Consider the following 1,153,433-nt stretch of genomic DNA (forward strand, 5'->3'; position numbering starts at 1 on the left):
ATTCCATTTTAAAGTGAAACACCAGAATAAATAACTTTTTAACATTATAAAACAGAGGTAATTTAATAAGGTTGAATGAATTGTGTTTGTACATTAATGCCGAAATCTTCAATCTTGCAGTCAATGGTACACCCTCTCCACAGGTTTCCCAGTGACAAGAGGTATGGTCAACAGGAAACCCCCCTCGACAACAACAGCGGGACAATAAGGTCCCCCCACCAGCAGAGCAGCACACCACCTCCTACCACCGGGAAACGCACTGCAGAGAGGGAGAAAAGCCCTGCCTTTGATATTTCACATTGTGTGTTTCTTTGGTGGGAGAATCTTGGGGGCACGTTCTGATTCTGAACAATATCGAACCTGTGAAGACTTCTGCTGTCATTGTGTGAAGTTTCACTGTTCCAATCAGCCTGAAATTCAGAGATAAAAACGACGGTGTTCATTAATGGAGTGCTTTAAAATTTTCTAAGATGTTTCAAAAATGAAGCTTACAGCAGCTGTTTTTTGGTCTTTGGGATCAAATGAGGCTTATGATGTGATCTGTTCACTTTATTATCTCAAGGAACCATTCAGTATTCCAAGCTAGTTATTCTGGGAAAGTGAAACAGTTTTCATTTTCCTTTATAGGATATGAGGAGATTCCTATCCCTGCCATTCAGCTGGCTGGATCTAGAGTATTGTCTTGGGCTCACTGCAAACATCCTTATCCCACTGGTGAAAACTGCTGGTAGTGAGAAAGGTGGTAGGAATCCAGGTATGGGTGCCAATTCTAAATGGTTCCTGAGTCACTCCCAACTTTGGGGTAAATCCAGCCCTAAATCTGCATCCTCTATGCGTTCAGCTGCAGTCGTGACATTTGGACAATGGACAGAGAAACGTTTCCTTCTTCATGGTCTCAGCTGTATCCTCAGCATTTCTTGGAGGACAAGGTCACCAATTTACGGTCTTGGTGTGTCATTCCATTAGCCTATACTCATTGACATCTGCAATGGCTCAGCTGCCTTTCTCTGGGTGATGACTGCTACCCAGGTACCATCTGTATAGTCAACTTGCCACTGGGTCACAAACTCCTGGGTGCACATACTTCTGTAACAAAAGACACCTGTTGGACATTGACACTGACAACTTGGAAACAGTTGCCAATGGCTATCGGTTCAGGACGCTACACTTTGGACAGACATTGGAAAGGCGTGAGCAGAAACAAAATGCTCAACCAGTCGAGGAGTGGACCCAGAGAGAAAGCAGGCCAGTGAATTGTACATCTTCTCTCCCTGCCTGCAGCAAATGTGTCAGAGACTGCCATGCCAGAGTCCGGTTCCTGAATCACACCAGACGATGCTAACACTGAATGAATCACCATGGTGCAAACCATTGACCTACAAGATAGAAGGCTGCCACCACAACCTGTCTTTACTGATATTGGTTGAACATAATTTGATGAATCGTTAATATTTGACCTCCCAAAATCAGCAACAGTCACCAAGTTATCTAAATTTATCATTACCTTTCAAATTTCTAGTAATGTGCTATTTTAATAGTCCTTAACTTAATTATTTTATTATTCTACCTCATTACCCAATCAGAACTAGCCATTACACTTACACTTTCCAGGAATGGGAATCAGAGAAAATGTTCCCTGTGTTTATATTTTCTTTTTTTCCAAAATTCAGCACCACTTTCTTTGATATAAAGAGACCAAGCCATCTTGAGCTCTTGGCGTGCTGACTGACCGAGAATTAAACCAGTCACTGGCACAATGGCCTTGTTCACTTTTAGTTGAAGAGAGAAAGATTGGGTCTAACTTATGCTCATTTTATAAATGATATTCTGCAGAGTAAATGGGCATCATTAAAAGGCTATCTGATAATTCTAATTACATTTTATGTTATTTCCTTCAAGCAGGTGAATATTACAATACTTAGTCTATTATGATTCCATTTGCTTGTCATTGACTTTGCAGCAACAGACTATTCAATACAAAAGTGCTGAATGATTTTTTTTCATCCGCTGCAAATAGTTTTACATTTGGATGATGACAAGACATTGGTTTTGTTTGAACTCAATATTTGTTCATTAGTTTCCCATTACCATCGTTAGTTTTGTTTTTCCATTAACAGCGTTACTCTCCTCAGAGTTCCAACCTAGTAGTCACACACTTGTTTTGCTTCAATACTTTCCAGTGTTTTCGGGTGACGAGCAATGGGAGGTCACCATGATGTTTCATAGAATCCCTGTAGTGCAGGAGAAGGCCATTTGGCCCATCAAGTCTGCACAAACAACAATCCTACCCAGGCCCTATCTCTGTAACCCCACTTATCCACCCTGCTAATCCATCTGATACTAAGGGTCAATTTAGCATAGCCGATCCACCTAACTGAACTGTGGAAGGAAACTGGAGCACATGGAGGAAACCCACGCAGAAATGGGGAGAACATGCAAACTCAATTATTCAATACTCCCATCTCCACGTATGCCTGCCAAAATGAAGATATTTCTCAGAATGAGAGCAGGTTCAATGTTAATGTTGCATTAACTCTGCAGCTGTTTTGAGAACTGGATTTCAGCTAAATAGGGCCATGGACGTTAATTCAGAGTTCAACGTCAGGAAACCCATCGATCAATAACAATATAAGCCCAAGAGTGCCTAGATCTCGATGGTCGAAGTGGATGTGTGTTTGGGCTGAATTTTATGGTCGTGTCACAGAGGAAAAGTGAGGCGAACCATTCAAAATCCATTGACCTCAGCGGGAGTGGAAAGTCCACCTGTCTTTCGAGGTATTCAGCAGGATAGTAATTTGAAACCAGCAATGGTAACCATGAAATCTCCAAATTGTTGTAAAATCCCACCCCACCCATGTCCTGTGATGAAGAAAATCAGCAGACGGTATCCAGTCTGAACTTTACTTGTTTCCAGATTTACATTTCTCTTAGATGGGCTTCATGTCACTCAATTGTATTCAAGAAGATGCCTCAACTTCTCAAGGACAATAAACACCATTCCTGTACCCATCTTGTGAGCGAGTTCATTTTAAAAAAAGCCAATGTGTTGATATTTTTCCTATTTGGCATCTAGAGAATTTTACCATGCATATCTGTTCAGCATGTAAAGAATTTTGGATAGTAAACTTCAGGAGGTTGCACTTAACCCAGGTTGACATTTTAGTGCTTTGCAGAGGGAATCCTGGAATGTCTTTTGGAAGTTAAATTGGGTCCCCACCTTTCTTTTCAACTGGACACTTCCATGGAATGAGTGGCAGGTGAGCAAGTGAATGCTTCTGTGTCCTGGCTTCCTGTCACCTGACAGTTAGTTACTAACAGTATCCCTCATTTGTATCATTTATTTTTGTGGGACCAAGGTCATGATGATTGTCTGCTGGATTTCCTGGTATTACCGCAATGACTATATTTCAATAGCACTTTAATAGATGTAACTTTGAGACATCATAGTGACAATTCTCCCAAAAAGATTCTTCATGCTGAATTTGCACAAAAATTGGAGTAAACCCTGTGGGGCTTTCAAAATGAATTTCCCACACTCTGTGCACTGCAGAGTGCACTAGTGTGAATATCATTAAAAATCAGGGGGTGGGGCCTACTTCCACTGGAGAGGAGGGCAGCATAGCAGTAAGCGAGCCACTGCGTGTGTGCAATCTGTCAGTGTGGAGATTGGTGCATACGGAGTCGCCTGCACTGCTGGCCTCCACTTGAGTCTCTCGGTCCATTGTGCTTCTTTAGCAGCGCAGTGGGCTGGGAAATTAACTCTCTTCTCCACCCACCCACCCCCCCCCCACCCCCCCCCGCCGCCCCACCAAGATCTTGGGAAAGGCACTAGATTAATTTAAGTTACTTTCTCTTTAAAACATTATACAGTCAAAATGTGGCACAACAATATTGATTCAATCACTAGCATCAGAAAATTAAGCAATGGACGCAGATGAAGTGAAGGGAAAGAACATCAAGCCAAGGGGCTCGGAGTAGGAGAGAGTAAATCTCAGAGAGTGTACATTTGTGTTCAAGAAACTGTGAATATGGTGACTGCCAGAAAGCCCATGGGACATACTATGGGAGAGAGATAATGCAGTAAAGAGTGCTATAACAAGAAAATAGCAATGCATTTCTATCAGTTCTCATCTCCGTATTGTTCTGCATTATATTCCTTGCGCGTTTTAGACTCTGTGGTGAGCTGCGAAATTTTGCTTTAATAAAATCCTGTGTATACAATTTGATTATGGCGTCTCGTCCAATTTGAGAATCTCATAAAATCTGATAAGACAGCAAAGTACTTGAATAGGATATTTAATTTTCATTCATTCTTGGTAATATTGCAGTTAGGACAGTATTCTATCCTTTATTGAGTGTAAAGTAAATTATGTTGGTTAATACCTGCAAAATTTATCGATCTGCTCCAAATAATTGACCCCATTCCAAGTCAACCTTTTTAAAATGTTGGTTAACTGTGTTACAAACAGAACAGGAAACCTGCCAGAATGCTGAGCAATTTCCGAAACAGGTTACTGACTAGCTCAGATAAGTAGTTTATGTATTTTCATGATATGAATGCGTGTTTTTCCCACAATGGTACACACTCCATTTCTCCAAGTCTAGAACAACCAATTTTAAAATGGAATTAAGTGTGCTCAGGGATATATCTGAGTTATTGTTCAATACCATACTTTTCCAACATCACTGAAGGTATATGTAGATTTTTCTTTAAAAAAAGCAAAGCTATTTAAACACTGCTACAGCATTATTATTCATCCTTCCATCATTTCAACCATATCTCTGGTTTCTGTCACCTCATTCCACTGAAGATTCCCCTTGTTTGCTTCCATCCCCAGAAAGGTACAACTCTCCCTCAACCGTAAGTTGCAATCCTAAGACAGATTTTCACTGATTACTTTCTTCTCCACATTAAACATTTTAATGATCGCTTGTGCATTCAATTTTGTGACATGATAAAATCTGTTACTGCATTAAATATTTCCAACTGATTAAATATGTAACGCTCGGAGTTAATGCTTGCATTTGTGTGATCAATGGTTCACTGCATTGGCAAGCATTAAGTAGTCTGTGAAACAGTAGAACAGTTTCACTTACTGTCTGCATCTTTTCCATGACGTGGAGATGCTGGCATTGGACTGGGGTGGGCACAGTAAGAAGTGTCACAATACCAGGATAAAGTCCAACAGGTTTATTTGGCAGCGCAAGGTTTCGGAGCACTGCCCCTTCACGATGAAGGAACCTGAGACTCCAAAAGCTGGTGCTGCCAAATAAACATGTTGGATTTTAACCTGATGTTGTGAGATTTCTTACCATGCATCTGTTCCACCAGGGCTACTTGTTCTACCAGCTTCTCATTTTTTTTTCTGGACATCGCAAATTGAAAGCAGGAAAAGACTGTTGTGATATCAGGGAACGTTGTGTACATTAGGCGTACTGCTCCATTGCACAGTGGGACACTCATTAAATGAGAACAGGGCTGTGCCTGAGGAGGTTTGGGTTTAGCAGTAAGACTGTGACAGGTCCGTGCTTCGCTAAGGATCTCCAGGGACACTGCTGACTGCTGTCAAGTGCCAGAATTCTCCAGCCTCTCCTGTGGCTGGGATTATCCAGATCCGCTGCTGTGAACAGAGATAAGGTTATGGCCCAAGTGCTGGTAGATGGGATTAGATGGGCATTCAGGTGTTTCTCACATGTCCATGCAGAGTCGATGGGCCGAATGGCCTCTTTTGCACTATATGATTCAATGATTTGTCTGAGCACTAAATTCTCTGTTCTCACTGGTGGCAGCAGTAGGACATGCAAAATTGGAGAATTCTGGGCAATTTCTGTCAGACAATTTTTAGAGATTAGGGAGCTTGTAGGTTGGCAAAAAGGACACATGGAGTGTTGGGCTGTATGTTGTCTAAAATTTGTAAGTTTGTCTGTCTCATTCAGAAAGGTTATTTGGCAAAACCAATAAACTCAACACCTTCACTACAGCAGCAAAATGAAATCTCAGCTCAACTTAACAAAACTGTTCATTTTCTCAGGTTAGGGACATCACTCTTGCCTTTGATCATTTTCAGAATTTTGGACAGGATACTGGCCTCATATCACAGGGTCATATGCACAGTAAAGGCCTTTTAGCCTGTCGTCACTATGCTAGCTCTCTCCGAAAGAGCTTTCTAGTTACACGCAGCCCAACCCTCTTCACTCTTCACTTGTCAGCTCTGATGAAGGGTCATCCAGATTCAAAATGTTGGCTCTATTCTCTCCCTACAGACGCTGTCAGATCTGCTGATACTTCTCAGCATTTCCTGTTTTTGTTTCCGATTCCATTATCTGCAGTATTTTATCATGGTGGCACAGTTGTTAGCACTGCTTCCTCACAACACCAGGGACCCAGGTTCAATTCCTGGCTTGGGTCACTGTCTGTGTGGAGTCTGCACGTTCTCCCCATATCTGTGTAGGTTTCCTCCGGGTGCTCCAGTTTCCTCCCACAGTCTGAAAGACATGCTAGTTAGGTACATTGGCCCAAACAGGTGCCGGACTGTGGTAACCACAGGAATTTCATAGTAACGTCATTGCAGTGTTAATGTAAGCCTTACCTATGACTAATAAATAAACTTTACTTACTTTGCTTTAATCCTCTTCACTCTTTCCCCAGAACCTTTCAGATATTTTCCTTTCCAAATTTGGATACAATTCTATTTTCTACTTTAATATTAAACCTGCTTTGACCCCACTTTCAGACAAAGGATTCCATGTCATAATTCACTGCAAAAGAAGGAGTGTGACCCTAAAATCAGAAGCTGGTCACTTAGGAGGGAACTCAGGAAATATTTTGCCACGTGAACCAAATGGTGGAAATCTAGAACCCTGTCGTGAAAGAAAATCACAGAATTTGGGTCAGCTGATATTTTCTGCACTAACATTGATGGATTTTTGTTGTTTTAGGATATAAATAGACAGAGCACAATGGTGGTGAAATGGAGCTTGGTATTGATCAGCTCAAATCTAGTAAAACATGCTGAAGGGATTGAATGGCCTACCCCTGCCCACATGATGCTCTGTATTTAAAAAATAAATCATCTAATCCCTCTGTTAATTTTTTTGGTAATGATCACAAATTTATTCCCTTCAGTGACCAACTCACATACAACGACAATGGATTTTTCCAATTTATTTTCTGAAAATCTCTGACCGTTTAGATCATATCGCCTGCTCTCTGTCTTTGTTTTGATGAAGAGACCTAGTTACTCTCTGAGTATCGGAAGATTTTTATCATTGAAGTCACCTTAGTAAATCTCTGCTGAAACATCACTGTTACATTTATCTTCCCATGGCCTTGAGCATCTTCCTAAATAAGGCACCAAAACTAGAAGCAACCACCTGATGGTGCTGAATGGTCAATGGTCTTAAGAGATTTAGCATTGCTCCTGAAGTAAAGGCAAAATATTGCACTGCTGGAAATCTGAAGTAAAAAACAGAAAATCCTGGAAAAACATAACCGGTTTGGCAGCATCTGTGGGGATAGAAATAGAGTTAACATTTCGAGTCCAATATGACACTTTTACAGAGGTGATGAGAGGGACAATTGTGATGGATCTGTGAAGAGAATGGGGTGGAGCAAAATCGGTCAGGTACAGGTGGAAGCTAAGAAGGCACTTGACAAAGTGAACATGAACATAAGGCAAAGATAATGTTAAAAATGAAGGAAGGTGTTCATAGGGATATGAAGGTCAGATCGCTAAATGTATGAATGGCAGAATAAGGGTCAAAGGCCCCTGAAAACAAAACATAAGAACAGGTTACAGGCTGGCCCTGTGGAGGGAGGGGATTGGAAAAAAAATCCTAAAGGCCCCCCCCCTGGCCTTGAGCTCAGATTAAATATTACATAGAGGCAAAAGGTCTTTAGTTTAGAAAGGTGTCATGCGTCAGCATAGATTTGGTGGGCCAAAGGACCTGTTCGTGTGCTGTATCTTTCTTTGTTCTTTGTTAAATCAGCTGTATTTTGGTAATGGGCGAACTATTTTCTTGTTACAGCTTCAGATGTAAAACTGCAAAACAATACCTGTGATCAATGCCACAGCGGGTCTACAAATAGCACTGAAATTCCACCAACGCGCAGCACACATACATCTTATTGTAATGAACATTGTAGGACAGTTATGGGATCCATCAAACAATGCAGAGATTAATTTGCTGGAAATGCTATCTACACAGCTGCGTTTATCCAGGTCATATTAAAAATTAAATCATTCAGTGCAGGGAACCTGACAAGTTTTCTTATGTAACAAACCTGGTGGGTGTTTTATTTCAGGAAGAAATCTTTGAACATTACCCTGAGAATGTTTGCATGCCGCACAGACTAAGTCCTTAATTAATTATGTAATTGGGGAATTGTATTGAATTCAAGCCAATCGAAATGGATTGTAAATTTGCAGTGTGGTCTCAATGCAAATACCCCCCACAGCAATACCTTAAAGCTCATTCTATGATTTTTTTTTAAAAAATTCTCGCAATAATTAGTTAACACATAATTTTTAGCAGTAGAGTTACAACAGCTGAACAGCTCCTGCCAATTGAATGGGTAAATGTAGCGCACTTCTTTAAAAATAGAATTGATCTTTGAAATTGCTGACGAAAGTTGAATAACAACTGAAATTCCCCTTAAGCCCCTTCCCCGCTGTCAGCAAGAATGAAGAGTTTGGTGCTCAGCTAAATATTCATTCACTGGAGAATCCCAGAATTTGCTTTCCATCCGTGCCCAATGCAGCATGGGTGGAGGTGTGAAAAATGTGGCTGGTGCTCAGTATCTTGTGTTGTGATGATGACTGTAATGGAGTGTGATTGGGGAAGAGTTTTTTAAGAAGGCGAATGGAATGTTGGCTTTTATAGCGAGGGGGATTGAATATAAAAGCAGGGAGGTCTTGCTGCAACTGTACAGGGCACTGGTGAGGCCGCAGCTGGAGTACTGTGTGCAGTTTTGGTCGCCGCACTTGCGCAAGGATATATTGGCCTTGGAGGGAGTACAGAGGAGGTTCACTAAGCTGATACTGGAGGTGAGGATGTAGGACTATGAAGAGAGACTGAATAGACTGGGTCTGTACTCGTTGGAGTTTAGAAGGATGAGGGTGGATCTTATAGAGATGTGTAAGATAATGAAAGGGATGGATAGGGTAGAGGTAGAGAGATTCTTCCCACTCAGAAAGGATAGCAGGACTAGAGGGCACAGCCTCAAGATAAGGGGGGGCAGTTTAGATCGGAGTTGAGGAGGAACTTCTTCACTCAAAGGGTGGTGAATCTCTGGAATTCTCTGCCCGTTGAAGTGGTGGAGGCTACCTCGCTAAATATATTTAAGTCACGGGTAGATAGGTTTTTGATAGACAGGGGAATTAAGAGTTATGGGGAGAAAGCGGGAAAGTGGAACTGATCCACTTCAGATCAGCCATGATCTTATTGAATGGCGGGGCAGGCTTGAAGGACTAGATAGCCTACTCCTGCTCCTATTTCTTACGTTCTTAAGTTCAACGTCCGACCCAATTCTTACCCACACTCACAGAAATTAAAATTGACCCTACTTGCAGAAGCATGTATTGTGTCAAGAGCAGCAGAGCTGTTGCCAATTGACAAATTGAGTAGCAGTTGGTGACAAAAGTTGATGAACACATGAGGATGAACTATCCAATTGTAATCAGCCCAATTCACTGAGAATTCATTTTAACTTGTGGGTTTTAATGGAGACTTTGAATCCACTCAGTAAGGCAAGGACCTGTGAATCCAAATGAGTTTTATTTAAAGAGAAATGTAATCTGGTACAGAGCTTAATGTAGAATTGTGGAATTATAATACAGAATTAGTTAAATCAAACTATATAAAAATCACACATCCATACAATTATACCTGCTCAGAAGTATCACTCTCTGTCTTCTGTCTATATTTAAACCACTTTCAAGAACATCACTGAAAAGATATACTCAACTAACCCAAAAGATCTCTTTGATTTTAGATGAAAACATAAAGCTTTTTCCTTCTTTTGTTGAAGTATCTTCATTCAGAATAAAACTAACTGAGGGTGTCTCTGGAGATGGGATTTTTAGCCTTTGGGAAGGTTCAAGACTCTTACTCTCCACCTGTTAACGGCACCTTGTCACCCAATGATTGGCTTACATATTATTTAATTTAGCTTAATTGGTCTTGGCTCTCATGCATAATTAATCTTAATAAAAGAATGATGAACTTGTTCAATGTGTTATTTTAACTTTATTTCAGATACGCTGCTTTATATTTTGTACAACTTTTGATTTCTAAACTCTTCTAATTTGATTTAAATTCATTCTGTTGCAGTCCACATTTTAACTTAAGATGTATAAGAAGACTTTACATCAAACGTAAAGAGTGGGGTTCTCCGATCTTGCCTGTGCCATCCCGTTGCAAACGACAACAGAGAATTTGGCGTTCCGACTCAAACTCCATTCACTTTCAGCAGGACCAAGAGAATCCCAATTGTGAATGAGGACGGAGATTTTCAGCAAATATTTCTTTTGGAACACGCTTAATATTAACTTGCACGAGTTCAAAGAACAACCTTGTGATAAAACTACTAATTAATTAATAATTATTCAATTATTATTTCCATAATTTCATACATTCTAATATCTTTTTAATGTCTTTTTTTTAAATACAGAAGTGATTCTAGTGAGTTCATCTTTCTTTAAATGTAATGACTTAAATAAGTAATGGCACACAGCTAGAGTTATATACCTATAAAGGGTGAACTAATAATATCAGTTCCTTAACTATAGAACCATAGAATCCCTACAGTGCAGAAAGAGGCCATTTGGCCTATTTAGTCTGCACTGATTCCCCGTAAGATCACCTCTTCCCCATTCTCCATAGCTCGTGTATTTATCATGGTCAATCCATCTAATCTGCACATCTTTAGAATGTGGGAAGTACCCAGAGCACCCGGAGGAAACAATGCAGACATGGGGAGAACATATAAACTCCACATAGGCACTGGAATTGAACCCGGGTCTTTTTGATTGCTGTCTGCAATTTTGGTACAACACCAAAAATACACGAGTGAGCCTTGGAAAGGCGATTGAAAAAATTATCAGCCAATGATGGGAGACTCGTGAATACATTTGCAGCTTTGCAAGTGATTGGGAAAATGAACATTTAAATTTAGAGTAAAAGGAAGAGGAAAAGTGAGAGGTTGCACCAGGTAACAAAATCACAAAATCACTTACAAAGGATAGATGCATGATTTGGTTGCATATAGCACACAGGGAAAATATCGCTCACTTAACTTTATTTTGTTTGTGTTGGCTGAGGGAAGATGTTTTCACTAGTGGAAGAATCCGAAACTAGAATCCATAAATATCAGATGGCCATGAATAAATCCCATGGGAAATTCAGGAGAAACTTTTCTACTCAGAGAGTAGAATGTGGAACTTGCTGCCCAGGGTTGAGGCAAATGGCACAGATGTACTTAAGGGAAAGCTGGTTAAATAGATGAGGGAGAAAGAACTAGATGGGTAAGATGATCACATTAGAAGGTGGCTCACATGAGACACAAGAAACAGACGTAAACCAATTCCCTTGTCCTGTCTGCGTACAATTACTCTCTGTCCAAGATGCCTGTGCTCCTCTAACTCTGGCCTCTTGAGAACCTCTGATTTGAATCATTCCTCCTTTGGCAGCTGTATCTTTAGCTGCTTGGGTGCTAAATTCTGGAATTTTCACCCCACATTCTCTGCCTCAGTTTCTTTCTTTCAAACACTCTTTAAAAATGAACCCTTTGACCAAGTTTTTGTTCATACTCCTTACTGTCCCCCTGTGTTGCCTGGTACGTGTTAAATTTTGTTTGAAAATGCATTTGTAAAGGCTGTTGGCATGTTGCACTACATTCAAGGAACTCTATGAGTACAAGTGATTGTTACAGGTTCTCTGTAACTTTGTCATTCCTGTGTATGTGTTTTACAGCTGGGGAGTGGCAAGGGGCTGGGATGAACAGACTGTTATCATTTGCATTATTGCCAGCACAGCTTTACTGATAAAGCTCACCATAAGGAAAAGTTGCCATTGTGCCAGCTGATATATAGATGATCTGGAGGAGGGAACCGAGTGCACGGTGTCGAAATTTGCTGATGACACCAAGATTGGGGGAAAGGCAAATTGTGCGGAGGGTGTGGAGAGTCTGCAGAAGGATCTAGATAGGCTGGGCGAATGGGCCAGGAAATGGCAAATGGAATTTAATGTTGGCAAGTGCGAGGTGGTCCACTTTGGTAGGAAGAATGGTAGGAAGGACTATTACTTACGTGGCGAAAAACTGCAGCAGGCGACGGTGCAGAGGGACCTCGGGGTCCTTGTGCATGAGTCGCAAAAACCCAGCTTGCAGGTGCAGCAGGTGGTCAGGAAGGCGAATGGGATGCTGGCCTTCATAGCGAGGGGGATTGAATATAAAAGTAGGGAGGTCTTGCTGCAGCTGTATAGGGCATTGGTGAGGCCGCAGCTGGAGTACTGTGTGCAGTTTTGGGCGCCGCATCTGCGCAAGGATATTTTGGCCCTGGAGGGAGTGCAGAGGAGGTTTACTAGGCTGATACCGGAGTTGAGGGGATTGAGCTATGAGGAGAGGCTGAATAAACTAGGCTTGTACTCGTTAGAGTTTAGAAGAATGAGGGGAGATCTCATTGAGACGTATAAGATAATGAATGGGATGGATAGGATAGAGGTGGAGAGACTCTTCCCGCTCAAAAAAGACAGTAGGACTAGGGGGCACAGCCTCAAGATAAAGGGGAGGCGGTTTAGAACGGAGTTGAGGAGGAACTTCTTCACTCAAAGGGTGGTGAATCTCTGGAATTCTCTGCCCGTTGAAGTGGTGGAGGCTGCCTCGCTAAATATTTTTAAGAAGCAGGTTGATGGGTTCTTGATAAGAGAGGGGATTAAGGGTTATGGGGAGAGGGCGGGAAAGTGGAACTGAGCCACAACAGATCAGCCATGATCTTATTGAATGGCGGGGCAGGCTCGAAGGGCTAGATGGCCTACTCCTGCTCCTATTTCTTATGATCATAGGCTGCCCTTTCCTTTGAGGGGGGAAGCACTGACTGAAGGTGATTTAACCTGAAGGTCACCACATCTCAGGTAAGGGGCAAGGTTGGGGAGTTGTGGTCTTTATGAATAACCTCGGTCGGTACTGGAATTGAAACTGCACTATTGGCGGCGCTCTGTATCACTAACTAACCGGTCCAGCTAACCAACCCTCATCAAGGGTAGGAGAAACTATGAAGCTGGGCTAGCGCTTAATATAAAAAAGGATGGCAAGAGTTTTTATAAATATATAAAAAGGAAGAGGCTGGCTAGGGTGAATGTTGGTCCTTTAGAGGATGAGAAAGGGGACCTAGTGGTAGGGGATGGGGATATGGCTAAGGTATTGAATAACTTTTTTGTTTCTGTCTTCACGGAGGAGGACGTGAATAATTTGCCGTGTGTTAGCGATGGAAAGGTGGTAGGACTGGAGGGTCTTAATGACATTACTGTGACTAGAGAGGCGGTGCTCGACAGACTGGAGGGGCTGATTGTGGACAAGTCCCCAGGACCGGATGGAATGCATCCGAGGGTTCTGAAAGAAATGGCGGAGGTGATAATGGATGCCTTGGTGGTTATTTTCCAGACGTCGCTGGATTCCGGGGAAGTGCCGGAGGATTGGAAAACGGCTAATGTTACACTGTTGTTTAAGAAGGGTGTCAGGCAAAAGGCGGGGAATTATAGGCCAGTTAGTTTAATGTCTGTGGTAGGTAAAATGTTAGAATCCGTCATTAAGGAGGAAATTGCGAGGCATCTTGAAGGGAATTGCTTGATAGAGCAGACGCAGCACGGTTTCATTAAAGGGAAGTCGTGTCTGACAAATTTACTGGAGTTCTATGAGGATGTGTCTAGGGCGGTGGATAGAGGAGAGCCGGTGGATGTGGTCTTTCTGGATTTTCAGAAGGCGTTTGACAAAGTACCTCACAAGAGGTTATTGCAGAAGGTCGAGGGACATGGAGTTGGGGGTAGGGTGTTAGCGTGGATAGAGGATTGGTTGTCAAATAGGAGGCAGAGAGTGGGGGTCAACGGGTGCTATTTGGATTGGCAGGTGGTGACTAGTGGAGTGCCCCAGGGGTCGGTGCTGGGGCCTCAGCTATTTACCATTTATATAGATGATCTGGAGGAGGGAACCGAGTGTAGGGTGTCGAAATTTGCTGATGACACCAAGATTGGGAGAACGGCAAATTGTGCGGAGGGTGTGGAGAGCCTGCAGAAGGATTTAGATAGGCTGGGCGAATGGGCCAGGAAATGGCAAATGGAATTTAATGTTGGCAAGTGCGAGGTGGTCCACTTTGGTAGGAAGAATGGTAGGAAGGACTATTACTTACGTGGTGAAAAACTGCAGCAGGCGACGGTGCAGAGGGACCTCGGGGTCCTTGTGCATGAGTCGCAAAAACCCAGCTTGCAGGTGCAACATGTGGTCAGGAAGGCGAATGGGATGCTGGCCTTCATAGCGAGGGGGATTGAATATAAAAGTAGGGAGGTCTTGCTGCAGCTGTATAGGGCATTGGTGAGGCCGCAGCTGGAGTACTGTGTGCAGTTTTGGGTGCCGCACCTGCGCAAAGATATTTTGGTCTTGGAGGGAGTGCAGAGGAGGTTTACTAGGCTGATACCAGAGTTGAGGGGCTTGAGCTATGAGGAGAGGCTGAATAAACTAGGCTTGTACTCGTTAGAGTTTAGAAGAATGAGGGGAGATCTCATTGAGACGTATAAGATGATGAATGGGATGGATAGGATAGAGGTGGAGAGACTCTTCCCGCTCAAAAAAGACAGTAGGACTAGGGGGCACAGCCTCAAGATAAAGGGGGGTGGTTTAGAATGGAGTTGAGGAGGAACTTCTTCACTCAAAGGGTGGTGAACCTCTGGAATTCTCTGCCCGTTGAAGTAGTGGAGGCTGCCTCGCTAAATATATTTAAGACGCGGGTTGATGGGTTTTTGATAAGAGAGGGGATTAAGGGTTATGGGGAGAGGGCGGGAAAGTGGAACTGAGCCACGACAGATCAGCCATGATCTTATTGAATGGCAGGGCAGGCTCAAAGGGCTAGGTGGCCTACTCCTGCTCCTATTTCTTACGTTCTTATGTTCTAAGTTCACACACCTGACTGGGAAATAAAAACAAAATACTGCAGATGCTGGAATTTGAAACAAAAACAGAAAATGCTGGAAAATCTCAGCAGATCTGATAGCATCCGTGGACAGAGAATACAGCCAACGTTTCAAGGGTAGATGACCCTTCGTCAGAGCTAGGGGAATTATAAATATCAAGGAATCTTAGGATTTCATTGAAATTAACATTCAGATTCCATAAATTGATGTGTGCTCTTCAAACTGAGCAAAATGGTCCAACTGAAATCAGAAAGGTGTTGATTAAATTCAAGCCATTAGGATTTAAAGTTGTAAACAAGGGAAGAGAAATGAATCGTTGCTCTGCTTCAGCGATCTGGAAGCATCTTACATTCAAAAAGAAAAACGTAGGGGGCAATTCTTGGCAGTGGATTGAGGAATTAAATAGCTTGTGATGTGGCCATGATGGAGTCTGAAGCTGAAACTTCAGTTTAGCCTATGTCTTTTGTAAGAAACTATCTTGTAGTTGAAACCTGTGCTCGGACAATATGCCTCAAGGCTTGTTAAGAGACTGATTGCCTCTTAAAAGGTAGAGCTCGTTTAGTAGGCCGCGTGGAATTTTGATGGCTAGCTTTTGTTTCAATATCTTCTTTCAACCGCTTCCGAGTTGAAGGGAGATTGGAGTTGATTTTTTTTCCATGCCAAACCTGCTCTGCTTTTGTGATTATTTCAAACTTGCCAGCTTTGTGAACATTATTGACCCCAGTGACATTTCTTTTAAAACTAGGTCACAAGATTGTGGAAACTTAATTAGCCGAGTGAATAGTTTACATGTGAAATTCCTTGATCTTTTACACTGTTTTGCCTGATTTGGGCTGAATTGTTCCTGGAAACAAACCCAAATAAGTGGAAACACGATTCCAAAATCTTTAATGAATTTTTAAAAAATTGTTGAGGAAAAACTGTTTCAAAAAATAATATTCTTTCCAATGTTTATAGACTTCAGGCAATTGGAACAAACACAAATTGAAATTTTGAAATGACAATTTCTAAATGACTATCTTGGCCAGTGTCACTCTCAATGCTGCTTTTGTTGTAACAGTTGAACTGAAAGAATTACTCTTTTTACACTGTTTAATTCTCCAAAGAACAGATTAGCTCAAAATCCACATCTGTTGTTCCCTCAAGTCTCTCACTATTGAATAACATCTAATCTGCTGCTACCAGCTCAACGAGATAATTCCAATTTCTTGCTTATCAACCAGCCATTAGTGTGAAACAATAGACATTTTCCTAAGATAAATGACTGCATTGGAAAACAGAATGGAAGTCAGGAATCTGACCCAGTATTTAAAATCAGAATGATTATTCGAGTGTTTAATAGTCATTTTGGCAGTAGTCGCTGCGCGTATTTGATTGAAAATTGTTTATTTAATTCTCTTGTTATAAGCTTGTTAACACTTTATTTTCTTTGGAATATCAATGCAGTCAGGTAAGTAGTTGTCTTCATTGACCAGGTGAAGCAAATCTATATAGATCTATATAAATATAAAATATATTTAAGTCACAGGTAGATAGGTTTCTGATAGACAGGGGAATTAAGGGTTATGGGGATAAAGCGGGAAAGTGGAACTGATCCACTTCAGATCAGCCATGATCCTATTGAATGGTGGGGCAGGCTCGAAGGGCTAGATGGCCTACTCCTGCTCTTATTTCTTATGTTCTTATGTTCTTATTTGTCACCAATTTTAATTTCATTTTCTTGATCTCATATTAGTGCTGAGGCTTTTATTGAGCATCTTCTTGTATTCCTGTGTACACATACCTTTATCTCTTTCAACACCACATTCTTCTGCTCCAAGAAAAAGGTATTTTTCCTCTCAAGTTACTTACAATTGCATTTTCAAATTGTCAACTGTCTATTCTTTGTTGTTTCATTCATTAAGATACACCTGATACATTTCAATCTACTCAATTGTTTCTCCACCTCTAGTTCTGAAACCTTTGACTATAGCAAAACCATTCCCAGTCTGGTCATTTATCCATGCTTCCTCACATCTTTATTGCCTCCACATCAAGGAGTAGCAAACTCGAATATATCTGACACTAAACTGGTAAATCCAACCAGATAACATAAGAACATAAGAACATAAGAAATAGGAGCAGGAGTAGGCCATCCAGCCCTTCGAGCCTGCCCCGCCATTCAATAAGATCATGGCTGATCTGTTGTAGCTCAGTTCCACTTTCCCGCCCTCTCCCCATAACCCTTAATCCCCTCTCTTATCAAGAACCCATCAACCCGCTTCTTAAAAATATTTAGCGAGGCAGCCTCCACCACTTCAACGGGCAGAGAATTCCAGAGATTCACCACCCTTTGAGTGAAGAAGTTCCTCCTCAACTCCGTTCTAAACCGCCTCCCCTTTATCTTGAGGCTGTGCCCCCTAGTCCTACTGTCTTTTTTGAGCGGGAAGAGTCTCTCCACCTCTATCCTATCCATCCCATTCATCATCTTATACGTCTCAATGAGATCTCCCCTCATTCTTCTAAACTCTAACGAGTACAAGCCTAGTTTATTCAGCCTCTCCTCATAGCTCAATCCCCTCAACTCCGGTATCAGCCTAGTAAACCTCCTCTGCACTCCCTCCAGGGCCAAAATATCCTTGCGCAGGTGCGGCGCCCAAAACTGCACACAGTACTCCAGCTGCGGCCTCACCAATGCCCTATACAGCTGCAGCAAGAGAATAACAGAAGCAACTGGAAATCTTTTTCTAATTGGGGCAATCAGGGATGACATTTGACTGCGTCAACTCTCTTGAATTAGAATGCTTCCTTTCAAAGGACCCAAGCAATAAAAGCCCAGATTTTAAAAATAAAGAAAATATATGAGCTTGAATAACGGTATTATTTACCATATCGACCAAACCTCCAGTCTGTTCAGGGCCTATCAAATGTCAATGGCCTCAACTGTACAGGTAGACACTATTCCTTTTCCAGGGCCACTCAGATATTCAGAGGAGACCACGGAAGAGAGGGAGGCAGCCAGCGCAAACAGCTGAGGGCAGGACAAGGAAAAGATTCATGAGGAAAATCGACAAGATGCCCACTCCCCACCAAACTGGGTGGTCAAAGATCAGGAGCAAAGAACAAAGAGGAGGCAGAAATGAGGAAGCAGCCCCTCAAATTGTGAAGCAGTAGTTCTAAACTTTCACACTTTGTGTTTACTCACAGAAGAATGATGCATACAGCTCGTAAAGAGAATAAACAGCAAGGCAGTTCACCCTAATTGCATTAAGTTGCTGACCATCATGGACATCCTGGCACCTATGGTAATTGTTATTGTAAATTATCCTGCTCCTCACAGATTTAATTCCCGGAATGTTACAGTTAATCCAAAATTAATTCTCAGGCAACCATAAGTAGGTCACCAGCAGGTGTTGTTCCAGTGCTGTAAAGTGCTGAGACTAAGCAGCTGAAGGTAATTGTGTGTGAATATTATATAAAGGGAGATAGTTCCAAGAATCCAGTTCAGATCAAAAGGTCTTCATATAATAAGCTGGAAAAGCTGGCTAGGTCCAACAGAGTGAGAATAAGAATGGGATTTTGTTGAGAGTGGGAATTAAGTGCAAAGGTGAGGGAGATATTCGGTAAACTGCCTTATTTAAAATCTATCCACTCACAGAGTGTGGGCATGGGTGATAAGGTTAGAATTTATTACACAAGAACACAAGAAATAGAAGCAGGAATCGGCCACCAGGTTCTTTAAGCCTGCCCCACCATTCGATATGATCATGGCTGATCTATGCTGGCTTCAACTCCTTTTCTGTGCCATTTCCCCATAGCCCCCTATTCCTCAATCCATCAAGTATTTATCCACCACCACTTTAAATACTTCTAATGAACCCACCTCCAACACCCTTTGGGGCAGAGAATTCCAGAGACCTACCATCCTCTGTGAGGAGAAATTTCTGCACATCTCAGTTTTAAATGACCAGCCCTTTATCTTGTTGCTGTGTCCACATTTCCAACTGCGGCCTCACCAACACCCAGTACAATTCAACAAAACCTTTCTATTTTTAAACTCCAACTTCTTTGCAATAAAGACCAAAATGCCATTTGCCTTCTTAACTATTTGTTCAACCTGCTTGCTATCTTTTATGATTCATGCACCAGTACACCCAGATTCCTCTGCACTTCACTCACCTGCAGTCTCTCTCCATCTAGATAATAATCTGGAAGCGAATGACCTCACACTTCCCTGCACTTAGCTTCATTTGCCAGGTTTTCGTCCAATCTCACAATCAATCTCTATCCATCACGGAATAGGTTAACTGGTCGGCACGGTGACACAATGGTTATCACTGCTGCCTCACAGCACCAGGAACCCAGGTTCAATTCCCGGCTTGGGTCACTGTCTGTGTGGAGTTTGCACATTCTCCCCATGTCTGTGTGGGTTTCCCCTGGGTGCTCCAGTATCGTCTCAGTGCAAAGATGTGCGGGTTAGGTGAATTGGCCATGTAAATTGTCCCTTAGTGTCAGGGGGACTAGCTAGGGTAAATGCATGGGGATAGGACCTAGGTAGGTTGGCGCAGACTAGATGGGCTGAATGGCCTCCTTCTGCACTGTAGAATTCTATGATTTTATGATTCTATATCTCATTGAATATCCACAATATCCTCATCATAAACTGCCGCTCCAAGTATTTTGATATCTGCTGCAAATTTGGAAACCTCACATTCTCTTTCTTCCTCCAACTCATTCAGGTAAATAGTCAGCAACTGTGAGCCAAGAACTGATCCCCTGCAGTATTCCACTAGTTACATCTTTCCACTCTGTAAAAGACCCATTTATTCCAACTCTGTTTTCTATTTGACAGTCCATCTGATATCTTCAGAAATTTGCAATGTCTTTCACGGTGAAGACTGATACAAAAAAATATTTAGCGTACCAACCATTTCTTTGTTTGCTGTTATCAATTTGCCCACCTCATTCAGTGGAGATCCCACATTTCCTTAGCCACTCAGTTCCTATTTATCTATCCATAGAAACTCTTGCTGTTTGCACACAAATTTTCTCTCAAAATTAATTTTCTCCCTTCTTTTGAGCTCTTTAGTCTTTTACACTGAATCTTAAACACTTCCCAGTCATCTGGTCTACCACCACTTTGTCGCTTTGTATATCCTGCTTTTCAATTTAATATTATCCTTATCTTCCTGTATCAACCATGGAATTTGCCTCTTTCTCATGGAATCCCTCTTTGTGATTGGGATAAACTCCTGCTGAGCATTTTGGACCAGCTGTTTGAACATCTGCCACTGCTCAACTACTCAAAAGTATTTTACTTATTTACCCAGTTCACCTTAGCCAACTCCTGCCTCACACCATTATAAATGCCCTTAATAACCTGAAGACAATGGTTATGGACCTATGGTGTTCACCCTCAAACTGTATCTGGAATGCTATCATATATTGGCCATTACTTCCTAGAGGATCCTTAACCACAAGATCTGTCATTAATCCTTCTTCATTACATAAAACTAAATCTAAAATTGCCCATTCCTGGATAGGATCCACAATGTACAGCTCTAAAAAGCAATCCATGATACACTCCAGATTCTACCCTTGCTGATTTAGTTGGTCCAATCAATATGCAGATTGAAGTTTCTCAAGAAAGTTGCAATTCCTTTCAAACAAGCCCTTGAAACTTGTCCATTCATGCTCTGACTTCTTGAGAGATCACATTTTGGAGGGCTACTACCACCCTTGTCCTCCTTCCCCTGCTATTCATAATTTCAACCCAAATTGATTCTACATCACTATCCAGTGCCTTTATATCACCACTCACCGCTGCTCTGAAATCTTCCTTGATTAACAATGCTCCCTCACCTCCTTTCCCTTTTGGTCTGTTGTTATGGAACATTGTATACTCTGGAATGTAGAGCACCCAGTCCTGGTCACCCTGCAACCACATTTCTGAAATAGCTGATACATTTTGATTTGATTTGATTTATTACTGTTACATGTATTATCATACAGTGAAAAGAATTGTTTTTTGCGCACTATACACACAAAAACATACTGTTCATAGAGAAGGAAACAAGAGAGTGCAGAATGTTGTGTTACAGTATAGAGAAAAATCAACTTAATGCAAGGTAAGTCCATTCAAAAGTTTAACAGCAGCAGGGAAGAAGCTGTTCTTGAGTCGGTTAGTACGTGACCTCAGATTTTTGTATCTTTTTCCCAATGGAAGAAGGTGGAAGAGAGAATATCTGGTGTGCATGGGGGGCTTAATTATTCTGGCTGCTTTGCCGAGGCAGCAGAAAGTGTAGACAGAGTCAATGGATGGGAAGCTGGTTTATAAGAACATAAGAACATAAGAAATAGGAGCAGGAGTAGGCCATCTGGCCCTTCGAGCCTGCCCCGCCATTCAATAAGATCATGGCTGATCTGTCGTGGCTCAGTTCCACTTTCCCGCCCTCTCCCCATAACCCTTAATCCCCTCTCTTATCAAAAACCCATCAACCCGCTTCTTAAAAATATTTAGCGAGGCAGCCTCCACCACTTCAACGGGCAGAGAATTCCAGAGATTCACCACCCTTTGAGTGAAGAAGTTCCTCCTCAACTCCGTTCTGAACCGCCCCCCCTTTATCTTGAGGCTGTGCCCCCTAGTCCTACTGTCTTTTTTGAGCGGGAAGAGTCTTTCCACCTCTATCCTATCCATCCCATTCATCATCTTATACGTCTCAATGAGATCTCCCCTCATTCTTCTAAACTCTAACGAGTACAAGCCTAGTTTATTCAGCCTCTCCTCATAGCTCAACCCCCTCAACTCCGGTATCAGCCTAGTAAACCTCCTCTGCACTCCCTCCAAGGCCAAAATATCCTTGCGCAGGTGCGGCGCCCAAAACTGCACACAGTACTCCAGCTGCGGCCTCACCAATGCCCTATACAGCTGCAGCAAGACCTCCCTACTTTTATATTCAATCCCCCTCGCTATGAAGGCCAGCATCCCATTCGCCTTCCTGACCACCTGCTGCACCTGCAGGCTGGGTTTTTGCGACTCATGCACAAGGACCCCGAGGTCCCTCTGCACCGTCGCCTGCTGCAGTTTTTCGCCACGTAAGTAATAGTCCTTCCTACCATTCTTCCTACCAAAGTGGACCACCTCACACTTGCCAACATTAAATTCCATTTGCCATTTCCTGGCCCATTCGCCCAGCCTATCTAGATCCTTCTGCAGACTCTCCACACCCTCCACACAATTTGCCTTTCCCCCAATCTTGGTGTCATCAGCAAATTTCGACACCCTACACTCGGTTCCCTCCTCCAGATCATCTATATAAATGGTAAATAGCTGTAATGGATTGGGCCACATCCAATACCCTTTGTAACTCTTGCAGTCTTGGGCAGAGCAGGATCCATACCAAGCTGTGATACAACCAGGTAGAATGCTTTTTATGGTGCATCTGTAAAAGTTGGTGAGAGTAGTTGAAATGCCAAATTTCCTTAATAAAGGCATTGATGGGCTTTCTTAACTATAGTGCCGGCATGGGGGAATCAGGACAGGTTGTTGGTGATTGGGACACCTAAAAACTTGAAGCTCTTGACTCTTTCTATTTTGTCCCCATTGATGTAGATAGGGACAAGTTGTCTCTTACGCTTCCTGAAGTCGATGACAATCTCCTACTCATACGTTACAATCTGTGGTTTCAACTCTTCTCTCTTGCTGCAAATGCCTCAAGCATTCAGATAAAGGACATTTAGCTTTGATTTTTTTACAGTTGTTTACAACTCTAAATTTGTCTCGATTATTTATCCATCTTAATTGTCCTTGTGAAGCTGGTACATTTTTCTTAAATCATTGCAGTCCATGTTGTGTCGGCACACCCACAGGTACTATCAGGGAGGGAGTTGCAGGATTTTGACCCAGTGACATTGAAGGAATGACAATAAAGTTTCAAATTGGGATGATGAAAATCTTGGAAAGAAACTTGAAATGTTGGTGTTTTCAAGTGTCCCTGTTCCTGTCCTTGTAGGTGGCAGAGATTACAGGTTTGAGAGTTGCTATTGAAGGAACCTTAGTGAATTGTTTTCACCTATCTCACAAATGGTATACACTATAGGCATTGACCAAAATTATTACAAACTATAATTAAACCAAGGTACTAAAACCTAAAAGGTCAGTACAGGAAGGGAAAATGACGTGTTCTTCTTGCCAGATGTAGGATTTCAGGCACCTGGCAAAGTTATGTGTGAAATATTTCCAATTTACATTGTTCAAGGTCCAAATCTTAAAATTTGAGAAAAAGATGAAGTAAGTCAGCAGAGGGAGGAGTTTTACAGTGAATGTTTGAGAGAGTAATCCCATCAAAAGAGAGCAGGTAGTGGAGGAGGAAAGAGGAAGGATGAAAGGTCCTGTGAGGAAAAGCAGGAAGGAATTGTTTGTGAGTGGAGTGCCCAGAGTCATTTATACCCTCAAACAGATTTGAAATTCTGGCTTCTTGGAGGGAAAGTGAGCACTCTGGGAAGAGCTATCAATGATACCAACAAATAAGACATGAATGAGAGGAATGAGATAAGTATTAGGTCTGGAAATGCAGCTGTAAGTAAAGATTCAATGGACAGTGGTGGTAGGCAACATGATTTTTGCAAACCAGGTCAATAGCTCCAGGTGAGTTGCTGCTTTTGTGAGAGGAACTTCTCCTGTTCCGTTCCAATCAAACTGTCAGATCATAGCTGGAACATAATAATGTCTTGTTAAAAATTTCATTACCTCCTGTGTTCAAAATCCATCTCTCCCACCTACACATTATTGTTCAGTGACATCAATAATTTGCATTTATGTAATGCTTTTACCATCAGTCATTATCACTAAGAGTGTATTTAAGGTGTGAGGGGCAAGGTTTAAAGGAGATGTATGAGGTAGATTTCACCTGACGAAGAGGTTAACCTCGAAAGCTTGTGAGTTTACTATCAAATAAATCGGTTGGGCCTTAAACTGGTGTTGTCAGACTTCTTACTGTGTTACCCCAGTCCAACGCTGGCATCTCTACATCATATTTTTTCATACAGAGAGTAGTGGGTGTCTGGAACTCATTGCCGGCGGAGGTAGTGGAAGCGGATACAGTAGTGACTTTTAAGGGGCTTCTTGAAAAATACATGAATAGGATGAGAATAGAGGGATATGGTCCCCGGAAGGGTAGGGGGTTTTAGTTCAGTCGGGCAGCATGGTCAGTGCAGACTTGGAGGGCTGAAGGGCCTGTTTCTACGCTGTAATTTTCTTTGTTCTTTATTCTTTGCTTCACAGATGTACAAGCAGATTAACATTGATACTGAGGCACAGAAGCACATATTAAGAAGAGTAACCAAAAGCTTGGGCACAGCAGTAAGTTTGAAGGAAGATCTTATATGAGAAGAAGGTGGGAGAAATTTATGGAGTAATTCTAGAGCTGGAAGGCCGAAGGCACAGCTTTCAATAATGGATGGAAGAAATGATCAAGGGTCAGATAAATAGTATTGGACCAACTCTACCTCGCTGTCTCAATCCATTCATACTGTATACACATTGATCAGAAGATTTCCTTCCCCTTAACTGATTCATGGATTTTCAAATAATCCAGGTTTAAGTGTTAGTCAAAGTGGATCTATTCGCAAACTCATACAACAGATTAATAACATTCTTACTGAGCTATATCAAATAGACTAATATTACCAGCTGATTGGCAGAATGCTGACTGAAACAAGAATAGAGAATCTGAAAGGAAAAATAAACTTAATGTAATGACTCCAAGGTTTTTCAGTTTGATCGTTAAAACTCCAAAGCTTTTGAGTTAAATTGGGCTCAATGATCAGTGTGGGTCCAGCAAAGTTTTATTTTAAATTTATTTATAAGTGCCACAAGTAGGCTTACATTAACACTGCAATGAATTTACTGTGAAAATCCCCTAATCGCCACACTCCAGCACCTGTTCAGGTACACAGAGAGAATTTAGCATGACTAATGCACCTAACCAGCACGTCTTTTGGAATGTGGGAGGAAACCAGAGCACCTGGAGGAAACCCACACTGACATGGGAAGAATGTGCAAACTTCACACAGACAGTGACCCAAGCCAAGAATTGAACCTGGGCCCCTGACGCTGTGAGGCAGCAGTGCTAACTGCTGTGCCACCCCAGCTGGAACCAAAGGTATGTTTCTGGTCATTTTTATGAAATGGGGATCACAGTCTTTGGAATCTGCAGCCAGTTCAGATGTTCTGCCATCTTCTCTGATTGCTACTTCCTGGAGAATGTACACCTCTGAGTGATTTGTTTTGCTTTGCTGAGAACAACAGCACTAACAGCGGCATTTCGTACCGCTTTCAAATGGACCTGATGATGCTATGGGTTGTTTTCCATTACAAAGGTCACTGCAGTGTGGACAGGTTGATTCACAACTGCTGACCAGGAAAGCTGACTGGAGAGAGTGAGGGTTGGAGGGCATTTATCATGAAATTTATCAAGCAATTAAGTGATGCATGTAAAAATGGCACAGCAATTATCATAGGGGATTTTAAGCTGCATGTCAATTGGTCAAACCAGGTCGGTCAAGACAGCATCGAGGAGGAGTTTGTATCCGCGATAGTTTCCTTGAACTGTATATAATGGAATCGACAAGGGAACAAGCTATCCTAGATCTGGTCGTGTGCAATAAGTTGGGAATAATTAATGATCTTACAGTTAGGGATCCTCTCAGAAGAAGCAATCATAATATGGTTGAATTTATAATACAGATGGAGCGTGAGAAGGTAAAATCCAATACCAGTGTCTTGTGCTTAAACAAAGGAGACTACAAGGGGATGAGGGAGGAGTTGGCTAAGGTAGACTAGGAGCAAAAACTTTATGGTGGGACAGTTGAGGAACAGTGGAGGATTTTCAAAGCGATCTTTCACAGCGCTCAGCAAAAGTATATACCAGTGATAAGGAAGGACGGTATAAAAAGAGATCATTAGCCACTGATATCCTCGGAAATAAAGGAGGATATCAAATTGAAAGAAAACACATACAAAGTGGAAAAGATTAATAGGAATCTAGAGGATTGGGAAATCTTTAAAGGTCAGCAGAAAGCCACAACAACAGCTATGAAGAAAAATAAGATGGATTATGAGAGTAAACTAGCTCAGAATATAACATCACATAGCAAAAGTTTCTATAAATATATAAAATGAAAAAAGAGTGGCTAAAGTAAGCTTTGGTCCTTTAGAGGACGAGAAGGGGGGTGGAATATCTGGAAATGAGAAAATGGCTGAGGCATTGAACAGGTATTTTGTGTTGGTCTTCACTGTGGATGACACAAATAACATGCCAAAAATTGATGACAGGAAGGCTATGGCAGGTGAGGATCTAGAAACTGTCATTATCACAAAAGAGGTAGTGTTGGGCAAGTTAATGGGGGGGGGGGGGGCTAAAGGTAGACAAGTCTCCTGGTCCTGATGGAATGCATCGCGGGCTACTAAAAGAGGGGGAGAAATGGCAAATGCACTAGTGGTAGTTTATCAACATTCACTGGACTCTGGGGTGGTTCCTCCAGATTGGAAAACAGCAAATGTGATGCCACTTTTTTAAAAAAAGAGGTAGACAAAAGGCAGGTAACTATAGACCGGTTAGCTTAACTTCTAATGTAGGGAAAATGCTTGAATCTATCATCAAGGAAGAAATAGCGAGACATCTGGATATAAATTGTCCCATTGGTAAGATACAGCATAGGTTCATGAAGGGAAAGTCATGTTTGACTAATTTGGTGGAATTTTTTGAGAACGTTACATGTGCAGTGGACAATGGGGAACCTGTGGATGTGGTGTATCTGGATTTTCAAAAGGCATGGTCCACTTTGGTAGGAATAATGGTAGGAAGGACTATTTCTTACATGGCGAAAAACTGCAGCAGACGACGGTGCAGAGGGACCTCGGGGTCCTTGTGCATGAGTCGCAAAAACCCAGCCTGCAGGTGCAGCAGGTGGTCAGGAAGGCGAATGGGATGCTGGCCTTCATAGCGAGGGGGATTGAATATAAAAGTAGGGAGGTCTTGCTGCGGCTGTATAGGGCATTGGTGAGACCGCAGCTGGAGTACTGTGTGCAGTTTTGGTCGCCGCACTTACGCCAGGATATTTTGGCCTTGGAGGGAGTGCCGAGGAGGTTTACTAGGCTGATACCGGAGTTGAGGGGGTTGAGCTGTGAGGAGAGGCTGAATAAACTAGGCTTGTACTCGTTAGAGTTTAGAAGAATGAGGGGAGATCTCATTGAGACGTATAAGATGATGAATGGGATGGATAGGATAGAGGTGGAGAGACTCTTCCCACTCAGAAAGGACAGTAGGACTAGGGGGCACAGCCTCAAGATAAGGGGGGGGGGGATGCAGTTTAGAACGGAGTTGAGGAGGAACTTCTTCACTCAAAGGGTGGTGAATCTCTGGAATTCTCTGCCCGTTGAGGTGGTGGAGGCTGCCTCGCTAAATATTTTTAAGACGTGGGTTGATGGGTTTTTGATAAGCGAGGGGATTAAGGGTTATGGGGAGAGGGCGGGAATGTGGAACTGAGCCACGACAGATCAGCCATGATCTTATTGAATGGCGGGGCAGGCTCGAAGGGCTAGATGGCCTACTCCTGCTCCTATTTCTTATGTTCTTATGTTCTTATTAGACAAGGTGCCACGCCAAAGACTGCTACATAAGATAAAGGTGCACAGTGTTACGGGTAATATATTAGCATGGATAGAGGATTAACTAACAGAAAGCAAAAAGTGGGGGTAAATGGATATTTTTCTGGTTGACAAACAGTGACTAGTGATGTGCCTCAGGGATCAGTGTTAGGACCGCAATTGTTTATGATTTACATAGTTGATTTGGAGTTAGGGATCAAGTGTGTTGTGTCAAAATTCACAGATGACACTAAGATGAGTGGCAGAGAAAAGTGTGCAGAAGACGCTGGAAGTCCGCAGAGGGATATAGATAGTCTATGCGAGTGAGCAAGGGTCTGGTAGATGGAGTACAATGTTGGTAAATGTGAGGTCATCCATTTTGGAAGGAATAACAGCAAAATGGACTATACTTAAATGATAAAAAATTGCAGTTTCTGTGCAAAGAACCTGGGTTCCTTGGGCAGGAACCTCAAGGATTTGGTTTGCAGGTGCAGCAGGTAATGAAGAAGGTAAATGGAATTTTGTCATTTGTTACTAGAGGGATGTGGTTTAAAAACAGCAAGATTATGTTGCAGCTGTATAAGGTGCTGGTGAAGCCACACCTGGAGTACTGTGTAAGTTTTGGTCTCCTTACTTGAGAAAGGATATACTGGCACTGGAGGGGGTGCAGAGGAGATTCACTAGGTAGGTTCTGGAGATGAGAGGGTTGGCTTATGAGGAGAGACTGAGTAGATTGAGGTAATACTCATTGGAATTCAAAAGAATGAAGGAAGCTCTTACAGAAACATGTAAGATTATGGAGGGAATAGATAAGATAGAAGCAGGGAAGTTGTTTTCACTGGTGGGTGAAACTAGAACTAGGGAGCATAGCCTCAAAGTAAGGGGGAGCAGATTTAGGACTGAGTTGAGGAGAAATTTCTTCACACAAAGGGTTGGGAATCTGTGGAATTCCCTGCCCAGTGAAGCAGTTGAGGCTCCCTCATTTAATGTTTTTAAGGCAAGGATAGATCAATTTTTGAACAGTAAAGGAATTAAGGGATATGGTGAGCGGGTGGGTAAGTGGAACTGAGTCCACAAAAAGATCAGCTATGATCTTATTGAATGGCGGGGCAGGCTCAAGGGACCAGATGACCAACTCCTGCTCCTAGTTCTTATGTTCTGATGTCATCACTGCATTCCAATCGATTACAGTACGTCCCCTGCTGAACATCGACACTGCAATAGAGACTGAAACTCAAATCTACTCACTGGGGATAACAAAGAACAAAGAAAAGAACAGCACAGGAACAGGCCCTTTGGCCCTCCAAGTTTGTGCTGATCATAATGCCTGCCTAAACTAAAACCGTATGCACTTACAGAGTTTGTATCCTTCCATTCCTATCCTATTTGTCCAGTTGCCCCTAAGTGCTGCTATTGTACCTACTCCCACCACCTTCACAGGCACAGACTTTCTCACTCTCTGTGTAAAAAAATTGCCTCATACATCTCCTCTAAACTTTTCCCCATGCACCTTAAACCTATGTCCCCGGTACTTGACTTTTCTACCTTGGAAAGTGCATTTGACCATCCCCTCTGTCTATGCCATTTATAATCTTGTAAACTTCTATCAGCTCACCCCTCAACCTCTGTCATTCCAGTGAGAATAAACCAAGTTTCTCCAACCTCTCCTCATAGCCAATACCCTCCATACCAGGCAAACGTCCTGATAAACCTCGTCTGTGCCCTCTCCAGAACATCCACATTCTCCTGGTAGTGTGGCAACCAGAATTGTACACAGTATTCTAAATGAGGCCGAACTATGGTTCTGTACAGCTGCAGCATGACCTGACAATTTTTACATTCAATGCCCTGGCCAATGAAGGCAAGCGTACCATATGCTTTCTTGACTACCTTATCCATCTGCATTGCCACTTTCAGTGACTGCTGGACATGTATGCCCAGATTACTCTGCCTGCCAATACTCCTAGGGGTTCAACCATTTACTGTATAATTCCTACACGCATTGAACCTTCCAAAATGCATTATATCACACTTGTGCAGATCAAACTCCATTTGTCATTTCTCCGTCCAAGTCTCTAACCAGTCTATATCTTGCTGTATCCTCTTATAATGCCCTATATTGCAGGAACTCGAACAATAAGTGAGAATCAAACAACAGTAATATTCATTACCCAATAACAAACACACACAGGTATAAAACGATGGATCGTCTCATAGGAAATTTATATGTTTGTCCTGTGTAAGATATTAATTCAAACACAAACTGGAAAACCTGGGAGTTTGCTGTTTGAATTAGGGTCATTCCGTCTTTGTATACATTGTAACAAACAAGGACTTTTCCTGTCAATACAACTTCTATGTTCAATAGCCAAATTTCAGATTTCCAGCACCTGCATTATTTTGCCTTCATTCAAAAGTCACAGATCCATTCTATCCAGCACATATAAATTTATATAAATCTACCAGTGAAACGCCACCATGGTCTCCTCATATTCCTCAATGTCACCTAAACATCACCCTTCATTCAACATCTACCTGCCCGGAGGAATTGGTGAAACAGCTTGAATTTTTAACATCACCAAATCTATGCAAAAGAAGACACTTGCTTTTGCAAAATGAGAGTAAAAATTTGAAAAATGTACTTTGATCACATTTGAGTTTGGAATGCAAAGTAAGCATTTCACTTCTACACATTATACAAGATATGGATTTATCAGAGTTCGATTGGCGGCTCCAGCACAAGAGAAAGTATATTCACATCCACAAGCTCAGAATGTAATTTTTCTAATTTAGTGAAGTTAAGACACAATCCATAGAATGATACCCAGCTAACATCTTAGGGAGGAACTGAAAGAAATCAATATTAGTAGGGAAATGGTGTTGGGGAAACTGATGGGATTGACAGCTGATAAATCCAGGGGGACTGATAATCCACAGAGTACTTCAGGAAGTAGCTCTAGAAATAATTGTATTGGTGATCATCTTCCGAGATTCTATAGACTCTGGACTAATTCCTACAAATTGGAGGGTAGCTAATGTAACACCGCTGTTTAAAAAGGGAAGTCGAGAGAAAACAGAGAATTATAGACCAGTCAGCTTGAAGCTGGTCATGGGGGAAAATGGTGGAGTCCATCAGGAAAGATTTAATAGCAGAGCACTTGGAAAAGAGTGACAGGATCGGACAGAGATTGCATGGGTTTGTGAAAGGGAAATCATGCTTGACTAATTTACTGGAATTTGTTGAGCATGTAACTGGTAGATTTGACAAGAGGGAGCCATTGGATGTGGTTTATTTGGAATTTGACAAGGCTTTTGGCAAAGACCTACATAAGAGATTAACATGCAAATTTAAAGCATTTAGGATTCGGGTTAGTGTATTTCGATTGTTATGCTTCAGGTCAGAAACTCCAAAGTGTTCAATGGAATCCACTTGGATCATAAATCTTCAATTTGGCTAGGATAAACATGATATGTTGCACTTCAGGTATGATTCAAATGACCCACTAGGGAGCTTTTATCAAATAAAGTTCATTTAAGAATATAGTTAACATGTACAGTAAGAAAAGTAGAAAGAACTTTTATCAATCACGAACAGGAAACAGAACAATCACTATAATGTATAATCCTTAACAAATAGATCTAACGTGTCCCAATAAAACCAATCCCATCTACAAAAGACACTTTTCACAGATTTAGCAGATCAAAAACTAATGCTCATGTAATACTGAAATTGGGTCCTTTGGATGAAGTCTGCAGTTCTCTGGATAGACTCACAATAGTTTGAAGTCAGAACAGTTTCCCAAAACACCAGAGACTCTCAGCAAGACACCAATAGAAGATTCTCCCCTCCAGCAAGGCAAGACCTTGCTTTCAGATGATCAGCAGAATTTACAAAGCCAGGGAAAGGCTTATTTTCAGCTTGATGCAACTTTTACAACAAAATATCTAAATTGCAGCTTTAAACTAAAAATGAAAAAAGCTTCTACCTCCTCACTGGCTGACCAGTATCTTTTCCCTACCAATACAGAGTCATAAATGTCCCAGTAAAAATAAACAGGCCCACATTTAAGCAGCAATGAAAGGAAACCTCCAGACTAACCGGTGCAGTAATGACATCAGCTAAAGCTGTGAGCTGAGAAAGACCGACTATGAGAGCTGCAGAGATCATGATAGAGAAAAAAAACTCTTAAAGATGCACTAACATCACAAGGTGGATAGAAAACTGGTTGGCAGACAGGAAATAAAGAACAGTAATAAACAGGACATTTTTCAAATCACAGCCAGTGACTAGTGGGGCACTACAGGGATCAATGCTGGGACCACAGCTATTCACTATATATTTTAATGATTTAGATGAGGGAACTGAATGTAATATCTCCAAAATTGCAGATGACAGAAAACATCCCTGGCCAATTCCCCCTCACTGCCCCCAGACAGGTTGATCAAACCCCTCCAGACCTGGTCGATCACTGCCGCAGCCAATTGCCAGTTACAGAGTGCGCAGGTCCACCCCTGTCCCTAGTTCAGACTGACTATAAGCACATGATTCACTAAATGTCAAGCAAAGCAACAAGTTCCGATCAACGTTATCAACATCAGCACCAAACAGAACATTTCCAAGGTCAAAGAATAAGCCAGCCAGGCTTACTTTCCTTTGTGAAAAAAGATACAAAAGTCTGAGGTCACGTGCGAACTGACTCAAGAACAGCTTCTTCCCTGCTGCCATTAGACTTTTGAATGGACCTACTTTGCATTAAGTTGATCTTTCTCTACACGCTAGCTATGACCAGCTATATAGTGCTATGTAACACTATATTCTGCATTGTCTCCTTTCCTTCTCTATGAATGGTATGTTTTGTCTGTATAGCACACAAGAAACAAAACATTTCACTGTATGTTAATACATTCAACAATGATAAATAAAATAAAATCAAAAATCAAATTATGAAATTATCATTACTACTTTTTCATCTTGAATGATAATCTATTAATCTTCTTGTTTCCGACTGGTACAAAAACAGCCATTCAAATCATTGTTTTTTTTGGCCTTTGACGAATCCAGTAAGCGAGAAGAATATGAAAAGCTCAGCAGCAAGTGGAATGATGTTGCTCCTTTTGAGTACATATGGCTCAAACATTACAACCTACCAGTCTACCTGCAGCAGTATATGGTCTCAATGCAGTTACAGCAGACAATGCTTTTTGTGACAAATTCTCTCAAATGTGTGATGGTGCGGAGAGGCTGAAGGTCTAACAGGGCAAACTGCAATATTAAGAAATGTGTTATTCCCACTTTCAACGTCATCTCAAGATGACAATTCCTTTACGGAGGCAAATTGAGGTATCACTTAAAGCATTGATATAGTTAAAGGCTCACATGCTCCTACATTGTGGGGTTCACCTCTAGTAATCATTTCCAAGCTCGAGAATCACAATGGTATTTATCTTTCTGCTCATATTCAAACAGCAAGCAAAGCGACCAGATCTGAATGGTATGACCCATTAACACTTGGCTAGGGTACAATAGATATAAATGATGCATGTGTTCTCTCTGAGCTAGAACTGAAATCCATGAATTGAATAGAGCAACTATATTATAGCAACTATCATGTGCTTACTTCCAATCTGGCTTTAGCAGCAAAAATATTTAAGCATTTAACTCAAAACATCAATAAAGGAATTCCTGGTGTCTTGATTATAAGCAAAGAAACTTTGCTTCAAGCCCGCACCAAAATGTTTCACAGGCTCTAAGTAAATGATCACAGACTCACATGTGGGACATGCGAGTTTGATAAAAAACACCAAAGATTACGTTAGGGCGTACCACCAATCACTAAGATAGACAATGCAGTCACAATGACACTGTCCTTCCTGTACCATTGCCCAGATGTGGTTAATTACTGATTCCATTTTGTTTCAAATCTGAGTGCTGTTAGAAAACTCATGGAAAAAATTGGATGCAAAAATAAAGGCTGGAATTCTCCAACCCCGCCTGTAGCTGAGATTCTCCAGTCCCACTGCTGTGAATGGAGATTTGGGATTGCCTCTGATTTAGAATAAAGACAACTGGCTTCTCCAGGCACAGCTTGTTGTGAGTGGACACAGCTTGTCACTGCTCTGGGCTACAGTCTCAAAAAGTAGCTCCCTTGAACAGGGTGAACTTGCCTCTGATTCTATTTTCCCTTTTGATCTTTCCTTCCCTGAACTAACCTTTGCAGAGATGACTCTTAAATGCTTGTATAACATCAATTCATCTTTTATCGTGTAGCTTTGTAGAATAATACGTTGCAGAGGAAGCCCCTTGACCATCGGGTCTGTACCGACACATGAAAATCACATGAACCCCCTCTTTTTTTCCCTGGAGCGTAGGAGGTTCAGGAATGATCTTATGGAGGTTTATAAAATAATGAGGGGCATAGATAAGGGAGATAATCAACATACTGAGGGGCATAGGTTTAAGGTGAGAGGGGAGAGATACAAAAAGGTCCAGAGAGGCACATAGACGATGGTGATTGTCTGGAACAAACTGCCAGAGGTAGTAATAGTAGAGACTGGTACAATTTTGTCTTTTAAAAAGCATTTAGACATTTTCATGGGTAAGATGGGTATCGAGAGATATGGGCCAAATGTGGGCAATTGGGATTAGCCTAGCAATAAAAACTGGGCAGTACGGATAAGTTGGTCCAAAGGGCCTGTTTCCATCGTGTAAACTTCCATGACCCTCTAATCCCATTTACTAGCACTTGGCCCATGTAAGTGTAAATTCACTCTACCTTCTCCATTGCTGCCAACTTGCCTTAAATATTTAAACTTGCCAAGTAACACATTTGTTGCGAGGTTGATTAGCATATCAAAGCACAAGCCAACTTGCCTTTACCACAAATTCCATTTTAAAATGGCTCATTTTTCTTTAACTGTGCAACCTTACTTTTCCATTTGATCACACCTTCCAAACATTTGAATTCATTCTTTGCTACCTGTGTTTCCCAATTGAAAGGCAGAGCGTATCATTTGTCAACAATCAAATGGAAAATGTACTGAATGTGATGAGATCTCCACAGCTTCATAGGAACTGCTAACATTTTGAGGTTCTTGATGTTAAATGATGGGCAGGATTCTCCAGTCTCGTCCATTCTGGGACCCAATGCGAGAGGGTTTGGAAAATTTGGAGTTCTAGCCAAAAGTCCATTCAATTTCAGTGGCACTGGAACATCCCAGTCACAAATGAGAATGGGGAATTTGGCCAAGGAGTATGTACAGGGTCAATGTATAAACATGAAGCAAATGGGTTTGAAAATTTACAGTAAGCAAATGAATAGTTAGTGCGGATATAATTAGACCAAGACATTTTTGGGAACTGTCTAATCAGTGGGAAAATGAACCAGAGCAGTGAATGGAGAAGTGGGAAAATCAGGAGAATAAAAATTGATGAAATGTCAGGAAAAAACAGCAACTGATTACTTGTCATCTCTGAGGAGTTCTTCCACACCCAAAATGGATTTAGAAACATGAGCTAAAAATGAAGTAAAAAGTTATTACTGTGATATACAATCTGGACACATCAACTCATAAAAGCACTTGACAGCTGCAGTCAAACCTCACATGATGTTCTGTAGGTCAGACCTGGTATAAACATGTTTGTTGAAGTTTTTATGGTGTTATAACATCAATAATCAGAGTAAATTCAGAGCCTTCGCAGTATGTTGAGGTTTCTGCAACCATTCAGATACCTTTTGATAAAGGTTACCACTGCTGCTTTGCAAACTGCTTTGATATACAAACAACTGCTACCAGGAAACCCAGACCTGGAGAAAATGATCATAGGATCTGGGGATTGAAGGAACTGGAGATAAATCCAGTGAGAAGGAACCCTCAGTGCAAGTATAAATGTTCGGCACAGATTCATTATTTGTGCTTTAGTGATATTACTAAACTTGTGAATGGGGATGAGATCATTGTCTTAATATTAAGACAGACAATTCTCAGAACTGGTGGCTTTAATGCAAAGAGAAAATTGTCGCTTCGAGTTTTCACATTGACTTTCATCAGGTTACATCGAGTATCCTTTTGCACATCGATTTGAAGGAAAGTGACACTCAACTTGCTTTTCATGTAATGAATTAGATATCTGCAATAACATTAGTACTTGGCAGCAATCACTAACCCTACTGTGGGCCATCTGATAATGGATTAATTCATTTGAAATGATCCTTTAGTATTCCAGGCACTTCATTCACATTGTCAGGAATGCTCTGATTGGTTGAGTTACCCCTTCTTCACTATCTTTCTGACCCATGCTACCCACACATGATGGTGTCAGATATAACGTTAAAGGTTGATTTCTGTGTTGTTCACTCAATGCACAAAGCAAATGCAGGACAGGAGGAATAATACTAGCCAGAAGGACAATAGTGAGGAAATGGGTTATGGAGGTGCCACTCAGAAAGAATAAGCAGGAAGATAAATGCATTGAATTGTGATATGGTCACATGATGAAAAGGCCTTGCTCTTGGAGAATAATCACGCTTTGTAGAAAAGGAATACATTAATTAAAAGGATTCAATATTAATTCAGCAAGAACTATTCTAAAGGACAGCTGAGAAGGAAATAATTTTGAAGGTTAAATTGTCATAGAGAGTTACTATTTAGATCTCAGCTTACTGGAAAGAGGGATTAGGATGTTTTATATGGAACAGTTAATTGAGTAATGTTAAATTTATTATTGTTGTAACGAGAGTGTCTAGTTCAACTTCATTCACTTGTGGAAGATATGGGTCCAGAAATTTTGAACGGTATTAGAATCGCTGGGGATAATTTTTTGGGGCTGTTAGCCTCAGTTAGATGATCTAACTGATCACCTGATCTGTCGAATCGGGTGTGAGGGTCAAATTGGGATTGTCGCTGGGCGTCAAAAGTGTTGCGAGTCTCCCGATCCGCCACACCTTGCCAAATTTCAGGTAGGAACCTGATTACAACTGCTTTAAATAAATTTTAATGCAATTAGTGGTCTGAAAGTCTGATTCAACAGATTTCTGGGTTGCTCTCGCACTCCCCAGCCTGACGTCCCTCGAGGGCCAATTATTCCTGGTCCTGACAATTGTGGACCAGTGGCTCTGGAATCCGAGGAGGGGTAAGTACTGCCTCCAGCTGTGCCCCTGGGCTCCTCTGCTGCTGTCAGGGTGCACAGGGTGGGGTGGATAGTGGTGTGGGGAGGGGAGGGGGTGAGGGGGTGGTGGTTAGAGGGACTCAGGCCCAGGGAAGAGTTTGACCTCAGGGTTTTCCCTCGGGATGGGGGTCTTGTGGCTTTACAATAATATTTATTATTTCTGACCTGGATGACACAGAAGGTTACCTACTTACTTTCCCCGGATTGTTCGACTCCATCTCCTGATAGTGTGTCCTTATAATCTGCAATTTTCACAAGGAACATCACTGAGAATCTTTGCAGAATCTTTGGCCCATCTTTATTGGTACTTGCTGCCACATTCCGACAAGTAGAGAGATTAAATCTCCCAATGTCACTTTGCAGAGCTATGGAGAGCATGTTAGTGTGGAAGGTAAGTGGGTGGAGGGATTGGAGTGTAGGGTGAGGGGTTGGAGGACTGGTTAATGGATGAGGGGTAGGGTAAGTTGTCAGCTGAGTGGGCGAGGGGTAAGGTGGAAGGGGGATGAAGAGCTGACCGGATGGGAAGGTGGTCAATCAATGGTGTGATTAGGGGTGAGTAGTCAGAGGATAGGGATATAGTCAGGTGGTGGGGGATCTTTGATGAGTTGGTGGCTCAAGGGTTGTACAGTGTGATGGTTGGGGTGGAGTGGGCAATTTGGGGGTCCATGTGGAGCCAGGGATGGGGGGGTGCTTGGTAGTATAGTTGCCAAAGAGTAAGAACAATCTTTAATCCTTCCAGTTTTCCCTGAGTAACTATTCTCATCGAAAGTCTCCAACCCTAACTCATAATTTGGGGGAGTCCCAGACACAGGTTCATTGTCCATTGGAAGTCCAAACTTCACAGGCAATTTCCACATAATTAGTGTGTGATTAATTCTGAGAGGCCCCTGAGCAAGACACTCCAATGCAAAGTCAACTTTTGTTGTCTGTGGATGATAACTTAGCAAAATTTGGAGTTTACTCTTTGTGGTTTATGGCAACTATCCCTCAATGAGGAGTTTAAGTTTTTCACAACATTCATTCCACCATTTGGAAGGTTTTGCTTCAACAGATTGCTCTTCAGCATCTCATCAGCACCAGAACCCCATCCAGAGGACAATGTCAAATATCCAAGTAGGACCAGGTGGAATGATGACCTGATCCATGGATCCATATATCTGAGAACTCATTAATATATACCCAGCAGCTGGTAGTTTATTCTTTGTCAATCACTTGTTCCAACCTTCTAACTAATGAAGATGTCAGAGTGGTCACCTGGCCTGTTGTCCATCACATTAGCTTGTGGTCACCTTTGAGTTGGCCTCATGCTGAGGGTCATTTGTTAACTCTTACCAGACACTGGATTAAATAAGGTGACACAAGGCACTTCCTATCGATTCAGGAAGATCAGCATAAAGGCCAACAAGGGGAGGCGATGGTCTTGTGGTGTTGTCACTGGACTATTAATCCTAAAACTCAACGAATGTTGTGGGACCCGGCTTGGTTTGAATCCTGCCATGGCAGATGGTGGAATTTGAATCCAATAAAAAAAAACCTGGAATTAAGAATCTACCGATGACCATGAAACCATTGTCAACTGTTGGAAAAACCCATCTGGTTCAATAATGTCCTTCAGGGAAGGAAATCTGTTGTCCTTACCTGGTCTGGCCTACATGTGATTCCAGAGTCACAGCAATGTGGTTGATTCTCCACTGCCCTCTGTAAAGAGAAACTAGGGATGGGCAATAAATGCTAGCCAGCCAGCAACGCACATGTCTCATGAATGAATAAAAGCCTAGAAACCTTGACATTTCTTGGGACTGTTCATGTGTTTTTCCAGAGAGGAAAATAAAACATTTTCTCTGCCAAGGTGGCCTTATGTAATACCTACCAATTCCACTGGAATTCTGAACATCTTCTGGAAGGTATTAAAGACCCCAATTCTTACACACCCAAGCCAGGCAGACTGGAGAACAGGCCACATGACCCCTTCACTTCTCCTGGATTTAAAATCCTGTCCCAAAGCAGAATAATCTTTTAACCTCACAATTGTAAGACTTGCGATTTAACAATGCAGTGATATGAGGGTCCTCCGCAGAATTTCAGCGGAAGAGTAATGAACCTCTCTAGTCTATTGTTTATCACCTTCATTCCCACCTTAATGTTGTGAATTTATGCTCAGCATTTTGTCTACGCTGTCAGTTAATTTTCCAACTCAGCTTGGCAACTGCAATGTAGTTCATTAGCTTTACAATTGCATGCACATTTTAACATTCTGTCTAACTTTTCTCCCATTGTGATCGGGCATTAGAAATATTCCATCCACTGAACGTCCAGAAAAGCACTTCTGGTTTTATTCTCAGTGTTCGGGGCATGGTTAAATGTTTGTGCTGTAATTGTTGCTTGAAGTTTATTCTGCAACTCTTTCAGCTCCACAATGATTATGTTCCACTTACCTGACATTTATCAGAATGCAACTTCAAGCAATCTCAGGATGTTTGGAGTAAAGGTCCTTCCTCGAAGCTCGCAATTATTGCCCACTTTCTGCTGTGAATAACAAATAATGGGAAAACCGAGTGGTCTGCAAACCTTGTAACAAATATCACATCTTCAAATTTTCACACGCATAATAAACATGTCCTCAATTTTGTAAACCCACAATCGACCTGGCACAGTGTGAATGAAATATTGGCATCGCAATCGCAACATGATGCCGTGAGAGCAATGAATCCAACTTTCAGAGTTCTTTGTCTTTAGAAAGTTGCATTAAGATGGGAAAATGTTGCAGAGTTCCAATTACTTAAGACAAGTAAAGACAAGATAATCTGTTTAAAGGTTCTCAGGATTTATCCATTGGAACATGTCAATGAGGGTTGTCAAGTTACTCATGCTGGTTATCAATAGTAAGGGGAAACTATTCCCATTGAACAGATACTGATTAAATTACTTTGAGTAGTTACAAGGGCATTTGTTGTGGTGATCTGACTTTGTAATTCTCAGAGGTGGATGAAACAAGTAGGAACTTCTGTTCCTTGATGTGATACCTCTTTAGGAGTCATTGGAGATCATTTTCATCTCATTTGTATTTCACTCCGGGGTGCTTACATTAATATGCATGGTTGAAGTATAATCTCACTCCTGTCCCATCACACCTGGCTCGAGCAGAGTGGGAACAATTCCAACTTTCAGAAGGCAATTGGATAAATACTTGAAAGGAAATTTTTTAAATGGGCAATAGGGAAAGAGCAGGGAAGGGAACAAAGTGGGCAGACACAGGTATGATGGGCCAAATGGTCTCATTCTGTCCTACATTATTCTATAATTATAGATGCCAGAACTAGGAGAAATCCTTATTGATAAATGCAAACAAGGGTTGATGATGTAGTTATGACCCCAGAACTAGTTTTGTCTCTACCTTATATTGCTGCTATTGCACATCCCATCATCAATGGATGCTACAAATAGTGGGGGAGGGGCTGAGTGTGTTTAGCACCACTGAGAACCCCCCCCCCCCTTTGGGATTCTGCACACCCTGCCACTGATATAATCTGGTTCCAGCCCAGCAAGGGATCAAATTAGCATGTTTAAATATTCATTTAAATACGCTTACCCAGTTTCCAACCAGATTCTTGTTGCTCCCAGGATTGTCTGACTCTTGGGGGCAATGGGAAACACTATAAGTGTCCACAAACGCAAACCAGTCATGGCACCCATGCCAGTGGAGTGGGGGGTGAGGGTGGGGGGGCTAAGATACCACTGAAGTCCCTGGGTAGTTGGGGACATGGCTGGACTCTATCCTGGCATTGCCAGGGAGCAAGGGAGAGAGCAAAGGGGGTGGGGACTGAAGGGGATGGGGCCTGGAGGGGGAGAGGCATGAAGGGGGACCCATTGGGAGGGACCTGATATTTGCCAGTGATCTATGAATGGAGGCGGGAGAGATCAGACTGATGAACTATGTTTGGTGAGGGAGGGAGAACAGACCAGCAGTCTATGTTCAGGGAGCAAGGGGAGTGGGGGTGGGGGGCAAACATGCCCTCAATGAGTGGGGGGGCCTGATGCCCCTGTGGATGGGAGGAGTGCGTCTCCAACTTCACATTGAAATCAAGGTTCTCTTTGTAAAGGCCACCTTGGTCTCTGTGAAGCCGGGTTTGATGGTTTGTTTAGGTCCTGCCCCATGCCAAACCAGTGAAAAGCCCATTCATTCCCTACCAAAACAAGCCACAATGATCAGATCAGTGCTGGAGATTCGGCTGCCAATCACACCCATTCTGTCACCCCAAATGGGACTTTTTTTTGTCACTTTTGGGAAAATTCTGCCCTTTGTTTCTATTTTACACTCCATGAATTCAAAATGATTATTCCAGATTGTTTACCCTGCTGCCTTATTGAGCACTTAATGCATATTTTTAGAAGTGCCCTTTGAAAAGTTCTCCTTTTAAGCTGTTAAGTCTTTGCTTAGTTTTCAGCTCAAATGGATTCTCTCTCCATTACCAGGGATTGTCCTTTCCTGAACTTTGCTTTGCTCCTTCTCAGATCCAGGAAACTCCCATACTTTAGCTGGAATCCCGTCTTCAGGGCTGATATACAGCTTCAGCGTGATTTCTGAGGATTTGCGTTCAACCAACTTGGGAAAGAAAACCCAGAAATCGATTTATCATTCTGGGATAGGGTGTGGACTGTCTCAGTGTTCCATGCAATTCACAATTACATCCCTAAAAATATATTGTAGCTGCATTATGTTTAACTAGATTGATGAGTTTTCATCCATTCCAAGGCAATACATTGACGTAGCACTTGATGACAAACACAATAGACTGGACAAATGTAGTTTATTATCGTAGCTCCAAGCTTCAATGCATGGGTTTATCCAATTCCCTTTCAAATGTAATTAAACTTTGAAACGGTGAATTCTACTTGGGTTCAGCTTGTTTCATCTTTCTGTTCTTTCTTAATTTGTAAAACTAAATACCTTAATTATGAAATGTAATTGGGGTTTGTGACAAAAATAATTGTATCACTGTTCCAAAGATATTCATGACAAGCTCCAGAATCTTCTAATTAACTGTTAACAAATGCTAGACATGTAAAGTATGAGCAGATGAAGGCAAGGTTGACCTGATACTGACCATAGATTTCCATTTTTATATTCCCATCCATAACTTAACGCTTTGAATGTCTTTAGTTGCACCCTGCGTGTTATCACGATTGAGTTTACTTAACCATGAAAAATCAACATTGTTTTGATGCATTCTGATCCTTTAAATGTTTTGGTGCAATTTTAAAATCTTGCTTTAAATGAATGGAATTATTTTTTAGCGTAGTAAATATATTTTTAAATGAATAAAAAAATCCTTGCATCTTTCAGTTGCATAGTTGAAGCGATGGGTTAAAGGAAGGAAAGAAAAGGTATAGCCCTAAAAACATGTTTTGTCTTTAAACCAGAAGTCAGATATGGAAAGCATCAAAGTAGATATTGAATAAGAAGTATAATTAAAGAAAAATGTAAAACAAATATTGGAGAGGATGGGAACAAAAGAGGATGCTGAAGAGAAAGGAACGAAATGGAACCAAATTGGATGTGCCCCTTCTCCCTTTTCTTCCTCATTATAATCAACATTTCTGAAGAGTTTGCTACATTCAGCAGTAACGAACATACTGGGTCATTATTCAATACCAGCTTGATTTCTTCATGGTGTCACAACCCCAGTCGATGTTATAACTGGACAGGAGGATTCTAGAATGGAACCCTGGCTCAAAAGACTGTGGGTGGGATTCTCCCAAAGAAACTCAAAGTGCCAAATTCACAGGGGAACTGGAGTAAATCCTGTTGTTTCTTTTTCAGCAGGATTTTCAAAATAAGTCTCCCACACTCTGTACATCACAGAGATCCCGAGTGCGAATCACGATGAATTCAGGGAGTGGGACCTATTCCAGCTGGAGAGGCCAGCAGCATAGCACTGGGCCACTGCACTGATCTGTCAGCACCGAGATCAGCTGGCAACCTCCTGATCGCTGGCACACTCGGCTGCTGGTCAGCCCTGTGGCCACACAGCGCTATCCCTCTGACTGCCCCACCTCCCAATCGCTGGCCTCCCAGATGTGCCTGGGCCAACCTCGCCACCCCACCCCAGCCTGCTTCGATCACCCCCCCCACCACCGCATCCCCAATCCCCCCAGCAGGCCAACCCCATCACCCCGATGGCCTTCCTCCCTCTGCCTACAATCCAAAATGTAGAGTGGCAGCGGGACTCCCCCAACCCCACTCATCTCCCTTCCAGAGGCCCTGCCCTTGTAGGCCCTGTCCCTTCTGTCTCCACCTCCTTGGCACTGCCAATGTGCCCATGGACATTGGCACTTCTCCCCTTGGGCAGTGCCAAGGGGCCAGGCAGGTGCTGCCAAGCTAGAAATGGACAGTGAAAAGTCTGACAACACCAGGTTTCAGTCCAACCGATTTATTTGATCGTAACCTCACAAGCTTTCGAGGTTTCCCTCTTCGTCAGGTGAATGGAGAGTTCTGGCCTCAGACAGAGCATGCTATCAAATAAATCGGTTGAACTTAAACCTGGTGTTGTCAGACTTTTCACTGTGTTTACCCCAGTCCAACGCCGGCACATCCACATCAGGGTAGGAATGCCCAGGGGGCACCCTTTTACCTCTGACCTTAAATCCCCTGAAATTATTTTTGTTTTCCTGACAATAGGATGTGGACATCGCTGACTCAGTCAGCATTTATTACCCGTCCCTAACTTCACTTGAGAAAGTGCTGATGAGCTGCCATTTTGAGCCACTGCAGTCCATGTGTTGTCGGTCCTGTTATGGAGGGAGTTCAGGATTTTAGCCCAGCGACAGTGAAGGAACGGCCAATACATTTTCAAATCAGGATGGTGAGTGACTTGGAGGGGAGCTTGCAGGAGATTGTGTCACATTTTCTATGGAAGCTTCATCGTGAGCTGTTTTCTTTGTAGTTTTTGAGAGTAATGACTTGCCATTGGCTTTCAATATTAGGGATAGGACAATTGTGATTGCAGCCTTTGTCCTTCTAGGTGGTAGAAGTCATGTGTTTGGGAGATGCTATCGAAGGAGCCTTGGTTAGTTGTTGTGGTGCATCTTGTAGATGGGACACACAGCTGTCACTCTGTGGAAGGAGTGAGTGTTAAAGTTGGGTAGGATACCAATCATATGGGCTGCTGTATCTTGGATGGTGTCAAGCGCTTGAGTGTTATTGGAGCTGCACCCATCCAGGCAAGTAGGGAGTATTCCATCACACTTCTGACTTGTGCCTTACAGATGGTTGGACAGGCTTTGGGGAGAGTCAGGAAGTGAGTTACTCTCTGCAAGATTCCCAGCCTCTCGTCTGATATCTTCATGGCTGGTCCAAGTTCAGTTTCTGATCAATGGTAATCCCAGGATGTTGATCCATAGATTCATAGAATCCTTACAATGCGGAAGGAGGCTATTCAGCCCATCGAGTCTGCACTGACCACAATTTCACCCAGGCTCTATCCCCAAACTCTACCATTTAACATGCTAAGCCCCTTAACACTAGGGTTAAATTTAGCATGGCCAATCAACCTAATCAGCACATCCTTAGACTGTGGGAGGAAGCCAGAGCACCCAGAGGAAACCCGTGCAGGATATACAGGGAGAACATGCAAACTGCGCACAGATAGTCACTCAAGGCTGGAATTGAACCTGGGTCCCTGGCACTGTGAGGCAGCAGTGCTAACCACTGTGCCACTGCGCCACCCTTGGTATTTTCTGTAACAGAGGGTTTAGCTCAGATAGCTACTGTCCGTTTCTCAATTACACCAATAATGTTGTTTTAATTCCTTTTCCAGCTGAACTGGACACGGAAACTGCCTCCTTGCCCTTTCCCTAAGAGTGGAAAGCAACGGCAAACCACTGCTCACAAGTAAAACTGCCAAGAAAACAGCTAAAGATGAAGCATCCAGACAACCTGCCTTTAGACAGAGCATACATGATATTACTATCACAATAGCTTGTCATTTCATGGTCACAATATGTGAACTTCAAGCTTTAAAAAAAATGAACAACCAAAGAGATAAATCTTTCGTACAGACCTGCCAGAAATCCAAGGATTAAAGTAAAGCACTTGACAGCTTTAAACACAAAGTTAGAAGAGAATCCATCAATAAATATGGAGTTAATAAATTAAAATATTGATTCTTTGAAAAATTAGGGATTAAAAATTAAAAGTGATGTGCATTTGCAGGACAAAAGTTAAAAAAAATTGTAAACATGCCTGGGTACACAATATCCAGTGACATATAAGAACATAAGAACATAAGAACATAAGAAATAGGAGCAGGAGTAGGCCATCTGGCCCTTCGAGCCTGCCCCGCCATTCAATAAGATCATGGCTGATCTGTCGTGGCTCAGTTCCACATTCCCGCCCTCTCCCCATAACCCTTAATCCCCTCTCCTATCAAAAACCCATCAACCCGCTTCTTAAAAATATTTAGCGAGGCAGCCTCCACCACTTCAACGGGCAGAGAATTCCAGAGATTCACCACCCTTTGAGTGAAGAAGTTCCTCCTCAACTCCGTTCTAAACCGCCCCCCCTTTATCTTGAGGCTGTGCCCCCTAGTCCTACTGTCTTTTTTGAGCGGGAAGAGTCTTTCCACCTCTATCCTATCCATCCCATTCATCATCTTATACGTCTCAATGAGATCTCCCCTCATTCTTCTAAACTCTAACGAGTACAAGCCTAGTTTATTCAGCCTCTCCTCATAGCTCAACCCCCTCAACTCCGGTATCAGCCTAGTAAACCTCCTCTGCACTCCCTCCAAGGCCAAAATATCCTTGCGCAGGTGCGGCGCCCAAAACTGCACACAGTACTCCAGCTGCGGCCTCACCAGTGCCCTATACAGCTGCAGCAAAACCTCCCTACTTTTATATTCAATCCCCCTCGCTATGAAGGCCAGCATCCCATTCGCCTTCCTGACCACCTGCTGCACCTGCAGGCTGGGTTTTTGCGACTCATGCACAAGGACCCCGAGGTCCCTCTGCACCGTCGCCTGCTGCAGTTTTTCGCCACGTAAGTAATAGTCCTTCCTACCATTCTTCCTACCAAAGTGGACCACCTCACACTTGCCAACATTAAATTCCATTTGCCATTTCCTGGCCCATTCGCCCAGCCTATCTAGATCCTTCTGCAGACTCTCCACACCCTCCGCACAATTTGCCTTTCCCCCAATCTTGGTGTCATCAGCAAATTTCGACACCCTACACTCGGTTCCCTCCTCCAGATCATCTATATAAATGGTAAATAGCTGAGGCCCCAGCACCGACCCCTGGGGCACCCCACTAGTCACCAACCGCCAACACAGCAGTTCTAAGAAAACAGGAACCTGCCTCTACATTGACTCAGAAAGGCATTGATAAATTGTAAGCTCCTACGCAATAAATAACCGAAATAACTTGTCAGCTGAATCCTGGAAGCTGAGTGCGGTGAACACGATCCTTGCTTGTCAGAACCCTGCTTAAATGAAGCTTGTTGTCCAGTGTGAGTAATCAACATGTTTCCTGTGGTTTCGTTCTTTCTGGGTGTCAATGTTGGAACTGCAAACAGTTACAACTGTAAATATGTGTCAAAAGGGCAATTTGAACTGTGTCAGAGGGCAGTGACAATCTGCTGGGAGATTTACATCTCCCCCTCCCTTCAGAAAGGCTTCAACGTGATCCTGTCCCTCTGGAAAGCCAGTAACGACACCCAGCAGGAAATGGTATGAAATATTCTGTCCCCCATTCCCATCCTCTGATTACATCCTTGATGGCCTGAGGAAGGAGCTTTTGTGATTTTCCCAACGGGAGATGCTCATTAGGAAGAACGTTGCTCATACATTGATCTCCTCAGAGAGCTTTTAAATATGTGTGTGCAAACATGTGTGTGTGTGTGTGTGTGTGTGTGTGTTGGGGGGGTGGCGGTGGGGGGTACGTGTATTTGGGTATGTATATGCATGTATTTTGGTGTATCTGCACATTTATGTATGTGGGTGTGGGTATGTGTGTTTGGGAGTGTTTGTGTATGTGTGTCTGTGTCAGTGTGTTTGCATGTGCATGCGCCTGTATTTGGAATCTGTGTGTGTGACTGTGTGTGTATGTGATTGGGAATGTGTGTCTGGGTATGGGGGTGTGTGAGTGTGTGTAGGGGGGATGTGGGTATGGGTGTGTGTGGGGAGAGTGTGTAGGTGTGTGTGTGGGGGGGTACGTGTGGGGGGAGTGGGTAGAAGGGTTAAACCCAGTGGGCTTCATTCTTTTTAAATAGGGGCTGATTGTCCCTTGTTTCACCTCTCAGCGAGTGGGATTCTGTGGCCACACCTGCCCCAAGACTGGAAATGCCCACCCAAGGGGACAGACCTGTAAATGGCCCAAGAAATTCCCTGTCTCACCCGCCACAATTCCCACAGTGGGTGGAATGGGAAAATTCCACACACAGAATGGGATTCTCCCCAAAACATTCTAAGTGTTGATTTTGTGTACAACTGGAGTAAATCCTGCTGGTTTTCCCTCTGGGATTTTCAAAATGAATCTCCCACACTCTGTGCACTGCAGAGTGCACCAGCGAGAACCACGCTGAAAATCTGTGAGTGCGGCCTATTCCAGCTGGAGAGGCCGGCAGCTTAGCACTGAGCAGGACACGGCGCACACACTGACCTGTCAGTGCCGAGATCAGTTCAAGCGCAAAGGCCCTTGTCCACTAGCATCACAATTGCTGGCTATCTCGATCGCTGCATCGCTGCCCCTCCAAACCCCCCGCTAGCTGATCACTGGCCTCCAGGATGCCTCTGGGCCAGATCCAACCCCCCCCTCTCTGCCGATCCACCTCAATCTACCCACCACCAACTAATGGCAGCTCCCCCCAGCAACCCTCACCACCACCCCCCTCTCCCTCCCCACCCTAATAACCAGCCCCGATCGCTGACGTCCCTCCTTCTGCTCATGATCGAAGTGGGGCCCCTCACTCCCACTCCCAAGGCCCCCCAAAGACCCTGTCCCCTCTGGCCCCATCCCCTTGGCAGAGTCCCGTGCCCAGTGGGAAGTACCAAGGTGCCCCCTGGGCATGGGGTATTTTGCCCCTTGGGCAGTGCCAGCAGACCAACGTCCAGGGACGCCCCCTTCAGCCCTGATGCACTGTGGGCTTTGATTGCCCTCCCCTTCACCCTGGTGGGGTCAGGCCGCCAGTCCCCTGCAATTGGGGAGCTATTGTGGACCCTACTGAAGTGAAGCACTCCTGGTGTAAGGGAAGGGTCTTGCAACTCGGCCAATGTTGTCTACCTGATACGCTGCAGGAAAGGATGCTACACTGGGGAGACCATGCAGACTCTACAACAATGGATGAATGAACATCGCTCGACAATCACCAGGCAGGAGTGTTCTCATCCTGTTGGGGAACACTTCCGTGATCACGGGCATTCAGCCTCTGATCTTTGGGTAAGAGTTCTCCAAGGCAGCCTTTGCGACACATGACAACGCAGAATTGCCAAGCAGAAACTAATAGCCAAGTTCCACAGACATGAGAACGGCCTCAACCAGGGACGTGGGTTCATGTCACCCTATCTGTAACCCCACCCCCAACAACTTGCCTGGACTTACAAAATCTCACTAGCTATCCTGGTTGGAGACAACACACATCTCTTTAACCTGTGCTTGACCCTCTCTCCGCTCACATTGTCTGTACCTGTAAGACTTGATTACCTGTAAAGACTCACATTCCAACCATTATCTTGTGAATTGAGTTTGTGTCTCTATATGCCCTGCTCGTGAACACAATTCTTCACTCACCTGAGGAAGGAGCAGCGCTCCGAAAGCTTGTGCTACCAAATAGAAGGGGAGAGACCAGCGGCCTAAAGGCTTTGTTCCCAGGCCCACAGATGGGATGTGAAACAGAGTCAAATGTGTATTTAAATAATTTATTCAGCTCCGTGTCGATCTCTGGTGCAGAGCTGACAGCGTTCGGAGATGTGACAGCAGGACTGGACTGCTGCTTTTCTCCTTCTTCATGAATAGTTCCACTCACAGGGGAAAGTTCAAAGTACAAACTTCCACTCACAAGGCACATCTTCTGGTGGTCAAACTGTGCGAGGGGCAGTTACAAGTTAGTCGAAATATTTGTGGAGATAAGTGCAAAATCAATGGGTTTAACAAGTGTTTTAAGTGGCAGAAATCACTGTTTGGCAGAGTTCACAGCCTCTTCACTCCTGCCTCAGCCCTGTAATCCTGGCCATTGCTGAGTGGATCGCTCAGGGTGCATTAGCTGCGTAAATGCAGGAAACTCACTGCACACTATAGATCCTTGCTCTGTCTTGTTAAATGAGGCCAGCAGAGATAGGGCAGGCAGGCTGAGGGGGGATTGAGGAAACGTGTGCCGAAACTTCCCTGAAATGTTTTAATGACACACAGTGAATGGAGAGCAAGTCCCAACTGAATTTCCTGCCTCAGAGAATTTTCTGCCCCATTTATGCACCGTTAATAGACCAAAGTCTGATTTAATACCAAAGGATACTTTACAATTCTTTTAGAATGCTATCATTTTCAAGTAAATGGTTTCATTTCAATGCAACAAGCACATACAACCGTCTACCTTCTTCTACTCTCAACCTGTACTTAAACCACTTGTCCTGTTGCCTTGGTGAGACTTTAGAAATTGTCATAATTGCCCCAGGTGGTTCATGGTCACACTTCAGTGAAAAATATCACCGAGAACCATAGAAAATTACAGCTCAGAAACAGGCCCTTTGGCCCTTCTTGTCTGTGCTGAACCATATTTTGCCTCGTCCCACTGGCCTGCACTTACACCATATCCCTCCACACCCCTCTCGTCCATGAACCCGTCCAAGTTTTTCTTAAGTGTTAAAAGTGACCCCACATTTACCACTTTATCCGGCAGCTCATTCCACACTCCCAGCACTCTCTGCTTGAAGAATCCCCCCCTAATATTCCCTTTAAACTTTTCACCTTTCACCATGCCATCTGGGTTTTCTTCTCCTCTAGCCTCAGTGGAAAAAGCCTGCTTGCATTCACTCTACCTATACCCATCAAAATCTTACACACCCCTATCAAATCTCCCCTCATTCTTCTACGCTCCAGGGAATAAAGTCCTAACCTATTCAATCTCTTTCTGTAACTCAGTTTCTCAAGTCCCGGTAACATCCTAGTGAACCTTCTCCGCACTCTTTCAACCTTATTTACATCCTTCCTGTAACTAGGTGATCAAAACTGTACACAATACTCTAAATTCAGCCTCACCAATGCCTTATACAACATGACCATAACACTCCAACTTTTATATCAATATTCCGATTTATAAAGGCCAATGTACCAAAAGCACTCTTTACGGCCCTATCCACCTGTGACACCACTTTTAGGGAATTCTGTACCTGTATTCCCAGATCCCTCTGTTCAACTGCACTCTTCAGAGTCCTACCATTTACCCTGTACGTTCTACTTTGGTTTGTCCTTCCAAAGTGCAATACCTCACACTTGTCTGCATTAAATTCCATTTGTCATTTTTCTGCCCATTTTTCTAATTGGTGCAAATCCCCCTGCAAGCTTTGAAAACCTTCCTCACTGTCCACCACACCTCCAATCTTTGTATCATCAGCTAATTTGCTGATCCAATTTACCACATTATCATCCAGATCATTGATATTGATGACAAACAACAATGTCCCTGCGGCACACCACTCGTCACAGGCCTCTGCTCAGAGAACATCTGCCATCACAAGTGGAACATCTTACTCACAACTCTTACAACTGCAATTTCTTTCTCTTTCTGGGGAGTGACTGTGTTGTGTTGATGTAAACATTAATGAGATAAATGTGATGGTTGTTCTTTCAGTCATAACACTGTGCACATAGTGAAATAGGTAGCATCCATATAGTGTTGCACTGCTGTAGTAGCGCAGTGATATCCGGACCCGCAGCCAATCCTGAAAATCCTCATCATTTCTGAAATCCAAATTCCATCAAGGATCCCTAGCAAAACTGGAGTCAACGTAAACCAGGGGAAAAACTCTCCGAGAGTCACACCCAGCACAAAGGAACACGATTGTGTGGTTGGAGGTCAGTCATCTCAACTCCAGGAGTCCCTCAGGGTAGCATCCGAAGCCCAACCATCTTCAGCTGCTTCATCAATGACCTTCCTTCCATCATCAGGTCAGAACTGGGGATGTTCGCTGATGACTGTACAATGTTCAGCATCATTTGTGACTCCTCAGATACTGAAGCAGTCCATCTCCAAATGCAACCAGGCCTAGACAATTATCTCAGCTTCGGCTGATAAATGGCAAGTAACATTCACACCAACCAAGCGCCAGGCAGTGACCACCTCAAACAAAAAACAAACTAACAATCACCCCATGATATTCCATCACTGAATCCCTCACTAACAACACTCTGGGTGTCACAATTGAGCAGAAATTGAATTGGACTGGCCATGTAAATACTGCTGCTACAGGGCAAGTCAGAGGCTGGGAATCTAATGTTGAGCAACACCTCTCTGACTCCCCAAAGTCTGTCCACAATCTGCAAGGCACAATAGAGAGGTGTGATGCAATACCCTCTGCTTGCCTGGATGAGTGCGGCTCAAGAAGGTCAACATCATTCCGGGCAAAATAACTCACCTAATTGGTAAGACAGCAACAAACATTCACTCCCTCCACCACTGATATACAGTGACAGCCGTGGTACCATCTACAAGAGGCACTGCATCAACTCACCAATGTTCTTTTGAGAGCACCCGCTAAACCCATGACCACTATCAGCTGGAAGGACAAGGACAGCAGATACCTGAGGACACCACCACTTGCAAGCTCCCCTCCAAGTCACTTACAATTCTGGCTTGAAAATATATCACAGTTCATTCACTGTCACTGGGTTAAAATCCTGGGTCTCCCTCCATAACAGCACTGGGTGTACTTACACTTCATGGATTACAACGGTTCTGGAAGGCAGCTCACCACCACCTTCCCAAGGGCAATTAGGGATGGGCAATAATTGCTGCCTAATCATCAAAGCCCACATCCTTTGTATGAATAAAAGAAGCTGGCTCACAACAGCTTGAAGATGCGATTAGCCTGTGAAAGATGTTTTTCGAATTGGGCCCTTGCAGATTTGGGAGGTGGTGGTCAGTTCTTATTTAGTATTTAAGTTTTATCAGTTTATGGCCTCCATCTCTAGCAAACCAAAATCATGGTCCTATGACTGAAATATTGCAAACATAAACTGCATATTGATTGATTGAGGCAAGTTCTCCGATTATTGGCAAGAACAAAGTAAATGCTATTGTCAGTTACAAAGTCTCTTCTTATTTAGACAATGTGTTGATTCTAAAGGGAGTTTTGGCAGATAGTCGGGAGGCAAGGAATAGTCAAATAACAATGATCTTACTGAATGGCAGAACAAACTCAATGGGCCAAATGGCCTGATTTGCTCTTATTCCACATCTCAATCACACCACAGAACCTGTCTCAACTTCTGGCCAGATCATCCTGTTTTACATAAAATGATTAATTAATCACCTGAGCTGTCTATAGTATTATTTTAATGGGCAGTAAACTGGCACAGCGGTTAGCACTGCCATCTCACAGCATCAGGGACCTGGGTTCGATTCCTGGTTTGGGTCACTGTCTGTGTGGAGTTTGCACGTTCTCCCTGTGTCTGTGTGGGTTTCCTCCGGGTGCTTGGTTTCCTCCCACATTGCAAAGACATGCAGATGAAGTTGATTGGCCGTACTAAATTGCCCCTTGGTGTCAGGGGGATGAGCAAAAGTTAAAGTTTATTTACTAGTCACAAGTTAGCTGACATTAACACAGCAATGACGTTACTGTGAAAATCCGCAAGTCGCCACACTCCAGCGCCAGTGTTTGGGTACACTGAGGGAGAATTTAGCATGGCCCATGCACCTAACCAGCATGTCTTTCAGATTGTGGGAGGAAACTGGAGCACCTGGAGGAAACCCATGCAGATACGGGGGGAGCTCCACACAGACAGTCGTCCAAACCAGGAAGTAAACCCGGGTCCCGGGAGGCAGCAGTGTTAATCACTGTGCCACCATGTAGGGTTACAGGGATAGGGCCTGGGTGGGATTATGATCAGTGCATGCTCAATGGGCTGAATGGTTTCCTTCTGCACTGTAGGGATTCTATGGGCAGAGTTTTACAAGCATGTCTGCCCGAGATTCTTACACTCCTCCTGAGGCCGGGGAGAATGCCGTTCTCTGAGCCTCTCCAGAATCTGGGCTGGTGTGCTGGTGAAATTCCAGCCTATGAGTCATTCTATCAATAGATGAAGGAAAATTGAAGGGAAAGGTTGTCAACCTGGAGCAGGATCTATCTTACTTACTTAAATAATGCCCAGTTAAAAATGACAACCTGTCCATTAATATGTGCTTTAGTCCAGAATTGTTTCATTCCTAACATTCCAGATTTTTGCTGCTGGAATTATCAGTCCATAATATTAATTTTTTCCACCGATTCTTCAAGTACCAAGTTTAATAAATAAGTTCCATTCTCTAAGAAACATTAAATATCAGATCCTGAAATATGACATCAGTCAGAAATAAATAAGCAATCTGGTAACATTTTAGCAACAGGCGTTTCACTGGATAGCAGTTGGGTATACGACCAGTAACCAGTAAAAACCTAACAGGAAATGCTCACTACTTCTGTTTTCCATCTCTGGCTCCATGTGGCACATATAACTTGAAGCTGTGATCGTAATAAAACAGCTGGATGAAGCTTGCAGCAAACCAATTGAGATGATATCTAAACCTGCTGCACAAAGTGATCTGTTTTGTAATGCAATGCTGTCAAAATTCAGCCAAGTACTCAGTGTACAGGGAAAAAAAACAATAACGATGAGAAAAAGAGAAACAGTGCTCTCGCTAAGCACTCTGAGTTAAACACTGCTTCATGGATTAAACCACACAGCACTGTTAAACGATCTAAAATAACACGTTTGTCAACAATGGCTGTCAACCAATTCAGATCAATTCTTCTCAAGCTGCCGATAATAGATCCTCACTGCCAACAGACTAATGGATTTGCAGCTTCCACACACATCAGAAAGGAAATATAGCAATTTGGATCTAACAGCAATGCCTTAAACCTCAAACAGAAATTTGTAAAACTGATTGACCAGATTAATAAAGTCTGGCATACCCAATAACATACAAGTGAAAGCTGACCAAGGTCCCCAGCATATTAGCTGTCTTTCTGGGCCTCAGCTTTTTACCATTTATATAGATGATCTGGAGGAGGGAACCGAGTGTATGGTGTTGAAATTTGCTGATGACACCAAGATTGGGGGAACGGCAAATTGTGCGGAGGGTGTGGAGAGTCTACAGAAGGATCTAGATAGGCTGGGCGAATGGGCCAGGAAATGGCAAATGGAATTTAATGTTGGCAAGTGTGAGGTGGTACACTTTGGTAAGAAGAATGGTAGGAAGGACTATTACTTACGGGGCGAAAAGCTGCAGCAGGCGACGGTGCAGAGGGACCTCGGGGTCCTTGTGCATGAGTCGCAAAAACCCAGCTTGCAGGTGCAGCAGGTGGTCAGGAAGGCGAATGGGATGCTGGCCTTCATAGCGAGGGGGATTGAATATAAAAGTAGGGAGGTCTTGCTGCAGCTGTATAGGGCATTGGTGAGGCCGCAGCTGGAGTACTGTGTGCAGCTTTGGGCGCCGCACCTGCGCAAAGATATTTTGGCCTTGGAGGGAGTGCAGAGGAGGTTTACTAGGCTGATACCGGAGTTGAGGGGGTTGAGCTATGAGGAGAGGCTGAATAAACTGGGCTTGTACTTGTTAGAGTTTAGAAGAATGAGGGGAGATCTCATTGAGATGTATAAGATGATGAATGGGATGGATAGGATAGAGGTGGAGAGACTCTTCCCACTCAAAAAAGACTAGGGGGCTAGGACTAGGGGGCACAGCCTCAAGATAAAAGGGGGGCGGTTTAGAACGGAGTTGAGGAGGAACTTCTTCAGTCAAAGGGTGGTGAATCTCTGGAATTCTCTGCCCGTTGAAGTGGTGGAGGCTGCCTCGCTAAATATTTTTAAGATGCGGGTTGATGGGTTTTTGATAAGAGAGGGGATTAAGGGTTATGGGGAGAGGGCGGGAAAGTGGAACTGAGCAGCGACAGATCGGCCATGATCTTATTGAATGGCGGGGCAGGCTCGAAGGGCTGGATGGCCTACTCCTGCTCCTATTTCTTATGTTCTTATGTTCTTAATAGTCAAGCGATAATATCCCTAGGCCATCGCCTCCCATTCCTACCTCTGTAATCTCCTTCAGCCTCACATCCTTCCAATATCTCGGCACATCTCCAATTCTGGTCTCTTGTACACTCTCATTTTAAATGCTCCACCATTGGCAACCATGTCATCAGCTGTGTAGGAACCTCATCCTCAAACCTCCTCACATTGTTAATTCCTTCTCCTATTAGAAGACATTCCTTAAAATCACTGTGTCATTGTTTAATGCCCCTTTTTGTGACTCAGTCTCTAATTTTGACTGAGGGCCATTGAAGTGCCTTGTGATATTTGTGGCATGTTGAAGCCTCTCTATTAATATGAATGTTTAATTATTGGAACTGATACTTAGAATCAACAAAATATAAATACATTTAATCGCAGGATGGGGCTGTTCAGAAACAGGAGTCACAATATGAGGATACAGGATAGACTGTTTAGGACAGAGATGAGGAGAGATTTCTTCGTCCAGAGAGTGGTCAGCCTGTGGAATTCATCACTACAGAAAGTATTTGAAACCAAGACATTGAATGTTTTCTGGAAGCAGTTAGTTATAGCTCTTGAGGCGAAGGAGATCAAACGGTATTGGGGGGGTGGGGGTGGAGGCAGGATCGAGCTATTCAGTTGGATGATCAGCCATGGTCAAAATGAATGGTGGACCAGTTTTGACGGGCTGAATGTCCTCCTTCTGTTCCTATTTTATGTTTCTACATTTTCTGTGGATTACAGAACATTTCGACATAGGAAGAAGAGTAAAACATTCTATCCATTGATCCTGTTTTGCCACTCAATCAGATCATACTGATAAATTCCATTTGACCACCTTTATCTCCATATTGATTGGTAATTCCATCTCACAAAAACCAACCTTAAAATCTCTAGTCATCCCAGCATCCTTTTGATGAAGAGAATTCCTGATTTCTACCAGCTTTCCTGCAGAAAAAATGGCATTTATCTCTTGTATGTTGAAGGGCAGCTAAGCCTTCAATTGTAAACGGTTGCCAATATTTGAAGAGGTGCAAAATAATTCTGCTTTGACACTGATGAGAGATTAACTGTGCTTTTTGCCTTTTCCCCATTGATGGAGAATAAATGACATGAGGATCGAGGATGATGGATAAGTAGAGCAGACTGGGCTGGAATTCACAACAGCTGCTCCTGGATGTGGATAGACATTCCAACAGCCAACACTTCATTCACATTCATTGTCATTTTCATCTGAACTTAATTGCTATCACCACAACACTCATCTCGTACAACAGATGAGAAACCTTCTGGTGCGGTATGAACATATTCCCAAATTATGGTTTGCTTTTACTGTGCCATATCTCTCTGTTAGTCGGTGCATTCTCTCACTCAATATAGTGTCTCAAATTGGGAATGATAACATTAATTTTTTTGACATGTTAACTTTATATGAAAACACAAATCTTTATGTCCAGCTGACTGACAATATGATGTCTTTCTTCATCATTTTTCAGAGTTGTGATATATTACCATGAATCTTTTTGATATTCTGTATTTATTTTTCAATTGTTAGTCATTTTTGTATGCATGGAAACAAAGGAGGCAATAGCATAGTGGTATCATAGTGGCGAAAAACTGCAGCAGGCGACGGTGCAGAGGGACCTCGGGGTCCTTGTGCATGAGTCGCAAAAACCCAGCCTGCAAGTGCAGCAGGTGGTCAGGAAGGCGAATGGGATGCTGGCCTTCATAGCGAGGGGGATTGAATATAAAAGTAGGGAGGTCTTGCTGCAGCTGTATAGGGCATTGGTGAGGCCGCAGCTGGAGTACTGTGTGCAGTTTTGGGCGCCGCACCTGCGCAAGGATATTTTGGCCCTGGAGGGAGTGCAGAGGAGGTTTACTAGGCTGATACCGGAGTTGAGGGGGTTGAGCTATGAGGAGAGGCTGAATAAACTAGGCTTGTACTCGTTAGAGTTTAGAAGAATGAGGGGAGATCTCATTGAGACGTATAAGATGATGAATGGGATGGATAGGATAGAGGTGGAAAGACTCTTCCCGCTCAAAAAAGACAGTAGGACTAGGGGGCACAGCCTCAAGATAAAGGGGGGGCGGTTCAGAACGGAGTTGAGGAGGAACTTCTTCACTCAAAGGGTGGTGAATCTCTGGAATTCTCTGCCCGTTGAAGTGGTGGAGGCTGCCTCGCTAAATATTTTTAAGAAGCGGGTTGATGGGTTTTTGATAAGAGAGGGGATTAAGGGTTATGGGGAGAGGGCGGGAAAGTGGAACTGAGCCACGACAGATCAGCCATGATCTTATTGAATGGCGGGGCAGGCTCGAAGGGCCAGATGGCCTACTCCTGCTCCTATTTCTTATGTTCTTATGTTCTTATTATCACTAGACTATTAATCCAGAAACTCAAATAATGTTCTGGAGACTGGAGTTCGAACCCCACCAAGACAGATGATGGAATTTGAATTCAATAAAAAATATCTGGAGTTAAGAATCTGCTGAAGACCATGAAACTATTGTCGATTGTCGGAAAAACTCATCTGGTTCACTGATCCCTTTAGGGAAGGAAATCTGCCATCCTTACCCAGTTTGGCCTACATGTCAGTCCAGAGCCACCGCAATATGGTTGACTCTTAACTGCCCCTGGGCTTCTAGGGATGGGCAATAAATGCTGACCCAGCCAGTGACACCAGCGCCCATGAACGAATTAAAAAAATACAAAGTTTATGCGATTGTTATGATTTGGGACAATCTCTTAAATTTAAGGTAAAATGGAAAAATGGAGGAGGTTTTGTGAGCTGTTCTGAATTCTGCCTGACAAAAAGACAGAAAGTTTGATTGTTAAAGTTTAGGGGGATGCCGGGGACAGTTTGTTGCCGAATCCAGTCTGAGACAATTGTGCTGGGATTTGTTTAGAGTTTAAACATAGTTTTGCAGTGATGTTTGCTGTATTCATAAATTCACTGAAAGGTTAACATGGCCTCGTCTATTGAAAAGTATTCCTCAAGAGAGAGGGCCTATCTTTGAATGCCTTGCAACAGTAAACAAAGCTTAATTTGAAAGCAAGAGCAGAAAGGTTGGAAATACGTTTTAAAATTAGCACTAAAAAGGAAGAAATTGTTGGCTCAACATCCAAAACTTTGAGGAAAAAAATGACTAATCCAGCTAAATTGCAGGTTGGGTGAGCCAGGAACCAAAAGAGAAAATGCTAGAAAATCTCAGCAGGTCTGGCAGCATCTGTAAAGAAAGAAAAGTGCTGTTGTTTTGAGTCCAGATGATCAAAGCTGTGTGAGCCAGGATTCAGTTACAAAGTAAGCAAATGGAATTGCAGAATGAAAAATAAATTAAGTGACTTGAATTCAAGAGAGCAGCTAACAAAGCATTCATTAGTCTAGGCTTTACAAACAGGAGCATTGAATGCAAGACCGCAAGAAGCTACAAATGGTTGTGAATGTATCCCAATCCATCACGCAAACCAGTCTCTCATTCACTGAATCAGTCTACACTTCCCTCTGCCTTGGCAAAGCAGCCAGCATAATCAAGGACCCCACACACCCCTGACATTCTCTCTTCCACCTTCTTCCATCAGGAAAAACGTACAAAATCTGAGGTCACATACCAACTAACTCAAGTGCAGCTTCTTCCCTGCTGCCATCAGATTTTGAATGGACCTACCTTGTATTAAGTTGATCTCATGCTAAACTTTAGCTATGACTGTAACACTACCTCCTCCATTCTCTAGTTTCCTTCTCTATGAACGGTATGCTTTGTCTGTATAGCACACAAGAAAGAATATTTTTCACTGTATATTAATGCATGAGAATAATAAATCAAATCAAAACAAATCAAGAAGAGTAAGGAGGTCATGTTGAATTTGTATTCAACAATCCAACAATTTGTATTCAACAATTCAACAGGGGGGGCAGTTTAGATCAGAGTTGAGGAGGAACTTCTTCACTCAAAGGGTGGTGAATCTCTGGAATTCTCTGCCTGTTGAAGTGGTGGAGGCTGCCTCGCTAAATATATTTAAGACACGGGTAGATAGGTTTTTGGTAGGTAAAGGAATGAAGGGTTATGGGGAGAAAGCAGGAAAGTGGAACTGAGCCATTTCAGATCAGCCATGATCTTATTGAATGGCGGGGCAGACTCGAAGGGCTAGATGGCCTACTCCTGCTCCTATTTCTTATGTTCTTATGTATTAGATACCAATTATCTGTAGCACTATGTCCAGCTCTGTGTATCATACTAGCAGGAGGATGCGAAGGCATTTGAGGGAAGTCAGAGGACATTCATGAGAACGATTCTAGGGATAAAGAATTATAACAATAGATTGGAAGGGGTGGATCTTGAGAGAAGGCTGAGAGGACAGATTTAGAGATATTCCACATCCTCTAAGGTGTTGAACGAGGAAATAGTGAGAAACTGTTCCCATTCAGGGAGCACCACAGACTAGAGGGCAGAGATTCCAGGTAAAGGGCAAAAAGAATAAACGTGACCTGGGGAAAAATCTTTTCACTCAGGGAGTGGTTGGAGTCTGGAACAAACTTTCTGAGAGGGTGGTGCAGACAGATTCGATCGAGGTATTCAAAAGGGAACTGGACTGATATCTGAAAGAGAAGAACGGGCAGAGGTTACAGGGTTAAAGCAGGTGAATGGCAACAGATAGAATGGTCTTTCTGAGAGGCAGTGCAGATTCAATGGACGAAATGGCCTTCTAAATTGTATAGGTTCTGTGAAGACTCTGTAATTCTGTGAAGGGAAAAGAAAGAGTAATGTGAAAACCTAAAATTGAGTTCCAAAGAGAAACGGAAAAACTAGAAAGGGAAATCCTTGAATTACAAAGAACGAGGGGAGTCAGGGACTTGAAACTGAGCTAAAGGTTTTGATTAAACAAACAAAGATTAGCTAACAGATACTTTGAGTTTTATCATCAGGGAACGTTCTTTGTGATCGAGATGAAGACCTCCTCACATAGGATCACTCCTTTCTTTCTACCCACCTGCAGCCTTACACCCACCACTCCCTCCCCCTCAACCTCCTCTCTAACCTGCTCAAACCCTTCCCAAACAAACAGGACTTGTCTCTTTAAATCTATCTCCTCCTCCTTGTCCCCCAGCGCAGTCCCAGCAACATGGAGAAAGGGTTCCCCCAGCCTTAATATTAAGTCCATGGTTTATTTTCTCATATTCTAAGTGTAGGAATCATATCAAAGTTGCCTATTAATGGTGTTGATTTCATACTAGGGAATAGCCTCACTGGGAATAAACTCCGACTGTATCCAGTAATAGCAGAAAGGGCCATGTAAAGGGTAAAAATTAAAAATGGATCAACTACAAAACATACAGATCAGGGACAGGAGTAGGCCAATCTGCCCTTCGAGTCTGCCCCATCCTTCAATGAGATCATGGTTGATCTGACTGTGGCCTCCACTCCACACTCTGTCTACTCCCAATAAGCTTTGACTCACTTGTTAGTCAAGACTCTTTCTCCCTCTGCCTTAAAACTATTCAATGACCCTGCCTGCACGGCTCTTTGGGGAAGACAGTTCCAAGAAAAATGTCACCTTTAGTTCATTCATTACACTTAACGTGTTAAAATTGAAATCTTGTCATGTGATCCTTCCAGTCACTCACCAGCTTCACATATCATTTTACAAGATACTGGTCTCCATGGGGATGATAGTAATATTGAAAGAAATAACAAGCTGAGATAACAGAGGGCAATGTTCAGTAAGAAATGTAACTGTAACGTAGGAAGCACTAAGCCGGTAACATTTTCTACTAATCCACTCTACTATTCCTCATGAACCTCCTTTGGTCTACCAAAACTAAATCAGCTTTCCCTGGAGCTAAAACAGGTTCAGGATGAATCAATTTTCTCTCTTTGGCATGTGGCAAACTCCTGCAGCTTATCAATGCTTGTCAAATTCAGTCTCAAATCTCACAAATCAATTGTCCAGTGTAAGGGTTCATTCCCACCAGCACTGTTAATAACCAAATCTGCACTGATTATTTGCACCCTGCTGAGGTGTGCTATTAAACAGAATAGCTGGCAGATAGCTGGCCTGATTGAGATGAGCACAGTGTCGTTTGAAATTATCTTACAAAGAAGCTTGTCATAACTAATGAAAGCAGGTTAGCTCCCTTTAACTTCAGTCTGATATCTGACACAAAGGAAGGGATTTTCTTACCATGTTCGCCCCAAACTCGGCAAATCCTGCCCGAGGCACCCCCCTCACCCAAAATGATGCCTGTGGCAGGCGGGACTGGAAAACTCCCTCCAAAATGAACCACCCTAATTCTTCAACTCTCAGGTCATTTTAATTGAATCTTAAGGGTGGTTAACAAGAGCCCTGGGATGAAAGGAGTGCCTCACAAGGAAAGATTGAACATGAACAGAAAATGTTGGAAAATCTCAGCAGATCTGACAGCACCTGTGGAGAGAGAATAGAGTCAATATATCTAGTCTGAAAGCTTTGTCAGAACTGTTGAGCATGTTGGCCCTGTACTCATTGGAAGTTAGAAGAATGAGAGGTGATTTTATTGAAATAGACAAGATTTTGAAAAGGTTTTAGCAGGATAGACACTGAGAGAAGGGTCTGGCCGGGAGACGCATGCCTCCGGCCTTGAACAGGGTTTTGTGCATGTGCCGGGAATGCCTGCCTTTCTCCCAGTGCCAGCGAACAATCACCGGTCAGACCACACTGGAAACCGGCAGGTTTAAATCTGTTTTTAATCTGTTTTGCATATGCATAATTGTTAATTATCAGGACCTATTCCAGTCCCAATCAAATCTCCTACCTCACCAAGAGGACTTCATTCCAGCGGAGTTCAGACTAGCTCCCCACATTTGGGGAACTAGTGGGAGACCCTGCCCTATAGAAGGGGGGAGCAATCAAGGCCCCCTAAGGGGTTGGGCAGTGCAGGTGGTGCCCCTTAGGCATGGGCACCCTGGCAGTGCCCAAGGAGCAAAGTGCCCATGCCCAGGGGGCACCTTGGCACTGTCAACCTGGCATCTGGCAGTGCCTTGGGGGCAGGGCCTATTGTGGGCAGGGTTTAAGTGCAATTGGTGGGAGTGGGGTGGGTCCCACTGCCATTCTGCGTTGGGATCAATTTGGGATGGAGGGAAGACAACAATTTGAATGGGGGTGGTGATTGGTCTTCTTGGGGGGGGGATCACCACTGCTGGAAGGTGGGGCCTGGGCATCAGGATGCTCCGGGACAGGGGAGAGTCGGGGCTGGCTCAGGAATTGTTGTGATCAGGCCGTGGAGAGGTGGGGGTGGTGGAAGTGCTGGTGGGGCAGCACTACGGGGGACCCCGGGCTGGCCAGCGACCAAGCTAGCCAGCAAACTGGAGTTTGACAGTTTACGGTCACTGCGCATGTGCTGAGTTCGAGGATTATCAAAACTCTGGCGTGAATAGGCCCTGTCCCCCTCTTCACGATTGGGACCTCTTCATTACACAGACTCTGGAGATTCAGGTGAGAAGCTGAACTGTCAGAACAGTCGCGATCTAGAACAATTTTCCCACCAATTCAGCATTTTTGTTTCTCCTCATAGGAGATTCTCGAATTGGGGTGTATGGTTTAAGAATAAGAGGTCTACCATTTAAGTTGGTGAATTTAAGTTGGTGAATTGAAGTTGGTGAAGGATTCCTTCTCTCAGATATTAGCCAGTATTGGAACCTTCTCATCCATGAGCAGTGGAGACTGGATCATTGAATGTTTTCAAGGTTGAATTAGACAGAATTTTGAGAGAAAAGAGGGTCAGAAATTATGGGGTAAGCAGGAAAGTGAAGTTAAAACCACATCAGATCTGCCATAATCTTATTGAAAGGCAGAGTAAACTCGAGAGACCAGATAGCCTTTTGTTTCTATTCCTTATGCTTCTCTGATTTTTCCTGTCCAATTATCTTTTCTCATCTTGCCCAGGTTCCATCTTCTCCTTCGTGTATGGATCAAATCTCCCTTAAAGAGGAGAGTAGCTCATGTAGAGTGCTGGGAAGAGAAGCAAGGCCAAGCAGACTGCTGCTGTGTGGGACGAGGTGGCCAACAAGGTGAACAGTGCTGACTTAGTGAGGACCTGGTCCCTGTGCCACAAAAGGCTGAACATGGCCTCATGAGGTCAGCAAGGTGAGTGTGACATTAGAATAAGCAACAAAAAGAGAAAAGACTGGAAAATCTCAGCAGGCCTGGCAGCATCTGTGGAGAGAGAATAGAGCCAATGTTTTGAGTCAGGATAACCCTGTGTCAGAACATCAGCAATATTTTACCTTCATCAGTGTCAGTAATCTTGGTCCAGTGTGATACAGTCTCACTGGCAAATGCAAGAGATAGTTGAGGTTAGCATGATTCCATAAGGGCACAGCTCTTCAGGGCCATGCCAAGGTGCATGTCACGCAATGGTCTGGTTTGGTGGCTGGTTAGCAGGTTCACTTTACAATGCATGAGCAAAGGCTTCAGTAGGATAGACACATTGACCCATTAATGGGTTTGAGCCATCAGATATGCTCACAGTAAAGCTTTGATAAAATCTCTGTGTTAAATGTTTACATGGTGTGGAGATGCTGGTGTTGGACTGGGGTAAGCACAGTTAAGAAGTCGCACAACACCAGGTTAAAGTCCAACAGGTTTATTTGGTAGCACAAGCTTTCAGAGTGTCACTCCTTCTTCAGGTGACTCATTGAGACAAACCAGCTTAGCACAACTCAAACCTGGAGCTTTCCATTGTGCTAAGCTCGTTTTTCCAGTAAGCTGGCCATCTATATTGCTTAAATGCATCCTGGACAATATTGTGCTTCCTTTACCATTGGGGATTATTAGAGTGAAAAATACCAGAGATATTAGTAGATTAGTAGCTTCCGTTTTAGGTTCTGAATTAGAGTTAAACTGTTTGGAATGCATGGAATTCCACCGGTATTAATACTGATCAGACAACCTAGCTACTTGAGTCTAATCTTAATTCTAAGCACAGTGACATGCAAGTATTTGACAGATTCAACCTCGTTCATGTTTCAGATTGAAGCATTTGATGTAATATTTCCCCAGCATTACTCTGAGCTCTGAATGTGCAAGTCGAGTCATATCTTTACATTTCACAACTGGTGTCTCTGTTCAGACAAGATGCAAATTGACAATTATTTATTTTCTGAAGAATTTTGACAGTTGAAGTTCGTATTTTCAATCTCAGTGAATTTGTAACAAGTCAACAATTGTGGAATCCCTGGATCCTGTCAATATAAATGGAAAATCTGAAACGAGTGGATGATTGAACACTAGCTGTATCTCACCTGTGTTTAGTTTAACTATTTCATTCCCATTTGCAAAAGGTTTGTGAAATAACTCCCTGGGCCAGGTGTCCCTTCACCAAATGTAGATTTATTTACATAGTAAACAACATAGTAAACACAAGTCCTCACTGACCTGATGAAGGAGCAAGAATCCGAAAGCTTGTGCTGCCAAATAAACCTGTTGGACTTTAATAGAATCTGTTGATTTCTTATAGAGTATAAACCATAGTGCCAGTAACCCTGACACTCCACATTAACTACACACGTAGGGCTCCCTGACTGGACAAGCCATTATTGTCTTAATCAGGGATACCTTTTGTGATAGCTCGTCTTTTGGACTGTGGGAGGAAACCTACGAACATACAGGGAGAATGTGCAGACTCCGCACAGACAGTGAACTGAGCCGGGAATCGAACCCGAGTCACTGGCACTGTGAGACAGCAGTGCTAACTACTGTGCCACCATACCAGCCATTTATGTTCTAAGAGGTCCACATCCTAGGCCTCGTTAAAGTCATTAAAGTATGTCTTCAGTGTCCTTCAGTACTTGCTAAGGAAAGCTTGTGTAAATTATCATCGCAAGTTCTTGTACTCAATCTGTTCCACACTGTGACAAATCTGGACTTTAGGCTTCAGTGTAAAAAGGATTGTGAGTGAGTCAGTCAGCAGGCTTCTTCACATCTGTTCTGACTTTCAATTCCATTGAGCTTTGTTTTTTTTTACTTTGTGCATGATGTTGATTTACTTATCCCCTGTGAGAAGTAAGCATTTCAAAAGAGAAACACTTCTCTTTGACATGTCAGCTTTGTGAAACGCCTGTGGTTATCTATTGTCAATGTAAATTTTGCCAAAGGAAATTTGTTCCACTTAATTCAAACTGTTCCATCAATGCAACTGTGCATTAGTTCCAAAACACAGTCTTTTCCACTCTCTTGACCACGTGTACTGCTTGCTGGCAATTTAAGTTTAGACCATTGGAGGGACCATTCCTTCAATGTAAAGTACGTTTCCCACATTGTTAGCTGGGCAATCCCTGGGTTTCCTCAGAGAATCACAGGGGGGAAGCTAGTTCCAGAGTCAGACCACAATCTTTCTAGTGAGATGGGTCATGCCTATCTGAGGCCAGCAACCATTTCAGGAGTATATGAAACATTCCAGTTAACAATTCTTCGACCCTCCGATAAGGTTTCAGACTCTGAGTTGGACTTTGGATTTAAATGAATAATTACCCAGGAAATGTTAGACTGAATAACAATTTCAATAAAAGAGACGTGTCTGAGAATTTTAATCAAGGTGATGAATCTTTATGCTATGAAGATGTTCAAAGCACTCCTAGTGACTTGTTAGCTGGGCAACCCCTGGGCTTCCTCAGTGAATCCTAATGGCTTGTGCTACCAAATAAACCTGTTGGACTTTAACCTGGTGCTGTGAGGCTTCTTACTGTGTTTACTCCAGTCCAATGCCATCATTTCCACATCACACTTCCAAAACACATTGCATGTGAAGGTGATTCATCACCCGTTTGTCACGATCTCTTAATTCATCAACTTTCTCACAAAAAGCAGGAACAATGTACGAAACCCTGAATTTTTATCACCATGCTGCATTTGCAATGTGAATGTGAACAGCATGGGGTCAGAATTCAGAAACTCCCTCCCTAACAGCATCGTGGATGTACCTACATTGTATGGGCTGCAGTGGTTCAAGAAGACAGCTTCATCACCACTCTCTCGAGGACAATTAGGGACAGGCAATAAATGCTGTTCTCCCCAGCGATGCCTACATCCCATGAATGAATAAACAAAACTTTCCATGGACAGACAGGCTCTACCTCCACTGCTAATCTATTTATGAAGAGAACAAAGTTGTACCTTTCTCTCTATACCTGCTCTGAAAGCGCAGGAACTGTTAATGTCCACTGACCGAGTAATTAATTCTTCCAATGTTGGTTGGAAGTGTAGAAAGAGTTGTTGCTGGGACATTAAGGTCAGCAACTGAAGCCAGTTTTTGTTCACTCCTTGAGAGACAAAGAGGCAAGTGATGAAGAGTTAACAATACCAATAGATTCTTAGTTGAGCATGCCATCATTATGGCTGAAAGATATCTGTACTGATTGGGTGAATGCTACAAAACACACTAACAAAGACATCAGGATGATTCTGACCATCACTGTTTTACTCTGCTTTGTTCTGTAAAAGGATTGGAGGAGACTGCTGATGATATTCAGCATCAAACAACTGAAGAGAGCCCTGCCCATGAGGTCAAAGGTAATCATTCCTAAAGAAGCAACCAATCATCCAGAATGATAGGAAAACCCTTCAGTGTTAATGTGATAACACCTCCAAAGCTCCAAACTCATTTCCACGCACATCCAATCCTCCAGGCAAAGATTTTTCAATTCCAGCATGGTTTGAGGGAAGGATGTCTCACACCACATCCAATTTCCACAGTTTAAGGGCTATTTTTTCTGCCCTGTTCACAGAGCAGTTTTCCAAGAGAATAGCATCTCATTACGCTGTTCTTCCTAAAATTCTACCTTTCACCTTTCAGTACAGTCAGCCTATCATGAGCTGACTACTGGGATGCCTTGCTAAAATATCAATGAGCTCATTTGAAACTCTCATGCAAAGGCATTTTATTGCACTGACTCAATCAGTATCCAAGCAACAGTTGATTTAATGTTTTGCTGCCCATCGTATTGAGACAGAGGATTGGTTGGAAATTAATTGCTGTGGGGGAGACCCAATGATGAGTCCTTAAGCCAGAAGTAACCCCACACCTCAGGTGTTTTCCAGGATTCCTGGCTGCAATTATTGCCATCGGGCCTGTCCCAAGGAGCTGCCAGCCATTTGGAGCGTTGGCAGCTGGGCAGTGGTGGCCACTACTGACATTGTTCCTGGAAGAGGATGATCGTTGGGGCAGGATGTTAATCTCCCAGACAGATAGATGGTGTCTGGGGGCATCAGGACAAGTCAAACTGTCCCTGGCCAATCCCTGGGGAAGGGCTCTTGCCAAGGGCAAGTGGTGCCATGCTATGGAGCAGCCAATATTGCCACAGCACCCTCTGTGGTCCAAAGGTTGCCCAGAGAGGAGAATTGACCCTGGGTTCACTGAGAGCTGCCTCGGTTTACCTGATGGTCTTCCCACACAGTGTCGAGACCACCCACTTCTGATAAAAGTACCAACTATGACAGAAAGAAGCATTTAATTGGCTGTCTAAGTGGCTCAATTGGCTTCTGAATAAAAGGATTACCCTCTGTCTTCCCCACCACATCCACCATAGCATGGTGGTTGGGAAAGGGAAAAGACAGCAGCACCCATCCCCCCCCCCACCCACCCTCTAGGTCCCCCCACCCATTCCTTGCCACATTATGAACCTCCCGGCTGGCCAGTCTGCGAGCCAGCTGGCCTTCAAGTGTGAAGAGCCTCAGTTGCATACAAAATGTGTCAGTATCATAATTCATCGCAAAAGAAAACTGGATGACCTGGCTAGCTAGTCATTCGCAAACCTCATTCCTGCTGACATCTGAAATTTCTATTTAAATAGAAGAACGTATGAACCCAGACTTTGGATTATCAAAGTTCTTTCATGAGTGTCTAAAATCACTCATGTTCACCAGATGTGAAATTAGGTCCCAAATTTGAGAATGTCAGCAACACCATCATCATGTGATATTCTTTGTACCCTGTGCATGAATGCCACTGGCTTTATTTTCCATAATATCGTATCACCTGCCACACACAATTAATTATCAGTCTTAATTTTGCTACAACAATCTAGCTTGATATTAAGATTCACACACTGGAATACAAAGAAATCTTTTCTTTCAGTAGCTTGTGTACAGCCATACAGAAACAAAAACACAACTGCATTTTTATATCACCCTTTTTTATTGTCAAATGTTGCACGGCGCTTCAGCAGAGCATTATGTGATAGTCCATGCTCGTATGCAGCAAGACCTGACAGCCAAAAGAGAAAATGCTGGAAAATCTCAGCAGGTCTGGCAGCATCGGTACGGAGAGAAAGGAGTGGATATTTTGAGTCCAGATAAATGAAGTGTCAAATGAAACAATGGCTGAAATTTTCCCATCCCACCTGCCATGGGAATTGTAGCAGGCGGGGGGAGTGGGGAGGCCAGGGCGGACCACACAAAGGTCTGGTGATTTCGGGTGGGAATTTCCAGCCTTGTGGCGAGGGTGACTGGAAAACCCTGCTCCATAAGGGGCAGCTATGCTGCGGGGACTGCACTGTAAACTCTAAAATAGTGGACAGGAGTTAAGGAAATTTCCTGGGTGCAAATAAACAGGGCAGCAATGGTTGGAGCCTTCAACCACCCTGATATCAGCTGAGATGCAAACAGTGTGGAGGACACAGAGAACACAGCATTCTTCAACTGCTTGCAAGAGAACATTTTTTAGCAACGAGAGAGGGCGCAAGTCTTTGGAAATGAAGCTGGGTCAGTGGATGAAGTAGCAATAGGGGGGTGTTCTGGAGATTGTGATTATAATATAGTTAGATTCAGCATCATTACAGAAAAGGACAAGGATAAAACAGGAGGAAAAGTTCTAAATTGAAGGAAGATAAATTTTATAAAACTGGAAGATGAACTGGCAAGAATCAAGTTGATATGATGATTAGATGGAAAAAATGTGTCAAATCAGTGGTTTATTGACTTATTAGTGTCACACTAATTCATTAGTGCTTACATTAACACTGCAATGCAGTTACTGTGAAAGTATCCAAGTCACCACACTCCGGTGCCTGTTTGGGTGCACTGAGGAAGAGTTTAGCACGGTCAATGCACCTAACCAGCATCTCTTCCGAACTGTCAATGATCTTTTTTGTTTATTACAGTAATAGTCTTAAAACTTGATGTCTTATTGGGAGACTATTTCAATCAGCCACTGGTATTTCAAAATATATTTTAAAATGTATTTGCTTCCACAGGGAATCATAAAGTATTTCCTTCATCTTATAAACCTTTTTTTAAAATTTATTTATTAATCACAGTAGGCTTACATTGACACTGCAATGAAGTTACTGTGAAAATCCCCTAGTCGCTACACTCCGGTGCCTATTTGGGTACACTGAGGGAGAACTTAGCATGGCCAATGCACCTAACTAGCACATTTTTGGACTGTGGAAGGGAACAAGACCAGCCAAAGGAAACCCACGCAGACACTGGGAAAATGTGCAAACTCCACATAGGCAGCAGCCCACGCTCGGAATCAAACTCGGGTCTCTGGGACTGTGAGAAAGCAGAGCCACCATACCCTCCACAAAAAAGGGACTTTGCATTGGCTGGGAATGGAACCTGGGCTTCCCATGTGACGGGCAATGCTGCTCTTGGAATTGGGAGGCATTTAAAGGCAAAATTCTACAAGTACAGTATAGACATGCCCCCACAAAGAAAAATGGTGGTTCTGTCACTTTCCAAGACCTCTGGTTATCCAGAAACACACACGCCAAAATAAAGCAAAACCAAAAGCTTATTACAGTCATAAAAAAAATTCTGTCAAAAGTCGAGGACTATAGAAAGTACAGGGGTGAAGTAAAAATGGAAATTAGAAAAGCAAAGAGAGGATATGAAAAAAATATTAGCAGCTAAATCAAAGGAAATCCAAAGTTGTTTTACCAATAAACTAAGAGAATAACTAAGGAAAATGTCAGGCTTATCAACGATGTACATTATGACTTGTGTGTTGATTAAGAAGATGTGGCAGGGTTCTCGATGAGAGCTTGTCTCTGTCTTCACTAAGGAGAGGAATGATTCAGGCATTCTTGTTAAAGAGAAGGAGTTGGAAATACTGGATGCAATAAGCACAGCGAGAGGAATTGCTGAAGGAGTTGGCATCCTCGAAGGTGGATAAACTACCAGGGCCAGATGGATTGTATCACAGGCTATTGAAGGAAGCCAGGGAAGAAATAACTCTGAGGATCTTTTCCAATTCTCATTAGGTACAGGTGAGGTCCCAGAGGATTGGAGATCTGCAAATGTTGTACCATTATTTAAAAAAGATGTGAAAAATAGACAAGAAAATGATCGGCCAGTCATTCTGACATTGATGGTAGGAAAATTATTGGAAACAATTCTGAGAGACAGGATAAACAGTCACGTGGCAACTATGAAGTAAAGTAAAAACGTAAAGTTTATTTATTAGTCACAAGTAAGGCTTACATTAACACTGCAGTGAAGTGACTGTGAAATCCCCCTAGTAGCCACATTCCAGTGCCTATTTGGCTCAATGCACCTAACCAGCACATCTTTCAGATCAGTTAGTAATTAATAAATACACTCTTTCTTTGACTCCAGAAAACCTGGTTTGATTCTCTTCTAATTAACAAATAAATACATTATATTAAATGTATTATATTACATTATATTATTATTATTAAGATCACCAACAACCGAGTCCCCCCATGCCGACACTATAGTTAAGAAAGCCCACCAACTCCTCTAATTTTCCAAAAGACAGGAAATTTGGCATGTCAGCTACGACTCTCACCAACTTTTACAGATGCATCATAGGAAGCATGCTTTCTGGTTGTATCACAGCTTGGTATGGGCTCCTGCTCTGCCAACAACCACAAGGAACTACAAAAAGTTGTGAATGTAGCCCAATCCATCATGCAAACCAGTCTCCTATCCATTGACTCTGTCTATACTTCCCACTGCCTCAGCAAAGCAGCCAGCATAATTAAGGATTCCACACACCCCGGACATTCTTCCACTTTCTTCCTTCAGGAAAAAGATACAAAAGTCTGAGGTCATGTACCAATGACTCAAGAACAGCTTCTTCCCTGCTGCTGTCAGACTTTTGAATGGATTTACCTCGCATTAAGTTGATCTTTCTCTACAACCTTGTTATGATCATAACACCTAATTCTGCACTCTCTTGTTTCTTTCTCTATGAACGGTATGTTTTGTCCGCATAGCACGCAAGAAACAATACTTTCCATTGTAAGTTAATACATATGACAATAATAAATCAAATCAAACATTAGGATTGGTGAAAGCATTCACGAAGAAAATAGATAAACGTTGCAACCAACTGAGGGCTGAAACAAGAGGGAGCTAATTCCCTGGTTCTAACACTCCCTTAACCATGTCTCCTTTCTCTTTTAAAATGTTTCTTAAAACCTACCTCTTTGACCAAGCTCTGAATTATCCACCCTGATGTCGCCTAGTTTGGCTTATGTTAAATTTTGTTGTGTAACACACCCATGAAGTACCTTGGGAGAGTTTATGAAGTTCAAGTTGCTGTAAAAACATAGTTATTCATGATAATGAGATTGAAGTTTACCTCAGTGCTCGAAAGAAAACTTTGTAAGGTGAAAATATATTTTGAAAATGTTGTTTTTTGTACTTTGAAGAATGGACCTTTTAATGTAGAGATTGGGATTGTTGATACACAACAATGGAAATGATTTTTAAATATTTAAGAATATTAGGGATGTTGTGAAATTTTGAGCAAAATATCAATTTAAAAAATGATATGCTAAACTCCAGCAATAAGAAATAGTTTTCCATCAATGAAGTTTGTACATTTTGTAATTATTGAATTGGATAAAAAAAAACAGACATGTTTGACTTGAACTCAATGAAGAAAATATCTAAATGAGTCCAATTATTTGCATATTTATTGTATTAACACCGCGTAATAAATGAGGAAAATCAATCTTCATTCCCATGTATAACTTGGGCATCAATGCATAATTCATCAGCATACACAATGGCATCCATAGCAACCACTTCAGTACCTTGAGTGAAGCAGACAGCCTATTATACAGCAGATACTAAAATTTGTCTGGGGAAATGATGAGCTCATTTTCTGAATGAGTTACTCGGCACATTTTTCAAAACTAAATCACGTCACTGGGTCGCATGTCATTCCGCAAATTCTGCAGGATCTGTCCCAATAATAGCAATTTGCAATTTTATAGTGCCTTTACCATAATCGTGTATCACTGGGTATTTCTAACAAGTGTCATAAACCAAATTATGAAGCTGAGACAACTTTGATTTATTCTTTCATGGAACGTGCATGTCTCTGTCAAAACCAGCATTCTGTTGTTGATCCCTAACTGCCGCTGGGAAGGTGGGAAGGAAATGTGAGGTCAGAAGGTCAAAGATCTGGAGCCGGATTCCCAAACCTCACCCACAGTTCTCTGGCCCTGCTGCTGTGAACCGGGATTTGGCTGAGCAGCAGAACCTCCCCTCCTTCAGGCAGTGGTGGCAGTACGTGAGCTGTTTGAGACTTCCGGCCTTGATCAAAGAGATGGGTTTTATGGAGCATGTTAAAACAGGAGGATGTAGAGGAGCATGAATATCTTGCTGGTGGGCTGGGGAGGGCTGGGGGTTGGGGGGGTGGTTTTGTAGGTGAAGGAAAGTACAGACACAGGGAGGGCTGAGGCCATTTGAAAACAAGGATGAGAGTATTAAAATTGAAGCATTAACTGGAAGCAAGTGCACGTCAGTGAGCATTAAGGTGATGGGCAAACAGAACTTGGTGCACGTTAGGACAGGACAGCAGCGTTGTGAATTACTTATATATAATGGGTAGTACAATGTGTGGGAGGCCAGCGAGGTGAGCTTTGAAATAGTTAAGTCAAGAGGTTATGGTTGAGTATGTTATTAATGTTGCAGGTTTGGAGAACTAGGTGAAAGCGAAGTGAAAGTTAATTTACTAATAGTTTCCATACTCATAGCTAAAAATAACCCTGAACAAAAGCAGCTCCCTGTTTAGTTCCAATGAAACCATTGTCACAAGGGGCCACTGAAACCATAATTTTTCCCATTGGAGTTGACTTAATTAATGTTATATTCAAGTAAGTCTTCCGATTCTCACCACAGGGTGTTTAAGAACATAAGAACATAAGAAATAGGAGCAGGAGTAGGCCATCTAGCCCCACGAGCCTGCCCCGCCATTCAATAAGATCATGGCTGATCTGAAGTGGATCAGTTCCACTTTCCCGCTTTCTCCCCATAACCCTTAATTCCCTTGCCTACCAAAAACCTATCTACCCGCGTCTTTAATCAGCCCTAAAGGTTTCTATGTTGATGTGGGCAATTTGGCAGTTCATCCCATGAATATTGCGGTTAAGTACATAGTTAAGTTACATCACTGTTAACTCCCAGTCAGGTTAACTCTTCTGTGTTCTGTTTTTTAATATACTTTGACTGCATTCGGAAGTTTGTTGAAGGTGGAAATGGTATCCCCCAAAAGTTTGTTGTTCTTCAGTGAAATTCCTCTGAAAGGAGGAGATGCGTTACAGATAGATCTGCCTTGGCTTCTTCTCCATTGCACCCACCAGGGGCTGCAACCCAGGCTCTGAAAGACTTCAGATTGGCACTTTTGATTATTTTGTGAACCATTTCAAAAGCTACGTCAAAAAACAAAATTCTGAATACAAAGGACATTTCCACTTAAGATCGCCCACAATCAATCAACATACACTTGTTTATACGAAGAATTTTCTTTATTTTCAGGTGGTGGTGGATTATACAGCTTCTGTCAACCTTCTTTTTCAAAAATGAAATGTAATCAATGCCTGCAGTCCAAAGAACTAGGATGTGATTACACAATGTCCTAAGTTCCTGATAACCATAGCAATCCATGGTCAGCAGTGTAAAATATCGTTATAATGTCTCTCTGCCTGCAACCCAATCAGGTGCAAATCAACAAATCTGACAGAAAATAGGAAGAAAAGTTGATTTATTTTATTTAATTGTGATGAGGCAAGTTGGAACACGTACTCTGGTACAATACATTAGTTTGTACTGTCACAAAGGGGACAGAGACAAGTCTTTGTTATGAGTGACTCCTTAACCTGCTTGAAAAACTGATCTTCTCTGGCATGTTTCTCAATTACTGAACTGAATACATGATCTTGCCTGAATGTGCTGATAACCAGTGATCAAATTGGATGTACATCTTCTATAAGCAACAACCAGGAGGAATTTCTCAGATAATCACGATTAGCGCCTCTCTCTGCATTACCTTTAAATGTCCTCGTGGGATGTCATAAAAAGTGACTCCTTCCAGCTTACGGGTGACGTCACACGCAAATGGAAAGGTTGTCACATCTGAAAGCCTGGAGTTCCTTCACTGCAGAGATCAATTGCATCATTCTCTGGACAAAGTGAGCATGATTTACCCACTTGGTAAACGGACTGAGGTCCGATGAATTGGGTATAATTATTTATTGTCTTGCCTCCATGATCACAGCTGATTACATTGAAACAAGTAAAAAGAACAACTGAAAGCATAATATAGTGAATGTCAGAAACCTGAAATAAAAAGCAAAAATTCTGTAAAAACCCAGCAGTGGAGACAGGTAATAGCGCCATCATTTCAAGTCCGTATGACTCATCTTAAAGGCAGGGAGAAATGTGATGGATTTGGAGAGGATGCAGCAGAATGGAAGGTTAGTGATAGGTATGAACTTGGAGAGATTGCAAATGATGTTTAGGGGACATCATAAAATAAGTGTTAGTGGCAGTGTTAAGGATTATAGAAGGTATTGATAGTGACAGAAAGGTAAGATAATAGAATGTGTTAACAGAACAAAGGTCAATGATCAGTGAAAGCAAAACTAAAGGAGAAGTGACAGGTGGCCCTGTGGGCTTGGAGTTGCATTGGGATGAAAAACATGGATTAAAAAAAAGGTCAAGATAGAGTAAAAGTTTACAGTGTAAAGTTGTCGAACTCCATGTTGAATCCAAAAGGTATTATAGGACCTAATCGGGAGATGAGATGTTCCTCCAGTGTGCATTGCTCGTCACTGGAGGTATTCATTTCACATTGCAGCAGGCCAAGGACAGGCACGTGGACAGGAGCATGAGATGGTGTGTTGAAATGGCAAGTAATAAGAAGGTTGGAGTCATGCTTGTGGACTGAGTGAAGGTGTTCTGCAAAGCGGTCACCCTGTCCGCGCTTAGTCTTCCAAATATAGTGAAGACTGCATTGGGATTGGCAAATATATGAGAACAAATTAAAGGAGGTGTCAGTGAAATGTCACTTAACCTGAAAGGAATGTTTGGGCCTTGAACATTGAGAGAGAGGAGGTAAGGGGCAGGTATTGCACCTTGTGCGATTGCATGGGAAGGTAGTGTAGGAAGGGGATGCAGACTTGGGGGGAATGGAGGAATGGGCAGGGTGTCATGGAGGGAGTGGACCCTGTGGAATGCTGACAGGGGGCTGGGTGAGTGGAACATGTACGAGTATGTGAAAGGTATGATTTCTTGGAGCACTGAGAGAAGTGTGATAGTCCTACAGATTACACAAAACTACATGCCACTCAGCATCAGTGTTTGAAAACTGTAAATAATGAAGAATTCTTGACAAAGTTAAAATTGGAAAGGGCATCACTGAAGCTCAAAGTGTTGACTGATGATGTCCATATTAATCACAGCATTCAGGAGTTGCTGCATTATACCTCCACATTCTCATCAAAAATTGACAGAATGATGGGTAAAAGCATAGGACATCCCAGAACCATCTCACAAGCAGGTTCACCATTTCAATCTCTGCTTTTATGAACAAAAGTTTAAATGAAAAAAAACCATCACTTGTTGAAACCCGACTGAAGAAAAGTGCAGTGACAGATAAGATGTTTTTATCCATTGCTATCTCTGAGAAAATCCACTCGGGCTGGGAAATGATGTGGGGGAATATTAATGCATAATTGCTTAAAATGTATAAAATTCTTCTGCCAGCCATTTGCACAGAGGCATTCATCTTTATGTTACCAGCTTCACTAATGTAACAGTGAGAGGGATCCCAGGACATCATGTTCAGTATTTCTCAGTGAGTGTAATTTCAAACCCTATCAACTATCAGAAGATGCCTCTGTGTAACTCTTCACCAAAGTTCTGAAGGGATTTGGGAGTCCTCTGGACAATGTTACCCCCACCATTCAATAAAGAACTCCTTCTGTGAAGGCAACTCAAGAACATGTGGCAGCTCAAATAAATAACAAAGAATTCAGAATAGGACAGCACAGGAACAGACCCTTCGGCCCACCAAGTCTGAAACATCTAAATCCTAGAATGCTAAGCTGCTGGTTCTGCCCTTCTTTCATCCAAGTCTCTGTAACTGCCACAACACCATAGTTCCATGTAATAATTCAAGCTTTAAATTCATCTGCCTTACCTGTCATGCTCCTTACGTTAAAGCAAGCACACCTCAGCCCATCTGTCCTGCCATGTTTTGTACACTCTTCCTGTGTTTTATTTCTCTTAGCCTTACTGGACCCAGTCACTGAGCTCTCCACAGTCTCTGCACTCTGTACTGTGGCCCTTTTTGATTTTTCCCATTGGTTTCTCTGCCTTCCACTTTTCCCCTTACTGTCTTTGGTTTCTATTCCACTTTACTTCCCTCTGACTTCCTGCATCAGTACCCATCCCTCTGCCATATTAGTTTAAACCCTCCCCAACAGCACGAGCAAACACTCCCCCTAGTTCATTGGTTCCAGTCCTGCCCTGGTGCAGAGCATCCGATTTGTATTGGTCTCACCTCCCCCAGAACCAGTTCCAATGTCCCAGGAGTTTGAATCCCACCCCGCCATTCCCCATGCCACATATTCATCTTAGCTATGCTGACATTCTTACTCTAACTAGCAGGTGGTACTGGGAGCAATCCTGAGATTACTAACTTTGAGTTCCTACTTTTTTCGTTTGGCTCCTAACTCTCTAAATTTGACTTGTAGGACCTCATCCCATTTTTTACCTGTATCATTGGTGCCTATATGCACCACAACAGCTGGCTGTTTACCTTCCCCGCTCCAGAATGTCCTGCAACCGCTCTGAGACATTCTTGACCCTTACGCCAGGGAGGCAACATATCATTCTGGAGTCATGTTTGTGTATGCAGAAACTCCTATCTATTCCCCTTATAATTGAGTCCCCGCTCACAATAGCTTCATTCTTTTTTCCTGCCCTCCTGTGCAGTAGAGCCGGTCACGATGCCATGAACCGGGCTGCTGCCACCTTCCTCTGGTGAGCCATCTTCCCCAACAATATCCAAAGCAGTTGCTGGAATTTTACCGCCTCGCCCATCCGAGGCTTGTAAGATCCCACCCGGGGCCAATGAGGAATTGCTGTTCCGAGACCCACTGGAACGGGCGTGCCAGTAAAATTCCGGGTAGCATATCTGTTTTGGAGGGAGATGACCACAGGGAACCCTGCATTGCCTTCCTACTCTTCCTCTATCTGCTGGTCACCCATTCCCCATCTCATTCAGTAATTTTTATCTGTGGTGTGACCAACTCACTGAACGCGTTATCCGCAACTTCCTCAGCATTGTGGATGCTCCAAAGTGAATCCATCCACAGCTCCAGAACCATAACGGGTCTAACAGGAGTTGTAGTTGGACACACTTCTTGCATGTGAAGGAGCCAGGGACATCGGAAGAGTCCCTGAATTCCCACATCACAGGCACAGTTAACTTTGGAGTGAATTTAAACACATTCATGTGTTAAAAAATGGATTTGATGCAGATGGAATATTAAAAATGCAAAAAATCTGAAACCAAAACCCAACTGGTCTCAAGCCCATGAACTTCTGGTTTGAATGGAGGTGAGAGGCTGGGAGGCGGTACTGGGAGGAGGGAACAGGGAGGAGGGAGGCAGCAAGAGAGCAACCTGCTGCTCAGAAGTGGTCACTTTTTTAAGTATTTTGATGAGCCAGCGCGCTGCCTGTTTTTGTCTGTGTTTTGGGATTAACCTGGCCTGCTCTATTTTGAAAGCCTCAAACACAGCAACTAAAGAGAGATAGAGACTGTTGCATGGAAGGGTTAAATGATATTTCAGCACTGCCTCTGGACCAGAAGGGACAGGACTGCTTCCCCCAAGCTGACCTCTGAATCTTCCCAGCAATTAGATTCACCAACAATCACCAACATGCCCAGCAGTTGGACAACCTCACAATCACCGCACCCCTGCAATCACCCCTGACTCTCCAAAATAAACTTTCCTGACTACTTGTACACAACCATACCCTCTACCCGAGCAGGGAACTTACCTATTCCTTAATGTAACCTGTTTGGCTTCATTCCTCCCTCTTCAGGAAGCAGAGATTGAATTCAGAACCTGTTAAAAACACATGAATTCACCAATTGGGTGGACTTAAACTCCATTGTTTTCTGAACTTTTTTTAAATCCATTTGTGGGACATGGGCATCACTGACTGGGCCAGCATTTATTGCCCATCCCTGGTTGCCCTTGAACTGAGTGGCTTGCTAGGCCATTTCAGAGGGCAGTTGAGAGTCAACCACATCGCTGTGGCTCTGGAGTCACTTTGTAGGCCAGACCGGGTAAGGATGGCAGATTTCCCTCCCTAAAGGATATTAGTGAACAAGATGGGTTTTCTGACAATTGAAAATGTTTTCATGGTCATCAGTAGATTCTTAATAAATAATTCATTTCTTTTAAATTGAATTCAAATTCCATCATCTGCTGCGGTGAGGTTTGAACCTGGGTCCCCAGAACATTAGCAGAGTTTCTGGATTAATAGCCTGGTGATAGTACCTCGAGGCCGTCACCTCACCCATAACATATAACTACTCCTCAGCTTATCAAACTATCTTAGTTAATATCAAGGCCAATTACTCAATATAAACCATTGATCACCATCTCTTCAATGGTGACAATTTATAAAAATAATCTGCTCTAATTAATAAGGGAATTAAATTCCATTTCTAAATTTTAATGCTTGTGAATTGCAGTCAAACTGTGACGAGCTATGCTAATTCTTTCAATGTCAATCTTGCTTGAAACCTTTTATCCACAACTTGCGTTTAAAATAACTACATAACATAGACCATGATGGAGAAATTCTGGTTTGAGTAACAGAAACCTCTGAGCAGTCAAATTCAATAAAGTTTCTAAATCATTTATCGCCTATTATGGGGGATAAACAATACACTTTCACTGTTATTGACTGAAAAGTATACGCTACAAAAATGCTTGTACAATATTGAATTTCAAATGCAGCCTAGATGTTAAAATACCAGGAATCTTCAGATTAATATGGATATTGACTGAACAGGAAAACATTTGTTGAGGGTAATTTCATTAAGAAATTTTAAAGTTTATTTATTAGTGTCACAAGTAGGCTTAAATTAACACTGAAATGAAATTACTATGAAAATCCCCTAATCACCACACCCCGGCGCTTATACAGGTACACTGAGGGAGAATTTAGCATGGCCAATTCACCTAACCTGCACATCTTATAGGTCGTGGGAGGAAACCAGAGCACCCAGAGAAAACCCACGCAGAGACAGGGAGAATGCGCAAACTCCGCACAAACAGTGACTCAAGCCGGGAATCAAATCCGTATACTTGATGCTGTGAGGTAGCAATGCTAACCACTGTGCCACCATTCCAGCTGTGGGGTATTTGCTAATGATTGTACAATGTTCAATACCTTTTGCGACTTCTCACATACTGAAACATTCATACTTGGACTGATCAGAGGAAAGTTACATTCACACCTCACAAGTGCCAGGCAATGACCATCTCCATCAACCCTTAATATTCAATGGCATTATCATCGCTGAATCCCCCACTGGGAGTTACCATTGATCAGAAATTGAACTGGACTAGCCATATAAATATTGTGGCTACAACAGTAGTTCAGAAGTGGGAATTCTGCAGAGAGTCAAGCTCACTCTTGACTCCCCAAAGCGTAAGTCAGGAATGTGATGGAATCCTCTTCACTTGCCTGGATGAGTGCGGCTCCAACAACACTCGCAAAGCTGAGCATCATCCAATGCAAAGCAGTTCACTTCATTGGCACTCATTCATCTGCTGAAACACTCACTCCCTAGAAGCATAGAAAAGTTACGGTGCAAGGAGAGGCCATTCAGCCCATCCTGTCAGCACTGGCCAAAAAGAAACTAACCGCTCATTGTAATCCCATTTTCCATGCTCCACCCCTGACTCATTGTGGGAGTACTGTGTACCAGCAAATCACCAAATCCTTTGACAACCCCTTCCAAAACTGTAATTTCTTCCATATGGAAAGACAAGGGCAATAGATACATGGAAACATCATCAGCTGCAAGTTCCCCTCCAAACCATTCACCATTCAGGTTTGCAATTATCTCGTTGTCTCTTCACTGTCACTGGTTCAAAATCCTCGAGCTTATTTCCTAACAGTGCTGTGGATATACCTACAACACGTGGAGTACAGTAGTTCAAGAATGTGGCTCACTACCACTCTCTTGAGGACAATTAGGGATGGACAACAAATGCCTTGCCATCAACGCCCACTTACAACAAAAGCACAATACAAACAAATTTCTATAGTACAGATTCTCACATTACAGACTCATGTTACAAACTGTCACAATGCAGGCTCATACATTACAGACTCACATCTTACAGATTCACACATTACATACTCATACACTACAGGCATACTACTCAATGTTTATTACTGAGCTTAATCTGCTATTGTTAGCAAATTGGTTAACACTTGTACAGTACATTCTGCAATGGACAGACAAAATAGGAGCAGGGGAAGCCCACATGGCCCTTCTCACTATTCAACAAGATCATGGCTGATTTGGTTGTATTTCAAACTTCACATCCCCATTCATTCCCGATAACTCATTCCTGCCTTCGGAGAGCCAAGTCAAGAGTAACAAGGCATTGTTGAGAGGTTCATCATCTGTAATGTGAGACAGGGATGGAGTCAGCTGATGTTACTGAGATGGAAATAGGTGGTCTTAGAACATAGAACATACAACATTACAGCACAGTACAGGCCCTTCGACCCTCAAATGTTGTGCCGAGCTATGTGCAATCCCAAGATCAAGCTATCCCACTCTCTATAATTCTGGTGTGCTCCATATGCCTATCCAATAACCGCTTGAAAGTTCCTAAAGTGTCTGACTCTACTGTCACGGCAGGCAGTCCATTCCACACCCCAACCACACTCTGACTGAAGAATTTCCTTCGGACATCCCTCTGATATCTCCCACCATGAACCTTATAATTATGCCCCCTAGTAACAGCTACATCCACCCGAGGAAATAGTCTCTGCACGTCCACTCTATCTATCCCTCTCATCATCTTACAAACCTCTATTAAGTTGCCTCTCATTCTCCTCCGCTCCAAAGAGAAAAGCCCCAGCTCTCTCAACCTTTCCTCATAAGTCTTAGTGATGGAGCGGATATGTGGCCAAAGCCACTTTTGAGGTCAGTTAAAACAACGGGATTGTGAACAATCTGGCATAACCTCAACCAGCTGCCAGGAAATGGAAAGCAGTCAGTTGCTTTGAAACTGAGTTGATGGGAGGTACGAAATATAATGGCTGGAATTTTACCACCCTGCCTGCCATGGGAATCGGGCGAGGGGCAGACAATGGAAAGATCCATTGACCTTGGGCGGGATTTTACAGTTTTGGGATGAGCAAAGCATAAAATCCCACCTAAAGTATTTGGCCTTTCCAATATTCAGTGGAGGGAATGACAGCTTATCCAACACGTATGTTAGATGAATAGTGTGATAAAGGCAGTGAGGAGTTCAGAGAGGTGGCTGCGTGTCATCAGAGAACATGTGGACACCGATATCGAATTTTTGGACGATGTCACCAAAGGGCAGCATTTAAGTGAGAAAGAGAAAGGAACTAAATATAAATCCTTAGGAGATGCCAGAGGTAATGGTATGGGAGGAGGGAGAGAAGTCATTGCAAGTGATTCTCAGGCTACTAATAGATAGATAAGAATAGAACCAAATGAGAGCAGTCCCACCCAGCTGAAAAACAGGGGAGAGATGGAGGAGGAAGATGGTGAGGTCAATCTTGTCAAAGGTTGCAGACAGGTCAAGGAGAATGAGAAGTGATAGTTTGCCTCTTCCACAACTGTGGAATCTGTACTGATGTATATATTGCCATAATCTGTGACAGGAAGTGACATGTCATTGGTGGAGGAGTTGTCACCAGTGTGGCTACAGGCATGGCGTGTAACAGCTGCTAAGGATCTTACTGTAAACCATTTAAGCTGTTAGTCCTTTGTCGGCAATGCTACACAACCCAGCAACTTCCCAACAACAGCAGAGGACGTCATTTATGACTTTGATAAGAATTGTTTTGATACCATGACAGCAGCAGATCACCATTCAAACAGGATGATCCAGGCAACATGGACACAGATTTAAGAGAGGACAACACATTCAAGGCCTTGGAGAGGAAACAGAGTTACACTAGAGCCTGAAATTAGGAGGAGCAGGAATTTCCTGTGAAATCTAAGCTCTGTGCTAAAATGCACATGCAAAAGGATTAAAATCCAAGATTTTAAACTCAAATATCAATGCAGAATTATTTGACGTAACATCCTCTCCTCTGACATCACACTGTTGTAGGATTTGTTAACGTGTTCAGCAGCCTTTAACCACACTTTCAGTGGAATGGGATTGGGCATTAGTGCATTATCCCACGCCCCACAGAGTCAAACTGAATGAAACGTAAATCACACTCATTTCGCTGAGAGAAGCCTTAAAACAAAGTTATCAGCAGTGCCCCCTGGTGAACTATTCTCAATTCCCAAATGTTCAGCTGCTGTGTGAGATTGCCTTGGCAGTTGTGTTGTAAAGTGTATTTTTGTTTTGCAATATATGTTATCCAATAATGCTGGAATATTTACAACACGGCATTTACCCTGATTTTCTTTCTTGTGTTAGTCTTTTCTCCTGTTTTCTCTCTTCTGTGTGTCTTGCTTGCTATCAGCAAGTCTGCTTTTCCTCTCTGAGTTTATCGGTATTCCGCATTCTGATTCATTTACTTTGCTGTAATGTTAGGAAGGAAATCTCACTTGCTGCACCAGAACCTTGTGCTGAATTATCTCTGTTGATCTGACTCTGCTCAGAGTTCCATTAATACCTAAAGGAACACAGAAAGTTGATGTGTGGCTGATGAGGACCTGTCAAATTGACATAAATTGCTTTTCACATTCTTTGTGGTGATGATGGCCTCCTGGATTTCAGCACCAGTTTTTTTTTGCAGCAACACAAAGGTTTTCCATCAATTTTGATTTGTGTTTGATTATTACATTTAAAAAGCGGTCTTTGTGTTGCTGTGATTTCATTCTTTTGCTGTATTGCCCGAGTGTCACTTGGAAAGTAGATGGAGCAACCTGATAAAAAATAAGATAATCAACAAGTTTTATGATGCTGTCAGGTTTTAGTGTTGGATTAAATACAGCTGGAAAGAGGGAGCAACCCCCCCTTAGAGTATAAACACAGATTGAATTGTCTATTTCTATCATGTAAACATTGTAATTATACTTTTGTTTCTGTGGCTCTGGCCATAATCTGCAACCATGTGACATCCAACTGCTGGAGGGATCAGCCTTACCTCAATAGGAGTATGTTGTAGCTACAGTATTTTCATTTCATTCAAGTAAAGGCAGCCTTTTGAATAAGTTATCAGTTTTAAGTCCATCCAGTATCTCCACTGTGCAATCTAAGGACACACTCAATCGACTCTTAACACAAACAGCGCTGGATACCACGCATCCAATGCAAGGTCTTTAATTACTTGTGCACAAGGAGAACTCTCTAAGGCCAACACGGAATGGCTGGATCAGTTCCGTGGTTACAGAGAAACAGCTCAGCAGTTAATAGCCAATTACAGCAAATCAGGAACAAGAGATTTTTCACATCTTTCACTGACATATATATCCACCAATCATAGCATAGCCTTTTGCCCTTATTTATCCAATAGAAAATCAATCCTTCATTTGCATAATGTGTTCCCATATCTTATTATTTGGTAATCACCATAGTAACTTGTTCTGTGTTTTCATCCTGCTGTCCAAACCTGGGATGCAGTGTTTATGGAATAAGGTTTTAGATATACTCGTTTATCCTGCGTACACCAGTGTTTGCCTTACTGAAGACCTGACTGAAGGCCGTGTTTGGCTAATAATCATTTCCCATTACTTGACAGAGTTTTTTTTGACAATTATGGAACTTTAATATTCACAATTGTTGGAACCTAACTTCCACACCACCATCTCTACTTCCACAATGGCTTTGGCTGCAGCTTCTTAGTATAACAAGGTATAAATGTAATCAAATGTATATTGGGTCATTCAAAAATGAGGTACACGCACTCGGGTACTCAAGTATACTTTCTTAACAACTCCAGTTTTAACAAAAGTATCCAGTGACAAAAGCAAATTACTGTGGCTGCTGGAATCTGAAACACTGGAAAATCTCAGCAGGTCTGACAGCATCTGTGGAGAGACAGCACAGAGCTAGCATGCTCATGTTTATATTCCATAATATTTCTTCCTGTAATAAGTAATAAGTCTCCACAGGCAGAAATCCATTCAACAAAATCCCTTTATTTACAATTCCAACAGCAGTACCCAGAGTGCTGTCTACTTTCGGGAGTGTCAGAGGGACTGACACTCCTGGTTAAATTCAAGGAAAAGACCCACTGATTGGCCCATCAGTCCTGAATCAGGGAGTTCATGCTCCAGTAGGCCAGACTCAATGGCCTGATTGAAGTCACTACACTTCCTGCCCCTCTTTTTATCATTGGATAGTGGTTTATTTTAATCTGGGGTGGCACAGTGGCCAGCACCGCTACCTCACAGTACCAGGGACTCGAGTTTGATTCCTGGATTGGGTCACTGTTTGTATGGAGTTTGCACATTCTCCCCATATCTACATGGGTTTCCTCCAGGTGCTGCCGTTTCCTCCCACGTTCCAAAGATGTGCGGGTAAGGTGGATTGGTCATGATCAAAGCCTGTAGTCACAGGGAAAGGGCAGGGGATTGGGCCTAGATAGGGTGTTCCTTCAGAGAGTCAGTGCAGACTCAATGGGCTGAATGGTCTCTGCACTGTAAGGATTCTATGATTCCTTTCTCCTTCATATGTTTTTCTAGTTTTGCCTTCAATACATCAATGTGATTCACCTCTCATCACTTTCTAAGTTTAAAAAAACCCTCTCCTGAATTCCCCTTTGGATTTATTCATGATTATTTTGTATTTATGGCTCCTGATTCTGGCCTTGCCTGCAAGTGCAAATGTCTTCCCCATGTCTAGTCTTTCAGATCCTCTCACAATTTTGAGGACTGTCTCAGGTCATCTCTTAGTCTTCTCTTGTCGAGAGAAAACGTCCCATGCCTGTTCAATCTTTCCTGCTCTTGCTAAAATATTATTTTGCACCCTCTCCATTGTCTCTATATCCTTTTTTTCATAATTTGGAGACCTGAACCATTCACTGTGCTGTAAACGTGACTTAAACATGGTTTTTGTTCAAATTTAACATTGCATTGCTATGGAAGCGAATTTCAAAAGATTGTGCTGAGTGCACTAAATTCTGCCAGCCTTGATTTTGGAGTGGGCTTTGTGTTCGTACCTGAGTTTTAAAGCAGACATGGTAATTTAAATTCTTGTTGCTGCTGTTGCTCTGTTCCTGCTATTTACTCACACTGATCCAAAGTCCTTGGTTCCTTTTAACCATTCTTCATTTTAAAACTCATGTCAGCACCAAGCTCAGACTGCCTGTTCCTTCATACAGAGCACGTGTGATACAGTGATCTATTTCTTCACAGAATTTAATTTTCAGCTGGACTTCCTCATGAGATGAAAGGCATTTACTTTGCCAGTAGATGTGATGTTTCTGATTATTATGCATCGGAGCCTTACAGGGCCAGACAGGGTAGAAAAACTGCTGGATAGTGATGTATTGCGCGTTTGATACAGTGGAACCAGTTCCCTGAAAGATTTGTAGCTTTACAGCAGTTTGTCTACGGATTAAATTTACATTTCAAGGCTGCCACTTTAGATCAAACAGCATATTTATGCCTCTTGGTGTCCTTTTCAACAAAAGTGGCTTGAAATATGCAATTTATATGGAATTATGACTGTAAATCTTGGTCCCCTTTTAGTAGGTTACAAGGAGGGTGTGCAGTTTCCATGGATTAATGATTTAACCATTAACACATAAGATATGAATAATTTCAGCTCACAACTATTAATAATACTTTCTCTATATCCAGTTGAAATAAAACTCAACACATACATTCATTACTCAAAGACTAGTTCACATTTCACATACAAATTTTAGTAACAGTATTGGATAATTTTAAATACCCTATAATAGACTGGAATAAAGATAATGCCTGAAGTCAAAGTGGGGCATACTGTTCAAAATGCATTTTGGACTGTTCCTGGGATTACTGTATTTATAATCCACACAGGGGAAAAAAAAACCTTTCTCAATTTAGCTCAGGGAACTGGAGTCAAATGATTAAAATGAACTGGGATAAGAGTTGAAAAATAGCAATGTTAGGCTCTCTGTAAAAATAGAAAAGGAGAACTGGATTGAAGAAATCAGAAAACGCAATCAACTAAGAGACCCAGAGCAAGGTTAATGAGCAGAAAGGTTAGTAAACAGATCAATAGACCAACAGCACAATGTTGTTAAATTGCGTGATGATCGTTGAAAAGGGAGAACATTAAGGGATTGAATTGTGTCTAAATCAAGAGATTAAAGCTAAACTGAAGCTTAAAAGGCAGTATATGATAGGAGTAACAATGCTTAGGAATATAAAAAAACATAGTAAGGACGGGGGGAAAAGTTAGAATGCCTTAAGGAAATATGAAGGGATTAACAATCGATGTGAAATCACTGAGTAACTGTAATGGATGCTAATTAAAGTCTTCTTCCAATCAGTGATGTTGATAACAAATGGTTTCTGATGCTCCCTGTTCTTGTGCTGTGCTGTTTCTGAGCATGAAGATCGATTCACAGCGTAATCTGCGCCCCCCCCCCCCGAAACCTGCCTGTTCTTCTACCTACTTCTGTCTACTTCTGCCCTCAATCTGTTGATAGCTCCATGCTGAAGACATTGCCAGGTACTGAGAACACTATGACTCTCTAATTGTTGTAGTTGCTGATGTTCCCGTTATTTAGGCAACTTGACAATGACTCCTGATCTCCAGTCATCCTCCGCAGTCCAAATCCTGAGGAACGGGTCTGTGGGTTCTCTTGTGATGATGTTATTGTTGTGTTTGGAAAGCTCGTGGTACCTCATTGATCCCAGATGCTCTTCACTATTCAGGCTCATGACGGCTCTCTGGAGCTCTGCTCTAGGAAGTCATCATGGGATAATGTTCCGCTGTGAGGGGCGATGCTGTCATAGACGTCGAACATGGAGCTGGGGTTTGACTGGTTGATGATTTCCTGAAATTGTTTCACCTACCTCACCTCCTGCCCCACATCCATCAACACTATCTTACCATCCTTGCCCTTGTTTTGTACATGAGCAGTCACTCTGATGGATGACAAGACTGCAGAATCTAAGTGTGGGCTGCATCAAGACCAGCGCAGGCACCCTGGCTTCTTCAACATCATCAAAGGATGGCAGCAAGGTTTTGTGCTCTTTGAGTTTTCTATTTATTAGTCACAAGTAGGCTTACATTAACACTGCAATGAAGTTCCTGTGAAAATCTCCTCATTGCCACACTCTGGCTCCTGTTTGGGTTCACTGAGGGAGAATTTAGCATGTCTTTCTGGACTGTGTGAGGAAACCAGAGCATTCAGAGGAAACCCATGCAGACATGGGGAGAATGTGCAGACTTCACACAGACAGCGATCCAGGCTGGGAATTGAACCCTGGTCCCTGACACAGTGAGCAGTGCTAATCACTGTGCCACCGTGCCATCCTTCCCATGCTGTTCTCTCTTGGTTATGGATTTCCTCATGGGGAAAGTGACAGTGGGCACAGGCTTTGGAATCCCATGGCAACACTATCGGCTGAAGGGCCTGGGTTTCATAGGTGGCATCGGCTCGCTGCCTGAGGAATCCATGCACTTTGCAAGGCATAATCACCTGCCTGGACAGTAGCGATGTAAAGGTTGGTCCACACATCAGTTGTAGGAAGGCCAAGATAATGATGAATGGACAGCAACAAACTCCTCCCATCACCATCAGCAAAAGAACATCAAGGAAAGTTGACCATGTCTCCTATCTAGGAGACAGCATTTCCAAGGAGGTGATTTGAAGATCCACATCCAGATAAGTATCTGCAAGCAGGTATTTCGACAGGCCCATGTGGTGAAAACAGTCATGGAGTTGTGAGTCTACACAACTGTATCAGTATTAACCGCAATATGCCAGTGGAACTTGGAAGAGAACAGGAAAGGCGTCATGTAAGTTGGACGTTTTTCACTAATGTTGCCTACATTAGATCCTGGGCATCACGTGGAAAAACATCACCAGTGAAGAAGAAATACAGATGTAACCAAATGTAGAAACTTGCTTTGGTGAACACCTCCGATCTGAACACTGGGTCTCACCAAGCCTTCCAAATCTCAGTCTCACTTTTCTGACTTTAGCACACACATACTAATCCTCTCAAGACTAACAAGATAATCTCTTTCTCCTCGGAATATTGGAGTTAGTAAATTTACGTTCAGCTATATCATCATTTTCAAATTTACTTCAGTTCACACTAAATTCCCAAACATTTCTGTGTTTGTTCTCATATCCCATTTTCTCACAATTCCACACTTGCACCTGTCCATTTTGCCTTTAATATCTGAGATGTCGTGTCTATTACTCGACTGAGATGATAGTCATAGTTCTCTTGCATTATTCTACTTAAAATTCCTCATGGTGTTTCACTGATTGTATGTGTACAACTGTGCTGTGTAAGTGACACATTAACTGTGGGAATATGTGCAGATACAACTCCAGTCTGACGTTGTGTAAAAGAGAGGATGTACCACATTGTTGGCGTGGAATAAACATCTAATATCAGCAACATTAATTATTTCCGAGCTGCCGATTGGTGTTAGCTTAGCTACGATGGCAGCATTTAATCTTCCAAGTCACAAACCTGAATACAAAGGCTGATACTTCAGTCCAGCATGAAGAAAGTGCTACATTGTCAAAAGCACTGTATTAAGATATTACACTGAGGCCTGCTAGTGCTTTCAACTGATCAGGGCACCAGTTGCAGAGCAACTGAGCGTTTTCCTGCTGTCACACACACACACACACACACACACACACACACACACACACACACACACACACACACACATATACACTCATATATACATATCACACACACTCACATACAGTCACTAATACACACACACACACATACACATACACACACACACACAAGTTACACATGCTCAATACACACACAAACACACAGACACACATGCACACACCAACAGTAGCCAGTAGCTATGTCTTCAGTTGGAGACAATGGGTGGGTGTGTGCGAGATGTAGCGTTCGTTTGTGCTGTGGTGTTGAGAAGCACTCACACACTTCTGGCTGCACAGCAATAATTTTTACCTTTTTATGAAGAATTACCTTTAGTTGGCAGCAGTTTCTCAGGCAGAGAGACAGGGAGAGAATCCCCGATCTCAGCAATTCCAGAAACTGTTTCACTCATCACAGCCAATCTTCAACAAAGGCATTTGATTCCTCAGAAGAGATTGCCTTTTGATTGCACTGTCTTTCTCATTATTTATATTGAATATTTGTTTCTATATTTTAAACATGCACCTTTCAAAAGTACATCGGACATTTAAAATCGCTTTCTTGGCCATCATGTTGTCTGCTGACCTTCATTGTCCTCTGTTTCCCATAGAAATTCTCAAAGCATCACATCTAAATTGCAGGTCAGTTTTCTTCAAATATTACTTCAAATACAAAAAATATATAGGTTTTTTCCTGAGTACTTTGCAGGCTATTTCATTTTAAAGAGTTTGTGGTTGTTGCTGCAGTTACTGAACTCACATTGTCTACTGCCCTGGATTTCTTTGTTTTGGCTTCAGATATGGCCGGCACAGTGGTGCAGTGGTTAGCACTGCTACCTCACACTGCCAGGGACCCAGGTTCAATTCCTAGCTTGGCTTATTGTGTTGAGTCTGCACATTCACACCGAGTCTGTGTGGGTTTACTCCAGGTGCTCTGGTTTCTCCCACATTCCAAAGATGTGCGGTTAGGTGGATTGGCCATGCTAAATTGCCCCTTAGTGTCTGGGGGACCAGCAAAGGTAAATATGTGGGGTTATGGGGATAGGGCTTGGGTTGGATTGTGGTTAGTGCAAACTTGATGGGCCAAATGGCCTCCTTCTGCACTGTGGGAATTCTATAATAAAGAGCTCTGGCCTAGTTTCATGCTGTGACTGTGGCATATTCAGAAATGACCGTGTTATGTGATTCACCTCCTGATCGATGGATTACCTTTTTTGAGGGAGGGTCTCACTCTGATCATATACATATCAATGGGGTATTTTAATGAGACATAAACTCAGCAGGTCAGCCAGCACCTATCAGGAGAGAAACAGAGTTAATGTTCCAAGTCCATAAACCCTTCGTCAGAAGTGAAAGGAGGGAGAATGCAGGAACTGCGACAAAATGTAGCAACTTTAAGAAGTAAAGACAGAAGGCCTGGTGTGAGAGGGGGAGTGGTGTTGTGCATTGAGGAATAGTTCAAAAAAGAACAAAATTTAGGATGGAAGAAAATGGTCAAAAATTAAAGTTACCAAACTGAAAGTTGAGTCCTGAGCCCAATCCTCAGATTTTGACCTTTCTCCTTCATCTTTACGTAACAGCACCACCATCGCCACACCCCCCACCCCAACCCCTGCCACCAGCACCTTGTCTCAATACATGAGTAATTTGAACTCATAGGTACCAGAAGACGTAACGATTGATGATAGAATCTTTATCTCTGAATTACAAAATTATGCTGTAACAGTGACTTGAGGAGATAGAACCATTGAACATTACAGCTCAGAAACGGACCTTTTGGCCCCTCTTGTCTGTGCCAAACCAGTTTTCTGTCTAGTCCTACTGACCTGCACCTGGACCATATCCCTCCACACCCCTCTCATCTATGTACCTGTCCAAGTTTTTCTTAAATGTTAGAAGTGAGCCCACATTCACCACTTCATCTGGCAGCTCATTCCACTCTCACCACACTCTGTGTGAAGAAGCCCCCCCCCCCCAATATTCCCTTTAAACTTTTCCCCCTTCACCCTTAACCCATGATATCTAGTTTTTTTTCTCCCCCAGCCTCAGTGGAAAAAGCCTGCTTGCATTTACTCTATCTATACCCATCATAATTTTATACACCTCTATCAAATCTCCCCTCATTTTTGTACACTCCAGGGAATAAAGTCTTAACCTATTCAACCTTTCTCTGTAACTCAGTTTCTCAAGCCCCGGCAACTTCCTTGTAAGCCTCCTTTGGACTCTTTCAACCTTATTAATATCCTTCCTGTAATTAGGTGACCAAAACTGCACACAATACTCTAAATTCAGCCTCACCAATGTCTTATACAACCTCACCATAACATTCCCACTCTTATACTCAATACTTTGATTTATAAAGGCCAATGTTCCAAAAGCACTCTTTATGACCCTATCTACCTGTGACACCACTTTTAGAGAATTATGTATCTGTATTCCCAGATCCCTCTGTTCTACTGCACTCTTCAGTGTCCTACCATTTACCTTGTATGTTCTACCTTGGTTTGTCCTTCCAAAGTGCAATACCACACACTTGTCTGTACTTGCCTGTTTCTGTTTTTTTGAGATAATCAGTGCTGTATACTGAGGTTAACATTGGAGGTATCCTCTCAAACCAAGGCCCTGAATATAAAAGATCCCTGATACCAACTGAAGTACAGTAAGGTTTATTGAAAGACAGTAAGGTTCTCCCCGGTGTACTGGGCCAATATTTATTCCTCAGGCAACACCAGCAGACAATTGCTGTTTGAGATAACTTGTTCACAAATCAGAAGGCTCATTTCTCTACATTGCAACAACAATTACGCTTGCAAAGTACTTTGGACTTCCTAAGGTCACAGGAGATGTTATATGAATGTTTATTTTAGAAGGGGAAGGGATCCTCTACCATCTCCTCTGGCAAATTGAAACATTCTCCCCATCCACTTGTCCATGGCTCAATTTAAAAGTGTCCTCTGCAAACCTGAGCAATGAGTCTGGATTTGTTGCAGGTAACATTGTTCTCCTTGTAAGCTTTTGTAGTCTTATAATGCAGCTTTCCAAAGTACTCGACATTTAGGATCATTTAGAAATCACCTTCATTTTCATTGCGTCCAATGCAAGTGAACAAAGTGCTGGCTGAATTCTTCCATTTATTAATCCTATTAACGCCAAGGATTTCTCTGTCATCACCAGCACAATGATGATTTCCTTCTCATGTTTGATGAAGTTTATGATGGTCAGAAGATTCTTCTGCCAGTGTCAGACAACAATTCAACTACTCCTGTAGTGTCAGGTGTGGTCATCATCCATTAATAAGAACATAAGAACATAAGAAATAGGAGCAGGAGTAGGCCATCCAGCCCTTCGAGCCTGCCCCGCCATTCAATAAGATCATGGCTGATCTGTCGCTGCTCAGTTCCACTTTCCATCACATCTTGCCAGTTTCCCAACATTTCCAGCAAAATAACACCAGCAGAGAACAAAGACTTGATTCACCAAACAACACACCCACTTTTGTGTCTGTGCTCACGGGTTTAAGACGCACTCAATGAGCACAAAATCCTATTTGAGATTCAATCACCCTTCTGCCAGATTTTTGCTGAAAAGCTTCATTTGGCTATCTCATGGCAGCTTATAAACGAGATACCAAAAACCAACTGCAGTAAAGGTCAGACAATGGAGACAAAAACTAAAATGTAAAAGGAGTCATATTTTTCTGAAGCTGAAATATTGATACTGGCCAATCAGTTCATCTTTTTGGCACGCGGTCATCATTCGATATACATCCCAGATGCAGAGGGACCTAAAAAATTTGGATCTATTTCTATGAGAAGGTGTTTGGGACTCACTTTGAAAACATAGTGGTGTGATTTACTCCAGTTGTAAAAGTGAAGAAAAATCATTCTGCTCGAGCATGGGGATTTATAATGGCAGTGCACTCCTCAAAACCTTTCACTTCGCACAAAGATCAATATATATCGTCTCGTTACATGTCTTCTTGGATTACAAAAAAATGATTTCAATAGGCTTGTGGGCGCAATTATTATGAGATCAAAAAAAGTCCATTAAAATAAAAAGTTGACTAATCAATGGGGCCACATTAGGAGCAGCACAGTGGCACAACGGTTAGCACTGCTGCCTCACAGCTCCAGGGACACGGGTTCGATTCCCAGCTTGGGTCACTGTCTGTGTGGAATTTACACATTCTCCCTGTGCCTGTGTGGGTTTCTTCCAGGTGCTCCGGTTTCCTCCCACAGTCTGAAAGATGTGTGGCTTAGGTTGATCAGCCATGCTGAATTACCCCTTAATGTCCCGGGATTAGTGGGATAAATATGTGGGGTTACAGGGATAGGGCCTGGGGGGAATTGCTTGTTAGTGCAGACTTGATGGGCCAAATGGCCTCTTTTTGCAATGTAAGGATTCAGTGTGGAAACAGGGGCAACCGACTTGAGACTCAAAGTCATTGACCATCCATAGATCAAACCTTAGCAATTTTAGCACCACACTCTAACCATCTGAGCTATTTGACCACCAGTCAATTGGGTGGCTTCCTCAGCCATTTCAGAGGACAGTTAAGAGTCAATTTCATTGCTGTGAGTCTGGAGTCACACGCAAGCCAGACCAAGTAAAGACAGAAGATTTCATTTCCTAAAGAACCTCCTTTTCTTCTTTATTTTGTTCATGGAGTATGGCTGTTTCTGGCATTGTTTCCCATCCCTAATTGCCCTTGAACTTTGTGGCAATTAAGAGCCAGCCACATTGTTGCAGGTCTGGAGTCACATGTAGGCCAGACCGGGTAAGGATGGCAGATTCTTTTCCTACACGTCATTAGTGAACCAGATGAGTTTTTACAAAGATCAATAATGGTTTCGTAGTCACCATAACTGAGACCAGCTCTTTTTAAATGTTACAGATTTATTAATTGATTGAACTGAAATTTCCCTAGTTGCCATGATGTGATTATGGACAAATTAGAAGCAGGAGTCGGCTACTTGGCCCCTCAAGCCTGGTTGGCCATTCAATAAGATCATAGTTGATGTGAACTTGTGTTTATTAGTCAGGGTCTCTGGATGACTAGTCCAGTAACATTATCACTCTATCACACACCCAAGGAAAGGAAAATATTTGTTTCATTGGTTAATTTTCCTGATTCACAATCAGAATTCGATCACACGTTTATCTCTTGGTCAGGACTATCAGAGAAACTTCCGTTTGTAGGGAGACAAATTGGAGGAGCAAGTATGGAAACCTGATCATTCATCAAACTGATTGTCAAGGGGATCATTGTAAAATAAAAGGAAATGATTGATTTGGAATTTTGATCTACCTGTAGATCAGGTGTGGTTCTCTTCTTTAAGTGGAACTTTAAAAACATTACAATGCGTATGTGTGCTAGTAACTGGACTACCTGTACAAACCATAAAGTTAATTGGTTGTAGATCAGGAAAACTTGTTCTATTTCCTCTGGAAAGAAATTAGGAAACTGTTGACTAAACAGAAAAAATCTTAGCAAGTTCTGTTTTATCGGCCTTAAAGAATATAAGTGCTTGATTGCTGAATTATCTCTTTTAAAAATAGAACAAAATATTCCCTTGCCTCATCTGTGGCATTGGCTTAGGACAAAAACAGATCAACCATTATCCATGACAATTACAGAGAGAAAAATATGCACCGGGAAAAAAAATCCTCTAATTCTCTGATTAATGTATTCATTCACACAATCCTTTTGAAAATATGAGATTAAATATATAGAAACCCGAACAATTTTCTTGTCTGTCTGCAAGGAAACACATAAAGATTTTTTTTGCTCATTTAGCAGACAGAAGGTGAGGTCGATTCAGTAAGCAGTAAACTAATTTTCCTGTATTTGCCATCTGACCTGACATTACCCCGATGCAAGAAATGTGAAATCTGTCCTGCTAAACGTACACCCACAGACCTGCCTTTCTGCGTAAAGAATGGAAGATGTGTGGGTGTACGTTAGGTACACTGTAAAGATACTGGCTGAAATTCTGTAGGCTTGCACACCCCTCTGCCACTGCCAGTGAGAACAGAGAATTTGATGATCAGCCATATCTCCGTTCTCAGCAGCAGAACTGGATAAAGTTTATTGATTAGTGACACAATTAGGCTTACATGAACACTGCAATGAAGTTACTGGGAAAATCCCCTAGCCACCACACACACACACACACACACACACACACACGGAAATTGCACAGTAACTTCATTGCAGTGTTAATGTAAACCTTACTTGTGACTAATAAATAAATAAACTTTTAATAAACCTCCCGGCGCCTATTCGGGTACACTGAGAGAGAATTTAGCACGGCCAATGCATCCTAACCAGAATGCCTTTCGGACTGTGGGAGGAAACCGGAGCACCCGGTAGAAACCCACACAGACACAGGGAGAACGTGCAGACTCTGCACAGAGAATGACCCAAGCCCAGAATCAAATCCATGTCCCTGGCACTGTGAGGCAGCATTGCTAACACTGTGTCACTGTACTGCCATGGTGGATAATCCCAGACACAGGCAAGGTTGGAAAATTCCAAGAAAGAAGAAGAATTCAGTTGCACGTTAGTATCCTACTGGCCACAAGGGACGCAAACACAACTCCCATTGACCAAACAAATCAGCTACAATGTCCCCAAATGGCAATCTGAAACCATTCAGCTTGGTCAAATTTCCTTCATTATGGTCCATTACCTTTCCCTAGAGTGTCTCATATCTGCCAGTTATTGGTGAATGGAGCAAATATAACCAACTGGTGTCAATGTGTGACTCCTTTGACCCTGGGGAAATCCTGCTGTGTGGTAAGATTGGGGTCACCTATCCTGCTGGCGATCCAATGATAATTCTCAAGAATAATGCCCCTTTGGCAGAGCTCAGGCAGCTGTGCTCTGGGATGTTAGGTGCGGATCGATAGGTCTTATTCAAAGATATTAGGGTAGCATATCTCAGAGTGCACCAGCCGCACGCCTACAAATATTTTATTCCTGATTTACTCAGATTTCAGGTCACATCCTTCAGCCACTCTGTACGGTTCACTAATGAAGGAGTTGGCAGGTTCTCCGGGCTGCCGGGCATTATTACATTTAGCCATTTCAAGGATTTTGTTGCTTCTAAGATTAAAATAAGCATCACATAAATTTAAACTTTGTCAGATTTTGTGGATGGTTTGGTGATTCCAGGGGCAATTCTCCCATCCTGACTGATTTGCGGAATTCGGGATGCACGGACTTCTCCCAGCTCCAGCAATCAGACACGGTCGGGATCATGCAGGAATCCGGTGGGAACAGCAGGTAAGTGGTTTAAATCTACTTCCAATATTATTCGAATGTGATTATCGGGCCCAGGATGGAATTCTCCGAGTCGGCTAGCATCTCCCAGCCAGTCAGTGCAATTTCACTCCGGGGGGGTTGAGAGCAGCTCCCCACTTTCCAGAAACTAGCGGGACCACCCCACTGGGATGAAGGAGGGGGCAATCAGGGGCTTCCCCCAAGGAATCGGGTGGTGGGGATGTGGTGCCCCCTGGGCATGGGCACCCTGGAAGTGCGAGCATGTGCCCCTTGACACTGCCCAAGGAGCATCTGAGAACTGCCCACCAGGTATGGGCAGTGCCAAGGGGCGGGACCCAGATGGTGAGGCCTGTTGGAGCAAGGTCCGGGGGTTGGGGGTGCGGGGGCGGGGGGGGAGGGTTGCTTGTGCTGCCACTCTGCCATTTGGATCCAGTCAGGACTGGAGGGAGGCCAGGGATTGGGTCTGAATGGGGGGGAGATTTCTGGGGGGAGGCCTCCCATGTGGGCCTTCTGCTGAGGGGAGGTCTGTCTCCTATGAGAGGGTCTGTTGGGGTGGGGAGTGCAAGTGATTGTCACTTCTTGGGGGGGGTGGGGGGAGGGGGGGAGCTGGTGGTGGGGGGGTGCAGTTTGGAGCAGTCCAGGATGGCGGGGTCAGGGCTGGCCCAAAAATGGATGGGGGGAGGGGGCGCGATTGGGATGCGGAGGTCCCGGGTTGGCCAGCAGACTGCAGGCTGACAGGTCGGGACCACTGCGGATGTACAGAGTTCTGGAACTGTCAGACACCGGTGTGAATAGGAGCACCCCCCACCCCTCCTCCCAAACGTTTAATGATATTCATGATTGCGACCTCTGCATTGCACAGAGTGTGGAGAGATTTGAGTCTGAACTCTCACTGAAAAACACAATTGTGAGTTAGACCAGTTTTCCCGCGAATTCAGCGCTTAGAATGCTTTTGAGAGAATTGCCCTCTCCTTGTCTAGCTCAATAAAGCAATGTTTTAACTGGTTTAAATTTTCTCTTTATACGGAGTGGAAACAATTATGGCCAGAATTGCACACCCCACCTGCGTAAAAATCCTGTGAACTTTATCCTTTATAGAATCATAGAACACTGACAGTGCAGAAAGAGGCCATTCAGCCCATTGAGTCTGCACCAACAACAATCTCATCCAGGCCCTATCCCATAATACAATGTATTTAACCTGCTGATCCCCCGGCACTAAGGGGCAATTTATCATGGCCAATCAACCTAACCCACACAGCTTTGGAATGTGGGAGGAGACTGGAGCACCCGGAGAAAACCCATGCAGGCACATGCAGACTCTCCACAGATAGTGGCCCAAAGCTGGGATTGAATCACAACCCCTGGCACAAACCCCAGTGCTAATCACTGCGCCACCGTGCTGCCCTTTATGTTATAGAGCTTATCCCCTGAATTCTATTTCAGACACCCTGGCTGGAAGCTTACTGGCATGCCCGGCCCAGGATCAGGCTGGGTGAGGCTTGCTGAACAGTATTCTCTGTTGGTCCCAGGTGGGATCTTACGTACCTCAGCAGGGCGAGGTGGTAAAATACCAGCGCCTGTCTGTCTGCTGTTGTTTGTGTGTGTGTGTGTGTGTGTGTGTGTGTGTGTGTGTGTGTGTGTGTGTGTGTGTGTGTGTGTGTGTGTGTGTGTGTGTGTGTGTGTGTGTGTGTGTGTATGCTGGGGTATATTCCATAAGAAATGCTGTCAGTTTGGAACGCCCTCATGTGAAGATGTACTATTGGACCTGGTAGATGTCTGTAGCCTCTCACCAATGGAGCTTTGGTGTGAAGGAGAAGATAGAGCTGGATCAATTATTATTTTTGATTCAGCTTTCTGGGTTTTTAAACAAATGCAAGTTATACATCCCAAATAAAATTGTGTATGAATCAGTTTCTGTAAGCTGTTTTAAAAGGTTTTGTTTTATAATAAATCGGTCAGAGTTTATTGAAAGAAGTTTGGTTAAAGTCTCTTCCATCCTGGGTCTAAGAGCAGCAAATTGGCCATTTTGGCAAGCGAATTTAACATTTAAACCCTGGGGGGTAGTGGGGCGACAGAATCTGTGTTCTCTTCCCATCCTGGTCGTAAGTGTGTACCATTTATCGAGAACACATGGAGCATTGTGCAAAGATCTGGGCACCATATTATAGAAAGCATATGAAAGGACAGTGGAGACAGTGAATAAATTGATTAAAAAGACGGTCGATAAATTTTCTGATGACACAAAGCACAGTTAAAAAGTACAAGGGGAGCAAATTGGTGAAGGCGTTAGTGAGGTATAGAAAGTGCAGTGTGGAGCTTAAGAAAGCACTTAGGAAGGCAAAGAGGGATATGAGAAAGTTCTGACTGGTAAAAGGAGAGAAAATCCCAAGATATACTCTAAGTATATCAGCGGGAAGAGGATAACCAAGGAAAGAGTAGGGTCCATTACGAGATCAACCAGGCGTGTGGATGAGGGTAGTGCCGTTGATATAGTTTATATGGATTTCAGCAAAGCCTTTGATAAGGTCCCACAAGAAAGACTTATCAAGAAGGTAAATTCACATGGGATCAAGTGTAATTTGATAAACTGGATTCAAAATTGGCTCCATTGTAGAAGACAGAATGTAATGACAGAATGTTGTTTTAATGGCTGGAACTCAGTGTCCTATGGTGTATTACAGGGATCTGTGTTGGACCCCCTATTATTCATCATTTATATAAATTACATAGATGACCAGGTGGGGGGTACAATTAGTAAGTTTGTGGATGACAGAAAGATTGGACTGGTGGTTAACAGTGAGGCGGAGCCTTGGGCTACAAGGAGATATAGACGGATAGTCAAATGGAGAGATAAGTGGCAGATGGAATTTAACCCTGAAAAGTGTGAGGCAATACACTTTGGAAGAAGTAATTTGACAAGAAAGTATTCAATGAATGGTAGGATTCTAGGAGTTCTGTGGAACAAAGGGACCTTGGCATGTTTGTCCACAGATCTCTGAAGGCAGAAGGGTTAGTAGGATGATGAAAAAGGCATACAGGACACTTGCCCTTATCAATTGAGGCATTTTTCAATTTTTCAAATTTGCTGATGGCACCACCATAGTCGGATCTCAAACAATGACCAAACAGGGTACAGGAATGAGATAGAGAATCTAGTGAACTGGTGCAGCAACAATAATCTCTCCCTCAATGCCAACAAAATGAAAGAGATTGTCATCGACTTCAGGAAGTGTAAAGAAGAACATGCCCCTGTCTACATCAACAAGGATGAAGCAGGAAATGTCGAGAGCTTCAGGATTTTCAGTGTCCAGAGCAGCAACAACCTATCCTGATCCCCCCCCCACCTCCATGTTGACACTATAATTAAGAAAGCCCCACCAATGTCTCTACTTTCTCAGAAGACTGAGAAAATTTGGCATTTCAGCTATGATTCTCACCAACTTTTACAGATGCACCATAAAAAGCATTCTTTCTGGTTGTATCACAGCTTGGTATGGGCTCCTGCTCTGCCAAGACCACAAGGAACTATAAAAGGCCATGAACGTAGCCCAATCCATCACACAAACCAGCCGCCCATCCATTGACTGTGTCTATACTTCCCGCTGCCTCGGCAAAGCAGCCAGCATAATTAAGGACCCCTCGCAACCTGGGACATTCTCCCTTCCACCTTCTTCCATTGGAAAAAGATACAAAAGTCTGAGGTCACGTACCAACCAACTCAAGAACAGCTTCTTCCCTGCTGCTGTTTTGAATGGTCTTTTATTGCATTAAGTTGACCTTTCTCTACACCTTAGCTATGACTGTAACACTATATTCTGCACTCTCTCGTTTCTTTCTCTATGAACGGTATGTTTTCTCTGTATATGGCACAAAAAACAATACTTTTCACTGTATGTTAATACATGTGACAATAATAAATCAAATCAAATCAATAAAAGCACAGAAGTCATGTTGGATTGTATAGAACTTTGGTAAGGCCACAGGTAGAGACAGTACTGTGTGCAGTTCTGGTCGCCATATTATCAGATGGATGTGATTGCACTGGACAGGGTGCAGAGGAGATTCACTAGGATGCTGCCTGGGATGGAGGATTTAAGTTATAAAGAGAGGTTGGATAAGCTTGGGTTGTTTTTGTTGGAGCAGAGAAGACTGAGGGGCAACCTGATGAAGGTGTATAAGATTATGAGGGACATGGACAGAGTGGATAGAGAGCAGTTGTTCCCCTTAGTTGAAGGGTCAGTTATGAGGAAACACAGGTCAAAGTGAGGGACAGGGGGTTTAGGGGGGATTTGAGGAAGAGCCTTTTTTACCCAGAGGGTGGTGAGGGTCTGGAATGCGCTGCCTGGGAGGGTGGTGGAGACAGGTTACTTTGCATCCTTTAAAAAAGAATTTGCAGTCTTGGGGGGGACACGTATCGTTTTTGTTTTATAGACATGGAAACAACATCAGAGCATCAGTCAGTTAGTAAAGTGGACATAGAACTCTTCTCCTGAGCTTCATCCCACTTCCTATTGTCACAAGATTCATAAAATCAGGTGAAAATCACTAGCCCGGATTCGGGTCAGAGTTGAGGATTTTTTTAAACCTCTCATTCAAACCAAACTGATGCGTTCTTGTCAACATTTATCCACAAACATTAAATTATCACAAGTGGTGATTTAGGTTAACAACATTAAACTAGCCCACATAAATGTGGAAATAATATTTATCTATTGAAGTTGTTTAACTTTTGAACCTTTGCCAACTCTATTCTGTTCTTACGAAGGACATTTAAGCTGAGTGGTTATCTCTGTTTCTCTCTTCACAGACACTGCCACACCAGCTGAACATTTCCAGCATATTCTGTTTTTATTTCAGATTTCCAGCATCTGCAGCATATTACTTTTGTATTCATTATTCTGTCTTTGATTAGCTGAATATTGTTGGATTAGTTATAGGAGAAGAAAGCTGGTATCAATGCAACAGCCCAATAATAATACAGGATCACACAAGAATATTCAAAGCTTTATAACCTTAAAGGAATTCAGGTGACACAGGGTTAGCACTGCTGCCTCACAGTGTCAGGGATCTGGGTTCAATCTAGCATTGGGTGACTGTGTGGAGTTCACATGTTCTCCCTGTGGCTGCAGGATTTCCTTTGGGTGCTCTGGTTTCCTCCCATGGTGCAAAGATACGCAGATTAGATAGATTGGCCATGCTGAGTTGTCCCTTCATGTCCCAAAATGTGTAAATTAGATGGATTAGCCCTGATAAGGATAATGAGGGTGGGTCTCACCACCCAACCAACATGTCCTTCCACTTTCAGAGATCTCTTTTAGAGAGTAGCTGCAGACTTGATGGGCCGAATGACCTCCTTCTGTACAGTAGGGATTCTATCTCTAGGAAGGTAACACAGGTAATTCTCTGCTAAATAAATTCCTTTGTCTTTACCATTTAACTACATCACAGAAACTTGAATGCCAAGTATGAAGGCAATTTAATCTGATGTTCTTTTCTCTCGCCCGTATAAAAATAAATCTCTGTCAATTTCCCTATCTGAACTTTTTCCATTCACTAAAGTCTTCTCTTGTAGCTGCTTTTTTTTGAGAGGTTCGTTAATATTCATTAACACCAAGGCAACTCTAACAAAGAAATCCCCATGGTGACAGTTAGCTCCAAGTTGTTTCAACCAATTGCCTACGACATGATTAAGAACATAAAAACAGGAGACAGTGCACAACAAGCAAAGGTTATTTGCTCTATTAAGCCCAATCCTTCCACAAAAAAAATGTAGAATGGTTTCAATCATGGATTTCTGTTAACTTATCTTCATTCCGCAAGAGTTGGTGCAAATAACACCAACAAAAACAGCAATTCTTAAATTCCCTTTTATCGCTTGAGGAAATTGAACAGAAAACTCGGAGGTTTTATTCCACCATCATTCAGTGATGTACTTACCTTTCCCACATCAATTTTAATGCGAGAGGCTCAAAGCTTGAATTCACAGATTATTTGATTATTTATATTAATCTTATATATACAACGATTAAGTTACTCCATGCATCAAGCTTGATTTCGAGGCACTGGTACGTTACGGTATAAATCTATCCTACGTGTCAACTCACTGGGAAACATTCTTGCCTCTGATTTGCTTTGATTGATTATTGTCACATGTATTGAGATACAGTGAAGAGTATCGCTTCTTGTGCGCTACACAGACAAGGGATACTGTTCATGGTGTACATAGGATGGAAGGAAAGGACAGAGTGCAGAATATAGTGTTACAGTCGTAGCTAGGGTGTAGAGAAAGAGCAACTTAATGCAAGATAGGTCCATTCAAAAGTCTGATGGCATCAGGGAAGAAACTGTTCTTGAGTCAGGTGGTACATATCCTCAGACTTTTGTATCTTTTCCTGATGGAAGAGGGTGGAAAAGAGAATGTCCAGTGTGTGTGGAGTCCTTGATTATGCTGGCTGCTTTTCCAAGAAAGGTTCAAGTCCCATGCCAAAGATTTGAGGCTCTATTCTAGGTGACAGAATGCTGCACTGCAATAGTAACATCTTTTGGAATGGTTGCTTAAGGTTAAAGGGGTGGGGGGAGGGGGCTGGGTGGTAGGTGAGGTTATTTTGCTGGGAAGGTGGTACATGATATCCATACCTGTAGATAATGGCAAGGGCATCTATATTCGTTGAGGGCAAACTGTTAGATTTCTGGTCTCACAAGGAGGGGCTAGGAATGTTAGGTTTTAAATATGGCTATACTTTAAATCGTCTTTTTAATTCCAAGATTGAATAATATTTAGCTAATTAGTAGTTTTATCTAGATACAAGGCCTATGTGATTCATGTTGCCATTGGGATAGGCTTTAGGAATAAAACACCAATAGAAAATCATTATGATATTAGGTTCCAGCTTTTCAATGAGGTTCAATGAGAGAGAGAACAAAGAAATAGTGGTTGCAAGTCCTGCACCTGAAACACAGAAAATGTATCTTTATTATTCACTATGCAGAAGGCAGATGAGAATTCACACTCAGTTTGAAGGCACCAAATTTGTGAGGATTTAACTGAGGCTGAAAGATTCATTTAGTTTTGATGAGAGGGAGGAGCCTCCAGGGTAACTCTCACCATGAAAGTCAGTCCTGGGATTAGAAGTTACCCCCTCCCACAATTCTTCTGGCATTGCATCAAGAACTGTTTCAGTGCTGCTTCATGTTCACGTCTGGACCCAGAAAAACTTATCAATTTTGCTTCCAATTTCTATCCCTCTATCACCTTCACATGGTCCATCTCTGACACTTCCCTTTCCTTCCTTGACCTATCTGTGTCTATTTCTAGTGATAAACTGTCCAAAAGTATCCATTACAAATCAACCAACTCCCACAGCTAACTTGACTACAGTTCTTTAAACCCCACATCCTGTAAGGACTCCATCCCATTTTCCTAGTTCCTTCGCCTCCATCGCATACATTCTGATTATGCCACCTTCCAAAATTACTCAGCTGATATGTCTTCCTTCTTCCCTACTCTTGATTTCCCACCCACTGTGGTTGACAGGGCTCTCAACCATGACTGGCCCATCTCCTATGCCACTGCTCTCACACCCTCCCCTCCCTCCCAGAACCAGGGCAAGGCCCCCCCCTTGTCCTCACTTTTCACCCAGCAGCCTGCAAAAGATCATCCTCCACCATTTCTGCCAACTCTGGCATGATGCCACCACCAGATGCATCTTCCCCTCACTCCCCCTGTCAGTGTTCCTCAGGAGCCGTTCCATCCAGGACAGCTTGACCCACTCTTCCATCACACCCAACACCTCAGCCCCTGAACCAAAACACCTCCCCTTGCTATCGCAGAAAGTGCAACACCTGCCTCTTCATCTCCTGTCAGACCTGCTGCGATTTTCCCTGCAGTTTATGTCTTTTTTTTCAGATTCCAGCATCTGCATTAATGTGTTTTTAGTTTAGCAGTTACTGGGAAAAGAACATGGAAGAAAGCCACCAGGAACAGAAAATAGCTTAAAAACTTGTCTCGGGAAAAGAAAATATCCATTTAATGGGACAGCACAAAGTATAGCCACGGTGAGGCAGTGGGGGAGGGTGGTGGGGGGTGGGGGGGAGGAGGGGATGGCATTCAGTCATTTTAAAAGTTAAACGGTGGAAACTTTTCTGTCGTCTAGACTTTAAGTTATCAGCAGAAGTAATGTTTGGTCATTTTTTTTTGTTTATTACAGTAACAGTCTTAAAACTTGAAATTTTATTGGGAGATCATTTCAATCAGTCGCTGATAATTCAAAAGTTTTTTTATATATTTGTTTCCACAGGGAATCGTAAAAGTACTTCCTTCATCATCTGATAAACTTTTTTTTTTGTTTTTTTATTAATCACAAGTAGTAGGCTTAAATTAACACTGCAATGGAGTTACTGTGAAAATCCCCGAGTTGCTACACTCCGGCACCCATTCAAGTACATTGAGGGAGAATTTAGCACGGCCAATGCACCCTAACCAGCACGTCTTTCGGACTGTGCGAGGAAACCAGAGCACCCAGAGGAAACCTACACAGACACAGGGAGAACGTGCAGACTCCACACAGACAGTGCGCCAAGCTGGGAAATGAACCGGGTCCCTGGCACTGTGAGGCAGCAATGCTAACTACTGTGCCACCATAAAACCTCAAACAAATCGTTCATAACTCTGCCTTTCTCTAAACGATGGAGGTGCGGCTGCTTGCCTCTTCCTGGATGACAAAAATACTTAATTGTTGCAAATAACCTGCGGCCTCCTGGAAATATTTTTTCCAAAAACTCAATATCACTCGTTTTTTAAGGAGACCAAAACTAGAGGCAATATTACACTGCTTTGTAGGACAACACAGATGGGATGCAGTGGCAATGGCGTAGAACTAATAATCCTGGAACCCAGACTAATGTGGATCAGTTAGTAAATCCACAATCAAAAGCGAGTCTCATAAATGGTGATCACGAAACCAGCACTGATTGTCGTAAAAACCCGTCTGGTTCACTAATGTTCTTTAGGGAAGGAAATCTGCCAATCTTCCTGGCCTGGCCTTCATGAAATTCCAGAGCTGCAGCAATGTAATTGACTCTTAACTGCCCTCTGAAATGAACTAACAAGGGCAGTTCAAAGGCAATTAGAGCTGGATAACAAGTGCAGGCTTTACAGGTGATGCCCACCTCCCATGAAAGAGTAAGGAACAGAAATTGATCTTTCAGCTGGTGTTTATGTTCCACACAGTTATAGAATCATAGAATCCCTACAGTGCAGAAGAAGGCCATTCAGCCCATCGAGTCTGCGACAACCAAAATCCCACCCAGGCTCTATTCCCGCCACCGCACATATTTTCCTGGCTAATCCCCCGACACAATTCATCATGTCCATTCAACCTAAACCGCACATCTTTGGACTGTGGGAGGAAACCGGAGCACCTAGAGGAAACCCACGCAGACACAGGGAGAATGTGCAAACTCCACACAGACAGTGACCCGAGGCTGGAATTGAACCTGGGTCCCTGGTGCTGAGAGGCAACGGTGCTAACCATTGTGCCACCATACTGCCCTCCTCTGACCCTGCTTCACCCAATCCTATCAACATCACATTTCACTCCCTTTCTCCCTCTTGTGTGGATCTAGATTTCCTTTAAAAGTATCAATGCTATTTGTCTCAACTGTAACTCATGGCAAAGTGATCCATATTCTAATGGAGAATATTCTAAATGAGGTCCAACAGAGTCCAAATTATTGCTCCAGAAATCAAATATTTTAGAGGTTGATTTTTACGGACTTAAGCAGCCAAACATTCCTGGGCTGATTTGATGATGGAATCCAGCCGTGGAATGTAAAGTTCAGCATGTGATTTCATGAATAAAATTGACATATTACAAGCACCAACCTTATTTTACTGTTATTTACAACCATCTCACTTCATCTCAATATGCAGTTGGCTGTGCATTTAACATGTCAGCCTGTGAGTCTCAGTTTTGACCCACACTTGCCCTTGCTCATGATTTGCTAGTGGCACAGAGCTTCACAGTTGCAGGATTACACAGCACTGTACTTAGGGGATGCTGTTGCATGTTTCTTGGAGTGTTTGCAAAGTAGCTCCTCTGCTAGATGCATGCTAACAAATGCACTGACATTTGAAATATCTGTAAGTGTTATTGCTTTGAGAATTGCCACTATGCCCCCTACTTCTGTTGGCAACAGCTGAGTTGGAGATTCGACAGACTACATTGAGAATTTAACAGAAAAGAAAGGAATGATTAAGTAGAAAGTATCATACAATTGTGAACGGACACGCAAGAGTACGTAACAACAAAAAAATTATATCACTGACATGAGCTATTAAGGGATCTTGGTAGACAAGAAATCTATAGTGTGAATAAAGTATATATGCGTTAAATTGGATGGAAGTTGAAATTACTATACTCAATCACCTACTTTGAATCTTAATCCATTCACATTTTCCAATTAATGAACTTCATTTAGGTTTACTGAAGTGAAAACCATATTTAAATGAATTATTACCTCACTCTTCTTAAAAATGGCAATATGATCCACTAGATGATCCAATATTATTCTTTAAATACCATCCCTCAGCTCACTGACGCTACGCATTCATAAAGTCTAACCTCTTAGTGGAAGTAATACACTTCATTTTGCACATTAAATTTATAACTTAGAAACTGCTAATTAAAATCTTTTTTGCCATTCATCCAGGCGAACAATCAAATAAAAAAAATCTGCTAATTTATTCATTAGCCGGTGCTGATATCTGCAGTGGGTGTGTTTGATATGAAACATGTAAGGGTTCATTCTGGCTCGAGGCCAAGTGTGAAAGCCTGCGGACAAAAATAAGAGATAATTGATTCAGGGAGCAGCAAGTTAATACCACTATTTTCACCGTTCTACCCAAAGTCAAAATTACCCTCATAATCCGCAAACAAAACCATCTCTGCTCACCGTGAGTCCTGAACAATTCTACTTTTGAAGACAATATCCTGTTCCAGTAATGACTCACTCTGTGGTTCCCTGCTGTAGATCAGATATTACAACTCCCACTTTTGTCTCAAGAAATGCATCTGATTAATTCAGGAGTCAAAAATAAATCCACGCTAATGGGATTCTCCGGTTCTGCTGGCAGTGCGCTCCCCCCCCCCCCCCCCCCGTCCTGTGGGTTTCCCTATCCCAGTGTGGGGTGGCGTCAGTGAGAATTCCCAATGACAGCAGCGGGACCAGGGAATCCTAGCGCTTGCAAACATCGTGCCTCCTCCCTCTGGCGGGAAACAGGCAGCTGGGAGACTGGAAAATCTCACCCAACAACTTGCACTCACACTCACAGATACAGTCTCACACACACACACACACACACACACACACACACACACACACACACACACACACACACACACTTGCAAATACCCCTATGCCACACACATAAGCACACATATAGGGGGGATGATCCTTCCAGCCTACTGTGCTGCTGTAGCAGTGCAATGGGCTGGAAGATATCAGTGGAGGCTGGTTTGTGGCTTCCTGCTGGGCATCTCTAGGCAAAGATTTTTCGGTGCAGAACTGATTTCAATATTTAAATGCAAATTAGCATCTGATTGGCGGGTCTGGGGCTGAAATCTCTGTGCCCGCTGGCATTCCCCTACCATCCCACACCCATAACCCCCTTGTCCCCCCTCGACAGTGTTTCACTAAAGTAGATTTTACAACTGCTCCCCACTAAAGTGGAATAGATAGCCCAACTGTGCTGGAGGGAACAGAGGCCATTGAGGCCCTCTCCCAGGAGGTAGTGGCTGTAGGGGTGCCACCTAGGCAGTGCCAGCCTGGTAGTGCCAACCTGGCACCCTGGCACTGCCCAAGGACACATTGGTGCTGCCCACTGGTCATCAGAAAGTGCCAAAAGGGCAAGGCAGACGGGTGGGCCTTTTGGAGGGCGAGACCTATGGGATGATTGGTGGAATCGGGAGAGGGGGTTCCCACTGCCACTCTACACTTGTAGCTTTGAGATAGGGAGGCAGGAGGCGAACAGGGCTGGCCATCCAGGTGGGGGTGTGGGGGAGGGGTCGGGATTGCCGAGACGGAGGGGCATCAGGGCTGCCAGGAGGGTTGTCAGAGAGATTGGGGCTGGACCAAAGAGGCCAGCTATCAGGGGCTGGGGAGGTTCAGAGGGACAGCAATGGGGGATTGTGGGTGAAGCGGGTATGTTCTGCCAGATGCTAAATATTGAGCTGAACCCAGCTGGACACAGACTTGTAAAAGATAGTATGCTGGTTAAAGATGCTTTTTATTGACCAACACATGCTGGGGGAAAGGCAGCTGGACACGCCAACTCCTTTCTGAAGTTTACAATGCAACGGCAAAACAGTTATACATTTTCAAAAATTAACTTCCCCTGTCTAACCTGACACCCTAACTGGATTCTCCAATCGCATTAGTACACACTATTTACTTTGGCCAATTGCATCTTATCTTCTAGCAGGATTAGGAATTCATTGGTCTGTAGGACCATAAAGTTCCGACCCACCGTTGCTAAGCAACTTCATATACACAAATCCATAAGATTCAAAGGTTGTTTTCTCACTGTGAGCCACAGAGTTGTACAGGTAACATTACCACTGTCTCATTCTGCCTTATCATCAGTAAGAATGGAATATTTTATGTACTTTGTGAATTCTTCTATTCATTTTCTAAAGTATGAGAATTTGCACTCTCTATGACCTGCTTCTGATAATGTAACTATGGCTTATTGTTCCCAAAGAGTGTGGCTTGTCTGGTTTAACTCTCTTCCCATTATGCTCCAGGGAAGTTTGCATTTTGGCCAAGGTGCACAATACATTCAAAAATACTTACTAAATTCTAAAATACATGTTTAATTTCTACAACACTTGTTATGCATTTGTCTATGCAAATAGTACCTTTGTATAAAATAAGTACAAGGCACATTGCGATCCTGATTTTAAGTTAATTTTCCCTGTCTAGTAATCTTATTAGTTCTTAAATCACAGGCTTTTCTGAATCCCTCTAACATGGGGCTGGCCAGCGATTGAGAGGCTGGTAATATGGTGCCATTGCGCATGTGCCGATCTCAACATTGACAGATCGGTGCATGTGCAATGGCCCACTCAGCATTATGCTGCCAGCTTCTCGGGCAGGAATAGGCCCTCCCCCCTGATTTTCAGAGTGAATCTCAGTGGTGCACTCTGCTCAGAATGTCAGAGAAATATTCTGAAAAATCATGCTTAAAAAAAACTAATAGGCGTTACTCCAGTTTTTACTCAAACTGGGGACTTAGCATTTGTTTGGGAGAATCGTGACCAGTATATTTTTTAAAATCTATTTTATAATGTACATGACCCATAAGAAATACAAAGTTTATGAAACAGTAGTTGTTAATAAAATCTGAATAATTTGAACATTTTTTTCAGGGCTTCTAAAATGTTATTCATAATTACAAACTTGTGAAAATTCTTACAAATAAAACAGCATAAACTCCAAAAAGTCAGAAGCAAAAAGTTGTGTTTGTGGACAGCAGAGTTTGCTGCATATTTCTGATCATATTCTCCAATAAGAAGATCCAATATGTAAAGATCCAAGACTTGACAGAGCTGAGGTTGATAGCTCTCATTGTGAATATATTAAAGGTATCTGAAAAGAAGAAGCATCTTTGAGAGCTATTTTTGTCAAATAGTTTAGGTGCTAAAGCGGGTAAAAGCTGGTCAAGATGGAATCTCTTGCTGAAGTTCCAGTTTAGACTGCATTTAGCACGTGATGCCAGGGATGGTTACCTAAGGCCAGTTGCCAAACTGTTCACCATCAAAATGTCTGTTAGCACATGCTGAGGGAACATTGGCACCAGGGTGCAGTTCATGGGAAGTGGGCAGGATGGAGGTAAGTAAGGATTGGAAAATTTGAAGGGGTAGGTTGCGTTGGTGGAAGATTGAAGAGAGATTGGAGAAGAGAGATTAGAAGACAGCGATGAGTGGCCAGGGAGGGGAAGATTGGGAAATTTCCTGGGGAAATTTGAGGCCTCCACAAGGGAGCACAAAGGAATGAAGGAGGATGTAAGGTGACAACTTGAGTGAACACAGTGACTGGGGTGGTAGGGGTCGGAGGGGATGGCAGGTGGGGCAGGTTTCTTTGATCATGGGGCAGGTGAGTGCAAAGACCTGCTGGATCCAGAATTGCTTCCCTCCCCTTAAACACTGAGTCTACTTAAGAGTGGGACATTTGACAGGCCAGAGCTCCCTTTAAAATGCAGAACTGAAAATAAGTCACACAGTCTAGTTATAATATTGAAATGATCAAGCTATAATTGAGGTGATATCCACTTCCACGTTCTACCTCCAGCAAATCTGAAAGGCCATTTAGTCTTGAGGAACTTAATTTTGACTTTGACATTTTTTAATAACTTAATATTTCACCTGATTCAAACCCATTAATTAATATCCTTTCTCTAATTTAACATTCCCCACTTACATCAGACTGGATCGTGGAATGACCCCCCACCCACCCCTCCACAGCTGGAGCACAGATTAGAAAAATCAACCCTATTTGGGCTTTAGAAGAAAACACAATAGGTTGTTGGTATCATATAAGATAATAAATGAAAACTAAACCATGAGTGAGTGATAGAGTTATGACATTGTAATGCAATCTAATATTTTCCTGAAGTCAACAGTGGAAGAATCAATCAAAACATCTCTTAAATTCAGCAGAATCACGAGTCTAAGTTGTCAATAAAACACAACCGACATGTCTTTCTCCACTGCTAATTATAATTTAATTTTGTAGAAGTTGGCGCGCAAGTATTTGTTTTTCTGTGTGCTATCTGTTGATCCTGTATCTATCTGAGACACATATTACTGGACACTTGTTAGAAAACACAAAGCGATCCAACTCCATTTCACTGAAGGAATACTTTTTGAATTTTTGAAAGTTTTGTTTATTCCCAGCAGGCTGCGATATGTTTTATCCTTGTTTATGATTTCCTTCTCATGTATAAAAGAAGCGGGATATCAAATAAATCTTAAACCTTCCGCTAGCGCGTTGTACTTATGTATCATCACAAATAAACCCTCTCCTGACTTGACTGTATGATGATACAAAATGGGTAACAGCAAATCAGCAGACCATTTTATATCTCCCCTCATTTTTATCTCCATTGAAATCAAATGGAAGTAAAATACAGGAGAGATGTCCGATAGGTTGGTGGTTTGCTGTTACCTGCTTTATTCTTTTGTCTGATTGGCAAAATTACCCAGCTTGATCTTTCCCCTGCATGTTTCTTGTGTACATGAGGCATGATCACTGAGGTGGAAACGTAATATTCAGAAATGGAGGAAGGAAACAGGTTCAATCTCTCGAACACAATACACATTTGACTTCACACAAATATCTTGTGTTTGCTTGAATATCTGGGATGCTGTCAGCTTCCCTTCCAGCACTCTGAGTCCACATGCTTGAGAAATCTGTGCGTATGTCGTGCAAAGGAAAAGAGGAAATTATTTCACAACACTTAATATTAGGGTCACACAACAGTGAGCACATGCTGGGAAAGATTAAACTGTGAATTGTTTGATACCGCTGACCTACGATGACTTAAAGATAATTACACAACTAGACATATTGGGCCCTTTTTCACCATTTTGATTTTAAGTACTGGGACAGTTTCAGATCCAACTTTTAGACCCACTCTCAAGCACCCATATCCACTTTACCTGAAAAGTATCAGCACATGTGCAGGAAAAAACATGATAGAACGTGGTTCCCCTGCAAGATGAAACTAGTAGCATGTCACAGGAACCAGTTCTGCGATCTCAACTGTTTATGATTTGTCTAAATGACTTGAATAATGGGATGGATGGAGTGGTTGAATATTTGCTGTTGACACAAAGGTAGGTAGGAAAGTAAGTTGTGAAGAACCTATAAGGAGGCTACAAAATATTATGGAGAGGTCAACTGAGTGGATCAAGATTTGGCAAATGGAACGTAATGTGGGACAAATGTGAAATTGTCCATTTTAGCAGGAGAAATGAAAAGTGATCATATTATCTAAATGGTGAGAGAGTGTAGAGCTCTGAGGTGTCGAGGGATCTAGGTGTCCTAGTGCATGAATCGCAAAAGGCTAATATGCAGGTAGAGCAAGTAATTAGGAAAGATAATAGAATGTTAAGATTTATTGTGAGGGGAATTGAACACAGAAGTAGGGAGGTTATGTTTCAGTTATTCAGAGCACTAGTGAGGCGATATTTGGCGTAGAATGTATAGTACTGGTCACCTTTTATAAGGAAGAGTGTAAATGTGTTGGAAACAGTTCAGAGAAGGGTTACCAGAAACATACCTGGAATGGGCGGGTTTTCATCTGAAGAAAAATTGGACAGAATAGGCTTGTATCTACTGGAGTTTATAATAGTAAAAGGCAACTTGATTAAAACATGGAAAGTCCTGAAGGGTTCTTGGCTGTGAGGATCTGGGAAAGATGTTTCCTCTTGTGACAGAATCTAAAACAGAAAGTCACCATTTAAAAATAAAGGGTCACCCATTTAAAACAGAAATGAGGCTATTTTCTTTCTCGTAGATGGTGAGGCTTCGAATCTCTTCCTGAAGAGATGGCGGAAGCAGTCAAATACATTTAAAGCAGACACGGATAGATTCTTGGTTAACAAGGGGGTGAAAGGTTATTGGGGTAAGGCAGGTGCAAAGTTGAGGCTGCTATCTAATCAACCAAGATCTTATTAAATAGTGGAACAGGCTTGAAAGGCTCAGTGGCCTACTCCAGCTGTTTGTTGATATGTTTGTTCAATTTATAGAATAGTTAAGGCATTGGCTCTGATTTTCATTGTACTATTTTAGTATGTCACTATGACTTTATAGATGTTTATATATATGTAATTATTACTATCTATTGTATTCCAGAATGATATAGAGCAAAATCGGATTACTCCGAACATTACATGAGACAGACTTGCTTGATTTTTTTTCCATGTCTCCTTTATATCGATTAGAATGGACAAAAAATGCAAACACATCTTACCACCGGAGGCCGGGGAAATAATGTAGTCTCAGATACTCTTTCTTATTCATGAGAAAGCTCCCAAATGCTTTCCCTCTCTTGAAAAATTTGATTAAAGAAGACAGTAGGGTAAGCCACCTTTAATTTTTATTCTTTCTTCACACTGGTGTTTCAGAGAAAATAACACAATGCTGCTTGTTCCCTGACAGCACTGCTGCCTGACAAAACCATTTATTGTCATTGACTATTACTATTTTCATTGCCAGTGCGTGGCACCATCTTTAGTTCAATAGCGAATGTATATTACATTATATTAGATTGGCAGTATTTTGACAGTTCCTGAAACAGTCACACACATATCAGCCTTCATTTCCCTTTCTCTGTATAATAAGATTCCAGATATAGTTGGATTATTTTGATACTAATGGGTGAGCCTGCACAAAGAGAGGTCAGTGTTGAAATTTGAGGAATAATTACCAAACAACATGTGCAATTCTGAATTAACCTGACGCACAAATTAACAAGAAAAGAAATCCACTCAACTGTTCTCAAAATAATCTACCATAATGAATAGCGGAGAGGTCAGCTCTTATATTACTAATCGTTTCCAAAAGATTTTTTCTTATCCTTATGATTTGTAATTTATTTCAGGACAGTTTCTTTCTTTAGTTTTTTTCAATTTTCTTTCATATTTCTTTCTATTTCCCCCCCTAAAGGAAAATATCTTGTTGGATTACAATTCCATTGACTGATAACAAAATGCCAGTGAGATGCAGCAGTCATGGGCAAATGCTTCAACTCCTTTTGGTGAACATTCTGGGATTAAGAGGAAGAGATGGGGGATATGGTAAGAAAACCATCTGTTGACTGTTTCCAGGGGTGGAGGTTTGAATGCAAAGCCACACCGTGAAAAAAAAATGCATAATGACCTTCCTTCTGCTGTTGCGAACAACGGTTATTTTACAGGAAGATCTCAGCCCCCTGATTATGGCTAGATTAGTTACATCAGATAATCACCCTGAGCTTTTAGCCCTATTTAATTATGCAACGTACCAGCCATTCATTTTCTGCAGATTGATTGTCTCAAAACGCTTATTGGCAAACCGTTTCAATGAAAGCAGAGGACATCAGCAAAAACATATGCTGTTCCCTGGTGTCTTCTATCTACTAATAAAACAAGTCATTTCTGGCTATTTATCTGTGGATTATGTGCCACGGGTGCATGGGAATGCTAACACAATTTCTTTGTCTCACTGGAGAGGGAATGAAACAGCCAGGCATTAAGGAATTACGGGGTAGAAGCCTGCCTTTGGCACTGGTTCAAAATGGGCATTATTGAACTAGAAACCTATTTTACACACCACACAGACCGGCAACTTGATATTGTGTGTTCTGCGATTCTGCTAAGCCCAACTTGTATTCCACTGAGCTTTTGATAATTGCAAGTGTGAGAGCATGTGTACGTGAGTGTGTGTGTGGGCGGGTGAGGGTGTGTGAGTGATAGTGAGATAAATGAATTAGTTCTCCCATATCACTGCACATGGAGAATTAAGAGCAAATCTGGTGTTTGGAAAATGCAGATCTGCACCAGAAACAAAAAATGATATTACAAGAGAGACACAAGGCTCCATTATCTGCTTATTTACACAAAATTAATCTTCACAATGAAGCTTTCCACAGTTTACAAGTTTATATAAACACTCAAGAGGGAATAATGTGAAGGACTATAGGGGAAAACCAGACAGTGAGCATCAAGGGGTAACTCTACCAAAGTGCAGGCATGAGCATGATGGGCTAAATGGCCTCCTTTGCTGATGTATTATTTGACAAATATATGATTCAAATACACAATCAAGACAACAGTCTAGTGTGAAAGACAAGGTCCAGAGGAGGCAAGAGGCCAGGCACTTTCACAGAAATTACAATGTTGGAATATTCTCAATTATGCATTCCTTTCTGGCTCAGAAACAAAACAGGGAAAGAGGCCCAACCATGGCTGACAAAATAAATGAGAAAAAAACCATGAAACCCAGTGAGGAGTCACATAAATTTTTTGGAAAAAAATAGCAAGCCTAGGGATTGGGATCAGTTTAGAAATCAGCAAAAAAGGACCAAGAGATTCATTAAAAGGGGAAAAATGGAATAAAAGAGTGAACTTGCAAGTATCATAAAAGTGGACTGTAAAAGCTTTATGAATATGTAAAAAGAAAAAGTTTATCGAAGACAAATGTAGGTCCCTTACACTCTAAAATGGGAGAATCCATCATAGAGGTCAAGGAAATGATGGACAAATAAACAACTACATTTTTTTTCTGGCCCCACAGAGGAAGGCACAAATAACTTCCCAGAAATGTTAAGGAATCAATGGTCAAATGAGAAGGAGGAATTAAAGGCAATCAGAATTACTAGAAAAACAGTGCTGGAGAAATTAATGAGGCTGAATGTTGAAAAATCCCAGAACCTAATAATGTGTATCCCAGAGGAAAAGCTAAATAAACACAAGTGCATTAACTCTGTTTAGACAAACACACCATGAGCTAAAATGGGTTATTATTCTGCAGTCTCAGCATGGAGCTGTATGTTTCTTTCAGACAAATCAACACCCTACAACGAAACACCGCCTCTTAAAGAAACACAATATAAATTCATTTCTTCACATAACTCCATTTCTTTCCACAGACGCTACCTCACCTGCTGAGTATTTTCAGCACTTTCTGTTTTTAATTTCAGATTTTCAGCATCTGTGCTATTTTGCCGAGATTGCTATTTGTTAATTAATCAATGACAAGCAAAGAAATCAGTAAAGTAGATTGACTGAAGGAGGATTGATGAGGGCAATAGCTGTATAATCTGCTTATTGGTCTGGAACTGTAAAAAATAGTAACTCACACATTAACAAATTCCAAAATAATGTGTGTAAATGATAGAAAATAAGCAAATATAATGTAACAAATGTCATTCAATCCAAACATCTCATATATTAAGTTTCTTATAACGTTGATAAAATAAAAACTACAAAACATACAAAATGAAACAGAGAGCATGTCAAAATATAGCAAAGAATAGATCAGTGTTGCAATTGCATTCTTCACTGAATATTTACCAAATGTAATTTAAACCATTTTAATTGAGTTTTTTTTAAATAGTAAACCTCTTTACGAGAAAAGCTGCACACAAAATATATAGCAAGTAGGGTTTTATAGAAGGGATTGTTTAGTGGTGCCTCTATTAGTGAAGACATCATAAAAATATGTATTTTGCCTGAAGTAAATTAAGGGTATGTACCGAGACATTGCTGTAATTGTTAAAAGGCATACATCAAGACATTGCTGTAATTGTTTTATATAGTTAAATACGTGCACAAAACTTTAATTGTGCACAGAATATATATACACACATATAATGATGTAAATGATTATATATGCTATTATATATTTTAGTGGTATTGTACACATAATACAGGGACCATTTGTGACCCCCATCACAGGCATTTTAGAAAATAGGAAAATAATCTGTAATGATTTTTCAAACAAACAATCAGTTTATCACTTAGAAAATCAAGTGCAGTACCCATTGCAAATTTCTGATGTCAGTAATTTGAAAATGAGTTGCCTAGCAGTTTTGGGAGAAATCTTATTCACATATTCCATCATTTCTTTGGTCTCAGTACGTAATCAAAGTTAAGCAAGAAAACATGTCAGTGCTATTCCTCCTCCTCCTCCCCCAACCCCCCCAAGCCCCCTACCACCTGGATACTCGACATTTTCATGCTAGCTTTAATCTAACAGTGTAAGAATTAAACTTGTCCAATGATAAGAAACTCGTGTAAATATCAGGGATCTTTGTAAGGAACGTTGAAATGTTTAATAGAGAATCAGAAACGTACTTCCTTGACCTATTAATCTAGTTGTATTCAGTCCTGTTCAAGGTCAGACAAAACAGTTCAAAGGTTAGAATCTATAAAGGGTAACAGAAATCCCCACAGTTGCTGCTGTGCTATTAATCTTAATGCAACATCCCTGGGCATTTATTTCAGCTCCAGGCATCAAGCAGCTTTCTTATCTTTTTCATAATTTAGCTAATCAAATTAATGAGCATTGTACTTCTCCAATCTGCTTCTCCTAGTTATACTCTTGGCTGCAAACGCAAGTGTATCCCTGGCTGGGGAAAATGTACGCAGCATCCACAGGGAATCAGTCAGGAGGATGGGTGGTGTATCTTCCAAGGATGGTTGATCACCAAGTAGATTAATAAATGAATGGTTTATTAAGATGAGTAACTATGTACAGAGAGTGATATAAACACTGCCGACATCCATGACTCCAGGCTCGTAACTGGCAAGACAAACCGCGTACAGCTCCAGGGTTCACTTACTCTGGCCGAATAGGTCACAAGACCCTCCACAAGCTTGCCCTTGTAATGGCTCAGTAGCCACAATAGGCAAATGAGCACACAAAGTGCAAAGCACTCAGGACAGCTGATAAGGACCTCTTAAACCAGGTGTGTTTCACTGTGCTAAGGGCATGACACACATACGCAGAATCTAGATCAACCAGTAGGAGCTCCAGGGAATACTCAGGGCAGACAAAGCAAGGCAGATGTGGTGAAAATGAACAGAGGAAAAAAAGTATGGATTGAACAAAACGAACACATGCTGGTCTGGATGACGGGTGTGTGAGACAACAGCAGCTGGCCTCATGGAATAGAATAGATCCCGTCCCTACAGTGCAGAATGAGGCCATTCGGCCCACTGAGCCTGCACAGACTCTCTGACAGAGCACATTACCCAGGCCCTATCCCCGCAACCCCACATATTTATCCCACTAATTCCCCTAACCTTCACATCTTTAGATGTGGGAGGAAACCAGAGCACCCGGAGGAAACCTGCACAGACACGGGGAGAATGTGCAAACTCCACACAGACAGTGACCCAAGGCCGGAATTAAATCCAGTTCTCTAGTGCTTTGAGGCAGCAGTGCTAACCACTGTGCCACTGTGCCCCCCCCTCTCAGGGTGAAAGGCAAAAGGTGAGCTGGAGATACTGGAAAATGTTCATTGATTTGAAATGTTGGCTGGGATTTTATGACCAAGCTCAGGCAAGGCTTGTAAAATCCTGCCCGAGGCCAATGAAGAATTCTATTCTGTGTGCCAGTAAAATTACGGCCAATTCTGTTTTTCTATCCACAGGTGCTGCCAGATCTGCTGAGTATTTCCAGCTTTTTCTGAGTTTGTTTCAGATTTTCAGCATCTGCGAGAATATTGTTTCTGTTTCAGGTTTAGAATATCCTTTGACTCCCAATCATTGCATTTAAATAATCAAATTTGCTGCATTTATATCATGCATTGCACCCAGCGACATTAGTGGAAATGCTCTTACTAGGTTTTGAGAAACCCAAAAACAGTTCTAAATAGAACGCCTGTACGTGCCTATTTTAATAACTTTCTCAATTTATCTGCTGATTTTTAAGCGTTGGGGCACTTATGCATAAGTTTGACTCATTTATCTTCCAGCAACTTGCATGTATTGACACAGTGACTCAATATATTGTTCTAAATTCCAAACATGTCCGATAGACATTTTACTTCACCGTTCAGGACTCTTAGGATAGATCACCTCACCGGTAGAGAATCTGTCTAATTCACATTCTAGTGATGGCAAATTGGGTGCGTTGTAAGTTAGAATGTGTTTTGTACTCATCAATATTAATAACATCTGGGTGTGATCATCAGATGAAGATTTGTGTTAATTTGTGGAGTCAGCCAATCAGTTGCTTGGCAACTCTTAACCGTTTCCATTGCTAGAGAAGAGAGATCAGGTTAAACCAATTAATCAACTAACTATCAAGATGGACATTATCTCCCTATGCCATTTTATCCCAAGAGAAACTTTATGTCCTTGTCTGGTAACTTGGTAGGAAGGAATCATGCTTCAATATACATTCTGGGCAATATGTGGGAGGACTCATAATACAGGGGAGACATAAGAACAAGTAACAGGCATTTTGAATGAAGTAGGGATGAACTTGTCATTCTTTTGTTGGCCTACCTCAGTCAATGCCCAGGTCCCAGCTATTCACAATCCAAATCAATGCTTTGGACGTGGGGACCAAATGTAATATTTCCCAGCTTGCTGCTGACACGAAGCGAGGTAAGAAGGTGAGTTGTGACAAGAATGCAAAGAGGCTTCAAGGGCATTTAGATAACTTGAGTGAGTGGGCAAGAACATGGTGGGCAGAACGTAATGTAGGAAAAGGTGAAGTTATCCACTTTGGCAGGAAAATCAGGAAGGCACAGAATTCCTTAAATGGGGAGCAATAGGGAAGGGAAGCGTTGGTGTCCAAAGGAAGCTGAGTGTTCTTGTTCAGGAGTCATTGAAAGCTAACACACAGGTGCAGTAAGGTAATAGGAAGTCAATTGGTATGTTGGCCTTTAGTGCAAAAGGATTTGAGTTCAGGGGTAAAGATGTCTTGCTGCAATTGTATAGGGCCTTGGTGATGCCCTTAAGTATTGTGTACAATTTTGGTCTCCTTTTCTAAAGAAGGATATACTTTCAATAGAGAGAGTTTAACAAGGATTCACCAGATTGATTCCTGGAATGATAGGATTGTCCAGTGAGGAGCTATTGAAGAGACTAGGCTTGTGTTCTCGAGAGTTTGGAAGAATGAGAGGCAATCTCTTTGAAGCATGCAGAATTCTTACAGAGATCAGCAGGGTAGATGCAGGAATGGCTGTTGCCCTTGGCTAGGTGGTCAAGAACTGGGGACACTTTCTCAGAAGCAGACCATTTGGAACTTACATGTCGAGGAATTTCTGCACCCAGAATTTTTGGAATTTTCTATCCCAGAGGGTTGTGGAGGTTCCATCATTGATTATGTTCAAGACAGTGATTGATAGATCTCTATATATAAAATGTATCAAGAGACATGAGAAAACGCTTTAGATGTAGAAGATCAGTTAAGATCTAATTGAATTGCAGAGCAGACTTTGGGGGCTGAATGGCTTACTCCTGCTCTTATTTCCTCTGTTAAACTGCCAGGACAGTTGGAAGTCCAACCTCTAGAAATGAAGCCTAATCATTTTGGGTCTAACAAAAAAGTGTTGTCTGAGTTTGCTGCATAACCTTTATATGGCTGGTGTCTGAACAATAAGTTTGTGTCTGGACAACGTGTTCAAACTTGTAACAAGAGGAATCACAAAACTGACTTCAAATGAAGTTCAGAATGACCCCAGTGATGTTCGGAATGTCAGATATGAATAACATGACACAGAAGGAGATCAGTGAGCCCATCGTGCTGACTTCTGGAAAGAATTTTCCAGCTGATTCTTGTCATCTGCTCTTTAGTTATCAACAAAGTTCTTCTTTGCCAGTATTTATTCGATTCACTTCTGATAGATACTAATGGCTGTGCCTCCAATGCCCTTTAAGGTAGCGCATTCCAGCTCACAACAAGGGGCTCTTCAGTGTCAGAATAGTTTTGACCTTTTGTTATTATATTACTCCAGCAGGTTGTGTGACATTGATCTCAATATGAAGGTGTATATCACACTCAGTGTACATTACCTCCTGTTTCGTATTCAGGAGCCAACAATCATTTCTTTCCATCTGTGGAAATGTTGTAAAATTTTAGAAGGCAAGTATTTTTTTTCTGGGCACATTTCAGTAATAAGCTAAAATGCCTTTCAGTTACGTGTGAACCTTGCTTGAATACACACAGATGGCAAACCATTTTGACAGATAAGAAGGAGGGTTAATGCAGTGGCATTGCCTAGGGAACACTGATAGCCCAAAGCAGTGAAGTGAGATTCATCTGAGACTTGTTGAAAATTGAAAATCCATTTAAATAAAGCGTGAGTGCGTGAGAGAGAGGGAGAGAGTATGTGTGAGTGAGTGTTTGTGATGCTCAATTGTGAGTCCTGAATGGAAAAGGAGATCAATGGAGAAATGGTCAGGATGTTTTAAGCCTCCAGAACCCATACACACATAACACCCTCAGCACATTGTGTCAGGAATCCGGGTAGATTTTAGGGGACAAGTGTTACCCTGTGAAACTGTGGCTGATGATAACGTGCCACAGGAAAGAAAATGAGGCACAATAAAGATACAACCACGCAAACTTCTGAATAGTGCCCAGCAGGTCTGGCAGCAACTATAAGGAGAGAAAAGGGCTGATGTCTCCAGTCCAGATGATCTTTTGTCAAAGCTTTGTCAAAGTTTTTCTCTCCTTACAGGTGTTGCAAGACCTGCTGAGATTTTCCAGCATTTTCTCATTTGGTTTCAGATTCCATCATTCGCAGTAATTTGCTTTTATTCTGAATAATGCCAGTTGATGGAGAGGTGTGGAAATCATGGCTAGGACTTCATCCCCATTGCACTCAATGCTTCAATATGAGAAACAATGTTCCATGCACCAGTCACAATGACAAGTTTTCTCAAGGTATTGTCTGCATCCCACCACATTAACTCTTCCTTAAAAGGTGGGAGAGGCAGAATGTTTGAATATTTGAAAGGAAGAGGTAGACAGATTCTTAGTGAAGAAGTGGGTGATCTGTTTATCGGGGGTAGGTGGGTTACAGATAAGTTTATTAAATGGTGGAGCAGGCTGAATAGCCTAATCCGGATCCTTGTTGTAGAATGTTGTCTTCCCATTTTCAGAAAATACAATGGACGTGGGCTCTTAAAACTGCTCACAGATAAAATAATTGCAAGAGAATGATACCTTGCTAACTTATTTACAAATTTATTAAAGAATTGTTTAACATTCAATACACTTTAAATTGGATATGTACATCGCAATGTTAATGAATTCAAAATGATAAAAAAAACACATGTGCATTCATACTGCGCTCCGCTGCAGCCAAGACAGAAAATTTGCTGACGAGCTAAATCTCCATTCGCTGCAGCTGGATGGGAAAATCCCATTGGTATGAATGGTCAGAAAATTCCAGCCATCGTCATGGTTTCAATAGAAAATCCAGTGAAAAAACTTCATAAAAACAATGCTGCAGTTAAAATTAGATTTAGATCTTCATCAAATATTCAAAGTAATGTTTTACCTTAAATTCTTGAGTGGTTCAGTTGTCCAAGTAACACAACATAAAAGACTATCCAGCCCTCTGAAAACCAGAGAAATATCAGGAGGTTCACAATTCTTTTGAAACCTTTCTACAATATTGCTGATTTCTCAGAGAACCCAGAGTGCTTATACCCTTCTGAACCAGGTTATGTCATCTTTACCGTTGTCTCCTTGGGTGCAGTCTCCTTGATTAGACCCCTCCTGGCTGATTAATCCTTTTAGAGCACTTACTATTTAATTGTTAAAGATGTTCTTATTTTATCCACAAAGTGAGCCAATAATATTGTTGCTGGTCTAGTAGTTAGAGATTTGCCGCTGATGATTTGATTTGATTTGATATATTATTCTCACAACTATTAGCATAAGTGAAAAATATTGTTTCTTGCATGCTATACAGACAAACCATAACATTCATAGAGAAGGAAAGGAGAGAGTGTATAATGTAATGTTACAGTCATAGCTAGGATGTAGAGAAAGATCAACTTAATGCGAGGTAAACCCATTCAAAAGTCTGATGGCAGCAGGAAAGAAGCTGATCTTGAGTCAGATTGTACGCAACCTCAGACTTTTGTATCTTTTTCCCGTTGGAAGAAGGTGGAAGAGAGAATGTCTGGGGTGCGTGGGGTCCTTAATTATGTTTGCTGCTTTGCTGAGGCAACGGGAAGTGTAGAAACAAGTGTAGGGGAGCTGGTTTGCGTGATGGATTGAGCCATAATCTCCTGAAAATGATGTTGTGCTTCCTGCTCAGTTGGCTAGACAGCCAGATTCTGGTTCAGAATAACACCAGCAGTGTGAGGTTCAATCCTTGTTTTAGCTGAGATAGATCTAGTGTCTGTTGCCTCACCCTGTCCTGTAGCAAACTCACGGCATAAGCAATGGTTCAGTAACCCTCAAATAATTGAGGACACTCCCTGGACAAGAAAATAAGTTCAGACTAAAACTCCCAACAGTAACAAAATCAATTATAATGCAAATGACTGTGCATAAATCTTACATTTCTATTACACCTTCACTATAATAAATTGTCCTAAGGAGTTATACTGAAAAATTATACATTGAGCCGCATGACGGAATATTAGTTGGTGACAAAAACCTTGGTCCAAGAGGCAGATTTTAAGAAACATCCTGAAGGAAGAAAGAAATTTCAATGAAGCCCAATAAGTAACATAATGTCAACATTTCAGGAAGAACAAACATCTAAAAAGAATAGACATGCTTCACTATCCCATGTCTGAGAGTTGCTGCAACAAGGTATAGAACAAAGAAAATTACAGCACAGTAACTTAGGCCCTCCAAGGCTCCACCGACCATGCTGTCCAACTGAACTAAAAAACTCCCACCTTCCGGGGACCATTTCCCTCTATTCCCATCTTATTCATGTATTTGTCAAGACGCCCCTGGAAAGTCACGATCGTATCTGCTTCCACTACCTCTCCCAGCAGTGAGTTCCAGGTACCCATCACCCTCTGTGTAAAAAACCTGCCTCGTACATCTCCCTTAAACCTTGCCCCCCCCACCACCACCTTAAACCTATGCCCCCTAATAATTGACTCTTCCACCTCGGGAAAAAGCTTCTGTCTATCCACTCTGCCCATGCCAATCATAATCTTGTAGACTTCTATCAAGTCGTTCCTCAACCATCGTTGTTCCAGTGAGAACAAACCAAGTTTCTCCAATCTCTCCTCATGGCTAATGCCCTCCATACCAGGCAACATCCTGGTAAATCTTTTCTGTGCCCTCTCCAAAGCCTCCACATCCTTCTGGTAAAGTGACGACCAGAATTGAACACTATATTCCAGGTGCGGCCTAACTCGGGTTCTATAAAGCTGCAACATGACATGCCTTTTTTTAATGAATGACAGAACATGGACTCTGCGAGAGTTGGAACTGACTGCCCCTCTCACTTTGTGTGGGATTAACCTCTGTGTGTTACCCATTAGCTAGGAGCTCAGATGTTGGATCTTGCTGAATTCAGGTTAGGCTCTGGACTTGACGACACAACCACACACTTCAGATCAAAAATAACCCATTGGTTATGAAACATTCCTGTTTTTGTTTGCCACGTGCAGTGATCTCCAAACCAGAAAATAGCTTCCACAAAGGCTAAATGTTCACTGAATTTTGTTAAAGGGCAGTCTTTTCTGATGTGAGTCAATGATGGGTGGGGGTATCACAGCTGCAGTTCCAGTTCCCACTGGTGCCAACTGGCTGCATAAAGGCATTGACCAATATGGAAAGAGTTGAAGAGTGTCCAACATTGGTGTGGTGGTTTGAAGCCGGGTGGGTGGGCTGTGAGTTCTGCGATGAGGAAGGGGTTTTTTCGTGGTAGTGTATTGTTTCCATTCCTGTTGCCATGGGACCTCAGCTGTGGCATGATGGTCTTAGCCATACAGCTGTGGTGATGAGAGGCAAACAGTAGGTAGACTGGTAAACTGCAGGCTTGGGTTGATGGAAACCTCTCCAGAAGCTTTCTTGTTGAAATCTCCCTCCTTATGTGAGGGGGTACCATGGTGTTAGGGACTAAGATCTGGGGAGTTGAGTTAATTGGAGGGTATCTGAGGTGATACGCGGTGTTGTGTTGAGCTGGTTGTCTATTAGACTGGTATGGGATGAGTTGTACCATTCTGGGGCACGACATTCTGCAGTCATGTGGACGATGGCCAGAGCTGGTGTCCCAATAGTTTGAGTATCTGCACCCCATGTAGAGGCAACAAGTTTGCTCAGGAGGTTCTTCCATGTTTTGATCTTTGCTGCTGTCTCACTCAGGTATTTGTCAGTATTGGCCAAGGGAAAGACCAGGATAAATGGAATGTTGTCTGTGATTCAGTCTCTTTGCCATTCAAGAAGATGTTCTCTTGTGATAGAAACATAGAAACTAGAAGCAGGAGGAGGCCAATCAGCCCATCAAGACTGCTCTGCCATTCATTTTGGTCACGGCTGATCATCAAATTCAATACCCTGATCCCCCCTTCTTCCCATGTCCCTTGCTCCCATTAGTCCCTAGAGCTGTATTTAATTTCTCCTTGAATCAGACAACATTCTGGCTGCAATTTCATTCGGTGGGAGTGAATTCCACACATTCACCACCCTCTGGGTGAAGAAATTTCTCCTTACCTCAGTTCTAAAAGGTTCGTTCCTTACCCTCAAACTATGACCCCTAGTTCTGGATTGCCCCACTACTGGGAACTTTTTTTTGAATCTACCCTGTTAGCATTTTATAAGTTTCTATGAAGTCCTGACATTTTATGTGACGCTGTCTTTGTGAGGGTGGAATATACTGGCGGCTGTTGTCTTGCTGCTGGGCTGAAGGTGATATATCTTACAGTATTTGGCCAGCTTTGTAACATTGTTGTTTACTGTTGCCTCCAGTTTAGAAAACTGAGAAGCATAGCAGAAATCATCAGCATAGATAAACCTCGGAGACAGGATTGGAGGTAGATTGTTGATATTGAGACTGAAAGTGCTCGAGTGATGTTCTGAGGACGTGAACTGCATTATATAAATGAATGTCCTCTCTTATTTTCAAAGTTGAAATTTAAAGCAAATATTATTCCTTTTTTTAACCATTATGCAAGATGGTTTAAATAATTGAGCTATTGCAATAAAACCATAAAGAGAAACCAAAATCAAACTCCATTATTTCTACATGCTCCCTCTATTGTAATCTGCATCACAGGTTCCAGTAGAGTCTTAAACATGTGCTTACAGTTATAATAAGTTACTGAATCACTGTGATTGAAGCTCAGTCCTGCTCACAGATATTGCACTATGTCAATCTCAGAAGATTTTCTACGGTTGAGCTGATATTCTGCCCACTGAGGCACCAGCTGAAGTGGGACGCCAGTGGGAGCTGTGGGAAGAGCAAAACAGCTGTTTAAGATGAACCTTCAGCCTTGCTGAGTGGAAAACGGTAACTCAATGGCCAAAGACACTGAGCGCCCCCATTTTCAGGTTCTGTTCAAGGAGGTTGGCCCACGAAATGCAGCAAAAGACAATCCCTTTCCCTTACAGGAGAATTATAACTCTGCTTGTCGCTGCAAATTGGGTTTGGGATTGGATAAGTCAGATAGAACTTGGGTTCTGATGGGAAAGAAAACATTTCTGTTCGTGTCAGAGAGTCTCCATAGTGAGGTTAATTCATACTGACCTGTACCACTGTAGCTGCGTGAATTATGCAAAGATTTTCATCTCGACATGTTTATCTATGACTAAGATTTCCTGCTGTGCTCTTGGAATAAACTCTTTACCAGCAACACAGCTGCCTGAGTTGAACATAATACTGAGAGTTGCTCCAACAGCAGAGCTGTGTTCCAAACTCATCCTGAAAAATGATTCAGAATCCACTTTGCAACATAACCCACTCATTTGACTCATATTTATATATTCACACACACAGAGACATACCAACTCTCATACACTCATTCTCACACCTCATATCACACTCACACACATACACACGCTCACACATTCACACACTCTCACACTCTTGCACTCATGCACACAGACACATACAAACACTCATACACACTCATACTCGCAATCTCATACTCATTGACACACACACACACACACACACACACACACACACACACACACACACACACACACACACACACACACACACACACACACACAGACTGGGTTGGATATTCCACACCTCGCTCTGTGTTCCATGGTGGCAGACAGAGTCTGCCATTGGCTGGTAGTGGGATTTCCTGGTCCTGCAATTGCTAATGGGGTTCCACACTGAACTGACCCCTCACCACCGGGACACCCACAGCAGGAATATGCCGCTAGTGGGACTGGAAGATTCCATGGTCATGAATGGCCAGAAAATTGGGCAAGAGTTTATAAATCATTTTTATGCCGGCATCAATTTTCCCCGTGGGATCTTCTGCTGGTGTTCACAATAGCAGATTGGGAAACCCGCTGGAGGCTGGTTCAAAACTCATTTACATTCTGCTCAAGGAATGCAGATGAAGGTCCAACTGGAATGTTCCCCGACTCGCAATTCTCCATAACACCAGCGGAAAAAGATGCCTGGATATTATAGAGAATATAAGGCATATATAACACAGGCCATATATATAATTAGACATATATAATATATATGTCATTCAGCCCGACTAGTCCATCACAGCATTGATTCACACAAGCCTCCTTCTATCCTCCCTCATTCAATCTACCACTATAATGATATGTTCCTTTCCCTCTCATGAGCTTGTCTATTTTCCCATTTAAGGTATCTGTACCATTTGCTTCAGCCACTCCCTGTGGCAGTGAGTCCCACATTGACACCATTCTCTGGATGAGGAAGTTTCTGAAATCCCTGTTGGATTCTTGGAGACTATTTTATAACGATAGCCTCTAGTTCTGCTCTTTTCCACATGAGGAAACATTCTCTGCACCCACTCTATCCAAACATTTCATTATTTTAGAGACCGCTATGAGGAGACCCCTTGGCCTTCTTGTTTTAATGGAGGTGGGAGTCAGCCCTTAAATCCTATCCTGAAATCTCTACCCACACATTTCTGATATCAGCCACGTTAATTTTCCCTGTGCCATCTCCAGTGCTTCATAGCCTTTTTTATAATGTGGGAACCAGAAATGTATTCAGTGCTCTAAGTATGATCTAGCCTGTTGTGTATGCAGGGTGCAGCCCCTTTAAAAGGGTGGGGGGGGTGGGGGGGTGGTGTTGGGGTGGGGGGGGGGTGGTGGTGGAACCTGCCTTGGAAACCACCCCTACAGCCACTCGAGGGCTGGACTGCGAGGAATATAGTTCATTAATAAACACAATTGTTCCTGTGGCTTGTCCTTGCTATAATTTCTTTGGGGCTACATCCCCAGTGGCCTCAGACTTAACAGAGTCCAGGTTCAATACAGATTTACATAAAGTCTCTACAGTACAGTAAAGGGTGGGTGTATTTCTACTCTGAGACCCTTTTCTTCTACCCCATCTGCATTGTCCCTTCCAAGTAATGTGGTGTTCCTATTCCTCTGAATAGAAATGGGTGGCACAGTGGTGAGCACTTGCTGCCTCAAAGCGCCAGGGACTCAGATTTGATTGGTGGCTTGGGTCATTGTCTGTGTGGAGTTTGCCTGATTGTGCAAACTCCCTGTGTCTGCATGGGTTTCCTGCGGGTGCTCTGGTTTCCTCCAACAGTCCAAAAGACGTGCTGGTTAGGTGATTTGGCCTTGCTAAATTCTCCCTCAGTATACCTAAACAGATGCCGGACTCAAGGATTTTTCACAGTAACTTCACTGCAGTGTTAATGTAAGCCTACTTGTGATAATAATAAAACTGCACTATCTCACGCTTGTTGGTGCTAAATTTCATTTACTTTTTTTTCATTTTAAGAGTTTAAAAAATGAAACCTTTTAATCTGTTGTTGTTTTCCTCTGCACTGACACAGCTCCAAACATGACATTTTAAAAATATCATCATTTGTGATCTCCTCGATTATTTGAATATTTGATATTTGTGGTTAATCATGGTTTCAATGTCAGTGACGGTAGTTCAATGAAGTGATATTTTATCATCACCTTTTGAAGATTGGTGGAAGATTTTGTGAATGCAAACATCACTTTGAGGATACAATTTGAAGATAGAACACTTGATGCTTTATCTATGAAGCATGAGGCACACCAATGATAAGGTACTGAAACAGAACCACAAACATCGTCTACTCTGTCAAAAAATAAAAGAGACAAATAATTGCAAGTATTAGTTAAATGTTGAGGAGGATTTTAATGTTTCATAGTTGTCATGGTGATGTGTCATGTGTGATGGGTGGCATGGTAGCATAGTGGTTAGCACTGTTGCTTCACAGCTCCAGGGTCCTGGGTTTGACTCCTGGCTTGGGTCACTGTCTGTGTGGAGTTTGCACATTCTCCTTGTGTCTGCGTGGGTTTCCTCTGGGTACGCTGGTTTCCTCCCACAGTCCAAAGATATGCGGGTTAGGTTGATTGGCTATGCTAAGAAATTGTCCCTTAGTGTCCAGGGATGCGTAGGTTAGAGGGATTAGTGGGTATAACATATGGGGGTTTGGCATGGGTGGGATTGTGTTCAGTGCAGACTCGATGGGCCGAAGGGCCTCTTTCTGCACTGTAGGGTTCTGTGGATGTGGAATGATAATTGTAATTGTTCGACTAGTCAAATTTCTATCGAATGTTTGTTAAGTTAAACTGAGTTTGTACTTTTGAATGGCACATTTCCTGTGATGGAGTCAATCCTCAGATAGACAATAACATTGTCACAGGGGGCGTAAAAGCCTTGCGTCTATATTACCAAGGGAGAAATGGACCATTCGAGGGGTCAGTAGCTGAGACATTATTACAATGGTAAACAGGATGCAGGCAATGAATCGCCTGACCTATTGGAGGTCACTCTAGCTTTATTGAGCTTCATACAACAGGTTGAGAGAGAATCCTTTTGCCAGAGGGTTCAGTGATTGCACAGATTGAAAGCCAGTTATGTGGCAGGAGCCATTGTTACTGCCAAGTGCAGGGAAAGAGAGCACAAACTGTTAAAATCAGGTTCTAAGCAAGTCTGGAAATTGGCCAGTGACACCACCTCCCTCTCTCTCTGCTGTCTCAAGGTCAGAGCCCTATCTCTGTTACAGTTTGGAATAGATCACATCACAATGGAGAATTAAAGGAATTCTCTCTGTCTTTGGGACCTCCAGACACAGAAGTCCCAGAGCAAATTTCAGAAACCTGAAGCAGTGTTTTCAAGGAAATACCTCAGAACGCCATTCAGGACCCACCCCCACCCCCATCCCCTTTTCCTTTTATCATTGAATCTTAATTTGGCCTGAAGTTAAGCTTCATCACTGTGCAACTTGTAATTTTTCATGCTGATCTGTGTGTGTGTGTATGTGTGTGCACATGTGTGTACATGTGCTATGAGTGCCCATATGTGTGCATGTCTGTGTGTAAGTGTCTGTGTGTGTGTATACGTATGTGCATGCACGTGCATGTGCATGTTTGTGTGTATGTGTGTGGTGTGCATGTGTCGTGTGTGGAGTGTCTGTGTGTATGTGGTGTGTGTCATAGGTGGTGTAGTGGTAAGTCATATGTGATGTGTGTGCATGTGTGTGTGTGTGTTTGTGTATGTGCGTGAGTGTGTGAGTGTGAGTGTGTTGTGAAGCATGGGGTGTTTTTACTTTTTAAAATATTTGTTATTTCTTTACCTTGATGGTTTTTTTAATTCAACAAAATTTAATCCCTTTGTGTTTAAACTTTAGAATGACTGTCAGACAGAACTCTTTATGATTAGCACATAAATGTTTAAGGACATACACCGAATAGATACCTTCATCCTTATAAATTTTAAAAACCTGTTCGAATCAATGGAGGACTGGGAAAGAAAGGATAATCCGTGCACCTGCCACATCTGATCTTATCTTAAGAGGGCAGATTTAGCCTGTGTTTTGCATTATATCCTAAAAATGAAAGCTTTGACACTGCAGCATTCTCTCAGCTTTACGCTGGAGAGTCAGCCTGGATTATTTACACACAGGTCTGAAGAGCTGGATGCAAACCCATGACCTTCTGATCGAGAGGCAAGAACACTTTCACTGAGCCACAGCTAAACTGGTGAAGCCTCACAAAGGAGAATTGCTGATGAGAAACAATGCTCAGACAGACATACTGAGGTACAGTCAATCCCGACTATAATTGAAAGCCTTCACACACACAAACTGTGAGAGAAGTGCCAATAATTCTGGGGAATAATGTTCAGTAAACATCAAGTATTGAGACAAGGGATGGAACAGCAACACATGTTCCTTACTCGCTGCCAACTTCCAGACACCTCTTGCATCCATTCAAGATAAGAGAAGGAAAATTGGAGCAAAGTTACCGTGAACAGTTGCAGGAATAGTTAAATTGTCACTTTGAATTCTCATTAAAAAATTGATGAACGAACTTTTCCTTTTACCTCGGTTGTCACAATTCAATTCAGTGTACAGAAGCTTGGGTCTTCTGGGACTTGGTACCATTTATCTCAAAGACTTAATTTGAAGTCTTGCCTGATCTGCAGCACACCAACTCATTTCCCTCCTGCTTAGTGCTCATGTCTAATGATACACAAATTAGTTATGCCTCCGGTAAAAAGACAAAAGTGCTAAAAAATTTTTAGCCCTTTCTTCTTCCCACAGGCAATCTGTTGGAAACTATAAAGATTGAAAGCAAAGCATTTTACAAGTTGACCCTCATTCTTAACAGCGAGAACTCGCTTCCTTTTTTGCTGTATCTTAATTATTGTCCATTTATTTTCATTTACAGGAATTTAACGGCTCCAGTGATTAACATTCCCACATTCGGTTAAAAATCACCATTGCAACGTTTCTTGTCATTGATCTGGAATAATTGAGAGCTCATTGAATCAGAGATTATTGAACTATATTAAACAGTTAAGCTATAATTTAATTAAAATAGGTTAAATGGCCGTAGGAAGAATTGATTCTGCTGTGATTTTCTATCTACTGGTCAAGGTTAAAATAGGTGATTTCCAGGTCTCCAGCTGACTCTGGTTAACGGTGACAACTTGGCTTAAGGCTTAAGGCATGGGGAGAGCTAATTGACAGTGTGGCTGTAGACAGAAAGAGTGAGCATTCATTTTTATTTTTCTAAAGAAATGAAATGTCAGGTAAGGAACCGCAATTTCCCAGGTTAATTAGTTATAGTTTATCCTTTTCACACTATCTGATTAGAATTAAGATTTCTTGTGACAACTGCAAGACCCCAGGGCTGCTCCCTCCATCCCCCAGAGCTCTGTCGTCCTGACCTGTCCCCAGTTAATATTTTCAAAGGGATACCTTGTTCCTTATAAACAGCAGTTTCTAATTTCTAATAAAAAAAAGGGGTAAAGGGATATGGGAAACAGGTGGGGAGGTGGATTTGAGACCAGGGAGAGATCAGCCATGATCTAATTGAATAGTAGAATAGACTCAAAGGACTGAATTTACTGACTTCTGCTCCTAATTCCCATGTTCTTATGTTGCAATGTACCCATGTTGCTATGTTGTTATGTTCCTATGTTCCCTATGTTTCTATGTTTTTATGTTGTTATGTTGCTATGTGTGACATTAAATCAATGAACAGGTTACTTTGTTCAACAATAGCTTGTATTTATGTAGCACCTATAATTTGGCACCAGGCCACATAAAGAGACATGAGGACACTTTGGAACAGGAGCAGCTCATTTAGCTCCTGGAGTCTGTTCCATGACTCAAAGAGATTGTGGTTAATCTACAAACCAACTCCAGTTCGCAGTCTTTGCCCCAAATCCCTTCATGTTTTTGATTCAAAAACATACTATCAGTTCCAGATTTAATATTAACAATTGATTTGGCATCAATTGGGCAGAAGGAGGTTCCCAATCCTAACACCCTTTGTGGGGAGAAGTGTTTCCTCATTTAGCATCCGAACAAGCTGGCTCCAATTTTTCAGCTGTGTCCCTGAGTCATAGATTTCATCAGCAGAGGAAAGGGTTTCCCTTGACCTCAACATCTTGAAAGTTGAATGAAATCACAATTCCAGGAACTGAAACGCTGCTGCTGCGATCGGAACGTTCAACTGTTCAGTAAAAAAATAGAAAAACCCTCTCCTGCTACATTGCTGCCGGGCTGGTTAATGCCTCTCCTCGGCACCCACAGACATTGCCTGTCCCCACAACATTACTGACCCCCTTACCACTAACCCCGCACCCCCCCACCAACCTCCTGGCTACCCAGGCCGATTGCAGCCCCCTGCCCCTCTTCCTCTCCCCCTCTGCCGCCACCACCGATCTGAGTCACAGAGCCACCAGAAGTTCCGATCTTACCCTCTCAGAAGCTGGAGTGCCCAAACCATTGCCGAGCATTGTCTGTTTCGCAGCCAATCTGGATGGGCGAACGCGGGGGTAAAGGAGGAAATGCCGGTAAGGTTGGGTCCAGCCCATTCAGTCAATTTAAGTGCATGCAAATATACTTACATAGCTGCTGCACCAGTTTCGGGTGCGCCCCAATGGTGGCCATTTTAGGCCTTTGGTAATGGGGGAATGGGTGTGGATCATGTTACTCTCCTCATGCCCAAGTTCACCAAGTTTCCGCACAGATTGGGCACAACTTGATGGTAAAATCAGGCCCTAAGTGTTGCAGATAATTCTTGGTGGAGTGGAATTGCTGTTACAATCAATATCCTAAAATCATATTGTCCAATTCTCTCAATCTGGAAGATTACAAGATGTTTGCGGTATCTATTTGTTATGTTCTGATAACAAGGCTGAAAATCTACCAATGCTGGGGCGGCCGAGGTCCCCAGAACGGAAATCTCCATTGGCCTTGGGCGGGATTTTACAATCTCACCTGATTAAGATCATAAAATCCTGTCTGATAGAGAAAAGGCATAAACATTTCCAAAACAAAATGTTAATGTCATGACTTGAAATAACTAAAGGTCATTTTAGTAGAAGCGTGCAGAACACACTCCCAGGTAATTTTCCTCTAGTGATTCCTTCCTTTCAGCAGAGGCATTAACCTGTTTAAAATAATGTCATGATGTGGAGATGCCGGCGTTGGACTGGATATCCCAAAGCATGGTACATTGGGGAGAGCATGCCGACACTACAACAACGGATAAATGAATATCGCTCGACAATCGCCAGGCGAGACTGTTCCCTTCCTGTCGGGGAACACTTCAGCGGTCACTGGCCTCTGATCTTCGGGTAAGCGTTCTCCAAGGTGGCCTTCACGACACACGACAGCCCAGAGTCACTGAGCAGAGACTGATAGCCAAGTTCCACGCACATGAGGACGGTCTCAACTGGGATCTTGGGTTCGTGTCATATTATCTGTAACCCCCATGACTTGCCTGAAATTGCAACATCTCACTTACTGTCCTGTCTGGAGACAATACACATCTCTTTAACCTGTGCCTAATGCTATTCCCACTCACATTGTCTGCACCTTTAAGACTTGAATTGCAGGTTAGCTGTAAAGACTTGCATTCTAATCAGTATTCTGTAAACTGTGTGTGATTTTATATGGTCTTCTCTGATCAGAACCTTCTACATACCTGACGAAGAAACAGTGTTTGTGGGTTTACAATGAAATAAACTGGTTGGACTTTAACCTGGTGTTGTGAGACTTTTTACTAAAATAATGTCCCCAGTGTTCCATTAGTAATGATAATGATGGAACTGTTAACATGTGCCACCATTACCCTTCCAAAACTGAGAGTAATTTTTGAAATCCACACAGTTAAATGTGCAGGTCCAACTCTTGCTGTTACTGCTTCTGCACTCCCCCAGAAGTTCCACTGTTAAACTCCCTGGACAGCAATCGAGTCGAAATCATTTAACTGACTACATTATCAAAACATAGAAGATAGGAGTAGGAGTTTGGCCCTTCGAGCCCGTTCTGCCATTCATCACGATCATGGTTGATTATTCAACTCAATAACCTAATCCTGCTTTTTCCCCATAGCCTTTGATCCCATTTACCCCAAGTGCTATTTCCAGCTGCCTCTTGAATACATTCAACATCAATTCTTACATCCCCAATCTCACTGTAAAAATCCTTGAAAACATTACACCTCATGGAATGATGTGCGACTGAGTTTTAACTGATTTATTTCTGAACAGTCTAATTGGCCCAGAAAGGCTGATTTTATATTTGCAGAATGTCAAATATTGCCCTTGCTTCATCACTTAGTACAAAATCCAGCCCAATATTTTATCTCTGACTTTGGCTGAAAGTAATTTTTAGCCTTACAGTAATGGATATTCAAGATCAATAGTGCTAATTTATAAACAATCCCAAATCATAACACCAGACACAACATTCAACATTCATACTGTCTGTATGGAGTTTGCATGTCTTCCCCGTGTCTGCGTGGGTTTCCTCCGGGTGCTTCAGTTCCCTCTCACAGTCCAAAGATGTGCAGGTTAGGGGGATTGGCCAAGCTAAACTGGCCCTCAGCGTCGGGGGGATTAACAGGATAAATATAGAATCATACAGCGCAGAGGGAGGCCAACTGGCCCAACGAGTCTCCACCAAAAACAATCCCACCCAGGCCCTATTTCTGCAACCCCACATATTTACCACACTAACCGGCAATTTAACATTGCCCACTAACCTAACCCACCCATCTTTGGGCTGTGGGAGGAAACCAGAGCACCTGGAAGAAACCCACATGAGAGGAGAAAGTGCAAACTCCACGCAGACAGTGATGCAAGCCGGGAATCGAACCCGAGACCCTGGCGCTGTAAGGCAGCACTGCTAACCACTGTGTCACCGCGCCGCCCTAATATGTGGGATTATGGGGATAGGGCCTGGGTGGGATTCTTGTTGGTGCAGGCTCGACGGGCCAAATGGCCTCCTTCTGCACGGTAGGGATTCTGTGAACATTTTACATTTGAGATTTAAATAGATTTTACCTATCTATTCCATGAGGTTAATGTGATTGCAGTAAAGTGCAAATGATTGGAGATCATGAAGAAAACACATGGTCCACAAAGGGAGTAAACTGTGATATTAGCAGGCGTGTCCTTCTTGTGTGAATGCTTTATCCTTCTGTATCAACACTGTCGGTGCTTAACTGCAGTGTGTACATCATAATATTTCAACAGACCTAAAGGAAACATTCAAGGGTGTCACATGTAACAATTAGAAAAGTCAGTGATGCAGTAATTAATTTCCAATGCTAATATTATGTGTTTTTGTCCCTGGATGAGCTTAACTTGCAATGATGTTCGTTCGTCACACATTTTCATTACACATTTTCCATTTCAGAAGTTTTGCTGAAGCAAATTTTGATAAAGTAAATACTCATAAATAATGATCAGGGATGAATTACTCCAGTCTCTATGTCTCGTGCTGTTGTAAGCCTATTCAGAAGGAATGTGTTTACAATTTCTCTATGCATGACCATCAGAGCAACCCCTCCTGTACATAAAAATAATGTTGATTTTGTCAGTCTTGTCATTAAATATAAATGTTATAACAATGATGTTGTGTTGAATTTATTTTTTGTTAGACTGTTTTACAACCATGTTTTTCAGTGGTTGTCTTTAACTGGGAATTTGCCATTGCTTATCAAAATATATTCCCTTTACTAATTATGCAAGAACATTTCCAGGCTGTGTTTTTCATTTAGGATTAAAATTATAGCAATATGTTAAAAATAAATCTTGCTTCTCTTCCTCCTCATCGAATGTCATATGTACCTATTGTCATTAAACATTAGTGAGAAAAGTGAAAAATGTTGATCATTTCTTTCTTGATATTTAGCCTGAGGTTTATTTGGCAAATTGGAACAGTTGTGTATGAGTGGGTCCCCCTGTATATTTGTACGACGTGTACACAAACAGAAATTGCTCATTGGAAACAATTATTCAGTCACAGAGGATAAAAGATTGACTTGGGAAAATTAATTTGGTTCGTCTTCAAATGACTGTTTTTAAAATAGGTAGTAGTTTTTACTCTCATTTATTCAGCTTGCTGTTCATCCAAATTTGCTGCAGATTTTTTGTCACACAAACATTGGGGGTAATCCTCCCAAAAAAATTCTAAGTGTCAAATTCACGTAAAAACTGGAGTAAATCTGCCCGTTTTGTTTTTCAGTGGGATTTACAAAATGAATTTCCCACACTGTGTGCACCGCAGAGTGCCCTAGCCTGAATCAGTCAAAAATATCAGTGAGTGGGGCCCATTCCAGCTGGGGAGGCCAGCAGCATAATGCTGAGTGAGCCATTGCGCATGTGCCAATCTGTCAGCATCAAGATTAGTGCATGTACAGTCGTCCCGCACTTGAGACCTTCCTGTAGCTGTCAGCCCCACAACACCCCAGCACAGGCCCTCCCACCACCCCACTGCCTGATCACTGGCCCCTCAAACATGCCGGGCCAGCCTCATTCTATTCCCATTGCCCCCAGCCCTGATCTCCTGATTTCCCTCTCCCTCCCCTCCTCCCCGCAGCCCCGACGCCCCCTTCTCCACCCCGATGACCAGCCTCAATTGCCGACCTCCCCCTCTCAGCCCAAATGCAAGGCGGTGGCAGGAACCCCCCCCCACCCTCACTGCCCCCTCAGTGCCCATGGCCCCATCAAGCACTTCCCTCATTAGGTCCTGCCAGCTTTGCACTGCTGGTACCTGGTGGGCAGTGCCAAAATGCTCCCTGGGCATTAGCACCTTGCCCCTTGGGCAGTGCCAGGAGGCAAGGCTGGCTCTTACAAGCTAACCATGCCCAGGGGGTATACCCCCATAGCCCCGACCCGCTGTGGCGGGGGGGGGGTTCTCAATTGCCCCCCCCCTTCACTCCAGGGTAGGGCCACCAGCTCCCTGCAAGTGAGGAGCTACTGTCAACCCTGCTGGATTGAACCACTCCTGGTAGGGGGGGTGAGAGGCTGGCGGGCCCCGAGGTTTCAGCCCCAGGCCCGCTAATCATATTAAAAACAAATTCAAATCCTCATTAACATAAATTATTCAGCTCTGCTTCTACTTCTTTCACAGAGCTGACAGTGAAGACCATTTATCCCTTCAACCTTGTCTACCTTTCAAGGAGATGGTGGGTACTCTGTGATTCCAATCCAAAATCAGTCTCCATTTGCATTAGATTCGAAACATCAGCTCTTTTCTCTCCTTACAGATGCTGCCAGACCTGCTGAGATTTTTCAGCGTTTTCTCTTTTGGTTACAAAAGTTATGTCATCTCTACTTGTAATTTAGCCCTTGAAGTTCAGATATCATCATGGTAAATCCATGCCATATTCCCATGACAAATATCTTTCCGCAGGTGTGGTGCTAACTAAGAATTTGTAAAACTAAAGCATGTCTTCTATCCCCTTATATTACAGTCTAGGTATACAGACCAGTTTAGCTGTTGCTTTGCTGTTTTACTAGTTCAGCCTCGAATGTACAACAGTTGGAATTATTGCTTGAATCAGCAATGCCCTTGAAATTGTGGAGAGAATGTTAAACTGAAGCTAGCCCCATGGCCCTTTGCTTATCTAGAGGTATGCCAGGGTTGGACTGGGGTAAGCACAGGTTTATTTGGTGGCACAAGCTTTTGGAATGTTGCTCCTTCTTCACCTAAGGAAGGAACAGCACTCCGAAAGCTACCAAATAAACCTGTTGGACTTTAACCTGATGTTGTAAGACTTCTTACTGTATCCAGAGGTACAGAATTCTCTTATAAAAATAGGGAAACTGATGATGCTGGAAGTGTTTTGTGCTTTATTTTGTAATATACCATGAATTAAAGAGAAAGGATTCTTTGTTGCTGTCTGGAATTATATATTAAATCAGTAATGTATACATTTGAAAAATGTTGGGTTGGTTTTAACCATGTTATTAAACGTAATTCCTCAGGTGGTGCTGAACAGTATCGCACTGGAAAATCTCATCAGCATATTACAGCTGAAAGGCATTTCAGTCTAGAAATTGAATTGGGCCAGGATCGAGGTCAGATCCAGGCAGGAGGAAGGGGAGGATATCTGGCGGTTGGTGGCACATAGCAAGAGGCAGCAGGTTTTTTACACAGAGGGTGGTGGGTACCTGGAACTCACTGCCGTGGGAGTTGTGGAAATGGACACAGTAGTGACTTTTAAGGGTCATCTTGACATGAATAGGATGGAAATAGAGGTATATGGTCCACGGAAGGGTTGGGGGTATTAGTTAAGTCAGGTAGCACGGTCGGTGCAGGCTTGGAGAACTGAAGGGCCTGGTTCCTGTGCCGATTTTTTCTTTGTTCCTTTTTGTTCTTATGATTTTTATGAGCAATAAACCTGTCTTTATTTACAGATACGGTTAGATTGTTATGTATTTCCAGCATCTTCTGTTGTTGCAGAACTCAGTACTTACGAATCTAAGCCACATTCCCTCCGAGGATAAACATCCTCAGTGCTTGTAGTTTCTTTGTTCTCATTTCTTTTATCTACTGGCAAAACACTGGCCAGAATTCTCCGATCTCGCATGCTCTGCTACTGTTGCCAGCGAGAATGGAGAATTTGGCACTCAGCCAAATCTCCATCCACAGCAACAGGACTGGAGAATCCCAGCTGCGGGCAAGATTGGAAAATTCACCCCTACATTCTCTTGATATTGTCAGTGGCGAGGGACAATCCCGAGGTTGCAAAAATGAGAGAAAGAAATGGATCCTTAAAGGTAAAAATACGAGAGAGATCAGAATATTATTGCATGTAATATCACAGAAAAGTTCAACAATTTTGGATAACATTCCTTTGTTAGTGATTTAATGGACACATTAGTTCGGAAACAACACTAGTGGAGCATTAAATGCCATTTGCAGAGAGGCCAACTACAATGCGGTAAAATTATTTTTTGTTACTCTCCAGATTGCTCTGTTCAATCTTCCCTTTGGTCATGTTATGAAACTTACTCATTCCTTCCAAAAGCAGCTCCTTGGCTCATTGTCTGCTGATGCTTCGTCCTGAGCTATTTTCTGAGCAGTTTTTGTTAGCGGTTGTTTCTCATTGCCTCCCATTCTCAGGGACAAGGTGAGGTGGCAAGGACCAGGTCTACCTGAGTTAGAATGGGAACGGAATACACATTTTAGGTGATATTCTGAACCGCTCACTATCCATCTGAGCTTATGAGGTCTTTAAGGTGGCAAAGATGCTTCTGGAACACCCAATCTCAACTCTTAATTGCTTTACTACCCACTTTACTACCCAATGTAAACACATTAACTTTAACACAGTGGAGTAAATTTTCCCATCCCATCTGCTGCAGGAATCATAGTGGGCCAAATAGAAAATTTGGAGGATCACTTAAAGGTCTGTTTACCCCGAACAGGAGTCTTTGTTCTTGGGACAGATGCAACTGGGAAATCCCATCCAGTATTTCAAACTCCAGCAATGTCACATCAGAACATGCATGATACTCGAGAGCTGTGTTCCTCTCCGAACATCGCTGCTCTATTGTATTTCCGTCCACATAACGCTTCATTGACACCGACAACCTATCAACTTATACAGCTGAAACCAGTTAACAAACATGTAAACAGGTTCTCGTTAATGAAAAGTCATCTATTCAGTAAAAATCCCTCACAATTCAAATACCATATTTGAAAATGTCACATGTTACAATTATATAAAGGATCATTAACACTTAAAGCAAAATCCATTCACCTTGTTTTAACCAGTAAAACTACATCATAATATTTGACGTTTTTTGTTCTTGTTGTTACGGTTGTGGTATGTTGTTGCTGTTCTGTTATGTTGTTGTGCTGTGCTGTGTTGTTGTTATTGTTGTTGTGCTGTGTTGTTGGTTGTTGTGTGGTTGTTGTGCTGTGTTGTTGTTGTGTGGTTGTTGTGCTGGGTTGTTGTGCTGTGCTGTGTTGCTGTGTTGTTGTTGTGCTTGTTGTTGTGTTGTTGTGCTGTGTTGCTGTTGTGCTGTGTTGCTGTTGTGCTGTGATGTTGTGTTGTTGTGCTGTGTTGCTGTTGTGCTGTGTTGTTGTTATTGTTGTTGTGCTGTGTTGCTGTTGTGCTGTGTTGTTGTTATTGTTGTTGTGCTGTGTTGCTGTTGTGCTGTGTTGTTGTTATTGTTGTTGTGCTGTGTTGCTGTTGTGCTGTGTTGTTGTTATTGTTGTTGTGCTGTGTTGCTGTTGTGCTGTGTTGTTGTGGGATTGAAGGATATTGGTCTTACTAATTAACAAAAATATCAGACAACAAATTCACAAATTAAGTATTATTTACCAACCTGGGAAGCATTAAACTTAAGCACTGAGTTTGCAAATAATCAGCGAGGATAAATAACAGAGGTTTGAAAGGAAGTTTAATTATACCACAATAATTAAGCATTAACAGCTTGCTGATTACAGCTCGGATTAGTGTTTGAGATTGATATGCATTGTTCAGATTAATTTAAAATTCCACTCCCCAGATACTTGACTTGCGAGCAGCATCTCATCGTGAGGTTATTAGATATATTTAAAACCTGCACATTTGGAGTAAGCAATTGGAGGGCTTTTAATTGTTTGACTTGCTGGGAAGGATGAAGCTCAGATAAGTGTGGGAAACCCAGACGTTGAGTTTCCTCATTGACTGTGGAGTTTTAACATCACGGGGCGTGTGTGTGTGTGTCTGAAGGTTACCAAATTATCCAGAGGACTGAAGATTGAGCCATAGGTCCAGGCAATCTGGGCCTTGGCCTAGGGATGGTTTGATACCAGGGTTGGGAAATCAGACTCACCAGATTTCAATTTAAAATAGTGGATAAAAATGGAATGCATATACAATTATATTTAAATTTCCACCATAGATGGAGATTGGTTGCCTGTGTCTCATTCTTTCCTTCCTTACAATTGGAAATGGGTCAGCTGGAGTCAGGGTTCAGATGTTTAATATTTTAACTTTCCAGCCAACCCAAACCTGTTTGTTGTGGGTTTAATATTCCCTCTCAATAGGCCCTAGCTAAAACAACCCCTTCACCAGCAGCTGACAATCATCTCTTCGCCTCAGCTTCCAGTGGTTAGAAGGTGAACATCTGTCTGTGGAGCTGCTGCAATGCCTCCTGGAGCCTTTGACTGAGCCTAAATTCACCCTCCATGTTAATAGCTGCATCTGAATAGGCTTATTTAAATCTCACTTCCCTTGGACTTAGGGAACACAGATATTCATAGGACACATCTTTATATGGCAGGGATAGCCATACAGTTCTTGAAAAAAAACTCTACAAGCTTTTTAATTTGTTGGAAATCCACTTTCTGACCACACATTCTAGACAAAGACATCTACCACGGGGACAACTACTAAGAGAAGAAGAGCCCTGGAACGTAAAAACTAACAAAGAAAGACCTGCGACCCTGCAAACCTGCTTTGTTATTCAACAAGATCATGACTGACCTTTGACGTCAATCACACCTTCCCAAGCTATCTCAGTATCCTTAATCCCTTTGTATCCAAAAATCTATTCACTGCTGCCTTGAATACGCTCTCACTAAACACAAAGGATCGCGGTTTCAGAGCGGAATTTGGACATTGAGCTTTAATGACTAAAACACAATTATACAGATTGTTAATTTTCAGGAAGCCTCTTCAATTCTGTTAGTGACACAAGTTTGATGGTTAATAAATTTGCTTTTTCTTTGCCTCAAGAAGGCCTTGTTTGATTGATACCCAATTGCTCCCAGCTTAAATAGATAATCATTTTTGAAAAAGGCAGGTCATTGTGAAAAAGGAAATCAAATCTTTGTTTGACCAACTGAGGAGAATGAATAGAGGGGAGGCCAGTTCACCCTTTCTCACCTGGTCATAACAGGCAGAGAAACAGGACGTTCGGCCCAACCATTCCGTGTTGGTCCTATGCTCCAGTCAAGTTTTTTATCATCTAAATCCACCATTGTAACCCTACTACCCAGAACTCACAGAAACTCTGATCAGTTTGAATTTCTTTCTCTCTCTCTTAACATGCAATATTCAGACCTGTGTCCTCAGTGGTTCATCTTCTGTCCCTGGTAAAGAATTCTTAGTTTCTTGTTAACCTTCATGGTTTAATTGGCTTTGACACTTTCTTTTCCTGACTTCATTTTGAGGTCGTATTTGTCAGATCCTTTCTCCTCTGATAAGTACAAGTGAAACCATGACAAGAGAAGAGTTAATGAGCTGGATATTAGAAGATGATGTCCTCTATATGCAGTAGATTGGATCTGATTTGATTTATTATTGTCACGTATTAACATACAGTGAAAAGTATTGTTTCTTGCGCACTACATAGACAAAGCATATCGTTCATAGAGAAGGAAACGAGAGAGTGCAGAATGTAGTGTTAGAGTCATAACTACGGTGTAGAGAAAGATCAACTTAATGCAAGGTAGGTTCATTCAAAATTCTGACAGTAACAGGGAAGAAGCTGTTCTTCAGTCGATTGGTACATGACCTCAGACTTTCGTATCTTTATCCCGACGGAAGAAGGTGGAAGAGACAATGTTCGGAATGTATGGGGTCCTTAATTATGCTGACTGCTTTACTGGGGCAGCAGGAGATGTAGACAGAGTCAATGGATGGGAGGCTGGTTTGATTGATGGATTGGGCTACATTCATGATCTTTTGTAGTTCCTTGCAGACTTGGACAGAGCAGGAGCCCATACCAAGCTGTGATACAACCAGAAAGAATGCTTTCTACGGTGCATCTGTAAAAGTTGGTGAGAATCATAGCTGACATGCCAAATTTCCTTAGTCTTCTGAGAAGTAGAGGGGTTGGTGGGCTTTCTTAACTATAATGTCAGCATGGGGGTGACCAGGGCAGGTTGTTGGTGATCTGGACACCTAAAAAGTTGAAGCTCTCGATGTTTCCTGGGCTGGAGTGTATCAGCTATGAAGAGAGACTGGATAGGCTGGGGTTGATTTCCTTGCAGCAGAGAAGGCTGAGGTGGAAGCTGTTAAGGTGCACAAAATTACGAAGAACATAGATTAGATAGGAAGAAACTTTTCCCACTGGTAGAGGGTCACTAGCCAGGGGCATCAATTTAAAGTAAGGTGCAGGAGATTTAGAGGAAATTTGAAGAAAAACCTTTTCACCCAGAGGTTAGTGGGAATCTGGAACTCACTGCCTGAAACGTTGTTAGAGGTGGGAACCCTCAGAGCACTGAAACGCCGTAACATACAAGGCTAAGGACCAAGCGCTGGAAAGTTAGATTAGAACAGATAGGTGCTTGATGGCTGATGCGGACACGATTGAGTAGTGGACTTTCTTTGTGCTTAAAACTCTTTGACTTGATGACAAATGCCTTTTAGGGAGGAAATCTGCTATCCCTACCCAATCTGGCCTACCTGTGACCCACAGCAATGTGGCTAACTCTCTGCCCTCTGAAATAGCTGAGAAAGCCACTCTGTTCAAGGGTCATTAAGGATGGACTGCAAAATGAGCAGCTGTACTTGTGAGACTGCAGTGGTCTCTTGCAGGGGGCTTCCAGGCCCCTGAGTGATAAACAATGTTCACAGGATTTAAATTGGAGTGTGACAGCAGCCTCTAGTTCAGTAACTTTGGGCATGGCAACAATAGAGATTTTGCTAACTCCAACAGCTTTGCATCTTTCTCAAATTCTTGACCAGAGAGGCAACCTTTGGTCATTTGTTTTGATATCCTTTCTAGATGTTTAACAGCACCGAGATCAAACTTGATTTGCTAATTCCCTCAATCACATACATTATAGACCAATTTTCTCATTTGCATCTTGTTTTTGCTCCAGAAGACAATTGTTCCATATATTTTATTTGTTTTGGGAAAGACTTTGGTTGCTCATGCATTTTTTTGCTGAATAATGGTTATGTTTCTCAGGTGTAAGTGCATTACGAATATCTTCCATTTCTTCCCCTCAATCCCTTTTCGTTATTCATTTTGTGGGACATAAGTGTTGTTGACTGGCCAACATTTATTTCCCTTGTTCCCCTTGGAGGGCAGTTGAAAGTCAACTACATTGCTGTGGTTTTGGAGTCACATGTAGGCCAGACTGGATTAAGACAGCAGATTTCCTTCCCTAAAGGACATTAGTGAACCACATGTTTTTTTTCTGACAATTAACATGGTTTCATTGTCATCAGTAGATTCTTAATTCCAGATTCTTTTTTATTGAATTCAAATTCCACCATCTGCCGTGATGGGATTCGAACCCTGGTCTCCAGAACTGAGTTTCTAGATTACAAACTTAGTGATAATACCACAAGGCCATCATCTTCCTTTTCGTCACCTGTACTTGCAAAGTCTGCATTTGCAACTTTGAACATCAAAGCTACTTTTGCCAATGGGGGAATGACAAGTAATGTTTCTGAATGCACACCAGAATGTGACAGACAATGTCATCTAGATCAGCGAACCTGCAACAGCTCGTGATCAAAGATCCATGATCTTGTTCCTTGCAAAAGAGAAACTTCTCTGTAACGATACAAGATTATTTTTTTCTTGATTGGATGGCTGTTGTTGTGAGTTTGTACACCATACCCATGCTTCTCTTTCTCACCCTGAGCTGGAGTGCCTCAATGTGTTCTTTAAATCTCCAACTTAAAATGAAGGAAGTAAATAAGTACCTTCTAAAATTCAACCATGAAAGCAAAAATTCCTATTTTATTCCCTTCATCCAAATTGTGAAATTCTTAGGTAAAAACAATGAGATTTAGTAAGAAACAATTAAAATCATACCTGCTGTTAAAACAGAAATGCCTTTATTCTGCTTTTAGACTTCCTCTGCTGGTATAAGTGTGTACACTAACCTTAGGTGGATAATACGCACAATGCAATTTTCAGTACGCCACCATTGCTTTTTAATGATTGTGCATCTACACTTTCAAGATCCCTTTGTGCTGCTGCCCTATTCAAACCCTTATTTGCCTTATGTGTCCCTGTGGCTCTAACCCACAGCTGATAAGACAGATAAAACCATGAATTGCTGTTGCTATGAAGTGACCCAACTTCCCAACTCATCGCAAATAACATGAAAACTGATATCACATCAGTTTATAGCAGCTGGAAGATGGTTTTTGACACTTGAGTGAAAATTCACCGCAATATGAACAGTCACCAGTACATTTGACCAGAGCCTGTAACATTGAACAATACTTAAGGAATTTTTCATCAAGTAGAGTAAATGATTTTTAATGCTGGGCTTTCTATCAGGAGAGACTAAGCAATTGTACTGTGAAGGGCTTTTTCAAAACATTTTATGGGTTAATGAATTTTTCAGAGATCCTTGCACCTGAGAACTCCATGAAGCAGGAATGACAAGGATAGGCTTTCATGATGTTCAGTGGCAATGGCCTTTGCAGTAATCAATTTTCAATCATTCAGCATTCTAACTTGCTGCCAGAATGCTGAAAGATGGTTTTAGCTTAGTGGCATTGATCAAACACATAGAAATCAGCAAACAAATTAAACAGGAAATGACCAAGCAAATGGACATCTCTCAAGAAGCATTTGTATTAGCTAAGAATCTTCCCAGTTGGGTGTTCTCATTGTCAATCCTTCAGCAAGTTGCACATCCTTCAAAAATGCGGACCACTGCCATCATCAATAATGCTTCTTCATTTTTGCCTTCAGTAAATGCTTCTCAGAGATGCATTTCAGAAATCAGGTTGTACGTACATGATGTTGGGCTGTCCCCCCTGCAGTAGACCTTTGAGGGCTTACTGAGATCTCTACAGGTTCTGCGATTGCCCATGAGCACAGCACAGTCAACACAGATCAGTCATCAGTACATCAGCTATCTACAGTCAGAGCAAGTAACACTGCCTCTGTCTCCCACACTGCAACTATGTTCAGTTCGCTGAGAATTGTCCAGAAGGTATAGATGTGACACACCATGGAGAATGTTCTTGTTTTTATATATTTTTTTAAAGAATGATGTTAAAATGATGGAGGAGCTGAAAAGCTACTGTTACTGATCAGATTGTGTTAGTGACCTCTCCTGCCTCCTTATCCCTCTCTAAGTTGGAAGAATTTGCTTTCATGAGGCATTCCACTTAGTGTTCTTGCCATGAGCTGACAAAATGCATTCAACTCTGCCAGAGAAAAATGTGAGTGATCGACAGCTTAGGGATTTGAATGTCTGATTACCTGGAAGGAAGCCAATGCTGCAGCAACTTGGCTAACAGGGTTACCTGCAAATTGTCCCTCACAGAATACAGAAATACAGGAGCTCTGCAAACTGTTGAATGGCTTTTATTAAATAGCCTAACAGTGGAGCTAATTTGGGCACAGTGCCACATCTTGAGTAGCTGTGTACGCATAATTAGATTTCATCAGCTTTAGCTTTGCCTTTAGAGGCTCAGATATCCGCTCATGAGTGGGCTACTTTGTTACAAATGCCATGGGGTAGAAACTGTTAGGCCTGTTTCTGGAGAGCAAAGTCATTAAATTTAGCAATGAGTCATAGAGTCATAATGTCATAGAGGTTTACAGCATAGAAACAGGCCGTTTGGCCCAACTTGTCCATGCCACCCTTTCTTTTTTAAAACCCCTAAGTAATCCCAATTGCCTGCATTTGGCCCATATCTCTCTGTACCCATATTATCCATGTAACTATCTAAATGCTTTTTAAAAGACAAAATTGTACCTGCCTCTACTACTACTAATGGCAGCTTGTTCCAGATGCTCACCATCCTCTTTTTAAAAAAATTGCCCTTCTGGACACTTTTATATCTTTCATCTCTCACCTTAAACCTATGCCCTCTAGTTTTAGACTCCCCTACCTTTGGGAAAATATATTGACTATCTAGCAGATCTGTGCCCCTCATTATTTTATAGACCTCTCTAAGGTCACCCCTAAGAGAAAAAAGTCCCAGTCTATCCAGCTTCTCCTTATAACTCAATCCATCAAGTCCCGGTAGCATCCTAGTAAATCTTTTCTGCACTCTTTCTAGTTTAATAATATTCTTTCTAAAATAGGGTGACCAGAACTGTACACAGTATTCCAAGTGTGGTCATACCAATATCTTGTATAACTTCAACAAGACATTCCAACTCTTGTATTCAATGTTCTGACCAATGAAACCAAGCATGCCAAATGCCTTCTTCATCACTCTGTCCATCTATGACTCCACTTTCAAGGAGCTATGAACATGTATCCCTAGATCTCTTTGTTCTGTAAATCTCCCTAATACCCTAATGTTAACTGAGTAAGCCCTGCCCTGGTTCAATCTACCAAAATGCATCACCCTTGCATTTGTCTAAATTAAACTCCATCTGCCATTCGTCAGCCCACTGGTCCAATTGATCAAGACCTCATTGCAATTGGAGATAACTTTCTTCACTGTCCACTTTGTCACCAATATTAGTGTTATCTGCAAACCTACTAACCATACCTCCTATATTCTCATCCAAATCGTTAATGTAACTGATAAATAACAGTGGACCCAGCACTGATCCCTGAGGCACACCGCTGGTCACAGGCCTCCAATTTGAAAAACAACTCCCTACAACCACCTTCTGGCTTCTGTCAAGAAGTCAATTTTGTATCCATTTAGATATCTCACTCTGAATCCTGGGAGATTTAACCTTATGCAACAACCTACCATGCAATACCTTGTCAGTGGGACATCTTGTGCCCAGCCCAGGCACTTGATGCACTATTCCATTGAAAAGGGTTTTATTTACGTGTCCCATACTAACTGTGGACTTGTAACCCAGAAGCTGCAGCTCAGGCCACGTGTTGTTAAGGCACAAAGACAAATTTCCATTGGTTCTCAGGCGTTTGTTTCAGGCATGAGGTCACACTGGGAATGGTTGCAGTATAAAAGTCCCGCTGTGAACCCTGTGCTCTAAACACCCAGGAACCCTCATCAGCACCGGTGGGAATTTGATTATAGAGAGCATTTAGACCTAAAGGGTTTTCAGTCAAGTCTGCGTCAAGGCAAATTCATCCCAGCCAAGGCAGTGGCAGGATTTAGTGCTGGTTTTCAGATTTTCAGTATTTCCTGCTGCAGGTTGTTGCCGTTGAGCTTATAGAATATCAGAATCGAGTACAAACTGCTCCAATCACACAGTGACATAATCTCTTGGTTGAGATGCTGGAGGGGTGAAGTTATTTTAATGGAGGTAAGCATCAGCAAAAATTCGCTGCTCTGGAGGGAAAAAAGAATGTTAGAAACAACTCAGAAACATTAACATTTCAGTATAAAATATAATATTTTGAACAGGATTCTCTTAGAATGAGACTGGTGGGGGGGAGGGAGGGGGGTCTGTTGATGCCTACCTCACTGGCCGGAATGGTGGAAATTCCCACACCATTCAACGTCTGGAACTCATTATTCATGAACAGAGTGTTGGGCCAAAGCAGCTGGCATTTTGGGAGCTGAAGGTCCAGGCACCATATTTAAATGTCAGTCCAACACATACATCTCACTCTCTGCAACCCACCTCTCTTCAGGAGATTGTCACAGATGTCTGACATCCAGAAGAACAAGGCTCGCTGCCTCAAGATGAAGGTAGCGCCTGCATCATCCCAACAAGCCCCCGAGGCCTTGATCTGAGGAGTGTTGGCACAGGCATGTCAGGTATGCCAAGGATGGCCCCCAAGGAGCCTCTTGCCTCTGGCCTGGGAGTCGGTTGTAGAGCAGGTCAATGAGGCTGGCAACTGAGCCCAAAGCACCATCCAGAGCAGGAAGAGGATGAACGATCTTCCCTGCTCCATCAGGGTAAATGTTCCTTCAGCTCGCTTCGCTATCAAACTTTCAGCATAACATCATGCACACAGATAATTAATCGTTTCCAGGATCTCACACATCCATTAATGAGGGACACGCATCAGTCCTCATTCACCCACAGAGTTTCACAACACCAACATCCTCACTGTCACATTGCTCACACTCCATCCTCTGGCTCTCCTGGGGACCTTTCACCACAAATAGAGGACATACATTTCACCCATCCCCTTTCATTACATGCCTTTTTTTCAATCTTCATACAGACCAAGCCGGTTCACAACAAAATGAAAGATCACAGACTGAAGAGCTCGAGGGGTTGAATGGTTTACTCCCATTCCCATGTTCCTAACTGTCACTGTACTCACTCCCGCCCTCCACCAGCACTGAGGCACACACCTCAATGGGGCCACATTGACCAGCCTCCATAAGACCATAAGGCCATAGGAGCAGAATCAGGCCACTCGGCCCATCGACCCTGCTCTGCCATTCAACTATGGCTGATATTTTTCTCATCCTCGTTCTCCTGCATTTTCCCCATAACACCTGAACCCCTTATTAATCAAAAACCTATTTATCTCTGTCTTACAGACACTCAATGACCTGGCCTCCACAGCCTTCTGCAACAAAGAATCACACAGATTCACTCCTCTCTGGCTAAGAAATTCTTCCTTATCTCTGTTTTAAAGGATTGCCCCTTTAGCTTGAGGTTGTGCCCTCTGGTTCTAGTTTTTCCTACTAGCTGGAACATCCTCTCCACGCCTGCTCTATCCAGGCCTCGCAGTATCCTGTAAGTTTAAATAAGATGCCCTCCTCTTCCTTCTAAACTCCAATGAGTACAGACCCAGAGTCCAACTGTTCCTTGTATGATAAGCTCTTTATTCCAGAGATCATTCTGTGAACCTCCTCTGGACCCTTTCCAAGGCCAGAACAGCTTTAGGCCCTTGATCCAGGGCCTAAAACTGCTCACAATACTCCAAATGGGGTCACACCAGAGTCTTATACAGCCTCAGAAGCACATTCCTGCTCTTGTATTCTAGCCCTCTTGACATGAATGCTAACATTGCATTTGCCTTCCTAACTGCCGACTGAACCTGCACATTAACCTTAAGAGAATCTTGAACAAGCCATGCGCTCAGTCCCAGTCAGGTGATGAGCCTCTGGAAGCAGCTGTCAGTTCAATGCTGGAGATGCAGCGACAGGCAACAGAACGTCAGGCACAGGTTCCCAATCAGCAGGCTGGAGTGAACAATAGAGGAATCCGTCTGCATTCTGTCTGCATTATCACTGTGAAGAAATTACACTTTTGCAAATACATGCAAAAATACATGGCGGTAATGTGAATGTTTTGGTCAACTGAAGGCCCTGTGAATTTTTACATTGAGGTTCAGGCATCCTTCCCCCTCAGTGATTGTGTCTGAATGTGAGGCTAACATTGGGAGGAGGAGATACCTCGACACGTCCTCTCCTCAGTATTTCCATTACTGGATGATGACAAAAGCATCAATTCTTCTCTCACATTATTTTGTTTCTACAGTGGACTCCCAGCTCCCAGACTGAGCGCATTCACAGGGTATCCCAGACCGAAGTAGACATCTTGGTCTGAACAGGCATCTGTGAATTCAAGACCCATTCTTGCTGTGAGTGTTGGTATTAATATGGCCTCTTTCATGACCACAGCACCATACAATCAGTCAAGTACTTCTGATGTGTAATCACTGTTATAATGTAGGAAACATAGAAGCTAATTTGCACAGAACAACCCCCCAGAAAAAAAACATTTGATATAATAACCAGATAATTTGTATTTAGTGAGACATAAATATCGGGATGAACTCCCTTGCTCTTGTTTTTAAAATAATGTCATGTAACCTTTGACATCCACTTAAGAGAGTACCTGGAGGTTTAGTTTAACATCTTACCTGGTATTGGCAGCTCCAACACTTCAGCGCTAATGAGTCATGTTGTGATACATACTACAAATTTCTCAAGTCGTTCTGTAACCTTCACATTCAAAGCGTTCAGGCTACTCATTGAGCTACAGATGGAATGCATTAGTTTATGATTTTGTTTTCGACCAGTGTTTATGATGCTCGAGCAGTATTCTCCATATCCCTTGGGTGATTACCCAGTGTATAACATTTATTCCTCACTCAATAATCATTAACACTAAGTTACAAGGTTGAAGCCTATTGAAAGCATCATAATTTAATTATAAGAATTGTTAATATAACAATGTTGTCCAACTTTTTTTTAAGAGATAAATCCTAAACATCGCTTTCTTGATAGTGGGAGATTGAACCTATTTTTAAAAGAACTGCTTTATTCGAAAATTTGTGATGCCAACTTGCTTATGAAAATGTACATTGTGTCTTGTGTGTTATAATTGTAAGCTTTGCATTTAAATGCCTTTCAAAACTCTCGGAATGTACTCAGATAATCAGTCATACAAACCCACTGACATCAGACCAAAATTTGATGATTAGCAAATTGTTCTTGACTTCCCCAGATTTATTAAATTGCTGTTGAAACAGGAGGAGAAAAATGATTTAAATTGATAATTACAGCAATTACAGAATTCTGTTTCAAATCAAACAATTCAAAAGGTTCAATTAAATATTGCCATTCCATCAATGCTCTGAAACTTGTAAGAGGTTTTTTTTATCAGTGTGAAAGCCATGGCCGTTTGTACAGATGTAACAGGAAGGGGACAAACTTGCTAAATCATGGACTTATGGTCATAATTAACTCATTAGAGACATATTGAGAGAGAACACTTTGTTTCTTGCATGGTAAGTGAATAGTTCCATTCATTATCACCTTAACCATATTTTTGTGATGTTTTCTTTACAATTATAAATGACAGTATAAGACCTGATTTTGACTGGGGCAAAAGGTGGACTTTAAACCGTTCCCAGGCCTCATTCAAACATTGATCTTGTGATGAGGTTGGCAGTGATTCATCCACCGACTAAAGATCCTGGCACCATATTTCTCAATACCCCCCCACACACAAATTCACTCACTGCAGGCCAGCGGCTGCTGTGCAGAGGAAGGATATGTCCCCAAAAATGAAGCAAATCCTCCGTCCCATGGTTAAGCGAGGCTGCTTTGGAGATTCTCTTCCAGGCCATCCTGAGGAAAGGTGGGAGGTCCTCTTTCCTCAGGATGGGAGCAGAAGCCCCTCCTACCAGGCCATGACACCCTGGGAGGAGCTCACCAGAGACCTTACTGTCTGTGGCACTCAGGAAAAGGCTGCCCTGCTGTTCTGCAAACACAGTAATGATCTGCTCCTCTCCTTCAGGGCAAGTGAAGCTTTGACCCACTCTGCACTCACTCGTATCAGGGAATCAGATGGTTTCAGGGTTGGAGTTCATGGTCATGTCACACACCACCACGAGGTGGGACATCAACACTGAAGGTGTTGCAGCCACTTTAATGCCACCATGTCCAGAAGGTTCCTGGACAACATCTCAACAGCCAGGCTAGAATCTTCCCTGAAGCATGTGGACAATCCTCATCTGACTGGACATGGCCCATGTGGTCACCTAATCCACACGTGGCACCTCGAAACCTCGCTGGACTGCGACTGCAGAAATCCCAACCAAACTTCATAATGACATTGTGGCTGCGACTGGAGTTTGCAGGTGACATGCTGGAGTTACAAGTGCTCTCTGCAGAATATTGTACATTTAAGGAACTTGATATTAAAACTGTGATGACAGAGTCTGCTCCTGAAAACACAGGAAAAAAAAGAGTTTGCTTATTTTACATGATTTATTTTAAATCCCAAACCTAACAGTTAAAGCTCACCCCCCCACTGCACGCCCCCATCCCCCCTCCCCCACAACCCCCATGCACATTAATGCTTTACCTGTGTCATTTTGAATCTGCGATGAGTATATTTATTAGCCAGTGGTCCGATTTTCTTCTAATCTTTAGAATGACATCAGGAGATTGGCAACTCTTCCCACATCATGATTTAAACTTTTAATTTGAGAATACCCTCTAAAAAGGGACAATGTTACTTCTTTAAGGTTCACCTTCCGTTCCCTATCTTTCCAAAACAGCTGGAGGGAAACTGAAGGAAGGATATCAAAAGCAAATGATTTATTGAAATACTGTTTGACCCATTGAATGAATGAAATATGTCTAAAAGATAGATTTAGAAAATAGGTAAACTTAGCTTAAACAAATAAGAACAGGACAATTGAAAGGAATGACAGGACAATGTAATTATTAACACCATGCATTCTTTTCTATGAACAGGAATATTGGTTTTCATTGTTTAATATTAATGAGTGGATGTGTGAAGGCAAACACTTGAGGAAACCTTGGAATGCAAAGGTGCGGAAAGGTGGGCTTGTCCAGAGAAAGTGACTGATTCAAACAAAACAATGTTATGAATACAAAGAGAAAATCTTCAAAAAAAAAGGCCAACTGAACAAAGATTACCACCGGAATTTTACCTGCACACATGGCCCAGTTCACAGAATGAAATTCTCCTTTGGCCTCAGGCAGGATTTTACAAGCCTCACCTGATCGAGGTGATTAAATCTTGGTTTATAAGGGTAAAGAAGCTAATGCACAAAGAATGAGGTAAACAATCAGAATACTACACATGGATTTGTGTGACACAGTATAAATAAAAAACACAGCCTCAGGAAGCAGGTGGCAAAGCTTGAACAGGACGGCATTGTGAATGGGAAACTCCAGCTCCCAGGAGATCTTGGAGACATCAAGGCAATTTCCACAGAGAGTTAAGAGGTGGTGCATTTTTTTCTTAAGTATTGCTGGAAAAAGAGAGATGCCACTTAAGCCCTTCAGCTTGCACTGATCAGGACAGGTGAAAGAATGTGACATTCTAAAGGGAGCAACAATTCATACTGTGGAAGAAAAGGTTATGGATTGGGTTAGCAACTTGGCTTCGATTGGTGGAGGAGTTGACAGAGAGAATGCACCAGGGAGCTATTGTCACCCATGTGTTTGTTTAATTCAAAAAAGGTGCAACACTTGGACATTCCCAGTCATTGAGTACCTTTTTCTCAAGTTGTACAGACTGTTGCTCCATTTGAAATTTGCTATTCTTGTGTTTGTCCTGATGAGTACAAGATGAAAGGCTTCAACAGCATGTTTCTTTTTTCAGCAATGCTCAGCTTGGGTTCTACAGAGTGAATGTTTGTTTTTGTGAGTCCTCAAAGAAAGCGTAATGTCTCCAATGAGGTGTCAATGGCCAGGACACTGTTAATTTAAAATGACCAGGAAAGTGGGTTGATAGTTTAGGAGAAAAATCTTCACACTGATGATCATTGTCACGTGGAATAATTTGCCATAGAGAATGAATCGGACAGAAACCATTGCATCTTTTGAAGGGAATTTAGATAAAGAATTGACACAGAGGTCAGTGCATGAAACATAATGGGTAGTGATTTAGTTTTGCATTGCATTAGTAAAGAGAAGGTCCAGACATGGCAAGTGATATGGGCACCTTTTCCATTGTAAAGTGAGGTTGGACTGTGTCAGCACTTTGCTGATGCTCGATTGTTCTGCTGTGAGGTGGCAGACTTGGAGTGGAGTTTTATTTTCATCAACCGGCAGAACATCTTTCAAAAATTATCCTCGCAAATTGCATCATAACAACACTAAGCTTTTGAATCTGGGGATTTAATTAACTGCTGGATTAAAAATCAAATCAAGATCAAGTTAAATATTTACATAAAAATGACATTTCAAATGACCTCACAAAGAAGGCAATGTTACTCAATTATGAATATAGCATTTGCGTGATTTTTGTGATTTTCCAGCCCCCACACACAACCCCCACCCGGTGGGTCAATTATCAATGGGAAGGGTTCAATGTTTGTCTAATATTAATGAACGTCCTGTATCTAAACAATGGAAAGGTGTGTCACTTTTAAACTGATTGGGATTGCAGGTTTACATGTTATTACTTGTTCCACACATTACTTCTTTCACATCAGAATATCTTTTATATATTACTTGGGAAAACTTTATTCAGACCTCATGAGAAATACAATGGCATTGAACACAGCAAGCCATTGGGGAATAACAACAGAACATTCTGGAAATACCTAGTAGGCCAGGAACCATCTAGGGAGAAGGAAACACAGTGAACGGGCTGAATTATTATACTCAAGGTCAGCCTTAGAGAAAGTACACACAAGGACATGGCTTTCACTTTCCTGGGGGGGGATGGGTAATGGGAAGATTGACAGTGTTGGGCATGAGCTGGTGTTGTGCCAACCAATCTGGGAAAGGTTTAGAGACAGCTGGATGGACTGCCAGATGTGGAGGTGAGCTGTTTAAGAGGCCTGCCTAGTGCTGTGTAGTTAAAATAAAAATAGAAAAGCCCTCCGGCCCTCACCATCTTATCTGTTCAGACTCACACACTCCCCTTGCCCACCTCAAGCTCCCCACTGATCTAACACGGCCTATCATGTTTCCCATGTCAAGATAAGCTCTCACCTCAACCTGCAAACAATGTCCATGGACCATCATACCTCCATGCTAAACTATGCCATGTCCATACCTGTTTACACAGTATACAGCATTGGATGCATAAAAGAAACTTCAAAATTTGATCATTCATTAATAACTTTACACTTTTTAAACAAATAAATACAGCTTTTACTACAACCCTATAAAATTGTCAATCAGCAAGACACTTTAAGCATCAATAGCAGAAATTACAAGCACTTGAGACTTCTCGATCTTGTTTAAATGAACAGCCTGGAATTGACAGCATAATGCAAAACAAACAAAGTTGACAATCAAGCAATGGATTCCCTGCAGGGCTCAGCTATTTCAACAGTCCAATGGAGTTTCTGTGCCATTGAAACATAATACATAACAGTCCTGTTGTTGTGCAGTATGTTTGTAGGAACTTCTTGAAATCGCACAATTTTTTGGCCTCAGCTAATAGATTCCACACATTCACCACCGTCTGGGCAAAGAAATTTCTCCTTACCCCAGTCCTAAAAGGTTTACAGCTTATCCTCAAACTGTGATCCCTAGTTCTAGATTCTTGATGATTGCGAAGGCTCTTTCTGAATCTACTCTGTCTCATCCTGTTAGAATTTTGTAAGTTTCTATGAGATCCCCAGTGAACTCCAGTGAATATAATCCAAACTGGTTTAATCTCTCCTTGAATGACAGAACTGTCATCCCAGAAATCAGCCCAGTAAACTTTTGCTGTGCTCCTTCTTTTGTAAGGACATTCTTCCTCAGATAAGGATACCAAAACTGCACACAGTACTTCACGTATGGCCTCACCAATTCCCCATACAATTGTAGTAAAATATTCCTATTCCTATACTCAAATCTCTCTCTATGATCAACATACCATTTGCCTTCTTTACTGCTCGCTGTATCTACGCGCTTACCTTTACCGACTGATACATGAGGACACCAAGATCTTGCTGAGTATCCACTGCTCTCAATTTATACCCATTCAAATAATAATCTGCCTTCCTATTTTTGCTATTAAAGTGGATCACCTCACATTTAGCAACATTACATTGCATCTGACGTGCGTGTGCCCACACACTCAGCCTGTCTAAATCATGCTGAATCCTGGGAGGTCCCAGGAAGACTGAAGACAAAGAACTGGAATCTGATCAAGGTACAGTTCACTGAAGTTAAATAACAGGGCAGACGAAGGTTCACAGTTAAAGACAGCTGAAAGGTGCAGACCTGATGAGGTTAGTTAACGAGAGACCTGATATCTAACATAATGCTAAGGCAGGTGAGAGGGGTGGCACGGTGGCACAGTGGTTAGCACTGCTGCACCACAGTGCCAGAGACCTGGTTTTGATTCTGGTGATTTGATTGGGTGACTATCTGTACATAGTTTACACGTCCTCACTGTTTCTGTGTGGGTTTCCTCCGGGTACTCCAGTTTCCACTCGCAGTACAAAAATGTGCAGGTTAGGCTAAATTGTCCCTTAGTATTTAAAGATGTGTTGTCTAAAGATGTATTGGCTAAGTGGATTAGCCATGGTAAATGTGTAGGCTTACAGGGATGGAGTGGGCAAGGTAAGATGTTCTTTTAGAGATCCAGTGCAGACTCCTTCTGTCCTGTAGGGATTCTACCTTAATTCAGCCTGTGAAGCAGTGGTGTTCCATTGGTATTGCTGAGGACCTGAGAGATTGTGTGGAAGCTTGAATGCATATGGCAATCCAAGATAGAGAATATTGAAAGGATAGGTTGAAATTCTGGAAGTGGATCCTTAGTGAAGGCAGCCAAGTGAAAGTTGTTCAAAATAAGATTCTAAGATGTGTTTCTGAGAGTGGAGTTGTGTGGAAGTCACATCCAGCTCACAAGATGACAGACATCTGGGGATTTGATGAGAAATCCCAAGAAGGATTGAGTGGCATCGGCCACTTGGTTCCAGAATGTGGTGTGTCTGACAACAGCTAGCCTGTTAGTGTACATAGATTGTATATTTACTGAGAGCATTGTAGCATAAGATAGCCTGTACTATCCTTACATTTCTGTATACATCTGTGGAGCGATAAGTGTGGTGAAGGAGCGTTATATTATAGTTTTTTTTCACGTTTAGTAAATGTTAAAAGCTAATCAGAAGTCCAGTGGCTCTGTTCATCCACATCTCCAAACAAAAGAATAAAATTCTGATCTATCGATCCAAGGTTCGATTCTAGGACCTGACCGTCCACTCGTAACATCAGCTGGGATTGTAATAATGGTAAAGGTTCACTCAGATATTAGTAACTTCATGAGTTGAGATAAAAAAAAATCTGAAACACCTGATAAGCATGGAAAGAAAAGGCCAGTGAGATAATCGTACTTTATAATAAGAATGAATAGGTGTATGAGTCAGGTCACCCCCGCCACCGCCACCCATCCCCGCACCCCCCCACCCACCTCTGCCACCGCTCCCTGCAGGCTATGCGTGGTTGCCAGCAAAATGCTGTTTTTAAAATTTTTATCTCTTTATTGTTTGGCGCCTCGAGGATCAATATTCAACAGATGGGAAGCCAAAAGGAATATGAGGAAAACACAGTGAGACTGAGCAATTGACTGCAGCGTGCAATGGTTTAGAATTAATTTATCATGCCTAGGTTGTCAACTTTCGAACTAAATGCTGTTATGAGCAGCTGCTTAGCAGATATCTGCTTTTCCCAGCTGTTCCCATTGGTGAGACCATCAAGGAGAGTGATCTCTGAGCTGTGATTGGCGCAAATTGCCTTGTTTATTTAAATTCTTTTACAAAATTAAAAACTCTAAGCCTGGTAATGGGATTTTATAATGAGGGGAAGGACCATCTTGCTGGTTGGTTGGGTTAACTGGCATATTTAATGGGGAAAGTGATAAATAATGGCTGTGATTGTAAGGCAACAATCTTTCAAAGAGGTTCAGATAACGTTATCGACCATATAAATAAAACACAAGTAGTTTATAGCTGTCATTTGAATCAGAGATAAGAAATGAAATTTTATTTTCTTAAATCACTTCAGGGTCTATAATGTTGTTTTTGACATTGCAAGACAGCAGAAGAGACAATGTGTTTGAGTCATGTATTCAGGGACATTCTCTGCAAGTCTGTTGTAAAGGCCTATTGTGCATATTTTCAAATTGATGAATATATTTATGACTTTGTTGTGATAGATACACAGAGATAGAAATGTTCTACCCTTCATGAGGTTGTTTCATTCAGCTTGGGATCTATTTTTACCAATTGCCTGATAGCACTGCATCAGTGTCAGGGTGTTGGTGTGAGATAGCATCCAGACTGAATGTTAACAATAGTGACGGAGCCATTGCAAGGTTTTTTTCACTACACAGGACTTTCAACTGATGCTATACACTAGATACATCAATGACATTTTCTTCCTTTGGACTCATGGTGAACAATCACTGAAACAACAATATGGTGACATCAACAAGTTCCATCCCACCATCAGACTCACCATGGACTACTCGCCAGAATTGGTTGCTTCTTGGACACACGCATTTCCATCAAGCACGGTCACCTCAGCAGTTCACTGTACCACAAGCCCACAGATAACCTCACGATGCTCCACTTCTCCAGCTTCCATCCTACACATGTTAAAGACACCATCCCCTACGGACAAGCCCTCCGCATACACAGATCTGCTCAGATGAGGAGGATCATAACAGACACCTACAGACACTGAAAGACGCCCTCGTAAGAACAGGATATGGTGCTCAACTCACCAATTGACAGTTCCGACATGCCACAGTGAAAAACCGCACATACCTCTTCAGAAGACAAACAAGGGACACAGCGGACAGAGTACCCTTCGCTGTCCAATACTTCCCCAGAGTGGAGAAGCTATGACACCTTCATTGATGAAGATGAACATTTCACCAAGGCCACCTCCACACCCCCACTACTTGCCTTCAAACAACCAAGCAACCTCAAACAGTCCATTGCCCGCAGGAAACTACCCAGCCTTTAGGAGAACAGTGACCAGACACTACACAACCCTGCCACAACGACCTCTGCAAGACGTGCAAGATCATCAATATAGATGCCATCATGTCACGTGAGAACACCATCCACCAGGTACACGATACACATTCTTGCAACGCGGCCAACATTGTCTATCTGATACACTGCAGGAAAGGATGTCCTGAGGCATGGTACATTGGCAAGACCGTGCAAACGCTATGATAACGAATAAATGGATACTGCTCAACAATCACCAGGCAGGAGTGTTCCCTTCCTGTCGGAGAACACTTCAGCAGTCACGGGCATTCAGCGTCTGATCTTCGGGTAAGCGTTCTCCAAGGCGGCCTTCACGACACACAACAGCCCAGAGTCGCCAGGCAGAATCTGATAGCCAAGTTCCACACACATGAGGATGGCCTCAACCGGGATCTTGGGTTCATGTCACACTGTCTGTAACCCCCACAACTTGCCTGCGCTTGCAAAATCTCACTTACTGTCCTGTCTTGAGACAATTCACACCTCTTTAACCTGTGCTTAACCCTCTCTCCACCCACATTGTCTGCACCTCTAAAGACTTGATTACCGATTAAGACTCGCATTCCAACCATTATCTTGGAATTGAGTTTGTGTCTATCTATGCCCTGTTTGTGAAACAAATCCTGCACTCGCTTGATGAAGGAGGAGTGCTCCGAAAGCTCGCGCTACCAAATAGACTTATTGAACTTTAACCTGGTGTTGTGAGACTACTTACTGTGCCTACCCCAATCCAATGCTGGCAACAACACATCAAGTTTGATGGGTGCTAATCAGCATACGTTTGCCGGGGAGATCACAGGAACAACTTAATTTATATCATCGAGTTTTAAAAACTTACAGTTTTGTGCATGTTTGGAAAACTCTCCCACAAGGCTCTAACTAACTTAAGCTGGGGAGTTGAAGACATATCTTGAAGAAAAATGTTAGCCCAGATTTTGAAATGGTAATAGTGTCTGAATAGCACTTGTGGCAGGGAAAGGATACTTATTAAATTGTAAATCACCAAAAGTTGTTGGCTAATTTGTACCATTTCAATATTAACTTCACTGAAAACACTTAAACTTAACTGTGAGTTTAATAATATTACAGCGTTCTGTCTACTAATTAACAATGTAAGCACTCTATTTACAAAATGATCATTGTTAATAACCATCAGGTAAACTGTCCAATCCAGAACATAATGCTTATAGATGTCTCTCATTTCTTCAGATTATGAACTGTTGTTGATATTTTTCACATCTTTTTAAAAAATATTTTTACTTTTTCCTTGTATTTCCCTCCTGAATCATCTTCACGATTTTATTCTAAACCTTTACTCTATTTCTCTTTAGGTGCTTTGTTTGGTCTCTAATTGGTTCTCCTTCTCCATCATTGCTTTGTTTAGTTTTCAAACACTTAATCTTACAGGTCAAGGAGATGCTCTCTCAGTCCCATTATTTCACTTGGGTCCCAGGTACCCCATTTCATGGCCACACCAATACTACTCAAAGTTTTACTACCTAAATACATATGTAGATGGTATTTTCCCATCACGCCCACCACGGGAATCATGGCAAAGGTCTGTTTTCCAACCTTGGGATGAGCATGGCTGGAAAATCCCACCTTGGAAGTCCAACCGACACATCATGCCATGAGATGCCAGATTCCAATGAGAGTCAAGCTTTGCAGTTCGGTAGCAGATAATAAATTCTAAACATGATTGGGTGAGTTACAGCTTTTAGAGATTGGCTTCTTCAAACAAAATTGACTTTTAAAATCATTTCTCAAATAGTAAATATCTTTTCTCATTTTCTCCTCCTGCCTCAGCTGAAAGTACCAATTATTTCCAGAAATATGATTCCATAGCCAGCAATTCTGTGGGTGATTTTTCTGGTTCCATTAGATGCTGAAGAACCTCCAAGGAGGCTAAAGTGGGATCATAGATAAAAAGTTGGTTGCGCCTGCATTTAGCACAAGACGCCATCTTGGTAAAGGAGATCAAGCTAGCATTAGGAATGGTTGTCCACGGGCTTTTTAAGCAGTTGACTGGCTCTCGGTTACTTTCTGATACTCGGTAAGGAAACTGTAGTGCATTCTGTTGGCTAGTGTTTAATCTAATGTCTCCTCCTAATGGTGATTAGCTGATTGGGAGTAAACTAGTTGATACAGGTGCTGGTGGTTGAATATGTTATTTGAAGGTTTTTTCCATTCAATTGCTGCTGGAGATTTGATAAAAAAAACATTTGAAATACATCAGGAGATTGTCTTGGACATTCTGTCATCGTCAACACTCTATCAATGGCCAATCTAAAAATTCTCTGCGGATGTCACCTAAACAGTGAGCGAGCGCTGTGCCTTTATCTTTACTGGAATTTATAGGGGTCAGTGGAGGAAAGGCATTCTTTCCTATCTCTACCACTAGGCCTTGCTCAGTCCTGACATCCACAATAGGGTGAAGGTAGCCTGCTGACTGCTACATCTTGATGTCTGTGATGATCTTGATGGGAGTCCTTGATGGGCCCAAGCCCTGGAGGGCCCCAGCTTGTTCATGGGCAGAAGCCCCCTCGCTGGTCTAAACTGTGTGGGTGGATTGGGCCTCATGAACAAGGAAAGTAAAGAGCCACACACCCATTGAGTGTCCAGTAAGGAGGCCCCAGAATGTCTGAATGACACCCACCCTATCCTCACTGTGGGTGCCCAAATGCCCCGCCCTGACTGCTGCAGGCAATGGAGCTTGGAGGGAGGTCAAGGTGCCTTACCCCCCACATGGCCTACATCCTGATTTGTTGCCATGGAAACCAGGGCTTAGTGGGAATCTAAGGGAATCTGCTGGACCAAGGTCCCAATTGTAGTTGACAACCTTTTCCTGGTGGCCTTGAGGCACGGCATGTTGGAGCCACAGCATTCGGCTAAACATGGACAGAAACATGGACAGATTCCTTCATTGTTTGCTCTAGTCTGCCCAGTGATATTGAATCTCAGCCTGAAGGTCTCTTTACATCTCCAACATTGAGCTGGTAGCCACTTTCAGAGTTCCATTATTTGTCTGAGACTGAGTGGGTGGCTGATCTCCAGCAGTCCTTAGAGTGCCAGAGATCTCTGCCTCCGACAGCCTTGGGGATGTATCTGTGAGCTGTTCCCCAGAAGGTGACCCTGAGTTTAATCTATAGATGTGCCCCATTGAGGTGTGTATCTGGGAGGGTGTGGGTGAGCACTGTGATGGTGCTTCCAGATCTTCCTCTTTGGAGCTGGTCGAGAGGTTCAGAGCGATGCTCACCTGCCTGTGGGTCTCGATCTGCTGCTGGCTCAAAAATAGAAAGCCAAGTTTCAGTTTTTGAGCATGAACTTTCTGAGTCTGCAGGCGATGTACTGTGATTGTCAGGATTTGAGGAGGTGATGGAGTTGTGACCTGTATGAGGTTGTCAGCTTAGGCCAATCTCCTCTTCTCCAAAGGAGCAATCCCTTTCCTCCCAGCAGGCTCAGGTGCAGCCTCCTCAACTCCAGTCAGGCCAATGATATCGGTTACCTCAGTCTGTAGTCTTCCCCTTTGTTGTGAACTAGCTTGGTCTGTATGAAGATAAAAAGAAAGGCATGTGATCGGACAGGGAGATCCCTGAAGAGAGTATGAGTCTATGATGCCACGCTGAGAGTTTGATAGTAGAACGAGCTGAGAGAGGACTTACCCTAGTGGAGCAGGTGAGATCACTCACCCTCTCCCTACATGGGATAATGCTTTGGGCATGCTGATGTCCTCTACGACGGACTCTGCGGTCAGTGACATGAGGTTGGCATTCTTCTCGGAGCCATCCCTGGGATCCAGGATATGCCTGTACACCTGCAATCCTCTGATCAAGGCTTGGAGAGCCTGGTAGGTAGCCTGGGTGCTGCAAGCCTTGTTCTTCTGGATGCCAGGCAGGTAGGGTGGAGAGAGTGGGATGTATGTGTCAGACTAGTGTTTAAATATGGCACCTGGATCTTCAACCCCACCAGCTGACAATAGAGGGGTAAACCAGCTCCTGATCCGCCAGGCAACTCTTCTGAAACTCACCAGTGCAAACATAATGAGCTTCCTAGCACAGAATTTGACGTGAGTTCTTGAGATAGGGAGCTGCTGGAATAGCCGCTTAGTCTCATAAATGGAAAATTCTGCCCTTAGTATCTAATTTCCACCCTTTCAACAAAATAACCCCCCTCAGCATCTAACCAAAGTCACCATTTTTCCTGAGTGAACCTAAACAATAGGGAATATTTCCCTTTACTCCTAGCGGGAAGAATCCCCTCTCAAGCCAACATCTGAAAAATACTGAGTCTATGAGTGTGTGTGGGTTTTGCAGCCAGCATTCTCACTGAGACCCATTCTGCCCTCTACAGATACTCATACAGATGCACTTTTCATAAGGAGTCACTCGATAGAGATCGGAAGCAAAATGTTCGGACTAATTATTGTTTTGCTCTTGAGCTCAGGCCTTGAGAATCTGAAGCAAATTATTCCCCTGGTCGAGATCAGCCAATTCGACAGAAATTGTGTTCCTGAGCTTAATGCTTGTCTCATCTCTCTCATGTAACATTAATTTGGATCTATTTCACTCTGTGGCTTGTGAAGCAACCAATACTAATCTCACAATCTGAAGCCAAAGGCCAAAGACCAAACAGAATTATCATCCAATTGTGAATTTCAGCAATCCACACATCCTTCCCACTCCTGTGAAACATCATTATCTTTCACTTGTACCTCTATTGCTCTTGAGTTATAGGTCTTCCATGTTTTCGAAGAAAAAGTTTTAGTTCCATCATTGGCGAGGTAACAACTACCTAATTACACTTGTGTCAATAATATTTTTACTGCCGATGCTTTGAATTGTGACAGTTCATTGCATTAAAATCCACCAGGAATGGTTGGAATCTGGAACCTTCCACCCATGCAGCCTCAGATAAACATATTTTCAGAACTGTGTTCAACTCCCAATATTCTTCTCTTAATGGCCGCTGAAAAGGTTGAGTGCCTTCCAGAGGATAACAATTTTATTCAATTAACGAATAACATTCAGAAAATAACTGGCTTGATGTGACAGTTGGGTCTATTAATTATTAGCACTGAGTAATGTTTTCTGAGGTTTTAATGCTGTGCTCCATCACTTAGTTCCCAGGACCAAAACCACCAATTCAATCAAATTGATGAATTCAATCAAATCATCAATCATTGACTTTGAAGTCAGGTCAAGCTGATTAAATTGTTTCATCGTGATGTGTTTGCAATGACACTAGAGAAAGGCAGCCTCACAGCATAGACTTTGGTAAATCTCTCTTGCTGTCCCTGTTATCAGTAACTTCTCTTCATTGTCTTATGAATGGGACTGATCCCAAACTGTAAAAAATTGCAGCTACTAAATAGATACCCTCACCATATGTTTGTATAATCTGAGTTCAATAGATGATTCCAAGATATATCCTGTCACTTACTCATGAAATGTACTCAGATTTTTATAAGCGATCATACGTTAATAAATGCAACAGGAGTAATTTTGATTCTCGGTGACGGTTTAAATCAGGTCCTATCAATCACTTGTTATTTGTTCTGATTTGAATTTCCATTGCACAGAAGGTTGGAGCTTCATATCACATCTCTCCTAGAGATGCAATGCAACCAGACTCATAAGAACATAAGAAATAGGAGCAGGAGTAGGCCATCTAGCCTTTCGAGCCTGCCCCACCATTCAATAAGATCATGGCTGATCAGAAGTGGATCAGTTCTACTTTCCCGCTTTCTCCCCATAACCCTTAATTCCCTTGTCTATCAAAAACCTAACTACCCGTGACTTAAATACATTTAGCGAGGTAGCCTCCACCACTTCAACGGGCAGAGAATTCCAGAGATTCACCACCCTTTGAGTGAAGAAGTTCCTCCTCAACTCTGATCTAAACCGCTCCCTCCTTATCTTGAAGCTGTGTCCTCTAGTCCTGCTGTCCTTTCTAAGCGGGAAGAATCTCTCTACCTCTACCCTATCCATCCCCTTCATTATCTTATATGTCTCTATAAGATCCCCCCTCATCCTTCTAAACTCCAACGAGTACAGACCCAGTTTATTTAGTCTCTCCAATCAGGGAATTGTCTGGTCAGCTTTCTGCCTCTCACTTCAGTAAGACCCCAACAGACAGAAATCCTACTCCCAATTGGTTGCTGGTTAAACAGACACCAGCACATCCCCATTTCCAGGTACATCATTAGAAGTTATGGCTGCTATAGACAGAGTTCTGAGGTTTTCACTTGGGAATAACCCTAGATTCTTGGAAGAAAAACAGAACAGCAGCACGTTGGCACAGTGGTTAGCACTGTTGCTCTCAGTGCGAGGGACCCGGGTTCACTTCTGGGCTTGGATCACTGTCTGTGCAGAGTCTGCATGTTCCCCCGGCATCCGCGTGGGTTTCCTCTGGGTGCTTCCTTCCACAATCGGAATGACATGCTGTATTGACCGTGCTAAATTCTCCCTCAGTGTACCCAAACAGGCACCAGAGTGTGGGACTAGGGATTTTCACAGTAACTTTATTGCACTGTTAATGTAAGCCTATTTGCGAGACTAATAAATAAACTTAAACATGTTGGAAAAACTCTGCAGCTTTGGTAACTGCAAAGGAACGGCGATATATTTCCAAGTCCATATGGTGAGTGACCTAGAAGGGATCTTGTAGGTGGTGGTGTTCCCATTTTCCTGCCGCTCTTCTCCTTTGAGATAGTAATGGCCATGGATTTGGAAGGTGCTGTCTAAGAATCTTTGGTGAATTGCTGCAGTGAATCTTGTAGATAGTACACACTGCTGCTACTGAGCGTCGGTGGTGGAGGGAGTGGATGTTTGTGGATATGATGCCAATCAAGTGGGCTGCTTTGTCCTGGGTGCCATCGAGCTCCTTGAGAGTTGTTGGAGCTGAACCCATCCAGGCAAATGGAGAGTATAGTTTCTTTTCCCAACATCCTCTGCTTAAAGAGAAATCAATGTCCTAACATTTGTCTTCGCTCTTTGGGTGACAATCCTAAATTTATTCTTTCTAGTTCCTGACCACTGAAATATACATTTTTTTCTATATTTGCCTCATCAAAGCCCTTCTGAATTCTGAATACCTTCTTCACCCGAATGATGAAAGGTCCAGTTTGCCCAATCCCTTCTCAGGTACTGGCTTTGTGAATCTCTTCGTCATCTTCACCAGGAACTCTGCATTTCCTGATGGTGTTAACGTCCCATCACTTGAAAGTGTCTTCCGTATACTTTCTTCATTTGCTAACTCATCAGCGCTTTAAAAAAACTGCAACTGCATTCTTTATTTCTGGCATTGTAGCAACACCATTTCCCTATCTGAATATGGACTGCAAATGCGCAAGTACCTGGAGTTCCTGTTAGCACTGATAACTGGGATGATCTACGCCAAGAATTTGGAGATATAAAAAAAAATCAATGGACATGGGGTTAATTGGGGAACTTTTATATATTTCTCTACTTGGCTACAACTCTCTCTGCTCCCTGAAGTACACACACATCCTCACATAGTCTTTCAATGTTTCAACATAGTGAGGTTACTGACATAATGTGCACTTTGAGATGTAGCATCTTTAAATCTAACCAGAAAATTCCACTGACCAGACAGTAACATTAATTATAACATTGATGGCATCTGAACTTTGATAGACGCTAATCATAGAACCCTACAGTGCAGAAAGAGGCCCTTCGGCCCATTGAGTCTGCACCCAACGCAATCCCACCCAGGTCCCATCCCCTATATCCCTACACATTTTACCCACTAATCCCTCTGACCTACATATCTTAGGACACTAAGAGACTTTTTTCTTTTGCATGGCCAATCAAACTAACCCACACATCTTTGGACTGTGGGAGGAAGTTGGAGCACCCAGAGGAAACCCACGCAGACACAAGGAGAATGTGTAAACTCCATACAGACAGTGACCCGAGCCGGGAATCAAACCCAGATCCCTGGAGTTGTGAAACAGCAGTGCTAACCACTGTGCTACTGTGGGTTTATATAATATGTAAATATTATAATATGAAATCTGACAATGCTAAAGGACGCACCAGGTTTGATGAGGCCATCTGAGGAAGAAACATTTTCAGGTCAGTGACCTTTCATTAGGACTGGCAATATTTAGAAAAATAAATGGTTTTGAGCAAATGGAAGAGGGGGAGGGGGTCGCGGGAGGGAGTGGGTGGAGGGAGGAAAGAAGGACATAAGGGAGGACCAGCAATAAGGTGGAGGATAAGAGAGATTAAATAACAGTTTCATTGGGCAAGACCAAAGGGAGTGGGTTAAATTTCATAACTGTTTTCTTGGATTTCTCACTTGTCAAAGAAACTGTTTGATTTTCATGCTGTTACCCAAATAATACAGAAGAAAATTACCCCAAATGTGCAATAGATTGTGGAATGGGAATGGCAGAGAAAGGAGACAGTCTGGCCCGTCACGTCCATACTGGGTCTCTGCAACAACAACCCAGTTGTCCCACTCCCCTGCAGAGGATTTTGAAGAGGAGAAAGTTTTACGTTTCCGTCGCAGCTTTGACAAACTCAGGTTGTTACAACATGCTCCAGAGCTGCTGAAATCCTGGAGTGGGGGGCACTGTTAAAGGGCAGGGAATGCAGCAGAATGTTTTCAGAACATTCTTCTGTACCAGGGCTCACAATGACCAAAGCAGCTACAGTAATGGAGCCAATGCACCTGACATGAGTCAAATAGTCACAGGTTCGAGCACCAAGAATGCACAGCAAGATCCCACATACTGCGATGTAATTAACAGAAGACTAGCCCTTCTGTTTTACCTGTTGGGTGAGGGATAAGTGTTGGCCTTGACAACTCACTGCTCTTCCTTTAAGCAGTTCTGTTAGATTACCCAGTCAGGTGACTAGGTCATCCATTTTACGTTTCATGGAAAAGACGCCACCACCTGACCGTACAGCACTCCCTCACTGCAGCACTGAAACGTCAGCCTCGATTTTAATTGGTTCAAATCCCTGGACTGCAACTTGAACCAAGAAAAATCTGTCTCAGAGACAAGCTCAGCAGCTGCTGAGCGTGACTGAGTCACACCTGACAAATAGTTATCGAATCATAGAAACCTTACAGTGCAGAAGGAGGCCATTCTGCCCATCGAGTCTGCACCGATCGCAATCCCGCCCGGTCTCTATCACCATAACTCCACTTATCTACCCTTCAAGCTGCTCAGAATAATTAATAATGAGACTCATGATGAGGGAAATGAATTAAAATATTGGAATGTAAGGAATTAACATCCAAACTGGACTATATATTAAGGCTGTGGAAGGCAGGCCACATTGGCGGTGATGGTATCTTCTGTCCCACTGTTGTCAATGGGATTTCCCATTGGGCACAACCCTTGCTGCTGTGAAACTTGCGGCCAGGGTGGGACATCTGCGTGACTGGAAAATCCCACCTGGTGTGAATGGCTGGAATGTCCCAGTCGTAATTTCTGAAATACTCGGGTCATCACACAGTGATACACCGTCATTCACTCATTAATATATCATTTATAAATTTTGGAATAGTTAATTTTGCATTTATTGTAGAAAATATGTTTACAATGGAAAACTTTGCCAATCAAAACAATGTGTAATTTACAATTTGTTGAAATCTTAAAGGCAGATGTTTTTTGTCGGTGTTTCCTGTGTGTGTTATAATGAACTACCTACTCAAAGATTCTGCATATTGATGTTGTCTGAGAGCCCAATCATCCATTAATCTGTTGCTACAGCTGCAGTCAAGGGAATATATTGATTGTTTGGCAGCTCTTTCCCTGTGGATGATTCTGTCAATTGCACAATCTTTCTCAGCACAATGGTGAGGGCTATTTATGTTTAACCTTTTATTATCACTAGGACTAAGCCCCAAACACTGAGCTTGGCCTTTAAGGAGCTGTTGTGGTGCCTGGCACCCGACTCAATATAACATCCTGAAAACCTGTCTAAAACTATTGATGTAAAGCAGTTCAACAATACCAAAACCGAGCCTTAATATAGCATCTTTAATGTATTGCAATGTTCCGGTGTGCTTCACTTGAGCAATTGTCAAACAAAATTCATGTGACACATAAGGACACCTCAGGTAATCAAAGGTTTGGTCAGTCACTTTTAAGGAATGTCTCAAAAAGAAAATGAAGTGGAGAATTGGAAAAATTGAAGGCAGGAATTCCAGAGCTTAGGCCAACGCGACTGAAGGCTCAGGTATCAATGGGACACAGAAAATCAGGAGCTAAGCAAGTTGTTAGGAAACAGACTTGGCTTAAACAATTTATATTTGATTTGTGGGTGTTATAAATGAGACATCAGTTTAACTTGTTTTCTGCATTTGATTGTTAAGAAAGTGTTAAAACTTTAGTGAGCTTCATGTTGAACAAAAGTGCCTACATCTCCGGAGGTTTTAGTGTTATTTTCAACTCTGCATTGTAATTCATGGTTCATGACATAAAAGCAATTTTAGATGTAAAAAGAAACTAAGCTTTTGCTTAGCAACCAGAAGATCAAACTGAAAAGTAGAAACACAGCTGGAACCAAGCAACCCAAAAAGCAAGACTTTCTTTTCACAGAGGCTGTAAGTACAGGCAAGGCAATAAAATAATGAAAGGAAAATAAGTTGCAGAAGCTAAAGAACAGTCAGAAACCTGCTTGGCGTTGATCCAGAACTCAATTAAATGGGATCAATCTCTAGGTATGTTTTCTTGCTTTGCAGGATTTACGACAACCCAAATTGCTTCATAAAACCAACGGCTAACTCAAAATAATTGTCGGCTTATTCCTTTCTATTTGTTGAAATGTAAACACAAATAATTTGAATTCCCCTCTGACTGAAGGGTTGAGATGATATCAATGGTAAATTATCACGCGCTGGAGCTGAAAACAAGAAACAAGTAGCTCACAGTGGCTGCCCCATGTCTCTGCAGGAGCTGAACATTAAAAATAATAGAGCCCATGGACACTTGAACAAACATTTCAATTTCAGCTGATATTATTTCCGAGAATTAAATTCTCTGCTCGAATTGAAGACGGGGTGAACTGCCTGGCGGGAGTGCTGGGAGCGGGCAAAGATCAGCTATCAGGTCTTTCCTCATTAAAGTTGTGATTTAGCCAAGGACGCAACATTGACCCAACTATGGAGATAGTCATTGGCTGGAATATCTTCCTCTCTAAATAAAGGATTTATCCTGAGGGGGAGGGAGTCATAAAAGAAAACAAAGCACTAACCTCTAAAAGGCACCTGTATTTATTAGTCACAAGTAGGCTTACATTAACCCTGAAATAAAGTTACTGTGAAAATCCCCTAGTCGCCACACTCTGATGCTTGTTCTGGTACACTAAGTGAGAATTTAGCCATGGCCAATGCACTTAACCAGCATGTCGTTTGCACTGTGGAAGGAAGCCGGAGCACCGGGAGGAAACCCATGCAGACCAAGGGAAAAGGTGAAAACTCCACACAGACAGTGACCCAAGCCAGGAATCGAATCCAAGTCCCTGGCGCTATGAGGCAGCAGTGCTAACCACTGTGTCACCGTGCCATCCCCATTACTTAAAACCCTTTCACTCCTTACAAACAAACAAAGACATTTCCAAATGTTCACAATTAACATTTTGTTACATAGATGCTTTGCAACTGTTCTATATTCAGATTGAACCAGATAATCACATCAAGATCAGTAAAGAGTGTCACTGTCACACTACCTTCCTGTTGGGGAATTGAACATTCTATGTTCCAGGTCTGTTCAGGGTGACGTTCACACATGGGAGACTTGGTAATTTTCCATTTGTGCATCAAGTGTCTGTTCCTGCCACGGTCGGTGCAGACATCAGCCACGATTGTCTATAAACTACACTTTGGTTGCAATCTCACAAGTTTATACTTTGCATTCTGCGGATATTTTAAAAGCTGCCACAGAAACAGGCTAATGTCACCTTCCGGATCAAAGTTTTAATGAGCTGTTTATATGCATTCTCCTGTTGTGATGTGCATCTTTAAAAAGTATCCGCATCATATCAAATTAGCCGAAAGAGAAAGAAAGCATATTGAATAAACGCAGCGCAGAGTTATGCATTCCAATGAAGCAAACAAAATAAGCAGAGTATAAAATGATTCCCAGTAGATAGAGCTCAAGTTATAACTTCTCAGACAGGCTGCATCATGACACGATTCTCTTTACTTTAGCAAATCCAATATGCTGGGGATGGTGTTGTGACTACAAAGCTATTTCTCAAAGTGCTACAGGAAATCATGATGTTTCTGCATTGCCCTCGAAGGTCACATGTCAAACAGAGCATTGACAGCCTGTGGAGTGAAGTTGCCTTCTCAGCAGAATGCAGGATGGTATCGTATAGCATTATTTATGAATAATACGATTATTTTCATGGCTTATGGGGAACAAAAAAAATCAATACCTGTATTGTGCATAAGTGAATGTTTTATGTGCCAAGTGAAAGTTATTTTGCTCCAGGGCATTTAGTTCAGATGACCTAATTTGATACATTTCCCAAGTGGATTCCATCCAGAAAGCAATAAGCTTATCTACCTGCCAATCAAATTATTTTGGACAGCCTTATTCACGTCACGGGCTAACACACATGCAACATCTGTTCCTGCTCTACAGAGAATGGTTCTCAAGCCAATTAAGACATCCACAGCTTCACATTATTCATCCCAGAACAAAAGCCAATGGTTCTCTGCCAACTCATCTGCCCCCTTCATCTCCACCTGCACCTCCCAACCATGAACATGTAACAAAGAAAATGTTGTTTCTCCGGCAGAATATTGAAAACAATATTCAACTTCTGTGAGTATCGTGTATGTATGCATGTGTGTATGTGTGTAAGAGAGTTCACCAGGGAGTGGCTGAAGTTGTCATGTACATTTAAACTGGTTTTAAATACCTTGTTGTGAGTGGGTGGCCATCACTCCCTACATTGGAAGTTCAGTGGCACAGGCATTGGGGCAGCATGGTGGCACAGTGGTTAGCTCTGCTGTCTCACGGCGCCAGGGACCTCAGCTCAATTCTGGCCTCGGGTAACTATCAGTGTGGAGTTTGCACATTCTCCCCATGTCTGCGTGGGTTTTCCCTGGATGCCCTGGATTCCTCCCACAGTCCCAAAGATGTGCAGATCCGGTTCATTGGCCATGCTAAATTTCCCCTTAGTCTCATGGAGATTACCAGGGTAAATAAGAGGAGTTACGGGGATAGGACCTGGGTGAGATTGTTGTTGGTGCAGGTTGTTAGGCCAAATGGCCTCTTTCTGCACTGTAGACATTCTATCATTATATAATGTAGGCTAGAAGGGGAGAGGGGACAGTGGGGAGGGGGGTAGCGGTAAATTCCTCATAGGATCAGGAAAGCCAAAGGGACCCTTGGGAGTCCAAATGGCAATCATAGGTTGGATGCTGAAGAATGGACTCAGAATATAAAATTAGTGTTGTTCCATTTGTAAGAGGACACTTGTGCCAAAATTGGGAGAGTTGTCTTGCAATGAGTCAAGCAACAGCCTGACATGACCATACTCATGAAATCATTGCTTACAGGTATTGTCTCAAACATCACTATCAACACTGCTGCATATGGACTGTCCCACCAGCAAGAGATGGCAGCGATGGTAGCTGCGCAGTGGTATATAGTCAGGAGGGAGTTGCCCTATGAGAGTCAGTATTGACTCTGGACCCTATGTAGCCTCATGATATCAGGTCCACCCTGATTCAGTGAAGAGTGCAGGACGGCATGTCAGGAGCAGCAACAGGCATTCCTAAAAATGAGGTATCAACCTGGCCAAGCTACAAGGACTACTTACGTACCAAACAGCATAAGCATCAAATAATAAACAGGGCTAAGCGATCCCACGACAATGGATCAGGCCTAAGCTCCGCAGTCCTGTCACTCCAACAGTGAATGGTGGTGGAGAATTAAATAACTCACTGGAGGAGGAGGGTCAATTAATATCCCTGTCTTCAATGATGGGGAAGTCCAGTTCATGAGTACAGAAGATAAGGCTGAAACAGTTACAACCATCTCCAGCCTGAAGTGACAAATGCATGATCCATTACAGATGTCAGTCTTCAGCCAATATGATTCACTCCATATGATATTAAGAAATGTCTGAAGGCATTTGATACTGCAAAGGCAATGGGCCCTGAGAATATTCTGGCAATAGTCCTGAAGACTTGCACTGCAGAACTTGCCAAACCCCTAGCCAAGCTGTTCCAGTACAATTACAACACTGGCATCTACATGGCAATATGGGAAATTGCCCAGGTGTGTCCTATACACAAGAAACAGAACAAGTCCAACCTGGCCAAATACCGCCCCATCTCGAGCATCAGTATAATAATGGGGGGGGTCATCAACAGTGCGATCAAGTGGCACTTGCTTAACAATACTTTGCTCACTGATGGCCAGTTTGGGCTCCAGCAGTCCTTCAGTTTCTGACCTCATTAAATTCTTGTTTAAAACATGGACAAAAGAGCTGAACTCAGGAGGTGAGATTGTCTTTGATGGGATTCAATGTGGAAAATGAGGTCATGTGTTTGGGGAAGGCAAACAAAGCAAGACCCTACTCACAAGAAGATACTGAGAGAGGTTGAGGAAATGATAGATCTTGGACGGCATGTCCACAGGTCAGAAAGTGGGCGGGACTATCAACATCCTGGGGGACACCATTGACCAGAAACTGAACTGAACTGAACCAGCCATATAAATATTATAGCTACAAGAGCAGGTCGGAGGCTGGGAATCCTGCAGCGAGTAACTCAGCCATTTTTTGCGGGGAATGTCTGACTGATGTTTTAGCCTGTGGGTGAGGAACATGGTATCCCACAAAATACTGTCCATGTACTCTCCTCCAAGCTATGGCTCTTAGTGACTGACTCCATCCTTCCTCTGGCAGCTGTCTGACAATAAACCAGTCTGTTCTCAACTTTTGCAGCATATTTGATCCTCAGATGAGCTTGTGATGACATATTGATACCATCTATAAGAGCCACTTATTGCCCCATTGCTCAACTTAGCCCCTGTTTTGGCTCATCAGCTGTTGAAACTCTCACTTATGACATTGTTATCTCTATACATGATTATTTCAGCAGACTCCTGGACGCTCTGCCACACTCTACCTTCCACAAACTTAAGGTCAGCCAAGCTCTGCTGCAGCGCCTTAACTGCTCACTTGTCAGCCCCGTGGTCCCAGACGTAGATTAGTTTCTGATCAAATTTGGTTTTAAAATTATAAACGGATCCACCCTAAAGACCTGTCACCCTACCCAGCTTCTAGCCTGCCTCCCTGCCCATCTGCGACCTCAGTAAAAAGTCTGACAACACCAGGTTTAAGTCCAACCGATTTATTTGATAGTACACTCACTAGCTTTCGGGGTTAGTCCCTTTGTCAGGTGAATGGAGTTAAACCTGGTGTTGTCAGACTTTTTACTGTGTTTACCCCAGTCCAATGCCAGCATCTCCATGTCATCTGTGACCTCACCACCTTACCTCACCCATTCTACCCTCTCATGCACTCGAACGCTTCATCCACTTTTCTCAGTAGCTTTTTAAAAGGGCTTTGGATATTTAAACTCTTTACTGAACAAAATAAAACCTCTATCAGCTAACCCATCAATCAAGAGTTCCAGTCCACTCAACCTTTCCTGTTAAATACATCTTTATTCTTTAATATTGTAAATCACATCTCCAGCAGTACCTTTGTTACGGAATCTAATTATATCAGAGATATCCTTCAAAACATTGCACAAATTAAGCACCTCACTTTGCTTAAAGAGCAAATCTTATTGTGACATGGTTCCCTCATCTTCACATGTTCCACCCTGCAGCTCTTTGACCTCTTGCCAATTAATGAAAACAGCAGAAGATTATCCATTTCGGTGTAAAGGAACTGACAGAAACAATGTTGAAGGGAGTTTTAAAGATTATGACAAATCATAGAGGTTTGCAGCATGGAAACAGGCCATTTGGCCCAACTTGTCCATGCTGCCCTTTTTTTGAAACCCCAAAGCTAGTTCCAATTGCCCGCATTTGGTCCATATCCTTCTATACCCATCTTACCCATGTAAATTTCTAAACGTTTTTTAAAAGACTAAGTTGTACCTGCCTCTAATACTACACCTGGCAGCTTGTTCCAGCCACTCACCACCCTCTGTGTGAAAAAATTGCCCCTCAAGTCCCTTTTATATCTCTCCCCTCCCATCTTAAACATATGCCCTCTAGTTTTAGACTCCCATAACATTGGGAAAAGGTATTGACAATCTAGCTGATCTATGCCCATCATTATTTTATAGACCTCTATAATGGCACCCCTCCAGCCTTCTACACTCCAGGGAAAAAAGTCCCAGTCCATCCAGCCTCTCTTTAAAACTCAAACCGTTAAGACTTGGTAGCATCCTAGTAAATCTCTTCTGCACTCTTTCTAGTTTAATAATATTCTTTCTATGATAGGGTGACCAGAACTGTGTACGGGATTCCAATGTGGCCATGCCAATTTCTTATACAAATTCAGCAAGACATTCCAACTCTTGTATTCAATGCTCTGACTAATGAAACCAAGAATGCTGAATGCCTCCTTCACCACTCTGTCCACCTGTGACTCCACTTTCAAAGAACTTTGAATCCGTATCCCTCGATCTCTTTGTTCTGTAACTCTCCCCAATACCCTATCATTAACTGAGTAAGTCTTGCCTTGGTTCAATCTACCAAAATGCATCACCTCGCATTTATTTAAATTAAACTCCATCTGCCATTCGTCAGCCCACTGGTCTAATTGATCAAGATCTCGTTGCAAGTGGAGATAACTTCTACACTGTCCAAGAGACAATCGACCAGAATTTTGGGTGCCCAGGTTGGCTGGGCTTAGGACTTGAGGACTGCAAAATGGGAATCTCCTAAACTTACAGAACTTATCTAAATGTAGGCCGCTTTATTTCATCATAATTGTCCATTGAACAATTTGTGAATCTGTAGTCCCTTAACTAGTATTTACAAAAATCAAATAGTGCATTGAGTTAAACAGTTATTTGAAAATGAATTGTTTCAAGTTGCAACCTGTCTTCCCTCGACAGCATACTATCAGTATTATTCAGAAATGGTGAGCAGGAAGGTTAATGTAATTTGAATCCTCTTATTTTACCCTGCTTGAGGTCATATTGAAAATGAGATTGTAGCATATTGATTTCTGCTGTGTTTCCTCATTAACTTTCTGTCAGTTTTCTAGAATTCTTTCTCTCTCCAAAATATTCACTGGAATGCTAAGCAGTGTTGGAACTGGAAAGGTTTGTCCCTGGAAGCAGTGAGATATGAGGAATGGAAATCAATGTCAGAAGGTTGTGGGTTCAACTGTCACTCCTGGGACTGAAGCAATAAAATCCAGCCTGATATGTCAGTGCAGTGCTGAAGGAATGCTGCATGGTTGGAGTTGCCGTCTTGTGAATGAGATGATAAACCAAGACCCAAGTCTGTTCTCCCAGCTAGAGGTGAAAAATCCCATGGCATGGTTTGGAAGGGAAAGGGATTTAGCTATGAAGCGTGGTTGGATAAACTTGATTTGTTGGAACGACAGATGTTGAGGGGTGACCTGGTAGAGGTCTACAAGATTATGAGAGGCATGGACAGAGCGGATAGTTAGAGACTCTTTCCTAGGTAGAAAAGCCTTGGGTACATTAGTTGAAGATGAGTGGGGGATGAAATAGAGGAGATGTGCAAAGCAAGGGTGGTGGATGTGTGGAATGCACTGCCTGGAGAAGTGGTGGGGGAAGATACGATAGCGGCATTTAGGAGCCAACGAGACAAATACATGAATAGGATGGGGATGGAAGGATACAGACATTGTAAGTGCACACATTTAATTAAGTCAGGCATCATAATTGGCACAGACTTGGAGGGCCAAGTGGCCTGTTCCTGTGCTACACTTTTCTTTATTCTTTGTTAGCAAGGGAGTTATCCCCAATATCCTGACCAGCATCACAGACTCTGATTATCACATTGCTGTGTGGGATTGTACAGGTTTTGTGCAAATTAGCTGCTGCATTTCCTGCATTATAACAGTGATTACCCTTTAAAAGAACTTAATTGATATCTTGAAGGATGCTATATATGGAAGTGTTCCTGTTTACCTGGCACAGGATTACATTAGCACAATGAGGCAAAGGAATGATAAAGACTTGGGGTGGGATTTTCCTGGAGGATTTGCCCCAAGACCGAAAATTCCACCCAAGGTCAATGGCCCTTTTGGACCGTGTCCCGCCGTCTACCATTCCCACTGCGGGCAGGACAGGAAGATTCTGCCCTTGGAGTTTTCTTAACTAAACAACCATGTCAATTTTGCTGTGATTAAGTTACAACCCAATGTCCTGAGAATCTCATTAGCATCTGCTAGAATATAAAAAAACACAGTAAAAACAGCAGAACTCAATGTAAACAATCTGAGACTGATGAAAACATGAAGCATGCACCAATTTTCTGCTTTTATTTAAAGTCACTGAAGTTGGAAGTGATTGACCCACCGTTACAGACACTCACCAAATACTCTTTACAGAGTCAGAGAGACTTTCACAACTTGATTCAATATGATTCAGTCTGATACCATAAAAATGTATTCAAAAATGTAAAGAGAAAATAGTGTAGATCACTACAGTGGCACAGTGGTTAGAACTGCTGTCTCAGTGCGCCGGAGACCTGGGTTCGATTCCCGCCTTGGGTCACTGCTTGTGCGGACTTTGCACATTGTCCTCCTGTCTGCATGGATTTCCTCCAGGTGCTCTGGTTTCCTCCCACAGCCCGAAAGCCGTGCTGGTTAGGTGCACTGGTCACGCTAAATTCTCCCTCAGTGTACCTGAACAGAAACCAGAGTGTGGTAACTAGGGGACTTTCACAGTAACTTCAGTGCAGTGTTGTGACACCAACTGTGTAGTACATTGTTTAGACAAAAATCACTGAATAGGTCTCACAAATCAGCAGATATATAACTTTGTACACAGCTGCATCTAAACTGTCAGCACCAATTTACTCTTGCTAAGTAATCAGAAGGGTTGCATTTTCGGAATTCTCACATGAGATTGACTGGTTGTTAATGAATAACAGAGGGTGGAGCTTTCACTGACTTGGAGGAAAGTAAAAGTGATTTGAATGTCGAGCAAAATGGGTTTAAATCATGTCGGGCATATTCTCTCCTTGTCCTGTGCTTCCTGTGTTCTTGTGATGCAAGTTTTCAGGAAATTCTAGATCAAAACAACAAACTTCCACCCAAATTGGCACTCTGGCACAGTGGTTAGCACTACTGCCTCATAGCGCCTGGGACCCGGATTCGATTCCTGCCTTGGGGACTATGTGGAGTTTGCACATTCTCCTGTGTTTGCATGGGTTTCATCTGGGTACTCTGATTTCCTCCCGCTGTCCAAAGATATGCAGGTTAGGTTAATTGGCCATGTTTAATAGCCCCTTATTGTCGGGGGATTAGCAGGGTAAATACGTGGAGTTATGGGGCAGGGCCTAGGTGGGATTGCTGTTGGTGGAGGCTTGATGGACCAGTTGGCCTCCTTGTGCACTGTAGACATTCCAGATCTTAAAAAAAAGCATGATAATAGGTTCCAGGTCATCAGATTTAAGACTTGGATATTTTTTCACTATGAAAGTATTAGAATGATATCAAATTAAGTAAAGGTTCAGAACTGAAATAACTCAATGCGAACAAGCCAGTTGGTTCACAGGGTTAAGTTCTGCACCTAATTTGATGCAGTGTATTTATTGATTTAACGTAAAATCCTGCATTTCCCAAGTGTAGTAAATAAATGACTCCACATCTTTCCGTAGCTTCCACAGCAGTTCAGTTGGTTTTGTATTTGAGTGAGGGTCTTCATGCAGTACTAATTGGAGAGGAAGGCATGTCTGAATTTAAAATGTTCATAAAGGTTTAAAAGAGATCCGAAAACTGACAGAGAAACCAGCCAGGCATTGCAGTGAATCCAGTTACAGGATTTGCTTTGAGCAGGATCTCCCGGGATTCTGCCAAGCTTTGGAAAATAATTTTTCTTTTCTGTTCTCTTACGCAAAATGTCAAGTTCAAATTTTGCAACAAAAACATTTCTTCTGCCTTACTACCCACCAAATTTTAATAGAAGCAATTATAGTAACATTCCATTAAAATCGCAAACCATTTGTCACATAGTTTATTACACTGCTTGTTTTACAATGGCATGATATTCCCACAAATTAGCTGGCTAAGAAAATAAATATGTGATCTGCATGAGTAATTGCGTTAAGAAAGATGCTGCGTTTTTCTGTCCTTGTATCACATAGAATCCCTAAGTGCAGAAGGAGGCCATTTGGTCCATCGAGCCTGTACCAACAACAATCCCACCAGGGCCCTATTTCTGCCACCTCACGTATTTATCCTTCTAATCCCTGACACTAGGGTCAATTTAGCATGGCCAATCCACCTAATCTGCACATCTTTGGACTGTGGGAGGAAACCAGAGCACCTAGAGGAAACCCATGCAGACATGAGGAGAGCACACAGTGACCCAAGCTGGGATTCAAACCAAGTCCCTGCACTGTGAGGCAGCCGTGCTAACCACTGTGCCACCGTGCCGTATCTGTGTAACCTGTATTACTGCTATGCCATTGCTTCATTCAGTAAAGAAGGAACAAGTTTGGCACTCAAATTTTAAACTGCCCTGCATTTTGAAAAATGTATTTAATCAGGAAACATTGGTGATACTTAAAAAAAATCCAAATCATCTCTCGATAACCTAGAGAAAGACAAAATAAGTGGATCATCTTTAGATGAACCCCTATTTTCATGTCATTGGAGTAACGCTGATGCTTTAAGGAAATGGATCACACAAAAAACAATCACAATCCAGTATGTGGCATGGTGGCACAGTGGTTAGCACTGCTGCCTCATAGCACCAGGGACCTGAGTTTGATTCTGGCTTTGGGTGACATTGTGTAGAGTTTGCACGTTCTCCTTGTCTGTGTGGGCTTCTTCTGGGTGCTCCCCTTTCCTCTCACGCTACAAAGGTGTGCAGGTTAGGCCATGCTTAATTGCCCCTTGTTGTCCCAGGATATGTGAGTTAGGGAGATTAGTGGGTTAAATGTATGGAGTTACAGAGGTAGGACCTGAGTAAGATGCTCTGTTGGAGAGCCAGTGCAGATTCAATGGGCCGAGTGGCCTCTGCACTGTAGCGATTCTAATTGTTCCTATTATTATGTGAATTTGCCAGGAGTCTGGAATCAGGTTCTGTGCCAATCCTCTCTGCCAAGAAATGGTATGGGACACAGGGAAATAAGCCAACCGTGCTTCATATGAAGCAAAATGGAACAGCAGACAACAACATGAAGTTTAACATTTTTTATTAGTGTTAATTAATGATGAGTGACTGTGTTGGCACAGAGTGGTCTGTATCTGCACTGGATCCTTGTCCAACGGTAAAGGTTGTGTGAAGGATTTATAGCCTCAGTATTATACCACAATCCACATAGTCCTAAGTGTGAATCAATACAAATGACAGGCAAAATGTTCTGTGCAAAACAAAATGTTATAAATAACGCCTGTGAAAATGGAGTGAATATCATGAGCCAGGAGGGGAGATGATTGCTGAATGCGCTGCCCAGTAATTGCAAGATGCCGACTACATCTTGTTCAAAGTCTCCGCAGTCTCTTATCATATATTCAAAGAATGAGATAGCACAGAAAGAGGCCATTTGGCCCCTCATGCATGTGCCAGCTATCCAATTAGCCCTCTCTTATGTCCTTCCTCATGATCTCGTAACTGTTTCCCTCCGTGTATTTATCCAATTTGTTTTTTGGAATCAAAAAGTCACCTCATTTTCAGGCAGTGTATTTCAAATAACAAATCTACATGTAAAAGAAAATTGTATTGCCTCTCATTCTTTTGTCAATCATTTTAAATTTGTCCCCTTTGTTAATTGTTTAAATGAAGGGTAAGTGTGTATTGGGAGTGGGGAGGAGGGGGAAGTGGGGAGGGCTGGTGGAGGCAGTGGGGCATTCATTGAGCAATTACTTGAGCTGATTGAAAGAGACACCAGTCTGGCAGCCTTTATCATTGGTGACTGTCAAACTAATGTCCTTGCCTTGGGGTCGCAGTCTCAGGATACGGGCTGGACCATTTTCGGACTGAGGTAAGAAGGAACCTTTTTACTCAGAGGCAGGTGAACATTTGGAATTCTCAACCACAGGGGTCAATGGAGGCCAAGTCACTGAATATGTCTAAGAAGGAAGTTTGATAGGATTCTTGGCTGTAGAGGCGTCAACAGGGTGTGCTGAGTGTGCAGGAGGGTGGCCGCCTTTTGCCCTGGGGTGTGGGGGGCGGGCGTCAGGAGAAGCCGGGAGCGGAGGCCCCGGCAGTTCCGCATGCGAGGACCTTTCGAGTAACTGTGCGTGCTGCTGACGGTTCCAGTTCCAAAAGGAGACACTGCAACACCTGTGCCAGTCGTTGCAGGACCTGGCACCTCAGGGCGTGGGGGGGGGGCATTCATTCCCAGTCTGCTATTGGAGACCTTTGTGGCATTTCCCGAGCACCTGTCTACAAGGAGGTCATGGGTGCCCCGTATGCCTGGGTTGGGCAGGATCTTAAACTTGCCATGGCCAGGCCCAGCAGGGAGCCTGGGCTGCAGGATTCACAGCCATTGCGGGGTTGCCAAATGTGCAGGGGGCTACAGACTGCATCCGTGTCACCCTCAAGACCGCAGAGGAAAAGTCCTGGTAGATTCATGAAAGGGCTTCCATTCAATAAATGTGTAGTTTTTTTTGTGACCATAAGTTGAACATGATGCTCACTTGTGCCAGACACCCTGACAGCGTACATGGCAGCTTTACATTGAGGAATTCAGATGTCCTGCTGTTCTTTCATGAGGAGCCCAGGGTGCAGAGATGGCTCATGGGGAACCCGCTTTGGACATGGCTGATGATGCCCGCGCAGTGGACGGAGACTGATATGGAGGCCCACTATAACGAGTCCCACATTGCCACCCGTTCAGTCGTGGAGCGGTGCATAGGGCTCCTGACAATGTGATTCAGCTGCCTGGATCACTCCGCCAGGGCCCTACAACCCTGTCCCCTGATCTCTGCCCACATTGTGGTGGTGTGCTGTGCCCTTCACAATCTGGCACAGCAGCGAGGAGACTTTCTGGGTGAGGAGGAGGTAGAGGCAGACAAGCCAGGAGTCATTGGGGAGGAGGCCTCCCAGCAGGAGGAAGAGGAGGAGGAGGAAGAGGCGGAGGAAAAGGAAGAGGAAAAGGGGGACAATGGCGAGCACCACCACCCAGGTATTGAGAGCTATTGGAAGCAAATCAGAGAGAAGTCAGACACAGGCATGGGGTAAAATAACATTTATTGGTGCCAATAAAAGTGCCATCAAAATGAATACTAACATAAAAACACAAACATGAGACATTAAAGTGCTGAAACATTCTAACTCATGTTCTCCTTCACCCATGCCATCTTCGTGCTGCTACAACTTTTTAACTTTACGTGACCAACCACGACATCTCAGTGATTCCCCAGGGTGTACATTGGAGGAGGAGGTGGCCAGCTGCCTACAACCCCCCATGGCCTGTGATGCCCCTGACGATTGTCCTCTGGAGGGCCTGGGCCTTGAGTACTCTGGTCAGGTTCCAGGTGTCTGGGATGTTTCCATGATACTATCTTCATTCCGTTACCCCTGGGATGCCCCAGTGTCAGAAAGCGGGGAGTAAAAAGTGCAGTCACTGTCACAGTCTCCTGGGTGGAAGGCCCCAGGATAGACCCGAGCCCTTCCAAATCCCTCAGGGTTTCTGTGGGCCCCTGGGTCACTCCATGGGATGCAGTGAGCTCCAGATGCTCCAGCATCACCTGGCCCTGCCAGTCCTGAAGGACCACCTGCATTTTGGCCATGGTATCTGAGCCCTTGGCAATGGCCCTCTGAGTCGGGGGGCCACCTGTTAATGGCCACAGCAAGTACCCTCTGAGACTGGGCCACACTCTGCAGCCCCTCACCCATGACCCTCTGGGCCACACTTTCACAGGCTGCTGCCATCGCCCACTGTGTCTCAGAGCTGTCCTGCTGGGACTCCTCTAAGTTCTTAAGCCTCACAGCCATGAGTCACAGAATCTTGAGAAGCCTGTTGAGGCCCTCAGCCATGGCCCTCTGGAACTCTGCCATAGCCCTCTGGGGCCCCGCCATGGCCCTCTGGAACTCTGCCATAGCCCTCTGGGGCCCCGCCATGGCCCTCTGGAACTCTGCCATGGCCCTCTGGAACTCTGCCATGCTCTGCTGTGCCATCGCTTGGACCCTGTCACTCATGGTGACGATTTTCTGTCGAAGGCTTTCCACAGTGAATGCCACCCTTGCAGTGTTGGCCTGGGAACCACGCAAGGCGACAGTAGCTGGTCTGCCTGAAGCTTTGGAACTCCTCCCAAAAGCCTTGCAGTCAGTCCACTGTTATATAGAATATTTATATAAAATCCTTAGTGAAAAAGGAAGTCATTTGGCCCATCGAGTCTGCACCATCAGCAATCCCACCCATGCTCTATTCCCCTTAACCTCACATATTTACCCCAATAATTCCTCTAACCCACTCATCCTGGGACACTAAGGGGTAATTGAGCATGGCCAATGTACCTAACCTGCACATCTTCGGACTGTGGGAAGAAACCAGAGCATCCGAAGAAACCCACCCAGACACGGGGAGAATGTGCACACTCCACACAGATAGTGACCCAAACTGGGATTCAAACCCAGGTCTCTGCACTGTGAGGCAGCAGTGCTAACCACTATGCCACTGTGCTGCCATTCCTGTCAGACCGTCCTCCAAACCCTGGCTCTGTTGCTGCATCTCCAGCAGCTCAGGGAGAAGTGATCTCAGAGGCCCAGCATGTAGCCTGGAGATACTGGAAGCATATATGGTAGTGGCTTTTAAGGGACATCTTGACAAATACATGAATAGGATAGGAGTAGAGGGGTATGGTCTGCAGAAGGATAGGGGGTTTAGTCAATTCAGGCAGCATATTTGGTGCAGGCTTGGAGGGCCTAAGGGCCTGTTCCTGTGCTGTAGTTTTCTTTGTTCTTTGTCCTAAAACCTGATGACATGAGTCCTCAGAGGGCGAGCACTGTGATACCCTCGTGGGAGGGGGACAGAGGGGCTTGGGGGTCAGGGGCTGGAAGCATGCAGGGTGCTAGGGGTGGGGGGGCGAAATCGGGGATCATTTAGAGGGAAGTTACTCGATGAGGTTAAACACTCACTCTTGCTGCCTGGATGGGGTTATTCAGTTTTTTGTGGCACTGCATCCTGGTTCTCCTGGTCAGTGCCCTGGCACTAACACATGCTGCCACCTCCTCCCAGGCTGCATTTCCATGGGGTGGCATCCTGCTGGAGGGGGGATCAGGGTGTCCCACTTTACCTCCACTGCCTCCAGCAGCCTGGCCAGGTCTGCAACTGACAAACAGGGAGCTGCCCTACTGGAGGCCACTTCTCCCTACACTGCCTGTCTGTCCGTCCGTCCATCCTTGGGGTTTTTATGGAGTTTTTCCTTGTTAGGGCAGATCAGTTATAGGAAGTTTGGGCAAGTCCCAAAAAGCTTGGCCATGATGTTATTGAATGGCAGGGCAGGCTGGAGGGGCCAGATGGCCTACTCCTGCTCCTAGTACTTATGTCCTTATGCTATAATGCCATGTGTCCATTAGAAAATTCCACAAGTTTAATGCAGTTTGTCTTGTTACCATGGAGGGGAAGCTAAGTCAGCACTTGTGGGTGTGCTGATCGGGGGGGCAGGGAAGAGAGAGGGGGTCATGTCACTCAGCCACTGGGGCCAAGGGGGTGACGAAGGGCCCTGTGTGCAAGAGGATCCCAGGGCTGGGGTAAGGGGGTCAGTAATTTTGAGGGGGTCCCTAATGTCGGTAGGGAGGTGGGGAAGCCGTACCTGGCTGAGGGTGGTGTTCTGTGAGGAGAGCTGCTGTTTTATGTTTTTTTCTGCCCGTGTGTAGCTGCGATCTGAGCTGTTGGCTGTCTGGCCAGTTAAACCCCACCCACCGCCTCCAGTGGCTAAAATGGCCTGGCCCATTTCTTCAATGCCTAAGCGCATAAGATTGGGTGAGTTTTCACTCCCCAAAAAAACAGATCGGGAACTGTCCCGTTTTCACACGAGCTGGGCACTTAGAAAAAACCTCGTAAAGTTCCGCCTAATATATCTGTTCATGGCCTGTTGTCAAATGTAGTTTGATAGCTTTCCACTGAAGCTTGTTAAACTGTTAGTACTGGGTTATAGGTGCAATATAAATGCAAATTGTTGTTATAAGAACATAAGAAATAGGAGCAGAAGTAGGCCATCTAGCCCTTCGAGCCTGCCCCGCCATTCAATAAGATCATGGCTGATCTGAAGTGGATCAGTTCCACTTTCCCGCTTTCTCCCCATAACCCTTAATTCCCCTGTCTGCCAAAAACCTATCTACCCGTGACTTAAATATATTCAGCGAGGTAACCTCCACCACTTCAACGGGCAGAGAATTCCAGAGATTCACCACCCTTTGAGTGAAGAAGTTCCTCCTCAACTCCGATCTAAACTGCCGCCCGCTTATCTTGAGGTCGTGCCCTCTAGTCCTGCTATCCTTTCTGAGCAGGAAGAATCTCTCTACCTCTACCCTATCCATCCCCTTCATTATCTTATACGTCTCTATAAGATCCCCCTCACCCTTCTAAACTCCAACGAGTACAGACCCAGTCTATTTAGTCTCTCTTCATAGTCCTACCTCCTCATCTCCGGTATCAGCCTAGTGAACCTTAAAGGTTCTTAAAGGTTTATTTACAATGTTTGGATAAAAATTATTTCTCACTCGTTAGTGATCCCAATCTATCGCTGGGTGAGGAATGGTCAAACCAGTAGTTATCCAATTCCTCTGCTGAATTTTACTCCATTATCACAGGCGTTTCACAGCAGTGACGCAATTGGTCAGAATGTTTGTAAGGAGCTCCTGGGGATAATTTTGGCGGAGGGTGTTAATGAGCAATATCAGATTAGTGAATCACCGTCCACACATCACCCACTTTTACTCTCAGTGAAAGCCAAGGGCAGAGAGGTTCATGCAGAGGATATAATGAGAAGTCAATTTTTCACATCCATTCCACACTCACAACAAAGGTGAAAAGTAATCTCATTCTGCCCAGGGATTTACTTGAACGTGTGATGTCCAGATGATACAATTTGTGGGATTTTGTGCCCTCGCTCATTCCGAAACTGTAAAATCCCACCCAAGGTCAGTGGACCTTCCCATTGTCCGCCCCTCACCCGCTCCGATGGTGGGCAGGATGGTAAAACTCCGCCGAATATTTTCCTGCAAGTGTTCATGTTTTGCATTTCACTCAATAATCAGATACATATCTCCACGTGTACTGCATACATACATACTTTTATCCCTTAGATTTAAGAGTTTGACTATACTAACTTAAAAATCTTCTGACTGTGTATTTTTCTAACAAGGAAATTAGATCAGAATGCTTGTCAGGCAATGCCTTCTGAAGATAATCGCATCTCTTGCTACAGTTTTATTTGCAAAACTGGCATTGTAGAATCTAACAGCCTGAGGCAACTGTTTGTTGATTTTCTCCCTCCTTCCCCAATGAAGAAAGATTTTGTGTGTGTGGTTGGAAATCGATTGAAAACACAAGTCCTGCCTCCCAAAAATTGCCTCATGCCCTGTCACCATTTATTTCCTAATCAACCCTATCACATTAATGATGGGCTGAGTTGTTGTTTCTGTGTGCAGGTGAGCCTCAATGTTTCCTGATGTTTAAACGGCCACTGCAATCTTAACAATACTGAAGAGACGGCAGTGTTTCAGAATATTGCAAAGGAAACAAGGTTAATTTGAGGTTATTTCCTTCGTTACTTACCCCTTTGATGAATAAGCTGATGGGTAAAGGAACTGGTGCTCAGGAAATTTCCACCTTGAAATGGCCCAGAAATTTCTGCATCGCAATTATGCAAAAATTGCATTAACCCTTCCTCAATCTCTGTGCTGGTGGAGCTATGGAGATGATTGTTGGAGGGATTTGGTGCGCATTTATAAATGTATGTGATCAAGGAAAGTTAGTTTTAGTGTAAAACCAGGAGAAACTCAGTTTCACATGGATTTCCTCAAGTATAACTACAATTATATTGCAACTTTTCAAGGAATTCCAGGCTGAATGTTTCCGTCAGAGCAGTGAGTTTGTAGAAATTTACTTCCGAGACAATGGCTACATCAGTGTGAAACCAAGACAAGTCTTTGCTAATGATGTAATGGCCAAGGATAAAGTATAACAACTTGATCCCAGTGACACAAACAAAATAACCATGTATTCACCTTCATCATCTTGCTAATTGAGACAATGTTTCTAAAAGCTGGATGCGAGCAGTGTATGATATTATAAATATTTAAATCAATGAGCTGGATCTTCCCTGAGTTGGGATGACTCGGGAATGCTTCACAAGTGATGGGTGGATCCTGATACTGAGATTCCCGACTCCACCCCTGGAATGTCTAATTTTTGGGAGTTTCTTTAAAGATGTAGTCTGGTTTGGATTGAGAGCCATACCCAGCACTCCTGACTTGACTGTGCATGTCCTCATCATCTACAACTTTCATGGAGTCAGACCAGGTTCTAAAAAGTTGTGGCTCACAGCCTGTCAGAGGAGTTGTAAAGCATAGTCTGTATGAGGAGACCTCATCGGAGGAGAATTCAAGTGGTCCTTGTTAGGCCCCTTTGCCAAGGTAAGGACCCCACCCATCCTTAAGGGCCCTCATGTCCCTACGCCAAACCATGTGCCTCCACCCATCCATCATGGATCCTCAAGCTCCTAATGGCCCATCATGCCCCCATTTTGCCAAATGTGCCTCTTTGTGCCCATTAACCTCAGTATACAATGCAATGAACCCTATGGTGACAGCAGGATGTGATTCATTCATTACTTTCCACTATATTAAAAAGAAGTACCAGTTCACTGCAGGATAAAAGAAGTGTCAATTACCCAGATCCTTTAAAGAATCAAAAAAAAACTAAAAACAAATGAAACCACATAACCCTGTGTACATGATTATTGTGAAATTGACAGCAAAGATCAGAGACCCAGAATGGTTCATCATGCAATGTTTTCTCTGGGGCTCAGGTGTTTCAACAAGAGTAATGAATGTATAGCTCAGTATTTTTGAATGAGAGCCCAGAAATCCATTGGTGTAATTAAGCACCTGCTTGTTTAATGGCTCAGGGTGCCTGATTTATGCTGTCAATTGCACAGTGTTTAATTACACAAGATTAAGTTGTTTCAAGGACTTACCATTTTTGTTATTGATACTTCAAAGTTTCAAGGTAATTGATACTTCTTTTGCCCCACAGTAAGATTTTTTTTAAAATTTTCAGTACAATGTAATGTTTGAATGACTTTTAAAGGCTTTCTTCTTTACACATTCTGCTGTCTTTACTGGGTTCACTGTTTGAAACACTGTGTAATGGGCCACTGACACAAAAGTGCCATAGCTTGGCACTGGAGACATGAGCAGCTCTGGGTTGTAGTGGGGTGTGATGGGCTGTGGGGGGGGGGTGTGGGGTGGGGGGGGAGTGAATGGTGGGTTGAGGAGGTCTGGATGGGACATGGGAAGTGTGCAGAGGTTGGCGGTGTGTGAAGGGTGAGGTATGGATGCACCCTCAGTCTTTATTTTATCAGAGACAAATTTCCACGGCACCAGGAAGAGTCTGTGAAATATATTGTCTGGCTCTGCCCTCTATTCCTCATTGGCCGGCCCAACTGAAGATCTCACATTTCTCCCAGCAAAGAATACACTGTCAGAAATTTTCCCAACTCCCACTACACACATCAAGGATGAAAATCCAGGCCAATGATTTAATTAATCATGCGTAGCATGTAATTATGTTTCTGACGTACACTACCAGGAGTCAATGAGCATGAGATTGGAAAATTACCTCTTTAACTGGTTGTAATGATGCACTCTCAAAGACTTCATTAGGAGAACATAAAGGGATTTATTTGCAAGTCAGCTACAGGACCTGCAAGCTCGCGATTAATTCCAAAAGACATCTGCGCTCAGAGAACCTCTCCCCCTGGGATGATTCCCTGTGCTGGGTTCCAACTGGTTACTCAGACCAGTTGCCCCTTACTCTGCTACCTCGCTTCTAAAGGAGTAATTGCCACACTGATCTTAGGTTGGACATGTTGTATTTAAATTGCCATTGTGCTGATTAGGTTGAATAAGGAGGAGGCACAAAACTGATATTCATAACATGCCCGAAAATTTCCTTCAAAATGAAGTCCCACTCCTACCCAATTCTGATCAGTTATTCAGCTAATTTCTCAGTTCCACCTCATCAGTCCACTTACAATCACTTGTGCCCTGATCAGGGACAGAGAAGGAGCCAGAAAATCACATGTTTATTATTATTGGTTAATTATTACCGGTAATTGTCCTCTCTGATATCAATTTGCGGAATCGTTTAGACTGGTGAATAAAATTGCCAAACACTGACGGAGATTAAAATAAAAACAGAAAGTGCTGGAAAAGCACAGCAGGTCTGGCAGCAAATGTGGAGAGAGAAACAACTAATGTTTCCGTCCATATGACTGGCTCTTTTTTGGAACTGGGATTTTCCTGGTCAAAGTTTACCTCTCAAACATTGCTCGAAATGGTCAAGCAATAATTTGGTCATTTACCTCATAGCTGTTTGTGGGATCCTGCTGTGCACAAATTGGATACTTCCCACATTATAACAGTAACTGCAATTCAGAAATATTTAATTTGTTGTAAAACATTTTGGGATGTCCTAAGGTTAGGAATGTTTGATTTTTTTTCTTGAAACAATGCAAAGGTTTGCCTGATGATCTGCCATCAAATTAATTGTCTACGTTATGTCATCTGCTTTTCTTAAATCATTGCTGCATATAGCAGAGATAATGGGAGCCCAACACGGAAATACTGGTTTTATTCATGGAGTTTAAGTGCAGCCAGAAGGGAGCGGGAAATTGATATTTTATCTTTGTGATGGGTGAGAACTTGAGTCTAAAGTCACAGCAAGAGTGCACTGTTTGTATGTTGTACAGCACTGTGCTGTCGAACGCTGCACTGTGCTGTAGAACGCTGCACTGTGCTGTAGAACGCTGCACTGTGCTGTAGAACGCTGCACTGTGCTGTAGAACGCTGCACTGTGCTGTAGAATGCTGCACTGTGCTGTCGAACCCTGCACTGTGCTGTAGAATGCTGCACTGTGCTGTCGAACGCTGCACTGTGCTGTAGAAACCTGCACTGTGCTGTAGAAACCTGCACTGTGCTGTAGAAACCTGCACTGTGCTGTAGAACGCTGCACTGTGCTGTAGAACGCTGCACTGTGCTGTAGAACGCTGCACTGTGCTGTAGAACGCTGCACTGTGCTGTAGAATGCTGCACTGTGCTGTCGAACCCTGCACTGTGCTGTAGAATGCTGCACTGTGCTGTCGAACGCTGCACTGTGCTGTAGAAACCTGCACTGTGCTGTAGAAACCTGCACTGTGCTGTAGAACGCTGCACTGTGCTGTAGAATGCTGCACTGTGCTGTCGAACGCTGCACTGTGCTGTAGAAACCTGCACTGTGCTGTAGAAACCTGCACTGTGCTGTAGAAACCTGCACTGTGCTGTTGAACCCTGCACTGTGCTGTCGAACCCTGCACTGTGCTGTAGAACGCTGCACTGTTCTGTAGAAACCTGCACTGTGCTGTCGAACGCTGCACTGTGCTGTCGAACGCTGCACTGCGCTGTCGAACGCTGCACTGCGCTGTAGAACGCTGCACTGCGCTGTCGAACGCTGCACTGCGCTGTAGAACGCTGCACTGCGCTGTAGAACCCTGCACTGTGCTGTCGAACCCTGCACTGTGCTGTAGAACCCTGCACTGTGCTGTAGAACCCTGCGCTGTGCTGTAGAACCCTGCGCTGTGCTGTAGAACTCTGCACTGTGCTGTAGAACCCTGCACTGTGCTGTAGAAACCTGCACTGTGCTGTCAAACGCTGCACTGTGCTGTAGAACCCTGCACTGTGCTGTAGAACGCTGCACTGTGCTGTAGAACGCTGCACTGTGCTGTAGAACCCTGCACTGTGCTGTAGAACCCTGCACTGTGCTGTAGAATGCTGCACTGTGCTGTAGAACCCTGCACTGTGCTGTAGAAACCTGCACTGTGCTGTCAAACGCTGCACTGTGCTGTAGAACCCTGCACTGTGCTGTAGAACGCTGCACTGTGCTGTAGAACGCTGCACTGTGCTGTAGAACCCTGCACTGTGCTGTAGAACCCTGCACTGTGCTGTAGAATGCTGCACTGTGCTGTAGAACCCTGCACTGTGCTGTAAAATGCTGCACTATGCGTAGAACCCTGCACTGTGCTGTAGAACGCTGCACTGTGCTGTAGAACCCTGCACTGTGCTGTAAAACGCTGCACTGTGCGTAGAACCCTGCACTGTGCTCTAAAATGCTGCACTGTGCCGTAGAGCCCTGCACTGTGCTGTAGAACGCTGCACTGAAGCATGGGATGACAGACTGGGGGGTTACACAATGTTTGATGTGGGTTTGTGGTGGGTTAGAAAAGCTGGAATGTTAATGAAGCAGGAAGAGGAGTGGATATGTGCTATGACAAGTGAAGAAGACATTTATTGGCACTGTTTGAAGGAATCAGCTTTGTGGCAGATAAAGGGGAATCCGTGGATGTTCTGTACTTAGATTTCCAGAAGACATTTGTTAAAGTGCCACATTAAAGATGTGGGAAGTGAAACTCACTGTATTAGGGGCAGCATATTAGCACAGACTGAAGATTGGCTAACTCACTGGAGACAGAGTTGGCATGAATGTGTCCTTTTCTGATTGACAGCATGTGATGAGTGGTGTGCCGCAAAGTTGAGAGTGCTGGACCCTCAACATTTTAGAATTTATATAAATTATTTGAATAAAGGGGCTGAAGGTGTGTATGTTAAATTTATCGACAACAGAAAGATAGCTAAGAAAGTATGTTGTGAAAAGGACATAAAAAGGCTACAAAGGGGTATGGACAGGCGAAGTGAATGGGCAAAATTCTAGCAAATGTTGTGATAAAACATGAAATTGCTTATTTTGGTAAGGAAGAAAATGACGCAAATTATCTGAATGGTGAGAGATTGTTGAGCTCGGAGGTGCAGAGGGATCTGGGAGTCCTCCGGCATGAATCATAAAAAGTTAGTATGCAGGTACAAGAAGTAATTAAGGAAGCTAATAGAACATTATTGTTTATCACAAGGAGAGTAAGTACAAAATCAGGGAGGTTGCCCTTAGTTGTACAAGGCATTGGTGAAACCACATCTGGAGTATTGTGTCCAGTATTGATCTCCTTATGCAAGGAAGGATGGAAATGAACTAGTTGTAACTCAGAGAAGGTTTATTCAACTAATTCCCGAAATGTGAAGGTTATCTTATGAGGAAAGGCTGTATAGGCTAAGCTTGTACCCGTTGAATATTGATGGCGGGATGTTATGGCCTTGCCCGTTCTGAAACCATAAAATCTGTCCCGAGGTCAATGGACTTTCCCACTGTCCACCCCTCACCCGCACCGAGTCCCGTGGAAAATGGGACAGTAAAATTCTGGCCTGGAAGTGTAAGAAGCGACTTGATTGAAACATGTAAGGTCCTGTGGTATTGACAAGATGGACGTGGAGAGAATGTTTCCTCTTGTGGGAGAATCTAGAACTCAGGGTCGCTGTTTAAAAATAAGAGGTCACTTCTTGAAGACTAAGGTGACAATGTTTTTTTTCTCTCAGAAGGTAGGGAGTGTTTAGGACTCCCTTTTTCAAAAGGCAGTGGAAGCAGTTTTTGAATATTTTCAAGGTGGAGCTTGAAGGATTCTCGATAAAGAAGAAGATGAAAGGTTATTAGGGTAGGTGGGAAATTAAAGTCAGATTCGCTATGATCTAACTAAATGGTGACTCAGGTGTGAGGAGCCAAGTGGCCTTCTCCTGCTCCTAGTTCCTATATTTGTATGTTTGTAACAATGTGGTTGGAGGAACTGACAGTTTTATGAAGGGTGTAAATCATGGAGACATTTAATTCCAAACGTGAGATTGGGAATGTCACAAAATGAGTGATCTGGGGATGTGGCCTCTGATGAAAGGAAAACAGTCTGAAATTGGTCAGGTTAACACTGGGAGCTTTATCCTGTGTCGGAATGACAGTATTGTGTCAGGATGAAAAGCTAGATTGCCCGTACGTTACTGCGATCTGCAGAACACACGTCTGAGAGCCTGTGGCAGTGGGGAATGTCGGGAGCAATTCATTGTGGAAGTTTTATTGACAGAAATATATAGACTTGGTAATTCAGTGCTGGAAAGAGTCTAAAGTTAACTTCTGACAGAAAAACAGTTTCAGCAAAATTCATTTGAAGATGCAATAGCTGAAAGCTGCTATGATTCATATCCAAGGACACCCATACCTCTCCATATTTACCGAGAACCCAGCTTCTAAAAATCTACTCTGCCTATCAAAGTGGATAAATTCACATTTCCTCAAATATTGCACTCAATTTGTCAGCTTCTTGGTCAATCACTGTCCAAGGATTGAATGAGTTGGCAGATTCACCCTGTGTGAGAAACAGCTGGATGTATGTTCAGATCTCCCACCACTGGCACCTTCTTTGACTGGAGGGTGTTTATTTGAGAGTGAGCTGCATATGCTTTCTGTCAGTGGGCCTGATGGAAGACACATCAACTATTCCCATTTCTTAAGAGTGCAGATGTTTCCAGAAAATAATCAATCCACTCACTGTCAAATACGCAAGGTCAACGTGACGCCTTCATGCTTCACCAGCCCCGTGTCTTTGTCTTATAGGAATGAGATAACAGCTCTCAGGGAATCGTTTCCAACACTCAAACCCAGTGGCATGATGCCCAAATGCAAACAGGCACGAAACAGCACACTGCTCACCATTCAGCCAAAGATTTGTTTACTCAAATGGCAATTTTCAGGCATTGATCACACAGTGGGGAGCGAAGGCATCTGTTGTCTGAATAGATATCACAAATTAGAAAGCTATAGAACAAGAAATGGATTCATAAACTGGTGAGCAAGAGGGGGACTCCAAAGTCTACGTCAAGAGAGACAAAGACAGTCTTGGCTACACAAAGTGTACATAATGAGTCAATCCCCTTATTCTCCCTTTAATGAAATTACTCTGGTGTATCATGTGACACAACCCCGCCTGTTTCAAACTGGAATCATCTTTCTCCTTCCCTATTATAGAATCATAGAATCCTTACAGTGTAGAAGAAGGCTATTCGGCCCATTGATCCTGCACTGACAACAATCCCACCCGTGCCCTTTCCCCATAACCACACGTATTACTCCTGCTAGTTCCCATGACATCAATTTAGCATCGCCTAACCAGCACATTTTTGGACTGTGGGAGGAAACCAGAGCACCTGGAGGAAACTCACGCAGACAGGGGGGAAACATGCAAACTCCACACTGATAGTGATCCGGGCCAGAATTGAACCTGGGTCCCTGGCGCTGTGAGACAGCAGGCTAACCATTGCTGACCCAAAGATAGGTTTTATTAATTGGCATTTCATTGGGTGTGGAGGTATCACTGCCTGAAATACTTATTAGGATTTCAGTCACAGATCTCAGTACAATCCACAGGATGCTAATAAACTGAAAATCCGCTGACCTTTGTATCCAAGCATCCAAGGGTCTAATGCTCCATCTGAGAAATATGAATTCATAATACCTGCACCGTGTAGCTACACACACCTATATGTACATCTGGTTGCATTTGACAACTTGTCAACTGATGCCTAAAACCAACAACCGTTCATATCATGGACCATACTATCATTTCAATAAATATTCAGGAATGAAACAACAACAGAATATTAGATGTAATAATAATTTCCCACCATGGGAAATGGATCCCTCTCAGTCTTTATGAGTACAGCCTTCCATCAGCTTCTCATAGCTGCTGCAGATATTCTGAGGAAATAAATTTGAGGTGATTGACAAAAAAGCCAAAGGCAACATGAGGAAATATATTTTTATGTAATAAATTATTGTGATCTGGAACGCAGTGTCTGATGAATGGTAGAAACAGTGGTAATTATAACTTTTTAAAATGCATTGGTTAAACACTTGAATGGAAAATAATGAACAATGCTATTGGGATAAAGTGGGGGATAACTGGATAATGCTATCAAATATGTTGATGGGCAAAATGACCTCCTTCAATACTGACTCATCCTCTAATGATAAACTATAATAATAGACCCCATTCCTTCAAGATACAGAGCTTCATCCTCTTCCGCTTCCTCCGATCGTTCCGGGGCTGAGTACTTGACTAAATCTGTTGTTTGATTCTAAAATGTTATTGGTAAACTTTTCCCGTCTCTTCCAAATGTAGATCAGATGACGGGGGGGTGGGGGAGAGTGAGAAAGATCCAAATAGTCATCAAATCAAAATGAATGAAAGTATGTTCGTGTGTGAGAAAGATTGAAAGCATGTGATGTAATAGCCTGAATCTTTCAGACAGCAGAGTTTAAATGCATTTGTACCCCCTCCAAGAGGATCGCTGCCAAGTCCTGCTCAGTTGAGCGCTGTTTAGTAGCAGGAGGGATCTCGGCTGCACTTGGCAGGAATTTCCTCCTTTGAGAGTCGTCCACCCATCAGACAGTGATCTCCCTTCATGTCTGTGATTTGAGGATTAATATCGGTGCAAAGTGGGCACAGGCTAACAGAAAATCAATGGATTGCAAAATGTGACAGTCATGGCATGGAAAAGTACATAAGTAGACGTGGGGTAAAAAATACCCATCTGTAGAACTCCTCGGCTGCCTTCTCTCTCACAGTCTGCATTGAACAGCAACAATAACAACAACTTGCATTTATATAGCAACTTTTATGTAATAAAACATCCCAAGGTGCATCATGTGACACTGACCACACAAGGAGATAATAGATCAGGGAACCAAAATCTTGCTGGTAGGTTTTAATGAGCATCTTAAAAGGAGTGGCTGAGAGATTGAGAGAGGCACAATCACTAATCTTGGAGAAATTACAATCAGGGATGCACACAAATGTGCTCTTATACATTTTAAAAATTCACTCTTGGGGCATGGGCGTCACTGGTTGGCCTTTATGCATATTTATTGGTCTCAATGTTGTGGCTAATATCAAGGTGTACACAGTTACTGTAAAGTCACATTTAAGACACGTACTGAGATAAAAATACCAGTTTAACATGTCACACCAGACAAAATATCCATTGTTTTGTTGCCTTCAGTTCTTAGCCAGTTTCACTTTGCTTTTCTCTCTGCCACCAACAGTGTGGCTGTTGTAATTATGAATTAAAACATTCATCTAACTAAAGTCATCAAGATAATTACTGTGATTGGATCTGGGAGCCTGAGACTAAATCATGACCTAGGGCCCCAAGCATCCTGCACATTCTCTCTTCCACCATCTTCCATTGGGAAAAAGATACAAAAGTCTGAGGTCTTGTATCAACTGACTCAAGAACAGCTTCTTCCCTGCTGCCATCAGACTTTTGAATGGGCCTCTTTTGGACTGGGTTGATCTTTCTCTGCACCCTAGCTTTGTCTGTAACACTACATTCTGCACTCTCTCCTTTCTTTCTCTATGAACTGTATGCTTTGTCTGTATAGCATGCAAGAAACAATAATTTTCACTGTCTATTAATGAAGTGACAATAATAAATCAAATTTTAAAAAAATCAAATATAATGACTCAGAGATAAAAATTATATGAAATAATATTAACATCAAAAACCAAACAATTTTTAAAAACATCTTACATGGAATGTGAACCAGCATTTATTACCCAATGCTATTTGTCCTTGAACTGAATGGCTTGCCAGACTGTTTCAGACGGCATATAATAGTCAACCACATTGTTAGGCCAGACTAGTAAGGATGGCAGATTTCTTTTCCTAAAGGACATTTTCTTCCCTAAAAAACAGGGGCAGCACAGTAGTTAGCACTGCTGCCTCACAGTGCCAGGGACCTGGGTTTGATTCTTGGCTTGGGTCACTGTCTGTGCGGAGTGGGCACCTTCTCCCTGTGTTTGTGTGGGTTTCCTCCCACAGTCCAATGATGTGTGGATCAGGTGGATTGGCCATGCTAAATTGTCCCTTAGTGTTGGGGGACTAGCTAGAGTAAATGCATAGGATTATGGGGATAAGGCCTGGGTGGGCTTGTGGTCATTGCAGACTTGATGGGCCAAATGGTCTTCTTCTGCACTGTAGGATTCAATGATTATAGTGAATCTGATGGTTTTTGCAACAATTGACAATGGTCTTTTAATTCCAGATTTTTATCAACTTCAAATTTCACCATCTGTCATGGTGGGATTCGAACCTGGATCCCCAGAGCGTTAACCTGGGTCGCTGGGTTGCTAGTCCAGTAACAACACCACTACATGCAGGCATTTATCAAGTAGTAGATGACAAAATAATAAAATGTCAAACAGAAGGCAACAGGGCTTCTAATAGCTTATCACAGAGTATTTGCAGAGAGTGACAGAAGGTGCAATACAGCCAGAAGCTGCTTGTACTGAAAACTTTAATGATTTTATTCAGTACACAGATCGACAATCCATGGCTTTTCTACGCTTATAATAAGGTACTTGCTGGAGTTTATTTCACCTTTTGCCTCCAATTTAAAAATGATTTTTTGGAGATCCAGGATCAGTGATTATTAAGAGAAACTTTATACTGGGCGATTATAAAAATAAACTGCTCCTGAAAGCTATTCCTAAGTAATGTGACCACAGGAAGTCATTGTCAATTCTCAGATTGGGCAAATTAACGGACAACATGGATTTCTAAAGTTTCTGTTATGGAGAGAAATCCGTGTAATGAAAAGTATTTGGGACAAAAATTCCACAGGCGAGAGAAATAGTGTGTGAAGCTTTACTATAAATAATTGAAAAGTTACATGTTGCATAGGAGATTCTTTGAGCACTGAACATGCATCTGGTGATGAAGAAAGAGAACCAATCCAGACTGTGTATGGACAGATATATAATTCTATCAAAAGGATCTTTCAGGGTGTTAATAATTTGTCAATTAGAATGTGTGAAATTAAAGCATCTGCAAATATTTATTTCTGTACATTATTCTGTGAAAAATCAAATGCTACTTCTTCAGGAACTAACGATCAGGGCACATTATGAACACTCAGAGATGCCAGAAGGTTGATTTAGAGTGACAGTTTCTATTTATATACCAGCATTTGGAATCTAACACCCCAGGACAATGACAAACCATTTCTGCTAGAAATGAGCATTGCTGTTTAGGGATTCTGCTTTCGAGTTGAAGGTGAAATCGGATTCTAATTACTGCAGGTCAATATCTGAGGTTATCCAGATCACCAAAAAAACACTGAAGCACTTTCCTGCATTAAGCTGCCACGTCACAGTTATAGGGATGAAGGGTTAATTCTGGAAATGAATGATAAAGGAGTCTGAAGGAAGTGGAAGAAATGATGATAATTCATCTCAGAGAAGCGTGGGGTGGTTACAGCACAGAGAGAAGCCATCGACCCATTGGGGTAAATTTTCCCCATTCCGCCTGCCTCAGGAATCGGAGTGGGCGAGGTGCAGACCATGTCTATTGACCTCAGGTGAGGTTTTCTGGTTTCAGGGTGAGCGAGGCTGGAAAGACCCACTCGTCGTTTTTGTGCTTGCCCTTTGAAGGTGCAATACAGCTCGTGTAGATTCCCAGCCTGTTTCCTGCAGCCTTGCACATTCTTCTTTGTCATCTAATAATCCAATTCCCCCTTGAAAGCTTCTTTTAACCAGGTCTCCATCATACTCTCAGGCAGTGAATTGCAGATTCTAACCAATCACTCTGTATCAATGTTTCTCCTCATTTCATCAATTCTTTTTTTAACCAAATTATATGAAACCTGTGACCCCTGGTCCATAATCCTCTCATAAGTGAGAAGAGTTTCTCCCTTTCTACTCTGTCCAGCCCCATCGTGATTTTGTCTACTATCAAATCTCCTCTCAACCTTCTTTTCCCTAAGGAAAACAATCCCAACTTCTCCAACCTAATTATGTAACTGAAGTTCCTGCTCCTTGGAAACGTTCTCATGAACTTTTTTTCCACACTCTTTCTAAAGCCTTCACAAACATCCTAAAACAAGGTGACCAGAACTGGGCACAATGCTCCAGTTAAGGTCAAATGAGTATTTTATACAAGTTTAACATGACTCCCTTACTTTTGTACTCGATGTTCCAATTGATAAACTCTAGGGTACCATATACTTTATTATCCACTCTCTCAACCCATCCTGACCACTTCAATGATCTATGCACACATACATCTAGGTCTACTGCTGCACCTCCTTTGGAATTGTACTCTTTTCTGTTGTATTGTCTCATTAATATATGTCAGGAGCAGCAGGGATGTTAACAGTGACCCCTGGGGAGCTACAGAATGAACCTTCCTCCAGCCTGAAAAGCAATCATTATTCTCTTTCCTGCTGCTCATCTAATTTTGTATCTATGTTACACCTGTCCCTTTCATTCCATGAGCTCTAACTTTGCTCACAAGTCTGTTTTGTGGTACTGATATCAAATGCCTTAAGGAAGCCCATATAGACCACGAGAGCAGCATTATCTGCCCCCCCCACCCCCCTCTCAACACTTTGCTACCTCATCAAGATACTTAAGCTTGTTAATGACACATGATTTTCACTTAACAATCATGTGCTGGATTTCCAATACTAATTCATTTCCCTCAGTGACTTTTAATTACATCTGAAATTACTGCTTCTAGAAGCTTCTGTACCACCAAGGCTAAACTAACTGGCTTGTAATTTCTTGGCTTATCTTTACACCCTTTGATAAGGAGTGTGTAACACTTACAATTCTCCAATCCTGCTGTGTCACCCTCCTGAGTCTAAGAAAGACTGAAATATCATAGCTAGAATTCCCCTCAGTATCCTTGGATACACCTTATCCGATGCTGGTAGCTTCTCAACTTTAAGTACAGACAGCCAACCCAGTGCATGAATCGTGTTATTGATCCCTAATCTACCCCATTCCTCTCACCACCCTGTTATTATTTATATGTCTATTGAAGATTTTGTGATTCTCTTTTATGTTAGTTTTTCTCATCGTCTCTCTTTGCTTCACTGATGTCCTCTTTCACTTCCCCTCTGGTTTTGTGTTGAACTATGCATCTGATTACTTGGTGGCCTACAGACTGCACTGAGCAATGTAATTACACATGTTTTTTTCTTTGCTCTAACCAAATACATTCTGCCCTTGACCTCTTTGGGACATCTCTTTCCAGTACTATAATGTCCCCTTAATCTATACTCTTACTTCTCCCCCTTTTCTTTCTTTTCCTATTTTTCATTGTCTCAAGGAATATTTAAGACTCCTTTGGAGCCAGGTCTCTGTTACAGCCACAAATTCACATGATTATTTACACCTGATACTCATCAATCTTACTTACCACACTTTGTATACCCACATAAAAGCCCAATAAATCTCATTTAGATTTTTCCCCCTTATATTTAACCCTACAATTCACTGTTCTGGTTCTATCTGGTTCACTCAATGTGACTTTCCAGTATTATCTCCTTGTTCCCACACCCTTGCCAAGTTAGTTTAAACTCTAGAGGTGTGCTTGGTGGTCAGCACAGATGCAATGGGCTGAAGGGTTTTTTGTGTGCTGTAAAATTCTCTGACTCTCTAACAGCACCAGCACATTACCCTTAAGGAAATTAGCCCCAACTACGTTTAGGTGAAACCCATTGGCTTGTATAGGGCCCATCCCCTCAGTGTTATAGAAATCTGAAGCTATCCCTCCTGTGCCATCTTTCTGGCCACTAATATATCTGCTTTATTCTCTAATTTCTATCTTTATTGCATCTGCTATTGAATGTCATTCAAAGAATTGAGAGAAGTGACGTGTATCTATTCACTGAGACCTCTGCAAATAGAAGAAAAATATTCAAGCCTTGCGCCATTTCTCAATTACCCAGGAGCTTGGGAAATCTATAGTTCCCCATTGCTTTCTCTGTGGTGAGGTCTTAGCCGATTAGTGACAACTTGCTAATCAATCAGCATTCGTTTCAGTCCTGTAGCATCAGTCATTGTGATTCTTTGAAATTTGGCATTCTGGTATTTGTCCAGATGAAAAGCTTCAGCAACATGTGTCTCTTTTCAACAATAGTTCAGAGATTATGGGTGAGATTCTCCGGCCTCCCAGCTGTGTGTTTCCTGTTGGTGGGAGGTGGTGTGTTGTTTGCTGGCGGCGGGATTCTCTGGTCCCGTCGCTGTTGATGGGAATTCCGTGGATTTCCTGTCAGCATAGGATGATGTCAATGGGAATTCCTGCCGGTGGGAAATCCACGGGCAGTGGTGGACTGCAGGCGGGGCCAGAGAATCCGATTGGCGTGAACAGCTAGAGAATTCCGGTCTCTGAGATCCCACTTGGCAGTTTTTGAAATCCCACTTGGTATTTTCCCTAAATAGTGACTGGAAGACTACATCCCTCTTTCAGCCTATGTCATTGGTAGTGAACTGGGCCACACCCATTAGCTATTCACCCTTATCCTTCAGGGTGCTCTGCAGCCATTCATTGACATCCTGGAATCCTGCACTAAGGGGGCAACACAACATCTTGGATTTACATCCATAGCCACAGAAATCCCTGTCTATTTTTCAACAACCAAAGCTGCCTAAATGTTTATTTTACTAGTCTTGTTGGTAGCCACCGCTCAAATCCCCACCCATAGCTGAGTTAACTGTGGTGCCACTCCCCACATGAACCATCACTTTCAGAACTGAGTGTTGGTTGGAGAGTGAGATTCACTTGGGTCATTCCTGCACTAACTGCCTTATCCTTCTTGATTGTCTGATGGTTATCCATTCCCCCTTTCCCTGCGTACTCTTAAGCCACATCGATCAATGTCCACAAAGCTACAGATGTATTGTGACAAAAGAAGGTTCTTTTAGGATTCTGAAACTCAGAGCTCAAGATGCTTCACCTGATCCATGTTATCTGTGTGTTAATTGTATTGTTAAGATACACAGCTGAATAGCATTGTTTTATTAAATGATTTGAGTACTTAAAAAGAGACACCATTAGGACACAGCATTGGTGAGTAGGAAGTAGAGATGGGTGTAAATAAACAAGCAAGAAAATGACTTGAATGTAGTTTCTAGGTCTGGGAATGAGAGAGGTAAATGAGTGGGTTCATGAGATAGAGTGGGGGAGGGGAGAAGTTTGGGTGAGATGCTCCATTGGAGAGTTGGTGCAGATGGGCCGAGTGACCTCCTTCCTCACTGTAGGGATTCTGTGATGATATCAGGAAAATTTCCTTCACACAAAGGGGTGATCAACAATATCCTGGATGGAATGTGAGATGCCTCAGTCTTGGAATAATTTAAGAAGCAAAATGTGTTCCTTCATTGGAGAGGGGCATTAAGATGTGTCGTGATAAATGAATTAAGATCAGTTGAAGAGTCTTCTCCATCTGTAATTATCTTATTAATTCTCTTGTGAGTTTATGGTCGGATTACCAAAACCATGACACACTACTCCAAAATACAGACAAGATCCTGAATAATACAATTATTACAGTAAGTCAAACAATGATTATTTCAGTGATGTTACTGAAAGGCTGACTTAATGTTGTTTAATGTTTTGGACAGTTAATAAATACACTGAGACGGCATACAGTCATAGAATCCCGACAATGTAGAAGGAGGCCATTCAGTCCATCAAATCTTCACCAACCACAATTCACCAGCCCCTATCCCAAAGCCACGCATGTACCCGAGCTAGGCCTCCTGATACTAAGGGGCAATTTACCATGGCCAACCCACCAAACCTACACATCTTTGGAATGTGGGAGGAAACCAGAGCACCTGGAGGAAACCCATACAGACTCAGGGAGAAGACAGTCACCCTAGGCTGGAACTGAACTCGAATCCCTGGTGTTGTGAGGCAGCAGTGCTAACTATTGTGTCACCGTTCTTCCAAACCAGCAGAGCAGGCTAACCAACGAAGTGATAGAATTAGTAATCCCACCAGCTGGGACAAGGAAAACAATTTCAATAATACACAAATGAGAGGATAATATTTCTAAAGAGCACAACATTAACACTAAAGGAAAGTCAGATTTACCGACTCGGGGCTCCAAGCTTTACTGGAGGAAATAAGAGAATGGGGAGGTAGCTGGATATTCTCCTGAACTTCCATGTAGACGAGGTGCGATGGGCTTGCATTCTCCCGTACGCAAACTGAGGCAGATTTCTGTCACATTCTGTCATGTTCCAAGATATCTCAGACATTCATTGTCAAATCACCAGGCACCCTTCTGTCATCCTCAAGCTCCTCATGAGGCACCTCGTAAATCACAAGGAATATGGAACATCTGCACAGTCCACGCTCTTAAACAGCTCGAAAATGTGAGTAAAAACCTGACAACATCTTGTAAAGTAGGCCAACGGTAATTATTACCTGAAGCAAAGTTCCTGTCACAAGTCGACACACAAAAAAGTCATTGTTATTCAGATTTGAATTATTTTAATGCTGAAAGATGCTAAGCAGTAGGTGCAAGTTCCTAGGAATAATGTTGGCATGATATGAAGAAGGAATGGTTTGTTTGAATGGTGAGACTGGGAGGTGGGATGTGGATGAGAAACATGCAGACTGCCACAGCTCTACAAGAAGAAAGTGACTAGCAACATGTTGCAGTCCCTGAAGATATACAACTCTCAGTCTGCTCCAGCATTTTCAGTATCTGTGTTGTATTATTTTTATTGGAGGACAAGGTAGTCTATCATCACCAGGAATGGGCCCATACGGGTTGTGGTCTAAAGCAATTTCAGCACCTGATCTCTTTCACAAAGTCATTGGAGAATAAGATGGTGGTGGAAGGTGACAGATGGTGACACCGGGGTCAGAATTCTCCAGTCCCGCCCGCCACTGGAATTGTAGTGGATGGTTGCGGACAATGTGCAACCCCATTGACAGTCGGGCGGGAATTTCCGGATATTAGACCAGTGCGGCCAGAGAATTCCGGCCTAGACCTTTCCCCAAAACTCATGCTTCATATCGTTGAGCGTCATCCACAAATTCGGACTTACGTGGGGAATCACCCTACTCAACAACCTCTCTTCTGCTCTCTTTGATTCTCTTTGAAATGTTTCCTCCTTGGAAAGCTGCAACAATGGCCCAAGTTTCCTGTGAACAGTTAGCAACAGCACTCGTTGTTCGTTAGACATGCCCTTGTCCATTTATATCTGATCCTCGATTGCAGAGCGGATCCTGCAGAATGAATTCAGAGAGTAGAATCTCCAGGGTAGATGAGACAAAGTGGATCTTGACCAATGGTTACTGCAGAGTGGATCTTGTAGAGTGAATTCCGCAGGATGGACCCTGAACAGTTGATCCTGCCCGATTTACATCCCAGTGAAATTTCTTTCAAGGTGAGCTGATTAATAATCCACTTCTGCAGGGTCACATTAGGACATTTTTTCTCTACACAATCACGTTCAACAGAAAGAGAATTAAAATTAACCTTGGAGTGAGATGACCGGAAGGCAAAACGAGAGAAATGACAAACAGGCACATGCAGAGCAGTTCACTCCGGTATATTCATACACAATGGAATAGATGGTTGATTTCCTGCTGAAATAATACAAAGAACAAAGAAAATTACAGCACAGGAACAGGCCCTTCAGCCCTCCAAGTCTGTACTGACCAGGCTGCCTGACTGAAGTAAAACGCCTTACCTTTCCAGGGACCATATCCCTCTATTCCCAACACATTCGTGTATTTGTCAAGATGCCCCTTAAAAGTCACTATCATATTCGCTTCCACTACCAACCCCAGCAGTGGGTTTTTACACCCTTTGTGTAAAAAAAACTTGCCCCACACATCTCCTATAAACCTTGCCCCTCCCACCTTAAACCTGTGCCCCCCTAGTAATTGACTCTTCCACCCTGAGAAAAAGCTTCTGACTATCCACTCTGTCCATGCCCCTCATAATCTTGTAGACTTCTATCAAGTCATCCCTCAACCTCCATCGTTCCAGTGAGAACAAATCAAGTTTCTCCCACCTCTCTTCATAGCTAATGCCTTCCATACCAGGCAACATCCTGGTATACCTTTTCTGTATCATCTCCAAAGCTTCCACACACTTCTGGCAGTGTGGCGACCAGAATGAACACTATATTCCAAGTACGGCCTGAATAAGGTTCTATAAAGTTGCAACATGACTTGCCAATTTTTAAACTTAATGTCCAATTGTATAATAACACCTGCCAAGGCATTGCCCCTGGCGTATATCAAGGAAGATCCACGTAGACGAAGAATGTGACGTCTTGCAGATCGTACTTTGTAAAGCTGTAATAACTGGGTGATCCCAGCTCTTACGAAACATGCAAGTGGATGATTAGGATTACATGTTGCTAATAAATAAAGACATATTTTAGGTGACATTTCATCACTTTGGTCTTTATTCAGTGGCCGTAGTAGACATTTTGCCAAAAGGGAACTGTGTAATTTTCTGATCATGAATAATGCAAAGCACTGATGGGTTCATTGGGTCTTTTATTTTTATCAAATATAATAGGACTTGTTGCGTTTCATGATGACAAAGCGTATATTTAGCTGTTTCCAGATCTCCCCATTGATTCTGTAACAAGCCTCGCACTGATTTCTTTGAACCAATGTAATTTAAGTCATCCATGATAATACACTGTAGCAGTTATTTGTGAATTAATTAGCAACCTGGTGGAGCCAAATGCTATTTCCCAACAAACATGGCTCGCTTATTACTTCTGCAGATTTAACCACATGGTATTATTTAACTAGTTTGACTGGAAGTGTTTTAACAAAGTGCAGTGTCAGCATGAGGAAAAATGTTTCTATATTTTTGTTTCTCATCAATTCTTACCTCAAATACATGGAATTTACAACACAGAAAAAGGCCATTCAGCCCCACCACCCAGGCTATTGTTTACACTAAATGCTAGCCTCCTCCCTATCCTTTTACTTTATCTCCCTCTATCAACCTTTCCTTCCTCCTTCTGTATTTATCATGGAATGCGGTTGTAACATACTGGTTTGAACATCACCACATTTAGCACCATGGAATCCATGGTAGCAGGGAAGAGAGTCCACTGGTCCATTGTCTTTGCACCGACTCTCCCAATGGCATCTTAAATGGGCCCACACCCTCACCCTATCCCCATAACTCTGCACATTTATCATAACCACTCACCTAGTTTACACATCTTTGGACTGTGGGAGGAAACCGGAGCACCCAGAGGAAATCCAAGCAGACATGGGGAAAACATGCAAGCCCCAGATAGACAGTCATCCAAGGCTGGAATCGAACTTGAGTTCCTGGTGCTGTGAAGCAGCAGTGCTAACCACTGTGCCACCGTGCAGGTCTATTATAGTTATGTTACTGGCTTAATAAAATGGTTAAGGTGAGGTCAAATCCCATCATTAGCAGTGCGTAGTTTAGTTAATTAAATAAATCTGGAATAAAAAGCTAGCATTATTCATGGCTACCATAAAACTACTAGATTGTTGCAAAACTCAATTGGCTCACGAAAGTGCTTTGGCGAAGGAAATTTTTGGTACTTACCTGGTCTGTATGTGACTCCGGACCTACAATAATGTTGTTTCAATTCAGCTGCCCTTTGAAATGCCCAAGCAAGCCTGAATTCCTTGTGGGTCTACTCATGACTATATTATACTTATTCAGTGATTATCTTACATTTTTCTCCTCACCTGCTGGTTTAACGGAAACCACTCTCACTGGAGTGTGTCTTCACCGGGGCTGGATGCCCTTTGGTATTTTGTCAAGTTGTTACTAATTTTCTGTAAGACTTGACAATAAATATTCCCAAACAGACAAGTCTAATTATGCCTTTACCACCTCTCAAAGGGCACTCTTCCAGCAGAGCTCATTGGATACCAATCAGGAATAAGGCTCCATTTTCCCCTTCCTCAAGAGACTGTTCGCAGGACGGAGAGCAGGGTTGGACAGTGGGGAAGATTACAGAGAAATAGAAGGGCAAAGGCATTGAAGGGATTTAAACACAGGGATGAGATTTTCAAATGCAGATGAAAGATTTTTGTATTCCATCAAAACAGCATGCTGTAGAAACTCAGTGAATGTGTTTGCATTTCTGAGCTTGAAGGTTATGGATATACGTTACAATCCAGACCTCTGAAATCATAAGCACGATCTGTCATGTCCACATAGTAACGAAGGAAAACTGCATTATAAAAGGTGTCATCTTACAGATGAAGTATTGAGCCAAACTGCCTGGCTGCCATCTCAAATAGAGATAAAACATCCCCTGGTGCAACTTGAAGAAGGACAGAGGAGCATTCACCGGTGTCCTTGCCAAAATCTATCCCTCAACCCTTCACTTAAGAAATGATGTCTGCCCATTCATTTTGTTACTGTTCCTGGGGTTGGGCTGTGTACAAAGTATTTGCTCTGATCTCAACCAGACAACATTTCAAAAATACCTGATGGTCTGTAAAATACTTTGGGATGCTCTAATGTCATGAAAAACACAATAGACTTGTTAATCTGAAAGTAAATGAGCAGTGTAGGATTAATTCATTTCGTTACTGGTTCTGGGACTTTGATATACAAGAAATATTCACCATCTTTGCTTCCAAAGCAACAGTGGCAAGACATAAAAAAAAGTAATTCATTGAGTGACAGGTGATTTGGAACATCTTGAGGACATGAAATGAACAGAGTTATTCAAGTTATTTTTGCTGCCGTGCCGATTTGGTCTCTTTGGCCTCTGTGAGTGAAGTTGCCAACTTTGTATCAATCTGTCTTGAATTAAGGTCAGTTTTCTGCTCCAGTTTCACATCCACTTGAAATTGAGTTGATTAACTCGACTCGTTTTATGTAGGGCCGTTAGACCACTAGAGACAAGCACATCATCCCATTAACTGGAGCTGATCTCAAGTTCGTGTGCCAGAGGTAAAGGGACAGGCTTGTCATTTACAGAATCATGCAGGCTCTTCAACATTTTAAACACATGCTAGTGTATTTGTATCAAATATCACTTTAATAACACCCAAATGACTATGCATGATATTAGAGCTGTCTTACAACAGTAATTTTTGCATGTTTTAGGTACATAAGGATATCAATTCCAAGACACAAGTCTCCTGCTATTTCCCCACATATCTATCAGATCACTGTGCACTTTTCATGGGATTGAGAGTCAGTGGATGTTTGCAAAGTCCTGTTCTTCCTGTGCAATGTCATTAGAGCTTTGTCTCACGGCTAAAGGAATGTAGCCACTTGAAAGTAAATGGGCAGTGTGAAAAACAAAGAAAATACTTGCGTTTAAGCTGCACTTTTCATGATTACTCAATGCCCCAAAGCGCATGACAGAAAATGGATTACTCTTCAAATTATACAATCATAGAATCCCTACAGTGCAGAAAGAGGCCATTTGACTCATCGAGCCTGCATTGACAAGAATCCCACCCAGACCCTATCCCCATAATTCCATCTACATAACCTGCTAATCCCTCTGACACTTAGAAGCAATTTAGCTTGGCCAATCAACCTGCACACCTTTGAATTTCCTTGTTGTAATCCCTTATTGTAATTTAGGGACTGAAGCAGCCAATTGACACACAGCAAACTCCCACAAGCAGTGATATGATAATGAGAAGATTATTCATATTTACTATTGACCAATACACCAGGGCAATCCCCACTGCTCTTCATCAGAAATATTGGTTGAAGGTTTTTTATACGTAGCTGAGAGCACAGGCTGGGCCAAACTCCTTGAAATGTGGCCCATCTCCCAGTCCAGGTCTCACTCATCGCTGCAGGAAGATTTCAGCCTCGGTTTTGTGACAATGAATGGTGGGGGCAAATTCTTATTTCACTCTTATCAGCATTGAACCATCTGCATATCATGCAAGAGGAGCTGACCTTCTGTCAGTCTGTCAGGCCATCTCATCAACCCTCTTGAGAGTGCTCTGTCGCTCATTTAAGTCACACTGGCCTGTGTGTGAAAGAAGCTAGAGGAACTTCAACTGGAACGAAGAGGAACAAGTCTACATTTCAGCCACTTCATTTCACCTTCCTGTTACCATGGCAAGATTATACAACAATGATATTTATAAGGTAAAGGTCCAGGTGTGTAAAATGCTACTACTATTTCATTCATTGCTAATCACAGCCATTCTCCAAAACGGCAGTGATTCAAGACACATCTCACATTGAAAGTTTAGACACAGTTAGACATCTTAAAGCAGTTTCATTTAGAAAATTAACACAACAAAATCTAATACAGCCAAACTGCACAATTCCTTTTGACACATAAGCGGGGACAGATGGCAAATGTGGGAGGGAGGAGGCTGGGTGTGTAAGTTGGGGGATGACAGAAACTACTCACTTGATGACTCAATTGTGTTGTGATCTCAGCTGGTTTCATAACTGGACAGGAAGATCCCAGAATGGAACCCTTGATCAAAAGACACGTTTTTTATATAAAATGTGGAAGAATATTTTTAGTTTTAACAACAAGAAAAATACATTTATTAGTCATGTAAACATTGGATTATGATATAATACTGCTTTACTCCCCTCTTAGTTTAACAATTATACACAGATTTTAAGATTAACATGGATTGCAAAATACATCTTAAGCTAGAATGGTCTCATTAACACACAAAGTCCCTATTAAGCACACAAGACAACCGTGGTTAAATACTCGGTTCGCAACCAAAATTAATGTTTATGGCTTTCTCCTCAGAATCTCCCCAAATGACTGTCATACAAGAGTTTCCAAACTCCGCTCCCAAAAGTATGATTTAAAATCTTCCTTCATATCAACACTTTTTCTAAGTGGTCTGCATTCTAAAATTCAGTCGAGGTTTGACAAATGGCACTTCTTAAACAAAGTTTCCATTCCACTTTTAACAGTAGAACCAGTCCAAGATTTGAACCAAACACTTTGGGATTTTTTCATCTTTTATCTATAAACTATTCACATTTACTTCAGCTCTCAATTCCCAGACTTTAATAAAATGACAACAAACATTTGCTTTATCTTTGAAGACTGCTGCCCACTTTAAATCTAGTTACTGCAACGGTCCCTAAAACTAAGAAACCTTTGTTCACTCTTCCTTGTATCCTGTGAATAATACCTTGGTCTCTGTTCTCTTAATTTCAATTGTCTATAGGACATTCTTTCTTTCACAATTCCCTGGTTACCTGGATTGTAATTTATTTCTTTTGAAACTTGCATCTTGACAATTCCCTTGACCTTTCCAGCGTTTTTCGGCGAGTTGAGAGATTCACATTTTCCTGTCCCCAGCTGTCATATATCCAGCTAAAACTCAGGACAGAAAGCCTTCCTGTGCCTACAGTTGCTAAATAATACTCACTTATTTATGCTTTTTATTTAATCTTCAAGCTGTAACTATGTCTGAGCACAATGGAATCACGATTAGAATTGAACTGAATCTCCACAAACACAAACATCTTTGTCTAGCATGAATCCAACTACATGTTTTACCCTTCCAGGCATAGAAACATTAAATTAATACCGCTTAAAACTATACCTTATTTCTAATGTTTACTAATACAAAAATAAATCCCTTAAAACTGTCATTTTTTTTCTAACAATTATTTCCACAATTCTCAAAAATTATTCAGTGTAAATACCGCCTGGTTGTACATTTGCTTATGTTGTCATAATGCAGTGAGGACCAATAGATACTATTGAGAGTGGGATTATAGCTGGCCCTTTCACTGTCTTTATTCCAAGTTCTTATGATTAATAAAACTGACCTAAAGACTAACCTGGGTGGCACGGTGGCACAGAGGTTAGCACTACTACCTCACAGCGCCAGGGACCCGAGTTCAATTCCAGCCTCGGGTAACTGTCTGTATGGGGTTTGCACGTTCTCCCCATGCCTGCGTTAGTTTCCGCCGGGTGCTCTGATTTCTTCCCACACTCCAAGGATGTGTGGGTTAGGTTGATTGGGCAGGGTAAATTGCCCCAGAGTATCAGTGAGTTTAGCAGGGTAAATATGGAGGGTTATGGGGATAAGGGCTGGTGGGAGTGCAGGCTCAATGGGCCTCTTCCCACACTGTAGGGATTGTACGATTCTAAACGCTGTGCCAATTGTTTGCAGCACAGACTGGTGACAGAACTTGGAACATTCTGGTGTGTTTCCCTTAATACTATGTAACACATCTTCTCACTCAGCAGTTGTGAAACAGTTTTTGTTTTCACCATGTTGCAATGTTACTTCAGTTTCAAAAAAAAATACAGACTAAATCTGTATTTGCAAAAGCATCAACTGCATAGTGGAAGCACTATTCTCTAAGAGTCACAACATTGATCCGTGAATAAATACCAGTGTAGCATCGCATTAAATTTTTATATTTCCAATCCAATTTGTTCTTGTGGGCTCTCTGCCATTTGCTCTTGCAAGATGACCTTGGTTACAATTCTCCAAATTTGATCCAAATCTCAAGGAAGAATCACAAACAACTGCATAGAACTACATCTTCCATCAAGGCAAAAATTACCTTTTGGATCGGGATAACTTTTTAAAAATATATATAGTGATTTGGGTATCTTGTAATTCTTCTATTATTATCAATCATGATTGCAGATCTATTAAATTGAGGCTGTCTTTTATGCTTTCCAGCTTATACACATCCTGAATTATTGGTAACTTGCATTGATTTCCACATCAGCCAGAACTCTCAAAGACACATTTGCTATCATAGGTCAGAATAAAAGATGATGGAAATTTTTGAGATTGCTACTCTATCAAGTTCGCTGTAAATCTGGTTAGGGAACACTCTGATTTTAATACCCAAATTGTGAATTCATTGCTTAATTTTCTAGTGGACATTATGACACGTGTTCGCGAGCCTGTTAGTTCAGTTATATTACTTCCCAAATGATGAGCTACCAGAGGTGATCACCTCAGCAAATTCTGAGCTTGACATGACACTAATTGGAATTTAGGTCTGTTCCGAGGTCTCCTTGTTGCTTCAGTGGGTTAGTGAACAACACACTGTAATACTGGGCCGCAGAGCACCAGAAAGCTCCTTAGTGTTGATCCCTGGTCTCTGCTGAGGATGTTGGTGGAATATTACTGGACAACAATGTTTTTTTGCCTGGGTTACGGATGAGGGAAAGCAAATCAGCAAAGCCATCTTGCTCACCGTCCAGTGAAGTCATGGGCAGAAGCTATGTGTGAAGGTACTGTTTAAGTTATAGTTCTCTAAATAAATATTTGTTGTGATTTTATTGTCCAGGAACAAAAGCAGGAACTGTTATAATTAAAATAAAATAATTTTTGTGGTGTGTGCAATGACTATTATTGCGTATCCCTAAATATCCTGAAAAAGGTGATGGTAAGCTAATGTTTTGAAATCTCATTCTTTCAAGACCTTGCGCTCTCTCAGTCTATCTGTTTCCAGTAATAAACATAACATATTTGGAGGATTTATATTTACCTTCATTGATGTTCTCTGATATAACACATCTCTTAATACTTTAGGCTATGTTGTTTAACCATAGCAGCTATGAGCAGGCCAATATCCTTCAGCATCTGAAAGGTTTGATCAAGTTGCCTCTTACTCCTTGTGATGACAATGTACTATTGATATATTTTATGTTTAATGAAAATGTTTCAAAAACAAAAGTTTTATTCTACAGGCAGTTGGTATGTTTGGAGGAAATGCAGATCAGATGCTGGGAGAGCAGGATAATTACTTATTTTAGCTATGTAAACAGCAATCCTCCCAGTCCACTGCATTTCTCCTGCAGAGGCCACAGAGCGGGCTTCCCATTGGGCACCAAGGCCTCCATGCACCTCCGGTTCCCAGAATTTTGGCACCGTTAGCTCTGCACCAGAAATCAGCATGGAGTTGTTTAAGATATTTAAATTGGAATTTAAACCTGATTAGCAGGCCTGGGACTAAAGTCTTTCAGCCCGCTAGCCTCTCCCCCTCCACAGACTGTTTCACTCCAGCAGGGTTTACAACAGCTCCCCACTAACGGAAAGCTGATGGCCCAGCTCTGCTGGAGTGAAGGGAGGCAATGGAGGTCCCAGAGGAGTTTGGGAGTGAGGGGGGTTTCCCCCTGGGCATTGCCAGCCTGGCAGTGCCAGCCTGGCTCCCCTGGCACTGCCCAGTATCAATGTCCAGGGGACACAGTGGCACTATCCACTGTGCATTGGGCAGTGCTAAAGGGGTGGAGTCAGAAAGGGAGGGCCTATTGAGGCAGGGCGTATGCGGGGGAGATCGATGGGGGTAGAGGGTCCTGCTGCCATTCTGTAGCTGGGATGATGAGATGGAGGGAAAGTCTGATCGGGCTGGCCATTGGGGTTGGGGCAGTTGGACTGCCTTGGAGTTTGGGTCTGAGTTGGGGGGGGCGTTGGGGCTGCTGTGGAGGGTGGCATCAGGAGATCAGGAATGCCAGGGAGGTAGATTGAAGTGAGGCGGGGGAGTTGTCAGGCTGACCCAGAACCCTCTGGGAGCCCACCGATTGGGAGGGGCAGTGCCTTGAGGCCACAGGGCTGGCCAGTGACTGTGAGTCATTCAGCGCGGGTTACCGTGAATGCACTGATCTTGGTGCTGACAGATCTGGGCATGCGCAGTTACCCATTCAGCGCTATAGAACCCACCCCCAGCTTTTTCATCATGATTCACGCTAGGGCGCTCTGTGAAGCACAGAGTGTGACAGATTCATTTTGAAAATCCCGCTGAAAAATAAAACTGTGGGATTTACTCCAGGTTGAACTCAAATTCAGCATGTAGAATTGTTTGGGGAAAATTCCACCCATAGTGTTACGACAGATCTAATGGATTTTTGGTTATAGATGTAATTTCCTCTGGATGTTTTGATTAGGTTGATTAACAGTGTCATGTGATAATGTGGTTAAGGGATGGAGCTGCGTTGATAGCAGAGAAAATCAATTTTCTGTTCTTGTTAAGTTTGTTTTAAAGACAGAGATCTGCAAGCTGCTTTAAAACTCAAAATCTTTCAGTAAGTTTTAAGACTGCGTGCTCATTATAACAATTATATTGAAGATTGCTAACTGTATTTAAAGTGGAATTTTAAGCCTGTAAGTGAATGTTGCTTATTTGGAACTGTAAGAGTGATAAGTTATAAATTGAAGTTGTTTCCTTTCATGCTTTAAATATTGTTTATTATTAATGGGTAAGCTGTTTCCTTTGTGAGTGCTATATTTAAAATATGTTATGAATAACGATTGTTCTGATAAAAGATCCCTAATTTGTTACTGGAATTACTTCTCGAACAAAACATCCTGACCCAAAATTAATGCCAAAATAGAAACTTTACTGGGGTCTAGTTTGGCTTCATAAATAACTTGGGGTTTGTATCCAGGTCCTTAACACTCTTGTCAACTAAGTGGATACAAACCTAACTTCTCCATCCTTTCCTCATAAGACAACCCGCCCATTCCAGGTATTGGTTGAGTAAACCATCTCTAAACTGCTTCAAACGTGTTACATTTGTTCTTCAATCAAGAGACTAGTGCTGTACATAATCCTCCAGATGTGGTTTCACCAATGTCTTGTACAACTGGAACATAACCTCCTTATTTTTATAATTAATATCCCTCACAATAAATGACTACAGCTTTCCTAAGTACTTGTTGTACATTTATGCATGAAGGAGATGCATGAATCAATTGGTAGAATTCACATATATTTAGAATATCATACTTCAGAATTGAGAAAATGGAAATATTTCGCGTACAGTCATTTTTACCCAGAAGTCTTGAAGCATATACACAGACAGCTTTGGTTTCACCAGGTATTAATTAGATTTTGTCTGTGCCACACATAGAAAGTAACACCCGGACCTTACAAGTTATTTTCTCGTAAGGAAAGACAAGAAAAACTTCTAAAGTTATTTTCAAAGGAACGTAAAAACTTTTATAAAAATATTGTCTCTCCCTACATATTCAAGATAGATTTTCAGACCTTACCATTGCAAGTTAAAAAAACAGATTATAAAAACAATATTTTCCTCCATTCAAAGTTTGAAATCATTTTTATAAAAAAAAAGAAATTCAAATTAAACAGGAAATATTAGGGACAAATTTAAGAACATGGTTATCATCTATCAGTCTGTCAGCATGGATAATTGTAATATATTATAGATGACTTACTGCGGCTCCAAGTATAAAAGGGTTTATTACCAGTGGTAATAGCTCTTTACAAACATGTGTCAGAGAACTTGATGTGTACTGTTCTCCACTCCCCCTGCTCCAACTGAGGATTCTTCCCAACCCAAGACAAACCCCCTTGCTCCCAATTGGCTCATCTTCCCACCTTGAGACACCATAGGTTCCGGCCGAATCACGTAGCCCTTGGGGATCACCTCCTTAAAGGAGTCACACTATCACAATAATCAAACCATTTTAACAGTTAAGGCACAGTGACCAATAAGGCCACATCAAAGAAGAGGGGTTAATCAAAGAGAAAGCACTCATTGCAGTGAAAGAATGATCTAAAATAGGTTCAGGGTGCTGTAATCAAGTTTAGGAATTTCAGGAATATTTAGAAGTTGCTCTCTCAACGTTTATCTTGCCAAAGAGTTGGACAACGTAAAACAGACAGCTTTTCAATCCAACTGCTCAACAACTCAGGGATTCATGTAAAACACTACTTTGAACACTAATGGGTATTTTAATATTAATATTAGCCGTGACATCGTATTTTTTTACAGTTTTATTGGATTCTGAATTAAAACCAAGAAAATGGACAGGATTTTCCAGCCTCATGTCCCCCAAGACCGGAAATTCTCACCCAAGGCCAATGGATCTTTACATTATCCATTGAATTTCCTGTCCTGCCCACTAAGATTCCTGCACCAGGCGGGACTGGAAAATCCCACTGAATTTTTTAAAAATCTTTTATAGTCATTAACATTGCAACATAATTATTCACTTTAAAGTATATTGTGCATCAAGTACTTCTGCAATAAACACATAAATAAGTTAGTGAAGCATAATACAGTGCAGAAGGAGGCCATTCAGCCCATCGAGTCTACACCAACTTCAATCCCACCCAGACTCCATCCCCAATTCCCATGCATTTACCCTAAAGAGTCCCACTGACACAATGGGACAATTTAACATGTCCAGTCCACCTAACCCACATATCTTTGGACTGTGGGAGGAAGCTGGATCACCCGGAGGAAACCCACGCAGACACAGAGAGAATGTGCAAACTCCACACAGTGACCCAAGCCTGGAATTGAACCCAGGTGCTGTGAGGCAGCAGCAGTAACCACTGTGCCACCTAGTAGATAACATCTCTTGTAGTCTTCTACATACAGTATAAGAACCTACATCAGAGACTCATTGAACCATAGAATCCTTACAGTGCAAAAGGGGGCCATTCAGCCCCATTCCTGCAACCCCACATATTTATTCTGCTAATCCCCTGACACTAGGGTCAATTTAGCATGACCAATCAACCTAACATCAATCTACATCTCTTGAATTTTCTGAAAGTGGGAAGATCCATCTCTGACCCACACATTCATTTCTCTATTATTTGCCATATGCTAATTTGTACATGGCTCCGGTGATAATCCATAAATTATTATCTTTGAAGTTCTGCTTCTTAATTTGGTGCCTGTTTCCCAATACAAACGCTGTGGAAACTCCTTTCTCATCCTGCATATTACATTGGCATCAACATGGAACACGACAACCAGATCTTCTCACTGCTGATTCTTCCCCAGCCCCGAGCAGGTGTCCTGAACCCTGGCAGTAGGCAAGCAAACACAGTAAGAATTCTCACAACACCAGGTTAAAGTCCAACAGGTTTATTTGGTAGTAAACACCACTAGCTTTCGGGGTTTTCCCCTTGGTCAGGCGAGGCAATACAGCCGTCTGAGCTCTCATTCTTTGTGACAGAGAATCTCTCTCACTATACTGTCCCCTTTTACCACTACATTCTTATGTGCTCCACCCACTTGAATGGATTCCTGTACCACGCTGTCATGGTCAGCCAGCTCGTCCAGCCTGCAGCCCCCACTCTCTTCCAAATAAACTGAGGGAACCTCAAACCTGTTGGACAATTACAGAGGCTGACACTCCTATATTCCTGTCCTCTGGGTTCCTTTACCTGCCTCAGATGCAGCCACACCCTCCTGTCCCTGACGACTTTCCACACCTGAAGACTCTATCTCAAGAGATGTCACCGCCTCCTGAAACAAATCTTCCAGGTAACGCTCCCTCGCTGATGTGTCACAGTGTCTGCAGCTCAGCCTCCTTCTCAAGGACAACTAGGACTGAGCAGTAAATTACTATTTAAAGGAGGGATTACTATTTAAAGGGCGAAAAGCTGCAGCATGCTACAGAGCAGAGGGACCTGGGGGTCCTTGTGCATGAGTCGCAAAAACCCAGTCTGCAGGTGCAGCAGGTGATCAAGAAGGCGAATGGGATGCTGGCCTTTATGGCGAGGGGGATAGAATATAAAAGCAGGGAGGTCTTGCTGCAACTGTACAGGGCATTGGTGAGGCCGCAGTTGGAGTACTATGTGCAGTTTTGGTCGCCGCACTTGCGCAAAGATATTTTGGCTTGCAGGGAGTGCAGAGGAGGTTTCCTAGGCTGATACCGGAGTTGAGGGGGTTAGACTATGAAGAGAGACTAAACAGACTGGGTCTGTACTCGTTGGAGTTTAGAAGGATGAGGGGGGATCTCATAGAGACAAATAAGATAATGAAAGGGATGGATAGGGCAGAGGTAGAGAGATTCTTCCCGCTCAGAAAGGACAGTAGGACTAGAGGGCACAGCCTCAAGATAAAGCGGGGGGGGTGCAGTTTAGATTGGAGTTGAGGAGGAACTTCTTCACTCAAAGGGTGATGAATCTCTGGAATTCTCTGCCCGTTGAAGTGGTGGAGGCTGCCTCGCTAAATATGTTTAAGACACGGGTAGATAGGTTTCTGATAGACAAGGGAATTAAGGGTTATGGGGAGAAAGCGGGAAAGTGGAACTGAGCCACTTCAGATCAGCCATGATCTTATTGAATGGCGGGGCAGGCTCGAAGGGCTAGATGGCCTACTCCTGCTCCTATTTCTTATGTTCTTATGTTTAAATGCTGGTCAGCCAGCGACGCCCATGTCCCATGAATGGATTAAAAAAAATGAGTTTGAACTGCTCAGTCTGCAGCCACTTGCTGAAGATGTGATTTCCCGAGATGAGGCTCATATCCATACGCACACAGAAGCCATGACGCCTGTCCTGCCTACTTGTGAGCAGTTTCTGTTTATATTCCAGATTTCCAGCATCTGCAGTGTTTCCTTTTAAAATACTGTATCCATCTCTTCCTAATTTCCAGTGTTACTGTGGCAGTAATAGTGAGTGCGATGTGTGACATTACATAATAACTAGTGCTTCATTTAAAGGTATCCTTTCGTAATATAACTTCCCGGATCCAAGAGATGTTAGAACCTATAATGGGTGCGGGCCTGGTGGGACTTTATCATTTGCCTTCTGGTCATCCCAATATCACAGAAAATAACGAGCAGGGAAACCTTCTGCAGCTATTTCCGTTGCACACCATAGAGGGTTTCTAAAACAATATTATATTGGGGAAAGTTGACAAAATAAAACCTGGATGTGCCACTCTGAGATAAAGTTGCTATGGCAATGAGAGAGAAGAAGGGGAACCTCATGAAGTATTTCTGTGTGGAAGATACATATGACAGTAATATTAGCAACAACTGGTGACAGTGACGAGTTGGCAGTTGGATTGGATGAAATGTTCTCAAACCAAGGAGGCAGTAACAACCTCAGAACCAGGGAACCAGAGGAGTGCTGACTAAGGAGCAAACATGAGTCCCATCTTTTAGTAGGATGTATTAGAGACTGAATAACAAGTCTTTACAAGATGGCATTTAAATACCTTGGCTCTTCCTGCACTGAAATTCCTTCCAAACACATCAATGTCAACCTTATAACCCGGGTGTGGAACTTGTCATGGAATTAGCACATCCACAACTCCCTCTATTTTGGTGACTAATAATGATCCGCTTCACATTTTCATTGGTCAGTTAAGGTATATTTAAAGATCTTTAACTGATATTCTTTTTGCATTTTGAGCTCAATGGGCTGAATTTTAACCCACAAGTGGAGAGGTTTGCTGCTCATTGAAAATCCGGAAGCTTTAGTCATATCTGTTTTAAACACAGCCGCTACATCGGCGTCTGGCTTCCTGCATTCCCGACCAATTAGAGTGTACCAGCATGATGATAACGTGTCTGTTTCATCTCCAGTACTTAATGGGACCCTGAGGGGGCGGGCAGTGGGGGGGAAACGACATGGAAGAATTGTCAAAGTGTCATAACAGGGCCAGCTGCTTTGGTGATGGAATATCAACATAGAAAGGAAAGCACGTTTCAGCTGTGTCCCTGGACATCCTGCTGTGAGCTTTAGGGGCCACGCCTGCTTGTTCTCTGGGTTTCCTCTTCCTGTCACCAGGGAACAGCAACTGCAATTAAAACTACTTGAATCGCAATCAAAAGGTAAATAAATTAATTGTTACCACATTGTAAAACAAAAAATATTAAATATTAAACTGCTCTGTTTATTACATAGCACCAAAGCAGCTGGAAGATAGTGACAAGTCTGTTCATCATTGTATGTGTCACATCCAGAAAAAATTATCCTAAATTCCTGATACCTTAAAGCATTATGAAAGAATGTTTGCCAAAACTGTTGAAACCTCAAGGCTTTTATTCAACTGAACTCATATCTTCCTCACATCACTGCCTGTAGTAATTTGATAATTGCTTATAAATTAAGCCGCAGCATTAAGAGAACTCACTTTTCGCACACATCCCAGCAATTACCAGTCACTGTGCTTGTCTCCTGAATGTTAAATTCGAACCAGCATGTCGAATTAATTACACCAGCTGGAAAGTTTCCCCTCTCAATATTGTCCCCAAAATGGATTATTAATTTGATAAAGTAAAAGCGGAATTTCCCTCCTCCAAATCAACCTCTGGGTTTGGCCGCCAGGGCTTCTCATTACCCATTTATAAAGTATGCTTGAACATTCTGCGCAAGTAGTGCCATAAAAATAATAATGCCCCCCAAAGATCAGTAACTTGTATTATTTATTATCTCCAAACCTTTGCGGTAGCGCAGTTCACTTTTGTTAAAGCTAGTTCATTAGAATTATTGCACATACTTATTGTATAAAGGCTCTAAATAACAATAACGTATTGTAACCTCGGAATATAAGGTTGATTATTTACAAAATCCTTGAAATAACTCTTTCTGCCATAATGCCCTTTTAACAGAATATTGCTAGTACCGTTTCTGTGTCTAAATACACAACTGAAAGCTTTCATTTTTACCGTAAGGCCAGAAGCATTGAAACAACACCGCATCACGGTTAAAGCAATAAAACGCTGGCTGTAATGATTCTGCTCAGCACTAACCAGCCTGTTGAGGCACAGACTCTGACCATACAGCTTCCCCCACCAACAACAGGGATTAACTGGCAATGGCACTAATTCGCTGGAATTTTACCGCCTTGCCAGACCAAGACTCATATGATCGTGCCGGAGACCAATGAAGAATACTACTCTGCTACCCTCACCCATCCCGATTCTAAGGACCAGATCATAAACTTCAAGGTATTTTGTGAAATCAGCCCATGTCCAAACTTTTGCGTTTGATTTTGGCATCGGTGACCATAAGGTTTCACTCCTGGAATGGTGCAATTTTAAAGTTTACTGCACTCATTTGCTGGAATTTTACGACCTCACCCGCTCAAGGCTTGTAAGATCCCATCCGAGGCCAATGGAGAATGCTGTTCTGCGAAGGGGGTGTGACGGTAAAATTCCAGCCTGTGGACGGCGTTCTGTGAACACGATTGCAGGAATGAGGCACCCGTCTTGCTCCCAAAGTCTGCGCATGTCCACAGGGATTCACAGGACAACTTTGTGAAACAGTCATTGATGAATCGGCTGAGGGCTTTTGTTCAGTGTGGCAGCTGTGCTAATCACATCAACCATCCTGGATGGTGACATGGCTACCATGACAATGGCTCCCTGGCAACAAATGGGGAGACATGTGAAGATATTGATGAATGTGGGACCAAGAGACACGGTTGCACCGATGACACAGTTTGCAGGTTGGATTAGATTATGGGTGGAATTTTATCAGAATGATTCTAAGTATCCTAGTGTGAAAACGGAAGAGGCCCTGATCTGTTTTTTCCACATCCAATCTTACATACTTAAGCTACTAACAACTATAGAGGGAATTATTGCGCATGTGCAGACCTCTGATTCTGCACATGCGCAATTTCAACAACATAGGTCTAAAAAACAGACAGGGAGCTGTTCGGCACCAGCTTTTGCAGGTAGCTTCATAAACCGCCCCCCCCCCCTTCACTGCAATCACAGAGGCCAACGGCTGATTGTGAGCCCCACATTGCACAAGCATGTAGCCCCCCCACTGCTCCCCTGCCTCCACCAACCAGACTGATCGTGCCCCCCTCAACCTCCCCCATCCAATCGCAAAGCCAAATGCACAGTGGCCCCTCTCCACCCTCATTGGGCCACCCCTTCAGGCCCTGTCCCTATAAGACCTGCCCTTTTAGGCTCAACCCCCATATTTCCTGCCCCGATCCCACCCATCGAGGACCCGTCTCTGGCCCCACCTCCATAGATCCCACACCCGGCACTGCCCAACTGAAAGTGCCAGGGAGGCACTGCCAGGCTGGAACTGCCCAAGCTGCACCTCCCATGCCCTCAGCCTCCCCAGGGAACCTCAGTGGCTTCCGGTTCCATTGACAAGATCAACATGACTGTTCCCAATCCAGGAATCAAACCCAGAAACCCCGGCTGCCTGGCGTTGTGAAGCAACAATACTAACCACTGTGCCACCATGCCATCCATTTTGATTTTTTGATTTCAGAGATATTTCCATCAATCAGCTCATTACGAAACTCTCTAATAACTTAGAGTTCTATGTTTGCTCATTCCTTCATCAGCCTGGGACATGACACTGGATTGAGTAAATCCCTCTCTAACTTCCAAACTCTTTCAGTTACCAGCAGCTCCAGTAACCCTAAATCTCACCCGAGGCTGGAGTAGTAAAGAGCCCAATTCGATTGGCCAGGATAAAACCCATCAGTGAAATAATTTTGATCAATTCTGAAAAACAAACGTTCTGTTCCAGGAAACTCTGCAAACTCTGCAAACTCCACAAATTCTAACTTATGGTGAGGTGGAGCAAGGTGTGTGAGCGTAAATATCCATTTGGACTAACTGAAAACTCAAGAGACTTGGATGGGCCAATTTCACAGGAATTCTCCAGATGGGAAAACCCAGGCGATGGGGTGAAATGCGAATTTCAAAAACCAGCTAATTTCATTCACTGATTTTCATGGAGCAAGTCAAGTGTGTGTTCCATCAACATCACCCCCAAACCTCACCAACCTGCAAAGTGGTAGGATAGGTGAAAGTTAAAAATAAAGTTTATTTATTAGTAACAAGTAAGGCTTACCTTAACACTGCAATAAAGTTACTGTGAAATTCCCCTAGCTGCCACAGTCCAGCACCTGTTCGGATCAATGCACCTAATCAGCACATCTTTCAGAATGTGGGAGGAAACCAGAGCACCCAGAGGAAACCCACACAGACACAGGGAGAACGTGCAAACTCCACACAGACAGTGACCCAAGCTGGAAATTGACCCCAGGTCCCTGGCACTGTGAGGCAGCAGGGCTAACCACTCTGCCACTGTGCCACCCTCTTTGTTCCAGTATTTCCAATTGAAAGATCCATTTCTGGAAAAGAAATGTTGAATATATTTAACAGAATCAGCTCAAACTCCACACCTTCAGAAGAAAGGTAAAAGTGATAATTTTGCACTTTTGCAGAAACTCATCTGGAGTCCTCAAAGGAATATCTTGATGCAACAAATCAGACAAGGTGTTTAATCTTCAACTAGATGAGTTCAGTCAGATTAAAGAAATGACTCCAGTATCATCATTTGAAAATTGCATATTTTTATTTGTTCTCTACTGTTTTATTCACGTTTGTAAATCTACATTTAATTTGGAGAATAAAATTGGAAAATTACATTTGCATTGTCAAGTAGCATAATTAAATGGAGGTTATAAACCCAAGTGGGATAATAAATGAATATATACTAAACATATATATATATATATATATACACAAAATATACACACACGCACACACAGATAAAGATATCAACATATCACCATAACATTCTCTCTAATTTGTTCAGTATTATTTCATGTTTTGTGAGGAAAGTGGTTCAATATTTTCTGGTTAAATGTGATGCTCCTCTGATGAGGGTGAAACTTAACACTGTTCCCTATTTTAATATTCTATTCTCCCCACTGACTGCTGGATTATGTTTATTAACGATACCCTTGACTGAATTGTGAAACACAAAGTAGCTGATGGGAAAACTTGATTGCTATACTTCTGTTCAAATAAACACACTCATTGCTATTCAATAAAACTAAACAAACCAATCTGTCATTATAATAAAGCTTCAGCTGGTCTTCTTTGATTTGATTTATTATTGTCACGCATGTTAGTATATAGTGATAAGTATTGTTTTTTGAATGCTATACAGACAAAGCATGCTGTTCATGGAGTACGTAGGGGACAAGGGAAGAAGGTGCAGAATATAGGGTGGGATTCTCTCAAAAAGATTCTAAGTATTGAATTTGCATAAAATCTGGAGTAAATCATACTATTCTTTTCAGTGGGATTTTCAAAATGTATTTACCATATCCTACATACTGCAGAGTGTACTAGCGGGAATGACACCAAAACTCCAGGCGTGGGGGTCTATTCCCGCTGGAGAGGGAATATATTAGCAGCATTGTGCTGAGCAGGTCAATGCGCCTGCACCGATCCATCAGAGTAGAGATTGGCGCACGGGCGGGAAAATGAGAGTGAAAAGTATTGTTTCTTGCGCACTATACAGACAAAGCAGACCGTTCATGGAGTCCATAGGGGAAAGGAAAAAGTGCAGAATATACTGTTTCAGTCATAGTTGGGTGCCGAGAAAGAACAACTCAATGTAAGGTAAATCCATTCAAAGTTCTGATGGCAGCAGAGAAGAAACTGTTCTTGAATTGGTTGGTACGTGACCTCAGAATTTTGTATCTTTTTCCTGATGGAAGAAGGTGGATGAGAGAATGTCCGGGGTGTGTGGGGTCCTTGATTATGCTGGCTGCTTTATCAAGGCAGTGGGAAGCGTAGGTGGAATCAATGGATGGGAGACTGACTTGCATGTTGGACTGGACTTCACAGCCCTATGTAGTTTCTTGTGGTCTTGGTCAGTGCAGAGACATACCAAACTGCCATACATCCAGAAAGGATACCTTCTATGGTGTATCTGTAAAAGTTGGTGAGAGTTGTAGCAAACGTGCTGAATTTTTTTCGTCTTCTGAGAAAGTAGAGGCATTGCTAGGATTTCTTAACTATAGTGTCAATGTGGAGGGACCAGGACAGGTTGTTGGTGGTTTGGACACCTAGAAACTTGAAGCTCTTGACCATTTCTACTTTATCCCCGTTGATGTAGACGGGGGCATGTTCTCCACTACGCTTTCTGAAGTAGATAACAATCTCCTTCATTTTACTGACATTGAGAGAGAGATTATATATATATATATACATATATATGCGCCACCCCAGTTCACCAGATTCTCTATCTCATTCTTCTACTCTGTCTCATCATTGTTTGAGATCTGACACCCTGGTGGTGTCATCAACAAACTTGAAAATGGAGTTGGAGGGGAATTTGGCCACACAGGCTTAGGTGTATAAGGGGTATAGTAGGGGGCTGAGAACACAGCCTCATGGGGCACCGCTATTGAGGGTGATCGTGGAGAAAGTGTTGTAATTTATCCTCACTGATTGCGGTCTGTGGATTAATTAGTTCTGAAGTAGGATTTCAGCCTCTGGGGATATTACTTAAATTGGAATTATAGAGATAGGTAGTTGTTAAGAATTACACTTCGTATGTTTAAATAATTTAATTGGGCAGCATGATGGCACAGTAGTTAGCGCTGTTGCTTCACAGCACCAGGGACCCGGGTTCAATTCCAGCCTTGGATCACTGTCTGGGTGGAATTTGCACTGTTCCCGTGTCTACATGGGTTTCCTCTGGGTGCTCCAGTTTCATCCAAAGATTAGGTTGATTGGCCGTGCTAAAATTGACCCGAGTGCCAGGAGGAATAGCAGCAGAAATGTAGGGTGATGGGGATAGGGCCTGGGTGGAATTGTGGTTAGTACAGACTCAATGGGCTGAGTGGCCTCCTTCTGCACAATAGGGATTCTATGATTTTAGATATAAAAATGATGCTCATTCTTTTTGTTGTATTCTAACTGTGTTCTTAAATATCGCTTGTTTTAATAAAGTTTTGAAGCAGGCTAGTAGAATTATACCTGGAGTGAAACACCTTATGTTTATCCTACTGCCAAAATTAAATAAGCCTGGGGTCTGAGTTAACATACCTTGAAGTTCCTGATTTTGCCCCTAATTGAGGGTTATGAGTCTTTGGAACTTCCCCATAAAATGGTGGAGATGGGGGTCATTGAATACTTTTAAGGAAGAGGTCGACAGATTATTGACTAACAATGAGATCAAAGGTTATTTGGGGTGGATGGAATGTGGAGTTGAGGGTCACAAACAGATCAGCCATGACGTTATTGAGTGGCGGAGGGCAGGTCAGGCTCAGTGAGTTGGATAGGTATCTCCTTCTCCGAATTCACAGTTTGTTTGTTCACAGGTCTGGAACACGTCTACGATGTTGATGAATTGGAAAAGGTGGAGGAAATGAGGCAGAAGATTTCCCAGGAACAGCAGGTAAATGAATCGGGTAAACATGACCAAAACAAACAACACACACCAGCAGATGCAGTGTCATGCTTTCCTGCTGAGATTGCTGAATGGAATGGCATTAATCTTGCCGCCAAAGTACAGCCATATATTTCAGTGTACCAGTGATAACACAGAAGCTGAATGAAATCCGACAGGCACAAAGAGGCTGATATAGAATGTGCTAGAATTAGAGAATATTGCAAAAAAACAACAGCTGGAATACGTTTCAAACAATCTCATCATGAGGTTGTGGATCTCATGATGAGGGTTGTGGATGACTTGCTCTCTTGTGAGAGGTTGGTCAGACTGAGTCCTCCGACTGCAGACTCTTCGGAGAGTACATCAGGAATACCTGGTCATTTAAAAGATTGTACTGGAGCACAAAATTCGGTTTGATGGTTTAAGACCTGAAAATCTGAGAAATGATTCTCATAGAATCCCCACAGTGTAGAAGAGGCCACTCAGCCCATCAGGTCTGCAGGTATCTTACCCACGCTCTCTCCCTCGTACTTTCCCTGTAACCCTACACATTTACCATGGCGAATCCATTTAATCTACACATCTTGAAACATGAAGGGGCAGTTTAGCATGGCCAATCCACCTAACCTGCACATCTTTGGAATGTGGGAGAAAACCACACTCAGAGGAGACTCATGCAGACAAGAGAAGAACGTGCAAACTCCATACAGTCACCCAAGGCTGGGATCAAACCTGTGTCCAGAATGCTGTGAGGCAGCAGTGCTAACCAGTGGGCCACCATGCTGCTCCATGTAAGCGTTATTTAAATGGTGCTGGCTGTCTGCTTACCCATTCTAGACAGGAGATCAGCAGAAGGAACAGGGAACATCCTCTGAAGATTCCCAAGTCAGGCCATAGACTCAAACCCGAACCTGATTTCACCACTGAAACCTGGCCTGGCCTTTCACCTTTGGGCACATTTCTTGGATTGTCAAAGATAACGGCAATTGTTTAGGACTCCATAACTCCCGGGCTGAATAGAAACCTGACAATTATAACCGTCCACTGTTCTCCACTGGGCAGATAGGATTAATGTACTTCAAGACGCGCAGCCTTAACGACTGAATAAAACATTTACCACTCAGATCCGAATGGTAAACCATTACACTAATCTAACATTATTAATAACAAGCGACTGCAGAAATACCATTTCTCAACTGTTCTGCTTCACATGTCTGTTCAGGTATTTGTTATTTATGTATGAGATACTCATGTTTGATGAATAATTGCGATGAGTCTGTGTAGTTTCTCATTAACTCCTTTAGATTCCCCTCTGTGCTGACAATCCATCAATATCTACATGGAAACAGGATTTCAATACAGATTAAAGAGTTTGAAATGAGAAATAGTGGAAGATTATTTTGAAATAGATCCACATTTGGGCTAAGATTTATTTTATATTTCTTTTATTATTTGATAGGACATTTTGAGGGCAAGCTTCCACACATCAATAATTTAGAACTCCGTCATACTGATTTGGAGAATTTACAGACATAGTGATGCATCTCTCTCCATAGGTGACAGCAAGGTTAGATTTAGAAGCGTCAAGGATGTAGGAGGAAGAGGGTGTTGGGGGTGGGGGGGCTGGGGTTGTGGTTTGAAGAGCCTCGCACACTTTAGAGCAAGTGGAAAGCAGCAAGTTAGTGTAAATGAAGAGAAACTGTTTCCAGTGGTTGGACAGTCAATAACTAGAGAGGTCAGAGTTAAGTAAATTGGAAAAAGACCCAGAGGTGACATGAGGAAAAACTTTTAATATAACTTTTTGCATCAATTTTATTCATAAATCTTAAGAAGTCTATATAACAATTGAAAAAAAGAATGGGCAGCAGAAAGAATAAAAATGCATTGTTACAGTCAGTTGTCCTTCAAATTACTGGGTGAGTATAATAATTTAATGCCTGGAATGCAATTCCTGATAGGGTGGCAGAAACAAGTTCAGTTGTTGCTTTTGAAAAGGAATTGGATAAATATTTGAAGGAGAAACAATTCTGAGTAAATGGGAAAAAGAGGGGGAGTGGGAATAACTGGAATACTCTTCAAAAACTAGCACAGGCTTGATGGTTTGAATGGCATCCTTTTGTGCTGTGCTACTCACTGAATGTCTGATCTGAAATTGGAGGGGAAACAGAACATGAAAGCTTGATTTCAGATCATTGATGAGGAAGAGAAGATGTGTGATGCTAGTCAATCAGTGTTTGAATCCACTCCATAATTATGAGCTGAAGATGAGATTGAGATGAAGGGGTAAGGATTTGGTACTGTTCTTCTCATAGAAATATCAAAGATAGGAGCAGGAGGGGGTCATTTGGCCCTTCGAGCCTGCTCCATCATTCATTAAGATCATGGCTGATCATCCAACTCAATAGCCTAATCCTGTTTTTCCCCATAATCTTTGATCCCATTTGCCCCAAGTGCTATATCCAGCTGCCTCTTAAATGCATTCAATGTTTTGGCATCAACTACTTCCTTTGCTAATGAATTCCACAGGCTCACCATTCTTTGGGTGAAGAAATGTCTCCTCACCTCCGTCCTCAATGGTCTATCTTGAACCCTCAGACTGTGACTGTTCTGGACTCCCCTCACCATCGGGAACATCCTTCATGCATCTACCCTGCCTAGACCTGTTAGAATTTTATAAGTTTCTATGAGATTCCCCCCGTCATTCATCTGAACTCCAGCAAAAACAATCCTAACCTAGTCAATCTCTCTTCATACATCAGTCCCGCCATCCCAGAATCAGCCTGGTAAACTTTCACTGCACTCCCTCGAGAACAAGGACATCCTTCCTCAAAAAAGGAGACCAAAACTGCACACAATACTTGAGATGTGGTCTCACCAAGGCCCTGTATAATTGCAACAAGACATCCCTGCTCCTGTACTCGAAACCTCTCGCAATGAAGGCCAACATGCCATTTGCCTTCTTTACAGCCTGCATATAGTCCAGGGAAGGTATAGTTTTCCATAAAACACAATAATCTAGCAGAGGGGGGATTGTCTGCGCGCTTACCTTCAGTGACTGATGCACAAGGACGACATAATCGAAATGTAATTTATCCATCATTGGCTTCTAATTGCAATTTTGTTATTGCTGCCAAAAATTTTGAGGCATTTCTTTTTTCGTTCCTTCACTCTGCTCTGAGAAGGCAGGTTCTGAGAATCCTTGTGACTGAGATGTTCAAAATATCAAACTCTGCGGTAGATTACATTGATTGTGTTGTCTCTGGTTCATGTCTGGTGGAGAGATGGCTCATATTTTTAATTACTGGTGCCAGCAATTTTACTTTGCGGTATCACTTCAGTTATTTGATCGTTTCAGAATGAGTCATCCATTGTGAACCCTCATGATTTTTGTGCGTAAAGGGATATAAGAGAAAAAAAAATCTTTTCCAATTTACTCTTTGGCCCTGAAGTACCCTTGACAGACTTGGACTCAAACCATGCAATCTTATTGTCAGTGCTAATGTTAGCTCATTCTGAATGCTTTTGTATTTACAAGGCCTAGACAGGTAGCTTTGAGTACAGTAATGTAAAGTTGGTTTCTCAGAACTGATAATGCAAGATGTCTGAATTCATAATCTGAGACCCAGACTAGTAATCCAAGTGACATGGAATATGACTGTAATGCGCAGGAAGAGTTGCAAATCTCCCGTCTGTTTGAGAATGTGAAGTCAGCTTTTAGAAAAATCTGTAAAAAAAAACACATTGGTGTCAATTTGTTGAATTATTATAAAAATCCAAACAGTTCATTAATTTTCTTTAGGGGAGAAAATCTTTATTTTCACCCAATTTGGCTTAAAGTTTATTTATTAATGTCACAAGTAGGCTTACATTAACATTGCAATGAAGTTTCTGTGAAAATCCCTTGTATGTGATTCCTTTCCCGTACGTAACTCCTGTCAGGAATATATATATTTTATAAAACATGGAAGGGTGATTAACTTTGAGTCTTCTCCTCTTGAGTTAAGCTTTTAATGGCTACAAGTTCACTCTGGTCTATGAAGGAATTATCTTTTTTTGAGTGAGTTGACCGGCTGGACTCCTGTTGAGAGAGGGCTTTTTTGTTCATTTGAGTAAAAGAAGCCATTCTCAGATTGTAGTCTCGTGCTGTTGTGCTGAATAGTTAGAATCTGGGAAATATTATTTCTGAACATTTTGGGGATGATTTTCCCAGCCCATTGTGCTGCTCAAGCAACAGGCTGGGAGACAAGACTCAGAGATAAGGATGATACGCATCAAACTCTGCTTGATCAAGGCTGAATAAAGACTAGAATACAAGAACAGGGATGTACTTTAGAGGCTGTATAAGGCACTGGTCAGATCCCATTTGGAGTATGGTGAGCAGTTTTGGGCCCTGTATCGAAGGAAGGATGTGCTGGCCTGGTTCAGAGGAGGTTCACAAGAATGATCCTTGGAATAAAGAGTTTGTCGTATGAGGAATGGTTGAGGGCTCTGGGTCTGTATTCGATGCAGTTTAGAAGGATGAGGAGGGACCTTATTGAAACTTACAGAATACTGCGAGGCCTGGATAGAGCAGACATGGAGAGGATATTTCCACTAGAATGAAAAACTGGAACCAGAGGCTAATCTCAGGCTAAAGGGTTGATCCTTTAAGACAGAGATGAGGAGGAAATTCTTCAGCCAGAGAGTGGTGAATCTGTGGAACTCTGCCACAGAAGGCAGTGGAGGCCGGGTCATTGAGTGTCTTTAAGACAGAGATAGATAGGTTCTTGATTAATAAGGGGATCAGGGGTTATGGGGAAAAGGTAGGAGAATAGGGATGAGAAAAATATCAGCCATGATTGAATGGCAGAGCTGACTCGATGGGCTGAGTGGCCTAATTCTGCTCCTATGTCTTATGGTCTTATGATCTTATGAATCTCTCATCTCAGATGGGCAGAGAAGACTCAATAGCAGTGTTCAAAGTATAATGTGGGGTCAAGATAGCGGTGAGGCAGTGGGGTGGGGATAGTGGTGAGGGAGTGGGGTGGGGATAGTGATGTGGGAGTGGGGTGGGGATAGTGGTGAGGGAGTGGGGTGGGGATAGTGGTGGGGCAGTGGGGTGGGTTTAGTGGTGGGGGAGTGGGGTGGGGATAGTGGTGAGGGAGTGGGGTGGGGATAGTGATGTGGGAGTGGGGTGGGGATAGTGGTGGGGCAGTGGGGTGGGGATAGTGGTGAGGGAGTGGGGTGGGTACAGTGTTGGGGGAGTGGGGTGGGGATAGTGGTGGGGCAGTGGGGTGGGTACAGTGTTGGGGGAGTGGGGTGGGGATAGTGGTGAGGGAGTGGGGTGGGTACAGTGTTGGGGGAGTGGGGTGGGGATAGTGGTGAGGGAGTGGGGTGGGGATAGTGGTGAGGGAGTGGGGTGGGGATCGTGATGTGGGAGTGGGGTGGGGATAGTGGTGAGGGAGTGGGGTGGGGATAGTGATGTGGGAGTGGGGTGGGTACAGTGTTGGGGGAGTGGGGTGGGGATAGTGGTGAGGGAGTGGGGTGGGTACAGTGTTGGGGGAGTGGGGTGGGGATAGTGGTGAGGGAGTGGAGTGGGTACAGTGTTGGGGCAGTGGGGTGGGTACAGTGTTGGGGCAGTGGGGTAGGGATAGTGGTGGGGCAGTGGGGTGGGTACAGTGTTGGGGGAGTGGGGTGGGGATAGTGGTGGGGCAGTGGGGTGGGTACAGTGTTGGGGCAGTGGGGTGGGGATAGTAGTGGGGCAGTGGGGTGGGGATAGTGGTGGGGCAGTGGGGTGGGTACAGTGTTGGGGGAGTGGGGTGGGGATAGTGGTGGGGCAGTGGGGTGGGTACAGTGTTGGGGGAGTGGGGTGGGGATAGTGGTGGGGCAGTGGGGTAGGGATAGTGGTGGGGGAGTGGGGTGGGGATAGTGGTGGGGGAGTGGGGTAGTGGGTGATTCTCTTGGTGAACTGGCCAATATTTATTCATGGAGGATTATCAGTATTTTGTTTCAAAATGTACTTGATTAGCCATTAATCTCATTGCAGTTTGTGCAACCTTTCTGGGATAAATTAAATGTTTCCTGTGTTTTAAAATTGCTTTTCTTGCCTTGAAGACATTGGAATGTCCTGAGCCCCCTGAAGGTTCTATATAAATGTAGATTGCTTCCACCTTTAATTAGACACTCCAGCCCACAAAATAAATTAACATCTCTTCTCTTGTAGGGTATTAAATATTTGAAGTTAAAATCCTGTGTACCATACTGAATAAAATTCCAGGCAATGCACCATATCGTTCCTTCAAGGGAACAAGGCCCGAGTAATAATCACAAGTCTTAAATGTCGACCAAGTGTAGTTCCTCCCTGTAACTGAACATTACATAATTCCCAGATAGTCACTGGGGATCTGCCGCATCTTGGACTGAACAACAGTTTTTTTTTGCACAAACCAAATCTTCAACTAGTCAGAGTCTGTAAGCACAGGCAGAACATTCACTCTGTGAACTGGATTTGTAGTTGTTTTAATTTCTGTATCAGCAGGTGGATTCTGGTGAGAATCTCTCTGAAAGGCTGAGCTGGTCAAGTTGTGTGCAAACCGCAATGTTGCATGTTCTCCAGGGTCTGGTGTTTAATCCCTCCCCCCACACACCTGCACTTTGGTAATACAGTTCACACATCCTATTGGCTCTATCATGGTACATGTGTATTATTGTGAAGATTTCTATTTGTAGTTGTATGCCTGGACTAAATTGGTTTTAAAATGGTGAAATATTCAATGCAGTGGCTCAAGTGTAACATTAACCAGGCTGTGAGTGATTTTCCCTTGTTTTTTATACAGCGGGATGTTACTTCTGCTCTGGCCGACATTATTCCCTAATCTGTTCAGGCACTGCTGACCTACACGATAGCGTTCTGATACTCTGGGACAGCAAACAGATTTGGGTGACCTGTACTAAAGGGCGTGTCAGGGATAACCAGGCTTTGAATTTCCCCCCAGTGAGTTTCGATGCTTCACAGTTCTTCACAGGGAAAAAAATCTGACTTTGGAAGAATAGCATTCGGAAATTCCTTTGTCATATTCCAGCTCAGTTCTAGGTGGCCCTCATTTATATTGGAAATGTAATTAATGTGAGCTCTCTGTCTTGGCTGGTTCAGATGTTCATAACCCTAATGCTTTATTCTAATAATTTTAGATGATATAAAATTTGATTATCATGCTTGCCTATAAATATTATATTTATAACATATAGTACCTTTTACCAAATTTTTCAGATTGCAAGGAACTACTAAGGGTCGTGAATAAAGTTGAATCCATCATGCAAATCAGCTTCCCATCCATTGACTCTGTCTACACTTCCCACTGCCTCAGTAAAGCAGCCAGCGTAATTAAGGACCCCACGCATCTTCTTCCTTTGGGAAAAAGATACAAAAGTCTGAGATCATGTACCAGCTGACTCAAGATCAGCTTCTTCCCTGCTGCTGTCAGACTTTTGAATGGACTTACTTTGTATCACACCATGGAGGCCCCCCGAGGAGGTTGGGAATAATGCGGAGTGGCCTCTCACCACTACTACCTTGGCAGAGCCAGCCAGGTCCCCTGGCACTGCCCAAGGGGCAAAGTGGCAATGCCGTGGGGAAATGGGGCAGTGTCAAGGGGAAGGGCCACTGGAGGGGAGATCAGTGAGTGGGGTATCCCATTGCTGCCCTGCATTTGGGATCATAGGCAAAGGCAGGGAGGCCAATGATTGGGGCTGGCCATCAGGGGTGTGGTGGGGGGAAGGGGATGCGGGGGAGAGGTTGGTCTGCTGGGGATGTTGGGACTGTGGTGGGGGTGCTTTTGGGATTGCAGGGTTGTGAGGTGGGGGTGGGGGGGAGGTTGGGGCTGCCATTGGCGGGGAGGGGGGGGCGCAGGGAGCAGAAAATAGAAGCAGAAGTAGGCCTTTTGGCCCTTCAAGCCTACTCTACCATTCATTATGATCATGGCTGATCATCAAATTCCCATCTTTCCTCCATATCCCTTGATCCTTTTAGCCCCTGTTTCTCTCCATGCTCCCACTGTCATGAGATCTGCCATTACTGATGATGCAAACTATGGCCAGAATTCTGTAGCTGTTCGCGGCCAGCTGTAGCTGCCAGCAAGGGTGGAGAATTAGGCGCTCAGCCAAATCTCTATTCACTGCAGTGGGACTGGAGAACCCCAGCCGCGGGTGAGGTCGGAGAATCCGGCCCTATACATTTCTACTCCAGTGACAATGAGCTCGAATGATTGCACAAACTGTGGGGAAAAAAAGAACTGACATAAAAATAGCAAAGGTACATCATGCCACTCTTTTCATCAAAGAAAACAGCACAATAGGACTTGTCAATCCTCTTCTTGTAAATAAGCTTCACAAGGTAATCTTACGCACGCACTCCCTTTGCAGAAAGTCACAATTGACTTGCTAATATCGCCAGAGAACAGCAAGATCTTTTTTCGAGTGAGGAACAGATTTCAGATTTCCCACTGAGGGAGAAGCACTTTCAGAATCATTACTTACTTTGGGGCTGGGTTTACCCTGAGCAACACAACAAGCTGATTCTTGTTTTGCCAGGTTAGTGCTGCATTTATTAACGTTTATAGATTCTGAAAAGGCTCACAATTCCTGTCCATGCAAATCACTGAAATAATGCCCTGGTTCTGTGCAACATGTTTCTCCAAAGAGCATTAGAATAACTAATTTCTCACACATTCAGAAATTTTAATCATGCCTGGCACTTTAATTATTTCTATAATTTAATTATACTACAGCAAGCTGCAAATGCAATTTATGTCGAGATTTTCAGCCCAACTACATTGAATTGTTCAAATTTAATTCATACTGAGTCCATTATTTTTCTTTTCTGTAATCATTTTATTCTCCCTGTTGCAAAATGCACCCAGAATACTGCCTTCCTTTTTGCCAACCAAATCACAACATGTGAGATATTTAATTTGCTCGATCAAACCTCGAGCAATTCAATGCTCCTTCTCATTGTCAGATGTTTAAAGCTTTTACAATCTCTCCAGTTTTCCCCAGATGAAAGGGTTGGACTGCCCTCAGGATAAAGTCTCCAGGTGACTGTTCAAAAGCAAATGAAGGCATAAGAATTCACTTCATCGGATTCTGAAGACACTCCGCATTATCTCAATGCTCCCAGATGATGCTTCAAGAGTTCCCAAATTTGGTACAAAAGACATTCAGGATTGACACCCAGGCTTTCTATTAGTGAATTTTATACACTTCCTCGACAGCTCACTGCCTTATCTATCAAATAGTGAAGCCCCCACAGATAAAACTTTAGCTCTTTCTCCGATAGTTACTCCCAAACTTTCTGGTAAAGAATGTTATTTACACAATTATTATAACCAGGAAGTTATTGCTGCAATGCTTGTGACTTACAGTCAACACAGTTATTAATAAAAAAAATTGCATCATAGAAAATGGAAACTAATCTGTTTCAAATGGGGTGGCACAGTCGCACAGTTGTTAGCGCTGCTGTCTCACAGCGCCAGGGACCCGGGTTCAATTCCTGCCTCGGGTCACTGTCTGGGTGGAGTTGACACAGTAAGAAGTCTGACAACACCAGGTTTAAGACCAGCCGACTTATTTGATAGTAAATCGATTGGACTTTAACGTGGTGTTGTCAGACTTCTTACTGTGTTTACCCCAGTCCAACACCGGCATCTCCACATCATGTGTGGAGTTGAACATTCTCCCTGTGTCTGCGTAGGTTTCCTTCAGGTGCTCGGGTTTCCTCCCACAATCCAAAGATGTGCGCGTTAGGTTAATTGGCCATGCTAAATTGACCCGAGTGCCAGGGGATTAGCAGGTTAAGTACGTGAGGTTACGTGAATAGGGTCTCGGTGTGATTGTGGTCAGTGCAGACTCGATGGGCCAAATGGCCTCTTTTGGCACTGTTGGGATTCTATGAAATATTTTAATTGGAATGTGAGTTATAAATGTGATTAGACAGTGAATAAAGTCAATTCAAGCACAATATTGTAAAGGTGGCTATGTCCTATATCTGAGGTTGTTTCTCACCTGTTACAGAGTACTGGGATGGCTATAATTGTAATGATTAAGCATGATTCTTCTCATCTCTTGTGTTTTATAGAATTCTACTACTTAAACTTGGGAGAAAAATCCAATAATTGAACTGTCACTGACTTGAAATACTGGGGAGAATTTTTCTAGCATCTTGACAGTGAATATGAAGTGAGTGTTTGGGAAAATGGCAAAAAAAATGCATTGGGCCAACTCCCTGCCATGTTTCCATCTCATATAAACATAGACATGTTATAATTCAGGTCAGACACTCCAAAGTGTTTTTTGGAACCCGCCTGGGTCACAAGTTTTACATCTTGAATTTGGCTCGGTTGAGCATGATAGATTTCACTTCAGGTATAATCCAAATGACCCATGATAGAGCTTTTATCAAACAAAGTTTATTTAAGAATATAGTTAACACGCATAGAAAGAAAATTAGCAATAACTTCTTTCAATTACAAATAAAAACAAAACAACCACGATAATGTATAACCCTCAACAAATATATCAAAGAGGTTTCAACCAAACAAAACTTCCCATAGACAAAACCCTTTCCACAGGTTTAACACACTAAAGACTAATGATCACATGATACTGGAACTGAGTCCTTTGGCTGGAGAATTGAAACCTTAACTGCACAGACTTGTAGATTCTAGCAGCCCTCTGGATACTTCCAGAACAGTTTGAAGTCAGAACAACTTCCCAGAACACCAGGAAGATTCTCAGGTCAAGCCACCAACAGCAGATTTTCCTCTCCAGGAAGCTAAGAATCCTTGCTTTCAGCTAAGAAGCAGAATTTTCAAAACCATGGAGAAAGAGAAACATTTCTTTTCAGCTTGATGTCCCTTCTAAAAACTAAAACTGCAGCCAGTCAAACAGAAAATGAAACATTAAATTCTCTAGGAGAGAAAATAAACAGTCCAAAAGCACATGACCTGCAAACCAGTCTTCCTCCTAACAATGCAGGACCATAAAAAGTCCCAGAGTAAAAACAAACGACCACAATTAAGCCATTGAAGTAGCAATAAAAAGGACTTCTACAGACAGCCCAGCAACAATGAGAGCTGAGGCTGTGACAACTGCAGAGAACATGATTTTTAAAAAATCTTGTAAAGCTACACTAATGCCCCAGACATAAAACTAGAAGATAGGAGCAGGAGGAGGCCATTTGGCCCTTCAAGCCTGCTCTGCCATTCATTATGATCATGGTTGATCATCCAACTCAATAGGCTGACCCTGCCTTCTCCCCATATGCCCTGATCCCCCTTGCTGTATCTAACTGCTTCCTTTTCAAAACGTACAATGTTTTTGCTTTGACAGCTTTCTGTGGTGGTGAATTCCACAGGCTGACCACTCTCTGGGTGAAAAAAGCTCCCTTATCTCCGCCCTGAATGATCTACCCTGTATCCTCAGACTGTGACCACCCCGCCCCCCCGGTCCTGGACACTCCCACCATCGGGAACTTCCTTCTTGCATCTACTTTTGCATTTTCACTGGAGGTGACTTCCTGTTTGTTGGGCATCCTATGATAAGAAGCCAATTGAGATCACTATGAAGGATATTAGCAGAAATTCAGTGAAGGCGATGGAAATTTGCCAGCAGCATATGGGTTTGAATCTCCCATATCCTCACGTGACCCACTGTTCCTGATGTAACAATGATGCCAGAGGCAGCTTCTTAATTGCCCTACTCTGGGAACATAATATCTTATGTTGTGTACATCCGGTTTGGGGCGCACATATAGCCCAACATTGGGTTGACTGTGGTATGGGGATCTAACACATAAAGGGTTAACATGGGACTGAGTACGGGACTTCCTGCTCGGTTATGTAAGAGAATACCCAGGGCAGAGCCGTGTGTACAAGCAAGCATGGAGACAACTCCCAGCTTGAACCCTTTAGTACACATACTATACATAGTACTTGTTGTTAAAAAATATATGCAGTTAACCTACCTAAGACTTTATTATGACCTCCTGAAAGGAATCCAACGCCCTACAACCTTGGCAACTCAACCAGAAAAATTCATCCCGTTATCGGGCAATTTTCCAGCCTCCACTGCGTGTTTTGCGATAGCAGAGGTGGCCCACTGTTAGCCAGTGGTGGAATCTTTGGTCCCAATGCTGTCAACGGGTTTTCCCATTGCTCACATTCTGTGCCATCGGGGAACCCGCAGCAGGGGAGCGGAGTCAGTGGGGCTGGAAGATCCTCTTGGCAGGAACACCTGGAAAATGTTGCCTCATGTTTCTCTCACTGCTGAAACTGCCTGAGCTCTTGAATATTTCCAACATCTTCATCTATAAAATAAGGGCCCTTTGGAGAATCTGTAAATGCTAAATTTCCGCCAATTTCATCCTGGTGTTACTGTGTCAATATTATGTGTGATTATATGAATCCAGAGGTCTGTATTAATATGCCACGGTTACAATAAAAAGGAGAGATGGGCTATCTGGTAAACTAACATGAATACATCCTCCTGTACTCAAATTCGTGGATCTATAAAAAGTCAGGAAGTCTTTATAAATAGAAATCAGATTTTGAAATGTTCAATACCTTAGATTATTATAAAGAGTTTTCCTCCACTGGTATCTTACTAATCAATAGAGCTCCAAAAATACAATCCAATACTTAGTTCTTAAAATCATCAAACTATTGCTTTGAACTTAGACATCTCTGCTATCAATGAAATTCATTTAGTTCCCATTATCAGACCTTAATGTGCGAATGCACCTCAATTAATCAGTCGCCACCTGCTGTTAAATTGTAATCAAACAACTTCAGACTGAACGCAGTGAGATTAACATCCTGAAGATCTAAATTTAAATGTTGTTAGTGCAAGATGGAAATGGGAATATGGGAAATGGGTATTCAGGCTCCTTCAGGAATGAGCAGCTCCTGACAGCAGACTCAGCCCAGGAAGATACTAATCCCATTCATTAATATCCAGTTGGAACACAGGTTCGAGACTAGGCCATTATTCCACCACTTGAGCTTGTCCTGCTATTACGGCTGATCTTATCTTAATTCTACTGGTTTTATTCCATATCTTGTAAGCAAAGTTCTGTAATTCTCTAGCATAATTTTTCATAGAATCATTACAATGAAGAAAGAGCCTGCACCGGCAACTAACCATGCCACCGGTGCCCTAACTCGGTAACCTCATGTGTTTACCCTGCTAATTTCCCTGACACCAAGGGGCAATTTACTGTGGTCAATTAACATAACCTACACAATTTCACAGCGTGGGAGGAAAACGGAGCATCCAGGGGAAGCCCATGCAGACAAGTTGAGAACTTATAGATTCCACACAGAGAGTGACCCGAGATTGGAATGGAACCCGGGTCCCTGTGACTGTGAGGCAGCAGTGTTAACCACTGTGCCACCGTGTTGTAATTATGATGTTTATGATGGCTTTGATTTTTTTTTATTCACTTGCTTACTATTGGCCTGGCCCATAACCTGGTCACTATCCTTTCCTGATTGAACTAATTCGGTGCTGATCCTCTGGATAATCTGTCCCACTCAATGAACTGATAGTCGAGTTGCTGTAAGGTCACCATGAGAGATTCATCAGCTTACCAGCTCTTTACCTAGCACTGTCCTGGCTCTGTGTCTTCAAGGCTTTTCTGTGCATTAACCGTGCTGTTATTTCGACACTCAATAAACTCATGCTCTCACCAGAATGTCTAGAGCTGCCTCATGCAGTACAATATATGGCTGGTCATCATGTCATCATTTAGAGAATGAGGGATGATCTCATTGAAACATGCAGGATTCTGAAGGGGCTTGATAGGGTAAATGCTGAGAGAATGTTTCCCTTCATGGTAGAGTCTAGGAACGGGGGACATGGTCTCAGAAGAAAATGGAGCCAATTTAAGACTGATCTGAGGAGGAATTTCCTCTCTCAGGGGGTTCTGAGTCTTTGGAACTCCTTGCCACAGAGATCTGTGGAGGCAAAGTCTTTATTGAGATGGATAGATTTTTGATCAATATAGAAATCAAGCCTTATGGGGAAAGGACAGGAAAGTGAGCATGAGGGTGATGAATGTGCCATGATCCTATTGAACGGCAGAGCAAGCTTGAGAGGCTGAATGGCTGATACTTGTTCCTGTTTCAAAATAGAAATAGTGTTTAATCTTGCTGCCACACTTGTTGACCACTGCTGAACATTACGCATTTATAATGACATAAAGGCACCAATCACTCATGAAGGTTTTGGTAAATTAACTGTGCATTCATTTATTTTAAGTAGGCATGTAGAAACATTCATGCAAAAGTAGAAAGCCTACACAATCAGCAGCAGAGCTCTGTGTGTTGTGTTCTGCTCACAGGCCAAGATGAAACTATGACTGGATCACATGATGCACTTCCCTTCTTGTGAAGGCACGCTGTCATACCTTAAAGGTACATTATAACCGGAATGTGTAGAGGAGAAGTTGCTGAGGGGGTCAGTGGGATTGCATAAACCTACATGCAACCTATCTACCTAACCCTTCAAGCATCATCTATTCTGCATGTGGCTGAGTTTGCAGGTCATGCATTAAATTGATTAGTCATCACAGAATCCATTGAACTGGAATGGAAATGAGTCACACTCAATCCCAAGGGACTGCCTGAGGAAAAGCAGAGGAGACCTGCTTTAAAAAAAATCACACAGAAACGGCATTTTCCTCCAGCTTTTTCTGTGCTGAAAATGTAATCATATTTTGATTTTGCAGGATGGGGTTTTTGTGATATTTGTTTTTATCATAAAAGATGGTTTTCCACACTTCAGAGTCCAGTCTATTAGAGTTCCTTTTGCATTTGAGACATTCGCGATAGCAGCAATCTTTTTTTGCTGTCATCCACAATTCATTTTATCTCCTCTTCACTGTGATCATATGATGATAGATTGCCTTTGCTGGTCTTCATTAGTTTCTTCATCATTCCTCTATAATTTGGTCTAGTTGAATTTTCCAGACTGCTGTGGGATGGATCTCCTCAGTCTGTAGTTGTGTCAGGTATGTTTATGGTTTTGTAGATGCATCGTTACAATGGCAGACATCTTCACAAATTCCTGAACCAGTAACTCATTGTGTGAGATGATCCTTTATCAGAATGCTGATGATAACTTAATGTAAGGCTCACCTGTTATCGGTGCCTGGCCCACGTTTTGACTCTGGGGCAGTGTTGTCACTTCGTGTTGCACGTTGTTCGTGTTGCTCTTCGTGTTGCTCGGATGGAATGCATCCGAGGGTTCTGAAAGAAATGGCGGAGGTGATAGTGGATGCCTTGGTGGTTATTTTCCAGACGTCGCTGGATTCCGGGGAAGTGCCGGAGGATTGGAAAACGGCTAATGTTACGCCGTTGTTTAAGAAGGGTGCCAGGCAAAAGGCGGGGAATTACAGGCCGGTTAGTTTAACGTCTGTGGTAGGTAAAATGTTAGAATCCGTCATTAAGGAGGAAATTGCGAGGCATCTTGAAGGGAATTGGTTGATAGGGCAGACGCAACACGGTTTCATTAAAGGGAAGTCGTGTCTGACAAATTTACTGGAGTTCTATGAGGATGTGTCTAGGGCGGTGGATAGAGGAGAGCCGGTGGATGTGGTCTTTCTGGATTTTCAGAAGGCGTTTGATAAGGTACCTCACAAGAGGTTACTGCAGAAGGTCAGAGGACATGGAGTTGGGGGTAGGGTGTTAGCGTGGATAGAGGATTGGTTGTCAAATAGGAGGCAGAGAGTGGGGGTCAATGGGTGCTATTCGGATTGGCGGTTGGTGACTAGTGGGGTGCCCCAGGGGTCGGTGCTGGGGCCTCAGCTATTTACCATTTATATAGATGATCTGGAGGAGGGAACCGAGTGTAGGGTGTCGAAATTTGCTGATGACACCAAGATTGGGGGAAAGGCAAATTGTGTGGAGGGTGTGGAGAGTCTGCAGAAGGATCTAGATAGGCTGGGCGAATGGGCCAGGAAATGGCAAATGGAATTTAATGTTGGCAAGTGTGAGGTGGTCCACTTTGGTAGGAAGAATGGTAGGAAGGACTATTACTTACGTGGCGAAAAACTGCAGCAGGCGACGGTGCAGAGGGACCTCGGGGTCCTTGTGCATGAGTCGCAAAAACCCAGCCTGCAGGTGCAGCAGGTGGTCAGGAAGGCGAATGGGATGCTGGCCTTCATAGCGAGGGGGATTGAATATAAAAGTAGGGAGGTCTTGCTGCAGCTGTATAGGGCATTGGTGAGGCCGCAGCTGGAGTACTGTGTGCAGTTTTGGGCGCCGCACCTGCGCAAGGATATTTTGGCCTTGGAGGGAGTGCAGAGGAGGTTTACTAGGCTGATACCGGAGTTGAGGGGGTTGAGCTATGAGGAGAGGCTGAATAAACTAGGCTTGTACTCGTTAGAGTTTAGAAGAATGAGGGGAGATCTCATTGAGACGTATAAGATGATGAATGGGATGGATAGGATAGAGGTGGAAAGACTCTTCCCGCTCAAAAAAGACAGTAGGACTAGGGGGCACAGCCTCAAGATAAAGGGGGGGCGGTTCAGAACGGAGTTGAGGAGGAACTTCTTCACTCAAAGGGTGGTGAATCTCTGGAATTCTCTGCCCGTTGAAGTGGTGGAGGCTGCCTCGCTAAATATTTTTAAGAAGCGGGTTGATGGGTTTTTGATAAGAGAGGGGATTAAGGGTTATGGGGAGAGGGTGGGAAAGTGGAACTGAGCCACGACAGATCAGCCATGATCTTATTGAATGGCGGGGCAGGCTCGAAGGGCCAGATGGCCTACTCCTGCTCCTATTTCTTATGTTCTTATGTTCTTATGTTGTACTTTCTGTCATTCCTTTGCGGGCTGCCACAGAATATAAAGTCCATCACAGTTTCCTCTGCTTCAACATGAATTCCTTTAAAACATCCACACGCATTCCAACAACTGCCTTCTAACCTTTAACTGGAGGTGATAAACATAATCTCGTGCAATGAGGTGAGATTTTTACCATCCAACGGTTGATAGTCTTCCCAAGTATGTACCTCTTGATTGAAGATGTCATGGCGAAACTTCTCACAGCCAACATTCCTCCCACTTTACACAGAGGTGAGGAGGAATTTCCTTTCTTAAAGGGGAGTGAATCTGTGGAATTCTTGACCGCTGTAAGAGTTTGGGTCATTAAGTATGTTCAAGGCTGAGATGGACAGATTTTTAATCAGTAAGGGACTCAAGGGTTATGGGGATAAGGCAGGAAAGTGGAGTTGAGGATTATAACATGAGATCAGTCATGACCTCATTGAATGGCACAGCAGACTTGATGGGCTGAATGGGCTCCTTCTGCTCTTATGTCTTATGGTCTTAGACATGTTTGAATGCAGATATGACTGTCATAGGAGGATTCAACTTACCAAGACTTAATCAGCCCAGTTAGTCTATAATTCTCCATGAACTTCCTCCCACTGCAATGACCTCTTTGCTATCTGTTCCCATCTCACCGGGAAATTTTATTATAATTAATTAAATTAATTAAATAAAAACCCACCTGGTTCTTTAATGTCCTTTAGGGAAGATAATCAACTATCCTGACTTGATTTGGATTTTAGATGCACCTGAGCTCCATCAGAATTAGCCTGACAAGCTGCTCAGTTCAACAGAGAAAGACAACAGGACAAATTTCCCTGATCCATTCGCCATGGGAATCGGAGCAGGCGAGGGGCAGACCATGGAAACGTCCATTGACCTTGGGTGGGATTTTCCGGTTTTGGGGCGAACTTGGCCGGCTGCTTTCTCAAGGGTACATACACCATGTCTCCTGTTAGATGTGTCAATGATAGCCACTTCCTGTGACATCCAGGTTCCATATTCAGTACATTGAAGGACCCACATTCAACGGTGGTTTTGAGAATCTGAGCGATTGGAAAGCTATACTCAGTGAAGTTACGGATCAGAGTGATAGGAGTGAGTTGGAGTTTAGGTAAGTTGGGAGTATGAGGGGCTGGTGTGGAAGTGGAGGTGATAAAAAATTCAATTGAAGGTTTTAGTGGCAGAGGGAATGAGATGGGGCAGAAGTGGACATTTTCTTACATTCATTCATGATAACGTGATGTCGCTGGCAAGGCTAGATCTATTGGGTGGGATTTTCCAACCATGCTCGCCCCGAAATCGGAAAATCCCACCCAAGATCAACGTACATTTCCACGGTCTGCCCCTTGCCCGCTCCGATTCCCATGGTGGGTGGATCAGGGAAATTTGTCCTGTTGTCTTTCTCTGTTGAACTGAACAGCTTGTCAGGCTAATTCTGATGGAGCTCAGGCGCGTCTGAAATCCAAACCAAGTCAGAATAGCTGATTATCTTCCCTAAAGGACACTAGAGAACCAGCTGGGTTTTTATGACAATCAAATTCCTGATTGGTTTAATTAATTATAATTAAATTTCCTGGTGAGATTTAAACAGATTTCTCTAGATTAATAGAACCCCGGCAATGCAGAAAGAGTCAGCTGACCCATCAAATCTGCACCGGCTCTCCAGCATCTTACCCAGGCCCAATCTCCATAACCCTACGTATTTACCCATTAATCTCCCCTAACTTACCCATCTTGAGACACTATGAACAATTTAGCATGGTCAATCCACCTAACCTGCATACCTTTGGACTGTGGGAGGAAACTGGACCTCCTGGAGGAAACCCACGCAGACACAGGGAGATTGTGCAGATAGTCCCCAAAGCTGGAATTAAACCCAGGTCCGTGGTACTGTGAGGCAGCAGTGCCAATCACTTTGCTACATTGTTGGTATCGAGCCAGCCCTCTGCATTACTAGTCCAATAATGATGCCAGAATGTTAAAGGATGACTTAGTTTGTGATTAATAAAATAACTTTACAATTTAACATTTAGAGAACAATCAAACTTAACATGACAGAGCCAGCTGTAGAAGGAGAAATGCTGCAGATTTGCTTAAAGGGACCAGTACAGGGTGGCTGACTCTGAGTTTCATTCCCCCAGAAAGAGAAACCAGTTAAACATGGAATGGTCCAAACTTACAATACAGTGCACTGCAACACACTAGAGGTAGAGAGATTCTTTCCACTTAGAAAGGAAACCAGAACTAGAGGGCACAGCCTCAAAATAAGGGGGAGTCAGTTTAGAACGGAGTTGAGGCGGAACTTCTTCTCTCAGAGGGTAGTGAATCTCTAGAATTCTCTGGCCATTGCAGTGGTGGAGGCTACCTCATTGAATATATTTAAGTCACGGGTAGATAGATTTCTGATCGATAAGGGAATTAAGGGTTATGGGGAGAAAGCGGAAAAGTGGAACTGATCCACTTCAGATCAGCCATGATCTTATTGAATGGCGGGGCAGGCTCGAAGGGCTAGATGGCTACTCCTGCTCCTATTTCTTATGTCCTTATGTTCTTATCCTAACTCCAATACACCAGTATTGGATTTTGAGTAGGTGGACATGCCCCACAGGGCACTTGAGAATGCACCACTGGGTGATCAAAAGAAGCTACATCCTAGCACTGCGAGTGTATAAGTATACAACCCTAAGGTGAATGGAAGATCTATAACCAAATTAGCAAGTACTTTGTGATAAGGATACTTGACAGCCAATCCCAACCATAATTATTGTTTCTGCAGAGTTTGTCATTAACCAAATAAATGGCAGCAAAGCTGAAGATGTTATTTGACACTAATTACATTCATAATTACTTCACTAATTCGGTAGCACAAAGCTGATTAAGCCTATCATCTTGACCGGTTTGTGCTTGAAGGATCTATTTAAAACAAATCATAAGTAATAGATTGACTGAGTCAGGATGTTGTCTGCAGTTGTTAACCAGTTTAATATCAGTACATTCTGTGTGCAATCTAAAATGATTAATGCGTAGACCATAAATTGAACATAATGAATCATGTCAAACATTATTTCCCTGATTTTTAAGTTTATTGGAGGCCCACACCTCTCTTTTGTTTATGAGGTGGGATCCACAGATTCAACTTTGTTATTTTGTCATCTGTAACTAAGGGAACAATTCTCTCCGGTGTTTCCAAGGCACAGAATCAAATTTATTCAGCTCCTTCCTCCATCTCTGAGTATGAGTTTGGCATAAAAAGCATGAACCCAATTATTTAGAAAAGCAAATCTAAAGAATTCCTGGCATCAAATACAAGCCAAAAAGATGAATCCGTGACTTTCTGCATTAAAAACATGAATGTAATTAATATTGTCACAATTTTACACCAACAGTCACTGCAACCTGAAAAGAGACAATAACACTGACAAATCCATTTGTTTCTCATTGTTCATTCATGGGGTCATTGGCAAGGCCAACGGTTACGGCTCATTTGTAATGACACTTGTCGAGAAGGTGGTGGGCCACCTTCTCGAACCACCTTGACAGTTGATTAGCTGATGATACACAGCACTTGTTGGGAAGGAAGTTCCAGGGTTTAGACCCAGTGAAGGAACTGTGAGATATTTCCAAATCTGCTCGATGTGTAACTTAGTGGAAAACCTGCAGGTGGTGGCGTTCCAAACATCTGCTGTCCTGACCTTCCCAGGTAGTAGAGGTGGGTGCCTCCTCTATGTCACCATTGCCAAAATCCCCAGAGTCTTTCATTAAAATCCACTTATCCCACCATCGCTGGCATTCAACCAGTTGCACATCAGCCAATTTCCACATGGACAATCTGACCGAGGGACCCTTCATCAGCAGAGGGAACATTGAGAGCTAACCCCCTGATTTTCCCACTGAATTCCCTCCCCTGAGAACTCCACTCTGCGCTCACCATCGAGTTCTCACTCACCTGTGGCCTGCATTGTTCCTTTGCTGATCCTGGGCTTCTGACGGGTATATTGCTGGCAGCTACCATTATCCCCTTGTTCCACTGTCTGCAAGGAAAAGCTCCCAGCCTCTTGGAAGCTGCAACCTTGGGCTCCTTGACCTTGGGAACAGTGCACCTTTGGTCACTTCAGTCCCTGACTGGCATTTAAAATGAGGGGCCTTCCTGAAAGGAGGCACTGCAAGACACTAGCTGGCTTTTTTTAGCATGCGGGTTAGACCTTGTCATTGGATTTAACTTAGCATGTGAGCATGTGTGTTTGTGATCATAATTGTGATTGTGAGTGTGTGTGTGATTGTGAGTGCCTGAGTGTGTGTGTGATTGTGAGTGTGTGTGTGTGTGATTGTGAGTGTGTGATTGTGAGTAGAGGGATTAGCTCTCAATGTTCCCTTTGCTGATGAAGGGTCCCTCGGTCAGGTTGTCCATGTGGAAATTGTGAGTAGAGAAATTGTGATTGAGGTAGAGAGATTCTTCCCGCTTAGAAAGGACAGCAGGACTAGAGGGCACAGCCTCAAGATAAGTGGGGGGGGGGGGCAGCTTAGAACGGAGTTGAGGAGGAACTTCTACACTCAAAGGGTGGTGAATCTCTGGAATTTTCTGCCCATTGAAGTGGTGGAGGCTGCCTCGCTAAATATATTTAAGTCACGGGTAGATAGGTTTTTGACAGACAAGGGAATTAAGGGTTATGGGGAGAAAGCGGGAAAGTGGAACTGATCCACTTCAGATCAGCCATGATCTTATTGAATGGCGGGGCAGGCTCGAAGGGCTAGATGGCCTACTCCTGCTCCTATTTCTTATGTTCTTATGTGAGTGTGTGTGTGATTGTGAGTGTGTGCGTGAATGTGTGTGTGTGTGTGATTGTGAGTGTGTGTGTGTGTGTGTGAATGTGAGGGTGTGTGATTGTGAGCGTGTGACTGTGAGTGTGTGTATGAATACAAGTGAGTGTGTGATTGTGTGTGTGAGTGATTGTGAGTTAGTGTGTGTGTGACTGTGAGTGAATGTGTGTGAGTGTAATTGAGTGTTTGTGTGTGTGTGAGAGATGTTTGGCGGATTTAGCTACATGTGATCAAATTGTGATATATTCTGAGAACAAATTTTGGAAAGCTGTCAACATTCTTACACCGAGCGCAAAAAGATATTCTGTGGGAGTCACTGTGTTGGGGCAGGGGGAGGGGGGGAGGTGCTGGGGGTGGAGAGGTGGGGGTGGGGTGGGGGGGCTGTGGCAGTCTATGACTGGGATGGCAGCAAGAGTCGCTTTACCCAATGGAGCTGGGAACTGGAAGGTTAATTTGAATATTGGAGAAATCACAGCATAGGACATCATCTCCCTTCAACCTAAAGGCTAAGTGAGCATTATAAGGCTAATTACTTCAAGCATTAGCCAAAGTGGATTCTTTCTGTAGCCCTAATTTAGTGCAGCTTCAATTAGAGTAGTTTCAGGATGTGGTTAAAACAATTTAAAAGGAAAGTTGGTGTGGGATTGATCACAAATGATGCGACTCTAATCGATGTGTTACTATATAATATGGGGACATATCAGCCACTTAACCCTGGCCAAGAATCATTTCTCCTGGGACAGAATGATCCAAATCTGGCTGAGGTCATTCTTTTAAACAAAAGGATCATTAAATGCCTTGCTGAGTGTCTGTCTTCTACAGTCGCTGCTGAATGCTGTTGACAGCTTCAAGTCTCTGCTGAACGAAAACTCTGCTGTTCCTGTAAAGTTCCTGCTCCCTTCACCTGAATCCCATGCCCCAAATCACAGTATAAATATTCTCTACAACAGGCACACTGGTTAGCACTGCTGCCTCAAAGTGCCAGGGACATGGGTTTGATTCCAGGCTCGGATCAATGTCTGGTGCGGAGTCTCCATGTTCCCCCTACGTCTGCGTGGGTTTCCTCCCGGTGCTCCGGTTTCCTCCCAGAGTCCGAAAGATGTGCTGGTTAGGTGCATTGGCCGTGTTAAATTGTCCCTCAGTGTACCCAAATTTGCTGGAGTGTGGCAACTAGGGGATTTCCACAGTAACTTCATTGGAGTGCTAATATAAACCTACTTGTGATACTAATAAATGAGCTATATTCCATCAAACTTGATAGGATAAAACTTTAAAAATATAAATAAAATATGGGCTCAAAATGAGATATCATTAATTTAAGCATGAACAAGGGTGAATGTAGTCCTGACTGAGAGCCCACACCCATTCTATTCGAGTCCTTGACTGACTTGCTTTCAGGACCAATTGCTGGAAGATTAGATGGAAGAATGTCTCGCTACATAATCTGTAGGGGAGGAAAGGGTTCACATTCAAATTGAATGAGTTCTGGACCAAACAAAGGCTGCACGTTGTGAAAACCTTTGCATACATTGAAGAACTATTTAGTTGTTCAGTTGCGATGACAAGGCATGCAAAGCTATGGACCAAGTGTTGGGAAATGGGATTAGAATAGTTGGTTTGTCTTTGACCAGTGCAGACAAGATGGGCTGAAGGGCTCTTTTCTGTGCTGTAGGCCTCTATGACTCTGGATGCACTGTGGTTCCCTAGCAGCCCTCATATTACACCACTCACTTTCAGTAATTCTCTCTCTGCTTAACACCGTCAGCTGCAATATTAACAAGCAACAAGTTTAATTTCAGCAATCAATCTCCCCCTATTTACTTCACGAATATGAATCTTAGGTAAGGCAAATTCCTGTCTAATTGTGTCTTTTAATGTTATTTCTATTATTGTCGATCCTCTCAAACGCTGTGTGGCTCCTCACTGTTTGAGATGAAACTTTCGGTATTCGATCCTCATTAAGATTGTGCTAATGTACTCACTCGTCCAGCAATTCCAGGGGGAAAGAAAATATACCAATCAGAGAATAGATGACCATGCTTATTTAATTATCTAATTAAATAATCATGAGCTATTCTCATGTCAAACCACCAGACCAACTCTCGGTTAAGACTGCAAAATAACAATTTGTTGTTGAACTAATCACTCCCTCTGAGTTTACATTCTGCACCATTCTCACTCATTCTTCACTGATGTGTTGACAACCAGGCAATGTGCATGTGGAGAGGGTGAATAGAGCAGTGGTGGGGGATTTGCGCTGATTTGAGCCAATTTGGAAGAGGAGGCAGTGATTGACTAGATTTAAGATTGGAGAGAGAGTGAATAGGGTTAATGAAGTCATTGCAAAAGAACAGGTTTGGCTGCAAAAAAATCAATAAAATATTTTCAGGAGTGAAAGGGACAATATGATGTTGTGAAAATGAAAAGCTTTATAGAAGGAATGAGTGATACCAAAACCCACATGCATAGGACTAAGAAATAACAAAGTACATTATACAATTCTCTGACTACATTATTAACTAGCAAACAGTGGTAGTGAGGTAGATGAAGCAATTTATGAGTTTTCAAAGATCTTCATAAGGGTGGCACAATGATTAACACTGCTGCCTCATAGCATCAGGGACTTGGGTTCAATTCTGGCCTTGGGTGACAGTGTGGAGTCTGCACATTCTCCCCGTAGTTGCATGGGTTTCCCGGTTGCTCTAGTTTCCTCCCAAAAGTGTGCAGGTTAGGTGGATCGGCCATGCTAAATTCTCCCTTTGTGTCCTAAGATATTTATGTTAGATGGATTAGCCTTAGGAAATGTGTGGGGTTGTGGAGATATGGCAGCGGTAGGGCCTGAGTAAGACACCCTGAGAGTCGGTGCAGACTCAATGGGCCGAATGGACTTCTTCTGCATTGAAGAGATTCTATGCACAGGTGTGTCCAAGTTCTAACATTGGGCAAATTGAGTTTATATAGATTGACTTGAATAGAAGTCATTTGGGGCTTTGAAATTAGGAATATTTCCTAAGATCTTTGTGCATCTAATCAAATAAAGAAATAAATGTTTCCTAATTTACTACGAGAAAATGAAATGGAGCAAAGAATCAATATGTGAGCATGGAAACAGCAGGGGAATGTTAATCACAACATGCTGAGGTCCAATCAAGAATGGAAAAAGACAATTCATTGCCCCTGGTAAGAATTTGGAGCTGGAAAGAAAGCAGTGTGCAGAGAGGGGAATCAGAAAGCAGCCTCCAATTAGCTGCCACTTAATTAAACCGGGATCAGCAGTGAGAACCCTTTACAGATATGTACATAATGCAAAATAAATCCATTCCTAAAACACAAAGAGAGGGTACATCAATGTATAAACATGCCAGGGTAAAAGAGAAATGAAGAACAGCAACAATAACATTTTTTTTGGCACTTCAGTGTCAGAAATACTCACAGAATTGTCACAAGCCAAAATTATTCACCAGATTTCAGCAGAATCTTATTATAAGAGATAGAGGAGGTCAATCATCTTAGCTCCAGGACATCTCTACTGGAATCCCTCAGGGTAGTGTCCTAGGCCCAACCATCTTCAGTTGTTTCACCAATGACCTTCCTTCCACCATAAAATCAGAAGTGGGGATGTTCACTGATGAATACACAATGTTCGCTTTGTGACTTGTCCAATACTGATGCAGTCCATGTCCAAATGCAGCAAAACCTGGAAAATATCCAGCTTAGACTAATTAGTGGCAAGTAACATTCAAATCACACACGTGCCAGTCGATGACCATTTCCTACAAAAGAGGATCCAACAGTTGTCTCTTGACATTCAATGGCATTACTATCACTGAATCCCCCACTGTCAACGCCTTGGGAGTTACCATTGATAAGAAGCAGAACTGAACCAGCCATATAAATACTGTGGCTACCAGAGCAGGCTAAAGGCTAGGAATCCTGTGGTGAGTGACTCACTTTCTGACTTCCAACAACCTGATCCACCATCTTCAAGGCACAAGTCAAGGGTGTGATGAAATACTCTCCACTTGTCTGGGTAGGGTCAGCTCCAATTATACTCAAGAAACTTGACATCATTTTTTCACTAAAGGTCTGCAGCTTCTGAATGATCATTTGAGGGATTGTGAAATTGCAATTGTAAAATCAGATTAGTGCTGGAGAGGTTGTTTAAGAGTAATTATGACCTACTGCCTGATTGAAGTCTCAGTTACTCCTGATTGAGTAAAACGTTACCTTTTCATTAATATAAAAGCAAATTACTGCGGATGTTGGAATCTGAAACCAAAAGAGAAAAAGATGACCCTTTGTCAAAGTTGGTTGTTTGGACTCGAAACATCAGCTTTTTTCTCTCCTTACAGAGGCTGCCTGGTCTGCTGAGATCTTCCAGCATTGTCTCTTTTGGTTTACCTTTTCATTGTTTTATTGAGTGAAATGTGTGTAAATTATTGAAATAAAACCGTGATTGTGTTTTGATTATATCTGTGCAGAATGCCACAACACATCACGATGCAGAGCTAATTATCGTTGCCAGTAACTTCTGAGTCTCTGCGTTTGTGTGTGCGGACTCAGAAGGTGCTGTTAATGTTACACACCAATAATGGTCAGTGTGGAACAGCCTCAACACTATTACTGCTGCAAATCCCTGGCTGCGCTCTTTGTACATTGTACACAGATGCAAAACCTGTGTACAATAAACAAGATTGTATTACTTATTGAAACATGTAATTTTCTTCAGCTTAATTTCCTAAATGGCTCTCAGCACGCAATCTGCATAATTCATAAGTACACGAAAACATTTGAAAATAATCTTCAATGTTACAAATTATTAATACAGATAGAAATGTAATTTTGACTGGTATCAGTGTAAACACTGGCGTTCATTTGCAACTTGTCCACAAATGATTGTGCAAAAGAGCATGCTGAATAAAACTGAGCATAATATTGCTGTTAATTACTGTCATGCCCCTCAAGATGTAGAAATGGTAAAAAACCTAATTAATTAGTGTCCCTGGAGGAATGTATTCTGACTGATTTGTGTCCTTATAGGACATGAATAAGCAATCAGAAATTTCTCCTGAAAGGTTAACTGTTAAGCTGTGTAATACTTCCATACATTTGCAGAAATTATATTTCTTTACCAAAATTGTGCAATTTATATGCTACAGAGTGTCATCGTCCTCCTAACAGTTTAGAAGAAAACATAGGAACAGGAGGAGGCCATTTAGCCCCTTGGTCCTGTTCTGCTGTTCAGTGGGATCCTGGCTGTTTGACAACCTAACTTCACGTGCTACCTTTTGCTGCTTGTCTTTTAACACATAAGAACATAAGAACATAAGAAATAGGAGCAGGAGTAGGCCATCTCGCCCTTCGAGCCTGCCCCGCCATTCAATAAGATCATGGCTGATCTGTTGTGGCTCAGTTCCACTTTCCCGCCCTCTCCCCATAACCCTTAATCCCCTCTCTTATCAAGAACCCATCAACCCGCTTCTTAAAAATATTTAGCGAGGCAGCCTCCACCACTTCAACGGGCAGAGAATTCCAGAGATTCACCACCCTTTGAGTGAAGAAGTTCCTCCTCAACTCCGTTCTAAACCGCCTCCCCTTTATCTTGAGGCTGTGCCCCCTAGTCCTACTGTCTTTTTTGAGCGGGAAGAGTCTCTCCACCTCTATCCTATCCATCCCATTCATCATCTTATACGTCTCAATGAGATCTCCCCTCATTCTTCTAAACTCTAACGAGTACAAGCCTAGTTTATTCAGCCTCTCCTCATAGCTCAATCCCCTCAACTCCGGTATCAGCCTAGTAAACCTCCTCTGCACTCCCTCCAGGGCCAAAATATCCTTGCGCAGGTGCGGCGCCCAAAACTGCACACAGTACTCCAGCTGCGGCCTCACCAATGCCCTATACAGCTGCAGCAAGACCTCCCTACTTTTATATTCAATCCCCCTCGCTATAACACACAATTGCTTTTGCAAATTTTATAGGCAGACGTTCAGTAACGGAGTGTCTGTTTGGGCACTGTGCCCTCTGCAGAGCAACAATGAGGTGATGAGGGGCAATCCAGAGGGGCGATGAAGATGTGCATGTGGGAGAGTGGATGGTGATGTCCCCTGAGCTGTCAGTGAGTGAGATTCCTGTGGGTTTCTGATTGTGTGAGTTGAGAGTGATGGGAGGAATGACTAACACTGGCAGAATGGGGGGATCATTATCCTCCTATTCAGGGAGTTGGCACTGACCATCGATGCTTGCTGGTTTCCTCCTCCCCGTGTGAGGGGAGAGGATGTCACGGTCTGTGATCCACTGTGTACAGCAGTGTGGTGAGGGTGGTCTCTGAGACTCCAGGGGTAAACATTTTCAGAGCCATCTTTGCGTGGGCCATGAAAACGTGACTGGGGTGCAATGGGCGGTCTTTAATGTGTTGCCCGCTCGCTGATTGAAGCTCTCAGCTCCTGACAGAATGGACGAATCAAAGGCTGCCCACCAACAAGGTAGCGTGAAACCCGTGGAGACTTTTTTTCTCAGTGTGGCTAAAAATACACATTTCCCCTGCCCACTATCATATTCTGTCAAATGATGGGCCATTCTGCCCTGTTTCTCTCTCCACAGGTGCTGACACTCCTGCTGACTTTTGCCGAGCACTTTTCTGTTTTTATTTCAGATCTCCAGCATCTGCAGCATTTTGCTTTCATAAAAAAAATCTCATTTTTAATTATTAAATCTCCAATATACAAACATGCATAAATACTAACAAACAAGGAGCAGGAGAAGGCCATTCAGCCCCTCAAGCCTGCTCCGCCATTTAAAATTGAATCCTGCCTCCCCCAATAACCCATCACCTCCTTGCTTAGCAAGAATCTATCCACATCTACCTTAGAAATATTCCAAGACTTTTCTGGAAACATTTCCAAAGGCTCAATAATTTTTCTCTGAGGGAAAGAGATTGGAACAGTTTAAAATAGCTTTTTTAGAAATTCTTTTCGGGATCATAGGTGTTGTTGGCTGGGCCAGCATTTATTGCCCATCGCTAGTTACCCGAGGGCAGTTGAGAGTCAACTACATTACTGTGGCTCTGGAGTCACATGTTGGCCAGACCGGGTAAGGATGGCAGATTTCCTTCCCTAAAAGACATTAGTGAACCAGATGGGTTTTTCTGACAATTGACAATAGTTTCATGGTCATCAGTAGATTTTTAATTCCAGATTTTTTTTATTGAATTCAAATTCCACCATCTACCATGGCAGGATTCAAATCCAAATCCCCAGAACACTAGCTGAGTCTCTGGGTTAATAGTCTGGTGATAATACCACTCACTAGGCCATCACCTCTCCAATTATATTATCATTTATTCTGCATTGGAAAATTACTTCCTCATAAATGCCAAGTTTTAATCAGTTTCTTTTATTGTGGAACTGGTAGGAACTAGTGAAGTAACTTCTCATTAAACTTCCCATTTAATTCTTGCTCTACTGACAAGAACTGCAACAGTGCACTGGAGGAACAGAGTATCTATCTGTCATCTCCCAAATTCACCAAGATGTTGCCTTAGAGGGAACAGTTAAATTATGAAGAGAGGTTGGATAGGATTGGGTTGTTTTCATTGGAGCAGAAAAGACTGAGGGGTGACCTGATTAAGGTGTATAAGATTGTGAGAGACATGGGCAGAGTGGACAAGAAGCAGCTGTTCCCGTTAGTTGGAGGGTCAGTCACAAGGAGACACGGGTTCAAGGTGAGGGACAGGAGGCTGAGGGGGGATGCGAGGAAAATCTTTGTTATCCAGAGGGTGGTGACAGTCCGGAATGCGCTGCCTGGGAGGGTGGTAGAGGCAGGTTGCCTCACATCCTTTAAAAAGTACCTGGATAAGCACTTAGCACGTCATAACATTCAGGGCTATGGGCCAAGTGCTGGCAGATGGCATTATGTGGGAGATCAGGTGTTTCTCATGTGCCAGTGCAGACTCGATGGGCTGAAGGGCCTCTTCTGCATTGTATGATTTCCATGTTTACCTGCATGTTTGCCAATGTCAGAAGCCACCGACTAATTTATCTTATAACAACAGTAAGTACTGGTCACATTATTGTCATTATTACTGAAAAGTCTACCTCTCTCTCCGCAGATGCTACCTGACCTGTTGCGTATTCCCAGCATTTTCTGGATTTATCACTTCCAGCATCCATTGAATTTTGTTTTTTCCGAATGATTTGTGATTATTTTGTTTTTCCCCCGGTACGTGGGAACTAAATCATCTTATCCTGGGGTGACCCCTTCGTCTCCTCTCGCAGATTTTTTTTTAAATGTCACTTGAGAAAGCAACAGCCTCACACAGAGACGTAACCTAGCAGCGAGCGTATCTGGCAATTGGTCAGAGGTCTTGTACTATCATGGGGCGGGTGGGAAACGAGAGTGAAAATCCAAGATTCAAAAGAACAGGAATAAGGATGGACAAAGATAACTGTCAAGAAGAAATCTCAATGGAAATATAGGTGACTTTTAAAAAGAAGGTGCCAGCGGATTAATCAAAGGAAGCAGGAGGCGATGTTGAAAGGTGTAAAGTGCTCCTTGTGAGAGTTTAGTGCATGAGTGCACTATGTGGTGAAACTCTGAGCTATCAAGAAGCATCTTTTATTGTGTTCCTGGCCAGTGATGAGCTTGCTGATCTGTCAAAGCATTGTTGACTGTGATTCCATTGATTCCAGTGTCCTTGAGTGAGAGAGAATGAAAATCAGCCAGGTTGTTGATGATTGCTGTCTAGTGACCCCTGCTGGGAAATACACGTATCAGAGAAACACAAGATCAGACGCAATTGTGACGTCCATTTGTTCGGATTCAACGGCAAGCCCATTGCTTAAGGTGCTGAGTGACCCTTAGCCATGCTCTAAAACAAAGCCAAAATACAAACCGGTAAGAGTGGAACTCAAGCTGGGAAGTTAAAGAAAAAGGATGAAAGAAAGAAAATATCGAAGATACTAAAGTCAGCTGGGAGTATTTGTACAACAGACCTCCAGAGTAGTTCAGAGTAACAGTCACTGTTCCATTTTACTCATATTTTCACTGCAACAACCTTCTCAGTGGTGTCAGTGTGCCAAGGAACAGGAAAGCAAGCAGATCTCTGCTCAGATAAATATCTGACTTCAGCAAATACATTTTCAGAGTTACATTTTCTCACTGCAAAATTGAACATTGCTTCAAGTGTGTTTCTCCTTCCCTTCCAAGTTAAATTTTACAGACCATTTTCACTTATATTTTTGTCAGGGCCTCATGGTCGAAATTCAGATTGGAATTCTCTGGTTTTGTTCGACCCGCCCCACTGCCAGTGAGAACAGAGAAATTGGTGCTCAACCAAACCTCCATGCACAGCAGCGGGACTGGAAAATCTCGGCCAAGGTCGAGGTCAGAGAATCCCAACTGTGGGCGAGGTCGTAGAATCCCAGCTGCGGGCGAGACTGGAGAATACCAACCGTGGGCAAGGTCAGAGAATCCCAGTCGTGGGTGAGGTTGGACAATCCCAACCGCGGGCGAGACTGGAGAATCCCAGCTGCAAGTGCGGTGGTTGGAGAATCCCAGCCGTGGGTGACACTGGAGAATCTCAGTTGCGGATGAGGTGGTCAGAGAATTCCAGCTGAGGGCATGGTCGGGAAATCTCAACTGCAGGCGAAGTCAGAGGATTCTGAATTCAATTTTCCCTGCATTTCTGCTCCGAAGTTACCAGCTGAGACACTGGGTAAACGGAATGGTGTTTATCTGTAACTTTTTGTTCAGACAACAAATAACAGAAGAATCAAATCAAAGTGGGATTATTCTGTAACTCACATGGATGTGAATTTCCTTCAAGCTTTTCTTGATTTGCTGCTGTAACTTCACTGTATAAGGTGCTGGTGAGGCCACACCTGGAGTACTGTGTACAGTTTTGGTCTCCTTACTTGAGAAAGGATATACTGGCACTGGAGGGGGTGCAGAGGAGATTCACTAGGTTGATTCTGAAGTTGAGAGGGTTGGCTTGTGAGGAGAGATTGAGTAGACTGGAGCTATACTCATTGGAATTCAGAAGAATGACGGGAGATCTTATAGAAACATATAAGATTATGAAGGGAATAGATAAGATAGAAGCAGGGAAGTTGTTTCCACTGGCAGGTAAAATTAGAACTAGGGGGCATGGCCTCAAAATAAGAGGGAGCAGATTTAGGACTGAGTTGGAGAGGAACTTCTTCATCCAATGGGTTATGAAACTGTGGAATTCACTGCCCAGTGAAGCAGTTGAGGCTCCCTCATTGAATGTTTTGAAGGGAAGGATAGATCAATTTTTGAACAGTAAAGGAATTAAGGGTTATGGTGAGCGGGCGGGTAGGTGGAGCTGAGTCCAAAAAAGATCAGCCATGATTTTATTGAATAGCAGAGCAGGCTCGAGGGGTCAGATGGCCAACTCCTGCTCCTAGTTCTTATGTTTTTAATGTTCTTTTATGGGCATCGCTGGCTAGGCTGGAATTTATTGCTTATCCCGACAGAGCCCTCAACAACAGCACTGTGAGAGTATCAACATTGTCACAGAAAAGGGCAAGATCTTCATCTCCCTCAATATGATTCACATTAACGCAAGACTGAAGGTGATGATTGACCCTGGAGTAATGTTTACTGTGTAATGCAGCTGAATGCTACAGGAATTAGACTCATTTGCAGCACCCGACCCCAGTACCCAGGTGTACCCGGGATTACGGCTGACAAACATCTGCACTGAGACTGTACTCACTTCACTCTCCACTGCACCCAGGGCAGTTTCAAGCTTCATGTTGTTGATCAGAACATAAGGTCATGACTCAATCTTCAGGACAGCATCACACTGGGGCTTGTTCAGAGTCACATGCTCCACAAGCCCAGAGATGAGAGCACACAAAGACCTTTTCAACTGTGACATAACTGGCAAGCTACCAGTAACATACCTCTTGAGACCCGATGATGCGGTACCATCATCAGTCTGTGATCTGCAAAGAGTATCAGTCGCCATGAAGCAGAAAGTAGTCAATGAGCTGCATCGGATGACAGCACTGCGTGTGATAGCTCCCATACACAAGGTCACAGAATAGGTTTCAGCAATGGTGGCTACAGTAAATAAAGGTCAGAGTCGACACTGACCCAATCAAACAAGGTGCTGCTCAGGCATCATCATCCTGCGAAGACAGTGTCACGGGTGATGGCTGTCGTGCCCAATGCTAAGGTTTACAGCATCCTGGACGTAAAATATGGCAGATCCTGCTAGATAAGGAATCCTCAAAAATAACCACATTCAAATCTCTGGTCGACAGACATCATTTTTTTCGTATGCCCTGTAGAATCTTCACTAGCAGTGAGGTCCCAGCGGTGCATGGAAAAACTCTTCACACGCTAACCTTGTGATATCTTTGTTGACGATTTCCTGGTCTGAGGGTTGTATTATGTAATGATGCATATCTTTCTCTCATCCTTGACAAAATCAGGACCTATAAAATTGTATCTTAACGCTGTGAAATGCAAACTCAGGGTCAAACTGGTTTCCTACTTGAGCCATTTACTCACAGCCAATGGTGTAAAGCCAGATCCAGACAAGGCAATGACTATCTAACAGATGACCATATCTGTGAACAAACGCGTCTCATAGGATTTTCTTGGTATGACAAATTATTTCTCCAAACTCATTCCTTGTTACACTGAGGTTGCTGGATCTTCTTGTCAGCTCCTCCGCCAGGATGTTGAATGGTTCTGGCAAGAGCAGCACAAACATTATTTGAGCTTTGAGTACCAGCACTTAAATCGGCAGACACTCTCAGCATGGACCTGGTGCAATCTGTATCCAGAACGGCAGACCAATAGCCTTTGCATTAAGAGCCCTCACTGACACTGAGACTCGTTATGCTCAGATAGAGGAGGAACTCCTCAATCTAGTCTTCACCTGTCAGAAATGTCACCACTTTGTACACGACCATCCTGCAACTGTTCAAACTGATCACCAGCCAATCACAACTATTCTAAAAATTCACAGCCTCTTCACACTGTGTCTGCATCACTGCAGCTTAAGATGCTGAAACTACAACATTACAATCTCAGCATCATCTATAAATGTGGTAAGCGATGGTACTTGGCTGACGGCCTATTGAAAGCCCAGGCATAGATCTCATGACAATACAGTTGCTGTCCTCTTGTACAATCCAAGAATTCAAGGATGTCTTACAGATGGACATCGCATGCAGAAGCTGCAGAACATCATCATGAGGGGCTGGACAGACTCCTCAAGGGGGCTTTCCCATGAGCTCTGCACATTCTTCACCATTAGAAATGAACTAATTGTACAGGATGACTGACACTGTGAGGCTGGTGATTCATCATTCCTTCTTCTCTTCAAAGGTACTGCACCCAGTAATCACCCAGCGCCAAGGAATCGCTGCTCTAACCCTTCATGTACACTGACATGGAAAGGGAAATTTTTAGATGCATACCATGCAGTGCACTCACGCCACATCAGCAAAAGAACTGCTGCATTGAAGCAGCCTCTGACCTCCCAGTCATCACTCACAGTAGCTGACAAAATCAAATGGTAAATAACACTTGGTCTTCATAGGATCTCATTAGTACAGAAGGAGGTTATTTGGCCCATCAAGTCTATTCCCACAATCCCAAAGATTTATGCTGCCAATCTCCCTGACACTAGTGTCAATTTAGCATGGCCAATCAACCTAACCCATACATCTTTGGACTATGGGAAGAAACCAGAGCACCTGGAGGAAACCCATGGGGAGAATGTGCAAACTCCACACAGACAATAACTTGAGGTTGGAATTGAACCTGAGTTCCTGGTGCTGTGACACCGTGCCATTTGTCTTAGTTGACTCGTATTCCAGGTGGTTTGAACTAGACAATTTGCCAAACTTCTGTCATCCCAAAGAGACACTTCACCACACACTGCATCTCGCAGAGACTCGTGACAGACAATGCTCACCAATGCATCTCCACTGAAACTCGGAACTTTGCACACACAGGGGATTTTGAGCAAACCACCCCCCTGCCCCCCCACCCTCTGATTACCCCCCAACTTCCCTCCAACCCACTCGCAATCTTACGGTCTGGCAGAACATACAGTCCATTCAGCCAAACATCCGTGGATACTGGAATCTGAAACAAGATCAGAGGATGCTGAAAAAACTCAGCACATCTGGCAGCATCTGTCGAGACAGTTAGACACTGGCAGAGCTGCTGAGGTTTTCCAGCATCCTTTGCTCTCTTACCTTTTGGAGAAATGTGTGTGGGATTGTACGGATTGTTAGGCTGCATTCCATAGGATGGCCTGCCATCGACAACACAGCGACACTTTTCCAGGTGTACCACGATCACGATTCTGACTGCGAAGGTTCTGTTGCACCCCAAATTGGAAACCAATATGAAGGATGCCCCTCATGTACCATAAACACACAATGATTGAAATGCACATGGACTCGCCCTCTAACACCCGGTCAGATGGTCAGGATCCAGTTGGTGGGGATACACAGCCGTGCCCCACAGCTGAACAGTTACGTGGTAGCCTCTGACAGTGCCCACAGTGTGTGCAACCCCTGTCGTCTTTCACAGATATCGGAACTGCACTAACAAATGATACAGCCTTTCAGTCATCAGGCTGATGGCACAGTGCCCCCTATGCCAATGGACATGTAAACTACACCAGAAGCCAAAGCAGCGACCCCTGCGCCTACAGAGCACACTGATGGAATGCCCTGCGTAATCTGCACTAGGGACACTGGCCAGGGAAATATTACAACACTGGCAACCGGCATAACCACAAGCCCAGGGCACCTGAGCAAACCAAACACATGGTCCCAGGATTTTATTACCCCTTAACATCGAAGTGACTTTTGAATCTCATCTTTGCATAATGTAACGAGTGGGAGAGACAAGCAGACATAATGGGCCATGCACCAGTTGTAATAAGTTAATTAATGTCATGCTGTATATATAAATAGTTATGCATTGTTAAATTGTTAAAGCTGTATGTTGCACAATAGTCTGTACATGGCTTCCTATTGGCCATAACTTAGTTTCCCCGAGGCATTCCAATTAAATTGTAAACCAAGTGGTCACATGATATTATGATGCCATGGCTACAAAAGAGATCATGTGATTTATCCCCACTCACACTCAGACATGAAGTTGCTGAGGAACTTTCTAGAATATTTTACCTTTGTCTTCCCAAAGCAGAAGTCCCCAGACAGCACAGGAGGTCAATGAAATTTGCCAGGCTACAACTCTGGGTATCAATATACACATTCCACAATTACCTCAAGAATCTTGAGTAATTAGGGTGTCAGTCATTCGAACCACAGAGGTTAAAGGATGTGCTGAGGGAGGCTATTAAGGTTTCAATAAGATGACAAGATAACTTGCAATATATTATGTTTTAATTGGTCGGCAAAACTGTAACAAGGGGTCAGAGATTTAATATAATCATGAAACTATTTGAATGGAGGTTTGACAAAAAAAAATCTTTATACGGATTCTGCTTAGAATGTAGAATGTGAAATCCTGCGCCAGGAGCTGTAACTCAAGCAGACTCAATAAAACCACCAAAATCCTGCCACTGCCATTATTACTGATCTTTATCAACAAGCAAATGAAAATCACTCACCCCCGGCACTGAGTACATTTCTAACAACATGGATACAGGAGGAGGTAATTAAGCCTCTTGCATCTGTTTCATCACCCTTCAATGAGATTAGGCTGCAGTGTGACCCAACTCTGTAAATCTGAACCATGCCATGTTATATATGCGAAGCACAAATGTGAGAAATACTGGAAAGACCGAAGAGAATGAATTAATAACAAAGAAGGGAACTATGTACTTTGGTTCTGTCTTCACAAAGGAGGAGACAAATAATATATCAGAAATGTTGGGGAACACAGGGTTCATTGAGGGAGAGGAACTGAAGTAGAGCAGTATTAGTACAGATATGGTGTTGGGGAAACTGATGGGATTGAAGGCGGATAAATCCCCAGAGTCTGATAATCTACATCCCTCAGTTCTTTAAGAGTGGACACATTGGTGGTCATCTTCCAAGATTCTGTAGACTCCAGAACAGTTCTTGTAGATTCGAAGGTAGCTAATGTAAAAAGAAAGGGAGAGAGAAAACAATTAGTGACCAACCAGCCTGATGTTGGCATTGCGAAAATTCTCGAATCAATTATCAAATATTTTATAGCAAAACACTTGGAAAACAGTGGCAGAATCGAACAGAGTCAGCATGGGTTTATGAAAGGGAAATTATGCTTGACCAAACTCTGGAATTCTTTGAGAATGTAACTCATGGAGTTCATCTGGATTTTCAGAAGGCTTTCAACAAAGTCCCAAGTCAGAGATTAGTGAGTAAAATTAAAGAACTTGGGACTGGATGTAGTAGATTGAGATGGATAGAAAACTGGTTGGCAATGGAGTCAACCAACAAACTGTCATCTTAGCTCTTGCTTGAAGTTGCCACATCATTGAGGGCCTGTGATGGACAATAAACTGACCAATGTCAGAGGAGATTTACAAGGATGTTGCCTGGACTGGGAGGCATGCCTTATGAAGTTAGGTTGAGGGAACTGGGTCTCTTTTCCCTGGAGAGACGTAGGTTGAGAGGCGACCTGATAGAGGTTTATAAAATGTTGAGAGGAATAGATAGGGTGGATTCTCAGAGGCTATTTCCCCGGGTTGAAATGGTCGCTACGAGAGGACACAGGTTTAAGGTGCGGGGAGGAAAGTACAGAAGTGATGTTAGGGGTAAGTTTTTCACTCAGAGGGTGGTGAGTGAATGGAATCGGCTGCCGTCAGTGGTGGTGGAGGCGAACTCGCTGGGGTCTTTTAAAAGACTTCTGGATGAGTATATGGGGTTTTATGGGATTGGGGGTTATAGATAGGAGTTGATGTGATCGGCGCAACTCATGGGCCGAAGGGCCTGTTTGTGCTGTAGTGTTCTATGTTCTATGTCAAATATTTGGGTGAAAGTGAGTCTAGGTTAAGGGGCAGAGGACTGGGAAAAACAGTTCAGCAAGAATAAGTGGAAAATCACTAAATTGGGTAATCATGTAGCACTTCCTGAGGAACAAAAAGGCATCTATCCACTTTTGAAATTCAATCATATTGTCACAGAGATTTACCTGGAAACGGGACCTTGGCTTAACATTTTCACACTGCCAAGTTTTTACCATTAAGCTAGTCCTACATCTCTATAGACCATCTAGAACATAAGAACATAAGAAATAGGAGCAGGAGTAGGCCATCTCACCCATGTAACTGTCTAAATGCTTCTTAAAAGACAAAATTGTACCCGCATTGACTACTACCTCTGGCAGCTTGTTCCAGACACTCACCACCTGTCTGTGTGAAAAAGTTGTCCCTTTGGACCCTTTTGTATCTTTCCCCTCTCACTTTAAACCAATGCCGTCTAGTTTTAGACTCCCCTATCTTTCAGAATAGATGTTGATTCTCTACCTTATCAATGCCCCTCATTATTTTGTATATTTCCATAAGACCAACCATAAACCTCCTATGCTCCAGGGAAAGAAGTCCATCAACAATCAAGTCCTGGTAGAATCCAAGTATCCCTTTTCCGTACTCTTTCTAGTTTAATAATATTCTTTCTATAAAAGGGCAATCAGAACTGTACACAGTATTCCAAGTGTGGCCTTATCAATGTTTTGTGTAACTTCAACAAGTCATTCCAACTCCTGTATTCAATATTCTGGCCAATGAAACCAAGTGTGCTGAATGCTTTCTTCACCACCCTGGCCACCTGTGACTCCACCAAGCAACTATGAACCTGTAACCCGAGATCTCTTTGTTCTTTAACACTCCTCAACTCCCTAGATTAACTGAGTAAGTCCTGCCCTGGATTAATCTATCAAAATGCATCACCTCACATCTATCTAAATTAAACTCCATCTGCCATTCATCAGCCCACTGGTCCAATTGATCAAGATCCCTTTGCAATCCTAGATAACCTTCTTCACTGTCCACTATGCCAACAGTCTTGGTATCATCTGCAAACTTATTAAACGTGTCTCCTAAATTCTCATCCAAATCATTAATATACATGACAAATAACAGTGGACCCAGTACCAATCCCTGAGGCTCACCACTGGTCATAGGTCTCCAGTTTGAAAAACAACCCTCTACAATCACCCTCTGTCTTCTATCTTCAAGCCAATTTTGTATCCATTTGGCTTCCTCACCCTGGATCCCATGAGAGTTAACCTCATTCAACAACCTACTATGTGGTACCTTATCAAAGGGCCTGCTAAAGTCCACGTAGACAACATTAATAGAACTGTTCACATCTCCCTTCTTGGCTACCTCTTCAAAATACTCAGTGAAATTCATGAGACATAATTTTTCACTCACAAAGCCATGCTGACTGTCCCTAATCAGTCCTTGCCTCTCTAAATGCCTGGAGATCCTGTCACTCAGTATACCTTCTAACAACTTACCCACTCCAGACATTAGGCTCACTGGTCAGTAGTTCCCAGGCTTTTCCCTAACGCCCTACTTAAACAAAGGCTCAACATTTGCCACCGTCCAGTCTTCAGGCACCTCACCTGTGGTTATTCACCTCCATTAGCACATCACAAAAAACAAAAAGTGTAATAGAAAAGGCACAAGCCGAGCAACATCAACAAAGATCAATTCAACATTCACTTTGGAACCATTTAAATGATTACCCACTAAAAATGATCGGGTCACATTCAATCTGGGGTGATTTTAAGAACCGTGATGGAAGACTGGGTGGTACAATAAGCTTCTGTAGTGCCCTTTATCCTTCAGAACCTCGGGTCTATTTTCACTCAAACTGATGTAATAATCTTTTCTCTTTCTGCCAACTGCCCTCGGTGAAATTAATTTGGGACAGTCAAAAAACAGTTTCTATCAAATACAAGCCACTGGCACAATCTCTCTTCCCACAACTCTCACTCATCAAGGTTAATAAGATGGCTCCTTCTGTCGGGCATGGCGATGATATCTGCAAACTTGTCCCTCATTGGTTCGAGGTAGACATAGCCAAGTAGCAAAGAACATACCTTAGTCTATACTTGGCCTAAATATGCGTTAGTGATGAACATTCAAAGAAAATCAGGTTTTCAAGCCCTTGTAATGACATCCTTCACCTTTAGCCAGCCAAAAACAACAGTATCTCTGTTAGCGTGGATAACAAATGAAATATATTGATTTTGGTGTATTTGACAGAGACACTGGGGTGACAGCAGAATAGCATGTCTACAACTTAATCTATAATTGGAAGATAAGGTTACGTTGGTGTGAAAAGTGTCAGCAACAGTTAAATCATGAGGACATCATTCATTGTTTCTGCGTTATGATTTAAAGCACAGTAAAGATACAATTGAGATATCTTGACTGAAGAAGGTTCAACACCTGAACTGTTTTTCGAAGAAAAATGCTTTAGCCAACTGTCAAGCTCTTCCGTCAGGCGCCTGGGAGCAAGGTGTCATCAGTTTCAATTCCTGTTTGTATGGATGGTTGCCCTTTCAATTTATTTGTTCAACTCCGTGCTTTAGCGGAAAAAAATGTTCCATTTTGCCATAATAAACTCTGTCAGGGTTGCAGTTTGGTTTGTATCCTAACTTCAATTTGTTCTGGCTGATTTAAGTTTAGCTTTAGGAAATTAGTTAAATGAAATGGGTTCCTTAGGGAGAACCTTATGTTTATATAAAGAATGATCTCAACATTGTCAATCTTTCCCTTCTGATAACTGATCATTCACAACCAAAATACAAATCACTGCAGTGGCAAAGGAACCAAAAATACCCTACAGTCTACGTCACTTTTTTCTTTTCATTCGTGGGTCATGGGTGTCGCTGGCTGGCCAGTAATTTTTGCCCATCCCTAGTTGCCCTTGGAGGGCAGTTGAAAGTCAACTACGTTGCTGTGACTCTGGAGTCACATGTAGGCCAGACTAGATAACGACAGCAGATTTCCTTCCCTAAAGGATCTTAGTGAACCAGATGAACCAGGTTAGGAGCATTGGTCATGCTAAATTCTCCCTCAGTGTATCCAAACAGTGTACCGGGAATGTAGCAACTAGGGGATTTTCACAGTAACTTCATTACAGTGTAACTGTAAGCCGACTTGTGACTAATAAATAAAACAATAAACTTCAGATGGGTTTTTCCAACAATCAGCAATGGTTTTATGATCATCAGTAAATTCTTGACTCCAGGGAGTTTTATTGAATTCAAATCCTACCACCTGCCATGGCAGAATTCAAATCCGGGTCGCAAGAACATTAGTTGAGATTCTAGATAAATAGTCTAGCGACATACCACTATGCCATTGCTACCCCCTACAAGCCTTTAAAAATGCACTGATTTCAGCAACAATGCACACGCAGGAAAACCAATTGATCGCTAGCTCTCACTGTTATTCTCACATTTACAAAATCCTGCTACTTTTATGCAATTGGCTGTTGCTCCCCAGCACTCCAAGTCATTGATCCAGTGGCAAAAAGCTGTTCAACTTATTTATGAACAGGTTGGTAGCATGCTTAAATTTTAAACAATTATTAAAGAAAAATGGCATCAAGCTCTTCCAATCCTCTTGCTCTTTTCTGCTGAGTTGGGCTGACAGGAGACTCTCTCTCTGGGTCTCCCCGTGTAGGCAGCCCCGTGCAGTTATCACATCCCAGCCACATCATTGGATGCCACCTTACGTTAGTTACAAAGAGTCCAGCTGTCGTTGGCCGGCTGTCTGTTCCGTGGGGCAGCCTCAAATTACAGATGCTTAATTCCCAGCAAGTCCGCAAAGGGCAAATGAACTTTAATTTTCCACCTGCCTGCATTTCTGTTCAGTGGATGGGGTTAAAATCGAGTGTGGAATGTGAAGCTGCAGCAGTTTATTACTGTCGAACTGCAAATACAATTAACTTTTCCTGATATTAGTAGATTTTCACATTGTTTAGTCTGGCACTTTGAAACAGTAGTTTTGATGCTGTGTATATGACATACTGCACTTCAACAAGAAGTTGGCGTCTGTCGACACTTCACTTTTCAATATAATTTATTTCAGAGCTAAACAATCCCACAGTCTGTTTATGTTAGACTACAATCCACAGTTGGTAGCATTCTGCTGATTTTGGGAGCGACAATATTTCTTAAATGTAAGTGTGCTATGAAGGGCTCGTTGCATTTATTATATTTATCCCTTGCACTGTGTCAGCATATGAAATCAGAAGATTACTCATATAATCTTACAGTCCGATGCCTTGAGGATATATATTTACTGATTTTGAGTTGGAGGATAGAAAAATTGCAAATATTTTTGAGGTTTTTATTTCTCACTAAAGAAGGAGTCAAACAGTATTGTCTCCCTGATGGAAAATACCCCTGTACATTTCAGAGAGGCAGCTTTAAGAGGAATTCTGTACTCTACAATTAAAAGTCTTTTTGTCTCTTATCTGTTAGAGAGGATTGATTGGATTACATGGTGTAGTTTTCTGAAGCAAAGTAATTTTCTGCATGGTCAGAAACGGTGTAAATGGGAGATTTTAATAATGGTCAATTATTTTCAGAATTCGAGCTGGAGCAGGAATCAGGTCAACCAAAGGAGTGGGAAATGTCACCGCAGATACATAATGTTAGAAACAGTCTAACGATTATCACTCACACTTCATATTTAACTATTCAATATCATATTCGCATTCATGATTGAACTAGATTTTTTTAATGGGACAAAGTCAGTGTAAAGATATGCAGCTGAGGGATTTGTATCTTAAAGATTAAATGAGACAACACTTGACCTTGGCATTAAGTTAACTGGTAATACCTGCAATTTGAGAGATAGTAAAAGAGTGAAATTGGTCTTCAGTACTCAGGTGGAATTGGTGATCAGGTATTGGCTGTTAGTTCACTGACTCACTTTTCCATTACCTTTCATGGAAAATTTAAAAAATGGCAGAATGTAAAATGTGTTAATGTTCATCATTGTCTATTCCTTCTTACCGATGGAGACCAAAATCTATCATGACCTTTGAGTACCAGGGGAAGGGGGAGGAACAGAAATATCTACATGCAACATTTTTCTTTGTAATGACCGCATTGTGTTCTCTTGCAATATTCTGGAAGAATGACATGGTTATATTACCAGGCTGAAGCCATAGGTTCTGAAAGCTAATGACTGTATTAATGACAACTACAACCCCAAGTTGCACTTAAAATAAAATGTTTAAAGATGCGACAGAAACACTATGCTGAATGAAGTCTAGAAAGCACCAGGCTTTGACTGTTGCAATCTCCAAGGTCAGGAATTCCTCAGCACTGTTGCTGATCTGTCAATGTGTTATTTAATCAGAAATACAAAGTGAATCAATCGTATAAGATTCCTGCCGCACTTGCGCAAAATAGCGCTTATCACTTATTGGCTCCCATCTCAGCTTCTCTCCTGAAGTGAGAAGTTGTGCCAGAGCTGTGATTAGTAACTTGAAAAGGAGGTGAATTTATCTTGCTGAGAAGCACTGGGAAGCTCGTCATAGCCAACAATGTCCATTAAGGATTCTCACATTGACACTGTTCAGAAGCTGTCAGTGAGTGAATGTGCAGACTCATGATGGGAGAATCCCAGGGTACGTGTCCCTACAGATACTCACATTCAGTCAGAGGAGTTGCAGGCCGTAGCAATTATTATATAGAACGTAGAACATAGAACATTACAGCGCAGAACAGGCCCTTCGGCCCACGATGTTGCACCGATCAATTAAAAAAGCAATGACCCTCTAACCTAAACCAATCCCTTTCCATCCATAAACCTATCCACGGATCTCTTAAACGCCCCCAAACTAGGCACATCTACAACTGCAGCAGGCAGGGCATTCCAATCCCTCACCACCCTCTGGGTAAAGAACCTACCCCTGACATCCGTCCTATAACTACCACCACTTAATTTAAAGCTATGCCCCCTCGTGCTAGCTTTCTCCATCCGAGGAAAAAGGCTATTACTGTCCACCCTATCTAAACCTCTAATCATCTTGTATGTTTCAATAAGGTCCCCTCTTAGCCGCCTTCTTTCTAACGAAAACAACCTCAAATCCCTCAGTCTCTCCTCATAGGACCTCCCCTCCATACCAGGCAACTGGCTGCTTTTCCCTAAAGCTAACAGCAAAATAAAGGAAGGATTTTCAATCTGATGCTGAGTAATGTTTAACATGAACATTCTTTCCCAGAGAAATCCCAAGGAGCAGAATCTGTTTTCAGTAACCTGATCAAAGTTCAAAGTGTGAGGGGGAGATCACTTCACAGGAGTAATACTCCCAATGTCTTGGAGCACCAGACAGCCCAAAGATCTGGAGTAATCCATGTTTTTCAGTGGGAGTTCATTACTAGAATCTCCCTCACTCTGTGCAATGCAGAGGCCACCAGTGTGAATATCATTAGATGTCAGGGGCGGGGCCTCTTCCAGCCCAGGAGACTGAAACCAGGGAGACGCTGCGCGTGCACAGTATCAGCCTGTGGTTTGCTGGCCATTCTGGGACCCTCGCAATCCTGCCCCCCGCCAAGCCCTCCCATAATGCAATCACAGTCCCCAGGACTATTCCAGGGCCAGCGCCCCCCCCACAGCGATGACGATTCCCCCAACCCCTGGCAGACCCCCCACCCCAGCAGACCCTCCTTCCTGGGGTGCAGACCTTCCCCTGGCAGAACCTCCCACCCCCACTGCCTGACCACCCAACCCCCAGCCTATCCCGATCACTGGCCTCCATCCAGTTCCAACTGCTGCCAAATGTAGAGTGGCAGTGGGACTCCCCCCCCGCCCCCGCTCACTGATTGCCTCTAGGTCCCGCCCCCAGTGGACCATGCCGCCTTGGCACTGCCCCATTCCCTGGGGCATGAGGCAGCACCAAGGGGATGGGACCTGAGACTGGACACCTTGCCGGGGACATAGGCTGCCCCCCCCACCAGATCCATCACTCCAGCAGGATCGTGCCACTAGCTCACCCAAAGTGGGAAGCTACTCTGAATCCTGCGGGTAAGGAGAATTCTGTACCAGGCCTGGTAATAGAATTTTAAAAACATGTAAAATACTATTTAAATGCCATCCCCACCTCTCAGGTGACTTCCGGCTATGCACAGAATTTGCTGGCAATCTGGGCCTGGGAGATGTGACTGCCGCATGAACACTTGCAGGAATCCCGTGGACCAGCCAATGCATGATCCTCCTTGCCCATTGCACTGAATGGAGAATTTGCCCCAATATGTTTCACATTGGGTATGATTCAAATGATCCAATAGGGAGCTTTTATCAAATAAAGATTCTTTAAGAATATAGTTAACGAGTATAGAAAGAAAATTAGCAAGAACTTTTATCAATTACAAATAGAAGCAAAACAACCATGATAATGTTAGCAAATATATCTAAAATGTTTCAATCAAACTAAACTTTCTTTAGTCAATAAAAAACCCTTTCCACAGGTTTAACACAGCAAAGGTGAATGTTCACGTGAAACTAGAACTTTGGTTGGAAAATTGAAACCCTGACCTCTCAGCCTTTAGCTTCCAACAGCCCTCTGGGTACCTTCAGGACAATTTGAAGTCAGAACTGTTTTCCAGCACATCAGGGTGAGACCCTGGCTGAGCCAACTGCAGATTTTCCACTTCAGGAGGATAAGAAGCTTTGCTTTCAGTTAACCAGCAGAGTTTCCAAAACCAGGGTGAGAGAAAAACATTTCTTTTCGGCTTGGTGTCCCTTCTAAACATAAACTTCTTCCGGCCAAACAGAAAATAAAACCATAATTTCCCTATCAAGGAAATAAAACTATCTGGAACATATGACCTTCCTCCTAACAATGCAGCATCATAAAATAACGCAGATTAAAAGTAAACAAACCCCATTTAAGCTCCTTAAAGAGCAATAAAATTACTTCTCCAACCAACCCTCCAACAATGACATAAGCCGAGGCTGTGAGAGTGGCAAAAACATGGTTTTTTCAAAAAAATCTCTTAAAGGCGCACTAACATCACAAGGTCCAACCCTGACCTTGTCATGAACCTGCTGACAAAGGCGGTGCCGTTGTTGTCTGGTGTTTGGACTTCTATCTTGCAGCGGTAGAGCGCCAACTCTCAGACGCTTTCTCCTACCTCCCCCGGAACCATGACCCTACCACCGACCAACAAACCATTGTTTCCAGGACCGTCAATGGCCTTATCTCCTCTGGAGATCTTTCAATCTCATAGTCTTCCAACCCCAGACAGCCTGCTTCTACCTCCTTCCCAAAATCCACAAAACAGGACTGTTCTGCTAGGCCCATCATGTCAGCATACTCCTTTGCATTGAACTCATTCCCTCTTATCCAATCTCCCTCCTCTTGTCCAGCCCCTTCCCACCTACATCCATGATTCCTCTGATGCCCACACTGCCTCCTCTTCACCGTGGATGTCCAATCCCTCTACACCTCCATCCCCCACCAGGATGGCCTCAAATCTCTTCACTTCTTCCTCAAACAGAGGGCTGAACAATTCCTATCCACCATTACTCTCCTCCATCTGACTGAACTAGTTCTCTCAATCAACAATTTCTCCTTTAACTCATCTCACTTCCTCCAAGTAAAATGTGTAGCTATAGGCATCCACACGGGTCCAAGTTATCCTTGATTTTAAGGGCTATGTGGAGCTTTCCCTTTTCTAGTCCTACTCCAGCTCCCTGCCACAAATCCTTTATTGATACTTCAACAACTATTTTGGTGCCATTGCATGCTCTCAACAGGACCTGGAAAAAATTATCAATTTTGCTTCCAATTTCCACCCCTCTAGCACCTTCACGTGGTCCATTGCTGACACTTCCCTTCCTTGATCTCTGTGTCTCCATTTCTGATGACAAACCAGTATCCAAACTCCCACAGCTACCATGATTACAGCTCTTCACACCCCACACCCTGTATGGGCTCCATCCCATTCTCTCAGTTCCTTCGCCTCTGCTGCATCTGTTCTGCTGAGACCACTTTCCAAAGTAACTTTGCCGAGATGTCGTCCTTCTTCCTCAATCATGGTTTTCCACCCACTGTGGTTGACAGAGTTTTGAACCGCATCCAACCCATTCCCCAGACAACTGCCCTCACTCCCTCCCCTCTCTTGCAGAACCAGGATAGGATTCCCCTTGTCCTCACTTTTCATCCAACTGGTCTCCACATTTAAAGGATCACCCTCCGTCATGTCTGCCAAAACCAGCATGGCACCTCAATGTCCATTCTCTCCGGAATACCCTGGTCCACTCCTCCATCACAGCCAACACCTCACTCCCTTCCCATGGCACTTTCCTGTGCAATCATAGAAGGTGTAATACCTGCCCCTTCACCTCCACCCCACTCACCGTCCCAGGTCCTAAACACCCCTTTCAGGTGTAGCAGGGCTTCACATGCCCTCCAAGCTGGTCTACTGCATTCATAAGAACATAAGAACATAAAAAATAGGAGCAGGAGTAGGCCAACTAGCCCTTCGAGCCTGCCCCGCCATTCAATAAGATCATGGCTGACCTGTCGTGGCTCAGTTCCACATTCCCGCCTTCTCCCCATAACCCTTAATCCCCTTTCTCATCAAAAACCCATCATTCGCTGCTGGACTGGTCTTTAAATGTGACCCTGCGAACTTGTGCCCATGGGGAGAGTCAGAGGGAAATATGCCTGTGCATATTTAATGGTGTTCCAAGCACTGAATGTGAAACATAGGAACATAGAAAAACTACAGCACAAACAGGCCCTTCAGCCCACAAGTTGCGCCAAAGATGTCCCTGCCTACTAGGTTTACCTATAACCCTCTATCTTACTAAGTTCCATGTACTTATCCAAAAGTCTCTTAAAAGATCCTATCGAATCCACCTCCACCAGCACTGCCAGCAGCCGATTCCACTCACCCACCACCCTCTGAGTGAAAAACTTATCCCTGACATCTCCTCTGTACCAACTCCCCAGCACCTTAAACCTGTGTCCTCTTGTGGCAACCATTTCAGCCCTGGGAAATAGGATTGTGCCATTCTGGTCAGTGGGACAGGTGTCACCAGAACCAGCCACCACTGTGCTTAGTATGAAAATGGGAGAATTCCAATCAGGCAGGGAAAACATTCTTTCAGCGTCTACTCAATGAAACTCTTCAAGAATTTGATATGTTTCAGTGGGATGGCATCTCATACTTCACGCAAGAGGCACTCAGAAAAAGGGCAGAGAGAAAGGGTCGAGGACAAAGGAAAATAGATGGAGGAAAATGCAATTAAACAAGGAGAAAGATTGTTACAGGAAGTAATTGCAATTCCTGCAGCAATATTTCAATAGGGAATCAACGAAATTCTCTGAAAAAATGTTGTCAATAGCTGAGGGAAAGCTGTGAACATTATGCTTTCAGAACTTCCAACTGTTTCTCCAGAAGGGTTACAGCAGGAGAGCAGCAGAAACCTACAGGAAATCCAAAGCAATAATCTCTTTCCATTTCTGCCCAGGCTAATATCATTGGAAAGCAGCAATATTTAGAACAAATGGTTCGATGTGACGGAAGAGATCGATAACACAGCGCAGTTGCTGCAAAGAATGGGAGTTACAGATTAATCCTCCCCATTGGTTCAAATTGGACATTTTTTTAAATTTAGTCACAGAACAGGAGGTTCATAACTAGTCTTAACTGAGAAGGTGGTGCTGGGCTGCGTTCTTGAAACTCTACAGTCCATATGGTGTTGGTACACCCACAGTGCTGTTAGGAAGGGATTCTTTGCTTTTGACCTTGCAACAGTGAAGGGAGGGTGATATAATTTGTTATGCCGTGACGCTGTAGCGTTGTCAAGAGATTTCAGACTTTGTTCGGGACAAAAGGTACTTATTGAATCCAGAAACTTGGTCCAGGAGGCTGGCAGCGGTGGGTTGCCCTGGGGTAGAGCCCCAGTCCTTACATTCTTACAACATGGCTGCTGGGAGATTCTGCCTGAGTGAGGACTCCGCTCTCTTCGGTGATCACTCACTCTCAGTTTCCCCATTGGTCTCTCAAGTCAGGTGACCCATCCCTGTTACACTGTCTTAAAGAGACAGTACACCACATATACAACATAGTTCCAAGTCAGGATGGTGTGTGACTTGGAGGGGAATGCGCATGCTGTGGTATTCCCAGGTCTCCGCTATCCTTATCTTTCCAGGTGGATTGGGAAGTGCTATTGAAGGAGTAAGTCTGATAATGTCGGGTCCGTGATAGCCACGATGTGTCCAGTGCTGGGAACATTTCTAGCTGGTCATGGTTGTGTGCTGGCCATGTAATCACCTCACTGCATTGGTTGATAAGTCAGCCTGATTGTCCAAGAATGTTGACACAGGAAGCAGCTAGCACCGATCACTTGGAGATTTTGGCCCAGAATTTGCAGTGATTAGTAATAATGACCAGATTAAGAGCATTCACCATTATTAAAATGACCAGCATTTTCTGGTGTGTAACATGTGTAGCTAAGCCAGAAAATCCAATGGTTTCAATCAGTAAAAGCCTTCTCCTTTACATGTATTGTTGTTGTCTTCATGATGGAATGAACACTGTTAAAGTACTAACTTAAACTAATTAACCTGGTCTTCTCTCAATAAGGAACAATGAAAAACACAAATCTTTTTTAATCAGGAATACCTGAGGGTTTTGTTTTTATAGCTTGGTTACAATTCTAGCTGGGAAACCTGTCTGACCCTGAGAAAATGTACAAAAATTGACTCTCATTCCCTCAGAAGAAAATTAAAATGATTCATTTTGTTTTAATGGATATAGTTTTTGGAAGTTTGTCTGCTGTTATTTAAATTTCTCCCCTCATCCCCTCCCCAGTCATCAATGATTTAAATGTAAGTAAAGTTTCCCGCGGTTCCCTGTGTTAGGATTCTTCAGTAGGATTGATTGATTAGTCTCCCTGCTGTCTGCTCTGTTACTGAACAACACTGGCTTCAGTTAAGTGGAATTCTCCTCTCTGGAACCTGCTAAATATTTGAAAAAAGCTTTCCTCGAGGTCAGCAGTAAGTGTTGTTCCTTTGTCGCTGACTGCAACATTAGTCTCCCTGGACATTTTTCTCTTTGACTCATTGTCAATATTTGTCCAACTGCAGACCACAAACTGAACTGACTGGCTACCCAAGGCCAGGATTTCTAAAATCAGGGAGGACATTGTCCTCTTTGCCCATTACCTGGTGTTCTGCACAAACGCTGTAAATCATTACAGCCGCATCTCCCCTCCTTCCGCTCAGATTTACCAAAATCTTCTGGAAAACATTTAATCAAATCCTGTTGTCATTGACCAGAGAATCAGAGAAACGTACTGAAGGAAGCCATTTGGCCCATCACTCCTGCACAGATTCTTTGAACGAGCAATATTTATCTTGTCCACACCCGACCACTATCGTGATAACTCGGTTAAGTTAGTTTATTTTTGTTGTCACTGACCAGCTATGAAACTACCCTGCTTGTAGCCTGTTTGTTAATGACTGATCCCTGCAAAGATTTTTAAATAAATAATTGATTAAATAACAGAAGACAAACTTTCCTATTTCATCAAGTTATAAGTCTAATCATTTAACAGTTTTAAGACAGCTGAATGCTTACTCCTTAACTCCACTCAAAGGCTGGTGAATCTCTGGAATTCTCTGCCCGTTGAAGTGGTGGAGGCTCCCTCGCTAAATATATTTAAGACACGGGTAGATAGGTTTTTGGTAGGCAAGGGAATTAAGGGTTATGGGGAGAAAGCGGGAAAGTGGAACTGAGCCACTTCAGATCAGCCATGATCTTATTGAATGGCGGGGCAGGCTCGAAGGGCTAGGTGGCCTATTCCTGCTCCTATTTCTTATGTTCTTATGTTCTTATTAACAAGCAAAAGGAAGTCATTACACCTCTCTGTCTAAGTGCGGTCTAATTTATATTGGTGGGTTGCAGTTCACTTGGGGAGGTCCAAGTTGCTGTGGTAACAGGCACTTTTCCATGCACGTTGCAGTCTGGAGCAATGGATAGTGAGGGTCGAGGCTGCAACTTTCTTTCTATGGCACAGCTGACCAGGAATCTCCCCTCTCGATCTGCAGGGTTTGCATGTTGATAATCAAACGGTTCGGCCGACTTAGAGACATTTTAATTGGAAATCAAGTCAAGGACCTGAAATAAAGAGCTTCCGGTTCAGAGGCAGGATGGGACACACTGCGCCACATGTCCTGACCTCCACTGTCGTTGGGACACAAGGTAAATTAACAATTTATGCAAAAATCATATTTCAAAATACATATTTTGAAAAAAAACAAATAAAAAGATAACAGTAGATGTATAATTTTATCTTTGGCACTGATATAGAGTGATTAATATTGATTCATCCACCAATTATGCATCTCTACCAATTTTGAATTATGTTATAGAATCCTGACAGGGCAGAAGGAGGCCATTCGGCCCATTGGGTGTGCACTGAGCATCCCACCCAGGACCTATCACCGTAACCCAGTATATTTACCCCACTAATCCCCTTAAACCCTCACATCTTGGAACACTAATGGGCAACTTAGCATGGCCAATCCACCTAACCTGCATACCTTTGGACAGTGAGAGGAAGCAGGAGCACCCGGAGGAAACCCATGTGGAGAACGTACAAACTCTACAGAGTCACCCAAGGGTGTAATCAAACCCGGGTCCCTGACACTGTGAGCCACAGTCCTAAGCACTGTGCGACCTTGCCGAGTTGTAGTCACTGAAATAGAAATGATGTATCATAGATATCTGACTTACTCTTGTTTAATTACCCAAATTCAGTTACCCCTCCAGTGAGTGCTTAGGTGACAAAATTCAAAATGAGGACCTAATATTCATGGAGTTGTTGGCACAATTCTGTATCTACCCACCAAGTGAAGGTGTTGGATTTTTAATTAGTCTTTATTTGCTTTCCCGTGGCTATTTACAAGCATTTCCATCAGACCACATGAAATTCCCAAGGTACACTCTCAATCTTGCACATTTTTAGTAAGGATGCATCCTCATTCCAACTCTCCCTTCCTTCCCCCTCTAGCCCAGCTCCACATTCAGTAGAAAGCACATCATTAATTGAGCCATTAATCACATTTAAATGAGAAAACATTGGGAAGTGACCTTAATATTGCCGCAGATGGTGGCTGGGTCAAATGCATCAGTGATTATAACCTGTATACAGACGGAATAAAATCTCTGTCTACTGCTTCCAACTGATCTTCCTCTCAACCATTAGAGCACATCTTTTTTTTTAACAGAATTTACAGTCCACATGAATAGCAAGAATTGAGCAATGCTGTGAACAAGTCAGACACTTCATCAGATCAATAAATATTGAATAAACTGTTGGTTCAACAAAAGGTTAGTGTCCATTTGCTGGAAATTCTAGCAGCCTTCAAGCTCCTTCTTATCCAAAATATGTCAATATTTTTCTCAAAGCCTGCAAGCTCCTCGCAACATATTATTTCAAATGAAGTCAGTTATGAAATACGGGAGCAAATCTTCAAGTCACAAAGTCACAAAGATTCCAGTAGACCACTTGAAATTCCAAAACAGACTATTGGCCGAGATTCTCCCGAAAAAATTCAACGTCCCCAATTCATGTGAAAACTGGAATAAATTCCGCTGGTTTTTTTTTTAGCTTTAGATTTTCAGAATGAATCTCCCACACTCTGAGCATTACAGAGTGCCCTAGCGAGATTCTGTCTGAAAATCGGGGGGTGAGGCCTATTCCCACTGGAGACATCAGCAGCATGGTGCTGAGTGGGCCATTGCGCATGCGCTGATCTGTCACAGAGGACATTGGTGCATGTACAGTGGCCTTGGACTGCTGATCTCCCAATCACAGGCCAGCCCAATCTCCCATGGTCTTCTACTTTGAAAAAATACAGATTGCAGCTTAAGGGAGATGGTCTCCAGAAATTACAACTCATCGTGGTGGCAACCCCACTGGAATTTCAAGACAATCCTCTTTATGTGTGTTTGTGTGTGTGTGTGTATCTGTATGCATGTGCATGTGTGTATCTGTGTGTGTATTTGTGTCCATGCGTGTGTGCATGTGTGTGTGTGCATGTGTGTACGTATCTGTGTGTATGGCATGTGTGCGTGTGTGTGTGTGTGTGTGTATGTATGTGTCCATGTGTGCAAGCATCTGTGTGTGTGTGCACACATGTGTTTGTGTGTGCATGTGTGTGTGTGCATGCATGTGTGTGTGTGCGTACGTGTGTGTGGGTGTGTGCGTGCATATTTGTGTGTGTGTGTGTGTGTGTGCATGCGTGCGTGCATATGTGTGTGTGTGTTGTATTGGTTGGGACATGTGTTTACCTTTTTAAAAATGTTATATCTTTACCTGGCTGAGATTTTGCCACTCAAAAAAACTGCTTCCCTTTTGTATTTAAACTCAACAAAGGATGTTGGACTGAGTTAATTGCAATCAGCACGTAAGCTGTTAAGTCCATACACTGAACTGACATCTTCATCCTGATAACTTTCAAAAAACTTTGCCACAATCAGGTGAGGAGTGGGGAGGAAAGGGGAGACCTGTCACATGTCCTCACCTGGGTATAACATAGCTCTCTATCACAGAGCCCTGCTTTCTGCATGTCTGCTTCAGCACACAGCCTGTGGACTGATTTTTTTGCGAATGTCATAATCACTTTAATTGTTAATGTCACAGAATTCTCCCAAGGCAGTGGAAGGGGCGCCAGTCAAATCAGTCAGTGATTTAAATACTGGTGCGTAAATCAAGTGACAGGTGCCATGTTTGCCAAAGGTCTTTGTGATTTTTCAAGTGGAAGGGAGTGCAATGCTGCCTGAAGGTGAGTTGGTCCCTACCTTGCCTCTGCGGAAGAAGAGTGTGAGTTCAATTCCAACCCTTAACTTGAGCACAAAATACTCCACACGGGGAGTGCTGCACTGCCTGAGGTATTGTCTTTTGGATGAAATGTTAACCTAAGTTCCAACCTACCCTTTCAGGTGGTTCATGGGTAAATATCCCATGGCACAATTTCAGGGAAGGATAGGGAGTTCATAGAATCATAAAACACAATCCTTGCAGTGCAGAATGAAGACATCTAGCCCATTGAGTCTGCACTGACTCTCTGAGACAACATTTCACTCAGGCCTTCCGCTCCACTCTATCAACATAAACCTGCACATTTCCCGTGGCTAATCCACCTAACCTACACATCTTTGGATACTAAGGAGAAATTAGGCATGACCAATCCACCTAACGTGCATATCCTTGGTTTGTGGGAGGAAGCCGGAGACACAGAGAGAATGTGCAAATTCCACACAGTGACTGAGGCTGGAATCAGACCCGGATCCCTGGTGCTGTGAGGCAGCAGTGCTAACTGCTGTCCCATCATGCTGCTCCAGGAACTCTTACTGGCATCCTGGCCAATATACCGATGTACTAATGTCCAAAATAAACAAAATATCCAATCGTTGTCATACTGCTATTTGGGGGAGATTGCTGTATGGAAACTAATGCCACGTTTCCTGCATTGTAACAGTGACCACAATTCATTGGCTGGAAAGTGTTTTGGGGTGTACTACGGGGTGGGGTGACTGTTGGGTTTTCCATGAGGGTTGGGTCATGTTGATCTTCCCAACGTCATGCAAAATAGAAATTAGCACCATCTCATGATTGTAATCCTGTGTGACTATTAATAGTAAGAAGTCTCACAACAACAGGTTGAAGTCTGACCGGTTTATTTGATAATAATCCCACAAGTTTTCGGAAACAGTGTTCCTTCGTCAGGTGTGTAGAAGGTTCTGATCAGAGAAAAGCATATAGTTTACAGAATACTGATTAGAATGCAAGTCTTTACAGCTAACCTGCTATTCAAGTCTCAAAGATGCAGGCAAATCAGTGGAGATAGCATTAGGCATAGGTTAAAGAGATGTGTATTGTCTCCAGACAGGACAGTAAGTGAGATTTTACAAGCCCAGGCAAGTCATGGGGGTTACAGATAGCGTGACATGAACCCCAGATCCTGGTTGAAAGCCATCCTCATGTGTGCAGAACTTGGCTATCAGTCTCTGCTCAGTGACTGCGCTGTCGTGTGTCGTGAAGGCCACCTTGGAGAATGCTTGCCCAAAGATCAGAGACCAAATGCTTGTGACCGCTGAAGTCTTCGCCAACAGGAAGGGAACAGTCTTGCCTGGTGATTGTCGAGCGGTGTTCGTTAATCCGTTGTCGTAGCGTCTGCATTTTCTCCCCAATGTACCATGCTTCAGGACATCCTTTCCTGCAGCATATTAGGTAGACAACGTTGGCCGAGTTGCAAGAGTATGTACCGTGTACCTGGTGGAAAGTGGATGGCGCATCTCTACATCATGACTACCATCAACACCGCAAACTGTCAGATCCAAGTGGAGAGGATCTCCAAGACAATTGTGCATATCGACACAGACATCAAGTTTTTACAAAGATGCAAGAAAGCAGACAAGTTACTGAAAGGGCATCTCTACATCATGATTATTAATACGCAGCAATTCATGTCAAAGGGTGATTTTGGAGCAGAGCTGGGTGGAGCAAGTTCCAAACGCTGCAGGCTATGCATAACCTGCCATCAGCTCTGATATTCCTCCTGGAAATCCTGCAGTTTAATGCTGAGATTGGTTGTGCCTGTCTGCTGTGTGAGATTCCAGAAGGGAATGTCAGCATGCAGATACGTTAAGTATTTGCATCAAATTACTCTGCCCATTAATTTAGTGACATTTAAAAGGAGCAGTTTCACCACACTTGAGGATCTCACCTTGTGTCAACAAGAAGACATAGGATGGAATTTTACCATCCTGCCCGTCACGGGAATCACAGCGGGTGAGGGGCGGACCATGGAAATGCTCGTTGACTTTGGGCAGGATTTTATGGTTTTGGGATGAGCAAGGCTGTAAAATCCCACCTACAATATCCTCTCATGTTCTTCATGGTTTTTACATTCACCAACTCCCCAGTGGAGCAAAGTGCAGGATCGAACCTAGAAAGTTTCCAAAATGTATAACTGCTTCGCAGACATACAGGTCAACTTCTCTCTTCTCTGATAAAAACATGCAGCATTAAGTCCTCTGACTGCACAGATAATGGCCGAAATTCTCCCATCTTGCCCGCTGCAGGAATCCTCGTGGGTGAGACAGAAAATTTGATGGATCATTTAAAGATCTGTTGAGCTTGGGTGGGAATGTCCGGTCTTAGGGCATGCAAGGCCGGAAAATCCCACCTTTCATTCCAGTTTATTTAGCATTATTTTGGGCAAGGATTGTGTAATTAAACAGTCTTCATCTCTTAAGATGAATGCAATTTAGATCTATGTAGCTGAAGGGTTGATTTATCCAGTTTTACCAGCTACATTTTATTAATTACTCATCAATTCAAATACAAATTTTAACAGAATCTATCCATGGGTCCAAGTCGGACACACTCTGCCCGAGTTCGATCCAATTTAAGTCACTGAAGCTCCATCAGAGCGTAACATCTGATTAGATGCAATCAGGAACTCCGATTTTAATCTATCACCACTCAGAATTTCAAAAGAAAGCAATTTTCAGAGTGTGTCATGTTTCACAAGGTGTTCCCAGCCTAATTCCATGAGTATGTTGTTTTTTTTTGACAAAGCCAAGAATAGGAGCTTGATGAGAAAATTGTAGCTGTCAAGAAACTGGGATGAGTTTCAAATTCAAAGAACAAAGAACGGTACAGCACAGGAACAGGCTCTTCGGCCCACCAAGTCTGTGCCAACACAGATGCCTCTCTAATCTAATATTTTCTTGCCTCTACGAGATCCATATCCTGCTATTCCCTGTCTATTCATGTATCTATTCAGATGCCTCTTGAATGTTGTTATATAATCTGCTTCTACCACCTCCTCTGGCAGCGCGTTCCAGGGATTCACCACTCTCTGTGTGAAAAATTTCCCCTTACATCTCTTTTAAACTATTCCCCTTTCACTCTCAACCTCTGCCCCTGAGTAATTGACCCTTCATCCCTGGGAAAAAGACTCTGACTATCCAATTTATCCAATGATCTTGTAAACCTCTATACCCCCTCATCTTCCGATGCTCCAGTCAAAATAATCCAAGTTTGTTCAATCTTTCTTCATAGTCCATATCCTCCAAACCAGGCAACATCCTGGTAAATCTCATCAGCACCCTTTCCAAGGCATCAATATCCTTCTGATAGCTTGGCAACCAGAATTGTACACAATACTCCAAATGTAGCCTAATCAAAGTCTTACACGGTTGCAACATGATTTTCCAATTCCTATACTCAGTGCACCGACCAATGAAAACCAGCATGCCATATGCCTTCTTGACCGCCTTGTCCACCTGAGTTGTCACCCTCAGGGAACTGTGAATCTGCACGCCTAGATCCTTCTACATGTTAATATTTCTAAGAGCTCTACCATTTATGTCTTCTTTCTTTTTGCAGTAGATCTTCTAAATCACATCACCTCACCTTTATCCAGGTTAAATTCCATCTGCCAGCTTTCGGCCCAGGTCTTCAGCCAATTTATATCCTGCTGTATCCTTTGACAATCCTCCTCACTATTCGCTAATCCCCCAATTTGTGTAATATCTGCAAATTTATTAATCGGACCACCTACATTTTCCTCTAATTCATTTATATATATTACAAACAACAGAGGCCCCAGCACTGATCCTTGTGGAACACAGCTTGTCAGACCTCTGGTTAGAAAATTACCCTTCCACTGCTATTCTCTGCCTTCTATGACCAAGCCAGTTTATAATCCACCTTACCAGCATACCGAGGATCCCATACCATGGCAACTTCTGTATCAGCCTATCATTAGGAACCAATTTACCCTCAAACAGCTGCCCCCAGCCCATGTTCCCTAGCTCCTACCTGATGATGTTGTGTTAACTTCGATGTGGAGATGCCAGCGTTGGACTGGGGTAAACACAGTAAGAAGTCTCACAACACCGGGTAAAAGTCCAACAGGTTTATTTGGTAGCACAAGCAACCAGCTTTCGGAGAGCTGCCCCTTCATCGGATGAGTGGGAGTTCTATTCACAAACAGGGCATATAAAGATGCAAACTCAATTTACAAAATAATGCTTGGAATGCAAATCTTTACAGGTAATCAAGTCTTAAAGGTACAGATAATGTGAGTGGAGAGAGCGTTAAGCACAGGTTAAAGAGATGTCTATTGTCTCCAGCCAGAACAGTTAGTGAGATTTTGCAAGCTCAGGCAAGTCATGGGGATTACAGATAGTGTGACATGAACCTAAGATCCCGGATGAGGCCATTCTCAAAACTTATTGAATTGTGATCACTGTTCTCAAAATGGTCCCCCATTGAGACATCAATCACCAGTCCAGGCTCATTTCCCAGAAGCAGGTCTAAGATATCCCCATCCCAAGTTGTATTATCTACATATTGCCTCATGAAGCACTCTTGGATAAATGGAACAAACTCTACCCCGTATGCCCCTGGTTTAAAGGAATCCCAATTTATGTTGTGGAAGTTAAAATCTGCAGATTCTGGAAGTTAAATCTTCCCACAATCTGCAAACATATCAGTTCCTCCACTTCATGCTGGCTGTTGGGGGGACTGTAGTACAACCCATACAGCGTGATTGCACTGCTGAGCGCTGTCCATATGGTCTCATCGCATGATTCCACCAAGGTGTCCTCCCTCTGTAGAGCTGTGACATTCTCCCTAACCAGTAAAGCAACAACTCCACCTCTTTCGTCACCCTCTCTATCTCACCTGAAGCATCTAAATCCTGGAATGCTAAGCTGCCAGGACTGTCCTTCTTTCATCTAGGTCTCCATAATTGCCACATCATAATTCCATGCAATAATCCAAGCTTTAAGTTCATCTGACTTACCTGTCATACTCCTTGCGTTAAAGCAAACGGACCTCAGACCATTTGTCCTGTCATGTTTATGTAGATAGGCCAACAAGAGGCGAGGTCACATTGGATTTGGTACTGGGTAATGGACCAGGCCAAGTGTTAGATCTGGAGGCAGGTGATCATTTTGGTGATAGCTACCACAATTCGCTTACATTTACATTAGTGATGGAAAGGGATAGGTATATATCGCAGGATAAGTGTTATAGCTGGGGGAAAGGAAATTATGATGCGATTTGGCGAGATTTAGGATGCATAGGATGTGGAAGAAAACTGCAGGGGATGGGCACAATTGAAATGTGGAGCTTGTTCAAGGAACAGCTACTGCGTGTCCTTGATAAGTATGTACCTGTCAGGCAGGGAGGAAGTGGTCAAGCGAGAGATCTATGGTTTATTAAAGAAGTTGAATCATTTGTGAAGAGGAAGAAGGAGACTTATGTCAAGATAAGACGTGAAGGCTCAGTTAGGGCACTTGAGAGTTACAAGTTAGCCAGGAAGGAGCTAAAGAGAGAGCTAAGAAGAGCCAGGAGGGGACATGAGAAGTCTTTGGCAGGTAGGATCAAGGAAAACCCTAAGGCTTTCTATAGGTATGTCAGGAGTAAAAGAATGACTAGGGTAAGATTAGCGCCAGTCAAGGACAGTAGTGGGAAGTTGGGTGTGGGGTCCGAAAAGATAGGAGAGGCGCTAAATGAATATTTTTCATCAGTATTCACACAGGAAAAAAGACAATGTTGTGGGGGAGAATACTGAAATACAGGCTATTAGACTAGACGGGATTGAGGTTCATAAGGAGGAGATGTTAGCAATTCTGGAAAGTATAAAAGTAGATACGTACCCTGGGCAGGATGAGATTTATCCTAGGGTTCTCTGGGAGGCTAAGGAGTAGATTGCAGAGCCTTTGGCTTTGATCTTTACGTCGTCGTTGTTTACAGGAATAATGCCAGAAGACTGGAGGGTAGCAAATGTTGTCCCCTTGTTCAAGAAGGGGAGTAGAGACAACCCTGGTAATTATAGATCAGTGAGCCTTACTTTTGTTGTGGGCAAAGTTTTGGAAAGGATTACAAGAGATTTATAATCATCTAAAAAGGAATAATTTGATTAAGGATAGTCAAAATGGTTTTATGAAGGGTAGGTCGTGCCTCACAAATCTTATTGAGTTCTTTGAAAGGTGGCCAAAGAGGTGGATGAGGATAAAGCAGTTGATGTGGTGTATATGGATTTCAGGAAAGCGTTTGATGGTTCCCCATGGTAAGCTATTGCAGAAGATATGGAGGCATAGGATTGAGGGTGATTTAGCGGTTTAGATGAGAAATTGGCTAGCTGTAAGAAGACAGAGGGTGGTGGTTGAGGGGAAATGTTCATCCTGGAGTTCAGTTACTAGTGGTGTGCTGCAAGGATCTGTTTTGGGGCCACTGCTGTTTGTCATTTTTATAAATGACCTGGATGAGGGTGTAGAAGGATGGGTTAGTAAATTTGCAGATGACACTAAAGTTGGTGGAGTTGTGGACAGTGAGGAAGGATGTTGCAGGTTACAGAGGGACACAGATAAGCTGCAAAGCTGGGCCGAGAGGTGGCAAATGGAGTTTAATGCAGAAAAGAGTGAAGTGATTCACTGTGGAAGGAGTAACAGCAACACAGAGTACTGGGCTAATGGTAAGTTACTTGGTAGTGTGGATGAGCAGAGAGATTTCGGTGTCCATGTGCATAGCTCCCTGAAAGTTGGCACCCAGGTTGATAGGGTTCTTAAGAAGACATACGGTGTGTTAGCTTTTATTGATAAAGGAATTGGGTTTAGGAGCCATGAGGTCATGTTGCAGCTGTACAAAACTCTGGTGCAGCTGCACTTGGAGTATTGCATACAGTTCTGGTCACCGGATTATAGGAAAGATGTGGAAGCATTGAAAAGGGTGCACAGGAGAATTACCAGGATGTTGCCTGGTATGGTGGGAAGATCTTATGAGGGATTTGAGGCTGTTTTCGTTAGAGAGAAGAAGGTTAAGAGGTGGCTTAATAGACGCATATAAGATGATCAGAGCACTAGATAGGGTGGACAGTGTGAATCTTTTTCCTCGGATGGTGATGGCTAGCACAAGGGGGCATAGATTTAAATTGAGGGGTGATAGATATAGGACAGATGTCAGAGGTAGGTTCTTTACTCAGACAGTAGTAAGAGCGTGGAATGTCCTGCCTGCAACAGTAGTGAATTTGCCAACAATTAGGGCATTTAAATGGTCATTGGATAAACATATGGATGATATTGGAATAGTGTAGGTTAGATGGGCTTTAGATTGGTTTCACAGGTCGGCGCAGCATCGAGGGCCGAAGGGCCTGTACTGCGCTGTAATGTTCTATGTTCTATGTTTTGTACACTCTCCCTATGTTTTGTTTCTCTTAGCCTTACTGGACCCATTCACTGAGCTCTCCACAGTCTCTGTACTCTGTACTGTGGCCCTATTTGATTTTTGCCTTTGATTTCTCTGTCTTCCACTTTTCCCCTTACTGCCTTTTGCTTCTGTCCCCACTTTACTTCCCTCTGACTTCCTGCATCAGTTCCCATCACCCTGCCACATTAGTTTAAACCCTCCCCCAGTAGCACGAGCAAACTCTCTCTTTTGAGTTCCAGTCCTTCCAGGTGCAGACCATTCGATTTGTACTGATCCCACCTCCCCCAGTGCCAGTTCCAATGTCTCAGGAATTTTAATCCCTCCCTCTTGCACCATCCTTTATGCCACATATTCATCTTAGCTACGCTGACATTCCTACTCTGACTCACACGTGGCAGTGGGAGCAATGCTGAGATTACTACTTTTGAGGTTCTACTTCTTAGTTTAACAATTAACTCTCTAAATTTAGCTTGTAAGACCTCATCCCATTCTTTACCTGTATCATCGTTGCCTGTATGCACCATGACAGCTGGCTGTTTACTCTTTCCCCTCCAGAATGCCCTGCAGCCACTCTGAGACATCCTAGACCCTTGCACAGGGAGACAACTTACCATCCTGAAGCCTTGTTTGCATCTGCAGAAACGTCTGTCTATTTCCCCTTACAATTGAGTCTCCGATCACTATCGCTCTGTCACTCTTTTTCCTGCCCTCCTGTATAGCAGTGCCCTGAACCTGGCTGCTGCCACCTTCCCCTGGTGAGCCATCTCCCAGAATGGTACATCTATTTTAGAAGGAGATGACCACAGGGGACTCCTGCACTGCCTTCCGACTCTCCCTCTGTCTGGTGGTCACCCATTCCCTGTCCCCCTCAGTAATTTTTGTCTGCAGTGTTTCCATCTCACTGAACATGCTTTCCACGACTTCCTCAGCATCGTGGATGCTCCAAGCAGCTCCAGAGCCATCAAGCGGTCTAACCGGAGCTGCAGTTGGACACACTTCTTGCATTGAATGAGTCAGGGATACCAGAAGGTCGTTAAATTTCCATATCGCGCAAGAAGAGTATGCCACATGTCTGTGATCTCCTGCCATGACCTAATCCTTAAGATAACTTCCAGCAATAACTACATTGCCAAGAAAAAATAGAGAAAAAAAAAACTACTTTCCAGTCATCAGCCAATCGCTTACCTACTGACTGTGAAGTCACAGTTCAATTTCTCTCTACCTCTCACTTACCCTCGGGTCTCCTGTATAGGTCCGCGTTTCCACCCTCCCCAAAGATGAGCTCCCTTCTCCATCTGCACCGAATTCCCACTCCGTGCCAAATTTCCGATACCCTCACTCTGGCTGAATCTCACTTCCTCGAGCAAGAACAGTTATTCCAGTTTGAAAGTATTTCATGTTACTGCAGAATATACCATTTGGAATCAATGCATGTCGGTTGAAATCTATGGTTGTTACTTTTTTCCAATTTTCCATTTGCGTTTTATACCAGGAATGAATCCTACCAATGCCATGTGTAAATATAGAGCCCATTTAGTCTTGAAATAAAGTGAAATATCACCACAAGCAATCCTAACACAGGAGCAAGAAGACCCAAATCTTTTAGATTATCAAATGATGCCATTATCGAATTTTATGTGGAAAATATTGAACTCCAATTAACTGCACATTAGCAAGTTATAATAGCATAATGGGAGCTCGGCAAACAAAGGCAGCACTAGCTAATTCAAAACGCATTAGTGCGAAAAATGCTAATTGCATTTGCAAGTAATGCAAGGCAGTTCTTTTATCATGAGTTATGGGTCTGTATCTCATGAATAATATATGAAGTTGTCACCATTGCATGAAGATAAAAATCTAAACATTTGACACTGTTATAAAAGGACTTTGGAAATCAATTATTCAGAACACTTCCTTTGCCATAGCAGATATTAAAATGTGAATAAAGCAGGCAGAGGTGTCTCACATCTACCTTAAATAACATGCCAAGCAACAGAAAGCGACATAAAGTTAAACTCCCATTAAAATCCGAAAATCTAATGTGTTGCTTGATTATTTGTGGGAATTGTTGAAGAATGTTTTTTGTTTTAAGATTCACTTGCCCCAAAAACTCGGTTGTCAGCACAATTCATCTCAAACTCTCACAGATTTGCTTCGAACCTCAGCTGTCATCCAAGCTTATGACAGATAAGAGTGCATGCACTGAAAGGCAGGAACAGGCCAGGTAGAAAGACCACAGTAAGCATTTGTTAATATGAAATATACATCCACGTATGAGAGATTGATTCTGTTGTTATGATGACCATGCAAGGTCAAGCCTGGAATATAGGATACATTACCTCATTAACCATAGGTATCAAGAAAGAAGAATTGGAATGGGTGGCAGTAGCACAGTGGTTAGCAGTGCTGCCTCATCATGCTGGGGACCTGGGTTCGATTCCTGGTTTGGATCACCGTCTGTGTGGAGTTTGCCCTGTGTCTGTGTGGGTTTCCTCCGGTGCTCCGATTTCCTCCCACAGTCAGAAAGAAGTGCTGGTTAGGGTGCATTGACTTGAATAGGTGTCTTACAGTGGCAAATAGGGGAATTTCACAGTAACTTCATTGCAGTGTTAATGTAAGTCTTACTCGTGACTAATAAATAAACTTTACTTAAATAGGAACATAACAGGTCGGAAAAGGAGACTACAGGTACAATCTGGTGTTAATTGGGAGTTACAGCTTTTTTATCTTTGGTGACTTTGTCTTCAGCTGAGTTGGCACAGAGCTCTGGATATTCCCTCCCAAATACTCGCCACCTCTCTCATCCTCTTTTCCTTTAAGATGCTCCTTAAAATCTATCCTGTTGGTCACATGTACTTATACCTCCTTCCATGGGTTGATGTGTGGTAATGCTCTTGTGAAGTGCTCCGTCATACTTAAAGGTGTAATATTAATGCAGGTTGTTGCATTCTGATGCATGGGCAAGTGATAAGACTTTAAATGTTCCAGAGTAATGAATGAGCAATCATGTCTTGAGGTGCCAAACAACTTAAAACATCAAAGACAAACACAACAAATGATAACAGCGAACTTCACCACAAAACCAATGTTTGTTAGCAGAATTTGATGGTACAGAACACCCACATTCATCCTATGTAATGAAACCTATAAATGATGCAATTTGGTCCTGGAGAAATTCTCAGTTTTGCTGTAAGCAGTCAATATCTCATGCCTATAGCCTTCTAAGCAGTCCTTGGCATGTGAGCTGCAGTATTTATATTAGGTGAGGACTACAAGTAAAGAATTGTGAGTTCATGTTCATTGAATTGTCTTAATAAAGAATATCAACCAGATGCCAATGTTTCTTAGTCCCCATACTTGTGGTAGAGATAAGGGATATATGACCTTCATATATATTAATACCTGCAGTTAATAGTGCACCACAGAAAGCATTCTTTCTGGTTATATTACAACTTGGTATGCTCCTGCTCCGTCCAAGAACGCAAGAAGCTACAAAGGATTATGAATGAAGCCCAGTCCATCACACAAACCAACCTCTCATCCACTGACTGCACTTCCTGCTGCCATGGAAAAGCAGCCAGCATAATCAAGGACCCCACTTACCCCGAACATATGTTCTTCTACCTTCTTCCATCAGAAAAAGATACAAAAGTCTAGGATCATGTACCAACCCATTCAAGAACAACTTCTTCTTTGCTGCCATCAGACTTTTGAATGGACCTACCTCATATTAAGTTGATCTTCCTCTACACTCTAGCTATGACTGTAACACTACATTCTGCATTCTCTGCTTTCCTTCTCTATGTATGGTATGCTTTGTCTGTATAGTGCACAAGAAACAATTCATTTCACCAAATGCCAATGTATGTGACAATAATGAGTCAAATCAAATCAAATCAAAAGCAATGTCTGATAAAACCTTTCCTTGCAAATGCTTCCAAATAATGTTCTGTTTCATAGAGAAAACACAAGCAGCAAGGCGATTATATCTGAATGCCAACTCAGCACATTGATATTACACTTTACATTAAATATTTTACTCATGGTTCTCTGAACACAGAAATCTTGTCATTTCTTATGGATGCAAGATGTTTGGTCTGCAATGGACAAGGTAGGAAATCAGAGGGTAATTTGTGTTCTCTCTGAGGCTATTCCCACACAGAATTCTAGTACATGTTATATAATAGCTGCTGCTTATTTTGATTGAGAACGAATGTGTGAAATAAAACATATGGGAATAAAAAGTTGTGCCATTTAGGTCCTTCAAAACCACATGTGAGTCCTTTTGACTTGATTCTTACCTAATGCCAAAGAAACAACACATTTTGTTTGGGTGTGATTTTTGAAGTTTTTCTTGGCTCTTTGTTTATTTGTTTACAGAGAAGTCAAACGACAGAATGGGACATCGAAAGGCAGTGCGTTAACTCACACAAAAAAGTAACAGGATCATCTGAGTTAGAAAAGAATGACTTAATTATTTCACCACTCAAATAGTGAAAGGTAATTGAGGAAAAAAAGGTTAAGAAATGAAGAAGTAACAACAGGGAGGAAAAGTTTATGGCAAAGCTTTAAGCTGTGGGAAATATTAAGTCAATTTATGTTTGGAGAAGGTCATGTGTGTTGATAATGTGCCTTAACGAAATATCGTGCTTCATGTGAAGGGTATGTTTAGAATTCAACTCTGTTTAAATGTGCCAGTCTGTCTGCACCAGCAGCCCTCCTGACAGTGCAGGAGAATAATTCCTTTGAGATGATGGAGTGTTAGCATCTTTTTAGTTTATTTATTAGTTTCACAATTAGACTTACATTAACACTGCAATGAAGTCACTGTGAAAATTCCCTAGTCATGCTTCAGCACTGAGGGTACACTAAGGGATAATTTAGCATGGCCAATGTACCTAACCAGCATGTCTTTTGGACTGTGGGAGGAAACTGGAGCACCCAGAGGAAACCCAAGCAGACATGGAGAGATTGTGTAGACTCCACACAAACAGTGACTCGAGCAGGAATTGAACCTGGGTCCCTGATGCTGTGAGGCAGCAGTGTTAATCATTGTGCCACATGACACCCTTTTCAGGCTAAGTTAATGCATTTTATTTGCATTTGAGTGTTAGCCCTGGGGTTTCAGAGTGGGGTTTAATTAGGTTAATTGATAAAAGAGAGAGTCATGTGAATGTGTGGAGCAAAACTTACAGAGAAAAGTCAGCAGTTTCTGCTTGGGTCTGCAATGAGCAGGAGGTCTCTTTCTCATCCCCCCCCACCACCCCCAACCCTATCCTCTCTCTGGAGTCTGCTGTTTGGGATATGCTAGAAAATAGGTCTCCTATCTCCAGAAGTATTCTGGAGGCTTAAGGAATGGTGGCCCACGTACCAGCATGTAAGCGTGCATTGTTTGCTAACTGATTTTGAAGGGAAGTTTAAGTATTTAATATTGCTTAAATTGGAACTATTACGACAGGTTATCAGTTAAGAATTGTATAGTGTCATGTTTAAATGTTTCATTTGGTAAAGGTTATGCTACTTATTTTTGTTATCGTTAAACTGCTTGTTAAAGTAAAGTTTGTTTTGATAAAAGCTTCCCAGTGGGTCAATAGAATCACACCCAGAATGAAACATTTTATCCTCGCACTAGTGTCAAAATAAAAAAAATTTGGGGTCCAGGCTAACTTCATAGTATATCTTGGAATTTCTCATCTGGTCCGTGGCACATGCACCTAGTATTGCTGCAGTGTTTGTTCTGATCTCCAGTAATGTCAGCCAGAGATTGGGGAAATCTTTTGGTGAATAACAAAATAAGGGACCTTTAAGACAGCTTTCAAATTCAGCACGGGGATTTTTTCATTTCGGCCCCACAAGCTGGCCGAGAAAATCAGTGTGCAGCTTGCCAACTGAATGACTGGATTTTCTCACCAGGGTGGCACAGTGACACAGTGGTTAGCACTGCTGCCTCCCAGCTCTAGGGACCCGGGTTCGATTACCGCTTGGGCTACTGTCTGTGCAGTGTCTGCACGTTCGCCCCGTGTCTGCGTGAGTTTCCTCCAGGTGCTCCCACAGTCCAAAGATGTGCTGGTTAGGTTCATTGGCCATGCTAAATTGTCCATAGTGTCCTGGGATGTGAAGATTAGAGGGATTAGTGGGGTAAATTGTAGGGATAGGGCCTGGGGTGGGATTATTGTCACTGCAGACTTGATGGGCTGAATGGCCTTTTTCTGCACTGCAGGGATTCTATAATCCAGCACTTGGTACAAAACAAACCACAAAATATGCTGGCAACATTAGGAACACCTTCCACACAACCAAGGGGAACATTGCTTCCACAGATAAGAGGGCCCCCACACATTCCCCAAGAAATTGAGTTCCCAGGTAGCTTCCTTTTGGCTCTGACCCTTGGCATTACCCCGTCAGTGTTGCCTGGAATGTTGGTATTACCCCTGGGGCAGCACTAGGGGGCATTTCCAGGGTGCCAAGGGGCAGTGCCAGAGTACTACCTGGGCAAGTCCCTCTCTCTCCACAGGGTTATAGGTATCTATGTGCCATTGGTGGGTTCCCTTTGCCTGGTTCACCTTCACAAAACCTGTTGCAAACCTTTCTGGCATTATGTTGTTACTGAGGGACAAATTCCTGATGTGGAAGGAATGATACGGTGGCAAAGTCCACAAATGACATTTAAATATATTGAAATGAGGTTCCAGACCTTCCTGGACGGGCACCTTGTTATGTCACTGCCGAGGGATGGTGGAAATCAGGAAATGAGATCTCGCTGGCAAGATTCTCATTCTTTGACTCTCACAGGATTTTATATCTATATCATTACAGGCACAGAATCCCACCAGCATTTCCCAAGTGCGGTAGTTTATAGTTCAACACTGATAACACAGAGCTCTGTGCAATGGTAGAATCTGAGTTCAGAGGTTCGGGATGAAATTCAGAGCCTGTAACATCAATTCAATTTTAAAAATAGTCTGAACTATAAATTACACAATTTGAACTAACATCTGGGCAGAATGGTTTTCTGAGCATCTGCTCCATTTTGTCCTTTGATATACCACTGATTGGCAAATGTCTATTTCGCAATTTGTCCTCATTTGGAAGTGGTGTTTCGCTGAGTTTATGTGCTCAGATTTCTGGAGTGGATCTTGAACATGTGCCCTTCCACCTCAAAGCTGGCCGTGCTGCCCACTGAGCCTCAGCTAACAAGATAATACTAATACAAATAACATTCTGCTGCGAGAGGTTAGTAAGACATTTATTGACAATCATTTGTGGTATTTTTACCAGATCTGAGATAAACTGTGTTGGTAGTAACAACAACAACCTGACCTAGCCTACGTCCAGACCCACAGCAATATGGTTAGCTCTTAAATGCCCTCAGGGATAGTCAATAAATGCTAACCTGGCCAGTAATGCCCACATCCTATGAATGAATAAATGACAAACTTCGAAAGCTGACCGCGTTCTTTGTGTAGAATTCAGATTTTAATGTGAATATTCTTACTTAAAAATGTCAGAAAAATCTTGAAGAAAAATTGGTGAATTTTGACACAAGGAAACATTACCAAGAACAGTAATTATCCATTAGACATCAAGGGGTTAACCACATTATTTACATGTGAGAGAAAAATAAATGATAATAACATGTTATAGGGAAAGAATCAGAAATCAAACAATTAAATATCAGAGGCATTAAAATGTTATACAGGTAGAACAATTCCTCAATGATTAATGGAAATGTGACTGTATAACCAAGGAGCCATTTGAAGCATTAAAAGGTCTAATCTGGCACCCCCATGAGGCTGTTTCACACCTATTTGATTTCACAAAAAAATCAATTGAACTCCAGCCATACAAGCCCAGGATTACTTTAAACCTCTCCCTCGAGTTAGTTCTAAAGGAACAAAGGATTTTTTGAAACCTTGGGTAAGAATAGCTAATCAGTGTAGTATTTTCCCAATTTCTGCAGTCTGCATATTTGCAGAGGAATTTGGTCAGGTAGTTTGCTGATAATATAAGAATTCCTAAGTGTTTATTCAGTTATAGAATCAGAGGGTTGGATTTTCACTACTGAGGTGGCTTTTTTTTTTAATCCATAGGACATGGGTGTCGCTGGCTGACCGGAATCTATTTCCCATCCTTAGTTGCCCTTGGAGGGCAGTTGAGATCAACCACATTGCTGTGTCTCTGGAGTTACATGTAGGCCAGACCAGGTAAGGACAGCCTTCCCTCAAGAACATTACTGAACCAAGTGGGTTTCTCCAACCAACAATCAATAATAGTTTCATGGCCATCAGCAGATTCTTAACCCAAGATTTTGTTTTTATTTAATTCAAATTCCACCATCTGCCGTGGCAGGAGTCGATTCCAGGTCCCCAGAACATTCGCTGAGTTTCTGGATTAATAGTCTAGTGATAAAACCACAAAGCCATCGCCTCAATTTAGGGAATTTCCTGAGTGCGTAGACGTGCCCTGGTTTAAGGGCCCCATTGGATTTTGCTCGAGTGAGGTGGGAATGAATATTAAGCACTCAATCCTAAACACTTTTAAGTGAATTTTTATTATTGCAGCGAGGGTTGCGGGTGTGTATGGGTCGGGCTGCCAAACCCCCTGAACCAGTGTTGTATTGTTGCTGGTTTCAATTTTACTCCCCCCTGTCATTTTGCTTTTTGTTGCAGCCTTTGGCTGCCTCCTTAACTATTGTCTTAATTTGCATTGATAGGAACTGGGATTGGTCTGTTCTACATATGAACGTTTTGGAGGTGAAAGTGTAATGGGATTTTGGGTACAATCTGCACAACTCTGTGGGTTTCCTCCGGGTGCTCCGGTTTCCTCCCACAGTCCAAAGATTTGCAGGTTAGGTTGATTGGCCATGCTAAGATTGCCCCTTAGTGTCCTGAGACATGTAGATTAGAGGGACTAATGGGTAAGTATGTAGGGATATGGGGGTAGGCCTGGGTGGGATTGTGGTCAATGCAAACTCAATGGGCCGAATGGCCTCTTTCTACATTGTAGGGTTTCTATGATTCTACGAGCTCAGTGGCGCAGTAGCACAGTGGTCAGCACTGCTGCCTCACACGCCAGGGACCTGGGTTCGATTCCTGGCTCGGGTCACTGTCTGTGTGGAGGTTGCACATTCTCCCTGTGTCTGTGTGGGTTTCCTCTGCATGCTCCAGTTTCCTCCCACAGTCCAAAGCTGTGCGGATTATGGTAGATTGGGCATGCTAAATTAACTCTTAGTATCTGGGATGTGATAGGTTAGAGGGATTAGCAGGGTAGCTAAGCGGGGATAGGACCTGGGTGGGGTTGGTGTCGATGTAGGCTCAATGGGCCAAAGGGCTTCCTTCTGCATTGTCGGGATTCTATGACTTATTGTGGGGGCAGAACTGCAAGAGCATTGAGAGGATGAAATGGCTTTTTGGTTCTTGATGGAGCAGTGTTGTGTACTGTGATCTCAATCACATCTTGATCTCTGAGTAAACTCTCAGCTTGTAAAAATTTTATGTCTTTTCCAGTTCCTGCTGTTGCTCAGTGTGGAGTCTGTGACTCTGTGGGACAGAAATTGATATGTGTTGTGTTTGTTTTACTGACATAAAATGGAGGCTAAGCAATAATAATCTGGTAATAAGAGAGCTTCGACCCAATGTACACCTGCCTTAGTTCCACTGTCGACTTCACCTGGGACCCATCTTTAGACTTCCTGGATGGTTGGCTTCAACTGGCGATGGGTCTCTTGATAATCAAAACATAATTCTTGTTAAAAACCCCTCACTTTGTGAAATTTATTGGCTGAGATCTCCACAATCACTGACAGCAGCTATATGTGTGAAATAGATTGGCTGCAGCTCAGCTTGGAGTGTGGAGCTTGATCTGTCACAGACTGCTTTGCAAATCGCAGCCTGCACGAGCGATATTCCTCCTACACTTATGAACGTTTGTGTCATTTAGCCTGTAACAGGATTAACTCACAAACATCTGTTCATGGCTTTTTCTCGCGTATCGTACATTTTCATGAAAGCTGCAAAAGGCACGGTGTGAATCTCCCTCCCTCAATAACTCAGCTCACCAGCTCTTGGTGAACACAATTTGATTTTTTTTTAATATACCTGTCTTTGCTGCAGCCTTGAAACAGATTACAGAGAGATGAGATTAAGATTAAGCAGGAGTTTGCAAAGCTACCAATCACGTTGGTTAGGTGGTGCCAGAAATAAAAAAAAATGACAAAAATAAAGTATAAATATTTGATTTAGATTTTTCCCTGGAATATTCTTAGTTAATGTGGGTAGCATGGTCCCTTTAAGGGGTGACCCTTGTGGGTCATGTGATAAGACAGGAACCAATGGAGCATGAGCATGTGAACCTGAGCCAATTGGGAGGAAGGGCGAGCACTCCCGGGGCTGGAAATCTTCAGCTAGAATCAGGATGTTGTTAGTCTTGTATTAGCTGGGCTGCTGAATCCTTTGTGGAGATTATTCCTGTTATCAATAAACCCATAGGTTAGTTGTTTGCCACATGGAGTTGCCCCAAGTTATTACACTGATGATGAGGACAAACTAGATCAATTGTTGAAAGCCCACAGTGCAAAGTTGGAGGGGAAAGTGAGTGTCACTCAATGTCCAAGTGCAACAAGGTAAAGGCTCTGTCTTAACATGCCATTGTTTTGGAAAATTGAACCATTTGAGCCTGAGGTTGAGAGTTGGGGTAGTATATTGAGCAGCTGCAGTATTTTTATTATCATGGTGAACGATATTTCATGGTTGGGCAGTGTGAAAGCTGTCAGGCTGAGCAAGTTTTACTGCCACCAGTGAACATGCACTCTTGGGAATAGCCAGGTTGTCCATAGATTTTCCTGGACCTTTTTTGAGGCACGTGATCCTAATCCCAGTAGTTGCCAATTCTAAGTGACTAGACATTTGTGGGATCCAGCACAGCCACATCTACTATTGAGAAACTGAGTCAGATAATTGCAATCCATTGTCGCCCTGAAGTGTTGGTTTCAGACAATGAAATGACATTCACTGCTGATGAATTTCAACTTTTGTCAAGTCTAATGGTAATTGGCATGTCAGGTCAGTCCCCTACAATCCTGCCTCAAATAGGCCGGCAGAGTGGGCCACGCAGTGGTTCAAAGCTTCAGTGAACAAGCAGGCTTTGGCTGTGTCTATTGCTATTGACAAGATTTTTGCTGTCCTAAAACAGAGAAAGCTATGCCAGCACTGGTGTTACTCCAGTAGAGTTGTTCATGGGGCAGTGCCTGCGTGCCAGTCATGGCTTGGTGTTCCCATAGTTGTTGGAGAGGATGGAAGCTGGGCAGGCCACTCAGAAAGAGTATCATCATTCTTAGAAAAGAGAATGATTGTGCACGGCCTTTCGTTGGCATTGAATTTTGGTGGGAGACCTGTCTGGGGGTCAGGGAGAGTTGTGGGCAAGACTGGGCTAATCTTGTATGTGGTGGAGGCACAGGCTCGTCGAGTGAAGGGACATGTTGACCACTTATGCAGGAGAATGGAGTCAACTCCTGGGGGCAAGCAAGTGGGCCCCACCTCTAAAGTCCGCATGTGCCAGCCCTGAACAAGACAGTTCGATGTCCATGTTGGGGACAAGGCAGCCTCTTGATTCTGTGGCTGAGGCAGAAGAGCCGGCCAGAGCCTTGCTCCACAGGTGGTTAGCGCATCCGTCCCATCAATGTTGAGGAATACCTAACAGGAGTTGCTGCATTCCACAAGGGTCTGGAAGGACAAGGGCAGCAGATGCATTGGGACATCACCACCTACAAATTCCCTTCCAAGCCACACTCCATCCTGACTGAGTAATATATTGTTATTCCTTCACTGTCACTGGCTCAAAGTCCTGGAACTCTCTCCCGAACTGCAATGTGGGTGTACCTATACCTCATGGATTGCAGAGGTTCAAGGAATTGTCTCACCGTCACCAGCTCCTGAAGGGCAAATAGAGATGGGCAATAAATGCTGGCCTAACCAGCAATGCCCACAATCCAGAAATAATAAATAACAAAGGAGGCTGGGGTGAAAGTGGTCATCACTCGTTGCATGAAATAGAATCTGAGCGAATGGACAGTTCATTTTACGCTGTCCCCAATTTTCTTTTCTCTTGAAGGACAGTGGGCAAGAATCTCAGGTTATTGAACAGGCTGTTAATTTTCCAGAGCCCATTTTGAACGACTGAAAAGGTAACTGTTATAAACATCCCTCGCAGGAAGGTAAATTGAAATGATGGTGAGTCACCATTAAATGCAAGGGGAGAAACAGGAATACAAAGGAATATTAGCAGGAATTATCTTTGAGACAAAGATAGCTACTTAATCAAAGACAAAAGCTTGGGTTGCTATGGAATCAGAAAAACGCATCAGCGTTAAGAGATAAGAAATTATTGTACAACAGGCACAATTAATAAACACACTCAGGTAACCCCACAGCCTGGTAAATTAACCATGAGCAGCAGAAAATAATTCCACATGAATGACAGGCATATAGGTACAGCTGAGGGAATCATTCATCAGAAAATCAGGATTATGTGCAGCATTAGGTCAAGACTCAGTAAAACCACAGACTAATATAAAAACTACAGCACCTTGATAAATCATTGCAATCAATTGTTCTGAAGACAGTAGCACAGAGTGCTGAGTGTAAAATGCTGACTGGTGAATTGTTTGGGGTGAAGAGACCTTGGACCAGTGAAAGGCAAATAAATACAATAAACCTGATTAAAACCTCACAGGGCAAGTTACGAGAGTAAAAACGTCATTGTACTTGGTTTGATGCAGTGGGACAGCTGTAATTTATACACTGAGCATTCCACAGTGAACAAGATTAGTTCTTTATAGTGTTCTGACATCATCACAAATATCCTATTGCATCATAAAATGTCCTTTGTGATTTGTTCTTTTACGCAGGCTTTTAAGCTCTTTCTGTAAAGTTTATAGACTGACCCAAGTTCCTGTGATGAATTCTGATCATCCCTGTATCCTTACAACTGCAAGGTTAAGAAAAGCCTGGAATGCAACACTGCAAGTGACCTTTTGACCAAAGAACGTTTGAGAAGAACAGTGACAGAGTTCCAAAAATGACTATTAGAGCTTGGAGAGTTTCCCCACACTTCAAATGTGCTATATAAATGCAAGTGGTTGTTGTTGTGCTGATTTATGACATTTTGCAATATGGTAACATTGTTGAAAAGTACGTTGAATGTAAAGAGTTTGCAATGATTGGATTGGAACCCACACTCCCGCTTCTCTCAAAACTGTCCAAGTTTTGTAATTGATGAAGATATTGACAGAGGACAACCCAGCCACTGTCACAAGTCCATCAGTTATTAATGGAAAGGGAGTTAGTGACGGAGAGAGGTATCGAGATATCAAGAGATCGAAACTATCATTAGCTTTATGGTAAACGTTATGCTGACCCACTCCCTGAAGTGATTCCAAAGGACTAAGAAGAATGAGCTGCAAATACTGAAAATTGGAAGCAAAGTAAGAGGGCGTTGGAAACACTAAGGAGGCCTTTGAAGAATAGTTGGTCAATAATTTATGTAGAACTGAAGTTATGGTCTTTCCGTGTTTTGGTAGTTGTTGTAACTTGTGTATTTCTAGGATATCATTTCAACGTCAGAAGCTCAAGCTAAAAGCTGCTGACATTGCATTAAATCTTGTTTCAAGGACAATCAGTGAATAGCGAGGCTGAAATTCTGCAGCCATGTTGCGCACTGGCACTGTCAGATGGAGACTCCCTGGGGGCTCCATCTGACAGTGCCAGTGGGGCTGGGTTTTGACTGAATCATAGAATCCCTACAGTGCAGGAGGAGGCCATTCCATCCATTGAGTCATTCAGGCCCTGTTCCCGTAACCCCACATATTTACCCTGCTAATCTCCCTGATATTGAGAGGCAATTTAGCATGGCCAATCAACATATCCTGCACATCTTTGGACTGTGGAAGGAAACCAGAGCACCTTGAGGACACCCACACGGACGTGGGGTGAATGTGTAGACTCCACACAGGTAGTGACCCAAGGCTGGAACCCGGGTCCCTGGCTCTGTGAGGCAGCAGTGCTGACCACTGTGCCACCATAAAGTGGGGTGAAACCTAAATGGGGTGGTGCCTTTGGAGACTGGGTCATGAGGGGGCATGAAGAGTGGGGTCATTTAGGGGCAGGTATTAAGTGAGGCTTGAAGGGCGGGATGGTCATGAAAGGGGATGACTGGGAAGGCCTAGTTCCTGCTGGCTGGCAATCTTTGTATGGGATGGAGTGGGGGGGGTGTGTGGTTTCTTCGATATCCAAGGTAGGTGAGCCCTTAATTTCAATTTGAGATCGAGGTGCCCTCTGGAAATGGTGCCCGATCTCTGTGAAGCCAGGGTTACCGGTGTGCCCTACCACTCCCAGGACCAGTGTGAAGCTCAACACTCCCCCAAAATGGGAAAATTATGATCTGGTTTGTGTGAATCACACCGGTTTTCTTGCTCTAAATGGCAGTTCAGGGTAAATATCCTGGTTTTGCCTGCCACAGGAATTGTAGCGGGCAGGACAGAAAATTTGGCAGACCATTTGACCTTGGAGAAGAATTTCCAGTCTCGGGGCACACACAGTGGGAAAATTCCACCATTTGTCATTTTTTGGAAGAATCCTGCCCCTTGTTCAGCTTTGTCATTTTGTGCCCACCTGCACGTGTTTGGAAATGCTGTAAACCCAAACAAGGCAATGAGTACTTGTTATTCTCAGCTTGCCAGGGCCTCACTCTCCAATCACGGAATATTTTCCTCTGATGTGCAATTCATTGCCCAGAGTCCCTGCTGCAGTTTTCCATTCACTTCAGCAGCTGTATACAAACAGTAATTTACAAACCGTAATTTACAAAGCAAAAGATATTAAACAGTCCCCATGTAAAATGCACAAAATAGTAAAGGTACCTGTCAAAGTAACAATGGACAAATGGGCGCACAGGAGGAATGAAGTGCACATTGTCTGTAAAAGAATCCAAGAAAGAACAACATGCTGAACACAACATAAACCAGCAGCTTGTATTGCTGCTGAGGTTTTGATAAAAGCAAGATTCTATTAGCTTGCACCAGTGGATGTCAGAAGCCACTTTTCTTTGGAAATAACTACTTTTTTTAAATTTCCTTGACTCCATTGTTAACGTTACAAAGCCAATACTTCCAGAGTGCAGCAGGCAGACCTGAATCCACCTTCTTGCTTGCTCCAAAACTCAAATTAAAATTGAATTCAATTCAAGGTCCCACACAAGAAAGCAAACAACATTTGATTTGACTTGATTTATTACTGTCACATGTATTAGTAAACAGTGAAAAGTATTGTTTCTTGCGGGCTATACAGAAAAAGCATACCGTTCATAGAGAAAGAAAGGAGCGAGTGTTACAGTCATAGTAGGGTTTAGAGAAAGATCAACTTAATGCGAGGCAGGTCTATTCAAAAGTCTGACAGCAGCGGGGAAGAAGCTGTTCTTGAGTCAATTGGTACATGACCTCAGACTTCTGTATTTTTTTTCCCAAAGGAAGAAGCTAGAAGAGAGAATGTCCGGGGTGTGTGGGGGTCCTTAATTATGCTGGCTGCTTTGCCAAGGCAGCGGGAAGTGTAGACAGAGTCAATGGATGGGAGGCTGGTTTGATCCAAGCTGACAAGATAAGGCATTGTATCCATCTCAAACCGAGGCTCAATCTTAGCTAAAAGAAAAGGGGGTTGCAATGATTAACTGAGTTGGCTGATTTCTCTGGGAGAGAATATGATTGGATATCTCTGAGCAGCTTTGCTTTGAGAAGAGAATACTGTTATAATCCCCGTAGAGACCGATAACTTGGATAAAGAAATTTGAATTCTCTTAAAGGAATCAATAAGATTTCAAGTTTTCAGACTTTTATTGTAACAATTAAAATAAAACCAACATTGACTAAACACTATTTCTTTGGCAACTTATATTCTAAATTACAGAAAAATCCACTTGTTAATGCTCCAATGTGATTGAAAACCTCCCTCTATGGTTATGAATGTATGTTTTTTATAAGATGATTATGTTTTGGATCATCTCTTTAATTCAAGAAAACAAATGAATGAAGACAGCCATGTGACCTGCTTTAAATTCTTTCTGAAAATCAGCCTGCGTGACTTGGTTACCATGGGGACAGGGAGCCCAGGTTGCGGCTTAAAGGGAGCAAGATGTAAATTGTTCAGCGCTGAAGGCGAGAGCAGCTGGGTTAAGTATCCACAGACATGAGATCTCCAAGTTTCTGGAAAGGAATGAAAGCATGAGGTCTGAGAGAGAGAGATAAGGCTGTGGCTGCTGTGGAGAGCAGGGAGAGGAAGGTTGAGAGTTTTCTTTGAGCGATACCAGACAGAATTTGAGAGGAAGAACTGTATGACAATAATTCCTCATGTTTACAAAGGGGGTGGGACTCCCTCCTGGAAAACTCTGTATGGGTGGCAGGTGGAATTTTCCAGCCAATCACTCCAGCAGGATTTTCTGCTCCTGCTGCTGCGGATGGAATTTCGGCCAAGCGCCAAGTTCTCTGTCCTCACTTACAGCGGGGCATGAACAGCGGAAAATTCCAGCCAACATGTCATTTCCTGAGCTGTGTTGAAATGACAGGGTGACATTCCGGCTGCTTTATCTGACTAGGGTGAACAACCTAACGGTTTGTACACTCAGCTGCGAGACCTTTATGAGTTAATGGTCCCCACTGAAGCAGTAGACTAAGATAACCATCCTAGCTGTTGTGATGGACTAAGGCGATGGCATCAAAGTGGTATTCAAGATAATGCTCCCTTTTATTAAGTGTGACCTGATCACTGAAGATTCCATCCCATCAGCATGTGTTCAGCCCTCAGCACCATGCAGAGTTGTCAGCAGAATGCCTGAATGAAGCTCAGCTCCTTTGTAAGCTTGTCCAAACTCTCCATTCATTCTCCAAGTTACAAGGCATTTTTACCCTTGCCTGGTTATTTCTTGGGTCCTTGTGAAGAGGCTTCAGTTGTTATATTTTTCCCACTGTTTTAGGTTGTCTATGCGTATCGCCAGACAGGATTCTTAGGTGTGTGAAAAGTTAACATTGTCTCTGGCCAGGGGGTGAGACATGTGCTTCAGTGTTAGGACATCTTAGAAGTTGTGGGGGTGGGGAGGGCGCAGGGGGTGGGGGGGAAAGGGACACATAGTAAGCAACAACATATGAATACTATCAGCTCCCGGCAAATTAAGGGTTTTGTAGTTTCCACTTTCAAAATAACAGATTGTGGATGGTTTTCAAACTAACTCAAATGACACAAGTGAAGGCTCTGAACAACCACTGAATTTTTTTCAAGTCATTGCTAAAATTTCAATCTGTATCGGCTGAGTTGGAGCTGGTTGGAGACAACATTACAGGCGGTGCCAGCAAAGCAGACATGGAAAAGCAATTGCCTAGTAAAACGTTGCTTCACAATACATTGTCCTGTAATGCATTGCCCAGTAATACGTTGCCTTGTAATACATTGCCTTCTAATCTTCCCAAATGATTCCGATTGCTACAGGAATGAGAGATTTTTTTCATCTCAAATTGGCCTGGATTTTTATGTCAAGTTTCTCACCTCTCTCTCTGGAGTTGCCTGGTCCAGGGTAGAATGAGAGATTGTGAGAAGTTTCACATATAAAAATAAACCTGAAATGGGAATGTATTTTAATGTGTTTTTCCTGATTGGTGCAGCAAGAAACAGTCTGTCTGCTTCTGCTCCTTTCAATGCAACTCACTCCAATTTGGCAAAAGGAGTGCAATAGATTGCAGTCCTTTAAACATTTCTGTTCAGCTCACCACTGAGAACTGCTCCTGCCTTGGGTTGCCAACTCTGGTTGGACACTTTGCTGGACGTTTCATCAAATAGACACCATCTCAGCCTCACTTTCCCACCAACGAGTGTCTAAAATGCCCATCTTCACACTGTTTACTTATTGCCTTTGTCTAATAATCAGCAAGGAAACAAACTCTACATCACACAATGAATAATCCTTGTCTGGGTCACCTCATCTTTATTGCAATCTCCCAGCACCTTTCTAACTAAAGTGTTGACTAAAATAGAAAGTATTTTGTTTTAATGCCCCAATGGCTGCTTGTATCTTTGTCCTGGAAATTTACCTTTATCTATCGGAGACTCATGGTGAATTATGGAGCATGTGTAATCCTAGTCTTGTTAACTGCTACCACTCAAGAACTGTTTGACATTATACAGATGCATAAAACTGGTTACCAATGCTCCTGTAATTTTATTATATGCTGTAATTTAACTCCTGTGACAAGAAGCATTGATAACAATAACTGGATTTAGTTCTCATGCTTCTCTGTTATAATGACATTTATTGCTATAACCATAATTTGACTTGGTGGCATAATGGTTAACACTGCTGCCTCACAATGCCAGGGACCCAGGTTCAATTCTGAACATAAGAACATAAGAAATAGGAGCAGGAGTAGGCCAACTAGCCCTTCGAGCCTGCCCCGCCATTCAATAAGATCATGGCTGATCTGTCGTGGCTCAGTTCCAAATTCTCGCCCTCTCCCCATAACCCTTAATCCCCTCTCTTATCAAAAACCCATCAACCCGCATCTTAAAAATATTTAGCGAGGTAGCCTCCATCACTTCAACGGGCAGAGAATTCCAGAGATTCACCACCCTTTGAGTGAAGAAGTTCCTCCTCAACTCCGTTCTAAACCGCACCCCCCTTTATCTTGAGGCTGTGCCCCCAGTCCTACTATCCTTTCTGAGCAGGAAGAGTCTCTCCACCTCTATCCTATCCATCCCATTCATCATCTTATACGTCTCAATGAGATCTCCCCTCATTCTTCTAAACTCTAACGAGTACAAGCCTAGTTTATTCAGCCTCTCCTCATAGCTCAACCCCCTCAACTCCGGCATCAGCCTAGTAAACCTCCTCTGCACTCCCTCCAAGGCCAAAATATACTTGCATAAGTACAGCGCCCAAAACTGCACACAGTACTCCAGCTGCGGCCTCACCAATGCCCTATACAGCCGCAGCAAGACCTCCCTACTTTTATATTTAATCCCCCTCGCGATGAAGGTCAGCATCCCATTCGCCTTCCTGACCACCTGCTGCACCTGCAAGCTGGGTTTTTGCGACTCATGCACAAGGACCCCGAGGTCCCTCTGCACCGTCGCCTGCTGCAGTTTTTCTCCACGTAAGTAATAATCCTTCCTACCATTATTCCTACCAAAGTGGACCACCTCGCACTTGCCAACATTAAATTCCATTTGCCAGTTCCTGGCCCATTCGCCCAGCCTATCTAGATCCTTCTGTAGACTCTCCACACCCTCCGCACAATTTGCCTTTCCACCAATTTTGGTGTCATCAGCAAATTTCGACACCCTACACTCGGTTCCCTCCTCCAGATCATCTATATAAATGGTAAATAGCTGAGGCCCCAGCACCGACCCCTGGGGCACTCCACTAGTCACCATCCGCCAATCCGAATAGCACCCGTTGACCCCCACTCTCTGCCTCCTATTTGACAACCAGTCCTCTATCCACGCTAACACCCTACCCCCAACTCCATGCCCCCTGACCTTCTGCAATAACCTCTTGTGAGGTACCTTGTCAAATGCCTTCTGAAAATCCAGAAAGACCACATCCACCGGCTCTCCTCTATCCAACGCCCTAGACACATCCTCATAGAACTCCAGTAAATTTGTCAGACACGACTTCCCTTTAACGAAACCGTGCTGCGTCTGCTCTATCAAGCAGTTCCCCTCAAGATGCCTCGCTATTTCCTCCTTGATGATGGATTCTAACATTTTACCTACAACAGACGTTAAACCAACAGACCTATAATTCCCTGCCTTTTGCCTGGCACCCTTCTTAAACAACGGCGTAACATTAGCCGTTTTCCAATCTTCCGGCACTTCCCCCTGACTAACTGTCTGTGTGGAGTTTGCACATTCTCACTGTGTCTGCGTAGGTTTCTTCCAGGTGCTTTGGTTTTCACCCACAATTTAAAGATGTCAGGGGTATGTTTTTCACTCAGAGGGTGGTGAGTGAGTGGAATCGGCTGCCATCAGTGGTGGTAGAGGCGAACTCGCTGGGGTCTTTTAAGAGACTTCTGGATGAGTACATGGGATTTAATGGGATTGAGAGTTATAGATAGGCCTGGTAGGTAGGGATATGATCGGCACAACTTGTGGACCAAAGGGCCTGTTTGTGCTGTAGTGTTCTATGTTCTATGTGCAGGTTAGGTGGATTGGCCATGCTAAATTGCCCCTTAGTGTCCAAAGATGTGCAGGTTAAGGGGATTAGCAGGATAAATATATGGGGTTATATCAACAGGGTGGGGGGGTGGGGGGGGAGGTGGGCCTGGTGAGATACTCTGCCAGTGAGTTGGTGGAGACTCAATGGGCTGAATGGCCTCCTGTGAATTGTAGGGATTCTATGACTCTTAGGTGGCGATTGGCTGAAGGCTGGAAATTATGCTAGCAACATCCACTTCAAACTTTGCAGTTTTGGTGTGCATCTAAAGGCTTATGCTTTTAAAAGATAATAATCACAACATTTTAATTGTGCCTCCTGTTATTCACAATAATTAGAACTTTCTGCTGAGCTCAAAGCTTCGCAAGCAGAACCCTGCCAAATAATTAAATCAGGGCCACTCAGTTCCATTTGGAGACTATTGGGTTTTCCTCAGTGTAAGTTTTTGTTTCTCAATAACTGTTCCATCCTTTATCACTACTCCTCCTCAAGCTGGTTTGGGCAAACTGAACAACCACTGTGCTTCTGTGGCCATATTTGTTGTGCTGAGACTAACTGTGGTTTGGTTTGTACAATGATCATTGTTACTGCAGAGAAATCCTCATCAAAAATCTCCCACGTGGATTTTCTCCACTGCACTGGTCTCTTGTTGCAAACTCGGACGGCTTTTAATCATAAAGCTTTTCTCTGACATCCAGCAGATTTGTAACTCTAGCCGAATTTGCAGCTGACATCAAATCCACAATAACGGCAGCAATTTGCATTTATAGAAATATAGAAGATAGGAGTGGGAGGAGGCCAATTGGTCCTTTGAGCCTGCTCCACCATTCATCACGATCGTGGCTGATCCTCCACAGAAAAATTAAAAATCTCTTTCAAAGAAGTTAAAAAACATTAAAACAAGAAATTAAAATAAAAACACGTTAGACATCTACAGAAACGAGACTCCCCATTTATAATAGTTAAATGTCAGTGTCACAGAGGTTGACTGGCAGTAATAACATTTATCACGTCATTAGATGGTCCATATTGTCTGAAATGAGAAAAGTTTAACTTGCGGTGTTGAACTGTGCGCTGAATCAAACACAGCAATGTCTTGCTGCTCAGTGCATTTCCATGGGGAACCAGATGGTAATTTTGTGAGGCTAATGGTCAGACAACAACTCATGCATTTCTGTCTTTGCATCCCTGTCCATTATCTAGAGCTGTTATAGCATTTATAATGGTGAGCACCATTACCATTCAACTCAACAACGTTTTTCGGAGGCACTGGCTGGGATTTTAAAGCCCTTCCTGCCAGTGGGATGTTCTAGTCCCACCAAAGGTGACCTCTATGTGTCGGCTTCCCCAGCGGCGCAGTCATTGATCAATGCAATTGGCCATTGATTTCAGTAGATCTGGATTGTCCCACTTGCAACCAATAGCAAACTGCCTCCATCACGGGAAAAACTACCACTGTGGAGGGAGGCGGTGGGGAGAAATCCCAGGCATTGGTTTTTGAATGAGATGTTAAAGGAAGACCTGCCTTCCTGCTGAGATGTATGTAAAAGATCCTATGGTGTTACTGGAAGATACACAGGGGAAGCAGATCTCCCAATCTCCTGAAGTACCATTCATTCCTCAGTCAGAATCTTCAAAAATGGACAATCGGCAATTCTGGTTAAAGTTCTTTTTAAAAGTTTATTTATTAGTGTCACAAGTAGGGCTTACATTAACACTGCAACGAAGTTACTGTGAAATTCCCCTAGTTCTCCGGTACTGTTCGGGCCAATGCACCTAACCAGCATGTCTTTCAGGCTGTGGGAGGAAACCAGAGGAAACGCATGCAGACACGGGGAGGATGTGCAAACTCCACACAGACTGTGACCTGAGCCAGGAATTGAACCCTGGAGCTGTGAGGCAGCAGTGCTAATCGCTGTGCCACTGTGCAACTACGTGAATTTGCTATGAGCAAATTGGCTGTCGTGTTTGTTTACAAAGCTCCAGAGATGACGGACAGAATTTTCCCATTCCACCTGCCACAGGAATCGCAGTGGGTGAGGGGCGGACCATTCAGAGGTCTGTTGATCTCAAGCGGGATTTCCCAGCCTTGGGGTGAGCGCAGCTGGAAAGTCCTGCCTGATACCTTCACAGTGCATGTGAATGACCTGAAGTTCTGGAAGCTACTGTTTGGGAGTTTGATTTTTGACAGTATTCTCATAATAAAACATTATTAATAGTGTTTTAAATTGATATTTTCTACTCATTGTTAAATGTTACCCTTGTCATCCAGTATTTACCAACAAATTTATAATCCGGCCAGTCGTGTGTCTCTGAAGATTAATTGAAGTGTCAGGCAATGCACTGATTTTATAATTTGTCATTGTACTGTAGAAATGGACTCAAACTCCAAATAGACAATTACAGTCTGCTCATTCCATTTGACTTCTAAATCAGTTGCAGGATTATTACTTTGTGTGAAATTAGCATGTAAAAATAAGGAATCTCATTTCAACCAGCTTCAGTAGTTTTATAACACTAACAATCCAAGTATTGGCATGAAGCATTATTCTTTCAAATGCACAGACAATATATACAATTATTTACAAATTCCTTTCTGTGTTAAAATGGAGCAAAATAAAACACATAATTTCTATTCCCATGAATGTTCTTATCAATCTGACATTTTATGACTTTTTCTTGAGACCTACAGGAATTCTATTTCGAACAAATGATCCCTAATTGTAACAAATGCACATTTAATGCTCTGCAGACTATAATTGTTCATCTTCACATTCGAATGTTTCATCTCTTTCCACCATAAATGTTTGAAGGTTTTAATAGCACCTAATGGGAACAGACATTTTCATAATTCCCTATCATGTGGAATATGTGGCTTACTGAAGTGCCTTGGCCACATAATTAATCTATTGGAACTAACCGTGACACAGCCTGTCTCCAGAGATACATCAATGGCCACATTTACCCTGACTCTACCATCTTAGCTATCTGTCAGCCACTTTACTTAAACTCGTATTGTCAGTGGCACTGCTTATGGTTGTAAATGTGAAAAGAGGAGGTTGTCTTACCTTTAACTTCAATTCTTCATCTCTCATTTGCTCTCTCTTCTGTTTTCTTGTCCTCTGCTCTACAATTGCTCAACTTCATTCATCTTCACAATCACTGACCCTCTTCCCAGACTCAATGCTCAATTACCTAATAATTAAACAGAATTCTAACGACATACTTCAAGGCTGTGGAAGTTATATTTTGGGACAAACGTATCCACTTTTTTTTATTTTTGTGTGGCAGAAATGTATTTGTAGGTCTGGATTTTCATGGGTTTTTCTGGGCCCACTGCCCACTTTTCATTTCTGAAGATGAAATATGAAAGAAGGATAATTTTATACATTTAAGCATTGAAAATAAAGCTGATGATCTGGTGGCGACAATAGACACATTTGCTGGAATTGTTACATCCCGCCTGCCCCAAAATCAGGGCAGGAGAGACTCACAGAACAGGATTCTTCTTTGGCCTCAGGCATGGTGGCACAATGGTTAGCACTGCTGCCTCCCAAATCCTAGGACATGGGTTTGATTCTCAGCTTGGGTCACTGTCTGTGTGGAATCTGCACATTCTCCCCGTGTCTGCATGGGTTTCCTCCACTTTCCTCCCACAGTCCAAAGATGTGCTGGTTAGGTGCATTAGCCACACTAAATTCTCCCTCAGTGTCCCCAAACAGGTGCAGGAGTATGGCAACTCAGGGATTTTCACAGTAACTTCACCATAATGAAGTATAGTATACTTGTGACTAATAAATAAACTTTACTTTGATTTTACGAGCCTTGGCTGAGTGAGGTCTTAAAACATCACCCATGATATCATCGCTGTAATGGAAACATAGCTTAAAGAGGGACAAAAATGGCAGCTCAATAGCCCTGGATGAAGAGGATGGGGAGGGGGATAAAAAGGGTGGGAGTGTAGCATTATTGGTTAAAGAATCAATTACAGCTGTCAAGAGGAATGGTATACTAAATGAAGCATCAAATGAAACAACGTGGGTTGAGCTCAGAAGTTAAGAATGTGCAGGAGTGTACAATAGGCCCCCAAATAATACAACAGCATTAGAACAGCAAATACGTAGACAGATTTCTATTACGACTGAGGCCTGATATTGAGACTAATAATAAACTATGATGTCAGTAATAATAAACTAACAGGAATTGTTTAGTAACATGTCTGTATTCTAGCACTGTCAGCATGTGACTGGCTCGACAAACTGCACCCAGGAGTTTGAGTCCCATGTCTTACGGGAGTGTAATAACTCCACGGAAAGTCCCGTCACAAGTTACTTTATTTACACCATGTATCTGTACACAGCCAGCTCTCCAATTGCTTACTGCTGAATGCAGGCAGAGAGTCTGACATACCTGCTTTAAATAGGGAGCACGAGGCTCCCTGATTTAACCATCAATTAGGACTCATCTGGTAGTTCTTTTCTGGTACCAACATAATAAGCTAACTCAAATTAACATAGCGACAAATTAAAAGAGGCAGCTCCCCAAAAGGAGGGGGAAACAACCCAAAATAAAAACAAAGTTGAAAGGAAACTTAAAACATTAAATCATAATGTGATTTTTTTGGGGTTTATAATGCACCCCAGCCCCTGCAGTGCCCAATGAGTGCGGAAAGCATCAATTGTCCCTGTGGACACCGCATGCTCCCTCTCCAGGGACACCTGGCCGTGAATATTGCTGCGATGGAGGGGCAGACAGTCAGGATGGATGACCCTGTCAATCACCCACTGCTTCGACCTGTTGAAGACACACCTCGCCAGGCCCAGGAGCAGGTTCATGAGGAGGTTGTCCTCCCGAACGGCTTCTCTCCGTACCAGGTGCCTGTGGATCAGGAGCGTGGGACTGAAGTGCAAATAAAACGTTAATAAAAGGTTTTTCAGGAAAACGAAAAGGTTGTGCAATCTAAGATATAAAACTTAGACATGGTCTACAGACTCCACAAGATCGCAGAAGGGGCAAACTTGGGAGCCCATGAACTGGAAAAACCTACGGTTGTATGGAACTGCCACATGCAATATAAGGCTCATTTGGTACTTCATACTCTAACAAGCCAACCTCATTAGCCTAGCTCAAGTCATCACAACGGGCATGCCCCAACATACATATCAATTTCAGAGACTAAAAACAACAGGGCAATAATTGTCAGGGGCTTGACATCTTATAACATCTACTACCCTAATATCAACTGGGATACAAACAGTGTGAAGAGCATAGAGAGCACAAACTTCTTCAACTGCTTTCATGAATCTTTATTTAGGTAGCAAGCCATAAGCCCAATGAGAGTGGTTCAATTCTAGACTTAGGGTGGCATTTACCGGCTCTTCCCAACAGTGGGATTTTCCTGTCCCACTGAAGGTGTCCCTGCAATGATGGGATGGCCGAGCCATATGAAACACCACCAACATCAGGAGGAAGCAGACAATCCTGCCAGCTGCCAATGGTGGGCCATTTCTGACACCAGAAAAGCTGCCACAGCGGATTTGGAAGATCCAACCCTCAATCTCAGGAAATAAAGCTGGTCAAGTGGATAAAGAAGCAGTTGGTGTACCAGTGGCATTGTGATATTATTACTGGACTAGTAATCCAGAGACTCAGGGTAATGCTTTGGGGATCTGGGTTCAAATCCCACCAGGACAGATGGTGAAATTTGAATTCAATAAAAATCTGGAATTAAGAATCTACTGATGACCATGAAACTATTGTTAATTATTGTTAAACCCATCTGGTTCACTAATGTCCTTTAGGGAAGGAAATTTTCCATCCTTACCTAGTCTAGCCTACATGTGACTCCAGGCGCATAGCAATGTGGCTGATTCTTAATAGCCCTCTGAAATGGTGACCATCAGATAGTTAGATTTAACAACAATATCAACAAATTGGGGGAAGATAAATTCCAAAAGCTGAGAGATGAGCTGACAGAAATCGACTGGTCACAAATATTGGAAGGAAAAACTATGTCAAAGCAGTGGAAGGCATTCAAAGGTGAAATTCTCTGGGCACAGTGTAAACATGTCCCCACAAAGAAGAGGGTGGTTCTGTCAAATCGAGCCTCTATCTAGAAACATATCAGTCAAGATAAAGCAGAAAAATAAAGATTATGACAAACTCAAGCGACATAAGACTACAGAGATCGTAAAGGAGTATAGAAAGTACAGGGGCGAAATAAATATGGAAATTAGAAAAGCAAAGAGAGGATGTGAAAACATTTGGACAGGTAAACATCAAAGACAATCTGAAGATGTTTTACCAGTACTTCAAGAGCAAGAGAGTAACTAAAGAAAAGGTATGGTTGAGCAAAGATGCTTGATTCTGAAGATGTGACAGGTTCTCAATGAGAACTTTGCCTGTGCCTTCACTAAGAAGAGGGATGATTCAGACATTCTAGTTAAAGAGGACGAGTGCAAAATACCAGATACAATAAGCATTGTGAGAATGATAGAACCCCCACAGTGCAGAAAGAAGCCAACCTGCCCATCAAGTCTGCACTGACTCACCAAAAGAACATGCCACCCAAGCCCTCCCCTCTGCCCTATCCCCACCCACAGAGTTACCATGGTTAATTCACCTAACCTACATATCTTTGGAGAAGAAGTGTTGGAAGCGCTGGCATCCTTGAAGTTGGATGAATCACCAGATGGATTGTATCTCAGGCTGTTGAAGGAAGCCAGGGAGGAAATAATCAGTGCTTGGAGGATTGTTTTGCAATTCTCACTAGAGATAGGTGAGGTCCCAAAGGATTGGACGTTTGTGAATGTTGTGCTAATCTAGCTCACCCTATATCCATTAAATCCACCATGTGCACTTGCAGAGATGAATAATTTTCTGAAATGTCTCTTGATAAATTCAGTATTTAAAAAAAATCTTGCCTTTGATAAAACCCATTCACCACATTTAAATTCCTTTAATCCTTACAAAAACAAGCATTTTTAAATACAATCCCATTTCCAATAGTTCGTAACTGCCTGGTGCTGCCAATCAAACTGTAAATAAACAGTTCCCCTACTGTGATAATGAAAGGTTGTAAAATCAATCATGCAGCATTGACCCTGTAATGTTAACCCTCATGCTTATGACAACAGAGTGAAATAACAAACATTGATTTTTTAATAATACTGCAAACTGTTTTTGTTCATATAAAAGGCAGAAATTTAAATTCATTGACAGCATGACGACTATTATAACAACTCTCTTTACAGCTGTCTTGACAGTTCCAGTGAGCTTGACTGTTCCAATGAGTTTATACATTTCTTATGTACGTTCATGGCTCATTATAACAATCCAAAAAGCACCCTACTTCTCCCAAAGGACACCTTCCCACTTCAAAAATGCACCTGACCTCTTCCTAATGTGTCCTAGGACATATCCAAAAGGTTATTCTACCTCTCCAAAAAACTCTAACAGCTTTAGACCTTCTGGTACTGATGTAAAGCATAAATATTGGGCAGGATTCTCCAGTCATTCACGCCAATGGGATTCTCTGGTCTTGCTGTACGAGAACCTCAAGAGAGTAACTAAAGAAAAGGTATGGCCTCGGAAAGAGGTTTGATTCTGAAGATGTGACAGGTTCTCAATGAGAACTTCGTGTCTTCTCAAAGGAGAGGGATGATTCAAACATTCTAGTTAAAGAGGAGTGTAAAACATTAGATACATTGAGAATCTGTCACATTTTCAGAATCAAATACCTTTGCTGGGACATACCTTTTCTTTAGCTACTCTCTTGAATGGCTGAGTGCCAACTTCTCCCTGCTCACTGGCTGCAACAGTGGGGCATGGACAGCTGGATAATTCTGCCCATTGTATTTCAGAAATACAACCAGTGAAAGCCAAATCTGACCAAGGTAGGTGCATTCTGACATGTGCAGTTATTTCTATGAACCAGAGATTTGTAAATTAGAACCCATCATCATTCATTTGCTGTGAAAAAAGGTGAGGGTCAGATTTGGAAGTGGGACCTCTGGATCCAGGCATCTATCGACACCTTTGTAAAGATGGAGAGCTTTCCATTTGTACAATAATTCAGACCTCTGCAGCTTAACATTTTAGAAATTTAATACATTGAAGAATCCAATTCAGGTATTATCAACCTTTAATTAACAAAATAAAGGAAGCCAGAGGAGAAAATACCATTTAAATCTTGTCATAACACGGTGATCAAACATTTCAGAGATACGTATTGATCAATTGCCTTTATTATGTGCATTTCTTGTTTAGCCATGCCATTACGTGCTGCTGGATTATTGATCCCAAAACAATTGAATGTTTAATATATTACTATGCATCCCTATGCATTGATCAGTCTACATTTTTAACTGTATTGCAATGTGCAGCAATTTGTATGTAAAATACGGAAAGTGTGTGAGGAAGTACAAAAATAACTCCTGAAGAGCAGTAAGGAACGAAAGCAGAATGCATGTTAACCCGACAATTCTGCTTGTGGTTTTTATGGATTCTGCTAGCTAGTTAAGCAGGGTATTAGGAAGTTCACACATCACTTGTGTCTATGTGACAGATGGCAATCTTTACTGTGCTTATAACTTCCATTTGCTGTTTGTGTCTTCCATTTAAATTTACACAAGTTCCAACTTGCATTTTCCCTCTATCGATGTTATCTTGCCACGATAGAAGTGAGTATTCACAGTCTCCCAGTAACCCTGGCACGGCCAAGCTATTTTGCAGCAGACTTACATTAATACTCGGATGTCAGTGCTCACAGAGTTTTCGCAGTAAGTAATAAGAGTGGACATTTTGAAAATCAAAAGCATAAAAAAAATTATGTAAAGATAATTTATTTTGACGTATTTTTGATATCACTATTACAGATGCCCAGCATCTCACAAATGGATTGACAAAGGTTTTGGTCTCTTTTCACCGGCTTTCCACAAAATATTCAAGAGAAGAGGGAATTAGCTGATAAACAGGCATCGTATAAACTTGGCTGAGAGACACAGAGCATGGTGAAGGTCCAGGACAAGTTCCTGCGTTGATTTATTTCCAAAGACTGCGATCAAGTTCCAGATGATTAGCTGTGCAATCGTATTTTCAATGCTCTAAAGGCAAACAAGGAATTGCAAAAACTGGATCGTTATCAGCAAAGACCAGATAGAAAATACCCAGAGAATCTGCTGATATCAGTTACACCATCTGCACCGAACCTTTGTCACATCTTAGACACTTTGTAATGCACATTCTGCCCTTTTCTATTTGCAGTGAGGAAGTGTGATTGTGAGCTGGTGCCTGCATTCGTATTCTTTAATCTGTTTGTCATTAAATATAGCATTTTATTGTTTAACCAGATTTAGTTCAATCTTGGCATGTGACTCTGCTCCTGAAATAACACCATGGGATAGAAACATAAAGAGCGGAATTCTCCGGCCATGCTGGTCTAAATGTCGGAAATTCCCATCCGGCTGTCAATGGGGTTTCACGTTGTCCGCAACCCACCCGCTAAAATTCCAGCGGTGGACGGGATGGGAGAATTCCAGCCAAAGAATCCCAAAAGTCCTCTCTCTTCCATTGGAGCTGAAGCATTGAAGGCAGTGTGCCTCTCATATGATAATGTCCAAAAGTGAATCAGTACCAATTTTTCCCTCTCTCCCAATTCCTATTTCTAACAATTTCAAATGGAACAACAAAACGGAGAAAGATGACATCCAATTCATTACCTCTTTCACGCTAACCCACAAAGTCTAAATTGCTCCAATAATTTTAAACAGATGGATAACTGTATTAAAATAGTAGGAGGTTAAAATGTGCAGTAAATGCTTCTGGTTTAAACTGTCCTCCGTGCACCAGTGAACTGCCAACACAGATGCTTGTCCTACCCCACTGACTGTGCTTGAACCACAAGCCGCTACCCTGGACTGTGGTGCGTCCAGCATGCATGCTGAGTTCCTGCTGAGATTCCTCAAACCATTGCCTTTATTAACCAAGCCACTGAATATCAGAGCAGGCAGGTTATGATGAAGCTTCATAAAATGCTGGTTAGGCCACAACGTGAGTGTTTATGATGGGCAAAGGGCCTCTTTCTGTGCTGTAAGACTCTATGGCAAAACCTGCACCACTCAGCCATGACAGCTCTACTGAGTGCTACATGGCCAGATTCGGTAGCTGAGTGGTTTAAGAAGCAGAACCACCCCAAAGGTGGACCAATTGATCAATTGTAGCCTTCAGCAGAGACTCTGAGATCTACACGAGGAGATGTGACTGCTGGAAGGTGGAACAGGCTGTTCATAAGCTGCCTTAACTCCTCCTCTGTGAGGTTGGTGGGTAGGGGGTACATTGAGGGGGGGGGGGGCAGAAGTCATTACCATCACTTTCTGAGCTCACCTCCAGATTGGAAAATGATGGGAAGTAGGGTAGATGACAGAGGAACACACTGGACATCTCAGCACTGTAGAATGGGCAGGGAATGCCAACATATTACCAATTGCACCCTTGGGCAATTTCATTGTTAAGTGGTTTGCATTGTTAAAGGCAGGTAATGAATGACAATAAATGGACATAGTTGGATTGTAGGGGAACAGAGGGAGGCTGGTACACTGCTGAGTTGATCTGAGAATAAACTTGCTGAAGGTAAAGCTTCTGGCTTATTCCTTCACTATACAGGGTTATTGGGGTTCACAGGGAAGGAGTGGCCACTGGTCCCAGCAAGACTGAGAAGGGAAATCTCTGCAGGAGTAGTGAGATGACACTTGCTTTGCTGCCTGAATCTTCTGTAATTCTCTGCTGCAATCTTTCCTGATTTGGGCTGCAATAATAGAGCAGAATTCTGACCTGTATTTTGTGAACCATGTGCCTCCCACAGGATCTCTGTGTTCCACCAATTCTGGCCTTTTATGCAGTCCCAGTTGTCAGTGCTTCATGACTGATGGCTATGATTTCAGGAGATTTTGAGCTCTGGAATTCCCTCCCTAGACCTCACCAGCACAGTTGCACAGTGGTTAGCATTGCTGCCTCACAGCGCCAGTGACCCAGGTTGAATTCCTGGCTTGGGTCACTCTCTGTGTGGAGTTTGCACGTTCTCCCTGTTTCTGCGTGGGTTACCTCCGGGTGCTCCGGTTTCCTCCCACAATCCAAAAAACTTGCTGTTTAGATGCATTGACTATGCTAAATTCTCCCTTGGTGTACCCAAACAGACACCAGAATGTGGCAACTAGGGGATTTTCATGGTAACTTCATTGCAGTGTTAATGTAAGCCTACTTGTGACAGGAATAAATAAACTTTAGACCTTACAAACCAGTGCAAAACAAGCACAAAAGCAATGTTATCCATAGAGGACCCAAGAAAATTCATAGGCTGCAAATTTCCTGTCTCGCCCACCGCCATGCTAAATTGCCACTCAGCATCAGGTGGACTAGCAGAGTGAATATGTTGGGTTATGGGGATAGGGACTGGGTGGGATTATGATTGGTACAGGCTCGATGGGCCGAATGACCTCCTGCATTGTAGGGATTCTATTCTATGAAACTCCCCCCCATACCTCTTTCTTTGTTTTAAGACACACCTTGAAACATACTTGTCTGACCAAGCTTAGGTGACCGAGGGGATTTTCACAGTAACTTCATTGCAGTGTTAATGTAAGCCTACTTATGACACTAATAAATAAACTTAACAAAAAGCTCCTGGTCATCTAATCTAATGTCTCCTAAATTTATTAGCTTTTCTTCACACCCACACTCTTTTTTTACACTGGGGAATAATGAGAGGAAGTAGTGGAAGGATTAGTGAGTCGATTCTCAATCCATTGAACCATATTGAATGCTCCTCTGCAGGAGGAGGAGGTCTTGGCATTAGTCTCAAAGCTGGATCTTCATGTCCAGAAGTAAGGGTGCTACCACTGCACCGCGAGACCTCCATTCATGCCTCCTTATGTGGTCAATGTCAATTGTTTTCACTCATCTGGTTAATGGTAGGGTGTTGGGGAGAGTTACAGAACATAGAGATCTAGGGGTACATGCTCATAGTACCTTGAAAGTGGAGTCACAGGTGGACAGAGTGTGAAGAAGGCATTTGGCATGCTTGGTTTCATTGGTCAGAACATTGAAGTGGGTATGCCAGCGTTGGACTGGCGTAAACACAGTAAAAAGTCTGACAACACCAGGTTTTAGTCCAACCGATTTATTTGATAAATAAATCAATCGGTTGGACTAAAACCTGGTGTTGTCAGACTTTTTACTGCACAGAACATTGAATAGAGGAGTTGGGACGCCTTGTTGGCGTTGTACAAGACACTGGTAAGGCCATACTTGGAATACTGTGTGCAATTCTGGTCACCCTATTATAGAAAGGATATTATTATTAAACTAGGAAAAGTGCAGAAAAGATCTACTAGGATGCTACTGGGACTTGGTGGATTGAGTTATGAGAAGAGGCTGCATAGACTGGGGCTTTTTCTCCGGCATGTGGGGTGACCTTATAGAGGTCTATAAAATAATGGAGGGCATAGACAAAGTGGATAGTCAATATCTTTTCTCAAAAGTAGGGGAATCTAAAACTAGAGGATATAGGTTTAAAGTGAGGGGGAGAGATACAAAAGTGTCCAAAGGGGCAATTTTTTCACACAGAGGATGGTGAGTGTCTGGAGTAAGCTGCCACCAGTAGTAGTAGAGGCGGGTACAATTTTATCTTTTAAAAAGCATTTAGTTACATAGGTATGATGGGTATAGAGAGATGTGGGCCAAGCGGGGGGAAATTGGGATTAGTTTAGGGTTTAAAAAAAAGGGCAGCATGGACAAGTTGGGCCAAAGGGCCTGTTTCCATGCTGTAAACCTCTATGACTCTACAACTCTATGACCTGATGAATGGGTAATGCTCTGAAAGCTCATGCTACCAAATAAACCTGTTGGACTTTAACCTGGTGATGTGAGACTACTTACTGTGGCCACCCCAGTCCAACGCCAGCAACTCAATATCATAGTTGTTTCCTTTATAATGCTTCTGTGAAGCATCTTAGATGTTTGTTACGTGAAAAGCATTACATAGATGCAAGGTGTTTCTGTAGTTGTTGTTATTGTCTGATATAATTTTACAGCTTTCAACTTCTTCTTTAATGATATTCAAACACAAGAGATAGGATTGATAACTTGCTTTACTCAGAATGTTTATAGAGCCCAGTGATAAATGGATGTCCTTTTCTTCTTTCCTGCTTTTTATCTTGATCAATACATTAATGTACAACAATTAAATTAATGTATGAATTCCCTCAGGTCTTTCATCATCATAGTGAAACCTGTTTAAACTCAACTGTGATAAGACCTGATCCAGATTAAGGTCAAAACTGTTCCACATAATGGTTTCCAGTTACCATATTTCAAAATATAAAGTTCTGTCAAGGCTAAGAATTTAGATTAAAGATCAATTCATTCCAGAGTTATTTAAGAAAACAAGGACTTCGTAACTGGATAGCTTTTTAATCAAATCACTGTCTAAATAGGCTATCAGTAGTTGTATGAGGCAACTTGTTTTTAAATGCTGATAGTTCTGGTATGCTGCAATGCAAAAAAAAAGGAGGCTTGAAATCAAGGCTGCTTCAGAAACAAAGAAACTAGAAGCAGGAGTAGGTTCTTCCAGCCTGCTCCACTATTCATTTTGCTCATGGTTGATCACCAAATTCAATATCCTGATCCCCCCCCTTCCTCCCATATCCCTGCAGCCCCCCAGGGCTATATCTAATTTCTTCTTGAAATCTGACAACATTTTGGCCTCAACTACATTCGTTGATAATGAATTCCACACATTCACCACCCCCTGGGTGAAGAAATTTCTCTTCACCTCAGTTCTAAAGGTTTATCCCTTTTTCTCAAACAATAACCCCGAGTTCTGGACTCGCCCCACTACTGGGAACATTCAATCTGAATCTACTCAGACAAACCCTGTTAGAATTTTATAAGTTTCCATGAGATCCACGCTCACTCTTCCAAACTCCAGTGAACATAATCCTAACCAACTTCGTCTCTCCTCATATGACCGACCTGCCATCCCAGGAATCAACCTGGCAAACCTTGGTGTCCTTCCTCAGATAAGGACACCAAAACTGCACACAATACCCCGGGTATGGCCTCACCAACATCCTGTGCAACTGCAGCAAAGCATCTCTATCCCTATACTTAAATCTTCTCATGATGATGGCCAACATACCATTTCCCTTCTTTACTGCCTGCTATACCTGCGTGCTTACTTTCAGTGACTGATGCGCAAGGAATCCAAGGTCTTGCTGAGTATCCACTTCTCTGAATTTACACCCATTCAAATAATAATCATCTTTCCTATTATTGCTTCCAAAGTAGATAATCTCACATTTATCCATGTTATATCCACCATGCTTTCATGTCAGAGTGTATTCTCCAATTCATAAAATATTTATCCTGCTATGTTCCTCTACCTGAGGAGATAGATTTCGGAAAGTGACCTGAACTCTAGCTATAGGCAGCTTCAAGTCAGGCCAGGTAATCTACAGTTACCCAGGTATGACCAGGTAAAGGCACATACTGTTTAATTGGAACATGAGCTTGCTTAAGAGAATTGCCTTTGTATTGAACTCCAGCAGAATATGGGAGGAAAAGCCCAAAAGACATTAGAGAGTGGGTTCATTAAAAAAAAATACATTCATCTTGATTTCAAACAAGGTTTATTTCTGGTTTTTAATTCCAACACACCTACTTGGTCCAGGACTATGCTTCTAACGTGAAACAAATGGGTGGACATTGGCTGCTGACAACAATATGAACAAGTTCTTAGCAAATCAGCAGTGTGATATACACTGAAGTTATTTTAACTTTCCATTGACTTGGAAAATATTGCAAAGATATTTAATTCCAACCCAAATGAAACTGATAAAGATCTCAGGAAACCAGTCTCCAAAAATTGTTTGAATGATTGTTTCCTGCGACAGAGTAGAGGTCAGAGATAGTGTTTTGATTCAATCCTAGCCAGTTCCTCAATGCTGGAAAACACCCCAGAATGTCCATTTGGTTCAGTTCAGTGGGAATGAGGGTAAATCTTTGGACCAAGGTCAGTTTCTATTTGACCAGAAACATCAGAGCACTGATTTTAACTCGGAGTGAGTATCAAGCAGGGAGGCGATAGCCTAGTGGTATTATCGCTAGACAATTAATCCAAAAGCTCAGCTAGTGTTCTGGGGACCCGGGTCCGAATCCCGCCACAGCAGGTGGTGGAATTTGAATTGAATAAAAAAAATCTGGAATTATGAATCTACTGACGACCATGAAACCATTTTCAGGGAAAAACACATCTGGTTCACTAACATCCTTTAGCGGAGGAAATCTGCTGTCCTTACCTAGTCTTGCTTGCATGTGACTCCAGAACCACAGCAATGTGGCTGAGTCTCAAATGCCCTCCAAGGGCAACTAGGGATGGGCAGAAATGCTAGACAACCAAAAAAAGCCCAAGTCCCACAAATGGATAAAAAAAAACAGCAGATAGAAATAACAGAAATCCCTGGCATTGGCACTGTTACCACAAGTTAATTCATCAATTACCCTATATGAATGGTAGCTGGTATAATTTAGGTGAAATTTACCTGAGATCTATTTTCGATGATGAATAGATATTGGTTCTAGAATCCCTCGGGATTCCTTTTGCTGCTGGAACTTGGTTGCAAACCATGTTTTTAGCAGGTGATTCACATCAATGTGTGCACTCGGAGTGGGATAAGCTGCCGTGGTGGGTTGATTGGTGGGGTTGAAATGTCGGTCAGCGTCAGATCATCAGCCAGGACAGAAAGACCGGGCATTTGGGTAAACTACGGGGACGGATAACTCGGGGGAAAGTTGGGGTCTTGGGGTCTTTGATTTCCTTGGTTCCTTTCAAACTTATAGCAGTTGGGGTGGTGGGGAGTGTGGTGGTGGGGGTGGAGGCGAGGTGAGACATACCTGACAGGTAAATCTATGCCCCATTTTGAGGTTACTAGTACTTCATTGAGGTTGATTTGGGCTGATTAATTCTCTATTATTCTTTGTTTTCCTTCTCAGTGTTAAGCCAGATACTGAACAACATGCCAGTGAAAATGAACCTCAGTAACAAATGATGTTGATCAAAACATAGGCACCGTGACCCTTCAATATAAAGAGCAACACAGTGAAATGGAAAATGTCTGCAGAAAGATCTATCGTCGACTTAACTTTGTATTTTCAATTTAACGTGCCAAGTCTGAAATGTTGCTTTAATTTTCCTCTCTCAGAGGGGTGAGTGGGCAAAGATACAAAAAGTTAAATGAACATTGATGATTATCCACTTTCTGGACTGACGATAAAGTTTATTATCTTTGAGGCAATGATAACAAACTGAACAATCAGCCTATTACTGAACTTCCTGAGAGATGTCTTTCTCTCTTTCTGATCTCCCCTTTAAATCCAACCTCCTGAATGTTGTGTTCCTCAGAGTCAGAGTCCTCCCAACATTTCCTCCCGCTGTGTCCAATCACTCCTGCAAAATCACTGCCAATGCTGATCCTTTACCCAAGCTATTTCACACTCTCCATATTGATGTGCTGCGCTCTCTGAAGTGCTTCCTATAATGTTGCCACAAGCTGATCATCAATAGCCGTGTTTACACTCTGATTGATAACAGATCCGTCTACATACATACACCGGGATTTTACGACCCCCTCAGGCTCGTAAAACCTTGCCCGAGGCAAATGGAGAATTCTGTTCGGTGAGCCTCGCCCTCCCCAATTCCGGAGTGCGTGAGGTGCTGAAATTCCAGCCATAGGGATAAAATCAGGCTCATTGGCCTCTTTCCAGCTCAGAACGTCATTGAGTTTTACAGCACAGAAAGAAACCCTTGAGCCCAACGTGTCTGCATCAGCCACCAAGAACCTTTCGATTCTAACCCCATTTTCCAACACTTGGTCTGTAGCCTTGTATGCTTTGGCATTTCAAGTGCCCATTTAAATGCTTTTTAAATGTTAAACTCTACCGTCCTTTCAGACAGTGAGTTCCAGACTCCTACCACCCAGATTCTGGCTGAAAATGTTTCTCCTCAAATCCCCTCTAAATATTCTGCCTTAAATCTATGGCCCCTGGTAACTGGCCCCTCTACTAAGAGAGAAAAGTTTCTTCCATATCTGTATCCCACATAATTCTGGACACCTCAATCAGGTTCCCCCCATACCCCCACCCCCACCCTCAGCCTTTTCTGCTCTAAGTAAAACAACCCCAACCTATCCAGGATAAAAACAAATTACTGCGGATGCTGGAATCTGAAAACAAAAGATAAAATGCTGGAAAATCTCATCAGGTCTGGCAGCATCTGTAAGGTGAGAAAAGAGCTGAGGTTTCGAGTGCAGACTCCTTGTCAAAAGGTTGACATCAGCGCTTTTCTCTCCTTCCAGATGCTGCAAGACCTGGTGAGATTTTCCAGCATTTTCTCATTTGGTCCCGACCTATCCAGCCTCTCTTCATAACTTTCCAGCCCAAGCAACATCCTGGTGAATCTCCTCTGCAATCACAACCTTCCTATAATGTGGTGACCAGAACTGCACTCAGTACTCCAGCTGTGGCCTCATCAGCATTTTATACGCAGCATCATAACCTCCTTGTTCTTATATTCTGTGCCCCTCCTAACAACGGCAAGCATCCCATATACTGTCTTAACCGTCTGATCTAGCTGTCCTTCAGAGATCTTTGGACATGCACACCAAGCCCCTCTGGTCCTCTGTACCTTCCAGCATCTTATTGTTCATTCTGCATTCCCTTGCCTTGTTAGTGCTCCCAAAATGCATCATCTCACACCATGATAGATAAATGCTGCATTTCTTCAAAATTTCTGCTGCAGTGCCATTGGAACTTGTCAGAAATCCGGGACAGGATTTTCCAGTCGCATGCACTAGAAATTCCCATCTCAGGTTAACTGAATTAAAGTGGGGTCAGGATATTGAATTTGATGATCGGCCATGTTCAAAATGAATGGTGGAGCAGGGTCAAAGGGATGAATGGCCTACTCTTGCTTCTAGTTTCTATGACTTTTAAATGTACCATCAAATTTTCCGTCCCACTTGCAACAATTCCCACTATGGCCGGGATCAGGAAATCTACTCCTTGTTTTTCTTTTATTCGCTGATGTTTGTCTAGGTTGGCTTTCATTATCCATCCCTAATTGTTTATCGAGGAGGTAATGATCAAACACCTATAGCTGAACTGGCACAGGCTCAGCCACAGTGCTGTTCGGAAGAGGGGGGCTGCCAGGATTTTAATCGGGTGATAATGAAGGAATAACCAATATATTAGCGCTTGTTGCTTTTGTTCCCTGAGGTTGAGATTGTGGGTTTGGAAGAGTTGATGTGTGTAATTGAAACTTTGAATGCTTCCAATGAAGTCACAGCATGAAAAAAACAGCAGGAACTTCAGGGCTGTCCTCTTATTGAATGACAACAGAATGAAGTTATTTCTTTACTGAGTATTTTAATTTAATTTTATTGTTTAATTATTCAATTATTCAGTTCCAAAATAGCTGAATAATGGGGAGGCAGTTGCATTGTGGTATTGGCAGTAGACTAGTCATCGAGGGACCCAGGGTAGTGCACTGGGGATGTGAATCAGACCACGACAGCTTGGGAATCTGAATACAACAAAAACATCTGGAAATAAATATCCAATGCTGAAACTATTGTTGTAAGAAGCCACCTGGTTCACTACTGTCCTTCAGGGAGGGAAATCTATTGTCCTTACCTGGTGTGGCCTATGTGTGATTCCAGAGCCACAGCAATGTGGTTGCCTCTTAATTGCCCTCTGAAATGGCCCAGCCAGCCAATCAGTTGTATCAAACTACAGAAAACCTCAAACAAAGAAACAAAACTTGTCGGACGATCCAGCATTAACCTCAACATCAGGAACAGCAATGGTAAACCCAGCCCTGTCAAACCTGCAAACTCCCCCTTACTAACATCTGGGGTTTGTGCCAATAATGGTGGGGGGGAGGGGGTGTTGTTTCACCGAGAAGACAGACAACAGTCTTACTCAAGATGCATTGCAGGAACTCACTAAGTCTGCTTGGACAGAGTCTTTCAAACCCACAACCACTACCATCTAGAAGAACAAGAGCAGCAGATACCTGGGAACACCCTCACCTGGAAGTTCTCTTCCAATTCACTCAACATCCTGACTTGGATAGATATCGGTGTTCCTTTACTGTTACCGGGGTAGAACTCCCTCCCTAACAGCACTATGGGTGTACCTACAATACATCAGCTGCTGAGGCTCACCACCACCTTCGCAGGGCTAACTAGAGGTGGACAGCAAATGCAGACCTATCTAGTGATGCAAACAAACCAGGAATTAGTCCTTTAAAGAATGGAAACTTTTTATTTCGGACAATTCATACAAGGCAAAGATGATTCTCAAATAGTCATTTAAAATATCTTAAGAGGAAATGTGTACTTAACAACACAAAACAAACCTTACAGCTTCAATCAGATGATCGGGCTGCTGTAAGTTGTGAAGTGGTTCTCAAGCTCCATTGCTGAGAGTTATTCTTTCAATTTCTGCTTTGGGAGAATCGAGTGTATAATCACTGGCAAAGATAAGTCTCACGGCCCTTTTTTATCACTAAATTACCATTACCTCATCTCAGACCAAGTTTGTATAATTCCATAACTGGTGAAGTTTAATTGACCACCTGGGTATATTTCCCATTCAAAGGAACAATGTACATTTCACAGTGTCTCCTTACCTGACTTTGCACAGTTGTTTATTACCTAGTCCCAGCTCTGTGATGGTCAAGGGTAGGGTAATCTAAGCTTTGCACAGAATATCTGATTTGATGCTCATCCAAAACCCAGAATATTACAGCAGCATTTTATTTCTTTCTAGAATTTACAGCCTTTTAAAATGTAGCCCTGCCTGAAGACCTCTGTAATCAATTACTAATTCTTCAATTTTAACTTAATTAAGGTACAGCACTTGCCAATAAACTGTTTCTATCTGGTCACTAATTACACAACAATTTTTAATTAATACACATGAGTAGACGACAACGCGGCAGAGTGGTTAGCATTGCTGCCTCACAACTCCAGGGACCTGGGTCCGATTCCGGCCTCCGGTGATTGTCTGTATAGAGTTTGCACATTCCCCCTGTGTCTGCGTGGGTTTCTTCCAGATGCTCTGATTTCCTCCCACAGTCCAAAGATGTGCATGGTTAGGTTGATTGGTTATGTTTAATTAACCCTTAGTGTCAAGGGGATTAAATACTTGGCGTTGCAATATAGAACCTGGGAGTTGCTGGTGCAGGCTTGGTGGGCCAAATGGCCTTCTTCTGCACTGTAGTGATTCTATTCTGTGAGTGGTTATGAGATGAAGTGCGTAAAATGGCTTCTTTGGCTATTAATTATTGCAAAATGACCCCTTGCCTTGTCAGCATATTACAGTGAATATGATACAAAAATAGACTACAAATGGTCAATTGCACTAAAAATCTACTACACATGATTATTTATATTGCTGCGAAGCAGAGGAAGTGAGATCCAGGGAGAGTGCCAAGGCACTGGTTTCAGCGTGGGCAGTACATCAAAAATGCTGCAATTAGCTTCAAGCCCCTGGTCGAGTAAAAGAAAAAGTAGCAAAAAGCTTCTCTTGCTGATTGCTATCCTCTGATCCCTGATTGGCAGTACACACTTGTGGGTATTTGACACAGACGGTTAGATTCAGTGTGAGGTTCTGGGTGATTGAATTCTCCGCTAGCATCAGTGTCTGGGTTGGCTAATCTGAGGATCGGGCCGCTAAGTGAAACTGTCGCCTTTTTATGACTGAACACTTGCAGGAAGAAATTAATGGAATAAGAGAGAATACTCTGCGGAGAAACAGAGCAGCCCAACTCATCTTTAGTGCCTGCACTCACCGTTCTCAGAAATGGCAGCAAGAGCTCAGGATACGGCAAACCGCAGAATCTCATCTATGAGATTGCAATTTACAATTTTTGCCACACTTTGCTGATAATTTAATCAGATTCCTGCACACAACGTGCGTGAACCTAATTTAAATACATTACAATACATTTACATATTATTAAATACTCCCCCTTCACCATTATACTGAGCCCAATGTGTATTTTCAAACTGCAGTGATGTGATGTCATGCCAGCGCCATTTGCAATAGGTTCACTCAGATGTGAACCTGTTGTGAGGGTTGCCCTGGGGATGCAAAGGTGGGCTTGGCCCCGGGGGAGAGGGGCATGGTCAGGCGATGATCCCTACCTTCGCTTCTTGGCACAGGTTGGCACCTGTCCATTCTCTGAATAAAATACTGGCAGCAAATTCTGGATTTCCATCTTTAACTGTGGGGGACCCAGAAATCCGGAAGTTGCTCTGAGTTTGAGTGGAATTATGACTGTGAACTCCAACACTATTGTCACCATTACTGCTGCAAAATCTGGCCATTGGCCTGTTAGAGTAAAGATGCCCCATAAAAACACACTGTGAAGATAGATTGTATACAGTGACTAGCTCCATCATAGTGACACGTCAGGATTTTTTAAAAATTTGATTGATTTGATTTATTATTATCTCATGTATTAACATACAGTAAAAAGTATTGTTTATTGCGTGCTATACAGACAAAGCATACCATTCATAGAGAAGGAAAGGAGAGAGTGCAGAATGTAGTGTTACAGCCATAGCTAGGGTGTAGAGAAAGATTAACTTAATACAAGGTAGGTCCATTCAAAAGTCTGACAGCAGGGAAGAAGTTGTTCCTGAGTCGTTGGTATGTGACCTCAGACTTTTGTATCTCTTCCCTGACAGAAGAAGGTGGAAGAGAGAATGTCCGGGGTGCATGGGGTCCTTAATTACGCTGGCTGCTTTTCCGAGGCAGCAGGAAGTGTTGATAGTTTACTCATGCACATCCATGTCAATAGAAAGCCAAACCCTACACACAGTCTTTTGGATTTTTATTTCAATCTCAAATATCAAAAAGATTAGCTTTTGATGCAACACTTTGGCTGAGATTCCCTGGTCTTGTTCATCTCGTTGCTGCTTCCAGTGAGAACAGAGAGGTAGAGTTAGTCTTTTTTCTATTCACTGCAGTGGGACCGGAGAATCCCAGCAGTGGGCAAGGTCAAAGAATTCTAGCCCCCATTTATTTTGATTTAATATTGTCACATGTATTTGGATACAGTGAAAAGTATTGTTTCTTTCACGCTGTACCAGCAAAGCATACTGTTCATAGAGTACATAGAGAAGAAGGAAAGGAGATGGTGCAGCATGTAATGTTACAGTTATAATTAAGGTGTTGATATAAGGTAGGTCCATTCAAAAGTCTCATGGCAGCAGGGAAGAAGCTTTTCTTGAGTCGGTTGGTAAGTGACCTCAGGCTTTTGTATTTTTCCCGACGGAAGAAGGTGGAAGGGAGAATGTCAGGGGTGTGTGGGGTCCTTAGTTATGCTGGCTGCTTTTCTGAGGTAGCAGGAAGTGTAGGCAATGTCAATGGATGGGACGCTAGTTTGTATGATACACTGGGCTTTCTTCATGATCATTTGTAGTTTCTTACAGTCTTGGTCAGAGCAGGAGCCATACCAAGCTGTGATACATCTGGGAAGGATGCTTTCTATCGTGTATTTATGAAAAATGGTGAGAGTCATAGTGGACATGCCAAATTGCCTTCATTTCAGTTATTGGGAATACAAATTACATTCTTGCCATCTAATCAATAGATAAGCAATATTAACTTTCTTCTAGATTTCATTCAGCTCATTAATTTGATATATCCCATGGCATTATGCATGAGCCCGAGCATTGTAAACTTTACTCTCAACTAACTATCATTCAGCATTATTTGGCTATAACATTTGTCATATTTGTTTGTTGTACACCAATAATTATAGTACATTCATACAATCTACAGTGTAGAAGGAGGCCATTTGGCCCATCAAGCCTGCACCAACAACAATCCCACTGAGGTCCTATCCCTTTAACCCCATATATTTACCCTCCTAGTTTCCCTGACACTAAGGGGCAATTTAGCATGGCCAATCAACCTAGCATGGAGTGTGGGAGGAAACCGAAGCTCCCAGAGGAAACCCACACAGGCACAGGGAGAACGTGTAAACTCCACACAGACAGTGACCCAAGGCTGGAGTCAAATCCAGGCCCCTGGCACTGTGCGGCAGCAGTGCTAACCACTGAGCCACCTCATTTATTTTGAGAAATTAGTCAAAAGAATTAAAACCCAAGAGCCACTTCCCATAAGTATGCCAACCAGTATGTGATCGATTGGCCCTTTATTTTCACATATATCCCAGTGCTTTTCCCTATTAGTCACATACAACACTATTATTCCTGCCAAAGTGAAGTCAATCCCAGGCATTTTCTCATAATTTTCTTTGCACATTCTACCTGCTCTATTTTTATAATATTCAATCCCTTACTGAACCTGTCTTATTTGTATAATTTAATAGCCTATCACCCGACACACATACAAATCCTTCTTCCAAATATCACAGTAATCACAATAACTAAACGTGATCCATTCAGATTTTACAAATCACCTGCTATTACAAAAGATATCAATTCTTTGGAAATGTCATTGGCTATAGAATCATCATTTGTGCAAAAAACACCCAGCAACATTATTTTACACGCTGCAAAATTTCAAAACTTGTTTCATTTGTGTAGACTCATTTTACTCCAATATATACATAACATTGATGTGACTTCATTTAATTTCAACAGTGATAGCTGTAGCTCAGTTCTGCAATAGGTGCATGCTTTTATTTGTGATCTCATGACGGCACAATGGCACAGTGGTTAGCACTGTTGCCTTACAGCACCAGGGATCCGGGTTTGATCTCAAGCTTGGGTCACTATCTGTGTGGAGTTTGCATCTTCTCCCTGTGTCTGTGTGGGTTTCCTCCGGGTGCTCCAGTTCTCTCCCACAGTCCAAACATGTGCGTATTATGTTGATTGGCCATACTAAATTGCCCCTTAGTGTCAGGGGGACTAGCTAGGGTAAATACGTGGGATTACAGGGATTGGGCCTGGGTGGGATTGTGGTTGGTGCAGACTCAATGGGCTGAATGGCCTCTTTCTGCACTGTAGGATTCTATGGTTCTTTTTCTGCAATAAAGGCACTATATAATTGCAAACTCCTGCTACTAATGCACCAATATGGAGTCATGCTTCAGCACTAAGGTCAGTAGAACATGATTTTTTTTCCATTCAGCTAAGTAGGTTTCCTGATGAAAAATGGGAGCTTGGTGATTAGTCTCTCTGCAGCACTTGATGTTCTGTTGATGTTTTTTTTCCCCCATTCTGAGGAACACCAAAGCAGCCGACACAACCTCTGAAGCCACTTGGCCACCTCATAATGAAGATTAATTTGTGTGGTATCTCATAATAATAGACATGGGAAACCCACCTTGGATCTTATTACCAGCTAGTTTTGAATTATAGAAGGCCATTACTCATCGTCTATTCAAGCAGTTTTATAACTATGAATTTCTTAGAAGATGGTAATTTGGTCTCAGTTTGTTAAATGGCCTGACTATTCCATGTATGGGGAAATGAAAATAGATTCCAATTGTTCCTGACAATGAAGAATGTGGGGCTACGAGCAACAGACAACGTAAGGAATTGAATAGAAGGGAAGCTCATCAAATCTTCACACTTCACACATAAGTGTTACTACTTAGCCTTGATCCTATTTATGAGCTGACCTTCACCTGGGCATCTCTAATTGGATTAGAGGGGAGGCTTCATGCTTCAGAAATTCAATCAGTTTTGTTCAGCGATGATCAACAATGTTGATGCAGAAAGCTGAAACCTAAGAGATAATTTACCACCTTCAAGATCTGAAAATTGGGTGATTTTTATATTCACAATATTTACCTTCATCAATCTACCCAAGTTTTCACGTGTGACATTACAACGTTGACATTTTCTGGGATAAATGGCATTGTAGGCTGTGATTACAGAAGGTTGGAAAATGGCTGTGTGAATTTTATTCAAATGTGCCGTGCATAAAAGTTAACTGCTTCACTTCTGAAGTTAATTGTGTTTGATGCATTTCTTCCTGAGGTGGAGTGAAAACGATTGGGAGGGATGGATAAATGCTCTTGGGAGAATGAGTGAAATCGCAAGCTTATTCCCCGAGTTTAAAAAGAAGTGACTGCATTATTCATAATCACGGCTGAATTATGGAGGACTATCCCTCTGTTGAAGGCATTAAAATTGCCATGAATTTATGAATACTTAAGCATTTAAAATGTTAAACATAATAGTGGTTTGGTGCTTTCTCAGATGAGATCAAGGACAAGAGAACACAGTTATTAGATAACTTGTGGAATCAAAATCCTCTTGCAGAAATTTGTGAGAAGGCTGGAAACCCAGTTTTATCTGCTGAACAGTTTAAGCATCTCCGTGATTATTTATTGACAATTACAGAGGCAGAAACCAATCACTTAACAATTCCCCAACTGAAAGCTTCACATCGATGCAAAGTGATTCTGAATATCAATTATTATTTTATTTCTGTTTGTTTCTAAATCACAGTTTAAATTGGATCTAGAAACACAAATGTTAAAGTAGTGAGGTCTGTCCTCAGAGATATTCTGGCACCAGTTTGGCATTGTGCTTATTGACTATAACTCAGTCTAGTGTGAAATCAACATACATAAGAACACATGAACTAAGAGCGGGAGTGGGCAATTCATCTCCTCAAGCCTGCTCCACCATTCAAAAAGATCTTGGCTGCTCTCATCTTGCCTTGAACTCCATCTTCCTGCCTGCTCCTCATGACCCTTCATCCTACTACTAGTTAAAAATCTATCTAGCTTCTCTTTAGATTTGTTTAGTGTTCCAGCGCTCATCTTCACTGGAGTAGAGAATTCCACAGATTCATGACCCTTTCATTCCTCCTCATTTTTGTTTTAATCTGCCACCCCTTAGCCTAAAGTACGGCCCCTCCAACAAGGGGAAACACCCTCTCTACATCTACCCCATTTAGCATCTTATATATCTGAACTAGATCTCCTCTCATTCTTCAAGTCTTCTAAACCGCTCAACCTCTCTTCATGTGACAAGCCCTTCATCTCTGGAACCAATTCAGTGAACCTTCTCTGAACTGCACGAGGTTTGTCTGCCTTTAATCCAGTAGTTTGCTCAGTACTTTTTCCCTTATTGATGGTGATCATTTTAAGTTCCTCCGGTTAAACAATTTCTGCATCACCTGTCACAATTGGGATGATGTGGAGATGCTGGCATTGGACTGGGGTAGACACAGTGAGAAATCTCACAACACCAGGTTAAAGTCCTTATCCCTCCATTCCCAACTTATTCATGTATTTGTCCAGACACTCCTTAAAAGTCACCATCGTATCCGTATCCACTACCTCCGTCAGCAGCGAGTTCCAGGCACCCACCACCCTCTGTGTAAAAAAATCTGCCTTGTAAATCTCCTTTAAACCTTGCCCCTTGCACTTTAAACCTGTGCTCCCTAGTAATTGACCCTTCCACCCTGGGAAAAAGCTTCTGACTATCCAGGGCTATTATGAAAGTGTATAAACTTGATAATGAGCTTAATTGATCCTTGATTGGAAATTTAAATACAGCAGGTGCAATTGCCAGGAGAGAGTTTAGGGATGGGCAGGAAAGTGGTGGGATTAACACTATCCCCCCTACCTCACCACCCCCCACAACCCACCTCCATGGTGGGCAACACACCTGCCAAGAGCAGATGTAATTCAGCCCATCATCTATTCCTTTTTTTTGACACATTATAAGCATGCTCCTGAGTTTTTGAAGTGTTCTGAGAATGTGCACCAGACATTAACTGTCTGAAGAAAATCTGAATCGAAAAGAAAAGTTGTGAGGAACCAGTCATAAAATGAACCTTCTTCTTGTCAGCAGTTGTATTGGGTTACTCTTGATGATCCAGCTTTTGTCAGTTTTTCGTTCTTAATATTCCCCCGCAATTATCCTGCATGCACTCCAATCCCTTTAACACATTCTTATTTTTTCACTGCATTTTTTTTTAAAGTTCTTGTCAACTCAAGAAAATGATAAAAGGTTCATAAAGAAACAGGATATAAGGAGAGCCATAGACAAACTTGCCTCCATGATAACCCAGTGGATGTAACTTGACAGTTTCATCAGGTACAAAAACAGAACTCAACACAAAAGCACCCCTGAATCTCTGGCTCCAGTTTGCAGCTTTTCTGGTTGATTGATAGGGTTGTAGCCTGTGATTAATTAATCTGCATGTTTGTCTAACAATCGTGCCCAACACATAAGCAAAATACTGTGGATCTGGTGTTGGAAATATGAAATCAAAATTGAAAACTCTGGAAATATTCTGTTTCTGTGGAAAAATTTCAGGTTGATGACCTTTGATCAGAACAATCATTCCTATCATTTTGATCTCTCTAAATTCCATTGGTCTTTCCGACCTGAGCATTTTGATTCTCATCCATTGGCTTGAGCTCCCTCTATAATTTCATCAGCGTCAGTCTTGTTTTAGCTTAGACCTTTCCACCCAGTTCTATTTGCATACCTACCTTCTGTCCTATCAGTTAAACCTTCCTTGAAGTCGCTGTCTTCAACTAAGTTCAGTTTTCCATCTGGATCTCCCTGTTCTTCATCTCGTTTTCCATGATCAAATGCAAAGTATCAGCCCCTGCTGTAAAATGCTGAGGTGTAACTTGATGGAAAGCAGGAGTCTCATAAGTTGTGATATTTTAATGGCAGAAGATTCCAATATAAATTATGCGAAAATTCCAATATCCCTTGGAGATAAGCTGTAGTAAGTGCAATAATTGGTGACAACCAGTGAGCTAACAAATGCAATGGGCTTAATAATGATTGCGTTTATATGTATAGGATGCTACAATCAATGTTGTCACTCTCAGCTCTCAGATCAATTTGGCTGTAAAAACATATTCTTTGCCCTAAGATCCCCGCGTTTGTTTCCCATTGGGCTATTAGGTCACATGACCCTTCTGACACACCCCTTAAATGAGCCCACGATTACAGAAACACTAGGTTAGTTTGGATGATAGGTTGACACCATCTTATGGTAAACATAATGATTAAGTTAGATTTTATCACAATGATAAAGAGTAAGCACTTTCCATTCTACATTTCTCTATCCCATTTTATATATGTAATTGTCCTTGTCTCCTCGTACTCTTCTCTATCCCGTAATTCAAACATTTGTTGAAACTCTGGTTCGGTTTCAGTTATCAATATATGGGGTACTACTGCACACTTTCCTACCTATTGGTAATAGGCATTGGTCATATTAAACAGTGATCCATAAAAAAAGCACAGGCCACACTGATTGGTATGGACCCATGAGGAATCTGAACACTTCCAGCCTCAGAACAATGATCTCACCATTTGGCCTCACCAAAGTTCTACACATGTTCAGGTCGGCTCTGGAGAGATCTGCTTCATTGTCCCTCCACCTTCCCCTTTATCAGCAAGGCTGTCTGTGGCTCACAGCTTTTTGCTAATTGGTATCAAAGGATTCCAACATCAAAATAGTTCAGGACTTCTAGCCAAGGATATTGGGTAGGAATGCATTTCCACTAGCTGTCCTGTGTCCGTTAACATGAACATTTGCCTCATGGACTCATTGTTGGAGTACAACGCCTGAATTTCCTGACACCTCACTGTAGCCATTCGTCATGGTGGAGTCTCCACAGATAAACTCAGCATTTCCAATATGTGAAGGCATCTCAATTGAACCTGGTTCTGTGATCACCCAATATTTACATGACCAGTTAACCAAAGGGAAATCCCATTTAACAAATATACCAGAATATTTTGATGATGTAACTATTAGGATAGATAAAAGGAAACCAGTCGATGTGATATATCTGGATTTCCAGAAGCATTCAATAAGGTGCCACACAAGGTTAATTGGCAAGATGAGGGTTCACAGAGGCAGGAGTAATATTTTAGCATGGAGTGAGGATTGGTTAATAGACAGAAAGCAGTGTGTGGACAAAGGTGATATTGTTTCACATTGGCAGACGATGAATAGTGGAATTCTGCAAGGGTCGGTGTTTGGGCCTTGCAGCTTTTCTCAATCTATATTAATGATTTAGATGAAGAGACAATGTTTTATCCCAGGTTTAAAATCTCTAGAATCAACTCCCATCCCAGGACTTGATAACCAAGGAAATTATGTTCATAAATTGACAAAACATTCTGTGTGTCAACTTCTAAATTCTTCCAAAATACACCAATGGCAGATGGCAAGAGGGAACATTTTCCTGACTAGGCATGTGATTGGATGCCTCCTAGATCACTATCTATAGGTCCAGGCTAGAACTTGTATGTGTAAGTGTGTGTTACCATAGCAACTCAGATTCCACTCTTCACTCTCTCTCTCTCTTTTTCCTGCTAACTCATTCTGATCCTTTGCTCTCTTTCTCCACTCCAGTCTCTTCTCCCAGAGACTGTGCGGACAGTCTCCTCTACGATGATTCGCACCACCATCTTCCTCTCCTTCCTCATTGCCCTTCTGTCTCCTTACTTGATGTTCCTTGGACCAGAGATGGAGCTTTGCTGCTCATGAAATGTCCTGAATTATTGCAGGGGTTCCCATTCTTGCATGGACCAGAGAACCAATCCTGCTCAGTCACACTATGTAACAGAGGTTGGAAATGTTAGAGAATGCTGAGGTTGGAGACACTGATAAGGAATCAGAGAATGATGTGATTTAATCTGTAGATACAGGTGAACAATGACACTGAGCGGTTGAATCAGTCTAGCTCGCTGTGAAAAATGGGCTAGTAGTGAATTGGCAGCATCACAGAATCCCTACAGTGCAGTAAGAGGCCATTTGGCCCATCAAGTCTGCACATTCTCTCCAACAGAACATTTTACCCAGGCTCACTCTGCATCCTATCCACGTAACCCCATGCATTTAACCTCACCAATTCCTCCAATGTACACATCTTGGGATACTAAGGGGCAATTTAGCATGGCCAATCCACCTAACCTGCACATCATTGGGCTGTGGGAGTATACTGGAGCACCCAGAGGAAACCCACGTGGACATGGGGACAACGTGTAAACTTCACACCAAGAACCAGAATCGAACCTGGGCGCTATGAGGCAGCTGTGCCAACCATTGTGCCACTGCACCAGCTTTTCTTTTCCATTGACTGAGAAATTATGCCCAACGGTTTATCGACTTTGACCAAGTGAAAGTGATCCTGGTAAATCAGCCTCCAGAAAGAGTTTGAACAATCATTCTGAGTACTCCAATGGAAAGGAGATCAAACAGGATGAAAAGTCAGCTGCCAGTTTACTACTGGCTTGTTTCTGACTCCCAAAGTAAAGTAATTTCCTCACCTTCATCCCCTCCCCATACGTTGAAGGCTTTCTGTGAAACTCAGTCTGAGACCCTCATCAAACTGAGCAGGAGACATACACAAGCTCTGTATCGCAGTGAGATTTTAATGACCTGTCATTTTAAATGATCCTCTCACATACCTCTCTTTGTAATGGTGCCCATTTGAGTTTGCACTGTGAGCTTTAGCATCCTACATTGGACCAATACATTGGATCAATCGTGTAGGAACTTAAACCTGTTGAAAAGGTCTTTTTCAATGTTCTCTTTTCATTGGTGTGAAAGGTCAAATGCTACAAATGCTTGGCAAACATCCTTGAAATATGTTAGGATTCATTCCGAACTACTTGTGAGGCTTATAATGGTGTTTGTGACATGTGTCCCCAAACAAACAACCACAATGGCAATTTATCTTGTTTGGTAACATGCATTGGAAAACACAGTTTATGCTTGATTTACCATCCGTATCCACCAGTATTTCCTTTATCCTTAATTGCTTCTCAAACTCTGATTGTAGCTGCTGTCATATTACTGAGCTGAATAAGGTAGCAGGAGGCAATTTAAATATCAATGTGGCTTGGTGAGCAATCTAGTTCATCACTAATCCTGTTCTTAGCTCAATTTCAGGTTCAGTTTGCGGAACTTAATAACTGCAATTGACTGCGGGAAAGTTTCTCTCCTTCTCAAAGGTTAGGTGAAGAAAAACCACATACAGATCAAGCGATGATCCTTTTGTGATTTCCAAGAATTTGTAAATGAAACGATGTTTTATGGGATAAAAAAATGAAATCCTTGCATTTAAAATATCCTTGGAAACCTGTTGCAGTTTAGAAGTTGCTAATCCAATTATCAACTGTTTGCAATTCATGCTGGGTGCCATTAAGTAAGAGAAAGGATGTCAGATGTCTTAAAGATGGCATTGCCTGTATTCATTTCTTTGAATTTAAAACTATTACGGGATTTTCCAGCCCTCCTGCTGACATGATTTTCCAGTCTAGCCAAAGGCAATTGACATTAAAAGGGCACGCTGAACTTTCTGAGCCCATTCTCATTGCGACAGGGTCATAAGATTTCGCCCTGCATTTTCCCCCTCTTATCGCAACTTAGTAAAGAAAGGCTTGACTATGATGAGTAACATGTGAGAGTTTAAGGGGATGTGTAACTGTCTCCACTATCATTATGACAATACACAAACTGTTAACACTGCAAGTGAATTTGCCACACATGTATACACACACCCACACCCACACACACACACGCACACACAGAACCAGACAACAATGGCAAACAGCCACTGCCACTGAACCACAGGAGAGAGAAAGTAAGAAGTCTCACTTCACCAGGTTAAAGTCCAACAGATTTATTTGGAATCACGAGCTTTCAGAGTGCTGGACCTTCATCAGGTGAGTCTGACAATGGAGAGGCAAAGTGAGACATTTTAATCATTCAGTCTTCTTCCATGAGAAACATTATGGTTTTGAGTGATAGGGTTTTCAGCAGCAAAACAATGGCATGAGTGGTTTATTTCCCTGGCAGGCAGCAGCCCATAATGTGGTTCATCAGTGGAGATTTGTACGTCAACCATTCACCTCAGTACAGTACCCTCTGTGGAGGATCAGCAGCATCTGTGAGCAGAGTGAGTAACAAACCCTTCGACCAATTTGACTGGATGAAATTAGATAGAATTAAGGAAGAAAGATAAAAGAGACAGAGAATGACCAGGTATATATTTTTCCTCTGGAGTGTAGAAGACTGAGGGGTGATCTTACAGAGGTCTACAAAATATTGAGGGGCATAGATCAGCTAGATAGTCAATATATTTTCCTAAAGATAGGGGAGTCTAAAACTAGAGGGCATAGGGTTAAGGTGAGAGGGGAGAGATACAAAAGGGTCCAGAGAGGCATTTTTTTTCACACAGAGGAGGGTGAGTGTCTAGAACAAGATGCCAGAGGTATAGCAGAGGCAGGGGCAATTTAGCATGGCCAATCCAACTAACCTACACGTCTTTGGACAGTGGGAGGAAACTGGAGCACCCAGAGCAAACCCATGCAAACATGGAGAACATGTACAAACTTCACAGAGTCGCCCAAGGCCGATTTGAACTTGGGTGCTTGGTGCTGTGAGGCAGCAGTGCTAACCACAATGCCATTATGCGAACCAATTGATTGATTGCGACACCTGCATGCTAACGTTTTGTGCTTGTTGTACAAGTACACGCTTTGCAGGTCAACACCTACAAATTTCACATGTTGAAAAATAATGAACTTTTCCAATCTTACGAAGAAAGTGAATTACTTCACATTTCCCAAAATTATACTCCATCTGCCATCTTGTTGCACACACATGGTATGTCTATGCCTTTTTGCAGCCACTCTATTCTCTCCCAAAGCCTAACTTCTCATCTAGCTTGGTATTATCAACAAACTTTGATACATTATTTTGTCTCTTCAGCTAAGTCTTTAATATAGATTGTAAATAGCTGAGATCCCTATATTATCGCTGAAACACTATTTTTTGCTTGCCAACCTGAAAAGCCCCATTTATTCCCACTGTCTGCTTTCTGCTCTACTAAAATATTACCCTCAGCTTCCTGAACCCTCACATTGCTTGTTAAATGTTCGTATGGCACATTATTAAAATCCAGATATATTACATCCACTGGTTCCCTTTTATTTACCCGACAAGCTACATCATCAAAAAATTCTAATACATTTGTCAAACAGGATTTCCCTTTGGTTCACTGGAAGTGTAAATGTAGATAAAAGCAAAATACTGCAGATGCTGGAACCTGAAATAAAAATAGAAAATGCTGGAAAATCTCAGCAGGTCTAACTGCATGTGTGGAGAGACAATTGAGCCAACATTTTGAGTCAGAATCTATAGATTCTGGAACATTTCGTACAAATTAGAGGGTACCTAATATAACCACAATATTTAAAAAAGGGAGGTAGAAAGAAAACATCAATTTACAGACCAGTCAGGCTAATTTCTATATTGGGGAAAATGCTGGAATCCATTATCAAATATTTAATAGCTGGACACTTGGAAAACAGTGGCAGGATTGGACAGAGTCAGCGTGGATGTATGAAAGGGAAATCATGCTTGACAAGTGTACTGGAGTGCTTCAAGGATGTAACTAGTAGAGTTGATGAGGGGGAGCCAGTGGATGTTGTTTATTTGGACTTTCAGAAGGCTTTTAACAAACTCCCACAAAAGAGAATAGCGTGTAATATTCATGTGCATGAGATTGGGGATGATGTATTGAGATGGATAGAAAACTAGTTGATACACAGGAAACAAAGTGGGTCTTTTTTTAAGTGGCAGGCAGTGACTAGTGGAGTGCGACCGGGGTCAGTGCTCAGATCTCAGCTATTCACAATGTATATTAATGATACAGTTTGGGGAGCTAAATATAATGTCTCCAAATTTATAGATGATACAACCTGGGTGGGAGGAGGATCAGATCTGTAGTTCTATGGTTCTATGCTTCAGTGTTATTTGGACAAGTTGAATGAATGGGTAATGGCAGGCGCAGTATAATTTGGATAAATATGAGGTTATCCATTTTGACAGCAATAACAGGAAGACAGATCATTATCTGAATGACTACAGATTGAGAGAGGGGAATATGCAATGAGACCTGGGTGTCCTTGAACACTAGTCACCTAAAATAAGCATTCAGGTGCAGCAGGCAATGACAAAGGCAAATGTATGTTAGCCTATCAATGCCGTGAACCCCCCCCTCCCCCCAGCCAATGCCATGAAAGCTGTGGGAGGTGCACATTTGTTGAGACCAAAGATCCTATCGTGTGATAGGATAGAAAATTCCTGCCCCTGAGTCCAGAATCCGGCTTTAATCCATTTCATCCAATGTTGATTCTTGCTGGGAAGAATTGCCCACAAACGGAATACAAATTGCCACAACAATCCTTCACAGAATTGAAACAGTTTGTAAAACACAGTTAACATTACAGGTGACACTAGTCCCCATATTATGTGGTTAACACTCATTTTTGTCAGGGCAACTAAGAATGAGCTATTCACACTGCCTTGCTTTGCAGCCTCCATCCCAAACATAAAGAATAGAGTGTTGAATTATTTATACCTACACTCAAAATATAATAATCGATTTGTTCAAGCCACACTGAATTTTGATTAAATTTCTGATAATATACTGTAATTTACATGCAAGAACTGTTGAAGGAGGCTTTGCTTGCTGTACCTGTTCTAAGTGTTGTGTCTACCGCTCAAATAACAACCTCCTTTTGGATTCTCTTCATTCTCAGCTGCAACTTGAGTCTGACCTTAAGGCTTATCAAGCTGCATCAAGCTTCAGAGATACATCACAAACAAGCTTCAGCAAATTTAACACTGGGGCTTTATTTCCTTTGTGCATTTAGGTGCCATAGCGGAACACTATTAAATTTATATAAGGACATTAATTTCACCCAGCTTCCTACAGCACAGGGCAACACCTACGACAGTCAAATAAAAGGAATTATATGTGAATGGTAGGAGCTGAGTAAAGCAGTTACTGACAGAGGAAAATATGTGATCATTGAAAAGCAACACAGACATCAGAACAGCAGGCAGCAGAATATTATCTGAGCCTGATTGTATCTCTGAGTCTGAATCGATATGTCAAAATGCCGGTTAGCTTTGATCAGAGTGCGATGTTAAATAACACTCCTGGTATGGGTTCACTCAGAGTCGACACCCAGAATGTTGTCTGGTCTTGAAGGCTTTGGTTATCAGGAGAGGTTGGATAAATTCAGATTGTTTTCACTGGAAAGATGGAGGCTGAGGGGAGACCTGACAGAGGTCTACAAAATCATGAGGGGCACAGACAGGGTGAATAGTCAGAGTTTTTTTTTCCTAGGGTGGAAAGGCCAACTTCTTGGGGGCACAGGTTCAAGCTGAGAGTGGGGAGCACAGGGGAGGCAGGCGGGGAAAGTTTTTCACACAGAGGGTGATGGAACACACTGCCAGTGGAGGTGCCAGAAACAAGCATGTTAGCAGCATTCAAGGTGCAGCTCAATAGACAAATGAATGGGAGGTGAACAGAGGAAAGAAACTGCATATGGCAATAAGTAGTGGATCTAAATAATGATTAGGAATTGGTGCAGGTTTGGTGGGTCGAGGGGCCTGTTCCAGTGCTGTGTTGTGTTTTGTTCATTCTTCATACAACCAGAGGCAGTTTTTGGGATCTGTCTCTTCCACTTGTCCCACATAACATCACGGAAATACAGCTGGAGATCGAGATCTGTGGAGGGCCATGATTAATAACTTTTGAACAACTGAGAATGCTCCAGAGAGAGAGAGAGAGAATCGATATATCACCACCGCTTTTGCCAAATCACAACATTTTTTTTGCCAGTTGTATTCCTTCTGTCTTTCTAATTGCGTACCTCACTCGAACAAGTGGGAGAAGAGTTGACCTTTTTGAGACAACGTGACCTATTCAGCTTGAACAGTGTTAACAGGCTCGGAGCGCTGGATTTGATAAACCAGTCAAGTTACCTTCTGCAGGAATGAATTTGTGGGCTGCTCCAACTAAAGGAGAGCAGGCAGACCAATGAGGAGGCATTTATTGAGCACGACCATCTGCATAAGGGAGGAGATAAACATTATTTGGTGCATCTGTCTTGACTTGAATTTAATTTCACATAAACTTACAACTGAGAAGCAAGAAGAGTTGAACTGGTAGATCTTGCTAACATTGCGTGGGTGGCATCATAGAATCCTGCAGTACAGAAAGAGGCCATTCAGCCCACTGAGTCTGCACTGACCACAATCCCACCCAGGCCCTATCCCCATAATCCCATGCATTTACCACAGCTAGTGCCCCTGTCACTTAGGAACAGTTCAGCATGGCCAACACACATCTCTGGATTGTGGGAGGAAACCACAGCACCCAGAGGAAACCCTGGTGGACATGGGGAAAATGTGCAACTCCATACAAGACAGTGGTCCTAGTCTGGAATTGAACTGGGTTGAGTGAGGCACTGCGGTAGCAGTGCCAACCATTGTGCCACCGTATCTAATCTAACAATCATGAAACCTGCTTAAATTTCTATCCATTGATTTCATTGGGATGAAGATTTGACATTGTTTTACAATAGTTGTGTGATTTACTCTATCCAAATGAAGGCAAAACAATTACCCTAAGTTTTTTTTTAATGCTCAGTTTAATTGAGGCATATTAATTTACTTATTTTTTGGAGAGAAAGATTTAAGGTAAAAGGGGGAAAGTTTAAAAGGGATATGAGATGCAAGATTTTTACACAGAGGGTGGTGAGTGCTTGAAATGCGCTGCCAGAGGAGGTGGTTGAAGCAGATACGATAGCAACATTTAAGAGACATCTTGACAGATACAAAGATAGGCTGGGAATAGAGGGATATGGACCACAAAGAGGAAAAGGGACAATAATAGGTTGTTATGCCTGGTGAAATAAGGCATTTTGACCTCCAGAAAGAGATGGAAGTAAGCCCCAGTAGGATGGGAGGGCTGACGAGGCAAGGAAGCCATGCCTAGACTTTCAAAGATGATTGCTGTATTGTGCATCTCCTGCCATATAACTACACTGCTACTGTAATTTCAGAAGGGTTACAGCACGGAAAGAAACCATCCAGCCATTGTGTCTGTGCTGCCTCTCTATTTTGCTCGAGTCACTCCTCTGCCTCCTCCTGATAACATTGCTCATTCTTCATTGACATGGGTCAAGAGTGGAGGAGGAAAAACACATTGTTAAGATGGCGGCACGGGCTCATTGGGCCGAAGGGCCTGTTTCCCGTGTTGTGTTGTTCTTCGTTCTTTGTTCTCTTTGTTCCCTTTTTTAGATAATAATCCAATTCCCTTTAAAATGCCTGGATAGAAACTTCCTCCAGCCCACTCTCAGGCAGCATATTCCAGATCCTAATCACTTGTTGTGTGGAAAGGTTTCTCTTCACATCTCCACCTACTGATTTGAACCAAATTAGATGCATGACCTCTGGCCCCACACACTCTGGTGAGGTCAGTGCTGGAGACCTTTCGACTGTCAGTATGGCATTCCTGAGGATTTCCTAGTGAATATCTTTAAGCTTTACCGATAAGGGCGATTGCCGGACATCCAACAGGAACTGTGTGATTTGTCCAGAGAGACAGAGTGGCAATGTGGTACTGGATAGTGACCCATGTGCGCTGCCTGCTCCAATGAATGTCAAGGCGCTATGTGAATGAATTTACCCTCTCCAAGTTTTCAAAATATTCAAGAATGACTCTCCTCCTGAAGCAATGAGACTTTATTGTGTTAATTGTTCCCCTTCGGGTTTCAGAGAGCTCGAGTACACTTCTTTCAATGGGTCTTTACACAGTTGTTTACCAGCCCTAACTTTCTGTGATGTGATTAATGAGAAATTAATGCAGGAATTCAGCAGGGGGCTTAGAGGGTGAGCTGCCATTTAGCTGTGGATGACAATGAAGGGGCGCAAATGGTACTCTTATCGGTAAAGGTTGTCTGGTTTTTTTGATGTCTGTAGTAATATCAGCATTGCAATCAAACCCTCCCAGTTGCAAAGGTGGAAACCTTGTGAATTTGAGACAGTAAAGGTCTTTCCTTTGTAAGACTGGACTTGCAGCTAACAGATGGAGTGAATTTTGAATTCAACACTTTGATAGGAAACCAATTGGATTTAATAATCTTCCGAGTGATTTGTTATAATTTCTGCTTGGCCTCAATTCCATTTATCATGATTGACAGAAAGTGATTTTGTTTCCCATGTTACCATTGTACCTGAAGTAATTGCTCCTAAAGGTGCAACGTTTGTCTCCCGTGGGCTTTTAATAGGTTTAAGTGGAAACTGATGAGAAAAGTACAAGAACCATTTGGAATTATTTCCACAGAAAGCTTTTCGGTGCTGCTGTCAATATTGAATTATTCTTTTTTACAAATGGCCCGACTCTCAAGTTATTAAACTGACAAGTTCAATTACTGAAAACAAAAACTTGCTTACTTTAGAAATCCAACTTCCCACTATGGCTACCTGATTTCAGAGTTGATACATTGGGAGAAATGGGTCTGGATTTGAACTTTGCAACCTGCTGGGAGCTGGATGCGTGGGCTGGCCAGCGGTGGGGTGTGCTGTGGGAAACCTGAAACAAGTGTCAATGGATTTGCATCCCAATTTTTGGACTTCGGTATCATTTCCGAGCTTCCTCACTGATTGCTGTGAGCAGCTGTGATGACAATGTGCATGAGGCAATTTGAACTCCAATATTTAAAGGGACAGGACAAACATATAAGTCAGAGTGAGCTTGAAGTTGGAAGTGGACCAGATGAATTGGCAGAATGAAATCCAGATCATTAAGGACTTCCGCTGGAAGCCTCCGACCTCACTCCCAGCTGGGATTCTCCGGTGCTGCTGCACTGAGTGGGGTTTTTGGTGAGCGCCAAATTCTCCGTTCTCACCGTATGGTAAGTGACCTTTTCACTTATACCGAATGATAGGGTCTGAACTGACACAGAGCAGTGGGTGTCAGTGAAGGGGATGTGTTTTTTTTACAAGACCTTATTGAATTGATCTAATTGGAATGAGTTAGGGTGTAGGGTGATAATGACATTTGCAACTGGTTGTCAGATCAATTTTCTGGTAGATTCTAAGTGAACCTCACAATAATAAGTGGATCCTAGGCATCAGCCTACATTGTCACTTCTGCCTCAGCTGTTCCACCTTTTCCTCCTCCGCCTCAGAATCATCTGAAGAAACTCTGTGTTCTGCACCTTGTTCCTTCTGCAGGTCCAAACATCGCTGCTTTAAGGTGCAAACGGATGAGGAAGAGCAAACCACTAGAAAATGAAGATAGCGGGCAAGATTCTTTGGCCTCCCAGCTGCATATTCCCCGCTGGTGAAAGGCGGCGTGCCATTCGCTGGTGGTAAGATTCTCTGATCCCACTGCTATCGATGGGATTTCCCATTGATGTTACCCCAATCATCCAGAAACCCGCGGGCGGGGGTGTGCTGTTGGTGGGATTGGAATATCCTACTGCCATGAATGACTGGACCATGGCAGATGCCTGGCATTCTTGTGGATATCGACACAAACATCCTCCAGTGGTTGAACACAACTGTTCATTGACGGAATGGAAAATTTTGCCATTGATGAATATCCCTGGATGATCCAGAGGTGCCTTCAATGATGTCCTGAAATTGGGAGAAATCAACCAGGTCCATGAATCTGAGCACCTACTCATTCTGACAGGCATCATCATCAGAAAATATGCCACCAATCACCTGTGGCCTGCTGGGAGCTAGATCCTGCAAACATCACCATCAGAGCCTTGGGAGATCCAGAGGAAAAGAGATTCAGGATGGTTTTGACTTTGGCAGCCACTGGCAAAGCATGACCATCAGGTTCTGCTGATCCTCTCACTCTGATGGAGCTGCAGGGTTTCGGAGCAGTGGACAGTTGCTCCCCTTGTGCCAGTGTTGATGCTGATCACCTCAGGCCCTCCTGCGATCAAAGTTTCTCAGCACTCGTGACAGCCATGAAGATCTGATAGATCTTAATTCCATAACCTAGCCAGGATGCACAGAACTCCAAATGCAGATGAAGTCTCCAACATTGTAAAAACACTCTTTCAGCATGATTATTGCAGACAAGGCTTTTCAAACAATCAGCCAAGTAAGCAATTAGCATTTTTTAGTAGTTATTGAAACAGCAACACACACCTTCAGTACTGAAGTGTTCTTGCCTTACTTTCAGTTAAGACTTCTAGATAACCTGGGAAAGCCGTGGACCTACTGTTAAAATGCAGAAGTGACATTACTATCACTCTAATTGAGCCATTAACCATAATAGAATTGATAATCCGAATCTTGTGAGGTTTTGTTGACGCACAGCTGAATGCATTGTAGTTAAATGTTGGACTTGGTTCCTGACGCGCTTGCAACTATCCAGGATCTAAGTCTCTACCTGCTCCTAAACCCAGGTGTTCAACAATATTACAATTCCCTCGCATCATTTCTCAGCCGCATGGTTTGTGTCAAATCGATAAAGTTCAACAAAGCAACATTCAAACAGTGATAGCAAAGTGTAATAATCAAAGATCGTTTATATGAGAATAATAGAAAACAGCTTCATTGAGTAACAGTTCCAGCATTTGCCATGAATCTCTAAATCTTTAACACAAGTGCAAAGAACATTTTTTTACAATTTTCTAACAATTGGGAAACAGAATAAATCTCTTTCATTGAGTGAAGGAGGGAGCATAGTTATTGACCGGATTTGAGGGGAACTAGTTTTATGCAGTTATTTGTGAAACTGAGGAATTGTTACTCAGTGTTCTCATGACAGTGAGAATTAAGTTATCTAACTAATTATGTTTTTGTACTCATTTATAACCAATATGTTGCCAGCTGTGGTTAGCCAGTAGACTAAGGGCTACCATTGCACTTTCTGTAGTTCTAATGCCGTGAGGTATCATTTTTCATGGTGACACTATGGTAAATCTTCAGCTCCTGAACCTTTGTCAATCTTGATTCATTTGCTTCATTCGATATATGTATAACACTCTGATGCACTCACTCATTTGTTTTCTCCATCTTTTATAAATCTATCTGGTGTTGTGCTCAATGATTATTTGTTTACCTCCTGCGCTATGAGCAATGATGGCCAAGACAAAGTGACAGGGTGGGAGGGAGAGAGAGCGATGGAGTGGGGAAGGAGAGAGAGAGATGGAGTGGGAAAGGGGAGAGAGAAAGCATGGGGAAGATGTAAGAGAAAGGGTAGGAAAGGGAAGAGAGAAAAAAAAGAGACTGGGTGGGAAAGAAGAGAAAGAAAGAGTAGGAAAGGGAGGTGTGAAAGAGAGAAAGAAAGAGATAAAGAAAGAGAGAAAGAAAGAGGCTGTGTGAAAAAGGGGAGAGAGAGACAGGGTGGGAAGGGAGAGAAAAAGAGTAGGAAAGGAGAGAAAGAAAGAATAGGAAAGGAGAGAGAAAGGGAAAAAAAGAGAGAGGCTGGGTGAAAAAGGGGACAGAGAATGGGTGGGAAAGGAGAGAGACAGAAAGGGACAGAGACAAAGAGAGAAGCAGGGTGGGAAAGGAGGAGAGAGAGGGAGCTCGCATTCAAAAGGAGAGAAATCGAGACAGGGTGGGAAAGGAGGGAAAGAGAGATAAGGTGGGAAAAGAAAGCAAGCAAAACCTTGAGCTGAGTTTCAAAAATGCTGCGGGTGAGACACAAAGCCTGTGCTACACAGGGCTTATTATGTTGTAATCAAATTTCAATGTATATAGTACTTCTGCTAAATTCAGTGATTTATTTTATTTTACGAGTTAGTTCAGCTGGGAGTTCACAGGGCTGCACATGCACAGTACGGAATTTCAACATGTACACTGTTTTGTCTGGGCAGGAAATGTCTAAAGGAATCTAACCCCAGCTTTAACACTGATTCCTATGAGAACCAGCAATTCACTTTACGTTGTTTCATTTAAAATTGCGTTTTTCAGGAATGCAGCCACAACTCGAATGAGAAATTACAGTCATGGAGTGAGCAGAAATCACAACCTCATTTTGGGACAAGAATTCCGCAGGTTGAACGTCAATAGATAGTAAATTCTGTGGAGCCCAGTGATGTTAGCTGTTGGTTGTGAAGATGTGCCAAAGACTAAGTTATGCTACAATCACAGTAGATTTTTATTTCATTCCTATATGGCTCTGTTACAATGCCACACACTGGAAGAACAGTTGCTCTACAGGCTTCATAGTTTGCGTTTGATGGTGCAAATGTCCCTCCATTTCGGTGAAAGATGTCCACTGATTTTACAAAGAAGCTGTCACAGCTGAAACAAAAGAGAAGTTTAATTTTACAGTTTTAATGTTTCCTGCTTTCTAAACATCAGTATGTGATTTCCTCTTTGTTAATTTTCTTGTAAGTTAATGGACAACTACATCATTAAAAAAAGATAACCTAACAAAGAACACCTGGAAAAGCATAGTTGGTATATTGACTGAAATTCTACATTGGGATCTGGATAGGCTGAGTGAGTGGGTGAGGACCTGGCAGATGGAGTACAATGTTAGCAAGTGTGAGGTTATCCACTTTGGCAGGAATAATAGTAGGAGGGATTACTATTTAAAGGGTGAAAAGCTGCAGCATGCTACGGTGCAGAGGGACCTGGGGGTCCTTGTGCATGAGTCACAAAAACCCAGTCTGCAGGTGCAGCAGGTGATCAAGGCGAATGGGATGCTGGCCTTTTTAGCGAGGGAGATAGAATATAAAAGCAGGGAGGTCTTGCTGCAACTGTACAGGGCACCGGTGAGGCCGCAGCTGGAGTACTGTGTGCAGTTTTGGTCGCCGCACTTGCGCAAGGATATTTTGGCCTTGGAGGGAGTGCAGAGGAGGTTCACTAGGCTGATACCGGAGATGAGGGAGTTAGACTATGGAGAGAGACTAAATAGACTGGGTCTGTACTCGTTGGAGTTTAGATGGGTGAGGGGGAATCTTATAGAGATGTATAAGATAATGAAAGGGATGGATAGGGTGGAGGTAGAGAGATTCTTCCCACTCAGAAAGGACAGCAGGACTAGCGGGCACAGCCTCAAGATAAGGGGGGGGTGCAGTTTAGAACGGAGTTGAGGAGGAACTTCTTCACTCAAAGGGTGGTGAATCTCTGGAATTCTCTGCCTGTTGAAGTGGTGGAGGCTGCCTCGCTAAATATACTTAAGACACGGGTAGATAGGTTTTTGACAGACAAGGGAATTAAGGGTTATGGGGAGAGTGGAAAGCGGGAAAGTGGAACTGATCCACTTCAGATCAGCCATGATCTTATTGAATGGTGGGGCAGGCTCGAAGGGCTAGATGGCCTACTCCTGCTCCTATTTCTTATGTTCTTGTGTTCTTATGTTTGACTCATTGGCCATCTAAAGATTGCAGCATATTTGTAGGTTGGGCTCAATGGGATGTTGAACTGTCTCTAAATTGCATCTGATCAGAATCACAGTACATATATATATATGTATCCAATAATATATATATTTCCACATATTACCAAAGCAAAAGATTATAATAAATATTGAAATCAAGAATAACAATATAGCAGTGCAGCAGGGACAGTGTGGATAGAGAGCAGCTTTACTCCTTAGTTGAAGAGTCAGTTACGAGGGGACACAAATGAGGCTGGGAGGTTTAGGGGGGAATAGAGCAAAAACCTTTTTACTCAGAGGGTGCTGATGGTCTGGAATGTGCTGCTTGGGAGGGTGGTGAAGGTGAGATGCCTCACATCCTTTAAAAAGTACCTGAATGAGTACTTTGCACGCCATAACATTCAAGGCTATGGGCCAAGTGCTGGCAAGTGGGATCAGGTGGGCAGGTCAGAGCATTTAACGTGACAGTGCAGACCCGATGGGCCGAAGGGCCTCTTCTGCATTGTAGTGTTCTGTGAATCTGTGAAAATGGCCAACAATCCCTGGTTTATGAATATGAAACCATTACCTGTAGAGTAATGATTTCATTACTCTAATGAGTAATTAGAGTAATTTCTCCAATGTAAACATTAATTGTGATGTTCAATAACATTGCATGACTCCCTCAATGGCTCAGCTTGTTTAAGCGACAAGTAAGCTACACAGGCTAAAAATTTCCAACCGAAAGAGAAAATGCTGGAAAATCTCTAAGGGGAGGAAAGAGCAGCTGTTTAGTCCAGATGGCCCTTTATCAAAGCTTATCTGAACTCGAAACGTCAGCTGTTTTCTCTCCCCACTGATGCTGCCAGACTCGCTGACATTTTCTAGCATTTTGTGTTTTGGTTTCAGATTCCAGCCTCCGCGGTAATTTGCTTTCATCTGAAAATTTCCTATCCTGGGCTGACCAGTTCCAGCTGTGCAACTATATGATCCCTGGTTTCTGGAGGACAAATCTCACCCCGATGCTGTGAGCGTATGTTCTGGAGCAGAGCTGCGAGTGAACGTGAGTCCTTTAGAAGTGCACATGAATGCCAGGGCAGTCAGCCTGCTGACTCTCAGCACCAGGGGTCAAACACAGATCGGTCAGTAAAATGGAGAACACTAGACAATCACAGAGCCAAGAGCCTTCAGGAGAAGCTGGAAAAGGCCGATGAGGTGAACAGGAGAATACCAGTGTGCAAGAAAGAGTGACACCAAAAAGAAAAACTGTAATGAAAACAAGATTAAATTCAAAAATGTCTAAAGATTAAAGCAAGGAATAATTTGGCTTTATATAGTGCCCTCCCATATAAAGGGCATCCAAAATGCCTACCATTAATAAACTACAATCAATCCATAGTTACTGTTGGTTTGGAGCTTAATAAGATTCCACATATGAAAAATGAGATAAATGAGCTGCTTAATATCTTTCAGTTCTGAGCTAAAGGATAGATATTGACCAAGTAAATGAAAGCATTCTTTGCTTTTTTTTAATTGTGCCATAGGATTTTACATTGACATCAGTGGGCAGGTTCCTCCTGATATCAATGTCTCACCCAAAAGATCAAGCAATTTTTTTGGAAGAAAAACGTCCAATTAAATACCAAGATAGGATGTAAAGTTTCCTGAATAGGTCGACAAGAACAGAGATCATGATAAAGCTTCATTTTACTTTATTTCCCGACCCCAATATTTGAATTTTACGGCAAAGTTCAAACTAATAAGTTTCAATTTCTTTCTTCCCCTACGCCAAATCCATAAACGGCTGTCACCAATAACATTTACTAGAAAGGGAGAAAGGTGAACTGCAAGTGAATTTTGTAAAAGTTTCTAAATGTGAGGTGGTTTTAGAAGATAGGCTGCAGGCCTCAAAGGCTGAAACAAACAAAGCGTTTTATTGAAAGTATGTTAACACTACAGGCTGTGAAGATAAATGTTCTTCCTCATTCCTCCCAGTAACTAAGATATCATCTAAGTAATATAGGACTCCTGCTAGTCTGCTTAAAATTTGACCCATCACACGTTTGAACATGACAGGTGTGGACATACAGTCAAACACTGGTTTTTAATGTTGAGGTAATCCTTTGTGTGCCACATTTGTTAAGTATTGTTGTGAATTTGGATCCACATTCACCTGGAGATAAGATTAACTGAGATCAATTTTACTGAAGTGTTCGCGTCCAGCCAATCCAGAGGGTACCGTTCTTCACACAGTACAGGATTGATAATGACTTAAAAATCACTAGAAATGCATACCAATTGAATCATGTTGAGATCAAAAAGGAGGTGGTATTGGGGTTCTTGAGAAACATTAAGGTCATCTAATCCCCAGAGCCAGATGGGATATACCCCAGAATACAGAGAGAGACAAGGGAGGAAATTGCTAGGGCCTTGATAGAAATCTTTGTAACCTCACTGGCTACAGGAGAGGTCCCAGACAATTGGAGAATAGCCAATGTTGTTCCTTTGTTTAAGAAAGGTAGCAAGAATAATCCAGGTAATTACATCAGTGGGAGGGAAATTATTGGAGAGGATTCTTCGAGATAGGATTTACTCCCACGTGGAAATAAATGAATGTATTAGAGAGAGGCAACGTGGTTTTGTGAAGGGGAGGTCGTGTCTCACTAACTTGATTGAGTTTTTCGAGGAAGTGGTGAAGATGACTGATGAGGGTATGGCAGTGGATGTTGTCTATGTGGACTTCAGTAAGGCCATGGACAAAGTCCCTCAGTGCAGACTGGTACAGAAGGTGATGTTGCATGGGATCAGAGATGAGCTGGCAAGGTGGATACAGAACTGGCTCAGTCACAGAATAACACCAGGTTTTAGTCCAACCTATTTATTTGATAATATTCTCACAAGCTTTCGAGGGGTTACCCTCTTCGTCAGGTGAATGGAGAGTTCTGGCCTCAGACAGAGCATATAAAGCACAGACAGTTTAGAGATTACTGATTAAAATGCGAATCCTTACACCTAACCTGCTGTTCAAGACCTGAAGTGGCTGACAATGTGAGTGGTAGGAGCACTGATCACAGTTTAAAGAGATGTGTATTGTCTCCAGACAGTACAGTAAGTGAGGTTTTGCAAACCCAGGCAAGTCACGGGGGTTACAGATAGTGCGACATGAACCCAAGATCCCTGTTGAGACCGTCCTCATGTGTGCGGAACTTGGCTATCAGTCTCTGCTCAGCGACTCTGCGCTGTCGTGTGTTGTGAAGGCCGCCTTGGAGAATGCTTACCCGAAGGTCAGAGGCTGAATGCCCGTGACCACTGAAGTGTTCGCCAACAGTCACCAGGCAAGACTGTTCCCTTCCTGTTGGCGAACACTTCAGTGGTCACGGGCATTCAGCCTCTGACCTTCGGGTAAGCATTCTCCAAGGCGGCCTTCACAACACACGACAGCGCAGAGTCGCTGAGCAGAGACTGATAGCCAAGTTCCGCACACATGAGGACGGTCTCAACAGGGATCTTGGGTTCATGTCGCACTATCTGTAACCCCCGTGACTTGCCTGGGTTTGCAAAACCTCACTTACTGTACTGTCTGGAGACAATACACATCTCTTTAAACTGTGATCAGTGCTCCTACCACTCACATTGTCAGCCACTTCAGGTCTTGAACAGCAGGTTAGGTGTAAGGATTCGCATTTTAATCAGTAATCTCTAAACTGTCTGTGCTTTATATGCTCTGTCTGAGGCCAGAACTCTCCATTCACCTGACGAAGAGGGTAACCCCTCGAAAGCTTGTGAGAATATTATCAAATAAATAGGTTGGACTAAAACCTGGTGTTGTCAGACTTTTTACTGTGTTTACGCCAGTCCAACGCCGGCATACCCACATCAGTCACAGAAGACAGAGGGTAGCAGTGGAAGGTTGCATTTCTGAATGGAGGGCTGTGACAAGTGGCATTCCTCAAGGATCAGTACTGGGACCTTTACTGTTTGTAATACACATAAATGATTTCAAGGAAAATTTAACTGGTTTGATTAATAGATTTGTGGACAACACAAAGGTGGGTAAATTGCAGATAGCGATGAGGACCATCAGAGAATACAACATGACAGAGATCAGTTGGAGACTTGGGTGGAGAGATCGTAGATAGAGTTTAATCCGGACAAATATGAGGTTACGTATTTCGGAAGGTCTAGGAAATATACAGTAAATAGCAGAACACTTAAGAGTATTGATAGGCAGAGGGATCTGGGTGTACAGGTACACAGCTCACTGAAAGTGGCAACGCAGGTGGAGAAGGTAGTCAAGAAAGCATATGGCATGCTTGCTTTCATTGGCCAGGGCATTGAGTTTAAAAATTGCTAAGTCATGTTGCAGCTTTATAGGAATTACCTAGGCTACACTTGGAATATGGTGTTCAATTCTAGTTGCCATCCTACCAGCAGGATGTGGAGGCTTCGGAGAGGATACAGAAAAGATTTACCAGGATGTTGCCTAGTATGGAGGGCATTAGCTATGAGGAGAGGTTGGAGAAACTTGGTTTATTTTCACTGGAGCGACAGAGGTTGAGGTGCGACCTGATAGAAGTCTACAAGATTATGAGGGGCATGGACAGAGTGGATAGTCAGAAGCTTTTTCACAGGATGAAAGAGTCAATTACTGGGGCACAGGTTTAAGCTGTGAAGGGCAAGGTTTAAAGGAGGTGCATGAGGCAAGATTTTTTACACAGAAGGTGGTGATTGCCTGGAACTCACTGCCAGGGGAAGTAGTGGAAGCAGATACGACAGTGAGTTTTAAGGGGCGTCAGGATAAATACATGAAAGGGTGGGAATGAAGGGATATGGTCCCCGGAAGGGTAGGGGGTTTTAGTTCAGTCGAGCAGCATGGTCGGTTCAGGCTTGGAGGGCCGAAGGGCCTGTTCCTGTGCTGTAATTTTCTCCATTCTTTGTTCTTGTTGAAGAGAGATTTAGAGAATAGGTTTAGAGGAAATAATATCATTGGTTTAGGTGCTTGTATAACAATTTATATTCGTAGGTACCTGTATAGCAATTTATATCGGTAGGGATAAATAGTATATAATAAATATGTATGAACTTATTATTATACGATCACAGAAGGCATGCATGTCAGCTCCACCATGTTCAACAGAAGTTTATTATAACATAATAATAATATTAAAAGGCACAAAATAGATACTAGTTGGGTTAGCCACACTCCTGAACACAATTAGCTGGGAAAAATCATACGCTTGTGCACAACAGTAGGGACATCTAGTTTTCTTATCTGTTTTTGGAAATACAAAAACAAGTTTAATCATATGCCAGCTATTTAAGGCAGTAAATTTATTCCTGGGTAGGTAGGCTAGTGCAGACTCCCAGGCCTACAGGATTGTACGCTCAAGGACCCAAGATGAGAGAAAAGAAGATAACATTAATAAGGTGCCATGGGAATCGTGTCCATGAGATCCCGAGCTGACCATGCACGAGCCTTTTTCATTGGATATGTGACTAATGTATGTAATGAGTAATCAATATTATTGGATAAGGTCCAGTGTAGATGGGCTCGTAGATGTTTGAAAAATGTATAAGAATGGATGTTTTTCTTTTGTTTGTCAGAGTGAGGGGCACGGGGTTTAACAGAAGCCTTCTTCCTGCTGGTGAAAATAAGCCGTTTGATATGAGGATCAACCCTGACTGTTGAGTGATTTCTTTGAGATTCTCTCCCTCTTTTCTTCGTTCTTTGATCCATCTTTCTTTATCACGGGTACAACTGACGTGGCCCAATTACTCACATTAATGAGTTCAAAAACTCTCGTTTTGACCAGCCCATTAAATTCTGCCTCTACCTCAGGTCGTCTTGCGTACGGCACTGATCCAGCCTTTAAGCATCTTACTGACTTTCTTCCTTAATCTTTAAACTAACTGAGATCTCCTTCATGCTTCCCAGCTCTCCATTGAAGACAATAGTGTGTTTCTTCAGATCTTTGGTAGACCTTCTACAGAACCTGTCATGAGATTTACCTCGGCCCAGTTTAATCCGATCTTTTCCAGTCAGGTTCCTCTCATTAATGTTGGATAGTTTCCTTGAACAGTGTGTTCGGATTCAACTGCATGGTTCCATCAATACAGGCCCTTAACGGAACCACTTCTGCAGTCTAGGTTTGAACACTATTTTTGAGGGTTTCAATGCAATATGTCAAGGCTTTTCTTGGCAAACTGTTTCTGGTACTAATGAAACTGCAGCTCCAGTGTCCATCTCCATTTTACTGGCTGTCCGTCCAGTAACGACAGTAATGTTTCGGTGCACCAGCAATTGTCAGCATGTTTAATGGCAGATCATCTTCAAATTGTGACTCAAGTTCACTTTTGTGCCCATTTTGTACAATATAGATACTTTTTCCCTCACTTAGCTTTCTATTTGATAGATTAGGCTTTTGCTTTCTGCATTCAATGTGCCCTTTTTGCCATATTTCCTGCACCTGGTGTTTTTGCACCAAAAATCTTCTTCTGAGTGCCCAGTTTTTACACACTTATGGCAATTGTGGGTCTGTGACTGTGTTTGACTTATGGCTGACATCTTCATAAGTTCATAAGACATAGCAGCAGAATTAGGCCATTCGGCCCATCGAGTCTGCTCCGCCATTCCAACATAACTGATATGCTCCTTATCCCCATTTTCCTGCCTTCTCTCCATAACCTTTCAACCCATTACCAATTAAAAATCTGTCTAACTCCTCCCTAAGTTTACTCACTGTCCCTGCGTCCACTGCTCTTTGGGGTCACGAGTTTCATAAATTCACATTTACGAATTCTTGTGCTCAAGCTCAACTGTTGAACATCTTTGGCTGCTAATTCCATGGATACAGCAAATCTTGATGCTTTCTTGAGGGATAGGATGCTTTCTGTTGACAACCGCTTTCGAATCAGGTTGCTCCTTAAGTCACAGAGTAATCTATCTCCGATGGTGTCATTCAAGACATCCCTGAATTCAGTATTCAGCCAGTCCCTTCAACCTAGCTACAAATGATGGGATTGATTTACCTTCTTGTTAGCTCTACTTATGGAACCTAAATCTCTTAGTGATGATGAAAGGTTTTGGTGAATAGTAGCCCTGAAATATTTCCAATGTTTCACTGTAGGTTCCTGTGCCATGCTTTTCTGGTTGACTCAGGCTTCTGAGGAGGTTAAATGCTTTCCCCACACCACACTCAGGAAAGTTGGACTATTCTATCTGTCGCTATCTTTTTCATCTGGATAAAATATTTGAACTTCTCTGTACGAGCTCCGTCACTCTCTATTCTCATTGAAAGGTCACACGATGCCAAGATCTCCTGCCACTTTTACAATGGAAAGGGTCTGCCTGGGCATGATGTGTTGCATAGTGTTTGGCACCACCTTGCTTCCCTACTCCCAATACAAGGTAAACCTGATCTCAGCCCATTTCCTTTCATGTTTTACTACACCCCCACCTCTTGTTGCAGGGTACTTGCTATTCACAGTGTTCCCGGTACAATTACAGATCTCTTTGAGCAGAGCACGTAGCGAGCTTCTTCCCAAAGTTGTTTTCTCCAGAATCTTTGATTATTTTTCAGTTCCTCTGATGGCTGAGATAGCTGTTTGGCACCCCCTGTTGTCGGCTTGTGTGTAGCGATGATTTCAATAACTTATTTTTCTGTCTACAACGTGGTCAAACTTTTTCCCCTTTATTTCTGTTTAGAGAGTTTGCATGTTTTCTAAATGTTGGTTTTAGAAGATAGATTGCAGGCTTTGAAGTTTCAAACAAACAAAGAGTTTTATTAAAAGGACATTAAGACTGCACGCTACCAAGATAAGCTGTCCATTTGCCCACCGTATGGCTAATGACATCATCAGTGATGTCACTTGGTTGGTCTCTTAAAGAGCCCCGGTTTCTCTGCAAAGCTCCCAGTGAGGAAACACCAGAGATAACATGACTACGAAACAACATGATTCTACATTCACTGACAGAGTGATCAAATATGTGATATTGGACACGTGAGCTAGCAATAACCTAATTGGTTCAGAGTGCCTTTTTAAAAAAGATTTATTTATTATTGTCACAAGTACAGGTACATTGTACAAGTACAATGCCCAGGGCTGAAATGGTCACTACGAGAGGATACAAGTTTAAGGTGCTGGGGAGCAGGTACAGAGGAGATGTCAGGGGTAAGTTTTTCACTCAGAGGGTGGTGAGTGAGTGGAATCGGCTGCCGTCGGTGGTGGTAGAGGCGAACTCATTGAGATCTTTTAAGAGACTTCTGGATGAGTACATGGGATTTAATGGGACTGAGAGTTATAGATAGGTCTGGTAGGTATGGATATGATCGGCACAACTTGTGGGCCGACGGGTCTGTTTGTGCTGTAGTGTTCTATGTCCTAGGTTCTATGTAAGTAGACATACATTAACACTGCAATGAAGTTAATGTGAAAATCCTCCAGTCGCCACACTCCTGCATCTGTTCGGGTATACTGAGGGAGAATTTATCACGGGCAATGCACCTAACCAGCACGTCTTTCAGACAGTGGGAGGAAACCAGAGCACATGGAGGAAACCCATGCAGACATGGGGAGAATGTGCAGACTCCACACAGGCAATGACCCAAGCTGGGAATCAAATCCGGATCCCTGGCGCTGTGAGATAGCAATGCTAACCACTGTGCTGCCCCAGTAGGATGGGATAGTGTTATGTTGCTGGGCCAGTAATGCAGGGTATGAAAGTCAAAAGTTTTACCATGAAATTTTAAGATCTGATTTTGAGTTAAGTTTTTTTGGAAAGATACGTTTATAAAAAGTTGGTATCAGCAGAAGTGATATTGCTGCTATCAGATTACTATTCAAACTAACCTTTGTTGGGACAGAAAGCTGCTTGTATTGTCTGGCCTGTATGTGACTCCAACCTGAGGATAATATAGATGACTCTTTATTCTTTGAGGGGAATTAAGAAGCATTCAGTCGCACAAAGCAGACAATAAATGGAATAAGTAAAATCAGTATTGCAAATATATTAATATTTTGCAAGATGCACAACAGAAGTGTTTACCATATTGCTGCCTTTTAACTAAAATCTGAAATAATGAAATAAATTATAAAAATGTTCTCTATCGGTGCAACTACTCATTAAATTCCTCTCCTGCTGTCTGTTCCATTGGGAAAGGGATTTAATGGGTTATCAAGCCAATATTATGTACTTTACCCTGTCACCCATTGTTTAAATTACCTCCCCATCTCATAAATGAGCACTCAAACTACTGCGCCTGTCAATCAAAGCATCAGAGCAGAAACCTCGGTGGCTCCATTAGCTATAAGTTGGAACTCATAACAATCTTGCGTTTTGAAATTCTCAATAATTGGCAAAGATCACTTATTCATGACATTCACACATTTAATAATCTAATGGTCACTCACCTAATGAGATATTCACAAAGTGAACACTTCCCACCTGTCAGTCCGACCTCAGTGGTGCAGAGCTCTCATCCCCGCGTCAAAAAGTTGTGGGATTGCTCCATTGTCTGAAGTGCTGGAATCCGAATGTGGTCTTCCTTGCCGAGACTCTTGGATCCACTATCACTATTTGAAGTCGAGTTGAAGAGTCCTCTCCAGTGTCCTGCAGCCAGTATTCATCCCCAGACAACTTCATTCTCATAGACTATCTTCAAATTGTTCATTTGTGGATTGGTTTCATAATTGACCTCTAGTACATGGATTGGCTATCTACAGCATTGGTGTTCACCACGCAACCCATGGATTACTTGCAGCCTACACTTGTCTTTCCTGCTGTCCTTCTTATGTCTCTCTGGACTCTCTTCTGTACCGTATTATGACGATGGACTGACATCCAAAGCGAGGGATTTCCAAATTATGGGTCATGACCCCATGAGTAATTGGGGTTCACAGGTTCCTCCTGTTACAAGGCAGCAGTGTTGAGCGAAGACTTTGGCAGGACAGCCCGCGAATCAGTTAAGAGTCCCCATGACAAGTGCTTTCTTTTATTGCTGATTTGGAGGGCATGACCTACAGTAATGGGTTCCAAGGACCCAAAGTTGCCCCCATCAGAACCTGAAAAACGATAGTGAAAGAAAAACAATCTTCCCTGTTCTCACAACTCTTCCCAAACTCTAACAAGGTCCTCCATCTCCCAAAGTCTCTCGACTTTACATTGCCTCCTCTCTCTCTCCCACTGTCACAACTGTATCTGCACCCAACTCTCATGTGGCCCGATTAGCATGTTGCAATGTCACATTTGGCCCTCAGTATTTATCTACCCAGGACCGCTGGACAACACCCCCATCTGCAGGATATGTTGAGGTTGATATCGAGGTGTAATGAAAAAAGTTTTGCAAATATATAAAATCATTGAGAAATAACTCACAGCAATATTTTGTTGACATCTTTGTCGGCTGAAGAATGGCTTTAGCAATAGTGCTTTGGACAGCTCATCGAAGTTCTCGCTTTTGAGCTTATTTATAAACTTTTGACTGACATGACTTTTTATTGTGAGTTTAGTTTGCTCTCAGATACACAGCTTGACAGAGAAAGAAACTGTCAGATCCAATTCCATTCCATTATAACACATTCCTTGCCAGTTAATCATAGCAGAATGGCAGGAGTTGTGGCAAAATCTGTTATGTTAACTGTCATATACTTCCAATTGAAAGGTTATGATTGACAATCAGAGACATATTAGAGAACTGGAGGGAAGAATGACAGGGGAGAAATTGTACACTTATTAGTCATCAATGCATTTCTTAGTTGCAGACCTTGGGTCCAAATCAGCAATCGATACAACACAAAACACCTATATCTATACCATTGCTTCTTTTATTGAAGTAAATGTCATTTAATTCAAGTTAAGAACACCTTTTAGTTGTATAATAAAAACTGACACTCTTACTGGAGAGCATAAACATCTGCAGTGTTCAAAGTTCTTTGAGGCACTTCAGTTAAGGTTACAGAAAAACCTGCAGCTTTTTTTTTCCTTATCACTTACAATTGTATGGCCAACACGTTTCAAAAACACTGCTCGAGCCTGCCTCTCTCCAATTTCACGACAATCTTACAAGTCAAATCTTTGTGGTACCTAATAAAACTATCTCACAGTAAAACAATAGTTGACATAGCAAGTAACAATGGCAGCCATTAAAAAAAAGAGAAGACTCATCTTTGTCCTCAAGTTTACCAGACCGCAGATTTACTGTCACTCGGTAATATTTTGTTGGCTGTTAGTTTTCTCTTGTGAATAAAGGTCTGCGAGTTTTTTGAAGTGAGGTCCCCAGTTAGTGAGGTAATCGTAATCCAGATCTGTGTCCGCGGTAACTGATTCCAAAGAGCTGAGGGATTCAGCTCTGGAACAATTTCCTTCATAAGCATACGTCACCAGGGAGTCATAAGGAGGTGCACTGGGATCTGTATCATTCTCCTGCAATCTCTGGTCAATGAAGTCTCTGATATTGGTATTGTTGCGTATTATTATGGTCTGTCGCTGTGGCTGATGGGTCTCTGGTTTGACATCTCTGCGTAACTGCATGTCTTCTATCAAGTCAGGCTTTCTCAGCGTACTAATGTCAAAGGCCTGAGTGTCCTCTTCACCACCTCCTTCATCGTCATAACTGATTACGTTGTCTCTGATATCTTCTTTGGAGGTCATACAGATTTCCTTCTTTTTTTGTCTCCTTAATGCCACAAACAGCACCACGATCACTGCGAAAGTTGGAGCAAGTTTAAAAATGAATTGCGACTTCACAATAAACATAAAAATAATCTGCTTTCATCACGAGGAGGGCCAAAGTTTGTAACTACCATGCACACATGATTTTCTTTATAATCTACCATGGGATGTGGGCATCGCTGGCAAGGCTGGCATTTGTTGTCCATCACTAAGTGTCCTTGAATTAAATGTCTTGGCACAACTTTTCAGGGGCCAGTGAGGAGTCATAGAATCATAGAATCCTACAGTGAAGAAGGAGGCCATTCAGCCCATCGAGCCTGCACCAACAACAATCTCACCCAGAGCCTATCCCCACATAACCCCACATATTTACCCTGTATACCACCCCCCCCGACACTAGATTCAGTTTAGCATGGCCAATCAACCTACTCCGCACATCTTTGAACTGTTGGGGGGGAAACTGGAGCACCCGGAGGAAACCTACGCAGACACAGGGAGAACATGCAAAGTGCACACAGACCATAACCCAAGCGGGGAATCAAATCCAGATCCCTGGCACTGTGAGGCAGCAGTGCTAACCACTGTGCCACTGTGCTGTCCAATCATCAAGTCAACCAAATTGGAGTCAGATGTAGGCCAATCCAGGTAAGGATAGCAGATTTCTTTCTCTAAAGGAAATTAATGAACCAGTTTTTTTTATGACAATCATTTCATGGTTACCATTATTAATGGCTACTTTTCAATTCCAGATTATTAATTGAATTTAAATTCTGCTGTGGTGGGTCGTTAATATATCATTAACATCGTAAAATATCCCGGTGTGCTTCAAGGGGGTGTTATGAATCAAGATTTGACATCTAAATATTTCAGGATAGATGGTCAAGAGCTTGATCAGAGAGGTAGATCTTAAGAAGCATCCTAAAGGAGGAAATATGGCGCATCGCTGCTTCACAGCCCCAGGGAGCTGGGTTCGATTCCCGGCTTGGATCACTGCCTGTGTGGAGTTTGCACATTCTCTCCATGTCTACATGAGTTTTCTCTGCATGCTCCAGTTTTCTCCCACTGTCCAAAGATGGTTAGGTGGATTGGCCATGCTAAGTTCTCCCTCAGTAAATCCGAACAGGTGCCAGAGTGTGGCGGCTAGTGGAATTTCACGGTAACTTCATCGCAGTGTGAATGTAAGCCTACTTGTGACTAATAAATAAACTTTAACTGGTGAAGTGGCAGGGAGATTTTGAAAGGAGATTCTTAAGCCTAGGGCTCAGGCAGCTGAAGGCATAACCACGAATGGCAGAGTCATTAAAAACAAGGATGCTTTAGGGGGCAGAATTAGGAGAGTGCAGAAATCTGGAAGCTTGTGGGGTTGGAGAGGATTGCAGAGATAGGCAGGATGGTTATACTGTTAATTCACCTTCAGTTTGAGATGTCAAAGCCAAGCAAACCTCTTGAACTGTGAGGCTCAAGATTGATTTAATAAAAATCTATGTTAACTGCATAATTAAAAGTGTTCCCATTTCTCCTTTGGTTTCTGTGGAAACACATGACTAAGCTGCAGGTAGGATCCTTATCGATATATAGCTAACTATACCAAAGAACTCTAATGTCAACTGGCATTTTAATTTTAATTTATTAAATGTCATTGGTGACTGAGCATCGCTATAGTAACATGGAACGGGGTTAGACTCACCGAGGAGAATAATGATGCAAAGCAGGATTGCTATCAATGCCTCTGTGCTCAAGCCCACGGGCAGGAAGATTGCTTCAACATTGCAAGACAAGATCGTGCCGTCCACATCACATCCGCAGACTCGAATAGTCAATGTGTTTGTGCTGCTTTGGATGGGGTAACCACTGTCGGAGATCACAACAGGAAGGAAATAGAGCTCCAGTTGCCTGCGACTGTAGCCATTTTTCTTGGGTAAAATTCCAGCTGTGTTGTCTGTGATACATCAAAAAAAAAGTAATGTTAAAAAACAGGAAGCAAATAATAAAAATGGTGAAAAACTATTGAGACAGAACACTTCTGACGTAGCAACACATTCATTCATGGGATGTGACATTGCTGACAAGCCCATCATTTACAGCCTGCCCTCAGTTGTCCCTCAGAAAGTGGCAGTCGGATGTCGCCTTGAACCATTTGGGTAATCTCCACAGTACAATGTTGTGCTGAGGCCTTTTTCCAGCGTAAGTACGAAGGCCTATTGCACCATTATGTGCTTCTTGTAATCACTGAGCATTAGGCATTTGCAATGGTCTGTACAAGGTATTTTTATACAAGCTCAAGATAACTGCTGAGTAGTGAAATGAGAAATGGCATTTAGTCACAGATAAGGCATTACATGGTTTTTAAATACACTATTACACGTTAGTCTTCAGCAAGGAATCTCCCTTTATTATCATCTCCTAGTGCTTTAAATGTAATGGTTTGAAACATTCACTCCGTAGAGCAGCAAAAGATTAGCAAAGCATGAATGCAGTTAAATGTGACCATTTATTTCTGACGATTATAGTGAGACAACTTTAGCTAAGTTTATTTTGATACATTAATCCTTTCGCTCACTCAGACTAGCTCTGAGAAAGGAGCAATTACACTTTATTGCATCTTTACTCTAAAGTGCACTTTTGCCCACAACAAATTTATTTTAAATCAGAGACAATAAGTGTTCATAAAATCCTTCAGTGCAGAAGGAAGCCACTCGACTCAGCGAGTCTGCACCGATTACAATCCCGCACTGGCCCTATCCCCATAACCCCATGCATTTACCCTAGACAGTCCCCTGACACTAAGGGACAGTATAGCATAGCCAATCCACTTAACCCACTCACCTTTGGACTGCGGGAAGAAACCGGAGCACCCGGAGGAGACCCACGCAGATGCGGGGAGAATGTTCAAACTCCACACAGACAGTGACCCAAGCGGGGAATCGAACCTGGGTCCCTGGCACTATGAGGCAGCAATGCTAACCACTGTGCTACCGTGTCGTCCCAAGTGTTAATTTGTGTTGTTCAGTAAATGCTAATTCATCAATTTAAACTCGATTTCTAGTTTTTACAGGTGGCTGGGAACAAACTAGCAACTTATGATGCAAGAAAATCATTCCTTCCAGTTTAAGAAAAATGTTTGAATTTTATTTGTATTGTATCCTCTACTCCTGGGGTACAGGCTAATATTGTGGCTGCAGGAGAAGCTAGATTAAGATCATATTATCAACGTATTGGTCATAATTCATATGCAGGCACTGCACAAGCAAAATGTGCCCTTCCTCCATGATACAAAGAACAGGGAAAGGTGTCCAAACACATATGGGTAGAACATGGGCGAATGGGCCAGGAACTGGCAAATGGAATTTAATGTTGGCAAGTGTGAGGTGGTCCACTTTGGTAGGAATAATGGTAGGAAGGATTATTACTTACGTGGAGAAATACTGCAGCAGGCGACGGTGCAGAGGGACCTCGGGGTCCTTGTGCATGAGTCGCAAAAACCCAGCCTGCAGGTGCAGCAGGTGGTCAGGAAGGCGAATGGGATGCTGGCCTTCATTGCGAGGGGGATTGAATATAAAAGTAGGGAGGTCTTGCTGCGGCTGTATAGGGCATTGGTGAGACCGCAGCTGGAGTACTGTGTGCAGTTTTGGGCGCTGTACTTACGCAAGGATATTTTGGCCTTGGAGGGAGTGCAGAGGAGGTTTACTAGGCTGATACCGGAGTTGAGGGGGTTGAGCTATGAGGAGAGGCTGAATAAACTGGGCTTGTACTCGTTAGAGTTTAGAAGAATGAGGGGAGATCTCATTGAGACGTATAAGATGATGAATGGGATGGATAGGATAGAGGTGGAGAGACTCTTCCCGCTCAGAAAGGACAGTAGGACTAGGGGGCACAGCCTCAAGATAAAGGGGGGGCGGTTTAGAACGGAGTTGAGGAGGAACTTCTTCACTCAAAGGGTGGTGAATCTCTGGAATTCTCTGCCTGTTGAGGTGGTGGAGGCTGCCTCGCTAAATATTTTTAAGACGCGGGTTGATGGGTTTTTGATAAGAGGGGGGATTAAGGGTTATGGGGAGAGGGCGGGAAAGTGGAATGAGCCACGACAGATCAGCCATGATCTTATTGAATGGCGGGGCGGGCTCGAAGGGCCAGATGGCCTACTCCTGCTCCTATTTCTTATGTTTTTATGTTCTTAATAAGATCTTATTTCAATTGCAGCAAAATTTATTTGCATAACACATGCAAAAGAGATACATTTGCAGCTTTAAATAATTTTCCTTCTATGATTTTGCCTCCGAATATATTTGCCATCGCAATTCCTTTAATAAATTAATTCTGATGAAGAGATTCAGCAGTAAAAGGTCAGGAAAAAATTGAGTAATTATTCATTCCACTGTGACTTTTTTTTGCAGAGAAAATTGCTTGATTTTTGGTTATAAAGTACAAGGCCATATTCTGTATCCCCTTAGACTTTTATCTCACTGCTTTCATGTTCCATCAAATACAAACTCTTTGAATACAACTGAACTGGTTCTGAAACAGATGACATTTGATAAATATATTAATAACTTGCTACTGTTGATCCATAAACTGATAGTCAAAAGGGGCCCTCTTAAAATCATGCTGTTATTATTTTTAGGTATTATAAAGAACAAAGAAAATTACAGCACAGGAACAGGCCCTTAGGCCCTCCAAGCCTGCGCTGGCCATGCTGCCCGACTTAACTAAAACCCCCTACCCTTCCGGGGACCGTACCCCTCCATTCACATCCTATTCATGTATTTGTCAAGATGATCCTTAAAAGTCACTATTGTATTTGCTTACATTATCTCCCCCAGCAGCGACATCCAGGCACCCACCACCGACTATAAAAAAAACTGCCTCATACATCTCCTTTAAACCTTGCCCCTCACACCTTAAACCTCTGCCCCCTAGTAATTGACTCTTCCACCCTGGGAAAAAGCTTCTGACTATCCACTCTGTCCATGTTCCTCATAATCTTGTAGACTTCTGTCAGGTCGCCCCTCAACCTCCATTGTTTCAGTGAGAACAAACCAAATTTTTCCAACTGCTCCTCATAGCTAATGCCCTCCATATCGGGCAACATCCTGGTAAATCTTTCTTGTATCTGTTCAAAGCCTCCACATCCTTCTGGTAACCAGAATTGAACACCATATTCCAAGTGTGGCCTAACTAAGGCCCTATAAAACTGCAACATAATATGCCAATTTTTAAACTCAGTGCCCTGGCCGATGAAGATAAGCATGGTGTATGCCTTCTTGGCTTTCTTCTCCACCTGCATTGCCAATTTTGGTGACCTGTGCACCTGTAAACCCAGATCCTTTTGCCTATCAATACTCTTAAGGGTTCTGCCATTTATTGTATATTTATTGTATTGTTTTATTCATCAGAGACGATGGACTTATCAAAAACAATCCATTAGATGCACTGCCTTCAATTGGTGCCTCGTTGCTGATGATGTGAAGATCGATCTTTGTGGACAGGTCCTGCCCAAGCTCAGGATACTGCCATGTGATGTTGTGGATTGTTGTTTCGACATTCGTGTCTGTAACTGAGCTGCTGCTGCCAGTGTGGCCATGACCTCCAGCCCAAAAGAGTCACAATTTCTCTCTTCTGCCAGCAGGTGACTCCCACCTACTTTAGTGTCTTCATGTCCCACGGTGCAAGAACACTTGAAGCAGAGCCTTGGGGTTTTGTTTTATTCATTCGTGGGTCATGGGCATCGCTGGCTGGCCAGAATTTATTGCCCATCCCGAGTTGCCTGAGGGCAGTTGATAGCCAATCACATTGCTGCGGCTCTGGAGTCACATGTAGGCCAGACCTGGTGAGGTCAGGAGATTTCCTTCCCTCACATTAGTGAACCAGATGGGTTTTTTCAACATTTGGTGCCAAATTGGTTGGCTGACTCTGGCTATTCCACCAGAACATAAGAAATAGGAGCAGGAGTGGGCCATCCAGCCCCTTGAGCATGCCCCGCCATTCAATAAGACCATGGCTGATCTGATAGTGGTTCAGTTCCACTTTCCCACCTGCTGAAGGAGGCCCTTGGCTATGCAGCATCTTCCATTCTGTGGGTTTGCCTAATCCACTGAAGCTATCTCTATTTGGAAGCTTCACCTTTGAGAAGACATCTTCGTTCATGATTCCGTCTTGCCAGGATACCCGCAATATCCCGCAGGCAGTGTGGATGGAAATTACTAAGCGTGTTTTACAGATGGCTAACAATGTGGAAGGCAGCCATCTTCCACAGCCATAGCTCAAGGTGCAATATAATCCATCAATTTGGACGAAGGATCAGTTTGGTGTGATCCCATGCACGTTCCTACTGTGTATATTCAGATCTCATAATCCAAACTCACGATAAAATAAGTGACAGAATAGACCGCTCTCCTTAGCATCACAAGGAAGGTATTAGACATAGACATAGAAGATAGGCGCAGGAGGAGGCCATTTGGCCCTTCGAGCCTGCTCTGCCATTTATTACAATCATAGCTGAACATCCAACTCAACAGCCTAATCCTGCTTTCTCCCCATAACCTTTGATCCCATTCACCACAACATCTCAGTGACTATCACTGCTAGCTGTGCAGATACATGGATTTGGGCCTGTGCCTGTGGGAGTTTGCGCATTCGCCCTGTGGTTGTGTGGGTTTCCTCCAGGTGCTCCGGTTTCCTCCCACACCCCAAAGATGTGCTCTCAGGCTGATTGGTGTAGCAAATTGTCCCTAAATTATTCTCCCCTGAATCTGGTTTCCAATGGGGGTACCATAAGCATAGACACAGGTCAAGGGAGGGGTAGGAAAAATGCTTTGTTAAGATGGCGGCGCGGGCTCGTTGGGCCGAAGGGCCTGTTTCCCGTGCTGTGTTGTTCTTTGTACCCCGAGTGCTATATCCAGCCATCTCTTGAATACATTCAATGTTTTGGCATCAACTACTTCCTGTGGTAATGAATTCCACAGGCTCACCACTGTTAGCAGAACAGAGCTTTGCAATATATTTGGCAAAATAGCCCATCCACAAAATTCCTCATCACTCTCCATGAAGAAATGTCACCTCACCCTCCTTCCAAAATGTTCTACCCTGAATCCTCAGACTGTGACCTCTGCTTCTGGACTCCCCCACCATCAAGAATATCCTCCCTGTAGGAATGTTATGGGTCTCTATGAGATCCTCCCTCATTTGTCTGAACTCCAGCAAAAACAATCCTAAGCTCGTCAATCTCCCCTTATACATCAGACCCACCATCCCTGGAGCCATATTTAAAACACAGTCTCTACTTGCAGAGCAGGAGTACTCGGACTCACAGTGCACTTTCCATCACCAGCAGATCGACTGTGTACATGATCTTCTCCTTATGCCAGGAGAATGGTAGGGAACAGGAATTGCCTCTTTACCTTACCTTTGTAGATCTCACTAAGGTATTTAACACTGTTGGCAGAACACAGCTTTGCAATATATATTCCTCAGCCTCCTGCACTCTTTCAATGGCAACATACTCTGCACTGTCCAGGTGGATGGTTCTGCTTCTGACAGTTTCAGAGTGAAGAGTGGAGTGAAACAAGGCAGTGTCCTAGCCCACATGCTGTTTGGTACCTTCTCCACGCTCCTGACCTTTGCCTTCCCTAAGATATAGAGTTAAGTCATACGGAAAGGTCCACAATCTGTCAAGACTGAAAGTGAAGACAAAACCGCATTGTCCTAATCAGAAAACCCTTCCAAATAATAATGCTCAAATTGTCACCCACAGCAAACTGATGGACTGTATCTCCTGCAACATACATCCCCAAACTATCAGCGTCAAAAAAAAACAATGGTAATGGACAAACTGTGGCATCTCTACCCCAATCACACAAACTGACACCACACTGAAACTGGATAGCAAATTCTTCCACCTTGGGCCCACAGTGACAGACAATCCGTCCCTGCTTGGTATTCTTATCAAAGTTAACCCTGACTCAATGGAGCCTTCCTCATTTCTGAGTCACAATTCATGGACTGTAAAGCTAATCCAGAACTATAACAATTATATCCTGGTTCAGGAATCTGCAATTCCAGACTGCAGAACCACATGAGGTTCACCAACATCTGTGACTTCTAAACTTTTCCAGTTGGATCATATTAACATGGAACAGGCTTCAAAAGCAAGTCAAGATGTGTAAAAATTCTTTTTTTATCGTGGGGATGAAAGACTAATCCTTATGCTGCACTTTGTAGTTTTGAGTAATTATTTGAGTGAAAAACATCATTGCACACTAAATAAACATGATCGTGTGGTAAAGCTACATTACAGATAATGGCAAGGAACAATTTATGTTTGCAGCTATTATTATTTCTGATAAAGTTGAGTTAATAAATTATTCTGAACGTGCAATTAAAAGCTATTTTTTATATTGAGGACCAACAGTTAAAAAAAGTTCCCAGTTCTATGCATATTACAATTTTCAATTACAAGGGGGCACAGGTTCAAGGTGAGAGTGGGAAAGTTTAAGGGAGATGTGTGGGCAAGTTTTTCATGCAGAGAGGGATGGGTGCCTGGAACGCACTGCCAGAGGAGCTGGTGGAAGCAAGCACATTCTCAACACTTAAGAGGTATCTGAAAGTATATGAATAGGGAGGAAATAGAGAGATATGGATTGAGTAAGGATAGAAGGTTTTCTTTAGCTTAGTTAAGGCATCATGATTCTCATAGGCTTGGAGGGCTGAAGGGTCTGTTCCTGTGCTGTATTTTTCTTTGTTCTTTTTGCTTTGTATTAAAGTTTAACACAAAGATGAGTTTAGTCACAAAATTATAGTTTAAAAAGCTTTAAAGAACTGATAATTCACAGTTACGTCTATTTAATTTTCTTTTCCCCACTGCTTTATAAACTCAATAAGTGTATTTATTTATAGTAATTTACACATTCTACCAGAGACACTTGACAATTTGCCAAATAATTGGTTTAGAAACATCAAATATTTTGCTTGACGGCTCCTAATAGTTTTCATTCTTGTTTTTAAAACGCACTTCAAGTCAAAAAGTTTGCCAATGCCTGAGAAAGGCTGACAGTTCAGTGCAGTGCTGAAGGAATGCTATATTCCCATCTTTCAGATATGAGTTTAAATTACTTTCTACACTTCCAATGCAAAGAGGTGTTGATATTGTGTTACAGACTGGTGTATTCCAAAGGACAAGACTATGTGCTGAGGGACACATAAAACTGACTTGTTTTGCACTTTAGTATTCCAACAGAGCAGAAGGAGGCCATTCAGCCCATCGAATCTGCACCGACTCTCTGACAGAGTAGCCTACCCAGGCCTTATCCCTGTAACCCCATACATTTCCCATAGCAAGCTCATCTAACCTACACGTCATGGGACATTAAGGGGCAATTTAGCATGACCAATCTACCTAACCTGAACATCTTTCACCTGTGGGAGGAAACCGGAGCACCCAAAGGAAAATTCATGCAGACATGGGGAGAATGTGCAAACTCCTCATAGACAGGAATCGAACCCAGGTCCCTGACACGATAGGATGAGAGAGGAATTGGCAAATGTTGATTGGGGAGCGCGTTGGAAGGTAGGTCTGCTGAGGAACAGTGGAGGATCTTTAAGGAGATCTTCCTTGGTGCTCAGCAGAAATTTATTCTGATGGTTAAAAAGGATTGTAGGAGGAGAGATAATCAGCCGTGGATAACGAAGGAGGTAAAGGAGAGTATTAAATTAAAAGCAGATGCGTTTAGAGTAGCTAAGAGTAGTGGGCGAGAAGAGGATTGGGACAGGTTTAAATATCAACAAAGAATGACGAAGAAGTTGATAAAGAAGGGTAGGATAAACTATGAAGCTGGGCTAGCGCTTAATATAAAAAAGGATAGCAAGAGTTTTTATAAATATATAAAAAGGAAGAGGCTGACTAGGGTGAACGTTGGACCCTTAGAGGATGAGAGGGGGGACTTAGTGGTAGGGGATGGGGAAACAGCTGAGGCCTTGAATAACTTTTTTGTTTCGGTCTTCACAGAGGAGGACGTGAATAGTTTGCCGGGTGTTAGCGATGGAAAGATGGTAGGAGTGGAGGGCCTGAATGACATTATTGTTACTAGAGAGGTGGTGCTCGACAGACTGGAGGGGCTGATTGTGGACAAGTCCCCAGGACTGGATGGAATGCATCCGAGGGTTCTGAAAGAAATGGCGGAGGTGATAGTGGATGCCTTGATGATTACTTTCCAAACCTCGCTGGATTCCAGGGAAGTGCCGGAAGATTGGAAAATGGCTAATGTTACGCCGTTGTTTAAGAAGGGTGGCAGGCAAAAGGCAGGGAATTATAGGCCGGTTAGTTTAACGTCTGTTGTAGGTAAAATGCTCGAATCCGTGATCAAGGAGAAAATAGCGAGGCATCTTGAGGAGAATTGTTTAATAGAGCAGACACAGCACGGTTTCGTTAAGGGGAAGTCGTGTCTGACGAATTTATTGGAGTTCTATGAGGATGTGTCTAGGGCGGTGGATAAAGGAGAGCCGGTAGATGTGGTGTTTCTTGATTTTCAGAAGGCGTTTGATAAGGTGCCGCACAAGAGGTTGTTACAGAAGGTTAGGGGGCATGGAGTTGGGGGTAGGGTGTTAGCATGGATAGGGGATTGGGTGTCAAATAGGAGGCAGAGAGTGGGGGTCAATGGGTGCTAATCGGATTGGCGGTTGGTGACTAGTGGAGTGCCCCAGGGATCCATGCTGGGGCCTCAGCTATTTACCATTTATATAGATGATCTGGAGGAGGGAACCGAGTGTAGGGTGTCAAAATTTGCTGATGACACCAAGATTGGTGGAACGGCAAATTGTGCGGAGGGTGTGGAAAGTCTGCAGAAGGATCTAGATCGGCTGGGCGAGTGGGCTAGGAACTGGCAAATGGAATTTAATGTTGGCAAGTGTGAAGTTGTCCACTTTGGTAGGAATAATGGTAGGAAGGACTATTACTTACGGGGCGAAAAACTGCAGCATGCGACGGTGCAGAGGGACCTCGGGGTCCTTGTGCATGAGTTGCAAAAACCCAGCATGCAGGTGCAGCAGGTGGTCAGGAAGGCGAATGGGATGCTGGCCTTCATAGCGAGGGGGATTGAATATAAAAGTAGGGAGGTCTTGCTGCGGCTGTATAGGGCACTGGTGAGGCCGCAGCTGGAGTACTGTGTGCAGTTTTGGGCGCCGCACTTATGCAAGGATATTTTGGCCTTGGAGGGAGTGCAGAGGAGGTTTACTAGGCTGATACCAGAGTTGAGGGGGTTGAGCTATGAGGGGAGGCTGAATAAACTAGGCTTGTACTCGTTAGAGTTTAGAAGAATGAGGGGAGATCTCATTGAGACGTATAAGATGATGAATGGGACGGATAGGATGGAGGTGGAGAGGCTCTTCCCGCTCAGAAAGGACAGTAGGACTAGGGGGCACAGCCTCAAGATAAGGGGGGGGGGGGCAGTTTAGAACGGAGTTGAGGAGGAACTTCTTCACTCAAAGGGTGGTGAATCTCTGGAATTCTCTGCCCGTTGAAGTGGTGGAGGCTGCCTTGCTAAATATATTTAAGACGCGGGTAGATAGGTTTTTGATAGGCAAGCGGATTAAGGGTTATGGGGAGAAGGCGGGAAAGTGGAACTGAGCCACAACAGATCAGCCATGATCTTATTGAATGGAGGGGCAGGCTCGAGGGGCTAGATGGCCTACTCCTGCTCCTATTTCTTATGTTCTTATGACACTGTGAGGCAGCAGTGCTAACCACCATGCCACCATGCTACCCCCAATATATTTACATAGTGTCAACTTTGAATTGTTACTTCATGTACTTTTATAAATTTTATGAATAAAGTATATATTTTGGAAAAACAAAATTTATGAAAAGAAACATGTTGTTGAAGCTTGTTAACATGTACTCAGCAGATCATCAGAAATCCATGCATTATTATAAGAAGCTATATGATGAGGTGCTGTCAACATTTAACCTTCAAACAACATCACTGAAAGTTTTTCAGGGAGATATTGATGGATTTGGGAAAACAATTCAGTGCGTGACTTTTTGACCAGGATCTCTCCAACCTGAACGGTTCTGGGAGTTCACCCACCTTAAATGAGTGCTAAGCCCTAGTAAATGTATTAATCGTGATGAAAGACTCTAGTCAAATTTAGCATAAACTGGTCAACACCTGTGAGATCTAACCTGCAGCCTTTAATGGGACAGCCAGAGGCTGATGATGAAATGATCAGTTCCCTTCTATTTTTACTGTGAAGTTACAAAGAACAAGATTGGTCCTCACTTCACAATTTTGCCATATCCCTCACCAGTCTGATTCACTCTCTCCGACTCCTCGCCCCTCACCTCCAGCTCATATCTCCCCCCCAGTCCCTCCAGCTCACCTGCCCCTTCCTGACATAAGAACTCCCTGTTAGCCAGCTCTGCCTCGGATCTGGCCAAGGTTCCTGAGCACCTGCATCCTAAGTTGCTTTGGGATTGTCTTATTGGTGGGTGTCTGTATTTTGCAAGCTTATGCTGACTGCCCACCAAGACTTGTCTCTCATCACACAACAACCATTTAGTACCTGTATCCTGTGCCAATATAATTTCTCAGCCATTATCACATATTGGTGCCTGTGGGATCTTGCTGTGTGCAAATTTGCTGATGCAGTTTGCCTATTGCACAACAGTGACCACATTTCTAAAAAAAACTCATTGGTCCTGAACTCATGAATGTCTCCTTCGCTTTAAATAAATCTGTGCAGTTCTCCTTTAAAGTAAAGAGTTCAAATCACACTCTTTGATACAAGAAACTTGCTAATTCATTCATAAAATTCTTCTTTCAGCTATTTTATGAAGTTAATGGCCCCCTCAAAACTGCAAATGTTGCACAATACTGTTTCAGCACACAAGCATGTTAACAGAATATTAATAACTGGAACACAAGCAATGATGAAAAAATGATCAATATATATTTATCAGAAATCTACTCAGTGGAACAATGTCTTTTGACATGCAGCCTCTTCAAGTTATAAGAATTAGAACAAACCTTCAGTATCTCAGATTCCATTCACAGTCAACACACAGTGGAGAATGAGTGGAAAATGAATGGGCTGATTCCACAGTCTGAGGTTCCATTTCGGGAGTAGTGTTCAGAGGGTACGGAGTGTGTGGAACTGTAGACTCCGTGTTCACATGGATAGTGAGGGAATTGTCAATGTCATTTCAAAATGGGTGAAGCATCTTGTGTCGTAAGGTGTGTTACCACTGGCCATGACTGTCCTAATGTTCTCCTGGTCAGCCTCCCACCTTCCACAATCCATAAATCTCAATTCATTCAAAGCTGCTTGTATTGCAATTCACACCACGATCCATCCCCATAATCCATTGTACTCACTGCACCACATGGGCCCTTAGCCTTGCACACAATTAAAGATCTCATCCTTCTTCTCTAATTTCTCCTGGCCTTGCCCTCCTTATCTCAGTAATCTCCTCCATTCTCACAACCCTCCGAGATCCTTGTGCTCCCCCAATTTTGGTTTCTTGGACATTCCTGATTTCAACAGTTCCACCATTGTTACCTGGGCCTTCAGCTGCCTGCGGTTTAAGCTCTGCAATTCCTAATATAAACCTTTCTATCTCCATTGTTCCCCCTATAAAATATATCTGAAAACCTTATTTGAGCAAACTTTGGTCACATTCCCTAATAGCTGCTTATCTAGCCCAGTGTTAAACCGTGTGACACTCAGGCAAAGGAGGGTGTTCTAACAACTCTAATTGTAGGATATGAATGCAATGTTTAATTGATGTTGATAGTTGGCTTCTAACCAAGAGAATGAAGGCTTCCCATCACCATCCAGAGAAAATCCATTGCCTTTTGTTAAGGGTTTTATTTTTCATTGGATTTGGTGATGCTGACTAAACTAGCATTTATTGCCCACTCCTAACGACTTTCAAATCGCTGCAGTCCCTGAGGTGCAGGTACACCCACGGTGATGGAATTTCAAGATTATGTCCCAGCAAACTGCATTGTATTTCCAAGTCAGGATGGTGAGTGACTTGGAGGGGAACTTCCTGCTGTTCCAATGCACCTGCTGCTCTTGCTCTTCCACACAGTAGTAGTCGTGTATTTGGAAGATGCTGTCTAAGGAACCTTGGTGACTCCTTGTAATACAACTTGCAGACGGTACACATGGCTGCCACTGTGCAACAGGTGGTGGAGGGAGTGAATGGGGTGACAACCAAGTGGGTTGCTTTGTCCTGGAATGTGTCAAGCTTCTGAAGCGTTGTTGGAGCTGCACTCATCCAGGCAAGTGGGGAGGATTCCATTACACTCCTGACTTGTGCCTTGTAGATGGTGGACAAGCTTTGGGGAGTCAGGAGATGAGTTACTCACCGTAAGATTCTCAGCCTCTGACCTGTTCTTTTAGCCAGTGTTTATATGACTAGTCCAGGTCAGTTTCTGGGCAATGGTAACCACCAGGATGTTGATGGTGGGGGATCCAGCAATGGTTATGCCATTGAATGTCAAGGGGCAGTGGTTAGATTCTCTCTTGCTGGTGATGGTCATTGTCTGACACTTCTGTGGCACAAATGTCACTTGCCATTTGTCAGCCCAAGCCTGAATATCTTCTAGGTTTTGCTGCATTTGGATATGGACTGCTTTAGTATCTGAGGAGTCAGCAATGGTGCTGAACATTGTGAAATCATCAGTGAACATCCCCCACTTCAGACTTTATGATGGAAGGAAGGTCATTGATGAAGCAGCTGAATATGGTTGGGCCGAGGACACTATCCCCTGTGGAGCTCCTGCACTGATGTCCTGGGACTGAAAGATTGACCTCCGGATACCACAACCATCTTCCTCTGTGTCCGGTATGACTACAACCAATGCAGACATTTCCCCTGATTCCAATTGACTGCAGCTTTGCTCCGGTTCTTTGATGCCATACTTAATAAAATTCTGCCTCAATGTTGTGGGTAGCCACACGCAGCTCACCTCAAGGGTTCAGCACTTTTGTCTGTGTTTGTGCCGAGGGTCGATGCCAGTGTTGTAGAGGTACTTGAACAGTTTGGCTAGGAACACCTCTACTTCAAAAACCTATATCGTCAGTGGGACTGCTGGGATGTTGACAGCAGCCTTTGAAGTATCAAATACATTCAGCTGTTTTCTCGATAACATTTGGAGTAAATAGAATTATTTGAACACTGGCATCTCTGATACTGGGACTTCAGGAGAAGGCCAAGATGAATCACCCACTTGGCACTTCCAGCTAAAGGTTGTTGCAAGTGCTTCAGCTCTGCTTTTTGCACTCATCTTGTTTGCTCGTGCCCCCCATCATAGAAGACGGTGATAGTAATAGAGTCTCCTCCTCTTCCAGTGAGTCTTTTATTTGTTCACCACCATTCCTAATTGGATGTGGCAAGATTGCAAAGCTTACATCTGATTTGACGGTTGTAGAATCACACACACATATCTTTGTCTATTGCTTGCTGCTCATGTTGTTTGGCTCACATGTAGCCCTGTCGCCTCACAGTGTTGACATCTGATTTATCAGTCTGGCTGGTTCTGTTCCTGGAATGCCTTCCTGTACTCTTCATTGAGTCGTTAGGTGTGATCTTGCTGGCTGTTCACACCATGCTCTCACAACCAGCAAGGTTGGGGAACTTGGCACCCAGTCAAATCTCTGTTCAGTGCCGCGGGATGGAAAAATCCTGCTGGTGTGAACGGTGCTAACATTCCTGCATTGACGCCTTTGACAGAGAATCAATGTTTTGTGAGTTTTTCTTTTTCTCTTTGCTCTCAGGATGAAGATTGGCTTTGATTTGAACTCTCGATGGGTGGTGAGTTGAATTGAATACTCTGCAATTTTATAGCCAATTAAGTACTTACTTGAAACACTGTTAGTGTAATGTAGGAAAACAAGGCAACCAAATCACACACAGCAAGATCCACAAACAGCAATGTGATCATGAATTTTATTGAGTTTAGATGTTGGATAAATGTTGGCCAAGGCACCTCCTCCTCCTCTTTTTCAAATATTACCGTGATATGTCTTAAATACATTTGAGAATACAGTCGATGCCTTGCTTAACCTGCGAACGGTGTCATCACCAGCAGTACAGCATTCCCTCGGTGCTGCACTTCAATGTCAGGCATGATTATGGGCTGGAGTCTCTGGAGTGAGACTGGAACGCACCACTTTCTGATCCAGAGATGATATCCACTGAGTGCGTGGCTGACAGCTTTTACATTGAGGACGATCACTGCTGTTGATTTGAAGTCATTCGACACTCAGAACCAGTGCATTCACAAGTCCACTGAGCTTTTGGTGATTGACAAACCAGCATCTTCCAGTCTGTGGAGCTGTGCTCTTTAAAATGGAATGTTATATGAGAAATTGGATTTTCTTTCCAAGAAAACATTCTCACAAAGCCATTAGGTGTCATTTCCACACACAACCCATTTGAGTTATCAAGCTAGTCATCCGTTTTTCAAGTTGAACAACACCTTAACTCCTTGAGAAGCAGGAGAATTAAAGCATTATTATGGGCACAGAATGATGATCTGGGTCTATGCATTTACATTATTAAATTTGTGTTTTGCAGAATGAGCTGGGGAAGGATTGTGCCATCGCGGTCAGTGGTCTTTGAAATCTACCCTCAGGGAGGGAAAATCCATGTGTGGCAGTTTCTCTTGTCCCGGGTTTGCAGAGTTTGGACAATTTCCTCACACGGAGCCCAACACTCGGAGCACAGAATAATGTACAGCAACACAGAACAACCCAGTCAGTCCCAATCTCCAGCTTGATCCCTGTCACCCCACAAGCCCATTTCCTTCGATCGCCCATCCAAGCTGACTTGCTCATTTATGGACCCAACTTCCATTTCATCCTGACAGCCTGCGGGACATTGTTTCCAGATATTAAACAAGATCATCAGCTGTTTTCAGCTAAAACACTAATTAATTTATTTCAGTTGTTGTACCGATTTTTTACCTTTTTTTTGGGAGGGGGGATTGGCTGCTAGAACTAACGACCACTGAAAGGTTGTGTGGTTAAACGGACAGAGCATCTCTGTGATCGAGCTGAATGTTGGAACAGGGGCTGAATGTCCTGTTCCTGGTGTTACGTTCCTCAGGCATGGCTTTTCTGCATTCCAACTCCATTTGCCTGCACTTTTGTGTCCTTCAACACCCTGACTTAATCAAAATGGATTAATCGATGTTATGTATGCAATAAAAACCTTTTCTTTTCACACCAACCATCTTTTTCTAAAATCCATTCCAGCCTTGCCATTTCCTTCAACCCAGTCACCAACATATCTCCTGATCTGACGAACAAATGTCAAACGCTCGGTATTAATAATTGCATTAAATTCTGTAATTTACAATAACCCATACAATTTCCCTGTGGTGACTCCCTCCCCCCCCAATCTGTCCTCAAAGTGGTCATTTTGCTCTCTTGTCGTTGTTTGACGTGGTCATTTATCTGTTCTGCTGCTTTTATTGACGCTCCAGTAATGTCTGCAGCCACGAGAGGCTTTGCCTCCAACATGGTCATTTGAGATGGGTGAAACGAGGCTGGAACGGGGGCTGGGTCAAGACTGTAGCATCTCACCTTGGCATTGGCGCAGACTGGCTCAACCACAGTCACATTGGTACCCTACAGGCTTTTTAAAAACAGCCCCAGCCTCCCACTATGGTTTCACCATAAAGCACAACGGGAGAAAATCTACCCTTTAATCTTCTTGGAATAGGAAAATAAATCAGTAATGTATCCTCACCTTTCAAAAGGCAACTTTACAAGGTCAGTTTCTGAGTAATAAACATAGTACATAATCGTGGAAAAGAGAGGCCCAAAATGCTTCAAGTATGTGAATATAATGCTTTAAGTGAAATGAAGATGACAGGCAGATAATATTATCTTCAGAGATGCCAGCTCTGAAATGAAGGTAACTTGTGATCGGAAAGCTTTTGTCTGAATAAGGATCTTCAGATGATTACAACACTGGGATCAAGTTGCTGTGAAGCTCATTTTTCAAATCACGGTTGTCATCATTATAAAAGCGTGATTATTTCCACCAGTCAGTCACATGACATGCGATGGCTTTAAAAAATCATTTACAACAAGGATTGGATGTGTATTAAAAAAAAACGTAATTGGTTTGAAGCGAATTCTGTGAGAAATACCCCGTCATTCCTGAACATATAAAAACAGTAACAGTCCTTACTTCCATTGTCGTGGATTGCGAAGTTTGGGTTGGTGGCAGCTTCGGATGACAGTCTGAAATGAAACTGCGGAGTAGTGGGCGGCATGTCTTTATCCTCAGCACTGATCGTCATAATAATCTGAGAAGATCAAAAGATCACAGCATGGGGATATGAGTCTCCGCGCGCTCAGTTCAAACATGTATTATTTTTCAAAAGGCAAACATCTTTCAATCCTGAACAGCAAAATAAAGGTGTGCCCTCCTGCACACAGTCACAGACTCACAGGTGGCACGGTGATTAGCACTGCTGCCTCACAGCACCAGAGACCCGAGCTTAATTAGAGCCTTGGGTAACAGTGTGGAGTTTGCACATTTTCCCCGTATCTGTGTGGGTTTGCTCTGGGTGCTCTGGTTTCTTCCCACACTCCAAAGATGTGTAGTTAGATGGATTGGCCAAGCTAAACTACCCTTTAATGATCAAAGATGTGTAGTTAGGTGGATTGGCCATGCTAAACTACCCTTAAAGTCCAAAGATGTGTAGGCTAGATGGATTGATTATGCTAAATTGCCCCTTTGTGTCGGGGGATTGGCAGGGTAAATATGTGCGGTTATAGGGATAAGGCCTGGCTGGCATTGTTGTTGACGCAGGCTCAGTGGATTGAATGGCCTCTTCCTGCATTGTAGGGATTCTATGATTAATCACGACACTCAGGAACATTGTTAAGGTTTTGGGTGTTCACCTGCCAGAAGCCTTGAAACCCAAGAGTTTCGACACAAATAAAGCTCAAACAAAAAGCCACCTGAGTATAAAAATGCATTCATATTGTAAACTACAAAGGCGAGTGGATATTTATTTAAACAAACTGGCTGCTTGTTGCATTACATTTTGTGAGATTTGAGCTAATCTTATTTCATCAGAGTTAATCCAGAATTTGTTTTCACCTTGTTGTGTTGACTGATTCCAACTGTTAACAAACATAAGCTAAACTTGCTGTAATTTATTTTAAGATGGGTGGGGGGGTCCCATCTTATTAAATTTTGATTTTTCCTCTCTTTCTGAGTCCAATAAATGTTCAGGTTTGTCTGTAACACACTTTTAAGATTGCTTTAGCACTCCTTTTGTCAGACAGTTGTGCTTTTGAGAGAAGGTCTCTGGTGCGACCTATATGGCAGTAAGTTATCACACTGCGAATACCCTCAGTATATATTTCATGGCCATGTTTTGCTTCAGAAGAGACCTTGGAGATAGATTAGCAGCTGTTCCAATTGCTGACTTAATTAGTGCCTGCGAACACCAGGGGTTGCAAACTAAATTGGGCTTCTTTCCTATCCTGGTGAGACTGTACTTAGAGAGAGAGAGAGAGAAAGGGAGCAACATAGATCATGGTCTCAAGATGAGGGGCAGCCATTGAGGACTGAGTTGAGGAGAAATTTGCTAACTCAGAGAGCTGTAAATCTTTGGAATTCTGTACTCCAAAGAGATGCGGCTGCTTGGTCAATGTGCATCTTTAGGTTTGGGAGGAATGTGCTTCTGGGCTCTCACAGATTCAGGGGATATGGGGATGGCCACAAATGTTAGGATGAGATAAAACATCAGCCATGATCTTACTGAGTGGAAGAATAGGCTTATTATGTGGCATCGATCCCAGGTTCATTGAGCACACTGAGCTGGCTAAGGAAAAGCTGCCCTAGTCAGGGATGTTCATAATGATGAAAACAAATGCCAATGGAACAGGGATAATAGCTATTTGGTTGGCAGTATCGGAATGTGAGGATCCAGTCAAATATTCATGGTTCAATGTGCTGCAGGAAGCAAACAATCATGAGACAATGTACTCCCAATTGATTGAACCACAGCTGAGTGATAAGTTGTCCATCAATATCGTGGTGAAGGTAACAATGCACTGGTAAATCTCATAGTGAATTGTGCTGGACACCAGACTGTTCTTGCTTCAAGTACTCTGGATTACCAGCTGTGCAGATAGTCAGGGTTCACTTGCCACATGCCAACTGTGTGAAAACCAACTGGTCACCCTGCCCTCCTGGCTCCACATTAAGATCAATTACCATGAATGTTGGGTTTCTCCGTGATTTTTGCATATCTCATTTTCTAGTTGCAGAGAAAGATCTGGGAAGCCCCCACCAAATCTATAGGCCCATGCTTAGAGAGTCAATCTAAGAGAAGCCTTTTTTGTGATGGAGTTCCGTCTCCGTAGTCTTTCAGTCATATTCTGTATCTTCCACATTCCAAAGCCTTTGAAGTTGGGACAACCTATCCGTGAGGCCTCTCAGGAACAATTGCCTTGGAAGTGTATGAACAGAGGCCACCTCCTATCCTATTAGCAAAGCACTCAGGCAATCATCTGGGTACTCATCTAGGTGGAGACAATCTACTTGACATGCCACTTGGACTATGAAACTCTGACTATGAAAGGAACTTGTCCAGATATCAGCTAATCCTTTAAGCCAGGCAACTGGAATCCACTATGGCCATATTTGAGATAACTGGGCAGTTGACGATAAAGGGTCATGTGACAAGCCAGCCAATCCTTTGTGTTTAATCATCTGTTTTCCTTGAAAACCAGCACAGTCACAAGAGACACTGAGGAAGTGAGAACCCCATGCGAGCCTCTCTCTCCCCCTCCCCTTACTTGCAAGTTTTGAAATCAGTCTTCCTGTGCTGCAGAGAGAGACTTTAAATAGAGGTCAACCTCACTGCTGCAATCTTCAGAAGAATAGATCAATCATCTGTCTACATCTTTAAACCACTTTCACACTGATGTGTGTATGCACATGTGCAAGTGAAAGTTTTTATTATTTTACCCAGAACAGGTTAAGTACAATGAATAATATTCTTTTCTGAAAGCTCAAGAAAGCCTGCCCATGCTTTTATTGTTAAACACTGAATTCATAAGCACGTCTACTTTTAAAAAAGCAAACAACCCCTCCCGTTCTGATCATAACCTATCAATCCATTAATAAACGTGACATAGACGTAAGTCACAATTGCAACCTTCTCTTACCTGTCCATATCACTCAGAATGTCCCTGACAGTGCATCCAACTTTATAGTGTTCAAAATAGCCAGGTAATTTTCCCAAATGTAGATGACAACATGAACTAAGGCATTGAATTAAGTTCAGGAAACTTTATTCAGTGAAAACCTCACAGGCTTTTCCAGCCACGCTCGCCCCGAAACCGGAAAATCCCACCCGAGGTCAACAAATCTTTCCACGGTCTACCCCTCGCCCGCTCCGATTCCCATGGTGGGCGGAACGGAAAAAAAATGCCCCCTAGTTTCTTTATTGTCCCAATTTGTTTTGGATCCTCCTTGTGTTAATCATCGTAAGTTAACCTCCCCCTCCCAAAAACGCCAGTTATATTGTTCTAACATTTAGAGGTTTCTTCAAGAGCCTATAGATTTATGGGCCTATAGATTCTCCACTTGTGCAATTGACTGAGTGATTGGATTCTTACAGCCGACTACAGTTCGTTAACTAAAACTGACTTGAGCAAAATTTATAACGGAGAACTAAGTAAGTCAAACCTCTCCTGTTAATATCTTCCATTGAAAGAGTGAGCTGATTTGGTACCTGGAAAGTGCATCATACTCATTCCAAGTTATTGAGAGAATTTTGGGAGAATGTTCACAATTCGAACTGCTCAGGGGGGTCCGGATATTCCAATCAATCCCTGATTCCTGTGCGGTTTCTCTAACCAAGAATAGGCCATGTGATTCACCAGTGACTGTGATTGTGAGCCTGGAACATTCACGCCATTCTAATCCTTTTATTATTTTGCAAGGTTTTCTCTAAACGTCCAGTGGTGCTTACTCTTTATCATGGATTTTCTGAAACCAATTCTATCCTTTGCCTGCGGGTTAAAGGGAAGCTAAAATTTTAAGCTTTGTGTGAAATCGGCAACAAGAACTTGAGAGAAAATTGGAGAAGCCCATCATTAGATTTCCCTCCATCAAGGACAGGATTGTAGCTGGTGAAAGCTGGAAAAATGAGTTGAGCTATGTTAATCACGTGTTTTAGATAATGTGCTTGCATTCAAACTGTTGGCAAATCTCAGAAGTAGTATGGACTTACCATTGAGATTGTATAATAAAAATGACAATTTGGATTTGCTGCACATTTTCCAGGTTTTAGATCTGATTTAGTTCAGTCAATGCATGATTGATTATCCCTTGCCTCAGACACCATGGTCATCGCACAATTTCAGAAGCTCAAGAGAATGATGTCCTGGTGTAAGGCTAGACAATCCAAAATCCGCAGCCTGGAGCACCATCTAGTGTTGGAATTTACAATGTGTTTATAAATCTTCTGGTTCTCCCTAACATAACTTCGATCGGAACTTTTGGTCAGTTTTTCAAAAAGGGAAGTATAATTTTAAACAGAATTTCTGTTAATTTTCCACAACATTTGACATGTTCTATCACTGACACTGGGGGCAGGTTTAAGCTAACTCAGCACAGATGGGAAAGCCACAGGGTTCGGTTTGGGGACGCAGTGAAGATTGGAAGCTGATTTTACAGCCAGCAGCACGGAAGGTGTTTTCACGCAGTGAGTGGTTAGGGCGTGGGATGCAGCAGCTGAGAGAGTGCTGGAGGCAGAATTCATCGAGCCGTTCAAAAGGAAATTAGACCAGGATGTGAAAGGGAAGAATGTGCAGGGTTACAGGGAGAAGGCAGGAGCTTGGCACTGGGTGAACTGCTTATTTGGAGAGCAGATACGAGGGGCTAAATGGCCTCCTTCTGCGCCAAAACCATTCTGTGATATTACTCATGGTCTTTAATGGGGAGTGAAGTTGGATGACCGTAACACCAATATTCCACCCAATCCCACTAATATGAAGCTTGGAAGATGGATCCAAATTGTCCTGTCAGGCAGAGTGAAAAATCACGGTTGAGATTCTCTCGCCGTTCACGCCCTGCCACCGCTGCCAGTGAGGACACAGAATCCGGCGCTCTGTCAAATCTCAGACCAGTGGGATCACAGAACCCTGCTGCTGTGAGTGGCTGGAGAATCCCACCCCAGACTCCCACTTCATTTTCCCACTCAGCCAGTCAGAACAAACCGACCCCTGTAGTATAAACTCCATCCTGGTTGTCACTCGATACATAGAAATTATTTACTTCTGTCAATAATAGTGAGATACATCTCACAATGTGGAATATAATGTGACCAGGAATTAGAATTCAATCGTCAGATAGTAGCTGTAGAGATTGCCCATGTGGACTGTAGAATATTGGCGAGACACAGGCACCAGATATGATCTATTGGTGTTGTAAGCATGTACCAGAACTTATGTTACTGTTGTCCAGCACTAATATTAAATATTTATATGAAGAAATATCAAAGTTACCTAAATCAGATTGCACTTAAGAGCTTTAAAGTGAAATTGAGCTGTCTAATATTTGTATATGAGGATATTAACCAATTGTTTTCAATTATAGAGTGATGTATTTTTCAAATATCAGTCCAAGGAACTCCAGAGACATTCAGGGCACCACTTCCACAGCATTTTCACACAGTACAAGCTCCCAGTTTGTCAGATCCAGACTATAATTGATATTTGGGAGTACTGCAATGTATTATTGTGATCACCATCCCTTCAAAGCCTTAAGTGAAAACTTATTAAAATATATAGGACCTTCAGAACTTTTTAGTATATTAGCTTAATTTATTTATTAGTGTCATAAGTAGGACGACATTAACACATTAAATTCCCTAGTTGCCACACTCCGGCACCTGCTCAGGTACAGTGAGGGAGAATTTAGCACAGCCAATGCACCCTAACCAGCACGCCTTTCAGACTGTGGGAGGAAGCAAGAGCACCTGGAGGAAACCCAAGCAGACACAGAGAGAACATATAAACTCCATAGAGTTATCACCCAGAATTGAACCCATTTCCCTGGTGCTGTGAGATAATAGTGCTCACCACTGTGTGTATTTTGGACAGATGACTTCTGTCTTGAGGGAGTGCAGTGAAGGTTGACGACTCCCTGCCTGGGATGGCAGGTCTGTCATATGATGAGAGACTAAATTAGTTAGGATTATATTCACTGGAGTTTAGAAGAGTGAGCTGGGATCTCAAAGAAACTTATAAAATTCTAACAGGGCTAGACAGGGTAGATTCAGAAAAATGTTCCCAATGGTGGGGAATCAGTTTCGTAGAGGTCATAGTTTGATGATATGGGGTAAACGTTCTTGGATTGAGGTGAGGAGAAATTTCTTCACCCAGAGGGTGGTGAATGTGTGGAATTCACTATCACAGAAAGTAGTTGAGGCCAAAACATTGTGTGATTTCAAGACAAAATTAGATATCGCTCTTGGGGCTAAAGGGGATCAAGGGAAGGGGGAATCAGGATATTGAATTTGAAGATCAGCCATGATCAAAATGAATGATGGAGCAGGCTTGAAGGGCTGAATAGCCTACTCCTGCTTCTAGTTTCAATGTTTCTATGTCTTTTACATGGGAGGTATGGCATGGTGTGATGGGAAGAAGAGGTAACTGTGTCTGAAGGCTGCAGGTAGGACAGGAAGAGAAATAGCCAGGAAAATATGCCTTTTAATGCCCTTCATTTCCCCTTTTGCCAATAACTCACCCCTTCCTCCCACGCCCACCTCCTTCCCATCCTCCCATCCCCACCCAATCCTCCTGCCCCAACCCCTCCCCCCTCCTCCCCATCCTGTAAATGCAGAAGACACTCCTTTACGAGGTTGTATAGCAATTCATCCTTATTCGATATTACTCACTAATGTCTTAACCAGGAGTTTCCTTGGAGTGGTTAGATGATCAGTCATCAGAACATCACCAGAAATGATAAGTAATCAGTATTTCAGCCAAATGCCTGACATTCTGATGACTGAGTGACAGCAGCCCACAGGAAACTCCCAGCCGTGTCTTATTCATAATTATTACATTGAAGTAAAATCACAGGAACAGTGGCTGGTTTTTATTTTTAGCACACTGGATACTGTACCTGGCCAGACTGGGCATTTTCACACATCATGGTCTCGTAAGGCACAGAGAATTCTGGTGCATATTCATTAACATCTAAAACCTGAATGGTCACAGGAACTTTGCTAACTAGGTCAGGGTTACCTGGGGGAAGAAAACAGGGATATATATATTCATAGAAAGACAGTGACATCAATAACAGCAAATGCACATCCATAATGCAAAGGAGAGAAAATTCTGCGTTAATGAAACTGCTGTGAATGAGTTGTTGTTCAGGATTCGATATCAGAATGCTGCGTAGTTAATTCCTCAGTTCAGATTTAGCATTAAGGATGTGTTGCACAATAGTGGCATCAACATCCTCCTTACCAACTCCACCCCCCACACCCCCAACCAATTCACCCCACCCCATCTCTTGCTCCAGCATCTTATGCAGACACGGCCGTAGTGAAGCAGCTTCTCAGGAGAGGCAAGATGAAGGTGCTGAGGTGTTAATGTTCACCTTGGGACTTCACACAACCAGGGGAAGATGGCAGCATGGACACTGCCAATTTGAGCAGTCCCTGCAGGAACGCATCAACGTGAATGGTAAAGCAGGGAACCTGGGCAACGTGGTAGGAACAACAGTATGTTCACTGTCACAAAGAGGTGCCCGAAATACCTCACTAAGATGCACCTCAAGAAAAAAACAACCCGCATGACTGGCTCCACATTATTGCAAATAGAAAAGTCTGAGATCAAGTACCAGTGGAATTATGAACAGCTTCTTCCCTGCTGCCATCAGGCTTTTGAATGGGCCAACCACATATTAAGTTGATCTTTATCTACACCCTAGCTATGACTGTAACACAACATTCTGCACCCTTTTCTTTCCTTCTGTATTTATGATATGCTTTGTCTGTGTAGCAGGCAAGAAACAATACTTTTCACTGTATCCCAATCCCAATACATGTGATAATAATAAATCAATTTACATCAAAGAAAGCAAATGAGCTCCAGGGCTTTCAGATCAATCAGGTTGAAGAGGAGGAGAAATGCCAAGACTAGGCTGGTCTGGACTTTATCTTCAATAAAATTGGCAGAAGGGAAGAAACATTCCTGTTTCTCCACAATGGAATTGTCCCCACCCCACAGGACACTCCTCCATGCAACACTCCACACCCCACCTCTCCCCCCCACACACACACAGACACAAAAGTTTTGGTTCCTTTATTTCTGTTATATTCCATCATCAACTCCTAACTCTTAATTTAGTCAAAACTCTGTTTAATGCAAGAAGAGAATACTACTTTTTAGGGATGTTCTTAAATTCCTGGAAATAATAAGTCTATTGGATCCCTTTTTCCCTGTTAGACTCCATCTCCTCTTATCAAACCTTTTCTTTGTGTTTTTCAATATTATTGAAGAACAATATGAAGACTCCTCCTGGGAAATGTTTTCTCTCGTTCCTTTAAGCTCTTGACTTGATATTCAATTCCTTGATTGTATATTCCCTCTATGTAAGCACTGAAACCAAAAACTCTGTTTTATACTTTCCATTCTTTTACAGAACCTTAAAGATCCTTCTCTCCTGCAATCTCACTTTCTCTATAACACCTACAACATTTAAAAAAAAACAAGTTTCACATCCCCAAATAAATATTTTCTGATTCATAAAGTCATAGAGGTTTACAGCATGGAAACAGGCCCTTTGGCCCAACTTGTCCATGCCACCCCTTTGTTTTTAAATCGCTAAGCTAGTTCCAATTGCTCACATTTGGCCAATATCCCTTTATACCTAGCTTATCCCATGTAACTGTCTAAATTTTTAAAAGACAAAATTGTACCTGCCTCTACTACTACCCTGGCAGCTTGTTCCAGACACTCATCACCCTCTGAGTGAAAAAGTTACCCCTCTGGACCCTTTTGTATCTCTCTCCTCTCACCTTAAACCTATGCCATGTAATTTTAAACTCCCCTACCTTTGGGAAAAGGTATTAACTATCTAGCTGATCTATGTCCCTCATTATTTTATGGACCTTTATAAGGTCACCCCTCAGCCTCCTATGTTCCACAGAAAAAAGTCCCAATCCATCCAGCTTCTTCCTATAATTCAAATGATCAAGTCTCGGTAGCATCCTAGTAAATCTTTTCTGCAGATTTAATAATATCCTTTCTATAATAAGGGGACCAGAATTGCACACAGTATTCCAAGTGTGGCCTTACCAATGTCTTGTAGAACTTCAGCAAGACGTCCCAACTCCTTTATTCAATGTTCTGACCAATGAAACCAAGTACGCTGAATGCCTTCTTCACCATTCTGTCCACTTATGTCTCCACTTTCAAGGAGCTATGAACCTGTACCCCTAGATCTCTTTGTTCTGTAACTCTCCCCAATGCCCTGTAATTAACTGAGTAAGTCCTCCCCTGGTTCGATCGACCAAAATATATCACCTCGTATTTATCTAAATTAAGCTCCATCTGTCATTCATCAGCCCACTGGCCTAATTGATCAAGATCCCTTTGCAATCCTAAGGTAACTTTCTTCACTGTCAACTATGCCATCAATCTTGGCGTCATCTGCAAACTTACCAACCATGTCTCCTAAATTCTCACCAAAATCATTAATATAAGTGACAAATAAGAGTGGATTTACTTCATTTTAATTGTCTTCTTCATCTGTGGCATGTGGATGTTCAAATTGTTTTTTGGGTTTGTTAAAGGACATGGTGGCACCAATAGACTCCCACTAACTTTTACAGATGCACCACACAAAGCATCCTTTCTGGATGTATCTCGGCTTGGTATGGCTGTTGCTCTGACCAAGCCCAGAAGAAACTGCAAAGGGTTGTGAATGTAGCCCAATCCATCACACAAACCAGCTTCCCATCCATTGACACTGTCTACACTTCTTGCTGCCTTGAAAAAGCAGCCAGTATAATTAAGGACCGCACGCACCCTGGACATTCTCTCTTCCACCTTCTTCTGTTGGGAAAAAAATACAAAAGTCTGAGGTCACCTCCCAACTGACTCAAGAACAGTTTCTTCCCTGCTGCTGTCAGACTTTTGAATGGACCTACCATACATTAAGCTGGTCTTTCTCTACACCCTAGCTATGACTGTAACACTACATTCTGCAAAAGCCCTTTCCTTCTCCCTTATGTACTCTATGAACAGTATGCTTTGTCTGTATAGCACACAAGAAACAATACTTTTTACTGTATCTCAATATATGTGATGATAATAAATCAATTCAAATCAGCATTTTTGTTTTGAGTAATTTGTGTTATATCCATTTTTACAATGCCATCCTGTTCACACCTTGCTGTGGTCACTTACAAGACTCCTGGCAAGAAAGAATAATTTGCAACTTCTTAACAGCCATGCAGATTATTGGACCTTGGGCACTTCACGATGATGAGGTGTACGTCCCCCAATATAAACTATTGGGTTTCTAGAAACTAGAATTAGGGAGCATGGCCTCAAAATAAGGGGGAGCAGATTTAGGACTGAGTTGAGGAGGAACTTCTTCACCCAAAGGGTTGTGAGTCTGTGGAATTCCCTGCCCAGTGAAGCAGTTGAGGCTACCTCACTGAATATTTTTTAAGGTTAGATAAATTTTTGAACAGTAAAAGAATTAAGGGTTATGGTGAGCGGGCGGGTAAGTGGAGCTGAGTCCACAAAAAGATCAGCCCTGATCTTATTGAATGGTGGAGCAGGCTCGAGGGGCCAGATGGCCCACTTCTGCTCCTGGTTCTTATGTTCTTATAAAGAGGATAGATTTCCCAGAGCAATATATTACAGAAGTGTTTCAACTTGTATTATTTAATTAATTAAAAGCTTTTATTTAATAAGTTTATGCGATCAAATGCAAAGACAATGATGAAAATGGTATGTTTTTCACTTATTAATTAAAAAAATGGCAAAGCTTTTCACCATCTCTCTAAACAGGTTTGTACAATTTTCTCTGTCTCTGTGACCTTATGAAATCTATGTTTTAAAATCTGAAGCAGTGGCAGCCTTGTAGAATCTGTTAGGAAGACAAAGGAACAGCACTGAAATGAAGAATCACGGATGTTAATGTGTGTGCCCCTGATGAGCTGCACCATCTCTTGCTTTTGTCTGCATTGCCACCCTTGGAGAGAGCTCACTGTGAACAAGCTTTCAACCTTAACTGGTAAAGCTTCAATACATACAGCAGCGCACAGTGTGAAACCAACAAGGAGGCAGGGATGACAATAAAAGCAGGAGGTTGTTGTGACTTTGAGGTGCTGAGGAATATGCTTTCAGTTCAGGTTCAAAATTGTGCGGATCTGCTAAACTTTACCAGTTTTTCCAAAGGAAAGTTTCCTGGAATTCTGATTAACTGAGAGAGCCAGGGAATAACGATGGCCCATTTTACAATCTGAAAAGCTGTGATTGTTTCTATCTATTCCAACTAGTAATTGACTCTTCCACCCTGGGAAAAAAACTTCTGACTATCCACTCTGTCCATGCCTCTCATAATCTTGTCGACTTCTATCAGGTCTCCTCTCAACCTCCGGTGAGAACAAACCAAGTTTCTCCAACCTCTCCTCATAGCTAATGCCCTCCATACCAGACACCATCCTGGTAAATCTTTTCTGTACTCTCTCCAAAGCCTCCACATCCTTCTGGTAGTGTGGCAACCAGAATTGAACACTATATCCCAAGTGTGGCCTAACTAAGGTTCTATGATGCGGCAACATGACTTGCCAATTTTTAAACTCGATGCCTTAGCCGATGAAGACGAGCATGCCGTATGCCTTCTTGGCTACCTGCATTTTCAGTGACCTGTGTATCTGTACACCCAGATCCCTTTGCCTATCAATACTCTTAAGGGTTCTGCCATTTACTGTATATTTCCTCTCTGTATTGGATGTTCCAAAATGCATTACTTCACATTTGTCCGGATTAAACTCCATCTGCCATCTCTCTGCCCAGGTCTCCAACTGATCTCTATCCTGCTCAAACTGATCTATATCCTCATCATTATCCGCAAAGCCGCCAACCTTTGTGTCATCTGCAAACTTACTAATTAGAAGGTGGGTCAGGGAGGGGCAGAGTAATAACTGGAGATGGGGGATCTGGAGGATGTGCAGCAAGCAGAAAGATCAACGTAGTGGGAGATTTGGGAGGCAGGATCCGTGGTGAGCACCAATACGATAAGTAGAAAGTTACATTTTTCTTTTATACTTTTAGACATATCACTTTAATCATTACTTCTTTTTTTAAAAAAATGTAGGAATTTAGCAATGTAAAATATTTCAGCTTAGAGTGTAATTTATTTTTCTCTGATAGGGAAGGTACTATAGAACCTAACTCCTGTTTTAACATTGATTCCTATGGGAACCAAGGTTCCACTAAAAGCTGTTTCACTTAAGGTCATGATTTTTCAGGAATACAACCATAACTTTAAGCAAGGACTTACTGTACATTGGTGTCAAAGTATGTTAATTAAACAGAATCAGAAAATGCTGCAGTCAGCAGAATTGCATCTGTGGGCAGGAAAGATTAAAGACCTTTCTGGATGGATGAACACTTTTTTGTTTTAAATACTGGGAAGGAAATATCCATCAAACCGACGCAATCAATAGCTTTGCCTTTCATCTTCATCATCCCAAGCCACTTTCTCCTGTAAGAAGCAACGTTAAAGTCTGATCACTGATATCAGATAAATAATCACATTGTGCAAGAATCCTCACTACCATTCCCTCATATCATACCAATATAACAGCCACAAATAGCAGACACTGAAAGACAATTTGCATCACTAAGGCACCAGTTTGTTGGAAAATGTTTGACTTGCTGCGGGTCTGCTGAACGATGCAACTCATGTTGAAACAGACTGTCCCAGAACTTGTTGGGACTTTTCAACAAATGGTACTTGCTACCGGTTAGACTTTTCCTTTCTGTACTTAATGTTGGCAACATGTGAAACAGTGCGCCACATGCTACAGGGCACCCTGGCAGTTCAAACAACTTGGTATCTTCCTCACCATTCAGATTTAAGGAGAATGGAATGAACTGTGCAAGGATTGAAAAGGGAATATGCCAGGGGAATTCAATGTCAAATCAAATATAGAAAGAAAAATAGAAGTAAAAATATTAGATTAAGAGAGAAATCCCAAAGTAATGAGACTCTGCAGTTCAATTTGTAGTTTTGGAGAGGTTGACTGGCAATGCGTAACAATTATCCATCATTGAAAGGATATTAGAATGAAATGGACAAGATCTTATTTTCCTTAGCGGGCAGAGTTTTCATCTGCTTTGCAGATACAACAACTTCATGTCATTCAATATATTCCAGCGGTGAACCAGACAGCAAGATGATGTCTTTGTGAAGGCAACAATGCATTATTGCAACTGAAACAGCATTTTTTTTTAATGTCTGCATCTTTCCACACACCTGGCTGGTCCCTACCTGACGTTGCTATGGCATTTACATACAAGCTGGAGTGAACACTATTCATCCCACAGTTAGTTCAACAGGAAATGATGACAATAACGCTTCATAAAAATGTCACAATGTCTCCAAATGGAACACCACAGTGTCAAAAATGAAAATCAAGGCTGTCGGCTAATCACTTTAAGGTCTCATGTACAAATCAGACAAGACAAGCTTGAAGCTGAAGTTCCTCAGCCTCCTCTGCCAAGAATTCAGCTGAAGGAATCGGAAATTTGTCAGGACAGGGATAAACTGATTTGCAATCTGGCTGGGATTTACCTGACTACCTTGTTTCTTAAAAATGTGTTTATCAGCTGTGGGTGCCACTGATAAGGACACCATTCATTGTCCATCCATAATTGCCTTTGGGAAGGGTGCGGATACAATGGAATGACTTGCTAGGCTAGCTCTGAGTCAATGACATGCCTATGGACCTGGAGTTACATATTGGCCAGAGCTAGGATTTTCTTCCCAAAAGAACATTACTGAACCAGATGGGGATTTTTTTTTTGTCATGCCAGTCCCATAGTTTCATGGTCACCATTACTGAGACAAGCTTTTTAATTCCAAGTTTAATAGTTTTAATTTTAAACATCCCAGCTGCCATGGCAGGATTTGAACTCATATCTCTGAATCATTAGTTCTGGCCTCTAAGTTACTGGTCCAGGAATTTAACTACTATACTCCCATTTGCAGATCCCAAGGCTGGAAGACCCCAAACCTGGACTTACTAGGGCCTAATAGTTTCTCCAAGGCCAGTAAAGCAAGGGAAAAGATTAATCTTTGATTCTTTCATGGAATGAGTAGAGCTCACCTGAAACCTGGGATTGGAGTCATGACAGGTTACTTATTGAGAAATTATTTTCTTGTTGAATGTGAAAGGAGTCACTCAGGGCCTAGTGTTTTTTTACCGAGTGTGGAATGGTAGCAGTGATGCCTTTGCCCAGAGATAGGGTATCTCTGTTGCCCATGTTTTACTGAAAACTGTGGCAGACTAAAGGCAGAGGTTACTAGAGGGCACATCGAATCATCAAATCCCTACAGTGCAGAGGCTGTTCGGTCCATTGAGTCTGTACCAATCCTCTAACAGTATCCCACTCAGGCCCACCCCCTGCCTCGTCCCTACAACCCAGCACATCCATCACGGCTGATCCACCCAACCTGCAAAATAGGGACAATTTAGCATGGCCAATCCACCTAACCTGCATATCTTAGACCGTGGAAGGAAATCGGAGCACCCGGCGGAAACCCACGCAGACACGAGGAGAACATGCAAACTCCACACAGACAGTGACCCAAGGCCAGAATTGAGTCCTGGTCCCGGGTGCTGTGAGGCAGCAGTGCTAACCACTGTGCCAACATGTCACCATGCTGTCCTACCCAGGCAAAAGTCTAAGCATGAGGCATTCGCAGGGATGTCTGTGCCATTATTTAAGCAACAATGGCCAGAGAGGATAGTGTTACACAGCAATATCACAATTTCAGTATTCAGCTGACTTGCAAGTTCAATCAAGCCATTTATGTGTTCCAGCCTGGTAACATTCATATTCACACCCTCACTCTCTCTCAGTCTCTTCCCCAAAGACACTACGCTCTTCTTTCCCTTTTAATTCTGCAAACAGTCAATTCCTTTGATAAACTCCTCTGTGATTCCTTTGTTATTATGATGTAATCTTCCGTGATTATGATTTTGCAGAACCTCTCAATCTTCATTTTCTGCAATTTCAGCACAATTTTAAATATCATTAACATCACTGTACTGAGATCATTTCTTCACAAATTACAGACTGAGGGGAGGACATTCAAAGGAAGAATTTATTCTTAGTGTGTACATGAGCTGGTAATCTGTGATTGCATGTAAGCTACTGGAATAAATGTGCAGCCAATGATTTGCTTTTAACTTTGTATAAAATATCACCTTTACAATAAGTGTGATTCATTCCTAACGTAACTCCCAACTCATTTTCACTGTTATCTTCCATACTAGTGTGATGCATGCTGAGAATGTCTACAGATAAATTGCACTAAAAATTGAATTGTACTTTATGGTGAAATGGGAATGTAAATAACACAACAGAGTGGGGAATGAGGTTCTTACTTTATTTTTGAATTATTAAACTTAATTTACTCATTTGACTTTGAATAAAGGAGAAGAATCTGCATCCTTTATGTGATATTCTAAGCTAGAACATAGAACATAGAACATAGAACATTACAGTGCAGAACAGGCCCTTCGGCCCACGATGTTGCGCCGACCAGCTTTTTAAAAAAAAACACTAACCCACTAATCTAAACCAATCCCATTTCGTCCATAAACCTATCCACAGATCTCTTAAACGCCCCCAAACTAGGCGCATTTACAACTGCAGCAGGCAGGGCATTCCAGTCCCTCACCACCCTCTGGGTAAAGAACCTACCCCTGACATCAGTCCTATAACTACCCCCCCTTAATTTAAAGCCGTGCCCCCTCGTGCTAGCTTTCTCCATCCTAGGAAAAAGGCTATCACTGTCCACCCTGTCTAAACCTCTAATCATCTTATATGTTTCAATAAGGTCCCCTCTTAGCCGCCTTCTTTCCAGCGAAAACAACCCCAAATCTCTCAGTCTCTCCTCATAGGATCTCCCCTCCATACCAGGCAACATCCTGGTAAACCTGGTAAACCTCCTCTAGGGTTGACACACTGGGAGCAATTTTCATCAAACTCAGCAGACAGTTTAGCCCTGGGATCAGATGAGACACTGACTTTCCATCTGCCCAGTGGAGATAATTTTAAACCATCCTGCCAGCCAGGAGGCTGAATGGATTGGGGGAAATGTTGGTTTTAATGTCTGACAGGATTCACTTTCCAATAAAATCAGTCAGTCATATTCAATAAAAACAGATGATATTGGAAAATCTCAGCAGGTCTGGCAGCATCTTGTGGAGAGAGAATAGAGCCAACGTTTCGAGTCTAGATGACCCAATATTCTTTCTCCACAGATGCTATCAGACCTGCTGTAATTTTCCTGTGTTTTCTGTTTTTGTTTCAGATTCCAGCATCCGTAGTATTTTGCTTCTATCTCAGTAATGTTAAATGAATACCAAAGGGCCCAGATTAAAAAAAGCATTGTGATGATGACTTGCGAATGATAAATCTGCAGCACATCCTGTCAGCAAGTGCTGTCTGACCTTGAGGACAACTCCTATCCATACTGGATGGTGAATCCTCAACCTTTTGTTCCCATTGGTATTTCAGAGATTCCCGTCAGTGCACAACTCCTTCAGATTTATTTCGGTATTCTGTGCCATCGCAGAGGGAGGCTTTTTCACCCCAAGAGTTTTTGACAGTCTTGTTTACTGAGTTTGGTTGTATTATGAGGGAGAGGGATTGTGCTCTGATTGCCATTGCACTGGTAGCATTGACCTGGGGATTAATGATTGCAACATATTTATTTTCAGGGGTACTGAGAGATGTTTTGCTGTCTATCACTGGCACCTTTTGTGCTATAAAATAACGGGATCACATTACTTTTCAAAGAATAACAATGAACTAAAGGAGACAACTCAAGAACACAATTCTCTTGTTTTTGACAAGCAGTGCATCTGTTTGGTCTGGGTCAAGCTAACAGCGTAAACTATACGATCAGATTTATCGATTGTAATTAAACACTTCTGAATCAGTGTCACCAAAAAAGTGAGTATGTCAAGCAACTAGACTCACGTCTTAAAAGCTTCCCTATCATCTATAAAGAAAAGTAAATCCACTCGTTAGGTGTAGAATAAAAATTATGGGGGTAAATGTTCTGAAATCTCACCCCACAGTCTTCAAATGAAAGAGAGACTTGCAATTAGGAAGTGCCGTTTATGATCATTGGATGTCCCAAAGTGCTTTACAACCAATCAAATACTTCCTGAAATGTCAGCTTGGACTTCCAGGGAGTCTGGGAAACCCCACAGAACTTCAGTAGTGTCGGCCAGGACCCAATCCCAGGATTTCGGGCACCCTCAATTTTCGCTAGTGCGGGATAAGGGGAAAGCTGGTGCAGCTCATGAGCCCACACTTTGCACTCCAAACCTGGCCACCCTCATTACAGTCGGGTTATGAATCAATTCAAAAGTAGGGTGGTGGAGGCAGACACGCTGGCATCGTTTAAGAATTACCTGGATAGTCACATGAGCAGCCTGGGAATGGAGGGATACAAACGAATGGTCTAGTTTGGCCAATGAGCGGCACAGGCTTGGAGGGCCGAAGGGCCTGTTTCCTGTGCTGTACTGTTCTTTGTTCCTTTGGTCTTTAACTCCCACTGGGATGAAAATCCAACCTGTCATCACTGTTGTAATATGAGAAAAATGGCAACCAATTTACTCATAACAAGCTCCCAGAAACAGCAATATGATAATGATCTAATCTGTTTTTTCCAGTAATATTGATTGAAGGATAATTGTTGAGCAGAACACCAGGGATAACTCCCTGAGCTTCTTCAAATTAGTTTCACGGCATCACTTATGTTGACCTTGGAGGGTGAACGGGGCCTCAGTTTAAATCTGCTCCAGAGGATTGCACCTCTATCAGTGCAGCACTCTCTCACCTCTTCATTGTATTGCTTACCTTGATTATTCAGCTGGAGTTAAATTTGAATACACTTTCCACCCCACAGACTGGTAGACCAACTGAGCCACAGGTGACATGTTAACATCTTGTCACAGGGAGAAAGTGCTTCTGAGGAGTTTAGAGATTTTAACCAATTAACCTATTTATTCACAAGTGGATAAGATCAGACCATTTCTACCATTTAGCCAGTTCCACCCACCATTCATGGCTCATCTGTGCGCCTCATTCACACCCTCATGCTATCTTTGGAAGTATATGTTTGCCCATCCCTATTTTTAAGGTCTTTCAATTCTCAGCTATTATTCTTTACTGATCTCACCCTCCATATGACCCTTGATAGCCTTGATAATAGCTACATCCCTTCAAGAGGTCTTCATCTGCTTATCTACCCAGTAATTTTCTTCACTCACAAGTTTGCAAGTTTCATCCATATTAAAGTTTCACCTCAGTTTCCAATGTTTATCAAACTCTCAATGAAAATCATCCAATGCAATTGAAAACAAAATTGTAGTGTATATTTTCTCTGAGTTGTAGCTAACAAATCCTTGGAGCTGTTAACATCCCAGGAAGTGAACTAGTCAATGACAGTGAACCAAATAACCAGGTATCCCTCCATCTTTCCTTAGCAATTTTAATACTCAAACTATAATGGGGGCATGGAGCGGGGTTTTGGGAGTGGGATGGGGGTAAGGGGAGAGGAAGGTGGTTGTTGGTGCTGAAGGAAAACCTTTATTTCTGTGCTTATATCTTTATACATGAATAACGGGCAGCTTGGACCCAATGATAAATGTCAAGGGTGGGATTCTGTGCCCTGAATGAAGATTTGGCTGAGTGCCAAATTCACCGCCCTTGCTTGCAATAACGGCGGGGAGCGGGGGCGGGGGGTGGAGGGGGGGGGGGGGGGGGGGGGGTGGTGGGTGCGAGGGAGGGGGGCGGGGGAGCGTTAATCAGCCTGAAAATTTCAGTTCAAGTTTTAGATAATGTTTATATCCTGACAAGAGATAGATTACGAAGGCACCACATGCAATAGTTAAAGAGAAAGATGACCAATGTGTCTATAGTCTTACAAGGCAGAACCTGTACAATAGAGAGAGGGGCTGTGAAAAACACCTGAAAACTTGGCTTTAAAAAAAGTGCCTAACTATATATTGCAGAAACATTACTAAAGGTTTATCATCATTTAGGGATAGAACCTTCTCCCTGCCCTGTAAGGGCTGGAAATTCTCAAGAAGTGCCAAGGAGTCACCAAATCTTTGTGTAGGTTTAGGGGGCAGGAACTCTGATTGAGAATCCCCACCCTCGCTTTATCTTTCATATATTGGTGGCCAGGTTTGGGGTATTTACAATGTCTTCTTTACGCTGTATGATGTTTCTACTTCCTATGTTAGCTTTCCTTTTTTTGCCTGTTCTTGCAAGATTCCCAGATTAATGTCAATTAATGGGTAATTTTATTTTCTCTATTTCCTCTCCTTGTTAAAGTTCCTCCCAAAAAAAAAAATCCCTTTGGCCGAGCTTTTGGTCACATTTCCCAAAAGTTCTCTCTTTGACTTGTGATCCATTTGGAAGTGTTTATGATTTTTGCCTTGGGCGTTTCTTTATACTATTGTTGCTGCAGTATTGCAGGTATTAATGTTGTTATTGTTTTTGTTTCTATCCAACGGGACCTGGTTCGGATCAAGGAATAGACGGCTACGGGGAAATGGCACAGGAAAGGAGTTTGAGGTCGGCATAAGTCAGCCATGATCCCATTGAATGGCAGGGTAGGCTGGACAAGCCTGATGGCCCACTTCTGCTTTTATTCCTCCTTGTTCTTGGAACTGCCTAAAATTATTTTCAGGCAAGAGCCTTATAATTGATTTGATTTATTGTCACACGCATTAGCATACAGTGAAAGGTTATTGTTCCTTTAGAGAAGGAAATAGAGAAGGAAATGAGAGATTGCAGAATGTAGTGTTACAGTCATAGCTAGGGTGTAGAGTTATGCAAGTCCATTCAAAAGTCTGACAGCAGCAGGGAAGACGCTGTTCTTGAGTCGGTTGGTATGTGACCTCAGACTTCTGTATCTTTTTCCCAATGGAAGAAGTTGGAAGAAAGAATGTCCAGAGTGTGTGGGGTCCTGGATTATGCTGGCAACTTTGACGAGGCAGCGGGAAGTGTAGACAGAGTCAATGAATGGGAGGCTGGTTCGCTTGATGTAGTGGGCTACATTTGCGAGCTTTTGTAGTTTCTTGTGGTCTTGGGCAGAGCAGGAACCGTACCAAGCTGTATTAGCAAAGAAAACTATCACCACTCAAACTAATCCAGGGCTCAACTTTGCCAAGGGGGCAGTGATTCTCCCGACGGTGGGCAGAAAGCAGGGGTGACTGCGTCTCAGCCACGTCCGGGCGCCATGACCAGGTTTTGAGTCTGTCAGGCACCTCCCACAGTGCCTGATTAAAAGGATACCACCCCACCCCCTCCCCCACTTTACTGGGCTAACAGGGAGGCCCCAGCTTTTACTGGGCAGTGTTCGCAGCTGGCGGGGTGCCCCTCTCCAGCTGGTAGACTTTTAGCGGTGATGGGAAGAGGCTCCAAAATAGTTGAGAGGATGACTGTTTCAAGTTTAAAGACAGCCCTGCCTCTTCAGCACTTTATCACTGTAATGATTTATTGCTCTGCCTTCAGGTGCCTGCCTCCAGGGAGACAGCCTCATGCCATAGTCCCATGATGATGGCAAGCCTGCTGCGACATCAGACTGATTCCATTTCAAAACCCAAAGCCTAGTTTTCTCTCTGAATTCTCCAGCCCCCAACACACTCCCAAGAGCCACATTAAATTCAGTCCCAAGAACCAGCAGTGGATTTCAGAGTTCAGGGAACCGGGTTACACACTCCCAACAATTCACACTCACTGAGGTATTTAATCTTCAGCCAATAAATGAATTTCCATATCCCTCTGATTCTGCCGCAACATCTTTTCAAACTCCACCTTACTTGGACCAAACTCCTTGTTTTGTGATTGCTCTTATTCCAGTCCCTCATCTTCAGCCCTGGTTATTCTGTAACACAGTCCAGTTTAAAGCTCTATCAATATTCAGCCAGTTTGTTCAATTTGTTGTCAGCTGTGGAGCAGCTATGGATCTCGCAAGATGAGAAATAAATTATTCATTGTCATCTCTGTTGGCAGAGGGACCAATGAGAGTTGGAAATATAATTTCTTTCAAACATAATTCATCCCAATTTTACTGACTGTTTTCCCCAATTTAATAGCGTGCATTTAAAGGAAGCTAAACAGATGTTGTTGGTTTTTAAATATGTACATTTCTTTCCAGAGATAATATTAAGAATTTTAATAGGCTGTAACACATTGATTTTAGTTTTAAAAGCGCGACTGATTCAGGTTATAACTTTTCATTATGCTGATTAAAACACTTACTCTAAATTTCTCCATAAAAGTTTAAAGTTGAATATATAAATACCTTCAATTATCCATTTGTTTGTGTCATTAATACTGCTGTACCAGAATAATATTTGTCAAGAATTTTTGTCCAGATATTTAATGACGGAATATTTCTTATTTTTACTAAATTTTTCAGCAATGCTCGAAAACTTGCCAAGGCTAATTATATTCAAGGCGTTTGTCAAACCCTAATCCCTAAATCTCACACGTAACTTGTCAGCTTATTAAATGCAGCCAGAACATGAATATCACAGCTTCATTTCTGTTCCAAGTGCGTGCAGTGTCTACACTTATCGTAGTCTCAGATGGTCTCTTGTGTCTACTGAAGCCGCACATCCCCAACTGTGATAAGAGCAGAGAAACGCAGGAAATAGCTGGAAAATTCTAGCCCTGGTACTCAGCTTTCAAACTTGTGTGCTGCCGGCAGCAATGATTTGAAACGAGACACAGAGAAGAGGAGGCGGAGAACGGGCTGTATGCAGCAAGCAATATGTGACCTTTTTGGCATAAGGCCCAAGATCGTTCTAATTCCTGGGCCTCATTTTAATGTGATTGATTGGGCTGTCCTGATGATCACATTAGAAATCAGGCAACCAAGTCATATTCCGTGCAGCTTCCGGCCTCACTGTAGAGGCCTGCTTCAAGCAGGGATTCTGCAACCTTCAAAACTTGAATTTCTTTCTTTCTTAAGAAGCTCAGTCACCTGTTTTTAACCTGATAACATTTCTGTCCTTAAGGTCTTTCTTGGCAACAGGAGACTCCTGCACAAGAGACACTTTAAAGTTTTAAAGTAAAGTTTATTTATTAGTCATAAGTAGGGTTTCATTAACACTGCAGTGAAGTTACTGTGAAAATCCCCTCGTTGCCACATGCCAGCGCCTGTTTTGGTCAATGTAGCTGACCAACATGTCTTTTAGGCTGTGGGAGGAAACCGGAGCACCCGGCGGAAACCCACACAGACACAGGGAGAATGTGCAAACTCCATACAGACAGTGACCCACGCCGGGAATCAAACCTTGGCATTGTGAAGCAGCAGTGCTAACCACTGTGCCACTGTGTTACCTCATATTTTCCTATATTTTTCTTATTCTTGTGCTTACTTTGTGGATAAATATCAAGGCATTCACCACGTATGAGTGATTGGTTAATGCAAAAAAAGGTTCATCTATTAAAGTTAGCAGCAGTATTACAAGTTGGAGAACGTGTACACATGTTGATTTGGTAGCTTCCTCAGAATTGTGACTTTGTCCGAATTACATCTTTTCCCCTCTGGTGACATATGCAGGAAACGTAACCACACTCACAAAAATGGTGTAGCATAACAGGAAAACATTCCTGAAGATGCAATTCCATCTACTGCATTCCACTCTCCCCCTGTCCAAACACCGGCTCAGATTATGTATGGTACATAGTGAGTGAAAGAGGTGTGTGAGAGGTGGAAAACCCAGTACAAGGGGCAACAGCACATACTGGTGGCTTAGTGACGACCGAAGAAAGGTGCCCCAAGAAAGCCAAGCTGTCCCACCTCCTATAATAACTTCAACAAGATCCATGAATTGGCTTCTTTGAGTATGAGCTCCTTGATTGAGGTCATAATTGCTTGCCCAATCTGGGAGCCTCACCTGTATATAATGTTGGGAGTGTCAGGGTGACTGGCATTCTGGATTCTGATTTTGTTCCTGAAGTTCTCTTGGGAGTGGAAATGAACTTGTAAATGAAGGGGAATGGTCACCGGCTTCTGAGGAGTTATTTCAAATCCCCCCCACCTTCATTTCTGCTGAGTAACAGAGGCCCAGCCACGAGCAGAAAGCTGCTGGCTTCAGTCGTGCAGTTATACGGGTCACTGGAAGCTCTTCCATGGAGTACCAGCACTCTCACTGGGGGGATCTACTCCGAGCTCAGGTATTTGGCAAGTGTGAGGTGGTCCACTTTGGTAGGAAGAATGGTAGGAAGGACTATTACTTACGTGGCGAAAAACTGCAGCAGGCGACGGTGCAGAGGGACCTCGGGGTCCTTGTGCATGAGTCGCAAAAACCCAGCTTGCAGGTGCAGCAGGTGGTCAGGAAGGCGAATGGGATGCTGGCCTTCATAGCGAGGGGGATTGAATATAAAAGTAGGGAGGTCTTGCTGCAGCTGTATAGGGCATTGGTGAGGCCGCAGCTGGAGTACTGTGTGCAGTTTTGGGCGCCGCACCTGCGCAAGGATATTTTGGCCCTGGAGGGAGTGCAGAGGAGGTTTACTAGGCTGATACCGGAGTTGAGGGGATTGAGCTATGAGGAGAGGCTGAATAAACTAGGCTTGTACTCGTTAGAGTTTAGAAGAATGAGGGGAGATCTCATTGAGACGTATAAGATGATGAATGGGATGGATAGGATAGAGGTGGAGAGACTCTTCCCGCTCAAAAAAGACAGTAGGACTAGGGGGCACAGCCTCAAGATAAAGGGGAGGCGGTTTAGAACGGAGTTGAGGAGGAACTTCTTCACTCAAAGGGTGGTGAATCTCTGGAATTCTCTGCCCGTTGAAGTGGTGGAGGCTGCCTCGCTAAATATTTTTAAGAAGCGGGTTGATGGGTTTTTGATAAGAGAAGGGATTAAGGGTTATGGGGAGAGGGCGGGAAAGTGGAACTGAGCCACGACAGATCAGCCATGATCTTATTGAATGGCGGGGCAGGCTCGAAGGGCTAGATGGCCTACTCCTGCTCCTATTTCTTATGTTCTTATGTTCTTATGTTCTTATTTGGTTATTTCGCACAGCATCCCCACTGCACCAATCTGGAGACGTTGAGCCAGGCCTTAGTCTGGATGGAATCTCAAGCAGCTGCTCAATGAGGAGATTTGTAGACCCCGATGGGAAGCAGGGCCCTGTCAATATTCAGCATAGAGCCTGTGTGATAACCAAGCCTTTCCACCTCAAACACCAAGAAAATAAAGAATGGGGCAGGAGTAGTGTCAGAGTAAAATGATATTCAGACACAGCGAGTGATGGATCCTTTATTGCCTTCTTATCGATAAGAAGAGGAGAACTGAAAATTTCCTAAGGCTTCTTCAGTCTGCTCTGCTCAGTTGTGCACAGTCAGCTTTTTTCTTAGGGCACAATGTTTCTTAAAGATAATTGTTTCTAGTCACACACTGGTAAATTATTTACATATGATGGAAAGAAGTAGGCCCAAGACAGTAGCTGTTTAATCATATCCATCGGCAATGTCGTAATTTTTAGTAGTGGACAGATGGAATGTCTGTTCAGACAATGGTCACTTAATCATGTCTTAGTTACAGTTTCAGTGCTGTTAGCAAGGACATTCAGCAGTGTCCTATTGATAGGTATAGCAAAACATTCACCTTTTTATCTGCACTGTCTATTTCACGTATATGCAGAAACTGCTAGTCAACAGTGAGGGTGCTGCTAATTTTCCTGACCTCCTGGCTGACCCCTTGCTGAACTCAGGTCTCTTCTCCCACAGTAATCCATACAGCCTCTTGAACCTTTACTTCCAAACATCTTGGCTGAACTCCAATCTCACCTATCACACGCAATCCAAATGTCATTTATTTCTAAAATCCTACTGATTTCTGTCTTGAACACACTGAACTGAGTTTCCATGGCTCGACTGAATAGAAAATCCCAAAAAGTGCGGAAGTTCTTCCTGCTCTCCGAAATGGTTGACCCCTTATCCTGAGATTGTTGTAGATTCTCCAGACATCGCAACCTTAAATCCAGTACACACCCTGTTGAATAGAAATCTCCTGAATGATTGGGTGGAATGGTGGCATAGTGGTTAGCACTGCTGCCTCCCATCGCCAGGGACTCAGGTTCGATTCTGACCTCGGGTGACCATCTGTATGGAATTTGCATGTTCTCCCCATGTCTGCGTGGGTGTCCTCCAAGCGCTCCGGTTTCCTCCCACAGTCTAAAGACCTTTACGCTCACCCTATTCCTTATTTTCTTGGTGTTTGAGGGTGGGAAGGCTTGGTTGTCACGCAGGCCCATTGGTGAGTATCAGCAGAGCCCTGCTTATCATTCAGATCTACAAATCTCCTCACTGAGCAGCTTCCATCCAGATTTAGGTGCACTCGCCATGCTAAATTGTCCCTTAGGATAAATACGTGGAGTTACGGGGGCAGGGCCTGAGTGGGATTGTTGGCGATGCAGGCTTGATGGGCCGAATGACCTCCTTCTACATTGTAGGGAAGCAGAAACTTCACTAGTTTTGATGTGACCACCAGGGGCACTACCACATCGCAGGACTGAACTCAGTGAATCTTCTTTAACAAAAAGCAATTGGACTGATCACTGTCAGCCAAAGTGTCAAATGAGCTCATTAACTGGCAAACATGTTCCATTAGTTTCTCACCCATGTTTGCCATTTAATTAGCTCATTTGACACTTTGGTTGACAGTGTGGTTTAATAGCAGCTTCTGACTCATTGGTATAAAAGTCAGCTGAATATTTTAAATGTTCATTAATGCAGGCTGAAGGAGGCGCTGAAAACTGCACAGAGGGCGGTTAAGCAGAGATCTGTGTGTAGGGGTGCAAATAGCTCAGTAAAATCAATAAGCAATTAGCTTCACCCCCGCACTCTTGGCAACAAGGTGCTGATTTGACCCTCTTTCTGCTGCTTCCTCCCTTTTGCCATTACTTCTCTTCACTGCCTCCTTCAAATGCAGCTCTCTCTGCGGAGCGAGGATAAGCAGCACACTGTGATAATGCCAGTGACTCGGGGGGACACAATGTAAGGAACAGCTAAACTCTCTGTCACACTGGAGTCTCAGTCCCAGTGTTCCTGTGCTTTGCTCGACAGTCCTGGATGAAAACTTGGCTTTGTGTTCCTCTGGTGGAAGCGCACAGAGATAACTTACTTCAAATCCTTATTCTGCAGCAACCACCCCACCCCCCCGATAGCCCCCCAGTCACATTCCTCGCTGGTCGAATGTTTGGGGGAAGGGGAGGTGATGAGGATTGTCTCAGGTGAAATGGGTTGTGGCAGCTTCCTGCACTGCTGTGCGCGCTGAAGCTCTTGTTGATCTGCCAATAGCGATCAGTGACCTCTGCACTCAGTCAATGAACCCTCCCTGCATTTGCACATACTCCTCTACATCTGGCCAGGTTCCCTGCAGTCAGTGACCCCCCCCCACCCCCCCCCCCCCACCCCCCCATACTGGGTAATCATTGATACTTCCCCACCCCCCGCCTTGCACTGGGTAGTCAGTGATTCTCCCCCTTGCAGTCGGTCAATGCTTTCTGACAGTAGGTCAGTGATGTTTGAGGATGAAAGGACAACTTGTAAACAGCATTTGATGTTGATTTATCGAAGGGTGCACGAGGGAAAGGGGTAGCAAACGAGGGGGAGATAATCTTCTTTCCTGGATAATCCATCCTCTTCATCACGATGCTCTCTAGCTCCCTGAGGGGATAACTGACCTCAGCTCAGCATTTCCTCACGCTCACTGTGATCCCCCATGTTGATAAGAGAAGGGCTTCCTCCATCATTCACCTGACGAACATACAGTGACCGACAAGAATCATCACCCTGTTTACAGCAAGTGCGATGTGCGTGCAATGCTTACGCGTTCTCCCTGTGTTTGTGTGGGTTTTCTCCCACAGTCCAGAGATGTGCAGGTTAGGGTTGATTGGACATGCTAAATTGCCCCTTAGTTTCAGGGAGGTTAGCAGGGTAAATACATGGGGTTATAGGGATAGGGCCTGGGTGCGATTGTTGTTAGTGCAGGGTCAAATGGCCTCCTTCTGCATTGTAGAGATTCTATGATTCCAGGTAGCGAATTTAAGATGGGGGCTATGTAGGAAAATCTATCGAATGTTGTTTCCCTTTGAGCTAGTGTGAGTTTGGAATAACAGTAAATGATGTATGCCACGTTGCAGGCTATTCTGCATAACAAAGATAGATTAACATCATGTGGTTGAGGCTAAGCAACTGCACAGGACACTCCATCTCCCTACTCCTGACAAGCCAGATTCATAACAGTGAATTCAGCTGCACACCGACAGTAACACAACAGCTCAGGGACAATAAAGTTTATGTGAGCAGATTATCTCTGGTGAAATTATAAGCTTTACGATTCCCAGAACATTGCCTCATGCTGATGAATTGAGAATATTTTATATTGTTATCAGCGACCAAGGGATAAACCAACATGCTTTGAACTCGCAAGGAATTGACAAATAGCCTTGTTCATCTACACCTCCTTGCTCTTGACAATAAATGCTTCTGACTGGATTAAAAACAAACAACAGCAAACATTTGTTCCACATTTCATGGATATCATTATGTTAAGGATCTGAAAAAAGAAAAGGTTGAGAAAATGTTGTGCTGGCAGGATGTAGTGTTGGGAAAGATATTTTTGCATTTGCTCAACATTGTCCTCTACGGGCCAGTTCTTGCAATCTCTCAAGAACAGCTTCTTCCCTGCTGCCATCAGACTTTTGAATGAACCTACTTCGCATTAAGTTGATCTTTCTCTCCGCCCTAACTATGACTGTAACGCTACATTCTGCATTCTCTCCTTTCCTTCTCTATGAACGGTTTGCTTTGTCTGTATAGCGCGCTAGAAACAATGCTTTTCACTGTATGTTAATACATGTACAATAATAAATCAAATCTTCTCATTATCTTGCCTTACATATAAATAAGAAGTCTCACAACACTAGGTTAAACGCCAGGAGAGACTTCTTGCCTCAATCCAACGCTGGCTTTTGTACAACATTACACATCAATAAAAGAGAAGAAAAAGTAAGGACTTGCATTTCTATAGCACCTTTCATGACATTGGGTTGACACACTACACTTTACAGCTGATAAAGTGATTCTGAGCTAGGATCATTGTTATGTTCTAAGTAAGACGGGGGCTCACTTACACACAGCAAGCTCTCTGAAGCAACAAAACAATAAACATCAGATAAATGGATTTAGTCATGATGATTTAGGTGTAATTATTGGCCAAGATTCCAGGCAGAAATTACCTCCTCTCCTTCGAAATAGTTTCATAGAATCTTTCCTGTCCTCCTGACAGCATGGGCCTCTTCTGAAAGGCGGATATGACATAGGTTCGTAGAAACCCTACAGTGCAGAAGGAGGCCATTCAGCCCATCAAGTCTGCTCCAACAACAATCCAACTTAGGCCTTACCCCTACTACCCCACACATTTACCCCACTTATCCCTCTAATCTACACATCCCAGGACACTAAGAGGCAATCTTGCACGGCCAATCAACCTAACCTGCACATCTTTGGAGTGTGGGAGGGAACCGGAGCACCCGTAGGAAACTCACACAGACACGGGGAGAATGTGCAAACTCCACACAGACAGTGACCCAGGCTGAGAATCGAACTCAGGTCTTGAGCTGTGAGGCAGCGGCGCTAACCACTGAGCTACTGTGTCACCCCCCAATACTTATGCTGAAATATTTTATCTCATTACAAATCTTGACCTAGAAATTAGATTGTGCCAAATAAAAGGATGTAGAAGGAGTGAGATGGATATCTGTTTGCCAAGTCCCAGGTTATATATCAATGCTGAGGCTTTGTTAAAGTGATTCAGTAATGCTGTGCTGATTGCTGATGATATGTCTATTTGTGTGGGGAGAGGGCTGAGTTGGGAGAATGGGCTCTTCAGGCACCACTTAAAGGCAACCAGCTCCTCTTAAAGCGAATGTAGATTCTGGCTACAGACAACAGGAGTATTTCGGGAATTGAATAAAGTAAACGGATGGTGTCGGAAAAAGCACATGAGTTCTGTGATGTTGGATGGGATTTTCTGGCTGTGCTGGCCCCAAAACTGGAAAATCCCACCCGAGGCAAGGTCCGTTTCCCCCCCACACCCTTCTCCGAATCCTGTAGTGAGTAGAACAGGAAAATTTGCCCCGATACATCAGGGTTCTTAGACAGCTGGGAGACAGTGGGCAGTAAGTCATCAGGGCATCATCGCCGTCACCCAGAGGTCACTGGGCAATCAGTACCAGGAGCTGAGTACCCAAGAGACCAAAAAGAGAAAATGCTGGAAAATCTCAGCAGGTCTGGCAGCATCTGTACGGAGGGAAAAGAGCTGACGTTTTGAGCCCAGATGATCCTTATCAAAGCTAAAAGGCAGAGAAAATGGGAGATATTTATACTGCAGGATGAGGGAATGAAAAATGAGTCATAGCCTCAAAAATAAGGGGAAAGGCTGTCCGTGGAGAGAGTAGAAGGTATGAATGGCCAAATGGCACAGATGCTGCCAGACCTGCTGAAATTTTCTCTTTTGCTTTCAGATTCCAGCATCTGCAGTAATTTCCTTTTATCTTTTGCTCAGTCCCCAAATCATGGTTGGAACAGAAGTTCAGTGATCTCACCAGAGTTGTCCAGGTAAGAGTCTTGTTTTTCTATTCTTTGTCCAAACCTCTGCAACTTCCAGCCTTGCGTTGACAATACTTGCCTCTCTCCTCTCCAATCACCGCATAACTTTTGTCTCGACACCTCCTCCAGCCCCATTCTCACCCAGTACTATCATAACACTCACTTCCCAACAGTTCACCTCTTACACACTTCAACATGTGAAGCTTATCAAGAAAGCTTAGCAAACTGGGCTCTATTCATTGGAATTAGAAGAGTGAGAGGTGATCTGATTGAAACATATCGGATTCCACAGGGGTTTGAAGGGTAAATGCTGAGAGGACGTTTCCCCTCATGGAGACTCTAGGATTAGAGGGCGTAGTCTGAGAATAAAGGAGTGCCAATTCAAGACCGAGATAAGGGGGAATTTCTTGTCTCAGAGAGTGGTGAGTCTTTGGAACTCCTTGCCACAGAGAGCTGTGGGGGCAGAGTCCTTGTGCATATTTAAGGCTGAGGTAGATAGATTTTTGATCAGAAAGAGAATCAAGAGTTACGGGGAACGGACAGGAAAGTGGACATGAGGAATGTTGGATCAGTCATGATCCTATTGAACGGTGGATTAGGCTCGAGGGGTCAAATGGTCTATTTCTTATGGTCTTAAGAAAGAACATAAGAAATAGGAGCAGGAGTGATGTTTAAAGCAACTATTTGACTGGATCACTGGATTCCTCACAAGTACCCAACATATTCCCTCCATTCTTACAGGAAAGGTCACAAACAACTTGCAGAATCTGTCAGGTACCAAAGGAGGCTAAAGTTACAAGCACATTCTGTCTCCTGCGGAAGGACACATGCTAAACATTAAGGGTAGAGGGTGGGTCATGGGAGTAGCAATGATGGAGTAGGGATTACAATAGGTTCCTTTGTGCTGTTCCTCTTCATCCCATCTTGCAACAAGTTATGGGGAGAATTGAATACTCATTCATGGAGCCAGCATAAGCACAATGGGCTGAATGGCCCACTTCTATCCTGTATAATTCCATAATAACATCAGTTTGCTTTATATTGATACAATCTTTAACATCATAAAACATCCTAAAGACAATTTTTCAGTTGAAAGGAAGCATCAAGCAAATCTGTGAATCCGGAAAGCACCAGCAGACTTCTCGGAATTTCGGGACATCATTGCTCCCGCTTTCCCTGTAAGGCCATTTGCTTTTTTCCCCAAAATAAACCAGGCACCGAATTTCAAACACTTATTGTAAACAGGTTTAACATTTGAAATATTAACGATGGTTATTTCATTACAAACACACCCAATTTGTATCTCACGCACAGATCAACTGCACCTGGATCTGCAACATCTGCAATAACAGCACCTGGATTAAAAACCCACCCATTATTGCACCTAGATAAATAAACTCAGAGAGTAGTAAGGGCATGGAATGTCCTGCCTGCAACAGTAGTGGACTCACCAACATTAAGGGCATTTAAATGGTCATTGGATAAACAAATGGATGATATTGGAATAGTGTAAGTTAGATGGGCTTTAGATTGGTTTCACAGGTTGGTACAACATCGAGGGCCGAAGGGCCTGTACTGCGCTGTAATGCTCTATGTTCTAATAGACACCTGGATCGACAAAATCTGCAACAAAAGCATCTGGATCAACAACATCTACACTAATAGCACCTGGAGTAAGACATCTGGATTAATAGCAACTGGATTACAAAAATTTGAATTAATAATACGTCAGTCATAAACACTCGGATCAACAACATCTGGATTATAAACATCTGGATTAGCAGCACCTGGTCATAAACACCTGGATTACCATTATCTATCATTTCTTCAGTTGATATTTAGTACTGGGTGAAAGTGTTATCTAATTGCCAATGGATGAGGTTAGTTTTCTTCCATCTCCAGGGAGCTCCAGGGAGAGTGTAGGTTTTTCCTGTGATGTCAACATTTCCTTAATCAGTTATTTCAGGGAATTACCATGAACCCCAGTGTGCAATCAGCACAGCTTCGGCTGGTAAAGGCCACTTTCTGGAAGCCAAAAGCCAGGAGCATTTAAATATCCAATCAATTCCCTTTGCAAGGTTATTATTAAAGGAGAAACATTAGCAGGGATATGGGGGAATAGATGGTGGGATGGGGGACTGAGACTGATTGATAGTTCCTTCAAAGAAACAGGGCAGTTACAATTGGCTGGAATGGCCTCCTCCCATACTGTCCCATTCGATGACTCTTGCAACCAGACTTTCACCCAACCAATCAAAGCTCAGTTCTCACCCAATCATGGAATCACTACAGTACAAAGAGGTCATCACATCTGTACCAACCACAAACTACACATTTACACTGCTAATCCCCCTGACACTAGGCTCAATTTAGCATGGTCAATCAACTTAACTCGCACATGTTTGGACTGTGAGGGGAAACCGGAGCACCCGGAGGAAACCCACGCAGATATGGGGAGAACATGCAAACTCCACAGAGACAGTAACCCAAGGCCGGAATTGACCCTGGCACTGTGACACAGCAGTACTAACCACTGTGCCACCATGCTGCCTAAAGTTTATTTGTTATTGTCACAAGTAGGCTTACACCAACAGTGCAATGAAGTTACTGTGAAAATCCCCCAGTCACCACACTCCGTTGCCTGTTCAGGTACACTGAGGGAGAATTTAGTTTGACCAATTCATCTAACCAGAGGGGAAACTGGAGCACCCGGAGGAAACCCATGTAGACATGAGAAGAATGTGCAGGGTCCACACAGACAGTGACCCAAACCGGGAATCGAACCTGGGTCCCTGGTGCTGTGAGGCAGCAGTGCTAACCACTGTGCCACCATATGTCTGCAGATTCATTTAAAGTATGAATCAGCCCAAGTTATAAGATGAGATTCAACACCAATATTGATCCTCTTGTTCCTGAACACTGGTGGAGTTTATACTGAGCATGTTGGCTGCAGAGCTCATGTACCAACAGCAGAGGTCCCAACTGTTCCATTTTCCAAACCAAACCAGACCCTTGTTCCTTCCCATCTCCCTGAACCTCCCATGAAAACATATTACAGAAACAAACTCTCTGCAAGATTCTAGGCCTTAAAAAAAATCACTCACCTTCACAAAACAGACTTTCACTGTACATACACTTGGATAACAAGTTATGTCGAACTTGAGTGGAAAGACTGAAGGTGTTGACAGTATAGTTCCTGAAAGAGTATTGATCAGGGACTGCTGATTCATGGTGATTGAATGTGTGAAATTCTGCCTTTATTACATTGAATTTCAGAATTTCAAAGAAAAACATCAATCAGTGACTGTGTTAGAAAACCTCCGCTCAACTTATCCCCTTTCCTTCCTGTTAACTCACACTTAATCATTAAATTGAAAATCTGCTAAGTGAATGAGCATTGAAGATTTTAATCAGGCTGCCTAACCACAAAACACACTCCTGAAACCTTTCCACAATCCCGGAATTCGACCAGACACCTTTTGGTGATAACAGATAAAATACTGCTGCCTTTCAGTCACTGTGGGTCATTGGTGAGACTGATTAAAAGAATCCAAATGATTTCTGCATGCATTGTTGCATCCTTTGTTTTTGAAAATGAAAAAGGAAGCCTTTCCAAGATGGAACATTTCTTATTGATAAAGGGAATATTTAACAGTAGTTCTCCGAACGACTGCAGGCATTAACTGCAAAAAGTTATTTTAAAAATAAAATTAAACCCTTTGTTTCTGGAATCGATAACCTGTTATTCTTCTTGCCATAGATTTTTTTCTGTTCTTTGCCCGTTCTGTTCCTTGATTCCACCGTGGAAAATGCCATTGATTTTTCAATGAGGTGTCCGACTGCAGTTGAAAGATAAATGGCTGCCATTATCAAAGGGTACTGTCACCATCAGGGGAGGAGGGGGACAATGACTCCCCTCTTCTCCCACTCCTCATTCAACCACAACAACTTTTTCAAGAGGGATATTTTTCCAATTCGGTGAGTGTTTAACTGTTTATGTGCTGTGATTGTACAAGACACAAACAGACAGGTTTCCTTCGGGTTCTTCTTTCTCTAAAAGGAGAATAATATTGATTGTAGTTATCCCAGGGATAGAATAATAATTAAAAAAAGCTCTGACTTTCACGCACACCTGTACCTGGGATCACATGGACAAAATAGGTTACAAAGATTTAAGTGATGTTTTAGAGTCAAATAAGGATTAAAGTTATACATCTTTCATATGTTGATGACCAGGTGGGTCTCGGCTGAGCTCAGTGGTGGCAATGTTGAGGCAGTTTAAAGATATTGGCAATCCTTCTTTCCAGGGATAGCAGCTGGGGTTAAAAAATCTCAGCCTGCGATGCATGAATAGATTTTTTTATTCATTCTTGGGACATGGGCGTCACTGGCTGGCCAATATTTATTGCCCATCCCTAGTTGCCCTTGAGAAGGTGATGGTGAGCTGCCTTCTTGAATGGCTGCAGTCCATGCTATGTGGGTTGACGTGAGGGAGGGAATTTAAGGATTTTGACCCAGAGACCATGAAGAAAAGGTGATATATTTCCAAGTCAGGATGGTGAGTGGCTTGGAGGGGAACTTGCAGGTGGTTATGTTCCCAGATATCTGTTTTCCTTGTTCTTCTAAATCGAAAATGGTTGTGGTGTTGGCTAAACATCTTTGGTGAACTGTTGCAGTGCACGTTGTAGATAGTACACACTGCTGCTACTGAGCGTCGGTGGTGGAGGGAGTGGATGTTTGTGGGTGTGGTACCAATCAAATGAGCTGTTTTGTTCTGGATGGTATCACGCTTCTTGAGTGTTATTGGAGCTGCACCCATCCAGGCAAGTGGAGAGTATTCCAGCACACTCCTGACTTGTGCCTTGGAGATGGTGGACAGACTTTGGGAAGTCAGAAGGTGAGTTACTCACCTCGGTTTTCCTAGCCTCTGACCTGCTCTGTATACGTGGCAAGTCCAGTTGAGTTTCTGGTCAGTGGTGACCCCAAGGATGTTGACAGCAGACAGGGATTAAGCTTGCAAAAATGGAGTGATGAAAAGGGAAGTGAGAGTGTCCAATTGGGATACACTGTTCAGTTCATTTTCAGACAGACTTGTTTCTCCCAGTTCTTGGAGTGATGAGATTTGTTATCTGAAGTCAGTTTTGATCGTGTGACCACATGATTACTCTCTCCATTGTCTGTACAAGTGATGTGTAGTTAGAAGCCATTGCCACACAGTGTCCACACAGACTGTGATCAATTGGGTTTTCTGCATCTCTCTTTGCCACGTTTTGAGCCTGGAGGCAATGGGGGGGAACATTCCTGTCCCCCCACCACGGGAATCAGAGCAGGCGGGAAGCAGACTATGAAAAGGTCCGTTGACCACGGGTGGGACTTTCTGGTTTTGGGGCGAGCGTGGCTGGAAAATCCTGCCCAGCGACTCTGGGAGTTCGCTGGAACTGACTGCAGCTTCTGGAGTCTGCAAATGCGCAGAATAATGTAGAAATCCAGAAGTGGCTGGCAGTAATTTGATGATTCCCTGGAGGGGTTGTTTTTGAGGCATCCTCCAGAATTCATGGTGAAATCACTGAGTTAAGAAGAACTTCCATTTCGATGCTGTTAATTTCATCTTTGAAAAAGTTACACTCTTTTCACTAATACGTAACTTTTTTTTAAACAGCAAACTCACTTCAGAATTACTACTGGCTCTGAAAAGCCAACTTTATATTGTGTGTTTATATATATGTCAAATTTCACTCATACAATAAAAAATCTGTACATTTACAAAATAGAGGTTTGTTTGCAATGTTTTCTTTTCTGGCTTAGCTCATATTCATTTCACTCGCTGAAAATTTTGAATTAAAGTTAAAGGGATCAGTGCTTGGCTTCAGTCTGCTTGCCTGCTTACCTTGCACATCACTGTTGTTGGACACCTAACGATCCCCTCGGTTTGGCATAAGGTCCAAACTTCTGCCACAGAGGAGGAAATGCAAGCTGCAGAGATCGGCATATCATTGTCAGCATTCTTCCTCAGAGTCAGCCACGTGTGCCATTCCTTTACACGATCCAGCTCAATGAACTTGGAAATAAATGGGGTTTTCAATTGAGCAGAATTGTAAAGATGCATTCTACTCTAACAACAGCTGAGGAACGTAGAGCAAGAGAATAATTTGAAACTAATTACTCAGGAAAATGGTGACTCATGTTGTTTTGAAGTCGACTTTTCAAACACAGACTCACAACAGAGCTGAAAGAGGACATTCCGCCCTTTGAGTCTGCACTGACTCGCTGACACAGCATTCTACCCATGCCACATATTTACCCTGCTAATCCTCCTCACCTACACAAACCATTCAAATTTTTAGGTGTCCAGATCACCAACAACCTGTCCTGGTCTCCCCACGTCAACACTATAGTTAAGAAAGCTCCACTTCCTCAGAAGACTAAGGAAATTTGGCATGTCACCTATGACTCTCACCAAACTTTACAGATGCATCGTAGAAAGCATTCTTTCTGGTTGTATCACAGCTTGGCATGGCTCCTGCTCTGTACAAGATGCAACAAAATACAAAAGATCATGAACGTAGCCCAATCCATCACGCAAACCAGCCTCCCATCCGTTGACTCGATCTACACGTTCCGCTGCCTCGGCAAAGCAGCCAGCATAATTAAGGAACCTTCACACCCCGGACGTTCTCTCTTCCACCTTCTTCTGTCAGGAACAGATGCAAAAGTCTGAGGTCACATACCAACTGATTCAAGAACAGCTTCTTCCCTGCTGCTATCAGACTTTTGAATGGACCTACCTTGTATTAAGTTGATCTTTCTCTACACCTCGGCTATGACTGTAACACTAGATTCTCCACACTCCTTTCCTTCTCTATGAACAGTATGCTTTGTTTGTATAGCATGCAAGAAACAATACTTTTCACTGTATACTAATACACGTGACAATAATAAAACTAATCAAATCAAACATCTTGGAACACTAAGGGATAATTTAGCCAATCCAAATTAGCTGCACATTTTTGGGCTTTGGGAGAAATCTGGAGAACCCGGAGGAAACCCACGCAGACATGGGGAGAATGTGTAAACTCACTATAGACAGTCACCCAAGGCTGGTATTGAATCCGGCCCCTGTGAGGCAGCATTGCTAACTACGGTGCCACTATACCACCCTGACTTGGCATGACAGGATGAATGTAGGTCAGTCAAATGCAGGTGAATGGGACAGTTTGTGAAGGGTTCTTACAAGAAGACCAACTTGTTATGAATTGTCTCCAGGTAGGCTCTGAATTAATTAAACACACAAAAGAACACATAACAGACTGGACGAAACAAAGGTTGATTAACATTCCATCTGCTCTATCCGGCAATGCATGGCTCTTTGACTGAGAGAATACGCAGATAAAATTGTCTGAATTCAGGAAAACAACTGTCGTGTCTCGCCATCTGCTGTACAAATGAGAAGTAAGTGACATTGTAAACCACTGATATCTCGCAGACACAGAACGCAGGCACAGGGAGAGGAGATTGTCCAACAGTAATAGCAAATGTTCCCAGTTGTAAAATCAGACTCAATCACAGAATCCAGGCTAAGGCAGAGTGAAACCATTTTAACAGCCGTGTCAGCTCACCAGAACGGCACGCGGAAGGTCTGTCAGGAAATCTCCTGATAAAGAGGAGTTTCTAAACTCATAATCATAATATTGGGATGGTACATCAGAGACTGCAATGTTCAGCAGCCTGCCTTAAGTGGCCTCTTCCAGTTTCTCCTAATTATATCCAATAATGGCACACAGCACATCTGGGAACAAGGTAGATGCTAAACTTTTCTCTTCGTACGCAAACAGCAGTCTGCCAGCTTTCTGTTTTACTCATGTGAGAGTCAATGCTGTTCATCTGCCAAGAATTGAGGGCAGTTAATAACTTAACCTGGCAAACTCACATTCCCAACAAAACACAATGAATTGTATGCCTCTGTTATCACTTAACAGAAACAACTGTACAAGGTTCTGCCCATTTAATTAATAACTTGTGATGCTGTTCATGATGAGTTTTTAGAGATGGATTTTTAAAGACAAGATAGCTATTCCAAGTAGTATGATCCAGAATCCCAGAATCAAAGGCAGCACAGTAGCAAATGGTTAGCACTGCCGCCCCACAGAACCAGGGATTGGGCTCAAGTCCCGGCTTGGGTCACTGTCTGTGCAGAGTTCACAGATTCTTCCCGTGGGTTTCTTCCGGGTGCTCCGGTTTCCCTCCCACATTCTGAAAGATGTGCTGATTAGGTGCATTGACCTGAACAGGCACCGAACAGTCGACTAACTTCATTGTGAGTAACTTCATTGCAACGTTGATATAAGCTTTACTTGTGACTAATAAATAAACTTTATCTTTCCAGTGGAGAAGGAGGCCATTCGTTCTTTGGCACTGGTTCAGTGAAAGAGCATTCTACTCAGTCCCACTCCCTGCCTTACCTCTATAAACTCTGCACATTCTCTCTATTCCAATGGCAATCCAAATCCATTTTAACACCTCGAGCTGCCTCATCCATCCTTTCAGGAAACTCATTCCAGATTCCAACCACTTTCGGAGTGAAAACTTTCCTCACATCACTCCTACTTCTCATTATTTTGAATCTGTGCCTTCTAATTCTTGAGGCTCTCTTGAGTGGGACAGTTTCTCACTATTTACCCCATCCACACCCCTGAGGATCTTGGATAACTCTCTCAAGTTTACTTTCAATCTTTTTTTAACCAAGGAAAATAGTCCCAACCTTTTCAATCTATCCTCATAGCCACAATTATTTATCCCTTGAATCATTCCTGTGAATCTCGTTTTTCCTCTCTCCAACGTCTTCACATCCTAAGGGATGTTATTGCCAATGTCAGTTCCTCCGGAACCATATTTTACTTCTTTAATCATCCCGATGCCATCCCCATTCTCCTTGTACCATCATCCCCTTTTTGCATTTAACCTGTCCTGCACTGAGTCACAGATCTTCCCTGTTGTCTATCCACGCCTCTCTGCACAAACAGTTACACCTCTAACTTTTTCCAGGTCTCATGAAAGACCATCAAACCTGAAACATTGAAAGTGTTTCTCTCTCCACAGTTGCTGCCTGACCTGCTGAGATTTACCAGCAGTTTCTATCAGATTACTAACAGCTGCAGTATTTCACTTTAGTATGATCAGGGACACAGATTTGTCTGGCATTACGATCATCCCCAGGCTCTGGAAACATTAGAATGGAATCTTAGCTTTAGAGGGTGATAAGACATGAGGGGGAGGCACAGACCTCTGAGAACTGCTGAGATGACAGAGCAAGTCATCGGATTTAGGGTCACTGATTTGTCAACAGACTCAAGGAGGTCCCCAAGACTGAGGTGAGGGAGGACAGGGCCAGGGAAAATAAAATCAAAGTACTTTAAAAAGTGATGGAGAAGGGAATTAACTCAACAACTCATGGGAGTTTTGGAAGTGGATCGATGAAATGGCTGTGGGAGAATTGTGGGCAGCACAGTGGTTAGCACAGCTGTCCCACGGTACGAGGGACCTGAGTTCATTTCCGGCCTCGGGTCACTGTCTGCGTGGAGTTTGCATGTTCTCCCTGTGGCTGCATGGGTTTCCTTCGGGTGCTCTGGTTTCCTCCCACACTCTAAAGATGTACAGGTTAGGTGGACCGGCCAGACTAAATTGTCTCTTGCTGTCGGGGATTAGTAGGGTAAATATGAGTGGTTATGGGAATAGGGCCTGGATGGGATTGTAATTGGTGCTGTCTCGATGGGCCAAATGGCCTCCTTCTGCACTGTAGGGATTCTATGATTGCATGAATTGGCGGGGAGTAAGTTTCTGGAAGTTATGTGGCCAGCAACACTGGCAAACGGGCTTCAGCAGCCACACATTTGATTGTTAGAGTGTAAGTTTGAGGATCTAACAGCAACTTCCATCACCATTTTAGAGGCCGTCAGCTTTCTTCCAATCAGTCCATTGCCCCCTTTGGGTTATTATTACTTTCTTCATCCACAGCCACTTCCTCATTTTCACAAAGAAGAATGTACCTTTCTGCTCCAAAAATGCTTTCCCCAAACGGAAAGATTTCGTACAGGATTGAGAGCGAGAGGTTAATGTTTTTTTGTCTGTTTGTGATGATCAGCCAATCGTTAAAAACAAAAGTCACGGCTGAAAAACAACTAAATTCTCTTGAATTCATATCAATGATTTCCTGTCTCGATTTGAATTCTGTGAAGCACATTCTAAGTGGGGTTAGCGACATCCAGGCCTTTAACAAACATACATTTTTATTTTTAAAAATAATCACGTAAAAAGCCTCATCTTACTTGCCTCCCCGACCTTCACTGAGACACATTTGATTTCCCAAAAGAACAAGAGTAGCCGGAGTGAATAAATAAATAAGTTTACACTACACAGTGCCTGGCACACCCTCAGGACATGTCCAACAGCACTTTCAGCCAATGAGATACTCGAGGTGAAGAGAGGAGATGCCCCTGGCTATGTCCTTGATTCTGAATTTGTAAGTGGTGAATGCAAATACATTTTCTGCAGGATTCCTCCAATCTGGAAGGGCGCGTCGTTGGCACAACTGCCTCACAGCTCCAGAGGCCCTGGTTCCATTCTGGCCTTCGGTTACTGCCTGTGTGGAGTTTGCACATTCTCCCCATGTCTGTGTGGGTTTCATCCAGACGGTCCGGTTTCCTCCACAGTCCAAAGACGTGCAGGTTCATTGGATTGGCCGTGCTAAGTTGCCCCTTAATGTCAGGGGGACTAGTAGGGTAAATGCTTAGGGTTACACGGATAGGACCGGTGTGGGATGGTAATCGGTGCAGGCTCGATGGGCCAAATGGCCTCCTTCTACACTTTAGAGATTCTCTGAATCATTTAGAGTTACTAGATGAATCTCAAAGCCTTTTGGTTTCTGACTGTCCAACCAGTAATCTTGCTAATCACAGGGACTGACTGTCTTTGAGCAATTTCTGATAGAAAACAAGAACTTACATCTCTCTAGAACATTTCACAACTTTCCAAAGCACTTTACAGACAATGATGTACCTTGAAACATAGTCATGACTAAAAGAGGAAACAGTTGTCAATTTATGTGCAACACGCTCCCACTCATCAATGTGATAATGACTGAATGATTGTATTGACGGATACATTTTGACCACAAAACCAGGGATGACTCAGTTGTTCTTCTTTGCAATTATGCCATGGTGTCTCTAACATTTAGTTGGGAAAGTAGGCTTGAATTGACACCACATTGAGAAGGGAACACCTTCAACAGCGCAGCACTCCCTCAGTACTGCACTCAAGTGGCAGCTGGATTTACTACATCAATCACTGGACTGGGGTTTAGACCATAAAATATAAGAACATAAGAACATAAGAAATAGGAGCAGAAGTAGGCCATCTGGCCCTTCGAGCCTGCCCCGCCATTCAATAAGATCATGGCTGATCTGTCGTGGCTCAGTTCCACTTTCCCGCCCTCTCCCCATAACCCTTAATCCCTTCTCTTATCAAAAACCCATCAACCCGCAAATATAGAAGCAGAATTACACCATTCGGCCCATCGAACCCACAAACTTCTGACTCAGGGCCAAGAGTGCTACCAACAGAACCACAGCAAACACTAGACTGTTAATCCAGAAACTCAGCTAATGCTCTGGGGACCCAGGTTCGAATCTGCCCATGGCAGATGGTGGAATTTGAAATCAATAAAAAAAAGTCAGGAATTAAGCATCTACTGATGACCATGAAACTGTTGCCGATTGTCAGAAAAACCCGTCTAGTTCACTAAGATCCTTGAGGGAAGGAAATCTGCCGTCCTTACCTGGTCTGGCCTACATGTGACTCCAGACCCACAGCAATGTGTTGACTCTCAACTGCCTTCAGGCAATAAATGCTGGCCAGCCAGTGATGCTCATGTCCCACAAATGAATTTTAAAAAAGGTACAGACTAATAGCTATATAAAACCTTGGTTAGGCCGCAATTGGAGTATTATGTGTAGATCTGGTCACCACACTACCAGAAAGACATAGAAGCTTTGGAGAGAGTGCACAGAAGGCTCACCAGCATGTTGCCTGGTCTCGGGGGTGTTGACTGTGAGGGGAGGTTGGATAAACTAGAATTGATTTCACTGGAAAGACAAAGGCTGAGGGGAGACTTGTTAGAGGTCTACAAAATTATGAGAGGCACAGACAGCATGGATAGTCAAAGGCTTTATCCTAGGGTGGAAGTGTCAATTACAAGGGGTGCAGGCTCAATGTGGGAGGGAGAAAGTTTAAGGGAGATGTGTGGGAGATGTTTTTCACACAGAGAGTGGTGGGTGTCTAGAACACAGGAGGTGGTGGAAGCAGGCATATTAGCAACATTTAAGAGGCATTTGGATGGGTACATGAATAGGGAGGGAATAGAGGGATATGGATCGAATAAGGGCAGAAGGTTTTTTTTAGGTTAGTTAGGGCATCATGATCAGTACAGGCTTGGAGGGCTGAAGGGCCTGTTCCTGTGCTGTACTTTTCTTTGTTCTAATGCTTTAAATATGAACCATGTTGAATAATTCTCTGGGAAATCTATTTCTGTTTTGGCTTCAAATTACATTGGGGAAAAATCAACTAAAATTGCTCACATTGAGGGGAATGTCCTTTTGTGCTTCAAGCTGAACTTCAGGAAGAATGTACAAATGCACATGCTCGGTGGCTGGGATTTCCCTGTTTCTCAGCGGCAGGAGGCAGTGAGCAGCTCACAGCTGCTGCTGGTGTGTTTTGGTCCTGAGGTTGTCAATGGGGTTTCCCATTGGATGCGATCTTGCTGCTGGGAAACTCACAGCGAGGGTGCGTGGGCAGCGGCACCATCAGATCCCACCAACTAAACACCAGCAAGATACTGCCCCAGAAACCAAAACGGCAGCTGTTGAAGGTCAGTCAGTTGCAGCTCAGGGTAGGACACTCACGCCAACTTAGCACAGGAAGCTGCAATCTCAGGGCCAGGCGGAGCACTACACTGTTGAAGGTTCTGTTTTTTGGAGCAGTCTTTGAACCAGTTTGAATCAATGATGTCTGACCTCTGGATAGATTCAGAAGAAGCTTGACAATGCGATGTTACACTAAATAACAACAAACATTGATATCGTACTTAACATTGTCAGACACTGAGGTGCCAACTGAGACACGACACTGAGCCACAGGGAAACAGTCAGACAGGTGGCCAAAGGATTAACTAAACGGGCAGCTTTAAATGAATATCTTCACAGAGACCAGCGAGAGAGCAAGAGAGAGAGAGAGAGAGAGGGAAAGATAGAGGGAGGAGGGAGGAGAGAGGAAGGAAAGGAAAGGGAGAGAGAGGTGCAGAGAGAGAGAAAGGATGTGTGAGTGAGAGGGAGAGAGAGAGAGTGAGTGAGTGAGGGAGAGCGAGGGAGAGCAAAGAGAGACTGAGCTGGAAAGAGGGAAGGGGGAGATGGGGCAGAGTGAGAGACAGGGAGAGTGAAAGAGGGATGGGGAGAGTGGGAGGGAATGAGAGTGAGAGAAGAGACAGTAAGAGTGACAAAGTGAAAGAGCGTAAGAGAGTGAGAGAGAGAGAGAGTGCGGGAGAGAGAGCGGGGGAGAGAAGGGGAGAGCGGGGGAGAGAGCGGAGAGAAAGAAAGAGAGGGTGACAGAGAGAGGAGAAAAAGAGATGGGGAGAGAAGGGGAGAGAGAAAGGTGGATTTAAGGATGGCATTCCAGAGCTAAGGTCAGGTAGCAAAAAACATAATTGCTTTGTCACAAACATTCCTAAGCAGATGCTGAAGAAAGCTGAGTTGAGAATGTGATTTAATTTGGTGTAACATTATCAGAAAAACAAGCTGGCTCATTGCTGGTATTTTTTTTACTGACTGCACAGAAGTTTGCAGGATGTTTCATGGCTGTAGTTTAGATTCCTATCTTGTTCCTCACACCAGGCGGATAGATCTTTTTAATCTGGACACGCTAGATTACTTTAATTGAAATGAGTCGGCGGGGAGGAGGGGGAGTTGGATTTTTTCAAAAAATGCAGTCCAATCTTCTGCTGGGAGTATTTTTGTCATCTACAGCAAAAGCACATTCATTCTTCAATAATACAGAAGTGGTGTCTTTTAGATTGATGAGGTTATATAGTAATTCCACTTATTTTACCACCTCATATTGTAAAGTCCCTCTCCATTCCCCTGGATAACAAGTAATCAAAGCAGTAAAATCCTGACTGAGGGCTGGAATAGCTTATTTTATGAATGTTTGCAAACACTTTGTATTGTTGGTTAGTATGTGCCAATTCTCAGTGACTATCTGTGGATTTTGTATTGAGGGCATGAGTCATAATTTCAGGATAAAGTCCAATCCTTCAAGAATAAGCTTCACTGTCAATCCACGCAGCCCAGTAGAGAGGCTGAGGAGAAGAGATTCTCAAGTCAATCCCTTGGATTGTCCACATAAGATCCTTTGTAGTGGATCGTATACCTGAAGAAGGATGAATGGAATTGTTTAACCTACATCACTAGATAGTCTGTGTGGATTTCTTGTCTCAAGTGGAGGTAATCACACCTGAGGTTTTGTGAAGATGAAAGTGGAAACTCAGTTGGTGCCGTGTTTCTAACCGACCCCCCTCTTTCCCAGGAACAGGTGGGGATGGTCTGGAATTACGTGCCTGTCGCCTTTTCAAAGCAAGCGGACATAGCTGATTGGGCAATATTCCAGAAACCTTTCCAGGTGATTGGAAATAGTCAATGATCAAAGTTGTAAATAAATATATGTCCTGCTGCTGTGACATTGAGAGTCACGGCAGGTACAGCTTAAATACTCAAAAAAGACATCACATATCCGACACGTGATCCAGAAACACAGCAGTGAGGTAATTACTCAAAGTTGCATCATGAATCTGAGTTTGACTGAGTTAAATTCATTCTGCCATGCCAAATCAGTTAACAATAACAAGAACAAAGAACAGGGTTTTTTTTTACATCACAGGAACAGGCCCTTCAACCCTCCAAGCATGTGCCAATTATAATGCCCTAACTAAACTAAAACAAAACAGCCCTTACTTAGTCTATATCCCTCTATTCCCTCCCTATTCATGTACCCACCCAGATATCTCTTAACTGTTGCTAATGTACCTGTTTCCCACACTTCCTCTGGCAGCACATTCCAAGCACCCACCACTTTCTATGCAAAACTTCCCCTGCACATTTCCCCCCCTCACCTTGAACCTGTGCCCCCCATGTCATTGGCACTTTCACCCTGGGAAAAAGCCTCTGAATATCCACCTTGTCTTTGATTCTCATATTTTGCAGACCTCTATCTGGTCTCCCCTCAGCCTCTGTCTTTCCAGTGAAATGAATCTTAGTTTATTCAATCTCTCCTCATAACAATGCCCTAGAGACAAGGCAACATCCTGGTGAACCTTCACTGCACTACCATGTTCTTCTGGTAGTGTGGTGGCCAGGACTGTATGCAATACTCCAAATTAAGCCTAATCAAGGTTTTATATAACTGCAATGTGATTTCCCAACTCCTGTACTCAATGCCTGGTGCTAAAGGCAAGCAAACCATATGGTCCCTTAATTACCTTGGCCATCTGTGTTGCCACTTTTAGAGAACTGTGGACCTGCACGCCCAGATCTATCTGTATGTTAATATTCCTAAGGGTTCTGCCATTTACAGTATAATTCACACCTACATTTGATCCTCCAAAATGCATCACTTCGCATTTGTCTGGATTAATCTCCATCTGCCATTTCTGTGCCCAAGTCTCCAATCTATCGATATCCTGTTGTATCCTCTGACAATCCCTGGCACTATCAGCAACTCCACCAACCTTTGTGTTATCTGCAAACTTACTAATCAGATCCCCTACATTTTCCTCCAGATCATTTATATATACTACAAACAACAGAGTTCCCAGCACTGATCCCTGCAGAATACTACTAGTGACAGATCTCCATTCTGAAAAGCACCCTTCCATCACTACTCTCTGCCTTCTATAATCAAGCCAGTTCTGTATCCAACTAGCCAGCCCACTCTAAATTCCATGTGGTTTTAGTTTTTATACCAGACTGCTATGTGGGATCTTTTCAAATGCCTTATTGAACTCCATATGAACTACATCCACAGCGTTTCCCTCATCAATTATCTTTGATACCTCTTCAAGAAATGGTGAGACACGACCTTCCCTGTACAAGACCATGCTCCCTGTCACTAACTAGTCCATTTTCCTCCAAATGTGCGTATATCCAGTCCCTCAATATCTTCTCCAAAAGCTTCACCACCGCTGAGTTCTGAAATGTTATTCTCAGTGACCCCACCAATGCTGTGTTAAGAGTGTGCTGAACCTGATGAAGAGGGATGATATTTCTGATCATTATTTGTATGCAAATGGCTGCTACAGCTGTAGTCCCAATGGAATAGCATCTGCGAAGTCCAGAGGCTGGACCCCAGTGAATACAAGGTCAGGGCCATTCAGGAAAATCAAACACCATTTTTCCTATTGCACCAGCTAAAATTACAACCTCAAATACTTCAGCCACCTGGTGGGAAGCTTAATTTGAAAAGTATTTGATTGCAAAATGAATCTACTGCACTGTTGATATGCTCTAAGCATATTGGCTGTCATTGGGTAGGTTAGAAACATCAAGCATTTTATCGTTTTGACTAAGATCGAGCACCCAAGATGGGGTGCAATGCCTTATTCTTGTCAGCTTGGATGTTCTTTGTTTCTCTTGCCAGGAACAGGAATTGGATTCAATTTGAATTTGGTTTTGGAGCAAGCAAGGAAATGAATTTGGGGCTTGCCCTATTCACTCTGCACATGGTGGGCCAAACTGCCTGTTCCTGTGCTGTACTTTTCTTTTTATTGGCTTTGTAACTTTAAGAATGGAGTCAAAAGTTGAAAGGAAATCAAACACTGTACCTAACATTACCAGAAACTGCATCTGATACGTTCCAATAAAATGAGTGACAGGTTTTGTAATTCCAGCTCATTGAGTAATTTTAAAACCATTTTACTTGATCTTTCTTTCTGCAGAAGGTGAACTGCTTTGAATTCTGCTCTTGTGTTTGATCAAAGAGAAAAGTTTTCTTTATGTTAAGTTGTTCGCAGACACAGGAGATGGAATTCTACAGCCTCGCTTGGGTGAAACTGGAAATTCCCACCCAAGGTCAAGGGAGATTTCTGCTGTTAGACCCTCGGCCACACTGATTCCATGGTGGGAGAGGTGGTAGAGTTCTGGAGGGTATCCCTAAACAATTCCACAAAAAAAAGGTACTTTTTGAAGTGTAATTACTGCGGTTATGTTGGCCAACAGTGAATTTTTCACTAAATTTAGAATGAGGAAAATAGCTGGTTAATCTACCTCAATGGTGCTGGTTAAAACATAAGTATTGGACAAGGTTATAGGAGAACACAATGTTCTTCTTTGGAATTGCCATGAGACATTCATCTCAGCAGGGTTTTAGTCTCTCACCTGGAGATGGAACCTTTGGCAATGTGGAGCTCCAGCTGTGCTGCACTGATTATCTAGAAACAATTCTGAAGGATATTCCAAGTCTGTGTCAAACAGACATTTAAAAAAAAAGGGATAAGCAAGCACTCTTTGTACAGCCTCTTCCTCCCTTGGCTGATCAGTGTAGCTCATTTATTTACAGATACATCTCAGTTATTACTCAAGAATTTTGTTTGATTGCAATTGGAGTGTGAGGCGTAATTAATGATATTGGATCTTCAATGGCAACTTTTAATGTGATCCCCAGACGTGCATGACGTTGCACTGACTGCCCACCCCTAACAGCTGTGAAAAGGTATTAGTGAATTCCTCCTTGAATTACTTCATCGGAGAGAAGAATCCTGGGTTTTGATCTGGGGCAGCATGGTGGCACAGTTGTTAGCAATGCTGCCTAATAACTTCAGGGACCCAGATTTGTCTCTGGCCTCAGGTCACTGTCTGTGTGAAGTTTGCACATTCTCGCCATGTCTGCATGGGTTTCCTCCGGGTGCTCTGGTTTCCTCCCACACTCCAAAGATGTGTAGGTTAAGTTGATTTGCCATGCTAAATTGCCCCTTAGTGTCGGGGGGTTAACAGGGTAAATATCCCGGCGTTACAGGGATAGGGCCTGGGTGAGATTCTTGTCGGTGCAGGCTCAATGGTCCAAATGTTCCTCCTTTTATTCTGTAGGGATTCTACAATATCTGCAATGAAGATTGAGCAATGGTAATTATTGCTCACATTTTGGATGCTGTGTGACTGGAGGGGATAGTACTCTCACATTTGCAGCTTTTGTCCTTCACAGTTGAGAGAGATCGAGGAGCCAGGAGCTGCTATTAAAGAAACTGACCTTCACTTATGGACTGGTTTAAATATGTTGGCAGGAATACAGATTAATGTTAAACTCCTGTCACTTCTGAGTCTGAGACCTTATGGAGTCCTGGTAAGTCAGGGATTTAATGATATGCTCATTTAATTCAGTCACAGTTTAAATTGAGCCACAAATTAACTTTCATTTAAATAATAATTTTTGGAAGTTTCTCTATATTCATTGGGCTTTCAATGTTGGACAGTATTTCCTTTGTAGGCCTGTTCAGAGCTCCAAAAGCATTTTCTACACTACACCGTGTTTTCAAATTCATTCTCTCCATTGACAAGAGTAAAAGATGATTCCAGGTGATGACTGAGGAGGCTCAAGTGGCAATCTTACTAGAATAATAATTCAGAGACCCAGCCTCTAATGCTCCAGACATGGATTTAAATACCACCATAGCGTCTAAGGGAATTTAAATTGAATGAACATGTCTGGAATTAAAAGCTAGCTTAACCATGACTTTGAAACCAATGTTAACTGTTGGGAAAACCCATGTGGTTCATTAATGTCCTTTCAGGAAGGAAATCTGCCGTATTTAACTGCTCTGGCCTACGTGAAATGTGGTTGACTATGAAATGGCCCATCAATTCACTCAGTTGTAACAAACTGCGCCAAAGGAAAGGAGTGAAACTGATGGGATCGCCAGGTGTTGGTCTTGGACACCGGGAATGACAATGGCAAACCCAGCCCTGTCGATTCTTCCTTCCTTACTGAAGCTGGGAAAGCTGTCCCTCAGATTGTCAAGTAACGGCCTAACATTGTCAAACTCACCTCAACGCTGATTCCTCAGTGTTAATTCCGAATCCCATGAAGTCTCACAGCATCAAGTCAAACATGGGCCAAGAAACCTCCTGCTGATTACCATCTAGTGTGCTGCCACAGCCACCTCTACCCCTCCTCCCCTCCTCCTGGCCACGTGCTATTATGCTTTGAAAATGGTGGTGTTGATGTTCGATTCCCAGACCAGTTTTGACCCTTCTCCTGTGATTCTGGAAATCCCTCCCATTCTGCTGGATGAGAATCATGTTCAGGTTTCCCTCTCTTTAATCGCTCTCCTTCATTCTCCTCTACTCCTCGATCCCAGTCATGGTTCTCCTGTCCTACCTCACAACCCCTTTGATGTTGGTGTCCCAATTCCCCACGTAGACCTGGTCCCTGTCCTTCTAGAGGTTTGTTGCACTCTGACCTTCAGCGTGGGTTTTGTACTTAACCTGTAGTTTTACACGAAAAATTTATTGACCTCTTGAACCTAATTGGCCCAAAGATCCTGTCACTGACTTTTGTAACCTACAATACTGACTCTTTCAACCTGCTTCCTACTCACTGCTTCCCCCACCAGATTTCCACCTGACCCTCGTTCTCACTCGCCTCTCCCTCCCTGACCCTCCCTCTCACTTGCTGCTCCTTCCCTGACCCTCTCTCCTCACTCGGTGCTTCCTCCCCGACTCTCCTGCTCACTGGTTTCTGCTCGCTGCCTCTCCTGTCTCACCGTTTCTGTTCAGCTATTCCCTCCCCTGAACCGTGGCTGAGTGAAGGCTCAGGAGGAGGGCAATGGGAGGGAAGGAATGTGAAATGCATCAGGAGGGAGGAGGGAGTGGGAGGGCCAGCAAGCATTAGCAGTTGCCATTTAGGCCGGTCAGGGAGGGAGATGGCAAGTGAGAATTTGTTTTTTTAAAAAGGCTACCCAAACTGAAACAAAAACGATGCCAGTTCTTTTGGGAAACTTCTCCAATGTACCAGCCATTTTAAGACAAAAACGCTCTTTTTGAACACACTTTAAATTGGGGACACCTGCAGTGGGGGAACAAAAGTCTAAAAAACTTATTTTGGAGCCCCTCAGGCAATTGAAAACAATTCAGGAAATTAATTTGACCCTGAGTGTTTCAACTGTTAGAACAATAACTTTCTATGTAATGTAATCTCTTTCTTAGTGGTGTAGCTCTCTCTGGGAAGTGAGCAGAGTGTTAGCACCCCACAGTCAGAAGACAATGTCTTCCAGAATCACATTAGTCTATTCCTAATTCCCCAGCCTTGCAAAGCAAATAACTCTACAAACAATTGTTTCCAGTGCCCAGTGCACAGGATGAAAACAATTTGCTCGATTATCACACCTACAATTTAATAAAACATCTCAACATACTTTCAGAGGCAGAATTGAACAAAACATGTCAGCAAACAACTTAAGGAGAAATTAGGGCAGAAGTCCAAAAGCTTGGTCAAACATGTCAGGTTTAAAGGGGTGTCTCAGAGAGACAGACAGGCAGAATGGTTTTGGGACAAATTCATGAGCTCAGTGTCCCGACAGCTAAAAACACGGCCGTTAGTGGTGGAGTGATTGAGCAGTCAGAGTTAGAGTAGCACAGATATCTAGGAGGATTGTAAGGCAACGGAGGATTATACAGTTGGGGAGGAGTGAAATCATGGAGGAATTTTAAAATGGATGCATCACTAAGCATTGGTTCAATGTAGAACAGCCAGGGCAAGATGAGTGGAGAACAGGATTTGATGCGAGTTAGAGTAGAGGAGGTAGAAGTTTTGCAAATCGCCAGCTTGTGGAGGGAATGTGGGAGGTTGGTCAGGAGTGTTACGGAATAGTCAAGTCTGGAAGCTGTAAAGGTATTGGATGAATGTTCCAGCAGCGGATAAACCGAGGCAGGGACAGAATTGGGCGGGATGGTGGCACAGTGGTTCGTACTGCTGCCTCACAGCACCAGAGATCTGGGTTCAATTCCAGCCTTAGGTGACCATCAGTGCAGAATTGGTAAGTTCTCCCCATGTCTGTGTGGGTTTCCTCTGGGTGCTCTGGTTTCTTTCCCCCGCCCCCCCACCATAGTCCAAAGATGTGCAGGTTAGATAGATTGGCCGTGGTAAATGTGTGGGATTATGGGGATAGGGAAGAGAGCAGAGCCTGGGTGGGATCCTCTTTTGGTGAGTTAGTGCAGACGTGATGGGCTGGATGGCCTCTTTCCGCACTGTATAATCCTATGGTTCTCCAGCTGGAAATATGCTGTCTTAGTGATGGCATGGTTAAGCGATCAGACCTTTATCTCTGAGCCAGATATTACAGCAAGGTCAGTGACCTGGTTGAATGGCAGACTGCCATGGGAAGATTTAGAGTTGGGAGCTAGAAAATTGAGTTTTACTGAAGGACGAAGGGTCTTCCCAATATTGAATTAAAGGAAATTTCTGCTCACCCAGCTCTGAATCTCAGACAAGCCATTAAAACACTGGATGGTGCTGAGATAAAGCTAGGTGTTGTCAGCAGTCAGAACGATTAAATGATTAATGCAAAATTTTTGAAGTGGTTTTGAATAAATTGGAAAGCAATGATTGGAGCAGACTGCTCTGGATCAGCTTATGAGTTCTTCTGAAAACCCACGTTTCTCTCCTTGTGTCTAATTTCACATCCCCCAGATAGACACAAATAGAATACTTTTTGCAATTACTCATAAGTGGTTGGTTAAAAATGTATATAAATTAAGCAAACATATGCATAACTTATTTCATTTTTGATTGAATTAGCAATTTTATTTAATTTAGTTGAGTTATGTCATTCTTTTTATTGCCTAGTGCTCTGATTAAATAAAAATGCTATTTGGTTAGCACAACAAATGCTGTGACTAATGCTTCAAGGATATAATTAATCAAAATTAAGTGACCCAAATGTCTGGCAGTGCTTCGTTTTCCAAAATCCTCATTTAAATATCAAAGAAGTAATACATCAATTCTCCAAACAACCTTCTGCAAATCTATTTACCGAAGAAATATTGCAGGATTTCTGCAAGACTCAAACTCAAGCTAATGAACCCTACAGATATTTTTGAGAAGACACATTATCCAATTTGCAAAAATGTCAGAGAGATTCTGGGTGATGAAGTTCAACCCCATTAGGTCAAATTTCTCAGCTAAAAAAGCTCAGGCAAAAAACACCAACCTCAAAAGGCCAGAGGTGTGTCCAATGTCACACTATACGCAGATACTATAGCTAAGAAAGCCCACCAATGTCTCTACTTTCTCAGAAAATTAAGGAAATTTGGCATGTCAGCTACAACTCTCACCAACTTTTATAGATGCACCACTGAAAGCATTCTTTCTGGTTGTATCACAGCTTGGTACGGGCTCCTGCTCTGCCCAAGACTGCCAGAAACTACAAAAGGCTGTGAATGTAGCCCAAACCATCATGCAAACCAGCCTCCCAACCATTGACACTGTCTACACTTCCTGCTGCCTTGGGAAAAGCAGCCAGTATAATTAAGGACCCCACACATCCCGGACATTCTCTCTTCCACCTTCTTCCTTGGGAAAAAGATACAAAAGCCTGAGGTCATGTACCAACCGACTCAAGAACAGCTTCTTCCCTGCTACTGTCAGACTTTTGAAGGGACTTACCTTGCATTAAGTTGATCTTTCTCTACACCCCAGCTATGACTGTAACATTACATTCTGCATGCTCTCCTTTCCTTTTCTAGGAATGGTATATTTTGTACAGCGCACAAGAAACAATACTTTTCACTATATGCTAATACATGTGATAATGATAAATCTAATCAAATCAAGCATTGGGGTGGTTCATATTTCAACATTTCCAGTTACTGCTGCAAAAGAACATTGAGCCTCTCATTCATGTTAATGAAAGACCAATTTCCTCTTTAATGAGCACTTTGTGAGATCTGGTAGTATTGAACAGTCCATGTATCAGGAAAGCAGCACTCACTTCTTTGGTTCTTCAGCAGTCTGACCATTGAATCTTAAAGGGGCTATTGGAGGCTGTTAACACAACAGAGAGAGGGATAAATGTGATTCAACCCATTACAGGGTGATGCACAATTGTCCCAGCCCCAGTCCAACTGGGACAGGCAACATCAAAGCACCATCTCATCAATGTGATCTCACTGTACAACTTGACATACATGAGGCAGACCGGTCCTACACACAGCAGGAGACCCTGGTGCCTGTGTGTCTATCACGAGTTGCAACTCACCTGTACCTCTTAAAGGCAACCTGTCACTCTTAATGTAGCTCACACCAGCTGCTGTGAAATTCTCAGTAAGGCTGTTGATGGAAAGAGAAGCAATTGAAATGTAGCAGCAAGCCAGGAAGAGAGTTCCCAGCTTCAGGGAAACAGAGATAGAAGCCTGGAAATTGGAAGGAGAGATGCTGTGTTTTTGCTGGTGCCTTTACAATCAGGATGGGTGTTGCGAGCCACACTGGAAGTAGTCCAATCAACGTTTATGAAGCTGTAAACCTCCTGAGAGACTCCCAGAACCAGTGACACCAAGAGCAAAATGTTCGGGTCCAAATTTGGCCAGCTCTCCAACTGGTGACAAAGAGCACCATCACCCCCACATGTTTCTGTCCTGTGTACCATCCAAACATATTTCAATCACTGTGATCTAAGGGAATAGCTCGTCTTTCTCATTCTTCCATTTTGTTTCACTATTCCAGCACAGTGTTAATGATTTATAAATGTGGGTTATGTACTTATCCACGGAAACACATCAACTATTCATCATGGTGAATCTTTTTGGAGCATCCTGAGATATTTGGGAAGGGATTATTTCAATGTGAGTACTTCCTTCTTTCAGATTATTTGGTGAAATGCGCAATAGAAACATAGAAATATAGAAAAAAGGAGCAGGAGGAGGCCATTTGGCCCTTCTAGCCTGCTCCATCATTCATTATGATCATGGCTGATCATCCAACTCAATAGCCTAATCCCAACTTTCCCCATATCCTTTGATCCCCTTCACCCCAAGTGCTTTATCTAACTGCTTCTTGAAAACATTCAATGTTTTAGCCTCAACTACTTTCTACGGTAGTGAATTCCACAGGTTAATCACTCTCTGGGTGAAGAAATTTCTGCTCATCTCTGTCCTAAACAGTTTTCCCTGTATCCTGAGACTGTGATCCTTGATTCTGACATCTCCCTTCATAGGATCATAAAATCCCCGCAGTGCAGAAGGAGGCCATTCAGCCCATCGAGTCTGCACCAAGGCTGGTACCATCTTTCCTGCAAGTATCTTGTCTAGCCCTGTTAGAATTTTATCGGTTTCTGTAAGACTCCCCCCTCATTCTTCTGAATTCCAACGAATACAAACACAATCCTAGCCAACTCAATCTCTCCTCATACATCAGTCCTGCCAGCTCAGGAATCAATCTGGTAAATTTTCTCTCTTTAGCAAGAACATCCTTCCTTTGATAAGAAGACCCAAAGTGCACACAATATTCAGGTATGCCCTCACCAAGACCCTGCATAATTATATTAAGACATCCTTGCCCCTGTACTCAAATTCTTTCGCTATGAAAGCCAACATTCCATTTGCCTTTTTTATTGCTTGCCGCACCTGCATGACTGGTGTACAAGGACATGCAGGTCTCCTTGCACACTCCCCTCTGCTAATTTATGGTCATTCAATAGTAATCTGCCTTCCCGTTTTTGCTATTGAGAGGTAGAGATGCCAATACTTCTCCTGATTCAGTGCTTCCTCATGGATTCACTCTACCCAGTTTGTGGGACGTTCTCCAGTTTTGTATCCTGGTCTGCATCATCGATTTCCCCACTGTAGGTTCAGACTTGTTTCTCAGTCCATTCCCATTTACCAAGTGTCCATAAATTATTTCCCTCTACCTGAAATTCTTTTTTAAAAGTACAGGCAGCAGGACCAATTCCATGAATGGAACACAGAAATCAAAGCAGACGTTGCAATAGAGTACTGAGGGGTGGTGCAGGGTGCTGCATTGTTGGATGTATTAGCTTTTAGGTAAGGCCCCATTTGACCTCTCAAGCCAACATCAAAGATCCAATAAATCTCATTTGTAAAATTTGAAAAAGAGCAGGGAAGTTATCTCTGGTACCCTGGCCAATACTTATCTCTCAATCAACATCACAAAAACTGATTGTCTGGTTGACATCACGTCACTGTGTGTGGGATCTTGCTGTGCATAATTTGGCCATCGTGTTTCCTACATTACAACAGTGACTATGCTTCAAAAGTAATTCATTAACTGTATTGCATTTTCAGGCATATATGGGCTCTGAATGTCAGAAGGGTGTTAGTTGTAGAATGGTGTTCCTTAAAGATGTCTTTGTAGAGCTCAGGAGGTTAATTTAATGTCTTTCTTACGTACTAAAACTGTTCACACATGTACAATAATGGTTACAGAATGGAGCTATCCCTATGTTTAGATCTCTACACATCCCTGCTTAACACACACTGACCCCTGGGTCTGGACCATGTGCTGCCTTACATCATTGTGTATGTGGGTGGTTCTGTACTGAGTCCCCCATTAACCCTATATGTGTCAGAGCCTCATACCACAGTGAAAACATATAAATAGAAGACTTTCTTATTGTGCTTCCTGCTTTCAAAAGTCACCAAAAAAATCTTTCTTCAAATACACCTTCAGAATGAATTGCTTCCCCACTCCTTCACATTATTTTGTAGAATATTCTTCAATGCTCTTTTATTGCAAGCAATCCAAACAGACAAGACTTTGCTGACTGGTCATGTTAAAGCTTGTCTACATGAGATCCAAATGATGGCAATGTGATCCAACCACGTGTTAATTTAATTTAAAAATTACTTCACAAGAAAAAATCTGCCCAAATCACTTATTCCAACAAAGGCACAATGGGCATTTATTGACACTCTCATTTCAATCAGTGCCTGTAATTATAAACCTTTGTTGTTGTCACAGGGTACCATGCTGATCACAGACTAATACTCTGCACTCAATATTTCATCGCATCCAATAAAAATTGAAAAATGTTTTAAGTTATTTTCTAAATTGCTGTCCGCCTGCATTGGTTCAAGTCGAATTTTTAGCGTGCCAACATGCAAATCAATTATAGGGTAACTTAAATAAGAAATTCAATTCTGAAATAATAATGCAACTTTGAGTGCAATTTCTTCTCAATAGCCCAACTCAGACCATGATTAAATATCCAAATGTAATTCACTGGTTCTAGTAATCTTAAGAAATGTTGTTTTATGCTGAAACTGGATGTTGAGTGGGTGATATACATCATTTCTATAGGGTCCTCATTCCCCATGAAACTTGTTGGGAGTTTGCTTACCCACGTGTCATGCACGGTACTTACTGATTTTCCTTGCTAGGACAGAGATGTTATATTGGGAAACATCCTCCCTGTCCAGAACATCATTGGTAGCAATGGTTCCATCAACCTCATTGATGGTGAAGTATTTCTCCTCATTAGTGTTCTCATCAATGGAGTACCTGTGTTGTCAAAAGGAGAAAGAGGTTTTGTATAAATGATTTTGTGTACACCATGATATTAATTATAATTTAGACAAACTAATTTAGGATAATCTTTTCCCAGATGGATCCAATGATTTTATTCAAACGAATAGACAGGGGAAAATAGTTCTATCACTGTATATAGTCAGTCGTTGAGTATATTCAGACTTGGGTCTGAGATTGATAGATCAAACACAATCTTACTCAATGGTAAAATACATTAGAGGAGCTGAGTGCCCTAGTCTGGCTGTTATTTCTTATGTTAAGGCAACACAGTGGTCAGTGGTTAGCACTGCTGCCTCACAGCACAAGGGACTTAGGTTCAATTCCCATCTTGGGTCACTGCCTGTGTGGAGTTTGCATGTTCTCCCCATGTCTGCATGGGTTTCCTCCGAAAGCTCTGGTTTCCTTCCAAAATCTGAAAATCTGGTTAGGTGCATTTACCCGGACAGGCGCCAGAGTGTGGTGACTAGGAGAATTTCACAGTAACTTCATCGCAGTGTTAATATAAACTTTACTTCTGACTAATAAATAAACTTAAAACTTTATATCGTTCGTTTTTCTTGAAGAATCGCAGAATGCTTGGCATTATTTTTAGCTCTGTGCATAAATACTAATGTAAATCAGCCATCTGAGTTAAAGATGTGAAAAAATAGACTCCTGAGTATCCATCAAGCTAACAGCTTCAACACTTGTCAGGAAATGATCATTGAAAAATGAACAGTCATTAATTTGATGCACTGACTGACAGCAGCAGAAATGATTGCTGTACTAATTTACAAAGTGCAAATATATCATCAGTAACTAAAAACCCCAAACCACAAAAACAGCAAAGTCTTGAGTAACCACTTAAAAAAAGAGCATTGACGGCATAAAAATGACTCTCATTCTCACCTCATGACATGTGAAAATCATAAAAAAAAAAGTACTGCTGCTTAAAAACTGAAGGAAGAAAATCAAATCTGGAAAAGGGGAAGCGAGGTGGTTCAAATCTCAGGCAACGAGGCCATGTTTCCTGAACAATTAAATATTCTAACATTAAAAATGATTCACTGTGATTATTTTTAAGAACTTGCATACTTTACAACTGAGTGAATTCTAAAAAGAAAGGTGATATTGAGACGCTAGCTGTTACTGACGCACTATTGACAGAGCGTGGGACTTGATCGCTATTGCGCTGTGTGGCAGCAGGCATGAAAAATGGTGTTTTGCACCATCTCATCGTATTAATTATGCACGCTTGCGGAACATGCTGGATCACTTGTGGGAGGCATCCAATTCGGCCGTCCCGCCATCAGCTCACTACTTCCTCCCTAGGCACCATTTTTAAAGTGTAGCCACGCACGGCAGCCCAGAACTGCTCCTAAGACATGGCTCCAAACCACAAGAAGATGGCAGCCCCCAGGCTCAGTCACACCTCACTGGAGCGCCTGCTGGATGTACAGTCGAGGTCTGTCGCCGTATCCTCCAGCCTTGCTGGGATGCAAGAGGTCCGCCAACCTCACCACTCCTGCCTGCCAGGCGGTGACAGTGTGGATCATAGCGTCATAGAGGTTTACAGCATGGAAACAGGCCCTTCGGCCCAGCTTGTCCATGCTGCCTCTTTTTTTAAATCCCTAAGCTAGACCAATTGCCCGTGTTTGGCCCATATCCCTCTATACCTATCTTACCCATGTAACTATCTGAATGTTTTTTAAAAGACAAAATTGCACTCGCCTCTACTACTACCTCCGGCAGCTTGTTCCAGACACTCACTACCCTCTGTGTGGAAAAATTGCCCCTTTGGACAGTTTTGTATCTCTCCCCTCTCACCTTAAACCTATGCCCTCCAGTTTTAGACTCCCCTACCTTTGGGAAAAGATATTGACTATCTAGCTGATCTGTGGCCCTCATTATCTTATAGACCTCTATAAGATCACCCCTCAGCTTTCTGTGCTCCAGGAAAAGAAGTCCCAGTCTATCCAGCCTCTCCTTATAACTTAAACCAAGTCCTGGTCGCATCTGAGTAAACCTTCTAAGTCAGTGCTAATGCTGCGTAGAGAAGGTCAGCAGCCAGTCCAGGAAGAAGGTGAATGACCTCATTGCTGCCACCAAGGGTAAGTCAACCATCTCATCGCTCTCAACTCATTACTCGCCCATTGCTGTATACTGGAGAATGATGCGAGGGAACATGGAGGTTTTAGAGCAACGGAATTTTATTTACAGGTGTGTATTCTCTGCCATGACCACTTCTTTTCTCGTTTCCCCACACTAGGGACTTTTGATGTCACTTACAGTGAATGCATTAATACAACAGAGCTTCAGTAAGCTAATATTAACACACAACACCCAGCACACGCTCTCATTGATCTCACACACTACCCGCTCACAGGACATCACCACTCACTCTCTCTCACACACCCTCACATCTCCATCTGGCCTCATCTCCTCGGCAGTTTGCATCTCCATCCCATCCATGGCTGCAGTCACCATCCACACACGGCAGGCGTCCTGATCACACTGTCCGTATGTCTTTATACAGGAGACACACACACACAATCGAAGGGAGAGGTCCCAGAGCAGAGTGGAGCGGCCGATATCAAGATTGTCACAAAGTACAAGAGTAAAACCATCGAGTTCACCAAAGAGTCGTGTCGACATCAGCAGTGAGGTTCATCCTCCCTCAGACAGTCACACTGCCAGCACTTTGTCCAAGTTTCGAGTCAATGGCTGTGCATTAATTATCTCTCCTTTCTTTTAGAGGCTGCTGTGGAAATCTCCTGAGGGCGTCCTTGATCCAGAACATCATCTCCAGACCCGGCAACACCTCAGCGAGGAACCAGAGAGGAGCACCATTGATGACCCATCCCAGCGCTCAGCCACACCCTCCACCAGCACTGAGACACACACCTCACGGGCACTGAGTTCTCAAACAGACTCAAGATCACCAACAATGCACATCCTGGGCCTCAACGCACAGTCTGGGCCTCAACGCACACAGTCTGAGGATTACAGCTCACATCCCTCACATCACATTCCAATGATTGTCGTTGCAGCTCCAGCAATGGATTTAGGATGGAGCCCGGAATCTCCTCACCTGACCATAACTCAGCAGAATTGTCATCACCGACATCCCTTTGAGTGCTGGCGACCTTCGCTGTCCCTGCCTCTGCCTGCTGTGTCCCAGACCACGCGCTGTCTCCCAGACTGTGCGCTGAGGCCCAGACTGTGGCCTGAGTCTGCTCGAGAACTTTGTGCCCGTGAGGTATGTGTGTCAGAGCTGGTGGAGGGTGTGGCTGAGCGCTGGGATGGGTCATCAATGGTGCTCTTCTCTGGTTCCTCATCGAGGAGTCTGTCTGCTTTCACTCTGAGGCGATAACGCTGGAATTCCAACACACCGAGGACAACATTGGCAGGACGGAGGCTGCCAGGGAGACCTTGGCCCAGGACATTGGTCCTGCACTGCTGCAGAAGCTGCACTGCATTGTTGTAGCCCTCGGTGACATCCATCAGTGTGAACACGAGAGGGGCAGGGGGTCTCTCCAGCTGACCCTTCTCCTCATGGAGTCAGCAGGTGCCCTTCTCTGGGGGACCAGCAGCTCAATCAATTGGGCCAGTGGGCTGACAAATGGCAGATGGGGTTTAATTTAGACAAATGCGAGGTGATGCATTTTGGTAGATTGAACAAAGGCAGGACTTACTCAGTTAATGGTAGGGCATTGGGGAGAGTTACAGAACAAAGGGGTCTAGGGGTCCAGGTTCATAGCTCCTTGAAAGTGGAGTCACAGGTGGACAGAGTGGTGAAGGCGGCATTTAGCATGCTTGGTTTCATTGGTCAGAACATTGAATACAGGAGTTCAACATCTTGTTGAAGTTGTACAAGACATTGGTAAGGCTTCACTTGGAATACTATGTACAATTCTGGTCACCCCATTATAGAAAGGATATTATTAAACTAGAAAGAGTGCAGAAAAGATTTACAAGGATACTATTGGGACTTGATGGATTGAGTTAGGGGGAGGGGCTGGATAGACTGGGACTTTGTTCTCTGGAGTGTAGGAGGCTGAGGGGTGACCTATAGAGGTCTATAAAATGGTGAGGGACATAGACAAGGCAGATAATCAATATCTTTTCCCAAAGATAGGGGAGTCTAAAACTAGAATACGTAGGTTTAAAGTGAGAGGAAAGAGGTTCAAAAGTGTCCACTGGGAAAATTTTTTCACACAGAGGATGGTGAGTGTCTGGAACAAGCTGCCAGGGGTAGTAGTAGAGACGGGTACAATTTTATCTTTTAAGAAGCATTCAGACAGTTACATGTGTACAATGGGTAGAGAGGGATATGGACCAAATACGTGCAATTGGGACTAGCTTAGGGGGTTAAAAAAAAGGCGGCATGGACAAGTTGGGCTGAAGGGCCTGTTTCCATGCTGTAAACCTCTATGACTCACTGAGGCCATCTGCCCAGGTGACTCCAGGAGTATCCGGCTGATCCAAATCCCCTCTCCCTGTGACCCCATCACCTCCAGCTCCACAGACTGAGGAGGGAGCACCTGCCCCACTGCAGGACATCCAAAGCAGACCGGGGCCTCCAGGTCTCGGTCCCCCAGAGGACGCCCACCCAGGTCATCACAGACAAGAGGGTGTAGCAATCAGCAGGCTGCTCCACCTCCGCTGTGGATGTTGGGGAGGCACCAAGACAGAGAAGAGGTTAGGAAAGTTTGACAGATTTAGCAGCACAACGGAGGCACGGGTGTTGACAACATGTACATAATGTTCACAAATATAAATAGAATTAACCCCATTCCATATCTCCTCTGATCTATGCCTCCTTTTTATGATGAGCTGTGTTACTGTCAATCCCATGAGACACCATGGCCCCAATCCCACTCATCACAGATGTCATTATCATGGGCCTCTTGTCTATATGGTCTGCTTCTTTTTACTGTAGTGTGTGGTCCTTTTTCAGAACATTCTCAATATCAGTGATGTCTGAACCTTAATGTTAAGTGTGTCTGTGGAATGAATCTCGTTCACAGGCTGTGTAAGGTTGAGGTAGAGATTCTCTCCAATCTCCCATTGTGTCATGAACATTGGTTTAAAATTTGACTGAGTGAGGGGATGTATGAGTCAAGAAACATTTCTCAGATGGTTAAAGTGGGTGGCTCTATCGGAGATTGCAACCATCAACTATTTGGCTATCGGGCTAAAGAAAATGGTGTTGGAATTTACAAATATCCCTCAATAAGAGACACAGTAAGTAACTGTGAGGACCAAAGGATAGAGTGAAGAGTATTGATGAGATGGTGGAAGAGTCTGTAATGGGGAAGAAGGAACTTAATATCAGTCAGGTGAGTACATTTTGTTCTTTTTAAGTGACACAGTTTATTATTTTTAGAATAGAGAAAGCCCGAGTGTTGGTGAAAAAGCAAAGGGTTCAGTTTCATAAGACACTTAAATAGCACCCAAACTGAATCAGACCAGAAACAAAATGAACTTAATACTGGCTTTTATTGCAGGAATCGGTGAATGGAAGACAATGATACAACGGCAAATCAATATAGAACCTTAGACTGCTGCTCTACTGTGTGCAATATTCTGGCAACAGAAAGTGTGCAATTTTGAATCAGTAAGTTGTTGCTTTCTATGTTAAAAATAAGTATTAAAAAAGATCTGGACAAACCGGGAGAGCTTTTTGTTGGAAAAATGAATGGTTTGATGGACGTGTTTAAAATAATGAACTGATTGATAAGGTGAGATGGGAAGCAAGCATTTCCAGTGATTAAGGAACAAGGAATAAGGGATCATTCATGGGTGAATTACCCCTTAGTATCCCAAGATGTGCAGTTTAAGGTGATTAGTGGAGTAAATACATATGGTTACAGGGATAGGGCAGGATATAAGCTGGGTAAAAACTCTGTTGGAGAGTCGGTTTGGACTCCTTCTGCACTGTACTGATTCTACGAGATACAACGAAGTGCCAGAGATTTAGGACAGACAGCTGATTTTTTTCTTACAGATTTTAGAATGTATTACAGGAATTAATGGCTGAAGCACAGGCAATGACACATCGTGATTTAAAGTAGGAGATTGAAGAGTTATGAGAATGGACTGTACATCTGGGAATAGGTTACTCCTGAGGTGAAGGACAATCTCCACCTTGAACTGGTTCAGCTGAAGAACCTATTTTTGTAACTCTTGATAATGCTACCAAGTGTGATCTGCACACATAAAAATTTGGTGTATACACAAAACAATCACCATCAAAAATCACACCACCATTCTTCCGTTGCTATATTCATTCCGCCCACACGTGCAATGATGTCAGCATGCCCACAACATAATTCACCTTCGACCTTCAGAACCAGAGTAAAGGTAAAGTTGCCATAGTCCCAGACAACCATAGGCTGGCCTCTCCTATGGGGGAGAGAGCTGACTGGTGCTGATTGAACCTGAGGACCAGCACACCTCAGGCGAGCGGCAAGGTTGTGATGGCCCGTCCTGATTAACCTCAGCCGGCACCAGAACTGATGTCTGCATCACTAACCATCCAGCCAACTGAGCTAACCAACTCTCCGGAGCCAGAGTAGGAATAGGGAGACTCCAGGATGAGATACAAATAATTACAGTCTGAAACAAAGATAGACAGGAGCCAATTAGCTTGAGGCAGCCAGATTATTAGCGCATTTTGCTGCCAATATTGACAACATCCAGAATTTTTTAGAATCATAAAGACATTCAGTGCACTGACCCATCAAGTCTGCACTAACAATATCTGTCACTCAAGACGCGCTAATCCCAATTTCCTGCACTTGTCCCATATCTTTGAATATTATGATATTTCAAGTGCTCATTCAATTATGTTTTAAAGGCTGTGAGGTTTCTGATCTCACTACCTTCCCAGGCAGCACATTCCAGATTCCCACCATCTCTACGAGAAATTATTTTTTCTCAAATCCCCTCTGAATCTACTGACCTTCATCCTAAAACTCTGCCCCCTCCTGATTGACCCCCTCAACCAAGAGGCACAGCTGCTTCCTATTCGCCCTGTTCATACCCCTCATAATCTTGTACCCCCCAATCCTGTACCCCTCATAATCTTGTACCCCACAATCCTGTACCCCTCATAATCTTGTACCCCCCAATCCTGTACCCCTCAAGCTTGTCTCCTCCTTGGCCTTTTCTGCTTGAAACAACACAATCCAAGCCTTATATATTGAAATTAATGATAAGAGACAGATGTAGCTCACATATCACAAAAAGAATATACTGAATAGTATTCTATATTCAAACCTATCTTGTGATCATGCTGAATCCTTACTGAGCTGGCACATAGAATCAAAATGGTGAAATAGGGCCCTAAGTGCTGGGCAGACTTGAAACTGGGAGTGTTTCAGGTTTGGCTTTTAGACCCATTCTCAGGCACCCCCATACACACTCTGCCTGAGAAAATATCGGCGCTACAGAAGCCTCTGGGTGGAGCTTAATGATCCTGAAATCCTGCAGCTCCAATCGGTACCTCCGATAGAATGTGGTTCCCCTGCCACACTGCTCCCGGGCCGGATAATGCCTCCCCCTGACCCTCACAGGCATTGCCCCACCCCCACAACATGACTGACCCCCTTAGCACCCCCCCCCGCACCCCCTCTGCCACCCAGACCGATTGCGTGCCCCTCCCTCCTTACTGATCTCAGGCAAGGAGGCAGCGCACCCACTCTCCTCCCTCCCCACACACCATTCTCAAGCAGAAAGCTGTTGGATCTCCTCATTCACTCTCACTGACGGAGTGCCTGAATCGGATTTACGTGGAGCGTGTCTGTTTTGTGCTGATGGGTGAACGCAGTGGTAAAGGGGGGGGGAAGTGCCGGTAAGGTTAGGCGTGCAGCCCATTGAGTCAATTTAAACGCATGCAAATACATTTCAATGGCTGTCGCGCTCGTTTTGAACACAGTCCCGACTGCAGCCATTTTCAGGCCTTGGTAAAGTGGGAACCGTCGTGGAGGCAGGCACGGATCACACTACTTTCCTCGTGCCCAATTTTACCAAGTTTTTGCGCCTGAAAACAAACACAACACGATGGCAATATCAGACCCATTGCCTCTCAAATGGAACACAATCCAATTGGAATGTCACTGAACAATATCCTCATCTCATCCTAAAAGTAGCTTTATAAACATGTTAAGGTGAAGAGGTGATTTGAGGAATGCTGCACCCGTGACAACAACATTTATATAGCACCTTTATCACAGATAAACCTCACAGAATGTTTCTCAGGGGTATTCTACAACAACATTTGACGTTCCACCATTGTAATAAGCCCTGAGGGAAGATGGCCAAAATCTTGGTCCAAATGATAGGTTTTCAGAACAGAATCATAGAACGTTTACAACACACAAAGAGGCCCTTTGGCCCATTGTGTTCAAACCAGCTGAAAAACTCCCAGGAGATTACAGCGTTTGAGATTTATACCCAGACACCTGTTCAATGAGTTGAGGGTTCCTGCCTCTATCACCCTTTCAGGCAGCGAGTCCCAGATCCCCCACAACCCCCTGGGTGGACACGTATTTTCTCATCTCCCCTCTAATCTTTCCATCAATCACTTTAAATCAGTGGCCCCTTGTCACTGAGTTTTCTGCCTAAGATAGTAGGTCACTCTCATCCACTCTACCCAGGGCCACATCACAATCAAACCTTCTCTCAGTCTCCTCTGTTCCCAGGATGACGACCCCACCTTATCCAATCTTTCCTATTAGCTGTAATTTTCCATTCCTGGTAACTTTCTCGTACATCTCCTCTATAACCCTCTCTAATGCAATTATCTCCTTCCTGTAATGAGGTGATCAGAACTGCACACAGTGCCCAAGCTGTGGTCTAACGTGCCCAAAAGAAGAAAAATGAGACTGAAACATAGGGAGGAAATTTCAGGGTTTTAGGCTTTTGCAGCTGAAGGCACGTCAGCTAGTGGCAGAACATTGAAAGTTGATGATGCTCAGTTTGAAGACCATGGAGATTTCAGAGGATTGTGGAGCTGAGGAAGATTTCAGAGATATGGAGGGGCCAGGCTGTGGATAAATCTGAAAGCAAGAACATGTGGTTTAAAGTTGAGGCATTGCTTATCTGTGAGATAATGCAGGTCAATAAGCACAGGGGTGGTGATCTCAGGTTTACTGAGTGTAGGATTTGGGAAGTCAGACAGGAGTGTGCTGGGTTATTCAAGACCAGAGTTACGATATGTGAAAACAGTTGAGTTTTCAGACGGTACCATCAAGGGGTAGTCAGTAAATGTCAACTAGTAGGGGTTGGGGATGGATCCTGGGAGGACACTGGAAGTAATGGTATGGGAAGAGAAACCATTGCAGATGATTCACTGATGAGAATTATGATATTCTACTCTGACAGAGCCCTGTGACATTGTAGGATAAATGTGCTCAAGTCTCTCCATGTATAATGGACCCCATATTGTTCAATGTTCACAAGTGCCGATAACCTCTGCCTGACTGGGCTAACTTCTCCCTTCTGCAGATCCTATTAAAAAGTGTTACAAAAACTGAAAGGATAAGCTCCGCACACTTTCCCTGATCCATCTTCATCTGAGTTGTCCCTGAGAGGATTCCTCCTCATAAAAGATTATGATCCCCTTGTCTGGCACTGATCCTGACTTTTGATGTGTTGTCAACACTTAGATTATTCCTTCTGAAATGTAGACCTGCAGAAATGATTCGCTGATGTCCAAACGACATTTTTTGATTCCTGTGCTTAAGCCTTGTGTCAAACTCAAAATTGCTGAAGTTTTAATTGGTGGATTGAACTAACATAACTCCAAGTCACCAGCAAACATCTGGTTTAAAGAACAAGGGCTTCTAAAAATGCAATGCAGAGGGAATGAGGATAATTCAGAAGCACGCAGCAATGGTACAGTAGCACAGTGGTTAGAACTATTGCCTCACAATGCCAGGATCCTGGGCTCGATTCCCGGCTTGGGTCACTGTCTGCGTGGAGTTTGCACGTTCTCCCCATGTCTGCGTGGGTTTCCTTCGGGTGCTCCAGTTTCTTTCCACAGTCTGAAAGACGTGCTGGTTAGGTATGTTAGCCGTGCTAATTCCTCCCTTATGTTTCTGAACAGGGGCTGGAGTGTGGCGACTCAGGGATTTTCACAGTAACTTCATTGTGGTGTTAATGTAAGGCTACTTGTGACACTATTAAATAAACTTTAAACTTCAATATATTGATTCCAAGACTGACAGAGGAAGCAGTCAGAATCCTGGAATTAATATTGATTATTCACATTTATCAACATCTCACTGATAAGTCTGAATGTTCCCCATGGTTGCTTTAATTGGTAAGAACAGATGGATAATTATACTCATTCTTCTCAAGCAGAAGAGGACAACACTTTGAAGGACTTCAAATTCCAGAAGCTTTCTGATTAGCTCACGCAGGATAGTTTCACTTCTGGACGTGGATAAGCTGAGAATCCAACACAGAACAAAAGTGGCCAAAAGAGAACCAGTAGTAAGTAGAAATATGGAAATTGGACTGGGAAAAGGGTAACTGAAATAATAGAAAGGCACTTCATACAATCTGACAGTGCAGAAGGAAGCCATTCAGCCCATCAAGCTGGCATCAACCACAATCCCCCCCCAGGTTTTATCCCCATAGCCCCATTCATTTAACCTAACTAGCTCCCCTGACACTAAGGGGTAATTTAACATGATCAATCGACCTAACCCGCACATCTTTGGAATGTGGGAGGAAACCGGAGCTCCTGAAGGAAACCCACGCTGACGTGGGGAGAATGTATAAACTCTGCACAGAGAGTGACCCAGGTTTTTGGCGCTGTGAGGCAGCAGTGCTAACCACTGTGCCACCAACTTTAGGGACCTGTTTTTATAAGAAATTCAAACAGATGCTTAGAAGGTATTACAGGATGAAATGTAATAAAGAATCTATCTGGTATGCTACAGTATAGATTCATATTATTTGCACATTGTTAAATAGTTTATCTTTAGTGTTGCGAGGTTGAGTAGAGTAATTGTAGATTGATAATTGTAAAATGCTTGGGGGGAAAGCATTGTGTGGTCCATTTAGAAGGTGGCGCTTTGTCTGCTAAGAGAGTTAAAAAATTCAAGAGCATACAGAGTGCCCAAACTGAAACATTTGTATTGGAAAGCCAAGCAGCAGGGTCACCAAGGCAATTTGAATCAGGCACTGAGATACTAAGAATCTATTAAATTTAAATCTAATGTCTTTGACAACACAGGACCAATCCTATTGTGGGAAATATTGATATGTCATCACAGGTATAAAAGAAGGGGAGTAGTGGGACAAAAGGAGAGAGCAACTGCCACCTGTCACAGTTCACAGCTCTTAGCTCAAAGTCCCATCTTATAGTAAAGAAGAAAGAAGAATCAACAGAGAATATGCCAAGCACAAAGCCTGGTTGCAATTTAGAGAGTAACTGAATTTTTTTTTTGTAAATGAGTGGGAATTGTATTTATTGGAACAGCATTCGATTAGAAGCTTGTTTCATCCAGCTTGTAAATAGTTTGGTAAAGTTGTTAACTGCTAAATAAATAAATTGTTACATGTTGATTTTGGAGAGAGTGTTAGGGATTTATTTTTTATTTACCTGCTGGAAGTTGCTGAAGAGCAGGTCACACCACTTCTCACACACTGTTTACAGACTATGAGATGAGGTAGTCCTCTTTGGGGGGTTTCGGTGTCAGCTGTCAGTAGGGGAATCAACCTCCACTTTATAACATTAGGAATTACTGAACAAACTTGAAGTGAGAAAACTGAAGATTGGTGCGAAATGGAGTGGGAGTTACCATTGGAATGCCTCCTATTGTCTACCTTAGAACCAATCTAGGCCGGTGGAGAGATGTGCTATGTAACTACACCTAGCGTCCTTCAGTGTAGTGTAGGAACATTGGCGGAAACAGAGTCATGCGAGTTTTTAAAGCACTAGTGGTCATACACGAGTAAATTCACAGGTTTCAGTTACATTAACAAACTACAGGGAGAAGGTAGGAGAGTGAAGGGCTGTCAGGTGGTTGTGGCAGTAGTGGTAGTTAGGGGATAGGGTGGCCAGTTGGGGTGTTCAGTAGTGTTTAATCCTTCCTGCTTTTCCTTGGAACCCAATTTGCTAATGAGTTGGAATCATCCAAATTCTCTGACTTCAAATCAGAGTATCAGAGGCTTCCAGATACAGGGAAATTGCTCAACAGAAGTTGAAACTTCCTGTGTTATTCCCATGAGAAGGTCTGAAGGGGTCACCTAGTGCACCCTCCGCATTACCTCTGGGGTAGAACAATCCAGAGAATGGAAGATCTGAGCAATATTCCAAAATGCCATTTTGAATGTGGATTTAGGAAAATGCCTACGTTTTAAAGCAGTTCCAAGGCAAATTCAAAAGCGACAACAACTGAAGCAAATAACAATGCAGATTTGTTCAGTCAACACCAATAAGCACTAATTGGCAAAGCTGTTGACTAGATTAGCTCTGAACAAACAAATTAAAGGATCCATATAATTATTGCATTTGTATGTTATCAAATCATTACGTAAATTATGTTAATTATTTCTTATAATCTCAAACCATCAGTTTGTCTCAGAATGTAATCAACTTCTAGAGCAACATGACACGTAGTGTATAAGTGAATAAGATACCCAAATCCAATTGTATAATCCAACCCCGAGCCAGGTGGCTACTGTGTTCTATATTTGTGCCCACTGTGATATGCTGACTGTTAATCAGTTCTCTATAATGTGAGATTCAGCTCTGCAATCCTAGAATAGTAAATGTTCATTGCACTCAAAGTGGGAATTAGTGAGTTTTACTTGAATTCTGCCAATCAAAGCGTGCAAACAAACAAATCAACTGCTAGCTCATCAATCATATCTCCAGTTCCAGTAGGGCTTCATATTAAAGGAGAATTAATATTTATTGATTAGCTTATTTTGCAATCATACTGAGATTTAGCACTGACAGCAGGCTGTCCAGGACTTTCCACATACTAATGTAAATGGTCATACAATTGTGGATATCCTGGATTTCTGACTGGTAGTTGAGAAGGCAAGACAATGTGGAACGATGAAATTACTTCCTATCACTCTCAAGGTGTGGAACTATTGACAAACAAGTCAACACACTCATTCACTGAATTTGAGGGTGGCACAGGAGCATAGTGGTTAGCACGGCTGCCTCACAGTACCAAGGACTTGGTTTCAATTGCTGGCTTGGGTCACTGTCTGTGTGGAGTTTGCACTTTCTCTCTGTGTCTGCGTGGGTTTCGCCTGGGTGCTCTGGTTTCCAGTCACAGTACAAAGATATGCAGTTCAGGTGGATTGGCCATGCTAAATTGCCCTTAGTGGCCCAAGATGCATAGATTAGGGGATTAGCAGAGTATATATGTGTGGTTACAAGGATAGGGCCTGGGTAAGATAAAGAAAAAACTGAGTCAGTGCATTTTCAATGGACTGAATGGCCCCCTTAATATTCTCTGATAAACCTCTAGTCTTTCAGAATTTCACGGTACGACAAGAAATGTATCAATTATTTCCCAACTCATCATTTCTTCATGAAACGATCTAAAGCATCCACTTCTGGTGAACAGGCAACAGGGTGAACCATCTGCAGGAGACCAGTATGGCAACAGATGAAAGGGGCTTCATCACCTTGAAATTCTGCAGCAAGTCTCATACCAAGGCAACTTAGAAATATATCAGCCAGTCCTTTACTGTCACTGGGTGAAAATTCTGTAATTCTCTCTTTAACAGCACTGTATAAGTGTTTTTATATTAGGACGACTGCATCAATACAAGAAGGGGGCTCACCTGTCCCCTCTCAAGCATCATTAAGGACAGGCAAAAAATGCTAGCCTTGTCACATCCATGAAAGAACATACAACATTCACTAAATTTTGTACACAATCATGAATACACTTTTCTATAAATAGTTGAAGTATTTGACCATCAGTAGACACTGGATAAAACGTTTGCTTTAAATCAGGGCATGGATGATTCTGCCTTGGGCTTAATGGTACATTAATGGTTCCATAAAACCCAGCAAGTTCTGCAGCACACACATGTGCAACTAAATACAGATTGTACAGTGCAGGTTACCCTGTTTCAGTTCAAGCTGATCTGTATCTGGCTGAAATGGTCAGCACTGAAATCCATGTAACTGCGTGAACTTTCCTGTACTTACTCATTTCTTACCCGCTAAACATGACGGAAAACTCAATCTGGTGTATTCAGGTGGAAGTGAGTTTACAACAGTGAGGTCAGTTAACAATTATTGCCAATCAACCCCTCGAGCCCAGAAGAGGTAATTTTACAAGTTTGGAGTCTCACTTTTTCAAAATGAAATTAGGATTGCAATTTCTCTTAATCTTATCTTTCTTTCCGAATTGCTATTTTGCTCTCTGTGCATGATTTAAATTTAATTTAAACGATTGCTTCATACTTCACGTGTAGGTAACTGTACTCTTCCTAACTCCCTGGGTGGGGAATTCATGGGATCAAAGAGAAGGATAATTTTACACCCACTCAAATACTACTCACTGACTTGCACAGAGCGTACAATCAGGCAGGTGTGAAATCAACATTACACCCAATCCCTTCAGTTTTCCAGCAGAGTTATAGTTACCCCCACTGGGTGGGTTTCCAGAGAAGTTGGATAAAATTGCCCTGCCTTTCCTCAATCTGATTGGTTCAAGAGTCATGCTGTTGTGTCCGTGTTCACACATGCTATAGATTTCCTGTGGTGAATATGGGCAGCATGGTGGCACGGTGGTTAGCACTGCTGCCTCACAGCGTCAGGCGCCCGGGTTCAATTGTAGCCTCAGGTCACTGTCTGTGTGGAGTTTGCACATTCTCCCCAGGTCTGTGTGGGTTTACTCTGGCTGCTCTGGTTTCCTCCCAAAGTCCAAAGATATGTGGGTTAGATTGATTGGCCATGCTAAATTGATCCCAGTGACAGGGGGTTTCGCAGGGTAAATATGTGAGGTTACTGGAATAGGGCCTCGGTAAGATTGTGGTTGGTATAGACTTAATGGGCTGAATGGCCTCCTTCTGCACTGTAGGGATTCTATGTTTGTTAGATTAATAAGTACATTAATCTTCTGAATTTGTTTCCAAATGATTGTGGTCTTCAAATACTTTCATGATGTAACTTCAACAGATCAGTTTGACTATTTGGACTCATAAGAACATAAGAACATAAGAAATAGGAGCAGGAGTAGGCCATCTAGCCCTTCGAGCCTGCCCCGCCATTCAATAAGATCATGGCTGATCTGTCGTGGCTCAGTTCCACTTTCCCGCCCTCTCCCCATAGCCCTTAATCCCCTCTCTTATCAAAAACCCATCAACCCGCGTCTTAAAAATATTTAGCGAGGTAGCCTCCACCACTTCAACGGGCAGAGAATACCAGAGATTCACCACCCTTTGAGTGAAGAAGTTCCTCCTCAACTCTGTTCTAAACCGCCCCCCCTTTATCTTGAGGCTGTGCCCCCTAGTCCTACTGTCTTTTTTGAGCGGGAAGAGTCTCTCCACCTCTATCCTATCCATCCCATTCATCATCTTATATGTCTCAATGAGATCTCCCCTCATTCTTCTAAACTCTAACGAGTACAAGCCTAGTTTATTCAGCCTCTCCTCATAGCTCAACCCCCTCAACTCCAGTATCAGCCTAGTAAACCTCCTCTGCACTCCCTCCAAGGCCAAAATATCTTTGCGCAGGTGCGGCGCCCAAAACTGCACACAGTACTCCAGCTGCGGCCTCACCTCCCTACTTTTATATTCAATCCCCCTCGCTATGAAGGCCAGCATCCCATTCGCCTTCCTGACCACCTGCTGCACCTGCAAGCTGGGTTTTTGCGACTCATGCACAAGGACCCCGAGGTCCCTCTGCACCGTCGCCTGCTGCAGTTTTTCGCCACGTAAGTAATAGTCCTTCCTACCATTCTTCCTACCAAAGTGGACCACCTCACACTTGCCAACATTAAATTCCATTTGCCATTTCCTGGCCCATTCGCCCAGCCTATCTAGATCCTTCTGCAGACTCTCCACACCCTCCGCACAATTTGCCATTCCCCCAATCTTGGTGTCATCAGCGAATTTCGACACCCTACACTCGGTTCCCTCCTCCAGATCATCTATATAAATGGTAAAAAGCTGAGGCCCCAGCACCGACCCCTGGGGTACCCCACTAGTCACCAACCGCCAATCCGAATAGCACCCGTTGACCCCCACTCTCTGCCTCCTATTTGACAACCAATCCTCTATCCACGCTAACACCCTACCCCCAATTCCATGTCCCTCGACCTTCTGCAAAACCTCTTGAGGTACCTTGCCAAACGCCTTCTGAAAATCCAGAAAGACCACATCCACCGGCTCTCCTCTATCCACTGCCCTAGACACATCCTCATAGAACTCCAGTAAATTTGTCAGACACGACTTCCCTTTAATGAAACCGTGCTGCGTCTGCTCTATCAAGCAATTCCCTTCAAGATGCCTCGCAATTTCCTCCTTAATGACGGATTCTAACATTTTACCTACCACAGACATTAAACTAACCGGCCTATAATTCCCCGCCTTTTGCCTGGCACCCTTCTTAAACAACGGCGTAACATTAGCTGTTTTCCAATCTTCCGGCACTTCCCCGGAATCCAGCGACGTCTAGAAAATAACCACCAAGGCATCCACTATCACCTCTGCCATTTCTTTCAGAACCCTCGGATGCATTCCACCCGGTCCTGGGGACTTGTCCACAATCAGCCCCTCCAGTCTGTCGAGCACCGCCTCTCTAGTAACAGTAATGTCATTAAGACCCTCCAGTCCTACTACCTTTCCATCGCTAACACCCGGCAAATTATTCACGTCCTCCTCCGTGAAGACAGAAACAAAAAAGTTATTCAATACCTTAGCCATATCCCCATCCCCTACCACTAGGTCCCCTTTCTCATCCTCTAAAGGACCAACGTTCACCCTAGCCAGCCTCTTCCTTTTTATATATTTATAAAAACTCTTGCTATCCTTTTTTATATTAAGCGCTAGCCCAGCTTCATAGTTTCTCCTACCCTTCTTTATCAACTTCTTTGTCAATCTTTGTTGACATTTAAACCTCTCCCAATCCTCTTCTCGCCCACTACTCTTAGCTACTCTAAATTCCTCCGCTTTTAATTTAACACTTTCCTTCACCTCCTTCGTTATCCACGGCTTATTACCTCTCCTCCTACGGTCCTTTTTGACCTTCGGAATAAATTTCCGCTGAGCACCAAGAAAGGTCTCCTTAAAGATCCTCCACTGCTCCTCAGCAGACCCTCCCTCCAATGCGTTCCCCCAGTCCACATTCGCCAATTCGACTCATTCCTGGTGTGACCAATAATAATGCGAGTGATGATTGCAATGGCAACTGCCCACTTCTTTCAGAAATGTTGGGAAGAATATAAATGCAATATGAAATATGATTTTCCTGCAGAGAACATTAAATCAACAGGGAAAATTCTCAAGTCAAACCATGATTAGTGTCCCATTAAAAAGCAATGAAAAATGCTAGATCATCGTACTTAGTCTATCACTATAATCCCAAAATGGTCATAATAGATTCATTCAGCAATATTTGCACTGATTGGATGTAGTGTGGAGGGGAATACTGATAGTGGAGAGTATTAAACCAGAGGTACATAGTGCTCTTGCGGACAGTTACATAAGCATTCCAGAGTTTAGGTTTATACTCTTGGAAATCAGGGACGATTAATGCAAAAACATCCTTCAGGTGAGTAACTTGGCCAAAGAGATAGCTCATAGGCTGTTCAGGGAGCAGAATATTTAATCAACTGATCATTTCCCTTTGATGGTCTATTATTCAGAAAGCCCACCAGCTACTTTTTCAGGAGATGAAGGGAATTTGGCATGTCAGCTACAACTCTCACCAACTTTTACAGATGCACCATAGAAAGCATTCTTTCCGGTTGTATCACAGTTTGATATGGCTCCTGCTCTGTCCAAGACCACAAGGAATTACAAAAGATCGTGAGTGCAGCCCAATCCATCATGCAAACTAGCCTCCCATCCATTGCTTCTGTCTACACTTCCCGCTGCCTTGGGAAAAGCAGTATAATTAAGGACCCCATGCACCCCAGACATTCTTTCCTCCATCTCCCTCCGTCTGGAAAAAGAGACAAAAGATCTGAGGTCACAAACCAAACGACTCAAGAACAGCTTCTTCCCTGCTGCCACTAGGCTTTTGAATGGACCTACCACACATTAAGTTAATCTTTCTCTACAACCTGTGATCATAACACTACATTCTGCACTCTTTCCTTTCCTTCTCTATGAGCAGTATGTTTTGTCTGTATACTGTGCAAGGAGCAATAGTTTTCACTATATACTAATACATGTGAAAATGATAAATCAAATCAAATGTTTTATGATGCCCTTAACCCAAATTGGATTAATTTACTCTTGGATTACACCTTGATCGAAACTCAAAATAAGTTTACTGTTATGGACTTTAATAAACACTTTGATTCCTCAATGTTATTGTATGAATCATTGAATCCCTATAGTACAGGAGGAAACTATTCCACCCACCTGCACTGATAACAATCCCACGCAGGTGTAATTCCAGTAACCGCACAAGTTTATGGCTAATCCCCCGACACCTATTAATAATTTAGCATGGCCAATCCACTTAACCTGCACATCCTTGGCGTGTGGGAGGAAACCTGTGCACCCGGAGAAAATCCATACAGACACGGGGTGGGTGGGGAATAGGGGTTTGGGGGGCATGTTCACAGACAGTTCTCAAGGGCGGGATCCCTGTGTCCCTGGCGCTGTGAGGCAGCAGTGCTAACCACTATGCCACCGTGTCACACAGGTGATAGGTATACTTATGTCGAGGTTTATTCTATTTTATTACATTTGCACTTGTGGGAGCTTACTCTGCATAATCTGGCTGTGAGATTTTTATTTGCTGACATGGCAGCAGAACTCTTGTGGTGCCGTGTGTAGCATCTCCCTGCCTCTCGAGCCCCAGCTCTGAACATGATGTCCAAGGAAGATGGATTCGTTACTCAAACAAGCAGCTTGAGGCTGCAGGTCTTTCAATAAGTGCCAATGGCAGGCTGTAAGCACGGGAAAGATTCCTGATCCACTGTGTGACAGAAAGAAAGTCACTGCCTCAACCATCACTATCCATAGCTCCTGATTACGTGTCTGTAAAAGTGCCTGTTACCATAGCAACTTGGATTCCCTGAGTGAACAGTAACATGATGTGAAGATTCCAGCATTGGACTGAGGTAAACACAGTAAGAAGTCTCACAACACCAGGTTAAAGTCCAACAGGTTTATTTGGTAGCAAAGGCCACAAGCTTTTGGAGCGCTTCCCCTTCATCAGGTGAGTAAGAGTTCTATTCACAAACAGGGCAAATAAGGACATAAACTCAATTTACAAAATAATGGTTGGAATGTGAGTCTTTACAGGTAATCAAGTCTTGACGTACAGACAATGTGAGTGGAGAGACGGTTAAGCACAGGTTAAAAAGATATGTATTGTCTCCAGCCAGGACAGTTCGTGAGATTTTGCAAGCCCAGGCAAGTTGTGGGGGTTACAGACAGTGTGACATGAACCCAAGATCCCCGGTTGAGGTCGTCTTCATATGTGTGGAACTTGGCTATCAGTTTCAGCTCAGCAACTCTGCACTGTCATGTGTTGTGAAGGCTGCCTTGGAGAATGCTTACCCTAACAATAACCTGCCAGTGCATTATTCCTGTGACAAAACGTTAAAAACATAATTCATTTGCTGTGGAACATTTTGGAATGCTTTAAGAATTTGATATAAAGAAACATATAAAAAGTGAATTATTTCCTTCTAGAAGTTGCCACGATGATGGGTACGTTCAACCAGTGAATAGAATTGGCTGAAATTGGCCAATGAGAAGTGTGCGCTATCAACAAGGTATCTCACCAACACTGAGATCTCACTAAAATATTCACTAATGTCAAAATTAACAACTGAAGCACAGTCACTGTGTCTGCATCCAATGATGATCAACTGCTGATTACTGCCAAATGAAACAGTCACTACATTCTACAAGAACAGAGATATTTCATCTCAAACTTTTGTTGTGGAATTAAACTTGGTTTTTCATAGCATTTCTCCCTTTTCCCCCCGAGGGCAGTGGTTAATTGACGGGATATAATTCCACAATTCGCATCTCACTCAAAAGGTCCTTATTTATTTTTCAGTACGGTAAACAGTACGCACATCTTACGATTATTCAAGATGTGTACGTGTCCACTGAGATTATTTGGACTTCTTAAACGTAATTTGCCTGACATTTGCATATCGAGTAAAATCCATTTGATAATTTTTTATTGCTCCTGCTACAGAAAAGAAACCGAGAAGTTGGAGCCCACGCCATTGATTAAGACACTCTAAAGTACTTCACAACCACTGAACTACTTCTGAAGTGTAGTAACTCTTGCCACGTAAATCAAAAGTGATGGCAAACTCACCCTTAACAATGTCCTAGAAACAGCAAACAAAATGACCAATCAGTTCCATTGCCTTGGCTGGGGTCTGACAGGGAGATGCGGGACTGGAGGATCCCTTCAGCAGGTGGGGCTGGAAAATCCCAGACATTGTTATTGATGGTGTTAATTCTGGGAGAATGTTGGCCAAGACCATGGGAGAAATCCTGGCCCTTCTTCCAATATTACCATTGGATCATATCTGCCCATCTAAAGAAGCAGTTGATGGGATCTGGGTTTAACATGTTACCTGAAAGTCATATTTCTCCAAAGGAATCCATATAATGGTCAATAATATCTGCATTTGATGTGAAACATGATTGCAGTAATGTTGCATCTAATATCCAATCCTAGTTCTGTCCATGTTCGGAACCATTTGACTCTTCCAAAAGCCGCAGCATGTGCTATTTATTGGATCTATGGATAACTGGTCTTATAGGGAATACAGACTGCTGAATAAAATTAAAAACCTAACCTAATAATTAATTCAATTTCTAATGATGTCTCATTAAGTTGAACTGAGAACTTTGTTTCTCTCTCCCCAGCTGCTGCATGACTTCTGAGACCAGCATTTCCTGTTTCTTTTTAAGATTTCCAGTTAATTTGTTCACTTTGAATCGCTTGAAAAAGTGACTCAGGGAAATAACATCCATCTGTTCAAATGGCCTCACGTTCGCACCCAATCCAACTTGGTGAGATTCTTCTGTGTTACTTCCCAAAACATGCCTTAAAACTGTTTCTACCTCTCACCAAATCTGATGGGAACGCACACTATTTTAATTGGAACTCCTAGAATTTTAGAAGCCCTATTCAAGCCAAGTGGATTGTGACAGGCACTGAAATGTTTCTGTCCTGCCTGACACGGAATCGTAGGGTGCAGACAGGTGGACCATGCAAAGGTCTGTTGACCTCAGGTGGGATTTTCTGTTTTTGGGACAATGCGGCTGGAAAATCCTGCCCCGAATGTCTGAGGACTTTGATGTTGAGATCAGCCTGTGACCAAACTATGAGTTGCGAGTTTTATGATCGTGCAGCTGGTCCTGAAGTGAACCTGAAAACGTTTTTTAAATCTCAGTAAAGCTCCTACAGAACTGCTCAAGAAACTTGTCAAACATCCGTCTTCCATATGGTCGCACACTAAGCCTATAGAGGGTGGATAATCAGCCCCGAAGCAATCCCACTATCATCAATTAATAATTAATTATTCTGTCACTGCAACTCCAATATATCATTAATGACTCAGCTGGCATTTCAAATGATTCCTAAAGTGTTGTGTAGGCAGAGTTATCAATGTGCACAGTGGGAACTCAAATCGGGTTTTTTTTCCCAAAACGTTCTTACATTACAACAGTGACCACACTTCAAAAGCACTTCACTGCAAATCTTTCTTCCTTTCAAAATTTAATGAAATGTTTTTGGCCTACCTGACAGGGCTGTTGCTAACATCAGAATCCTGCGCTGTCACTGCGCCTATAATACTGCCCACATTAGTGTCTTCATAAACATCCATTACATAAAAAGCTCTGCTGAATACAGGTGGCTCATCTACATCCAGGATGGTGATCTTCACAGTCGCTGTGTCTTTGAAAGGACCCATTGAGAGAAAACGTTCATCAGGATGTGGATCCACTGCGTCTACTTTAAAGACGTATGATTTTTTATTTTCGTAGTCCAACGGCTTTGGGAAAGAAGAGACACAATGTCATGTAAACCACAGTGGGAAAGCATTAAATATGATACATAAACCAAAGCTGACTTAAAAAACAATCAATACTCAGAATACGGTTTGGTGTCTTTCAAATAATTCAATAGATACTTAAAGTTTTATTTTTAAAATTCTATCAAAAGTAAGAACATCAATATTTAAGAGCAGGAGAAGACCTTTCAGCCCATTGAGTCCGCTCCAATTTTTTTTTTAAAATCATTGGAAGTGTCTGGGTGTCGCTGGCTAGGCCAGCATTTATTACACAAGAACATAAGAGCATAAAATTACCCATCCCTAGTTGCCATTAATGGTGGCAAGCTGTCTTCTTGAACTGCTGCAATCCATGAGGTGTAGGAACGAGGGGTTACGGAGAGAATTCTAGGATCTTGACCCACTGACAGTGAAGGAATGGCAAAATATTTCCAAGTCAGCACGACAAGTGGCTTGGAGGGGAAACTCCAATTAGTGACATTCCCATATGTCTAGTGCCCTTGTTCTTCTAGGTGACATTGGTAGTGGGTTTGGAAGGTGCTGTTTAAGCAGCTTTTGAGAGTTCCTGCAATGCATCTTATAGATGGTACACACAGCTGCTACTGTGCATCAGTGCAGGGATAGAATGGTAGGTTAGAAGGGGTAGGAATCAAGCAGGCTGCTTTGTCCTGGATGCTGTCATGTTTCTTGAATGCTGTTGCTGAAGATTGGCATCTGTGATGCTGGGGAGTTCTGGAGATGGTCAAGATGGATCGTTTTTAGGAATGCCCGCTGTTGCTCCTGGCATGCCCTCCTGCACTCTTCATTGAACAAGGGTTGATCCTCTAGCTTGTTGGTAATGGTAGACTGAGGGATATGCTGGGCAGCAAGGTTACAGATTATGGTTGAGTACAATTCTGCTGCTGCTGATGGCCCAGGGCACCTCATGGATGCCCAGTTTGGAGTTGCTCAATTTGTTTGGGGTCCATCCCATTTAGCACGGTGGTAATGCCACACAGCAATGGAAGGTATCCTCAGTCTGAAATCAGGACTTCACTGTCAGTCTGACCAATACTGTCATGGACAGGCGCATCTGTGATGGACATGTTTGCGAGGAAGAGGTCAAGTAGGTTTTTCCTTCTTGTTGGATCCTTCACCACCTGGTGCGGACCCAGTCAAACAGCTATTTCTTTTAGGGCCCAGCCAGCTCGGTCTGTGGTGGTGCTATCGAGCCACTCTTGGTGATGGACATTAATACACCTCCCACCCCCTCCTGCTGCTCACCCCCCCCCGCCCCCCCCACATCAGAGTGTATTTTGTGTCCTTACCACTCTCAGTGCTTCCCCCAAGTGGGGAGGGGGTGGGGAAGGGGTCAGGAGTTGGGGGAAGGAGTTGTATATGGTAAACAGTAAAGGTTTTCCTTGCCCATCTTTCACTTGACACCAAAAGACTTCCTAGGATTGAGAGCTGATGTTGAGAACTTCCAGGGCAACTCTTCCCGACTATATATCACTGTGCCACCACTCTGCTGTTCTGTCCTGCTGGTGGGACAGAACTTACACAGGGATGGTGACGGTGGATTCAATAGAACCATGGCTGAACTTTACTGCAAGACTTCTTTCCCACACGATCCCTATCCCCCTTGATTCTTTGACAGCCAAAAATCCATCTATCCCAAATTTAACATACTGACTGACGGAGCATTCCAAAGCCTCTGATGATGAAGAATTTCAAAGATTCACAACCACTTTGAATGAAGAAATTTTACCTCTCCTCCATCCTAAATAATCAGCCCTTATCCTGGGAATGTACCCCTTTGTCCTTGGTTCCCCATAGAATTATAGAATGGTAACAGCATCAAAAGAGGACTTTCAAATCATCATGTTTGCTCCGTAACAGCAACCACTTCACCGTCTTTTCCCCATTGCCGTGCACTTTTCTTTTCAAATAATTATCAAATTCTCCTTTTGAATGCCAAGATTGAATTTGCCTCTCACCAAGAATGACTCGATAGCAGCACCACAGACCGAGCTGGCTGAGCCCTAAGAGACATAACTGCTTGACTGGGTCTGCACCAGGTGGTGAAGGAACCAGCAAGAGAGAAAAACATACTTGACCTCTTCCTCACAAATCTGTCCATCAGAGTTCTCCGGCAGTGTTCCACAATTTAATGACTCGCTGCATAAAAAGAGTTTTTCCTTGTGTCGCATCTTTTGCCAATCACCATAAGTCATGTCTGGCTCTCGATCCTTCCATCATTGGAACAGTTTCACTCTGGGTCATCATCAATCTCAAACATTGACTCTGCTTCTATCCATAGATGCTGCCTGACCAACTGAGAATTTCCAGCATTTTCTGCCTTCACTTCAGATTCACAGCATTGATACTGTTCACTTTTATTAATTAAAGGTATCAAAACATAGAAACCAGAAGCAGGACGAGGCCATTCAGGCCTGCTCCACCATTCATTATGATCATGACTGATCATCAAATTCAATATCCTGATCCCCCCCCCCCTTCCCTCCATATCCCTGATCTCTTCAGCCACAAGAGCGATATCTAATTTCCTGTTGAAATCAGACGTTTCGGCCTCAACTATTTTCTGTGGGAGTGAAATCCACATATTCACCACCCTCTGGGTGAAGAAATTTCTCCTCATCCCATGTTTGACAAGGCAATTGGAATGCATGGAGACAGGAGTTATGTTATAGTTTAATTATGGCACACAATGAATTAATTCATCACACATTAATTATAAAGGTATTTTTGTCTATATGTTTTACAGATTTTGAACACAATTGTAATAGGCAAAAGAACTGGGGACTAATAGCAGTTAGAAAATATTCATATTGCACTTCACATTGAGCTTTAGTTAATCCTGAGTTTTTGGAGAAGGTGAATTCAGATAGAGAAGAGAGCATCATCTTGATGGAGAGAAAGACAGCAGCGATAGTCAGGTGAACTAGCACAGCAAAGAGTAGCAATGTGACGAAGGACAGATTTGTGAAATAAACAGCAATTGTTCAAGAAAGAATGAAGCGAAAGGAATGTTGATAGAAACATGGGCTGAAGAAGGAGATTTTGATATTTCACAGGGAAGGTGTTTTCACAGTTTCGGGATAATTATCGTGGCGTAAACTGCAATTTGGGCAAAATGAGCAAAAAACAATTTGCTCAACCTTTCTTTCACATTGTTTGAGGCATGATTGCAATGCTGACCTTTTTCAGATTGATAATTCCTTCTTGTGTGGTCTTATCAGAGGTAATGCCAAATACATTTAGCCCATCTCCGGGAACGATGCTGTAATCGATGTCCGCATTCTTCCCAACATCAGCATCGTTGGCCTTTATTCTCCCAATCAGAGAAGCGACAGCAGTTGATTCCGGAACCTTCAGGTGAAAGACATCTGAAAGAGGGATTCAGAATCAAACAAAATGTGGTCAAAATATATTCTTGAACGGTGAAAGTGTGTTTTTCTTTTTGCAAATTTCCAGATATGCTAACAGCATTGAAGGGTTGCCAGGATGGAGTACAAAGTGGGATCCTGGGAAGCCCACATCAGCTGAAAACTAAAATCCATGTTTTTTATTCATAGCATCCCTAGAAAGAGGCCATTTGGCCCATCGAGTCTGCAACAACCACAATCACACCCAGGCTCTATCTGCCGAACCCCATTTCTTCATCTTGCTGGTCCCCCTGACACTAAGGTGCAATTTACCATGGTCAATCAACCCACTGTTGCTTAATAAGTTTCATTCTTAAATCAAATGGAAGGTTCACCACATACTGGGAATGTTAATGGTTGGAACCCTGAATGTCTGATGGAACTCTATCTCCATTTAAAGCTCTCCAGTAGAAGCATTCAAAAAAAAAGACCAGGCTCTTTCCAACGACATTTACATCTCCTATTTTGTAAACTTGGAGTAAAACTATTTTCTTTGCTATTTCCATAAATATTTAATGAAGACGTATAACATTACAATCATTGTGTGAATAGGACATTTGTTTGCATTGACTGCAATGAACAACTCAAATCGCAGACTGGGTAATATCAATAAACTGTCAACATGTGTAATAAACCTTATTCATTCTAAATAACAAATTAATTGAACAATTTTATTCTGAACAAAACCATTTCTATGCTGATTGTAGAAATGGAATACATTAAGGAGTAGACTGAGTTAATCATGGGTAAGCTATTAGTTTTCTCTTGAACGTGAAGTGAGATATATATATGCTATTTTTCTCCATTCCCACTGTCTCTGGAGTAACCTAAACCTCCATCTTTCTCACTTATTCCATGAGGCTAAATCCGTTGAGCTTGACTAACCTGGAATTTCAGTAAAGCGTGGAGCATGTTGGTGATTCACATTCACGTGAAAATAACTCTTTTTTTTGATAGTGCTCAGAACATAAAGAGACATTGAAATCCTGGAGCACTTTAAAGGAATGGAATAAAAACTATGGAGAACAACTTACTAAAGCACAGATCCGTTTGTTTACCAGGTCTCAATCATACATCACTTCAGCATTTGCTCCCAATCCGGCAATAATTCGATATTTCTTGTTTTCAAACTCCTCCAAGGCCTTCCCCCTCCCTCTGCCAGCCCTTCAGCCTTCAGGGAAAACCCTGTGTCCCGATTCCAGCCCTTGCCATGATTTTAATGCCTCGATCACTGGTGGATTTGCATGCAGCTGCCTGGGCCCAAAACCTCAGGTTTCCTCCCTGAATGTCTTCCAGCCTTTTAAACGCCGTAGAATTGCCTCTTTTACCTTGGTTTTGGTCACTTGCCTGAATATCTCCTTGTGTGAATGGTACTGATTAGTGTTCTTGTGAAGTACATTGAGAAAGTTCACCTCTTTAAAGGCATGTCTTAAATGCAAGTTGTTGTTGAGGCAAAGTGTTTATGCAAGATTATGAAGGGTAAGGCTTCACCTTGTGTCCTACTCTCTGATGGGAGACAGGTACATGCTTTTATAATAAGGATATAAATGGAACCTTGACTTATAAGTCCAGAATTTACACTTTTGATAGAACATGGAGAAACAGAGTCACAGGATCACAAATTAATTTTAACAACACAGAAAAACATTTATTAAAAAAGAAAATATTGGATTATGATATAATATTTTTACTCCCCCCCCCCCCTCCTTATGCTGTTGAATACACACAGATTTTAAGGTTGACATGGATTACAGAGTATGGACCCTATTTTACCATTTTAATTCTAAGTGCTGGGCAGACTTGAAACCGGGAGTTTCAGATCCAACTTTTAGACCCGTTCTCAGACGCTCCCATACGGACTCTACCTGAAAATATATCAGCGATTCCGAATCGTGCTGCACAAGCCAGTGGGCGGGACTTAATATATCCAAAACCCTGCAGCTCCGATCGGTGCGTCCAACTGCACATGCGCAGAAAAGAAAAACACTCCCCTGTCACGTCACTCCCGGGCCGGATAATGCCTTACCCCCCTGGCCCCGACAGATATTGCCCCATGCCACAACATTACTGACCCCCTTACCACCCCACCCACCCCTGCTACCCAGACCAATGACGGCCCTCTGACCCTTACCCCACCCCAACACCGGTCACAAGCAAAGTGGCAGCGGACCCGTCCTTCGCTCCCCACCAAATCACGCGCAGAGTGGCAGTAGACACCCCACCCCCACCCCTGCCCCCCAGCTCACCCGCCCCACCACCAGACAGCCATCCAATCTGCCTCTCACCACCCCGCCAGCGAGCCACCTGACCCACCTCCCCCCCCCCATCGCCAAAGAACCATCTGAGCCAGCTCCCTCCCCCCACCACAAAGCCATCAGACCCACCTCCTTCCCCACTCCCCACCACCGATCTGAGTCAGAGAGCCGCCGGAAGCTCAGAGCTTACCTCCCCAGAATCTGGAGCACCTGAATCGAGCCTTTACAGATCATGTCTGTTTTGCATTAATTCCAGATGGATGAATGCAGTGGTAAAGGGGGAAGTGCTGGTAAGTTTGGGCGTGCTGCCCACCAAATCAATTTAAATACAAGCAAATGCAGTGAAATTGACGTCGCGCCTGTTTCAGGCTGATCCTGACAGCGGTATTTTTGGCCCTTGGTAAAGGGAAAGCCAGCACAGAGGCTGGCGTGGATCGCGTTTCTCGCCTCACGCTCGACTTTACCAAGTTTTCACGTCTGAAAACAGGCACAATTTGATGTTAAGTTCTATATGTTTAGCTACAATTGGTCTCAGTAACACAAAGTCCCTTTAAATACACAAAATGGCTGTGGTCAAATACACTCACTCCACTCTGAACCTCAGGTAAATGTTAATTGATTTCTCCTGAGAATCCCGCCAGATTATTGTCACGTCAGAACTTCCAAATTCCACGCTCAAAAGCATGCTTACAATTCTAAGTTACAATAATGCTCTCTGTTTGTGGTTTGCATTACAAAATCCAGTCCACATTTTACAAACTATTCTTTTAAACAAAGTTTCCATTCCACTTTTAACAGAGAATCCAGTATCTGGGTTTCACACCACCCCCTTTAGGGTTTATTTGTCTTGACTGTTGTATGAACAATTACAATTGCTTTAACTCACGATTCCCAGTCTATTAAAACAGCATCAAACTTTTGATTTACCTCTGAAGTCTTCTTTCTCACTTTAAAACTGGTTACTGCAATTGTCTCTTTAAGAGTTGAGAGAAAACTGTCAACAAGTTTAGTTAAACTCAGAACAGAAATGTTGTTTTCCCTAAAAAACGCCTCCTATTGCTAAGCAACTACTCCTAGTTTATTTACTTTTCACACTGTAGCCCTCTCTCAGCACAGTAGAAACTCAGTTGAAACTAAACCCCATACATACAAACATCTTTGTCCATGAAGAATCAACTATAGTCACTGTTTGAATACACGTGGCACAATCAAAACTTTTCCACTTTACACCAAGAAGTTCTTATGTTTTGTGTTGTGTAAAATGGAATTCGAATCTGAAGTTAAGTTCTGTCACCCTCAATAAGCACAGTAAAATGAGGTATTTAGAACTATTTGGGGGATTTTCAAAGTGATATCATCTTGATCATCCTCAACACTGGTGCCCCACATGGCTATGTTCTCAGCCCCCTACTATACTCCTTATACACCTATGACTGTGTGGCCAAATTCCCCTCCAATTCAATTTTCAACTTTGTTAACGACATCATCGTAATGGGTCAGATCTCAAACAATGATGAGACAGAGTACAGAAATGAAACAGAGAAACTGGTGGACTGGTGCGGCAACAATAAATCTCTCCCTCAATGTCAACAAAATGAAGGAGGCTCTCATCGACTTTAGGAAGCGTAAAGGAGGACATGTCCCTGTCTACATCAATGGGGTTGAAGTATAAAGCATCGAGAACTTCAAGTTCTTAGGTGTCCAGATCACCAACAACCTGTCCTGGTCCCCCCCATGCCAACATTATAGTTAAGAAAGCCCCACCAATACCTCTACTTTCTCAGAAGACTGAGGAAATTTGGCACATCAGCTACAACTCCCACCAACTTTTACAGCTGCACCATCAAAAGCATTCTTTCTCATTGTATCACAGCTTGGTATGGCTCCTGCTCTGCCCAAGACTACAAGGAACTACAAAAGGTCATGAATGCAGCTCAATCCATCACGTAAAAGAGCCTCCCATCCATTGACTCTGTCTACACTTCCCGCTGCCTCAGGAAAGCAGCCAGTTTAATTAAGGGTCCAATGCACCCTGGACATTCTCTCACCTTCTTCCATCGGGAAAAAGATACAAAAGTCTGAAGTCACACATCAACTGACTCAAGAATAGCTTCTTTCCTGTTGCTGTCAGACTTTTGAATGGACTTCCCTTGCATTAAGTTGATCTTTTTCTACACCCTAGATATGACTGTAATACTACATTCTGGACTCTCGTTTCCTTCTCTATGAACGGTATGTTTTGTCCGTTTAGGGTGCAAGAAACAATACTTTTCACTGCATGTTAATACATGTGACAGTAATAAATCAAATCAAATCATCAAAATTCTCTGAGCAGGTAGAAGCTACAGCGTGTATTTACATGACAAGGTTAATTTTAGAACAAGAGTTTTACAATAGCCCTCGATTATTGTTATAGTTTGTATAAAATTTCACCTTACATTGTACTCCGTTGGACGGATAAGGATCTGGCAGATTGGTGACTCATCCACAGGATGCAAAATAATGAGTTACACATTATGGAGGAATGGACGGTTCACCCCTCAAAGCAAAGTTGGTATGGAGCCAACTCATTCCGTGTCAGACCATCCAGCAGCCATAACAGTTGAGCTAAATAGCCTGCCTGGGGGAATTCTGCCCATCACTTGGAGGATATCCCAGTCTCGGGCGTTCTGGCCAATCTGGTTGGCTGGCAACTCCAGCTGTCACAGCAGTGCCAAGAGCACATTAGTGTGCACTGCTGGAATGGCAACCAGTCACAAGGAGGTGCCAGGGTCAAGGACGTCACCAAGCAATGTTATTATCTGGCAGGAGTAATTGCCAGACTGCTCAAATCCCAGAGGGAAACTTGGATAAGCTATCACAACCTTTTTCAACATGTATTTTGTTGAGAGAAGGTAACTGCACAAAGGTCAAGAACACAAAGTTCAAACCATATTTGGGGACTTTAAATATTAAATGTAAACATTTATTGAGAAAGAAAAAAATATTCAAATTTACACAGTTAACAGCAGTTCTACAATTATTTCCCAAAAGATTTCTCTTCAGTTAACCTCAGAGAAAAAAAATATCCTTTTTCGGCAACATTGCTCATCAATTTTCTCAATAAAAATCCAAAATAAAAAAATTTGATTCCCACAAACATCCACTGTTGCCACAGGGAAATATTTCACAGGCTTTTCCTCTGGAAAAAAAAACAAAGCTTGCATGGAGATCCTGCAGACACAATACTGGTCTACCCTGAGGGTGGCTACCAGCTGCTTTCTTCACTGGTCTGTTTCAGTACAAACGCTCTTCAGGATCCCATGATCACAGCCATCTTACAGCCTCCAATAGATTTTTAAGTATGTTTTCCCCTTTTATCTTTAATATCAATTATGTTACCTCGCTTTGGAAGTTCCCTTTCTCAGAATATACAGATATTTCATGTTTCTTTTATGGCTAATATTTTTGGGTAAAGATAAAAGTGGGATCTACGCACAATCACTCACCCACATACACTAATTCTCTCAGACTGTGCTGCTGGAGATTTTTGAAACATAGAACAGTACAGCACAATACAGGCCTTTTGGCCCTCAATGTTGTGTTGAGCTATGTCCAAACCCAAGATCAAGCTATCCCACTCCCTATCATTCTGGTATGTTCCATATGCCTATCCAATAACGGCTTGAAAGTTCCTAAAGTGTCCGACTCCACTATCACATTAGGCAGTCTATTTCACACCCCAACCACTCTCTGAGTGAAGAATCTACCTCAGACATCCCTCCTATATCTCCCGCCATGAACCTTGTAGTTATGCTTCCTAGTAACAGCTACATCTACCCGAGGAAATAGTCTCTGAACGTCCACGGAGTTGAGGAGAAACTTCTTCACTCAAAGAGTGGTGAATCTCTGCAATTCTCTGTCCGTTGAAGTGGTGGAGGCTGCCTCGCTACATATATTTAAGACACGGGTAGATAGGTTTTTGGTAGGCAAGGGAATTAAGGGTTATGGGGAGAAAGTGGGAAAGTGGAACTGAGCCACTTCAGATCAGCCATGATCTTATTGAATGGCGGGGCAGGCTCGAAGGGCTAGATGGCCTACTCCTGCTCCTATTTCTTATGTTCTTATGTTCACTCTATCACCCTCATCATAAGAACATAATGAAGAGGTAACACGCAGAGCAATGGTGAGGGAAATGTCGTTGATGTGGTGTGCATGCACTTCCAAAGGTGCCAAAAATAACGCCACACAACAGACTTGTGAGAAAGTCCATGGCTGATGGATTGTAAATGACAAACCAACATTGACATGGAATTGGCTGAGTGACAGGAAGCAGGGTAATGGCTCATTGATACTCAGGGCAGCACGGTGGCTCAGTGGTTAACACTGCTGCTTCACAGCACCCACAGCGGGTTTGATTTCTGGCTTGGGTCACTGTGTGTCTGGAGTTTGCACATTCTCCCCGTGTCTGTGTGGGTTTCCTCCAGGTGCTCCGCTTTCCTCCCACATTCTGAAAGATATGCTGATTAGGTGCGTTGACCCGAACAGGCGCCACACTGTGGTGACTAGGGGATTGTCATAACAACTTCATTACAGTGTCAACGTAATCCTTATTTGTGGCTAATAAACTTTATTTTTTTTGTGTTGTGGACAGGCTTGTTGTGGAGTTCCTCTGTGTTGGTGTTGGGATCTACGCTTTTCCTGTAGTATGTTGATGACCTAGACCTTAGTGTGCAGGGCACAATATCAAACTTTGCAGATCATATTGAACTTAAAACATTGTGAACTGGGAAGAGGATATTGTAGAACTTCAAAGGATGCAGGCAAATAGGTGGCATGGGCAGTCAGGTGGCAGATGAAGTTAAATGCACAGAAATGTGAAGTCATTCATTTTGGTAGGAAGAACATGGAGTGACAGTATAAAATAAAATGGATGCACGAGCAGAGGAACCTAGGTGTGTTGGTTTTTAAATGATTGAAGGTGGCAGGAAAGGTTGAGAAAGCGGTAAATAAAGCACACAGTTTCCTGGGCTTTATGATGAGGGGAAATCGAATAAAAGATCAAGGAAATTATATTGAATTTGTATAAGGTATTAGTTCAGCCACAGCTGCAGTGTTGCCTTCAGTTCTGGGTGCCAACTTTGGAAAGGATGTGAAGGCACTGGGGAGAGTGCAGGGAAAAAAAATCACAAGAATGGTTCCAGGGATGAGGGACTTCAGTTATGAAGATAGATTGGAGAAGTCAGCACTGTTTTCCTTTGAGAAAAGAAGGTTGAGTGGAGATGTGAAAAGGATATTCAAAATCATGAGAAGGCGGAGTAGGGTGAAACTGTTCCCACTCGTGAAAGGATCGAGAAGAAATGGACACAGGCTGAAAGTAATTGTTAAAAGAAGCAAAAGTAATAAAAGGAGAATATTTGTACACAGCAAGTGATTAGGGTTTGGAGTTCACTGACAGAGTATGATGGAGGCAGGTTCAATTGAAGCACTCAAAAGGAATTAGATCGTTATCTGAAAAGAGAAAAATGTATTTATTCGTGCCACGGGTAGGTTTACATTAATACTGCAATGAAGTTACTGTGAAAATGTCCTAGTTACCACATTCTGGGACCTGTTCGGGTACACTAAAGGAGAATTTAGCATGGTCAGTGCACCCTAACCAGCACGTCTTTCAGACTGTGGGAGGAAACCGGAGCACCCGGAGAAAACCCACGCAGACACAGGGAGAACTTGCAGACTCCACACAGACAATGACCCAAGGTTGGAATTGAACTTGGGTCTCTGGCATTGTGAGACAGCAGCGCTAACCACTGTGCCATAGGCAGCAGCTGCTGGAATAGAACCAGGTGTGTTTCTCAATCGGAAAACCAGTGCAGACATGTTGGGCCAAAGGGCCTTTTGCTGATCCGTAAGAATTATATGATTCTGGGATATACTGAGACCATAAAAGGCATTATGGAAATGCAAGTCCTTTTTCTCCTGTAATTTCTAATATAAATTTTCAGCTAAAGTGATGCTTTTTTTAAAAATTCATTTGTGGGACATGAACAGCACTGGCTGGCCAGCATTTATTGTCTTATCCCTAGTTGCCCAAGGATGGTTAAGAGTCAACCACATTGCTGTAGCCCAGACCAGGTAAGGATGGCAGATTTCCTTCCCTAAAGGATATTAGTGAATCAGAAAAAAAACATCTGATAATCAACAATGGCTTTATCATCAGTAGATTCTTAATTCCAGAAATGTTTTGTTGAATTCAAATTCCACCACCTATCATTGTGGAATTCCATCCTGGGTCCCCAGAACATTAGTGGAGTTTCAGGATTAATAGTCTAGCGATAATACCACCAGGCCATTGACTGCCCTGTATGAAAAGAGATGGTTTTCCTCCTTCAAATGTGCAGCACAAGCTGCAAACCACTCTTCCACATTAATACCCCTGAAAATGATACATCACAGCATGAATCAACTGAAGGACATCAGCTGTATTGTTATCAAACTGCCTGATAAATCTCACTATAGCATCGGATGACACCGACCTATCTGAATTCTAACTGCCTGAGCAACCTTTATAACTTGCGGACAACAGAAGCTCTTTGGAATATGAATCAGGATCATTGGAGCTTTTACGACTGAAGGGCCTTTTGCATGGCCAACAGTCAGACAGAACCTTCACGCAAACGCTATTCACCAGCGACAACTTTATTTTCAACTTGAGATTAATAGTTTGAGTCAACCACGGCGTTTCAGATCAGTAAAATTCATTTTCGACGTAATGGTGAATCAGCCAATTAAGAAATGATAGATGTCAGATTGTGGCCTTGCCTGCAAAAGGGAAACGCTTGTGTATGGAGAGTGGCAAAAAAATGGCCAGCAACTTGTAACTGAGGAACGAATCTCTGATAGGAGGTAAGAGGCATGATGGAACAAAATAGTGTAAGACGTTGATGTAGGCTAGATCTTAGAAAGAGTGGAGCTGCATTTAGTCATCACGTACCTTTACTCAACACAATAACAAAGACCATATTTGATTCACCCACTCTCACAACTGAACCACTTCTTTGCCTTTCCCTCTGATAGGCTGAAAGCTGATTAAATGTGTTTAAGAATCACAGTTTCTTAAAGCTATACTGCCATTTTTTAAAAAATCCCTGTAATCCTATCCCTACTTCAGATACAAAGCTCTCAACACCTTGTGGCTCACCTTGTGGCTCCACTTTCTCTGAAGATGAAGGAAATTTGGCATGTCTGCTATGATTTCTTACCAATTTCCACAGATGCACCATAGAAAGCATTCTTTCTAGTTGTTTCACAGCTTGCTATGGCTCCTGCTCTGCCCAAGACCGCAAGGAACTACAAAGAGTCATGAACAAAGCCTAGTCCATCACGTAAATCAGCCTTCCATCCATTGATTCAGTTTACACTTCCACTGCCTCAGAAAAACAATCAGCATAATCAAGGACACTATGCACCCCAGACCTACATTCATCCACCTTCTTCGATTGGGAAAAGATACAAAAGTTTGAGATCATGTACAAAGATCAGTTTCTTCACTGCTGCCATAAGACTTTTGAATGGGCCTACCTTATACTGAGTTGATCTTCCTCTAGCTATGAGTACAACACTAGATTCTTCATCCTCTCCTTTCCTTCTCCCCTGTGTACTCTATGTACAGTGTGCTTTGTCTGTAGGACGCGCAAGAAACAATAATTTTCACTGCATCCCAATACATGTGATAATAATGAATCAAATCAAACCACTCAGCACCCGGCCTCTCACACTCCTGTACAGTTGTTCACGAGGGGGTTTTTGAAAGTGGAAAGGGATGAAATGAGATGGTTCAGTTTCCAGAGGAGTTCACCGAATAGCTCTGATGATCCTGTCACCAAGGTGAAACAGAGGCAGATGGGATGGCAAGGTGACCAGAATGGGAAAGACCACTAAGCAGCAGCCCAGTAAAATAAATCACTCCACAGCAAATTATATAGTTGTTTGGTAGCACAGAACTTGAGAAATGCTGAGACAAAGAGACATGTTGTCGGCGCTTTTCATCATCGGGACACAATTCACAAGGATAGCAATGCAGGAAAACCAACAATCACTACACAAACCTCCAGCTAGTCAAAGAAGTGTTAGTAAATGTATGAAGAAAGTAAGAACTGAAGAAATTAGAGCCATGCACTCCTCCGAGGAAGCTGTCAATTATTAGGATCAGCCCTAATCATCTCTCTCAACTCCATCTTCCCACACAATCCACATGTTCCTTGATTCCCTTATTCTCTACAGAGATACTGATCTCTTGTCAATAACACAACAGAGAGGGGGAAACTGAAGAGTTGAGTATAGCCACACATTTGTAAAGATTTTCTCACAAACAGGGTGTGTGACAGAAATTGACAATGACACAGACCCGCAGTCAAATGGGTCTACAGGAGTCTCATTAGGAGGATTCTTTTGTTGAACGTATTTTCTTTGCAGATGGGACTGCACTTCTGAAATTTACCTGGGAAACAGTGGAAGAAACTATGCTCAGTCTTTAATCAATATTCATGAATTTAGCAGACATCAGATAACATCCCAGAGAACTTGATTGATAAAACAAACATGGCCCTCAAACTGACAAACCATCTTAGTCAGGTTTTGCACAGCCAACCTATCAAGCATATAAATCAATGCTGAATTGTTTTCTTTTAAAAGGAGCTGTGTGCGTGCGACAAAATAGCTGAGGGGGCTTCAAATGAAGGAGGCACCTCCTCAGTGCTAGCAGGTTCTCCCAAAGTCATTAATATCACTGAGATACTGACTATAAAAGAACACAATCTTCATTTGCAGATCTTTGACATCCCACCGTGTACTGAGCCACCTCACTAAAATGGAGCGAGAAATAGCTAGCCAGAAGTGGGGAGAAGAAAAATAGAAGTAATAATCAAAGGCGAAGCTCAAAAGTCAGTTTTTGAAGAAGCTTTGAAGACAAAGAATTGTAACAAAGCAGATGAGTTCAGTAGGAGACTGTCAGAATGCAGGGCAACAATACTTCAATGCTTTATTATCCATGGAACTTACTGGTTAGAATTCTCCAACCTCACTCCCGCTGGGATTATCCGGACCAGCTGCTGTGAATGGAAATTTGGTGGGATTCCAAGTTCTCTGTTCTGACTGGCAGTGGTAGTGGGGTGAGAGAGACGGGACAATTCTGGCCACTGTTATTTGGCTAGCTTCCTCCCTCCCTCATTTATTTCAATTCCTTATCAAATTTATGACAAAAGAACATTAAAAAAAATCAAAGCAGGGATGACTGTTCAACCTCCTGAGCATCTGCTACATTATTTAAAATGGTTACGGTTGACCTTCAACCTCGATTCCACCTCCTCGTCTGGTCCCCATTTGATTTGATTTGATTCTCCACAAATCCAGAAATCTATTGGTCTCAACCTTGAGTATTCTCAACAATTTAACACTCACAGGTTCTTGGTAAGTGAATTCCAAAGATCCACAACAATTTAAGTGAAAATATTTCTGTTTAGTTGTGTCATAAATGTTCAATCCCTTAACCTAAGACTAGATCCCTGCTGAATAGTGTCAAACATAAATCCCTCTAAGAGCAGTCATTGCCAACTACATAGCAGTCCTGATAGTTAGTTAGTTAGTTAGTTAGCTGTTGGAATAACTCCATCTCTTGGCCTTTGCATCACTCAGATAGGCAATTGGCCAATGATATGAATTGCGCCTCAATTACCCAGAATGAAAAAGTTCCTCATAGTTTGCAAATTGATCTTGTTCCATCGCTGCCCCTGTCCTTTCCCAAGAGATAGTCCCTGCAATAGATCAATGATCTCGTAACTATTACAATGCTGAGTTTCAAAACCTCAAAGGACATTTGACAGGATTTCCTCAAGACTTCAGGTGGAATTTAGTAGAAGTAACAGGAGGCCAAGAGTCATCACCATAACTGAAAGCATCCCCGCTGAACCGAGCTTCGAGAATTCAAGGGAATTCAGCCCCATTGTGGAACCCTGTCACCGGGGCTCCCCAGAGTGCTGGCTACTGCCTTCACCAGGGATTATGGAGACAGGGCCTGGTGGGATTGTGGTCGGTGGAGACTCAATGGGCCGACTGACCTCCTGTAGGGATTCTATGTTCCATTGGTCTGACTCTATTCATTATGCAAACTTGCACATAGCCAATCTATAACAAATTGATGACCAATTTAAAATGGTCAGTTGGGGCTCACAGTGTACTCGCATTTTTGTGTCCTGGAAGCTACACATATTAGAACACAGGGTCCTGTTCTTTACAGACAGAAAGGACAGATACACACTTTGCACCCATTTCAGCTAAAAAAAAGTGACAGTCCCCAGCAGCATCCCAATGCGTTACCATGAGAAAAACTGGGAGGTTATTTCTAAGCCTTATTCTTAAAAATTGATTATTTGTGTGAGAAAACATTGAGAATTATATTAATGGACGACAGAACCATAGAGAAGTACACCTGTCAAATAGCACACTTTTAATGACTACAACATTGCTGATTGTATTTGATCCAGCTGTTTGTTGGAACAATCTGGAACCAATCCCACCAACATCCTTTCTACCTGTTGCTTGTTTGTCCTCTATTTCAAACTGCTCTCCACTATTTCCTCTGAGAACTGGAATTTTTATTCACTTGACGAATGCTGAAGACAATTGACAACCTCCTTGTTTTCTGAGTTTGTGATTAATCCACCAGTTAGTCTGAAGGGTGGACTCTCCTCGATAGCACACAGCATTGTTTGTGCTTTTTCACACGTGCAGGAGGAGTTGCGTGCTGAGGTCCCAGAAACGGAGGTTGGTCGCACAGTTTTCAAAGTTGAAATACTTAAGCATTTCATTAATTTCTGGAAGATTTGGGCCCACATCACTGAATCAAACACAAATTTGGAGTGTCTTTTTCGTTTAACAATTTCATAGAATTTCACAGAACCCGACAGTGCAGAAAGAGGCCCTTCGGCCCATCGAGTCTGCACCGAACACAATTCCACCCAGGCCCTACCCCCATATCCCTACATATTATACCCACTAATCCCTCTAACCTACACATCCTTGGACACAAAGGGGCAATTTCTTAGCATGGTCAATCAACCTAACCCGCACATCTTTGGACTGTGAGAGGAAACCAGAGTACCCGGAGGAAACCCACGCAGACACAAGGAGAACATGCAAACTCCACACAGACAGTGTCCTGAGCCGGGAATCGGTAACAAGGTAAGGGATATTTCAATTTTTTTGAACACTCAGTGCCAGCATTAAACACTGCAGATCACGTGCAAGATCGCTCATTTCAGCCTTACCTTATTTCATAAGAAAACAGCTACAATGCAAAGAGGCTGTCCCGTTGAGCATGAATTACTCCCACCACAGTCATTCAAAGCCTGCCATTTGACAGATGGGATTTGTCACAAGGAACTTGTTAATGACTTTCTGTGTTTTCCATTCCTTGATCCAGAAGATGTCTGCCGAGAGATCTTGCTCAGGGATGTTGCTCCATATTGGATGCCAACATGGTGGGTTGAACAGGTTACCATGGGATCGTAAATCTGATGCAGCAGGGATGGTTTTAACCAGCTTCTGGGTGGATGACAATGGATCAACATTCACATCGCACCTCTACCTGTACCTAGACACCACCCACTCCTCCTACACCACCCCTTGGGAAAGCTAATGGTCTTACCAACACACCAAAACCCAAGAGAATCAGATAGTACTTGAAAAACAATGAACGATCACTGCTCTCTTTACCAAAGTTTTCAATGTTGAAAACTTTAATTTACTCTTGATTTATCTCCTCATTATTTTAGTCAGGATTCTAACTCATGAATGACTCAACCAGGAGAAATTATCTTTCCTCATTCACTCTATCACCATTTAAAAAAAAGCACTATAGACAGCCTTTTGTGTCCCAGAAGAAATAATTTCAGTACCTCAGACTTCTTCTGATAACTAATTTCACAGACCTGGCACCATCCTTGGAATTAAAGTTTATTCTTTTTTTTGCTAGCTGAACTGCTCATTTATCTGTGGTTACGAGGCTGAATTCCAAATTAACCCCACCACGTTCCAGCCGTATGGTTAACGCTTATAACCGGTGGCTGTGTAATCTTATGTTTAATTTGTTAATTGGTGCAGTGGTGTTTTTAAATCAGGAACAATTTTACGGAGTGCCACTGAAGTCACTTAAGATTGATGAGTGCAGAACAATGAAATACGTTTTTTACAGGAATAATTATTAAAGAGAGGAATAAAGAATTCTCCTTGATGTGTTTAAAAGGTAAAATGAACAAAACTTCCAAGTTTAACGTGACAGCACTTCCATCACAATTTGCCTAATCCTATTTCATTTCAAGATACAGGAACTGGAGTGAGTTTCAGTTGTAATTACAATATGGATCTTCATGTTTTTGCATGACAACATCCTTGTTTTCTGAGATTGAAGGTCAAATCAACTTTACTAAATGTATGTAGATTATTAACGAGGTTACACCTCAAACACTGTGTACAGGTTTGTATTCCCAACCTTCGGATGGATATCATAGAACAGAATCAGAGAATTTCTACAGTGCAGAAGAAGCCATTTGGCCCATTGAGCCTGCATCAACTGTGTGTGTGTGTGTGTGTGTGTGTGTGTGTGTGTGTGTGTGTGTGTGTGTGTGTGTTTGGGGGAGTGGGTGCGGGTGGTGGTGCAGGAGGGCTGCTGTTCTGTGTTTTTAAAATTAAATTTCTACACAGTGCTGGAGTTCCGAGGCAGTCCTTCCTCTGAGACTCTCTCAGCACCAGGCACCCTCCCTGCTTGTTCCAGGATCGCAAATCTGCCACACTCCTGAGGTAGACTGCAGTGTCGATGGTAGTCACTCCTGAGGTTCAGTCACACATTCTTAGGAGTCAGGTTCACAGAGTCCCCGTGACTCTGGGGAGGGGATGAGGGGATGAAAATCGAGGTCACGGTGTCACAGTCTCAGGATAAGGAGTCAACCGTTTAGGACTGGGGTGAGGAGAAATTTCTTCATTTAATGCCTTGGAAATCTTGTGACTTCGAGGGAATGGAGGATACGGAGGCATCAAGTATGTCCAAGATTGAAGTGGATGGATACTTGAATACTGAAGAAAGTTAGGGATATGAGGGGAATGCTGAAAGATGGAGTTGATGTGAAAGTTTGGATATGATTTAATCGATGGCGCAGGGTTGGCTCACCTGCATTTTTTTGGCTACCTTTCAGAATTTTAAATCTAATGAAAAAAATCAGCCTTACTACCCCCCACCCCCCACAATGCAAGGAGCTAGGCCTTGTCCACTGCCTGATCATGGTTTCACTTGCTCTTGGGCTAATGGTTCCAGAAACAGGAGCCCTATCACTGTCTGCTACACAATGTGCTGTACTTCTCCACTGCACTGACTTGCAATCGCTCTGTACAACCAGTATCATTCGCTTTTAAGAGAGACAATCTAGCTTGAGTAGATCCAGGCCAGCTATGCATTGTATTAGTCATGCAAACTGCTGGAGTCCCTGTTGAACGTTCAGCTAGTTGCATACTGAAATTATGTTGGTGAGGAGGCATCACAAAGTTTACATGCTGCCTGCCTCACTGGGATTATCACTGGGGTAATCGCTCATCATGATCATTCTGCCTGAAAATGGGCCTTAATTAACCTTTCCCCCTTCAATACCATCAGTGCCTGGTGATTATGCTTGAAGGCATTGTTAAGTGGCATCAGATTCATTGGTTCACTCTGCTATTGCTTTTAATCATTGTTATTTGAAGTGATCCGGTCAATTGAGATACTTTTATAAGCTTTTTCAGATCAAGAAGCTGTTTAATGTTTTTGAGAATGCTGCGATTGGGAGTTTCACGATCCGATGGTAGTAAGCAGCGTGCCTTCAAACATACTTCCCCCTTTTAAAGACTAGTCTGTGGGATTTTCCGGCTGCACTTGCCCAAGGCTGGAAAATCCCTCCCGAGGTCAACGGGCCTTTGCATGGTCCGTGTCCCGCCCACTACAATTCCCGCAGTGGGCGGGACAGTAAAATTCCACCCAGTTTCATTTTTCATTACAGCTTGTAGGAGGCACCATCCACCATCACATCATTCCTATAACTGTTCATCATAAGATACCATAAGTTGACTAATACCAAGAATAGGTGCACTTCCATTTGGCATCTGAAGGGTCAGCATTTTAAAAATCAGATTTTCCCCCAATAATTATATTTCTGCTTTGTTGACCAAGAGCCTTGGTGTACCAGCATCCTGAAATGCTTTACCAATCAAATCGTCTCACAGCCTTTAATATTTGCATTTCATTCTTGGATAAAATGTCAATTAGAGCACCATAATGTGATATTCTTGTTGAATGTGAGGAGACAGTCATATTGTTGGCTGGCCCTTTGGTCTTTACATGCGAGAACTTAATATACTTTCGAGTCACCGTTAACTTCATCGACAGTCTGCATCTTGATTGTAATCTCTGGACTTTGGCCATTTGTCTGAGCAAAGTTTCTGTTCTTTACAGACATTCCACTCCTTCACTTGACTTCTTTTCCTTCAAAAGTTTTCTGGAATGTTTATGATCTGCTGCAGGATCATCCAACCTCTTAGATTTCTGAGGATCACTGAGGCTGAAAGTCAATAGCCATTTTGGCATATCCTTTCAGAGAACGTAAGAACATGGAAATAGTGTGGGCCATTCAGCCCATTGGCCCTGCTCCTCCGTTCAATATCATTGTATCTGATTGTCCACTTCAATGGCTTTTCCTCCACATTATCTCGATATTTCTATATGCCATTGGTATTTAGAAATTGGTCAACCTCTGTTTTAAACTCAATGACTGAGTTTCCTAAGACTTCCTCTGTAGAGAATTCCCAAAGATTTATAACACAGATTGATAAAACAACTAGCATCGAGGCAGGACGAGGGATGGGAGCAGTGTTCATGGAAAGGAATGCAAATTCAGATATTTATGCAGTTTGAGTTTCTATCAGGGTCTAATCTAATGCTGATGAATTAAGACTCTCCTGGACCCTCCTGCCCCAATGGGATATTAGACTCCTGCCAAAGTAGATGGCAACTTAAATGGCCAATAGAGTCCGCCAGTCGGAGGAACACACTGGCGAGGCAGTAACATACTGGCCCACATTGAAGGGGGGAGCTGGAGAAAGATGGGCTGGGGAGAGGTGGAGGGGAATCTGTCAGGCTGGGGAGAGGAGTGGGAGGGTTGTTTGGCTGAGGAGATGGGGGACTGAGAGACGGGGGAGGATGGTAAATCTGGAATTCATTGCCACAGAAAGCTCTGGAGGACAGGTCATTGAGTGTTCTTAAAATAGAGATTGCTAGGTTCTTGGTTGGTAAGGAGATCAAAGGTTATGGGGAAAAGGGGTGAAAATGGGTTGAAAAAACATACCAGGCTTTGAATGGTGGAGCAGATTAGATGGGCCAAATGGCCTAATTCTACTTCTATATCTTATGGAACTCACTAACCTCTGGTTAAACTGAAGCTTGCCTTGGAGTCAAAAGCAGCATCAGGGTTGGACCCAGAAGATTAGGAACATTTCATGCCAGCCCCTTACATAGAGTCGGTGTAACAGGCTGGGGAGTGTCTTATCTTTTCTGGGAACAAAGGCCACCCAGAGCCCAGGCCAACAAGCCTAAGCACGCATGCTTAACCTATCTGACACATGCCCACAGGTGTTTCCCAACTCGCCAAAAGCCTGCTCCTCATCATCTCTGGATCTGACCTTATGATCATTGCAAGAATCAACAAAACGGAAGCATAATGATTGGGGGAAGATCTGAATTTTAAAAAACCTGACATTGTTCAGTTTCAAATGGTGCCAAATGGAAATGTATCTATTAGTCAGTCAACATGTGCTATCTTATGATGAGAAATCCTGGGAACGAGGAGATGATAAATGGTCCATCGAAGATCCTATCACTCTCCTCCATGGATTTTCAGTTATTGTTTTTTTTCCCATCCTGTTGGTAAAATATTGCAGCCCTGAATCTTTTAGGCCTATAATTGGGACAGAAAGCCACTTCAATCTGTTTCCTTATTCCCAAAGTTCATGCAACTGATGATATTTTGGATCTTTCCACTCCTGCTAATTTCTCACAGAGCTCATTAATAAAATCCTTTAAATGATGGCACACACTGTTCAAACATCTCAAAGTTGTGTTTGAGGAGTAACTCAGTAATACGATATAGTTCGAGTTGGTGCCAAGGTCAGTTCAGGCTGATGGAAGTGACGAATATTTCTGCACGGAATGTCAACCACGCTTTGAGGGGTGGGGAGTGGTGGGGGGGTGAGGGAGGGGGTTGGATAATTGGTCAATAACCAGAGTCTACAGATCCAAAATAGATCTGAGGGGATGTGGAACACCGTCCATGGAAATTGATCGAAACTGATGCTGTGAGTAATTATAACTGTTTTGTAGGGTTTACGCAAAGTCTGGTCACGCAGGACTAAGCACGATTGTTCTTTCAAAGAAGCAACACCAGCTCAATTGGCCAAATGGCCTCCTGTGCTGTATAACATTCTGTGATTCTATGTGGAGATTTCTTTAAATGATTTGTGAGAAGCACCAGTCTCATGAATGCTTTTTTTGCCCACTGCACATGGGTGGTACAGTGGTTAGCACTGCTGCCTTATAGCGCCAGGGATCCAGGTTCAATTCCAGCATCGGATCACAGTCTGTGTGGAATCTGTACATTCTCCTCACGTCTGTGTGGGTTTCCTCCCACAAACCAAAGTCATGCAGTTTAGGTGGATTGACCATGCTAAATTGCCCCCTAGTGTCAGAAGGATTCGCAGGATAAATACATGGGGTTACAGGTATAGGGTCTGGGTGGGATTGTTGTTGGTGCAGACTCAATGGGTTGAATAGCCTCCTTCTGCACTGTAGGGTTTCTATGATATCATTGGAGAGTGTGGCAACTTCATTCCAATTCCAGCATTGGCACTTCAGTTTCGATTGATAACACTTCTCAGGTGGATCGAACAGTCAGCCCTGTAAATAGGCATCAGCAAGTACCATTCCCTTGCTTTTGAGTACATGGGAAAAAGTTTCACAGCTTCCTTTCTACTGCATTTGTAGGAATCATGAGATCAATGCCCAGCTGATTGGTGGTCACTGGATCCTGACTCCAGGGGATCCCTGACATGACATCGTTCATTGTCAGGGGAGTTTGATGTGCCAACCCTTCCATTAAAATCCCTGGTCTTGTCTATAGGACTCAGAGCCAGAAAGCTGTAAACACAAACTGTGGCCCATTACAACAACTGCTGGCATTTATCTGGAATGACCCAAGGCACTTCAGAGAAGCATTAACAAACAAAGTATGACAATGAGCCGTACAAGGGGATATTAGGAGAGGTGACCCAAAGAGATGGATTTTAGGGATCTAAAAGGAGAGAGAGAGAGAGAGAGAGAGAGAAATGGTTTAGGGAAGGAAGTTCTGGGCAGCTGAAGGCATGGTCACCATTATGGGAATGATTAAAATCAGGAATACCCAGGACACCAAGGAGATGGATTTCAAATAAAACCTTAAACAAACAGTCAGAAAGTGACGAGGCCTTTCAGTTCCATAAACATCGTGATCCACCTGTGAGCGTAGAAAGGACACTGCTCTAACCGCTCATCCAAAAGAAAAAAAACCTTTGACAATGCAGCACTCTCTCAGTATTTCCCAGAAGTGTCAGGTTTTATGCTCAAGTGCCAGGAGTGAGAATTGAAGCCACACCACTCTGAGATGGGGAACAGTCTGATCTACTCAGCCACTCTGGCATCATTATGATCGAGTGATCAACTTCTGACACCCTGGCAGCTGGTAGCAAGCCACAAGAATTTCAGAGTGAACACCATATGCTGTATTCCTGATCCAAGCATATTATCCCCACATGCTGATGCCAAACACCTTCATCGGGCAATGAAAATTTAGACGACTGGTACAAAATGATAATTAATATCATCACACTCTCTCGCTGCAGTTTGTGTCTTTCCTCGTGGAGTGAGTCACAAACTGACATCCACACAACGGAGTAGTTTCACAATAAACATATCTCAAGGAGTCCTGGTCACACAGTCACAATCTGCTGTCCATTAACATTAATGGGTGAAAAATTACAGGCTGTGTGTCTGTGATTTCCTGCAGTCTGTTTCCTGAGAACATCAGTTCCTGCTGGGAATATCTTATATCCATTCATTCATCTCTATCCTTTTCTCACTTTTCTTTTTCGCCAACTTTGATTTTGATCTGATTCTAAATTGCTTTGGTTTTCTTTGCCCCCCCTCTCTCTCTCTCACATTCCTCTTGTTAAACATTCTTGCCTAGTGCTAGATACTTTACATCCAGCTGTCCTTTTAGAACAGAAGATGCTACATTTATGTAGTGACTTTTATGACCTCAGGGTGTTTAACGCGAGCGACAGCCAATGAATTAATTTTGTTGTAATACAGAAAATGAGACAGCCAGTCTGTGCACAGCAAGCTCCCACCAGCGATGTGACAACAACCTGATCACCTGGTTTGATAATTGTGGCTGAGGGATAAATATTAGTCCAGCCATCAGGGAAATAAATCCTCTGGCTGTTCATGTCATGGGATCTTCCATGGCTATCTGGTAACGAATCAGTTTAACATCTAATCCAATAAGTGCTAAGTCATTTTTACTGATTTTTGTTGGTCTTTTTGAACTTGCCTTGAGCCCAAAGAACATTTGTTTTTCCCCCACATGTGGCTAAAGCAAAGTTTTTGTCCTTTAATTGTGCTACAATCCTAGTACTGAATTACTGAAATTACTGAACAGAAAGATCCTAAAATGGAACTCTGGCTCAAAAGACCTTAACTGTTGTGAATGTGCTTTAAGACAGTACAGCAGAAGTGAGTAAACTGACTTGAAGATCCACTGGGATCTGAGAATGAGTGATTACCCCAGAAGGTGGAGTCCTCTCTCAGGTAGAATCATCGAGCAGCCACATAGTAAATGTGTAAAGACTGGAGCTGCTGCTCCAGAACAGCCGAGAGCTGCCAATCCCTGTACCTAGTCTCTTATTAATCAACACTTTTGATCCCTAAGTCTGAAATTTCTTGACGATACCATAACAGCCACAACAAAGCAGCAACTTTTTCTTTTGTCAAAGAAATGGGGAGTCACAGGACTGATAGTTTCACTGACAAGATAAAAAAAATTATTAAATACGGAAAATTGGGTAATTAGGCAGTACTCCTTTACTCCTCCTCCCCCCATCCCCCGATATCTGAATGAACACACACAGATTTTAAGATTAACATGGATTACAGAGTATTTTGTCAACTACAATGTTCTCAAGGTATGTCAAATACAGTCTCCACTCTGAACCTAAGCAAGAGTCTGGATTTCTCCTCATAATCCCCCCAGATGATTGTCACATGAGAGTTTCCAAACTCCACTCTTAAATAAAGATGCTTCAAAATCTTCTTAGTCTAATAGTTTGCGTTCCGAAATCCACACCAGACTTTCTAAGAGACTTTTTTTTTAAGCATAGCTGCCACTCCATTAGTTAACAGTGATTCCAGTCCAGGTTTTACGTCAGCCCTTTAGGGTTTCTTTGTCTTGACGGTTGTATAAATTATTCACAATTGCTTTAACTCGCGATTCCCAGACTGCATTAAAACGGTGGCAAACATTTCAAGTATTTCTGAAGTCTGCTAGCCCACTTTAAATCTGGTTACTGCAATTGTCTTCAACTCAGAACACTTTGTTTACTCTTCCTTGAATTCTTCCTTGAAAAATACCTTAATCTCTGTTCTCGCCTGACAACATGCTTTCCGTTCCAATTCTCTGGTTATCTGGATTGTATCTTGTTTCTTAGGAAGCTTGCATCTTTGCAACTCTCTTGTCTGTCTTGGCAGAGTTAAGAGAGGTCCACTCCCCAGTGTCCTGTCTCCAACGGCAATATATCCAGCTGAAACTAAACCTTAAAAAGCATTTTTTTTCTTTGAAAAAGGATCTCCAGTCACTAAATAGCACCCACAAATTTGCCTCTTAGGGCCATAATCCTCTCTATCTACAACAGTAACATCAATTGAAATGAACCTTCACATAAAAGAAAAACACCTTTATCCAGCATGAATTTAACTGCAGGTTTTACCTCTCCAGGCACAGAAACATTCAATTAAACCTACTTAAAACTATACCTTATTTCAAATATTTGTCGATACAACCATAAATCCCTTTGTTTCCCTAACCAGTCACCTCCCCCATCCTTTCCCTTCACAAATCTCCTTCTTCCTTCTGTAAAGTTATTGTTACACTCTGTACATTCTTCCCTAACCAGCTATTATTGATCCACATTGCTGTCAGAATGCCAGTGCTGAATCTGATCCCAAATTTTATTGAGTGTTTGGGAGCAGCAGAAATAAGAGCCAATGATGTCATACACCAACAAGTACAGCTGTTGGCTTTTAATATATCGGTGAAAATCTCATGTTGTACTCCCACTTGTTTCTGAGACATTTATGGATAATTAGTTTAACTAATGAGATAAAGAACTATGTGCACCTTTGTGAGCTCACTGGGTAAAGGTACCTCCTGGTGAGGTACCAAGATTGTAAATGGTGGAGACTGGAAGGTCCAGAGTTCAGTTCCCAGTCTGTACAGTGTTAGCTGTGCCAGCGGAGAGGTACTACATTGCAAAACAATAGTCAGGATGGGAGGAAACCAATCAACATTCACAATACTTTGTGCAAATCTGGTCACTGTATCATAGAAAGGATATTATTAAACTAGAAAAAAAAGAGTGCAGAAAAGATTTACGAGGATGCTACTGGGACTTGATGGATTGAGATATAAGGAGAGGCTGAATAGGCTGGAACTTTTTTCTCTGGAGCGTAGGAGGCTGAGGGGTGACCTTACAGAGGTCCATAAAATAATGAGGGCACAGTCAAGGTGGATAGTCAATACCTTTTCCCAAAGGTAGAGGATTCTATAACTAGAGGGCATAGGTTTAAGGTGAGAGGGAAGAGGTACAAAAGTGTCCAGAGGTGCAATTTTTTCACACCGAGGGTAGAGTATCTGGAACAAGCTGCCACAGATAGTAGTAGAGGCGGGTACAATTTTATCTTTTAAAAAGCATTTAGATAGTTACATGGGTACAATGGGTATAGAGGGATAAGAGCGTAAGAAATAGGAGCAGGAGTAGGCCATCTAGCCCCTTGAGCCTGCCCCGCCATTCAATAAGATCGTGGCTGATCTGAAGTGGATCAGTTCCACTTACCTGCCTGCTCCCCATAACCCTTAATTCCCTTATTGATCAGAAATCTATCTACCTGTGACTTAAACACATTTAACAAAGGTAGTCTCCACTGCTTCAATGGGCAGAGAATTCCAAAGATTCACTATCCTCTGAGAGAAGTAGTTCCTTCTCAACTCCGTTCTAAACTGACTCCCCCTTATTTTGAGGCTGTGCCCTCTAGTTCTTGTTTCCTTTCTAAGTGGAAAGAATCTCTCTGCCTCTACCCTGTCTAGCCCCTTAATTACCTTATATGTCTCTATAAGATCACCCCTCGGCCTTCTAAACTCCAACGAGTACAGGCCCAATCTACTTAATCTCTCCTCATAAGCTAACCCCCTCATCTCCGATATCAGCCTGGTGAACCTTCTCTGTACTCCCTCCAAGGCCAATATATCCTTTTGCAAATAAAGGGACCAAAATTGCACACAGTACTCTAGTTGCAGCCTCACCAGTGTCTTGTACAGTTGCAGCAAGACCTCCCTGCTTTTATACTCCATCCCCCTCGTGATAGAGGCCAACATTCCATTCACCTTCTTGATCACCTGCTGCACCTGAAGACTGAGTTTTTACGATTCATGCACAAGGACCCCCAGGTCCCTCTGCACAGTAGCATGTTGTAATTTTTCACCATTTAAATAATAGTCCATTTTACTAGTTGGATATGGGCCAAATGTGGGCAATTGGGATTAGCTTAGGGGTTTTTAAAAAAGGGCAGGGACAAGTTGGGCCAAAGGGCCTGTTTCCATGCTGTAAACCTCTATGACTCTAAGTGTTTCACTTCTGAGACAGAGAGAGAGAGAGCAAGACTGAGACCAAGTTCTTCCATTCTCAGTCAGTGTCTCACCCAAGCTGATTCTGAGGGGAAATGTTGGTCCTACCTTCTGCCCATCAGGCAGTTGTGTGGACAGCTATAGGACTTCCTCCAGACTGAGGAGCCCAAAAGACAAATCCCTGCTGGCCAATCAGAAGCCAGCAGCTCTTGCAGTCAGCAGTGATGGAGAATGGTCAGGCATCTAAAGGGTTAACATGAGATTGTGTGCAGTCTCGCCCACAGTGATGTCAGAAGGCACATGACCTAGAGCTAGGCCAGTCTCGAGATGAGTGACAAGACGTAAATATGTTATATCGAGTCCTCTCCACTTAAACTGTAAGCATGTATTTAGTTCAGTTTTTTTTTAAATAAAAGACTTTGTTGTAACATTTAAAGATTACTTCATGGTGTCCAGCAGGGTTCTTCAAGCGTAGCAAGAACAGAATATATCATGGAGCAAGCAGCAGAATCCATAATTGTGGCAGCAAGGGATATAAAAAAAATCCATATCCTCACTTCAGTGCTGAAGAATTGAAGAAAAGGGCACCTTCAACACTTTCTATTTTGAACCAACCTCGCTCCAGAGGCTAAAACGCTGAGAAAAATCATCACAGGAGCTCCTGAGACACGCAAGCCTGGAAGCAGGGATAAGGTAGAAGGTTAAATTCGGGCAGAAGTCTCCATGCATGATGTCAAAATTCAGCTTCAGCCAAACTGAGCAAGCTGCCCATAGGGCGAGACCGTTTCCAGCCTTGTGAATATTCTCTTTCATCACAGCAGAAACACTGCTGTTAACTTCAGTCACTATCCTAAACCTCAACTCAGAATGGAATGAAAAAAAGACAAGAGACCCCGAGCCAGCGAGAATTCCGTCCTGTTGATCAATCCCTGACCTGCAGCATGCCATCAGGTATCAAGCTCTTCGACACTGCAGCCATTTTTGGTTCTCCTTCTTCCTCGGAGAGTTGCCGCCATTTTGAAATGTCCACTGAAACCTGGGAGATTGTGAAATCCCTTCTTCATCGATAGCCAATGACTTCATCTTGAAATACTCCTCGCTCTTAAAATTATATTTATACTTCAAATAACTTTAGAGGTGGATTATAATTCTTCACTCCCTCCTCCAATGGTCTTTATCTAAGACCCTGTCAATCCCAGACTTGGATTTATCTGAGGAAATTATTTTTGATGTGCAACACTGCTACCAGATTAAAGAAAGTTTCAGAGGCAGAACGTGTTAGCACACTACTGTGTGTGTCATTTATCGAATGTGAGTACGTCTTAAAATCTTTTGAACTTTCTTCAGCGCGGAATCCAATGAAATCCTGGGAATTGCCAAATTTAACAATGGGACTCCAACAGCTGGGGAATCTGTCAATTCCTTCATCAATGATGTTATCCGCATGACAGAAGGATGTAAATATGGCAACTTAAAATCCCGCCTCATTCGAAATTGAATCATGGTGGCTGTAGTGGATCATCCACTGTTTGACCTCCTCCAAGTCAGAGATGATCTTCATATCAACAAGGATCTCACCCTCATGAGAATCTCTTAGCTTTATGACCAACAAAGGACCAGTCTCAGAGGAATGAGCACGTCATGGTACAGAAGTCACAACTCAGTCCACCATGTCAAGCAATATAAGCACAGGGAACTCCTAATCATGGCAAGCATCCGCTGAGTTCTCCTTATCAAATGATCTTGCCTGCACTGCAGTGTGAGGCACCCTCACACAAAATGTCCTGTGAATATTGTCCAGTGCTCCCACTGCCACTGATCGGGATATTTCAATAAATCGTGCAAATCCAGACCCCAAAGCTACAGAAAACCCGAAAACCATCCAGAAGCTTGAGGCCAGAGCGAGTGTGTGAAATTTGCATGTCCTCCCCATGTCTGCAGGAGTTTCCTCCAGGTGCTCCTATTTTCTCCCACATTCCAAAAATGTGTAAGTTAATTGGATTGGCCATGCTGAATATGTGGGGTCATGGGATAGGGTGGCAGAAAGGGCCAGTACTCTGTCAGAGAGAGTCAATGCAGACTCAATGGCTCAAATGACTGCCTTCTGTACTGTTGGGATTCTATGATTCAATAACCCAGGAGAGACACAGCCTCTGTTCTGGGTGATATCAGATGATGCAGAATTCATCTAATCTGCACATTTTTGGGATGTGGGAGGAAAGTGGAGCACCCCAAGAAACCTACGCAGACACAGGGAGAATGTACAAACTCCGCACGGTGACCTGAGGCTAGAATTAAACCCGGGTTCCTGGAGGCATGAGACAGTAATGCTAACCACTGTGCCATCGTGCCAGCCTCAAATATTTTACAGCTTGGACCTCTTGTTGTAAAGCCACTTCTTTTGCATGGCAAGGCCCTTGGTGCAACAGCAGGGGCCCACGCAATGCCAGAAAACTTGCGACCCTCCAAGAAAATCACGGTTAAGTGATGCCTTAACCACATTAGTAACATGTCCAGCTCACTTTAGTGAGCTGTCCATTCTATATCTCACCTGTAGCTGGGACATTCCCTCCAACAAAACCTCCAAACTCACCTCAAAGAGGCCAGAAGATTTCTGGCTGGGAAGACAATTAAATAGATGCAGACGTAAAGAAAACAAGTGAAAGAGAAATCAAAGGTATGACAGAACAAGAAACAAAACGGCTTCTGTCAAATTTCCCCGTCACTGCAAGTCGCAGATGGGTTATCTGGGGAAAGTGGGATTGATTTTGAACGTTGGCTGCCTGATCAGTTGCTCACACTCAAAGCCACCCAATATATACCCCCCACCCTCATTGCCCGCAGGTTCATTAATAGCAGGTCGATAAGTGGCTACAAGTGGGCATTCCAGTACAACGTACATGATTGAGAATGAGCTACATCAGGCCATCTCACAGTTGTCGAGGGAATTGCAGAGGTGAAGAGTGGGTGCTGGTGTGTGGGGGGGGGTGAGGTGTGGTGGGGGTGTGTGATGTTTAATGGTGGTGTTAATAGAAGCTGGAGAAGTGAAGCGATCAGGAGAGGCCTCGGGGTCCTTGTGCATGAGTCGCAAAAACCCAGCTTGCAGGTGCAGCAGGTGGTCAGGAAGGCGAATGGGATGCTGGCCTTCATAGCGAGGGGGATTGAATATAAAAGTAGGGAGGTCTTGCTGCAGCTGTATAGGGCATTGGTGAGGCCGCAGCTGGAGTACTGTGTGCAGTTTTGGGCGCCGCACCTGCGCAAGGATATTTTGGCCCTGGAGGGAGTGCAGAGGAGGTTTACTAGGCTGATACCGGAGTTGAGGGGATTGAGCTATGAGGAGAGGCTGAATAAACTAGGCTTGTACTCGTTAGAGTTTAGAAGAATGAGGGGAGATCTCATTGAGACGTATAAGATGATGAATGGGATGGATAGGATAGAGGTGGAGAGACTCTTCCCGCTCAAAAAAGACAGTAGGACTAGGGGGCACAGCCTCAAGATAAAGGGGAGGCGGTTTAGAACGGAGTTGAGGAGGAACTTCTTCACTCAAAGGGTGGTGAATCTCTGGAATTCTCTGCCCGTTGAAGTGGTGGAGGCTGTCTCGCTAAATATTTTTAAGAAGCGGGTTGATGGGTTCTTGATAAGAGAGGGGATTAAGGGTTATGGGGAGAGGGCGGGAAAGTGGAACTGAGCCACAACAGATCAGCCATGATCTTATTGAATGGCGGGGCAGGCTCGAAGGGCTAGATGGCCTACTCCTGCTCCTATTTCTTATGTTCTTATGTTCTTATGAGAGTGGAAGGGGTTGTGACCCAAGCCAATGATAGCCCAAATTATTTTTGCTCCAGAGAAGAGTTACTCTCTTGCCTTTAGCTCCACAGCCCAAGGGTCCTGTTGATTTTATAAGATGCTGATCGGATAATGAAAGGGCTGCAGTGCGAGAAAACCACTTTGGACGTTCAGAGCTAGTCCCCTTTCAGAATGAAGCCTGCTGCACTGTGAATGGTAATAAACTGAGCAAGAGAGAAACTTGGCAGATGAAGTTTAATACAGAGAAATGTCAAAGCAATGCACTGAGGGAGGATGGAATAGCAGTCTACCAGAAATGAGATAATCAAAGAGGATGAGGAATGAAGAGGAGTACCCTGGTGGCCATGTACACAGATCCTTAAAAGTTGCAAGTTGATCAAGTGGTTAAAAAAGCCTGTGGGTTACTTTATTCCATAGAGACAAAGATAAAACCAGACGAGACCTTGCTGAAACATCATAAGTCACGGGCTAGACCTGATCCGGAGTCCTGTGGAGAATTCTGGAAAGGCTGTGCAAAGGGAGCAGAGGCCGTTTCCCAGGATGTTCCCAGGGATGAGGAACTTCAGTTATGAGGGGAGGTTGGAAAAGTTCAGACTGGAGACTCTCCTGGGACAGGGAAGGTTCGGGACGACCCAGACAAGATTTCCAGTGAGGAGAGGTTTTGAACGGATCGATGAGGAGTGACCGTAGATTCAAAATCATTGGATGAGGATCTGGAGGGAAGATAAGTCGGACATTTTAATCACCCAAAGTTGCTGAGTCAGGAATACTCGGTCCGAAAAGGTGCTGGCAACTGATTCCATTATGCATTTTGAAAAGGAACTAGAAAGATGCCGAGAATGAGGAACTTACTGGGTTATGGATGCAAAGCAAGGGTTTGGGATTCATACATTCAAAGAGTCAGCAGAGGACGTGATGAAGCAAATGGCCACTACTGGGCAACAGGTTTTAAGCTGGTGCTGCTCTTATTACCCTGATTGAATAAGTAGAATGTCAATCCCATTGTCCTTGCTACATAGAGAATTGTCAGACCTCAGAATGTTCTTTGAGTCTCCTTTATAAATCCGGGGTCATCTACGCTGGCATATATGAATAATCATAGATGCCACTGTGCTACCAACATGTTTTGGAATTTAAAATCCAAGCATTTAACACTTATTTTGGAATTTATAATAAAATAAAACCATAATTTAAACCAAACAATATTCTAATTTACAATGAAAAGAATGATCATACATTATTCACAGAATTGTTACAGTGCAGAAGGAGGCCATTCAGCCCATCATGTCTGCACTGGATCTCCAGATGAGCATCATGACTTAGTGCCATTCTCCTGCTTTTTCCCTGTACCCATGTACATCATTTATAGTCAAATAATCATCTAGTGTGATCTTGAATGCCTCAGTTGAACCTGCCTCTGCCACACTTCCAGACAATGCATTCCAAACCCAAACCACTCACTGTGTGAAGAATTTTTTTCTCAAATCACATCTGCTTCTTTTGCAAACCACTTTATATTTGTGATCTCTCATTCTTGATCCTTGTACAAGCAGGAACAGTTTCTCCCCAGCTACTGTGTCCAGCCTCCTCATGACTTAGAACGTCTCTATGAAATCTGCTCTTAAATCCTCCCCTCTCCAAGGAGAACAGTCCCACCCTCTCCAATCTATCCTTATAACTGAAGTTTCTCGTTTCTCGAACCATTCTTGTAAAGCTCTTTTGCACTTGCTTCAATGTGTTCACACCCTTCCAATAATGTGGCACCCAGAAACCATACACAATATTCCAGCTGAGGTCTAACTAATATCTTGTATAAATTCACCATAATCTCCTTTTCCTTTGGTATCCTAAACTCCAGGGGTTTTAAATACAAAGCAAAATTAATTCAAATTTCAAATTCATACATTTTGCTCAAGGACAGGAATAATGTTGAATATGATGAGTGGGATTTTCGTTGCCAGTGGGAAGAGAAAATGTGGACAGCCTACTTTTAATAAATCTCCAATCTCCAATGATACCTGTTACTATTAAGCCTTGAAAACCTCACCCATTGATTCCCATTTTACTATTATATCAGATTATTGCTACTAAACTTGCATTTTCACATAATGAAAAAAGAATGACATTAGGGGGCTGACCAGAAACCCCCAAAATGTTAAGAAGCCCAACTAGACCCCAACAATTTTCTTGCTATTTTGGCATTAGTGTGAAGATAAGGTATTTAATTCTAGGTGTGATTCTACTGACGATATACTTGGAAGCTTTTATCAAAACAAACTTCATTTAACTATGGAATTCAAGTATAATCAAAAATTTGCTTAATTTTTACTGAACAATGCTTAAACACAACAAGATATAATTCTTAACTGCTCACTTATCTCTATTTGTTCAATTTCAAGCAATAATCCTCTTAAAGACTTAGACTGCTGTTCAAAGTCTATTAGCAGCATATAGACTTCTTGCTTTTTTCAGAATGCATCAGTAACTGCCTGCTTTATTTCCCTGTAATATTAGTTCCTCCCCTTAAGCACATGATTTTGTCAATTAACATGACCTATTCTGAAACTCCAGGGGAAACCCAAATAAACAAAAATGCATTAACTCAGATTAAAACAAACTCATCCCTAGCTAAAATCAACCATTAGTCTGCATTCTCAGGGTGTGAGCTGCCTGGTGCAGACAAATCAGCACCAGAGGAGAGACTGAGGGATTTGAGGTTGTTTTCGTTAGAAAGAAGGCGGCTGCGAGGGGACCTTATTGAAACATATAAGATGATTAGAGGTTTGGATAGGGTGGACAGTGATAGCATTTTTCCTCGGATGGAGAAAGCTAGCACGAGGGGGCATAGCTTTAAATTAAGGGGTGGTACTTATAGGATGGATGTCAGGGGTAGGTTCTTTACCCAGAGGGTGGTGAGAGATTGGAATGCCCTGCCTACTGCAGTTGTAAATGCGCCTAGTTTGGGGGCATTTAAGAGATCCGTGGATAGGTTTATGGATGGAAAGGGTTTGGTTTAGGTTAGAGGGTCATTGTTTTTTAACTGGTCGGCGCAACATCGTGGGCCGAAGGGCCTGTTCTGCGCTGTAATATTCTATGTTCTATGTAAAACAGCTATATTTTAAACAACCCCCTCATCAGAAATACATTATATATACATTTCTAAAAGGCACAGTATCATCACAGTGCACTTAGAAAGGATCATAGTTATACATTTCTGTGTTCATTTGGTGGCCATGCACAACTGGAACATTTTAGCTTTAGATATAAACAAGTTTGCTTTTGAAAAACTAATGGTTTAAAATAGTGATTCTGTTGGTTAGAAGGGTTCTCTGACCTCTGAGACTACATATTTTTCACCTATCTGACAACGAGACTATTTTCTCAATGCCCAGAAGCTGATATTATTGATTTTATTATCATAACTTCACAGAAAAAATATAATAGATCACCTTAAAATGATCAGGGTAGATTTAATTTCTGCTGTGTGCCATCATTTAGTACTCTAATTTCATTGTTACATTGTACTATGTCAGAGTTCCTTCCCTCTGACTGATGATATGGATTTTATTGAGAGAGTTGTTGTGAACAGGTCTGGGATGCAGAAATATTGTATGAGAAGTTAAAACCATTTGAAAGGTTATGTTATAGAGCATTTGAAGCAGCCTGTATGTCCTGAATTGGTCTTATCATAATGTATCACAAGGGATTGCAGATTAGCATCAATCACAGGATTAAAATGGCAAGTCTAAGAACAGTGGTAACTCATGCTGTTCTGAAGCATTATTTCTTGCCCATTAGTTAATGTGAGATGTGATGAGAAAGTGAGAATGGTTTCCACTCGCTGTTGCCTGAGCAATATCCTCTTTACTGCTTCACAAAAATGTCAGCTTCGCCAAGTATTAAAAGGACAATGTGGCCTGTCACCCATGAAACATGGGCAATTATATCGAGAATACTGAACTAGATTAAGATTGAAATTGAGGAGAGGTAATAAATTGTATCAGTGGTTTGGAAGGTGCCAAATGTTACACCTCAAAAAAGAGAAATGAATAACCCAAGTAACTATAAACCAGAAGAAAAATTGCATAAGATAATCATAGAATCCCTATAATGCAGAAAGAGACCATTTGGCCCATTGAGTCTGCATTAACCCTTCGACAGAGTATCCCACCCAGGCCCTATCCCCATATATTTTCCCTTCCAATGTCCCTAATCTATACATCTTGGGACACTAAAGGGTAATTTAGCATGGCCAATCCACCTAACCTACACGTCTTTGGACTATAATAGGAGGATGATACTGAAAGAAATAGAAATCATCCAAATAATTACAGGATCCCCTCGAAGAGATGAATGATCTGCAGGTCACAATACTCGGCACATGTTTTTCTTACCAGATGATCTTTACAGATGAATTTAGAATTTTGGAATCAGGTTGGGAAGCTCTTTTAAGATATATGGTCTCCAGGTGTTTAAAGGTAAAGATGACGCAGCCTCTCGATGTTGTTGTCTCTTTTGCTATCTAATGATCACATGATCAGTACTGGTGTTGCCCAAATGGGAGGAATTGGCTGAAAGCCAGCACTACGCACTGTAGATAATCAATGCTTTCTTCACACTTACTCATGATTTATCATCTCCGCCCAGCTCTCATTTTCAGCATTCCAAATTGGAGACAGGAAGATGGGGCTTGTGTTTTGGAAAATCCCCCAAACAATGAGATCATAGCCATCTTGATATGTCCATTTCAAGGGGTTCCTCCCCGCCCCCAAACCCGACACCCACAGTGCGATGCAATTAGGAATTTGTTGGAAGTTTCAGATAGTATGTATTGAATTTGCAAAGGTCACCTAAATTTTGTTGATAATCTTGACCATTTATCATAGCCTATTTCAAGTAAAAGACAGTTCCAGAATCTTCTGTATGAGCACAGGGTCCATTTTTGAAGTTACGAATAGGACCTGCCTTTAGTTGGTGTAACAATGACAGTGCAATGGAGGCTGGAATTTCTGCCAACAATTAACTTACAATTCTTGCCTAATCACTATTCCCTACCCAACCACTCCTTCAAGCTGAGTTAGGGCATTCCCAATCATGCTACCTCCCATGATTTTGAGTTTTAGCCCTTTATCCCATCCTGCACCATAATTAGATTAAATGCTTATAGATTCCATACATTTTTACGCATTTTGTTTCCTTGCATTTCAATTTTTGCTTGACATATTTTCCCTCTTTCCCTGTTAGACACGGGTTTTGAAGATTTTTATCCTCTTCTGTAACTTCTTACCAATAAGTGGCTGCCTTCCTTCAACCTTCACCTAAAATACATATTTCCCTCCCTCCATTAAAGCAAACTCTCTCACAAGAATGGAATTACACGGGGAGTTATGAATAATTATGCAAATGAGCCATGTCTGAAGAAATGTATGGAGCGAGTCCACTGCACTTTGGCTCGATTTAATCCAGCAACTATTCATTTCCAATTAGGTTTAATCATAAACAGAAAAGCTACCCTGTAAACCTCTAATCTGGATTTGTAACATTGCAGTTTAAGATATGTGATGTGCAATCCAAAGCCTGAAGTCCAAAGTTACCTTGGCACTTATCTCGAGAAGCCAGAATCCTAATTAAATTATTCAAAATTTATCTTCTCAAGTAACTGTTACAAGTCAAGGGCACAAGATGGAGACATTAAAGAGAACGTTATAGGTACAAAGCACCACGGCAGTATTCATGTAGTCAAACAATGCACAACCTTGCAATAGATCACAGGTATCTTAACGGGCTGTACAAAATTACTGAGGAGAAACGCATTAAATCCCAAATTGTCCACAAATGAGAAAAATGAGCCATCAACTGGCCAGCCTTATTCAGGGGAAGGATCAAAATCAGGTGATCTAAAATGGATCAATTAATAAATCAATTCAATCATTTACTGAGGATTAATTAAAACACAACTTCTCCAGTTTAGAATTGATCGTAGCAAGAAGTTCAATGCATCAAACTGAGTCAGATGTATTTTGCCTGAATTGCATTAGTTCCTGAGCAAATCTGACATTCTATCCAAGAAAGCTTTTGTGATTGAAGTTCCTTTCTGTGACCAATGCATATGGTTACCAAGAGAACCGTGGGCTTTTTTTTAGAAAACAGTTGGATGCTAATAGCTTGATATCTGCAATGCAACAAATATATCGGTGAAAGAAAGTTTATGCTACACAGCTGGAGATTTCTAACAGAACACTCTTCCCGATCAACCTGCAATCAGCACAATCAAACTAGCAGTGAACAGAGGCATTGTCATGAATTAATCAACATGACATTTGGAGGGTTCAATAGCAAAAGTAATTTCAGTGATTGGTTTTACTGAGGGAAGATAACGCCATCTTTTTAATAAGTAGCAGCACATATATTAAATAAAGGTTAAAAATGTGGACCTGAATTAAACCAAAACTTTGTGGGGAAGCAAACAGTGGATGTCCTATACCAGAAACGTTCATTATTCAGAATGATATTTTATACAAAACTGGAGAGATTTCTTCATAATGTTAGCTGCTTGATATTGTTCTGACCAGGATATTAATTCTTGAGCAAATCAGTTCTCAGAAGGAAACTTGGCTTACAGGCAATACCCTCTTTTTTTCTCATATTCTGAATACTAGAAGAAAATATACTGATCTCAGCACAAAGAAGTCTAGCAACACTTTTGGGATTTTAAGAATTGAAAATGAAAGGTTTGTGAACAAGAAGAAAACAGAACTTAAGCACACAAAATTACAGTTACATTGTTAAAAATATCTTACAAGACATTGCTCCCAAAGGACTCCCTACTCGGTCAAATTCACAACTAAACACCTTTCGGGTAACACTCCCTTATATATTTTCAACAATAACAATCCATTAATATTAACCAACATAAAGCTGCTGTCACTTCAGTAAAGATAGGCCACAAGATTCCCTTTCACTCTGCTTTGGAAATCCAAGAAACTTTCAAAAACACTACCATTTCTTGGCAACTCCAAGTGTTTTCTGGCTTCGTTAAATGGCTAATTCAAACTTCCCCTTCTACCAGTCTGGAGCTGTTTCTCAGAGATCTTCCTCAAACAGCCAATCCCCAAGATCTCCACAGTATCTCTAAAATACCCTTTTCCCCGCCTTTCATTTTTGGTCCCATTCTTCTCACACCTCTAAAACTCAAATCCTTCCAAATATAAAATCTTTCATATTCCTAATTTGTCCTAACTTTGGAGGGTCAATAAAATTCAATTCACTCTCTTGTTTTACCCACAGAATTCCTGTATGATGCAAAATGTTCTTGGTCACTTCTGACCTACCAGTGATACTCAAACAAGCTTTCAACTGATCTAAACATGTAAATGTTAGATCCGACCCATTTGCACCTCAAAACCTACTAGAACATCTCATTAAAAATATACAAACCTTATACCTCTATCCTTTTGTGTCTTAAAACTCCCAGACAACCTGTCTTTAGTGATTTTTCTCCAGCTTAATAGTTCATTTACAGATACACAACCACCTTCACAGCACAGTGGCACAATGATTAGCACTGCTGCGCCACAGCTCCAGGGACCTGGGTTCGATTCCCGGCTTGGGTCACTGACCGTGTGGAGTTTGCACTTTCCCCCTGTGTCTGAATGGGTTTCCTCTGGGTGCTCCAGTTTCCTCCTACAGTCCAAAGATGTGCAGGTTAGATTGATTGGCCATGCTAAATTGCCCCTTAGTGCCCTGAGATGCATTAGTTACAGAGATTAGCAGGGTAAATATGCGGGTTTGCAGGGACAGAGCCTGGATGGGATTGTTGTAGTGTAGATTCAATGGGCCAAATGGCCCCCTTATGCACTGTGGGATTTCTATGATTCTTATTTCTATGAATAACAAGTCCTGGCAACATCCTTGTAAGTCTGTTCTGCCCTCTCTCCAGTTTAATAACATCTTTCCTACAGCAAGGCGACCAAAATTGAACACAGTACTCCAGGTGCGGCCTCACCAAAGTATTTTAAAACTGCAACATAACTTCTATACTCAATGCCCTGACTGGTGAAGGCCAGTATGCCAAAATCCTTCTTCACTGCCCTATTTACCTTTGACTCCAACTTTAGAGAACTGTGCACTTGAACTCCAAAATTCCTCTGTTCCACGATACTCCATAAATTCCAAAAATAATAATTTCTACATAAACCATGTAGGTGTGTTTAGTACTTTCTATACGTAATTGCCTGACAATAACCCAAAAATATAAAAATAACATCCATTTTCTCAATTTTGATGTTAATGAGTGTTTGGCCATAAATACTTTATTAAAATATGGCATCTTCTTGCTAACATAACATTTCTAGTAACTGTCTACACAAATCCAAGCCAGCCAATTGTGGAGTCTCTTGTTTACTACCATGGAAAACTGATCGGAGAAGTAATCAACACCGCCGCTGCCAAGTTTCACTTGCTTACTAATTATTTGCTCATTGATGCCCAGTTGGATTCTGTCTGGACATCTCAGGACCATTCGGCCCCACACCGCATTCTAGTCCTAATCCAATCATAAACCTAGAGCTGAATTCCAGTGGTGAGCTGACCTTAATGCCAAAGCAGTAATTGACCAAAGGTAACACCAAAGGGCTCCATTAAAGGAAGAAAGGGAGGGAAACTGTCGTGAATGTGCTCAGTAACCAGCAACACCGAGAACATGACAAAACTAACAGGCAGAAGCATTTGAAAAGGTATTTCACAGTCTTCCGGTAATGAGATTAGCAGACTTCAGATAGATCAGAAAAATACATCTTCATACTAATAGGAAACACCTTGCTTAGATGATTGAACCACCACAGGGAGGCATACACATGTTAATTTATTTTGGAGCCACAGAAACTGAGGGACAGACAGCAAACACACAACAAGAACTGTCAAAGGGGAAAATAGTATAATTGCGAACATTTGGGGAAGCAGATTCCACCTAGCAACTTGGGAGCCAGTTCTAGCTTATAGTCAAGAAGCAAGAATACAGAAACGTTTGTGGAAGCAGTTAAAAATCGATCTTTATTGAACTAAGAAGTGATATTTCCCAGAATAACTCCTCAATCACATACCGTGTAATAACTGTAAGTTGGCCTTTATTTATAGATCGATTGAAATGGAATTTGTTTGGGAACAGAGTTCAGATTTCTTATATATAGAGTCAACAACATGGAGACAGGCCCTTCGGCCCAAACTGGCCCATGCCGACCAAAATGCCCATCTAAGCTAATCCCATTTCCCTGCATTTGCTCCAAATCCCTCGAAACCTTTCCTATCCAAATATCTGTCCAAACGCCTTTTAAATATTCTCATTGTCCCTGCTTCAACCACTTCCTCCGGCAGCTCATTCCACATACATACCACCCTCTGTGTAAATAAATTGCTCCTCAGGATCCCATTAATTCTTTTCCCTCTCAACTTAAACCTACGCCTTCTAGTCCTCAATGCCCCAACCCTAGGAAAAGGACTGAGTGCATTCATCCTATCCATGCCTCTCGTGATCCTCTAGACCTCTATAAGATCACCCCTTAGTCTCCTATGCTCCAAAGAAAAAAGTCCCAGCTTGTCCAATTTATCCCTGTAATTCAGACTCGAGTGTCCTGGCAACATCCTTGTAAATCTCTTCTGCCCTCTCTCTAGTTCAATAACATCTTTCCTGTAGCAAGGCGACCAAAACTGAACACAATACTCCAGGTGCGGCCTCACCAAAGTATTTTAACTGTGCACTTGAACTCCAAAATTCCTCTGTTCCACGATACTCCCTAAAGTCCAAAAAGAATGATTTCTACATAAAACTTGTAGGTGAGTATACTACATTCTATACGTATCTGCCTGAGAATAATATAAACTCTACACAGCAGAAGGAGGCCATTCAGCCCATCAAGTCTGCACGATCAACAGTCCCACCCAGGCACTATCCCCGAAACCTCACGTATTTACCCTGCTAAACCTTTTAACATACACATCCTGGGACATTAAGGGTCAACTTAGCGTACCCAATCAACCTAACCTGCACATTTTTGGACTGTGGGAGGAAACCCACACAGATACAAGGAGAATGTGCAAATGCCACACAGACAGTGACCCAAACTGAGACTCGAACCAAAGTCCCTGGAGCTGTGAGGCAGCAATCCTAACCATTGTGTCACCATGCTGCCTTAGACCATTATAGTCCTGTTTGTGTATATGTCTTTCCTTATTGTAATAATTAGTCTTCAATAAGTGTTATGCTACAACCGCTCTGGTTACTTGCTCACCTGGTTTTCCATGTGATTCTTCGCACCTTTTTTGTAAACAACATTATGCACCACCACAAGCCAGTGTTCCAATCTGAAACAACATCAACCGAGTTCGTGCCAATAACAGTCAACAGCTTGAAGTGATATCTGTAGTATGACTGTAAGTCAGTCTTAAATAGAGTCCATTATAGAATCTTGTGCTAAGCCTGTACTGTACACAGTTAGTGTAATGTTCAATAAAAGTTACCAACAGTCTAGCCTCCAGCGGTAACTGAGTTCAGATCATGAAAAACCTCAATAAAGACATACAATGATGATAACAGAATATCTAGCACAAAAGAAGGTGGCTATACCTTTTGGAGGCTAATCATCTCAGCCCCAGGATATTGCTGCAGGAGTCCATCAGGTAGTGTGTTAACCAACAATATTCAGCTGCTTCATCAAGGAACTCCATACCAACCACCCCGCCCCCCACCCGCCCATAAGATCAGAAGCATTCCTTAATTATTCTACAATGTTCAATTACATTTACATGAGGCAATCTGCACAGCAAGACATGGATGACATTCAGGCATGGGCTAACAAGTAGCAAGAAGTGCCCTTGCCACACAGTGTCAGGCAATGATAATTCCCAACAAGAGAGAATCTTTGATAATGCCTTGGCATTTCTGTGGTTGAGTTCCTCAACATGCTAGGGGTCACCACTGACTGGGAACTCAATTGGAACAGCCGCATAAATGTTTTGGGTTCTAAAGTAGGTCAGAAGTTACTGAACTATTTGTGTTTAAATAATGACAGGGCCATTAACCTCATCATTAACTTGAAACAAACTTTGGCACGGTAATCCTTTTGTGCTGTTATCAGCTGGAAGTATTTCCTCTCATCTTGTTGCAGCTCATCATCAATCTGCTCTTGTTCCTTGATCTATATTTGTGTTCACATTATTCTAACTTGGTGAACATTTGGACTGTGGCAAATCATTATTGCACTTGCCTTTATCACTCCCTAGACTTCGAAAAAAATCAAGAGGCTAAAAATAATTAAAATCCAGTCTAATCATGACAAATAAATCAGTGATCCAATTGTTAGATTGACAAAAGGTGTTGTATTAATTAAAGCTACAATTTTCTGTTAGGTGAAGAAGCTGTTCCTTTTGCAACCACTTACATGACTTGAGTTTTGATTTATGAGATAATCTTGAAATAGTACAGAGAATGTCTATGACGTAACTTCAACCAAAAGTTGAGAAGTTATGTTGCAGTTGTTCAGGATATTGGTGAGGGCAGCACCTGGAATATTGTGTTCAGTTTTGGTCATCTTGCTATAAGAAAGATGTTATTAAACTGGAGAGAGTGAGAAGAGATTTACAAGGATGTTGCCAGGACTTGGAGGATTGAGGGAGAGATTGGAAAGGCTAGGACTTTTTCCTATGGCATATAGGAGACTGAGAGTTGATCTTACAGAGGTGTACGAGGCTCACGAGAGGCTTGGATAGGGTGAATGCACTCAGTCTTTTTTCCCCAGGGTTGGGGAAATCGAGAACTAGACAGCATAGGTTTAAGAGGTGAAAGAATAAATGGAACCCTGAGGAGCAACTTTTTTTTTACACAGAGGGTGGTAGGTATGTGAAATGAGCTGCTGGGGGAAATGGTTGAGGCAAGGACATTGACAACATTTAAAAGGCATTTGGACAAATACATGGATAGGAAAGAGGCTTATGGGCCAAATGCAGGCAAATGGGGTTAGCTTAGATGGGCATTTTGGTCAGCATGGACCAGTTTGGGCCAAAGAGCCTGTCTCCTGCTATTGATTCTATGATTCCTACATTTATTTAATTATAGCACATCTGATATGTAACATTATCACTATTATTTTCTGGATTATTTCATGCAGTGCAGTTTTCTCTAGCTGCCCAGTTATTACAGAAATTGGTGAACTCAGTGGCAGTAAATCCACTTCCCCACACAATCTTTCCACACAGCTAACGTCCGAGGAACCACACACGAGTGAATGCTTTAAAGAGGGAAATGAGAAAATAAGCAAAGAAACATGGGAGTAAAAAGGTTAAAGAACTATAGAAAAGTTACAGCACAGAAGGAGGCCATTCAGACCATCTTGTCCATGCTAACACCAGGACACCCAGGTACCTTTTCTAATCCCAGCTTCTTGCACCCTGCCCATAGCCCTGTACTTACAGCACTTAAAATGCAGATCCAGAAACTTTTTAGAAGAGTTGAGAGTCTCTGACCCCCACCATCAACTCGGGCAGTGAATTCCAGAGATCCACCACCCTCTATGTAAAAAAAAGCTTTTCCTCATGTCCCCCCCCCCGCCACTTATCTTGAATCTGTGTCCCCTGGTTTTAGAATTCTCCACCAAGTGAAATGATTTTATTTTGTCCACTCTGAGATGTTGGCCACTTGCCCATCAAGGCATTTCTCTCATTTTTGCGAATGGTTGCTGATTATGGTTGATGCAGTCTCAATGGGCCGGATGGTCTCCTTCTGCACTGTCAGGTTTCTATGACTCTATGAGGCTCCCTCAGTCCTCGTTGTCAGACAGCTTCCTGTGTCTGTTTGTTGCATGTCGGACGTTGCCCACCACAGTCCCCGTACCTTTGCCATGGCTTTCAATCCACTCACCACACAGACCACAAAACAAATCCACACGTTAAAAACTTTAGCATCTATTCAATGCTAAATTAAGCTTTAAACTCCACTGCTGCAATTGTATTTTGCGGTGAATTTTCCCATTCCGCCCACCATGGGAATCACAGGGGACAAGAGGTGGACCATGGAAAGGTCCGTCAACCTTGGGCAGGATTTTCCAGTTTCTGGCCAAGTGCAGGCAGAAAATCCTGCCCCTTGTCTTTAAAATCCTCTCCCTTGCCTTTGTTGCAGGACTGGTAATACGGAAGCCTGTGCTCATAGTCCACAGACACACTCAAATTCCATCATAGCAGTTTTCAATTTGAAATTCATCAATTAAACAAACCTAGAATGAAATGTTAATATCAGTAATGGCGACTGGGAGAACACTGGATAAAAGCAAATGACCGCAGGTGCTGAAATCTGAAACCAAAAGAGAAAATGCTGGAAAATCTCAGCAGGTCTGACAGCATTTGTAAGGAGAGAAAAGAGCTGATGTTTCTAGTCCAGATGATCCTTTGGGTCAAAGCTAAAAAAAAATACAGAAAGTGGGAGATGTTTATACTGCAGGGGGAGCGGACGAAAGATGAATCACAGTCACAGAAACCAGGGGAAAAGATTGCTAATAGCTGTCCACAGAGAGAATACAGGGTGTGAATGGCCAAACAGCAGGGATGCTGTAAACTTGATAGATGAAGATGTTGGGGATGGGAGTGGGAATGGGACAGAAGTAGAATGTAAAAAAGGTGGGTGGGGGGGTGTTGGGAGAGAAAAGATAAAGGAAGGGGATAAATTAGGGGGAAGGAAAGAGTGGGGGGAGCAGGGGAAGAAAAATGAAGGAAGACCATAAAGAAATAAAAAGGTAGAGAACAATTAAATAAATTTAATGACAACAACTGAGTTGTCATAAAAACACCCATGTAGGTCACTTAAATCATTTAGGAAAGGAAATCTGCCATCATCACCTACAACCTGGTTTTATGTGCAACTCCAGACTCACAGTAATGACCGACTCTTAACTGCCCTGTGAAATGATCTAGCTAGCCACAGGCAAGAATGGACATGAAAGCTGGCCTCGGTGGTGACACTCCCATGATGCGCGAATAATAATAAAAAGAACAAGTGCATTTTTGTGGATCAGCAGCTAATTCCTTGATTGATGTTGCCCCCACCAGTCGTAATACATTCACTGCTTTCCCTGATGTCTTTAGTTCAATCAGTACGAGGGATGGATTAGAACATCGAACATATGTTCTTTGGCCCTCAATGTTGTGCAGAGTTATGTCCAAACCCAAGATCAAGCTCTCCCACTCCCTATAATTCTTGTGTGCTCCATGTGCCTAGCCAATAACGGCTTGAAATTGTATGTGGAATGTTTCCAATTTCTAAAGATCAGGAAAGGACAACAAACTATATGGACTAACTAAGCCATGGGGAATCACTGATTATAACCAGTGTGTAAATTGTCCATCACTTGGAGACATAGAGACTCCTTGGATGAAAACTTTGCGTGATTTTAGTCTGCTAATTTACCTTGATTCTTTAAAAGGGTTTTTATTAATGACAGATCTGCCCTCCTCAACTGGCATGAGAGTCTAGACTTTGATAATGTCACTAGGCACTTGGGTAAGAGAGGTGTTTTTGGGATCAGCTTTTATCACACTTTTCCAAGTGCTGCAGTATTCCACGATGGTCAGGTTGACTGATGGATAACTGGCCTCTGATCCAAACACTTATCAAAGAGTAGATTCTTATTTTCAGATGAGAAGGGCAGGTCAGGCATTAAAAAATCATCTGAAGTTTTGTGGTAAATTATTTGAATAAATAAAACAGGCAATATCATTGATAACTTGCATTCCTTAAAGACTGTCTGTGCCTCATAAATAGGAGGGTATTGTGGCTGCAGCAGGTGTTAGGAGTTATTCTGCAACTGAATCAGACTTGGGAAAGAGAAATTAGCGACTCACTGAAGGAGAAAGCAGACTCTCAGGCTTTTGGACACTGCATTAGAGATCTTGACGGAGGAAACACAAAGGAGTAGAGATGTCCTGTACCCTCAGGGCTGGCAAGATATTCTCCAGAAACACAATGAGAAGACACTGGAAACATAGCCCTGATGACCAATGCGAGGAATATAATACAAGGACACGGATGCAATGCTGGAAGAGATTCAATAATCTCACATGAGTGCTTAAGGTCAGTGAATGCATCATCAAGTGCCATATTCTGCCAACTGTACCACTATCTTCATCCACTGTTCAATACACCATATCCCATCACTCACCTATTGACAATCACCAGCATTCAGAACTCATACATAACATTCAACTGCTTCACCTGACCTTTACACATGTATTATTGGTGCAAACTTCAAACTTACATCTCACAGCATACACACATTACCAGCCATTCACACCAACAGGTTATCTGGCACTTTGACATATTTCCCTCTGTCTTGGAGGAGAGAGTGACACACTGGCAGAGGAAACAGGAACTAAGAGGGCAGCATGGGGGCACAGTGGTCAGCAACGATGCCTCACAGCACCAGGGACCTGGGTTTGATTCTCGGCTTGGGTCACTGTTTGTGCAGAGTCTGCGCGTTCTCCCCATGTCTGCACAGAGGTTTCCTTCAGGTTCTCCAGTGTCCTCCCACACTGCGGGTTAGATGGAGTGCCCAGGCTGAATTACGCCTTAGAGTCAGGAGGATTAGCAGGGTAAGTAAGTGGGGTTACGGGGATAAAGCCTCAGTGGGATTGTTGCCAGTGTAGGCTCAATGGGCTGAATGGCCTCTTTGTGCACTGTATGGTTACTATGATTCTAAGAGGTTGGATGTGGGGAGGTGGGGATGAAGAGGTTTGGCATTATAAATTATGTACATAACCCACACAGGGGAGACTGTGCTGGATGATAATGTGGATATCGATATGTTGGCCTATATTGGAAGAACTATTGTCAAAAAAGTGATCCGCAGCAGGCTTGATGTTATTGAAGATGATGGTTTCCACATACTTCATCCTCCTTCTCTCATCCCACATCTCCATAATCCCATTAATTTATAAATTGCAGACGATGCAAACATGCACTTCTAACTTAGTGCTCTCCTTTTGGAACAGCTTTATCCTTGTCCCTTTTCATTAAGGACTGCAGCCTTCCCGGGCACTGGAGCAAGAACAGGGCAGCAATGAGAATGAAGATGAACTGCCACTCAATTCCACCAGCGCAGGGAGCAGAACTGCAGATGGTGTTGAGGATATGGCTGAGGCAGGGAATCTGCCAGCGGGGATACAGTGTGTGCAAGGACACTGTACTCAGGGCTGAGGCAGGATCAGTGAGGGGACGGGCTTGCCACAGAGGGACGCTGCACTCTGGCTCTGCTGCAAAGGACTCAGGCGGGGATTTTAATGAGTAAGGCTGCAGAAGGCAGTGAATAGCTTTACACCCCCAAATAATTGGTCGAGAGGAAAGCCCACCAAAAACCTGCATTCAATGTCAAACAACATGGAGGAGGCCAGCAGCACTCAGCACAGGGCTTTGAGCAAATGCCAGAGCCCATTCTTTCCCGTATATAATGGATAGTCAGCTCCACTTATCTACCTGTGGAGCTGACCATGCTGCAACTTCTGATGGCCGATGTCTTAGCTTCCATCGCAACGCAAGCAGCAGCCATCTAACATCCAAGTGCAGCAGTAGGAGCTCAGACTGCTGATTTCATGGAAACACAGGCATTTTTCATCTTGGCTATGGATGCCAGTACACAAAGAGGCTCGCAGGGCATCACGACCTTCCTGTCATCTGTTCACAAACTAATCTGCTCTGTAAAAACCTTCTACCGAGTTGGTCTTCTGCTGCCAGCCCTTCTCCCCATTTCCTCCTTCCTCTCCCAGCAGCCTGCCCTGCTCTGTGTGACCTCGGCTCATTCTCCCAGTGATTTCCAACGCCAAAAAGGAAACCCAACTACACAAACGTTGAGTCATCAAAATGGAAATTCAGCAGCAGCCAGATAGTTCCCTGTAAATATTAAACTGTTAACAAGTATGGAAAAACATCCAAATACTTAGAATTGCAACAATAGCCAGCAGTATTCATTCAGTAACTAATCTGCAAGGGTTGGAGATCTCTTTTGGATGTTGCTTTATCCAAGGAGGGTCCTTTATGGCATTGAACATGTGTTCAGCTGTGGGAGAGTGTGAGAGGGCAGGGAATGGCGCACAGAGCTCCCAATGGCAGCGCTGGTGTCAACTCAGTGTTTGATTAAGATTATAATCTGCTTCCCCTGCACATTTCTGACAGATGCTGAGTGCATGTGCCTTTCTGTAAATGACATCTGGTATTCTTTATTTCAAGGCTGCGCTTGTAAACTTTGCACATCAGTTTACAACTTTCAAGGGTCTTGTGGCACTCCAAAACAGGCTTTACCAAGACCAGTTTGAAACCACCCCCCTCCCCACCAAAGTCATAGTCCATTTTGTATCTACAATGCCACTGTAGTTAAACTGCAAGGCTAGAAGTAAGACATTACTTTCACAAACTTCTGTAGCTAAGAACAACAGGAGTGAAGAATGCAAAAAGTGTGAATTACAATAGTTGTGCATTTTTAAAATCTAATAAAATCATTTGGAAAGCAGTTCAATTGTGTTCCTAGATACGCAACATGTTTGCCTTTCTCACCCCCCCACCCCCCCTTTACCTCTGTAATCAATAAATGTTATCACATGACAATTGCGTTCTGAAAACATACAAACAACAGCCCAGATATTTCTAATATTTTCAGAGCAGTGTGACCTGTGAAAGGCTAACAATATCTCCTTGACAGAGTCATTGAGGTTTATAGCATGAAAACAGGGCCTTAGGCCCAACTTGTCCATGCCACCCAGTTTTTAACCACTAAGCCACTCCCAATTGCCTACATTTGCCCATATCCGTCTATACCCATCTTACCCACGTAACTGTCTAAATGCTTTTTAAAAGACAAAATTATACCCACCTCTACTACTGCCTCTGGCAGCTCGTTCCCAAAACAGAAATAGTTTTGCAACTCAAATAAGTGGTGTTAATTTTACCTTGGACAACAACCCCTAACTCACAAGCCTGGGTCCGTGAGACAAACAGATAATGGCAGTAAATAAGTAGCCTGATAACAAACTTCACAAATAAAGAAACATTATCCCAAAAACTTACACAAATTCAGGAAAGTTTCCCGTGGTAACTGTTTGCCCACTGCTTCTATTTCCCATGTCGCAGAAGTGAAAATCATAAGTCAAACATTGTTCTTTGTGAACTGATGAAAGGCAGCGGGAGAACTTACTTTTGGCAAACCTTGGTGGGTTGTCATTGACATCAGTGAGAGTGATATTGACTGTTGTCGTTCCTGCTAAACCTCCCATTTGTCCACCCATGTCTTTGGCCTGAATGATGACTTGGTAATCCTCTTTCACCTCCCTGTCCATGTTTGACAAGGCCGTCCTGATGACACCTAAATATGCAACAGAGTGAAGAAATAAAGTATTTTCCATTATTGTGAAGTTTGTAAGTAATGACACAATCAATAAAACACAGGATGGACTCACAGACTAGCCTTTCAGTGTAACATACCACCTACCTCGCAGTATGGATATTCAATTCCAACCTATTCAGATGGTTGGGTGAATGACGGGAAATCATTACTTGGGGAATAAACAATTAGTCACCATTTGTAAATTGCAAAGAGGCTGTGATTTCAGTGCTGCACTTGTAACATTGCTTTTAGTTTCTCTTTACCTTATTGGTGTTTTCAATTGGTGTTACATTGAAGAAACCAACAACAGCTTATACTTACGGAACGCCTTTGACCTGGTAACATCTCCCCAGGTACTTGACAAGAAAATTATTAAATCTGACACCAAGCCACGTGAGGCAGCAACATTAGCACAGCTTAGTCAGAGAGGTGAGTTTAAAGGAACATGTCGATGGAGAGAGAGATTGAGGCAGAGAGATTTAAACTCCAGAGCTTAGGACTAAGTCAGCTGAAGGCACAACCATCAGTAATAGAGCCAGGAGCTTCAAGCAAAAAAAATCAGGAATGCAAAAGAGATAGAACTGGGAGGGAGCACAGAAATTTACACGAGTTGTAAATCTGGAGGACGATCGAGATTGGGATAGGCTTAAGACTAAGACTAAGACGACTAAAACAAGGATGATTATTTTAAAATTATACATAAGGTGTAAAATAAATCTACTCCCTTGGTTAGAAAGTTTGCTTATATTTTAGACAAGTCTTTCTATCCAGTACCAAGTTTTCATTGAACAGCTTATTTTGAATAACTAATAAATGGCTCGGTATGAACGGAACATCATCCTTTGCCACAACGACTGAAAGCACTCCCACAGAACTTTCATCATCAGAACCAAAAACGCAAGGAGAAGATGAACAGGCAACATCCTGCCAGGTATTCCAACAAAATCCCGAGCCTAAACTGAAGGTAGCTCAAGAAAATCTGCTAAACAGAGGATCTGTCCTGGTCAGTAAGAAAATGTAATAAATACCATCTCTGGTGAATTGGGCTCTCTTACATAATATATTTAGCTGTGGGCTTACTAATTTCCCACTGTGCCCATTAATTACCTCAAGTATTACCCTGAAAATGTATTATTATATCAATAAGCCACAAACCTAGTTTTCAATTTCTTGTTCAATGACTCTTTGACATTGTAATTATTGCAAATACAATACTTTTCGTTTTGAAACATCCTCAGAAGGAAGGCACAGTTAGTGTTAGATTCCTCGGGTGAAACACTTCTCCACCTTGTTAAATGGGGAAGTCATGTGGCCAATTGGAACCTATTGTTTGGCACAGGAAGTGACAGAGGAGAGGATGGATGTGATGCGATAAACATTTCCACGACCAAGTTGTCTTGCTGACGCATAAACATTCTGGGGGTGAAATTGGTCTGTGCCAGTGTGAAACAAGCTTGGTGCAAATCTGCAATCTGTCGCACACTACGCCAGCTTTTATTTTCCACTGACTTGGAAAATAATGCCAGGGATTTCAAACCAATCAGTTAAAATGGCATTGAGACGAGGAAATACATCTCCAAGAAAAGTTTGAACCAGAACCCACAACAGTCTGTTTCAGATTAGAAAGTGCCATCTATTGGGGCAAAGCTTTGCAAAATTCCACATTGTTGATAAAGTATGATGGAAATTGGTGCTAAGGTACTCCGAAAGAAGTTATTGCCGCCCATTGTGTGATGCCCACAGAAACATGCAAATCTTTTTTGAGAGTTTTTGTTCAAATGGGGCAGAATTTCTTTTCAATCTATAGTGTACAAGTTCACTTAATTGCTTAGTCCATTTACTTATTTTAAGGAGATGGGGATATATTACACATATCATCTTAAATACACTTTTGAGGGGAATTTTCCTGTCCTGCCCACCATGGGAATCATAGGAGTGGGGGGAAGCGGACCACGCAATGGTCCATTAGCCTCGGATGGGATTTTCCGGTTTTGGGGTGAGGCGGCTGGAAAATCCCACCCTTTGACTTTACAATTGAGAAATAAATGTTGAAATAAGTTTGAAAATGATGTGCATTAGTTAATAACATCTTTAGCCAAACATATCACTAATTACTGATGGACTCCTTGCCAGTGGTCTGTTTGTATCAGCAGGTTATAGGGCATGAGTTTTACTCTTTGCTCCATGACAACTATTATTAATTAATCAATCCAGGACAATTAAGTTTGGAATGTGATTACGGAGTTGCTTTGAGAATCAACGGTCTCATTGGTCATCCATGAGGATAAGGTGGTGCTATAGTGATAATGTCTCTGGGCTAGCAATCAAAACATCTCTAGGCTAATGTTCTGGAGACACAAGTGAAATTTAAATTCAAATACTAAATCTGGATTTAAAAGCTGGAATCAGTAATGATCATGGAACCATTGTAGACTGTCATAAAAACACACCAGATTTATTAATATCCTGTAGGGGAGGAAATCTGCTGTCCTTACCAGGTCTGGCCAACATTTGACTCCAGACTCATGGCAATATTAAATGGTCTAGCTAGCCATTCAGTTGTATAAAACTGCTACTAAGGGTGGAATTCTCCAACCCTCCACTTCCCATTGATGGGATCTTCAGCTCCCACCAAAGTGGATCCCTTTTGCCGGTATCCCAGTGATGGAACAGGTGAGGAATGTAAGTCACCACCAAATTCACCAGGGCCAGAAATCCTGTCAGCGGTGAATAGCAAGCTGCTTCTGCCACAGGGAAACCCTTCCTAACAGCACTGTGGGTGTATCTACAACACATGGTTCAATACTGTCTACCAACCCAATAACTGCTTGTCTAGCCAGTGATGCTTATGCCCATGAATGATTGAAAAAAAGCTCAGATGAAAGCTCACTATTCTGAAATGTTACCCTTTTTCTCTGCAGTAGCTGCGTGCCCTGCTAAGTATTTCCAGAATTTCCTTTCTTTTTTATTTCAGGTTTTGTGTTGTAGTAATAATGTTTTATCCAGAACACAGTTTGCAAAAATAAAAATACTGTGGAAGAGAATGAATGAACTGTATCTTTCAAGACCATGTAAAACTTCAACAAAAACAGCTTTATTCAACATGTATGAAGGAGAACAGAACTTGTGGCTGTAACTATAACTTGTTTCTGAGCTGCTCTACTGAGCATTGGTTCTTACAGGTTCTTATACCTCTTTATTTACATTACAAAGATTATATGTATAACAAGTCATCATACTGTTACTTTGAATTAGTTACATTTTTATTTTTGACTACATCGTACAGTTCCATTGTCTGGTGTGCTTTAGATTAAATCATTTTCTGGACATCTCTTGTCTACAAGTGTTGTGCTTGTCAAACTGATTTTGAATGGGTGTTAATTATACATCTCCTGGATATTAAATTAAGTTTTCAGAGGCATAATGGTTCTCCTCCCTGGAGCCTATCAATTCTCATATGGTTGTTGTAACCTTAGAGCAATACCACCTGGGGTATGACTGTTTTAGTGCCATTTGAGATGTAGTTATTTGTATTTTGTTCTGTCTGCCTGCATTGAGTGTGGATACTACAGTGCTACCTGCTTAACCCTTTCTATACATTTCTCTCCTACTACAGCCCACACTTCCTGGATTTTGCCCTACTACAAATATTGTACTAACATGTGATGATTATTAATGAGTGAGATGATGCTGAGGGCAATGGGGATTCCCATCATAGAAAGTTTCTGCACCTTCTGAGAAATCAGAAACTGCACAAAAGGCTGCAAACAAGGATACAGAATCTCTGTCTATTTTCTGGCCTTTGTGTTATACACTCACTGCTTTAACATATTAGTGCTTTGGAAAGTAAGGTGAAAGAACGAGCGTGTGTTTCGGTAACACCCTCGTAACCTTAGGTTACTCAACCTTTTTACAGCCAACAAAGCACACTTCACCAATGCTCCCTCTCTACAATTCAGACAGAAAATCACTTACCTGTTTTGGGATCCACGGAAAAGTATGGCTGTCCCTGCAGGATACTGTACACTACCCTGGCACTGTTTCCATACGTCGGGTCATCAGCATCTGTAGCTGTTATCTGAAGCACAAAGGAACCTGCAAACAGTAAATATTTCCAAAAGGTTAACCTGCTGTGTTCTCTAAATTTGGCTGTATGTTAGTTTCCTAACTCCATCTATCTGTACTGAGTATCCGATGTAAACTTTCTGTGGCACCATATCCTTCTATACCCTGGGGATCATGAAAAGAAAAAATCTTTAATTAAAAATGATTTATTGCGTTAGTAATTTTTGTGAGAGGGAATTTCACACTTCTGCAACATTTTACATGAATAAGTGATTTCAAACCTCTCTGCTGATTGGCCTCTCTCTTATTTAAAGATCATGTCTGCTCATCCTGGACACTTGCACCCGCAGAGATAAAGCAATCTTTCCATCTAATCAATTCCTTTCAAAATATAAAAATCTTCAATCAAATCACCCCTTTTACATTCCAGGAAATACAGGCCAGGTTAATGGAATCTCTGCTCATAATCTAACCCCTGGGGTCTTGGTAACATTCTGGTGAGTCTACATTGGCCAATATACTCTTCCTAATGGGGCATTGCCCACAATTGGACAGATGTGGTCTAACCAGAGCCTTGTACAGCTACAGCATTATTTACTAAAAGCATCATCCCCGTATTGGTGTAATAGTGAAAGGAATCTGATACTTGGGGTGGGGAAAGGCTGATACTTGATGCACTGAAAAATAGTTGATGAAAAAGCATGGATGTGAATATTGAATAACATGATGGCAAAGATCAACTAGATAGTCAACATCTTTTCCCAAAGGTAGGGGACTCTAAAACTAGAGGGCATAGGTTTAAGGTGAAAGGGGACATATATAAAAGGGTTCGGAGGGGCAGAGGGTGTTGAGTGTCTGGAACAAGCTGCCGGAGATAGTAGTAGAGGTGGGTACAATTTTGTCTTTTAAAAGCGTTTAGACTGTTACATGGGTAAGATGGGTATAGAGGGATATGGGTCAAATGTGGGCAATTAGGACAAACTTAGTGGTTAAACAAAAAATTGGGCCATGCTGTAAACCCCTTTGATTGTGTGTGTGCTACAGCGGGATATATTCTTCAACAGATTTACAGCATGCATCCAGGCACATACCAGCCCAAGATATCAGTGTCATCCTAAATTGCTTGTTTACTGTGGCAAAATGTTTTGTTTTATTCTCATTCATTTCAACTGTGGTCTCAGTTCCTCTTTCAATTTAAGGATTATTCCATGCTTGGTTTCCAGATTTTAAATACTGCGGAATAGGTTCCGGTAAATATTCCCCTCCATGCTGCCCAGCTGTAATTGTAATTCTTTATGGTCCAGAGGACGACCCTTCGCTGAAAAGTGAATAATTGGTTGTAATCGTACTCCGTGTGACGCTTAAACCCAATTGATGGGAGACGGCCTTTGCCAGGGAATCCCCCCAACATTCCCCCAGAGGGATAAGTTTGGAATGTGACTCAGAGTGCACTATAACGTCAGCTTCAATGAACTGCAATGCCAAAGTTGGAACGGGAATATCCCTGTCATTGTCCAGTTCGGGCTCAAATAGCCGTGCTCCTGATTTAACTTCCAACTTTAATCAATAAACAAAGGAAAGCTGCATTAAATTCTGATTGGGTGCAACTGAAAAATAAATGGTTGTAAATTTACATAAATACAAGTTATATATACTCAAATCCACTGTGATATAGACAACCGATGGATCTATTAATTTAACCTAATGGCACAAGTGACATTCCACTCAAGTACTACACACATCTACAATTTGTTTTTGAGCATTTATCTCCAATATGCACGACAAAATAGATCATGCAAAGTGTGATGTAGTATCGCTTACAATCAGATATAGTTCTGAACTATTAATATCTATAATTTAACTGGCAGGATTATTGGGCTGAAGTTAAATGAGAATAAAATTGGGATAATGAGATATGCTTCATGCGAATGAAATATATGAGCAATTCTTGATGACTACTCATCCATTAGAGCACAGCAGAATCGCATGTTCACCGATCTGTGAACCAAGCTGGCAGAAGATTGACAGAAAAGAAATAACAAACCAAACTGTAAAGAAGTGAAAAGGCGACTCAGTTGAATGATGGTAGTTCAGGAATCATAGAGTTATAGAGGTTTACAGCATGGAAACAGGCCCTTCAGCCCAACTTGTCCATGCCAACTCTTTTTTTTAAAACCTCTAAACTAATCCCAATTGCCCGCATTTGGCCCATATCCCTCTATATCCATCTTACCCATGTAACTGCCTAAATGCTTTTTAAAAGACAAAATTCTACCCATCACTACTACTACCTCTGGCAGCTTGTTCCAGACACTCACCATCTTCTGTGTGAAAAAACTGCCCCTCTGGGTACTTTTGTATCTCTTCGCTCTCACCTTAAACTTGTGCCCTCTAATTTAAACTCCCCTACATTTGGGAAAAGATATTGACTATCGAGCTGATCTGTGCCCCTCGTTATTTTATAGATCTCTATAAGATCACTCCTCAGTCCCCAACGCTCCAAGGCAAAAAAGTCCCAGTCTACCCAGCTTCTCCTTACCATTCAATTGAAAAAGGGGACATAGAACCAGCTAACCCCTTGAGTCTGTTTTGCCATGTAGTGAGAATAACTCATTAGTTTCTGCTCCGTATCCCTTAACATCTTTAGCCAATAAAAATCTACCAAATCTGACATTAAGGGTTGATCCATGAGGCGCCAATGGTACCTGCCTCTCTCTGTATAGACATTTCTTCTACATTTTACTTCCAAAATGTCTTTCTCTCATTTTTTGACCTAGATGCAGATTCCCCAACTACTGGAAATAGTTTTTCCCAATCTACCTTGCCAGTCAGCCATTGAAAACATCTGTTAATCACCCCTTAACCTTTGAAATTCCAGGCAATATCTCTGTAGCTTATGTGTCAACCCACAGAATGTGCGCTGCAGCGCCTCAAGAAGGCAACTCACCATCACATTCTCAAGGGCAAGTAGGGATAGACAATAAGTGCTGGCCAGCCAGCAATGCCCATGTCCCATGAATAAATAATTTTTAAAAAGCTTTCCTTATAGCTTAACTCCTGAAGCCCAGGATCACTTTAGCACATCTATGCTGTACTTCCTTCAAGATGACTATGCGCTTCCCAAGGTCTGTTGTCCCTAGAATTAATGCTCATTTTCCTATGTGTAGAAGTCTGTGGTGCAGTTATTTCAATAATGCATCAATTAAGGATCTGAAGCATTGATGCCAGAGGCGACACAGGAATAATGGGATCTCGAGGCAGGCTGCAGATCAAAAGGATAAAAGCTACACTGAACAATATTCACTTTTGCTGTAAATTGGCCCAGTTGGCAGATGCTGATTCTGCCAGCAATCCTCAGCAAGAGACTGGGGCCAGTCTAGTGGCTGTTAGCCCCCATTATAACATCACTGAGCTGCGATTACTGAACAATTCTCAATGACCATTTGCTGACCAGACAAGGAGCCAGAAAACTGGCAACTCCTCTGTGGAGGCAAGCTGGAGACAGATCGTTAAATGTGGCAGACAGTAATTATGAGGGGACACAGAGTGCAGGAAGACTTTTGCAGGAGGCAAGGCGAGCACTTACGAATACTTGGCCTTATGAACAATCAGTGTGGTGGATGTTTAGCTGGCTTTTGTGTTGTCATTATAATCCCACTCAGAGGAACTGTTTCGGGTGCAGTTTGCAGAGTACGTTCAGTATCAGAGCATCGAGTCCGTGTCCCCCAGATGACACTGAAATTTGACGAGCCTTTCCAAACTGTTTCCCAGACAAGAAAAGTGGCATTCTGGTTACCTATTTCCATGAAGGCTGGACCTTTTCTTTTATTAATTTGGCTGGCTGGCGAGAATTTATTGCCCGTCCCTAGTTGCTGTGTAGGGCAGTTGAGAATCAACTATATTGCTGTGGCTCTGGAGCCACATGTCGGCCAGGCTAGGTAAGGACAGCAGATTTCCTTCCCTAAAGAACACTAGTGAACCAGATAAGATTTTCTGACAGTCGACAATAGTTTCATGGCCATCAATGGATTCTTAATTCCAGATATATTTTATTGAATTCAAATTCCACCAACTGTCGTGGTGGGATTCGAACCCAGGTCCCCAGAAGATTAGTTAAGTTTCTGGATTAACAGTCTAGCGATAATATCACTAGGCCATTGACTCCTTGCTGGAGTTGGGGGGGCGGTGAAGGCGCAAGGGTGGGGGATCATCTCCAGATACAGCGTTACAGTTTTTGGGAATGCAAATACCCTTTCCTTTCCTAAGGTTTTGATTATTGGCCCCATTCCAAGACAAATTGGTTTGTTTGATCAGAGTTGAAAAATAGCAACAATTATGTAATCAATGAAATCGAAAATAAGAGACACTCAATTTGGGGCATTGAGTACAGACTAATTTGCAGCTAAATGGGTAGCTCTGTCATCTCTGTACTCGGACCATGTCTGAGACCTGTGTGCCTTTGATAAAAAGCTGGAAAGCATGACGTTGTAAACTAGTGAGTACTTCATGATTATTTAACCTATTTCCAGAAACAATTAACAGGACTGCATGAGAAGCTTTCTTCCCTCAAGTTCCTCAGTGTGATCTGATATCATTTGACATCACTGATGATGCACTGGAGCTGTCAGTTTAATAATTATTCACATTTATATACACAGTCTCTGCCTCAGAAAGTTCTGGATTAATGCTCTCTCCAGGGAAGTGGGCTGGGAATTTCCAGCTGCACTCACTCCAAGATCGGAAAACCTGATCCGAGATCAGTGGACCTTTCCATGGTCTGTGTCCTTCCCACTGCAATTCCCGTGGTGGGTGGAATGGGAAAGTTCCACCCTTGGGGCAGGAGTTTCTGTTTTGGATCAGGATTAAACATGGATCCTGAGCGAGCAGCTGGTTACAAGTAACCAAATCTCCTTTGGCCGGATTGGCCAATTCGTGGCTTTCAAGTCATTTTCATCAACCAATTAGGTACAGTTGTAGGGCCAGAGAGACAAAAGGAGATTTGCCAGCCTGGCAGGAAGTGCAGTCCACTGTTTGAGGAGGTGAGGAGGTGAGGGGAGGTGAGGAGGTGGCGGGGGGGAGAGGAGGGGAGATGAGGTAGGGAGGAAAAGGGTGGGGGGGGAGCGGGCAGGACAGGAGGGGGGGGTGCAGGCAGAGGGGATGCAGGCGGAGAGGGAATGAGGGAGGGGATGCAGGTGAAAAGGGGCACAGGCGAATGGGGGGGAAAGGGTGAAGGGGGGGAGAAAAGGATGAAGGGGGGAAAGGGTGAAGGGGGAGAAGGGGAGGGTGGATGGCGGGGGGGGCAAGGCAGAGGGGGAATGGGGAGAAGGTGGGGGGGGAGGCAGGGAGGAGGTGGAGATGGGGAGGCGGGGGGAAGGGGGAGAAGGCTGGGGGGAAGGCGGAGGAGAGAGGCACAGGAGGAGGCAGAGGGAGGAAGGAAGAGGGGCGGAGGAAGGAAGAGGGGCAGAGGAAGGCCTGCTGGTAAACAGAAAAATTCCACTCATCCTTTGATCAATGGCCTTAATTGGCCTTTTAATTATTCCAGTGACCCACCAGAGAAATCAGGACAGTGGACAGGGTATTAACGCATTTGTCAGGAAATTCCAATCCTGTGTACCTCTATTCTCATCCTCACTGTCAGGCCAAAATCCTGTCCCTAAATATAAAGATATAAGCTGGCACTTCAGTGTGGTACTGAGGGAGTGTTGCAGTGTTTGATGAGATATTACACCTAGACTTTGTCTGCCCTCTCCGGTGGCCATCAAAAATTCCCCAGCATGACTTCAGGAAAAGGCTGGGAATGATCCTTGGAATCGGGGGGAATCATTGTACCATAGAATCCCTACGGTGCAGAAGGAGGCCACCGAGTCTGCGCTGACTCAGCCCACTGTTGTCCTATTCCCATAACCCCGTTAACCCCTCTAACCGAAACATCCTGGGACAATTTACCATGGCCAATCCACCTAACCTACACATTTTTGGAGTGGGGGAGGAAACCGGAGCACCTGAAGGAAATCAGGGGAGAAGGTGCAAACTCCATGCAGACAGTGACCCGAGGCAGGAATTGAACCCAGGTCCCTGTGAGGCAGCAGTGCTAACCACTGCTGAATATTTACCCTTCAAAACAAATAACCATCATAAAAAAAAGCATTATTTGGTCATCACAGGAATGTTAAACTGGAAATGCAGTTTTCTATGGAAATAGAAACCAAGTGATACACAAAGTCATTGTACCGTGCGTTGGTGAGAAAGTGTAATTCCTGTGCAGTGTAAGTGGGTGCAGAGGGAACTGGACTGAATAAAATGACAGTAGGAGACGTGAAAAGTGCTGCTTTGCTCCCAATGACTTTGGGTGATTCTTCTTTCTTTCTGCCTGACTAAATTTGGAACAAAAACCAGATGGAACATTTAATTTGAAGTATCAGAGTGCAGCAATATTTTTCAATCCATTACCCCTGGAACATATTTCCTCTCAGAAACTTGCCTTTAATTGAGACAAGGGGCGATCTAAAATGCAGACTAAATATCAATTACATAAAACTATGTGACAACCTCATGGACAAGTAATAAACATTTCAGGGTTACATGGTCTTAACAGCCAACTGTTTCAAACAAAACCATCAAAAGCAATTTTGTCTCATCTGAAGTGGTTATTTATTTATTGCAACTTTCCTTAATATTCACTACAATTGGCCTCATTGGAAATAAAACTAGTGATCCAATATTGGTTTATCTTTCATGACTAAAATACCAAAATCTTGTGAAAATGAAGTGCCATCTCTATCACACCATCTTCAAACATTAAATTTGATTTTGATTTGATTTATTATTGTCACATGTATTAACATACAGTGAAAAGTATTGCTTCTTGCATGTTATATAGACAAAGCATACTATTCAGTGAAAGAAATGAGAGGGTGCAGAATGTAGTGTTACAGTTGTAGTTAGGGCGTAGAGAGAAAGATCAACTTAATGCGAGGTAGGGCCATTCAAAAGTCTGATGGCAACAGGGAAGATGCCGTACTTGTGTCAGTTGGTACATGACTTCAGACTTTTGTACCATTTTTCTGATGGAAAAAGGTGGAAGAGAGAATGCCAGGGGTGCGTGGGTTCCTTAATTATGCTGGTTGCTTTTCCAAGGCAACAGGAGGTGTAGGCAGTTTCAATGGATGGGAGGCTGGTTTGCATAATGGATTGGGCTACATCCACTACCTTTTGTAGTTTCTTGTGCTCTTGGGCAGATCAGGAGCCATACCAGGTTCTGGTACAACCAGAAAGAGTGTTTTCTATGGGGCATCTGTAAAAGTTGTTGAGAGTCGTAGCTGATACGCCGAATTTCCTTAGTCTTCTGAGAAAGCAGAGGACTTGATGGGCTTTTTTAACTATAGTGGCAGCATGGGGGGGGGCAGGCCAATTTGAAATAAATTATAATGTTGACTGGCCAGTTTGGAACACAAGTCCGATCCATTCCCAGGGAACGGAATCAGCTGTGGCTCAACTGACAGGACTCTGCCCTGGACAAGAGAAGGTTTTGAGTTCAGGATTACAAGATGAAACTCCTAGTGCAGTATTGAGGGAATGCTGCACAGCCGGAGGATGTAAACAGCTGTGATGGAAATGGACAACTTACACCTAAGATGAATGTAATCAAAGGTAGCGAATTATCATTTCCGCCTGGATGCTAAGTTAATGGTTGGAATTCTCTGGCTATCCCTGTACCCCCACCACTGCAAGCCATAACGGAACATTTAGCACTCAGCTGAATACCCCACTGCAGCTGGACCGGAGAATCCCAGCTGTGGGCGAGGTTGGAGAATCCGACCCAATATGTTTCATATTGCTATGGGAAAGAGGGGGCAGAGAAGTCATTTTCAAGATCAGGTTACAGGCTTCCCTTCAATTCAGTGAATATCACAGACAGGCAGGCACAGATTCTGCATGTCAGCAGGAAGAACAGCTACCTGATTTTGTGAGCAGAAATGGGAGAAAGACAGTCTCTCGTCGAAGGGATGCAATGCTGTAGTCATTTCAGGATTATGAGAGATTGCTCCTGAGATAATCAGGTGAAGAATCATCATCAAAACAAGCTTTAGTGCTGGTGTTGGATTTAAATGAGGTTCTTAAATCCAAAAACAGAAGGAAGTGGCCAGAGACAGTCACTCAAATTTATTACTTGACAAAACAGGGGTACAGGAACCATTAGAATCTGAGAGCAACTGTGATCTGTTTGCTGAAATGATTGTAATGGGTGATCTGTGTGTAAGAGGAATTTTGGTTTCTGTAGTTTGAAGTATAAATTGTCCACAAAAAGTCAGGAGTCTTTAGTCAATAGTGTTTTTAGTAATATGTTACAGTAAAAATTTTAAAGATAGTAAATCTTGATGCATCATTCTTTCCACCAATAACTGGTAGTTCGTATTTGTAAGTGTTATCAGTCTCTATGGGGAAATCATACGAAAATTGAGGCTGGCTTCTAATGCAAATATAGTTTGTTGTGTTTGAAAATGGTGAGGGGGGGGGTGTCGACTTATATACCGAGTTTTTGTAAAATCACAATTTCTAGGGCTAGAAATATTGACTCATCTTATACCCCAGGTTGACTGATACACCATTCTCCTTCTGAATGTTCAGCAAAGCGCAGGCTGCGTTCTGAGCAGTTATCTGTCCAGAGCTTACTCCACTGGTTGATGCAGGATCTGTGGTTGGCTACCTCTTTTGCTTTGGGGCAGGTTTGCCAACTGCACCACATCAATCCAGGTAATAGTTTGAGCGCTCATCTGCCTCACACTTTCACAGACCCAACATCCGTCTCCAATCCTGGGAGGTGGTTGTTCCTGGGCCAGTCCCCAAGACACCAAGGCACAGGGCTTGGCACAAGAGATTTTCATTCATTCTCTGTGCGTCCATTTGCCTGGACTGACACCCACCCATTCCCTTCCAGAGAACTCCACTTGTGGCCCCTGAAAGCTAGAATGTTTCATTTGATAGAATGTGTTGATCTCCAGCCTTATGTCAGGTCTCAGTTGGGAAGGTCCTCTAGACAAGGGAGTCTCAACCTCAGACCCGGGCCTGTTATGTGTCAGTGGTCCTGTGATGAACCCTAGTGACAATGTGATGGATTTGGCTGAGTTTGCTTGACTCTTGGAAAATCTTGGTTTAAAAGGCCACTTACGATGTAAATTGTCTGAACAAAAAAATTTCAGCAGATCAGCTGATCTGTGAGAGCAAAATATTAAATGCTGAGTTACGCTTTCATGCAGGTTAGTTTGCTAGGTTCCTGAGAATTTGAGGATTGCTAGAGTTTTTTTTTCATTTTTTTGGACCCAGGTGAGTTTTGACATAAACTAGTTGGAAAGAAAAAGTGCCCCTAGTCGAAGAATGTGCATTAAATTGAAGTTGGAGAGCATTCCTCTGTGTAATTTTTATTAGGTAACTGAAAAGCACATCCTGTTCCGTGGCATGCCAACTCACGGCTGAAATAGTTTTTTTTACTGTGAATTTACAATGACTAGAATTGGATTGAGACTGCCCCAAATGTAATCTTGCTGAAGCCAGTTACAGCCAGCAGAAAAAGAGAAGATTTCATATCAATTCAGAATAAATTTCAATCCAAGCCTCAGCGATCAAAGGATATTGTCAGTGTAGTACACCACCCAATCATTCTGCACTCATTGTGTATACCGGTGTCTCTCAGCTGCTCGAAAATCAATTCACTCACAATGTTTTACTTCATTAAGTATTAACCACACTGTTATCAGATGGTAGTCACAATGCTTACAAGACATCTTGATGGCTGTTATGCAAATCTAGGTATCAACACGTTGGCTTTCTTGGCACGTGACTGGCTGTGGAAAGACCAATGCTGGTAGAAAGTTGCCAGTAAGCAATAGAACAGGAGCAATGATCGAGGAAGCGTAATCCGCTTCACTTCCTTCCTCGACAAGAATGGCCAGGTTCCGCAAATTGTTTCACCCCCCCTAACCTCGATAAAAAAATAAAATTGGCTCCAATGATTGAGGATGAAATTAGACTTGGGCAAGAACACACGATGCATGTTTTACACGGCACCCGACTCTGTCAGTGGAAAAAGAAATGGAACACAGTTCAGAATAAACTGCGCGTTCACTTTGAGGGCATTTCGCACTTTTGGCAAAGATCGATTTGCCATCCCCATTGATCAACTAAATTATGACTCAGTGATTAGCACTGCTACCTCACAGCGCTCAGGGAGCTGGATTCGATTCCTGGCTTGGGTCACTGCCTGTGTGGAGTCTGCACATTCTCCCTGTGTTTGTGTGGGTTTCCTCCAGGTGCTCCGGTTTCCTCCCACAGTCTGAAAGACGTGCCGGTTAAATGGATTAGCTATGCTAAATCCTCCCTCAGTCTACCCGAACACGCGCCAGAGTATGGCGACCAGGGGATTTTCACAGTAATTTCATTGCAGCGTTAATGTAAGCCTACTTGTAAATAATAAATAAAACTTTAAGTTTAAATTACATTTCCTAAACAGCCTAAAATAACATTGAAAGATTAAGCAGATGGAAACTACAATTGAGGAATTGCTTTTGGAATCTTCAGAAGCCTCATTAATTTGCTAGTGAAATGAAAAATCAGAAAGGATGATAATAGGACATCTTCTTAAATTTCACTTCCACCACGCGCAAACAATAATGCAGACATTCATAGAAAGAAAATTCTTAAAACTTCATAAGAAACCAGAAATCTACATCCTGTATGTTCTATTGGTTTAAAATCTTTTAATTGTTGTTTTCTACTCATATTTTGTCCTCCTCGATAGGAGAACATGGAAGAGGTTAGGCAAATCTTGTTTCAATGATTAGTGTCACTCATACAGCGACAGTCAATAAGAGTGGCCTATTTGGAAAATAGTGGTTCTGGCCATCTTTTTAAAGTTTAAAGTTTAAAGTTTGTTTATTAGCCACAAGTAAGGCTTACATTAACACTGCAATGAAGTTACTGTGAGACTCACCTAGTCGCCATAGTCCGCTGCCTGTTCAGGTCAATGCACCCTAACCAGCACGTCTTTTAGACTGTGGAAGGAAACCATAGCACCCGAAGGAAATGCATGCAGACATGGGGAGAATGTGCAAACTCCATACAGACAGTGACCCAAGCCAGGACACGAACCCGGGTCCCTGGCGCTGTGAAGCAGCAGCGCTGACCATTATGCTATCATGCCGTCCCATCCTGTGCTTCACCCTTTCAGGTGCTTTTGAAGATCTTGACCAGAACATTAATCAAATAGGAGCATCAGTGAAGAACTAGATTACACCAGTCTCTTTTTGGAAATCAGTTACTGTTGTTAGAGTGTGCACATTAACCATTTTGAACTTTTTATCTTTCCTCATAGCTATGATTAGAGGCAAAAACACAGAAATGGGAATTAAAACAAACAGCTGAGACATTAGCTAAATCTGGTGCTCATAATTGCATTCTGTTCTACCTACCAGCAGGAGACATTTCCGGGACATCAGCAACATAAGGTCCATCCAGAAACTTGGGCTCGTTGTCGTTAATGTCCTGGACCTTAATGATAAACTCAGACTCAGGCTCCACAGGTGTCCTGGTTACTGTATCTACAGCCTGTGCACGCAGTACATAGTAAGGCTTTTCTTCACGATCCAGGCTCTTTATCGCATGAATATCTCCCGTTATCTCATCGATGGTGAAGATCGAGCCTGCTCCTTGGCCTAAGAGAGTATACGTTACAGAACCATCACCGTTGTCCAGGTCAGAATGTAGCTAGGCCAACACATAGAAATCATAGATTATCGAAAGGGAACTGGTAAGAATCAAACAGACTCTGAATAGTGCACCTTAACCAAAAAAACATGCAATTTAATTGTTCGAACATTCTTAAATTGAGACAAATGTTAGATTTAAAGACTTTGATGAATTTGTGGTGAGTGATAACTATCTTCTTTCTGCATGTTTTTTCTGAAATTAATAAATATTCACCTGATAGTACAGTCCTCAAGTATTGCTGGAAAAAGAAACATGCTGTTGAAGATATTCTTCATTGATTCATCAGAACAGACACAGGAATACCACATTTAAAAGGAAACAACAACTTGTTAAACAATCCCGAGGATGCTAAGAATTGCTCCAACATTCAATTTATTATCATCAGTTAGGCGCATAATGTCACTCACATTTGCTTGCATAAGTTGCATGTATTCATATGAATACAATGTCCAGGCAGACATATGTGTCCAGACATTGCACCTATTTTGAATAAAAAGTATGATGCTTTTGCCGTGACAACGTCTCAACTAGAGCTGACTTGCGAACCAAATCAGCACCCATTTTCTCACGCGGCATAAGTTAATTGTTTTCTTTGAAATTCTTGTACCTGACCTGATAAATACAAGATGAAAAGCTTTCACAGTATGTTTCTTTTTTTTTAGGAGTACTGAAATTAATAAGTTCTAAGCATAATTTCCAAGATTTCTCTGTTTGAAAGCAAGCATTGCACACACATCATTTGCTTAACTTTTAATGAAACAAAATGATCAGCATTTGGAATTCAATCTGAGGCCCTCATATGGATCTCTTTTCAAGGCCCTGTTGAGGCAACATATTCATGAAAAACAACCAACCACTCCACTTGTTGAATTTTAAAACAGAAATTCCTGGAAAAACTCAGAAGGTCTGGCAGCACCTGTGGAGTGAGAAACAGAGTTAATACGTGAAATTTTCCTGTCCCATCCACCATGGGAACTGTGGTGGGCGGGACAGGACCATGCAAAGGTCCATTGGTCTCGGGATGGATTTTCCAGCCTTGGCATTAGCGCAGCTGGAAAATTACGCCCAATGTTACAAATTCCAATATGACTCTTGTTCCACAGAGGAGACCCACTGGATTCGAAACGTTACCTCGGTGCCTCTGCAAATTGTATTTCAAAGATTTGGATGTCCAGGAAGTTTCATCGCAATCCTGCAACTGCCTCATGATGATATGACTGCAACTGTCTTGAATTGGAGATCTGAATCAATCACCTTCAAAACTATGTGATAGCCCCCCAGACTATTCGCAATCTAACTGACAGGAGGTGGTCATCTCATAACTGTCCTCTGCTTTGAGTTTTAAATACTGCAGCAGCACGGTGGCACAGTGGTTAGTGCTGCCGCCTCACAGCACCAGGGACCCGGGTTCAATTCCAGCCTTGGCTCACTATCTATGTGGAGTTTGCATGTTTCCCCGTGTCTGCATGGGTTTCCTCTGGGTGCACTGGTTTCCTCTCAGTCTGAGAGACGTACTGGTTAGATGCATTGGCCGTGCTAATTTCTCCCTCAGTGTACCCGAACAGGCACTGGAGTGTGGCGACTAGGGGCTTTTCATAGTAACTTCATTGCAGTATTAATGTAAGCCTACTTGTGACATTAATAAGTAAACTTAAACCTTACTCCTAAATGGAAAACTCTTTAACCTCAGTGGTCTCTGTGCCAAAACTAAATTAAAAAATTACCACCATAGACACCCATGAGCCCCAGTTTGTAGATTATTGCTGTGCCATTCCAGATTAGAAAATCATTCTCAATGTCTTCAATTCTGAATACAAGAGTCTCAGCCTGTTCTCAAATGTTGCCTGAACAAAACTCAAAATATTAACACATCGTCAAATCAGCCAAATATTCCACCTCCAGTGTATATTGGGAGACTCTGGGATATGTTGAGCTTTTCCCAAACCTTGGCATCTATGCATCCCGAGACACCGCCATTGATAAGGAAACCCAGCATTTGGATCAGCTGCACCAGATCAGCCTTCTACAAACTATGGTACCAAGTGTTTGACAGTAAAAACTTCTGCAAATCAACAACAGTCTGAGTGTACAGTCATGGTTCCTGTGTTCCTGTACTGCATTGAGGCCTGGACTGTGTATCAGTGATACTTAGAACTCAGGAGAAACTTTATCATCTGCATTCAGTGGAAGCCACTTTGAACATGCAATATTGTCCCTCTTGAAGCCGGCTGTGTAGTCATTCAGGCCAAACTCCAACAAAACTAACTATGATGACTGGACAATGCCCAGTTGGGTGAAAGACATTCCCCGCACCAGGTCCTGTTTCTCAGCTCTCAAACAGCCAGTGTTTCAGGGGAGGGTGAAAAAAACAAGGTTTCAATGTCACCCTGAAGTTCTGCATCAAGTATGGCAGCATCGACATCAATGAGTCGGGGGGGGAGAGGAGGAGTGCTGTTACCAATTATTCAGAATGGTGACAACTTGCCCATTGAACTGAGTCCAAATGCCTGAATGATGAGACAGAGCGATATCAGAGAAGAAAGGAAAACACTGCACTCCTGACCCCACTCACTACCTTGAGGCACATCCTGCCTCGTGAGCCCAAAGACCTGCGGGCCAATTATCAGCCTGTTACATGAAGGCCCATGGTGGTAACTCAGGATGCTGAATAATTGCCTAGCAACCAGCAAAACCAAGAATGGCTCCATCGTCTCCACACTGATTTCTGGCACGGACCTGAATAAATTATGATAATCTACATTTCAATAATAATTTAAATCCCATTAGCTGGCCTGGGACTGAAGTATCTGTGCCCACGAGCCTCTTTTCCCTCCTTCTCCTCCCCCTCCACCCCCAAACTCCTGCAATGGGAAGCTGGCGGCCTGACCCTGGTGGAGTGAATGAGGGCCATTGAGGCCTCCAGAGTGTCAGGGATAAAGTGAGTGCCCCCCCCCCAAGCACTGTCTAAGGAGCAAAGTGGCAATGCTAAGGGGGTGGACCTAATGGGAGCAAAGCCTAATTGGGGTGCGGCTGTGGGGGGGGGGGGGTTCCTACTACCGCTCTGCTGAGGGAGGGAGCCAGCGATCGGGGCTGGGTATCAGGATGAGGTGGGGTGGGGGGGGGGGGGCCTGCCTGCTGGAGGGTGAAGGGGTTTGAATGATGAAGGTAGGCCTGGACATGTTTGGGAGGCCTGTGATGGGGCTGTCAGGGTGGGGGGAAGAGGAGTGGAGGGTCAGAGGGCCATTAAATCAGGAGGCTAGCACACGGGGCTACTGCGCATGTGCCGATCTTGGCACAGACAGTTTGGTGCACGCGCAGTGGTCCGCCATGTGCTGTACTGTCTGCCTCTCCAGCGGGAATAGGCTCTGTCCACTGATCTTTCACGAGATTCATGCTGGTGCACCCTGCGGTGCACAGTGTGTGGGAGTGTACCCGAACAAGTGCCAGAAGGTGGCGACTCGGGGATTTTCACAGTAACTTCATTGCAGTGTTAATGTAAGCCTTATGGCACTTATAAATAAATTTTAAAAATAAATAGTATCAGAGGCTGCAGCAAGTAACAAACAGCCAGAGTGATAAACTTCAATCCAGACCAAATTCTCTCTCTTCACCCTGCTGTTTTCTCATTCCCTTCATCCAGAAATCTCCTTGTTTGTTCTGCCTTCCTTAAACCCATTGGGGCAGTAAATCCCTCCATTACCAACATTAGGCAAACAGCAACTAATCCAAAAATCAATTTCCCAGGTGGATTTTGTTACAAAGTCTAGCACAGCCTAAAACACTCATGTACAAATAGCTTTTGAAGATATTCATGTTTTTGGAGTGCTACATTTGCTGTGGATTTTATCAAGAACTGGATCAAATGTATCCAAATTAATTTAATTTGTGCAGCCTACAGATAGAAAGAAGATTTTCGTGACACCACCTTGAAGAGACATAAACACAGGTCCCAAGGGCGAAAGCACAATGTTCTAACCCGCTACAACATTCCACCTGTGCCAAGAAATGATTTGTTTTCAGTTTAAAGAATACATTGTCCTCAAATTGCCTGTCATTTCATCTCAACTCGGAGTGGAAACACTTCTCTCGCGCAGGTTAAAATCTCGGATCCAACTACTTTAAAACAAACCTTGGAATACTGTGAAGTTGATGGCATTTACAGGCATCTCAAGATCAGTGAGATGGTCAACATCTTTTCCCAAGGACAGGGGAGTCTAAAATTGGAGGGCATAGGTTTAAGGTGAGAGGGGAGAGATACAAAATGGTTCAGAGGGGTAATTTTTTCACACAGAGGGCGGTGAGTGTTGAACAAGCTGCCAGAGGCAGTAGTAGAGGCAGGTACAATTTTGTCTTTTAAAAAGCACTTAGATAGTTGCATGGGTAAGATGGGTACAGAGGGATGTGGGCCAAATGCAGGCAATTGGGATTAGTTTAAAACGTAAAAGTGGTTAAAAACTGGGCAGCATGGACAAGTTGGACCAAAGGGCCTGTTTCTATGCTCTGTGACTCTATAACTCTATTGCGCAGTTAAATAATAATTGAAAGCTCAACATTCAGTCAATTTGATGAACAAAACATGCACTGTTGACTAGTAATGAGATCTGGTGGAAAAAACAATGAAACAAATTAACTCTGAGATTTAAATACTGTGAACCAGACTGTGTCCTTGTCAGCTGTTGCAAACGACAGCAACTGATATTCATGTTTGAAAGATTGCAACAGCTAAGTTAATAAAGCAGATTTTTATGTTCCACAAAATCTTCTAACATTATGCGCAAGTTCATTAGGTGGATTGGCCATGCTAAATGGTCCCTTCGTGTCCCAAGGTGTGTGGATTAGATGGATGAGACATGGGAAATATGTGGACTTATGGGGATAGGGTGGAATAGAGAGCATGGGTAAGATGCTCTGTCAGAGAGACTTGATGGGCTGAATGGCCTCTTCTGCAGTGTAGAGTATTCTATGATTAGCAACAGAATTCAAAATTTTGACTTTCAAAGTGACTGTTTTTTTTTGGTTTTTTTTGCATTATTTCTTGGTACAGTCCAGACTCTGACAAATGTGATAACGGTCCATGCAGAAACTGTTTCCACATTTAGCAGGTTTGTGCAGCAGTAGGGAAAAATTTCCTTCGGAACTCATTTGCTTTCAGCTGGACATAAAAACCAATGCAAAATGAGTTCAAATGCAGTTGCACAAATCGAATGAGTAGTGAGCGAGTTAGTGTTTGCTGCTGTGGGTTCCTCCCTCTTCCTATTACTATTCCATGGAATAAAGAGGTGCCTATTTGGAAGGAATTCCAGTTGCTGAATCCTTATGAATGTGTGGGGAAGAGAGGACTCTGAAGGATTACGGTGAGAAGCAACTCAACCTTTTACTTCAGTTAAAAAAGTTGCAGCGAGAAAATATTTTTGAGAAGTCAATAACAAAGCAACTATCCAGAGATTACTCTTTCATCAATATCAGGTCAATGTGGGCTTGGTTTTGACTAGTGTTTTGTTTGTAAATCTATGCATCACCCAGGGACCTCATGCAGGTGTGCCCTGTACAGAGGGTGGCACGCAGACTACGGAAATGATCAATGGAAGAACTTGGAGGTTGTGTCAAAAGCTAAGCATTTACAAGAGTGGCATTTCATTGTAGACCTGGGTCTGTAATTGATTATTATTGATATTATGATTTTGATGTTCTTTGTGAGCATTTTTCCTCTTCATCTAATCTCATCAACATACAGAATCCCTACAGTGCAAAAGGAGGCCATTCAGCCCATCGTGTCCACACTGACTCTCAAATGGAGAGTTGATTTTTATACCAAACTAGCATGTTATCGCACCTAACATTGTCCCCATGTAGTGTCAGCCAACCTGATCAAGATGGTTTAATCTCATGCTTTTCATGTGATTAGGATTCTGGAGACCATCTTCGTGCTGATTTAGAACATTTTTAAATGTGTACCAAAGTGAAAGCATAAACGTAATCATGAAGGTTAAAAACATTTCTGCTCTATAAAATCATCAAAGTTGACTTCTAAAGATAATTAAACAAAGCAGGCCCTCTCCCGTGCCCTGTTCTTGTGACATCACACATTTACCCTGGCTAATCCATCTATTCTAGACATCTTGAGACACTGAGGGCCAGTTTAACATGGGGGCCAATCCACCTAGCCTGCACATCTTTGGACTGTGGGAGGAAACTGGAGCACCCAGAGGAAACCCATGTAGATATGGGGAAAACATACAAACGCTACACAGACAGCGACCCAAGGCTGGAATTGAACTTGGATCCCTGATGTTGTGAGGCAGCAGTGCTAACCATTGTGCCACCCTTTATATTCCTTTCTAAATTTATATCTTCCTACTCTGTTTTTTCCCCTTGCCTGTTTATCTATCTCCATAAATGGACTAATAATATTCACTTAAACTTTTGCTTGTAGCAGTGAGTTCCACATCCTTATCACTTTCAGGGTAAAGAAATTTCCCTTAATTAGCTGGTTGGATTTTCCTTTTTATATTACTGACTATCTCATATTTATTACCTTGTCTCACACACAAGTGGAGATGGCATCTCATCTAAGCTATAAAACACTTCCGCAATCGTGAAAGTCTCTATCAGAGTCATTCCCCAGAGAGCTGCAGCCTTTTCAATCTTTCCTGACAGGTATAACCTCTCAGTTCTGGTATCATTCTATTAATTTCTTTCTCCATCTTATCCAGTGTCTCCATATCCAATTTATACAAAGGAAAGCGGAATGTGCACAGTGCTCCAAGTAACAAGGTCTAAGCAAGGTTTTATATAAGTTGAACTTCTACTTTGCAATTCCAATCCTCTGTAAATTAACTGTTGCTCTTTGCCTTTTTGTAGCTGCGTTAACAACGTAAATATGTTAAGTGATTTTACACCAGACCCCTCAGTTGCTTATTCCCTTTGGACACATATTTTCCACAGCCTTATTATCCAGGAACTCGGATTCAATTCCCAGCTTGGGTCACTGTCTATGTGGAGTTTGCGTGTTCTCCCCGTGTCTGCATAGGCTTCTTCTGGGTGCTCCGGTTTCCTCTCGCAGTCCAAAGGTGTACTGGTTAGGAGGATTGGCCATGCTAAATTGCCCTTTACTGTCCAAAGATATATCGGTTAGGGGAATTAACAATGTAAATAATTGGGGCTATTGATTAAGCCTGGGTAAGATGCTCTTTCACTGAATAAGTGCAAACTCAATGGGTGGAATTTTACAGCCTTGCTTGGGCAAGACTGGAAATTCCTACCCAAGGTTTGTGGAGATTTCCATTGTCAGGCCCTCGCCCACACAGATTCCATGGCAGGTAAGAGGGTAGAGTTTGGGACAATGGGCTGAATGGCCTCCTTCTGCATTGGAGAGATTCTATGATTTTGGCCTTGGAAGGAGTGCAGAGGAGGTTTACTAGGCTGATGTCGGAGTTGAGGGGGTTGAGCTACGAGGAGAGGCTGAATAAACTAGGCTTGTACTCGTTAGAGTTTAGAAGAATGAGGGGGGATCTCATTGAGACATATATGATGATGAATGGGATGGATAGGATAGAGGTGGAGAGACTCTTCCCGCTCAGAAAGGACAGTAGGACTAGTGGGGGACAGCCTCAAGATAAAGGGGGGGGGGGGCGCGGTTTAGAACGGAGTTGAGGAGGAACTTCTTCACTCAAAGGGTGGTGAATCTCTGGAATTCTCTGCCCGTTGAAGTGGTGGAGGCTGCCTCACTAAATATTTTTAAGACGTGGGTTGATGGGTTTTTGATAAGCGAGGGGATTAAGGGTTATGGGGAGAGGGCGGGAATGTGGAACTGAGCCATGACAGATCAGCCATGAGCTTATTGAATGGCGGGGCAGGCTCGAAGGGCTAGATGGCCTACTCCTGCTCCTATTTCTTATGTTCTTATCTTCTATGAAATGAGGTCAATAATCTGCGAACAATGCCTTACTGACAGCCACTGGGACATGTTTAAAAAAAAATTAAAGAAATTGGCCTTTGAGTCTGTTTCCCCTCTGTTTAAGTGGAGTGCTTTTGAATGATAGCTGTTCCTGACAAACTTCCAACATAGCAGAAGCCTGCTGCAACACTCAGTCATTGATTGAGTGACTAACAGCTGCAGAGATTTGATTTACAATAGAGATAAAAGAAAACATAATTTTTAACAATCAGAAATGGATGCTGAATTCTTAGGTCTTTTGAGATGCGGAAATGTCATTCTTTCTTGGAGGGGTTGTTGGAATATTAATACCTCCTGATTGGTGTGATAAGATTATGACAGAGATCCGTTCTTGCACTATATTTCAGTAATATATAATTAATTGCAACCTTATACCAGCAGAATGCAAAATTAATTCTAAAATGAAACAATAAAACAGCGTCAGGAACATTAACTTTCCAGAAATGCGTTCTGTCGCTGACGTACTATTTGATGGTGACATTGATTTGATAAATCTTGCTCTTATCATTAATGTGCACATTAATGCTTTTCCAGAATATAAGACTCATGATATATACCCACCTTATGTATCACGAGCTTTGAATTATTTAGCAAGACTTTCGGGTGAGAGCTGAGAACAGTTGATGTCACGTTGGTTGCTAGAGTAATTGCTTTTGAATAGGTGCACATTATCATACTGCTAGAGCTGCAGTGTCTAAAATTGATTGCACACATTTATTGGACAGTGCTACTGGAAAGCAGATGTAAGATGCAAGAAAGCGGACAATGGATTTTCCCGAGTTTGTAAATCGCAATATGAATAAAATATTGTATTTTTAATGTTGCAGTGGTGTTTGCAATTTGAAGGGTTGTCTTGCACATGACTGATAAATAGCACTGAGAGAAAGTCAAGGTGGAAAGGCAAAGCCTTGATTTGTCATCGCCGTGAGGACTACCTCAAATTATTGATATTTCAATTTTTGGTTCATTTTAAACTCCTGAGTAGCTGGCCAGTAGTGGGCATGAGTCAACCATCCAGCCCCAAAGAGCTTGGCCACTGTGATTTTATTCCCAGAGGCAGCTTGATGAAGGGCCTCAATGTTGTGCATTCTCCAGTTTGTTGTACATTTCCCTCAGAGCTGTTGCAGGAATGACATTAGTTACTAACCGTACTGCAGATCAATTGACAGTGCTTTAAAGTATCTCAGCAATCACAAGATGTCTGCACTCATCATTCCAGTTCAGCTTCTAGCTCTTCAATTTACTTTAATCTTGCATCCACAAAAGGTTTTAACTAATCAAGCACAGTGACCATAGATCAGTTACCAGGTTCTTCAATCTGACACAGAACTATTGAAAAACTGAACATGAAAGCCTGCATTTTCACAGTGAGAGAGAGAGAAAGAGAGACTCTCCGCTGTAGCCAAAATTGCATTAAAGGCCTGAATCTGGAAATCTCATCCCTGAACCTGGCCCCACAACTTTTCTGGGATTGGGGAGAATGGAATGGGACAGGTTCTAATTTCCTTATCTATTGTTGACAGAAATAACTGCACATGTTAAAACGCAGCTCCATGTTTATTCGTGAGATGCCCAAGACACAACTTGTTTACTTTAAACCTGGTTGGAAATCTGAACTTATGAGGGTTCATTGGAGGGGTAAGATAACTTTTTGGACATGGACCAAGACAGTTTTTAGAGGGGTCAGGTGCCCTTTTGGAATTTTTAGATGTAGACATGAGCCTGCATAAAAGTGGTAAACATATTGAAACTGTCAGGTTCTGTGGAGATTTCAAAGCTGAGTTTTGACAAAGTGTCATCTGGACTTGAATCCTCAGCTCTCTTCTCTCCTTACAGATGCTGCCAGACCTGCTGAGATCATCCTCCGTAAGGATACGCAAGGATAGATGACCTTTGGTCAAAGGCAGGGGGCAGGATTTTCATGCTCTTTGCTGCTCCATCAAAATTCCCATCGAGGTGAGACTGGAGATTCCTGCCAGCATATTTTGAGGAGCATCTTGAATTGGAGGAAATTAAAGTGCAAAGTTCTCAGTGTTGTCGAACTGGAGGAGTTCTCAGAGGTAGAGAGAACCAGGCCATTGGAGGGATTGGAAAAGATGAGTATTCTATAACCGGGGCATTGCCAGACCAGAAGCCATATAGGCCAATAAACTTGGGGGTGAATCATAAATCGAGCTTGGTGAGATCAGGCTTACGAAGGGATGGTAAGTCTACAGCCCCATTGTGAGGGCGTTTCTGCTCAGTTGATACCAAATTCAGCAGATTAAATCTGATTCCTCCTCTCTGGTCTTTAACTAAAAGTTTGCAGAGTGAATCGTATTCATTGATGTGTGGTGTTCCATTTGTACAGCGAATGGCACCAATGTGAATTAACTAATAGCCTGCATGGAACTCTTACCAAAGACAACACTGATCAGAAAGTAATTCTCATGTCCAACAATCCCTGGGCATGTCGGTAAATTTACAGTAATCATCTTTGCCTAATTTTCCCAGTGTACCTGAACAGGCACCGGAGTGTGGTGACTAAAGATTTTCACAGAACTTAATTGCAGCAGTGTTAATGTAAGCCTACTTGTGACTAATAAGTAAACTCAACTTAACATTTGGCATTTGCAGAAATCTTTGATACCATCAGCCTTCTACATGTGTGGTTTTCTCTTGTTGACATGAATAGTTATTGACCATGACCTCCCAACACAGGTGGATAAATCTAATCCTTACTTCTAACAAATTTCTAAACAGGTTATTTTTGAATAAGTCTCTGGCCTCACTAGTGGTATAACTTCCTGTATTTTACAATGGTATTGCATGTAATTACTAATGGCAATTATTCACAAAAAACTCTTCATTTGACTGGTGATATTACAATAAGATATCATAGAATCCTACAGTGCAGAAAGTGGCCATTCGCATATGGAGTCTTCACTGACTCTTCGATATGGCATCTTACCCAAGTTCAACCCTCCCCTATTCCCGTAACAACATTATCCTGCTAATCCTCTTAACCTACACATCTTGGGAGACTAAGGGATAATTAAACCCTCCATGCTGACACTATTGTTAAGGAAGCCCACCTCCCCGCCCCCAATCCTCTACTTTCTCAGAAGACTAAGGAAATTTGGCATGTCAGCTATGACTCTCACCAACTTTTACAGATGCACCATAGAAAGCATTCTTTCTGGTTGTATCACAGGTTGGTATAGCTCCTGTCAAGGAACTACGAAGGGTCATGAATGTAACCCAATCCATCACGCAAACCAACCTCCCATCTATTAATTCTGTCTACACTTCCTGCTGCCTTGGCAAAACAGCCAGCATAATTAAGGACCCCATACATTCTTTCTTCCACTTTCTTCCATCGGGAAAAAGGACTGATGTCACATAACAACTGACTCAAGAACAGCTTCTTCCTTGCTGTCATCAGAATTTTGAATGGACCTACCCTGCATTAAGTTGATCTTTCTCTGTACCCTAGTTATGACTGTAACATTACATTCTGCACTCTCTCCTTTCCTTCTCTATGAACAGTATGCTTTGTCTGTATAACACATAAGAAACAATACTTCTCACTGTATGCTCATACATACGACAATAATAAATCAAATCAAATAATTTAGAGTAGCCAATCAGCCTAACCCGCACATCTTTGGACTGGAGCTCCCAGAGGAAATCCACTCAGACGTGGGGAGAATCTGCAAACTCCACACAGATAGTGATCCCAGGTTGGAATCGAACCCAGGTCCCTGGTGCTGTGAATTGGCAGTGCTGACCACTATGCCACCGTGCCACCCTTTGGAGCATTTTTCCTTAAGTTTTCCATTTCTAAACAATTAGTGGCAGGATCACTCCATAGAAAGCTGTTTTGAAAACAATTCTAGCTTTCTGAATAAAAAAAAAGTTAAAATCCCAACTCTTCACCTCGGCACTGAGTGACAAGAGTCATCCTTGCATGAACTTTGCAAAAGAAAAACCATGAACATGATGCTTTTAGAAGCATGATTACTACCCCACCCAGTGTGAAACTTTGAACAAAGATTGCCATCAATGTGTACAAGACTCCCTCAGTTAGGCCAATTTTAACCTTCCGTGATACAACAACACAGTCAATGTTAAATTAGCAGTCCATTCTAAGCTTTGCCCAAATTTTCAATTCATTGCAGTTAATGGAAAGTAAAATTGAACAAGCTGTACGACGGATGTCTAATCAATATTGTCTGTGTTAAAATTACACCCCAGTGAATATGAAAGTATTTTTCTTTACTAATGAGGAGACGATAAAATAGAATCAAGGAAACAGTTCGGTGCTGATGATACACAGAATGAAACAGCTAATGGTCGTGAAGCTGTTTTTAATGTTACAAACAAATGGTTAAGCAGTAGTCTGATTCTGAAATTCTCATCAAATCTACTTATTGATCTTTGTAATCCCCCCACCCCAGTCCCATCGCCCCATGAAATCTCAGCATTCCTCCAATCCTGACCTCTCGGGCATCCCCAAATTTAATAGCAGCACCACTAGTGGCTGCACCTTCAGCCCCTAGAACTTCAAGTTTTGGGATCCCCTTCCCAAAACTCTCCACCTCTCGCTTGCCTCCTTTCAGTAAGAATTAAAATCTACCTTTTCAAACCAACCTGGTGTTCATCTGTACAACACCTCAATGTGTGGCTCAATGTTAGATTTTAAAATGTGCTGTGAAGTCATAGAATCCCCACAATGCAGAAGGAGGCTATTTGGCCCATTAACCCTGCACCAACCACAACCCCATCCAGGCCTTTTCCACGTAACTCCGCATATTTACCCTGCTAATTCCTCTAACCAGGACACAAAGGGGCAATTTAGCATGGCCAATCAACCTAACCTGCACAACTTTGGACTGTGGGAGGAAACTGGAGCACCCGGAGGAAACCCACGCAGACAAGGCGGGAACGTGCAGACTCCAGACAGACAGTCACCCAAGCCGAGAATCGAACCCAGGACCCTGATGCTGTGAGGCAGCAGTGCTAGCCTCTGTGCCACCATGCCGGTCAATGTGTTGAGGTATTTGATTTCATTAACAGTGCTATACAAATGCAAGGCATTGTTGTTGGTTTGACCATAGCAGGTAGTTTGCACAGCGCATTGGTTGCTGAAACAAGGTTTTTGCTGGGGTTAGTTGAGGGAAAATTGCTATTAGCCAGGAATGTTTCAGCCCTACTGCTGTTGCGGTAAATAACAATTCATTTTGGAGAAAGCATTCTCACTGTAAATAAAGCTATTGTCTACTTTCTCTGACATTGTCCCCATGTTAATGAAAGAGACAGTGAACCTTAAGTAATGAAATAGATCACATTGGGCAGTTCAACATGAGGGAACAGTTCAGAATTATGTGATCACATAATGGTCAGGTCTACTGCCTAGATACTAGGGAAGAAATTGAGTACAGAAGTAAAGGCATTAGATTGGACTGGGACACGCTGCAGGAAGATGAAGATTGAGCTGGCGAGAGAAACGATGTTGCAAAGTGCGTTGTTGACTCATCAGTGACCAGCACCAGTTGCAGCCAGCAAACAATCCTGAGAAGACAAACAAAAGGCAGTATTTGTGACCAAAAGAGAAAATGCTGGAAAATCTCAGCAGGTCTGGCAGCATCTGTAAGGAGAGAAAAGAGCTGACGTTTTGAGTCCAGATGATCCTTTGCCAAAGCTAAAAGGCAGAGAAAACAGGGGATATTTATATTGCAAGATGAGGAAATGAAAGACATGGCATTGTCACAAAGCAGCAGGAGAGACTAAGAGGTGCTAATGGCGGTCCATAGAGAGAATAGAAGGTGTGAATGGCCAAACGGCAGAGAAGCTGAAAATCAGACAGATGAAGATGTGGGGGGAGAAGGGTAAAATGGAGAAAAAGGGCAAAAAGGGAAGCAAAGGGGGAGAAAAGATAAGAAAACAGCATTTGTAAAATTTGGACACAGCCGACGGAATTTTACTGGCATGTCTGCCTGAGTTTCACATGATCACACCCGAGGCCAACAGAGAATGCAATTCTCCAAGCTTTGCCTGCCCCCGCGTGCTATAAAATTTCCAGCCAGTATTTGTGTTGTGGATATATATTACCTCAATTTTACCACTCCCATTCTTGTTTTCATAGCCCTCCATGGTGTTTGCTCTCCCTATCTCTGGCATCTCTTCCAGCTGCACATCGGCCTCTGTGCCCACCCAATTCTGTTTCTTTGACTCTCACAATTTTAAATGATTTAGTTTCTATCAGTGGCCGTGCTTTCAGCTGCCTGGGTCCAAAGCACTGGGATTTCTAACCTTAACCTTTTCACCTCTCTCTCCCTGTTTAAGATGCTCCTTTAAACCTATCACTTTAAGCAAAATTTTTATTCAACTAAACTGGTGCCTCCTTACATGGCTTTGTGTCAGATATTGTTTGATAACCCTTCTATGATGTCCCTTGGGATGTTTTTACTCAATTAAAAGGTGCTATGTCCATAGAATCACTACAGTGGAGAAGGAGGCTATCTGATCCATCAAGTCCACATTGACTCTCTAACAGACAGCATTTCACCAAGTCCTGATACCTGCACTATCCCCATAAACTCACACTTATGGAGCCAATGCACTCACTCTGCACATCCTTGGACTGTGGCGGGGAAACCGGAGCACTCAAAAAGGAACCCCACACAGACACGGGAAAAATGTGCAAACTCCACAAGGCCAGAATTAAACCCAAGTCCCTGGTGCTGTGATGCAGTAGTGCTAACCACTGTGCCACCCCACTAAACGCAAGTTGTTCTGTTTAAGGAGACTTATAAGGACACATTCTTTGAATTTGTGCGATCAAAACTTAGTTGTTCCTCCTGGGAATTCAGACACAGGAGGTCAGTTGAGTTGGTTGAAATTCTGATGCTTAGATTTAGGATATACGCGCTCCTGGCAGGAGAAGCTAGGCGCTGGGAATATGATTTCTTAAATTGATTCCATATTTTGCCAAGATCAGGCAATATATCCAAAAAAGTATCATCGAGTATTTAAACCAATGTTATTGGCTTTGGAAGGGTAGAAATAAAGCTACAAAATGTGATTTGTTTGGTGAGAACATGCTACAAATTTTAAGATAATGATTCCTAACCTTGACCAATGATAACCAAGAAAGCCCAGGAAGCAGACGTGTGAAGGGTGACATGTTTGTATTGGAATCCTTCCCTGGCTGATTAAGAATGCTAACCCACTTGTTAAGTGAAGGAGGGAAATAGATTTTCATTAAAAAACACTGCAGAACTTCCTAACTTTCAGCAGAATACACTTGACCTGCTGTTCCTCATGTCTCCGGTGCCGGGGTTGGCTGTATTTGTGTCTGGGTTACTAAATCGACCTGTTATAGAAACTGACCCCATTCCATTTCCAATGGAAACTCAGTGTTGAAGAATAAAACAAGACCCTGAGGATTGCAGAATTGCTGTTCATTCTTTTTTATCCTTCACCATGTTAGTACTTGAAGCTTCATTTACAGATAACTCTTGAAAAGATGAATTAAACATGGTAGGAATAATTTTCCCAAGCATGCACTAGTGATGGCCAAGATTTCTCTACTGGCAATATTTACTCAAAATTATCTCTAGCCTGGGTAAGTATGTGCAAGTAATGTTAATCAGAGCTACGCAATCATGTTCCAATCTCAGTAATAGTTCACCTCTGCGAATAAGGGTGAACATTTCCTTGCCTCCTAAGAATTTAAATGTGGGTGTATGTGATAAGCCGAATCTGCCAGCTCTACATGCCTGAGCGGAATTCTGGAGTGGAATGGAAATTCTGTCAAAGTCCAGTTGTTCATTCCCAGATGTCAAGAGGAAAATGTAGATTAATGTGTTGGTGGGACTGTTTATCTGATAACATGTAGTTAGACTAACTTTCGTTCTCTGACCTGCTCTGCAGAAGCAGCATTTTCTGTCTCTTGTGTCAATGCACAGGTCCAACTAGATAAAAAGATAAATTGAAGGAAATCATCCAGACGTAATACTGTAATGACAGCAGAACATTGTTCAGCCCACAACTACATTTGACAGCATTGTGGAATTTACAAATTCCTGCTTCAGGGTCAGATTAGGATCCTGATTCAGAATAAAGGCTCGGCTTCAATGTCAACCTCCTTATTTTGTGCTGTCGAATAAACAGCAAAAATTGTAAGATAATAACTGAAAGCAAGGCGGTATTTAAAAATCGACTTTCTCAGGTTTGCTCCTGATGTTAATGTATCGGGACACACACTGACAGAAGAGAGAAATGTGCAGCAAAGCCATGTTTCAACCAGTTAAATATCTGTGGATAAAACATTACAGTAACAGATGGCCAAGAAATAATAAAACACCAAATATAAATTAATATCCAAATCAGACATTGAGCAGATAAAATATATTTGATAATTATTTTCTCATGTAATGTTAATACATATCCTTTGGTATTATTAGCAGGTTTCATATTTTGTGCACAATAATTTGCAAAGAATAGAAATTAAAATTAATGTTTATCAAATGAGAACTATTTTAGCAAATATTACTAATAGCGGGAACTTAAAGATACTGGTCAAACTATTATTTCTTTCAAATAGCAGTAATGAGATTTACCTTTCCCACATACTGAGGTTCTGACCCCATATATTCTTCCAGCACAAAGAATTGATTCCAGATCCAACCGCGTCTAACCCGTTGGGGTCTGGGAACTCCATCTCCTGACAGCTCAATTATGTTGTCACTGCTTGTGCGTGCCAAACTCCTTGGTGACAATGATTCCAGAGGTGTTAGAAGACCCTCATCGAGCACAATCCAAAGAAACAGCGACAGACAATTCACAGTCAGCATTTGTGTCTGGCAGAGTACAGCTCAGTATATACAAGAAAACAGATCCCCCGTCTAGACGGCTGCTTCTGGATTCATGTAGACAACCAGATCTCCAAGGCTCTTGTCTTTACACCTCAAATGCAGGTGATCTTCTGTGCTTTATAAGTATGCTGACGTGAAGTGCCATCCAATATATTAAATTGCACTTCGAGTCCTGTTAAGAAGAATTTACACAGTTATATTTTGACACAGGATACATTTTCTAAACTAAACGTGTGGCTTGCAGGTATTTTGAGATCGAGGATTATAAATAGAACTGTCACTGCACAGATGACTGTTTTCTACAATGCACAAAAAACACATTCCGAAACATTGGTTTCTGCCTCTTTTGAAGTTGCAACTTGAGGAACACATAGGTAATTAGTCTGTGTGTTAGTCTGCCCCTCTTTACTGTCAGTTTCAATCCAGCTCACATTGCTCTGGCCTACAGTACAAGCAGTTCAACAGCCTCACTGGGCTTGAATGGCTCCAGATCAGGTTGATTGGTTTGGAAAGCATGCCAGCACTAAGGGGCAGTAGTCAGCACTGCGTTTTGGCTACGTGGGTGAGCAATAAATGCCACTGTCTCAGTATTGGGCCAGTCCAGAGTGCAATTCAAATATTACAACAAAACCCCTTTTTGAATTAATAATTTTCATTAACTTTAATCCAAGGCATTGCAAAAGTAAGAGAAAAATACTCCTGTTAGTCATTATTGTTTTGCGTGACATGCAGTTGAATTCAAACCAGGCTTCACCAGACATCATTTCCTTGACATTGAAGACATAAAAAATGCAGGATCACATTAATCCACTGGTACATCGTGTCCAAAGACTTCACAACTGCCTTATAAAAAAAAGTTGGAACAGGTAGGGAAGATCCATTCCGAGAGTGTTACTGTCTTAAGCCAAATTTGTGTTTACCCATTCCACTGGAGTAACCTGTTATATTGTGTAACTTTTGACTTTATGGGAGCGATCTTACCACCCATTGCTGCATGCTCCCACTGCAGCAAGCTCAGAGAATTTGGCAGCCAGCAAAATCTCCATTCACTGCAGCTGGCTTGGGAAAATCCCACCGGCATGGTAAGATTCCAATCTAGGAGTATAATCAATCAGCGGGGCAAATTTTAGCATCCCGCCCACTATGAAAATCAGAGTTGGGCAAGGGGTAGACCGTGGAAAGGTCCACTGACCTCAGGCGGGATTTTTCGGTTTCAGGGGTGAGCGAGGCCAGAAAATCCCACCTTCTGAATTTCATTCCTACTGCCTTAATGTTGAATATTTGATTTGATTTATTAGGGTCACATGTATTAACATACAGTGAAAAATATTGTTTCTTGCACGCTATACAGACAAAACATACCATTCATAGAGAAGGAAACAAAGTGCAGAATGTTACAGTCATAGCTAGGGTGTAGAGAAAGATCAACTTAATGCAAGGTAGGTCCGTTCAAAAGTCTGACAGCAGCAAGGAAGAAGCTGTTCTTAAGTCGGTTGGTACGTGTCCTCAGACTTTTGTATCTTTTTCCCGACGGAAGAAGGTGGAAGAGAAAATGTCCGGGGTGCGTAGGCTCCGTAATTATGCTGGCTGCTTTGCTGAGGCAGCAAGGCGTGTAGACAAAGTCTTTGGATGGGAGGCTGGTTTGTGTCTATATAACACTGTATACAAACACACTTTTGTATCCAAAGTCATTGTTGATAATCACTGTGGCTATATTAACATTTTATTCTGTAAAGAGTTTACCTGGTCATAAGTAAAGTAGGTGTCACTAGTTGGGAAAAAATTGTTGGAATTCAGAATTCTACCTATTTAGTGCACCCACTGAGTGCTTCAGTTTGGTTCTGTATTGGCAGTAAAAATGGTTACCAGTTATATTAGAAAACAGGGGGTGAGAGAGAGTACTATCAGGCTGGTTCAAGAAATATAACCATCCACAATACCTCTCAAAGACCTTGACTGCTTTTTTGGTCAGGTGCTTTATTAGTTCATTCTTGAATTTTCTGACTCACTTGATTTTAATTGCACCCTTGACAATTCATTGGAAACGTTCACTCTCCCTCATCTAAATTTGAATGGATTATCCTGTAGATGTCTTATTGATAACAACCTTAGATGCATTAGCACTTACCTTGCTCTTCTGATTAATGAAATTAATGTTCAAAAGTTACTCAGATGGTCACAAAATTTCTCAGTGGTTAATCCAATTATGTTTAATAATCCACCTGGTGTTCAATGTTATTCGTGAAGGTGTGTTTCAAAATTCCATTTGTTCGATTTAAAGCAGCATTTTCTGTCTATTTCAGAACCTTTGGGAGGAACTAAATGTGGGCGAGGAAACATTGCAGGAAAAATTCCAATTATCTCAGGAAACCTGCCCAAACTTGGCAAGGGGTTGGCTGAAAGCAGACAAGAGGTGGGAAGTCTATCCATTCCCAAGCGACAGGCTGACGTTTAAAGTTCATTAATAAGGCTTCCCGTCTCCATTTTAATCTGTTTGTCAGTTTTGTGTAAGGTGACCAGGTAAGCGCAGCTTCAGGGAGAAGGTCAGTGATTTTGCAGAACTCTTTGTGAGTTATGTGGAGCAGGATTTGATTTATTATTGTCACATGCATTAACGTACGGTGAAAAGTATTGTTTCTTGCGCACTATACTGACGAAGCATTCCGTCCATGGAAAAGGAAACAAGAGAATGCGGAATGTAGTGTTACAGTCATAGCTCGGGTGTAGAGAAGGATCAACTTAATGCAAGGTAGGTCCATTCAAAAGTCTGACAGCAGCAGGGAAGAAGCTGTTCTTGACTCTGTTGGTACGTGACCTCAGACTTCTGTATCTTTTTCCCGAAAGAAAGACGAGGAGGAGAGAATGTCTGGGGTGCGTGGGGTCCTTAATTATGCTGGCTGCTTTGCCAAGGCAGTGGGAAGTGTAGACAGAGTTAACAAATGGGGGGCTGGTTTGCGTGATGGATTGGGCTACATTCATGACCTTTGGTAGTTCCTTACGGTCTTGGCAGAGCAGGAGCCAAACCAACCTGTGATACAAAAGAAAGAAGAGTACCTCTGACTGGTGTCCCCACCGCCCCCCCCCCCCCCCCCAACTCCCAATCTAAAGACCCCCCTGGGCTGAGGGGTCAGACTATGAGTCCTCCATCCCTTTGCCCTCACCCCATGACTCAAAGCCAAGCCTGTCAGACTGATGTCTCGGTGGGAAACCAGTCAATAGGTCTCAGCTCCACAACTTGTGGGAAAACACTAACTTCTCTCTTTCCTTCTGAAGCTGCACTCCTCCTGCGCATCCAGTCTGCATAACCTGCCCCAATAAACATGCAGACCTAAGATAAAAACAAATTACTGCGGATGCTGGAATCTTGAACTAAAACAGAAAATGGTGGAACATCTCAGCAGGTCTGACACCATCAGTGGCAAGAGAATAGAGCCAATGTTTTGAGTCTGCATGACCCTTCATCAGAACAGACCTGCTTGTCTTTAATTTGCCACTTCTTTCCTGCAATTATTTATCTTGCCATAAAACTTTGTACCAAAAGATTTTGACACAGAATATAAAGCTTGTGGCAAAAAATATAAGTCAATATCACAAATGAATTATCTGGCCATTACCTCTTGGCTCTTTGTGGGATCTTGCTATGCCAAAATTGGCTGTCATCTCTCCTGTGTCACAAGAGTGGCTACATTTCAAGAGTACTTCATTGGCATAAGAACATAAGAAATAGGAGCAGGAGTAGGCCATCTAGCCCTTCGAGCCTGCCCCGCCATTCAATAAGATCATGGCTGATCTGTCGTGTCGTGGCTGGGAGCTTGGAGATATCCAGCGGTTGTAGAAGGTGCAAATTAAATCATTTCTTTATTCAGGTAATAACTTTTCCAAGGAGAAACCATCTATACTTTTTAAAGAGTGGATGAACAGGGATGAGCAACTGGGGGGTTGGCAACAGGAACTGACTATGCCCAATTGTCATTAATGTTTCACCCACAATTACTGGCAAAGGCCAAATACCTGACAAAGACCACGCTATAAGACAATGAATACTCAGATGCAGAGATTTGTTAGAAGATAGCACACCTATAACTGACATGTCCCATATAACTGGCACTGCTGGTGACTAGAACAACCTAGTGTGCCCTGTAGTACTCATTTTCATCTCCTTTCAAGCAAGTTACAATACTGTTCCAAGAGGAGTAAGTGGAAATTGGAACCAAACTCCCCATTACCAATTTTTCAATACATTTGGACTGTCAAAGAACAAAGAAAATTACAGCACAGGAACAGGCCCTTCTGCCCTCCAAGTCTGCAGTGACCATGCTGACCCCCTACCCTTCTGGCGACCATACCCCTCTATTCCCATTCTATTCATGTATTTATCCAGACACCCCTTAAAAGTCACTATCGTACCCACTTTCCACTACCTCCCTCAGCAGCAAATTCCAGGCACTCACCAACCTCTGTGTAAAAAACTTGCCTCGTACAACTTCTTTAAACTTTGCCCCTCGCACCTTAAATCTATGTCCCCTAGTAATTGAGTCTTCCACCCTGGGAAAAAGCTTCTGACTATTCACTCTGTCCATGCCTCTCAATCTTGTAGACTTCTATCAGATCTCCCCTCAACCCCTGTCATTCCGGTGAGAACAAACCAAGTTTCTCCAACCTCTCCTCATAGCTAATGCCCTGCATACCAGACAACTTTCTGGTAAATATTTTCTGTACCCTGTCCAAAGTCTCCATATCCTTCTGGTAATGTGGCGACCAAAATTGAGCACTATATTCCAAGTGCGGCCTAATTAAGGTTCTATAAAGCTGCAACATAACTAGCCCATTTTTAAATTCAATGTCCTTATGGCAATTTTCTGCAGGCACAATTGGCTTTCGTGTGCTGTAAGACATTTGGCTATTTTGTGTATTTCTGTTAACTGTAGTATAATATTAATATGTCTTGTGTTTCTATTTGGGAGCAAAATTAAATCAGTTGTGAGGCAGACCATCATGCAGTTCTCAATATCAGAGAGCAGGAAGATGGAAGGTGGAGGATATCGATACAGAGGGAGGATCTGGTCAAAGATATCAACACTGAGGCTGATGTTGTGTGAGGGATGAGAGTTGGAGGGATTAAAAGCTTCTTAAGCAGCTGATACACTGTTCCAGAGAACCGAGGTGGGCCTTCTAACCAGCCTACCATAGTACTCACCACCCTGATTTCCTCCTACAGTCTGCCTTTGCAGTCATTGGACCTGGCTTACTCCTGCCCCTACTCCCCAGGCTGAAAATTGGACCTAACAGGATCCTTTAAAATGAGGAGAATCTGCTGAATCAGGAAATATCCCAACTTGAGCTGCCTGCTTTACTGCTGAAAATCCGGCCAAACACTTTTGTTGGATTCTCTGACTGCTCTGGACAGGTTGCGATCCATTCCCTGTCGCTTCTCCATCACAAAGGTCCAGGTTGTCGTGATGATCTGATAAGCAGCAGCAACATGAGAAAGAGGAAGGGGAAAGAGAGAGGGAGAGTGCACTGCATCCACTTCCTTCCTTCCTGGTGTGTCCAGGATGTGATCCTAGAAACTACAATCTGAATTCTCAATTCACCAACAGTTCCACACTTTATCTTCCCTCGGTTACCCAGTATGTTCAGCCATAATAGCAAAAGAAGCGACTGCAAGGTAAGCATTCCAAACCAAATTCGTAACAAATCATTTCAAAAAAAAGGTAGCTGATCCCCTTTGTGCATTCACCTTGTGTTTCTCTCCTTTGCTTCTTTTGTTCTTACCCAATGCTACTCCAGTGACTGCATCTTGGTTGGTGTGAAATTTATGACTTGTGGTTGGTGTCTCAGCAAGTGTGCCAACCTCTAAATCATCCACAGTTTCTAAGTTACTGAAGCAAAGTGTGAGATTGAACAGCACTGTCCTTTTGCAGTTCCACCAGGGCTGGTTGTAATTCTTGTATATCTGAAGGATAAGGTTGCAACATAGGGAGCAGAGAGAAGTAAGCCGTGTAGCTTGTAAATCAGAGGAGTGTGAAGGAATAGGTGGCAGGAGGAGGATTGGTTATGAGGATACTATGATCTTTGATGGCCATGACCTCATCAAATGGTATCTCAACAATATGCAGCACTAATCTCTTCCAAGCTGTCAGCACATACAGCCCTGTCCCTCCTCATTGGTTAGCGCTTGCTGCCTCTCTTTAGTACACCACCTCCTTCTGCAAGAGAAAGAGGTAGAAAGACATGTGCCAGTGTGTTTGGGTGATGTGACTTTTATGGTTAAATATCTAGCTGTGTTACAAAGAACAAAGAAAATTACAGCACAGGAACAAGCCCTTTGGCCTTCCAAGCCTGACTGACCATGCTGCCCATTTGAAACTAAAACCCTTCGGGGGACCATAATCCCTCTATTCCCGTGCTATTCATGTATTTGTCAAGATGATCCTTAAAACTCACTACCAACAAAAGAACAAAGAACAAAGAACAACCCAGCACGGGAAACAAGCCCTTCGGCCCAACGAGCCCGCACCGCCGCATCACCCTACACCTATTCTACCCTGCATGTCTACACATGGAACCCCTAACTTAGCCAGATTCAGGGCAGAATAGTGTCAATTTGGTAAACCAATCAGCCTAAGAGCACATCTTTGGGGTGTGGGAGGAAACCGGAGCGCCCGGAGGAAACCCACGCAACCGCAGGGAGAATGCACAAACTCCCACAGACACTGGCCCAAATCCATGTATCTGCACAGCCAGCAGTGCTAGTCACCAAGCTGTTGCGGCGCCCGTCTACCGGTCCAGGATCAAGCACACACACCGACACGAAGTACTAGGCCACTCCCGGAACCATATCTACTTCCACTACCTCCCCTGGCAGCGAGTTCCAGGCACCCACCACTCTGTATAAAAAAAATTTGCCTTGTACATCTCCTTTAAACCTTGCCCCTCAAACCTTAAACCTGTGCCCCCCCTAGTAATTGACTCTTCTACTCTGTGCCAGCTGTATGGTGTGTGTGTGTGTGTGTGTGTGTGTTGGGGTGGTGGTGGGATGCTTTCAAGAGTACTAAGCATACGAGAGTTGTTCTGACCATGATGGGAAGAGTGGTCAGATTCAACAGCCACACTACTCCACAGGTTGTAGCAATAGTATAAAAGTTAATTCACTCAGTAAAATGACCAATTGATTAGCTTAGCTTCTGCTGGACCCAGAATAAGAGACTTTAACAAGGTTTATGTCAATAACCTCTGAAGAATTATGAAACAAAACCTATTTTTTTAAAACAAATTACAAAACCTGTAAATATCAAACTAAAATATTCAGTGAGAATGTCTCCCAAGACAAGTATTTTCAGCCAATCAGCAAGATGTCAAGGCCTGGCAGCAACATTTTTTTAACGTTAACTCAGGTAAACATAAGAACATAAGAAATAGGAGCAGGAGTAGGCCATCTAGCCCCTTGAGCCTGCCCCGCCATTCAATAAGATTATGGCTGATCTGTCGTGTCTCAGTTCCACATTCCCGCCCTCTCCCCATAACCCTTAATCCCCTTGCCTATCAAAAACCTATCAACCCGCATCTTTAATATATTTAGCAAGGCAGCCTCCACCACTTCAACGGGCAGAGAATTCCAGAGATTCACCACCCTTTGAGTGAAGAAGTTCCTCCTCAACTCCGATCTAAACCGCCCCCCCCTTTATCTTGAGGCTGTGCCCCCTAGTCCTACTGTCCTTTCTGAGTGGGAAGAGCCTCTCCACCTCTATCCTATCCATCCCATTCATCATCTTATACGTTTCAATGAGATCTCCCCTCATTCTTCTAAACTCTAACGAGTACAAGCCTAGTTTATTCAGCCTCCCCTCATAGTTCAACCCCCTCAACTCCGGCATCAGCCTAGTAAACCTCCTCTGCACTCCCTCCAAGGCCAAAATATCCTTGCGTAAGTATGGTGACCAAAACTGCACACAGTACTCCAGCTGCGGCCTTTTCACCAGGTGACTTGCTGAAGTCATTGGATTTCTTGGGGAAAAGAAAAAGCTTTCTCAGAGAGCAAAGTGAACTTGTTACCTTTATAAAAGCGGAGGAGAATGTCCATCCAATTTCAAAAACACATTGTCCTTGGAGTTATGGATTTCTCACTGAGTGAAGTGAGCTATGAATTTTAGGTATGAGTCATGATTGTTGGTGGGCGAGTGAAATTAGGCGTGAGGCATTGAGCAGTCTCCGAGGCTACTGCTGCAGTTGGTAGACGATGACAATTGAAGATGCATTCACTGGCAAATGAAAGTTGTCTATGGCATTATTTCCAAAAGTGAATGATCATATCACCAGTCAGTAGCTGAGAGACCACGGCCAGAATTTCACCACCCCGCCTACCCCAGGAATCGGAGCAGGCGAGATGAGAACAATGGGAATGTCCGTTGACCTTGGGTGGGAGTTTATGGTTTCGGGATGAGCGAGGCCATAAAATCCCACCTTGTATTTGGTACAATTCCAGGGTTGTTACTAAATCGTACACATTCGACTGTTGTGTATTGTCAAATATATGGTTTACATTGAACTGTTTTTATGAGGAACTTTGCGAGGTTGCTAAATTTCGTGTGTCACTGCATCCAGATCTTCAAGATTTGATCCATGGCTTTGGCAACCATATTTTCTCCTGACACTGCCTTCCCAACAAGTGTTTCCAGATTTGTTTGCCCACTCTGGATAGAACATGTCAGTTTTGCTTTTCACCTCCTTCCTTCGCCAAGGGCTCCAGTGCAGCACCCAAAAACTTTGGAAGTTGCTCTCGCCCATGTTGTATAATTATCCAAATGTTTCGCAGGTCAGGCTGACGTCCTATGGGAGTGCTCTAGCCACAACGTAGCTCAGGGTCAGGTGAGAAACGAGGGCACAGGCGAGCTTTAACTGGTCCTAGGCCTTCAGCATATTAATCCCCTGTCCAGGCATAAAACCAATCAACAGCACTGTCAGCGCTGGCTGGATGCTGGAATCTCCAAAGAATAAACAGCAGACAGCAGCAAGTTAGCATGCTGCCTGCATTGCAGTTAGTGGCCATGGATTAATCATGCATCACCGACCTCCACCTACCCATTTTCAGAGGCTATTGAATTAAGCCCCGACAGCCTGATTAGGATCAAACCTTAGTGGGAGCCACTTAGAGAAATCAGCCTCTCCTGACTAACGAATCGTGCAACAACCATCTTTACTTGACTCTGCAAACAACTTATAAAAATGTGAAGATTCATGGAATCTTGCGCCAACAATAAGAAGTGATGAATAGCCTCCCATTGTATTAAAAGTATGGACCACAGTGGCAGTAAAACGCAATGCAAAATAGGCATGTAGAATTCTCAGACACATTAATAAACACTGAGGTGCAATGTACACACACACAGACGCACAGTCATTCTGAAAAATAGTAGCATTTGAATTCAGATTCTGAGATCTTACCTCTGCATCACAAAAGGCTGCTTTGTATCCAAAGATCAGCTTGTTTTATATATCACTGATAGCAAGCAACACTTGACGAGCCCCAGCCATTTGCAACTGTTCCTGTGACAGTCGTCCTTCTCTGACAGACATGTGCACATCACCACTACTAATCACACTGGAATGTAACTCCTTCCTGAAGGAGGAGTGAATGGCAAATTGGTGAAGAGTAACCGATGAGTTATCATCTGTCACCTCTCTCTAAATGTGACTGAGGGATAATGGAATTAACTCAACTGAGTGGAAATTTCCGAAACGAGTCAAAAGCTCAAATTCATTAAACAATCCTTCAGAGAGAAGAGCTGCCTTGATATGTCACACCGAGACGACGGAAGCTGACACAATCGGATGTTTAATTCAGCAAGGAGAAATCAGACATTTGCGTTAATCTCTATATTAGACCGCAGACCAGAATTCATTAACCGAGTCCAGACAGTGTTTTACAACACTTACATAAAGAATGCACAGCTTCAGGTTCAGTGACCTTGAAGGTAGCTGTTCAGCTACCAAACCAAGATCACCACTCTGTCAAAATGATTTCTCGTCCTATTTTACCAAGACAACAAGCTAGTTTATCACTCGATATTTCAGGCTATATATTTAGCAGTCAGACCTATTTGATTCCCACAGTTGTGCAGTCATTATATGAATCATATGTACTTATGATCAATATTGTAAACAGCACAAAAAAGAACGTGCTTCATTGCACTGAACTATTTTGAAGATCATCTCCATTTAACGGCAGATGACTTCATTAGATGCTGACATACATTTCATAGAATTGTTACAATGCAGGAGACCATTCACTCCATCGGATCTGCACCGACAACAATCCCACCCAGGCTGCAACCCCATGTACTTACCCTGCTAATCCCCCTGATAGCAAGAGGCAATTTAGCATGGCCAATCAACCTAACCTGCATATCTTTGGACTGCGAGAGGAAACCCACGCAGACACGAGGAGAACATGTGAACTCCACACAGATAGCGACCCAAGGCGGGAATTGAATACAGGTGCTTGGTGCCGTGAGGCACGAGTGTTAACCACTATGCCACAATTTTGAATATATTCCTTATGTTTTTAGCATATCATCACCCCTTTTGGAATACTGGAAGGATTTTTGAGACAATTCCAGAGCCAACACGTCCTGTCGCTGGAGTTGAACCTGGAGCCCCTGGTCCAAGAGTAGATACACCATCATGGCATCACAAGACCTCCCCATTTAACCCTTGTGTTTCAAAAGGACAAACTCATCTGTTAACTCTGTTCACCCCCAAATGCTTAGCGCATCTGCTGCTGAAATCCTCACTCATGCCTTTCTTGATGTTTTGTTCAGACTGCAACAAAATTGAATCTTTGAGACAGTGCACCAAGAAGGCCAGCACCAGCATCACTCAGTCAGGAAAGGAGAGATACCAAGGTATGGGTCTGATGACTAGCAACTAAGAAAAGAAAATTACTAAAACTCGGCCAGAGAACCATGGAAAGTGGGAGCAGGAGGAGGAGGCCATTCAGCCCTTCAAGCCTGCACCACCATTCATTACGATCGTGGCTGATTATCCAACGCAATAGCCTGATCCTGCCTTCCCCCAAACCTGTCCATATCGTTTGATCTCTTACACCTTGACAATATGCAATGTTTTGGCCTCAACTCCTTTCTGTGATGGCAAATTCCACAGGTAGACCACTCCCCAGATGAAAAGATTTCTCCTCATTGCTGCCAGAAACAGTCTCAGACTGTGACCCCTGGTTCTGCACACCCCTACCATTAGGGACATCCTTCTTGCATCAACCCTATCTGAACTATTTATGATTGTATAGGTTTCTAGAAGATCACCATCAATCTTCTTAACTCTAGCGAATACAATGCTAACCAACTCAATCTCTCCTCATACGTCATCCCAGGAATCAGTCCGGCAAACCTTCTCTGCATTTCCACTACAGTAAGAACATCCTTCATAGATAAGAAGATAAAAACTTCATACCATATTCCAAGTGTGGCCTCACCAAGGCCTTGTATAATTGCATCAAGACCTCTCTGCTCCTGCACTCAAATCTTCTCACCATGATGGCCAACATACCACTTGCCTTTTTTACTGCCTGCAGTACCTGCATGCTTACCTTCAGTGACTGGTGTACAAGGGCACTGATAACTCATTGCACATTCCCTTCTCTTAATTCATGGCCATTCAGATAGTAATCTGTCCTCCTGATTTTGCTACCAGGATGGATAACCTCACATTTACCCAGATTATACTGCATCTGCAATTCACCTGCCCACTCACTCAACTTGTCCAAATCACACTGAAGGATCTTTATATTCTCCTCACAGCTCACCTCTCCAACCAGCTTTGTGCCATCTACAAATTTGGAGGTATTACATTTAGTTCCCTCGTCAAAATCATTAATATATGTCGTGAATATGGTCCCAGCATTGCTCTCTGCAGTACCCCACTAGACACTTGCTGCCAGAACTTGATGGTTTGAGTTATAAAGGAGAGGCTGGATAGACCGGGACTTTTTTCTCTGGAGCATAGGAGGCTGAGGGGTGATCTTATAGAGGTCTATAAAATAATGAGGGGCATAGACAAGGTAGATAGTCAAAATCTTTTCCCAAAGGTAGGGGAGTCTAAAACTAGATGCCATAGGTTTAAGGTGAGAGGGAGAGATACAAAAAGTGTCCAGAGGAGCAATTTTTTCACACAGAGGGTGGCGAGTGTCTGGAACAAGCTGCCAGAGCTAATAGCAGAGACAGGTACAATTTTGTCTTTTAAAAAGCATTTAGATAGTTACATGGTTACAATGGGTATAGAGGGATATGGGCCAAATGCAGGTAATTGGGGTTAGTTTAGGCATTTAAAAAAAAATGGCGGCATGGGCAAGTTGGGCTGAAGGGTCTGTTGTCATGCTGTAAACCTCTATGACTCTATCTGGAAAAATATCTGTTTATTCCTACTCTTTGATTCCTTCCTGCCAATCAATTTTCTATCCATCTCAATCCATCGCAATCCCAATGCACTTTAATTTTCCACGCTAACCTCTTAAGTGGGATTCTATTGAAAGACTTCTGAAATTATAGATAAACCACATTTACTGGATCCCCCTCATCAACTTCACTAGTTACATCCATGAAGAATTCCAGTAGATTTGCCAAGCATGATTTCCATTTCATAAATCCATGCTGACCCTGGCCAATCCTGCCCGTTTTCCAAGTGTCTTGCTATATGGCTTCAGGGAGAATTTTTTGCCCACCATGGGAATCATACTGGGTGAGGGGCAGACCATGGAAAGGTCTCTTGAACTTTGATCCTCATGTGTTTTTCTGTAAAAGATTGTGCTTATAATGGTTGAGCGAACTGGTGAACAATATATTAAATAAACAGCAATGACGCTATTACTCTGTGGTGCATTCTCGCTACAACACATTTCCTTGGGCAGTGCTTCAGAAAAGTGAGTGAAAGCAGCTATAGCAAGACTCAATCCAGGTACTGCAGAAGATGGAAGGTAAAAGGGATCATGTCAAAATGTCCATAAAATTTCTGCATTTAAATTGAGATGCAGCTGACTATCCAAATTGGAAGTATATAGACGAATGGTTTCTTGATTCAGGCATAGATAAACCAATAAAACAAGCCATAAAAATTCACCTGGCAATTGGGAACAAAGGTCAGGATTTGCAGAAGAGCTAAAGGATCCCCAAAAGATAAGGCCTCCATTGGAAGACCTGTTCAGAATCAACTTAAACTTCCATGTTCATTGACTAAAGCTTATGATATTTCGACAATAGCCTGCAGAATCTATAGACCATTTCATCCGCAAATGCAGAGAAAAGGGTAGATGTTTTCAAACACAAAGCTAGCAGGCAGAACTATTGAACTAATCAATCACATCCATGGATGCATTCCAGAGACATCTGCAAGACAAGCCTGAGACATACAGCATCAAAGAACTACTCAAGAATGGACGCAAATACAAAGTGATCCCTGTGGGTTGACAAAACTTGCAGATCCTATTAGCTATTGGTCAAGGTTGACACCCTAATAGTGGGTGCATACACTCGAACGCCTAAACCTAGCAAGACATGTGGGAGGTGTGGCCTTCTCCATGCATCAAGGAAATGCCTAACTTTCCATCAATTTTGCAACGCATGGGGCAGAAAGAACACTGTTAAGAGCAGTGTCTGAGAACAAAGGCTGTTACAGCTACAAAGTACTATACAATGGCCCAAACAGACCAAACACAATGGATATCTTCAACCAAGAGAAATGGTCACCTGGAATCCTGTCAGAAACATTGGTGGATTGGTCATGCTTAATTGCCCCTTAGTATCCAAAGGCTAGTAAGTTAGGTGGACTAGCCATGAGAAATGTGTGGGGTTACGGGGATAGGACGAGGGATAGAGCCTGGGTAAGATAGTCTGTCCGAGAGTTGGTGCGGACTCAAATCAATCGAATGGCCTCTTCTGCACTGTATAAAAATATACATGAGGTGATTGAAAATGACAATGATGTACACAATGAGATGAAGAGTGGTTTCACACCATCAATCCTGTGGAAACCCAAATGCCATCCACTATCTGGAATGCTCGCTGAAAACCGAATTATCTGTCCTAAGAAGGTTGGCCACTACTAGCTATTGGCCAAGACTGACACAAGGGCAGGGCCAACATACTACAAACATGAATTCTAACACACGGGTATCTACAGATATGGAAATCCATGGTGGAAATTGTTACTGTGAAACTTCCAGTGTATAATTGTTCACTAATTCCACGTGCAGGATCCATATTCTTGGAGTGCAAGTTCAATTAATCCTCCCAGGTATCACATATATTCTGCATCGTGAAAACTAATGCACCATAGATTGCATATAAAGTTTCTCACCATCCTTGCATCTGACCAGTTTCATGTGCATGGCACTGCCTTAATTGTCATTGTTGATGACTTTACCAAATATACATGTTAGATTAGAAACCCCAGGGTATATTGTAAAGCCAGGCTAGACTACAACAATTTGCTATTTTGGCATTAGTGTGAGGTCAAGATGTTTCATTGCAGGTGCGATTCTACTGACAAACCAGGGATATTTTATCAAAACAAACACAGTTTAACTAGAACAAATGAATTTGCTTAACTTTTAACGACTGAACAATACTCAAACATGTCAAGACACAATTCTTAAGTGATAACCTATTACTATGTGTTCCAAACAAACAATATTTCCCTTATAAACTTAAACCCTCTTTAAAATTAAAATTAGTTACAAAACACAGGCATCCTTGTTTTGACTTAAGTTGCCAAGTTTGGAACTTCCAGAACATCTCTGGAGAGAGATAAAGAGAGAGACATTGCTTTCCTCTGACAACCCAGACAGCAATAGCTTGTATTTTAAAATGAAACTGAAAATCTTTCTTTCCTGCAAGCTTAGCTCTTCTCATTATCCCCCCTAATTGTCCCTGTCAATCAATCTAATCTAAAATCCCACAGAATAAACAAAAGGTCCATTAACTCTACAAAGTAACATGTTTCTTAGCCAAGATTAATTATTAAGCTGCATTCTTGGCATCTGCTGCATGTTTACCAGACAAATTGACTCTTGTAATAAAACACTGCCTCTTAAAGCAATCCCACCTTAAATACAAGAAAATAGCACAGTATCATTAAACATAGTACATCAAGTGTGATTGTCACATACACTTAAGTCCTATTATTGGTTTATTTTGTTTGCCTAGAGGTAATTTTGGATAAAACTCCACAATATAATGGTCAGCCATTTCAGGATGTGAGAGAAAAGTGGAGTATCAATCACACCACTTCTTCTCTTCATTACCTTAAATCCAGCAGCCTTCCTAACAAATGACTTACACTGTGAAACCCCTAATTCTCAAATTTAGACAGACAAAACAAGATCATTGCAGTGTTCGATCTGTGAGCAATACCTTGAAGTACAATTATTCCATCACTAATAGAGCTTGTGTTTGGCAGACGAGCACAGACCAATTTACCTACACGTACCCAATCTATTCTCCCAAAAACTAGAGTGCAACTTTTAAAACTGCAAGAAGAAATGGTCAACATGCATGATACAAATGCAGAGACAGAATTGACAAGTTTACAGTTGGGGCAATGAGTTCACATCCAGGAGCCCACAGTAGGAATGGGATAAATCAGTTGAGATAACAAGGATTTGTTAAGAAACAAGGTCCTACAAAGTTATTGCACACAAAAAGGACAATGGTGAGTTGATAACCAAGGACAAGTCAGGTCCATTCCAGATCCTCAACAACAATACAGTCCTGTTGTGTCTAGGGCAAGATCCCAAAAGTAATGAGGAATAACATCCAAAAATGACAATCCCTCAGATCACCAACAGCAATCAATTAAACTTCCAGACAAGGTTACCATTACATAGATGCAAATTGGTGCTCTTGTTGGAGGGACAATTCAGAACTGATCAAATCTGTCTCTGTCTGGATGATATTATTACTAAGTTTCTGACTTGCATCTCATTTCAGCCTGCAGGAGACTGAAACGAAGAAAGCACAAATTCTGACTCCAAATGTGAAAGTGTTCAGTATTCAGAACCAGTCGGGTTGATCATTCCCAAAGCACTTTGCTTTGGAAGGTCTGTTGACTGGACTTGGAGATTACATTGATGCCTTACTATCACAAAAACATTCAATAGTTACATCAGCCATAATGTTTCTGTCACCACCTATTTGACACAATGGGAACAACCAACGCACAACTCATGAAGGGCATTACCTATGAACAAAAAAGATTGCCTCTCTTTTGGAATCAGTATAAGCCTTGGCTTTGACAATCTGCCCTTCTTAGTGCTTCACCTGAACGCACCATTAATTAGACAATGTTTTAAACCTAAAAGTTACTTTTGGATAAAACACTGAAAACATGTGGCTGGATTTAATGCTCCCAGCAGTGTTCCTGCCCAACAGTTAGTGACCCACTGGGAAACCCATGTGGAAGAGGCCCAACGAAACTAAATGTCTCCTTAGCTGGCCAATGACAGGCCCACCCAGGGATCTGGGAGTCCACGGGTGGAAATCCTACCTACGAAGCACTGCCTGTTAATCAGTGCTCTTGGTTACCAGAGGTGCCATGGGAACAGTGGCTAGTAATGTTTCTGGGACTTCACCAGGTATCATCATTGGATTCCTGGACCCAGGTAAGCCAGACCAGCATGGACATTGCAGGATGGGGCACGCAGGGAGGTCACGAGCAGAGGGCAGCAATCACCGAGCCCCTTGATTGGGCACAGATTCCCTGATAATGATGGACTGCCTCAGGAAGCCCTTGGTAAACCTGACAGGGTTTTCTGGCAATCGTTTTGGATGGCATTGGGAAATTTGTATGACTCCCAGTTAATCCCGGAACCACCATTAAAATGCAGTGGGCTCAATGAAAATCAGTGTCAATTGGCTCATTAATTAGTGTAATTGATAATCCACCATGAGGGGGCGCATTTCTGCCATGGGCCGAATGGCCTAATTCTGCTCCTATATCTTTTGGTCTTATGGCCGCTTCCACCTCCGACTTAATCGCGAGAGGTTCACCTGCCACCAGAGTGGACAAGTGATCCCATTCATGATTTAACTTTCCTTCTGAGAGTGGCTGTATTATTTCCTTGAATTCAAACAGAAAGAATAAGAACTGGAGTAAGTTCTTTGACTCTTCCAGTCTGCTCTGGAGTTGGGTTACATCATGGTTACTTTGTACTTAAATAGTTCCTCAAGTTTGCTCCATATCTTTTGCTGAAATGTTCCATTGACTCCAGTCACCCACTTGCCCTCAGCATGTACAGATGCCAGTGTTGGACTGGGGTAGGCACAGTAAGTAGTCTCACAGCATCAGGCTGAAGTCCAGCAAGTTTATTTGCTAGCACGAGCTTTCAGAGCGCTGCTCCTTCATCAGGTGAGTGCCCTGGCAGGCAAAGCCTTTGAAGGGAGAGGGCTCCAACTTCTGCTACGGTTTGTGTGAAAGGAAAATCAGCCAGACTGCATAACAAGTGTCCCTTCCAAATTTCAATTTCACCCCAACTGGGGGTATTTCCACCAAAGCATTGGAAACTGGAACTTACTTCTAAATAATCAAGTGTTTGATAGGGAGAGTAAGGTTGTATTGTTTCCTCTTGTAGTAATAGTGTCTAATATTTTACACTTCTTAGAAATCAGAATCTCTACAATGCAGGAAGAGGCCATTTGGCCCATCAAGCCTAAACTGGCAAACCCAACCAAGCCCCATCCCAAGGACCCCACGTATTTGCCCTGCTAATCCCCCTGACACTAAGAAGCAATTTATCATGGCTAATTAACCCCAAGCTGCACATCTTTGGAGCGTGGGAGGAAACCAGAGCACTTGGAGGAAATCCACGCAGACACGTGGAGAATGTGCAAACTCCACACAGACAGACAGTGACCCAAGGCAGAATCAAACCTGAGATCCCGGCGCTGAGAGGCAGCATTGCTAACCACCGTGCCACCCATAGGTTCTTCAAACCTACCTCTTTGCCCAAGCACTCTGATATTTCCTTCAGTGGCTTTGTGTCAAATTATGTTTTATATTGCTTGTGTGAAGTTCCTTGGGATGACTAACTATGTTAAGTGAGGGGGGAGGTGGGGGACAGGGGCACAGGGTGGTCGGTGAAAATCGATGGGTCAGGTGGTCTCCATGTTCACTAAGGATTGTATGAAGGTGCTAAATAAATGCAAATTATTATTGTTGAACCTTTCCACATTAACCCAAGCATTAAAATTATTGTTTTTTTTTATGTTAATGCTTTATTGAGCTAAACAAAGCTATGATCACCTTATTCTCTTATAATGGCGCTTTCTTGAAGTTGATGCAAATTGATGTTTTCCAGAACACTAATTCCGATTTGTAGTCTAGTTATGTTTGTCCCTCATTCATTTACTCTCCAACTGGCTGGGCACCAATGTCTCGCTGATGTCCAGGACCAATATGTACCTGCAAATATTTCTCTCAGACATTCTTTGTGTTGACCGCACTGGAGGGAAACTAGTCTTTGATGGCTGCTCAAAGTGTGACATGGTGAAGTGGCAACTTGTTTTCCACATCTGCCTGATTTTCAATAAGGAAAGGAGTTTGCTCTTTTCAAATGTGAGGGTTAAGTGAAGAGCCTTGTGGTGCAGTGGGAGTGCAGCTACTTCTGGGCCAGAAGCACCAGGTTCAAGTCCTCGTGGGCTGTGGAAGGAATGTTTATGATGTGGTACAACAGGCTGCTAATCAATTCAGAAATCCTTTCACTGTTACCAAAGGGAACACATGTCTGAGTGATGATATTCCAAAATAAGGAAGTGTATTCTGAAGAGTGGCACAGTGGTCAGCACTGCTGTCTCACAGTGCCAGGGATCCAGATTCAATTTTGGGCCCATGTGACTGTCTGTGTGGAGTTTGCACATTCTCCTCGCATCTGTGCGAGTTTCCTCCGAGTCTCCCCCCACCCCAAAGATCCTCTTTTAAGGTCAGGTAGATTGGCCATGGGGATTGGCAGTAAATGTGTGGGTTTACAGGACAGCGTCTTGGTGGGATTGTTGTCAGTGCAGACTTGATGGCCTCCTTCTGCACTGTAGGGATTCTATGTTTCTATGCATATCCATTATCGTCTGCTCTGTGCCGTCAACTTGTCAATTTCAGCAGCATTAGAAATGTGACTTTGCACAATGGTCAAATATAAATATGGGGCTGAATAGAGAGGAGTAGCCAATGTCCTTCACCCTTCCCGAACTCTAACAAGGCAAACTGCAGCCTTCTCTAACAGCAGCCCAGCACAGATTAGCTAAACCAGCACCAGAATTAATCCTGAGGCTTCCCAGGTCTGCTTCATTCAGCTATCCACTAAGATAAACTCAGCGGTTAGCACTGCTGTCTCACACTGCCAGGGACCCGGGTTCAATTCCAGCCTCGGGTCACTGTCTGTCTGGAGTTTGCACATTCTCCCCGTGTCTGTGTGGGTTTCCTCCTGGTGCTCCGGTGTCCTCCCACAGTCCAAAGATGTGTGGGTTATGGTAGATTGGCCATGCTAAATTGACCCTTAGTGTCAGGGGGATTAGCAGGGTAAATGTGTGAGGTTATGGCAATAGGGGACCATGTGTGGGATCATGGTCGGTGCAGGCTCGATGGGCAAAACGGCTTCCTTCTGCATTGTAGGATTCTGTGATTTTATGAGAGCTTCCTGGCTGGGTCAGCATTTATTGTCCGTCCCTAACTACCCTCCATTTCAATGGGCATTTGAGAGTCAACCACATTGCTGTGGAGTCATATGTAGACCAAACCGTTAAAGGATGGCAGATTTCCTTCCCTAAAAAACAATTGTGAGCCACATGAGTTTTTCTGACAATCAGCAATAATTCCAGATTTTTATTGAATTCACCATCTGCTGTGGTGGGATTTGAACCCAGTCCCCAAATCTTACTCCAATCCTCTGGACTACAGGGCCAGTAACAATACCATTACGCCATTGCCTTTCTTCCTCAAATTACACTCCCGAGGACAATTAACATCTTTTTCAAAGTTTTTCATATCAGAGAATATTTCATTTACTGAAAAACTAACAATTGGACACCAATAAAAGTAGTAAATGGTTCAGTATAGATTGTTAAAGTCATTTTCACTGATTTTATATCAGATTACACACAGACAGCAGCCTGGACTCTCTTATTAAAAACGCTCATTTTGCAGATAAACCTGCTTTTGAGTGCATTCATAAAACAGGACCAGGTTACCACTCTTAAATACAGCGAAAAATGAAACAGTTTCATTCTAATCTGTCGACCAATTGCCCTGTTTCATGGAAGACTCTTCAGTTGGGATATGGAATTTTAGCAGAAACTTGAATCGTGACATTTCTCACAGTTTCCAGCTCACAGGCAGGGCAGAGACAACCCCCCAGTCCCCCCTCCCCCACACTGCCTCCAGAGCTCCATTTAAAATGTGGTCGGAACCTCTACTGAAGAGTTTAACTTTTCCAAGGGAGGAGTTTTGATATACAGAATGGGATTCCATCCCTTTCACTCACATTCTACTACCTAGCAATAACAGATGTTCTCAAATGAGAGAGTGAATTAATATCTCCACATTCTGTCCTACCATTAAACCGCTCCCCCCCATCTCCATTTCTTTCTATTATTAGTTTCTCATTTCACATTGCTAATGGAAAGTTTTGTTCACAGGTTGTACATGTCCAAAGATGTAGATGATTGGCCATGCTAAATTGCCTTTTAGTATCTCTAGATATATAGGTTAGTGGAATTAATGGGGTAAAATATTTGGGGTTACATGGATAGGGTCTGGGCAAGATGCTCTGATCAGAGAGTTGGTGCAGACTCGATGGGCTGAATGGCCTCCTTCCACAGTGTAGAAATTCTGTGATGTCCAAACACCAGAGGCAGTATCATTGATATTAGCTGGAACTCTCTAGTTCCCCGTCGCTGCCAGAGAGGACGAGAATTTGGCGCTCAGGTAAATCTCCTTTCACAGTAATGGGACTGGAGAACCCCCAGGCGCGGGGGCGAGGCCAGAGAACCCCCAGGCACGGGGCCGAGGCCAGAGAACTCCCAGGCACGGGGGCGGGGCTGGAGAACCCCCAGGCATGGGGGCGGGGCTGGAGAACCCCCAGGCATGGGGGCGGGGCTGGAGAACCCCCAGGCTTTAGCTGCACTGATTTAAATACCATGTATTTGGAGCAGAACCTGGAGGATACATCCATATTAGATAGAATTCTATTGTAAAATTTATTACCATAATATTAAGTGAAAGTGATGGATAGTATTTTGATGTTGGCTGTGATGTGATTATATTTGTTTGTCATGCTGTCCATATAACTTAGCAATAAAACAGGGAATTCACTGCTCCACAGCAATTGTTTAAATGCCTAAATATTTAAAGATACCAACAAATGAATTTGGATTTTTTATTTCGGTCTTGACAAATTTTCCCTCCTGTTCTAGACACTGGTGTGAAGGGGATATATATACACAATAATTCTACTTTTGGAAGTTTGTTCTACGTTTGCCTCTCCAGGAATTTCTAATTATTTCCCTTAACTCAACATGAAATGATGAACGGGAGATGGTTAAAAAAAAACTCATCATATGTTAGAGTCAGTGTTTCTGCACAGGTTTCTCCTCCCAACTTAGTCTATAAATAAATGCACACATTTTGTGACTTGTCAGAACAATAATGTGTGCGGAGGCCACAGATTGCCACAAAAGGAAGTGGCAGAATTATGTCAGATGCGGCAAGATGAACTTCAGTCTGCCTCAAAGGGGACAATGGCAATGCCTGGTGCTTTAAAGGTCACAGCAGTTCGGAATATTTTTGCCTTGGGCTTCTTTATGCCTGTCACTGAAGATGTGAGCAAAATTAGCCATTCTGCAGTTCTGGCAGTGATAATGAAGATTTGTTTTCCTCAGTAAACACCTTTTATTATTTTCCCAATTTATGTGAAGCCAGGACAATCAACCATAGAATCCCTACAGTTCAAAGGAAGCCATTCGGCCCATCAAGTCTGCACTAACTCTCTGGAAGAGCATCTTATCCAGGATGGATGTGTTAATCACTCAATCATACAACCCCTACAGTGCAGAGGGAGGCCATTCGACCAATTGAACCTGCACCGACAACAATCCCACCCAGGCCCTATCCCCTTAACCCCACATATTTTACACCAGCAATTTAGCATGGCCAATCAAGCTAATCTGCACATCTTTGGAATGTGGGAGGAAATCGGAGCACCCAGAGGAAACCCACGCAGACACAGAGAGAGCGTACAGACTCTGCACAGAGAGTGATTTGAGGCTGGAATTGAACCCAGGTCCCTGGGGCTGTGAAGCAACAGTGCTAACCACTGTGCTCCTGGATCAAAACCCAGGAATTCTTTACACAATCGTGGTGTCACCGATGAACTAGAATCCTACAGTGAGGAATATGCATCAACATCATATCCTATTTGAAGGGATCAAATATCTTTGATGCATTCTGAGGGGTGGCAGGCCTGTTGGGGTGCGGTCAGGGAGGTTGGGTCTGGCTCAGAATCGGGGCGGATTGGGGCTGGCTGGGAGGAAGGTCAGAGGGGCAACAATGAGGGGTCACAAGGGTGGCTAGTGATTGAGCTGGCCAGGTGATTGGAGGGCCGGCAATACAGGGCCACTGCGCACACACTGATTTTGCCTCTAATAGATGGGCGAATGAATGGACCGCTCAGCATTATGCCGCTGGCCTCCCCCCAAAGAATAGGCCCGATCTCCCGATTTTCTGACTGAATCCCACTAGGGCACTCTGCGGTGCACAGACTGTGGGAGATTCAATCTGAAAACCATGCTAAAAATATCTGTGGGAGTTACTCCTGTTTTTACCCGAATTGTGGACATAGAATTCTTTGGGAGAATTTCAGCCTTTATTTCAGAAAGCAGTTTTGTTTCTGAATTTTCACCAAATATTTCTGTGGTTCATTGGATGTGAACATTGCTGGCTGGGTCAGCATTTATTGCCCATCTCTAATTGCTTACTTGGCCATTTCACAAAGTGGTAAGGGGCACATTGTTGTGGGGTTGAAGTCACATGTAGGCCAGACCAGGTAAAGACAGCAGATTTCCTTCCCAAAAGGATGTTACAAAATGTTTTTTTTTCATAGTTGTCATTCGGCCCTTTTAATTCCAGATTTTTATTGAATTCAAATGTCACCATCTGCCATGGCTGATTTGAACCCAGGACCCCAGAGAATAACCCTGGGTCTTGGAATTAGTATTCCAGTGAAAATACCACTGCACCATCTCCTCCTCTTAACAAGTGAAAGAGAATGAGAAGTTGTGTGGTATACATTTACTAATGTGACAGCAGTTCAGCCTTGGGTAAGATCACTGGAACGTTGCCAAGGAAGTGTTTACTTGTGTGTGTTATGACTAACTGAGGATTCTGGAGGGACTGTTTCATCTGTGTTACTTTAATTTTTTATCCTTAAGTTTTTTTATTAATAAATATTTTAATTTTTAAAATAGCGGAAGTATTACTGGAATTTTTTTGCAAAGCAAAAAAAAAGTTATGACCAGAAAGACAAGTTTCCCTCTAGGATTTGGCTTGCTCAGCAATTAACATCTGTTGTGCTTGTGGTTTTTTAGAATTATCCCTTGTAGCCGAACTATAATATTGTTTAATTCAGTTATTCCATTGCCTGATCTGCAATAGTAGTAGTATGGGACTTGGATGACTGCATGTTTCCATAAAAGCCTCTTGCAATTGGTGCTCACCCTTGATTTCTGTTAGCAAGAGCCCAAGTTGAGGTTGTACCTTTCTGGAGGGGTTGTGGAACTACCCCGAGATCCTGTCACATATGTAATCACTGAATAAGACAGCAGATACATTGCATACTTCACACAGCAACATTGCTCTTGTCCATTTCAACCCTATCCTTGCCACGAGCTACTGTCTGAATCTTTACACAAATCTGAAGCTGTTACCCAGGAGTGCATACCGTTCAAGATAGATTTACAGGGATGTGGGTGAAGAATACAATGCCTGCAAACGCCTGTGATTTGTTGCTCTACAAAAACACACCCAGGTGAACAGTGAGCGTGAAACATGTTGACCGGGACTTTTCCGCCATTCATGCCGAGCTCCAAGCAAGGATGGACAAGTTTGCGCTCAGCCAAATCTCCATTCACTGCAGCGGGACCAGGGAGTCCTGCTGGCGTGAACAGCTCGAATATTCTGCCCATTATTTTCCTTCCATTATAATAGCAAATCTGATAAGTAAACACTTCATGGGTTGAGTCATTTTCATTCTCCCATCAGTGCTGCTTTTCTTTGAAATGGCGAGATGATCGCTCATATGTACCTGTGTAACAGGTAACATCGATCAGATTATAGTTAGCATTGTCACATATTGATGTTGCAGTTAGCATCTATTGTGCATGTATGCATTAATCTTGCGCTGTTTTCTATCCCTGACAGAACTAGAATTGTTCTGTGTCTACAGCATATCTGTGGCATCATTCGTACTGAGTGTGTCTGCAGTCAGATGCTTACTGCCATCAACAGATGAAAAATAAAACTTTCCATTCTCCACTACATTGAACCTCATGAGCAAAAATAATTGATTTAGCAATGAATTCCAGAACAAGTGATATGCTGCAGTGAATGACTGCAGATGCACATACCAATCAACTTCTTAGCTTATTTTCTCAATACAGGGCCCTTGACAGAAAACAACTAAATATGGATTTTATTTCAGAAGCTTGGAAGAGCTCTTAATGTTGCATCACTGATTGCTAAATCACACTTGAATGAAATGAGTAGTGCCATCCTCCACAGCAAACATTTTATTTCCACTAACTTCCGTATTGATATTGACAACGCTTCCTCACATCCTGTCTTCCGTTAGCACTGTGTTCCATTCTGTGTTTCAATCTTTACCGCATCTCTCTTCCACACTGGTCTTTCTGACAATGTGCTGGACATTCTCCTCAAACAAGGAACTGCTGCCTCCTCATGATGGTCACCAGACCCTTGACACCTAGTGTCCGCTCCTGTTATAAGAACATAAGAAATAGGAGCAGGAGTAGGCCAACTAGCCCTTCGAGCCTGCCCCGCCATTCAATAAGATCATGGCTGATCTGAAGTGGATCAGTTCCACTTTCCTGCTCTCTCCCCATAACTCTTAATTCCCTTGTCTATCAGAAACCTATCTAGCCGTAACTTATATTCAGCGAGGTAGCCTCCATCACTTCAATGGGCAGAGAATTCCAGAGATTCACCACCCTTTGAGTGAAGAAGTTCCTCCTCAACTCCGATCTAAACTGCCCCCCCCCTCATCTTGAGGCTGTGCCCTCTAGTCCTGAGGTTCTGTTGTATTGTTAACTTACTCGTAAGGAAACAGGAGCTGGTTAGTGTACAGATGGACACTCAGGGTGCCACATTTTCTGCTTCACTGCAGTCAGTTGATGAGCAACGAGATATCAGTCTACCATCCCACGTGGAGAACAGCAAGAAAACACTCGATAAAATTCCAGAATTTTGAGTCCGTGATCCCGAAAATCTGATTGCCTGCCATTTTAATTCTTCACTCAGCTCCCATTCTAACCTCTCCGAGCTTTGCTTCCTACACCGTTCTGATGAAGTTCGAAAGGTCAAGAACCAGCAGTCAGTCTTTTGTACAGGCATTGGACTTAACAATATCAAATGATAACTTCTGCTCTATTTTTTATTGGCCAGCAGCTGCGCTGATCATTCCATGGCTCTCATTTGCAGTTACTCTGGATCCATCTTTTGCTTCTTGTTCCATTACCATTGTCTTTCATAGAATCATAGATTCCTACAGTGCTGAAGGAGGCCATTTGGCCCTTTGAGTCTACACCGACCACAATCCCACCCAGCCCCTATCCCCATGCCTTTACCCTAGCTAGTATCCTCTGACACTTAAGGGACAATTTAGCATGGTCAATCCACCTAACCTGCACATCTTTTCACCATACACCATTGAGTCTTTAATCATTTCTATCTTCCATCCCACCACAGACCTTCCCTTTCATTCTCTCCTGACCCAAGCCCACTTCCACTGCCTTTGTACTTACTTACCACCTCTGCCATTCCTTTCTTTTTCCAGATCTGATTAAATCGCTTGGAAATATTCTACACTCCTTTTCTCTCTCCACAGATGTTGTTGAGTACTTGCAGCATTTTCTGTTCTTATTTCAGATTTGCAGCTTTTGCAGTCTTTGGCCTTTGATATTATTTCCCGTTGCCAGTTCCTGTAGTCATCACACATCTAAAGCTCAGTACCAAAGGACTGATTCCTTCACATACGTTCAGCTGCACACAACAGCAAATAAAACTGACACCAAAGCTGAATCCTCATCACTACTCATCGGCATTTTGAAGCACATTCACCCTAAAACTGCCGGAACTCAAATACGAGAGCCGTAAACTCAGCTGGAATCCTCCATTATGAGGTCCTTGATGGATAGAGATGTACAGCCTTGTGGACCAAAGCTTCTGCCTGTCGTTAAAAAGGCCACTAATGTCAGAGATGTAAAATCATGTGCAGCAACTGAACAGAACTTTGCAATATTTTAAATGTTACTCAAATAGCTATTGACCATCATTGGATAGTTCGTCCAATTGGGGTTGCGTTTCTCTCCAGTGTAAATTTTGGACTTTCCCTGACCCCACAGCTGTTCACTCTTCCCACACCAAAAAGATACACAAGGCAGACTGTCACCTGTCCCCATAGAGTGGTTTTCCTGGGACAGGTCACTAGTCTGCCACCAGAGACTTATACCTTGAGTAGCATCACTCCACATCAACCATGGCTGACCAGGAGACCCTCCAGTTCTTACCGACCCACTGGCATGTGTTGGGGGGATTTTGTAGTTTGATACTCAACCTGTTTGTCCGTGTTATAAATGTGACTATCAAGTACTGGCCTGGTACTCAAATCAGAAGCTTCTGGCTCAGAGACTGCCCACAATACCTTGCTAAGTTCATTGCGGAATGTATACAATTTTTCAGCTGTCAAAGCTTTTGCTGGACTCAATGGGGAATAATTCGCCCCTGAGGCATGAGGGTTGGAGGTGGACAGAAAATGTCCATATTTCCCCCTGATCGGAGTCTGCACAGAACTGAATCCAATTCAGTATCTACCCTGAACTTTCAGGCCCTCAGCAAAGACACTGCCTGATCACAAGCCTCCTTCAGAACGTGATGTGGAGATGCCAGTGTTGGACTGAGTTGGGCACAGTAAGAAGTCTCACAATACCAGGTTAAAGTCCAACAGGCTTATTTGGAATCACGAGCTTTCAGAGCACTGTTCCTTCATCAAGAGAATCATGGCTACCATTGACACTGCACTCACTGGATGAAGGAGCAGAGCTCTGAAAGCTCGTGATTCCAAATAAACCTGTTGGACTTTGGCGTGGTGTTGAGACTTCTTACTGTGCCCTCCTTCAAAACATCATCTCTTACATTTCTGGACATTATTTAACATACGGATAAAATCATTTTATCAAAATCACTGGCCACCTAACAAATTTACTCCACTGAAATCACTTGTGATGTTTTCCATTCCACATCCACGATGATGAGAGTGCATTGTTAAGATATGCATTTTTTCAGCCTTTGACTTTCTGATAATGTTCCACATGCTATTTCAAGAAAATATATCAGGAGATGTAAAATTTCCTTAATAAAGGCATTTATACACAATATCACAGTTCAACCTCAAATCTTCATAATGAACTCTTGCCTGAGGGCGAGTAGTACATACAATTCATTGTTCCAAACCAACCTAGCATGAAGGGTAAATGTACAGATTTATCTTAGCTCTGAAATGTCCAAACGCTAAATCTTTACTGTTCAAGGCAACATACCAACAGACAACACATTTAATTATTAATATCTCATCAATAGATCACCAGGAAATGTAGACACGCACCACCTCTCTCAATGCTGGAAGCCAATGAATTAGGCTATTTTGTTTCAACCACACTGGGTAGAAATATTCTAGACAGCTGAAAAATGATGTTCACTCCACTGGGAGCCTTACTGAACAGTAGATACCATTCCTGCCTCTGACCCAGGACTTGATGGCCAAGAAAGTTATGTTCCTAACATGATCAACAGGTTACTATCGATGAATGTGGATGTTCTGGATTAGATATGAATCATATTATTGATTCAAAAAAACACCAAAAAAAATCAAGTAAACCTCCAACTCTAGACTGACAAGAATCACTTGTACATTCATTATTGAACAGGTTTTCATCTTAATGCCCTTTTTGGATCCCACAACTAATTTTCTTTTTAGCCACTGAAATACCAGCACCAATATACAGCTCTGCACTGTCTCCCCTTGAACTTTCTAACCGTTCATTCCCAGAATGTTAATTTATTGAACCTCACTCCTTTTTAAATGGCTCCCTTTTTGACTCCCTTCCTCCCCTTGTTGTTTCCCACCCCAATCCAGCTGAATTTTTCCATTGATCTGCTAGTATCAACCTCCAGAATATCTGCTTTCAATTGGCAACAAGGCCTTGCTCAATCATGTTCTTATCGTAGACAAGTTTACTGATTTTGTAACCCAGAGATACCTGGACAAAAGGAGAAGTCTCTTTACTCTGTATTCAATTTCTTCTAGTAGGGCATAACATCCACCACATTTCCACACTGTAACACTGTGGACACCATCCTCTTTCCTCACACTTCAGGGCAGTTTTTTTTTGTGTTCTTACATATCTTCCAGGTCTTCCCTAATAATTTCTTAAATCAACCATTATTTATTCTCCTACATTTCCTTCTTGCTCACTTCCCTTAGCCTCATTACTGACTGACTCCCACCTTCAGTAATTTCTACTTTCACCTAAATTGTCCTTGTCGGTTTTCCTCTGATTTCTTTTCATTTGTTCTCTTTACTCAGCTTCAAATTATGGCCTTGCCTCAGTCCCACCACCATGTGGTGTATCTAACTAAACAGCTCCAACTCCCCACTGTTGGGAGTGGTAAATATCATCCTGTGGCACTTCATTGTTGATCTACTCAACAGCTCCCTGATTCTCTCTCTGCCTCCTTTCAGTCACGCATGGTAACCCAGCCCTTTTATTTCACCAGGCGGGGGTTATAAATTCACACTCTCAGTATGGAGGACTGAAGATTCTAAATGCAATTGGTCATTGTAGGACAAGCTTAATCAAGGAGAGACTTCTTTCTCTATGGCTAAACGCTCCCTGGAATTGAGCTGGATGAGAAGGAAATCCTTCAATTAAGGATTGCTGATTGGCTTCGGATTGGAGCCAGCAGTTGTGTGTATTGTTGAGAGGGAACGGGTAAAACTGTCATATGCAAAAGGATGGCAAAAAGCGTGAGGCAGTAATAGCAATTTTTACAAGTTGTAGCTTTCCTTTCAGTGCCAGCTACAAGGGGGAATTGTGTGATTCGAGTACTGTTCAGATGCTACAGCTCACATTACAGGACTTCCCACTCACTTTACATCCTTTTCACAGAGTTTGATGCAGGTTTTATCAATGCTTCAGATTTTAAACCAGACACACCATCCAGTTTGATTTCATCGTGTGTGGCCGATCTGTTGTTTGTGTGTATGTTAAATAGCTTTGTGTGTAGCCTTGCACATGCTGTAAGCTAAAGGCTGACTTGTCCACAGTCTAGATGGGAACTTTGGGGATGTTGCAGGTCAGACAATTTCAGCAGAACATTGGCTCCCACAGAGCGAGACAAATCTCATTCCATGCCTGCCATTGGCTCTATATGTCTGTATTATTGGTCAGAATGAAATTAAAATTAGACTAACATTCTACATTCACTTCTAGACTGTGAGAAACAAATCAAGAATTACAATGAAATCTGAACAGAATCTCCAAAGGGACAGACTCTCAGGTGTGATACCTTTGGCCTTTAACAGATGAACAGTTTGTGTAAGCTGCCTGATTTACAAACATTAAAATGCAGCTTTTCTGTGTTGACAATGCTGTGATGCCAAACAGTCCACAGCCCAAGATGTTCACCCACAGCTCAGCTGTCATCATCTCATTTTAGAATCTGACTAAATAGCCCATCAACCTTTTGAACCCTTCCGAAAATATACCATCTGTTAACCTCCATGTTCTAATTAGATCTTCGAGGCCAGGTGTAGATACACCATTAAGATCACTAATAGAACTAACGATGTTGTTGCAATGAAAATGGCAAGTTGACCAATGGACGTCCACAGGGCTCTTGCACATTAGGTGTACAGTGTTAAATGAGATGGAGATCATTAGATTCCCGAAACCGAACTCATTCCATTCCCTGTCTATTGAAATGAAGCAGTGGGTGGATTTGATTATGCTGCTATCTTGACAGATGGCTTGTTCTCCATATATTGCTCCCAGGAAATGACCAGGGCAAAAAGGATAACAAAGGAAAATCTGCCTCACTATAGATGTTTATCCTGTGACTGGTACACAAAATACATCTAATAAGAACATAGGAACCAGAGTAGGACATTTAGCCCTTCAGGCTTGCTGTGTTTTTTGTGAGTATAAAGATATCATGAAGAGACTGGAGCTGAAATTTACCAGAATAATATCTGGTAAACAAGAAGGAAAAGGAATGGAAAGATATGCTCATGCGGTGAGGTGAAGGTGAGGCAATTATGCAAAGAGAGCATAAAGATCTCTTTGAGCTGAATGGTCTGGCTCTGTCTGCACACTTGTGCCAGAGTAGATGAGTTCTATAATGGACCCTGCATGAACAAGCATCCTTTCGTGCCAGGTTGGTCCATTAAGTTTTTTTTAAATAGATACAAGAGATTCCACTAATGGACCCAAGTCCCAACTTAGGTGGGGAACTGCAGATGGCAGTGTTCCCATATTGTTACTGCCCTTGTCCTTCTAGACGGGAGAGGATGTTCGTTTGGGAGATGTTGAAGAGTAAATATCTGCCTCATAACTCACTGCTTAAATATCAATGTTGTCAGGATGTAGACACATCAAGGCACACAAGACAATGTGGCTCTTACACAAATATTCAATTTCCTCAAGCAGAAATGTTGGCAACTCATTTCCTTGTGGCATTCAATCCTGTAGTAAAGAACAAGAAAACAAGAAATAGGAACATGTGGAGGCTACATGACCTGTTGTGGGGTTCACGATCTCTCTGAGGGAGCTCCATTTCTGTAATAACAGAGTGCAGTTTCCATTCATTCAACCATAAGAGATGCCAAGAGCCCACTGCTCCAGTGGAAGATAGCACGAGCCACTCATATCATGACTTGGAACTAAAACACAGTTCCTTCATCGTTGCTGGGTCAAATTCTAGTAACTCCTTCCCGAACAGAACTGTGGGGTGTTCAAGAAGGAGGCTCACCACCATCTTCTGAAGGACAACTAGGGTTGGGCAATAAAGTGCTGACCTAAAAATAAAGTCCTAGCCAGTGACAGCAGCTGTATTTCATCAGCACATTTAAAGGCCACAGTCAAATGATTTACTGAGGGTGAGGAACATTCATGTTGACCTGTCCCAGGTGATGTGTATTGACAATGCAAGAAACCCAATTGTATTCCATAGATTTTTGGACAATGCTTGAATTGAAATTTTGGTATTTGACAAATGGTATCAGTTAGTGACCATAATCGCATGAATTTAGTCCTTGAGGTAACCACCAATGCCATAGTTTTGTCTTCATTTGGTGGACTATGCAGGTGTGAAGGTGAACCCAAAATGTTTCTGGAACAACAGTGATCACATCTCAAATGTAGGTCACTGAATGTGAACAATGTTCCCCTTTATGTGATTGGTAGGCTCCACTGACAAAATAAATGCAGGGTTTTAGTGAGCTGATTTTCAAAGTATTTGCTACTACTTGTCACAATTCAGTAATGAATTTCTCTGGAGAGCAATGACCCCTGAGAAACTGCTCCTCTGCTGCTGGAGGACACAGCATTGTCTCCCTGCAAACACCGTCCCTCAGATATATTCTTCTATAAAGGCTAAAATTAAAGGACAATCAGTTTATTCAACCAAGTTTCGCAAAACAATGAGAGCAAAAATCCATGACAACTTCTGGTACACTCCCATCAAAATGAGTTGAATGAGGGTCTGACATGCTGGCGCAGTGGTTAACACTGCTCCCTAGCACCAGGGAGAATATCTCTGCCAAGGAGAAACTCTTCCCCACTCTGAATACCGATTGGTCACCCCAGCCAGGTGACCCATGCTCTGCAATGTCCCCCTTGAAGAAACAATCACCACAATGATCATAATGATCAATTCCACTTTGCAGTCTGATGGGTCAATTGGGTCCCTGTCTGTGTGGAATTTGCACGTTCTACCCTGTTTGCTCCGGGTGTTCCGGTTTCCTTCCGTAGTCTAAAGATGTGTAGGTTAGGTTGATTGGCCATGCTAAATTGGCCCCAAGTGCCAGCGGGGTTAGTAGGGTAAATATGGATAGTTATGAGAATAGAGCCTGGGTAGGATTATTGTTGGTGCAGGCTCAATGGGCCAAATGGCCTCCTTCTCTACTGCAGGTATTCTGTGATTCACTTACACGATCCTGGACTTTATAAGGCAGCATCCTTGCATGTCCCAAACAATCTCATTTGTTTGATGGTGGGGGTGAGGGTCAGTTAATAGGGGGCTACTGGATGGGGGTGGTCAGGAGATCAAGATCAACGATAGAGCAACATGAGCCCATTTTGATACTACACCACGGCGTCAGTCCATTTCTCTTTAAATTTCATGCGATTCTTTCATGAACCTGCTACAAGACTTATTTCCTGCCTGTGTGCTAAGGATAACTGAAGCTGTGTAGGAGTAAATGTCATCGAGATTTCTTTTCGCTGAGTTTGCTGAAGTGCTTGGCCCATTATCAACAATTCTGAGCATGACTGAAGGTAATCAGCTGTGGAAGTCATTTAATTACATCTCCATCGCTGCTTAACTTTCACCAACATAACCTTATTTGGCTCAGCTCACTTGCTGCTGAAACACTCAACCATACCTCTGTCACCTCCAGACTAGATTATGTAAATACTTTTCTGATTGACATCCCAACCTGCACCTTCCATAAGCTTCAGCTCATCCAGAACCGTGCTGCCAGTCTCCTGCCCTGCGCCAAATCTTGCTTATCCATCACCTGCCTTCGCTGACATTCATTGGCTCTGTCCCCCAACATTTCTGGTATAAAATCCTGATCCTGGTGTTTAAATCTCTCCCCAGCCTTGCACCCCCTCCATCTCAGTGACCCCGTTCAGCTATACAACCCTCCCAGAGCTCTGCGATCCTCAAGTTCACATCTCTTCCAACGGCGACATTCACTACAACCCACTGACAGCTTTGGAAATGTTAAGTCATCTTACAATCCCTCTCCTTGACCAATTAGTCACGCCATCCAAAATCTCTTTTTCCAAAGGAGTCTTTTTCATAAGGAATCTTAAAGGAGAAGATTATGTGGTGCAGTGAGTGTTGTTCTTTCTTCTGAGCCAGAAGTTTTAGTATTACATTCCAACTCCAGGACTTGATGACTGAGGGACATGCATTCATAACGCAGCCAACAGGTTTAGTATCAACTGCAAGTTCTTCCAACATCCAATCGATGGAGGGCGCTAAGTGTAGGAGAGATTCCTGGTCAGCCATGTGCTGGAAATAAATTGGAGCTTCTACCAGCACTATTCATAGCTCTGGACTACAACAGGCATGATTCACCAATGTCCTTTAGGGAAGGAAATCTGCCATCCTTACCCAGTCTGGCCTACATGTAACTCCAGAATCACGGCAATGTGGTTGACTCTCAACTGCCCTCCAAAGGGCAACAAGGGATGGGCAATAAATGGTGGCCAGCCAGTGATACCCATATCCCATGAATGAACTGATCCAGAGCATGGACTGGACTGTAATCATCCCACATTTAGTTATTTTGTTTGGGAGTGTTGGGGGGGGCTTCAACATGTCGGTAAATTCAACTGCAAAGTGATCAGATTTCATTTTGAAACAAAGGCCTCAGCCTCTCAGTGCACTGGAAAACCCTCCCTCCCTCACCCCATGAGCATCGAGACAGCCCCCCTACACCCATCAGAGGGATGCTCTCCCACCCCCTCCGCAACACAGATATCTGACATTGGTTAGTGTCCATCTCTATGTCCCAATCATGTCCCCAACCAGCTGGGGGCTTCAGTGGCCCCCCGAGTCCCCCCAACATGACCATCAGGACAGGTCCCTGCCAGTGGAGACCAGCGGCGATTCCTGTCGGGTTCTCACTGCACCTAAGGATTGGAAGATCACAGGAACTAAGAGAATCCAGCAGCAAATGGGCCAAGCACATTTAAATGCTACTTTCAAAATTTACTAATTGTCTTCACGCCCTTTCTTGGCGAGATCTGGTTTGCGTCAACAGCGAGGGACTGGGATGATTGCAAACTGGTTGGTGCCGGGCACAAAACTTGTTGTTAGGCCCACGTGCAATTTTTCCGGATCGGCACAATCTGCGCTCGCTGCGGCAAGGCCGGAAAATTGTCCCCAACATCTCCTTTTCCTTTGGCCTTGCACCTGGAGAAGACAGACTCCCCTCAGACACAAAGCAGAGGAAATTCTCGCCAGCTCAGTTAAGTCAATCAGAGGTATTTGCCAACTAATAGCTTTGGTTGCTGCATTCCCAAAGGATAATCACAGCTCCTGGCTAACAGTCTGAAGAGGTCAAGAATCAGGAACTACCACGTAGTGATGATTGACTATTTTGTGGCATATCGGCTTCCTGTTTGCGTGTGTCATTGTGCCCTTGACAAACATATGTACACCTGCTCACTCATCTCAGTATTCTGTTTGCTGGCTCACAACAATGCGGGTTCCCCTGGGCTGGCCAACACTGCAATGCTAAGCTGCCAGAATTTAACTAACTCCTACAGCAGCAGCCCGCTCCCAACATGTAGGTCTGATCAGCTGCTTTTCAGAGTTAAACATGGACAGATTTATCTCCAGTACGATCACTTCAGCCACAACCATTAGTCACTGCCATGTTCAGGACAGGAATGTCAGCAGCACAAAGGATAATATTGTCCCTCTGTGAATGGTGTCACCATTAGTGCGAGATCCATGTATGAAGAAGAATGTAGCAATCTTTTGTGCGTTGCATTGCTATTTTACTTTATAAAGGGGCTGGTATGTCTCGACATGATGTTACGATTGCTTGCATTGTGACTGGAATGTGTAAATTTCTTGGACCTGAAGTTTGTTAACATCTGGTGATGGTGACGGCTGTATGACTGGTGAACTGCACAGCCACTATCCATGGGTGGTATTGTCTAACAACAGCAATAAGGTCTAGTTATGTGGCATCTTGAATGTCACAAGGTGATTTTTAATGAGCTTAGTCAGTGAGGTAGGATTTCAAGAATATTTCAAAGGAGGAACACAAGTCAGGAGGTGGAAAGGTTGAGGATGTGAATTACAGACTCGATTTGAGTTCAGACAGGTGAAGGAAGGCATGGCCATCAATGGTAGAGGATGCTCAGGAGATGTCAATTCTCAGTGGATTGTGGAGCCAGAGGAGATGGGAAGGATGAGGCCTTGGAGGGACTTGAAACAAGGGTGGACATTTTAAAACAAAATTGTGTTGTTTGACATGACAATACGGAGGAAGTGAGCCATCGAAATTCTGGCTATTATTAGATAAAACCCACAAACAAAACGGTACAATATGGAAAGCTGAGCTAACAGACCATCAGTTCAATCAAAGGATATGAGGAGAGATTATGTTGGTCCAGATTGTATCAACTGGAGTTTGGACGAGTGAGAGGGGATCTCACAGAAAAAAACTTGCGAATTATAACAGGGTTAGACAGATTGGATTCAGAAAGAATGTTCAGAAAGCAAGAATGGGGCCTAGAAGTAGGGGGTCATAGTTTGAGGATAAGGGATAAACCTTTTAGGACTGAGGTAAGGAGAAATTTCTTCCCCCAGAGAGTGGTAAATGTGTGGAATTCACCACCACAGAAAATAGTTGAGGCCAAAATATTGTGCGACTTCAAGAAGAAATTAGACATAGCTCTTGGGCTAAAGGGATCAAGGGATATGGGAGGAAGGAGGGGGGAAAATCAGGATATTGAATTTGATGATCAGCCGTGATCAAAATGAATGGTCAAGCAGGCTCAAAGGGGAGAATGGCCTATTCCTGTTTCTAGTTTCTATGTATTTAACTAACAATGTGAATCCACAAGAATGAAGATTAAATGATTTCTAAACCTCAAGATCTAATATTGAATTAGAAAATGTATTTCTCCACCTGTTGCTCATTGTGGGTGGCACAGAGGTTAGCACCGCTGCCTCACAGTGCCAGTATTCCAGGTTTGATTCCCAGCTTGGATCACTGTCCGTGTGGAGTTTGCACATTCTCCCTGTATCTGCGTGGGTTTCCTCTGGGTGGTCCAGTTTCCTCCCACAGTCTGAAAAACGTGCTGGTTAGGAGGAATGGCCCGAACAGGTACCAGAATGTGGCGACTGGGGGAATTTCACAATAACTTCATTGCAGTAAGCTTTACTTGTGACTAATAAATAAACTTCATACTTTGTTCTCAAAGTGGGTTGAACTTTTTCTTCTCTTTATGATGCTGCAGTGAGCATATTTCAGAGATGGAGAAATTTCAGTACAGATAGAAGGGCGAGAAAGCTGACTGTGATACGACTGTTAAAAGGAAACTTGAGCAATGCCTTAGCCACCCAGGTGTTAGGCAGTAAATATAGAAAATGCTGGAAAGTTTCAGCAGCTCTAAGGCTCTGTGGAGAGAGAATAGAGCCAAAAATTGAGTGATGAATGGTCATCCTGAATCGAAGCACTGGCTTTATCCTCTCTCCACAGCTGCTGAGATTTTCCAGCATTCCCTGTTTTTGTTTCAGATTCTAGCATCTGCAGTATTTTGCCTTTATCAGGAGTTAAGCAATTTGGCCAACTTAACAGGATAAAAATATATTCGTGCTCCAAGCAAGGCTCGAGGCCTGGTCAAGCTTGGTGGGTTGTAGATGCTTTGAGTTGGTCAGTCAGCTTTTGACCCATTTAGGAAAAGCAACATGAGCCTCTTTATTAGTAAATTCAAAGGACCTGAAGGTTGACACCAGAAGCACCTCGACAATTCACAATATTTTCCTGATACTGGAACCCTCTTGTCCTACTTTCCGGCCAATAAATGGTCATGATGATGGTCAATTTGACGCTTATATATTTTTTTCCCTTTGCTATCACAGCCGTAAAGCTGATTTAATTTAGCTCCTGAATGAGCTGAGCGGTGTTTTGATGGGAACGGCACAAGAAGAGAAGATGGAGTGACAGCTGGATCAGAGAACAGTCTCATTCTCCTGCAATTGGCAACTTTTTCAAAATGCTGCTGGAATATTTACTTACAAAATGGAAAAAGCAATCAAGTGACAAGAGTCACTTTCAGTGAAACAGTCTTGATATGCCTGGAGAGTGAAGTGATTTTAGCAGCATGCTAACCTTTGTTCTCCATTTGACAGAAACAGGATACCGAATTTAGAAACACTCGGAGGCTACAAGGAAGCAGATGTAGCTGGATGCTTATTACAAGCACTCAGGAGGAAGGGATGAGACTTTATTAAAAACATATCTCCAGATATCCAAATCAAGAGTAGGAGTAAACATAGGACCTAACAGCAGGAGTAAGCCCTTCGAGCCTGCTCCGCCATTCATTTTGATCATGGCTATCATCAAACTCAATATCCTGATTCCCGCCTTCCCTCGATCCCTCTAGTCCCGAGAGCTATATCTAATTTCTTCTTGAAATCAGACAATGTTTTAGCCTCAACTACATTCTCTGATAATGAGTGAGCAGGCCATTCAGCCCTTTAAGCTTGCTTCACTATTCAATAAGATTCTGGCTAATCTGGTCAATGGCCTCAGCACCACATTCCACTGACCCCCGATAACCTTTGACTCCCTGGTTAGTCAAGAATCCATCTACCTCTGCCTTAAACATATTTAATGATCCCTGCCTCCACTACTCTTTGAGGTGAGAGTTCCAAGGACTCACAACCTTCAAAGAAAACAATTCTCCTCATCTCGATTTTAAATAGGAGATTCCGTATTTTTAAACTGTGTTCCCTGGTTCTAGTCTCTTCCCCCAAGGGCAACCATCCACTTAATATCCACTCTGTCAAATCCCCTCAGAATTGAATGTTTCAGTAAGATCACCTCTCGTTCTTCTAAACTCCAAAGGACATAGAAGCAAACTGTTCAACCTTTGTTCATAACCGTCCTCCAAAGGTGTACAGGTTAGGTGGATTGGACATGTTAAATTGCACATTAGTGTCCAAAGATGTATAGGTTGGGGAATGAGCCATGATAAATGGGGTTAAATGGATAGAGCAGGAATAAGATGCTCTGTTGGAGAGTCAGTGCAGATCTGATGAGCCAAGCGGTCTCCTTCTGCAGTGTAGGGATTCTATTTTATAATAAGATAATCCCCCATCCCAGTTATCAGTCAAGTGGACTTTCCCTGAACTGCTTTTGGTGCATTTATATCCTTTCTTAAATAAGGAGTTCAAAACTGTACACAATTCTCTTGATGTGATCTTATCAATATTCTGCACAACTGGAGCAAAATATCTCCTTTTTACATTCCATTCCTCTTGCAATAAATGACAACATTCCATTTGCCTTAGTGATCACTAGCTATCCTGCACAGTAATGTTTTGCGATTCATGTGCCAGGATACCCGGATTCCTCTGCCCAATGGAGCTCTACTATCCTCCTCTATTTAAGTGATTTGCTGCTTTTCTATTCTTCCTGTCAAGTGGACAAGTTCACATTTTCCCCACATCATATTCCACCGACCAAATCTATTGCTACTCATTTAACAGACCTATATAGCTCTGCAGATCCTTTACGTCATATTCGTAACTTACTTTGTCATCAACAATTCAGTAACCATACACTCAGTCCCTTATCCAAGTCATTGATAAGTTGTATGTAGTTGAGACCCTAGCACTAATCCCTCTGGTACTCCAGGCATCACACCTTGCCCAACCAAAAATGACCCATTTATACCTACTCTCTTTTTCCTGTTTGTTAACCACTCCTCTACCCATGTGACACGTTATTTCCTACACCATTAACTCTTGGGGTGATTCTCCAGCCCTGTTAACCCCAGGCACAAATCCCACAAGGTCACTGAATTTGGAAAGAGGCCTGAATACTGAGGGAAGAAATTGCTGGGGCCTTGTACAAAATCTTTGTACCCTCTTTAGCCGCAGGAGAGCCGAAAGACCTCTGATTGAAGTATCATAATTTTGTAAACTTCTAAGAAAGTTTCCCACTAAGTTGCAGTGATCTCTCAGCTTCGGCTCAGCCGAAGGGCCTCTTTCTGCACTGTAGTGTTCTACGATTCTATGATGATGATCGACCTTTCCCAACAATAGTTTCAAGTTGGCAGGAAGGGGATCTTGGAGAATCCAGCAATATCAAGCACAGTGAGCTGCCAATCATATTGAAGTATTCTCATAGAAAGCAACTCAGGAAGTTAAATGCATTGAATTTTTCTTATTAGTTTTGTTTTACAAAAAGAGTGAAATAAATAGAATCATAGAATACCTACAGTGCAGAAGAAGGCCGTTTGGCCCATCAAGTCTGTACCGACTCACCCAGGCACTATACCCCTAACCCCACTTATTTACTCTGCTAACCCCCTGACACTAAGGGGCAATTCAGCATAGTCAATCAACCTAACCCCACACAGCTTTAGACTGTGAGTGTCAACCGGAGCACTCGGAGGAAAGCCATGCAGACACGGGGAGAATGTGCAAACACCAGACAGACAGTGTTCCAAGCCAGGAATCGAATGTGGGTCCCTGGCACCATGAGGCAGCTGTGCTAAACACTGTGCCACCATGCTGCCCAATTTAGGACATGAACATGGGATTAAACTAAAAGCTAGAAGCTATATTTTTAAAACCATACTGGAGAAATTTGACATTCAGTAAAAGTAAATCTAGCTTTTCAGGGGCAGTGAAGGTTTACAGCCACAATTATGAACATGGTACATCAAACAATATGCAGTACAGCAAGGTGCAACTATTTCAAATGTTTCCACTGTAAGACTAAGGGAGTGAGAGTGGATGACACTACTGTCATTATGCATTGCTGGCAGAGGGAATGAATGGTTGTGGATGTGGTGCCAATCAAGTAGACAGTTTCCTCCTGATGGTGTTGAACTTCTTGAGGGTTGTTGGAGCTGCACTCATCCAGGCAAACGGGGAGTATTCTTGTGCACTTCTGACTTGAGCCTTAAGGTGGAGATGCTGGCGTTGGACTGGGGTAAACACAGTAAGGAGTCTCACAACACCAGGTTAAAGTCCAACACGTTTATTTGGTATGAATTATTTGAGATTTCAGATCAGAACTCCCCACTCACCTGAGAAAGGAGCAGCGCTCCGAAAGCTAGTGGTGTTTGCTACCAAATAAACCTGTTGAGAGACTTGTTACTGAGCCTTGAGGACAGCTTTTGGGAAGTCAGGAGGCGAGTTACTCACCAGAGGATTCTCAGCCTCTGACCTGCTTTTGTAGCCAAACTGTTTCTACAGCTACTCAGTTTCTAGTCAATGTTAACCCCCCGCAAGGATATTGATAGTAAGAGATTCAGTGATGGTAATACCACTTATTGTCAAGGTGCAATGGTTGGATTGTCACTTGTTGGAGATGGTCATTGTCTGCCACTTGTGTGACTGAGTGTTACTTGCACTTGTCAGCCCAAGCTTGGATATTGCTCAGATCTTGCTGCACATGGCCATGGACTGCTTTAGTATCTGAGACCCCAAGAATGGTGCGGTCATCAATGAACATCCGCACTTCTGACTTTATGATGGAGGGAAAGTCGTTGATGAAACAGCTGAAGATGGTTGGGTCTAGGACACTCTCCTGAGAAACTCCTGCAGAGATGTCCTGGAGCTAAGACGACTGATCCTCCACAATCATGATCACTACAGAATGATAGGGTGGTAATTGGCCAGGTTATTTTTGTCCTGTTTCTTGTGGATAGGAATATCTGGGCAATTTTCCACATTGGCATCTACCTGGCAATGTTGTAATTGTACTGGAAGGGCTTAGCTAGGGCGGGGGGGGGGGGCAGCAAGTTCTGGAGCATCAGATCACAGTACTATTGCTGGAATATTGTGAGGACCCATTGCCTTTGCAGTATCCAGTGCCTTCAGCCATTTCTCGATATCACACGGAGTGAATCAGTGGTTGAAGGCTGAAATCTGAGATGCTGGGGACCTCCAGAGGAGGCCAAGATAGATCATCCACTTGGCACTTCTGGCTGAAGGTTGTCGTAAATGCTTCAGCCTCACCTTTCACACAGATCTGCCGAGCTCCTCTATCATTGAGGATGGGGATATTTGTGGAGTTTACTTATCTGTCACCGTTCACGGCTGGATGTGGCAGGATTGCAGAGCTTAGAACCGTGGAATTGTTTAGCTCTATTACTTGTTCCTTTTGTTATTTGGTACATAAGTTGTCTTGTGTTGTTATAGCTTCACCAGGCTGACACCTCATTTTTAGGTGTGATCGATGCTGCTCCTCACATGCCCTCCTGCATTCTTCATCGAATCCGGTAAGGATCTGGTAAAGAAATGCATAGGATTTCTTGTGTGTGTTGGGATTGTAAGGGTTAAGTGACCATGATATGTCTACACTATCTGTAGCTCTCAACATTTTAAGGGCCTGAATTGTGAAGCTTGTCTTCTCTCTGATGAGTCAGCATTAGTTCTGTCGGTTAGTCTGCATTACCTGAGACACAAAATCATTTTGACTTTCTTTTTTCATTTTATTCTCAACGCCCTCCAATACATCACTATTCCTTTGGATGGCAGTGCACCTAACACCACACAAAATATCCCAAAGGTAATCTTTGCAAAAAGCTGCAGGAAATTAGAATGACTTGTTTTGATTTGCAATCAAATCTCCTTGAGCTCTGTCCTCGAACTTGATTAGCCTTGTCAGTAACTCATTGAAACTTCCTGTGGTTGGTCAGCAATCAGAGTCAATACCTTTCATTTTCCAGCATTGTTGATGGAAACCCAAATGCTCAAAGTTTATGTCTTCTATTCCATGTTGCATTACAGTTCACTATCAACATGAAAATCCATCTGTGACTCCTTAACCAACACACTTTTTTTTTAATATTCATTCCTGGGATATGAGCACTGCTGGCTGGGCCAGCATTTATTGCCCATCTCTAGTTGCCCTTGTTCAGGGGGCAGTTGCGAGCCAACCACGTTGTTGTGGGTCTGGAGTCTCATGTAGGCCAGACCAAGTAAGGATGGCAGATTTCCTTCCCTAAAGGACGTTAGTTCGAAACCCTGTAAAATTCTAACAATCTTTTTTATAGTCATCACCTGGCTATGCAACATTGTACTATCAAAAATTAAGTACTTGCCTCAAAACCATCCCCAAATAACGTGAAACACAGTGCTCCTGTACAGATCTCATAAGATTATATAGGATATTGGACACAAACTCACCACTGGGCCCAGCCAATCCAAAACAGTGCTACTGCTCCACACAAGCAACCTCCCATCAATTCTCATCTATATCTGTCATTGCAGCCAGCTTTTCCTTTCTTCCCAGTGAGCTTGCTAGTTTCCCTTAAATGTACCGACACAATGGCTAGCACTGATCTCACAGCGCAAGGGACCCAGGTTCAATTCTGGTCTTGGGTCACTGTGTGGAGTTTGCACGTTCTCCCCATTTGTTTCCTCCAGGAGGTCCAGTTCCCTCCCACACTCCAAAGATGTGCAGATTAGGTGGATTGGCCACACTACTTTGCCCCTTAGAGTCCAAAGATGTGTCAGAGGATAAGCCATGGAAATTTGTGCGGTTACAGGGATAGGGCAGGGGAGAGGGCCTGGGTAAGATACTCTATCAGAAAGTTGGTGCAGGTTCAATGGGCTGAATGGCCTCTTATGGACCATCAGGATTTTATGATTCGCTATTCATTCAACCACTCCCTGCAGTCGTGACCTCCACGTTCTCATTATTCTTTAGATAAAGAGGTTTTCTCCAAACTCCCTGTTGGATTTCTTGATGACTATCTTACACTGACTGCCTTTTCACACCCCTTTCTGGGTATGAAGCCAATCTCACCAGTAAAATAGGGCCAAGAACAAGTGTGATTCCAAACCAGAATTTTGGCCTTGCACACAATCTTAGCAGCTCACTGCAACTATCGACTAGCATAGCGAGCCAGTAAGATCACGCCCCTCATGTTTATTTATAATATACATAATCAAGTATATTACATCTGCTGATTCTCCTCTATCTATCCTGCTTATTCCCACCTAAAAGAATACTAAGAAATCCATTAGGAATAATTTCTCCTCCATGAAGCCATGCTTACTCTGTTTAATTACATTATGTATTTATAAATGCACTGTAATTACATCCTTTATAACGGAATCAAACATTTTTCCATTGACGGATGTTAAGCTAACTGTTGATTGTTTTTTGTCTCTTTCCCTTTTAATCAATAGGGTGTTACATTGGTAGTTTCCAATCCTCTGGGACTTTTCCAAGTTTAAGAGATGTCCTATTCTTCCTATCAGACGGTGCAGAGGGACCTCGGGGTCCTTGTGCATGAGTCGCAAAAACCCAGCTTGCAGGTGCAGCAGGTGGTCAGGAAGGCAAATGGGATGCTGGCCTTCATAGCGAGGGGGATTGAATATAAAAGTAGGGAGGTCTTGCTGCAGCTGTATAGGGCATTGGTGAGGCCGCAGCTGGAGTACTGTGTGCAGTTTTGGACGCCGCACCTGCACAAAGATATTTTGGCCTTGGAGGGAGTGCAGAGGAGGTTTACTAGGCTGATACCGGAGTTGAGGGGGTTGAGCTATGAGGAGAGGCTGAATAAACTGGGCTTGTACTCGTTAGAGTTTAGAAGAATGAGGGGAGATCTCATTGAGACGTATAAGATGATGAATGGGATGGATAGGATAGAGGTGGAGAGACTCTTCCTGCTCAAAAAAGACAGTAGGACTAGGGGGCACAGCCTCAAGATAAAAGGGGGGCGGTTTAGAACGGAGTTGAGGAGGAACTTCTTCACTCAAAGGGTGGTGAATCTCTGGAATTCTCTGCCCGTTGAAGTGGTGGAGGCTGCCTCGCTAAATATTTTTAAGATGCGGGTTGATGGGTTTTTGATAAGAGAGGGGATTAAGGGTTATGGGGAGAAAGCGGGAAAGTGGAACTGAGCAGCGACAGATCAGCCATGATCTTATTGAATGGCGGGGCAGGCTCGAAGGGCTGGATGGCCTACTCCTGCTCCTATTTCTTATGTTCTTATGTTCACACCTGTACGTGTTGAGCTGCATTTGCCAAATCCTTGCCAATTCTGTAAGTTTATTGATGTCTTCCTGTAAATTGTTGCAGTCTTCTTCAGTATTGACTAATCCCTTCAACTTGGTGTCAACTGCAAATTTAGAAATTAAGTATTTGAGTCGGCAGTCCAAATTATCAATACAAATAGTCAGCAGCAACGATCCCAACACTGATCCTTGTGGAATATCACTTCCCACCTTCTGTAACTCTGAATAGTTACGCTTTACTCCCACTCTCTGCTTCCTGTTTTCAAGCTAGCTAGCAATTCATTCTGCCACTTCATCCATGATTTCACATTCTCAGATCTTATTCATTTAATATAGGAAACCACATTGAAGATCTTTTGAAAATCCAAAATAAATTACATTTGATTATGCTGATAGACTTAGATGGCAAAAGAAAGGAGATTGTTCAAGTGGATTATAAACACCAACGTGGCCTACTTTGGCCAAACAGCCTGTTTCTCTGCTGTATATTGTGTGCATTTCTGTGTGATCTGTAAAGGAGCATTATTTATTCTCTCTGTTACCGCCCCATAAAATTCGAGAAGGTCAGTCAAGCAACAAGACCACAAGAAACTACAAAGGGTTGTGAATGTAGCCGAGTCCATCACGCAAACCCATTCATCGAATCTGTCTACACTTCCTGCGGCCTCAGCGAAGCAGCTGGTATAATTAAGGACCTCATGCATTCTGGACGTTGTCTCTTCCACCGTCAGGAAAAAGATACAAAAGTCTGAAGTTACGTACCAACCCACACTGCAGCTCTTCCCTGCTGCTGTCAGACTTTTGAATGCACCTACCATACATTAAGTTGATCCTTCTCTACTCCCTAGCTGTGGCTGTAACATTATATTCTGCACCCTCTCCTTTCCTTCTCCCCTATGTACTCTATGAACGGCATGCTTTGTCCATATAGCGTGCAAGAAATAATCATTTTCACTGTATACTAATAGATGTGGTAATGATAAATCAAATCAAATTTACGTTTTCCATGATGACTATTCATCTTTTCCAAACGTCCCTCTCTTTCTCCTTTAGTAAGGATGCCTTTTTGTTTTCTTTGATGCTAAGCTGTCTGGTCTATAATTCCCTGGACATGTTCTGCTTCTTAAAAATTACATTCATTATCCACCAACAACCCGTGACTACACTTTATTCTAACAGTTATTAGAAATGAATTGTAATGCTTCAGTTAGCCAACCCACAGAATCTTTTAAAATACGTGGATGTCATCCATCTGGACCAGGGGCTTTATTCCCTTTGAACTTGTTCAATACACTCCGTTTGTTTTTACAATTTTAAATACACTTATTTCATTGCTCATTTCATCATTCAATGTCACATATATTGTTCTGTTTCCCTGGTAGCAATGAAGAGAAATAAATATTTAATACCTCTGTCATCTCTCTACCCCACCTGGTATTATCCTGTCTATCCTTTAATGGTTATCATCCCAGTTTTCTACTTTTTATTCACCTGCTGTAAAATATTTTTATTGTGTTACGTTCCATAAAACAGATAGTTTAGCAATAATACCATGAGGCTATTAATCCAAAAATTCAGCTAATGTTCTGGGGATCTGGGTTCGAAACATATCACAGCAGGTGGTGGAATATGAGTTCAATTAGGGAAAAAAATCTGGAAGTGAGAATCTATTGATGAAACCATTGTCGACTGTTGGAAAAATCCATCTGGTTCACTAATGTCCTTCAAGGAAGGAAATCTGTCATCCTTACCTGGTCTGACCTGCATGTGAATCCAGGGCCATAGAAATGTGATTGCCCTTTCGAGGGAAGTTGAGAGTCAAAAAGGGGATGGACAATAAACGCTGGCCAGCCAGCGACACCAACGTCCCATAAATGGATTTTAAAAATTCAACATTCTGCTTTGTTATCCTAATTTTTTTTTTTTACTTCTTTCTTCATCTCTACAATCTCTGTTGTCTGTATAGTTCACATTTGTCTCTTTCCCCATGTCTTTATTTATTGACTGAATCCCACTCATGTTTAAATACTCCTTTCCTTCAGAGAAAGATTATTATTCCTGTGTCGTGTTGAACATGCTTTTAAATGTTTTCCACTGTTGTTCCGTGTTGTTTTCTAATCGAGTTGCTCATTTTATTTTCCCCAAGGACTATTTGCATCCCCTCAAAAGGAGCCCTTTTCCAATTTATTAACTTGGTTTTTGTCCTATTAAAGTCTTTCTCTATTGTCATTTTAAATGTATCACATTAGGTCATTCTTGTCCAGATTTTGCCTTATTTTTACTTTTCTGTTCTGCTCTGGTTCATTCTACATTACCGATTCCAATAGCAAGTATCACTTGTTGGGTTTTTACATACTGGGTTGGAAGTCTGCACACATTGTAGGAATTCCAATCTCCTTTATGTTCCTCCTCTGTCCAGTTAATGTCACAGTAGCTGAAATCACCCGTGATTATTATTCAATGCTTTATTTTACTTAAATTCCCTAATTTGTCTGCATATTTCTTCCTCTAGATCCCTTCCATTTACAGATTGAGGAGGTCTGCAGCCAACACCAATTAGTCAAATGGATCCTCTACCATCTTTTATCTCTATCTATATAGATTATGTTACTGTCTGCTGAAAGCTGCGTCCTTTTTTCCTGTTACCATTACGTTATCCTGAATAAGTGCAGCTGCTCCCTCTCCCTGTTTTTGAAAATCTTATACCTTGTGGTGTTTAATTTCCAGTGCTGGTTGTTCTGTGTCACTAATTCTGACTATATCTAGGGTCTCCTAATGCATGATTGCCTCCAGCTTTTTTTAAAAATATGGCCACTGCCTGACCTGCTATACAGACACATTGTAAGTAGGATTTCCTCTCACTTTATGTTTAACAATCTTTTTTGAATTCTATTCTATAATCCTATTTAATCACTTGCAACAATGTCCTCCATTACTTTAATCTTTCCTGTGGTCTTCTGTTCTGATCTGTCTATATTTAGGCTGCTTATATTTCTTGTAGATCTCTCCCTACAGTCCTTCCATCTCACTGCCTTAACTAGTTTAAGGTCTTTGCCACCTTCTATATACCCTTTCTGCAAGGAGATGGGTCCTATCCCGGTTCAGGTGGAGACTAATCCTCCAGTTATAGCTCCTTCCCGTCCCAGAATGCTGCCAGTGTCACATGAAAAGGAACTCCTCTTTCTAACACCAGCCCTTTGGCCACCTACTAATTCTCCTAATCGGTTTGCTCCTATGTCATTTGCATGTGGCAAGAAGCCTCACAACACCAGGTTAAAGTCCAACAGGTTTATTTGGTAGTAAACACCACTAGCTTTCGGAACGCTGTTCCTTCGTCAGGTGAGTGGAGAGTTCTGATCGCAAACAGGGCATACAAATGCACACACAGTTTACAGAATACTGATTAGAATGCAAGTCTTTAGAGCTAATCTGTTATTCAAGAACTCTCCATTCACCTGACGAAGGAACAGTGTTCCAAAAGCTAGTGATGTTTACTACCAAATAAACCTGTCAGACTTTAGCCTGGTGTCATGAGACTTCTAACTGTGTTTATCTCAGTCCAACACTGGCAGCTCCACATCATTTGCATGTGGCTCAGGTAATAATCCAGACATTATTATTATCCAAATTCTCTCTTTTTAGTTTCAAGCCTAACTCCTGAAACTCTTTCATCAGGACTGCTTCACTGTTCTTACCATGATGTTTCTTCAAATATTGATCACAATGACTGGATTTAACCCCTCCCTTTCCAAGTTCCTCTCCAGCCTTCATGACATATCCCTTACCCTGGCACTGGATGGACAGCTCATTCTTGGCTGCAAAGGATGTGACCGACATCTATCTCAAGAGAGTCCACAGTTTTTACCATTTGTCTATTCAACTCTTTCTCCATTACTGAATGCCAGGTTGATCGATCTGCATCGTGACTGTCCTCTGTGCAGCCTTTCTCTATGTCTTCACAGGTGAGTATATCGTACCTGTTGGAAATGTCTGCAAGACCTTCTTCTTAACCTTTCCTAAATCCCTGCTACCCAACTTGCTGTGATTTATCCTGGAGTGTGATTATAACTGTCCAGAAATTTATGCCTCAGAATTTCTCCAAATCTCATTCCAGCTCTGTAGCTCTGAGCCAAAGAAATTTGAGATGGAGACAGATGTGTTTGCTCGGTGTCCTGTATCTTGCTGTCCACAAACTCCTATATTCTGCAATCCAGACATCTTCGTAGGTGTCAGTTTCCACCCAACCTTAGACTATGCATTGATCATCATCTAGCCCCGAAAACCAATGTCCAATTCAGCTAATAAATCCTTCCATCATCCCTAGCCTCCCTTAAAACCTTTACCAGAGAAACAATATAAAGTGTCTTTTTGAAAAATGTAGAATTTGACAGCGGCTTGTTCTCAGTCCAATCTCTTAGTTTTTAACTCAAAAACATCTGGTGGTTTTCTGAAGCATATTTAATTGCTTCTAAAGTACATTAATGTTAGTTTATAACACACACTATTAACTTGTCTTTACTCTCCGTGGAATTTGACTGACCTGTAGTGCATTCTTAACATTGCCACTTCCAGAGTTTGTAGCTTTTTAAATTTTAATTTGCTCTTAAATTCTTACTGAGTACTGCCTGCACTCTGTAAATAGGCATTCATCATAGCCACGTAATCCCTGTGTGTACTTTCGTCCACAGACAGTAGGTTAACTGGGTTATCATTTTCACATTAACACCATGCTGAAACATTGAGGTTTACCATTCTGTACTTTTTATCCACTTTCAATGGTTTAAGTGGAACTGACAAAGGTATCTGACAAAATTACAGATGGGTCTGTTTTGATTTCTGATTTTTATTGAGTTATTTCCCTGTGAGGAAACCAACCACTAAACTAGTTTAAAGAGCTGGGCAGTGGTTATTCTTTTAGGTTTTATTGTTTTGTTCAGAAGTAGGAGATATGGGACATCGAGGGTGAAAATGATAGCAACATTCTGTCTCTTTATGTCTTTGCTGTGTCCAAAGGCTTCATTTTAAAGAAATGAGAATCAAGAATTGTCTTCACCGGGGAAAAGCAAAGTCCAATTTTGACAAATACACTGCTTTAATTTGGAAAGAATATACAAAGCAATACGAGACAAACTTTTGCTTTGGGGTAGATGAGAACAGTGATTTGTATTGTAAAGGGAGAGAGTTTAATGATAAATCACTTACATTGCTTCCTTTGTCATAATGCAGTACTTGGCCGACTCCCAGATATTCTTAAAGTGAGAGTTTACTGTATTATAAATAATAAAAGGTACTTGGGAGAGAGTCAAAGGAGCTGTCCGGTCAAGATTGAGCCGTTACCAATAGAACTTCTACCTGAGCAGTTCATCTGTTAACATTGTCTTTTTTTATTGTAAGATCATCTGAAGAAAAAAAAATCACTAAAAGCAGTGAAGGGTTACTTCATACCCCAGCCAACATCTCTGAAGCAAGCCAAATGTTTTATACCCTTCACAATATCATATTCACCTGGCACCAGAGAACAGGTGGGGCATATGTAGCCAGCTCACTGGCACATCTGGCACTGCAGCTGGGTGACCATGAAGGCTGGTGGCACCAATTTATTTCAATGGCCTGGGTATATTACAACATTTTTTTTGTGTGTGGGCTACAAGGACATCCAATGGAATGCCTGCAGGTCAGATTCAATTTCTGTTCAGTGGCAAACAAAGGCCATTTAACCCTTTCTCGTGCCAGTCAGTTGCTTAACTCTTTGAAGGCCCAACTGGCATTCTGCAAAGAAATAACATCCAATATTTTCAATAGTTTAATTATGTTAGTAAAAATACAGGTAGGTTTTTTTTCAAGGCAGTTCCTTAGGTTTGGTGGATTTAGCCCATTCTATTTTAATAGGCTTGTAAAAGTCACAGTGTTAGGTGGGGATTAAACCACACGTGGCTGATTTGAGAACTGAAACAATGTGATTAAAGGTTAGTTACTGCTGTAATTCAATCTCCCTGTTCAAAAGCCTTTTATAAAAACTGTCTTTAGATCATCTGAATTCCTCAGCAGAGTAATAACCTTGCAATCTTCTCCCAAATTGTCCATTATTTCTCATAGCTATTTTCCCAGCAGATACACACCAACTGGGAATTAGTCAAAATAATTCACCACAGAAAGATATATCTGAATAATCACTGAGATAACCATTAAAGATTGCCAAAGCAGTACATCACCTGCTTATTTCCCCTAAAGATTAACCAGAAAAAAAAAGCTGAAAGTTTTGCAAGAGTTTGGATTTCCAAAAACATCACTTTAAAAAAGACAAGTAGACTGGGTGAGTTGTGAACTCTCTGTATTATCAGTATTACAGTGCCATGTCCTTCTTGCACCAGTTGGCAGCAAGTTGAATCAAATCATAGAACCCTACAGAGCAGCAAAAGGCCCTTCAGCCCATTGAGTCTGCACTGAACACAATCCCACCCAGGCCTTACCCCCCATATCCCTACATATTATACTCACTAATCCCTCTAATCTACACATCCCTGGACACTAAGGGGCAATTTCTTAGCATGGTCAATCAACCTAACCCACAGATCTTTGGACTGTGGGAGGAAACCGGAGTACACGGAGGAAACCCATGCAGACACAAGGAGAACATGCAAACTCCACACAGACAGTGACCCGAGCTGGGAATCGAACCCAGGACCCTGGAGCTATGAAGTTGTGCCAGCATTGCAATGCAACATATTTGCAGATGAGTAACAAATGCACAGACAGCACGTTCATAATGATGGCATGCAGGACTGCATGCAAACACTTCTTCAACAGTTTTCAAAGTGCTAAGCCCAATACAACAATAGCCATGTACTGTACTGACCACTGTATTCAAACAACACTCAGAAAACAGCAGCTGCACAAAAAGAGAAAAAGATCATTCAAAAGCAGAAGCATTAATGTTTCTTTTCCCCATCAATTATCAAATAATAAATACCCTACTTGTCAGAGCAGAAAACACTACCTCCTCTTTCCACCTCTGCACAGTATCTTATTTACAAGGGCAAAATAGTGATGGGGCATTGCAGATCAAATGCAAAAAACATCAGGGTGGAATACAACAAAGCAAATGTCAACTCAAGTCTTTATTGTCTAACGGTGCTTCAGCACTGAGGCTCTGAAATGCGGGCATTGCAAAGAGAGGCACTTACCTTAATTGAAACTCTCTTGTTGATGAAGCTGCACTCGAATATAATCAGCTGTGTTGATATCAGTCGAATCCCTCAATATTCGGTCGGGTCTTCACGTAAACTTCACTGTGTTTAAAGTAACGGGGGGGGGGGGGGGGGAACAGAAGCAAATTCCTTTGAGATGTGAGGGCAGATTGCATGCAGCACGTTTCATTCAGAGGCTTGTATGTACATTTAGCGCTCGGAACCCGATGCGCTCCCGTCCGTTCCCCTGAGCTGTGGGATGTTCATTGACCTGATTAATAAATTAAAGAAAAAACAAATGTCCCCCGTGCGGAGAGCTTCTTGGTCATTGTGGATATTTCTGTGGAAAGGCTGGATCATTTGGGAATTGTGTCTGTTCCAGGCTGATGGGCTTTGGAATTGTCGCAGCGGGAGTGCAGAGAAGATGCTTAGTTAAAGTGAGCACTAATCAGAAAGGATTTGTCTTCATACATTGCACGCTCCTGACACACTGTGATCTAACCAGAAAGACTTGGGAACTGCTGACTGTGACTATAGATCTGTTCGATAATAACCTGCATCCCTCTAGTTTCTCGGATCCACCAAAGAATTTATGTATTAATAAAGCCTTCAGTGCAGAGTTATCGCATGCGATTCCTCCCCTTAAACATTTATTGGAGGGAGGGAGAATAGTACACATGGCAAGTGCAAAACAGAATTAACAAAATGTTCCTGCCTTGCAGCTGTCATGATAAGTAAGCAAACAAATGTTAAAGTGTATATGTACTTACAGACTTAAAAGAAACACAGCAAATCCATTCTCCCTGGCCACTGATGTTATACCACTCGCACAGTTCTTCAGTGAAGATATTTAAAAGATAAGTCAAGCTCAGTTTATTCACAATAATGCGCTGCAACCTCCACAGCTGTTATTTCAGAGAGTTTAGCCAGCATTTCCTTATTTTGCCCTAACACATTCTGGACACACAGTTTTCCAGGAGTCAATTTAGATTACATGCTGGAATGACATCACAGGCAACTTTCGCACTCTTCTGTGCCCATCACACCTCACCAGCAGCAACTGCCAATTTATCCAGGGCCACAGCAGCTAAATCTTCACTAAAACATACTTCTGCAGCTGTCAATCCTCCTTTTATCAGCAATAGTTCAATGGAGAAAAAGTTACTTCAGTTATTCATGTGTTGCAGAGAAGCGGCTGACAACAGATGTGTCTACAGCTTCCTGGCACATGCAAACCATTCTGGATATCATTAGGATTATTATTAGATAGCAGGAAATGTTTTTTTTAGATGCTAATCTAATCTTGATTTTACATGATGGTTTTAAATTCTTTGATCTCAGCCTAGGAGTAATGATAATATCAGACATATTGGATTACAAACCTGGACTTAATTCCTATGATCTGCAACGTAACTATGATGAATCATTGCTTCCTACTGTACAAAAAGGGGGCCATTTGACCCATCATGTCTTTGCTGGCTCTTTTGAAAAGCTGTTTGTGAATTCATACACCTTCTGCATGTTCAAATTTCCTACATTCTGATTTGTTACAGGGTTCATTCTACAATAAGGCCCTGAAAAAAAATCATGCAAACCCAAAACTCTTTCTCTCTGCACAGATGCTGCCAGAGCTGTTGAGTTTTTCCAGCATTTTCTGTTTGTGTTTGTGATTTTCAGAATTCGCAATAATTTAATAACATAATATTTTGAATTTTCTATATGTTGTTGATACTTTAAAAAACGCCATTGCAATTTTATTGAAAAATAAATGAAAGCAGAATGAGAGGAGAACCAAAACACAGTGTCAAATGTTTCTTCAATGAAGAGTAACACATTTCTGATGTCAGTCCTGTCTTTTCACAATTGACAACAGAAGTGAGCTTGTCAGTAATATTTGATTTGATTTATTATTGTCACATGTATTACCATACAGTGAAAAGTTTTGTTTCTTGCATGCTTTACACACAAAACGTATCATTCATAGAGGAGGAAAGGAGTGCCAAATGTAGTGATACAATCATAGCTAAGGTGTAGAGAAAGATCAACTTAATGTAATGTAAGTCTATTCAGAAGTCTGACAGCAGCAGGGAAGAAGCTGTTCTTGAGTCAGTTGGTACATGACCTCAGACTTTTGTATCTTTTTACCAATGGAGGAAGGTGGAAGGGAGAATGTCCGGGGTGCGTGGGGCCCTTAATTACGCTGGCTCCTTTGCCGAGGCAGTGGGAAGTGTAGACAGTGTCAATGGATGGGAGGCTGGTTTGTGTGATGGATTGGCTACATTCATGATCTTTTGTAGTTTCTTGCTGTCATGGGCAGAACAGGAGTCATATCAAGCTGTGATACAACCACAAAGAATATTTGCAGATGAGAAATGATGGGCAGAATTTTCTCTGAGCCCACTTGTTTCCAGTAGGAATCATAATAGCTGGAGAATTGGGCATTGGGCAAATTATTGGGTTGACACCCCAAACCTGTCATGTTGCTCCCAGCCCACCTAAACAGCCCCGATTGGGTCCCGACCCACAGCGGGTGAGAACCCAATTAATATTCAAATGAGCCAGTTAACATTTAATCAGCAGGTTAAAAACCTGATTGAAGTAGATCCCACTATTTACCCACCTCCCATGTGGAATCTGCAGTGGGTGAGCTTTTATGTAGATCCTCACAGACGAGAACCTGATGTGTTGGGTCCCAAGGGACCAGGAAGTATCACCAATGAGAGTTTCCTCTCCACCCCACACCACACAGGCATGACGTTTACCCGACACTCCTCTCAGCACCCCTTCAGGCTACATGCCTTGACAGGGCAAACGGTGCACCTCCCTTTGGCACTGACACCCTGGCCTGATGCCTTGGGCCATGTGGTCTAGGTGCAGTGGCCATTTGCCCCATGCTACTGTCAGGCTGCAGAGGAAGGGTCCCTCAAGGGTCCTGGATGTTAGGTGCACTCAGGCTGGGGGTAAGGGGTTGACCTCACCACTCTCCACTGAGATGGGGTTACCATGGCTGGACTGCCCCTTCCAGCCTTGTCAGATCAGAAGATCACATCATGGTGATCCAAGGCAGCTCTGTGATCAACATCTGCATTCCTGTGTGCCAGCCATGTAGATTCCAAAGTGTCCAGCTCACTTTAATCTCTATATCCACCCCCCCTCCCCCCAGGTCACCTGGCAGGATTTTAAAATCATTGCAGCGCTCCGTTCTGCAGCAGGGATTTCCCTTTCTCCTCGCTGACTTTGGCAAGGTCAGCAAGATGTAACAAACTATAAGATGAAGACATGTAAAATCGCCAGCTCCAATGCACCCCCCGCCCCCATGGATTCAATGAATTCTAGCCCATTTTGAGCAAGAGGTCAGAGAGAGCACACACTTCATTGCAAGAGCCTTGAATAAACCTATATCCAGGATAACAATTGCAGACACCATAGTAGCCTTCTCAAAGGTCAAATCATAGAAAACAACTGACCCAGATGAGGTACCTGGAAGAGCACTGAGGTCCTGTGTGGACCAGCTGGTGGGGATATTCACAGACATCTTCAATCACTCTTTACAACAAACTGAGATCCCTTCTGCTTCAAGAAGACACTATCATCCTGGTACCAAAGGCAGCGTGCCTTAAAGACTATTGGCCAGTGGCTCTGACATCCATCATTGAAAGGCTAGTCATGGCATGAATCAATTCAGGCCTCCCAATTGCCTGGATCCACAACACAAATCTGTGTCCTCAGCCCCTTGCTACCCTTCTTATACACCTCACTCCCCTCCAACTCAATTTTCAAGTTTGCTGATGACATCACTGTAGTGGGTCGGATCTCAAACAGTGACGAGACATAAAATAGGAAAGAGAAAGAGAATCTGGTGAATTGGTGTGATGACAATAATCTCTCCTGGACTGTCAAAAAAAGAAGGGGTAGTCATCGACTTCAGGTGATTTGGTGGAGGGCATGTTCCTGTCTACATCAATGGGGACAAAGTAGAAATGGTCAAGAGCTTCATGCTTTTAGACATCCAGATCACCAACAACCTGTCCTGGTCCCTCCATGCTGATGCTATAGTTAAGAAAACCCACCACACCTCTACTTTCTCAGAAGACTAAGGAGATTTGACGTGTCAGCTACAATTCTCACCAACTTTTACAGATGCACAATGGAAAACATTCTTTCTGATTGTATCACAGTTTGGTATGGCTCCTACCTTATCCAAGGCCTCAATAAACTGCATAGGGATATGAACAAAGCCCAATCCATCATACAAATCATACTCCCATGTCTACACTTCACACTGCCTTGCAAAAAGCAGCCAGCATAATTCAAGACCCCACACACCCTGGACATTCTCTCTTCCATCTTCTTCCTTTGGGAAAAAGATACAAATGCCTGAGGTCACTGACCAACTGACTCAAGAACAGCTTCTTTCCTGCTGCTACCAGACTTTTGAATGGACCTACCTCACATTATATTGATCTTTCTCTACACCTAGCTATGGCTGTAACACTACACCCTGCACTCTCTCGTTTCCTTCTCAATGAATGGTATGCTTTGTCCATATAGTCTGCAAGAAATAATACTTTTCAGTATATACTTATGTGACAGTAACAAATCAAATCAAAGCAAGCAGCCGTAGGTGTGAACAGTCCCCTTTGAAGTTTTCTGGCGATAGCAATTTCACCATGGGGTGTCGGGGGAGGGAGGACAAGGAGCATGCTGAATGTCTTCTTCACCACTCTGTCCACTTGTGACTCCACTTTCAAGGAGCTATGAACATGTACCCGTAGATCTCTTTGTTCTGTAACTCTTCCCAGTGCCCTACCATTAACTGAGTAAGTCCTGCCCTGGTTCAATCTACCAAAATGCATCAGCTCGCATTTATCTAAATTAAATTCCTTCTGCCATTCATCAGCCCACTGGCCCAATTGATCAAGATTCCGTTGCAATTGGAGATAACTTTCTTCACTGACCACCATGCTTGCAATCTTAGTGTCATCTGCAAACTTACTGAAAGGAAATGAAAATAAATGCAGGTGGCTTGAACAGAAATCCCAGATTACAGAATCCCAAATTAAATTAGGAATCCAGACTGAAACCAACATTTTTCTTTCTATTTTGTCCTAAACGGGAAGAAAGGATAGTTCCTTTCAGGGCTGATTCCACTGACTAATTGGGATCTCTTTATAGTAAAACAAGCTTTATTTAATAACACAGTTTAAATATAACTCTAACAAATGTCATAGCATAGCTATTAACAGTTGAGTAATATTTAAAATTGAAAGGAAGCAACTTTACTTTTTAAGTTTATTGCAGTTTCAGTTCCAAATAGGCAATCTTCCAGCACATCTTTGGACTGTGGGAAGAAACCAGAGCAGAAACAGAAACCCACGCAGACACATGAAGCCATTAAGCTTTTGACTGCCTATATTGTCAAAAATACTTTCCAGAAAAAATATTTCAAAGAAAACATTTAGAGAGTATTCAGTAACATACCAGCTCATGCCTAATCATTTTCCTTGACCTAATCTTAAAAGCAAGCAACGTGAATTAAAAATATTTTCTCATTTCCGAATCACAGATTTAACTTAATTAACAGGATGGCAAAAAGGAACATCTATTTTTGAATGAATTATGGAAATATGTCAAAGTTACAATGTATTTTAACCCAATCAGTCTGTCATCGATGCAAAGTAATTGTTTCTGTATAGACCAACTCAATTTGTATCTTGCCCTAACCCTTTGACCCACCTCTACTTATGCAACTGAACCTTAGTTGTTGACCTGTTTTTGGCTTACTTCTCATAACAGATACGATGTTATTTTTACATGTCCAAGAAGTCTAATCATTGTTTGTACTTTATTATTGGAAATTATCTCAATGAATCAACCTTAGTGCATCAAGGTGTCCTGAGGTGCCTCAAAAAAAAGGCAGAATCGAAGCTTGGGCCTGATTTTAATGTGGGGACAGGAAAAGGGGAATCTTGATCTCAAAAACAGATGGTGAATCTATGGAGCCCTGAAATGTAGAGAGTCTGCCAATCTTAACAGTGAGATTCCCTTTGAATTGACATACCCAGAGTCCTGGGACCTTTGGGAAGGCTCTGAGCACGAGTACAGCATCACAAGATCATAACGAGGGATCCATGGGTACAGTTCATAACTGTTAGTGAAGGAGGGGGCATTCTCAAGGGTATCAGGGAAAATTGGGAGTTGGGGGCACCCCAGGGTAAAGGAGACGCAAGACTTTATTTCCTGCTGCTCCTCCCAGTCTGACAGAGGAAATCTTCAGTTATATTTTTTGGAATTTACCCGATGGGGTCATTCTGGTTCATGGGGCCTGGTGAAGTTGGAAGTCACCCTCGTGACCAGTCTGTGGAATATTGCTGCAGTCTAACCCCAAAGAGTCTGTAATGATTGGGACACAGAGTGAAGGAGCAGGATTAAAGACATTAAGCAACAGACTATGTTTTAACTACTTCCCTCTTATTACTGATAATCAAGGAGGTAGGAAGTTAAACTCAAGGCCAATGACTCTGAAAAGGGAAATAGGTTAACAGAGTGACTGAAAGCTGCAATCCTTGTTACCATCTTAGTGGGTCTTTGGTGAGGTCGTTCCTGGTCTGAATTTGCAGATAATGTTGGGGGCAAGGCCGTTGGGTAAACTTTACCTTTTATTGAATCATAGAATCCCTACAGTGCAGAAGAGGCCATTCAGCCCATCAAGTCTGAACTGACTGTCTGACAGAATATCTTACCCAGGCCCTCTCCATTACCCTATCCCCGTAACCCCACACATTCCCCATGGCTAATCCATTTGTCCTACACATCTTTGGACTGTGGGAGGAAACTGGAACACCCGGAAGAAACCCACGCAGACACGGGGAGAACGTGCGAACTCCAGACAGACAGTCGTCTGAGGTACGTCCCTCATGCTATGAGGAAGCAGTGCTAAGCATTGTGCCATTGTGCCACCCATTCCACTAACTATGCACAATACAATCTTAGCCTGAGGCTTTGCACAGAACTATCCCTCAGCGTGTTCTGTTGTATTGTGATTTTATATCACTAACAATGAAGACAATTGGGGTGATTCTCCCATAAAATTTTAAGTGCTGTGTTTGCGTAAAAATTGGAGTAACTCCCACTATTTTTTTAGTGGGAGTTTCAAAATGAATCTCCGACATTTGACGCACTGCAGAGTGCACTAGTGAGATTTGTGTTGAAAATCAGGAGGTGGGGGCCTATTCCTGTTGGAGAGGCTAGCAGCATAACGCTGAGCGGGGCACTGCACATGCACCGATCTGTCAGAGCAGAGATCAGCACGTGAATAGCCACCCGCACTGCCAGCCTCCTGATCGCTGCCCAGCCCCGTGATCCTGCATTGCTGCCCCTCTGACCCCCACCACCCCCTCGATTGCTGCCTTTCGGACTTCGCTGGGCCAGCACTGATGCCCCCCCCCACCCGCTCACCCTCCTCCTGATGTCCAATTTCTCTGGCTCTGTCCCTCCCCCAGCAGTCCCAACCCTCCCGTTTCCCCCCCCCCCCACTCGCTCAGCCCTGATAACCCCCTTCCGTCACACTGCCCCTGATCCTTTTGCTGTCTGGTAGCAGGACCCCCCCACCCTCACTGATCTCCTCCCCATAGACTTTCCCCCATAGGCTGACCCCCAATAGGTCCTCTCATGCCCCCCACCCACCCCCCCCTTACTTGGCATGATCCAATGTTCAGCGGGCAGTGTTAAGGTGTCCTCTGGTGCAGAGCTGATTACACAAAAAATCCTGGCCCCGGAGACTCTCGGAGGCAGTTGTTTTCAGCGAGGAGCCTGCTGAATGGCCACTTCTGACGGCTCCCACCCACTGCACTGCTAGAACAGCACAATGGTCTGGCAGAACTGCCTCCTACATATTTGTATCTTTGACATTAGCGCGGTATACTACATCTCCACCAAGTCTCTGACTCGGTTTATATGTTTTACATTTTCCTGCATTCTCCCCCAAAGTCTCTGTCTTCATCCCAGATCGCAGAGATAGATGTGGTGGTGGTTTCACCATCCGGCCTAACCTTGCTCTCAGCTGTCTCAGAGCTTTTATAGAATTTAAGTTCTCCATCTTCTCTCCTGAACGCTGAAGAGCATCAGTGAATCGGCAGCAACTATTGGTTCTTTGTCAGGTTATTTTCCTGATCACATCAGTGTCCTTTGCCTTGTAGATTTCACAGTGCATCTCTTCCATTTCATTTTCAGTCTCTACAAGGTAAGGTCATGTGACTGTGTGCTTTCTCCTAAATTTGACCTTTATTCTTCAGGTCATGAATCCAGGCGGATTCAGCCGGTTATAGAATCCTAGTAAGTCATGTATGGCCAAAAGAGAAAATGCTGGAAAATCTCAGCAGGTTTGGCAACATGTGGAAGGAGAGAAAAGATATGATGTTTCGAGTCCAGATGATCTTTTGTCAAAGTTGCTAGAGCAGCACAATTGGCTGGGAGAGTTTTGACAAAGGAGAATCTGGACTAGAAACATCAGCTCTTTTCTCTCCTTACAGATGCTGCCAGACCTGCTGAGATTTTCCAGCATTTCCTCTTTTGATTCAGATTCCAGCGCCTGCAGTAATTTGCTTTTATCCACATACTCTCTGGTGTTGATTATGGTTTCTACAGATTTGCTCATTCTCCTGTTCTCACTGAGCCTCTCTACACCTGCTGCTTTCAGACATGGAGCCAGCTTGTGTGCAAGACCAGGAATTTGGTTCCATACTTTTCTTCCCATCAGAGCTTCTGATGGAGCCAAATCATCCTGAAACTGTGCTGAACAGCAGCTCAACAATTGTAAATCGATGATCTGGAATGACAAGTGTGGAGTGATTTGGAAGTCAGACTATGGGGGCTATTAATCTCAAACCATCTGAAGTAATAATCAATGGGGGTAATACTCAACTCCCGCTATCTGAAGGTGGGATCACCAATGGCCTGTTGAATCTGGTGTGAGGGTCAGAATGGGTTTCTCACTGGATGTCAGACCCATCCCACATCTCTCAGCCCACTGCACCAGCCCCGATTCGGTTCTCATCCAGAGCGGCCAGGAACATTATTACTATGGATGAAATTTCATGTGAATGTCAGTAAGAGGTTGGGAGCACAGTTGACTGGCCATGGGAGATGCAGCCACCCCACCTCTCCCCCCCACCCCATAACTGTCAATACAGGCCAATTAATACAGGTTTTTAAAAGCATGTGCAGGTACCTTGGGCTGAGAGGGGAAAGGAAGGTAAATACACTTTTTATTCTTCTCATCTGGGGTATGGGGTGGGGGGGGGGAGTGGGTTGGGGTTGTCACTGAAGTGTCCTGGAGGTTGGTGGGGGTATGTGCTGGAGGGAGGGTATGATCTCGGTGGGGGGGGGGTGTCACCCCTGGAATGGGCCATTTTATGTTGGTGTGAAAGTGAAGCGGATACTTACAGGCACCTTACTGTTAATGTTGCTGCTGCATTTTTACTTTGTGTGAGACCTTTGAGGTCTCCTAGTCACTCGGAAAGCCATGTCCTCTGCATCCCAGTAATGTTCTTTGCAGGTCTTGTATTTCATTACAATTGTGGATAGTCCTTGCCTGATCTCAGGAGCCCCAGGCATTGTCTGTTGCCTTTGACGTCATTAGAATCACAGCTTCAGAGCACATTAGGAGGGGATTACAAGAGACTTGTTAACACAAACACCAGACAGCCCCAAAGACAACTCAGTTACTATCACACAGTCCAGATCAGTACAAGCACTTCACATGGGAAACATTCTGTACTCATTTCATTAGGCCTGCGAGGCTCCATGTTTCATTAGTACAGCTTTCAGTCCAGCCCCATTATTTAACCATACCATTGACTGAGGCACTCTGACCCACCCTGGGGAACATCACTGCTTTCTAACCCTACTTGTCATTTACACAGTGGCAACTCTTCCCAAGGCCACGAAGCTCCCAGTAAAGGTACATGTGTCCAAGAGACATTCATCTTTAGGTCATGTCTTCACTTCAGCATCTGACAACAGAGTGCGATGATATTAGTGCAATAGTATATGGTTTTTATGCTTAAGTGCAATGTTTAAAATTCAGCTTTATGCTACAGGGAGTTAGTGTGAGTGGTAAACAGTTAACTCAAATGTTGTATAAACTGGATAATTACTCATTTTAGTCTTATTTAGATAGAGGTAATGGAATTCTTTTCACACAAAAGATCGCCTGGGGTTTTTTCGATTAGAGGAATAAAGTATGGGTCAGGTAATAATGTGACTAATATGTAGAAGCGGGTCCGTAGCAGACAGAAGGCACCTTTTCTAGTTTAGAGTTGCGGTCCTGGTTAGGAATTGTTTGAAAACAGAGGTTTCTGTAAGTTGCTCTGAAACTCATTTTCGCCCTGAAAACTTCAAGACCGTCTGCAGTCATGCCAGCAAGTATATTTGTGGCTGCTAACTGCATTTAAAGTGGTGTTTGAACCTGTAAGAAGAGTGGTGCTTATTCAGAACTGAAACAGTGATAAGCTAGAAATTAAAGTTATTTCCTTTCAATTTTAAACATTGCTCAACGTTTAATAGTTAAACTGCTTCATATGTTAGAGTTATATTTTAACTGTGTTATTAAATAAAGATCCTAATTTGTCAGTGGAATTACTCAAAGAAAAAAGCATCCTATCCTCACATTTATGCCAAAACAGAAATAATTGTTGGCGTCTAGTCCGGCTTCATAAAATATCTTGGGAATCTGGTCCAATGTGTTAATAGTTGTTAACATCTCCACTACACAAGCATCTGCCACAACTCACACAGGAAACACATTTGTCTCTCTGTCCTACCCCCCCAACCTCCCCACCCCCAGTCCATTTGAATCCTTGGGAAAGCCAGTATAAGGGCCACAATACCCTCTCTGGGGGATAAAGGCTCCTGATTTGAATGGCAAGACTGGTAAGGGCTAGTCAGCTTTCAGATGCAGGATGACGATGTGAGCCGGGCAGACTTGAGGTCCAGAGATGGATGATCTTGCTGACTCTTTGGCCGGAATTTTACCGGCATGCCAGCCCCGATTCCGGAGGCTGGCTCAGGCTCGGAGAATGGTATTCTCTGTTGGCCTCGGGCGGGATTGTGCAAAACTTGGGCAGAAGTGCCAGTAAAATTCCACCTGTTCTCTCTGCCTTCCTTTCCCCCTCTACCTCTTCAGTGATTGAAGATGAGTTTTAGTTGGCAGCCAGGCCAGCTAGCTTTATTCCTGATGAAGGTGATGAGAGCATCTGGGCCTTCCCAGGCATGACCCAGCACCTGAACAACAGCGGCGATCGGTGAGGCTCAAAAGCCGACTACCCATCAGGCTGAGGAAGGGTTATGAAGGCATCACTATTGTAGGCCATTGGCCTACAGGGAGCATTGGTCTAACAACGAGCTGTCAGACAACCTGTGCTGCTGCAGGTATCTCCTCACCTGCGCTGAGAGGCAGTGCTACAGGGAGCATTTATTTATATGCTGCTCCCGTTTGCTAAAGGGTCACGGCTGTGTCCTGATCCCAGTGAATCATTCGTCTGGGGAGTTGGGAGCCGTGGGATTCACGTGAGTGGAGAGGCTATAACATGAGTTGAATGAATAACATGAGTTTGACAAATTTATTGGATTTCTATGAGGATATGACTAGTGCGGTAGACAGAGGGGAACTGGTAGATGTGGTGTTTTTAGATTTCCAAAAGGCGTTTGATAAGGTGCCTCACAAAAGGTTGCTACAGAAGGTTAGGGTGCACGGAGTTGGGGGTAAGGTGTTAGCGTGGTTAGAGGATTGGCTGTCGAATAGGAAGCAGAGAGTTGGTATCAATGAGTGCTATTCTGGTTGGCGGTTGGTGACTAGTGGAGTGCTGCAGGGATCGGTGCTGGGGCCTCAGCTATTTACCATTTATATAGATGGTCTGGAGGAGGGGGCTGAGTGTAGGGTGATGAAATTTGCTGATGACACAAAGATGAGTGGAAAAGCAAATTGCGTGGAGGGTCTGGAAAGTCTGCAAAGAGATCTGGATAGTCTGAGCGAGTGGGCGAGGACCTGGCAGATGGAGTATAATGTTAGCAAGTGTGAGGTTATCCACTTTGGCAGAAATAATAGTAGGAGGGATTATTATTTAAAAGGCGAAAAGCTGCAGCATGCTACGGTGCAGAGGGACCTGGGGGTCCTTGTGCATGAGTCGCAAAAACCCAGTCTGCAGGTGCAGCAGGTGATCAAGAAGGTGAATGGAATGTTGGCCTTTATGGCGAGGGGGATAGAATATAAAAGTAGGGAGGTCTTGCTGCAACTGTACAGGGTACTGGTGAGGCCGCAACTGGAGTACTGTGTGCAGTTTTGGTCGCCGCACTTGTGGAAGGATATTTTGGCCTTGGAGAGAGTGCAGAGGAGGTTCACTAGGCTGATACCGGAGATGAGGGGGTTGGACTATGGAGAGAGACTAAATCGACTGGGTCTGTACTCGTTAGAGTTCAGAAGGATGAGGGGGGATCTTATAGAGATGTATAAGATAATGAAGGGGATGGATAGGGTAGAGGTCGAGAGATTCTTCCCACTTAGAAAGGACAGCAGGACCAGAGGACACAGCGTCAAGATAAGGGCGGGGGTGCAGTTTAGATCAGAGTTGAGGAGGAACTTCTTCACTCAAAGGGTGGGGAATCTCTGGAATTCTTGCCCGTTGAAGTGGTGGAGGCTGCCTCGCTCAATATATTTAAGTCACGGGTAGATAGGTTTCTGATTGACAGGGGAATTAAGGGTTATGGGGAGAAAGCAGGAAAGTGGAACTGATCCACTTCAGATCAGCCATGATCTTATTGAATAGCGGGGCAGGCTCGAAGAGCTAGATGGCCAACTCCTGCTCCTATTTCTTATGTTCTTATGAATAGCGCCTGGAAAGCAATGCCAGTACACGCTTGAAATACTTGGGTTTCCTGCTGGTTTTTTTTAACCATGATCAATAACTATGACGAATATCTTGCCTCGAGTTTGGAAATGTCCATTCCAATTCTTCCCCTTGGTCTAGGTGGGAATGAAGATGTCATCAGTTGTTCTCTTCACTCCTGGTGATGGATTGCACAAAATCCTGGGTTGGATGTGAGCTTTGGGCCTGAGTTAACATGACGGTGGAACGGAATATGAAAACTGTGCACAGTTGAGTTCCACAATACCTGAGGAAAGTGAATGGAGTACACGATGAGGGCACAGATTTTTGGCTAAGGACTTTGAGGCTTCTGGTGCAGCATTGAAAGCTGGAGGGAGTTCCAGTTCATCCAATAGATACCAGAGAGGCAAATAGACTGAGCGTTGACAATAGTGGAACGGAGGGGAACTTTATTGAAAAGGATATAGGAGCCCAGTGCAGGAGTTTGCAGTGTAAAACATCCCGGAAAGAGCCGATGGTGATCATGTTCTTATTAGAAGTGAAGTCTTTGCACAAAATCTGCACAGTAATTTAGACAGGAACATAACTCTTAAAAAGGGCATTGCTAAGGCAACATGCCACAAAGCAGAGGCAATGTAAGAAAGTAGATTTTGAAAAGTCACATACAGACTGAGGGAGATGAGTGAAGGTAACATACTGTGGAGAAACATGCACAATGTCAGTGGTGACTTTGACCAGGGAACAGGATATTTAGGAAGGCAACAATCAAAGCTTTTTTTCCAAAATTGCAGTGATGCTTCTGAACCTAAGCATTATGTAATCAGACAATCAAAGGAAAATCAGCAGCAAATAACCAGCTGTATAGAAGGCACTAATTGCTCCAGCATTTTAATGATTTTGTCACGTGGACAGTGAGTTTTCATTCTCACGCTGAATGTCCTAAATCTGCTTGTGATTGATTGAGCCATTCTTCCCTTGAATCATCATTTCAAAGAGTGGGCCATTACTTAATAACACTTCCAAGTGAAGAGTCACAGATTAGAATCCCAAACAACCTGACACAGTGAGAAAGTAACACTGCAAACTCTATCCCTCAGAAAAATAATTCCGGGCCAGAATTTCATAGAAACTAGAAGCTGGATGTGGCCATTCAGTCCTTAGAGCCTGCTTCACCATTCATTTTGATCAGGGCTGATCATCAAATTCAAAATCCCGATTTCCCCCTTTTCCCCATACCCCTTGACCCCTCTAGCCCCAAGAGCTGTATCTAATTTGTTCTTGAAATCACACAATTTCAACAGAACTCAACAAACTGTCATAGCTCCAGGTTTGTATCACAATATCTATCAGACGTATTTTATTTCTTAATTCTTGTTTTCCTAACTGTGTTTGTCTATAAGGTTGAAATAATCTAACCTGAAAATGTTCGTACTCTCATTCCAAAGACTGGGGCCTGAGAGATGCTGTCACCAGAACTGTTACCACAATACTGGGGTATGTCAACCAAGCAAGACTGGCAGTGACAAATATTAAAGCTACATTTATTGACTGTAAGCAAAAGCCAACAACATTCTGCTCTGCCAATTTATTATTACATTATTAGTGCCCCGTCTGAGGATTTTAAATCACTTTGGCACGCTGGTTATCAAGGTTGATTGTCACGCTTACTTCATCACTCGGAGCTAGCACTGATGATGACACGCATGGTGCAGATAACAGATGTAGTTGACAATGTCAGTTTTTTTTAAGAACTTACTGCTAAACATTTGGACATGAAGCATCCATCTCTGACCAAAAACATTATTTTCTGTGCGAATAAGCTGCCGGAATCTGTGCCATAAATAACGTACTGGATTCACTCACTTGAGAAGATACTCCAACATGGTGATGCCAGGAAACAGACAACTCTCTGAGCGGGTTATATTTTCCCGATATCATTCTCTGGACTACTTCCCTGTCTCCCTCCAATCCCTTGTGGTCATTCTATATGTCTACGTTACTAATAGCACAGCTGTGCATCTCAATATGGCTGTCAATATGTCCAAATATTTGCTCGGAAGCTATTCTCTGTAGGAACAATGGCACAATGGGAAGATCTTGCTTGTTAATGTGGCTTTTCCATTTTATTCAGTAACAGGCAGAGACTGATAACGTCACTCCACTGACATTCCCTCAAAATCCGAACAGCTGCTGCAAGCCTCTTCCTATTGACATGAAGGACCTTTATTAGTAGAATGGCCCAATCACTCATGAATGTATTTTAAGCGTTAATATGAGAATCAAAACTTACCGTACATTAAAATGTTGTTTAACAAGTGGAGCAATTAGTGTCTTCCATACAGCCAGTTATTTCCCACTGAGTTTTATTTTGCATGATTGTATAAGTTGAGAAGAATTTCTGGAATTTTAGAGAGGTAAGATTCCCTCTCACCCTTCCATTTCTGAAGCTCCTGGTCCACCAAACTAACAGCTCTATCGGCAATATCAGGACCAGAATAGGAGCACCAACAACCCCTTTGGCATTGCTATAGGTACCCATATTCATCAATGGATCTATAAACACCAACATGTTTATAGGGACCAACTTTTCCATGAATACCAACAACCGACAAAAAGGGGCAACCCTTTAGGACTGAGATGAGTAGAAGTTTCTTCAGCCAGATAGTGGTGAATCTATGGAATTCATTGCCACGAAAGGCTGTGGAGACCAGGTCATGGAGTGTATTAAAGACAGAGATAGATAGGTTCTTGATTGGCAAGACGATCAAAGGTTATGGGGAAAAGGCAGAAGAATGGGGTTAAGAAACCTATCCATGATTGAATGGAGCAGACTCAATAGGCCAAATGGTCCAATCCTTCTCCTATATCTTATGGTATTATGGTCTATTTCTAGAGATAATAATTGTTATGTAGATGCCAACAGCTCGATAAGCAACAGCAGATGTGTTGATACAACTATTTCTATTGGCACAACCATGTCTATAGGCACCAATTGGACTATAAGCACCAATAGTTGTAAAGATATCAGCTGGTCCATTGCTACTCACCATTCTTCCAGCTTTAAGAGTTCCACAGTTCTATAAGCACCAAAAATTTTACAGGCACCTATAAATATCTCTCTGTTACTTAACAATGAATCACTTTTCATGTGGGATTCTAGAAAGTTGTCTATCATTGAGGAAGAAAGCAATTGCAACCAAGCCTAATCTCCACTTCAGCTAAATGTTTTTAGATCTTTACTTTCCAATTGAGGTCACTAATTAGTGAACAGGGAAAGGGCATCTAACCATTTGTTTCTTCTCTCCCAAGTTTGTTTTAAATTTAATTGCAGCTAATTTGATACAGGGCAAAGATCACACTAGTAGCTTCCCTTGGGTTAGTAATTCACCATCATACTGCACTGTGCATTCACCTACTGAGACATTGAAGTAACAGATTGCTGCCTCAGTTTCACATTTATATTGGTGTTGAGTAGTTGTGTTCCAGATCAGAATAATAATTAGCTGTGAGCATGAAAACTAAATCAATGTAATGAATCTAATTCATTGCTCTTTAAATTCATGGGCATCTTATTTTGACATCAGTGTGTTGTTTATTCTTGACTAATCTTCACTCCCTATCTTAATCATACGTTAATGGACCAGGCTTGATTCCTAGCAGGTAGCCATCATTAGGTTAATCAGTCATCCTTCCCAGAGAGACATGGCTGAGGTCAAGAAATTTGGTGCAGAAAGCTACAAACAGTTACTAAAATATTGGTCTGACCCTTTAAGATTCTTATCAGAGAGCAAGTAGGAAAATACCATAAACATTCACCTTTGGTGAATGGGAGCTGTTGTCAAAGGGGGCATGGATAAGGTCATGCTTTGCCACAAATCAGTTTGCTAATCTTAAGATACAGTTTGTGATGTTTTATCAACAAATGTGATTACTACTGTCACAATCCCGCAGTGCAGGGTAGAGGGGGAGAGGGGAGACACACTGAGGTAGGCACTGTGCAATCCTGGCCGGGTTTTCTGCTTTTTTTGTTTATTTGAGGCTTTGTGAGCATCGCTGGCTGGGTCAGCAGTTACTGCCCATCCCTGAGGGCATCTAAGAGCCAACCACATTGCTATAGCTCTGGAGTCACATGTAGACCAGAACAGGTAAGGAGGGCAGATTTCTTTCCCTCAAGGACATTAGTGAACAAGATGGGACAATAGTTCCATGATCATCATTAGGCTTTTTAATTCCAGATTTTTTAGAATTCAAATGTCACCATCTGCCATGATGGGATTTGAACCTGAGTCCCCAGAACATTACCCCTGTATTTTTATGTTGTGTTCCTAATCTACTTAATTTCTGAACTTTCTTTGTTGCTTATATGTCTGAACCATTCATTTCTCTGATGGTCCATTCTTGGTATCTAAGTCAATTCCAGTTAGAATTTTCTTTGTAACTGCAATGTTATGCTGTCCATGACTGGGATTCTCCAGTCCCGCTGCAGTTCCTGGAGGTATGGTTGAGCGCCAAATTTTCTGTTCTTGCTGGCAGTGGAGGTGAGGCACATGACATCAGAGAATCCCAGCACCAGGGTCTAAACCTGAAGGCAATTGCTGGAAAGCACCTTGATGAGGTTCTATTCGTGCATCCAGTGTAACTTGGAGATGGAAAGGAAATATTTTGAAAATGAATTAAAACCATCTGGAAGACAGGGATTTTCTTTGGCCTGTGTCTCCTCCAGTTAATTTCATTGTTACTCCACTTAAGTAAATTCCTCATTTGTGTGAAACAAACTATAAATTCGACTCAACAACTGCCATTTGCTTCTACATTGCACATGTACTCAGGACATGAAGTAAGACTTGATCTTATTTTAGTCGGTTTTGTGGATATACCTGAGAGAGTGGAATATTCTATGGTGCATTAAGTTTACAGTAAATGCAGTCCAGAATGTACTCTACACTGAGCACCTCATAAACAACAGGTAAACAAATCAATTGTGTTTTATTACACAGGTGAATATTTTTTCTGCTTTTTCACCAAAACTAATAGTCTATTGTCTGGCATTCCCCTGGTAGTGGATGACATTTGTATGAACAGAGATGTGTTGGATCTATTACAAGATAGGTTATGCTTGACTGACCTCTGCTTCCAAGTTACACTGGCAAAGTCTTTTACAAGGAATAGTTGCAATTCATTCCGAATGTCCTCATGGCAAATCATGAGCATATTCGGCAGAGCCACGACTTGGTTACAACAGCCCCTCTGTGCTCTGCTGTCTTGACAATAGACAGTGAAGGAAGATTTACCATCAACCACGTATAATATTGACTTACTTTATTGTCAACAGCTGTAGATTTTATGTCCATATCAACTCATTGATTGACACCACTACAGTTAAAAGTAATGCCAATAGATATCATTAAAATGGTCTAATTACCTTGGTAATATTGTAGCTGTGAAGTTGTGTGTATGTGATTCATAAAAAGGATATAATCATTTTCCATTGGAAGCAGCCTGTGAGTGAATGAGCGAGAATACATTATATTGATTTCATGGCCCATCAACAGAGAGCCAACTTTATACATCTGAAAGCACCTCTTATATCAGAATACATTTTCTCTTTTAGTTGTGGTTTATTACTCTGCTCCAATGCACTGGTGACATTAGGTCTAAAATCTTTCTCAGTGTCTAAGTGTTTCTTACTGAAGTACCCAGCACAGCATTAGGTATATCCATTTGACAACACAACAAATGTCTGCTCTTAGGTAGAGTGCAAGTTTGTGGACTGGGAATAGCGGAATACATTTGGTTATGAGCATTTCAATTATAAAGCTGTGGCACCAGTCTATGTGTGAGGCTCATGCTTCATTTCCCTCCCTCTTGCTTGACATTGTCAGCAAACTAATGATCAAGTATTTTGCGTGAACCTTTTAACCATTTCAACCGATTCAGCAAGCTGCAAATCAATTTGTGTCTTTTCAAAGTCCAAAAACATCATCGTTCTTAAATAAGATTCGTCTTTGAATGTTTAATGGGATGTCCTGTGATTAAGTCTTGCTTTCCTGAAACACTGGTTTCACTGATGGATTGAAAAGGTGTTAGATGCAGATCCCGTTTCATTTTAATTAGTAGATGTAAGTGTACCCTCTGGAAATCTCAGAGAGCTTGATGAAACCTACTGTAGTTTCAGAAGGAGTCAGTTAATAATGAGTGATTTGTTATTCTGCTGTGTAGTCACTTCAGGAACCCTCGCACAAATAATGAACTCAAAACTACTCTGAATTTAGGTATTATCTGTCCAGGTCTGATCTGTTCAACTCCAGATGTTTTATTTTAATTTGAGTGGATCTTTGTTTGAAAAACTGAAAGAACAGTTCGATATTTTCACAACACTAACTGAATCACCATAAAATTCAGCTTTTTGAAGTTGCTGGGAAAAATTATACCAGAAAACATAATGATTGGAGACAAAACACTGTGAATTGAATGGCAATGATCATTGGGGTAGTATGGTGGCATAATGGTTAGCACTGCTGCTTCCCAGTGCCAGAGACCAGGGTTCGATTCCCAACTTGGGACAGTGTTGGTGTGGAGTTTGCATGTTCTCCTCATGTCTCCACGGGTTTCCTCTGGCTGCTCTGCTTTCCTCCCATGGTCCAAAAGAAATGTGGGCTAGGTGGATTGGCCATGATAAATTGCCTCTTTATGTCAGGGGGATTAAAAGGGTAAAATATGTATGGTTATGGGGATAGGGACTGGGCGGGATTGTTGTTGGTGCAGTCTTGATGGGCTGAGTGGGATTCTACAATTCTGTGTTATAGTCAAATAAAAGAAAAATACTGCAGATGCTTGAAATCTGAAATACCAACAGAAAATGCTGGAAATACACAACAGGTCAGGCAGCATCCCTGGAGGGAGAAACAGAGTCATAGACCTGAAATGACTGCCTGGATCCACTACAGTTTGCCTATCACCGCAACAGGTCCACAGCAGACACCCCTCGCTATGTAACTAGTGAGAATCGCATTTCTGTCCAAAAACATGACAGAAAGTCATACGATTGCATTTTCAAACTCGCCCCCCACAAAATCCAAAATTCGCCCATTTTCTTGCTCGTACGACATTTAAGGGCAAACTTTCCCGTTCCGCCCACCACGTGAATTAGTGCGGGTGCAGGGCGGACTATGGGAAGACTACCAAAAAAGAAAATGCTGGAATACCTCGACAGGTCTGGCAGCATCTGTAAGGAGAGGAAAGAGCTGACATTTTGAGTCCAGAAGATCCCTTGTCAAAACCATGGAAAGGTTCGTTGACCTCGAGTGGGATTTTCTGGTTTCGGGGCTATAGGGTCCAGTCATTTCTGCAATTTTAGTCATTTGTTAAAATAAAAGTTTTAAGTTGTGAAATCTTGTCATGTCATTCTTCCAACTGACTGAAAGGACACTTTTTTAAAGTCATCACTCTTCAAAAGATTGTAATCTGGAAAAAAATACAGAACCTTTATGCTTGATTTCATATATGAATCAAATTCTGATTTAACATGGAGTTTAACTTAAATATTCACAATCTTTTCTAAAAATAAAATTCTGTTGATCAATTCCACAATCCTGAACTTTGACTAATCAATAATCAGATTTCGTATCAAATTGACTAATTCTTATAAATATTAATATTAATCATGGCAGCGGTGGAAAGATGATCTTGAAACACATCTCAATTTTTATAATTTTAGACAACTGTGTAAACATCTGAAGATCGATTGTATTTGCCAAAAATCCTACTTATAATTCAGTCAACATAAAAAGAATGTTAGTTTATCAAAAAAACTACGTTTAATATTGATATAATCTCTGTATAAAATGTTGTTTTCCGCCACATACAGCAGATTTTGAAAGAAGAAATATCAAAAGATTAAATCGTGTCTTAAATTTACAGTGAAGTCAATTGCAGATATCTAACTGCATTGGCCCATAAAGCTTGCTCTTAATACAACATAGTGTTGCAGTTAAATGTGGGATTTCCAAACTTGCTACCTGATCTAAAATCCCTATAGTGCAGAGGGAGGCCACTCGGTCCATCAAGTCTACACAAACTCTCCAACAGAGCATTCCACCCAGGTCCTATCCCTGTAACCCCATGCAATTACCCCAGTAATCCCCCAAATCTACACATCAATGGACACTTAAAGGGCAATTTAGCACCTAACCTGAACATTTTTAAAGCGTGGAGGAAACTGGAGCACCCAGAGGAAACCCACACAAACACGAAGAGAACATGCAGACTCCACACAGACAGTCACCCAAGGTCAGAATTGAACCCAGGTTCCTGGCACGGTGAGGCAGCAGTGCTAATCACCGTGCCACCATGCCAGTTGTGATCTTTTACTGTCAGCTTCACAAGAACGACATCTGACAGCCTTCCTCATCACTTACAAAGTGTTGAACATTGTGAAATGGATGGACCTATTAATGCAGTGAAAACAAACTAAATTCACCATGGAAAGTCATATCTTGTCCATTTCAGTCTGAATCCCATTTTAATTATGTGACAGTTGTTGATTACTGTTAGTCAACCTCTTTGTCACTGAAAATTATCTCCTACAAGGAAGGGCTCTCATTCTGAAACAAAAACAGAAAATGCTGGAGAAACTCAGCAGGTCTGACAGCATCTGTGGAGAGACAATAGGGCCAAATTATGTTGGCTCTGTGTCTGTTCTCTCTCCACAGATGCTGTCAGACCTGCTGAGAATCTCTACTATTTTCTGGTTTTGTTTTTGATTCCGGCATCTGCAGTATTTTACCTTTATCTTGGTATTCTCATTCCTTGTTAAAACTTTTAGTTGTAAAGTTTTAAATTTGAACTTTTACATTACTGTCTCCGATTTCAATCTTAATCTGATATTTCTTTCAGCAATGATTTTTTAACGAAAGTGACCCACTCAGCCACAGGCTTAACAGGTGGCCGTGGACCCACTTATCAGAGAAGGAACCTTTGCCCTGGCTATTTATCAGGCGCCACCAATTTCACAATGCTTGAACCTGAATGTTTGAGAAGATGCAAAACTAACCACAAGCATCGTGTACTCAGCCGCCTCTTTGCATCATTTCAGCAACTTGCCAGCAAAACAATTTTAAAAAATTGCAATGTGTCAGAGTCTAATGGCAGGCAGTGTCGGTTGCCCTGATACACCCAATCGGGGGAAAGAAGGATGGAAAGAAAGGAGGAAAGAAAGGAGGGATAGAAGGAAAGAAAGACGAGGAGGGAAGGATGGATTTGAATTTATGCAGTGATTTTCACCAGAAAGAAAGACCTCAAAAGTGCTTTAGAGTGAATTAAGTGCTGTTTGGGGTGTGGTTATTGTTGTAATGCAGGAAACCTGGCAGTTCATTTGTGCACAGCAAGATCCCACAAGGGCAACATGATAACAGTTTAGTTGCGATATTGACTGAGGAATGAAAATTATGCCCTGGGATCATTTACATCTACCTAAGCAGGGGAGAAGAGCTTTGATTTAATGCTTGGCCTGAAAGATGGCATCTCCAACAGTGCAGCACCCCCTCAGTACTGCAGTGGAGTGTCAGCTTTGAGTTTTGTGTTCAAGTCCTGGAGTGGCCCAATATAAAGGCAATATAATTGATTTACTATCCCATCGTGTACAGCCAATGGATACAATGCTGAATATGTCTCCTGATTAAGTTCTTTGGGGAAGTTTAATGGATCTATTGATGTATTTGACTGAAGTAAAATTAAGTGAAGACATAAAAATCATTGGTTTGCTGTTTTGTAAGAGATCAATATTTGCTACGTTTAACCATGGATGCATACAGCAGAAGCTGCACTCAGGATTTCCATGACTTATAGCAGTAATTACAAAGTCTGCATAAGTAATTGAATTTGCTGAAATATAGCCCACAGAGGGAAAAGCCCATGTCAGGTCCTGGGAGAACTCTTTACTTGAGAAATGCATCACTTGATCAAAAAAAAACATATAAGGTTGAGAACTAGCATGTTAACGCACTCAAAAACTTGACCTAAATAAAATCGCTTTGCAAACATGGAGATAACAATCTTTTTAAACCCATCCTTGGAACTTAAATCTCTGACTGATCTGCAGGTACACAGCATAGTTAATGAGGTAGCGAGGGATAGATGGGGTAGAGGTTTGGAGTGATCCTTACCAAATTATAGCAGCAGCCACAGTAAGGTTTAATTAACATCTGAATTCTCTGTCACTGAGTTGCTGAACAAAGAGACGAGGAGGTGACTGAAAGCTCCTGAAGAGATAAGCTGTTAACACAGTAATTATTACATCTCACAGCAGCCATCCCTCATTTCATTAAGATCACAGCAGCACTGGAAACAGCTAAAGAACAAAAGTGCAATGATTCTGCTGTAACCGAGACTTTCTAACTGGGTAGTGTTAAATGCTTTCACGTGTGCATTACATTGGCTGTCTCTATGATTGGCTTAGAGAGACTGAAAGGCCACCCAAAATGTACCTTCCAGCATCCAGGCTCACTCAGCCCTCTGTCGAAAGCTCTTTGTCGTAGAATCCACAGAAACATAGACTCCCAACAGTGCAGAAGGAGGCCATTTGGCCCATCGAGTCTGCACCAACTACACTCCCACCAGGCCCTATTCCCGAAACCCCTGCTTATCCCCCTGACACTAAGGGACAATTTAGCATGGCTAATTCACCTAACTTGCACATCTTTGGACTGTTGGAGGAAACCCACGCAGACACGGCGAGAATGTGTAGACTCCACACAGACAATGACCCAAGCCGGGAATTCAACCTGGGTCCCTGGTGCCGTGAGGCAGCGGTGCTAACCACTGTGCCACCATTCTGAAACATTACCTCCCTCCCCCCAATCACAGATGCTTCCTGACCCTACTGAATGTTTGCAATGTTTAACGTTTCTGTTTATTCTTTAATTTGGATCATTTTCAAATACCAGATTGATAACAACATATAACTGATTGTTATATGCCTGACCTTATTTTCTTTTTATCTTCCCATTACCCTTCACATAATTAGTTTAGATTGCTGGATTCAACAACTGGAACAGATTGCATTGGGAAATGTAAGCAAAAAGGCAAATTCACTGTCACATTTCATAGAATCCCTACACTGTGGAGGCAGACCATTCAGCCCATCGAGCCTGCTCTGACCCTTCAAAGAATATCTCACCCAGGCCCGCTCCACCCTCACAACCAAGAACACCCACCCATTACAAATCCACCTCACCTAACACACTAAGGAGCAATGTAACATGGCTAATCCACTTAACCTACACATCCTTGGAGTGTGGGAGGAAACCAGAGCACCCAGAGGAAACCCATGCAGACACAGGGAGAATGTGCAAATTCCATACAGTCACCCAAAGCCAGGAATTGAAGCCAGGTCTCTGGTGCTGTGAGACAGCAGTGCTAACTACTCTGCCTTTGCCCAAAGCACTTCAGAAACAAGTCATCAGATTTTATTCAGTATTCAGATTTCTGCATCTCTGGTTAGTCTAGCATTTATTGTCCATCACTAGCTGCCTTTGAGAGGGTAATTCTGAACACCCTGCAGTCAGTGAGATTGAGGATGTGATAAGGTGCTGCAGAGATGCAAGGTATTTCTTTTGATATGATTTGATTTATTATTTTCACATGTATTAACATACAGTGAAAAGTATTGTTTCTTCCACACTATACAGACAAAGCATACCATTCATAGAAAAGGAAAGGAGATAGTGCAGGATGTAGTGTTACATTCATAGCTAAGGCTTAGAGAAAGATCAGCTTAATGCGAGGTAGGTCCATTCAAAAGTCTGACAGCAGCAGGGAAGAAGCTATTCTTGAAACAGTTAGGATGTGACCTCAGACTTTTGTATCTTTTTCCTGGTGGAAGAAGGTGGAAGAGAGAATATCCGGGGTCCTTAATTATGCTGGCTGCTTTCTGAGGCAGTGGGAAGTGTAAATAGAGTCAATTTATGAGAGCTTGGTTTGCGTGATGGATTGGGCTACATTCAAGACCCTTTGTAGTTTCTTGGCCAGAGCAGGAGCCATGCCAAATTGTGACACAGTCAGAAAGAATGCTTCCTATGGTGCATCCGAAAAGGTTGGTGAGAGTCGTAGCTGACATGCCAAATTTCCTTAGTCTTCTGAGAAAGTAGAGGTGTTGGTGGGCTTTCTCAACTATAGCGTTGGCATGGAGGAACATCTGAACACGTAAAAACTTGAAGCTCTCAACCACTTCTACTTTGTCCCTATTGATGTAGACAGGGGCATTCCCTCCAGTATGCCTCCTGAAGTCATAAGAACATAAGAACATAAGAAATAGGAGCAGGAGTAGGCCATCTAGCCCTTCGAGCCTGCCCCGCCATTCAATAAGATCATGGCTGATCTGTCGTGGCTCAGTTCCACCTTCCCGCCCTCTCCCCATAACCCTTAATCCCCTCTCTTATCAAAAACCCATCAACCCGCGTCTTAAAAATATTTAGCGAGGCAGCCTCCACCACTTCAATGGGCAGAGAATTCCAGAGATTCACCACCCTTTGAGTGAAGAAGTTCCTCCTCAACTCCGTTCTAAACCGCCCTCCTTTTATCTTGAGGCTGTGCCCCCTAGTCCTACTGTCTTTTTTGAGCGGGAAGAGTCTCTCCACCTCTATCCTATCCATCCCATTCATCATCTTATACGTCTCAATGACTATCGATGACTAAGTCGATGACTATCTCCTGAGTTTGCTGTCAGTGTTCAATTTGAATTAAAACACCATATTTAATGTAAAAAACAATGTCCCAAGGCACTTCACACAGGCGCAAGGAAAGAGACTAGACATTGAGCCTAAGATGCTAGCAGGGTCAACAAGAAGTTTGATCAATGCAAATGATTTTATGATAAAGGTCTTTCAGGGAAGAGTTGGAAATGGAGAGATGGAGGGATTTAGAGGTGCAATATTAACGTAAGCTTGTCTTGTGGTTGTTAAGTGTATCAAATGCCCTGCTTAGAAGAAAGGTGAACATTGGGAAAATGCTGGCTTTCCAATTGCTCCAACTGTTCAGAATGTAACCATAAATAAAGTTGAAATTGAACTCCCAATACTGCCAAATCAGCAGAGGGGAGTTTGCAGCTGGTTTTACACTGCCGTGCTTTCATTCTCCATAGCAGACAGAAAGCTGCCTATTCACTCTCACCCTATTTGCTGCTGATGGCTTTGACCTACCTCACTCCCAGGATATATGGGACATATTTCTTTTTCAAAATTCATGAAAAAATCTGTGATTAAAAAGTCTGGCCAACTGGATTCTTGCTCTGAAATTTCCATTATCGTCAACAGGGTGAACTATGCCCTAAAATGCTTCTCTTTTGGTCTATTATATAAATTAACCAATTGTAGTATTGCCAACTGAGAATTTAAAGCATTTGTGGGGTGGAATATTAATTGCTTATTGTCGATCCTCTGTTTTCAAGTGTCAAGTGAAGTGGAATCATTGCTGCAACAATGCAGAATGTAATGAATTTAAAATTCCCAATCTTGGCTTTGCGACTATTTCACATTTATTGTATGAGAGGAGGCACCAACAACAGTAAAACAGAAGAGCAATGTCTCAGTAAATTGATCCTATTGATCAACGCTGAGAGCACAGCAATTTGAGAATTTATTTTCAAATACTAATAGCTTTACAGTATCTTGATATATATTCCAGCAACATTGGTCCAATTCATGACAGTTAACTTTGGTTCTAATCTTTTTGGTTATTAATTCCGGTGGCTGAATCATCCATCAGAATCACTTAAACCATAAGCGTGTCCTTTTTTAAAAAATAGATCAGCTCCAAGACATAATAAAACTAATGGAAACAGTCCTGTATCCATGATACACTCCAGTGTTCAGTGGTGGTGGAAGGAATTCTGGTTACTGGTGAACACCATGTGCTTTCTTTCTCTCCACAGGCACCTGGGTGAAGACCTAGCTGTGGAAGAGAGGAAGTAACCAGAATATGATACCCCAACTTGTTACTGTCCAGTTGACTAGTTGAGGGAGTAGAACAACAAGGAAGTCCTCCATCTTCCCCACTTCCCTCCTTCATGTGTACACACGAAACACGGACTCCCTACAGTACAGGAGGAGGCCATTGGGCCCATCGAGTCTGCATTGACAACAATCCCACCCAGCTCTATCACCCTAACCCCACACAATCCCCCTGACACCAAAGGGCAATTTAGCTTCCACCCAAACTGCACAGCTTTGGACTGTGGGAGCCAGAGGAAACCCACACAGACGCAGGCAAATGTGCAAACTCCACACTGACAGTAACCTGAGGCTGAATTCAAACCTGGGTCCCTGGCAATGTGAGGCAGTGGTGCTAACCACCGTGCCACCGTGCTGCCAAAAATTCATGAAAAAAACTATGATGAACAAGTCTCATCCAGATGACAAAACTAAGAAGGACTGAAGACCCATGAATTGACATAAAAGTATATTAGGTGGGACTAATTAGCACTTGGTCAGCAACTGATGATGAACTCTAGGTTATTGAGTCACAGTTAACTTTGCAGATGAATGCTCTGCAGATTAAAGGACTTGAGTTCCTTGCAGCTACACTGTCCAAGAGAGATTTCCCACAAGACAAGGAGGGTATCAAACTTTATTGTTGGGTGAGGGAACTTCAGCATACATCAGCGAACTGTACCTTTACCCCTGTTGAGCGTTTGGAGGGAGCATAGAACAGCAATCAATGCCTGTGGCAGGCAACCATGCAAAAAGTCAGGATGGAGGAGGGATGCTTCAATTATATTTTAAACCAGTAGAGGGAGACTTGCTCAATTTGTGAATTACGGTGAATTTGAGAATCCTGAATTGTTGGTGATCTAATGTTTCTTAAGCTATTAAAGCTTTGCATCTCAAGGCTGACAATTAGTTTGTCAGGTTCTTAGAAACTGTTTTAATCCATTCCTCAAAATCAATAAAGTTATTGAAACACTGAGATCAAGTGCTCATTGCTTTATCAGCGAATAGAACATATAACAGCACCCAAGTGAACACTCAAACCTACAAACTCAAACATTGAGCTTTGTATCGGGACTACAACAATTGGCCGATTTTATATTTTTCTCTACAGCATAGTTACATTATTGAAATATTTTCCTGTAATTTGATTTAAAATCAATGCATGGCGGAGAGTGGAATAAGGCACCACTGCAGACTTTGAACTCCTTGAATAACCCCACAGCTCCATTCAATACTCCTTCACGTTCTACAAAAAGTTCATGTAGATAACTGCTCTGCCTTCTAATTCCTGCTCTGCACTCTAATTCCTGCTCTGCCCAAGACCACAAGAAACTACAAGGGGTTGTGAATGTAGCCCAGTCCATCGTGCAATCCAGCTCCCCCATCCGTTGACACTTGTCTCCACTTGTCGCTGCCTCGGAAAAACAGTCAGCATAATTAAGGACCCCACGCATCCCAGACATTCTCTTTTTCATCTTCTTCTGTCAGGAAAAAGATACAAAAGTCTGAGGTCAGACCAACTCAAGAACAGCTTCTTCCCCTTTGCCACTGGGTGTATTGTGTACAATCTCTATAAACTTGCCTTAGCGAAGGATTTACCATGAAGATTCATTATATTGATTCCTAGAATAAAGTTGGTTCTTGATAACCGCTCTCAAAGGAAAGAGTGAGCAACATGGGACCATATTCTCTAGAGTTCAGCTGAATGAAATGTGATCCCATTGTATTTGCGTGAAGGGTGTTACAAAGCTGAAAGTCTAGCATCATGTGAGCATACTTGCTTTTTGTGCTATGTGTAAAGAAGGATGTGTGTCTGTGGGATGGTGTTTAACTTGGAACAACAGAGATAGCTCAGTGTTATACTGCATCATGTTTAAGTCTCACACTTGGCAAAGTTATGCTCATTCTTTCTGTTGTATTCTGTGTTCTTAAATAAACTTTGATAAAAGCTTCTTAGTGAGTCACTTGAATCATATTTGGAGTTGGAGACCTTATCCTCACTCTAATGCCAAAATCAAATGTAAAATTTAGGGTCTCGGCTAACTTCACAAAACACCTTGGAGTTTCTGGCTTGGATCTTAACAGCAGAAAAACAGCCATTATTCTGTTGAATGGTGAGGAAGGTTTGAAGTTGAATGGCCTACTCCTCCTATTCCTTGTGTTCTTACTTTTTCATATAAAACCAATCTCTACTCACTGCTTGTACCTCACCCCACCTACATCCCCTTAGCTCCATCCAACCTCCCATTCTTTGATCCATTTAAAATATTCAATTACTAACAAATGAACTTTAAAACTCCCAACAGAATATTTAAAAAGCATTTGGATTAGTACTTGGATGGGAAAGTATTAGAGGGATATGGGCCAAATGCAGACAACTGGGACTAGCTGGGAGGGCACTATAGGACCATAAGACAACGGAGCAGAATTAGGCCACTCGGCCCATTGAGTCTGCTCTGCAGTTCAATCATGGCTGATTATTTTTCTCATCCCCATTCTCCTGCCTTTTCCCCATAACCCCTGATCCCCTTATTTATCAAGAACCTATCTATCTCTGTCTTAAAGACACTCAATGACCTGGCCTCCACAGTTTTCTGTGCCAAAGAGTTTCACAGGTTCACCACCCTCTGGCTGAAGAAATTCTTGGTCGGCATGGACTGGTTGGGCTGAAGGGCCTGTTGCCATGTTATATTGCTCTATGACTCTAATATTTATTCAGCTATTAACTTCCCAACTTTTCACTCCAACTTGACATTTGACCTTCTCGTCTCTGACAAAACCTTCCTCCTCTCCCAACCTGACAATTCTCCCTGGAAGGCTCCCCTGCTTCACCCCTTCTGGTCAAGTCGTTTAACTCTGTCTGGAACATATAGTGCTGCTTGACTTTTATCATTTACCTCCCTCCAAATCATGAGGTAGATAAAACCTTTCTTTAATGTCACAGGGAAAGGAAGCATCTCCAGCAACACAGCATTTCAGTGCACTGCCTGGAACGTCAGCCTGGATTATGCAGTCTGCAACTAAGGCTTGCACTCAAAATATTAATGTGCCTGTGATTGGGTAGATTGGAGACCAAAGACCTCACTGCACTCCACACTTACTGAATGTCTTGTTTGACATCAGGTTGACAGCACACATTGATAATAAGATCACAGTTTCCATTAATTATCTTTCTCTGTTAAACTATGTTTAATCAACACAGTTGAGAATAATGTAAGCTTAGTTTTAGCCATGTTTGAAAAGACTGACTACAATAATTTCCTTGTCAGTCTGTGTCTGAAATTGTGAACATTAAATCATAATACCTCGCACAACTCAGGAAATTTAGGGAACAGATGGATAAATATAAATCAATCTCGTTTTCTTTTGAAAACTGAAGTATTAGAAATAATTGGCACGAACCAAATTAAGATTTTTTTTCAGTTTTTTCACACAGAGGGCGGTGAGTGTCTGGGACAAGCTGCCAGGGGTAGTAGAGGCATTTAAAAAGCATTTAGACTGTTACATGGGTACGATGGGTATAGTGGAAAATGGGCCAAACGCAAGCAATCGGGACTAGCTTAGCGGTTATAAAAGGGGGGGCATGAACAAGTTGGGCCTGGTTTTATGTTGTAAACCCCTATGACTCTAAGATGGACACTCATTACTGAGCAAACCTGATTTCTCTAGGAGTGCAATTGCAAATTACAAAAAAGACTCTATTCTATGGTTTGCTATTGAGTCGCTTTTTTCGAGAAAAGTGCTTGTTAATATGTGACTGTTGCCTTTGTATCGGCATAGGGCAGACATGCATGATTGACCCTGCTACATGAAATGGTGTTATTTTTGTATCTCTTGTTTTGAAACGCTATACCCGTAGGACTCCTAATGCAACAGACAGCGAGCCGCTGAGAAGCTCTTTTGAGTTTAAAAATCGTCCACATTGTAAATATTGCAGAGGGTAAAAAAAAACTGATTTCATACAAATTGCCAGAAAACCCTGGAGGAGATTTACTGTGTTAGGCTTCTCTGAGCCTTTACGCAAATTTTACCCAATTCACTGATTCGGCAGACAGTTGACATGAAAGGATCTGATGGAGTGCTCCTCACTGCTGGATTTTCATTCATTCTATTCCGTTCTTTAGACTTGTACAGAACAGTTGGAAAGAGTTCTGTCATTTGTACTCTATGAAAGGCTACCCAAAGGTGCAGCTACTGACTTTTATTAATTAACTGCACTCTCTGCTAATCCAGTAATGACAGCATCCTTTCAATACTATATTTACAGCTGTGCACTTTCATAGGGAAAGCAAGTACTAACAAGTTCCCTTCCAAACCATTAAATCTCTCACATGAGGTAATGTGACAATAAAGCATCGTTATTTTTTGGGCTGTTCTGAAGCTGAGTAATATACCGTTTGCCTCGTTCTGGTTGAATTCAGATGAGCATTGACTTGTATTTAAATTGCACTTTGGTTAGACACTCGTACAGAGCATGGCTTGATGAAATTTTCCTCCCACAATAAAATCAACTGGATAAATAGAGTTAAAGCAATATTTACTGATCTTAATGGCTAATTTAACTCAGCATTTAAACCACTCAATAGCAAACCATAGAATAGAGTCTCCAAACCCCAAAAAATTCATTTTTGAAGAGAGAATATTGCTTGTGAAGGCACATTTTAATGCTTACCTAGAAAGGAATGGTTAAAGCTTATTGCCTAGAATTGTTCTAACTTTTTGAACCATTTTAAATGTCAGCTACTCTGCCAAGGAGTGGAATTATCACTCGACTGGAGCTCTGTTATTAACAGAATCACAACTTTTTAAATATATGGTGGACGTTCCTCCCAGCCCACAGGGATGCTCCAGCAGTGCAACAGGCTGGGGGATATCAGCAGAGGCCATTTCACAGCCTCCCCGCTGGGCACTACACCCTCTACACATCTACCCGGGGCAAAGGTTTTTAGAGTAATCAGCTCCGCGCTGGCACAGAGCTGATTTCAATATTTATAATCGGGATTTGCCTCTGGGTCCACTAGCAGCTTCCCCCACCCCATCAAGCCCCACCCCCACCTCCAACCAGGAGTGGCTCACTCCTACTGCTCCCGTCCAGTGGGGAACAGGTGCCCCAACTCTGCAGGAGAGAGCAGAGGCCATCAAAGCCCCTTAGGTGGTCAGGGGTAAGGAGGGGATGCCCCGGGCAGTGCCAGCCTGGCACCCTGGAAATGCCCACCTTTGCACTGCTCAGCAGGCATCAGGCCATGACAAGGGGGTGGGGCCAGAGGGGCAGCAGCCTATTTTGGGGATGGGGCCTACACAAGGCGATCAGTGAGGGGTGCCACTCCCACTCTGCATTTGGGATCAGTGGCAGAGGGAGGGAGGATGGCAGTTGGGTCTGCCCATCCAGGTCAATTGGGGTGATGGGATGGTTGGGGCTGGCTGGAGTGGGGGGGCAGCAACATCGGGGCTCGCCTGGAGAGGTTCGGGAGGCCTGCAATTGGGGTGGGGGGGAGGATTTCGGAGTTTGGAGAGCAACGATGGGGAATCTGTCAGTGCCGAGATTGGCGCGTGCACAGTGGCCCAATCAGCGCTATGCTGCTGGTCTCTCCAGCGGGAATAGGTCCCACCCCCTGAATTTCAAAGTGAACCTCGCTAGGACTCTCTGCAGTGCTCAGAGTGTGGGCGATTCATTCTGAAAATCTTGCTAAAAAAACACCAGCGGGAGTTACTCCCATTTTCATGTGAATTGGGGACTTAGAATATTTTGGGAGAATCCCAGCTTTGGACTTTGCCCAACATAATACTAAAATTTACCTGACTAATACATAATATAGTTGGTGATAGTAGTAGAAGCTTGTGTAACAAGGTTAAAAACAGCAGAGAGGCAAATGGCATGTGACAGTGTAACAGATTAGCCAATGTTTTTTTTCAATTATAAACACAATGTTGAGCATAAACACAAGATGAATAATATCTAAATTTGTCAATGAAATCTATGATGTTTAATTATGGTGCAGAACTGTCTCTGAAGAAAAATGCAAGTCATTAATTCAACCTTAGCAGACTCCACGTGAGCTCCAGCATTGGTTAAAAAAAACTCTGCATTTTATGGTTGTAATCCCATCTCATTTCGGCTTCTAGATCTTTCTTGCCTGACTTCACATTTGACATCCCCAAAGGTACAAACATTCAGCTCTTGCTCTTTTAGATTTTTTCCAGCTATTTATAAACCTCGTTGACTGTCACCGACAATGACCAGGACTACAACCTCCAAAAAGCTGGCTTTGTGCTTCTAGTCCCCTTCCCCATTGCACCAAGAGGCAAAATATCACATTAAGCTCTAATCACTCAGACCTATCACTCAGGCTCCACTTGGAATATAGTGTTCAATTTTGGTCACCGCACTACCAGAAAGATGTGGAGGTTTTGGAGAGGGTACAGGATGTTGCCTGGTATGGAGGGCATTAGCTATGAGGAGAGGTTGGAGAAACTAGGTTTGTTCTCACTGGAACAACGAAGGTTGAGGGAAGACCTGATAGAAGTCATAGAGTCATAGAGGCTTACAACATGGAAGCAGGCCCTTTGGCCCAACTTGTCCATGCTGCCCTTTTTTTAAAACCCCTAAGCTATTTCCAATTGCCCGCATTTGGCCCTCTAAACCCATTGTACCCATGTAACCATCCAAATGTTTTTTAAAAAACAAAGTTGTACCTGCCTCTACTAATACCTCTGGCAGCTTGTTCCAGATACTCATCGCCCTCTGTGTGAAAAAAATTGTCCCTCTGGAAACTTTTATATTTCTACTAATTTTGTAAATCTACAAAATTATTCGTAGGGGCATGGACAGAATGGATAGTCAGAAGCTTTTTCCCAGAGTGGAAGTCAATTACTATGGGGGACATAGATTTAAGGTGCAAAGGGCAAGGCTTAAAGGAGATGTATGAGACAGAGAGTGATGGGTGCCTGGAACTCATTGCCAGGGGAGGTAATGGAACCAGATACGGAAGTGACTGTTAAGGGGTGTCTTGACAAACACATAAATAGGAATGGAACAGAGGGATACGGTCCCCGGAAGGGTAGGGGGTTTTAGTTCAGTCAGGCTGAATGGTCGGTGCAGGCCTGGAGGCCGAAGGGCCTGTTGCTGTGCTGTAATTTTCTTTGTTGTTATTTACACAACTATGCCTTGACTGTGGTACCACAGATTGTATCAGACTCCTCCTGCACTCATTCTTCCCCAGTAGAGTGCGATATTCCAGTATGTCTTCATCTACAGAATGGGGAAAGTTTCAAAGACCCAAAATGCAGTCAAGGTCTCAAAACTGCCACAAAGTCATGGACACATTGTGCTCATAATCAGATAATGGGCAATCTGTTGATATACACTGACCAAGGAATCAGAGAGGGGAATTTTCCATCCCGCCTACCTCAGGAATCATCACGGGTGGAATGGAAAATTTAGCGGGACATTAAAAGGCCTGGTCACCCTGGACAGGAATTTCTGGTCCCAGGGTAGACCGGACTGGAAAACCAGCCCACAAAAGCACAGGAGGAAACTGTTTTGTCCAAACTCTTGTTTCTGGAAAGACGGATCATCCTTCAAACACTAACCTCCCCTCTGAAGAAGCATTCCATTAGATTATTGATTTGGACTCTGACACACGCAAAATCCAAACTTGAACCTTATTGTGCTCTCGCCCTGAACCTCCTCCCTTTTCCTCACCCATTTTGTAATGTGTGAGTACAAAAGGAGTGGAATTATGAAACCCCCCCTCTCTGGAGTCTGGGTGTGCAGAAATAAGCCAACCCCTGAGTTTGTTATGCAAGTTATTCATAGGGGGCTGGGAAACTCCAGTGATTGAGGTTTGGGGCAGACACATTGCTACTTATAAAAGGGAAAATAAAAGAAAAAAATCCACTCTGTTGAGTGGGGGTAGCGAGAAGTGAAATCAGAACTGTTTAAATTAGTCCCCTCCTGTCTGTAATAAATAAATAAGTAAGTGAGAGTTAGAACCATAGAAAATTACAGCTCAGAAACAGGCCTTTTGGCCCCTCTTGCCTGTGCCAAACCATTTTTTGCCTCGTCCCACTGACCTGCACTTGGACCATATCCCTCCACACCCCTCTCACCCATGAACCCATCCAAGCTTTTCTTAAATGTTAAAAGTGACCCTGCAATTACCACTTTACCCGGCAGCTCATTCCACACTCCCACCACTCTCTGCATGAAGAATCCCCCCCTAATATTCCCTTTAAACTTTTCTCCTTTCACCAATGCCCTCTGGTTTTTTTCTCCTCTAGCCGTTGTGGAAAAGCCTGCTTGCATTCACTCTATCTATACCCATCAAAATCTTATACACCCCTATCAAATCTCCCCTCATTCTTCTACGCTCCAGGGAATAAAGTCCTAACCTCTTCAATCTCTCTGTAACTCAGCTTCTCAAGTCCTGGCAACATCCTTGTGAACCTTCTCTGCACTCTTTCAACCTTATTTACACCCTTCCTGTAACTAGGTGACCAAAACTGTACACAATACTCTAAATTCAGCCTCACCAATGCCTTAAATAACCTTACCATAACGCTCCAACTTTTATATCAGTCCTCCGATTTATAAAGGCCAATGTACCAAAAGCACTCTTTACGACCCTATCCACCCGTAATGCCACTTTTAGGGAATTCTGTATCTGTATTTCCAGATCCCTCTGTTCAACTGCACTCTTCAGAGTCCTACCATTTACCCTATACGTTCTACTTTGGTTTGTCCTTCCAAAGTGCAATACCTCACACCTGTGTTTGAATGGTTAAATAATGTAAAACAAAAACAGAAAATGCTGGAAAATCTCAGTAGGTCTGACAGCACCTGTGTAGAGAGAATACAGCCAATGTTACAAGCCACATTCGTTGGCTCTCTTCTTTCTCCGCAAATGCTGTCAGATCTGCTGAGATTTTCCAGCATTTTCTATTTTTGTTTCAGGTTCCAGCATCCACAATATTTTGCCTTTGGTTAAGTAATGCAGTTGGACCCTAAAGTTAGCAACAAACTGGCGGGTAATGCTGATTAATGTACAGAATTGGACCAAACGAATTTGGAGACATGCTAAATGGGCCAGATGACAAAATGCCTTGCTGTCGATTTCTGTTATCAGCCACACTGCCTTTACGTCCAATGAATCTGGCATAACCAATCAAAGCATCGACTTTAATAAGTAACACATTTTATTTCTGTCTTGACCAAGCAAGGAGAAAGTGTTGTAATAATGAAGAAGAAATGTTTCAGCTTCCCCAGACAAAGTGAGTGATGTTAACTTTAGTGCATTGTGACACAATCGTGTGTGTGTTGGGCATGCTTCTGAACCTAGCACGGATCTGCCCATTCCAGCTTCATCCAACAGATTGGAAAGTTGAATGGTTCTTTTAACAAATGAAGCATTGTCCTCCTTAATATCTTTTGTTTTTGTTTCATTACCCCTATTTGCAGCAGCTCTACATTAAATCTTTCATCTCTAATCAAGCGACCACGCTGCTTGGGGCTAAGCATCACAAGTAATTTATAAATCAGTTGACAGGATTAGGGTCCTTCTGCTAAGGAAGGTAGACAGAGACAGTTTTTTTCCATTGCCATGTTGTAAAAAGGATGCAGAGGCACTGGAGAGAAGAAAATGTATTACAGGGATGATGCCAGAACTGTGAGGTTCTTCTTCTCAGCACAGGATAAATAGGCTGTGTTTCTTTTCTCTTGAAAAATAAGGATGAGGAATGACCCAATAATGATCTTTAAAATCACAGATGGTTCTGATAAAGCCAATACAGAGAGAGTGAGAAAGAGCAAAACTACAAGCCATAAAATATTATGGTCACCAAGAAACCAAGTTAGCAAATGCAAAGAGACTTCCTTGTCTGGAGGGCAGGATATTGCGCTCATTGAGTGGGGTGTTTTGCCGCAATAGAGGCAGCCCTCCATTGACCAGGGGTCCCCTGGTCCTGCTGCTATCAAACTGGTTTCCTGCTGTCTGCAGTGGCACCGTGGTTAGCACTGCTGCCTCACAGCGCCAAGGACCTGGGTTTGATTTCTGGCTTGGGTCATTATCTGTGTGGAGTTTGCACATTCTGTCTGTGTCTGTATGGGTTTCCTCGCTAGAAGGGTTGGAGGTTTGGTGAGAGGAGGAAACATCATTTATGGGACTGGGAGATCCTGCCGGTTGGAACAGCGAGAAAATTTTGATCAGAGAATGGTGAGAATGTGGAATTTACTATCACAAGGAATTGTGAGGCTAGACTTTGGATAACACACGAGGAAGAAAGGAATCAAGAAATATTTTGATGAACCATTGAGGAAGGATACGAGGAGCACATGGCATGGATTGGATTGAATGCAATGATCTACATAAGAACATAAGAACATAAGAAATAGGAGCAGGAGTAGGCCATCTAGCCCTTCGAGCCTGCCCCGCCATTCAATAAGATCATGGCTGATCTGTCGTGGCTCAGTTCCACATTCCCGCCCTCTCCCCATAACCCTTAATCCCCTCTCTCATCAAAAACCCATCAACCCGCGTCTTAAAAATATTTAGCAAGGCAGCCTCCACCACTTCAACGGGCAGAGAATTCCAGAGATTCACCACCCTTTGAGTGAAGAAGTTCTTCCTCAACTCCGTTCTAAACCGCCCCCCCCCCCGCCCCCTTTATCTTGAGGCTGTGCCCCCTAGTCCTACTGTCCTTTCTGAGCGGGAAGAGTCTCTCCACCTCTATCCTATCCATCCCATTCATCATCTTATACGTCTCAATGAGATCTCCCCTCATTCTTCTAAACTCTAACGAGTACAAGCCTAGTTTATTCAGCCTCTCCTCATAGTTCAACCCCCTCAACTCCGGCATCAGCCTAGTAAACCTCCTCTGCACTCCCTCCAAGGCCAAAATATCCTTGCGTAAGTACGGCGCCCAAAACTGCACACAGTACTCCAGCTGCGGCCTCACCAATGCCCTATACAGCCGCAGCAAGACCTCCCTACTTTTATATTCAATCCCCCTCGCTATGAAGGCCAGCATCCCATTCACCTTTCTGACCACCTGCTGCACCTGCAAGCTGGGTTTTTGAGACTCATGCACAAGGACCCCGAGGTCCCTCTGCACCGTCGCCTGCTGCAGTTTTTCGCCAATTAAGTAATAATCCTTCCTACCATTATTCCTACCAAAGTGGACCACCTCGCACTTGCCAACATTAAATTCCATTTGCCAGTTCCTGGCCCATTCGCCCAGCCTATCTAGATCCTTCTGCAGACTCTCCACACTCTCCGCGCTTCTGTGCAATTTTCTAGGTAATGACATGAAATGTTGTTGACTTCCATAAGAATGGATTAAATTTGTTTAAGAAATGTCAATTATATAAACTGAAAATTGGAGCAGGAGGAGGCCATTTGGTCCTTCGAGCCTGCTCCGCTATTCATTATGATCATGGCTGATCATCCAACTCAATAGCCTGATCCTGCCTTTCCCCATATCCTTACACTCCTTTCGCCTCAAGCGCTTTATCTAACTGCTTCTTGAAAACATGAAACAATTTGGCCTCAACAACTTTCTGTGGTAGTGAATTCCACAGGCTGACTACTCTCTAGGTGAAGAAAGTTCCCCTCATCTCTGTGCTGAATGTCTACCCTGTCTATCCTCAGATGTGGAGATTCTGTGTTGGACTGAGGTGAACAGGATGAGAAGTCACACAACACCAGGTCACACTCCCACAGGTTTGTTTGTAATCGCAAAGTTTCAGAATGCTCTCTACACCCCACGAAGGAGCAGCACTCCAAAACCTTGTGATTTCAAACAAACCTGTTGGACTATAACCTGCTTTCATGTGACCTCTCATCCTGTATTCTCAGACAGTCACCCCTGGTTCTGACACCCCCACCTTCTTGCATCTGCCTTGTTGAGAATTTTATTAGTTTGACTTTATACCTTTGTGTTTGAGTGCAGCGCAGCTCTGAGACACCCAGAGCAGGAAGTCTTGGTTGATGCTGAGTCCTGTGAGTGCAATGGTTGAAGATTGCAATCTCTCCGGAAGGACAATGTTCAGCATTCAAAGTCAATGGTGCCAAAGTGTGAAATTTCAAATGCAGTTATTTATCAAAGTGAACGTGTGATTCTTTCTAAATGAATGTTTAAATGTGCTCTCTGGCAATTAACTAATATTAGCAATAATTAACTGGAGATGCAGACAAATGTTAGGTTCACATCTCAACAGTTACTGGAGCAAGGCCCAGATGTGTAAGCATTTACGTTCCAGAGCAGACGACATCACATGTTGCTCACCATATAATAACCAATCAGTGGCAGAAATTATTATTTTAATTCATACTGATTTACATAAATAAATGAAGCTTAACTGGTTTAATTTATTATCCCAAAACCTTTCATGTTTCAATTGGTTATGGGTTGCTTCAATATTTTGTGTAGCGTGTTTTTAACAGCAACAGTACTGCACTGCCAGATGGTATTTCCATTACATTGCTTTTCTGGAATAGTAAATTCATTACCGCAGCAAGCTTTAACATATGCAGTATCTGCTCAAACCGAACACTGAAGAACTTCATTTACTTTAGATACATGCTAATTACACGCTGATTTCACCCAGCCCAGATTTGTTTACACCATTGGTATGATCCTGTTCTTGCATCTACATTGATCATGGTTCTAAAACCTGTTGACGCTGGCCGAAAGAAACCCTTTGAGTTCAAGCCTGTGCTGGGCAGCACAGTGGCACAGCGGTTAGCACAGCTGCCTCTCAGTGCAAGGGACCTGGGTTCGATTCCCTGCTTGGGTGACTGTCTGTGTGGCGTTTCCTCTGGGTGCTGTGTGGGTTTCCTCTGAGTGCTCCAGTTTCGTCCCACAGTCTTAAAGACGTGCTGGTTAGGTGCATTGATCCAAACAGGAGTGTGGTGACTAGGGGATTTTCACAGTGATTGCATTGCAGTGTTAATGTAAACTTTACTTGTGATGAATAAATTAACTTTAACTTCATGGCTTTACCTAATCTCTGATGGGTCAAATAAAACTATGATTGTAACTAAAGAGAAATTTGCATTTATTCAGCACCATTAACACAATAACAGCTCCTAGGCTCTCTGCCAAAAGAAAAATACTGCGGATACTGGAATCTGAAACAAAAACAGAAAATGCTGGAAAGTTTCAGCAGGTCTGACAGCATCTATGGAGAGTGAATACTTGAAACATTGGCTCTATTCTCTCTGCACGGATGCTGTCAGACCTGCTGAGATCATAAGACAAAATTTGACACCAAGCCTCATAAGGTGACATTAGGGTGAGTGACCAAAGATTTCAAGGAGTTTTTTTTTAAAGGGAGAACGTGAGATAGGGCAGCAGAAGTTTTCAGAGAGAATTCCAGAGATTCTGACCTCTTTGTGAAACAAAAACAGAAAATGCCGAATAAACTCTGCAGGTCTGGCAGCATCAGTGGAGAGAGAAACAGAGGAAATGGGTGGAATCGACCAAAAGAATGACTGTTCTTGAGTGAGAAAACTGGTGTGATTGGAGAAAATCAGATTGCAATTTTCCCACACTGTCATTTTTTGGGAGAGTTTCCCATTGGTTCTGAGAAAAGCAGGGTCTGAACATTCCAGTTACCCTGTTTTACAGAGATCGGAAGCCTTTATAAAAGGCGCTACAATCTCAAATTAAAATTGAAGACTCCACTCCTTCCCGTAATGGACCACCCATGGACATTGGGGACCCCCTTGGCCTGCTATATTGAAGGGATGTTTACCCAGCTTCCCCCCCAACAATGATTGCTGGCATTGATACCCTCTCAATGGTTGACCCTTCATGCTCCCTCTCATGCACCAGCCAAATTGGCAGTGCCCCAGCACCCTAGCAGTCTGGCAGTACCCACCTGGCAGTGCCAGGGTGTCAGTTGGCATGGCAAGGCTGGCACTGCCAGACCATGCCCTTGACCACTGAGGTTTCAATGGCCTCCAAGCCACCTCCCCCCAACTTGGTCCCCACCCACCATCGTTGCCACCACGCTTGGTCCCCAGTAGTATTTCTCGCCTGGTTCTTGCTGCGTCCAAGGATCAGAAATTATCGGGAGCTGGGAAGGCCCAGCCTCAAACAGACTCTGCTCTTTACTCAGAGGGTAGTAAGGGCGTGGAATGCCCTGTCTGCAGCAGTTGTGGACTCAACAACTTTAAGGGCATTCAAATGGTCTGTGGATAGGCATATGGATAATATTGGAATAATTTAGGTTCGAGGGTCATTAGATTGGTTCCACTGGTCGGCGCAACATCGAGGGCTGAAGGGCTTGTACTGCCCTGTAATGTTCTATGTTCTATATTTAAGTGCTCATAAATGCTCACAGCTGGGAGCGATGGGAGGGAATGCACCGATGAGATATGGCGTCAGTGAAGAACACACTAATCCACTCAAACGTGATCCTCCAACCCTGCTCCGGTCTAACGCACACTGCGCTGGGCGCAACGTGGCCGAGAAACCACAGCCAATGTTTTGCATCCACGAGAAACTCTTCATCAGAAATTTTTGAAGTGTAATCCCTGTTGTCACGGATGAAGCAGGAAGGACCAAGGATCTCAGCTCAAATGCACCTGACTGAACATTACGACCATTCACACCAGCAGGATTTTCCCACCTTGCTAAAGTGAACAGGGATTTGGCTGGGTGTCAAATTCTCCGATTTTGCAGCAGTGGGAGCGTGGCATGAACAGGCAGTAAGATTGCTCCCAGCATATTTTAATCCAGGGATTCACCTGCCATCACTTTGGAGTCAGAATAATAAAACTTTCTGACCCAGTTTGCCTCTAGCCGTGCATCGATACACTCGTCATTCTTTCCAATTTTTCTTTGACAGCACCTGTTTTCAAGTTAAATCACCCAACAGTGGGTTTTGTGTCAGCAGCTATTGACTGGAAGCGAATCTGTTCATTGTAAACCTAACCAAAGGTTCAATCCTTTGTGCTTGCGGGAGCGACTGGCCCCTGTGAATTTTCTACATGCATGAAAAATTAACTTTACTAATATACTCTGTCTCTGAAGATACTAAGGGTTTAAATTATGTACAAGTTTATATCCCGAAATGTACCAGCACTAATCTGCGAGCAGGTGGAAATTCAAAGAGATTTTAGCAGTTTTATAAACATGTCTTTCTGTTCAAATAGAATAGAAAATGCTGGAAAAATGCAGCAGGTCTGGCAGCAACTGTGGAGTCAGAAACAGAGTTAGTGTTTCGTGTCCAATATGACTCTACTTCAGTCTGCCTTTCTACTTACTACTTTAAAGAATTAAGTTGTTCAAATTCCATATGGAACACTCACATGCAAAATGCATACGACTTGCATTTATATAGCACCTTTCGAATCCTTAGAAAGTGTCAGAACAAAGTGACAGCAAATTCCTAAAAATAGCAAAGTAATAATGGGCGCATCATGTGATAAAGCAATGTTCCAAGGGCCTCAACCCATGGTGTGGAGGTCATGATTTTATGTAGAAACATAAACCCTAATGAAGGGTAGATATTTACTGTCATGAGCTCAAGAGATTTTAAACTGAAAATAAAACATACTGCCGCTTTCAGTTAGAGTTAAGGGCACTGAATAATGGAGTACATTGATGGACAGGCCACCTGGTGTAACCGAGAAAAACCACGAGCCTCTGTTATTGCAGCTTTAATAACCTTCACTGTTGGCATTTCTCAAAATGTTTTTACTAACTCATTATGACTTGAAATAAGAAAGCACTGGAGAATCTCAGGTAGTTTGACAGCATCTGTGAAGAGAGAACAGAGCTAACGTTTCAAGTTTGAATGGCCCCTCGTCAAAGCTCTGGTGATGAGTCATCCAGACGTGAAGCATTAGCTTTGTTCTCTTAATGTGAGAAAAGAATTACAGAAATTTACAGTACGGAAACAGGCCACTCGGCTCAACAGATTTGTGCCAGTGTTGGTACTGCCTACAAGCCTCCTTATTTCATCTCACCCTATCAGAATACCTTTCTAATCCTTTTTCCCCATGCACTACCTGAATATTCTTTAAATGTATCTTGCTCAATGTATTCGTTAATCCTTATATTACTTCTAGGTCCGGGTGGTTATTTCACAAACACTCTGAAACTCTCCTTGAAGCATGGCAGTTACTGACAAGGAGCAACTTGCAGTCGTTTGCCCAGAATGGCCACAATTTGTCTATCAAACAACATCGAGCTCCTTGTTCTAACACCTTCACGATCAGGTTAAGTGACAGTACAGGAGGAAGGGAAAGGAAGGAAATTCTGCGTTCCTGATTCCAAGAGGGCTGCACAGTGACACAGTGGTTAGCACTGCTACCTCAGAATACAAAGGACCTGTGTCCAGTTCAGGCCTTGAGCGATTGCCTGTGTGGAGTTTGTACGTTCTCCCCATGTTGGTGTGAGTTTTCTCTGGGTGCTCCAATTTCCTCTCACAGTCCAAGGGTGTGCACATTAGGGGAATTAGCCACGTTAAATTTCCCCTTAATGTTCATAGATGTGTACGTTAGGTAGAGTAGCGATGCTAAATATGCGGGGTTGTGGGGTTAGGATGGAGAGGAAGGTCTGGGTGGGATGCTCTTTCAATGAGTTGGTGCAGATGGGATGAATCGCCTTTTCCTGCACTGTTGGGATTCCATACATGAGCAAATGGATTGCTCTGCCTCTGAGCCCAAGGATCTCTAGGTCGGGGATTGGTTCTGTTCAGTCACATGACGATCCATGGCAGAAACATGCAAACCTGAGAAAACATCATCCTCAAACTACGGGACAGCGGGAGATAAATCTCACACCTCGAGTACAGCAGGTTTTGCAATCTTTTGTTGCAATCCCAGGTGTTGTTACAACTGTATTGGAACCCTGGTTCAAAAGACTTTTACTTTTAGTAAGTGTGGAAGAACAGAGTCACAGGATTGCGAATTAGTTTAAACAATAAGGGAACAAAACAATTACTGAACACAAAAAATTGGATTTTGAAACAAAGCACTAATACTCCCCTTCAGCATTGCAAATATATTCTGGTTTTAAGGTTAATGTGGATTATAAAACGTATCTTAAGCTACAAAGGTTTTTGCAACACACTAAGCCCCTTTGAGCACACATTCTGTCTGTATCAAGCTGCACATTTCACTTTGAACCCAAGTCGTGGTCTGCGGATTTCTCTTCAAAACTCCTTCAGAGTAAAGTCACATGGGAGTTTCCAAACTTCAGCTCCAAAGCAACATGCTTTGCAATCTTCATTCACAATAATACTTTCCATCAGTGGTTTGTATCTTGAAATCCAGTCCAGGTTTTCCAAATAACTCTTCTAAGCAAAGCCTCCACTTCATTTTTAACAAAGAATTGTGCATCTAGTTTTTACACCAACCTCTTTCGGATCTCTTTGTCTTGACTGCTGTACAAATCTTTCACAATTGCTTTAACTCTTTGTCCCCAGATTCTTATTAAAATGGCATCAAACTTTTGATTTATCTCTAAAGTCTGCTTTCCCACTTCAGCTCTGGTTATTGCAGCTGGTTACTGTCACTTTGACTCACAATACTTTGTTTGCTTTTCCCTCAAATTCTCCTGAATAATGCCTTGGTCTCTGTTCTCTTAATTTCAGTCTTCTTAAGACGTTTGTTATGTCCCAATTCCCTGGTGTCTGGGCTGCATCTGGTTCTTTGGAAAGTTTGTCTCTTTGCAGCTCCCTTGTTCTGTCCAAATTCTGTAGACAGAGTGGAAGGATGTTCACTCCCTGGTGTTTATCATCAACTGCCAATAAAATCAGCTAAAAACTAAACTCAAAAGTCTTTCTGTCTTAAAAGGTTCCCAATTGCTGAGTTGACGCTTCTGTCAGCCTTTATTTACTCTTCAGGCTGTAACGTTCTCCAAGCACAATAGAAGCACAATTGGAAATGAGCCAGCCATCACACATACAAACACCTTTGTCCAAATGAGTCTAACTACAATAAATATATATTTGTTAGCAAATATGATCCATATTAAAGAAACTTTTTTTCAAATTTATAGCAATCAACTTGGCAACTCAAAAAATGCATGTCTGATGGTCAGACACCATGTCTACAATATTTCAGTTAAAGTGAGCTTTTAAAGCAGTTATTTAAATACAAGATACCCTGCACAAAAACAGTAAATTAAACCTACTTCAGACGAAACCTTATTTTTAATGTTTACCAATACAAATATAAATCCCTTAAAACTACCTTTGTTTTCCTAACAATATAAATAGTGAAAGAACAAAGTGATAGGACAAAAATAGTGTGCAAACTTATCCCAACAGAGTGCTCTGTACACCAAGACTAAACCTCCAAAAGCTTGTGGCTTGTGCTACCAAATAAACCTGTTGGATTTTAACCTGGTGTTGTGACACTACTTACGAGACCAAGACAAGGCATGGTAATGTATGTTTTTAATGGTCAGCGATCTACAGCATTCAAATTTCTGATTCATAGGGAAAAGGCCACATTCCAGCAGTGCAAAATCAGGAAATGATCTATTATTGGTTGTATAATAACAGGATTTATCAGACATAAGGAAAGAAAGTTAAGAACACACTAACTGGGATATTCTACCACCTCCACAATAAAAATAAAGGCAAAGGAATAGTTTGGTTTAGTTCATTTGTTAGTGTCACAAGTAGGCTTACATTAACACTGCAATGAGTTAAGTGTGAAAATCCCCTAGTTGCCACACTCCAGTGCATGTTCGGGTACACTGAGGGAGAATTTAGCTCGGCCAATGCACCTAACCAGCACATCGTTCAGACTGTGGGAGGAAACCGGAGCACCCGGAGGAAGCCCATGCAGACATGGAGAGAACATAAAGATTCTGCACAGATAGTGACCCAAGCCAGGAATCAAACCTGGGTCACTGGCACTGAGAGGCAGCAGTGCTAACCACTGCGCTGGCCACATTTGCAGGGGAATCATGGAAATATGCAGGAAAGTCTGAGAGAATTTAATGATCCAAACATTGATTGAGGTAATGTTAGAATTAGGGATAAAGTGTGGTGGGGGTGAGGGGAGGGGGGAGGGGGAGGGTGGGGTGGGAGCTGGGAGGTTGTTGGGAGAGGGAATAATTTTTAAAATGTGTTTAGGGGAACCTCCTTGACCAGTCCAGCTAGAAAAGAGACATTGCTGAATCGGGTGCTGGGAAATGAGATGAGCCAGTTGTCTGTGGGATTGTGTAATGAGATGTAGATTAGTAACAGAGCAAGGAACAGTCTAACATAGAACCTCTGAACTGGGAGAGGGTTAATTTCAATGTGATGGGTAGGGATGCAGCCAGGGTAAAATGGAACCAGAGGCTGACAGGGACAACTGCAACAGAACGATTAGTGATATTTAAGGAGGAGGCATTCAATTCTGGTCACCACTCTTCATGAAATATGTGAGGAATCTGGAGAGGGTTCAGAGTAGGTTTATCAGAATGGTTTCAGAGAGGGAGGAAGAATTTTAGGGGCCAGTTTAGATTGGAAAACCTAAGGGTTGTTCTTGCATGAAAGGAAATTAGGCAGAGGTATGACAGGTGCACAGGATTAGATGAGAAAGAAATATAATTTCTTTTTCGCTGATGTTACAAGGATTAGAGGGACACAGATCTAAGATTTTAGACAAGAGCTGTGGGAAAAGGAGAGGAAATTCTTTTTCTGCAGCGAATAAAAATGTCAGGTCGTTAGATAAAGTGCCTGGAACACACTGCCCACAGGAATGGTGGAAGCAGGAACGCTCAATGATTTTAAATTAAAATTGGAAGGGTGCTCAAGGGAAATTGCAGGGCTCTGGTTCCAAGAGGGGAGTGGAGCCAACTTGATTGCTCTGTCAGGAGCCAGCATTGACTTGTTGGACATAATGGTCTCCTTCTGTGCCACAAATGTCTCAAGGGCGTTCAATCCATTGCTACAGAGATGGCTGGTATGTACTGTAACAAGCAACTGAGATTGTTTGAAAATGTTCGTGCCATTCTCATAATTACTTGCTATAGGCCGTGGGACTAAAAGAATCCTGAGGTGATGAGCAGTGGAGACAATTCTTGGATTTTGACTTCCATTGGGAGTCATGCAGGTGGAAGGGTAGAGGCGATATGAAACAATTTGGCCCTCCACAGCAGGAGAACAGGGAATTTTTAACTGCTGGGCCTCTGTCACCTGCTCAGAACCAGTGGGAAGTGCAAACTAGATGGCGGGCAGGTTTTTTTTTATTTTATTAGTGTCACAATTAGGCTTATATTAACACTGCAATGAAGTTAGTGTGAAAATCTCTGAGTTGCCACACTCCGGCGCCTGTTCGATTACACTGAGGGGGAATTTAGCACGGCCAATACACCTAACCAGTATGTCTTTTGGTCTGTGGGAGGAAACCAGAGCACCCAGAGGAAATCCACGCAGATACAGGGAGAATGTGCAAACTTCACAGACAGTAACCCAAGCCGCGAGTCAAACCCAAGCCGGGAATCAAACCACCGTGCCACCATGCCACCCACGGGAACTGGAAATCAGGTTTCAGGTTCTAACTGTTGGGGATCCAATCACGATGGCCCCTGGCAACTGACTAAATGGTAGAGGTGAAGGGGAAAGGGGTGGAGGTCAGCAGGGAGCTACGTTTGGGTGTTGGGTACAGAAGCTTGGAGGGTAGATGGACCTGGATTTGAGGACTGTAGAACATTTGCCTGGTTAAAAGTTCAATCTAACCTGCAGGAAGACAGGGCATCATTGGGCAGGCAGTTAAAATTGCCTTTTAATCTTTCAGAGAGTGGTTAGGAATTTAATTGAGTTTACAGAAGGTAAAGGAGCTAATAGCTCATCCAAACGAAACGGCTTCCTAAACCACCTATTTGTATTTTGGGTTAATTTGTTTGCAAGGCATTTTGGTTCCCCGCTGGTGTCTTGTTCTATTTAACATAATGCCATTAGCCCAGACAATTTGGGAAAGGCAATATTGATCTGTCGACACATTGAATCAACAAAGATTATGCAAAATCTTTGCAGTCATGCTTAAGCAAATAGCAATCCCCTTAACTGTGATTTCTACTAATATTGTTTAACATTTCTTCTGTCCACTATCGATCAACCAGACATTGCTGTTTTCTCCTTTAATAGCTGTAACAGATTCCAGGGGATCCTATTCACTGTATCAATCCAATTGTGTGTCAATCTTTTTTCAAGCGGATTTTGAATCCTAATGTGAATGCTATTTTTATGCTCTGTGTGCTCGCTCTTAATACAATAAATATGCGTTGGTGTGGGTAATGATTATTTGCTGATATCGTAGCAAACCTGTCAAACCTCATTATTTGTTTTACAACAAACCAACAATAGCATGAAAGAGCCAAATATTTTCAAGGGGGCATCGCAGACTGTAAGTAAAGCTAAACTAACCAGAGACAGAAGGAGCAACACATCTTTCTTTTCTCCTTAACATTTCCTCCCTCCTTCCTTAGAAAACGCTGGCTCATTCTGAGACCAGTTTCCATGGCAATGGCAAGGTAAGTTCCACCAATGCCCACCTCCTATGGAAGCGAACCTGAAGCAGAGTTGAGGCTTAAAATTCACGACTTGTATTTAAATAACATCCTCAACGGAGCAAAACATCCAAAAATGCTTCATTGGAGTATTCTCAAATAAATCACGCAGCGAGCTACAGGTAACCAACAACTTGGTCAAAAAAGGGCCTTTTGGGAAGTGGCTTAAAGCTGAAAGTGAGTTAGAGAGGCGGAGAGATTAATTCCAGAGCTTAGGACCGAGGCAGCTGAATAGATAACCACCAATGGTGGAGAAATTAAACCTGGGAATGCTCAAGTGGTCAGAATTGGAGGATTACAAATATCTCGGAAGGTTGGAGTCATAAATTCATACAGGCCTAAAGCACAGAAAAGGCCCTTCGGCCCATCAAGCCTGCACTGACAGTAATTACCACTAAAGGCACATTAATCCTATTTTCCAACACTTGTCCTGAATGTTAAGATATTTCAAATGTCATCCAAATTTTTTTTTTAAAGGTTGTAAGGTTTCCGGCCTCCATGACCTTCCAAGGCAGCGCATTCTAGATTCCCACCACAGTCTGAGTGAAACCGATTCTTCTCAAATCCCCTCTGATTCTCCTTCCCCTTACCCTGAAACTCTGCCCCCTCCTGATTCACACCTCAGTCAAGGGGAACGCATGCTCCCTACTTAACCTGTCCATGCCCCTCATAATCTGATACACCTCAATCATGTTTCCCCCCTCAGCCTTCTCTCTCTAAAGAAAACAATCCAAGTTCATGCAATGTTGTCTTATAGTTCAAATACTTGATTCTAGACAGCATTCTGGTGAACCTCTTCTGTACCCTGTCCCATACAAACACAGCCTTCCTGGAGTGAGGTGACAAGAATTGCACACCATATTCCAGCAGTGGCCTAACCAGTGGGTCTGTACACCTCCAACATGACCTCCCTGCTCTTATACTCACACCACAACTGATGAAAGCAAGTGTCACAAGGAGATTACAAGGGTTGGGAGGAGGCATGACCATGGAGGGGTTTAAAAACAACACAAATGCTTAAACTGAGGCATTGTTTAACTGGGAGTCAACATAGGTTATTGAGCGCATGGGGTGAATATAGGTCATTGAGTGCACAGGGGTTAGGATAGGTCATTGAGTGCACAGTGGTTATGGATGAATGGGACTTGATGTGAGTTAGGAAATAAGCTATGGAATTTTGGATGACTTCAAGCTTATTGAGGTTGGGATATTGTTAGCGAGCAGATAGTGTTGGAATTGTTATTCCAGAGGTAACAATGACATGAACAAGGATTTGAGCAGCAGATAGGCTAGAAGTACAGAACAGGAACACACCCATCGGCCCACCAAATCTGTGCCAACACAGATGCCTCTCTAATTTATTATTATCTTGTTTCTACATGATCCCTATCTCTCTGTTCCCTGCCTATTCATGTATCTATCTCAATACTACTTGAACAGTGTTATAGAATCTGCTTCCACCACTTCCCCCAGCAGCAAGTTTCAGGCATTCACCATCCTTGTCCCTTACATCTCTTTTAAACTTTACCCTTCTCATTTTCAACCTGTGCCCTCAAGTAATTGATCTTTCAACCCTGGGGAAAAAATTCTGACTATCCACTCTATCCAAGCCTATCATGATCTTGAAAACCTCAATCAGGTCCCCCTTATCCCTCAACGCTCCAATGAAAACAATCCAAGTTTGTTCAACCTTTCTTCATTGTCCATATTCTCCAAACCAGGCAACATTCTGGTAAATCTCTTCTGCACCCTTTCCAGTCATCAACATTCTTCCAGTAGTGTGACACCCAGAATTGTACACAATACTCCAAATGCGGCCTAACCAATGCCTAATACAGCTGCAACATGATTTTCCAAGTCCAATAATCAATGCCCCAATTAATGAAGTTCAGAATGTCAAAACCTTCTTGACCACCTTGTCCATCTGAGTTGCCACCTCAGGGAACTGTGGACCTGCATGCCTAAATCCTTCTGTATGCTAATATTTCTAAGGGCTCTACCATTTATTGTACACTTTCCCTCTGCAGTGGACCTTCCAAATCGCATCACCTCACATTTGTCTGGGTTAAATTCCATCTGCCATCTTTCGGCTCAGATCTCCAGCCGATTTATATCCTGCTTTACTTTCTGACAATCCTCCTCACTATCTGCTACTCCCCCAATTTTTGTATCATTTGCAAATTTACTAATCAGGTTATCTGCATTTTCCTCCAAGTCATTTATGTATGTTATAAACAACAGAGGTCCCAGAAGTGATCCTTGTGGAACATGGCAGATCACAGAGCTCGAGTTAGAAAAGTGCTCTTCCACTGCTACTTTCTGCTTTCTATGCCCAAACCAGTTTTGTATCCATCTTACCAGCTCAACTTGGATTCCAAATGGCTTCACCTACTTTATCAGCCTACCACGAGGAACCTGAAAGAAGGCTTTACTTAATGCCACTGCCCTGTCATGGCCAACTTTTCCTGTCACTTCCTCAAAGAGCCATAAGTAGTCCAACAGGAGCTACAATTGGACATACTTCTTGAATGTGAAGGAGCCAGGGACACCGGAAGGGTCCCTGAATTCCCACATCGCACAAGAGGAGCACGCCATAGGTCTGGGATGTCTTGCTGAGACTTAATCCTCAGGTTAACTTACAACAACAGCTACGTTGCCAAGAGAAAACAAAAGAAAATAAAAACTACTTACCAGTCACTAACCAATCTGCTGGCTGTGATGCCTTAGTTCTATTTCTTTCTATCTCTTATTTGCCCTCATGCCTCCCTTGCAGGTCTGCCTCTCCACTCCTCCTGAAAACGAGCACCTCTTTCCCCTCAGCACTGAATTCCCACTCAGCCCCAAATTCCCGATACCTTCACTCTGGCTGAATCTCATTCCAGCTGAAGCCTCTCTCCCACTGGCATGTGCAGGCTCACTGGTTGTGAGCTACCTGTCTGTGTGAGGAAGGAGGTTGTGAGTTCTAGCACCCCTCCTGAGGCTGGAGCATACAATCCAGATGAATGCTCCAGTTCAGTCTGAGAGGAGGACTTTCTTTTGATTGATGTATTAAATCAAGGCTCTCTCCAACCTCTTGTGTGGATATAAAGTTCCCGTGGATATGAAAGAGGTGGAAGTGAGTTTTCCTCGGTGCCCTGACCAATAATTTGCACTCAACCAACATCATTAAAAAGAAATGATTATTTGGTCATCATTACATAGTATGCCGGGAGCTTGCCGCGGGCAGAATTGGCCATAAACTGCTTAGGCAATTCTGAAGCGATAAAAGATGTTTAATAAAATCTGGCCTTTCTTCCTCTCTTTTCATGTGTGATCAGGAATTGGTGGAAAGGGCTCGCAAGCGGGAACGACCGCTGATGTGATACTCTTCAACACATGATCCTTTAACTTATTAACAGTGCAGCAGCTAAAATCAGCCTGAATTACAGAATGCAGGGCGAGACTTGATGGCTCAGTGATTCACTCAGCATTGAGACTCTTTGGAGCAAGAATGAATCTCTGATAGAATCCCATTTCCGATTTGCATAATGTCCAAGAGAAAGGAGTTACTTTTAAAACTATTTCCATATTTTAATAGGGCCAGGGAATGAATATAAAGCTCCCTAAGGGACTTCCACTAAAAAAAAAGATAAGACAAGACAGGATAATGCTGATTCTTTATTATTGCGGTATCTACTAAAATAAAATGCAATCTGTAATAACTGTGATTTATCTGTGACAATAAATTACTGCCTGGCTTTGATTAAATACGTTTGCCTGCAGTCGTGACATTTAATGAATGTTGGGACCTTTATTAACTGACGGAAGTTATCTGTTAAACATGTGAACAATATTTAAAGCGAAAGGAGACATCGTCCAGGAGGACAGTATGTGTGGCCCTCATCCAAACCCATTCTTCCATTGGGAGAGGAAGGCAGGGAAAGGGCGAGAAAGGAAGGAAAGGGGAGTTTTTAATAGAGAAACGGCAGCAAGGCACAAACGTTTAAAGTTTATTTAATAGTGTCGCAAGTAGGCTTACATTAACACTGCAATGAAGTTATTATGACAATCTTCTAGTCATCACGCTCCAGCACCTGTTCGGGCACACTAGCGGAGAATTTAGCATGGCCAATGGACCTAGCCAGCACATCTTTCAGATTGTGAGAGGAAACCGGGGCACCCAGAGGAAACCCATGCAGACACGGGGAGAATGTGCAAACTCCCCACAGACAGTGAACCAAGCTGGGAATTGAACTTAGGCCCCTGACACTGTGAGGCAGCAGTGCTAATCACTGTGCCACCATGCCGCTGCCCCCCCACCCCTTTCTAGAATTTGTACCTTAAGCCAACCGATATCTATTTCTGCGCTTCCTTTAAGGTTAAATTATTCACAGTTGTTAAACTCCTCCTTACTCTGTGTGTGTGTGTGTGTGTGCGTGTGTGTGTGTGTTTGTGTGTGCGTACATGACTGTGTGTACGTGTGTGTATATATACACACGATTGTGTACACATGTGTGTACGTGTGTGTGTATATCTACACACGATTGTGTGTACATGAGTACGTGTATGTGAGTGTGTATGAATTTGCAATCATTCCCCTGTCAGTCCCACCCCCACTGCCCAAACTCCAGGATTGAATGTATGCACAAATTAACCTTCTGATTTAAAAATAAAGATACTTTGCTGCTGATTATTTTAAACAAATTAACTGCACAAACAAAGGGTTTTGCAATAAACACTACAACCTACTTCTGGAGAAAAAAAACACCTCTGCTTATGGATAGGCAGTGAGAAAATTAACGGAGTTCACTTTTGCCTCTCTACCCCGTTTCTAACAGCTGGAAGCAGCTGTTGTTGTTGTGGAGAAGCTTTTGGCATGTTAATAACAGGAGAATTCAGATAGTTTTTTTACAGCAAATTGAAAAGAGCAGAACAAGGCTGGTATTATGTGTAATATGATAACAAGATTCTCCTACAATACACCGAGGAATGGATTCCACTTGCTGTTAACTAGGTCCTCATGAATGTACATCTACAGTTGGCGAAGCTTAAAAATACATTTCTTGAAGCTCTGTTGTGTCAATCAAAAATAAATCGATAGTGATATTCTTGAAAAACAAAAGAATGAAGCTGAAAAATAAAAATATGCAAGTATCAGGGACCAGGTCAGAAACCCCAAAGTACATTGTGAAGTTAGCCTAGGACCAAACTTTTACATTTCATACGTACCCTACAGTGCAAAAAGAGGCCATTTGGCCCATTGAGCCTGCACTAACAACAATCCCATCCAGGCCCTATCCCTCTAGCCCCACACATATTTGCCCTGCTAATCTCCCTGACACTAAGACGCAATTCAGCACGACCAATCCATCTAACCCATACATCTTTGGAGATGTGATTTGATTTTGGTATTAGTTTGAGCACAAGGTGTTTCACTCCAGGAATGATTGAATTGACACCTTTATCAAAACAATCTTTACTTAAGAACACAGTTACAATATAACGAAAAGAATTAGCTTAACTTTTACCAATCAAAATACTTAAACATGACAAAGTGTAATTCATAACAAATAGTTACCTCTACAGTTCCAATGTAAGAAACATGCCCCACAGGGATAAATCTCTTCTTTAGAAGAAGTCAGCACCAAAAGCAAAAATGTTCAGATGAATGCTAGATTTCCAGCTTCTTAACATCTTTGGACAGAGATCCAAATAGACACCCATCTTCTAGTTTTCACAAAGCAACCTCCAGATAAAGATCCACCACCAAATAGCAACATCTCAGAGAAACAGACTTTCTTCCTGGCAGACTCAGCCTCTAAAACTAGAGCGAGAAAGAGAGGCAGAGAACGCAATTTCTCTCTAAAGATCCCAAATAGTAAAACCTCAGAGCAAGATATATCCTCAGGGAGCCAAATTTCAGAGGTATAAACCTAGTCTCTAGCAGGTTCCAGACTTCGGAGAGAGAAAGGACTGCCTCCCTCTGCAGCTTCCAAACAACAAATGAATCTGAGTTTTCTGTGTAAGCCTAGCTCCACCCAATCATCTGATACTACTATCAAGCAACCTAATCAAGCCCTACTCTGCAAAACCCCAGGGAAAATCACTAAAATCAGCAGAACAGCATCAATTCAGTTTCTAGCAATTAGGAGAAATTGGCTGCTGCTGCAGGAACAATGGAAGATGCAGGTTCTAGACAAAATGGCATTGATAATAAAAAAAAGGTTTTTAAAACGTAAAGTTTATTTACTAGTCACAAGTAGGCTGACATTAACACTGCAATGAAGTTACTGTGAAAATCCTGAATAACTGGAAATGAATAACTGCTAAGAAACATGCCAAATGCATTTCTTAAAGGCACAGTACCATCACACAAGTAAGCTGCTGACCCAGTCTCTGACTACAATGGATATCCATTGCACGGGGAATGATGTGGAAGACACTGAACCATAAAACCTATACTCTGGCTGTATGCATGTACAAGGTGTACCCGCTATACCACCATCCCTGCTGTTATCTTGCTGTGCCAGTTTTCATTAAATGGTGAAATAAGTGGAGAATTTCTAATTTTGAAGCTCCATAATATTTTGTAAAAAGTCTACCACACACTCTAATTAGTAACATTTATGCTTTTCTCAATGATTGAAAGGGCAGTGGTTTCAAACCAGTGTAATACCAATTTGAGGAGTTTTCTCGGATGAGTACAAAACTGGGTCAAACTGAGCCTTTGTGAAAAAATATACATGTCATTTGCTGTCACAAAACATAGTGTTTTGGCAGCATTGGAACAAACTGGGGCACTATTCATTGGTTAACATGCCACACTCAGTACTTTGCTGGTTTGGAGAGCAGATTGGACAATTGGACATGTAAGTCAAATGCTAAATTTAGAGCTGTCACAATTTTCTGGGTCATATCTGCAAGCTAGCTTTGCTGATATTCATATCCAATTGTACAATCTGCCTTTCCACCAAGGCAGATTTTGTGCTTGCAGCATGAACAGATACCATTGTTCACTGTGACCCAGAGGGTAGCACTCCCTGAATCAGAGGTAGTTGGATTGAAATCCTACACCATGATTTGAACCCAAAAATTTAGGCTACTCCTCAAATATTGCCCTTGTAATTGTATCATCATGTTTCTATCTTGTTATGCCCTAAGTGCTGTGAGTTAATTAGGTAAACCTATATTTGATTAGTCCATTGTAACAATCCTTGCACAATTGGCCAGAACAGCATTTATTGTCCATCTCTGATTTGCCGTTGAGAAGGTGGTGGTGAACTGCCATCTTGGACCGCAGCAGTTCAGGTGATGTAGGTACATACACAGTGCTGTTAGGAAGACAATGCCAAGATTTTGACCCAATTGAAAGTGTAGAAACAGAGATAACGAGCGGGATTTTATGGCCTCGCTCATCCTGAAACCAAATATCCCGCCTGAGGTCAGTGGACCTTTTTATGATCCTCCTCTCGCTCGCTCCAATTCCCGTGGCAGATGGGATGGTAAAATTCCGGCCAATATTTTCAAGTCATGATGGTGTGTCACTGGGAGGAAACTCATTGGTGGTGATGTTGTCATGCACCTGCTACTTTGATGGGAGAGATCATGGGTTTGGAAGATGCTGTTGCCTTTTGAGTGAACTTGTGGCCTGTTTCCATACTTAACTATTCACTGAGAAAGCCCAGGCTATCCTCGTTCAACCGTTCCCAGCAATGCACAGTGATCCAGCAAGTAGCTACATAGTTACTTACAGCCAAAGCCACTACCCTCCGCAGAGAGCACACAACTGCTTAATAAGGTCCAAGTGGGCCCAAAGAGGTTTTGCTTTTGTTCTAATATGAGGAGAGGTCATCATGCTGAAATATCACAGTCAGAATTTTCCAGCTCTGCCGCACTAATTGAGTAGCGTCGCGGAGTGGGAAATGTGAGCGAGATGCAAAAAATCAGATTTTATCACCTCTCCCAATATTGCCAGTCCTGGTCTACCAAAATAATCAGCCTCGGGCTGGGGAAATGTACTGTATAAATTTGCACACAGCATACACGTGATCACGGAGTGTACGCAATAGTGCCCCTAGCAGTCTGCAGCCGGCTTCCCAGCATGAATTGGCCCCACCCACTTCCCCTACAGGCAGGAATAAGACTACAGCCTCTGGATTGTGCAGAGTGCCCGAAATTCACAAAACTCAGCTCACTGGAAAAACAGTTGAGAAAACTTTCCGCTTTATCACTCATTTGACAGTTAGAATTTCCCTGAGAAAATTCCACTCTATTTCCCTTCTTTCTCTCTCCACACTGCTTGATCTACTGACTCTTTCCAATGCTTTTTGCTTTTATTTCAGATTCCTGTCAGCTGCAGTGTTTTGTTATTGTTTGGAAGCAGTTACTACTGACTTCCTGTCTCCCAAAATCATCTCCTTGATTCTACCTTTGCGCTATATCCAAGTTTTAAACTCCCCACAGCTGGGCTTCACCTGCAGGAACCCATGAACAGCAAGAGAAGATATTATCCTCGAATCGTAGAATCCCACAGTGCAGGAGGAGACCACTCGGCCCATCAAACCTGCACTGACCACAATCCCACTGGGCCATATTCCTATAACCCCACATGTTCACTCTGCTGACCCCCCTGACATTAAAGAAAATTTAGCATGGCCAATGAACCTAACCCGCACATTTTTGGGATGTGGCAGGAAACGGGGGCACCCAGAGGAAACCCACGTAGACATGGGGAGAATGTGCAAACTCTGGACAGACTTTCACCCAAGGCCGGAATCAAACCCAGATCTCTGGCGCTGTGAGGCAGCAGTGCTAACCACTGTGCCACCGTGCCACAGTAAGAACTCTGACAACACCAAGTTTAAGTCCAACACTGGCATCTCCACATCATGCCCACCGTGCCACCTCATTATACTTGTATTGCAGAACATGTCAATAGTGCCTGCTGCAGATAATCGCCTTCATATATTCAAATTAGGTGATCCGGGAATTAGGTTGAAGTCAATGGCCAGGTGTGTCGGCCTGATAGCTTAACAAGAAATTATAAACTCCCAGGCAATCTTGCATCTATTGGTTGCAAGAAGGATTGGAAAGTATCCCATGTTGTGATTGTGCCAATTTTCAATGACTGATGGCACACTTTCTGGTTCCACCAACACTTACCTCTCCTTACAAGCAAGTGTCGTTCAACGCACAACATGGTTAAATTGGTCCTTGAGTGGGTTTGCATTTTTAATGACTGATATTTGATTAAAATAACCCAATTGCAATCTTGTTAAATTTGGATAACACTTGAGGATGGATCAGGGAAAATCATAGAATCTCTGCAGAAAGCAGTCCTTCTTCCACCGAGAGATTGATACAAAAGTCTGAGGTCACGTACCAACCGACTCAAGAACAGCTTCGTCCCTGCTGTTGTCAGACTTTTGAATGGGCCTTCCTTGCATTAAGTTGATCTTTCTCTTTACCCTACTATAACTGTAACACTGCATTCTACATACTCTCCTTTCCTTTTCTATGAATGGTATGCTTTATCTGTACAGCATGCAACAGACAATACTTTTCACTGTATGTTAATACATGTGGCATTAATAAATGAAATCAAGTCAAAATCATTTGGTCCATTGAGCCTGCATCGACAACAGTCCACTCAGGTCTGAGCCCCGTAACCCCACGTATTTACCCTGCGAATCACCCTGCACTGAGGGGCAATTTAGCGTGGCCAGTCCAACTAACCTGTACACCTTTGGACTGTGGGACGAAACTGGAGCACCTGAAGGAAGCCCATGCAGACACGGGGAAAATGTGCAAATTCCACAGGTGCAGGTGCAGCAGGTGGTCAGGAAGGCGAATGGGATGCTGGCCTTCATAGCGAGGGGGATTAAATATAAAAGCAGGGAGGTCTTGCTGCAACTGTATAGGGCACTGGTGAGGCCGTAGCTGGAGTACTGTGTGCAGTTTTGGTCGCCGCACTTACGCAAGGATATTTTGGCCTTGGAGGGAGTGCAGAGGAGGTTTACTAGGCTGATGCCGGAGTTGAGGGGGTTGATCTGTGAGGAGAGGCTGAATAAACTAGGCTTGTACTCGTTAGAGTTTAGAAGAATGAGGGGAGATCTCATTGAGACGTATAAGATGATGAATTGAATGGATAGGATAGAGGTGGAGAGGCTCTTCCCGCTCAGAAAGGACAGTAGGACGAGCGGGCACAGCCTCAAGATAAAGGGGGGGCGGTTTAGAACGGAGTTGAGGAGGAACTTCTTCACTCAAAGGGTGGTGAATCTCTGGAATTCTCTGCCCGTTGAAGTGGTGGAGGCTGCCTCGCTCAATATTTTTAAGACGCGGGTTGATGGGTTTTTGATAAGAGAGGGGATTAAGGGTTATGGGGAGAGGGCGGGAATGTGGAACTGAGCCACGACAGATCAGCCATGATCTTATTGAATGGCGGGGCAGGCTCGAAGGGCTAGATGGCCTACTCCTGCTCCTATTTCTTATGTTCTTATATGTTCTTATGTCCCTCACGCTGTGAGGGAGCAGTGCTAACTACTGTGCCACTGATGTGACCACTCCCTCCACAAGGGAAACATCTCAAACTACAACTGTGACTACCGCCCCTGTACTAAACTTCTGCTGTGAGAGATCCATTTCTGGTGGTATCAGAACCATTTATATCACTGAAGAGATTGAATGAAGTCAGCATTCAATTATAATTGCTTCCCCTGCCCTGCTAGTAAAAGAAAGCAGAGGATTGTTGGCAAACAAGAAGTTCTACCAGGAATAGTGGTGGAAGTAGAATGCATATTTCCAATGTTGTAACAGTGACAGCACTTGATTGGCAACAAAGAATCATAAAATATCCTGAAGCCATCAAACATATAATATAAAAGGATTTTTTTCTTTAAACTGGCTTATGATTACATGATATTTATCTAAAGGAAGAGAAAGGGGATTAATTAGAAGGAATCCCCCGATGTTGTAAGCTTAGCACAGTCCTGATTTTGGACGGTTTAGACATAACCTGAGGCAATTTTTCAACTTTACATTGTCGTGAAGCAACAACACAAATGCACAAACTCGTGGAGATCCTGTATATTATTTAGGCGATAACTTCAACAGTTAGAAAAGTGTTCATCATTCATTTATAAGTTTCCATGAATTTCTGATGGATGAAAATGCCCAGCAGCATCAACGTGTGTGGGGTTTTTCAAGATGACAGTGAAATTCTGAAAAGGGATGAAAAATACCACTCAATGGCTCAGTCGGGGCTTCTGATGAAAAATTGCCAAACTGATTTTGATTAAAATAAACCCACAAAAATAATTTTTTAGAAGTTAAACAATATTGCATTCAAGTGTTGCTATGAAGGTAAGATTATTGGGCAACCTCATCTTTGCTTAATGTCGATGCAGTGTGCACTTTTACCTTTTCATATTTACAGGATATTCAATTCAATTGTTACTCACACGGAAAGACAAGTCATTTGGGCGACATGGTGGCTCAGTGGTTAGCACAGATGCTTCACAGCTCCAGGTACCTGGGTTCGGTTCCTGGCTTGGGTCACTGTCTGTGTGGAGTTTGCACATTCTCCTCGTGTCTGCGTGGGTTTCCTCCGGGCACTCTGGTTTCCTCCCACAGTCCAAAGATGTGCAGGTTAGGTTGATTGGCCAAGCTAAAATTGCCCCTTAGTGTCCTGAGTTGTGTAGGTTAGAGGGATTAGTGGGCAAAATGTGTGGGGGTATGGGGGTGGAGGCTGGGTGGGATTGTGATTGGAGCAGACTCGATTGGGCAAATGGCCTCTTTCTGCACTGTAGGATTTCTATGATTCTATCCTATGATATCTTGTTCCTCCCATAAAAAGACAAGTCATACATTGATGCATCTTGTTCCTAGAGTCCGAGCTTCCTAGTATTCTGGAACGTATTAATCTCAATTATATTGACTGCTTTGAAGTATATGGTTACTCACAAGAATACTGTACATGTGAATCAATTGATGGTGACTTAAGGAACCTTTCATAGTTAATAATACTATTCTTCCATAATGGCCTTTGAGTGCTGAAACATGCATTCTGATATGATATTAAGTGGTACAGGAGCACAATGTTCATCAATCTTTGTCAAATAATGAAATTGTTCTGCACTGCAATTGCATTTCAAGTGTTAAGAAACAATCTGATAGCATTATAATGAGCAGAAAAAACAAGCTAACACTTGGGTAGGACAGTTCACTGCACTGATTTCCCACCATGGCTTCAAGTATGTGCACAAGAATATCACAGCTTTTCTCTACAGCGCTGTCTTGGTCTGATCTGATGAGATGCTTGGAACAGGAGCTAGTGGACGCCTCAGTTTTGTGAAGTTACTCTGAGACCACCACAGATTCCAAAAGCACAGAAGCAAAGTAAGAAAAGCATACAATATTAATTGCTCTTCAGCCGGAGGTATTCATTTAATTCAGAGATAAGTACAATCCGTGACCACCCAGCTGCTGCGGTGAATAGAATAAATAGCTTTGTTGCAGCTACATTTTCCTCATTATTTCCCATGTTTTCATTTCTTTTCTAAAAGTTAACACCTCACTCTTACAAACATTGAGAAGTGAAATATCTTCAATATGGCAGCATGGCATTTGTTTTATTGTTTTCTCCTTATTTTCTGATCTTCATCTATTTATTTTACTGGGGTATGGTTCGATAGTTGCTGAAAGTCTACTTAAAACTCATTCCTTAATGCAAGCAAAACTACTCACGGAATTGAATGGAATGAGTCTGTAAGCTCTGGACAATGGGAGGTGAACTGATTGAACGGCATTCAATTCTTAACACTATTTACAGGTCTGATGATACTGTGTTTTAAGAAATATATTTAGGTCATGTTTCCTGTGCAAGACCTGTTTTACCAATTTGTTTCATTATCAATGCATTTTGTCTGGATCCGGCAGCCCTGTTGTTACTGCAGCAGCATAATTGATCTAAATTATGAAAATGCTTGTTTTAATCTGGCCTAATGCTGTTCTGTTATTTTAGTGTTTCCCCCTGGGAATTTGCAGATGAGGGTCGATTGACAGTAATATTAGATGACTGGGCGGAATTAGGATCACGGAGAGAAACTCAGCTCAGTTGTTTCTTGGGATCCGGAGAAAGGAGAACTAACTCTGAGTCTCTGAGGCCTGGAGACTGGGATCTTCTAGATGCTTGGTTTATTTATCTGGTGTTCAACTTATGGTGGATCTTGCGAGGCTATTTCTGCCGATTATAGAATCTGGAACTAGAGATTTTGATCACATGATGAAGGAATGGCCATTTTAGGACTGAGATAAAGAGAAGTTTATCCTCATTGGAGGGTGGGTTTTTGGAACTTTGTATCTCAGGGAGCTGTGGCTGATCAGCCAGTGATTAAATTCAGAATAGATGTTTCACAGGTAAACATGATCTGGCATCACCTTACCCTCTCCCTCTGGCAGCTGTGACACTTGCTTAAGTACTGGGGTCCCTCCAGTGTTGAGACCCTTCCTGAGGCCACACTAGCTCAAGTGTAACAATTACCCAAAATGTTCCTTGTGTGCAAGCATGTGGCGAAACTGTATAGGTCACTTATTATCCTGTTAGGGTTTTGGGATGATGTTCAGAATAGTGGAAGTCCTGGCTGAATGGTTCTGTTCTGAACTCCAGTACATTGAAGATACAGTTGCCCCAAATATTCAACAAGTGATTGTTTAACTTGGCATGGTGCAGTGGTGACACCCGGGACTCTGTCTGCCTACATGGCTGAATCTAATATTGTCCAGTTTGAACTGAACCTTTAACAAAACTTGTAAGAAAAAGATTAGCAAAGCATTTAATTTATAAGCAGTGATGTGGGCATCAGTAGCAAGGCCTGCATTATTTGTCCATCCCTAATTGCACTTGCACTGCATGGTGGACCACTTTGGATTTGATTTGATTTGATTTATTATTGATGTATGTATTGGGACACAGTGAAAAGTATTGTTTCTTGCGCACTACACAGATAAAAACATACCATTCATAGAGTACATAGGGGAAAAGGGAAGGAGAGGGTGGAGAATTTAATGTTCCAATTACAGCTAGGGTGCAGAAAAAGATCAGCTTAATATATGATAGGACCATTTAAAAGTCTGATGACAGCAAGGAGGAAGTTATTCTTGAGTCATTGGTAGATGTTTTCAGATTTTACCCAAAGGAAGAAGGTGGAAGGGAGTATTTCCAGGATGTTTGGGGTCCTGGATTGTGCTGGCAGCTTTTGTGAGGCAGCAGGAAGTGTAGACAGAGTCAATAGATGGGAGGCTAGTTTGCCTGATGATTTCGGAGGGCAGTTACAAGTTAACCCCATTACTGTGGGTCTGAAGTTACAGGTAGGCCAGACCAGGTGAGGATGACAGATTTACTTTCCTGAAGGGCATTATTGAATCAGATTTTCTTTTTTTGCACTGTACATTAGCTGCACGGTCCAATTATTAATTGGATTCAGATTCTAACCGTTTGCCACTTGGGATTTGAATCCATATCCCCTCTGATGAAAAGGAGAAATCCCATTAGCCTGGGCCTCGGGGTTACTAGCCCAGTGACATGACCACTACACCACTATCTCCCCTTACAAGGCGCTAGTCCCTGTTTTTTTAACTTCTCTGATTTAATGACTGTTGCATTAAGTTGCTAGCCTGGAGGATCTCATCATCCACATGCACAAAGATGCACTGAAGTTAGACACAAATAATTATCCCCTGCTATTTTGCAATATTATCCCTGCATGAAAATTCATCCGCTTTTGATGGGTTCTCAATTAATAACATTTCCTTTTTTACCCTGAGCCATAAAAACACAAATAGAGACTGATCTTTCCAAAATCAAGCTTTGACCCCTATTATTATTGTATGATCCACTGTCCAGCTAAAGATTGCAATCTGTTTGGCATAAGGATATTACGTTAACACAATTAAAGAATATAACAGTCAACTTTATGGTTGTTAGGTCTCTGTGGGATTTTGTCCTCATGCTATCTTTTTCTTCAAAACTGCAAACAATGAACTACTCATTCTGCAATCCAATTTACCCAGTTTGAAGCAGTGCTCACAGGACATACACTTTAGTCATTTTTTAAATTCATTCACGTGCGTGGGCATCGCTGCCTTGGCCAGCATCTATTGTCCATCTCTAATTGCCCTTAAGAAGGTGGTGGTGAGCTGGCTTCCTCAATCACTGCAGTCCATGGGGTGTAGGCACACCCACCTTTCTGTTAGGGAGGGAGTTCCAGGATATATACCCTGCGACCATGAAGGGACAGCAATATATTTCCAAGTCAGGATGATGTGTGACTTGGAGGAGAACCGCCAGGTGCTGGTGTCCCCAGGTATCTGCTGCCCTTGCTCTTCCAGATGGTAATGATTGTGGGTTTGGAAGGTGTAGTCTTTGGTTCCTTGGTGAGTTGCTGCAGTGCATCTCGTAGATGGTACACACGGCTGCTACAGTTCATCAGTGGTGAAGGGAATATTTGTGGAAACATACCTAGAGACATACATAGATAACAGAAGCAGGAGGAGGCCATTTGGTTCTTCAAGTTTACTATGCCATTCATTACGATCATGGCTGATCATCAAATTCAATATCCTAATCCCACCCACCCATCCCCCATGCATCAACCCCTCTGTCCCCTCCCCCCAAAATCCCTTGAACCCTTTATCTCCAAGAGCTGTATCTAATTCCTTCTTGAAATCACACAACGTTTTGGCCTCAATTAATTTCTGTGGTAGCTAATCAAGCGGTTGTTTTGTTTTGGATGGTGTCAATCTTCTTGAACGTTGTTGGGACTGCACTCATTAAGGCAAGTGGAGAGTATTCCTGGTTTATATCCTGTAGATACTAGGCAGGATTTGGGGAGTCAGGAAGTGAGTTATTTACCACATGCTTGCTAACCTCTAACCTGCCCTCATAGCCATAGTGTTTATGTCTACTCCAGTTCAGTTTCTGGTCAATGGGAACACCCAGGAAGTTGACAGAGGGGGATTCAGTGATGTAATCCCATTCAATGCCAATGGGCGATGATTCGATTCTCTCTTGCTGAGTATGGTCATTGACTGGGTATGGCCAGTCCGAGGGTAAGGAGCTCTGAAGCCTCACCAGCATCACAAGGAGAAGTGGCCATTGCTGCCTCCGGGAGCAGGCAAGTAAAAAATAAAAACTAAAATTCATGGGGCCAGTATCAAAGGGCAAATCACTCTCAGAAAATCGCTGGTATTATGGAAGCTAACTTCTCTGCCCGCAGTCCCCTTCTTTTTTCCATAGTGTTTGCCTCTCCTCCACCAGGAAGCCACTGGAATGTCTCTCATCATGAATCTGCCAGCCTCCCACAGTGGGATTGGGTTAGTGTGGAAAATGCTTCTGCACCTCTGGAAAAATGCCAGCAGCCTGGAAAAATGACCCTGAGGTCCATTAATTACTTATATAGTCTGCCTCCATCCAGCACTCAGCATCTCCGCACCCCACCCACATCCCCCCCAACCCGGGAAATATCCCCAGTGGTGTGACTAGAATGAATAGATCGTAGAATACCTACAGTACAAGAGGAGGCCATTCTGCCCATTGAGCCTGCACCAACAACAATTTCATCCTGACCCTATCCCCATACCCCATGTATGTATTTATTTTGTTAATTCCCCCCGATAAAGAACAATTTTCACATGGCCAATCCGCCTCACCCACATGTCTTTGGAGTGCGAGAGAAGGCCAGAGGGAACCCATGCAGACATGGGGAGAATGTGTAAACTGAACACAGACAGTTACCCGAGGCTGGAATTGAACCTGGGTACCTAACGCTGTGAGACCAGTGCTAATCACTGTGCCACTGTGTCATCCCCAATTAGGGACTCCATCAGGGAGCTATCTCGACATGGCTCCCCAGCATTTCATTGGTCCATCCGCCTGCCAGTTTGTTGCCCCACGAGGCAGGAAGGATCCTGCCGTACGATTCCATTTGCGAATGCCAGCTTGAACCTGATGTTTGACAATGGTGTTCAATCCCATGAGGTCCATGTGTTGAAGAATGAAGGCGGTTACCTCAGCTGGCTAAACAGTCAACATGTGGATCAGATTAACAGTACCAGGCTCCATCCTTTCTCTGTCTGCGCTAGATGCAGACACTGCCACATTGCTCTCCCTGGGGTGAAATAAAATCACTCTTTATCATGATTCTATGAAATATTGGCAAGGATCTGCCTTTGGGCGGAGAGCTGAATGTAAAAACATGACGCTGGCAAGAAGTGTCCTCACTTGATTCATCTTATTATCCAGAATTGGGCTGAAACTCTTGTGTAAAATCTAACATATCTCTCTTGATCTCTTTCTCTGTGCTTTCCCTTTGATGAGTCTATAAATTAGTACGTGCACATATTTACTGATTTATTAATGCTTAATCACAGAGGGAACTGCCTGGGCTACTGGGTCTGTCCAGTATATTACAAACCTCTAATATCCAGCTGTGCCCAATGGATTTAACCACACTCATTAGAGTCAGAAGGTTGGGAGTTCACATACTGCTCCAGAAAAATGAGCAGAAAAGAAAGCTTGAAGCTCCAGTACAGCACTGAGGAAGTCCTTTTGATCAGGTGCCAGTCCCAGACCCTGATTGCCACTGAAGTGAATACAAAAGATCCCACGTGTTGTCCTGAAGAAGATCAGAGGAGCTTGCCACAGTAATAAAAGCAAAATACTGCAGATGCTGGAAGTTTGGCACGGTGGTTAGAATTACTCACTCACAGCTCCAGGGACCCGGGTTCGATTCCAGCCCCAGGTCACTGTCTGTGTGGAGTTTGCACATTCTCCCCATGTCTGCGTGGGTTTCTTCTGAGAGTTCCAGTTTCCTCTCACACTCCAAATATGTGCGGGTTAGGTTGATTGGCCGTGCTAAATTGCCCCTTAGTGCCAGGGCGATTAGAAGGGTAAACATGTAAGATTATCAGGATAGGACAGGAACTGGGTGGGATTGTTGTCAGTGAAGGCTTAGTGGACTGAATGGCCTCCTTATGCACTGTGGAGATTCTACGATTCAGAAACAGAAATTACCGGATAAACTGGTCTGGCAGAATTTTCTCATCCCGCCTGCCACGGGAATAGTAGCAGGAAGGACACGGTCCAGGAAGAGGTCCACTGACCTCGGGCAGGACTTTCAGGTCTTGGGGTGAATGTGGCCGGAAAATCCTCCCCAGTGTGTCTGGCAGTGTCTGTGGAGAGAGAAACAGAGTTCATGGGCTCAAAACTTTACCTCCAATTTCATTCTCCACAGGTGCGGCCTGACCTGTTGGGTGGGATTTTGCAGCCTCACTGGGGAGAGATCGTAAAATCCTGCCCGCGGCCAACGGAGATTTCCATTCTGGGAACCGCGCTCTTCCCGATTCTGGGGCAGGAGAGGTGGGAGAGGTTTGACCATTAAGTCTATCTGCTTTTATTTGAGCTCTCCACAGTGTCTTGGGCATAATTCCCTTCAACCAACATCACATAGAGAAATGATCTGCTGATATCAAGTTCTTGCTTGTGCAAGCTTGGTCTGCATCATTTAGCTGCTGTGTTTCATAAGAACATAAGAAATAGGAGCAGGAGTAGGCCATCTCGCCCTTCGAGCCTGCCCCGCCATTCAATAAGATCATGGCTGATCTGAAGTGGATCAGTTCCACTTTCCCGCCTGCTCCCCATAAGCCTTAATTCCCTTATCGATCAAATATCTATCTACCCGTGACTTAAGTATATTCAACGAGGTAGCCTCCACCACTTCAATGGGCAGAGAATTCCAGAGATTCGCCACCCTTTGAGTGAAGAATTTCCTCCTCAACTCTGTTCTAAACTGTCCCCCACACTCCCTTATTTTGAGGCTGTGCCCTCTAGTTCTGGTTTCCTTTCTAAGCGGAAAGAATCTCTCTACCTCTACCCTAACTAGCCCCTTCATTATCTTGTAAGTCTCTATAAGATCCCCCCTCAGCCTTCTAAACTCCAACGAGTATAGGCAGTCTACTTAACCACTCCTCATAAGCCAACCCGCTCATCTCCGGTATCAGCCTGGTGAACCTTCTCTGCACTCCCTCCAAGGCCAATATATCCTTTCGCAAATAAGGGGACCAAAACTGCACACAGTACTCCAGTTGTGGCTTCACCAGTGCCTTGTACAGTTGCAGCAAGACCTCCCTGCTTTTATATTCTATCCCCCTCGCTATAAAGGCCAACATTCCATTCGCCTTCTTGATCATCTGCTGCACCTGAAGACTGGGTTTTTGCGATTTGTGCACAAGGGCTCCCAGGTCCCTCTGCACCCTAGCATGCTGCAACTTTTCACCATTTAAATAATATTCCATCCTACTATTATTTCTTCCAAAGTGGATAACCTCATATTGTTAACGTTATACTCCATCTGCCAGATCCTCGCCCACTCACGCAGCCTATCCTAAGTCTGTGCAGACTTTCCGCGTCCTCCACGCAATTCGCTTTTCCACTCATCTTCGTGTCATCAGCAAACCCTACACTCAGCCCCTCCTCCAGATCGTCTATGTATGTGGTAAACAGTTGAGGCCCCAGCACCGATCCCTGCGGTTTCCTACATTACATCAGTGACACCATTGATTGTGGGGCACTTTTGGATGAAGTGTGGTTGGAAAAGATGAGTCTGCTGGAATGGTTAATTTACTCACAATTTAAAAGCCCATTTCTGAGATGATGATTTTGTTCACATATTACCCTTGTCCAATGCTAAACCTCGAGGGCATGACTCTGACTTGCAAATGTCCCCATAATTGGACACTGGCTACAATCTGATACTCTCATAATGTCCTCCAAAGTCTGAGATATTCTCCCCTCACTCATCAATGCTACCCTGTAGACCCCGATCTCTTCCCTATTTCACTCCCCAGATGCGACCAGACATTGCTCAAATCACTGGCTATAGCCAGAAACAAATTTCTAAAATGCCAATCAGGCCCAGTTGTTAGAATCTGAAACTCATTCTCTTGCATTTCTCAACTGCTAGGCAGCCCCCAAAACTGCACTCCCTCCAATTCCACTCCCTCATCATCTTCCATTAATATCAGGATTGTTGCCCACTCTCTGTATGGGCAGAAAGGTATTTTTTTTAATCTATCAGCTTACCTGAGCACCCTTGGTATCACGTTGCCATCCTGAACTTGCAATAAGTCTCACAACACCAGGTTAAAGCTCGTGCTACCAAATAAACCTGTTGGACTTTAACCTGGTGCTGTGAGGCTTCTTACTGTGTTTACCCCAGCCCAACGCCGGCATCTCTACATCATTCTGAACCTTAACATGAAAGGGGGGATAGGGAGTGATCTGGAGAAAGGTCGCTGAGTTGGAATAAAATAATAATTGGTTGGCAAGGCTAATAATGTGTGCATGTGCCATATAGCCTATCCTGTTCAGTAGAAAAGAGGTCCAAGAAAATTAAATGGGGAGATCAACAAAAGCAATGTGATGAATAAACAGAAATATTCTGCACTAATATGTGAACAAAATTATCATCTCAGAGATGGGCTTTTAAACTGTGAGTAAATTAACCATTCCAGCAAAGTCCTCAGGCCCTCCCTCCAGACTGGACCAAGGGTTTTGTTTGAGAAATAGAGTTGAGATGCCAGTGCCTGTCACACCTCCAGAACCAGTTTGCTTGATTGCAGCATCTGGATTTGGGTTGCCATCTGGCAAGGCCCGAGAAGAGAGACGAGTGGATTGATTAATGTGTCTGCAGTAACTCAGCAATATTGTGGAGCTAGAAGGAGGATTCCCTGCTTCACAGCTACCTGTAGGGAAAACAGTGTTTTTTGATGAATGTCTACATATACAAAATAATAAACAAACATTTAATTGCACTAACAAAAGTATGAATTTAATATTTATGATGGATTAATTCACATGGCAATGCCACATAATTATATCTACAAAAAATTATGCGGATCCATAAAACTTAATATTGTTGTTATAAAGTAAATAATGTTTAAAACTTTATAGATTAATTTTGACAATTTTATTCTGGGACGAGGGAATACTGACTAGACTTGGCCTGCATTCCCTCGAGTATGGGTTTTTTGAGGGGGTTGACAATGAGGGAGCTGTTTCCTCTGGCCATGTATTCCAGAAACAAGACACAGATTTGGGATAAGGGATTTCTAGGGATGACGGGTAGAGAAATGTCTTCAGTCAAATAGGCTTTGGAATTCTCTCACCCAGCGACATGTGGATGCGCAGCTGGTCAGCGCACTGGGGACTGAGATTGATAGATTCTTTTGGTTATCAATGGAATTGAGAGATATGGGGCTGTGAAAGTGGATTTAAGGCAAACGATTTGCCATGATCCTCACTGAATGGTTGGACAGGCTCAAGGAGACAAATGGCCTATTTCTGCTCCTATTTTGTACATTCCTTTGCCATGCACGACTTCTTTCTATTTTGGGCAGATATGTGACAAATGGAGTTTCATCCGGATAAATGTGAGGTGATGCATTTTGTCCGGAATAATGTAGGGGGGAGTTATATGATAAAGGGTAAGCCCATAAAGAGTATAGAAACGCAGCAATACCTGGGGGTGCAAGTGCACAAGTCTTTGAAGGTGGCAGCACAAGTGTAGAAGTTTGCGAAGAAAGCCTATGGTACGTTAGCCTTTATAGGAAGGGGTAATAGAATATAAGAGCTGGAGTCTAATGTTGCAGTTGTATAGAACATTGGTTAGGCCGCATTTGGAGTACTGTGTCCAGTTCTGGTCGCCTTACTACCAGAAGGACGTAGAGACTCTGGAAAGAGTGCAGAGGAGGTTTACCAGGATGTTGTCTGGTATGGAAAGACTGGGTTATGAGGAAAGAATGAGCAAATTGGGGCTGTTTTTCCTTGAACGACGGCGACTGAGGAGGGATCTAATAGAAGTATATAAGATTATGAAGGGTATAGATAGAGTAAACAGAGGTAAGCTAATTCCTATGTTAGAGTACAGTACAAGGGGCCACGGGCTTAAGGTGAGGGGGGAGAGGTATAACACAGATATTAGAGGGAGGTTTTTCACACAGAGGGTAGTGGGGGTATGGAATGCTCTGACAAGTAAGGTGGTGGAGGCAAGCAAGCTGGAGTTGTTTAAGAGTAACTTAGACAGGCACATGAGTGGGTTGGAGATGGGAGGATATAGGAGATGGTTTTAAATAAGGTTCATTAGCATTGGGATGTCCCTGGTAATGTAAAAGGATATGGGATGATAATAATGTTTTTTTCTCTTTTAATTCACAGGTTTTAAGTCGGTCCGCCTTGTTGTCCAACGAGGGGCATACACGCGATGGGTCGTACTTGGGCTGCTCTTGAATGTTCAGGATTGGCCTAGTGCTTCATGTCGTTAGTGTGGACCAGATGCTGGGCAACATGACAGCTCAGTGACTATCACTGTTTGCTGTGCAGACACATGGATTTGGGCCGGTGTCTGTGGGAGTTTGCGCATTCTCCCCATGCTTGCGTGGGTTTTCTCTGGGTGCTCCGGTTTCCTCCCACACCCCAAAGATGTGCTATTAGGCTGATTGGAAGTAATAAATTATCCCTAAATTAGTTTCCCTCAATATGGAATGCCATAAAACAATAGATAAGGGTCATGGGTGGAGGGGGGGACTGGTAATGTTAAAATGGCGGCGTGGGCTCGTTGGGCCGAAGGGCCTGTTTCCGGGCTGTTTTTGTTCTTTTGTTCTTTGTTTTTTGTAAAGATCTCTTACGGCAGATCCAAATATGAAAATGTTGGAAGATGAGTTACTTGCGTAAATAGACAGATCACTCCCCGCAGCAGCGTTTTCATGCCCTTATACTTAGAGCATATAATGGATGTTAAGAAATATAACACTAATTTGCACCTATAGTTCACTGCCAAATATCTCTGCAACAACTCACCATGCTGCCAGAATGTATTTTGCGTGAACCTGTTTAATTGTGTTCCGAGCCTTACTATAAACATGAATAAGCTGAGCATCTTTCCGCAAGATGCCAACATTTATCATTTTGTTTTCCTGCCAGTCCTGAAATGAATAGAAACAAAAACGTGCACCTGATGTAAACATTTGCAACACATTATAGGATAAAGTCTTGCTGCAAATCATTTTCCACTTGTCAGTCTTCTCTTTTGTTGTAGATCGTTCACTTGTTCTGTAGCCACAATAGATCGCTCATCTAAATTAGATTTTCTTTCAAATTTACCTCCAAAAGATCCTGTTTTCCCAAATGTTTGCCATTCACAGTGGCATAGTGGTTTGCACTGCTGCCTCACAGCGCCAGGGACCCGTATACGATTCCTGGCTTGGATCACTGTCTGTGTGGAGTCTGCATGTTCTCCCCGTGTCTGCATGGGTTTCCTCCGGGTCCTCCAGTTTCCTTCCCCAGTCCGAAAGACGTGTGACTTAGGTTGATTGGCCAGGCTAAATTGCCCCTTAGTGTTCCAGGATGCATAGGTTAAAGGGGTTAATGGGGCAAATGTGGGCGTGAGTGGGATTGTTGTCAGTGCAAACACGATGGGGCTGAATGGCCTCGTTCTGCACTGTAGGGTTTCTATGTTTCTATACAAGTAGGAAAAGAAATACTTACATCCTCCTTACTTTCATTGATTATCAAATATATTTCCTTAGACACTCACATTCCCAGTAATTTTTTCAGGCACAGGAAAAGGGGGACAGCAAACAACTCCTGGCACGTTCTGCAAGCGTCTGTTTCTTAAAAAAATAATCATACCAAATAAATTGGACTTTGAAACACAGATGCACATCCTGCCAAAAGCTAGATTCCCTTTGGCCATCAGGCTGCTGCTACTGGATATGTAATTTGATCGTCTATTTTTTTCTACAAGGAATAACAGTTAACTGGCCACGCTCATAAGCAGGAGTCCTTCTACATACATGGTGACATGGTGCAGATTTCATCCTCAATCTCTAGTTACAGCATTTGCAAGCGTGGCATCTGTCCACACAGCTGCTCGGCGTATATCGGACGTCAGGAAGCTGTCAGAGTTTCAGCGTTCTGGAGAAAGCATTGAAGAGCTTGAGGATGGCTGTACCAAAAAGGTAATTCATAATGTGGGTCTGCCTGTGCCCTCACCCTGTAGTTTACAGGGCAATGACTGTGCACAGAATGTATGCAACTCGTGGTATTCTGTTGCGTTATTACAATACTATCAAACCTTGGGTTTATTTACTTTGCGAGAATAGGCACCAATCGGGATTGGGGAAACAGGTAGTACAGTTATTTCTTGACAGCAGGAACAGTTATACATAGATATAAAACTTGAAGGCATCTGAGGTGTGGGTGCTGTGCTCTGCTCAAAGCAAAAGTGAAATGAAGATTGAATCACATTGCACATTTCTCTGCTACTGATGTTATGTTGGTATCTCTTAAAGGCACATTATAGCAATTCTGACTGATGAAAATCCATAGAGCTACATCAGAAGGTAAGAAATAGTAGCAAGATGAGGTCATTTGTCTCCTTGAGTCTTTCCCATCATTCAATAGGGTCACGACTGACATTTATTCTCAAATTCTCCAAATTCCTTGATTCTCATAGAGCTCCAGCACTCTCAGTCTCAGCCCTGAGTGAGTGGGTACGGTATCTCCTGTAGAGATAGATTGTTGTGGCTGTCAGATACCAGCCATGAAAACCAGGATCATCAGTGATAGAGATTCTCAGTCAAGCTCAACCACCTGCTGGGTCTTTATCAATGGCCCTCTATGCTTCATTCAGTTGTGATAAGGGTTGTTAAGTAATGATTTCATGAATGCAGCTTCCTCACACATTGAAGCAACACTCATCAACCGACAGCAGGACTTTAACAAAATGCAGATTTGGGCTGGTATTGGCAGTTAACATGGATTTCATATTGAGGAACAAGCAGTGAGTCTCTGAAACATGAGTGAACATAAATGCTCTGACAAAGGATCATCCAGGCTCGAAACATTGGCTCTCTCCACAGATGCAGTCAAATCTGATGAGATTTTCCAGCATTTTCTGTTTTTTTGTAAACACAGCATTCTCTCTCTGACTTTACCACCCTCTACCATCAAGATCGTACGCAAAGGCATCCTGTGGGACAATAGCTAGCCTGATCAGATCATTTTGCATTGTATATCATTCAAAATCACAAACAAACTTAAAGCCCTGTTGGCCCTGAAAAATGTCTAGGTCACCCAGCAAGGGCAAGGCTTCCACAAAATGTGAGCAACAGGTGAAGTTAGCTGTTTTACATTGCTACTATGTAGGAACAACACAAGTCTATTCTCCACGAACAAGATGCTGCTGTGAAGCATAAAGGACATCTGCCTGTCACACAAATGAGCAACGTGGTATATGAATTTCAGTGTCAGTGGTGCTAGGGATGTAGGCCATATGTCCCAGAGACCAGTGAATCATATCAAGCAGCATCTCCCAAATGCTATTCATATTGTCAAGATACAGACTGTACCCAATCAACATGTGCTCACAAACCTCAAAACACAATGTTCTACATTAGACGTGATTTCACGATTGAACAGCATTTGCTAACTAATCCTCAGTTTGTTAAAAATCACGCTGACAACTAATTCGCAACGTGGCATATTTGCATGTACAGGCAGTGACGTATATTAACTCACTGGACCCTGTTCCTTATGGATAGAAAGAACATATGAACTTGCACCTGTTTCAGTTAAACAAAATAAATAACAACCATTAGCTGACTCATTCCCCAGTGTCAAATAGCCTGCTTTAAATTTCAAACAATGCTTGACAGTTGTTTGTCATTGACTATCAGCTATTGCATTCTCCAAGGCAACACCTTTGCCAATCAGCCTTTTCTTCTCATACAGCATAAATTGTTGTTTTACCCTTGTCCTGATGAGTACAGGAAGAAAAGTTTCAGCATAGCCCCTTTTTCAACAATACTTCCTGAATAATGCATTTCAGAATTTCAAAATTACTGATGTTGGGCTAACTGGCCCGTAGTTCACTATTTTCTCTTTCCCTCTGTTCCTGGAAGGTTGTGTTACATTTGCCAATTTCCAATCTAAAGGGACTGTTCCTAAATCTAAGGAATTTTAGGAAATAGTGTACCCACTATCTCTGCAGTTATCACTTTTTGAATCCTAGGATGTAGTCCATCAGGTCCTGGGGACTTGTCAAATTTTAGTTCCTTAAGGTTCACCAATAATTTGTCTCTGAGGCTAATAATTGCCTAAATTTCCTAATTCTTTAAACTCCTTTGTTACCCTCAATTTCTAGTATGGATCTTGTGTCATTTACTGCAAAGACAGCCAAAAGGTATTGTTTCTACGTTCCTGCCTTTTTCTACTTCCTGGTGATGATTTCCCCTGTCACTGCTTCCAAATGATCAGTTGCTTGGGCCACTCTCCCTTTCTATAAAAGTTATTTTTACATTTCTGCTGATTTACCTCTAGTTCTATATTTTTTTCTGTTTTTAATCAACTTTCTGGTGGTCATTTGGTGGGCGACATAGTGGCACAGATGTTAGCTGCCTCACAGTGCCAAGGACCCGGGTTCAGCTCCCGGCTTGGGAACCTGCATGTTCTCCCCATGTTTGCGTGGGTTTCCTCCGGGTGCTTGGATTTCCTTCCCCTGATGTGCTGGTTAGGCGCATTGGCCATGCTAAATTCTCTCTCAGTGTACTTGAACAGGTGCCAGAAGGTGGCAGCCAGGGGATTTTCACAGTAACCTCATTGCGGTATTAATGTAAACTTACTTGTGAAACTAATAAATAAACTTTAAATTTCTAAAACATTCCCAATCCCCAGAATGACAGTGCAAACCATACCCCCACATTCTCTGTGCATTGAGTGACAGAAACTCTGGAGTGAAAAGGTGACTGTGCATCTGGAGAGATACACGGTGGTTTACGGTCCGAACTTGACACTCTGCCAGATTTTGGGAAAATTCCATCCAAAAATTCTTGACATTTTCCATTCAGTTTTGATTCTTAACTTCTAAAATTCTGTTCACAGGCATTAAACGGGGCATAACGAATGTTGTTTCTTTGCCCAATGCATCCAAGACAAGAAACTCCTTCCTCCAACTTCACATTCCTCTTCAGCTGGAAGGAGATGTCTTGGACTCTGAGACTAGGTAGGAAACTCAACCTTCAGAGCTCCTGGTCACAACCTCAGAGAAGTGTATTTATGCCATGAATATACTGTCACCCATAACTGTGCAGGATTCATACACAGTCTGGATATTAGACTTCAGGATTGAGAAAATTGATGCAGCAACCAGGAGCATTTTTACCAGAAGCCTTCATTCACAGATTGGACAGCACTCTCCTTGGAACTAAATATTACCTCATTGGTAACATCCAGAGTATATCTTTTTTTTGGGGAAATAGAAATAAGCTTATTTAGCAGCAGAATAAATTGAAGGAAACATAAGCCTGGTACTATAGTCAATCTCCTTTAAGATGACATTAGCAAATTTGAATTGAATAGGATCAAAAGCCTGTTACAAGAGCAATATTATAGAAATACAGTTCTATCTGTACTGGAGGAAAACACAACTTTTCAAACTCTCTATTTCTCTGTCACAAATTTAAAGTCACTTAATGGAAATGTAAAAGTGATTGAAGGAAATCAGGAATGATATTCAAACATATCATTTGCACACATTGACCAGTTATTGACTTACAATTTAAGAAGGGAATAGTGAGGGCAAATTAAAAAAGGAGGAGCTTAATCAAGGGGACAGCACCAATAGTTGCCTAAGGTGATGTCAGCTGGTTTTAGAATTTTAATACAGATATACAAATTTCCCTTCAGAAAATCAATGATAGAAGAATTTCAAGTGTATTTTGAGCCTTCCAATATTTCTCTGTTGTCATGAGATGGGATATCTTGAATGTGAAAGCTTTTTGTATGTCCTGCTGCTTGAACAAATGAACCCACACAGGGACTAAAGGTAAAACATTCCCTGGAAAATCTGATAAATGTCCATAACTGATATTAGATGTGGTATTGTGTTTTATAGCTTTTCTCACTGGATTCTGTATGACAACTAAGAATAAGGGGGCGATCTTACCAGCTCATCACACTGGTCGATTGGTGTGGTGAGCAGGTATGATTGTGAGAGAGGCAAAAAACAGGGCTCGCACCTGGTTTCTCACCTCTTGCGATGACACCACCCCTGAATTGCCAGCGTGATTTTAATATTTAAACATTAATTTAAATATGATAAGTGAGCCCAGAGAGGATTTGTCCGGGCTCGCTTGCCTCAGCGATCTCGTTGTTGTACGTCCTCACTGACAAAGATCATGTATGGTTTTCAGCAAATGGGACCAGATGTGATAGCCTCACTGGTGGGACCAGAGGCCATTAAGCCCTTCCCCCCCACTCCCAGGAGGTCAGGGATCCTAGTTAGCCTGAGACCCACTGTCAGCGAGCACCCAAACACTATTGTACATAGTACATTGGGAGATCAGGCACATGCACATTGGTGCTGTCAGCAGCCAGCTTCCCGGCATCAATAGACTGTCCCCTCCCCCTGCTGGCGGGAATCACACTTTGTCTCAATTTTTTTTCTCTCGGTGGCATAAGGTAGCATCTGAGAGCTCGCCCAAAAAATGTGTGATTATTTCCCATTTTCACACTTGTTCAGCACTTAGAATCTTTTTGATAAGATTGCCACCTATATTTTATATCATTTTATCGTCACTAATGTTATGATATATATATCCAATTTAAAGCATAATGCATGATAAATGGTTCTTCAATACATTTGTAAATAAGTTAACAAAATATAACGTCATATGCAGTTTTTCTGTAAACAGTTTTAAGAGCCCGTCTCTCATGTATTTTCCAAAAGGAAAGATAGAATTTTTTTTGAACAGCAACACTTAAACTCTTCACATGTCTGTTTGATTATAACCTGGCTTCCAAATTATTTAATCTGGAAGCAGGTGATGCCCTTAATAATCATTTTCCTTTGGGGAGAAGTAGTTCGCTTTCTCAGATCCCAAAATAAGTGACGGTTTTGGACTCGGGTGAGGGTGATTGTTGAGGGAGCTCTCCTGATCTGGGGCTGACTCCATTGGAGCCAAGTTTTCCAATTCTTTTCACTTCATTATCACCACTATGGTTCTTTTTTGCTCCCCACACTTGAATGGCATCTTGCACCATGGGGCCATGATCAGTTTACTCATCTAACCTACAGAGTTTCTCATCCAGGCAGGTGAAAGTACAAGGTCATCAGCTGAGACTTTAATGTCCCTACATCCTGGTTTCCCATACCTGCCTGACTCTCAGTCACACCTCCCTACACCTGGCTTTTCATCAACCTGAAAGTTCAGCCTAACCCAAGGGGTGTGACTGCCTCCTACAACTAAGTGTTCAGGTAACTCTCCACCTCCCTTGTGCACTGCGATGTCCACAACTCAGACACTATCCCAGCACCAATCCTGCTGGGTCTAACTAACCCTATTTATTCAATTAGTCAGTTAGTTATTAATTTACAGCTGAAGTAATGGAAAGTGTCATTCTCCCAGCTTGGAGACAAAGGAAGAAAATATTAGAGGCTACTAGAGGTTGAAAAATGTTTGAAAAAGCAGTCCCACTTTCCTCTTCTGCATCAGAGATTCCCACATGAACCAAGTTCCTGATTTTGTATTCAGCCTACATTGCACTCAGGCATTATCTCCTCTCTGTGCATCCATTTACGCTCTGCAGTTTTCAGACGCATCTGCTTTAATAGAGCAGTGATGGCTCACTCCCAAGCTGCAATTCTGGCTCAGGTACCTGCTACAGTAATGAACATCTTTTCAGGATATTCACTCTGAGCTGCGTCACAGATCAGGTTTAACGAGTTCACTTAACTAGCTTTCAGTTTAGAAATTCTATGTCAGAGTCTGACTCTTAATCTACACTTCAATTTGAGCAGAATTTAACAAAAATTCTCGCATGGAGCAAATTTCTGTCTTTGCACTTGGTCTATGCAGAAGTTTGATATTCTGCAACAAACTGCTCACGTCCCAACTCATAAAAGTAATTTACAAAGTTTGAGTCAAGAATGTGATGGAATATTTCCTACTTGTTTGAGTAGTGGGTGGGGTGTTGTAGCTGCAAAAACACTTAAGAAGTTTAACACTATCCAGGGCCGAGTGGGCAACTGATGAGTGCCCCTACCACTATGCTTAATACTCACCCACCCCACAAGTGACACATTCTGGCTGCCTTGTGATGGGATATACTCCAGAATACTGAGAATAGCAAGGGAGGAAATTGTTGGGGTCTGGGGAGAAATATTTGTATCTTCACTGGATACAGGGGAGGTCCCAGAGGATAGGAGAATAGCCAGTGTTGTTGCCTTGTTTAAGGAAGGTAATAAGAATAATCCAGGTATTATAGGCCGGTGAGCCTTACATCAGTGGGAGGGAAATTACTGGAGATGATTCTTTGAGACAGGATTTATTCCCACTTGGAAATAAGTGGACATATTAGTGAAACGCAATGTGGTTTTGTAAACGGGAGATAGTGCCTCACGAGCTTGATTGAGTTTTTCGAGGAAGTGACGAAGGTGATTGATGAGGGTAGGACGGTGGATGTTGTTTATATGGACTTCAGTAAGGCCTCTGCCAAGGTCCTTCATGCAGACTGGTGCAGAAGGTGAAGTCACATGGGATCAGAGGTGAGCTGGCAAAGTTGACACAGAACTTGGGCTGTCATAGAAGACGGGGGTAGCGGTGGAAGGTTGCATTTCTGAATGGAGGGCTGTGACAAGTGGCATTCCTCAGGGATCAGTGCTGGGACTTTTGCTGTAATATACATAAATGATTTAGAGGAAATGTAACTGATTTGATTAATAAGTTTGCAGTCAAAACAAAGGTTGGTGGATTTGAGGATAGCGATGAGGATCATCAGAGGATACAGCAGGATATAGATCGGTTGGAGGCTTGGGCAGAGAGATGGCAGATGGAGTTCAACCTGGACAAATTTGAGATAATTCATTTTGAAAATATACATTAAATGGCAGAACCCTTATGAGTATTGATAGGCAGAGGGATCTGTGTACACAGGTCACTGAAAGTGGCAACACAGGTGGAGAAGGTAGTCAAGAAGGCATAAGGCATGCTTGCCTTCGTTGGCCGTGGCATTGAGTTTAAAAATTGGCAAGTCATGTTGCAGCTTTATTGAATCTTAGCTGGACCGCACTTGGAATATAATGTTCACTATACTGCCAAAAGGATGTGGAGGCTTTGGAGAGGGTACACAAAAGATTTACCAGGATGTTGCCTGGTATGGAGGACATTAGCTATGAGGAGAGGTTGGAGAAACTTGGTTTGTTCTCACTGGAACAATGGAGGTTAAGGGGCAACCTGATAGAAGTCTACAAGATTATGAGAGGCATGGGCAGTGAATAGTCAAAAGCTTTTTCCCAGGGTGCAAGAGTCAATCAATAGGGGGCACAGGTTTAAGGTGTGACGGGCAAGATTTAAAGGAGATGTACAAGCCAAGTTTTTTACACCGAGAGTGGTGGGTGCTTGGAACTTGCTGCCGGGGGAGGTAATGGAAGCAGATACAATAGTGACTTTTAATGGGCTTCTGGACAAATACATGAATAGGATGAGAATAGAGGGATATGGTCCCTGGAAGGGTAGGGGGTTTTAGTTCAGTTGAGCAGCATGGTCAGTGCAGGCTTGGAGGGCCGAATGTCCTGTTCCTGTGCTGCCATTTTCTTTGTTTTTCATTTTTTGTTCTTGAACTTCCTACAGGCTACACCGCAGCAACTCAACTAGTTCATTTCAACATTATCTCCTTCTCCATGCGACCCTGAACATAAACACTTTTGAAACATAATCCAATAAATCGATTTCCCCCAGGGTCCTGCTCCACCTTGAATTGTATAGCTTCGTCATACCTTGCATGTGGATCCCTTTCTCCATTTTTATCTGAAATTGCTTTTCTGGAAGAAAATCTGTAATATGACCGAAGTTCTCAAAACATATTCTGGGTGTTAAGTGGATCACATTGTCAAGTACCTGCAGGCATCTTGATTGTTGGCAGTCAAAAACGAAAGAGATTTCAAACTTTCTCAACAATCAGTGTTCAGCCAAGACTTAGATTTGTGAGGTTCATGGCAGATTCCAAGGTGCCTGGTATTAATTGGAATAGCCTTGATCAAGTTGGCATCACACTATCTGCATCTTAATCCGATCCTATTTCTGTCAGGCACAACTTGTTCTGATCAAGCCTAAAGAAGCAGAAAAGCAATCAATGATACCCAGCACCCTTGGGAAAGAGCCACACACGTAATCAAAAAACAGCTTTCTGTAGCGACTCATTCTAAAGTGAACAGAAGCAAAAATGGAATGTTCTAGAAAAACTCAGCATCTGTGGAGAGAGAGAAACAGTTCATGTTTCGAGTTAAATGTGACTCCTCTTCAGAACCTGAGGTGAACAGAATGGGGCATGTGTTTCAGTTCAGTGAGAAACAGCTTCTCATGGTGGGAAATAGATCACAGTACCAGCGAAAAACCTTGAAACAATGAAAGGAATCAAGGCAAAAACAGAAAATCTCAGCAGGTCTGACAGCATCTCTGGAGAGAGAACAGAGCTGAAGTTTTGAGTCAGGATATTGGTTCATCAGTGCTAAAGACAAAGAAAATCGGACAAGATTTATAATATGAGGGTGAGGGGGAGGCTGAGGGGCTGTAATTGAACAAAGGAAATGTAAATAGTTATGATCAAGACTGAGAAAATTGCGAAGAGCGTCCGTTAAGAGATCAGAATGTGTGAATGGCAGAACAGCAATATACGAATGGCAGCGATCAACTCGAGAGCCGTACTCATTGTGAATGATCTCTTCAATTTTGCTCAGAGAGGACAGTTAAAATCATTCCCACTTCCCTTGGATAATCACAGCCATTACATCCTCAGTTTTAGCCAGATATGAACCTCAATTATTAGAAGATTGTCTGATGCTGAGGGCTGTTGAATTTCTAAGTCAACGATAGTCCCTTTCAGTTTTTTTACTCTCTGCACCTACAGGCAGCATTTGGAAAACTGCTCATCTCGCAATCTTGTAGAGCTGTGAGCTGTGCTGAACGGAGATGAGTGCATTTGGGAAGAATTCTCCAACAATGTGTCTTAATTAGACCTGACAATCAACCCTTTAAGTTTATCTGAGCTGGTGTCCAATTTTCAAGAAGGCTGAAGGAATCAAATTAATGGAAAAGTTAATCTGTTAATGATATTCTACTCAAGGGTGCTATTTGTATGATTCCACTATGAAAGGTTATGATATATACCAGTCATTTACAAGAGCTAAACATAAGCAGGTTATTGCTATTGCTAAATTATTAGATGTGAATGTAATGTGCTTAAAGTTTCACCTGAAAAACTCACCGAAGGAAATTGCCGTGAATACATTTTCCAATTCACTTCATGCACTTGGAGCAATTCCTTTCCCATTTGCTAACTGCACTGTTGTCTCCATGGAATTGGAAAGATTTTTTTCAGGAATAGTCATTATAAACTAAAAGCATGGCAGGTTTGTTAGTCCCTTTAGTTCTGGTTTTCTGGCTTGCTTTTGACAGCTCACTGCAAGTGCATGAGTGTGGATTCATAACTTCAGGCTTCATGTTGTATCAGAATGATTTGAGTAAAAATCAGCAAAATGTAGATGGGAGATCATTACTGCACAAGATACAGACACCAGGATGGCAAAGAACACCACTAATCATATAGGTAATGTCAGACTTAGCTTCATGACCGTTGTCACAAACTGGTACTGATTTGGGAAGTTATTTGGTGGAGCCCTTGTGTTGATCCATTAACAGCAGTGTGGATCTGTTTAACCCTTTCAGTGTTATAAATTAGACAATATCCAAAACTCTGCTGTCCATAACCTAACAATGCACCAACGCTTGCTCGCCCATCACTCCAGTTTTCTGCTGACACTTACATGGCTGCTTGCCTGGTAGTGTCTCAAAACTTTCATCCTTTCTTTCAAATACCACTCCTGCCTCAATCCTCCCTCTCTCTTGTAACCTCCTCAGCTGTAGATAAGATAGATAGTCAACACCTTTTCCTAAAAGTAGGGGAGTCTAAAACTAGAGGGCATAGGTTTAAGGCGAGAGGGGAGAGATACAGAAGGGTCCAGAACGGCAATTTTTTCACACAGAGGGTGGTGAGTGTCTGGAACAAGCTGCCAGAGGTAGTAGTAGAGACAGATACAATTTTGTCTTTTAAAAAGCATTTAGAGAGTTACATGGGCAAGATGCATATAGAGGAATATGGGCCAAATGTGGGTAATTGGGACTGGCTTCGCTGTTAAGAAAAAGGGCGGCATGGATAAGTTGGGCTGAAGGGCCTGCTTCCATGTTGTAAACCTTTACAACTCTATGATCCTCCGAGATATCCGTGCTCTTCCACCTCTCTTAGCCGTTTACATGATCCTTAAAACCTTCATCTCTGACCAAGTGTTTTGATAACCAGTATCCAATATCTCCTCATCTGTCAAATTTCTCTTGGTGACGCTCCTGTGAAACACCTTCAGACCTGTTATTATTTTCAAGATGAAGGTTTAGTGGCGCAGTGAATAGTGTCCCTATCTCTGGGTTAGAAACCTCAGGTTCAGGTCCCACTTCGAAAAGTGATGGTCATGGAAGGCGTGTGTTCATAATTTGACCAAACAGGTCAATTATAAGCCTGTAAACCGACCCAATACATCTGCTACTAGGCAGTAACAGTGAGAGATTTTCCTGGTAAGCCATACGGCAGAAGGCGATGGCAGCACTTTGCCAAGTACAGTCATGGACCATAGATTTCTATGGTCACCAACGTCTTCTTGGGACATGATGAACAAAGAAGGAGGAAACTGATGAAAGTAACTATTGCTGTTGATAAAGAGACATTCAGCACAAGCATACCAGGCACAGGTCCTTCCACTTTCTTCCGTTAGGAAAAAGATACAAAAGTCTGAAAACACATACCAACCAACTCAAGAACAGCTTCTTCTCTGCTGCCAACAGACTTTCGAATGAACCTACCAAATATTAAGCTGATCTCTCCCTCTACAACCTAACTGCAACTAACACTATATTCTGTACTCTCCACTTTCCTTCTCCCCTATGTGCTCTATAAATGGTATGCTTTGTCTGTGTAGCGTGCAAGAAACAATACTTTTCACCATGTCCTAATACATGTGACAATCATAAATCAAATCAAAGTCAGCATCATATTAAGCGTCAGCCAAATATGTCTAATTTCTATTTGTGGACCACAGTTGCCTTTGAAATCTGGACAGATGATGTCTCGATAAAAAAAAACCTCCACCAACTTTGAACAAATTACTTTAACTAATGCTTCGATAGCATTCAACAGCTAGCTGCAGGTGATAAATTGATTTCTATGCCTTTTTTCCTTTCCGCCTGTGAGTATTTGCCTCTCGCTGTCGGTCTTGTTGGATTTATTAGTTCTTGTCAGTAGTTGGTTCCGCAGATTCTTGCCCTTGGAGCTGCTCTCCGTTGCCAGGCCCCACTAAGAGAAATGATCAGCTGATTCCTGACTTTAAATAAATGAGAAATCTTCAAAATAATTCACGAACAATTGGATGGGGGAAAAAAAAATCCTGAACTTTCAGTTCATACGGAAAAAAAAAAATCCCAGTCTGCTTAAAAACCAGACTGTCTGGTAAGATGCACAACAGATGGCAGCCCTATGTGTATCACAGAATGTAACTTGATAAGAAATCTCTATTTGATGTACTGATGCTTTTAGGTCTGGTGACAAACTCTCTCGTCTCGTATCTGGTGAATAATTAACATAATAAATAATTTAATTTGCAGCTTCTTTTCCCTTCCCAGTGAATCAAAGTTTAGCCACTGGGGCGTTCTCAGTTCCATCGCAAAATGACAGTATGTGAGGTGACTGAAACAGCAACTCCTGAATGAGTTCCTGTAGCATCCCGAGCAAAGAGCAGTGAATTCAGGGAGGGGTGAATGATGGCACTGATTCATGGTGAAGATATATTAAGTTGACAACAAGAAATCCAACCACACCAGGTTAAAGTCCAACAGGTTTATTTGGAATTGTGAGTTTTCGGAGCGTTGGTCTTTCATCACTCATTACTCCAAAAGCTCATGATTCCAAATAAATCTGTTGGACTTTAACCTGGTGTTTTGAGACTTCTTACTGTGCCTACCCCAGTCCAGCACCGGCATCTCCACATCATAAGTTGACAATGTTAGATTTTAACGTGTAGAACAGGCACTCAGTTCCTTTGGTCAATCTGTTTAAGTCACAATTAGTGTCACAATTAAGCTTACATTAACACTGCAATGAGATACTGTGAAAATCCCCTAGTCGCCACACTCCAGCACCTGTTCGGGTACACTGAGGGAGAATTTAGCCTGGCCAATGCACCTAACTAGCACGTCTTTCAGACTGGAAGGAAGCCAGAGCAACTGGAGGAAACCGGGGAATGTGTAAATTCCATACAGACTGTGACCCAAGTCAGGAATCAAACCTGGATCCCTGGTGCTGTGAGGAATTAACGTTAACCACTGTGCTACTGTGCTGCCTGGGTACAATTTCCCAAAATCAACCAAATGAATTACTATGGTTAGTTTACTCTAATTGTGCCCAATTTTGTACCTTTGAATAGGGTCTAAAAATCGAGATATTTTTAGGCACAATAGCACTGTTTAAAAGCTTTCTATTTAAAAAAAAGTAACAATTTAACCAACTAATATGCACCACTGTAACTCATAAATGATTCTGTGCAGTTTCTTAAAGTCATTTTCACTCATTTGATCTCAGTTTCTCTTGGGGGAGAATTAGAATCTGTGTCTTAAAATGCTTTAGTGATAAATGTGTTTGCCTGAGTTAATAGAGCTACAACAGGTTGTGCTCTTAAATACATGAAGGAATATTTTTAAAGCAAAGGCATTGTTTTAAATTACATTCTGAAAGGCTGAGCAATTGTGCTTGGTCCTGTCGATTTTACAACCAGCAATATTCAAATTAGTTTGAGATTAAATTCCAGGTGGAAAGGAAACTTCTCAAGAAGTGCACGGTTTTTAGAGAGTTCCCAACACTCAGATCACTGATTATATTCCAATTGGAGACTCTTGATTGTAATGTTGATTGGATTATAGTGACCAGTGCCCACAAGGTAGCGTTAAGAGCTCAACACAAGGAGATTGTGGGATTGAATCTTCCTCCTGAGACTTAACAAGACAACTTAGTTCGTACTCTGATGCCATCCTGTGAGAATGCTTCATTGTCAGAAGTGCCAGATTTCAGAAGAGAAGTTAAATCTTACTGGCCTGCTCAGGTGGATATATTTTGAGAGACAGGGGAGCTCCCTTTGTTGCCCAAAATAGATGACATAATTATTGTTTAAAAGCAAATCACTGCAGATGCTGGAATCTGAAACCAAAAGAGAAAACGCTGGAAAATCTCAGCAGGTCTGGCAGCATCTGTAAGGAGAGAAAAGAGCTGATGTTTCGAGTCCAGATGACTCAAATCTGGCAAAGAGGTTTTGAAACGTCAGTTCTTTTCTCTCCTTACAGATGTTGCCAGACCTGCTGAGATTTTCCAGTATTTTGGTGATATTATTATTGTTATTTGTGGGGACTTGCTGAACACAAACTGCCTGCTGCATCACTCACATAGAACAATGATGACTATTCAAATATCCTTCATTGGTTATGAAGCACTTTGAAATGTTCTGAAGTTATCAAGGGTCTGCTTGGGTGTTTCAATTGAAAGGGGAGACATGATGCTGAAGCTTTTCACCTTGCACCTATCAGAACAAACAGCAAGGATTCAAAATTTCACAAAGAACACAACAACCTGCCCCACAGGAGAAAAGAGTGCTGATTGGTGGACAAGTCCACTCTGATTGGCTGAGGCATTGCCATGGGGCTCCTCAAGTAATTCGAAAAAGGCACAAGGCTGGAACATATTCTGTTTCTCTTCAGAGAACGGGTCCCTGTGTATGAAAAAAGTAAAAATACAAAGTTTCTTTATTAGTCACAAGTAAGGCTTATGTTAACACTGCAATGAAGTTACTGTGAAATTCCCCTACTCTCCACAATCTGGTGCCTTTTCGGGTCAATGCATCTAACCAGCACGTCTTTCAGACTGTGGGAGGAAACCAGAGCACCCAGAGGAAACGCACACAGACACGGGGAGAATGCGCAAAATCACACAGACAGTGACCTAAGGTGGGAATCGAACCCCGGTCCCTGGCGCTGTGAGGTAGCAGTGCTATTCACTGTGCTACCATGTTGCCAAAGGCATCTCACTTCTCGTAAGTGTAATTGAGCCACCTTATCAGCTTGATTATTTATCTTAAACTGATTGTTAGCATTGCTATTAACACATTCAGGATTATATAGCAAGTGTTGCACAATCACAGAATCACAGGTCATAATTGCAAGGCAATAATACAGTAGACATTTTGATGTGATTGTGTGGTTGGGAAACAGTCATTGAACATTCCTAAGTGCACTAACAGCTACACTAACAATCAATTTAATACAATCACTCAATGTGGCTCTTCTATGCTTTCTAGAAATACCATGCATTCTTACACAGGGACCCATTTTCTACATAAAGACAGAAACATGTTCCAGCCCCACACCTTTTTTGAATTTCCCAGGAGCTTGGAGATTCTACTGTTCCCTATTGCTTCCACCATGGTGATGCCTCATCCAGAGTCATCTTACCAACCAATCAACACCCTTTCTTCCTGTGGTATGAACTGTCAGGATTGTTTGAAATTTGGCATTCTTGCATTTGTCCTGATGAGTTCAAAATGAAAAGTTTCAGCAAACATGTCTCATTTTTCAGCAATAACCCAAAGGTGCTACACAAATGAAAGTGTTTCTTTCTAGATTGTGGTCTTCCATTGTTTGTTTCTCAAAGTTCCTCAGGAAATATCGAGCAAAATCCTGTGCCTCTTGTTCTGATTTTGGATGCATTACCACCTAACTTCACCAAAACGGAAAGGAAAGAACAGGAAACAAGAAAGGAAATGTTGGGGTTTTCATAGCTTAAGGATGTTCTTTTTGATTGGATAAATGTTTGTTTCTCACACCCATCTATTTTGTTCCCAGCCTCTCTCCTAATATGGAACATTCCGGGTTCTAATCCCATTGAAATGAATGTCTCCCAAATCAGAATTAGAATTATGGCAATATTGAATTAAACATATCACTGATTAAAATAATTTAATCTTCATCATTAACCTTGGAAATAAACAGCTGATGCCCCCTGAGGGTTTTCGCCAAAACCCCGTACCATACCTCAACGGAAAGTCAGTGGAAATTTTGGGGAAATGCTTGTATGTGGCTGCTCGCAGAGTAACTGCAGTGCTTTCACTGAGGGAGAACCCATCTGGAAATTCTTCCCCAAGATATGTATTACTAAACTGATTATAAGACTAGTTTCCTAAAGAATTGTCAATCTAATGAAGCTTTTCAAGAGTAGCGACCTTTAAAAATGTGTGATTCAGTGGTCTAATTGAAAACCTTGATAATGAAATGGTGTGTAGAACTATTACTGCTTTAGGTTTCACTCCATGGTGGCACCCGCTGAATAAATATTCTGCAAAATAATTTCTCAGAATTTTATACAGGTCCCCAAAGTCACGTATGTAATGCACATTAAACAGCTCTTTCAAGGTAGAACATCAAAAGAATTTCTCATCAAAGATTTTCAGAAAATACACGTTCAGCATTGATGTCTGTTGCTTCATATTGGGAAGAAGGATAAGTTACTTAGTGGCCTCCCAAGTTAAATAAATGTCCGCAACCCTTGGTCTTAAATGTAATTGCTGCAAATTAATATAAATTTGGAACCGATCCAGAAATGAAAGTTCTGAAAGACTGGTGAATAAGCATGTTAAGAAAGATTGGAATGCTTACAGGATTATTCCCTCCTGAAAGCTGAACTGAAGCTGGGATTCTGTTTCCCTCACTGCAGCAAGTTATCTGGTACGTTAAAGATTCACCGTGTGTCAGCCTAAGCAGGGCATTTCATCCGCCCTGGTGCAGAGGGATCTGGATTTCCTCGTTCATGAGTCACAGAAAACTAGCACGCAGTTACAGCTGATAATAAAGAAAGTGAATGGAATGCTGGCATTTATAGCTAAAGATATAGAATATAAAGATAAGGAAGCATTGTTGCAAATATACAAGCCATCGATGATGCCACACCTGGAGTATTGTGCACTGTTTTTGTCCCCTTATTTGAGGAAAGATGTAATAGCTTTGGAGGCAGTTCAGAAGAGGTTCACCAGATTGATTACAGAGATGAGAGATTTGCTGTATGAAGACAGATTGAACAGTTTAGGCCAACACTCTCTGGAATTTAGAAGAATGAGGGGAGATCAAATTGAGGTACACAAGATGATAAAAAGTACGGATAAAGTAGACGTGGAGCGGATGCATTCTAGGATGAGACGTCATAATCTTAAGATAAGAAGTAGCAAATTTAAAGCAGAGTTGAGGAGAAACTACTTCTCCCAAAGGGCTGTGAGTCTATGGAATTTGCTACTTTAAAACGCAGTGGATGCTGGAACAATGAGTAAATTTAAGAGGAAGTTGGACAGATTTTCAATTGGTAATGGGATGAAGGGTAATGGGGAAGCGAAGCATCTTAGCCATGATCGATTGGTGGAGTGGACTTGATGAGCCGAATGGCCTAATTCTGTTCTTACATCTTACAAACTTATCTTATTTCAGCTGTTAATGGGATTTGGGAATTGGCCATAGCTGGGGTTCACTCTATCCTCTTGACATTCGCGCCTCAGTATTGGTTACTGGATAACAATCGGGGATAGAGTCGTGAGTTGACCTTTCCCATCTTACTCTGTCAGTACGTGTCACCGTGGTGACTGTATACCATCACTAGACTGGAGCCTCCTCACAGAACACCTTTAATAGCTGCTCTATAAACAGAAAGTACTGGAAATATTCAGCAGCCCTGGCAGCGTCTGTAAAGAGAACAACAGAGTTATGATTATTATACTGCTGATTTTTCGACTGGTAAAAGCTAGAAATGTGATGGGCTTCAAACAAGTGCAGAAGCAGGGGAATGGTGTGGGTGGGGGATGATGGAAATAACAGAAAGGAAGCCTGTGATAGGATGGAAGGCAGGAGTAATTGAACAAAGAGTGGAATCACAACCGGCATCTGATGTTCTGAAAAAATGGTTGCGTTCTGAAATCGTTGAACTCAGTGTTGAGACCGGAAGTGCCTAATCAACAGACAAGATACTTTTCCTTGAGCTCCCATTGAACTTCGTTAGAAGGTGCGGGAGGCCAAGGACAGAATGGTCAGAAAGTGACAAGCAGCTGGAATCACAGGGTCACCTTATTTCAACTGTTTTACATTTCCAGCATCTGCAAAATGTCACGTTAAATCGTGCAATCAGTTACTTCAGGAACACGTAGCCCCTTTCTTATTGCCTTTTCACAAGCCTCGCCTCAAGCCTCTGCTGTGTAGTTAATGTTACTGCACCTTAAAATTTATCAGATGACACATCCAGCCTGCCTAAAATAAACTCCACTTCATTAGGAAGGATAGACAATAAAAGACCCCCCGACTACAGATCCCAACCATAAAACTCCAAATGTTGCTTCAGGTCCTTCACTAGATCAAGCTTTCAAAGGAGAATCACCAAAATGTGATTTGTGAGACCAATTACAGGCCCCATGCTATGCACAAAATTGACTCGCACTTCACTCCCAAGGTAATGCTGCTGAACTTCTCCATGTTCTGTAGCACAAGAAAATAAAGGATGCTTAATCCAGACACAAACCTACTGGCACAAGAGATGACGTTCAACCCTTTCAGTTCAAAATCCCTCACTTCACTTTTAAAGAATTGCTGAATACATCGCACAAGATGAAGTTTCACATCTTCCAATATGAATAAGAAAACATCCTGGAAGGACCAGCTTAGGTGAGACGTTACTTATTTGACTTTAGGTTACTTAATTTTACCTGGAACAGAAATACTGCGGATAGAGCGCCCAAACATTTAAAAGAAATGCTGAAATGAATTGAAAGGAATTGTTGAAATAATTTTGTCGAACTCTCGAAATGATTGTGTTCTATGAGTTGGGAGGGGAACAATGAGAGCAGCTTACAAACTTACTTTCCAGACGGGAAGTATCACTTAACAAAAGAGCAAATGTCGAATAAACTGGGGAGTTGCTGAGAAAAGGTATTTTCTCGGAGCTTTTTGTTTTGTACTCATCAGGACAATCACAAAATTACCAACATCAGGGAAAAACAAAGGAAAGGTTTTGACAAAATGTCTTCATTCAGCAAGGTAAAAAGTCTGACAACACCAGATTTTAGTCCAACCTATTTATTTGATAACAGACTCACAAGCTTTCGAGGGACACCCTCTTCGTCAGGTGAATGGAGAGTTCTGGCCTCAGACAGAGCATATAAAGCACAGACAGTTTAGAGATTACTGATTAGAATGCGAATCTTTACACCTAACCTGCTGTTCAAGACCTGAAGTGGCTGACAATGTGAGTGGAAGGAGCACTGATCACAGTTTAAAGAGATGTGTATTGTCTCCAGACAGTACAGTAAGTGAGGTTTTGCAAACCCAGGCAAGTCACGGGGGTTACAGATAGTGCGACATGAACCCAAGATCCCTGTTGAGACCGTCCTCATGTGTGCGGAACTTGGCTATCAGTCTCTGTTCAGCGACTCTGCGCTGTCGTGTGTCATGAAGGCCACCTTGGAGAATGCTTACCCGAAGGTCAGCGCACATGAGGACGGTCTCAACAGGGATCTTGGGTTCATGTCGCACTATCTGTAACCCCCGTGACTTGCCTGGGTTTGCAAAACCTCACTTACTGTACTGTCTGGAGACAATACACATCTCTTTAAACTGTGATCAGTGCTCCTTCCACTCACATTATCAGCCACTTCAGGTCTTGAACAGCAGGTTAGGTGTAAAGATTCGCATTCTAATCAGTAATCTCTAAACTGTCTGTGCTTTATATGCTCTGTCTGAGGCCAGAACTCTCCATTCACCTGACGAAGAGGGTGTCCCTCGAAAGCTTGTGAGTATATTATCAAATAAATAGGTTGGACTAAAACCTGGTGTTGTCAGACTTTTTACTGTGTTTACGCCAGTCCAACGCCGGCATACCCACATCATTCATTCAGCAATTCAGGGGTATCCGTGCAAACAAATTTAACTCCAACACACAATTAGAAACACAACTGTAAAGCTGACATTTTATCTAATCTAGATATCTATTACTTTCATCAAAGGAAAATAAAATGAGATCACATGAGAAGATCCACAGGGGAGGTGATGGCCGAGTGGTATTATCACTAGACTATTTATCCAGAAATTCAGCTAATATTCTGAGCACTGGGGTTCGAATCCCACCATGGCAGCTGTTGGAATTTGAGTTCAATAAAAAATATCTGGAATTAAGAATTTACTGATGGCCATGAAATCATTGTTGATTGTTGGAGAAACCAATCTGATTCACTAATGCCCTTTAGGGAAGGAAATAGTGAGGGGTAGCTCAGTGGCACAGCCGTTAGCGCTACTGCCTCATAGCACTAGAAACCCGGGTTCAATTCTGGGCTGAGGTTACTGTTTGTGTAAAGTTTGCATGTTCTCTCTGTGTCTGTGTAGGTTTCCTCCAGGTGCTCTGGTTTCTTCCCACAGTCCAAAGATGTGCAGGTGAGTTGTATTGGCCATGCTAAGTTGTCCACTAGTGTCCAAAGATCAGCCATGGTAAATGTAGCAGAATTATTTCTAGTTGGTTCCTTTCCAGAAAGTTGGTGCAGACTTGCAGACTGCTGCCTCACAGCGCCAGGGACCCAGGTTCAGGTCACTGTCTGTGTAGAGTTTGCATATTCTCCCCATGCCTGCGAGGGTTTCCTCTGGGTGCTCCAGTTTCCTCCCACAGTCCAAAGATGTGCGGGTTAGGTTAACTGGCCCTAGGTGTTGGGGATTAGTTAGGGTAACAATGTGGGCCTCCGGGAATAGGGCCTGGGTGGAATTCTGGTCGGTGCAGACTCGATAGCCTCCTTCTGCACTGTAGAGATTCGGTGATTCTATGATTCTATTAAATCTGTTGTCCTTTCCTGGTAAGGACCAAGTAAGGTGGTGGAGGCAGGCACATTGGACTTGTTTAAAGTTTACTTAGATAGACACATGAGTGAAACAGGGATGGAGGGTTATAGTAGACGGTATTAAAAAGGGTCAGAGCCTTGGGACGACACTGGAAATGTAGTATTACATGTTAATGTTTTGTCTCTTTTAATCCACAGGTGTCGGTCCACCTTGTTGTCAAATGAGGGGTATGCACACGGTGGGTCGTGCGTGGGCTGCTCTTGGAGGTTTCGAGAGTGGCCTCGTACTTCGTGTCGTTGTGTGTGCTTAATCCTGGACCAGCAGATGGGCACCACAACAGCTCAGTGACTATCACTGCTAGCTGTGCAGATACATGGATTTGGGCCTGTGTCTGTGGGAGTTTGCGCATTCTCCCTGTGGTTGCGTGGGTTTCCTCCGGGCACTCCGGTTTCCTCCCACACCCCAAAGATGTGCTCTTAGGCTGATTGGTGTACCAAATTGACCCTACACTATTCTCCCCTGAATCTGGCTACATTAGGGGTACCATTCACATACACACGGGGCAGAGTAGGTGTAGGAAAATGCTTTGTTGAAATGGCGGCGCGGGCTCGTTGGGCCGAAGGGCCTGTTTCCCGTGCTGGGTTGTTCTTTGTTCTTTGGTCTGGCCTACATGTGACCCCAGAGCCACAGCAACATGGTTAACTCCAGCCCATGTCCCATGAATGAATAAAATAAGATAAAGTGCTTGTTGCCCACTATACCCAGAAATGCTGAGATATGAGTGTGCTGCATTGGAGCACATCCAAAGACTGCTCATAAACATGAAGTGACACCTTGGCATTCGACGAATGTTCTCTTAATCAAAGCAATAGTTTTCTGCTGTTATGGATTTGAATCCTCGCTGCAGACCGATGCATTGCCCATGTTACAGTGTAATAAAGCAAAGCAGGCACACATTAAAAGCGAGTACAAGATAGGTCTGCAGATGGCTCATTTGGTGCGCAATATATGTTATAGAGGCAATATTACCCATCATCTTTTTGCTGACTTCAATGACTAACATATTTTAATGCGGCTGTGGATAATGATAAAAGATACAGAATAATCACTACAGCTGAAATATTCGTAACAGGTTTATTCCTGCATTAATTTAGTGCCATCAAAGTGAATGGAAACAATAAGAGGCTTGCCAGATTGCCCGCAGTAATTTCAGCAGACACCTCGCATGTCCAACAAGATGGAATTTCCCTGAGTCTCCTATTGATGTTACGGATATTCAAATATTTTAATGAATAGCTAGTTTAGTTCTCTTGGGCTGACCCTACTGTTCCCTAATTTGTTTTTAATCACATGAGGTCCATTTCATCAAAGCATCTGAAATAAGGAACTCTGCTTATCAGGAGCACAAAAACACTTTAAAATCAGCCTTCTGATATCATAGAATCCCTTGAATGCAAAAGAGGAGACTGGATCCCTCGAGTGTGCACTGACAGTCTGAAAGAGTATTAGTTATTTATCATTAATTAGTCACAAGTAGACCTACATTCATACTGTAATGAAGTTACTCTGAAAATCCCCTAATTGCCGCCCTCTGGCACCTGAGTACACTGAGGGAGAATTTAGCCATGGCCAATTCACCTAACCCGCCCATCTTTGGAGTGTGGAAGGAAAAGGAGCACTCGGAGGATACCCACGCAGACATGGGGAGAGAACACGCCAACTGTACACTGTCATCCAAGGCCGGAATCAAATCGAGGTCCCTAGCACTGTGAGGCAGCAGTGCTAACCTCCAACAAGATGGAATTTCTGTGAGACTCCTATTGCTGTTACGGACATGTTGCTGTACCACCCCCATGTTGGAATTTTTTTTTTAAAAGCATGAAATGAGACAACCTTCATTTAACACAGTTAGCCTGCTGCTTCCACAGATCATTTACCGGGCACTTTATCATTGACTCAGTCCTGCTTCAGGTTATTTTGTGACATTTTGTACCTTGCAGTGCACTCAAAGGGGATGTTAGGAATACAGTCACTTAGAACCTACCACTTTCTATCCAGTTAATGAGTGCAAAAGCATGGGGAGCCCATTTCCAAATGCCTGACAGTGAAATGCAGGAACATATTTCAGTCAAATTACCCCTTTAATCTCTTGCAGGCAACTTCCACAAAGCCTTAATTTCTTTACTTCAAAGGCTTAGAATATCAGTCAATTACACATCACATGCATGGTCATAGTGGGACGCAGATATCTGAAATTTTGTACAAAAGAAGAAAGACAATGCAAGCTCTCGGCAATATTGTCAGAGAGCTACAGACCGACATCTCATACTGGGGGGAATACAAAACCTGCACTCTTGCTAAAGATATCTGTTCCTCTTGACAAAACATTTTGCAAAGAACATGACAGCGTTGTACATGGTAAAATTAGTTTCAATCTAACAGTGATTATTGTGTCCTTTTAACACCCCAGTGCAATGCAGATAGAGATTTGTATCCAAAAGACTTTCTCACACATAGTCTAATTTGATGATTCTGCAAGATGATGATTGAGACAACATTTAAACACCATCTATTAAGCCGTCACTTTACTGTAACATAGAAACTTGGAACAAGAGTAGGTCTTTCAGCCCTCTGAATGGCTCTGCCATTCAATATGAACGTGGCTAATCCTCTATCTCAATGTCATATTTCTTCTTCCTCCCCATATTCCTTGATGCCATTAAATCTAAAAGAAAAATCACCTTCTTGAATGTGTTCAGTGACTTGGGCTGGAATTCCCCCACTGGAATTTTAGTGGGTGGGTTGCGGAGAAAATGAACATCATTGACAGTTGGGCAGGATTTTCCGGCTTTTAGACCAGCACAGCCGGAGAATTCCACGCTTGGTCTCTATAGTTTTCAGTGATAGAGAATTCCACAGGTTCACATTCCCAGCAGTGAAGAAAACATTTCCTCTTTTCTGACCTGAATGGTTTTCCCTGTGTCCCCGATTCTAGATTTCCCAACCAGGGATTTTGTGCAACTGCAGTTCATCCACATTGGAATGTGAGAACACCCCAACCAGATTGGTTAGCTGAGGGTTCCAGCCCCATCACTGACAGAACCTCCCTGGCCTGGAAGTGGGAGAAGGGTTGCAAACTCTCCAGAATATGTTCCAAAATTCACCAGGAATTGAAAATTCTACTTCAGGACACCAGCGTAACCAATGCGGAGGAGTTAAAGCATCGAGCATTAACAAAAAATAATCTTTACCTGTGGAAATGACGTTGAAGTTGAGGAAGAGCTGTTTTACCGAGGGTGGCACAGTGGCACAGTAGTTAGCACTGCTGCCTTACAGCACCAAGGGCCCAGGTTCAATCCTGGCCTTGGGTGACTGTGTGGAGTTTACACATTTTCCCCAGTTTCCTCCCACAGTCTAAAGATGCATAGGTTGGTGAATTAGCCATGCCAAGTGTCCAAGATATGTAGGTTAGATGGATTAGATGTGTGGGACTTCCAGCACTGTCGGGATTCTATGATGGCCAACAATCATCCAATCTGGCAACAAAGACTGTATTTGCTTTCTGATTGGCTATGGGAAGACATAGTAAAAGGAAGATTGGCATTTGACCCATTTGGGTGTGGAGCAGGAATGTTGGAGGGTAGGGGTGCAGTTAGTTGACACTATACATTAGTCATGAAAGATCAGTGTGTTAGAATTGGCTCAGCAAGTATCTCTTCTTTCTCTTGCCTCTGAATTTGAAGGTTTGGATTCAAATCACAGTCCAGAAATTTGAGCACCTAATGCAAGCTGACACTTCAGAGAGTACTGAGTGAGCGCTGCTGTCTTTTCAAAGAGATGCTAAACCCAGGGCTATTTCGTCCCTCAGGTGGATGTGAGAATTCTGTGGCTGTGTCAAATGTACGCTAATCTCAGTCATTTATCAAGGTATAGCGGAGTCAATGGTGCAAAAATTATTAGTCCAGAATGTCACTTTGAGCTAAGTCATTATTTGGAAAAGAGCAAAGAGAATTCTCACCAGTGTTCTGGCCAATACTTAGCATTTGACCAAAGTCCCTAAAAAACTGGTGACTTGTTCATTTTCTCATTGCTATTTCGTGGGATCGTCCTGTGGACAAATCGTCTGGCGCATTTTTTTAAAAAATTACAACAGTGACTACACTTCAAAAAGTACTTCATTGGCTGTAAAGTGCCTTGGGACATACTGAAGCCATATCAAAGGCATAATATAAATACAAGTCTTTCTTTCTTTATGGTTCTTCTCTGCAATTTCCCTTGTGGTTCAGTGACCAAAACTCATCAAAGCACTCAGGCTGTGGTCTGGATGGAGCTCTATACAATTTGATTTATACTTGGCCGAATGAACATTATAATTCTGCATTCTATTTGCTTTGTTATTGCTTTACACTGACCGGGCACATAACTTCAAATCTGATAACACCCTGAGGTAATTTTCAACTTTACCCTCAGCAGTTTCTACACGTTAAATAACTCAGTTTCTTTCACAATTCTTCCTTCCCTCAACATATTTTATATTGCTTCTTTTTTTGTACATCAGACTTCCTAACCATTAAATACGTTAGGCCAATATTCCGATCATTTATCAGCTACTGGGATGAAGCCACTGTGGCATCTTCCAACTTTTTCTTTCATGATTCATAAAGTGTTCAATAATCCAAATTGAGAAATGTGGACAAACCCTTAACCACCTCCGTAAGGACTCTGAGTTGTTGGCAATCTTGATTGTTCCGACAATCACCAATATAATACATGCTGCCATTGTATTAGAAATCATTAAGTATATGCTGCTTCATTCATTGATTATTTGGGACAGCAAGGTAGCAGAGTGGTTAGCACTGCTGCTTCACAGTCCCGAGTTTGATTCCTGGCTTGGATCACTGTCTGTGTGGAGTTTGCATGTTCTCCCCATGTCTGCGTGGGTTTCCTCCAGTTGTTCCAGTTTCCTCCCACAGTCTGAAAGGTGTGCTGGTTAGATACGTTGACCCAAACAGATGCCGGAGTGTGGCAACTAGGGGAATTTCATTGCAGTTTTATATAAGCCTTACTTGTAACTAATAAATAAACTTTAACTTTTAACTTTCAATGAATGAATAGAAAAGTCAATGTATCTCTTCAATTTAAACACTGTTTTAATTTCTTTGCGCTTTTCCCCTCCTATTTTGCTCGTTCTGTCCTCATTGATACGAATCGTCAAGATCGCCCTGCTTCAACAACACAATAAGGTGCAACAAAGTCAGGGGGAGTTTGATCAATGAACTCACAGCAATACTCAGAGGCTCCATCTGAAAATAAAACTCTGAAATAATGAAAGGCTTGCATTCCAATGAGGGCTGAAAGGGGCAAGGCTGAAGAAATCATTAATCAGATGTCAGAGTTGAGCAATAGGTGGGAATAAATCAAATTATGCAGCACAATCCATCTATAATGATCCTTTAAATGGCTGGATTGGATTTTTAATCAGCCCATATTAATAATAATTTAGTTTATAAGTGGGAAGAAAAATTATGTCAAATAAATACGGAAGGTATACGAATGAGAATTAAGTACAGTGTGTATTGGCAGATGGAAAATTAAAATGAATGCAAATTATGCATTAGGATACTTGTTATGAATTTATGCTGCAGGCTTGAAATTATTTCTATTGCGAGTACAGACTTGTAATATCCACCCTGCTCACTGACCAACATTTGCTTCTAATCCACTGTCTAATAATAAAATCACTCCATGGCTCTGTCCTTCCATCCTTTCTCTAACCTTTCTGATTGATGAGTTGCAAGCCAGATGGTGAAGTAAAAAAACTAGATGCAAATCTTTTTTTTGATAGTTTGTTTATTTAGAGAGTGCTGCATCACATTGTCAGCCTCCTACCTGCTCACACAGTGCCCAGCAGTCTCTCTTTACAAGTTCCCTAAGTGCTTACTTAAACAATGCCCATCATGTGTGCATTTTAACGATATAATTAACACTTTCCAGCTTTATATCCCAAAGTGGTTTTTCCTCCTGAATTAGAATGCAACTTTCAGTCCCTTCACCTTACCCAGGTTCAGCTTTGGCTTTGGGTGACTGTGTGGAATCATAGAATCCTACAGTGTAGGAGGGAGGCGTTTCGGCGCATCAAGTCTGCACTGACCAAAATTCCACCCATGCCCTAACCCATTTATCCTAGCTAGTCCCCCTGACATTCAGAGGCAATTTAACACAGCCAATCCACCTAACCCGTATATCTTTGGGCTGTGGGAGGAAACTGGAGCACCCAGAGGAAACCCATGCAGATATAGGGAGAACGTGCAAACTCCACACAGTTGTGACCCCAGCCGAAAATCGAACCTGGGTCCTTGGCGCTGTGAGGCAGTAGTGCTAACCGCTGTGCCATTGTGGAGTTGTGCATTCTTCCCATGCCTGCATGGGTTTCCTCCAGGTGCTCCAGTTTCCTTCCATACTCCAAAGATGCGCAGATTAGGTGGATTGGTCATGCTATGTGGCCCCTTCGTGTCCCTAGAAGTGTAAGTTAGGGGGATTAGTGGGGTAAATGAATGGGTTTGCACGGATAGGACAGGGGTGGGCTTGGCTAAGGTGCTCTGTTGGAGAGTTGGTGCAGGCTTGATGGGCCGAATTGCCTTGTTCTGCATTGTAGGGATTCTGTGAACCATTAATGGCCCTTCTTTCAACTTTTTAGACTTCAAGCTCTGAAACCACCTCCCGGAAATGTCTCCATAGCTCTTCACCACCTCCTCAAAATACACCTTACTGAACAAAATTTCCAAAATTGCCTTTCTTAGGATTTTCCTTAACTGCTTCCTGCTGTCTCTGCTCACCTCACTGCTGCTGTTCTTTTTTACCCTACATAAAAGTAAGTTTACATGGTTTTGAAACTTGCTCTTTAAAAATGTAATGAATTATATTCCATACAAAATGATGTGCAAAAAAATGAAGCTGGTAAAGCCTTTCATTTCTCATTCAAACTGTACTTTAAGGACCTTGGGGGAATTTCACCATCAAACCTCTTTGAAGATGCAACGCTGGAGAATTCTGGCAAACAATAACATCCTGTTTTGTTTTCCTTTCAGTTTATTTGTGAAGACATTTGAATAGTTTTCTTCAAACAGCGAATGCTGATGAGATCCTGGTGGAATTGGCTTGGAGGAGTCACTGATGCTGGGAGGGAGATGAATTAGTTAGTGCGGCTGAGATGACATGCTTACTGAGGCACTCTCTGCTAATGACCTTATCGTCACTGGTAATAATTTAGCTTCACGGATTAATGACTAAAAAATATCTCTTCTCTCTTAAATCTCTTATCATTGCCACACTCATAACTCCTCCAGGTTAGTTTCCCATCAATGAACGCCAACAGCACTCCCTGTTTAAAATAGGAAATGTAAACATTAACAGAAATATAAATGGGATTGTATTTTTAAATCGTTGTTAATAGGTTTTTGAAGTAAGTTGAAACCTAAGGGGCAATTCTCCCATTCCGCCCCACTAATTTTTTGGCAGTTTGGGCTGGGAGAATTGCGTGTGTGCTGATTCGTAGGATTTGCGCATGCTTTCCCAATGCACGCACATCTCCCAGTGACGGATATCAGCATGGTTGGGACCATAGAAACCCTACAGTGCAGAAAGAGGCCATTCAGCCCATCGAGTCTGCACCGACCACAATCCCACCCAGGCTCTATCCCTATGTCCCTACAGATTTACCTGCTAATCTCTCTAACCTACACAACTCGGGACACTGAGGTGCAATTTGTAGCATGGCCAATCAACCTGACCTGCACATCTTTGGACTGTGGGAGGTAACCGGAGCACCCGGAGGAAACCCACGCAGACACGAGGAGAATGTGCAAACTCCACACAGACAGTGACCCAGGCTGGGAGTTGAACCCAGGTCCCTGGAGCATTGAAGCAGCAGTGCTAACCACTGTGTTATGGTGCTGCCCCAACCATTGCCTTTTTCCTCGGATGGAGAAAGCTAGCACGAGGGGGCATAGCTTTAAATTAAGGGGTGGTAGTTATAGGACGGATGTCAGAGGTAGGTTCTTTACCCAGAGGGTGGTGAGGGATTGGAATGCCCTGACGGCTGCAGTTGTAAATGCGCCTAGTTTGGGGGCGTTTAAGGGATCCGTGGATAGGTTTATGGATGGAAAGGGATTGGTTTAGGTTAGAGGGTCATTGCTTTTTAACTGGTCGGCGCAACATCGTGGGCCGAAGGGCCTGTTCTGCGCTGTAGTGTTCTATGTTCTATGTTCTGTGCTGGAAACCAGCAGGAACAGCAGGTAAGTAAGATACCTTACTTACTTGCTACAGTTTTTTTCCCTACATAAAAGTAAGTTTATTTAGTTTTGAAACCTCTTTAAAAATGTAATGACATTCTTAAATGCAGGCATGGGAGGAATGTACAACTCCACAATGGCAAATAAGATACTCTATTTTAGTGTTGTTTAACTGTTATTATTGAGTCCAGGACTGAATTCTCCAGGCTCGCTAGCATCTCCTACCCCACCAGTACAGTTTTACTCTGGCGGGGTTTAGAGTAACTCCCCACTTTCAGGGAACTAGCGGGAGACCCCTCTTGAGTGAAGGGGAGGCAACTGGGGCCCCCCACAAGGTTGGGCGGTGGGGGCAGTGCCCCCTAGGCATGGGCACCCTAACACTGACAGCCTGTGCCCTCTGGCACTGCCCAAGGGGCAAAGTGCCCATGTCCAGGGATACCTTGGCACTGTCTGCTTGGCTTCAGGCAATGCCAAGGAGGACGGGGCCGTCTGGGGGGGCAGGGCACCGTGGCAATTGGTGAGAGTGGTGGTGGGCGGGGGTCCCGCTGCCACTTTGCCATTGGGATCAGTCGGGATTGCATGGAGGCCAGCAATTGGGGCGGCCTGGGGTGGGGGGGGGGTTGTGGTGAGGTCTGCCAGGAAGTTCTGACTCCTGTAAGGGAGTGGGGTGGGGAGGGGGGGGTGTGTGTCTACCGGAGTGCAGAGGTTGGGTGGAAATGTCACTGCTGGGGTACTCCTGGAAGGGGGGGATGGGGGTAGGGGGGAGATCGGGGCTGGCCTGGGAATGATTGCGGGGGCTGCAATCAGGCTGTGGAGATGTCGGCAAGTGCAGCACTGTGGGGGTTCCAGGCAGGCCAGTGATCGAACTGGCCAGCAAACTGCAGGCTGACAGATCGGGGCCACTACGCACGTGCAGAGTTCTGGAACTGTCAGACTCCAGCCTGAATAGGCCCCGTCCCCGAGCTTCTAATAATATTCACCGTTGTGATCTCTGCATTGTACAGAGTGTGGGAGATTCGAGTCTAAAATCCCACTGAGAAAACAATGATTTACATCAGTTTTCCTGCGAATACAGCACTTAGAACTTTTTTGGGAGAAGGAAGGGGACATATTGCGATAGCTTTATGAGGGTCCAAAACAGACCTCTAATTGTATATTTCACGCAGACACTTATTAAACATCGATCTTCATTATCATTCATTCATGGAGTATAGACGTTGTTTGCAAGGTCAACATTTATCTCTAATTACTCTTGAGAAAATGTTGGTGGGTCACATTCTTAACGGCGTTGTGGTTTGCTGGCCATTTCAGAGGGTAATTAAGAATCAACCATACTGCTGTGGGTCTGGAGTCACATGTAGACCAGATCACATAAGCCCAGTCAAGTTCATTCCCTGAAGGACACAGGAAAATCGGATGGGTTTTTAATGACACCAGTGGTCACCATTACTAGTAATTACCTTTCATTCCAGATCTAGTTAATTATCTGAATTGAAATAACACAGCTGGCTTGGTCGGATTAATTCATGTCTCCAGATCATTAATCGAGGTGTATCTTAATATATAAAAATGCCCCATGGAACGAAACAGAGCCACATAGTCTAGACTGCCTGAAAGGAGAGTCTGCAATCAATTTTTAGGAGTAGTCATTACATTACCTCTTCAGCCAAGGTATTAGTCTCTTCTGAAATTTGATGGCGTTTTCTCAATGAAGTAAACTAATGTGTTAACAAAGAGAAATCTAGCCTCTTCAAAGAAAAGCTGTCAGTCTTGGATTAGCATTTCACAAAATATATTTCCTGAGTATGAAATAATATTATTTACGTTCTCTTCCAATTTTGTTGCAGTTGTTTTGTTGGTCAGGTATCTATCTTTGCTTAGGATGGCCCTGCCTTGTGACATTAGCCATAAAGTGCAGAAGGATCCCCCACTAAGTTAAATAGGGCCTCGGATGACGTACACGTTCTGATTATTTAGGATGACCTTTACCCAAGTTAATACCCAACTTGTTGGGGGAGTGAGGGGGGGGCTATAAATTCCCTTCCAACAAAATGGGATTCTGCCTCCAATTGGGAATGTGGAATGGGAATTCTCAGCCATACTTGGAGATGTACATGAAGAGATCCAAAGAAATGTAAGTTATTTATTTCTCAGAGATCCTTACATTGCATCTGCTTCAATCAGAAATTGTGCATCATAGAATCCCTTCAATGCAGAAGGAGGCCATTTGGCCCATCGACTCTGCACCATCCACAATCCCATCCAGGCATTATCCCCATATCCCCACATATTTACTTCGCTAATCCCCTGACACCAGGGTCAATTTAGCATGGCCAATCAACCTAACCCACATATCTTTGGACTGTGGGAGGAAACCGGACCACCCGGAGGAAACCCACACAGACATGGGGAGAATGTGCAAACTCCACTCGGACAGTGATCCAGGGCCAGAATCGAACCCGGATCCCTGGCGCTGTGAGGCAGCAGGGCTAACCACCGTGCTACCATGCAGCCATTTCCATAAGTAAAGAACCTTTCATGTAGGTTTGAATGCGTGCGCGGCACAAGTAGCAGATTCACGTCATGTGAACCCCAAAGTCATTAACCATGAACATCAATAGATGCTGCACTGCTCCGATAAAGGAGTAAAGCACCAGGACACAATGTGAAGGGACAGTCAGGCAAACTGGAACAGCCAGCAAAAGGGATGACTTTAAAGTGTACGTCATCCTGTGCCAAACAGAATAGCACATGTAAAATCTCACTGCTGTTGGATCACCTACAGCATTGAATCAAACTTTAAAAGAAGGCTGTATCCCATCCCCTCCCCCCAACACCCACCACCTTAATTAATCCGTTGGAGATGTAAATTGCATAGCAGGACACAGCATGTACAGTTAATGGCCAATTAGTTATTTTAATTATCTGGAAGGTAACTACTAATTATGCAGTTGACGTCTGCGCACCAGCATTCTGAAAAATGATGCAGTTGGTGCCCTGCAATGGAACAACCTATTCCGGTTATTTAACAGTCAACAGGTATAGCAGATAATTCATGAGTAAAATATCAACTTTATAAACTCAACTCAGATGAGAAAAATTTAGCAGCATTTAGGCAGTTACATGGGTAAGGTGGGTATTGAGGGATTATGGACCAAACGCAGGCAATTGGGACGAGTTGAAGGGTTAAGATCATTACTCTATCGTATGATGCATTTCTCAGAATTTTCTAGTTCCTGAGAAGAGTATTTATGCAGACGGAGATGGCCAATGTTTCATTTTCTATTTTACAAAAACGGTATTCAAAAAAAAGTGCAACTTTTCCTTTTTGTCAATTTCCCACAGTTTTAAAACAATAGATCCAGCATTTATTATTTAACGGTCAAAAGAGTAAAGGAAAGTACTTCTGCAAATGTCCATAATAATGATGCTTGCTCTGTAAATGCATTCTGTGTTCAAGTTAGAATGATAAACACTGATGTCTCTAACAACATATATATTTAATGCACAGTCTGTATCACGCTCCCAATGAGACACTTAAAGAGAAATGTCAGATGTGGCTCAGCTAGTAGCCTTGCAATCACAAGTCCCACTCCAGAACCTGCCTACAACAATCCAGGCTGACAATCCAGTGTTATACTGAGAGAATGCTGCGCTTTTTGTGGTCTTTCAGATGAGATGCTGAATTGCGTTTATTCACAAGTGGGTGTAAGAGATCCTGACCTTCTGAGGATCAGCAAATCCTTTTATGCCAAACTGTATGACCTGAAACCAGCAGATAGCATGGATTCTTAATCCTTCTACCACAGAGGTCTTAGACAATAACAAGTGAGAGAGCCTGGACAAACCGTTAAACTTGGATGAGCTGATTAATGCAGTCAAGTCGTTGGAGATGATGATTCCAGAAGCAATGGTTTAGAAATTGGTGACCCATTTCACTGTTATAGTCATAGAGGCTTACAGCATGGAAATAGGTCCTTCTGCTCAACTTGTCCATGCCGCCCTTTTTTTTAACCCCTAAGCCACTCCCAATTGCCCACATTTGGCCCCTATCCCTCTAGATCCATCGTATCCATGTAACTGTCTAGATGCTTTTTAAAAGACAAAATTGTACCCACCTCTACTACTACCGCTGGCAGCTTGTTCCAGACACTCATCACCCTCTGTGTGAAAAAAAAAACCCTCTGGGCCCTTTTGTATCTCTCCCCTCTCACCTTAAACCTATGCTCTCTAGTTTTAAACTTCCCTACTTTTGGGAAAAGATATTGACTATCTAGCTGATCTATGCCCCTTGTTATTTTATAGACCGCTGTAAGATCACCCCCTAAGCCTCACAAGCTCAGAGAAAAAAGTTCCAGTTTATACAGCCTCTCCTTATAACTCAAATCATTAAGTTCTGTTGAACAGTAAGGTCATCACCAATCAAATCAATCTGCTCTAGAGGCATAGAATCATAGAACCCCGACAGTGCAGGAGGAGGACATTCAGCTCATCAAGTCTGCACCGACCATAATTTCACCCAAGCCCCAACTCTGTAACTCCACGTATTTACCCTGCCAATCCCCTGGCACTCGGGTCAAGGTAGCATGACCAATCAACCTAACCTGCAAAGTTTTGGACTGTGGGAGGAAACCGAAGTACCCAGAGGAAACCCACACAGACACGGGGAGAATGTGCAAACTCCACACAGTGAGTCAGTGATCCACCCTGACCAGACCTGTGCTGTAACTGGCAGGAATCTCAGGGACACGATTGTGTATGTGCAGGATAGGAGGGTGGACACCTGCCTCATCAGCCTGGACTTTAACCCAGTGCTGTGAGACTTCTTACTGTGCTTAGCCCAGTCCAACGCCGGCATCTCCACATCATCAGCTTGGACCAGGAGAAGTCATTTGACAGAATATCGCACACCTACATGCTGAACATGTGCTCCAAAATCCATCCCAACACCCTCCACATCCCCCACAAAGCCATATCTCACTTGTTAAGCTGACTCTTGTCTGGCTATTAACACATTCTGCTATCTTACCTTCATCTGACAGTCAGCACCTTCTTCCCACTTTCATTTCTTCTGTCTTGATCCCATATCTTTGTGAAGTTTCTCCTGTTCTGACCTTCTATTTTGCTCCACCCCCTCTTACACACTATAAAGTCCATCACATTCCTTCCTCTCTTTAAACCTGAAGAAGAGTCACACGGACCCAAAACATTTCTCTCTCCACGGGTGCTACCAGTCCTGCTGAGATTTTTCCTGTACTTTCTGTTCTTATTTTATTTTAAATCTGCCCCTCAATTGTTCACAAATGATTCAATTCCAATATTTTACAGGATACCAGGTGGATTCTCCCTGGAGACCTGGCCAATATTTATCCATCACTACTATCACTAAACAATTTGTCTCATTGTCATATCGCTTCTCAAATGATGAGAGATTCTGATAAAGTAACTAGCTTAACTTCTGCGCTTGAATCTGTCATCAAGTAAGAAATAGCGAGATATCTGGATAAAAATGGTCCCATTGGACAAACACAGCACATGTTCATGAAAGGCAGATCATGTTTAACTAATTATGAGTGTGGTGGACAGTGGGGAACTGATTTAATGGGATGTATCTGGATTCCCAGAAGGCATTCGACAAGGTGCCACATAAAAGGCTGCTGTATAAGATAAAGGTGCTTGGCATTACGGGTAATGTATGGATAGAAGATTGGTTAACTAACAGAAAACAAGGAGTGGGGGTAAATGTGTGTTTTTCTGGTTGGCGATCAGTGACCAGTGATGTGCCTCAGGGATCAGTGTGGGGACTGCAATTGTTTACAATTTACATAGATGATTTGGAATTGGGGCAAAGGACCCTATTTTACCATTTTGATTCTAAGTGCTGAGTGGGCTTGAAACTGGGAGTGTTTCAGATCCAACTTTTTGACCCATTCTCAGGCTCTCCCATATGCACTCTGCCCAAAAAAAATAGCAGCGATTCTGAATCATGCGGCAGAAATCTATGGTTGGGGCTTAATGCGCCCGAAATCCTGCAGCTCCGATCGCCGCCTCCAACTGCGCACGTGCAAAGAAAACAAGATAGAATGTGGCTCCCCTGCCACATCGCTCCCGGGCTGGATAATGCCTCCCCCCAGCTCCCACAGACATTGCCCCATCCTCACAACATAACTTACCCCCTGATCCCCCCACCCCTCTGCCACCCAGACCAATTACGGCCCCTTGCCCGCCTTCCCCCTGACCAATCACACAAAGAGTGGCAGTGGACCCTCCTGCCCACCCCCTTGCCCATGACCACCCCAACACCCCCACTTGTCCCTCACCAGAGAGCCATCCGACCCGCCTCCCCCTCCCACCCCGTCACCACCAATCTAAGTCAGGGAGCCGCCGGAATCTCGGAATTTACCTCCTCGGAAGCTGGAGCACCCGATTTGGACCTTGGTAGACCATGTCTGTTTCGTGCTGAATCTGGATGGGCGAACGCGGTGGTAAAGGGGAAAGTGCCGGTAAGTTTGGGCGTCCAGCCCGTTAAGTTAATTTAAATGCATGCAAGTGCATTTATCTGGCTGTTTTTGGCGTGGTCCCAATGGTAGCCATTTTTGGGCCTTGGTAAAGGGGGAACTGGCCTGGAGGCAGTCGCAGATTTCGCGACCCGCCTCATACCCGACTTTATCAAGTTTTCACATCTGAAAACAGGCGCGACATGACGGGAAAATCTGTGAAGTGTAGTGTGTCAAAGTTCGCAGATGACACTAAGATGAGTGGTAGAGCAAAGTGTGCAGAGGACGCTGAAAGTCTGCAGGGGGATATAGATACTTTAACTCAGTGGGCGTGGGTCTGGCAGATGGAGTACAATGTTGGTAAATGTGAGGTCAGCCATTTTGAAAGGAATAACAGCAAAATGGACTATTATATAAATGGTAAAAAATTGCAGCATGCCACATGTAGAGGGTGTCCTTGCACATGAATCACACAAAAAGTTGGTTTGCGAGTGCAGCAGGCAATCAAGAAGGCAAATGGAATTTTGTCCTTCATTGCTAGAGGGATGGAGTTTAAAAACAGTGAGGCTATGTTGCAGCTGTATAAGGTGCTGGTGAGACCACACCTGGAGGACTGTGTACAGTTTTGGTCTCCTTACTTGAGAAAGGATGTACCAGCATGGGAGATTCACTAGGTTGATTCCGGAGTTAAGAATGTTGGCTGAAGAGGAGAGACTGAGTAGACTGGGACTAAATTCATTGGAATTTAGAAGAGTGAGGGGGCAGCTTATAGAAACTTATAAAATTGTGAAGGGAATAGAAAAGATAGAAGCAGGGAGGTTGCTTTCTCTGGCAGGTGAAACTAGAACGAAGGGGCATAGCCTCAAAGTAAGGGGGAGCAGATTTAGGACTGAGTCGAGGAGGAACTTCTTCACACAAAGGGTTGTGAATCTGTGGAATTCCCTGCCCAGTGAAGCAGTTAAGGCTCCCTCATTGAATGTTTTTGAGGCAAAGACAGAAAGATTTTTGAGCAGAAAGGAATTAAGGATTATGGTGAGCAGGTGGGTAAATGAAGCTGAATCCACAAAAAAATCAGCTATGACTTTATTGAGTCATTGAGAAGGTTCAAGGGGTTGAATGACCTATTCCTGCTCCTAGTTCTTATGTTCTTATGTTAAAACAACAGATGGAAATCCGTCAGATATCTTGACTGGAATGTCATTAACTCAGGGAGGAAGGTCACGGTTTGCTTATGAATGCCAAAGATCAGTATAAAAGAAATTTCAGACACTACTGATTCATAAACTTTTTTTGATCCATGGAAAGAAATTCAGAAGTTACATCAGGGCTCAACACTGTCTCATTGCAAAACAAAAGCTTCAAGTTTACTTCAGAGCACTTTACCCTTCTCCTTTGAAAATGTCAAGTTTTGGTAACAATAGAAGCAATTGCTCTGGGAGTATTATTCTCGCGTAAACAGTGCATTGGTGATTAAAGTCCTAACAGCTCCAAGTCTGACAAAAGATTGACAAAAAAGTTGATAAAGGAGGGTAGAAGAAGCTATGAAGCTGGGCTAGCGCTTAATATAAAAAAGGATAGCAAGAGTTTTTATAAATATATAAAAAGGAAGAGGCTGGCTAGGGTGAACGTTGGTCCCTTAGCGGATGAGAAAGGGGACCTAGTGGTAGGGGATGGGGATATGGCTAAGGTCTTGAATAACTTTTTTGTTTCTGTCTTCACGGAGGAGGACGTGAATAATTTGCCGGGTGTTAGCGATGGAAAGGTGGTAGGACTGGAGGGTCTTAATGACATTACTGTTACTAGAGAGGTGGTGCGCGACAGACTGGAGGGGCTGATTGTGGACAAGTCCCCAGGACCGGATGGAATGCATCCGAGGGTTCTGAAAGAAATGGCGGAGGTGATAGTGGATGCCTTGGTGGTTATTTTCCAGACGTCGCTGGATTCCGGGGAAGTGCCGGAGGATTGGAAAACGGCTAATGTTACGCCGTTGTTTAAGAAGGGTGCCAGGCAAAAGGCGGGGAATTACAGGCCGGTTAGTTTAACGTCTGTGGTAGGTAAAATGTTAGAATCCGTCATTAAGGAGGAAATTGCGAGGCATCTTGAAGGGAATTGCTTGATAGGGCAGACGCAACACGGTTTCATTAAAGGGAAGTCGTGTCTGACAAATTTACTGGAGTTCTATGAGGATGTGTCTAGGGCGGTGGATAGAGGAGAGCCGGTGGATGTGGTCTTTCTGGATTTTCAGAAGGCGTTTGATAAGGTACCTCACAAGAGGTTACTGCAGAAGGTCAGAGGACATGGAGTTGGGGGTAGGGTGTTAGCGTGGATAGAGGATTGGTTGTCAAATAGGAGGCAGAGAGTGGGGGTCAATGGGTGCTATTCGGATTGGCGGTTGGTGACTAGTGGGGTGCCCCAGGGGTCGGTGCTGGGGCCTCAGCTATTTACCATTTATATAGATGATCTGGAGGAGGGAACCGAGTGTAGGGTGTCGAAATTTGCTGATGACACCAAGATTGGGGGAAAGGCAAATTGTGCGGAGGGTGTGGAGAGTCTGCAGAAGGATCTAGATAGGCTGGGCGAATGGGCCAGGAAATGGCAAATGGAATTTAATGTTGGCAAGTGTGAGGTGGTCCACTTTGGTAGGAAGAATGGTAGGAAGGACTATTACTTACGGGGCGAAAAACTGCAGCAGGCGACGGTGCAGAGGGACCTCGGGGTCCTTGTGCATGAGTCGCAAAAACCCAGCCTGCAGGTGCAGCAGGTGGTCAGGAAGGCGAATGGGATGCTGGCCTTCATAGCGAGGGGGATTGAATATAAAAGTAGGGAGGTCTTGCTGCAGCTGTATAGGGCATTGGTGAGGCCGCAGCTGGAGTACTGTGTGCAGTTTTGGGCGCCGCACCTGCGCAAGGATATTTTGGCCTTGGAGGGAGTGCAGAGGAGGTTTACTAGGCTGATACCGGAGTTGAGGGGGTTGAGCTATGAGGAGAGGCTGAATAAACTAGGCTTGTACTCGTTAGAGTTTAGAAGAATGAGGGGAGATCTCATTGAGACGTATAAGATGATGAATGGGATGGATAGGATAGAGGTGGAAAGACTCTTCCCGCTCAAAAAAGACAGTAGGACTAGGGGGCACAGCCTCAAGATAAAGGGGGGGCGGTTCAGAACGGAGTTGAGGAGGAACTTCTTCACTCAAAGGGTGGTGAATCTCTGGAATTCTCTGCCCGTTGAAGTGGTGGAGGCTGCCTCGCTAAATATTTTTAAGAAGCGGGTTGATGGGTTTTTGATAAGAGAGGGGATTAAGGGTTATGGGGAGAGGGCGGGAAAGTGGAACTGAGCCACGACAGATCAGCCATGATCTTATTGAATGGCGGGGCAGGCTCGAAGGGCCAGATGGCCTACTCCTGCTCCTATTTCTTATGTTCTTATGTTCTTATGACCTGCAGATCAAATCATTATGGATTGGAATAATTACTTTCCATACAGTGTAACAGACACCATTGGATCTTCCAAAACAAACTTGCTGCGGTTATGAATTCTTTTTTGCCAGATAACCTACGTGTTCACTGGTGCATTACACAGCAGCAGTATAATTAGATTTGACATCTAGCAATATCCCAAGGTCCATACAAGGAAGATGAGGCCTGGATAATCCTTTCAATGCTCCAATTCAAACAGGCCCGCTCACACTTCAATTCCTCCTTTAAGTTCGCAACGGTTTTTACCTCCTTGGAGCCATCATCTGAAACTCGACACGGATTAGAATATGCTGTTTAACTACAGAAAAAAAAACTTGAAAGGACATTATACTCCCAATAGGACAACTGAAAATACTAATGTACATTTTCCTTTGGGAATCATTTATTTTCTATCTAATGGAAAATGTATCATTAAAGGAATTTTCTAATAACCGTAGAAATTTTAATGGTGTAACTTTTAATAATATTCTTCATTGTTATATTGAATGGGCAAATGCATCACCATGGGATGGCAGGGTGGCACAGTGGTTAGCACTGCTGCTTCACAGCGTCAGAAACCTGGGTTCGATTCCTGGCTTGGGTCGCTGTCTGTGTGGAACTTGCATGTTCTCCCTGTGTCTGTGTGCGTTTCCTCTCGGTGCTCCAGTTTCCTCCCACCTTCTGAAAGATGTGCTGATTAGGCGCATTGACCCGGACTGTGGCGACTAGGGGAATTTCACAGTAACTTCATTGCAGCATTCATGGAAGCCTTACTTGTGACTAAGAAATAAACTTTTAAAGGGTGTTGTGAATATTTTGCACAGAATGTATAATTTTGGGGTCATGGGGAATAAAGACCTCCCAAACCACATCTCTGGTTGAGATCAAAGCGCAACTTCTACACTATGAATTTCTCAAATCACAGTTACCGCACTCGAATGTAGCAGTGCAACAACATGCACATTTTAGCAACAGGGTATTGATAAAAACAAATATTTTACACAGGGTTCCAGAAAATCCTCTGACAGGTCATTCAGCCCATCATAAGAATAGAAATCAGCAAGAGTATCTCAAATGCAGGAGAGAGGCTAAGGCTGGAATAAGGGTGCCTGAGAAAGCATGAGGAAAGGATGAAAGGCTGCGCTAAAATAAATAATAACACGCTATTCAAACACATTAATGGTAAAAGATAGAGTGGGTCACACAAGGGACAAGCAGGGTAACTGCTCACTGAAGGGGAGGGTAAAGCAGGGATACTAAATAAGCACTTTGCTTCTGTCTTTACGGAATTAAAGAATCTGAAAGTGTGGGTCTTGAGGTACTGAGCAGAATAGTGATAGATAAAGAAGAGTGGCTAAAAAGGCTGGCAGCACTCCAGGGGGAGAGTCACCAGGCCCTGATGGGATGCATTCCAAATTGCTGAGAAAAGTAATTGCAGGGCCATTGAAAGAAGTTTTCCAGACCTCTCTGACCACAGGATTGGTCCCAGGAGACTGGAGAACTGCAAATGTGACACCATTGTTTACGAAAGGGGCAAAGAATAACCCAGGGAACCTGTCAGCAATAGTGGGAAAACAGATGGATGTCCATAACACAGGATAAGATAATTATACACTTACAGAAAAATAAGTTAATAGTAGACAGTCAACGTGTCTTTATTAAGGGTAGGTCATGTCTGACAAACGTAATTGAGTTTTTTGAGGAGTTGACACAAGTGGTAGGTGAGGGGAGTGTCGTGGATGTTGTATATTTGGGCTTTCAGACAGTATTTGATATGGTGCCGCGTGGCAGGTTGTTTAACAAATTCAAAATGTCTGGGATTGATACGTCCTTGGCAGCATAGACTAGAAGTTGGCTAGGAGATAGGAAACAGAGTGGAGATACAGATGGACGTTTCCCAGACTGGAGAAAAGTTGAAAGTGGTGTTCCCCTGGGATTAGTGTGGGACCCTTATAACCTAAATTATATGAACAATTTAGGGATGGGTGTTGAGGGGAAAATCTCTAAACTTGCTGTTACTAAGTGAGGGAGAATAGCAAATTGTGATGACACAAAGCAAATTCAGGGGGACATAAGGATGGCACAGTGAGTTAGCACTGCTGCCTCATGGCACCAGGGACCCATTTCAATTCTGGCCTCAGGTCACTGCCTGTGTGGAGTTTGCACATTCTTCCAGTGTCTGTGTGAGTTTCCTCGGGTGCTCCGGTTTCCTCCCACAGTGCAAAGATATGCTAAATTGCTCCTTAGTGTCAGGGGATTGTGCGGAAAGGGTCTGGGTGGGATTATTTTCGGTGTAGGCTTGATGGGTCAAATGGCCTCCTTCTGCACAGTAGATATTCTATGTTACTCTGACACTGTTAGCCAAGTTGGTCAAATGGGCAAATACCTGGCAGATGAGTTTCATTGTAGCAAAGTGTGAGGTGATGCATTTTGGTAAAAGAAACATGGGGAGACAGTCTCAATGGTACAACTTTGAGGGGAGTACAGGAGCAGAGGGATCTTAGGGTTCAAGTGCATCATTCCCTGAAGGTGGCCAGGTAAGTTGAAACAGTTGTTAAGAAGGCTGATAGGGTCCTATAAACAGAAACATAGAGCAAAGAAACGATGCTACACCTCTACAAATCATTGGCCAAACCACATTTGGAGAACTGTCTCAGTTCCGTGAGCCTTATTTAAGGAAGAATGTTAAAGTCGAGAGAGAGAGAGAGAGAGAGAGTGCAAAGGAGACTTGTTAGAATGAAACAAGGAATGAGGAATTTTAGTTACAAGGAAGGATTAGAGAAATTGGGCTTATTCTTCTTGGAGCATTGAAGATTAAGAGGTGACCTTAAGACCATAAGATACAGGAACAGAATTAGGCCATTGGGCCCATCACGTCTGCTCCATCATTCAATCATGGCTGAAACATTTCTCATCCACACTCTCCTGCCTTCTCCCTGTAATCTTTGATCTCCTTATTGATCAAGAAACTCTCTCTCTCTGTAAGACCATAAGATTTAGGTGAGGTGTTCAGAATGATGAGCAATTTTGACAGGGCAAAGAAGGATATTCTGTTTCCACGAGATAGAAGCAAATTATTGCAGATTCTGGAATCTGAAACCAAAAGAGAAAAAGCTGGAAAAACTCAGGGGTCTGGCAGCATCTGTAAGGAGAGACAAGAGCTTTGACAAGCTCTTGTCAAAGCATCTGAACTCGAAACATTGGCTCTTTTCTCTCCCTGCTGAGATTTTCTCTTTTGGTTTCTGTTTCCACCAATCGGTATGTCAGTGACTCAGGATCACAATTTCAAGATGGTCGGCAAGAGAGCTGGGAGTGAGATGAGGAGAAGCTTCTTTGAGTTGTTAGGATTTGGAACGCGTTGCCTGGGAGAGAGGTGGAGGCGGATTCCATAGGAAATTTCGAAAGAGAGCTGGATACAAATTTGCAGGTGCTGAATTTAGAGGGTTACGGAGATAAGGCTGGAGAATGGGACTAGCTGGGAAGCTCTTTCTGGAGCTGGTGCAGACAGGGTGGGTCAGGTAGCCTCCTTCTGCACTGCAAGACTCTATGATTCTATGATAATGCCAGTGGAGCCTCCACTTGAGCCTGCTCCCAGCTTTCCTTATCCATTTCCATCAGCATAACCCTCTGTTCCCTTCTTCCTTATATGATTGGCCAGCTTCCTATTAAATAACATTTGCTTCAACCACTCCCTCGTAATAAATTCCATTCTCTCGGGGTAAAGATGTTTCTTCGGAATTCCCCATTGGATTTCTTATTTTGATGGCCTCCACTCTTCCTCCCTAGTGTAAACATCCCGTTCATGTCTAATTTATCAAAACCTTTCAAAATTTTACAGACATCTAGTTCTTGCTCTCAGTAGTCTGCATTATTTATAAGGACAAAACACACAGTGATAATACGTAAACAATTATACTTGTCACAATTCTCGTAACACAGCGTCAAACAACAATTTATGGTGGTGATGGACATGAGTGGGGGGTTGGATTAATTTCGCACAGCACTGATTTCTCCACTCACTGTAAAGAGAAAGCTATATTTTATTTCTATCATGTGTATTTTCCTCAACTCTTCATGTGGAGATGCTGGTGTTGGATTGTGGTGGGCACAGAAAGAAGTCTCAGAAAACCAGGTTAAAGTCCAACAGGTTTATTTGGAATCATGAGCTTTCAGAGCACTGCTCCTTCATCAGGTGAGTCACCTGCAAAAGGAGTGACACTCCAAAAGCTTGTGCTACCAAATAAACCGTTAACCTGATGTTGTGAGACTTCTTACTGTGTCCACCCCTTCAGTATTGGAGTTATCCGATCCTCTATTAATAACCCCACAGCAAATTCAAGATAGGGTAAAGTCAGAGGGTTAGCTTATTTTACACATACTCAAAAACATCAGAACAAACTCACAATATCACCCAGTTTTGTACTCATACAATAAAAGAGAGAAAAGGGAAAGGACTGGGTTCAGGACTCAGGTCACAGGCAAAAAAATAAGAGTGAATCCAGAGTTGAGAATCAAAATGTCCAACAGTGTATTCCTTCAGAGGGTAGCACACTGAGACTGATGAAGAGTGATGAACTTTTACAGAAGCAGTGATCAGGAAGATGCCACACAGAGATCAATTAGCCCTGTTGGTGCAGGTACAGAAGTTCAAGTGTTCCAATAGAAACTGGTGTGGGACACATTATGGGAAGGATGTGATTGCGCTGGAGGGGGTGCAGAGGAGACATAAGAACATAAGAAATAGGAGCAGGAGTAGGTCATCGAGCCCTTTGAGCCTGCCCCGCCATTCAATAAGATCATGGCTGATCTGAAGTGGCTCAGTTCCACTTTCCCGCTTTCTCCCCATAACCCTTAATTCCCTTGCCTACCAAAAACCTATCAACCCGCGTCTTAAATATATTTAGCGAGGCAGCCTCCACCACTTCAACGGGCAGAGAATTCCAGAGATTCACCACCCTTTGAGTGAAGAAGTTCCTCCTCAACTCTGTTCTAAACTGCACCCCCCCTTATCTTGAGGCTGTGCCCTCTAGTCCTGCTGTCCTTTCTGAGCGGGAATAACCTCTCCACCTCTACCCTATCCGTCCCTTTCATCATCTTATATGTATCAATGAGATTCCCCCTCATCCTCCTAAACTCAAACGCGTACAAGCCCAGTCTATTCAGCCTCTCCTCATAGCTCAACCCCGTCAACTCCGGTATCAGCCTAATGAACCTCCTCTGCACTCCCTCCAAGGCCAAAATATCCTTGCGCAAGTGCGGCGACCAAAACTGCACACAGTACTCCAGCTGCGGCCTCACCAGTGCCCTGTACAGTTGCAGCAAGACCTCCCTACTTTTATATTCAATCCCCCTCGCTATGAAGGCCAGCATCCCATTTGCCTTCCTGACCACCTGTTGCTCCTGTCGGCTGGGTTTTTGCGACTCATACACAAGGACCCCCAGATCCCTCTGCACCGTAGCATGCTACAGCTTTTCGCCATGTAAGTAATAGTCCTTCCTACTATTATTCCTACCAAAGTGGATAACCTCGCACTTGCCAACATTGTATTCCATCTGCCAGGTCCTCACCCGCTCGCTCAGCCTATCTAGACCCTTCTGCAGACTTTCCACACCCTCTGCACAATTTGCTGTACCACTTATCTTTGTGTCATTGGCAAATTTCGACACCTCACACTCGGCTCCCTCCTCCAGATCATCTATATAAATGGTAAATAGCTGAGGCACCAGCACTGATCCCTGGGGCACTCCACTTGTCACCAACCGCCAATCCGAATAGCACCCATTGACCCCCACTCTCTGCCTCCTATTTGACAGCCAATCCCCTATCCACGCTAACACCTTACCCCCAACTCCATGTCCCCTAACCTTCTGTAACAACCTTTTGTGCGGCACCTTATCAAACGCCTCCTGAAAATCGAGAAACACCACGTCCACCGGTTCCCCTCTATCCACCGCAGTAGACACATCCTCATAGAATTCCAATAAATTTGTCAGACACGACTTCCCCTTAACGAAACCATGCTGCGTCTGCTCTATTAAACAATTCTTCTCAAGATGCCTCGCTATTTTCTCTTTGATTACGGATTCAAGCATTTATCCTACAACAGACGTTAAACTAACCGGCCTATAATTCCCTGCCTTTTGCCTGCTACCCTTTTTAAACAGCGGTGTAACATTAGCCGTTTTCCAATCGTCCGGCACTTCCCCGGAATCCAGCGAGGTTTGGAAAATAATCACCAAGGCATCCACTATCACCTCCGCCATTTCCTTCAGAACCCTTGGATGCATTCCATCCGGTCCTGGGGACTTGTCCACAATCAGTCCCTCTAGTCTGTCGAGCACTGCCTCTCTAGTAACAATGATCTCATTCAGGCCCTCCACTCCTGCGATCTTTCCATCGTTAACACCCGGCAGACTACTCGCATCCTCCTCCGTGAAGGCCAAAGCAAAAAAGTTATTCAAGGCCTCAGCCATTTCCTCATCCCTCACCACTATATCCCACCTCTCATCCTCTAAGGGTCCAACATTCACCCTAGCCAGCCTCTTCCTTTTTATATATTTATAAAAACTCTTACTATCCTTTTTTATATTTAGCGCTAACCTAGACTCATAGTCTATCCTTCCTTTCTTTATCAACTTCTTCGTCATTCTTTGTTGATATTTAAACCTCTCCCAATCCTCTTCTCGCCCACTACTCTTAGCCACCAGGATGCTGCCTGGGATGGAACATTTAAGTTATGAAGAGAGTTTGGATAGGCTTGGGTTGTTTTCATTGGAGCAGAGAAGACTGAGGGGTGACCTGATTGAGGTGTATAAGATTGTGAGTGACATGGATAGAGTGGATAAGGAGCAGCTGTTCCCCTTAGTTGAAGGATCAGTCATGTAGGGACATAGGTTCAAGATGAGGGGCAGGATGTTTAGAGGGGGTGTGAGGAAAAGTCTTTTTTACCCAGAGGGTGGTGACAGTCTGGAATGTGCTGCCTGGGAGGGTGGTGGAGGCAGATTGTCTCACATCCTTTAAAAAGTACCAGGATGAACACTTGGCGCATTCAGGGCTATTGGCCAAGTGTTGGCAGGAGGGTTTAGGTAGGAGTTCAGATGTTTCTAATGTGTTGATGTGGACTTGATTGTCGTAGGGCCTCTGCTGCTCTCTATGATTCTATCATTCTAGTTGAGGACCACGTAATTTAAACCAGGGTAGAGACCTTGTTGCCATATGTTAGGTGGTGAATGGTCGACTGCATGGGTTTAGTGGCAATATTACAGATTCTAGCAGCTTTGGGTAGGTCATGTGACATACCTCCTAGTCCTTCCCCTGGGTTTTAAACAAAGTACATATTTTCCAGGTCTGAATCTTGACTTGTTCATTAGAGTCAAGCACAGTGGTTAGCACTACTGCCTCACAGCGTCAGGGACCCAGCTTGGGTCACTGTCTGTGCAGAGATTGTAAGTTCTCCTTGTGTCTGTGTGGGTTTTATCTGGGTGCTCTGGTTTCCTCCCACAGTCAGAAAGATGTGCTGATTAGGTGCATTGGCCATGCTAAATTCTCCCTCAGTGTACGTGAATTGGCGCCGGAGTGTGACGACTAAGGAATTTTCATAGTAACTTCATTGCAGTGTTGATGTAAGCCTACTAGTGACAAGATTAAATAAATAAACTTTAAAAACTTAATCCTCAGAGACTTTGCATCTCTGGTGGCCATAACTCTTCTTTACAAATGTCAAGAGGTGTTGTGCAATTTCAGGGAAGAGGTGGGCAGGAGGGGTGGCGGAGGGGGGTGTGGGGGGAAGGGGCTATGGTGAAGGTGATGGGCATTCTGTCTGAAAATATAATCAAACCTGATTCTATGAATAATTTTGAAAGATACTAGGCAAGTCCTTGCAGATGAAGAACCCGCAGAGTTACAGATAAAAACTGGGCGTGTGGAGCTAAGCATGATTGCTCCTGGGTCTGTACTCGTTGGAGTTTAGAAGGGTGAGGGGGATCTTATAGAGACGTATAAGATAATGAAGGGGATGGATAGGGTAGAGGTAGAGAGATTCTTCCCGCTCAGAAAGGACAGTAGGACTAGAGGGCACAGCCTCAAAATAAGGGGGGTGCGGTTTAGAACAGAGTTGAGGAGGAACTTCTTCACTCAAAGGGTGGTGAATCTCTGGAATTCTCTGCCCGTTGATGTGGTAGAGGCTACCTCGCTAAATATATTTAAGACACGGGTAGGTAGGTTTTTGGTTGGCAAGGGAATTAAGGGTTATGGGGAGAAAGTGGGAAAGTGGAACTGATCCACTCCAGATCAGCCATGATCTTATTGAATGGCGGGGCAGGCTCGAAGGGCTAGATGGTCTACTCCTGCTCCTATTTCTTATGTTCTTATGTTCAAAAAGTCAGCATAAGCACAGGGAGCCGCGAGGTCTCTTCCTTTGCTGTAAGGTTTGTGATTCGATGACCTAATTCTTTTGGAGATGTGTGTAAAATTATGAAGCCTGGGATGAGCCTGCAACATAAAAACTGAGATTCACAGCCACAGGAAACAGAAGTGGCAATCAAAGGAGGTGTATTCCAAACTGATATGCATGCGTTGACACTTCAGTGCGTACATCTCTGTTGAGGTGAGAAGGATGCCCATGTTGCTGTTCTCTTAATGTCATATAATTGGCTCGCAGCCTGTGGGTAATTCCTTATTCTCTGGAAACTCCGCCAGTCCTGCGTGCTGCTAGCAATATAAACACTCCTCTTTAATTCTGTCACAGACTGAAGGCCAACACTGCTTATCCCCTCTCCCAGGAGGCTGCGTGTTGCTGGGTGGGCGCTGAGTTGTATATTGTCATACAGAAGACACCACAGGCAGATAGCCGAGAGGCCGCATGTTCGCGCCCGAGTTCTCATCTCTCGCGATCTGATGAGAGCTGGGTTTCCAGTGAGGTCGGCCTCTCACTGGAAGTGGGCCAGAGGCCGAATAAATTATTTAAATCCGTTACAATGCTGATTTGCATGTCTTCAGTGAGCCCGCCGCTTAACCGTCTAGGCTCGCTTGTCTTTACAGCCTCGTTGGGTGACATTGTCTCGAGCAGGGAAAACACCTGCTCCCAACAATGGGGAACAGTCGTGTTGTCCCTGTTGGTAGACCTGGACGCCGTTAAGGCACCCTCACCCCCACCAAGGGGAGGCCCAGGGGCAAGGGGGTGTTCCCCTGGCACCTCGTTAATGCCCACCAGGCACCTTGAGACTGACCACTGGGCTGGGCCTATGGGGGTGGGGCCTATGAGGGCAGGGCCTATGGGAGATCGAGGCCTGAAGGGGTGGCCCAATGAGAAAGAAGGGGGGGTGGCCACTGTGCACTCTGCCTGTGATCAGAGAGGGGGGGGAGTCGCATCGGGGTCACTGCCATTCTGTATCGGATCAGTGGAGAGGGGGAGGGGTGGATGTTGTTCTGGGCAACACAGGGGCAGCAGGGGGCTACATTTCCAGATTAGCCACGGGCACTGCAATTGTGTGGGGGGGGGGCGGGATTTGCTGTGTTCAGGTCACCTGAAACAGTCTCTCTCTCTCTGTCTGTCAGACCCCTGCTGTTGAAATTGTGCATGTGCAGAACTAGAGGTCTGTACATGTGCAATGGCTCCCTCTGCAGTTGCTTTTGTGCTTGTGCAGGCACAGAGGTCTGCGCATGCGCCATAGTTCCCTCTGCTTGCTGGCTGGCAAATTAAGCCGAGCATGTTGCTTGCAGTAATTAAAAATGGTCTTGCGCATATATTCAAGATCTAAGTCTATGAGATTGGTCGTGAAAACACACCCCAAGAAAGCAGGAACTCTCCCATTTTCGTGCTAGCTGGACACTTAGAATCATTCCCGTAAAATTTAACCCCACATCTCCACGGCACAAAGTGCATATGTTGGTGATTATTTATTCTTCAGAATAACTATAGCAACATAAAATCCATAGAATGCAAAAGGAGGTCATTTGGTCCATCAGGTCTGCACCAACTCTCTGGTAAAGCATCTTAACCAATCCCACCACCTTCCCATCCCCATAACCCTGTGCATTTACTGTGGCCAATCCACATAATCTGCATATCTTTGGACTGTGTGAGGAAACCAGAGCACCCAGAGGAAACCCACACAGAGAACACGCAAACTCCACACAGTCACCTGAGGCTGAAATTGAACCCAGGTCCCTGGTGTTGTGAGTTTTAAAGTTTATTTATTAGTGTCATAAGTAGGCTCATATTAACGCTGCAATGAAGTTACTGTGAAAATCCCTGGGTCGCCACACTCTGGTGCCTGTTTGGGTACACTGAGGGAGAAGTTTGCATGGCCAATGCACCTAACCAGCACGTCTTTTGGACTGTGGGATGAAACTGGAGCATGTGGAGGAAACCCACACAGATACGGGGAGAACATGTAGACTCCACACAGAGAGTGAGCCAAGCCTGGAATGAAACCCGGGTCCTTGGCGCTGTGAGGCAGCAGTGCTAACCATTATGTCACCGTGTCACAACAATTACGAGACTTATCCAAGTTTACGTCAGTTCTTCATCCAGAGAAATGATATTTAGAGCTTAGCACCTTTGAAGGGAGTGAAGACTTTGTAGGTTTGTTTATAGTGGCAAAGGTAATTCTGAGTTAAAGCTTCTGCTGATGTAACTGAGAGAGAGAGAGAAACATTTATGTAAGTAAAGCACATTCCAAGATGTCCCTTTAGATGTGATGTAAATTATTTTAACTTTTCAGGTCAAAATTTGTTTGTTTTATTTGGTAATTTATTGCAGTCATTTCCAGAAAATTAGGTTGCTTGAAAAAGGCGCTGGATTAGCTGGGGATCTGAGGCTCCTGCCCTTCCAACCAACTTGGACTGAGCACTGAGTAATAACGAGATTCTATCGTATTCATGCACAGACTCCTAGCCATTAAGGGCTAGAAATCTACTCCAGTGACTACTTAATGATTTCAACAGCGCTAAAGATTAGATGTGATGGTGTGAGAATTCTGACAGATGCTTCCATTAAAATCAAGTAAGATAATACCATCTTCTATTTTGGAATTAATAGATGCTCTCCTTGTTAAATGAAACTTGTAGCAGGTTGCTTCATAATAATCACATGACTTTAGAGGGCGGCACAGTAGCGCAGTGGTTAACACTGCTTCCTCACAGTGCCGGGAATCCGGGTTTGATTCCCGGCTTGGGTCACCATCTGTGTGGAGCTTGCACGTTCTTCCCATGTCTCCGTGGGTTTCCTCCAGTTTCCTCCCACAGTCCAAAATGTGGGGGTTAGGTGGATTGGCTGTGCTAAATTGCCTCTTAATGTCAGGGGAACTAGCGAGGGTAAATGCATGGGGTTATGGGTGGGATTGTGGTCATGCAGACTCGATGGGCCAAAGGGCCTCATTCAGCCCTGTAGGATTCTACGATTCTATGACATCATGGGCCAAGCAGATTGATAACAAGTGAATTTAACCTAATTTTAATGGCTATAATAATTCCCCAAAAGCAGGGACCCAAGGAAACTTCACCAGGCAATTAACACAGCATAAATTCAGTAATTCAACGAAGGTGCAAACCTCCCCAGTATCTTATCCATCGCATCTCTGGACTGTTCCATTCTTGTTCCCTCGCTATTGCTAAATCAATAACATCAAGCCCAGCTTCATGTTTGACATTTGGCAGAGAGCTCCCACTCACCCACTGGTCTGTAAGCAATGCCTTAATGATAAGACGAACAATCAATTCACAGGCACGGCTGACTTCGATCCTCATCCTCTTACTTCCCACCGATAATGTTGTTGGGGTTTTGCTTCAGATACTTCCTGTGTTGACCCTATAAACAAGACTATGCTCCCTGTGAACCTGTGCGTGTTCCGATCTGATCTTCCTCCACTTTGGAAATGAAATAGGATAAACACTTCATTAATGGATAGCTTAGGTTGTGAACTGCCAAACAGAATTACAGAACAGTAAATTAAGAGTCAACAATGACAAGGACACACTGCAGATTTGCAGGAGTTACAGACTTCACGGCCCCTCCATGGAAGATAGGAGCTAAAGCAGTTGGGCTGCTGAATTGAACTTTGAACGGAGCAGCCCCTGAGACCAGAGCCTCGAATATTAATGTCAGCTAATGCTTCACTGGTGATTTTCCAGCCAGCCTCTGTAGCCTACCTTGATTTCTCTCATGACTTCAGATGGGCTGCCCAATTAGAATAGGAAAGTTTGAGATAAGTTTGACCGGGACAAAGACAATGTAATAACACATAGATCTAAAAGTTAAATAGCATTCCCAATGAAACATACTTCCAAATAAAGGGCGCTGAATATGTGTATTAGTGATGGGATTAGCTTGCTGAGGCAGCACCCAGGTCCTGATCCAATTCATGGTCTTAGTTCCATCTGTGTTCCGGGCAGGTGTCTGCATTTTTACAGAGTTATTAGGAGGTGCCAGTATCAGGTGACAAGGTAGAAAATCACTGCTGTACTTTGCCGCAGTACGAATGATTTGCTATTTTCATAGAATCCTACAATACAGAAGGAGGCCATTCAGCCCATCAAGTCTGCACCAACCACAATCCCATCCGGGCCCTCTCCCCATAACCCATGTATTTACCCTCTTGAGACCCCTTGACACTAAGGAGCAATTTAGCATGGCCAATCCACCTAACCCGCACATCTTTGGACTGTGGGAGGAAACCGAAGCGCCCAAAGGAAACCCACACAGACATGGGGAGAATGTGCAAACTCCACACAGGCAGTGACCCAAGCTGGGAATTGAACACAGGTCCCTGGCACTGTGTGGCAGCAGTGCTAACTACCGTGCCTCCATATCTGACTGCTATTATAGTTTCTGGCTTCCAAATGGATTTGGGGGTCAGCATTTATTTGGGATTTATACAAAAGGTAATGTTATGGAGGGGAGGTAGGCAGTGATTGTGATGAAGAGAATAAAAGAGTCAGAAGTTCAGCTTGGGAACAAATGTGACAGCAAGCTTCTGCTTCAGTTTTTATTGAGTTAGAATCATTGACTAATATCTATATCTCACCAACATTTCCATAGAAAATACTAGTTAAAGCAAATGTAATGTCAGTGTTCTTTTTAAGTGATTTTTTTTTCAATCATGATCTCTGCAGCTTGCAGCCTTTATGGTGGCACAGTGGTTAGCACTGCTGCCACCAGCTCCAGGGACCCGGGTCCAGTTCCCAGCTTAGGTGATTGTCTGTTTGGAGTTTACACATTCTCCCTGTGTCTGCATGGGTTTCCTCCAGGTGTTCCAGTTTCCTCTCACAGTCTAAAGATATGTGGGCTAGGTTGATTGGCCATGATAAATTTCCCCTTAGTATCCCCGGATGCATAGGTTAGAGGGATTAGTGGGGTATATATCTGGAGTTATGGGGATAGGGTCTGGGTGTGATTGTCGTCGGTATAGATTTGATGGGCCTCTTTCTGTACTGTAGGTTTTCTATGATATGCTTCAGGAGATCTTTTTATTGGTGGAAGGAGAAATAGGGAAAAGAACTGTATGGCGTTCAGGTGACAAGAGTTGTTTTTAGTTTTGATTTGGCTGCAAAGTTAGAAACATAGCTGAAAGAAGTCCCTCTCTCTCTCTCTGTCTTCATTTTTAAAGTTTTACCAATTAGTTGAAAGCGCAGCTTATTGCCATCCTGCAGTAAAGAATATCTGTTTTGAAGATAACAAGGCACTCTGAGTTTTCAAGATCATTTGAAATCAGCATTCAACCCTGGGAGCTAGATTCCAGTGTTATGCAAACTTTAGCCTGTGCATTGATAAATCTGTTTGGAGGATTTTAATTATTGGATTTTGGTTTTAATTTGAACACTTTAGAGATATTAATTAAGAGTTATACGTTATAGTGTTTGTTTTGTTCCTTGTTTGTTGATAAAATTTCTTGCCAATTTTCTTACCATGCATGTTAACTATATTCTTAAACAAGCTTTGTTTGGTAAAATCTTCTTACTGAGGCATTTGAATCACACCTGAAGTGAAACATATCATACTTATCCTAGCCAAACTCAAGATGCAAAATATATGATCCAGGTGAGCTTAGTAAAACACTTTGAAGTTTCTAACCTGAACCATAAGACCTGACATGACCTGCTGAAAGATCATCCTGATAATGAAAACACTCAAATGGAAATAATCTAAAGATGGGTCTTGAGGATTCCAAATCTGTGATTATTTCCTTTGGCAGCACTACCACTGTGGGAACAATTGGGTGGCACAGTGGTTCACACTGCTGCCTCACAGTGCCAGGGACCTGGGTTCGATTCCTGGCTGGGGTCTCTGCCTGTGTGCAGTCTGCACAATCTCCCCATGTCTGCGTGGGTTTCCTGTGGTTGCTCCGGTTTCCTCCCTCCTCCTGTTGGCCATGCTAATTTCTCCCTCAGTGTGCCCAAACAGGCACCGGAGTGTAGCGACTCAGGGATTTCACAATAAAAAATAGATCAGATTCAGTTTGTGATGGTGGCCAGGGAGAATTGATGATGAGGAAGCATTGTTTGTGGCAGGGACCAACACACGCAGCCAATGCATAAAATCAGGTTAAAAGCCCTCAGTCAGACATTGCCATCAGGAGTGAAACCATCAACATGAGAATCTGCTGGAAGTGGATTGGCCCTAGTCAGATCAGATCCAATCTAGCCTAAATGGGGCACAAATCTATGGATGGGATTTTCTGCCCTCGCTCGCTCTGAAGCCGGAAAATCCCACCTTTCCATAGTCCGTTCTGCAGTCACTGTGATTCCTGTGACAGGCTGGATGATAAAATTGATTCCCATGTCTATCAATCATTCTGTAAGGGTTTTAAGATCGGGTTGTTGGAAATGATTTGTGCTGAAATTGTCTGATGTGGTCCCAATCTCTCAAATGTTACAATTGTGCAAGTGGTTATTAAACTCACATTACTGCCTACTCACTCACCAACAATAATAACTTGATCCAAAATGAAACCATTTTCAGTGAAGCCAATGAAGTGGGGAGATTGAATTACCAAGAGACTGTTTTCCACAGTGTCCTTACAATATAGCCCAGATCATTTGTCAGCTTGTTTTAATTTTGTTTTGTTGTATATTCCACCTATTTTTATATTTGATCTGGAGCTGGCACGAGATCCCGTATGTTGATGTTGTTTAATGGGTTATCATGGACATCGACAGAGACTCTCTGACTTAACAACCTGTTTGCCATACCTCCACACCAACCTACTGTAAGAAGGGAGGCTGGTAAATACTGTGGCACGAAGAAACTTTGAATACCTTTCTCTTAAAACACAAACTGGTAAGACACATATTCAAACAAAACTCACTCAATGTGGATATTTAAATTTTGAAATCTTTACCATGGTATCTTGCCCCTAACTTTGTATGAGTGAAACTTACAGAGTTTCAGGGATATCAGAAGCGTTATTAAGAAATAAAAATGGGGGAAAAAAGAGAGAGAACTACAGTGGGATGGATTTTGCAATATATGTAGTTTTACTTGACAGGATTACATTTCAGGAGGTTGATCACACAGATCAGTGCACCCTTCATGATGCTCCATCCCCAATAGCAGCAACATCCTGCATTTATAATGCCTTTAATCCTCAGGTGCTTTAGAACACAAAACTTAACATTCGGGTTAGAAAGGTGTTAGGAGAGATGGCCCACTGCTTCATCAATGTGGTAAGTTTTCAGACTCATTTGAAAAGAGGAGAAAGAGGTCAAGAGGCAAAGAGCTTAGGGAGGGAATTACAGAGCTTAGGCAACTGAACAAATGATCGCCAAAGTGTTTAAAATCGAGGATCCACAAAAGGCTAAAATTCAACAGTTACATTGTAAATTGAATCATCATGGGGGTTATATGCTGTCCTCTGTGCCTGAGAGAAACTCTTGAGAGAAACTCTCACCGTGCCAAATATTACTCCAGTGAGAGCGAGATTAGATGAAATGTAGGAGAGACAGAACAAAGGCACCAAATGGATAGGACATATAACACGTAGAGACAACCTTCACACACAACCCCATTCAAGATGAGCACAAAATTTCCCGGAAATCTCCTCCAGCTCTATTTGATTCCAAAGGGAACACAACGCTTTCCACAAAGCATCAGCGATGAACACACTCCGATTTAGATCCCACAGTGCTGGAAATCTGATTGGTCTCAGACTGCACCCCATCTCAAGTGGGAAAATGGAGACAATGCAGAGACTTTAATGAGATGAAAAGTGGTGACAACTGCTCAGCACTTATATCCTCTGTGCCCCAGATGACTTTAGTAGGGCCACAAGGGATCCACTAGTTGATATTTAATTTACGAAATGCAGATAATCTCACATAATTGGATGAATTACTGTTCTTTTCAATTCTGCTATTCTATTCAGTCAGTGTTCATTACTTATGATTGTATCCTGTGTTACAATATGAGATTGCAGTAATTACATCAAGAATATGGTCATTGTCATATTAACTATATTAGTAACTGCTGCTAACTGAGTGTTAACATAAGCATAGACAGTGAATATTAAGCTTGAATAGTAACGTTGTCTTCTTCTGTTTGTGATAAAATATATGAATATAACTTATTTAAGTGACAAGTGACGTAGTCAGTTTCTGAGACTCAAAGCTTTATAGGACTAAATGAATGCCGAGAAAACATGAAGAGGATTAAATCATGACGATACTGTAGGCAAAAGAATACCTCAACTAACTTAATTCAGCTTTCACAAGCTGTCAAATTCAGTAAGACAATCACACTAATTGCCCTGAGGACAATGTATTCATCTTAAATGTAAATATTGGAAGAAAAGAATGTTGCTGAATTAAATATGACAAATAATGACAACTCTTTGCAACTGTTTGATGTTTACAGTGACTGTGAGGCTAAGACACACAAGAATAGGTTCTATCTCACAAACAGCCTGTCAGCAGAACATGTCACTACTGTACCAAAGGTAACTGGCATAACTGGAATGCAGTCTTGGGTCATACCAGGCTGACATGAAGTTGGGGAGAGGGGGGCTCTGATTGTGGTGTGTCACAATAATGTGCTGTGTGCAATTTGCAATATTAGGAACATCGGGGGTGGCACAGCAGCACAGTGGTTAGCATTGCTGCCTCATAGCTCCAGACACCCGGATTCAATTCCAGCTTTGGGTCACTGGCTGTGTGGAGTTCGCATGTTCTTCCCTTATCTACATGGGTTTCCTCTGGGTGCACCTCTCCTTCCACACTCTAAAGATGTGCAGGTTAGGTGGATTGGCCAAGAAGTTGTCCCTTAGTGTCCAACGATATGCAAGTTGGGGGGATTAGTGGGGTAAATATGTAGAGTTACATATAGGGCCTAGATGGGATGCTCTATCAGAAAGTTAGTGGGCCAAATGGACTGTTGGGACTCTATGATTCTATGAATAAACTTGCCCGTTTATTTAACAGAAGAAGATTGTCCATAATGCATTCATAACACAAGGAGAAGACTGTAGAACGTAACATCACTTTTCTTTCATTGTTCTATTCTCAAATTCAAGACTCTGGCCAGGATTCTCCCAGCCTGCTGCACTGTTTGAGTAGTGCAATGGGCCAGGAAGGAATGACGGGGGGGGCCTTCAGTAAGATGCATGATCGATATCCAGCTGATTGTAAACCTCCAAGGCGCTTTCATGCAGAGTTGATGAGTGGGCCAAGGACGGCATTCTCTGGGCCTGGTAGCGCCTACCCCATTCCTTTCAGGAGTGATTCCCACTGGGGCTTTACAACTGCACCCCACTAATGTGGAACAGGTATCCTCACCCCACCAGTGGGGGCAGAAAACATGAAGGGAAGTTGGGGACAGGGGTTTGCCCCTTGGGCAGCACCGGCCTGGCTATGCCAACCTGGCATCGTGGCACTGCCCACCGGCACCAGGCACTGCCAAAGAAGTGAGGCCAGAAGGGGTTGTGCCCATTGGAGATCCATCAGTCGTAGTGAGGGGATCCAATCCCACTCTGCAAGTGGGGTCGGTGGGGAAGGGAGGAGGCAATCGGGGCTGGTCATGGGGGGAGGGGTTGGTGTTGGTCATCGGTTGTGGGGGGGGGGTTTTGGCCTGCCATCAGGAGGGGTAGATCAGGGCTGGCCTCGTGGGTTGGGCACGTTTGGTAGCCCAGTGATCAAGAAGAGGGGGAAGGGTTGAGAAGGCCAGCGATCGGGCAACCAGCAATTGGGATGGGTCATAGTTTTGGAACGCTGGGGAGGCCAGTGATCGGGAATTGGTAATGTGGGAGGCAGTAGGCTTGCGCTGATCTCCACACTGACGGATCGATGCATGTGCAGTGGCGCACTCAGCACTATGCTGCTGGCTCTCGGGCAGGCTGAGGCCCTGCCCCCTACTCTTCAACATGAATCAGGTCTGAGGCACTCTGTGAGTGTTGGAGATTCTTTCAGGTTGATACGCTCAAAAATGAGGCTGGAAACTCTCCTGTTTTTCCATCCATTGCGCACTTTGTTCTGTTGTGGGTGAATCCCATCTCCTATCTATGTTATATTTTAACTATATTGTGGAGATATAGAATTTTAATTTAAATGAATTTCAATTGTTGTAACATCCACTTTGAACAAAAATGGATTACAGATTAAAAGAGATTGCAAAGCCACGCCACTTTCAAGACCACCAAAGGATGTCAGAACATTACTTTTTCTTATGGATTTTTTGTGTGTGTGTGTTTGTGTGTGCGTGTGCGTGTGCGTGTGTGTGTGTGTGTGTGCGTGTGTGTGCGCGTGTGTGTGTGTGTGTGTGTGTGTGTGTGCGTGTATGTGTGTGTGTGTGTGTGTGTGCGTGTGTGGTTATAACTGAACTCAGGGTCAGGAAAGTGAGAATTTATTCATCACACATGCTCCCCACCACTCTACCCACCCCCCCATCCCACTCTAGCCACCCACCACACCCGTTGCCCCCCGGCCCCCCCCCGACCCCGCTCCCAGACTTCATCATGGAAACATTGCATAATAAGCACAATCGGAAGTATTTTACCCATATTTTGTCTGTGCCAGTTATTTGAGCGGCCCATCCAATTAATGACTTTCCACCCCTGGCTGGAATTACCCGACCTCACCTGCGGCTGGGATTTTCCAGTCCCGCTGCCGTGGATGGAGATTTGGCTGAGCGCCAAATTCTCCCTTCTTGCTGTAGTGCTGATGGGGGATTTGACATTGGAGAATTCTGGTCCATATCACTAAAAACAGATTATCAGGCTGTTATTACATTGTTCTTTGTTAGTGCCTACTTTGTATAAATTGATTGCCCCATTTTCTAGCATTAAAACTACTTTTGAAGGTATTTAATTGGTTGTAAGGTGCTTTGGGATATTCTGGGGCCATGAAGTAAACCTAAATGATACGAAGCCAAGCCATTCTTTACTCTTATTGGATGATGAGGAGCTACTCCTGCTTCTCCTTCTCCCACTAAAATCATTTCCTCTTTGAATTTTAGCCCTTCTTTCTCTTCACCACCTTATACAATGGATGGTGAGTGCCCACTATTTGTTCTGCACAATTGCCCCTCAATGCTATTTATCATAGAATAGAATCACAGAATCCCTACAGTACAGAAGGAGGCCATTCGGCCCATCGAGACTGTACCGATTACAATCCTATCCAGGCCCTATTCCCATAACCCCACATATTTACCCTGCTCATCCCCCTGACACTAGGATCAATTTAGTATGGCCAATCAACCTAACCCGCACATCTTTGGAGCACCCAGAGGAAACCCACATAGATATGGGGAGAATGTGCAAACTCCACACAGACCTGAGGCCAGAATTGAACCTGGGTTCCTGGCACTGTGAGGCAGTAATGCAAACCATTGTGCCACCGTGCCATCCATCCCGCTATGGGATTCCAATTTGCACAGGAAACTGGGCGTGGAGGGCATCTCGCTTTTCCAGTTATACGGACAGAGTAAAACTGGTAGGGGGGAGAAGTGTGAATGGGGCATTTCACTCCACCCCCTCCCCGTGTCCCTGGCAATTATTCTAACTCCACTACCAGCCTCTGCCAGGTACACTGAGCTAAAATCAACTATGTGGCATGTGTTTAATCTTCAACCGAAGAGCAGTGACAGTTTTCCTCCTTCCCTGGGTACTACCTATTTATTTATTCATAAACTGTTGACAGTGATGTCATTAAATATAACACCAAATCAACTTGCTGACAGTGAAACACCTGAACAAAATTTCATCTGTGCAGGTTAGAGGCACTAAACTGTTCCTGTTACAAACTCAGTGATGTGATGGCTGACAAGGCAGGTCTTGAATTACCAAGTACTTTCTACACTTCACTAATAAAATACAAGTCGCCTAAAAGTAAGAGACTAACTTTTAAGAATATCAATAGTTCCTACCGGCAATGGACACTGGAGTTGGAGGATGGCTGCAAAGTTACAAATAAATGTTGTTATTGGGGGAAAAAAAATGGGTGAGACTTTGTGCTGCATTTACCATCAGTGAGATCGGCAACACGGGCACAAAATCTTGCAAGAGTGGGGAAATGAGATTCTCGCTGGCAAGAGTGCGTTTCCTGATTTTCCCCACTCCTTGCCGGTGACTTAGCGAGGTTCCTGCCTACCAAGGGTGAGAAACTAATTTAAATACATTTGAATGGAGATTCATATTGTTAAAGGGCCTGTTTGTCACACAAGTTCTCCCCCCCTCCACCCCACCCTCCCATCTCACTGAATATTCAAACCTCGCTGGCATGACAACTTTAGGCAGGAAACAGTTGAGGGGTTCCTGCTGGGCTGGCAAGGTCAATATAGCCCACAGAGGGAGAGGGTCACGCCTGAACACAGCAACCAGTACTACCCCTGGCACTACTTAATGGTACAAGCAGTGCCAACCTGTGCTGGGGCAGCGCCAGGGATGGCCCCTCTGATGAGCCAATTTGGTGGGCGGGGGGGGGGGGGGGGGGGCAGGGGGAGGGGTAACTTCCAGTTCTGTGTTGTTGGTGGGGTGGGGGGGGGGGGTTGGGGTTGGGGCGGCAGTGCCAAAGCCTTTCAAGAGGGAGGAGGTGGGGAAATTGGTAGTGACAGGGGAAGAGACCATTGGGAGGGGTGGGGGTAGGTGGGAGAACTTGCAACAATGAGGGGAGTGAGGGAGGGGCTGGGCATTGGAGGAGGAAGCAGGCATTGAGGGAATAGCAAGCATTGAGGAGTAGCAAGCATTGAGGATGAACCTTGTCGTAATAGAACCGTAGAACATCACAGCTCAGAAACAGGCCTTTTGGCCCTTCTTGTCTGTGCCGAACCATTTTTCTGCCTAGTCCCACTGACCTACACCTGGACAATATCCCTCCACACCCCTCTCATCCACGTACCTGTCCAAGATTTTCTTAAATATTAAAAGTGAGCCTGCATTCACCACTTCATCTGGCAGCTCATTCCACACTCCCACCACTCTCTGTGTGAAGAAGACACTCTAATATTCCCTTTAAACTTTCCCTCCTTCACCCTTAACCCATGTTCTCTAGGTTTTTTTTGCCCCTAGCCTACTTGCATTCACTCTCCCTATACCCATCAAAATCTTGTACATCTCTATCAAATCTTCCCTCATTCTTCTACGCTCCAGGGAATAAAATCCTAACCTATTCAACCTTTCTCTGTAACTCAGTCTCTCAAGTCCAGGCAACATCCTTGTAAACCTTCTCTGCACTTTTTCAACCTTATTAATATCCTTCCTGTAATTAGGTGACCAAAACTGCCCACAATACTCTAAATTTGGCCTCATCAATGTCTTATACAACCTCACCATAACAGTCCAACTCTTATACTCAATGCTTTGAATTATAACGGCCAAATTACCAAAAGCACTCTTTACGACCCTATATACCTGTGACACCGCTTTTCGAGAATTATATATTTGTATTCCCAGATCCCTCTGTTCTACTACACTCTTCAGTGTCCTACTATTTACCTTGTGTGTTCTACATTGGTTTGTCCTTCCAAAGTGCAATACCTCACACTTGTCTGCAATAAATTCCAGTGTGATGTAATGGGAGGGAAAGGGCATAGCGTGGGGGAAATGGCAGTGATACCATCACGGGAGTTGTTGTGGGAGTGGAGGGGGTGGCTCGATAATAGTGCTGAATAGGGGGAGAGCCCCGATATCTCCATGGGGGGAGGAGGACTGGTGGGAGTTTAAGATCAGTTCTGATCAGGGTGCCTGTTACAGATGGCGCGCAGGTATCTGTGGAGCCGATCTTGTCAGCTCGGTCGGGTCCCGCTCCGCCAGGCTGACCACGTAAACTACATCCACTGATGTTTTTTGTCAGATTGCCAGAAAGAAGATCTGATCTGAAAACCTGGCTGTGTATCCGGGGAGATAATCACCAGTTTGATACTCTGACAAATTAAGGCAACATCCTGCCCTTCATCTTATGGATCTATTCCCAGTCTATAAAGGAACAATATGATAGTGTCACAGCTTTGGCCGTCACAGGTTATTTTCACCTTTTATTCACCGATGGCCATCAGTTAAATTATAGACTGTTTGTAAACCTGTTTCTTGCATTCTAACATTTATATGTTTTTGATTTTTGAATAAAAGAGAAAATTACCACCCACAAAATTAACAGCTTACAGATAATGAGCGTGTAATTACTCAGAAACAGATCTTTCTGTTGATGGATTTATTTTCAGCAACATGCTGGACAGATGGTTCCATTACTAAAGTTAGAGAAATGCTATTGGCTCTGGATTTCCTTGCTGCTTACAACTGTTAAATCATTGTTATAAAATCACAGAGTCATGCAGCACAGAAAAGGCCCTTCGGCCCATCGAGTCTGCACCAACACATTACAAACACCTGAACTCCCGCCTAATCCCTCCTGCCAACACCTGGCCCATAGCCCTGAATGTTATGACGTGCCAAGTGCTCATCCAGATATTTTTTAAAGGATGGGAGGTAACCTGCCTCTACCACCCCCCCAGCAGTGCATTCCAGACCGTCACCACCCTCTGGATAAAAACGGCTTTCCTCACATCACCCCCTAAACCTCCTGCCCTTCACCTTGAACCAATGATCCCTCAACTAAGGGGAACAGCTGCTCCTTATCCACTCTCTCCATGTTTCTCATAATCTTGTACACTTCGATCAGGTCGCCCCTCGGTCTTGTCTGCTCCAGTGGAAACATCCCAAGCCTGTCCAATCTCTCTTCATAACTTAAACATTCCATTCCAGACAGCATCCTGGTAAATCTCCTCTGCACCCCATCCAGTGAAATCATATCCTTCTGATAATGTGATGACCAGAATTGCTCACTGTACTCCAGCTGTAGCCTCACCAAAGTTCTACGCAACTCTAACATGACTTCCCTGCTTTTGTAACCTATGCCTCGAATGATAAAGGCAAGTGTCCCATCTGCCTTTCTCACATCCTACTAACATGCCCACTGCTTTCAGAGATCTGTGGACAAACATGCCAAGATCCCTTTGTTCCATTGAACTTCCTCGTGTTCTAACATTCATTGAGTACTCCCTTGTCAAATTACTCCTTCCAAAATGTATCACCTCATACTTTTCAGGGTTAAATTCCATCTGACAATTATCTGCCCATTTGACCATTCTGTCTACATCTTCTTGCAGCTCAAGACTCCGCCTCCCTGTTAACCACCTGTCCAATCTTTGTGTTATCGGCAAACTTACTAATCCTACCCCCTCATTATATGAATGTCGATTATATAAATGGCGAATAATAGGGGGCCCAACACAGATCCCTGTGGTACGCCACTGGACACTGGCTTCCAGTCACTGAAGCAGCCCTCTGTCATCGCCCTCTCTCTCCTACAACTGAGCCAATTTTAAATCCACTTTATCAAGTTACCCTGTATCCCGTGTGAATTTACCTTCTTTACAAGTCTCCCATGTGGGACCTTGTCAAAGACTTTGTTGAAATGCTGCAACAGTGAGAAAATGATGAAGGAATCTCTCTGGAAGCAAATGCCATCAATCTTTATTATAACTTTGGGGTGGCACAGCGGCACAGTGGTTAGCACTGCTGCTTCACAGCACCAGGGACCCGGGTTCAATTCCCAGCTTGGATCACTGGCTGTGTGGAGTTTGCATATTCTCCCTGTGTTTGTGTGAGTTTCTTCTTGGTGCTCCAGTTTGCTCCCACACTCTGAAAGACATGCTGGTTAGGTGCATTGTCCCAAAAAGGAGCCAGAGCGTGGCGACTAGGGAATTTCACAGTAACTTCATTGCAGTGTGAATGTAACCCTTATTTGTGACTAATAAATTAACATTAACTTTAAAATGGTCTGCTTGTCCAATCAGGCTAAATATACATATATATATATATATCAGTGCCACCTAACTGCTGACACAGAATTCCCTGTTTTTACATCACTCCTGCGCCTTGGGATAGGTAAACATGTATCCAAAGTCATTTTCTCCTTGCAAGAGTCAACTCAGGTCAAAATAAAGATTTGAAATGATTTGTAATGCTCTGAAACAAAAACAGAAAACACTGGAAACTTTTCAGCGGTCTGACAGTGTCTGTGGAGAGAGAAAAAAGCCAACATTTTATCCTGACTTCAAACATTGGCTCCATTCAGTCCACACACGTGATGTGAGAGCTGCTGAGATTTTCCAGCATTTTCCGTTGTTTCAGATTACAATATCCAACATTTATCTTAAAGTCCTGAAATTCTGTTGCTGAATTTTGACTTCAAAACGCTTGCTTTGCCTGTTTGTTTCATTATTCTGTTCATTAAGCCTTAAATTTGATTCCAATCCAAACCCCACAACCCCATCACAGTATCACAATCTCATGGTCACACTGAAATTCCTGATCCTCCACATCCCTTCTCCTGAATCATTGAATCTTGACAGAGTTGAGTCCATTGAGCTTCCACCAACAACAATCCCACACAGGCTCTATCCCCTGTAATCCCGTGCATTTACGCTGCTAACCCCCCTGACACTAAGGGGAAGTTTAACATGTCCATTCCACTTACCCTGCATATCTTTGGAGTGTAGGGGGGTGGGGTGGGGAACTGGGGAGGAAACTCACGCAGAACACGGAGAGAACATACAAACTCCACACGGATAGTCACCCAAGGCTGGAGTCAAACCCGGATCCCTGACACAGTGAGACAGCAATGCTAATCACTGTGCCACCGTGTTGCCTATCTCCTCTGGTCATTTGCCAATCACTTTAAATCTTTATCCTCTTGCTGATCTTACTAAATGGCGCACATCAGGAGTGTGATTGGAATCTCTCCACTCACCTGGATGATTGCCAATGACACTTAGGAATTTCAACACCATTGATGACCAATCAGCTGGCTTGATTGGTACCCCAACCCTAACTTTAAACATTCACTCCCTCCACCACCGCACCATCTGCAAAATCGCTGCAGCAACTCACTGAGATTCTTGTGACAACACTTCCCAAACCCAACGCTTCTACAACCTTGAAGGACAAGGATAGCAGGTTCATGGCAACACCACATGTTCCTCTCCAAGTCATAAATCACTCTTCTTCAGAGGTTTCTAGACAGGAAGCATTGGCTCTCTTCTCTCTCCATAGATGTTGTCAGACCTGCTAAGATATTCCTGCATTTTCTGTTTCTGTTCTAGATTTCAGCTTCCGCAGTATCATAAATCATCCTTTATCATTGCTGAATCAGGCTCCTGGAACTCCCTCCGTGACAGCACTGTAGGAACCCCTTGACCATATGCACTGGCTCAAAATGTTGACTTACCAAAACCTTTTGAAGGAAAATTGAGGAGGGGCAATAAATTCTGCCCTGCCCAGCGATGCCTATGTCTGGTAAGTAAATAATATCATTAAAGAGAACTCCTAACAGAGGAAACAGTTTCACCTTATGTACTCTCTCTAGTCTCTTTATGAAAACCCTTATTAAATCTCTTTTTAACTTGCTCTGCTCTGAGGGGACCATCCCCACTCTTTCCATGTAATACCATGGCCAGGACTTTCCAGCTGCGTTTGCGCTAAAACTGGAAAATCCCACCCAAGGTCGGCGGATCTTTCCACCTCCTCCCGCTATGAAGGCGGGATGGGAAAATTCCAGTCCATGTAATAGAAATCTCCGATCCCTGACACCACTCTAATAAACCTCCTCTGCATCTCATTTAAGTCTTGACATCCTTCCTAAAGCGTGGTGTCCAGAATTGGACACAACTGCAATATTAAAAGGAGTTCTCGAGGGTGGTTTTACGAAATTGTGTGACTGGCCCAGAGTTCTCCATCCCAGGACTGTATATGAAAAAATCTTGTTGAAGATTCATCAGTTTTGAAAGCTCCTCTGAAGATTTTTTGAACTCTGATTTCAGTTGAACATTACAAAGGTTAATACTGCGGCTCAGTATCGAGTTATGTATCTGAATTTACATCTTGTGCTGTTGGCAGCAGGATTATAGTTATGACTCATACCACAATCGCTCCAAATTTCACCATAAATTAAGATATAATTACTTCCTTTGATATGATTTGTGTTCGGTGTACAACTTCCATCTATCAGAGGGGACAGATTTCCTCTTGTTGCTTTAATTATTATTTCCAAATTGTTTTTTTATGATCCATTCAAACTCCTGGACAGAGGAACCTGACTCACTAACACAGAATGGCTCACGGAGCTACTGATAATCCTCTGGAGAATGGACTGCTGTGCGTTGGGTGTAGGGAATGACTGTGGGACTACAAGAAGACTTTTGGTTCGTAGCCTAGCAAGTAATTTAAATATTCAAACTGCTTTCCAATCACAGAGCAGGTGACAGCTAATTCTGAGGTCAACAGGTATCCAGCTGGCTTCCAGCAGTTGTTAAATGGTTCCTGCTGCACTTAAATATGTGCCTTATTTTTATATTGCTTGAAAAGAACAGGCTGTATAAATACTCTGGCTACAACAGCAGGTCAGAGGCTGGAAGTTCGGCAACAAGTCTCCTGACTTTGGAGAGTCAGAAGAGTCACCTCCTGACTCTCCAAAGCCTGTCCACCATCGACAATCTACAAGTCAGGAGTGTGATAGAATACTTGCCACTTGCCTGGATGAGTGCATCTCCAACTACACTCAGGAAGCTCAACACCACCCAGGAGAAAGCATCCCACTTGATTGCACCCCATCCAACACCTTAACCATTTAGTCCCAGCATCACCAGTGGACAGTGGCAGCAATGTGTACCATCTACAAGATGCACTGCAGAAACTCTGCCTCTGACAACACCTTCCAAACTCATGACCTCTACCACTTAGAAGGATAAGGTCAGCAGAAGTAAACACCACTGGGAAGTTCTCCTCCAAGTCACCCATCACCCTGACCTGAAAATAGATCACCATTCCTTCACAGTCGCTGGGTCAAAACGCTAGAACTCCCTTTCTAGCAGCACTGTGGGTGCACCTACACCATGTGGACTGCAGCAATTCAAGAATGTGGCTCACTGCCACCTTCTCAAGGACCATTCGGGATGGCTGGCCGAGTCAGTGATGCCCACATCGCGAGAAAGAATAAACAAAATACAAATGTTGGATTTGTGCAGCCAGAGATTTTAATACGAAGCAACAACTAAAAACCTGGGAAATACTCAGCAGGTCAGGCAACATCCATGGAGGAAAAGAACAGTTAATGTTTCCAGCAGATAATCTTTCTGGCAAAACAGTTCTGGCAAAAAATCATTGTCTTGTAATGTTAACGTTTGGTGGGATTTTCCAGACCTGTTGCAATGGTTTCCCCCACAGAAGAAAAGACAAGCCAGACAAAAGTCTGGTGATTTTGGCAGGACTGGAAGATCCAGACGACAGAGAGGGCTGGGAAACTCCAGCTTTTGTTCCTCGATCCACAGATGCTACATGGCCTGGAATTTCCAGCATTTTTGTGTTTTTTTTGGAGATTGCAAGCATTCACAAGATGTATGAGCAGATCGAAACTGCGTGGTCCATCAAGCCCACTCCACCATTCATTGGTTAATCTTGGGTTTCAACTCTATTTTTCCCCCATCCCCCATATCCCTCAATTCCCCAAGAGAACAAAAAATCCGTCAATCCCAGCCTTAAATATATTCAACAAAGGAGCATCCATAACCCTCGGAGTCGGAGAATTCCAAAGATTCATAACCCTTTGAATAAGATCATTTCCCCCCATCTCAGCCCTTCTCCTGATATTCTGAACCCTGTGTTTTAGATTCTTCAATCAGCAGAAACAATGGCTGGAATTCTCCCACCTCACCCAGGGCTGGAGTTCTCCAGTCCCGCTGCTGTGAATGAAGCTTAGGCTGAGCGCCGGATTCTCCGTCCTCACTGACAATGGTAGTGCGAACAAAGTTGAAGAATTCGAACCAAACTCTCAGCATATATACTGTCATCCCCTTCAGAATATTCCAGATTTCAATGAGATTGTCTCTCGTTCTTCTAAACGTCATAGAATTTCAGCTCAGTTTAGAGAGCATCTCATCATAGAACAATCCCTTCACCCATGGACCAATTCAGTGAACCTTTGGCATCCTGCCTCCAATGCCAGTATGTCCTTCCTTTCGTGTGTGGATCAAAACTGCACACGATATTCCCGGTGCGATCTCATCAAAAACCAGTACAATTCATATATGCCAATTTCCTTACAACAAAGGAAAACTTGCCATTGCCTTCCTGTTTGCTGCATTTGCACACTAACTCATTGCTTTCCTTGTATAAACTCATCTAAGTCTCTTTCAACACTGAGACTTGGAAGTTTTATACCTTTTAAAAAAGATTGGCTTTCCAAATTCTTCTGAACAAGTGAATAATTTTACACTCCCCAAAATTATACTGCATCTTGCACCTTGTTGCCCACTCGCTTACTCACAGAACCTGGCCCATTGAACCTGTTCTGAAAACCATCTCCCCTGGCCTCTATCCCTGTAATCCCCACATTTTTACCCTGATGATCTCCCTGAACTAAGGGGCAATTTAGCATGGCCAATCCTCCTAACCCACACATCTTTGGACTGTGGGGGGAAACTGGAGCACCCAGAGGAAACCCACACAGACATGAGGAGAACTTGCAAACTCCACACAGCCAGTGACCTGAGGCCCGATTTGTATCTGGGATCTTAGTGCTGTGAAACAGCAATGCTAACCACTGGGCTATCGAGCCACAGTTTTTGAGCCCTTTGTGTTATGTTAGTTAAAACTCCTTACATGGATTACAGCTATACATGCATTGCTGGGTACGAAATAGCTTCAGGAGGGCTTGCCCTGATTAGGCCCCTGCTGAAGTATTTTGGTCAATTCTGAAAACCATATTTTGTAGAGACCATCAGAATCCTGTGAAGGACACAGATGAGATACGAGTGATTTCAGGGAGAAACAGGAGATGCTGGGGTTATTCCATTAGAGCAGAGAATATTAAAAAAAATGATAGAGGCATTCAGATTTTAGATGCTTTGATAGAGTTAATAAGAAGAGGCTGGTTCGAATTGCAAATGGATCGGTAACCAAAGGACAGAGACTGAAGGTAATCAGCAAAAGAAGAAGAGGCTAGATGATGAAACATGTTTTATACCGTGAGCTACTGCAAATGTACTGTTTGAAAGGGCATTGAAATCAGATTCAAAACTAAATTTCAAAATGGAATTGGATAACTACTTGAAAGGAAACATCCACATGGCTATGGGTGAAGGGCAGAGGAATGGGACCAATTGGAAAGCTCGCTCATAGATCCAGCACTGACATTTTGGGCTGAATGGCCTCCTTCTGTGTTGAATCTTTTTATAATTAATTTTGAATTACCTGTTCACCTTTGCCTTTTCCGTGGCAATGCCTTAGCCAATCAGTAAGAACACCAGCTTAAATTCCAACAGGGTTATTTGGAATCACAAGCTTCGGAGTGCTGCTCCTTCATCAGGTGATTCAGGTCTGCAGTGCTCCAAAATCTCATGCTACCAAACAAACCTGTTGGACTTTAACCTGGTGTTGTGAGGCTACTTACTGTGCCCACCCCAGTCCAATGCCGGCATCTCCATCTCTTGGCCAATCAGAGTCAACTTGGCAACTAATCAGCACCATTTCCCTCCTGTAGTGTAAATTGTTATGATTGTTTGAAATTTGGCATTCTTGTGTTTGTCCTGGTGAGTGCAAGATGAAAAGTTTCAGCAACATGTCTGTCTTTTCAGTGATGTTGGATAATACTAAGAAATGACAAAATCAGTTCTGCTACACTGGGGATGCTAACCTAGACCAGAGGGGCTAACCTAGACCAGAGGGCTGGTGTGAAAGCATTCAGAAATTAAGGTGATAAAAAAAAACTTTTAAATGTAATGACGGGAGCTATTCAGTCTTTCAGAAAGTTTGAAGTGATGAAGCGAGATGGTGGTGAATTACTGTTCCAGTTTATTAGTTAGGATATTGTAGAAGAGTAGAACAGAAGGTCCAGGGATGCATCTTGTATATAGTGAGTACTATTGAAGAATTCATGCATCACTTGTCAGTCGATAAACTAAAAGCAAAAATGCTGAGGTTAGAAGGAGAAGTCAATCTCTCTTTTGTAATACAGATGGAGCAAAGAGAAAGTATTCACTTTGGTAAAATAGAGGCTCAGTTATGTGAATAGGAGGAATATCGAGTGTTAGTGATAAAAACAGTTATCTGAGGTTTAAGAGTGTTGGTACACAGGGAGATGGAGTGTTGAGAGTGACACATTGCTACTTTAGTAATACAAGAATGAAGGCATTAGGGATTTGTTTTCCCAGGAGTTAAGCTGTAGACCTGATGGAGATGGTTGTTGATCCTAATAGCGAGATCAGATGTGAATTTGTCACTGACAATTCATGTGGAAATTTTCCACATCGCAAAAATGCAGTGAAGAATTGCCAAGTTGGGCAAAGTTCTGTTTTTGATGGGGGAATAGTGATTCTGATCCAGAATTTCAGTGGTTTTAACCATCAATTTACAAATTACTGGAGAGAAAATAATATTTGATTCGCAGGAATACCAGATCGTCTTGAGGGGGCTATGATGTGGAGATGCCAGCGTTGAACTGGGGTGGGCACAGTAAGAAGTCTCAAAACACCAGGTTAAAAGTACAACAGGTTTATTTGGAATCACTAGTTTTTGGAGTGCTTCTCCTTCGCCAGAAGGTGCAGTGCTCCGAAAGCTCGTGATTCCAAATAATCCTGTTGGACTTTAACCTGGTGTTTTGAGAATCCTTATTCTTGAGAGGGAATAACATTGGTTATGGACAGACCAGAGTGGAATTTGAGTGAAGGTGGTCATAGAATCTCACCCACGGAGCTTGGAGGCAGGTCAGGCGGAGAAGAAACAAAGCCAAGTACTGCAAGCAAATACAAAAGAAGAAAGGCCTACATTTATATAGCACCTACAGGGCATCCCAAAACTATTACAGTCAATAAAGAACTTTTGAAGTGCAGCCACTGGTTCAATGCAGCAGCCAATTTGTGCACAGCAAGCTCCCACAAGCAGCAATATGACAATGAGCAGAGAATCAATGTTTTGGTGTGTTGGCGGAGAGAATGAATATTGGCCAGGTCACTAGGGGAAAACCCCCCTGTTCTTTGGATTAGTGCCCTGGAATCTCTACATCCAACCGAGATGTGATATATGGTGTCCGTTTAGCATCTCCACCCAGGGACAAAGAAGTCTGACAGTTGAACAACAGAATTGTCAGTCTAGATTTTTGTGCTCAAATGCTGGAGTGGGGCTCAAACCCACAAAAAAAGGGATTGTTCAATTCTCCATCTCTTGACTCAAATGTATCCCCCACTCCCTTCCATCCCCCTCTCCACTCCCGCAACGGCAGCTCTGTTTTCAGCTGTCTGAATTCTACCCTTTGAAATTCCATCCCAAATTTCTTGGCCTCTTTCGCTTCCTTTCAGACACTCCTTAAAACTACCATTATGTTACTATCTTGCAGTTAATTTCTCTCCAGCTACACTCCTGTGACACACTCTGGAACCTTCTGCTGCACTAAAGATACAAATGGGTCGAAAGTTTCCCATCCCGCCCGTTGTGGGAATTGTAGCTGGTAAGACAGAAAATTTGCTGGACCATTTAAAGTTATCCAGATCACCAACAATTTGTCCTGGTCCCCCCATACCGACACTATAGTTAAGACAGCCCACCAACATCTCTACTTTCTCAGAAGACTAAGAAAATTTTGTACGTTTCCTGTGACTGTCACCAACTTTTACAGATGCACTATGGAAAGCATTCTTTCTGTTTGTATCACAGCTTGGTATGGGCTCCTGCTCTGCCCAAGATTGCAAGGAACTACAAAAGGTTGTGGATGTAGCCCAATCCATCATGCAAACCAGCCTCCCATCCATAGACTCTGTCTACACTTCCTGCTGCCTCAACAAAGCAGCCAACATAATTAAGGACCCCGTGCATCCCAGACATTTTCTCTTCCACTTTCTTCCATTAAGAAAAAGATACAAAAGTCTGAGGTCACGCACCAACCGATTCAAGAACAGTTTCTTTCCTGCTACTGTCAAACTTTTGAATGGACTTACCTTGCACTAAGTTGATCTTTCTCTACACCCTAACTATGACTGTAACACTACAGTCTGCATTCTCTTTTTTCCTTCTCTATGAATGGTATGCTTTGTCTGTATAACACACAAGAAACAATACTTTTCACAGTATGTTAATACATGTGACAATAATAAATCAAATCAAATCAAAATCAGGTCTGTTGAGCTCTGACGGGAATTTCCTGTCTTGGTGTGCATGCACTCGGAGAATCCCAGCGTTGGTTATTGATAAGTTTCTACTGGGTTCTTGTGATTGTCTGGCATAACTGTAGCAGAAAGGTCCAGAAGTAATGGATAAAGGCAATAAATGATGCATGCAACGTTGCTTTACTCGCAAAGAAAGCAAAGTTCAGAGATAGTCCATCATTTCCATATTTCTAGAACTAATCCTTTTGATCATTTACAGATTGTTGACGATAAAGCTTGCATGAAATTGCTCTGATTGGCACCAGTGGATCACCCATCAGAATATTGTCCCAAAAATAAAATTAATAAAATGGCTTTAATGTGCATCTACATTGAAAGAGCTCAGTGTTTCCTCCAACATAAAGGAGAAGTGAGTGATTTGGGTGATTTTAACCAAACTCACTAAACCAGATACCTTGATGTAAAATGGAAACACAAAAATAATTAATTAGCACATTATAGCAATGTGACCGGGATTAACTTATACCTTACATTATCCATGCTCAGTGCGGCACTCCCTCAGCACTGACCCTCTGACAGTGCGGCGCTCCCTCAGCACTATCAGAGGGTCAGTGCTGAGGGAGCGCCGCACTGTCAGAGGGTCAGTGCTGAGGGAGCGCCGCACTGTCAGAGGGTCAGTGCTGAAGGAAAGCCGTCATGTTGGAGGTGTTGTCTGTGGGATGTGATGTTAAATGACATCCCCATTGGCTCTCTCAGTTCTACAGAAAAAATCCGATGACACACTTCTAACAAGACAAGGAAGAAATTCCTGTTTCCCTGGCCAATATTTATTCTTTAAAACCCTCAGCTCTGATCCCGTGACTGAAACACTAACATTTTCTTTTCGGAATGTCACTTTAGTGAGTTTTTGTTGTTCCTGCAATCCCAGGTCATTTGTTGCATCACCACTTGTACCTGGGATTGCAGAAACAACAAAAACTCACTAAAGTGACATCCTGAAAATAAAATGTCAGTATTTCAATCATTGGATCAGAGCTGAGAGTCTACAAAGATCCCTTCCAGAGGGAACAGTGAAGGGCAGCAGAGGAGAAGCTGCCTCAAACGTAGTTGGATAATGGATAAAGTGGTGGCAGACGACTGGTTATGGAGTAAGTTAAAATTATAATGGTCTGGTGAATGGGCACGAGTCACATGAAGTTTTGATTCATTCAAGCTGATTCCCCCATTGGTACATCCAGTGAGGATTGGCACGCGTGTGGCGTGTCAGCTGGAAAGAATGGACTCAGAGATCTCGGCCCGAATTCTCTGGTCTCACACGCCCTGCTGCCACTGCCAGCGAGGATGGAGAATTTGGCGCTCAGCCATAACTCCATTCACAGCAGCAGGACTGGAGAATCCCAGCTGCAGACGAGGTTGGAGAATTCTGGGCCTCGAATTTCCATCCATTTCAATTAATGAGTCAACATATAAATATATGCTAACCATAATTGGAACATAGGCGGGCAATCCCCGTGATTTCATCTCTCCAGTAAAATATAAGCAAGATGTTGGGGGTGAGGAATTTCTTCAGCCAGAGAGTGGTGAATCTGTGGAACTCTTTGCCACTGAAGGCTGTGGAGGTCAGGGTCATTGAGTGTCTTTAGGACAGAGATAGATAGGTTCTTGATTAATAAGGGGGTCAGGGGTTATGAAGAAAAGGCTGGAGAATGGGGATGAGAAACAAAATCAGCCATGATTGAATGGCGGGACAGACTCGATGGACCGAGTGGCCTAATTCTGCTCCTCTTATGGTCTTATGGAGGCAGAGGAAGGAGAAGCTAATGAAGACAGCAGATTCCTATTCTCTGCAGGTATTGTTGAGGAGGACACAGATATGTTCAGTTGTCATATCACATAAAATATCACGGAGGATCTTGAGGCTGAGATTCTGGATGAGTGACAGTGATTCGAGAGCAATATTTCCATGTAGCCAGATGGTACATAGTCAGTGGTGCTGAGGGACACCAGTGAAGAAATTTGTGGTCAGAATTTATCAGAATGAAAGAGTTATTGTTGCTGGCAAGCTTTTAATGGATTTCTCTGGGCAAGTAAATCATGCTTCAGCCAGTTACAATTTTACTGTAACTCTGTTGTCAGGCAAATCACGGAAGCCACAAAACATTAGGCTGAATTTGAATCTGTACAGAAATTAACTTCTCAGAAATAGATGACATGGTTTGGATGGGAAGATTATATCTGACAAGCGTCGTCGACCTCTCTACAAAGATGCTACAGACAAAGTACTCTGTGGAGTTTCACATTATACAGCTTCCTAGTACTTTCAGAAAAAAAATGATAAGAATCTACTTAGAAGTTTTATAATTAAGCTGTAACGATCAGGGACTCCACAGTGGAGCATGGCATCTGATGAGAAGTTATTTTTAACAATGGAGAGTACTTGTGATTGAGTTTTCAGACCCATTCCAGGGTTGGTGCTGACACCCTGTTATTCTTTATCCCCTTCAATGGCCTCAAAAACAAAGTTAAACACTGGCAAACTGATGAGACGAGACTGAGAGAATAGAGTCATAAAGGTTTACAGCATGGAAACAGGCCCTTCCGCCCGACGTGTCCAGACTGCCCTTTTTCTAAACCCCTAAACTAGTCCCAATTGTCCGCATTCGACTCTTTTCCCTCTGTACCCATTGTACCCATGTAACTATCTAAATGCTTTTTAAAAGAGAAAATTGTACCCTCCTCTACTACTACCTCTGGCAGTTTGTTCCAGGCACTCACCACCCTCTGTGTGAAAAAATTGCCCCTCTGGACCCTTTTGTATCTCTCCCCTGTCACTTTAAACCTATGCCCGCTAGTTTTAGACTCCCCTAACTTTGGGAAAAGATATTGACTATCTAGCTGATCTGTGCCCCACATTATTTTATAGACCTCAATAAGATCATCTCTCAGTCTTCTACACTCCAGAGAAAAAAGTCCCATTATATCCAGCCTCTCTTTACGACTCAATCCATCAAGTCCCGGTACCATCCTAGTTGAATAACATCTGAAAATGCAGCTAACAATGCAACATGATTGTCGGTGAAAGCAAAAAATTCTGACAAATCTCAGCAAGTCCGACAGCCTCTGCAGAGAGAGTTTTTCCCAATCCCATGGAGATGGGATTGGAGACAATGGGAGATGGAGACAAGGCAGACGGGGATGAGAGGGGAAACCATGTCGGAACAGCTCACTGATTCATTCCTGCCTGCATCGGAGAAAGTGGAAACATATCCCAATGAAGCAGCAACCAATTATACAAACCAAGGGCCCAGTTTGGGGCTTTTTCTAAAGGAGATGGGATCTGGCTACATCTCCACTGCCAAGCTAGGTGGAAGGGTGAGCTGCGAGGAGGATGCAGAGATCCTTCAGTGTGATTTGGACAAATTGAATGAGTGGGCAAATTAATAGCAGGTGCAGTATAATGTGGATAAGTTTTCCAATTTTGTAGAAAAAACGGGAAGGCAAATTACCATCTGAATGGCCAGAAATTAGGAGAGAGGATGGTGCAATGAGATCTGAGTGTCCTCATACAGGTAAACGTAAAGATACAACAGACAGTAAAAAAGGCAAATGTTCTGTTGGCCTTCACAGTGAGAGGATTTGAGTATAAGAATGGAATAGAAATGTTTTGCTGCAATTATACAGGGCCATGGTGAGTCCACACCTGGAATATCGTGGGCAGTTTTATAAGTTCATAAGCTCATAAGATATAGGAGCAGAGTTTGCCCATTTGGCCCATCCATTTAATCAAGGCTGATACGCTCCTCATCCTAGTTTTCTGCCTTGTCCCCATAACTTTTCAACCCATTACCAATTAAAACTCTGTCTAACTCCTCCTTAAATTTACTCACTGTCCTAGCATCCACCATGTTTTGAGGCAGCAAATTCCACAGACTTGCAATCCTTTGGGAGAAGTAGTTTCTCCTCAAATCTGTTTTAAGTTTGCTGCCCTTTATCCTAAGACTATGCCCTCTCATCTCGGAATGTCCCACAAGAGGAAGCATCTACTCCATGTCTACTTTATTCATACCTTTTATCGTCTTGAATACCTCAATTTGATCTCCCCTTATTCTTCTAAATTCCAGAAAGTATCGGCCTAAACTATTCAATCTGTCTTCATACGGCAAATCCCCCATCTCTGGAATCAATCTGATGAACCTCCTCTGAACTGCCTCCAATGCCACTACATCTTTCCTCAAATAAAGGGACCAGAACTGTGCACAATACTCCAGGTGCGGCCTCACCAATGCCTTGTATAGTTGCAACAATACTTCCTTACTTTTATATTCTGTTCCTTTAGCTATAAATGTCAGCATTCCATTCACTTTCTTTATTATCTGTCCAACCTGCATGTTAGTTTTCTGTGACTCATGAACAAGGATACCCAGATCCCTCTGCTCTGGACCACCCCAAAGAGTCTCCCCATTTAGATAATAAGTTGCCTTCCCATTTTTGCCACCAAAATGCATGATCTCACATTTATCCACGTTAAACTCTATCTGCCACATTTGGCCCACTTTCCTAACCTATTTATATCCATTTCTTATTTCCTCATTGCAACTTACTGTCCCGTCTATTTTTGTGCCATCTGCAAACTTGGCTATAGAGCCTTCTATTCCTGTATCCAAGTTGTCAATATAGATTGTAAATAGCTGGGGCCCAGGGACTGAATCCTGTGGCACCCCACTCATTACTTCTTGCCATCCAGAACAAAACCCATCTATCCCGACTCTGTCTTCTGACCACCAGCCAGTCAGCTATCCAAGCTAATAAGTTACCTCGAATCCCATGTGATTTAACATAAGAACATAAGAAATAGAACATAAGAAATAGGAGCAGGAGTAGGCCATCTAGCCCCTCGAGCCTGCCCCGCCATTCAATAAGATCATGGCTGATCTGTCGTGGCTCAGTTCCACATTCCCGCCCTCTCCCCATAACCCTTAATCCCCTCGCCTATCAAAAACCTATCAACCCGCGTCTTAAAAATATTGAGCGAGGCAGCCTCCACCACTTCAATGGGCAGAGAATTCCAGAGATTCACCACTCTGAGTGAAGAAGTTCCTCCTCAACTCCGTTCTAAACCACCCCCCCCATGTAAATTAACCTTGTGAATTAACCTTTTGTGTAGCACCTTATCAAATGTCTTCCACAAGTCCAGATATACTACGTCTCCAGGACCCCCTTTATCCACTTTGCTCATTACTTCCTCAAAGATCCCTAACAACTTAGTCAAACATGACTAATTATCTGAGGAAGGGTGTTCTTGTTCTAGAGAGAGTGCAGAGAAGGTTTAAAAGACTGATTCCTAGGATGGCAGGGCTGGCATATGAGGAGAAATTGAGCCAGTTAGGATTGTATTTGGTGCAGTTCAGAAGAATGAAGGGGGATCTAATAGAAACCTAGAAAATTCTAACAGGACTGACAGGTTAGATGCAAGAAGGATGTTCCCGATGATGAGAGAGTTCAGAATCAGGAGTCAACGTCTGAGGATACAGGGTCGACGGCTTAGGACAGAGATGAGGAGAAATTGCTTCACCCAAAGAGTGTGGAATTTGTAACCACAGAAAGGCCAAAATATTGTATGTTTTTAAGAAGCAGTTAGATAAAGCACTTGGGGCAAAAGGGACCAAAGGATAAGGGGGGAAAGCTGGGTCAGGATATTGAGCTGAATGATCAGCCATGATCATAATGAATGGGGGACCAGGCTCGAAGGACTGAATGGCCTCCTCCTGCTCCAATTTTCTATGTTTTGTGTATGGAGACTGGCAGCACCCACAAATTGTCTGGGGCGGGGAGTGGGGGGGTGGGGGAGGGTGACGTTATTAGCCTGTCGCTGTCTCAGCCACTCCGATTGATCCTCTTCCCTGTACAACCTGTCCTCCACCCTGATTGGACACAGTTCCTAAGTTGGCCTGTTTATTGTCTGTCTCTGGGAAAGTTGTACAGGTTGGGCAGGATTCGGATACGTTCGGAGTTGGAACTGCAACCTGACCCTGATGTTGGAATTCTGTACCCGTTATCCTGCTGAGTATTTCCGGCACTTTTGGTCTCTGGTGTCAGGTTTTCAGCATCTGCAGCAGTTCATTTTGACCCATTTAGAAAATCTGTGGCAAATGGCTGACAGGAAACTATTAAAACTTACAAATCCAAACAGTTACAGATCGAATTAAATTACACAAAACTAATGTAGTCTCTTGCAGCATCTTTCATGTCCTCAGGATATCACAAGGTGTTTCATGCCCAAGAGGGTAAGAGCAATAACCAATTTGCACATAGCAAAGTTCCAGAAAGAACAGGGGCGATTCTCCTATCGCAACCCACAAATTTTCTGGTGGGTCCGGTCTGGAGAATCGCGTGCCAGCCATTTCGCGGGATTCGCACATGCATTGGGAACACATGCACGTCTCCCAAATCCAGGAAACAGGTGCAGTCGGGACCACGCTGGAAACCGGTGAGAAGAGAGGTGAGTGATTTAAATCTTTTATGTATTTCAAATCTATTTTTACATGCGATTATCGGGCCCAGGATTGGAACTTGCCAGGCCTGATAGTATCTCCTGCCCCACCAGGAGGACTTGATTCCAGCAGGGTTTGGAGCGGCTCCCCATGTTTGGGGAACTAGCCCTGCCGGAATGAAGGGGGGCGGGGGGTGCAATCGGAGCCCCCATGGGGTCAGACAGGGGGTAGTGCCCCCTGGGCATGGGGCTGTGCCCCCAGCACTGCCCAATGGGCCAGTACCCATGCCCAGGGGACACCTTGGCATTGTTCACTGGGCACTGGGCAATGCCAAGGGGGCAGGACCCATTGTGGCGAGGTGGGGGGTGGGGGGGTCCCACTGCCACTTTGCATTGGGATCGGTCTGGGCTGGAGGGAGGCCAAAAATGTGGAATCCCAGATCCAGACAATCTCCGTCTTTCTCTACCACTGAACCTGGAGTTTCAGAGAAGACTGAGGCTTTTCAAGCACAGAGCTGATGACTGGTTGGAAAGTGGATGAGTTACCTGTGTGGCTTGCACAGATATCGGACTCTGCATCGTCTGAGGAAGATGTTTATTTCGCGAGTACAGAAAACTTTAAACTCTATTTGGTTTAAACTGTATCAGCTGTGATGCAAGAAGTGGCTGTCACTATATATGTAAAAAATGATTGTGGTCTCTAGTATCAAACATCCTTGTTTGGATGGGGTGGGGGGGTGGGTGGTGGAATGGTCTGCCGGGGGGCAGGAGGCTGCCTCTGGGGAGATCTGACCCTGGGGCGGGGGGTGTCAGAGAGGGAGGGCTGTCTGCCAGGGTGTTGGGTGTCGGGGGGATCGTCACCGCTGGAGGGCTGGGCTGGACATCGGTGCGTTCGGGGACAGGACGGGGGTGGGGAGGGAAATTGCTGTGGGGACTGCAATCGAGCCATGGGGGGTGTTCTGGAGGGGCAGCAATGCAGGGGTCCCGGGCTGGCTAGCAAACGGGGAGTCTGACATCTCGGGGTCACAGCACGTGCGCAGAGTTCCGGAACTGTCAGACTCCAATGTGAATAGATCCCACCCCCACTAGGTTTTTAATTATATTCCCAGTTGTGAGCTCTGCAGTGCACAGAGTGCAGAGACTCGGGTCTGAAGTTGCAGTGAAAAAAATAATCATGATCTGGAACAGTTTTCCCACCAATTCGGTATTTTTGGGAGAATCGCCCCAACAAATGAATAGAATCATTCTTTATTTTTGTTCATGGCGATTGAATGGGCAATTTTGGCCAGGACATCAATGTTCTTTAATGTGCAAAGAGATGTCTTCATAGAATTATAGAATCACATAATGCCTATAATGCAGGAAGGGGCCATTCATCCCATTGAGCCTGTCCCGACAATAATCCCAGGCCATTTACCCTGTTAATCCTCCCGACTCTAAGGGGCTATTTAGCATGGCTAATCCAATCTAACCACATATCGCTGGACTGTGAGAAAAAAAAACGGAGTATGTGGGGGAAACCCGTGCAGACATGGGGAGAACGTGCAAAGTCCATGCAGACTCAAGGCCGGAATTGAACGCAGAGACAGAATGTTTCCATCCTGTCCACTACGGGAATCATAGATCGTGGATTACGGACCATGCAAAGGTCCATTGACCTCGGGCAGGATTTTCCAATCTTGGGACGAGCTTGGCTGGAAAATCCTGCCCCGGGTCTCTGGTGCTGTGAGAGAGCAGTGCTAACCACTGTGCTACCGTGCTGTCCGTTATTATCCAGATGAGCAGACAGATATCTCATTGGTTTTCTGAAAGTTCAAGTAAATGTGGTTTAACATCTGATCTGAAGGGAGAAGATTAATTGAATAGCATTAACACAGATTAGACCTGAAGCGGATCACACAGTCATAATCGACTCATCATAGGTACTGTCTAGAGGAGTGGTGAATATAATCAAAATATGAATCAAATCTTGGGATAAATTGCCAATACAGTGGAATACAAATCAACTGCTATTAAACCAACGCTATTGAGTGCACAGGTTTGATAACACTTGAATTACGATAATCTGCATAATGGTCATCTCTTTTGTCCTTGAATTGGCTGTGATTCAAGCGGCTTTACCTGAGATGACCATTTATGATAAATTGGTTTGACATGTAGACGAGATCAAGTTCTGTCAGCATTACCAATGAGGTGTCTGGAATATTTTACTCTCCACCTCTCAGGTTTCTATCGCTGCAGTGTTAAGTGAACCAATTTTACAAGGTCTCATTGACGGTTGGAATCATGCAGCGTGCATGTCAGACATGTTGGAACATACTGTCCATGCAACATTAACCTTTCAAATTCATGGCAAATCATTTATAAAGGTAAAGGAAAAAGCTTCAACAAATGTTCTCCTGTCAGTTTGATTGGAAACCTATAATAAAGACTCAGCAGAAACCAAGGACTCGAATGCGAAATGAGGAAAGAAAAATGTGAATTTCGACAGCACCTTTCACAACCTCAGAATGTCCCAAATTACAGCTAATGATCTGATTTGATTTGATTTATTATTGTCACATGTATTGGGATACAGTGAAAAGCATTGTTTTTTCGCACACTATACAGACAAAGCATACCGTTCATAGAGTACATAGGGGAGAAGGAAAAGAGAGGGTGTAGGCTATAGTTTTACCGTCATGATAAAGGTGTAGAGAAAGCTTAGCTAAATATAAGGTTGGTCCTTTCAAAAGTCTGATGGCAGCAGCGAACAAGTTGTTCTTGAGTTGATTAGTACATGTTCTCAGACTTTTGGATCTTTTTCCTGATGGAAGAAGGTGAAAGAGAGAATGTCCAGGGTGTGGGGGGTCCTTAATTATGCTGGCTGCTTTTTTGAGGCAGCGGACAGTGTAGATGGAGCCAATGGATGGGAAGCTGATTTGCGTGATGGACTGGATTATGTTCATAACCATTTATAGTTTTGTGTGGTCTCGGAAGAGTAGGAGCCATACCAAGCTGAGATACATCTGGAAAGGATGCTTTCTATGGTGCATCTGTGAAAGTCCTCTTATGAAGTGTAGTCACCGATATAATGTAGGAAACATGGCAGCCAATTCTCACACAGCAAGATCCCATAAAAACAATAAGATAAAGACCAAATAATTATTGAACCCTCTTTTTCCTTCCCATTTTATCCAGGAAGGAGTTCAAAATATGACTGCCCTTTCGCTTTTATCCACTGAATAGGATTCATGGAAAATGTTACCTTCTTGCAGAAAGTCAAAATGTAAACAAGGTTCAATTCGAATTTCCCTGAGTACTAGCATCATAAATTAATGCCCAATTTATAAAATATGTGGAGGATCACAAGGAGATCTGTTAAATAATTAATGATTTTGAGACATATCCATTTACAATAATTGCACTTGCATTTCGCAGTTAACTAATTATGATTGCTTTGCATATAAATATACCTGAACGCACAATGCATCTCAATCTGTGTTTTTATTTTATTTAGTGAGCACCTTTATTTGTATCAGTTCAGGTTAATTTTGTGACACCTATGTCAATGAAATTGGTCGTCCAGTTTTGTTCCTCCATCAATGTGCAATGCAGTTGTGGTGAAGGTGAGAAATATTCTTAATAATCACCAGCCTGTGTTGTGTTTGGATTGAAGGTTCATGTGGAGTTGCTGCCAATTAGACTTGACCTTCTGGCGTGCTTTCTTGTAAGTATGGAGAAGTGACATGGATCGGCCAAAAGTCCAGGCCTTAACTGTCAGTTAGTGTGAGACCATAACAGAGGCAAAACTTTCACTTTTTTTATACTTTCATGAGATTGTCAGGAAAGCAGAGGTAGTTTTAGATGAGCGATATTTGCATTGTTAAGCATTAGAAATAAGTTATGGATATAAAAGGGAACAAAAATAGAAAAATGCTGGAAAATCTCGGCGGGTCTGACAGCATCAGTGGAGAGAGAATAGAGTCAACATTTCGAGCTTAAATGACCCTTTGTCAGAGCTCCGTGCCTTGTAGATGGTGGACACACTTTAGGAAGTCAGGAGATTAGATTCTCGCTGCAGAACCCACAGCTTCTGACCTGCCTTAGTAGGCACAGTATTTATATAGCTGGTCAGGTTCAGTTCCTGGTCAATGGTGACCTCCAAGCTGTTGATAGTGGGTGTTTCAGGGATGGTCATTCCAACGAATGTCAAGAGGAGATAGTTAGATGGTCTCATGTTGGAGAAGGTCACAGTGAGCTCGCATTTGTGTGGTATGAATGTTACTTGTCACTTACTAGCCAAAGCCTGGAAGTTACCTGGGTCTTTCTGCACACGGACATGGAACACTTCAGTCTGTGAGGAGGTGCGAATGGTGCTGAACATTGTTCAAGTATCAGCAAACACCCCCACTTGTCATTTTATGATGGAGGGAAAATAGAAGCAGCTGAAAATGATTGGATCTGAGGACACTACTCTGAGGAACTCTTACAGTGATGTTCTGAAGCTGAGATGATTGACTTCCAATCATCACAATCATCTTCCTTTATGTCAAGTATGATTCCAGCCAGTAGAGAGATTTCCCCTGATTCCCATTGACTTCAAATTTGTCCTGACTCCTTGATGCCTTATGTGGTCAAACGCTATTTTGAAATCAAGAGCAGTCACTCTAAGCTCACCCCTTGATCTCAGATCTTTTGAACATCTTTGAAGTAAGGTTGCAATGGGATCAGGAGCTGAGTGACTTTGGCAGAATCCAAACTGAGCATCAGCGTACACATCATTGCTGAGTAATGACTGCTCAACAGAAAGTCCCAGGAGAATGGTCAGAGCGAGGAGACTTTCAGTTCTGGAGTTTTCTCGGCATGGACCTTGCACTGACATGGCAACTGGCATGCCCTTGGGAGCAGGTAAGGTTGGGGCCCATATGAGTGACTAGGTCTGGGTCATGACCATTTTCCTTTTCCATGACCCCCACCAGCCCCCTAGCCCCACACTGACACTTCCTGGAGTTGTTTCCAACCTCTGCCCTCCTCAGTCTCCCAAACTTCCTGATTCCAAAATGCCTGCTAAAGTCAGCAGTGCAGATCCCTTGTGCATGCAACATTTTTCTATGGCAGTGGGCTTGTGTATCTTTGGCTGAATTTACTGGAAATTCTTTCTCTCTTTCTTCCCCAGCACTGAAGGGTGACATACGCACATATATAAAAATATATGAAGATGTATAGTATAAATATTAAAGGCGCTGAGCTGGACAATGTTTTTTGAATGGTAAGATTGACATGTTACATTCATCATGGCAGCATTTCCATTATTTTGATGTACAAGGCACAAAATCTGTCTACGTTCTTCGGATTGTTTTGAGTGAAGGCACTTTTAGTTGACTTTTCACGTTGACAATGAATTCCCTGAGGAACATGCTGACAGTAAGCTTATTCCCCTGCAAAGCAGACATGGCCCATCACCTGAGTAAGCTGAAGCAAAAATATATTAACGGAAAATGGCATTCCGGGCAAATAAAATGCTGCTTACTTTTGTTTTATTACTCAATGTAGCTTAAATATTTCACAACATAACTGAAATATGTGAAATATGTGACTCGTGGTAAAGTTTCAGTTTATTGACATTTCTTCAGTATTTTCCCTTCACTTTGCTTATTTCAGGAAAACTAAATACACGGCACTTTTGATCAGTTCTGTAGTTAGAACATCCAGGATATTGATTTTGGATCCAATTCTCTGAGGGAAAATTGCTACTGATATCTGCAAACTGAAGTTTGGCATTAGAAAAATACAGTTTTGTGCAAAAATATATTTGTATCCTGAACAATTATTTAATTTGTCACTTTGACTGGAATGTGATTTTTTGGTGGCTGCTTTTCATCTTTTGGAATGCGTGTATCACCACCAAGGCTGCCATTTGTTGTCCAACTTGAGTTGGTCTGTAAGGGTGACAGTGAGCCTTCATCTACCATCTTTACAGTCCGCCTGGTGAGTCTTCCATGGTCTTGACACGATTCGCTGAGTAACTTCATGTGCGTAATGTTATGCTGCCTCATAACGCCAGGGATCTAAGTTAAATTCAGGCCTTGGGTGAGTTTGCACGTTCTCCCCTGTGCCTGCATGGGTTTCCTCTGGGTGCTCTGGTTTCCTCCCACTGTCCAACGAAGTGCGGGTTAGGCAGGTTAGTCATGGTAAATGTGTGGGGATACGGGGATAGGATGGAGGAAAGGGCTTGGGTAAGATGCTTTTTCAGAGTGTCAGTGCAGACTGGATGAGGCAAAGGGCCTCCTTCTGCACTGTAGAGATTCTTTTGGTGATTATTCACAGAACAGTTAACTGTTAACTGGATTAAGGTAGGTCTGGAGTCATACATCAGCCAGGTCGAAGAGAAACTTCAGCTTTCGTTATAAAGAACATTATTGAACCAGGTGAGTTTTTATAACAATCCAACAGCTTTGGATCTTTTTACAGACACAAAACATACGCTTATAGATTCTGGCAACCTGTCTGCCAATTTACACACCATAAACTCCCACAACCAGCAATGTGAGAACAATCAGTCTGTTTTTTCAGTCATCTTGCTTGAGGGTTAATCACTGGCAAGATACCAGGGATAACTCTCTTGCTCCTATTCAACATAATGCTTATGGCTTATTTTATATTCACTTCAACAGCTAAATGTGAGCTCGGCTTAACATTTCATCCTAAAGACGGCATCTCCAACAGTGCAGCAGCTCCTCAGTACCTCATTGGAACTGACAGCCTTGATGTTGGTGCTCATGTCTTAGAGTTGGGACTTGAGCTAAAAACGTTGTGATTTAAACCACGAACATCAATAACAAGTGCTGACCTTGGCCTGTGCAAGGACTAGCTTGCAACTGAGTGTCCAATATAACATAGAAACTAGAAGCAGGAGGAGGCCATTTGGCCCTTCAAGACTGTTCTGTCATTCATTAGGATCATGGCTGATCATCAAATTCATTATCCTGATTCCCGTCCTCTCCCCATGTCCCTTGATCTCACAAACTATATCCAATTTTTTCTTGAAATCACACAAGGGGTGGGATTCTCCCAAACGAATTTTGCATGAAAACTGGAGTGAATCCTGTCGATTTTCTCAGCAGGAATTTCAACCTGAATCTCCCACATCTACGCATTGCCAAGCTTGAATCTCGTGAAAAATCAGTGGGCAGGGTCTATTCCTGCTATTATCGCTGGCCAGCCCCACAACCCCAAATCGCTGGCTGCGCAACCCCCTCTCTCCCTGCCATGCCCGATCACTGGCCCCATGAATGTGTCCGGTCCAGGCTAACCCCTTCACTCCAGTGGGGTCGGGCCGCAAGCAGGGAGCTGTAGTAAATCCCGCTGGAGTGAAACACTCTTGGCAGGGCAAGGGGAGAGTCCAGCAGGCCTGGAGATTTCAGCCCCGGGCCCGCTAATGAAATGCTAATCTCAATCTGCATAATTTATTCAGCTCCGTGCTGACGGCGCCAGTAATCTGGCAGCTGAAGATTTGCAGAGACCATGTTGCCCAGCGTGTAGCCTGATACACAGTTTCTGCTTAAGTCTCTCAGTCCACTGCGCTGTTCTAGCTGGGAGAATCATCCCCAATGCTTTGACCTCAATTTCTTTCTGTGTTAGTGAATTCCACAAGTTCGCCACCCTCTGGGTGAAGAAATTTCTCCTCATCTCAGTCCTAAAAGGTTTACCACTTATCCTATGACCCCTAATTTCGGACTCCCCCACCATCGGGAACATTCTTTCTGAATCTACCCTGTTAGAATTCAAAAATTTCTATGAGATCCTCTCTCACTTTCTAAACTCCAGTGAATATAATCCTCACTGATTGGAAATGGACTCAGTACCTTTGGACATCTTTCAACATAATACTATAGAGCGAAATTATAAAGAACAATTGCCAATCTAGTGTAATAATCCATAATAGTTCTTTGGTTAAAACTAAGGCACAAATATTGAAATCAATTGTGGTGTAAAAAAAAAACTACAGTTTTTACAATTATCAACTAATTTTCTGTCATCTGTTGTACATGATGCTGAATAGATTTGAAACAAACCCGGACATTACATCCAGAGCACAAGAATTTCCGCAATATTAAAGGATCAGTGAAAACTGCCTGGAGGAAAGGGAACACTTCTTGCAAGCAAAGATAATCCAGCAAATGACTCACGTTGTCAAAAAGATGTCAAAAAGTTCTTGAACTATTTTACAAGCAGCAGTAACAAGATGTTTCCCAGCCCCTGGTGAAAAGAAAAATTAATCCCTTAATTCCTAATCCTGAATACCTGGGTACAACATTTCTGTAGGTCAGTGAGTCTATGTGCCATAATCAATATGCAAACTTATGAATTTAAAAATTGCTTTGGCACCATTGCAGTGTTAGAATTATTGGGGTTTTCACCAGTCCATCTGGCTAAAAGTTGATCTGGACATTAATTAGAATCCTCACAGTGCAGAAGGAAGTCATTTTATCCATTGAAACTGCACCTACTTTCTGCATCTTTGGACTGTGGGAGGAAACTGGAGCACCCAGAGAAAACCCACGCAGACATGGGGAGAATGTCCAGACTCCGCAAATACAGTGACCCGAAGCCAGAATCGAACCCGAGTCCCTGGCGCTGTGAGACAGGGTTGCTTACCACTGTACCACAGTGCCACCTAATTGCAGAGACTGAATCATTTAAATGTTTGAGATGGTTGCTCCAATGGTCTGAGTAATGGTCAGTTTCTCATGGTTGTTGGTCTATGAGGAGGGTGGGAGTGATATAGAAGTGTATACGTTTGCCTCGGTGTTGCCTTCTTCCTGTTAGGACTGATATTGTGAAAACCAGATCACCACAAACTGTAACTTCCTTTTAAAAATTGGAAGGACATTGCATTATTTAGACACTGTGGGGTGGGGGATGGCGAGGGGGTTGGGGGGGGGGGATGCTGTGGAGGGAAGTGATTTTATGTTTGCACTCACAGTGAGCATAAAGAGCGACGTGGGCACATTTCGGGAGAATCCTGTTTTCCAATGTTCCCCTGACCCGTCGCCTGTGACGTGACGAGATTCCCACCCAGAAAGAGCGGAAACCTCATTTCCATAAATTATAAAATAATTAAAGGGCTTCCCTGGCGTATGTTTCCCCTCCATGTTAAAAATCACCTCCGTCTTGCCGGCAAGATGTCACCTTGGTGAGGTTTACAATCGCTTTTGCAAAATGTGAAGTTATCAAATGGAATGAGCGAGTGAATTAAATGTTCAGGCTCATGTTGGAAAGACTGAATTTTGGACCATTAAATGAATCAAGACGTACAGGAATAGATTAGGCAAAAATGGCTGAGATAAAAGATCAGCCATAATCATCCTAAGTGGGGGATCAAGATAAACTATGTAAACCACCCATTCAGGTTGTAACAATATCTCTGTACCAATTGATTGCCTCTTGGAGTGATTCACATTTCTATTTGGCATTACAAAGCTAAAGTAAGATACGGTGGAGAAAATATTCCTCCTCCTTCACACTAGCACAAGAGCATAAGAAATAGGAGCAAGAGCAAATCTCGGAGTGTCTCAAGCCTGCCCCATCATTCAGCATGATTATGGCTCATGTTCTATCTCAGCCATATTTTCCTAATCTATTCCTGTATGTCTTGATTCATTTAATGATCCACAATTCAGTCCATCTCACTCTTCGAACAGTACTCTTGGATAGGTTTAACAAGTGAGCATCCATAACTCTCTGAGGTGGAGAATTCCAAAAGTTCGCAGAACTCTCCGTGAAGAAATCTCTCTTCATTTTAGTTGTAAAGGATGGAACCTTTAACCTGAGGCCATGACCCCTAGTTTTACACTGACCAGTCAGGGGAAATAGTCTCTCAGCATCTCCCCCATTGAAAGCACTCTAAAAACTTCACACCTTTCCTCAAAGGGTGGCTTGGTGGCAGAGTGATTAGCACTGCTGTTTCACAGCACCAGGGTTCCAAGTTCAAATCCTGGCTTGGGCCACTGTCTGTGTGGAGTTTGCATGTTCTTCCTGTGTCTGTGTGGGTTTCCTGCCACATTCTAAAAGACATGCTGGTTTGGTGCATTGACCCGAATAGGTGTGGTGACTAGGGGTATTTCATAGTAACTTCATTGCAGTGTTAATGTAAGCCTCATTTGTGACTAATAAATTAACTTTAAGATCACCTCTCATTTTTCTCATCTTGAGAGAAAAATGAGCCTTTCCTGTTCAATCTCTTTTACTCCACTCGTCTGGTGGGAGGCTGGAGATAGACTGATGGGTAATCTCAGGGTATAACTGTCACGTTTTAGGAAGCAATGTCAGGTTGGGGCAGGGGTAGACGAAACGTCTGTCCTTTCCTTCTCATCTGAGTCTTTCCTTGCTGAGCTCGAGTGGGAGAAAGCTAACAGGAAGGGCTTGCATCTGACTTTCCAGCCCAATCCACTTCCGCTCTCACCGTCCCACCCCAAAGGCAAAGGAACCTTTACGATCAGATACTGAAGTGTGTTAAATCATTTGGCAGATTTGTCGCTGATAAGAAATAAAAAGGGATGATGAATAGAAGAACAAGTATCAATTAATCTTTTGGTCAAAAGACAAGAGGAAAGACTATCGCGCTGCGAGCAAAAATTAAAAAAGAAATAAAAAGGAAAGGAGATACAAGAATCAGGATACAATTTCACGGAGCTTGAAGGATTAAATCAGTGGTCCAGTGTACTGACAAGCTAATAAATCATCAGCCTTAATGATAGGACAATTTCTACTCAGGCCAGATGTAAAGAGGTTTCGATGTATGCATCATAAATTCAGATTAACTGCGGGTGTCTGAAGAGTTTTAACACTGAAACATTTTTTGTATCAAAACCTCAGTGTGAATTAAGAGGAATTACACAGCAATGGAAAGCAAAAACTACGTCCCTTTGAAATGATGTGGTGATTAGTGAAATGTGGTATTAAATAATAGGATGATAAGTGGGATTATCTGCCATGCTTTTCATCTAACTCACTTCATTACAAAAGAAAATTATATCCATGGTACTGGACAAAACATTCTCAGCGTAGAATGGTTTCATATTGTTACTAAAGGAGACATATTGTTGAAATTGTTTTCTTGCACTCATCAGGACAGATGCAAGAATACCAAATTTCAAAGGGAGCAAATAATTCATGCTGCGTGATAAAAGGGGTACTTATTCGTTGGCAAGCTGACTGTGATTGGTCGAGGCATTGCCATGGAAAATGCACCTGGCAACCATCATTCCTTATGCTTTTGTTTAATTCAAACAAACAACAATGCCTGGATGTGGTCCTTGTGTGGAGTTGCTGGTGTTGTACTGGGGTAAACACATTAAGAAGTCTCACAACACCAGGTTAAAGTCCAACAGGTTTATTTGGTAGTAAACGCTACGAGCATTTGGAACGCTGTTCCCTCAGATAGCGTTCCGAAAGCTAGTGGTGTTTACTACCAAATAAACCTGTTGGACTTTAACCTGGTGTTATGAGACTTCTTACTGTGTGCTCCCTGTGCCAAGAGAAGGCAACTCACTGTGTATGAATAGATGCTTTCAGCAAATGTAAGTGAATCCAATTGATAATCTTATGGCTGTTAGTGTAATTCTTAGCACACTTGGGACTATTCAACAAGCGCCTTCTAATCACGAAATCACATCTAAAATTAGACATCATGGTCCATAGCTCCTGGATCCCCATTGTCAGGTTTGGAAGTTACCCTGAAGATGCGTTGGGGAATCCCTCTGGAAAGATTCCAGTTAAAGTTTTACCTGCAATTGCCAAGGAGCACTAACTTTCCCTGGACAATTACCATCCGAGAAAGTAATTCACATCTGTAAAGACCAATGGCTCTGCCAGTTTTACCCCATTGTTACTCTGAAAGAGTTAGAAGAAATAAAAGCATAAATATTTTAAACACCCAGACTGAGCTCTGCGTTGGATACCCCACAATCCTGAATTCTCAGAGGATTCCTCACAATCTCCCCATCTTTGCAACCCACTGCCCCCCCGTTTGGTGTACGTTTGCCCACTGGACTCGGGGGTGGACAGTGCTGCCTGAATCTCACAGGATGGCAATCTGCCGCTGACTGTCACTCCGAGGAAGTGATGGCCCTGGACACATGCTCCGAATTGTTTGGAAATGGTCAACACTCTGTCTATTGTGAAGAGTCAGAGGGACAAGGCTGAGTTATTGTGACAAACAACTTCAGTACCTGGCATGGGACTGGCACAGAATTTCATCTTCCACATTCCACACTGATTTGTGTGGACACCAGAGGTTTGAATGGTTTGGTAATAAGCCTGCACAGGCAGAAGTCCCGCCACCAAAATCCCTTTATTTACAAACTCTAACAGCAGTACACAGAGTATTATCGGTCAACAGTCTACCTCCGTAGGTGCCAGAGGAACTGACACTCGCAATTAAATATAAGGCAATTGGATCATTAGTCAGGAAGTCCATACTCCAATTGGCCAACCTCAATGGCCTGATTGAAACTTGTAATGCTTTCAACAAACTAAAATGTGAAATTCAGGTCTAAAATCTCAGAATATAAATGTCACCTTTCTTCCCTCAACAGAACAGATTTAAATGAGAGCAAAAATCAGCCTAGACATTGTGCAAAATTAATCCTAACATTTTAGTGTCAATATCTCTGGGTCTACAGCTGGTTAAATTGGTCATAATCAGTTTTGGAAAATGGGGTCAGTTGAGGGGAAATCACATGGGGATCCTTACAGTTTGTGATCTGCCCAGCTCTTTGATACGGCCTAGACTCACACAATCCCCTGAACCTGGTCACTGACACGGGAAGATCTCCCTTTGATGTCTTAATAGAGCTTATAGAATCAAAGAAGGCAAGTTCAAATCCAACAACAACTTGGTGCAAACATAACTTGAGAGACGGAGTGAATCATTCCTGTTTGAACTGGAAGATAAGGTTAACATAAAACATATGAAAGTCAAATGACTGTTGTAAAAAAAAGAGTTTATGACAAAATTATTACACTTAATAGTTAAACGGTTATCGGTATCCAAATCCCAACATTGTAAAGAGGATAATTCAAATTCTAAAATACATATATTGATTGTAATTGAAATGCCAGTTTGTCATGGCCTGTGATTTCTTTAGAGCAGCTCAAGCTTCACCTTATTAGCTTTGGCAGGAATTTGATAGACAACTCATTAACTCACATTCCCAATGGCAGTTCAGGACATTCCTGGCAAATCTGTATTCATGATGTGGGTATGCCGGCGTTGGACTGGCGTAAACACAGTAAAAAGTCTGACAACACCAGGTTTTAGTCCAACCTATTTATTTGATAATATACTCACAAGCTTTCGAGGGACACCCTCTTCGTCAGGTGAATGGAACTCTCCATTCACCTGACGAAGAGGGTGCCCCTCGAAAGCTTGTGAGTAAATCTGTATTCACCAACTCTAAAGACCAGGGACATCACAGTAAAGAAGCTTCAGAAATCAGCCTGGCAGTGCTTAGTACCTCCAGAACAGGCCATAAATGTGAGGTGAGAACCTTGGAGGATCTCCCATCATGGCCACTGGTGGGAGAGCCACCAAGAGTCCCAAGGCTTCACAGAATAAAATGATAGAATCTCCACATCATAGAGGGAATCTATTCAGCCTTTCAAGCTGCACCAACAATCCCACCAGGCCCTATCTTCACATTTCCACGTATTTACCCTGCAAAGCCTCTGCCCCTGACATGAAGGAGCAATTTAACATGGCTAATGCACCTAACCTGCATATCTAAGGACTGTGGGAGAAAACCAGAGCACCCAGAGGAAACCCATGCAGACACGGGGAGAACATGCAGGCTCCCCACAGACAGTGACCCAAGCCGGGAGTTGAACCTGAATCCCTGGCCCTGTGAAGCAGCACCCCTAACTGCTGAGCCACCGTACAGCCTTATACTTGTTGACAATGTGACATGCTGCCACATTCTTGTTGAGAATTCCCACCACATTAGGTGCCATCCAAGTACTTAACTGGGCAGCAGCCGGCATTCCCCTGGGATCAAGGACCCTGGAGTGAATGTCCTGTTTGCCAAAAGCTGCCAGCCAGAGGTTGCTGGTTCTATAGTGCCAGTGTGGAGGGGGTGGCTGCTAGTCACACAGCACCCTCCCAATGTCTAGTATCACCCTCAGACTCAGGTCACATGTGAGTGATGGCAGGAAGCGAGGTGGAGGGTTGGGGGGGGTGGTCAGGCAGAGGGGTTACACAAGCTTGGTGGGGAGGTGATCTTCAAGGTCAGTGGGGATTGCCCTCAGCTAACTCACGTCCCAATGTATGTTCCCTTGATTAGGCACCCATTGTTTTTGAATGAGGGATGCCGCTATGACCTTGAAGGAAATTGTTGTGTTCCTCACCTACTGAGTCTCTTAGCCAACCACCATTGTGGTCTTTAATTGGCAGAGGTGCCAGAAGATCATCAGCAAGCTCTTTGCCATAAACTAATCAGGGTGGTGATAGGAAGGTGGAATCCAGGCCTGACTAAATGCCCAATTATCACTATTAAATTCCACCTGGCCAGCACATTGGCACAGTGGTTAGCACTGTTGCCTTACAGCGCCAGGGACCCAGGTTCGATTCCCAACTTGGGTCATTGTCTGTGTGGAGTTGACACATTCTTCACCAAAATCCCTTTAATTACAAGCTCTAACAGCAGTACACAAGAGTGCTGACAGTCAGCAATTCACCTCCAGAAGTGTCAAAGGAACTGACACTCCTGGTTAAGTACAAGGCAAAGTCTCCCTGATTGGCCCATCAATTAGATCATTAATCAGGAAGTCCATACTCCAATAGGCCAACTTCAATGGTCTGTTTGAAGTTATTACAGGTTTCAACAAACTAAAATGTGAAAATTGGGTCTAAAATCTCAGAATATAAATGTCATTTTTCTTCCCTCAACAGAACAGATTTGAGTAAGAGCAGAAATGTACCTGGAGATTGTGCAAGATTAATCCTAACATCTTTGGGTCTACAGCTGGTTAAATTGGTCATAATCAGTTTTGGAAAATGGGGTCAGTTGAGGGGAAATCACATGGGGATCCTTACAGCTTGTGATCTGCCCAGCTCTTTGATACGGCCTAGACTCACACAATCCCCTGAACCTGGTCACTGACACGGGAAGATCTCCCTTTTGATGTCTTAATAGAGCTTATAGAATCAAAGAAGGCAAGTTCAAATCCAACATCAAGTTGGTGCAAACACAATTTGAGAGACGGAGTGAATCATTCCTGTTTGAACTGGAAGATAAGGTTAACATAAAACATATGAAAGTCAAATGACTGTTGTAAAAGACTAAGAGTTTAGGACAAAATTATGACATTTAATAGTTAAAGGCTTATCAGTATCCAAATCTCAACATTGTAAACAGGATAATTCAAATTCTAAAATATATATATTGATTGTAATTGAAATGCCAGTTTGTCATGGCCTGTGATTTCTTTAGAGCAGCTCAAGCTTCACCTTATTAGCTTTGGCAGGAATTTGATAGACAACTCATTAACTCGCATTCCCAATGGCAGTTCAGGACATTCCTGGCAAATCTGTATTCACCAACTCTAAAGACCAGGGACATCACAGTAAAGAAGCTTCAGAAATCAGCCTGGCAGTGCTTAGTACCTCCAGAACAGGCCATAAATGTGAGGTGAGAACCTTGGAGGATCTCCCATCATGGCCACTGGTGGGACAGCCGCTAAGAGTCCCAAGGCTTCACAGAATAAAATGATAGAATCTCCACATCATAGAGGGAATCTATTCAGCCTTTCAAGCTGCACCAACAATCCCACCAGGCCCTATCTTCACATTTCCACGTATTTACCCTGCAAAGCCTCTGCCCCTGACATGAAGGAGCAATTTAACATGGCTAATGCACCTAACCTGCATATCTAAGGACTGTGGGAGAAAACCAGAGCACCCAGAGGAAACCCATGCAGACACAGGGAGAACATGCAGGCTCCCCACAGACAGTGACCCAAGCCGGGAGTTCAACCTGAATCCCTAGCCCTGTGAAGCAGCACCCCTAACTGCTGAGCCACCGTACAGCCTTATACTTGTTGAGAATGTGACATGCTGCCACATTCTTGTTGAGAATTTCCACCACATTAGGTGCCATCCAAGTACTTAACTGGGCAGCAGCCGGCATTCCCCTGGGATCAAGGACCCTGGAGTGAATGTCCTGTTTGCCAAAAGCTGCCAGCCAATCAGAGGTTGCTGGTTCTATGGTGCCAGTGTGGAGGGGGTGGCTGCTAGTCACACAGCACCCTCCCAATGTCTAGTATCACCCTCAGACTCAGGTCACATGTGAGTGATGGCAGGAAGCGAGGTGGAGGGTTGGGGGGGGGTGGTCAGGCAGAGGGGTTACACGAGGTTGGTGGGGAGGTGATCTTTAAGGTCAGTGGGGATTGCCCTCAGCTAACTCACGTCCCAATGTATGTTCCCTTGATTAGGCACCCATTGTTTTTGAATGAGGGATGCCGCTATGACCTTGAAGGAAATTGTTGTGTTCCTCACCTACTGAGTCTCTTAGCCAACCACCATTGTGGTCTTTAATTGGCAGAGGTGCCAGAAGATCATCAGCAAGCTCTTTGCCATAAACTAATCAGGGTGGTGATAGGAAGGTGGAATCCAGGCCTGACTAAATGCCCAATTATTACTATTAAATTCCACCTGGCCAGCACATTGGCATAGTGGTTAGCACTGCTGCCTTACAGCGCCAGGGACCCAGGTTCGATTCCCAACTTGGGTCATTGTCTGTGTGGAGTTGACACATTCTTCACCAAAATCCCTTTAATTACAAGCTCTAACAGCAGTACACAAGAGTGCTGACAGTCAGCAATTCACCTCCAGAAGTGTCAAAGGAACTGACACTCCTGGTTAAGTACAAGGCAAAGTCTCCCTGATTGGCCCATCAATTGGATCATTAATCAGGAAGTCCATACTCCAATAGGCCAACTTCAATGGTCTGTTTGAAGTTATTACAGGTTTCAACAAACTAAAATGTGAAAATTGGGTCTAAAATCTCAGAATATAAATGTCATTTTTCTTCCCTCAACAGAACAGATTTGAGTAAGAGCAGAAATGTACCTGGAGATTGTGCAAGATTAATCCTAACATCTTTGGGTCTACAGCTGGTTAAATTGGTCATAATCAGTTTTGGAAAATGGGGTCAGTTGAGGGGAAATCACATGGGGATCCTTACAGCTTGTGATCTGCCCAGCTCTTTGATACGGCCTAGACTCACACAATCCCCTGAACCTGGTCACTGACACGGGAAGATCTCCCTTTTGATGTCTTAATAGAGCTTATAGAATCAAAGAAGGCAAGTTCAAATCCAACATCAAGTTGGTGCAAACACAATTTGAGAGACGGAGTGAATCATTCCTGTTTGAACTGGAAGATAAGGTTAACATAAAACATATGAAAGTCAAATGGCTGTTGTAAAAGACTAAGAGTTTAGGACAAAATTATGACATTTAATAGTTAAAGGCTTATCAGTATCCAAATCTCAACATTGTAAACAGGATAATTCAAATTCTAAAATATATATATTGATTGTAATTGAAATGCCAGCTTGTCATGGCCTGTGATTTCTTTAGAGCAGCTCAAGCTTCACCTTATTAGCTTTGGCAGGAATTTGATAGACAACTCATTAACTCGCATTCCCAATGGCAGTTCAGGACATTCCTGGCAAATCTGTATTCACCAACTCTAAAGACCAGGGACATCACAGTAAAGAAGCTTCAGAAATCAGCCTGGCAGTGCTTAGTACCTCCAGAACAGGCCATAAATGTGAGGTGAGAACCTTGGAGGATCTCCCATCATGGCCACTGATGGGAGAGCCACCAAGAGTCCCAAGGCTTCACAGAATAAAATGATAGAATCTCCACAGTATAAAGGGAGGCTATTCAGCCTTTTGAGCTGCACCAACAATCCCACCCAGGCCCTCCCCTCACAATCCACATTGCAAATACCCTGCCCCTGACACTAAGGAGCAATTTAGCATGGGCAGTGCACCTAACCTTCACATCTTTGGACAGTGGGTGAAAACCGCAGCACCCAGAGGAAACCCACGCAGACATGGGGAGAATGTGCAGACTCTGCACAGACATTGACCCTAGCCAGGAATTGAACCTGAATCCGCGGTGCGATGAAGTCTCAATGCCACCGCACTTGTCGAGAATGTGATGTGCTGCCATATTCTTATCGAGAATTCCCATCACATTAGGCGCCATCCAAATACTTAACTGGACAGCAGCCGGCATTCCCCTGGGATCAAAGATCCTGGAGTGAAAGTCCTGCTTGCTGAAAGCTGCCAGCCAATCAGAGACTGCTGGTTCTATAGCGCCAGTGAGGAGGGGGTGGCTGCTGCTGGGGACAGCACCTACCCAGCGCCTGATAAGAACATAAGAACATAAGAAATAGGAGCAGGAGTAGGCCATCTAGCCCTTCGAGCCTGCCCCGCCATTCAATAAGATCATGGCTGATCTGTTGTGGCTCAGTTCCACTTTCCCGCCCTCTCCCCATAACCCTTAATCCCCTCTCTTATCAAGAACCCATCAACCCGCTTCTTAAAAATATTTAGCGAGGCAGCCTCCACCACTTCAACGGGCAGCACCCTCAGACTCAGGTCACAAGTAAGTGACAGCAGGAAGAGAGATGGAGGGTTTTGGGGGGTAGGGGCAGAGGGATTACAAGATGTTGGTGTTGTGGTGATCTTCAGGGTGAGTGGGGGTTGCCCTCAGTAGGCTCCCATTCCAATGTATGCTTCCTCGATTAGGCACTGAGTGTCTTTGAATGAGGGATGCAACTGTGAGCTTGATGTTCCCCACATTGTGAGTCCCCCAGCCGCTATTGGGGTCCTTAATTGACAGCGGTGTCAGAAGGTCATTAACAAGCTTTCTTGCCATAAATTAATCGGTGTGGTGATAGGAAGGTGGAGTCCATGCCTGGACAAATGCCCGTATGCCACAATTAAATTCCACTCGGTTGGCACCGTGGCACTGCTGCCTCACAGCATCAGGGACCCAGGTTTGATACCCGGCTTGGGGCTGTCTGTATAGTGTCTGCACATTCTCCCTGTGTCTGTGTGGGTTTCCTCCGGGTGCTCCAGTTTCCTCCCACAGTTCAATGATGTGTGGGTTAGGTGGATTGGACATGCTAAATTGCCCCTTAATGGCAGGGGGGACTGTCTAGGGTAAATGCATGGGGCTATGGGGATAGGACCTGGGTGAGATTGTGGTCGGTGCAGACTCGATGGGCCAAATGTAGGGTTCTATGATTCTATGATTCTCCCAACTTGTCAGGTCAATAGCCTTTAATCAAACAGTCCCAATAAATGGCTTGAAATGCTAACTCTGAAAAACCATGCACCTTCTTGACACTGAAAAATCAGTCAATCATTGGAAAATGTGTCACTGCATTGTAAACTTTAACCTTGTGTTTCACATAGCCACTTAGCATAAACCTCCTATTGTTGTAGAACTGTATATCCTCTAAACCAACATGAGGAACACTACAGGAGATTTAGTAGAAATTGCTAAATATGGTTTCAATCTATATTTAACCAAAAATTAGGACAAATCTTTGGAGACTTGCACTTTACGGAGCCCTTTTTGCTTAGACAGATCAGACAACCTACTTTTACTTGTGCCTTTGAAAAACAAGACTGAAAACTGGAAATCAAAGAATCTAACATCAGTCTTGTTCTGGAAATTTATTTTTAAATAAATTTTAATATTGAAATGATAAGACCTTTGCTCGTTACAATGCCCTCTACCACTGACTCAAGGGATGTCTTCCTCCACAGGCAAACTAATGCAGAGCTTTTAGTTATGCATTTTTTTTCAAATCAGAGGCTTCTCTCATCTCCCCTCCCTCAATTGCCCACTTGCCAAGTTCCCACTGTACAGAGCTGGGTTAAAATTACACCTGTCAGTCCAAAATAACAATATTCATAATTAATAATTGTGTCCATTGTACTGACAAGGAAGGGAAATTAAAGGAAAGAAGATGATGAGCTATGTCTTGTCGTGCACACTGAGAAGTCATTACTCATTCGTAATAAGCAGAGTGGTTCAAAGGGCAATCCATTACTCGGAGCCCTCTGCATAGCTGCTTGCTGATGGGAACAAGCCTTTTAATTTTACTAAATGCTTTGGGGAAGGCTGAACACAAATCAGCAGAATAAAAACTGGAGTACCTTGCGCCTGTTTTACAGGTCTGATGTAACTGGGTCCAAATTGAGGGCAACTGTCCAGGGCAAGGCCATCTGCTCTAAGATTAGGTGGGGCCTAAGACAAGCATTGCTGTCCAAAGAATTGAGCATGGAGAGGAGGTGATGGAAGAAGGGTTCAGCATCATGGAGAGCCTGAAATTCACTGAAGTGAGGACGTAAGGGGATGGGGCTCAGTCCTTTGCTGAGGACAGAATATTCAGCATCAGAGAGGGGAAGATTAGAGGGTTCAGTGAGGGCTGGGATTGGAAGAAGGAGTTGGACGAGAGGGACGGGAAGGTGTGGAGGGTCCCGATTGTTTGTTGGTGTCATAAAGTTGCTGGAGCTTGTGTTCCTTCACACCTGAAAAGAAGAGAAAAACCTTCTTGTTTCAGTGGTGATTCATTAATGTCCTTTAGGGAAGGAAATCTGCCATCCTTATCTGGCCTGGCCTACATGTGACTCCAAAGCTACAGCAATGTGGTTGACTCTCAATTGCCCTCGGGCAAACTCGAACATAGAACATTATAACACAGTACAGGCCCTTCGGCCCTGATGTTGCACTGACCTGTGAAACCAATCTAAAGCCCATCTAACCTACACTATTCCAATATCACCCATATGTTTATCCAATGACCATAAATGTCCTTAATGTTGGCAAGTCCACTACCATGGCAGGCAGGGCATTCCACGCCCTTACTACTCTCTGAGTGAAGAACCTACCTCTGACATCTGCCCTATATCTATCACCCCTCAATTTAAAGCTATGTCCCCTCATGCTAGCCATCACCATCCAAGGAAAAAGGTTCCCATTGTCCACCCTATCTAATCCTCTGACCATCTTGTATGCCTCTATTAAGTCATTTCTTAACCTTCTCTCTCATGAAAACAGCCTCAAATCCCTTGGCCTCTCCTCATAAGACCTTCCCACCATACCAGACAACATCCTGGTAAATCTTCTCTTCACCTTTCCAATGCTTCCACATCCTTCCTATATCTAGGAATGGACAATAAATGCTGGCCAGCCAGCGATGACCATGTCCTATCAATGAATGAAAAACAGGAGAGGCAGTGGTATTGTCACTGAACTAGTAATCCAGAGAGCCAGGGTAATGGACCCAGGTTTGAATCCACCATAGCTGATGGTGAAATTTAAAGTCAATAAAAATCAAGAAGTATGAATTTACTGATGACTGTACAATCATTGCCAATTGTTGGAAAAAACCATCTGGTTCACTAATGTCCTTTCGAGAAGGGAAACCGCCATCCTCACCTGTTCTGACCTACATGTGACTCCAGACCCACAACAATGTCATTGACTTTTAAATGTCCTCAGAGATAGGCAATAAATGCTGACTCAGCGAGCCCACATCCCATAAACCAATAATAAGAAAACAAATGAAATAAGACTGGGGATAGGACATCTTTAAGAGAATATGAGTTGGTGCTTGAAGGGAGGTCAAGTGTGTACATATGATGGTACATAATGCAGCAAGAACAATGAGTACTGTGTATCCTAGAGGTACCTGGAATCCTGGATGGATTCAAAACATGATGACTGTGGATATTGGAGTGTCCCACTTATAGTGAGGTGGACATTTTCTGAACATAATTTAATTGAAGGTTTGATTTAAAATTTGTGAAGCAGGAGCTGCACTATCATTCATAAGACCATAAGACATAGGAGCAGAATGAGGCCACTCAACCCATCTAATCTGCTCCGTCATTCAATCATGGCTGATATTTTTCTCATTCCCATTCTCTTCCCTTTTCCCCATAACCCCTGATCCTCTTATCAGTCAAGAACCTATCTATCGCTGTCTTAAGGACACTCCATGACCTGGTCTCCACAGTCTTCTGTAGCAAAGAGTTCCAGATTCACCACTCGCTGACTGTTTTAAAGGATCGTCCCTTTAGCTGAGGTTGTGCCCTCTAGTTCTAGTTTTTCCTACTAGTGGAAACATCTTCTCCACGTCCACTCCATCCTGGCCTTGCAATATCCAGTCAGTTTCAATAAGGTCCCCCCTCATCCTTCTAAACTCTGAGTACAGACCCAGAGTCCTCTACATTCCTCATGCGACATTCCTCTTGGAATCTGAGGGCCCACTGGATTTGGGTCTCTCCTCATTTGACGGAAGACATTCCTGAATGTTCCCCATTCCTGACTGGGAATTTCCTGGGAATATTTTCATGGGTTCCCCAGTGGGAGTTTGATCAAGCTCCTGAACATCTCTGTGCCTACTCCAATCCCCTCACACCACACTGGTTGTGCTTTCCATCTGTGACTTCATTCCCGCTGACATTAGATGGGAGTCACTCTCAGACTATGCTAATTAGGTACTAGAATCTCCTCGCACAGAGGGAAACTGTTTTGCAATTCCCATCCATATTAAGGTTGAGACTTTTAGATCTGAGGAGAATCTTAAGCACTCTTCCGTGATAGAAATTTGGAAGGATGGAAGTGTTCCAGTTTACAAGGAATTATAATTAGGTAAATAGGGAGAAGCTATTAGCAATGAACCAATAGCCAGAGAATATGAAATATAACAATGACCATGTTGATTAACTGTGAAGTGCTTTGGGACACTGCAAGGTGTTATAATCTGGCAGGTGGTAATTGCCACGCTAACTAACTTCCAAAGGGAAACTTGCCAAAGTATCATAATGAAGTTCAATTTGTATTTTACTACGGGAAGATATGGAAACATAGAAAAACTACAGCACAATACAGGCCTTTTGGCCCACAAAGTTGTGCCAAACATGTCCCTACTTTAGAAATTACTAAGCTTACCTATAATCCTCTGTCTTACTAAGTTCCATACACTTATCTAAAAGTCTCTTAAAAGACCCTATCGAATCCACCTCCACCACTGTTGCTGGCAGCCAATTCCATGCATCCCTTACCCCTAACTTACCCCCGACATTGATTGGTTGTCCAATAGGAGGCAGAGAGTGGGGGGTCAACGGGTGCTATTCGGATTGGCGGTTGGTGACTAGTGGAGTGCCCCAGGGGTCGGTGCTGGGGCCTCAGCTATTTACCATTTATATAGATGATCTGGAGGAGGGAACCGAGTGTAGAGTGTCGAAATTTGCTGATGACACCAAGATTCGGGGAACGGCAAATTGTGCGGAGGGTGTGGAGAGTCTGCAGAAGGATCTTGATAGGCTGGGCGAATGGGCCAGGAAATGGCAAATGGAATTTAATGTTGGCAAGTGTGAGGTGGTCCACTTTGATAGGAAGAATGGTAGGAAGGACTATTACTTACGGGGCGAAAAACTGCAGCAGGCGACGGTGCAGAGGGACCTCGGGGTCCTTGTGCATGAGTCGCAAAAACCCAGCTTGCAGGTGCAACAGGTGGTCAGGAAAGCAAATGGGATGCTGGCCTTCATAGCGAGGGGGATTGAATATAAAAGTAGGGAGGTCTTGCTGCAGCTGTATAGGGCATTGGTGAGGCCGCAACTGGAGTACTGTGTGCATTTTTGGGCGCCGCACCTGCGCAAAGATATTTTGGCCTTGGAGGGAGTGCAGAGGAGGTTTACTAGGCTGATACCGGAGTTGAGGGGGTTGAGCTATGAGGAGAGGCTGAATAAACTGGGCTTGTACTCGTTAGAGTTTAGAAGAATGAGAGGAGATCTCATTGAGACGTATAAGATGATGAATGGGATGGATAGGATAGAGGTGAAAAGACCCTTCCCACTCAAAAAAGACAGTAGGACTAGGGGGCACAGCCTCAGGATAAAGGGGGGCGGTTTAGAACGGAGTTGAGGAGGAACTTCTTCACTCAAAGGGTGGTGAATCTCTGGAATTCTCTGCCCGTTGAAGTGGTGGAGGCTGCCTCGCTAAATATTTTTAAGACGCGGGTTGATGGGTTTTTGATAGGAGAGGGGATTAAGGGTTATGGGGAGAGGGCGGGAAAGTGGAACTGAGCCACGACAGATCAGCCATGATCTTATTGAATGGCGGGGCAGGCTCAAAGGGCTGGATGGCCTACTCCTGCTCCTATTTCTTATGTTCTTATGACATCTCTTCTGTATCTACTCCCCAGCACCTTAAACCTGTGTCCTCTTGTGGCAACCATTTCAGCCCCGGGAAAAGCCTCTGCCTATCCACTCAATCAATACTTCTCAACATCTTATACACCTCTATTAGGTCACCCCTCATCCTTCGTCTCTCCAAGGAGAAAAGGCCGAGCTCCCTCAACCTATCCTTATAGGGCATGCTCCCCAATCCAGGCAACATTTTTGTAAATCTCCTCTGCACCCTTTCTATGGCTTCCACATCCTTCCTATAATGAGGTGACCAGAACTGAGCACAGTACTCCAAGTGGGGTCTGACCAGGGTCCTATACAGCTGCAACATTATCTCTTGACTCCTAAACTCAATTCCTCGATTGATGAAGGCCAGTACACCGCACGCCTTCTTAGCCACAGCTTCAACCTGTGCAGCTGCTTTGAGCGTCCTATGAACTCGGACTCCAAGATCCTTCTGATCTTCCACACAGTTCTGATTTTCCATATGTGTGATGAAGTCGGGAGTCGCAAATTTCAATAACATACTTGGAGATTTTAAATAACAAATTGAAACATTTATTAACAAATATAAAGAAAACTTAAACACACAGGATTACATTTACACAGTTAGAATTATCCTTGCAGAATACTCCCACCAAAAAAATCCTACTCACAAATTAAAAACGCCTTTAAGCAACAGTCCTTATTGATACTTAGGCTGCAATGTTCTGGCAGTTCATGCCAGTGAGATTTTCCCACTAAAGCCATAACTCCTATCATAGGTTTCCTGGCAGCATAGGGTACAGTCAGTGGAAAATACCATTGACAGCAGTAGGACCGGAAGATCCCACCACCAGCAAATGACACACACTTTCTGTTATGAGAAACACAGCGTAGGGAGATCAGAAAATCCTTCCCTTAATCCATAACAATAGCAGTAAATTTACCACAAATCACCCACTATTACTGCAGGGAAGATATGTCACAGGACTTTTCTCCCTCTGTGGAGAATTCCAAAAGCTGAAGATTACAGGTGTTCTTCTGGTAGCTGAAGACAACTTCACTTGAATTCTTTTCAAAGCTCAATCCAAGTACAGGACACATTCCAGGGTGTGACCTGGCCACTCGCCCCAACACAGCTCCCAATCTCCCCTTAAGTACATTTCTCTCTGTCATATTTAAAACCATTGCTTGCAACATCTCCCTGAATTCAATTGTATACACACACACACACACACACACACTCGTAAACACACACAGACACATGCAAACATATACGCACACACTCACAAACACACACACACATACTTGCAAACACACACACGCAAACACACATACATGCACACAAACACACTCACATGCAAACGCATACACTGGCAAACACACACACAGACACACACAAACACACACACACACACACTAGCAAACACACACAGAGACACATACATGCATACAGATGCACACGCACACAGGCAAACAAACCTGCTGCACAGAATACCACAGTAGATCCTGAATGTATTTTAAAAATGACAATTTCTTCACAAAGACTCTGGAAGAATGTCACTTTCCTTCTTAAAATTGAAAATCAGCATCAAAGAAGGAAAGTGGAAGGTCAAGAGAGGTATTATTATAGAGCGAGTTACTAGAAAATGAAATGTTCGATCAGTAACAATGGTAGAAACAAAATCAATGATAGCTTTTAAGAGTGTAGAGTTATTCCACAGAGTGAGTGCAGCTACACTGGACCAAACAGCTGTGCTGTATAATTCTATTCTTCTAATATCGTCAAGATTTTGGAAACTCGCAAGAGTTCATCCAGCATTTAGCACTGAATTGTTTATCTGTGTACTCTCCTTCACACTCACCTTCCTAACCAGCCTAAGTAGAATTGCTAACACAACAAGTTCTGTGACACAACGGCAGTGTCACTAGTCCAAACACTTGCTGCTCACTGATGCAGAGTGAGCCCATCTGTTAGCACAAGAAAGATGAGCTCTGTAGTGTTGTGTAGTTATGAACTTTCTGACTCACATAATTTGCTTTTGGGAACAGCTTGGCTGTGGCTGTTGAAAATTGGGAATTGACATCAGAAAGAAACCTGTTTTTAGTTAAATACAAAATAAGCTCCTCAGAGACCCTTGTTTTTCTATGATTGAGAGATTCATGAGACTCATCTGAATATGTTTTTTGAAGTTTTATCGAACTTTGCTATAATTCAAAGGGGTCAAGAATATTGGTTGCAGAGGTCTAAGTCATGGTGTTTCTGAGTTCTCACTGTTGTATATTGTGATATTGATGTAAAGAAGCAAGGAGGATTATAAACTAATGGAGCTTTATTTACAAGGTGTGTTTACTACAGGCTGCTAGCAACCTGTAATATTCGCTTCAAATGACAACATGAATATATGAGTACACAGTCCTTACTGCAGCTACTAAGCCTCAATATTAATACAGAACATTTCCTCCCCCTTTAAACTGACCGTCCCAACAATTTCAAACAAGTGCAACATAAACAACAATCAGTATGTCAGTGTAGAGGTTGTAGCTCTCAGAACAGTTCATGGTGGGGTGAAGCTCTGACATCTTCCTCTTGGAGCTGGTTCCAACCTTTGGCATTTTTGTATTTGCCCAAATGTTATTAGTGGCTATTTTGACCGGTGTCGATGTTGTAACAAAAGGTGACAGCGAGGTTGACTTTGTGTTTGGTCTACAGGTGAAGTGTTGATTTCCTCAATGGCGTCTGTTGGTGTCAATATTTCCAGAAGATTCAGGTCAGGACTTTGTGCCGCTGAACCCGGATTTTCAGCAGATTCCATTTCCAGCGAATCAGCTCTTCCCCCAACATCTGTTCCACTTGCCTCCTCCGGATGACATCATCTCTGGATTGGACAGTATATGAGATAGGTCCAACCTGGGTAAGGAATCCATTTCTCTCATGTGGAGTAATCTCCTTGTCCTTGGTAGGAGATGCAATGTTTTACTTTCCTATCATTCTTCTATCCATGTTTCTTCTGTTAAAAGGTTTATTTTGCTTTCAGAGGCTTCAAAAGGTCAAGTGCTGAACTTGGTTGTCTCTTCCTAGTTAATAATGCAGGAGATGTTTTAATTGTTGAATGAGCAGTCTACCTATACATGAGTAGGAATTGATTAAGATGTTTTATCAGTGAACATTGTTCCCTGGATGCTCTCAATGTGTGTTTCATGGTTTTCATGATGTGGAAATGCCAGCGTTGGACTGGGTAAACACAGTAAGAAGTCTCACAACACCAGGTTAAAGTCCAACAGGTTTATTTGTAGCAAACACCATTAGCTTTCGGAACTGGCTGTTCCTTCATCAGGTGGGAGGGAGTTCTGATCACAAAAAGGGCATACAAAGGCATAAACTCAATTTACATAAATAATGGTTAGAATGTGAGTCTTTACAGCTAATCAAGTCTTAAAGGTACAGACAATGTGAGTGGAGAGAGCGTTAAGCACAAGTTAAAAAGATGTTTATTGTTTCCGGACAAGAAAGTTAGTGAGATTTTGCAAGTCCAGGCAGGTTGTGGGGGTTACAGATATTGTGACATGAATCCATGATCTCAAAGATCCACAAGGCAAACAGGCCCAGCCATCCCATCGTATGGGGCAATGGGACCCTGTGCGAGAACCTCCCCGGCTACGTGGAGGGCATTCTGAAACCCATTGTACAAAGAACCCCCAGCCTTTGTTGCAACACTATGGACTTCCTACAGAAACTTAGCACACAAGGGGCAATTCAACTAGGAACACTCCTCATTACAGTGGATGTCTCAGTACTCTACACTAGCATCCCCCACGACAATGGCATTGCTGCAAACTGCCTCAGTACTCAACGCCAACAACTGCCAGTTTTCAGATACAATTTTACAACTCATCTGCTTCACCCTGGACCACAATGTTTTCACCTTCAACAACCAATTCTTCATCTGGACACACGGAACAGCCATGAGGACAACATTCGCACCTCAATATGCTAACATCTTCATGCACAGGTTCGAACAAAACTTCTTCACTGCACAGGATCTTCAATCAATGCTATACACTAGATACAGTGATGACATTTTCTCCCTTTGGACTCATAGTGAACAATCACTGAAACAACTATATAATGACATCAGTAAGTTCCATCCCACCATCAGACTCACCATGGATTGCTCTCCGGAATTGGTTACATTCTTGGACACACGCATCTCCATTAAGGACGGTCACCTCAGCACCTCACTGTACCGCAAGCCCACAGACAACCTCACGATGCTCCACCTCTCCAGCTTCCACCCTAAACACATGAAAGAAGCCATCTCCTACGGACAAGTCCTCTGTATACACAGGATCTGCTCAAATGAGGAGGGTCGCAATGCATATCTCCAGAGGCTGAAAGATGCCCTCATAAGAGCAGGGTGTGACGCTTGACTCATCGATTGACAGTTCCGTGCGCCACAGCTAAAAACCACACCAACTTCCTCAGAAGGCAAACACGGGACACGGTGGACACAGTACCCTTCGTTGTCCAGTACTTCCTCAGAGTGGAGAGGCTATGACATCTTCTCCGGAGCCTTCAACATGTCATTGATGAAGACCAACATCTCGCAAAGGCCATCCCCACACCCCCACTTCTTGCCTTCAAACAACTGCATAACCTCAAACAGACCATTGTCCGCAGCAAACTACCCAGCCTTCAGGAGAACAGTGACCATGGCACCACACAATCCTGCCTCAGCAACCTTTGCAAGACATGCCGGATCATCGACACGGATGCCATCATCTCACGTGAGAACACCATCCACCAAGTACATGATGCATACTCTTGCAACTTGACCAATGCTGTCTTCCTGATACGCTGCAGGAAAGGATGTCCTGAGGCTTGGTACATTGGGGAGACCATGCAGACACTACGACAACGAGTGAATGAACACCACACGACAATCACCAGGCAAGACTGTTCCCTTCCTGTTGGGAAACACTTCATCGATCATGAGCATTCAGCCTCTGATCTTCAGATAAGTGTTCTCTAAGGCGGCCTTCACGACACACGACAGCGCAGAGTCGCTGAGCAGAGACTGATAGCCAAGTTCCACACACATGAAGGTGGCCTCAACTGGGATCTTGTCATGGGTTCATGTCACACTATTTGTAATTCCCACAACCTGCCTGCAGTTGCAAAATCTCACTTTCCTGTCTCAAAACAAAGCACATCTTTTTAACCTGTGCTTAACGCTCTCTCCACTCACATTGTCTGTACCTTTAAGACTTGATTAGCTGTAAAGACTCACATTCCAATCATTATTCATGTAAATTGAGCTGTGTCTTTGTATGCCCTATTTGTGATCAGAACTCCTACCCACCTGATGAAGGAACAGCCAGTTCCGAAAGCTAGTGATGTTTGCTACAAATAAACCTGTTGGACTTTAACCTGGTGTTGTGAGACTTTTTACTGTGTTTCATGGTTTGACAGGAATGTTCTGCCAGTGCGTTAGTAGCAAGGTGGTCTGTGTTCAATACCGTTCTCTTTCAAAAAACTTTCAAATTCTTGGGAGACAAATTGAGGTCCCTTGTCATATAACAATTACTCAGGGAATCCCAACCCACTGAAAAATTCTAATCTATTGGTCCTATTTTCTGATAAAGTTGACTTCATTATGGCGACATTTGGCCATTTCAATTCCAGTCTTGGGTGACTGTCTGTATGGAGTTTGCATGTTCTTCCCATGACTTCCAGGTGCTCCGGTTTCCTTCCACAGTCCAATGATGTGTTAGGTGGATTGGCCAAGTCAAATTGCCCCTTAGTGTCCAAAATGTACAGGTTAGGTGAATTGGCCATGGTAAATTGCCCCTGAGTGTCTAAAGATGTACAGGTTAGGTGGATTGGCCATGGTAAATGTGCAAGTTTATGGGGATATGGTGGAGGGGTGAATTGAGGAGAGTTGGTACAGACTCGATAGATACAATAGGCTCCTTCTGCACTGCAGGGATTCTATAGTTAAGTGTAAAATATTTCAGATAACATAATGAATATATGACTATTGGCAGATATTTCATATGATTTATGCCAGATTAGAGGAAAGAACAGCAGATAGCATTGACACTGTGTTACAAAACATGTACAGACTCAATGCACTGAATGGCCTCTTTCTGCACTGTAGGAATGCTATGATTTTATATTGAAATATTTATCTTTTGATTGGTTGGAGCTAATATTGTGCAGGAACAAAAAAGCAATGGGCAATTCAAAGTTTTAGGTAGCACTGAAATAGTCTCAGGAATTGAAAGCTATGGTGCACAGTTTCAATTATTTAATATTACCAGGAACAAAAGTCCATTACTAGGTTGAGGAATGCCAGTGTAATAAGTTATTATGTTTTAATTATTCATGAAATATGTGCATAACAGACGATTTTTTTTAATTGTATCTTTACAGTTACAGGATCGCCCCCATGATAGAATTCTTCACTGTGAATCCTGCTTTATTGTGTCCTGATCCACATTGGCCCCTATGGGTTGATTGCTGATTAACCCTGGTCACTGTGAAGCACTAGAAGCACGTTTGTTCACTCAAAGTAATGAGCCAAACACAAATAGACCCGCTGCATTATTCATTCATTGAACAACGTAATCTTTATAAAATTAACAACTTGCTTTAATAACTAATCATAGACTTAGTAATGTATTTTGCTAATCGTGCATGCAGTTTTTTAGAAATTTGGGATTTACTGTGGGCTCAAAGAATGCAAATAGCTTTCCTCATATCAAATGGTACCAATAATATGTCTCTGACAAGTTCATCCAATGGAATTCTCCAAACCAATTGTTTTCTAACCCTAGTTTGTGATTGAATGTAATTTGATAGACAGTAGAGGATATTTACATTGGAGCACTGACAGGATAAATGATAAATATGAAATCAAAATAGCATTGATGCTGAAAGGAAACAGAAAATACTGGAAACAAGGGTTGGCACAGTGGTTAGCACAGCTGCCTCAAGCGCCAGGGACATAGGTTCAACTCCAGCTTCGGGTCACTGTCTGTGAGGAGTCTACACGTTCTCCTTCTGTTTGTGTGGGTTTCCCCCGGGTGCTCCAGTTTCCTCCCACAGTCCAAAGATGTGAGGTTAGGTGGATTGGCCCTGCTGAATTGTCCCAAATTGCCAGGGGGATCAGCAGGGTAAATATGTGGGGTTACGGGGATAGGGCCTTGGTAGGATAGTTGTAGGTGTTAGCTAATGGGCCGAATGGACTCCTTGTGCACTGGAAGGTTCTATGAAACTCAGAGATCTGGCTGTATCTTTGGAGAGCAAAACAGATTAAGGAACTGCTCTGGTGGAAGGTCATCAACCAAAAGCGATCAGTTTGTCTCTCTCCTCTGATACTGCTGGACCTGCTGCATATTTATAGCATTTTCTGTTTTCTTATTCATTCACAGGATGCTGGCATCACTGTAAGGCCAACATTCATTGCTCATCCCTCGCTGTCCCAGACAAAGGGGTGGTGAGCTGCCTTCTTGATCACAACTGAATTGTTTGTTTGAGTCATTAGGAATGAACCGCATTGCTGTGGGTCTGACGTTACATGGATGAGGTCAATAGATTTCCTTGCCTGCAGGACTTTGAGCCAGTTGAATTTTGACAACAACCCAGCGACTACATGGGCCTGGATATAACCCCACCCATTCAGCCATTTGAGTCTGCACTGTCTGAAAGAGCATTGTATCTCAGCCCTCACCTCCAACCTATCTCAAAAATCTTGTGCATTTAACATAGCCAATCCACTTAACCTGTATGTCTTTGGACTATGTGTGAAAAGCGGAGAATCCGGAGGAAACCTATGCAGACATGGGGAGAATGTGCAAACTCCACACAGACAGTGACCCTAGCCGGGAATCGAACCCAGGTCTCTGGTGCTGTGAGGCAGGAGTGATAACCACTGTGCCACCGTGCCTTAAATGAAACCAAATGAAATCTACCCTCCACATGCTTCCATGGGCTCTGCAAGTTTCCCCTGTCCAAAACTGCCAACTTACCTGTCTCTCTGGCATCCAGGTCCCCTTCACCGGGAGCCTCTTTCTGTTCCAGCAGTGTCCATTATGGAACTCTGGTACTGCCGGGAATGCTGGAGTTGCTGGCCAATCATGGGCTTCCCTGTGGCTAGGGGTCCAATGAGAAACACCACTGGCAACGCCATTATCGGAAGATGCCATTGCCAGCCAATGGCATGCTGCCTCTGTTGCTGTGAAACATGTGGTGGGTTGCGTGGAATCCCCTTTCCCCATTCTGTACTCCAGGGGGTTGTGGCTGTGATTTGATTTGATTTATTATTGTCACATGTATTAACATACAGTGAAAGGTATTGTTTTTTGCGCACAAAACAGACAAAATATACCGTTCATAGAGAAGGAAAGAAAAGTGTGCAGAATGTAGTGTTATAGTCATAGCTAGGGTTTCGAGAAAGATCAACTTAATGCAAGGGAAATCTATTCAAAAGTCTGACAGCAGGGAAGAAACTGTTCTTGAGTCGGTTGGTGCATGACCTCAGAATTTTGTATCTTTTTCCCGACGGAAGAAGATAGAAGAGAGAATGTCCGGAGTGCGTCGGCTCCTTAATTATGCTGGCTGCTTTGCCGAGGCAGCAGGAAGTGTAGACAGAATCTTTGGATGGGAGAGTGGTTTGCCTGATGGACTGGACTACATTCACGATCTTTTGTACTTCCTTGGGGCGTGTTCATTCAGGAGAGCTGCTGCCTGCGTCTCGCAATGGGGTGAGTGGAGAGATGGGGGAGATGGTGGAAGTGGTGCATGGTGAGTAATACATTCAACCTCCCCCCGACCTCCCCCCTCCACCCCCGTTCCTTGTATTATCATTGTTTGTCGCTTTTTAATTCCTGATAAAATTTTCTGTTTTTATGTTAAGTCACGGATTGGTAACAAATATCATTTCTTCCCCACTGTGTCTGGATGATTTAAATGTATCGTCTGAATGAAAATAACTTGTGAAATTTGTAGTGAGGATGTGTGCGATGATGTGTTTTCGCTAAAAAAGGTGTAACAACAGTAATTATTCCCTGAATGGAATTGTTCCTGAGCTGGGAGCTCGGGGGAGGGATTTGGGGGATCCAGTTCAGAAAACATTAACGGCAGCACGTCAAGTAAACAATGAGGCTAATGGAATTCTAGGTTTCACCCGAAGAGATAAAGAATGCTAAAGCCACAAGATAAAAATGAGCCTTTATAAAACCTTAACAAGACACCAGTTTTCCTATTGTCTGCAGTGTTGAGTTCCCTGCTGTGGGGAGGTTTCTGAGGCAGTAGACAGGTTCACAAAGACGTTACTTGATATGAGGGAGTACAGATATTAAAATAAGAAAAAAAAAGTCGTATCTCGCGAAAAGCAGCTCGGGCGATGATGCACCAAAAGTGAATTATTTAACATTGTGAGATGATGGGGACAGATCGAAGCAGCTTGTTCCCAGTAATTGAAGAATCAAGCATGAGGGCATGAGGTACAAAATTAAGTGTAGGAGATTTTGATAAAAGAGCCAGAAGGATTTCTTCATAGAGGCTTGCGAAGCTGGAGAATAAACCACTGGAATTAAGGGCTGATGCAGAAACAATGCCAGCATTCAGCATCAGTTTGGACCGACGGTTTTGTGATAAAAAGGATTACTAAGTGACATGGGAAACAGGTGGCCAAGTGTTAGCTCATGTTTCCATCGCCTGGATTTTCATCACCAAGGTGGCGAGGAGGAATCGGGAAGATTTCCAGCTCAGGTTGCCTGTTCTTGGGAGAAAGTGCACACCAAGGCAGAACGGTCATTGCCGAGAGTGGGTGAGGGCTGGAGAAGGGTCAGCCGACCTGTGAAAGAGGTTGGAGACAGACGCAGTGACTGACAGATGATGAGGCACTTTGTTTAAAACATCCACATCAATGGTGTGGCACCACATCCCCCACACACCGTCCCCTATACCATACATACCACCTCTCTCTCCCCACCTGTACCCCCCCCGACCCTAATCTCCCCAATGCCCAACACTTCCATGCCAATGTATAAAAACAATGAACAAGTAACAATAGAATGTAATTAAAAAGTTTTAAATAATCACTTATGTATTACTTCCCAATGTGTTAAAAATGTCATTTTACTCCAACCCAACAAAAACTTTGATCATCCAAACCCTTCAACATTTTAATAGTGGAAACTGTAATCACCTAAAAACTCTTTATCTTGTGTGAATAAATATTGTGGAATTGACAGCAGAGACTAGACCACCAGAATTTCAATCAAAAAATGTTTTCCCTGAGGCTCAAGAGTTTCATCAGAATAACGGATGCTTAACATTATGTATTTATTTTAATTGATATTAACAGGTTTTAGGACCAGATTATGTAAATTCAGTGCTCATAGTTATGGTGGATATTCAACAGGGGGGCAAAAGAAAAATCTTGTGAGGAGTCCAACAGCACAGTTCAAATCATCGAAGGAAATGAGAGAGGTCGGAAGGCACAAGGATTAATGAAAGAATTCTGCGATATAGGGCAATGACTCCTGATAGCCTGTTCACTCAGAGAGAGGGGGGGGGTCGCAGCACAGCACAGCCAGAAGTGCAAAGGGTGCAACATGTCAGATTAGACAGATTTTAATAGATCAAGTAGAATAGGGCATTTGTCTTTTTTTTTTAAAGTTTGTTTATTTGTGTCACAAGTAGGCTTACATTAACGCTGCAATGAAGTTACTGTGAAAATCCCCTAGTTGCCACACTCCGGTCCCTGTTCAGGTACATTGAGGGAGAATTTAGCGTGGCTGATGCACCTAACCAGCACGTCTTTCAGACTGTGGAAGGAAACTGGAGCACGTGGAAGAAACACACTCAGACATGGGGAGACTGTACAAACTCCGCACAGACAGTGACCCAAGCCTGGAATTGAACCTGCGTCCCTGCAGCGGGCGAGGCAGCAGTGCTAACCACGGTGCTGCCTGAGAACCACGGTGATGAGGTCAGTATGTGGAGGTTCAGGGAATCCATCGCCGTTAGCAAGGAAAAGAGTGATGGAAAGTGTTCCTTTGTGTAGGATTGGAAAGAGCCTAAAATATCCCATTAAATTGGAGTTTATTTCACATTCTTGGGATGTAAACAGTGCTATAAAGCCAATATTATTTGTCCACCCATAATTCTCCTTGAGAAAGTGGGACTGAACCATCTTCTTGAACTGCCTCAGTTCATGTGGCGAGGGTAGTCCCATGGTGTCGCTGAGTGGAGAATTCCAGGATTCTGATCCAGCGACAGTGAGGGAATGACAACATATTTCTGAGTCAGGAAGGTGTGTGACCTTTAAAGGAACTTGGACAATGTTTAGTTCCTTTGCAACTTTTTGGATGACAAAGCTGTCCATTGCCACATCCAGCAATATCTAAGAACATTCAAGCTCAGCTGACAATTCACAGGAACATCAGTTCTGTACAAGCCTGAGACAATGACCATCTCCGTTCATCTGCCCTCTGAGATTCAATAGCTTCACCATTGCTGGGTCCCGACTGTCAACACCCCGGGGGTTGCCATTTATCTGGAACTAAATTGGACAAGCTACATTAACACTGCAGCTTCAAGAGCAGGTTAGAGGCTATGAATTCTGCGGTAACTCACTTAATTTCCCCCAAGCCTGTTCATCATTTATTCAGGAATGTGATGAAATACTTTCCACTTGCTTAGTGGAGTGCAACTCTAACAGTACTTCAGAAGCTCAGCACCATCCAGGACAAAGCAGCTCGCTTGACTGGTACCCCATCCATCACCTTAAACATTCACTTCCACCACCCCACTAATGTGTAATGACAGCAGTGTGTACAATTTACAAGGTGCACCACAGCAACTCCCCAAGGTTCATTCAACAACACAATCCAAATGTGCAAACTCTAAAGAAAGGCGTAGGAACACCACAATCAGCATGTTTTCCTCCAAGGTACACACCATCTAAGGGGAAATACATACCCATGACTTCACTGCCTCTGGGTCAAGGTACTAAAACTCTTTCCCTAACAGCACTGTGCGTGTACCTACACCAGATGGGTGGTTCAAGAAAGGTGGTTCACCACTGACTTCTCAAGGGAAATTAAAGATGGGCAGTAAACACTGGCCTTGTCAGCAGTGCTCACAATCCATGAATGAATAAATAAATAAAAAGCAGCAAGTGTCATCCAGCGACAAAGTTTAACCATTGGGGTGTGAAGCGTGCTTACAGACTGACAATAAATGTTGCATTGCACTCAAGGCATTCTCAAACAATATAAACTTGGTCTGTTCTATTTATTACAGTCCTCGGCACAGAAGCAGGTTTCAGTGCCGTCAACGCAGCAAGGTGTGACAAATAGGGAATACTATTTATTTAGCAAATGTTTAAGTCAAAGGAATAAATGTTCTGTAAAGGCTGATGACACACTCCTTCTCAAAACAAGAATGAATGGAACAATTATGAAGCAACACATCACAGCTGGCAAAAGCCCACGGCAGAAGTTTCATCTCGTCGGTGATACTGACAGTTCATTCCCAATGGTTATGATACATGAGTCATGAACACTGTGCTTCATGGCTACTTTCTTTGGGAGCCCATCCTTTCACTTAATTAGATGTGTTATTGTGTCCAGATTGGTGCTGACGTAAGTGTCTGACAACAGACAAATAGATCTGAAAATAAGGCGCCTTGTCCTCATCTGTCTGGCAAATCAACTGGCCACAGCTGTCATAGAAATAGTCAGGTTAATTTTTACTCCAGAGGTTTGTGGGGACCATCTGGCCACCTGCCTGATGTCACCAGTCTGAACTTGGCCTATATGAAAGCCCCAAGGGGAAAGGCAGCGAGCGACGTCGGAACTGGGAAGAAAGAGTGTGCGTTCATGTAGCATCTTCCACCACCTCAGGACACCTCACAGCTCTTCCCACCGACGCCGGACTTTGGAAGTGTAGTCACTGTGGTAATGTGGGGAGCATGACTGCCAATATGCACAAAGCAAGCCTCCACAAACAGCAAAGTGCCAACGGCTGAAGAATAAATATTGGACAGGAAACCAGGAAAACTCCCCTTCTCTGAAATATTGTCACAGGATCATTAACATCCAGTGAGAAGACAGATGTTGCCTCTGTTTAATGTCTCATCAGGAATACAGAACACGCATGACAATTGTATGAACGTGGTACTAGGCCTCTTATGACTTCCTTTCTTGCTGGGCAGATGGAATAAGTCCTCGGAGGCAGAAGTCCTTTCACCAAAATCCCCTTTATTTACAATCCTGATAGCAGCATACAGAGTGCTTTCTGTTAGCAGTCTGCACTCGGAATCCCAGAGGTGCTGACACGCCTGGTTAAATACAAGGCAAGAGGCTCCTTGATTGGCCCAACAATTTGGCCCTTAATGAGGAAGTTCATATTCTAACAGGCCCACCTCAATTGCCTGATTAAAATCATTGCAGCAGAGTGGGCTAAACTGCTGTGTGCATTTGTAAATCCACATTCAGAAGATTGACAGAATTGTTACAGTGAAGGAAGGGGCCATTTGGCCCATCATGTCTGCACTAGCTCACCAAACGTACATCATGGCTTAGTGCCGTTCTCCTGCTCTATCCTTGTACCTAATAGGCAGAATTATGGAAGTAAGGAATTGCTTTAGAAGGGAGCTACTGAGTAAAAAAATGCAGGCACACTAAAGCTGCAAAAGATGAGATTTAACTACCCCTCCCAACAACCACTCTCCATTCATTTATCCACATGCACCAAACAGCCGTAACAAAAAAGCTGCAACAGATAAGGGGGGAAAAAAAAACCTATTTGAATGAAAACAGTTTGAATATGTGTGGTCACTGAATCAATATAATATCGACAATGACGATTTGGCCTATATCTGATGCATATTTTAGCATTGTTCAGTTCCACTTTGCTGCCTAAAGCTACTAACAAGATCTGAACAACAATTGAATTTAATATAACTGAACTTGCATGAAAAGTTACATCAAATTATATACAATCTGCAGCACAGAGGGTGGTGAACCTGGAGAATTCTCTATCACCAGAAACCTGTGGAGACCAAGTCACTGAATATATTTAAGTAGGAAATGAGGCAATTTCTAGAGGTGTCAAGAAGTATGGGGGGATGTATAGAGGATCAGCTATGTTCGTAATGGATGGTGGAGCAAACTCGAGGGACCCAATAATCTACTGCTTTTATCAAATGTTTCTGTGTTCCACAGGAATTGGCCATTTGTCCATCTGGTCTATTCTGATATTTATATTTCATACAAGCTTCCATTACCCATTTTCACTTCTCCCTCATGCCTTAGCTGATCCTTACATGGATCAATGATATCTGCTTCTAGAAATCCATGTTACAATCGATACTCCAGTTTCACATTGCATAAAACAATCCTGCTAACTTCTTTATTCAATTTATTCATTTTATATCTTTGGCATCTTGTTCTGAACTGAACCACAATTGGGAACACTTTTCTCCTCTTCCACGCTATCAAAGTCCAATATCAGCTCTCCTTTTCTCTGTTTTCTCTGGGGTACGAGCTCCAGCTAGACTTTCCCGAAACTTGCCATTCCAGTAACGTAATCTCCATTGAAAGAAAGGTTTCCAGTATTCTAGTGAAATCCCCTTTAGTCAGTGGCCAATATCAGAATGAGTTCACACTGTGCAAGTTTGATTTATAGAGAGTTTTATATGTGCAGGATGTCTCAAAGCTCTTCCTACCGAATAAAAATCATTTGGAGTGAAGCCACAGATGTTATATAGGAAATGTGGTTGTCAGGTTAGTGGAGTTCATGTTGTGATGTTTTAAATACGTGGAAACCAGTTTAACACAGCAAATTCTGAAAAAAACAACATTGAGATGACGATCATTATGATTTTCTATCTTCAAAATCACAGAAGTGGAGAAGAGGCCCTTCGGCCCATCGAGTCTGCACCGACGCATGACATGCCCACCTAATCACACTTGCCAACACTTAGCCCATAGCTTTGAACGTTATGGTGTGCCAAGTACTCTTTTTAAAGGACTTGAAGCATCTCGCATTCACCACCCTCCCAGGCAGCGCATTCCAGACCGTCATCACCCTCTGAATAAAAAGGTTTTACCTCAAATCCTCCCCAAACTCCCCACCCCTCACTTTTCACTTGTGTCCCCTCAACTAAAGGGAACAGTTGCTCCTAATCCACCTTGTCCATGCCTCTCATAATCTTGCACACCTCAATCAGGTCACCCCTCAGTCTTCTCTAATCTAATGAATACGGCCCAAGCCTATCCAACCTCTCTTCATAACATAAATATTCCATCCCAGGCAGCATCCTGGTGAATCTCCTCTGCACCCCCTCCAATGTGATCACATCCTTCCCATAATGTGACAACCAGAACTGCACATAGTACTCTAGCTGTGGCCTCACTGAAGTTCTATATAACTCCATCATGAGCTCTCTGCTTTTGTAATCTATACCCTGATTGATAAACGCGAGTGTGCCATATGCCTTTTTCACCAACTTATTTAACTGCCTTTTCGCTGTCAGAGATCTATGGACAAACACGCCAAGGTCCCTTTGTTCTTCGGAACTTCCCAGTGTCAGACCTTTCATAGTATACTTCCTTGTCAAATTACTCCTTCCAAAGTACAACAGCTCACACTTTTCAGGGTTAAATTCCATCTGCCACTTATCCGTCCATTTGACCATTTTGTCTATACCTTTCTGTGACCCAAGACACTCCACCTCACTGTTAGCCACCAGACCAATCTCTGTATCATCGGCAAACTTACCGATACTATCCCCACATAGTCATCTATATCATTGATACAAATGACAAACAATAGGGGCACGGTACGCCATTGGTCACTGGCCTCCAGTCACTAAAGCAGCCGTCTGCCATCACCCTCTGTCTCCTACCGCTAAGCCAACTGTGAATCCATCCTTGCCAGGTCAGCCTATTCCATGTGCATTTGTCTTCTTAATAAGTCTCCCATGTGGGACTTTGTCAAAGGCTTTGCTGAAATCCATGTAAACTGCATCCACCACACTACCCTCATCCACACACTTGGTTACATGCTCAAAAAATCCAATTTAAATTTTCAATTTAATGTTGGATGAGGAATAAATATTGACCAGAACATGGGGGGGACCTCAATAGGCAGTTTTTTTTCAAATAGTGCAATGTATTCCTTTACATCAGCAGAGAGGACAGGCACGGCTTCTATTAAGCAATGAGCTTTGGACACTACTAAAAATACCCACTTCCATTCTCTGTAACACTGCCTGGCTCTCGCCCTGCCTTGGTGTATCTGCTCATAAACTCTCATCCATGTCTTTGTTACCTATAGATTGGCAACTCTAATGAATTCCTGACAGCATGACCTTGAATCTTCCACCCTCCATAAACACCAGGTCATCTTTCAGTCATACCGAGTCCCATTCACCATCACCCTGTGCCCACTGATATCCAGGGGTTCCTAGTCTTGAAATCCTCATTCTTGTTTTCAGATCCATTACTGTACAATCATAGCAACCTCACAATGCAGAAGTGGGTCATTCGGCCCATCAAGCCTGCACAAACAACAATCCCATCCAGGCCCTATCCTTGTAACCCCATGTATTAACCCCGGTAGTCCCCTTGACACTAAGGGACAATTTAGCATGGCCAATCCACTGGACTGTGGGAGGAAACTGGAGCACCCGGACGAAACCACACAGACATGGGGTCCACGTGCAAACTATACACAGTGACCTGAAGCTGAAATCAAATCTGGGTCCCTAGCGCTCTGAGGCAGCAGTGCTAGCCATTGTGTCATCATGCTGCCTATTTGTAATCTCCTCCAGTTCTACAATCATCTGAGATCTCCACTGATTCTGGTCATTTGCACATCCCCAGTTTCTTTATCATTAGCGACCAGCACTTCCGATACCTAGGTCAATCTGGCAATCCCTCATTGAACCTTCAGTCCCTGGGCCTATCTGACAATCCATCCTCTACACTTCTCTTTAGTCCTTTAAAATACTTATTAAACAGATCTGTTTGATCACCCGTGCTATATTATGACCAGTCCGCAGGTGAGTTTTCTCAATTTGTTCCAACTCTGGATGGGAAACACCCAAATTGCTACACTCCGAGGTGAGGAGGTATAAACTGGCTCTCTGTCTTCATTCAACCCCTCTGGTTGGGGTTGCAGCAAAGTTATTTTAAGAAGGATCCCTTCCCTTGTGGATACCTTTTACATCCCAAATGTGTTTACGCTTGAAAAGGAGCCAATTTAACTAAACTTTCTTGAATTAAAAAAGAGTTTATTCGGTACTAAAACGGGATGAGAAAAATAATAAAACACAACATACATAGAAAAAAATTAGAAATGAGAAGGGAGTCCAAAAATAAAAGTTAAAAATATTTACAATTCAGTCTTTGGCTGGTCAATGAGGAGCGGATGGTAAAGTGTTGTGGCTGTGAAGTTGGGTGATTCCAGTAGGGTTGCCTTTGGCTGTTGAGCAGTTGGTTTGATGATACAGTAGGACTAGGGGGCACAGCCTCAAGATAAAGGGGGGGTGGTTTAGAACGGAGTTGAGGAGGAACTTCTTCACTCAAAGGGTGGTGAATCTCTGGAATTCTCTGCCCGTTGAAGTGGTGGAGGCTGCCTCGCTAGATATTTTTAAGAAGCGGGTTGATGGGTTCTTGATAAGAGAGGGGATTAAGGGTTATGGGGAGAGGGCGGGAAAGTGGAACTGAGCCACGACAGATCAGCCATGATCTTATTGAATGGCGGGGCAGGCTCGAAGGGCTAGATGGCCTACTCCTGCTCTTATTTCTTATGTTCTTATGTTCTTATACTTGCTTCTGCATGTTGTTGAAGCTGTTGCCCTGTTTCCTTTTCAACTGTGTGGCTTTGTTAACTTGACTTACTTCCAGCAATCAGAAAGAGAGAGGTGTTACTGCCAGTATACGGGCACCCAATCAATGTTCTTCAACTGTGACCCTTCATAGCACACAGCAACACAGTGTAACTACAACACCAGTTAAGAACACAGAGGTCAGAGTTACAAACCTTTTGAAGCCTTTCCCAGTGTGTTCCTTGAAAGGGAAATAGTTTATAGGGAGGTGGGAATCAGCTTCTATTATCGCCACAGGAGATTATAGTTCAGTTTAACATTGTTTGCCTTCCTTTGAAATGTCTTTGCTTGAAAAAGGTGTAACATTCCATTGTTGGGATTGAGTACAATACAGATAGGAATTCCAGCAAGTGGTTACTTTACAGTCTCAGCCAGTTTTATCTTTTATGTCCTTCTGAAAAAAACACATCATTTAAAAACTCAATCTATCTGTACATACTTCAGGGATGAGATGCACCATCATGGCACTGAATATCTCCTTTGTGTGGTTCAGTCACATATTGTTCAGTGACACTCCTAACGGGTGCCTGGGATATTTTATAGTGTTTAAAGTTTGATATAACTTGCTGTGGTTGTTTCACTGTTATATCTCTAAGAGTACATTGCTCACTGGAGTGTCAGCCTGTTTGTCTGTCACTGGAAGAGGACTTGAGCCTGCAGTCTTCTCTCTGGGAGACAACAGCACTTGCTATTCATTGAGCTATAGTTACCATCACACTGTCAATACCTAACCAGCAGTGGGTGTTTAAATACAAGAGATATCAGTGGTTGCAGCACAAGACAACATGTAACTGCAAGGAAAAATCATGAAGGGACAATATTCTGAGTGTGCACAAGTAGTGTGGACTCAGTCAAGGGCACCACACTTCAGTTATTCTTGAGGTTCTGTTTATAGTTTACATGCAATAATCATTGGAAATGTAGCTGCTAATGTTTAACAACAACTGTCAGTGAACGGGTTTCAGTGTTAGCAATGTATACTTGGAAGATGGCATGGCACAGTGGCACAGTGGTTAGCACTGCTGCCTCACAGTGCCAGAGATGTGGGATCAATTCCTGGCTCCGTCTGTACGGAGTCTGTGCATTGTCCCGTGTCTGCGTGGGTATCCTCCGGGTGCTCCGGTTTCCTCCCACAGTCCAAAGATGTGTGGGTTAAGCGGATTGGCCATGCTAAATTGTGCCTTAGTGTCAGGAGGACTAGCTAGGGTAAATACATGAAATTATGGGGATAGGGCCCAGTTGGGATTGTATTCAGTGCTGACCTGATGGGCTGAATGGTCTCCTTCTGCACTGTAGGATTCTATGATTCTATGGCACCCAATTTGGGAAGCTATCCTCATGTTTTATTCATTCATGAGATGTGGGCATCACTGGTTAGTCCCAATCTAATTACCCTTGAGAAGATGGTGATTTAAGAAGCTGCCTTCTTAAACCACTGCAGACCATGTGGTGTAGGTACACCCACAGTGCTGTTAGGGAGGGAGTTCCAGGATTTTGACCCAGCTACAGTGAAGGAACAGCGATGTGTTTCCAAATCAGGATGGTTTCACTTCCAGGTGGTGGTATTCCTTGTATCCGCTGCTCTTATCCTTCTAGATGGTTGATGATGTGGGTTTGGAAGGTGCTGCCCAAAGAGTCTTGATGAGGCCCTGCAGTGCATCTTGTAGATAGTACACACTGCTGCTGCTGTGCATCAGTGGTGGAGGGAGTGAATGTTTGTCGATGGAGTGCCAATCAAGCAGGGCTGTTTTGTGCTGGATGGTGTTAGAGTTGCACTATCCAGGCAAGTGGCGAGTATTCCATCACACTCCTGCCTTGTAGATGCTGGACAGACTCTGGGGAGTCAGGAGGTGAGTTACTTGCTGCAGCGTTCCTGGAAACCAACTTGCTCTTCCAGTGACAGTATTTATCTGGTTAGTTCTTCAGAGGAGGAAGAAAATCATCAGCGAAGCATTAATTCCATGTTGTGAATGATGAGCTCCAGATTATTTAGAGGTTTTCATTCAGAGAAACTGGGTTGAGCTGCACTGGAGAAAGCAGGTGATTGTTGGATACGATTCTCTCAGCTGATCAATTACAGAACAGTGAACTCCAGTGAAGAATGTGTCCAGAATGAAGACTTTAAATATGAATCAATAGAAACTACAAAACACACACCCAAGTCAAGGATTGGTTCTTCTGTAAATCTCGAAATGCAAAGAGAAAGCTGTGTTGATCATAGGAACATGGGTAGCTTTTTCAGTTCTTGAGCCTGTTTGGAAATGTTCGACTTTTTGATGCTGTTACTTATGAGGCCACTGCGTGGTGAAGTGTGTTGAGCAAGAGCTCGGTATATGTATGTAAATATTTTGGATAGAATCAGACCAGCTTCACCCATGTACAGACAAAAGCTAGAATTCACAGCAATATGACAGAGTTGTGATGTTTTTCTCTCAGTTGAAGGAGAGTTATATCGAACGCCCATCCAGCTCCACCCCTACTTAATAACGAGTCATTGAGGTTTACAGGATGGAAACAGGCCCTTTAGCCCAATTTTCCACGCCACCCTTTTGTTTTTAAACCCTAAGCTAATGGGTAGAAAGATCCCAAAAATGGCAAGTGTCAGGTTCTGACTGAAAAACAATGTGTTTCTCCCCAAGGAATCAGCCAGGTTTTTTCTCCAGATCTCCTGACATTTTGTCAAAGAAAGCAATGGGTCATATCCCGCTCCATCATCCATCAGGGGTATAAAGACCCCAGCAAGCCCCGTTCCACAGGGCCCCCCTCCCCTCCCAAACAGACATCAGGAAAATAACATACCCCAAACCCTATCATCGCCCAGGCTGCTGGCCCTGCCCCTGGCCCTGTCCTCTGGCCACATCCCTTAGCAGTGCCAGGGGACCGTGCCCTACCATGACCCTGACCACCCAGGGGTTATACTCAACCTCTGCAACCCCAGCAATATCATCTTGATTTCTGGAGAGCAGTAGAGATTTCCATCGCTATGACATTATGCTGGTGGGGATGGGACAGATCCCATCCCAAGATCTCTGCAGCACAAATCCCATTACAGGGTTTAATGGCCATAACAGGATTTAGGTCTGTGTCGTGCATAAGGAGCCTAGAAGAAAATGTGGGCCAATGTGTTTCAGTCCAGGTTCAGAGAAACATGTTTCACGTAACTGATTTGATTTGATTTATTATTGTCACATGTAAAAACATACAGTGAAAAGTATTGTTTCTTGTGTGCTATACAGACAAAGCATACCGTTCATTGAGAAGAAAAGGAGAGAATGCGAATGTAGTGTTACAGTCATAGCTAGGGTGTAGAGAAAGATCAACTTAGCGCAAGGTAGATCCACTCAAAAGTCAGATGACAGTAGGGAAGAAGTTGTTTTTGAGTCGGTTGATACGCGTCCTCAGGCTTTTGTATCTTTTTCCCGATGGAAGAAGATGGAAGAGAGAATCCCGGGGTGCATGGGAAGCTTAATTATGTTGGCTGCTTTTCCAAGGCAGCGGGAAGTGTCAATGGGTGAGAGACTGGTCTGGATTGGGCTTTGTTCATGACTCTTTGTAGTTTCTTGCAGTCTTGGGCAGAGCAAGAGGCATCCAAGCTGTGATATGACCAGAAAGGACGCTTTCTGTGGTGCATCTGTAGAAGTTGGTGAGAGTTGCAGCCGACATGCCAAATTTCTTTAGTCTTCTGAGACAGCAGCGGCGTTGGTGGACTGAGCAAAATCTGAAAAATTTCTCACTTTCTGGGCAATCTCACAGATCTGCTTCTGCACATAGAAAAGGCAGGTTCTCCAGCCTGAAAACCTTTGAGGATGGTGGTGATTGAGGTGGTGGGGATGGTGGCAAGCTGTGTGATGAGGTGCAGAGGTGGAATCGAGGGTCGGGGTCAAGCTGTGGGGGGTTTGGAGTGGCATGGAATCAAGCTGCTTTGGTAACTTCAATGTGTTTCGGGTGGAATTGAAAAGGACAAGGTCTAACCACGCTGGGTCATACTTAATGGCACTCCTGTGTTTTGCAACATCTTTTACACTGGTTTCAGTTTCAAATGGTCCCGATTCAGGTCCAGCCACCCACAATCGCAAGATTCTGCAAATTACATTGCTTCAAGAAAACTTTCCACATTGAACTCATTCTCTTCGGGACACAGACTGTTGCTGTTTCCTTCCATGTAAAAATATGCAATTTGCTAAGAACCTGACTAGTGTATGCCAATAAATGGAGTAAATGGTCTAGTATTGATTTTTATGTCATTTTCAATTATTTTAAATAAGATTATTTTTGATGCGGTTAAATAAGGTGCTGGACTGAACATTCTTATTGCAAATTGCCATTTTTGCTGATAGACCCATTTGCAGCTGTATTAATCAAAACTGCACCAAGTTACCGCTTCTAAACTTAGCAAAGAAAGGTTACAATGGAAAAAGAAAAACTCAAAAAAGAAGCTCACTTGTAGTTAGTGATTCCCAAATGCTTATGTTGCTCTGGTTGATTCCACTCAGGGAATTGTTGGTATTACCCATGGGAGAGGCAAAAGTTCCATTCCCCATCTCTCCGTCACCCCAAAACAGTTTTTATAGCATTAAAATATTGTCCTGCCATTCAATTTCATTGTTCATGGAATGTTTTAGGTTTGCAAATGAAGCTCAGTCAAAACTTGAAATGTAACCTCAGCAATGTGATTCTGAGCACATCACAATAACTGACTGCACCTAAAGAGGAAACACTTCCACAGGATTTCTGTATTCCTCTGCTCAGCAAAATTGTAAGAGGAGAAAGTGTTCCTCAGTCCCTGTCTGGACTAAAGACATTGCCCTGGGCTTTGGCTCTGGCTACACCTGCAACCCTCATCTGGACATGCAAATGGAGTGCTATTGGGGCATGCTTACTACCTCGAACAACAAGAACACAACTTGTATTTATTTCATGCCTTTAACATAAAAATACTCCCCAGATACTAACCTCCTGTGCACCCCAATTTTAATTGTTCCAATATTGGTAATCATGCCTTCATTTTCCCAAGCCCTACCTACCCCACAACTCTCCAACTCTCTCTCCTGCTTCATGACACTCCTTAAAAATTACCTTTTTGACAAAGTTTTTGATCATCTAGCCCAGGGTTTCCAAAACCTTTCGAGCCATTGAACCCCTACTGACCTTCCAAGTGCATAATGTCAACATCCCTTTTTTGCCACAAAATAGGTGTAAACGCAGAAATCAGATTTCTATGCATATATCAGGAGTGAGGAAAATGCAGGCACTCACAAATACATTCTCCAGCTACATGACTCCCTCACATGAACCCCTGGCCAAGCCACCCTCCCATGGCCTTTGAGAGTTTTCCTCATTGCAAGTCGTCACCAGCCTCCAGTATTGACAGGCTAAACATGCACAAGGACTCCCCAGGCCTAGCACACTGAGGAGAAGCAGCATTCCATGGTCATAGAGTCATAGAGCTTTACAGCATGGAAACAGGCCCTTTGACCCAATTTGTCCATGTCGCCCCTGGAGGAGTAATGAAGGGTTTTTAAGATAGGCTGAAGGCTTCAAGACAACATACAGCAGCCGTGACGCCCATCCCTGAGGAGGCCCCCAACCACCATCACCCCCCACCCACCCCCCTCCCCCCGTTACCCTCAACCATTCTGCAACGCCCTTGACCACCTCCCTGTTTAGAACTGACCATTGGATGTTGCCCCATTGTACATCCTGCTGTAAGGTGGCTTGCTTTTTTTATTCATCAGTGGGACATGTGCGTCGCTGACTGGGCCAGCATTTACTGTCCATCCCGAGGACAGTTGAGAGTCAACCACATTGCTGTGGCTCCCGAGTCACACGTAAGCCAGACCGGGTAAGGACGGCAGGTTTCCTTCCCTGAAGGACATTAGTGAACCAGATGGCTTTTTCTGACACTCGACAATGGTTTCATGGTCATCAGTAGATTCTTAATTCCAGATATTTTTTATTGAATTCTACCATCCGTCGTGGTGGGATTTGAACTCGGATTCCCAGAACATTAGCAGAGTTTCTGGATTAATAGCTTAGTGATAATATCGCTAGGCCATCGCCTCCCTCTCGGAGGTCACGGAGCTTTGTTCCAGTTTTGAAAAAGCAGTGGTAATTCATACCCGGGTGATATCACAAATGTGGCAGGAGGATTCAGCGAGGCCTGAAGTTTCAACTGTGGCCTCGTTACTCATATTAAAAAGTATTCAAATTCATTCAAATCAGGTTTTGCCTCTTCCAGGACACAGAAAGATCGCGTTCTGAAATCTCGCCGGCATAAATCCCGTTTTTGGCCCCTGGTCTCTCGTGACATTTTGCAACCATGGCTGGATTTCTCAGTTACGTTTTCCCCAACTTGGGAATTGTCCCAGTTGAGACTCTCAACACAGGAATGAAAACCTGGGAGCCGCTCTCTGATATTGTTAAATCAAAATAGCTTTGCAGTGAAATGACATCACGATGACAGCTGCCTCGCAACAATGCAAAAAATCCCAGCTCCCAATGAGGAGCAGAACTCAGAGGGAAACAGTTTGTGGCCAATTATTTAACAGAAAATGCAGATGGTTTTGGTTCCTGAGCACCACCAGCAGAGGCTGTAATACAATCTTAGAAACCTTGATAAAATTTGACTGTGACAACACATTGCTGCAAAGTAAGCAGGCATGCTAGGATTAACTGGATCTTGTGTGTTACTCCAATTAGTTCTGGTTTTCATCAGATTCAATTCAGCCCAGGAAGCTGTTTCCTCACAGCACTCCAAAGCAGACTGCACACAGTCCTGATCCGCTTCCACATTATAGAGGCCCCCAGCACCTGAAGAAGCTGCAAAAACACTTAAGGAAATTATGGCCGGAATTCTCCAGTCACACCTGCTCCCCTGCCAATGAGAATGAGAATTTGGCACTCAGCCAAATCTCCATTCACAGAGACTCCCAGCTGTGGGCGAGGTCGGAGAATTCAATCTATTTCAGAAATGAGATGCTATAACTATCAGGAGTGATTCAACACTTATTTTCCTTAAAAATTAGAAGGCTGGAGGGAGATGTATTCAAATTGTTTAGGGTTTGGTAGGACACACACTAAATTATAGAGTCATAGAGTCATAGAGCTTTACAACATGGAAACAGGCCCTTCGGCCCAACTTGTCCATGCCGCCCTTTTTTTCAAACCCTCTAAGCTAGTCCAATTGCCTGCATTTGGCCTATATCCCTCTATATCCATCTTACCCATGTAACTGTCTAAACACTTTTTAAAAGACAAAATTGTACCTGCCTCTACTATTACCTCTGGCAGCTTGTTCCAGGCACCAGCTGTGTGAAATAATTGCTCCTCTGGACACTTTTGTATCTCTCCCCTCTCACCTTAAACTTCTGCCCTCTAGTTTTAGACTCCTCTAACTTTGGGAAAATATATTGACCATCTAGCTGATCTGTGCCCCTCATTACTTCATAGATCTCTATAAGATTGCCTCTCAACCTCCAATGATCCAGAGAAAAAAGTCCCAGTCTATCCAGCCCCTCTTATAACTCAAACCGTCAAGTCCTGGTAGCATTCCAGTAAATCTTTTCTGCACTCTTTCTAGTTTAGTAATATTCTTTCTATGATAGGGTGACCAGAACCCTATTGAGATCCTTTGGCCTATACTCTCTGGATTTTAGAAGAATGAAGGGAGATCAAATTGAGGTATGCAAGATGCTAAAGTAAAAGTGGAGTGGCTGCATTCTAGGATGAGAGGTGATAGTCTTAGGATAAGGGGCAGCAAATTTAAAACAGAGTTGAGGAGAAACTGCTTCTCCCAAAGGGTCGTGAATCTGTAGAATTCGCTGCCCAAACATCTGATGGATGCTGGCACAGTGAGTAAATTTAAGGAGGAGTTAGACAGATTTTTAATTGGTAATGGGTTGAAGGATATTGGAAAAAGACAGGAAAATGGGGATTAGGAGCATATCAGCCATGATTGAATGGCGAAGGCGATTCAATGGGCCGAATGGCCTAATTCTGCTCCTATATCTTGTGAACTTATAAAAGCGAAGGGCCATAAATATAAGATGATCACAATCGGGTGGTGTGAAGGTGGAACTCAATAGTTGAAAGAAGGGGTGGCACAGCAGTTCATACTGCTGCCTCACAGCATCAGGGGCCTGGATTTGATTCCAGCTTTGAGTCATTGCCCGTATGGAGGTTAGGTTGATTGGCTATGCTCAATTGTCCCTTAGTGTCTGGAGGATACACAGGGTAAATATGTGGGGTTGTGGGGATAGGGCCTGAGTAGGATTATGTTGGTGCAAGCTCGATGGGCCAAATAACTTTCTTCTGCACTTTCCTGATTCTATGAATACCACAAATATATTAAAATAGATAAACGCATGAAGGGGAATGGATCAGCAGGAGATGCTAATAATGTGAGATTAACTAAGTTGGGATGTGGTTCTTGTGAGGCAGAAACATTGACTGTAACTAGTTGGACTGAATGATCTGTTCCTGTGCTATAAATTCTACAGCATCTTCAACACAGGTCAGTCTCAATGGGTTGAATTGTAAAACTGTTCCTGCGTAACAGACCCCACAAAGCTGCCATCTGATTGTATTTCCATTGAAATGGAACAACAATGTTGTTAGTTGTAAATTGATTGCCATATCACAGCTGTAGTATCCTCCAAGTGTTCTATTACAGTGGGGTGAAAAAAAAATTAATATCTGCCATTGTTTTTGAGATCGCCAGCTGGCTGTTTTTATTCTGTATACATAGTAATATTGATGAATATTGCTTGATAGCTTTGTACACTAATATCAATAGAAAAGAATCAGAAGGATTCTTTATAGCTGCACATTCCAGTCCATTGGTTTTTTTCTGATATAAGCTGATGGAACGCACTGAAACCCAGGAACATCTCCTCTCTGTCGACTCAATAGAGATCGTCAGGGATGCAACAAATCAGATCAATAATTCACAGCTTGTTTTCAGATCACTCTTTAGGAAGAACATCTTAGACAATAAACTCAAGAAAAACAGTTGAATAGGTTAGAATTTACACTCGTCCCATGGAGCTTACTGCACTAGATGTGCACATGGGACAACGTCAACATATCCCACTGGGTATCCTGTCAATCTCTATCTGATAATTCCTGATCTGTGATCATCAGCACAGGAACGAATTTGGAACTTTTGGCCAACCAGTGAGAATCAAACAAAGCCTGGTTGGCTGGAGGGGTTCAGTTGTCCTTCAGCAACACAAGTCCCTGGCTACTTTGTTGCAGGGATAAATAGTATAAAGAAATTGCAGCATGTATCCTCGGGTACTACTTCATGAGAATTCCTACAATATGAGTCATTTCTTTTCCTAGCATTTTCTCTTTGTTTTCTTGTCAAGTTCCAATTGTGCAATTGTCTACAGACCAAGATCAGCTCAGCTATCTTATCAACGTACAGTAGTCCAAGCCAATTTTCAATCCTCAGGTTAGTCTGGTGTTGTGGAGCAACTGGAGATATTGGGATTGTTCTCCGCAAAACAGCGGAAAGGAAAGGGAAAGGGCAGCACTGTGGCACAGTGGTTAGCACTGCTGTCTCACAGCGCCAGGGACCCAGGTTCAATTCCAGTCTTGAGACACTATCTTCCCCTGTCTGCTTGGATTTCCTCTGGGTGCTCCAGTTTCCTCCCACAGTCCAAAGATGTGCGGATTAGGTGGATTGGCCATCCTAAATGAGTCGGGATATGGGGATCGGGCCTGGATAAGATGCTCTGTCAGAGACTCAGTACAGACTTGATTCTCCTGCACTGTAGGGATTCTATAATGATATGATCTATGATGACCTAAAGGACAGATATTCAAATTGTGAAGGGTTTTGATCAGACAAGTTCAGGAGAAACAGCTTTGTCTGGCCAGTGGAACAGATTGTCAAACAGAGAAATATTCAGCAAGGGAATTGAGGGAAAAAAAGAACATTGTTAAGATCGAGAAGGCACTCCCCCCACCTCCTTAGAAAGTTTTACAGGATAATTAGATAATCGTTTATAGAGGGACTAATCTGCAGTGTTCTGGGGATGTAGCTGGGTTGTGACACAGTTTTTGGATAATGTTTTCAAAGAACTGGCAGAGACATGATGGGCTGAATGGTTTTCTTGTTATTGTAAGATTCTGTAATTCCAAATCTGGGATTTTCGGCTTTCGTTCTCCTGGTAGGAGGAAAGGAAAACATAGAAAATAGGAGGACGCCATTCAGCCCTTCAAACCTGCTCCACAGTTCATTACGATCATGGCTGATCTGATCCCCCCCACCCCGTATCCTTTGGTCCCCTTCACCCCAAATGCAAAATCTAACTATCTCCTGAAAACATTCAATATTTTGACGTCTGCTAGTGAATTCCATACGCTGACTACTCACTGGGTGAAGAAATGTCTCCTCACCCCCGTCCTAAATGGCCTGTCCTGTATCCTCAGAGTGCGACCATTGTTTACGGACACCCCCACACATATCAAGACACCCTCAGCCTGAGGTTCTTAGAACACTGAAATCATTGGTTGGAGTATCACAAGTTGGACATGGGGAATTTCCTGATGTGTTTTCCAGGGCGCAGAGGGAGAGCTGATGCAGAAAACGCGATAGGAAAGGTTTTCTTACTTCAGTGATCATTTCAGACAATGTGTGGAGTTTACCTTGCACTAAAATGTATAATTAATGCCATTCATTACAGAATTTTAATGCATTTCATTTCCTTCAGCAGGATACCACTTAACACATTTGTGTGTAATTTCTGCAAAATGATTATTTTAATAATTGCGTCAAAACAGCAGATAATGGAAATTGTGTGTACTATCAAAAGAAATTAAACTCCTCAGAAATGATTGTCCCGATAGTTTCTCTATTGTTCACAATAAACAGAGCAGTTCTGAAAGTTAATTGTGAGATTGGTAAAGAAAACAAGATTTTGAAATGATTAAAAATGAATGAAAAAATAAATTGCGAATGCTTGAGATCTGAAAATGGAATCAGAAATTACCAGAGATTGGTCAGATTGCTTGCAGGGAAGAGAGAAGCGATGGGTGAACATTTCTGTTCAATGATAAAAACAAAATATTGCGGATGCTGGAATCTGAAACAAAAACAGAAAACACTGGAAAATCTCAGCAGGTCTGACAGCGTCTGTGGACACCGTAAGAAGTCTCATGACACCTTCTGCACTCTTTTGTTTCCTTCTCTATGAATGGTATGTTCTGTCTACATCGCGCAAGGAACAATACTTTTCACTGTACGCTAATTTGGGTAACAATAATAAATCAAATCAAGTGAAAAACACCAGGTTAAAATCCAACAGGTTTATTTGGTATCACAAGCTTTCGGAACGTTGCCCCTTCATCAGTCTCACCTAATGCAGTGAGACTTTTTACCGTGCCTATCTTACTCCAACACTGGCATCTCCACATCATATAGCATCTGTGAAGAGAGAATAGAGTCAAAGGGTCATCCATACCTGAAACATTGGCTCTATTCTCTCTCCACAGATGCGGTCAGAACTGCTGAGGTTTTCCAGCATTTTCCGTTCTTGCTTCTGTCCAAAGGTCTGACATCTCAGATCAGAACCATTTTTGATATCAAATGAGTTATTGATTGAAAACATTAAACCTGACTTCCATCCTCCACAGGTATTGTCTGACTAGCTCAGTGGTTTAAAACAGAGTTTGTCGCAATATAATTCAATCAACCAAGAAAATAAACAATTATGTTTGTCATTTAGCTTTTCTTCATTCCTTCAATTTATTGAAAAGGGCAAAAGAAAGAAAGCTTGGCTATGAACTTTTATGATGCATTTGTGGGGTATGGTTTTGCTGGCTGGGCAGCTTTTATTGCCCATCCTGAATTGCCCTTGAGGAGGTGGTGGTGAGCTGCCTTCTTGAACTGCTGAAGTCCATGTGGTATAAGTACAAGCAGAGTGCTATTGGGAGGGATCGCCAGGATTTTGACCCAGTGACTGCAAAGGAACAGCAACACATTTCCAAGTCAGTATTGTGAGCGGCTTAATGGGAAACCTCCAGGTGGTGGTGTTATCTGCTGCCCTTATCTTTCTAGGTAGGAGTAGTTGTGGGTTTGGAAAGTGCTGTCAATGGTGTCATGGTGAGTTTGTACAATGCATCTTGCAGATGGTGCACACTGCTGCTACTGTGCATCAGTGATGGAGGGGGTGAGGGGTGTATGTTTGTAGACAGGGTACCATTCAAAGGACTGTTTAGTCCTGAATGCTGTTGAACTTCTTAAGTGTTGTTGGAACTGCAATCATCCAGGCAAGTGGAGCGTATCCTATCACATTCCTGACTTGTGCCTTGTAGACGATGGACAGGCTTTGTGGAGTCAGGAGGTGAACTAATCTCCTCAGAATTTGACCTGCTGTTGTAGCCAAAGTATTTATATGGCTAGTCCAGTTGCATTTCTGATCAATGGCAGCATCCAGGATGTTGACGATGGGGGATTCAGCGATGGTAGTGCCATTGAATACTAAGGGACATTTTAAGACATTTATTCACAATATTTCCTTGTACTAAAATGATTAGATTGAGCAGCTTGTGAAACAAATTTGATGCAGATTTGTTTCAACTTCAATTAATCCAGAGGCTTCATGGAATTGTATATACTGAATTTCAGTTGAAATCTTACATACAGGACCCAATTTTACCATTGTGTTGTACCCATTTTCAGGCAGGAAAACTTAGTAAAGTTGGGCATGAAGTGAATAGCGCAATCCGCGTCCACGTCGATTCCCCCCTTTACCAAACGCCTGAAATGGACGTGATTCGGACTGTGCCCGAAACGGGCGCGACATCAACTTAAATGCAATTGCACGCACTTAAATTGACATAATGAGCTGGACACCCAAACTTATCGGCATTTCCCCCTTTACCACGGCATTCGCCTGTCCAGACTCGGCACGAAACAGACACGCTCAGTGTTTTGGGTACTCCGGCTCCTGAAGAGGTAAGTTCAGTGCTTCCAAAGGCTCTCTGACTCAGATTGGCACGAGGGCGGTGGGGGGGGGAGGGGGGAGGCCCGATTGTTCTGCGGTGGGGGGAAGAGCAGGAGGTGGGTCACATGGATCTCTGGTGGTGGTGGGGAGGGGAGGGGAGGGGGGGCTGCAGTGGGCAGGGGCAAGGAGGCCCGCCGCCACTCTGTGGGCGATTGGTGCGGGGGGGAGTGGGGCAGAGGGTCACTATCGGTCTGAGCAGCGGAGGGAGTGGGGGGATAAGGGAGACAGTTACGTTGTGCGGAGGGGGTAATGTCTGTGGGGCCATCGCTCCCGGGCCGCTTTACGTGACAGGGGAGCATTTTTCAAATTTATTTCACTGTGCGTGCGCAGTCGAAGGTTCGAATCGGAGCAGCAGCGTTTCGGGCGCGATAAACCCTGCCCACAGTGCGATTCAGATTTGCCACTTTTTCTTCAGGCTGAGTGCGTATGGGGGAGTCTGTTCTCAGAAACCAAAATGGTAAAATCAGGCCCAAAGCACTAACAATTTAGTCTGTATCATTCTCATTAGCAGCACGAGGAGAGGACAGAAAGCACATAAATCTCCGACTTTGATTTGATTTTGTGAGCTGCTCTTTCATCTTTGCTTCCCACAAGTTAGAATCCTTCCCTGTGGTCTTCATTTAGACTCCAGTCATTGTCTTAGAGTCTCTCAACATGTTTTCTCTCGTTAATGCCATTTCTCAAATATCTTGCTATTTTCTTTCCCACTCTCAGTCACCAGGTTCGATTTGAAATTCAATCCTGAGCTTTTCAGCTTTCCCGACATCTGGTTGAAAGCCTCAATTATATTTGTCTGACCCAGTGAAATAACCACAGGATATTCTGTTCTCCTGAACAGTCCATTGACAGTGCCTCACTCATACCCTGCTGCCTTGGACATCACTCGATATACATTCCCCACCCACCCGTCATCCAGTGAAATACTGGAGGTGCTGAGCATCGCGATACAAGCCTCAGTCAATTCTACAGAGTCATGGAATCCCTACAGTACAGAGGGAGACTAATGTACAGAGGAATTTAAACCAACTCTCTGCCAGAGCATCCCGCCCAGGCCCTATCTCCGGAATCCCACATATTTACTCCACCAATCCCCCTAACCTATGCATCTTGGGACAATAAGGGTCAATTTAGCATGGCCACTCCATCTAACCTGCACATGTTTGGAGTGTGGGAGGAAACCGGGGCAGCCAGTGCAAACCCACACAGACACGGGAGAACGTGCAAACTCCACACAGACAGTGACCCAAGGTCGGAACTGCATCCGGGTCCCTGGCGCTGTGAGACAGCAGTGCTAACCACTGTGCCACCTTAATTTGTGGGAAAGAATGTGGGAAATTCCTCTCTAACCCACAGAAGTGGTCAAAAACACTCCAGGAGATCACATGGGCCCCTTATGCTGCACTATTCCTTTTCTTTGAGATTATTTTAAATCCAGCCAGAAGCAGAGCTAGTTCCCAATTAAAAAGGAAACATTTGCTGCATAATAAAAGAGAGAGAGCGAGATGGGGCTAGTCGAATAGCTCTTTTAGTGAGATCATGCCGATGCAATGAGCCAAATGGCCTCTTTCTGTTCTGTGCTGTATCACTCCAATTCAATGTACGAATTATTGTAAATCATTTTCCAGTTTTGAATGAATTGCACAGCGTTTCTCTTAATTTGAAATCTTATTTACATATACCTGCTTGAATAGTTTAAAAGGAATATGATTAGGGAAAAGCTCGAGGCAAGGCACACTCCAGCGGAACGCAGATGCTCAGTGGTGAGGTTGTCACTGATAATAAGAGGGAAAATCAAATGGATTTTTCAGTCTGCAGAAAGTAAAGGAAAAGGAAAGGGACCAGTGAAACGTTAAGTATAATTTTCAATTCACCCCATAATGAAAACAATTTATTTTAGAACCAGGTGGATATTATTATTTTGTGTAATTTATCTCACTGCATAAAAAAAATTAAAAGTCCAATATAAGTATAATATATATCTATACGAGAGAGAGGGAGAGTCATTTGGGATTCTGTGAATCTTGACATTGTTCAGAAATGACAGGAATTAACATTTAAGTACATTTGGATATCTGCCTTCAAAGATCCGAAACATTTCCAACATACAACTGGGAACTGCTGCTGAAATACTATTGATGATGTGCTAAATTCAACTGAATAATGAATGTTGGGTGTGAATGTTAGACAAATGCTTAAGAAAAATATCAAATCATTTAATTCAATTCATCTTTATCACTGTGTAATGCACAAATCAAATACAACAAAAAAGTGAGCTTGCAGCTCCCAAGACACAAAGCAAAAAACAAATACAAGTGGGCAAAGGGTCAACTGCACTCGAAACGTCAGTTCTTTTCTCTCCTTACAGATGCTGTTAGACCTGATGAGATCTTCCAGAATTTTCTCTTTTGGTTTCAGATGCCAGCATCCACAGTAATTTACTTTTCAGCAAAAGCAAGTAATCAGTATAAAATATTGCAGTCTAGGATATTCCACCTCCAATCTTCAGGTAAGGTGTTCTCCAAGGTGGCCTTCAAGACACATGACAGTGCCGAGTCGCTGAGCAGAAACTGATAGCCAAGTTCTGCACACATGAGGACAGCCACAATTGAGATCTTGGGTTCACGTCACACTATCTGTAACCCCCATGACTTGACTGGGCTTGCAAAATCTCACTAACTGTCCTGGTTCAGGACAATTCACACTTCTTTAACCTGTGCTTAACCCTCTCTCAACTCACATTGTCTGTACCCATAAAGGCTTAATTCCCTGTTCAGACTCGCATTCCAACCATTATCTTGTAATTGAGTTTGTGTCTATCTATGCCCTGTTTGTGAAACAAATCCTGCACTCACCTGGTGAAGGGGTAGCGGTCTGAAAGCTCATGCTACCAAATAAACCTGTTGGACTTTAACCTGGTGTTGTGAGACTTCTTACTAAAATAATGCCAATAGTCATTCAGCTTTTACGTGATATTGCGCAATGCTGATCGCCTGGGAATATGTTAAAATACAAAGTTCAGCCAGGAAAAAGAATTAGAGAAGGTAACTCAAATGGGTAAATGAGAAATGACAGGTTGTCCTCATACCAACATGTTTGTGATCCTTTACTTCCAGTACAGCAATAAAAACTTCCAAAGAAGATTGTGTGAGGATCTTTTATCTGCAATCAGTGAAGTTCTGACAGAATCAAAAGGTCAAAGATATTGGTCAGAATTTTCTGGTCTCGCACACCCCGCTGCCAGTGAGAATGGAGAATTTGGAGCTCAGCCAAATCTCTGCTCATAGCATTGGGACCAGAGAATCCCAGCTGCGGGGTGAGGTCGGAGAACCCCAGCCATGGGCGAGGTCGAAGAATCCCAGCCCATCATCAAAATAGAGAAAAGAACAAACCCCAGGGATTATCACTGAAAGTCCAAAGGATATTAGCCCTGAAAACAACTTGTTTAACTAAAATAACTTTGTTGAATTTCCAAACTACACAAAATACAAGGGCAAATCTATGAAAATATAGACCCAAGTACTATTACATCACAACAAACATAGTTAACAAAATTTCTCAGAATGCTTGGACGAACAGAGAATTTGAGAATGTTTAACCATTTAGCTGAGAGTTTAGTTGGTGAGATAAGTTTCTTTAAAGTCGTCGACAAGTCCCACACCTGGCTGGCAATAGTATCGGCTCAAATTAACAGCCCAGGTAATAAAACGAGATAGTGGCATTCACCAAACAACAGGACCAAGCAAACACAAGAGGGCATGAAATAAATACCCAGAGAGGACAATTAAAGGGTCAAGAATTCACTTAGGATGAATAAAAAGAATTGGAAAAGGGAACCAACCGCCAAAATCGAACAGCAAGCAACAGATGTGCTGTCAAACAGATCCTGAGTGAGATAAGGAAAGCAACTGAGAAGTAAATGCTCATTAGCTGCTGAAAGCCATCCAATGTCATTGAAAGCAGATCAGGTGAGGTCTGTACATACAAATCAATGAAGACATGAGCAACAGAGATTTTAGCAATAATTTAGACCAGATTACCAGATTTACATTCCAGGAGAAGATGCCATCAAAAAGGGAAATGTTAACAGAACAATGATTTAACCCTCAAGCCTGCTACACCATTCAATGAGGTCACGGCTGTCATAGAATCATACAGTGCAGAAGAAGGGCCATTCAGCCCATTGAGCCTGAACCGACAACAGTCCCATCCAGGCCTTATCCCAGTAACCCCACATATCTACCCTGCTAATCCACACAGGGGAAATCTAGCATGGCCAAATGAATGTTTGTGGATGTGGTGCCCAATCAAGTGGGCTGCTTTGTCTTGGATGGTGTGAAACCTCCCGTCTTGTTGGGGCTGCACTTATCCAAGCATGTGGATACACTCCTGACCTGTGCCTTGTATGTGGTGGACAGGCTCTGGGGAGTTAGGAGGCGAGCTACTCTCCACAGAACTCTTCAGCTCTGACTTGCACATGTAGCTACAATATCTATATGGCTAGTCCAGTTCAGTTTCTGATCAGTGATAAGCTCAGGATGTTGATAGTGGAGAATTCAGCAATGGTAATGCCCTTATGTATCTAGGGGCAATGGTTAGATCCTCTCACGTTGGAGATGGTCATTGCTTTCCAATTGTATGAAGTGAATGTTACTCGCCATTTATCAGCTCAAGCCTGGATATCATCCAGGTCTTGCTACATTTGGGCATGGACTACTTCAGTATCTGAGGAGTTGCAAATGGTGCTGCACATTGTGCAATAGTCGGCAAACATCCCTATTCCTGGCCTTCTGATGAAAGGAAGATCATTGATCCATTGATGAAGCAACTGAATACAGTTGGGTCTTGGATATTAACCTGAGGAACTGAGACTTCTAATAGCTGCAACCATCTTCCTTTGTGCTAGCTATGAGTCCAACCAGTGGAGGTTTTCTCCAGTGTCCCATTACCTTCAGTTTTGCTCATGCTCCTTGATGCCACACACTTTTGCTGCTTTGATATCAAGGGTAGTCCCTCTCACCTCGGAATTCAGCTCTCTTCTCCATGTTTGAACTTGTAATGAGATCAGGAGCTGAGTGACTCTGGTGAAACCCAAACCGAGCATCAGTGGGCAGATTATTGCTAAGATAGTGCTGCTTGGCTACACTGTTGAAGATCCCTTCCAGCACTTTACTGATGATCAGATCAGGGGAGGCCGATGGTCTGGTGGTATTATCACTCGACTATTAATCCAGAAACTCAACTAATGTTCTGGTGAACCAGGTTTAAATCTTGCTATGACGGCTCGTGGAATTTTATTCAATAAAAAATATCTGAAATTAAGAATATATTGATGAGCATGAAACCATTGTCAGAAAAACCATCTGGTTCACAAATGTCCTTAAGGGAAGAAAATCTGCTATCCTTACTCAGTCTGGCCTACCTGTGACTCCAGAGCCATAGTGATGTGGTTGACTCTCAACTGCCCTCCAAGGGATGGGCAATAAATGCTGGCCAGCCAGTAATGCCTATGTCCAATGAATGAATAAAAAAAAGTCCTCTTTTTTGTGTATAGGACATAGCTGGGCAGCTTTCTACATTAGAACTTAGAACATTACAGCGCAGAACAGGCCCTTCGGCCCACGATGTTGCGCCGACCAGTTAAAAAGCAATGACCCTCTAACCTAAACCAATCCCTTTCCATCCGTAAACCTATCCACGGATCTCTTAAATGCCCCAAAACTAGGTGCATTTACAACTGCAGCCATCATGGCATTCCAATCCCTTACCACCCTCTGAGTAAAGAACCTATCTCTGACATCCGTCCTATAACTACCACCCCTTAATTTAAAGCTATGCCCCCTCGTGCTAGCTTTCTCCATCCGAGGAAAAAGGCTATCACTGTCCACCCTATCTAAACCTCTAATCATCTTATATGTTTCAATAAGGTCCCCTCTTAGCCGCCTTCTTTCTAACGAAAACAACCTCAAATCCCTCAGTCTCTCCTCATAGGACCTACCCTCCATTCCAGGCAACATCCTGGTAAACCTCCTCTGCACCCTCTCCAATGCCTTAACATCCTTCCTCTAATGTGGGGACCAGAACTGCACACAATACTCCAAGTGCGGCCGCACCAGAGTTTTGTACAGTTCCAACATGACGCTGCGGCTCCTAAATTCAATCCCCCTACCAATAAACGCCAAGACACCGTATGCTTTCCTAACAACCTTATCTACTTGATTCCCAACTTTCAGGGATCTATGTACACATACACCTAGATCCCTTTGTTCATCCACACTATTCAGAGTCCTACCCGTTAGCCCTATACTCTACACATCTGTTATTTCCGCCAAAGTGAATTACCTCACACTTCTCCGCATTAAACTCCATCCGCCACCTCTCGGCCCAGCTCTGCAACTTGTCCAAGTCTCCCTGTAAACTATGACACCCTTCCTCACTATCTATCATACCTCCGACTTTGGTGTCGTCAGCAAATTTACTAATCCACCCAACTATACCCTCATCCAGATCATTTATAAAAATTACAAACAGCAGTGGCCCCAAAACAGATCCCTGAGGCACACCACTTGTAACTGAACTCCATGACGAATACTTACCATCAACCACCACCCTCTGTCTCCTATCTGCTAGTCAATTCCTGATCCAATTACCTAAATCACCCTCAATCCCATACATCTGCATTTTCTGCAGAAGCCTTCCATGGTGAACCTTATCAAACGCCTTACTAAAGTCCATATATACCACGTCAACTGCCTTACCCCCATCCACCTCTTTGGTCACTTTCTCAAAAAACTCAATAAGGTTAGTAAGGCACGACCTACCCTCTACAAAACCATGCTGACTATCTCCAATCAATTCATTACTCTCTAAATAACTATAAATCCTATCCCTAATAATTTTTTCTAAAATCTTGTCCACAACAGAAGTAAGACTCACCGGTCTATAATTCCCAGGGAAGTCTCTGTTCCCCTTCTTAAACAATGGGACAACATTCGCTATCCTCCAATCTTCTGGCACTATACCTGTGACCAACGACGACCTGAAGATCAGAGCCAGAGGCTCTGCAATCGCCTCTCTTGCCTCCCAGAGAATCCTAGGGTAAATCCCGTCCGGCCCAGGGGACTTATCTATTTTCAAACCCTCAAGAATATCTAGCACATCCTCTTTATCAACTGCAATACTGTCCAGTTTACAACCCTGTAACCCAGTGTTCTCCACAGCTACATTTATGTCCCCCTGCGTGAATACCGAAGAGAAATATTGGTTCAATGCCTCTCCAATCTCTTCCGGTTCCACACATAACTTCCCACTGCTGTCTCTAACTGGCCCTAATCTTGCCCTTACCAATCTTCTGTTCTTAACATATCTATAGAACGCCTTAGGATTCTCCTTAATCCTATCAGCCAAAGTCTTCTCATGTCCTCTTTTAGCCCTTCTTAACTCACTCTTTAACTCCCTCCTAGCCAATCTAAAGCTTTCCAGTGCACTACCTGAGCCCTCAAGTCTCATCCTGACATAAGCCTCCTTTTTCCTTTTAGCCAGCGAATCAACTTTTCGAGTGCATCATGGTTCCCTAGCTCGACCAGTTCCTCCTTGCCTGACAGGGACATGCATATCAAGGACATTAGAGCTAGTAACAGCTTATCCCACCTGCCATGGGGATGTGTCATGGTAACAGGCTTCACAAACCTTTGGCAATTCGAGTATGTGTCCTAATGATGCATCATTATTTTTAAAGCATATTAATGCTGGAAGATGCTTTGAAAAGCCATAAATGTGTGACTGTTTTATGAACCATGGAATTTCTTTCCCAATATTAGTAAGCTTTGTGGGAAATATACTGATGGCATATATTGTTTCTTTGATTTGTAACTTGAGGCTAATGTAAATCAGCAGAAGTGAATAATTGAATATTATGTGGACCACACAACATATGCTGCCTGGAATATAGTTTATCCACATTTATACTAGAGATAATGGCCTATAAATTTGAATGACTAAACATACCTGATTAATGCACAGTCTGTACCGTAACTGAATCTGAAAAATGCACATACAATAAGCAATTGTAACTTCACATTTTTTTGGGTGACTTGCCGTATTTTATGTGACAAGGCATTTTCCAATTCAATTACATTCCTCATGGAGTGATAAATTATTAATGCTGCAAATACCACAGTCTGGCTGAAAATCAAACACTCTCCTAACTATGGGCACAGTGATCAAAGCTTCAATGTGAATGAGGCAAACATCATTGTTCTCTCGATGAGTAATGAGTGAAATGCGAGCATTTTTTTAAACTGTCAGATCCCGTTGTTAATGCGTTGTGGGGCCCATCGAGTTATTGTCGTGCTTATCAGAGCTTCACCTTATTGAGGCAGAAGACCTCTTACAATTTAAATGTTGAGACCAAAGAAAAGCTTTCTATTTAACCAGTAGTGGACTGGTAATAACAAATGGTATTAGGGGATTTCAATGTGTGATGCTGTATAAGATGTTTAATATAAACTTGTACCTCAGTGAAAGATGTAAGTTTAAATCTTAGTGATGCACAAGCTCGAAATCTTACCCACTACCCTTCTTGTGTGATCATTTTTCACCTGACCGCCTATGTCACAATTATTTATCCTTGTCTTAACAAGATGGCAATTATTGTCATTTATTTATTCATTCATGGGATGTGGGTTTTACTGGCATTTGTTGTCCATATCCACTTGCCCTTGAGCAGGTGGTGGTGAGCTGCCTTTTGAACTGTTGCAGTCTGTGTGTACTACAGCTACTTTCACATTGTTGTTTGACAGACAGTGCTGGGAATTTGAGCAAGTAATCATGAAGGGAAGGCAAAGCAGTCCCAAGTGGCGATAGCATATGACTTGCAGATCAGCTTGCAGTGGGTGGTGTCCCCATGCATCTGCTGCCCTCGTTTTTCTAAGTAATAGAGGTCACAGGTTCAGGTGGTGTGGCTGAAGCAACCTTAGATGCAGTGCAACTTGTAGATGGTTCTTCCTGCAGCCATGGATGGAGTAAATGCTGATGGTGATAGATGGGTTGCCAATCAAGCTTCATATTATTCCCTGGATGGAATTGAGCTTCTTGATTTTTGCTTGGTTGCATTCTTCCAGGAGAGTGGAAACAATTCAATCACACTCCAAGATTGGGGTGGGGGGGGTCAGTAGGATGGTTGTTATTGGATTCTCTGTCGTTGTAGATTGTCATTGCCTTGCACTTGCATGGGTGCACATGTTACTTGTTACTAATCGGCCCAGTTGTATTACTCCATAGTATTAAGAAGATATCTTTAATGGCAAAGAGATGGGCACCAACGTGGCTAAGTATAAGGATCGCAGTGAAGAATCAGCAGCAACATGACTGTGTGGAAGACACAATTCAGGAGAGTGAAATTTCTAAGTAATACCGTCAGGTTTTTGAAACAGAAAATTACAACATGAACCATCACAGAAAGCTATGTGCATCCTATCAAATAATATCCTCATCGGGTTTTGGCCTCTCTTTTGAATGTTTTGTATCAGGAGATTAATGAATGTGACAACCAAATGCCATAAGTATTTTTGCTTACTGTGGCTTTCCACATAATAGAGTTGTTTTGTTTGTCACTGAAGTAATCAATAAGACATGGAGATCACAGTAAACTTGTAAAATCCAAAATGAAACATCTCAGATTGTTGACAGCTTGACACATAATTGGGAAACCCAAGGCATTTTATTCGCTGTTATTGAAGATGGCACATCACTTGCACGCACTTGTTTCTTTTTATTCCTATTAACTTATTCCAAAGCTTTTCTGCTTTGTGTGGCTATGGTTCATTAATGGGTGATAAATGGGAAAAGCTCCAAGGGAAAATTGTACAGTAGATCATTCAGAGGAGTTTGAGCTGAAAAACAGTATTTAGGAGTCGACAACTTCCACTGGAGAATTTTAATGGCAAGAAATTAAAGGTAAAATGTTTCAAAGAATGCGTTAATTGTGATGGCTAGGAATTGATCTGAAAAAGTGAGTGGTCCAAGTTTGATTAATTGAGATTATTGGTGTCAAATATTAGATATGTTCATAATATTAGTATGGGGCTGGGAGGTAATGCCATCAGACATGCAAGCACAGACCCAGGCGCTTTGTCCAGTTCAAATATTAACTGATGGAATTTAAATTCAATTCACAAAATCTAAAATTCAAAGCTTGAACCATTAATGATGACCATGAGACGATCATTGATCATTGTAAAAACCCATCCGGTTAACTGATGTCCTTTAAAGAAGGAAATCTGCTGTGCCTACTTGATCTGGCTGACACGTGACTCCAGACTGGCAGCACGGTGGCACAGCGGTTAGCACTGCTGCCTCACAGAGCCAGGGGCCCAGGTTCAATTACTGTCTTGAGTAACTGTCTGTGCGGAGTTTGTACGTTTTCTCCGTTTCTGCATGGTTTCTTCCAGATGCTCTGCTTTCCTTCCACAATCCAAAATTGTTCACATTAGGTGAATGGTAAATGTATGGGGTCATGAGGTGGGTAAGATGTTCTTTCAGAAAGTCAGTGCACACTCAATGGGCCAAATGGCCTTTTTGTGCACCGTAGGGATTCTGAAATTCAATGTGGTTGATTATAAATGGTCTTGCAATCCATTCAATTCAAAAATAATTAGGTTGGGCAACAAATGCTGGTCAATTGTCAGTGACACCCACACCACATGAATTTTTAAAAACCCCAGATGAATGAAGTGTGTCTTCGTCTTGAATTCCTTTAATACTTTCATCGTCATCATGGTTCCTTGTATTTCCAACCAGAAGCAGAACATTGAAGAAAGATACTTTAATTTTTGGAATGTGGTAATGTGGCTTTGTGACCTTAGTATGTTCATTTGCCTGAAGAGAAAGTGAAATATGATGGATGCTGAAAAGCTGAAATGGAAATAGAAAATGTAGGATATCTTCATCAGGTCTGCAGCATCTGTGGTAAGAGCAAAAGGGGTAACATTTCCAATTGGTGACCTTTCAATCGAACAGTCTTAAATCCAGAAGTTGGGGTGGGATTTCCTGACTGTTTTCGCCCCAAGATCAAAAAATCCCACCTGAGGTTAATGGACCTTTGCTGATTGTACAATGTTCAGCTCCATTCACAATTCCTCAGATAACGCAGCAAGCCCTGGACTCCATCTAAACAAAAGCCAATATTTTTAAAGCAATGTTTGGGTCGCAAAATGTAAGGAAATTATTACAAAAAATTCTAAGAGTTCTGATTCAGAATTCATCTCCACTTGGAAAGGATTAATCAAGGACAGTCAGCGTGGATTTTCAGGGAGAGATCATGTCTAATATATTAATTTGAATTTTAAATGCAGTGCCTATGAGGATGTGCACTGATGCAGTCGACATGGACTTCAGAAAGGCTTTTAACAAGGTCCCATATGGGAGACTGATCAAGAAAGTAAAAGCCCATGGAATTGAGGGCAATTTGGTAAATTGGATCCAAAATGGGCTTATTGATAGGAAATTGAAATGACAATAGATAGGTGCTTGATGGCTGGCCCAGACATGATGGGCCAAATGGCCTATTTCTGTGCTGTAAAACTCAGTGTCCAGCAATCAATCATCAATAAAAGAGAGTTAAATCATCTCTCGTTGACACATAACAGCATTTTATCATCTGCTCCCCATCATCAATGACCTTCAACCAGAAACCGAGCGAACGAGTGGGTCAACAGGAGTAAATCTGACGGTGAGTAACTCAGCTTCTGACTTTTCAAAACAGCGCAGTGGGTGTACCTACACCACATGGACGGCAGTGGTTCAAGAATTCAGCTCACCGCCCTGGACAATAAATGTTGGTATCTGATAGATAGCCTGGAACAACTTTATAAAGAATTGCGAGAGAACATTTGAGAGAGGCAAGGAGAGGCAGACAATGGAAGCCGACGGAAGTCAGTGTGCTTGACTGAATTGCTGCTTTCAATTCACTAAAACAAATGATGCTTGTACAATTCCAGCCCTGAAAATAGATTTGCTGCAATTATATTTTATGGGAATATAAATTCAAAGAATGGTCCGTGTACTTTGCACCATTTTATTTTGTGTGACACTGGAATAAAGTACAATTTGACAATTAAGCATCAACATCTGGAACGCTGGAACAAAACAGAGGTGCAGTAGAGGTTTCTGATCTCCCATATGGCCATTGCTAATTAACCAGGAGCTTTGGTTGATGGTTTAAGTGTAAGGCTGAACATCTGGACCACAAGCCTATACATTCCAGCAACAAATTCCTGAGTGAGTCCATGGGATTCATCCCAGACTGGAAAAGAGTTGCTTTCCATAAGTCATCATAGTGTTCAATCTCATCCACGATATCCAGGTAATGTATGGACTTGGCTTCATCCAAGGTTATGTAGCTTAATATCAACCAACTTGCGGTAAGATAATATCATGATCAACAATGACCCCCGAAACAGTCACATCACCAAGATACTTTCACTGGAGCTCCAGGTCAAAGCAGCACACAACCAGATTTTCTTAACCTTGACCTACTAGATTTCTGTAAGCTAATTTTCTCCTCCACCATTGTATCCTGAGCATATCCTTGGACTCTATGACAAGAAGGCAATGCAGCATATCAATGACCTTGACTACTGCTATTCTGGCAAGCGGTACAGTTCTGTGGCCTGCCGTCAAACCCCTAATGACTCCCTCCTTCTGTCAATTGGCACGCTGCCTCTGTTCGATGCAACACCTTTCAGAACTGGCATGTGTTCCAGGGTTGGCTAACCACAGGGGAGGCGGGGGGTGGGGTGGGGTGGGGGGGTGGGGGGAGGCGGGGGGGGTGGGGTGGCGTGGTGGTTGTGTGAGAGGGAGACCCTGACGGCAAGCACCATCCACGGCTGGGACTCAGATCTGCTCTGTCAGTCTGAACCTCCAGCACAGTGTGAGAGTGTGCCTCGTCAGTGTTTTCATGAAAATCAGTACTACTCACCACAATAGAAACGCTCTCGAAACAAGTGCAATTTACTGATTGATAGTTGAAAGTGATAGTTTACTGAATTGAATTAAAATTTATGATTCTTTCATTCCTCTGATGTTTACATTATGTTCTAACAATTATGAACTATTCCATTTTGGGAACAAAGCCAACATTAAAAACTAAACACACACTCTTAATTTCTCTGATATTGATGTTCTGAGGCTATTGGTGGACCTTACATTTATGGGAAGGTAAATGCTTATAAATACTTTGGATGGTGTATAATTTCTTTTCCATAAGTAGTGATTGAACTATAAACAGCTTTTTAATGCTTCATAAATTTCACTGTGAGGTGATAAAATCAGAAACCCTTTTGTCAAACCATTCAAGGGTGCTTTAATCCCCAATAAATGGTATGTGAAAGTTTTATAGTGATTTTGACAGATTGAATCAAACAAGAACTAATATTTCATCGACTTGCAAAAGGAGCATCAAAGCACGCGGCAAAATACATATTTGATTTCAACATCACATCAAACTTGATGTAATTGTCTAGATGGGCAGAGAGTAATAAAGCGGAAAGCATTGGAATGTACTGATTTAGTAATGAACAAGAATCCAGATTAAAGCTATTAACCTGAGCTGTTTACAGCAATTCTACATAAAAATGTAACAATTTGAAATCTTATTTCCACACTGATAAAAAACATCATGTTATTTGAAAGCACACGACTTCATCATTTATTTCACCTTCACAGTTGCTGAATGAAGTTGCAGGTTTGTTTGTCAGAGATGGTGACCCATTGAGCGGAATTTTACCCACACGTCTGCCCGAGGTTCGTACAATCCCGGCAAGGCCAATGGAGAATGCCATTCACCAAACCCCACCCACCCCTGGAATCAGGGGAGGTGCCAGTAAAATTCTGGCCATCGTGTAGTGACATCAAATTGCCTGTTTAATCTCCCACATTTTTAGTCTTCTGGCATCAGCTGGGGAAAGTGGGAATTCCATTTCTAAAAGGAGCTGTGGTGTTTTGGAATGGCAGTGGTGAATGCTTGACTCTGGCTGATCATTTGGTTGCGGTGGCATAGTCTTTACATTCAGTGGCGTAGCAGAGAGAAGCAGACACTGCTAACTATGTTTAAATCAACCTACTTACCTTTAGCACTATCTGGAGTGTGATGTTGCTTTCTGGGCTAAGCTGTGCATGTGGTTTTGATGTGAATTGATTTATTATTATCACATGTATTGGGATACAGTGAAAACTATTGTTTCTTGTATACTATACAGACAAAGCATACCATTCCTTGAGTACATGGGGAGAGTGCAGATTATAGTGTTATGGTCATAGCTAGGGTGTAGAGAAAAATCAGTTTAATATTTGATTTGATTTATTATTGTCACATGTATTGGGACACAGTGAAAACTATTGTTTATTGCGCGTTACATTGACAAAACATACCATTCATAGAGTACATAGGTGACATGGAAAGGAGAGGGTGCAAAATGTAGTGTTACAGTCATAGCTGGGGTGTAGAGAAAGATCAGCTTAATATATAGTAGGTCCATTCAAAAGTCTGATGACAGTAGGCAAGAAGCTGTTCTTGAGTCAGCTGGTACATGATCTCAGACTTTCGTATCTTTTTCCCGATGGAAGAAGATGGAAGGGAGAATGTCTGGGTGTGGATGCAGTATGTGGTGTTTGTCTCTTTAAGACAGTGCAGTAGGAGTGAGTTGCCTGACTTGGGGGACCAATGAAACAGAGAGTGAGTGATCACTCCAGAGAATAGAGTCCTCTCTCAGGTGCCATTGGTCCCTCAAGTCAGATGACTCAGTCCTGTCTTAGAGACAGACACCATGTACACAACAGGCTGCAGTATGGGTCCCTGCTAGTGAGGCCAATAGGGAAGCCTGGTGAAATTTCAGTTAAGGTATGCCTCCCTTGATGCCATGAGCTGGAGTTCTGCCTTCAGCTCAATGTGGTATCAAATGTTCCATTGTACTTTCTGTAGGGCAAGTATATTTCAGTGGCATGGTGGCACAGTGTTTAGCATTGGTGCCTCACAGTGCCAGGGACCCAGGTTCGATTTCAGTCTTGGGTGACAGTGTGGTTTTGAAAGTTCTCCGTGTCTGCATGGGTTTCCTCCCATGTTCCAAAGAAGTGCAGATTAGTTTGATCCCTTCACCACCAATGAACAGTGGCAGCAATGTGTACCATCTGTAAGATGCACTGCAGGAATTCACCATGGCTCCTTTGCCAGCACTTTCCAAATCCATGATCTCCACCATCTAGAAATACAAGAGCAGCAAACACATGGGAACACCACGACCAGGAAGTGCCCCTCAAAGCAACTCACCATCCTGACTTGGAAGTACATCATCGTTTCTTCACTGTTGTTAAGTCAAAATCCTGGAGCCCCCTCGCTAACAGCATTGTGGATGCAACTACACTACATGGAGTGCAACAGTTCAAGAAAGCAGCTCACCACCACCTTCTCAAAGGCAATTAGGAATGGGCAATAAATGCTGGTCTAGTCATTGATGCCAAGATGTTTTGAAATTAATAAAAAGTTGTTTCCTCAGAGTAATGTGCAGGTTTAGCATGATATAGAGTCATAGAGACATAAAGTTTACACATGGAAACAAGCCCTTTGGCCCAACTTGTCCATGCCTCCCTTTTTTTTTAGAAAACCCTAAGCTAATTCCAATTGCCCGCATTTGGCCCATATCCCTCTATACCCATCGTACCCATGTAACTACCTAAATGTTTTTTAAAAGATAAAATTGTACCTTCTCTACGACTACCTCTGGCAGCTTTTTCCAGACACTCACCACCCTCTGCGTGAAAAAACTGCTCCTCTGGACACTTTTGTATCTCTCCCTTCTCACCTTAAAACTATGCCCTCTGGTTTTCGACTCCCCTAACTTTGGAAAAAGGTATTGACTATCTACCTTGTCTATGCTCCTCATTATTTTAGAGACCTTATCAGGTCACCTCTCCGCCTCCTGCACTCCAGAGAGAAAAGTCCCAGTCTATTCAGCCTCTCTTTATAACTCTATCCATTAAGTTCCGGTAGCATCCTAGTGAATCTTTTCTGCACTCTTTCTAGTTTAATAATATCCTTTCTATAATAGGGTGACCAGAATTGCACACAGTATTCCAAGTGTGGCCTTACCAATGTCTTGTACAACTTCAACAAGATGTCTCAACTCTTGTATTCAATGTTCTGACTGATGAAACCAAGCATGTTGAATGCCTTCTTCACCACTCTGTCCACCTGTGACTCCACTTTCAAGGAACTATAAAATATAACCCTAGATCTCTTTGTTCTGTAACTCTCCTCAAGGCCCTACCATTAACTGATTAAGTACTGCCCTGGTTCAAGGTTCAATCTACCAAAACGCATTACCTCGCATATGTCAAAATTAAATTCTATCTACCATTCGTCAGCCCACAGGCCCAATTGATCAAGATCCTGCTGCAATTGGAGATAACCTTCCTCATTGTCCACTATGCCACAAATCTTGGTGTCAGCTGCAAACTTACTAACTATGCCCCCATGTTCTCATTCAAATCATTAATATAAATGACAAATAACAGTGGGTCCAGCACTGATCCCTCAGGCACATCACTGGTTACTAGGCTGGTTCACTAGGCTGATACCGGGGATGAGGGGGTTGGACAATGAAGAGTGACTAAATAGACTGGGTCTGTACTCGTTGGAGTTTAGAAGGATGAGGGGAGATCTTATAGAGACGTATAAGATAATGAAAGGGATGGATAGGGTAGAGGTAGAGATATTCTTCCCGCTGAGAAAGGACAGCAGGACTAGAGGGCACAGCCTCAAGATAAGGGGGGAGCAGTTTAGAACAGAGTTGAGGAGGAACTTCTTCACTCAAAGGGTGGTGAGTCTCTGGAATTCTCTGCCCGTAGATGTGGTAGAGGCTACCTCACTAAATATATTTAAGTCACGGGTAGATAGGTTTTTGACAGACAAGGGAATTAAGGGTTATGGGGAGAAAACGGGAAAGTGGAACTGATCCACTTCAGATCAGCCATGATCTTATTGAATGGCGGGGCAGGCTCGAAGGGCTAGATGGCCTACCCCTGCTCCTATTTCTTATGTTCTTGTTTGAAAAACAACTCTCTACAACCACCCTCTGGCTCCTGTCAAGAAGCCAATTTTGTATCCATTTAGATACCTCACCCTGGATCCTGTGAGATTTAACTTTATACAATAATCTACCATGCGATACCTTGTCAAAGGCCTTGCTAAAGTCCATGTAGACAACTGCACTGCCCTCATCTACCTTCTTGGTTACCCCTTCAAAAATTTGTGAGAAAAGATTTTCCACTCACAAAGCCATGCTGACTGTCCCTAATAAGTCCTTATATCTCTAGATGCCTGTACATCCTGTCTCTCAAAATACTTTCCAAAATTTTTTCACCACAGATGTGAGGCTCACTGGCCTGTAGTTCACAGGCTTTTCCCTGCAGCCCTTTTTAAGCAAAGGCACATCATTTGCCACCCTCCAATCTTTAGGCACCTCACCCGTGGCGATCAATGAATGAAATATCTCAGCTAGGGGACCCGTAATTTCCTCCCTAGCCTCCCACAACATCCTGGGATATACCTCATCAGGTCCTGCAGATTTATCTACCTTGATGCGCTTTAAGACCTCCAGCATCTCCTTCTCTGTAATATGTACACTCCTCAAGACATCAATATTTAATTCCCCAAGTTCCCTAACATCCAGGCTTTTCTCAACAGTAAATACTGATGAGAAATATTCATATCCACTGAACTTACTGCTCTGACTATACACTTCAACACTATTTGTCTTCCTCAATGCTACTTTGCAATGACTGGACTCAGAGTTGGACCTCCAGTAATCCCCAGCTCGGTTCCAACATCATCCATTGGGGGAAGTGGTGGTGTAGTGGTATTTTCACTGGACTAGTAATCCAGAGGCTCAGGCTAATGTTCTGGGAACCCTTCAAATCCTACCATAGCAATTGGTGAAATGTTGAATTCAATGGAAAGCTGGAATTACAAGTCTAATTATAATCAATGTCAGGAAAACCCATCTGGTTTACTATGTGCTTACCAGGTCTAGCCCAGACCCATGACGATGTGGTTGACTCTAACATGGCTTCGCAAGCCACTGAATTCAAGGCCAATAAGGGAGAGGCAATACATGCTGGTCCAGTCAGCGATATCCACATCCAGTGGAAAAAAAAGTTATTTTCACCATCATTCATGGAGTCTCTTCCTTCCAAAGATATACACTTGTCAGTCAACCTATTACATTTCCAGTCTCTGACTGAATATTTCAAATCGAGACAGTAGTTTCTCCTTCTTAGCTTCATCAATCCACACGTAATTAGCAAAGATTAGAAATCATTGCAAGTTTAACTCAATGAATGAAACTCAAGTCAATGATAAACTAAAAGATTTCCACAGCCTTGATAAAACTGAAACTGAAGCTAAGCCAATAAAACCATCAAAGGAAAAGACATTGGAACAACAAATCTGGAATGAAAACATTCCAGATTTCAGTGCCTATCCTGCACAGATCAATCAGGGCAGCACAGTGGCACAGTGGTTAGTATTGCTGCCTCATAGCGCCAGGGAACCGGGCTCAATTCCAGCTTCATGTTTTCCCCATGTTTGCCTGGGTTTCCTCTGGGTGCTCTGGTTTCCTCCCACAGTCCAAAGATGTATAGGTGGGTTCCCACTTACCTTCCCAGATGTGTGGGTTAGGGAGATAAGCAGGATAAACACTTGGGGATGGGGCTTGAGAAAGATGCTCTGTTGGAGATTTGATGTTGACTCGATGGGCAACTCTTTTTGCACTGTCGAGATTCTGTGAACACGGCGATGAAGTTTAGTTTGGTATTTTAAGTTTGCAGCAAATGCCGGGTGGGAGAACTTTAAACTAACAGCTGATTCAGCAAAATATGGTCAAACTTTAATGGGTTGAGAGATTAATACTTTACTAATCTTGTTTTTTCTATTAGGGGGCTCTAATAATGTTTTACATGGCCAGTAATAAGTTTAAAATGTTAAATTCCAGCTGCATTAAGTTTTCATGAGCAGGAGACATGCCAACAATCACAACTGATCATCATCAGCTTCTACGGTGGATGATTTCTGCAAAAGCACGGTGACTGTCTGAATCATCCTCAAGTCCCTCAAACACCTGATGTAGAGGGACAACACTTGCTGCTTTAACAGTGAGCAGGTTCCACCCACCGTGTCATACACAGGAAATGGATCGGTTGCCCGAAAAATGGCCACGCCCCCATTGTACTGAGACCTCACAACTTTCCTCTTTTCAAATAAACAGGTTGCAAATGAATTCCTGGAAAAGAGCATAAACCTACTCTTAGTATAAAACAAAATCCTACGAGATATACATTAATACATCCACTGATTTGATTTTGATTTGATTTATTGTTGTCACATGTATTAGCATACAGTGAAAAGTATTGTTTCTGCCCTGTTGTACTGACAAAGCATACCATTCATAGAGAAGGAAAGGAGAGAGTGCAGAATGCAGTGTTAAAGTTAATTTATTTATTGGTCACAAATATCACTGAGATTAACACTGCAATGAACTATCTGTGAAATTTCCCCAGTCGCCATAGTCCGGTGCCTATTCAGGTCAATGTACCCTAACCAGCATGTCCTTCAGACTGTGGGAGGAAATCAGAGCACCCGGGGGAAACCCACACAGACACGGGGAGAATGTGCAAACTCCAGTGACCCAAGCTGGAATTCGAACCTGGGTCCCTGGCACTGTTAGGCATCAGTACTAACCACATTGCCACCCTCAGTGGGTTACAGTTATAGCCACGATGAAGAGAAAGAGCAACTAATGCAAGGTTGGTCCATTCAAAAGTCTGATGGCAGCAAGGGGGGAAGAAGCTGTTCTTGAGTCAGTTGTTGTGACCTCAGACTTTTGTATCTTTTTCCCAATGGAAGAAGGTGGAAGAGAGAATATCTGGGATCGTGTGGTCCTTAATTACGCTGGCTGCTTTGTTGAAGCAGCAGGAATGTAGGTGGAGTCAATGGATGGGAGGCTGGTTTGCATGATAGATTGGGCCACATTCACAACCTTCTGTAGTTTCTTGCAGTCTTGGACAGTGCAGGAGCCCATACCAAGCTGTGATACAACCTGAAAGAATGCTTTCTATGGTGCATCTGTAAAAGTCGGTGTGAGTCGTAGCTGACATGTCAAAGTGCCATGGATGGGACAACTCCACCCATTGTTCTCTGGCTCATTTTCCTTCCAAGCCAGTTTTAAAATGTCACAACAGAACAAAAAAATCAGGCTTTACTAAAACAACTTGTGCTGCATAAATAGAGACTTTTACTGGATTTGTTCTCAGAACAGGGCACTGGGATATTCAGTCCTGAGTTTCAAAAATAATTCCATTCTCTCTTGAAATGTGTCTTTGTTTTTAAAGAATCTGTCCTCTCTTGGATAAGACACCTGGTCTAAATTCATTTGACGTTCATCATTCCTATTGCATCAGAGCATCATTACATTTCCTCCAGTATTGATGAGACCTTTCTTTTCGGGGAATGAGTATTGACACACGAGTGAATCCTGAGTGAATTAGGTTGGGAATTGTGATTTTAGATGTTTTTAGTCGACATTCAGTATTTCTGATGGGTTGGTTATCACAGTCCGATGTGCCTTCATAAATATTTCCTGACCAGGCTTCCTTTGTTTAAACAAACTGCTCCCACAGAAATAAAACTATTTGTTACATTTTCTGAATTTTGTTTGAACAGTTTTTTGACCGTCCAACTCAAAATCATTTTCCAGTTGTCAATGCACCGTGAAATGACTTTCTTTGGGATTCCTGCATCAAACATTTGTTTGAGATATCTGAACAGTCTAGACATACCTTCATGATCAGAGCATTTATGCTTTAAAAGTGGATTCAATTCTGTATCATTTGAAGACTAAAGTCTGTTTTATGAAAGGATATTCTCGATTGTAAATGAAAACAGAAAACTTCATTTGAAAGGACCTTTAAGCCACAATTATGCTGAAGCAGTTAGAGGTAAACACTAGGGATGAGAGAGGTTGTGGTGTAGGAGTATTGGTATGGTGGGAAGGTCTTATGAGGGACGAGGTTATTTTCATTGGAGAGAAGAAGATTATGAGGTGACCTGATTGAGGCATACAAGATGATCGAAGGATTGGATAGGGTGGACAGTGAGAGCCTTTTACCTCGGATGGTGATGGCTAACACAAGGGGACGTAGCTTTAAATTAAGGGGTGGTAATTATAGGACGGATGTCAGAGGTAGGTTCTTTACTCAGAGGGTAGTAAGGTCGTGGAATGCCCTGCCTGCAGCAGTTGTGGACTCGCCAACTTTAAGGGCGTTCAAATGGATAACATTGGAATAGTTTAGGTTAGAGGGTCATTAGGTTGGTTCCACTGGTCGGCGCAACATTGAGGGCCGAAGGGCCTGTACTGTGCTGTAATGTTCTATGTTCTATGAGTGAGGGATGTGGTTGCTTCATGGCATTGTCACTCCACTAGTAATCCAGAAACTTAAGCTAAAGTTCCGGGAACACAGGTTCAACTGGTAGCTGGGCAAATTTACGTTCCGTTAGTAAAATCTGGGATTGAAATTTAGCGATTGGCAGTGATGGTACCAATGGAATCAAGTACCATTGATTTTCGGGAAATCTGCCATCCTTGCCAGGTCTAGCTGATACATCACTCCAGAGCAATGTGGTTGTCTCTTTATTGGTCTTAAGGGCAATTAAAAATGGGCAAAATGCTGGCTTTGCCGGTGATGTCCACATTCCGTCAAATAATTAAAATAAAGCAGGGCTGTGAGCTTTATGTACAGCAGAATTTTGATAGATATTGATTTAAAAAAATTGCAGCATGTGATTTTAAAGAAAGAAATCTGTGTGATGTGACCAAACCATGTGCTGACTCCCACATTAACAGAGGTTCAAAAATTGAAGCACTTGATCTACAGTTTTGTGCTTTAGCTGTCTATGCCATTCTGCTTACCAGTGCTCGGCACAGGTTTACACTCATTCTGCTTCTTTCAACTCACATTGTGAAAATTTCCTCTTTGGGTGATACTGTTAAACCCAGACCTGCTGGCCACAGCTTATCATGTTTTCAATGAATGTTGTCAAGGCTTGAACATCAAAAATTGGATTTCACTTGAAGCACAAATGTCGCAAAAACTCCACCTCAATGGAGTTATCCCAACTGTATTAATTCAGCAGGAATTCACAGCGGGATAATCAGTTTCCTTCCTGTATGATGACTCGTACCATCCCTCTACATTCTAACAGTGCATCTCAAAAATACCTCATTCGCTTTGAGAGAAGCTGGGCTCAAGAACAACATGAAATAAATGCGTTTTTTTTTCCTTTCTGCTTCCTTCCTTAATTATTCTGGTCGAATTCCTGAATTGCAAATGTATTCGCTCCATAATTACTTTGAACTGTCAGCGACATGCCACAGAAGGTGTCTACATGGGCTGACGTTTATTTTAAAGACTATTCAGAAATATGGATAAGGGGCAGGGACCCTCAGTGCACAACCTCATCAAGAGAAAAAAACATGAGATAAGTCAGGGGGAAGTGATCATTTGAAATCAATCTCACAAATGAAGCAAAATGATCGAAGTTGACTTGAAAGAGCTGCAGAAACACATTAATACCAAGCGTGAATATGAATTGATGTTTAGACAACATGCCAGGATGCTCAGTTTGCTGCTTGGATGAAACAAAATAATCTGATTTGATTTGATTTATTATTGTCTCATGTATTAACTTACAGTGAAAAGTATTGCTCATTGCACGCTATACAGGCAAAGCTTACCATTCATAGAGAAGGAAAGGAGACAGTGCAGAATGTAGTGTTACAGTCATAGCTAGGATGTAGAGAAAGATCAACTTAATGCAAGGTAGGCCCATTCAAAAGTGTGACAGCAGCAGGGAAGAAGCTGTTCTTGAGTCGGTTGGTACGGGACCTCAGACTTTTGTATCATTTTCTGGACAGAAGAAAGTGGAAGAGAGAATGTCCGTGGTGCGTGGGGTCCTTAATTATGCTGGCTGCTTTGCTGAGGCAGTGGAAAATGTAGACAGAGTTAATAGAAGGGAAGCTGGTTTGCATGATGGATTGGGCTACATTCACAACCTTTTGTAGTTCCTTGCAGTCTTGGGCAGAGCAGGAACTATACCAAGTTGTGATATCTCTGCATCTCTGCACCTTCTTCCCTTACACACAGCTACTCATTCCTCTCTCAACACCCAGGCAGTGATGAAATCCAGGGAAGAGTTTAAGTTTATTTATTAGTGTCACAAATTGGCTTACATTAACACTTTGATGGAGTTACTGTGAAAATCCCCCCAGTCATCACACTCCAATGCCTGTGCGGGAAGAATCATAGAATCCTACAATGCAGAAGGAAGCCATTCAGCCCATCGAGAGCACCGGCTATAATCCCCTCCGGGCCCTATCCCCATAACCCCATACATTACCCTACCTTGCCCCCCCGCCCCCCCCCCCCGACATTAAGGGGCAATTTAGCATGCCCAGTATACCTAACCCACACATCTTTGGACTGTGGAAAGAAACCAGGACATCTGGAGAAAACCCACTCAGACAAACCCCGCACAGTGACCTAAACTGGGAATCGGACCTGGGTCCGTGGCACTGTGAGGCAACAATGTTAACTACTGTGCCACCGTGCCACCCAGTGACAGTATGCTGAGGGAGAGTTTAGCATAGCCAATGCACCTGACCAATGCATCCAAAAGGGTGTCCAAGATCTCGAACACAAGCTCCAATCCCCTCAATCCAAATTTTCTGCCAGTGATCTTTCTGGGTCACTCTTCTTGAACAATTGCTGCTGGAGTTTGTCAGTTCTGCAGTTCAACCAGTGAAAGCTGATTAGTTGGTAATGTATTTCTAAACGCCTACCAGGCTGTTATAATGAATAATAACAATGGTATTGATAGACTTGTGGCTCATCGCCACATTGTGTTATAATTTTTGTCTAGCCAGACTTTCTTCACATTAATTGCTTTGTTTGAATTTATCTTCTGAATGGAAATGATAACATTTGGATCTTGCTGTCTAAACGCCTAACCTTTAGTTAGGGCTTACAAGCTCCTACCCAAGTCACCCCGCAACTGAAATTCAAATCCTGCTTTTGGCTGGGTGCCCAGAGACTGGCAAAGCTCAATTCAGGAGAAACTTGCATGCACGCCACAGTGAAAACTGATGGGAAAGCTGCGGTGCACTTGTCTCCTTCCTACATTGTCAGGTGCGATCGTCGGTAAGTTGGCGGCATTTCAGAAGATTGGCAACAAATGGCCAAAAGGTCATGGATCACAATGCTGAGCGGTTACCCACATCGGCAGGCTCTGATTTCCTGTTGGATATTTGTGCTTAATTGAATGGAGGAAACAGCGCATTACGCAACCATAAAACATCAGCTGCAATACAGAAGAGGCACCGTTCCCATTATTTAATAAACTTTTACAGTCAAAGTTAATTAATGCTCCATTGCAAGAATATTTCAGAAATGTCCTATTACTGTCACCATCATTGTTTTGTGCACGGGCTTTCCATCTTCACACATTTCCACACACAGCATCTTGTACATGGAACATATTCATTCAATTATCCATCAGACTCACCATCAACAAAATAGACATGTAGAATGAGTCAAAAGCTATTGGAACATTCTGCACTGTTTCCTCTTACTGCACTCACAACTTTTGACTGCCTCCTGACTGTCACTGAAAAACAAGGCTCATTATGCCTGAGCTGTGAGCAGATGATAAGCGATGTTTTTGAGGAGCGAAGGACAAATCACTGCGGCAGTCAGGCAGGCGTGTGAGTCTTCTATCCAGCTGGATGTTTAATGATCTCCTCCACCCTGTTGTGCAGTGACTTGGGGTGAGCAGAATTTTGCTCCTGATTCTCCTATTCAACAGGACGATAATTCCAACTTTGGCCAATGTGTAAATAGGTAATGGGATTCAGTCACTTGTTACACATCATTCCCATTTGTATATTTGAAACAAAAATCGGGAAAGATGCATTATTTGAGGATGAATCCCAATGCTGAAACATGCATCAATGATTTCTTGACCAGAATGAATATTGTGTACAGTTCCTGGTGCCACACTACAGGAAGGATATGAACACATTGGAGAGAGTGCAGAAGAGGTTTACTAGAATTGTTCCAGGGATGAGAAACTACAGTTAGGAGACTAGATTGGAGAAATTGGGAATGTTCTCCCTGGGGGGAAGGAGCTGGGCAGAGTAGACAGTGAGAATCTGTTCCCGCTCATAAAAAGGATTGAGAATGAGAGGGCACTGACTTAAAATGATTTTAAAAGAAGGAAATGTGATGTGAGAAACAAATTTTTCACATAGTGAGGTGTTCGGATCTGGAATGTTCTGTCTGGAAATGCTGTGGAGGCAGACATAATCAAAGCATTCAGGGTATTAGATGATCATCCGAATAAAAACAAAGTGCAGGGGTACGGGGAAAAGGCAGGGGAATGACACTAAATCATGATGCTCATCTGGACAGCCAGTGTAACCATGATGGGCCAAATGGCCTCCTGCACTGTAACAATTCTGTGATTCTATGATAAAGTTTATGAAGATAAGTGTGGGGGGGAGCGGGGGGCAGGATTCTCCAGCCTCCCAGCTGGGTGTTTCTTGGCAGTGGGAGGTGGCATGCTATCCACTGGCAGTGGGATTCTCTGGTGCTGCCGGTGTCAGTGGGATTTCCCATTGTGGTCAACCCACACTACCATGAAATCCACGGGAAGGGGGTGCGATTCCAGTGGGACAAGAGAATTCTCTCCAAGATTCCCAGATGAAAGGAAGAAAATTCCATTTGTGTGCTAACTCGTTACCTCAGTTGTTTTTTTTTCCAAACAGCTCAGAAGAGAAAGCAAGAACCTTGGAGACTCCTGTTGCCTGGGAAATGATACATGCAATATGTTAATGCACAGTACGTTACTTCACAACCCTCTGGTTTCATTCAGCCTGGTTGTTTATCTATTGGCTTTGGAGAATAAGGAGCTGGATCTTTACATTGAACATTGCCACTGCAATCAGGGTGGGGGGAAAAGGAAATTACAATTGGATCATGATATGTCCCCTTTCATCCACCTATCAGAAGCTGTATTGAGGGAAGTGTGATCTAATCCTGGTAAAGAATTGGGATGAGAAAATTGTTAGAGGACTAGCTTCCTTTATCTGGAATCACTGCAATACGGTGAGCAGATCTGAACAGAGGGCACTTTTGTTTTGAGGTTGATGTGTGCTGTGGTGTGTTGGTTACAGATCGGTCTTCACAAGTTTAGCTGTGAGCCTTTATTAACTACCAGGACTATCTCCCTGTGTACAGTGAAGGATACAAGCTAGCAGCTGTCTCCATACTGACATATGTCTCTGCTCCCCACCACCTTCTGGATCTGACTCATGTGCTTTACACCACTGTGTGGGTGGCACTGCACTCAGCCTGCATTAACCCTGTAGTGTCAGCCCTTCATACTGCAAAGTGGTGGAATAACCAACCATTTTTACATTGCAGCAAGATGCTCTCACTTGACCCAACACCGGTATGTGTGCTGTAATCGCCACATACCATATTGAATATGGAATGGCAGATGCCTTGGAATGTAGCACCAAGCTGTGAAGTGTAAAGAACAGATGGATGTCCAACTACTCCCAATAAATGATCCCCTATCATTGGGATACAGAAGGAATTCAGTGCATGTGAACACTTTGTTCGAGACCCGTGTTCTTCTGGGGGAAGGGAGTAGGCTGGGTTCCTGGGACTGAATTTAAAAATTCGCTCCACAAAATTAGGAAAAATGCTTCTGAATTAGATCTAAAATCTGATATTTCATAGGAATTTCTTTACCTTATTCCCTGGAATTCACAATTAAGATAGCTCCATCTTTATGGCTATGCCTCAGGCCCTAAACCCTGGAACTCCCCACCCTCAAACCGCTCTACCTTGCTTTCCTCCTTTAAGACAATCCTTAAAATTGGACACTTTGCCTGGGCTTTTGATCATCTGACCTAATATCTTCTCATGCTTTGTTTAAAAATTCAATTGTGGGACATGGGCATTGCTGGCTAGCCAGCATTTATTGCCCATCCCTAGTTTCCTGAGGGCATTTGAGGATCAGCCACATTGCTGTGGCTCTGGAGTTGCATGTAGGCCAGACCAGATAAGGACAGCAGATTTCCTCCCCTAAAGAACATTAGTGAACCAGAGGGGTTTTTTTCTGACAATAGACAATGGTTGCATGATGATACCATGATGGCTAACACGAGGGGGCATAGCTTTAAACTGAGGAGTAATAAATATAGGACGGATGTCAGAGGTAGGTTTTTTATTCAGACTCTTTATCTCTGCCCGTTGAAGTGGTGGAGGCTACCTCGCTAAATATATTTAAGTCACGGGTAGATAGGTTTTTGACAGACAAGGGAATTAAGGGTTATGGGGAGAAAGCGGGAAAGTGGAGCTGATCCACTTCAGATCAGCCATGATCTTATTGAATGGCGGGACAGGCTCGAAGGGCTAGATGGCCTACTCCTGCTCCTATTTCTTATGTTCTTATGTTCTTAGGGTAGTAAGGGCGTGGAATGCCCTGCCTGCAGCAGTAGTGGACTCACCAACTTTAAGGGCATTCAAATGTTCATTGAAAGACATATGGATAAAATTGGAATAGTTTAGGTTAGAGGGTCATTAGATTGGTTCCACTGGTCGGCGCAACATCAAGGGCCGAAGGGCCTGTACTGCACTGTTGTGTTCTATGAATTGCCAGAGCTCCAGGACAATCAGGGGGCACAGCTGAGTGCAGTGGCTGTCACTAAGGAGAAGGTTCCGGGGAAACTGAAAGGGCTGAAGGTGGATAAATCACCAGAACCAGATGGACAACACCCCAGGGTTCTAAAAGAGATAGCTGAGGAAATTGTGGAGGCATTGGTGGTGATCTTTCAGGAATGACTGGAGGCAGGGAGAGTCCAAGAGGACTGGAAAGTAGTGAATGTTTAAGAAGGGGGGAAGGCAGTAGACAGGAAATTATAGACCAGTCAGCCTGACTTTGGTCATTGGTGAGATTTTAGAGTCCATTATTAAAGATGAGGTCGCAGAGTATTTGAAAGTGCATGATAAAGTAGGACTGAGTCAAAACAGCTTCATCAAGGGGAGGTCATGTCTGACAAATCTGTTTGAGTTCTTTGAGGAGGTAACAAGGAAGTTAGATAAAGGAGAACCAGTGGACATGATTTATTTAGATTCCCGGAAGGCCTTTGACAAGGTGTCGTATAGAAGACTGTTAAATAAGTTGAAAAGAGTAAAATCCTGGCATGGGATGGAGGATTAGCTGACTGACAGAAGGCAAAGAGTGGGGATAAAGGGGCCTTTTTCAAGATGGCAGCCAGGTTGGTGCTGGGACCACAACTTTCCACAATATACATTAACAATTTAGAAGAAGGAACTGAAGGCACTGATGCTAAGTTTGCAGATGATGCAAAGATACATAGAGGGGCAGGTAATATTGAGGAAGCAGAGGGGCTGCAGAAGGACTTGGACAGGTTAGGAGAATGGGGAAAGTGGCAGATAAATACAATGTGGAAAAGTGTGAGGTTATGCACTTTGGAAGGAAAAATGGAGGCATAGACTATTTTCTAAATGGGGAAATGCTTTGGAAATCAGAAGCACAAGGGACTTGGGAGGCCTCGTTCAAGATTCTCTTAAGGTTAACGTGTAGATTCAGTCAGCAGTTAGGAAGGCAAATGCAATGTTAGCACTCATGTCAGGAGGACTAGAATACAAATGTAGGAATGTACTTCCGAGGTTGCATAAGGCTCTGGTCAGACCCTATTTGGAGTATTGTGAGCAGTTTTGAGCCCATATCTAAAGAAGGATGTGCTGGCTTTGGAAAGGGTCCAGAGGAGGTTCACAAAAGTGATCCCTGAAATGTAGAACTTGTCTTATGAGGAATGGTTGAAGACTCTGGGTCTGTACTCATTGCAGTTTAGAAGGATGAGAGGGACTCTTACTGAAACTTACAGGATACTGCAAGGCCTGAATAGAGTGGACGTGGAGAGGATGTTTTTACGAGTAGGAAAAACTAGAACTAGAGGGCACAACCTCAGGCTAAAGGGACGATCCTTTAAAACAGAGATGAGGAGGAATTTCTGCAGTCAGAGAGTGGTGAATCTGTGGAATTCTTTGCAGCAGAAGGCAGTAGAGGCCCAGTCATTCAGAGTCTTTAAGAGAGAGAGAGATAGATAAGTTCTTGATTAATAAGGGGATCAAGGGCTACTGGAAAAAGGCAGGAGAATGGGGATGAAAAAAAAATCAGGCATGATTGAATGGTGAAGCAGATTAAATGAGCTGAGTGGCCTAATTCTGCTCCTATGTCTTAATTCCAGATTTTTTTAAAAAATGAATTCAAATTCCAACAGCTACCAAGCAGAATTCGAACTTTAGCTAAGCTTCTGGATTAACAGTCTAGCAATAATACTATTCGTCCAACACCTCCCCAGTGCTTTTATAATGCTCCTGTGAGGCATCTTGGGATTTTTCATTACATTAATGGTGCTATATAAAGATTATAGAATCCCTACAGTGCAGAAGGAGGTCATTCAGCCCATTGAGTTTGCAATGACTCTCTGACAGAACATCTTACCCAGGCCCACCCCCTGCTCTATCTCCATAACCCCACATAGTTATCACACTAACCTTCCTAACCCATACATCCTGGCACACTAAGGGGCAATGGAGCATGGTCAATTCACTTAACCTGCATATCTTTGGAGTAAACCAGGGGGAAACCCATGTAGACATGGGGAGAATGTGCAGACAGTCACCCAAGGCCAGAGTCAAACCCTGGAAGCAGTGCCAACCACTGTGCCATCATGATATCATATGATCTAGCAGAGGAGAGACTTGCTGCTTCAGGTTTTTCTATCTGCCATCATAACAATCAGCCCTCCTCCTGGGTTACCGAGGCTGGTCCACTGAGGGTGGTCCACGCATTGTGGTGCATGAGTCATGATGTGCCTTTTTCTGACCCAACTGATGAAGTGAACCAGATTTAGCATCCACTTGTCCCTTCTCAGGCTCTCTCTTGCGATATGCTGCCCTAGTATTGTGACGCAAGCAGATTGAACTGGAACTTTCCAAAGGAAGCCAATTACACACGTGTGGAGCTTTATAAAACTTGAGGGGACCAGCATAGCGTGGAAAGTAGGTGGTCGGGTAATTGGATAACTTTTACAAAGTGGCATCACAGGCATGATGGGTCACAAGGTGACCTCCTTCTGAGCTGAAAGTTCATGACTTCAATCAATAGAAGCAACTTTTGGTTTTTGAGAGGGTGGGGAACATGCTGCTAAGGATGTGCAAAAGCAAACCTTTTTGAAAGTGGGGACCTCCATATTGCCGTTTCTCTATCTCACCATTTATACCCACAGAAGTGGTGCAATGCTGCCATGTTGTTCATCCGTGTGTTTTATATTCCTGTGGAGAAGGAATATAATAATTGGGAAAGCAGAATTGGTTTCACTGTCACTCAAGCCCCAGAAACAGACTGGTGCCAGAATGACACTGGTGGTATGATCCCAAGTTAGAGTCTTCAGCAAGATGTGGAATCATCTCCAAACATCTAACAAAGAGAATGTTTATTAATTCAGATAAGCAGAAGTTTTCGATGTCCATCTGCTAGAGCATTGGACATTTTATTTCCACTTTGCCTCTGAGGTCTCAGCTGTAGCTGAGAAATAAAAGGCCCATAAATATCCTGTCTCAAAGTGGTCCCACCTGGCACTGACATTTAATTGAAGCAAACTGCACTGCTCTGTGTGATTCCCATCAGTTAATTGATCTACAGGGAATGAGCTGAGGACTCTGCCAATTACCCACGCTTTGCATTCTGGAAAGGTCGCTTGCATTAGACTGCTAACGAACAGAGCAGGAGAGGGAGGGAGAGAGAGAGAGAAAGGAAACAGGCTCGTAAATGTGTTGAAGGGCAGCGTCAGTGTATATCTCGATCCACTCTCATGTCAAATAAAATGGCATCTGCTGCTTTGAAATAAATAACAACAAATTTTGCATTAAGGTGACCTCCCGTCCTGCTGTAGGGAGATGAGAGAGTGAGTGAAAAGTGCTGTGGTAGGGGGCTGTTAGTGAGTGACTGTGGATTTGTACATTCTCTGATTATAGTGCAGCATGATGCAGTCAATAATGTTGAAAGTAGATTCACAATTTTTCTTTTGTCAATCTACAAAATCTATGAAGCGGTTTGTGCTTTGTTTTACTGCGAAGTGAGAATGCGCTCTGCAAAATCAATGTGCATGACCAAGGGTGGGATGACAAAGTTGCCTAACACAGTCTAATTATCGCTTCCAGTGTACGATCAATTGTCTGTAACAATCACTGCCCACAATGCAGAAACTGAACTGAGGAAGGTGGCATCACCTAGTTTATGTTTAACGTATCTGAATTCAGGAGATGGATGTTGATTACAAGAGCAGCATTTATTGGTCTTTTGAGAAGGTAGTGGTGAGCTGGCCTAGTCTGCTGCAGTCTATATTTGGGACTGTGACAGACTTAAAGATAAGTTGAAGGGGCTCCTAGCCAATTCCCATGATGTAAGTTTGATGGAAATCCTGGAAATGCTATGTCTCTGGGAAGTTTGAAGATTTCCGGCCAAAGTTATGAGGGATGGCTTGCAAAGTTACTGTGGAAATGTGCACCTGTAGTCATGAACCTCTTTAAAGGGGCAAATCTCCAGAGGGTCATGTGATTCGTTTGCGTGAATCCTGGGGCTTTTACCATTGAATCAATACTGGAGCTGAATGGAAAAGACATGTATTGAAGCAGTCTGTAGTTAGTTTGAGTTAGATAATAAATAGCTCTTGTTGTCAATCTGCTGGTCACCAATATTTATGTCTTTCGCAGCCCCAAAAATATTTTTAATCCTCTTCCCTGAAATAAAGGTATATATGTAGTTGCGTGACCCTTTTAAGCAGAGGGGAGGGGAGGGGAGTGGAGGGGAGGGGAGGGGGAGGAGCAGGGGACGGGGGGGAACAGGGTGCGATCCCTGAGGATCACTTGATTGGGCCAGACCCTATGGAGAGGACGCACGTTAAGGGGGGCTAATTGTGTGCAAGGAGGTGTGTCCTGGGTCAGGAAGAAGCCTCAGTGGGAGCCAGGGTGGAGAAGAGAGGATGTGTCTTACAGTTCTATATAGGTATGTGTGTGTGTGTGTATGTGTGTGTGTGTGTGTGTGTATGTAAATATTGTTGGTAATAAAACCTTTATAACTTGAAACAACAACGTGTCATCTTCAAAGCTATTACAATACGTCAAACATTAAAAATAAGTAAGGTCACTCATTCAACAAACCGCATCAGAGTAGATCATTTTAAACCATAGTATTTTAAACAGCCTCCTTTCAAATTCTACATTCTGCTGGAATATTAAACAAGGGAATATACTTCCCATTCATTCCAGAAACTGAAAAAGCAAATCTCAAACTTACAGCATCTTTGAACAAATGATTTGAATACAAAAGCGAAATCAAAGTATCTAAAAGTGTAAGAGATGTCATATTTATCACAGATTTACACCAACATCATTCCAAAATCAATATTTAAAGTAAAATGAAGCTTATTTATTAGTCACAAATAGACTTACATTAACACTGCAATGAGGTTACTATGAAACTTCCCTAGTCGTCACACTCTGGCGCTAGTTCAAGTCAATGCACCTAACCAGCACTGTGAGAAGAAACCCACGGAGAGATGAGGAGAATCTGCAAACTCCACATAGACAGTGACCCAAGCTGGGAATCAAACCCAGGTCCCTGGCATTGTGAGGCAGCAGTGCTAACCACTGTGCCACCCTTCAATACGCAGACAGATGACCAAACTTACAGCAAGTAGGATTTAATCAGTATACAAATAATCTTTCCTCTCAATACACTACTGAAGTACAAAATCCATGAGATATAAAGATGAAATGGGTTTTGTTTCTTCCAGCCAACTTCCATTTCTGCTACAGTAATGTACAATCCTGTTAAAAGTAATGTGTAATTGCGTGGAGAGTTAAAATCTTTAATTAATTAACATTCAATTAATAACATGCTTGGGGACCATTTAATGAAAATGGTAGCAAATTGAGGGCGGTTTGGTCTGACTAAATAGGTTTTTTTGTCTGAGAGAGTTTTGGTCGAACTGACAGAGAATCTTTCATTGAATCATTTTTATATAACACGCATGTGGGAGGACAAGCCATTGAATAAATTGTTAATTCATTGGCTTTTATTTGTATAATTCAATTATTTATCAGACCAAAGCTTTATTTTTTTTTAGTGTTGCTTTTCAGTCTCCTGAATTAGAGCATTCTCTTTAGCGTTTTGATTAGCTTTCTCCCTGGCACCTCTTTCACGGCACTCACCCTTGCTGCTCAGTTCTTTGACATTCTATTTACCACTCAGTTTTCCAATTATTATGGGCTTGTTCATTCTTCTTCCAGGTCTTTGATGTATTCTGGCTCTGGTTCTGAATAGAACTCAAGCTCCATAGGTTTTTGAGACTTTCAGAGTGTGTTTCAAAGCCGTCATCTTGCATGAATCAACAAAGGAAGAAGAGGTAATGGAAAGGAAGGTGTAAAAGGCCATAAATAAAAAAGACGGGGGTATGGCAATGGCGAAAGCAACTGCCTTCACTTAATTCTAGCTGGTTTGATACTGTTCATTTTCCACTCTCCTTTACTTTGGAGGCTGACTAATTTTAGCATGTGGCATTGCTTACGCACTTGTGTTTTACCCAAATATTCATGTTTTGTGTGTGATCAAAAATGATCAGTGTGGAAGTTCCACTCCCTTATACTGGGCAGCGATTCTCCCAAAAAAGTTCTGAGTGCCGAATTCATATAAAAACGTTTTTTTTTCCCAGCGGGATTTTCAAAATTAATCTCCCACACTCTGTGCATTGCAGAGCGCACTAGCGAGAATCATGCTGAAATTCTGTGGGTGGGGTCTATCCCCGCTGGAGAGGCCAACCGCAAAGTGCTGAGTGAGCCACTGTGCATGTGCTGATCTGCCAGCATCGAGATAGCGCATGCACAGTGCAGCGGCTCCCGATCATTGGCAAGCACAGCAACCCACCCCCATTGCTGTCTTGCACAACACCCCCACCCCCTTCCCCCACCCCCCACGGCCGGGTTGTTAGCCTTCTGGATGTGTCTGGGCCAGCCCCAATCGCCCCCCACCCCCAGCCCTGATTACAACACCCCCCCCAACCTCCCCACCATCAATGGCGAGCCCTGATTGCTGACCTCCTTCCCTCTGTCACTGCCTGGTGCAGAGTGGCGGCTGGACACCCCCCCCCCGCCAACCACCAACCCCCAACGATCTTACCCACAAGACCTCCCCCCTCCCGGTCCTGCCCCTTTGGCACTGCCTAAATCCCAGTGGGCAGTGCCAAGGCTTTGTCACTTGGCGCCTTGGGCAGCGTCGCGCCACCAGGCTTGCCTGGCCAAGCTGGCCATGCCCAGGGGACACCCCTCCTCACCCCACAACCTCCTGGGTGGCCTCCATGGGCCCCCTTCACTCCAGCGGGGTCAGGCCGCCAACTCCCCACTAGCGGGGAGCCAGAAATCGATCCCGGGTCCCTGGCATCGTGAGACAGCTGTGCTAACCATTGTGCCACGGTGCTGCTCCAGCGGCTGGAGATGTGGGGAGGCTATGGTGCCCAGCAGGAAGCCCGCTACATGGTTTCTGCCTGAGTCTCCTGGTTCTTTACACTGCTGGAGCAGTGCAGCGAACTGGGAGAATCGCCCCCGTCGTGTTTTTACGCAACTCGTGCAAAATTGATCAAATCCAAGACCAAGCCATTTCAAAACCTGATCATGTTCAATGTAACTCCAATTTAAAAATAAACTCCAGTTAGTTTTTCACACATTGCAAGGCTCCAGGGGATCAAAATGACAAGTTTCCACTAATTGCCCTTGTTTGTGGTTTTTCAAAGAGGTTCTTAGAATTAATCAGGATTGTTTTTTAGGTGCAAGAGCAGTAATGGGTACGTTTTTAAGATGTTTATTTAAAAAATCACTAAAAGGTTGACTGCTGCAGTCCAATTAGGTGAATAATTAGTTCTACAGTCTCTCTTCTTGCGCCATTTTCATATTTTTATGATCAGGTGACTCAATGCTGGGAACTAGACACCCGAATGAAAAATGCTTCTTTTTTGTCATAAACTCACATTCAGATTTGTGAATCAAATTGTTCCAAGTAACCATATTTCAAGGAGTAATTTGTCACGCAAGAATAATTTTTGAATAATTTTCCTGAAAACTGCCCAATTCTGCTGCTTCATGGTAGATTGTGATGAATGAGATTGAGTGGAAAGTGAGAACTTATAGTGGAAATAATGTCTTTCGAATTGCCGGATCTCCCCAGTGTTTCATCGCAGAGTGCAATGGGACTATTCTCCTCTTAGCAATCCTCAACTGGACGCAGAGCTGGAATTGATTGCAATTAATCTTAACTCTTTAAATCTCCTCTTATTCTTTGAAAGATTGTTATCTGTGGCATGACATCATGTTTCAATAATTAACAAGCACTGCAGCTTGTTGATAACACAAGCAGCCAACGCCAAATCACTTCCAAAGATTAACGAAAGCAGCATAATAAGCCTGTTCAACATAGCCACTCCTGAGACTTCCAAATTCGAAAGCACTTCATCAGGGAATTCCAGCCTAGGATGCTTTAATCTTTCAGGAGGAGAGGCACGTATTTGAAGGTGGTCCTTCAACATGGAGTTGACTGAATTTTTAAGGCACTAGAAAATTATTTTGGCTGCCGCAATTCGCAGAAATCATGGAAAGCTCATCCTGCCTTCTTGGTGACAGCGTCCATTGTTTCACCTTGTAAGAAATTGATGCATGTAGACAACAAGCTGATGGCGACAGCAGCAGGTCATTTAGCCCTTTGAGCCTGTTCTGTTATTCGCTTAGAGCATGGCTGATCAGTCTGTTTAACTGTGTCTTACCTGTCTTGGCCTTATAGCCTGTAATACGCTCCCCAACAAAAAAAACCTATCAGGCTCAATTTTCACATTTTCGATTAACATCCCAGCGTTAATTACTCTGTCAGGAGGATGTTTCAGATTTCCTTTGTGTGAGGAAATGCTTGCTGGCATCATTCCTAAATGGTTTATCCCCGAACTGTTAGGTTCGACTCCCTCCGTCAGAGGAAATACTGGTGGGATTTTTGGTTCTCAGATCGAATGAGGCCATGAAATCCTGTGTTGAAGTGCAGTGCCAGTCTACCTCTCGATCTACCCTCATGTTAAATTAAGATGGCAGCTGCTGCTTTGAAACAAATAACAACAAACTTTGCATTGAGGTGACCTCCCCTCCAGCTGTAGGGAGGTGAGAAAGTGGGTGAAAATTGCTGTGGTAGGGGGCTGTTGGAGTGTGACTCTAGTTTTTTACATCCTGCCTGAAGTCAACAGACATTTCTATTGTCCGCCCCTTGTCCATTCCAGTTCTGTGGCAGTGGGGGGCAGGGGGGTGGGTGGTAGAATTCTGGTGACTTTCTTTATCTCCCCTAATGACTGTCCCCTATCCCTGTCATCCCACGTACTTACCCTGCTAATCTTCCTGACACTAAGGCACAATTTAAAGGCAATCCCACTCAGGCCAATCAACCTAACTCGCACATGTTTACAGAGTGTGGGAAGAAACCCGGAGCACCTGAAAGAAACACGTACAGATACGGGGAGAATGTGCAAACTCCACACAGCCAGTCACCCGAGGTTGGAACTGAACCTGGGTCTCTGGCGCTGTGAGGCAGCAGTGCTAACCACTGTGCCACCGTGGTGCCCTGCATTTCAACAAGGTGAGGATTACCAATGTGGCAGACTCCTGTCAGTTAGTGTCCCCACCAACGTGCTTCCAAATCAGGAGCTGGGGAGCTGTAAAGGGATCTGGTTGCTAACTGTATGCAAATCACTAAAAGCTAGAATCCAGGTACAACATTGGATCAAAGGTGTTAGTTGAACTTGTCCTTTACCTCAATTATAGAGAATGGAACAGCACAGATTCCCTGGAATGACATCAGGGATTAAAAGGATAATCCAGATTGGATGTATGAGCTGGATTTGAGTTCACTTGAAATTAAAATTGAACATTAGAGAAACTCTCAGGTCACACAGCATCCATGAATTGAGAAAGAGCATTTACATTTTGGCTCTGACTTTTATTGGAGATAGTCGTTCCCTGGCACGTGTGGCAGGAATCTTGTCGATTATCAGCTCAAACCTGAATGGTTTCTAGTGCAACCATGGACTACCTCAGCATCTGAGGGCATGCAAATAACAGTCAACACTGCGCAATCATCAGCAAACTCCTGACCTTATGATGGAGGGAAGGTCATTGATGAAATAACTGATGGTTTACCTGAAGTTACAATGACAGAGCAAATATTATTGTGACGAAATTTCCGCTTAGGTTGTTGCTAGATCTGTGCTTGAGCACACAGGAAAAGAAGTAGGGAGGAAATTGAAGTAAAATCAATCTAAATGTGATGGGGAACAGACATATTGGCATGCTGTGTCAGTAATGTACCTTCTCTCACATCAACACCAGCCAATCCATCACTGACATTTTTCATTTCTCACTTCAAGAGATTGTTTGCATTGACATATCACCTCATTGTGACTCACTATAATGTCTCAGAATGCATCATAAACAGCTGGTAGAAAGCAAATAACATCCTTCTCAAATTAATCCCATGGAATATTTAATATCGACTTTACAAGTGTTCCCAGGCTGCGTGTCAATGACATACATCCCCCATTCTTAACTCCCCCAAGAAAGTATTGCTTGACCACCTTCTTGAAATGAGCGCATTGTCCTCTGAGGAAAGAATGCTTCAATCAATTAACCCAACCATGCCATCCCCCCCACCCCCACCCCCACCAAACCCCACCTCCTTCTTCTAAACTCTGGTTTAAAAATACATCGTTTGTCCAAAGTTTTCTCAGAGGACAACTCGCTCATTCTGAGTATTAATCCAGTAAACCTCCTTTGAACTGCCTCCAATGCATTTATGCTCTTCCTTGAATAAGGAGACCAAACCTGCATACATTGGACTCACCGATACCCTAGATAACTGAAGCATAACATCCTTACTGCTACGTTTAATTCCTCTCATAACAATGAGCAGCATTCTTAACTTTCCGTACCTGCACATTAGCCTTTTGTGACTCATGTAGTACAGTACCTAGATGCCTCTACACCTTGGAATCCTGCAGTCGTTCTATATTTAAAGTTTTTATTCCTCCTGCCAAAGAAAATATCTTTCCCACTGTATCTTCCATCTGCCTGATATTTTCCACTATCCACATCTGTCCACAACCTATCCACAGCTGTCTGCAAACTCCATGGGCAGAGTTTTCCAGCTTACTCACATTAAGACTGGAAAATCCTGCCTTAGGCCAATGGACCTTTGTGTGGTCCGTGTCTCACCCGCTGTGGTGGGCAGGACAGGAAAATCCTACCCCATATGTCCTCTTCACAACATACTTTCCGATGTATCATTGAAACTTCTGCAAATTTAGCACTTACGTTTTCACTGCCTTCATCTAAGAAATTGATAAAAATTGTAAAATGTTGAGGCTCAGATCCCTGTGGTACTCATCTGAAGAACAGGTTGCTCATGAGGCATCACTTTGACTGGAACTTTGATTGGGGATTATCTCAGTTAAATTCATGCGAGATCTTAACTGCTGATATTGACTGTAGAATTGTGTCCCATCAACGCAAATCTAAAAGCATTTTTCATGTCTCTTGCATTTCTGTTTGTAAGTAAAATGTTACCAGTTGTGTGGGTCAATGTGGTCAAGCTCACCGAGAGCTGGAAACATGGGCTGAAATTTTCCTGTCCCGTCCACCACGGGAATCAGAGCTGGCGAGGAGAAGACCGTGGAAAGGTCCATTGATCTTAGGCAGGATTTTATGGTTTTTGGGACGCGCGAGGCCATAAAACTCCACTCATGGACTGTGGAGGATATTGGGACAGAGGGAGAAGAATTCTGACTGAAGGTATTATCACTGGGGCTCATGTTGGACTTTTTCTAAAAACTAAAGACAATTTTAACTGAACAAGGACCTGACGTTAAAGTGGTGGCCCAGATTCATTACACCACCAACCACTATCTCACAGATAATGGGTGGAATCTTCCAGCCATTCGCACTGGCAGGATTCTCCAGTCCCGCTGCAGGGAACAGAGATTTGGCTGAGTGTCAAATTCTATATCCTTGTTGGTAGCAGCAACAGGGCATGAACAGTTGGTAAAATAGTGTCCTATATCTTCTCTGAATATTTACAAATGTCATTCTTCCTGATGAACCACAGTACAGGTATTACAGCTATTGCTGGTAATCACCAGGAGACCCCCACTGCCCCTCAGAGCAGAAAATGATCACATAGATGTGGTCATGCATAACCAGGGTGGGATTGATAAGACAGTGAAATCCAGTTGTATAATTGGAGGTATAATCTGATACCTCAATGGACTAGGGTTAGCGAGGGGGATTAAAATATTTCCTTAGATTCAAATGTTGCTCAGTGTGATCCTGAGTCACAGAGTCATAGAATCTCTACATTTTAGAAAGAGGCCATTCAGCCCATTGAGCCTGCACTGACAACAATCCCACCCAGGTTCTATCCCCATAACCCCATCTGTTTACCCTGATAATCCCCCAGACACTAAAGGGCAATTTAGCTCGGCCAATCAACCTAACCCGCACATCTTTGGGGTGTGGGAGGAAACCGAAGCATCTGGAAGAAACCCACGCGGATACAGGGAGAACGTGCAAACTCCACACAGACAGTAACCCAAGGCTGGAATTGAACCTGGGTCCCTGGCGCAGTGAGGCAGCGGTACTAACCACTGTGCCGCTGTGCTGCTCTGGATAAAGCCAAAACGCAAAAGGACATTGTTGGTGCAGCAAGGGCAGAGTGACTTGATCAATCATACAATGTCACTCAGCAGATTAATCACTGTGGAACAAGTTCCTGTACATGGGTCTTAGTAAGTGTGTATATAGGAATGCTTAGTTCCTTGGGTTTATAAATTTTTGCCATAAAAAGTGGAAATTGCATCCAAAATCATCGATATCTAGTACGGAGCAAATCCGCGAGGGAAGTGAGAGTCTCTGCCTGAGAGTGTTGTGCCAATCAGTTCCGAAATGCTGGTAATCTTTGCTGGAAACATTTCATTTGCCTGATGCTCAAGTACACGTCAGAATGATTAAAGAGCACAGCAGGAAGCTCAGGAAGTTGTCCAGTGATTGATTAATACATCTGCCTGGTGCATTTATTATTTACAGGAATTATTGGTGTTACCATTCTAAATTAACAGCAATGAGGGCAATGTTTAAATCTGAAAATGAACAACTGACTTAAAACAAAACACTTTTCCATTCATTTGCCAGATGTGGATGTTGTTGGTCAGGCCTGCAATTATTGCCCATCTCTAATTGCCCTGGAGGTGTTGATTTGTCACCTGCTTGACAACTAAGTGGCTTGCCGTGACGTTTCAGAAAATAGTTATCACCCAATCTCATTGCAGTGAGTTTAGAGCCAAATTTAGGCCAGGCTGCACAAGGATGGCAGATTTCCTTCCTTTAGGGACAAAAGAGATGGGATTTTAAACAACAATCTAATTGTTCCGCGATGACCATCACTGATACTAGCTTTATTTTTCGGATTTATTTAGTTAATTCCACTCAAATACACCAGCTGTCATAATGGGACTTGAACTCATGACTCAATAGCCAAGGGGAACAGTTTATTATTTTGGTTAATTATTTCAGATATTCCAGTTCCGGTTTATTATCGCATACCTACAACATTAAAATTTAAACAAAAAAAAGTCTTGAATTTTTTTTAACACCGAACATGACCTTCAGATATCTCAAAACTCTTTAATTTTGAAGTATTGAAATGTAGAAAACATGCACACAGTAAGCTTTCACAAACAACAATGCAATGATGATCCACTAATCAATTATTGTGATGTTGAGCGAAGGATAAATATTGACCACGACATGGGGGAGAGCTTTGCACAACCTTGAAACTGCGCCATATAATCTCACATATTCACCTGTCATGACAGAGAGAGGCCTCTTTTTAACATCTCTTCCAAAAGACAGCACATCTAACCGTGCAGCACTCCCTCACCAATGCACTGGGTTGTCAGCCTTATGTTTCAGTTGTGGAGTTGACCTTGAACTGGCCAGGGAAGTCCAATTCAACCCACTGAAAGTGTAAACTTTGTGTACAATGATAGTTGCATGTGTGTGTGTGTGTGTGTGTATTTGTATGTGTGTGTGTGCATATGTGTGTGTGCGCGTATGCATGTGAGTGAGAGTGTTTGCACGTGTGTGGTAGACAGGAAGATTTGAAGCCCGATGTTTGTGAGTCTCAAACCAAGCTACAAATCGAAACTGGGACAATTTCAAATTGATTCTAAATCTCCAACTTTATTCTGACAAGATGATACAGAAAGTTTAAAAAACACCAACATTGGATTTGTGACAGTAAACTGGGACAGCCAGGAGATCCAGCTTTCAGACTCAGATTGTTGAAAGCTTTCAGGAAGAATGCTTGCTGGTTTTGGTGTTGCCAGAAGCTCAGGAATTTGCTGCTTTGCCCGATGTATCACACCTCATTCATCCATCATGTTTCGTACACAAGTTTCAGCAGTTTTTTTTTTGCTGTTGTTTGTGATATTTGCCGTGACAGGTTCCTTCAGTCACAATTTGCAGTATCATCAGAAACTGACATCAGAGAATATCAGGATGTGCGGTTAGTGTGAATACGTATGAGGGGAAGAAAATTACTGGGAGAAATTGTCTCTGCACAATTCAGCAAAAAGCCAAAAATGATCAATTTTTGAGTAAAAATGCTTGATGTGAAAAATAGTGAAATGAAAAATTTGGTCTATGATGAGATCTTCACTGCAACACGCTCCTGAATAATTGAATGTTTGTGTCCAAATTGCAGCAAGAACTTGTATTTATGTGGCAGCGTTAATGTAGCAATGTGTTTCATAAGAACACTATCAAACAGTAATTGCCACTGAACCACATAAGGAGACAATAGGACAGATGACCATAAGCTTGGACAAATATGTGGGTTTTAAGAACAGGTTCAGGGAGGTTTTGGAAGGGAGTTCCAGAGTTGATGTCGCAGGCAGCTGTCAATGATGCAGTGATTAATGCTGGAGATGAACATGAGGCCAGAATTGGAGGAGTGCAGAAGTGTCGAGGGCTTTAGGATTGGAAATAGGAAGAGGCGAGTCACAAAGGGATACAAGAGGGAATTTTATAGAAGCGGTGGGGTCTCAGCTGCTGGCTGGTGAAGCAGGGAGACACCCAAGCTGGTTCCTCCTGGGAACAGCAAGCCCCACCCTCCAAGAGCTGTTCTCCAATCAGCAATGCTATTAGGGAGGCAGTGGCTCTGGGAGAGGAGGGATTCCACTCCAATGGAGGTCCAGGATTGTGGACTGTACCAAGTTGGAAGTAAGTGATAGCGAGAGGGGTTTTGTGAGGTGAGGGGTCAGGGAGGAGAGAGGAGCAGGGGAGGGCTGGCAGGGGTACGACAGTTAACGAGCTCTCCCTTACCTGGGTCCCTCCATCTGGCACTGAGTGCCTGTGAACCAAGAGCTCCAACAGCCTTGCTCCCTGCGTGTCAAGAGGCTGCCCGCCGTTGGGTTAATACTTGTGGTGACAAGAAGAGGCCTTTACTTGGGTATCAATTTCCCACTTAAAGGCTTCAATTGGCAGTGGGATGCAAAGACCATCCAAGGACTTCCTGCCATGGACTTAATGGAAAGGTGAATTAAACACCCTCCACATTCCGAACTTCACCACTTGGGGGAAGGTTCAAAATACCATCCTTAAAATCAAAGATGAAGATTCTGAAATTGAGGCTGGAAGTTCATGGCGATCTGGCAATACAGGCAATTTATCCTGAAAATAGACAGCACAGTTTTGTATGAGCTGGCATCTGTGGAGGCTGGAATCTGGGAGGCCAAACAGGTCAGCATTGGAATAGCTCCATCTACCAACAACAAAGGCATGGCTGGGGCTTTCAGCAACAAGCGACACATATCCAGTTCAGTGATGAACATAAACTCTGTCCAGACATTGTTCATGCACCTGTACATCACCGTCATATAAATATCAATATTGTGGAGTATGGAAGTGCTCGCTTGCTTGCTTTAATTATCATGATGTGGAGATACCAGTGTAGAATTGGGGCAGGCACAGTAAGAAGTCTTACAACACCAGGTTAAAGCCCAACAGGTTTATTTGGGAATCACACTCACACATTTAATTATCATAAACATAAAATGAAGAACAAATAATGGCTTTGAAGTAATGCTGTGGGAAAATAGTAAATGGTTAAATGTTGTATTAAGTTAAACCACAAGCTACAGGCAAAGGGGATCAAATTTGAAATGGTTGACATTTTATGTCTGTGTTTCTGATCTGCACTCCTGGTGGGTGAAGCTACTTGTCAACAGTGATAAAGTTATCCCTTTGGTGAGATCGTAAGGAATTCTTCAGCCGGTACTTTACTCTGAATATGTTAATATTTTCACTGAAGTAGAGCATGAAGGAATTTATTGGGTTATGTACAATGACACAGCATGGAAGGAGGGCATTTTGCCCATCAGGGCCCCATGTGCTCTTTGGAAGCACTATCCAAATTGTCCCCTGTTTTTTTCTCCCTGCAAACTTTTCTCTTGCAAGTGTTTGGATATTGTTTGTTCTCATGTTGTGTTTGTTCATGGTCAGTGTGAGAGGAAGAGTAGGTAGTCTTACAACACCACGTCAAAATCCAACAGGTTTATTTGGAATCATGAGTTTTCAGAGCGCTGCTCCTGGAGTTAAACTTGTTGGACTGTAACCTGGTGTGAGACTTCTTACTGTCCCCACCCATGTCCAACGCCAACATCTCCACATCAGAGAAAGAGAGAAGGGTTTACATCAGTAGATGGGCAGAGGGTCTGCTTCTTTCTGACTGATTTTCGTTCCCTTCACACATTGCCACCTTTAATCTTCAGCTTCTATTAAATATACATCTGTGCTTCGCCTGGATCCATTTAAATTCAACAAGAGTGGTCGTTTCCTCATCACTTATTCTGTGCTTGTCATTCCAACTCCTTTCAAATTCCTTATTTACATCTAATTTTGAAATGTACTTTTCTGTTCTGAAAGTAATTTATTCTGTAACTTCCTTGGAGTGGGCTGCTCGAGGATTGAGGGCTCAGGTAGTCTGGAGCGATGTTGGGGGGGGGGGGGGGGGGGGCGGTTCCAGTTGTGTCAGGGAGGCTCTGGTCGGGTTAGAGGTATCAGGTGAGTCCAGGTCAGGGGGTGAGACTCAGGCCCGCAGGAAAAAAACAAATTACTGTGGATGCTGGAATCTGAAACTAGAAGCGAAAATGCTGGAAAATCTCATCAGGTCTGGCAGCGTCAGTAAAGAGAGAGAAGAGCTGATGTTTCGAGTCCGGTTGACCCTTTGTCAAAGCTTTTCCAGCATTTTTTCTTTTGGTTTCAGGTCCACTGGAAGTTTGCACTCCTGGACAATTTCCATGTAGGTCAATTTCTGAGAGGGATTCTCCAGTGCACCTTCAGAGCTTTCTCTCCACCTGAGGTAGGGGGAGCTTGAAAGTTATGACCCAATATGATTTAAATGAATCAAACCATTCACCATCCTGATTTACAACTGCATCTACATTCCTTCACTGTCGCTGGGTCTAAATCCTGAAACCCTCTCCCAAATAGCACTGCACCACATGGACTGCAGTGATTCAAGAAGGCAGCTCACTGCCAACTTCTTAAGGGCAATTAGGGATGGGCAATAAATGTTGACCTAGCCAGCAACACCTAGACCCTGTGAAAGAATAGGTAAAATAAAAATATAATTTCTATTGAAAATGTACCAGGTGAGTGAAGTGTGAGTAAAATATCGACCCAGACTATTAATACGATTATTTTCAATTGGAACTAATGAATGCAGCATCAGAAATGTTATATGAGTCTCATGTCTCACTTGTAAACATTTTCTTCTATTGTACATAAGTTGCCGATGACACAGATAGTAAATCACAGGAAGAGGAGGAGACCATTCATCTCCACGAGCCTGTTCTACCATTCAGTCTGATCTCCATCTTAACTCCACCTACCCAGCTCAGCTCCACATCCCCTCATCCCTTATCTAACACAAACCTATCAATTTCTAATTTAAATTCTTAATTATTTGACAGAGCGAGAACTAGAAAGGGGATCCAGTGGAGCCCAAGAGATTGCTTCAGAGATGAGACTGCCCACCAGTGACATCTTCCTGTTATGGCAAGCGTAATCAGCAAAGCTTAGGGTGGTCAGAAATATCCTCGGGTTAAGATTAAAGCCTCTCTGTTGCTCAGAGCATCAAATCCATCCCTGGGGCCAAGGTTGTGAACAGCGGCTTTTAAAAGAAGCATAGAAAGAAAAGGAAGTCCTTCAACACTGAGCTTATTCCCTCAATCAGTAAGATTGTTGCTGATCTAGACATTAACTCCACCTATCATTTTTGACTAACCCTTGTGCAAAAAAAAAACCTATCAATCTCTGTTTTGATATTTTCAGTTTCCCCTCAGCATCTTTTCTGAGGAAGAAAGTTTGTGATTCATGAAGAAGTTCTTCCTGACGTCGCCTCTGAATATCTTGGCTCTAATTTTAAGGCAATGACCTCTTGTTCTGGGCTCCACCCACCAGAGGAAACAGCTTCTCTCCATCAACCACATCAACTTCTCCAATCGTCTTAAAGACTTCAGTGTGACCATTCCTTCATCTTCCATTCTCAAGGGACCATAGCCTAATCAGTGCAACCTCTTCTTAATCCTTTTAGCCATGGTATCACTCTGGCAAATCTACAGATTCCACTTTGAGGTCAGGACAGGAAATAGTATTGGGACTGGGTCTGTGGACTGCGGAATTCTCCAGAACTTGGAAGTACAGGCAACACTAGAACTGATGCCTGAAGAGGAGTAAAAACTTTATAAACAGGAGTGTCTTGGAACGAAAGCAGAAGAAGCTGGAAGAATTACTGGTGTTAAGGCTCAAGGCAGACTGGTGAGACAGGCCTGAGCAGCACTGTGTATGATCTAAAACGTTATATTGTACAAGTCTTTATGTATAGTTAGCTGTAATAGATAGTTTTTTTGTGTGATATAAATGAAATCCTCTACAAATCATCACCACTGATTGAAGGCTCTATAAGTACCAGGAACATGGATTTAAGAGCAATGATTTAATAATATTTTACTCTCTGGTTGCTGACAAAGACGGCAGTCAAAAACACATCCCTGATCCATTTTTTCCCCTTCCTCTTATTTTGTTGATAAGTTGATTTCTGACTCTCGATTGTGATCTAGGCCTGCTCACTAATTTACTCATAAATAGGATCCCTGTTCATTCATTTATGATTTGTTACTTTCCACTAGAGTCTCTTTGATTTATGAGAGACTTGTAAGTGTGAAGCTCTTAAATATAACTCCTCCACATCTGTGCTTTGATCTCTGATTGACAAACTTCAAATGCAAGAATTTTGTCGACAATTTGCATTGATATTAGGCTTTTAAATGCATTAACTTACAATGAAACTGGGTGCCCATAGTAAATTGCCTTTTAATGTCCAGAGACTGGTGCGGTGGCACGGTGGTTAGCACTGCTGCCTCACAGTGCCAGGGATCCGGGTTCAAATCCGATTTCAGGTTTCCTCCCAAAGTCCAAAGATTTGTGGATTACGTTGATTGGATATGCTAAATTGCCCTTTAATGTCATGTGGATTATCAGGTTAAATAGGTGGAGCTGCAGGGATAGGTACTGCGTAGGATTGTTGTCGGTGCAATCTCGATGGCCAAATGGCCTCCTTCAGCACTGTTGGGATTCTACGTGTTTAAAGTTTATTTATTGATGTCACAAGTAGGATTACATTAACATTGCAATGAAGTTACTGTAAAAATCTCTCAAGTGCCACACCCTACCTGTTCAGGTACACTGAGGGAGAATTTAGCATGGCCAATACACCTAACCAGCAAGTCTTTCCGACTGTGGTAGGGAACCAGAGCACCCAGAGGAAACTCATGCAGACATGGGAAGAATGTGCAGACTCTGCACAGACAGTGACCAAAGCTGGGAATCGAACCTGGGTCTGTGGTGCTGTGAGGCAGCAGTGCTAACCACTGTGCCACCATGCCACCCAATGTGCAGGTTGGGTGGATTGGCCATGGCCTGGGCGGGATGCTCTCTCAGAGAGTTGGTGCAAACTCCGTGGGCCAAATGGCCTCCTTCTGTGCTCTGTGGTTCTCTGGTAAGCAAGTAAGACAAGAGGTGCACTTGTTAATGAACTTGACCATGTAGTCTCTGGTGGAGCAATAACAGATTTATTTACAGGGAGGTCAGTTAGTGGGGTAAATAGGTGAGTTTACGTGGATAGGGCAGGATTGGACTTGGGTAAGATACTCTGTCAGTGAATTGGTGCAGACCCGATGGGCTGAATGGCTTCCTTCTGCACTTTCAGTATTCTATGATTGTAAGGCGAATGTTTGATTGACAGGAGGAGGTAGCATTCTGTTGACACCACACAAAAAGGGAGAAACCAAAATGGGAAGTGGTGGCAGAATGTGAATGAGAGAAGGTGATGACTGGAACCTGTTGGATAACTGGCAATTAAATGTGAATACTGTATATTCAGTTCATTTTAAATCAAAATTTACAAAGAATTCATCCTTTAAGTTTTCTACAAGGCTTTAAAGATGCATCAGGCAAATTTACAATGAATTGCCTGAAGCGAAAGTGTAACAGATTTATGCAAAGAGTATTTGAAGACATTCCTTCATGAGTATAAAAGAATCATTGCTTAGGATTACTGCAGGATTTGTCTAATATACACAGTTAATCTATTCTCAAAACTTGGATCAAACTGTTCTCTTAATTTATTTACATTATGCAGACATCTTAGGCCTCCATTGCTCCCAGCTTTGCGGGTGGTCCTGTTACATGAGGGATTTGCAGTGAGTGAGCTCTAGTGGTTCTTAGAAAAGTCTTTAACACCCACCTACTGTGAGGATTTGTAGGAGCCCTGGCTAATTGGAAGATGTGATGTGGAAATGCCGATGTTGGACTGGGGTGGGCACAATAAGAAGTCTCACAACACCAGCTTAAAGTTCAACAGGTTTATTTGGAATCACCAGCTTTTGGAGTGCTCACCTGATGAAGGAGCAGCACTCCGAAAACTCGGGATTCCAAATAATCCTGCTGACATTAATCCGGTGTTGTGAGACTTCTTACTAATTGGAAGATGGAGAGTTCCTGCCCTCTTGGCTGAGGGAACTGACCTCCGTGTATCTCTCGATAGTTTCCTTCCTCATTTGTGAGGACGTTTATCCAATATGGTTCCACAGCACGTTCTGGTGACTTGATCCTTATATATTCGGCCCTTTAAAGGAATATGCTGCAAATTAATTGAAAATTAACGGTTAACACTGTTGCCTCATAGTGCTAGGGATTTGGGTTCGATTCCAGCCTTGGATAACTGTACATTCTCTCCATGTCTGCATGGGTTTCCTCCAGGTGCTCCAGTTTCCTCACATGCTCCAAAGATACACAGGTTAGATGGATTGGTAATGCTAAATTGCCTCTTAGTGTCCAAAGATGTATAGGTTATGGGGAATGGCAAGGTAAATGCACTTAAATTGGGTTAATGAATGATTGTTTACCCAGACTCTCTTCCCTGCCCTATCCGCATGAGCCCATGCATTTACCTTGCTAATCGAGTCTGCACTGACTCTCTGATTGATGGGCTGAATGGCGTCTTCTGCACTGTAGGGATTCTATGATTCCATGAAATGAATTTAAATTGGGTTGATATTTGCTTGGCAATACATTAACTTTAATCAATCTAAGTCATTGTAATGATCTGCCCCTTTAAGGCAATCAATTGTAAATACGTGCTTTGCAGTCCAATGTCTAATCTTTAACGACTTGTGCGCAACACAGTGGTCTAGTTGTGAATTGTTCATGACGCAAAGTGGCACGGAACGGCCACTAATAAAACGGATTAAAACGTTGCTGTAGTGAAACACTCGCTGGTGAGATAAGCTCTCCAGACGAGCTGCCACCATTCACACACAACACACGATGTCAACTCAGCTCTCGACAGCTGGCGGTGAAGAGAAAATTTATCCAATCACATCTTTAACCTGATGATTTCCTAAGGTCAGCAACAAGATCATTCCATACCCCATGGGTACCGATCGCCTGCTTTGGTTGAATTTAATTGATGCGTTTATTGTTGGCGGGATTAACTACAACCTTGGCATTTGTAACCACATACTCTCATTATATTGAGATGAAATAGCAGCTATTTTGTATTGTTCCGTTCAATACAATTTGACTGAAATACTAATTTTATTGCAGAGGCCTAAAAGGGTTCATTACTGAACTGTCAACAAATCACTATCACTGAACTAGTTTCAAATGACATATTAAGGGAAGAATCGGCTAGAAGTCGAGTTGTGTGTAAGAGAACATAATTCAATTTAACTATGATCTTGGCAGCTAATGCAATATTCAAATGTAGTTTAAATAAACAGTGCAGATCAATGGTCAGTACAAAGTAATGTGAGCAAATAATTTTACTTATGCAGCCTCACACTATCGGATAATCCTCTCACCCCAGCAATCAAAGGGGAAGGAGTGACTCGAATGGGCTCGCTTTCTCTGGAGATTAGAAGAACGAGAGATATTCTCATTTGGAATATCGAGGTTTCTTGCAAGGACTTGAAGCTGTTTCCCAGGCGTTTGGAACTCAGGATAGAGGTCAATCGTTAAGAACCAAGATTAGAAGAAATGTCTTCACTCAGAAGCTTGTGAATCTTCAGAAGTTTCTGTCCTGGGAGGTTGTGGATGTTCAGTAGTTGAGCACATTCAAGATCGGCGTTGATGGATAGTTAGGCGTTCAGGAAGCCAGTTAGGAGAATAGAGCAGGGGTTCAGCCATGATCGTAGGAAAGGCCTAGTGAAACTGTTCAACTTTCTCCAACTCTCCTGGTGTTTATGCTCGTTCAGCTAACCTGAGACCTGAAGCACGGGAGAAAACAGGAAGCGGGTGCTCAGCTTGCGATCGAGCAAATGAAACTGGAGAAAATAGAACAAAAGAGTAGATTGAGAGAAGGAAAAGCAGAAGAATGGAGAAAGAGGAAGAAATGGAAATGAGACGATAAAAAAAAGTTATACGACCATTCATGAACCCAAGATATTTTGAAGCATCACACACCAATGTGAAGTCATTCACATCAACGGGATCTTCCTATCCCGCTGACATAAACATAAGAACATAAGAACATAAGAAATAGGAGCAGGAGTAGGCCAACTAGCCCTTCGAGCCTGCCCCGCCATTCAATAAGATCATGGCTGATCTGTCGTGGCTCAGTTCCACACTCCCGCCCTCTCCCCATAACCCTTAATCCCCTCTCTTATCAAAAACCCATCAACCCGCGTCTTAAAACTATTTAGCGAGGTAGCCTCCACCACTTCAACGGGCAGAGAATTCCAGAGATTCACCACCCTTTGAGTGAAGAAGTTCTTCCTCAACTCCGTTCTAAACCGCCCCCCCTTTATCTTGAGGCTGTGCCCCCTAGTCCTGCTATCCTTTCTGAGCGGGAAGAGTCTCTCCACCTCTATCCTATCCATCCCATTCATCATCTTATACGTCTCAATGAGATCTCCCCTCATTCTTCTAAACTCTAACGAGTACAAGCCTAATTTATTCAGCCTCTCCTCATAGCTCAACCCCCTCAACTCCGGCATCAGCCTAGTAAACCTCCTCTGCACTCCCTCCAAGGCCAAAATATCCTTGCGTAAGTACGGCGCCCAAAACTGCACACAGTTGCGGCCTCACCAATGCCCTATACAGCCGCAGCAAGACCTCCCTACTTTTATATTCAATCCCCCTCGCGATGAAGGCCAGCATCCCATTCGCCAGAGAATTCAATGGCTCAGTAGCCCATGGCGGAGTGGGCAGGCGGGCGAGGATATATGGGCAGGCGTATGTGGATGGGCAAGTGGATGGCTGGAAAATAATTCTGACCATAATAACTATTAGAATATCGGGAGAAACAACAGCCACGCAGAAAAATGCCACAGACAATAAGAACATGAGAATATAAGAAATGGGAGGAGGAGTAGGCCATCTAGCCCTTCGAGCCTGCCCCGCCATTCAATAAAATCATGGCTGATCTGAAGTGGATCAGTCCCACTTTCCCGCTTTCTCCCCATAACCCTTAATTCCCTTGTCTATCAAAAACCTATCTACCCGTGACTTAAATATATTTAGCGAGGTAGCCTCCACCACTTCAACAGGCAGAGAATTCCAGAGATTCACCACCCTTTGAGTGAAGAAGTTCCTCCTCAACTCTGATTTAAACTGGACCCCGCCCTCTCTTATCTTGAGGCTGTGCCCTCTAGTTCTGCTATCCTTTCTAAGCGGGAAGAATCTCTCTACCTCTACCCTATCCATCCCTTTCGTTATCTTATACGTCTCTATCAGTTCCTCCCTCATCCTTCTAAACTCCAATGAGTACAGACCCAGTTTATTTAGTCTCTCTTCATAGTCCAACCCCCTCATCTCCGGTATCAGCCTAGTGAACCTCCTCTGCACTCCCTCCAAGGCCAATACATCCTTCCGCAAGTGCGGCGGCCAAAACTGCACACAGTACTCCAGCTGCGGCCTCACCAGTACACTGTACAGTTGCAGCAAGACCTCCCTGCTTTTATATTCTATCCCCCTCGCTATCAAAGCCAACATTCCATTTGCCTTCTCGATCACCTGCTGCACCTGCAGACTGGGTTTTTGCGACTCGTGCACAAGGATCCCAGGTCCCTCTGCACCGTAGCATGCTGCAGCTTTTTGCCTTCTAAATAATAATCCCTACTACTATTATTTCTGCCAAAGAGGATAACCTCACACTTGCTAACATTATACTCCATCTGCCAGGTCCTCGCCCACTCGCTCAGTCTATCCAGATCTCTCTGCAGACTTTCCACACCCTCCACGCAATTTGCTTTTCCACTCATCTTTGTGTCATCAGCAAATTTTGTCACCCTACACTCAACCCCCTCCTCCAGATCATCTATATAAATGGTAAATAGTTGAGACCCCAGCACCGATCCCTACGGCACTCCACTAGTCACCTAGTCACCATTATAAGATAATGAGCTGATTAAAGGATCTTTTATGTTCACCTGAGTGTTGAGGAAATGATTTGATTTATTATTGTTGCCTGTATTAGCATACAGTGAAAAGTATTGTTTCTTGTGCACTATACAGACAAAGCATACCATTCACAGAGAAGGAAATGAGAGAGCGCAGAATGTAGTGCTACAGTCACAGCTTTTTTAGGTGTAGAGAAAGATCAACTTAGTGCAAGGCTGGTCCATTCTAAAGTCTGACAGCAGCAGGGAAGAAACTGTTCTTGAGTTGGTTGGTGCGTGACCCCAGACTTTTGTATCTTCTTCACAATGGAAGAAGGTGGAAGAAAGAATCCCTCTTTGAATATTGGAGTGACATCCTTCACTTGCCTGCCTGAACACAGCTCCAACAACAACCAGGAAACTCGACTTCATCATGGACCGAACGCAAGCATCTGGCAATACAGATCCCCAGAGTGCTGCAGCTAAACTTAAAGTAAATAGGTAACCAGACTGAGTTCACAGAACTATTCAACATCAAAAAAAGTATATCATTTTGTTATTTCACCAGAGTGCATTTAGCCTTATTTAAAACTGTGTCCAGTTTTACTCCCTAGAAGTGAATTTGAATTTTGAATATGGGGAAAGTATAATCTGACCCATGTGAGGAGATATCAAATACATTCCCTCAGAAAGGAACTCAACTGATGAATTATCATGGCTCACTCACACACTTCTCCTACTATCTGGTTACTGTGCAGAGATATGATTGGCAGTTCACCTGGAACATGGCACAGGGAGATCCGAAAAAAGACGGCAACTTTAAAATCAAATTGTCTTTTATAACACTGAGCACGCATTCAGCTTGGGGACGTGGTGGTTTGAGTTTGCTGCATGTGTTCAATTTGTGTGTGTGTGTGTGTGTGTGTGTGTGTGTGTGTGTGTGTGTGTGTGTGTGTGTGTGTGTGTGTATACACTCAGCTGTGCATTTGGGAGGGGTGGGGTAGTTGTTTGCTGCATGTGTTCAGTTCTGTGTACATCGGGGGGTTTGTTATGTCACCTGGAGACATGAACATGTGTTGCTCGCTGGTGAACATCACAATCTAGCTGTTCTGTATATCACTGCTGGACATTGCTGCACTATCAAAAGTTGTTACAATAACTGAGACTTAGAATCCCTACAGTGCAGAATGAGGCCATTCAGCCTATTGAATCTGCACTGACCACAATCCCACCTAGGCCCTATTCCCGTAACACCACCTATTTACCCTGCTCAACTCCCTGACACGGGGGTTAATTTAGCATGGCCAATCCACCTAACTCGCACATCTTTGGACTGTTAGAGTAAACAAAAGCGCCCAGAGGAAACCCGTGCAGACATGGGGAGAACATGCGAATGCCAACAGACGGTGACCCAAACTGGGAATCGAACCCAAGTCTTTGGCGTTATGAGGCAGCAGTGTGAACTACTGTGCCACCCCAAGGCTGTGAACGTCATTCTGGAGTCACAACGAGCCTCAGAACATGCAATAAATGTGCAGTGACGAGCTCTGTTTTGGATCATAGTCTGAGTCATATTCTCATGTGCTAAATAGCAATCTTTTTAAATAAATGAATAAGCCTGAACTCAATCAATAAAATAATAGCTCTACAAAGTTAAGCAGTTCCATTATGTTGTCATTAGGAATTAGTTGTGCATACTGATGAACACATGACATTGGGGAGAAAGCATTAGTTAAATAATCTCTGAAATGCACAGCTATAGTTTGAATCTTTCAGCAAAATAAACATACCTGCTAAATTGATGGAAAGTATATTACTGATTAAACATCAGAATTACACTGCACCACAGCAGTATTAAGTTCAAAACACGGAATAGGCTTTATTTATTTACTGCAGTCCCGTCTATAATTAACACAATCCATCAAAATTACAACAAGATATTTCTCCTTTTCCTTGTTTATCACCATTGTCCACTTGACTCTGCTGGTAAACCTTATGGACACTTGGAGGCAGAGCCAAACTGAACAGGTTCAGTTGGTGAACTGACCATCACTCAGTGACCAAGCTGATGTATGAAGGTAAATTTAATTTAATGCACATTGACTATTAATGGCTACTAATTGACTATTAATGGCTAGAGATGAAAAATGACAATTGGTTAAGGGAAAAGCTGCATAACTCCTATTCAATCATAAATAACCATCTTCAGGACATTAAGGATTAGGGTGGAAATCAGCATAAGAGAAAGAGACATAAACTATCGAAGGGAGACGTTATTTTGTACCTAATGCAGCAACACTTGAATTTATAGAGCACTTTTGAAATAACAAAAGATTCCCAATGCTGCGCACAGGAGCTTAATCTACTAGAACTTGACTCTGAGTCATGAAAAGAGATATTAGGACAAATAAGCAAAATCTTGGTCACAAAGGTGGATTTGAAAGACCGTCTTCAAGAATGGGACAGGTTGAGGCAGATGGGGAATGATTTAATTTGATTTGATTTATTAGTGTCACATGTATTGGGATACAGTGAGAAGTATTGTTTCTTGCGCGCTATACAGACAAAGCATACCGTTCATAGAGAAGGAAGCAAGAGTGCAGAATGTCATGTTACAGCCACAGCGAGGGTATAGGGGAAGATCAATTTAATGCGAGGCAGGTCCATTCAGAAGTCTGACAGCAGCAGGGAAGAAGCTGTTCCTGAGTCAGTTGGTACGTGACCTCAGACTTTTGTATCTTTTTCCCGCTGTGTCCAAAATGGCTGAATATGCGTCCTGCAACAATGGAGCGATTCAAATCAGAAATGCACGAGAAGCCAGAGGTAGAACTTAGACGGTTGGAGAGCTTGGAAGAGATTTCAAAGACAGGGTGGTGTGAGGCCCGATCCAGTAAAAGGTATTTGCTGATTGTAGGTCTAACATTCAGGAGCATCCACAGATTTTCTTGGAATAGGGGGTGCTAAAGGAATAAAAATACAACATTGCAGAAACATAAGAACATAAGAACATAAGAAATAGGAGCAGGAGTAGGCCATCTAGCCCTTCGAGCCTGCCCCGCCATTCAATAAGATCATGGCTGATCTGTTGTGGCTCAGTTCCACTTTCCCACCCTCTCCCCATAACCCTTAATCCCCTCTCTTATCAAGAACCCATCAACCCGCTTCTTAAAAATATTTAGCGAGGCAGCCTCCACCACTTCAACGGGCAGAGAATTCCAGAGATTCACCACCCTTTGAGTGAAGAAGTTCCTCCTCAACTCCGTTCTAAACCGCCTCCCCTTTATCTTGAGGCTGTGCCCCCTAGTCCTACTGTCTTTTTTGAGCGGGAAGAGTCTCTCCACCTCTATCCTATCCATCCCATTCATCATCTTATACGTCTCAATGAGATCTCCCCTCATTCTTCTAAACTCTAACGAGTACAAGCCTAGTTTATTCAGCCTCTCCTCATAGCTCAATCCCCTCAACTCCGGTATCAGCCTAGTAAACCTCCTCTGCACTCCCTCCAGGGCCAAAATATCCTTGCGCAGGTGCGGCGCCCAAAACTGCACACAGTACTCCAGCTGCGGCCTCACCAATGCCCGATACAGCTGCAGCAAGACCTCCCTACTTTTATATTCAATCCCCCAAAACGCTCAGCAGGAGGGACAGTATCTGTAATGAGAAACAGAGCTAATTGTGGGGGGGTGGGGGGGGGGCATTCTCCCATCCCGATGAGCTGCTTTTTTGGGGTAATGGGCTGAAAGACTCCAGTGGCGGGCAATTCGTACACTCCCCATTGGGTGTCCAGGCCTTCACACGTCTCCCAAATCCGTATTTCCGACGCTGTCAGCTCCAGGCTGGAAATCAGCCCGGCGCTGCCTAATCTATACAGAGTCTCATTTAAATATATTTTAAATATCATGAGTGGGCCTGTTTGCCTCCCCCCATCCCTTCCAGGAGTGTTTTACTCCAGCGGGGTTTAGTGTAGCTCCCCACTTGTCGGATGCTGATGGCCGAACCCCACTGGAATGAAGTGGGGGGGGGTTGCAATCAAGGGTCAGGTGTGGCGGGAGTGCCCCCTTGGCATTGGTACCTTGGCAGTGTCAGCTTGGGCCCCCCAGTACTGCTCACCAGGCATCGAGCAGTACCGGGGGCGGGGGGGGGGGTATGTGGCCCAGTAGAGGGGCAGGCCCAGATGGGGGGGCAGCCTCTGGGCAGGTGATCAGTGGGGGTGTGGGGAAGGTCCCACTGCAACTCTGCAGTCACGGTTAGTTGGGGAGGGAGGGAGACCAGCGATCGGGGCTGATCATCTGGGGGGGAGGGGAGGCAGCCTGCTGGGGGTGTTGGGACTTCTGGGGGGGTGGTGTCTGCACTATGGCAATGGTGGGGGGGGCCGGATTCTTTTATAAACTTCCACTGAAAAAGACAATGGGATTTACTCCAGTTGTTACGCAAATTAGACACTTAGAATTTTTTTTTAGGAGAATCCCACCCAACATTTCACTTCTGTGACCTTGAGTTAAGGTCAAGAAATACTGGAGATGCAGAAGTATAAATTAAATGAATGGAGTTTTCAATTCATCTCTTTAAACATATTCTGTCTGTTCTGCAGTATCCCGGACCCGAGGTTGCTCTCCTATTGGTGTTTCCAAATAAACATGGCAACATCACTCCAGGAAATTTCAGTTTGCAAATGTGTCAGCAGCCAACGCAGGTAACCATGGTAACCAAAAAGACTGTCTTGGAGTGAAGGTCTGGAAAACCAAACACTGGGTGTGGTGATCAGGCTGAATGCAAATCCACTCAACCCCCCGAAAACATGATGATAAAAACTGCAACCTGCTGCAAAAGGGGAGAAAGAATTCCAGCTAACTCATCGCCAGATTATTGGATCGACAGTCAAAGAACGGAACAAAAACATAGAATCCATTTGTTTACTGACTCAATAAAGAACCAGCAGGAATTGACTCGTTGAAAAGCCATAATTAACATCAGTTTTCAAACATTTAAGAGGTGACATATATGTACATTTATATTATATAGTTCTCCCCAGTGTCCTGACCAATATTTATTCCTCAACTGACACCAAAAGCAGAATATGAGACCATTATAGTATTTTTGTTTGATGGGACCTTGCTCTATGTAAATTGGCTCCTGTATTTCTACATTACATCACTGACTACATAAATAAAGCTCAAGACCAGAAGTCATGAAAGCCATTGTAGAAATATAAATTCCTCACTTCTTTATCAGCCAGTAAAAGTCAAAAAAAGAAGTTCATTTATTGGTCACAAGTAAGGCTTACATTAACATTGCAATGAAGCTACTGTGAAATTCCTCCAGTCACCACACTTCGCCACCTGTTCGGGTCAATACAACTAACCAACACGTCTTTCAGACTGCGGGAGGAAACCGGAGCACCCAGAGGAAACCCACACAGATATGGGGAGAACATGCAAACTCCACACAGGCCGTGACCCAAGCCGGCACTCAAACCTGGGCCCCTGGCACTGTGAGGCAGCAGTGCTAATCACTGTGTTGCCGTGCTACCAGTATAAACTCTTCTAGTTAATACTGGATGCCCTTCTTTCCAACATTCCCATCTTGCAGCCAATTTGAAAAGACCGATAACTGCCTTTTGTGATGGATGACGGAACCTGCTTGTCCCGAGCTGAACATTGGCACCGTCTCTTGTCCAGTTTTCAATGTATGTGAGTAACTAGCAATGCTGGCATGTCTGTTGATTGAAGATGCTAGTGTTGACAATAAACAGTTAAATTACAGCAAGAGGCAAGTGAAAATTACACTTCAACTTTGATGGAGTAGAGCTGTGGGCGTTGAATAAGGAAAGAGGATCGGTGATGGTTCTTTCTGGAGATTGAATGCCTTGTTGCTGCCTTTCAAATGCTTGAAAGGTACACCACTTCTATTTTGCACATGCAAAGAAAAACTATTTAAGCTTGATAGTTTACTTCAAACACTATTAGTTGCCTCTAAATTCCTATTTGAAATTATGTTTAACATCTCTGAAGGCAGAGCTTATTAAATTTCTGATTCTGTGGTTGAGGTTTAATTTATAAAAGGAGGCTTTTGTTGAAATAAACAATTATACAAGAAAAGAAATCTGCTTTGCTATTTAAAATTATTGGAAAACTGGGATGTGTTTATCGATTGTGAGGATTCTGTAAATTGCTAATACTCGTTAAATGCTTCCTGTGGAATCAGCTCTCCGTGTGAGCAACAGACCACAATGAAAATTGTGGAATATTTTCAGCATTATTTTTGTGATGTGGCATTGAGCTTCACACACCAGGAAGATCCCTGAGCTGCTGGCTATAAGTCAGAAGAGCAGTGGATGCAGCAACAATGATAAATTGGTTACGTTTCCCCTTCCTGCCAGGAGTGCATCCAGACAGTCAGTTGCAGAACATCATCCTCATTGTCTTCTTTAAGTTGCCTGGCTCTCAGTGTTAAAGCGTGCCGATAATCTCATTCTGGTGTTCGGGCTCTTCCACACTCTGGCTGCATGTTACCTTAATTTTCTTTGCAACACTTTGCCTCAACGCTGCTAACACCATTTATTTCAAAAATCAATTTGAGGTATGAGAACGCAAGAGAGAAAGAAAAGAGCTTTGTCAACCTAGTTCATCTTTTTGGCATCCTGACTACCACCTTGGTAGATAACAGGTTTAGATAGATCGATCTCTACCAAGTTACACAACAGCACATTCCACATAACACAAGGAAAATCCCAAAGTTTTGGGTATTATCACTTTTTACCTCCCAAGCAACCTACACTGATCACATGTCAGATTATAAGTCTTAATATTCTGAATTCAAAAATATTATTTGAGAAAATCATCCTCTTTCCCTCCTCGGCTCCCTCTGTCCTCCTACTGACAGCATTGCCAATCTCCTCTTCTTCAGTATGCCTTTGATTCCCTATTCTAGCCCCTCTTTATCACCTTCCCTTGTCCCAGGCTGGGGGCTTTAGTCTTTGTTTTTGGAGAAATGTGAGGCGCAGTCAACAGATCTCACTCCGTGTGGAAACTCCCAGACTGGCTGTGAGACTGCATGCCAAATACGGTCACTTCCTAAGCGGGAAAGTGGGGAAAAAAATAAACAAAGGGAATCTTAGCGACTTGCCCTGATGTGAAGTAAAACAGAAACTGTCCCAGTTGAAATTGGCATAGGGAGTTGTTGTAATTCCTTATCGAATAAATCCATTGAGGTTCAGTATGAAGGATGGGATTTTCCAGCCATGCTCGCCTGAAACTGGAAAATTCCGCCCAAGGTCAATGGACTTTTCCATTGTCCACCCCTCACTCACTCCGAATCCCGTGGCGAACCAAACAGTAAAATTTGCCCCAAAGCCTCCAAACTACTTTCTCAGGACATTAAATGGTGGCCTTGCCAATTATACTAGATTGAGGGTGACTCCTAGAATCATAGAATCCCTCAGGGCAGAAGGAGGCCATTTGGCCCATCAAGTCTGCACTGACCACAATCCCACGTACTCACCCTGCTGATCTATTTTACCATTTTGGTTCTAAGTGCTCGGTGGACTTGAAACTGGAATGTTTCAGATCCGACTTTTAGACTTGACTTGTGGTGCCCCCATCGGCACTCTGCCTCCAAAAATATCAGTGAGTCTGAATCGCGCTGTGGATGGCTGTGAGCAGGGTTTAACGTGCCTGAAATCCTGCAGCTCCAATCGGCACCTCCAACTGCACATGCACAAAAAGATGATAGAGTGCAGTTCCCCTGCCACATCCCTTCTGGACTGGATAATGTCTCCCACTGGCCCCCACGGATATTGTCCCACCCCCATAACATTACTGTTCCTCTTATCCACCACCCACCCCGTCACCCAGACCAATCGCAGGCCCTTCCCCCCTCCCCCTCGGTGATTTCAGGCAGAATGGCAGTGGATCCCCCCCCTTCTCCCCTACCGATCTCAAGCAGAGAGCCATTGGATGTTAACTGGAGTGCCTGAATCAGGCTTTTGTGGAGCATGTCTGTTTCGCTGTGATTCTGGATGTGTAAACGTGGCGATAAAGGGGGAAGTGCTGGTAAAGTTGGGCGTGCAGCCCATTAAATCAATTTAAATGCATGCGAATGTATTTAAATGGCCATCGCACCCACTTTGGGCCATTTTGATTATGGCCATTTTCAGACCTTGGTAAAAGGGGGAACCGGTGTGGAGGTGGAAGCAGATCACTCTATTCGCCTTAAGCCCGACTTTACCAAGTTTTCACTCCCGAAAATGGACGCAACTTGATGGTAAAATAGGGCCTGAAAGATCAATTTAGCATGGCCAATCCAGCTAACCTGCACATCTTTGGACTGTGGGAGGAAACCGGAGCATCCTGAGAAAACCCATGCAAACCCGGGGAGAACGTGCAAACTCCACACAGACAGTGGCCCAAGGCCGGAATTGGAACCCAGGTCCCTGGCACTGTGAGGCAGCGGTGCTAACCACTGTGCCAGCTGATGTGGCTTGAATCAACAAAGGCTTTGTTGCCAAGCAAAGAATAAAATATGTACGAGAAGGTCAGACTAAATTACAATGTGACTGCTGCACTCGACTCCCTGGCATCAACTGCCAATCCCTCCTCGACCCATGGTCTGCGCCCTCCTGCTGATTGGCTCAGTTTCTTGCCAGGATGATCCACAGGAATCTCACCAATCACGTAGCCCTTGCAAAGCACCACCCCCCATTAAAGGGGCCACGCTAGCACGTCAATGATGCCCACATTCTGAGAATGATAAGTTAAACATCAACCCAGATTCTCCTGGAAAACTCTAACAAAGCAGCGAAATATTCGTGTATCCCAGAGTTCAGGAGTTTGCATAATATCAAACTGTTCCTGTGTGGCCTATTCATCAGGTTCCAACGTTTTAAAGCTATTCCATTGATTTCTTTCTTCATCCACATCCCTTGACAGAGCATATTAATTGCACAGTTTTTATTATTCCGTGTTCCATACATTAGTATCTCTGCCAGTTCACTTTTGGTTTCTATTCCATTCTTTCCCCTCCAATGGTGTCATATTGCACTCACGGCTTGATGTCGAAACAATTGATTGCTCAGCACCTACCAGCTACTTAACAACTTGAGGTAATTGAAACGAGTTCGTTCAGTCATAAGAGCTGATTAAAATCCTAGCTAGACTCACTCATCCACTAAAGAGGCGAGCCATTGCAGCGGCTGTTACAGAGTCAGTGATAATGGAGGGAGTGTAAGGTTATAGGTAGTTTGCCAGCTGAATCCTAAAGTCCTTTCAATTTGAATCTTTTTTCTTACTGCACCACACACTCCAGTCTGCTCAGGCTATTCAAAATCCTCTGTGTGCAAACTGCTAACATTTGGAGGGCAATTTAATGCAAAATCTCTGAGTGGGTGGCCCACAGCATTGGGTGGGACCCTGATTTAACATTTACCCAATATTACCCATTGACATTGGGTTTGTGTAAAACCAGTGTTGCTCCCAATCCCAGCAGTTCGCCAATTAGTGGGATTAGATTCCATTGCTCTTCTATTATAGATGGTTTAATGTCACCTTTTGTCGATGATGGCACCTTTGCTGGGCCAATTGGAAGATAGGAAAATAGAAGTGCCAGTAATCATAGAGCAGATTGGAGATCCTTGAGGAGCAATTTTAATTTTTCAGGCAGGCAGCATTGAACAGAAATTCAGACTGATCTCATCAAGAGTTTCTCTCTAAGATACATTTGAAGCAAAGCACTTGAAATAATGTAGAGGAAGGGTTACTCACTTGACCCTGACTGATTAAAATAGGAGAGATTACGTACGCAGGAGGTAGAAGATTTTCAGGCCTCGATAGGGGCACATTATACAAGCAGTAAGGATTAATCAGAGCAAGCAGAACTCACACATCGCAATCGATTGTTCTGATTTAATCAGCGTGAGATGTCCGCAGTACTGTTTTTCTCTCATTTGTGGACCGGCTCTTCCCCAGCTGAGCTAGTTTCAAAACAATCCCCACAATCTGACTAATCGCTTTAAAAAAAAATCAGACTTAATGATTTGCGTGAAAGTAAAAGGTTGCTCTTGTATCTTGACTCTTGAAGTAATGGGTTCACCAAAACTGAACATGAATTCTTCTGTGTAACAAAGCTAATGGGAAAACATCAGATCAAAGATGCAGCCAATGGAAGTGACACCTTCTTGCACATGACTAAATGTGGTAATAGTGCACTTGATCAGGTGATCTGCAATTGTGCAATCACAGGCCCCCAAGTGACATGCCCCATGATGGACATGATAATTCCAAAGATTTCAAAAATAATCTCCAATGAAAGTGACTTTCTGTGGAGCTGGTTGGGACTAAGAGGCAAGCTGTGTGAGCACCTGGTTTTTGTGCCAGGAAATCTGGAAATATGGGCGTACGAAATATGAGAAACAGGTAGAGTGAGGAAACTATGGGTAAGATTTTGGTAAAATTCCACCTGCGGTCAATGGACCTTTCCATGGTCCACCCCTCACCCGCTCCGACTCCCCGAGCAGGTGGGGCAGTAAAATTCTGCCAATTAGTTGAAGATATGCCTCTAAATGAATGAATATAGAAACTCAACCTTCTCAGATCATGAAGAAAAAAACTCTGTTTTTAACTTAAGTTTAATTATTAGTCACAAGTTGGCTTATTTTAAAACTGTAATGAAGTTACTGTGAAAATCCCCTAGGCGCCACACGCTGGCACCTGTTTGGGTACACTGAGGCAGAATTTAGCATGGCCAGTGCACCTAATCAGCATATCCTTAGGAGTGTGGGTGGAAACCAGAGCACCCGGAGGAAACCCACGCAGACAAGGGGAGAATGTGCAAAACTCTGCTCAGATAGAGACTCAAGCCAGGAATCAAACCTGGGTCCCTGGTGCTGTGAAGCAGTAGTGCTAACCACTGTGCCAACTACATTAACTGAATCTGAGCAGTGAAGTGGAATATTGGACAGAGCGGGTTTAATGGTGGATGGTGTGGGCGCGTGTACAAATTGATGGGGGCTGAAAAATCCAGGAACAAGTGAGTTTATTGACAGAAAAACAGAGATTCTCCTCAGTTCAGGAACTTCTAATTGATTGCACTGTGTGTGTGTGTGTGTGTGTGTGTGTTGGGGGGGGAGGGGGGAGGTGGTGCAGGACGTCAGTAGCCATTGGCTTCCCATGTTTTGCCGCACCTGTGCAGACTACAGAAGTTGCTGTCAGTTTCAGAGGAGCGATGACAGCAAATGCTGATGGTTTTGTCATCATGATCATCACAAAATTCCAGCTCATATGATCCGACTCACTGATACCATAAGAGAAAGTTAAGTGGAAGGTCCTTAACCCATTATTGCTTAATGCACATCAAGAGTAAATATTCAAAGATCCTGAAAGGATTTTAGTTTTCTGACATTTATACACTGAACGGTATCTTAAAGGAAGTGAGCAGTAAGGTGGCCAGGAAGGCCAGGGCAATTCTCTGTCTTGTCTTCATGGGAACAATGAAGAAAAGGCAGAAAGGGAAAATGACTCCATGGCAGGTCTTTGGGATAATGGACAATAAGCTGAATTCTATTCAGGTCATTATTCATCCTCTCACTTGAGTTCAAAGAGGAATGAAGATTATATACTTGGTGACTTAAAAGGAAGGGATAGTTTAAGAGCTGTAGAATGTTCCATAGCAATGGCTAAGAGATTGGCAGTTTTTAATATTTATATTAGCTTCATGCACCACTACACCTCCCAGGAATATTGGCCAGAATTTTGTGATAGGTGTAACAGCAAGGCAATCAACACATCATTATTATGAAGCAAATCAGACACCAATGTCTGGCTTTGAACATGTGCAACTCACACAGAGATCCGAAAATTACAGTCTAATGTTCCCTATTGCTCTATTGGCTGTGTTACATCACTATTCCATCAATAAACTTAATATGCAAGTATGTGTGAAAGTGAAAGGCCTCTATATTTATCGATTAGCTACTCACTAAAAATGGCAGAAAGGATTAGAGTTTGCACATTCAAGGTGAAGTGATCTTTAACCGTGTGTTAAATCTTAATCACTGATGCCCAACTTCTCTAGGACTGAAAATTTACTTTTGCAAGTGAGACGTCTCATATTTCTGTGTGTTAGGTATGGGAGTTGAGGGGGTTGAGCTATGAGGAGAGGCTGAATAAATTAGGCTTGTACTCGTTAGAGTTTAGAAGAATGAGGGGAGATCTCATTGAGACGTATAAGATGATGAATGGGATGGATAGGATAGAGGTGGAGAGACTCTTCCCGCTCAGAAAGGATAGTAGGACTAGGGGGCACAGCCTCAAGATAAAGGGGGGGGTGGTTTAGAACGGAGTTGAGGAGGAACTTCTTCACTCAAAGGGTGGTGAATCTCTGGAATTCTCTGCCCGTTGAAGTGGTGGAGGCTACCTCGCTAAATATTTTTAAGACGCGGGTTGATGGGTTTTTGATAAGAGAGGGGATTAAGGGTTATGGGGAGAGGGTGGGAATGTGGAACTGAGCCACGACAGATCAGCCATGATCTTATTGAATGGCGTGGCAGGCTTGAAGGGCTAGTTGGCCTACTCCTGCTCCTATTTCTTATGTTCTTATGACTATAACCAGTCGATTGTTTTCCCTCCCGGTTTTCATTCCTGGGTTACTGAGGATTTACTGACTAATTAGAAAATGCTGCTTCTGGTTAAAAAAAAGTACGGGGAGCCGCATTTTGATAAACACAAGGCCTGAAGTCTCCAATTGGTTGTGCAATTTGCTCAATGTCAGCCTAAGTCTCACAAATGATTAAGGAATTTGAAGAGTCCAAAACAAATCAAGTTCCGCAACATTGTTCAGTAGTTTACAAGACAAAATACTGATAGATTGCAACACTGAGAAAACTGGGCACATCCCTAAGCTGAATTAATCACCATGGTGCGTTTTATCTAATTGCACATATCTGTGGCCCTTCAAGGAAGCACTGTGAATTAAGCTGTGCTTTTTTTCTGTTGGTACAAAGGCCTCTAAAGCACATTTTAAAAAGCTTTAAATATCAAACTGACTGTTGTACCCCAACATAATTCCGAAATTGTTCTCTTTAAAGTTCTTTTCAGCACTTTTCAATGGTTCGCACTGCTGCCTCACAGCACCAGGGACCGGGGTTCGATTCCCGGCTTGGGTCACTGTCTGTGTGGAGTTTGCACATTCTCTCCGTGTCTGCGTGAGTTTCCCCCGAGTGCTCCGGTTTCCTCCCGCAGCCCAAAGATGTGTGGGTTAGGTGGATTGGCCGTGCTAAATTGCCCTGAAGTGTCAGGGAGACTAGTTAGTGTAAATACATGGGGGTTATGGGGACAGGGCCTGGGTGGGATTGTGGTTGGTGCAGACTTGAATAGCTGAATGCCTCCTTCTGCACTGTAGGGTTCGATGATTGATTAATATCAGGTTACTCACAGGTAGTGGTTGACTCAGTCTGATTATCAAGTACTATATTTTCAACTGCATTAATAAAACTGCACCAGGTTATCACTCTTAAATACAAGCAGCGATATATTGTAATCAAGGATGGAAAATGAAGAGCTATATTTTTAAACACTGTCTGATTGCACTGGCCCACAGCAGATTTTAGATTTGGCGATATGCAAGTGTTTGAGCTGAAACTGGAGCAAAAATGTTCAATTCAGGAAACACACAGAGTCGGTATTTACGTTGTTGTAATAACTCCACGTAGGCGGAAGTCCCGATACCAAGCTACTTTATTTACACAATAACATCTGTCCGTAGGTAGCTCTCCTGGTAGCCCCCTGCTGAATGCAGGCTGAGAGACTGACACACCCGCTTTAAATGGGGAACATGAGGCTCCCTGATTGAACCATCAATTAGGACTCATCAGGATGTTCATACTCTAGCAAGCCAACCTCATTAGCCTGGCTGAAGTCATCACAGTTGCCATTTCTATCCCAAGGCTTCTCTGTGTGGGCTAAATGGCCAACTGGAGTGAGACAATCATTGACGGCAAAACTCAATGCTTATCTCAGCATGGGGTCAAGAAGGAGATGTGAGGTAAATGCTGCAGAATCGAAATACAAAGCAAATCTGCAATATTGTCTGCAATAGATTTCAAGATTTTTCTTTCTTTCAGGGAAGTGGAGTATCCCTGGCAAAGTCAGCATCTGTTGCCCATCCCCTAATTGCACTTGACGGGCAGGATTTTCCAGCCATGCTAGCCCCCAAACTGGAAAATCCCACTTAATGTCAACGGACCTTTCCATGGTCCACCCCGTACCCGCTCAGACTCCCGTGGTGAGCGGAACAGGAAAACTGACCCCAAAGTGTCAAGTAACAGACATCTATATTGGTCTGGAGTCACGTGTAGGCCAGATCAAGTAAGGATGGTAAATTCCCTTCCTGAAAGGACATTAATGAACCAGATGAGTCCTGACAGCAATCAATGATAGTTTCAGGTCACCATTTGTGACATATTGATTCTTTAGGTTCTAGACTTATTGACTGAATTTAAGATCCACCAGCTGCCATGGTGGGATTTGAACCCGTGTTCCCAGAACATTCACCTGGGTCTCTGGGTTACAAATCCAGTGACATGACCATTACACCACCATCTCTCCCCATGATGTGAAACAATGAGAGAAAACTGCTTTCAACTGCGAAGCCAGGTGTGCAGTGAGGTGTTGCTGTCATTACACAGTGAGCTTGCATCCTCCGTATAAAATCTAACTTGCTCAGCATCGTAAGGTCTGAGGCAGTTGGTCTTTCTCTGTACAGCATTGTCTCACAGTGTCTCATTAACTTTGTGCAAATTCTTTCCAAACATTACATATTCTAAATTGTCAATTATCAGTTATGATCAGGAAGGATTGGACACTACAAACATGTTAAACTTTGTTTCTTTTTTTTATAATCAACTGATGAGCTTGGGAAAGTCATATTTTTATCCACAGGATCTAAATGTCACTGGTAGGACCAGCATTTATTGCCATTTCCTAATTGCTCCCAAGAAGGTGGTGGTGAGCTGCCTTCTTGAACCACAGTTGTACACGTGGGGTAGATACACTTACAGTGCTGTTAAGGAAGGAGTTCCACAACTTTGACCCAACAACAGTGAAGGAACGGCAATACATTTCCAAGTTAGGATGGCCCTGGTTCATCACGGCAGGAGTTCCTCAGAATAGTGTCCTAGTCCTAACCATCTTCGATTGTTTCATCAATAACCTCCCGTCGATTAGACAGCCATGAGATGCAGAAAAAGAAGTTGGCCATTCAGCCCATTGAATTTGCTCCACCATTCAGTGAGATTTTAACTGATCTGTTATAACTCTCACAAGGTTGGAAGCGCGGATGTTTGCTGATGATTTGTCCAGCATGATTTCTGACTACTCATTTTCTGAAGCACTCATGTCCACATGCAGCAAGACCTGGAAAACATTCAGGCTTAGGTTGATAAATGGCAAGTAACGTTTGCACCACACAAGTGCCAGGCAATAGCAATCTCAAACAGGATAGAATTTAGCCATTTTTCCTTGATGTTCAATGGCTTTGCCATTGGTGAATCCCCTGAGTCAACATCCTGGGGATTACCATTGACCGGAAATTGAATTGGACCAGCTGCATAAACATTGAGGCTACAAGAGCAGATCACACACTGGGACCTCACCTCCTGACTCCTCAGAGCCTATCTACCACACAATGCACAAGTTAGATGGAATACTTTCCAGTTGGATGGATGCGGTTTTGTGGCACACCGAGTAGCACCCCTATCTCTCAGCCAGAAGCTCTGGGTTTGAGTCCCACCACAAAATTTGATGACCAAGGGAGTTGCATTCATAATGCAGTCAAACAGAGGGACTGTTAACCTGCAAATCCTTCCAAACACACCAATGACTGGCAGTAAGAGTGGGAGAGACTCCTGGACAGCCATACTTGATGTGGGGTGGCACCCCTCAAGCTTTAAGCCCCTGACGACAGACAAGTGACCTTTTCTGGGAATAACTGGCTTGACATAGAAGCTTGACAGTATAAGGTCCACGTGATTGACATCTCACCCACCACCTTAAAACACTCCCCCCACTACAGAATAATAACAATGCCTACAAGGTACACTGCAACACCTTCCAAACCCGCAACCTCTACCATGTAAAAGAACAGAAAACACAAGGGAACAACACCACCTGCAAGTTCACCTCCAAGTCACTCACCATCCTGATTTGGAACCAGATCACCATCTCCAGGCCAAAATCCTGTAACTTCCTCCCTAATAGCACAGTAACTGCACTTGTATCTGATGTACTGCAGCAATCCAGATGGGAGCTCATCCACACATTCTCAAGGGCAATTAATGATGGGCAATAAATGCCAGCCTTGCCAACCAAACCCATGTTGTATGAAATAATTTTAAAAAGAAACTCCATGTGGATTGTTAAAGAACAAAGAACAAAGAACAACCCAGCACGGGAAACAGGCCCTTGGGCCCAACGAGCCCGCGCCGCCGCATCACCCTACACCTATTCTACCCTGCGTGTCTACGAATAGAACCCCTGACTTAGCCAGATTCAGGGGAGAATAGTGTCAATTTGGTAAAACCAATCAGCCTAAGAGCACATCTTTGGGGTGTGGGAGGAAACCGGAGCGCCCGGAGGAAACCCACTCAACCGCAGGGAGAATGCGCAAACTCCCACAGACACAGGCCCAAATCCATGTATCTGCACAGCCAGCAGTGCTAGTCACTGAGCTGTTGCGGCGCCCGTCTACCGGTCCAGGATCAAGCACACACACCAACACGAAGTACTAGGCCACTCCTGGAACCTCCAAGAGTAGCCCACGCACGACCCACCGTGTGCATGCCCCTCGTTTGACAACGAGGTGGACCTCCACCTGCGGAATAAAAGACAAAAACGTTAATCACAAGCCTGCCTTTCCGGTGTCTCCCGAGGTTCTAACCCTTATTTAATAACCCCTACCATAACCCTCCATCCTCGTTTCACTCATGTGCCTATCTAACTGAACCTTAAACGAGTCCAACGTTCCCGCCTCCACCACCCTACTCGGTAGCGTGTTCCATACCCCCACAACTCTCTGCGTAAAGAACCTTCCTCTCATATCCAAATTATACCTCTCCCCCCTCACCCTTAAATCACGTCCTCTTGTATTTGTAACCAATCTAGGGAGCAGTCTCTCACTATTGACTCTGCCTATTCCCTTCAGTATCTTATATACCTCTATCATGTCCCCCCTCAATCTCCGTCTTTCCAAGGAGAACAGTCCCAGTTTCTCCAACCTTTCCTCGTAACCCAGCCTCTCCATGCCAGGCAACATCCTGGTAAACCTCCTCTGCACCCTTTCCAGAGACTCCACATCCTTCCGGTAGTAAGGTGACCAGAACTGGACGCAGTACTCCAAATGCGGTCTAACCAACGTTCTATACAACTGAAGCATTAGACAGCAGCTTTTAAACTCTATTCTGGGGGAATGGCTCACTTTTGGCTTTTTGGAGTGTATAACCAACCGAGCTTTATTTTATTCATTCATTGCATGTGGGTGTCGTTGGCTGGACCAGTATTTATTGAAGGCAGTTAAGAGTCAACCACATTGTTGTGGATCTGGAGTCACATGTAGGCCAGGATGACAGACTCCCTTCCCGAAAAGGACAGTAGTGGGTTTTTTTTTACAACAATCGACAATGGTTTCATGGTCATCAGTAGACTTCTAATTCCAGATTTGTAGTGAATTCAAATTGCACCATTTACCAAGGTGGGATTCGAACACGGGTCCCCGGAGCATTACCCTGGGTTTTGGGATTACTAGTCCAGCAATAATACCACAGTGCCACTGCCTCTCCTTTATTGTGACGAGGCCTGGTCTTGGATGATGATGAGTTCACGTTCCCATCGGCAATCTCAGGAATTGAAGTGTTATAATTAATTTACAGAAACAGAAGTAGGGTTAACAGCGAAAATGTGCTCGAAATGTCTTCACATCCAACTGTTTGAAAAGATCTTCCATCATCATTTGGCATTTGCCATTGAAGTTCTTTGAAACACCATTTATACTTGATAAATGGCACTTTGAAAAGACAATAAAAAGGTGCCAGGAAGAGAGCTCCATTTTTGTAGCATTCCTTTATCACAAAAAGTACATTCACTCGCAATAGAGGAGCAAAGTTCAGTAAAAGATTAAATGAAGAACCAGGGAGTAGGACTATATAGCACCAAGCTGCCTCAGCCAAGCAAGAGATAACTTTGTCATTACATAATTTCTCAGCTCTTTAATCATTGTTTGAAATGAGGTATCCCTGACCTTTACTATATCTGTGGGGATGCAGTGATATTTGGCGAACAAGGGAAATTGACACATTAATCAAAGGCCTCAACATACGATTGGTTTCTGTGTGTGAGCAGCTGCAATTAGCTGGGTTAACCCAAGGTGCGGGTAACAAATGAGCCCAGCAGCAGCCCCTGTCTTGCATACTTCCCTGTCCATGTGGAATCAGCGAAGAAACATCAAGAAACATAAAATCACAGGATCCCTACATTGCAAAAGAAGGCCATTCAGCCCACTGAGTCTGCATTAACCCTCTGACTATCTTATCCAGGCCTTTTCTCCAGTCTATCCCCCTAACCCCACACATTTACCATGGCTAATCCATCTAACCTACACATTGTTGGACACTAAGGAACAATTTACTATGGCCAGTCCACTTAACCTGCGCATTTTGATTTGATTTATCATTATCACATGTATTAATATACAGTGAAAAATATTGTTTCTTGCCCACTATACAGGCAAAGCATACCCTTCATAGAGAAGGAAACGAGAGAGCACAGAACATAGTGTTACAGTCATAGCTAGAGTACAGAGAAAGATCAACTTAATGTAAAGTAGATCCATTCAAAACTCTGAAGGCAGCACATTTTGGATTGTGGGCGGAAACTAGAGCACCTGGAGGAAACCCACACAGACACGAGGAGAATGTGCAAACTCCACTTAGTCACCCAAGGCCAGAATTGAACCCAGTTCCCTGGCTTTGCAAGGCAGCAGTGCTAACCACTGTGATACTGTGCTACCCCACTTAAATATCCACAAAACCTTCATCGTGCACATGTGAGTGGAAGTCAATCTTCTAACTTGTGTTGGAAATATGCGTCGGGTTCTGTCATTTTTAAAGCAATTTTCACTTATGTTGAGTGAATGCCCCGTGGACAACTCAAAAACTGCAACAGATTATTTGTTCTATGCATACCAATGAGAGCACTGGAGGCCTGTTTCTTTGGCCCATCAACCTTACATCTGTCAGCACACTACGTGTAACAATCTCACATCCAGATTTTTCTTTTTTATAGGATGAACACTCTGCTTCTAACAACCCCATGAAAGAGTTGGATTACGAGCTACTTATGTTCCAATAATTCACCATAGTTATAGTCATTGTCTGACCATATTACACAAACCTGGTTATATCTCCAGAGATTTGAGGAGTCAAAAAAATCATGTTCTTTTTCTCATCCATTTTTTAGCAGTGTGTTGAATTTTTGGACTGATCAGATTAGGGGATGTCAGCAAACGCTAGAAGAGAGAGTTGCTTCACTCTTTGTATCCAATGTTATGTATCTGTCAGCTATGGGGTCAGACGTTGAGTGATGGAAGCTGTCATATAGCAATGCGCTTATTTCAATCTCCAAAACCCATCCTCACCACAAACATGACGATTTCATTTTCCTAGTCTGGTTATGTTGTGGATTCTCCATGTGAAATGGTAAAATTGTTGACAACTCGTGTCCAATAATGGGCAATTTGGCATTATGGCCAATGGGATTGGGTCAGAAAGAGTTCATATCAGAATTTATAGCTGAGAGAGAGAGAGCGAGAGAGAGAGAGAGAGAGGGGGAGCATTTTAACCTCTGAGCATGGTCAGATCTAAGATTTATGTTGGGACTTGATAGGCCGAATAGCCTACAAATAGCCTAATTCTGCTTCTATGTCTTATGGGAAAAAGGACATGATTCCAATCCACCATTCAATACTGGCCTCCTCCACAATCATCCTCAACACTGTTGTCCTACAGGGCTGTGTTCCCAGCCCCTACTATACTCCTTATACACCTATGACTGTGTAGCCAAATTCCCCTCCAATTTGATTTTCAAGTTTGCTGACAATACCACCGTAGTGGGTCAGATCTCAAACAATGACAAGACAGAGTACAGGAACAAGATAGAGAATCTGGTGAACTAGCGCGACAATAATAATCTCTCCGTCAATATCAACAAAATGAAGGAAATTGTCATTGACTTCAAGAAGCGTAAAGGAGAATATGCTCCTGTCTACATCAATGGAGATGAAGTAGAAAGGGTTGAGGGCTTCAAGTTTTTAGGTGCCTAAATCACCAACAACCTGTCCTGATCCCCTCATGCCGACATTATAGTTAAGGAAGACCACCAAAGCCTCTACTTTCTCAGAAGGCTAAGGAAAATTAGTATGTCAGCTACGACTCTCACCAACTTTTACTGATGCACCATAGAAAGTATTCTTTCTGGTTGTATCACAGCTTGGTATGGCTCCTGCTCTGCCCATTAAGGAACTACAAAAGGTTGTGAATGTAACCCAATCCATCATGAAAACCAGCCTCCGATCCATTGACTCTGTCTACACTTCCCCCTGCTTTGGGAAAGCAGCCAGCATAATTAAGGACCCCACGACCTCCAGCGTTCTTTCTTCCACCTTCAGGAAAAAGATACAAAAGTCTGAGGTCACATATCAACCGACTCAAGAACAGCTTCTTCCCTGCTGCGGTCAAACTTTTGGATGGACCTACCTTGCATTAAGTTGATCTTTCTCTACACCCTAGACTGTAAGACTACATTGTGCACTCTCTCGTTTCCCTCTCCATTAACGGTGTGTTTTGTCAATATAGCACGCAAGAAACAATACTTTTCACTGTATGTTAATATATGTGATAATAATAAATCAAATTAAATCAAAATCAAATCAAATATTTTAAAAAGTTAATCCAGAAAATGTTGAGAAATTAAAACAGTGCAAGGTGTCAGAATTTTCCATAAATGTATATTACATATTGTAAGGACAGGAGAACTGCTTTCATTAGTGTCTTTGCTATATTTACTTATCGAGAGCCACACCTGCAGAGAGCAGGCGTGACCACAGACTGGAGATGGGAAGACAGGAAAAGTGACTAAAAATGTTGCCTCCTTTGAAGTTCAGTTATATTTATGTTTACTAAAGTGAGTGATGACAGTGCTGTTATTAGAAATTGTAAGTGATCCTTAAATAATACGGTTGCTGAGTTGTTACTTCTGACAACTGACACGTTGTCAGGTGAAAGAATAGCATTGTAAAAGTGGATAACTCTACAGATACATTGCTGACAAGTTTTCTGAAAAGTGTTCTTGGCATTGTACAATACTGACAGATTAGCCCAGTATGAGATCCAAAGCTAATTATTTAACTTTCCCCATGACTTTCATTCATCCATTACAGAACTGCTTGCCTTCCATTTAATTGTTCGGAAGATTTGAAAGATGCATGCATTTTCACAGATGAGCTCAGCCATCTATTTGGCTGGTAGAAAGCTTTAACAGCTATATGAGCATTTGGCTATCTTCCAAAACATTAATTCATTCTGTATTGTTGAGCATGTTTATTCGCTATCCTGTGGAATGTAATTTTGGTCACTTTGACAGAGACAGTACATCATGCTTTGGGCTCCCCAGTCACCTGAGAACCCATTTTTAGTCCGGAAGCACAACATCCTTTACTCCGAGGGACTGCCTAAGAAAAAGAAGTTTGTTGACAGATTTATGAGCTTATATGGTGGATTTTTTTTTTGAAATACAAACTCAGTTGATGTTACACAGGATTTTCAATCATTAAGAATTGTAAAAATTAGGAGCAGGAGTGGACAACTCAGCCCCTTGAACCTGCTCTGCCATTCAATACAATCATGGCTAATCTCATCTCGGTCCCATCTCCACCTTAATACTCATTCACCAAAGTCCTTCAATCCATTACTAATTAAAAACCTGCCCTTAAACATTAAGTCTCTCCCTTAAAATTACTCAAAGTCCTTGCATCCACCATGCTCTAGGGGAATGAATTCCAGAGTCGCTATCCATTGAGATTAGTAATTTTTACTCATTTGTTGTTTTAAATCTGCTGTCACTTATCCTAAAACTATGCCCTTTTGTTCTGGGATGCCCCACAAGAGAAAACATGTCTACTTTGTCAATCTCCCTTATCATCTTGTACACTTCTATTAGTTCTCCTCTTATTCTTCTGAACTCCTGAATTTCTAAAAGGGAATATAGGCCTAAACTGCCCAATCTCTGTCAGTCAAACCCCCTCATCTCTGGAATCAATCTAGTGAATCTCCTCAGCACCGTCTCCAATGCAATGACATCCCTCCTCAAGTAAGGGGACAAAATTGTGCAAAATATTCTAAATGCAGTCTCATTAATGCTTTGTACAGTAGCTGCAACGCTTCACTACTTCTATATTCTATTCCTTTAGCAATAAATGCCAAGATTCAATTTGCCTTCCTTATTACCTGCTGTACCTGCATTTTAGTTTTCTTATCTGAAGCACTGACAAGATTCCCTCCATTTAGATAATAAATTAATTTTGCATTTTTCTGACCAAAATGGATAACCTCACATTTCTCCGCGTGAAACTCCATCTGCCAAATGTTGTCCCATTCACTGAACCAATCCATATCTATTTGTCAATTTCCTATTTCATTATCACAACTTCCTATCCCATCTATAAAACTTCCTATCCCACCTTGGTGTCATCTACAAATTTGGCGACCGTACCTTCTAAACCTCTATTCAAGTCATTAATATAGATTATAAATAGTTGGGGCTCAACGATCAAACTCTGTGGCACCTCATGAGCTACATCTCACCAACCTGAAAAAGACTCAATGATTCCCACGCTCTGCTTTCGGTCCATAAGCCAATTCTCTATTCAAGCTAATAAACTAACCCAAACACCATGTGAGCTAACCTGGTGCATTGACCTTTTGTGTGGCACCTTATCAAATGCCTTCTAGACCTCCAGATCTGTTATATCTGCAGGATCCCCATTATCCACCTTGCTTGTTACACCTTTGGAGGACTGTTATTACATGGCTTGTATTTATAAAGTGAAGAAAGGGTAAATGAGTTATCAGGCTGGGGTATAAAAGGATGAAGAGGGTAAATTAAGAAGGGAATAATGGACCAGTGGGGCTCCACACTGAAGAACTAGGCTGATGTTACTGAGAACAGAACCTGGGCCTTTTAAATTGACCACCTCAGCACCAGCCCAACTCCCTCTCCACCATGTGCTTACCCCCACTTCAGGCTGACCCACCAGCCAGCACGTCAAACACCACCTGAAGGCACTGTTGGGACGGAGGCACAATCGCAATGTCAGGATTAATCCTGACTCTCGTCTCTCACCACCATCAAGAAGGCTCTGGCTTGGCTCAAGACGTGGAGATGCCGACGTTGGACTGGGGTAAGCACAGTAAGAAGCCTCACAACACCAAGTTAAAGTCCAACAGCTTCATTTGGCAGCACAAGCTTTCGGAGCACAGCCCCTTCATCAGGGGGGTGGGAGTTGTGTTCACAAACTGGGCACATACGGACGCAAACTCAAATTGAGTTTCACTGGTTCTCAGCACTCTGAAAGCTTGTGCTGCCAAATAAACATGTTGGGCTTTAACCTGTTGTTGTGAGACTTCTTACTGGCTCAAGATGACATGTAATATGCTACAGACAGACGTCGCTTCGTACGTTCTCCACGTTTTCTTTCATTGCCATGTGCCAAGTACATTATTTAACACTTTTGAATCTTACAAGTTGCACTTTCTGTTTAAAAAGCATCAGCAGTTTCAAGCAGCTTTATCTATGATTTATTAGCCATTGTGTGAAAGTAGCAGTGGCATGTACTGCAGCAGAATTACTGGAATTTCAAAACAAACAGTATCGATTGTTTTCTTCACTGTGGATTTAAATCCAGTACAGAAATTATATTGTGGACCTTAAAGGGTTACAGATTTTCACCACGCATGAGGAACAGCCCATCAATTGTATTTACTTTTTTCCAATTTAATAATTCTTCACAAGGCAAATTATTTCTCTCTTACTCTCCCTGTGGATTTCCAAATACACACATCGTTTCATTGGCAATCAATTAATTCCACCTGGCTTCTCTAAATATCATTCCAATCCAGACATTCAACTCAGCTAATCACAATCGCCTTCTCTTTACTGTCCCTGATCACAGCTGTACACCTGTAGCCACAAACCCAATCCCGAGTGTAAACTGTGTTCCCAAACTCGTGTGCTTAATACATTCAGAGCAGCCCTGCTGGGTGTTTCTCTAAGAGACTATTAACCCCTCCCCATGTTCCAAGCAAGGTAATTCTAAAAGCATCCAAAGGCTGATCACCATCTCTGTTGAACACAAAGGAACATAATGGCTACCTCATCTCAGTTCCGGTGTAAATATTGAGACGGAGTGGGATCTTGCAGTTTCCTCTCAGAATACACAAAGAAGGAGATTAGAAGGTAACTGAGAGAGCCACCCAAGGCTGACCTGCCTACTTACCTGCGTCTGTACTGCCAGTGTGTGTCTGCATTGCCTTTGTGTGTCTATGTCTGCACTGTGTGTGTCGCACTGCCTGTGTGTGTCTGTGTTTGCACTGCCTCTATGTGTCTGTGTTTGCACTGCCTATCGGTGTCTGTGTCTGCATTGTCTGTGCGTGTCTGTGTCTGCACTGCCTCTATGTGTCTGTGTCTGCACTGCCTGTGTGTATCTGTGTTTGCACTGTCTGTGTGTGTCTGTGTCTGCACTGCCTCTATGTGTCTGTGTCTGCACTGCCTGTGTGTGTCTGTGCCTGCACTGTCTGTGTGTGTCTGTGTCTGCACTGCCTGTGTGTGTCTGTGCCTGCACTGCCTGTGTGTATCTGTGTTTGCACTGTCTGTGTGTGTCTGTGTCTGCACTGCCTGTGTGTATCTGTGTTTGCACTGTCTGTGTGTGTCTGTGTCTGCACTGCCTCTATGTGTCTGTGTCTGCACTGTCTGTGTGTGTCTGTGTCTGCACTGCCTCTATGTGTCTGTGTCTGCACTGCCTGTGTGTGTCTGCACTGTGTGTGTTACACTGCCTATGTGTGTCTGTGTCTGCATTGCCTGTCTGCCTGTCTGCGTGTGCATGTTGTGAGAAGAAACAGCTGGAAGTTTTCCAGACTGAAGGTGTGTGATATAACAGTTGAAACAGGGCCCCTGCAAAAAATACATCTTCAGCAGGAATAACTGAAAACTCACTCTCTGACTGTGGAATTCAACCAGCCTGCAAAAAAAGAATTGCACTTGGGGAAAAAAATATCTGAAATATTTCTACCAAACCACAGAACACCTAAACTAAGGAATTAGCTATTCATCTGCAAAAATGGAATCATTTCATCACTGCTACAATGCTTTATCATCTACTCCTTAGAACTCAAGGACTGTTCCATATAACTTCTTATTTAAAATTACTTTACTATTTGACTCAATTTTTATTTCTAATCTGTACAAATGTCGATACACTGTTCATTAACTACCTTTTAGTAGTTATAAACTTACTCTAACTCAAGAAAGTTGGTTAAATTTAAACACAATTATTGGGTCTGGAAAGGTGCCTAAGGGAAAGGGAACTTTGTTAGATTAAACCTTGTTGCTGGCAGCAGAGGGTTGAATAATGCACCGTAATTCTACCGTCCTACCTGCCATGGAATTGGAGATGGCAAAGGGTAGACAATGGAAATGTCCGTGAACTCAGGCGAGACTTTCCAGTCTCGCGTCGAGCGAGATTGTAAAACCCACCCATGGAGCCATTCACCCCTACTCCCCCGATTTGTATCAATTTGGGGATATCCCAGCCGGACGGCGACAAATTGAGGGAACCTCATACAGGAATGGTGGCAACAGTTTACTGCAAAATTGAGTTGGAGAAATGCTTAGAAATTGAACATATTCATTTGTACCTATATTTGATTTGATTTATTCTTGTCACATGTATTAACAGACAGTGAAAAGTATTGTACCTTGCATGTTATACAGACAAAACATAACGTTCATTGAGAAGAAAAGGGAAGAGTGAAGAACGTAGTGTTACAGTCATAGCTAGGATGCAGAGAAAGATCAACTTAATGCAACGGAAGTCCATTCAAAATCTGACAGCAGCAGGGAAGAAGCTGTTCTTGAGTTGGGTAGTGTGTGACCTCAGACTTTTGTATCTTTTTCCCATCAGAAGAAGGTGGAAGAGAGAATGCCCAGGATGTGCGGAGTCCTTGATTTGATTTGATTTATTATTGTCACATCCATTAACATAAGATGAAAAGTATTGTTTCTTGCGTGCTATACAGACAAAGCATACCATTCCTAGAGAAAGAAATGAGAGAGTGCAGATAATTATGTGCACTGTAAGTATACTGGCTGCTTTGCTGAGGCAGTGGCAAGTGTAGACAGAGTCAATGTATGTGAGGCTAGTTTTTGTGATGGATTGGACTACATTCACAACCTTTTGTAGTTCGTTGCAGTCTTCAGCAGAGCAGGAGCTATACCAAGTTGTGATACAATCAGAAAGAATGCTTTCTATGGTGCATCTGTAAACGTTGGTGAGAATTTTGGCCAACATGCCAAATTTCCTTAGTCTTCTCAGAAAGTAGAGAAATGGGTGGGCTTTCTTAACTATAGTGTCAGCATATGGGAGACCAGGACATGTTATTGGTGATCTGGACACCTAAAAACTTGAAGCTCTTGACCCTTTGTGTTTCTTTAACAATTACATTCAAGTATATTGAAGCTAATATATTTTAAATATCAATGTCTGGATCAATCATTGCTCTACAGTTAATTTCTGGAACAGGAAGGTTGTCCTATCAAGATAGATTAAATAGTCTGGATCTGCATTCCTTGAAGTTTAGAAGAGTGAGGGTGGACTTTAATCAAACATATCGAGATCCTGAGGGGAGACAGTATCTGTGAAGAGAGCTCACGTTTCGAGTTTGGATGACACTTTGAAAGATCATCCAGATTGAAACATTGGCTCCATTCCCTGTCCGTAGATGCTGTCAAAACCTGCTGAGATTTTCAGATTCCAGCATCTGCAGTATTTAATTTTTATCTTAAGATCCTGTGGGGGTTTGACAGGGTGGATGATGAGATGTTTCCACAAGTGGGAGAGTCTTGAACAAGTGGAGATTGCTACAAGATAAAGAGCCATTCATTTACAACTGAGGTGCGGAGAAATTTCTTCTCACATAGGGGGTGAATTTCTCGGATTCTGTGCCCCAGTTAGCAGGATGGATCATTACAAATATTTAAAGTGGAGGTGGATAAATATTTTATAGATCGAGGGATAGAGAGCCAGGGGGAAATGGCACAGAAAAGGAGTTGAGGCCGGCATAGATTAGCCATGATCGTATGGAACGGTGGGGCAGGCTTGAAGGGCCAAGTGGCCTACACCTGCCTTTATTTCTTGTATTTTTGTATTTGATATTTCAAATGTGGTAATTGAAACAGATCACAGTTTAGAGTGACTGTGTTGTTAATCAAACCTCTCCAAGATAAAGGAAGTCTAATCATGAACCTTTGATTTGTGTATTATGTAATGTACGGGCAACAATGCCATCACTTAACCTCATGCACTGCTCAGGAAAGAAATTAAAATAACAACTACAGTTAACTAATTTTTAAGAACTACTATCATTGTGATTAGAGTAAAGTGCTTGTTCTGATGTTCGCGGTAATCAACACTGAGGCATCCTTGGTTCATTGAAATTAACTTTAATCAAATGTATCTTCAAATGGAACAACATTTGTAAAAGTTTATAGCATCATAGAATCCTACAGTACAGAAGGAGGCCATTGGGCCCTTCAAGTCTACACCAACCACAATCCCACCGAGGGCCTATCCCCACCCTCTGCATTTACCCTCGGTAATCCCCCGGATGCTAAGGGGCTAATTTAGCATGGCCATTCCACCTAACCCACACACCTTTGGACTGTGGGAGAGTTGTTTTGTTCTGCGCTTGAAGAAGAATATTGAAACCAAGGGTTATTGGAGGGGAAATTGGTCCTTGTGTTTTTCAGTTTGAACAGTAAAGGAATGAAGGTGAGCGAGGAGAAAGTGGGGCTGAGTCCACAAAAAAATCAGCCACGATCTTATTGAATGGCGGAGCAGACTCAAGGGGCTAGATGGCCCACTCCTGCTCCGGGCTCTTATGTTCTTTTTTTGGCCGGGTAAATGAACATTAAGGGGATAAATGAACAAAATAACTTTCGTTTGATCTTTACCATTGTTAGGGAGGCAATCGGATTGGGAATTTGCAATTCTGGCGTTCCCACGCGTGTGACCAGAACACTGACAGAGTCACCTTCATTAATAAAGTGGCACTAATTGCACAGGCGAAACTGAGTATGAAACATTGCATTGAGCCATTCTAGAGTGTTTTACACTAATGGACACCATAATGATTTAACTCTCCAACAACGGGCTGCACTTAGTGTGGCCAATTGTTACCCCAGGGCTGGGGCAGGAAGGTGGGCTGGGGGATAAATACCATCTCAGCTGTTTCCAGGAAGCTCAACCCAATTCAATGGCCATCAGTCAATTAACTGATTGCCATCTCTCTCGTTAAGGGCAGAAATCTCTTGATTCCAAGATCTTCTGGCCCTTTGGAGGGCCAGCAGTTGTTCAGAACCCCAAGCACCAAGGGGAACGGTGGCCATTCCTGGGCCTGCACCCAGTCTGGAACAGCATCATGGATACCGATCCTGGAACACAAGTGAGTGGAGTCAGTGTTGCCGGGGTCCGTGAGACAGGTCCATATAAGACTGGAGAAGGCGCTGGTGGGATTTTCTATGGCTTGTGCAGTGCCAGAATAAGGAGACCATCCCATCCCAAACCCACACTGAGTCTGCTTAAAATCACAACTTGACCCTGGTGCTAAGGGGAGGGGGTGCTGTGCTGCTGGAGGTGCGATGAAATGGTAAATTGAAGCCACGACTATCCTCCCAGGTGAATGTAAAATGTTCCCTGGCACTGTTTGGAGGAAGAGCGGGAGGATTATTCCGGACATTGTGGCCAATATTTACCAACACCACACAAACAGCTGAGCTGGCCATGATCACATTGCTGTGAGTGGGAGGTTACTCTCTGCAAGTTGGCTGTTGATTAACACTGTGACTGCATTTCCAAAGTACTGAATCGACTGAAGCGCGTCCAGTGGTCACGAGGCGTGTGGTAGAATCCGCCAGTCTTTCTTTCCTTTACAGAACTGAAGTTCAGCATCTTGAAGCGAATCATAGATTCCACTGAGGACGTCAGTGTCTTGTCAAGGGTAACAGAACCATGGATGGATACTCAACATCACATCCAGGGGGTGATTCTGAGCCCACCTACACCACTCACAGGAGTGGCAGCATATGCTCAACATCCAGAGGTGCTGGAAAAGCACGATTCGCGCCAGCAAGTTTCCGAATTCCAATCCTCCCAGCCCATTACTGGTGAAGTAACGTGAAACATGTCGTGGGATCACTAAAACTCTTTATAATACATCAGTGAAAACTCCCTCCGTGACTCCCCATCCTCCACCACCGGATATCCAATGGGCACCAACACGCCAGTGCCATTTACAACAAATTCGCCGTGACAGGAAGTGTTGTGGGGGTCTCCCCGGGGGCTTAAAGGTGAGTACAGCCCCCACGGAGAGGGACATGGCCAAGCAGTGGGCTGGCCATGCCTCTTGGCACATGTTGGGTATAATGTGTGCCAACCTAGCTGTGCCAAGGGGTGGGTGCAAGTGGGAGCCTCATGGCAGTTTGTGAGGTGGGGGTGGGGGTGGGGGGTGGGGGGGGAGGTGGGAGGGTGCATTCAGATTTAGCTGTGGGTTGGGAGTGGACGGAGAAGCAACAGGGGCTTCGGCGATGGCCATGGTGGCAGGGGCGGATAGGGTGGGGTGGTGTTGTGGGGTGGGGAGAGGATCCCTTGAGACCTCCATGGTGGACTGGTGGGGGTGGAGGGGCGGGAAGAGACAGGGGTGAGGATTATTGCTGTTATTGCCCTAATCTCTGAGCAGCCCAGTTTTACTGGCCTGTTGAGAATTTCCCCTTCTGCCCCCCTCCACCCCCACAACCGCACCCCCCCCAACAACAACCCCTCCCCCCCCCCAACCCTCTTACTGCGCGATGACATGAAACGTGATGATGACAACATGTTTTATTAGGCAGAATCAACACTCTGCCATTTTCTCATGTGCATTTCCCTCCCCCATGTAAAAAAATTAGACTCTCAGACAATCTGATAGCATCGATTCCCTGGACCGGCATCAGCCAGACCTGCCAAAGGACATGGTGCCATGAATAAACATAGTCGCTGTATCGGAAAGAAATGTAAATGTCATGAATGAAGAGGTGCTACGTTGCCAGGGAAATCAATCATCGTGGTCAGGATGTCACAGTGCTGGCAGGGAAATGAAATGTCATAAAAAGAAAGCAACCAGATCACCAAGAAAACCAAAATCAGACAGACACACCGTGGTAATTTCAGTAAAACAAATAAATAAAGTATATTGATTAGGCAACCAGAACATCATCAGGAAACTCTGAACTGACCAATGCAGTAACAGATTTGTCAAACAGTAGGAACCTTCAGGAAAATGAACATTCGGATAGTTTGCTGCTTATCTGAAAAAGAAGTCCCACGCAGTGGATAACCTGCCATTCTACTGGTAAAGAGTAGATAATGTCACGGACAGATCGCCTGGGAAATTTAATGACTGATCTTTAGACTGCTGGGGGAAAACAGACGATAAACAAATAATCGACAAAACAAAGGCAGCGTTGTCTTTCTGACTCAAAACCACCTTACTGCTGTCCACACAAGGAGATTGGCTTCTCTAGAATCAGAATGCATAAATCCCAGAACACTTAGCTTAGTGCATGTTCAGAATGCAGTGTTCTTAAAGAAATAGACACAACAGAAACGTCTCTTTGGAAAACTGGAACCATTTGTTGCCGGGAAGTAAAGTAAAACCGAAGTTTATTTATCAGTCACAAATAAGGCTTACGTTAACACTGCAATGAAGTTACCGTGAAATTCCCCTGTTCAGGGCAATACACCTTACCAACACTTCTTTCAGAATGTAGGAGGAAACCAGAGCACCCAGAGGAAGCACACGCAGACATGGAGAGAACAAGCAGACTCCACACAGACAGTGACCCAAACCAGGAATTGAACCCAGGTCCCTGGTGCTATGAGGCAGCAGTGCCAACCACTGTGTCACCATGCTGCCCATACCTAGATTCAGTCATCACAGCTGACTGAATCTAAGTTCCTCTGTATCCCCAATTCTCTTTGAAGCTCATTTCTAGAGTGAACAGCTGTATATATTATATATATTTTGCATTAAGTCAAAGTTAATTTTTTAGAAGGACCCACAAGACACAATTTTCCCCAAGAAACGATTAACTTCATTTCACTGCAAGTGTATTGATTCGCAATAAATCTAAACCCAATTATTGCAGCAATATTTTATAAATGAAAATCAAATAATGAAAAATGAAATAAAAGGCTTTTAGTGCAATCATATGAAAACTTTGTGTGTCTTTATGTGCAATTAATTTGTGGCACAAAATTGCATTTTAATTACTCTTAGTAATTATCTCGTAAACACATGAGTGTAACCATTAATTAAATCTGTTGTATTTAGTCGAATGCTACTTAATTGTAATAAGTTTATCTTTCTGAAATTTGAAGTTTCCGTTAGAAGATTTTCTTTTGTCACATTCTAAAGCAAGACATGCTGTAAACTGTCTGTTGAATATAATCTACTTCTCTCATCTCTCTCCTTACTTCAAGACGGATGTTGCCTTTATTGGCTGGAAAAGTGAGAGCTGAATAAAAATGACTTTTCCCACATTATTAATGATTCGAGTGTCCTTTCTGTTTGCTCCTATGAATTGTCTTTTCTTCAGATATTAATGGCATCGAGAGGCATGGAGAGAAAGCAGGGATATGGCGTTGTGATTGAGGGTCAACCGTGATTATATTGAATAATGGAGCCGTTGCGAAGGGCTGGATGGCCTACCCCTGCTAGTTTCTATGTCTCTACCCTGGATGTATTGTGGGGCAGATTTCTCTGTTATTATCCCTGGTTATATTGGCCACAGTATAGTAAGGGGAATTGGGTGAGAAAGATTATGTTTGAGCCAGCTTGATTTTCCATTGCTTTAAATTAATGTTAAATTAACAAAGAGAAAACCGGACCTTCTCTTACTTGATTTTTTTTCTTCATGTGTTGGTCTTTGACAATGAAGTTTGCCCAGGTGAAATAATACAACCATCGATCCTAATTACTTCCACTTGTTCATCTTCATTTTCAAACCCTCCACCCTCACTTATCTCTGTAGACTTCTCCAGTCCAACATCTCTCCAATGTCTCCATGCTCTCCAACCCTGACCTCCCAAACAACCCCAATTTTTATTGCTCTGCCGTTTTTAGCCACGAACTCAGCTTCCCTAAATTTAGGAATTCTCTCACTCCCCATTCCTCTCTCTCTCTGCCTTAAGACACTCCTTAAAATTTAGTTTAACCAAATGTTCGGCCATGTACCTGTCCAAATATCAAATCATATGGCTCACTGTCAAATTCTGTTTGATTAATACCCCTGTTTGGGGCAGCATGGTGGCACAGTGGTTGGCACTGCTGCCTCACAATGCCAGTGACCCAGGTTCAATTCCAGCCTCCAGTCACTGACTGTGTGGAGTTTGCACATTCTCCCTGGGTCTGCGTGGATTTCCTTTGGTTTCCTCCCACACTCCAAAGATGTGTAGGTTCGGTAGATTGGCCATGCTAAATTCTCCCTCAGTGATGGGGGATTAGCAGGGCAAACATGTGGGGTTACAAGGATAGGGCCTGGGTGTGATTGTGGTCAGTGCAGACCCGATGGGCTGAATGGCCTCCTTCTGTGCTGTAGGGACTCTGTGATTCCTGTGAAGGATTTTGGAACATTTGTTTTACGCTGAAGGCACCATATAAATGGAAATTGTGTTGTTGATCATTTTTATCTCTGTTTGAGAGCTTGAACAGTGAGTGGCATCTAGTTATTTGACTGCTGGGGCATTGTAGCCAAGCCTGACCCTGTATTTATTCAGCAGTCTGCTTTGCCCAGCTGGGAAACACAGGAACATCACCCGGGAACAGTAGTTTTGTTAGATTTCTCCTCCAAAAAGGCTGACGGAAGAAACAGAAATGACTGAAGGCAATTTCAGAACTCCACACAGAATCGCAGGTGAGCTTAACAGGTCATGTCAGACCTGAGTCCTCCTTGGTCAGTGCAACCCATTCCGTGCCAGACGTCATAGCTGCCAACTGTGTCATTGAGGGAGCCAGAGCAATTCACTTTGCGTTGTTGTTTGTCGGAGCTATTAATCATAGCCACCCTCTGACAGACGGCTTAACTGAGAATGTGAACTCAGAGTTAGAGGGCAGCAGTGCTGAGTTAATACGCTTCAAGCAAAACTTGAGTTAGAAAGGTATTATTTCACCCCTACCCGCAGAGATCTGGGAACGTGAAATAGAACTCCTCACAAAGCAGATAACACTTCAAAGCAGCAGGATAAACAGCTGGTGATTGGGGGGTGGGGGGGTTGCAGGTGGACATGGGCTGGGGACACAAAAGCAAATGGAATTACACTTATCGTTTGCGATCGCAGAAATCTTATGGCACAACTACATGTGGATTTGGACCAGAAGACTGAAGGGTGTGCTGTGTATACATTGTTGAAAAAACAGAGCTTATTCGGGAAATTACTGATGTGTTAAAAATCTGTGACAGGGAAAAAGCAGGATTAGGCTACTGAGTTGGATGATCAGCCATGGTCGTAATGAATGGCAGAGCAGGCTGGAAGGGCCAAATGGCCTCTTCCTACTCCCATATTCTATGTTTATATGAAACATTTTAGCATCTGTAATGAAGGATAAACTTATCACAAATTTAGTTGAGATAATATTGAAGGATCCGGAATGAATTCCAAAAAAAGGACAACCATGCTAAACAAACTTCATAAGACTACTGAGGAGATAACAAGGTCAGGTAGATGGGGGACTCTTGTGAGTGTAATATTTGAGTACTTTAAGAAGGCTTTGGCCAGGTACCACACAGGGGATTAATTATGAAAGTTAAGAGATATGGAAAGGGGATGGGAAGGAAACGGGAATAAAACTTGCATTAAAGGAAGCAAGCTGAGGGTAGGAATTTTGAACAGTTTGTGGAAGTGTTTGGAAGTGGGTAGGAGTGTCCCACAGCATTCAGATCTTGATCTTGTGTACATTCCGATGAATTGGTTGTAGCTAGGAGGGAACGGTGTTGAAAATTGCAAGTTGTACTGAAATAATAGGCATAGTTAGTTTCTTAGAAAACCAAAGGAAGCTAAAAATGGATGTTAATAAGCTGGGAGGTGTGGGGGGGGGGTGTATCCCCCAGCTTATTGTCACCCCATCTACCAGTTTAAACATTCACTCCCCCCACCAGCAGTGTGTACCATCTACAAGATGCACTGCAGCAACTCACCAGGATTCTTATCAACAGCATTCCTCAACCTAGAACCTTCACCACCCAGAAGGGCAGGGACAGTTGATGTATAGGGACATCACTACCTTCAAGTTCCCCTCTAAGGCACAGACAGATCATCCTGACTTGTGTCTATATTGCTGTTTCCTTGACTGTTATTGGGACAAAATCCAGGAACGCTCTCCCTGACAGCACTAGGAGTAGGCCTACATCACGTGGGCTGCAGTGGTTCAAAAAGGCAGCTCACCACCACCTTCTCAAAGGGGCAATTAGAGATGGGCAATGAATTCTGGGCTAGACAGGCCCAGATATCGTGAACAAATACATTAAAAAGAGTAAATGGACTTGAATGTCATTAAATTTGAGGTGATGCTTGTTAATAAAAAGATGTGGCAGTTATTAAACAGAGAATATTATTATTATTATACTCAATGACTACACTGGGAACAGGAATAGGCTCTGTGTTTTGGGACAGCAGAGGGATTTATGGAAATAGGATCACATGAACGTGAAGAGCCGCACATAAGGCTGTAAAAAGAGGCTAATAGAATTCTAGATTTTATCACAAGATGTATAAAATATAAAATACAAGAAGTAATAATGAGCCTTTGTAAAACTTTAATAAGCCTTCAGTTAGAGAGAATACAGCTTACTGTATTTGACCCCATATTATGGGAACGTTATTGGAGATTTAGAGAAAGCACAAACAGGCCATCCAGAATTCTACTTTGAATAAGGAAGCAGAAATGTGCAAAAAGGTTTGAAATTCATGTCACTTTCCATTAGATTATGGACCAGTATCACTGAAGTGTTTAAACGGTTGGAACAGTGTAGATCAAAGCAGATTGTTTCCAATATTTGTGGGCATTAAAATGAGCGGCTGCAGATACAAGGATTTGACTGCACTGGAGAGGGTGCAGAGGAAATTCACCAGGATGTTGCCTGGGATGGAACATTGCAGTCATGGAGAGAAGTTGGATAGGCTTGGGTTGTTTTTGTTGGGGCAGAGAAGAGTGATCTGGTTGAGGTGTATGAGATTATGAGGGACGTGGACAGAATGGATGAGAAGCAGCTGTTCCCCTTAGTTGAAGAGTCAGTCACGAGGGGACATAGGTTCAAGGTGAGGGAGGAGGATTACAGGGATTGTGAGGAAGAACATTTTTACCAGAGGGTGACAGTCTGCTGGGAGGGTGGTAGAGGTAGGTTGCCTCACAGCCTTTAGAAGATACCTGGATGAGAACTTGACACATCATAACATTCAAGGCCACGGGCCCAGTGCTGGTAAATGGTGTTAGGTGGGAGGACAGGTGCTTTTCATGTGTCAGTGCAGACTCGATGGGCTGAAGGGCCTCTTCTGCATTGTATGGTTCTATGATTCAAAATGATTTAAAAACAGATTGGAACAAAGGGAAAGAGAATTGTCCCGACAAAGAGTCGTGATGCTGTGGAATTCATTTGTGGTAGAATCGATGTCAGGATTCAGCATTAGATTGGAAAAGTGAGTGCAGAAACTGAACTGCCAGGGTATGGGAACCAGATGGGTGAATGTGATGAGACCTGACCCTTGACATTTGATGGTATTGGGCCAAATGGCTGGTTTTTGTGTTGTAATTTCAATCTATTTCTACGATGAAAGCTTCCAACAAGGAATAAGAAATGTGCTGAATGATGCAGTATCAAGTTGGTGGGATGTGACATGGGGGAAGAAAGAGAGGTTTGCTTCCTCTTATCTTTATTTGATTTTACACAGGTGTCACAAACACGGGTCACCCCGATAGAGGAGAAACGTGGGTTTGAAAATCCTTGCTGTGCTATTTCGATCAGATTGACTGACATTTTCACATCAAAGTTTTGGGTATTCCATTTTAACGCAATCACTGATCTATTTATTCTATACGGTTTAATGATGGCTGGTTCCGCAATGCCCGTATGAAATTGAAGTGGGGTCGGAGAGTTTAAACATCCAGGAGGGATGGGATGAAGCAACACGAACTGACTGACACTCACTGAATGAGATCTGAAAGTAAATGAAATGAGTTTTTTTTTCTGATAACCATCGCCATATAAATCAAACCACAACTTACAAAGTCAGAATTTCACTCTGAGTTGGTTCCTTGAAGATGCTGCCATGTGGACACAGCAACAACATCAACTTGCGTTCCTATAGCACCTTTAACTCAGTTAGATGTTCCATTTTCAGCCTTGCACAGAAGTAATTGGAAGTGCCTCTATCCAAGTCATGTTTGACTGGTCGGAGATAGTCACAGTTCCAAACGCAATCTTAAAAGATTTAACTTCACAAGGTGCCGAAAAGCTATGGAGATGTTTTGATATAAGACAGCGATTCTGTGAGTGGGAAATCACATTCCCAGGAAGGGCTGGCTGGTGAATCAGGGTGACCACGCAGCAACCTTTACAGAGTTCTTGTGCGAGGGATAATGGCTCCTTCTTTGCTCCTGTGTCATCAGCATGAGTTAAAACCAATGATGCAGAACTACAGGTTGTAAATCGCACTGCCTGGCAGATTTAGGAGATGGTTAATGTGCTTTAATCAAGTTATTTTAAACAGCCTAATAACTTTGTTAAAATTACTTGCCAGGAAATGTGATGCTAAAGCATTAACCAGTGCCTGAAAAATAGCACACAGAGGAATTTGAACTTCAGAGTCTTTCTCAATGCATGGCCTAATCATAATAATTAATTAAAAGTTGAATGAGAGAAAAGATGTTTTACATATGATTACATCGGATGTACAACAATTGTTGCACAATTGTACAAGAAGATGACAATTGTAACAATCTTCAACAAGGGACCTAAATCATGCTGTGAAAAGTAATGAAGTATTTCCCTCTTGCCTGAAGTGAGGAAGATCCTGGCATACACAGTCCTGACTCGCTGTGGCTGAGGAAATTCAACCCCCCCCCACCCTCCTCCCCCTCCTCCCAGCCCCCTGAAACACTGTGTGGCTTTAGACCTTCCAGAAGAATTCCTGACAAGATCTTTGTTGCCGGACAGATTTGAGAAAAATGTTGAGAACAACATTAGGAAATCTTACTTCTATCCCTCAACCTGGCTGGGTAAACGATGAGGCTCAGTGAATTGTGTATCAAAGGTTTGGATATCGAGGAATCTTCATCGCAATCCTCCTACTGCTTCACGATGATGTGACAGCAACTGTTCTAATTCACTCATGTGATGTAAATGAAGGCAAATAACATGCACCCTGCCAGCCAATGGGAAGACCTACCCAATATTAACGTGCTATTGGGAGAATTCCAACGTAATTGATGGGTTTCCATCTTTTTGGCTCCTGATAGATTCTCCACTTCCACCCACCAGCAAACCCTCCACAGGCAGGAAGTAGAATTCCGCCTCTGTATGTGTTTTATTCACAATGCTAGGAAATATCTGCTCCATGCTTACAATTCCCATTTCCAGCAATGTCTACAGTTTGTTTAATATTTCTGAGTCCACATCCAGATTAAACCAATCAAGCACAGTGAGCACCAATAGCAAACAGACATTCATAAACAAACACAGAACAATTAAAAAAGATACCCTCTATTTCCTTTCTCTATCATAAGCTTGTCTATTTTTTCCTGAGGTGTATCTACACTATTCAACCACAAATCAAGTAAAGAGGACATCTGATGACAACTATACAGAACTGTAAGTTTCCAATAAGCCATCAGTCAAGAAACTCTTGTCTGGGACTTCAATTCTGAATTGTCTTCACTCTTTAAGAGCTGGCTTGTCCAATTCCTTCACAGGCAGCAAAAGATCCTCAGTGGACAGGCTTCAGAGTGGAAGACACACAGGAAAATGATCAGCAACAGAAGAATGGTCCCCTATCCCTGGCCACAACTGATGCAGTCGCACTCCTTGTAACAGAACAGCACACACAACACAAGCTCCAGCCAATGCACAGAGCTGTGAGAAGATGCTAGAGTAAAGAGTTAGTGTCCATCAACTCGCCAGAGACACACCTCAGTGAAGCACGGAGACACACGGAACAACACAGTGTCCTGATAAAAACCAAATGGCAAAATGATCCCACTGAGGAGGAACAGCCAAAAGACAGAGAGAGACACCTGCAACTCCTACAGGATCACGGCAGACCACACAGTCTGAAAGAAACACTTGGTTTGTACCTTGAATGAATGTAGCGATCAGTCTCTTGGGAAAGAATCAGATAAGCTGGTTGACAACAAAGAAGACAACTAAATGGCAGAAACACAGGCTAAAACTCAAACACCAGATGTGTTGTTTGCCAAGTTGGCTTTGCCAGGGCACCATGCCAAGGAGGCAGGCATGAAAGGAGAATCAAGGGGCAGGGCATGATGAGTGACCAATCGAAAATGCCCCAATATGCCAAACTCTCATTGATCAATGTTCAGGGGAGACTGGGGCGTGGGTTGGGGTGGGAATGCTGGCGATCAATGTTCAGAGGTGGAGGCGGTGAGGGGGAGGGACATATGGCTGGTGATCTATGTTCTGAGGGAAGGCTGGAGTTGTGGGGGATGGGGGGAGCTTTACTTCCACTTTTAAACAGCACCCCTATCTCTGTGAAGGTGGACTTGCTGGCATGTTTAGCCCTGCCCTTCTCTGAACCAGTGCAAAACTCACTCCCTCCCAAAAAATGACTTAATGCGGGAAGATGACGATTAATTCTGTGCTTTTTTCACCCAAAATGACACTTAGGCCAGAACTCACTCGCTGTTCCAGCCCCGCTGCCTCTGCTGCCAGCGAGAATGGAAAATTTGGTGCTCAGACAAATTTCCAATCCCTGCAGAGGGACTGGAGAATCCGAGGTTGGAGAATCCGGCCCTCAAATCAATTTCTGGAAAAGTTCTACCTCTAATATTCAACCTTACAAGACTCAGAGCCTCTGTGTGAGATCTATGGAACGTGCAACATCCAAGAAATCCCAAAGATTACTCCTCAAAAATGCAATTTCTTATTCACCGTGGCTGGTGAGGCCGCAGCTGGAGTACTGTGTGCAGTTTTGGGCGCCGCACCTGCGCAAGGATATTTTGGCCTTGGAGGGAGTGCAGAGGAGGTTTACTAGGCTGATACCGGAGTTGAGGGGGTTGAGCTATGAGGAGAGGCTGAATAAACTAGGCTTGTACTCGTTAGAGTTTAGAAGAATGAGGGGAGATCTCATTGAGACGTATAAGATGATGAATGGGATGGATAGGATAGAGGTGGAAAGACTCTTCCCGCTCAAAAAAGACAGTAGGACTAGGGGGCACAGCCTCAAGATAAAGGGGGGGCGGTTCAGAACGGAGTTGAGGAGGAACTTCTTCACTCAAAGGGTGGTGAATCTCTGGAATTCTCTGCCCGTTGAAGTGGTGGAGGCTGCCTCGCTAAATATTTTTAAGAAGCGGGTTGATGGGTTTTTGATAAGAGAGGGGATTAAGGGTTATGGGGAGAGGGCGGGAAAGTGGAACTGAGCCACGACAGATCAGCCATGATCTTGTTGAATGGCGGGGCAGGCTCGAGGGGCCAGATGGCCTACTCCTGCTCCTATTTCTTATGTTCTTATGTTCTTATGTTCTTATACTGATGTCGAAAACTATCTTCAAACGAGGAATCTTGCTTCTCTCCACTCTTTAAACCACTACTATCCAAGCCTGTATTCCATTAATTAAAGTGCCATATTACAACTACTCCATAATTCTTCCACTTTTCTGTAATTTCCTGATAAATTTGTCCCTATAAATCTTTCCTCCTGTTCCGTGGCCTGCACACTACATCGAGCAATGTAATTGCTCCATTTTTCTTTCTTAGTTCACACCAAATAAATTCTGTCCTTGACCCCTTTGGGGTCTCTCCAGCACGGCAATGTTCTCTATAATCGATACCGTCACCCGTCCCCTTCTCCTTCATTTCCTATCTTCCCATGTATCCAGAAAGTTTTAACGTCCAGTCACACCTTTCTTTGATCCAGGTTCCCTGTTTTTATCTTAAACATATTTCACACGGCAATTTGTGCCTTCAGCTCACCAATCTTATTTTCTCCACTCCAGATTTTACATGCATGCAATGGGACCCTAATTCAGATTTTAATACATTTGTGTCCTGCCTGACCTTTATCGATCCCCTAAACCTGATCCCCATGACCCACGAATCTAAATCCCTCCCTCTGTCATCATTCATCCTGCCTCTTATTCACCTCTCCTTATTCTCCTATTTGTATGTTCATGTGAATGATACAGGAAGTAGTCTGAAGAATGCTATATCTCAGGCCCCGCTTGCAAACTTTGTAGCTAGCTCTCTAAATTCTGACTGTAGGACCATATCCTTTTCCTACACATATTGCACCAAACTGGACCCCAATGCTAACTGCTCACTGTCCTCCTTCAGGATGCTCCGCAGCCATTCAATGGTATCTTTGACCTTGGTAGGAGAGGGTAATATACCATCCTGGATACTTCCTGAACATATGATTATCCAAGACGCAGGAAGGGTGCTGGAGTTCCCACATGGAACAGGATATGCACTTTATGGGTCAGAGCTGCCCTGCCATTCCTTTATCAGATAATAAAACTATATATTTGTTAAAAACTCACTAGGCACTCATTTCTCTTCTGCCATTGCTTATATTTAAGGAGTTTAACTGAGGTGATTTTTTTTTTGCATTCATGATGAAAAAAATAGAAGTTTTAATATTTCCTAGCTCCTAAGGTTAACTCCTTAACTGGAGAAAGGAATGCAAGATTACAGTACTCAGGAGCAAATCAATTTACATCCATTGTGAGATGTCACTGTTTAATTTTTGTCCCCACCCTCATTTCAGTGATTTGAACCTATTTCACACTGCTCCCGGTCTGCTTCACTCTGCTCCCGGTCTGCTTCACTCTGCTCCCGCTCTGCTTCACTCTGCTCCCGGTCTGCTTCACACCGCTCTCGCTCTGCTTCACTCTGCTCCCGGTCTGTTTCACTCTGCTCCCGGTCTGTTTCACTCTGCTCCCGGTCTGTTTCACTCTGCTCCCGGTCTGTTTCACTCTGCTCCCGGTCTGTTTCACTCTGCTCCCGGTCCGTTTCACTCTGCTCCCGCTCTGCTTCACTCTGCTCCCGGTCTGCATCACTTCCTTCCTTCTGTAACTCTGAATAGTTTTCCTTTCCTCCCACTCTTTACCTTCTGTATTGAAGTCAGTGAGCTATCCATTCTGTCAGTGTTGACTAATTCTGCATTCTCTAACCCAATTCATTAGTCTATTGTGGAGCACCTTATCAAAGGCCTTTTTAAAATCCAGATACATCGGCAGAAATTTTCCAGCCGTTCCCACTGGTGGAATATTCCGGTCCTACTGATGACAAATCCCACTTTGAGTTTCCAGGTGGTCGGCAGTGCATTCAACAGGAAACACCATTGAATGTGGCGAGACCAGAAAATCCCATCATTGACCAATGGTGGGCTACCTCCAGCAACATGAAACATAGCGGGGAGCAGTGTGGAAAATCCCACCTAATAGATCTAGAATGGATTCCCAAAGAGGGAACTTGTTTGGGGATGAAATTAGATATGTCCTGCCTCCATTTAAAAGGTTGGTCCCATTATTAAATTTGTGGGTCCCGTACATATGAACATAAGAACATAAGAAATAGGAGCAGGAGTAGGCCATCTAGCCCTTCGAGCCTGCCCCGCCATTCAATAAGATCATGGCTGATCTGTTGTGGCTCAGTTCCACTTTCCCGCCCTCTCCCCATAACCCTTAATCCCCTCTCTTATCAAGAACCCATCAACCCACTTCTTAAAAATATTTAGCGAGGCAGCCTCCACCACTTCAACGGGCAGAGAATTCCAGAGATTCACCACCCTTTGAGTGAAGAAGTTCCTCCTCAACTCCGTTCTAAACCGCCTCCCCTTTATCTTGAGGCTGTGCCCCCTAGTCCTACTGTCTTTTTTGAGCGGGAAGAGTCTCTCCACCTCTATCCTATCCATCCCATTCATCATCTTATACGTCTTAATGAGATCTCCCCTCATTCTTCTAAACTCTAACGAGTACAAGCCTAGTTTATTCAGCCTCTCCTCATAGCTCAACCCCCTCAACTCAACAACTCAACTCCTCAACTCCGTACTTCTGGATACTTAAGAAATGGGTTAGTTGACTTTCTAATGTGGACTAGGGGTCTACCATTGATTCAGAAGCCTTTTATAATGTGTTTTGATTCTGTGTGAGTCGATGTGGTCAAAACTGTTAAATTTTTTTATAGCTGATGCTAATATCTTGCACCTGTGACATACACGAAGGCCTCTGTTAGTCACTCATGGAGATCTGTCCAATGTTGGCAACTGACAACAAACAAATTGTCCAGACAGCTGGGCCTTTCGGTTCAAATATATTCCAGTTGTTCAGTATTGACTCTAGACCCGGAAACCCAGAACAAAATCGACCCCTTGAATCAGTAGTTTCCCATCTGCACCAATGTGACAGAGAGAGTTAAGAAATGACCCGTATGCACGTGTTAAGAGCTAAATATATGATCTCATGCCAGATTCTACAAATTCACTCGCAATATTTGCTCAAAATTCTCAATAAATTTAATCATCCAATTGCACTGTGCATTCAGAATCTTTTTTTTTATCCAGACACTTTTGAGGCCAAACATTTTCCTATGAGGGAGAGCAAAACATATATCTGTATCTTCTTTACCTTAATGTAGATTAGAATATTGAATCGGGAATAAAGAAAGCAAAAACTGTCAGAACAAGAACAGATTGGGAAATAAAATATGCCTGATAATTAACGTATTAGTTTGGAATACACGTGTGCTGCACTTCACTGAAAGCTGAAACCAATACTCTGAAACCCTGTGTTCAGGTTACTGTTGGTTTGTCAAAATAAATGATCAAACTTATACAGGGGTTCCTCCCCTCTGTTTAAGGAGCTTAAAAACAAAGGATAGCGTGTGGGTGTTGCAAATGCAACCACACACTGGGAAGGTTCCAGGTTGTAAACTGGGCAAGGAGAAGCAGATGGAATCTTTGGCATTCCTCTGAGCGCAGAAGGAAGATAAAAGAGATATCTCCTCGGTCCACCTTGTAGTCGATCAATGGGATCATTGGTGCAGATGATCTCTGAAAATCGAGAAAACATCCACAGACAAACCGACTTATGCAGCAGGTCCGACAGGAACTCTGCTTTGGTAGCAATCTGCGCTTATTCAGAAATTCCAAATCCAAATATTCAAAAAGATGGCAGCTTGGGGAAGAAAGACCCCAAAATGCAGAAGAACTCTCTTCATCCAATAAGCACTGATGCAAAGAATTTCTGCGATTTCTTCTTCTGAGGCAGTCTCTCAGAATCGAGGAAGATTTGCTTCCACTCCGGCTTGGTTGGGTTCTGAATGGCTGGTAACCCCAATGCGTGACCCACAGATTGTGTCACGTGTGGGGCAGGTGGTATTGGCGGGATGGGTGGATTGGTTGTTTGGAGGTTTGTGAGCTCCCTCTGATGCCCCAGCTCCATCTCTGCATGTTCCCAACAAAGTCTCTTGATGTGTATATCGTCTTCCCGAATAAGCCTTCTCCATCTTGGACAGTCACAAACCAGAGACTTCCAGGAGTCTGAGGGAAGACTCTCTATAAAGCATTTAGATAGTTACATGGGTGAGATGATGTGGAGTCACCAACATTGGATTGGGGTAGGTGCAGTAGGGAGCAATGGTCCGAAAGTTTGTGCTGCCAAATAAACCTGTTGGACTTTAACCTGATGTTGTGAAACTACTTAATGGGAAAGATGGTTGTGGAGGGATATAGGCTAAACACGGACAATTGGGACGAGCTTACTGGTAAAAACTGGGCAGCATGGGCAAGTTGGGCCAAAGGGCCTGTTCCCATGCTGATGACACCAAGATTGGTGGAACGGCAAATTGTGCGGAAGGTGTGGAGAGTCTGCAGAAGGATCTAGATAGGCTGGGCGAATGGGCCAGGAACTGGCAAATGGAATTTAATGTTGGCAAATGTGAGGTTGTCCACTTTGGTAGGAATAATGGTAGGAAGGACTATTACTTACATGGCGAAAAACTGCAGCATGCTACGGTGCAGAGGGACCTCGGTGTCCTTGTGCATGAGTCACAAAAACCCAGCCTGCAGGTGCAGCAGGTGGTCAGGAAGGCGAATGGGATGCTGGCCTTCATAGCGAGGGGGATTGAATATAAAAATAAGGAGGTCTTGCTGCAACTGTACAGGGCACTGGTGAGGCCGCAGCTGGGGTACTGTGTGCAGTTTTGGTCGCCGCACTTACGCAAGGATATTTTGGCTTTGGAGGGAGTGCAGAGGAGGTTTACTAGGCTGATACCGGAGTTGAGGGAGTTGAACTATGTGGAGAGGCTGAATAAACTAGGCTTGTACTCGTTAGAGTTCAGAAGAATGAGGGGTGATCTCATTGAGGCGTATAAGATGTTGAATGGGATGGATAGGATAGAGGTGGAGAGGCTCAGGAAGGACAGTAGGACTAGAGGGCGCAGCTTCAAGATAAAGGGGGGGGAGCGGTTTAGAACGGAGTTGAGGAGAAACTTCTTCACTCAAAGGGTGGTGAATCTCTGGAATTCTCTGCCCGTTGAAGTGGTGGAGGCTGCCTCGCTCAATATTTTTAAGACGCGAGTTGATAGGTTTTTGATAAGCGAGGGGATTAATGGTTATGGGGAGAAAGCGGGAAAGTGGAACTGAGCCACGACAGATCAGCCATGATCTTATTGAATGGCGGGGCAGGCTCGAAGGGCTAGATGGCCTACTCCTGCTCCTATTTCTTATGTCCTTATGTTCTTAAACCTCTATGACTCTAAGATTGACTACTCTGGGGATGTTTTGAGTACATCCTTAAAGTGCATCTGCCATCCTCCTGGGTGTCTATGCTGTGACTGAGTTCAGGCTAGTGAGATTGCTTCAGAATTTCAATTCAAACTCAGATTCAATATTTCCCACCCTATGGAGCTGGATTTTATTAATTAGTATCTTACTGATGAGAAGTCAGCTTGGGAGAGGATGCTGCTCTTCTTGCCACTGGATTTGAAGGATTTTGTCAAGGTACCACTGGCGGTTTCTTCTACCTTGCTTTGCTTTGCCTGCTGTCGGTTTCCCAAGCCTCTGGAGCCTGTAGGATGACACTCCCTCCCTGGAAAACCATTTGCACAACCTGCCGCCTTACTCGGTGCCAATTCTGCACACTCAAATGACAAAAACACAAGCTGCAACTTAACACTTCAACAGCTATCCAGTGAATTTGTAAAGTATTTCACGCGGTAAATACACAATTTAATGGCATGGTGAACATTAATTCATTGATGCACAGGATTAGCTACAAAACGGCGGCCAATTCTCCTCCGCTCTGCTGTGGGTCATGTCACAAACCCAGCGAGCCGGCTTGTTGGGCTGATCTAAGGTAAAATTGGAAGCAGGTGCCTCACTGCATGATGTATATGGAGTTTTCAGCCCGAGTATCACTGGGGAAGTTTCAGCTTCACATTTGCTCAATAGCTTGAGTGAATTTAAATGGCAAAATTGATGGGAATGTGGGGTGTCTCTGCCAGACATTTCTCATTGGTTCATTTATTGTTGTGTAATTCAGATGCAATTTGAATCCAAGTTCCTGGATGAAGCAGGTCTAAAGTTCTTAAAGATATAGGGTGGGATTCTCCGGTTGCTCTCCCCCCTCCCCCCACTGGAATTCCAGTGGCGGGCGGGATGGGAGAATTCTGCCATAATCTGTCTTGCTATTGCAAATTGGTTTTATGTCAGTTTGGTTTACTATAGCTATATCTATCAGTTCTGAGGATTGAGCTCCTGTCCTGGAAGAACTTCCCCAGTTTAAGGTGGGCATTTGTTCTGGAGTGACTGATACCCTTAAGGAATGGGGGGAATGAGCTCTCTACGGAAGTTTCAGCTGAAGGAGCAGCAGAGCTCCCTTTTTGGCCAAGCAAGAGGTTATTAATGTCATTAAACCATTTCCTGGCTGGTGACAGCACGGCAAAGTTAAGGCATTGCTGACTATTAGAGACAGAACTCCAAAGCCTCCCTTATTTTTTATCCATTCATGGGACATGGGCATCGCTGGCTGGCCAGCATTTATTGCCCATCTCTAGTTGCTCTTGGAGGGCAGTTGAGAATCAACCACATTGCTGTGGCTCTGGAGTCACATGAAGGCCAGACCGGGTAAGGATGGCAGATTTCCTTCCTTAAAGGACATTAGTGAACCAGATAAGTTTTTCCTCACAATCGACATTGGTTTCATGGTCACCAGTAGATTCTTAATTCCAGATATTTTTTATTGAATTTAATTTCTGCCATCTGCCATGATGGGATTCGAATCCGGGTCCCCAGAACATAAGCTGAGTTTGTAGATTAATAGTCAAGCGATAATACCACTAGATCATTGCCTCCCCCTTGCTTGTTGCCAACTGCTGTTAATGTTGCTTCCTGTTCTTGTTTGACCAGGTGCTGGAGTTTTTTTTTAAACTGTTGAAGGAACTTTGGCAATTTTCTGCACTGAATCTTCCGGCTAGTACAATTCAAAGGTCTCCCACATTGTAAGCTGCACAGTGACCACGTAGGATTTAATTAGTGATTTGGGTGAGTGAAAGAACACAAGTGAGAAGCAGTGGAGATGAAGGAGGGGTGGACACCTGCCACACAGCAGGACAGCTCGAATCCCTCTCCACCTGCAGTGTGTGGGACTCACACACAAAAGTGCTCAGGAGTTACTTGAGTCCACTCACAATTTTCATCACTGCATGCAGTGGGATGTAAGTGTCTGAGTTCAGCAAAACCTAAAATTGCTGCAGCAAGCATGTGATTGTCCCCGCAGTCAGCAATTACCTCAGTAGCAATTTTATTTTTCATTTGTTTGTAATAAATTGAATCTTGTTTTCAAATCAGTGTCCCATTTAAATGTTACGATCTGTAGCTCCTTATAAACATGATGGGGAAAACTGTGACGTGAAATTGTGCATCTCCGTCGCGCTTTGCATTAAAAGGGGACAGAATTTAACTTCACACTGCAAACAACTCGAGACTATTTATTCTGGGGTAACCTTTGTCCCTTTATCTTAGACTTCAATTACCCTTGAAAGTGAATGTAAGTAGATTGAACACAGTCAGGTATTGCGTGATGTGATGACTGTAGCAAATAGATTGCATTAAAATAGACAGCCTATTTATCTGTAATCTCCACCTTGTTCCTTCCTAATGTACTTTCGAAAAGATGCGCACAATATCGTACTGCAAAGTTATTTTTCACCTCAGGACACTCAGTATAAACTCCCAGTTTGAATAAACGGCCTGGATGTCCTGTGAGGGGATGTTGTAAAGTCAGCAGGGATTGAGGAAGTCGGAAATCTGGAAAAAGTTCATGATAACTATTCATCTCTTCTCACTATTTATGTTCATCCTTGACATCAAAACACTTACAGTCCCACACCACCCATCCTTACATCGAGATATAGAGGGTGGAACATGATCACCAGTGAGGGAGGTCTGACATCAGAATGTAAAGCAAAAGGAAGGAGTTGGAGATGAAAAGGAATTTTATCAAAGCTATCCATTTAACACCCAGCGGTGCAGGAACTGCTCAACAATAGGCAGCAGATGGCAGGAAGTTCTGGCACCTGAGGAGCTGGAGTCCTTTCACACAGAGAGGTGGTGTCCACTGTAAGGCAGCACTGAATTGAGGCCAGACTGTCTGTGTGGAGTCTGTACTTTCTCCTCGTGTCTGCATGGGTTTCCTTCAGGTGCTCCAGTTTCTTCCCACACTCCAAAGATGTGCAGGTTAGGTGGATTGGCCATGCTAAATTACCCCTTAGTGTCCAAGAAATGTAGGTTGGGGGGTTAGCCATGGGAAATGTGTGGGTTTATAGGAATAGGGCTTGAGTAAAAAACTCTGTCAAAAAGTCGGTACAGACTCAATGGGCCGAATGACCTCTTTCTATGATTCAGTGATTCGATAATTCAATGATTCTAAAGGCGGTGTTAACATAAGGGCAGCTGCTAGACGACATGAGACCCATTGTAACTTGCAGTGTTCCTCTTTTAAGGCCACTTACTCTCTTATTTCTGCATAAATAAAATGCACCTCGAGGAGACTGGTCAACCTTTATACTTCCAATGTGTTTGCCAAGTCTGTGAATCTCTAGATTATCACGTCAAAACTCTTACACTCCCTGTATTACAATGCCTGTTCACTATAACCAGTACCAATCCACCACAGATCTTCCATATCCTTCAATCATTGGGGAAGTCCTGATGCCCTGATCTTCACTCTTGGCCCTGGAAACATCTCAAAACCTCTGGAAAACACCCATTAATTTGCCCTCGAATGGGCTCAACTGCCTCCCTGCAGCCACTAAATACAGTTTCCTTGCCTGGCCAACTCTGTGACAGGGAGACATTGAAGTTCTATCCTGAGCAGTTCCTCTGCCATCCTATTGAGACATAGAGTCACAGTGGTTTACAGCATGGAAACAGGCCATTCAGCGCAACTTGTTCATGCCACCTTTTTTTTTTAAACCCTTAAGCTAATCCCAATTGTGCGCATTTGGCTCATAACCCTCTGTACCCATCTCACCCATGTAATTGACTAAACACTTTTTAAAGAACAAAGTTGTACCCGCATCTACTACTGCCTCTGGCAGCTTGTTCCAGACACACACCAATCTCTGTGTGAAACATTTGCCACTCTGGAACTTTTTGTATCTCTCCCCTCTCACCTTAAACCTACGTACTCTAGTTTTAGACTCCCCTACCTTTGGGAAAAGATGTTGACTTTGTAGCTGATCTGTGCCCCTCATTATTTTATAGATCTCTATAAGGTCACCTCTCAGCTTCCTACGCTCCAGAGAAAAAAGTCCCAGTCTATCCAGCCTCTTCTTATAACTCAAACCATCAAGTCCTAGTAAACCTTTTCTGCATTCTTTCTAGTTTAATAATATCCTTTCTATAATAGGGTGACCAGAACTGTACACAAGTGTGGCCTTACCAATGTCTTGTACAACCTCAACAAGATGTCCCAACTCCTGTATTCAAATTTCTGACCAATGAAACCAAGCATGCTGAATGCCTCCTTCACTACTCTGTCCACCTGTGACTCGACTTTCAAGGAACTATAAACATGTACCCCTAGATCTCTTTGTTCTGTAACTCTCCCCAGTGCTCTACCATTAACTGAGTAAGTCCTGCCCTGGTTCAATCTATCAAAATGCATCACCTCGCATTTGACTAAATTAAACTCCATCTGCTATTGTCAGCCCACTCTGGCCCAATTGATCAAGATCCCGTTGCAATCCAAGATAACTTTCTTCATTGTCCATTATGCCACCAATCTTGGTATCATCTGCAAACTTACTAACTATGCCTCCTATATTCTCACTCACAGTGGAAGCCGATCTGGGAGATTTTGTTATGGATTTCCAGCAGATGGAAAGGATTGAGTACGTGAATATTAAGGAGGAGGATGTGTTGGAACTTTTGAATTCCATCAAGGTAGATAAGTCGCCGGGACCAGATGGGATGTACCCCAGGATACTGTGGGAGGCGAGGGAAGAGATTGCAGAGCCCCTGGCGATGATCTTTGCGTCGTCAATGGAGACGGGAGAGGTTCCGGAGGATTGGAGGATTGCGGATGTAGTTCCTATTTTCAAGAAAGGGAACAGAGATAGCCCGGGAAATTACCGACCGGTGAGTCTAACCTCAGTGGTTGGTAAGCTGATGGAGAGGCTTCTGAGGGACAAGATTTACGAACATTTGGAGAGGTTTGACATGATCAGGAATAGTCAGCATGGATTTGTCAAGGGCAGGTCGTGCCTTACAAGCCTAGTTGAGTTCTTCGATAATGTGACTGAACACATTGACGAAGGAAGTGCCGTGGACGTAGTGTACATGGACTTCAGCAAGGCATTTGATAAGGTCCCCCATGCAAGACTTCTTGAGAAGGTGAGAGGCCATGGGATCCAAGGGCCTTTGGCCTTGTGGATCCAGAACTGGCTTGCCTGCAGAAGGCAGAGAGTGGTTGTGGATGGGGCTTTTTCTGAATGGAGGTCAGTCACCAGCGGAGTGCCTCAAGGATCTGTTCTGGGACCCTTGTTGTTTGTCATTTTCATAAATGACCTGGATGAGGAAGTGGAGGGATGGGTAAGTAACTGGCTGATGACACGAAGGTTGGTCGTGTTGTGGATGGTCTGGAAGGATGGCAAAAGTTGCAGCAGGACATAGATAGGATGCAGGACTGGGCGGAGAAGTGGCAGATGGACTTCAACGCAGATAAATGTGTAGTCGTCCATTTTGGCAGAACCAATGGGATGAACGAGTACACTATCAAGGGCAGAAGTCTGAGTAGTGTTGAAGAGCAGAAGGATCTTGGGGTCCGGGTCCACAGGACTCTTAAATCGGCCTCGCAGGTGGAAGAGGTGGTCAAGAAGGCGTATGGTGTACTGGCCTTCATTAATCGAGGGATTGAGTTTAGGAGTCGGGAGGTAATGCTGCAACTTTATAAGACCCTTGTCAGGCCTCATTTAGAGTATTGTGCGTAGTTCTGGTCGCCTCACTATAGGAAAGATGTAGAAGCTATTGAGAGGGTACAGAGGAGATTTACAAGGATGTTGCCTGGACTGGGAGGCATGCCTTATGAAGTTAGGTTGAGGGAGCTGGGACTCTTTTCCCTGGAGAGACGAAGGTTGAGAGGCGACCTGATAGAAGTTTACAAAATGTTGAGAGGAATAGATAGGGTGGACTCTCAGAGGCTATTTCCCCGGGTTGAAATGGTTGCTACGAGAGGACACAGATTTAAGGTGCGGGGAGGGAGGTTCAGAAGTGATGTTAGGGGTAAGTTTTTCACTCAGAGGGTGGTGAGTGAATGGAATCGGCTGCCGTCAGTGGTGGTGGAGGCGAACTCGCTGGGGTCTTTTAAAAGACTTCTGGATGAGTATATGGGGTTTAATGAGATTGAGGGTTATAGATAGGTCTGTAGGTTGGTAAGTGTTGATGTGATCGGCACAACTCGTGGGCCGAAGGGCCTGTTTGTGCTGTAGTGTTCTATGTTCTATGTTCTATGTTCAAATCATTAACGTAAATGACAAATGACAATGAACACATCGCCAATTCCTGAGGCACACCGCTGGTCACAGGCCTCCAGTTTGAAAAACAACCCTCCACAACAACCCTCTGGCTTCTGTTAAGAAGCCAATTTTGCATTCATTTAGATACCTCACCCTGGATCCCGGGAGATTTAATCTTATGCAACAAACTACTATGCAGTACCTGGTCAAAGGCCAAACTCCTCCTAATCCCTCATTCTGGGTGTGAGAACATTCCTCCAATGGAGTCTAGAAGCCATTCCATCTCAAGCTCAATCCTGATAGCTCTGCTCCACATGAACCTCCTCCCAACACTCTTCACCTCAACCTTTTGGCACATCCTTTGGTTCCTTTCTCCACCAGGTGTTAATTTAGCTGTCCCTTAAATATATCAATGCCATTCACTGCAACTTCTCCCTACAGTAACAAAAGCCACATTCTGACATCTCTCCAAATAAAGATAGAGATCATTTCTCCTCAAATAGATTTTGGATTTTTTAATGCCCTTCTTAAATGTATTACACATGTGATGATCTCTGCCACAAGTGGAAACAACTTTCTGTTTAACCTATCAAAACCTTTCATCATATTAAATTCCTCCATCAGGTCCAAGGTAACAATGTTATATTTCTCCCTTCCATGGTCTATAATAAGAAATGGACACAGGACAATGAAGAGACAAATACCTCAGGAGAACCCGCATCTTACACCTGAGATGACACTTTGGAGGTGATATCTGTCCTGGGGTTTTAATACTGAGGTAAGAAGGGTTGTGGGGGTAACACACTAGTCTGGTCAAGTGTCAGAATTTAAGACAGGAACAGACTTGGTGGCAAAGCAACTTCAATATTTTTACTTCTCCATTAATTTCTCATTGTCAAGTTTCTTCTTCAAGATCTTATTTTTCTGATTCTGATTTTTCTGACTTGTTCTTATTTTCTAGCTGCTTTTTCATGGAGTTCAGTTTATTCTACATCATCTTATACATTCTCCTTAACTTTATGTTGTAAATTTTTGCAACATTTCATCTTGAGTCTTCTCTAGAGTTTAAATCTTCTTCCTGATTCTTCTTTATGATCAACAGTTCCTGGTTTCTTTCACAGTCTTTAATTTCTGCGCTTTTCCTGAGAAAAATTCCCCTTGGACAGATACATTCCACAAATGGAATCTTCATTTCTACTGGTCTTCAGTCCAAACAAAACCTTTTTAACCTCACTGTTAGTTGGCTCTGTCCCTGACAAGGGCCAGAACTTTACCATCTCGCTCAGGCAAGGCTTGTAAAATCCCGCTTAAGGCCAATGGGGAATTCTATCCAACGAGCCTCGCCCACTCCGATTCCGGAGCAGGCAAGGTGGTAAAATTCCGGCCACAGTGTTGACTTGTTTCCATTCTACAATTTTCTTTTTGCTTTTGATTTGGTTGTTGAGTGTCCTTTGTTGCCCTCCTTCTGGGGTCTTACATAATTGCCATTCTTTTAGTGTCTTCCATTGCCTTCCAGTGCCCTCCTTCTGAGATCTTGCATTGCTTATGGATCTTCTTTGAGAGTTGCCTCTATCTGGTGTCTTCTCCAATTTTCTTGTCCATTAACCTTTTTTGTGTGTGTTGTTGCTGCATTCGGTACGTTCCCACATTAAATGCATTCCTGAATTCAGACTGTCAACTCTTTTGAAAACCGTCAGCAGCTGCTTGTTCTCTTTATGTGGTTTTTCCATCCTTACAGCAGGCAAACTCTTCCTTTGAGTCTTTATTTAAACATTTAAAATACCATTTCTTCACAAATGGAGATCTCTGCAGCGCATTTTTTTCCCTATTCAGGGAGCCACTTCTCTTTGTTGCACAGTTTTTTTTAATTGGTTTTGAGGTCCAAGGGGCCATTTACAAAACTTTTTAATTTTTTGTGAAAAACAGGATGGGGACTTCTTCTACCTTCTGAATACCAAGAGCAGAAAGTGTCACAACAGCGAGAATACTGGAGTGGAGAGACTGGACCGCAATCTTCCCACACAGTGTTGTGTGCTGTTTCTGGGAGGGGCCTAACCATGGTGACCTCGGCTGCAAAGCGATCGGACATCAGTTTGAAATAGCGTTCCAGTCTCACAGTGCACTGGAAGACCCCTACCCCCCCAATCATGGACATTGGGACACACTCCACCCACCACCTCCCAATCCCACCTTTGGCAAAATGTTTCCCCACCTCATCCCTGGCATTGCTCACCAGCCTCGGGGCATTACAAATCAAACAATCATAGCATCCCTATAGTGCAGAAGGAGGCCATTCAGCCCATCGAATCTGCACAGACCACAATGCCAAGCAAGCCCTATCTACTTAGTGCAATGTATTTACCCTAGCTAGTTCCCCTGACACCAACGGGCAACTTAGCATGGTCAATCCACCTAACCCATACATCTTTGGACTGTGGAAGGAAACAGGGGCACCCGGAGGAAACCCACGCAGACACGGGAGAATATGTAGACTCCACATAGATAGTGACCCAAGCTGGGAATCGAAACTGGGTCCCTGGTGCTGTGAGGCAGCATTGCTGACCACTGTGCCACTGTACTGTCCCCAATGGGTCCTCCTTCATGAACCCAACATGTCCCTCACCCTCTTCATAACCCCTGACATGCCTTCCTTCATGCCCCACCCCTGCATGAGCCCCTCTAATAGCTACATCTTCACCAACCCCCCTCATAGCCACCCATTACTGCCCCCCTGCATAATCCCAAAGAACTTCACTGGTGGATATCCCTCAGTGCAGGGGCCACTACCCAGACCTCCTGCGGGGTCTGCTTGGATCAGGAACCTGTCTGTTTCAGCCTCTTCATTTTCCCACACTTCTTAAAAAATTGGCTGAGGTTCCTTGGAGCATTCCTCAGCACCAGTGCCCCACAAGGCTGTGTTCTCAGCCCTCTACTAAAATCCTTATATAGCTATCACCGTGTGGTCAAATTCCCCTCTAATTTGATTTTCAAGTTTGTTGATGACACCACCATAATGGGTCGGATCTCAAACAATGACGAGACAGAGCACAGGAATAAGGTAGAGAATCTGGTGAACTCGTGTGACAACAGTAATCTCTCCCTCAACGTCAACAAAATGAAGGAGATTGTCATTATATTGCCCCTGTCTACGTCAATGGGGATGAAGTCAAAAGGATCGAGAGCTTCAAATTTTTAGGTGTCCAGATCATCAACAACCTGTCCTGGCCCCCCCATGCCAACACTGTAGTTAAGAAAGCCCACCAACACCTTTATTTTCTCTGGAGGCGAAGGAAATTTAGCATGTCAGCTACGACTCTCACCTCAATTAAAATTGGATAGTGATAGATTGTCCTTCTCTTGATAATCCAGGTTATTCTCAACACCAGTGTAACCATGCACACCACAGACTTTACCACGTATAATAAAATCATTTATTAACAAGGAAAATCTGTAAAAGGTTGTAGCCTCACTGGCTGTCCTCAATCCCTATATGGCTTCTAGGTGTCTTCAGACTGCCTTCTGCCTAAAAGAGGGCCCCATCCCCTGGGGTAATTACCCACTCTCAGTCCCAATTAGTCCCTCACACCAAAACCAGTCACCTAAAGCTTAGGAATAAGTTTTAAGGAGTGTTTCAAAGGGAGAGGGGGATGTGGGGTTTAGAGAGGGGTTTAGAAAGGGTGATGGGGGTTTAGAGAGGGAATTCCAGAACTTAGGGTCCAAACGATCTGAGGACACATCACCAATGGTGGTATGATTAAAATCAGTAATAGGCAAGAGTCAAAATTGGAGGAGTTTAGAGATCTCAGTCAGTTGCAGGGTTGGAGGAGGCAAGAGAAACTTAGAGGCTATGAAAACAAGGATGAACATTTAAAAAACTAAGATGTTGGCAGGAATCCACAGAGATAGACCTGAGAGGATAGGCTTTTCACAGAGAGCTGCTTTTGAAGAATCAAGAATGATTGTAGTCATTGCCAGTTCTGGTTGCCTCACTACAGGAAGGATGTGGAAGCTATTGAGAGGCTGCAGAGGAGATTTACAAGGATGTTGCCTGGATTGGGAGGCATGCCTTATGAAGATAGGTTGAGGGAGCTAGGTCTCTTCTCCCCGGAGAGACGAAGGTTGAGAGGCAACCTGATTGAGGTTTATAAAATGTTGAGAGGAATAGAACATAGAACATTACAATTTCCCAGGGCTGAAATGGTCGTTACGAGAGGACACAGGTTTAAGGTGCTGGGAAGCAAGTACAGAGGAGATGTTAGGGATAAGTTTTTCACTCAGAGGGTGGTGAGTGAGTAGAATCAGCTGCCGTCGGTGGTGGTAGAGGCAAACTCGCTGGGGTCTTTTAAAAGACTTCTGGATGAGTATGTGGGATCTAATGGGATTGGGAGTTACAGATAGTTCTATGGCTTGGTAGCTATAGATATCGGTGCAACTTGTGGGCTGAAGGGCCTGTTTCTGCTGTAGTGTTCTATGTTTTACGTTCTATGAAACTTGTGACAGAAGATCATAAGAGGATAGGTGGGCAGGGATTGACACCAAACCACCAATATCAGAAACAGTCACCTAAAACTTAGGAGTAGGGTTTAAGGAATGTCTAAAAGTGAGAGAGAGTTATGGAGAAGTGATGGGGTTGAGGGAGGGAAATCTCAGTTGTGTTGACCACTCCCTATAGGAAGCAGGTATTTGCCCCCAAGATCCTGTGTAGGTAATGATGAATCCAGCTCAAAATGAACGGAGTGAAATTCCTTGCAGCCCATCAATGCAAATTTATTGTCTGCAGGAGTGCGAGGATGCCGATGGATGCTAACAGGGACAGGGGGCTGTGGGTGTCATGGGCAGAAATCCATGTCAGTGATCACCTTTCTGTTTCACACTCTCTGGGTGGTGTTTTCCCATCCCACCCGCCCGGGAATCGTAACGGACGAGACAGGATTGTGCAAAATTCTGTTGACCTTGGGTGGGATTTTCTGGTCTTGGGGCGAGCGCAGTCAGAAAAATCACAGCCCCTGTTTCAATTGCTTGAAAGTCAAATTTCTTCAATTGTGTCTTGAAGCAGAGTAAAGCAAAGCTTAGCAATGTGCCTCGCAGAGCACTTCCGAAAAATCAAATTAGTCATCTGCAAACTTAACCTGTAGTTTAAGAACATCATTTTGAATTTAATGCATGTTGATAATAAATATCCACATTAGTCTTTCCACCTCTTCCCATTTGCAAAACCCTCTTTGTTATCAACTGGTATTTACGACAAACAAAGAAAATTACAGCCCTTCAAGCCTGCATCAACCATGCTGCCCCACTAAAACCCCCTACTCTTCTGGGGACCATATCCCTCCACTCCCAACCTACTCACGAATTCGTCAAGACGCCCCTTAAGAGTCCCTACCGTTTTCTCCCACTAATCTAATTTAATCAGTTAAAATAGCCACTGAAGGGAAGGGATAGAATATCCATTCTGCATCAACTTGAAAAGACTGAGTTTCCAAACAAATTGTTGATCGGACTATTATGAAAGTATTTCAGAACACAACATCAGCACGAATGCAGCACATTCTGCAGAGCAGCTAATCTCCACACAAACTTCTGACGTCTGATTTGTCCCACTTTCACAGCGTCAGTTTGTTCCGCTGACAGACCCGCACCCTTCCTGCCAAGGGAACAGCTCAATGCCATGAATCATTACTGAGAGGTGACCTGTCTTTACCAGTTCCATTCTATCATCAGCTACTGTGAGGTCTATAAGGATAGGCTGGGATGACTCGCTCTCCGCTTCCTTATCTCCGAGCCTGTAATAACCCAGTTAAAAACAGGAACTGACTATTTGAGTAATTGGACACCTGTCCTATCATCCAGTGATGCACTGTGTCTGTGCATTAAGACGTTGTGCCTCCAGCAACCTAACACTTAAAAACAGGGATTTGGCTACAGATTCAAGTTGTAAAGAAATGATTCTTGGCAAGGAAATAGACTCAGTAATGCTTCATTTTCCATTTCCCTTAAATGCCTGAGAAGGCTCTGCACATAACAAGGAGTATATTACATATTTAAGGCCGGGAGAATCATTTTTAAAAAGGCTGACCTTATTGATCATATGTCAATGGATTGATTCAATATGACCTAACAACAAGCAGAACTTTTCACCAAAATAAGACAGATTTGCCATTAGAACATAAGCAAAACAGCCCTAATAAACTCACAAGGTGCTACATTCTGCACTCTGCTGGTTTTCCAGCTGTATTTTAGTAAAGTCTAAGATGCTTTCAGAGAGATAAATGATATTTCCTCTTCCTATGCCTCTGATGTTTAGCCAGATGGTCAGATCAGTATAGCACCACATTATTTCTGCTTCCCATTACTGATACACGGTAACAAAAACACTGCTTCACATCTTAAACCATTGCAGGCTGATAATATCACCCACTGTAAGGTAATACAAGCAACATCCGTCTATGAATCGGACAAGCTTCCAGGAACTGATGGAGAAACACAGAAATAATGCACGACAAGGAACTGTTACAGTTTTTGCAGTCCCAAGTACACAGAGCATTAAGAAATCAGAGGCCAGGCAGAGACAGAATAATGTGCCCTCAACTGAACACAGCTCGATTCGTATTACACTGCCAGTGTAATAAGGAGAGCTTAAATTCAATGCGAAAGTCTTGTTTAAAATCAGCATCAGACAAATAGCTGCCGGATAACCTTGAACAGTTTCCCATTTGAGTTTAAAAGCTCAGGCTGATCAACACAGCAATTAGCACGTAACATCAAAGACATGCATTGACTGAATGAAACATACCTGCTATTTCAGGTCACACCTTCCTATTAATCTCTGGACAATGCAGCAAACATCTCCCTTCATTCACAGAAGCATATCAGATACAGACAGGTACAAACCACTGGCTTACTGCAAGAGAGGTGCCTATTCTCAGAAATGATAGCATTCCTCACTCGAATATCCCACAATTACCTTCAGATCAATACTGCTCTTTGGGAGCCTGCTTGACAACATCTTATGGAGTCTACTCAAGCAGCCAATTGGTGTCAAGGATTCCCCAGATGCGTACCCCAGGGACACTGGTGATATACAATCTGAGAGAGTGGTTTGCCCGGCACTGAAGCTTACTTTGCACACACATACACAAAGCTGCTTCACACCACGAGTGCTGACAAAACCGATGCAGTGAAATGTGATCCAGCTACTGCTCCCTGCACTTCCCCTGAGACAGCACAGCAAATTAAACTAAATTATCCCTCGCTTTATTTTGAGTTAATGCGTGGAAAATTGACATGATGTAAAGCGCGTTTTCCCTCAAATGTTTTTCTTTCCTAATGATACATACATGTACAGTGAGCAGTAAATTTATGCTACATGACAAACTTGTTTGCCTGAAGATTATATTGATTTTTTTTACTAGCTTAAGAATTTGCATGGAAATATCACTGCATATGTGCAATAAAAATGTATTCTGTGTTAATATATCAATTTCAATTTGTCACATTCAGATTAAAAATCACACTATGTTACAGTGAATGTCCTATAAAATAAACAATAAAAATGGGGAATGCTGTGAATTCTCAGCAGATCAGGGGAGTATCCGTGGGGAAAATTAAATTGCAAATCAGTCAACTTGCATCAGAACTGTTTGAGTTCTGATGGAAGATCATTGACCTGAAATCTTAACCCTCTTTCTCCTCTCCACAGTTACTATCTGACCTGCTGAGTACTTACAACATTTTTCTTTATTTTAGATGTCCAGTAGCTCCGATTTTTTTTTTGTATACCCCATATATCTTTTCTGGTGGAGCATTCTAAATCATCATTCTAAACATAGGGTAGCACCGTGGCACAGTGGTTAGCACTGCTGCCTCACAACGCCAGGGGCCCAGGTTCAAATCCAGCCTCAGGTGACTGTCTGCATGCATGTTCTCCCCATGTCTGTGTGGGTTTCCTCCGGGTGCTCCGGTTTCCTCCCACAGTCCGGAAGATGAGCTGGTTTGGGTGCGTTGGTCATGCTAAATTCTCCCTCAGTGTAACCCGAACAGACACTGGAGCGTGGCGACTAAGGGATTTTCACAGTGACTTCACTGCAGCGTTAATATAAGCCTACTTGAGACACTAATAAATAAACTTAAAAACCTATTTACACTTTGCAAAGCCATTTTATAATCAGGGGACAATGCAATGAGTATAAATGAGATGGACACTAATTTACAAATATGTTTTCTTTCCACAAATTGAACATAAGCATCCTTTTAAAAAATGGATCTTGCCATCTGAACAAATTTGCACTATAATTGTGCAGTCCTCACAGTGTATTCACACAAAAACCTCATCTTTTCAATGTGAAACAGAGATGTAGCTGGAGCACGGCTAATCATATCAATATCTTTTTGTCTTAACAAATTCATCAAGAAATTGGAGGTAAGGCCAGAAGACTGGAGTTCAAGTTGACCAACTTATATCCCCTTTGAATGGAACATTTGAATTGGAATTGGAACTGGAATCCCTTTGAATTGGAAGTCCAGAAACACAGAGTTCACTTCCCTGGTCATTAGCTTGGCACAGGGAATCCAAAGGAACTGCTAGGAAGCAGTGTATGTGGCTGGAACAAGTATCTCCGTGCATGGGGAGCTGCCCAGTCTTCTGAAGGCTAGGGAAAGGAGGGCTGGAAATCTCCTCATCTCCCCACCATCCCCACGACCCAGCCCCTACCCATCCCACTCACCCCCTCCAAGTCCACATCACCCCAAAAAATTCAAAGTCAGTTTACTCATTAGGGAAAGTTACCATCAGACGTCACCAGCAGGTCCCAGCTTACAAAGATATTTAAGGTGACTGGAGATGGTGACTGTGAAATTTCACATCTGTTCTTGCTGTCTCTCGCTGAAATTTTGGCTGCTTCTGGGGGCTGGGGGAAGATTCTGCCGATCTCCCATTAGTGTTCCAATGGAAAATCAGGAGAACTTCAACAGAAATTCAGAACTGGCATAACGAAGGAAAGAAAAGAGCTGGAAGAGGATTTTGGGAGGTTATTTTCACATAATTCAATGAATTTATAACTTAAAATGGGAGCATATCCTCCCATCGCCAACTTTCCTGACTGGTCAGAGTGGGAGACATGCGTCTCTGGTCTTGTACCAGAATTTGCGCATCTGCCGGCATCTCCCAGAGCTGGTGAACAGTCACCGGTCAGAACACACTGGAAACCGACAGGAAGGCAGGTAAGTCATTTGGATCTTTTTAGAATGTATCTTAAATATGTTTAACAGGTCATTTCTGGGAACTTTCAGGTTCCAATTGAATCTCCCATCCCATCAGGAGTACTTCATTCCAGCAGGGTTCAAAATAACTCTCCACGTTCGGGGAGCTAGCAGGAGACCCTGCCAGAATGAAGGGGGGCAATCGGAGTCCTCCAGGGGATCGGGCAACGGGGGGGGGGGGGGGGGTGGTGCACTCTGGGCATGGGCAGCCTGGAAGTGCCAGCCTGTTCCCCCAGCATTGCTCAAGGGGTAACGTGCCCATGCCCAGGGGGCAGAGGCTGGCACCACCCAGGGGGCATCAGGCAGTGTCAAGGTGGTGGGGCCCATTGTGGGCAGGGCCGAGGGTGATCAGTGGAGGTGGGTGGTCCCACTGCCACTCCACATGGCGATCGGTCTGGGATGGAGGGTGGCCAGCGATTGGGGTGCGCTGAAGGGGTGTGATCTGCTGAGGGCGGGGGGGGTCTGCCTCCTCGGGAGGAGTCTGACCCCAGAGGAGTCACGTGGGGATGGGGGTCTGTCGGACTGACGGAGGTGGTGGGGGGGAGGGGGGGTGTGGGTGGAGCATCGGAGCGCTCCAGGATGGTGGTGGAGGGGAGAGTGTCAGCATAGCCCAGAAATTGCTATGGGGGGGGGCCATGATCACACCATGGGGGGGGGGGGGGGGGGGGGTGCGGTGAGTGGGTTGGAGGGATAACACTGCGGGAGTCCCAGCTGGCCAGTAAACAGGGAGACAGACTGATCGGGACCACTGTACGTGTGCAGAGTTCCAGATCTGCCAGACTCTGGCACAAAAAGACCCCACCGCCCCCTTGGGTTTTTAATGAGATTCCTGACTGGGACCTCCGCCGCGCACAGAGTGCGGAGATTCGGGGAGAAGCTGAACTGACAAAATAGTCAGATTTAGAACAGTTCTCCCACCAATTCAGTGCTTTTGGGAGAACCGCAGCCATTACTACTAATGCAACGAGGAATATAATAAATGTCAAAGGAAGATTAAAACAAAAGATTGGAAGGAGCTACAATTATGAGGTTTATAATATTGTTACGCCACCAAGTCTTACCAGCCATGCTGCTATCGGTTTTCCCACGGCAAATGTGGCATTTTATTCAAACCTCTGTGGGTTTTGGCAAAAGCAGAAGATCCTGCTTCCGGGAGGAGGTGGAAAATTCTGCATCGTCTCTCTTATTTCAGATAAATTGCCTGCCTGATGTCAAGCTGGGGTAGTTTGATTACTAGGGGGATTTCAAGAGGCATCTATTACTTTATTGGAAAGAAGGTTGGCAATGGCAACAATATTGTGTATTAACATTAGACAGGCTGTTAGTTTCAGACAAATGTTGAGAATTTTGGGTTGTAAACAGGTATGCTTTAAACTGCCCATTTAATTCCAAGCTAAAAGGGAGTAGGGGATCTCAAAGAAAGCTAATTAGCATTTCTACTTGGATACAATTCCCATGTGATTCACATCATTATTGAGATGGGCTTTGAGGGGGAAAGAGTCTAAGATGTCATTCAGCAAACTAGGCTAGTCTTCCAGAATCCAGGAGAGGAGAGCAACTTTAAACATCAAGACACTGGAATTCTTCAATCAGAAATGCAAGTGGGAGTTGCGCATAGATTGGAAATATCAAATGCAAGGGGATTTAAAATGAGGCTAGAAGATTTATCTCACTTGCGCGAGATGATGAATATCTGGAGTGGGAAGAGACAAGAGGGTGTGAAACCTTACTGTGAAAGACTGCTCTGAGATAAAAAGTTCCCAGGCTGACATATGATTAGGAGAAAAGGATACCTTTAGAAGGTAAGAATAATCCAGAGGCTGGTTTTTGGGAGAATTGAGTGTGAATTATATCTGTGAAGTGCAGTATCAGATGACTGAGCGAAAAGGAGGAATCTCCTGTCCATGGTTTAAAGTGAAATGTTGCAGTCAAAGATAATGTTTAGCCAATAGTGCTTCAAATCTTTTGTTACAAATGGTCACTCGGTCATACAAAATCTGAATATTGCTGAAAAGATGGACGTGTGGTCAAAGCCTTCTATCTCACCCTGATCAGGACAAATGTAAGAATACCAAATTTCAAACCATCACAACAATTTATACTAATGGAGAAAAGGTTGCTGATTAGTTGGGAAGTTGACTGGCTGAGGCAGAGTACAGACCACACTCAAATAATCAGTTCTTGCAAAATCCAAAACAAAAATGAGTCAAACTCATAAACTGGCTCATTCATTTTTGCTGAAAATGACATACATTCATACACAGGGGTTAGTTCTCTGCTTATAAAAGGAATACATTCAAGCCCTGTGCTTTTCTGAAATACTGAGAAAATAGGGAGCCTATAGTTCCCCGTTGCTTTCTCCATGGTAATGCCTTGGCCAATCAACATGGACTTGTCAGGACCTTTTTCTCCTGTAGTATAAATTGTTGGGACCTCCTGAAATTTGGCATTCCTGACTTTGTCCTGATAAGTGCAAGATAAAAAAACTTTGGTGACATTTCTCTTCTTGGTTACAATAGAAGTCTTATCACAAGGACCCTTCATCCTTTCAGCTACTAACTAGAAGTTTGAATGTATTTCTAAAAGTTATAGGTCTCTGCAGAGATTGTAATGAAGGGCTAAAGGAAATATGACAGCTAATGCTGAAAAGAGAAATAGTAAGGAATTATATGAGAAGATAAAAAGAAACAGAGTAATACAATTCAGATTAAAACCCCTCAAATTTGAAGGGGATTGTAGGGGGATCAGGGAATGGCAGAAATATTGAATAAATGTTTTGCAAACAGTGCCAGAGGAGAGAATGTGGACACATTGAAGACTGGTGTGGAACAATTGTTAAACAGTGCTACAGAAGAAAAAAATTATTCTGAAATGCATAATAGCAGAACCCAAGGTGACACAATGGCTAGACCTTGATGATATCTGCTCGAGGCTGTTTAAAAAAGTCAGTGGAAAGATAACAGACACTCTGGTCACACATTTCTAACCTCGCTCAGATATGCAGAGTGTGCTGTTGGATTGAAGAATGTCAAAGTTAACAGCTTTATTCTAGGATGTGGGGAAGGATAACGTGCAATAAACCCATTTGTCGAACATGAGTTGCAGGCAATCACTCAGAATCTATAAGTCAGGGGAAAATTAATGAGCATTTAGAAATGCATCGGTTAATCAAGAATAGCCAGCATTGATTAGTTGAAGGTTGATCATGTTTGACAAATTTAACAGGGATTTTTGAAGGGGCGACCAATTAGATCTATAAAAGGAATGCAACAGATACGATGTGAGCAGATTTTCAAGATGCTCTCGATAATGTTCGGTTAGTAGATGGTAATAAAGGAAATTTAAAGGTGGAGATTATGGATTATGGAGATGCGCAGTAAAATCACTAACCTTAGGGTGGGAGACAGAGAAGATCAGTGACAAAAACAAGTGATGGTATAGGGCAAAACAGCTTGGTAACGGGACAGGAAAAGAAACAAATGGAAGGTCTAGCCATGAGTCACAAATGGCCAGGACAGAATTATTCGGGGGGGTGGGGTGGGGGGAGTATTCACTCCCATTTTCAGGAAGGCAGGAAGGGTGGAGGGGGCAGAGATTAACCAGACGATTGAGCAGGATTTCCCAGTTCAATCATCCATGCCACCCTCCCCTCCCTTAAACCTCCTACACCCCATCCCAGGACCCCCAACCCCCACCACCAATGACGTAACGGACACCCAGCTTTAAGGGTCGGGATCCCCATTTATATCAATTTAAATCACATTATCAGGGCTTTACTCCTGATTGCCCCTCACTTAAAACGTTCACTCACGTTAGGATGACGGCACCTTGATGTGAATCACGACAGGTCCCCAGTGATGTGCATCTAGTGACCAGAACTCACTAGAGTTACACAGCTGAGTACAACCCCTGGGGAGGGGGCGAGGGTGGAAGGGAAGGGAAGGAAGGAGAAGAGGGTCACGCTAGAGCATTGTCTGGGTCTTGCCCTCTGGCACTACCTGGGCAGCTCCAGGGATGTGTTGTGTGGGAGATGGTTTCACGGTGGACTGGGAGAGTGAGTGGGTGGTGGGTGATGGTGTTGTAAAATTGTGTTGGGAGTGGGGGTGTATTCTCACGTGGGAGGAGGTGTGTTTCACTTTTAAAATCAAGTGTTTTCATATTTATTTATTCACGTGATTTAAAAGCCAAAATTGGCTTCGTACCGCCAGCACGGCATCATGGGACTCACCACTCGGATTTCCTTAGGCAGTGTGGTCCCCCAGCCTGATCCTCTTCCCCTTCCTTTCCCCTCCCCTTCAGGGGTTCTACTCAGCTGTGTGACTCTGTCGAGGTCTGTTCATCATGGTGGGCAACATGGCAGGGAAAGCTGACAATGCAGTGGATGGGTTACCCTGCACGTTTCCATCCAAGATGGACATTGCCAATATATGACGTAATTCTGACCTGTAAATATAAGGATGGTCTTTACATATTCCCATAGAGCAAACAGCACAGATCCAGGCCATTTGGCCCAAGTGATCTATGTTAGTTGTTATATTCATTCTCCAACCTCTCTTCATATAACCCAATCAGTGTCTCCTTCTGTTGCCTTCTACATAAGACAAAGAGACAATGAGATCAAGAAAAAATATAAGGGCATTTAGTGTAGAGACTTTCAATAAAATAATTTCTACCAGGGCATAACAGGCTAAGAGAAGATAAATGTTCGAAAATAATGAAAGTTTTTGGTAGAATGAATCAAAATCCACTCATTGGAGAGTGATACATGGGGCAGTGAGGGAAAATTCTTTAGGCAGAGAGTGAGATAAGGGAGAATGCATTGTATTTTTTAAGGGAAGCTGTGTATTTGGAGCTGAAGGTGGAAGTGGATTGAGGGAAGAGAGCAGGGCAATGGAATGAGTGTTGAATGGCTCTAACAAAGACCAGGCAGAGATACAGATGGGCAGTAAATGCCAGACTAAATCCCCTACCTACACCTTGGAAACTGAGACATGTAAAGAGGTTTAGAATCAATTCATCAAGTTACCACCTAGGTGGCAAAGTTGGTACTGAATTTGGTGCAAAACATGAATGGTTTTCTTGCTCTCTGCTGTGAATCAAGTAGGTTCTAATCGATAATCTCACTCTGTTCCTTTATTGGTCACTTCTCTTCCCGTCACAGTCTCTCTCACTCTCCCTCTTTCTCTCTCTACTCCTTTCCCTCCCTTACTGCCTTTCTATTAGGCACTGGACAACAGAATATGGTTAATGATAACTTCACTGAAGTAAATTCAACAAGTTAACCAGACTCTTCAGGCGGGTTTGATGGTTGAAACCTTGTAATTTGGTGGCTTTGTTCCTGAAGAATGAAATGTACTTTTTGTATATCATTGCTCTCCAGCTGTGGAGCACAAGTGCAAATACATTTTAGAATGGTTTGTGGGGTTTTATTTTACAACAGTGAATTGATATCCTGAATTCCATATTGTAAGCAAGATACGGTGGAAACTAAGAAGGATAAGAATGATATCAAGTTGTGAGGGCAGGTTGGTGATGTTGCAAAGATTAACAGTAGGCCACAACATTGGGAAAGTTTTCAAAGCCAAAGTTTCAGAAATCAGAAAAGGAAAGAAAACTAGTAAGAAATATAAAAACAATCAGCAAAATAACCTTGATAAATATATAAAACTGGAAATAAAAAGGAGCAGAGGAGCTAATGTGAGCATTGGTTCCTTAGAGGAATTAATAATAGGAAACATGGACAGAGTAGAAACAGTGAACAGGCATTTTGCATCTTTTTTGCTGCTGAAGAAGCAAAAGACACTCCAGGAAGAATTCAAAATCAAGTCTGAAAAGAAGGGGAGGAATTTAAAACCCTCACAGTCACAGGGCCACTGAAGTGTCACAGAGCCTGGAATTTTACCACCTCGCTCGTCCCGAAGATTCACATTCGAATCGATAATCTGTAAACTGTCTGTGCTTTATATGCTCTGTCTGAGGCCAGAACTCTTCATTTACCTGACGAAGAGGGAAACCTCAAAAGCTTGTGAGTTTACTATCAAATAAATAAATCGGTTGGACTTAAACCTGGTGTTGTCAGACTTCTAACTGTGTTTAACCCAGTCCAGCGCCTGCATCTCCACATCCAAACATTGACACAGAGGAATGTTTCCTCGGAACTCCTTTGACTTAGGAGAGAGCCACTTGCCTCATCGTTGGTTTGGCATTAGACATCCAAGCAGATATGGACTTGACCCTTTTCTGTGGTGGCAATAGGTACCCGGGGGTCGTCACAAACCACAATGTAAGCTGAACAACTCAGTTGCATGAATTTGTGATATCTACACATAGCACCCTCCAGCTAATGTTGCTTCACATTCACAGTGAGTAGTAAGCACTGGATTTATGAGCCAATGTTTTCATACCTAGCCTCCAGATATTTCCTTTCAGCATCTGTAGTGCTGAGGCTTGGGGTTTGCCATTAACCATGTGATGAATGTTAGCTTTCAGAGTGCCACGGGAACTGCAACAGGCATGCTGCGTCAAGCCAGCTACCATGACGATATAGAAGTTATCAAGCCAGTGCAAGTTTGTTCACTACCAATGGTTGAATTGAGGTTTTACATGAATGGCTTTGGTGTGGAAAGCTTTGTAAGGCTGAAAGTCCATTCAGGATACTTTTTTCCAGATTTTTGTCAGGCAGACCCCTTCCTCCTCCTGGCTTGGGACTGCATCTCACACATGGACTGTTGCGTGCTTGGGAGTTCTGAACCAAAAAGAGACGCCATACATGGGGCCAGGATTCTCTGACCTTGTTCCACAGCTGGGATTCTCCAGTCCCGCCGCTATGAATGGAGATAGGCTGAGCACCAAATTCTCCATTCTCGCTGACAGTGGGGAAAGGACGTATGACATTGGAGAACTCCAGCCATGACTGAGGCTGATGCATGATCAAAAATAAATTATTACCCCCCAAAAATAGAAAAAAAAATCAAAACCTAATACCTTTTGGGTTTTTCGGTGAGACAAAAGAAAATGTTTCAAGTTAATTGCAGGGCTCTGATATACCTCTCTGAAGGTGAAAATTCTATTAATCGCTATGTATAGAGTGTGTTTATAGTTGTATGAAAAATACCAGAGGAAATCTTGCCGGAAGCAATTAAAATGTCTTTACAGCTGATAAGGAGAGGAATTCCTACTCTCTGGCTCCCTGTTCAACAGTAGAATTAATCACTTGCTTTGGGTCGCACACAGGAAATTGTTCACACAGAGGGAATGACCGGAAGAACGAACAGTAATTTACCAAAAATAAGGGAGGGACCCGGCTGTCTCATTCATCATCAACGATAATGTGACATTTGAAATTTCTTACAAATCATCATTGACACTTGGAGGTCAGGTACACACTGGATACTGCAAATGTTTCTTTCTTAAATGTAGAAAGGGCCTTTCTATGCTGTTTGCACTCACAGTAGCTGGCTCGCTGAATACTTGCAATAACAACCATTAGATCTGTTGTGAAAAGGAAATAATCTATAACTGGTGTTAGGTTTGGAACTGTGCACATAATTAATCCTGTTGTTGCAACCCAGTAGTTACTAAATAATAAACGGCAGCATATTTTACTTTTATGCAAAAGCTGCAGAAAAGAAAACAACAAAAAACAAATACGGTGCAAGGAATTATATCAGTAAGTGTCTGTTCCAGTTATCCTTTCCACGTTATCAATGGCCCATTTCAAATTATGATAAAGCGAAAGAACAGTCAAAAATCTCCATGAGCAGCGATTTATAATAGGGTAGAAAATTTTTGCTACAGTTGGAGGAATTGGAAGTTATTGGAAAATAACCGTTTCAGCATGACGGAAAGCTTATGCTAATCTACTTAACGCGTTAAACACCCAGATATGCAAGAGGCTGGGTGTCAGAATTTTAGTGCCATCACACATGAGAACTAATGCTGTGATGGCAAAGAATCCCTCCTGGAGTATTGAAAGCCGTTTTGGAGACCCTGCACCCCTTAGGAAGGATATATTGAGGGAGTGCGGTGTTTATTTCCCAGAATGACACTTGCAATTCAAGGGTTAACCTTGATAACACAAACCCAGCACATTGGAGGTTAAGAGGTGTGTTAATTTTCAAGATATGAAGGGATGCAAATGGGATAGACAGAGATACTTATTGAAGCATGGAGAATGGGGTACGGGAAGGGAAACACAGTGTGAAAATTAGAACCAGACTTTTTTTTGGCGGTGAAGTTAGAAACACACAAGGACAGGGATTCTGCCCTTGAATCACAACCCCCCCACCCCACCACCTCCCCACCCCAAGACTGCCACAGTGGGGCTTTCAGTGGCAAAGGTGATTCATTATTGGTCATTGGCCATATCACCAGGGAACCCGCCACGGTGGTGGTGGTGGTGGAGGGGCGAGTGCTAAGGATGGGGCTCACCATCAGCAGAACCGGAAGATCCCATCAGCGGAATGGGTCGGAAACTTCTGGCCAAAGGGTGGGAGAAGTTTGTAATTCTCTTTCTCAAATGGCAAATCAGACCAGATCAACTGTTAATTTTAAGATGGAGACAACAATTTTTTTTAACTATTAAGAGATGTGAGGCAACAGTTGCAGATCAGCCATGGTCTCATTGAATGGTGGAACAGACTCAAGGGGTGAAATGACCTCCTCTTGTTCCTATGATCCGCAGAAGTCCTTTTCATTGCACTTCCGCTGTCGGATATTTGTTCATGCACTAAAGGACAAGGCGGTAAAAGGCGTTGGCGCGTCTGGCTTCTTTCCAATCTCAAGTAGTTCTGCAGAAAGGGATAGCAGATTCAACAACTTGAAGACTTAGAAAAGAGGAAGGGACTTATGTTGATAACAAACTGGAGAATCTTTCGAAGACAAGGTAAAGATCTTGGAATGGTTGACCTTCCTCTTAATTTTCAGTCCAGATGTTGATTGCATTATCTGAGGTGGCCTTTGGGCAGCATTTAATCTGATAGAAATAGGATTAGGATAAATGATCCAGGGGAAAAAAAAAAGAGTTTTACGGTGTAAGTAGTGCTACCAAACCACCCAGGTATGTGAAGGGCGAGGCATGGAAAAGGAATTTTTATGAATATCAATTACTTGGGAGATCATTGATAATGTGAAAATTCTTAAAAATAACCCGCTGGAACAACAATTTTATGCAACATTAGAAAACGCTGAAATTATATGTCTTACAGCGTCGTGAATCAATTTAAATGGCTGAGTGCAATATGGCTGGGTGGAATGGTCTAAAGAAAGACCAGAGGGAAGAGTATATATCCCAATTTCTCAGTGCAATCTGTCTGCTGCAGCAGCAATGTTCTGTCTGAGCTATATAAAATGTTTGTTATGCTGTATTTGGAATATTGCATGCAGTTTTGGTTGACACGCTGCCAGAAGGATGTGGAAGCTTTGGAGAGAGTGCAAAAAAGGTTCAGCACGATGTTTCCTGGTCTCAAGGATGTTGACTATGTGGAGACAACATGTTTTTTTTTAACTATTAAGATCCGGGATTATTTTCTCTGGAAAGGTGAAGGCTGAGGGTAGATCTGATGGATGTCTACAAAATCATGAGACGCACAGACAGAGTGGATAGTCAGGGGCTTTTTTCTAGGGTGGAAGTGTCAATTATAAAGGGGGCACAGGTTGAAGGTGAGAGGATAAAAGTTTTTTTTTATTATACATCCATGGGATATGGGTGTCGCTGGCTGGTCAGCATTTATTGTCCATCCCTAGTTGCCTGAGGGCAGTTGAGAGTCAACCACATTGCTGTGGCTCTGGAGTCACATGTTGGCCAGACTGGGTAAGGATGGCAGATTTCTTTCCCTACAAAAGGACACCAGTGAACTGAATGGGTTTTTTCTGACAATGGTTTCATTGTCATCAGGAGATTGTTAATTCCAGATATTAATTATGGGGTACAAATTCCACCACCTGTCGTGATGGGATTCAAACCCGGGTCCCCAGAACATTTGCTGAGTTTCTGGATTAATAGTATAGCAGTTTTACCACTAGGCCATTGCCTCCCCTGTTTGAAGGAAATGCGCAGGGAAAGCTTTTCATACAGAGACTGGTGGGTGCCTGGAACGCGCTGCCAGAGGATGTGGTGGAAGCAGACACATTAGCAACATTTAAGAGGCATCTGGATGGGTACATGAATAGGGAGGGAATAGCGGGATATAGGCCAAGTAAGGACAGAAGGTATTTTAAAGTAGAAGTTTATTTATTAGCCACAAGTAAGGCTAACATTAACACTGCAATAATGTTACTGTGAAATTCCCCTAGTTGCCACAGTCCGATGACTCTTCAGGCCAACGCACCTAACCGACACATTTTTCAGAACGTGGGAGGAAACCGGAGCACCCAGAGGAAACCCATGCAGACATGGGGAGAAGGTGCAAACTCCACACAGGCAGTGACCCAAGCCAGGATTTGAACTTGGATGCCCAGCGCTGTGAGGTAGCAGTGCTAGCCACTGTGCTGCCATGTCACTCTATTTCAATTTAGCTAGGGCAACATGATCGGCACAGGTTTGGAGGGCCGAAGGGCCTATTCCTGTATTGTACTGTTCTTTGCCCTTTGTCCTAAGCTGGATGACAGCTGTGCAATAACTCAGAAGTTGATCAGAAGTCAAGTCCTTTAAGTTATCAGATGTATGTGCCCATGCAAAATATTTGCAAGGATTTGCTCTCTGAAATAAATAAATCACTCATCATAAATTAGAAATTACAATTAGAGGTAATGTAGCAGAAACTTTTTTGGACTCTATTGGCCCAAGTTAATGGTCCTATCTTTCCGAATGACACCTATTGTAAATTTCCTGGACAGGGATTGCCCATGGAAGAAGTGAATGGCATCCGGCTTGTGTGTAATTTGGGTTCTGGCCTTCTTCAACTGACATTGTGTTGAAAGTTAAGAAAATGAACCATCTACATGGTGTGGAGAGGAGTTGGCACTCTCAGTGATTGTACCCTTACATGACATGTTGGTAAGGGAGCTGATCAGGAAATACGTTCTGGATCCTTTTTTTGCAACAACTACATGTGAGGAAGCAACTGGCTACCTCTGTTCTTATAATCACCAGGTTCAATCTTACTTGCCAATCTCAGGCTGCAGCTCATCTTGTTCTCATTCCAGACTATATATAAAAAGATCAGCTGGTTGAAGATCTTGCAGAAGTTGACTGGGCAACCATAAGATAGCCAAATGGAGTAGTGTGGACAAATGTGTTCTAGTTAAACCACTCTCCAAAGGCACAATGCTATCTTAGAATCATAAAATCCCTACAGTGCAGAAGGAGGCCATTCAGCCCATCAAGTCTGCACCGACCACAATCCCACCTAGGTCCTATTCCCATAACCCCACATATTTACCCTGCTAATTCCACTGACACTAGAGTCAATTTAGCATAGCTCATCAACCTAACCTGCACATCTTTGGACTGTGGGAGGAAACTGGAGCACCCATAGGAAACTCACACAGACCCGGAGAGAACGTGTAAACTCCACACAGACAGTGACCCAGGCTGGAATTGAACCTGGCGCCCTGGAACTGTGAGGCAGCAGTACTAACCACTGTGCCATCCACAAATCTTAAATCTGATATCGTTCTTGCTCGCCAAGGATATGAAACCAAGGAAGGTGGATAGAATTAAGATACAGATCTGCCTTGATTTGATTCAGTGGCTAAATGGCCTCCTTGTGTTCCTACATGTGTCCCCATGCTAACAGAAAGGACAAAACAAAACCATTCAGATTGACAGGGAATGTGCAGGGGTCAATGCAATTGGGACTGAAGACATTCTATATATTTAAGTTATTTAACACATGGATGAATCATCTGAAAAAAAAATAAGGACTGTGTAGGCAATTAACTGACACTGCCGGACAGATTCACACTGATTCTCAGCGTAGGTTTGCTGATTAACAGTTCTGCTTCAGTTTATGTTCTTGTAGATGATGTTCCAGATGGAGGGGTGGATACTCATTATTGAATAGTATTATTCATTTCAAAGCAGACAGTAATGTCACCGAGGATAGATTTGGAAAGATTGTGGTCTTGGGAAAGTTCCAGAGGAGACATCTGATTCCCAGCATAAAGAGTGTCACTTACTCAGGTAAGCTTCGGATACTTAGAGCACTACAGACTTCGAGGTGACTGAATAGAGGTTAATAAAATAATAATCATGCCCCCAGTTGGTGAATTCTTCCAGATTAACACATTGGGAGGGGGTGGGGGGGTTGGGTGGGTGGGTGGCTGTACAGGTACAGGTCGGAGAGGTGATGTGAGTTTCAACAGCATAAGAGCAGCAATAAACTGAATACTTGGCAATTCTCATTTCCCCAAAGAATTGTGGACCTCTTCAAAACATCAGCAGGTGACACAGTGGGTGCTGACTCTTTGTGCTCTAGAATGAGCTGGACTGTTATTGATTATGAAGCATCTTTATAGATAACACATGGTCTATGTAATAGAGCAGTGGGAGGGAATGTGGTGATTAGGGCTGGGGAGGACGTTGGTGTTTGGCAGACTGAGGTGGATTGGGAAGGGGGTGCGTGTGGAAGCAATGATGTGTTTTGTAATGCTGGTCTGGCCATCATAGAGTGAAGCAGGGTCCATGGATCTGCCAGCCTTTCCCCATTTGTTCATTTTAGAAGTTGGTATGGCTGAAATCTTGCCCAGAACAGTTATCTACAGTCTACTTTCTTTACCAGCTAGTGTGAGAAATGGGATGGCAGGGAATAAAAATCACAGGAGTGCAATGGAAGGTTTTTGTCTGAAGAATGGGTGCAGAGGAGATTTACAAGGATGTTGCCTGGATTGGGTGGCATGCCTTATGAGGATAGGTTGAGGGAGCTAGATCTTTTCTCCCTGGAGAGACGAAGGATGAGAGGCAACCTGATAGAGGTTTATAAGGTGTTGAGAGGTATAGATAGGGTGGATTCTCAGAGACTATTTCCCAGGGCTGAAATAGTCACTACGAGAGGACACAGGTTTAAGGTGCTGGGGAGTAGGTAGACGAGATGTTAGGGGTCAGTTTTTCACTCGGAGGGTGGTGAATGAGTGGAATCGGCTGCCGTCGGTGGTGATGGAGGCAAACTTGTTGGGGTCTTTTAAGAGACTTCTGGATGGGTACATGGGATATAATGGGATTGAGGGTTATAGATAGGCCTGGTAGGTAGGGATTATGATTGGTGCAACTTGTGGGCCGAAGGGCCTGTTTGTGCTGTAGTGTTCTATGTTCTAATGACTAAGGTCATTTCAATGCACAGTAGATAAGGTTTCATTGTGCTTACTATTTATAAAAGATAGTCCCTCGCAGGAAGATTGAGGGGCCTAAGAGTTGGAGGGGGAGGTGGGGTGTTACAGAAATAAGGGGGCTCCCATTGAACACAGCGATGATTGAAAATCACTTCTCCCAGGGAATAGATAGTCCTTGCAATCTGTCCCACAGAACGGTGGGGGGATGGTTCATTGACTAATTCTCCATGAGCTGTTCACAGATATAAGATCCAGAGGGGATTTGGCAGATGTTTTCACCAGTGGGAGAGCCTTGAACAAGGGGACATAGCTACAAGATAAAGGCCAGTCATTTAAAACTAAGGTGCATAGAAATTTCTTTTCGCAGAGAGTGGTGACACTCTGGAATTCCCTGCCCACAGTATATTTGGAGGATGGATTGTTGGAAGTATTTAAAGTGGAAATGGATAAATATTTGATATCTTGAGGAATAGAGGGTAATGGGGAATGGCACAGAAAGAGGGTTGAGGCCGGCACAGATCAGCTATGACCGTATGGAATGGTAAGGCAGGCTTGAAGGGCCTGGTGGCCGATTCCTGCTTCTATTTCTTATCTGTTCTTGACTATATTCAAAACGGTATTTGTCAGTTTTTTGATGTGCCAGGAAGTCAAGGAGGACGAGCAGGAGTGTAGAGTTGAGGTCACAATCGGATCAGCCACGATCGTACTGAATGAGGGAACAGGCTCTATCATGGAATCTCTACAGTACAGAAGGAGACCATTTGGCCCATCAAATCTGCATTGACCACAATCTCACCCAGGTCCTGTACCCCATGCATTTACCTTATCCCCCGATAATGAGCGTCAATTTAGCATGGCCAGTCTATCTAACCCGCACATCTTTGGACTGTGGGAGGAAATCGGAGCACCTGGAGAAAACGCATGCAGACACGGGGAGAATGTGCAAATTCCGCACAAGCAGTGACCCAAACCGGGAATCAAACCTGGTTCTCTGGCACTTTGAGACAGTAGCGGCTAATCACTGTGCCACCATGCTTCCCATCTTGGGGCCTAATGGCCTGTTCCTGCTCTTCATTCTTATGATCTTACACTCTTAGCTTCAACAATGGAAGGCCTGATTGGAAATCTATTTAGTTCTCATCTCTGGCATCCGCCAACTTGTTAAGCACAGAAGAATAATCACCAAACAATAAAAAATGATTTAAAATAACAAAATCGATGTACGTATAGCTTGTAGTTTATTGTTGCCATTTGCATTTGCTTTCTAATTTCCAACTGAACATAATTTACAGTGTTACTTGGTATTCAGTAGTCATAGTAAAAGATAAAAAAAAACTTTGAAAACAGAAAAACACTAACAAGAGAATGAAATATCCATATATGACTTTTTTTTAATATGCACACCAACAGCTTTACAACCGATCTCATTCTACTCTGAAAAACATTGTAAAAATCTTGCCAGCTTTATGGATGATGTGCACAAGTAGACAATTATTCTTGCTTCTTACCCTTTTGTAATGAATCCATGGGGCAGTGAAATTATCACATGTTTATATTGGATAAATGAAAGTATTTTGAATTGGAAATGAGTTCATTTCTCTGCTCACAAATGAACATAAACCTGTAAACTACATTTAAAAAACAGAATCATTTGTTCTCCTCAACAATGAAGCAGCTTGGAAGAAGCCTCAGTGTCATAATTATGTTTTTTGAGCCCTTTTCTTTACATTTCTTTGACTACCACTGTTCAAAAAAATAATCGCCAGCTCAAGTGATGGCCCATAAAATGAGGTGATCGGCTCAAGCCACTATTCATTGTTCTAGAATTTAATCAGCAGTGTGACTTTCATTACCAATCACAGTAAATCCAATTAGATTGATCCCTGATCTCATGTTAAGGCCCTGAGCCATCATTTTGGAACAAGACAGAAGCAGACAACCACTCCCATCATTTGCAACTCATTGATTTTCCCACATAATTGTTTACTAACTCTTTGAATCTCCACCATACATTTGGTCTTCTTCAGACTATTGCCTGACTTTAGGGAATGAGGGGAATTGGCTCAATGACTTGATTTGATTTGATTTATTATTGTCTCATATACTGGGATACAGTGCGAAGTAATATTTCTTACACACTATGCAGACAAATCACACTGTACATAGAGCACATAGGAGAGAAGGAAAGGAGAGGATGCAGAATATAGTGTTACAGTCATAGCTGGGGAGTACAGAAAGATCAACTTAATGTAAGGTAGGTCCATTCAAAAGTCTGATGGCAGCAGATTTGTTGGTGAGGCCCATTCTTACTAATGTTTCCTTTGGAGCTTCATCCTTCTACCAATTCAAAAAGTAAGAAGCCAGAATTACAAATGCGAGATTCTAATTCTAACAATAAAATGAGGTTAAAAGAAAAGCATATTGTAATGAAAACCTAATTCTTGATTATTAAAAATGGAGAATGTTCATTGTAAGAGCTGTGCTAAAAAAGTGCAAGCAAGACTCTCGTTGTGGGAATCCTTGGTCCGTGCAGTAGCAGAATACAAATTACAAAATATATGCAGTCCTTCAGAGCAGAATTGTCGTTTTAACTTAGATGATGAAATACTGTACCAGCTATAATAAAGGAATCTGCATCAGAGGTAAATGACAATTTACGAGGCATCATTATAGTATGCTGAATGTATCATACATCAGCCTGTAGGATTAAAGCAAAGCAATTTTGTGTGTTTCAACTGCACCAAATTGATGCGTTAACAGTACTATTAGATTATCATCATGATCTTGATATTGTTCAGTTGCACAATTCCTTATTGAGTTCGGAGTCACAAAGGAATGACAGGCTGTTAGAGCTTCATAAAACAGTAATTTTACAAGGAGGCGATGTTGGTAATGACAATAAGATTTCATTTGCTTTAAATCCCATCTCTGGCCTCAAGTGCTTCAACATTTGATCCTTTGTTAGGTCTTTAGTGGTTCAAAGTCTTACTGAGCTTAATAACTAAAAGGTCACGGGGAAAGGTCAAAAGATGTTTCCCCTCACTGAAATTCACAAAACAAAATTACATCAATGAAAGGGAAAGATGTGACATTGATAATTATTTGTAAGTTACCCTGAGAACTTGCATTCTCCATTTTTGTAACATTATTGTACACCCAATGGACGAGGTCTTTGTTACAGGGTCATTATTAAACTTGGAGGTTTTAAGAACATAAGAACATAAGAAATAGGAGCAGGAGTAGGCCAACTAGCCCTTTGAGCCTGCCCCGCTATTCAATAAGATCATGGCTGATCTGTCGTGGCTCAGTTCCACATTCTCTCCCCATAACCCTTAATCCCCTCTCTCATCAAAAGCCCATCAACCCGCATCTTAAAAATATTTAGCGAGGCAGCCTCCACCACTTCAACGGGCAGAGAATTCCAGAGATTCACCACCCTTTGAGTGAAGAAATTCCTCCACAACTCTGTTCTAAACTGCCCCCCCTTTATCTTGAGGCTGTGCCCCCTAGTCCTACTATCCTTTCTGAGCGGGAAGAGTCTCTCCACCTCTATCCTATCCATCCCATTCATCATCTTATATGTCTCAATGAGATCTCCCCTCATTCTTCTAAACTCTAACGAGTACAAGCCTAATCTATTCAGCCTCTCCTCATAGCTCAACCCTCTCAACTCCGGCATGAGGGTGATCCCCACCCACTCCCCACCCCATCCCACCCATCCATCCATCCATCCATTCATCCTTGCTGACATTGCGTCACTGGGACCCTGCCTAAAGTGAGCAAACCCTGCTATGTGGTCACCTAAGATGCTGCTCCCTTCAGGAACCCGCCCTGCATGCTGGCAGTGCCACCCTGGCAGTGCCAAGCAAGTTGCCAGGGCAACGCCAGGGCACTGCCCAGCTATGTCTTCAACCAGCTGAGGGCTTCAATGATCTCAATGTGACCATCATGACTGGTGTCCATTTGTGGAAAACAGAGGTGATTCAGGCGGATTCCCGCTGCGTCCGTGAATTGCACGAGCCGGAAGGATCTGTCTTCAAACCATTGGGTGTGAACCAGATTATGCTGGGGTGCGGAGGCTGGCAGAATCCCAGAGGGGGTTCTCTCCAGCGCTAAATGCTCTGTGACTCCTCACCTGTGTTTCCTCGCCTCTGCAGGGCCCCAGTGTGAACTGCACATGAACGCACAGGGTCAAAGACTTGCAGTCAAGGTATCTGACACTAATTTACACGTGCTTTTCATTCTTACTCCATGAATGGTAATTTTGAAATCTCTATCCAGCCATGCTAATGCCATTTCCTGGCAAAGAATTCCACGATTTCCACATGCCATGTTCTTTCTTCACCTCCTTTTCTGCCTGTGTTGCTGCTTCTAAGAACCTGTGGACCTGCATTCCCAGATCTCTCTGTGTGTCTAAGTCATTGTTGGTTCCACCAGTTATTTTTATAACTCCCACCTGAATTGATCTACCAAAATGGATTACCAAACACTCAAGTATTCAAAAGTTGTCAGGCCAGTAATGGGTCCCACCAAGTGTTCAGGGTGTTTTGATTCTTAAAGCAACATGGAAACATTTTTGGATGATTAAAGTTCCATTTTTTATCGAGTTTACTTCTGAATCTCATCCAGCCGTGACACAACATTCACAAAATTACTGGAAAAGAAGAAAATTTCCATTGAAGTGCCACATCTCATAAAGATTTCAAAGTACTCCGCTTTCAGTAAGTTTGCTTGAAATTCAATCACTGTTTTTAGACGGTGAAGCATAGCAGTCAGTCTGTACACAGCAAGATCCAACTCACAGTACTGCAATGAATGAACAATCAATGTGTTTCTGCTGGAGTCGATGAAGCATGTGCATTTGGCAGGATGGATCATGTTGTTTAATGCCTACTTTAACATCACAGCAGGAAGACAAGGCCACAGCTTAACATTAACTCAAATAGATACAACTTCAGCAATGAAACAGTCTCAGAACTTGGCTGGAGTCTCAGCCCACGATATTAATTCATGTTCTGATATCTGGCTCAAAGCCGCAATTCCCTGGAGGCTAGAGCTTAGTCTCATGCTGATGATATTCCTCTCATGGAGTAACCATATGCATTCCCAACAAAAATGGAACCAGTTAGTCTCACACACTTTTATTAATGAAGCTATGAAATTTCCACACAAAACTGCAGTTCGCTAACAACCCTGGAAGTGTATGACTGCACTCAGAACAGATTTTCGGTGATACCTTTATTAGCACCGCAGTCTCACAGAGCCAAGGAACCGGGTTCAGTTCCCAGCTTGGATCACTGTGCAGAGTCTGCACATTCTCCCCGTGTCTGCGTAGTTTCTTCCAGGTGCTCCGGTTTCCATCCACAGTCTGAAAGACGTGCTGGTTAGGTGCATTGGCCATGCTAAATTCTCCCTCAGTCTACTCGAACGGGTGCCAGAGTGTGGTGACTAGAGGTTTTCACACTAACTTCATTGTAGTGTTAATGTAAGCCAAGTTGCCATATGAATAAATTAAACTTTCTTACGTGTGGGTTTGGGTGAAAGTCCCTCAACAAAAAGATATCACATCCTTTGCTAAGAAAAATATGATCACAGATTGAGCAAAGGATCACCAAGAATTCTTTGTACTCTTTGTACCCACACATTACGATCCCCATGGCAGGCCGGACAGGAAAATTCCTCCCAATGTCTTTGAGGCTTCTTGTTCTGATGCTCCAGTTAAGTTCCCTCTTGGTTTATGCACAACTCTAATGGTTCATGACTGGCTTCACTGCTTTTATTGTTTCACAGTTGATGAGTTTATATTATTTGACATCAGAGGTTTATTTCTTCACCTCAAAAACTATTTTTAATACTTGGTCAAATTTTGCCTCAAGTAATAATGACCAGAGGGTTGGGCCCTATTTTACCATTTTGATTCTAAGTGCTGGGTGGACTTAAAACTGGGAGTCTTTCAGATCTTACTAACCATGCCCCCTATATTCTCATCCAAATCATTAATATAAATGACAAATAACAGTGGACCCAGCACCGATCAGTGAGGCACACCACTGGTCACAGGCCTCCAGTTTGAAAAACAACCCTCTACAACCACCCTCTGGCTTCTGTCAAGAAGTCAATTTTGTATCCATTTAGATACCTCACCCTGGATCCCATGAGATTTAACTTTATGCAACAACCTACCATGCGGTACCTTGTCAAAGGCCTTGCTAAAGTCCATGTAGACAACATCAGCTGCAGTGGCCTCATCTACCTTCTTGGTTACCCTTTCAAAAAACTCAATTAAATTTGTGAGACATGATTTTCCGCTCACAAAGCCATGCTGACTGTCCCTAATCAGTCCTTGTATCTCTAGATGCCTGTAGATCCTTACCCTCAAAATACCTTCCAACAATTTACCCACCGCAGAAGTGAGGCTCACTGGACTGTAGTTCCCAGGCTTTTCCCTGCAGCCCTTTTTAAACAGAAAAATATTCTATGGGGCATGTCTGTTTCGCTCTGATTCTGAATGAGTGAACACGATCGTAAACTGGGAAGTGCTGATAAGGTTGGACATGCAGCCCACTAACTCAGTTTAAATGCGTGCAAATGGAGAAGGGCGCAAATGGCTTGACTCACCTCACCTGAAAATGAGCAAAATGCAATAGTAAAGTTAACTTATCATTTAAAGATTCTGATTTGTGTATCTTTTTGACCATCAACCGTGCAAATGTAAATATCTCCTCCACCATTGAAAATATCCAGTCATAATCACATATTGCTGTTTGTGGGAGCTTGCTGTGCACAAATTGGCTGCCACTTCACCCATGTTAAAAACAATGATAAAGGAGGCGATTCTCCCATTTTGACCCGTTAATTTTTTGGTTGGTCGGAATGGGAGGCGCGTGCGTACGCCGATTTGTGGGATTTGCGCGTGCGTTCCCGACACATGCACACCTCTCACTCCCAAAGTGCCGGTGGAGTCAGGACCACACTGGAAACCGGCAGGAAGACCAAGGTGAGTAATTTTAAACTATTTTCAATATCATTTAAATGTGATTATCGGGACTGGGACTGAATTCTCCGAGCTTGATAGCATCTCCCAACCCGCCAGCACAATTTCACTCTGGCAGGGTTTAGAGTAGCTCTTCACTTTTAGGGAATTAACAGGGGGGTCACCCGCTGGAGTGAAGGAGGTCACTAGGGGCCCTCCACGGGTTTGGGTAGCGGTAGTGCGATGCCCCCTTGGGCACCCTGGCAGTGCCAGCCTTTCCCACCTTGGCACTGATCCAGGGGCCAAGTGCCTTTTACCAAGGGGAACCTTGGCACTGCTCACTGGACATGGGGCAGTGCCAAGGCAATGGGGCATTTTGTGGGTGGGGCCCAGGGAGTGACCAGTGGGGTCCTGCCACAACTCTGCATAGGGCTCAGTCAGAACTGGAGGGAGGCCAGTGATTGGGGTGGACTGAGGGGAGATGATCTTCCTCCCATAGGGGGGAGTCTGCGGGGATGGGGGTGGGGGTTGGGGGGGGGCTCTGCCACTCGTGGGGGCGTGGGGGGATTATCATTGCTGGGGGGTGCTGGAGATCAGGGCACTCCAGGACGGGTGTGGGGATGAGTCAGGACTGGCCCGGGAAGGTTTGTGCAGGCCTCAATCACACCGTGAGTCAACTGGAGAGGCTGCAGTGTGAGGGTCGATCGCTGGCCAGCAAAAGAGGCCACTGCGCTTGCACAGAGCTCCAGTACTGTCCGACTCCGGGGTGAATAGGACCCGCTCCCCCGAGCTTTTATTGATATTCTCAGTTGTGACCTCTGCAGTGCACAAAGCGTGGGAGATTTGAGTCTGAATTCCCATTGGAAAAACAATCATGAATTACATCAATTTCCCACCCGTTCAGCACTTAAAACTTTTTTGGGAGAATCGCCCTCGAAACCTCTAAAGTACTTCATTGGATGGAAAGTACTTTGAGACATCCTAAAGTTGTTAAATGCACTACAGTAAATCAAGTCTTAATTTTTCTTTGTATTTTAAGATATTACCAATGCAAGTTCATTTTGTGATTTTATAATGACCCAGAAAAAAGCATGACGTATACATCATTGTTGCACCTATTCTAATAATGCTTAGTTTTTGTTCTTGCCTTCTGAATAATGTTTATAATGCTGCCCCTTTTCTTCATTTTAAATAAAGAAGATGCAATTTTAATTGTTAATTGTTCTTTCATTGCGAAAGAAAAGGAAAAAGGAATGAAGGTCCTGAAAATATTATACTGATGATAAAAGAATGAAGTTTATCCAAAGAACTAATTGAACTATAGGAATGACAGAGAAAACAATGCACTCAAAGGAACATGTCTGTATTTTGTGTCCATGTTTAAAGGATAGCAAGTTCAACGCATTTTTATTTTTGTCACACTGCCGTTAAGAGATGTGAGAAAGGACACAAAGCATTGCTAAGGTAAATGTGAAAGGAACAAATAAATCTCAACAGTTCTGTTATTTATTTAAAAATTATGTAGCCTTGAGCCCCTGTAGCTTTTTCTCAGATCAAAATGAGAGTTGGCAGAGTAAAGATATACACAAGATTCCACAGACAGGATTATTTCGAGCTGAGTTTTGGTCTCAGTGTCAGTGGGTTGAATAGGAGTGGACCAGGATTTTCATATAATCACCTCATCCTTGTAGGAAGCCAATGTATGTGGACATTGGATGAGGATTGGGTCAAAATTAATTGAAGCGCCTCCATGTCTGAACTCCTGGCATTCCGAGCGGTATTAGTGACTTGAATGTGATCCTGAGAGGGCAATCAGTGCTTGGGAAATTGTTAACCCAATAAGGCCTCAGTTCCTTGAAGAGAGGGGGGGGGGGGGGGGGGGGCGGGAGAGTGGGGTTGGAGGTTGAATGGTGTTGGGGGAGAAGCAAATGGTGGGGAAAAAAAAATGCAGAAAAGGATTATGGACAATCAGTTCATTTGTATGGCTATCGCAACATTGGGCATTATTATCCAGCCTCTCAGCAACATGTTTCCCGCTGGTGGAAGGTGACACATTGTTTGTTAGTGACGGGATTCTCTGGTCCTGCCGTTGTCAGCAGGAATTCCCATTGAGGTCACCGCACACTGGCAAGAAACCCGGGGTTGGGGGGGGAGGTGGTTGCTGCTGGCGGGACTGGAAAATCACGCTAACGTGACCGGCCAGAGAATTCCACATAACATCTCCAGGAATGAAATGACCAAGCATCCACAGTTTCAGTCAGTGTAGACAATAAACAGATTAAGCTAATATGAACTTATTAAAACAGAACATAATCAACCGGAATAATTGGTGGCAAAGCAGCGATTGGAATGATTGGGAGTTCAGGGGCGAAATAGAATGCTACAGCATCTCATTCGAAGAAAAAGCCATTGAAGAGAAAATATTCTCCTCTTTCCCCTCTGGCTAAGGTAAGTGACGTTTCACTCACACTCCTGCCAGTTCCTTGGAATTATTCTTTAGGCTGGGTCAGCTCTTTACAGGGCTATTTGAGCTGTCTGCATGTTTCCCCATCATCCAACGATTAGACCTTCTTCCTGACCTTCATCTGTCTCACAAACACTTTCATTCCATCATTACAGCCATTCTCCTCATAAAACATAAAAATTTCACATATCCTTCACATCACCGATGAAAAGAAACGTGCTGAGCTTTCAGAGGCAAAAGTAAACCTGGGCTGCATGATGTCCTTGTCTCCCAGGTAGTAAGTTCTGTATCTGTGCTGGTAAACACAGTAAGAAGTCTCACAACATCAGGTTAAAGTCCAATTTGGTAGCAAAAGTTATTTGGTAGCAAAAGCCACGAGCTACTAGCCACCAAATAAACTTGTTGGACTTTCACCTGGTGTACTGGTAACCCAGGGAGTGTTTACTGATGGAATGCAAACAAATTCCAGCCATTTAAGAGTGTGCTGGGTGCATTCATTGCTGCATTCTTCAGCCCTATGCTGCGTGCTCATGATCAAATAAACCCAGATATTCCTGTCCAAGAACAAAATTCAACCACAAACACCTTCCAATTCTTTGTCGATCAAATCCCCAATCAAATTCCACCACTTTGAGGCAGGGTGCGAGATTGTGCGCTTTAGTGAAGCAGCTTGGAATGTTGTATTATGTTAAAGGTACTATATAAATGTTCTATTTAGGTTAGAGGGTCATTAGATTGGTCCCACTGGTCGGCGCAACGTCGAGGGCCGAAGGGTCTGTGCTGCACTGTAATGTTCTATGTTCTAAATGTAGATTGCTCTTGTTGTTATTTTAGCCCTAACAAATATGCCAAATCCTTCAATACTGCGTCTATCCTTGCTTGACTTTGTAAGATTGCAGACCAGTAGGAGGTAAATGAAGATCTCTCAAAACACAAAAAATAAACTGAAAGCAGCGCCTAGAATATAGGCACAAAAGTGCTTGACATCTTGCTGAACTGTTGAATAATGGGGTATGTGGTAAGGTAGTCAGATGACAATGAAGCCAGTGCCATGAAAATGAAACATAAAGATACAATTTTGGACCAAGGATGGGTGGGAACTACATGTGGAATCAATGTACCTTTGTGAGGACTTTGCAGATGCTGTTGACATGCTTCACACTTCTTTCTAAGGACTTCAATGTCATAGTTCATGCCTGGCCAACAGACTCTTTTCCTTATGAATCTTCACATCCAGTAGTTTGTACTGACCAATAAACAGTCTCTCTTGTGAGTCTTCACATCCAATCTATGCCTGTGTGCAACTGATGAAGTTATTGGAGAATATCAAGTTTCAAAAATTCAGTTATGATGATGCACCTGCCTTTAAATGTGACTCCCTCAGAGATGCCTATTCATCCTGGTGAGGTCAAATTGTCTCATAAGTTCATTGAAATGCTGAACTGAATCAGGCCATCCTTCAGTGATGGCTTTGCATTATTTCTGTAATGCGGGATCCTTTCCTGTTTCCTATTGCAGTTGTTGGCATTTTGCACGTGGATCAATTATTAGACTTGCGTTCTCCTGCAAGTGTAATGTTGCAACTCCATTTAAACTGCCACTTTTGTCAAAACATTTTGGATATTTTGATGTTAGACCATGAACTGAGGAGTTTCTGAGCTCGATCTGCCATATGAGGTCTGCCTGATTTAATGGATTGTTACTGGTGTGAAGTCATGATATGGCACCCAGGAGGATTGATTGTGCTTGTACTCCAGGACCAAGGACCCTGCATGTGGAATTAAAGAATCATTGTACACTAAGTGTCTCACAGCACCAGATATCTCCATGGCTTCCATGTCTGTGGGTATATGTCTTTTAGAATTTACAGTGGTGATATGTTGGCATTGCCCCATATCAATCTTGACCAATAGTGAGCGGTTAGCAACTTTCTTAGGCAGATCATTTGAATCTTGGCAAACAATTCAGAATGAGAACATAAGAACATAACATAAGAACATAGGAAATAGGAGCAGGAGTAGGCCACCTCGCCCTTCGAGCCTGCCCCGCCATTCAATAAGATCATGGCTGATCTGAAGTGGATCAGTTCCACTTTCCGCTTTCTCCCCATAACCCTTAATTCCCCTGTCTATCAGAAACCTATCTACCCGTGACTTAAATATACTCAGCGAGGTAGCCTCCACCACTTCAATGGGCAGAGAATTCCAGAGATTCACCACCCTTTGAGTGAAGAAGTTCCTCCTCAACTTTGATCTAAACTGTGCCCCCCCCACCCCCTTATCTTGAGGCTGTGCCGTCTAGTCCTGCTATCCTTTCTGAGCGGGAAGAATCTCTCTACCTCTACCCTATCTATCCCCCTCATTATCTTATATGTCTCTCTAAGATTCCCCCTCAGCCTTCTAAGCTCCAACGAGCATGGACCCAGTCTATTCAGTCTTTCTCCATAGTCTAATCCCCTCATCTCCGGTATCAGCCTAGTGAACCTCCTCTGCACTCCCTCCAAGGCCAATATATCCTTCTGCAAGTGCGGCGACCACAACTGCACACAGTACTCCAGCTGCAGCCTCACCAGTGCCCTGTACAGTTGCAGCAAGACCTCCCTGCTTCTATATTCTATCCCCCTCGCTATAAAGGCCAGCATCCCATTCGCCTTCTTGATCACCTGCTGCCCCTGCAGACTGGGTTTTTGTGACTCGTGCACAAGGACCCCCAGGTCCCTCTGCACCGTAGCATGCTGCAGCTTTTCGCCTTTTAAATAATAATCCCTCCTACTATTACTTTTACCAAAGTGGATAACCTCATTCTCGCTAACATTATACTCCATCTGCCAGGTCCTCGTTCACTCGCTCAGTCTATCCAGATCTCTCTGCAGACTTTCCACACCCTCCACACAATTTGCTTTTCCACTCATCTTCGTGTCATGGTATCACACAGATTGCGTGATGGTATCTATGTTTTCCACAAGATTTATGGTGTGAAACGTGTGTCCACCACTCTTTGCCTCCTCGTGCACTTTATCATCATTTTCTGGTTGTTAATCGCCTCATGTATGTGCTTCTGATGGGATACCAGTTGGCCAGTCTTCTTGCTTAAAGGTACCCATTGTTCTCCCAGTAGAAGAGAAAATGCTGAACGATCTCAGCAGGCCTGGAAACATCTATAAGGAGCGAAAAGAACTGACTCTTTGCGTCCAGATGAGCCCTTGTCAAAGCCCTCTTGGTAAATATCTATTCCAACACAAAGAGAGAAATGGAAAGCAGTGAAGGTGGATAGGGGAGGTGAGGCATACAGAAATCCTGCCGTAGAGAAGAACAGTACTTCTTCAGGGGAGGCATTCCTGGAAGAGAAGTGACAAGGAACTTCTACTCATTGCGTTCGGTCAGTTTGAATCAGTGCAAGGCTCTTTGTAGCTGCATCATCTTTTGCTCCAGCACAGCCAATGGCTCTTTTTGCCATGTGTTTTGCAGAGTTGCTAGTAAGCTGGGCATTTCCCTGGAGCATGAAGAAGACCACACCTCCCACATGCCTTGCCAAGTGTGAGTGTTCTGATGAGTGCATCAACAATTGAAACTGAATGGGGAGGACAGTAAGCTTCATTGATTTGTGAGGATTATTTCATATTTTAGTATGTCCTTGAGTAGTTCTTTGATGTGATGTATTTTGGGATGCTTTTGCAAGTCTTTCTGGAACGCTTCCATGAGAGTGGATGTGATCACCAGTTTAACAATTCTGTCTGCTAATTCTCAATTTGAAAAATCACAGTATGTATCTCTTTCTCTGCATCTGCAGTGGTCGATGGATTCTGTAGGTTATTGTCAAAATTACATGAAATCTAGTTGGTAAATACAGAAGCTTATCGTGATTCTGAACCAGTCTCCAAATGTAGCCCATATCTTTTGGGGACCCTTTAGCTCTTTGACTGTTAATTGTGACATAGTCAAGCTTTGTGCATTGTTTTTCTGGTTCAGATGCATCTAAAACTCTGTACACTGATGAAATGTTTTGAATTAAGTCAGTTGCATCCTCACTTGGATCGGGGAACATGTGGATATTCCGACAACATCCCTTTGACCTTCCTTTTCTAATAATTCGTGGAGAAAGTATTGCTGTAACCACTCATGCTCACCTTTCCAAAGCTCCACCCATTATAATTGCAACCTTTTCTGGTTCAATTTTTACAATGTTGTTTTTTTTTCCCTGTTTGACTCCTGCCTTGCTTATTGTCAATCTAGCTCACACCCTGGACACTCACTTTTCCTGATCCAGCTAATGCGACGCTGGCCCTCTAAACATGCAGTATACCGAGTATAGTCAATTGAGTATATGCGCGTAATTTTAGGGTTGTTTATTCAGCAACAGTTTAGATACAATGCATGAATTAAACAGACAGGATGGTGTGGGATCAGCCAAGACAGGAGTCAGCTTCTGGATTTCACAGACTAATGAAATGCCATTATGCTGAGGGGTGGGATTTAATTGACTGAAATATTTGACATGTGTGTTGTTGATTTGTGTATCATGAAGGTATTGATCTAAAACCAATGAAAGGCGGGAATGATGAGAAAAAAATTATAATTGATCTGTTTTTGATTGTAAATGTAAGGTTCATCGGAGAGGTTCTGCTGGTCTATATCAGACCCTTTGATGAACTCCTGATGGCTACTGTTTTAAGTAATGTTACATATTTATATAGAGATATTGCCTCTTGAGTATTGTATTGTTTAAACTTTAGGCAGTACCAGTCATTTTGGGTACCCCACAACACACCCTGATACTTAACTCCACTGAGGTGTGACCAAAACATCAAGGATTGTCTTATGCCATGCAATACAATCAAAAACTGTTCACCATGTCATTCTGTACTTGTATTTAATCTTGCCCAGGTTAAGCACTTTATTGCTTAGAAAGAGCAACTGCAGCACACCATGATGGGCATGTTAGAATGATATATAGGCATCAATCATTCGTAAGGCATTGTACAAACACGCCGTGGGTTCATTTATCAATTTGAAGCCCAAGTAAATGTATATACATGGACATGAAGGCAGAATTGCCAAGCTGTGTGCATCCATGTTCTATTCCAGAGTCTGGATCACATGACATGCTGCAATCTCTTAAAGGCACATTACAATATTTCACAAATACTTAATCTGACAAAAATGGGTGCAAGGTCCAAAAACATTTAAGACGTGTTAATCATTTTTGCGTCACTGATCTAGATGTCTTTATTTATTAAAATCTCCCAAAAAAACACAAGTTGTTGACACCTAACTTTTAAAGCTTTTAATTTTTCTAAAGGGATTATTTTGAGGTTTCTCTTGATTGATGTGCTGTCTGGCTCATTTTAGTTAAGACTGCTGGATAATTAGGCCTCTCCCTGCTGTGAATACATTAAATTACATTATTTGGATTTTACAGTTACTGCACTTGACAAATTGCCAATATTTGGCAATGAAATAGAAGCGGATTTGGGGCAGTAACAAATTTACTCTATAATTAAAAACACATTGTTACGGTCCAGTTAGGGATCATTAATGTTTAAAAAGAAACCCAAACATCCAGTGATTCAACCAATGAACTACGCAACAAGAATCCAAGTTTTTAAACAAAAACACAAACATCATTATACATAAGTTAAATTAAACAAAGCAAATATGATTAACTTAATCCTATATCTTATTTCCATAGATGAATAGCATTTACGGCATTATCACATAATTCATAGTAATTATGTATTCCTGCAAGGCAAAAAAAAATTGGTCAACCATGGCTAACAAAGGAAGCTAAGATTACAAAAAACACCCTCTAAAGGTGTCAGAAGTAGTAATAAACTGTTGGGATTGGGAAATGTTTACAATAAAGCAAAGGAGGACCAAGGAACTAATAGAGAGAAATACAGTACAATGTAAACTAGCAAAAAACAAAAAAATGGACTGTAAAATCCCCTCCATAGGTGGCACCATGGTTCGCACTGCTGTCTCACGGTGCTAGGGACCCGGATTTGATTCCTTGCTTGGGTCACTGTCTGTATGGAGTTTGCTCACTTTCCCTGTGTCTGTTTTCAAGCTTTCTATCCATGTATATACATTTACTTGTGCCTCAAATTGATAAATGAATCCACGGCATGTTTGTACAATGCCTTACCAGTGATTGATGCCTTTATATCATTCTAACATGCCCATCATGGTGTGCTGCAGTTGCTCCAGATCCCTCCCATAGGCCAAAGATGTGCCGGTTAAATGCATTGGCCATGCTAAATTGTCCCTTGGTGTCAGGGGGGACTAACTAAGATTAACACATGGCGTTATGGTGACAGGGCCGGGGGTGGGACTGTGGTCAGTACAGACTCAATGGGCTGAATAGCCCCCTTCTGCACTCTAGGATTCTATAGGTTTGCAAAAATGAAACATTTGACTCAGACAAACATGGGTCCCTTACAGGCAGCATCAGGAGGATTTATTATGGGGAATAGAGAAATGGCAGAGAAGCTAAATGATTACTTTGTGTCTGTCTTCACTGGGGAAAATACAAGAAATCACCCAGAATTAGAGACTCAAATGATTAGGAAGAACGTGGTATTAAAGGAAATTAGTATTCGTAAGGAGAATGCATTGGAGACATTAATAGGGCTGGAGGTTAAATCCTTGGGACCTGATATTTTACTATCTATGAATAGACTATTGAAACACAAAGCTGTGGAGATGCATTGGTGATCTTCTTCCAAAATTGTTTAGATTCTGAGGCATTCCTGCAGATTGGAAGGTGGCAAATGTCATCCCACTATTTAATAAGGTAGGGAATGAGGTAACAGACGTAATACACCTGCCACAGTGGATGCTAGAATCTATGATAAAGGATATGATAGATTGACACTCGGATAGTAATGATCTGATTGGGCACAGTCGAAATGGATTTGCGAATGGGAAATCACATTTGACAAAACTATTGGAATTGTTTGTGGAAGGTACTCACAGAATTGATAAAGGGAAGGTAGTTGATGTAATCTACATAGATTTTCAAAAGGCTTTTGATAAAGACCTCCACAGAATGTCAGTTAGCAACATTAAAGCACATGGGATAAAAGGGAATATATTAGCACATGTTAAGGATTCATGAACAAGCAATAAGCAGACAGTAGGAATAAATGGGTCATTCCAAGACTTGGGATACCACAGGGATCAGTACTTGGGTTGTAGCTATTCACATTATATATCAATGACTTGGATGTGGAGATCAAATGTAATATTTTCAAGTTTGCAAATGACACAAACCTAGGCGAGAATGCATTAAAAAGTTTTAAAAAATGTTTATTTATTAGTACCACAAGTAGGCTTACATTAAGACTGCAATGAAATTACTGTGAAAATCCCCCAGTCACCACACTCCAATGCCTGTTCAGATACACTGAGGGAGAATTTAGCATGGTCAATGCACCTAACCAGCACATCTTTGGACTATGGAAAGAAATCAGCGCACCCAGAGGAAACCCATGCAGACACGGGGAGAACATGCAGACTCCGCACAGAGAGTGACCCAAGTCAGGAATCGCGTCCGAGTCCCTGGTGCCATGACCTGAGTCCTCAGGTGGCAGTGTTAACCACTGTGCCACCTGAGGATGCAAAGTAGCTTGAAGAGGAATTGGACAGACTTACTAAGAAGGCAAGAACATGGCAGATGGAATATAATGTGGAAAAATGTGATGTTATCCACTTTGATAGGAGGAATGGACGTGGGCAGTGTTTCTTAAATGGTCAGAGATTAGAAAGTGTAGATGTTAAAAAGAGCCCTGGGTGACCTTGTTAATAAGTCACTGAAAGCTAACAAGAAACTGCAGCAAGCAATTTGCAAGGCTAATGGGATGTCAGCCTTTATCACAAGAGGATTTGAGTGCCAGCGTAGCAAAGTAAGGCCTCAATTGTATAGAACCTTGTTCAGATTGCATCTGAAGTGCTGTGTGCAGATTTCAGTCCATTTAACTTAGAAAGAATATTGCTGCCTGATTTGAAATCATCAAAGGTTCGCCAACCATGTTTCCAGGATGGGGGGACTGTCTAGTGAAGAGTGACTGGGGTTACTGGGTCACTATTCTCCCAGGTTTCAAAGAATGAGAGCGATCACATTGAAACCTACAAAATATTTAAAGCAATTGACAGGGTAGATGCAGGTAAGATGTTTTCATAAGAACATAAGAACATAAGAAATAGGAGCAGGAGTAGGCCATCTAGCCCTTCGAGCCTGCCCCGCCATTCAATAAGATCATGGCTGATCTGTCGTGTCTCAGTTCCACATTCCCGCCCTCTCCCCATAACCCTTAATCCCCTTGCCTATCAAAAACCTATCAACCCCCGTCTTAAAAATATTTAGCGAGGCAGCCTCCACCACTTCAACGGGCAGAGAATTCCAGAGATTCACCACCCTTTGAGTGAAGAAGTTCCTCCTCAACTCCGTTCTAAACCACCCCCCCTTTATCTTGAGGCTGTGCCCCCTAGTCCTACTATCCTTTCTGAGCGGGAAGAGCGGGAAGTTTTCATTGGGTGGGGAGTCTAGATACAGGCCAAAGTTCTCTGACCTCGCCTGCAGCTGCGATTCTCCAATCCTGGTGCTGTGAACGGAGACTTGGCTGAGTGCCACATTCTCCCAGCTCTCTGTTAGCGGCAGTAAAACCGAAGAATTCCGCTCATAATTTCCAAATGAAGGGCAGCCACTTTTGGTGGGGTTGTGACTCTTTGGAATTTTCTATTGCAGGGAGCTGTGGAAGCTCAGCCATTGAGTACATTTAAAGCAGAAATTCATGGATTTTTAAATGCCAATGACAGACGGGATATGGGGTTAGAGTGGGAAAACGTCATTGAAAAGAACGACCAGTCATTATTGTATTGAATGGCAGTGCTGGCTCGATGGGTTGAATGGCCTGATGCTGCTCTGATGTACCCTGTGCTATGCACTTATGTTTACTTCTCATTTTCCCCGAGAATTCTCTTATAAATTATGATCCCATGAAGATTATTTTTTAATTTTATTGGGACCACACAAAAAGAATGGCACAGTCCTCTGGAATCTATTTCAAATTGTATCAGTTTCGGCTATTCCTTGAGGCAAAGCTTATACTATTGGCCGGAATTCTCTGGACTCACATACCCTGCCACCACTGCCAATGAGAATGGATAATTTGGCACTCAGCCAAATCTCTGTACAGAGCAGCGAGACTAGAGAATCCCAGCTGGAGGTGAGGTTGGACAATTTTGGCCATTATCTCTGGATGCCTCAGTCTCTTGCCCTTAGCATCTTTGTTAATACTTCCAAGCTAACCAGTGATTGATTTTTTCCCCCCCACCTCAGGCTCGGTGAAGGATCACTGCAGATTTCTTTCACTCACTGCAAGCTAGAATTTTTTTTTTGTTGTTTTTTTTGTGGGTGGAGAGTCCCACCTGACCCTTTGTCAGGACTCTCCACCCACCTGACAAAGGGTCAAAAGCCCGAAAGCTTGTAGCTTTTGCTACCAAATAAACCTGTTGGACTTTAACCAGGTATTGTGAGACTTCTTACTGTGTTTACCCCAGTCCAACACCGGGATGGGGTGGGGGGGTTGGACTATGAAGAGAGACTAAACAGACTGGGTCTGTACTCGTTGGAGTTTAGAAAGATGAGGGGGGATCTTATAGAGACGTATAAGATAATGAAGGGGATGGATAGGGTCGAGGTAGAGAGATTCTTCCCGCTTAGAAAGGATAGCAGGACTAGAGGGCACAGCCTCAAGATAAAGGGGGGGCAGTTTAGATTGGAGTTGAGGAGGAACTTCTTCACTCAAAGGGTGGTGAATCTCTGGAATTCTCTGCCCGTTGAAGTGGTGGAGGCTACCTCACTAAATATATTTAAGTCACGGGTAGATAGGTTTTTGATAGACAAGGGAATTAAGGGTTATGGGGAGAGAGCGGGAAAGTGGAACTGATCCACTTCAGATCAGCCATGATCTTATTGAACGGCGGGGCAGGCTCGAAGGGCTAGATGGCCTGCTCCTGCTCCTATTTCTTATGTTTCTTATCTCCACTTCTTGAAACATGGCAGTTCATGTGGCGTAAATACACCCACAGTGCTGTGATTGAGGTAGTTCCAGGATTTTGATCCAGCAACAGTAAAGGAATGGCAGATATATTTCCAAGGTAGGACGGTGAGTGGCTTGGAAGAGAACTTCCAGGTGGTGATGTGCCCATGTATCTGCTACCCTTGTCTTCTAGAAGGTAGTGGTCATGGGTTTGGCAGGTTCTGTGTAAGGAACATTTGTGAGTTCCTGCAGTGCATCTTGTAGATGGTACACACTGCTGCCACTGTGTGTTGGTGATGGAGTGAGTGAATGTTTGTGGATAGGGTGTCGATCAAGCAAGCTGCTTTGTCCTGGATAGTATCAAGCTTCTTGAGTGTTGTTGGAGCTGCACTCATCCAAGCAAGTGGATAGTATTCCATCACATTCCTGATTGTGCCTTGTAGACAGTCAGGAGGTGAAGAAATCACCACAGGATTTCTAATCCCAGACCTTCTCTTAGAGCCAGTGCTGTTGTAGCTAGTCCATTACAATTTCTAGTCAATACCAACCTCCTGTATGTGACAGGGCTGCAGAGCTTGGATCTGATCTATTGGTAGTGGGATCACTTTAACTCTATCGCTCGCGGCTTATACTGTTTGACATGTAAGTAGTCCTGTGTTGTAGTTTCTCCAGGCTAACATTTCATTTTTTGGTATACTTAGTGCTGCTTTTGGCAAGCCCTCCTGCACTCTTTATTGTACCAAGGTTGCTCCCCTGGTTTATTGGTGACGGTAGAGTTGGGGATATGCTGGGACATGAGGTCGCAGATTGTGGTTGGGTCCAATTCTGCTGCTGCTAATGGTCCACAGAGCCTCATGGATACCCAGTCTTGAGTTGCTAATTCTGTCCTAAATCAGTCTCACTGAGCATGTCGGCAGTGCCACACAACATGATGGAGTGTATCTTCAATCTAAAGGCTTTGTCTCCACAAGGATTATGCAGTGGCAACTCCAATCAACATTGTCATGGGCAGATGCACCTGCTGATTAGTGAGGATGAGGTCAAATATACTTTTTCCCTCTTATTGATTCCCTTGTCACCTGCCGTAGGCCAGTCTTATAGCCTTGCCTCACATTGTCCACTCACATTGTCTGTACTTTTAAGACTTGATTACCTGTAAAGAATTACATTCCAACCATTATTTTGTAAATTGAGGTCTTTGCCCCGCTTGTGAATAGAACTCCCACTCATCTGATGAAGGGGCAGCGCTCTGAAAGCTTGTGGCTTGTGCTCAGATATAAACCTCTTGGACTTTAACCTGGCATTGTGAGACTTCTTATTGTGTTTACCCCAGTCCAATGCCAGCATCTCTACATCTTACGAACTCAGTCCAGCCTTTAGTGACGCTAGTCAGCAAGAGGATTTTTTGCCCATGTTTGACCTGATGCCATGAGACTTTCTTGGGTCCACGTTGCTGTTGAGGACTCCCAGGGCAAATCACTGTGAACTGCACAGCTTTGTGCCACCAGTTCTGTCCTGCTGGTGGGACAGGATATACCTAGCGATGGTGATGGTGTTTAGGGCATTATCTGTGAGGTATGATTCCATGAGTAAGACTATGTCAGATTGTTACATGACTAGTCTGTGAGATGTCTCTCCCAATTTTGGCACAAGCCTCCAGATGTTAGTAGGATGACTTTGTTGGGTTGATAGTGCTGAGTTTGCTATTGTCCTTTCCAGTGCCTACATCAATGTCAGGTGGTCCATCCAGTTTCAAGTCTTTTAGCTTTGTAGCAGTTTGGTATAACTGAGACAAATTATCTTTGAGGGCATTCAGGGGTCAACCACATTGTAGAACAGGCAATAACAGCACTTTTCCTTCCCTACAGGACATTCAACTTTTATGACAATTGATTCATGGCTATAATTAATTGAAATCCAATTTTTTTTTTGTGTGCCACAGAGGGTGGCATGGTGGCATAATGGTTAGCACTGCTGCCTCACAGTGCCAGGGACCCAGGTTCGATTCCCAGGTTAGGTCCCAGGTTGTCTGTGTGGAGTTTGCACATTCTCCCAGTGTCTGCATGGGTTTCCTCTGGGTGCTCCTGTTTCCTCCCACAGACTGAAAAATGCGCTGGTTAGGTACATTGGCCATGATAAATTCTTCCTCAGTATACCCAAACAGGTGTCAGAGTGTCGCGACTTGGGGATTTTCACAGTTACTTCATTGCAGTGTTAATGTAAGCCTACTTGTGACACTGATTAATAAAAAAAAAACTAAAAACCAAGCTGAATTCAAATTCCAACAGCTGGTGTGGTGGGATTCGAACCCAAGTACCTGGATAGCTGCAGCAGTCATAGCTCTAGTTCCTCAGCTAGAGTAAACCAGTCTTCCATTTTATAATCTTACCTTTCTCGATGTTTACCTCCTACGTCAACATAGTCCTAAACCTTTATGTGTAATAAACTCCAAGCATGTTTTAATAGCAGTTATTTCAGGATTATTGTCAGTTTCTCCATCAATAGGCTTGACGGGCCGAAGGGCCTGTTCCTGTGCTGTACTTTCTTTACTTGCTGTTCTTGTTCTCGATAGTCCAATTTCTCCACCATTAACCCTTAAACCACCAATATTAAAGTTATACCCCTAAACTAAAAGTTATATTCCAAATCACAGATTATGAGCTGGATCTTCACAGCAACATTTTCAATGACTTTCGCAAACTTGACATTGGCAAACAATTTCCAGCACTGATTCAGGCCATTCTGGAGTCTGTGGAAAAATGATAAAAAATCAGTTATAGAGGTCATAGAGTCTTAGAGGCTTACAGCATGGAAACAGGCCCTTCAGCCCAACTTGTCCATGCTGCCTTTTTTAAAACCCCTAGGCTAATCCCAATTGCCCGCATTTGGCCCATATCCTTCTATGCCCATCGTACCCATGTAACTACCTAAATACTTTAAAATTGTACAAAGTTTTACTTTGAAAGCTGTTTACAGTTAGTTTTTGCATATACAGGCACCAGAAAGGGAGTCAATTCTGTCCATATATGAGCACTCAGCACCCACAGACAGATTTGATGAGTACCAATAATCAATAAACCACAACCTCACAGCAGTCAATTAAATGCACATAACATTTAGCTCCCAGTCCCAGCTCAGGTAAACCAGGCTTCTTGCACGTGTTTGTAGTTTTTGTTCAACCATTGTTCTGTTTAATAATCTTTACTTCCAGAGTGGCATAATGGCACAGTGGTTAGCACTGCTGCCTCACAGCGCCAGGGACCTGGGTTCGATTCCCAGGTTGGGTCAGACTGTGCACAGTCTGCACGTTCTCCCCGTGTCTGCGTGGGTTTCCTCTGGGTGCTCCAGTTTCCCCCCACAGTCCAAAGATGTGCTGGTTAGGTGGTTTGGCATGCTAAATTTCCTCTCAGTGCCCCAAGTTACATAAATTAGAGGGATCAGTGGCATTAATACATTGGGTTACGGATAAGCCTAAGGGACGGCAACAATGGTTAGCACTGCTGTCTCACAGCACCAGGGACCCAGGTTCAATTCCTGGCTCGGGTCACTGCCTGTGCGGAGTCTGCACGATCCCCCCATGTCTGCATGGGTTTCCTCCGGGTGCTTTGGTTTCCTCCCACAGTCCGAAAGACGTGCTGGTTAGGTGCAGTGGCCATGCTAAATTCTCCCTCAGTGGCAGTGGAGTGTGGCAACTAGGGGATTTTCACAGTAAATTAATTGTAGTGTTAAAAAAAAATGAGTGAAAGGGGTGGTATGGAGTAGGGATTTCAGTGGAGGGTCAGAGTAGAGGAGCATATTGTGTTAGAAAGGCATCTTCTGCCCACTACTTTAATAGACGGATTAATGCATTAACTTGAAATGGTTTAGTACCTTTGTTAAAATAAATTATTGGTGGCAGGTAATCCATAATCCTGTTCTGTGTCGGAACAATGCCAGATCAGCATTTCACCAGTGCTTGGAGGTGACGCACCTGACTTGGATCAAAGTCTATTGAAAAACCGAACCAACCTCATGTCAGCTCAGGCACCTGTTTGAAGAGATGTACACTGCAGTGTTATTGTGTCGCTGCAGAACAATACCAGTGAGCCTGAAATGAACCACTTCACACTTCTCTGCACTAAATTTCATCAGTGATTTGTCTACCCATTTCACCAGTGGGAAAGCTTTCTCCCTATCTATACCCCTCATGATTTTGAACAAATCTCTCTCAACTTTCTTTTCTCCAAGGAAGACAACCCCCCCCCCCACACTGTGAAGTTCTATACTACCATCCTCATTGGTCACAGCACTTCCAAGATTTGTAACATCCTGAAATTGTGCTCTGAATACCAAGTCAGTTATATGTGTGAGGAACAGTAAAGGCCCAACACCAGCCCCTGAACAACTCCACTCTAAATCTCCCTCCAGTCTGAAAGATCTACACTCTCTTTTTCCCGTCACTCAGCCAATTCTATCTTTGTTACAGCTGCCGCATGAATTCTAATCTTGCTCATAAGTCTGTTAATGTGACTAAGGTTACTGATGCTTCCAAGATTTAAAAACATTTTGATCAATTCATTAGAATAGAGTAAAATCCTTACAGTGCAGAATGAGGTCATTCGGCCCATCGAGCCTGCACCAATAACAATCCCACCCAGGCCTTATCCTCGTATTTACCCTGTTATTCCCCCTGACACCAAGGCATAATTTAGCCTGGCCAATCCACCTAACCTGCACACTTTCTGAGTGTGGGAGGAAACCGGAGCACCCAGTGGAAACCCAAGTAGACACGGAGAGAATGTGTAAACTCCATACAGACAGTGACCCGATGCTGGAACTGAACCCAGGTCCCTGGCACTGTGCGGCAGCAGTGCTAACCACTGTGTCAGCCAAAGTCTGGAAATTCTGTTAAATTGTATATTTAATATCAGATCATCACCTTGCTAAGCAGCAAACAGATAACAGCAAGGACTTATATTAAAAAAATATTGAACCTATTGATGGATTTAGCTTCTTCTGCTTGTTTGTCCTTCACTGGTAATGGTTTCCAGTATAATCCATCGCATTTCAGTCAATCAACATCAGTCAGTTAGCAATAATTTGTGGTGTTTGATCTATTTCACTTTCTGAAGCAGCTGAAGAGGATTTAGAGCCCATTAAAATCTTACAGTTGGAGTTATGAACATGGAGACAAAACAGCCTTTCAACATCCACTCTATCAAGCCACTTACAAATTTCATTTGTTTCACTGAGGTCTGCTCTCAGACTCGAGTGAACATGGGCTCATTCCACTCAATCAGTCCTCATGGGACAACCCTGTCATTTCAGGAACTAATTGAGTGACTCTCAATTACACTCCCTGTTCGGGTAAGAAGGCTGAAGGAAACTGTACTCCAAGTGTAATTGTGATGTGGAATGTACAAAACCCACACCTTCTTGATGTGCGCTATTTAAGAGTATTAATTGAGAGATGGCGCATAAGAACATGAGAAATAGGAGTGAGAGTGGGATGTTCAGCCCCTTGAGGTTGCTTTGCCATTCACCTGACCATGGTGATTTTCTACTCCACCTTCCCTCACTATCCATCATATTCTTGATTCTTCATATCCGAATATCTATCACTCTGTGTCTTCAATGTCCAGAATGACTAAGCATTCACGAGATACTTTGGGTAAAGAATTCCAAAGACCCAGAACTGTTTAGCTGAAGAAATTTCTCCTCATCTCTGTGTCAATGGCTGACTCCTTATCCTAATGCAATACCTGGAATTCTAGACTCTGCAGCCAGGAAAAAAAAAAGCCTTTTAAAATTTATTTATTTAATAGTGTCAAAAGTAGGCATACATTCATATTGCAATGAAGTTACGTGAAAATCCCCTAGGCCACCCCCGGGTCACTGTCTGTGTGGAGTTTACACTGAGGGAGAATTTAGCATGGCCAATGCGTCTAACCAGCATGTCTTTCAGACTGTGGAAGGAAACCAGGGCACTCAGATGAAATGGGGAGAACGTGCAGACTCTGCACAGACTGTGACCCATGCTAGGAGTTGAACCTGGGTTCCTGGTGCTGTGAGGCAGCAGTGCTAACCACTCTGCCACCGTGCTGCCATCTATCCTATTAAAGCACGTACAAGTTGTATGTTTTCTGTTAGATGGCACCTTTATCCTTCTAAATGCCAGAGAATATGCTCATTCTACTCATTTTTGACTTACAGAACAACCCTCTTATTCCAGGGACCAATCTAATGAACCATTGTTTCTCTCCCTCAAGGGCAAATCCAATGTTAGTGCAATTTTTCAAAAGCATTAGCAGATCCATTGTGACATTGCTCATTGATAACTTCAGTCTTGGGGGGCAGTTGTTGATGTACATTGTGATCCCACTCCAGCCTAATTGGAATGGTACTTCATTCATTGTCACAACATCACAGATTTACTGAACTAATATATCTCAAAACTGGCACAAGGTAAAAGTATTGCACACTTCACTGTTGGTGAAAGGTATCGACCTCACAGAAATAATTGATTGATTCTCTTTAGCATTCACAGTTAGCGGGAAGTATTCAGGCTTCAGGTGTAATGAAATAATAGTGGGGCTTGGAGAAAAACTGACAACGTCCAGGGCTATTCCCAAACTGATAGGGATGAGCAAGAGGCACAGGCCCAGAATATTATTCATAATGAGATGTTTGGAAGCCCCCCCCCCACCACCCCCTCCCCCCTTCCTCCCCATCTCCCCTCCCCTCCGCTGCCCCCCTCCTCAAGAGCTGAGGGGTGCAGGCAATGCAGGTGGTGTTTTTTTTCATGCATTTGTGGAACATGGGCGTTGTTAGAATGTAACCGATGACAACTTTGTCTTGGATACAATGTGACCAATGGGAACCAGATGTAAGGGTCAGCTGACCCAGTAAACCACGGAACCAATTACAAAGTGATATAATAGTCAGCTGACCAGCAGATTCATGGTAAGTAAGAACCTGTTGGGAATTGTGGGGAGCTTGGAGTGGCCCAGGGCGAGGTCCCAAGTTTGGAGTAGTGATGTATCTTTATTAAACCCTTTCTTAAATTTATAAATTGGAGTAGGTTTTGTTGTATTTTTATTAGTTGCATTTTGAAAAGTTCCTTCTGAAGAAACAGGCGTGGCTAGCTGGCCAGCATTAATTGCCCATCCCTAGTTGCCGAGAGCAGTTGAGAGTCAACCACATTGCTTGGCTCTAGAGTCACACGTAGGCCAGATTGGGTAAGGATGGCAGATTTCCTTCCCTAAAGGACATTAGTGAACCAGATGGGTTTTTCTGACAATTGACAATGGTTTTATGGCCATCAGTAGATTCTTAATTCCAGATTTTCTTTAATCGAATTCAAATTTCACCACCTGCTGTGCCGGGATTCGAACCTGGCCTCCTAGCACTTTAGCTCAGTTTCTGGATTAATAGTCTAGTGATAATAGCACGAGGCTATCAACTCTATGTAGATCAAAGAATCCCACCAGTGCTCCAGTGGCAGCCTGAAGGTCCAAACAGATGAAGATTAATAAAAAATATGCTGCCGCCCACGCCCCCCTCATTCCTGCATCCACCCCCCCAACAACCCCACTCCCCCCTCCTCCCCCCCCCCCCCCCCCCCCGACCCCCCCAAATGTCCAGCATAATCTTCAACTCTTGAGCTTCTATCTGCTGATCATGAGAAAGTTCAAAATACAGAGTGCAGCGGAACACAGGGTCTACATAACAATTTTAATATTCTATATCTCACTAATACTGAACAGCCTAAAGTTACGAAAGGGAGAATTGCATAAACACAATACAAGTCTATCAAATTCCACCTTGTGATTGTATCTTTGCTATGAACTTGCTTGAAATAAATAGCAGACAGGCAGCTCTGAATTGCCTTCATTGTGTTGATGTAGCATTGTTCTAAAAAGCAAGTGTTTGGCATTTAGGCCTTGATATCTCTGAAGTCAGGCAACAACTCTTGGTGACTCATGTGTATAATGTTCAGAGCTACTGACTGCAAACCTCATTGCCATGGGAGTTGAAATTATAAATTTGTTGCAATAATAATTAACTCGACTTAAGCCGAAATCAATTTGTCCTTCAGAAAGTTCTGATGTTACACTGAAACTGCAGGGATAAATGTGTATTGACTTGCTGTCTTGCATTCTCTGCCATTTCCTAAGTATGGAGATTATAAACATTTAATATTTTTCTTCTTTGATGTGTTACTTCAGCTGGAGGTCTATTGTAAACACAGATCAAATTGTACAAATTTCAATTTATGCCAACTTAACATTGGAAATATTCCAAGAGTTGATCACTGTCCCATGGCAAACACCTTTAATTAGACCACTAATTAATGCAAATATCAAATAAAAGGTTCTTTATTTATCATTCCAGGCGCTCTATCAGACAAAAAGTAAGAAACACTTGCATTTATATAAATCCTTCAGTCCCTCAGAGCGTACCAGCACATGACAACCAGTGAATTTCTGGTGGAGTCACTGTTGGAATGTGGGAAACTCCGGAGATCACACGGAGGGTGGTGGTGTTTCGGCAAATTTGTCCTCTGCCCATGAGGTTGATGGAGTGGCAAAGCCAATTAACCAAAACTGACGTTGAGAAATTTGTGCCGGATTTTTACCGGCACGCATGCCTGAGGCTCGTAAGATCCCACCCAAGAACAACGGACAATGTCGTTCTGTGAGCCTTGCCCACCCTGATTCTGCATGGGCGCGCCAATAATATTCCAGCCCTGGAGCAGAATTCTTCTGTTCTGCCCACCACAGGAATCATAGCGGCTGGGACACAGTCCATGCAAAAGTCCATTGAAATCGGGCAGGATTTTCTTATCTTGGGGGATCACAGCTGGAAAGCTGATCGCTGACTAGGGAGGATGAACAATCACCAGTATTGAAGTTGTAACACCTAAAGGGACAAAGGCAACAGGCGTGCAGGAAAACCATCGTCTACCAACTTCCATAAGTCACATGCCACCCTGACGTGGAAATATATCATCATTCCTTCACTGTCACTGGGTCAAAATCCCGGAACCCCCTTCTTAATAGCACTGTGGGTTTACCTACACCACATGGGCTACAGCAATTCAAGAAGGCAGCTCAACACCACCTTTTTAATAAGGGATAGGCAATAAATGCTGACCTAGACAGTGATCCACACCTGCTGAATGAACAAGGAAACATAAACAAGCTGGATCTGATAAGTGGAGTCAGACCCAAGGTGAACCCTGACATGCCTTTAGATTTATATGTGGACCTGGGGGCTCGCTTGATCTCATTCTCACCCTGAATCAAATAGAAATTCAAGTGTTTTCAATGACCCTTCACCAGTATTGCCTGGATCAAGGCAGGTGTATAGGAATCACAAACAGAGTTATCTCTTTGCTATATGCGGACTCTGCTGTCTGCAGGAGTGCACAGAAGTACCATCCTATGGGGATCTGTGCCTGAGTTGGCAGATTTGTTTAGACAGGCCAAGATAAGAGACACAACTGTGTCAGCATAAGGACATGCCTGAATTGAGTATCTACAGTAAAATCTGACCTGTCTTCATGCCACCCATGATCCTCATCCTTCCTCAGAACGTTCAAATAAAGATATTTTCAAAGGAATTCCCATAAGTGAAAAGTAATGATTTATTCAACAACTACAACAGTGCAAACAGTCAGTGAATAAAGATGCAACACAGCTTCAGGTGGTGAACACGAAGTCTCCAGCAGAATTCAAGAGCTTACTTTGCATTACAAGGCGTAAACAGTACAGAAATAGTCAATGATAAAAGCAACAAATGCTGAAAACAGTCAGGACTCTGCCAGCGTCTATGGAGATGAGAGGCAGAAAGAAAGAGATAACGTTTCAGGTCAGTGACCTTCTTCAGAATTGGAGAAAAAATGAGAAAGGTAACAAATTTGCAGCAAACGGAAATGGAGAGAGGATGGGAAAAGCTATAGGGGAGGTCTGTGTCTGGGTGGAGGACAGGAGAGAATAATGATAAATGGGATATCGGTGCAAGGCAGAAGGAGGTGGTAATGGGGCAGGTAATGAAGCAAAGGCTATCCTTAGAGGTGGAGCAATAGGATATAGCACCTCATGAGTTACTGGCTACAGAAATAGCCAATTGCTCATTGATAAACTGCGGTAAAAGCTATACCACTTTTATAACAAATTGGAGGAATGCCAATGGTGTACAAGTGTCAGAATCTGCCTCTGTTCCTCAACCTGCTAATGTCTGCAGGGTCAGGGATGTTCTCTTACTAAAAACTTTACTGGGATGGGAGCCACTGTATTTACAGACATTGAGGATGTGCCCACAGCCTCTAAGGTTAAGAGAATTGACCAATTCCTGCCAGTTCCAATGATAGACGGGGCGATGGGGGAGGTTTCTAGTTCTCACACTCAGAAAATAACATGGCACAAAAAAAAGGCCCTTTGGCCCATTGTGTCAATACTAGACCTTTGAGTGACCTTATCTGATCAATCTCACCTTCACCTTGCCCATTTCCCAGGAGCCTTACATTTTGTTTTGTTTTTCAATGGCATATCCAATTGAATTCTGAAATTAATTTGCTCCCATTGTCCATTCAGATGTTGAATCCCAGATCACAACAGCTCGCTGGGTGACAAAAAAAAAAGCTTCTTACGTCCTGTCAGGTAATTTTGCACATTGCCTTAATTCCTCACTTACTGTCTGTGGAAAACAGGTTCTCCTCACTGAGCTCTGGATCAAGGTGGAGATGAGAAAGGCAAGAATATTATCCCCAGAGTTAACGGGTTGCAGAATGCTTAAACATTTTGACATAAATTTAACTTAATAACTCTATAGGTTCACAGAAATTATTGTTGCTACAGTATTGGCAAATAATTGCATGAAGTTGTCAAGAACTTGGGATTTGATGATATCAAAAAAATATATTTTCTCTGGCTTTCATTTTCAGTCCTGGGTGTTAGAAGCAATATGGAATCCTTCTCAGATTTACTAGAGTATTGGAAAATGTGTAGGAATTATAGAATCAGAACAAACACTTTCCTTCTGAAACATCATCATGTTTATAAATTCATTTCAAATATCTTTCAAGAGATTCAGGAAGTAATGTCTGCTCTTGTGGATTAGTAAGAAATAAATCAAATGTAAAAACTGCTGCGTTCAATATATGCTTAATCGTTTCAGATTAACATTCACTCAGATACCATGGAAATTAAGTTTCCAATGCATTGGAAATATAATTTTCACTGTCTTGCACTCCAGGGACCTTTGCATTCCATCATGCTATTTTGTTGCTTCGTAAGTTATAAAGCATAAAATGATAATGACCTTGAATGCACATAGTGGGGTGATGCTATGCAGACATCTAACAGGTTTAAGCGTCATTCTTCTCTCCATTAGACTAATGGATGGTGTTAACCATCTGAATAGTCTCAGATAAATTCACAGAATGAAAAATTGTGGATCAAGAAGGGCGGAATTTGTATCTATTTTCCACACGGCAAGAATGTGAGTGACACAAAACAGTTAGGAAGAGTTGTGAAAATGTTAGGCTGTTGACAAACATTTTTACAGAATTACACAGTTGTCACCATGGTAACCGTGATAGTTTATAGCTGTTCACAGACTGTTCCTCTTGAAAATACGTAATGGTTAATGTGTCTTCATTGAATGTCAGTTCTTATTACTGAAGTTACAATGTGCTACAGTAAGCTGCTGGGGTTATTGCCGCAGAAAGATCATTAGCATTCTAATCGGCTGCATATTGCATGGTCACATCATTCTCCACATGACAAGTTACTGACCTGAGCTATACTGTCAGCAGGAAGCACCCACAGGGAGTCAAACCTGCACCCCTAGCTTCCCATAGAAATAGAGGAGGAATAAAATTATCAGGCACAAATCAGATTGTATCACTCTCGGAGTTACTGAGCACAAGTCTAGCTGTTAGCAAGTCAGGTATTAGAAAAGAAATATCCTTGACATGTCGCAGTATTGTCATAAGCAGGCCTTGGTTTGGAGCCCATTTTTATGGAATAGTAATGATAGGGAGATTCTGACAAAGTGCCTTGTTTGCCATCTGCAAATATTTGGAAAATATGGGCACACAATCCATGATTTTCCACTTCTCCCTTTCTAATTCATTCGCTCTCAGGAATTCAGGGCTATGATCAGAATAAAGTAAGGCCCTAGATTATTGCAAGTTCCTTTCTCGATCTCAGAAGGTAATTTAAAGATCTATGCTGCTGTCTCAGCCTGCCTATGAGGCACATAATCCACCACCCCCTGTCAAAATTAAATATTTGAAAAATTGCAAAGAGCTTGCATTTAAATTTCCTAAGTCGTTACTGTGAGGGGTGAGCTCCTCACTTGCAATGGGGCCGATAGTTAATCTACTCGGTTGAGAAATCATGCTGTGAAATATTGTTATAGCAACACTTAGCACTTTCATACAAAGTTCATACCTCTGCCATTTCTGACACAGATTTTAACCTATTTTACATTCCATTCGTAGATATATTAACAGAAGTGTCACCTCATTTTAAGTCCCCTGTTAATGAGGCCAACACTTGAATTTAGGTAGGATTTTTAACCTAGTGAAATGTCCCAAGGCATTTTACAAAATTATTTTCAGACAAAATTTAACATCAAACCAGGTATGAAGAGATTAAGCATGTGGTAAAAGGTTTGGTCAAAAAGGTAGGTTTTAAGGATCATCTTAAAGAGGGAAGGGTAAAGAGATAGAGAGGTATAGAGAGTGAACTCCAGAGAGTAAAACTGAGACAAGTGAATGGTCATGGCACCAATGGTGACGCAAGTATAATTTGGGCGAGGCCAGATTTGGAGAAGCACCAATAACTCAAAGAGTTGTAGGATGAGCAGAGATAAGAGATAGGGAGAGGTGAGGTCATTCAAGTACCTGAAAAAAGAACATGAAACAAGAATAGGATTTGCTGGAAAGGCTCATATCCAGCATGTCTGTGGAGAAAGAAACAGAGTTAACACAGTGGGGAAGTCCAGAACTAAAAGGTCATAGTTTGAGAATAGTGGGTATGCCTTTTAGAACTGAGGTAAGGAGTAGTATCACAGAAAGTAGTAGAGGTGAAAATGTCTGATTTCAAGAAGAAATTAGATGTAGCTTTTGGGACTAAAGGGATATAAGGGGAAGGGGGGATCAGGATAACAAATTCTATGACCATCCCTTATCAAAATAAATGGCAAAGCAGGCTCAAAGGCCTACGCCTGCTTCTAGTCTCTATGTTTCTATGGGTGGCACAGAGATTAGCACTGCTGCCTCAGCGCCAGGGACCTGGGTTCGATTCCTGGCTTGGGTCACTGTCTGTGTGGAGCTTGCATGTTTTCCTCGTGTCTGCATGGGTTTTCTCCGAATGCTCCGGTTTCCTCCCACAGTCTGAAAGACGTACTGGTTAGGTGCATTTACCTCAACAGTCATCAGACTGTGGCGACGGGGGAAATTTTACAGTAACTTCATTGCAGTGTTAATGTAAGCCTGACTTGTGACAAATAAATAAACTTTAACTTAACGTTTCGATGTAACATTTTGAGTCCAGTATGACTCTTCCTCAGAACGAGGTAAGCAACTTATGCAAGCCTTTTAATGTAGTTTTCAAGAATACTGAATTGAAACAGGGTCAATGACCACAGGATTGAAAAATGATCGTTGGAAAAAATTATGCCTGCATCTGACAAGGAGGAGATGGGGCTGTAACATTGGATGGGACCTGAAATGGGATTCCTTACAACCTCAGCCTTGCAGCAGTCTGGAAAGGAATCAATATACCTTCTCAGGATTGTGTTTGCAAACACTTGGCTTAGATTGTATCCTGACTACATGGAAATTTGTCAGATACATCAATTTACATTGAACACCACCCCACCTCATAATGGGACCCAATGAGCATCCAATATTTGTTCTGTTTTATTTTGGGTGGGGAGGTGGGTTTGACATGCTCTGGAATTTCAGGACATGTGTGGCAGATGAGAACCCATCAGATAACCTCAGTGACACAGCCACCCAACAGCTCAGTAAAAAGGAACAATGTGACTTCAATTGGGTTCCTTTGACACCTATCAATGCGTATTCACAACTTAAGCCCCCTTGCCATTTTCTGTTGAACAAGGAAAAAAATAAGATGGCTGCTACAAGTCACCTGAACACAAGGTTGGCACTTTTTCTTGGAGCTCTTTCCAGGAGTATCAAGGACAGGATAATCATTTTCTCGGTTTCTTGAGTATCACCCTTTGTTACGCCTAGAAGAGCAATGGACAGATTCACTTTCCACTTGGGACTGTCTGATCAATTTCAAAAGGGAACTACAGAGATGTCATTTGTATCTGATAAGCTCACCTGGCTCGCAGAGTCGGTGGATCTCCCCGATATGGCTTCCCAAGCAGCAGATTCTTAACATAAGTGAGGGTCTTTCATCAGTCAGTGAATGGGACATTATTAGTCCTGAAAAACATGTCAATTCTAGACAAAGGACAAACATCTCTTTTGAAATTATTGTGGAGAAGGAAGGCCACACGTCTGGCCATTTGGACAATTTTATAATACAGCTTTGACCTTCAAGGGCAGTCTGCTGTCTTAACATCAAGCTGATTGGCCTAGAAGCAGACTCTTCCAGCTCAATAACAACTTGCCCGTCTAGCCTGATTCTGCTGGAATATTTTGTACTATTGCCCACAGAAGTAACGTAACCTCTACATACTTGCTTCATCTTTTGGGATGAGCATCAACTGAAAAGTGAATACCGAGCTTCTCAGCTGGACGTGAATGCGTCTGTGAAAGAATCCCTCAATGGACTCTGAATGTGACTCTGGAACTCATGTGAAGTAATATTTATTTTCCTGTGGTCCTGTACTGCTGTCAACTCGCCATCAACCCATTACTGTGTCAGTGTGTGGTGTGGGACATGGCAAACACTCGTTTCGCAGGATCTGAATGTGGAAAATAAATTAACCTTCCGAGTCAATCCTAAAGGGAGTTATTGGTAAAATTGGATTCCAAAAATGGAGGAGTTGGGGAAAGGGGGGTAATACTTCAAGAAACTTTCTGCTCATGGACAGGTGGTAAGAAGAAATCAACGCCAGTTGAGTGCCTCTCTCTATTTGTAACAATTCTCGCTGGTCCCTACCATCGCATATGGCATTAATAGCAGATATCACCAGTGGATGCATCTACACTGAGGGTAGGGGAGGGAGGGAGGGGAGGTGTTCCGGACTGAAGTGGGGAAAGGGGAGTAGGTTCAAAGAGACCAATTACAAGGTCTGTCCAAAATATTTTTTCAGTGTGTGTTGTAGCTAGCTGATTTTTTCACCACAAGATATTCACATCATCAATAAAGCTCAGTAGATCTCACAGTGTGATGCTATCAGATGATAACACTATAATTCACATTGCAACCTTTAATACATTAAATTATGTGATTTCTCCCTAAACCTTTCTGCCTCTTTCTCTCTCCTTTAAGATGCTCCTTAAAAGCTACCTCTTTGATCTCAGGTGTCCTAATATAATGTATCGTGGCTTGGTGTCAATGCTCCTGTGAAGTGCCTTGCGATGCTTTATTACGTCGATTGCTATATAAATGCAAGTTATTGTTGTTAAGTAATTATGTTACATTGCTTTATATTGCTCACAGGCTTTGAGATTCCACTGGGGAGAATCCCAATCTTGTGGAATAACATTGATAGAATATCACCTGAAATCCCAGTGAGCCTCTGACGGACCTGTCAAAGAGAAACTAAAAATTATGATAGATCTCTGGTGGAAATTCAAAGCCATTGTTTATTGCTCTCTCTAACAGTTACTGTATAAACTGTGCAGTTGTCTGCAGGGATTCCAAAGGACGATTTTCAGAGACTTCTGTTTTCCAACAACAAATCCTCACAGGTGTATTGTCCAAGTCCTTTTGAACAAGTCACAGTATCAAATCTGGATTCTTATGCTAGCTAGCTGAATATCACAATGCTGATGGGTCTTTCAATTTTATCTTGGCTGTCAGCATTCCAATCATTGGGGCAATTGGGCTCGAAAGGCTCACAATGTAATATCTTTTAACCCCAGTGTTCATTGCATCATTGTCAGCATTGATCTCACTGTGACTCTGATCAGCTTCACTTGTGGAAACGAAAATTTGCAAGCTCGAAGGGCACTTTGTTTCACGGACTGTAAAGTTATTGTGAGTAGCTGACACCTTTGTTCCTTACAGCTGCAACATTGCCTTAGTGTAAAAATGCTCAGGACAGATAACAATCAATTGTAAACTCTATGAAAGTGAGTCGGTGTAGTTGTAATCTAGCCCCATCGGAGGTATGTCTGAGTTTACAATCTTATCTGGCAGCAGCTCTTGTGCAATGAAACCTTTGTGATAATCTACGGTTTACTCCACAGCTTTGGGTTATGGAGTGATCCACAGTGTCCAAGTTTCTTGGTCTACTCTCAAAGTGCCGTGAGCTGACATTCTAGACGTAATCAAATCGAAACTCGAGGTGAAGAAGCTGAAGAAGACCTTTGAATTTGACCTTGAGTCGGTACACCAAGAGGCTGTTGTAACTAAACCAGAGGCCACGAATGGGTGCATTCTGCATCTTGTGCTGGGGTATCGGCTCCCAGTGTTCTCAATCTGTTTATTTTTGGAAGGTTTAGAATCAGCTGACTTTGTTCCCCAAATAAATTATTTGCAATTATTCACAAAGACTATAAATGTGTGCACAGTGCCTCACAGACAATGCCCTTGTGAAGTGACTAAGAAAACCTTATGGGCAATATTTAAATACAAAACTTTGTTTATTATTAGCACTTGCTCATTGTCACTATTTCAGTGACGCTTGCATCAGTAAACATTAGAAAATTTCAGCTCTGACAAAGGGTCATCCAGACTCGAAACATTGGCTCTATTCTTTCCCCAGAGAAGTGATCAGACCTGCTGAGGTTTTCCAGCACTTTTGTTGTTTGTTTCAGATTCCAGCATCCACGGTATTTTCTTTTTATGTAGAAAATTTGTATTTGGCTGCATTCCAGAGCCACAGGACAGCTGATCTTTGCTTCACTCTACATGAATCCAAACAGTTTGGCATTACCTTAACAGGACGCTCTACTTTGAAGTAAACCCCTGATTTTATTTTATTAATACTTATATGTCTATGTATAGCATGAGAGTGTCAAATATGTTTTGCTGTTTTTATTTTATGTAATATACAAATTGTGCTTGGTAAATAAATCTTTCCGTTTATTATAATCACCTCGCAAACAAAGCCTCACATCTCTGGAACAAATTTTAAGCCTCTTTTGAGATATCAATTATACACAACAACCTGGTTTCTACTGCTGTGCTTATAAAGATAACACAAGCACTTGTAAAGATCTCCTCAGTGAGACATTCCAAATCAATTTCCTAATTTATTATTTATTTCAATGTACTACATTGCAATATCATCCAACGAGACAATGAAACTGACAGTGTAGCTATGTCTTTGAAGCAATACAGCATGAAATATCAGAATTTTCCCTGGAATTGGCAGATGCTCAGGACTGAGGGCTCAGATACAGAGAAACTATCTTGCTCATTCTTTCATTCACCTTTGGTAATATTTGCTGTAATACTGCTGTCATAGCAGTTAAATCAGCAGCTATGAACTCAAAACGGTTGCTGTAACGTTGGGCACAATGGCTGATAATCAAACACGTTGGAACAGCACATATTTGCATGCTGCTAAAGAGGTTCTGGTTCCATTCCAATGAAGTTAGGAGTGGGTCAGGTATTCCTCCTGTTGCACATGGAGATTGCCCAGGTGAAGGACACACCAGCAGAGAGAATCATTTGTTCATGTCACCAAGCTCAGATAATTGTCCATCTATTACTGCAAATGAATGGGAAAAATTGGATGGGATTCTGATTGCCAAATTTCACTCGATGAATTGAATCCAGGCATAGCAAGGGGAATCTCTTCCCTGATCTCTTGGCCACGTTGATGTGAGAAGGGACTGAATGGGACAGTTAAGCTTGGATCACCCTTGTATATCTTCTCATGGTTCACCCTCAATCCCAACCAGATGTTTTTTTTTCAGTCACAGAAATTTGTCTTTTGGTCCAGAAAATGCCGCCAGCTGTCTAAAACTGTCCTAAATGACCCCGGCCTCAGGAAATGGGATCTGGGTTATGGCAGGATCAGAGGGTTTCAAAAAGAAACCACTCAATTAGTGCACAGGATTCACAGGTAAACTGTCCAGTGATGAGAGAGTATCTGACCCCAACATCGATGAGAGAATAATCCCAATGTTTAAACATTAATCACAAAGGGTTGTGAGGCTTCCAGTGATCTACCTGGGGCCTCCACTCTTCCTACAGTTTTCCAGCTCATCTTGTGAGGAACACAATCTCTATCAGCTCTGTCTGCGGCTGGGGGCGACGAGGGGGGTGGGGGGGATCCAACATCTTCAGTTTGCTCAGAGTGGTTCTGGATGATGGGGCAGGAGGTAATGTGCGCCAGGGGCTCTTTCAGACTTCATAATCTGCCTAAAGCCTTGATACAGGCAGTAATCCTTTCCACTTTATTTTGAATGAGACTTGTCTGGAGTCAGGGAAGGATTGACTAGACAACCCCCAGAGCAGGGGGGCGGAATTTTTTTGAAGGGTTCACAGGCAAATTCTAAAGATGCACCCACCCATCCCATGAAAAATAACAGAAGGGTTGAATAGGCTGGGGAGCTTTTCTCTGGAAGGAAGGCTAAGCGATAACCTGATAAGGATCTTTGGAAGGGTTGACTTAGAGAAATTGTGGTTGGATTTATTTTGTAAAAATAAGCTGGGCACAAATAAATTGAATAGTGTATTCCAGAGAAACTCCGTGACCCAGAGAGTGGATAGAACATGGAAACTGATGCTTCAGGGACAATTGAGCCAAACATACGTAGACACACTTAAGAGGATGCGCGATAAACACACAACACTGAAGGGGATCGAAGAATATCCTCACCAGAAGCAGGAGTAGGCCATTTGGCCCTTCAAGCCTACTCTGCCATTCATTTTGATCCTGGGCTGATCTTCAAATTCAATATTTTGATCCCCCTTTCTCCCCATATTCTTTGATCCCTTTAGTCCCAAGAGCTATATCTAATTTCATCTTGAAATCAGACAACCTTTTGACCTCAACTACATTCTGTGGTACTGAATTCCATGGGTACGAAGGGGTTAGATGAAGATGGGAGAATGGTACAGTACATGTATTAGCATGGACCACTTGGGACAGTGTCCTGTTTGGGTATTGTAGTTTTGATGTAACATGCTCTGTAACTGACCTCATAAACTGTGGCAATTCAGTGTAGGAGGGGAACTGGTTGTTATGAACCTTGAGATTCATGGCCAATGCCTCGGGAGCTTCGAGAGTAGGAGAATTTTCTACTTTTACAACAGTAGTAAATATCACTCAAAAGTGCACGGGAGCGTGGGGAGAAAATAATAGGATTTGTACTCTAAAAACACAATTACGCCAGAATAAAAGTGAACACAATGCACCAAAAGCACAGTCACTTATTTTTGATCATCGCTCTCTGTAATTATGAAATAATTTACCATAACTGAATTATTTCAATATCAGTTCAAGAATTCACAGTCAGAAAAAGCAGATTTGAAGATGGAACACGCTCAGGTTACAGTTTCCAATAATCTAAATACCTGCAAATGCATCAACTGTAAATCTATCTCACTGGCAGTGTTTGTAAGATTCTGTGAACAGAACTTTGACCTGTTGCAGAAGGCAATGTCCTTTCAAATGAGAAGGATAATGAATTGGAAACTGGGGGGAAGAATACTGATTGTGGTACATTTCATTTAATGTATTCATTGCAAAGCAAAGGTCCTTCATTAGTCTAGATGACCGCAGGTCACACACACTAATCAACAGTACCAGCATTGGACATCACAAACTTTGCGTGCAACCCATGTACTCACTTGGAATAAAAACTGAAAATGCCAGAAAAAACTCAGCAGGTCCGGCAACATCTGTCAGTTTTTCTGACACATTCTGCTTTTATTTCAAATTTCCAGCATCCGCAGCATTTTACTTTTATTCTAACATAAAGTTTATTTATTAGTCACAAGTAGGCTTACATTCACACAGTAATGAAGTTACTGTGAAAATTCCCTGAACGTATTTGCTTGGATTTAGCAGCACTGCACCTTCCCATCAATGAGCGCCATCAACTGGTGTTACTTTTACTACTCTTCTGACCCTGTTGTGACCCTCAGTCCATTTCCTATGTCAGGGGTCATTTATTAAAGGGTGGTCTGCTAACCAAGATGTATCCCTCCTGCTGACAAAGAAAATCTTGGCGGTGTGAAGAGGGACCTCTCTTCTATAGACACAGAAGAGCTGGAGGATTACCTAATGGAGCAAAAGAGGCCTGAGCAGGACACGTTGTTGTAGGCCTTGGCTGAGATTAAAGCCGAAACAATTTGCATTTTTCACAGGCTTTCTGGCCATTCCTTGACTGTCCCTTAAATCCAGACATGTTGGGGTCTCCCAGACGCGTTTCTTTTTTATTATTCATTCATGAGACATTGGCTTTGCTGGCTGGCCAGCATGTATTGCCCTTGTTCAGAAAGCATTGAGTGTTAACCATATTGCTGTGGCTCTGGGATAACATATAGGCCAGACCAGGTAAGGATGGCAGATTTTGTTCCCTAAAGCACATTAACAAGCCAGATGAGTTTTTTCAACAATTGACAATGGTTTCATGGTCATCAGTAGATTCTTAATTCTAGATTTTTTTTATTGAATTCAAATTCCATCATCTGCTGTGGTGGGATTCGAACCCAGGCCCCCAGAACAATGGTTGAGTTTCTGGATTAATAGCCTAGCAATAATATCACTAAGCAATTGCCTCCCCATCACTGCCTTAACCAAATTACCATTTAGTATCTTCTGACCATTCCAGGGAGCAGTTGTATATCTTCTCATGGTTCACCCTCAATCCCAACCAGACTTTTTTTTTTCAGTCGCAGAAATTTGTCTTTTGGTCCAGGAAATGCCACCAACCGTCTATAACTGTCCTAACCGGCCTCGGGAAATGGGATCTGGGTTATGGCAGGATCAGAGGGTTTCAAAAAGAAAACACCCAATTAGTGCACAGGATTTGCAGGTAAATTGTCCAGCGATGAGAGTAACTCTGACGCCAACATCGATGAGAGAATAATCCCAACGATTAAACATCAATCACAAAGGGTTGTGAGGCTTCCCAAGCTCAGCAGCACTCAGTGATTCACCTCCATTCTTCTTGCAGTTTTCCAGTTCATCTTGTGAGGAACACAATCTCTGTCAGCTCTGCCTGCGGCTGGGGCGATGGGGGGGTGGTGTGTGGGCAGTGGGGTTCCGACATCTTCAGTTTGCTCAGAGTGGTTCTGGACGATGGGGCAGGAGGTAATGTGCGCCAAGGGCTGTTTCAAACTTAATAATCTGACAACAGGAGAATCTATATTTGCGTGTGGGTTAAACTTAGAGATGGCAATCTGGAATGGAAGCCAGGCACATAGATATGAATTCTCCTACTCCAGAGGTAGCAAGGGAACTGAGTCCAAGTTTGGAGTTTGGGAACTTGGAGAGTTCAATGAAGGAAGAGGAGGTGGTGTTTGTTTCCCTTCACTTGTGCGAGTTTTAGGGTTGTTCCTTATTCCACTACAGGTAAAGGGATGAGCTATTTGATGAGAATCTGGTAGGTGGGTAAGTTCTGTTTTATCCCAAAGGTTTAAAACACTATGCAACTTTGTGCTAAAGTTAATGAAATATATTTGAAACCACCTTAAATAAATAATTTAAATAATTATTTCATACACATTAAGGAAGGTGGGACAGGTCAAGGCTGCAGCATTTGAGGGTTCCTGGATAACTTTGTGATCCATGAACAATATGTGTACAGTCAATATTCATGGTTTGATCAACTTGAGCTCAATGTCATTGAGCTGGAGCTGAGCTGCAGACACTGTGACACATCCGGGAGGGAGAGATTCGTCTGGATGCTCTGGACCAGGAGGCAGTCATGCCTGTGAGGATAGAATCTTCTGGGTTGGTCAAAAGGTATGGATTGCAAGTTTGGCAGCTAAAGGCACCTAGAGGTCAAGGTTGCAGGAGTGTGTGCCTCTGCAATTCTTTAATAGGTTTGAGGTTCTCTCAGCTTGTTTGGATGAGAGTGGAGGCTGGAAGCTGGATCAGCGAAGTCACCAGGACACCGTGGTGACAGGAAGCCATTCAAGTGGGGGGAGCGGAGGGGAGCAAGTTAGAACATAGCGGTGATAGGGGATGTGCAGTGAGAGGGATTGATACTGTTCTCCGCAGCAAGGAGCGAGTGTCCAGGTGGCTGTACTGCCTGCCTGGTGCCAAGGTTCAGGATATGTGTTCAGACCGGAGAGGAACTTGCAGTAGGAGGGGTAGGATCCCATTATTATTGTCCATGTAGGCACCAACAACATAGGAAAAACAAACAAAAAGGTTGTGCATAGAGAACATGAGGAGCAAGGCACCAATTTAAACAACAGAGCCTCCAATGGTATAATCTGGATTATTATCTGAGCTGCATACAAATTGGCAAAGGTTTACATAAAATTAAAGAGATGAATACATGACTCAAAGACTGGTTTAGGAGAATTGTAGAGGCTTGTTTCACTTCTCTCCAATCAAACACTTGAGTGCAAAATTATTCAGCATCTTGCAGTGAAAACTTTCCCCAGTGCTGGACAATCCTTCTTTCCCATTTTATGATGCCCCCCACAATATTTGCACCCTGACATTTTTAACATAGAACATAGAACATAGAACACTACAGCACAAACAGGCCCTTCGGCCCACAAGTTGCGCCGACCACATCACCTACCAACCTACAGACCTATCTATAACCCTCAATCTCATTAAACCCCATATACTCATCCAGAAGTCTTTTAAAAGACCCCAGCGAGTTCGCCTCCACCACCACTGACGGCAGCCGATTCCATTCACTCACCACCCTCTGAGTGAAAAACTTACCCCTAACATCACTTCTGAACCTCCCTCCCCGCACCTTAAATCTGTGTCCTCTCGTAGCGACCATTTCAAACCGGGGAAATAGCCTCTGAGAGTCCACCCTATCTATTCCTCTCAACATTTTGTAAACTTCTATCAGGTCGCCTCTCAACCTTCGTCTCTCCAGGGAAAAGAGTCCCAGCTCCCTCAACCTAACTTCATAAGGCATGCCTCCCAGTCCAGGCAACATCCTTGTAAATCTCCTCTGCACCCTTTCAATAGCTTCTACATCTTTCCTATAGTGAGGCGACCAGAACTGCGCACAATACTCCAAATGAGGCCTGACAAGGGTCTTATAAAGTTCCAGCATTACCTCCCGACTCCTAAACTCAATCCCTCGATTAATGAAGGCCAGTACACCATACGCCTTCTTGACCACCTCCTCCACCTGCGAGGCCGATTTAAGAGTCCTGTGGACCCGGACCCCAAGATCCTTCTGCTCCTCAACACTACTCAGACTTCTGCCCTTAATAGTGTACTCGTTCATCCCGTTGGTTCTGCCAAAATGGACGACAACACATTTATCCGCGTTGAAGTCCATCTGCCACTTCTCCGCCCAGTCCTGCATCCTATCTATGTCCTGCTGCAACTTTTGCCATCCTTCCAGATCATCCACAACACCACCGACCTTCGTGTCATCATTTTTCCATGATTATTTTTCTCTTTTGGCCTGGAATGTCTATCAGCGTAATGTATCCGTTAGTATACTCTCCAGGCATGTGCCAGAGCTGATGTTTCATGGCCTGGGGAGGTGATAGCCAAATAGTATTATCACTAGACTATTAATCCAGAAACTCAGCTAATGTTCTGAGGGACCCACGTTCAAATCACGGTGTTTGAATTTGATTTAAAAAAGAATCTACTGATGACCATGAAACTATCGTTGGAAAAACCCATCTGGTTCACTAATGTCCTTTAGGGAAGGAAATCTGCTGACATTACGTGATTTGGCCTACATGTGACTCCAGAGCCACAGCAATGCGGTTGATGCTCAATAGCCTCTCGGACAACTAGGGATGGACAATAAATGCTGGCCAGCTAGCAATGCCCACGTTCCCATGAATGAATAAAAAAAAACCCTCCACATTTCTGCATGTCTATCACTTTCTTGAAAGTATATTACTCCCCTCTAAATAGATCTGCTCTCACTGTGGGATCTCTTACACTTAAACCAATTCTATCTCCAGTGTGATCATTATTCAGTTGTCTGAATTCACATGAGTTTGCAAGCTATGTTACTGCGGTCACAAGATGACCAATGGACTCTTTTTCCACCTTGCCCCCTCATGTTGAACATATACTGTTCATGAGTTCCATTCACTTGGGGTTCAAAGTGTGCCTTCAAGGCTTTCAAAATGCCTGCTGTCTGTTTATTCCATTCCTCAAATGGATTGAGGATAGAATACAATTCATAGCAGTCTTTCCTCAGCAATGTTAACAATATAAATACCAGTATTGGCGCTGGCCTGTTATTAAAACTGCTGCAACTCCGTAGTGTTGCTATCGCAAGTAGAAAAATAGCCAGTTCTGCCACATTTCCCCTTTCATTTTGACAGGAGCAAGAGGTGAAAGATTTTCAGCTGTTTTGTCTCACAAAATATTGTTGCCTTCAGTTCGTGTTAGCTTTTCCTCGTTTGTGTTTTCTTTTTCTATAGCAGCTTTTATCAGTTTGGAATATTTCAATGTTCTGCTTTCAGTAACTGCAGCTTCTTTCTTGCAAAAAAAAATCAGCCCCAGCTCTGGCCTCATGTTACAAACTCAAAATTTACATTCTTTCCAATGCATTGTCTTCATTGAACTGAATGCAACATGGCTGCCCCCCAGATATTCAAAATGGCAGAGATCACATGACTATGGCAAGCTAAGTGGGACATGTAGCACTGATTGCATTTCAAAACCCTAACAGTGGACATTGAGGTGCAGCGCTAGCAGTGGCCAGTGTTAGCAATTGTCACCTCAGAAGTTATTGATTTGCTGGCCCTCTGGACCATTAGCTCTCAGGATAAGACCACTGCCCTTATGAGGTCTCCCACTCCCTTGCAATCTTGACAACCAGATTTATGTCACCTCTGCAAAATTCCAGTTGGTGTTACAACAGTTTTATGTTTTGTTTCATGACTAGCTTTTGTCCTTTATTTAATGTTTGTGAGATCCTCCTCTGTGCTACAGGTATTCCTCTGTAACCTGTCGCTATAACTCTCCACATCCCACCCAGTAACATTGGTCAAAGAAGGATCCTCAAAGGGAACTTCATTCTGTTCAAAAAGGTTAGCAGAGGAGCTGGTAGTATTCTCTGATGGTGGAATCCTTCAGAGAGATGTTTCAGCGAGTTGTCTAACTTACACTGAGTAATTTAAAGATATATGAGGCAGGTTCCCTGACACCAGTGACATGTTGTTGACTTTAGTTTCAATATTCTGACTCTGAAGTCTCTCACTTATGTCACTGATGGCTATTACCTGTCTGCAACACTCTAGTCTCAGAGAAATCTTGCCTCATGTTTCACTGCAGTAGTCTCTCTAAACCTGTCTAGCCTTGATCACAGGATAACTTATATTGTAAATCCATATGGGGCAGGACATTTTGAAATGATATTGATCAATCTGTGCATCACGAAAGGTTCTATTACAGCCATTATATTGATAGTGGTCTTTCATGTACTTCTGAAATGATCCAGACCATGTTTTTCAGATGCACATCCATTGCAGTTTGATCACTGCCACAATATTATGCATTTATTATCAGTTCTCCAGTAGCCCTGCTTTAACAGTGGGTTCAGTGATCCCCATATATAATACACCCCAATTCTAGTCCTTGCCTCTTGGAGTCCAGTGATCCCCCTATATCTCGATGATGTACCTCTAACCAGGGAAGCTTTCTCCATGTATAACAAATGCAGCTTGTCTGATGAATCATGATATTGTGTAGGCACAAGTGTCTGAATATTTTAGCTGGAGGCTGACACAGGTGTGATGGCTGAGTGAATATATTCCAATATCGTGCTGTGAGATACTGGGAGATGTTAGTTGTGTAACATATCACAAGGTGGTCATATGTGCAGAGGTATTGTTCATGTGTAAATACTTGAAAAAAGTTGATGTCGAAAAAAAATCAAGATGGTAGGATCCATTCTGATCCTTATTGCAACTGATATTTCCTCTAGTTTAATCATATGAACATTGTGAAATGGAAACTTACTCAGATTCAGTTCTCGTTCAATCAATTTCTCCCATTAACTCCAAGCCATCACTTTTACCATGGCATCTCATCTACCTAAGCACCCAGGACATTAAGAAACAGAAGCGTGAGCAGGCCATTCAGCCCTTCAAGCTAATTCCACCATTTAATTAGATTGTGAATGATCTTGATATCAACTCCATCTTCCCGTAATATCCCCATCCAAATATCTTTCAACTTCTGTCTGGAATATCCTCAGTGACACAGCATTCATAACTCTCTGAGGCAAAGAATTTCAAAGACTCACAATCCTTCAAGTGAAGAAATTTCTCCTCACTTTAGTCCAAGATGATACATGTTTCATTCTGAAACTGACACTAGTTTTAACTTTCGAGTCAGGGGAAACATCCTTCTAATCTCAACCCTATCAGGTCCCTTAAGTATTTTATATGTCTCAATGATATCATTATCATGCAAAGACATCCTTATCTGGCTCATCCGAATCCTCAACCCCCTCAGATTCATCTTCTTCAATATCCTAGTTGTTTGAGGAGTCATCTAGCTCATCCATGTCTCCCTGTGGAAAAACATTCCCCCTTTGGAGTATTCTAGGCATAGTGAACAACGATGGTGCGGGGCATGTTCTGGGATGATTATTGGAAAGTCCCATCTGATCAATCCAAACATGAGAAATGCATCTTTAAGAAGTCAATGGTCTGGTCCATCAAGGACCTTGTGGCTGAATGTAGAACGTTGTAACTCCTCTGTGGGTGATGAACGGGCATCATTTGCTATGTCTTTAGGAGGTACCATTATCACCAAGGAGCTAACCCTCCAACTGCCGAGCTCCCTCAAATATCTCTGGCACCAGAGACTGACCCAAAGGGTGAGATTCTCCGGCCTCCCAGCCCCGTGTGTTTCCCGTCAGCAGGAGGTGATGTATTGTTTGCTAGCAGTAGGATTCTCTGGTCCTGCCACTGTCAGTGGGAACTCCTGTTAATGTCACCCCCCCCCCCATCAGTGGGAAAACTGCGGACAGGAGTGCGCTGCCAGCGGGACTGGAGAATCCCACCGGTGTGAGTGGCCAGAGAATTCTGGCCAAAATACGTAAGTACTGTGAGATCCCTGGGTACCTAGCACAATCATGCATGACCTGATTTCTGTGATTAGAAATTAGCTGGCTGCTGAGAGGATCATAGAATCCTTACCGTGCAGGAGGAGGCCACTCGACCCATCGAGTTTACACAGACGATAATCCCACCCAGCCCTTATCCACATAGCCCCACATATTTACCCTGCTAGCTCCCCTGACAATCAGGGTCAATTTAGGACGGCCAATCCACCTAATCCCCACATCTTTGGACTGTGGGAGGAAACCGGAGCACCCGGAGGAAACCCACGCAGACACGCGGAGAATGTACAAACTCCACACAGTGACCTGAGGCCGGAATTGAACCTGGGTCCCTGGTGCTGCGAGGCAGCAGTGCTGACTGCAGAGGGTGGATTCCTTTTTGATAATGAATCTCACAGACTGTTGCCAGCGAGTTCTCAATGTGTGCAGACAATCTGTATTGCAGACAATGGAAAGCCGGTGATTGCAGTGGGTCCCATGGTTTCGGCAGTCTGGCTGGCTTCATCAATGCAGAACTGCGCTTAATGGTTAACCTTTATTGAAAAGATATTAGTTCCCTCTCTTACGCATTCGATTGTGAGGTTCCCTAGTGGAGATCTGGAAGGATCAGCAGACAGAAAACATCAGAGCAACCAGCTATGGATGTCTTCCAAGTCCACATGGCATCAATTCCTTAGTAAGGGCCAGCCAGCACTCTGAAAGCTAGTGGCTTTTGCTACCAAATAAACCTGTTGGGCTTTAACCTGGTGTTGTGAGACTTCTTACTGTGTTTACCCCAGTCCAACGCCGGCATCTGCACAGCATCGATTCCTTCCAGAGAATGTGGCAAAGGTGCATGTCACCAGACAAGTGGACATGTGTGCGTCACTGTCACTCACTCTCTTCCAAAAATCCCACCGCTGGGAATCACTCCAAATTTAGTGCCCCTTGCACACCACAATTCCCACTACGGGTAGGAGCAGAAAGCTTTGCTGCGAGAGTCTGACATTATAAACCATTTATCAATTCTCGTGCAAACCCTGTACATTGAAATTGAAGCTCTTTTTAGTGCCTATCTGTGTTGCTGCAGACATCTGACCCAGTCAGAGAATAGCATCAGTAGCAAAGGGAAGCAATTTGTTAAAATATTGGGAAATGCGATAGGTCTTAAAATAATTCAGTAACATTTGCTTCTGTTTGTTTTCTTCCTTCTTGCGGAGATTAAGGGAAGAGACCTAAACGCTAACTAACAGAACTCTGCTCTCACTCACTAACATATTTGCAGCTTCAAGCAATTGTCGGTCAAATCTGGCACAGGTCATGTGCAATGTATTTTTAATGAAGGAAATTCTCCAACGCTGCATGAGTGACTAGACTGGAGGCATTGCTGCTTTCATCCTCTCTGAACTTCCATCTTTTGGACAATTATTATCCATCATCTTGCCTTGCGCTGTAACTGAGAGAATAAATGGTTAGTACGAAGAAAAAAAAATAGCTTTGGGTAAACAGAAAAGAAGGTTTCACCACCATATTAATCTTATAACAAGATTATACTGACTGAATTCAGCTTTATAAAAATCTGTTCCCTGTGGAGAAGGCTTTCTTACAAAAATACTGTGGATAATATGATTGTCCTGTGAGATAATTTCTGATCTGAAAAGATAAAGATGCTGCAAGATTTATACTTTGTAATGCATATGTGCAGGATTTATTTGCATAAATTTTACATTAAACAGCTGACATAAAAGACACTTAAATCAATTCCTGATGTCACAACATCCTGAGTCCGTGACACATCCTACCTCCTCGCTTTGCCACAAGGCTGAAAATGGAACACTGAGTACATCAATCTACAAACAAAGGAAGGCGGGAAAGGCACAACAGATCAGGCAGAATCTCCACAGATAAATGACAAAGGCCGGAATTCTCTGACCTCACCGTCGCCTGGGATTCTCCAGTCCTGCTGCAGTGAATGGAGATTTGGCTGGGCGCCAAATTCTCCCTTCGCGCTGGCAATGGTGGTGGGGTGTGATTGGCTGGAGAATTTTGGCCAACATCACTGACTCAGCTGTAATATTTCTTCTGACGGATGGGAAGGAATCAGAGTGGATCTGAATGGAGAAAGATCCAACAGGAACTCTGGGGGCTAGCTGTAGATCTGGTCCTCAAGCTGATGCCACACCCTGCACTCGGGTGAAAATTGGACTTTGATGGATCAGTATCAATTCATGAGGCGTTCTTCATTTTATCGTTTCATGTAAAATTTATAGCTGTTCTAGACAAGTTCAGTTTTATTGTTATTGTCCATTCTGCTTTACCTTGGAGCCTGGCAGGCAGACCATAACCTCCAGTTGCCTGAGGAACATTGTAAAGTAGCCACTTCACTGTAGCAAAGACCTGGTTGACCCAAATCTAGCTACGTTTTGTTTGGTTGGGCTCACTGCTGATTCTGTCAACGTTAAGTGTCAGCTCTGACAATGTCAGAACCACTTCCAAATGGGTGAGTTTGCATTAATTAGAAAGAATAACTTCTCTCTTCCTTTATATCTTCTAGTCCTGCAGATTCTACCATCAAGACCAAGAATAACAACATCTTTGGGAAAGACTCTATCAGCCAGTACATCTCCACATCATGTATCATCCTGATTTAAGCTTGTTATCATCACTCCTTCATTGTTGTTGGTTTGAAGTCCTAGAATTGAGGAGCATTGTGGGGGAATCATTACCAAGTGTGGTTAAAGGTACCACATGCAGATTGGATGTCAGAACACAGCATGAATAACAAAGACTTGCATTTAGACAAAAAAAGTAGTCGCCATAGTCCCAGATGATGATTGACTGGTGGTGGTTTAACATGAGGAGCGCCACACCTCATGCAAGGGGCAAGATTGAGAAGGCAGAACATGGAGGCACAGTGGTTAGCATCTCTGCCTCATAGCTCCTGGGACTGGGTTCAATTCTGGCCTTGGATGGCTCTCTGTGTGGTTTTCCTCCAGGTGCTCCAGTTTCCTCTCACAGTACAAGGGTGTGTAGGTTAAGTGCATTGGCCGTGCTAAATTACCCTTCATGTCAGGGGATTAGCAGGGGAAATACTTGGGTGGAATACAGGCTTGATCGGCTGAATAGCCTCCTTGTACACTGTTGGGAGGATATAATCCTGTGATCCATGAATAACCTCACCCGGTATGGGAACTGAACCTTCGCTGTTGATGTTGCTCAGCCATCCAGACAACTGAGCTAACTGACTTTACGTGGCATCTTTCACAATCTCAGGGTGTCACAAAGCACATGAAGAGGCTAGTCATTGCTGTCCTGTAGGAAACAATTAGATCATAGCAAGTTTTCACAAACAGTGATGTGATAATGGCTGAATCATCTGTGTTAGTAAAGTTAATCAAGTGATAAATAATATCCAGAATACCAGAGACTATTCCCTCCTTCTTTTGAAATTGTGCTGGGGGAGAGGGGTGGGAGTTGGGGGGAAGCATTTACATCCACCTTGAACCAACAGGGAGAACCTCAGTTTATCAACTCGTTCAAAAGGACAACACAACATCCCCTCAGTAACAGTGTGAGTTGAACTGTGATTTTTCTGCTTCAGCCTCTAGAATAATAATTGAACCCATGACCTTCTCAATTTGCGCTAAGTGTGCTAATCACAGAATCCAAGCTGGCAGTAGATTAGCGCAGAGGTAGCAGAGAGCCTGAGAGTGTTGGAGCTGCGTGCTATGGCCGTACGTGTCGTAACTACTATTAACGAGCTGATTATAATGAGTAAAATTATACAGAATCATGAATGAATTAGCAGACAAAATTAACATACACAATATTTACAGTAAACTGTTCCAAAACACAAAATTAAGTTCATCTTACTGGTTCTCTTCAAAACAATTTAGACATGAATCATAATGGAAAACAAATACAGCAGAAATTAACCTCATGGAACTTCAATTAGCCTCCAGTTTGAACAGTTGCCCAGAAAAATAAGAAACGGTTCATTTTTAGACATCAGTCCATTTTTTCCTTGATATTTTCTCCAAGGATGGAGCAGAATGGCCACATTGATTGGCCATTACAACTTGAGGTTGTTGATGAAAACTCTAAAAGAAAGATTTCATTGGCTGTGATGTGTTTTTGGCTGCAAAATAGGCTATATAAGTGCAGGTCTTTGTTGTTTTTGTTGTATTCTGTCATCTTCAATACTCATAACATCACCCAATTAAACAATGTGGTCTCCCCATCCATTCTCATGTTGACCGTGGCCACCATGTGGTACTTAGCCAATCTATTTACATCCTTGCCATCTTATCCGATCCTGAACCAAATGGCAAACTTCAAATCTTCTCCTCGGTTCCTCTGCATCATAAAGATAGTGCACCTCGATAATGCTGTATCTCCGTTTTCCTGCTTCAGACAATGGTGGCACAGTGGTTAGCACTACTGCCTCGCAGCACCAGGAACCCATGTTTGAATCCTAGCTTTGGGTCTGTTTGGAGTTTGTGCATTCTCCCTGCATCTGCATGGGTTTTCTCCCGTAGTCCAAGGGTGTGCAGATGAGGTGGATTTTCCATGCTAAGTTGCCCCAAGATGCATAGGTTAAATGGATTAGCCATGGTAAATGTATGGGGTCACAGGGATTGAACGAGGGAAAGGGGCTTTGTGGAAAGAGTTGGTGTAGACACAAAGGGCAGGATTTTCCAGCCGTGCTCGCCCCGAACTGGAAAATAGCCCCCAAGGTCAACGGACCTTTGCATATTCCATGTTCCGCCTGCCACGATTCCCATGGTGGGCGGGACGGGAAAATTCTGACCGATAAGTCCAATGGCCTCATCTACACTGTACAGATTCCATTTTTCAATGAACCTGCCGCTGAAGCTTTGGTTCATGGGTTAGGCTCCTCCAGACTCCAACCTCCTGCCAACTGGCTTCCAATCTCCCATGATTCACCCAGAAGTAAGTTATTGCTGACACTCTGAATGCTACTGGGAAGACCTGCCAATAGTCCAAATATTTTGATATCTTTAATATTTAAGGACAATGAGGTCAATATTACTATAGATATTTGAGTAGTTTTAGAATTCTAGTATTATTGCTTAGGGATGGGCAATAGGAGAACACTTATTATGGATGTATAATAAGAAAAATCAGTGTCATGATGTGTGAACTTAAACACTTGCAAAGTTGCTCAACCATGGGCGATAGTCATTCCCCTGTAATTGTGGTACATCTGAGGGTTAAGAGGATAAGGAAAAGGTTAAGAGGATTGGAGACTAAACGACCATCAGTAAATCTCATTTATTTCTCAGGCCATATACAGTTTAGCTTACTACCTCCAACTTAGCTGAGGAAAATGACAAACCACAGGTAACCGCTAGAAGGAAGATAAAACTCCCTGACCCGTTAGCTAATCAACAGCAACTCCAGGATATCAGGTCTAAGATTACAACTCGCATTATTAAACTTTGACAATTCACAGTTCGGAGGTGACATTTCTATGTTACTATAAAGCAAGCACCATCATGTTCCACATGGTATTTTATCATCGCTGTCTCTCCATATCCTCCCAACCATCAATCTGATCTTAACTCAATATTGACCCAGGCTCTATTTAAAGGAAGTAATCAATAGAGCTTTAATTGTTTTTGCTGGCAGTCTATTTCACACACTTGTAGAGAAAAACAATTCTAATCTCTAGCTGCATCAAAGACTTGTTAATTTTGTCCAGGTGTTTTGTGACCCCAAACCAAATCCAAGATTAGAGGTGGTTGGGAAGTTTTGTTCGTGAATTTGTCATTTTTGTCTGATTGAAAGGTCACAGGGTATAAGTTCACCTTCCTGCCTGGGTGGTAATTCCAGCTTTTAAAGAACACATCGAACTTTCATTCCATCAATAACCTCCACCTGGGTTGAGTACCTGACCTTTGGGGGAGATGTGTGATAGATGTGGTCCTAATTGTTTTCTAAAGGGTTCATGCCCTTTGACCTTATTCGAGGGTTTGCAATCGAATGTGATATTCAGTTGAAAATAATATTTTTGCCTCATCTCTGAATTAACTATCAGCGCAAATTAAATGTTGTTATAATTCACAGAGTCAGGGGACACATTAAAGGGAGAGTCTGCCAGAGTGAGATATAGGCCAAGTATGGCGTTGGGAATTTGAGTAAAAAGTCTGACAACACCAGGTTTTAGAAAAGCTGGTGTTGTCAGACTTTTTACTGTGTTTACCCCAGTCCAACGCCGGCATATCCACATCATGACTACTATCGACACCGTTGGGAATTTGATGCAGAGGGGGGAAAACTGCTTTTTTTTACTGTCTTCTGGTAGCCTCTAGTAACTGTAGAAGACAAAGGTTCTTTCCCAGAAATACAGAGTAACATGGAGACAGGCAGTGAAGGTTTGAAGAGCTTGGTTATGGTCTGAGGTGTGTCTGTGGGTTCAGAGCATTCTGAAGAATATCAAAGTGTGATCTAACAGTAAAGAAAGTAAGTGTTTGGTTGTATTTTTTAAATTCATTTGTTAGATCTGGGCGTCATTGGCTGGCCAGAATTTATTGTCCAACCCTAGTTAACCTTGTTCAGTGGGCAGTTGAGAGTAAACCATGTTGCTGTGGCTCTGGAGTCACATGTAGGCCAGACCGGGTAAGGATGGCAGATTTCCTTCCCTAAAGGACATTAGTAAACCAGAAGGGTTTTTCTAACAATTGGCAATGGGCTTCATGATTATCAATAGATTCTTAATTCCAGATTTTTTAAAATTGAATTCAAATTCCACCATCTGCTGGGATGGGATTCAGACCCGGGTCCCCAGAACATTAGTTGAGTTTCTGGATTAATAATCTAGTGATAACACCACTAGACCACCACCTCCCATGTGTGTAATTTTCTGATGTTTACTGGCTCTCTGCTCGTTCTGGAGAGGCAATGTGTGTGCAGCTCCCTGGTTACACAGCCAACTTTTCTCAACAGGAAAAACAGCACTCAGAGTTAGAAAGATACTGCAGGTATCTCTGATGGTGTAATGCTGGTGGGGCAGAGCCTGATAGATCCGGTCACACCACCTTCATAGAGATCGCCTTTTTGGCATTGCATCTCTTCCTTTGTATCTGGAACGGTATGACATTTTGCAGTCTCAGCCAGTTCTTTTTTATTTTCTGTGCCTTTTCTTAAAAAAAGACCTTGCTTAAAAGTTCAATATATCTGTAAATAATTCAGCCTAAAATCCTCTGTCATGACAAAAGAGACTGTAGAACTCTATGGTAGAGAAGTTTTTTGCTTCTTGGTATAATAAATGTACTTTAGGGCAGGAAATCTGCCATCCTTACCTGGCCTGGCCTAGACATGACTCTAGATCCACAGCAATGTTGTTGGCTCTTAACTGCCTCCTCAAGGCCAATTTGGAATAGGCAAAAAATGCTGGCCCAATCAGCGATACCAATATCGTGAATGAATTTTTTAAAATGAACTACAAAAAGTTGGTGTGTAAAGTGGGCACAGCAATTAATCAGGCTGACAAATAGAACATTGGTCTTTATTGAAAGGGGAATGGAATCTGAAAGTAAAGTGAAGTTTTGCTGCAGATACACAGGGCTTTAATGTGCATATGCAGTACTGTGTACATCTTGTATCTTTTCACTTAACAAAGGACATCATTGCATCAGAATCAATTCAGAGAAGGTTCATTTGACTGATTCCTGGGATGAGGGGCTTACCTTATCAAGAAAGATTGAGCAGTTTGGGCTCATAGCCATTAGACTTTCAAGGACTGAGGGGTGAAAGGGATATAAGAACAGACATAGACCATTTGGCCGATCAAACTTGCTTTGCTTTCAAATAGATCATGGTTGATCATCTACCGCTATGCCACCTTCCCGGGCTATCCTCATGTACCTTGATATCATTGGAACCCAGAAATCTCTCGATTTTTGTCTGGAAAATGCTCAATTATTGAGCTTCTGCAGCTCACTGGGTAGAGAGAATTCTTAAGATTCACCACCCTCTTGCATGGAGAAATTCCTTTCCATCTCTCATCTGGTCTTAAGTGGCCTGCCCATTTTCCAGACAGGATTTTATTCGTGCCCGAAGACCATAAATTCCTACCCGAGGTCAATGGTCCTTTAAATGGTGCATCAGATTTTCTGAGCCACTTGTTACAATTCCTGTAGCAGGCGGGATGAGAAATTTCCAGCCATTACATCCTGAGGGAGCTTGACAGAATGGATGCTGAGAGGATATTTCCATTTCTGGGGGTGTCTAGGGAACACAGTTTAAAAATGAGATATCTCCTATTTAAGACTGAACAGAGGAGAATTCTTTTCTCTCAGAGGGTCATTGGTCTGTGGGATTATTCTCCCCAGAATGCAGTGATGACTGGGCCAGCGATTGTACTCAAGGTTGAGACAGAGAGATTGTTGATCAACTAGGGACTCAAGATTCAAAGGGGGCTGAAGGGAAAATGGAGGTGAGGCAACAATTAGACCAGCCCTGATCTTACCAAATAGTGGAGCAGGTCTGAGGGCCTGAATGGCCTACTCCTGCACCATTTTAGTGTTCTTGTGTTCATAACAGTGGAGAGGGCTTTGGGAATGAAATTGAAGAATTAATGATTAAATGCTGACCACATTTCACTGACGGTACATTACATACTGCAGTGAAACCATAGATGAAAGCAAAATATGATTTTTCTTTGGGAAACATTAAATGCTTCTAAAAATACCTGGGCCATTAAAGTTGATAAAATTACATGTCAGGAAAATCCCTGTCTTTCTGAGTTCATTAAGTACAATGCAGTGACATAATGTAATGTAATAGTAGCATTGTGTGTGTGCCTGCACCACATGGGTTTCAGTGGCTCAAGAAGGCAGCTCACCACCACCTTCTCAAGGGCTGTTCAGGATTGATAATAAGTGCTTGGCCTGGTCTATGATGCCCACATGCTGTGTATGAATACATAAATCAAAATAGTCACTCTATACATAATGAACTATGTAAGAACGCAGGTAAAGATATCTTAGTAAAAGAAAATGGTGCATAATTCAATTTTCCAAAGCTTTTTCATTCATTCAAAGATGGCAAATGTATTGATTTTGAACGTGGTCAGTCTTAAAACTATCTTCAATGGGATCTTTGTTGGATCAGAACATTTAAAAAGCAATCAATTTCAACAGCCGACTAATAATGACAGTAATAACTTATATTAATGTAGTGTCTCCAAAGTCAAGAAAAATCTTCAATTGGCCACGCCACAGTGGTACTTGCCACTTTAAGGGCCAATCTGCAGAGTTGGGGGTCCCATGACCCTGGGACAAACACTCTGGTAAGTGTAGGCTTCTGTACTCAGAGTCACCTTGGGAGCTGATTGCAGCCACGAGCCTCTGTATAGTTTTAACCTGTAAATAAATAACTTGTGTTTTCCCTAACCTGGTGACTGAGCATCCTTACAGTCACAGAGTTATGTAATGAAATGGTAAGCTTAAGGTGGGAGATGGGCTCCTGAAACCACGAGGAACTGATTTTACTGATTGGATTTGAAAGCAAGATATGATTTTCCTTCAGGGACAGAAACTTCAGGGAGTGAAATGTCAGCTCAGTCATCGGAGGAATGCGGAATTAATCTGAACTGCCTCGAAACCTTGGAGAGAGAGAGAGGGAGGGAGAGAGAAACCCACTGATGGTGATGGCTTCAGGGTGAGAGCTGAAGAGGACTTATAGTTAGGCTTTTGAAGACGCTTTAACCAGTTGAAAGGGGAAATGGATAAAGAGTCAGAGTCAGAGCAGTGAAGCATTTTAGGAAAACAAAGACAGCTGCAGGAGTTTGCAGCTGCAATGTAAGGACGATTGAAGGAAACTTTCTGGTGAAGGAGGGCACAAATTCTTTTGGAGAGTGGGTTACATGAACAGAACGGATGGACAAGTGGTTCTTAATGTACGACAAGAGGCATCAAACCTTTTGACAAGCTGGAGATATGAGAGTGAGAGCCCTCAAGAAAGACACTGAAGAATCGTGGATGCTCATAGGTTTCTGTACCTAGCATGCTCTTGTTGCATGAAATACTGGACACACGAGCACCTCAACACCCCAAGTTTCATAGCCATCTGCATTATTACAAAATTGCAGCTATGACAGCTTCGATAGGTTATTTATAAGACACCACTCCAGAGCTCTGGGTTTCAGAGCATAACTGGAAATACTCGAGCTGTTTACTCACCAACCATCAGTTCAAAAGACACCATGCTGAGCACTAGTGGGCTGTGAGGAGTAGTAACAGATGTCACTTTATCTCAGGATAGTGACACACTGATGTATGTTCCTTTCTGGTTGCGTCGGATGCCAGCACACAAGGGAGATTTCTGCCAGGGATTGGCAATGTTGCAAGTGTGAGGAAGGTGCAGCTGGGAGTGGGCCCTTCAGGGACAGAAACTTCTGGGAGTGAAATGTCAGCTCAGTCATCGGAGGCTCCAATGGAATTAATCTGAACTGCCTCGAAACCTCGAAACCATCTGCCAGTCAGGAAGCATCACTTAGAAGTCAGAGATTAGGAGAAAAATCTTGTAAGGAGGCAGGCACAAGGGAGAGATACAGTAATAAGAAATAGAAGGAGCTTGATACAATTTCATGCAATTAACAAACCTGAAATTTGTCAGTTGAATCTCTCACCGAATTTTGATGGTGAACACTGAAATTATTGTGAGAGTGGCGCTATCTCACGATAGGCCAATATTATTTTGGGGAATCGGGTTCCAATTGATCAAGTAAAGAAGCTTAGTCAGTGTTCCATGGGATTATATAAAACCCACAGATGATATTTATTGGAAATAATTGTCAACTATGGGTTGTCATGTTAAGCTACTGACAATAGTTTTCCAGAATCCACCTCCTCGCTAACCCTAACCCTAACTCTGTTTGTTAGGTTCTTTTCATTCACCTTCCTCATTGGTTGAAGGGAGTACCTCTGACTGTCATTACTGAACAACATCAATGAAAAATATTGAAAGGTTGGCTGCATTTTAGAAGAGGGGTGTTTTAGTCTAATAACGCCATTTGTACAGGAGCTCAGCGCAGTAATTGCTTTTTCTATGTCAACTTGAATGGATCTTAAAAGGGGTGCAGGAGCAGTGGGAACGATGCATGAATCACTGAAGTTGTCAGGACAGGTTGAGGGGGTAGTTAATAAAGCATACAGTACCCCAGCTTTTATTAATAGAGGCACAGAGCACACGAGCAAGGAGGTTATGTTGAACTTGTATGAAGACATTGCTTATCCTCTGTTCGAGTATTTGACCCAGTTCTGGGTGCCACAATTTAGGAAGGATGTAAGGACAGACGTAAAGCAAAGGTTCACAAGGATAGTTAGTTATCAAGATACAGTAAGAAGTCTCACAACACCAGGTTAAAATCCAACAGGTTTATTTGGAATCACAGGCTTTCAGAGCGCTGCCCCTTCTTCAGGTGAGTTAAGAAGTTAGGAAGATAGATTGAAGGGGCTGTTTTATTTCCCAGAATAGAGGCTGAGTGGAGATTTGATAAAGGGTCTGGGCAGAGCAAAGAGGAAGAAACTATTCTTGGTCATGAAAGGAGTGAGAACAAGAGATTGCAGATTTAAAGTAAAAACATGAGGACTGTGTTTTCACGTACTGAGTGGTTAAAATCGAGAATGCGCAGCCTGAAAGAGAAAACTGTGCAAGGTTATAAAGAGAAGGTGGGGGGATAGCACTAAAGGAATTGTTCATTTGCAGAGCTAGTACAGACACAATGGGCCCAATGGCCTCCTTGCGCAATGTTTCAGTTCTGTGACAAAGGCTCAATAAAGACCTACTCTGCTGAGAATTTTAGGGGATGTTACAGAGTGAGGGGTTGCAGCTTTGGTAGCACGTTTATCTCCAAGTCAGAAGGCTGAGTCCTTTAATCCCACCAAGAATTTGAAGCCATCTCACATTCAGGTTTCTATCTCAACAATACCTAACCCTGCAAGACTCTCTCTAACAGGGCCAGGAAGGGTAGATGTAGGAGGTTATCCCCAGAGAGTGGTCAGCCTGTGGAATTCGCTATCACAGAAAGTAGTTGAGGCCAAACATTGAATGTTTTCAAGAAGGAGGTAGATATCGCACTTGAGGCAAAGGGGACCAAAAGACATGGCGGGGGGGGGGGAGGCAGGATCAGGCTGTTGAGTTGGATGATCAAGCATGATCATAGTGAATGGCAGTGCAGGCTCAAAGGGCTGATTGGCCTCTTTCTGATCTTATTTTCTATGTTCCTATGGTGGGGGTTCTGGCTGGCTGGTCCTGTGGGTCCCGTAATTAGGCCTCCCACCTTGGGAACCTGACTGCTATCCTTAGTGGGGCAGTGAAAACAGAGATGGTGAATTCAAAAGCCATCTCCACAGGAGCTGCACAACGAGCACCCTTTTGACATGCATAGGCTCAGAAACCCACGATATTCCTGATGTAGGATCCAAACACGTGCTGGAAAAGTCAACTGTAAACACCGTACTTATCTCAACACAGATGCTGCCGACCTTCTGAGTACCTCCATCACTTTTTTATTCCAGCTTCAAATATGAACCGTTTCCTGACTGAAATAAAAATTCTTGATCTCTCTCTGTGGCACACCTCCATTTTTTTTTTCAATTATTCGCTTTTCAGTGAGTTTAGCAAGCAAACACAACCTGGGATCCCTCTTCAAGGCTGACAAGTCCTTTGTATGCACAGACAACAGACAGAAAATAATTTCTGTCTCTCAAACTGTCTTCATAATTTGTTTTTCCTTATAGTTTTTAACTAGGCAAATTGGAAAAAGCAAAGATAGAGATTGAATGACTTGTTCGTACAAGAGAAGCCATTTGTGTCAATATTAAAAGCTGAATTAACTTATTAATGGAAAGACAATAATACCCAGGGGTGTTTCAGCAGCTGTATTCTGAGATTGAGAGAAGCTTGTTTGAGAGGTTGTAGAGTTCTGTTTGCCTTTATAAAAAAAGCACTGTCAAGAAGAAAGATTCCTGCTAACCTTCTGTCACTGGAGATAGGGAGAAGAAATGTTATCATTACTCTGATTTTATTAAGATCATCTTAATTATGCAGTTGCCTGGTATTTGATAAAATTCTAATTAAATCTTTGCCGTGTTTTTCTTTGCGCTTCAGTGAAATTTGCAAGGATTTAGTTCTAAGCTCCCCTGCAGGTATCTCACACATGCCTGCTCCACGCTCAGACAAGCATTTTCGATAAAATGTGAGTCTCCGGTTAAGGCACTTGACAGGTGATCCTCAGTGGGATTTTCTGGCCTCACTCACCCCGAAACTGGAAAATCCCACCCAAAGTCAACAGACCTTTCCGCGGTCTGCCCCTCACCGACTCCGATTCCCGGGGTAGGTGGTAAAATTGGCCCCCATTGATTAGGCTGCGAGCAGACCAGATTTTCCTGTGTGCAGAAGTCCTGGTGTAGGCTGGAGAATAACAACAAAATAATGCGGATGCTGGAATCTGAAACAAGAGCAGAAAATGCTGGAAAATCTCAGCAGGTCTGACAGCATCTGTGGAAACGAATAAAGCCAATGTTTCAAGTCTGGATGACTTTTCGTCAGAGGTGGAGAATAATTCAGTGAAGGCAGCCAGAAAGAGGTCCAGGTACAAAGGCTTGATTTAGATTCACATTCTAAACACTTGGTGCCTAAAAATGGCAAATGAAGTTACCAGCAGATTAGCCATGATCTTAGTGAATGGTGGAGGGGCAAGCTCCAAAGGCCCAGTGGCACCTCATTCGTATGTTTGTATTTATTTATAAAGAAGTTTATTCATTTATTAGTCACAGGTAAGGCTTACATTAACACTGCAGTGAAGTTACTGTGAAATTCCCCTAGTCGGCACACTCTGATGCCTGTTCAGGTACACTGAGGGAGGATTTAGCACGGCCAGTGCGCCTAACCTGCACGTCTTTCGGATTGTGAGAGGAAACCGTGGCACCCAAGCAGACACGGGGAGATCATGCAGATTCCACACAAGCAGTGAACGAAGCTGGGAGTTGAACCCGGGTCCCTGGCACTGTGAGACAGCAGGGTTAAACACTATGTCAACTGTGCTGCCCGTGTGTCTATGTAAATATACAGTTCTAGTTCAGAACACACGTGTGTCCCCTGGTCACATGCAATCTTTGCACCCCATTTAATGCCTGTAAACTATAAGGCGGAGGGGAGGTGGAGGGGTGAGGGGCGGGGGGTGGGGGGGGGCGGGGGGGAGGTGGGGGATTGTGGTGATTGTGGTGATGGTGGGCACTCTCATTACATTTCTAAGACCATTACATTGCATCTGCAATCCCACGCCCCTACATTACCTTATCCATGTCTGATTGAAGCCTCTCATTTTCCTCTTCACTAATTGCAGATCTTTGATTGCTATGGCATCAGCAATTGTCCTTGAGATATTGTTTCATTTACTAAGGTCCAAATCATCTCGTATACTGAGGACAATAATGGCTCACGAGGGGTACATCACTTGCAACCCTTTCCCAACCTGTATTGCTCTGACTCACCCCTAACTGTCGTGGGTTCAACCAGGCTATTTGAAACTTTGGCTTCCTATTTGACCCTGAGCTTAGCCTCTGACTCCGTACGCTCTCCATCATACAGATTGCCTCTTTGCACCTCTACAATATCACCCACCTCTCTCTACCTCAATCATTGTGCTCAAAACAACCATCCATACTTTTACTACATCACATAAACTTGAGCTTATACAAAATGCTGCACTCCATATCCTAATAACCTTATACTTTCTGACTTAGATCTGCTCCTGGTGTATCAGCACCTCAAAGCGTGGGTTTCCTCCGGGTGCTCCAGTTTCCTCCCACAGTCCATAGATGTGCAGGTTAGGTTGATTGGCCATGCTAAAATCTTAGTGTCCTAAGAGGCTAAGGTTAGAGGAATTAGCGGGTAATAATATGTAGGGATATGGGGGCAGGGCCTGGGTGGGATTGCAGTCGGTGCAGACTCGATGGGCCGAAGGGCCTCTTTCTGCACTGTAGAGTTCTATGATTCTAATAACTCCTTTTTCCTACCTGCCAACCAGCTTCCTACATACACTGCAACATTACGTGCTTAGTTTGAATTTTAGTAACAAGTCCCGGGTGTGATTTGTTAATGCATTTCTGCTGAAAATCAATAGAAACAACATTTACTGCATTTCTTTCATGCCTCCAATCAGCCACTTTTTCAACAAATTCTATTGAATTTGTCAAATATGACAAGTCTCTAAAAGAAATCCATGATGGTTACCCTTGATGATTCCATGTATTTCAAACAATTCTTTCCTTGAATATTTGAAGGTCTCCTGCAATTGATGCTCAAATAAATGACCTCTCGTTACCCAACTGACTCTCTTCACTCTGCGTGAATGTCACGGCTACGTTTTAAGTGTTTTCTTGTCCATGATCAATATATTTGGATGTGAATTGTGTACATTTTCTCTGCCCCTCAGAGTGATTTGTCCGACTGCAATAACCCAGCAGCAAGCTTTTGTGTAAAGAGAGGGTTAGATTATTTTTCACACATTTGGCCCAGAGGTTGACAAAACCTTGATGTCGCGCTCGCTCGACTCACTCACATGATCGCACAACGCACATTTAGGTGAAGATTTTTTTTTGATAATTCGTTCATGAGTTGTGGGCGTCACTAGCTGGGCCAGGATTTATTGTCTGTCCCTGAGTGGCCTCGAATTGAGTGGTTTGTGAGACTATTTCAGAGGGTAATTAATAATCAACAACATTGTTGTAGGTGTGGACTCACACATAGGCCAGGCTGGGTAAGGACAGGATTTCCTTCCCTCAAGTGTATTGGATTTGTTTTAAAAATCACAGTTTCCAACTGTTTCATCGTCATCATTAGATTTTTAATTCTGAATTTTATTGAATTAAAATTGCAGCATTTGTCGTGGTGGGATCAAACTCGGGTTCCCGAAGTATTACCTTAAGTATCTGCTTACTAGTCCAGCGGCAATACCATTACTCCATCACCTCACCTAAGATAAAGGCAACACAGTAGTTCTAAAAATTGAATTTAACTCTGTCTATATTACGGTGCAGACCTGATGTTACTTAGTTGAGTTGGTACTTTGACTGAAGTGAAAGGTGTCTCAGTATATGCGAGGGTTCTTGCCATTGTTCTGCCTGGAGCTAGATTCCTCAAGTGAACGTGGAAGTTTGAAAACAGGCCAGAACACTTTTTAAAGACTTTTAAACCTCTCCATTCTGAAAAGGTCAACATCGCACAAGATTTCTCTGCAGCTGTTCCGTTACCGGTGTTACATTGCAGACAGCGCAGCTCTCTGAGTTTTAGGATAAAAGGACTTCGGAATCAGAGAATCAGTTTCAGTCACATGGTCATGGGCCATCGCTATTCAATAGAAAATAAATAATAGTCTTCAGCATTTAAATTGTGGGTAGCTACTCTGCTTTGCTTTCCTTTGTCCCATTGCAAATATGGAGACATACAGGCCAGATTTTCAGCCTCGAGTTGGGTAACGTAAGCTGGACAATCCATTCCAGAATCAGTCTGTACTGACAACAATCTCACCCAGGCCCCATTCCTGTAACCCCATGCATTTACCCAGCTAATTCCCCTGACACTAGGGTCAATTTAACACGGGCAATCAACCTAGCCCACACATCTTTGGAGGAAACAGGAGCACCCAGAGGAAACCCATGCAGATATGGGGAGAATGTGCAAACTCCACACAGACAGTGATCCGAGGCTGGAATTGAACTTGGGTCCCTGGGGCTGTGAGGCAGCAGTGCTAACCACTGTGCCGCCATGAATTACTCCAGTTTTCACATGGCATTTGAAGATTTTGTGTGTAACACCCAGCTTCATCTCAGCTTGAATGTCTATGTTGAAGTTGCATAGGTCCATGTGACACACTTGTCAACCATCAGCAGCCTAAACAGTTTATCCGTGCCCATCATCAAACAAGATAGAGTTCCAAGATCCAAGACCTCCTCAGAGGCAGCTCCTCATTGGCCGGGGGCTGGATGTTCCGGTTCCGTCAATGTTGGGAGCCATTTGCATTGCTAACCAGCCACACTGCCAGGGCAGCCTGTCAGCCAATGACAAACAGCCTTCTCTGTTGGGAAACCCACTATGGAGGTGGTGGGCTGGAAAATCTCAACCATAGTCTCTGGTCTGACAACATGAAGAGCATTTGTCAGGATTGTAAATTTGTGGCCAAAGCCTCAATTTGTTGATCTGTTCAGTGGCTTCCTTCAGTAGCCCAAGGTTCATGCCAACAGGACCTGGTGCCTGAGACAGCAGAGAAGAGCTTCCTGAAGTCATCATCAATCTTTGCCCCGCCTGACCAGTAATAACGTTGTGACAAAATTATGTATTTAATATCCCTGTTACACCCTCATCATCAACTCCCACTCATATTTCTGAGGTGTGCTCCCTAGATTTTAATTTTATAGAATCATACAGTGCAGAAGAGGCCTTTCAGCCCATCGAATCTGCACCAACATGTGAGAAACACCTGCCTTCCCACCCAATCCCCATCTGCCACCACTTGACCCCCTGAATGTTACGATGTGCCAAATGCTCATCAAGTGAATTTTCATTTCACTTTTTCCAAGCTTAGACTTCATTCCCAGGCCTGCTAATCAGATTTAAGATATATGGTAATATTAATTACCATAATTAATGCATCTCCCCGCTGATTGCCGGCGAGGAGCGGACACTGCTGGAAATTTGGTGCTGGGGACATTGGTGGGTCGGGATGCCCAATATACACATCAGGCTCTGCTGGAGGCTCCTGGCCGCTGCACTGAAAAAATAATGCAGCAGAATGGGAGAATGCTCCCACTGTTATGGTTTAATTTTATTTGCTACATTCGAGAGTTAGACAAAGCACATGGTCACATTTGTTTCCTGTTGTAGATTTTTCTGGATTAGGTCACTAGTGCTCTACCAGAGGCTGTCGCTCAAGGGGTGTAACTCCACATTGAGCATGGTTCACCAGGAGATCCTCCCAGTCTTACCATCTGCCTTGGGAATGTTGGAACAGATTTATGTGTTATGAATGTACCTTCAGTGTCCTGGAGTGGGCCTTGAACCCAAAGCTTCAGGTCCAGAGGCAGGGACACTACCCGGTGCATCACCAGACCATCTCCAAACCTTTGCCCTACACCCAATTTGATCACCTTTGAAATTATATCATTGTTTTGTAGACAAATTTGCAGACGCGCAATAAGTTCCCACGAACAGCAAATGAACAGAAGATGAATCACTCTGGCTTTGAATCCTTACCGATGATTCTGCATTGAGCTGATATAATTGGCAGGACAAATTGCTGTAAGTCTATTGTTTAAGAAGGGGAACAGAGACTTTGCCGGGAATTATAGACCGGTGAGTCTTACTTCTGTTGTGGGCAAGGTTTTAGAAAAAATTATTAGGGATAAGATTTATAGTTATTTGGAGTGTAATGAATTGATTAGAAATAGTCAGCATGGTTTTGTAGCGGGTAGGTCGTGCCTTACTAACCTTATTGAGTTTTTTGAGAAGGTGACCAAAGAGGTGGATGGGGGCAAGGCAGTTGACGTGGTATACATGGATTTTAGTAAGGCGTTCGATAAGGTTCACCATGGTAGGCTTCTGCAGAAAATGCAGATGTATGGGATTGTGGGTAATCTAGGAAGTTGGATCAGGAATTGGCTATCAGATAGGAGACAGAGGGTGGTGGTGGATGGTAAATATTCATCATGGAGTACAGTTACGAGTGGTGTGCCTCAGGGATCTGTTTTGGGGCCACTGTTGTTTGTAATTTTTATTAATGATCTGGATGAGGGTATAGTTGGGTGGATTAGTAAAGTTGCTGATGACACCAAAGTTGGAGGTGTGGTAGATTGTGAGGAAGGGTGTCATAGTCTGCAGGGAGACTTAGATAGGTTGCAGAGCTGGGCCGAGAGATGGCGGATGGAATTTAATGCGGAGAAGTGTGAGGTAATTCACTTTGGTAGGAGCAACAGATGTGTCGAGTATAGGGCTAACGGGAGGACTTTGAATAGTGTGGATGAACAGAGGGATCTAGGTGTGTGTGTACATAGATCCCTGAAAGTTGGGAATCAAGTAGATAAGGTTGTTAAGAAGGCGTACGGTGTCTTGGCGTTTATTGGTAGGGGGATTGAATTTAGGAGTCGCAGTGTAATGTTGCAACTGTACACTACTCTAGTGCGGCCGCACTTGGAGTACTGTGTGCAGTTCTGGTCCCCGCATTACAAGAAGGATGTGGAGGCGTTGGAGAGGGTGCAGAGGAGGTTTACTAGGATGTTGCCTGGTATGGTGGGGAGGTCCTATGAGGAGAGACTGAGGGATTTAGGGTTGTTTTCGTTGGAAAGAAGGCGGCTAAGAGGGGATCTTATTGAAACATATAAGATGATTAGAGGTTTAGATAGGGTGGATAGTGATAGCCTTTTTCCTCGGATGGAGAAAGCTAGCACGAGGGGGCATGGCTTTAAATTAAGGGGGGGTAGCTACAGGACGGATGTCAGGGGTAGGTTCTTTACCCAGCGGGTGGTGAGGGATTGGAATGCCCTGCCTGCTGCAGTTGTAAATGCGTCTAGTTTGGGGGCGTTTAAGAGATCTCTGGATAGGTTTATGGACGAAAAGGGATTGGTATAGGCTAGTGGGTCATTGTTTTTGTAACTGGTCGGCGCAACATTGTGGGCCGAAGGGCCTGTTCTGCGCTGTAATGTTCTATGTTCTATGTTCTATGTTCTATGTCTGCACTTCTGCTTAGCAAATCTGTGCAGTACTGCATTTGGAACAAGAATTTGCAAACGACAGCTTATAATACTGGACTAAATCTGACAAAGATCAATTGATCAAAAATCAAGACAGAAATCTCTTACCAATACTCACTGATGCCATGACACAGATTTGAATATTTTAGAGAAATGGAAACTTAAAAGGATAGTGCCCCCATAAATGAACAATGTTTCAGGGGTCTTTTTTTTATTTATGATTTGGATGAGTGTAACCCATAGAGGAGTTATACATCAATTCCAAACAAGAGACTCATTGATAAATTCCAATATATTTTATATCTCAATTAGATTCAGCAGAGAAGGATTCTGGGAGAAGTTGACTCAGTCACCTCGACTGTACTGGATAAAAGTAAATTACTGCAGATGCTGGAATCTGAAAACAAAAGAAAAAACGCTGGAAAACCTCAGCAGGTCTGGCAGCATCTGTAAGGAGAGAAAAGAGTTGATGTTTCAAGTCCAGATGACCCTTTGTCAAAGCTGAGATGACTCTTTGTCAAAGATGACAAAGGGTCAACTGGACTCGAAACCTCAGCTCTTTTCTCTCCTTACAGATGCTGCCAGACCCGCTGAGGTTTTCCAGCATTTTCTCGACTGGGTAGCCGAAGAACCCTTCCAGAGACAAACAGGAGGAATGATGTGGAGATGCTGGCGTTGGACTGGGGTGGGTAGAGTAAGAAATCTCATAACACCAGGTTAAAGCCCAACAGGTTTATTAGGAGCTTTTGGAGAGCTGCTCCTTTATCAGGCGAGTGGAGAGTTGGGTTCACAAACACAGCATATATAGACAAACACACAATTGCAAGATAATAATTGGAATGCAAGTCTTTACAGGTAATCAAAGCTTTACATGTACAGACAATATGAGTGGAGAGAGGGATAATCACAAGTTAAAGAGGTGGAATTGTCTCAAGCCAAGACAGTTAATAGGATATTGCAAGCCCAAGTCAAATGGTGGGGGTTGTACGTAATGTGACATGAAGCCACAATCCTGGTTGAGGCCGCCCTCATGGTTGAGGAACTTAGCTATCAGTTTGTGCTCAGTGATTCTGTCCTGTCGTATGTCTTGAAGGCTGCCATGGAGAATGCTTACCCAAAGATTGGACTGAACGCCCTTGACTGCTGAAGTACTCCCTGATTGGAAGGGAACACTCCTGCCTGGTGGAAAGAAGAAGATCATCCAACAGAGGCAGCAGAGGAAGACTCTGGGAGAAGCCGACTAAGTAATTGGCCCATCTAGTCTGCTGAGTCCCATATCTCATCAGGGTGAATTTCCAGAGTTCACACATTCTTCCACTCTAATGTCAGCACGAGGGTGGAGGAAGCCATGCCGGAGGAGGTAAACACCATTTGTGCCAATGTTCAGAGGATTCTACCATTCTGCCACTAAAATCATGATGGAACAAGTAGGAAAATCTCTGTGGAAATGACCTCTTCCTTGTATGGAATATGTAAGGAAGTAATAGAACACTACAGCACAAACAGGCCCTTCGGCCCATGAGTTGCGCCGATCACATCAACACCTACCAATCTATAGACCTATCTATAACCCCCAATCCCATTAAATCCCATATACTCATCCAGAAGTCTTTTAAAAGACCCCAGCAAGTTCGCCTCCACCACCACTGACGGCAGCCGATTCCATTCACTCACCACCCACTGAGTGAAAAACTTACCCCTAACATCACTTCTGTACTTTCCTCCCCGCACCTTAAATCTGTGTCCTCTCGTAGTGACCATTTCAACCCGGGGAAATAGCCTCTGAGAATCCACCCTATCTATTCCTCTCAACATTTTGTAAACCTCTATCAGGTCGCCTCTCAACCTTCGTCTCTCCAGGGAAAAGAGTCCCAGCTCCCTCAACCTAACTTCATAAGACGTGCCTCCCAGTCCAGGCAACATCCTTGTAAATCTCCTCTGTACCCTTTCAATAGCTTCTACGTCTTTCCTATAGTGAGGCGATCAGAACTGCGCACAGTACTCCAAATGAGGCCTGACAAGGGTCTTATAAAGTTGCAGCATTACCTCCCGATTCCTAAACTCAATCCCTCGATTAATGAAGGCCAGTACACCATACACCTTCTTGACCACATCCTCCACCTGCGAGGCCGATTTAAGAGTCCTGTGGACCCGGACCCCAAGATCCTTCTGCTCTTCAACACTACTCAGACTCCTGCCCTTAATAGTGTACTCATTCATCCCGTTGGTTCTGCCAAAATGGACGACTACACATTTATCTGCGTTGAAGTCCATCTGCCACTTCTCCGCCCAGTCCTGCATCCTATTTATGTCCTGCTGCAACTTTTGACATCCTTCCAGACCATCCACAACACCACCGACCTTCGTGTCATCAGCAAACTTACTTACCCATCCCTCCACTTCCTCATCCAGGTCATTTATGAAAATGACAAACAGCAAGGGTCCTAGAACAGATCCCTGGGGCACTCCACTGGTGACTGACCTCCATGCCGAAAAAGACCCATCCACAACCACTCTCTGCCTTCTGCAGGCAAGCCAGTTCTGCATCCACAAGGCCAAAGGCCCTTGGATCCCATGCCCTCTCACCTTCTCAAGAAGTCTTGCATGGGGGACCTTATCAAACGCCTTGCTGAAGTCCATGTACACCACGTCCACTGCACTTCCTTCGTCAATGTGTTCAGTCACATTTTCGAAGAACTCAACTAGGCTCGTAAGGCACGACCTGCCCTTGACAAATCCATTCTGACTATTTCTGATCATGTCAAACCTCTCCAAATGCTCGTAAATCTTGTCCCTCAGAAGCCTCTCCATCAGCTTACCAACCACTGAGGTCAGACTCACCGGTCGGTAATTTCCCGGGCTATCTCTGTTCCCTTTCTTGAAAATAGGAACTACATCCGCAATCCTCCAATCTTCTGGAACGTCTCCCGTCTCCATTGACGACGCAAAGATCATCGCCAGGGGCTTTGCAATCACTTCCCTCGCCTCCCACAGTATCCTGGGGTACATCCCATCTGGTCCCGGCGACTTATCTATCTTGATAGAATTCAAAAGTTCTAACACATCCTCCTCCTTAATATCCACATACTCAATCTTTTCCATCTGCTGCAAATCCGTAGCAAAATCTCCCAGATCAGTTTCCACTGTGAATACTGAGGCAAAGTACTCATTACGCACCTCTGCCATTTCTTCTGGTTCCACACAGACCTTTCCCCCTTCACCTTTTATAGGTCCTATCCCTTCTCTTCTCATCCTTTTACCTTTCACATATTTATAGAAGGCCTTGGGATTCTCCTTAACCTTACCCGCCAAGGTCTTCTCATGACCCCTTCTGGCTCTCCTAATTTCCCTTTTAAGCTCCTTTCTACAGTCCTTATATTCCTCAAGATCCTTAACATCTCCTAGTTCCCTGAACCTTTTGTACACCTTCCTTTTCCTCCTGACTAGGTTCAACACAGCCTTCGTGCACCACGGTTCCCGCGACCTACTAAAACCCCCTTGTCTCATCGGAACGTTGTCATGCAGAGCTCCAGACATAATGTATGATTGGCTGTATGATTCTATTCTAAATGAGAGTATGCCCAATCTTAATGCCATTTCCATGAAACAGTCAAGACAAAAAACTCTGCGAGTTCTGAGGCGAAGGAACAGTGTGAGCTACGGGTCAGCGATACTCAAAATCACCCAAAACCAAAGTGAGAAAATAAGCTGACGAGCGGTGGAAGGGATTGAAAAAAGGGAGTAAATTAAAGAAGAAAGAAACAAAACGATGGTGTGGAAGAAAAGAGATAGAGAGAGGGAGAGAGTACAAACAGAGAGATGTCAGAACCTCATTATAGTTTGGTTATTGTATAATTTTCTGATTACATAGCTTGGAATTCAGGCTTGTCTTTCTGCTTTGGTTATCATAAGATTTTGTCAAGTGTAAGTATGATATTACAATTCTTGTCCAATCAGTTATACACACAGAGTGAAAATTGCTCTTTTCATTATGTATTAACTTCACAGAAATTAAATATTGAAGAAGTTTGTGCCCATATGCAGCAAGACCTGGATAGCTTTCAGTCTTGGGCTGATACAAAGTATAACATCATAGAATCCCTACAGTGTAGAAGGAGGCCATTTGGCCCATCAAGTCTGCACTGATCATAATCCCACCTAGGCCACATCCCCATAACCCCATGTATTTGCCCTACTAGTCCTTCTGACCCTAAGGGGCAATTTAACATGGCCAATCAACCTAAACTGCACATCTTTGGTGTTTGGGAGGAAACCAGAGTACCTGGAGAAAACCCACACAAACGTAGGGAGAATGTGCAAATTCCACACAGGCAGTGACCCACGCCGGGAATCGAACTCAGGTCCTTGGTGCTGTGAGGCAGCAGTGCTAACCACTGTGCCACCGTACCACCCACATGTAACATTTGAGGTATATAATTACTAGGCAAAGACGGTGGCCAGAATTTTCCAACCATTCATGCCCCGCCACTGCTGCCAGCCAGGACGGGGAATTTGGCACTCAGCCCAATCTCCATTTACTGCGGTGGGACTGGAGAATCCCACTGCTCCAGGGAATTCCAGCCAATCTTCAACAAGAGAGATTGTAACCAGCCATCCCTCTGAATACCTGACCAGCAGCTTAATATTGACCAGAACCTTACCTGCCATATTAGTACTGTGGCTGTGGCAGCTGTTAATCTGCTGGAAATTCTGTGGTGACTAACTCACCACCCTGACTACCAAAACCTGTCCACAACAAGGCACTATCCAGGGCTGAGCAGTTTGTTTGACCTGTGCAGCATTCTCTCCACCTTAGACATTCATTCCTTCCACCACTAAAATACAGTGGTAGTAGTGTGTACAATCTATGAGATGTACTCACCAGAAGTTCTCGACACCACCGTCCAGACCTGTGACCTCTACTGCCTCGAAGGACAAAAGCAGCAGATGCGTGAAAACATCACCAAGCTCCACTCCATGACATACATCACCCTGAACTTGGAACCAAATCACCATTCCTCCACTGTGGCAGGGTCGAAATGCCTTCCTAGAGGGCACTGTTGGTATACTGACACTAAGTGGATTACAGCAATTTAGGAAGCAGCTCAGCACACCTTCTCCAGGGCAATAAGGGATGGGCAATAAACGCTGGCCACATTCGCTCACATTCCAAGAATGAATATTTTAAAAGTTGCAATTATTCTGTACTTCTATAAATCACTTTCTTTGAATGTAAAGGGTCAGATTTAGCTGGGAAAATGAAACCTGCCATTCCAGGGTATTCATGTGAAAACTGACCAGCAAAGCGCAGGAGATTAAATAAAAAACATGCCTGGGAGTTACAAACCTCTAGAAATTGCTCAAATAAAAGTAAAATGCTGCAGGCGCTGAAATAAAAACAGAAAATGCTGGAAAAACTCTGTGGGTCTGGCAGCACCTGTGGCGAGAGGAACAGAGTTAACAGGCAGGGTTTTACAGTCTCGCTCGGCCGAGACTGGAAATTCCTGCCCGAGGTTAATGGAGGTGTCAGACCCTCGCCCGTCTGGATTCTGGGCTGGAGGGGTGGAATTCTGGACAATGTTTCTAGCCCAAAATGGTAACAAAAAAAGTCATATTGGACACAAAATGTTGGGCAGGATCTTGAGTCTAAACTCTTCATCTCAAGATCACCGGCGAGGGCTCGAGATCCGGCGAAACCTGGAAAACGCAAATCTCGTCAGAGAGATCGTGATTTGCGATTTTCATCGGCCCTCATTGGTGAAGTGAAAATGCTCATGCCCAGAATGGGTGAGAACCCGATTTGCATCCGTTTAAATAAATTTGAATCTAATTAAAGACTCACTAGACTTTTCCCCCAATGAGATTTTTGTACCTTGCTGACGTGATGTCACATTTGTGAGGTTCACCCAGGCATGACCTGTCGTGGGATTCATCCCAGGGGAGCAAATGTCACTCTAGCCCCCAGGGAAGAAGGACGTGGCTTGGTAATATCCCAAACACTGCCCCCAGAGGCTGCCCCATGGGACTGCAGCCTGACATTGCCCCATGATACTGCCCCGGGGCACTGCCCCCCAGCAAAGTTTGGCACTGCCAGATTGGCTGCTAACCTGGGCAGTGCCAACCTGTGTTGGGGGCAGTGTGGGGGCGGGCTGCAGGGGGAACCTCACATGTGGGGGCTGATTTATTTGTGGTGGTGGGGGGGGGAGGAGTGGGCATGCGAGCGATGGGAACTTTGGTGACAAATGGGAGGAAGGGAGCTGATACCGGGGATTATTGAGGGTGGTGGGCAGGGGTACAGATATCTCTGTGGTGGGGGGTGGGGAAGGAGCCCTCAGGGATGCAAAGATTACTATAGTCCCTGGAAGAGACCAACAAGCCAGGCAGTGCTTTGGCATTATCCCCTCTCTTTCAATCTGTTTCTATACCTGAGTCACTCAATTTCCTTGGCATTGTCTCTCCACTTTTCAGCGCCCAGATCTCTTGGTCCCATTGTTCACTGAGATTCCACATTCCCTATCGCCCCCCACTCCACTGTGATCAGCTCACATTCCCAGATATTTCAACGCAGAAAGCTTTCATCTCTCAGGCTGGAGGAGAAAATCCGCATATTGATGCATATTGCAAGGTGCCCTATACTCCAGCTATTATATTTATCAAATTTTCTGTGTACCGAGTGCTTCTATCTTAATGTTTCATTCGTATTATGCACGGTAATTGAAATAATTAAACTCTGAATTAAATGGGTAATAGTCAATTAAATTGCAAAACAATAATGAAGTCTCTGTAATAGGTGAAACTGCTCATAATGATTTATTTTTTGCCTAATATAAGAATTCAAAGGCACCAGGCAATTAGAAATGAGAAACTTGTCTGTGACTATGTAATGTAATTGTGGGTGTGCTTGTGTGGAGGAGCGCATGCAAATACAAGGTCCTGTGTGTACACCTTTACAAGTGTCCGCATGTGTGAAGCAGCCTGTATGTGCAGACATAAGTGCAGTTAAATGTCTGTATGCAAGGTGACCCTAGCCAGCGGGGATTTAAACCACAATTCTAGCAGTTAACAGGCTATGTTACAGATGCATTAAAATGCACAGCAAAGACAGAGGTTCCACTTTAACCTAATTCAGAGTCTGAAATATGATTGATGACAAGAAGAAATTATATTAAAAAAAAACTCAATATTCCAACCACCAGACCAGGGGGTGAAGTTGTCAGGAGCATAGTAATTAAAAGCGTTAACAGAGCTAGAGTTCAACTGTTCTGTCTCGAGATCCTGGTTAGTGCAATGAAGTTTGATCTGAGACTATGTTCCACCGAATGCAATAATTACATTCCTGTCCCTGTAATTCTGCCTGCCATTTTTAACACATATGAAGCTGATCATGGGGCATTAGTTATTAAAATGATTCTTGTTTTATATGCTGCAGAGATTGCCTCCTTGGCACCCACACATGGGCAGTGTTGCTAATTGTGAACTGAATTCCCTGCAGCCCCCCCCCCCATATTTACTCCCCATAAAGCAATGTCAGAGTGCCCAGGACTCAAACGGCACCAACACAGCAGAAACCTGGAACACTCTCTCCACAATTGTATCTGAGGCTGCCAAAATAACAGGGACACCTGATCTGTCACAAGCTGGTGAATCATTACTCAGCATAAAAGATTGAGAGTGGATTGGAAAGACCAAAGCACATCCTCAACCACAGAGTAAAACTGATCAAATATATATTTTTTAATTCAATCATGGGACATTAGCATCACTGGCTGGCCAGCATTTATTGCCTTTGTTCAGAGGACACTTGAGAGTCAACCATGTTGCTCTGGCTCTAGAGTCATATAAGGACATAAGAACATAAGACCTAGGAGCAGGAGTCGGCCATCTGTCCCCTTGAGCCGGCTCTGCCATACAATAAGATCATGGCTGATCTTTTCGTGGACCCAGCTCCACTTAGCCATAACCTTTAATTCCTTTACTGTTCAAAAGTGTATCTGTCCTTGTCTTAAAAACATTCAATGAGGGAGCCTCGACTGCTTCACTGGGCAGGGAATTCCACAGATTCACAACCCTTTGTGTAAAGAAGTTCCTCCTCAACTCAGTCCGAAATCTGCTTCCCCTTATTTTGAGGCTATGCCCCCTAGTTCTAGTTTCAGCTGCCAGTGGAAACAACTTCCCTGCTTCTATCTTATCTATTCCCTTCATAATCTTTTATGTTTCTATATGTAGGCCAGACCAGGTAAGGATGGCAGATTTCCTTCCCTAAAAAACACTAGTGAACATGATGGGTTTTTCCTAACAATCGACAATGGTTTCACGGCCAGTGTTAGATTCTTAATTTCCAGATTTTCTTTTTATTGAATTCAAATGATGGGATTTGAGCCCAGGCCCCCATTAGCTGAGTTTCTGGATTAATAGCCTAGCGATAAAACCACTAGGCCATTGCCTCCCCCAAATATTGAGCTGTTTGAAGTACAGAATGCCTGCAGAATAGTACAGCACCAAAGACATTGTCTTCAGTGCTTTTTCCTTTTATTCATTCTGTGGATGTGGACGTTACTGCTAAGACTGTCATTTATTACCCATCCTTAGTTGTGAAAATGAGGTGGTGAACCTACTTCTTGAACCGTGGGTAATTGTGGGAGGGCTCCCAGGGAGCTTAGACTGCAGCAGGATAGGAAAGAATGGGAAGGTTTAAATAGGCAGTCTGACTGTAATATCCAAATTCACTGCAGGTAGATACATGACAATTTACAAATAACTACCTCCCAGGCTGCATGAAACAGCCACACCCCAAGTGATAGCCTTTGGAGATTACAGCAACAATAAAGAACCAATATCACTTATCATAACCCCACAATGTCTGGAGAGGATGTGTCGGATCTATTGTATATCCAGAAAACAAATTAAGTATTGGGGAGATGGTGACATTTGACATCTACAGTCAATATTTGGACGCTAGCAGGTACTTGCAGGGCTTAGATATTACAACAAGGTAGGCAGGATATGTGCAAAAGAATGATTAGCAATAAAAACACACAGGATAATGGAGCAGCACAATGTGATCAAAATAGAGCTTTAACAAGTCTAAAGTAACAAGATGATGACCAAAATCTCGCATAACACATTGTAAATTGAAAAAGTATAAGAATGCGTAAAAACCCATGATTAGCAGAGTAGCTCAGAAGCAAGCTGGAATTACAGCTTTGAGTGTTCTGCCTCATACACATTGAATAAAACCGGCTTTGTTGAAGCTCTATACAGTCTCGGAGACTCAGATCATTCAATCACTCCAACAGTAATAGTTTTATACAACTGAGTGTTCACTTCAGAGGACAAGAGTTAACCACTTTGATGTGGAGTGGGAGTAACAGGCTGGGTAAGGATGCCAGGTTCCTTCCTTAAAAGTGTGTTGGTGACTGTTTGGATTTTTACACCAATCCAACAGTTTTATAATCATGTTCACCAATAGCAGCTCATTGTTTCCATTTTGCATTAACCCTGTTCCAACCCAATCCCCACCACTGACTCTCTCGGGTTGACATGTGGGCGAGAATATAAAATTAGCCATGATGCCCATGGCCGCCTCCCACCCCCACAGCAATGGTACTGATGGTGGGGGAGCTTCAGGTCGCTGAATGACCCTTTATATTCCACTGCAGATTTTCACACCGTGGGTTGAAGCTGGCCAGTCCCACTGCTGAGGCTGCTGGTCAGAAAGGAGTGTTCCTTCTTCACAGCCCATCTACAATATGGCCTTCCTTAGGGATTCCCCTCTCCATCCCTGGTGCCTCCTGGCACCCACTTTCCTTGGCCCAGCCCACACTGAGGAGCCTTCTATCTTGGTCTAGGCTGAAACCCAACCTAGCTTACCTTTCCACCCGGATTCAGTGACAATCTGTGATGGGGCCTGGACACAGTGGCTACTGCTGCTGCTCCAAAGTCCAGGCTTTGGGGTGAGCCCTTGATCCACCCATAAAGGAGGAACCTCCCCCCCCCCCTCCCCCCCCACTTCCTCTGCCATCAGTAATTCCAGAAGTGAGACCTTGAGGACTGGGACCAGATATTTGCTGACCGTTTAGCTGGCAGCCCCCAGAAGCAGGATTACCTACCCCGTTGGGGATGAATTTCTCACCCTCAACCACTTAATGGCCCTCTGCGAACAAAATTACTGTGGGGCAGCTGGCTGGAGCAGAGGCAGTGTCGCGATTGATGTTTTCACTGTGGGGGAAGGGGGTATCGGGGCTTGGGGGGGGGGGGTGGGGGTGAATGGCAGGAAGCTTGACAATACTTACAACATGCCCAGATTTTTAAAAATCTGAGCTCACAGTATCAGTGTTATTCGTCCAGGGTATCTGGATTACTGGTCCAGCAGTATAATCATTACACTACCATATCCGTATATTACAAACTGCTGCCAGCAGTGTACATATTATGATAGATGGAGCTGGCAATAGAGAAGACAGAGATATTTATCTCACAAAAAAATGACTCTGAGATGAATAATGTACTAGAATATAAACTGGTGGTACTGCAGTCAACTATGGAGGAAATGTCAATTAACATAGGGGCCCACATTGGAGATCATGAGACTAAATAACATACAGCAAACATTACCCCTAAATGCCTTACCTCAAACTATGGGAGTAATTTTAACATAATCCATCAGTGAGGAAATAGATAGAATCTGCTGTGATGCAGATTTGATACCCAACTGAAAGATATTCTCTCTGACCGTAACAAGCAATACTGGATGGGTAAATAGCTGGCACTCCCATTGATCCCATATGGGGTTCACACCTGAGTGAGGTTAACTCCAAAGTCTCTATGGGGGGGGAGGGTATTGGGTCAGGAATGCTGCAGACAGATTGAGAGACCGGAGTTCTCCAAGGTGGCCAGGATTCTCCACTCTCGCTGCAGTGAATGAAGATTTTGGTGAACACCAAACTCTCCGTTCTCATTGGCAGCTGCTGCAGGGCATGAATGGCTGGAGAATTTCAGTCAGAGAATTTTGAGAGGGAATAGCAGTTACCTGTGAGGGAAGGTTTCTATGATTTAAACCATGTTGTGGGGAAAATAGCAGCAACATTGAATATATTCAAGATATGGAGGTGCTAGCATTGGACTGGGGTGGGCACAGTAAGCAGTCTGAAACTACTGGGTTAAAGTCCAACGAGTTTATTTGGAATCTCAAGCTTTCGGAGCACTGCTCCTTCATAAGGTGAGTGATGAGGAGCAGCGCTCTGAATGCTCATGATTCCAAATAAACCTGTTGGGCTTTAACCTGGTAGTTTGAGATTTCTGACTGAATATATTCCAGGCTGAGTTAGGCAGATTTTTGATCTTCAAAGGAGTTGAGGGTTATGAAGAGTTGGGAGAAAAGTCAAGTTGAGGCCACAATCATATCAGCCTTGATCTTACTGAGCAGCAGAGCAGGCTCAAGGGGGCAAATAACCTCCTTCTGCTGCTACTTCATATGTTTGTGTGCTCTTAAATAAAATATTACAGCAGCCCAAGTCCAAAACTCGGAGAGATCCAGCCTTCTCTTTTTGGGCACCTTGTTTGAAGGTCAGATGTTTTCTTGCCCTGATACTCCCACCATTCAGTCAGGTCATGGCACAGCGGTTAACATTGCTGCCTCACAGCGTTAGGGTTCTGGGTTCCATCAGGCTTGAGTCACTGTCTGTGTGGAGTCTGCACTTTCTCCCCGTGTCTGTGTGGGTTTCCTCCGGGTGCTCCTGTTTCCTCCCACAGGCTGAAAGAAGTGTAGGTTAGATGCATTGGCCATGCTAAATTCTCCCTCAGTGTGCCTGAACAGGTGTGGCAACTAGGGCATTTTCACAGTAACTTCATTGCAGTGTTAAGGTGAGCCTATTTGTAACAGTAATAAATGAACTTTCAACTTTAGGTCAATTGAAAAATACCAAGTGGCACCGTTACCACATTGCCCACGTGGAAGCCATCATGCCAGGTCTTAGATTGAAACCCCGTGACTGTACTTCAAATGTATTTAATTGGCTGTGGAACACTAAAGCATGCTTAGAGATTGTAAAAGATTCTGTGGACATGGAAATCATTTCTTTCTTTCTAAACAGAGATGCGGCACAAGTTGAAAGAAATAACCCATCGTTTGGTAACTAATTCATTCAACCTTGCAGTTGTTGAGGTGAAGTACAAAATTATTACCCTCCCCGCGGAGAGTGCAGTAACAGGGATCACATTAGCTGGGAATGTCCCCTGAGCTGTCCCTGTTTCCTCATTGTAGGCATTGTGGGAAAGATAGCAGAACACCGTGTTTACATGATTGAATATCAATGATCATTGTCTCTGAGGAAATTTCTAGTCTCATTTCACTGGAAGAACCTGATGATTTAAATGACCAGCTATGATAATGCACACATACCTGTCCCCGCAGAAGTGAGGAGAGTCATGTCAGAGGACAGAACTTTCAGGCAACACTCTCCAAACATGCCAAAAATCCGAGCCCTAGGCTTTGACCAGCCAGACCGAAGTTCTGACAGCTGCCAGGGAAAGGGAAGAACATAAAGTTTTATTAGTAGGCTTACCTTAACACTATAATGAAGTTACTGTGAAAATCCCCCAGTTGCCATACTCCAGCACCTATTCAGGTACACTGAGTGAGAATTTAGCATGGCCAATCCGTCAAACCAGCACAGCTTTTGGACTGTGGGAGGAAACCGGAGAACCCAGAGGAAACTCACGCAAACATGGGGGGGATCCAGAGCACCCAGAGGAAACCCACACAGACATGGTGAGAATGTGCAAATTCCACACAGACAGTGACCCAAGCCAAGGATCAAACCCAGGTCCCTGGAGCTGTGAGACAGTAGTGCTAACCACTGTGCCACCATGCCACCCATGAGGCACTTAGTAAAAAAGTTAAGAGGTGGCTTCCTCATGTAATGCTGACAACGTGGGCTCTGATTGCACTACACTGATTTTTTAAAAAAATTGAATCAAAACCTCCCTCTCCCCCCTTGGGGATGAACTCACCTACAAACCTCCAATGAGTTCTGCTCACCAAATGCACATCATGGGGGTTCTGTCGTGATTCTAACCAGAGACTGGGAGATGGGGTGGGGTGGGGAGCTATCAGGCATAACAGCCTCATAATAATATTTTAAAAACACTCAAATATGGATCCTGATGTTGAGATTCCTATTATGTTATTGGCCATGAAGGGGAGGAGCGGCGAATGGGATAATTGGAATGGGAAAGCCTGAAGCTGTAAACCGAATTTCGGGACTCCTGTGGGATTTCCTGTTACGGCTGCCACATCCCACCAACCCCTTCCCACCCCCCATCCTCCCCTCCCCCTGTCCTCCCCCCTGCAAAAACAGGAGCAGAAAATCCTCCCAATAGTGCCCCATATACCAACAAAATATCTTGCCAAATTAGATACAGTTATAATTGATTACATCTTATTTATCTCTTAATACTTTCTGTTTTAGCACAATTACTAGCGTTGAAAAACACCTCTAGAAAATGGGAGCGAGCATCAGCACCTTCCAGGGTGATCTTACAGATTCTCATGGATTTTTTTTTAATACTATAAGAAGTTGCTATCTATTTAACTGGGGGCAGGGGTGGGTTGTGAAATTCGCTCCTTTTTTCCCTTCAAAGTGAGAAGTTGCAGCTTGCGAACCAGGGGCCGATGGAAACGGGCTCTTTAATTATGAATCTGCTCTCGCAATCAGGACAGAAGTCTGATTAATTTTATCCCAATCTATATTTTTCCTTTCGTCGGCAGAGACTAAAGCTCAGGGCTTTATAAAATTTATACAACGTACATGCCTAAAAGCTGTGAAGATCTGTCTCGTCTCTGCATCAGTGATTAGAGATGAGTTTGGGGACTTTGGCTACAGATGGTTGATTAAAATTTCAGCTTCTTCAGGCCGAACCAATTGAGAAAAATGTGAAGTTTATATTAGCATTTGACTTTGGACCATTTAAATTGCTTTCAAAAGCAAACTTCAGATATTCATCCGCAATTATTCATTTGTTGGCAAAGTGACTGCTTTCTTGTTAGTGTCTCAGTTCCTCATGACTACAGATTCCACCTCTCTTCCAGCTCGTACACACTCGCATTACTGAGGAGACGGTCCCAAAATGCTACTTGACGTGGCAGCAAGTCGTGGAGCCAGTGTTCATTTTAAGGTCTGTGACTCAAAGCCAATTAACACAAGGTTTAAACGCACGCTTGTTTTACCGTGGGATACGTTTTAAAGTAGCACTGATGCTTCATTTTTTCAATTCAGCACAGAGAGCCAGAACTAAAGCAATATCTCCACACTAAAACCCTGCATCAGAGGATGCTTCTGTCCGTTACTCAGTGAAGACAAAAATCAATCATTTTCGCAGTTGGAGTGTAAGGTGAGGATTGATTTGTGTAAGCTAAAGGAAGGAGAAAAAGAAACTTGTAATATGTGATAGAACTGTGAACATCTCAGAAAAAAATATAAAGATAAGTTACATCTTGCGAGAACCAAAGTAATGAAAATCAGAGACCAGGAAAGGTCTGGTGCATCCAGCCTCTCTCACAGAGTTATGAAATCTCCTGCATCATGGTATAAACAGAAATCCTTCATCAGGATCCTTCACCCATTAGCAGCAAGGATCCTAGAAAATGTTCTCTGACTCCCTTACACAAATCATGGAATCATAGTCTCCCGACAGTGCAGAAAGAGGCCATTCGGCCCATTGAGCTAGCACTGATTCAGTGGGATTGTTGGTGCAGGCTTAATGGGCCAAATGTCCCTTCCTACACTGTAGGGATTCTATCATTCTGACAACAGTCCCACTCAGCCCCTATCCCCTTACTTACCCTACCAATCCCCCTGACACTAAGGGACAATTTAGCATGACCATCTAACCTGCACACCTTTTGAGTGTAGGGGGAAACCAGAGCACCCAGAGGAAACCCAGACAGACACAGGGAGAATGTGCAAACTCCCCACAGACAGACACCCGAAGCCAGGATTGAACCCGGGCCTCTGGCGCTGTGAGGTAGCAGTGCTAACCACTGTGCAAACCATTAAATCAAGCAAGTGACTCACATCCTGATTCACATTGGATTATTTTGTCATTTTCCTATTGCTGTGTGCACAGGACACTGCCAACAATGCAGGTTCAATTCCTGTACAGGCTGAGATTATCCATGACCTTGCCCTTTGCCTGAGGTGTGGTGATCCTCAGGTTGATTCACCACCAGTCAACGCTCCCCCTCAAAGTGGAGAGCAGGCTATGTCATTTGGGCCTATGATTAATTTTATTGCTGTGTGTGAGAGTTTGCTGTGTGCAAATTGGCTTCTGAGTTTCCTCAATGAATACACTTCAGAACTGCTTCACAGGCTGTCGAGCACTTTGGAATTATCCTGAATTTGTGTAATTCCTAATAGGTGTGAAAGATTTAAAACACCTTAGGGCAGTGTTTCCCACTGGTGTGCTGTGAAAAAAATCCAGAATGTTTAAAAAAAATCACGTAAATAAACTAAAACTAACCATCATCTTCAGTCTGTGATTGGCAAGTCCAAGATCCAATGAATCTTGTGCCTCCTACACATGTGCCAACTGTGAAGGAGCCGCACATGTGCGGTTATGATGTTTTATGTTGGTCAGGCCCATGTGTACGGCCAATGGGACTTGGAGCTGAAGACATAGGAACCCATGCACCCGCAGGAAAAGTGAAAACTTAAATAAGATGCAAAAACCCTGGAAGCATGGCAACTGCTGCTGTGAAAAATCACAGCATTGAAACCACGCCAATAAATTGTATCGATAGTTATGTTTAGCTTAAATCCAGATGTGGGATTAACAGAACACTGAGACTTCTCTCCTGCACTTTGGTTTTCTCCTCTGTCTTATTTAATTATGTTCCTGCTTTCTTCTCGCACTTCATTTTGCCACCTGAGGTAACAGTACTCAACATAATAACACTAAAACAAAATACTGCAGCTGCTGGAAATCTGACATTAGAAGAAACAATGCAGTAAAAACTCAGATAATCAGGCAGTGTCTGTGGAGAGAAACTATTTCTCTGAAGACTATTTCAGAATATTCAATCTTGTATGTATTGGGTAAATTATTGAATGGCGGGGCAGGCTCGAAGGCTAGTTGGCCTACTCCTGCTCCTATTTCTTATGTTCTTATGTTCTTAAATTATTTGTGAACTGTGTTTTTAAGGAACTCAAGGTTCCCTTTAGGCAGTTTACATTTATATTGTATTGTTTATATTTTTCAAAGACAATGGCCCCGGTTTTGCCATAGCTGGAATTAAAGCTTTCAGTGCTCTGCATTGGGATAGGCATGAACCTCAGGCCAGTAGTTTTAGCTGGGGGAAGGGTAATTATGAGGCCATTAGGAGAGAATTAGGAAGCATAGGTTGGACTAGGAGATTACAGGGACTGGGAACGTCCGAAATGTGGAGTTTTTTCAAGGAGCAGCTACTGCGAGTCTGTGATAGGTATGTCCCTGTCAGACAAGGAGGAATTGGTAGGGCTAGGGAACCGTGGTGCACTAAAAAAGTTGATTCGTTGGTTAAAAAGAAAAAGGAGGCTTATGTTCGGATGAGACTTGAGGGCTCGGGTAGTGCACTAGAAAACTTTAGATTGGGTAGGAGGGAGTTGAAGAGTGAGTTAAGAAGGGCTAAAAGAGGACATGAGAAGACTGTGGCTGATAGGATTAAGGAGAATCCTAAGGCGTTCTATAGGTATGTCAAGAACAGAAGGCTGGTTAGGGCAAGATTAGGGCCAGTTATAGACAGCAGAGGGAAGTTATGTGTGGAACTGGAAGAAATTGGAGAGGCATTGAACCAATATTTCTCTTCGGTGTTCACGCAGGGGGACAAGAATATAGCTGAGGAGGACACTGGGTTGCAGGGGAGTAGAATAGACAGTATTACAGTTGATAAGGAGGATGTGCTGGATATTCTTGAGGGATTGAAGATAGATAAGTCCCCTGGTCCGGATGGGATTTACCCTAGGATTCTCTGGGAGGCAAGAGAAGTGATTGCAGAGCCTCTGGCTCTGATCTTCAGGTCGTCGTTGGCCTCTGGTATAGTACCGGAAGATTGGAGGTTAGCGAGTGTTGTCCAATTGTTTAAGAAGGGGAACAGAGACTTCCCCGGGAATTATAGACTGGTGAGTCTCACTTCTGTTGTGGGCAAGGTTTTAGAAAAAATTATTAGGGATAGGATTTATAGTTATTTGGAGAGTAATGAATTGATTGGAGATAGTCAGCATGGTTTTGTAGCGGGTAGGTCATGCCTTACTAACCTTATTGAGTTCTTTGAAAAAGTGACCAAAGAGGTGGATGGGGGTAAGGCAGTTGACGTGGTATATATAGATTTTAGTAAGGCGTTTGATAAGGTTCACCATGGTAGGCTTCTGCAGAAAATGCAGATGTATGGGATTGAGGGTAATCTAGGAAATTGGATCAGGAATTGGCTAGCAGATAGGAGACAGAGGGTGGTGGTTGATGGTAAATATTCGTCATGGAGTTCGGTTACGAGTGATGTGCCTCAGGGATCTGTTTTGGGGCCACTGCTGTTTGTAATTTTTATTAATGATCTGGATGAGGGTATAGTTGGGTGGATTAGTAAATTTGCTGATGACACCAAAGTCGGAGGTGTGGTAGATTGTGAGGAAGGGTGTCATAGTTTGCAGGAAGACTTGGATAGGTTGCAGAGCTGGGCCGAGAGGTGGCGGATGGAGTTTAATGCGGAGAAGTGTGAGGTAATTCACTTTGGTAGGAATAACAGATGTGTTGAGTATAGGGCTAACGGGAGGACTTTGAATAGTGTGGATGAACAGAGGGATCTAGGTGTATGTGTACATAGATCCCTGAAAGTTGGGAATCAAGTAGATAGGGTTGTTAAGAAGGCATACGGTGTCTTGGTGTTTATTGAACTTAGGAGTCGCAGCGTAATGTTGCAACTGTACACAACTCTGGTGCGGCCGCACTTGGAGTACTGTGTGCAGTTCTGGTCCCCACATTACAGGAAGGATGTGGAGGCTTTGGAGACGGTGCAGAGGAGGTTTACCAGGATGTTGCCTGGTATGGAGGGGAGGTCCTATGAGGAGAGACTGAGGGATTTGGGGTTGTTTTCGCTGGAAAGAAGGCGGCTAAGAGGGGATCTTATTGAAACATATAAGATGATTAGAGGTTTAGATAGGGTGGACAGTGATAGCCTTTTTCCTCGGATGGAGAAAGCTAGCACGAGGGGGCATGGCTTTAAATTAAGGGGTGGTAGTTATAGGACGGATGTCAGGGGTAGGTTCTTTACCCAGAGGGTGGTGAGGGATTGGAATGCCCTGCCTGCTGCAGTTGTAAATGCGCCTAGTTTGGGGGCGTTTAAGAGATCCGTGGATAGGTTTATGGACGAAAAGGGATTGGTTTAGGTTAGAGGGTCATTGCTTTTTAACTGGTCGGCGCAACATCGTGGGCCAAAGGGCCTGTTCTGCACTGTAATGTTCTATGTTCTATGTTCTATGTTTATGGCATCCACACATGCAGACTAAAATCCGTGTTTACCAATTCCCTCCGATTTTCCGCCTATGTTTCTCTTCCCTTTGATGATGAACAAAGGCTGAAGATTGACCCAAAAAATACATTTTGTTCGAAGGCAGTTCAGAAAAAGTAAGAGGTGGGCCTCAGAGTGTTTTAATAATAGAGGTGGGCCATGACATATAGAAGGTTGGGAAGCACTGCTTTAGGGACACAGGTCCCAATTTTATCAGCATGCCCAACCCAAAATTGGAGTAGGCAAGGTTCACAGAGCGGCATTCCCCATCGGTCTCGGGCACAATCTTCCAAGCCTCAAGCGGGCGTGTTGGTAAAATTCCGATCACAGATAGGCTCAGCCAATGGACTCTCTTCTTTAGAGCAATGCAGATTGGTTTGATCAAGGTTCATGGTGTGATGAATGGGTTCGATGGTTCTTCTTATTTCAAATGAATAGGTTAAGAGGGAAATCAAAAATCATTGCTTCTATGTTCTCAGATGACAGCACACGGAGCCTGATGTAGGGTGGTGTTTCTTGGCCTGCTGGTGAGGTGATCTCCATAAGTGAGGTACAGGGCTGGCTCTCACCTGACAATCAGCATTGAGTGCCCAACCCAGTATCCTGTTCCCAGGTACAACCATCCTCTTGTACAGAAGGTGCTTGGGTTGAGGTAGGATTGTGGGTGTATAATTTACTTATCCTTTTATTTTGAAAACCCTTTTCTGGATGCAGTAGCTGGGTTTCCCCAGGGCCTTGGATACTGGAACATCCACAGTTAAACTCAAAACATTGAGCAACAAAGAGACTTGTTATAATATTTAAAATGTCAACTTGCCTCCATGGAGAACCACCCAACACCCCCGCAGCACCCCCCAGCCCACTGCCTCTCCTCATTCCATTAGCCCCAAGTGAGTGTGGAGTTTGTGTCAGGGTTTCAGGTTTCAAACCACTTAGAGTCACAGAATCATAGAGGTTTACAACGTGGAAACAGGCCCTTCTGCCCAACTTATCTATCCTACCCTTTCTTCAACCACTAAACTTACAAGGGGGAGGCAGTGGCATGGTGATATAGTCACCAGTAATCCAGAGGCTCAGGATAATCTTTTGGGTTCCAGATTCAAATACCATCATGCCAGGTGGTCAAATATGAATTCAATAAAAAAAATCTGGAATTACACATTTAATTTAAATGGCTCACTAATGTCCTTTAGGGAAGGAAATCTGGCCGACATGTGCCTCCAGACCCATGGCAATAAGGTTGACTCTTAAATGCCCTCTGAAACCGCTTAGCATATGAACAAACAAAAGAAAAGTTGCCCAGTTTTCTGAGATTAAAATTCCTTCTCAGATATTTGTGTCAGATTGTAATAACCCCACGGGGATGAAAGTCACATCTCCAAATTATTTTATTTACACAATACATCTGTACACAACCAGGTCTCCAGTTACTACCTGTTGAATGCAGGCAGGGAAACTGACACACCTGCTTTAAATAGGGAGGATGAAGCTCCCTGATTTAACCATCAACTAGCAATCATCAGGTACCTCTTTTGCATTCCCAACAAGCAAACAAACTCAAATTAACTTAGGGACAAATAAAAAGGGGCAGCTCTCCAAAATGAGAGGGAACAGCCTGAACCAAAAAGCACAGTACAAAGGAAACTTAAAATATCAAATTAAAATGTGGTTATCGGGGTTGATAATACGCCCCATTCCCTGCGGTGCCCAGCGGGCATGGAAGGTATCAACTCCACCTGTGGACAGCACAAGCTCCCTCTCCAGGGACACCTGGTCGTGAATATAGCGGAGATAGAGGGGCAGACAGTCAGGATGGACCATCCCGTCGATCGCCCGCTGCCTGGACCTACTGATAGCTCGCCTTGGCAGGCCCAGGAGCAGGTTCATGAGGAGGTTGTTGTCCCGACCTGCCCCCCTCCACACCAGATGCTAGGATTCATTAGGCAGTTCATACTCAGCAAGCCAATCCCATTAGCCTGGCTGAAGATTATCCCTGGTTTCCTTTCTTGAGTTAGAAAGCAGGTTCGCCTTATTCCAACAAGTCGTGGAGTTGCACCTTCCCACAGCTGCTATTTCCCATACATCTGTTAAAGATGTGAATTAAAAAGGGAGAGGTGCAGTACATGCTGCTGGGCTTTGAATAACTGGGACACACATTGATTCAGTACTGATACCACTTTGCTGCTTTTTCCCTGTAACTTCCTCCTGATACTGTGCCAACAAATGAAAATGTGAAATATTACATAGGGAACGAAGCTTTTGTAAAAACCCCATCTTTCAAAACATGGTCTTTCTGCACAACTCAAAGCAGCAGAGCCAGTACACAAAAACCTTCATAAGAACGACGGTGAGATTGCATCAGATTTTATTAACCAACAAGGAATGTCAGATCTGCTACAACGATTAGCAATATTGGCGGAGAGAAAATTGTGATAGTGGCAAGATTGATACTTGATTTCTTTTATCAAGATGGAAAAAAATAAACGGGTAAAAGGTTTTCAATAAGTGTTCTGATGATACAGTTAAAGCAGGTGTTGGTGTAATGGTTACAGAACCAAAATGACAATCCTGATTTTGAGGGTGTGGAGTTCATATGAACACGAGAAAGAAGAGCAGGATAAGGCCATTCGGCCCATCGAGCCTGCTGTGCCATTCAGTCAGGTCAGGGGAGATCTGATTGTGGGCTTAACTCCACTTCTGTGCCTGTCCAATTCCTGGCCCCTGGTTGTTTGGTTCAACGAGTGCCTCCGATATGGATCCTGTGGCACGAGTACACTCTCCTGGCCATGCCAGGTACAATTTTGTTCACAGCATTAGCAGGCACACAGGGAAAGTGTGCTGCTGGTACTCAGAGCAGATGGATTGTGAAATCATTCAATGTGTGACACTCATTTGATATCAGCATTGCCATTTGGGGCTTACAGTTCAGCTATTGCCCTCTTGCCACTTGGCAATAGAAAGGATCCCTTATCAGTGATGTTTAAGTGGATCATTAACTACTTTCAGGATAGTTGCTTATTGATTTCTTTATTGGTTATTGCAGTGCTTGTAGAAGCATTTGATGGTTCCAGTGTGATTTAAAGTCGAGAGGCAGTGGTGAGTCACGCGCTGAAGGGCTTTGTCCTGACTGAAAGGATTCTTCTCAAGCCGCTTGCTCCCAAATGCATTGGGAGGGATTTCCCTTGACAGGGAGAAAGAACGGAGGGGACACAGAGCAGGAGAAGAATAGGAGGAGAAGGAAGACAGAGGGAGAAAGAAACCAACACAGCCAGTTCCAGGCTGTTACCTCTGTCACCAACTGTTCTATATCTTACTGACCATCTTCATCTCAAAGCTAAATGAAAACAAAACAGGATTTGGAGAAGCTGTTTGCTGTGCATTGTGTGATGTATGTTTTTGTTACTGACATGGGCCCAATGAGGTTGATACAGCAACTTGACTAATGACAACCAAAAAGAATCATTACCTCAGAAGCTGAGTCATGTTGTTGCTGTTGGCAGTTATGTTAACTATCGATTACAATTTTGAATCCTGTTTCAGCAGATATGATTGATTGTCTGACACCGATCTGTTCAATTGATTAAGATGAGCATCAAACATGCCATGCATTCCCTCACTTTCACAGCTCGGTAACTACTGCAGTATAGCAACTTGTTTCATGATCACGTTTCCTTTTCCTCCGTTGAGTCAACATCCTGTTTCTATGACGTCCTAAAAATCCATACAAGGGATGTGACCTTCATTGGCTGGGCTAGCATTTTCTGTCTATCATTAGTTGCCCTTGAGGATGGGGTAGTGAGCTGGCTTCTTGAACCGCTGCAGTCCATGTAGTTGTAGGTGCACCCATATGTTGTTAGGGAGGGTGTTCCAGGATTTTTAACCTAGCGACAGTGATGAAACGGTGATATATTTCCAAGTCAAGATGGTGAGTGACTTGTAGGGGATCTTCCAGGTACATATATGCCAATCTTGTCTTTCTAGATGATAGTGGTTGTGGGTTTAGAAGATGCTGTCTAAAATGTCTTTGTGAGTTCCTGCAGTGCATCTTGTGGATGGCACACATGGCTGCCTCTGTTCATCAGTAGTGGAGGGAGTGAATGTTTGTGCATGTGCCAATCAAGTGAGTTGCTTTGTCTTGGATGGTGCTGAGCTTCTTGAGTGCTGTTGGAGCTCCACTCATCCAGGCAAGGGAAGGATATCCCATCACACACCTAAACTTGTGCCTTGTAGATGCTGGATATGTTTGTGAAGTCAGGAGGTGAGTTACTCGCCACAGGATTCCTAGTATTTATTTGGCTAGTTCTTTTCAGTTCCTGGTCGATGGTACCCCTAGAATGTTAATAGATGACTGATGATGTGTGTCTATGTTCTATATCTCCCTCTGAGGTTAATTCATGTTGGGCAGTATTACATTGGAGTTTTGCTGCAATCTCAATTTGAAAAACTCAATTGGCTTAAAATAAAGGATATTATATATTTAAATGTTAAAATATTCAACAAGAAACTAAATATTTGATATTTCATATTTGTATTAAAATTAAACCATTAGACTTTTGTTGAAAAATAGATACATTTTGTCAAAGACTTTCATCTTGCACTCAACACGACAATTCACAAAAATAACAATGTTCGGGAAAATAACAAATTTATACACATGAAAATGAAGTGCTGATCAGTTGGCAAGTAGGCTCTGGTAGGATATCCACTGAGAATGAACCAGCAAATGGCTGTCACTTCTTTTTGTTTAGATGAAACAGGCACAATGTGTGTATGTGTTCTTTTGTCCATAAAGAACAGGGTGCAATATGTTAAGATGAAACATAGAACATGGAACATAGAACATTACAGCGCAGAACAGGCCCTTCGGCCCACGATGTTGCGCCGACCAGTTAAAAAGCAATGACCCTCTAACCTAAACCAATCCCTTTCCGTCCATAAACCTATCCACGGATCTCTTAAACGCCCCCAAACTAGGCACATTTACAACTGCAGCAGGCAGGGCATTCCAATCCCTCACCACCCTCTGGGTAAAGAACCTACCTCTGACATCCGTCCTATAACTACCACCCCTTAATTTAAAGCTATGCCCCCTCGTGCTAGCTTTCTCCATCCGAGGAAAAAGGCTATCACTGTCCACCCTATCCAAACCTCTAATCATCTTATATGTTTCAATAAGGTAAAACTTCCAATACACATAAACTTCCAATACACATAAATATGCTACACTGCGAGCCTGACTGACAATCTTAAATTGGTTGTCAATATAATTCTTAACACACTGAGGATTACTTTGTTATGTCTACCACACAAATGAGTAATGAGATATATGAATTTTAGTGCCAGTATGATTTAGATATGTAGGTTGTATAAAAACTGGTGGGATCATATCAAAAGCATCTCCCAGTCACTGTTCACAATAAACAAGGTATAGACCATAGCCAACCAGCCTTTGCTTGCAACACTCAAAACATAATGTCCAATATTAGATGTGATTTCGCAATCGGACGACATTTGCTAATTAATCCTCAGTGTGCTAAGAATTATGCTTATCACCAATTTAAAATTTTCTGTTTGATGCACTGTAACTAAAAAAGGTGAAAAAAAGAAATATTTTTATTAAGAGCTCCCAACTCACTGAAGCAGCGTCAGACCAATCCACATCCAGCAACCTGCTCTGAAAACTCTGCTCACATTTTGACAGTTGTTACAAATCGCACCACAGCGGCTGAGACATTCCAGAACATCCTAAACAGTCAACAACATTCTAAATAAAACAACAGGCTGACAAACAGGGAGGAAACATTACGTCGGCTTACCTGTGGGTGGCACAGTATCATAGTGATTAGCACTGCTGTCTCGCAGGGCGAGGGACCCAAGTTCGATACCTGGCTTGAGGCACAGTGTAGAATTTGCATGTTCTCCCCATCTCTGTGTGGGTTGGCCCTGGGTGTTCTGCTTTCCTCACACAGACTGAAAGACGTGCTGGTTTGGAATATTGACCTGAATGTGGTGAGTAGGGGAATTTCACAGTAAATTCATTGCAGTGTTAATGTAAGCTTCACTTGTGACTCATACATAAATCAAATTTAGCTTCAGTGACAGAGATAATGATTATTATAACTATGGCGCTGGCCTTCATTTTTCTCTCAGGGTATTACATATACATTTGCTTATGACATAAATTAAGTGAAACAATCAGAAGTTTGCTGATTTAAGTTTTCTTTTTGTGCTGTTTTTTATCTGTGAGAATCTACAATCAATAAGACATGATAGGTAGTTGTTCATTATGTTCCACATGCCTGTTGATTTGACATTTGTACTTATTTATAAGCTGGAAACTGATACTAAATGTAGTATTGATCTCACTCCAGTTGATTTGTCCACCTACCTCGGGGTAGCACTAACCACACAGCTCCTTAAATGCAAAAAATGCTTTGTCATTGAAAATATTTTTTGCTTCATGGAATTTTTGCTTTATTGCTTTGTGTAATAAGATTTTCTGTTATGAATTGGTGTTCTGAAATGATTTACGGAATTAAAAAACTGCCCTGCTTTGTGATACAGATTGATTTCGGCAGCATCTGACGGCACAGATGGGATTTTTGTAACAATGGCACACAAAATAGTTGTTTCATTGTTGATGCTGTGGTCCAGCTGCATTGCAGATTGATACAATACACCACCAAGAAAATTCTACACCCGCCTCACACAAAGAGCCGCTAATGACTTAAGTAATAATAAGACAGGTCTGGGCTATAACATCGGAAAATGTTTCAAGGAACTTCACAGGCGCATTATCAAATGACACAAAGGCACTTGAAGAGATATTAGGGCAAACGACAAAAGGCTTGTTCAAAGAGATAAACTTCAAGGAGCATCTTGAAGGAGGAGAGAGAGAGAGTGGTGGAGAGAACTAGAGAAGAAATTTCAGGGCTGGCAACTGAAGGTACGGTCATGACAAGGTGGAGCAATTAAAATCAGGAATACACCCAAGAGAACAAATTTGGGGAATGCAGGTAATTTGGAGGGCGAAGGAAATTAAAGAGATGGAGAATAGCGGAAGCGTGAGAGAATCCGAAAACATGAGTGCCTTTAAAATCAAGGTGTTACTTGACGGAAATCCAATATAGACATCGATGAGTATCGAAGTGATAAAGAAATTGGACTTGGTGTTAGTTAAGCCATGGGTAGCCGAGTTTAAAATTATTTCAAGTTTACAGAGGGTAAAAGGTGTATTGGAACAGTCAAGTAGAGAGATAACAATGCATGGAGAAGGATTTGGCCAAAGACCTGCTAGTTAGATGGATTGGCCATGCTAAATTCTCCCTCAATGCACCTGAACTCCGGGCGCCGGGTTTGATCCCTGCCTTGGGTCACTGTCTGTGTGCAGTTTGCACATTCTTCCTATATCTGCCTGGATTTCCTCCGAGTCCTCCAATTTCCTCCCACAATCTGAAAAATATACTGGTTGGGTGCATTGACCATGCTAAATTCTCCCTCAGTGTACCCAAACAGGCTCCAGAGTGTGACAACTTGGGGGATTTTCACAGTAACTTTGTTGCAGTGTTAATGTAAGCCTACTGGTGGCTAATAAATAAACTTTAACTTTACTTTAAAAGATGAGTTAAGATAGGGTGGAATTGGGTGATTTTCTACAGAAGTGAGAATAAATCATCTTTGTGATTGAGCAGATATGTGATCAGAACCGTGCCTTGAGATCACGTCAAATGAAGGTTATAATCAGTTTTGTTCATTTTCAGCTGGCTTCTAGGGAGAAAGATGGAATCAATGTTTAGGGAATGATGTGTGTGATGGGGACTGAAAATAACAGCTTCCATCTTCCCAGAATTTGGCTGAAATTTCTGCTCTGCCAAAACTGGGAGTTTGACAAGTAGTCTGACAATTGAGGGACAGTGGAGGAGCTGGGAGAGGCAGTGCTAATATAGTGTTCAACACAGATGTGGGCACTGTTACCTAGAGGCACCAGCACTTGTAGTTTTGGAGTGGCAAGACAAGCCATTGCAGGTGAATCTCTGGGTTTGATTGAATAGATAAGACTAACTTGGTGCTAATTTAGTTCTGCTGATAGCGCTCTGATGTCTGAAATAGAAAGGTGTGGGTTCAAACCCCACCCAGAATAGGAGTGAATAGCCTCAGGTGCCATCTTAAGGCAATATTACAGGAATCCTATTTTAGCACAGGTGTCATCATTTGGAGAGGCAATTGTCCAAATGGGCATCAGAATGTCCATGACATGATGGGATTAGGAACACAGAATACAACCAAAATGAGATTGGTTGGCCACACATCGCACTGCTGCTTCTGAGGCCTCACAATGCAAGCCTGATTGCTGAATTTGACTGGAAATCACTACTGACTATATTTGGAAAGTAATTGATTATATGTTAAGTAGTTTGAGATGATTCAGATAGATGTGCTGAGGTGCTATATAAATATAGTTTATTTTTTTCAGTGTTAGGAATCTTTCAGTCACCAGCCACAGAATGACATGAAAATGAACAAAGGCCGAGATAGTCAAATAGAGTCATGGAGGTTTACAGCATGGAAGCAGGTCCTTTGACCCAACTTGCCCATGCCACCCCTTTGTTTTTAACCACTAAGCTGGTCCCAATTGCCCTCATTTGCCGCATATTTTTCTCTCCCCATCTTACCCATGTAACTGTCTAAATGTTTTTTAAAAGACAAAATTGTACCCATCTCTATTACTACCACTGGCAGCTTGTTCCAGACACTCACCGCCCTCTGTGTGAAAACATTGTCCCTCTGGACCCTTTTGTTTCTCTCCCACCACCTTAAACCTATGCCCTCTAGTTTTAGACTCCCCTACCTTTGGGAAAAGGTATTGACTATCTAGTTGATCTACGTCCCTTGTTGTTTTATCAATCTCTGTAAGATCACTTTTAAGCTTCCTATGATCCAGAGAAAAAAGTCGCAGTCTATCCAACCTCCCCTATAGCTTAAAACATCAAGTCCTGGTAGCATCTCTTTTCTCTTTCTAGTTTAATAATATCCGTTCTATAATAGGGTGACTGGAACTGTACACTGTTCCAAGTGTGGCCTTACCAATGTCTTGCACAACTTCAACAAGATGTCCCAACTCCTGTATTCAATGTTCTGACCAATGAAACAAAGCATGCTAAATGCCTCCTTCACCACTCTTGTCCGCCTGTGACTCCACTTTCAAGGAGCTATGAACCTGTACCCCTAGATCTCTTTGCTCTGTACTTCTCCCCAACGCCCGACCATTAACTGAGTAAGTCCTGCCCTGGTTCAATCTACCAAAATGCATCACCTCACATTTAATTAAATTAAACTCCATCTGCCATTCATCAGCCCACTGGCCCAATTGATCAAGATTCTGTTGCAACCTTTCTCACTGTTCACTATGCTACCAATCTTGGTGTCATCTGCAAACTTACTAATTATGCCTCCTATATTCTCATCCAAATCATTAATATAAATGACAAATAACAGTGGGACTAGCACTGATCCCTGAGGCACACCACTGGTCACAAGCCTCCAGTTTGAAAAACAACCCTTTGCAAATACCCTCTGACTTCTGTCATCAAGACAATTTTGTATCCATTTGGCTACCTCACCCTGCATCCTGTGAGATTTAACCTTATGCAGCAACCTCCCATTTGGTACCTTGTCAAAACTAACAGAAATAAAGGAAAAGAAAGAAGTTTAAGTGGGAAAGATAATTCTTGTCTTATCTTCAAATTGCATTGAAAGCAATTTTGCTTATTCAAGAATGGAAAACACAGGCTGATATTTATTTATAGAGAGTGAACTCAGATGTGGAGCAATCTGTCCTCAGCCAATCTAAAGGTGGTGGAGGTGGGGGTCATTGAATATTGTTAAAGTGGGGGTAGATAGATTCTTGTTAGGCAAGGAAATCAAAGGTCATCAGGGATGGATGGGAATATGGATTGTGAAACACAAACAGATCAACCATGATCTTATTGAATGGCGGAACAGGCTTGAGGCGCTGACTGGTGTCCTCCTGCTTCAGGCTGATCTTCTCATGACTGTCTAAATCCAGAATTGAGATCAAATTCCTATATCAACGAAGAGTGAAAGTTACAATGGATGGGATGTTGTTGCAGCTGGATAACTCCTCACGTAACACTTATACAATATGCTTCACCCTTGCACCTCAAGTGCAAGCTGAGAGTGACTGGGAAAGGGCACTGGGAGATCAGAGAGCTTTGTGAATAACACGATCAATAGTACATCTCCTTAACTAATAAGATTATCGGATTGAGAAAGAGAGAAAAGAGGGAAAAGGAAGATGAATTAGAGTGAAATGAAGTTCAGAAAGGGAAATAAAGGGAGGGAGAGGATTTAATTTGAGGGGGGGGGGAGGAGATGCAGCAAGAAAGTCTAAGAAAAATAAAAATAACACTTCAGTTTGATATTTTTGAACTCCAACAATGATTGAACCATGGAACCATGAAATTTATCAAACCCCACAGTGCAGAAAGAGACCATCCAGCTCATCAAGTCTGCAACAGCTGTCTGACAGAGCAACCCTCCCAAGCCCTCCTCTCTACGTGATGACACGTTTTAGCATCTTCCCCCCTTACTTAATTCCTCTCCCTCTCTTGACCATCATCTTTGTTTGAACAAGTGATGAGAATGTAGATAATTAAAAAGACAACAGTTTCTTTTTACTGGTGGGGTCAGAGGAAACCATCTTAGCCGAGCTATTTCACTGCAAGTTTCAAAAGGAAATGGTGGAAGGTGTAATAAAGAGCGCTGACTGTTGTTTTTGGTGCATTAGCGAGTCTGAAAACAGACAGACTCACATAGCTCAGAGTTATTTCCATTCTCTGGGAGTTAAGTGGTTTGCTGTTACTATCCCCTGAAGATTAATAAGGGTAATCTATAAATTATTATGGTCTCAGTTACTTCAACAGTGACATAAGTGCCTCCCCTCCCATCTTCCTCCGGTTAATATCTGTGACACACTACTTATTAAGTAGCATTTATTTGCTTTGATGTTTACTGGATAAACACTTCAATCTAGTTATTGAAAGGAGATGGAACTACATTTATCAAATCCTTTAATGGCAGTTTGGGACTTAACAGCAGCTCCTGTGTCATTTTGTCTGGCTAGTCATTTAAAATAGGTTCTGATATTGTCGAGCTAGCTGGAAAAACATCAGTCCCTATTCAATAAAAGAGAGACGAGAGGATGGCCTCATGGTACAATCATTCGACTATTAATCCAGAAGCTCAGCTAATGTTCTGGGGACCTGGCTTTGAATCTTGCCACAGCAGGTGGTGAAACTTGAATTCAATAAAAAAAATTGGAATTAAAAATTTACTGATGACCAGAAAACCACTGTTGGAAAAACCAACCTAGCTCACAAATATCCTTCAGGGAAGGAAATCTGCCACTCTTATCTCTGGCTTACACGTGACTCCAGAGCCACAGCAATATGGTTGACTCTCAGCTGCCCTTGGGCAACTAGTGATGGGGAATTAATGTTACAGGGTGGCACGGTGACGCAGTGGTTAGTGCTGCTGCCTCACAGCGCGAGAGATCCGGGTTCAATTCCCAGCTTGGGCCATCGTGCATACTCCACGCAGACAATCTCCCCCATGTCTGTGTCGGTTTCCTCCGGGTGCTCCAGTTTCCTCCCGCAGCCTAACATGTGCAGGTTAGGTGAATTGGCCATGCTAAATTGTCCCGTAGTGTCAGGGGGACTGGCTAGGGTAAATGCATGGGGTTATGGGGATAAGGTCTGGGTGGGATAGTGGTCGGTGCAGACTCGATGGGCCAATTGGCCTCCTTCTGCACTGTAGGGATTTTATGAAATGTTGACCAGCCAGTGGTGCGCATGTGCCGCCATTGAATTAAAAAAAAAGAAAGGTTTACATTTATGGAGCACCTTTCACGCCCACAGGACATCCCAAAACACGTTACAGCCACTGAAGTACTTTTTATGTGTAGTCAGTATTGGAAATGTGGCAGCCAATTTGTGCACAGCAAGCTCCCACAAGCAGCAATGTAGTAATAATTTAGATAGCTTGTTCTTATGATATTGACTGTGGGATAAATATTGATCAAGATGTCAAAGATAATTTAGTAATCACACTATTTAATTTCAGAAGAAGAATGATAAGGTTGCCTGCAATTTTTACATGAACAATTTTAAAAATATATTATACATATTTACCCTTAAATTGAAAAGCAGACACAGTAAAGGCTAAAATTTTGTCACCGTTAGATTAGGATTTCAATTTTGGCCCAGATCATCTGTTCTATGAACACTGGAGACTGCAGGTTTGCCCCAAGATGCATCTCAGGACCCTGCCCAAGTCACTGCACAATGATTCCATGGAATTCCATCGGAAGCTTGAATTTCCAATGGAAAATTCCCTTGCTTCCCAGGATCCTCCGATGAAGTTTCAGACCCTACGTTGGAGCTGGAAGTCTCAGTCGATTCTGACTAATTTACCTGGATAGTCATCCAGGAAATGTTAGAAAAATATCGGGGGTGATTCTCCCAGCCTCTGTCTGCTGGGGAGGGGGGACACTGAGGCCACAGGGATGGAGGTTTGGACTGCGGGGGTGAGGGAAGAGGGTTGTGTGTTGTTCAGGGAGATCGGGACGGCGGGGGATGGAGAGTTCAGCGGGCCAGTGGGGGGATTGGGGCTGGCCCAGACATGGCCGGAAGGCCAGTGACTGGGGGTGGACTAGTTTCATGGCCAGACATGCGGGGTCACAGAACTGGGCAGCGATAGAGCTGGCCAGTGATTGGGGGGCTGCCAGTGTGGGTCACTGCACATGGGCAGTGGCTCATTCAGCACTGTGCTGCCGGCCTCTCCAGCAGGAATAGGCCTCGCCAACAGACCTTTAACAAAACTCACGCAAGTACATTCTGCAGTGTGCAGAGCGTGGGAGATTCAGTTTGAAAATCCCGCAGAAAAAAATACAATGGGATTTACTCAAGTTTTTACACGATTACAACATTTAGAATTTTTTTTGGAAGAATTCCACCCATCTCGTCCAATTGACACCTCAGACATTCTCCCCTGCCCCACCCCAGACCCACCCAACTCCCCCCACCCCCTGACTACCCTACTGACCCACCATCCCGGACTACCACCCACCCCCGGACCAGATCTGATTGCCCCATGATCCTCCAACTCCTCCCTTTAGCCCCAGAATCCCCTTGACCAGATCCGACCACCACCTGACCTGGCCTCCTGCTCTGACCCAACTACTCCAACTCACCCACCCACCCGCCCACAAACGCAGCCACACACCCACACGCCTACCCACCCATACACTCACATACTCTACCTCCCCTCCCACCCTACCCACTTAGCCGACTAACTGACCCGATTTACTCACCCAATCACTACCACACTCAGTGACTAACACAGCGAGAAGTTTGAGGACCTTTAAAAACTTATCAGAATAAGGCAGCTGGTGCTGGAGGAAGGCGGAATGGCTTCTGTGCTGGTTCTGTTTGCTGCTTTCTTCAGGGTGCCTCTGCTGAGTGTGTTCATCTGCATCGTGGATTGGAGACTATTCAACATATGCAGGTAAGTGGCTAATTTTCTGTCTGATCAGTGTTGGGTCTGGCTGTAATTACAAGGTTTGGCTAATGCACACGCATACACGTTGGTGAGATAACAGCCAATAATAGATTTCACTTCTTGATTAGAACATAGAAAAACTACAGCACAAACAGGCCCTTTGGCCCACAAGTTGCACCGAACATATCTCTACCTACTAGGCTTACCTATAACCCTCTATCTTACTAAGTCCCATGTACTCACCCAGAAGTCTCTTAAAAGACCCTATTGGATTACACGAATTTTTGTGCAAAAGCAATTTTAGGGAAGGTTTCATAGAACCATAGAATCCCTAAAGTACAGAAGGAAGCCATTCGGCCCATTAAACCTGACCCACTAACAATCCCATCCAGCCCTTACCCTCATGACCCCATGTATTTCCCTGCTAATTTCCCTGACACTCAGGGACAATTTAGCATGACCAGTGCACCTAACCTGCACATCTTTGTACTTTGGGAGGAAGCCAGAGCACCTAGAGGAAACCCACGCGCACACGGGGAAAATGTGCAGTCTCCGTATAGACAGCGACCCAAGGCTGGAATTGAATCCTGGCGCTGTGAGGCAGCAGTGCTAACCACTGTGCCACTGTGCTGCCCATTTAGGGATATGTGAATTGTGCAAGGAGCTTAGCCAAAAATGGTGAAACAGACACAAGGGCATGATGGCCTATTGTCCCTCTTCATTACATTGTTAAAAATTGCCGGATTTGTAGTGGGAAAGCTCACACAACAGGCCTGCAAATATTTATTGCCCATTTATTCACACCCTGTTGCAGTAACTCTTTCCTGATACGTACTCAATCTTTCAGGCGCCTAGCCATGTAATTTTCTCCCTCTTCAGCTGCAATCTTTTAATAATGAGCCCTTGCCGTAAGAGTGAACTCTGCTCAAAAGCCCTGTAGCTCTCATTTTAGAAGCCAAGTTCATCACATGATCATCTTTGCAATTTTCTCAGGCTGGAATAGAATGCTACCGACATCAAGCCGGTGATTGTCTCCCTACACAATCTCTCATACATCAGCCTCCTCTTCACAGCTTTACAAATAAACCCTGTCATTCCATTATTCCTCTTTTCAGAGGTATGTCATGAATTGTTCTGCAATTGTGATGCGCTATAATATTTTATGAAATAGTAAAAGTGTTTTACTTTTGGATAGATGCAATATATTTATTGAATAGCTGAGGGCCATGGATGTCAGATTTTAGGTCTGGATATCAGACTGAAGGTGACCTTTCTGTAGGACAGTGCTGAAGAACAGCTTCCCTGGTGCGTGCTGTTGAATGTTACTGCAAGGCATCCCTGAATCGAGGTGCCCAGGTTCCCATCATCAGGCTGGAGGTCTCTTTGGCAGGAGGCCTTTTGCAGAGGACCCAAGCCTATAAGAACTGATAGGTAAGTGGAGGATCAGGGATGAGGCCCTGGTCAGGAGAGGATGTCCCAATTAATAGGGGGAATCCTCTTGTGACGGAGGTGAGGGTTGAAGTATTGAGGGAGTGTCAGTTGCAGTTAGGGGGTGGGGGGATTGGGAGGATGGGTTCAGGTGAGGGGGTGGGGGGAGGATACCTGAGATTGGTCATGCAGAGCAAACAGCTTGTGTGAGGCTCTACTGGGGGTAATTTGTTGACCTTACAGGCAACACCAATAAAACCATAGAATCATAGAAAAAATACAGCACAGAAGGAGGTCGTTCGGCCCATCTTGGTGCTCTTGTCTCACCAGCAGTGTTACGAAGGTCTTACCTCATGGATTTAGCCACTTGCATCTCTATTCATGTGCCGAGTTCCCTGAGGCCTGGGAACGCCAGCTGTGTGCACTTTAAAAATAAAAAGACTCCGAAAATAATATTAAAATAATATTTAAATGAGATTGATGGATAACAAACGTCAGGAGGTACGCCAAACGCTTGTCCTGTTCACTCAGGTTCCCAAGAAGGTTTTGTGGCTTTCATACCTCTCAATGACAGCAACTTCCAAACCAAAATATCCTCAGAATTAAATGTTCAGAAGGGAAGTCGAACCAACAGCGAGTGCTGTTCATTGACCTGCTCAGGCAATTCTGGGCCACACATCTAACTTTCATTAGCATTTCATTCAGGGCATTAACGAGCCCAGCGCACAGGCTCCAATTGCCATTGTCACCGTCTGGGCAGGGAGTCAGATGTTTTGTATGTGTGCTGCAGAGCAGCCATCAAAACTCAGTGCCAGATAGTGTGGAGAGCCAGCACCCAATTTGCAGCACGCAAGAGACATTAAGCTTCATACACCAACCGCTGAAGGATTGGAATTGGTCCACAATGAAGCAGGCTGCATACATTCAGAGGAAAGGGCTGTGACAAATGACTGCTCCCCTTGCACGTTTCTCATGTCTGCATTGTTTTGATTGCACACGTGGTAATATGTTGGAATACCCTGCCCATTCCTAATTAAACTCAGTGGTGGCCTGCTTTTTATGTACTGATATTAATGGTTTTTGCTTCATTCAGCCATCTCTGGAGAACCAGTGGATAAAAGAAACAAAGAGCATTCAAAGCTTTGTTCCACAAGCGCTTTTCTGGGAGAGCGATGGATAAATCCTTCAGTGAATGCAGGAGGACAACTCCATCAGGTTGATTCTCAACTTGGGACTTCAGAATTTCATGGCAGATTGAGATTAAGGCAAGGAAAATGAACCACTGACCATTAGATCCGCTTGTGTAATCAGTTAAAAATGATTCAGAGAATCGACAATGTCTTCATTTCACATATTGGGTGATGTACAAGTCTTCCCACGTTGTACCGTAATGGCACTTTCTTTCCTACATTTTCATTATTTTATATTAAACATTGATTTAAGCATAATTTGTTTTTCAGGGAAATACTTCTGTCATTAATTTGCTCCGTCAAGGTTTGAAAACTTCAAATGCATCAGTGGTTAGCACTGCTGCCTCACAGGGCCAGGGACCCAGGTTCAATTCTGGCCTTGGGTGGCTGTGTGGAGTTTGCAAGTTCTCCCCGTGTCTGCGTGGGTTTCCTCTGGGTACTCCAGTTTTCTCCCACTTTCCAAAGCTGTTTAGGTTAGACAGATGAACCGTGATAAATGTGTGAAGTTATGCGGGTAGGGTGGGGGAGAGGGCTGGAGTAATGTACTCGCCAGAGAGAGTCCATGTAGACTTGATGGGCTGAATGGTCTTCTGCACTGTAGGGACCCTACTACCTGGGTTGCACGAGTAGTTTGAGCTGTTAACATTTTGCATGTAACCAAGGAATTGGATTTGCATTTTTTGCTGAGCATTGCACCTATTTCAGGAGCCTGATGAAGACAAAGTGCTTTGTACTGGAGAAACATTTCCATCTGCAGTAACTCATAACATGCTCAGATTAGCAATGCTATGGAATCCACCCATTTGCAGCACATTTCCCATCCCCCCCTCCGAGGTATATCTTTCCTCTCAGTGATGCTGCGCTGTTCTTTCAACTTCTCATGTCTGAATTCCTTCCATCATGGAGTTTGCTTTTAACTTTCACTACAAAAGTATTGCCACGGACTGCTCCATAAAATTCCTTTGTTGCACTCGACTGCATCCATTACCCTGCCTTTCGAGCAAGTAAATTCAGGCAAACCTTTCCACGGATAATAATAAGTTGTTTCCGTACCACCACCCCGACACACACACACACACACACACACACACACAAAATCCAGGCATTGATTGTGTAACCGCTGAATAGTTACTTTGCAGGTGGAATTTTATTCATAACCACTAGTTCTTATTTTACATAAGAACATAAGAAATAGGAGCAGGAGTAGGCCATCCAGCCCTTCGAGCCTGCCCCGCCATTCAATAAGATCATGGCTGATCTGTCGCTGCTCAGTTCCACTTTCCCGCCCTCTCCCCATAACCCTTAATCCCTTCTCCTATCAAAAACCCATCAACCCGCGTCTTAAAAATATTGAGCGAGGCAGCCTCCACCACTTCAACGGGCAGAGAATTCCAGAGATTCACCACCCTTTGAGTGAAGAAGTTCCTCCTCAACTCCGTTCTAAACCGTCCCCCCTTTATCTTGAGGCTGTGCCCCCTAGTCCTACTGTCTTTTTTGAGCGGGAAGAGTCTCTCCACCTCTATCCTATCCATCCCATTCATCATCTTATACGTCTCAATGAGATCTCCTCTCATTCTTCTAAACTCTAACGAGTACAAGCCCAGTTTATTCAGCCTCTCCTCATAGCTCTCTCTGCACTTGCTCACCTGACTTCTCATGTTTTATTTTTTGTCCAGCTTCTAAATCAGACAGCAGTGGAAATTCATTCTTTTTCACTGGATCAACGATTCTGTAAATGTAAGAAGATTGGTTATGTAAATAGTGTCATAGTTTACTGCAAAGATCGAAGGGAATGTCAGCCGAATGCAAATAGTACCTTCAATGTGCAAGGAAATCAGAGATCACCAGATACTGCAGCTAAAATAAGCAGCAGAAAGTAGAAGCCAATATGAAATTCCCAGGGTTGAGATTGGATTGCAAGGAAGGAAGATGATTGTATTGCTGCATAATTAAAATCTCAGGGATGTCCGGCTACCTGTGAACCGGAAAACAGAGAGACAATCTTACCCTGAAGGAAAAGGGGAAAGCTGTAATAAGAGGCAGGGTTAGGGTGGAACTGCACCCTTATCTTCTGGAATTGTCCTATCACTCTAAAACTGCAGGCACCCTCAGTTGGTGTTGTCTGCTTTCAAACAGTGAAAAATCCTGTGTTAGTCCTACTTTAATCTTAATTTCAGCTTGATGGTCATATCATTATGTCATTTTTACTCTTTGGCTGATATTGATGTTGTCAATCTCCATCACAAATAGGAGTGGATTATTTAGTTATAGACCATGGTTTGTGGGAGCGTGCTGTGCACAATTTTGGTGCCTTGTTTCCGATATTGTAACAGTGGCAATGCTTCAAGAAGCACTTTGTTGGCTGTGGCCCATTTCGGTACTATACAAATGCAAATCTTTCCTTTAATTTTACACCCCAAGAAGACCAGTAATAGACCTTAAACACTCCAGCAAGTATCTTCAACAATCTATGGCACTTAATGGAAATTTCACTGCAGGTCCGATTTTCTCCATTATTTGTTGTGATTATAACCCGATATGACCCAGAAGAGACCTGTGAACATTCCAAGCAAAGTTTTGCTGTTCCGTTTTGCACACTATTGACCAAAGGAACAAGAATCAAATAAATACTTTTCTTTCCCGTATATTACACCTTAAATTACTTGAAGACATTTTACTCAGTACTTTTGTACTGAGTACACTGAACCTGATGAATCTTTGTAATGACCTGAGAAATTGGAACAGCAGTAGACGACACAGCCACTAATGTTTACTGCACTATTCACTGCAAACAATCCTGATCTTTTGCCTCAATTCCAATTTTCCATCCATTCCCCTGATTTCCTAAGAGATCAAAACTCTGGCTGTCTCAGCTTGGATATATTCAACATTGGAATGTCCATAATCCTCTGGAATAGAAAATTCTGAAGTGTTAAACCTCCAGAAGATCCATGGGGAAATCACAGATTTATCTCCCTGTGGGGCTTATTGAGTACGTGTTCCCCTGGTAACAGGCAGTGACTTGCCGATTCGCAACTTGTCACTTAAGCCTTTTATACAGCAGGTCCAGGACTGGGCCTGCTGAACTGGAGTCCCAGGCAGGGGCTAGTGTGTGCACACCACGTAATGAAAAAAGAGCAAAGAGCAAAGAAAATTACAGCACAGGAACAGGCCCTTCGACCCTCCAAGTCTGCACCAACCATGCTGCCCAAGTGAACTAAAACCCTCTACACAAAGATTAAAAAAAAATACTTTGCATTCTGTAAATATATTATGTTCCTTTCCAGCCGGGATTCTGGAATTATTTCATAAAGTCTCACAACCTTTCGACTGAAAACATTTTCCCAATCTCAGTTCCAAATGAATAACCCCTTATCCTGAGCCTGTATGCCATCCCACTCCCAAAACCATCATCCCTCCCAACCCAGTTACAGACTCCTGGGCCTGGGCTAATCACGTCTATCTTGTCACACCCTCACTGAATATTATATGTCACAAAAATATGTTTTTTGCCAAACAATGACTTTTAGTCCATAGTTTGGAAAACCAAGCTGGACTCATAAAAACAGTTTTTAAAACATATATTAAAAGTGTAATTTGAGCTTGCAACAAAAACAGCTACCTAATTGACAACACTAAACTCTCAACATTGCATCCCATTGATTTGGGGGCTCCATGTCTGCAAGGACACCTCAAGGAGAATGTTCTCATGAGAAAGTCAGTATATGACATATCATGTCCCCATTGGCAAGGCATCAAGGCAATCAGCTCGGATTTTTAACAGGGAGTTCTCAGAAATTAACTCAAAGGGAAACAATGGAAACACATTAAACGCTTGAATGATGGAGAGAATTCCCAGATACAAACTGATTGGGGTGGCACGGTGGCCCAGTGGTTAGCACCGCTGCCTCACAGCTCCAGGTACCTAGGCTCAAGTCCGGCCTCAGGTTACTGTACGTGTTGAGTTTGCATATTCTCTCCATGTCTGCATGGGTTTCCTCCGGGTGCTCTGGCTTTCTCCCACAGTCCAAAGGTGTGCAGATTAGGTTGATTGGCCATACTAAATTGACCCTAGTGAGGGGGGGGATTAGCAGGGTAAATATGTGAGGTTACAGAAATAAAACCTGGGTGAGATTGTGGTTGGTGCAGACTCGATGGGCTGAATGTCCTCTTTCTGCACTGTAGGGAGTCTATGATTCTATTCCATGATGAAGTGATAAGGGAGAATACGCTAGTCATGACCATATTTGAAACACTTTGTGTTCGCCATGTGACTGGTCCATCTGTTTAAACTTCTGTTTTTTTTTCAGTAAGAGGACAAACAACCTAAATGAATGGTGACCCAAGTGGAGTCCTCCTTCTCCCCACTCTTTTTCCTCTTTGCTGACTGTGACCATCCAGTGATAATTTACAATTTATTAAAATAATTCAACCCAGTAATCCACCTCCTAAATCACCAATCCTACATCTTCAGGGCTGCCAAAAGAGTGTTGTTGAATTTAACCTGAAGTCACCAAACAGCACACCACATACCCCTTCAATTCTCCACACCTTTAAGTTGACAAACCTACCCTTCCCTACTGTATATTTTACTGTTTGAGATGTTGAAATAAAAAGGGAGGTGGTATTGGAGGTTTTGGACAAATCCAGGTAGGATCTATCCCAGAATACTGAACGAGGCGAGTAAGGAAATTGATGAGACCTGGCCAAAATCTTTGTATCCTCTTTAGTCATGGGTGAGGTACTAGAGGATTGAAAAGTGGCTTATGTTGTTCGTCTGTTCAAGAAGGGCAGAAGAGATAATCTGGGAAATTACAAGACTGTGGGGGAATTATTGAAGAAGATTCTTAAGGACAGGATGTACTCATATCTAGAAGAGAATAGGCTTATTAGCAATAGGCAGCATGGTTTTGTGAAGGAGAGGTTGTGTCTCACAAACTTATTGAGTTCTTTGGTGAAGTGACAAAAAAAATTGACCAGGGCAGGGCAGTGAATGTTGTATACATCGACCTTAGTAAAGCCTTCAGTAAGGTTCCTCATGGCAGGCTGATACAGAAGGTGCAATCATATGAGATCCTAAGTGAGCTAGTAAGATGGGTACAAAACTGGCTTGGGCATAGAAAGCAGAGAGTAGCAGTGGAAGGACACTTTTCTAACTGGAGTTCTGTGACAAGCGGTGTTCCACAAGAATCAGTGCTGGGGCCGCTGTTGTTTGTAACATATATACATGGAGAAAAATGCAAATAATAAATGTGTAGATGTTACAAACATTGGGAGAGTAGCGGATAGTGAGAAGGATTGCCAGATGATACAGCAGGATATAAATCAGCTGGAGAACTGGGCCGAAAGATGGCAGTTGGAATTTAGTCCAGACAAATGTGAGGTGATGTGATTTGGACTGTCTACTGCAGAAGGAAAGTGTACAGCAAATGGTAAAGCCCTTAGAAATATTAGCACACAGAGAGATCTAGATCCACAGTTTTGTGAAGGTGGCAGCTCAGGCAGACAAGGTGATCAAGAAGGCAGATGGCGTGCTCACCTTCTTCAGTTGGGGCGTTGAGTATAGGAATTGGAAAATCATGTTGCAACTGTATAAGACCTTGGTTAGGCCGCATTTGGAATATTGTGTACAATTCTGGGTGCCACACTACTGGAAGAATGTTGATGCATTGGGAAGGGTGCAGAAGAGATTTACCAGGATGTTGCCTGGTTTGGAGGATATGGACTATGAATGATTGTTTTTACTGCAGCGTTGGAAGATGAGAGGAGACCTGTTAGAAGTTCATATGGTTATGACACGCTGGGATAGAGTGGATAGTTGGAGTTTTTTTTTTCCAGGGCCGAATGGTCAATTACTCGGGGAATAGGTTGAGAGTGAGAGGGGGAATGTTTAAAAGAGATGTAAGGGGCAAGCTTTTCACACAGAGTGGTGAACGTCTGGAATGTGTTGTCGGAAGAAGTTGTGGAAGCAGTTTCTATAACAATGTTCAAAAGACATCTGGATAGATACATGAATAGGCTGGGAATGGATGGATGTGGACCATGTAGAGGCAAGAAAATATTAGGTTAGAGAGGAATCTGTGTTGGCACAGACTTGGTGGGCTTGGTGTTCCTGCACTGTACTGTTCTTTCTTCTTTATTCTTTGGTTCTCATATGAACTTGGAGTCTATGTGTGGGCGCAAAATTCAGAGCATGACACAATATTTTGCTTAGCTTGCTTTAAGCATAATAAAGCTAGCCTCTTTGCTAAACTCAACAAAGCCTGCCTGATTGGTTATTTTATGACCACAGTGCATGGACAGGTAAACACTCATCGATTTGGCAACTATATCCTTTTAAACAACAAACCCGCTGTGGTCAAAGGAGGAGAAGGGACCCAGTCAATCCATCCTCACTGATTGTGAGATATATATTAATGGTTAGTTATATGTTTCAGATTTTCTGGAATTACAGTCAAACTCTTAAGCCTGCATGGATATTTAATAGGTCCACAGTAATAACTAGGTGGTCAAAAAGATCAGAAATCTCAAGCCTTTGCACTTTGGAACTTTGGAAGCTAGGCTAGAATCTTTTAGTTCCACCCCTCCCTCCCAGCGAGAATCATCCTAACCTTCACCAGGCTTAGATTTCAGAGTGGAAAACTCTGTTCCTAGAATTCTTTGGAAATTCCAGTCAAAACATATATCTTGCTCGAAAAGCTTCATCAGGAGATTTCTTAATCCCCTGTCACATCCTCTTGCAGTATTCATCATAATGGTTGGGAGAAAGACCAATGTATTCATGAATCAAGGGGCAGAATTCTCCTGTCGTGTGTGCTCTAAAACGAGAAGTTCCCACCCGAGATCAATGGACCTTTCAATGGCCGGCTGAACTGCCTGAATTTCAATGCTTCTGCTCAGATTTGGGGCTGAAGAGTGACACATCAGCCATGGCTGACTGCAGTACTCAGAATGCCATTACAATACGACCAAAATCCAATCTGATCCTCCCAGCGACAATGCTTCCAGCTCAGCCTGACATCTGTTTAAACATGATAGTGTTGGGGAGAATGAAAACTAATATTTTGGATCAGTATGGGTGTTACTGATGTGAGAAAAATCTGTATTCATTTTCATACGTGCAAAGAATTCCAACATCCATGGGAATGGTATATTCTTGTGGCAATAATACCCTACCTCTGGTGTACCATTTCTGTATGACATTAATGCTGTGGAGATGCCAGCGTTAAACACGGTAAGAAGTCTCACAACACCAGGTTAAAGTCCAACAGGTCTATTTGTAGCAAATGCCACTAGCTTTCAGAACTGGTTGTTCCTTCATCAGGTAGGTCAGAACTCCCACCCACCTGACAAAGACACAGCCAGTTCCAAAAGCTAGTGGTGTTTGCTACAAATAAACGTGTTGGACTTTAACCTGGTGTTGTGAGACTTCTTACTGACATTAATGTGACAGGTATAACAAGTTACCTTTTCTCCTACATACACATTATAAGGTTGAATATTACTCTCGAAGTCACAATCTGAATCTTATGATTCTGGAGTGAGGGAGGTTGCAGAATCATAGAATGGTACAATATAGATGGGGACTATTTTGCCCATTGTGACTATCTTTTGTCCATCTATCCAATTAGTCCCATTCCCCTGTTCCTTCCCCATGACCCTGTAGTTCTTTCCCTTTGATGTACTTATCCAATGACCTTTAGGAAGCTGCAATCTTCTTCCAGCATCATTTCAAGCAATGCATTCCTGCTCACAACAACTCAGTGAGAAAAATAACATTTCCTCAGCATTCTAATGACTTTAAATCTTAAACCTTTGCTTACTGACCACTCCTTCCACACACCCCCCCCGCAACGCCTGCCAACTCTCAACCTTGCCGGAATCAATCTTTACAATTCTGAAGATGAGTTGGATCTTTGTACAACTGACTATCGGGTGATGATCTGGTCACTTATCCCTGTTGACGGGCTACAGATTATAGACTCCAGAACAGCATACGCATTCTGGGCTATCACAATATCAGATGGCACGCTGGGCCTCTGGGTCAGAAGATGGAAGGTCTTTGGTTGGGGCTTGATTTCAGGAGTTGGGGAGGGGGGTGGGCTGGGGGTCTGGAGTGGCAGTGACCCAGGTATGTCTTTGTGAAGATCAATGGAGCCTGCTGCCTCTTTGATGCCCCAAAATCAATTTGCCAGCAACAAACAACCTGAAAGAAGGAACAGACATGAGAAATGGTCAGACTAATCAACTTTGAGTATTGTCTCCTTCGATCCCAAGGCGGCACTGTTACCTCACAGTGCTAGGGACCCATGTTTGTGTGGAGTCTGCACATTCTCCCCATGTCTGCATGGGTTTCCTTCCAGAGTCCGATTGGCCACGCTAAATTCTCCCTCAGTGTACCCGAACAAGCACCGGAGTGTGGAGACCAGGGGATTTTTCACAGTAACTTCATTGCAGCGTTAATGCAAGCTTACTTATGACTAACAATGAATAAACTTTTAAAATGTGAAAACTTCACATTTATTATTGATGAGAGGAAATACAACAATGTTGAGAAGATCTAAATTGAAGTGGTTCCAGTAGAGTTGCTGGAAGACTATGGTACATGCTCATCAGCTCGAAAAAAATGATTATTTTTAGCAATATTAAATATACTTCAGGTATCTGGATCTTCCTCCAAAACCACCCATGTGGGGCTGACAGAGAGAATGATTTGTTTGTTGATATTTTGTGGGAATATTAAAAACAAAAGGACAATTTAACTCATTTATTCCTCTTTACCATTTTCATATGTTTTACCTGAATTATTCCCCCAAAAAAGTAATTTACATCCCACCTGTAGGAGAGTCCAAAACTAAGGGTCATAAATATAAGACAGTCAAGAACCATTGCATTTAATTAGTGCTTTCCACAACCACTGAATATCTCAAGGGAATTCATTTCAATGAAGTGTTTTTTTTTTAATTGAAGAATGCTCACTGTTGCAATGCAGGAAAAGCAGCAGCCAATTGGCACACAGTAAACTCCCACCAACAGCAATGTGATAATGTCCAGTAAATGGTTCCATGATGTGGATTGAGGGATACGTTACATAGAATAACTTCCCTGCTGTTCTTCAAAATACTGCTGTGGGATCTTTCACATCCACCTGAGTGTGTAAATGGAATCTTAATTTAAAATCTCGTCTGAAAAATGACTCTTCTGACAGTGGGCACTGCCTCTGAGTTCTGGACTACCTATACGAAGAAACATCCCTCCCACATCCACCTTGTCAAGGCCATTCAAGATCTTCGATATTTTAGGCAAAGTCACCCCCTCACTCTTCTAAACTCCAGCCTTTCCAATCTTTCCTCATAACACAACTTGTCCATTCCAGGTATCAACCAAATAAATTTCTCTCAATGGCTTCCAATGTATTTCTTCCTTAAATAAGGAGACCAAAACTGTACACAGTATTCATAATGTGGTCTCACCAATGCCCTGTATAACTGAAGCATAATATCCTTACTTTTGTTTTCAATTTCTCTTGTAATAAAGAATAACATTCCATTAGGTTCTCCATGCTGCCCCTGCATAATAACTAGAACACTAAGATCCCTCTGCCCCTCAACATTCTGCAGTTGTTCGTCATTTATGCAATAATCTTTTTTATTTTTCCCTCCAAAACAAATAATTTCACATTTTCCTATATGATACTCCATCTGCCAATTTTTTACCCACTCACTCATCCTATCAATGTCCATCCGTAAAACTCAGATATCTTCTTTACAATGTCCTTTCCCAGCTTTTTGTGACCTCTGCGAATTTAGCCACTATGCCCTCACTCCCTTCATCTAAGTCAATGGAGCAAATTGTAAAACATTGAGGCCTCAGCACAGAACCCTGCAGGACTCCATCCTGCCAACTGGGCAACACGGTGGCACAGTGTTTAGCACTGCTGCTTCACAGTGCCAGAGGCCCGGGTTTGATTCCTGTCTTGGGTCACTGTCTGTGTGGAGTCTGCACGTTCTCCCCGTGTCTGCGTGGGTTTCCTCCACATGTCTTGGTTTCTTCCCACATTCTGAAAGACATGCTGCTTGGGTGCATTGACCTGAATCGACACTGGACTGTGGCGATGAGGGGAATTTCGCAGTAGCTTCATTGCAGTGTTAATGTAAGCCTACTTGTGACTAATAACTATACTTTAATCAGACAAAGATTCATTTATGAGTTTTCTCTGTTTTCAGCTAGCCAGCCAATCTTCTATTCTGGTTTATAGGGTTACCCCCAATATCATGCGCTTTTATCTTTTTCAATAACCTTTGATACATCAAATGATTTCTGGAAATCCCTGCATAGTGCGTTTACAGGCTTCCAACTACGTTACTTCTTCAAAGAACTGGCAGATTGGTTAAACGTGATTCCCCTTTCATAGAACCACGCTGATTCATCCCAATTACCTTGACATTGTCTAAGTGCTCAGCTATTTTCTCTTTAATGATCGATTTCAACACTTTTCCCATAACAGATGTCAAGCTAACTGGCTTATAATTTCCTACTTTCTGCCTCCCTCCCTTCTTAAATAGTGGGGTTATATTTGCTACTTTCTGTTAGCAACAGGTTAACCTCAGACCAAAGAGTTCGAACGATCATTTACCAATCCTGGGTTTACAAGCTATCAAGATATTAACGAAATATTTTCTAGAATTTTCTAAACAAAATGCAAAGCTAAGAAGGGAGTAGTTTTCTCCCTTATCCTTGTATCAGACCATGAGCCAAGTTGAATGCCTGTTCGCAGGACAATCCGAAGCTAATATTGACCCATCTGTCATTTCTCTGTGTCCAACCCCATTGGTCTCAGCTTAAAGAAGTCTCATTCAGCTCATTGGCTACAAATTTTATCGGGCAATAAGCTTTGGAACGTGGCAGTTCTTCTGGCGTTGATTTTGCATATCCAAACTCCGTGTTTTTGTCCATTACTCAGCTTGCTTCATTGCCAGTAACTGTTATAAATGTTGCATCGAACAGACGTGAGGCAAGCAATAAAGTCTAAATTCAAATTTGTCTGCACAGGGCCAAATTGCAGATAAATAAACAAATCTTTGGTCTTTCAAGAGCGTTTGTCACTTTAATGAAATAGTTCTATACGTTAACATAGAAGCACTTAACACCATATAGATCTGATTATCTACTGGGTTATCAACAGACATCCATTCCGCGTGGATAATGTTCTTGATAATGAACTCAATAAAAATAGTAATAGCTAGATAAAGTAAATTGTATTTACTCCGACAACAACTGCTGAAAATAAACAAAGGAAACAGTTGTTTGGTCCTGTGAAATCCAGAGCGCTCTCTCAAAGGCTGGCAACAGAGTAAAGAACAACAAAGGGACCGGCCCTAATTTCAATATTCTGCCCCATTGTCCTCATAGAGTCATAAAAAACCCTACAGTGTGGAAAGAGGCCATTTGGCCCATTGAACCTGCGCCATCCGCAATCTCACATTATACCCATAACCACACATATTCACCCTGCTAATCCTCCCCGATACTAGGGTCAATTTAGCGTGGCCAATCAACCTAACACGCACATCTTTGGGCTGAGAGAGGAAACCAGAACAGCTGGAGGAAACCCACACAGACACAGGGCAGTGACCCAAGATGGGAATTGAACCTGGGTTCCTGGCACTGTGCAGCACTAATCATTGTGCCACCGTGCTGCCTATCCTAGACTGCTCTCCCCATCAACCATATCCAATCCTTTCAAAATCCTTAAAGAACTCAATGGCCTCGTTGTCCCAAATCCATAAAAATCCACCCTAGGTTTTTCCACGGTCTGCCCCTCACCCGCTCCGTTCCTGTGAGGTGGGCGGGATGGAATGATTCCAGCCAATTAAACCACTCCTTAACTTCCCATATTTTGAAGAATACTGCATTATATAATCTCACTGGAGAGTTCAGATGCTACAAGCTCGTCTGCCTGAGAGGATCTGCTTTGACTTTGTCAAATCCAGAAATATCGGAGGCAATTCTCCCTAAATGCTAAATTGGTGGGAAAACGTTCTAGATCGCGACAGTTCTGATAGTTCAGTTTCTCACTTGAATCTCTGCATTCTGTGCACTGAAGAGCTCCCAGTCACGAATGTCATTAAAAACCCGGGGCGGGGGGGATGCTATTTGCGCTGGAGTTTGACAGTTCTGGAACTCTGTGCATACACAGTCACCTCAAACTGTCAAACTCCCATTTGCTGCCCAGCCCGATCGCTGGTTAGCCCAGGACCCCACAGTGCTGCCCCTCTAGCCCTCCCAATGGCCCACTTGCGGCCCCCACTGCAATGCCTAGGCCAGCCGTGACCCCCCCCCCCCCCCGCCCCCCACCTCCTCCCACCCCCCTCACTGTCCTGAAGCACCCCAATGCCCAGGCCTCACCCCCAGCAATGGCGATCCTCTCAATCCCCTCACCCCAGCAGATCCCTCCCCTGTTGATGCTTTCTGGGATCAGACCCCCACCCCTGGGGGCGAGTTTCAACTTATTACCTCATCAATACTGAGCGCTTGCCCCTTTGCTTGAGGAGATCTAGTGGTGCAGTGGGTCATTTCCTGCCTCTGATCCAGAAACTGTCTGTTCGATTCTCACCCCAGGACTAGACCACAAAGGGATTTCAGTTCATAACACTACCAGACAGGGTAAGTAGCAACCTGCAAATTTATCCGACACACGCCAATGGCCAGCAGTGAGAGAGGAAGAGATGACATGGTCAGCCATGTGATGAGAAAAGTTGAAACCTCTCCCATCACTGTCCTTATCTCCAGACTACATGATGCAAGTTGTCACGAGGTTATGCCTCTTTCTCTTTGAAAGGGTGACTTTCCAACTTTCAGATAACTGGAAATATTGAAATTGAATGCGACGGAACAAATCGCTTCAAAATTCAAAGCCACCGTCCAGAGGTGAAGGTGAGAAAGAAACAAATTCATCTCGGCAGAATATGACAACAGAAACATTTCTTATAATCAGACACCGATTGAAACTCATCTGGAATGGACTTTAAAAAAGCTAATTCCTCGATATTGGAAGTGTTTCAAGAAATGCTGAAACACATATGTGTGTACCTGTGTGTGTGCGTGTGTGTGTGTGTATACATATGTGTGCGTGCATGTGTGTGTATGTGAGTGAGTGAGTGAGTGAGTGCTAGTGAGAGAGTGAATGTATGTATGTGTGCATATATGTGCGAGTGTGTGCATGCACGTGTGAGTGAGTGACTGAGTGAGCGTGTGTGTGCATGTGCATGTATGTGTGTGTGCATGTGTGTGTGTGTGTGTGTGTCTGAATGACAGAATGAGGGCTGAGTGTTTGATGTAACATTATTATTATTTTTCTTCGGTTTAGTGATTAATAAATTTACTCTTTCTTTAACCAAAGAAAACTTTGATTTGTTTGTCATTGCTTACAGTTTGAATAGTTAAATGCGATCCGATTTGGAAAGGGCAGATCCTTGCAAAAAATAAAAAAAAATCTGCTGTGACCAGCGCAGGGGAATGAACAGAGGGAGACAGTTCAGTCCTTCTCACGTGGTCACAACACTAATCAAATATCTCAACAAGTACTTGTGTGTTTTGCTGATATTTTATGCTTGGCTTCCCATACAATATGGTAGGAACAAGGATATGTATCATGTCCGTATTATTATGAAAAAGGAGATGTCAACATGATTCTGACAGACTAGTTAGAAAATAGTAAGTGTAAGTCTGCAATCTCCAGGGACACAAATCCCTGGTCGTTGATAGTTGTATATATCTACCTTTCTGATTGCTTTGTGATACTGAATGCAGTATCAGATGGTGCAGCGAGATCTCTTCACTCTTTCATATCCCAGCCGTACAGCGAGGGCAAGACTCCGAAAATATCATTTATTTTGGGCTTTACAATTTCAGTGCTCGGATATATTTACATCTTTATTCCTACCTAGAGCTACACACGACTTCACACCCGGCAAGCGGAGAACAGCAAACTGTTTAGGAAGCCTTTGAATTGCTGCCAGTTAGATGATGAACAAGCAGAACAAGGGGTTTTTAATTAGTTATTCCTACTGCGGGGGGTAGAACTTTGACTTTCATGATGTAGTCTAAAATGTGTGATAGTGTGTTGGCAGCCCATTTTACATATCTCCCTATTCGTGCTTCAAAGTTGACTTCAAAGTCATAATCTACTCCCTGGAGTGAAACCAAACACATTAGACAAACACATTGGCGTCTCCGTTTGCTGTGGTATAATATTCCTGTTATTTTCACATTGAGTTTTATGTTAAGAAATGTGAGAAATTACCATGCACATCTTGTCCTCTGGAAACTTACAAGAAAATGTCTGTCGAACATTATTTACTGTGCTTTACTGAGTCTTCATCCATCAATGTCTACCAATCACTTGATAGCACACTCCCTTCAATATATCTGCATGCAGTAAGCACAATGGGCAAACAACATTTTCAAAGGAGCATTTCATGACAGCAATTTAGAGATGGCACCGTTCTTTATTTAAAAAGCCAAGAAGAAAGCAAAACATCAAAAGCTCAGTCACAGTGCTGTTTGGAAGGATAATGAACAGAAATGAGAAGTGTCTATCAAAAACAACATAAGCGCAGCTTGATAACTACCACTACTGTAAGAATTTTAAAGCAAATAGATGACAGAATTTTTATCTTGCTTTTAAAGAAAATCCTCAGGGAGGATACATTAGTTTTGGAGAGGGTACATGATAGATCCACCAGTCTGATACAGCTGTTTCAGTCTTGAACAAGTTGCAGCAATTTGGCTTGTATACACTTAAGTTTTGAAGATTAAGGGTTGAACTAATTGAGGTGCTTTAGATGACTCAAGGACTTAATCGGATCGATAGAGATAAATTATTTCCTCTGGTGTGAGGAGCTCAGAACAACAATGTAACTTTAAAAATCAGAGCGTGACCTCTCAGTTAATGTCAAGAAACACTTGTCCACATGTAAGACGGTAGAAGTCTGTGACTCTGTCTCGCTTCACAGAAGCTGCTTAGGCTGGGGTTCAATAGAAAGCTTCAAAGCTGAGCTGATGGATTTTTCTTAAGCGAGGATACCCAGCGTTATAGAACCAGGGTGGGCAGATGGAGTTAAGGTACTGGTCAGCCATGATCTAATTGTACGGTGCGATAGACCCGAGGGGCAGAATGAGTGATTAACATTGCTGCCTCAAGGCACCAGGGACCCGCGTTCAATTCTGGCCTCCATGTCTGTGTGGAGTCTGCATGCGTCTGAATGGGTTTCCTCTGCATGCCCCGGTTTCCTCCAATACACCAAAAGATGTGCAGGTTAGGTGGATTGGCCATGCTCAATTGCTCCTTAGTGTCCTGAAATGTGTAGGTTAGGGGGATTAGCAGGCTAAATAAGTGGGGCTACAGCAATAGAGTGACGGTGGGTCTTGGTAAGAAGTTCTGTTGGAGATTCGGTGCAGACTTGCTGGGCCAGATGGTTTCCTTCTGCACTGTAGGATTCTATGACCTCTTTCTATTCTTAGATAATTGAGAGGTCATAGCTATTAAATGTCAGAGCTGTGAAATATCTAGGAAACTTTAGACCAATCCAGCGTTAATGCCCCGCCCTTCCCCCATTCTTCTTTCCCTTCAAGGAATTATCAAATTTCCTTTTAAACATCATAACTGAATCTCCCCACATTCGTTTTTCAAAGCCTACTGCAGAAATCTTGCTATGGTTCACGTCAGTGGGAACTGGTGGTTCTGCCAATGGTGAGTGTGTACCACCTTCTGCCACCATGAAACACAGTAAAAAGTCTGACAACACCAGGTTTTAGTCCAACCGATTTATTTGATAATAGACTCACAAGCTTTCAGGGTTAGCCCCTTCGTCAGGTGAATGGAGAACTCTTGCCTCAGACAGAGCATATAAAGCACAGTTTAGAGATTACTGATTAGAATGCGAATCTTTACACCTAACCTGCTGTTCAAGACCTGAAGTGGCTGATAATGTGAGTGGAAGGAGCACTGATCACAGGTTAAAGAGATGTGTATTGTCTCCAGACAGTACAGTGAGTGAGGTTTTGCAAACCCAGGCAAGTCACGGGGGTTACAGATAGTGCGACATGAACCCAAGATCCCTGTTGAGACCGTCCTCATGTGTGCGGAACTTGGCTATCAGTCTCTGTTCAGCGAATCTGCGCTGTCGTGTGTCGTGAAGGCCGCCTTGGAGAACGCTTACCCGAAGGTCAGAGGATTAGGAAGGAAATCCCAACCTGAGTTCCAGATTCTAACTGCTCGCGACATAAATCTTTTCCTTGTCTCGTCCGGATACTTTTGCCAATCACCTGAAATCTGTGTCCCCTGTTTTCAGATCTTCCTGCCAGTGAAATAGTTACATTCCATCTACTCTGTCCTGTCTCTTCAAAATTTTGAACATCTATATCACAACTACTTTGATTTGATTTGATTGATTGTTGTCGCATGTATTGGTATACAATGAAAAATATTATTTATTGCACACTATACAGACATAGAAATATAGAAACATTAAAGATAACAGCAGGAGGAGGCCATTTGGCCCTTTGAGCCTGTTCCACCATTCATCACAATCATGGCAGATCACCCAACTCAATAGACTCATTTTAATTTCTCCCCGTAACTGTTGATCCCATTCACCCCAAGTGCTATATCCAGCCGCCTCTTGAATATAAAACATACTGTTCATAAAGAAGGAAAGGAGAGAGTGCAGAATGCAATGTTACAGTCATAGCTAGGATGTAGAGAAAGATCAACTTAATGCAAGGTAAGTCCATTCAAAAGTCTGACAGCAGCAGGGAAGAAGCTGTTCTTGAGCCAGTTGGTATATGACTTCAGATTTTTGTATTTTTTCCCCGATGGAAGAAGGTGGAAGAGAGAATGTCTGGGGTGTATGTGGTCCTTAATTATGCTGGCTGCTTTGTTGATGCAGCGGGAAGTGTAGACAAGAGTCAATGGACAGGAGATTATATCCTCTGAACCTTGTCTCTTTCCCAAGGTGAAACATTTTAGTTTGTCCAATCACTCCACCAAATCAAAGTTCTCTATCTCTGAACCCATTCCAGTGACTCTTTCTGCACCCTCTCTAATACCTTCACACTTTTATTAAAGTGTAGCACCTGAACTGGACACAATACTTCACTTACTATTAAAAATGTTCAGAGTTGTTCAGAGGTGCCTCAAACATATCAAGATCACTTACTATCTGTTGTCAAACAGGACAGTTGAATCACTACAGAGGGTCTCCTGATCCTTTATAACTCTGGTGGATTATCAAGGGTCCCTCTGAGAAATAAAATAAACACTGTTTACATAATTTCTCCAACGTTTCCATGGAACCTCCACCAATTTTCTGCATTTTTATTCATCGCAAGCAGGCTTTCATTAACACTGCAATGAAGTTATTGCGGAAATCCTCTAGTTGCCACACTTGAGTACCTGATTGGGTACACTGAAGGAGAATTCAGCATGGCCAATACACCTAACTAGACTGTGGAAGGAAACCAGAGCACCCAGAAGAAACCCGCACAGACACAGGGAGAACAGGCAAACTCCACACAGACAGTGATCTGAGGCTGGAATTGAACCCAGGTCCCTGGGGAGGCAGCAGTGTTAACCACTGTGGCACCGTGAGGCCTTGGCTTTGTAAGGACGTGAAAGAATTTGGAATCTTACAACTCAGCCTGGAAACTACGAGAAATGGTAGCAACCCAGGATAGCTGGATTACTGGTGATTGTCCATAAAAATAACATGCCTTACCACTGACTAAAAACACGAATGCAAGGCATCATCCCAAACTAATAGTGCCATGAAGAATTATCGGAAGAAGCTGCGGAAATTAAATCCCAAAGTCTGCCGGCAGAAAGGCATTTTTAAAATCCTTTTCTAAGTGTTACTTCCAAACGAGAACTACTTGTGTACTTTTTAATTTTTCTTTATATGAGGGGCTAAAGGGACAGAGGGATCTCTGAGGAGGGTTGGATCAGGATATTGAATTTGATGATCAACCATGCTCAAAATGAATGGAGGAGCAGGCTCAAAGGGCCAAATGGCCTAATCTTGCATCTAGTTTCTAATGTTTAACTTTGACTGTTTGCAACTCCTATTGCTTCTTCCATCCATTGTATCAAATACTTGCTTCTAGGCATCAATTGATACAAAATGTATTTTCAATGTCAAAACACTATGATATAATCTCCAGGCTTGTTGTCAAGAAATATCTTTTTGCCGCATGCTTCTTTCCACTGCTGCATCTGTTTTTGGTGGAAAGGATTCGGTAGTGACTGTCATTTCTCTATGGAAATGAGAAGGAGGTCACTTCTCGCCAATTCTGTGTGTCTGTTTAGTTCTGATGATCTGGAATTTTAGTTGAGAGTGGGAAAGAGAGAGACAAAGACAACGGAGGAAAAATAATGATTTAGCAAAAGTGAGGGTATAGCGATCGTTAGCAATGATGAGAAATAGTGCGTGACGGATCCAGTGCCCTTGGATTACAATACTCTGTTTTTGCCTCAGGGACTTGAAGTTAAGCTCCAACTAATGAAGTGGAGTGTCTTGAGTCTATTGCCTGAAAAAGGCCTTAAATGAAATGCATTTGGAGATATCACAACACAGTTCCCAGTGGGTATAGGTCCTAAAAGTAAAATTGCTATAATTTGGCACAAATTAGCACATTGTTGGGGAAGTGTGGGAGGAAAGATAGAAATCTGTCTGCATCAGACAGCGCTACACTTGACCTGAATTATTTGTTACTGGGGATACTGAGTACTAAAGTAGAAATTTGTTCTGTTCATCATCGTCATTGCTACCCTTCACTTATTAATATTTCCCAATGATTAACACTTTAAGGTTCCACGCGCTGTGGCCCTAGATATTAGCTAGGGATGATGTCTTGCATTAGTGTTTTTAGTCAGTGGTAAGGCATGCTATTTTTATGGATATACACCAGTAACCCAGCTATCTTGAGTTGCTACCATTTCAAGTAGTTTCCAGGTTGAACTGTAAGATTCCAAATGCTCTCCAGTTCTTACAAAGCTAAGGAGACACCAGGTTCAGAGTCCCCACTCCTGAGCTTCAGCTGGGACCTGGCCATCAAGCCATTTAGGGAGACGAAGCATAGCTTCCACTCCATGCCATGAAGTCTGTCTGGCACTATCAAACGTGCTTCATATCCCCAGGAACATGAACAAATGATGGACATTTTTACGTTTTAAAATAAAGCACAGACACTTTTCTTTGACTCTAGACGGAGTCCAAGTTGTCATCTGATTTTTTTGATTTCTAGGCAACAGAGCCTTATTCATGTCTCTGAAAGTCACTGAAATGTAAATATCTGCATGGGGAACATTCCCTCGAAGAGACATTCAAGATGCAAGACCGCATGTGGAAATTACAGCTCCCATTGTCTGAATATTTACACAGAAACTCAAATCCAATGCCCTCCCCCAGACTTGATAACTGTAAACTTAAAACCAAACATACACGCGTGTGAAGAAATCATTTTATCACAAGCAGGTGTGGGCGATACCATTCGTTCTCCATTAGGTGCAATGGCGTGTGACATCAAACCACTTGTGTGTATTACTGAAGTATTGATTCCATCATCACGTGGTCAAAACTGATTTGAGATAACACGGCTTATTATTTCAAAGATATGCCAGTCTGGGCCACTTTGCATGGAGTGGCCACCCAGCAAGAAAAACAAAAGCTGTCCTCATCAGACAGCCGATTCAAGTAGTGAAAATAGGTGTTAATCTGTTCCCACCTATAAGATCATGGGTGGGATCTTCTGGTCGTCCCAAAACCTGAAATTCCTGCCGAACAGAACTTTAACTGGCCCGTCAAATTTTCCATACCACCTATTACGATTCTTACATTGGGCAGGACAGGAAATTTACAGAGTATTTTTTTTCTCGGCCACCATGAAAATTCAAAAACCATTAACGTCCATTTATTTTTGAAGATCCAGGAGAGAGAAATGCTCCAAGCTGTGATTTTTTTTAAATCTGAGGGATCATAAAGAACATGTGATTCTTTTTCTTGTTATTATTATACAAGTGCATGCTTCATCCCGAGAGTTCATCTTTTACCACGTACATGTGTGTCTGTATCTTGAAGCAAGTGGGTGCGTCTTTTACGGATTTACATTTCAGGTATGTGTGAATATAAGTTGATCCTTTCTTTCTGTGGGCAGCACGCTGGTGCAGTGGTTAGCACTGCTGCCTCACAGCGCTGTGAGATGGGATGTGGAGCCTCTAGAGTCACCTATTGGGGTGCAGTATTTCTCCAATCGAGAGAGCATGTGTGGACATCTGGTGGAGATTGAACTCTCCATTCACCTGACGAAGAGGGAGTCCCCTCGAAAGCTTGTGAGTTTACTATCAAATAAATCAGTTGGACTAAAACCTGGTGTTGTCAGGCTTTTTACTGAGATTGCTGAGGCAGTGGGAGCTGTGGGATTGTGAATGGAGGAATCCGTTGCCATCCGAAACACCACTAGGACCCAGAGTCTCAGCCATATAAGCTCTGACCATGACAGGTGGGCACAGTAAGGAGTTTCAGAACACCTGGTTAAAGCCCAACAGGCTTATTTGGTATTATGACCTTTTGCTGCTCCTTCATCAGGTGACTGGATGATGAAGGAACCTGATAAAGGAGCAGTTCTCCAAAAGATTGTGATACCAAATAAACCAGTTTGGCTTTAACCTGCTGTTGTGAGGCTTCTTACTGTGACCATCCCAGTCCAACACCAGTATCTATTGAAAGGGTACAGAGGAGATTTACAAGGATGTTGCCTGGACTGGGAGGCATGCCTTATGAAGTTAGGTTGAGGGAACTGGGCCTCTTTTCCCTGGAGAGACGTAGGTTGAGAGGCGACCTGATAGAGGTTTATAAAATGTTGAGAGGAATAGATAGGGTGGATTCTCAGAGGCTATTTCCCCAGGTTGAAATGGTCGCTACGAGAGGACACAGGTTTAAGGTGCGGGGAGGAAAGTACAGAAGTGATGTTAGGGGTAAGTTTTTCACTCAGAGGGTAGTGAGTGAATGGAATCGGCTGCCGTCAGTGGTGGTGGAGGCGAACTCGCTGGGGTCTTTTAAAAGACTTCTGGATGAGTATATGGGGTTTTATGGGATTGGGGGTTATAGATAGGTGTTGATGTGATCGGTGCAACTCGTGGGCCGAAGGGCCTGTTTGTGCTGTAGTGTTCTATGTTCTATGTTCTATTTCTACATCATGAGAGGTAGCCAAACCTGTGGGGAAACACACGCAGAAACATCCAGAGTAGATGCAAGAGCTTTGTCTGAACCAGGAAAGGGTACAAGCCTCCTTCAGTATTCATTCAGTCCAGTGTATAAGTGCTGATATCCATAACATACATGAGGAGCTGGGTACTCTTTACAGGACACTCACACTGTCTTTCACTTGTTGAAGAGTTGGATGACTGTCCGATAAATCCCACTTGGAGGTCACCCCAGAACCACAGAATGCGGTTGAGGCCAAAACATTGTCTGATTTCATAAAAGAAATTAGATATCGCTCTAAGTCCTAATGTGATCAAGGGATCAGAGTATCATAGAATCCCTATGTGCAAAGGGAGGCCATTCTGCCCATCGAGTCTGCACCAACTACAATCACACCCAGGCCTTATTCCCCTAAGCCCTCAAATATATCCTGCGAATCCTCCGACACTAAGGGGCAAGTTAGCATGGCTAATCAAACTAACTTGCACATCTTTGGACTGTGGGAGGAAACTGGAGTGCCCAAAGGAAACCTACGCAGACACAGGGAGAATATGCAAACTCCACATAGGCAGTGACCTGAGACTGGAATTGAACCTGTGTCCCTGGTGCTGTGAGGCAGCAATGCTAACCACTGTGCCACCATGCCGGCATTAATAAATAATAAATAAATAATAATAAACACTATCGCTTACATATAAAACTAACAAGGACTCACTAATTCTTACTTCCCTCTGTTTGTATTTACTAATTAATTGTAAGCTAGCCCCTCCCTCAGGTCACTGGAAACAGGAGTTAAGTCCTTGACACTCCTGGAGAAGATACTCTGTGGGAGAGTGGTTACAGACTCGATGGGCTGAATGGTTTCTTCCTGCACTGTAGGGATTCTACCTTTCCAATAATTCCTGTGATTTTTGTCCTGACGAGCTGCCCCTCTGTCACACTGAAACTCGGGACTCAGTCACGTTTTCCATTCTCATTTCTCTGATTGAGCTGACCTCCTGTCATTCCCGCATCCAACAAGCTTCCAGCTTTTACTGGATGATGGGGAAGACAGATTCTAAGAAAAAGCTTTTAGCAACAACAGGCTCTTCAATCAGGAGTGGGAGGATTAAGGGAAAGGCTCCATTACTGCAATGTCAACATTTTAATGAAGGGAGCGAGGCAACGCAAATAGATGCAGCAGAGCGGAGTAACACATTAGACCTGAAAGTTAATAAACTAAAACTGACACTTGCTGGGTGAAAGCAGCAACGCAAACATAGAGAGTGACGGCAAAGGTTCAAGGAAGAATTTGAGAATGGGAAAGCAGTTAAAAGGAGTTTAGGACAGTCGTATTTAAGTTTAAAATTGACCGTGACAGGATGTGTGTGCACCTACACCGCATGGACTGTAGCAGATCAAGAAGATGCCTTAGGGGTGAGTGGTACAGTGGTTAGCATTACTGCCTCACAGCACCAGGGACCCAGGCTCAATTCCTGCTTGGGTTACTGTCTGTGTGAATTTGCACCCTGTGTCTGTGTGGGTTTCCTCTGACTTCCTCCCACACTCTGAAAGACGTGCCGATTAGGTGCATTGACCAGAACAAGCGCCGGAATGTGGCGACTAGGGGAATCTCACAGTAACTTCATTGCAGTGTTAATTAAACCTTACTTGTGATGAATAAATAAAAGTTAAACTTTAAATAAATACTGACCTTGCCAGTCACATCCCATGAACCACAAGTCTTTTGACAGAAAGAAGCTTCAGAGATCCTCTAGCCTGCACAACACCATCGGTTGAGGTGGTTGAGGGAAGAAGAGGTCTCCTCGAGGCTGTGATTCACTCAAAGGTCAGGTGAGTTCTGTCCTTCACAGTTTCAGGGCCAGATCGTGGCTATCGAAGGGGTGAATCCACTCACAGTGGCATCAAAGGTGCAGAAACAGTTATTGTTGCTGGGGGGAGGGTGCCCTGAAACGTAGGCCATGAGGAAGCCGTAGGGATGACTCCCCACCCCCAGGAATTTGCTGTGAGTTCAGTATGATTTACTCCATGTTCTCCCCATGTGGCGGGGCTGGTGTCAATGCCAATAAGAAAGTGGTCCTCAGTTGGCCCATTCATTGTTTTATTTGGTCACCCACCTCTGGGCAGTGAGTGGCTACAGCCCCTGACTGAGAGGATGTTGAGAACTTTTCCCATGTTTTTCAGAAGGTGCCAAACCTCCCAGGCCAGCTTCATACAGCTGGTAAAAGAAAGCCCAAAATTCCAGGATAATGACCATGATAATGGGCAGCACAGTAACACAGTGGGTTAGCACTTCTGCTTCACAGCGCCAGGGACCTGGGTTTGATTCCCAGCTCAAGTCACTGTCTGTGTGGAGTTTGCACATTCTCCTCGTGTCTGCGTGGGTTTCCCCTGGGTGCTTCGGTTTCCTCCCACAGTCCAAAGATGTGCGGGTTAGGTTGATTTGGCCATGCTAAAATTGCCCCTTAGTGTACTAGGATGCTTAGGTTAAAGGATTAGTGGGTAAAATGTGTAGGGATATGGGGATAGGACTTGGGTGGGATTGTGGTCGGTACAGACTCGATGGGCCGAAGGGCCTCTTTCTGCACTGTAGGGTTCTATGATTTCTTTCACCAGAACTGGAAAACGTTAGCAAAGCCATAAGTTTGAATCAAATACAGAGGAAGGGTAGGAGATGGGGCAGGAGATAGGAGGGGTGGGGGTTGGGGGAGTGGGTGGTAAACAGAGTGAGGAGGGGAAAGAACAAAGGGGAAGATCTGGGATGAGGTGAATGGCGGGAGATGAACTTCCGATGGAGTGGCAATTGGATCGGATTTCCACTCTACTTGTGGTTGGTTATTTGAAAATCCAGCCAGACCTGTCTAGCCGAAGCTTGAGACAATGCAGGCTGGGTGAGATGTATGTAGTGGAGTGGCATCCCATGGTCTCCTGTTCAAGGCTGCAATTTTGGGAGGAAGAAGGACATGCACCCTCTTTTACAGCATTAGCTGCCAGAAAGCAAATAAGTTTCAGTGTCCAGTCACTAAGCAACAAGAGAGAAGGTGGTTTAAAGGTAAGAGGGGGTGGGGGCCAGACCAGATGAGGTTGGCAGATTTCCATCCCTAAAGGACATTGGTGAACCAGGTGGATTTTCCTGATCCTTAACAATGGTCATCTGTAGATTCTTCATTCCAAATTTTCTTCTGATTGAATTCAAATTCCACCATCTGCTGTGGCAGGATTCCCGGGTCCCCAAAACATTAGTTGAGTTTCTGGATTAATAGTCTAGCAATAATACTGCCAGGCCAAAGAGATCGCCATGGCATTTGGTGCATAAAGTAATATTTAGAGGAAAAATAAACACAAGAATGAAAAACACGTGCGAGCGAGAAGAAATGTGTCGGCATGTTGTAATGCGACAAAACCTGATATGTAATTAAGTGATGACGGGGATGTTATGGGTTTTCTTAATCACTCCAGCTACCACAGATCAGCAGACTTTCTGGGGATGGCTAACTGCCAAGTTATTATGGAATATTCCCAGTGAAATGTGGAATTGTCTCGAGTTTGTGAATTGCCAAGGACGAGGGGGCGGAGTTACAGAAAGACACATGCTTCTGTTACCACTGAAAAGGATAGCATTTCCTTTAATTGTTACTGGATAGCATCATTATTCACTGTAAGAATTCTGATGATATTGAGTACTGTATATTTGCTATTTATAAATGAAAGTAAACTCAATGAAACCTTGCTGGTGACATCCTATTTGATCAAACTGCTTCCACTCTCTCTGCCTCCTATTCACCAGTTTACAATCTTTTACACAGGTGGCTTTAAGCACTTTTTGTGAAAGGCACTGAATAGGTCATTTCAGCAGCAGTCCTTCACTTTTACTCATGATCTACACTGATGCAGTGATGATCATGAGAGTTGAGAATCATGCTGATATTTGAGAGCAGTCTTTATTGTTCACAGGTCCCTTGTCATTTTCCAACACCACAGACGAGAGCGAAAGCATGAGGACAGAATGGGGCTGCACAAACAGAGCCTGTCTGCTCTTTACGATGCATGGTTCTTGCACAGCACTCATGTCACAGGTGGAACACTTAAGTGTTGAATTTCTGGAGGGTTCCCTCGACCTCTGTCTGTAATGGTGAGGGATAATCCACTGAAATACCAATAAAATGGTTAAATTGACATTCCTGTTGTTACTCCAACATTCCAGATGTTACTCCGGCGTTCCTGCTGTTATCTGACATTCCTGCTGTTACTCTATCATTCTTGCTATTACTCTGACATTCCTGATGTTACTCTGACATTCCTGATGTTACTCTGACATTCCTACTGTTACTCCAGTATTCCTATCATTACTGTGACATTGCTGCTGTTACTCTGATATTCCTGCTGTTACTCTAACATTCCTGATGTTGCTCTGACATTCCCACTGTTACTCCGGCATTCCTCCTATTACTCTGACATTCCCGTTATTCCTGCAGCATTCCTTTGACTGAATTTTCTGGATTTGTTGTGGAAATTCAGCCCTTATTTCATTTCTGCTCCGTACAAATACACAAGGCACAGCAGATAATCTTGCCTGTGTGTCATTGAAAGCAGGATTATTCCCTCAGTCCCACTGCAACAGATTCCTCATGATTTCTTTATTATTCATTTTAAAGTTGTTTTACAAACAATTGCCTTAGGGGTGCAAAATGACTATTCAAATCCTCAGCAACTGCCTCAGCGTTGAGCTTTGATGAATACAGCAGAAAGATTACGTTGTCTTTATAATCACATTCTCCTATTCCCAAGGTGTTCCTCCGATTACACATTCCCATTGTGGAGCTTCATCCAGTGGGGGCACAAATCAAAATAATACTTCTGTTGTACTCTCACTGTTCATGATTTCTGATCTATTTTCTTTAATGAACAGAGTGGAAAATCTTAATGTGGACTCCCAGCTCCTTACTGTAAGCACACAGGCTGATCATTTATTGTCTTATTTACAGAACTAAAGGAATTGCTTAGATGACAAAGGACCAGGGTCCATCTCGTTCACCTTCTACCATTCCGGTAGTCACATGAAACGATGATAATGGAGCTGTTGATTAATTACAGTGATCAATCTCCATCAATTAGTCTACAGCAGACACAAACACGAGGCAGAGAAACCTCTAGTGGTGGACAGCTCTGGGAACCAAAGGGGAAAAGTCACTTGATTCTCTGAAGCAGCTAATAATTATCACATGAGCAGCATTTTCTGTTTTTATTTGTGATTTACAACATATTTTCATGCTACTCTCAGCCTTATCAATCATTGGCTATGGGGAATAAATCATTTCTTTGTAATTTCATTGACAGCGCTGTATTTTTTGAGATTGATAATTTGTAAGAAAGTTATTAATATCCCAGAGCTGGAACTGCTTCTCCATTTATTATCTTTGTAAGTAATTACGACTGCTTGTTCTTCCTTTTTATGAATGTTTCCTGTTCATTCAACTGACGAGTGCACCTAAAGTTTTTCTTGTTAAATTTACGGCCTACAAGTTCAACAGATTCTCTCAGGAGAAAACTCCCCAATATTAGGTCTCTATAAGGATACTCTTTCTTAAATTCCTCAAGCCGCAAAGTGGTTTGATCACATTCCTTCCAAAAGGGAATCAATCCGCTTACATAAGAACATAAGAACATAAGAAATAGGAGCAGGAGTAGGCCGTTCTTCGGATATCAGTTCCTCGCAACATTCAATATCCTCAATATTTGAACCTTCACCTCTTTGTTTTCCTGTGTGGTTTGCATCAGAATTTGGACAATTTCTTCAGGCCTACTCAATAGTCCACTGATGAAGTTTGGAACACGGTGTTATTTGGACATTGGCTATTGAGTATGTCAGCATTGACTCACTGAGAAAGTTTTGAAGCATGTTAGGAAGCAGAATCAAAATCTTTGAGGATAGAATCACTGTAGTTAATACAGGCTGGGACGGTACATGTTGCAGTCTTATCTGTATGCACACGTTGAAACCTGACAGTTAAAGGGATTGCAAATGTTTCTCATTAGAAACCATATGCTGAGATAGGCATGAGGAGCAATTTTACGAAATTGCATTCTCAATGTGGAGCTTTGATCACCACAAGTGCAATTTTATAAAATTATCCTGCACTTGTATATGGGATGTGATGTTAAAGATGATTCTTTTTAAAACATTACAATCACATTATGCAAAATAAGTCAGTACAAGGACACTGGAGCAGCATTCCATAAATCTCGTTCTTTGTTCCCTCCAACAAATGTCCACTTAATTCTCTTTCTCAGGAGAAGGAAATACAGAACTATGTGTACCGTGATAGAAATCAACTTTTGAATAAGCTTCGAACAAAGGATAGTAATCTACATTGAGGCAAATAAATGGTATTATTGAAAAGCAACTGGAGGCAAAACAGACTGTCGCAAAAGACAAGAAATTCAGCTCTTTAGAAGCAAGAAAAGAAAATATTTTGTCTGATAAGAAAGAGGAGAAGAAACGTCATCCTTTCAAATAACAAGGGGGTAGGGGGAAGTCGGCGGAGAGGGTGGTACCTAAAGAAAAGTTCTCATACCTAACTGCCTTGGAACAGCAACCAGCGTAATCAAGGACCCTACGCACTCTGGATATACCCTCTTCTATCTTCTTCTGTCAAAAACAAAAGTCTGAGGTCACGTACCAAGAACAGCTTCTTCCCTGCTGCTGTCAGACTTTTGAATGGACTTACCTTATATTAAGTTTATCTTTCTCTACACCCTAGCTACATTCTGCACTCTCTCCTTTCCTTCCCCCCGTATACTCTATGAATGGTATGCTTTGTTTGTATAGTGAGTAAGGAACAATATTTTTCATGCTAATACATGTGACAACAATAAGTCAAATCAAAAAATCAAAGCTTATTGTCAGGAACCAAGTTATCTTATATCTTCATCCTCTTGCTCCCTTCTGCTTTTTGTAAGCCTAGTAAGAGACCTTAGCTGATCATCATCGTAGAATCCCCATCAAGTCTGCACTGACCACAATCCCACCCAGACCCTATCCCCATAACCACATGCATTTACCCTTGCGAGTCCCTCCTGACACTAAGGGGCAATTTAACATGGCCAATCCACCTAATCTGCACATCTTTGGACTGTAGGAGGAAACCTGAGCACCCGGAGGAAACCCACGCAGACACATGGAGAATGTGCAAATTCAACACAGACAACGACCCGAAGCTGGGGATCAAACCTGGGTCCCTGGCACTGTGAGGCAGCAGTGCTCACCATTGTGTCACGATCCCACCTGTGCCTGAGCTCTTGTGAAAAATGCACCACACAGTCACAGTTTGTTTCAAGGTACTCAGGATTATCCCACCTTATCTATTAAAATGAATGAGGTGTTTCATGAATAACCCAAAAATCTCATTGTGTTCATAGACTATTATCTTTGCCTTAGTTCACTCATTGTGAATCCTACACGTGTCGTCAGCCACATTAAACCCAGGCAGCTCAGGGCACAGAGATAGTTGAACCAACAGAACAATATTTCAAGGCAGAATGGTTTAACCTGTTGGATCTCCTGAGCAGCAGAAAAGGAATTGAGGTTATGTTGAGACTCAGTTTTGGCATTATTATGTGGATTGCTCTATTTATCTGTTACAACCACTGCGCTGTAAATTTGACAGAACCATTATGTCTTCCTGGAATCACATCAGTTAAAGTGAACTGCCCTCAAAACAGTCCTGCTCATCTTCTGATGTGGGTGGACTATTATTGCTTTGAGATGGCAGTGATCTTCCAGTAACCCCAGGTCTTGTTGTGCAATATAGGTACTGGAGTCTCCAGAGTTGTTATATTATGGAGGGCTGGGATTCATATCCCAAAGCAACATATTGAAATGTTCAAAACAGGCTTAATTTCTTGGACCAACTGCCAGCGAGAGGTAGCTTTTATCACTTATCTCTGGGCTGTGTCTGAACTCCCGTTTTCAAAGGTCAAAAGCAATGATTTAGACCACTGGCAGTCTCAAACGTAATGTCTTTACAGGTGGCAAATCATTATCAGCTGGAGCAGGGCAGCACATTCTCTTCCCTACCGGCAATAACATGCCAAGGTCTGAATGATATACAAAACTATCATTTCCCTCAAACAAGGTCAGACCCTTACTTCAAACTGCTACCTGTTCTTCCAAATCCGACTAAAATTGTATAACAAAAAAAGAGATTAGCAGCTAGAATGGGTGTGTGTGCAGTGAAGTGCCAACTATCCAGTATATGTAGGGAAAGTTGGCTGCAAAGATTGAGTGAGAAACAGCAATTCCTTCAAGCTAATTTCACTGCCAGTTAAATGAATCAAATTATATGTATAAAACATTTATTTGATGACACTGGCAAATTGATATCAATTATATTTATAAGGTTTATGTGCTTGTTCTGGACTTCCTAAAGTTTATTTGCCACAAGTAGGCTTACATTAACACTGCAATAAAGTTACTATGAAAATCCCCGAGTCGCCACATTCCGGCACCTGTTTGGGTCAGTGCATCTAAACGACACGTTTTTCAGACTGTGGGACAAAACCAGAGCACCCGGAAGAAGCCCATGCAGACACGGGGAGAACATGCAAATTCCACACAGACAGCGACCCGAGCTGGGAATCGAATCCAGGTCCCTGGCACTGTGAGGTAGCTGTGCTAACCACTGCGCTACCGTGCCACCCCTTTAATCTTTAAAGTATTATTGGGTTCAGTGAGGGACGTGGTTCCTTGTGAATACTTCTTTGTTCATTCATGCGACATGGCATCGCTGGCTGGCCAGAATTTAGTGCCCATCCCTGGTTGCCCGAGGGCAGTTTGAGTCAACCACATTGCTGTGGCCCTGGAGTCACATGTAAATCAGACCAGGGCAGCAGACTTCTTTCCTTAAAGGAAGTGAACCAGATGGATTTCAACAGTGGTTTCATTGTTATCGGTAGATTTTTTAACTCCAGGTATTTTTCATTGAATTCAAGTTCTACCAGCTGCCGTGGTGGGATTCGAACCTGGGTCCCCAGAACCTTAGCTGAGTTTCTGGATTAATAGCCTAGTGATAATATCACTAGGCCATCACCAAACTTAGTGTGATGATTCTTCCCTGATTATAGATCTGAAAACCATATTAAAAACTTAAATAAATCGCACTAAGTTGAGCAGAGTATTCAGATAAATAATGTTCAGAATGGCACTGTATTGTGAATATGTCACCACTTTCACACAAGTGGAAGTCATTGAGAAAGATATCCCAGTGAATTTAGACAATCGGAACAGTCTCTGCCCTGCGGAATGAAGAAGATAGAAAACCCATCATTACGTATTTCATATATTATCACAATTGGACATCTGATTGTTAATAAACCAATTATTTATCTATCTAAAACTAAACGGATAGAAAATGATTGATTAAACTTGCATTTATATTTAGATTTCAATTTTTCAATAAAGTCTGTGCTTTCTTCTTAAAGGTAACAAGCAATAATAAAGAGCAGTCATTATTTAAGAACATAAGAACATAAGAAATAGGAGCAGGAGTAGGCCATCTAGCCCTTCGAGCCTGCCCCGCCATTCAATAAGATCATGGCTGATCTGTCGTGGCTCAGTTCCACATTCCCGCCCTCGCCCCATAACCCTTAATCCCCTCTCTTATCAAAAACCCATCAACCCGCATCTTAAAAATATTTAGCGAGGCAGCCTCCACCACTTCAACGGGCAGAGAATTCCAGAGATTCACCACCCTTTGAGTGAAGAAGTTCCTCCTCAACTCCGTTCTAAGCCGCCCCCCCTTTATCTTGACGCTGTGCCCCCTAGTCCTACTGTCCTTTCTGAGCGGGAAGAGTCTCTCCACCTCTATCCTATCCATCCCATTCATCATCTTATACGTCTCAATGAGATCTCCCCTCATCTTTCCCAGGTCTTTTCAGTTAAGGATAAACAGAAAATGAGAAGCTGAGTTTTCAGGATATTTTAAGATGTACCAATGGCCATTCATGCATTGGTTTGCAGAATTGTGCCTAAATGACAACATTTTGCATTAATATAACCGTTCATGTGTAAATTAATATGTCCCCACATCGTTCTAAAGCTGGAAGACAGACAACTAATAGGAAAAGGAGTAATTAAGGATGATACTGTCAAAATAAATTAGTTATTAGTGGGTTTTTGAAGGCAGTGTAAGCCTGGGGGGGTGGGGGGTAGGTGGCGGCGGTGGCACGGTGATGCAGTGGTTCACACTGCTGCCTCTCAGCACCAGGGACCAGGCTCAATTCCAGCCTTGGGTGACTGTGCAGATTCTGCACATTCTCCCTGTGACTGCGTGGGTTTTCTCCACGTCCTCTGGTTTCCTCCCACAGCCTGAAAGACGTGTGGTTAAATGCAGTAGCCAAGCTAAATTCTCCCTCAGTGTACCCGAACAAGGTGCTGGAGTGTGGCGACGAGGAGATTTTCACAGTAACTTCATTGCAGTGTTATGCCGACTGTGATACTAAGAAATAAACTTTAAACTTAAAGGAGTAAGACCAATGGTTACAGGAGATAATTTTAGAGGACAGAGATATACAGATTATGGCTGGGATCTTCTGATCATATAGTGTGTGGAGAATCTATGCAGAAACCATGCCCTCTTTCTATGATACTGATTGCCTAATCCAATAAGTAAGGAGCTTAAATGTTCTGAAGCTGCTTTAAAAACACAGAGAAGAAAACATAATTATATAAGATTAGTGGATAAGATGGTAGGTGAATAATGGGTTAGGTTGGGTTAGATAAGTAGGTAAGGGTATACAATGATACAGGTGACACGTGGGTAGGTGTGTCTGGCGTCAGTCAGGCTGGGTTGCAGGCTAGTTAGTGTAGTATAAATGTTTATCAGATGGGATATGCTAAGGTATGACTTAGATGATGTACCACTGATATTAGATCAGCCATGTGTTAAACCTTTGAGAAAGAGAGACTGGAGTCACATCTGGGAGCAATGTGCTTGCTTTGCAACCTATTTAGATATATTACCATGAAACAAGAGTTAAGTAGATAACAGAGTGTGACTGCAGTCTGTCCAGTATCAAATACCATGTCAAAAGTCCACAGATAAGAAGCACAATCTCAGAACAGGCAGGTTGGGTTGGAGGGAGGGAGGGAGTAGTTGGAAGGTCAGGAAGAGGTTGGGGAAGGCACAACTCAGAGGGGTAGTGGAGAGGTGGGGTCATTTTTGGTGACTAGGTGGATCAGTTCCATAGGTACAAAGGCGCTTGACCAGATTTTTTTGTGTCTTGCATTTCTTAGATGACTATTCAACTAAGTAAGATAGAGTCTCCCAAAGTCTTTGATTTTAACTCAGAGCTTCAGACCTTTTTGGAGCATCCCAGGAACAGAAGAATAGTCCATCAGATCAATTTTCCTCATCCATGCATTGAGACTTCTGAGGAGTCCTGTAGCATATCTTCCAGGGTAGGTACGGTACCCAGCTATCCTGAAACAGGAAGATTTGTGTTTGTATAATTGATCTGGAAAAGTGGTATAGAAGCAATGGGTAAATAGCACTATTTCAGAATTGGGGAAATCAGAGGTATTGGTCAGGTTATCAAAGCTCCAGTACATTGTTGGAGTGAGCTGGACTGATGCTATAAAAGGATTTGAAGACAAATTTCTCCTTCATTGCAGAAGAAGTTTAGATTTTATTTGGAACAAGATGTTTTGTGTTATCTTCTATGTCCAGCTCAATATATATTAACTCCTTTATAATATAAAACTTCACTCTTTATTGTCATTTTTGTGCTTCTTTCAGGTATAGAAGCTGCCTTTGAGTTCATAGAATCATAGAAACATTACAGTGCAAAAAGAGGCCATTTGGCCCATTGAGTCTGCACTGACTACAATCCCTCCCAGGCCCTACCTCCATATCCCTACCCCTCTAACCTACGCATCTCAGGACACTAAGGGGCAATTTTAGCATGGTCAATCAACCTAACCCGCACATCTTTGGACTGTGGGAGGAAACCGGAGCACCTGGAGGAAACCCATGCAGACACGGGGAGAATGTGCAAACTCCACAATGACACTAACTAAACTGTGTCAGTCTTTCTTCTCCTCAGCGCATTGGTTTACTGTTAAAGGTAAAATGACTTGAACCAGATACAATAGTCTCAGTGTGGTTTCACTAATGAGTAATTGATCAATAAATAGTTTAGTATGCATGGACATCTAATTAATTTACTGTGTGAATACTTAAAAACATTAGATCTAATGATGTTCTTGTTCTATACGTATTGATACATTTCCTCACTAATGGTATCTGTTTTTTCCTTGTTTGAGATGTGTTGAGTTTCCATTGGGACATTGTTGAACAATGCCATTTGGTTATTTATACAACGTCCTTTAGCACTACTTACCCAACTGGGACATCACAGCTGAGCCTGGTTCGGTCCTCAGCCAACGTGCACTTTTGGCAGAGATCACTGGGCCGTGATCGGGTGAAAGTCTGGGTGGTTGCCTTGAGGTAAATGTATTATCTTCTTGGCCTTTTAGATCAGACCACGGGCCCGATTTTACCAGTTTGATTCTAAGTGCTGAATCTGGGCACGATTCAGATCCGACTTGGAAACCTGTTCCCAGGCACCCCCGTACGCACTCAGTTTGGAAAAAAAAATCGCGGATCTGAATTGCACTGTGGGAGGGGCTTATCGCACCCAAAATGATTAGAGCTCTAAACTGCGCATGCACAGTGAGAAAAAAATTGAAAAATGCGCCCGTCACATCGCTCCCAGGCCGCAAAAAGCGGCTGAAGTGGCCCGGGAGCGATGGCCCACACAGATATCGCCTCACCCCCACAACATAACTGCCCCCCTTATCCACCCATCTAACCGTTACCCAGATCGATCGCAACCTCCTGCCCCCTTCTCCTCACCAATCGCCCGCAGAGTGGCAGCAGACGTCCCCCTGCACCCCCCATTTCCCCCACCCCACTAAAGTATGATTGGGCCTCCCTCTGCCACCCCCACTCCCCCCCAACACCAACCAGAGAGTGATCTGGACTCCCTCTGCCCTCCCCCATGACCAGAGAATGATTGGGCCTCCCCCCACTCCCACCAGACAACAATCTGGCCTCCCTCCTCCCTCACGCCCCCACCAGAGAATATTCAGGCCTCCTTCCCCCACCCACCAGAGAATATCTGTCCCGCCTCACCCGTGTCTTTGGTGCTGTGAGGTTGCAGTGCCAACCACAGTGCCACCATGCCATGGGAGATTTCTTGGCTTATCTGTGCTTCAGCTCTTCATTCAATCTCAATCATCCACCAAGCCTTCTTTACCCCCCTCCCCTCTATTCGTTGACCTACATTGGCTCTCAATCCAGTAATGGCTGGATTTTAACACCTTCATCCTTGTTCACAAATCCATCTCGCCCTTCCATATCTCTGTGAGCTCCTTCCAACCTGCAATCCTCCAAAATATCTAAATGCATCTAATTCTGGACTCCTACACATGTCTGATGTTAATCCCTCCACCATTAGTGGCTGTGTCTTTTGTTACCCAGGTCTTGGTGTATCGGAATACCCTCCATAAAGCTGTCTGCCTCTCTACCTCTCTCCTCTTTGAAGGTACTTCTTAAACACTACCTCCTTAACCAAGATTTTGGTTACCAGTTCCAATATCCCTTTGAATAAAAGCAAAATACCGTGGGTAACTGAGAGCAGAATTCAAAGCAGAAAATGCTGGGAGAGCTCAGCAGGTTTGGCAGTATCTGTGGGGTGAGAAACAGAGTTAATGATTACGGTTACAGGGAGGAATGAGAATTTTAAAGTTAAGATGTTGTTTGACCAGGAGGCATTGTAAATCAGTGAGCACAGGGCGCAATTGGTGAATGGATTTTGGGTGATCAAGTCTTGCTTAATGAAACACGGGACACTTTGGACTGTGAGCGGGAGTGTGGGGGGGTGGGGGTGGGGGGGGGGGGTGGGGTAAGAGTGGCAGGGGATGTTGGCAAGTCTGTACAAATGGGTGGAAGGTACTGATAAACTGCACATGCAGACAGCCTGAGATACACACATGCACAAAGACATACCATGCATCCCCAAACATCAAAGTATGAACGTAAGGGAAAAATTGAATCACAAAAAGTTGGTTTGCAGGTGCAGCAGGTTATTAAGAAGGCAAATAGAATTTTGTCCTTCATTGCTAGAGGGATGGAGTTTAAAACAATGAGGTGATGTCGCAGCTGTATAAGGTGCTGGTGAGGCCACACCCGGAATACTGTATACAGCTTTGGTCTCCCCCACTTGAGAAAGGATATACTGGCACTGGAGGGGTGCAGAGGAGACTCGTTAGGTTGATTGAGAGAGTTGGCTTATGAGGAAAGAATGAGTAGACTGGGGCTATACTCATCGGAATTCAGAAGAATGAGAGGAGATCTGATAGAAACATGTAAGATTACAAAGGGAATAGATAAGATAGTTGTAGGGAGGTTGTTTCCACTGGCTGGTGAAACTCGAACTCGGGGGCATGGCTTCAAAATAAGAAGAAGCAGATTTCGGACGAGTTGAGGAGGAACTTCTTCACACAAAAGGTTATGAGTCTGTAGAATTCCTTGCCCAGTAAAGCAGTTGAGGCTACCTCATTGAATGTTTTTAAGACAAGGATAAATAAGTTTTTGAACAGTAAAGGAATTAAGGGTTAAGGTGAACGGGCGGGTAAGTGGAGCTGAGTCCACAAAAAGATCAGCCATAATCTTATTGAATGGTGGAGCAGATGGCCTACTCCTGCTACTAGTTCTTATGTTCTTAAAAACAGTGTCTGAGTTGAGTAAGAGCAACAAAATCTGGAAACAGAATTCTCATTCAATTCACGCCATCTGGCCTTGGGCATGTTACTGTTCTATCACCACTGAGTCAATCGAGGCAAAGAAGTATTATAATGACACAGTGCAGAAGGAGATGGCACGGTGGTATCACTGCCTCACAGCGGCAGGGACCTGGGTTCAATTCCAGCCTCGGGTCACTGTCTGTCTGGAGTTTGCACATTCTCCCCATGTCTGCCTAGGTTTACTCCAGGTGCTCTGGTTTCCTCCCACAATCCAAAGATGTGCAGGTTAGTTGGATTGGCCAGGCTAAATTGCCCCATAGTGTCCAAAGATGCTCAAGTTAATGGGATTAGCCATGGGAAATGTGTAGGAGTTATATTTAAGTTTATTTATTCATGTCACAAGAAAGCTTACAATAACACTGCATTGAAGTTACTGCAAAATTCCCTAGTCACCACACTCTGGCACCTATTTGGGTACACTGGGGGAGAATTTAGCATGGCCAGTGCACCTAACCTACACGTCTTTTGGATTGTGGGAGGCAACCGGAGTACCCGGAAGAAACCAATGCAGACACAAGGAGAACATGTAAACTCCGCGCAGACAGTGACCCAAGCCAGGGATCGAACCGGGTCCCTGTTGCTGTGAGACAGCAGTACTAACCTCTGTGCCACCATGATGCCCTGGGTGTAGGGTGGGGATGGACCTGGGTGAGATACTCTGTCAGAGAGTCAGTGCAGACTCGATGGGCTGAATGGTCTCCTCTGCAGCTTAGGGATTCTATAGTCACACAAGACTTCAATTTTTTTTCGGCTCTATGCAGGATTAATCCGTTCAGTTCAATCCCCCTGGCCTTTCCACACATCACTGAATTTTTTTGCAGATATATATATATATATATCCAATTCCCAACATCTGCTTTGCTTCTTATTAAAATCAGTTAAATCCAAATCAACTTGACTCCGAGGTTTATCACCAAATTATTCAGGCTTGTATAAACCATGAGCTAGAAAACAACAGCTTGCTGTGAATAAATAGAACATTTTCATTACTGTTGCTGTTCTACTTCGGTCACAGAGATGGCATTGTCGAGGAGAAAACTATAAGTGAAATATGAATAGGTGAGTGAACGCAAGCTTATTTGTGTCCAATATTTTGACATGGATTACAAATATTGAGACAGGGACTCTCAAATTAAAGTGCATTTGATATTTAAATAAACCCAAAACAGAAAAATGTTTCTTGCTTCCTTCGATTATCAATGAAATAGATAAATAATAGACTATCTACAACAAAGATGGCTGGCAAATGAAAGACTGCCATTGAGGATTGCAGCAAAAGTTTCACCATATAAATGTCAAGCAATGGCCACCTCTAACAAAAGAAAGACTCTAACCATCATCCCTAGACTGTCAACAACAATAACACCTCTGAATGGCCCGCCATTCTGGGAGTTACCATTGACCAGGAACTGAACTAGCCACATAAAGATTGTGGCTACCAGAGCAGGTCAGAGGCCAGGAATTCTGTGAAGAGTAGAATCACAGACTGGAATCGTACCACCGATCACGCTGGTGGGATTTTCCCATCTCACCATAGTGAATGGAGATTTGGCTCACCGCCAAATTGTTCACATTTGCTACAGCAGGAAAGTGGCATGAACAGCAACTAAAATTGTGCCCATAGAATCCCTACAGTGCAGAAGGAGGCCATTCGGTCCATCAACTCGACACCAGCTCTCAGACAGAGCATTTTACCCAGCAATCCCCCCTCCCCCCTATTTCAACATAACCTGTACATCTTTGTCATGTGGGAGGAAACCAGAGAACCGGAGGAAACCTATGCAGACAGAGGGAGAATGTGTAAGCTCCATAACGCAATCACCCAAGGCCAGAATAGAACCTGGGTCCCTGAAGCTGTGAGGCAGCAGTGCTAACCACTGTGCCACCGTGCCACCCACACGATAGCTCATTTCCTGACTTCTCACAGCCATGTTGACTATCTACAAGGCACAAGTCAGTAATGCGAAGGAATATTCTCCCCTTGGCTGGACATGTGCAGCTTTAGAAGTTCAACACCATTCAGGACAAAGCAGCCAACTTGATTGGAGCTCCATCTACCACCTTAAACATTCACTCCCTCCATCAGTGATGCAGTGTGGCTACAGTATCTATCATCTACAAAATACGATGCAACAACTTACCAAGCCTCCTTTGACAGCACTTTTCAAACCCGTGACCTCTACTGCTTAGAACAACAAGGGCAGCAGATCCATCACCATTAGTGACCACCAACAGGTCACAAGTCCCTTTTAATTCACCCAACACTCTGACCTGGAACGATGTCATTACATCCCTCACCTTCACTGAGTCAAAGTGCTGGAATTTCCTCCCCAATATCACAGTAGGTGTACCAAACACCACACAGATTGCAGCAGTCCATGAAGACAGTTCACCACCACCTTCTCAAGAGCAATTAGCAATGAGCAACAAATGCTGGCCAGTGTCATCCTTATCCCACGAATGAATAAAAAGAAAACAGTAACAATTTGCTTCTCCCACTTACTTGTGGCGTTTGTAAAAAAAAGGTTCATAAAAAAAATTGTCGGATTTGATTTTGTTTAAATCGTAGATTTAGACTGCGAGGAGTTTCTTTGTTATGAAGATAGAGCAAGAGTTGTGATTATAACTGCTTACTCATTTGGAGGACGACAGGATTTGCGTTCATGTTGTGACACGTATGCATTTCCATTTAATCTCTTCAGTCCTGAATGCCTTTAAGTGTACAGAGTAATTGTGATCTATTTCAAAAAAAATGTGTTGTCCATTCTCCACTGATTTTAAATAATTAAAAGAAAATCTATTTTGGATGTTTTTGAATTGTAAAAATACCACATAATTAGTTTCTGTATTGTGTATGCTAATGTGAAACTAACAAATAAATTAAACGTCAAACATATGTTTGCAGAACCCCAGGCATTTTGAAATCATTTATCACTTATAATGCTGCACAATTTATTTTAATTTTCCCTAAGGGTGTAAGCAGAGGATAATTCGTAATTACTCTCCTGAGCGAATTTTGCTTTTACTGCAATACATTACTATTCAAGATTTAAGATGAGGCTTCACATAAATTTTAAATGTGGACAGTTGAATGTGCTGAAATCATCGTCTAACTTCCCTGTCGTCAATCAGTCAGGCATCAGTGCATTACATTCTTTATTCCAAATCTTAACTTCTGCCAGAACAGACTGCACAAATGAATCTTGTGTTTGTTTAATGACTGTCTTATAACGTCTCATATTTTGTTTTCCTGCTCATAATCGACTTCTTGCTCACACTCTCCCTGTATGAACCTCTGTTGTAACGAGCTTCATCACTTTAATGAAACTGGAGAAAAAGAAACACATAAATGGCTGATCAAACTTGGAAAGTCAGACTCGGCATTTCTTCGATCTCCCTGGAGGGGCAATGCCATGTGTTATTTCATCTTTTTGCCACGTAATTATCTTGCAGAATTCAACACAATGCCATCTGCTGCATATACAGCTGAGGGAGATTATTACGGTTAGAGTGCTGTATTACTTTGGCTTTGACAGGGAACTGGACTGGTAGCCGAACAAAACTTTTCCCAACTAAGTGCCGTGGGTGTTTGGGTTGTTGAAGTAATTGTATGGATTATTCAAAGGATGGGCTCAATTTTTCAGGCGAGCCAAACATGATCTATTTTTCATATCTGTATTGAAGACACTAAAATTGCCCCAATTGGGACAGGTTTTTTTTCTGTGCTTCTTTGATATTTAATGCATAATTCCTAAGAATTGGAGCATTGCATGGGAGTACACAGGGTTTAGCAACAAGCACATGCAAATTAAGGAATCCCCTGGGTGCATGAGGGTAGTTGCAGATAACGATGGCACATCTTAGTCTGCTGCTTCACATAACAGATTGCCAGGAAAAAAAAGGGAAAACCTACTTCCTATTCCACACATCACCTGAAAGAACAAATACAGAACAAGTGTATGTCTCCTGGCAACCTATGAATACAAACGAGGCTTGTATGTCCGAAATAAAGAAGGTGAAGGACAATTTGATTGGGGTTTTTAGCTTTTTGAAAGGAAGAGATGGAGTGCGTCGAGAAAAAACCTTTCCTGCTGCTGCAGAGACTCAGACAAGAAGGCATAACCTTAAAACAAAAACCAGGCCATTGGGAAGAAATGTGAGGAAATGCTTCCTCATACAAAAGGCAACAGATGCTAATTCTTAAAAATAACACTGGGATTGGTGGATTTTTGATAGCCAAGGTATATTAAATGGCGTGAAGCTATGGTGGGTTGATGGAGTTTGAATACAGAACAGCCAGAACCTTGTTTTCTTTATTAAATTATTCACATCAGCAAATTATTCACGTTAGCCCAGCATTTATTGCTCATGGAGTCACAGGGCGGAATTTTCCAGCTGCGCTTGCCCCAAAACTGGAAAATCCCACCTGAGGTTAATGAGCCTTTGCTTCGTCTTCTGCTTATCCATTCTGATTCCAGTGGCGTGTGGAATGGTAAAATTCCAGCCAAAGAGTCATTCAGTCTAGAAAGGGCTCTTTGGCCCATCGAGTCTGCACTGACGGTATCTACCACTAAAAGCCCATGAGTCCCATTTCCCTGCACATTCCTTGAATATTATGATATTTCAAGTGTTCCAAATATTTTTTAAAGATTGCAAGGTTTCTGGCCTCAACTACCTTCCCTTGAGCTAACGGTGGTGAGCTAGCTCTGTGGTGCATGTAATGCAGGTATTAACATAATCCTTTTAAAGGGAGCGCCGGGTTGGGGGAGGGGAGCACCAGGATATTGATCCAGTGATTGTGAAGGAATAATTACATAGTTCCAAGTCAGGACAGTGTGTGATTTGGAGGGAAGCTTAAACTTGGTGGTGTTCCCATCTGTCTGCTGCCCTTTATCTTTGGTTAATTGGTTCCACTGGTTGGCGCAACATCGAGGGCTGAAGGGCCTGTACTGCGCTGTAATGTTTTATGTTATAAGGTTAGTCACAGACTCAGAGGTTTACAGCATGAAAACAGGCCCTTTGGTCCTACTTGTCCATGTTACCCCTTTTTTATTCACTGAGCTAGTCCCAGTTGTCCTCATTTGGCCCAGATCCTTCTAGACTATCTTACCCATGTAACTATCTAAATGCTTTTTAAAAGACACAATTGCCTCTACTACTACCTCTGGCAACTTGTTCCAGACACTCACCACTCTCTGTGTGAAAAAATTGTCCCTCTGGACCCTTCTGTATCTCTCCCTTCTCACCGTAAACCATTCTCTCTCGTTTTAGATGCCCCTGCCTTTGGGGAGCATCCAGCTGATCTATGCTCCTCATTATTTTGTAGACCTCAATAAGATCACCCCTCAATTTTCTACGCTCCAGAGAAAAAAGTTGCAGTGTCCCCAGCCTCTCCTTATAACTCAAATCACCAACTCTTGGTAGCATCCTTGTGAACCTTTTCTGCACTCTTTCTGGTTTAATAGTGTCCTTTCTATAATAGGGTGACCAGACTAGGGTATTAGTGGTTTGGAAGATGCTGTTGAAGGAGTCTTGGTGAGTTACTGCAGTGCATTTTGTAGATTGCGCACAGTGTAGACCCAGTGTTATTTGTGCTTGAGGTGGGGAAAGGCAATGAACAGGTTCAAGAAAATGAATGCATACACCTGTTCTTATTCATCTATGAAAGATTCTGATAATCAGTAAGGATGCGTACATTAGCAGGGAGTTAGATCAAACGTGATTTATTGATGTTCACCAAGCAACGGCAGTATGGTGTTAAAGCTGAGCAGGCTGAGATTATGTTTCTCGCTAAATCAATGCAATTTATAATTAGGGGGCTAGAACTTCAGCAATGATGCAGCTCCTGGAACCTCAGAGAAATCAGGAGGGACCAAACTGACGTAAAAGCAGAAGATCTGCAGCCCCTGGAAATACCTCTGACAGGAACAGCGCGTCCCCTGCCCACCCACCATCAACACAGTCTTCATCTGGTACCATGACGAGAGAAGCCCTCCTGCCACTCTGCAAGGCTCTTTTCACATGTCAGGGTGTTCACAACCTCAGCTGCACAGAGGACACCTGCCAACGTCATACAAGCCGGGAGGGGCGGGGGCGGGGGGGGCGGTGGGGTTGTCGAGGGTCAGCAACTAGCGAGGGGGAAGTACTCCACTGCAGCACTCAGAAACATCGCAATAGTCACCAAACAGATCACATGACTACATGCATTCTGCCCACTAACTAAATTATGAAAAATGTCAATGAATATTGACCCCACTGTTCCTCACACAGTGATTATTTTAAGAGATTATTGTTATTGATGCACTGTAATAAGTCTCCAGAGGCAGAAATCCCTTCACCAAAATCTCTTTACTGACAAACTCTAACAGCAGTACACAGAGTGTCGGCAGTCTACCTCCAGGGGGGCTGTTAGAGGAACTGTCACCCCCAGTTAAATACAAGGCAAAGACGGTCCCTGATTGGCCCATCAATTGGATCCTTAATCAGGGAGTTCATACTCCAATAGGCCCAACCTCAATGGCCTGATTGAAGCCATTACATCCATGTGATCACATTCAGAGCTTTGTGACTGAATGTCAGTTCCCTCACCCCCTCCGCTTCACCCCCATACTCACAAAATCACACTGATCCAACATCCCCTCTTCCTCACGGGGATCCCTCTGAATTGTGAGGTTATTGACGGTACACCAATATGATGCCTACGAGGGTTACACGTGATGCAGTAAACTGCAATGCCCCTGTGGATCTTTTAAGACACCTGAACAGCATTTTGATTTATTTAATTTGTTTAAAAACTTTCTTTATCCAGATGGGTCAATTGAGAACTGATTCTCATTTACAATAACAACCTGGCCAAGGGGCTAAAATCACAGCAACACAAATTACACAATACAATTTGTTTAACCACTAGAACATTAAAATCCAAATTAGCAGTGACAGGGAATTGACAGTTTAGCAATTACAGGCATCAGTCAACAGAGCATTAACCCTTCAGCGATAGGCCCCCATGGTAATAAAATCAGTCAGCTTTAGTTGTATCTTGTTCCAGTCACTGATAGCTGCAAACTGCAATGAGTTATGACTGAAGATTCCGCTCACCCTTGACAGTGACCCATTTGATCAAGTCGCGTGACCTCAAATTACAAGAAAAGATAATAAATTGCAACAAACCTCTCCAATAGGCGGGTGTTTGTCCCAGCAGGATAACAGAAGCCAGCGGGGTTGGTGCCTCTTGTGCAACGAGGGCCAGTTAGTCAGAGAGTAAAGGTCACAGTGATGGGTTTTAAAAGAGGCGCCCGTCACAGACCTGACTGCAGAATATAAGAGGACGCCTAACTTACCAAGAGAGGTTTTAGAGGGCATTTCATAAGTGAGGTTGTCGATATCTGAAAGATGGTGTTTCCGATAGAGTGACTAAAACAGGACCTCTGCAATACCAAAAAAAAGTCTAGATGTAACCATAGCTTGTGAGCTGTCAACGTGGAAATTGAAATTTAAAACATGTTCCAGCCAGATTCCAGGTGGAAACTGGCTCAAGTTCAGAGTTAACAAGTGTGGAAATTATGATCACAGGTAGAATGGGACTTTTCCTTATTAAACATTATAAATTGGTCTGATCAAGTGGTCCCTTTAAGAGGTAATCCTTTGTGAGTTGTGTGATTGGGCTGGACCTGTGGAATGGAGGCAGGGGAGGTTGGGTCAGTCCAAGGTATATGCTGGGGACGGGGAGGGGGTTATACACAGCCAGGGAGGGGAAGAGGGCAGACTTCTATGTTTTTACTGTCAGACCGTAAGGCTGCAATTTTATCAGCAAACCCACCCTGATTCCGGGGGCAGGTGAGGCTCAGAGAATAGCATTCTCCGTTGGCCTGGAGCGAGGCCGTATAAACCTCAGATGCACGTGCCGGTAAAAATCCACCCATAGAATGCAAGTAGTTATTCTGGTTCATAAACCTTTCTGGTTGTTGGAGCCACATCGCATTGCCTCCAGTTATTTCAACTTGGTGAAGACCAAAAACATGTCTGTTGTACATTAGCAAAACCAAGTTGCAAATTGTGCTAAAACTGAAGGAACGGATGAGGCACAGGCTATAAAACTGTGTCACCTGTGTACAGATGAGTGAAAGAACTTTCTGTCACATTGTTTATCCAAATAGAATAAAGAGCAGGGCCTAAAATAGCACTCTATGGGACATCCTTTCTAACTGTCAGAAGGCCAGAAACAAACCTGTCAGATTTAACACACTGAGTCTGATTAAAATGGCAGTGAGTGCACCATTTTCAAAAGCCCCACTGTCTGCTTCACAATGGCCCTGATGCTTCAGTGGCTGTTCTTGCAGATCCTCTCCAGGGACCTGATTTGTGTCATGAGCCATCTCTTCAACAGGTAACTCTTGTCACCCAGAAATCAGCCATCCAGGGCATCGGGGCTGTCAAATAGCTCTGGCACTGAGAAATCTGCAGAATGTACATGAGATGGTTGTTGCCTGCGATATCTGCCGATGATGATCACAGATCAACTGGACTTTCAATGAGTGGAAGTGCTTCTGCTTAATGAGAGCACTGGACTGTCCAGCTGGAGCCTTTATGCATGCAGTAAATAGTTTCCTGCACCCTGCGGAAACCTGCAATCGCGATAAAACCTCTGGTCTTTTAAGAGGCAAAGACATGGTGGATAGTCTGAGGCTTTTTCCCAGTGTGAAAGTGTCAATTACAAGGGGGCACAGGTTCAAGGTGAGAGGGGGACAGTTTAAGGGAGATGTGTAGGGGAAGCTTTTCGTACAGAGAGTGGTGGGTGCCTGGAATACGCTGCCTGGGGGGAGGCGGAAGGAGGCACATTAACAACATTTAAGAGGCATTTGGATGAGTATACGAATGGGGAGAGAATAGAGGTATTTAGACCTAGTCAGAGCAGAAGCTTTCTTTTTATTTTAGTTAAGGTATCATGATTGGCACGGGCTTGGGGGAAGGTGGGGGGGAAGGGCCTGTTCCTGTGCTGTACTTTTCTTTGTTCTTCTTTCTTTGTTCCTGTCAATTTGTATCTCAGACATTTAGAGATAGCTCTGTCGTTGTCTAGATACTTGAGAGGCTGCACAAGTCCTCCAGTTCCTCCACTGGGGACTCATGATGGTTTCAAGACTCTCTGGGCCCGCCACAGCTCTGCCAACTCCAAGCATCGGAGTGCACCCTGGACCCCCCAAAGTGTCCTTCCCCTCTCACGCTCTTCCTCACTAGAGGATGGGTCTGCTACAGAGGTAACTATCGCCATGCTTGGTCTAGTTGCAGGCTAATACTGGGGTCTAAAGAGACCCCCCTGCAGGAGTAACGAGGATTCTGACAAAGATAGGTTTGAAATATAAGCAGTGTTTCTTGCGTGAAGCATTGCCGGCAGTCACAGAATCTTGCACCGCAAAGCTTAAACTCAGAGCTTAGCTGGAGCTTTGAAAGCCACCTGAACGAGCTGCCAAATATGAAAAAACAAGAAACCCACCAAGTGTGAGAGAGAGCGTGCAAGTGTTTTATTGCTCACAACACATATTACTGCAGTCGACCAGCAGACTAATGAGCTTGACTACATCATTTAATAAAATGTTTATGTCACGGGTGGGCTTTCAACTTCTAGTCAGGGCCACTTGCCACCTTATCTGGATTGGCCATTATGGTGTCTGGAATGACAGGATTGGTGGGATCTGAATTTCAATCTGTATGCTTGATATATGAGGAGTGTTTGAGGACTCTGGGTCTGTACTCGATGGTGTTTAGAAGGATGGGAGGGTGTGGAATCTCATTGAAACTTACAGAATTACAAAAGGCCTAGATGGAGTGGATGTGGGGAAGGTGTTTCCATGAGCAGGAGAGACTAGGATCTGAGGGCACAGCCTCAGAGTGAAGTAACGACCCTTTCGAACCGGGATGAGGAGGAATTTCTTCTTCAGGATGGTTAATCTGTGTGATTCATTGTCACAGAAGGCTGTGGATTTCAAGTCATTGAGAGTATTTAAGACAATCATAGATTTTTGATTGGGAAGGGGGTCAAAGGTTATGGGGGGAAGGTGGGAGAATGGGGTTGAGAAATATATCCGCCATGATCAAATGGTGAAGCAGACTCAATGGGCCGAATGGCCTAATTCAGCTCCTATATCTTATGGTCTTATGAGATCCAATGTCATTATGCCTGATGAGATGTAGGGGTGTAAAGCTCTCATTTTCAGAGCATATTATTGAGCTCATTTAGTGTGGAAAGATTATTTTGATCACCCACTCAGCACAGAATATTTCTTTAAATTACAAAAACTCCCCAGCATATGACTGCGATGACATCCAGCGTTGCCATGTTAATCAAGAGCGAATACATGATGGCATACACCACACCATCATTACCTCATCGGGTGGCTATACTTGCTTGAACAAATGGCATCATCATCTTGTCACTGAAAGGTCACTTTTGGGCCAGAAAGAGACAAGGATGCAGTGGACTCAGTTTCCTTTGCAATATTCAAGTCCCAATCATTCTGGGATTGCTGATAAACCACTTTTAACAGTGGGGGAGGAAACTGGAGCACCCGGAGGAAACCCATGCAGACACAAGGAGAATGTGCAAACTCCACACAGACAGCCAGCAGAGGCTGGGATTGAACCTGGGTCCTGGCGTTGTGAGGCAGCAGCGCTAACCACTCTGACAGCGTGCCGCCCACATACACTTTCCGAGTTGTTCATCAGTTCCTCAATCTTACATTTAACATTTTAATTCCTGAAACTATTTCATACCCTTAAAACTGTCAAAATCTCAACTTCCAAGTTTGACTTTAATACAAACACATATTAACACAAGATACCTAACCGACAGATTGTTTTTACTTGCTGGCAAGGGGAGAATTAAAACAATGGGTCAGAGACACCACTTCACTGGACAGAAACATTCTGCAGCTCACAGTAGGTGGGCACAATCCCATCAAAAATGTTACAAATGACATACTTCATATATTGATCCAACAGAAAAAAATACTGAACCATCCTGATCCATGAGATCACGATACCTCTTGGAATACCCTAATATATCATTCCTAAGCCCGTCCTCTAGTCTCTTAGTCAGACATCATGTCTCTATTTTAATAGCAGCCTCACAAAGCATCCTCACTAAAACAGTCTCACGTGGGTATCTTTAATTGATAAACGGGGCTTAAAAAAGCCATTAATATTTTATGGCCTTGTCAGTGAAGTTAACTGAATCTCAAAGGGATGTGGTCAACTCATCCTGCCTTCAGGATATTCCCTGATTATAGCCCTGACAAGTTTGTTTATTGCCAACATAATGAAACACAGGTATACATTGCTTTTCAATTCAATGACTGAACTTTTTCCACTATCTACAGTTTCAAGGCACCTCATCGTGCTACCATTAATTCTTGACAGTTCCCACTAAGTCCCCTACTATAACTTGTTCGTTATCTGTAACTTTAATACCTTTCTAATTTTGCTTGGATTAGAAACTGTGAAGGTAGCCTCATTAAAACTCACTCTTGTATCACAAAGGAAATTTGGCATGTCAGCCACGACTCCCACCAACTTTTACAGATGCACCATAGAAAGCATTCTTTCTGATTATATCACAGCTTGGTATGGCTCCCACTCTGTCCAAGATCGCAAGGAACTACAAAAGGTCATGAATGTAGCCCAATCCATTACTCAAACCAGCCTCCCATCCATTGATTCTGTCTTCACTTACCACTGCCTTGGCAAAGCAGCCAGAATAATTAAGGACCCCAGGCAGCCTAGACATTCTCTCTTCCACCTTCTTTTGTCTGGAAAACTATACGAAAGTCTGAGGTCACGTACCGACTGACTCAAGAACAGCTTCTTCCCTGCTGCTGTCAGACTTTTGAATGGACTTACCTTGCATTAAGTTGATCTTTCTCTACACACTAGCTATGACTGTAACATTACATTCTGCACTCTTTCCTTTCCTTCTCTATAAATGGTAAGCTTTGTCTGTATAGTGCGCAAGAAATAATACTTTTCACTGTATGTTAATGCACATGGCAATAATAAATCAAATGAAATCACAGCCACAACCCCCTGGAGTACAGAGTAGGGACAAGGGATTCCACGCAACCCACCACAATACGTTTCACTGTATTCCAATACATGTGACAATAATAAATCAAATCGAAAAGTTTCTGATAAGGTGTCTGGTAAGACAATTAAGTGTCCTTTATGGCCTTGTGATTCCAACATTTGGGTGTTTTAAAAGAATGTATCTAACATACGTTTAATATCAAATGGTGCTCTGTAGCTGCCTCTAAGTTTCTTCATTTAATTTCTAAAAATGTATAGTATATTTATATGTATGGACTAATTAAAGGTATTACACATACCATTAAAAGTACAAAGTATTTAAAACAGCTAATTACAATTACTAACAACCATTTGCCAATTGAGAAAGTGAATTCTACATCTAAATTGATTAAACAGAAACCCTAGCAGAATCTGACAATGTTACAGTAGCCCATTTCTTTTCTATCTTTCTACATTCCCTCCTCTTGTCCTCCTCAAGGACAACAATTTAAATCTAATCGAATCTTGTAAAGTCTCTCCATTTCCATGCCTACTGCATTCTCTGAGACTTTTGGGGGTTGTTATTACCATCATCGCGGCTGCAGCTCCCGAAATAACTGCATTTCCAAGCTACTTCACAGCAACACTTTATCATGGCAAACACCATTCATAGGGTAAAGGTAACAGCCAAAAACAGGATTAACCCATGTACTACATGGATTATGGAATTAGATATTTGCAGTAATAATGAGTCAACAACTCATTTACATCTCTCTCAACTTTTATCTCCGTTCATTTCAATGTAAATTAAAATGGTGGAGAGCAGAAAATGTCCACTCACCTACTATTGTTCATTTTACATTGTCACACAATATTAAAATTACAACAGCGCACTTCAGAGGAAAGTAATTCATTGCTCTACATTGCAAACTCCTTGAGACAGTGCCTATGAGAACCACATTAAATGAAAAATATCTCCTTATTATCTGCATAGGTGAAATCACTTGATACTCTCAGCACGCTACATCAATTAACTTAACCATCTACTGCCATTTTGTGTGAAGGATCAGCGTCTAACAAGGCCATTAAATTTAACGTTCTTTAGTTATTTCAGCTTTTTAAAAATTTATTGTTGAATATCTTTGTTTAAACAGTGCAAGCCAATGACACAATTGGTCGAATAATTTGATTTAGCTGAATTAGAGAATATTAGGGGGAGGAAACTGAATTGAGATATAGATGGTTGAGGCTGGAGAATTTAAGCATAATGACGCGTTTCCACTGAAATTAATTAAATGTCCTTGTTATGCCCCATATACTCTGGTAATGTGACATAGATATTAGTGTTTTAAAATAATCTTAAAATATAAATGATGGATATTAATAAAATCCTGATATTTCTTTTGTGAAACTGGTGACATGTGGTATTGTCAACGGGCTAACAATCCAGGATAATGTTCTGGGGACCTGGGTTTCAATCCCACTATGCCAGACAAATATCTGGAATTGAAAGTCTAACAACACCAGTGTCGGAAAAATCCATCTGGTTAATTAAATGCCCCTGAGGGGAGATAATCTGCCAGCCTTCTCTTGTATGGCACACCCACAATGAGATAATTGACTCTGAAATGGCTTACAAAGAACAAAAAACAAAGAAAATTCCAGCACAGGAACAGGCCCTTCGCCCCTCCAAGCCTGCACTGACCATGCTGCCCGACTGAACTAAAACCCCCTACCCTTCCGGGGACCGTATCCCTCTATTCCCATCCTATTCATGTATTTGTCAAGATGCCCCTTAAAAGTCGTTTCTGTATCCGCTTCCACTACCTCCCCCGGCAATGAGTTCCAGGCACCTACTACTCTCTATGTAAAAAACCTGCCTCGTACATCTCTTTTAAATCTTGTCCCCCCGCACCTTATACCTGTGCCCCCTAGTAATTGACTCTTCCACTCTGGGAAAATGCTTCTGACTATCCACTCTGTCTATGCCTCTCATAATCCTATCGACTTCTATCAGGTCACCTCTCAACCTCCATCGCTCCAGTGATAACAAAACAAGTTTCTCAAATTTCTCTTCAAAGCTAATGCCTTCCAGACCAGGCAACATCCTGGTAAATCTTTTCTGCACCCTCTCCAAAGCCTCCACATCCTGGTAGTTTGGCGACCAGAATTGAACACTATATTCCAAGCGCAGCCCAGCTAAGGTTCTATAAAGCTGCAACGTGACTTGCCAATTTTTAAACTCAATGACCCGGCCGATGAAGGCAAGCATGCCGTATGCCTTCTTGACTACCTTCTCCACCTGCACTGCCACTTTCAGTAACCTGTATACCTGTGCATCCAGATCCTTTTGCCTATCAATACTCTTAAGGGTTCTGCCATTTACTGTATATTTCCTATCTGTATTAGACCTTCCAAAATGCATTACGTCACATTTGTCTGGATTAAACTCCATCTGCCATTTTTCTGCCCAAGTCTCCAACTGATCTATATCCTGCTGTATCCTCTGATGGTCCTCATTGCTATTCGCAAATCCAATCTTTGTGTCATCCGCAAGTTTACTAATCAAACCAGTTACATTTTCCTCCGAATCATTTATATATATTACAGATAGAACATAGAACATTACAGCGCAGAACAGGCCCTTCGGCCCACAATGTTGCGCCGACCAGCTTTTAAAAAAAAACAACACTAACCCACTAATCTAAACCAATCCCATTTCGTCCATAAACCTATCCACAGATCTCTTAAACGCCCCCAAACTAGGCGCATTTACAACTGCAGCTGGCAGGGCATTCCAGTCCCTCACCACCCTCTGGGTAAAGAACCTACCCCTGACATCAGTCCTATAACTACCCCCCCTTAATTTAAAGTCGTGCCCCCTCGTGCTAGCTTTCTCCATCCTAGGAAAAAGGCTATCGCTATCTACCCTGTCTAAACCTCTAATCATCTTATATGTTTCAATAAGGTCCCCTCTTAGCCGCCTTCTTTCCAGCGAAAACAACCCCAAATCTCTCAGTCTCTCCTCATAGGATCTCCCCTCCATACCAGGCAACATCCTGGTAAACCTCCTCTGCACCCTCTCCAAAGCCTCTACATCCTTCCTGTAATGTGGGGACCAGAACTGCACACAGTACTCCAAGTGCGGCTGCACCAGAGTTGTGTACAGTTGCATCATGACGCTGCGACTCCTAAATTCAATCCCCCTACCAATAAACGCCAAGACACCGTATGCCTTCTTAACAACCTTATCTACTTGATTCCCAACTTTCGGGGATCTATGTACACATACACCTAGATCCCTCTGCTCCTCCACACTATTCAAAGTCCTCCCGTTAGCCCTATACTCAACACATCTGTTATTCCTACCGAAATGAATTACCTCACACTTCTCCACATTAAACTCCATCCGCCACCTCGCGGCCCAGCTCTGCAACTTGTCCAAGTCTCCCTGTAAACTATGACACCCTTCCTCACTATCTACCACACCTCCGACTTTGGTGTCATCAGCAAACTTACTAATCCACCCAACTATACCCTCATCCAGATCATTAATAAAAATTACAAACAGCAGTGGCCCCAAAACAGATCCCTGAGGCACACCACTCGTAACCGAACTCCATGACGAATATTTACCATCAACCACCACCCTCTGTCTCCTATCTGCTAGTCAATTCCTGATCCAATTACCTAGATCACCCCCAATCCCATACATCTGCATTTTCTGCAGAAGCCTACCATGGTGAACCTTATCAAACGCCTTACTAAAATCCATATATCCAGATAGCAAAGGTCCCAGCATTGATCCCTGAGGAACGTCACTTGTCACAGGTCTCCATTCAGAAATGCACCCCTCCACCACTACCCTCTATCTTCTGTGTCCGAGCCAGTTCTGTATCCACCTTGCCAGCTCATCTCTGATCCCATGCAGCTTCACCTTCTGTACCAGTCTGCCATGAGGAACCTTGTCAAAGGCCTTACTGAAGTCCATGTAGACAACATCCACTGCCCTACCCTCATCAATCATCTTCATCACTGCCTCTAAAAACTCAATCAAGTTAGTGAGACATGACATCCTCATGTCGCTTCTCACTAATACATCCACTTATTTCCAAGTGGAAGTAAATCCTGTCTCAAAGAATCCTCTCCAATAATTTTCCTACCACTGATGTAAGGCTCATCAGTCTGTAATTACCTGGATTATTCTTGCTACCCTTCTTAAACAAAGGAAAAACGTTGGCTATTCTCTAATCCTCTGGGACCTCCCCTGTAGCCAGTGGGGATACAAAGATTTCTCTCAAGGCCCCAGCAATATCCCCCCTTGCCTTTCTCGGAATTCTGGGGTATATCCCATCAGGTCCTGGGGCCTTGCCTACCTTAATGTTTCTCAAGAGCCCCAATTCCTCCTCCTTTTGGATCTCAACATGGCTCAAACTATCCACACACCTTTTCCCAGACAAGCTACCCAGTTAAATGGCAATTTGGGATGGGCACTAAATGCTGGTCCAAACAGCAATGCCTCCATCCTATGAATGATTATTAACAAAAAATAACATCAGAATTATCTGAGTGTTTTACAGCCGATGAATTATTTTTGAAATATCACCTTTGTAGGAGACATGTAAACATGTGATCCCACAAAGGTTAAGGCTGAAGAATCCAACTGTTTGCAAGGGCATAGAGATAACAATTCTTTTTGGGGCGGGTACAGGGTGATGTGGGGGGGGGGTGCTGGTGGTGCTGTTCCTGAAGACTTCGAGCACAGCCCATGGAAAGGGCATGTTTGGAAGGGCAGTAATATGGAATTCTTTTGCTTGCGCCAGAACCATATAAAATTGTCCCAATTTCAATCAGGGGCTCGCATGATTGGACATGGGGCTTGCCATTTTTGACCTTGCAGATCCTCGGAACAACCTAGTAACAGCACATTCAAAAGATGAGCCGATTAGGTGCATTGGCTATACTAAATTCTCCCTCAGTTACCTGAACAGGTGTCGGAGTGTGGCGACTAGGGGATTTTCACAGTAACTTCATTGCAGTGTTAACGTAAGCCTACCTGTGACACTAATAAATAAACTTTAAACTTCAAATGTTTTGAACATGTGCATTTGAATATGTGCTAATCGAAGGGAAGAGCATTCAGTTTTCAGATGAGCTGTTATTAGCTCACTTTTGCCATTGCAATGTTTGTGGAAGGATAGTGTACTGTGTTGGAGGAATTGATAACACTTGACAGAATCCAAGCTGGTGGCTGAGTGTGACAGGCCAAGTGACAAAACATCTTCCCCAGAGGGTTCACTGACAGGTGCCACCGGTTGGCCAAGTGCCAGATACCAGTAAGAATTCTCCGACCTCACCCATGGCTGGGATTCTCCAGTCCCCCTGCTGTGAATGGAGTTTTGGCTGAGTGCCAGATTCTCCATTCTTGTCAGCAGGAGTGGTGAGGCGAACAAGATCAGAGAATCCCAGTTGTTATATTCCTAAAAGGAATAATACACAAGACAATGTTTGGGGTGGGAAAGTAAGAGATCCACATTTGCAGCTGTTATTTTACACCAGATTACTGTTGAATTTGGATTTGAGAAGATGTGTAAGGCAAGAACATATCATCACACTCTTTAGCTTCAGTGACACTGTGTCAACAATGTGGAGAAGTGTCTCTGCCAAGAGGTTGAGGAGCTCCAGCCATGCCGATCCAATCTATTCTTTGCTGCTGCCTCCTGTTCTCCAAAGGTGCTGGAAGAGTGTCAGTGAATGAATTGCAATGTGGTTGGGTGATGTATTGCCCACAATTGGAAAGCTGGAGATATTTTGAAACAATGAGATGGGTGTGAAGCCAGCAACAGCTGGAAGTGAGCGAGGGCAAGCAAAAAGGACATGCAGATTGGGTGGATTGACCCTTCATGTCCCAAGATGTCTAGTTTTGGGGAATTAGTGGGGTAAATATATGGGGTTGTGAGGATAAGGCTCCACCAGAGACTCGGTGCAGACTCAATGGGCTGATTGGCCTCCTCCTGGACTATAGGATTCTATGACTCTATCCATGATCTGAAAGTTAGGTGTGACTGCTGTTTGCTGGAGTTTATTGATGGAGTGTGACGCATTGAGCAGTGTGTGTGTGGTTGGAAGGAGATATCATTTGAATTTAGGATCACTGACCTGGACCACTCCTGTGAGGTCATTGAATGTCTTCCATTCCTGCATCTTTGGATTTTAAATACCCACTGAAGAGGACAAGTGGGATTTTGCTTGCCATTTCATCCAGAAGACACAACCTCTAACAAGGTAGCACGGGGAACGTCAACCAAAATTGTACGCATGCTTTTGGAATGAACATTGAAGTCATAACCTTTAGATTCAGAGGTGAATGAGATTCCTGCTGAGCTATGACTGACACCTAATGAAGTCATTAAAGTTAATAACAGTTCTTAATGACTCATATTTCAACAGAGACCTCAATGACAGCCACCCTTTAAAAAAAATAATGTAGCCATGTGGAAGACACCACTATGTCGACTATTTTTGTTACCAAATATTCTACTGCTATTAAAACAAATAATTAAATATTTATTGCCTTAAACTACCTGAACTGTTGTTGAACTTCAATATCTCGGATGCAATCCATTCTATCATAATTTCAGGTTCAGCTAACTGAATCGACACAGAAATTTAACATCCATATAGATCTGCTTGTTGCAACATAACAGCTTGTCTCAATGACAGGGAAATTAGTGAATTATTTGAGAACATCAAAACACCTGATTAATGTTCACAATCTTAACTTCTGCAATTTCCAGAGCGAATGTAAAGATTTTTTTTCATTTGAGCAGAAAACGTAATGATCAACATTCAGTAATAATGGATAAAAATACATCAACTTAGAATGAGTTAAGCAATCAGAGCTGATGATTAAAAAATAAATTCTCATGTAAGTTAAAAAGCAGCAAATCATTCATTATTTCAATCACATTCACACGCAGATTATTTTAGTTTACTTTCATTCAAATGTTAAAATATATTTTTGCATCACTGGTGTTCCACCTGATATCGTCCCCCAGAGACAGTCATTGACTTCAGGAAGTGTAGTGGAGGGCATGCCCCTTTCTACATCAATGGGGTCAAAGTAGAAATGGTCGAGAACTTCAAGTTTTTAGATGCCCAGATCATCAACAATCTGTCCAGGTCCCTTGATGCCGACACCACAGTTAAGAAATCCCACCAATGCCTCTACTTTCTCAGGAGACAAAGGAAATTTGGCATGTCCGTGACCACTCTCACCAACTTCGACAGATGGACCATAGAAGGCATTCTTTCCAGTTGTGTCACAGCTTGGTGTTGCTCCTGCTCTGTCCAAGACTGCAAGGTACTACAAAGGGCGGTGAATGAAGCCCACCAGATCACGCAAACCAGCTTCCCATCCATTAACACACTGTCTACACTCCCCGCTGCCTCGGAAAAGCAGCCGCCATAATTAAGGACCCCACACACCCCGGACATTCTCTCTTCCACCTTCTTCCTTCGGGAAAAAGATACAAAAGCCTGAGGTCACATACCAACCGACTCAAGAACAGCTTCTTCCCTGCTGCCATCAGACTTTTGAATGGACCTGCCTCGCATTAAGTTGATCTTTCCCTACACCCTAGCTATGACTGTAACACGACATTCTGCACTCTCTTGTTTCCTTTTCTATGAATGGTATGCTTCGTCTGCATAGAATGCAAAAACAATACTTTTCACTGTATGCTAATACATGTGATAATAATAAATCAAATCAAATCAAAATCAAAGATATCAGAGAAATCTGCTCTCATAAAGAAGCATGACTCATTCTGAAAGTGAAAATCTGCCAGATAGTTCCAATATTGGCCCAAATCTTCCAGTCAGAGTTAGAACCATTTGGTCTAACACTGATCAGACTTAAAACTACCCATTTACTTGAACGTGGCTTTCCTGATCAAACTTCTTATCAGTAATTGAGAAGAACTCCCTCAGGGCAGGGATCTTTACAAAGATCTGTGAGCATAGTGATTAGCACTGCTGCCTCACAGTGCCAGGGACCTGTGTTCGATTCCTGGCTTGGGTCATTGTCTGTGTGGAGCCTGCACATTCTCCCCATGTCTGCGTGGGTTTCCTCCAGGTGCATCGGGCTTCCTCCCACAGTCCAAAAGCTGTGTTGGTTAGGTGCATTGACCTGAACAGACGCTGGACTGTGGCAACTGGGGGAATTTCACAGTAACTTCATTGCATTGTTAATGTAAGCCTAACTTGTGATTAGTGAATAAACTTTAACTTTTAAAGAGAATCACTGTGGGAGGCACAAATTGTTTTTACTGTATTACCTTTTTCACGTACGACAGTTTCTGAAGAGACTCCCACAAATGGCTAAAGTCACCACAGTGGAGTATTGGGAAAAGTTTTCATGCAGCAACAATCACACCTCGGTTAAACCATATTGGCTACAATACTGCCATAAAACTTTAAACTTTTTTATGTAATGTGGGCGTCACTGGCTGGGCCAGCATTTATTACCCAACCCTAGTTGCCCTTGGAGGGCAGTTGAGAGTCAACCACATTGCTGTGACTCTGGAATCACTTGTAAACCAGACCATGTAAGGACGGCAGATTTCTTTCCCTAAAGGAAATTAATGTATCGGATGGGTTTTTCCGACAATTGGCAATGGTTTCATGGTCATCAGTAGATTCTTAATTCCAGATTATTTTATTGAATTCAAATTCCACCACCTGCTATGGTGGGATTCGAACCTAGATCCCCAAAATATTAGCTCAGTTTCTTGATTAAGAGTCTAGTGATAATACCACTAGGCCATCGCCTACTTGTAACTTGCTAATTACTGAAAAGGTCAGTGGCAGACAATGGTTTTGCTCCATTGACCTCAGGATTAAGGGTCCAGCATGCTTCTGCTGGGCCACTCTTTTACCAAATACTGAAACAGCCCCGAGTTTCTCAGTGTGTCAGCGAATGCATGTCTGAGTAAAGGAGTGCAAGTGTCAATGATTAGGTGGGTGAGATAAGGAGACAGCATGGGTGAGATGAATGGTTAAATGGGTAGGGTGGCAGGTTGTTCGGGTGGCAGGTGGCTGAGGTGGTAAGTGTTGTGATATCACTTTAAGGAGGTGTGCAAATGAGTAAATAGCCAGGCTGTAGAGCAGCATGTGAGCAAGCGTGGGTAGAAACTGCAGCTTCACTGTCGTTGTGAGTAATGGTTGCTGAATCCATAAAGTAGGCGTGTCTGCTGAGCCAGCCTGCACTGTATCTTCAAATAAACCAACATCACAGCTCTATCGATCCAATCCCTGGTGTCCGATTGGTGAGTTTGTGCAAAGCAGAAATAGAAATTCCGGATGATGACAGTGATGTGGATATGCAAACCACATGATGAAGCAGACAAAGCACTGTCTATGTGTCCAACAAAATCCCAGGGGCAGGATCCCTCTAACTCTGAGTGAAGACTTTTCTCATAGGCTATCAGAGGATGGGAGACTAGTCTTTCAAAGTTCAAATTTCCGGGAAAATTCCTAAGATTTTGATTCTTTCGGATTTCCAATGACTGGAAGATCTAGATCTTTATTCATAATCTAACTTGTGTATGAAGTTAGCAGTTTACACATCATGCAAGTCCTCTGAACTCAAATACATAATGCTCATCAATCCTTTATATAATACTTCCCCAAGCCCATCCGTTCTTCCCAATCCCTTTGAAAACTAGAAAACTACTATTATCTGATGTCTACATGTAATACTATCTTAGTTCTAGTCTCATTTCATCAGAAGTATTCAGTAACACAAGCTTCTCATTAAACTCTCCAACTGTCACCGTTTCAGATCCTATAGCTTGGTTTTTGTCCGAAAGTATTATTGATATCAAAATCACCACACCAGCCCTGGAGCATTCACATTCTTGTCTTCCTAAATTCTCTGATGTCTTTGAAGAAATGAAGGGGGCGAGTGCTGAATTCGCAGGAAAACTGATGTAAATCACGATTGCTTTTTTCAGTGGGAGTTCAGACTTAAATCTCTGACACTATGCAATGCAGAGATCACAACTGCGAATATCATTAAAAGCTCAGGAACAGGCTGTATTTGTGCTGGAGTTTGACAGTTCTGGAACTCTGAGCGTGCGCAGTGGCCCCGATCTGTCAGTTTGCAGTTTGCTGCCCAGCTCGATCGCTCGTTATCCCGGGACCCCCGCAGTGCTACCCCTCCAGTCACCCCTCATGGGTTATCCCAGATAAGTGACTTAATTTCTCTGCAATTTCTGCCTGGTTTTAGAGAAATGCAAAGCCTCGTCTTCATCCAATCCTATTCCCCATGGTGGCACAGTAGTCAGCACTTCTGCCTCACAGCATCATATACCCGGGTTCAATTCCAGCCTTGGTGATAGTCTGTGTGGAGTTCTCCCCATATCTGCATGGGTTTCCTCGGGTGCTCCAGTTCCCTCTCACAATCCAAGGATGCAGTAAGAAGCCTCACAATACCAGGTTAAAGTCCAACAGGTTTATTTGGTGGCACAAACTTTTGGAGGACTGCTCCTTCATCAGGTGAGATCAGGCAGTCCAAAGATGTGCAGTTTAGGTGCGTTGGCCATGTTAAATTGTCACTTAGTGTCTCAAGATATATAGATTAGGTGGATTAGCCATGGAAATGTTACAGGAATAGGACAGGAGAGAGGACTTTGGTAAGATACTCTATTAGAGAGTCGTACAGACTCAATGAGTGAAATGGCCTGTTCTGCACTGTGGGGATTCAATGATTCCATGACCTTCTTGCTAACACTCATTGGCCATGCTAAATTCTCCCTCAGTGCACCCAAACAAGCGCCAAAATGTGGCGATTAGGGGATTTTCACAGTAGCTTAACAGTAGTTAATGCAAGTCTACTTGTAACACTGATAAATAAACGTTATCACAGCATCTATAAACAGTGGAGTCAGCATTTTTCCAATTCTAATTCTCCAGCTCCACTCATGTATTTGTAACCACATTTCCATCAAGTTTCTTGACAAGGAGTTTTGGATGAAGCTGCAATCTCTCACCAACAGGATAGCAAAATTCTCCTGCCAGCGATTATAAAATAAATAACAAAGGTGAGTGTTTCCTTAAGCCCCAGAGAAGCAGTAATCTCATCGAATGGTGGAACAGCATTGCAGATCTGAATAGACTACCCCTGTTACTATGTCCCACTGTTATTTTTTTTTCCCATTTCCAATGCTCTTTTCACTAACATACTTCATTTTAACAAAAGTGGAGTTGCAATATTATAGAATTTGTAAGAAAATTAACCTTCCTTTTAAAATGGACACAGGAAATGATGACATATTTGTGCAGAGTCAACATGGATTGATGACAGGGGAAATTGTGCTTTAAAGCTCAAGAACTCTTGTTGGAGTTTTTGAGGATGTTACTAGTAGCATCGATAAAGGGGAACCAGTGGATGTGGTGTATTTGGATTTTCAGAAAGCTTTTGATCAGGTGTCACACAGGAGATTAGTAAACTAAATTAGAATGAATGGTAAGGTGACCATTAACTGTATGGTATGGACAGGATGAACTGTGCCTTGGTTAACAGAAAACAGAGAATAGTAATAAATGGATGATTTTAAGGAGGGTAGGCTATTATAATGGAGTACCCCAAGCTGGGGTAACAGCTGTTCACAATCCATTCAAATGATTTAGACTTTGGGACCAAATATAATATTTCCAAGTTTGAAGATGACACAAAACTAAGTGGTGATGTAAGCTATGAGGAAGATAAAAAGAGGCCTCAAGGGGATTTGGACAGGCTAAGTAAGTGGTTAAGAACATAGCTGATGGAATATAATGTGAATAAGTGTGAATTATCCACTTGGTTAGAAAAAAAACAGAAAGGCCATTTCTTAAATGGTGAGAGTTTGGGAAGTGTTAATATCCAAAGGGACCTCTTGTCCTTGTCTCTGAGTCACTAAAAGGGTTCATGATTCACCTGCACATGTAAGTTCAGTAAGCAATTAGTAAGGCAAATGGTCTGTCAGCCTTTATCACAAGGGAATTGGAGAGCAGGAATGAAAATGAATAAAAATGTTTTACTTGCAATTGTACAGAGCCTTGGTGAGACGGTGTCTGGAGTATAGTATACAGTTTTGGACTCTTTATCTAAGGTAGGATATACTTGCCAAAGGGGAGTAAAATGGAGGTTCGCCAGACTGATCTCTGCTATGATAGGATTGTCTTAAAGAGAAATTGAGGAAACTGGGCCTGTAATCTTTGAAGTTTTAAAGAATGAGAGAGGGGGTCACATTGACACTTAAATAATTCTTACAGTTTAACAGGGTAGAGTGTTTCCCCTGGTTGGGGAACCAAGAATGAAGAGGCACCATTTCAGAATAGGGGGAGGCTGTTAAAGATTCAGATGAGGAGGACTTTCTTCATTAAGAGGGTGGTGAATCTTTAAAAATCTTTACCCCAGAGGGCCGTGGAAATTCAATCATTGAGCATGTTGAAGAAATTGACAGATTTCTGGATGCTAATGTCATCAATGGATTTGGGGATGGTGGGATAAAAAAAGAGGTAAATGATTATCCATGACCTGTTTGAACGATGGAGCATGTTTGATGGGCTGAGTGGCCTTTTCCTGTTCGTTTGTTCCGAAGAAGCCACAAAGATGTCTATCAAAAGTCACTTGTCCTCCGCACTGCAATGAGGTCAAGCTTCCAGCAGGCTTCAAGGAGATTGCAGGTCACATTCAGAGATGTGAAGACATTTGACATTCAATTTGCATTTTTACAAGGTTAAACAGAAAGTCGTTGTGACTTCCCTAGAATTGTGAATAGTTATTTCTGATCTCCTCAAGCTTGGGACGATAGCAACCATTGAAGTCAATGGCTGAGACCTTTAATTGGTTAATTATCCTACAAAACAAGACATTGGATAGGATTATGCCACTGGACTAACCTAATATCAAGTATAGAAGCATGATTCAAGTATTTGAGATCGCAACAATTGTTAGTTTTGGAACTGTATAAAAGACTGGCTTGTGTGGAATCTTCTAGAAAATCATGACCGATACTTTGAAACAAAAATAGCTTCTCAGCAGGGAGAGGTTGAGAAAGCTCTCCAGGAATAGTTATCAAAATGCTGGACTGTGTCAGGTGATCAAGAGACAAGCCTGCAGGACTGTAAAAGTGAAATCATGAGCCTTCACTCAGTTCCAGGGCCTGTTCTGCTTGTTGAATCCACTTGTTAATCGCAATAAATCAACTCAACGTTGCTCAAAGCAGTTATTGCCAACGGGAAATAACTATTCACAATAAAGGACAGACAGAATTAACTGTGCAACTATACAACATTCCTCCCAGGCTCCAACTATGGATCATGGTATGGACCAAATGTGGGCAGCTGGGACTTGCTTAATGGTAAAAGCTGGGCGGCATGGATGGTTGGGCCAAAGGGCCTGTTTCCATGCTGTAAACCTCTATGACTGTGACTCTATGACCTCTGACCCAGAGGTCTGTGCTCTTCCACCTGATTGGCTCAGCCCAATCACATGTCCTTCAGGGAACGCCCGTATTTTTTTTCGCAGCTTCTAAATCAAACCTGAATAGTTTGGAAGCCCTTCACTTTGGAAAGAAGGAATTCATGCAATAGGCTGGAAAAAATGTCTCTCAGAGACTGATTAGAAATCTCACCTTTAAATATTTATTTTTTTACCTGCACTTTAAGCTTTGCAACCATATTTTGGTGAATATCTTTATCACTTTTATTGAAATAACTTTCAGCAGTAGTTGTAGTAAACTAACCTTCACCTTGTTTAGGACTAGAATGTGTCTGCTGGGATATTTTTAAATTAAACCACTCATTAGTGAAAAGGGGAGCTACAGACAAATCCCTAGCTCACAGAGCACGCTAAGGAAACGCCTCTCGTGTTTATGTGACATTAGATCTTGTATCATCAAAGTGACTGTTTGTTCCGCTGTTCCCGAGATCTATCCCATTGATCCCAGCCCATTGCTCTTTCTCCATCGTCTTTTTTTAAGCGTGTATCCAATTTACTCCCGAAAGGTGTTATCGGATCCTTTTCTCATCATCCTGTCGGCTATCACGGCTGGGATTCTCCCAAAAGAATTCTGAGTCACCAATTTGCGGAAAAATAGGAGTACTTTCCGCTAGGTTTTTTTGTGGGATTTCCAGAATGAATCTCCGACACTCTGTGTATCAGAGTGCGCTCGCGGGATTCCCTCTGAAAATCAGCGGGCAGGGCCTATTCCCACAGGAGAGACTGGCAGCTTGGCGCTGAGTGGACCACTGCTTTCAGAATGGAGATCGGCGCACGCACAATAACCCCGCACTGCCAGCCTCACCAATGCTGGCCAGCCCGATAGCTAACCAGCCTACAAGCCCTGTCACTGGCCTTCTAGACCTCCCCGGGCAAGCCCCAGTGCTCCCCTTGGCCAGCTCCAATCTCCCCGAGCCCCCCAACTAGACCAGCCCTGATCTCCCAATCAATCAACTCCCCCCTTCCCCCGATCCCGGGCAGTCTCAATTTCCTCAACTTGCCCCCCCCCCTCACCGACAGTTCCCATTTCTTCCCTTCAGCAGCCCCAACCCTCTCCATCCAGTTAGCCAGCCCCGATTGCCCTCTTCCCTCCCTCTGCCTGCGATCCCATTGAAGAGTAGCAGTAGGATCCCCACCACCACCACCACCGATTGCTCTGCTCCCCCTCTGGGCCCATCCCCTTGTCAATGCCTGATGTCCATGTGGCATTGCCATGGTGCCACTTGGGCAGTGCCAGTTTTCCCTTTTGGGATTGCTAGGGTGCCAAGCTGGCACTGCCCACAGGCACCCCCCCCCTCCCTTACCCCCAACTTCCAGGGAGGGGCCCAATGATCTCTGTTCCCTCTAGTGGGGTTGGGCCACCTGTTCCCTGTTAATGGGGCGCAGGAGTAAATCTTGCTGGAGTGAACCACTTCCGGCGGGGCCGGAGATGCTAGTAGGCCCGGAGACTTCAGCTCCAGGTCCGCTAATGGAATGGAAATGCTGATTTTCATATTGTAATCAGCTCTGAGCCAGAAATCAGTACAGAGCTGATTACGCCAGCAATCATAAGGTGGGCCATGGTGCCCAGCGGAAGGTCCATGAAACAACCCTCACTGATGTCTCCTGATCGAGAATCGCCGCCTACATCTGAGATTATAATAATTCACAACCTGAAAAATGTTCTCCTTATTCCTTCCCATGGCACTATTACCAATTATCTTAAATCTGGTTCCTCTAGTTACTGGCCCTCTTGCAAATGAACACGGTTTCTCCCGATTTACTCTATCAGAATGCTTCATGTCTTTGCAAACTTCTGTTAAACCTTCCTTTCACCCCTTCCTGGTCAAAGGAGAACAACCCCAGCTTCTCTGGTCTCATCAAAACATAGAAATGTAGAAGATAGGAGCAGGAGGAGGCCATTTGGCCCTTTGAGTCTGCTCTGCCATTCATTACGATCATGGTTGATCATCCAACTCAGTAGCCTAATCCTGCCTTCTCCCCATAACCTTTGGTCCCATTCACCCCAGGTTGATCCCATTTGCCTCAAGTGTTCTCCTCGGGGTTAGAAACCGAGTGCTCAATTGCTGATATGAACTCAGGCTAACATATAGCCCATCTTTTCATTAACCTTCACTGGCTCTCTTTGTTCTGATGTATTGATTTTTAAATCATCAATCATGCTTTCAATTCCTTCTTTAACCTAAACTCACCGTAACTCTCTTACAAGATAGTCACTGATAATTCTCATTAGGAATCCAGGAGTAAGTCCTTCACCGGAGGTTAGTGATAATCTGAACTCATTACCATGTGCTGTAGTTGCGACAAATAACATAGATGTAGTGAAGGGGAAACATGAGGGAGAATAGAAGAGAAGGAAATGTTGATGAGGTGAGATGAAGAAAGATTTGGAAAAGAAACCCTTGTGGAGATTAAACACTGGCATTGGACTTTCAGGCCAAATGGACTGTTCCTGTGCTGTAAGTTCTATGTAATATTTCACATACCCCATCATCCAGTCAGTTCTCCTCTTGTCTTACACACTTTAGTCTTCAGATTCTACCCTGTTCCATCCCTCCACCACTGGAGACAGAGCCTTGTATCTCCACACCACTAAACTCATTTTACTTCCCAATTTCAAAAGCCTCCACTTACCCCTTTGATCAAGGATTCAGTCTCTTTCAGTAAGTTTACCCCAGCTTCGTGCTTATTGTTCAATTCTCTGTATCGACAATGGATGAAATAATCCATTTATTTTTTGCTGAACATTGCAGGGAGTTAACTAACTCTGATTGTTATTCACCGCATTGCCAAAAAGTTGATCATAATTTTGACCTTTTTACAACAGGGGAAAGTACAGAGTGGGAATGATCATGTGGCCGTGAATAATCCAGCAGGTGATCCATCTAACAGATCACATAAATTGTCAATTTTTTTCCTATGTGCGAGCAGACTGGGAAAGTTTCAGATCCATCTTTTGGGTGTGTTTTCAGGCCCTCCCCACATACGCAGTCTGCATACAAACATATCAGCAAGCCTGCTGCTTGCTGCAGAAGCCAGTGAATGGGGCTTAACATGCTTGAAGTCCTACAGAGGAAGGTAGTGCGCATGTGCAGGCCTCTGATGCTGCACACGCACATTGGCAGCAGCAGGGGTCTGACAGACAAAGAGAGACTGAATTACCTCCTGCAGCTTGGCAATGTTGCAGGAATATTATAGTTCTTCAATTTGGTCTCCTGTGCCAAATTTTTTGTGTCTCTTCATTGGCAGCTATGTCTTCAATTGCACGTAGGCCTTAAGCTCTGGATTTCTCTCTCTAAACATTTCTGCCTTCTTCCCTTTCTTTTGCACATTCGCTGTAACCTCGCACTTTGACCGAGTTTGGTCCACCTGCCCTAAAATCGGCTGATGTGACTCAGAGTAAAGGTTTAGTTTGCTAATGCTCCTGTCGCAAGCCGTGGGATGTTCTACTGTGTTAACGATTTGATATAAATGCATGTTGTTTCTGTTGATTTATTTAATTCCTAAGGCAGATTAAAAAACTCACAAGTAGAAGATGATGAAGGATGATGAACATTTCCTTTGACTCGCACCTTCACACTCCTCAACAAGCCATAGGAAATTGAGTGGAAGCTTAATTTCATCAATCTAAAATTACAATCTACATTTTTCAAACATTGACTGATTGCGAGGAATATCCTGGACGGATGAGGACAAATAATATCACTTGCATATTCCCTAGAACTAATATATATGCCAACCCAAATGCATTCAGCATTTTTTCACCATTAATGTAATTTCGCTGAGCAAAATATGCAGACTCCAATTCCCTTTAATTCCAGGAAACTTCAATAATGATTTAACGTGTGCGAGGATCCTGTTTATTATTTTTACCTCCAGTAATAATATGACACATGAAGTGACACTGTGAAAGAAAACAATTTCAGCGCATTGTTCCACACGTCAGACCTCAGGTCACACTTCAGTTTGAAGGTTAAAACTAAGCAACGGGCTTTCTAATGAACGTTTCACTGCTCCCAATAATTTTTCAGGCACTGCTCGACCTTGTTTAATCTCAGGATATCCAAAGATCTTCTTGCTGAGGGTGTATCTCAGAGAAGAGCAGAAGATAATGAGGAAACTGTGCGGAAGATTGCTAAATGAGTCAACGCTCTCCAGATAGCTCAGGGGACGTGTTATCAAGAATGGACTCTAGAATTATTTTTATTTTAGTGTTAGTATCTTGACAAAGGAATTGACAGCAAGCCTGTAACCCGCAGGTATTTCAGATCTCTACAATGTCAGGACGATTTTTAAAACAATGTAGAGAATGAAATAGTCAAAATTGATCAAATTGCGGTGCATGTTTATCACCTGTTACTGGGGTAGGGAGATGGTCCCTCCATCCCAATAGTTGCACTAATTGCCAGTAATTTAAATAGGCTTACATTAACACGGCAGTGAAGTTACTGTGAAAATCCCCTAGGGGCCACACTCTGGCTCCTGTTCAGGTACACACAGTAAGAAGTCTCACTCCACCAGGTTAAAGTCCAACAAGCTTATTTGGTAGCACAAGCTTTTGGCGTGTTGCCCCTTCATCAGCTCGTGGTACCAAATAAACCTGTTGGACTTTAACTTGATGTGAGACTTCTGACTTGTGCCCACTCCAGCCCAACGCCGGCATCTCCACATCATGTTCAGGAACACCGAGGGAGAATTTAGCACGGCCAATCCACCTGACCAGCACGTCTTTCAGACTGTGGGAGGAAACCGGAGCACCCGGAGGAAACTGAATGGAGACACGGGGAGAGGATGTAAACTCCACACTGACAGTGACCCAACTGGGAATCGAAGCCCGGTCCCTGGCACTGTGAGGCAGCAGTGCTAACCACATAGTGAGGGCAAAGGTAAACGAATGCCTCATTATTGTTTTGAATGAATGTCCAGTCTCAGCAAACGGGTCTTGTAGTTTGACTTTAGTTTCTGTAATAATGAAGGATTTAATATGAAAGGTTGCACGTTGAACAAAGAAAGGTTTGAATTTGATTCCTCACTGCAAGGTAATGTTAGACTGACCTCTATTTCTGATGAGTGTGGTAAATCTTTTGACTGTAGGGAACAACCCAGGAAATCCATTTGTAATATTGCATTTGTAATGAAGTGTGTGAAATTAAATGAAGGGCAGTTTACAGTGTCTTATTATTGCCGAACAATTCATTTTGGTTTGCCTGATTTCAGCACCTGACTGTCAGTGTAATTATGTAAGACTGGAGTTAATTACTGACAGATCCATTTTGCATCTTCACACTTCACAACTGCTCCAAGTTTGTCAGCAATTCTTGAGGTAATTGAGTTTTCATATTTTGTTTCAATCACGTTACATTATTTTTGTGAATGTTCTTGTTTCTTTCCTCCCTCTATACCTAACCTCCAACGCCACAGTATTTCTTCAGTCCTGCCCCTCCCTCAGTGCAACACCCCCTTCAGTAGTTGGCAGAGTTGCAGCTAGTGACGGATGTTGTCAAAGGATGTAGCAGGATATCGACAGATTGCAAACTTGGGCAGAGAAATGCAGACAACGTTTCACCCGGACAAATTAGAGGTTATCGAACCTCACCTCATACCTGAAACCCTTGAGACCAGGCAGAATCCTGGTGAGCCTTCTTTGCACCCTCTCCAGAGCATCCACTCCCCTCTAGTAGTATGGCAAATTGGTTCGCACTGCTGCCTCACAGTGCCAGGGAACCATGTTCGATTTCTGGCTTGGGCCACTCTCTGCGTTCTCCTCATGTCTGCGTGGGTTTCCTCTGGATGCTCCGTTTTCCTCCCACATTCCAAAAAGATGTGCGGGTTAGGTTGTTTGGCCATGCTAAATCGCTCCTTAGTCTCAGTGGGATTGACAGGGTAAATAGTGGGGTTACGAGAATAGGGCCTGGTAGAATTGTTGTCGGTGCAGGCTCGGTGGGCCAAATGGCCTCATTCTGCACTGTTGGGATTCTATTCTATTCTATGAAATGTGAGGTGATGCATTTTAGAAGGTCTGATGCAGAAGGGAAGTTTACAGTAAATACCAGAACCATTAGGAGCATTGATACACAGAAGGATGTAGGCATACACAGAACCCTGAAAGTGGCAAAACAAGTAGGCATACTTGCCTTCATTGGCTGGGGCACTAAGTATAAAAATTGGCAAGTTATGTTACAGCTGAAATATTTTGTGCAGTTCTGGACATGGATGCTTTGGAGAGAGTGCAAAAGAGATGTTGCTTGGTCTGGAGGGCTTTAGGTATGAGGAGATGCTGGGTAAACTCGGACTGTTTTCACTGGAAATACGGGAGCTGAGGGGCAACCTGATAGAGATCTACAAAATTATGAGGGACATGGATAAGGTGGATAGTCAGAGGCTCCATCTCACCCTCAAATATACACAAGGACTCTGCCTTCCACAGTTCTCTGTGGCAAGGAGTTCCAAAGATTCACCACCCTCTGGGAAAATAAATTCCTCCTCATCTCAAATTTGTGCCTCTTTATTCTGAGACTAGTTTTAAAGTTTATTTTACTCGTGTCACAAGTAGGTTATATTAACACTGCAATGAAGTTATTCTGAAAATCCCCCCGTTGCCCCACTCCGGCGCCTGAGGGAGAATTTAGCATGGCCAATGTACCTAACCAGCATGTCTTTCAGACAATGGGAGGAAACCAGGGCACCCAGGGGAAATCCATGCAGGCACAGGGAGAACGTGCAGACTCAGCACAGACAGTGACCCAAGCTGGGGATTAAACCAGGATCCCTGGTGCTGCCCTTTCTCTTCTGGTCCTAGACTCTCCCATGAAGGGAAACATCCTCTCAGCTCTGACGAAAGGTCATCCAAACTCGAAACACTGGCTCTATTCCCTACTCACAGATGCTGTCAGACCTGCTGAGGTTTTCTAGCAATTCTGATCTTTTTCCCCCCACCATTTACCCTGTCAAGCCCCTTAAGTATCCTTGATGTTTCAATGAGATCACCTCTCATTCTTCTAAATTCCAATGAGTAAAGTCCCAACCTGTTTAACCTTTCCTCATAAGACACCCCTCCATAAGGGGATCACCCTAGTGAACCTTCTCTGAACCACTTTCAATAAAACAATATCTTTCCTTAAAAAGGGACCAGAATTGCTCACGGTGCTCCAGAAATGGTCTCATCAGTGTATAGTTGTAGCAAGACTTCCCTACTCTGTACTCTTATACTCCAACCCCATTTGAAATACATGCCAAAATTCCATTAGCCTTCCTGATCACCTGTTGTACCTGTGAGCCAGCTTTCTGTATTTTGTGCACAAGTACCTCCAAGTCCCTTTGTATTGCAGTTTTCAGCAGTTTTTCTTCATTTGAATAATAGTCTGTTCATTTGTTCTCACTTCCAAAATGAACAATTTCACATTTTCCCACATTTGCCAACATTTTGCCCATTTACTTAACCTATCAATATCTTTTTGTAAAGTGTTTGTATCCATCTAAAAACTTGCCTTTCCGTCTATTTTTACTTTCCCTGCAACTTTGGCTATTGTACATTTGCTCCCTTTCTCCAAGTCATTAATATACCCTGTAAATAGCTGCAGTTCCTGCACTGATCCCTGTGGAACCCCACTAGTTACAGGTCTCCAATCTGAAAAGAGAACCCCTTACCCCGACTCACTGTGTCCTGCCCATTAGCCAATTCTTTATCCATGCCAGTACACTATCTCCAACACTATGGCCTCATATCTTATCATTTAACCTTTTGTGAGGTACCTTGACAATTGCCTTTTGGAAGTCCAAATACAACACATCTACAAGTTCCCCTCTACCCACTCCGGTTGAGACTTCTTTGAAAATCTCTAATAATTAAATCAGACACAATTTCATTCTCATGAAGCCACACTGACTGCTTGATTAGATTGTGATTTTTCAAGTATGCCATTATTACTTCTTTAACAACTGATTCCAGCACTTTTCCAACAATAGATGTTGGGCTAAAAATTAAACAATTTAACAGTGATCTGGGACATTCATGCAGATTCATGCAAAATTAGGTGTTACTGTATCTATTGTAATTGTGGCAATATAATACATTATACTGTATTAGACCCCAATATATCAGAAGCCCTGTTCCTTAATCCTTACAACTGGGCTGCTTTTGTAATCTCTACTATTTTATTACTGTTCTGCGGTACCAGCATTGCATAACTCGAAATGTGCAAGTGCACAATGTTAATAGCATTGCGGTAATTACTGAGCACTGATGAACAAACAGGAACAAAGGAAAACACTTCAAGATTGTGCATTGGGCTCAGGGAATTGAAAGGAGACAAGGATAAAGAGCAGCAACCAATGGACTCAGGCTGTCAGTGTCATCAGATCACAATGGAAACCAACAGGAGCGAAATAATTAAAGGAAAAAGGGCAATGTGGCATTAAGGGTTGGGTGCTTTCCAGATGCTAATGAAATTAACATAGTAATTCTTAAGGTTAAAGCAATTACTGTAGCAACATTTCCTAGACGGAGGTCACCTATGTTTCAGCAAAGTGTCATTTTCCATCTGTTTATTACATATTATTAAAAACTCAGAGCCTTCTGTGTCACATCAAAAAGGCCTTTAATCATTTAGTCCAATTAGTGAAGGTATTTGTCCTTCCAGTGCTTGGTCAATGCCATGCAGTTTTAAAGTCTTTAGGCAGACAGCACATTATATAGCTTGTTTTAACCTTGCTAAATTTATGTCAGTGACGCACCAGCTATGGTAAGACATAAAACTAATACTTTCCTGCCTCTAAAAGTCCATATCTTGTTGCAAGCCTCTGGAGTTCCAAGTCATAGCCATAGAGTCAGCCCGATTTGCCCATGCAGCCCAGTTTTGTTTTAAAACCACTAAGCTAGTCTTAATTGCCAGCAATTGGCCCATTTCCCTCTCTACCCATCTTATACATGGAACTGTCTGAATGCTTTTTAAAAGACAAAATTGTACCTGCCTCTGCTACTACCTCTGGCAGCTTCTTCCAGACACTCACCACCCTCTGTGTGAAAAAAATGCCCCTCTCGACACTTTTGTATCTCTCCCCTTTCACCTTAAACCCGTGCCCTCTAGTTTTAGGCTCCCCTACATTTTGGAAAAGATATTGACTATCTACCTTGTCTGTGCCCCTCATTATTTTATAGACCTCTATAAGGTCACCCCTCAGCCTCCTATGCTCCAGAGAAAAAAAATCCCAGTCTATCCAGCCTCTCCTTATAACTCAAACCATCAAATCCCAGTCGCATCCCAGTAAATCTTTTGCACACTCGAGTGTTCACTTCCTTTCTCGGAGACCAAAAACAATGCCCCGCAGCAAGAGTTAGTGGGTTATAAACTGATGTGTTGAACCTCTTTCTCCAATGTGTGATATGCGTAAAGTTAGACTCATTTCACATGTGAGATAGCCTGTCATTAATGCAATTCACAAAGACCCACTCTTTTCCATTACCTTGCTTCTTTATCCTTCCAGAACAAATCAAACAGCCCCTAATGTTGAGTTAGGTATCTCAAATAGAAATTTTTCTCAGGGTAAGTGCTGTCCGCAGACATGCGAGTGGTGTTAGTAGCTTGCCTGGATTCGGTGGATCTTAACAATGAGCCCAGACTAATTTCTACCCAATAATTTCAGACGTGGAGGAGAATGCTGATTTGGTCATGGGGACAGTAAAAGGGCTAAATTTTCCCTGCCTCAAGGAGACGGGTTTGATGGTGCAGAGGGCAGGAATTTAGTGAGAAAACTTGTTGGGATGCTCCTCGACACTGCCTCTGAGTGACTTCTCCGAGAGGAGGCAGCAATGGGAATCCACTCACAGACTCGGGAAGCCAATTGCTCCAATTAAGGCTGGAATCATGTGCCACTTTTCCCCAGTGTTGCAACTTGCCCAACGTCATACAAACCCTTCACTGAGCATGGAGTCTGGCTATTGCCTGGGAACAGCCTCCTGTAGCAGGTTGGAGAGTGGCCAGAGCCCCCTCTCAAACACTCATTGATGGAAATTCAAGATAGAAATGGCAACAACTGCGGCCAAAAGCATTGCAGTTCCTTCAATCTTGGTGGCCTCCTTTAGGCTTTCTTGGTTTAAACTTGCTCAATAGACATCTCAGATCAGCTTTATTTTGAGGTTCCCTCACTCTTAATTACCCCTCTCAGCAGCACCCACCACTCTTGATGGGGTTGCTTCAGGGTCTCTCACTGGCCTCCCTATGACAATCCCACCCATCATTGTTCATTGGATACTGAGCACAGTGGGGGAAGTGGTTGAGATTTGTGGGGAGGGGAGAGGGGTGAGGGTTGTGGGGGGAGAAGGTGAGGACTGTGGGGGGAGTGAGGGTTGTGCGGAGGGGGTTGTGGATTGCGGGGATGAGGGTGAGGGTTGAAGAGAGGGGGTGAGGGTTGTGGGGAGTGAAGGTTGAGGGGAGGAGGCGTGGATTGTGGGGACAGGAGGTGAGGGTTGAGGGGAGGTGGTGAGAGTTGTAGGGAGGTGTGTGAGGGTTGTGGGGGTGAGGGTTGTGGAGAGGGGATGAGTGTTGTGGTGGGGGTGAGTGAGTTGTGGTGGATGAGAGTTATGGGGGGAGATTGAAACAGCAGGGATACTGGCACTGATGGTGTCAGTGATCAGGTCATTCAACCCTTTGGATTAGATCACACCCACAGGCAGAGTAAACCCCGCTCGTTTCAAAGGCATCATGGCCAATTGCAGACCTGTCATATCTGAATCTCCGCTTCACACTCACATTGCTGTTCGGGGGCTCACAACCCCAATTCCCCCACCCTAGGAGAAGTTACAGCACAAAGTTTAGGAACTCTTGATCAAAACCATTCAGGACGATTTCTGAATTTGGTCTTCACTTTCCTTCATCACACAAAATAATTCTGGCAACTCTTCGGGGCAATTTAATAGATGAGAAGCTCAGCTGCTATTTCTCCAAACGTGATTGCACGCATTCTGAATTCAGACCTAATATATTGTGTTGTTTCTCAATTTCCCAGGTCTCTAGTCTAGAACGAATGCAAACAATCGCAATTGTGCAGAACAGTTTTTCAGAGATTTGAATAGAGGATTGAGTTTATATGGATTGAGCTGATAAATTCACCAGTGCCAATCCCTTTCTGATTGTTTTTGTGGAATTTGCTGTTACTCTGTTCACTTCCCTCAACACTGAAACACTGTGATGCTCAGAGACACTCCATCCTTTATCCTGCTCATTGAACTGTAAAGCTCAAGACTTTCTCATCTTGCATACTGGTCCACATCTCCCATAGAGGTAGAATGAATAGAAAAGTGAAGTGACCATTTGATGTTCTATCATTGAAACATAGAAACAAGAAGCAGGAATCGGCCATTGGGTCCTTCGAGCCTGCTCCACCATTCATTTTGATCATGGCTGATCATCATATTCAATATCCTGATCCCGCCTTCCCCCTATATCCCTCAATCCCTTTAGCCCCAAGAACTATATCTAATACCTTCTTGTAATCACACCACATTTTGGCCTCAATTACTTTCTGTATCAATGAATAGCACACATTCGCCACCCTCTGGGTGAAGAAAGTTCTCTCACCTCAGTTCTAAGTTTATCCCTTATCCTCAAACTATGACCCCTAGTTCTGAACTCCCCCACCATTAGGAATATTCTTTCTGAATCTACCCTGTGTAACCCTGTTAGAATTTTATACATTTCGATGAGATCCCCTCTCACTGTGCGATGATCTCTTTAGTTGCCTTTCTTATTAATTTTATTGTGAACGCTTCTGAACTTGATCCCCTTATTCATTTGTATGCCTAACTATGACGCCCTCAAGATCTTTCTTCACCTTTCAAGTTCAAAGTCAATTTGCATTTTGTGTTCACCATTTACCATGATACCAACGTTTAATAAAATATAGAGGCATCGGTTCACACTGGAAATGTGCTAAATTGGATCGAGTGTGATAACGTTGATTCCAGATTCCATTTCCCAGGCGATGTACTTCTGAAGACTGTTTCTTTGACTCTGAACCATTTAATCCCAAAACTCAGAAGAAACCTGGGGCAGTTTGCAGAATAACACCTACAAGACAAATGCTGCAAAGAAAGGCCATGACACTTTTGTCTTTTAAGAACTAAGAGGCTTAAGAGTTTTTTACAAAAACTCCCAGCCTGATACCAAGGCTGTTGGGCTCAGCCATAATGAAATTGGACATCCTGATAGAGCAGCTAAGAGTATCCAACACTGTGACCTGCTGAACACTCTCCTCACCAGTAGAACCATGCAGTAATCCTGATATCTGGTCCCATCTGCCTGAACATACCAAAAGTTCAATTCAAGAGTGGGAAAATGCTTCTTTCTCTACTGGACCTGTAAAGACAGGTGAATTGTTAATTATTTTTTCTGCTTTCTTCTTTAATTGTATCTTTCTTGAGTGTGTAGTGTCTGACTGACCTGATGTTTAGATGTTTCAGGCATGAATAAATAATCCCTCTTTGTTTAACCCCACAGAAGTGTTTTGCCGGTTCTTTCAATTGACTAAACAGAGTTAAAACCACACACATCGCCTGAAAAAAAATCAACATTGATTGCAGAGGAAAAGGGATTGAGGTTTTAGTTTACAGTTCCTTCTTGCCCATGAATGGGCTGATACGGCAGCACAGTGTTTAATATTGCTGCCTCACAGTGCCAGGGATCCAGGTTGGACCCGTGGTTTGGATCACAGTCTTTGCAGCGTCTACAGGTTCTCCCCATGTCGGTGGGGGTCTCCTCCGGGTGTTCCGATTTCCTCCCACAATTCAAAAAATATGCTGGTTAGGTGCATTGGCCATACTAAATGCTCCCTCAGTGTACCCGAACAGGCGTCAGAGTGTGGTGACTAGGGGTATTCTCACAGTAACTTCATTGCAGTATTTATGTCAGCCTACTTGTGACTAACAAATAAGCTTTACTTTATGAGAAATCTGCCATCCTTACTCAGTCAGGCCTACATGTGACTCTAGACACACGGCAATGTGATTGACTCCTAACTGTATTTGAAAGGGCAAATCAAGATGGGCAACAAATGCTGGCTTTGCCAGTGATGTCCACACTCCATGAAAGAGCAGAGGGAAGTAAAAGCACAGACTGCTTTAGTATCCGATGTGTCACGAATGGTGCTGAACATTGTGCAATTGACAGTGAACATCCCCACTTCCACTGAGTTTAGAGTGGAGCGGAGGTGATTGATGAAACAGCTGAATATGGTTGAGCCTAGGATACTTCACTGAGGAACTCCTGCAGTGATGTCCTGAAACTGAGCAACAATAACTCTCTTCCTTTGCGCTCGATATGATTCCAAATGGTGTAGAATCTGCAACCAAAAGAACCAGTGTAGAACTTTCCGCCTGATTCCCATTAATTTCAAGTGTGTGTAAGACTCCTTGATGCCGTATTCAGTCAAGTGCTGTCTTGCTGTCAGTCTCACCTCATTTCTTGAGTTCAATTCTTTTGCCCATGTTCAAACCAAGGCAGTAATAAGGGCAGGACCAGGACTCTGACAATGCTGCTTGCAATGTCACAAGCAAGGAAAATAGCCAATCCTGTTGAAGTAATCAGACAGACAGCAATCCAGGAAGTTAAAAGCATTTTATCCTGCACTTATAATTTTGAGATCGAAAAATAAATTAAGATTGAATCACAGTTAAAGTAATGTAAATAAATTTCAAAATGCATGGGTTTTCTACCATAATGGAGAAATTTAGTACTCCACTGATACAAATGATCTTTTCAGGGCCAGTGAGGGTGTTCAGCAGTAACTATTAAAGTAGTTTGCTGTCAAAAACCCAGTGATGGCTTATTCAGCAACATGTAACTGAGTAACTAATAGTTTTGCCATCACTACTACCACAAAATCTGAGCAAAAGACAGGAAATAGATCCTCTCAATCAGCTGTAAAATTGAGTTGTGAGTCTGATGTCTGCACCTTTGGAATAACAAGATATCTCTTTGTTGGGATTGAAAACTTTGATATTACCTTGTCGATGATGATGGCCTGCAGTCACTCTGATAAAGATGCCATTTGAGGGCATTGAAATGGGGTCCAGAGCTGTTGATGTGGGCAGTAAATTTTCTTTCCCCCAATTCATGCCCTGGGAATTTCAGAGTTCCTTTGTAATTTTCTAGTGACAGTTTCTTGGGGCAGCACAGTAGCACAGTGGTTAGCCCTGCTGCTTCATAGCTCCAGGGACCTGGGTTCAAATCCCTGCTCAGGTGACTATCTGTGTGGAGTTTGCATATTCTCCCTGTGTCCTCGTGGGTTTCCTCTGGGTGCTCCGGTTTCCTCCACAGTCCAAAGATGTGCAGGCTAGGTTGATTGGCCATGCTAAATTGTCTCTTAGTGTCCCGGGATGCATAGGTTAGAGAGGGATTAGTGGGTACATATGTGGGGATAGGCCCTGGGTGGGATTGTGGTTGGTGCAGGCTCGATGGGCCGAATGGCCACTTTCTGTAGGATTCTATGATTCTTCCTCTTTGCCAGAAGATATCAAGGTCAACCGGGTAATGCTCCCCATTTCCAGTGACTATTTTTCACTGAAAGAATCTGGATAGTGAATGTTGGCAACTTAGGTGACTACAGACAACTTATCTGCTGAGACCAATCAGATTTCACCAGTCACCACATCAATACAATTTATTGACTGACTGATCTGATTTATTATTGTCACATTTATTGGGATCAGTGAAAAGTATTATTTCTTTGAGCACTATACAGACAAAACATACCATTCGTATAACATATAGAGAAGAAGGAAAGGATAAGGTGTACAATATAAAATTAGTTAAAATTAAAATTAATTTATTAGTCTCACAAGTAGGCATACATTAGCACTGCAATGAAGTTACTTTGAAAATCCTCTAGTTGCCATGTTCCAGTGCCTGTTCAAATGCACTGAGGGAGAATTTAGCATGGCCAATGCACCCAGCCAGCACATCGGTGGGCAGCACGGTGGCACAGTGGTTAGCATTGCTACTTCACAATGTCAGGGGCCCAGGTTCAATTCTGGCCTTGGGTCACTGTCTGTGTGGAGTCTGCACGTTCTCCCAGTATCTGCATGGGTTTTCTTTGGGTGCTCCGGTTTCCTCCACAATCCAAAGATGTGTGGGTTAGGTTGATTGGCCATGCTAAATTGACCCTGGTGTCAGGGGATTAGCAGGGTAAATATGGGGGGTTATGGGAATAGGGCCTGTGTGGAATTGTGGTTGGTGCAGACTCGATGGGCTAAACCTCCTTCTGCACTGGAGGGATTTTATGATTTTTTCGGACTGTGGGAGGAAACTGGAGCACCCAGAAGAAACCCATGCAGACACAGGGAGAATGTGCAAACTCCGCATAGACAGTGACCCAAGCCAGGAATCAAACTCAGGTCCCTTGTGTTGTGAGGCACTGCCACTGTGCCACTGTTGCAGTTACTGATAGGGTGAAGAGAAAAATCAGCAGGGGTGGCATAATAGCACAGTGGTTAGCACTGCTGCTTCACAGCTCCAGGGACCTGGGTTCGATTCCCAGCTTGGGCCACTGTCTGTGTAGAGTTTGCACATTCTCCTCGTGTCTGCGTGGGTTTACTCCAGGTGCTCTAGTTTCCTCCAACAGTCCAAAGGTGTGTGGGTTAGGTTGATTGGCCATGTTAAAATTGCCCCTTAGTGTCCTGAGATGCATAGATTAGAGGGATTAGCGGGTAAAATATGTAAGGATATGGAGGTAGGGCCTGGGTGGGATTATAATCAGTGCAGACTCGATGGGCCAAATGGCCTCTTTCCACACTGTAGGGTTTCTATGATTTCTATGAATGTGAGAGGACCAATTTGGCTTTAATGGATAACAATCAATTTTCCTTCTTCAAGATATTTTCCAACCAATTGCCAGACTAGCTGAGATCAGATAAATCAGCATCAAACAGGTTGTAGCAATGGGATCTTCTAAGTTTTTATGTGTAGTTTTTAGTGGATATATTTGTTGATGCAACGGGGATTATTCGTTGATATAAAGAAATTCTGTTTTTAATACTTTTGAATATTTATTTTTGCTGAACAAATTGTACAAGGCCATTAATGAATAGCTTGGCACATGTGCGGCAATTAAACCACTTGTTCCCATTTTGAGATTGATTTTAGCAGAAGCTCCGAATGCAGATCAAACTCCTGAATAATGTAAATCTTACTGCCAACTATACAGGGATGGCTCCAGAGCAGGATTTTATTTTCACTTAGTACTCTTTGATTTGCGTCTAAATCTGAATCTCTTAAATCTGAATTTTCTAATCCAAACGCACCATTAGATTGTAAACTCAGTTTGGAGAGCCTCACTAATGTATTGACTTTGAAGATCATATTTAATCTCTTTACTAGGAAGCACTTATGTAGGCTTTAACAAAATAGCTCCAAGGCCACACTAATTTATGCTCAGGTGCTAACTATTATTTTCCCTCCACTGCAATCAATGATGCTTCACAGATATTCTACGCAGCTCAAGATACTGATCGATAGAGATCCTTAAGAGAATTATTGGGAGGAAATGTTGAGGTCATGCATTAAGCATAGTTAATACAAATAGCTTCAAGCTATGCTTAATTGCTGGTATTAATTTATTCTGACAATCACATCTTCCACTGAAGCAAGCTCCAAAAGTAGTTGTTAGAGCTAATATGGACACTGACATTAATTGCATTAAGAATTGGGCTTGCTTTCTTCTGATGTCTGATAGCAAATGTTGTGAATGCAATAATAAAATAAATCACTGGATTATAAATGAGTCCTGGGAGCGAAGCTCAAATCCTAGATCAACAGAGGTGAGAAATGTTACTTTAAGAGCCTGGGTTGCCTTTGCTGCTGTTAAGCGTCAGTGTTGCACTCTGCCGTACAGATCTGTGCTCTGCGATTCCGCATGCTTAACTGATCATGTCAGTCCAAAAAGACATTATGACTACATGTAATCGAGCGACACTGTGTAGGAATTTCAGTACTGGTGTGGTGCATGTTATTTCTGTACAGACTGCATTCAACCAGCTCACACTCGCAAAACCCCCCAAAAAGTGTCTAATATTAGATACTAAAGTTTGTTTAACAGTGTCACAAGTAGGTTTACATTAACACTGCAATGAAGTTGCTGTGAAAAATCCCCTAGTCGCCACACTCTGGCACCTGTTTGGGTACGCTGAGGGAAAATTTAGCATGGCCAATACACCTAACCAGCACATCTTTTAGACTGTGGGAGGAAACTGCAGCACCCACTGGAAACCCAGTCAGACATGGGGAGAACATGCAGATTCTACACAAACAGTAACCCGTGCCGGGAATCGAACCCGGGTCCCTGGCGCTGTGATGCAGTAGTGCTAACCACTGTGCCACCGTGCTGCCCACATATTCCACAATTGGGCAGCACCATCCTGAATGTATGAAATAGCTACACTGACATCAAATGTAAGATGATCAGTCAAAATCATATAACATGGCTTATCTATCTTTACCAGATGCCATAATCATTTGGAATTTGGTACTCTTGCATTTGTCCTGATGAGTGCAGGACAAAAAATTTTGACAACGTGTCTCTCTTTTCAAAAATATCTTACTGCAATTACATAGGGCCTTGATAAGAATACATCTGAGTATAACTTTGGTTTCCTTACCTAAGAAATTCTATACTTGTCTCAGGGAGAATGCATGATTCTGAGGGTAAAATGATTGTCCTATGATTGGAGATTGAGTGTCTAATGTGTGGATGAAGAATATGTCCCCGGGGTTTAGTAGTGAGTAGTGAAAGCAGATACGGTAGTGACTTTTAAGGGGTATCTGGACAAATACATGAGTAGGGTGGGAATAGAGGGATATAGTCCTCAGAAGGGTAGTGGTTTTAGTTTACATGGGCAGCATGATCGGTGCAGGCTTGGAGGGCCAAAGGGCCTGTTCCTGTGCTGCAATTTTCTTTGTTCTTTGTTTAGAAGAACAAGGGGTGATCTCATTAAGAAACATTGATCAAACCTTCTGGTCCTTGGATTGTCAGAGACTGGACGTACAAACCAAAATATGCATCAGGGCTCCGTGTAAGGCCCCATGTTCTCAAATGCATCGAAATTGCCTGGAAAGGTTGAACTTCTTACGTGCAATTCCCCTGCTTCCTGGGACCCTTGGCAAATGTTTCAGACTCCAATTTAGAGTTGGGAACTTTGAACGGTTCCATAGGACTCGCCTGCATATTTACCAAGGAAACGTTGGACAGAAAATTCCTAATCTAACTCCTGGATGATCATAAAACCTACTGTCCCCCAAAACAGGCATACTGATCTCTCCAACCTACCAACTACACCCCTGACCCACTGTCTGTCCCAATCTGACCCATTTACCACCCAAACCTACCCCCATACCCTGACTACCTTGCAATTCCCTTAACTACCCCCCTCACTAATTAACTATCCCCCGATCAGATCTGACTACTACTCACCACCAGACAAATCTCTGACCCAACCTGACTAGACGTGACTACCCTCCATATGTGACCCATAAGGCCATAGACCATAAGGTATGGGAGCAGAATTAGGCCATTTGGCCCATTGATTCTGCTCCACCATTCAATCATGGCTGACCCACCAATCCCTCAACATCTACCTGCCCTTCACCATCTGCCAACTTACCCAATTACCACCCTACACACGCAGATGTACCCTAAAGTTCACATCTGGCAGAGGGATAGCTTTCCCCAACCTATCATTTGTGATGACAGAAGAATAGTGGAAAAGAATTCTGTGGTAATGGGTTCTGCCTAAATTTCTGCTGACATCTTTTAGAATCAGAACATGAACAACCTCACTCTCTGACATAATGCTAAACAAATCTGAGAAATGTATTCTCTGATAGTGAACGGAACAAATGATGCCATGTTACTGGCAACAAGCATTCAAATGGTGCTTAGGCCAAAGTATTGCTGCTTTTTATCACCAGAAAGCGTATCAAATGGAATGAGCGATCTAACAATGGCCACATTAGGGAACCAATCCAATTTTGACATGAATGATCAGATAATTGATCTTCCGTAAACACAATTTAAAGTGTTTTTGCCACAAGCCGATAAAAATCAATTTCTTGTCAAGTGCGGCAGCAATATGAAAGTGTTTGCTTTTTTACAGCATTCAGTGAGCAAACATCGAATGAGTGGAACCTACGCTGGAACTGCTTCACTGCAATCTGATGGGTGCTGATGGGAGAGAAGTAAACTTGAAAGTGAAAATGTCGAGCACTCCATAAATACCGTTGCAATATGCAAGTGGAGACATCACGGTGGCACAGTGGGTTAGCACCACTGCCCCATGGCACCAGGGACCCAGGTTCAATTCTGGCCTTGGGTCACCGCCTGTATGGAGTTTGCACGTTCTCCCCGTGTCTGCGTGGGTTTCCTCCAGTGTTCCGGTTTCCTCCCATAGTCCAAAGATGTTCAGTCAGGTGGATTGGCCGTGCTAAATGTGCAGGGTTACTACTTTGCTACTTGAAGTTAAATTGTTAGCCTGGGCTCAAATTCTGGGTTCAAATCCTCACTCTAGGTGCACAGTGTGGCTGACACAGCATAGCTACAAATGCGGACTGCAGTGTTGGAGGTGTCATATTTAAACAAAGATGTTAAACAGAGGCCCAAACTAACTCACAGTGTTTGAAGTTTATTCATTAATGTCCCAAGTAGGCTTACATTCACACTGCAATGAAGTTACTGTGAAAATCCCATAGTTGCCACACTCGGACGCCTGTTCGGATACACTGAAGGAGAATTTAACATGGCCAATGCACCTAACCTGCACATCTTTGGACTGTGGGAAGAAACTGGAGCACCCGGCGGAAACCCCTGCAGCCACAGGAGAATGTGCAGACTCCCCACAGACAGTTACCCAAGCCGGGAATCGAACCCATGTTCTTGGTGTTGAGGTAGCAATGCTAACCATTCTGCATCTGTGCCGCCCTATGCTTATAGGCAGGCTAGATTTTGCGGCAGTATTCGAATTAGGATGTGGCGTTAATCCTAGCTACATTTATCCCTCTAACCAAAATTTCCTGTCGCTGTTATTGGCAACTTGCTGTGAGTGAATTGGCTGCTAACCTCGCCTGCATAACAAATGTGATCTGGCTGCAAAAAGATGTAATTCACTGCTGTGATGCACGTTTGCTGCATGGACGATATGAAAGGCGCTATCTAAGTGCAAGTCTTCCACTTATGTTACCATATAAAGGAAAACAAGGACATGATCCAATTACCTCCACCACCCAACCCCACTTGACCTGAAGATCGCACTTGGACATCACTTGGACAAAAGCCATGGATGACTGACTAGTTAGATGAAACATATTGATGTTTTGAACAAACCTGGGACAGGTTGTGTCACGGAAAGAGTATCTCACTCCAGATTATGTAGAGTAAAGGGTTAACTGTAATTATAGCGACTGAGCATGTATGTAAGGAACAATGTCATAGTGAAGCCCCTCTCTGGGAGGGGATGAGTGAGAAGAACCTTAAGAACATTAAGCTGTAGCTCTGTGCTGATTTTCCATAATATTGCAAATAAAGGTATTTGAAAAAAATGACCATCGCCTCCAGTAAGATTTTTCTGGAGTAAGAAACCAGGATTCCTGAGACAAATCCACAATAACAGAAGTTATCCTGTTGTAAACACACTTGAATGTTTCTGGAATTTGCCAAGTAACAGATGAGATGGTACAATACAGAGGAAATGCCTTATCAAAAGAGGAAAGTGGGAGAAGCATTGATGTGCACAGAAGGTGTTTATGCTCTTATGAGAATTTATTAGGATGATTTTATCAGGAGTTCATTTTCAGTAGATTGTAGTAAAATTCCAATGATTGTCTAACCAATCTAATGGACAGGCTGGAATCACTCTGAACATCTTCAAATAAATTCATTATACTAAAGCTGCAGTGGTAGAAACTTGTTAGCATCAGAAAAGAATTATTTAGCCAATCATTGACTTGCAGGAGAATGCTTAAAGCGTACATCCACATTGTTTTTCAAGTTAAAAGAGAATTGCATGTAGATATTACCATTTCTAACTCAACAACTCTCCTGAGTTGCAAGATCACATCAGATACATATCAAAAAGGCTATTCATCTCATCTAAGCTCATTCATTCAGAGGGCCCTGTTTCATCTTCTTACTGAATTAGTTCAGCTGCAGCTTCCCTGCTGTGTCCGAAAATCATAAGGATCTTGTGTTTATATATAGTATCTTCAACACCCTGAGCACATTCCCAAAACACATAACAACCAACACATTGCTTTTGAAGTTGTTATGTGAACATTTGCTGCAGTTGATTTGCACGGAGCAAGATCAACAAATGGTAAACAATTGAATGGCCAGGTAAACTCTATAGTTGGGGAACAAACATTGACCAAGACATCAGAAGGTCTCCCTTGTTGAATAGCATCATTAAGTCTCTTCCGTCTAACTGATTGATCGAATATTTCAATTTTGAGCAACAAACTCACTTTCGCCAACAATGAACTTGAATATTTTGACCCTATATTTTCCCTCTGCTGATATCACTTCGTACGCTCTCTAATACTTACTCTCAATCTTTTGGACTAAGATGATGCTTCCTGCAATTAAAAAAAAAATTAATTGACCAACAGCAGAAAGATTGAGCTGCATTTCTGTAGCACCTTTCTCAGCCTTTGGTCATCCCAAAACACAGCTAACAAAGTACATGTTTTTGAAAACAAGACTGTTGGCAACCAATTTGTGCAAAGGAAATTCCCACAGACAGAAATGTGATAATGACCAACTGATCTACTTTTGGGGGATGTTGATTCGGTGATTAAGTATTGTTCAGGACGCCAGGGACAACTCCCTGTTCTTCTTCAGAATAGTCTCATGGGATACTTCACATCCAACTGAGGGTGAAGACAGAGCCTCAGTTTAATGTATTCGAATGGTGGCACCATCCTTACATTGTGGATAATAGTTTCGAGTGGGGGTTGAATCCACAAGCTTCAGTTAAGAGGTGAGAGTGCAGTGGACTGATCTGAGCTGTGCCTATAACGATAGGGACTAAAAGCTGGCGATGGAAAACATTTTTATCACCCGTCCATACTGGACGTTCAACTCAGCTCACCTATAATCTTTTGATAGATGCCTGCAGCGGTTAAGATTTTGTCTTGCCGCTCTGTAACTATCAGAAGAACCCTTTTGTTTGCATGCTCAGCACTCTTGTGTTATCATTTGTACATCATATCAATCAGATTTTAAATAAGTATAAACCAACCCAGAGATTGGGCAGGACAGTGGCACAGTGGTTAGCACTGCTGTCTCACAGCACCAGGGAACCTAGTTGAATTCCCGGTTTGGGTTACAGTCTGTGCGGAATCCATATATTCTCCCCATGTCTGCATGGGTTTTCTCCAGGTCCTCTGGTTTCCCCTCACAGCCTGAAAGATATGCTGGTTAGATGCATTGGCTATGCTAAAATTCTCCCTCAGTGTACCTGGAACAGGCTCCAGAGTTTTTGGTGACTAGGGAACTTTCACAGTAACTTTATTGCAGTGTTAATGTAAGCCTAGTTGTGAAACTAATGAATAAGCTTTTAAAAAAGAATAGCAGCAAAGAATTTTCTAGGAATGTTCTCCCTTCCACTTTTCTTTGTGCTGTTCGGATGAAACATAGAATCATACAGCGCAGAAGAGGCCCTTTGGCCCATCAAGCCTGCACCCACATATTAAAAGCACCTCAACTCCCACTGAATCCCATCTGCCAGCACTTGGCCCATAGCCCTGAGTGTTATGATGCGCCATAATCTCTCATAATCTTGTATACCTTGATCAGCCTTCTCTGCTCCAATGAAAACAACCCAAGCCTCTCCAACCTCTCTTCATAACTTAAATGTTCCATCCCAGGCAGCATCCTGGTGAATCTCCTCTGCACCCCCTCCAGCACAATCACGTCCTTTCAATAATGTGGCAACCAGACTGTACACAGTAGTCCAACTGTGGCCTCACCAAAGATCTATACAACTCCAACATGACTTCCCTGCTTTTGTACTCTATGCCTCAATTGATAAAGGCAAGTGTCCCATATTCCTTTCTCAGCACTCTCCTAAAATGCCCTCTTGCTTTCAGAGATTTGAGGACAAACACGTCAAAGTCCCTTTGTTCCACTTCTTAGTGTTCTACCATTCATTGAAAACTTCCTTGTCAAATTACTCCTTCCAAAGTAAATCACCTCACACTTTTCAGGGTTAAATTCCATCTGCCGCTTATCTGTCCATTTGACATAAGAACATAAGAACATAAGAAATAGGAGCAGGAGTAGGCCATCTAGCCCTTCGAGCCTGCCCCGCCATTCAATAAGATCATGGCTGATCTGTCGTGGCTCAGTTCCACATTCCCGCCCTCTCCCCCTAACCCTTAATCCCCTCTCTTATCAAAAACCCATCAACCCGCGTCTTAAAAATATTTAGCGAGGCAGCCTCCACCACTTCAACGGGCAGAGAATTCCAGAGATTCACCACCCTTTGAGTGAAGAAGTTCCTCCACAACTCCGTTCTAAACCGCCCCCCCTTTATCTTGAGGCTGTGCCACCTGTGCCCCCTTGACCATTCTGTCTATGTCTTCTTGTAGCCCAAGACACTCTGCCTCACTGTTAACCACCCAGCCAATCATTGTGTCATCCACAACCTTACTAACCTTACCCCTCACATAGTCATCACAAGTCATTTATATAAATGACAAATAATAGGGAACCCAACACAGATCCCTGTGGTACGCCACTGGACACTATCTTCCAGTCACTAAAGCACCCTTCTGTCATCACCCTCTGTCTCCTACAATTGAGCCAATATTGACTCCACTTTATCAAATTGCCCTGTATCCCACGTACATTTACCTTCTTGACAAGTTTCCCATGTGGGACCTTGTCAAAGACTTTCTGAAAATCCGTATAAATTATATCGACTGCACTACCGTCATCCACACACGTGGTCACCTCCTCAAAAAATTCAAATTTATTAGACACAGCACCCCTCTGATGAAGCCATGCTGAATATCCTTGATCAAGCTTTGCCTCTCCAAGCAGAAATAGATGCTCTCCTTCAGAAGTTTCTCGAATAGTTTCTCTACAACAAACATGAGACTCACTGGCCTGATGTTCCCTGGTTTATCTCTACAACCCTTCTGAAATAGTAGAATCACATTAGCAGTTCTCCAGTCATCTGACACCTCCTCCATCCTATCTTGTGCTACCAAATAAACCTGTTAGACTTTAATCTGATGTTGTGAGATTTCTTACCCTGCTTACTCCAGTTCAATGCTGGCATCTTCACATCATGACCTCCTCAGTGACCAGAGAGGAATTTAAAATCAGGGTCAGAGCCCCTGAAACCTCCTCCCTTGCATCCCACAACAGCCTAGGGCACAATTCATCTGGACCTGGAGATTTATCCACTTCTAAGGCTGTCAACACCTCCAATACCTTATCCTTCTCTATGTCAATTTACTCAAGAACCTCACAGTCTCTCTCCCTCAATTCTATACCATCATCCTCATTCTCTTGGGTGAAGACAGATGTGAAGTATTCATTCAACACTCTACCAATGTCTTCTGGCTCCATCTTAATGGCCCCTACTCTTTCCCTGGTTATCCTCTTCCAATTGATATACTTATGGAATATTGTTATGGGAAAATCACCACTCGGAGTCAGATCGCATGCAGTTATATCAGACAAACTTTGGGAGAAGCACTGGGTTCTCCACAGTGCATGCAGTCACCTTCTCAAATTTAAAATGGGAGTTGAGCATCTTTTATACATTTTCAAATAACGGACAAGTACGGACATTAGCCATTAGCACATCATTGTACATAGAGTAGAGAAGTAGGGACATCGACAGTTAGCACACCATTATACATAGAGTAGATACATTTATGCATTTATGCCCCCCATCAATGGCTGATCTCATTACCGAAACTCATTGTTTTAGCTTTGGTTTATCTCAAGCTAAGGTGCCTCAAGGCCTAATCTATTTCCTGCAGGAATGTAGACACTAACAGGTTTTAACTCTTTGTTGTGCAATGTCTATGCTCAAGTCAGTACATCTTAATGTCTTTTTCCCAGAGTCCATTTTGTGCCAGGTAACCATCTTGTATCCTTTAATTTTGATTTTACTCCAACAATATCTTGGGATTTTCTCTATTTTGACCTGCCAAAGCTTTTTCATATCCCCTCTTTGCATTCCTAATTGCTTTCTTAAGCTGCACCCTGCACTTTCTATACCTCACTAATGCCGTCCCAATTTGCTCCCTTGTACTTTTTAAAGGCCTTTCATTTCCTTCTCGATGTATCCTGAATATCTCTGCACAGCTGAGCTGCTATATATATATATATATATAAATAACAATGACATTCACACTTCTAATGCAGTAAAACATTGGAAGGCACTTCGCAAAACCATCACCAAACAGAATTTGACATTACAATGTTCTCACGATCTTAGTTTCTCCATCATTTGTGGTTGTTCCTTTAGTTGTCGAGGCCTTAAGTTTTGGACATCCCTCCTGAAACCTCTCCACCTCTTTACCTCTCTCATATCATTTAAGAAGGTCCTTAAAACTTCCCTTTTTGACCACGCCTTTGGTCGCATACCCGAATATATCTCGTCAGCCGCTCTCAAATTCTGCTTGATAATAATCCTGCAAAGCACCTCGATACATTTCACTGCATTTACAGTGCTACGTCAATGCAAGGTTTTGCCATTGTTGCTGTTCAGTGTGACTAGGCTCTTAAAGTTGAAATTTTTTCAGCATCCAGAGGGTGAGCTGTGAGGTGGGTGCAGAGATTCTTCAGCATCATTTGGACAGAGTGAGTGGGCATATGCATGGCAGATGCAGGATAATGTGAATACATGTGAGATTAACCACTTCAACAGCAATAATAGGAAGATTATTACTTGAATGGGTGTAAATTGAGAGAGGCGGATACTCAGCTTCGTGTCCTCATGCATCAGTCTCTGAAAGTAAGTGCGCAGGTACAGCAGGTAGTAAAAAAGGCAGATGGTATGCTGACCTTCATAATGAGAGGATTTGAGTATAGGAATAGGGATATTTTACTGCAATTGTATAGGGCGTTACTGAGGCCACATCTGGCCGATTGTGCGCAGTTTTGGTGTCCTTATCTGAGGATGGATGTCCTTGCTATAGAGGGAATACAACAAAGGTTTACTCAGCTGATTCCTGGGATGGCGGATCTCTCATATGAGGAGAGACTAAATCAGTTAAAATTATTTTCATTGGAGTTTGGAAGAGTGGAAGGAGATCTTACAGAAACTTATAAAATTCAAACAGGATTAGACAGGGTGGGGGAATCCAGAACGAGAGGTTATACTTTGAGGATAAGTTGTAAACCTTTTATGGTTGAGGTAAGGAGAAATTTCTTCACCCAGAGAATCTGTGGAATTCATTACCACATAAAGTAGTTGAGGCCAAAATGTTGTGTGATTTCAAAATAAATTAGATTTAGTTCTTGGGGCTAAAGGAATCAAGGGATATTGTGGGAAGACAGGACTAGGATATTGAATTTGAAGATAAGTCATGACCAAAATGAATGACAGAGCAGGTTTGAAGGGCCAAGTAGCCTCCTCCTGCTTCTATTTTCCATGTTTCTGTATGCTGATTCTGTTCTGAGCCAGAGGGTTGAAATTGCATTATGTGATGTGACAATCCAATTCTTCCAGCAGAGACATGCTTTCAGAGAAAGCAAAGTGAGGAGGATAGCAAAACTATGATGCTAATTCTGTTACACATGCTGCCTCTGAACATGGTTCCCTGCTGTGAGTGCCAGATTAGTGAATTTTCCCTAATTATAATGATTTTATTCTGATTTTGCCAAATTCTTGTGCTTGTTAGTGGGGTTCAATTATTTTGCTTTAATCTCCCTGTAGCTATCATCATAGCTTTATTGTTTAATCATTCCTATTCATGGTAGTGATTAGTTCTTTCAATTCTAAATGGAATTGGCGAAGTGTCATCATTTTTATAAGGCACGGGGGCAGTGATGTATGTTAGAATGCTTGAAGAAGAATCATTACAACATCAATAACTGGCATTTAAAGGGTAGAATCAATTGAAGGAAATGCTCCAAGGTGTTTCACAAGAGTGTTTCCTGACAGCAATTGACACTGAGCCAAAGATGACGTTATCAAAGAAAGGTTTAAAGAACTTCTTAAAAAAGGTTAGAGAAGTAAAAAGGTAACCAAAGTCCTTCCAGCCTCAATACCAGAAGGCGCAGCTGCAGATGGTGAGATTAATGTCACAATATAGTAGGATGTGGTTAAAATGAATACTTTTTTTTGCACAAGTAGCCGTGTATTGGGCAGCACCTGAGAGAAACAAAAGACTATGGAAGAGGGTGTTCTTTACAATTGATACAGTTAGTCGTCAAAAAGCTATGAGATAGGAAGCAGCTTAGATACAGATGAGGTGTTGAGAAGGCAGCAGCACGAAAGAGATAGAGACAGCCATCTTCAGGTACCAGCTCAGCTGGAGTTTAAGTGATAATACCAAGCTAGTAATTGCACAATATTCTTTTCTTCTCGGAATCGAAGACCACTCCCAAATCCTGGTCACGTAAACTGTACGGGATGGTAATCATTGGTTAGATTTAACCAATAGGCTTATGGATGCAGTTTGGGAAACAGGGGGGTGGAGTTTTCCCGTCTCACTTGCCATGGGAATCATAGAAAGTGGGGACGGAGATGCAAAGGTCCGTTGACTTTAGGTAGGTTTTCCCAGTCTTGAGGCAAATATGGCCACAAAGTCCTGCTCTGAGTGTCAGCAGAGTTTAGATTATGGTTGAAACTTTTGTGTTTTCAGTATTTGAGGGACAAAATGCTTATTGTTGAGTTGTCGAAGTGTAAGCTTGCTCTTGGCAGTGTTTTATTAACTTCCTTACATTTTAATAAATACTTTTATTTGTTTGTTAAAGAAGAGAGGCCTGAATTCTCATTGTTGCTGCATATGCTTCTCGCTAATCACCAAATCAACAATACACTGTACGAAACCAGCGTTTGAGGTTGGAATACACTGCACATAACCTCATTGGGGTTTTGTAACGTTAAGGCAGAAGGTAATGTGTAAGTGATTACAGTGGAGGAATATAAAATTCCCTGGGGGGGACCGGGCAGAATAACATGAACTAAAAAATTGAGGTGTTAGTATCCTGATAGCCAATGTAGATGTGTGAGCACGGAGGTGATGGATGAATGGGACTTGGTGTGAGTTACAAAAGAGGCAGGAGGATTTTGGTTAGGCAATATTTACCATAGTTATTATAGTTTGAAGGAAGAAGGGTCACAAAATATTTTTGAACTTATTGCACCAATGATATAGTGACAGTACTGGGAAGAGATTACAGCCTCTTCTATATTCTCTCCACCAGCATTGTGACCAACTGCATTATGACTGTTCAAGAAATAACTTCATAACAGTGACTGTAATTGTCTTTAAGTGCATTTTGTTATGTTCGGAAAGATCTAGCTGAAATCTCTCTGGCTTTCCAATTGACAGCACACCACTGCACTCTACATCTTTGCAGTGCTCTTTACCTTTTTAGCACTCATTTTAAAATTCTCACAAATCCCTCCACTGTCACATCCTTCATTCTCTTTGTGAATTCCTCCAGTTCTGTAATTCACCAAGATCTCCACATTCCTCCAATTCTGGACTACTACGCACCCCTAATTGTAAACACTTAACCACTGCATGATGGTTGAACCTTCATCTGCCTGGACCCAAAGCTCAGGGACCTGGGTTCAATTCTGGGCTTAGGTCACTATCTGTGTGGGATCTGTACATTCTCCCCGTGTCCGCATGGGTTTCCTCCGGGTGCTCCGGTTTCCTCCCACACTCCAAGGATGTGTGGGTTAGGTTGATTGGCCATGCTTTATTGACCCTAGTGTCAGGGGACTAGCAGGGTAAATACGTGGGGTTATGGGAATAGGGCCTGGATGGGATGTGGTGGACGCAGACACGATAGGCTGATTGATCTCTTTCTGCACTGTAAGAATTCTATGATTCTATGAAAAGTTACCCCTTTGATTTGCTCTAATGTTTCCTTATGTGGTTCAATGTCTATGGGCCAAGTGCTGGCAGATGGGATTAGATGTGAGTTCAGGTCTTTCTAATGTGTCGGTGTAGATTCAATGGGTTGAAGGGCCTCTTCCGCATTGTATGATTCTATCATTCCAATGTCAAATTTTGTTCAGAAACTTTTCTGTGAGAAGCTCTGGAATGTTTTGATACACTATGGCAACAATATAAAAACAAGTTGCTACCACATATTTGTCCTGGAGTCTTTCACCATCCTTGGAATTCTGCTGGGATTCTCTGTGGTGGGAGAGCCTGAATATTTGGTTGTGTTGGAACTTTTTTCCAGCTAGACTTCCAACTTTCATTCTCTTGTTTCACTTTGGCTCATATTCTCTGCAATTTATCCTGTTATTGTCACTTATCAGTTGTCAGTCTCCTATATCTGGCTTGACTCTCACGCTCGGTTCTGCACTCACACCATGATGTGTACTCAATCCGAGAAATGAACAATTTACAGGAGCATTTCAGACGTCAATCATTTCTGAAGAAATAAACTGTCTTAATTATTAGGTGCAGAAACTGTTTCATTAGTTTTGAAGTCTATTGCTTTCTCGTAGAATATGGAACCGCTGTTTGTGTAATTATCAAAAAGGTTCAATTGTGCGATTGAACTATTCAGAAAAAGCAACAACTGAGGCACTGATGTGTTGAAGAAATGTTACAATTAATTGTATAAACACGTATCTTGTAACAGGGAGAGGTCTTTGGAGTTGACATTTCATCCACTTCTGAAATGTGTTTACAACTTTTATTGACTCATTAACGAATGTTTCATGTGACCTATCCTGATGCACCAGCAAAAAATAAGCTTTTCACAGAATCGAACAAAACACCCAATAAAGTGAAATGAATTACTGAAATGTACCTTTAATATACACACTGATTATGTAAGATGAATGAATAATAGCAACACACAGAGGTTCAATGAGAAGGCGTTGCAAATATTGTGATTTTCTTTAACCCTTTGGCGGAACATGGTCTTTGCAGGCAAGGCCAGCATTTGGTGCCCGTCCCTTATTGCCCCTTGAACTGAGTGGTTTGTGAAGCTTGAGTGGCGTTAGATCTGTCTGTAATTTTGGGAGATGAAATCACTCCATTGGCAGCATGGTGGCACAGTGGTTAGCACTGCTACCCCATTGTGCCTGGGTTCAATTCCCACCTTGGGCAACTGTCTGTAAGGAATCCAAAGGTGTGCAGGTTAGGTGGATTGGCCATGCTAAATTGTCCCTTAGTGTCTCAAGATGGGTAGGTTTGGGGAATTAGTGGGGGAAATATGTGGGATTTTGGAGTTAAAGCCTTGGCAAAATACTCTGTCAGAGAGTCAGTGAGACCCAATGTGCCAAACAGCCTTCTTCTGTACTGTGGGTACTCTATGAGTAATATATTACAAAAGAGTGACAATATTTAGAAGTCAAGGGCATTGACTCCTGCTGCCTATTCATTCTGCTACAGAGTGCCTGGCATCTAATGCTAAATGCCAGCTCCAATCTATTGGGTGGGCAAGATATGGGGCCCTAATGATATCAGTCAATGGTAAGCAGCTTCTCTGAGAGGGCAAGTGTACTGTGACTGCTAATTCCAGGAGAACAGTTTAAGAAGCTGAGACCAACCTATGGGTGAAGACTTTGAAACAGCTTGACTTCCTAATGAAGAACAGCAAAACAAAATGTACCTTGTGTGGGGACAGTGAACCACGCGCAATGTTGCCAACCATTGAACAGTCACTACACCAGTTCTGTACCCTATTTGCAATTGGAGCCACAGCAGATGATGCCTTGGCATGACAATGAGTTAAGGAGACCTCGGTATCCTTTGAGGTTATTACGAGGGTCTTCGATAATGACTTCAGATCTAAGATGAATCTAGTTATTGATGGATGAGATGTAACCAAAACAGGGTGGACCCATTGATGACTTGTATTGACTGGTCAGTAGTTGCAACTACAGAGCTTTAAAGTGTAAGTTAAGTCAAGACTGGAGTCAAACGCAGGTCCTTGGCACTGTGAGGCAGCAACGCTAATCACTTGGCCACCATGCCACCCGTATTTGGTCACTCTCATTTCATTCAAATTCAATTTAACGTGTTCTCTGTGGCACAAGTATTTTAAAGTACAATGATCACCATCTCCATGGGCAAAGAAGGCACTAACTGCAGCATGGACAATTTGCTCATCCACGGTGCTACTAAAGAATATAATCATCAAGTCTGGAAGATTTTAAAAGTGCTTGTCCCTCTTTGTATGGGTTTGGGAAGACCACTATCTGATTTTTAGGCCACATCATACACCAAAAGTAGAGAACAGCAGAGGCTCAAAAGATCAAGACAATAAAAAAAAGACAACTAAAGAATTTCCACAGCCTAAGAGTATTGCTGTCATATGTGTAGTGGTCATAGAGTCATGGAGTCACAGAGGTTTACAGCATGGAAACAGGCCATTCAGCCCAACTTGTCATGCTGCCCCTTTTTTAATTTCCTAAACTAATCCCAATTGCCCGCATTTGGCCCATATGCCCCTATACCCATCTTACCCATGTAATTATCTAAATGCTTTTTAAAAGACAAAATTGCACCTGCCTTAACTACTACCTCTGGCAGGTTGTTCCAGACACTCACCATCCTCTGTGTGAACAAGTTACCCCTCTGGACTCTTTTGTATCTCTTCCCTCTCACCTTAAACCTATGCCCTCTAGTTTTAGACTCCCCTACTTTTGGGAAAAGATACTGACTATCATGCTTATCTGTGCCCCTTATTATTTTATAGACTTCTATAAGATCACCCCTCAGCCTCCTACGCTCCAGAGAAAAAAGTCCCAGTCTCTTTATTACTCAAACTAGCAAGTCCCAGTAGCACCTCAGTAAATCTTTTCTGCACTCTTTCGAGTTTAATAATATCTTTTTTATAATAGGGCAACCAGAACTTTACACAGTATTCCAAGTGTGGCCTTAACAATGTCTTGTACAACTCCAACAAGACGTTCCAACTTCAGTATTCTGAATGTTCTGACCAATGAAACCAAGAATGCTGAATGCCTTCTTCACCATTGTGTCCACCTGTGACTCCACTTTCAAGGAGCTATGAATCTGTACCCCCAAGTCTTTTTGTTTAGTCAGGTGGGGAATTTAATCCAAATCTGACCTCCCCGCAGTGTCCTCGGCTTGAACAAAGGGGAGTACGATAGGATGAGGGTGGAGTTGGCTAATGTAGACTGAGAGCGCAGACTAGTTGGTAGGACAGCTGAGGAACAGGGGAGGATTTTTAAGGAGATTTTTCTCAGTACTCAGCAAAAAATATACTTCGGTGATAAAGAAGGAATGTAAGGAAAGGGATAACCAGCCATGGATAACTAAGGAAATAAAGTAGAGTATTAAATTAAAAACCAAATGCGGACAGAGTGGCCAAAACTAGTGAGGAATTAGAAGATTGAGAAAGCTTTAAAAAACAACAAAGAACTACTAAGAAAGCGATAAAGAAAGGAAAAATAGATTATGAAACTAATCTAGCACAAAATATAAAAACTGATAATAAAAGTTTTTACAAATATATAAAAAGGACAAGAGTGGCTGAAGTAAATGTTGGACCCTTAGAAGACGAGAAGGGGGATTTAATAATGGGAAACGAGGAAATGGCCGAGGCCTTAAGCAAGTTTTTTGTATTAGTCTTCAAGGTAGAGGACACAAATAGCTTACCAAAAATCGACGGTCATGGGACTGTAGGGGATGAGGTCCTCAAAACGATTATTATTACTAAAGAGGTAGTGCTTGGTAGGCTAATGGGACTAAAGGTGGACAAGTCCCCTGACCTGGATGGAATGCATCCCAGAGTACTAAACAAAATGGCAGAAATAATAGTAGATGCGTTAGTTGCAATTTATCAAAATTTGCTGGACTCTGGGGAGATGCCAGCTGATTGGGAAGCAGCTAATGTGATGCCGCTGTTTAAAAAAGGAGGTAGACAAAAGGCAGGTAACTACAGGCCGGTTAGCTTAACGTCCATAGTTGGGAAAATGCTGGAACCCATCACTAAAGAAGAAATAGCAGGACACCTGGAAAAGAATGGTTTAATCAAGCAAACACAGCCTGGATTCATGAAGGAAAAGTCGTGTTTGACAAATTTACTGGATTTTTATGAAGATGTAACAAGTGCGGTTGATAGAGGGGAACTGGTAGACGTGGTGTTTTTAGATCTCCAGAAGGCATTCGATAAGGTGACTCACAAAAGGTTGCTGCAGAAGGTTAGGGTGCGCGGAGTTGGGAGTAAGGTGTTAGCATGGATTAAGGATTGGCTGTCTAACAGGAAGCAAAGAGTTGGAATAAATGGGTGCTTTTCCAGTTGACAGTTGGTGACAAGTTACGTGCCGCAGGGATCGGTGCTGGGGCCTCAACTGTTTACCAAATACATAGACAATCTGGAGGAGGGGACCGAGTGTAGGGTAACAAAGTTTGCTGATGACACAAAGATGAGTGGGAAAGCCAATTGCATGGAGGACGCAGAAAGTCTGCAGAGAGATTTGGATAGGCTAAGTGAGTGAGCGAGGATCTGGCAGATGGAGTATAACGTTGGCAAGTGTGAGGTTATCCACTTTGGAAGGAATAATAGTAAAATGGACTATTATTTAAATGGTGAAAAATTACAACATGCTACTGTGCAGAGTGACCTGGGGGTCCTTGTGCATGAATCGCAAAAACTCAGTTTGCAGGTGCAGCAGGTGATCAAGAAGGCGAATGGAATGTTGGCCTTTACAGCGAGGGGGATAGAATATAAAAGCAGGGAGGTCTTGCTGCAATTGTACAGGGCACTGGTGAGGCCGCAGCTTGAGTACTGTGTGTAATTTTGGTCCTCTTATTTCCAAAAGGATATATTGGCCTTGGAGGGAGTACAGAGAAGGTTCACCAGGTTGATGCCGGAGATGAGGGGGTTAGCTTACGAGGAGGGATTGAGTAGATTGGACCTGTACTCATTGAAGTTTAGAAGGCTGAGGGGAGATCTTAAAGAGACATATAAGATAATGAAGGGGCTAGACAGGGTAGAGGCAGAGAGATGATTTCCACTTAGAAAGGAAACAAGAACTAAAGGTCACAGCCCCAAAATAAGGGGGAGTCAATTTAGAACAGAGTTGAGGAGGAACTTCTTCTCTCAAAGGGTAGTGAATCTTTGGAATTCTCTGTCCACTGAAGCAGTGGAGGCTACCTCATTAAATGTCTTTATGTCACAGGTAGATAGATTTCTGATCAATAAGGGAATTAAGGGTTATGGGGAGCAGGCAGGTAAGTGGAACTGAACCACTATCAGATCAGCCATGATCTTATTGAATGGTGGGGCAGGCTCGAGGGGCTAAGTGGCCTACTCCTGCTCCTATTTCTTATGTTCTTATGTTCTCCACCAATTAATCTTTTGGAGACTTGCCAGGTGAAAGTCTGGAGTGGCTTGGCGAATTGAGCTTGGGGGGGATGCGAGGGGAACCTTTGACAAAATTACTGAGTTGCTCATCTGTTCGGACGTTCTTGTACATTGTGACTCCAAACTGCTGACAATAGTGACGGCTGATGTCTCAATGACAGGACAACGATAGCTGTACTGATACAGATCCAAGAGGATTGCAGGGGACAGGTGGTTTACTATGCCCTATTGATCACTGATCGAGATTGAAAAAGTTATGTGACAATTGAAAAGGAAGCATGAGTCTACCTGTGAGAAGAAATTCAGATTATTTAATGGGCTTGCAATTCAAGATCGAGGTGGAACATAAACCTCTGGTCATTCTCCTGAATTCCAAGGATGTTGTTAAGATGGCACCAAGGGTGCAACATTTCATGGTACAAATCAGGTGAAGATTAAAAGGGAAGATACATTGGCCACCTTCAGAAGATCAAGGATTCAACACATTGAATGAACAGGTAGCACAAAATGGCCCATAACTCACCTGTCCACCTCAGGTGTCTTTAATCTTTTGCACATTGGAGAATGAACTTTGTAATTTCTATATCCTTTCACTGCAGTCAAGTGTTTCAGAAACAAATACTTTGCAAACTCATCAAAACTTTAGCATCCAGCCTGGGAAACAAATATTGCCTCGTGCACTGAGGAGAAGTAATTTTCTACTTCAAAGACCTTGGTCCTTGAAAGGTGCCAGCTGTTATACTTTCTTCTAATTTAGCCTGAAGTGCGAGCAGCGAGTTTTCAGCAACATGATTGGGTGAGTGTTTCTTTCTGATTGTCAGTAACTGATGAGAACACAAATAAAAATTAAGAATAAACAAATTTTGGTTTAATTCTGGTTACACTGCTTCAGTCTTTCCTCACTGGCTGTTTTGGTGGCGCAGTGGTTAGCACTGCTACCTCACAGCGCCAGGGATCCTGATTTGATTCCGGGCTTGGGTCACTATCAGTGTGGAGTTTGCATGCTTTGAATTTGATTTGATCTATTATTGTCACATGTATTAGCATACGGTGAAAAGTATTGTTTCTTGTGCTGTACAGACAAAGCATACCACTCATAGAGAAGGAAAAGACAGAGTGCAGAATGTAGTGTTACAGTCATAGCTCGGGCGTAGGGAAAGATCAACTTAATGCAGGATAAATCCATTCAAAAGTCTGACAGCAGCAGGGAAGGAACTGTTCTTGAGTCGGTTGGTATGTGATCTTAGACTTTTGTATCTTTTTCCCAATGGAAGAAGGTGGAAGAGAGAATGCCCAGGGCGGGTGGGGTCCTTAATTGTGCTGGTTGCTTTGCCGAGGCAGCGGGAAATGTAGAAAGAGTCATGCTGCAGCTGTACAAAACTCTGGTGTGGCCGCACCTGGAGTATTATGTACAGTTCTGGTCGCTGCATTATAGAAAGGATGTGAAAGCATTGGAAAGGGTGCAGAAGAGGTTTACCAGGATGTTGCCTGTTGGGAAGGTCTTATGAGGAAAGGCTGAGGGACTTGAAGTTGTTTTTGTTAGAGAGAAGAAGGTTAAGAGGTGACTTAATAGAGGCAAATAAGATAATCAGAGGATTAAATAGGGTGGAGAGTGTAAAACTTTTTCTTCAGTTGGAGATGGCTAGCACGAGGGGACATAGCTTTAAATTGAGAGGTAATAAATATAGGACAGATATCAGAGGTAATTTCTTTACTCAGAGAGTAGTAAGAGCATGGAATGCCCTGCCTGCAACAGTGTTGGACTCGCCAACATTAAGGGCATTTAAATGGTCATTGGATAAACATATGGATGATGTTGGAATAGTGTAGGTTAGATGGGCTTTACATTGGTTTCACAGGTCGGCACAAAATCGAGGGCCAAAGGGCCTGTAACTGCGTTGTAATGTTCTATGTTCAATGGATGGGAGGCTGGTTTGCGTGATGGATTGGGCTTCATTCACAACCTTTTGTAGTTCCTTGTGTCTTGGGCAGAGCAGGAGCCCTACCAAGCTGTGATACGACCAGAAAAATGCTTTCTATGGTTCTCCCTGTGTCTGCGTGTGTTTACTCCGGGTGCTCCGATTTCCTCCCACAGTCTGAAAGGCATGCTGGTTAGGTGTATTGGCCATGCTAAATTTTCCCTCAGTGAACCTGAACAGGTGCCGGAGTGTGGAAACGAGGGAATTTTCACAGTGACTTCATTGCAGTGTTAATCAAAGCCAACTTGTGACTATTAAATGAGCTTTATTCCCTTCTTTCTGCTCTGCAATTGTTGATTCTGTGCTGCTATTCTGATCCCTGCCCCGCCTTCTCCTTATATTTCCCCAGCCCATCTGATCTTTATCCTGCTGTGGTTCATCCTGCCTTGGTTCCTGTATCTCGATCCTTACCATTTCACGGACCATCTCAACACTCTGATCTTGATTACAAGCCTCTGATCATGCACTCAGTTCTGCCCCAAGGTTCTCTGATCGTTCTCCCAGCTGCATCCCACTCTAGCCCAATCAGTCCCAACCCTTTGATCTATCCACAATCAGCAGGCTACAAAATCATCTGGAAGATTGTTGTTGATACTTCGAAGATTTCATACTAATAAGGAACACTTTTCTGTTTATGGACTGAAAGGGAACTTAAAATAGGAAAAAAAAGAACACAGTAGAGTGCTAGAGATGAAAACATTTTGAACAAGTCATGTTATGAAAGATTTTTTTTGTTTTATTGTACATTTCCTGCATTGGGACACTGGCTACACTTTGCAAAGGTCTACATTGCTGGAATAGCACTCTGGCACTTGCAGAGATGATGAAAGATGCTATAAAAATGCACATTTTTTTCTTATGCTTTCCAACCATTTAGGCATATATATTTTTCAAATCTGGATGAAAAATCCAGCAAGGAATAATGTTTTATGAATGTGCAATCCCAGTGGGGGCCCTTGCCTGCTGGGAGAATATGCTGCAAAATGCTGGTACATTTGTCACAATTTTCATTCTATGAGTTAGGCGTATACATGAATAAAATGTTACCACCCTATGCATAATGATGCAAAATGTTTGTATTATTTGTAAAGTCTCCATGAAATGTATGTTTACCACTGAAGGGTGATTTCCCCTCTTCATTAAGAGCTGTAAATCATGTACATGTATACATTTTTTAACATGTTACAGATTAATTTATCTTTTCTTGCTAGCCGCAACACATTACTGATTCTATTTATTTTTCGCTCGGTAAACTTTGGTATTTTTCTCAACATGAAATTGGGGCTTGAGTTCCGGATTGGTGGAATTTCCTCCCTGTGGGTCAGCATCCATTCCCGTGACTGGTGTCCAGGGAAATGCGGTGGACAGACAGTTCACCAGGGTGATTGGTGGTTGCAGCCTATTTAAGATGCTACTGGATTTGTGATTGCGTTTTGGAGATGGCCTTTAATTCAGGCCAGTTCCTCCCTACCTTCAGCTGTCAAGTGATGGTAACTCTGCCCAAAATATTTGCAGGTTAGGTTGATTGTCCCCTAGTGTCAGGGGGATTAGGGGGGTAAATATGTGGGGTTACGGGGGTAGGGCCTGAATAGGATTGTTATCGGTGCAGTTTTGATGGGCTGAATGGCCTTCTTCTGCACAGTAGAGACTCTATCATCCTGTCCACTTCCTCTGAGAGCAACTGTATGGCTTCCTGACAAAACATTATTGCCCAGGTCTCCATTATGCATCATTTGTTGTTACCGGTGCCCTTTGCCTTGGCTCTTTAACACTTCCTGAGGAGGGCAGCTGACGAGCCTTTAAATTGTTGACTGAAATACAGGCACACTGGTGTACAATCGCACATCGTGACATCAAGTCAGGTCAGAAGCAGAGCTGCAGCACCACAGTATCGGGTCGACAGGTCGAGAAATTATCCATGCTCATGTTTCCAGCAGACAACGTGATAAGAAAGAGAGCGCACAATTTTTTACTTTCTATTGCTTTGCTGCTGTTTCATTTATAAGGGCAGCAACGTTCCTCAGTCTGTTCTCAGTGTGAAGCTTTATTGGGAGGGCATGGTGGTTCAGTGTTTAGCACTGCTCTCTCATAGTGCCAGGGGACTGAGTTTGCTTCCAACCTTGGGTCACTGTCGGTGCGGTGTCTGCATGTTCTCCCCGTGTCGGCATTGGTTTCCTCCGGGTGCTCCAGTTTCCTCCTACAGTTCGAACGAAGTGCGAGTTAGGTACATTGGCCATGCTAAATTCTCCCTGAGTGTACCCGAACAGGCACCGGAGTGTGGTGCCAAGGGGCTTTTCACAGTAACTTCATTGCAGTGTTAATGTAAGACTACTAATGAATAAATAAATGAACTGAACAGAAATGGCAGCTTGCCGCGTGGCAGAGCCAGGTAACTGCAGCAAGTCAGACTGACATTGATTGCATCCCAAAACCCAACTAACCCTCTTCTCAATCTGAACAAAAGACACAAACACCCCTTTATGCTAGTGAACAAATGACACATTTGCACAGCTTGGCATTCTTGTCAAAGTGAAATTTGACTCTCTGTCATTCCACCTTCATCTTTTCACTCATGCCTGTTCTGGTTTCAGTAGCTTTATTGCTAGTGACAGTTTTGTGTCTGGTGTGACATTTGTCTTTGGACAGGACTACTTTCCATGCCTTCAGTCTGTGTATTTCTTCACTCAAGGATTGCCTTGTGTATGTCTGTGCTGGAGTTTCTCCATTTCTTGATGAATCCTTTTGGTGATTTTACAGCTGCCACTGCCTTCCCATTTAACAGTGGATTATAAGAAAACGACATTTAGTGCTGACTTTCCCTTCATGAATTGAATGAATACTTCGCTCGTGAATTGAGGACCATTGTCACTCATCACAGGAACATAGGGCTTTAGAGACAGGAGTAAGCTATTCAGTCCCTCAATCCTGTGCCATTACCATTCAATGAGATCATTCCTGATCAGCGACCAGTATTCCTTAATGCCTTTGCTTAGCAAAAATGTATCTGTCTCAGATCTAAAATTAGCAACTGATTTAGCATCAACTGCCATTTGTGAAAGAGAGTTCCAAACTTCAAACACCCTTTGCATGTGGAGGTACTTCCAAACATCTTTCCTGAATGGTCTGCCCCAGTTTTTAGTCTGTGCTCCATCTCCAACCAGTGGAAATAGTTTATCTTTATCTATCTTGTATTTTCCTGTTAGTGTCTTGAAGGCTTCTGGAGTTCCATACTGATTAAAGATGCTTTCAGGTGTCTACTATTTCTCCTCTTGTCATTGAAGTCAGCTGTTCTATTACCCAGCAGTCACATTAGTAGTCTACACTGACAAGATAATCAGTTCCTGCCAAAGTGAAAAGATCTACTTCTAGCTTCAGCCATAGTCGATCTGGGATATCATATGTGATCAAAGGCTCTTTCATTTCTTTTTGCTTGCTACTCATTACACACACCAAACTCCCCACTGTGGTCTTTAATTTCATTCATCATCTTTGGCCAGTGAAGCACATCTCCTGCCTTTCTCGTGGTTGATTAAATTCCTTGACGGCTTTCATGGATGAGCTTCCGCATCCCTTCTCACATCTCTTGAGGGATGATGGGTTGGGATTTTACAACCTTGCTCATCCTGTAACCGTAAAATCCTGTCCGAGGTCAACGGACCTTTCCATGGTCCACCCCTTGCCCGCTCCGATTCCCATGGCGGGCGGAATGGTAAAATTCCAGACGATGACTCTATTTCCTTTGTACAGGGTGCCACATTAGGCTGTCAATCCATCTCTGTATGAACAATATGCTCCTGCGACCCAGGGCTGTGCCCTCAATATTGTCAGAGCACCTTTCATAAGAACATAAGAAATAGGAGCAGGAGTAGGCCATCTAGCCCTTCGAGCCTGCCCCACCATTCAATAACATCATGGCTGATCTGAAGTGGCTCAGTTCCACTTTCCCGCTTTCTCCCCATAACCCTTAATTCCCTTGCCTACCAAAAACCTATCTACCCGCGTCTTAAATATATTTAGCGAGGTAGCCTCCACCACTTCAACGGGCAGAGAATTCCAGAGATTCACCACCCTTTGAGTGAAGAAGTTCCTCCTCAACTCTGATCTAAACTGCCCTTATTTTGAGGCTGTGCCCTCTAGTCCTGCTATCCTTTCTAAGCGGGAAGAATCTCTCTACCTCTACCCTATCTAGCCCCTTCATTATCTTATACGTCTCTATAAGATCCCCTTCTTATAGCAATTGTCAAGGTTCATTGTGTTGTGTATTTCACTTGATTTCAGCAAGGCACTTGTCTGTCAGAGTCGCTGCCTGTGCTGGGTTGATGACTTCCAGATCATTTCTAGTTGCAACTTCACGTTGAATCTGAAAGATTTCACATTCTGTTGCAGCTTCCTCAACTTTCTCCATGGTGAGAGTCAGTTAGCTCTCAACTGGCTAGAGAGTCGGTAGCTACATGATGTAAAACCAGCATGAGTGATAACCATTTTGGATTGAGATGAGGAGAAATTTCTTCACCCAGAGCTGGTATATGGGGCAGCGTGATGGCACACTGGTTAGCATTGCTGCCTCACTGCGCCATGGATGAGGGTTCGATTCTCGGCTTGGGTGACTGTCTGTGTGGAGTTTGCACATTCTCCCCGTGTCTGTATGGGTTTCCCCTGGGTGCTCCGGTTTCCTCCCACACGCCAAAGATATGTGGGTTGGATGGATTTGCCGTACTAAATGAAAGGCCATGTTGATCGGGTGAGAGAGTGGAGTTGAGTTCATGATTGTATCGAAAGGTGAAGCAGACCCTGGGGTCCTATGGCCTATTCCTGCCCCTGTGCTTATGAAAATGGTGGCATAACTAGACCTTCTGATTAATCCATCTTGCCCTACAGAGCCATGATGCATGAAACATTGTGATTTGACCACCTTCCCCCTCCATCCACCCTCCCGCTCCATCAATCCGTCCCCTCTATCCATCTGCCCCTTCCATCCATCCACCCCCTCCATCCATCCACTCCCTCCATCTATCCATTCCCTCCATCCATCCGCCCCCTCCATCCACCTACCCCCTCCATCTATCTGCCCCCTTGAGTCACTTTTTCCCAGCCACCCACCTAAAATTATTCGCTGTGAAGTGACAAGTGAAAAATCAGAATGAATGTCCGCTTTGCAATCTATTGCATGTGTTCCCTGGTAACTTCCAGAATCGAAATACACAGAGAATATGTGGCTGACTGAAGGTACCTCTGATGATTGAAAGAAGGTGATTAGAGATTCAATAGATACTCTCTCGAATCAATCATATATTTTCCCTTTGGTTCTGGAAGGAACAGCTGGAACCCAGACCCATTTTCAATCCATCTTATTGCTTTCAATTTGATTCTTTTGGTGGTAAGTTACAATGCGGACTCGGCAATGAAACAAAATGAAAATCAATTCAATGCAGAACAGCAAAGAGAAATAGTCATTTTATTCACTGGAAATACACAAATGTGTTGCCTGTTTAACACAAAGGCGCGGTGGTGTATGAATCTGTGTTATTGCTTCAACCTGCTTTCTCTCAGAAACTCCCTTTTTTAGACAGTACTGTATATTTCCACAGTTTAATCAGAAGCAGATCAGCCTCATGTGTCCGACTCACTTAATGAATTTACATTTCCTGTGGGGATGTTTACGCAAACAGAGTGCAAATTTGGACCGCTGGAAATGAATCCGCTACGGTGAGTGCTTACAGTCTCTGGTGATATAATGGCTTTATGCAGTGGATCGTAAAACCATCAAACTAGTTACCATTATAGTTTTAATGAATCCTGAGTTAGAAACAGCCTACCCCACTGGGTTCACATTTTCATCCACAATCTCACCACTCAAGGTGATCATCACTCACATATTAAACACTTGAGAAAGAGCAAAATGAATTCTGAGCAGTGGGGAAAGAACAGTGAAGACTGGAACTAATCCTATCACCCTTTCAATAAGGTGGTAAATTAGGATGGGCCAAGTCAAGATAAAGGGGGGGCGGTTTAGAACGGAGTTGAGGAGGAACTTCTTCACTCAAAGGGTGGTGAATCTCTGGAATTCTCTGCCCGTTGAGGTGGTGGAGGCTGCCTCGCTAAATATTTTTAAGACGTGGGTTGATGGGTTTTTGATAAGAGAGGGGATTAAGGGTTATGGGGAGAGGGCGGGAAGGTGGAACTGAGCCACGACAGATCAGCCATGATCTTATTGAATGGCGGGGCAGGCTCGAAGGGCTAGATGGCCTACTCCTGCTCCTATTTCTTATGTTCTTATGTTCTAAGTGTCCTCCCTTTGTGTTATGTCACAGCTCAGCCAGATATGCTGGGGTTCCCATTAGTTCCTGGTATATTCGCTGACACTTCCAAATTCCCAATCCAGTACCCACCATTCAAACCCAGAGTGCCGAGTAAGAACTGCCATCTTCTATCTGTAAATGTGTGCTAATTATTCAATAGTTAGAATCTGCTGATGACCATGAAACCATTGTTGATTGTTGGGAAAAACTCATCTGGTTCACTAATGCCCTTGAGGGAAGGAAATCTGCCACCCTTGCCTGGTCTGGCCCACATGTGTCTCTAGAACAATGTGACAATAGGAGGCGATGACAAATCTGGTGATGAAATTATTAAGCACAGGAGACTATTTTATTCAATGCAATGGGTCCTCACATTGTTCTTACCCACGTAAAGTCTCAGCTGCTTTCAACCAAATTTGGATCTTCAAATAGCTTGAATCAGCACTTAGTTAATCATTAAATTGTACAGCTTAAAGTGAGAGAACTCACTCCATCGTTTCCCTTACCATCTCATTAAAAAGCCAGACAATTAAGCCCCAAACTCACCGCTCTTTCTCCCTCACTCAGCAAATGTTTCTCTCCATATTGTTTAAAAGTAGGTACTGTAATGGTGAGGTTCTGGATACAAAATACTCAAGTGTTTTGAAAATTGTCGGGTTAGTAAAACTTGTTGGTTATTAGTTTTTACCGTCCACTGCACAAAACCATTGTAAACAGAAAGCTCTTACCACGGAGAATCCAACAATGCGAATAGTTAAATGTAGCTTCCTTTTCCTTTCATGGGATGTGGGCATCAAGTGCCAGCATTTGTTGCTCTTAAACTACTGAGTGGCTTTCTGAGGGATTTTAAGAGTCAACTACATTGCTGTAGAGTCACATGTAGGCCAGACCAGGTAAGGGCAGCAGATTTCCTTCCCTAAAGGGCATTAGTGAACCAGATGAGTTTTTCCCAACAATCAACAATGGTTTCACGGTCATCAGCAGATTCTTAATTCCAGATATTTTTCATTGAATTCAGATTCCACCATCTGTTGTGACAGGATTCGAACCCGGGTCCCCAGAACATGAGCCTGGATTAATAATCTGGCAATAATATCACGAAGCCACCACCTCCCTCTCATTGAGCATAAACTGAGGATCATTTTCCAAGTTAAAATGATTTTGATGTTGACTTAACTGAAAAAGAAATGGAGAATATTACAATTTAAAACAATAATTTTTCATTTATTTGGCTTGATGTGCAAATTGCTAGCGAACCATTTATATGACGATCTTTTAATTGTTTGTGAGAAGGTGGCGTTGAGTTTTCCTCTTCTGTCAGCCCTGCTATTTAGGTGGACGCACTCTGTAGATGACCTGAAGACATATGACAGCAGTAGCGATAAGGATATGCTGAAGAGTGTCAGTGTCAGACAAAAGGCTGTTTGAACCCACTGTACATCTGAAAGGATTTCAGTGTCGTCCCATCATATCTGACCTCACTTATCATGTTGTTGTGGATTAAAGAGGAGATCACTTTCAGCAGCTGTGGTGAGCAGCCAGTATTTTCCAACCGCTTAAATAGACAGCTTCTGCTCATGTTAAATTCCTCGGTGAGATTGATGAATATATACGTCTCTCCTTTGTTCACGGAGTTTCTCAACTCCTGGGCAGAGAAGACTGTGTCCATTGTAAATCTTCCAGTTCTGAAACACCCTTGGGGGGGTGGGACTTTCCGGTCGCACTCGCTCCAAGACCAGAAAATCCCGCCCGAGGTCAACAGATCTCTGCATGGTGTGTGTCCCACCGGCTACAATTCCCGTGGCGGGCGGGATGGGAAAATTCTGTCCTGGGATTCAGGGTCAATCCATTCAGCCGGGATCTGCAGTCTAACTGAGGCAACATTGGGAAACGCTTTCTCCCACCATGCTCAGCAGCAGGCTACCTCGGTAGTTGTTGCAATTTCTGTGCTTGTCCTTCTTCTTGGACAAGGTCACAGTCTTTGCATCTCACGTACCAGCAGAGGCAGGGAGGTTTGTGTCGATGTTGATTTGCTGTGTATGATGAGTTCAGGCAGTATACCTGGAGACTTGCCCACAGCAACTGAGTCAACAGCTTTGCTAAGCTCCCACTGTCACTTCGATATCCAGGCCTGATGTGATCGGCAAGCTCTCTATGCTGTCCTCTACAATAGTGATACCTGGACAAAATAAGATTGACAGGAGGAGGAGGAGCAGCCTCCATGTTCACTGTCTCAGATGAATCCTTGGCATCTTCTGGCAGAACAAGGTCACTCACTCTCATATCCTGAAGCATGTTAATTCTATCTACGCACACCCCTTATGTTCATGGCTTGCTAGAGGTCCAATATTTCAGATATGACCTCCCGATTTTGGCTGTTCATTTAGTGGTGGTGCTGCCGAACCATGCACTCAGCGATGGACATTGAAATCTTTCACCGAGAGTACATTGTATATATCTAATACTGTCTGCTCTTCTTCCAAGTGATGTCCAACATGAAGGAAAACTGATTGATCAGCCCAGAGAGGGAATGAAGAGATAATCAACAGGAGGTTATTTTGCCTGTGTTTAATGTGATGCCATGTGATATCATATGATCTAAAATCAATATTACGGGCTCCTACGGATAGCACGGTGACACAGTGGTTAGACTGCTGCCTCACAGTGCCAGGAACCTGGGTTCAATCCCCGGCTTGGATCACTGTCTGCGTGGAGTTTGCACATTCTCCCCGTTTCTGCTTGGATTTCCTCTGAGTGCTCTGGTTTCCTCCCACAGCCCAAAAGATGTGTTGGTTAGGTCCATTGGCCATGCTAAATTCTCCCTCAGTGTACCAGAGTGTGGCAACTAGGGACATTTTCACAGTAAATTCATTGCATCATTAATGTACGCCTACTTGTGACACTAATAAATAAACTTCAAACTGTAATCCCTCCAAGGACTGTTTATCTCAGTTACTCCACTTCTCGAGGGTCAGTCCTGCCTGTCAGATGAAAAAAAATACCCAGGAATGATGATTGATGGACCCGGGATATTGGTGTGATGGATATAATTCAGTCAGTGTATGGCAATTTGCTATTCATCTGTAGAACAGCTTCCCCAGCCTGGGCACCTTGTAAATGAAATCATAAATCTGAAATACGAGATGAAATTCTGCAAATGCTTAGTATCTGAAAGAGGAAGAGAAGTTAGCATCAGATGAAGCAGAAAATCAGGAGAATGACTTCAACAGGAATGTTAATACTTTCTTTCAAATTCTTACAAAGCTGTGCATTCTTTCATTTTGCTTTTTCATTTAAAGTCTTCTCTTTACATTTTCTTCAACCATGTCTCTTACAATGAGAAGTGTAGACAGATTTCTCATCAACAATGTTAATTCGAATTCTTTGTGTCTCTTTGCAAGCTTTAATTCTTCAACAACTGATATCAACATGAGAAAATTCCAAAGGGAAACACATCTTCAGAAAAGCAACATTTCCACATCTTCATTTGTCCAATGATACAGTCCTTCATTTGCCTTGGGTGAAACTATTTGCTTACAACCGGAGTGATGTATGTTGTCTGGGAACTCCGTGTAGTCCTCAGATAGTTAATCTTTTATGTCTTATATACTTGGTGAGTTATTACAGTCAGCCTCTAAAGAGATAACTTTGTATAGCATCCAAAACAGTAATGGATGAGATACCATGTGGACCAGGCACTGTGGACTAAAGAGCAGAAACCTGGAGCACAAACTAGTCTGAGGTTTTTTTTTCCCTTTCCAATTTTGCCGTTGGCATGCCAGAAATGAGTTATCTCATTGGCCCCAGTTCCAGTGTAAAGGCTCATCGGTGGTTACTCAGTTGTGAATTTCTTTCCCACGAGGGAAAAATGATATCAGCTTGCGATCTGGTTGCAGCCCCTGTGTGAAAATTGGCCATTTTTAAAGCTGTGAAACATATTTTATAAAAAGATCCATTTTGTGAGTGTTGCACTCAGCCTGTGCGTGGGGGTGTATGGACGCTGCCATGCCAGTGCTGGTCACTGTCCAGCTGCCTGTGGCACCAGTGAAGAAATGTACAGTAGGCCCCATTTTACATGAAAATGAGAAAGCCAACAGTCGTAGGAAATTGGGCAACTCAGCAGGTTTTTGGGTCCCCTGCTTGCCCACTGATCGCTGAGGGTGAAGCAATGTGTCCGCGCATGATCCAGCATTTCCTGCCAAACAGCTCACCTGAACTGGTTCGCTACATTGCAAGGAGGGAAAATACAGCCAGACGCTGATAACTACCAGCTTCAACATTTCCAGTCACGCAAATGTAATGGAAACCAATAGCAAACAAGCATCTGTTCCAATTACTGCATCGCACCCATCTGTTACCCAATAGTTATCAGTTTGGAAGCAAATCTGGTGCCTCGAGTTTCATGATCCAGTGATGAGGTGATCCTTTCACTGACCAACCCCAGTTCTTACACCCAGTCTGTGATAATATTTGGCGGGTTGTTCAGCTGAATTGGTCTCCATTCCATTGATCGAGTAAGCAAAACACCTGGACTGACACACTGACTTGGTGCAGTTGACTGTGGGAGTTGTTGGAACATGGGTGTTTGGGGTGGGGGGTGGGGAAGATTATAATGGAGTAGTTGGAACAGATTCTAAAGAAAATGTCTTCGTTTACAGGGGGACTTGGACAAGTTGCAGAGCTGGGCCGAGAGGTGGCGGATGGAGTTTAATGTGGAAAAGTGTGAGGTAATTCACTTTGGCGGGAATAACAGATGTGTAGAGTATAGGGCTAACGGTAGGACTCTGAATAGTGTGGATGAACAGAGGGATCTAGGTGTATGTGTACATAGATCCCTGAAAGTTGGGAATCAAGTAGATAGGGTTGTTAGGAAAGCATACGGTGTCTTGGCGTTTATTGGTAGGGGGATTGAATTTAGGAGCCGCAGCGTCATGTTGCAACTGTACAAGACTCTGGTGCGGCCGCACTTGGAGTATTGTGTGCAGTTCTGGTCCCCACATTATAGGAAGGATGTGGAGGCTTTGGAGAGGGTGCAGAGGAGGTTTACCAGGATGTTGCCTGGTATGGAGGGGAGGCCCTATGAGGAGAGACTGAGGGATTTGAGGTTGTTTTCGTTAGAAAGAAGGCGGCTAAGAGGGGATCTTATTGAAACATATAAGATGATTAGAGGTTTAGATAGGGTGGACAGTGATAGCCTTTTTCCTCGGATGGAGAAAGCTAGCATGAGGGGGCATAGCTTTAAATTAAGGGGTGGTAGTTATAGGACGGATGTCAGGGGTAGGTTCTTTACCCAGAGGGTGGTGAGGGATTGGAATGCCCTGCCTGCTACAGTTGTAAATGCGCCTAGTTTGGGGGCGTTTAAGAGATCCGTGGATAGGTTTATGGATGGAAAGGGTTTGGTTTAGGTTAGAGGGTCATTGCTTTTAAACTGGTCGGCGCAACATCGTGGGCCGAAGGGCCTGTTCTGCGCTGTAATGTTCTATGTTCTATGTTCTAACCTTGTGGCTGGACAGATGCTAAAATATGCAATGTGAAGGAAACCAAGGGTTCAACCAGTCACAAGAGTTTCTCGTTCCCAGCTCATTGCTCCAGTTTAGACAATGGCATCGAGCGGGAAAATCTCAACGCTACCCTGTCCATTCTGTGCACTGAACCTGGGCATTAAACCTCTGACAAAGCAAAATACTGAGGATGCTGGAGATCGGAAATAAACCAGAAAACGCTGGATAAACTCAGCGGGCCCAAGTCTGGAAAATCTCACCCTCGGTCAACGGACCTTTCTATGGTCCACCCCGCACCCCCCGTCTGCCACAGGAATCGTAGCTGGCGGGATGGAAAAATTCCACCGGCAGGTCTGGCAGCATCAGTGGAGTGGGAGACACAGAGTTACCATTTTGGATCTAAGTGAGCCTTCTGCAGAACTGACCTCTGACCTATGAGTTGTGCACTGTGACCTTTGTTTCTATTCTCAGCTGGGAAATCATTCAAGGTCAAGTTGGCCTGGGTGCAAAATTGACAGCCAGGAATTCCCTGCTCCAACCAAAGCAAAGGTTAGGCTCCTCCAATCTGTGAGCTGGGATCCAGTGGAGGTTCCAGGTCTCTTAATACAAACTTCAGGCCTAGGTGTGCAGACTGTGCCCATTGTAATACACTAATCTAAATTACTGTCACACTGACCAACACACGAGGTGTCTTTAATTGGACCCCCGTTTAGTTTAGTTAACACGTATAAGATAAGCGAGGCTGATGGTGTTGGTGATGCCGGGTCCTAGTTGTTCAATCCTCGATTCCATTTTGTTTTCAGTTCCAGTGCTTTAGTTGCAGACAGAGTCTCAGGCATTGCCTTGCAGGGTGAGAGGATTTAGATGGCATGGCTTTCATGAGGCAGTTCTCATAAACCATCTGCTGCCTGTCACATCTTCCAATCCACTAAGGTTACATTGCCCAGAGTGACTTCACAAATCAATAAAACAGGGAAAGGGAAAATAAGAACGTCAGCTTGGACTTTTTTTTGAAAATAGCAAAGAAATAATCGTTCTGACGGCCACAAGCAGATTAATCGACATTAAGAGATTAGGCAACAAGCAAAATAAAAAAAATACTAATGTCTGCGTTACTGTGGATCTCGGCAATATCTGTCTACACTGAGCAATAACCCGGTCACTGCTTCTCCTCTTGAGGTTCAACTGCAAATCTGTTGGGGCTCTGGCTATGGAATAATGTGACATCAAAGGAAGCCATTCGAGCTATCCCCCCAGTGCCGTGTCAGAGTGCTCTGTAACCAAACTTGTGGCATTGGGGATGATTCATGCGCTAAATGCGTAGTTGTCAGCTGGGATGGAGTTGGATAATTTCCTTGGCAGTGTGCCATGGAAAGAAGATGCTGGCATCCTCTGAACTGCCAACGTCAAATTACCTTCAATTCGCCTCTTTCGCCTGTGCAAGACCCTCCTCCTGGCTCTAAAGCCAAACCTACTTTTGACTGGATGCAATGGAGGTTCATTAGAGTGATTCCAGGTGCAAGAGGATTATCCTGTGAGAGAGGTCGCGTACTTGGGATTGCACTATTCTCTGGTTTCTCCTCTCCTTTCTGGATTCCCTCCTTATCCAGAAACAACTCCCCCCACTGAGTAAACAACCAGCTCTTATTTACACGCCTCAGTCAGAATCACCCGCTCTCCATTCACACTGAAGCAAGATCTGGTTTACTCTTAAAGGCCTCTGCATTGCTAACATTGTCCAAATCCCTGGATGGGATCCTCTGGCATCCCCACAGCGTGTTTCTCATGGCAGGAGCCAATGCGCCATTGGCCAGTTGGAGGATCTTCTGGTCCTGTTGCTTTCAATGGGATTTCCCGTTGATCCCACCCCACTCCACCTGGAAACCCACAGTGGGAATGCACTGTTGGCAGGACTAGAAGATCCCAATGAACAGCTGGAATGTTCCAATCCCTATCTTTTAAGAAAAGAAAGTCATATTTAGACAAAGTTACATAGAGAGAAATACAGAACAAAAATCAATCTCCCCACTGTCACATAACGAGTTATCCTTCTTCCAGAGCCTTCAATAATTTCCCTGTAGAGACATTCCACTTAGTGAAACAATCTGCTGAATTGTATCTACCCACCTCAGCTGAGAGATTTCTATTCCATCCAATGTCTGCTTTAAACTGGCTCTATCTATCCGAAGCATTTCTCATTTACACATTTTGTAGCGTTTACATTATCGCATAAAGATCAGTTATCTATGTAGCATTCTATTGGTATTGTTCTTTTAGTCGCTATTTTTCGATGGCATTTCTTCCAGGTTCTCAGACAAATAGAATTTCATATCAATGAGGGCCAGAGTTTCAGCAGCTAGGATGCTCTTCACCCCTTTCTGCATTATCTTTACCTCCTATGCCAGGGGTAACTATTCCCATTCTCTCCTGCAAGAAATATCCCGAATCCTCCTGCTCTGGAAAATCCATTGCCAATGTTTACGTGTGAGCTGTCGCTGAAGGCTATTGAATTTATGTTACTGGGATCATCCAAGGTTTCTTTATTCATTTTTTTTTAGAGTTTTATTCATGCTCAAGATTTTCTCCACCTTTGGATTTTTCATGGCAAGTCTAAGTCCCAGCACATCAAATCTCGTTTGTGTTCCTAACTGACTGAGCTGTCCAATGAGACTTCTCAGTTGTTCCAATTCATTGTGGGTGGCCATATCTTCCTGTCCAGATCCAGTGCAATAAACTGTGTTGGAACTGACATTGTCCAAGTGAGACTGTTGATACACACATTACGATATGATAGCAGTACAATTGCAGTGGGATAACAGCATGATAGTAGTACAATAGCAGTACAATCACTGGTTCTAACTCTCCCCTCTTGATCCTCATCCTATCCAGATCTCCAATTCCCCAGACCCATTGTAGCCCTAGCCCGCCCTGTCTCAGTCCCCCTCCACGCTCCCCCCCACTCCCTGACCCCCAGCATGCATGGGGACCCAGCTCTGAAATACAGGCTTCAATCAGAATCACCTCCTCTCAATTCACTCTGAAGCAAGATCTATTTTACTCTTCAAGGGATTGCATTGCTAATTTTGTCACTAACCAGTGTCGAGGTAAAGTCTCTCCTGGATTGATTTTTCTAGTAGTCATGATGTGGAGTTGCCGGTGTTGGACTGGGGTAAACAGAATAAGAAGCCTCACAACACCAGGGTAAAGTCTACTTTAACCTGGTGTTGTGAGACTTCTTACTATTGATTCTTCTATTCATTGGATATGTGCATCACTGGCTGAACCAGAATTTATTGCCTATCCCTAATTACCCTTGAGTTGAATGGCATTTCAGATGACATTTTAAGAGCCAGGCTCATTACTGTCGATCTAGAGTCACATGGAGGCCAGGCCAAGTAAGGATGGCAGATTTCATAGCGTCATAGAGTCATAGAGGTTTACAGCATGGAAAAAGACCCTTCGGTCCAACTTATCCTTGCCGTTCTTTTTTTTAACCCTCTTAGCTACTCCCCGTTGCTCGCGTTTGGTCCATATCCCTCTATACCCATCATGTAACTGTCTAAATGCTTTTTAAGAACTATTTCCTTCCCTAAAGGATATTAGTGAAACAGATGGATTTTTACAACAACAGTTCCGTGGTCATCAACAGACTTTCAATTCCATATTACTTTTATCAAATTCAAATTTCACCATCAGCCATGGTGGGAGTTAAACCCAGGTCCAAAAGCTTTATCCTGGGACACTGGAGTACTCGCTCAGTGACAATACCACTGCCCCCTGCTTCCCCTAACAACCCCCCACAGCCTCTCCCCTCAAATCCCACCCCCAGCTGCAAGTGGAAAACCTTTCTTTACATCTACATTAATAAACACTTTCATAATCCTCAGCAAATCGATCGGGTCTTTTCAGTACATTCAGATGAAAAACAACAGAACATTGGATATTATTTCTGCAACAGACTCAAAGTAGGGAGGCTACTTGAATAGAAAGGAAGCAACACAATCTTAGTCATCTATCCTTAACTTAAAGATGGAATTTTCCAGCTGCTTGTGCCAGAAGTCCAAAAATTCTCGCTTGAGGTCAGCAGACATGCAAAACGCTTGCCCAATTTTCTGTCCCGCCTGCTACGCTTCCAACAGCTGGCGGAACGGGAAATTTCTGGTCATCATGAGATGTATTCTCATCACATTGAGAGGAATTCAACAGAATTTTAGCATTATGGTGAAGGTAAGATATTCACTGAGGTAGATACGCAAAAAAGAAAAAATTCCATTCCTATTGTGACTTTGACAATCTTAGTACATTAGGGGATTCTGTGATAAGGATTTATCAACAAAGGACTTTGTAGTTAATGTAGTTTTGTCTTTGAAATGTAGTGACCATTACCAGGTAGGAAAAATAGCAGCCAATTTGCTTGTGAAAAGCTCCCATCAACAGCAACGTGACAATTACCAGATCATCTGTTTTTATTGTCCCCGAACACAAGGGTTGAATCCTAGGCTTGGCTTTTAATACCATGTTGGGATCTTTTACATCTACCGTCACTTAATTAATGCCTTATGAAAGGCAATGCCTTCAACAGCCCGGTATAGAGTTTTGTTTTATTTGTTCATGGCATGCGTGCATCACTGGCAGGACCAGCACTTATTGCCCATCCCTGCGGGCATTTAGAAGTCAACCACATTGCTGTGGGTCTGGAATCACATGTAGGCCAGACCAGCTAAGGACAACAGATTTCCCCCCCTAAAGGACACTAGTGAACCAGATGGGTTTTAACAACAATCAACAATGATTTCATGGTCATCTTTCAATTAATCTCCGAATTCCAGGTTTTTATTGAATTCAAATCCCACCATCTGCCATGGTGGGGTTCGAACCCAGGTGCCCCGGTGCAGTAGACAGAGGGGAACCGGTGAATGTGGTGTTTCTAGATTTTCAAAAGGCGTTTGATAAGGTGCCTCACAAAAGGTTGCTTCAGAAGGTTAGGGTGCATGGAGTTGGGGGTAGGGTGTTAGCGTGGATAGAGGATTGGTTGTCTAATAGGAGGCAGAGAGTTGGTATCAATGGGTACTATTCTGATTGGTGGTTGGTGACTAGTGGAGTGCCGCAGGGATCGGTGCTGGGGCCTCAGCTATTTACCATTTATATAGATGATCTGCAGGAGGGGGCTGAGTGTCGGGTGTCAAAATTTGCTGATTACGTGAAGATGAGTGGAAGACCAAATTGTGCGGAGGGTGTAGAAAGTCTGCAGAGGGAACTGGATAGGCTGAGCGAGTGGACGAGGACCTGGCAGATGGAGTATAATGTTAGCAAGTGTGAGGTTATCCACTTTGGCAGAAATAATAGTAGGAGGGATTACTATTTAAAGGGCGAAAAGCTGCAGCATGCTACGGTGCAGAGGGACCTGGGGGTCCTTGTGCATGAGTCGCAAAAACCCAGTCTGCAGGTGCAGCAGGTGATTAAGAAGGCAAATGGGATGCTGGCCTTTATAGCGAGGGGGATAGAATATAAAAGCAGGGAGGTCTTGCTGCAACTGTATAGGGCACTGGTGAGGCCGCAGCTGGAGTACTGTGTGCAGTTTTGGTGGCCGCACTTGCGCAAGGATATTTTAGCCTTGGAGGGAGTGCAGAGGAGGTTCACTAGGCTGATACCGGAGATGAGGGGGTTGGACTGTGAAGAGAGACTAAATAGACTGGGCCTGTACTCGTTGGAGTTTAGAAGGATGAGGGGGGGATCTTATAGAGACGTATAAGATAATGAAAGGGATGGATAGGATAGAGGTAGAGAGATTCTTCCCGCTTAGAAAGGACAGTAGGACTAGAGGGTACAGCCTCAGGATAAGGGGGGGGAGCAGTTTAGAACAGAGTTGAGAAGGAACTTCTTCACTCAAAGGGTGGTGAATCTCTGGAATTCTCTGCCCGTTGAAGTGGTGGAGGCTACCTCGCTAAATATATTTAAGTCACGGGTGGATAGGTTTCTGATAGACAGGCGAATTAAGGGTTATGGGGAGAAAGCGGGGAGGTGGAACTGATCCACTTCAGGTCAGCCATGATCTTATTGAATGGCGGGGCAGACTCGAAGGGCTAGATGGCCTACTCCTGCTCCTATTTCTTATGTTCTTATGTTCTTATGCCTAGAGCATTACCCTGGACCTCTGTGTACTAGTCCAGTGACAATACCATGATGCTCCTGCCTCCCCAACTGTACTCCGATCTGTGGAGTCGGAGTTAAATCTACAGTCTTAAAGTTTAAAGCTTACTTATTCATGTAACATGTGGGTTTACACTAACAATGCACTGAAATTACTAGGAAAATCCCCTATCGCCACCCACTCTGGCGCCTGTTCAGATACACTGAGGGAGAATTTAGCATGGCCAATGCACTTAACCAGCACATCTTTCAGACTGTGGGAGGAAACTGGGGCACCTGGAGGAAACAATGCAGATATGGGGAGAATGTGCAAACTGTACACAGACAGTGACCCAAGCCGGGAATTGAACCTGGGTTCCTGGTGCTGTGAGGCAGCAGTGCTAACCAGTGTGCCACCCTCAATTCTGATTCTGAGATAAAAGTGCTACCCACTGAGACACAGTTAACACTTAACCTGGATGGAAATAGGCAATGGTGGTTGTACAAACATGGCTGCCCTGGTGTGAAACTGGCTTTGCAGCTCAGCTGCTCATTCGGGAGAAAGGAATCAAATCTTAAAATTGACCCCACTTCTTTGTAAATATCATCCCCCCTCCCCGATCTTCCATCAGCATGCTCTGCAGTTCTTTGTTGAAACTCAGTAAACCCTTACGGTGGTCATTTTATTGAATACAATATGGGCAAGGCAGGGAATTCAAGCTGAAAGAGCCCACCCCCCATTCAGAAAAAGAAAATTCCTGGCCGCATTTCTCTTTAATAAAGAAAGTTGAATATTTGTAAGTGAATACACAATGAATTAGTGGGACCATATGAGTGAAAAAGAAGATTTGTCAACATTCCTCAGAGAAACCATTCGTCTCTGTATGGTTTTTTGGATAATGTATTCTAGCTGTGAGGAAAACTGATTTAATCATTGATTTTGTTTCCACCAAGCAGTCTATGATCATTGTTTATGAGAAGCCAACCATATCCCTTTGTCTTACAAAGTGTACTAGAGTGAAACAATTTATAACCTGCGCTCAATTCAGTTTGCATACTACTTACGGTTGGCATGGAATTCAGCAAAGGAAAAGAAGCGAGTGAAATGCAGAAATAATCTTATTTGTAAGGTTCATAAGAAAGACGGTGCAAGAAGTACGCTATGTTTTTTTTTTGGCGGGGCCGTACCCAAAGATTTCAGAAGATGCAACTGTAGCATCAGGCTATGATGTATTCCAAATCAAACAGATTTTGCTCTGCACTTGGGGACAAGTCACCATGGAAATACATCTGTGATTGGCTTATCTCCCTTTCATGTGCAGGCACTAGCTCGCACTATTGATAAGAGGCAGCAGCATCGTGGAAGAATCTGTAAAAAACTGCGACCTAACATGAATCGGACTAGAACTGACAGCTCCAAACTCCATAATGAAAATCCAAATCTTTAGCATCGAGAGGGTATAACAATTCATCACTGGAGATATATTTAAATGTCACTTAGCCATTTTAATTAGCAGACTGCATGGATAGAGAAGATTATATTAAAATACTGACCTCTATATATAACACCATGGCTTTAATTGACAAGATACAAAGTAATTCACTCACGTTCATTACAATCTAATAATACTGTAAAATAGTAAATCTCTTCCTCTACAAATTATTGTTCATGGTATTTGTAGATAATTTCTTAAAATTCACATATGGAATTTCTCAGTACATCGTTTTATCATAAATCTAAACTAAAGAAGAAAAGGCATTTCTAAAGCACCTTTCATGGCCACAGGGCATCACAAAGCATTTTACAGCCTTTTGTAATGCAGGAAAAATACAGCAGCCAATTTGCACACAGCAAACTCCCATAAATAAAAATGATGAAATAATTTGGCCATGAGGGATAAACATTGCCAAGGTATTATAACTCCCCTGCCCATTTTCAGGAATAGTAATATGGGATTTTTACATCTATCTGATGAGATATGTCTGGGTCACGTTTCTCATCCAAAAGGTAACATTGCTGATAATGCAGCACTCCTTCAGGGCTGTGCTGATCATTGTTCTCACTCTGGGATGAATCCTGTAACGATGCACTTACAGAGACTTCATTCTTCAACAACAAGGAATTTATTCACAAGAATCTACAAGAACAGTGTCTGCAGCTAGTTCTGGAACACAATCTAACAGAACTGCTCCTCCTGAGGTGATTCCCCACTCTGAGTCCCAATTGGCCACCCAGGACAGGTGACTCTTATTCTGTTGAGTCATCCTTATGAGAACAATCACCACATCCCTCTCCCTTTAACTCTTTTATACAATCTCCAATATCCAATTTACTCAGTTCTAAATTCTGAATCAGCATTATATATGTGAGTTGGACAATTACAAATTGAGTCGTTGAGGGGTTTTTCTGTTTCTTGTAGAGCGAGTGCCTAAGATGTTTCCACAGGATCAATGTTAACAGCAACTGTGATAACGAGTACCTCTTCTAGCACAGGCAGTTAGTCAGCACTTGTTTCCAGGGAGACATCAGTTATGTTGATAACAGGTCAATCAGGAACTTTGGTGCTTATAGGTTCAAACACATTCCTTGATGGCAACACTGACTGCTGGGCATCTCTCTATTCCTCAAGCGGTCCAAATGTTTATGAGCAATCCATCTCTCCACATCCACTTAGTATTAAAGGGCTCCAGTCTCAGACAGAATAATTCCAGGGACCCAACTTGATTTGCAACTGAAGTTTTTCATGCATATGGCTTCATTTATCATAACGGTAAATAATGGCTCACTTTCTGATTACTTTGGCTGGCTTCTATCTTCCCTGGCAAATTTAGAAACACGAGTCTCCATCTCGTTCTGAGACGGTGTCTGGTTAGCAGTTCAGCTGCTGGAACTCCCATTGTTACACGTAGAATGGAACAATATCTAAGGGTGAAATATGAGACACTGGTTTCCAAGGTTCCCCTGACATCTTCTTGAAGCCAGACCTGAAACAGTTTTGGGTAACTCTCTCAGTTAGGCTGATTGATGCTGGATGGTAAGGTGCAGCGAAAAGCTGCAGCATGCTACGGTGCAGAGGGACCTGGGGGTCCTTGTGCATGAGTCGCAAAAACCCAGTCTGCATGTGCACCAGGTGATCAAGACGGCAAATGGGATGCTGACCTTTATAGCGAGGGGGATAGAATATAAAAGCAGGGAGGTCTTGCTGCAACTGGACAGGGTACTGGTGAGGCCGCAGCTGGAGTACTGTGTGCAGTTTTGGTCGCCGCACTTGCGCAAGGATATTTTGGCCTTGGAGGGAGTGCAGAGGAGGTTCACTAGGCTGATACCAGAGATGAGGGGGTTAGACTATGAAGAGGGACTAAATAGACTGGGTCTGTACTCGTTGGAGTTTAGAAGGATGAGGGGGGATCTTATAGAGACATATAAGATAATGAAGGGGATGGATAGGGTAGAGGTAGAGAGATTCTTCCCGCTCAGAAAGGACAGCAGGACTAGAGGGCACGACCTCAAGATAAGGTGGGGGAGCAGTTTAGAACTGAGTTGAGGAGGAACTTCTTCACTCAAAGGGTGGTGAATCTCTGGAATTCTCTGCCCGTTGAAGTGGTGGAGGCTACCTCGCTAAATATATTTAAGAAACGGATAGATAGGTTTTTGGTAGGCAAGGGAATTAAGGGTTATGGGGAGAAAGCGGGAAAGTGGAACTGAGCCACTTCAGATCAGCCATGATGTTATTGAATGGCGGGGCAGGCTCGAAGGGCTAGAAGGCCTACTCCTGCTCCTATTTCTTATGTTCTTATGTTCTTATGTTCAGAGTGTTTGAAAGCATTGAGCTTGGTGAAGTTTTGAAACTCAGCACTTGCCACTATGTTCCATTGTCTGATGCCATGACTTCGGGTAATCCATGTGTTGAAAAACATTGACATTAATGTTTTGATAGCCTGCAATGTGGGAGATTCATCTCAAAAATGTCATCCATTTCGAGTGTGCATCAAACGCAAGTAAAATTATCAGGAAAGGCCTAATATTCATCGGGATTCTTACCCAGGTTGAGAAGGAGATTCCCAAGAGTGCTGTGGGGCTGTGGCAGGCAGCTTGTATTGCAGCTGGCACTATTGACAGTGTTTAACTAGCTTCTCCATATCAGAATCAATACCAGGCTACCACACGTAGCTCCTGGCAAGCATCTTCATCTTAGAGATGCCAGGATAAGCATTGTGTAATCAGTTAGGAGCCTGTTATTGGAATTATTGGTGCCAGCTTCTTCCATAATGTATATTTATAGTGTCTTGATTGATCGATTACTCTGTATTTTTGACTTAACTCTGCACTGCTTTGTCAATCACCTCATTTATGAAAATAAAACCTCTCAGCTCCCTTAAACCAACATGATTTAGGAGTGTGGTTACCCCCACATTGAAAACATTCTACTTTAAGCATTACAGACACATTGGCTGTTCTGTACTTTTTTGTTTTGTTGCCAGTTGGAATTGTTCCCCAATTCATGGCTTCTTTTGGTGCCTTGGCTGGCTGCAGATTCCTGCCCGAGCTGGTGAATGTCACCACTTTGTGCACACTGCAGCCTTGGTGCACTTTTTACATCATTTTCCATGATCCAGCGCTGTTGCCACTGATTGCTTGAAGAGGTTGACATAAATTTCAAACTATCTGTATTGAAAAGCATCATTGTTCATACCACAGACTAACCTATCTCACAACATGCCATTTAGGGTCACTCTCAAAACTCTAAAAATTGTTTCAGCTAAGCAATGTAAGTCACAATTTATTTGTCTGGGATCCTCACTATCAGATTAAATTTTAATCTCTGGAGTGAGTTCTAAATCAAGAACTCACTCAATGATTTGGAGTCAGGCGTGTTTGGGGCTGTAAGACTGTGAATCAGGTTTACGTCTGACTTCTACAAATGTTAGGAGAATTGCTTTGAATTTCGCCTCCGCTCCTATCTCATTTGTTAGAAAATAATACCAGAGACACTCAACACATTGTATTCAGCCCTCTGTGAAGGAGTCCAATGGTTTATTCACCCAGGGATTCATTCTGGTGACTAACTTTCTTCTTTTTCTCAGATCGATTAATGTGGATGCTCACAGATGTTGGGCCAGACCAAGTGTCAGCATAATTTATCCCCATCACCAGATGCACTGGCACACTTTCAGAGACTCCATTAGTAAATAAAAATGATTTATTTACAAGGAGCAACAAGAGCATAAGCATGGCTGCAATAAGTTCTGCAAATCCCCTTGCCTAAGAGAACCTCTACCCCAGGGTGATACCCCATCTGATTCCCACTTGGTTACCGAGGCCAGGTGAACCTTACTCTGCTGTGTTGCCCTTAAAGGAATAATCACCACAAAACCACAACCCTCTGATAGCAACAACTGCCAGAATACATGACAAAATTACAAATAGGATGGGGGATCTTTTCCATGACATGCAACGACAACTAAGAGGTGCCAAATCACCCATTTTGTGCTACTAATGAAGGCCAATTGAACCTTCCCTGAGTTTACTTTTGTCAAAGCTAAAGGGTAAAAACCTGGTAAAGTTTAGGTTATCTTTAACAGATAAAGGTGCAAGTTACAGACAAAAGATGTGAACCATGGTGAGAGCAGTGCGATGTGTGAAGTGCCATAGATATGGGTCACTGAGCAGGGGACAGGATGGATCCACTTATGCTGGCTCTCATCTAAATGTTGCATTTGTGCAGGGAAATAATGAACAGAAGAAGCTCATGATGCTACACATAAGCAGGAAGAAGATGTGGCTTTGTGGAAATGACTGGTCGGAAGATGAGACTGTGAGTGGGTGGCAGCAAGAAGCCAGAGTCAGGGAGGCTGGCTGGGGGGTTGGAGATATTTTCAGGGTAATGGCCACTGGATATGTGATTTCAGGAATTAAATACGGTGCCTCTAACATAATAAAATGTGTTTCATAGCACCAATATCAATCAAAAATTGACACTAATTCAGAAAATGATGTGTTAGGACAGATGGCAAACATGGTGAAAGAGATCCACAGCAACTCAGAAAGGAATTCAGGGTAAAACAATGGAGGGATTTGAAGCAAGGACGAAAATATTTAAGTTAAGCAATTGGGGTAAGGGCAGGTATAATAATGAGTTAGCTTTACTCAGAATATTCTGTCAAGGATTAACAAAATAATACAAGGGAGACATTGGAGTGTAATTGCCAAGAATGTGCTTACTCAATTACCCAGGCCACTTACTGTTCAATTAACATTGTACAAGTACTATACATACGAAGCTTGAGGGATTCAGAATCCTAATTCTACTTTTCCCCGTGCCATAGTTGAATAGCCTGATAATATTCATATGTGAATTTGGGCAAGTCACAGGGAATGGTGGGATTTGGAATTTTGTGGGTGCCACGCAATGAATCATTAGATTCAGGAGAGAGAAGGATATTAGAAGGGGAGGGTGGTTTTGAGAAGTTCTGTTGGTATTTGAAATAAGCACCCTGAAAAGATTTCCTTGGATGTAATAGAACTCTTCAAATTGAAACATTATGTCTGCACAGCAAATGGATTTTAGAAAAGAAAATGGAAGGTTGTATAATTTTAATGGGATTCAAACTCTAATTATGGTTTTAATTCATGTTATTGAATTCCTTTTAGTAATAATCCAGTGTTCTTGTGTTAAACATTTACCAAAAGGTGATCTGTTAATAACACTAAATTGCCACTGTGATCAAAATGATTGTTTTCCACTCAATAACGAGGACACAGTATTACCACTGATCCAAAAATAGTTTGCCGGACTCTTTGTCTCTCGCTCCTTCTTGCTCCTGGCTGTCAATACAACAGCTGTACATTAGTTGCTGTTCAATTATAGTCCAATTCATCTCGGAATTATCACTTTGAAATTTCCACTTGTCACTGCTCAAAGGCAACTGAAAATCAGAGACAAGGTTCATGTGCCATTACTCACCATAATCAGAAGTACTCAGTTTTGCTGATTGAATCTTTGAATATGTTATCGGTCAAAAGTTAGCTTTTCTCCCCCCCATTATTTCCAAGCGACAAGCAATTTTGCATTTTCTTTCTCTAAAGAGACTTTCAAAAACAGCTGTCAACATTTTGTATCTTTTAAAATAATTGAGAATTCTAATCCCACGGAACAAAATGAAGATCAGCTGAAGACAGAATAAGAAATCACCCAATATGTCTACAATAGACAATTAGGTAACCTAATGACAGCTTCCATTGGATTTTCTGATCCTGCCACTGTTAATGGGGTATCCCCTTTGAATGCACTCCTCGCTTCTGTGAAACCCACAGCAGAGGAGCACCATAGGCGGGACTAGAAGATCCCACCTGTGTGAATGGGCAGAAAGTTCTGTCCCGTGTTTTCAAATGGTTGCTTGGCCTCACAAGTCCCTATTCCCATAACCTCCTGATGCTCTACACCTTGCCTCAGTTCCCACGTTCTTCCCACTCTGACCTCTTGAATATCCTGAATTTTCATTGCTCCACGATTGATGGATGTACGTTCAGCTGTCTGGACGACTAGCTCTGGAATTCCCTTCTTAATTCTCTCACTGACTCCTTACTTCTATCATCCTTTAAGTTGTTCCTTAAAACATTTATCTTTGACCAAAATTCTCTTTACTTGTCTTAAGTCGGAATTCTCCCGTCCCATCCGCCATGGGAATCGTAGTGGGCGGGGGATGGACCATGCAAAGGTCCTCGGGCAAGATTCTCCAGTTTTGAGGGAAGAGTGGCCAGAGAATCCCATCCCTAATGTCTTCAAGTGTCAAACTTTAGACTAGAATGCTTCTGTGTTGGGATGTTGGGATGCTTTACCACATTGCGGGTGTTTTATAAATGCAAGCCATTGTTACTGAAGTCAGGTGAAAGAATCTCAGTTCATCTTTAATATTTAACACAGTTTTCTCTATCTTGAACGTTTCCCTGTGCAAAATGGTCAATAAATGTTTCTTGTCTGTAGCCGATTTTGTGTTTAGATGTTGTTTGTGGTTTAATATATGTGATAGATTGGGGAATCTCTGATGATTAGATGTGTCTGTTTAATTCATGAGGGAGAGAAGAACATTCTTGTGAAGGTTATTGCATTGGACACAAATGCTCTAAATTTTAGAATTTTGAAGACTGCTCTAATATTGAATCTGAAACAAAAACTCTTCACTGGTATAGGGTTACCTCAACACCAGTTCAGCATCCCAGACTGTGTGTTTTGAACAGGGAACACGCAAACGGGAGAATTTGTCATTCACATCAATTTTACATCGAATGAAGCTCTGGAACAGTATTCACTGTTGTAATACACAGATGCAAAGCAGCTAATCTACACACTGCAAAATATCAGAAAAATGAACAAAATAGATGACTAGATATTTTGTTTCTCATAGTGGTGAAAAGTATCGATCGGGGTATTGGAACAACACATCTATCTTTGAAAGCAATATTTTACATTCACTTGAGAGGTCAAACAGGGTCTGGGTTTAATAATACATTCATAAGGCAGCATCTCTGACCAGTCAGCACTCCAGTAATGTTTAGTCTGGATTTATTGCTCAGATATTTGGTGAACTCCAGAATTTTGGGGATGAATTTTCTCATTCTGTCTGCCCTGGGGATCGGAGTGGGCAAGGGGCAGACCATGGAAAGGAATCTCCTTAATTTCTGTTAATAACTGCTCTCTACGTTTTATTTCTTTATTGTCCTGCTTTATTTTTCTTTCCCCCCCTCTACTCTTCCCCCCTATTTTGTCCCCCTTTCCTTACCTTTTCTCTCCCTTTGCTTCCCCTTTCTCTCAATTTTACCTCCCTCCCAACCTGCTCCCCCTTCCCCCCATTATTATCTGCCACAGCTGACCTTCTGATCTCCACTTCTCTGTTGTTTGGCCATTTTCTCTATAGACTGCCATTAGCAGCCTTTCTCCTTGTTTCTGTGGTTCATCTTTCATTCCCTCACCCTGCAGCATAAATATCTCCCACTTTCTAGCCTTTTAGCTTTGACAAAGGGTCATCTGGATTTGAAAGATCAGCTCTTTCCTCTCCTTACAGATGCTATCAGATCTGCCGAGATTTTCCAGCATTTTCTCTTTTGGTTTCATGGAAAGGTCTGTTGACTTGGGGCAGGATTTTCCGGTTTTGGGGCGAATGTGATCAGAAAGTTCCATGTCTGGAGTTGGGAGGATGCGTGCTACCATTAAGCTGCAGTTGGAGTTAATTTTCACACAAATTTGACTTAAACACAACTCATTGACTTCAATCACAGACACCTGATAAATCATTGCCTCTGTTAAAATGCTCTGTGGTTATGAGAACATGGCAATAAACATGTAGGACTCTAAATTGAACACCTAGTAAACTGTCACTTGACAAAGTCATTTGGGATGCAATTTGAAATGTAAACTTTGCAAGTGAGTAATACTCGCAATTAATATGCAGCACGGCTTAACTGAACCAAAATTTTTTTGCCATTTTACTGCCATCAATTTTTAATATCTAGTCACTGAAGACAGTTTCTGCTCTTTCTCCAGGAGTTGCTCTGTGTGCAACAGCAGTATGCAAACATCCTTCTCCACTGTGAGAGGGGAGCTGTGGGCTTTTATCTGCCATCATAGATTCTTACAGTCATCTCAAAACTTTCCTGCCTCTTTGAAGCCTAAGCAGATTAGAATGCTCCTCTCGGAACAGTTTTGGAAAATACAGATGATTTCCCCATGTACCAGTCAGCAGATATGGAGCTGTTATGAGCACAATGTCTGCAGAGTAGTAACAGCAAGAATTAGAAGACGTGCATTATGTAATCCATGGGCAGCACGGTTGTATATGGTTAGCACTGCTGCCTCATGGTGCCAAAGACCTAGGTTCGATTCCCG

General features: G+C 43.0%; 1 protein-coding gene and 1 pseudogene across 2 annotated transcripts; both read right to left on the reverse strand.

Moving 5' to 3' along the window:
- Positions 1-362,777: 362,777 nt before the first annotated feature.
- Positions 362,778-910,347, reverse strand: LOC145360102 (cadherin-12-like). 2 transcript variants are annotated; one of them, XM_080215065.1, is made up of 13 exons: positions 595,269-595,302; positions 594,496-594,600; positions 542,696-543,122; positions 525,835-526,129; positions 514,280-514,399; positions 510,116-510,283; positions 463,563-463,750; positions 460,093-460,346; positions 437,996-438,132; positions 388,732-388,853; positions 381,763-381,880; positions 365,254-365,505; positions 362,778-363,598 (listed from the first exon to the last, which is right to left on the reverse strand). In XM_080215065.1, the coding sequence occupies exons 3-13, from the start codon at positions 542,927-542,929 to the stop codon at positions 363,096-363,098; spliced, it is 2,391 nt and encodes a 796-aa protein (XP_080071191.1). In that variant the 5' UTR covers positions 542,930-543,122; positions 594,496-594,600; positions 595,269-595,302; the 3' UTR covers positions 362,778-363,095. The 2 variants fall into 2 exon arrangements, with proteins under 2 accessions (XP_080071191.1, XP_080071199.1); XM_080215073.1 differs by lacking the exons at positions 594,496-594,600; positions 595,269-595,302 and adding an exon at positions 910,309-910,347.
- Positions 910,348-1,083,907: 173,560 nt separating this feature from the next.
- On the reverse strand, positions 1,083,908-1,084,034 carry LOC145362059 (U4 spliceosomal RNA; annotated as a pseudogene).
- Between the last annotated feature and the right edge of the window lie 69,399 nt (positions 1,084,035-1,153,433).

Source organism: Carcharhinus amblyrhynchos, chromosome 2 (assembly GCF_965287045.1).
Source record: "Carcharhinus amblyrhynchos chromosome 2, sCarAmb.v2.hapA, whole genome shotgun sequence".
NCBI lineage: Eukaryota > Metazoa > Chordata > Chondrichthyes > Carcharhiniformes > Carcharhinidae > Carcharhinus > Carcharhinus amblyrhynchos.

What these genes read in the sequence shown, in the direction of transcription:
- LOC145360102 (XM_080215073.1), bottom strand. Translation starts at nt 542,929, where the DNA reads ATGCTGACTGTGAATTGTCTGTCGCTGTTTCTTTGGATTGTGCTCGAT. An exon ending in AAAATGCCCAGTCTGGCCAG is followed by an intron (nt 381,881 to 388,731) that starts GTACAGTATCCA and finishes TGATCTTCTCAG; the next exon opens with ATTATTATGACGATCAGTGC. An exon ending in TTGCATCATTATTCTCCTCG is followed by an intron (nt 363,599 to 365,253) that starts GTGAGTCTAACC and finishes CAACTTTCGCAG; the next exon opens with TGATCGTGGTGCTGTTTGTG.